The sequence below is a fragment of the Capricornis sumatraensis genome, chromosome 12 (genome assembly GCF_032405125.1).
Source record: "Capricornis sumatraensis isolate serow.1 chromosome 12, serow.2, whole genome shotgun sequence".
NCBI classification, from domain to species: Eukaryota; Metazoa; Chordata; class Mammalia; order Artiodactyla; family Bovidae; genus Capricornis; species Capricornis sumatraensis.
In genome coordinates this window covers 86,006,414-87,126,404 of record NC_091080.1, presented here as the reverse complement: position 1 = coordinate 87,126,404, position 1,119,991 = coordinate 86,006,414, and the positions used below count along the sequence as shown (strand labels likewise).

The following is a 1,119,991-nucleotide window of genomic DNA, read 5'->3' as shown; positions in this document are numbered from 1 at the left end:
CTTAACCAGAGCTGACAAATATAATAATGATCTATTATGTGTAAATCAATTGGCAAATAATATTGTAAACCAAGAGTGAAACTATAAAAAGGAAAATACAAAGGAAAACTTGCTAGAATGCAGACTATAGTATAAAAGTACAATGAAGAAATAGATTTGAAAGATTACTAACCAGTCTTTGTAGTCATAATAAAGTTTGCACACTAAACTATAGGCATAATATTGATAATCATTCAAAGATACTACTGCAAATATAAGGATAACGTAGAAGTTCATTTAAAGTTGGTTTTCCCCTGACCTGAGTTGGGCTTCCCAGGTGGCTCAGCAGTAAAGAATTCACCTGCCAATGTAGGAGATGCATGTTCAATCCCTGGGTTGGGAAGATCCCCTGGAGAAGGAAATGGCAACCCACTCCAGTATTCTTGCCTGGAGAATCCCATGGACAGAGGAGCCTGGTGGACTACGGTTCACAGGGTCGCAATGAGTCAGACACGACAGCACAACTCAGCTTGCCGTGAGTTACCCGTAAGAAACTACTCCAGATTGATGAAACAGCTTGTCATTGGAGAACTGTGTACCATGGATGGGGACCACATAACTGCATTTTTGGTTGTCATGACAGGTGGAGTGGTCCTGGCACCTCACAAGAAAGGGATTCTATTAACATCCTGCAGGGCACAGGACAACCAACCACTACAAAGAAGTTCCTGGTCCAAAATGTTAGTAATTCCTAGGTTGAGAACCTTGTCCTTGACAAACCAGCTTTGAGATTTAAGTCCTTTCTCCTTCACATTAGCTTTTCTACACCACCCCTGAATCCATTTGCTTTCCTTTTAGTTAAAGCCTATGTTTTCAGTATCAACATCTGATTCTACCCACATTTTGTTAACACTGCGTGGTTTACAAGCCAGGCCCTTATCAATTCACATCTGTATAGTTACAGTAGCCTAATTGATTTTACTATTGTCTCCTTGTACCAGTAAACCATTTAATACCTTTAACCCAGAAACTGTTGGTGGATCTCCAAAGGTGAATGTTAAGGTTAAAGACCTTAGTTCAAGGCCCTCCACAATAGGCTCTACCAACATTTTAACCTTATTTTCTTTCCCCCATTCTCTGAACCTTTACATAGTACTCCAGCTAAATTCACTGCAGAAAGTTTTGGAACAAAGTCTTTCTGCCTTTTCTTCCTGAAACTTTTTTGTTAGTCTTTGTCTGCTACCAATCCTTCTCATCCTTTAAGGCCCTAAGTTCTCTTTACCACTTCATAGCTTTTCTTGAATTACCCCAACCAAGTATCTCCTTGGAAGCCACATATCTTCACTCAAGAAGTAATGCTCAAAATTCTCCAAGCAAGGCTTCAATGGTACATGAACCATGAACTTCCAGATGCTCAAACTGAATTTAGAAAAGGCAGAGGAACCAGAGATCAAATTGCCAACATCCATTGGATCATCAAAAAAGCAGAGTTCCATAAAAACATCTGCTTTATTGACTACACCAAAGCCTTTGTGTGGATCACAACAAACTGGGGGAAAATCTTAAAAGAGATGGTAATACCAGATCACCTGACCGGCCTCCTGAAAAGTCTGTATGCAGGGCAAGAAGCAACAGTTAAAACTGGACATGGAACAACAGACTGGTTCCAAATGGGGAAAGGAGTACGTCAAGGCTGTAAATATATTGTCACCCTGCTTATTTAGCTTATATGCAGAGTACATCATGCAAAATGCTGGGCTGGATGAAGCACAAGCTGGAATCAAGATTGCCGGGAGAAATATCAATAACCTCCAATATGCAGATGACACCACCCTTACAGCAGAAAGCAAAGAAGAATTAAAGCAGCTCTTGCTGAAAGTCAAAGAGGAGAGGAAAAAAGTTGGCTTAAAACTCAACATTCAAAAAACTAAGATCATGGCATCTGGTCCAATCACTTCATGGCAAATAGATGGGGAAACAATGGAAACAGTGACACACTTTATTTTGGGGGCTACAAAATCACTGCAGATGGTGACTGCAGCCATGAAATTAAAAGACACTTTCTCCTTGGAAGAAAAGCTGTGATCAACATAGATAGCATATTAAAAAGTAGAGACATTACTTTGCCAACAAAGTCTGTCTAGTCAAAGCTATGGTTTCTCCAGTAGTCATGTATGGATGTGAGAATTGGACTAAAAAGAAAGCTGAGTGCTGAAGAATTGATGCTTTTGAACTGTGGTGTTGGAGAAGACTCTTGAGAGTCCCTTGGACTCCAGGAGATCCAACCAGTCAATCGTAAAGGAAATCAGTCCTGAATATTCATTGGAAGGACTGATGCTGAAACAAACTCCAATACTTCGGCGACCTGATGGAAAGAACCGACTCATTGGAAAAGACCCTGATGCTGGGAAAGATTGAAGGCAGGAGGAGAAAGGGATGACAGAGGATGAGATGGTTGGATGGCATCACCGACTCAATGGACATGGGTTTGGGTGGACTCCGGGAGTTGGTGATGGACAGGGATGCCTGGCATGCTACGGTTTATGGGGTCACAAATAGTCAGACACGACTGAGCAACTGAACTGAACTGAACTGAACAACAAAGCCCTGGAAGCGGAGACTCTTCTTTACCTCTATGCAAACTTAAGCATTAGCAGGAGTGGTAGACATTAGTGGTATACTAATTAACGGGTTCAGTGTCATCACTTAAAAGATCTTAGGAACGAACTAGAGAGTTTCTTCTTGTTAAAATGTTGAATCCCCTTTAAGGTAGTAAACATTAAATGAATTTAATTTCTCTTGCCATTGGTCAAGAGAAGTTGAGTGTTTCATTAGCTGCATTGATATGGCAAAACCCAGCAGAATAAAATCACCCTGTTTGTATATATGGAAGGGCAGTCAGAGAGGAGGGTGTATTTTAACCTAGAAATGCCTAGAGGAATTGTTTCTTCTAGAACTAAGGAATTCCTATACCATGCATCCCAGTGAGACATATGTTTGCAAAGACAAACCCCAAGATCACAGTTAAACCTAAAATAAGATCATAAGCTTCTAGGATGTGTCATTGATCTCCTTCTCTCTAATACTCTAGGTTAGTAAGAACTCAAGAAATCTTTCTTGCTCTCAAAGTTATGCAACAGAGAAAACCTGAACAATAAACTCTGGTGTAAATAACTATACTTCTTTCTTCAGCCCACCTTGAACAAATGAAGACAATGGAAGTACTAATTCAGCACATCTTCCAAAGGAAAGTGTTCTAAATCCAAGGTAGTGTTAATATTTTCACTAACAGTCCCGATTGTTTTGTATACTTAGACTCTTAAGACTTTGGCTCTGCCCCACCCTAATTCTGACATCAGCAAGCATACCAAGTTCCTTGGTATCACCAGAAACAGAGTAAAGAGGAAATTCACCAGGAGACCATTCCAGAACCCACCAAATCTAACTTTGGTTTTCAACATTGCAGTAGATTATTGAAGAGGAAGATTGCTGACAGACACCTCTGACAAAAAGAAATATAAAATGAGGTGTTCTATTTTAAGAAAACATCAGGCTGGCCCCCAAGAGACATGCTATTATCTGTCCTGCAGAGACAGTGAGACATACTAAAAAATTATTTGGTATTTATCTGAAGTTCAAATTAAACTGCAGCATCTAGTTTGTGTGTATGTGTGTGTAGTTTGTGTGTGTGTGTGTGTGTAGTTTGTTTGTGTGTGTGTTTTAATGCTAAATCTTCCCACCCTACATTCATGTTTTCCCAATCACAAGGAAATATAAAATGCACTTCCTGGTTGTAAAAGAAAATAGTTTTGTCCAATTCAACTTTGTTCTACATTTTTAAAATTTACAGTATTGTTATAACCCAAATGTGCTAAGGAATTATTTATAGAATTGTGGGGGGGAGGGGTTGTGTGAAATTAATGGAGGATTATTTTTTATTTTAATTTAAATAAACTACAGATAGCATCATACATGTCTCACCAGTGAACTTTCATTATTGCTCAAGTAAGTTGATATGAGCTCAGTTAAATACCCACTATGACACGTACCTCACTTAGACCCAGAGCAACCACCACTGTACTTAACAAGGCACTGGGCAGTACTGGGCACTTTTTCCTGGCAGAACATTGCATATGGTTATGAGATGGGCATACCACCTTGTTGTGTTTTGGGGCATCCAGAATCAAGGGCTTTGGAATGAAGAGATCCATCTATTTCATATATTACATAACAATGTCAAAGCAATTTTATTTTTTTAAAAAAGTGGTGCAAGGAGGATTGGGAAATGATACATTTTTGACATTATGGGAACTTCTAGAGTCCTGGACTTCTCAAAATAATTGGATGGCAATCTTCTTTATAATTTTCCTGGGAATTATTTTTGAGATCATACTCTTAAAGATTTGTATGTCCTTTCAGAAGAAGCCTGAACTTCCTTCGGAAAAGGATAAGTCAGATATCCACAAGGTAAGAAAAAAATGCTTGATTTCCTTTTCCAAGATTTTTCAAAATAACACAGAAGAATAACTTATAAAATTGTATAACTTTGGTATTTGGATTACTCTAATGGGTCGCAAAGAGTCAGACACAAGTGAGCAATTGAACTGAACTGAACATTTTATTGTCTCCCTTGACAGAAAGAAGACAATGGGAGTTGCTTGACAAGCATGAAATTTGGTAAGTATCCTACAATTTTATTAGTTCAGTTCAGTTCAATACAATTTCATATTTTAATATAAAACTTGTTCAGTCTGAACTTCTCCCATTGATACTCTGACTTTTTTTTATTCCTATTTCTTTCTAGATAATTGGTCAGCTCTTTCATCCTCAGAAGCAAGGTAAATGATATATTTTGAAATTAGATGAAACGGATTGGTTTTTTTCTATTCAAAATTACATCTGAACTACAGAAAAAAGTTTCCCCATTTGTATAGAGTATAACAGCAGTTCAGCATCATAATTCAGTCTAACTTTGATTTTTGTTTTTTAAATAGATTTTTATTGGAGTATAGTTGCTTTACAAAGTTATGTTAGTTTCTACTGTACGGCAAAGTGAATGAGTTTTATATATATATATCTCCCCTCTTTTTGGATTTCTTTCCCCTTTAGGTCACCACCTAGCACTGAGTAGAGTTCCCTGTGCTCTACACTAGGTTCTCTTTAGTTATCTATTTTATACATAGCAGTGTATATAGGTCAGTCCCAATCTCCCAGTTCATCCCACCCCTTCTTTCCCCCTTGGTATCCATACATTTGTTCTCTACATCTGTGTCTCCACTTTGTGAATAAGTTTATTTGTATCATTTTTCTAGATTCCACATATAAGTGATATATTCAGTATTTGTTTTTCTCTTTCTAACTTCACTCTGTATGGCAGTCTCTAGATCCATCTGCTGCTGCTGCTAAGTCGCTTAAGTTGTGTCTGACTCTGTGCGACCCTATCAACAGCAGCCCACCAGGCTCCCCCATCCCTGGGATTCTCCAGGCAAGAACAATGGAGTGGGTTGCCATTTCCTTCTCCAATGCATGAAAGTGAAAAGTGAAAGGGAAGTCACTCAGTCGTGTCCAACTCTGTGCGACCCCATGGACTGCAGCCCACCAGGCTCCTCCATCCATGGGATTTTCCAGGCAAGAGTACTGGAGTGGGGTGCCACTGCCTTCTCCGCTAGGTCCATCTGCTGCTGCTGCTACATCTCTGCAAATGTCACAATTTCATTCCTTTTAATTGTCGAGTAATATTCCATTGTATACATGTACCACATCTTCTTTAGCCATTCCTGTGTTGATGGACATTTAGATTGCTTCCATGTTATGGCTATTGTACACAGTGCCGCAGTGAACACTGGGGTTCATGTGTCTTTTTGAATTATGGTATTCTCCGGGTATATGCCCAGGAGTGGGATTGGTGGGTCATATGGTAGTTCTGTTTTTTAACTTTGATTTTTAAATGATTGCTCTATTCCAAACTGTATTAATGGCTTTTTATATATTGTTTAAATTATCCTTCCATGTAGGTAGTATCATTACTGTTTTTTTTAATTTGTTTCAGAGTATGTACGAATACATACATGTATATAAAGTATATATTGGGGCTTCCCTGGTGGCTCAGATGGTAATGCATCCACCTGTAATGCAGGAGACCCAGGTTTGATCCCTGGGTTGGGAATCTGGAGAAGGAAATGGCTACCCACTCCAGTGTTCTTACCTGGAGAATTCCATGGAAAGAGGAACCTGGCGGGTTACAGTCCAGGGTTGCAAAGAGTTAGTCATGACTGAAGCGACCGAGCACGCACATAGTTGCTTTATAATGTTGTGTCAGTTTCTGCTGTACAGCAGAGTGAATCAGTGAATCACACACATACATATGTCCCCTCTCCTTTGGATTTCCTTCCCGTTTAGGTCGCCACAGAGCATCACTCCTGTTTTTACAAATGAGGAAAATAAAGCTTAGAGGTTAAGTGGCTTGCTTCTTTCTCTACCCCAACCTCTGTCTCCAATACAAAGAAGTAATAATGACAAGTTCTGATAATTCAACTGAAAAAGTATTCATTTAGCACCTACTATGAACCCAGCAGACCCTGAGCTAGGTTCTTCAAGAGTGCCATGAAAGGAGTTTATACAATCAGAATTCATCCTGCATCCTGAGGATACATGAGTGCTAGAGATTCAATACTGACATTGCTACTCTTGTTGCTATCAACATCCTAATTGTTTTCATCAAAATCCATTCAGTAACCATTAGATATCCCTATACAATGGACCTTGTATTTTACACTGGTATTCAAATAATAATCCCTGGAGGAGTTAGTGACCAGCCACTCCAGTATTCTTGCTGGGAAAACCCCATGGACAGAGGAGTCTGGCAGGCTATGATAGATGCTAAATAAATATTTTTCAACTGAATTATCAGAACTGGTGATTATTACTCTTCATTTGCATTGAAGAGAGAGGTCATGGTAGGTAAACAAGCCACTTAACCTTTAAGCTTTATTTTCCTCATTTGTCCGTGGGGTCACAGAGAGTTGGTCACGACTGAGTGACTGAGCATGCATGCACAAATAATAAGATAGTATCTCTTCTCAAGAAGTTTATATTCTTGGGGAGGAGACATATTCATAAAAGATGATTTTGTTTGTTTGTTTTGTTTTTGTTTTTATTTATTTTAATTGGAGGCTAATTACTTTACAATATTGTAGTGGTTTTCGCCATACATTGACATGAATCAGCCATGAGTGTACATCTGTTCCCCATCCTGAACCCCTCTCCCATCTCCCTCCCCATCCCATCCCTCAGGGTCATCCCAGTGCACCAGCCCTGAGCACCCTGTCTCATGCATCGAACCTGGACTGGCGATCTGTTTCACATACGATTATATACATGTTTCAATACCATTCTGTCAAATCATCCCACCCTCGCCTTCTTCCATAGAGTCCAAAAGACTGTTCTATATATCTGTGTATCTTTTGCTATCTTGCATATAGGGTCATTGTTACCATCTTTCTAAATTCCATATATATGCATTAGTATACTGTATTGGTGTTTTTCTTTCTGACTTACTTCAATCTGTATAATAGGCTCCAGTTTCATCCACCTCATTAGAACAGATTCAAATGTATTCTTTTTAATGGCTGAGTAATATTCCATTGTGTATATGTACCACAGCTTTCTTATCCATTCATCTGCTGATGGACATCTAAGTTGCTTCCATGTCCTGGCTATTATAAACAGTACTGCGATGAACATCGGGGTACATATGTCTCTCTCAATTCTGGTTTCCTTGGTGTGTAGGCGCAGCAGTGGGATTGCTGGGTCATATGGCAGTTCTATTTCTAGTTTTTTAAGGAATTTCCACACTGTTCTCCATAGTGGCTATACTAGTTTGCATTCCCACCAACAGTGTAAGAGGGTTCCCTTTTCTCCACACCCTCTCCAGCATTTATCATTTATAGACTTTTGGATAGCAGCCATTCTGACCGGCGTGAGATGGTACCTCATTGTGGTCTTGATTTGCATTTCTCTGATAATGAGTGATGTTGATCATCTTTTCATGTGTTTGTTAGCCATCTGTATGTCTTCTTTGGAGAAATGTCTATTTAGTTCTTTGGCCCATTTTTTGATTGGGTCATTTACTTTACTGGAATTGAGCTGCAGGAGCTGCTTGTATATTTTTGAGATTAATTCTTGTCAGTTGCTTTGTTTGCTAGCTATTATTTTCTCCCATTCTGAAGGCTGTCTTTTCACCTTACTTATAGTTTCCTTCGTTGTGCTGAAGCTTTTAAGTTTAATTAGGTCCCATTTGTTTATTTTTGCTTTATTTCCATTACTCTGGGAGGTGGGTCATAGAGGATCCTACTGTGATTTATGTCGGAGAGTGTTTTGCCTATGTTTTCCTCTAGGAGTTTTATAGTTTCTGGTCTTACATTTAGATCTTTAATCCATTTTGAGTTTATTTTTGTGTATGGTGTTAGAAAGTGTTCTAGTTTCATTCTTCTACAAGTGGTTGGCCAGTTTTCCCAGTGCCACTTGTTAAACAGATTGTCTTTTCTCCATTGTACATTCTTGCCTACTTTGTCAAAGATAAGGTATCCATAGGTGCGTGGATTTATCTCTGGGCTTTCTATTTTGTTCCTTTGATCTATATTTCTGTCTTTGTGCTGGTACCATACTCTCTTGATGACTGTAGCTTTGTAGTAGAGCCTGAAGTCAAGAAAGTTGATTCTTCCAGTTCCATTCTTCTTTCTCAAGATTGCTTTGGCTATTCAAGGTTTTTTGTATTTCCATACAAATTGGGAAATTATTTGTTCTAGTTCTGTGAAAAATACCATTGGTAGCTTGATAGGGGGTTGCATTGAATCTATAGATTGCTTTGGATAGTATACTCATTTACACTATATTGAGTCTTCCAATCCATGAACATGGTATATTTCTCCATCTATTTGTGTCATCTTTGATTTCTTTCATTAGTGTTTTATAGTTTTCTATATATAGGTCTTTTGTTTCTTTAGGTAGATTTATTCCTAAGTATCTTATTCTTTTAGTTGCGATGGTGAATGGAATTGTTTCCTTAATTTCTCTGGGTTCTCATTGTTAGTGTATAGGAATGCAAGGGATTTCTGTGTGTTAATTTTATATCCTGCAACTTCACTGTGTTCATTGATTAGCCTCTAGTAATTTTCTCGTGGAGTCTTTAGGGTTTTCTATGTAGAGGATCATGTCATCTGCAAACAATGAGAGTTTTACTTCTTCTTTTCCAATCTGGATTCCTTTTTTCTTCTCTGATTGCTGTGGCTAAAACTTCCAAAACTATGTTGAATGATAGTGGTGAGAGTGGGCACCCTTGTCTTGTTCCTGACTTTAGAGGAAAAGCTTTCAATTTTTCAGCATTGAGGATAATGTTAGCTGTGGGTTTGTCATATATAGCTTTTATTATGTTGAAGTGTTCCTTCTATGCCTGCTTTCTGGAGGGTTTTTATCATAAATGGATGTTGAATTTTATCAAAGACTTTCTCTGTATCTGTTGAGATAATCATATGGTTTTTATCTTTCAATTTGTTAATGTGGTGTATTACATTGATTGATTTGTGGATATTGAAGAATCCTTGCATCCCTGGGATAAAGCCCTCTTGGTCATGATGTATGATCTTTTTAATATGTTGTTGGATTCTGTTTGCTAGGATTTTGTTAAGGATTTTTGCATCTACAGTCATCAGTGATATTGGCCTGTAGTTTTAATTTTTTGTGGCATCTTTGTCTGATTTTGGTATTAGGGTGATGGTGGCCTCATAGAATGAGTGTGGCAGTTTACCATCCTTTGCAATTTTCTGGAAGAGTTTGAGTAGGATAGGTGTTAGCTCTTCTCTAAATTTCTGGTAGAATTCAGCTGTGAAGCCATCTGGTCCTGGACTTTTGTTTGCTGGAAGATTTCTGATTACAGTTTTGATTTCTGTGCTTGTGATAGATCTGTTAAGATTTTGTATTTCTTCCTGGTTCAGTTTTGGAAAGTTTTACTTTTCTAAGAATTTGTCCATTTCTTCTAAGTTGTCCATTTTATTGGCATGTAGTTGCTGATAGTAATCTCTTATGATCCTTTGTATTTCTGTGTTGTCTGTTGTGATTTCTCCATTTTCATTTCTAATTTTGTTGATTTGATTCTTCTCCCTTTGTTTCTTGATGAGTCTGGCTAATGGTTTGTCTATTTTATTTATCTTCTCAAAGAAGATAAACAGCTTTTTTTTTTAACAAAGCTTTTAGCTTTGTTGATTTTTGCTATGGTCTCTTGTTTCTTTTGGATTTATTTCTGCCTTAATTTTTGATTCCTTTCCTTCTACTAACCCTGGGGTTCTTCATTTCTTCCTTTTCTAGTGTGTAGAGTTAGGTTATTTATTTGACTTTTTTCTTATTTCTTGAGGTAAGCTTGTATTGCTATGAACCTTCCCCTTAGCACTGCTTTTACTGAGTCCCATAGGTTTTGGGTTGTTGTGTTTTCATTTTCATTCATTTCTATGCATAAAAGGATGATTTCTTGCAGTATGGTAACACGATAATCAGAAATCTAGGAGAACATTTTAGGAGACACCTACACCAGCTTAGGGGGTGTTGAGAATGTCTTCATGGAGAAGGTTATACTGGAGCTGAACTTTAAAAGGTAAGTGGAAATTAGTCAGAAAAAGACACTGGTTGGGAGAATAAAGAAGGCCTTATAGGCTATGAACAGAGGCAAGGAAATAAGAAACTGCAGGGTATGTACATGAAATTATGATTATTTCAGGGTTGCTGGAATGATGAGGATGGGCCGGGGAGTCATGGGTGATGAATGTGAAAAAACAGGCAGGAGTCAGATCATAAAGGACTTTCTCTCATTGTTGTTGTTCAGTCGCTCAGTCACGTCCAACTCTGCAACCCCATAGACTACAGCACACCAGGCTTCCCTGTCCTTCACCATCTCCTGGAGTTTGCTCAGACTCATGTCCATTGAGTCAGTGATGCCATCCAACCATCTCATCCTCTGTCTTCCACTTCTCCTCCTGCCCTCAGTCTTTACCAGCATCAGGGTCTTTTCCAATGACTCAGCTCTTTGCATCAGGTGGCCAAAGTATTGAAGCTTCAGCATCAGTTCTTCCAATGAATATTCAGGGTTGATTTCCTTTAGGATTGACTGATTTTATCACCTTGCTGTCAAGTGACTCTCAGGAGTCTTCTCCAACACCACAGTTTGTAAGCTTCAATTCTTTGGTGCTCAGCTTTCTTTATGGTCCAACTCTTACATTTGTATATGACTACTAGAAAGACCATAGCTTTGACTATACAAACTCTGTATGCCATGTGAAAAGCTTGGAGCTTATTCTGTAGGTAGTGAGGAACCACTGAAGGTGGTTGAGCATAGAAGTGACAGTTTTGTGTTTCAGCTGAATCACTAGTAGCTGTGTAGAGTACAAACCTGAAGATTACTTGACTTCAGTCTAATTTCTTTGGGTTGTCAGGTGTAAAGGGGCTTTATTCATGTAATGTGGTTGTTCTATTTGTGTTTATTTGTTTATAAATATTTGTTTTGGGGTGTGTTGGGTCTTAGTCCTCACTGTGGTGCACAGGTTTCTCTAGTTGTGGTATGTGGGCTTACTTGCCCCACAGCATGTGGGATCTTAGTTCCCCAGCCAGGGATTGAGCCCATGTCCCCTGCACTGGAAGGTGGATTCTTAACCACTGGCCCACCAGGGGAGCCCCTCCCTCTGCCTTTCTTGGTGTTGGTTTTACCCTGAGGTAAATAGGAAGATGACCACCAAGAGTTTCCAAATCAGACCAGCAATGTCCAGAGGATGTAAGAGGCCAGTTCTTTCTGTGTCTTTCTTAGGAACAAGGCAACTTTTCCCTGAAGTTGTTAAATGTCTTTGTCTTATACTGGGATTAGTTCATACCCACTCGTTATTCAATTACTTGGAAATGAGATTACTATGTTAGATTTAGCATAAACCCTTGAGGTAGAATGGATGTTGAAGAGTCCACATCCATGATTATTACTCCAAGCCATAACTTTGCTTTAGTCATAAGGACAGATGATGATACCAAAGGTGACATGATACTGAAGATGATGGGTAGGTGTATCAGTCAGGGTTCTGCAGAGAAATGCAAAAAAGAGAGAGAGATAAAAGGAGTTTTATAGGAATTGGCTTGCATGGTTATAGAGGCTGAGAAAAGTCCCCTGATCTACCAAATAAAAACTGGAGACCCAAAAAAGCAAGTGGTATGATTCAGCCCAAGGCAGAAGTCCTGGGGTGTCAGGGAGTTGTGCAGTGCAGGGAGTTGTGGATGGTCTCCGAGCCCAAAGACCCAAGAATCAGGAGCTCTGATGTCTGAGGGTGAAGAAGATGGACATCCCAGATCAAGAAGAGATGGGGAGTTTGCTCTTCTATTTGTTCTATTTGAGCCCTCGGTGGATTAGATGATGCCCAGCCAATTGGGGAGGGCATATCTTCTATCTCTTCAGGCTGCTGATTCGAATGTGAATCTCTTCCTGAAGCATCCTCACAGGCACTCAGAAATAGTGTTTTACCAGCTGTCTGGGCATTCCTCAGCCCAGGCAAGTTGACACACAAAATTGACTACCACACTAGGTAACAAAAATGTGTATACAGCCTGTATATTAGACATTAACAGCTTCTCCTGACAGTAGAGAGAACTTGAAAAATATTTAATGTATTTTAAACATCCAGCTAATAATTTTGTGTTCCCTGTGAAAAAAGGTAATCAATAGTTCAGTCTAAAATACTCCAAATTCTACTAATAATTAGCAGAATCCAAATCAATGAGATTTTCCTGTATAAGTAAACATGTAGAAAAACTATTTGTGTGATGGGGGTATATGTTGATAATTTTATTTATTAGCTTCATGGCTCTGGACTTTCCTGGTGGCTCAGACTGTAAAGCATCTGTCTACAATGCAGGAGACCCAGGTTCGATCCCTGGGTTGGGAAGATCCCCTGGAGAAGGAAATGGCAATCCACTCCAGGACTCTTGCCTGGAAAATCCCATGGACAGAGGAGCCTGGTAGGCTACAGTCCATGGGGTCGCAAAGAGTCAGACACGATTGAACGACTTCACTTTCACTTTCATGGCTTTGTTCATAATGATGAGTTATTTAAAACTAGGGTCATTCTTCCAGTAAAGGAAAAGATAATCTGTGATCCCTGGAGAGACAGCCACCAGAATTTCTGACTTAGCTTATATGAGTTTCAGTTTATGATTTTAGGGTACCTTACCATGAAACAAATAGTCAGACATGACTTAGCCACTAAACAATAACAACTATGAAACAAAACTTAAGGGGCATCAGAATCACCTGGAGAGCTTGTTAAAATTCAAATTTCCAGGCCCCACACCTAGGGCATCTGATTCAGGAAGTCTAGGGTGGGATCTGAGATTTTGCATTTCTGGTCATTTTGCATTTATGATCATTTTGCATTTCTGATCAAAGTGATGCTGATGCTGTTGGTCTGAGCATTGCTAGACCAAGCCTAATCATTTGAGGTAGAAAGGATGCTGGAGGGTCCACTTCCATGATCATTTGCTGCTGCTCTTTAGTCACTAAGTTGTGTCCAACTCTTTGCAACCCTATGGACTGTAGCCCACCAGGCTCCTCTGTTCATGGAATTCTCCAGGCAAGAACACTGGAGTGGATTGCCATTTCCTTCTCCAGGGGCTCTTCCTGACCCAGGGAGCCAACCCGAGTCTCCTGCATTTGCAGGTGGATTCTTTACCTCTGAGCCACCTGGGAAGCCCTCTGTGATCATTCTTGTTGTTATTCAGTCACTGATTCGTGTCCAGCTCTTTGTGAGCCCATGGACTGCAGCACACTAGGCCTCCCTGTCCCTTACCATCTCCCAGAGTTTGCCCAAGTTCATGTCCATTGAATCAGTGCTGCCATTCAACCATCTTCATCTTCTATCGCCTTCTTTCATGATAATTATTTAAACCAAAATTATGCTGAGAAGCATTACCCTAAAATGTAGGCTTTTCTCTTGATCAAAAACAAACAGCTGTTAAATAATTAGGACTTATAGAAAGCTATAGTTTATGGCATTGGGCATTGTTCTGTTGTACCTCTTAAATTTCCATATGGATGTTTTCATTCTTGTCAAAACTGTCATACAGAGAACAGAAACTGATATTCCTTGTAAAAGGATATAATCTTAATCTGCAACTTTGTCAAAATAGACAGTCAAAAGTAGACTTCTGGACAGATTTTTGTGGGGAAAAATCCCTCATTCTCCTAGATATGAAAATAACTTACTTCACTTTATCAGTGGATTGATTTATTGAATGAATGCAACTAGGTAATGAATTATTTTGTAATGTGGATAATGACTTCCCAACTTATCTCTACATTTAACTATGTTTTCATATACTATATTGGATTTCCTTAAATTTCAAGGAGAGTTCTTACATGAAATAGGTCCTCAGTGACAGTTGACTCACTGTTTTCTTATATTTCAGAGTTGATAACTATTCAGAGAGAACAAATGCTTCATCAATTACATCTGAAGGAAATGAAGAGTACTTTGAAGACAGCGTTCCACCACCAGATGAACCACCACGGGAAAGTACCAGTGAAAGTAGATTTCAAGTAAGTCACTTTAGCGAAAGTCATATGACATCTTCAGATGGGACTAGCTCATCATCTTTGTCACTATTTCATTCGGAAGTACAGGAAATTTTGCTAAGGTGTAGCGGGTGCCCTAAAAATGAATGCGAAACAATACAGTTTTCATCAAAGAAATTATTTTCCATAATGAAAAGTAACAGAAGCAAAAACAGGACGTTTTCTTCTGACTTTAACTTTTCAAGAACTTCGAGAATCATTATAGAAAGTGAAGATCTAGATGTGGCACCATGCCCTCCTGCCCATCTATTTCTTTCTAGAGACCAAGTCAGACTTCTGGAAGAAAATGTGAGAAATCAAAGCCCTCCAAAATCCAAAGCCACGTTAGAGAATAAAACTACCTCTCGGTCCCCAACCTCTCTAGAGCCCTTGATTCAGAATCAACCTTCTGCTACAATGGACCTTTCTCCCCAAGCACAAGCTTCTTTTTCCAAACAAAAGGCTACTCAGAATCAAGGATTTTCCAAAGCCCAATTTATTGGTCAAGCCCACCAATTTTTTAACAATCAGTCATCAGTCAACAGGCAGCCTGAGAGTGAGGCCAGATACTTTGCTCTGCCTCAAGATTTGGTGAGGGAACCACTCACTAGCAGCACCCAAGACTCCTTCCAGACTGCAGACATGGATGGGTGCCAACATCTGGTCCAAGTTCCACAGTCTGCTGAGACTCAAGATCCAGTCAAGGGCCTAGCGTCTGATACAAAACACTCAGATGAGGCCCAGGATTCTGTCTGGTCTGAAGAGTCAAACAAGATTAAATATTCTATCCCAGTGCAAGACACTATTTTAAAGGATGCCAGACATCTGGTTTTACCTCTGAGCCCAAATTCAGTTGATAAAGTGATGCCACAACAAGAGCATGTTAAGAGTGAAGGCCAGAAACAAATTGCTTCCTCAACATTAAACCAGTCTCCTTCATATGGCTCACTGCCTCTCATGACCAGGCAGAAAAACAGAAGAAAAACCTCACGTGGTAAAAGTGAACTTAGCCTCAAAGATCTGCCTCAGAAGTCAAAGAAAACACCAGTTTCACAGATACTTCAGACCACAGCATGTCACACTTCAGAGTGCAGCCAGTTAAGATATGAGCATAAAACTAAGAAGAAAGAGTTACATCAAAGAAAAGGTGTATCAGGTATAGCGTTGCATTTTACGTATGCTTTCAAGCTTGTCCCTCCTTATATTAGGAAGTATTACAGGAAAAGACAAGCAAAATTCACTCCACGTTTAACAGAATGTAGAGATTTTCTGCCGAAACCAGATCAGTCACTATGTGCAGAGAAAGTTAATTACATAGGGTCTGTTGAGGAAGAAGGAACCATGGGGAGTACTGAAAATGAAGAGCAGAATGGCAGAAACAATAAAGAACTAGAAAACATTTCACAAGAAATTCCATCTCAGCTAGAACAGTCTTTCATGGTCAATACTTATCAACAGAAAGTACCTTGTCCTTCATTAATAGAAACAAACAGGATGAATAAAGAGTCTCTTGACGATCCAAAGGAAATGGATATTGGAGAGTCTTGTGCCCCAAATAGCGAAACAACATCTGACCTGCCTGTAGCAAGGCAAGAGACACCTTTAGAAGAAGCCATATCAGAACCTTTGCAGAAATGTGTTTCCTCTCCCCAGATGGAGTCAGACAGAAACATGAAAACATGGGAGGACCTACGAGGTTCAGAGAATTCAAATCCTGCCCTTTCAAGCAGAGAGGAGTTACCAACGAGTATATCAGAAATGCAAAGATGCTTCTCACAGGGGAATACAGACAGAAAAGATCTTCTTGAAATTGTTCTGGAGTCTTCTGACGTCAACTTGTTCATTCCCCTAGGAACCGAAAAGCATAAAAGCAGTGGACAACCAGCAGTTGTAGAAATTCAGGAGAGGCCAGAGGATGTAACTGAGAAGGAAAAGAATGCATTAAGAGTTCACGTGATGGAAGATGACATAAGCAGAAGTGAGGAACTCGAAAGCAACACTAGAAGCAACATTAACAATATGCAAGATGAACGAATACCTCCTGCGTTTCATGAGGCCACTCACACTGCCCTTTCTTTACCACCTTGTATGAAAATCCAGAGTGGATTAAAAACCAAGATGGATACATCAGAAATAGGACTTAGGTTTTCTGCAGTAAAGCCAGACGAATTACCAGATGACAGGAAAATATATTTTTCCTTTGAGAAGAAGTGTCTAGTTAAAAAACCACAAGAAGACAACAGAGAGGAAGAACAACAGGCTCCACAAGAAGCAGCTTGGCAGCTAACGCCAGGTTTCAGGTTCAGCCTACGACTACAGCAGAAGCCCACGTATGTCCAACTGGAACCAGGACAGAATAGTTCAAAAGGTCGAACCACTCAAAATAAAGACCTCGATGTTTACCCACAAACTCTCTCTACAGAGACAACTGTGCAGACTAACCCACACCCCGTGATGGATCCATTTCAAGTTGAGGTGAAGCAAAGCACAGACAGACCTACAGGCAGGGAAACTGCAGACCCAGTGCATCCTCTCACCGTGTTCGAGAGCTTGCCAGTTTTGACTGAATCAACAGAATGTGGTATCCCTTTGGGTGGAAGCCCTGAGAAGTTCCTGGATGCTCAGACTGCAGAAGAAAAGCAGGACTTAGAAGGAGTTTTACCTGAAGTTGCCCTGGGGTCTTTCCATAGGCATATGGCTCCTTTATCAAATTTGGAAAGGAAGAAAATCAGAAAAAAAAAATCAGGAACCACAAATGTACTTGGTTTCAAATGTGTGATTACGAAAGTAAAAAAGCCACCAAAATGTCGCAGAAGAAGATTAAGAAGCAATTTCAAAATCATGATTAAATGCATACTTCAAGATAAATCCATGGCAGATATGCTTCTGAATGTTACTGACCCTTGTCTGTCTATTTTGCCCCATGTTAGAATGCACAGCAGATTAAACATAGGGAATCACGGTCATACCGAGCTAAAACAAGAGACATCAGAAGCTGAAAGAGAAGAAGACTATTTAGATATCATTAATAAAGGAAGTGACTCTGGAAACACACTAGAAGCAGCTCGGTTGCAGGAGGAAGTGAGTGGGGACCAGGAAGCTTCACCAGAAGCAGTCCTTGAGGATCTCTGGAACCTCAGATTGGATGAAGATCCAGAGAAAGAGCTCAAATCCATGAAAGAAATGCAACAACCAATCACATTTGCAGAAGTCATGGCAGAGCCTATTCACATGGCCACAACAGGGCCAGTTCATGTTGAGAATATGGAGAAAAGCCTGATAGCACCCACAGATTTAAGATGCACTGAAGATGATTCTGAGATATCTGCTCCCACATCAGAAAAATCACTGATTGGAGACCCTTTAAACCAAACAAGAGAAAGTGATGTACCAGATGATGGAAGTGATACCAGGGAAACAGGTTACTGTTTTGCAGCAATGAAGGCGGAACGACCCGAAGATTTACCAGCAGTTTTCCCAGAGACTTTTAATTGCCACATGCCTGTCTTATCTCATTCTAAAGTGAAGAAAACTAGAGTAAGATTTTCACACAGAGAATGTAGAGTGAACTCCAAGTCTGTACCTATGAAGGCATGGAAGCCATCCATTTCACACATGTGTGATATCACGGGTCATCAAAGAAAGAAACTGGAATCTGACTTTAAGGCCAAGTTCAAAAAGATCGGCCAAGCTAGTGGACTGGAATATGAATTTCTAAACACCCTTTACTCTCCTGTGCATAGCAGGTTACCAGGAGCGATAGAGAGCTTCTCCCATGTTCAACCAAAGCTCCGGGGTCTAGCCGTTGAAGAGAGACCACTGTATGTTGATTTTTTTGATGAGAGAAATGCACTCTGTGACAGAGATGAAAAAGGACAAGATGTAGAGGAAAAGGAGCAAAAGACTTTGCTAATAACAGCTCCGCAGCATACCCAGTACCTCTGGATCAATGGATGTCGAGGAAAGGAGACTCACCTTGCTGAACCAGATGCAGGCCTGCACTGTTTAACACAGGAGCAAGATACACAGCACCAAACATGCTTCAAACAAGCTGCTTTGCAGACTGAAGTCCAGATGGGTCCTCGAGAAGCTAAGGAACTCCTGAAGACCAAGAAACCAGAAGATGACCTAACAGCCCCTGCGAGTCTGGAGGTTCTACCTCCCGAGGCAGGGAACTCAACACCTGTGAAACTTTTGAACATTCCAACAGAGTGTGGCGTAGCCTCTGGTGGAAATCTTACAAGGGAACGACGTTCTTATTCTGTGGATAAAAATTCAGCGTTACCAGAAAGTTTGCAAGTGACCTTCTTGCAGTCCTCTGGTTCTGTTGACACTTTCGTTTCTAAATCTCAAAGAAAGAAAAACACACTAAAATTAGCAAGAAAGCAAACAACAGTGAGTTGTAGATACAGAGCTATGAGAGAACAAAACCTATCCACTCTGTGTATGCTCCCTGGCAGGCAGAGAAAGGCATTGCAATGCAATTTTCAAATGAAGGGTTTACAGCAAAATAAAAACACAGGAGATATGTGTTCACCTGTCATTCTCTCCAGGGTGCCTGTTTGGCCCAACACCAAAATGAGCATCAGATTAAATGTGGAGACAGATACCCAAAGGATAACAAGGCTTGATCATACGCAAATGCAAGAGAAATCACCCAATGAAAGAAAAGTATGTTGCCCAGCTTCTGTGGATATGAGTACTTTACCTAACAGTGTGAAAGACAGGAAGAAGAAGGGGGCAGGGGAACAAGATTTACCAGTTCCAGAGAGTGGCCAAGGCTTCATATTCAGCACATATCAGGAGCAGGATCATGACCTTATCAAATCAGATGAGGGGCAGAAACGAACAGGAAGCATAAATATCCATGTACAACCACAAACACATTTTGCAGAGAGTATTTTGAGCTCTGCTTCATGCCCAACATCGGATCCATTTCAACTGAGAAAGCTAGAGAGCGATGCTAGATTTTTTCCTCCAACGTCAGCAGAAGCAAAGTTTGATGAAAAAATATTTTCTGCAAGAGAAGGTGGTGTTCCATCTGAGGCAAACCATCAAAAGGAACAAGCTGGTGGAACTGAAAAGGAAGAGAAAGTGACTTTAGATTTCTGCATGGCTGCTTTATCCCTATCCAAAGGCAAGAGAAACTTCAAACAATATTCAGACATGAAAATCTTGATGAATCCCAAATGTGGAATTTTAAAAGCAAAGAAACCACCCATTTCACACATGCTCAATATCAAGGGTGGTGCTAGACAAAATCGTAGGAAAGAATTGGGGTATAACTTGAGCACCAAAATGGGACAGGTAGGTCAGGGTACAAAAATGGCAGAGGGCAGGGACTCCCTCCTGAACATCATCTCTGCCATTAATAGATATAGTGACCGAGAAGGGGAAAAAGACATGTTAGGAGAAAAAAGACTCAGTTCCGAACAACTAATGCAAAATATACCCCCACACGAAGGGAATGTGACTCCAGATGACCCCGAAGAAGGTGATCTTCAAGATGAAGAAAGTGAACAGGAGATGTTACTAAAAGTAATTCCACAGCACAGCCAACATTTCATACTTTGTTCAGACCAGACGAAGGAGCTTGAGCTTCACACACCGGGAAACAAAGGATGTGGGGAAACTCTGTTTTTTGCCAAACAGGACATCCCCCAGCGCACACCAGATCCAGCGCAGGCAACACAGCCAAAGAGCAGCCAGCAGACACAAAGCGGCACAGTGTGGTCAGCGAGTTCAAACCTTCCTCTTCTAAAGTCAAACGAATCACTAACCGGTCAAGTTGTAATTGATACAATGAAATGTGACGCCCCAAGTGATGAGAGCCGCATGGGAGAGCTGGATGATCATGGTAAAGAGGAAAGGTCAGAGTTTAAAACAGATCTACAAGCACCTGTCCCTGAGTCTTCAGCTACTGCCACACCTGATCCCCTTGACCCTAAACAGGGGAGAAAGACATATACATGTAGAGCCTTAAAAAGTAAAATGAGTCCCAAGTGTGTTGTTATGAAGGCAAGAAAGGCACCAGTGTCACAGATATTTAACATCCCTGGGAATGGCTGTCTGAAAACCCTCCCTTCGAAAGCCCTGCGATCACAGATCGTTGAGTTTTTGATTGAGATAAAATCCTCTGCGGCGCTAGAAGATATTACTGCAGAGAGGAAGGAAGGAGGAGCCCAAGAATTGCTGGCAGCAATGCTGGAGTTCTGGGAGGCAGCCACACTTGCTTTACCTGTGTCGAAAAGAGAGAGAAACCACTCAGAACTTACAGACAAGATAAATAAAATGAGGCCCAAATGTATCACTTTGAAGGCAAAGAAGACACCGATTTCCAAGACATTTAATGTCACAAAATGTGGTGTGCCACGCCGTGGTAGGCAATTTGAAGGCAAGTTCAAAACCATGAGGAAACAAGGTCAGCCACTGACAGTCGCCACGTCGAAGGCCACTTCCTCTCCCATGTCGGTTTCACTGGACATGAAGGTGCATAAGAGAACCAAAGTAGAGACAGACATGCCGGGGAAGACGAGGTTCCATCCTGAGCTACAGCGGCAAGGGCACTGGCCAGATGGAGGGGGAGCCTCGTGTCCCCGTTCTAGGGCCGAGAGGGAAAAGGCCAGGAAGGAACTCAAAGGCCACGGTGGAGAAGCAACGCCTCGGAATTTCCAGCACCTCACTTCCAGTGCTCACCATATTAAGGAGGCTCGCTGTGTGAAATCCGATCTCAAACGGAAGTATTCAGCAAGGGGAAAAATCCCGGAATCACTAACCATAGCGGAGGAGCTGCAACAACACACGTTTTTTGCACAAAGTGTGTTGCGTTCTGTGTCTTCCTCTATTTTGAATTCACTTCCATCTGAGAAGGCACCAAAAAGGACAAAAACACAGAGGTCAAGGATTTTATCTCCAGCGACAGAGAAATCACTCGGCGACTCTTTAGCTGTTAAAGTACCAAGTGACCTCCTGCCTGAGACAGACCCAGCAAAGGAATCTGCTAGTTCTAGTCCAGAGGGAAAGAAAGAATTACAAACGGATTTACAAGGCAGAGCCCTACAGTCTTTCGGTATCTCCAGGCCGGATTCATCTGAAATTAAAGGGTTGAGAAATGTAGCACTGATCCCTATGTCTCAAAATGGGGAAGCTCAGATGGCGTCAGTTTTGAAGACAACTAATACCGCTAGTCCCAGTGCCCCCAGCCATGGAAAGGAACTGGTCTACACCTTTGATAACATGGCCAAAGAGTTATCTCAGAGTATGTCAAAAAAATTTATGAATACTTCTTTTGCAGCTACACCTGTTTCACCTGCCACCAAAACACATAAAAAACGGAAAGCCAAGAAAGACCTAGTCGAAGTCAGTATTATACAGCTAAAACCAGAAGACAGGAAAAGAGTGTGTAAAAGGTGCAGCGCCTTGGGCACCACATCTCAGTCAGGACGGCAAAATGAAAGAGAGGGCAAGGAAGTTGCATTCAAAACAGAAAGTAGAAAAGATGAAAATATGCTTATTACAGAGCAAGACATGCAGCAACAAACACTAGTTTCAGAAAATACACTGGAGTCTACCTGCTCTCCTCTGATAATTCCATTTCAAACTGAAAAGGTGAAGAAGAACATCCCACCATATACAAACATACTGCATAGAAAAAGTGAAAAGATTTCATGTGTAAAAAGAGAGAAAGCGATGGTCAATGGTCTTTTAAGTGATGAGGCAGGGTGTAGGACTCCATCTGCTGGGAATCCCACAAGGAGGCTGGATGTTTCCAGTCCAGCTCCCCTACAACCTGGAGAAGAGAAAGACATAAAAACTCAAAAAGTAACAAAATACGCAGCTGATCAAAATATCCCACTTCCCAAGTCAGGGATCTCAGCGCTTGGAGATTCACCTATTGAAAGCTATAGAAGGAAAGTGGGTGCTTCTATTGTCAAGAAACATAAAGAGTTGCAAAGAGATTTACTAACAATATCCACAACGTCTGTTTTGTCTGAATCTAGAAGGCAGAAAAAAGCACTAAAATTTCCAGAACGGAAAGATCTTATGGGTCCCAGATATATAACCATGAAGACAAAGAGGCCTCTTTTTTCACAGGTGCTTAATATCACTGAGCATGGTCATCAGTACTGTGAAAAGAAACAGGAATGCTATTTAAAGTCTGTGATAAAAGACAGGCAAGAACATAAATGTATAGCTGATGCATTTTCATCTCTCACACCTGTTTCAACGGATAACAAGATAGATATTGAAATTGATAGCACACTCACAACAGGGACAGATCAACCAAGAGTACAAACACACAACCACACCTGCCCAGAGCTAGAGAAATCACTGAGTGTTGGGGAAGCATGGGAGGCCAATTTGATTGATACACAAAGCAGATCCAGCAACACAGGGGGAGTGAGTGTGCCACATGAGAAGGAAAAGGAAAACGTCCCAGAAATATCAGCAGAATCAGTTCCACACGAGAGCCAACATCTCCATTTCACTTCTCATCATGTGAAAAATCTTGGCCCTTGCAAATCAAAACCTAAACTGGATAGTTCAGAAGGTAGAAGTACTTGGGATCTGTCTTGTGCGGCACAAAACATGAGGCAAGAAGGACACATTAGAAAAACTATTTTAAAGCCTGTCTCTAAAAGCGTGATGACTTTAATTCGAGTCCAAACACTGAAGAAAGTTCTTCACACTCAAGAGGAAATCCGACACATGGCAGATCTAAAGACCCCATTTCCAGAAGCTAGGAAATCAGAGACTGGTTCCTTACATTGCAGTGGTGTCTGGGATGGAAATCCTAGGAGGAAACGAGATAATCCTATTTTTAAGAAAAAGGCAAGGAGTCAGAGTGACTTACTGGGAACAGTCTTAAAGCCTTTAGGTTTCTCCAGCCTTGATTCATCTGAGCCTGAGATCCAGAGTCATACAGCAGAGGCTGTAGGCAAGAAAAGCACAATGAGTCCCAAGCAGGCAGCTCTGGAGGCAGGGACACTACCAGCTTTACAGGAGCTTAGCACGAGGTGTCTTACCGGAAACCATAGAGAGAAAAGCCACAAACTGAAGACCAAGGCAAGAGAGAAGCGATGGAATGAAGGTGCGAGAGAGACATTATTCCATGCCAGTGAGGGAGCTAAGAGTCCACCAACCATGTTAGTGACTGATAAACTCTCATTTGATACAGCAGTGAGGAACAGTCTGGATAACCATGGAACACTTCACAAAAATCTAGGTGATTTTGTTACAGAAAAAAAGGCAGAGCTGGACAAAAACTTAGCCACAGTTCTCCTGGGGCCTTTCGATTTATTCATGCCGGTTTTATCTGACTCTGAAAGCCAGATAAACACAGTGCAAGAGAAAATCATACCAAAATGCAAATGTTCGGTGATGAAAAAAAAGGAGCCACTCATTTCACAGCTATTTAAAATCAGTAGGCAATCTGCCACAAAACAGAGGATGAAATTTAGATCCAAGGTAGAAACCAAAATGAAAGAGATGCACTCAGGTAAAAATGCAACTGATATGTATACAAATGCCACTTACTTCGAAGTGGATACCTCCAACATTAGAAGGCAAAGCAGATTCCAAACAGAGGCAGACAGAATATCAGGGTTTAATCCTGTACAGCCAACACACACTCAGCTGCCTGTCGAAGACAGAGTGGTTTTACAGTCACTTAATGCCACAGATCCTGCTGCTTTAAGCATTAACAAAGAACAGGAGATAGACACACACAGAGAGAAAGCTGTGTTAAACACAGACCTAAAATCTACAGATGCTTCTCCATCTATTCCACCACATACAAAAATGGAGCAGTCACCTAACACCTCGAGTAACTATGAAGAATCTTCTGAAAAGAGAAATGCCCTAAAGAAAGCAAAAGGTATGGAGGAAAAAGAGTGTGAACAACAGGTCTTGTCTGGAACACCTTCACAATATACCCAGTCACTTGAGTTTCTACAAAAGAAACAGCAAGAACTATGTGTCTCAGGAAACATCCAGAACTCTGCTTATGCTTATACACCTCCATACCCCCAAATCATAAACCATCAAGCTAATGCGAAAGCAGCAGGTGTAGAAAGCACTGTGCCTACTGAACAGGTAAAATCAAAGGCAAAGAAACCATTTGTTTCCCTGATGTATAATACAGCAGGGCATGGAACCCGAAACCATGAAAAGGAGACAAGGTTTAACACCAAGAAGCAGAAACCAGGGTTCCAGCAAGATAAAATTGAGGTAGACTTCTCTCTGAAAACTATCTGTGACCCTGAGTCTATTCCACCTCAAATTCAAGAGTTGATGGAAGCAGAAAGGGAGAAAGGCAAGCCACCAAGGCCGGAGAAATCTCTGAACCCAAGACAAATAGCATTTTCACAGTCTCTTGCTAAGAGTGCCAAATCCAGAAGTAGGAAAACCCTGAGACAGTGTATCAGAAAGCAAGAAGAAAATGGCCAAATTGCTTCGCTGGACCTCTTCCCACAGTGTAGATATCGATTCGTGATGAGACAGCAACTGAAGAAGAGCCCCACCCATGTCAAATACATAGTAAATTTGAAAAGAGAAGCACATCCTGCTCAACCTTCACCAAAGAGAGCAAGCTGCTCCACCACATTTGACATCTCAAGAGTGAGAGTGCACACACAGCGCCAGCGCCTCATCGCCCTGGGAGTAAAGGCGAGAGACAGAGACAAGGCCCAACCTCCAGTGTCGACTCCGCAGAGGACGGAAGTATCTGAGAAAACAGATATTTCTTTAAGTTCAAAAGGACAGAATATGTGTCTTCCAGAGTCAGACGCTTCTCAAGAGAAGACTTGCAAGGAACAGGATCTGCTGAAAGAAGGAAGTAATTCAAGGACACTGGTGAAGCCTACTTTGTACTCCATTACGGAAACCTCTCATTTGGAAAATACCATTCCAAATCAACTGGCAAGAGATGGCTTAAGAGAAACTGATACCTTACAAGGTTCAAAAGGACAGACATTTCTTTGTGCAAACGCAGAAGCCCGGCAATATACACCTGCAGTGGAGATCGGAGACGTGAAACCAGATCCCATTCCGGAACGTCTCCTGGATTCAGCATCTTGCCCCAGTGGGGAACTTCATGTGAGAGAGGCAGGAAATGCAACACGGAAAGAAAAAGTTAGCATCCCTGTTGTTTCAGACGTCAATCTATGGGAAACCGAGATGCCAAAGTTAACGAACCTTCTATTAACATCAAATGAACAGAAAATAAACTGTTCCGAAAAAGGGAGGACAGAGCAGCGAAACAGTTCTAACCAGAAGAAAGGAAATCTTCTGGAATTCATTTCCTCTTGCATATTGTATCAACTCCATATTGAAAGGCGAAAGAAAGAAATGTCAGCCAAAGGAATGAGTTCAGCGGTTTTGAGTCCAGTGGTCCAGAAAGCATCAAACACAGTAGATACTCCAGTGGATCAACGTCCGTGCTCAGGAAGAAGAAAAGGACATCAACAGGAAAGTACACGCAAGGCTCTCCCAACATCTCTTTCTCATTCTATAATGAATATATTTCAGATTAAATTGCCAGGAGTAATGAAGGCAGCAAAGGAAGTCGATAGTCCAAGGCACCACAGTTCAAACACAGAAGGAATTGGTTTGCCTGGTGCAGGAACAGAAGAGCAACCAGAACGCGTACAACGTATTTGGCCAAATCTTGCTTCTGATCCTTCAAGAGATATATTATTTCAAAGTAAGATGCCGTATGAAAAGACAGTATCGGAAGAAGTAGTTAGCACTGTGGAGTATACTCCAAGTACAGAAGGACTTGGTTCACATATTACAGGAAAAGGAGGCCAGCAAGAGAAATGGATGCCTGAGACCCTTCAAAAGTCCGCATCTCACCCCCAAGCAGGTCTCCACCAAACTAATATCTCAGTGCAAGAAGTAAAGTTTGATGACACAAGTAAGATGCATTCCGAATATTCAACTCCACAGGCTAAGGAAGTATTAAAAGGAATGGATGTTATTTTTGGATATACACAAAAAAGTGAAAAAGGACAGAACTTACCCAGCGTGGAACAAAAGCAGCAGCACCTACTGATTCCCTCTGAGAATTTTCCCTCCCTGAGAATTCCCTCTGAGCATACATCTTACCCTCAAAACAATCCCTGGCTCCTGCCGCATTTAACGCCTCAGACGAAAGAAGCATTATCCGAAGTAGGTAATGTGTCGAGCAGGACAAAAGGATTAGACTTGATTTCTAAAGAACAACTAAATACTCAACGTGAGTGTGGCCTGGCATGGACTGTACCCTCAGCTCCTCCAACGCAAATGACGAGACAAAATACAAGGCCACCTTTAGAATCATCCAGTGAAACTGCAAAATATCAGAATGTCTCACTGATAAAAGGAAAGAAATTTTTATATGGGGAGCAGATAATTGATTCAATAACAAAATTTAGCTCCCCCAAGCTAAGTGTTAGAAAGAAGGTGCACTTACGTAAAGCACGTCGAAAAAAACTACGAAAAGAGGTGTGTCTACCTGGATTTTTTTCACATTCTCTTTCTATCCATATGCCTCCTTTGCCTGAAAATAAAAGACAGAAGAATGACCTAAAACAAGAAGTTGAGAAAGACATGGTATCCACCCAAAGGACTTGGGAGAAATTGATATTTTCAAACATATGTAATACCACTGACTGTGGTGGTCCAGGCAACAGACCAGAACTGCCGAGGAAGATAAAAGAGAAAACGGTAAATTTGAACCATAGAAAGGTTAAACCTGATTTGGTTGTGACAGATGTGTATGAGTCCATCTCTTCTCTCAAACTGAATCTAAAGACAGCTGATGAGATTACCTCAAATAATGTAAAACGAATTAAACAACTTATATCGCAGAGAAAGGAGAAGATTAGAATAAAGGGAGTCGATGAGAAAGGAACAGTGGATCCCAACATTACCTTGAAGGCAAAGAAACCATCACGATCACACATGCTCAGTGAAAAGGAATTGCCAGGGCAGTTGAACATTATAAAGCAAGAGAGCGAGGGGCAGGTAGGCAAAGGTATGTCAGGTGTGAAGCTGACAAACTTGTTTGCTTCTGTACCATCTCTGTCACCTCTTGATTTGAATTTAAGAACAAAAGGCGGAAGAGATTCGTCAAGAATACCACAGAACTGCCTTCCACCACTAAAGCTCCAGGCAACATCAAATACCAGGAAAGCGTCATTTGCAGAGTCAATTAATAGAGAGAGTTTCAGCGACATAATACAATCAAAACGCTGCCCACAGCGAGAGAGGGAAGACGGAGACAATATGGTATATGAGGAAGATAAAAGGGGCTGCCAAAGGGCCACTTTTAAAAGGAAGAAAAAACTTTTCACACACACACCGCATGCAAACGAACCGCAGTGGGACAATAGAGAGCGAGAGGAAATGATACAGGAAGATGAGAGAGACGGAAATGTAGTTCTGAATAAGCCCCATGCCTCCATTCCATCTTCTCACCTGGAGCAGGGTCCTGGAGCAAAAGAAGCGGCATCGCAAACGGTATCATGGTTCTGCCCTCCATCACTGACCCTCCAGGAACTGTCAGATGCAGTGATAGCGTGTAAGGAGCCAGCTGATGATATTTTAAGCAATGTAGCAAGATCAAAATATATGTCACAGGAAAATGAAGATAGAGTGGACACGGCTTTGAAAGAGATAAGGCATCCCCAAAGAATGCCTCTGGAGGTGAACCAGTCTCCAGTTGCCCAGGAACTGCAGTTGAACATCAAAGAAAAAGAGGAAAAGGTGCAGCAAGATAAAGGTAAACAAGTCGGGATTCAGAGACAGTCCTGTGTTTGCATCTCTTCTCCACCTTACTCTGAAGTGGACACAAGATGGGGAGGAGAAGCAGTCTTGCTAAGAAAAACAAGATCCTGTTTTCTACAGCCCAAACTCCAGGAGTCAGCAGATATGGGAAACGTACCATATGAAAAGTCTGTTCCTGGTGATATCTCAAACAGGGTAAAACAAGCTAAAGAACATGCAATCCAGGAAGAAGAGGAGAGAGTTAATATGGAAGAAGTCGTCCTTTCGAAGAAAAAGAATTCAACACTATCACAGAAAATCCAGCTGGACGTCAAGGAGCAAAAGAAAAAGATACATAGAATTCAAGGTGAACCAAGTGTGATTTTCATCTGTACTTCCAGACCTGCCACTTCTTTTAACTTGAACACAAGAATAATAGAAGCAGATGACAGAGCTAAAGTAACAAGATATTCTTGTTCAGAACTACCCCACCAGAAATCATCAGATGTAGTGAAAAAAGCAAATCGAGAGTCAACTGAGATAGGTATCATAAGTGATGTACAAGCAGCAAAGGACTTTATGCCCCAGAAAGGAGAGGATCAAGGAGAAACAGCCAATGTGAATTATATGAGGCACTCCAAAGAAACAAGTTCCAAGGCAAATGAGTTCCCACTTCCACACGTTCCCAGTAACCCTGGGAGCCACAGCCCCCAGACTAGAGATAAACCAACAAACAGACGAGAAAACCTGGGTCATGCACAGGAAAGAAAAAGCGAACTAGATGAGGTCCTGACCGGACTTTGTCTACCTCAGTTTACATCAATCAAAGGCGAGAAGGAGAACCAAGGAGCTCTCAAATCCTGTCTTCCGCCGTTATGGCGCAGGAAGTCATCAGATGCGCAGGAGTTAAAAGATACAGTGTCACCTCTGAGTGAGATCTCAAGCGATTCAAAAAGAACAAAATACGTGACGTGGGAAGAAAAGGATAAAGCAAATATTTTTGTGAGGGACCCAATGCATCCCAAGTCCTTATCTCTGAAGGTAAGGAAATCCCCGCTTTTCAGTGTGCTCGAAGCAAAGAAACTGCAAGTGAACATTAAGGAGCAAGTGAAACGGGAGCAGAAAGGGAGAAGGGACACAGTTGTGATTCTGAGCAAAATCTGCCCTTTTGTCACTTCAACTCATCTTAAATCTGACACGATAAAAGAAGGCAAAGGTGGTCCAGGAGTCCTAAGGCACTCTGGGCCACATCTCAAGATCCAAGCCTCACGGCCTTCAGTGCAGAAAGCACCTCTAAAGTCAACTGATAGAAAGAAAGAAAGACAATATCCGCCACCAACAGAAAGGAACAGAGCACACGCAACAGTTGTGAGAGGCGCGGTGCATGCCAGTGGCTCAGACTTCAAGGCAAAGACGTCATCCCTCTGTCATGTGTTCGGTGTCGCCAAGCACGATGCTCTGAGCAGGAGAAAGGAAACGCGCGCAAGTGCGGAGGAGAGCGCAGAACAGGGGCGGGGGCGAACAGGAGAGCCTGGTGTGACTCCAAAAAAAGCCCCTCCCGCCTTGCCTTCTCCAGCAGACCGTGGACTGGATGCAGGAATCAAAGAAGACAAACACTCGCCTGCAGTCACGGGATTCTCTCCACCCTTTCAGCTCCTTGAGTCATCGGCTGCAGGGAAAATCAGGCATGCAGATTTCAGTCAAGGTATTAGCTCGTGTAATATAACAGTAAGAGCTAACGGACGTGTGTCGTATACAGAGACAGAGATCAGAGTGAAAAGAAAAGACGAGAAAGATAGAAAACACCCCAAAATCACAGCTGTGGAAGCCCAAACACCCCCGCTTACACATTTACTCAGTAGAAACAGACTGCCTTTGCATGTCAAAGAGCGAGGGAAGGAAATGCAGGATGGCAATGGTGAGCTGGGAATGGTTCTGAGGGAAACTCGTGCCTCCTTACCTTCTCTATCTTCCCTGAGACAAGACACTAGCAGAAATGAAAGGAAAGATGCAGAAAGAATAACGCAATCCTGTTTTCCACCACTGAAGATTTTTGATCCACTCCACCTAAACACAAAAGCAGATGCTAAGTCATTTGATGGTTATTTGTTAAAAAACAAAGTTAGACTCAAAACAGATAATGAAGACAGAGTGCTTCCAATATCTGTGCATCAAAAGGCAACAGAATTACCACTTTCACACAGATGTGATACCAAAGAATCACAGTGCAAAATGAAAAAGCAAAAGAAAATGGTACAGAGAGAGGACAGTGAACTAGCTACAAGACTGAAAAACATCTGTACTTCTTTACTGACTCTACCATATCTTAAATCTGATACACCAGAAGGAGAGAGGTACGTGATAAGAATCACAAAATTGCCTCCCCCACAAGCAGAATCACCTATTGTACTTACACACAACCTAACTGACCTTCAGGGGAAAACTAAAGGGAAGGTTTGGGAAGATAAACAGGAGCCAGGTGATGCCGTGCACACTGAGACCTGTGCTTCTCTCTCTTCTTCTCTTCGCCTTGATGAAAACACCAGCATAAGAGAAGAGGGCATGTCAATGCTACCGAGATCCTCTTTGCCCCCAGTAAACTTCCAGAAATCACCAAGTCCTGAGGAAGTGATACATGTAGAGTCAATGGCAAGTGATACTGTCATTAGTCCCCACAAAGAAAAATATTTGCCCCGGAACAAGAAAGAGGACAGAGTAGAAAGAAGAAACTTTGTGTCTCCCAAACATCAACGAAAGGAGATGCAGGAAAGTAAAGATGAACCAGGTATGGTTCTGACCAAATTTTCTACTTCATCCCCATCTCTCTCTGCCCTCAAATTGGATAAAGCAGTACAAGTGGATGATGAAACGCTAGTATGTACAAGGTCTATTTTGCAGAGAGTATCATTTGGAGGGAAATTATATACAGACACAACTAGCGGCGATACCACAGAAGAGGCTCAAAACCTGACCAAATCTTCTACTTCATCGCCATTTCTCCCTGCCCTCAAGTTGGATATAGAAGTCCAAGTCAATGATGAAATGCTAGCATGTCGAGAATCTGCTCTGGGGAGAATGTCGTATGCAAGAGAAGAAGTACATGCAGAGACAATTAGTGGTAATACCATGAAAGATGCTCAAAACCCGACCAAAATTTCTCCTTCATCACCACTTCTCCCCACCTTCCAACTGGATAAAGACGTACAAGTTGATGACGAAAAGCTAGCACATAGAAGGTCTGTCTTGGGAAGACTGTCATATGCAGGGGAAAGAGGACATACAGATTCAATTAGTGGTGATATCACAAAAAGTGACCAAAACTTGACCAAATTTTCTGCTTCATCACTGTCTCTTCCTGCCCACAAATTGGATAAAGAAGTTCACGTCGACGACGAAACGCTAGCACGTAGAAGGTCTGCCTTGGGAAGACTCTCATATGTAGGGGAAATAGCACATACAGATTCAATTAGTGGTGATATCACAAAAAATGACCAAAAGTTGACCAAATTTTCTGCTTTGTTGCCATCTTTTTCTGCCCACAAATTGGATAAAGAAGTTCAAGTCGATGACGAAACGCTAGCGTGTAGAAGGTCTGGCTTGGGGAGAATTTCATTTGCAGGGGAAATAGTACATAGGGGTTCAATTCATGGTGATACCACAAAAGATGGTCAAAACCTGACCACATTTTCTGCTTCATCACCGTATCTCTCTGCCCTCAAGCTGGATAAAGAAGTACAAGTCAATGATGAAATGCTAGCACTTAGACGGCCTGTTTTGGGGAGAATTTCATATGCAGAGGAAACATCACATACATATTCAATTAGGGATGATAGCACAAAAGATGGTCAAAACCTGACCAACTTTTCTATTTCATCACCATCTATCCCTGCCCTCAAGCTGGATAAAGAAGTACAAGTTGATGAGGAAATGCTAGCACATAGAAGGTCTGCTTTGGGGAGAATATCAAAGGCAGGGCAAATGATACATACATATTCAATTAGTGGTGATTCCAGGAAAGATGTTCAAAATGAGGAACAACGTATTCCTGAGAAAGAAGAGAGGGACAGAGAAAAATCAGTAGATAGGAGAGGTGTGATGCACACCAAATATATAATTTTGAAGTCCAAGAAATCGCCTTCTTCATATACACTCCACAGATCAGAATTGTATCTGAACCTTGGAGGGACAGAGCAAAAGAAACAGGAAACTCAAGGTAAACCACCTGGTAAGATGGTAAGAAATATTTATCTTGCCACACCTCCAGCTAAACTGAAATTGGACAAAGGCACACAAGTAGATGAAGGAAAGCTTGGAATTAAGAAACCCTCTCTACTTCCACGAATGATTTCAGCATTATCAGATGCAAAGAAGAGAACAGATACAAAGGGAATCAGCGGTGATGTAATAAAAAGAAAACAATGCATGTCAGAGAAAGAAAAGAAGCTTGATGTGAAAAATGTAGATATGAGGCTACGGACCCATCACAAAAAATCAGCGATTTCACCAATTCCAGATGTCCTTAGTGCAAAGAAATTTGTGTTGAATGTTGTTAAAGAGCCAGGGGAAAAAGTACACAAAGATAAAGATGAACCAAGTATGGTCCTGACAAGGACTTTTCTTTCTATCCCTTCTGCACCTCTTTATTTAGATTTAGAGAGCAAAACAGACAAAGACACACCAGAAATCACAGGATCCTCTGGTTCACAGCAACATCTCCAGGAAACATCAGATACCCAGAAAACAGCAATGAGAGAATCAGCTGCTGGTGAGAGGGAAATTGTTAAAAATGCAGAATGCTCAGTGCTAGAAGACGCCATGCAACAGTGGACATCAAACTTTGTGATCAGTGTACAGCAAAGGAGGGAACCTCTACAAGTCAAATCTGAAGGAGATGTGAGTCGGTTACTTTCAAATTCACAGCCGGAGGACTTTTATGTCACAGGGTATGGTACTATAAAAAGTGGGAAAAGGCTAGAATGTTTCTTTGCAGGGTCAGAGGCTCAGCAAGAAAAATACAAACCAGAAACTTTGGCTACAATTCTTTCCTTCCCCATGATGGATCTCACTAAAATTGAAAGTCTGAAGAAAGAAACAGAAATAATGAATAACTTAAACCATAAGATAAGTCCTCACATTCTGGTTTCACTGCCAAGGAAATTATCCAAGGAAATATATGCCACACTCGGCTCCCCTGTCAGTTCAGAAGGATTTTCTGCTTCCAAGCAAGATGTCCACCACCAACAAGAAGATTTATCACAAGCATCTCCAGCATCTACAGATCTATGTAAACTGGATAAGCCAGAAGAAGATAGACAAAACAATGGAAAAACAAAGGAAATGTCCCCTCCCAATGTGTTAGCACCACAGATAAAGGAACCCCTTGAGGAAATGAATCTCACAGAGTCAGATGCACTCCAAAATGCAGATCAAGAAATTGTCATGAAAAAGCAAGTGGTGCTGCAGTCTGGGAGTGGACAAAAGACCAGAGTGGATTCTAGTCTTTCTCTGAAAATTCCACTGCAACATGTAAAGCAAAGGACATCATTGGAAATAGATGTGCGCAAACAAACTACAGTATGCCCTGGAATACAAACGCTCCCGGGAATACGAATGGGTATGACAGAGTTTGACGCCCAAAGAAGGAAAAAGGAGCAGACATTGCTTGTTCCAGATAAAGAGGCACAGAGTCTAGAAGCGCTTCAGAAGTCTGCTTCCTCCTGGACTTTTCCACTTCAGTCTGGAGATGCGGGGGGAAAAGACGAAACTGACACTGGCTCTACTGGAAATCTGGAGCAAAAAAAGTTAGAAATGAAAGAAGGGATATTAAAAATAGATACAAACATAGCTGTCTGTCTAGAAGAGGACAGAATAGAAATGCACAAACACACCATTGTTAATCTGGAGGAGGAGACAATAAAAATGGACACAAGCAATACCGTAAACCTGAACACGGCATCTCTAAAGGCAGAGGAGCCTCCGATTAAGACTCAGGTAATTACTCCCATGGCAAACAGATGCCCAATCAAGCAAAAACAGAAAAAGGGACGAGAAGTGTCCAGTGCAAAACATAACATTCAACTACAAAAAATGCTTCAAAAACATGCTCTGGATTCATTTTATGCCTATATTCCTCTTTCTCCCAAATTAGGAGGCCAGAAAAGCAGATTAACAATAGCAGACTTGAAAAGAGAAATGGGCCCCAAACATTCAAATATGAAAATCCAAAAACATCCAATTTCACAGATTCTAGGCAACACGGGACGAGGTACTCCAAGCAATCGAAAGAAATTAGAGTATAACTTTAACAAATCAAAGAAAATAGCTTTGAGAAGAGGAGATGCCTCAGAAATATTTATCAGAAGTCTTTCTATTTCCACAATGAGTCCATCTCAGACTAAAGACCCAGTAAAATCTCAGACAAACCTAGAAAGTGCAAAGAGAACCCGTATTTCAGAATTCCAGAAGAAATCACCAAATACTAGTGGAACTATGAAGAGGGACAGTTCAAGCATTGTGAAAGAAGGGAACCAGAATTTTACAAACACAATTCCACAGGATTCCCAGCCCTTCATGGTAAACCAACAAATGCGCAAACTTCCTAACACCAAATCAGAAGCAAACCTCAGCAGAGAAATAAATAAAAATTTAGCTCCACAAACAAACGAAAGGGTTGTTCCAGGCCAGGATATCTCTAGGATCATAAAAGAACCTGACGTGCTCATGATCAAACAAGAAAAGGCACCAAAACCCACTGAAACACCCACAGAGTGTCTAATCATGTCTAAAGATCCAAAAGAAAACGCAGAAAGGATCATAAAAGAACCTGACTTGCTTACAGTTGAACAAGAAAAGGCACCAAAACCCATTAAAAAACCTAGAGAGTGTCTAGTCATGTCTGAAGATACAAAGGAAAGTGTGGAATGGATCATAACAGAACCTGACTCACTTATTATGGTTGAACAAGAAAAGGCACCAAAACCCACTGAAACTGCTAGAGGGTGTCTAATCATGTCTGAAGATCCAAAGGAAAATGTGGAAAAGATCGTAAAAGGAACAGACTTGCTTATGATCCAGCTAGAAAAGGCACCAAAACCCACTGAAACTCCTACAGCATGTCTAATCATGTCTGATCCAAAAGAAAATGCAGAAAGGATCATAAAAGAACCTGACTTGCTTATGGCTGAACAAGAAAAGGCACCAAATCCCACTGAAACTGCTACAGGGTGTCTAACCATGTCTGAAGATCCAAAGGAAAATGTGGAAACTCACATGAAAAGCACCCTAAATATGAACAGTTCTCCTCCAAGGGTAGAAGAACCACAAGATGAGACTCAACTCATTGATATCACGGGGTGTGCCTCGCCACTTGATCATAGGGATCAGAGTGAACTTGTACAGGACACAGCCATGCAAAAGGTCCAGCAACAAGAAACTTCTCTAGGAGTTGTGCCTATTCAACCACAAGCTAAAGGTAATGAAGGAAAACCAGTGGGATATAGTCCAAGTGCAGGAATTATGATTCCTCTTTGTGAAGCAATTAAAAATGTTCTTGAATCCCAGATAAAAAACATAATTCAAAACACGTTTTTTCCTAAAAACCTTGAAAAAGCAAAAGACAATAAACCTGTTGATTGGAAGTCACAACGTCTCACAAGGGGTCCAAGTACACTATCCATGACAATGCATCCTGAATTGCAGCCAAAACCTATTTTAGAAAATTTTACTTGCAAAGAAAAAGTTAAGCTCACAAATCATTTAGAATCAAAAGCACCTGAAATAAGACTGAATTTAATACCAGAGGTGGTAAAACAATCCTTCCAAAGGTTCAGCTTTTATCAAAAATTGGCTGTTTCAAAACATAACAGTTGGAAGCTCTATCCAAGACATAAACAAATGTTCTTTTTGCCTCTGGAAGGGATTGACACTATAGAATTTAACCTAAAACACAAATCCGAAAAAGACTCACTTCCTGTCAATTGTATGAAGTCCCTGATTGTTAATGTTTCAAGAGGTAGTGAAGAGGCAGTGAACATTAAAAAGTTAAAGCGGATGCAAGTGCTAGAAAGTGGAGCACCTTCACTGACTTCCGCTAGAGAGAAAACATTGCCTCATACTCTCCAGAACTGCTCAGTAGGAGAGAAAAACAAACTCCTCATACACTTTTCTAAGAAGACACTGGAGATTCAAATGAAAGCCTTTCCCAGAATTGTAAGGGACTCTTACACAATGGCCAATGCTCAGGATGGACGGAAACCTTTATCTAAATGTGTTCATTCTGCGGTCAAAGTACCAAAACGAAGAAACAGAGTTTTGTTACTTTTTGAGGAAGACTCTCTTCATCAAATAGATCTTGATTTACAATACAAAGACCTCCGTTTTCTCCTGGGTTCTCCAGTTGCAAGGATGTTCCCTAACCGAATTGTATTTCCCAAACATAGTCTGAAATTACAGACAGTTGCAATATGTAAAAAAGTAGATAGCAGTGGGGAAAGTGGCAGTCATTCCATTAATACACAACCATTCGAACATATCCCTTTCAAAAAACAAAGTTTCCATGAAAACTCATCATTAGTCAGAAATTTCTTGGCACCTACCCAGGTGTGTGCCCCTGACCCTGATCAACACAGCACAGTGCAGAAAGATACCATGGCTCTTTCTAAGTTAAAATCTCATGTGACTCCAGAAAAAGATAAACAATGTCATGTATGGTTTCAAGAAACAAGTACATATGAATCTGTTGATTTAATGATTCAGAAAAAGGCTCAGGATGCAGGCGGTTCCCATTCAATTCAGAATTCTGAAGATTTTACTGACAGTCAGACAGATATTGAGAATTCAGATAACTTGCAGGAATGCTCAGCTCATGATGTACATGAGAGTGAAGACTGTATCTTTTTAGATGCCACCCCTTATTTAAGGCAGGAAGCGGAGACTATTCTATTTGAATTACAGAAAGGCATACCTGTGGAAAATCTCTACAAGAAGAAGAAAGCCAAAATGGGTTTGAAACCACTTTACAGTGAAGATTTGGCTTCCCATCATCTTCGAGGTCATCGACAACATTCGTCAGTTGTGACACCCCGTTCTTACGAATCCCATAAAAGCAGGATGCACAGGTCCTCCTCCCGTATTACACCACCTTCTTATGAATCCCACAGAAGCAGGAAACATAGATCGTCCTCCAAAATGACGCCATCATCTCATGAATGCCGCAAAAGCAGGAAATGTGGGTGGTCCTCCAAAATGCAGCCCCCTGACCTGTGGTGTCACAGCTCCTTAAATACCGTTGAGGTTCCATCTGTATCCTCTTCCATTTCTTTCAATGGGGAGATGCTTTCACAGACTACAGTAAGCGGGAAAAATTCTTTAGTTCCCTTAACAGAATCCAATATTAAATTACATCTTGCAAAAAGCCAAGGCAAACCTCACAGGCATTCAGAAAGCAGAGAAAGAAGGAAGGCCAAATTGGACTTCTTTAGAAAGAACAGCATGCCTTGGGAATGTGATAACAGTTATACAAAGAGTAAAGAGAAACACACAAGAAGGAAGGATGTGAGGGCTTATGAATCAGAAAGACCGGATTATTTCCCAAGTAAATACAAATCATCAGCAAAACCTCATCAAGAGGATATCAGCTTCCATTCTGAAAAAAAACAAAACCAGCCATTTTTTTATGCCTGTATACCAGCAGACTCGCTGGAGATTATACCCCAAACCATTCGCTGGACTATTCCCCCCAAAACTTTAAGGAAGACAAACTTCAGAGTTCCCCTGGTGGCCAAGATTTCAACTTCTTACAGCATATGGAACTCATCCAAAAAGTTGTTGGAATCACTGTTAGAGTCCTTCAGCTTACTTCATTAAAAATGTTAGCATTTCAAGATTCACCTCCAGAGGACAGCTGGTTACTAAGATGATATTCTTTGCAAAATAAAATCGTATTCAGTCAAATGGCTTCCTGATGGAGTGTTTTCTAAACTGACATCCTACAGTAGATTTGAATCTATTGTTCTGGAAGGGCGTGTTGGGAAAGCGAATGAATTTGGGTTTGGTCTAGCTGTGCAGGAGAGCTCTCCTTAGTTTCTGCCATCTCCTTATAAGCCCCCAGAGGAGAAGCCCCCAGATGCCAAAGCCCCCTTCCCACCCCACCCCACCCCAGTGACTGCAGGGTGACTTGGAAGAAGTGTAGCCCATCAATGAGGTTGAGAAAGAACAATCTGAAAGGCAGGGGGACGTAGATACTAGAGGGAGACAGTTTCAGGGAGCAGCGAGGGCTGAACAACGTTATGTGTCACAAGCTACAGGAGTAAAAATACTTTCCTGAGGACCCAGGTTCCTCTGATGACTTTGTCGCCATCCCCAGTGGCGAGCAGAACCTGCAGCATCTCCATGACCTGCTCACCACCTGCCATAGCTGGGGCATCAACACACCTGAGGACCTCAGACCCCACCCCCAGGCTCTTAGAGGAGGCCCGGAAAAGCCAAGTCTGCCCAGGGGCTGCTGGGAAAGCCCAGATCTGTGAGGCTGAGGGTGGGGTGGTGGTGGGATTTTTAGCACCATGTGAATTTTTTTGAATGTACTTTGTGCTGGCTTATTTCTAGTATGTTAGTAAAATATTGGTCTCACTTGGGGAAAAAAAAATCTTTTTTTGCCTCAAAAATTCCATAATGTTGATCATTTTATTTTACTCATCCCCATTATATTCATGCTAGGAATAACAATGCTCCTCCCCCTATTATAAATGCTCCTTGATCTCTTTGAAATGCATTATTTGCTGTGTGTGGAATATTTGGGCGTGCTTGATAGAAAATTATAAAACATTTCAATTTTTTTTTTAAACCAAGGAAAGTATCTAATTTTGTACAACTTACACAGAACTTTTTTAGTAATAAAAACAATGAAATTATTTCACTTCTTGATATTTAACAATAACAAGGCATTAACTCCCCAAAACACACACCTACAGCCACAGACTAGATTCTGTCATCAGTATACTGGTCTTGGCATCTTCTGTGAGTCAGGTCTGTCGGGTTTGACAGTCAAGTCGAATATTTTGTTTCTTTTGATTGTAGAGAATTTTGAACATATGCACAGAAAGGACAACAGTATAACGGACTTCTGTGTGCCCCTCACTCAGCCCTAAAATTTTAACCTCTAGTCATAACTGCCTCCTCTGCTTCTCCATTAGTGTTCTGAAGCAAGTCACAGATATATAATTTTTATCATTTTACAAATCTCTACTAGAGAGATTGTTTTAAACAACCATCTCCTATCTAAGAAGCAACAGAAATTACTTGGTATCAAATATTTAGTCAGATGATTTCCAGTTCTCATGAATGTCATATTCATATGGTTCCCATTCCCTTGTTTTTTTGTTTTTTTTCTGACATTTTTTTCAAATCGAAGAAACCAGGTTGTTGGTTGTATAGAGTTTCCCATAGCTTGCATTCGGCTGATAGTGTCCCCATTTCAGACTGAAATTATTTAACTCTGAATTCCTACTTGTTCCTTTAAAGGTCTTTAAGTAGATTACACAGCATGCGGTTTAGAGTAAAGTATGTTTCAGAATACTGTCTGGGGTGGGAGCTGAAAGAGTCGTTCAAGAGATGGGGGACATACGTAAGCCTGTGGCTGATTCACACTGATGTAAGGCAGAGACCAGCACCCTGTCACAGAGCAAGCACCCTGCAACAAAAAATAAATAAAATTTAAAAAAAGAAGATTGCCTGTCACTTGTTGGCAGTGCAAACTAGAGCTGTTACTGCTATGTGCCTATCATATGTTTATCTTCCATATAGGGCCGTTCTATGGTTACATGTTCTCTAGGGCTGTTACGGGGCTTCCCAGATGGTGCTGGTGGTAAAGAACCCGCCTGCCAATGCAGGAGACATAAGAGACGTGGATTCGATCCCTGGGTCGGGAAGACCCCCTGGAGGAAGGCATGGCAACCCACTCCACTATTCTTGCCTGGAGAATTGCATGGACAGGGGAGCCTGGCGGGCTACAGTCCATAGGGTCGCAAAGAGTCAGACATGACTGAAGCCACTTCACACACACACACACACATACACAGGGCTGTTACACAGTTACATGTTAGATGCATGCTAAGTTGCTTCAGTCGTGTCCTATTTTTTGCAACCCTATGGACTATAGTCCACCAGCCTGCAGGTGACTGCAGCCTTGAAATTAAAAGACACTTGCTCCTCGGAAGAAAAGCTAGGACAAACCCAGACAGCATATTAAAAGGCAGAGACATTACTTTGCCAACAAAGGTCCGTATAGTCAAAGCCATGGTTTTTCCAGTAGTCATGTATGGGTGTGAGAGCTGGACCATAGAGAAGGCTGAGCACCGAAGAAATTGATGCTTTTGAACTGTGATGCTGGAGAATACTCTTGAGAGTCCCTTGAACTGCAAGGAGATCAAACCAGTCAATCCTAAAGGAAATCAACCCTGAATATTCATTGGAATAACTGATGCTGAAGGTGAAACTCCAATACTTGGGCCACCTGGGGCGAAGAGTCGGCTCATTTGAAAAGACCCTGGTGCTGAGAGAGACTGAAGATGGGAGGAGAAGGGGATGACAGAGGATGACATGGTTGGATGGCATCACCAACTCAATGGACATGAGTTTGAGCAAGCTCCAGGACATGGTGATGGACAAGGAAGCCTGGTGTGCTGCAGTCCATGGGGTTGCAAAGAGTTGGACACGACTGAGCAACTGAACAACATCAGTCAAGAATTACCCATGTGGAGGGGGTACTGGCAAAATGATGAACACCCAAGCCAAGTCTTCTGGTGACCTGAATGGCCTGCCTTCTTTTAGAAACAAGTCTCTGGGGGAGCCGAGGCACATGTTTCCTCTTGGCTTTAAAGACCCAAGTTACAACAGATGGTGACGGTGTAGTCCATGTGCCATGAAAACTGGGGACAGAGAGACTTAGGTTTGAGTTTTAAGGTAATGAGGGAACTTGGGGGAGGACGAGGCAGAGACGGTGTTTGTCATAAGCAAGATGAAAACTTAGGTCTGAGGATTTCCTAGTTCTATGCACACAACTGCACCCCATGCAGGGCGTGATTCATTACTTGGAAGAAATAGAGAAAGCAGGAGGAATTCATCCTTAAGTCAGAGGTTCCCAAACTCTCTCAATGCCTTCAGTGCTTCTGATTTTTTTCATTGCACCCCTCAGGCAAAATAAATAAGCCAGCAATTCTGCACATTATAACAACTTATTGACCAGAGATGTATTAATACGTCTTTTGTTACCCAAACATTACTGACTGGAGTGTTTCAATATTTATTTACATAACAAAATTGCTGGCCACAGGCATTTGTTTCTGCAAAAATGTCCTGCTCAATAATGTGTTAAGCAGCATATGTTCAAATGACGTAATTATGATTTATACCGTAGCAGCTTAGGAGCTGCTTGGAAAAAATATATAAATTCAAAGAAAAAATATTTTTATTTCATTCTTTCATAACCACACTTATTAGTGGGATGTGTGTGCCTGCCTGTTGGGCACTGCACAACGTTTTGAACTTTAGGAATCAGATTGGACACTCGTACTTAATCGTGGCGCAGTACTTGCTTTTCTTTCTGCAACAGCTAAAAACCTCAGCTTCACAAAGAAATTAACGTGATAGAGAGGAATGTGCTGCTGCTGCTGCTGCTGCTAAATCGCTTCAGTCGTGTCCGACTCTGTGCGACCCCATAGACGGCAGCCCATGAGGCTCCCCCGTCCCTGGGATTCTCCAGGCAAGAACACTGGAGTGGGTTGCCATTTCCTTCTCCAATGCATGAAAGTGAAAAGTAAAAGTGAAGTCGCTCAATCGTGTCCGACTCTTAGCGACCCCATGGACTGCGGCCCACCAGGCTCCTCCGTCCATGGGATTTTCCAGGCAAGAGTGCTGGAGTAGGGTGCCATTGCCTTCTCCTAGAGAGGGATGTAGCACCATTTAATAACCGTGAACTTCCTTGAGGTAGCAGTTCACGCTGTGTCCAGCAGATGTCGATCTATTTCACTCACAAGTTAAACCGATTCCCAGTCGCCACGGGGCACAGGTTTGGACGCACAGAGAAACGCTATCAAAAGGAGTAGATGAAATAAAAGCCCCATGAAGTGACTGCTGTCTGTACCCAAAGGATCAGGCAAGAGGAAGCTGAGCAGGACACGGTGGTTTTGATAGTACCCGCTCTATTCCAGATACTGAGGCAGGAGGCGGATGGCTCTCCCCAGGGTAAAGCGATGGAAGATTCAGCCCCTGCGGATGGAAACTGCATGACAAGAAGAGCGGGACGCTTAAGGCGAGGTGTCTGGGACCCGCCCAGACCACATAGTCCTTATTCTCAAAGTCAGGAGACCGCCCTGACCACACATGCTCAGAAAAGGCTCCGTGGAGGCGACGTCTTTTGGGTAAAATCCATCTTGGTTAAGAGGTGTGTGTGCTCTCTTCAGTCATCTTTGTATGAATCCAATGGTTGGTTTTTGTTTATTTTTTTAAACGGTTTTTAGCTGATGTTCATGAAGAGCAGTACCTAGAACTATGCCAATAAAGAAAGGAAATCCTATCTAAGAAGGTGCATTTCTGTACCAGAGCTGTGTCATAACCATCCTTTGGGCCCTCTGCTGGAAAAGTAGAATCAAGTCTCAAATAATGCCTTTTTAATTATATCCTCTAGCATTCTAGATGTAGGACAGTACTGTATCATACCTCTGTGAATGTAAAATATCTTGTACAGACTCTATGATATGTAGTAGTGACCGTGCTTTATCAGATCTGTTTTTAATGACGTTATTCTAGAATGTTTCTTTCCAGATGATGATTGAGAAATGTAATTTTTTTAAAAAAATGGTGCCAGGTACCACAACAGTAACAGAACTTTGCTGTTTTCTGAGGTTTTGTTTTTTACTTTTTTTTTTTTTAATGGAGTGTGCTGGATGTCTCTATAATTTTGTTCAGATGACTGCAGAATTTGGAAAAGCTGTTGCTGTTATTGATGCATAACATACTGCTATTGGTCTTTTTATATAAATAAATAAATCTATATATATATACATATATATATAATTTGAATTTTTGGAAACTTTAGCTGTGCTGTCAACTTTGGAAAAAGTATGCCAGTTGTACCGTGTTGGGTTGGCATTGTACAGAAATTAACAGCCATATTGGTCTAGAAACGTTAAACATAATTTTTTCCATTTGTACAGGGGTAACACACTGTATTAAATATGTAAGGTCTTATCTACATGGGTTTGATTACAGAAACTAATAAAGTATTCTCTAAAAAAAAAAAAGACTTGTGTGTGGGCATATGGGAGGATCCTGAGATATGCCACATATGGTCTGGGAACCAGGTAAATCAAAATGATTGGCCAAAGGAAACCCAGAAGAAATGCCCCATTAAAGTAATTCAAACCACTAGTCAAAGCTATGGTTTTTCCAGTGGTCATGTATGGATGTGAGAATTGGACTATATAAAGAAAGCTGAGTGCTAAAGAATTGATGCTTTTGAACTGTGGTGTTGGAGAAGACTCTTGAGAGTCCCTTGGACTGCAACGAGATTCAACCAGTCCACCTTAAAGGAAATCAGTCCTGAATATTCAAAGGAAAGAGTGATGCTAAAGCTGAAACTCCAATACTTTGGCCACCTAATGCGGAGAACTGACTCATTTGAAAAGACCCTGATGCTGAGAAAGATTGAAGGTGGGAGGAGAAGGGGACGACGGAGGATGAGATGATTGGATGGCATCACCGACTCGATGGACATGACTTTGAGTAAACTTTGGGAGCTGGTGATGAACAGGGAGGCCTAGTTTGCTGCAGTCCATGGGGTTGCAAAGAGTCAGACACGACTGAGCGACTGAACTGAAACCACTGTGAGGGCAAGACTCCGCAACTCTCTCTCTGACTCTGCCCGTGTGTCTATCCACATGTACTGTACTCATTTTTTTTCCTCTTAATAAATACTTGCTTCACTGCTTTCTGTCTTTGTGGGAATCCTTTTCTGCAAAGCCAAAGGGCCAGCGCCCTTGTCACTGACCACTGGACTAGGGGCTAGGATCTGGTGCTTTCTCCACAATGGCCCAGCCTCAACCTCTGGCTGGGAACCCAAGCTCCGCTCCAAGCCGTTGCAGGCCAAGGCCACCTGAGATCAATACCACAAGTAAATCACACCCTTTCCTTTCTCCCCTGGGCCCCTTGCCAGTGTGGACTATGCCCTGTCCTCTAGTAAAGAGTGGACTCACCTCCCCCTCCCTCCCAGCCCAGGGGTAAAGTGTCCACAGACTGAGGCTGGTGCCCAGACTTTCACCAAATGGGAAACTATTAATAACAGCCAATGTAGAAGATTTAAAGAGGAACTGGAAAAAAAAAAGTCCAGGATATATGAAAATATTACTGTCATCCCCCAAGAACCAGGAGCATGTCATCTCACTTCAGTGAGAAAAGACAAGGATCTGTGCAAGATTTTAAAGCAGCCATCACAAAAATGCTCCAGTGAACAATTAAAAGCACTCTTGCAACAAATGAAAAAATGAAGACAGAAAAGAAATAGATAAAAAAATCAATTGAAAAATATTTTGCCAGAAAAATTCAATTAAAAAGCTCATTGAATGGGCTCAGTAGCAAAAAATGCAAATGACCAAAGAAAGAATCAGTGAGAAATTCCCAAACAGGATACACCCAAAGAAATTCATGCCAAGATACACCATCATAAAATTTTTGAAAACTGAAAACAAAGAAAAATACTGAAAGCACTCTCTGCTATCCAAACCCTCCAATGAATCTCCATCTTATTCAAAGAAAGAAAGGTCCATACAACCTCCAAGGCCCTGCATGATCTGGCTCTCTACTAACCCTCCAAGTTCATCTTATATTTCTCTTCCTTTGACTACACTAGCCTAGCCACACTGGCCTCCTTTCTGTCCCTTGAATGTCCCAGATATGCATTTACCTAGGGCCTTTGCTCTATTTATTCCCCTTCTCAGAAATCTCCTTCCCCAAATATTTGTTGAATTAACTGAATGACTAGAGTGATAATATGAGAATATCCACATGACACACATTCTAAAAGGCCTCCATTCTTTCACTAAAATATTCTCTACTGGCCTCCCCAGAGCACAACTATGGAAACCAGTATGGAGCTTCCTCAGAAACTTAAAAATAGGAATGCCAAACAATCCAGCATTTCTACTTCTAGGTATTTATCCAAAGGAAATGAAAACACTCATTTGAAACTATGTCTGTTGCAGTATTATTCAGGATAGCCAAGACAGGGAAACGACCTAACTGTGCACTGATGGATAAATGGGCAAAGAAAAAGTGAGATATTTATACATATACATAGATATATTTATTTATTTCAGTCTTTAAAAAAAAGAATGAAATCTTGCCATTTGTGACAACATGGATAGAACTTGAGGGTCTTATACTCAGTGAAATGAAAAGTGAAAGTAAAGTCGCTCAGTTGTGTCCGATTCTTAGCAACCCCCATGGACTGTAGCCTGCCGGGTTTCTCCGTCCATGGGATTTTCCAGGCAAGAATACTGGAAGGGGTTGCCATTTCCTTCTCCGGGGGATCTTCCTGACCCAGGGATTGAACCCGGATCTGCTGCATTGCAGGCAGATTCTTTACCATCTGAGCCACCAGGGAAGACCAAGTGAAATAAGTCAGATAGAAAAAGACACAAGCATATGATCTTACTTATAGGTGGAACCTAAAACCAAGCAAACAAACAAAAACCAGTCTTGAAGGCTCTCTGAGATATGAGATGGGGTGTGGATGAAATGGGAGAAAGGGATCAAGAAAACTCCAAAAGGAGAAAGGGGGAGTTGGGGGAAAGCAATTCTGTTACTTGTAGCAAACAGTGATAACTTGGGGACTTCCCTGGTAGTCCAGTGGCTAAGACTCTGACCTCCCAATGCAGGGGGCCTGGGTTTGATCTCTGGTCAGAGAGCTGGGTCCCACATGCTGTGACTAAGAGTTTGCGTACTGCAACTAAAGATCTTGTGTGCCGCAGTGAAAACCCAGCACAGCCAGATCAATCAATCAGTCAATCAAATGCCTTTTTTAAAAGCGATAGCTTGATACAAGTTAAAGTTCCATTTTTTTTTTAATTCATAGTCCCCTTAAGGGAGAACATATTGACCACTAAATTTGTATATTTTCACTGATTTCATTTTAAGACTCATAAATTCCATATATATTTGCTAGTTTAAAAAAAAAAAAACTGCCACAGGACTCTTTCTGATTTTTCTGCACAACATACAAACCATCCCATGGCTTTCACAGCAACTCAGATATTCCCTCTAAATACCCAGAAAAGCATAATACTACGTCTTCGCCAACTGATTAGTAGATTTAGAACACACATTTCATCATAGATTATAAGAATTGTTACAAAATAAGCCATATCACTTCTCCTTGCTGACAAAAATAGACTGGAACTCTGGACAGGAAAGTGTGCCCTTCATCCAAGAATCTCAACTGATTATGAGTGGCTGCACAGTAAATTTACCAGGACTCAGCATTGCTCTGTGTTCATCCTAAGCTAACATGTCATCAGTTCTTCAAAACTCAGCTGTTGCTGCCATATCGTTTTCCAAAGGGAGTAAATACATCACAATGTACATTCTAAACACCATATAATACCATCCTGAAGTCCTGACGAACAACACAGAGCCTTGTGACCAGACCACAAATGACCATTTATTTAGGGAACTCCTGTTCCCGTGGATATGGGAGAAAGTTCATCAGCAAGACCCATCAAGCACCAGGCATGCTTGATATACGTTATATCATTTACTCATCACATGGACCCTAGCATTAACCACTCCCATTTTATAGATGGGGTAACTGAGGTTCAAAATTTCGACAACTTGGCCAAAAAAGAAACAATGAATGTGTTACTCAGTTGTGTCCAACTCTTTGGGACCCCATGGACTGTAGCCTGCCAGGTTCCTCTGTCCGTGGGATTCTCCAGGCAAGAATACTGGAGTGGGTAGCCATGCCCTTCTCCAGGGCATCTTCCTGACCCAGGGACTGAACCGGGGTCTCTTCCATTGCAGGTGGATTCTTTACCATCTGGGCCACAGGGGATGCCAAAGTCACCAATTATTGGGCAGCATCTGAGTTCTGCCCCCAGTCCAGTTCCAAAGCTTGGTCTCTAATTTGTTGAATCTCTGATTCATTAGAGAACAGGATACACAATTCACATCAGCTCTAAAGATCAGGTATGAGATTCCAAAGGCAGCTACTTGAGGCTGTGTTTCCAGACAGACAGAAGGGAGGCACTCTGGGAGCTTCAGTCTCCTCTGAGCCCCTCTTTGAACTTCCTCATGGTCTTGTTTTTCCAAAGCCACTGTTCCTTCCTAGCTGGCCAGCTGAAGCAAATGGGAAAATGGAAAGGCACAGAACCGCCAGCCAGGGACCTTGGGGTCAGACCCAATTCCGTTACTAGCTGCTGAACCTCCCTGGGTTTTTCTATCTTAAAATCAGAGCACTGTTACTAGGTTAGTGCTTTCCCTTATGTGAGCCTGAATCAAAGCTACTTGACATTTTGAGCTGGCAGAACCTCAGCTGTCTCCTCCCAGCCTAAGATACCATGACCGGCGTGAATTCTCACCAAGCTCTTCTCGACAGCTCACACCAGCCCACCGCCATCTCTTCCTTCTCTGAATTCATGGCTCATTATCTCCCATAGACAATGCTGCCCTGACATTTACAGGGCCCAGGGCAAGAATGCAAGGCCCACATACCCTTTGTCTAAACACGTAAAAGTTATCCATCAAACTAACAAGCTGTGATACAAAACATGTTCTAACCTTCAAGGTAACAAATAAATCTTCATAAAGCCTGGGCTTAAATTTAGAATTCCCAGACTTTGCAGGGATCTGCTCAGGAAACTGGGGTGGGGGTGGGGGTGGCACTCTTGGCTCATGGCCCCTCACCCCTCCTGTCCCCACTCGGCTCTGTTCTCACAAGGAAGGACAACGTCACACTTGCGAGTGTGGACACAGAACAACACAAGCTCCATCAGCCTTCCCCAACACACACAAATACATACTGAGCGGTCCTTGCCCACTGCTGCGTCCTGCCACGTGTGTTCATTCCCTGGAGAAAAGACTTGGGAAAAAAACACATCCAGACCCTGAGGGTTGGCTCAGGACCACAGGGAGGGATATTCTGGAGTCCAGGGAACCCCCAGCACATGCAGAAGGCGGGTGGGTACTTCCCCTGCCACACACAGTGGGCACTCCTTCCCTGCAAGGCGGGCTCTGGGTGGAAGAAAGCCAGGCCCTCTGAGACCTGGGTGGCAGAGCAGGGGACTCTTGCTGGAGACTTGGAGGCTTGCTGGAGTTATTGATGGAGATGTCACCAATAACTTTGGGACATTCCTTTCATGTTTTCTTAATCTCCCCTTATCTTCCCCTTGTCAGATAAAATCTTTAGACAGTTTTGCTTCCTGTGGGTCCCAGCCTTTCTCTAACTACCAGGTTTAGGTAAGAGAATTGGATCTTTTACTTCCAGACTACTGTCAGAGTTTCCTTTGCAGAAAGCCTCTTCTCTTGCAAGCTTCCTTACTTCACATTTATACAGAATTGTAGAAATCCAAGCCACCAAGGCTGGTGGCTCAGATGGTAAAGAATCTGCCCGCAATGCGGGAGACCCAGGTTCAATGCCTAGGTCAGGAAGATCCCCTGGAGAAGGAAATGGCAACCCACTCCAGTATTCTCGCCTGGAGAATTCCATGGACAGAGGAGCCTGGTGGGCTATAGTCCATGGGGTCTTAGAGAGCTGGACACGACTGAGTGACTTAACAAGTTCACACTCACTTTCAGGAAGCCAGTGTATCATCAGCCATTCGGATTTTCATAGCCTAAAAGTATTTCCTTCATCTTGAAGTTGATTTTCTAATTTACTTGTTCATTGTAAACAGATTTCTCTAGTATATTCATCACCATCTTTGAAACAATATATGTCCACGTGGGGCCTCCCCAGTAGCTCAGTGGTAAAGAATCCACCTGCCATGCAGGAGACGCGGGTTTGATCCCTGGGTCAGGAAGATCCCCTGGAGGAGGAAAAGAGTCTGACATGACTGAGCGACTCAGCACATGTCCACGTAGGTGTCTCTGTGGCTCCTCGGATGTATGGCTCTGCGGCCAGATATGGGATCCTTGGAGTCCAGCCTTTTCTAGCAGCAGTTCATAAATACTATCTAACTGTCTCCCAGCCTCAAGTGATGACAAATGAGACAGTCAGCACTGCTCCGGATCTCTTTCTGTGGTAAGTTTCTTATACTTTAGCTCAGAAGCTTTTCTGATCTGTAAGGAGGGAGTCCAACAGAGGGTGAGAGGAAAACGGGCAAGGTCCTTGGACATCTGAATCCTGGCAGGTCCCCAGGAAAAATATGGAAGTCCCGTAGCCCAGCCGCTATTTTGCTCAAAAGTAGCTGAGCGAGGAAGAGGGGCACAGAGGTGTTTAGGTTGCCATCTTCCCAGAAAACCCACATTTACAGGACTTTTTTTTTTTTTGGCCTTGACGAATATCAGGGGATCTTAGTTCCCCTACCAGGGATTGAACCCACTACTCCTGCAGTGGAGAAGTCCTAACCACTGGACTGCCGAGGAAGTTCTACAGCGCTTGTTAAAATACCTATTAAATCTTGAAGGATTCTGACGGATCACCACCACCACCACCCCCGCCAAGGTGCCATTCCCTACTCGTATACCATAACAATACGGTCGTGTTCTTTTTGTCCACAAATCCACAAATGTCAGATAACTGTCAGTCTTTGAATTTTTCCCATCTAATGAGTATGAAATGGTATCTCACTATTGAGATTATTGTTTAGATAGCTTTATCAAGATAGCGTTGAACACAAACCACATATTCTTAAACTGTACAGTTTTCGAACTTTGACACAAGTGGATACCCATGAAACCATCACCACAAACAAAATAATGAACGTATCCAACCCTCCCCCCAAATTTCCTGTGCTTTTAAAACAATCTCTCTACCCTGCCTTTCCTCACCCACTCCACACCTGTTTTGCAGGAAACCTCTGACCTGCTGTCTGAAAAGGTAGATTAGTTTGCATCTTGTAGAATTATCTGTAAATGAATTATTTTGAGATTCATCTGTGATGTTGCATGCATCCATCGCTCATTCCATCTTACTGCTAAGTAAGTACTCTGCCAAATGAATATACCATAATTTATCTATTCACCTATTGTTAAATATGAGAGTAATGCTTGGGGCTTCCCAGGTGGCACTAATGCTAAACAATCCACCTGCCAACGCGGAAGATGCAAGAGACGCGGGTTCGATTGCTGGGTCAGGAAGATCCCCTCGAGTAGGAAATGGCAACCCATTCCAGGATTCTTGCCTGGAGAATCGCATGGACAGAGGAGCCTGGGAGGCTACAGTCCGCGGGGTCACAAAGAATCAGACACAGCTCAGAATAGTATCTAGTTCTGGGCTACTCTGAATAAAATTGCTATGGGCATGAATGTGGAAATCTTCGTATAAATGTATTCCACTTATATAAACTCCTAAGCTGGATTTGATGTCAGATGTCAGACCTACATTTGACATTTTAGTAACCTATCGAGCCACCTGGGCTTGCCCTGGATTCCCCCTCCCTTCTCTGTTGCCTTGATACAGATGTGGAAACTGAGGCTCCCAGTTTCCATGTGTGTGTCAGTCTCTCAGCCGTGTCCGACTCTGCAATCCTGTGGAATGCGGCCCGCCAGGCTCCTCTGTCCACGGGATTCTCCAGGCATGAATACTGGAGTGGGTTGCCATGCCCTCCTCCAGGGGATCTTCCTGACCCAGGGATGGAACCTGGGACTCCTGCATTGCAGATGGATTCTTTACCATCTGAGCCACCAGGGAAGCCCACCAAAGTTTCAGTAACATGGCCAAAGTCACCAATTAATGGACTCATCTGAATCCTATCCCCAGTCTAATTCCAAAAGCTCACTAGAGAATGGGATACACAAGTCACATTATTTTTAAAGACTGGGTATGAGATTTCAAAGGCAGCTACTTTAAATGGCAACCCACTCCAGTACTCTTGCCTGGAAAATTCCATGGACGGAGGAGCCTGGTAGGGCTACAGTCCATGCGGTCGCAAAGAGTCAGACACGACTGAGCGACTTCACTTTCTTTCTTTCTTTCTTTCTTTCTTTCCAGACACAGAGGGAAGGCACTCTGGGAGCTTCAGTCTCCTCTCGGCCCCTCTTGGAACTACCGCACACTCCTGTTTTTCCAAAGCTGCTGTTCCTTCCCAGCTGGAGCAAACGGGAAAGCAGAAAGGCACAGATTGCCAGCCAGGGACCACGGAGTCAGACCCAGCTCTGTCCCTATCTGCCGAACCTCCCGGGGCTTTTTGTATCACAAAATAAGAGCATTGTACTGGGTTAATGGTTCCCCATGTGAACCTAAAGAAAAGATACCCTTTTAGCTGGCATAGTCTCAGCTGTCTCCTCTTAGCCTAAAATACCATGACCGGCAGTGAGCTCTCACCAAGCCTTTCTCAACAGCCTACACCAGCCCACTGTGATCTCTCTCTGCTCTGACTTCACGGCTCCTCGCCTGCATTGACAAGGCTGCCCTGATGCTGACCGGCTCCGAGTTAATCGCAGGACTAGCTGCTCATGTTTTCCGTTTCTCTGGGATCACTTCTTCTGCAGCCTGATGTCCAATGTATTGGGAACCTCTGTTTCCCGCAGGTTGCCCAGTTTTCTGTTGTTTCAGGCAGATGGGTAAATTCAATCCCCATTACTCCATCTTGACCAAGTGCAGAAAAGTACGTTTTCCAAAGCCATAAATACGTATTTATTTTTGTCTCTCTTTTGCACTTGATCTTAGCCAAAAGGCGGAGAAGCGACATTTTTGTCACTCTTTTAAAAAATAATAAATACGTTTAAGGCTACAAGTTTTCAGTGAATGTTTTTTCCGTGCCCTTCAGACTTTGGATGCTTAGTTCCTTTTCTGCTCATTTGAATGGTTTCTAATTTCTGCTTTGTTTTGTTACTTAATCTATTGTCTAAAACAGGGGTCCCCAACCTCCAGGGTCTAATGCCCGATGATCTGAGGTGGACCTGATGTAGTAATAGAAAAAAGTCATCCGCAAACCATCCCCTACTCAGTCTGTGGAAAAACTGTCTTCCACAAATCAGTCCCTGGTGCCAAAAAAGGTTGGGGACCACTAGACTAAAAGACTGGAGTGGGTTGCCATTTCCTCGCTTGGGGGATCTTCCTGACCCAGGGATCGAACCGGAGCCTTTGTGTTTCCTGCATTAGCAGGCAGGTTCTTTACCACTAGAACCACCTGGGAAGTGCATTGCAAAACATGCCTCAAATTTCAGAGAACAGTGCAATGAATCTCTGTGTACCATTTCCCCAGATTCAGTAGTTATCAAGATTTTTTCCATATTTATTTCATCTATGCATAACTGTTTTCTTTTTTATTGTTGCTATTTTCAAGAGAATCCTAGACAATATGTCATTTCCCTCCAGCATATTTGTCCCTACAATATAAAAGCATTTTCTTCTCTAACCACAATGTTATTATCACACCTAATAAAGTTAACAGTAATTATTCAGAAACATTTTATGATCAAGTTCTCCTGATTATCTCAAAATATTTATACACATTGTTTATTTAAAATAGGATCCAGGGACTTCCTTCCTCCCGTGGTTGAGATGCCACGCTTCCAGTGCCTCCACTGCATGGGCCACCGGTTCGATTCCAGGTCAGGGAATTAATATCCCTCATGCCAAGCATGATAAGGCCAAAAAAGAAAAAAAAAAAAATTTTAAAGGATCGAATCAGGTTCCATTCACGCATTTGGTGCTTGTGACTTTTAAGGCTCTTTTGATCAAACTGAATCCCCCCTCTTCCTCCTTTTCCCCTGCCATTGGCTTGTTCAATAAGCCAGGCTAGTTGTCCTATAGAATGTCCCACGTTCTGGTTTTATTTAACTTCTTTTCTATACCCTGTATGTCTCCTACTTCACCGTAGAGACTTGATTAGGTTCAGGTTTGACTTCTTTTTGGCAAGTATGTTAGAGTTGGTGCTGTGTGCTTCATATCACATTGCATCTGGAGGCAGCTAATGTCGAGTTTCTATTTTCAGAGATGCTAAGTTTGATCAAAGGATTTGGGTGGTGACAGCCTGATCACTCCATTAGAGCTCCCCACCAATCATGGGTCAAGTGACATCCTTTGCTGACTGTTGTCGGGTGACGAAGTGTTACTTTCCTGTCATTTCTTAGCTGGAGAGTGAAAGTGTTAGTTGCTCAGTCCTGTCTGACTCTTTGCAGCCCCATGGACTGTAGCCCGCCAGGCTCCTCTGTCCATGGGATTCTCCAGGCAAAAATACTGGAGTGGGCAGTCATTCCCTTCTCCAGGGGATCTTCCCAGTCCAGGGACTGAACCCGGGTCACCTGCATTGCAGGCAGATTCTTTACTATCTGAGCCACCAAGGAGATTGGAATTCTAGTATTAGCTAAAATTCCGCTGTAAATAAGAACTGTTGTTCTTCACTTAGGGCTATTTGACTATCCAAAGGGTGAGGTAGGTGTGTAATTCTTTCCTTCTAATTGCCAATTTTCAGAGTAAGAAACTGGTGCCCTCAGACAAAACCCCAATTCCCAAACCTACAGGCACCGCGATATTCACAGCAGCACTGTTCCCAGTACCCAAGACCAGGAGGCCGCCTAATTGGCCACTGGCAGATGAGCGGGCAAAGCAGATGTGGTGAATATATATATATATATGTACACACACAATGGAATATTACTCAGCCATGAAACAGGAATGAAAAAATGCCATTTGTGGCAACTTAGATGCGCCTAGAGATTATCACGCTAAGTGAAGTAAGTCAGAGACAGGTAAATATCATATAATATCACTTATACGTGAAATGTAAACTATGACGCAAATGAACTTATCTACAAAACAGAAATAGACTCACAAACAGAGAAGAGACTTCTGGTTGCCAAGGGGCACAGATGGGTTGGGAGGTTGGGCTGAGCAGATGCAAACCATTATATCCAGAACGCATGAGCAACAAGCTCCTGCACAGCACAGGGATGGCTAGTCGATATCCTGTGATAGACCAGGATGGAAAATGTGGAAAAGAACACATATGTGTAACCGAGTCATTCTGCTGTACAGCAGAAATTAACACAACATGATAAACCAGCTATACTTCAATTTAAACAAAAGCAAGAAGAGAAGTGGGCGCCCTGGTACTTCCAATGATGTGCAATGAGTTGGGTCTCTCTTCCACTTTCTCTCTTCCATATATCCATTCAACTGGTTGAATTAATTGAATGAATACACAATTCTTATTAATTCCCTATTTGTGCCCCTCTGTGAGTTGAGGGCCCCCTAGAGCCAACAGCTTCAGGGATGAGGTGGGAGTAGGGGGTAAAAATTCCCCCAAAGAGCCAGTGGCCACTTTATCTTGGAAAGCTATGATGCTGCTGGGGTGAGTCCTTCACAAGCAAACCTTGCTGGGCTCTCCCCACCTGTAGCCACTGAGTTCCAGTTTACTGCCTTCGGATGGGAATATCAGCCTTGAGAGTCACCTGGTTTCCATGAGAGCCCAGGAGCTGCTCTTGAAAAGGTGGGGTTGGAGGGGGTCGCATCAAGGGGTGACAAGTTCAAAACCCCTGGGGGTGCACCTGAGTAGAGCCTCCTCTCTTTGCCCAAGACTCCATTGCCAATAATCATTAGTCACAGAGACTTATATTAATAGCTCAGACCCGTCCGAAGGCCATCCCCAAGGGAACTAGCGCTCCTCTGCATGGTCAGAATCACTCTCTCTGGCACTCATGGGACTGAAAGGGCAAGAACCTAACATTGTCCGGATATAAAAGCATCTACACCAGCAACAGTCATTAACTTCATACCCTATTAGAGAAACATAAGCTCAGTATCCTTGCTGAAAGGGACCTTTGCAGGTATCCATTTCTGCTTGGGTCAGGTCAGAGAAAAGAAACCACACATTAACAGGGCAGGTCGACCGCAGAGAATTAATAGCTGTTAACAGGAGATTGGGATAACAAGACATTGGCTATTAAGAAGAGAGCAAAAAGACTGTAGAAACAGCAAATACAGGGAGCAGCTGCTACCCTTAGGACAGGACCCCATTTTCCCCACTTACCTCCATCGATGGAGCTGAAACCCACATCTTATTGAGAGGGCAGGGCCCCGGCAAGCCTGGTGGGAGAGAAGTTGCCACGGTGGTTGGTGCTGGTCATATTCCTTTGAAGTCTGCCCTAGAGGGTGCCAGGGAAAGCTGTTCCTGGGGAAGGCCTGAGCTACAAAACTGTTCAAGGGTGTTGGGGGAGACGGGGGTTCACTGCTTCCCCTGATGTTGCTGACTGCAGGGTCCCTTGCATAGAGCAGCAGAGGAGCTTTGAGCTCAGCAGAAGCTGGGGCCTGGGGAGGCCACGTGCACTGAAGGAGCCAAACCTGGGAAGTCCTCTCGGTGGAGCCAGCACACCTGGACCAGGAGGCAGACCCAGGCCGCCTGCGCCCCCTACTGGCAAAGGGTAGCAATTGTTCCCGCCGGCAAAGGAAATGGATTTGAGGAACCCACAGCTATTTTCACAGAGCAGGCAAAAAAGGGTGAATTTTCCTGGTGGCTCAGACAGTAAGGTGTCTACCTGTAATGCGGGAGACCTGGGTTTGATCCCTGGGTTGGGAAGATCCCCTAGAGAAGGGGAATGGCAACCCACTCCAGTATTCTTGCCTGTAAAATTCCATGGACGGAGCAGCCTACGGTCTGTACGGGTCGCAGGCTACAGTCCATGGGGTCGCAGAGTCAGACATGACTGAGCAACTTCACTGGTTCACTGGATGGAGCTGAAAGGCAGGAAGCCTGTGATTGGCACAGTTCACCTGTTGAAAGGGATGGTTCCTTGTATCAATATTATGAAAAAACTCCAGAAGCAAATGCTTCCCAGGTGGTACTAGTGGTGAAGGACCCACCTGCCCACCCATGCAGGAGATATAAGAGATGCGAGTTCCATCCCTGGGTCGGGAAGATCCCCTGGAGGAGGGCGTGCAACCCACTCCAGTGTTCTTGCCTGGAGAATCCCACTCCAGTGTTCTTACCTGAAGAATCCCACGGACAGGGGAGCCTGGCAGGCTACAGTCCATAGGGGCACAAAGAGTCGGACAGGACTGGAGCAACTTAGCACGCATGGATGCCAGAAGCAAATACAATAAAAGGTTATGTTAAAATTTTAAGTGGTGGGACTCTGGTGTTTATTATATCTGTTTTGTAACTTTCTAGATATTTTAAGCTTAGCAAAGAAAAGTCCTGGTGAGCAAAAGTGATTGATATATATATTCAGCTTGGGAACCCTTGAGCCGATAGATAAATCCCTCTGTCCTGTGCTGTGCCAAGTCACTTCAGTCGTGTTTGACTCTTTTCAACCTCATGGACTGTAGCCCACCAGGCTTCTCTGTCCAAGGGATTCTCCAAGTATAATTCCTCTACATTTAAAGAAATTGACCTACATCAACTTTTTAAACATGTAGGATCCTGAATTTTGTTGAAGACACAAAAGATAACTTGTTCCCATCATTTATTCACTGTGTCATTTTTTGCTTAGTCTCTCCGTCATGTCTGACTCTCTGTGACCCCATGGACTGTAGCCCGCCAGGCCCTTCCGTCCATGGGGATTCTCCAGGTAAGAACACTGGAGTGGGTTGCCATGCCCTCCTCCAGGGGATCAAACCCAGGTCTCCCGCTTTGCAGGAGGATTCTTTATTGATTGAGCCACCAGGGGAGCCCATTATTTATTCATACTTTAATTTATTCATTAAACCTTTAAAAGCATCTCTTCTATGATGATAATCATCCCAGCCTCCAGCCCTCAATTTCCTCACAGTCCAGGAGGCAAGAGATAAAATCTTGGCTAGTTAAAGTGGACCAAAATGGAAGAGAATGCAAGAGAGGTTTATACTCAGAAAGTTTTGGAAGTTCTCCTGGTACCAGGATGCCTGAGTTGTGCTGAAGGAAATAATAAGAATTATCCAGGAGAGACTGTTTCAGAGAGAAAAGCAATTGTTTCAAAAAAGAAGGAATCTAGCTCAGTATTTCACCTATAAATTAATTAAACCAAGAGAGTGGAAAGATGTATATTCTAAATAAGAAACATCCATAAAAATATAAAAATGAGATTGATATAATTCTAAATAAAATGAGTGATAAGTTGGAGGGAGTTGAAGCAATTATAAATGGTCTATGATCCTACAGCTCTCATTGTGCCAGAAGAGTTAAGAGAAAGAGAGACAGAGAGAGGCTAAATTTGGGACACAATTTTCTGACCATCTGCAATGCCAGAGGTTTTTAAATGGTTGGGATAACTCAGCATGCATTTTGGACTGGAATGAACACATTCTGGGACAGCTAACACTACATCTTTCATGAAATGTGCATTTTATCACATTCATCTTCTAAGTGAAAGAGAGTATTTGCATATTCTCTCCTGTCTATCTCGGGCTTCTCAAAGAGATACCACAAGATCAGATCGCTGTTTTCCACGTGTGTAATTGAGTATTTCCGATCGTATTGTCTATGTGTTGAGGCATCCTGCAGCCCCTTTCCTCTGGGAGCAGTCACTGTGTTGTTCCAGTGCCTAGAGTGATTCATATGTCTGGAATGAAAAGATGATCCCGGACCCGTTCCACTGATAATGCCACCCTTACTGCTGTGCTGGGCAGATGACCAAGACTGTAACCAAATCAGCTGATTTCTTGACACATGTGTAAAGTACTTAAGCTCCCCTGCAATTCGGGGTTTCAACTTGCATGGACTTGATGATTGAATTCTGATTTCTGCTCAGGGTTTTCTATTAAACATTGTGAGAAGGGATTAGCAAAAGATCGACTTGTGAAATTTTTTTCTTGAAGAAAACGAAAATGGAACCTGCCCTGTATTGTCATTTAAGTCTCTTAACTAAAATGTTAAATATTGAGGCTTTTCATTACCATTTGGGGCTTTTAATCAATCATTTTATCGTTTAGGGCCGTTGTAGGTTCACAGCGTATCTGAGGAGTAAGTACAAAGAGGTTCCCGAATACCCGCCACCCCGTGCACCGCCTCCATCAACATTCCCACCAGGATGGTACCTTTGAGACAGATCTGTGAACCTGCGCCAAAACATCAGCCTCACCTCAAGTTCGCAGTTTACAGTAACCTCCGATCGTAGAGTTGTGCGTTCCATCAATTTTGACAAATCTATGATTGCATGTACTCACCATAATAGCATCACACAGAATAGTTTCATGCCCTAAACACCCTGTGTGCTTAATTCTTTTTCATTCCTACCATCCCTTTAGCCCCTGACAACCACTGATCTTTTTGCTATAGTTTTGCCTTTCCCAGAATGCTACATAGTTGGAATCATACAGTATGTAGACTTTTCAAATTGGCTTCATCCCCTTAGTAATATGCATTTCAGATTCCTCCATGTCTTTTTTTTTTTAAGCTCATTTCTTTTTAGCACTGAAGAATATTCCATTATCTGGATGGATCACAATTTCTTTATCCATTCATCTATTGCTTCCAAGTTCTGCAGTTAAGAGTTTATGAGTAAAGCAACTATCAACATCCCTGTGCAGTGTTATTTTTGTGTGTGTAGACATACATTTTCAACTGCTTTGGGTAAACCAAAGAGCAAGGCTGTTGGATCATATGGTAAAAGTACGTTTAGTTTTCTAAGAAAGGCCCAAACGGTCTTTCAAAGTGGCCGTCCCATTTTGCATCCTCACTGACAGTGAGTGAGCATTCGTGTGGCTTCACATTTCCACCAGCACTTGTGTTGCCACTGTTCTGGAATCTGGTCATTCTAACAGGGGGACAGTGGTATCTCATTGTTGTTCTAATTAGCACTTCCCTAATGACGTTCTATGTGGAGCATGTTTTCATATGATTATTAGCCATCTGTGTATCTTCTTTGGTGAAGTGTCTGTGAAGGGCATTGGCCCATTTTTAAATCAGGTTGCTCATTTTCTTACTGTTGAATTTTAAGAGTTCTTTGTGCAGTTTAGATAGCAGTCCTTTGTCAGATATATCTTTTTTAGATATATCTTTTGCAATTATTTTCTCTCCATCTGTGGCCTGTCTTGTTCTCTGGATATATATTCGCCCTTTGCAGAGTGGAAGTTTTAATTTGAATGAAGTCCAGCTTATCAATTATTTCTTTCATGGAGGAAGTTTATTTTTATTGGACCCATTGTTTTGGTTTTTACTCTGATAAATGTTGCTGTCCTATAAGTTTGCTGCTGCCCTTGGAGAAATGTTTACTGGAAACATTCCTCCTAGGCTACCACCACCTGTTTTCAGTGCTCTTTCTGTGGATCTCACAACATTGCTATGAGCAGCAAATGAGATGATATGTATGAGTAGGTTTTGGAAGCTGAAAAGCATGTGCGCCCATGTCAGGCAGCATTACTAGTCTCTTGGTAGCAAACACGTTTGTCTTCCTTTGGCCAACGGACTGTATTCATGGTACCAATTGAAAAAAGACTGAGTTCTTATTACCATTGACAGTACCATTTGGAATCTAAGAAATGAGTCAGTAAATACTTCCCAGGGTGGCACTAGTGGTAAAGAATCCACCTGGTGACGCAGGCAATAGATGTAAAGGATGGGGGTTCGATCCCTGGGTTGGGAAGATCCCCTGGAGAAGGAAATGGCCACCCACTCCAGGATTTTTGCCTGGAGAATCCCATGGACAAAGGAGCCTGGGGGGCTACAGTCCATTGGGTTGCAAAGAGTCAGACACGACTGAGCACACACTCAAATGCCAGAGGTTGTCAGCGCTCACTCTCCTACAGAGAGAGTGGGTCTGTTCCAGGGCCTTCTGTCTCTGAAGCTGTGAAGCTCGCTCAGTTGTGTCCGATTCTTTGCAACCCCATGGACTGTAGCCTACCACGCTCCTCCACCCGTGGGATTCTCCAGGCAAGAATACTGGAGTGGGTTGCCATTTCCTTCTCCAGGAGATCTTCCCAACCCAGGGATTGAACCCGGGTCTCCCGCACTGTAGGCAGACGCTTTACCATCTGAGCCACCAGGAAGGCACCAAGAATTACTTTGTGATTTTGCAAGATTTTCCCAGTTTACTTTTATTTCCTGCTTCTGGATTTTTCTTTCTGTTTATTTTGATATAAGCAAAGAAAAGTGTGATACACTTTAACTGAATAAGTGAAGACAAGAAAAAGAAAATAGAGAATACTTGAAGCTCCAAAAGTTTCAGAGTGTTCTTGCTGAAATTCTAGTCAACAGCTGTAGAAAGAACAGTGCCATTATTGGCAAATGTCCTAATGAGGTGGTTTACCACAGCTCCTTTTATCTTTATGCCACTTAAATGGGAGTGTTCATCTGGAACTGGTTTTCCACTAACTATGCGGAAAGATCTTGAAAAAGACAGTTTCCCAGAACATCTTCAAAAGGTTTATTCCTTGGTTCCTAATCATTTTTGTTATATTGTAAATGGCATATTTTAAAAATTACACTTTCTAAAATTTGGAGGTTAGCATATGACATGGTTTTTGTACATGGTCTTGTACAAACTTAAACTCTTTCCTTAGTTCTAATAGTTTGTTGATAGAATGTATACACTAATCCACATTGAAAATCCTTCTGTATGAAATTTCTTTCTTCCTTTCCAACCACAATACCTCTGATTTCATTTCCTCATTTTTATTGTACTGTCCATACCAGGAGTACAAGGCTGACTAGGAAAAGTGATTGCAGACACCTTTCTTTCCTCCCTGTCTTTGTCATTTCCCTCCATCTAATACAAATTGTGCTGAGGGCTCTCAGAGGATCCATTCGATCATGTTCATGAAGTTCCCTTGCTTTGGTGCGCGTGCTCAGCCGCTTCAGTCGCGTTCGACTCTTTGCCGTCCCATAGACTGCAGCCCGCCGGGCTCCTCTGTCCATCGGATTTCCTGGGCAAGAATAGTGGACTGGGTTGCCATGCCCTCTTCCAGGGGATCTTCCTGACCCAGGAATCAAGCCCATGTCTCCTGAGTCTCCCGTCACACTAACTGAAGTAAGTCAAACAGAAAAAGAGAAATACTGTATGATACCCCTTATGTGCAGAAAAGACATGATGCAGATGAACTTATTTACAAAACAAGAACAGACTCACAGTGAACAAACTTACGGTTCCCAGGGGAGAAGGACAGGGGGAGCGGGCTAGATAGGGAGTTTGGGAGGCACCTGTACACACTGCTGTGTTTAAAATAGAGAACCAACAAGGCTCTACTGCAGAGCACAGGGAACTCTGCTCGGTGTTATGTGGCAGCCTGGATGGGAGGGGAGTTTGGGGAGGATGGATACATGTATGTGTACAGCTGAGTCCCTTTGCTGCTCACCTGAAACTATCACAACATTGTTAATTGGCTATCTGTGCGTGCATGCGTATTCAGTTGCTTCAGTTGTATCCAACTCTTTGTGGCCCCCCAGACCATGGCCCCCCAGGCTCCACTGTCCATGGAATTCTCCCGGCAAGAATACTAGAGTGGGTTGCCATGCCTCCTTGTCAGTTCACTCACTCAGTTGTGTCCAGCTCTTTGCAACCCCATGGACTGCAGCACACTAGGCCTCCCTATTCATCAGCAACTCCTGGAGCTTACCCAAACTCATGTCCATTGAGTTGGTGATGCCATCCAATCATCTTATCCTGTGTGGTCCCCTTCTCTTCCTGCCCTCAATCTTTCCCAGCATCAGGGTCTTTTCCAGTGAGTCAGTTCTTCACATCAAGTGGCCAAAGTATTGGAGTTTCAGCTTCAGCATTAGTCCTTCCAATGAATATTCAGGACTGATTTCCTTTAGGATGGACTGGCTGGATCTCCTTGCATTCCAAGGGACTCTCAAGAGTCTTCTCCAACACCACAGTTCAAAAGTATCAATTCTTTAGCACTCAGCTTTCTTCACAGTCCAACTCTCACATCCATACATGACTACTGGAAAAACCATACTTTGACTAGATGGACCTTTGTCAGCAATGTCTCTGCTTTTTAATATGCTGTCTAGGTTGGTCATAGCTTTTCTCCCAAGGAGCAAGCATCTTTTAATTTAATGGCTGCAGTCACCATCTGCAGTGATTTTAGAACTCCCCCCCAAACAAAGTCTGTCACTGTTTCCACTGTTCCCCCACCTATTTGCCATGAAGTGATGGGACCGGATGCCTTGATCTTAGTTTTCTGAATGTTGAGTTTTAACATTTAACTGGCTGTAAATTTATATTTTCCATTTAACTGGCTATACTCCAATATAAAATTAAAAGTTTAAAAAAGAGAGATTTTAGATCTGTCAAAAAAAAGAAATGTTCAGAGTGCCTTGCTCGCTAGGGATCTGTTATTTCACAAGAAACCCACCCTGAGAGCAGGAGACTTACAGGAGCAAAGTGTAAGAAGTGGGCTCTCACGACTGGTGAAAAGTGGAAGAAGGAAGCACCTCACTCCCTGATGTGTTGGGTTCCTGAAAAGTCACTCTCCTTCTAGGACAGAGCCCTCAGAGGCTGGCTTGTTCCAGGTTGGCCGGCCAGGAGGCTGGAAGGTCACCCTGCATGGGGCAGCTTGAGTTTGAGTGTTCTTGCTGAACATCCAGGCAACAAGTGTAAGAAGAAAGATCTTTATTGGCAGACGTCCTAACGAGGTGGTTTATGACAGCTCATCTTACCTCTATCCCTCTGAAATGGGAGTTTTGTTGAAGGCCAGAGTCAGCATTTGGGGGAAATCAGGACAGGTTAACCTTTGGTCACGTGACTCAGAATTTGGCGTAGGGTTGTCTTCAAGCTGGGGCCTCCATTTTGGCTTTTCTTTAACAATATCTTCGTTTCCAATATTTTTACTCTCTCTCTCCGTCTATGTATGGGTGAGAGTGTGTGTGCGTGAGATATGCATCTTCTCTCTCTCTGTCAGATACGTCCCCTTAACTTAACTGCATTCATTTCCCCTCTGTCTGCATCTTGGAGTTCAAGCCCACAGATGCCTGGAGTTCAAGGACTTAAGCATAATTCTCCTACCAGTTAATAAAGAGGAAAGAGTAATATGAACACATTGGAAAAAAAGATTAAATTTCTTAGTGCTTAATATGAAATACTGACGCTGGAGAAGATAAATATAAAGCTTACAATTCACTACAGAAACAAGGGCATAGATCACAATCTTGTCAATAAGTTGTGTCAGTTCAAAGAATATTTACAGCCAGTCTATTCATACGAATAATTTAAGCGTCCCATAATCTTACAAGTCATGTATGAAAGAAGTAAATTTGACAACCTAAAAATTTATGTTGGTTTCCCTTGTAGCTCAGTCGGTAAAGAATCTGCCTGCAATGCAGGAGACCCGGGTTCGATCCCTGGAGAAGGAAATGGCCACCCACTCCAATATTCTTGCCTCGGAAATCCCTTGGACAGAGGAGCCTGGTGGGCTACAGTCCATGGGGTCACAAGAGTTGGACACGACTTAGCAACTAAACCACCACCCAAAATTCACATGATATTACCAATAATGGGTTTTCAAGCTAAAGAAACTTTATCAATATATCTTAACTGAAATAAATTTATTTGAACCTTGAAGAAGAAAAAAAATTTTATTAATGTTTTATCTTCTCTAAGAAATATATTGGTACCATATAAAATGGTCAAAAAGTAGGCAGCCTAAAATTTAGGAAATATTTTTAAAGCATTGCAGGAAGTTAATTTTGTATTATACTAATACAAAAATTTAGTAAATCTTACATCATTATTATTATATTACATAATGCAGTTAATTATTACAAAGTACACAATTATTACATTGTATAGTTGTAATTGTATATACGTCTTATTTATTTATTATATGTAGTAAATCATGATTATTAATACATTATTTTTAAAATATTCTATTTTTCATTAAAATTTATTTTATTGAATGAAAGATATTTTTAAGTTCTATAGTGCTTTACAGTTTTCAAAAGCTTCACATATATGGTTTATTTAATCCCATAATAACTCTTTTTCCCCCCTCTCTCTGTATGGTCCCTCTCCTCTCCCTCTCCCCACTGGTGACTCTATATCTGTGAGCCTGCTTACTTTTTCAACTCACTAGTTTGCTGTACTTTTTAGATTTTACATATATAATAATTATTATACTTGATTGTTATATATTATAATATCTTATGCAGTTATAATCATTATATTTGTTATATATAGTAAATCATTAATGTTAATATATTATTTTTCACCTTTTAAGATTTTGTTAATTTTGGTGCTTTCTTATTTTAAATAAATATTACTTTTGGACCTGAATTTGTATTCATAATTAATTTTTTTTTTCCTTAAAGAGGATACTCCCCCTCGATTGCATAAACATCAGGGCCTGCCCCAAACCTGGATTCACCCTAGTCCCACATCACCCATCCTGTCTTCCCAAGGTCATAACTTCTGGCTTCCAAAAGCATCAAAATCCCAAAGATTCTGGATTCCAGGCCTGCTCCCAAGTCTAACACGCCCCAGACTGTGGCGGCATAAACTCATTCACTTACTGCTGTGGCTTTGAGTCCCCTCTCCATTTATGGCACACAGAGGTTTTCTTTTCTTTCATTCTCGGATACGCGTTTCTAAAGCATCTTTGAAAATACTTTACTGTTAGTCACTCAGTCGTGTCTGACTCTTTGTGACCCCATGGACTGTAGCCCACCAGGCTCCTCTGTCTGTGGGATTTCCCAGGCAAGAATACTGGAGTGGGTGGCCATGCCCTCCTGCAGGGGATCTTCCCGAACCAGGGATCGAACCCTACGTCTCTCGTATCTCCTGCACTGGCGGGCAGGTTCTTTACCATGAGCGCCACCTGGGAAGCCCAAAGCTTACAGAAGCACTGTAATTTTCACAGCCGGTTTGTATCCTTTGTCTCCCTCGCCTCCTAAAAGGACCTACAGAGAAGTACTTCGGAGATGTTATCATCTCTAACAGAGGAAGGAGAGGGAGCCTGTGGGTGTGACTTCTCTGGGAACACACAGTTGGCGAGAGGAAGGGCTGGCTCCGAGGGAACTGCCTCTCTACTGCTCCATGCCCCTCTCACGCCTTTCACCTGGGTCGATACTGAAATCATTCAGTACATCTTTGCAAACCCATGACCACACGGCCCTCGATGAGCACCCGTGCTTCTCAAATTGAGTCTGCCCGAGAATGAGGGGAAAGAATGACAGGAATGCTCCATGGCGGCTCATCCCAGAATAGTCCCACCAGGTAAACATTCTTTCCTAGTCAAAATCTGTTGGGAAAAAATGATCTTTCTGAACACGGACAGGTCAACTGCTGTTGCTAAAACCAGAGCATGATGAGTTACCGCTAAGCCCCTCTAAAAAGCACCATTTCCAAGCAGCTGATGGCGATACGGAAAGAACAGATGGCATTGGAGGCATCCGCTCCTGGCAGGGAGCTGGGAGGTTGTTGCAGTCACTTCTGCTTCCTAGATCTGACAATAAACCTGGAACCCAGGGAACAACTCCCATCCTTACTCTCAAAGTTGACTTGCTGTGAGGGTTTTTGGTTTTTTTTTTTTTCAGACTAATAGATTCCTTTGGTTCCATCTATCCTAGGATTAAGATAAACATCAAAAAGTTATGCTTTACTAAATTTTAAAGTAAGAGCAATGTTGCCAGCAAACTGGGCTTCCCTGATAGCTCAGTGGTAAAGCATCTGCCTGTCAATGCAAGAGATGCGGGTTTGAGCCCTGGGTCAGGAGGATCCCTCGGGGAAGGAAATGGCAACCCACTCCAGTTTTCATGCCTGGGGAATTCCATGGACAGCGTGAGGAGCCTGGTGGGCTACAGTTCACGGAATCGCAAAAGCGATCGCACAACTTAGCAACCAAACAACAATTAGCAAGGTCACTCTTATTTCATAGACATTTCAATGTCAGCATTTCTTATGTAACCTATTTCCCAAGTATGACATTCCTCCATGTGATGAGTATCACAGGCTTATATCTCAGCTGCAAAGCACTCTTGGCTATTTCAATGACATGAACCTTGGCGATGACCAATTGTGATTTGTCCATGGTGACAGTTGATTCTTCTAAAATAATGATGACATTTCTTTGAGGGGCCATCTGTCTTTAAGAACTGGCTTGAGGAAAAAGTGAAAATAGAAACAAACAGCCAATTACATCTCTTCTCCAAAATGCATGGAACTCCTTCAAGACTACTGTGGTTTCCTGTCAGAGCCATTTTATAAGGCGGATAACTTACAGGCAGCCAGCCCTTTCCATGTGATTGAGTGTGGATTCAGATGCCTAGGACCAGGCTTGTTCTATTTTTAAAATGAAAAGACTGGCGCTTCACTCACTCTTTCCAGACATATTGGATCATTTCACCCATCTTCTTTCTTCTCTCTTCACTGGTAGTGTGTGTCATTCCATAAAAGATATTTCAAATGAAACAGGAGCAAATACTTCTATGTCCACATGGCTGACAAAATTTAAGTGTTACCTGAATGTTTTTTAATCTCTGACTTTCAAATTTCTGCTGGTAGTCTCTCTTTAATAAGACAAGGCATCCATCTTCTTTATGTTTCAGCCAAACCAAGACAAGAAGAATTCTACTGTAAGGTCCCGCTGGGCAGGTTTCCTGTGTCTGATTCTCCACAGTGCTGACTGGTCTAGGTCTTTACATCTCCCCTTAGCAGCATCAGTGAACCCTTTCCTCTGGCACCTTCAGGGGCTCCCCCAGGAGTCTGGCAGGTGAAGGGGTGTGCTGCAGCCTCAACTACTGGGTTGATCAAAAAGCTTGTTCATATTTTTCCATAAGATGATGTGGAAAAATAGGAACCAATTGGTTGGCCAACCCAGTATTTGACATGAATATCATGGACTTTGAGGCACTGTATTTCCAAATAATTGAGGGGTCAGAAATTCTGGAATGGCACTTCTCTGTGACCAAATATTATCTGCATAACACACTGAAAAGCCACACACTTTTTAAATGTTCGTGGTTACCAGGCTTTCGGAGAACATGTAGTTCTCCACCAAGACTCTCATCTCCCTGGAAGTGTGTTCCCATCACAGTCTCCCTCATAAGGATGGTGTGTGTTAGTCACTCAGTCACGTCTGACTATTTGTGACCCCGTGGACTGTCACCCGCCAGGCTCCTCCGTCCAAGGGATTCTCCAGGCCAGAATACTGGAGTGGGTTGCCATTTCCTTCTCCAGGGGATCTTCCCGACCCAGGGATTGAACCCAGGCCTCCCACATTGTAGGCAGATTCTTTATCACCTGAGCCACCAGGGAAGCTGTAAGTAAGGATGATGGACACATATTTACCTGATCAGCAACTCTTCCTTGGCAGAACTTTTGGGGAAGGTTGTGTGAAAAGCAGTGAGTCTCTTGTTCATCTTCTGGGTCGGGAGCAGTGGCTCATGATAAGTGGTGATGAAAGTTATTATCTCTGGTCTCCTAGAAATGCCTGCCTATTGAGAGGGAAGCATGGAACTAGTGAACAAAATGGCATCGTCTAGAGGTTTCAACTTGAAGAACAGCTCCATTCTCTCCGGATGCGGTGGCCAGTGAAAAGTAAAGTGAAAGTCGCTCAGTCGTGTCCGACTCTTTGCGACCCCATGGACTGTACTGGAGTGGGTAGCCTTTCCCTTCTCCAGGGGGTCTTCCTGACCTAGGGATTGAACCCAGGTCTCCCACATTGCAGGCAGATTCTTTGCCAGCTGAGCCACGAAGGAAGCCCAAGAATACTGGAGTGGGTAGCCTATCCCTTCTTCAGAGGATCTTCCCGACCCAGGAATCGAACCAGGGTCTCCTGCATTGCAGGTAGATTCTTTACCAACTGAGCTATGAAGTTATCTTCCATTGTCGAGAAGATGGGTCCTCACTTCTAAAGTGTGTTTATGAAAGTAGGAAAGTGGGCATGCACAGGATGGCGGGGAGGAGAGGAGGGCCACACACAAAATTACTTGTTTGGGGCTCAGCTTCCCTCTTGGAGTTGCCAGCCCTCCTCCTCGTGATCCTGCCAGATGCTTCTCTCACCCGGTCCAGCCCTGTCTAGGAGGCAGAACTTATGACCAAGTTAGACCAGTCAGAATTGTGTCCCCCAGGGCCCGAATCTGCAGTTGCACAGATGGAAGGTAACTGTGGTTGAGGGCCCCACGACACTGTTCAAAGAGGAGGCCGTGAACGCCTGATGCTACTGAGCCGTCTAGGACCAGACCCTGGGTCTGTTATTTCTGAAGCCTTGATGATCAGCTTCTCCATTTGATTCAGAGAATGACCCAGAGCCCTTCCAAGCAAGCTTCTAGACTAGCCCACAACTTGGACAACATACAATTTAATACAAGATGTGTTATTGATGACCTTCTAGGCCACCAGATGCTGTGCCAGATTCTTTCCAGTGTATAAAATTTCACTTCTTACCATGAGCAGAGAGCTGAGACCATCTCACTATTCCTTGGACACATCTGAGTGCTGCAGCCTCTGTCTCTGCATCTGTGCTGACTTGTTGGTGTAAAGACGGCCCAGAAGCCTTCCAAACCTAGAGAAGAATGGTTCTGAGGTCTGTATTTTGCCTCATTTCCAAGCCTTTTCCCATGTGATTAAGTCTGTGTTGTCCCCTGTGGTAGATGCATGGGTGCGTGTCTGCTCAGTCATGTCCGACTCTTTGCAACCCCATGGACTGTAGCCCACCAGCCTCCTCTGTTCATGGGATTTTCCAAGCAAGAATATGGGAGTAGGTTACCATTTCCTTCTCACTGAGCTCGCATCTCTTGCGTTTCCTGCATTGACAGGTGGATTCTTTACTGCTGAGCCACCTGGGAAGACCCCCTGTGGTATATACCACTTCTAAACATCCTTCTCTGGATTATTTTCCTTTCCTTGACCCACCCCCCCCAACCGCCCCCCAAAATACTTTCAAATCCTTGTCTCTAGGTCTGGTCCTGGGAGAAACCAGAAGAAGCTAGGGGCTGCAATGCTGGGTCTCTGTGGGGCTGCAGCTCAGAATCCAGCATGTATTAGCCACTCTGTAAGTACAAACGCGCCCATTTTATGGATGAAGACCCTGGGCATAAGGAGGCAGGGATTAGCCTGCTGGTAGACGGTATTTGCAGGATGGCAATTAGAATTTACTCTGCATGACAACTCCCACCCATCGCCTAGACTAGGGTTCTCAACCTGGCCTCTGCTGACCTTTCGTGTGGGATGGGTCTTTGTGGGGTGGTGAGAGTGTGAGGGATGTCCTGAGTGACGTAAAACATCTGGCAGTATCCCCTCTCCCAGCTGTGAGAAGCCAAACTGCCAGATGGTCTCCAAGTTGCCAGACTTTTCTGGGAGAAAAGGAGGGCTTCCCTTGGTCGAGGACCACTGGCCGAGAGAGTTAGAAGACAGCCCAGTGGTACCTCGGGATCCTTGTTGATGCAGGAAGGCAGAGTGGCCCCATACATGCAGCTTTCTCGTTGAGCCTGTGTAAACCTTTATCTGGGCCTTCCTGGTGGTTCAGTTGGTAAAGAATCTGCCCACAACTCGGTAGACGTGGGTTGGATCCCTGCGTCTGGACAATCCCCTGGAGGAGGAAATAGCAACCCGCTCCAGTATTCTTGCCTGGAGAATCCCATGGATAGAGGAGTCTGGCAAGTGACAGCCCACGGTGTCATAAAGAGCAGAACACTCCTGAAGCAACTCACACACACACAAACTTTTATCCAACCTTGCATCTTCTGGCTCTAAACCTGGCCCACTGTCCACCATGCTAGGTTCCCTGTGATCAGTTGTTTTGGGGCTCGGCTTGTTACAGAATTCTTTCCGATTGTGCCCAAATCTGCCTCCTGGAAACTTACTACACCAGTGTGCCCCGTAGGGCCAGGCAGAAGGCTAATCCCTCCCAACTGGCTGGCACTTCAACTATGTGAAAACAGCCCGCTTGTTCCCTGCACTATGGATGGACAGCTACTGCCCTCCAGGTGCTACAGACACGCTGGGAACAGTCGTCCGGCGGGGAGTTCAGACTCCTAGGCTCTTTCTTAGAACAATGACCAAGAATTCCCAGGAGCTGAGTCTGTGTTCTGTAAAGCCTCCAGGTGGTTCTGATGTACCCCATCCACAGTTCAGCCTTCAGGAACCCTGGACTAACTTATTCGAGCTCCAGGCAGTAGATTTCTGATTTGCTTCTAAAAGGAGCTACCAAAAAGATCGATTCTGAAAGCAGTATTAAAAAGCAACTCTTAATAGAATATTCCATAGTAGCTCAAAAAGACGCATACTTCTATCTGGTTTCATTTTCAGTCAAACAGCTTTTATAAGGTTTATACAAAAAAAAAAAAAAAAGCCTAGAGGTTGACATTAAAAAATGTTGGCCAGTCTTCCTTTCCCAGATACTGGAATTTAAGGGATCCAAAACATCTTTTTTTTTTCCTTTGTCCTTTTCTTCACTGTAAGGCATGCAGAATAAATGTGTGTGCGTGTAAACATACACACCCATATAGTGTATAACTTGCAATCGGTTTTGAAGAGTTATCTATGGAAGTGTAATGATGGCCCTCTTACTGCTGTCTCTACCAGGGATGATGATACCTGGTGGAAAGGAGTCACCCAGTGCAAGACGCAGTCAGAAGACTAGAGCATTTGGGGAATGAGAGAGCATTCGAACCAAATGCCAGACTTGAAAAAGACTGCAGGTCACCTCCTTCGTTTACGGGAGAGGAGACAGTCAGGAGCAGAGCATGTCTAGATAAAGACCCAAAGTGAAAAGAAATGGACGAGAGGAGAAAAAGTGACAGCAGAGGAGAGGCTTCCAAATTTGGGAAACAAATAAATAAAATTAGGCTCAGATCTATTCAAACTAAATCATTCACTCAGCTCATTGGGTAAGTGTGGTGCCTCATATATGTGAAAGTCTACTTAAATTCCCATTTGCCCAAGGCTTTAGTTTACAAGCCCTATCTTCTACTCTAAATGTTTCCAGGCTACCTAGATGAGCACACGATCTTCCTCCTTCTTAAATTGCCCTTTATTTCAATGAAATCAATGACAACAGCTTGCTTTTTTCTGGGAAGACTTTTCTGACTTCTCATCCACTCCTGCCCCAGCTAACTTTCCTCCTTATACGACTGTAAGCCTTTCACTCAAGCCCCTTCTTATGGATAGACGTTCTCCAGTCCCCCTCTGGGCAGAGTCTTCTGTTATTTTTGGCTGCTGGAATCAGGGTCTAGGAGAGAGACCATGCCAGACAGGCCCTTTCTTTTCCCCACAGGAGCTGGGCTGATAAGCATTCAGTGTGCAGGTTGGTACAAAACCCCAACTGTCCACCCTCCACTTTTTTTCAAAGTGAAATGTTAAGTCTGCGTTTCAGTCCATATCACAGCCACTGGACACCATAGAGAAAAAGGTCTATTCTGCTGCTGTGATTTTTCTGCATCTTTTGAGAGTGATTCCTTTTCATGTTGAAAAAATTGTGTGTGTGTGTGTGTGTGTGTGTGTGTGTAACATAGAAAATTGAGAAAGCCATAGAGAGAAGGAAAAAATTCTAGCAAAATAATGTCTGGGTACTGGTGGGTAATGCTACCCTAAATAACTTGGACTTCCACTGGCTGGCTTTGGTTCATAAAATGCTAATCCACTCAGATGCAGACCTCTATAAAACACTGGGGATTCAAGGCTGTATAGAAATCTCAACTCTCTTCTGCTACATAAGGTAAAGATCTGTTTAAACTAACAGTTTGAAATTATTTTGAAGGTACTAACAAGAAGTCCTTTTCAGAACTTCCCAATTATTTATTAAATATTAACCTATGATATAGAGCCTATGGTGTATTGAGCTAATAATGGACACTAGGTAGACTTCTGTAGTTGTGTTCAGGGTTGCTTTTTGGAGGAAAAATTAATTTTTCACATCAACTACAATAATGGGGAAGGGAGTCATCTCATTCCACAGGGAAAAGTATTACTTGTTATTGAACTGAAAACAGATCTCCTTTCCTTGCATGCAAAATGAAGAAATGTCTTAAATTTGATGCTTGGGGTCCCATGGTGCTGGGAGTGTGTCTTGTAAAGAGCATTGTCTTGATTATTCTCTGACTTTGGAGATGAGAGTAGCACCTAATACTGTATGTGTGAGAGGCTTTGCAGAGATTACCTCGATTAATTCCTGCAACCATCATCTGAGATCAGAATTACCCTTATCTGCATTTTCAGCAAAGATAGTACATGGCAGAGCCAACATCCAAATGTGGGGTCCCTCCCCGAGTGCTGATGATACCCTAGGTACTCACCAACAACCAGTCAGCTATCTTTTAGGGGAACAATTAACTTCCTGGAGCTGGGGACAAGTTGAAAAGATGAACCAAGTAAGTATCTGCAAGAGAAAAATACATCTTGAGTCGGCAAATTGGGATAAATATTTGTTTGATTCTTTATTGTTGCTGTTCAGCCCCTCAGTCACGTCCAGCTCTTTTCTACCCCATGGACTCGCTAGGCTTCCCTGTCCTTCACCATCTCCTGGAGCTTGCTCAAACTCATATCCATCAAGCCAGTGATGCCATCCAACCATCTCATCCTCTGTTATCCCCTTCTCCTCCCTCCTTCAATCTTTCCCAGCAGCAGGATCTATTCCAATGAATCAGTTCTTCGCATCAGGTGGCCAAAGTAATGGAGCTTCAGCTTCAGCATCAGTCCTTCCAATGAATATTCAGGGTTGATTTCCTTTAGGATGGACTGGTTGGATCTCCTTGCAGTCCAAGGGACTCTCAAGGGTCTTCTCCAACACCACAGTTCAAAAGTTTGATTCTAGAGCACGTGAAAATGCTAAATTATATTCACAGCAGCCTCCACGGTTTGAGTCCTGCTGAACATTAACGGCAGGGCACACAACCCTTCCAGGTGCAGAATAATTAGCAATGGTGTGGCCAGCGTGGCTGGCTGCTGTCTGGAGCTGGCCGAAAAAAATATGATGGGTTAGCTGCAGAGCGTAAAAGCAGATAAAGAAAATGATTTACATTTTGTTAAAAAAAAAACAAATGAAAGACTAGAAAATATCCCTGTGACAACTAAGTGTTATGAGTCACTTTAGGGAAAAAATCAGCCAGAAAACCCATGGCTGAAGTGAGGCAACTTGGGCTGTGTCCTGCCTCATGATCAAGAACGTGGTCCCTGCAGTTGGACCTCCTGGACTGAATTCTTGGCTCTGCCTCTGGCCGGCTGCGTGATCACGGGCTGCTTTTGAGTCTCTCTGTGCCCGAATTTCTCTCATCTGAGAAGAGGCGTAATAATAGCATCTGCTTCATAGGTTTGTTGTGAAGATGAGACAAATCGATATGGTAAAAGCACGAGAACGGAGCTTGGCAGCAACCCGTGGAGTCCCGCAGGAATGCCACGCGTTCTTATTGGGACGCTGAGCAGTGATCTCCCGAGCTAGGTCCTTTTTTTTTTTCCCTCCCTGAATCGGTAGGGTTTTCCTGAGCTGGTTTTCACTTCCTCTTCTGTTTCTCACACAGCTCTAGAAGGTAGGCAGATATCATTATCTTTCCCTTTTTGCTGATGAGGAAATGGCATGGAGGGGATTAAGTGAGTCGCCAAGAGTCAGAATGGGGAGCCAACCAGCTTCCTGGCCCTCAGCCTCTAGAGCTTTCTACTATCTTGCGCTGAAGCCTCAGATGGAAAGGGAGCAGTCTTGCCTTTGGGCCAAATGCATGATGTCATCAAGCCTCGATTCACAAGATACCCGCAACAATATGTACAGCTGGGTCAGGCTTTCTTCGTCAACATTCAGTCCCAAAAGCTCTTAGAGATACACTTCAGACCGCAGCGAGGCAGCACCTGTCTCGCTACCAGAGGCTCTGTTTCTGCCTTTCTCCAGGCACAGGAAAGTTGGGGTAATGCTTCCTGGTCTCCTTCTACTTTGCTCTGTAGCACCAGGATGGCAGCTCTGGGGGGCTGCTTTCCTCGTCCAAGGAACTAAGCTGAAAAGCAGGTGTTCTTTCCGGCTCAGCAGATGCTAAGGCAATAAGCTGCACCTTGCGGAGGCTCTGGGCAATTCAGACCCGGCAGAGCTCTTGGACCCGGCTGGCTCTTTCCTCCCCAGCGGCCCTGTGATGGACGCGTGTCTGAGCTCCGAGCAGCAACCCTGGCCCCTGGAAGAGGCCCCGAGCCCCGCGGACGATGAGACTCTGCACACAGATGGCACCAGCAGATGCCCAGGAGGTAACCTCCTTCCTCACCTCTCCACCCTCTCACTTCTTTTCCTGGGGATGGCATTTTCCAGTGAACCTCAGGGGCCAGACAGTCCATTTCCTTTGAACTCTTGATCTTTTTCTGATCATGAAACGGTAGAAGGAGGCCTTTATACCAGCAGAAGCGTGGCAGTAATGGTAATAATCCCTACGTCCACAACTTTGTCTTCTCCAAATTCTAGGAGAGTCAGATGTTTGTTAACAAGAACTTTTAAAAAAGAAACGAAATCTAGATTCCTTCCTGCTCTTGGCCAAAATGTATTCCTGGCAGCCGCAGTCTACAGTGAATCCTCGTAAAGCCATTTTCCCATTAGGACAACATAACCAGTCAGGCTTGCATTTCTGGACAGCGAATCAGTAGGAAATAAGTAACAGACATAACAAATGATGTCATAAGAGCCAAGTTATAACATTCAAAACATGTACTGTCGTTGATCCTGGGAAATGCTCTTCCAACTCTGCTAAACCAGGACGGTATTTATTTCTGCTAAGTTGTTTACATAAAAATGCTACTCTGCCTGTCTCCAAAAGCTGACCTCTCTAAAACTATCAGGCGAGCATGTGTGTGTGTGTGTGTGTGTGTGTGTGTGTGTGTGTGTTAGTCGCTCAGCTGTGTCCAGCTCTTAGCAAGCCCATGGACTATAGCCCACCAGGCTTCTCCATCCATGGGATTCTCCAGGCAAGAATCCTGGAGTGAGTTGCCATTCCCTTCTCCAGGGGATCTTCCTGACTCAGGGATCAGAGCTGAGTCTCCCACATTGCAGGCAGATTCTTTATGGTCTGAGCCACCAGGGAAGCTCCCACAGGTGGGCATAGGTACAATAAATGAAAATCATGCGCAGTCAACATAAATTTCTTTATCTTTGTAGCAAGGAAAGGGGTCTTATAGGAGGGATATTTTTATGCCCATGTTTCTTTACAATGTTGACCCAGAAAAGAAGACCATCAGCTTATCATTTGTCATCCTGTGAAAGAATGAGCCATTTATAAATCAGCCCATCAACTTTTCCTACAGTCTTGAGAGGAAAGTTAGCTTCCATGTGGTGATCTGTGAGAAGAAGGAAAGAAGGACTGGTCCGGCCAATGTGGAGGGGCCAGAAACTGGCAGGAAGTGCCCTGGGTCCCTGATGGTGTGCCTGCTCCAGTGACCAGAGGCTCAGATGGAAGGCGGGCAGCCCACGACTCCCTCCTCTTACCCAATGGCCTGGACCAGCTTCTGCATTTTGGGAATTTTTGTAAGCTGTTTTTTAAACATGGCCATTGTTAAAATGTAAGTCATATAAACATACAACAAAATGGATTACATAAAGGGGAAAGTTATATAAAAAACAGGTAATAAATACTCATGTCTCATCACGAATTATCTTCCTACATCTTATGATGATCTGTGCTCTTGAGGCTGTTGGCAGATGTCGCATCCATGGTGGAAACGCCCATGATGCTCAGCAGCTGCTTCTCTTCCCTGGGGACGGCCATGTTGGGAGCCTTGTCACCATGGTGACGGCCAAATCCTACACATCAGTGCTTCCTCATTGCTCCCAGCCTGGCTGTTGGATGTTCCTGGGCACCGCATGGTCTGTTCCTCTGCCTTCTTGCTGCCTCTGAAACCAGCACTCAGAGTCAGCTGCTCAGCCTACGGGAGAAGATGGGTCCTCTTTGCTAGGTGATAGATTTGAGGTTCCTGTTGTTAGATGTCAGTTCAGTTCAGTTCAGTCACTCAGTCGTGTCCGACTCTTTGCGACCCCATGAATCGCAGCACGCCAGGCCTCCCTGTCCATCACCAATTCCCGGAGTTCACTCAGACTCACATCCATCGAGTCAGTGATGCCATCCAGCCATCTCATCCTCTGTCGTCCCCTTCTCCTCCTGCCCCCAATCCCTCCCAGCATCAGAGTCTTTTCCAATGAGTCAACTCTTCGCATGAGGTGGCCAAAGTACTGGAGTTTCAGCTTTAGCATCATTCCTTCCAAAGAACTTGTCTTATAAGAAGTTGGTGAGAATCATAGGCCCCCTTCTCTCCCCAGGGTCTCTCCAGGGCACACGACAGGAAAAGACGATGTCTCAGGACTAACTTGGCCACTGTACCTCAGCAGATTCTTACAAGCTTCAAGGAAGTCCGCGTTTCTTGTCTTTGTGATAAGGACAGAGAATTCTCCTTCCAGGGCTGGAATAGTCTAGATCGGAACCCATGGCTGAGAGCTGCAGGTATCATTCTGTTAATTTACAAACTGGTCACTTGGCTCACGGAGAAGGCACTGGCACCTCACTCCAGTACTCTTGCCTGGGAAATCCCATGGATGGAGGAGCCTGGTAGGCTGCATTCCATGGGGTCGCTAAGAGTCGGACACGACTGAGCGACTTCACTTTCACTTTTCGCTTTCATGCATTGGAGAAGGAAATGGCAACCTACTCCAGTGTTCTTGCCTAGAGAATCCCAGGGATGGTGGAGCCTGGTGGGCTGCTGTCTGTGGGGTCTCACAGAGTCGGACACAACTGAAGCGACTTAGCAGCAGCAGCAGCACTTGGCTCACACTACAATCAAAGACCATTTGAACACTTTTCTATAAAATGCAACACAAATGAATTTCTGGAAAAACATGAAAAAACATACAAAGGCATACATACCCAGTGCCAGCCTCAGTTTCTCATAATCAGAGTCAATGGGTATGGTCAAGCTTTCGTAAATGTTTCTCAGTGTTTACTCCACATGTCTAGACTCTTCTGACTGTGACCGTCTCACAGGGGTTTGCAGAGAAAGCTGCAACAGAGAACTGCTCTAGTGCAGGCGGAATTCAGTGAAATGTGAGCTCTGAGGGGTGGACCCCTGATTTGGCTTCTTCAAAGGCCCCCTACCCTTCACACTGCACTCAGCCCCATCTTCCTTCCTGAACATATATTTCCGACTAGAGCCTACACAAGCTCACTGACAGCTCCTTTCTGCTATTCCATCCCTGGTTACCTGTCTCCAGGGGCAGCTCAGGCAACAAAGGCTGGTCTCATGCACTGCCCCCTACCCAAACTCCTCGCTACCAATGCCTCTCCCTGGAGATACCAGCAGTGCCCCCCGCTTCTGCACATGACCCCTCCATGTGCTTAGCATCCTCATTCTGACCTTTTTACTCACTTTTTTTTTTTTTAATGAAATGCTGAAACCCTCTGGGAAACCTGTGACATTCTGGGCTTCCATGATATCATCCCTGATCAGGTGCTCTTTTCCTCTCATCTTATGTGATATCTGAGCGCCACTCGAGTGGGTCATGAGTGTAAAGGAGTATTTAAAGGAAGAGTAATTTAATAGTCGGGGCTCATCTGACAGCCTCCGCCAGGGCTGTGCAGCTGGCTCGTCTTTGGGTGACCTGTACCTTTTGAGGAGCGGTCGTAGGAGGACTTAAGGAACATGTTCCAGCCAGCATGTGGGATGTTACTTCACTTCAAGACCTAAAAATAGTCCGGTCCGTGCCTGCCCAGGTCCTTCTTACTGCAGACGCCCAGTCGTGCCATCCTGCCTGGTAGCATAGTTGCCTCCTTGCACCAAAACTAAGGGAGAGGCGGATCCACAGTGCTCTCTGTCGGAAATTGAAGGAGGGGCCCAGGGCACCCATTGGCGTTGTGTCATCTGATAAAAATCCCCATCAGACTGTTCCATCCCAGTCACCCATGATATTCTTTCTGAGCTAGTTTGTGACCATTGTCACCGGTAACATTCTCTGTGTCTAGAAGATGGCTCAATCTCTTCCCATTCGACTAATTGTAGCGATAATTAGTATATTTGCAGTGGACCCACAAATCATGGGGGCCTTCCCTTGTGGCTTAGCTCGTAAAGAATCCACCTGCAATGTGGGAGACCTGGGTTTGATCCCTGGGTTGGGAAGATCCCCTGGAGAAGGGAAAGGCTACCCACTCCAGTATTCCGGCCTGGAGAATTCCATGGGCTATATAGTCCATGGGGTCGCAAAGAGTTGGACATGACTGAATGACTTTCACTTTCACAAATCATGAAACCTGTTATTTTTGGTCCCACAGATTCTAATGAGATAGAAGCATCACTTCGAAGCCTCCAGAAATTTGTTCCTACGAATTACACCAGCTACACCCAGGAGAACTATCGGTTTGTGGGCAAGAAGATTGTCATTCAAGAATCCATCGAAAGTTACGGAGTGGTGGTGTGGCCGGGGGTGAGAGGGCCATGACATCGGTGCATCAGGGTTTCTGGGGATGGGAATAGCACTTGTGTACAACTGTGTTGCCATGGGCGCCTTGCCAAGTGCTTTAACATTCTGTGCTTCTCAGATGGAGGGCCCCTGGATGGCCCTGAGGGTGTTGCTGGTGTGCTTAGAAGCTGCAAGAATACAGCGTGTCTCCTAGAAACCATTTCTACCACGCTGTGTTTCCTGAAACACTTTTTTAACATTATCATAAACTTGAGCATATTGGGAAGTAGGATGAAAAATTCATATGAACTGTTAAGAAAGAAAAGCAGAAGAAAAGTCTTTAGGGTTTAGATTTTGCAGTGGGCAAAATCTTTGGGGCCATGTCCAACAACTCTCAGGGGTCCCTCACCTTTTACGGTGTGGCTGAAAGTGAACGTGTTAGTCCCTCAGTTGTGTCGGACTCTTTGTGACCCCATGGACTGTAGCCCGCCAGGCTCCTCCGTCAGTGGGATTTCCCAGGCAAGAACATTGGAGTGGGTTGCCATTTCCTTCTCCAGGGGATCTTCCCCACCCAGGAATCAAACTGGAGTCTCCTGCACTGCAGGTGGATTCTTTACCGTCTGAGCCACCAGGGAAGCCCTGGGGAGGTGGAGGAGTGTTGGCTAAAAGATTTACCTGCTCCTTCGGGAAGACCCGTCCCCGGGTGGCACCCACCGGACCAGCTTCTCACAGGGCAGGCCCCACAGGAAGGGCACCTAAGCCGCCACTCTGGAAGCCAAGTCACACATGAGTCTTGGTGGCCCTGGGGACACACCTCCGAATGCTGAAACCCCCACTCTGCAGAACGATCCTTTCTTAAGATCCAAAGGACGCCTCTCCTCAATACGTCCGTTCCCCAGCCGGCGAGCTCTTGCCGCGGGTTGGATGCTGGAGCCACCTCGCACCTGTGCTTCCGTTTCCATCTCCCCACTCCCAGCCGCCCCTTCCAAGTCCCTCGAGAGGAGCTAAGGATGAATGGACAGACCCACGGCCTTGGGTCTGCCACCTGCCCTGGGGCAGGCCACTGTGAGTGCAGCCGGCATGTCTCACCTGATCCTGGCTAGCCCCGACCCCTGCCACTCCAGCCTCGGCTACAAATAGTCACAAGCCCCAAGCATCCGTCAGAAGGCGAGGCCTAAAGGTGTGTGCACACTTGAGCTTTCACTCTGGTTCTTCAGCTCAGGACTCACATTCCCAACCCGGGTCACGCCCTCAAGCTCACTCCCCTAGTCTCTGTGGCCGCCCCCCCCGCATCACTAGCTGACCCGCGCCCCCGCTCCCCACCCCGTTGGCTCACACAAAACGCCTCCTGCATCTGCACACATCGAATTCCCTTTATCTCTTCACAGACAGGGCAGGAGGTGGGCAGAAGGGAGTGAAGCAAGAAGGAAAGGGACCTTTGGTTTTCTCTCGAAAAATGGATCTAAGTGTATTCACCTTGGTTCTTTGTCGGTGGGGGGCGGGGGATGTTTTTGTTTTGACTGTGCAAAGTATGCAATTTCTTTGCTACCACCCAAAGCATGGTCCATGGGCTGGCTGATTAGCAAGGCAGACTTGTTAAGAGTTGCAGACCTGAGCCCCACCGGACCTACTGCACGTGGAGGGGTGTCTTTAACCAGGCTCCCCAGTGATCCAAGTGTGCACTACAGTCTGGGAAGCGCTGTCCTACCAGAGTGTCTTAGATGAGCTACTTAAAAGACAAATGACTGCCCCGCTGTCCAGTATAGCAGGCAAGGTCCGAGGCAACCTGCTTGCTGATGGGCTCAGGAGGGAGGTGTTGGAGAGTTTTAGAGCTCAGTGGCCTTCCAGCAGGTGGGGACCTGATGCGACTTGCCCAGGGCGAGGGGCTGCTGTCCTGCAGCTCCTCAACTCCTGCTTCTGGAAGAGCTGAGCTGCTCTTCCTCCCTGGGGGTTGATCAAGAGTCTTCGTATACAGGCCCTTTAGCAAGTCGGCATCTCAGGTTTCTTTGATGCAAGTTGCTACTTTCATATTCCACAGGTCAAAACACACCATGGCACCTGTGCTTTGATTCCTACAGACCCCTCAGTAAGCTGGAACTGTGAACATGTCTTCTAGCAGTTCACTGGCAGTGGGGATTGGGGTCTCTGGTTTCCAGCGTCGTGACAAGTGTGAATGTTTTCCAGGCCATAGCGTTGTGCCAGTATTTGGAGGAACACACAGAGGAACTCAATCTCCGAGGTGCTAAGATACTGGAAATCGGTGCTGGACCAGGCCTCGTTTCCATCGTGGCCAGTATTCTGGGTGTGTCTGTCTGTCTGTTCTCGAGCTTGTTTCAAAAGATGCTCACCAGGACAACAGTAATAATACATGTTGACTGAATGATGGGCTGTGGTTTAGGTGCTTGGCCATGATTGCCCTCACTGAGCCCCCGTAAACGTCCGGGCCAGAATGACTCCTGTTATCCCTGAGATAATTGCATCTTAGAGACGCTAACGTCCAACCCATTGCTTAGCATTTGAGAAAGGTGACATCCTGAAGGGGTGACTCTTGAGTTCCGGTTGTAAACAGCTATTTTATGCTGTGTCCTGCTTTTCATTGCAACTATCATAACTAAGGTTTTGGAAAAAAGAAAAGAAACCAAGTCAGTGAATCCAAAATGAAAACAGATTTATACCCCAAACACCAGCTGTGCGTCCTGGACTCTGCGTAAGAGGTGGGTGTGTCTGGTCTGCTTCTGCCTACGTGATTACACATCTATCAAAATCAGTCTGGAAATATGGCGATCTACTTTGTGAACACTGATCACTTTCTTTTTTAAAATGCCTAAAAGTTAATTTAATACATTTAATGGGGGGAGAATCATACAAAATAGATCCTCCCCTGTGGAAAGGTGCTGATACCCTCCAGACGAGAAAACCAAAATCTTCAGATAAACACAGTTTTAGAAGGAAAACACCATGCGTTATTATAGTAAAGTGAAAGTGTTAGGCACTCAGTTGTGACTCTGTGTGACACCATGGACTGTAGCCTGCCAGGCTCCTCTGTCCATGGAATTCTCCAGGCAAGAATACTGGAGTGGGTAGCCATGCCCTCCTCCAGGGGAATCTTCCCGACCCAGGGATCGAACCCAGGTCTCCTGCACTGCAGGCAGATTCCTTACAGTCTGAGTCGCCATGGAAGCCCCAAACCTTGGTATGTTAATTACTTTGAAATCTCCCCAAACTATAACACTGTTTTAGCATCTTTTAAAAATTTTTTAAATTTTGTTGGAGTATCATTAACAATGTTGTGATACTTTCAGGTATACAGCAAAATGATTCAGTTATATGTATACAGTATCTATCCTGCGTCAGATTCGTTTCCCATTTAGATTATTGCACAGTATTGAGCAGAGTTCCCCGGTGCCACGGTTTCAGTTTCTTAAAAGATGGAAATGTTATTCTATCTCAGTGGTTCTCAACCAAAGGCGGTGTCTGACCCATGAAGGATATTTGGCAATGTCAGGGGACGTTTCTGAGCATCATGCCTTGGGGGTTGGCTGGGGAGGTGCTGCTTGCCCCCCGTGGATGGGGACCAGGGATGCTGCTAAACATCTTACAGGGCACAGCGCGGGGTCTACCCCACGAGAAAGAATCCAGCCCGGATGTCCAGAAGTTCAAGGTGGGAAACCCAGCTGCATTTTCCCCCTGAGAGTATGTGTCCACTGGGCTGCCCCGGTGTTTCCAGGTACTCAAGGCAGGTTTTCTTTCTCTCTTAGGGGCTCAAGTCACGGCAACAGATCTGCCTGATGTGCTGGGGAACCTACAATACAATCTCCTAAAGAACACGCTCAACTGCACCACGTATCTGCCGGAAGTGAAGGAGCTGGTGTGGGGGGAGGGCCTGGAGCAGAGCTTCCCCAAGTCCACGCTTTACTACGACTACGTGCTGGCCTCCGACGTGGTCTACCACCATTACTTCCTGGACAAGCTGCTCGCCACCATGATGTACCTCTGTCAGCCAGGAACGGTGCTGCTTTGGGCCAACAAGTTCAGATTCAGCACCGACTACGAATTTTTAGACAAATTCAAGCAAGTTTTTGACACGACACTCTTGGCTGAATCTCAAGAGTCATCGATCAAACTCTTTAAAGGAATACTAAAATGGGACTGAACGAAACAAAATGCCTTTCGAAACATTAGTGGGTCTGTTGAACAGCGTTAGAAATTTTATAAGATGGCGAAGGTAGTGTGTAGAATCAACGTGTCTACCTAGAATAAACCTGATTATTACAGCAGCTCTATAAAACAACCTATTTCGGATTATCTGGTTAATTGAAATATACACAGGCACAGCACGAAAACAGGAAAGTAGCTTTGTTGGCTTCCTAGAGTTCTCAATTAAGTGTTTAATAAATTTTACATGAACACATTAACTAGTGGATGTCCCCTTGTTATTTCTGCTGGAGAGCATGGTCTTAAACTTGTCAATATACACTCGTCACGTGCTTTTTGAAACTGACCTCGGCAGTGTCCATGTATTTTATTTCAAAGACTCTACTTCATACAAATTTCAGCTGTAGCAAAAGGAGAGGGTACAGAGTAATAGAAAAGTTACAGGCTTAACTTAGCAACTTTGGAAAACTCAGCAGTGGCCACAGGACTGGAAAAGGTCAGTTTTCATTCCAATCCCAAAGAAAGGCAATGCCAAAGAATGCTCAAACTACCGCACAATTGCACTCATCTCACATGCTAGCAAAGTAATGCTCAAAGTTCTCCAAGCCAGGCTTCAACAGTATGTGAACCGTGAACTTCCTGATGTTCAAGCTGGATTTAGAAGAGGCAGAGGAACCAGAGATCACATTGCCAACATTCATTGGATCATCAAAAAAGCAAGAGAGTTCCAGAAAAATATCTACTTGTTTTATTAACTATGTCAAAGACTTTGACTGTGTGGATCACAACAAACTGGAAAATTCTTAAAAGAGATGAGAATACCAGACCACCCTACCTGCCTCTTGAGAAATCTGTATACAGATCAAGAAGCAAGATTTAGAACTGGACATGGAATAACAGACTGGTTCCAAACAGGGAAAGGAATACATCAAGGCTGTATATTTAACGTCTATGCAGAGTATATCATGTGAAATGCCAGGCTGGATGAAGCACAAGCTGGAATCAAGATTGGTGGGAGAAATATCACTAACCTCAGATATGAGGATGATACCACCCTTATATAAGGCAGAAAGCCAAGAGGAACTAAAGAACCTCTTGATGAAAGTGAAAGAAGAGAGTGAAAAAGTTGGCTTAAAACTCAACGTTCAGAAAACTAGTATCATCACTTCATGGCATAGTGACAGACTTTAATTTGGGGGGCTCCAAAATCACTGCAGATGGTGATTGCAGCCATGGAATCAAAAGACGCTTGCTCCTTGAAAGAAAATCTATGACCAACCTAGACAGCATATTAAAAAGCAGAAACATTACTTTGCTGACAAAGGTCCGTCTAGTAAAGGCTATGGTTTTTCCAGTAATCATGTATGGATGTGAGAGCTAGAGTATAAAGCTGAGCACTGAAGAACTGATGCTTTTGAACTGTGGTGTTGGAGAAGACTCTTGAGAGTTCCTTGGACTGCAAAGAGATCCAACCAGTCCCTCCTAAAGGAGATCAGTCCTGAATATTCATTGGAAGGACTCATGCTGAAGCTGAAACTCCAATACTTTGGCCACCTGACTTGAAGAACTGACTCATTGGAAAAGACCCTGATGATGCGAAAGATTGAGGACAGAAGGGGACGACAGAGGATAAGATGGTTGGATGGCATCACTGGCTTGATGGACATGAGTTTGAGCAAGCTCCAGGAGTTGGTGATGGACAGGGGAGCCTGACGTGCTACAGTCCATGGGGTCACAAAGAGTTGGACACAACTGAATGACTGAACTGAACTGACTGATAAGCGTAACACTGGCTGAAACTGAAAAATACAGAAACAGTGCTGGGACGAGGAAATGGGTCTTTTCTAAGGGCCTGGAACTAGTGCTGAGAACACTGTGTACCAGCCCCTGGTGCTTTTTTCAGATGTTCACCTGCATCCAGACCTTTCCACTGCTTTCAGTGGTGTGGTGCAGACACTGGCCACCAGCACCAGGGAGGAAACCTGTCTCAATTTCTAATAGCACTATTTTGCTAGTGTCATCATTTGAATCAACCATCAGCTGCTTTGCAGTATTTCTCTATCGGCTTCTTAAGAGACGATATATCCTGTATGCTGTTGGCTTGTAACATAACTCTCACAATGAACCTGTGTTAAGTAAATTACTGGCAAAGACAGTCTCTGAAACAACCAGTAAACAATTTGCTGAAACAATTTATCTCCTCAGGAGATAAGTTATTCTTAACAAAATTTCAATCATAATAATGATTATTACTAAAGACTGTTTCTGAACTTAATATAGATGAAATCTAACCGTGTATATTCTTTTATGATATGCTTCTCCACTGAACACTGTGAGACTTATCATGTGTTAACTTGTAAAGCCTTTTTTGAGGCTGATGTACATTTTCCAAATTAATGTAGTAATTCTCTTCTTTTTTAAAAGTCATATTTTTTTTGAAGTAAATATGTGTAAAAATAAATGTACACACCATTAAACTACTATTTTGGGAATTCCCTGGTGGTCTGGTGGTTAGAACTCTGCCCTTTCACGGATGAGGTTGTGGATTTGATCCCTGGTAGGGTCTAAGATCTCAATAAGCCATGTGGCACGATAAAAACAAAACAAAAAACCCCGTTTTTCTGTGATGATAGGAAAGAGTATAAAGAAAGATTGTATGTATATGTGTAACTGAACTTAAATGAAAATCTTTAAGAAGGTTATCACTTTTCCTCGGGTATCAACCTCATAGAAATGTGTTTTGTGTTTTGCTAAGGATGCCTTCTCCTGGGATGCATTTGGGTCTGGCTGTCAGCATGGAGGCACCAAGAGATCTCAACAGAAAAAGGGGCTAACAAGGCAGCTTTGTGTCACTACCCATGGGTAAAACTGAGGGACTGGTCTTCCTAGGATAAAGAGTTCACAGCAGATTCTGCCAGCCTGTGGACCTGTCTCTAACTTCCACAGCAAACTTAAAATTATCTGAGAAAGACTTATATCTCATTGAAAGAAGTATTTGGATACAAAAGTCCTTGGTACAAGAGAGCCAGATGTGACTCATATTAAAAAAAAAAATCCATCTGTGTATGAATTTTATGGTGTTATCATAAATACATTCATGCTGTATCATACATTCTATTAAGAAGCGCTGTCAATCACCACCTCTCTCTGCAGACTGGTACCCCACCTGATTGCCTCGCACTACATGAGGGCCTTGACGGCACCAGAGGACCAGGCTCCTGTGGGCCTGGCTGCCATGAGGGCCTGGCGGTTCACTGCACTCAGAACTCCACACTTCCTTCCACGTTAAAAAATGCAGCAAAAAGACCAAAACCTGAATAATAAAGTGAGAAATCAGGGAACTCTGTAACAATGGTGATTTTACATAAAAAAGTATTTGAAGGATTCACTATATCCTGACACAACTCAGAAGGTAGTACTTCAAAATAAATCTATACATCTATTACTAGGAAGTTTCTAATCTTAAAATTACATTAAAATTGGATACTAAAGTCATATTCTTGAAAAAAAAAAAAAGGTGTGATTTCAATGAAACGGTGTAACTTCTGTCAATGAAACAGCACCTCTGAAAATTCTCTCCTCCATTAGGTTAAGAGAAAACTGACAAAAATTCTCAGAACAACTTTTTCAAAACTCAATCATTTCCCAGAAAACGCCATGTGCAAGGCTGTCTTGGACAGGACTCAGCTTTCTCATGGACCAAGAAGCCTTTTCCCGGGGGTGTTTGTTGAGATAATTATAAGCAACTGTATAATTCTGTGGCTGCCTGAGATGACGGACAACTGTTGGGACTAATTCAAAAGCTTAAAGGGAAATGAGATGCTCAGAGGGACTCTGAAAGCCGTCATATTCCTGGATGTCAGCCACACATGTTGTGGGGCTGAACACTTCCTCATGGAAGACCTGAGCACTTACCCATGGCTGAGCCTGAGGCTCTGTGCGGCAGGAAGTTCTTTTGGAAATGAAAAACTTGTTATAAAACACTTTCTCTCATTAGTAGTCAGCCAGCAGCATGACCTTGGGGAGCCACCCTAGCCCTCCTGAATGTCTCGATTTCCTGACTGGACTGAACCTGTGTATGTGGGGTTTAGGTGAAAGTCTGTGTCTGTGAGAGAGAACATGAATGTGGCTGTTCATGGATGGACTTTAGATGAACAAAGATGGCTCAGAAACTACAAAATGTCTGCATGCATATTTGCACTTTTTCATCAAGGGTCTGATGATTTCATCACATAGAGGAGTGAATTACTCAAAAAAGTTATGAATGATTAACAAGATCAGATCTCTGGCAGGCCTTTTACAGCAGTGAATTCTAAGGAAAGATTTAGAAGCCACATACACACGCACGCACGCATGCACACGTATTTGCTATAAGTGAGTAGAGGCCTTTTAATAGTGTCTATGTGTGTTTATTTTACAGAAGAAAAATGAAAGAAGGATAGCCAGAAAGATAAAAATAATAAAATTAGACATACACAAGTTCATCACATAAAAGATGTGGAAATATATTCAAATAATTGCAAGCCTATAATAAACATTATAAATTAAATTACTTCATATTGAATTTTTTATCTGTAGGTTTAATATATTATTTCTGTTCTAACCCCAAATTTTATTCATGAAAAATTAAGACCAACTTTAAGAAGCTTCAATATTCACTTTTATTATTTATAAAAAAATTAAGGTATCAGAGTGCATATGGTGTACGGCGATCTTGGTTTTGCACATTTATTCACGTTGTTTACATTATTTCAACTGTAATAAACAAACCATATGGGTGTCTTTACAATACCTGATGCAGAGTTAAGCTGTCTGGCACTTATACATGTATTATTAATTCATCCTGATGCTCTGCACGTCAAGAGATATTAAGAGTGACTGGCTTGAAATAACTCCAAGATGAAGAGTGATTGAAGCAGTTATGCTCCAGCATTTGCCACGCATTTATTTGTGCCGGTTTTATTTTTTCCCCTTAATTGAATGTAAACGTTTGCCAAAAAAAAAAAAAAAAAAATCTGGAAATGAAGTTCTGTTACTTTTTAGTCCAATAAATAATTTTAGCTACGCTTAATGTAGCTTTTTTAAGGCCTTCATACCATTCAAAAAAATTAAAGTCAAGCAAGTTAAAACCCTGTTCATTTATAAAATAAAAAATAGAATTTTACAGGTTTGCAGTTAAAAGTTACTGTTCAAATCCTCTCATGCATGTAAGAGCTGCAACCCAACTCAAAGTCCTTGGTGCTGGCACCTAGGGCACAGCCCGCTGCCAGCAATGTGAGGCATTGAGAAAACACCATGATGTCGGAGGTCTAGGTTTACATGTATTAAGCCACACGCCAGCAAATTCTCTGATAAATACACATCATTTTAATAATCAGTATTTGATAGCGGATGAAAACATGCATTAGACTAAAAATGCCACAGATTTGTTTTTATATCCATTCACTATAAAACCTTCTCTTTTTAAAATGTAAAGTCTTGGTTCCTATCTTAGAATACACAGTAATCAGGAGGATACATGATGGGGAGCCAGTTTTCAGTAAAAGACGCACAATGGGTCCATCCAAGCAGCTTCATCAGCTGTAATAAAACATGAAAATAATAAAACATATGAAAATACTATTAAAAAAAGATGTTCCAAGCTCAGTATTTAGGGTAAATTCCGTGTTAAATATGTAGCAATAATAAAGAAGTAGCAGGCAGAACTTTCCTTCCATCCAACCCACCATCAACCCACCCACCAACCTTCCTTCCTACCAACCAGTATTCTTCATGACCAACTAGTCAACCAACTTTCCTACCAACCAACCTAAAAGTGAAACTTGCTCAGTCATCTCCGACTCTTTGCAATCCCATGGACTATACACAGTCCATAGAATTCTCCAGGCTAGAATACTGGAGTGGGCAGACTTTCCCTTCTCCAGGGGATCTTCCCAACCCAGGGATTGAACCCAGGTCTCCGACATTGCAGGCGGATTCTTTACCATCTGAACCACTAGGGAAGCCCAAGAATACTGGAGTGGGTAGCCTGTCTGTCCCTTCTCCAGGCGATCTTCCTGACCCAGTAATAGAACCGGGGTCTCCTGCATTGCAGGCGGATTCTTTCCCAACTGAGCTACCAGGGAAGCCCACCAACCAACCTCCCTGGTGATTATCATCATTCGGGGAGACTTTCCTGCTTCCCTCCCGTCTTCCTCCCCATCAACATGACTTGACCTGCTCCTTTCTTCCTTCCCACCCTAGCTTTCCTGCTCTAGGTGTTAGGGAAAAGCATTCAGCAAAGTCACTTCCCACTTTCAAGAAACTTATGTTCTGTTCAGGAAAGCAAAAGCTATTGAACAGATGAATAAATAAGTAAGTAATTAAGAATATATCCGGTATATAGTAAAAATAAAATTTGCTGTTAATACAGATTGGGAGGGGGTGGGTGTCAGTCACACAGACAGGAGAAGCAGAGGGTGGGTGTGAGGCGTGAGACTGAGACGTGGGACATGGGTGAGCTGCGGCTGGGGAGTGCGGCAGCAGCAGGATCCCACGGGCCTCACAAGCCACGGGGAGCGTGGGCTGTACTCTGAATGTGACGGAGCTTCACCCCGAGGGTGTGAAGCTGTCCTTTCCAGCTATGTGGAGAACAGACACCCGGCGAGTGGGCGGAGACAAGGTATGCAACGTGCCCTGATGAGCGAGTCTGGGTGGACGGCTGGCTTCACAAGTACAAGCCCTCGGTTTACAGAGTCCGTGATGGGATGACACTACCAACTGGTTCCAGGAAGAGCTCCCTCCACCTCCTCGAAGATCTGAAGACGTGAACTGAGATCTTATGGGGCTTCCCTGGTGGCTCAGAGGTAAACAAGCCGCCTGCCGATGCGTGAGACGCAGGATGGATTCCTGATCTGGGAGGATGCCACCTGCCTCGATGCAGCTAAGGCGGTGCGCCACAACCACCGAGCCTGTGCCCTAGAGCCCGGGAACTGCAAGTGCTGAGGCCTGTGAGCCCTGGAGCCCCTGCTCTGCGACAAGAGACGCCATGATGAGAAGCCCGCTCAGCACAACCAGAGAGGAGCCCTCAATCACGGCAGCTCGGGAACAGCCCACGCAGCAGTGAGGATTCCCAAAGAAATAAAAACATTTTTTTGATAAAACAGAAAATTTTCAAATGTTTTACAATCTGAACTGACTTGGTAAAGATACAGAAGAGGTCTAAGGGTAAAGATAAGCTGTAGTTTAACTACCAAAAATGGCCACAGCTAAGTCTTTACTGCCACCTGAAATATGAAGACCAGGCCCCTGGCCGCCTTTGGTGTGACCAGTTCTCCTCAACTGGCATCTACCTTTCTGGCATAAACTAATCATGTTTGTTCCAAGACAAGAATAGGCTGAAACAATTTCTTCAGAATTCACTAAGTTTTTACACCTGACATTTAATTTGTGCAGAAAGCTCAAGCACAGAACTTGCTTGCATATAACACATGGTAAAATAAAAAACGGCCTATCATTTTAAATGACAAATCAAATCAAACAAACTCTAAAAGCTCAACCATTTTGGCTCTGAGCCAACATGTATTTAAAAAGAATTATTTTCCTTCATAAAGGAAACCTGTCTTCTAACTACATAAAATCTCCAACACATTTGGCCTGTGTTGAAAACACTAGAGGCTAAATATAGGTTTTCTGGACAGGAGTGAGACATGTTTAAAAAAAACTGTAAACAGCTTACTATCTTTCATGCTGCTGCTAAGTTGCTTCAGTCGTGTCCAACTCTGTGCGACCCCAGAGATGGCAGCCCACCAGGCTCTTGCGTCCCTGGGATTCTCCACGCAAGAACACTGATAGTATATTTCACATGATGTCATTAGACTAATAATTAAAAGTCACGATGAAGTTGGGGTTATCCTATCACTACCATGAGGCTTTCTAACTATCTTGTCACTAATGAAAGACATTCAACACTGCTGATTTAAATACTGAATACAATTTACTTACTTGAATACAATTTTTCCAGTTTTCTTTTGTTGGTTTTTCTTCTACAAGTTTGGTTGCAAATTTAAGGCCTCTCCCATACATTTTATTCACTAATGCATGCTTGTATGCAAATGTCAAAACCTAGAATATAAAACAAGATACAGCTTATCTACAAAATAGTTGACAATTTAAGCGATTGCTTTAATAATGAAAGAATTGAAGCATTAACAGAAGTGTAACTTTTCAAATGAACATATCACATCAAGCCAATGTTTAAAACTTTCTAAAAGAACAATCAGTGTCTTTAAAAGACCTGAGTATTACACAGAGCAGATAATTGATTGGGGGAAGAAAGCTATTATGATAAATCATTAGCAGTTACTTGTAACCATTTATTTTTCCCTGCCTCAGTAGACCATGTTTTGTCAAGACCCTTCACTATGACCCATCCATCTTGGGTGGCCCTACATGGCATGGCTGATGGCTTCATTCAATGACACAAGCCCCTTCACCACAAGGCTGTAATCCATGAAAGGGGTTTATATGCAATAGTCTCTACTTTTAGAATGTGGAGAATGTCCTCAAAGAAAGGAATCCTATTCACATTTATTTGTATTCTAGTGTCAAGCAAAGGGTTCAACAACTGTTGCTACAAACACAGTAAACGGATAGGTAATAAAACACAGAAGCAGCCCTGAATAACAGAAGCACTATGGCAAGACGGGAATTACTTGTAACAATTTTACCGTGATGCTCAAGTGTTTAGCCACTGGCTGTTGGACCACGCTGTTACTCATCTTTTCCCAGCAGCCAAGTGCAGTGTCTGGCACATGGCAGACATGTGGTAACTGTTGTAGTAACAGTGAGTATTGCTGACGCCCATCCAGGCTCTCAACACTCACTCCTGAGAGCCTGTGGGAGCCCACAGCCCACATCAGAAGCCAGCCACCCGCCTCGGCTAGTGTGGTCAGCGCTGCAGAGGCAGGCCTGGTTCAGGCTCCAGGCGCTGATTTCAGATCTAAATTCTTAACCTTTGGGACTGACTCCTTCAGTCTTCAGAACAGAACTGAGTTCCTTCTCTAACCACACTTCTGTACTCAGGTGGGAAAACCTGGTGGACAGGAAGAATTTTCTCCTACTTCCATCCAGAGGTCTTTACTACTAATTACCACAGCTGCTCTTGAAAACAAGCATCTGTCTGCTTATAACAAACAAACAAAAATCAACAACACACCCAAGAGTTCGTGCTGGGTAAGAAGCATTCTACTGACTTCATTTCCTTTATGTCCAGGAAAAAGGCAGGCTGACAGCTACCTGCAGTTACATAATCTCTACCGTAAGAATTACAGCTGAGCACCAGAAGGGATTTAAAATGCTTCTATAATGAAAATCCAAAAAGCTCATCCAGGTTACTTTTTCTAAAACTAGGTTTTAAAAACTGGTCAGCTACAAATTGAGGTGAGAACTAACCAGAATACCCTCGCCTCCAACCCTGACAAGTGAGCGTGCGGACAGGTGTGGGAGACAGAAGACAGCTCCCAGGTGCCTCAGTCTGGGCTTCTATGTAAACAGTGTGACCCGAGCCTCCAACTCTTTCCAAACTAGCGTGGCCACCGTTAGCCGTGCACACAGACCGAACAACGGTCGAGTGGTTTTCAAAGCCAGGAAACCAGGGGAACAGCTCACTGGGACCGTGGCTTCTTCAGAGCCCAGCTCGGCTTCCGTCCATGTACTCCGTCCTCTCTGGTCAGCCCGCTGGGCCCAAGAGAGGCCTGGGACACACCCTCAAGAGCTGGGCCCAAATAAAAAGCAGAAAGGGTACCTTATTGTCAAAAAGATCGGTCCACTTGGTCGTCTCCCAGAAGGTCTCCGTCAGAGAGTCCAAGGTGCTCTCTCCTTCCTCCTCTCGCCCCTCCGAGTCACTCGACACGGCACCATCTTGATCCTGGGCCTGGAGAAGGTGGTCGGCCAGGGCGCAGCCTTTCCGGCAGAGCGCGTCTACCAGCGTCGACTTCTGCTTGTCCATGTCACTGCACACCAAGCCCAGAACAGTCCACAGGTCAGTAACACGGCATTAAGAGCACAGCCTTATCTGAGATTAAACTCATTCACCTCTTGCCTGAGGTTTACAACACAGAAATATCGCACAGCCCTGGACAGACGTTTGCTGGTACGACACATAAGCCATGTATTCACACGCATGGATTACATGAGTTAGGGTCGCTGTACTTGGTTGAAACAGCATGCCATATGCAACAGAGGGGAAAGAGTGCTGGGTTCTAAATTCTGTTGGCTACAGAAGTCTTAGAACAGCATCTTCTAAGTGTTTAGGCTTCTCGTAAATATCACTTATCACATATTTCTGTAGTCGTGAACTTCCGTACATGCACAGAAATGCAACGCTTACTCTGCATGTGCCAGCAAGCGGTTTTAGTATTCTACCGTATTAACTCATCTATACTCAGAATAATTCTGTGAGTAAGCGACCACCAATCGCCCCCCATTTTCCACAGGAGGAAACTGAGGCACAAAGACATCAGGCGAACTGTTCAAGGCCCCAGTCAGGAAGTGCCAGGGCCGGGACTCAGCTCCGCAGTTGGTTCTGCACCTGCTGCTCTCATTCCCGAGGCCCCCTGCTTTCCAGGGAGGCGTCTCTGGTTTTGGATGTATTCCAAGTGCCCAGAATAATGCCTGGCACGGAACACTCAATAAACCGTTGCTGAATGAAATGCAGTAACAGCCGACACTCTGGGGAACAGCGTGCACTTCAGAAAGCTTGCTTGTTTGAGGCACCCTGTCCAACTTGTGTGCGAATGAGGACTACTGTGCTGCAATGACGACCAGGAGGCACTCAAAGATGGGATGGACAAGCTATCGAGTGGCGAGGGGGATTCTGAGGATGCAGAGTGAGACGTGCCCCATATGAAATCCACAGGGACCATCAAGTCAACAGTGATCAGTACAAAAGACAACTAACACGAGAAGGGAAAAAAACCGCCAAACAACGCAGTAACCTGCTACAACCTGAGCTACCCACCTTCATACACTTGCAGTGCAGATGAAATTATGCCTAAAAGATGCCTAAGAGTTTATCAGCAAAGCGTTTCAAAGTTTTAAAAGAGCCCACTCTCACTCTTTTCATGGAGACGTTTCTGGGGACCTGACGTGCTTGGTCACTCTGGACTAGAGAACAGAAGGACCGATGGGCTTGGGGCAACTATGCAGCTTTTTACTGAATGGGGTCCACTCACTCCCCAACCTTGTAGATGCCGCGCAGCATCTGGAACGTCTCAGGAGTATTTCACCTGTGCTCACAGTAACTCCAGGAGTCAGGCACAGGCACTGTGCCCACTCTGTGAAGAAGTGGGGCCGTGGAACAAGAAGGGGCAGGCACGGCGAGGTCTGGACATCTGGTTGCCCGTGGCATCCTGACCGACTGTGCCCGCTGCCCCGAGAAGGGCTGGAGGATGCAGAGGGTGGAGGCCAGGCTGGGGGGAGGGTGTGCTGGACAAGCCAGGCCTGGATTAGGTCACCTGTAAGACACCCTGCTATTTCCACATTATCTGATCCAACAGCCCAGATTCCATATATCTGGAATATTCTTTTCCTCCCCTCTTCCAAGAACTGACCTGTTCAGATTAAATACCTATCATTCCATGGGGTTTATTCCTTCTCGAAAAAAAATAAGTCAGTTCTTCTTCCCATAAGCCTTCACAATTTAAAATACTTCTAACTCTCAGTCACATTCTATCTCACCATTTCATGTTCTGTATTAGACAGTACATTTTCTAGCAGTAGAGACTGTCTGGTTCACTTTTTTTTTTTTTACATTCCTCTCAAGGGTGTCCCATGCAGTGTTTGCTCAATAAACATCTCTGAATCAAATTTAGTTAGGGACTCATAAAGGTGGTAATAGATACATTTGAGGAAGCAACTTCAATTAGACACTTTAGTAGCCAGAGTAAATTGCAGTTTAAATGTAATTAAAACTTAGTATTAGATCACCAAAAAAATTAGAATTTTTAAGATTACAAAATGGCTGTCTTACAATCATTGACACAAGTGACTTAAGTGAAAAAGCAGTTTTGCATGGAAATGAGAAATTAATGCTCCTAGGAATCCCTTGTAGATAACTGGTGGCTACACTGTCCACTATCATTATTATTTTTTTAACACCAAAAACATTTTGTATTGGGATATAAGTCAATTCCACTATAATTATTAACAAGAACATAGCAACGTTTCAACAAGACTCCATGGAAGGATGCTGACAATGGCCAACCAGCTATTTTGCAAATATTTTATTCTGTTTGAAAACTGCTGCTTGTAAGATTCATAAGACCTATATCAGCAGTATGAATGATGTAATGCCAAGGGTTCTAGTATTTACCATCAAGCATTTTGTATTAAAAAAAAAAAAAACAAAACTGACTGCAGCAGGCGGAATCTTTAGAGGAAATGACCGTCCTTTCAGGCAGTCTGCACAGTTTCCGTTTATTAGTTATAGCAACTCTAAGAGAAGGTGGGACTGTCTACCCTTGTCAGTTAAGGACCCTGGGGTTGGAAACGAACCCAGGCAACAGAGGAAGTGATCCTGGACGATCCATCAGGAGATGAAGGCACGAGGTCACGAAGGGTGGACAGTCACAGCAGCACGTGGGAACACTTTCACGTGGAGGGAAACTAATAAATGCACAAATCTGGCTTCACTTGTTTTACATATCACACCAGGGTTTATTAAGGTTAAACTATAATCCCCCTTCTCAAGTATTACTGTCAACCCAGTTTCATAAAACTGAGGTTGCAAGATAATAGTTTTAAGCTAATTTTCTTATCACTTTATTAAGCGTTACAAGCTAAATTTGGAGTGTGTCATGCTATTATTGGTCAATAAATAGTTGAAAAATTAGTTTTATAGGCTGCTATGTGCTTCTCCATATATCCAGTTCACACAAACCCCCAAATGGTTGGACTGTGTGATCAGTCATTCTCATCTCTCCACAACAGCACCTGATGGTGGAGAAAGCCAATGACTTTGCTTTTTCTTAAATGACCAGAGAAATCTACCACCAAACATTTAAGGAGGGCGTATCCCCAACCTGATAACTCCAACGATAAGGATATAGACAAATACCAGAAAAGGAGGATATTTTCAATAACCAAAAAAAGTAACTAAGAAATGAGATGCAAGAAAGAGTATTTACTGGTTAGGTACTTTTTTATAATAGCTGCATCAGGCCTGGGGTCAGTCTTCATCGCAATATAAACTGCTAGGGCTGTTTGATCTATATGAGAAATTACAGCATTTGCAGCGTCAACAATTTCATTCAGTCTTTTCATTCGTTCCTGAGGAGGAAAGAAAAGAAGAAATAAGAAAAAGGAAGTACCTACAAGCAGCCGGACTGGGAGGAGTGATGATTGCCAATGGGGCAGGGGCAGGCGGGCTGTGCAGGCCAGGGGCCGGGTGCCACCTCCCGGTGTGACCTTCATGACCACCAGCATCTCTAGAGAACCTGAGTGCAGACGGGAAAATACCTGCCCCTACACTCCCTGCTGGCACTGAACAGTAAGACTAAGCGAGAGACCAAGTTCATAGAGACATAAACTGTTTTTTCCAAGGCAACCCTTTTCCCGGGTATCTTATCAAGACTTTAGAAATGTGATTGGCTATGTTACCTAGTTGCACACCACACACAAACAGGAGTAAGAAAAGCACTAGCTGATGAGACAAATTCTTGGTTGACTTACTACTGAAATCTCAAAAATGAGAGAAAGCAGGACTAGAAACCAGAGTCTCACTTTATTTATTCCTGGGGCAGTGTGGTGGCCCCAGGAATCTGCTCCCATTGGTACCTTCTGGCTCACGCTCAGCCCTTCAGGACTCTGAGCTGATCAGGGCTATAAGCACCGTCTACAGCCATGGCTCCCAGTGGGAGCCGGTCCAGTCGAGACAGCTGGGAGCTAGGACAATCGTTAAACACAGAGGAGGAGCACTCTGCTTCTGCTGCAGCTGCTCAGGCTTCCGGGAGGCCAGGACCACTGCCTCCTGCTTCCAGCTGTTTTCAGGCCAAGGTCAACAGAGCAATCCTTAGGGTTTCCTATCTCCTTTTCCTCCCGTTGACCGAACCAGACCAGCCAAGAATATTCATTCAACCAAATGATATAGTAATGGCCAAGTCCAGAGCTTTATGAAAATAGCTCAACAGAACATTCAAGGTGAGGACACGTTTTCAGTCACCAGGAACAGATGATCAGGACTGGACCTTTATTTCAAACACAAACATTATCTAATACTGCAAGCAAAGTAATACACTCAGAGTAAAAAAATGAGCGTGCCCAACCTTTTCAGCATCCAACTGATGAAGTCGTGCAACGTACAAAGGAAGATAATTAGGGTATGTTTCCTTCAATTCATTATAAATGTCACTAGAATCCAGCCTATGGAAATAAGAAAGAAAGAAACAGTCATTATTTAGTTCTTTTAGAAAGAAAAAGATCTGTCACTCCTATTTAATACTGTTTTGAAGCTCCAGTCAATAACTAACGCATCGATCTGAAATATAATTATTCACGAAGATTTGCAGGAAGTATAAATCCATGTATCTAGAAAACCGAAAGAATAAAACTGAAAATTATTTTAATTATGAGTTCAGTAAGATGGCTGGATAAAAATAAGCATCAACAGCTCTCCTACATACCAGCTACAACTCAATTTATTAAAAGGAAGGGAAAAAAAAATCAAAAAGAGTTAAGATGAAAAGATTTAGAAAGGTCTAAGATCTACAAAGCAGGAAAATTTACACTTTCTTGAAAAATCTGAAGTCTTGAATGAGTAAAGAGACAATGTTGCATGCTCCCGGCTGGGGAAGCTGAGTAAACTATACTCTTGCTGATTATATGGTGGGAGGAACAGCAGCTGAGGTCAGGGTTTGCCACACTGGGTGTGACGTCACTGCTTCCAAGCGTGGGCAGGGCCTCGGGGTCTCAGTGGTGCCCGGCTGGGCAGACCGTCCGCTTCAAGGGCAGGGGCTGAGCAGGAGAGAGCCCCCGCCTCTCCACCAAATTCACCCCGGACTTGGCCTCAGCAACTGCTGTTCCTCTATCGGTTGCATGTCCCTGGGATCATTTCCAGATGCTGGAAATGGTGGTTTTAAATTTGCTCGTAACCAAATAGTAACTGGAAAACAGGGATCCGCCCACCTGCTACGTGTATAAACACAGAGACAAATAACAACGGGACACTGATTATCTCTGGAGAGTGCACAAACAGTGACAGGTTTTCTTTGCACCTTCCAATAAAGTTCCCTTCCAAGAGCAAATGAGGATAGGATTAAAATAAAAACTCTCATTACAAAAGGAAATTAAAAAATAAATGGAATTACAGTAAAAACTTAATCCTATTCACTGTTGACATTTCTGAATACAGTCTTTGCATATATACATATATACATAAGGGCTGTTGCAGCTGGGAAAAGAAAAGTAAACACTTGGAGGATTCAAAGCCATTTAGAACTTACTTTGTCATCCACTGAATTTTAAGATCTCGTAATGCTTCGGTAAACTCTTCTTTTAAATCTTTCTCTTTTTCCGAGTCTTTTTCCTTATCCTTGCTGCCGTTCTTAGTCTTTGTTGGTGGAGATATCAGGTAGTAATGAACAGGGATTACATCCTGTGGAGAGAGTCCTAAATTAACGTGTGTAACTCTTTTGCTTACTTAGAAATCTTCACTAGGTGAATAGCACATTAAGATGGGCTGCACCTGAGCAGTACTACATTGCACTTCGGATTCTAAGGGCCACAATGCATCTCAAGTTCCAATCTGTGATCAAAGTCATTTTCTCCCAAACTTTAGAGAGACGATGCTTCTACTATCTCCTTTAAAACAAAGGAAATAAGGACAAATCTTTCCCCATGTACGTGTATTTGGTATTCTTGGTTTTCCGTGAAAGACTAAATACAAAAAAAGTACTGAGTGACCACATTTCTGAGGAGGGAAATAAATTAGAATTGAAAAAAGGAAAGATCCTCTTTTCTAAGTAAATTTAAAGAGAAATTTCTTTTTTTATTCGATCCTTAGAACTTACTGAGACCCCATGACGTGCAAGGTAATTGCTCTAAAACAAAGCAGACAAGGGCCTTTTAGCGCTGCAGGAAGACAGCCAACAAACGGGTAAGTAAATAAACAACTTGAGTAACGACACAGAGTATCAAGAGAACAGACCGGGGTGAGGGCACAGTGTGACAGGTGGGTAAGGGGGGCTGGTGGGGAACCCGTGGAGACAAAGTTGTTAACAGAGACAATCTAAGGAGCTGAGGTCTGAGCTCATGGAGCCTCAGTGGCCTAAATGAGAGAACTGCAATGAACCTAAAGAACCGAAGCGAGGCGGGGAAGGAGCACCGGCAGGGACAAGACGAGCCTGGGCAGAAACTTCAGCGGGGGGCGGCAAGCGCAGGGCGAGCTGCTGAGACTCGGGTACACAGGGAGGAAGCCGAGCTGACAGGACGCGGTGAGAGGACGGGGGTTATTCCGAGCGCAAGGTAGTGGCGTAATCAAAGATCTGTGCTCTTGGCTAATGCTGGATCCTGGATGGATGAACCATTCTGGTTGGCGCTTAAGAACTCTCTGATACGATATTTGGAGACTGGATGACCGAGGGCAAAAGTGGAGAGAGAGCGGAACAAGTCGGCAAGAAGCCTGGGTCTCCTGACATGGCTTGGAAAAGAAGAATGGCTGAGAGAAGAAATGAACGGACCGGGGATGCCCCGTGAGTGCAGGGCCAATGGTGTCTGCTGGGGTGCTTAAGACGAGGGGCTGGACGAGACCAGCAGGGGTGGAGAGAGGGAAGAGGGTCAGCCCTGGCGTGGGCCACAGCGCTCCATCGCGGGGGGACAGTCTGAGGCCACGGAAGCCCCTGGGCAAAGCTGGTGTGAGACCGAGAGGGGCTGGCTGGGGACAGCTGAGAGGTGGCATCAGACGGGAGAGGGAACTGTCAACCTGGCTGCACAGTGGCCATGGGCACTGACCGGCGAAGGGCTGCAGGGGAGGTGGGCAGGGGGTGGTGCCAGAGTCCAGCTCCAGCAGCCAGGGAATCAGCCTGAAGGGATGAGCGGTGCCGGTGGAGAATGATGCAGCCTCTGACTCAAGGTGCAGGCCTGCATGTTTATTTCAGGCATCAGTCTTCTTTTATACTTTGACAAAAGCATGAGGTCAGAGGTTTCACATCTTCAGCTCCCCCTCACCCAGATTAACTGTCTCCATAAATCATTGCTGCCCTTCAACCAGAGTTACACTGTAACCCATGCTTCTGTCTGGGCTGTGTTCCACATCCCTCAGCTTATTCCTTATCTTTCTAAACCCTGCTTGCCCCTAGTATCCTAAGCTCACTATTTCCTAAAAAGGCATCTAGCTATTCTTAATTATTCCTAAACCCTAGGCTCAGCAAACTTCCTTTGCCATAAACATTCCCCTCACAAACAGGTCTCAGATAACAATCCTTCCCATGGCCTCAAGCTGTGGCCTACGTGCTCATCCTGGAACATTCTTTGTAAAGATCCTTGAACAAATGTCAATGGTTACTTTATAGATTATTTTCTAGGCACAACAGCAGAAGGCTTTGTGCTTTCTCATGCTTTTCTCAAAAACAATTAAGCACCTTAACATTCTTTCCAGCCAACTCAACTGAAGAAAGGAAAGAACAAGTCAGAATCACAAGACCTAACTCCTTCATCCCAGGACCTTGCCTGCAGGATGAGAGGGGGTTGGGGCCGTGCCTCCATTTTGTCAGTAATGCCTAAGGTGGCTCCGGACAGGGTTGGGCAGTAAAGGCCCAGTGAGAGGGAGTCGAGGAGAGAAGGGGAAGTAAACAGGTAGAGATGGTTCTGAGAAGTTCTGCTTTGACGAGAGCTCGTGTAACTACCTCGATCTGCGTCTATTTCATCAGCGTGTACACCTACACTGGAGAAAAGTTAATGCGGTATCTGGGCAATGACATCCCATGTTACACTTGCTAGGTCTGTTTCTGACCCAATAACTAGGTGGCCCTAATTACATCATTATTAAGACAACTTCTAAAATTCTATCTTCGGGTTTATAGTGAAAGTGGTGCTTAGCTAAAATCTTGTGTGTGTTTTCATTAACGGAGGTGCTACAATTGGAACAAATGGCACTGCTGACATTTTTAAGGCCCCAATCACATAATTTCAGGAAAAAACTGCACAGGTTGAGCCACGCAACAGTACTGGCTTCCTCTTTCCTAAAACAGGATTTTGAGGTGTGAATGCTACATAAAATATGTCCATTCTGACAGCTTCCACAATTAAACTTTGTCTGGGGGTGCTGTAATAGGAAGTGTGGGAGCTACTGTGTAGTAGTGCTAATAAAATAATAACTGCTGTTTCAGGAGGACTCACTTAAAGCGCAGAAACCCACGGATGGGGAGGAACCAGAGAAATCCACTCTTGGCCATTTTGGCACCACACAACCTCTGAAGTCAGGGGGCCAGAGCCCGTGGGCAAAGGGCTCCAGAGACATGTGAGCCCAGGGAGAGGAAAGGGTCCCTGCCACCACCCTGCTCGCCCCTCCAGGTTCACTGTCCTGGGTGGGAGCTGGCCTGTGCTGGAGCCAAGTCAAAAGTGCTGGGACCCTGGAGTCGATGATTCATCACAAAGTTCTTACAGGGACAGATACTTTGTGTCATCTGTTTAGCAGAGGCCGCACACCTAACACTTCGAGGTGAAAGTGACTCCAACCTCTACTCTGTTACCAGAGCCCGACTCCCTTGGAGTCACGCTCCTGTGTGGTGTTGGACTTGCTCGGGGCGGGGGGCAACCAGCACTCCCTCTGACCTAATTTCCGTCCCCCTGGGGACCCTGCCTCCTCGCCCAAGCAGGGAGAAGGACAAACTCAGGAGGGGAAGCCTGTCTGTTGTGAGGCAATGCCTCCTCTGAGGCTCATAGGTAAGGCATTGGCTAAGATGTTTTAGTAAAGAGAGAAAACAGTTGAATAAAATAAACAATCCATTAAACTGAACTGGTGATTAACAATGAACTCTAACAAAGATCTATATACAGATAGAGAGAAACCATATATAATAGCAACTGTAAACTACACTGAAAATGCAAGAGACGGGGCAAGTTGATGATGAAGGATCTTGATTATGTGATCAGCATTATATACATTAAATATATAACAAATTACTAATTATAAATGTTAATATTGTCCCCAAACAAAAGTTCAAGACAAGCACTACTTTTTATTATTAAAAATTATGGACATGGCAGTTTTAATCCCCAACCAAAAAAAAGAAGTCATTTTTTATTTTATCATGGTCATCTGTTCTTTTACATATTTTCACAACTCGACTTCTAAAGGGCTTAGTATAGGGTCAATTTAACAGAAATGATTTTATACCATTAAATCAAAAGAAATCTTGATAATGACTTAAAAAGACAGTCAAATAAGACTATTCAGAGCAGAAATGCTATAAGTTCTCTACAGCAGACACTTAATAGTAAGCGTGTTTTTAAAGAAAAAAATCACTCCAGCTATTCACAAGGAATTTCAGTAGTCTTTGAATTGATCGACAGTTAGAAAAATCAAACCTATCTGCCAAACCAGTAACTATTCTTTGGAAAATAAAACACACCAGCATTTAAATTCTGGTTCAAAACATAATACCTTTATCTCTTAAATTATTTAAAAAAAATATAAACTCAAAATTTTAATATCTTCACACAAAGTAAAATAGCTATTTTAAAAATTAATATCATATTAGAGTGCTATTTATGATGTTAACTATATTCTTTCACATTACAATGAACTTACAAATGGGAAGCATACATTTTAAAATCAAAAGTCACTGAGACCCAGAGGACAAATCTATTGAAGATCACGTACAAAAAGTTGGTATTTTGTTCAGGTGATAAATTATACATATATAAAAATTTATAATGTATAATTATATAATTAAAATATAAATTATACATTTATATAAAATATACAAATTAAAATATATAATATAAAATTATAACCTATATAAATTTATAATAAATACATAATTATGCAATGTATATAATTTTATCATCATAATGCAATTAGAAAACTATAAAAATGATCCTTTCTAAAGTAAGAGTGTCCCACGCACTTGCACTGAAGACGGGAGAAACGGAGGCGGTGACTCCAACTATCCGCTCTAGAAGCTTCCTAACCACAGGAATAAGGCTTCTATTCATATGACAGTTTCTTATTTCAAGTAGTCTAATACTAACAAAATTCCTCAAAACTCCCAAAAGACCAACCAGACTACACAACAGGAAGGAAACATCCGCCCTGCCTTTGAGACGTGCGCCGTCTTTTGAGCAGGCCAGAGTGCCTGCCCTCGTTCTCCAAAGCAGTGGCTTTCAGGCTGTTCTCAAAATGAATCAAAGATCAGCTACACACAAAATGAAATTACAGTTTTGTGAGTCTGATGAACTGACATTTTGTTTCATTCTGTTTTTGTTTTAATGCTGGTTAAGTTCCACTGGATGAATCTGCATGGCCTTCAAATGGGTCAAGATGCTCAGCTGAGGAATGTGGTCTTCAGAGAAGACAATGTTCCTTTATCCCCCAGTGGTGCATTTTGTTTGAACAAAGTCTTTACCGTTACGTAGTGATACAGAATTTCAGAAGTTATTTTAGTAAAGACAGTTGATCTTTTATAAAATGGTGATCCCCATTTTCAGATCACTATGAATTTTCTAGATCACTAGAAACAGCGTTATCTTTTGTTTCTATCTCAAAACACTAACTCTCACCCTGCAGTACTTACTGCATGAGCCATACATCTCTACAACAAAGCATGATGTCAGCAGGTCCTCACCAAAGAGCTTACCGAACATGTAACCTCTTCTCTAAAGTAGACTTGAAGAAGAGTTTTTCAAGTTAAATTTTGCTCCAGCAGCCAGTCAGAGACTGTCTTAAAAAGCAGCAGGGGAGCGGATCAGACAACTTACTAGTTAGGGTCTTAAGCTCTGCTTGTGCTCAGTGTAAGTTTTAATTTGGGGCCATCAGTTCTTAACTCCTGTTCCTGCTATGTCCACTGCTCTTTTTGTCTCTGCCTTTCTAGAACTAAGAAGACGCAAGGGCAGGAAATAAACTTCACTCTAAATATTTTAATATTTTATTAATCAAATCATCCCACTTAAGAAATGTCTTTAGACTTTAAAAATAACTTTGTCATATATAGCTAAAAGAAAAAAAACAACACATTCCTCTCTATATATGATTTTAGAAATTCAAAAGTTCAAGCATTATTCCTTGGTCATACGTAGAGTACGAAATGAATAGTATTAGAATTTTCTCTATACACAAATAAACCAGGGGTCTTCAAGAAATTTATGGCAGGAAAAAAAATTTCAGAGAGCAGTATGTCAACACTGATAAGCTAAAAGCATTGTACTGCAGAACTTAAAGAAAGGAAACTAAGGGAGAGATTTTTTTAAAAAAGATAATAGTGACAGAAAAAGAAGTTTAACTAATATGCAAATGAGGCTTTAAGACATCTTTTTAAAGAACTGACAATCAGTACCTTTTTAAATTTTCCTTGTCGTTTTGCTGCAGACTGCCCCTGGGAGTTAGAAGGACATTCTGTAAGAAAACATGCAAAATCTACGCAGGATGGTGATACCATCTCTGTCTAATCCTCTTCCAGCTTCCGCTCTACCTGGATGTGCCACGCAACTTAGAAGGGTCACCAAAATGGCAGGCTTTTAAAGAAAGCAATCCCACCACTTGAATTGTTTTTTGGGGGGGGATAAAAGTGCACTTAAATATGTTATTCCTAAGGGTCAATGTATTTCAACGATTTCTAGAGCAAAATCCCATCAGTTGTCAGAACAGGTTTGAAGACGTTAAAAGTTAGCTGACGGTTCAGAGCCGGATTTTCAAGGACATCACAGCAAGCACACACGTCCAGGTGCTAGAACAGCATCATTTGAGGTGACTGGGAGCGTCAGGGAGGAGCCACACGGACCACAGTTACCTTCACCACTGCCCAAAGCGTAAGAAACGCAGCCCCAGGCTGAGGTCAGATGAAATAAACCATGTGCTGCAAATGACAATTAACTCTATGGCTTTAGGTTCCCTCAAGAAAATCTATCCTGGTAGGTAATAACTATAGTCAATCCCATCTGTTTATAATTTAATTTCACTATGGCCTCTTAAAGAATACAGCCAGCAAGCAGAGCTCTGAGTGGCTAAAAGCGAACTTCCATGATCACAATACTCTTCTTCCTTACTCATCACAGGCAGTGGATGCTTCAGAAGAGTTATCTGAATGAGAAGCCTCGCTGGTGAAGCCCCAGAGCAGAGGCAGCAACATTTCCCTTACCAGAAAATGAAATCTACCTAAAAAAGACTACTAGGACTTCTCAAAACCAGTGCATCTATGAATTCCAGCAACTACTGATTCACTTCACATTAAACTGAAATGTTTGTAACTTATACTAAAGTACACATAAGTAAATAGTACGAACTGAAATAAGACTCAAGAAATGTTAGGGAAAACGACTTCTAAGGACAAAAGTCATAACTGATGACACTTCTCTGTCAGCAAATAAGCCATCTTTGGTTCAACAGTGGTTAAGAAATGAATGAACGTACTTGTTAAGATGTTTGAGATCTATTCATTTTTATAACAGCACTCATAAATTCCAGAATTAAGTGGTAGATTTACTTTGTAAGAACTAAAGCTAAAGAGAAATATAAAATTGTAAGAACGACAACTTTTATTGGAGTGGAGATGAAATGAGTTTATGAAAAAGGGAGATATACCTATATAAACACTGTTCTCACAATAAATCTCTAATGAAAACAGATGAAAACCAAAACAGATACCATCAAATCCAACATTTACCTCTAAAACATAACAACCAGATATGTTTTTAACAAGAGGCACAATTTTGAAACTACAACACCAAAAGAAGTATCTTGCACAAAATTACACAAAATTCCAATAAGAGAAAGATCTGTACAAGTAAAAATTATTGCTTATTAGCAAGAATCGTTCTGACTGGTTTTTAGGAGTCACCCAAGAAGATCTGATTTTTTTCTGTGTATCCACAATATTACATTCTTAAAACTCGATAAATTCTCTAATTTTAAACATCCCATTCACTTAAGACAAGTTTGATCTGGATCTATGTATTTCACAGGAAGTTCAAGTACAGTAACCAAGCTAAGACAGGACAGGTTCAAGGCCTAAGAACTTAGACTTTGGAAAAAGAGAATACTAAATATATAAAAATACAACGAAACATTAATTTACCTTTACTATTAACTTGGGAAAAAAACTATTAAATTTCACTTTCCAGAGAGATCTTCTCTTTTACTGCAATGTGGAATTAATTTCCATTTTTAAAGAAAAGGAAACTTTAGAACAGGCAATTTCAATGTAAAAAGAAAAAAAACAAAAAACAAAAAGAAACTACTTACAGCTTTCTTTCCAAGTTCAGTCTTTGACAACGTTAAGGATCCTGCGAGGTAGCACCCAGGTCCGGCCCCTTTAGGTATTCTAATCAGAAGATTCAAAAGAGGAGAAAAGGAACAAAAGAGAAAGTTTCACAAGGATAATTAGGGGGGAAAACATCACAACAACTGCATTCTGAAACGATTCCCTTAGCTAAGATTTCAAAAGCCAAAGGGAGAAATAACTTAGTCTATAAAGGTCAGTGATAACACAGTATAAGTGTAGCCTCATGCAATAAACTAGCGCTTAAAAGACCACAGAAAATAAGACAGACACTGAAAGAAGTCCTGTTACCACTTACTTGTCATCAGGTAGGGAAGTGACAAAGAACGGCTGGTTGTATTTGGGGGGTAACGTCAAGTTACTTGATTTCTTCTTTCCTAGAAGTGCAAGGCTATGATTCTCATGAATATCTAAGCTCAAGGTATTAGACAACCTATGAGAAACAATGAATGGAAGATCTTTCAGACGTTCCAGATCACTGATTTGCTCGTGACGGATCTGCAGTCGAATTGTGTAATCTCCTTTCTCCAGCTTCAAGGAATACTGAAAAAAAGAAGCATTTGGGAAAAGTGAAGTTGAGCCACATGAGCGAAAGTCACAACCTAAGGGGAGAGACAGTAGGAATGCCCCCTTACACAGCGCTCAGTGTGTGACGTACAGGGCAAGTTACGATGCATACATTTACACATGCACAACATCCCAGCTGAGCAGGTGAGCAAGGGTGAGGGTCAGAGTCGTCACGTGACCTGTCCAAGGTCACGTGCAGAGTAGAGAATCGAGGAGCTGAAGGCGGCTCTGGCTGTGGAGCCCTGGACCTCCCACAACAACAGGCTACTCCTACGCTCTCAGCTGACTGTCTCCACTCACAAAGGCAATGACCTCCCTGTTCGTGGGTCTTCACAGGCACGTATAAAACACAAGAACGAGCAAAACTGAGGTGCTGTGTAATATCTAAGACAGACATACACGTGTGTTATACACACAGCTGGTAACCTTTAGATTACATCCAACACACCACCTGGCTTACTGCAGACAGCAGAGACGGGAGCCCGTGGACATGAAGGAATATGAATCTACTCAGTACTATGCTCCATCCAATCAAGCTGCTCAGGAGGATGGAACACTGTCCCCTCTGTAGCAACAGGTTCTTCTGAGACTAAAGCAACCACAGGAACGGCTGCAATAATAACCCATCTGCACTAGGGACACGTGCCTGGCCTCGCTTTGATGAAAATAGAAACCATTCCTTAAATGACGGAAAACCCTGCATAGGCTATTTTTACTATTTTGCATTGAATTATTAATGTTATAGGAAATATGTAATTTCTCGGTCATAATGTTTCAGTCAGGATAAAATTTCTATAAATCCTAGGATTAAGAGACTGTTTCCCTTCCAAACGACAGTGCCAGGCACAGCACCTGGCGGACAGTCAGTGATCAGTACTCAGCCCACCAAGAAGGAATGCACCTCAGAGTTCTAATAACCTGAAGACACCTGGCCCTGTCATCGTGCTCTCGATCCAGTTCAGACCTGGGACCACTTTTCGGTGCTCACATATCCTGATGGTTTGCTCTCAGCATTCAGATGGCAGTGAGCACGGGGTCAGAAGGAGAATAACAAAAGGCTCTGCCAGCCAGTGTCTGTGAGTGTCCTTCTGGGATCCTCTTGACCCAAAGCCAGATGGAGCCCAAAGGTGCAGCTGAGCAGCTGCAGCAGAGAGAGGAGCTGCCGGCCCTGAGTCAAACGCTGAACACACACCCACGCGGCATCACAAAGCAGGGACGTCACCAGAGCAAGAATCCGGGTTCATTGGCCCAGGAAAAGGCTTCTGTGAATTCTAAAGATCACTGCCCACTTCCTACCTGATGAGGATACGCGTCGCCGGAGCCCATCTGTCTCTTGTTCTGGTCAAATATGATCCAGAGCTGACTGTCGAATTCCGACTCGTACAATAACTCACAGAGCAATGGGCAGCTGGGGGTCACTTCCCCGCTTTTGGGCTGTTAAAAAAAAAAAAAAAAAAAAAGAATGATTACTTGAAATGGTTTATACGATTTCTAATACAGATCTGTAATACTGTTATCAATGAAACTGACATTAAAAGTATTAAAAACATTTTATTGAGGTAACCAGTCTTAAAAATGCAGAACACTCAGTATTTAGGGACTGATAAAACGTATTTCTCCTTTACAAGGTTTAAAAGACACAAACCTAGGCAACTGCACCCATTTATAAAGCAATATATATCTTCAGGACGTTTAACTCATTGGTTTTTAATAAAACAAACATATTTATAAGGTTGAAATTAGACAGTCCACCAGTATCAAACATCTCCCCAGCGGTAGCTCATATTATGCTTCAGGAAGAGTTTTACTAAAATCTTACTGATTCTCCATAAACTTCGACCTGACATTTATGCTCGTCTCAACTACCTTTACCACCCATTCAACCCAGGAGCCATTCTGACGTCTCACTGCGTCAACGCAGAGAGCGAAGAGGCCCAGCTCCATAGTCAGAAGGCAGCTGGCTTCGACAAGACACCGAACCAGAGGACAGGTATCGGAGGACAGAGGTCAGTGATTACGAGAACTAAGACTCAAAGGTCAGGTCGCCACTAAGTAAGCATTTGTGACTTCAGATCTGAATGGTGCTTACATCATAATATATCATAATTTCCCAAAGAATAATTCTAAATTAGCTAGTGTTATTTATTTGATTCTATTTCATATATATGTATGTATACGCACACACCCCCATTGAACACACTGTCCTTCCCTTATTTTACAATTTATAAAAACACAGCAATTTGTTGCAAGGGTATACCTGATCACACAAACACTTACTTGATGAAAGTTGTAAGTCAGGATCATCTCATAAAGTTGACGATTATTTGGCAAAACATCTCTTGATCCTAAAGGTTTTGTTTTTGCACTCAGTGGGCTGTAATCAGACAATTGCATAAGAGTCAAAGGTTCATTTAAACGAGAAAAAACTATAAGCAGCGAAAACTATGGCAAATCACAATAACTGATAAATGAGCATTCCTGGACACTGTCCTTTCCAGTGTATTTTATAACATTTTAATCATTAATTTACATAATTCTTTATTGACCAAACCACAGCAACACACAAAGTTAAAATTTTGCAGCATGAAAAAGGTAACAACCTTTTCATGATAAAAACATTTTCAACTACCAACTAAGAGTCCTAATGTAATCAGATTCCAGCACTAGGGTGACGATCCTTAACAGGGCTAAAGGACAGGTCTGAACGCAGACAGTCCTGCCCTCGTCACAGGGTGGGTCCTGCCAGGTGGCCCCCGAGGGTTCCCGGTGCATGTCACGTAAGGTCTCCCCAGAGATCTGTCCAGTTTTCTAGGCTGGAAAGTCATGCAGTGAATTTTCATCTCCAGCCTTCATGTGACTTAAGAAAAAAAAAAAAAGACCCTTTCCAAAGAATGAAGAGGGCCCTCCCACTGCCCCCCTGAAACCCAACACTGTAGCCCTGAAACATTTAAGATACCGCAGTGTTTGGACCCAGCTCTTCAGAGTTATGCAGGGAGCCAGATCTTCATACTTCAAGGAGGACTGAACATCAAAACGGTTGATTCCTTCTGATGCATGCTACGAAGGATATTTATCAAATTAGTTTCTCCAACTTATTGAAAATGAACTGCATTTTAAAATACTTAAACCTCAAATAAATGTGTCAAATACAGAGTTTATAAGCACCCATGAAAAAAAGACTATTGCTATTTCATGAACATAGGTAATGTCCCCATTAAAATTTAAATACAACCATTGACATTATTTCACAGTAACCTGCATAATTGACCTTGAAAATGATGGAAAGGTGGGCTTACAATGTTTAACTGTGGAGCAGTACATACGATCCCATGGAAAGAAATAGTGTAGTCAATGTTGACATCGCTGAGACTTGCCCACCAGCGAGCAATGCAAAACTCGATTGCTTTCCCGCCCTGCAGAGAAAAATGAAACATACTGTAAATGCGTGAATCACAAAATACAAACAGATGTCTCAAAGCAGTTCTATGGTCTCGAACTTCTCCTATTTGTACAGAGAGAAAACTCGAAGAATCCTGTTATTAGCTGCGCACGGAGTTACCCAAATCAGCTGCGGAGACGGAACACAGGTATTTAAATACACGGTTACCCACCCACAACCCTAAACTGCTTGTCGTAAGAGATCTGAGGTGGTTTCCAAGTACATATAATAAATTAACAGTGAAAACAAGCAGAATAAAAACAGGACCAAAGGAAAAATCATTAAGAACAACGGCAAGAGAAGGGGCGTGACAGCTGTGTAGGCATTTTCAGTGGTCACAGGCAGTAGTCTGGGGCTCAGAGCTGCCTGGCAACCAAAGTCAAATGAAATTATGGTCCCTCCCTTCCTTCTTATTAAAAAAATCAGAAACAAAAGCTGTTCCTTGAATACTGAGTTTTAAATTTTCTAGTAATCAGCGTACTCAGTTCAGTCGCTCAGTCATGTCGAACTCTTTGCAACCCCATGGACTACAACACACCAGGCTTCTCTGTCTATCACCAACTCCCTGAGCTGGCTCAAACTCACGTCCATCGAGTCAGTGATGCCATCCAACCATCTCATCCTCTATCGTCCCCTTCTCCTCCTGCCCTCAATTTTTCCCAGCATCAGGGTCTTTTCCAATGAGTCAGTTCTTCACATCAGGTGGTCAAAGTATTGGAGTTTCAGCTTCAGCATCAGTCCTTTCAATGAATATTCGTCAATGAATGTTCGGGTTTATTTCCTTTAGGATTGACTGGTTGGATCTCCTTGCAGTCCAAGGGACTCTCAAGAGTCTTCTCCAGCACCACAGTTCAAAAGTATCAATTCCTCGGCGCTCAGCTTTCTTTATGGTCCGACTCTCACATCCATACATGACTGATGGAAAAACCATAGCTTTGAATAGATGAATCTTTGTTGGCAAAGTTATGTTTCTGCTTTTTAATATGCTATCTAGGTTGATGAAAGCTTTTTTTCCAAGGAGCAAACATCTTTTAATTTCATGGCTGCAGTCACCATCTGCAGTGATTTTGGAGCCCAAGAAAATAAAGTCTCTCACTGTTTCCATTGTTTCCCTATCTATTTGCCATGATGTGATGGGACCAGATGCCATGATCTTAGTTCTCTGAACGTTGAGTTTTAAACCAACCGTTTCACTCTCCTCTTTCACGTTCATCAAGACGCTCTTTAGTTCTTCTTTGCTTTCTGCCATAAGGGTGGTGTCATCTACTTATCTGAGGTTATTGATATCTGTCCCGGTAATCTTGATTACAGCTTGTGCTTCCTCCAGCCCAGTGTTTCTCATTATGTAATCTGCATAAAAGTTGAATAAGCATGGTGATAATATACAGCCTTGATGTACTCCTTTCTCAATTTGGAACCAGTCTGTTGTTCCATGTCTGGTTCTGACTGTTGCTTCTTGACCTGCATACACATTTCTCAAGAGGCAGGTAAGGTGGTCTGGTATTCCCATCTCTTGAAGAATTTTCCAGTTTGTTGTGATCCACACAGTCAAAAGCTTTGGTGTAGTCAATAAAGCAAAAGTAGATGTTTTTCTGGAAGTCTCTTATTTTTTCGATGATCCAACAGATGCTGGCAATTTGATCTCTGGTTCCTCTGCCTTTTCTAAATCCAGTTTGAGCATCTGGACGTTCACGGTTCACATACTGTTGAAGCCTGGCTTGGAGAATTTTGAGCATTACTTTGCTAGCATGTGAGATGAGTGCAATTGTGTGGTAGTTTGAACATTCTTTGCACTAGAAAGTTTAAAGATGAATCATATTACTCTAACACATACAAGAACACAAGTGAGAGTTTACCTTCTGATCACTTATCTTCAAGAAGAGATAAAGGAAAAATAAGGGATCCAACTCAAACTACTAAGTAGCAAGTTTAAAGAAGGTCATCAGTACATTCACCTTCTAGAAGGAAGCCCTCATTTCTCACACTATAGGTAAGTGTGGAAATCTGCCACACTGAAGTAATTTGTAGGAAGGAGTGGCAGTTTTCACCTATAGAACAAATTAACCTCATGGTTTCTTAACAACAGGGCAGTAATAAAATGACTAAAGTAAATAAGAAAGTCTTAAATATGAACAGTCTACCATACAATGAGAAAACACTCTCAACCAGGGACCACTTTGTGAAGCGGCAGCATGTGGCATACCAGAACTTTCTTTTGACTAAATTATTTTAGAGAGATTAGTACTTACCTCACTTGGTCTTAAGTGTCTTAGTAAGATGACCTATCTTCTGACATTACTCAGCATTAATAAAACACACAGGCCCAGTGTGCTCTGAATTCAAAATATCAAATCAAATGAAAATACTTAAGTCTTAGCTCACACCAAGGGCTTTCCAGGTGGCTCAGTGGTCAAGAATCCTGCCTGCCTGCCAAGGAGGAGGCTTGGGTTCGATCCCTGGGTCGGGAAGAGCCCCTGGAGGAGGGCGTGGCAACCCACTCCAGTATTCTTGCCTGGGAAACCCCACTGATACAGGAGCCTGCTGGGCTACAGTCCTTGCAGTCAGAGTCGGACACGACTTAGCGGGCGAGCAACAACCGCCCACATGGAAGACAAATGGAAGCAGTTTTAGAGTTTCAGGCTGTTAATCAAAACTTACTAAGACCGGAAAAGCTTCAGTGAGCGTTCCTTTCTCTGGAAGGGAACAAAACTTGTAGAATTCGTGACTCCGGTACGCTCTCTGCTTCACAAGCTGCACTGCGTGAAGGACGAACTTGGCGGACACCTCAGAAGAGCAGGAGCACACGGTGACCTCTGAGGCGAGAAGGCGAGAGGCAACACGTTCATGGCTGAGGTTTCAAAGGGACACAAACTTCCGTGACGCCTACGCCTACTTTAGGGGAATCAGCTATCAAGAACAAGACGATACATTCAAGTGAAACCTGCCTATTTCCTTAGAAACAACGAATTGATAGAATATTAATTGAGATGACAGAGTAGAAACGTTAGCTATGGAAAATACACAAATCAGGATTTAAATGAGCAATCGCGATGCTGCAAAGAGCATGAAACAGAAGCGGTCCACGGATGGACACACAATTATCCTAGCTGGGGGATTTTTAAAATCTCTTCCTCCTCTGTTGCTAAATTCAGCCTTTCCTCTTACTTTAGCTAAAAACCAATCCGTTCCTGATAAAGAGGACTTTAATTTTAGAAACCTCTGTTTGTTACCATGCCTAAGTTCCATTAGTATCCCTTTATTCAACTTCACTGGTAAGTTTTCCTAATCTCTCCCCCTTGGTTTATCTGCTCTGGCCTTCAGAATCCACATAAAGATGAGGGGGCGGGTGGGGGGTGGGAAGGAGTTTCAAGAGGGAGGGGACATGTGTCTTTCTGACTGATTCATGCTGTTGTCTGGCAGAAACCAATACAACATTGTAATGCAATTATCCTCCAATTAAAGAAAACAAAAAACAAAGAGAGACAAGTGGGCAAGACAGACTCTAATTTTACTTACCAGCCCATGTTGCACCCTCAGGAACCTCAATAAAATGCCTTCGAATCTGACCAGGTTTAAAATGTACATCTGTCAAGGCTAGGTCATAATGTGTTGATTCATTTACTCTGAAAATTAATAAAAATTAATGATTAAACATGAAACTCATTAAAAATGGCTTCATACTGTAAACCCACTGGCACTCTAGATTTCAATAGCTCCTGAGAAATGAACACAGCAAGTTAAAGGCTGGGAACAAACCGGTGTGCACAGTATCATCTCATCTTTGCAACATGTCAGCAGAGAGAACTAGGGGGGCCCAGTGTAGATGGTTTTTGTGCTCTTTACTCGTTATATAATTTGTGTATAATACACCCAGACACACAGTTCTTTTTTGTTGCTGCTGTTAACGCAATTCTACAACATCCACAGAACTTTCAAAAAACCAGAATCTGGACTATTTTGACTCTAAAAATACCAAAATCAAAGGCAACATTTTGTGACTCTGATACTGTCTTATCCCTCTGAAACTGCTATTAAATTTAATCCCTTTTGTAGTTACAAAATGCAGCCACGCCAGAAAGGACACGGTACGAAGGAAAACTACTTCCATCGGGTTTTTGAAAAGCATCAGTGAAACACAAAGGTCAAATGTTTACTTATCCACACTGGAAAGCTGAAGTAGGTACCAAGGATTAACTCTACTCAGTGTGACCAACATTTAATGAGTGCCTACTCCATCGAGGGCACAGCTACTAGAAGCTACAGACGCAACAGTGAATCCTCGGCCAGTGCCGTGGAGACAGAACGCCCAGCAGAGATGCTGAACGCAGCATGCTCTGGGAGACGGGCAGCGCTCACGGAAAAGATGCAAAGTGCCTCGTCTGTGCGGAGTGGCCCCAGAGAGCTTCCGTCAGGAGAAGAGGTCCTAGCCAATTTCTGAATCTTACACGTTACCTCGTCTAATAAGTTCCTGCTGGACTTCCAGGGAAAATGCAGCTGAGAATTTAACCGTTCTGCCATTTTTTCACTTGTGTTATCTCCATTTCATTCTATGTTTCATACAGGCTGAGACCTACTGCATATTAAATATTATTGAGCAACTGACTCCACAGAAAGTGCTAACTCAGAATTTCCCACTGTTTCCAGAACTTTCATCTCAGTCTTGTCCTTCATGTACTGGATCATTTTTTGTGTCTATTCTGTACAGTGGGCTCCACGTGGGATTACATAAGATGCAGGCCCCAAGTCTTCTGTGGGCTCACAGTCAAATGGAGTAAATTAAAAATGACAGCACACTGGCTAAAGCCTAAACCACAGGCGTGTAAAAGTGAGACGCAGCAGAAAGGAGGGACTCCCTTCAGCTGGGGATGAGTAGGAACCTGCCTGGTCATCGTGTTAGGAGACAGGGGACTGAAACAAAGAATTAGCTGTGCAAACGGGCCCCTCCTGAAGATAGCGGGAAGGTCAGCTCTGTGAGCTCGTGGGATGTAGAAAGTGGTGATGGAGCCGCAGGAGACACGGGCTCTGCAGGACCACCACTGGCGCTCTGCAGAGCAGGATCCTCAGGCGAGACGCTGAAGGACCTTATACAGAAGCAGTATGATCAGACCTGACCCTTCAGTCCGGGATGGAAGACAAGATGGAAAGGGAAGAGCCGCAAACAGAGGGGACTGGAAATGCGGAAGAACCAGGAGACACCGTGATTCCAGAGATGGGGGTGGCGGCAGTGAGGTCGGGGTGGGAGGGGACAAAGTCACTGTCAAGACACTGCAGAGGCTTCAGGCCTCCAGCCCGGGCAGCCGGGAGGGCGCCGTCACCCTGCTGGAGGGCAGGCGGCAGACGCCATTAATCCTCCTCCCTGTGAACAGGAACAGCTGACCGACCACATGCCACCTTGCATGCTGAGCAAGGAGCAGAACTGAAACCCAGTTCCTCGGTTCTGGCCTGCGGATGCTTTACAAGCTCAGCCCGCTCCCATGAACAGCCACCTCACAGTCACACGGACAGCACGCGGGTGACGACCAGGCACTCACTTTGCTGCGATGACCGCGGTGATGGGGACTCTGAACAGAGGGCCTGCGCTGGGCGACGCTATGTCATAGCCACATACCTGGAGGAAAGAGCTAAGGGTCAGTATCCACAAACGAAGCTTCTTTAAAAGGGGAGAACAAAAGAAGGTGGACCTGCTCACAGAATAAATTCATCTCATATTAAAGGTGAAAGGTCCTAAGTAAAAGCATCACGTATCAAAGGCAAACAGCCTGAACAACTATATGCAGGCCAACCCCTGACTAACTCAGCCTAATGGGTGAACAGTCTGCCACACAAACACTCCTACACAGTGCAAAGAAAGCAGAAATGAGGACACACAGGTGAGTACCTCTGTATAATGCAGTCCTTCCCTTAAGCCCCTGGGGTCCACACGTATGTTTATGTGTCTGCACTGATTCATGAGTTCCAAATGGCTGGGACACTGAACCCACGATGAATTCGAAGTTAAGGCTAAATGAAGCTGGAGGGATATTTTCTCAGAGTTTTCTGGCATTAAAAAAACCAAAAAGTGAAGATTAGCTCTGTTTTCTTCTTCTTCCATTTTAAAACATTCTGTCGTCTCTCAAGAACATTCAGCGGCAAGAAAGCACCGTTGGCTATAAAATGTAGTAGACACGGGCTCCCCAAGCACAGCCCACACACATCAGTCACACCGTCTCCCTCACACGTATTTCAGCACGCTTGGGGTCCATCCACGCGCTCACCCAGCACGGCCACAACCTTAACATAAGGCGTTAAGGGTCATTTTTTCATTCTGCATGCAGTTAACAGAATCTAAGAGACTCCTAGTTTACACTGATGACAATTCTGTTTACATTCACTGAGCTGGGGCTCTCCCTGATTTTCCCACTCTGCAACCAAAATCTGGGTCTTACACTCAAGCAGTAAAGGTGGGAAAGAAAAGGCATCGGATGCTTTATGGTCCACAATTTTGCTCTAGGTGACTGAAGGCCCATTCTACTACTTTCTTGTAGTCACACTGCTAACTCAACTGCCACTGTATCAGGGTCCCCAGTTGCCATCAGTTTCCCCTATGCTCTGAAATGTACAGTAATGTTAACACTGTTCACTCCTATCTCTTTAAAACATCAGCCTAAACAGCACTTCTCTATTACAGTACAATTCAAACCAAAAATGTGAACATGTGAGCTTACTCTCTGGCTACCACCCACCAGTATTTTCTGGAAATACAGGCTCAATGCCAACGCCATGATCCGAAGGTGCAGCCACCTGAACAGGATCTCGGAGGTAGATGCCACGGTTAGTTCCCACAGTAACAGTGAAACCTAATTTGTTAGCAAACGATGTGTTCTGAACGAGGTAGTCGTAGGCTTTATCGACCTAAGTAAAAGGATACAAATAGTAAGATACACATAATTGGGTCAAAAAAAATCTTCTGTTGTAAATCACCCATTTCATTTCAGTTGTAGCAAGAAGTCAGCTTCAACACTCTCCTCTCTGAACTACGTGGTAAAGCTCTACCCCACTGGACAAAACACTGGTCCAGCCACTGGACTCACCTTCCACTTCACCCTCTTACTCCCAAGTGATGACGCTAGGAATCCTCCACATGCCGTTATGTCTGGTCAGCTTTTACCCGCTGCCCGCTGCCATCTCTCTATATGTCTTACATCAATCACATCTCTCTATCGTACCACCACAAATTTAACTATAAAATCTCTTTTCATACCTTCTTCGCTTGTGGTTCAGAGAACTACTCTGGCCATATAGTCAACAATTGGAAAAACTCAATCACTACTGTAGGGATATATCCAATAACAGCCAAAATATTGTCCTGTTGATTTACAACCTATTGATTTACAACCCGCTTCTCAAACAAACAGCAATACCTGAATAATACCATGTCCTTGGGCAAATACTTCTATGTTGTCAGCCTTCACTGCAGTGTTTTCAAGAGCTCTTCTGACCGAATGAACTGTGTAGTTAACATCATTAGCTTTCAGACCTAAAATCGAAAAACGAAATCAAGAAACTAGTGTTTATTTACAGAAGACGGTTACTTGAAACGCTTCCCCGGCCTCCCCCTGCCCTAGTATGGAGAACGTGTACGTTTTCTGCTTTTAATGTTTTTGTCTCTCAACATTCATTTTTCAATCTTTTTTTTTTTTTTCTTAAAAATGTGACAAACAGTATGACTCATAGCACAAAGACTTCATTCAGTGAAAACTTCCACACGCCCGCTACGGTGCAGCATGAAGGTGGGCTCGGCACAGGGACCAAAAGGCATTCCAGTGATGTCTTCCTTAAGACAGTGCTGGTCAATCAACGTGGTCACTGGCAGAAGGTCTCAACCAGGGCGCACAGGATACACACCAGGGGTACGGAAACAAGCCAGAAAGATGCTGGATCCCAGGAGGCTGATGACAAGCCTCCTGGTCAACAACAGGGGACAACGAGGCTGGGGGTGACTGTCTACGCGACGTGAAGGCCACCCAGCCGTCCACCTTCTGATGACTGTTGTGAGAGGTGGAAGCGAGTAAGGCGGCACGCCTGTCCTCTCCAGAGCTGAACGTGCAAATACTCAGGAGGAGTGTAGAACGTGAACCAAACAAACATGGGAACACGATGGCACTGTGAGAGTCAACCGAGAAAGCAAACAATTTTGTCAGGGAGCATCCTGGAGAGGGCGATGCTCCTGCCAGAAGAACAGACACTGGGTCGGCTCTCAGGGATACACACATGTTCACAGGGCCAAGACTTGGCGGGAAAGGAATTCCAGGCGGACAGAATAGTGTGCCACAGAGAAGGGGCAGCAGTGAGCCCGAGACACTCGGAGAGGCTGCACGGTAGAGCGAGGGTGGAGCCCCAGTCAGTGCCAATGGCCCCATCCTCCCGGTCAAGCATGCAGCCGCCTGCCCGTCAACCTAGAAAGTCCCGCCTCCCCATGGGCCAGCCACTTCACCAGCTCCATGGCAACGCCCCCTACCCTCTACTATGTCATGGAAGCGAATTTTTACTTTGTTCATAGTCTGTTCCTTCTCCAACTTTAATATCAACTCCACACAGGCAGGTCTTATTGATGTTTTGTTCCCTACTTAGCCCCAGGCCAAAATAAAGCTTAATAGTAACAGCCAATAAATACGCTTGCTGAGTGAATGCATGTTCAAACCATTACGATCACATAAGCGATTCTCCACCAGACACTTTACTATGGGCCAGGTCATTACCAATTCAACCACGTTTTCTTGCCCTGAGAACTTTAGAGAACAAAAATATCTGTCTGCAAAAAGAGAAAGGTACTCAATTACTTTTTATGGCTACAATCTGACTTTATTTTATGCCATTAAATTTATTTTATGAAACTGTCTAGACACTTCACACCTCCTTAAGCAAGCTTATAAACAAGTAAGCCATGGATTTTAGAACCCAGACTGAGGTGAAGCACAGGAAGGACAGAGGAGCCTGGCACACTGCAGTCCACGGGCTCACAGCCAGACACCACCCAGTGACCGAACAACAGCAAGGCGAAGTGTAAAATGATAACTTTGAAAATCCATTTCTCCGTGTCATGTCTATCTCATTAAGCGTACTTAAACTGTGACAGAAACATGTGGAAGAGCCGACGACTCGTGGCTCCAGCAGGAGCCTCCGAGCAGGGTAGCTGAGGCGCTCCTCACCTGAGAGGACCAGGGCGATGCCCCCGCAGGCGTTGGGAGACGACATGGACGTCCCGTTCATGAGCTGGGTGCCCCGCAGCGTCCAGTTGGGGACGGAGGCGATGGCGCCGCCCGGGGCGCTGACGCTCACTCCAAGGGCCCCATCAGCGCTGAAGGAGAGCAAGGCAGAGTCTGCTTAGGGAGGTGGGCGCTGGGCCAACGGGCAAATGAACTCAGGGCGAAGCCCTGCACCTGCCCCCAGGCAGTCGGACAGAACGGCTGCGACGTCCCATGTTGGGAAGACCCCCTGGAGAAGGGAAGGGCTACCCACGCCAGCATTCTGGCCTGGAGAATTCCACGGACTGCGCAGTCCATGGGGTCGCAACGAGTCGGACACGACTGAGCGACTTTCACTCCACTTCACTTCCACGGGCAACCTACCTGGGGCCTCGAGAAGACCACGTGTACTGATTTGCAGGTAACTTCTCTCTCAGAGAGTACTCGGCAACCATCATATCAGGAGACACGTAGGCGCCCACACCTGCGGGGGGAATGTGGTCATTGACAAAAGGATACAGAACAGGGGTCCCGATTCGAAACCCACTGCTCCCCCAGCCGTGGGATCCCGGCGAAGCACCTGTTCTCTGGACACCACCGTTCTCTCTCACAAAATGGAAAGGTGAAAAAATTCAACGACCCAGGCAAGGTCACTACGTGCCAGACACTACACGAGGTGCTGTGCTTTTGTATATAAAAATACCTACCAGGACTATTATGTGGACTAAACAGGATAATGTAACTAAAAGTGTGTGTACGTGTAAAAGAGAAAGAGAAATGTGTTTCAAACTGTAAAAATGTAACTTCAGAAAAATAAAGGAATTAGTTGACTGATCTTCATTTTTAAATGACCATGGTATAGAAAATTCTACCCATGAAATTGGCAGTAGCCCTCCCCTGCAAAGTGGCTGCAGTAAGCCAGTAACAAGCATGTAACATGCTACAGTCTCCTAGATAAATGTGCAGACACAAACTAGTTAGACTCTGAAATCACAGAATTCAGAGATCAGAGTCAGGCCCTTCATGCCAGGGATGTGGAAACAGGGCCGAGAGGGGCTAAAAAAATGCACTGAAGATAATGACCGGCAGAGACAAGACTCAGAATCCAAGACTATCGGCTCCTCGTTCTCCTTCACAACACACACGTCTGCTGGGTAGAAGGCTGGACAGAATGAGTGAATTAAGAGGACTTAGGTCAACAATGCTGCCTCATGAAACTGAAGTCATTTTGCAGAATTTAGGTCAAAGTGTTCTGCCAATCTGGGGGTAAGAAAATGACCAGATTCTGAGCGCTGTGGCGGAGCAGTGCATTTTGACCATGAGGCGCCTCTCAGGTTTACTTTGTTTCCTTTTGTGTCCTTAGAGGTATCCAGAGATCTGGAACACACAATGCATGAATCACTGGCAGGCGCCGCTGTCTTAACACACCATTTAACAGAATTACTTAATCAAGAGATTTCAGGTTACCGAAAGCAAGCGACACCATGCTTAAAATTTACAAGCCACGAGTACAAGCATGTCCCATAACTATAAGATCACTGATATTTAAAAACAAAAATATTTTTTAAAGGACCAGTTTCTATTCTAACCTTTAATGCCCAAATATTGTTGTGTATCTATAACATCATCTCTAATACCTAGACAACTACAGTAACTCCTATGATACGTATGTATTGTGCCGTTAATGATGAATACACCAGGAAAACTGTTTGGGACCAGTTTTTATAGTCACATGTTCAATCACAAACATTAAGAGGTGTTTTGAGCCCACGTTTAAAAATAAACCAAAAATCTTCAGGCCTCATTTACTATTTAGGGGATCTCCATTCACCCTTCCTTATTCATGCCTCACATTAAAAAAACCAAGGGGTGGGTTTCATGTTTTGCGGGGTTTTGTTTTTTGCACAAAATGGCAGCTACTGTTGTATAATAGAAACTAATTTTATTATTTTCATATTATGACTCCAAATAATTTGATCTCTTACAACTTTCGTTGACAGGCATTATTGTTTCCTGTTGGTTTCCAGTGAAGCAGACAATACTGTATCCGATCCTGGACACCAAAGGGTGGGGAAGGCCACAGGCACACAGTAAACGTGTTTCAACTGCTTTTCTCAATAACGAAGCTCCCTTCCTCTACCTCTGGGTCTTCCTGCATGCTCCAAGAGAAACTAACGGAGGAAGCTCTGCTATAAATACACAGCCGCACACTATAAATAAAAAGTGAAGCAAGTGTCTTCATTTATGCTGCTCACTTAGCCTGGAAAGCCCTTCTCCTTCCTGCCTGTGTCTACCTACTGAAATCCTTGTTCTCACACTTCTTCCAGAAAGCCCTGCCCAGATCCTCAAATCAGAGGGAACCCCACTTTTGTGATCCCACAGCCTGATCTGGGACTGCAAGGAGATCCAACCAGTCCTTCCTAAAGGAAATCAACTGAATATTCATCGGAAGGACTGATGCTGAAGCCGAAGTGCCAGGACTTTGGCCATCTGATGTGAAGAACTGACTCATTGGAAAAGACCCTGATGATGGGAAAGACAGAAGGCAGGAGGAGAAGGGGACGACAGAGGATGAGATGGTTGGATGGCATCACCAACTCAATGGACATGAGTTTGAGCAAGCTCTGGGAGATAGTGAAGGACAGGGAAGCCTAGTGTGCTGCAATCCATGGGGTCACAAACAATTGGATATGACTTAGCAACTAAACAACAGGCCTGATCTATGCTTCCGCTATCCGTGATCTGTACCTCCACACTTACTCCAGTCTGCTGGAGATGAAATTCTACACCAGTGGGTCCCTACTAGAGTTCACTTTCCTGAGGGTCTATTACAGGCTCAGTGTCCTGTGTGTAGGAGAGAGAACAGTTAACACTGGATGGACTGAACCTTTTTGTCTGCTTGTTTTTAAGTTTCTTTCTAAAACTGGAAACTCACCTATCACGCTGGACGTGGTTCCTCCCGGACACCCAACTGTAGACAGGCAGGGGCCGTTATTCCCAGCACTTGAGACATAAATTATATTGTGCTTCCACACGGCTTCACTGATTACTTCACATATCCTCCTGAAAGAGGGAGAGGACTCCTTTGAACACATGAACTGTCCACTTTTCAAGAAATGGATTACTGTAATGTGAAAATATTTTCAAACATGGTTTATATGTAAAAACAGAAACAAAACCAAAACATGGGTTGCAAGCAGCAGAACGGTGGTCACAGGTCAGGAGGGGAGCTTAGAATCACTCAGGGACGTTCTCAAACTGCAAGTGCCTTGCTCCTACTCACAAAGTGTTTATAAAACTAAAATACACTCAAACGCGAGGTCAGGTAAATTCGGGCACGTGCAGCATCAGTGGAGCGCGACAGAGCCATGCCCACAGACATACCCAAGTCGGGGTTCAGTGGAGGGAGTTAGGAGGCCCCGTTTTTAGTGGGAAATGTGCTAAAAACAAAACTGTATATATTGGGGAAAATAAACTGCCAAGGGGCCAAAAGCAAAGACTGCAACGTTAGCAGAGACTGGGTCAGGGGCCACAGGGGGTCCACTCCACCCGCCATGTGAAGTGTGGAGGACCAGCTCCTCACACAGCTGTGACAAGCGGCAAAGGTGAATGGGGGAATAAGGCACCAGGGAGAGAGATTTAACACATCTGGTTAGAGGCTGACAGCAAGGAAGAAAAATACACTGGTAGTCATTACAGGAGGTAACGTTAGACCACGAGGGAAAAATGAGGCCGATGTAAAAAGGCAAAGGGCCAAGGATGCTCTAAAATCATAAAGTGAAGGAAAAAGCACGTTAAGAGTAAGAAGACTGTAAAAGAAGGAAGGTCCCAGGAGAGAAAGGCATACGCTGCGGTAATGAAGACACGGAAGCAGATCCTGCTCGCTCCTGCGAGGTCACGTTCACAACTGATGCAGACAGCGTGCTCCCTACCAGGTCTGGAAATGAGCATCAGCTGAGGAAATTATGGGTTTTAAAATTTTTATTTCTTAAATCAACAGGTGGTAGAACCGACCTTCTCTTTGGTGTCTAGTTCTGAGACTGCACGTATGTACAGACTGTGGAACCACCACCGTTAAGTACAGGAATGGTTTCAGCACCGCATTAAACCATCTCCTGGGGTTATCTGGCCATCTGCAGGTACAGGGTCCCTTCTACACTCCGGCGCCCACGGATCGTTCTAGAGCCCTGCCACCGTACACGTCACCTAAACACAATCCTGAGACACGGAGCCACTGAAACCGGCTCTTTTCATCCCGCAAAAGCATTTATGACGCACCCATGGAAACTAAGTCACTGATGACTAGAGCCAACTACAGGCTCTAGTTTGGTGACATTTGCGCTTCGGCAGAGCTCTGTCACAGAGCTCAGAAAATGCACAATGGGTGTTATCTGGGTGGGGTGGTGGGAGGAAACTCTCCAGATAGGGTCACCGCTAAGTTAGCGCTATGAAGACAGAAAGGCTGAGGTAACATGAGGTCAAGGCTAAGCCAGAGGCTGGAAGCCCCTGCAGCTCAGGGAGGGCACTGGGGCAGTGAGAGCCGTCGATGGACAACGGTGGACACACCAGACTAGGTCTGGCTAGAAAAGCAAGCAAAGGCCATGGGAGATGAGGCGGCTTGTTACTGGTTAGTTTTAAAGCTAGTGGATACTTGAGCAGGTCTAACAGGAAAGAGAGCCAGGAAAGGAGCGGGTCGATGCTGGAGGGCATCTCCGAGGGTGGAGGGGACCAGGGCCAGGCTCTTCATCCCAGGCAGGCTTCATGAAAGAAGAAGGGACGGCAGCTGGTGGGGTCAGGCGTGTCACAGGGGGCCCGGAGTCCCCTCTAAGCGTCTTTACCTACTCTGGGAAAGAAAGCAGCAAGGACGCCAGCTGAGGACTGATGGGGAGGTCGCCGGGAGTCCCCAAGGAGAAGGTGTGAAACGGCCGTCCAGGAGGGCAGGGCGTGCACTGTGACCAGGGACAGCGCTGACCCCACACCCGTGGCCCCCGAGCACGCCGCCAGGGCGGCCTCCGCAGGCCGGGCTCCGTCAGGCGCGCACACCCGAGGTCGGGCTGCCTGTGGACAGGGTCCCAGGGGCCGTCGGGTCCACCGGCCCGGAGGGGACACCGGCGTCAAAGACGTGACCATGGACGAAGGGCCTCAGGGACGCGCAGGATCTACCCAAGTCTGCTCTCCTTCAGCTGTGACGTTCGATCCAGTCATACAGAAATGCTCACTGCTCTCTGTCAGCTAAGCTTCCACGGCTGACGAGTGGCAAAGAACACTCACCCGGAATTTGGCCAGTGAGTCGCTTCTCCGTAGCTGTAGTTGACAAGATCACACTTATGATTTATAACTTCTATCATCTAGTAAAAAGATAGAGAGTCCAGCTTAGGCAGCCATTCATAAAAACAGAAACGCCAGCACAATAAAGGCATCCCACAGTTCTGTAACCAATCATACTCCAATTCATATCTAAATTCATAACTTACTGCCAGACATGGCTGACAAACTTAAAAAAAGGTGCGTGTGTGTGTGTGTTTGGGGGTGGTGTTGATACACGGCACGGGAAGTAGTCAATAAAAAACAAACCAGCATCTGCAGAATTGAGTTGGAGAGACGAAGGAGGTCTCTTTAAAGTTTAAATTCACTCAAGTGAAATAGAATTCATATGTTAAAGTGAAATGAAGAATAAATTCTTAACATTGATGGAGCAGGCTGGCTGAGACGTCTTCCTTTTCTCATGCTTTTAAAAGTATCCCAAAATAGTCTGCTAAAGGATTTACTACAAGTGAGAAGTATAATGTAAACAATGTTTTCATATTTCCCCAAATCCCTTTACCCCAAATAATTTCTAATAAAAATATTTTTAAGTGAGTTAAGCATTTGGGGCTTTTGAAAACAAAGCCCTATACACTGGATACAGTTCCATGCATTTTTGGTAAAGCAAGAGCAGCTTGCTGATCAAAGTGTCCCCAACCGTGAAGCATCAGCCCTGGACGCCAGCAGCTCAGGAGCACTCACAGCTCGGATGAGGCCTGTGCCTGTCTCCATCGTGCTTAGTCTTGTGTCTCCGATCTTGATGGAAAGAATCTGAGCACCAGGAGCTACACCATTCCGCTCAGGTTCTTCAGGAAAATGCCCGGCAGCTATGCTAGCTACGTGTGTTCCGTGGGCTCCTAGAGGCAAGAAGGGGAGACGACGAGGTAACACCCTCAGAGGCTCAAAGTTTTAACCAGGAGATTCAATCTGTGTAGTAGTAATCAGAATAAAAACATGCTTATCTTAACGTGTAAGGGGGTACTGTTTCTTGTCTCTTAATAATAATTCACAAAAAATGACTGTGAATTACATACGCTGTTCTGCCATCTGGGATTCTACCCTGTTAAGTCACAAAGGTGAGAAAGTATTCACACACGTGTAATTGACAAAGTGCTTATATCTAGAACATAAACTTTCAAATAAAAAAAAAAAAAAGAGAACACAAAAGAAAAATGGGTAAAGAGCATTTGAAAAACATTTCCCAAGAGGATGACCAATGGCAAATAAATGTATGAAAAGATGAGTCACCTGGGAGACACAAACGAAGGCCACATGGAGCCACCCCTTGCTAAAGGGCTGAGGCTGAGGGTGGCCCCGAGGGTGGGGACGTGCACGCCGCTCTGCGGCGGGTGTGACACTCTGCTACTGCCAAGGGGAGCTCGGACGGTCTTCAATACTGTATGGCCCGACCACACCCAACCAGCTCTCCCAGACATGGTTTCCAACTAAAACAAAAACCAGCTTCTACACAGACCTGTACACGGTTGTTCAAACAACCCAAATGCACATCAGGAGGTGAATGGGTAAATGAACCATGGTGGACGCACACAGTGAAATACTCGGCAATAAGGAACAAGCTACTTATCATCACAGTATGGATTCAGCCCGACACGCTGAAACGGGCGGGCAAAAACAAACTGTATTTTTAAAATTCCATTTATATAAAATTCTACCAAATGTACAGTAATCGAGGGTGGACAGAAAGCCCTTCAGCGGCTACCAGAGGATGTGAGTGGAGACAACTGGGTTATAAAGGAAGAGCAAGCCAGCCTTTGAGGGTGGTGGTGATGGAGATCTGTTGTTTTGGTTGTGGGGAAGGTTTCCGGGGTGTGTGCACACATCAGAACTCAGCACCCTGTGAGTGTGTAGTCTGCGCAGCTTCCTGTACCTGAGCTGTGCCTCTACGGACGTGGGGGGCGGGGGGAGCTGGGTACCCCACTTCACCCTCCTCACTCCCTCCCAGAAGTGAGCTATGGAGAGCAGCCCTGCAGCTGGTGCACACCTTCTGTGCACCTGTATTTTTATATTTTTACCACACACACACACACACACACACACACACACACACACACACACACTCATAAACCATTTTCACACAATTTTTTTAACATCAACATATTTTCTTCACTAAAATTTATGGATCTGAGATTTATACATATAGTTATATGCAGATTTATTCCTTTTGATTACTATATAACATATTCCACAGGATGAATAACATAATTTTAAACCAACACACAAGTTTCAAGAAAGTCTGTAACTTTTTTGAAATTACGCAGGAAGCTGTGCTAAGGATCCTTTTACCTGATCCTTCACACTCATGGGTGAATTTTCACGAGTTAGTATTTGGAGGTGAAATTACTGTTCACAGAATGAACTATGTTTATTTTTTTTGTAGCTGGACCATGCTCACACTCCTGGAATGGATCCTACATGGTTGTGGCCTTAAAAAAAAAAAACCTTTCCAGGAAATCTCATGACATCCGTGACTCCAGACCTAGTTCTGTCGTAGGGATCGGTCAATTCTCCTTAACGCTGTTTTTGGGTAGAGGAATTTTTCCTCCTGGTACTTTGCACGTTCATCTCTAGTTAGCAAACCTGAGACAGAATACCTCCACTGGTCACTATGGAGAGCAGGTTCCCATCGTCGTATATGTTAACGGAGTAATTCAGCATCTCGGTGGCACCAAAGGAGCCGTACTCCTGGGCCTCTTTGTAGTTTCTCAGAACAGTCGATTTACTCAGATCCCCATCTTCACTCGAATCAATGCAGGCTCTGGGAAAGGAGAATTAAGAGCAGGTAATGCAAGTTATCTAAAAATCACACAATACTATTTCTCGAGGTCCTTCTTACCACACCACCTCTGTTTATCAGCACAAACGTGGCAGCTGCCTCTGTCACAGAGGCCTCAGTAAAAGACTGGGTAAAATGACTTAAGCAACCAGCCCTTAAATGAAGTCAGGCACAAGGGGCTCTAGGAACTGTCCTTCACAGACCTCCAGGAAGAAAACCACCCACTGGCTTCAGGAATCAGGCCAGCTTAGCGTCTAGGTCTCTGGGGGTAAATCCTTATCCCACTTCCCTCTTCTGCCCTTACAACATGTATAGTAGATACTCTTGCCAGATCCTCCTGCACTTACTTTCCAAACTGCCCAGCTTCAATCAGGAACATTTCTATGATCAACCTGCTGTTGTCTATTTAATGACTACTGTCTGGTTAAGGGGGTAAGATTCTTTAAGAGAGGTTAAGAGTCAGCTTTCACGCCTAAAATACTAAGTTCAAAAGGCTTTATCCAAAACTACTCAAAAGCCAACCCGGCTCTCGAGGCGCTTTGCTTAGAGATATTAATGTCTTGTAAACCAAATCTCTGGGCAGTTTTGAGGGCTTAATGTTCTTCAGAGCAGGCAAGACCATTTTTAAATGAAGATGTATAAAATCCACATGGCTCACCTCCAGGTCTCACCATCAAACCACACCAAGCAGTCGTACACCGGGCCAGGATCACTGTACTTTTTCTCAAAAGAGTTTAGCAATTCTACTTGACTCTGAAGCTCCTCCTTGATTAATTTATTTGCCTAATCAATTAGAACATGTGTTAATGTTAGTACATTTTGTGCTCTTGACAAGTGATATTAACAGACAACCAAAGATAATGTGACCCAGTAGTAAAGTTATTTTACCCTGGAAAAATATAAGAAAATTTTCCTTTTATATCTGTACAATTTGAAATTCAATTTAGTGGCAGATATCAATTAAAGTATTAAATAAAAAAAAATTTCACTTACTATCATAGTCAGTCCCTCACTACCCCTGCTTTGGGAAAGACACAGTGCTAGGTGGCGGGGACCTCATTTGGCTAAGGGTGTTAGTCACATAACCTGTACCCGCATGATTCAGTTCTAAAAGCAACACTAAAATTGCTACACGTTAGTTTATCTACCTTTAGGTTTTTATATCCAGGAACATTTCCATTTCAAATCTATTTCTTAAGAGCCCAAATAAATAACAGGAATTATGAATAGTCTCGCCTCTGTTAAATTTGCTGAGTTAAATACATACTGTATTTATGACCAAGTACATATAAGCTGCTATTCAACCATTCTGAACTATAAAAACGGAAAATTCGTATGCTTCAATCTAAGCACTTTTTAAAAGTACGTACTATACGAGATGGCCCTACATTCGCCTGACTAGTCCAAATGAATAAAAATTTAGGTTTCACATGTTCCCAAAATCTTAAGTTATGCTTCATTTTTCCTTATTCAATATATTCAATGTTTACTCCTCCTCAAGGAAAAAGACAACTATATAAGCATTTGTGGCATACAAAATAAACTGGCTGATTAAATTCAGATCCCCTTCTATAGTCAGTGCTGTATATGCGGCACCTGAAATACTACATTTCATGTCTCCAACAGAGGCTGAAGAACCAAAAGTGATCCAACCAGAAATTACAGAGCTGCTAAAAATGAACACAGATAAAGTAAATGAAAGTGTGTGTGTGTACATCTATACAGGCTGGTGGGCCTTGACCCGACCTGCATGTTAATGAAAGCTCCTGAAAAGTTCTTAAAATATCTGCCTCCTGTGTAAGGTTCTGATTTATTTCCTCTCTAGGACACAAACACGGAGTTTTTAAAGCTCCTCACGTGATCCTACCAGACAGCCAGGGCTCAGAATCACTGATACAATCCCATTTCTGATTAAGAAATGGATGGCCTAGAAGCCTAAATAGACGTTTCCTCCAAAAAAGACACACATGTGGCCCACAGGCACGGGAAAAGATGTTCAATGTCACTTACTATTAGAGAAATGCACATGAAAACTACAATGAAGCCATCACCTCATGTTGGTCAGAATCCTCAAAAAGTCTACAAATAATAAATGCTGGAGAGGGCATGGAGAAAGGGAAGCCACCTACACTGTTGGTGGGAAACGTAAACTGGTACAGCCACTATGTTTCAAAACCAGTATGGGGATTACCTTAGAAAACTAAAAATAGAGTTACCACAGGATCCAGCGATCCCACTCCAGGGCATATACTTGGAAATGATAAAAACTCCAATTTGAAAAGATAACATGCACCCCAGTGTGCACAGTGGCACTGTTTACAACAGCCAAACAAGGAAGCAACCTACACATCCATCAACAGGTGGCTGGATAAACAAAGTGTGGCACATATATAAATATATATACACACGCACAATGGAGTATGACTCAGCCATAAAAGAACAAACTAATGTCATCTGCAGCAACACGGATGGATACAGAGATTATCACACTAAACGAAGTAAATCAGAAGGAGAAAGACAAACGCCATGATATCATTTATGTGTGGAATCTGAAAAAGAACGACACAAATGAGCTTACTGAGGCAACAGAAAAGACCCACAGACACAAAACAAACCATGGTTACCAGAGGGGGAGGGAGGGGAGGGATAGGTTAGGAATGTGGGCGTAACAGATACACACTACTACATATTAAATAGATAAACAAAGACCTACTGTATAGCACAGGGAATTATATTCAATATCTTGTAATAATCTATAATGGAAAAGAATCTGAAAAAGAATATATATATATGTATGTATAACTGAATCACTTTGCTGTATACCTAAAACACTATATATCAACTATACTTCGATTTAAAAATTCATTTAAAAAGTGGCATGCATCAACAGAAAAATTCAGAAGGACGAACATCAAGTTGCTGCTAGCATCCCTGGGTGGTGACATTCCAGAGACTTTCACCTGCTAACCCTTACAATACCTCTGGTGCTCCAGTTTCTGCAATAGCACTTACTGCTTTCATAATAAACCGAGATGCTACTTTTTCATCTCATAGACTGATTCACAAAACATGCAACAGCAAGAATGTAGAAGAATGGGAACTCTCGTACGCTTCCGATAGAATTGGTACGGTCACTTTATAACCCACCGGAAGACCGGCACGAGAACTTCCAAACCAGGATTTTTTCATCCTGGCCCCAAACTGGAAATGAAGCAAGGATCAGTCTGCAGAATGGACACATACACTGTGGTCCGGCCCTCACAGAGTAACAAGAGTGAGCTACCGCAACACCCTGCGCTGGAGGGATCGCACAGGAAACATCGGATGAAAGCAGCGACGCGTAAGAGGACAGACACCGCATGGTTCCAGTTTACAAAATTCAGAACGGGTGAAGTCACTGGACAGTGTCAGCCATCAAGGATGGTGGCTGCTTCTGGGTGGAGGCAGCCGTGAGCAGTCAGAGGCATGAGAGGCGCTGGGGTGCCGTGCACTCGGGGTGCTGCCTTTGTGATGATTCATGACATCACATCTAGGGTGTGTGCACTTTTCCGTGCGGCCATTCTATGTTCATTAAGAACTTTTAAACATTTAACTGATATATAAATTGATTTCAGGACAAACGAAGAAAGGAAAATAAGTAAGTAAAATTAGACAAGTTAAAACATGGGGGAGAAAACAAACTTGGGGAAAAAGTCTGTGTATTCTCTAAGAACTGTTAATTCTCTAAGAACACGGTAATGTTTAAATAAAAGCAACTAGCACCAACTTGAGAAGGGCAGTTGTTGGCAACGTCGAACTCTTCCTGCTTCCGACAGGCCTCCGCAAGAGCTACTCTGTGGACAGGGTCCCAGATTTTTTCCTTCCGTTCTTTCTGCAAAGACAGAGAAATGCCCTTCCAATGAGGTGGACTAACATGCAGGTAAACCAAGACAGGAATTTAAGAGTTGTTATTAGCTGCAATGCTATACAGTGCTCATACAGAGGTAAAAAAAAAAAAAAACAACATCATTTATAATCAAGTTGATAAAGCAATGAATGGATCAGTTACAAAAAACTTGATTAGTTAATTCACCACGCCTAGATGCTAAAAGCACAAGTTTACCAAGGCACAACCAGATGTTATTTTAATACATCACAGGCACCCATTTAAATCCTTCTCCAAGAATAGATAATACCAGGTCAGGTAACAGCCTGAAATCCCATCATTTGAGGAAAAAGAAATGCCTTCAGCCAAGAGCAAGCAGAAGACAGGGGTAAGCCCGCAGCTGCACTCTGGTGGACTTCCTGTCTCTCACCTCCCTGGCCTGTTCCTTTTTCCCCACCCTCGTTGACTTGATGGGTTCTCTGCTGCTGCAACTGGTCATCCTACCCTCCCAAGTGTCTTGAACTACAGTGCCTCCCAGTGGAAGTCAACTAGTTAAAGAAAGCCTCTCCACTAAAACAATCAACTCCACGGGACTAAGAAAGGGGAATCTGCTTGCACCGAATCCATACCTGAATGTGACTGATTAAATTTAATACAATGCGTAAAAAGACTGTGCGTTTCAGCCTGAAATATTGAAATAAAATAGTATCTAATAGAAGTTAACTTATGTGCAGTTATTTTCTGAAAAAATTTTTTTTTCAGAATGACTGGAATCTGACAAGTAAAAGATTTATATGTAAAATACTGAGTAACTTCTTACTGGCTCACTGACCCTTGGAGAAGCAAATCACAACCTTAGACTATATGGCCCATAGGTCTCACCCTGAAGGCCCACTTGCAAGGATCACATCTTGTTTTACTACTTTAAAATCTTACATAAAATTAAAACTTCATTTCCTTAGTCATACTAACCACATTTCAAGTTCTCAATAGCTACTTGCGGCTCGTGGCTACTACAATGGGTGGATAATGAACATTTCAAACTCTCCCGTAACTACTGAAAGGTCGGCTGTGCTGTTATAAAGCAGGCTCCATCTCACTGGTTTTACAATTCTTAGCTCTCCAAAGACAGACTGTGTTTCCCGTCCTTCAGCTGCTTTAGGTCTGAGTTACTTCCTTCCCTGGTACTGAATCATCACTAACTGGGATCAAGAAAGCAAGGCAAAGACTAGGAAAATGGGATGAATTACCATAGCAATGACAGGGACAGGAATAAATAAGGCAGTCTAGGCTTTAAATTGATTGTCCAGTGAAAGCATATCCCTTTTCCCAGAAAAACACAAATACACAAAATGTGAATAAAATTTCAAGGTATTCAGATTCCTTAAACTTTTCCATGTTTCTCAGATTAGGAAACACGAATAGGTAACATTTCACTGGATAGCATCTTCCTTGAAGCAGATATCATTTGAAAGTCTCCAGATTCCCTTAATAATCATCAGGTTAGTGAGAGCTAAGGAAGTCTCTTTCTTCAGTCTGAATAGAATCTGAAGAAGTCATGATACTAGATGGTCCGTTACCTGAATTCTTTCCTTGAGAGCCTTTGGATAGAAATCGTAGCCATTTTTTATGCCAATGTGATATCTGCCTGAGGGATTTATCCAGGTCACAGGAATCTATGGGAAAAAAGAACATTTCTCACTCATTAAATGCTTCCCAATTCCAATGGTACAGTCCTGGGGGAAAATCTATCCTTGGGGCTCAACTTGGAGCAGGCCGCCTTAGAGCATCTCTTTAATACTCTAAGTTGCCATTTAACATATCTCTGTCTCCTTTTGTCTCAACAGTGAGATAGCTTAACTAGAGTACTTTCATTTGCACAATGCTTTACAGTTTATGCAGGGCTATCAACATCACATTAAACCGCTAGGACCTTCAGTTCCCAAGCACTCAGGACAGCTCACTCCCCCATCACCCAACTGCCCATCAACCAGGGGAGGGAAGCAACTTACAGAACCTCTCCACCCTCAGATGTCTCGCTAAGAAAAAGAACTTCACTCTCCTCCAAGATATTACAGGGATGGGCCCAGAGCCTATAAAAAGAGCTCTTTGTGTTCTTAAGAAAAAAGCTCTATAAAATCATGATAATTACATATAACATCTTATAATAGTCTTTCCTGCTCTCTCAAAGTATTTAAAAATAACACTTCAAGCTTTTAATTTACATAAAATACAAAGAGCATGCCCAGTTTACAAATAGAGAAAGCAAAGAAGCAAAGAGAAATTAAACTTCTGGCCCAAACAGGAGGGTGGAAAAAGAAAGCTGGAATCTAGTTCTATCAAGAGACAAAAACCTGGTGTAAAGGATACAGAATTTAAAGCCAGACAAACCTGGCTACGGCCCAGACTCTGCCCCTCACCAGGTGGGAGCCACAGGCTTCCACTTCCTCATGTGCAAGAGGAAGAAAATCATCTTTACTTCACAATTCCCATGAATAAGAACTTGTGTGAACATCAACCAACTTGAAATGTCAATTAAGACCATGGGGACCCTTCACATTCTATCATCTCAGGACCCATGTTCACTAAAAACAGCTTTCAAAAGTGTACAGATTATGAAGCTGAGCTATCAACCACTAAAAGCTGTGGACTGACTCACAATTCTCACTTGTGCAGGATTTCTACTCGACTTGAATCCTCAAGTCCCTCTTCATCAAATTACTCCCCAGGCAGGAAGCCTGTAGAGGAAATTTTCTCACAACTGAATAGAGGAAGACAATTGTGCACAGAACTTCCAAGATCTACTGACCTTCAAAAGCCTGCACATACTGTAAAGCAATTATCCTTCAATTAAAAAAAAGTCTGCATATCAGTAATCATTCCTGAATCAATGACGTCTAGAGTTTGTGAAATTTTAAGTACGCTGGCATACAAACTAGCGCTTTTCATTCAAAACTGACCAGCCTTCTTTAGATAATAGAGATTCTTAACTTGTTCTTGCAACACCCGTGACACACAATAATAACGTGTTGCAACAATAAAAGAGTAAGCAATCACTAGCCTATTTAATCATAGGTGTCCCACCACCCAGGTGGCTTTGGTCCCGTATGTTCCTGATGACGTCTTTGTGCAGAGATGACAAAAAGCTGTGAAATGCTGAAGGATTAAATGAAATAACCGATCAAAGTAACTGCAAAATAATTGGGTGTTGAGACAATCACAATCACTTAAAGTATGTATGTAATACAATAAAAATAATCGAGTAGACATAATTTGTGTTTAATTAAAGCAAGACTAAATTCCGCAGGGACCATGAACCAGATATTTCTCAAATTGCTACCATGCATTTTCTTCACAGTACATGTGGACTAGTTACAAAAATGTAACTAAAAGTAAATAAATTAGAAAATAAAAATTTCACATAATCACGGTTCTACTAGTCAACCTTAACCATGTTAAAGCTAGCTCTGTTGTTCGTTGTTCAGTTGCTCAGTTCAGTCCTACTCTTTGCGACCCCATCGACTGCAGCACGCCAGGCCTCCCTGTCCATCACCATCTCCCGGAGCTTGCTCAGACGCATGTCCACTGAGTCAGCGATGCCATCCAACCATCTCATCCTCTGTCATCCCCTTTCCTCCTGCCCTCAATCTTTCCCAGCATCAGGGTCTTTTCAAATGAGTTGGCTCTTCACATCAGGTGGCCAAAGTACTGGAGCTTCAGTTTCAGCTTCAGTCCTTCCAGTGAATATTCACGGTTGATTTCCTTTAGGACGGACTGGTTTGATCTCCTTGCAGACCAAGGAACTCTCAAGAATCTTTTCCAACACCACAGTTCAAAAGCATCAGTTCTGTGCTCAGCTACCTTTACTCTGAGGCCATTAGAGAATATATCACTTTACATATTTGAGTATTCCATACAAATGAAGTTATTTTGGGTCTCTCTTAAAAATCAAAGCGCTTTATTTATTTTTTACCATTTTAAACTGCTCTCTTTAAAAGAGTTTTAATTACATAGTAACTACAGTGTGGTAAGACTGATTCTCAAACAAGAAACAGAATTTCTTTAATTACTAATTACACCTCATTTTTCTGACTCTTTTAAAGCAAGGCTGTTTAATGAATTGAAGGTTTTCTCAATGAGACAAGTGTCACCGTGAGTTGTTGACGGTGCATGCAAGAAAATCATATTGACTTTTTTGCCTCAAAACTGTACTTGAGACTTGTCAGCCTCACGGTCCGGTTAGACACAAGGACCCTCTCCCTTTCAGCTCTCACTGCATCTAAATTCGATGTTAAATGTGGCTGAGGCTATCACAGTCTCTGAACTAGCCTAAAAAGTGATGATTTGAAAAATGGCTTCAAGTTAAACGAGGTAGAACTTTAAAAGGCAGTGTGCTTCCTTCCAAATGCTGCTAAAATTAGAATAAGGAAAAGGAAAAAAAACAAAAACCCTAACGACACGGAATGGGCAATCAGGCTTTAGAAGCCAAAAGTCACCACATTTTGAAGGTTGCAAAGTAAAAGCCGGCACTGAAAATTGGTGGGCAAACTGTGGACTTACTTTTAACATATGTGGTGGGACAAGCGGGTGTTCAGATGGAAAAAAAGAATACAAGGACTCCTATTTTAAAGGAAGCGTTAAATCAATTCCAGGTGAATTCTAGAACAAACAAGGAAAGAAAAATGATGGATGCCTTTAGAAAATGAAAATGGGAGAATATCCTCATGATTTTGGGGTCAGGAAGGGTTTCTTTTTCTTCCTTTACTATCAAATACAATTTAAAAAAAAAATCAAAGCAGGTGATCATATTTACTCAAGACCTTTACGGTTCCTTTTGCTCGTCCTTCATGTCTGCTGCCCCAGGTTTTCCTTTGAAAAGTCTGTTTGTTTGTTTGTTTTCACTATTTAAAAAAAGTGTATCTGCTGGCTATAAATACTCTTACTCTTACTTTATCTGGGAATGTCTTTATTTCACCTTTTCCCCCTGAACGTATTTTCGCTGCATACAGAATCTGAGATGGACAGATCCTTTCTTTCTGCACTGGAAAAACGTCATGCCACACCTCTCGGGCCCCTAGGGTTCTGATGAAAAGGCTGAAGTCAATCAAGCATCCTTCCCATCTATACAGTGGGTCACTTTTTCCCGGCTATTTTTGGCAATCTGATTGGATGTTTCTGGGCATAAATCCCTTTCAGTTTATCCTATGTGGGGTGCACTCAGCTTCTGGAATTAGTAGGTTTATATCTTTGCCAAACTTGGGAGAACTTCTCCCCCAATTTTTTTTTTTTCCAGCAGCACACTCCTTTCCCCTCTTTCTTAGGGTCTGATGATGCAAATATCTGACCATTCATTACTGACCTACAAGTTCCTAAGCTAAGTTCGTTATTTCCCAGTGTTTCTCTTCATTATTCAGAATGGTTATTTTCTATTGCCTGATTTTAAAGTTCGCTCAGACTCTTCTGTCATCTTCTTTCTGCGACCGAATCCTTCCAGTCATGTTGTCTTAAAAAAACATTTCAGCTATCATAAAAATATTTCAGTTCTAGAATACCCATCTGGGTGTTTTTTACAGCTTGCGCGTCTTCTGCTGAGCCTATTAGTGACTGCTGTGTTCTGAGTTACCGCAAATGTTGTGATTTAAAAGAACACACATTTCCTCTCTTACACATTCTGTCAATCAGAAGCTGGCACCGCTGGGCTGGATCCTCCACCTGGCTCCAACCGAGGTGCTCGCCAGGGCCCTACCCTCATCTGCGGCTGGTCTGGTGGCAGGTGTGGGGGTGTTCGTTTCCCTTTGGTCTGTGAGGTTAAGGGCTGGTGCGTCTCACTCATTGTCAGCTGGAGGAAGGATTTCGTAAAACACAAAAGCCCTAACCAAAAAGGCAGAGGGCTGATTTCCAACTACAACAGATTTGATGTCCTCCGCATGAAGAGACATCACCTGGAAGGTGAAAATGTGAGTACAGAGTGGGAAAAGACACCCAAAACACATGTAACCCAAGGACAGGTCACCCCACACACAAGTAAGAAAACGACAGATGACTCAGGATTCAAAGCAACCAGCAAAGGCACGCGGAGGGGCACTTCTCAAAAGAGAAAATCCAGACGCCTAAGCGACACACGAGAAGGGGCTCAATCTTAACAGTCGGCGGAGAAACACAAATTAAAACTGCAAAGTGATACAGCTAAATTCTAATCTCTTCACAAAAGTTAAAAAGCCTGAAAACATCAACTGGTAGCAGCGCGACTACTAAAAGGCCTGCATATTCTAGTGGAAACGTATTTTAGTACAACCAGCTGGAAAAGACGGGTGAAGGTGTCTCACCCAGTAAAGGTGTCTCTCTCTGACTCAGCAACTCCACTCCCAGGCACATACCCTAGAGCTACCTGCACATGGGTGCGCAGAGTATGTCTGCAAGAACGTTTTCTAAAGAACTGTGACAGTCCCAAAGCAGAAACAACTGTTCCCAGCAGAACGGACACCTCATGGTACAACCACGTCCCAGAGACAGCAATGAAACCGAACACATCGCTGCCCCACGCAAATCACGGCTCAATCTCACGAATCACACAAACACCCAGGAAAAGTGGACATGAAACAACACGGAAGTGAGGCCACTCATACAAAGCCCACAAACAGGCAAAACTCACAACAGATTCCAGGTATCCGCACAGAGGTGGTAAAATCGTCAAGGAAAGCAAAGAACTGATTTCACAAAAGCCAAAATACGCTGTGATCTGGAGAACACAGTGAATCCCCGAGGCAGCGCTCTGTCTTATGTACAGCAGGCGAAGCGGTGTTCACTGAAATTACTCATGCAACTGCACACACGTGCCTTGTGCACTTTTCTTCTTGCCTGTACACTTAATCGTGAAAGGCGTATGCTTCTATTCACTTTTTTGCTTTTATCTGTTCCCCTAACTACTACTGGCCATAAGTAACTGACCACCAGTTACTCAAGACGGCTTAGCAACAGCATCCTTAGAGAAGGAGAGGACGAGCATCTTCAAAGCACCTAACCAGTAGCTGATCTTTTACTGGCGGAAGAGTTAGACATCAACCATCAGCAGTTCATGTGCTATTTGGAAGAAGCAGAATTAGAATACAGGTTATTTAACCAGAGCACAGTTAAGTCAAAGAAACTCGAAGCCTTTACTGTGTTGCTTCCCTGACTCACAGAAGCCGTAAACGTTTGTTGCTTGAAAGCATGATGTCTCGGAGTGATCTGTGATACAGCAACAGGTAACTAACATCATACCACGGAATGTAAGGTGAAAACATAAGATGCTTTGAGGTGACAGCACAAAAAAATAAAGAGAAAAATTCAGTGAAAAGATAAAAGCTCCAACCTTGAGCACCCTTCCTGAAAGACCAACAATTTCACCGTCCTTTGGCTCCACCACCGTGGCCGTGTTCACGTCGCCACTTCCCGTCGTGTCGATGATATCGACGATTTTCGGTTTCCCATCAGTTGTAACCTGAAGATTAAGAGACCGTTAAAACATGAATTACAGAATCCAGTTTTTACTCGGAAAGAAATGCCAACCCTCAAATGTGTGTTTGTGCATGGACACGTCCCCATATAGAAAATAGTCTATAAAACCTGCATTCATTTAAAAAAGGGACATGAACTGTTTTAAGCCAAAAGCTTGACAAATACTCTCAAGAAAATGTAGCCATATATTCAGGTAAATACTTCCTGAACACTTACCATAGGCCACACTCCACTAGGGGTACAGTACAGAAAATTCTCGACCTCAGACTTTGTGTTATATGGACTCAATAAACCAAGAAATATATAACATGTCAGTCGGTAATCACTATAACCAAGAAAATCAAGCAGGGAAGGGAGACAGGTGGTATGGGGAATTCAGTGCTAAGGAGGCTGGTCAAGAAAGGTCTCGCTGAGAATGCTAACATTTGAAGAGATATCTGAAGAAGGTGAGTTTGGGGCTGGATGAGCACAAAGCTTGAAAAGAAAAACGCTTACTAACATTTCATTACTGGAGTCCACACTAGCACACAAACCTCTTAAGTCAGGTTCAGACTCACCACTCACACTTGGCCCCTCCCCAGGCCTTGCCAGCCCAGGAAGCCAACACCCACTCGGGTGCTCAAACCAGAAATGCAGGAAGGCCCTCTCGGCCTCTCTAGTTTAGTGCTCACAGCCAGCATCCCCAGAGGTCCTTCATTCTACCTCTGAAGTGTGGTTCAGACCCACCTTCTCTGGGTGTCCACACCGGCATCCTGAGCTTCTCCCCCACCGTCGCCTCCTGCCCTCCTAACGGGGCGCCACCCCCGGGAAGCCCTCCAGGATCAACAGGAGCACCCTCCCGACCCTGACCACTTGGGCCCCTTTCCACTCGTCAGCCACGGCCGCCACCTTCCTGCACCAGGCCCTCCTGCTGAGAACTTTTTGTCCCTTCAGTTGTTCACAAGGGTCCCGGTCTTGTCTCAGGGACCCTGTTTTCTACAGAACGCTGCCCCTTCACAGAGACCTCCCTGCTGGCCTCGTCTAAGCTCTCGTCACCCTAAACCCGATCATTCCTCCTCACGGTACCGTGGGGCCTTGCAGAACTCCACTCGCTTCGTAATCATGCCTGCGACTCTTCCCCGATTAGCACTAGTGGAGGGAGGCTCCACCGGGGCAAGGGCCATGTCTGTTTCATTACCCAGATTACTCCAAACCCGGCAGCGTCTGTTAGGCACTCGAGGCTCCTGGCTTGTTGGACAGCCTGACACTCCTTACTCGGCGTTAAGATGGATTTTCCTCAGCTGCGGGGGGGGCCCTCCGACTGCTGCAGCCCATGGTAACAGTGAACACCCCACTGCCTTTATGGGGGGGAACCCTTCTGGGGCTCTCTCTGGGCTAACTTCACCAGGGGGCTTTGTCACATTCAAGAGACATGTGTTGAGTGAGCAGCAGGAATCAGGTCCAGAGATCCGAAAAAGGCAGAAAACAGAAGACCCCTGCCCTCACGAGAGAAAGAGGAACGGACAGCTGGTGGGAATCTGCTGGATGAGGCTGGGAGCTCAAAGCCGGCGCTGTGTGCCCACCTCGAGGGGCGGGAGGGGACCCATGTGTGCGCGCGGCTGACTCATGCTCGTGCGTGGCAGACACCAACACTACACTGTAAAGCAATTAGCCTCCAACTGAAAACAAATTGATTAAAAAAGAGAGAAACAGGAATGTAAAAAAAAAAAAAAAATGCCTACAGGGTGCCAAGAGCCCAGCCCTCAGATTCCCCTTGCACCCGAGAATTCACCCTCTTTGAGCTGAAGTGCAGGGTCCAATCCTAGGAGTCTTTCCCGCCACCGCCACCACCCCCTCCCACACACACACCCACCACTGCAGGGTCCTCAGAATCCTGCAGTTAAGGTGCACGGGAGAGGAGGAGTTCACTATGTGGAGGAAACACACACGCTTTTTTCTTTACAAGAGAAAATTAGGGGGTGGCTTGGTGGATCTCAGATCTCACTTCAATCATCGACCAACCAGGGGCTGAGAGTTCTGTCGGGGGCCGCCCTGCTGTTATTTTTCAGTGATAAAAATTCTTAAACTGGGTGATTATTTATTGGGGGCTGTCTATATTAGGAATAAGTATTCTAATACACTCAGAAGGCTCCAAATCACAATTAAAAGTCACCGCAGAAATCATATCCAACCCTGACAAGATTATGATAAGACTTAAATCAGACACTGATTTTGAAGGGACTGGCTAAGTATCTTCAAACATGAAATGAAAATATAGGAATGAAGAAAAATGTAAGAGAATCTAACAAGATAAAAACAGAAACCACTAGGAAAAGTACAAACTCTCCTATAAACTGTCCCATGAAACTAGCTAGGATCATGTATTAAAACCATACGCAAACAATCCATTTTAAAAAGTTTTCCAAATAAGTGTGTGATTTGAAAGCTGCATCATAGCACTAAGAATACAAACCATTTGCCTTCATTTTCTCATTCCATAAAGCAAACAACATCAGTGCCTTGAGATCAAGAATCCTAAGAGATCACTAATAAGTCCGACACGGATCCTTCTCATTGGAGACCTCATTCATCAGTGTGTGAGCAAAGGAAGACAGCCTAACGGGATTTTGTGCTTTATTCAGCATCTGCTACTGCGATCAGCTTAACTCACTAGGACCTCTCTCTTACCCATGAAAAATTCTCATATATATGGTTTTCTATCTGTGCACTTCTCCCTTCATCATTAGGTGAAGGGACCTACTCCACTAGAGAGAAGACGCAAGAGGGAATTTTAGGGTAGGAAGGTTTTAGAAAGGCACACCGGCTGAGAATTCTGCAAGGAGCTCTGGCAGGAGGAGAGGAAACTGCCCTGCTAACCTGAGACCGCTGTCCCTCTGCTGTGAGGCCCGGACGGTCACAGGGGACCGAAGACACAGCTACTGTGACGACAGCAAAGGTGATAAGCCCTGGGAATGGAGTGGGAGACCGAGGGATGCTTCCTGGGCGATGCGGGGCGGGAACAGAACAGAACTTGCCCAAAGGTTCCTCCCCAACATCAAGAACCTCAGCTACTTTTTATCTCCAGTGAAACACTCACTGTGGCAAAGTTGGCGAGGGTTTACAGAAAATCAGAATCAGAGTGGGAAGTTCGCCAATTTTTCTGCACCAACTGCAGTGAAGGAGCAAGCGCTCACTTGAAATTTCAGGGACGATCCTGAGAACACTCCTTTTGAGCAAAGCACGGTATGTTGCAAACAAACACTATGAAATGACTCTTATTCTAAGAACACAGTGATAAAGTGAGTCAGACAGGCTTTGCTTTCAGAAAGCTTACAATCCAGCTGGAAAGACAAATGAGACACGAGTACAGTGACATAGGACAATGAATAATAAAGGTGAGGCACAGTGTCCAGGAAGGGACATAAGAACACACAACCCAGCGCGGAGGAAATCAGGAAAGGCAAACTGAAAGGCATCCTTAAAACTGGCAGCACCTACTATCAGTAACTAAATACACATCAGTGATAATTTCTTCACTGTGCTCTATCTTGTTTAGTCGCTAAGTTGTGTCTGACCGTGATCCCACGGTAGCCCGCCGGCTGCTTCTGTCCATGGAATTCTCCAGGCAGTAAGATTGAAGTAAGTTGCCATTTTCTCCCCCAGGGGAGGACCCAGGGATCTAACTCATGTCTCCTGCATTGGCAGGTGGATTCTTCACCACTGAGTCACCAGGGAAGCCCCCCCTCTATTATCTTTTAGTGAATATGAAATTAGAAAGACATTTACAGGACTACTTGTAACCTCCGTCCCCAAATTATATATTTTTTTCCCATGAGGAAATTACAGATATTATCACACATATACATTTTTTTTTTCCCCATTCAACACAAGCACATTTCACAGAAAATGAATCTGGATAGGTGCTTTTGAGGAATTTTAACTTAACCAGGAAAAAGGTATGAAAAGCAAGAGACTAAAATGAAATGCTAAATGCTACAAGAGAATATGAATAAACCGCTATAAGAGCAAAGAGGGAAAAGGAACCGTCAGCAGGGACCGGGCCCTCTCCCTCTTTGAAGAGCCAGGTCCTGACACAGCGGTTGGTATATACACAAAAATACACAATGCATGAAGTGGGAGATGGCGGCAGTAAATCAGAAGATACCCCCAAAGGTAATAGGTGAGGGCCCAGCCGGGGGTTACGGGATTAAATAGGCCTTTACAGGTGCCTGCCTGTAGAAGGCCTGCAGACAGATTAAACCCCATGTGTAGCGGCATGTGCTGGGGAAAGACCTGGAAGATCTGGGAAAGGGGTAGAGTGTTGTTGGTGGAAGCCAGGATTCAGGGGCGGGGGACAGAAGTGCTGAGATGCAAACCAAGGTTACGCAAGGAGCTGGAATCAGGTGGCGATGGCAGGTGCAAAGTTCAGGACTGGGGGTTTTCATGTAAAGACAACTGGGAGGCCCAAATAGTTGGCTTGATATTAAACAAGGGTGTGATAGCAGGATTTTTTCTTATTTTTTAAGGAAGGGTACTCTGGCAATGTGGATGACGACCAGCGGTGGCTGGGAGGCCCCTGAATTCCAGGTCCTGTCCAAGCTCCGTCTCTCCTTCGTGAACTCTGGCTGGGCCCCTGATCAATCTCTGTTACCGGTTACACTCTGCAAGACTCCAGCATCTTTTAATCCAAAACCTTAAGATGCCTGAATATCTGCTACGGAAAAGACTTAACCACGTATTTAATTATTACTCCTCTCATCCTGCCACCCTCTGCATTTAACAAGCCTACACGCTGTCACAAAAGAGAACTGAGCCCGAGGCCATCTCCAGAGAACGGGACTCACCACCGTATTCCTCAAAGTTCTCCTTGTGCCTCCAGTTCTCTGCTCAGACTTCACTGGCTTTTCCAATGTCCAGTTCAAGCGCCTCTTCCTATTTCACTGGCTCCTTCCAGTTTATTTCTATCTACCTTCTTACCTTAATGATGCATACGCAAATCTATAAAACACCTTTGTTACAGGTAAGGAGGGTAAAAAAAAACCTTAAAAATTCACTCATGTTTACAAATCACCTTACTGAATTCTTTTTGGATGGCCATATTTAGGCCAATCTCTCAAAGCTGTTAGAAGGTAAGTGTTAAGTTTTCATTTCCCTTCAAATACACTGTCATGCAAACATTTGTTGTTACACGCACACACCTAAGGGCTTCCCAGGTGGTGCTAGTGGTAAAGAACCTGCCTGCCACAACAGGACAGGTAAGAGATAAGGGTTCGATCCCTGGGTCGAGATCTCCTGGAGGAGGGCATGGCAACCCACTCCAATATTCTTGGCTGGAGACTCCCATGGACAGAGGAGCCTGGCGGGCTCCATGGGGTCATAAAGAGCTGGACACAACTGAAGCAACTGAGGATACACACACCTAACGTACATTTATCCTTCAGAGAGCTGGTGGTTTAAGATCCAGCATAAACTCCCTCAAGGTTATTTAAGCCTTGCTTAAAAACATGAGTCTCTTGAACGCTTTTCTTGAGCTCTTTAAACAGTCACAGGTAACTAACTGTCTCAATTTTCAGAGCAGCGTGGTGGGATGAGAGTCACTGCCTATACTTTATAGAGGGAGGAACGGAATGACGGGATGAACAGGTCTGGGAGATTCTACAAAAGCGTCTTTTCCCCAGACAGTACTCCTCCAAACTCTTCCGATCCCCTTATTATCCTGACAAAAGAGCCAGTGAACCATGTCCTCCAGCTGTTCTCCTCCCACTTATCCCTATAAAAAGGAAACACACACACCACCCGGGAATGGAAACCATTACTACCCAGGAATAAAGTCTCCAGGAGGTGATGGCTGTCACTGCTCTGAGTCTCCGGAGTTATTAACACAACTGGACCACTCCAGCGCAGGAGGAAGGCATCACCTGCTTCTCTTCCGAGGCTCCAGAGCTGCCCGGCAAGGCCAAAAGTAGGTGACTGGCACTCCAGACCGCTGCTCAAGAATTAAGGGGAGGAAGCAAGATACCCCGCAGGGGGATTCTCTACAGAGCCGACCTGTTTCCTCTTCCCCTTGAATTACATCCTAACTTCCCAAATGCTTGCTATCTCGCTTATAAGAGAACACAATCAAGGATTTGAGAGGGCAGAGGCATGAGAGAATCCCTCAACTTCAGGGTTTTAAGCCATACAGGTGAAGGGTTGACACGGAAAGAGATCAGCAATCAGCCCCGCTAGACGTCCAAGAGATGGGACCTTGAGCAACGCTAAGGTTCTGCTGACTACTCGGTTTCCCTGCAAGTCTAAGGCTAAATTTACAAAAGCCAAACTTTGAAAACTTTAATCAGAAGGCTTTCAACGGAGATACAACGTTTTTAAAAAATTACCTTTTTCACAAGGGTACCTTGATTCAGCGATTCCAAAGGTCAAACAAAATCGTCTTTTAAAAAAATCACAAAGTACGAGGTCTTACATTTTGAGGTTGAAAAATTAAAAGAAAAAAAAAAGCAAGCATAATTGAATGCACCCTGGAAGCTCGCAAAAAAAAAAAAAAAAACCAACAACAAACTCAATCGGCTTCTTCTCTACGTAAAAGCCTAATAAGCCCTGCGTTTCAGCTGACCCTAAACTAGTACACTGCAGAAGAGGGTTTAAAAATAGCACACAGAAAACTACCGGAGGAAACAATTCCGGAAGTTGACTATCTTCTTGAAACCGGCGGCTTTCGTTGTTTCGAGATTAAAAAAAAAACATTCCACCCCAAATCAAATCACCCGAACGACAGTAAGAAAAAAAAAGGAAAAAAAAAAAAAAACCACGTAAAGTTCTGATTTGCCCCTTCTCTGTAGCCTCCCCACCAGCACCACACCACCCTCCCCAGGATAATAAAATGGTAAATAACGGGCACTGGCCGCTTGGGTCCACGAGGCAGCCGCGGCGGCGGAGGAGGGCGCTGGGCTGGGCAGGAGGGAGCCAGCCGGCCCCGGGGCCTGGCGGCGCCCAGGCTGAAAGGGGATTCCCGGGGGTGGGGGTCGGCGATCGGCGCCCCGAACGACAGCGCCGGGCCCCGCTGCTTTGTCTGGGCCGGCATCGGGGCCCGGCCCGGGCGCCCCGGGCCCCGCGCCTCCCAGCCCAAGGCTTCCTCCCGGCGCCCAGCTCGCCCTCGGTCGCACAGCGGGGCTCCGAGGCCCGCGTCCCCCCGCCGCCCCCGATCCCCGCGCTGGGGCCCTCGGCGGCAGCCGCACCTGCATGCCCGGGGCCCCGGGGTCGACCCCCGTGTCCAGGACGGCGATGAGCACCCCTCGCCCGTCATACTCCGGGTAGCGGCACAGGAAGGCCGCGGCCCCGGTCTCCTTCTTCGGGAGGAGGCCGTGGAAAGGGAAGGGCTCCTCGGTCGCTGCGGTGGCCATGGACGCAGGCTGCAGGGTGGCGGGGAGGCAAACTGCCGGGCTGCGCGCGGACAAGCGGCGGCGCGAGGACAACCCGGGCGGCCGCGGGCCTGGGTTAGGAGGGGAGGTGCGGCGGGATGGGCGGGGCCACCCTCCGGCCAATAGCCGAGCCGCCAGGGAGGGCCGGCCAATCCCGCGCCGCTACGTCAGAGCCGACGGCGCCGCTCTCCGGAAGCCGAGCCCGAGAAGTACCCGGGGCCGCAGAGAAGGGGGCGGAGCCTGAGGCGTGGCCGGAGGGGTTCTCGGGGCTGGAGCCCTCGGGGGGGCCTTAAACCAGAGAGACGCACGGGGCGGGGATATTTTTTTTAGGGGGTGGGTCGGCTTCTAACCAGAGCGTCCGCGTATCCCCGCCTCACCGCGGGGAAAGAGAAGGAAGTGGGGGCTAAGTAGGGGCTTGCCCTCTGGAGAAGCGGGAAGCCCCCTTCTGACAGTCGATGGTTTCTGAACTTGCAGGTGTGGATGAATGAAACTTTGCGGTCAGCTGCGGCTGAACCCCCCGGGTGGACCCCGAGCAAAGGGAGCCCACGCGAGCTCGCTTAAACCCCTTAGGTGTGTCGGATATTGGCGAAAAGCCAGGAGGTCAATTTTTTGATTTCGGAGAGGGGGAGTGATTTTTCTGGTTGGGAGCTCTTTGATTCAGTGGTGTCGGGCTGGTGTTCCCGTCTCGAAGGTGTGTCCCTTTGAAGGATGGTGATAGTGGTGGTGGGCACGGGCCAGGGCTGCAGTCTGCAGTCAACAGGAAGCGGGTTGCTGGCCATTCCATCGCCCTCGGTAGCCAGTAACAAAGTAGCATCCCGAAATGGGCCCCTCCTATCCTCCTGTCTTACCCTGGGCTTCCGGGATTTCTGAAAAACATTTTTTTTTTCTTTTTTCTTACCCCCCAACGCCCCGCCGCCCCCGACTCTCTCTTTAAGTTGGTGTTCCTGGTTGATCCTCAGGGTTCGTCACTCAGCTGAAAGTGAAAGTCACTCAGTCTTGTCCACTCTTCGCGAACCTTGGACTGGATCTAGCCTGCCGGGCTCCTCTGTGCATGGAATTCTCCAGGCAAGAATACTGGAGTTGGTTGCCATTCCCTTCTCCAGGGGGGATCTTCCCCGACCCAGGCATCGAATCTGGGTCTCCTGCATTGAAGGCGATTTCTTTACCATCTGAGCCACCAGGGAAACCCTGATAGAGCCATAATTGGCAGTTTTCCAGATTAAGAGTGGCTGCTATCAATTGCTCCATGCTGCCCCAGTGGCCCGTTAATGATTTTTCTGTCTGTATTCATGCCAGGGTAATCTCAGTCTTTGTGAGGATGTGCCAAGGATGGATGCTTTTGGCAATCTGGTCAGCCTTAAGGTCAGCTTCTCAGAACAATTTTAAACTCATAAAATATAGAGAATTACAGAAGAAATTATGTTGAAATAGCTATCAAAATATGAAAACCAACTTTGTTATACAGAAATAGTTTTGTACATGTGTGTATGTAGTTACACATATGCTTCTTTGCGTAAACAGGAGCTAGTGCCAAATCTAATAAGTGCCCGTAATTGCACAATAGTAAAAAGCATAAATGATATTTTGAGACCTGTACTATGACAAGAAGCTGATTTTTATGGGTGACACAGGAACAAACAGTAATGCTAATACCACTCCGGTTATTACCTACATCTATAATTGAAGGAAATACTTAACTAAAAGTTTAGTGGAAGTTAAGCTGTATTTATCTTTTTCTACTCAAGTTTTTGAACCCCTCAGATTCTATCATGGACTCCAGGTTATGAATGCATGGTGTCAAGGGAAATCCTATGTACACCAGTCTCCACTTCACAGAATTAGGGGATTCTCCATGAAGTCTCAAAAATTACCGTAAAGGCTGTGCAGTTTCTTTGAATTGATTACTTGCCCATTCATTCTACTCCATAAGTCTTAGAGAAGCACATTCTCTTTAGTGAAGAGGAAACAAGATAGTTAACAGTTTTCCTTCCTACTCCCAACTGTGTTTATGTTACCTCAAAAAGGACTTACAGTGATTGAGAAAGAAAAGAGAAGGACAAACTCAGAAGACATTCAAGAAAAACATATAGTGACAGAGTGGATGGAATAGCTTCCAGGTTCAACTGTTCAACTGTTGTCCAGTCGTTTCATTTTACAGATGAAGAGCAAAGATAGACAGGTTTACTGACTGCCACAGGTTACAAAATGAATTGATGAAAAAGCTGGATCTCTATTCTGTCTGTCTCTGATTACCACACCAGTCGAGCTCTGCTGGAGTGTCACCCAATGAATGGATAGGGAATGAACTGTTCACTACGAAACCAAAGTGGCAGGCTTTTTATTAGACAGACTCCTGTAACAGTGTTTAAAAAATTTATTCTGCTTACATATCCCATAAAAATATTTTAGAAAGATTATGTACCTTCTTATATAGTTTTAATATAACAGAATTTGTCATCATACTCTCAAGGAATGAGGAATGTAATATCTGACATTTTATAAATATTGACTTTCTTTAAACTTCTATGTCATTATTTAAATGTAGCTAGTTGAATGTTACTCTTTGACATTTGTTGTTTGACACTTAGCATTGTGCGTTTATATACGTGAAGATATTCCATTTAAATTCAGACATTTGACATTGCTTTCTTGAAATTTTATCATTCTACACAGAATTTTATCCTAATGTAATTTATATTTATAATGGAAAGTCCTATTGATCATTTATTATCTGCAACAAAAATATGTATGTTAATATTTTAAAATTTTTCCTGGGATCAAAATGTTAATATTTTTCTTTTAGATTATCTTTCAATTATTGGCAGGTTGATCAAAACAATACACATCCTAAGCTTTACTATTTGATTAAGATAAAAATTACAGAACAAAAAGAAAATTCTTATTGAAAATGCAGGTCTTAAAAAGATGCATGAGATGCATGCTTTGGGGCTGTGATTAAAGATTTTGCTGACGGTTTTTCAAATCGTCCGTTGATTTGATGTCCAAGAAGCTGTTTCACCTGCAGGAGATGTGCCATAGTAAGATGCCTTTTAATCTTTAAAGCAGGAGACCCAGCTGTAAAACAGGTGGGAAGGCGGTATGTCCTTCCATCACAGGCACGTCTTCAAGCAGGTCAATTTGGAAAAGAGGAGATAGGACATTTAAGCCTTTGGAAACTGATTGGACTGAAGTTATCCAGGACTTTGTACCACAGTTTGAAGACCACTGCTTTTTAAAACCTCTGAAATCACTTGAGCTCAGGACGAAGTCATTTATGGTTGGTTTGTCTTGGAGCCCCAGTATTCTTCACTCTGTTTTTACCCCGGCTGCTCTCTGGATTTAATGACATTCCCAGCTAAGGCAACTCTTTCAATGCTCAGTCCGTTTGCGCAACCGGACAAACAGCTCAACGGTTCATCCATCATTGGCTCTCCGAAGGAAACAATGAAGATACAGATAAACACAACGAGGGCTTAGGAATGGGGAGGAGGAGGAAAGGGAGGACGGAACACGGCAGGGTCAGGAGGGCAAGGCCTGGTATCCGGAGTGAAGTGCCAGGCGGGACGCCCGCACCTTCCCACGCAGCACTGTCGGAGCCGGAAGCGCTGTGCCAGGTGTCTCCAGGCCCACCTCCCTTCCGCATCACCTGCGGGGCGGGGGGCCAGCGTGCCAAGGCAGAGGCGCGGGCAACAGCAATCTCTTCCCCTGACTCACCTGCTTTGTAACTATTGTGGCACCGTATTATTTACAGAATATCCTTTGATCAAGCATCCCAGGCCGCGCCGAGATTGGGAAACCATCCCACGTGTCCAGACGCCGGGCTTGGCAATTCAGCGCCGTTTGCCAGCGAGGCCCCTCCTCCCGTGGGCGGCCCCCGCCCCCGGGCGATGATCCCGGGGAGAAGGGACGAGAGGGACGCTCGGGCCCTGTGAGATGAGCAACTTCCTTGACAGCCGACTGGGGCTGGAGGACTCCCCCCGGCGGCTTTGCCAAGCCTTCGCTAGGCTGCGGGGCACCCAGCCCTGGCTTTTCTCGTGTTTACTCGGGGGGTCGGGCTCCCATCGCGCCCTCACAGCTCTCCCAAACCTTTGGTGGACTCTTAACAGTTTTTCCTCGCCCAGGTATTTCCCCGATAGCATCTTTGCTCCTCGAAGCCAGGCTTGACATCTGCTTTTCGGAGGATGCGGATTACAACAGCTCACACCAGAGAAACGGAGATTCAGGTGCTTCAGACTTAAGCACTGCCGCCCCCCGGAGGCAAAGGCCGTCCTTGCCTCGCGTACACGCCCACTGCCTGGACAATCTCCAGGGCACAGCCGGACGGACCAATGTGTTCCTCAAAGTTTAAGGCCCAGGTCTGCGCTTAGCTGTAAAGGAGGCTGGCAGATTAAGTTCTGACTTCTTGCATGGGCAGGAAGGACTGATAACGTGGGAGATTCTATAACCATAGAAAGGCCGTTCCAAAGATGCCTCAGTTCAAAAGATTTGCTCATCATACCAAACGTTCACTATGCCAAGATATAAATAATATCTATCGGTTTAGTCTTAAGACTTATATGATTCTAAATACTTTAAGTGATACTTGCCATTCTCTCTGTTTCTATTTCTATTCTTTCTACCTCCGAACTCGATTAAACAATGTAACACAGGTCCAGCTCCGAGAAACTTCAATAAGAGAAATAATAAACTAGATAATTTGGATCAAGACTCCTGCTGGGAATATTGAGGGAAAACTGGACGACATATGAAAAATACCTGCTTGTATGCCTCCTAGGGCTAGCAGTAGGGTGAAGAATTTCTGGAGTAGATATAAACCCAGAGCCTGGAGCCAAACATTTAGGACAGTCTTGCCTTTCAGGGCAAAGGGAAGTGGGGAGAAAAATCCTAGAAAAATTGAAAAGGTGAAGATCATGTGCCTGTTGGGGGGGGGGCATGTCAGAGGGCCGTTCATGTCTCCCCCACGCAGAAATTGGTACTGGGGGGTGGATGTGAGCTGCTGAAGCTGAAACTCCAATACTCTGGCCACCTGATGCGAAGAGCTGACTCATTGGTATAGACCCTGATGCTGGGAAAGATGAAAGGCAGGAGGAGGAGACAACAGAGGCTGAGATGGTTGGATGGCATCACCGAGTCAATGGACACGAGTTTGAGCAGACTCTGGGAGATGGTGAAGGACAGGGAAGCCTGGCGTGCGGCAGTCCATGGGGTCACAAAGAGTCGGACACGACTGAGAGCCTGAACTGAACTGGGAGCTGGCTTTAGGAATCTGGAGACTTGACCTTTAGTCCTAGTTCATTGGTTTGTCATTTTAACAAGACTGAACCTCTCTGGACTTCAGTTTACTCCTTTGAATGGGAAAGAGTTAACGGAGCCCCCTTCCTTTGTAGTTACAGCGGGTCGGTGGGGGGCGTGGAGGGGAGATTTTGAATCAATTTCAAAACAGTACATTTTATTATCAGTTAATCTAGGAAAGTTTAAACATGTCCCCCAGGGCATGTGCTCTTAGCATACTAAGGCTAGAGTTGTCAGTTCCTGAGAAATAGAGTCAGTGTTATATAAATAGGACAAGTGTGAGTTTTTCACATAGGAGAGAGAGGTGCCTTTGGAAGGAAATAAATACTGGGAGAGATGAGATGTGTTTAACTGCAGATATTTAGTGCAGGTAAACAAGCACACGCCACAGTGTAAGTCTCCCTCCATTTCCCTCTTGTTTCTGGTACCAGAGCTGCCCTTTATCCCTCTGACCAGCTGTTGCTGGGACCAGAGACCACCCCTTCCTTCTGCAGAATCAGTAGAAAGTGGGCAGAATAGCGAATCCATTGGCTTCCAGAGGACGTTTGGACCCAGTAGACTTAACGGACACACAAAATACATGCAGTGAATTGGGACTGATTATTTGTGGAGATCGCGATGGTGGGTCCTCATTTAAGAAGTATGGGGCGAGCTGAGGCTTCCCTTCACACAAGGCACATGGTCCCCACTATGTGGGCAGCAAGGATGTCCCCATGTTCTATCTGGCTGTAGCTGAAGAGACTAAGGGTCGTCCTGTGCTCAGGCGGATGAAAGAAGCAGACGGGCTTGAGTGTGTGATGGAGGGTTGGAGTGAGGTTCTTGAAAGTTGGCTCTTGAGCCCCATTGCTGCGGGGCTGAGAACACTCCATTATCCAGGGCTATCATATTCTCAGAAAAGCCCTAGCCCACTGAGCTGCTGCTTTTGGTTTGATTATGGTGATCCCCCCCGCCATGTTGTTGTTTAGTCGCTAAGTCCTGTCCAACTCTCTGTGACCCCCTGGACTGTAGCCCGCCAGGCTCCTCTGTCCATGAGATTTCCCAGGCAAGAATACTGGAGTGGGTTGCTACTTCCTTCTCCAGGGGATCTTCCCGGACCAAGGATCAAACCCTCATTTCCTGCATTGGCAGGTGAATTCTCTACCACTGAGCCACCCTCCTTATATTAAACACTTTTATTTCATAGTCTTTGGAATTTCGTCTTACTTAATTGAAAGAGCTTTGCCTAGAACAGAGCATGTGGTATTTATTTTGTTCCACCCTCGTTGTCATGTGTATCAGTTAGCAAACAAATTGCTCCCATTGAATCCCAGGACAGTAAATCACGCTTATGTGGACAGACATGAATTAAGTTGTGCAATGCAGGAACTACCCAAGGACAGTTCCTGCCCTCTGGGATGTCACTGCAGGAGGCATCTCAGAGCCGCAGGTCTCTCTAGACAGGACGGGCACAGGCCGGACCAGCCCAACCACTGCCGCTCTTGATATTTGCACACCTGCATGGGATTTCTGAAGTCCCATCCATCTGCCAGGAAAACTTGTTAGGTTCAGTATCCAATTAAAGGCCAGTCCTAATGATGGTCCTAGGGCTTCCCTGGTGGCTCAGCTGGTAAAGAATCCGCCTGCAATGCAGGAGACCTGAGTTCGATCCCTGGGTTGGGAAGATCCCCTGGAGGAGGGCATGGCAACCCACTCCAGTATTCTTGCCTGGACAATGCCCATGGACAGAGGAGCCTGGCGGGCTGCAGTCCATGGGGTCACAAAGAGTCAGACATGACTGAGCAGCTAAGCACAGACAGCATAATGATAAGCCCAAGTTTTCTGACTCGATGGAGAGAAGCCAAGAATTTGTGAATAAAAGCACTTAGAAGCTAAGGGGTCTTGCCTCTGGGGACTGGCTCCACCACTCATTAGCTTCATGACCTTTAAGAAGGCCTCAGTATCCTCAACTACAAATCTGAAGGTTTTATCAGGGTTAAATGAGAAAAAGTACCTTCCACAGAGACCATAAATAATCAAATAATCACTATTATTACCGCTGGCTCAGATGCCGTAGTGACTCAGTGTGTGTGGCTGATCATATCATTTGGCATCCCGCCACCTAAAGATAAGACTTCCAGAGAGCAGGCAAATCAATTTTTCAAAAAAAGGATTATTTAGTTTGTAAGAAACAGTCTGTAAAAATCAACTGAGGCTGGGCTTCCCTGGTGGTGCAGGGAAGATTAAGAGTCTCCCTTGCAATGCAAGGGGCACTGGTTCCATTCCTGGCCCGGGAAGATCCCACGTGCCATGGAGCTACTGAGACCTGCGTCCCTGGAGCCCATGCTCACTGAATCAAAGAAAAGCAAGAAAAGTCACGGCAAAGAGAAGCCTGCACATCGCAACGAAGCAGCAACTAGAGAAAGCCCACGCGCAGCAATGAAGACCCAGCTCAGCCCGAAAGAAATAACTAAATAGAAAAAAAATCAACTGAGGCATGTAGTAAAGAGACCTTAAACACCTGTTTTCTTGAGATAAATAGATCAGACAGTTTGCTCCATTGTTGGTGAAACATAACATGGACAGATAAGTTTTTTTGTTTGTTTGTTTGTTTTTACTACTTCTAGAACTTAGAATTTAAAAAATTAATTCGCTTTAACCAAATACACCTCCAGTCTCAAAGAATTACAAAATGTCAGACATGACTGAGCGGTTAGAAGCATGACAACATATTCGCTAACTTTTCTTTATCCTTTCGCCTGTTGATGAACATTTGGTTGTTTCCATATCCGGGCTATTATGAATAAGGCTGCAAAGATCATGGGACTGTAGATGTCTCGTCAAGATCCTGATTTCAATTCTTTGAAATATACCCAGAAGTGGGATTCCCGGAGCATCTGGTAGTTCTATTTTTAATTTTTTGAGTGACCTTCGAACTGTTTCTCATAGCAGCTGCATCGTTTAACATTCCCATCAAGAGTGTACAAGGGTTCCAATTTTGCCATCTCCTTGCTAACATTTCTCTTTTTAAAATTTTTTTATAATAGCCTGACAGGTGTGAGGTGATACCTCATTGCACCTTTGATTACAATTAAAAGCATTGTCATTCCACTGGCTCTGAAATAGAGACCAATAGCCAAAATTAGACTTTTACTGTGGATTAGAATTTCATATACAAACTTTTCATCTAGCATTGCATTATCCTCATTTTCAGAGTTTAAAAGATTTGTATACATGATGTCTATATAGTTCCATGAATATACCAAATTTTTAAAAACATTCCCAATTTTTAACCATTTCAGTTGTTTCTTAGTGATTAAATGATTGTGATATTCACAACTGAGAACTGACGAGAGAAGAAAGTAAACTGCAAAGCTACACATTGTAGGAAAGCGTGCTGCAGTGGACACAAGGGTAAAATATGCGTTTAGTTCTACAATTAGAGTTATCCTTAACAGGGATAAAAATGTCATATACAAGCTTTAATTCTGTTTCTGTGTCTGTGTGTGTAAACTCTGGAAAATGTTGCTTATCAAAACGAGTTCATTTAGGTTTATTCCCTCGGCTTTGCCTTTGCAACAGTGCCACCGTCTGGTTAGAATTTGCCTTGACAGGCTGGTGTCCCACCTTGCTGGGTGACTTGTGATTCTGTTGCAGTGAGTGAACTCTGGTAAATCAGTCTCAGCAGAGCACCACCCTAAAGACGCTGGTCTGATAGGTGCTACAGGACAAAAAGCATAGGGGATGCTAGAAACATAAAAAACTAAGAAGTTATGTCAAGTAACAAAAGAAACGGAAAGCGTTAGTCGCTCAGCCCTGTCTGACTCTTTACGACCCCGTGAACTGTGGCCAGCCAGGCTCCTCTCTCCATGGGATTTTTCAGACAAGAATCCGGGAGTGGATTTCCATTCCCTTCCCCAGGGGATTTTCCCGACCCAGGAATCAAACCCAGGTCTCCTGCATTGTAGGCGGATTCTTTACCATCTGAGCCACCAGGGAAGCAAAACCAACCTTGTAAACTTGGAATGCTCCTTAACTTCTAATTGACCCTTTCTCTTTTAGAAAGATGCAATGGAACTGTTTTTGTTTTTTTTTAAATTTGGAGCAGAGGGGAGACACTCAGTGTCAGGAAGAGCTGGACGGATCATCCTTGAACCACAGAAGGACGATTGCTATGGCATTCCTGTAGGACGCTGGCGCGTGTTCCTTTGTGGACTGTCATCCACGGTTCCCGTGTCACTTCCATCTTCTGCAGCTCTTCATTCCTGAGGGACCACCCTCCCCGTCCCCCAGATTTGACATTTCAGTGGATTCCCCAGGATGTACAACCTTCTTAGTGGGGGATTGAGGAAGGCACCCAAACTGGCGGGGGCAGGTGGTATGCCAGACTCCTTCTGGCTGCGAGGCAGAGCCGGGCACTGTGTGCGTTAAAAGCTAGGTCACTTGCAAGAAGTCTAATACAATAGCCTCTTAGGTTTTCTGAGCAATGTGTCTTGCGCACAATAGGTACCTCATAAATGTTTAGGATTCATGGTTTCTAGGACTGGCATCCTGGATGTCATCTTTGCAGCCCACCATTCTGCTACACGTACATGTGTGTGCTCCATCGTGTCCGACTCTTTTGAGACCCCATGGACTGCAGCCTGCCGGGCTCCTCTGTCGTTGGAATTTGCCAGGCAAGTATACTAGAATGGATTGCCATTTTCAGTAGTCCAGATCTCCAAGGTATCTTCCCGACCCAGGAATCAAACCCAGGTCTCTTGCATCTCCTGCCTTGGCAGGAGGGTTCTTTACCACTGCTCTACCTGGAAAACACACCATTCTGGGTAGAGAGATGAAAATTTTGAGACAACAAGCCACCCCTGTATTTCTAAGTATGAATCTATCCAAGGAAACAATCTAATATCGTCAATTTCCTACCAGAGTGCAGTTTCCCATTGTTTACGCTGAATCCTGTTGAGCATACGTACATGACGACTGCTCAGACAGTTCCCTGTGGCACCCCCTCAAACGGGAAGGCATCTGTTTGGTCTCAGCTGGGAAAGCATGCTAAAAAACGTCCTCACTTTGCCGTTGAATCAGTTTTTTTGGAACGTGTACTCTCCAAACGAGATGCTGCTTACACTTCTTTTTTAGTAAGGTGTTTCACATTTACCGTCTATTTCTGGAGAATGCAGGGTCTTTAAATACAAGGTAAGGGCTTGTTTTTGCTAACTAAAAATAGTCACTGTTTTAATTACAGAGTGAAGTGATCAAAGAGGAGAATTTCTTCACCAAATATCTGAAAAGATTTACTCCTGAGATAAAAATTGATGTAAACACATGGAAATATTAGCTCAGCAGAAAAATCACTTTCCACTCTAACTCAAAAAATAGGCTAACAAAGCTGAACCTCAAAGGGGGTTTTCATAGCTGGTTTTTGATGGTAAGCTGAAAATTTACTTATAAACAATGGTGGGGGGGGTGGGTGGGATGGGAGGATGGAGGTGGGGATGAGGGATGTGGAATCAGGTTACATGGAAGCTTATAATAAGGGGCAGGTAGTCTGAACGCCAAAAGATTGCTGTTAATTAAGGAAAACCAGGAAATCTCAAGAAATATATAGCACTGTTGTGCTATATATATGTATGGAAAAATGCAAGAATCTGGGCTTCCTGAAATCATTCGTTTAATGAGTATCTCAGCTATCTGGGACCAGCATCCTGTGATCTGATTTTTCACGTGCTTCGATCCTCCTCATAGTGGGGAGTGGTGGCAGACTGAGCTACCAGGTCACAGGCATTGACTGTTTTTGGCCTGGGCGGCCTGTGGGGTCAGAAATTCACTTTTGGAGGGCCAGAATAGCTGATGGCTGTGGCATCCTTGTTAATTGCTATGGCAGGAAAGACTCCATCTCATAGGGCTGACTTGCGGAGGCTGCCTGTGACCTCACAGCCAGCAGCTGGGACCCAGTGCTTCCTGCAATGGGATCTTGGTGGCGTCTCTTTGAGTTCACTACAACCCCATGGCTTCCACATCTGTGTTCAACTCCCTCTAGGTCTTCAGAAGTGTCTCCACATTAAAAGTTCTTTCTGATTTTAACTTTTGTGTATAGTCTGAACTTCTAGTCTGAACCAAAACAATAACAACAACTACAAAAAACATTTATTGAAGGCCAGGGATACTCTGCCTGCAGGAGACACAGGATACTTGGCTTTGGGTTTGGGTTCGGGTTCGATCCCTGGGTTGGGAAGATCCCCTGGAGAAGAAAATGGTAACCGCCTCCAATATTCCTGCTTGGAAAATCTCATGGACAGAGGAGCCTGGCGGGCTACAGTCCATGGGGTCGCAAAGAGTCCGACACGACTGAGCATAAGGCTTCCCCGTGATTACAGACATTTTCATAAACATCTATGGATGATGTATTACAAATCTCTGTATGAAGCTCAGAAAGGCAGAGCTTAAGACAGCATGCCTGTTTGGCATGGATACTGGTGATTTAAAAAAAAAAAAAGCCTAATGTCAGAGACGAGAGTTAAGTTTTATTTCAGCCCGTGAGACAGCATTTCAGGCAGCTCTGAGAAACTGCTCCAAGCTGCAGCAAGTTTCTGCAAGGGGAGGAGCTAGGAAATGTAGGCGTTTCGCAACAAAGGACAGGTACTTGGGAATATCAGAAGATACTGCTAATTAAAAAAACTGGATATGTCCAGGGATTTAGGGCTTTTCTCTGAGAAGATGCAAGAGCCAGGGCTCTCTGAGGTCATTCCTTTGATATGCACCTCAACTCTCTGCGGCCAGTATCCTGTGTTTTTACATCCCGAGTTTCCTCAGCGCTCAAAGCAGGGAGTGGCTGCGCTCTGATGGCTGCTAGAAGGCAGGTGTTCTTTTCAGCCTTGAGTTCCCTCAGGGCTCAAGGTGGAGGGCTGCAAAGGCGGGTGATTGTGACACCCTTGTTTACTGCTATAGCAGAAAATTCCCTATTGCTTAATACCTACATCATCACCACTGTGAAATCCTTCATGCAATGAGGCAGAAGCAATTTAGTCATTAAAGGAAGCCTAAGAACACATCCAATGCTCTTTGTACTGTCCACCTGATGAAGATAAATTTAGGACCAAACACTATATGGTAAAGAATCCACCTGCCAAGCAGGAGACGCAGGCCCAGTCTCTGGGTCAGGAGAAGGAAACGGCAACCCACTCCAGGATTCTTGCCTGGGAAATCCCATGGACAGAGGAGCCTGGTGGGCTACAGTCCATGGGGGCACAAAAAATCCTACACGACTTAGTGACTAACCAACAACAAATGGCAACCATGTTAGAACTAGTGAGTTCTAAGTTACCCCTTTAAACATGCTAATTTCCCCTTAAACTCATTTTGGGCTTTTTGCCTAGAGAATCCTCAGCTGTTGCTTCTGACTGTCTTGGCTCCATCCTTACCAGCCGACATCTGTCCTAAAATTGATTTACCTTCGCTTCCAGACTCGTTGGATCCCATCTTTGTGGCTCCATCACAAGTGTCCATCTGCTTGCTGTTAATCTTCTCCCCTCTCCCTTCTGCAGCTCTTTCTGCTTTCAGAGCCCTGGTATTGCAGAGTTCTTGTCATAGCCAGTTTGACCAGCCTCTTCTAGCTCTTAAGGGAAGGAAGGCACCTCGTAGGGGTAGATTCGGTTTCTGTGTCACTCAGCTTGCCTGGTGTGGACATTGTCTTTGTGCAAAGTGGGATGCAGTCCTCATCTTGGATGACGTGGATTTGGCTGGAGGAGCATCGGTACATGTGTGAATTGGCAAAGGAGTTTACATGACCCGTCCCTTTGTGTGGGGTTACAAAGTGGGTGTCAGGACAGGAACAGGGAGACATAAGTCAACTGTACTTAGGGGCAAAGCATTTACAACAAAGCTCTCAAGTTGGTGGGCATGTGAATCTCTAAGCATAAATCCCAGATACACCCAAAGACAGAGATGAAGGTTGTTTTCAGCATCCACTGTCTTCTCTTTCTGCCCACCTGATTTACATACGCTTTTCTAACTGAATGTTAGAAGTTTGAGTTAATATGAGGAGTTCCTGAAACTGACACAGATAACAATTTGCTATTAGAGACTTTTGGTAATTAAACTACTCATGTTTTAAGATGATGCTTTCAAATTGTGGTGCCAGAGAAGACTCTTGAGAATCCCTTGGACTCCAAGGAAATCAATACAGTCCATCCTAAAGGAAATTAACCCTGAATATTCATTGGACGGACTGATGCTGAAGCTGAACTTCCAATACTTTGGCCACCTGATGAGAAGAACTGACTTATTGGGAAAGACCCTGATGCTGGGAAAGATTGAAGGTAGGAGGAGAAGGGGACGACAGAGGATGAGATGGTTGGATGGCATCACCAGCTCAATGGACATGAATCTGAGCAAACTCTGGGAGACAATGAACAGAGGAGCTTGGGGGTTGCAGTCCATGTGGTCTCAAAGAGTCAGATACAATGTAGCAACTGAATAACAACAAGAAGAGTCTGGGCCCCACACTCTTTTCCTTCTGCCTATTACTTTAAGAAGAGCTCCCTGGTGCAGAGATTTTCTCTATAGGCTTTCACTTCTACTACATGCAAGGGTTGATTCTTTTTTCTTTGACCAAATCTTGGGGTCATGTGGGATCTTAATTCCCCAACCAAGGATCAAATCTGTGTCACCTGCATTGGAAGTCTTAACTACTGGACTGCCAGGGAAATAAATGCCAAGGGTTAATTCTGATGGAGGTTACCCTCCTCTGGCCTATTGTTGAGTAAGACAAGACCCCATAGCTTTTCTTAAATAATTGAAATGAGCATAGAGGGTTGGACCATAAAGAAAGCTGATCGCTGAAGAATTGATGCTTTTGAACTTTGGTGTTGGAGAAGACTCTTTAGAGTCCCTTGGACTGCCAGGAGATCAAACCAGTCCAACCTAAAAGAAATCAATCCTGAATATTCATTGGAAGGACTCATGCTGAAGCTGAAACTCCAATACTTTGGCCATCTGATGTGAAGAACTGACTCATTAGAAAAGACCCTGATGCTGGGAAAGATTGAAGGCAGGAGGAGAAGAGGGTGACAGAGGATGAGATGGTTGGATGGCATCACTGACTCAGTGGACATGACTTTGAGCACACTCCAGGAGTTGGTGATGGACAGGGAAGCCTGGCGTGCTACAGTCCCTGGGGTTACAAAGAGTCGGACACGACTGAGCGACTGAACTGACAGAGCCCCTTAGGTATGCTTCACGGTTATTAAACACTAGTATCTACAGAGAAATAAGGGCAAAAGTGACCAAAGAAAAAACTTAGAAGTTGCTAAGACTCCCCAAAGAAGTCGCCATTGATGTTCATTAGAGTAAAACACACCTTCTATTCTTTCCTTTGCTACAAACTCCTCTCCTTGTTGACAAGCTTCGTACAACCTTCTTTTCTTTTTTCCTTCCAGAATTAGTGGGCTTGGGTCTCCCTTTCTTATAAAATAAGGCCAACCCTATGTCTTCACTTCTCAGTTGTTTGACTCTTGAACTTAAATGAGTCATCCTTTTAATTCTGGAGGTTCTTGATTAACCTCTTGGGGGCAGCAATCCCTCAGTTCTTTAGGATATTTCCCCAGATTAGATGATGTTAAATTTCAAGTGAATCAACATTGGCTTGTTTGTTTTTCACATTTGAGTTTCTTATGATGTCACTCTATTAATTTCTGCCTCATTCCATTAACTAAAATAGCAAACCTATGAATCAAATTCAGATGTCTTTGTAACTGAACAAATTTGCATGTTCAATGAAGAAGCAGTTGATAAATTGACTTTCAGTTTCATTTAGCTCATTTTCATCCTTCTGAAAATCTATAGGGAAAAATTCACCTTTCCCTCATTAAGCGACCCAAAGAGTTGGATTATTATTCTTGAATCGCTTTATGTGTTTGTTTCCATAGCTGATTGCAACCTCCATGAGATCAAGGACTACAAATTACAGTTCCATTTATTTATTTTTTCCATTTATTTTGTAATTAGCCTGGTACTCACGAATGTATTTACGTAGGCAGTGAATAGTGAGAACGCTATTGGCTTGAATTGAATTATGTTCTTTTAATGGATATTTGTGTCCATTTTAGAAAAGCACAATGCTAGATAATTAGAACACAAAGATAAATAAGATATAACCCCCATCATTCTCAAGGACTTCACACGTCTTTACCTTTGTGTCCTAAGTCTCTATGCTTTGTTTGGAGTAGGTAACAAGAGACACGTGGTTCTCAATGGAAACGAGATGGTGATATTTCGGGGGCTTCCCAAGTGGTGCAGGGGTAAAGATCCACCTGCCAATGCAGGAGATACAAGCGTTGCAGGTTCCAGCCCTGGGTCAGGAAGGTACCCTGGAGACGCAAAATGGCAATCCTCTCCAGTGTTCTCGCCTGAAGAATTCCATGGACAGAGGAGCCTGGCATGCTGAAGTCCATGGGCTCTCAGAGCTGGACACATGACTTAGCAGCTGAGCAACAGTAACAACACTGTAGATAGTTTCATGTGAGAAGGTGATTTTAAAACACCTTAGAGCTTATGGAGACAATATCTCATTACTGTGTCACAAAGCTTTGATAGTCATTGCATGAAAGAACCTCCCTGGTTAGTCTACAAATCTGGAAAATTTCCTCTGTGCAACTGTTGACATGCTTTCATATTTGATATATATATAACATATACACACATATATACTATATATACACACACATACTAAATATACATATACACACACCCATGTATACACATATGTATACTATATATACACACACCCATGTATACACATGTGTGCTATACATAATGGGGCTTCCCCAGTGGCTCAACAGCAAAGAATCTGCTTGCAACGCAGGAGACTCAGGAGACAAGGGTTTGAACTCTGGGTTCGGAAGATCCCCTGGAGGAGGAAATGGCAACCCACTCCAGTATTTTTGCCTGGAAAATCCCACGGACAGAGGAGCCTGGCAGCTACAGTCTACGGGGTTGCAAAGAGTTGGACAGGACTGAGTATGCACAACAATTACTATTACTATATATAATATATACACTTACATATACTATATATATACACAGTGTGTGTGTATTGTACATTATAGACATATGTGTATATGTGTATACATAGCATATACACACATATATAAGATATATAATGCATATATACTTTATATACATAAACAAATAGATATCTTTATATATAAGTATTATATATAGTATCTGTACAAATGTATATTATGTATGTATGTATAGAAATGTGTATGTAATTGTCTGTGTATTCATATATAGAGTATGGGCTTCCCTGGGGGCTCAGACACTAAAGATTCTGCCTGCCCATGCAGGAGACCTGGGTTCAGTCCCTGGATTGGGAAGATTCCCTGGAGAAGGGAATGGCAACCCACTCCAGTCTTCCTGCCTGAAGAACTCCGTGGACAGAGGAGCCTTGTGGACTATATAGTCCAGGGGATCACAAAGAGTTGGACACAACTGAGCGACTTTCACTTTCGCATGCATTCATCTCTGAAATATATCCACACTTGCATATGCACGCATATAGCTCCATTAGAATGTCAACAGGACTCTCTGTTCTCCTGTTGGGAAAATGGCATTTACCCTCTCACAAAGCTCTAGTGATGACATCAGTTTTCTGCTTTGCAAATATTTCTGGAACTGTTCCTCCTATTGTTTCTGGTTCAAAATTGCCTCTACTCCAAGGCTCCCTTTGGACTCTGTCCTGAAGCTGTTATGGTCTTTGTTGTCCCGTTTATTATAAAAGGAGATGGAAGAGGTGGCTGCCTCTCACCCAGAAATAGTGCTAGAATGCCAGGCACCATTAACACAGAACGGAAGCGATGCGAAAGGAAACCACATTTCAGGATATTACTTTGCCTAAATTTGTTAGCAGCCCCCAATTATTCTCCATTTTTCCACACAGGGCTTAGTTAATCACAATAATTGAGATTTTCATTTCTAGGGCAATTTAAAGTGTTTTATGAAGGTTTCACACTGACTCATTATTATTAACCTCAGGGGGCAGAGAAATGCAGAGAAAACAGTGGGCAGAGAGAGTGAGCTCTTGAGAGGCTGAGAGGCTAAACACAGGAGAATACCTGCTACTCAAGAAACAAGGCATTTAATAGAAGCCACCTCGGGAGATTCATAAACACAGAAGCTTAATACATAACAAGCGCTGACTTGAGCTTTAAATATTAAAAGGGTAAAATTAAGACGTTTAAACAAGCCTCAGGTTTTAGGCTGTTTTTACACCACTTCAGGTGTACTTTCCCTTCTTAAAATATGAATTAGCTGTGCCAATACATGAGCGACTCCCCTTTTAAATCACTGCAGGGAAAGCCTCGAAGTTAATGATACAGTTTCTATCTTATGCCACTCATCTTCCAGGCCCCCACATCCCCACTCACTCCCCTCCACCATTTTCGGGGCCTTCAACTCTATTCTTAAAGCTCCTGGGGCATTGTTGTGAATAGTTCTAGTCAACAGCTACAATGATTGGCGATGTTCTGTCTCTGCTTCCTAATGGAGCATGAAATATTTGGAGACAAAGACTGTACCTGATTCCACTTTCATGCCCATTATCATGAACAGTTTGCGACACATGGTACTGAGGAAACAAAATCCAGGAAGGCATCACATGTTTCTTCCCAACTCAGTTTTCCTTTTAAAAATCTCCACGGTTGTCACTGAAATATCGGGCTGGGCAAATATGTTCACTTGGGTTTCCCATACTATCATATGGAAAAACCCGAACAGGCTTTTTGGCCAACCCAATATTTACATGTTAAACAGTACCAGGATTTCCGTGTCACTTCAGTGCTAGGCATGTGGCTAGCTCCTTCTTGTTGAATTTCCGTGTCTGCCAAGAGACGAGTTGATGGCACACAGTGTCTCTCAGGGAGTCTGCCACCCTGGTGGGAAGTAGGCAAGCGAGGGAAACGTGTGCATGGTTTGAGATAGAAACATATTTCTCTCAGATATTCAGACAATAGAGTCTGAGTATTTCAAGCTGTTATGAGGAGATGTTATAGGGCTTCCCAGATAGCTCAGTTGGTAAAGAATCTGCCGGCAATGCAGGGGACCTCAGTTCAATTCCTGGGTCAGGCAGATCCCCTGGGGAAGGGATAGGCTACCCACGCCAGTATTCTTGGGCTTCCCTTGTGGCTCAGCTGGTAAAGAATCTGCCTGTAGTGTGGGGGACCTGGGTTCAATCCCTGGGTTGGGAAGATCCCCTGGAGAAGGGGAAGGCTACCTACTCCAGTATTCTGGCCTAGAGGATTCCACAGTCCATGGGGTCGCGAAGAGTCGAACATGACTGAGCAACTTTCACTTCACTTCATGTAGTGATGTAAACAAAATATGATTTGTTTAGTTTAGGCTGATAGTGAAGTTGTTCAGTCATGTCAGACTCTTTGCAACCCCATGGACCAGGTTCCACCAGGTTCCTCCATCCATAGGATTTTCCAGGCAAGAATACTGGAGTGGGTTGCCGTTTCCTTCTCCAGGGTATCCCAACCCAGGGATTGAACCCGGGTCTCCCGCATTGCAGGCAGACTCTTTACCATCTTGAAAACAGCACAAATGGACCATTTAAGATAAAATCCACCTTGGGTATTGCAATGGCCAGATTTTTTTTGTTATCAGATTATTGCCAAGTCTGTTTTTTCTTTCCTATGCTGAAACAGCGGAAGGAGTTGTTTATTTGAGTCACTCAGATAATTGTCTTAGGTTTCCTTTCCTGATTGATAAGTTTCAGGGGATTAGATTCCCTTCCTATGACTAAATGATAGTCATAATGAAACCAATTTTTCAACAGAAGAACAATAAACAGAGAACCTACAATAGATATTTCAGGAGAAAAAGGAAAGTGAAAGTGTTAGTTGCTCCGTTGTGTTCAACTCTTTACGACCCCCTGGACTGTCCCCTGCCAGGCTACTGCCCATGGAATACTCCAGGCAAGAATACTAGAGTGGGTTGCCATTTTTCTTCTCCAGAGGATCCTTCTGACCCAGGGATTGAACTCTGGTCTCCTGCACTGTAGGTGGATTCTTAACTGTCTGAACCACCAGGGAAGCCCCTACAATAGATTTTTCAGGAGAAGGAGGAGTTGAACTCCTCCTGGTTATAAGGGTTGTGAGACTGGTCCCCACACTATTATCGGGAGTGTCCTAACAGCAGGGGTTCATTCAGGAATCTCTTTGGCTCTTCAAAGTGGTCTGAGGTTCAGGTTCTTATGAACCAGGCCCCAGCCTGGTGGGGCAGGGCGTAGGGTGGTGGTAGTGGGGCACTGCTGAAGGAAAAAGCTAGGGGGCTGGGGCTTGACGTACTTCCTTTCTTGGGTGATGAGTTGAGAGAGTGGCATTGATGTACACATGCTACCACGTGGGAACTAGATAGCCAGTAGGAAGCTGCTGTGTATCACAGGGAGCTCAGTGCTGTGCTCTGCGATGACCTAGCAGCGTGGCAGGGGGAGAGGGGAGGGGGGGTCCAAGAGGCAGGGGATGTATGTATACATATAGCTGATTCACGTTGCTGTACAGCAGAAACAAAGCAGTTATATTCCAACATAGAAAAAGACTGCCATGAAAATGCATTTATTTTGCAAAGCTACCATTTGATTGAATTACCCATTGCGAGCGCACATCCTAGTTAAATAGAATATAGAGTGAGCTTATTTCAAAGAAATAATTTTGCAAATTTTCACTGCTTCACCCTTGAGTCATTTTGCCATTTTTCACATAAAAACATTTATTAATTATAAGACATTTCTCCTGGGCCATTACCCTTTCAATCATTTAAAAGTATACAGGCTATAATTACATAATTATTGGCTGTTAAAATGTCAATGCTTAGTTTTTAAAATGCTAACTTAGATTTCAAAAGGAAGATATGCAACAGAAAAGTGTTTGTTGTATTTCAATTAGCACCATTACAGTAAGAGAATTTCTAGTCACGTTACATAAACATCACTTTTTTTTTTTCCTCTGTTAAGGTGGAAGAAATAAGCAACTGTCCCTTCATCAATTATTTTCATAATAACTTCAACATTATTTTGCCAACAAATGTCCGTATAGTCAAAGCTATGGTTTTTCCAGTAGTCATGTACAAATGTGAGAGTTGGACCATAAAGAAAGCTGAACATCAAAGAACTGATGCTTTCTAATTTTGGTGCTGGAGAAGACTCTTGAGAGTCCCTTGGACTGCAAGGAGATCAAACCAGTCAATCCTAAAGGAAGTCAACCCTGAATATTCAATGGAAGGACTGATGCTGATGCTGAAGCTCCAATACTTTGACCACCTGATGTGAAGAACTGACTCATTGGGAAAGACTGATGGTGGAGAAGATTGAAGGCAGGAAGAGAAGAGGGTGACAGAGGATGAGATGGTTGGATGGCATCAGTGACTCGATGGACATGAGTTTGAGCAAATTCTGGGAGATAGTGAAGGATAGGGAAGCCTGGCGTGCTGCAGTCTGTGGGGTGGCAAAGAGTCGGACACAACTTAGCGACCAACAATAAACAACAACTTATTTGTTAAACAACAGTAACAAAATACAGGAAGCAATGAAAAAGAACTTTTATTCTGAAACAGACCTGCTTTATCTCTTGAAAACATCTATGAAAAGTTCTACACCCAGGACTTCAGAATTTCTTTCTCTCAGGGAGAGCACTTTAAATTCATTATAAAATAAGGTCCTCTCCATAATTCTGAGAGGGAGAGTGTTATTCATGCCATCTCTTGATCTGGTGTGCTAACTCTAGTAGCAGTGGGCAAGGAAAACAAAGAAAGCTAGAGTGTCGTCTTTCCTGTATCATAAGAGGAATTTGAAGGTCTAATAAATTTTAAAACTTCATAAAGAGCTTGGGGAGACGTAAGAGGTATTTTCCTGTTAGCAGCATGAGTGCTTTTTGTTTAAATAATATTCAAGGGCCATGTGTTAATAATGGAAACCCCATCTGGGTGTCCAGGAAGATGTTGCATATTGAACTGCAGGCTGTGGATCCGCCCCTGATAGCTCAGTTGGTAAGGAATCCACCTGCAATGCAGGAGACCCCGGTTCGATTCCTGGGTCAGGAAGATCTGCTGGAGAAGGGATAGGCTACCCACTCCAGTATTCTTGCGCTTCCCTGGTGGCTCACCTGATAAAGAATCTGCCTGCGGGAAATACGGGAGAACTGGGTTCAATCCTTGTGTTGGGAAGACCCCCTGGAGAAGGGAAAGGCTACCGACTCCAGTATTCTGGCCTGGAGAATTCCATGGACTGTATAGTCTATGGGGTTGCAAAGTGTCAGACAGGAGGCCGAGCGACTTTCACTTTCACTGTGGATCAAGGCAATCTTTGTTTGTTTTCATTATTCATTGTTTGCTAATGAAATCTTTTAAAAAGCAAGCATCCTTTTTAGGGATATACTTTTTGACTTCACAAGTGGTTTAGACAGGGGGTTTTCAAAGGATGGTCTCTGAACCACCAGCAGCAGCATCACCTGGGAACTTGTTGTTCAGTCGCTTAGTTGTGTCTGACTTTTTGTGACTGACCCTGTAGACTGCAGCACTCCAGGCCCCCCTGTCCTTCATCTCCTGGAGTTTGCTCAAACTTGTGTCCATCGAGTCAGTGATGCCATCCAACCATCTCGTCCTCTGTCGTCCCCTTTAATCTTTTCCAGCATCAGAGTCTTTTGCAATGAGTCGGCTCTTTGCATCAGGTGGCCAAAGTACTGGAGAACTTGTTGCTGCTGCTGCTGCTGCTAAGTCGCTTCAGTCATGTCCAACTCTGTGCGAACCCATAGACAGCAGCCCACCAGGCTCCGCCGTCCCTGGGATTCTTCAGGCAAGAACACTGGAGTGGGTTGCCATTTTCTTCTCCAATGCATGAAAGTGAAAAGTAAAAGTGAAGTCGCTCAGTCGTGCCTGACTCTTAGCGACCCCATGAACTGCAGCCCACCAGGCTCCTCCGTCCATGGGATTTTCCAGGCAAGAGTACTGGAGTGGGTTGCCATTGCCTTCTCTGGGAGAACTTGTTAGAGATGCAAATATTCAGGTCTTGAATCAGACCTACTGAATCAGAAACTCAGGGGTTGGGGCAGGGCCATCTGAGGTTTAAGAAGCACTTCAGGTGCTTCTGAAGGAGTTTTAGTTAAACTAAACCAGGCATTCTCTACAAGATTGGTTTTACTCACCAACCTGTCCCGAAGACATTCAGCTATGTCTGGTGACCTGGGTTGTTGCAACTTGAGGTGATGATGAGTTGGCGATGGACAGGGAGGCCTGGCGTGCTGCAGTCCATGGGGTCGCAAAGAGTCTGACACAACTGAGCAACTGAATTGAACTGGAGGTAGGAGTGCTACTGCCATCTAGTGGTGAGAGGTCAGTGATGCGGGTTAACTTCTTACAATGTATGGGCCAGTCCTCCCTGCACCAACAAACAGCACCCCAGAACTCACCCGCCCAAAGCATCCAGAGTGTCGAGACTGAGATATTCTGCACTAAATCCTTTTGGAGGAACTTCTTGAATGTCAGTAACCTGAGTCTACAAAAAGGCAGAGTGAATTAGGGAATGAGCCAAAGTCTAGAATTCAGGTTCTGACCCTGTTAATTGAGTCCTGTAATTTCACGTTACATGTTAAAAAGCAGAGACATTACTTTGTCAACAAAGGTCCGTCTAGTTAAGGCTATGGTTTTTCCAGTGGTCATATATGGATGTGAGAGTTAGATAATAAAGAAAGCTGAGTGCAGAAGAATTGCTTTTGAACTGTGGTGTCGGAGAAGATTCTCGAGAGTCCCTTGGACTGCAGGGAGATCCAACCAGTCCATCCTAAAGAAGATCAGTCCTGAGTGTTCATTGGAAGGACTGATGTTGAAGCTGAAACTCCAATCCTTTGGCCACCTGATGCAAAGAGCTGAGTCATTTGAAAAGACCCTGATACTGGGAAAGATTGAGGGCAGGAGGAGAAGGGGACAACAGAGGATGAGATGGTTGGATGGCATCACCGATTAGATGGACATGAGTTTAGGTGGACTCCGGGAGTTGGTGATGGACAGGGAGGCCTGGCGTGCTGTGACTCATGCGGTCTCGAAGAGTCAGACTTGACTGAGCGACTGAACTGAACTGAATTTCACGTTGGTCTCTTTATCTCTCTGTGTCAGTAGTCTCACTTATAAAATGGGAATGATCCCCGCCTCTTGTGTGGATTACTACGAAGATCAAATGAGATAATGTGTATGAACCCACTTGGTAAACTGTCATGCTAATTTAAATGAACTGCAGAATTTTTCCAGTGGGAGAAAGACAGACCAGAGGTGGGCGTAGGATGCTATAAAAGGTTAAAGCATCTGATTCAGCTGTCTGAAAATAGCCAGATTCTTTAGTGTAAATGTGATTTGTGTTGGAGATTTTTTTCCCTTTGTGCTTCTTAACCCTTTCCTATAACTACTTGAGTTTAGCTTTTTTTTTTTTTTTTTTAAACTCAGTCATTGCAAGGAGATCAAACCAGTCACTCCTAAAGGAAATCAACTCTGAATATTCATTGGAAGGACTGATGCTGAAGCTGAAACTCCAATATTTTGGCCACCTGATGTGAAGAGCTGGCTCATTAGAAAAGACCCTGACACTGGGAAAGATTGAACGCAGGAGGAGAAGGGCACAACAGAGGATGAGATGGTTGGATGGCGTCACCAATTAGATGGACATGAGTTTGAGTAAGCTCTGGGAGTTGGTGCTGGACAGGGAAGGCTGGCATGCTGCAGTCCATGGGGTTGCCAAGAATCAGACTTGACTGAGTGACTGATCAACAACAACAACAACTGCATGATAAGGAAATAACTGGTTCCTGACTTCCCTCTACGGTTCAGTTCAATTTAGTTGCTCAGTCGTGTTCAATTCTTTGTGACCCCATGGACTGCAACATGACAGGCTTCCCTGTCCTTCACAATCTCCCAGAGCTTGCTCAAACTCATGTCCATCTAATCGGTGATGCCATCCAACCATCTCATTCTCTGTTGTCCCCTTCTCCTCCTGCCCTCAATCTTTCCCAGCATCAGGGTCTTTTCCAATGAGTCAGTTCTTCACATCAGGTGGCCAAAGTATTGGAGTTTCAGCTTCAGCATCAGTCCTCCCAAAGAATATTCAGGACTGATTTCCTTTAGGATGGACTGGTTGGATCTCCTTGCAGTCCAAGGGACTCTCAAGAGTCTTCTCCAACACCACAGTGCAAAAGCATTAATTCTTTGACTCTCAGCTTTCTTTATGGTCCAACTCTCACATTCATACAGGACTCCTGGAAAAAGCATATCTTTGACTAGATGGACCTTTGTCAGCAAAGTAATGTCTCTGCTTTTTAATATACTGTCTAGGTTTAGGGGTTCTCAAAGTTTTGCCTGCATTGGAATCACCAGGGGATTCTTACTTTATATTAGTAATTACACTTAAAATGAGATTTACTCTGAACAAAATTTTAAGTGTGCAATTCCATACATGGTTGACTATAGGCTGTACAATGTTGTACAACAGATTTCTAGAATTTGTATGTTTTACTGAACTGAAACATTATGTGTATTGATTAGTAATTCACATTTCTGCTCTCCCACCAACTCCAAGAAGCTACCATTCTATTCTCTGCTGTCTATGACTTTCCTTCCTTCAGATACCTCCTGTAAGTGGAATCACGCAGTATTTGTCCTTCTTCAACTGGGTTATTTCACTGAGCATCATTCCCTCAAGTTTCACTCACGGTGTTGCATGTTGCAAGATTTCCTTCTTTTTAAAAACTGGTATTCTATGGTATGTATATGCCACATTTTCTGAGCATTTAGAAACATCCTGGCTGTTATGCATAATTCTGCAATGAACATGAGAGTGCTGATAACTTTTCAAAATCCTGATTCCACTGTTTTTGGGTATATACCCAGCTGTGAGATTGCGGGATCCTTAATTTTTCGGGTGAACTCCACACTGTTTTGCATAGTGACTTCGCCATTATATATTCCCAATAGTGCCCACAGGTTCCAATTTCTCCACTTCCTCACCAGCTGTCATAGTCGTAGCCAGAAAACTCTTGTTAACCTGCAGATTGCTAGGGTTAATCTCTAAGAGTTTCTCACTTGCTGGGACTGGGAGGGGTTTTAAGATGTTACTTTTTTTCTTTTAACTAGAATCCCAGGTAATGCTGGGATAAGAGGATGAGATGGTTGAATAGCATCGCCAATTCAGTGGACATAAACTTGAGCAAACTCCAGAAGACAGTGAGGGACAGGGAGACCTGGTGTGCAGCAGTCCATGGGGTCACGAAGAGTCGGACACAGCTTAGCGACTGAACAACAGGTGATGCTGCTGGACTTGCCCGGGGGACCGCACTACGGAGAACCTACCCTATTGTGAGACACTGGTGGCAGCTGCTCATTTCTAATTGTCACTGAGGAGCTTTGACATCAAGCTTCTCTGCCAGGCCTCTCTCGACATAAGGAATAGTTTTTATTTTCTTGGCAAGTGAATCCATCTCCCTTATTAATTCCTTGCCTGAAAAGACCCATTTATTTCTCTTTCCTCGTCCCAGTGATGTTAACAGTTTCAGCCAGCTAGTTCTGATAATAGCTTTGGCTCGTTCTCAGCTAATTGAGGCCACTCTACTTTAGCAGTCATCGTTAATGACAGAGGATGCAGTCTAAAGACAGCCTGTCCTAATGTATTTTAGATAAGGGGTTGTTTTGTTATTTGGTGTTTGTCTTTAATTCGGGAATTTTGGTACTATCGAACAAGCAAAAACACAAAAACGAAGGGACAGATCTGACTTGAAATCTCTGTGTTTGAAATGCCTTTCTGCAGTGTGGCTCACACACTATTTCCTTCCAAGTGAATTGGGACATTTGCTTAAAAGGCAGTTTCGTAGGCCCCACTTCAGAAGTGTGCATGGCGCTGGAATGTAAGTTGCTGTAGACGGACCCTGAGAAGGGGCCACTCAGAGCTCTAGACAATGACAGTGACACCACAAAATGGCAGAATAGTCCCTCCGAGAATGCTGATGAACCTACGTGGACACGAGATAATGCCCTGATGGTCCATCATTTATACTGGGGTTCACTCAGTGTTGTAGGTTCCGTGGATTCAGACACATGTGAAAAGGCATGTATCCATCATGATGGGATCATACAGAACATTTTCACGGCCTTAAAAATCCTGTGTTGGTTTCATTCTTTTGTCCCTACTGTGCTGTGTAGATTATGACATAATACAAACTCATTGAATAAATACTGGGTTGGCCAAAAAGTTAGTTTGGATTTTTCCATAAGACGTTGTTCACTTCTTGGTCAACCCAATGTCTGCACTATATTGAAGTATGCTGTGAGTTCAGTTCAGCTGCTCAGTCACGTCCAACCCTTTGCGCGACCCCATGGACTGCAGCACGCCAGGCTTCCCTGTCCATCACCAGCTCCCAGAGCTTGCTCAAACTCATGTCCATTGAGTGGGCGATGCCATCCAACCATCTCATCCTCTGCCATCCCCTTCTCCTCCTGCCTTCAATCTTTCCCAGCAGCAGGGTCTTTTCCAATGAGTCAGTTCTTCGCATCAGGGGGCCAAAGGATTGGCATTTCAGCTTCAGTGTCAGTCTTTCCAATGAATATTCAGGACTGATTTCCTTTAGGATTGACTGGTTGGATCTGAATATTCAGGTATATTTTTTACATGAATGGCTTTTAAATCATTGAGTTTTTCACCCGGAAAATAGTCTTGGAGATTATTTACCTTGCTTTGTTTCTATTGTCTTTGAGGTCCAAGACAGTTGGGGTGCTTGTTTAAGGTCCCGCATCAAAATTTCTGTTCTAAGGTGTTTTTCCATCACTAAGGGCTTTAACAATTTTATTCATTTATTTTTTTGCTAATCACTTACCTCTTTTTGTTTTCTGGCCATGGCACACTGCTCACTTCCAGTCCCCAAATGAAAGAAATATTTCCACACCCTTGCTCCTTTGCTGATGCTGTTCCTGATTCCTAAGACAGCCTTCCTTCCTCCTCCTCAGTCTTCGAACCCCAGTGACTCAGTAGTGACGTGCTGACCTAAACCAGAGGATCACTTAGTTTTCCTCTGAGTTCTGGCAACATTCCAAGTATAACCGGTCAAACTGTACGCAAGCTGCTGTCTCCTCTCATCTCCTACTAACTGATGACTTAGTGATAATTCGAGGTCATGAAGGAGAAGGATGTACAAACAGTTCAGGACCCTGATGTTTATTCTGAATCCTTCTTATGTTGAATCAAAACCAAAGAATTTATCCAAAGAAAGTAGAGTCTCCCTTCGTATTGACTTGCAGTATACTCAGGCAAGGGCCCTTTCTAGTCTTCCAGGCACAATATTTTACACTGACTTCTGACCAACTAAAGCCTCCTGTTCATTTCTGATTTGGGGGCTTAGAAAGATATCTTTCTTATTTGAGTGGCAAAAGGGATGACTTACTGTTTGCTGTGAAATTTTACCTTTCACATACCGTTCCTCTTTCTGCCCACACAGCTGCCCCCACAGTATAGCAAGATCTTGTAAATTCAAGAATTACAGCACGTAAGAACTGCTCACGTATGGAGTGGTTACAAGCTACCCTCTCATCAACTAGCAGACTCTCAGGAAATATTGATTGAATAACTATGTCAAGGAATAAAGGAAAACAACCTGTAATTTCATATGGTTGTTGTTGTTAGTCTGACACTTTGTGACCCCGTGGACTATAGCCCGCCAGGCTCCTCTGTCCATGGAATTCTCCAGGCAAGAATGCTGGAGCGGGTTGCCATGCCCTCCTCCAGGGGATCTTCCCAACCCAGGGTTCAAACCCATGTATCCTGTATTGGCAGGCAGATTCTTTACCACTTCATGGTAGTGAAATGAAAACATCTTTTCCTCTAGGCAGCGAGACCCACTCAATACTGTTTTAATACCTTAGAAGAGGTAAAAGCTCACCCTTCTCAAGTATGAAAGTAACACTATTTAATTAAAATAGCAATGAAATTTCGAATGTCCTCCCAACCCTCTGTTTGGTCTCTACTCACAGCCTATATTAACCCAGGTTGCACATATTTCTTTATTCTTATACTTAAATTTCTTTATAGTACATCCAACATATACTTATTATGTTCTATATTTCCTTATTCTTACACTGAAATGATTGAAAAGAAATGGGTGTGATTTGTATTTTTGTGTGAAAAATCAGGTTTTTGTCAGCTGGAGATATCAGTCAGCTGGGGCCTAAGGTCATCTCACCTTTGGTGAATGAGCTTCTTATGACCCCTCGAGAGTCCTGAGCTATGTGATGCTTCCATTGGTCACACCTCCTTCTGGGCCTTCTATCAGTATTAATCAATAACTGTAAAGAGTAGGTCTTGGTCTATATTAATAGAAGGCATGTAGCTTTCAGGACTAGTATAAACCTTTTGACATCACTAGAATAGAGTGTATAGTCCATAAAAAAATATCTTTTGTGATACTAAAGTGTATGGAAAACTCTCAAGAAAACTTTACTGGTCATTCATTAATTTATTGATGCCAGGCAATTTTTTTCAAAAAAAAAAAAAATCTTTTTGCAAGGCTGGGGTAATGCTGTCTTCATCTTTTGACTCATCTATCCAGCCAAATATTTGTAACTTAAAAATTTCTGAGTTTGAGGAGGAAACTATAACAACAAAAATATTGGCTTCCCCAGTGGCTAAGCGGTAAAGAATCTGCCTGTGATGCAGGAGACACAGGCGATGCGGGCTCGATCCCTGGGTCAGGAAGATTCCTTGGAGAAGGGAATGGCAACCCATTCCATTAGTCCTGCCTGGAAGATGCCGTGGACAGAGGAGCCGGGGGGTGTGGGGCTACAGTCCATGGGATCACAAAAGAGTCAGTTACAACTTAGCAACTAAGCAACAACAGCAACAAAAATAGTGACTGATCGAGGCCCTACTGGCACGTGAACTCACTGTACTGAGTGTCGTACGTGGTCTTTCATGAATACATCGTGAAGAACTGTATAGTTTTAATTCTGCTTATGGCATCCGGTCCCATCACTTCATGGGAAATAGATGGGGAAACAGTGGAAACAGTGTCAGACTTTATTTTGGGGGGCTCCAAAATCACTGCAGATGGTGACTGCAGCCATGAAATTAAAAGACGCTTACTCCTTGGAAGAAAAGTTATGACCCACCTAGATAGCATATTCAAAAGCAGAGACATTACTTTGCTGACTAAGGTCCGTCTAGTCAAGGCTATGGTTTTTCCTGTGGTCATGTATGGATGTGAGAGTTGGACTGTGAAGAAGGCTGAGCGCCCAAGAATTGATGCTTTTGAACTGTGGTGTTGGAGAAGACTCTTGAGAGTCCGTTGGACTGCAAGGAGATCCAACCAGTCCATTCTGAAGGAGATCAGCCCTGGGATTTCTTTGGAAGGAATGATGCTGAGGCTGAAATTCCAGTACTTTGGCCTCCTCATGCGAAGAGTTGACTCATTGGAAAAGACTCTAATGCTGGGAGGGATTGGGGGCAGGAGGAGAAGGGGACGACAGAGGATGAGATGGCTGGATGGCATCACGGACTCGATGGACGTGAATCTGAGTGAACTCCAGGAGTTGGTGATGGACAGGGAGGCCTGGCGTGCTGCGATTCATGAGGTCACAAAGAGTCAGACACGACTGAGCAACTGAACCGAACTGAACTGAATCTACTTAAGAAATTAAAGTCATTGATCTGTATGCTGTTTGTCAATAGATCGAAAAGCAAACCAGATATTTGATGCTCATTTCAACAAAAGGATGGACACGTTACTGAGGACCTAGGATGTATGAAGCAGGAAAGAAGGATGTGTATAATGACCATAGAGGGGTTATGCAATCTGGTTATTAGTTTTACAACTCCAAAAACACGCATGTTATAGAGTGCCTTAAAGTGCTATCGGGCTTCCCTGGTGGCTCAGATGGTAAAGCATCTGCCTGCAATGCAGTTTGATCTCTGGATCAGGAAGACCCCGTACAGAAGGAAACGGCAACCCACTCCACTACTCTTGTCTGGAAAATCCCATGGTCAGAGGAGCCTGATATATTACAATCCATGGGGTCACAAAGAGTCGGACACAGCTAAGTGACTTCCCTTTCACTTTCTTTCACTTTAAAATGTGATATGTGCAGTTATTGGAAGAATTCAAAGAAAGAAATATGCATCCAGGATTAGACAACTGGATTGGCTATCCTCATTGATTTTGACAGGGAGGTGCTGAAGTCACAAAGCTGTAATGTGGCTGAGGCTTTGCTTCAGTAATCTGAGGAAAATACGAACAAGCCTCACTCTGATTTCCAGTCTGCTTCTTTGAAGCCTTACTTTTTATCCACTGGCCTACCAGGCTTGCTTTAGCATCAGACAGAAGCTGAAGACCGGAAAGAGTCCAGGTGGCAAATATTTGCTTCTAACTCACGGGGGAAAAGAAATCAACAAGAAAAGAATTTCATTTCCCTGCAGAAACACGGAGCAGCTGCTCTGTGCAGGAAGAGCAGTGGCTTCTGTAGACCATTATACACAGTGCGAGTGGTGTGCAAGCCTGAAGTTCTGGAACATTATAATCTGTGTGTCTGTGGCTCCGATCAGCCTCCTTGCTAAATGAGTCACCGAGGAGCTGTCAGGGGGAAAGACGGAAAGATGAATCAGATAAACCTGCTCTTTTCAGAACCTGTATTTCCACCCACAAGCGTGTCAGATGTGGCAGCCCTCCTTTCTGGAAGCTTCTTATTGGAAGGAATTCTTGCGATTTTGCAGCAGTTCATGGCACAAAGGTCACTGCAGGGTGTTTCTATTTATTTATTTGGCTGTGCCACGTCTTATGCGGGATCTAGTTCTCCAACCAGGGATCAAACCTGGACCCCGGCGTTGGGAGCACAGAGTCTTAGCCACTGGACCACCAGGGAAATCATTATTATTTTTCAATATAGAGCTTTTGAACAGAGTTTTGAGCCTGGACAGCCCATGTTTTCCTGGGAGATAAGATGATGTTTTTGAGAAAGTGAATGAATGAAATGAAAATACAAGTTTCCTTGCCCCTAAAATTAGACAAATGTCACAGTCAAGTAAAACTAGTGACCATCCTGAAACCATTTTTGCTAAAATAAGCTAAGTGGATTACAAACATTTTTATATTTTCTTTTCTCATGGTAATTTGATTTATTATGCCCAGTGAAAAGAAGTCTCTTCAAATCCTAATGTATTCTAAATTTGCTCATTACAAAAATGTTCTTCTCTTTGTTGACTTGTTTTTATTTCATTATTACGTTATCCATCAGAGATTAGTGAAACCCTGCTACGTGCGTGCACACCCAGTCTCTTAAGTCATGTCCGACTCTTTGTGACCCCATGGGCTGTACCCAACAGGCTTCTCTGTCCGTGGGAGTCTCCAGGCAAGAATAATGGAGTGGGTTGCCATGCCCTCCTCCAGGAGATCTTCCCGACCCAGGGATTGAACCTGAGTCTTTTCCATCTCCTGCATTTGCAGGCAAATTCTCTACCATTTGCATCACCTGGGAAGTCCTGAAACCCTGCTACTTAGATAAAAGTTTAAATCATTTTTATTTCCTGTAAGTTTAATTTTGTAACAAATTCTGATATGATGTGATTCCTTTTGCAAATAGTTTCAAACTATTCTGTGGCAGAAGATAAATATATATTGTATAATATTATGTGAAATAATATGTAATAAATATCTATATATTTAAAGATCTGAGTGCGTGTGTGTAAAGTCCCTTCAAGTCGTGTTCAACTCTGTGTGACCCCATGGACTATAGCCCACCAGGTTCCTCTGTCCATGGGATTCTTCAGGCAAGAACCTGGGAGTGGGCTGCCATGCTCTTCTCCAGGAGAATCTTCCTAACCAGGGGTCAAACCCGAGTCTTTTAAGTCTCTTAAGTTGGCAGGAAGGTTCTTTACCACACTAGTGCCACCTGGGAAGTCCAAAGGTCTGAGCAGCTCCTGGATATTCATAGATGCATGACTGAGGTCTGTGGATCACCTGCAATTTGGGGCATAATTTTGTGTGAATGTATTATTTCCTGAAAATTAGGCCCAGAGCTTTCGTCATCTCCCTGAAGGGCTCTGTGATTCAAAAAAGATTATAACTTCCTATATTAAATAAATAATATACCATAGTTTATATATTGACAGTGTTTAAATGCCTTGAGACCCACCAGACAATGCTAACAGGGATTACTGTAATTAAGAAAAATGAATTTTTCCTGGTACTGAAACAAGAGTGTCTTTCCCTGAAGTCTGCATTGCAGTAAGCACGTATACCATAAAGAAGCCTTTCTGGACATTTTCATCCTTTTCTTCCTTCGGTTATGAGACCTCTGAATGTTCTTGATGTGTGGCTGGTGTTTCATAGGTTAGGACTTTCATCTAGAACAGGCAGGGGTTGAATGCACACATTTCATATCTTTGACTCCACAATTTCCTGGCAGATTCCTTGTTATTTAAGTGTATTAAATAATACAGTCATAGATCCTTGGAAAATCTGTCAGAGATAGATGTAATTTGTCAGAGTGTAGATGTAATTTGCCTGGTTCTGTCACTTACATTGCCAGGACTGGAAGGCTGGCAATTTTTCCCCCCTTCAAAATAGGTTTTCTTAATACATAGACTACAGAAGTGATTTTTCTGAAAAAACATTTTTCCCCCCAAGAGAGTTTCTTAGTAGAGTAGACATTTGTAGAATATGCTGATTCATTCTGACATTTAAAAGGAGTCAGAGGCAAGTAAAATTTCTTTGTTTCAAAGAGTTGAGTCTCAGATGTTTAGTTGCTCAAAATTCGAGTTCCTAGTGTATCAAGCACTGTAATAGGCACTGTTCTAGTCCAGTGGAAATTAAAAGGCTTCATAGTCCAAAGCATTCATTTATACGTGAATAAACCCCACCTATTCTGATGGCTCCTGTATTAGCCAAGGGAATCAGAAACCACCAATCTGGTCTTCTTTCATCTGGGTCCCTCAGTACGATAGGTCTGAAGACTTACTCCCGGGCACTTATGGAACAAGGAGAAAGATCCTGAGCCTCTGCTGCGGTAACAGTGGAGCAGGCGCCACTCAGGCCAGCCCAGACTCCCCGATCCTTCGCTGTAGAGCAGGGTACTCTCATTTGCCGGGAAGCCTTCCCCTTTCAGGATCCAAGCCGTTCAGGTGGCTACAATGGACCCGGCCCCACATCTCCTTCACCCCAGCCCCACTGTGACGCAAGTGAAAGCAAAGTCAGAAACTAACACTTAAAATACTGTTCATCTGGAGTTGAGGGTACTGAATACTGGAGTTTCTAAGTTCAACTCAATGAAAAAAGTGTCAAAACATATCATATGTAACTAGAGATGTTAGGAGGCTTATTTTGGAAAACATTGAGGCTTATCAAGTGTGTGTGTGTGTGTGTGTGTGTGTGCGGGCGTGCCTGCTCAATTGTGTTGGCTCTTAGTGAACCCATGGACCGTAGCCCACCAGCCTCCTTTGTCCATAGGATCTCCCAGGCAAGAATCCTGGAGTGGGTTGCCATTTCCTTCTCTGGGGATCTTCCTGACCCAGGAATTGAACCTGCGTCTCTTGCATCTCTTGCACTGGCAGGCAGGTTCTTTCCCACTGTGCTAACAGGGAAGCCCACACGGCATACTCATGGCATTCAATATATTGTTATTAGAGTTTATCCCATATACCCAACAGTCACGGTTCTTTCTAGGATAAGGAAAAAACGTCTTTTTAAAGTGTGTTTATGCATCATAAATTGAAACTGAAACTGGAAAGGCAGAGCAAACTGGTACTGGACTGGTACTTAAGAGGATCATTACAAGTAAAGCATAATTTGGACACCACTAAAAACACATCTTTTTTGAGTTTCCTGGCAGTCCAGTGGTCAACTCTGCACTTCCACTGCTGGGGGCCCAGGTTCAATCCACAGGCAGGGAACGAAGATCCACGATCCACGTGGCTCGGCCACAAAACAAAACAACAACCCCTACTCCATTTTCATGGCTTTTTAAGGCTAACTTTGATGTTCTATCTTGCTTGGAGCTAATAATTAATAGTAGCATTAAAACAAAACTTATTTTGGGGGGGGTTGACTAATATAAATGTCTTTCTATAAACTTTGAAATTCAGTTAGATGCAAACGAAATGAGTTTTTATAACTACAGCTCAACCAGTAAATAAGAACATTTGCAGAAACATCATTGTAAGTATTTTTTAAAAGACAAACTATACACACTAGGAAAGTAAAATTACATAAATATATGCCCGGAAAACAAAAGAAGTAGCTCGTGGTGCTGTTCAATTCTAGTAAAAGGCTTTGAGTAAATTGCATTCTATTTGCTTTATAATGGGAACACTCAGAGCAAGTTAAACTAGTTGCGTGACTAATGACATAAACAGTTGACATTATTCTGGCTGAATTCTATCTAATCATGACTAACTCAGACATATTATCTTACTGTTTTGTTTTTTTTTTTTTTTTTTTTTTTTACCAGCAAGAAGAAATTAGTAGTAATTGTTGGGATTTATTAAAAGGACAGCTCTGTTTGATCTCTCCAAGACTGTGATTGTGGCGTGGGCTCTCTAGCTGTGGTGAGTGGCGTTAGTTGCCACAGCATAGTGGGATCTTAGTTCCCAAGCAGGGATTGAACCCCATCCCCTGTGCTGCAAAGCACTCTTAGCCTCTGGACCACCAGGGAAGTCTCCACTCCTCCTCCTCTCGCTTCACCTCCTCTTTCTTCTCTCCCCCTCCTCCTTCTCCCCCTCCATATTCTCTCCGCCTCTTCTTCCTCCTCTTTCTCATCATCAGTGTGCTAATAATCTAATTTTATCCAAGGGAGGTGGTTTCATGCAATTAAATATGTACCTGAATTCCGTCTTTTCCAAAATGCAGCACCCTTAGTTAATCCCAATACAAGGCTCAGTAGGTACTGAGCAAACACTAGTTACTGACTGGTAAGAACAGAGATAGAACCTTGGGTTTTTATTTCAATTTTTTATGGAAGCATAATTGACTTATAACGTGTTAACTTTTGGGATACAGCAAAGTGATTCGGTATATATATATATATATATATATATATATTCTTTTCCATTATGGTTTACTGTGAGATATCAAATATAGTTTCCTGTGCTATACAGTAAGACCTTGTTGCTAATCTATTTTATACATGGTGGTTTGTGGGTGTGTGAGCTAAGTCGTTTCAGTTGTGTCCAGTTCTTTGCGACCCGATGGACTGCAGCCGGCCAGGCTCCTGTGTCCATGGGACTCTCCAGGCAAGGAGACTGCAGTGGGTTGCCTTGCCCTCCTCAATTTGTATCTGCTAATCCCAAGGTCCTAATTTATCCGTCCCCCGTCCTCTTTTTCTTTGGTAACGGTAAGTCTGTTTCCTATGTCTGTGACAATTTCTATTTCGTAAATAAGTTCATTTGTATCATATTTTAGATTCCACAAATCAGTGATAGCACGTTACAGTTATATTTGTTTTTCTCTGACTTACTCCCCTTAGCATGCTAGTCTCTAGACTCATTCATGTTGCTGCAAATGACATTTCATTCTTTTTATGGCTGAGTAGTGAGGACCTTAACTTTGATGGATAATATGCCCGTTTTCCTTTTCAGCTGACATTTAACGGCACTGCTTCGGCTGAGCTACCGCAGGAATATGTCTTAGGATCAGCTGCACGGGTGAGTGACCAGTGAACAAGTGTTTGTTAGTCGCTCAGTTGTGCCCGACGCTTTGCGACCCCATGGACTGTAGCCCGACAGGCTCCGCTATCCTTGGGATTCTCCAGGCAGGGACACTGGAGTGGGTTGCCATGCCCTCCTCCAGATCTTCCCAACCCAGGGATCGAACCTGCGGCTCCCCTGTCTCTTGCATCGCAGGTGGCTTCTTTACCTGCTGAGCCATGAAAGGAGGCCAGTGAGGTTGCACTGAACTCCTCAGTTGGAAGAACTTTGTGTCTGGGGTACAACGCTCAGTAATTGCAGTCTTGCAATTCTTAATACTTTTGCTTTGAACTTGTAAAGAAGTCTGAAAGCCTTCTGGGAGCTTCAAGCCCGGTGCACACGTGGTTCTGCCTCCCTTTGCCCCCTTCCCTCTTCCCGTGATGGGTTCTTGGCTCCCTGGTGTCTGCACTGTCCCTGCCCACCCTCATCCAACGAACTGATGGTGAGGTTGGGAGGAAGGCCCTGTTTGGCCATTGTTTTCTCCCTGACTGGGGACCTGGATGTGGGCCCCTGGGTGGATGATGTCTGTCCACGCCCAGGGAGTCTTGGATGCAGAGAGCAGAAGCACCAGGGGCTCTAGCCCATACCCCTCCAGGTACTGCCCACCTCCTGATGCAGGAACCGATGGGAAGGTTGCTGTTCCTGAGGGTCGGTGGACTGCTGTGGGAGACGCAGAGGGCCTGGTGGGAGGAGGAGATCGACTCCCCCATCCAGCTGGGACTCGTCGCTTTCCTTCTGCCCTGGAGCTGATGGGCTATGTAGCGGCTTCTGGTTCCAGGGTCACTATTCGTGTGCTCCATCCTGAGGATCCTGGTTACACAGCCACATCTCTGGATGAAACCACAACCATAAACTATGATGGTGGATTAGGTGCTCAACTGTGTGAGCCCATGGACTGTGGCCCGCCGGGCTCCTCTGTGCATGGAATGCCCTAGGCAAGACTCCTGGAGTGGGTTGCCATTTCCTTCTCCAGGAGAACCGTAAACTACACTGAGAGGATTAAAACTTACGCTTTCCGACTCCAGCTAAGCATTCAGTCATACATGCTTGTTTCATAATCTCTATCATCATGGCTTTTTGTGAGATATTGAATATAGTTTCCTGTGCTATACAGGAGGACCTCACTGCTTATTTTATATATTTTAGCTTGCATCTGCTAATCCCAAAGTCCTAATTTATCCTTTGCCCACTTTATTTCTCTTTTGGCAACCTTAAATTTGTTTCCTGTGTCTGTGAATCTGTTTCTGTTTTGTAAATAAATTCATTTGTATCATGTTTTAGATTCTGTTTGGCTAAATAGTGACTCCTAATATTAAGACGCCACCCTGGAAGAGTTGTATTTTTTTTTTTCTAAGTTTGACTACTTTCATTTCATATCCACTATAAGCCCTGTTTACAGGGAGCTCAACCTTGTGCTCTGTGGCAACCTAGAGCGGTGGGATGGTGGGAGGCAGGAGAGTTTCAGGAGGGCGGGGACGGATATATACCTTTGACTGACTCACGTTGATGTATGGCAGAAACCAATACAACTTTGTAAAGCAATTATCCTCCAATTAAAAATAAAGAAATAAATCTTGTGTGACCTTCACTAACACTATTTTTGTGAGGTCCAAATACCTGAGTATCTTTATAAAGCTCGTTAGGCTGAAAAATACATGGGGCTAAGTCAAGGCTATGGTTTTTCCAGTGGTCATGTATGGATGTGAGAGCTGGACTGTGAAGAAAGCTGAGTGCCGAAGAATTGATGCTTTTGAACTGTGGTGTTGAAGAAGACTCTTGAGAGTCCGTTGGACTGCAAGGAGATCCAACCAGTCCATTCTAAAGGAGATCAGCCCTGGGTGTTCTTTGGAAGGACTGATACTAAAGCTGAAACTCCAGTACTTTGGCCACCTCATGAGAAGAGTTGACTCATTGGAAAAGACTCTGATGCTGGGAGGGATTGGGGGCAGGAGGAGAAGGGGACGACAGAGGATGAGATGGCTGGATGGCATTGCTGACTCGATGGACGTGAGTTTGGGTGAACTCCGAGAGATGGTGATGGACAGGGAGGCCTGGCGTGCTGTGATTCATGGGGTCGCAGAGAGCTGGACACGACTGAGTGACTGAACTGAACTGAAGTGACATGGATTAGACAAGAGGGGACAGAAAAAAAAGAATAAAAAAGCAAGGAAAAAAAAAGAAAAAGGAAAGAAAACAAGAAAGAGGAGAAAGAAGCGCAAAGGGATTAAACATCGAGGAATAAAGGATTGACATCAGCAAGATGGCAGTATCGGAGGTTCCGGCCATCAGACCCCTGGGGAAACAGGTGACCTGCCATGTAGCAGGGCCGCCAGGTAGGGAGAATCAGGGAGAAGCTGTCAGCGCCCGCTGCAGCACTGTGTACCATAGTCAAGACCTGGAAGGGCCGTCGGCAGGGGAGTGGACAAGGATGTGGTACCTACGCACAATGGAATGTTACTCAGCCGTTAAAAAGAATGGAATGATGCCACTGGCAGCAACACGGATGGACTTGGGACACTCTCTAATGTCACACTGGGTTAAGCAAGTCAGACAGAGAAGGAAAAGTATCTCATGACATCCCTTATATATGGAATCTAACCGCCCCCCCCCGCCCGAGGCTGTCGGGGGTGGGGAGGAAGGATGGGGGGAAGGGATAGTTTGGGAGTTTGGGAGCGACATGTACAGACAGATATCATATAAGAAACGAATCGCCAGTCTAGGTTCGATGCAGGATACAGGATGCTTGGGGCTGGCGCACTGGGATGACCCAGGGAGATGGTATGGGGAGGGAGATGGGCAGGGGGTTCAGGACTGGGAATACATGTACACCCGTGGTGGATTCATGTTGATGTATGGCAAAACCAATACAGTATTGTAAAGTAAAATAAAAAAAATAAAATAAAATGGATAACCCACAAAGATCTTCTGTATAGCACAGGGAACTCTGCTCTGTGGCAGCCTGGATGGGAGGGGAGTTTGGGGGAGATTAAACGCCTGTATATGCCTTGCTGAGTCCCTTTGCTGTTCACTTGAAACTATCACAACGTTGTTAATCAACTATCAGTTCAGTTCAGTTCAGTCACTCAGTCGTGTCCGACTCTTTGTGACCCCATGAATCACAGCACACCAGGCCTCCCTGTCCATCACCAACTCCCAGAGTTCACTCAGATTCACATCCATCGAGTCAGTGATGCCATCCAGCCATCTCATCCTCTGTCATCCCCTTCTCCTCCTGCCCCCAATCCCTCCCAGCATCAAAGTCTTTTCCAATGAGTCAGCTCTTTGCATGAGGTGGCCAAAGTACTGGAGTTTCAGCTTCAGCATCATTCCTTCCAAAGAAATCCCAGGGCTGATCTCCTTCAGAATGGACTGGTTGGATCTCCTTAGGGACTCTCATCAAGAGTCTTCTCCAACACCACAGTTCAAAAGCATCAATTCTTGGGCGCTCAGCCTTCTTCACAGTCCAACTCTCACATCCACACATGACTACTGGAAAAACCATAGCCTTGACTAGACGGACCTTAGTCAGCAAAGTAATGTCTCTGCTTTTGAATATGCTATTTAAGTTGATCATAGCTTTTCTTTCAAGGAGTAAGCATGTTTTAATTTCATGGCAGCAGTCACCATCTGCAGTGATTTTGGAGCCCAAAAAAATAAAGTCTGACACTGTTTCCCCATCTATTTCCCATGAAGTGATGGGACCAGATGCCATAATCTTTGCTTTCTGAATGTTGAACTTTAAGCCAACTTTTTCACTCTCCTCTTTCACTTTCATCAAGAGGCTTTTTAGTCCCTCTTCACTTTCTGCCATAAGAGTGGTGTCATCTGCATATCTGAGGTTATTGATATTAATCCCGGCAATCTTGATTCCAGCTTGTGTTTCTTCCAGTCCAGCGTTTCTCATGATGTACTCTGCATATAAGTTAAATAAGCAGGGTGACAATATACAGCCTTGGCTTACTCCTTTTCCTATTTGGAGCCATTCTGTTGTTCCATGTCCAGTTCTACCTATTGCTTCCTGACCTGCATACAGATTTCTCAAGAGGCAGGTCAGGTGGTCTGGTATTCCCATCTCTCTCAGAATTTTCCACAGTTTATTGTGATCCACACAGTCAAAGGCTTTGGCATAGTGAAGAAAGCAGAAATAAATGTTTTTTCTGGAACTCTCTTGCTTTTTCCAATCAACTATGCCCCGATACAAAATAAAACGTTTTTTAAAAAAGAGAAAAGAAAATGGCTGGAGGTAATTCTATTAAATATAACCAGGTCTGTTGAAAATGTACTATGTCTGGCACTGTCTAGATACATAACTTGTATGAACACATTTAATACTCATCAGAACCATGAGGGAAAAGCCATTATTATTCCAGTATTGTGGTAGGAAACTCCGAGAGGCTCAGAGAGGTTAGATGATGTATTCTAGGCTACACAGCAGTTTCATAGGTGACTCAAGCGGTAAAGAATCTGTCTGCCAACACAGGAGATGTGGGCAAGAGACTCAGACTCAATCCCTGGGTTGGGAAGATTCCTGGAGAAGGAAATGACAACCCATTCTTACCTAGACAATTCTATGGACAGAGAAACCTGGTGGGCCACAGCCCATGGGGTTGCAAAGAGCTGGACATGACTTTGAGACTGAACACACACCCACACAGAAGCTACACAGCCCAGAGATAGCAGAACAAGAATCTAATCCAGGCGCTTGGTCTAGAGACCAGGTTCATAATTAGTATTCCATAGGTGAGCTGTTTGGAGTCTGAGATTGCATTTGGGCTGCCCATGGATGAGTAGTGAAATTACAGAGATCAGCTTCAATAATAACAGCAACATTTTAGTTTTCATTTCCTTCATTGACAGAAAAATAGCTGGAAGATTCAGGGAGGAAAAAAAAAAACCATGAAATGAAAATACCAAAGAACTTTTTGATCTGATAGTATCTTACATTTGTACATAACATTTTGTACTTTGCAAAGCGTTTTCAGGGGTACTGTCTCATTGATTTTGCAAAATGACTTGGCAAGACAAGTATTATTGTCCCCACTTTACACAGATGAGAAAATGGAAGCTTGGAGAGATTAAGTGGTCTCCAAGCCCAGATAGCTTATAAAATGGAGAATCAAGTCTTCAGCCTTCTTTCCACTAAGGATTAATTACCAGGGGGGAAATTGTGAAGAATGAAATATATTCTAATCTCCGCTGAAATAGTTCATTACAGAGAGTTTTCTTCTTACTGAAATCACTTTCAAATGGCTGCTGTGTCGAGGGCACTTTATTACTGGAAATTGTAATAAGCCAAAATAATGAAAAATTGCAATGTATAAGAAGGAAGCTCGTGGATCAGAGACAGAATTTAATCCAATTTGTTAATCAGAAAAGCCATCTGGATATTGGTGTTTGTTATTTTACTTCTTTTCTGGGCAGCCTTGCTAAATTGACTTAATTTTTTAATTAAAAAAGTTTTAAAACATTTTAAAATGAATTGTTATTGGAGTATAGTTGCTTTACAATGTTATGATAGTTCCTGCGGTAGAGCAAAATGAATCAGCCATACAGATATATATATTCCCTCCCTTTTGGGTTTCCTTCCCATTCAGGTCACCACAGGACGTTAAGTAGATTTCACTGTGCTATGTGGTAGGTTCTCATTGGTTATCTATGTTATACCTAGTATCAATCGTGTGTCAATCTCAATATCCCAATTCCTTCCCTCCCCTTTTCCCCTTGGTATCCATATATACGTTCTGCTAAATTGACTTTAAACAGTGGTCTCCCAGTATGTTTTGTTCTTGAGCCAGCATTTAATAAACTGTATTTGGGATTGGACTTTGGTTTTGAATTTTAAAGAGGGAGAGAAGGGGAGGCGAAAGGGTGACTCATTTTCCAGAATTACACACGTTGAAGAGAGCAGCCTAAAGGAGTGTACCATTCCTGACATTTGCAGCGGGCGCCGAAGGAAAGGATGCTTGGTGTGTACCAGCCAGCATCACCACTCTCTCTTCCCCTGACTAGAGACGGGCTCTTTTTGATCTCCATTTCTGCAGAAGTTACACTTTTGTGGCCCTCAGACTCTCAACAAGCATGTCTAGAAACAGTATTGAGACTGAAACTTGGTATTTGTTTTCCTGAGAGCCCTACAAAATAGGACACAATTAAGCAGTGCCGCAAAACTGAAGATGACAAGGTGGTGAAGTTACTGTCATGTTTTTTCCTCCGTCCACATGAAGCTGAACTAGCATCCTTGAATCAGACGTACAGAATGGTTAAGTGCAGAGGATCTGAGAAAGCTGAGGAAGACGTTAACTAATTAAAGAACGTACTGTGCTCTGTGTGGAGCTGGGACCACAGTGGGAAAGGAGAGAGACACAGCCCTTATCCACAAGAAGTTTCCAGCTTAATGGGAAAGATTTCCAATAGTCAATCATGGATGTGAGAGTTGGACCATAAGGAAGGCTGAGTGTTGAAAAACTGATGCTTCTGAAATGTGGTGCTGGAGAAGACTCTTGAGAGTCCCTTGGACTGCAAGGAGATCCAACCAGTCCATCCTAAAGGAAATCAACCTTGAATATTCATTGGAAGGACTGATGCTGAAGCTGAAGCTTCAGTGCTTTGGCCACCTGATGGGAAGAGCTGACTCCCTGGAAAAGACCCTGATGCTGGGAAAGATTGAGGACGGGAGGAGAAGGGGATGACAAGGGATGAGATGGTTGGAAGCCTGGCATGCTGCAGTCCATGGGGTCTCAAAGAGCTGGACATGACTTAGCAACTGAACAACAATACAGTTATATAAGGAAGTGCCTGTTAAGTATACCAACCACTGGTTCTCTTGCCTTATCATTGTCCCTGTAGTTGACCCATCGAGTGACCGGAGAGCCCTCAATATATAAGGCTGGGGAACACGACTTTAAGTTAAAAGCTCGGTATTACATGTGCCTTGACATGTGGGAAAACCTTGAATGGTTTAAGTTTCCCTACTCTGCTCCTGAGGATGGGGCAAACAACTTTACTCATCAAGGGTACTAGGCACAGGGCCGTTCACCCCTGAGGAGTGGGTTTCTGACTGCCCCTGGAATTATTCAAACAGGCCAGTCACATCCTCCCACTAGGAACCACGGGTCACCCACTCTCTTGTTACTGCAAAACCTGCCTCTGCCAGCCTTTGGTTGACCGCCCTATTCCAGAGCACACCTCCCACCCACCCCACCAGCTGGCCCTGGATGGCAGGGTGTCCTTTTGTCCTGGGCTGGGCGTCCCTGTGACTCATAACCCCTGTTAGTTATGTCCAGCTGGGGTGCTGCAGGTTGGACTGAAATCTCAAGGTGGAAATCCCTCCCTCACCAATGGAGTCAAGACATGGCCATCAAAACGAAGGTACTTGGACACTGAGTTCCAACTTGGTTTCTTATTATTCATCCACTAACTGTGGGAAGTTGAGCAGTGAAATGGTTGATATGAATGTTAACTACTCTTTTTTCAAAAGATATGTTGCAATGTTAACTTTTAAACTTTCATATTGGAGTACAGTTGATTAGGGCTTCCCAGGGTGCGCTATTGATAAAGAATCCACCTGCCAATGCAGGAGACATAAGAGATGCACGTTCAATCCCTGGGTTGGGAAGATCCCTTGGAGAAGGGCATGGCAACCCACTCCAGTATGCTTGCCTGGAGAAGCGCATGGACAGAGGAGCCTGGCAGGCTACAGTCCCAAGTCCACAGGGTTGCAAAGAGTCAGACATGACTGAAGCGACTTAGTATGCACACATATTTGATTAGCAATGTCGTGTTAGCTTCAGTTATACAGAAAAGGGATTCAGTTATACATGTACCTATTGTTTTTTCAAATTCTTTTTCCATTAAGGTTAGTACAGAGTATTGAGCAGAGTTCCCTGTGCTACACAGCAAGTCCTTATTGGTTATTTGTTTAAAATACAGCAGTGTGTACATGCCGACTACTCTTTAAAGTAGTTGACAACAAACTCAGAAAGATGGACACTAAAAGCTGCTATACACCTTCCCTCAAAGCCTTATCTTCACGGACTCAGAAATAGCTCAACAGCGGTGAAACTGTTTTTGTCGATTAGTGTTATCAGTCTGAGCTATAAACTGATAGAAGAATTTGGAGACGTTAAAGAGGCAGAGATTGAAATTTCATATTGTTCGGTTCCAGTGTTTGGCTTACTTGGGAGGTTCAATTTTTCATCTGTCGATTTTCAATCATCACCTTGATTTAACAAGTCTTGCAGAAAAGTATTCATCTTTGTGTGAGAACTCTGTTGAGGGTGGTTGGCACGTGCTTGTAAAGCATATCAGCAGAAAAATGAGGTGGCTCACGCACATGACAATACTCCAGCTTGTTTTCTTGAAGCAATACTTCTCTGACTAAGGACAGACTCATCACATCACCATCTCATCTTAATTAACTCGTATTTTCATTTCAGTTAAAAGCAAACAAATCACAATCTGGCCACCATGGGAATGGATGTGTCTCAAATTAGATGCTTGCAGGGTTTGTCTGGCCACGTGCCAAGACACCCTCGACAATGGCGATGTGAAATTAACGAGGACCATCATTACTGCAGGACGCAAAGAAGAATCGGAATAAAAATACGGAATCAGATGACAAAGGAACCCAAACAGCCATACTGTGTCACTGAGTCGAGTTGGAAGTGGGGAATCATAAATTTCAACCCCACGGTTACGCTAGTGCAGTGAGCAGTGACCGAGTTTATCACAGAGATGTCACTAAGATGACCCTTGATCTGAATCTCACTTTCTGAGTCCAGGCAGTGTGAAATTCTACTCAGAGAGAGTAACTTTCTACCCTCGCCTGGCATCTTTAATTTTGGGCATATAAGATGGCTATTTTGGGGGCTTTTTTAAAACAAATTTATTAATGGCACCCCACTCCAGTACTCTTGCCTGGAAAATCCCATGGACGGAGGAGCCTGGTAGGCTGCAGTCCATGGGGTTGCTAAGAGTTGGACACAACTGAGCGACTTCACTTGCACTTTTCACTTTCATGCAATGGAGAAGGAAATGGCAACCCACTCCAGTGTTCTTGCCTGGAGAATCCCAGGGACGGGGGAGCCTGGTGGGCTTCCGTCTATGGGGTCGCACAGAGTCGGACACGACTGATGCGACTTAGCAGCAGTAGCAGCAGCATATTTCACTTACAATGTTGTGCTCATTTCTACTGCACAGCTGATTCAGTTATCTATACTTTTTTCCCCCATTTTCTTTTCCATTGTGGTCTATCACAGGATACTGAATACATTTCCCTGGGTGGCTATGCTATTAAGTGAGTAGATGGGGAGATAATTAAGGAAAGGGGATTCTCACCAAGGGTGGAAAGGGAGGGTGGGATGAACAGCGAAATTGAGACTGACGTGTATACACTATTGGTACTTTGTATGAAATAGGTAACTAATGAGAAGCTGCTGTAGAGCTCAGCGAACCCTACTCAGTGTCCTCTGGAGATGTAGATGGGAAGGGAATCCGAAAAAGAGGGGGACAAGTGTGTGTGCGTAGCTGATTCACTGCGTGGCACAATAGAAGCAAAGACTAAGTAGAATTGTGGAAAACTCAGTAGAATTTATGAAACTAAGCAGACTTGTAATGCAATTCTACTCCAAAAGAAATTAATTTAAAAAAAGAAATGAAAGGGGACTTCAAAGGGATAAACATGAGATATTGACGGCAGGGAAGCTCTAATGTCAAATTCTACTCACGTTAATAGTCTGGAGACACCTCAGGTGACCGAACGGCGAGAGAAAAGGCATTCTGAAACTTGATAGGATGTGATAGTTACAGCCAACATAGACGGAAAGTCTGCTGAGGGGCCGCAATGTACTAGATGCGTATATATATCGGGGCCACGGTGTTCGTGAACGCGACTGTACAGTGGCATTCGCCAGGCAGCTTAGCAGAGAGTACTGAGACCTGAGTGGCCCCCAGAGATTTTGATCGTATTGGTCGAGGGTGAGGTTTGAGCATCTGGGTTTTTCAAAGCTTCCCAGGTGACGCAAAATTACCAAAAAGTTTGAGAAACACTCAATTTAATTCTTCCCGCACCTTAGAAAGTAGGTATTATAATCCAAATTTATATAGTGGCACGGGCTTCCCAGGTGGCTCTAGTGGTAAAGAATCTACCTGCCAACGCAGAAGACTTGGGTTGGATCCCTGGGTCAGAAAGATCCCCTGGAGAAGGGAATAGCAACCTGCTCCACGGTTCTGGCCTGGAGAATCCCAAGGACAGAGGAACCTGGTGGGCTACAGTCCAGAGGGTCACAAAGAGATGGACACGACTTCATGACAGATAATGGCACAAGTAAGATTCAGAAATCTTATTATACAAAGTCACACAGCCAGTAAGTGTCAAAGCAAGGGCTAGAATGCTGTTCAGCTCAAATCCAGGGTTTGGGCTTTTCCACAGGCTGATATGCAGTCTGATGGCTTCTATTGAAGAGCAGGGCGGGAAGGGTAAATGAGAGTTGGAGATGGACCTTAGTTATTCATTATTCATCCTTTATACTAGAAATGGAGTGTGCATGCGAAAACTGGGACTTCAGAAGCTTAAAAAAAGGCTGCTAACATTTTACAGTCCCATTTCCCAAGTTAAACTGATTTTCTAAATTTAGAGACATTCGAGCTGAGGTTGGTTCTCAGAGCTCCTTGACTGAAAGCAAAGAAAGGTTATCTTGGAATTATGCTTCAAAGATTGAAATTGGTTCTCTTCTGTTTTATGAATGAATGGCAATAAATATATTTGGCATTTTATAATTTTTCTTACCACTCCTATTATCTTCTTTCTAGCTCACTTTTCAAATGACAGAGTGATTTATTGACTGTCTTTCCAATGTTCCATTTCAGTGAACAAATGGTGAATACAAAAATCTGCCGCTTGACCTCACACTGACTCAGATATTTAAAAGCTTCATTTGATTAAAAAGAATTCATGGAAATGGAGGCCAATACATGTCAGATTATAATAAAATTCAGAAAATTCCAAGACTTGTTCTTTTAAAAATCAGTGGGGTCCAAGTACATTCTCTTTTAGTGTGACCAGAGTCTGGGTTTGCTTTTTATTTGTAAATTACGTGCTTTGGGGCCATGTTTGTCTGTCTGCCATTGACTTTGGTCCTCTTCACCCAGTGAAACCAAAATGAATTAGCACAGAGCAAGAAACACTCTTAGTAAACATGAAACCAAAACGAATTAGCTCAGTGCAGGAAACACTCTCAGTAAACATATCTACTCTTCCTGCTGAAATCCAGAACAGGTCACATGTAGGGGGACTTGAATGTATAAAAACAAGCATATTTTGGGAAAAGGAGCTCCAAAGAAAAATTAAATTTCTATGTTCTTTTAGGAATTATTTAGTCATGAAATGTCTGATAATTACGTACAAACACAAAAGAGTAGAAATAGTCCAAAGAAGAAAAGGAAAGAAAATGAAGTCACTCAGTCATGTCCAACTCTTTGCGAGTCCATGGCCTGCAGCCTGCCAGGCTCCTCTGTCCAGTCCATGGGATTCTCCAGGCAAGAATATTTGAGTGATTTGCCATTTCCTTCTCCTTGGGATCTTCCTGACCCAGAGACTGAGCCTGAGTCTCCTGCACTGTAGGCAGATTCTTTACTGTCTGCACCACCAAGAAAGCCCAGAAATATCCCAAATGATCCTCAAAAGAGGACAAGCAGAAAAAATTATGAAAAATCCATATGCAGCCTGCATTGTGTTGAAGGTTTTAGGTGTGATGATGGGATTGTCTCTCACCATCTGCCTGAGTTTGCCCAAGTCCACTCATGTCCATTGTGTTGGTGATGCCATCTAACCATCTCATCCTCTGTCTCCATCTTCTCCTTGCCCTGGTGAGGGATAGGGAAGCCTGGTGTGCGGCAGTCCGTGGGGTTGTGAAGAGCTGGACAGGACTTGGTGACTGAACGGTGGTATTGTGCTTATGGGAGGGAAATTTATTGTCAGGAAATATTGGTAGTAAATATTAAATGATTTGGTATTGAAATGGTATCACATCAGTGGCATTAAAATCTTTTAGCTAAAACAAAACAACATCCCATTTCAAAACAAGACACAACAAACAAAAGAATCTCAAAGAGGATAAACTAATTATGACAAAAATTTTGAAAAATTTTTAACTCTGAGTGGTGCACCTATGGGAGTTTATTATGCTGTTCTCTCTACTTTTATGTAGGTTTGAAAATATTCAAAATAGAAATATTCAAGCACTGGTAGACTCAGCCTCCTGCCACTTGGTGAGGGATATATAACTAAGAGCTTACATTCTTGTCTGTGTTTCAGTATCCTTATGCAACAAAAAGGATTGTTATAGACACGGAAATAGGCCACTTAATATAGCATCCAGGTTTGGCTAACTCCATGTGCATGGAAATATCCCCTAGCTCAGGATAAGTAACTGTGACCTCATCCAAAAGTTGGGCTACAAACCCCATAAATGGAGAGTGTTCTAGTTCACCCTGGTCTTGGAGAACATCACTTACAACCTTCCCTACTTAAAGTCACTGTTTAACTGACATGACTCAGTTTAGATGAGCTGGGATTCTAGCAATACGAGTTCTCATTATTTTAATGCTCTGAGTAAGGTTGGAAAAAAGACTTTGGTATATCGGAAAGCTGCCCCAAAGGGCTTTTTCCAGGGGTGGTCTTTGGTAAAATTTGAAAGACAGTACTTTCTAGTTTGCCCCTGAAAACATTTCATCCCCAAGGGGATTCCTAGGGAACCCTTTCCACACTGAATCCTCGCACATACTTTCTTGTTCTGCCTCACCAGTGCAGGGCTCAGTGTGCATTTTGGGGGACCCAGTTGGGGTCGTTGGTTCGTGGAATGCCATGGTCCCAAGCCACTCAGCACTTGGTTCCATTCTTCCCTCTCCTTGCTTACCTTTATCCTATAAATTTAAGATCGACTTTTAATTGGGAGACCAGGGTGTGAAATAAGTGTGACTTGGGGAGAATGGAATTTGAGTCCTAAATTACACTGAAAGTGAAAAGTGTTAGTGGCTCAGTCATGTTCAACTCTTATGTTGAACTGTAGCCCACCAGACTCCTCTGTCCCTGGAATTCTCCAGGCAAGAATACTGGAGTGGATTGCCATTCCCTTCTCCAGGGGATCTTCACGACCTGGATATTGAACTCAAATCTTACATGTTGCAGGCAGATTCTTTACCATCTGAGCTACCACGGAAGCCAAATTAAACTGGGGGCACTGAAAAGGAGCTAAAATGTCCCAGGCAGGTGGTACCTCCTCTGACCCCCAGCAGAGACGAACACAGATCCTTCCACAGGGAAACTATCCTCAATCATGGCCTCCAGTTTCCCCACAGATTATGATCAACCAAAAACAAACAAAAAAGAACTAAAAAAAAAAAATCATTCAACCTACAAGGAGATAAATCATCATGAATGAAATTTAACAGAAAAAAACCAAAATTGAGTTAGAGCTCCAACATTTCAGATTTTGATATCATCAGATACAGAGTAACAAGTATCAGTTTAGAAGCTGTTTAACAAAGTAAAAGGGAAAATTTTTTTAAAAATCAGGAAGAGGCTCTCCCAAATGACCAGTAATAAATCAATGTGACATAACTAAGTTAATGAAAAATGACCAGTAATATATAAACATGATAATATAACACGAGAAAGTTGGATTAATCTCACAAACACAGTGTACAATGGAGCAGGCATACTGTGGACAACAGTTTGGCTATTTCTTCTAAAGCCATACATGTGCTTACAATGCAACCTAGCAATTGCACTCTTGGGCATTACTCCAGAGAAATGAAAACCTGTTCACACAAAACATTTGTTTGGATGTTTATAGTAGCTTTATTCATTATTATGAGCCCCACACTGAAAACAACTAAAATGTCCTTCAATGGGTAAATGGTTAAACATATGTATACTCATATCACAGAATACTTCTCAGCAATAAAAAGGAAGAAATTGTTGATACATTCAATAATTTGTTTGGAGCTCAAGGAAATTATGTTGCATCAAATAACCAACCCCTAAAGCTTCCATGAGGAGAAGGCGATGGCACCCCACTCCAGTACTCTTGCCTGGAGAATCCCATGGATGGAGGAGCCTGGTGGGCTGCGGACCATGGGGTCGCTAAGAGTCGGACACGACTGAGCGACTTCACTTTCACTTTTCACTTTCATGCATTGGAGAAGGTGATGGCAACCCACTCCAGTGTTCTTGCCTGGAGAATCCCAGGGACGGGGGAGCCTGGTAGGAGGCTGTCTGTGGGGTCACACGGAGTCAGACACGGCTGAAGTGACTTAGCAGCAGCAGCAGCAGCAAAGCTTCCATGGAGTATGATTGCATTCAGGTAACTTATGCACTATAATGTTATGTGATTGATTTATTTTTGTCTGCGTTGGGTCTTCATTGCTGTGAGGGGATTAGTTGTGATCAGTGGGGTCTACTCTCTAGCTGTGGTGCTCGGGGTTTTCGTTGTGGCAGCTTCTCTTGTTGTGGAGACGGGCTCTAGGCATGTGGGCTTCAGGAGTTGCAGCTGTGAGCTCAGTCGTTGCGGCTCCCAGGCTGCAGGGCACAGGCTCAGCAGTTCTGGTGTGTGGGGTAGCTGCTCTGCAGCACGTGGGATCTTCCCAGACCAGGAGGAGAAACTCATGTCTCCTGCATTGGCAGGTGGATTCTTTCCCACTGAACCACCATTAAGCCCTCAGATAACATTTCTGGCATGATAACATTAGAGAGACCAGATAAGTTGATGCCAGGAGTTAGAGAGGGATTGGAGATTCGGGAGAAACTGACGCTGTTGCAGTCGTAAAACGATAGAGGAGGGGTTCTTGAATGGATGGAATTGTGCTGTGTCTTGACTATGAGGGTGACCCATACGGACCATGTAAACATTACAAACCAATAAGATGTCAGCTCAGCAGAAAAATTAGCAACCCACATTGACAGACAAGAAAATACAGAAAAGAAAATACAAAAGTTTGGTGTTTCTTAAAAAACTGTACATACTCTTAGCATACGACTCATCACTCACTCTTCTTGGTATTTACCCAAAAGATTTGAAAACTTATATCCACACAAAAACCTATTTACAGTAGCTTTGTTCATAATCTCCCAAACTTGGAAGTAACCAAGCATCCCTCAATAGGTGAATGGATAAATAGCTGTGGTACAACCAGACAACGGAATATTATTCAACGTTAAAAAGAAATGAGCTACCAAATTATGAAAAGACATGGAGGAAACAAGCATAAATTCATATTACTAAGTGAAAGGAACCAGTTTGAAATAGTCCCTATGCTATGATTCCAATCATAGGGCAGTTTTGGAAAAGGCAAACCAACGGAAACAGTTCTGGCCATCTGATACGAAGAGCCAGAAGTTATTTTAGAGTTAGAAAAGACCCTGATGCTGGGAAAGATTGGAGGCAGGAGGAGAAGAGGGTGACAGAGGATGAGATGGTTGGATGGCATCACTGACTCAATGAGTTTGAGTAAACTCCAGGAGTTGGTGATGGACAGGGAAGCCTGGGGTGCTGCAGTCCATGGGGTCGCAAAGGGTCATGAGTGAGTGACTGAACAACAACAACGATGGAAACAGTGAAAATATCAGTAATTTCCAGGTTGATGGGAGGGATAAACAGGGGTGTCAAGAAGGATTTTTTAGGCCAATGAAGCTATTCTGTGTGATACTATAGTGGTGGGTACATATCATTACATTTGTCAAAACTCATAGACTGTACACCACCAAGAACGGACCTTAATGTGAACAGTGGACTTAGGGCAATAATGACGTGCAGTCATTACGTCAGTGCAGGTTTATGGATTATAACAAATGTCAAGGTGTCAGTAGGGAAGGCTGTGCATGCGTGCAGGAACAAGGAACCTTGTACTCTTCACTCCATTTTGCTGATAACCTAAAACTGCTCTAACAAGTAAGTTAGTAATAACTATCACTGTTAATTTCCTGATTGAACTGTGGTTATGTAACAGAATGTCCTTATTTATAGGGAATAAACCCTAATATATACAGCAGTCATAGGACATCGGGTCAACAACCCCCTCCCAAATACTACAGGAAAAAATATTGTACTTTTTCTTTGAGAATGTTTCAAAATTCAAAAATAAATTAATGAAGCTGATCCTTATCAATGTTCTTAATGGGAAATTTCAGGGTTTTTTTTTTTGGTCTACTCTTCTTGTTTTCCTAAGTTAAAAGTATGTAGGCTTCTAGCCATTCTTAAAAAAAAAAAAAAGAAAATCTCCCAGGGGCCCTGGGGGAGCAATTATTTTCAATCTGTTGTTCATTCCCTCGGGCCACGTTTTCTTCAGGGCTGACTCAGGCTGCTGACCCAATGAGTAAGAGTCTCCCCCAGGAGACAATTTATACAAGGCCATCTGTCCAGGTGCACATTTTTTTCTTTAAGGTTTCCATTTCTGTATTCTGGAATACAGGGCTGTCAGACAGAGACATGGGGGCATTTTGGGCCAAGCAGGTGTCGTGACAGAGGGTCTCATACACCATGATTCCCCAACAACACAATTTCAACCGTTCCCTCCCACTTTCCTGCTTGTGAGACTTCCCTGTCTGTACCACGTTTGGCCCTCCACCAGCCCAATTCAGACAACCCCACCCTCCTAAAGCGTGAGACTCCTGTGTTCTCACCATTGCTCTTAGCTGTAAGGTTTGAAAGGTCTCTGAAGGGAATTGTAGGGGGGATTGACTAAGCTCTCCTCTGTTAGTCTTCTGATGGCGCCCATTGAAATGAGAAATGATTGGTTCAGGGAATCCCAATGCCTATTCTTACAAATTTTTTCTTTGTTGTTGTTTAGTCAGTGAGCTCCTCTGTCCATGAAATTTCCCAGGCAAGCATGCTGCGGTGGGTGGCCATTGCCTCCTCCAGGGGGATCTTCCCGATCCAGGCATCAAACCCTCATCTCCTGCAGTGGAAGGTAGGTTCTTTACCACTGAGCCATCTGTAACGCCAAAGGTATGAGTAGGGAAGGATATTGTGTTGTGAAACAGGTGGGAGGACCCCAGCTGGATTTAACTTCCCGTGGGAGGTGTTAAGTTGTCCTTTGGCCTGGTCTGTTGAAAAACAATCCGCACAGTAGAATTAATTGAATAATACCAGCCACTTCTTCCTGTGTTTCAAACACACCTGCTTTCTCAGCTAATAATCTTTGGTTACTGTCCTTAGAACCCTCACTAGAACTTCCCAACCTGGGCAGCTCCTGAAAGTTTCTCCACTTGGTTCCCCAAGTGAATTTAGTCCCTACTCAACGTTTCTTTCGGAGAAGGCAATGGCACCCCACTCCAGTACTCTTGCCTGCAAAATCCCATGGACAGAGGAGTCTGGTGGGCTGTAGTCCATGAGGTTGCTAAGAGCTGGACACGACTGAGCGACTTCCCTTTCACTTTTCACTTTCATGCATTGGAGAAGGAAATGGCAACCCACTACTCCAGTGTTCTTGCCTGGAGAATCCCAGCGACAGGGGAGCCTGGTAGGAGGCTGTCTGTGGGGTCACATGGAGTCGGACACGACTGAAGCGACTTAGCAGCAGCAGCAGCAGCAGCAATGTTTCTTTAATGTCAACTTCTCCGTGGCTCAATAAGACCCAACTTCTTTTACCAAGCATATTACTTAGTCTCTTTAGTAGTTCAAATCTTTCAAATTGTTCCCTGGTAATGAAATAGGAATGTGTTTTTGCTTGGGAGAATGTGAAGATTTATAGTCATTTGAAATATTGGGTGAGTCTTATTTTCATTCAATGCAGTATTCATCACTCTTGGTCATTAGAACATAATATTTCTCTCAAAGAAAGTCAATACTTGTATATGCCTGTGAGCATGAGGTGCTATTAGACTCTAAGCTGATTCAAGCAGACAACAGAGTGACTAAGCAAGGGGATTTTGCCTCTTATTTGAAAATCTCCTACTTGCAGAAATTTGTGACTTATGAGTCAAGCTGAAAAGACTTATTAATCTCTCTGGTAGTGAGGTAATTGTGGTAAAGAGTACCTTGGTTAGAACTTTGCAGAGGGGTATTCAGATTCAACTGTAGGGAAAAATCAAAAGGAAACAAAACAAACCATTAAACTCTTTCAGATATACGTAATGAAATCCACTTTGTTAAGAACGAGAAGCATCAAAGCATCTGCCCCCCACCCCCCACCCTGGTCTCCACCACCCCTTCTGTTCTTTTGATGCTGGTGAGCTTCTCACCAAATACATTGCCCAGGCAATGCCATTCCTCATCTGTTGAATGTCTGTTGCACACCAGGCCCATGCCAGGTATTCTGCTGAATGAAAACATGAAGAAAACAATTTCTTTTTTAAAAAAAAAAAAACTTATTTATTTATTTTTTAATACCAAAACCATTTTGTATTGGGCTATAGCCAATTAACAATGTTGTGCTGGTTTCAGGCAAATGGTGAAGGGACTCAGCCAGACATATACATGTATCCATCATCCCCTAACCTCCCCGCTACCATCCAGGTTGGCACATAACACTGAGCAGAGTTCCATGTGCTATACAATAGATTTTTGTTGGTTATCCATTTAAAATATAGCAGTGTGGACAAGACCTGCCCAAAGTCCTTACCATCCTTTCACCATGGCAACCATGGGTTTGGAAAACAGTTTCTTGAGATGGGGAGTTTATGATCTCCTGAGCGAGTCAAACCTGTACAAAGAGGGTAAGATGGACCACGTAAGTGTGTCTGCTTCTGCTTCAAGGAAAAGGCCCGTCATGGGGTCTCACCTGGTTGAGGGGTCTGGGCCTACTGGGGCTGCTGAAAGTGGAGCAGGAGCGGGGCTGAGGGCTGGTGAACACAGCTGCAGCCGGAGATGGGAGCAGGCCCCCACCCGGGAGGTAAAATCAGAGGCTAACTGGCAAATGCTGGAATATGATACGAGGTAGCAGTGGGTCAGAGAGAAGCAGAAATCAGTATGGAGGGCATGGTTAGGCTTTGGTAGAGAGGTTTCCATTTTTTATTCACTTGATTTTGTTTTACTTTTTTTTAAGATTTTTTTTTATGTGGATCATTTTTCCCCCCTCAGTGTTCCACTGTAGTTATATGTACAGATGAGATAGGATGCTGCTTCCTTCAAGACCTTCACTGAAGGCAAATGGGAATTTTATTGTGGATTAAGGGTTCCCTGGTGGCTCAGATGGTAAAGAATTTGCCTGCAATGCAGGAGACCTGGATTTGATCCTTGGGTTGGGAAGATCCCCGGGAGAAGGGAATGGCAACCCACTCCACTATTCTTGCTTGGGAAGTCCCATAGACAGAGGAGCCCGGCGGGCTACTGCCGATGGGGTTGTGAAGAGTCAGAGATGACTGAGCAACTAACATTTTCACTTTCAAGGATGTTAAGGCATTCATTACTGTTGTTTCTTACAGATGATGCTATTCAAAACCTTTCCAAACCCATCAACTCATGTAACAACACTTTGGGATAGCTTGGCTCGAGTACCCACCTCACTTTACTCATTAAAAAAAAAAAAGGACAGAAAGAGATTAAGAAGACACAGCAAGTCATCAGACCCATGGCAAAAACAGACCTTCTGTAGACCATTTTGACAATACTGCTTCTGGTTTATGTTTCGGTGTTTTGGCCTTGAGACATGCGGGATCTTAGCTTCTCCATCAGGGATCGAACCTGCACGCTCGGCACTGGAAGATGAAGTCTTAACCACTGGACTGCCTGGGAAGTCTGTGTTGTACTTTTTAATTGAAACAGAACATACATAGGTAAGGGTACACACACAGATCCTGAAGTATACTTCGGTGAGTTACCATGTCACCGTGAGCAAGCTCAGACAGTGGAACATTCCCAGCACTTTGTAAACACCATCTCTGTCTGTCACCTGGGTCTGCAGGGGCTCGTGGGGCTGAGCCAGGGGAGAAAGGGGTTCAGACAGTGGGAAGTCCCGAGGCAGAGAGATTGTGCAGCTTGGTAAGCAATCCACTATCTCGAGGGAAATTTGAAGTTCACACTCATAAGCTACACGAAACTTGCAGCAGTTTCCCCCAATATTCTTTTCCACCCTCTGCAGCCTGTTCCCTGTCTTGGGATGTCCTTCCAAGGGTCACCTCATGGACGAAAGCTCAGGTCATGTCCTTGGAGCCCTGGGTGTGTCCATGGGATCAGCTGGCCCATTCCACGGGAGCCGGTGGTTTGGTGATTTTCAGTGTATAAAATCACACTTATTGGTTACTTTGACCTTGGTTACTTTTATATCTAGGTATCTTATTTCTTTGGATACTACTGCTACTGGAATTGCTTTCTTCACTCATTCATTGCAGCTGATCCTCTTGGCTTTCGAGTCTCTTGAGGGTTCTGCTCAACTTTGAGACTCTCATCTGGAACCTCCAGTACTGTCAGATGCTCTTTAGGAGAACTGGTCCAAACACCGGTCTGAACACTTTGGACTTTCCTCATCTCCTAAATATTGGCCTCACAATTATACCCTTAGGTGATAGAAAACTTGTTGTTAAGTTTTAATAGGATGCAGGCCCCATAGTGTTTGGTTAAGTCAAGTGGAGTACAACATACAAGGTCAGTCAGAAACAATATGTTAGAGCCCACAAGTGAGAAAGCTGAAGCAGATGGATTTGCAATCAACCTTGACTTTCTCTCTCTTTCTTATGTCTCTACATGGCATGGCTCATATTTCATTGAATTAGACCTGTATATTGTCACCCTGCTTATTTAACTTATATGCAGAGTATATCATGTGAAATGCTGGGCTGGATGAAGCACAAGCTGGAATCAAGATCACCAGGAGAAATACCAGTAACCTCAGACATGCAGATGACACCACCCTTATGGCAGAAAGTGAAGAAGAACTAAAGAACCTCTTGATGAAATTGAAAGAGGAGAGTGAAAAAGTTGGCTTAAAGCTCAACGTTCAGAAAACGAAGATCACGGCATCTGGTCCCATCACTTCATGGCAAATAGATGGAGAAACAGTGGAAACAGTGACAGACTTCATTTTCTTGGGCTCCAAAATCACTGCAAATGGTGATGGCAGGCATGAAATTAAAAGATGCTCACTCCTTGGAAGATAAGCTATGACCAACCTAGACAGCTTATTAAAAAGCAGAGACATTACTTTGCCAACAAAGTTCCATCTAATCAAAGCTATGGTTTTTCCAGTAATCATGTATGGATGTTAGAGTTGAACTATAAAGAAAGCCGAGTGCCAAAGAATTTACAGTTTTGAACTGTGGTGTTTGAGAGTACTCTTTCAGAGTCTCTTGGACTGCAAGGAGATCCAACTAGTCCATCCTAAAGGAAATCAGTCCTGAATATTCTTTGGAAGGACTGTTGCTAAAGCTGAAACTCCAATACTTTGGCCACCTAATGTGAAGAACTGACTTATTGGAAAAGACCCTGATGCTGGGAGGGATTGGGGGCAGGAGGAGAAGGGGACGACAGAGGATGAGATGGCCGGATGGCATCACCGACTTGATGGACATGAGTCTGAGTGAACTCCGGGAGTTGGTGATGGACAGGGAGGCCTGGCGTGCCTGATTCATGAGGTCACAAAGAGTCAGACATGACTGATCGACTGAACTGAACTGAATGTTTAATTAAAAATACTAAATTTGATAGCATTTGAAAATAATTTCTAAGTGGAACACTTTCCTCTTGAACAAAGATGAATGTAAACAAGTCTCAATTTAACCCTATATAGTGGAATGAATGTCAAATTAGGAACAGTCATCAGACATCTAAATGCTCTATAAACAGCAACAGAATTTTTAAAAAGGTAATGGAAGAAAAACTAAAGAGAAATATTAACAGTTGAACGTATAAATGTGGATTTAGGTCTTAATTATTATTAAGATTTTTGAAATGTTCTGCAGATAAGCTGTGCATTGATGCATTAGAAATTAAGAAATAAGTAGGCCAACTGGGGACCACCCTAAACAATAAGAGGTAGGGATATGTTTAAAAACATTCTAAGAACTTCCTGGAGAGTCAGTCCAGGGGCTCAGACACCACCTTCCAATGCAGGAGCATAAGTTCCACCCTCGGTCTAGGAACTAAGATCCCACATGCTGTGTGGTATGGCAAAAAAAAATTTTTTTTCTTTTAAACCAAAAAATTCTATTATGAGGCTGCATTGATAGAGTCGATGGTTCAAAAAGTGATGATTTATTTACATCCTGCTTCTGTGAATTTCCCCTTCCCTAGACTTTGCCAGCTGTTACAGACAAGTCTGTCATTTACTGTGAGAGGAAAAGAGAGACTAGATGGATTTGCTTGTATCCATCACACTGGTGAAAAACAACTTTTGCTGTCTTAATAGTGAGTTATTATCCATGCTTTCTTACATGAAGGATAACGCTTCAATTTTTTCATTAGTTCGACTACAAACCTCTTGAATAACCATTGATATGATTAAGTGATTTCCTGACAATTTGGGCCAACAAAATAATGAGAGCATATGCCTCTGAATTATTTGTTGATTAAAAATCTGACATAATTTATTGGAAACAAAATGAGAAAGTCTTTAAAAAAAACTTTATCATTGAAGTTTTAAAACCATTTTAAAACACCAGGGCAGCATTTTCCAAATTTATTTGAGATTTTGGTTGTTCTCCTGAGAAAATAATGGTCAAATTTGGCCAGAGACATGGTCATAACTACATCAAATCAATTTCAGAAACCTGGGGAAATGCAACCATGGTAATCTGATTTCTTTAGTTGAGAATAGTTCGAAATCTGTAATGTGATAATGCCTGCTGTGACTCTCCAGAGGGATGAAAACTGGGCTAGAGTTATCGCGTATCAATTCTCAGGATCACAGAGAATATTTCTCAACCTCTTTTCTGTGGAACATTTAGGAGGAGAGAAAATTGTTAGTAATTGCATGCTAATGGAATCACTTCAAAAATTTTGTCTTCCATGTTCTGGCAACAGATATTTTCATTCAGCTTACTTTTATTTGTACGACTCAGTGGCTTCTTGAAAACTTACATCTCAGGATCAGTACAGTAAGAATTTGGCATCAATGGATGATGAAATAATATCCTGATTCATCCAGGCTGCTATAAAAAGTCACCACAGACTGGGTGACTTATATAACAGAAATTGGTTTCTCATTGTTCTAGAGGCTGGGAAGGCCAAGTGCAAGGTGCTGGCTGATTCCTTTCCTAATAACTCTCTTCCTGGCTTGTGAATTTTGGGTGGGCACAATTCAGTCCCTAATAAATGATATGCCAAAAAGAAAGTCTTTATAGTTAGTATATTAGTTATGACTTCTGCTGGCAAGTGCCCCAAATCAACTTGAACTATAGTAAGGAAGAAAGACGGGGTTTGTTACAATAGTAACAAAGGTATCATCTAGACCCCAAGGGTAAGAATGCAGCTGGGCATTAGTAAGATCTAGAATAATGCTGTCCAACAGAAAAATCACATGAACCACAAGTGTAGAACTCATAATTTTCATCTAACAGCCGCATTAAAAAAAATGGATGAATTTAATTTTAGTAATATATTTTACTTTACCAAATCTATGAAAAATGTTTTAGGTTTATAATCGGCACAGGAATATGAAGATATTTTGCATTCTTTTTTTGGGGGGGTACTAAAGCTTTGAAATCTAGAGTGTATTTTATACTGTTAGTACATCTTAATTCAAAGTAGTCATATTTCAAGTGCTCAAAAGCCCTATATGGCTGGTGGCTACCATATTGGACCATGTAAGTCCAGAGCAAAGAATGACAAGGGTTTAGGGAACCCACAGAGTTCTTTCTCAGTATTCAAATTTCAGAGCAATTTATTTTGGTGGAACCATTTTAAAATTTTGTTTAAAATCTGTTGAAGAGACGAGTGTCACACAAAATTTAAAAATAAACTCATCTATGTGTTATTTTCAGGAGTTGTATTTCTGAAAATTTGGAAAGTAAAAACAAAAAAAGATGCATCAGGCAAACATTAGACAGAAACAGACTCGAACATCAAATGAAACAGATTTTAAATGTGGTGGATTCGTGTCAATGTATGGCAAAACCAATACAGTATTGTAAAGTAAAATAAAGTAAAAATAAAAATTAAAAAAAAAAGAAATAAAGAGGTGCCCAGTATAATGATACCATTTTCAGTTCACCAAGAAGATATAGCCATCCCAAACTACAGCCATAATACAGCCTCAACGTACATCGAGTGAAAACGAGGCGGACCAAGAAATTCACAAGACAATTGCTTTTGATAGACTATTTTAAATGCTTCTCATAGTTATTGATAGTGGGATATAGAATATTAAAAAAATGCAATCAATGAACAATCTTATCCAATGGACCTATGTAGAACTCTGTGCTGAACAACTAGAGAACACATATTTTTTTCAAACACACACAGCACGTTTATAAAAAGGAACTTCGTGCCGCACTGTACACAAGGTATCAATACAGCTTAAGAAGAATTATTATACAGAATACGTCCTCTTACTCCAGTGCAATTCAATAAAAAATAAGAAATAAAAATAACTGAAAAGCACTGTGTAGCTGAAAATATAAATGTGCCTGTTAAATAACACATTCCCCCAAAAGACACGTTGATGGAAATGTGAAATCACTTATAAGTGATAATGGCTATATTACACATAAAAAGTCGTGTGATACAATTGACACCATCAGTTCAGTTCAGTTGCTCAGTCGTGTCCGACTCTTTGCGACCCCATGAATCACAGCACGCCAGGCCTCCCTGTCCATCACCAACTCCTGGAGTTCACTCAGAGTTGCATCCATCGTGTCAGTGATGCCATCCAGCCATCTCATCCTCTATCGTGCCCTTCTCCTCCTGCCCTCAATCCCTCTCAGCATCAGAGTCTTTTCCAATGAGTCAACTCTTCGCATGAGGTGGCCAAAGTACTGGAGGTTCAGCTTTAGCATCATTCCTTCCAAAGAAATCCCAGGGTTGATCTCCTTCAGAATGGACTGGTTGGATCTCCTTGCAGTCCAAGGGACTCTCAAGAGTCTTCTCCAACACCACAGTTCAAAAGCATCAATTCTATGGTGCTCAGCCTTCTTCACAGTCCAACTCTCACATCCATACATGACTACTGGAAAAACTATAGCCTTGACTAGACAGACCTTAGTCAGCAAAGTAATGTCTCTGCTTTTGAATATGCTATCTAGGTTGGTCATAACTTTCCTTCCAAGGAGTAACCGTCTTTTAATTTCATGGCTGCAGTCACCATCTGCAGTGATTTTGGAGCCCATAATAGGAAATTCATATCCTTAAATTTTAACACACATAAGGAAGAAAAGATGAACATCAATAAGGTCCAATTTATCAAGTAACAAAAGAGCACCAGAAAAGAATTTAATTACGGTTTCTATTTCCTTTTCCTTTTCACATCAGTTTGCCACTTAGCATCGTTGATTCTACTTTCCAAACACGTTTAAATCCATCTTTTCCCCACACCGTTGTATAGGTTTAACTTTCTCATTTCTTTCTCATTTCACTAACTTCCTAACAATGTTCTCTGTCAGTCCTCTTCTCTCTATTCCATTTATTTTCTTGGTTGAATTTACTCCTAAGTATTTTATTTTTTTCTGATGCTATTATAGATTAGATTTTTGTCTTGATTTCTTTTTCAGATACTTCGTCGTTCATATAAAGAAACACAACTGATTTTTGTATGTGGATTTTGTATCCTGACACTACTGAATTCGTCTAGCAGTTCTAACATTCGGGGGGTATATACCCAGAGATAAGATTGCTCAATTGCTCAATCATATGGTAGTTCTGTTACCATTTTGAGGAATAGCCATATTGTTTTCCATAGTGTCTGCACGATTTTATATTCCCACCTATAATGGGTTCCAATCTCTCCCCATTCTTGACAACATTTGTTATTTCCTTTTTTTTTTTTTTGTTAGTAATAGCCATCCTAATGGATGGGAGGTGATAAATTAGGTAAATTTTTAAACACCTAAAGTTCAACAGACCTCAGCCAATATTAACTTCCACTGAGTTTTAAATTAATATCTTCTTTTTTCACTCAATATTTTATTTATTTATTTTTAATTGGAGGATACTTGCTTTACAACATTGTGTTGGTCCTTGCCATACATCAGCATGAATCAGCCACAGGTCTATCTACGTCCTGTGTGGCTCAGCTGGTAAAGAACCCCCCTGCTATGAGGGAGAGCAGGGTTCAAAGCCTGGGTTGGGGAGATCCCCTGGAGAAGAGAAAGGCTACCCACTCCAGTATTCTGGCCTGGAGAATTCCGTTGACTGTATAGTCCACCGGGTTGCAAAGAGTCGGACACAACCGAGCACCTTCCACTTCACTCACTCTTGAATCTCCCTTCCACCCCCCACCCCATCCTACCCTTTCAGGTATCACAGAGCACCGGATTTTAGTCCCAGCATTATGCAGAATTTCCACTGTCTATCCAATTTTACATATGGTAATGTGTATGTTTCAATGAACCTAGTGGACGCAGTGGACGCAGACATAGGGAGCAGATTTGTGGGCATAGGTGGGGAAGGAGAGGGTGGGACGAGCTGAGAGAGTAGCATTGAGTAAAATCTAATATCTTCTTAAAGCATCACATAGGGAGAAGACCAGTCTTAAGGGCCACCAGTCTACTCAGGCTGGGATGCAGGGACCACATCCAAGCCTTTGCCTAGTGCAGTGCCTAGCACAGGTCTTGACATGAAAGAGAACTCCAGGCACATTTGTTGAATGAGTGAACGGTATGTTTCTATGACAATGAGCTTAGAAAAGAATGACGTGCTGCTTATTATCACTGGCAATACCAGTGTCAAATGTATGACCACTGGCAAGCCTGGGGCTCACGGGACCCTGTTTCTCTTAAGCAGCACATTGGAGGTAGATGACGGCTCTCCTTGTTGGTTGCCATCACTTGGTCTTGAGTGTCAGTGAATAACAAAGAGTTGACCTTCCATGTGTTCCCTGAAAGCCCAACTCTTTTACATTCTAGAGTAAAGTAGAGTGAAGAACGTTTGGGGGACATGGCTCTTCACCTACTGGGTATATGGTCTTTAAGAATAATCTCTTCCCTCCAATGCCCTCATGTGTAAAATGGAATCATGATACCTGCACCAGGAATTTAAATGAGATAATGTATGAAATGGTGCAATGCATATGTATGTAGGCATTATTGCATTGAGTTGGCCCAAAAAATTATTTTGGGGTTAGGTATTATGGAAAAATCTAAATGTACTTTTTGGCCAATCCAAAAAATCTATTTTAATTAATTACAGTTAATTAATTAATTTAATTTAATACAGTTTTCTTTTATGTGTGATTGTTTCTAATTGATCGGAAGGTCCTTGCGTTAAATTCTATGAATAAATTATAGAAAAACTCCTAAGATTTCTTTGGAGACTCATGTGATATTTTCTTTCAATTGTCTCATTAGAATTACTTTGATCAGAGGATACAAATCTAACACTAATGTGCTAGTTCTTCTTGGTTGACACTTCACCAACTGGAGTTGGTGGGCTGAGAATACTAGGGTTCAGGTGAAGAGTTGAGTTAAGCAGTAAATGTCTGATCTCCTCATTTTAAATGTCCTTGGTCACTACAGTGGACTTGCCATGTGCTTCCTCCAGCTTTAATCAGCATTTTTATGTTAGCTAACAAAGTTATCAGTGGGCATTCCTTTGAAAGCTCTAGAAGCAGTGAGAAGAAATCAAATTTTGCTGGTGGGCACTTCAAAATTCAAAGATAGTTCTTTGCTCACTATGTAGCTCATGATTTAAAACCCGAATCTCCTCAACTGTGGTATATTCAATACGTTTTCCACAAGATTAGACACAGGTTAGGTAAGTGTTATAAAACTGTGTAACAGGTTAACAAAAGTAAGTACATGTTTTGTTTTTTTTTTTCCCACCTAGAATGGCACCGTCCAATAGAGATTTCTGCATTTAAAGAAATGTTCTATAATTCTGCCCTGAGAGAATCAATGGGGCTTTCCAGGTGGCTCAGCAGTAAAGAATCCATCTGCCAATGCAGGAGATGCAAGAAACGTGGATACAGTCCCTGGGTTGGGAAGACCCTCTGGAGCAGGAAATGACACCACTCCAGTATTCTTGCCTGGGAAATCCCATGGACAGAGGAGCCTGGCTACAGTCCACTGGGTAGCAAAGAGTCAGACGTGACTTAGCAACTCAGCACCCACAATAGAGTAGACACCGGCTGCACATGGCTATTGAGCAGCTGAAATGTGGCTGGTGTCAAATTTTTAATTTTATTTAATTTTAATTAATTAAAATTGAAAACTTAAGTAGCCACACGTGGCTAGTGTCTACCACATGGACAAATGAACAGTACAGAGTATCACATCTTTAGGAAAATGAGAGATATGAGATATACTCGAAAATGGGTCTCAACTGGGTAAACGTACCTGCGACCCCTCACTCTGTCTTGTTTTGTGTCGGTTTTAGTTTCTCTGTAGTGAAGGAAAAATGTTATTCTAAACCAAAATTGACTGCTTTTATAATGGCTGTTGCGGAAGAATGATGCATTTTAGAGGGAAAATTCGCTTCCCCGTTGCTCTTCACCTTTCGTAAAGATGGGAGAAAAAGAGACACAAGAGAAGACTAAAATTTCAAAGATTTGGTCAGTTCCCCTGTATTGCTACTGGATGTGACCCAGGTTATAAAGCTGTTCCTTTGAACCAAAACATCAAGATTTGCGTGCATGCTTAGTTGCTACAGTCGTATCTGACTCTCTGCGACCCTGTGGACCATGGCCTGCCAGGCTCCTGTGTCCATGGGATTCCCCAGGCAAGAATACTGGAGTGGGTGACATTTTCTTTTCCAGGGGATCTTCTCGACCCAGGGACCAAATCCCTCCTGCTTGGCAGGAGGATTCTTTACCAACTAAGTCACCTGGAAAGCCCCAAGTAACCACCACATATCAAAATTGCATAAGGAATGAAGATATTAAATATGCTGTATTAACTTATTGCTGTTCCACCTTTTGAGAGTGATGGAATTGTGGGTTTAGTTCATGGTGAAGGAGTTCCTATTAACCACATGTGCTATTTCAACTAAGCTTTTCAAAAGCCTTGGATTTATTGTTGTATCACCAACAGTTCTGATTTACATTTACAGTGATCTCCTGAGTGCACTTCAGTAGCCAAGTTTATACTTCGGGCAAAAAGCAAAATCTCTTTTGATGTAGAAATGTATGCAATTAGGAATACAAACCAAGATAAAACCTCTGAGCCCTCCAGGTGACTGGTGGTGTGTGAGAGGAGCTATGATACATTTGAAAAGAACCTAGAAGAGTCTTTCCTGGAAAACATCAAAAGATAAACAAACAAACAAACCCACAGTCTTTCCTGGAAGTGAGAGGATAGAATTAGAAACGTAGGGTTTCTCTTGGCCCTGAAATTCTTTGATTTCTGCAACTTTTGTACCTCCTTTATTATTATTATTATTTTAAATGTATCCTCCTTTGCATCTAGCCAGTGGAGTTCCATTCCCCTTGCCCTCCCCTTTCTGCCATGAAATTCTGAGAGTTACAGACTGTTTCACCACTTTTGTTCACTCTGAAAACACAGGTTGTCATACATGAAGTGTCAGTGTGCAGGCAACGTTTTCTTTGCCGAGCTCCTCACAATGTGTGCTTCAAACACGCACACTCAAGGGCTCTTGGCTGTGGCCATCTGTCAGGTCTGAAGACTGGATTTCATCGTGCTGGTGCCTGGACTCAGGCACATTCTGTCCTGTCTTTTGCAAGTCCTCCCACAGCAGAGAATCTTCCTCTCGGAATTTAGAAAGAAGTCCAAGTTTTGGGTCCTTTTGTTCCACCTCCTGCTGTCTGCTGGGCTGGGCAGAGGAGGGCATGGATCCTTCCATGAGTACACTCTTCTGCATCCTGTACCTTGGAGATCTTTTCAGAGAATGAATGGGCCGAGTTCAAGATGGCATTTGACTGGAGGAAGAACTGGACCTTTCTGTCCTAGGTGAACTACTCTCTCATTTGAAGTTCCTGAATGAACCATATGCAGAGAATCTTCCAGGACAACAGGGACTCATTTTACTCAGAGATGGAGCTCTGAATCCCTATGTACAAACCCTTCAGGGTTGCCTGGAGGGGGCGACAACCTTTTTCGTTTGGGCTACTCATGCAAGCAAAAGGTGTTAGTCGCTCAGTCCTGTCAGACTCTTTGTAGCCCGCCAGGCTCCTCTGTCCATGGGATTCTCCAGGCAGGAATACAGCAGTGGTTACTCTCCTGATACATCTCACCCTCTCCTCCCCTCTCCCCATGCCCGTAAGTCTGTTCTCTATGTCTGTTTCTCCGTTGCTGCCTTGCAAATAAATTCTTCAGTACCATCTTATATGTAAAATGGAAAGCCAATGGGAATTGACTGTAGGTCTCAGGGAACTCAAACAGGAACTCAAACCTAGAGAGGTGGGGAGGGAGATGGAAGGGAGGTTCAAAAGGGAGGGGACCTATGCACACTATGGCTGATTCATGCTGATGTTTGGCAGAAAACAACAGAATTCTGTAAAGCAATTATCCTTCAATTAAAAAAACAAATTAATTTTAAAAAAAAGAAAAGAATCCTGGCGTGGGCTGCCACTTCCTCCTCCAGGGGATCACTAGTCATTAATGTCAGAGAGGAAACCAGAAATCTCATGTCCTCTGCTGTCCCCATAGCCCTGCTGCCACACGGTGTCACTGTTGAAACACAGGCCGACCAGCTGCCCCAGAGCTGTCTCCTTTGTCCCCAGAACTGGGCCAGGGCCCCCCAACCTCGGTGTCCTCTCCCTAAATGGTCTGGAGGCCTGGAAGTCTAATGTCATCCCTGGTTGCTGTCTGGCGCTGCTCCCCAACTCAGACACTTCTTTCCACAGGGTGAGGTCACCATCATTGATTCCATGTTCCTACATGACACGCAGGTGCTTGAGCTACCTGTCTCAGGTGTGCAAAGTGAGCCCACAGACTCTCGGATCCTTCCCGACCAGTGATCTAGGTTCAGCTTCACTCATGGCTCACACAGCTTCTTGAGTTTAGACATGTAGTGGAGGTGAGCTGAATAAAATAGGTCTACCCATTTTCGTCCTCTCCCATCAGCCAAGAAAAAAAAAAAAAAAAAACTCCTGTTTCGATTTTGGGTGTGTGTAGGGGAGCCTGTTTACTCAACTAGAAGGAGGGAGGGTGGAGATTGTTCTTTCTACCCTGTACACTCAGTTCAGTTCAGTTAAGTCGCTCAGTCATGTCCGACTCTTTGCCACCCCATGGATTGCAGCATGCCAGGCCTCTCTGTCCATCACCAACTCCTGGAGTTTACCCAAACTCTATGTGCTCAGAGGAGAAGGAAATGGAAAGCCACTCCAGTTTCTTGCCTGGAGAATTCCATGGACAGAGGAGCCTGGCAGGCTACAGTCTCTGGGGTCGCAAGAGTCAGGCATGACTGAGTGACTAAGCACATACTCTCAGAAGGGGCAAAAATGCTTTTACCTTCAAGCTTTTCTCTTAGAGAAAGGAAAAAGATTGCCTTTCTATCTCAAAAGTCCAGGCCTTCTTTTGAGTAATCACTTTTCTTTCAGAGAGAAGGAGCTGATATTTCAGAGGTGAAAAAGAAAAGCAGCTTGACTCTGTGGGTATCCCCAAATTCAGGGGGAAAGGGGAAGGTGGGCGTGGCTTTATTGTGGGCGGGACACACGTGTTCTGACACATCGCTCTGTGGTCCAGGCTCAGGGAAATGCTGGTGAACAAACCTGAACACTAAGCCTGGGTCCTGCCACTGGGCCACCCGGGTCCTGACACCTCAACCACAGCTTTCAAAGGATCTGATGGGCCTGAGCCTGTAGCTGGTGACAGCTCGGGTTTTGCTGACATGGGGGAGGGCCAGTTAGAAGTCTGAAATGAGAAGGAAACATCCATTTCCTTTTTGAGGAGTGGACATTTGGGGAGAATTCTTTGGGACAAAAACGGACATTTGGGACAAAAACTCTTTGGGACAAAAATGGACTAAAGGAAATCAACCCTGAATATTCAGTGGAAGGACTGATGCTGAGGCTGAAGCTCTAATACTTTGGCCACCTGATGGGAAGAACTGACTCAGTGGAGAAGACCTTGATGCTTGGAAAGATCAAGGGAAGGATGAGAAGGGGATGACAGAGGATGAGATGGTTGGATGGCATCATCCACTCAGTGGACATGAGTTTGAGCAAACTCTGAGAGACGATGAAGGACAGGGAAGCTTGGCATACTGCAGTCCATGGGATCGCAAAGAGTCAGACACAACTGAGAGACTGAACAACAACTTTGGGAGCACGCAGGGTATTCCGTTTCTTTGACTATCCAAGAGAGAGGGGGGAGAACCCTCAAGGGTTAAGATTGACTTCATGTCAATCCACATTTGGATGCCAAGCCAGATTAAATTGAGTTGGGAGATATTCAAGCAATGTGAGATTGCATCCGTGCACAGAGCAGTTGCAAATCACCCACATGCATACAACCCCCTATCTAGGTTCAAGCCTTCCCCCTGCCTGATGGGGTTCACCATCTCGGGGAACCAGAGTCCCATCCTTTCAATCTCAGCATGTCTGAGTCTCAAGGATGGAAGAAACCTCTTCCTCTCTCAGATCAGCTTCACTTTCTGTCTTCTGAGTGGGAGATATTTTCTTCAGAAGAAACAGAGACCTGGTAATGTACATTAAGCGAGTTCTATCAAAGTTTTACTATGTATATCTCTTGTACACAGGTCATGCTGTGTGGGTACGTGACCATTCCAATGGAGCAGCAGCCCAGCAATAAGCCTCTACTCAATACGTTTCCCTTGAGCCACAGGCAGGCTATTAATAGCATCTGTCCCAGAAATCATTTGGAAATAGTCACTGGTCGGGGCCCAAGAGGGGGTGCCAGGCAGTTTTCTGAGCTCTCAGTTGGTGACCTTTCCAACCCCACGCTTCCTTCCCAAACTAGTATTTCTTTCCCCTTTCCTCTGGCCATCTGAGAGTGTTTCTCTTTACCCTTCATGGACCTAATTCCTGCAGTAGACTGGCTGAGAAAACGTTCCTGGTTCCTTCCCTATTTACGTCACACTCACTCTGTAACAGACTCAAATGCTGTCATTGACCTTGTCCTGTATGTTACGGATAGATTCCCTGCTCAGTCCACATTCCCTTTGACTTGAACTCTCTTTCCCTCGGAACCGAGGTTTGGGTTTGGGATCGGTCTGGATTTATTGGACTTTGGACGTGGTTTCTGACGTCCAGATCCTTCAGGCAAACACCACGGCTTCCCCTATTTCATTGTATTCATCCTTCTGATCTTTTGATGGTGACCTTCCTGCCTCTGTTCCCAATGTGTGACATGGTGACCGCCTTCGTGGGGGCCAGTGTAACCACTCCCCTCGCTGGTTGCTAAAGACTCGGCACGTTTAGGGTGCTGTATGAGAGGAACCATCGTACAATGTTTAGACCCCAAGCAGTAAAGGGCTCCTCTCATCATAGGAGCTCTAAGATCTTTAACACCCTCACAGCATGGAGAATGTCTCTGCTGGACCAAAAGAGGGCAGAAAAGAGACCCCTGTTTTAAACCTTGAGTGTTCAGATACATGGGATATGTGCAGTCCTGTCACAGGTGACACTCATGGAGGCAAAAAACCCCAACAAAACAGATATCTTGGGGCAGGCCAACCTGGGAACAAGGAATGCACCAAGGAGGACACAGACTCGTTCAGCCCAGAGCTTGCTACCTCCATGTGTCATTATTAATTCAGAGTGAGTAATTAATATGCAGAGTACATGACATGCCATTCTCGACAGATCCTTGTGGCTTCTTAGCGAAATTCCTCCCTCCCATCAAAATGAGGGAGACCAGTCCCATCACCCCACCGTCAGGAGCTAGCTGCCTGTGAGACTTCCTCTCCTGGATTACGCCCTCTCTCTTTCTGAGTCTTCAACCTTTGCTCTATCTTAATCCCTTTCCCATCAGCCTTGAAACACATCCCAGTCCCTTCCATCTTAAAAAAGCTTTCTATGACTCGCCCCCTAATCTCTGCATTCGGAGAACAGTGCCCCTTATCTGTAGCTAGACACTGACCACTGCCTGCAGGAAAGGCTTTGCCCTGTCTCCTGCTTAAAACAACAACAACAAACCCTGCTATGACCTGAGTTGCTAATTGCAGTCAGTGAGGTGTGCATGCGTGCACAGTGGTGTCCAGTCCTTTGTGACCCCAGGGACTGTAGCCCACCAGGCTCCTCTGTTCATGGGATTCTCAAGGTGAGAATGCTGGAGGGGGTTGCCATTTCCTTCTGCAGGGGATCGTCTGGCCCAGGGATCTTCACCTGTGTCTCCTGCACTGGCAGGTGGATTCCTTACCACTGAGCCACCAAGGAAGCCCCCCTCATAACCTCATCTAAACCTGTCTGTTTCCCAAAGGCTATGCCTCCACGTACCATCAGATTGGGGGTTAGGACTTCAACCTGAATTTTGGAAGGACACAAACATTTAACCCATAACATTCTGCTCCTGGCCCCCAAAATTCACATTCTCCTCTCATGTGAAATATATGAATTCCTTCCCAATAGCTCCAAAGTCTTAATCCTTTCCAGCACTAATTCTAAAATCTAAAGCCCCAAGTCTAAATATGATCTCAGTCAGAAATGGGTGAGACTTGAAGAACGATTCATTCAGAGGAAAATTCCTCTCCAGCTGTGAACCTGTGAACCCAGGTAATTCATGTACTTCCTGGTGGGACAGGCATGGGACGGACGTTCCCAATCCAAACAGGAGAAATAAGGATGAGAAAAAAGGTGATGTGTCCCCAGCAAATACCATTTGCCAAATACCGTTAGCTCTTAAGGCTCAAGAAGAATCCTCTCTGGTTCAGTGTTCTGTTTTTCAGGCCCCCTGAGGCGGAGGTCCTGCCTCTGCTGCTCCGCAGGGTGAGCGTCATGTTCCCAAGGCCCCAGGTGACCGCCATCTTGGCTGTTGAAACCGAGATGATGGCCTCACTCTTTGAAGCAGAAGAGACAGCCCTGCTGACCTCTGAACTGCCTTCTGGGTCATTATTGCCTTGTCTTGAAGAACAGGGTACACCTGCACCTCAACAGATCGATACAAGATGAAAGAAGTGTGACGTCTTCCTTTCTTTGTCCCATCTTCCCCTCCATCCTCAAATGCTCTGGGTATTTTTATTTTTATTTTTGCCATTCTTCCCACTTGTGGCCTCTAACAGATGTCTGGCAGGTTTTTGAGGACATTGTTCCCAATTGGAGGCATTGTTTTTCTCTCTCTCACACACCACAAGGTTCCAAGACACTTGGTGGGGTAGGCGTCCTCCTTAATTCTCATCACCCCTTCTGGATTATCAGTCTTTTTCGGTCTTTTCCTTCCTCCCTCCCAGCCTCCCTCTTTCCTCCCCTTCTCTTCCCTCTCCTTCCTTCCTTCATTTTAAACTTCATGCTCACACCATTGGATCCTATCGTGGTATCAGAGATTCAGCAAGGAAACAGATGGCACCTCAGAGTAGGAAAATTCAAATAGGATCTTTAAAAAGGGAGCCTCTACAAAGATACAAATAGGGTGTAGAGAAACCACATGGCACAGTGCAGGAATGGGGCGGACACCGGGAGCTAGTAACCTTGGTTGCCTCAAGGGAGGCAGGAGGGAATTGTTAGCAAAACCCAGGACAAGAGACTCACCTAGGGTTTGCTGCCTTGAGCTACCTTCAGCTGAGTGACCTTGAGTGACCTTCAGCTGAGGGGCACAGTCAGCCTGGTGCCCCCTGGGGGAGAAGTACTCAGGCCTCCCTGCCACCAGTCTCCTGAGAGGGCTCTCCAGTGGTGGAACCAGAAACCAGAGGGCAAGGGGGTCCTGCGAGGTCTTCCACACTGGAGTCTCAGGGTCACAAAGATGGCAGCCGCGCAGTCACTCTTCTCTCTCCCTCACTGCTTCATCCACTCCATCCACAGCCTCTGTGCTTCATTCCCCAAATCCTTCTGGCTCCAGCCTTCCCCTTCTCCCTGACTCACACCATCCTTCCCAGGGATTTCACCATTCCGGGGCATGTCCCATCTGGGATGCCAGCCTCTCGGTCCCTTGGCCCCTATTTCCACAACCATCCTCTCCTCCGCCCCCCACCCCCTCAGCCTTCCACTCTCACAGTCCAACCTGAAACTTGTCGTGTGGATCAACTGTACCACCTTTGAAATCTTCAATTTACCCCGGTTCTTTGACCACCCCCTTTCCTCTCATCAGTGACTTCTCTCCAGTTAACCTACCCCAGCACTTTCTCACCATCTCACACCCTGGCCCCCCAGACATACACACCTGTCCTCACTTTCTTCCTCGGGCAATGCAGAGTCCTTCTCATTTTTTCATCATTGTCACTCTCCTGCCAGCTCCTTTACCTTCTCTTTTCTTCTGTCGGTTTTGCCCGGTCAAACCCTGGTCTGTGATGACTCAACCACCCGACCATGACTTCTGTGCTTACACACAGACAGATGAATGTTTCAGGAGGAGAGAAATGCAGACAGGCAACCTAACTTTCCTTTAAATAAATCGTCTCAAACTCCAAGAGGGCACCCAGCCCTGCCTGACAACTCGATTGGATTTGTCTTATAAGTTTCTCACTCTCTATTTTTTGTCCCATTTCCGTTCTCCACAAACTACTCCATCCATCCCCCTACTTTCATCCCTACTCCTAACTCTGAGTCCTCTTTCACTTAAACATTGAAGTCATCAGCTAAGAATTTCATCTGTTCACGTCCAAGTCTAGAAACCTACCAGCATCAAAACCCACGTATTCCTTCCCTCCAGAGGGAGGGAGAACGTTTTCTAAAAATTCAATGTGTCCCAAACTTCATTTAGGTTCTGCATCATCTCTCTTTTTTTAAAAATTAATTTTATTGGTGTACAGTTGCTTTACAATGTTGCATTAGTTTCTGCCGTAGAGCGAAGTGAATCAGTCATACAGATATATCCCCTCATTTTTTGGATTTCCTCCCCAGTTAGGTCACCACAGAGCACTCAATAGGATTCTCTGAGCATTCTCCTTAGTTGTCTGTTTTACGTGCATGGTAAGTCGTGTCCAACTCTTTGTGACCCTATGGACTGCAGACCACCAGGCTCCTTTGTCTGTGGGATTCTCCAGGCAAGAATACTGGAGTGGATCTCCATGCCCTCCTCCAGGGGATTTTCCAGACCCAGGGACTGAACCCGCCTTGCTTCCGTCTCCTGTGTTGGCAGGCAGGTTCTTCATCCCTAGTGCCACCTGGGAAGCGTAGTGTGTGTGTGTTAATCTTAATCTCCCGATGTATCCCACCACCCTCCTTTCTCCCCTTAGTGTCCATATGTTTGTTCACTGTCTGTGTCTCTACGTCTGTTTTGCAAATAAGCCCATCTATACCATTTTTCTAGATGTCACACTAATATACGGTTAATTATGGTTAATATACAGTTAACTCTTTTAGCTTTCTCACACTCTGTGCTGAAATCTCCACGCTCAGACTGTGCCCTCTCTCTTTTTCATCTGGACCTTTCCCCCAGGAACATGACCACTCGGCAGCGCCTCCCATGAGAGGGGACTGGAGTCACTCTTCTCCCTCCCTTCCTTCCACTGTCACTTACTTTCTCTATGCGCTTCTTTTGTCCTGTCTTGTTACACTCCGCCCGGTGACTTCCTTCTCCCTACTGGGCAGCTTTTCTTCCAGCTCCTCTCCTGCAACCTCCTCCAGCAAGCGAGTGCCTTAAAGGGCAGGAGAGCCGTTGCTTGTGGAGGGAGACAGCTGGGGCTGGGACTGGACATACTGGGAGCCACTCTGGGGCTGGTTTGCTTCTTTTCCTGGATCTGTGAGGTGGATGCAATATTGTGTACCTCATAATAATTCACAAAGCTGCATCAATCAAGTAGCATTAAAAACATATACAAAGTTGCTCATAATTTCCTCTTTCTCCCTTTTAAACACCTGCACCATCCATAGTGATAGCCCGTTTCTTCATGCCTAACAGACTGGTTCCAAATAGGAAAAGGAGTACATCAAGGCTGTATATTGTCACCGTGCTTATTTAACTTCTATGCAGAGTACATCATGAGAAATGCTGGACTGGAAGAAACAGAAGCTGGAATCAAGATTACTGGGAGAAATATCAATAACCTCAGATATGCAGATGACACCACCCTTATGGCAGAAAGTGAAGAACTAAAAAGCCTCTTGATGAAAGTGAAAGAGCAGAGTGAAAAAGTTGACTTAAAGCTCAACATTCAGGAAACAAAGATCATGGCATCCGGTCCCATCACTTCATGGGAAAGAGATGGGGAAACAGTGGAAACAGTGTCAGACTTTATTTTTGGGGGGGCTCCAAAATCACTGCAGATGGTGACTGCAGCCATGAAATTAAAAGACGCTTACTCCTTGGAAGAAAAGTTATGACCAACCTAGATAGCATATTCAAAAGCAGAGACATTACTTTGCCGACTAAGGTCCGTCTAGTCAAGGCTATGGTTTTTCCAGTAGTCATGTATGGATGTGAGAGTTGGACTGTGAAGAAGGCTGAACGCCGAAGAATTGATGCTTTTGAACTGTGGTGTTGGAGAAGACTCTTGAGAGTCCGTTGGACTGCAAGGAGATCCAACCAGTCCATTCTGAAGGAGATCAGCCCTGGGATTTCTTTGGAAGGAATGATGCTAAAGCTGAAGCTCCAGTACTTTGGCCACCTCATGTGAAGAGTTGACTAATTGGAAAAGACTCTGATGCTGGGAGGGACTGGGGGCAGGAGGAGAAGGGGACGACAGAGGATGAGATGGCTGGATGGCATCACTGACTCGATGGACGTGAGTCTGAGTGAACTCCGGGAGTTGGTGATGGACAGGGAGGCCTGGCGTGCTGCGATTCATGGGGTCACAAAGAGTCGGAGAGGACTGAGCGACTGAACTGAACTGAACGTGTGTGAGTGTGTGTGAGTGTGTGTGTGAGAGAGTGTTAGTGTGTGTGAGTGTGTGTGTGTGTGTGTGAGTGTGTGTGAGTGTGTGTGTGTGTGAGTGAGTGTGTGTGTGTGTGTGTGTGTGTGTGTGTGCGCTTTCCTCATATATTTTTTTGGGGGAGGCAACTGCTATCAGTTTTGCAAGTTTTTCAAGGCTTTGTTGATCTTATTTTAATATTCATTTTTCCGATTTCATTTCTTTTTTTCCTTCCCATTATTTGGGCAATTTACTCTTCTTTCACTAAATTTTTGTGGTTGACTCTTTGCTCAATAAAATTTCAGCCTTCCTTCTTTTCCAAGATAAATGTTATATCTAGTCTTCAGTTACTATTAGCTGAAGTAAATTTTATTCCTTATATTTCTACTTTCTCATGGAGACACTCACTATGTTTTCCAGGTACTGACCACATTTGTTTTCTTGATGGTCTGATTCTTATTTACTGTGATAAAATATTTCTAATTCATGTTTTCCTTTTTCCCAAGCTCCCCGAAAACTCAAATTTGAAACATAGGCACATTGATCAGATTGATCCTTGGTTGATTTTATACTTATTTTATAGTTCTATATTCTCGCAAGTATCTTGTAATAGGTTGATTTTGTCCCATACAATGGAGAAAGAGACACAAATAACTCTCAAAAAACACAGGGCACACACAGAAATGGAGAGTCTATTTTATCACGGGGAGCAGGCTTCCAGATCACACAAATTAGTGGGGCATGTAAAATACAGCTCAGAAAATTTCACTGGTCCTTGATCACGTTACACACATTACTCAGTATCTTGTTTATTTGAATAACTCCCCAACTGCACCTGTTTCCTCATCATTTTTTAAGAGAAAATAAGAAAGTTTCTGATGATGCTTTCTTCATCTTTGTATTACCTAAAGAAATGACTCAGTAGTTTAAACAATTATTGCCCAACACTTCTACAATTCATTGTCTTATTTTATCCCTAAAGTTAGTTCAGTGCCAGCCTCTGTGTCCTCAGCTCTTTCCTTGGTTCCAATTACTTTGTAAATGTCTAATTGCCTCTGTTGTTCAATTGCACTGACTCTTTATGACCCTGCGGACTGTAGCCCCGCCAGGCTCCTCTGTCCATGGGATTTCCCAGGCAAGAATACTGGAGTGGGGTGCCATTTCCTTCTCCACTAATTGCTTCTATTACATCCTTAATGTAATATACAGTGGTGTCTCCTTCTTGAATCAAACACTAACTGTGGCAATCTTTGTCTCCCGAGAGTTCAAACATACTGTTTACTTTTATGTTTATTTAAAAGCCATAATGGAAGTCTCTTGTCTTGTCTGCCACGATCAGCACCATCCTGTTTTATCCACATTGTCTGAGTGGAGTGCTACCATGTTATTATACTCTCTGCATCCACAATCACTTTCAGTTTGCTCAGAGGTGATCAACTGACTCAAGCTGCATTGATCAGAACATTTCCCTGGAATTTCTAAACATGGGTCTGGAGGACAAATTTCAAACCTTCACTGCTCCAGAAACCTTGGGACTTCAGAATCATTTTTTTCCCCTGAACTGGTAGAGGAAGCCCCTCTGATAGAATGAATCTGACCTACTGAGAGAACAGAGACAACAGATGGAAAACTCATTTTCCTCTCAGCCTTGAGAATCAGTGAAATTTTTACTCTTCTTGAACTTAATGGTATCAATAGTTAATGTTGTGTTTCTGTCCCTTGCAACCAAAAAAGTCTTTAGAAAAATACTTCGGACCATGTTAAACTGCTCAGTTGTGATGGCTAGTCTGTAATCAGCCAATATTGATGCTAGGGTGTTAGGGAAAGTTTATAAAGTCATAGAGATTGCCAAAAAATGGCCAGTAGAGAAGTAAGAACTATTATTTTCCATAATAATCAGAAAAAAAAAGATTCAAACTCCTTAGTGCTTCCTCCATGTAATCTTTGTTGATAAACACTTATGATTAAAGTCGGTAATATTTAGATAGTTAATATATAAAAAAAGGTGAAAGCACTGATCAGTCATGTCCAGCTCTTTGAGACCCCATGGACTTGTAGCCCACCAGGCTCCCCTGTTTATGGGATTCTCCAGGCAGGAATACTGGAGTGAGTTGTCATTCTGGTCTCCAGGGAATCTTCCCAGCCCAGAAAAGGAAGCTGTGTCTCCTGCACTACAGGCGGATTCTTTACCGTCTGAAGTAAATTCACATTGTAAGTTACTCTTTCTACTCCAATCACATGACAATGATGAATATGCTACAAAAACCAGAAGCCAAAGTTACATATCTGGGGTCAAAAATCAAGATTGCTATTTTCAAGAACCAGAACTAGAATAAAAATTTGAGGGTTTGGTTCTTGAGGGGTAATGGGATCTGGAGGCCAGGAGCTGGAATGGAACTCCCTTCTTGTAAAGGACTCAAACATCATTGTTCTTGCTATTCCCCAGGGACGTGGGGGTTACGAGCTTAGAAAAACAGATGATAAAGTTCAGGTGGCATGGTCAAGCACTCCCTTGGGAGCTGGATGCAGTGTCCTGAATACCGCTGGAGCTTGTGAACACCAGCAATGCCATCAATCCTGGTATGAACTGTGATCCTGAGAAGCGCAGGATGGAGGCACCATTAGTGCAGAGTGAAGGGGAACAGGAAGGAGGAGAGCAAAAATACAGACAGAAATCTTCCTGCTCACCACCTGAAAGCCAAAACGCCAACATGCATTTGAATCATGTGCTAAGGGATGCCACTAAGAATACGAACCATTGGAATGCAAATTCGATCCATATTACATCTACTTTCTAGAACCATCTGACAGAGACTTTAATGCATGCTTAAGATGCTTGAGCAGAGAAATAAAAACACAACACATGTCAACCATGAGCCAGAAATCATGAACCCAAGACACAAAGGAACAGGAATCGATATTTCTGTGTTAGAATTTTTAGGGAAAGAGAATGGAGAGGATGGCAAGGAATAAATATCTGAAGAGGTGATAACTGAGAATTTTGGACTTGAACAGTCTCCACCATATAGAATGCAGGCTCAGGAAAAATAAATCCACTCATAAGCACACCATGGGAAAACTGCAGATCACCAAAGAGAAAGAGGAAAATCTCAAGTAATTACCCAAGAATAAAAATTTACCATGTGTCAGGCCCTATGGAAGGCTCAACACACCATATTCTGAAAATACAACACTTCTAAATGAGAATAATTATAAAAAGAAAAGAATACAAGAATAAAAGACGAGCAATTTAAAAGATAGAAATTACTGCAGATGTATAATTAAAAGGCAGAACTTGTAAGTTACTGTGAAGAATAGCTTAAAACGAAAATACACATTATGATTTCACAAATCAGTCCAATTTTAACTACACAAGTATAGTATTGGGGAGTGAGAAGGGTTAAGGAAGTCTTCTGTTCATGGCTTGCTGGTTAACCTGCTCACTTTCCATAATTCCAGTGTGGATGGGGATGGCGGAGAGAAGGTAAGAGGAGGTGTTGGCCTTGGAAAAGTGATATAATAGCAAAATCTCATAGGATTTTACTCAGCCCAGTTTTATAGAAGTGGTCCAAACCTGGACCACGTGTTCAGGTCCCTAAAGCCAGTGGTTTTAAAGAAACACCCGCAAAAGCTCCCTTTGCAGGTAGCACCATATTTCTCTATTCTTTTTTAAACATGACAAAAATGAATGGTCAATTTAGGAAAAGTTAAGCTCACAGAGTTGCGTCTATGTGTGTGTTCATGCAAGTTTCATATTAGAGAGAGAGAGGGATAGGAGAGGGCAGAGAGAGACGGAGAGAGAAAATTAATGCCGATGGTCTGAACTTTCAAATATTCAATGGCTGGTCTCACAGAAACAAAGCTGAAATTCTCTAGAGACTTAGACTTTTGAACACTCCTAGAACCTGGCCAAATTTCTCATGAATTGGCTGGCTAAATGCCAGAGTTAAAAATCAGTAAGCATGCATGATATAGATTTGCAAATATTTTTTAAATAAATAGAACTAGTAATCCTCAAATACATTAGATTCAGGCCAGCAGTCCACTCTGCTTTTGGTTGAATACCTTTCTGACTTTTGTATGTTTGAGATAAATATTCATCAGCTGCAGAAATTGATATTTAATACGTTGGAGAAATGTGGTAGGGCTTCCCAGGTGGCATGGTGGTAAAGAATTTGCTTGCCAATGCAGGAGACACAGGGGATGCGAATTCCATCCATGGGTTGGGAAGATTCCCATGGAGAAGGAAATGCAACCCTCTCCAGTATTCTTGCCTGAAAAATCCCACAGACAGAGGAGCCTGATGGGCTATAGTTCATGGGGTCACAAAACAGCTGGACCTGATGGAACCACTATCAGAGCAGGAGCAGAGAAGTGGTGAGAATGGACTCTGGTACAAAGATATTTGTTCAGTGCTCAGGTTTCAAGGAATGACAAATAATTTGTTTAGAATATCACCAGGCACATTATTCTCTGGGCACACCAATTAGAAAAAGGTAGAAAATAAGGCATAGTTTATCTGAATTTCATACTTTGGATTGAATTCAAAAGTTACTATTTCTTCTGAATCTAAGTATGTCTTCTTTGATCAGTTTTGTGTGTCTATACCCTCCCTTCTCTAGAGGTGGGTCCCCCTGGTGTCATGGGTACTTAACAAGTGTCTCCTTGGTCTGGTGGATACGTTTGCAAGGAAGGCCAGGCTTTCTGAGATCTGTGCAAGTCAGAAAAAAAAAAAAAGTCCCTTCTGTATGGACCAATCAGAAAAAAGGCACCCTTTAGGTTGACCAGTCAGAAAAAGCATACCCTCTGGTCTGACCAATTAGAAAAAGGCATCACCTTTGGAGGACAAATGAGAAAAAGGCAGCCTCTCAGAGTGAACCAATCAGAAGATGTCCTTTGCTGATGCCTTGAGTCCTGGCTTGACAAATGGAACCCAGCTTGCCTTTTAGTCCTGACTCACAACTGCCTTGGTTAGCTGCCTTTGAGTTTCCAGTGTTCAAAAATTAAATGACAATGTTTTGCTGCAAGCAGTGGTCTTTTCCCCTGTGTTGTAGGAAATGAAATGAAAACATGATAGGATTTTTTTGTTGTTGTTTTTTCTCCCAGATTTGACTTGAGATTTTGCTTCTTGACTTGAGATTTTGAACATTGTTACTAATGTTCACACTGTTATAAAGACGTTATGACTATTATCAGAAAAACATATTTAGTAACTTGAAGTTTAGTATAACACTATTTCATATGGCTCTGCATTCAATATCATACTTCCTGCCTTCTATTACCTAAGCATATTTGAAAATCTTACTTAAAAGTGTTGCCTTAATGGAATAATATCAGATTCAATTTACTAATGGAAATTTACACACATCCAAACACTTGGGAATGCCTATTTAAAATGTAAATTAATTTAAAAAGTTAAAAACAAATGAACAAGAATATGCTAATATGTAGCAGAGCTTGAGAAATATCTGCTAAGAGAAAGTGGTGATATTGAAGTTGCAATATGATTTGTGTATATTTTTATTCTGATTTTATCCTAATTGTAAATTCCTTAAATATAATCTGAAATACTGGCCATGATGTGCTTGACTAATTACTTACATACTGTTCATTACAATGTTTATTTAAAAAAAACAAAGTCAATGTTAAGTAGTAATTATCTTGAGCCTTAATACATGTGTGTGCATTCTATTATTTATCTCATTCAAACAAGTAATAAAGTAAAATGCATTGTTGTCCAGAGACTGACAATACCTTAAATCAAGTCAGTGTTCAAACACAGTATTTTAAACATTTTTCACACCTTCTTGGGCAGGAATTCAATTATGTGCACTTAAATTTACAATATTGTAAATGTTCATGAGGCTGTTGGTTGACATGAACAAAGAAATGGGACTTTTCCCCCCATAATCTTCAGAATCTAAGTTTACGTGGAAATTCAGGACACAAACTATTAGCTAGACACACATTAAAGATTATTAGGGTACCATATTAAGTGAGTTAAATAGCCTTAAGTTTTAACTTATGGAAATTTATGATCAAATAGACTTGTGCCATTTATTTTTTGGAATGTAAATTCTCTCTGAGTTGGCATTTTTCTTCATTGACTTTGTAACCAAAATGTTAGAATATATGACAAATTTTTTTTTTTTGGAATTGCATGAATGACACATGTTAATTTAATGACAGGAAATTTTTGTTTGTGGGCAAAATAATTCCATACACATAAGAAAATTCACATTTTCTTATATGAGCATTGGATTTAATTTTTTAAACCACTTTTTTGAGGAAATATGAGAGATAAGCCCAACCAAGTCATTTTCAAATATTCAATTCAGAGTAAAATGTGCTACAGAGTCAACTTGATTTTCTCTAAAAAGTAGCCTGTTGGGTTGGGTGCTCAGCAAACATTTATGGGAGGAAATATGTTTACATGTTTAAGAGTGTGTAATAAAACACATATATATTGGGTTGAAGGTTGTATTATAACACTGGATTTGGGGGTATTATTGTTTACCATCACAAGGTCTAAGGGAATTCTTTATCAATAAAGTACCAAGTTTCTGGAATCTATGGGCTTCCCTGGTGGCTCAGCGGTGAAGAATCTGTCTGCCAATGCAGGAGACTAGGGTTCAGTCCCTGGGTCAGGAAGATTCCTCTGGAGAAGGGAATGGCAACCCGCTCCAGTATTTTTGCTTGGGAAATCCCATGGACAGAAGAGCCTAGAGGTCTACAGTTCAACATAATTTAGCAAGGAAAACTAAGCAAGAATAGCAACAACTGGAATCTAGGCAGAGAGAACAATGTGTCCATCTGAAGTCAATCAGGAAAACTGAAGCCATCTGATGTATTCCACTTACAAAGTGTTTTCATGTGGGAACTGGGAACTTTAATGGAAAAGCTGAGAATGAGGCACTTTCCTCTTCTCTTCAGGCTCATATTGAATACTGTTAACCTTGTTCTGCAATTATTCTCACTTTATAAAGTGAACTATGGTAGAGGGCAAATAATATTCTAAATTTTGAAATATTACAGATCTCTGCCCAAATTGAGAAAATTTAGAGGATAAATTTCTCCTACCAGTGTAAAATGATATCTTCAAAGTGGTCTTATTCAATGGTGATAGCAAGTAAGGGCCAGCTTCCAGGTGCAGGAAAGGTAGTTCCCCCTTGCTTGCATGCTAAGTCACTCCAGTCATGTCAGACTCTTTGCAGTCCTCAGTTCAGTCAGTCAGTTCAGTCGCTCAGTTGTGTCCGACTCTTTGTGACCCCATGAATCGCAGCATGCCAGGCCTCCCTGTCCATCACCAACTCCTGGAGTTCACTCAGACTCACGTCCATCGAGTCAGTGATGCCATCCAGCCATCTCATCCTCTGTCGTCCCCTTCTCCTCCTGCCCCCAATCCCTCCCAGCATCAGAGTCTTTTCCAATGAGTCAACTCTTCGCATGAGGTGGCCAAAGTACTGGAGGTTCAGCTTTAGCATCATTCCTTCCAAAGAACACCCAGGGCTGATCTCCTTCAGAATGGACTGGTTGGATCTCCTCGCAGTCCAAGGGACTCTCAAGAGTCTTCTCCAACACCACACTTCAAAAGCATCAATTCTTCGGTGCTCAGCCTTCTTCACAGTCCAACTCTCACATCCATACATGACAACTGGAAAAACCATAGCCTTGACTAGACGGACATTTGTGGGCAAAGTAATGTCTCTGCTTTTGAATATGCTATCTAGGTTGGTCATCACTTTTCTTCCAAGGAATAAGCGTCTTTTAATTTCATGGCTGCAGTCACCATTTGCAGTGATTTTGGAGCCCTCCCTCCAAAATAAAGTCTGACACTGTTTCCACTGTTTCCCCATCTCTTTCCCATGAAGTGATGGGACCAGATGTCATGATCTTTGTTTCCTGAATGTTGAGCTTTAAGTCAACTTCTTCACTCTCCTCTTTCACTTTCATCAAGAGGCTTTTTAGTTCCTCTTCAGTTTCTGCCATAAGGGTGGTGTCATCTGCATATCTGAGGTTATTGATATTTCTCCCAGTAATCTTGATTCCAGCTTGTGTTTCTTCCAGTCCAGCGTTTCTCATGATGTACTCTGCATATAAGTTAAATAAGCAGGGTGACAATATACAGCCTTGACGTACTCCTTTTCCTATTTGGAACCAGTCTGTTGTTCCATGTCCAGTTCTAACTGTCGCTTCCTGACCTCCATATAGGTTTTTCAAGAGACAATCCTCAGAACACCTCAAATCATGGATGACAATATCTTTCAACTGAGGCCATACTTTCACAGAATAAGGGGCAACAAAATTTGGGGTTAATGGGAGAAAGTAGAGTGCTGTTTGAAATAGTTGTATAGTTACCATTGGTTTTATATAGTTTTGGTAATGATATTTAATTCACATTGAATTTAAATCACACTGTTGTTGTCCAGTGGCTAAGTCTTGTCTGTCTTTCTGACCCCATGGTCTGCAGCACACCAGGCTTCCCTGTCCTTCACTATCTCCTGGAGTTTGCTCAAACTCATGTCCATTGAATCATCCAACCATCCAATCATCCAATCAACATGTCCATTGATGCCATCCAACCGCCTCATCCTCTGTCACCCCCTTCTCCTCCTGGCCTCAATCTTTCCCAGCATCAGGGTCTTTTCCAAAGAGTCGGTTCTTCACATCAGGTGGCCAAAGTATTGGAGCTTCAGCTTCAGCATCAGTCCTTCCAATGAATATTCAGGACTGATTCCCTTTAGGATTGACTGGTATGAGTCCCTTGCAGTCCAAGGGACTCTCAAGAGTCTTCCCCAAACCATAGTTTGAAAGCATCAATTCCTCAGCACTCAGCCTTCTTTATGGTCCAACTCTCACATTAGTACATGACTACTGGAAAAAACCATAGCTTTGACTATATGAACCTTGGTTGGCAGTGATGTCTCTGCTTTTTAATATATTGTCTAGCTTTGTCATTGGAGAAGGAAATGGCAACCCACTCCAGTATTCTTGCTTGGAAAATCCCATGGATGGAGGAGCTTGTAGGCTACAGTCCATGGGGCCGCAAAGAGTTGGACACGACTGAGTGACTTCACTTCACTTTTGTTATAAATCACATTAAAGAAGGTTTAACATGTGTATCAATGGAAAGCATGAGTTATAAATGTCCAGAGATCTTGATACCATAGGCCATGCTATGCAGGTTCTCTGATTGTTTAGGGTCAATTCCACTTGTATAAGGTTAATTCCTATCTGCCTCAGAGGATGGGAAGAAGGGCCCTCTGGACTCTTCCTAAGCTGTACAGGACACTAGGGCTTCACTGTCATGCATATCCCTGGTGCCTCAGATGGTAAAGAATCTGCCTGCAATGCAGGAGTCCTGGATTTGATCCTTGGGTCAGGAAGATACCCTTGAGAAGGGAATGGCAACCCACTCCAGTATCCTTGCATGGAGAATTCCAAGGACAGAGGCTACAGTCTATGGGTTTGCAGAGTCAGACAAGGCTGAGCGACTAACACACACACAACAACATATCTGTATGGTGGGTATGAATTTGGGCAAACTCAGGGAGATAGAGAAGGACAGAGGAGCCTGGCGTGCTGCAGTCTAGAGTCTCAAAGAGTTGGACACGACTTAGTGACTGAAGAACAAATATATATATATATATATATATATTGGCTGAGATAAAGTTCCTTTATGTAAGAAATGAATCCTCATGGCATTTTGCCAAGAGAAGATTGCATTACTGAGGACTCAGAGGGTTTCACCTGCTTTGGCCTGTATCTCTTGGCAAGTTCTTCACTGTTTTATTATTAAAGTTGCCAACATAATAGAAATAAAGGGAAGGATTTTTTTTCTTGCATTATTTTCTAGTATGGAGGGCATCTTAAGATGTGATAATTAATTCTCCCCCATCTCTCCACTTCAAAGTTCAGATTCAATATAGAAATATGGCCACATGAGTTAGAAAGATGGCTTTAGAGATATTAGTTTTGATTGCTGATAAACATTTCATGCAAAGATGGGCTTGAAAAATGACAGAAATGGTATGCACCTAACAGAAGCAGAAGATATTAAGAAGAGGTGGCAAGAATACACAGAAGAACTGTACAAAAAAGATCTTCATGACCCTGATAATCACGACGGTGTGATCACTCATCTAGAGCCAGACATCCTGGAATGTGAAGTAAAGTGGGCCTTAGGAAGCATCAGTATGAATAAAGCTAGTGGAGGTGATGGAATTCCAGTTGAGCTATTTCAAATCCTGAAAGATGATGCTGTGAAAGTGCTGCACTCAATATGCCAGCAAATTTGGAAAACTCAGCAGTGGCCACAGGACTGGAAAAGGTCAGTTTTCATTCCAATCCCAAAGAAAGGCAATGCCAAAGAGTGCTCAAACTACCGCACAATTGCACTCGTCTCACATGCTAGTAAAGTAATGCTCAAAGTTCTCCAAGCCAGGCTTCAGCAATACGTGAACTGTGAACTCCTGATGTTCAAGCTGGTTTTAGAATAGGCAGAGGAACCAGAGATCAAATTGCCAACATCCACTGGATCATGGAAAAAGCAAGAGAGTTCCAGAAAAACATCTATTTCTGCTTTATTGACTATGCCAAAGCCTTTGACTCTGTGGATCACAATAAACTGTGGAAAACTCTGAAAAAGATGGGAATACCAGACCACCTGACCTGCCTCTTGAGAAATCTGTATGCAGGTCAGGAAGCAACAGTTAGAACTGGACATGGAACAACAGACTGGTTCCAAATAGGAAAAGGAGTATGTCAAGGCTGTATATTGTCACCCTGCTTATTTAACTTCTATGCAGAATACATCATGAGAAACTCTGGACTGGAAGAAACACAAGCTGGAATCAAGATTGCCGGGAGAAATATACATCACCTCACACATGCAGATGACACCTCCCTTATGGCAGAAAGTGAAGAGGAACTAAAAAGCCTCTTGATGAAAGTGAAAGTGGGGAGTGAAAAAGTTGGCTTAAAGCTCAACATTCAAAATACAAAGATCATGACATCTGGTCCCATCACTTCATGGGAAAGAGATGGGGAAACAGTGGAAACAGTGTCAGACTTTATTTTGGAGGGGGGGCTCCAAAATCACTGCAGATGGTGACTGCAGCCATGAAATTAAAAGACGCTTATTCCTTGGAAGAAAAGTTATGACCAACCTAGATAGCATATTCAAAAGCAGAGACATTACTTTGCCCACAAAGGTCCGTCCAGTCAAGGCTATAGTTTTTCCAGTAGTCATGTATGGATGTGACAGTTGGACTGTAAAGAAGGCTGAGCGCCGAAGAATTGATGCTTTTGAAGTGTGGTGTTGGAGAAGACTCTTGAGAGTCCCTTGGACTGCAAGGAGATCCAACCAGTCCATTCTGAAGGAGATCAGCCCTGGGATTTCTTTGGAAGGAATGATGCTGAAGCTGAAACTCCAGTACTTTGGCCACCTCATGCAAAGAGTTGACTTATTGGAAAAGACTCTGATGCTGGGAGGGATTGGGGGCGGGTGGAGAAGGGGACGACAGAGGATGAGATGGCTGGATGGCATCACTGACTCGACGGACATGAGTCTGAGTGAACTCCAGGAGTTCGTGATGGACAGGGAGGCCTGGCGTGCTGTGATTCATGGGGTTGCAAAGAGTTGGACACGACTGAGCGACTGAACCAAACTGAACTGAAGGTTTGTGTTGGGAATTAAATTTAACCTGGGGAAAAGAGTTGGTTTCTCTAACTGCTTCCCCCACATCTGAGTGTTGCAGTGACCTCTCAAGGCAGAGTTTGAATCTGGAGAGTAGACGCTTTTCCCCAGAAACCCCGCCTTCCCTCTGCAAGCTTGTCATGGTTTGAGTTTCCACAGAGAATGAAGCTTCTAGTACCAGTAGTTTCTTTAGGTACGAACGTAGCAGATGAGGGACCGGTGGATCATGGCTCCATGGGGAAGGGGAGAAGGCCAATCGTCTGTTAAGCCAGCTATCCTGGTGGCAGACTGTGCCTTCCTCCCACTGGAAAACTCTGGGAAAGAAGCAAAAGCACATGCTTTACCATTATCCCTCCCAAGGGGTCAGGGAGCTGGGTGTTGAGTCGTGGAGAAACTCTCCTAGGGTATGCTATTTCTGTGATTGCCTAGGCAGAGGGGGCTTCTGTGGTTTGGACAAAATTCCTTAGGTTTAGAGATGGAGATGCTGGCAAATGAGAGCCATCTGGAGCACACTGATATAGAAGGGTGAAAGGAGCCTGCTCCAAGTCCCCTTAAAGAGTTCAGAGAGAGATTGGTCTCCAGGCCCGCTTTTAGAAGATGGACTATGGGCTTCCAGGCTGGTCCAGTGCTTCCTGAGTAGAGAAAGTGAAGCAGAGGGGTCTGAAAGCTTTCTGAAGGCCAGCCTATCCAAAGAGAGAGAGAGCAAGAGATGGGGACAGAGAACCCTGGGCTGCTCAAGTCACTCCATCTTCACTGAGAAGCTGGGAGGTGGCAGAGAGAAGGACTGCAGGTCCTTTTCCAGACTGTTTGCTCCAGGAGAGATGACCAGAGGTATCTATGCTATGAGTCAATGGAGGAACCTGGGGAAAAGAAGAAAGAGTTACTATGGGGTAGTTAGCTCAGTGATGTGAAGAAGAGAATTATTCCTTAAAAAGTGATAATAATTGTAAGAGAATGAATGATTGAGAAATAACTGATAAGAGAAAGAATGAGTGTGCAAATCACAAAATGCATCACCCTTTCCAAAAAAAGGTTTGCAAATTTAATATAGACACCAAGGGCCTTGGCTACACACAGGTCTTCTTTTTCTGACCAACTCTTCTTCCAACCGCTTTGCTCTCTGTCTTTCTTCTCCTTTACTCTCGTGGTCATAAGGTCATAACTGTCATAGGTTGCATCTGATGGTCAGGGAGCAGGGCAGAGGAGGCAAGGGGAAGCAAGATCTGACAATAAGACGTTTGCACTGGTCGTGAGGGTAAGCAAGAGCGGCTTGTAAGAAACAGCCAAGAGATATATGGGTGCTACAGTGATTGGAAAGAAGCGAGGCAGCCTGAATCAATCCATAGGTTATATGTGATGCACTTGTGCTCTTTGTCTTAAAAAAAATTTTGCTCCTGGGCTGTGCCATATGGCACGCAGAATCCTAGTTCCCTGACCAGGGATCAAACCGGGGTGCCTCCTGCATTGGAAGTGCAAAGTAGCCAGTGAAGTCCCTATCCTTTTAATATAAGTTCAGTTCAGTCGCTCTGTCGTGTCCGACTCTTTGCGACCCCACAGACTGTAGCATGCCAGGCCTCCCTGTCCATCACCAACTCCCAGAGTTTACTCAAAGTCATGCCCATTGAGTTGGAGATGCCATCCAACCATCTCATCCTCTGTTGTCCCCTTCTCCTCCTGCCTTCTATCTTTCCCAGAATCAGGGTCTTTTCAAATGAGTCAGCTCTTCGTAGCAGGTGGCCAAAGTATTGGAGTTTCAGCTTCAGCATCAGTCCTTCCAATGAATATTCAGGACTGATTTCCTTTAGGATGGACTGGTTGGATCTCCTTGCAGTCCAAGGGACTCTCGAGAGTCTTCTCCAACACCACAGTTCAAAAGCATCAATTCTTGGTGCTGAGCTTTAATATAAGTAAATAACCCAAATAGATAGGTGTATTGCTATTCATATCAGGCCAGTCCATAAGATAATAGAGAGGATAAGCTGCTGGAACAAAGTCACACAAAAATACAGTGGCTCAAAAATAAAAGTTTCTTTTTCTGTCACTGATCCGAACAGGGGCAGGAGGGTAATTCTGGCAAAGTGTGGCTGCTCTATCCAAGGTCCTTCTATATTGTTATTTCATTCCTGGTGTGTGTTCCTGTCCGTGTTCTCAAAGACGCTCACACCATTGCTTTCTGCTCACAGGAAAGAAAAGAGAGACGTGGAAGACAAGCAACTTCCTTTGGTGAATGTGACTAGGAAGTTGAATGTGGCACTTTTGCTCACATCTCATTGGTCAGAATCTGGTCACATGACCTTGCCTAACTGCAACGGAGCTGGGAATTATATTCTCTATTTGAATACCCATGTGCCCTCCCCAAAGTGTGGTGGGGTTGGGGTTTTATAGCTAAAAGGAAGACTGAAGTAGAAGAGTAACTGGAACAATTAGAAAACGATAGTTACAGAGATTTTTGATAACTAATCTCATGAAAGTTTATAGAATCTATATTAAGATTAAAATATATATTTTATTGTGTTCTGGTCATTACACTTACTTTTAGGTTTGCTTATTATAATATGCTGAATGTGAAATTAATTCTTGAGTGAGCTTGATTATAAGAACTGGGTTTATTTTACTTGAGCCTTGTGATAACACAGTCTTTTTTTTTTTCTACTTGTATATACTACAGGTTTTCCTGCCAGTTTTACAGTTACCATGAAATTTTCCTTATTTTCTTTAGCTCTAAAGCTTACATTTACTTTCTAATAGCTATTATTTTTGTCATCTAATATTGATTTGAATGTAGCATGGCAAAGGGTAAGTAAATATTTTGATGTCTTCCAAAACAAAACTTAAATAAAGGTCTGAACTCAGGTGGGTGTGAGTATCTTTGGATCATCTCTAAGCTGGAGGCAAACCACCCTTGGTTTTCTTTACTGCATAACTGGAAATCTGGTTTAGTTTCATGAATTAGCATGCACCATGGAGTCTTGAAAACAAAGAGGAACTAAAGAGCCTCTTGATTAAAGTGAAAGAGGAGAGCGAAAAAGCTAGCTTAAAACTCAGCATTCAAAAAACTAAGTCATGGCATCTGGTCCTACCATTTCATGGCAAATAGATGGGGAAACAATGGAAACAGTGACAGACTTTATTTTCTTGGGCTCCAAAACCACTGCAGATGGTGACTGCAGCCATGAAATTAAAAGATGCTTGCTTCTTGGAAGAAATGCTATGACCAACCAAGACAGCATATTAAAAAGCAGAGACATTACTTCACTGACAACGGTCTGTATAGTCAAAGCTATGGTTTTTCTAGTAGTCATGTATGGATGTGAGAGTTGGACCATAAAGAAGGCTGAGTGCTGAAGAATTGATGCTTTAGAACTGTGGTGTTGGAGAAGATTCTTGAGAGTCCCTTGGACTGCAAGGAGATCCAACCAGTCCATCCTAAAGGAAATCAGTCCCGAATATTCATTGGAAGGATTGATGCTGAAGCTGAAGCTCCAATACTTTGGCCACCTGCTGCGAAGAACTGACTCATTTGAAAAGACCCTGATGCTGGGAGAGTTTGAGGGCAGGAGGAGAAGGGGTTGACAGAGGATGAGAGAGTTGGATGGCATCACCGACTTGATGAACATGAGTTTGAGCAAGCTCTGGGAGTTGGTGATGGATAGGGAAGCCTGGCGTGCTGCAGTCCACGGGGCTGCAAAGAGTTGGACACGACTGAGTGACTGAACTGAACTGATGGATTCTTCTACAGTTACTTTCACAGTGTAAATGCTCAATAAATATTAGTTGACTAATTATATTGGGTTCCTCAAAGCTTGTTAGAAATTGCAACTCCCTTTGACCAAAGGTGACCTGAATTAGTGTTATGACATCTTTTTCAGGCAAAAGTATGTGGTATTTTTTGGTTGTTTAATAATGAGATTGCATGCGTACGTGCTCAGTTGTTTAAATTGTGTCAGACTCTTTATGACCCTGTGGCCCACAGCCTGACAGGCTCCTCTGTCCATGGGATTCTCCAGGCAAGAATACTGGAGTGGGTTGCCATTTCCTTCTCCAGGGGATCCTTCTGACCCAGGGATCAAACCCGAGTCTCATGTGTCCTGCATTGGCAGGTGGGTTCTTTATGACTAGCGCCCTCTGGGAAGCCCTAATAATGTGATTAATAGCCTATATAATGTAAATGAATAATGTGTTGGTAAATATAGAAAAAAAACTATAGACATTTCATTCAGTGTAAGAACAGATTTCTCCTTGCTTTAAACAGCAAAATAAAAGAGAAGCAACCAACACAGTGCCTGGCATACTAGATTCTCAGTAAATAGTAGTTACAATTAATCACCTTTTATGTTGCTCCTTCGGTCACGGGACAAAGAATTACTACGTTTTCTACCAGTACAAAACAAACCATAACTTCCTGGCAGTCATTCAATCATTCTCTGTGTTAATAGGGATCAAGTTCTCTGTCACAATGTGTAGAAGAGATTCTGATTTGGAGAGGCAAGAAGAGCTGCTTCGAGAAACACTCTCTCTACACAAATAGCAAATGAGAAGATGCAAACACGTCCCCAGATTTTACTCTAATTGTGAGAAACCCCAGGGAACTCGGCAAGCTTTTACAGAAACTTTGAGCTGTGTGAGTTCAGAAGACCTTGATGAGGACTGTTTTTTATCCAGCTGTGCACCTTGGCCTATGTCCAGTGGTAATATATTGGGTTATTCTGGAACCCCTGACAGGACACATTATAAAAGCAGCATGTGCTGTGTGACCCTGATTGATTGATACCAAAAATTCTGTCCTAATTATTTGGCCATGCTGTCTCGTTTTCCCTCTTTCAAAAAAAAAAAAGAACTCCACTATTCAGGTTTTTTTCAGGCTGCTTATCAGTCATTTGGCATTATATTCATAGACTTTTATATATTCTCTCTTCCCTTGCTTTTTCCAACTTTATTTAAGCAATTTCTTTAAACTGTATGACATGATTCCTTAAGTATGTTGAGGACATCAGCATTTAACTTTCAAGCTTCTTAACTTAAATAAAATTTGCTGGAATTAAATTCCTCTTCTACCATGTTTAAAAATCAACTGACATTTTCCGAAAGGGTTAAGGATATTGGATACAAATCTGACACCTCAAAACTCTTCTTGCATATTAGAAAACACTAGCATGGAAAGTTGTTTATTATATTTTCATATTTTAGTAACTGAAAAGTAAGCAGTTAAATTTCTTTAAAATCAGTTTCTATCAGTCTCCAACAACATAAATCTACATCTATTTGTTTATAAGATAGCTTGGTATCCCATGCAGAAGAGGTAATAGTTTTAATCTTTTGAAATTAAGACAGAGCTTAATAAGCTGGCATAACTTTAAGTCCTTTGCCTAACAACAGTGAAAGTGGTGAATTTTACTTTTTTGAAAATGCTCAGCTCACAAATATGAAATTTTAACATTTATTAATTCTGATTAGGAAGTACACTGGAATTTGTTATATGATTCTTAGTAACAGTTTGTATTATCTTGTATATATTTCCTCAAATGAGATAAAATAAATTAAAAAACGCTGCCCTAAATCTTTTCATTTTTCTGGGAAATTAGGAAACTGGGTTACATCTTGATAAAAGAAAAAAATTTGCCCATTTTGTTCAGTTAAATGGTGGTGGCAGGTGACAAGTTTGTAGACAAGTGTAGATAACAGAATAAGGATGAATTTAATGTTAGTTCAATTAACGAGTTCAGAAAAAAGCAATGAATTAGTGTGCGAATCAAGCAGAGTGCTTTCTGTACCAAAAAAAAAGTATTTGAAGATCATGGGTTGTCTAGAAAAGGCAGAAATATTCCCATTTACATATGACTCTCCTCAACAAAGTATAGCTTGTCACCCTGATCTTAGTGATTGCTCTTTTAACAGGCAGTATCTGCAAGTACATACTTATCATATGCCTAGTTTATATTTTTCCAGCAGCTCTTCAAGTAGGATTCAAGTAAGAACTAAAGGAACTTGAGTTTTCCTTAAGGTTTTAGATGCTTTCCAGGCTGTTTTTGGAAAGTGTTAGGTGCAACTAATGTTGGCCGAGGAGTGGTCCTAAACTGCTGTTTCCGCTTAAACCCCTGCCTCAGGTCCATCCCATGTATTTTTGAAGGTTTGCTAATTATCATCAATTCTCCTTTTCAGAATTCACTTTGAAAGAGAAGGCTGTGTTAGCTGGCTTCGCAGGGCAAGCAGCAAGCCTCATCAGGCCGGGGAGAGGAGGGAGGGGGTCAAATGGTGGGTTGGGGCTGAGTGCTGGTGGTGCGGGGCGGGGGATACTTCGAGATGGGAACCGGCGGGGAGACTGCAGTGATACTGCCCTCCCCGGGCGGGTGCAAGCATCTCACTGGTGACGGGTCTGAAAGCACGTGGCTACGTCATGGAAAGCCAGTCTTTTCAATGCAAACTTCAACTCCTCCTCCCTTTAATGCCTGTAACTCACATCCGAGGCTGGGCGAGGAATCCGGAGGGGAGATTTTCCCCATGCTCACCGTTGTTGGAAACTGGCGGAGCGCGAGCCAGGAGCCAGGGGGTCCGTGGCGCTGTCTACCTACTACGACCAGCCTGCCCAGGCACCTCAATTTGCATCTTTTCTTCGTGGTGATTGAGAACTGCAGGTTCTATCCGATCCCACTGAGCACCGGCGATTGATTATTAAAAAAAAAAAAAAAAAATCGACACAGAGAAGGGAGGCTGTGTCTTCGGCTGTCAGACTCGGAGGTGGTATCGGGGTGTGTGTGTGCTGGTGGTGGTTTTTTCTTTTCAGTTTCCTTTCCTTTTTCTTTTTTTCTTTTTCTTTCTTTCTTTCCTTTTTCCTTTTTTTTTTTTTTTAAATCTTCTCTCCTAGGGACAACACAATGGCAGTCTTCTCTCAGTGAGACGAATCCTGCTTAGCCTCCTGCAGACTCACTCATCCTCATAGCGATCAAGTAAAAAGGCTATGGTTTTCTCTTCGGGGATCTTTTGTGCATTCCTGTTCTCCTTGATTAACTCTGCTCTCAGTTGGGATTTCTTTGCTTTTTTGTTTGTCTTCACGCTGAAAAAGGATTTTTTGGCCAACCCTTTGGTAATAATCCAGTGGTGATCAAGGGGGATAAAATCGTTCACCCTGGCCGAAAAAAAACAATCACTGAGAAGTCTCAAAGAAATACACCACGTGAGGGGAAAAAACTGGGAGAAGATCCGGAATATCATCGTTTTTCCTATGGTAAAACCGGTGCCCCTCTTCAGGAGAACTGATTTCAAATTATTATTATGCAACCACAAGGATCTCTTCTTTCTCAGGGTGTCTAAGCTGCTGGATTGCTTTTCGCCCAAATCAATGTGGTTTCTTTGGAACATTTTCAGCAAAGGAACGCATATGCTGCAGTGTCTTTGTGGCAAGAGTCTTAAGAAAAACAAGAACCCAACTGGTAAGCAAAACATGCATCATGTTATGTTTTTCCTCCTAATAACCTGTCTGTTGCTCACTGAGCTAGATCTGCAGTTCTGCTATGCAGGAAGGCAGGGGAGACAGCAAAGGACCAGGACAGTATAGTGTCTAGAGCTATATTGCATGGATAAACAAGGAACAGCTGGATCCGCGTCTCTGAGCCCCCAAACCCGTGTCAGCATCCCTTGGCTGTGACACAATCCATCACTCGGAGGGAGGAGGAAACTTTTTTTTTTCTTTTAAATTAATGTATCTGGTTGCCGATGTTTGGTGAAGTATTAAAGGGTTTATAGCTTAAGGTTTGGCCCGAGGCAGCCGAAGCTTCGTTCGTTGCCAGGAAAAAGAACCCGAGAGCTCCGCCGACTTGTGCTGCAGGCTTCGGGGAGACCTAGCTCGGCTCCGAGAACCTGCTCGAGACTTTCTGATTAGCTTGCACAGTGTCCGCCACCCCATCACCTTTACCAAAGTAGAAGGGGCTCCCCCTCCCGCGCGGCCCCCGCCTCCCGCCCCCGTCTAGCTCGCCGTGCCGGAGTTTTAACTCCTTCTCCAGTTTTCTGCCTCCGACACCTCCTGTCACTGGGGACACCTGAGCGGGGCTCCTGTCGGGAGGGAACCCCACACCGAGCCGACGAGCCCGGTCTCTCCCTTTAATAAAGCAGTGTCCTCGCCCCGCATCTGGGTCCCCAGGGTGGGATGCGCCTGGCTCCGGGTCCCTGCTTCAGCCTCGCGGCGATCGTGCGCCCCCTTTCCAAAATGCTCCAACCGGGACGCTTGCAGTACGTTATATAAGAAATGCAAATGCAGGTGATTCGGGGGAGTCGGGTCCCCGGGGCTCACTTCCCGGGATTTCAGTCTGAGGCGTTTGGGGGCGGCCGCGGAGCTGTGGGCGAGTCGCCCTGGGGAGGCCATGCCGGAGGACTGCGTGGTGGTGGCGGCGGCTCGCGGGCGCGGCGGGTCCGAGAGCGCGAGCGCTGGAGGCGGTGGGGCGGGGAGGGGGGCGGGGGGAGTGGTTCGGTGTGCGGTGTCCCCCGGTTCGGCCCAGGCCGGGGAGGGACCCGGGGGCGGGAGGCCGGTGTTTGTGTCTGGGGGCCGTGTTGGGGGACGGGGGCGGGGCCCTGGCCTTCCTGCCGCGGCAGCCCGGGGCGCCCGGGGCTCCTGACGCCGGCACTGCGGTGTAGTAGATCATGGCTTCCCGCGGGCACCCTGACACTGCGAGCTCCGCCGGGGGCGCGCTGGCACCCGGAGCCCCGGCCGGCCGGGCGGCAAGTGGCGGCCGCCTCCCTGCCTCCGGAGCTGGCTGATGCAGCGTAGCTGGGCGGCGCGAGAAGAGGGGGAGGGGGAGGAGGAGGGGGAGGAGGGAGGGGAGGAGGGGTGGGGAGGTGGGAGGAAGACTGAGTGGGCGGGGATGGAGGGGTGGATGCGGAGGCAGGGTCCCCTTTGTGGCCCCCTGTGCTGCTGGTCCGGAGGGCAGGTGCTTGGACGCAGGGAGGACGCCTGGCAGTTGCCTTCTGCCGGGACCTTTGGGTGGCAGTTGAGGGAAGCTCTGGGCGGCGGGGTGCTGCAGTGGCTCCCTGCTTCCGACCTGGAGTTCTCAGCTCCCTGCTCGGTTTAGCTTGACCGGCTTTCTCTCCGTCCCCCTCTCCTCTTTGTCCACCACCCGCTCCATGCCCTGTCCTTCCACCCTCGTCTCTCTTAACTCCTCAGTATTTAGCAACTCTGAGATGGTACCACCATCCTGAGCATCACCCAAGGAGAAAGCAGTGTGGTCACCTCCCCAGCCGCATTTCCAATTGGGCGGTGAGCTGTGGGTACCCGGACCAAGCCGGCATCAGGCCCAACACTTGCTGATGGCCTGGTCATACCCAGATCTGCAACACTACCCTCTCCCAAGTTCACACCAAGACCCCTGAGACAAGGGTTACTCCCTCACACAGTCAAATCAGTGGTCCAGTGAAGCCTTGTGTCCAGTGAAAAGATTTATCTCCCTCTGAGAAAGGAATACTGTAAAAGCATTTCTTTGGACTTGGCCGTTTGTTTTAGAGATCTAGAATCTCTCCCTCCATAGTGCTGAAAGTGGGCAGTAATTCAGCAGGGAACAGTAAGTTTCCTTACTGCCTTTTATAAATTTTTATTTTTTTTTTGGTAAACAGTTTTACTGGAAACACTAATTTTCACCCATACACGATTCAAGGTCTTTTTATTACACCTCCCCCATCCCACCCACTTTCATCTTTCTGGAATAAAGTAGATTTTTTTTTTTTTTTTTTTTGCTTCAGAGGCGTTTTGGAAGGTGTCAAACAAATGATGAGTTATTTTTAGAGCAATTTAATTTGCAGTTTATGAATGCTAAAGTACTTGGGTGTGAATTGATGGGTTAACTCAAACTGCGTCTAACAATGCCTCAACTACTTGAATAGGATGGTTTAAGTCTTAGAATGCCAGGGGTGAGAGTGCCAACCTGGGAGTTGCAGAATTTTGTAAATCATTTTAAAAATGGGACTTTGATGTGTCACACTATTTGTCTCACCTTCTAAAGTTTTGCCTGCGACACTGAATCAAACCCATGCCTAGCCATCCACTTTCAGGACTGTAGCTGGTAAATTCTCTTCTCCTTCTGCTATTAACATGAGGCCTAAAATGATTCTGATCCCAAGATAGCAGTATAACTAAGAAGTTAATTGGGTAATTAAAATAAAACAAAGACTAAAATCTTCTTAACTGTTAAAACCAAAAAGAACAGATTGACTACTACCTATTATATTATCTTACATCTCAAATGAGGACAATTAACTGGTTTCAAACTAAGAAGCTTGGCAGAATACCTCCAAGTACCAGTACTAGGATCATGAATTTGCTGTAAAGACTTGTTATTAGAGGAATCTTTTTCTTTCTAATTTTTCCAAGTTATAAAATAATTTACTGCTTATTCCCAGTGCTTTATCAACAAATACAGAGTTTGCTCTCGGGTTCCTGAGAGAAATGTCAGAGTACTGCTATATAACCAGGTCGGTGTGGAAATAAGCAAATAATAGAGTCATAAACTTAAGGGCATTTTATTCACCTACCCAAAAGTCACTGATTAGTGTTTAAATAAGAAGTGATAATTAAATACGTTTTTACTGGTGGTTGTTTTTTGTATAAAACTTAAATGGAAAAGAGCATGAAGAATGCATTTGTACAATATATGGTTTTTAAATTAAATTGTAATAGCTTAGAAATCTTGGATAGAAAGTAAATTTACTGTCTTCATAAAGACGTCCAATATCTCACAATACAGCTATTATCAGACACACACAGTCACACACACGTGGGTGCGCATGCCTCTGCTTAAATGTCCTACTTTGTCCTATTTTCCTAGTAGAGGAATAGCTATATGTTTAGAATAGATGTTACCTGCTTCAACTTTCACTGCATGAGTCATGCAAAGTGACTGTATTTTAGGCAGATCATTAAGTAGGGAGTACTGAGTCCAAGGCACTTATTTTGCCTGGAGGAGGGCTTAATCTGTTTGTTTAAACTCATACTGATAGTTTGGAGTGACCAATGTGTATCCCAGGCCAGTTTCGGAAATAATCTAGGTCACTAAACTTTGACCGATGGCTGCTAAGGAAATAAATACAGTTGGAAAAAAGAAGTCTGCAATAAAGATAAATAGGAAGGTCATGTCATGGATGTCTATTCAGACACATACTGTGTCCACCAGGCAAAGGAAGCCACAGATGCGCAAATATAGTAAATCCCCTACATACGAATGACTTCCAAGAATTTGTTTGTAAGTCCAATTTGTTCGTAAGTCTGACAAGGTTAGCCTAGGTACTCAACAACACAATCAGCTATACAGTATTGTCCTGTAATAGGGTTGTCGTACTTTTCACAGAAATAACACATAAAAAACAAACACAAAGTACAGTACAACAGCTGGCATACAGGAGCTGGCATTGTGTGAACGAACAGGTAACAAGAGTAACTGATAAGAGAAGGGAGAGGAGGCGGGAGATGGTGGAACTGAAGGATTTTCAGCAATAGGAGACAAGAGTGTGCAGTGTGCGCGTGTACGCTCAGTTGCTGAGTCGTTTCCAACTCTTTGCGATCCCAGGGAGGAGATGGAGGGCGGCTGCGACTGCACAAATACTCGACAGGTTCTGGTTACTTGCTGGGTTCAATTCTGCCTACCCTCTTAGAAAAATGATCCAGTGATGTCTGGGTACAACCAGGGCTTGAAATAAAAATACTGTACTATTGTACTTTGTACAGTACTGTAAAGTACACAAAATGCAGACAATTGAAGAGGGTGCGTGCACATGACTGTCTCCACCAGACACACGAACAAAAGTGACTGGACATGGGAATGCATCTTAGAAAGTTTGCAACATGAAGGGGACTTATGTATAGCTACGCCCACACACAAATTTCCATGGCTTGATGGATTTTGGAAAGCACAGATTTTAAGAAGAATTTGTAACCAGAGGTAATTTTAACAGGGACCAGTGCTAGCAGCAAGGAGGGTATGAAGCGGGTGCCCTAGATTTAGTTCTGCAAAGCACATTTAGAAAATCGACAAACTCGTGGCCTTGAGTTTCCTCTTCAAAACTCACTCTCTCTCTGCTATGTAACTTTGAGATGAAACAAGCAGGGCTTGGTAGAAGTCATTGTCACTTTCTATTTCCTCCTTTTTAAAGGTGTCTTCCAGCTTTGCTTTTGCCGTTTACTAAGCTGTTTTAGGTGCCAAAAACATCTGGTGTGCCACTGTTACTCATGTAAATATATGTTAGTCTTTTAAAGCTAATTGCTTTACATCTGGGGAGGTCATGCCTTTGGGAAGTGACAAAATAAGAAGAGGGAGAAGAAAAAAAGATTAAGCATTTTTCACTTCTCCTCCACCTGCCGACTCATCCTAGGTTCCTGTAGAGCTAGGTGAGCCACTGATGGGCCATAACCTTTGCATTTCTAAACACACAGCAGATATAATATGGAGACAGCAGATTCAGACTGCATGGCTGGAACACCAAACAGATGTCAGACCCTTCTTCTCATATGCTTGCCTTCAGAGTGGGATTCCATGGATTCGGTTGCCCAAAAATTTCATTTGTTTTTTTTTTTTTTTGTAGGATCTTATAGAAAAACTTCAAACTTTTTGGCCAACCCAATAACACCAGTTGACCTTGGACTCCATCCAGGAAGCTTTAGTTACTGAAGTAGCAAAATGAGTTTTGCAGGCAGTGGCACCTCATGAACCAACAATTCAATGTTTGTTAGGCTTCCAAGTATTGACTTGGGAATGTCATGTTTTTGCTTTATGTTTGCTTTAATTTCTATCCAAGTTAACAAGTGTGAAACCAAACGCACGATCATCTGTACCTGGTTTTAACAATGGAGCTCACTTTAGCTGTACCCATGTCCAGCCTGTTCTCAACAGAGGCAGCATCCATAACCAAGCACATTCGCTCAAAGGATGCACTGCTTTCAGAAGGTGCAAAAGCTGATTCTATATTTCACGTTTCCCACGCGGAACCACTCCTTTAAAAATGTTCAAACCCAGTCTTCCATATTTTAGCAACACAAACATTGAGGACTTTTGTGAAGCATTTTTATAAATGTGGTAACAAGGACAATCACTGAAGTTTTTGCTCCTTTGTACATTCTGGCATCATAACTCACTCAATTGACTCATAAGCTTTCTATAAATATGTAGATGTCTCAAAATGGAAGCATTTATTCAAAATAGTTTCTTATGCCTTAAGGGGAAACAGTTGGGATGTTTAAACAGTATATTTGAAGCTTTATTAAGTTTTAAATGAGACATTGCATTGTGTCTATATTCTTAAAACCTTTGAACCCAACTTAGTACTACCTCCAGGAGGGACAGCGGGTCAGGGAAATACAGACATGGCTAGCTGCCTAATGCCATAGTCTGTGCGGTGTTTCTTGGGGTTTTAGACTGTGTACCATGTGCTAGATTTAGTTATAAGAGTTGAATCTGAGGACAGAAAGCCAGGGAATTGCCTCAAGATTTCTCAGTTCCTTTGTATGCCTCCAGAGAGGCACTAACTTTTTTGCTATTCTGCTTTTGAAGACCAGGTATGTCTTGATGTTTTCCTTGTTTATTTCTGTAGTTGGTACAAACTCATTATTTTTCTTTTTTTGCTTTGGCCAGAAGTGAAAGGAAGAATGATGAAGGGTAGAGGAGTTTAACGGAGGAATTCTTAGGGCCTTCCTAAACATGAAAGCAAAAAGGAGGTATACTGCAGACAAGTTTTACAGGGAATCTTGAAGTTTTTATCTAACCTACTAATACCATCTAAGAAAGTCACCTAACAACTGTCAAGCACTACTGCCTTTATCATTGTTCCCTGACAAAAACTCTGGTTGTGACAGATCACAGGTTTTCAATACATTTTAATTAAATGAGTAGTGAAGAACAGGGTTCCTTGAGAAAGTGAACTGTGGGACTGTAACTGCCAGTATCATACGATTTACTTGGTTAAGATCACTTGATGCTTATGCCTTTCCAACAGTGTCAACCAAGAATTTGGCCTCTAAATGATAACACAAAGAAGGAAAAAGCTATTAGTGGCTTTCTGACCCTTCATCTCAGGGCATCCTGAAACACGGTTTGCAATATTCCCCAGTGCCCACATTTTCTCATGCCCTTATGCTAAATCTCAAAACTTCAGACCTTCCTTAAGCACATAAGCCCAAGAGCTAAGTCCTGTACATTCACTGGAAGGACTGATGCTGAAGCTGAAATTCCAATACTTTGGCCACCTGATGTGAAGAACTGACTCATTGGAAAAGACCCTGATGCTGGGAAAGATTGAGGGCAGGAGGAGAAGGGGACGACAGAGGATGGATGGTTGGATGGCATCACGGACTCAATGGACATGAGTTTGAGTAGACACCGGGAGCTGGTGATGGACAGGGTGGCCTGGCGTGCTGCAGCCCATGGGGTCGCAAAGAGTTGGACACGAACTGAACTGAACTGAGCCACTGAACTGAACTGACTGGCATACACCGGTTCTGGCCCGCTCAGCCTTTAAATAACAAGTGTTAGGGCACCCTTTGGTTCCTTCTGCAGAAGCCTGCTTCGTTTTCTTTTCTGAGCTTTAATATGCTCCTTAAAAAGCAAACATTTGGCAAAACAGTTGAGTGAATTTGAATCATTTCATTTCTGAGCTTCCTCTGAAGACGGCACTCTCCCAATGCAGCACGTTTTTGTTCTTGAGGGGACAGCCCCTAAACCAGTAGCCTCGAGTTTCACTTGCTGGGAAAGGAGGCGCCCCTACCTGGTTTGCTCTTTCCCGTTTTTTAAGCCGTCATCTGCAAACTCCTGTTTTCCCCACAACCACACTCAGCTACTCGTCTTCCGCCCTCCGGAACCACCATCAAAGGCACGACTGGGCCGAGCTCCCGCCTCCAGAGCAACGAGTGGACCCCAAGAGTTCTCTGCCACCGTCAACCCGGCCACCTCAGCCGTTCGGATCTGCCTCTAGGAGACGAGCCCCTCGGGTATCTGGCCGGACCGGAGCTCGGAGTCGGCCTCATGGAACCCTGGAGAGTGGGGGCGGCAGGCAGGCGACGCGCGGCCTTCATCCACCGCGACCCGCGGCCAGAACCCTGGAGGCCGGCCACAGCGCGCTCGCTTCCTCAGAGCGCCGGGGGCTCGGCTACGCAATGCGGTGAAAGCGGCCCGTCCGAGCCGCCGTACCGCGAGAAGTTTCCGTTGCCACAGAGATGACCTCCGACCCTGGGGCGTCTCTGGGGGGAGGAGGGCTTGGCGGCCGGCGCAGCCGTTGCCATGGAAACCACGTGTCCGGAAGCGGCGGTGCGGGCGGTACTGGACTCGCGGGCTAGACCGGCCGCCTGACGCCGGCGCGTGTCTTTGCGGTGCATCCCGGGGCCGGCTACGACGCGCGCGTCCCTGTGCGCCCCCGGAGCCGGACGACGGCGGAGGCGTGTGGTCCCGGCGCACAGATGGCAGCCTTCACCCGAGACGCCCGGGCGTTCAGAGGAAAAGTGGCTAGGCGGCAGGCAGGAGCTAACTTGCTGGCTGGGGCGCCCGAGTTCAGGACTGGGAGAGGATGAGCCCAGTCCCCACTCGACACGGGCAGGCCCGCTGGCTCCTTTAGTTCTCCCGTCCTCAGTTTCCTCACCTGCAGTGTATGCTGTTGTTGAGTCGCTCAGTCGGGTCGACTCTTTGCGACCCCATGGACTGCAGCCCATCAGGCTTCCCTGTCCTTCCTTCACCATCTCCCAGACTTTGCTGAAACTCTTGTCCATTGAGTCAGTGATGCCATCCAGCCATCTCATCCTCTGTCACGCCCCAACCTCCTCCTGCCTCTAATCTTTCCCAGCATCAGGATCTTTTCCAGTGAGTTGGCTCTTCGCATCAGGTGGCCAAAGGATTGGTGCTTCAGGGTCAGTGCTTTCAATGAATATCCAATGAATATTGCCCCTGCAACCCATGGGCACTGATTAAAATAGTCTCAGGTCAGTTGCAGCTCTCACATGCCAAGCCTCTTGTCATTTTTCCACCCAATCCGGATTCTGAATGAACTTTCCCCTCTTGTCTCCCCTGGTCTATGTTGAGTATATTTTAAGCTGTAGTTTAAATTTGAGATCAGAGATGGAAGGCCACCTTCGGGCTCATGATTGACCTTTTAGAGGTGTGGAAGGTCCCTCATGGTGCAGAAGTGACTGTTGGAAGAGCCGGTTTTGTGTTGTAGAGATAGTGCGTCTCCCAGCTTTGATCTTTGGAAGAAGAAAAACTTTGTATTTCACTGGTGACACCACCAAGAGCTCTTAATGCATCTTACAGAGTTGTGTGGTTGGTGCTCAAACAGACGGCATTCCTTTATATCTATTGTATTCCCCAGATGTCTTTTCCTTCAGTCTCTAAACATTTTTTGGAGAGGACTTGGCCTACGTTGTCTTGTTTTTCCTTCTGTTATTCTGAACTATTGGGAAAAATCGCAAGGATTTTCAAATCTTAAAACACACACACACACAAAACTTCACTCTAAATTTAAAAGTTGAAAAAGACTATTTTGAGGGTATGATAAGGCAGGCTCCCTGCTTTATAAAAGAATGCTAGACCCAAATTATGTTTCTGGCAGACGGAGCAGGTTAAGGTTCCCTGCTCAGATGGCTTTACACTTTTAAAAGACATTTGTTGGCCTAGTTTCCAGTCTTTTAACCTTTTTTCTCCCATCTTATGATAATATCCTCCTTGAAGTTTGCTTTTCAAAGAATTGGTCATCAGTTCCTCAAGAAAACTGGTTAGACTATTTATATTTCAAGACACAGGGAAAGAATGTAAGATCCTTCAAGAAGGACTTTTGTTTCCTAAATCCAGGATTTTGTAATACCTACCAGTGTAGAGGAGATGTGGGGATAGCTAAATGGATAGGTGGACTTTGAATTGCTTCATGGGCTGCATTTCTATTCCTTTAAGAACTCAGTTTCTGAAACAAGGAATAGTTTTGAGTTCCTCAAAGAATTGTGTTACAACTTTTATGACATCAAAGAGCTGATCACCCATCGGACTGTGTTATCTTCTGTTTGCTGCTTTGGAGTGGGGAGAAGCTCTTCAACTAGCATGGAAATAAAAAGATGTCTGTGTACTAGACTTAGAGCTGTCTGTTTCAGAAGATCTTTCTTTCCTTCTGGGTTCATAGTTTCACTTAGTTTAGGGGTAGTGGTAGTAGTAGCAGTAGTGTGTGTGTGTGTGCACACGCGTGTGCATGCCCATGCTCAGTTATGTCTGACTTTGTGACTCCATGGACTATAGCCCACCTGCCAGGCTCCTGTCCATGGAATCTTCCAGGCACAAATACTGGAGTGGGTTGCCATTTCCTCCTCCAAGTGATCTTCTGGACCCAGGGATCAAACCCACATCTCCTGAGTCTCCTGCATTGGCAGGCAGATTCTTTACCACTGAGCCACCTGGGAAGCCTAACTTGGGGGAGGAGTCCTTAAAAAAGTCCTTATTAGGCTCTGAATGTCAGATTTCAGTCTGGCCCACTTCTCACTGTAGAGCTATTTTAAATTAAAAAAAGATTTTTTCTAATATCTTGTCAGGTTTCAGTTGAGACAAATGGTAAATATTCCTGGCAGTAATGAAAAACTTGTTGGATTCTAAGAAGTGTCCCCAAAGAATGTGCAAAAGCTCCCACCCTCCCAAGATCCAGAGCCACATCCAGAGACAACCAAAGAAAGGCTCAGCCAATCAGGACAGTAACTGCACCTGGAGTGCAACCTACATTTCTGACCGGCCATGTTTTGAGGACCCTCAGTCTGATGGTTTCCAGGCCGAGTTCTCAGAACCTGAAATGAGACAAACAAGAAGTCAGTAGCTGTTGCTGGAAGAGAAAGGATCAATAACCAGTGGGGCTTGGAAAGGAAGAAACTGTGAGATTTCCTCTTTCTTTCTCAACTGGGCACTGAGATCCAGGAGAACTGAGTCTGGTAAGAATTCTTCGGCCGTCTTAACCAGTTTTGTCAGACCCCAGAGCAAGTGGGGTTTAAAGCAGAGTGTAAGGCTGCTATCTACAAATTTGTCGAGGTTGTTCATTACTGTTAACTTGAGTTTCCCACAGGCTGCTCAAGGGAATAACTAGTAGCGGTTTACTGGTTACCTGGAGAATCCCTTGGAGTCCTGTTAGTTCCGAGAGGGGCCCATTTGGGGGCCATCCTTCAAGGGTATGTTTGGGGCATCTGTAGGGTCACTGATTTGTTTTGTTTATGTTTTTGTCGTTTCTTCAGAGTGGAGAGGCAGTTCAGATAGAGGATGGGTAGACCGTGAGGACTGAGGTGGAGGACAGAGGGGAGTAGAGGGTCTTACAGTCTTCTGTTTACGGTACCTCTTGTGTCCTTAGTTTTTCATTAGCCATTTGCAGTGAATCTTTCAATTAAGCTATTTTGGACTCTTGATAATTTTGGAAATAGTGTGGAAAAATCTTTGCATGGAGCTGGTTGAAGGTAAGAACTGCCAGAGAGGAAGTGGTGAAGTCAAAAATAAGGCAGATACAGGGGCTGGCGAGGAAGTGGAGTCCATGTATCTCAGTGGCCAGTTTGAATTTGGGAAGGGAAAGGAGGGAGACATCTAGGATGTTCTGACCAAGGTTTGAACGATTTGGACGATTCCTTTTGATTCTGAGCTACTGACCATTTGCCAATAAAACACCCCTATCTCCTTGAAACACAGAGCAAAACTTGCCTCTCTCCAGACTGTTTACATTCAAGAGGCTGTGGTAACTTTCAATAGCAAGTAGGAAACTTGGACAAGTTTCCCCTTCTAGATCATAGTTTGAATAGGCAGTTCTTGGGAGAGTTGCTCTGGGTTAAAGAGTTCATTTTCTTGACTCCAAAGTCCATAGAGATGAAAAAAAAAAACAAGCCTTACAATAAAGGTAAGTCAAAGGTGTTTTTGTTTTTTCAAAGATGATATACAGTTCTTTGTTGATAGTAGATGCTTTTGTGCACAATACTTTGTTCCATTTGGGGAGTCAAATAATAGTTAAAAGCCAATTTCCCAGATTATTCAGGTCTGGCAAGAAAAAGGAAGTGTGAACTTTATTGAATATACATACATAGGTTTGTGCACCTGCTTCTTGGATAGAAATGAACGTAGTTGTAATTAAAATGTCTTTTTTTTTTTTTTAACCTCATAACATTTTGTTGTTATGAGGCAACATTTAATTGTTGCACAATTAGAGTGGATCACTGAAGTGTGTGGTAGCCTCTGCTGAAATGCTGCCTCTTTCTTAGATAAAGTGTAGTTTGAGAGGGATTGAAATCTCTGATTTTCCCACTTCCTGTGTAGAGCATGTGACAGACTTTAAAAAAAGAAGAAATGTGAGTGGATTCTTTACCCGCTGGGCCATCAGGGCAGCCCCGAAGATAAGGCTCCAAGGCTAAAACAATTGTAGGGTTTTTGTTTTTTTCTTAAATAGCCACTCATTTGAAAGTCTGAAACTCATCTTCCTTGGTTGTGTTTCTGTTGTAATCCAGGTGTTACCATTTGAAAGCAAAGAAAGGGCTTTGTTTGCCCGAGGCCTGAGTCACTTTCTAAATTAAACACAGTAGTTACCAATGGCTCTGCCTCAACATTTTCCTGCGGGAGGAGGGGCGGCTTGAAAACAGTGACCCAGTCTGCTCTTTCCTCCTTTATTACCCAATGACTTGTTTCCTAGGAATTCACTTTTTTCATCATCTTAATTATTTTTCTCTTTTACATTCAAACTTCCCACGCAAATGCCAGTTAAGTGACGCAAAATTCCTCATACATCACACATGTAATAATAAATATAAAATATTGGAAATACTTAATAGAATGGCTTCTAAATGTTAGAAATACCTTCATGATAAAGCAACACATTCAAAAATAAATTTTAAAACAGAAATTTGCGGGATCATGATTGTTTACTTATTTTACCTTTCCTAATTATATTTCTTTTAAATTTTTACTTCTTTTTTATATTTGTTGATGCTGTTTATCAGTTTTTAGTTGGAATTATATTTCCTTTAAAAGTCTTGGGAATAATCTTGAACCACAGCGTGCAGAGGTGTTTCTGGCCCCCCGTGGCGCACGGCCCTTTACCTGGGAATGGGAACCAGTGGGGAATGTGCTAAAAGCGCTAACCGTGCTCTCCTCTGCAGGGCCGCAGCGCCCAGGCCGCTCTGTCCTGGTCGCTTCAGTAAACTGCTTTTCCATCACCAAGGATCCTGCCCGTTCTCCCGGCATCTGTACTCTCATACCTGAAATTTTGTCCTCACATCTTTCCTTTAGTTGTGTCTTTCAAAAGGTTGGTCATCAATTTAACTCTTTAGGCAAGGTTGGGATTAGTATATTATACAACTGGCTTTTCAACTTTTATGTATATTACTGTAAGGGGGAAAAAGGGCAAAAAATGCCAACAGTACAGTTGTCAGACGGTAAATGAGATACATCAGTCTGAACTCGAGATATTTATCCAAAGTAGCACTTGTTTGTGAAGAAGGCAATGGCACCCCACTCCACTACTCTTGCCTGGAAAATCCCATGGACGGAGGAGCCCGGTGGGCTGCAGTCTACGGGGTCACTACGAGTCGGACATGACTGAGTGACTTCACTTTCACTTTTCACTTTCATGCATTGGAGAAGGAAATGGCAACCCACTCCAGCGTTCTTGCCTGGAGAATCCCAGGGACGGGGGAGCCTGGTGGGATCGCACAGAGTCGGACATGATTGAAGCGACTTAGCAGCAGCAGCAGCAGCACTCAGCTAGCAGTTGAAACCCGAGCAGTCTTTCTCCAGAGGCATTGTCTTAAATCCCTATATTGCAGCTACCAATTAAAGGCAGGTTCAAAGGGTGTACATGAGAATGGCCGGTATTGTCTCTGTGAATCATTCTATCCTGACACTAAAGGGGAATGCAACATATTCAGTGTTTGGATATTTAGAATTTGTAGTGCTTTTTTTTTTTAATTGAGCATAATTTACATACATTAAAATGCACAGCTCTTTACAGTAGAGTTTGATGTCTTTGACTATTGTGTGTATTTTTGTGCCAACCACCCCACTGAAGATCTAGAGCGTTCTCATCACCCCAGAAACCTCATTCTCAGTTCCCACCCGTGCGTCCTGTGAGAGGCAGCCCCGATCTACTCTCTCTGACTTTACCTTAGCCTAGAGCCTCAGATGGCTTCCCTCGGTGGCTCAGTGGGTAAAGAACCTGCCTGCCTATGCAGGAGATATAAGAGATACGAGTTTGATCTCTGGGTTGGGAAGATTCCCTGGAGAAGGAAATGGCAACCCACTCCAGTATTCTTGCCTGGAAAATTCTATGGACAGAGGAGCCTGGTGGGCTACAGTCCATGGGGTCCCAAAGACTTGGAAACGATTGAGTGGGCATGCACACACACATACACACACACACAGCCTCAGATGATCAAATCCTGAAATCCTCGTGCCCTTGAGCGTGTGCTTTTCACTTGTTGATTTTGAGATTTGCCTGTGCCATTGCATGTGAGATGTGTAGACCTTGGTGTGGTAACTTCTGTTTTCTTTTGTAAACTAAAAACTCCTAACTGAACACACTCACTTTGAGTTAACATCCAGAAGTTGTCCAAAACTACGAAGGGTTCTCGAGCTGACCCCACATGCAGGCTAACAAGTCCGTCCTCCCCTGTTACAGGGATGCTGGTTGAGGATGGAGGCTCCTGGGTCAGAGATGAAGGACTGGATTACTCAGGACATGGGCTTCCCAGCTGGCTCAGTGGCAAAGGATCTGCCTGCCAATGCAGGAGATGTGGGTTCCATCCCTGAGTCAGGAAAATCCCCTGGAGAAGGAAATGGCAACCCACTCCAGTATCCTTGCCTGGAAAGTCCCACGGACAGAGGAGCTTGGTGGGCTACAGTCCATGGGGTCACAAAGCGTCAGACATGACTGAGTGACTAAACAACAGCAACAGCTTAGGGTCAGCAGCTTCAGGTCCTCATATGTGCCAGGGGCCAGTGCTGAGTGGCCAAGGCAGGCAACTGCACACAGTGGGTTAGTGTCAGAGCTGAGGACCTCTGAGTTTAGGAAATCTGCCTTCTTTTAAGGAGCTTCTTGAAAAAATGCCCAGTCTTTGCCCATCAGGGAACCATGGTCTTTATTATCCTGGGTGGAAAACAAAGCCGCCCTCTAGCCTGGAAGCTGAGCACCAAAGAATTGATGGTTTTGAACTGTGGTGCTGGAGAAGTCTCTTGAGAGTCCCTTGGACTGCAAATAGATCAAGCCAGTCAATCCTGAAGTAAATCAACCCTGAATGTTTATTGGAAGGACTGATGCTGAAGCTGAAGCTCCAATGGTTTGACAACCTGATGTGAAGAGCCAACTCATTGGAAAAGACCCTGATGATGGGAAACATTGAGGACAGAAGGGGAGGGGGTGACAGAGGATGAGATGGTTGGATGGCACCATGGAATCAGTGGACATGAGTTTGAGCAAACTCTGGGAGACAGTGAAGGACATGGAAGCGTGGCATGCTGAGGTCCATGGGGTCACAAAGAACTGGACACAACTGAGCGACTGAACAGCAACAATCTGGAAGCAGTCTTTAGATTCCAAGGTTGCTCTGCAATGCAAACATCCTCCTGAAGACAATCTAAGTCAAAAGCTCTCTTGGAGTCAGGGCAGAAATCCCCTGGGTAAGTTGTCCTTTAAATCTGTTTCTGCACAGCAATGTTGTCTTTCCTCTCTGGTGTCTTCAGGGCTGTCGTTCCGAAGATGCACTTAATGTAGAGAAACATCTTATTTGGAAATTATCGAAAAGATGATCCTGAGGTTTTGAGAAGACAGATACTATACAATCTATCTGGGTAAACCTATCAGCATTTATTTATTTAGTTTTTAAAAGTGACATTTGTTGCTGTAAAAAGTAATTTATGCCATTATTTATTTTGTATCCAAGAGACCTTTGGTTGCCGTGGAGCAGAAATTTTTTAGCATCTTATTGAGCTATAATTTATATACAAAAAACCTTGAATGTCTAATGTGTATGATTTGATGAGTTTGGACATATGAATACACTTTGGTGTTCTCACCACAAAGATGAGATATTTATTACCTATCCATCACCTCCAGAATTTTCCTTGAGTCCCTGTCTCCCTTTCGGCATTTATACAATAACTGTATGGGGTAAGTTCCATGTTAGTTACTGGGAGAGATTTAAAACATTCTGTAAAGATTTGGTCTTTGGCCCCAAAGTACTGAAGCTCAACATATAGAGAACACTGGTAACGAGGTATGAAAGGCCTGCGGGAAGGCTGTAGGAGACCCACGGAAGGATGAGCTGGAAGGAAAGGGAAATCTCGTTGAGAAGTGTGACCTGAGCTGACTTTTAAATGCGTGTGTCTTTTGCCAGGAGAGACAAGTATATTCTTGGCAAGGCGAGTATAATGTGAGTGCAAGTCAGAGGCTGAGCAAAAGGTTCATGTTTGGGGACTTTGGGTAATGTTAAGGGACTCTTTTTACTTTGGAGGATGAGAAGAATCATAATTCGGAGTCCAGAAGCCTGGCAGAGGAGCTAAAGTGGATGTGGTAACAGTTAGTGAACTAGAGAATGTTTCTGGGATGGGAAGACTGAACAACTTGGTTTGTAGTGCTTGAGGTCCATGGGGCAGCAGTGAACTTGCCAGCATGGTGATGTTTACCAGACTGAAAATGTCAGAGGCTATTGAGCTACAGGGAACTTTTTAGCAACGTGAGCCACAACTTCTTGTACAAGAATCCTGATACACTGCTCTGGTTATGCATTTGAGTAACCCCTGATGACTGTTGCTTAGTGGAGAGATGCATTAAGGAAACAGTTTGCTAAAAGCACAAGTCTTGGAAATGTATTTTGTTTTTCTTCTCCCTTCTGTTATAAAATTTGAATTGTGTTTGGGGAGGGGGTCAATATCTATTTCTTGGTTATCTTAATGCTTCAGAATGTCACAAAATAAATATTTTAAGGGTGATCACTTGTTAAAACAAGAGCACGAATTTAGTTATTAATGACCATTTAAACTTTACAAATACATACCTAGTAATGCCTTATAAGAGGCAATTTCAATTTCTTTGATTTAGAACTAGCATCCTTCTTAGAGATCCTAGGTTATAAGTTTATAAAATGGATATTTACAGGTCCACAGCATAATTCATGTAAGAAGGGGAAGGGGTTCATTTTAAAAAGGTGGTGATAACAGTTGTAGACACATTGTGGTGGGAGCAAATTGGCAGCAGAAACCTGAATTCTGTCACTTCCGTGGGAAGTGAGTGAGCAAATGATTAAACTTTTGTGTTTTTTTTGGTGCCAATTAGGGTAAAGGCAATAGACAGCTGTACAGTGCAAAAAAAGGTCCGACTGGTGCAGAGTCAGGAAGGCTCTGAATACTGTTGCATTAACATAGTATTGAGTAAAAAAATAAACTGCCGTATAAAGATGCCACAGTCCAGGTCACGTCCTAAGTAATGGCACAGTTATACTTGCACTTTCTTACCCAGTGTCTTTGCTGCCCATTACCATGTCTGTGAAAGCCTCGAGGGAAGGAAATGAGGGTCATCAGCTCTTTTTGTGAATCATAGTCTTGCTCTCTTACTTTTATTACCCAGAGCAGAAGCAGTTACCTCTGTGAATCTTAGTAACAGTTTTTGCTCGACTATGCTTTTCTTTCACTGTTACAGGTTTTTTTTTTTTTTTTTTTTTCAATTAAAAAAAATGTATTGAGCATCTGCTATGGGCCAGGGTCTGTGTTAGCAGCTGAGGACACAGGTGAGCAAATGCCTGTCTCCCAGAACTGACAAGTCTGTGTGTGTGTTAGTCGCTCAGTTGTGTCTGAGTCTTTGCGACCCCATGGAATGTAGCCCTCCAGGCTCCTCTATCCATGGAACTCTCCAGGCAAGAATACTGGAGTGGGTTGCCATTTCCTCCTCCAGGGGATCCTCCTGACCCAGGGGTCGAACCCAGGCCTCCTGCATTGCAGGCGCATTCTTTACCATCTGAGCCATCGGGGAAGCTTCCACTGTTACTACAGTTTTAACAGAAGATGGAACTTTGACCTTTTCTTTCTTGTATTCTATAAAATTTATAATTGGTAGAAATACTTTTAAATATTATTGTATGTTTTATGAGGAGCTCTTCTTTCACTTTAGAATTACTAGAAAATTAAGGAAAATGATAGATGTTGGTGCTGCTAACAAGTATGGCAATACAGGTGCAGAGTACTTCAAACATTGCCCAAAAGTAATTTCAGGTAATATACATTATATTTATTTCCTAACTGTCATATTATTACATCTTGGCAAAATATCCATATTTTAAGCTGCTGAATAGTGAAATACTCTTTCAGCTAAATTTTGGTTTGGATTTTTCTAACTTGAGGGACAAACACTAAGCATGTTAAATGTATTTATGGACTTGGAAGTATGTTAGACATTTAGCTTATGACTAAATTCTGGATGCTTGTGGGCTCACCTAATCTATAGACGAACAGGATCTTTCATCTAAGACACTCACTGGGCAAGGGTTTGTGTTAACAGCAATTTGAAGACAGAAATGAGTAGCTTGGAAGTGGGATCAATGCAAAAATAATGAATAAGTTGCATATTTTGGGTTTTTAAACTTGTGATTTTGAAATTAAAAACCAGAATATTTTATACCCACACCAGTCCATTTTATGGCTTTCAAATAGTTTTTGTTGAGACCATTTTTACTTAAAATTAGATGCCAATTGAAATTAGATTGCCAAAAGAATCTTGAGAAGAACAGCAAAGTTGGAGGCAACCTGCTTCCTGATTTCAAGCTATATTACAAAGCTGTAGCAATTAAAGCAGTATGGTATTGGCATAAATGTGTACAGATAGGTCAATGGAACAGAATACAGGGCCCAGAAATGAACCCATGCCATATGGTCAATTAATTCATATCAAAGGAGCCAAGCATATGCAATGGGGAAAGGACAGTCTCTTCAATAAATGGGAAAATTGGACAGGCACATGCAAAAGAATGAAGCTGGACCACTGTATTCTATCATACACTAAAAATTAACTACAAATGGATTAAAGACTGGAATGTGAGACCTGAAACCTTTAAACTCTTAGAAGAAAACATAGACAGTAAGCTTCCTGACATAGGTCTCAGTGATGATTTTTTGAATCTGACACCAAAAGCAAAAGCAGTAAAAGCAAAAATAAACAAGTGTGAATACATCAAACTAAAAAGCTTCTGCTCAGCAATGTCTACTGAATGGAAGAAAATATTTGCAAATCATATATTTGATAAGGACTAATTCCCAAAGTATATAAAGAACTCATGCAACTCAGTAACATAAAACAAATGATCTGATTAAGAAATGAGCAGAGGATGTGAATATACCTATTCTCACATACCTATTGTCCATAGGTATCTTGACATATCTTGACGTACAGATGGACAATAGGTATGTGAGAAGATACTCAAAGTTACTAATTGTCAGAGAAATGTAAATCAGAATTGCAATAGGTTATCACCTCACACCTTTTATAATGTCTGTTACCAAAAAGGTAAGAAATAACAAGCAGTAGGGACGATGTGGAGAAAAGGGAAACCTTGAGCCCTGTTGGTGGGAGTGTAAATTGGTGCAGCCACTCTGGAAATCAGTGGAGATTCCTCAAAAAATTTAAACTAGAACTACCATCTGATCCAGCACTTCCATTTCTGGGTATCTATCTGAAGAAAGGAGAAGGCAATGGCACCCCACTCCAGTACTCTTGCCTGGAAAATCCCATGGATGGAGGAGCCTGGTGGGCTGCAGTCCATGGGGTCGCTAAGAGTTGGACACGACTGAGCGACTTCCCTTTCACTTTTCACTTTCATGCATTGAAGAAGGAAATGGCAACCCACTCCAGTGTTCTTGCCTGGAGAATCCCAGGGACGGGGGAGCCTGGTGGGCTGCCGTCTGTGGGGTCACATAGAGTTGGACATGACTGAAGCGACTTAGTAGTAGTAGGATCTGAAGAAAATGCTAACTAGAGAAGACATTGCACCCTCATAATTATTGCAGCACTAGCCGAGATATGGAGCAGCCTAAATATCCATCAATAGTTGGATGGAGAAGGAAGATGTGGTATGTGCACATATACATAGGGAGTGGGAGAACTGAGTGAATTGTCTCTTTTTTATTACTTAGTAAAGTTAAAAGATTCTCTTTGGCACTACCGAGTGCTCAAGCTGTAGTCAAAGAACCCATAGACCTTCAACTCATAGCTCAGCTGTCTCCATTGCACATCTGGTTTCTTGATGTATTACCCACTACCATCCAGGACTACCTGCCTTTCTTCTTCATTCATGCCAACATCCACCTGCTGTTCTGTTCTCCTGAAACTTCAGTCGTTTTCCAGTCGCTTGAACCGAAAGATATCCTACATGCATAGGGTCCATGTGTGTAGGTTATCACCATCACCACCAAAATAAGGAAATAATAGTAAATTAGAATGAGGACATCTACCACCAGTACATCCTTATTTTAAAGGTCCTGGCTCAACCCCACTGCAGGCTCATGAGCTGTGATGACCACTAAGAAACGATATGTTTGAACGTGTCTGTGATGGCGTCTACGTCTGAGCATCTACTGCGGAACAGTGCTCCACCTACCTGACCACACCAACCAGTGTTAAGTTTAACGAGCAGCATTCCTGTTACAGTTCAGCTGAGACATGAAGAAACGGATACAAGGCAAAGTCCTTCAGGGTGGCAGGTTCGTGGATCAAGAAATAATCCTGGGTACACATACAGATCCTACTGCTGTCTCTCCGGTCACAGCAGGGGCCTAGAAACTGTCCAGGGAAAGAAGTCTCTTCCCCTCTGTTAAGCACTGAGCCCCACGGGATCTACCAGGGAAACCTTTCTGCTGTGCTGGTTCCTCTTATCAAGTGATGTAAAACTTGGAAACTAGTCTCATTAAATGCCTTTAGAAGCCAGAAAACAAAGAGAAGTAAAATTAGGTGCTTAGGTGTGCAGCTTAGGATGGATAGGTTCAACAGGACATTTTGAAGTGTGTCTACTTCCTGTATCAGGCTTATTAGTCAGGCAGGCACCTTGGCATTGGTAATTATGGATTGGTACAGTCTAGCTATGGGCCAGTGCAGGAGATGTGGGTTCGATCCCTGGATCGGGAAGATTCCCCTGGAGAAGGAAAGGGCAACTCACTCCAGTATTCTTGTCTGGAAGATCCCATGGACAGAGGAACCTGGCAGGCTGTAGTCCACAGGGTTGCAAGAGTCAGACAGGACTAACTAAATGACCACCACCACAATCTGACTAGCACTTTAAACTTCTCTCGAATAAGTAGGTCACATTGGTAACTTAGAAGCTCATTTTGTTACCTCCAAATTTCTGGCATCTTAGTCTTTATACAGGGAGAGGAGAGAATTGGAAGGTCAGATAAAGATGGAAGAGTTGCTGGGGATGGTCTGTCCTGAAGCTAAGGAAGCAATATTGACAGAGATGTCAACTCTGTCATAAACTCATGCGTCTTCCTTCCCCTTTGCTCTCCCATTTCTTTTTCCCTTCGCCACTGCCACTTATGTCACGAGATTCTGCTTGTTGGACCAAATGAAGGATGGACTCAGACTGGAGTATTCCCAGCAGAATGGAGAGTCCACAGCTGTCCTTCGATAGCATTTCATGATACATTTGGTACATGTTCAAGTTGAAAAATGCAGTGAGAGTAGCAATAACTGTAAAATAGGTTATGACTGGAAACTGGTTTATTGCTCCACAAAACCGACTGGCAATGCTTATCTAATGCCTGCCTTTACTGTAGTTTAGCTTATAAGCACTTAAAAAAATTAATACCCTCCTAAAACTTACAAGGACTTTAAGGAAATTAATACCACTGTGAAAATAAAACAGACTATTCATAGGTATATGGAAAGAGCAATTTTTATATATTTATCTCTCATTAAAATAGTGCTCTGACTCTTCTTATCTATGTTTATCTAAAATGTTCAAAGCATGGTCATTTCATTAATATACTGACAATAATAAAACTGTATTTATATTTACTTTGTCTACTTAGCTTTAATGTTAATGCCATGAGGCTTAGAATTCACTGTGAGATATAAATTATACTTTTGTTTAAATTTATTCTGATTCACTTCTTAAATATCTCAGTTCAGTTCAGTCATTCAGTCATGTCTGACTCTTTGTGACCCCATGTACTGCAGCATGCCAGGCCTCCCTATCTATCACCAGCTCCTGGAGTTTACCCAAACTCATGTCCATTGAGTAGGTGATGCCATCCAACCATCTCATCCTCTGTTGTTCCCTTCTCTTGCCCTCAATATTTCCCAGCATCAGGGTCTTTTCAGATGAGTCAGCTCTTCGCATCAGGTGGCCAAAGTATTGGAGTTTCAGCTTCAACATCAGTCCTTCCAATGAACACCCAGGACTGATCTCCTTTAGGATGGACTTGTTGGATCTCCTTGCAGTTCAAGGGACTCTCAAGAGTCTTCTCCAACACCACAGTGCAAAAGCATCAATTCTTCAGCACTCCGCTTTCTTCACAGTCCACTTCTGACATCCCTACATGACTACTGGAAAAACCATAGCCTTGACTAGATGGAACTTTGTTGGCAAAGTAATGTCTCTGCTTTTTAATATGCTGTCTAGATTGGTCATAGCTTTTCTTCCAAGGAGTAAGTGCCTTTTAATTTCATGGCTGGAGTCACCATCTGCAGTGATTTTGGAGCCCCCCAAAAAAGTCAGCCACTGTTTCCACTGTTTCCCCGTCTATTTGCCATGAAGTGATGGAAGTAGATGCCATGATCTTAGTTTTCTGAATGTTGAGCTTTAAGCCAACTTTATCACTCTCCTCTTTCACTTTCATCAAGAGGCTCTTTAGTTCTTCACTTTCTGCCATAAGGGTGGTGTCATCTGCATATCTGAGGTTATTGGTATTTTTCCCAGCAAACTTGATTTCAGCTTGTGATTCATCCAGCCCAGTGTTTCTCATGATTTACTCTGCATATAAGTTAAATAAGCAGGGTGACAATAAACAGCCTTGACATACTCCTTTTCCTATTTGGAACCAGTCTGTGGTTCCATGTCCAGTTCTAACTGTTGCTTCCTGACCTGCATACAGATTTTTCAAGAAATATCTCATGTAAAACTTGAATATTCCGTGAGAGGAATGTCATCTGAAGTTGTAAGAGAACCACCCCTCCTGTTATACCTTAATACATATTAAGGTATATTAAGCTTTGTTTAAAAAAAAAATCACCCTATTTTCCAGTTGGGTAAAGATAATAAAGAATCTGCCTGCAATGCAGGAGACCTGGATTGGATCCCTGGGTTGGGAAGATCCCCTGGAGGAGGAAATGGCAACCCACTCCAGTATTCTTGCCTGTATAATCCCATGAACAGAGAAACTTGGAGGGCTAGAGTTCATGGGGCTGAAAAGAGTCAGACACGACTGAGGTACTAACACTTTCACTTTTCAAAGCCCTGTCACTATAAATGTGCAGAGGCTTTCCTAAAGCAGGTGGACAGTGTCAGGGCTAGTCATCTGTGGATAAGTTCAGACATGAACCTGAGCCCTGAGAGTGGGAGTTAACCACCTCGGAAAAGAAACATCATGCTCTCCCAACTTCTCCTGGGTTTGAGTATTAGGTTGCTAGATGTTAGAAGGTATTTTGGCGGGTTGGAGGCTGAGTAGGGAGCCATCCATGTACTGAACTGTAAGCTGAAAACAGCTAAACTCTACGCTAGACCGTCCAGTTCCATGACAGTCTATGTTGATTTCTTTGTGTTCTTTCCAAGTATTGAATTCCCTTATACTTAAGTATTGCAGCCGTCCCTTGGCTGTGCACTGGGGAATTAAGAGAAGGCTTGAACCAGAGGAGTAAATTCAGAGCAGTGCCGCTATTCTCTGTCTTGCAGGCGTCCCTAGTGGGACACGCACAGGGGAGGTGCATCCTAGGATACACGACCAAAGCTCCAAAAAGCCTGGGTTGAAAACTTTGAAAGATCATGGTTTTTATTTGCTTAAAAATAAAAGCTTTTTTTGTTTGTTTGTTTTTATGACATCAAAGATATTTTATTTGTAATTACATCGTCAGGGAAGAGTGCAGTTATGAGGTGATTTTTACTTCCCTTTTCTAACTTGTTTACTTGGGCCTCCCAGCCTTAAGAACCAGGTGTACATATATCCCCTCCCTTTTGGGCCTCCCTCCCATCTCCCTCCCCACCCGGGATATATGCACACCTATGGCTGATTCATGTTGAGGTTTGACAGAAAGCAGCAGAAGTCTGTAAAGCAATTATTCTTCAATTAAAAAATAAATTAAATTAAGACAAAAAAGAACAAGGTGGAGGGAGTTCCCTGGTGGTCTAGTAGTTCAGAATCTGCCTTATAATGCAGGGGATGTGGGTTTCATCGCTGGGCTGGTCGGGGAACTAAGATCCCACATGCTGAGGGGCAGGTAAGCCCACTCACTGCAACTTGCAGAGCCCATTCTCTGCAACTAGAGAGCCTGTGTGCTGCACGCCACAACTCAGACCCAGCACAGCCAAGTAAAGTGCTGAAGGAAGGGAACAGGTGAAATTATTAACAGCATGCTGGCATTCTTTTGCCTTAATCTGTGTGCACATTTAACATCCGGAAACATACAGTAAAGGCTTATCCATTGAATTCTGTACATATATGTATGTGTGCATATATATGTGTGTGTATCTAGCTCCACATTCCCTCAGTATACACGCGATACATGTGATATATACAAATGAATCAAACACAGGACTACATCTTGGCTATTTCCCTATGTCCAGTGAGAAACTTACTACTTCCTGATGCCTGGTGGCTTTGCTGAATGAATGTGTTCAGAATAGGTTTGATTTACTTGAAAATAATATTTTTCTTAATGTTTTTAATTTTAGATATCTCCAATTTAAAACTGGGGAATCGAACTCTGAGTACAAATAACCACTTTCACAGAGGTTTTTGATCATATTATTATCATGTTAAAAAATGAAACGTTTACAAATCTGAATTTTGATTTGCGTATTTCCCTAAGTCCCTGGTGGCTCGGATGGTAAAGCATCTGCCTACAATGCGGGAGACCCGGGTTCAATCCCTGGGTCGGGAAGATCCCCTGGAGAAGGAAATGGCAACCCACTCCAGTACTCTTGCTTGGGAAATCCCATGGACGGAGGAGCTTGGTGGGCTACAGTCCATGGATCACAAAGAGTTGGACATGACTGAGCGAATTCACTTCACTTCTTTAATAGGAAGCATAGAAAACTGTCCATCTTTAATTTCCTCCTCCACATGAAGGATCTTCTCTATCTTCTTTTGGCTTGTGCTGGCCAAGATGTCCCCAGCCCTATTGATTGATTGAGATGGCCAGTTCTATGACCCCTGTCTAAAGGCCACGCAGAGCCTCTGTGTCCTTATTGTCTTCTTTGAAAACTGCTATTAATAGTTGTATATCTAAAAACCAATTTTGGTTGCTGTTATTTTATTTTTTTGCTGTGTGAACTTTGGAGTTAAAGATTGGAATCCTACCTGTAATTCCTCTCTAGCTCAGAGTTGTTTCTGTTTAGTGGGCGTATTTTGCTTTTGGTAGTAGAGAGAGCATACTTCCCTTGAATGTCTGTAGTGACTGAAGGAGAACATGGAAGTAAAGTGCCTGAGGAAACACCCAGCATGTGGACATTTATTTATCAGTCCCTTCCTTCACATTTCTTTTCCAGAAACAACTTTAGTTTTCTTTCTGACATTTTCCAGTGGGTGATCTATGCTAAAATTATTATTATTATCAATTGATATAATTTTAAAGCTTTACCTATAGTTAATACTTTCATTGTTGTTTGGTTGCTCAGTTGTGTCTGACTCTTTATGACCTCATGGACTGTAGCCTGCCAGGCTTCTCTGTCCATAGGATTCCCCAGGCAGGAATACTGGAGTGGGTAGCTGTTCCCTTCTCCAGCGGATCTTCCCAACCCAGGGATCGAACTGCATCTCTCATGTCTTCTGCGTTGGCAGGTGGATTCTTTACTGCTGAGCCACCAGCAAAACCCTAAGAATTTACTTGTGTATCCTACAGTATTAACTAAAATGCCCCAGTAAAAGCTGAATGGAGTCAGATTGAGAGGCCTGGTATTGGGTTGGACAAAAGGTTTGTTTGGGTTTTTCCATAAGATGTTACAGAAAAACCTAAAGGAACTTCTTGGCCAACCCCAATAGAAGCCATGTATTCCCTGAGTCTCCTGTTGTACTTTATGGGCCTAACCAGTTCTTTACTCACAAGCCTTCAGGACCGAAGGAGACTGGAACATTTTGTGTTTTGCTTGAAGTGGGACTGGCTGCAAAGAGACAGTTTTGAAGTTCATACATTGTTCTGAAGCTAAAGAACATTGTCACACATACCTGCTAGAATATTACAATATTATCTGCTTTTGCTGTATATCTTGTTGAGTTGAGCCTTCAGTTCAGTTCCGTTCAGTCACTCAGTCGTGTCCGACTCTTTGCGACCCCATGACTCCCAGCATGCCAGGCCTCTGTGTCCATCAGCAACTCCCGGAGTTTACTCAAATTCATGTCCATCGAGTCGGTGATGCCATCCAGCCATCTCATCCTCTGTCGTCCCCTTCTCCTCCTGCCCCCAATCCCTCCCAGCATCAGAGTCTTTTCCAGTGAGTCAACTCTTCACATGAGGTGGCCAAAGTACTGGAGTTTCAGCTTTAGCATCATTCCTTCCAAAGAACACCCAGGGCTGATCTCCCTTAGAATGGACTGGTTGGATCTCCTTGCAGTCCAAGGGACTCTCAAGAGTCTTCTCCAACACCACAGTTCACAAGCATCAATTCTTCAGCGCTCAGCTTTCTTCACAGTCCAACTTCCACATCCATACATGACCACTGGAAAAACCATAGCCTTGACTAGACGGACCTTTGTTGGCAAAGTAATGTCTCTGCTTTTGAGTATGCTATCTAGGTTGCTCATAACTTTCCTTCCAAGGAGTAAGCATCTTTTAATTTCATGGCTGCAGTCACCATCCGCAGTGATTTTGGAGCCCCCCCAAAATAAAGTCTGACACCGTTTCCAGCGTTTCCCCATCTATTGAGCTTTAGTCATCTACATATGCCAAAGTGAATATTAAAAATATTTTATAGGATTTTCTGATTAGTATATTTTGTTATTTTTATTATTATCTTCCTTGATTGCTAATATCTAATAATAATTACCTCACAATTTTGAGGTAAACTTTATAGGTTATTCTCACTGAGGATTTTTACCTTAGTTATAAATGAAGTTATAAACCAGTCAATCTTAAAGGAAATCAACCCTGAATATTCATTAGAAGGACTGATGATGAAGCTGAAGCTCCAATACTTTGGCCACCTGATGCAAAGAACTGACTCAATGGAAAAGACCCCGATGCTGGGAAAGATTGAAGGCAAAAGCAGAAAGCGGTGGCAGAGGGAGAGATGGTTATATAGCATCACTGACTCAACAGACGTGAATTCGAGCCACTTTGGGAAATGGTGAAGGACAGGGAAGCCTGAAGTGCTGCAGTCCTTGGGGTTGCAGTATCAGACACAATGTGGCAATTAAACAACAAGAACTTAAATGAAGAGAGCACATTTTAAAGCAACCTTTAGCTCATTCATTACCCAAATTATTATTTTTTTTACTTCTTTGAATTTAAAAATCTCATTTGCAACTTTGAACTCTATTCTGCTCCTGGGCTTTTCTTTCTTTTCCTTCCTTTCCAAACCCCATCTCCCCTCTCACACTGTGTATTTAAATCTGAGTTTTGCTACTGGCCTTGCTGCTTACACCCTGAAAACTATAAATAGCTTATCCTGCCAATTTTGTATTATCTGTGAAAACTGTAGCCCATTTCTTTTTTTCTACCTGGCTACTTCAGGCTCCATCATTCATTTATTTTCTTCAGGAAAAAAATAACCTGATATTTAAAGTCTAGCTTGGATTTGCCTCTTTCAAGAGGCTTGTAGGACCTGCTAGGCTTATAAATGAGAATCCAGATTTGTTGGGAGGGAGCTTGGACCCCAAGAGCACACTTCCCACCCCAGGACCCAGGTGACTGGGGCTATTTCTAACAACCAGGCACCACTGGACTTGTGGTGATTACTTATTATCAATATGTGGGAGTGACCCTGAATAACTGACTCTCTTTTTCTGACAGTACCACTGGACAACACATAATCTTCATGTGCTGGGAAAATGTAGCTTAGGGAACCTAGCAAGTGACCCACTCCAGTATTCTTGCCTGGAGTATCCCGTGGACAGAGGAGCCTAGTGGGCTACTGTGACTCTTTGGGACCCCACAGACTGTAGCCCACCAGGCTCCTCTGTCCACAGGACTCTCCAGGCAAGAACACTGGAGTGGGTTGCCGTGCCCTCTTCCAGGGGCTCTTCCCGACCCCATGGAGTGAACCTGCATTGCCTACAGTTCCTGAATTGCAGGCAAATTCTTTACTGCTGAGCCATCAGGGAAGACCAGGTGAAGCTGACCTGATTCAAAATGTCAATCAACCAATCATTAAATTGATTTCCTATTGTATATTTAATATGACACCAGAAGCAATGAGGTTTCACTAAAAGTTACTTGATGTGTCATTTGATACATACTTTATTTAGAATTATGTGGTAGTGGGAGTTCTTTCTGGAGGAGGCTGTGCAGGAGGAACATATATCTTTAAGAGCACTGTAGACTGTAGTTCCGCTGCCTCCTGGGGCAGAAAGACATGCTGGCACCATCAGTATGTGGCCAGTAAATGAAAACTTAGGAATGAATGAAGGACAGAGGAGAGAAGGCATGGAAGGAGAAGTCAGCCTAGAACAGGGTCCTCATAGACTCCAATGCTTAATAAAATAATAAGTCAGCCAGGCATCTTTATTGAAAGCAGAATTAGCTGACTTACTCCTTAGAATCCGAAAATCAATGTAATAAATGGACTCTAGAATCTACAGCTTCTGAATTAATAGGCTTCTTTTTTCCTTTCAGTTAGCTTTGAACTCAATAAAGAAGGAAGATACATTAGGACACACTGTTCTTTTGGTTATGATGTTCTGTTTTATGTATACAGTTTTTTATCTGTTGTTGATCTTTTTTAAGAAGTGGGATTGAAAAATTATATAAAAAAAGGAGGCAGAGGACTTTTATTGACACTTTATCTGCTGAGTTGAGGTTGGGTTTTCTTAAACTAAGCAGTGGTTTTCTTGTCTGGAAAGGAATTCAGGTGAGTGTTTTTCGTTTCTGAAATCTGGAGGACACAGTCTTAAGGTAGAAACTATAGTTCATGCTTGCAAATATATCTTCTCATGTAAATAGTCTTAACATCCGAAGGTCAGGTCTTTATTTTATTTACAAGGTAGATTTTATATGATATGCTTGATTTTTTTAAAAACAATAGCTTAAACTTTACTAAGTCTTCTATATTGTTATGAAAGAATTATAATTTGTGCCAAAGAGCTGAGTTTCTAGTCATTAGTTTATTCCCAAGTCTTATCTCTTCAGCTAAAGCATTTTATTATCTGGATTGCACTGTCTGAGGGCTAGGATTCGAACACAGCAGTGACTGCGTACCCGGGGCTGAATCAGAGATACGGAACACAGCTTCCTCCTGGCGACTGCCAGGCTCCTGCCTCTAGCTTGATCCTGCGCCTAGTGGTGAAGATTAACAAGACCACACATGAACGTGGATTTCGTTTTCGGGGTGTGACTGTGGCAGTGGGGGTGTTACTTTTTATTAGAGCAAGTGACCTTTCCTAGCATCCTCTGCAGTTCCAGTTCTGTTAGTGTAGTCAGCCAGAGACGACTGGCTAGTTTTTATGATAGATAGGGCTTCCCTGGTGGCTCAGATGGAGAGTTCACCTTCAAGGCAGGAGACCCAGGTTTGATCCCTGGGTCAGGAAGATCCCTTGGAGAAGGGAACGGCAACCCACTCCATTATTCTTGCCTGAAGAATCCCACGGACAGAGGAGCCTGGTGGGCTATAATCCATGGGGTCGCATAGAGTTGGACATGACAGAGCAACTAAGACACACACATGATAGATTTAGTCCACGTCTTCCTTTAACTCCAGCTCTGCCTCTCTGAATTCTTGTTGGTGGAAGTTTAGTGTTCCGAAATAGAATCCAGTGAATGTCAGCTAGCTGATATTCTCTCATATCTGTTCTTTATGTCTCCGATAAGTCTGATTGTGGATATGATCCATGCTACAACATGGTACTAGATCATAGCATGGATCATATCCATAATCAGACTTTTTTTTTCCCTTGAATATTTATTTCATTTATTTATTTGGCTGGACCAGGTCTTGGTTGTGGCATCTAGTTCCCCGACCAGGGATTGAACCTGGGCCCCTGCATTGGGCGTACAGAGTCTTAGCCACTGGACCACCAGGGAAGTCCCTCAAGTATCCTTTCTTTTTTAAAATTTAATTTAATTTATCTACTTCTTTTTGGCTGTGCCGGGCCTTCTCTAGTTGCGGCGCACGGGCTTCTCACCATAGGGGCTTCTCTTGTCACAGAGCATGGGCTCTCAGTGCTTAGGCTTCAGTAGTGACAGCACGTAGGTTCAGCAGTTGTGGCTCCTGGGTTCTAAGCACAGGCTCAGTAGTTGTGGCACATGGGCTTGGTTGCTCCCCAGCATGTGGGGTTTTCCTGGATCAGGGATTGAACTGTGTCTCTTGCATTGGCAGGTGGATTCTTTACACTGAGCCCCCAAGGAAGCCCTCAAGTATTCTTCATCCTGTGGGATCAGCATGGTTCACTAGCAAGGTGGCTGTTTTTAGGCAATTGTTTCAAGTTATTTGGAATTTGGTTAAATTGCATAAACCAACAATATATCTGTGTCACTCTAGAAAAATTTCACTTTAGCCCTTGGTTGAAACAAAAAAAAATCTCTAGAAGGTTTTGCTTAATAGAATTTCTTCTGGTAGATGTTTAGGGAGGTATATGTGCGTGTTGGTATACCTAAAGGCTGATCTACAACTTTTACATTTTCTTTTGATATATATTCTCTTTCAATAAAACATATAAGGTATGGATTTTGCACCATAGCTTAAGAAAATAAGATAACATACTTCTGCCTGCATCAGTCTTTTCTTCGCCAACTAGGTGTACTCTCTTAAATGAACTATCATGCACTTAAACTTCCAACGTATCACCTTAGTTTTGTATTGCAGCCATTCATGCCTATTAAACTGTCACTCCTGTGAGATCTGAGACTCCAGTGAGACCAATAACTTGTTATTGAATGTTCAGTGCCCAGAGGAGTGTTTTGCAGATAGTTGATAGTAGATATTTCCTGATTGAATTGATTGAAGTATTCACTTTTAATATCTCTTCAGTTCCTGATCTGCAGAAGATAGAATACTACAAGGAGGTGTAGGTAATAGTAGCAGCCTCTTTGTACTTGGAAGCTACACCCAGGAAACAATATCACTGCAACAATTTATTCTGAACTTGCACATCCAGAGAAACTTAAGGTCTAATCTAGTACCATGTTGTAGCATGGATCATATCCACAATCAGACTTATCGGAGACATAAAGAACAGACTTTTGGACACATTGTGGGAAGGAAAGGGTGGGATGATTTGAGAGAGTAGCATCTGAGACATATGCATTCAGTTCAGTTCAGTTCAGTCACTCAGTTGTGTCCGACTCTTTATGACCCCATGAATCGCAGCACGCCAGGCCTCCCTGTCCATCATCAACTCCCGGAGTTCACACAGATTCACGTCCATCGAATCAGTGATGCCATCCAGCCATCTCATCCTCTGTCGTCCCCTTCTCCTCCTGCCCCCAATCCCTCCCAGCATCAGAGTCTTTTCCAATTAGTCAACTCTTCCCATGAGGTGGCCAAAGGACTGGAGTTTCAGCCTCAGCATCATTCGTTCCAAAGAAATCCCAGGGCTGATCTCCTTCAGAATGGACTGGTTGGATCTCCTTGCAGTCCAAGGGACTCTCAAGAATCTTCTCCAACACCACAGTTCAAAAGCATCAATTCTTCGGCACTCAGCCTTCTTCACAGTCCAACTCTCACATCCATACATGACTACTGGAAAAACCATAGCCTTGACTAGATGGAACTTTGTTGGCAAAGTAATGTCTCTGCTTTTGAATATGCTATCTAGGTTGGTCATAACTTTCCTTCCAAGGAGTAACCGTCTTTTAATTTCATGGCTGCAATCACAATCTGCAGTGATTTTGGAGTCCCCAAAAATAAAGTCTGACACTGTTTCCACTGTTTCCCCATCTATTTCCCATGAAGTGATGGGACTGGATGCCATGATCTTCATTTTCTGAATGTTGAGCTTTAAGCCAACTTTTTCACTCCCCACTTTCATCAAGAGGCTTTTTAGTTACTCTTCACTTTCTGCCATAAGGGTGGTGTCATCTGCATATCTGAGGTTATTGATATTACTCCCGGCAATCTTGATTCCAGCTTGTGTTTCTTCCAGCCCAGCGTTTCTCATGATGTACTCTGCACAGAAGTTAAATAAGCAGGGTGACAATATACAGCCTTGACGTACTCCTTTTCCTATTTGGAACCAGTCTGTTGTTCCATGTCCAGTTCTAACTGTCGCTTCCTGACCTGCATACAGGTTTCTCCAGACGCAGGTCAGATGGTCTGGTATTCCCATCTCTTTCAGAATTTTCCACAGTTTATTGTGATCCACACAATCAAAGGCTTTGGCATAGTCAATAAAGCAGAAGTAGATGTTTCTCTGGAACTCTCTTGCTTTTTTGATGATCCAGTGGATGTTGGCAATTTGATCTCTGGTTCCTCTGCCTTTTCTAAAACCAGTTTGAACATCAGGAAGTTCACGATTCACGTATTGCTGAAGCCTGGCTTGGAGAATTTTGAGCATTACTTTACTAGCATGTGAGATGAGTGCAACTGTGCGGTCGTTTGAGCATTCTTTGGCATTGCCTTTCTTTGGGATTGGAAGGAAAACTGACCTTTTCCAGTCCTGTGGCCACTGCTGAGTTTTCCAAATTTGCTGGCATATTGAGTGCAGCACTTTCACAGCATCATCTTTCAGGATCTGAAACAGCTCAACTGGAATTCCATCACCTCCACTAGCTTTGTTTGTAGTGATGCTTTCTAAGGCCCACTTTACTTCACATTCCAGGATGTCTGGCTCTAGATTAGTGATCACACCATCGTGATTATGTTGGTCTTAAAGATCTTTTTTGTACAGTTCTTCTGTGTAGTCTTACCACCTCTTCTTAATATCTTCTGCTTCTGTTAGGTCCATACCATTTCTGTCCTTTATTGAGCCCATCTTTGCATGAAATGTTCCCTTGGTATCTCTAATTTTCTTGAAGAGATCTCTAGTCTTTCCCATTCTGTTCTTTTCCTCTGTTTCTTTGCATTGATCACTGAAGAGGCTTTCTTATCTCTTCTTGCTGTTCTTTGGAACTCTGCATTCAGATGCTTATATCTTTCCTTTTCTCCTTTGCTTTTTGCGTCTCTTCTTTTCACAGCTATTTGTAAGGCCTCCCCAGACAACCATTTTGCTTTTTTGATTTCTTTCCATGGGGATGGTCTTGATCCCTGTCTCCTGTACAGTGTCATGAACCTCATTCCATAGTTCATCAGGCACTCTATCTATCAGATCTAGGCCCTTAAATCTATTTCTCACTTCCACTGTATAATCATAAGGGATTTGATTTAGGTCATACCTGAATGGTCTAGTGGTTTTCCCTACTTTCTTCAATTTGAGTCTGAATTTGGTAATAAGGAGTTCATGATCTGAGCCACAGTCAGCTCCTGGTCTTGTTTTTGTTGACTGTATAGAGCTTCTCCATCTTTGGCTGCAAAGAATATAATGTCTGATTTCGGTGTTGACCATCTGGTGATGTCCATGTGTAGATAGCCAGTGAGAATTTGCTGATTGATGCAGGGAGCTTAAACCCAGTGCTCTGTGACAACCTAGAGGGGTGGGATGTGGGTGGGAGGTGTCTGATTTATGACAGAAACCAACACAATATTGTAATTATCCTTCAATTAAAAAAAAAAAAACAATTGGACTCTCAGGGTTGGAAGGGTCCTGAAATGGCACCTGTTTAAACCTTCCATCCAGTGCTCGAGTTCCTTCTGTGGCAGTGGTGTCCACCTTGGCCATCAATTTGAATGACTTGAGCTTCAAAACTCTGTAGTAAAAAAAAAAAACCCGTTTTCATGCTTCATCTCACTCCAGCTTTATAAACATCTCTGTGGGTGGGACCTGGGCCTCCATCCTGGAAAAAACTCCTTGGGTGGTTGCAGTGTGCATTCCGGGTTCAGAACCAGGGTTCTAGAAACTCAGTATCTTCCCCATCTGATCGAACTCCTCTGGTGATGAGCGCCTCACTATCCAACTTAATCTTGTGTTTATTCCATTTACCCCAATAGTGACTTAATTATGAATGTTTAAATTATATACTTGTTAAATTACATAACATAAATCAAGCGTCCCAATTTAATACTCAGCTGTTGATAAACAACACTGAAGAGAGAGTGAGATTTAAATTCAAGTTATCCTCTTTGAAGAGGTACTGCTGCACTTTTGAATGACTTCCAAAAGGCTGATCATAAAGAACCACTTTACTCATTTTCAAATTCTATTTTAGTGGTAATCAAGTTACTTGGTGTGACTCAGATGAACAGTCTACTCTTAGAGTATTAGGATCATTTCACTTTCTTGTACCTGGAAAAACAGAGAAGAAACGGGCAGATTGCTTTTGTATTCACCTGTCTGCACCCGTTAAGGAGACCCTTTTGGAAATGTGCTGGTTTCTTAGGACTGCAACGTACCATCTAGGAAACTTGAGGTATACCGGAAGGGCAGCTTTTGTACAGCTCTTTGACTTGAGAGGAGAGTTTTTAGAGAAAGCTGTATGTGACCACACTGAGACTGCTTATCTATATGTCAACTCACTTGAATACTTTTGCATTCCCTTTGATTCTTTAAAAGAATCTAGGTGCTAAAAGTCAGTATGTAACATCATTACTAAGTACTCATATAGCTTTGGAGTCAGACAAACCTGGATTTGAGTCTTATCTCCATGTCTCCTCATTGTTATTCTTATTCCATCACTAAGTCATGTCTGATTTTTTGCCATGGACAGCAGCAAGTCAGAATTCCCTGTCCTTCACTCTCTCCTGGAGTTTGCTCCAACTCATGTTCATTGAGTTGGCAATACCATCCAACCATCTCATCCTCTGTCACCCTCTTCTCCTTTTGCCTTCAATCTGCCCCAGCATCAGGGTATTTTCCAATGAGTCAGGTCTTTGCATCAGGTGGTCAAAGTATTGGAGCTTCAGCATCAGTCTTTCCAATGAATGTTCAAGGTTGATTTCCATTAGGATTGGTTTGATCTCCTTGCAGTCCAAGGGACTCTGAAGAGTCTTCTCCAACACCACAGTTCAAAAGTATCCTGGGCAAAAATTATCATTGTATCTCAGTCTCATATCTCTGTTTGTAAAGTAGAGATAATGACACATATCTTATAGGGGTGTGGTGAGCACTGATGATAATAATGCATATAAAGTCTCACCTTAGCCCCTGGGTTTTAGGGGCTATTAACTTAAAATAGTTAAGTAGTTTGCACTGAAACTGGGGTTTTCAAGGATGAATAAAAGTTTGTTGGAAAAGAGGAGAGTTAAGGCCATTTTAAGGAGAGAGAGAAAAGAGAAAACCCTCCAACACACCAGCCTGTGGATCACCTGGCAGAACTATTTGTAAGAAGACACTGTGTGGGGAGTGCTCTGGACGCAGTGAACCCCTGGTGATCAGATTTAAGGACAGGCAAGAGCTGCAGTCCATGGGGTTGCAAAGAGTCGGACACAACTGAACGACTGAACTGAACTGAACTGAAGATGGGTCCATGATGAGTGTTTATATCTGGTTATGAGTTTTGATTTTATAAAGTTTTGAGTCAGTGAGACCCACTTGTGTTTTAGGAATGTACCTGGAATATAGAAATCCAGGTGGCCAGTTGTTGCAAGTTTATGTCCAATAACTTGATGACATAGGAATAGAGTAATTATAGCAGGAGTTAAGAGATTTAAATGAGTTTTCTGGCTGGTTTTGCTTTTTGTATGAGGGAAGAGTTTTGAACATAAAAGACAGGGTTAAGTTTGTGTGTGTGTGTGTGTGTGTGTGTGTGTGTGTGTGTGTGTGTGTGTGTGTGATTTCCCCAAGGCCTAAAGGTCATTAGAGGCAGGGACCCACTTCTAACACTTGTTTGGTACCCACAGTGCATCAAACCATACTCAATAAATACTTAACTACATTTGAGTAAAAAACATAAAATTATAAGATCTGGAGTATTTGTATATGTATACTTTATTATTTTGATAAATCTATGGGATATTACAAGAATAATCCTGGATGCATAGTGGAAAATTCACTCTTCACCACCTTTGGTTAAATAAAATCATCCAGGTATCTGATAACATAGCGATCTCATTAAAATTAATCTTTGTATTTAATAATGTGTTCTCTCTTCTGATTGTTACCATTTCCTTTAAAATGTAATTGTCTATAATCCTTTTAATTTTGGGTGTGTCAATAGAATTGTTCTTCCCGTTTTGCAGTTGAAGAATTCTGCTAGGGACAGTTTGAGACAGACCAAATCCTGAACTTGGAATTCTCAGTGGTAATTCTGTAGCTCAAAGCTTCAGTCATAAATCCTGAGACCGGGAAACAACAAGCAGTGACGCTATTAGAAAGGCTTTCATGTTCCAAGAAGTGTATTACTTTATACACAAAATAGTCAATGCATTATTTAAATATTATTACATGGGGATTTTTTATTTTCCTGGGTGATTCCCCCCCACCCCTTTTTGAGGCTATCTAATGCTATTGGATTGTAAACGTAGGTTCACGTGGGTGCATTCGGGGACACACACCAGTTGAGGAGGTCCTGAGCGGAGTTCTCACACACGCAGACTGTAGGGTAGCAACGCTTAACCTCGAACAGGTAAAGAGCCACTTCCGACTCCCACGGAGTCGGGAGAGAGTGTGACCTTATGATTCCCATTCGTAAGGTCTGCAGGAAGATCCTGTATCACCAGGACTCAGCACTACTCACCGATCAATTCTGCAGCCAGGGGAAGACACCGAGGAGGAGAGCTGACCCGTCAGATGGCGGTTCGCGTGCGACACGGCACCTGCCTCTCCGTCAGCGCGTCTCAGGCCCTGTACCTCTGACGACGGAAGAAAGCAGGACGCTCCTGGGTGGTTTCCGGTCTGGCTTCCGCTGACGGGAGGGCAGGCAGCCGCTGCGTGCCGGGCTCCTTTCTCTGTGCTGCGGCACTGTAGTGGCCACCGCAGGGGCCTTCCAGGGAAGGACAGTGATAGAAGAAGACCGACGTGGCCGGAGCCTCCATGAGGCTGAAAAACCACATTCTACTGACCCTGCGCTCCAGGGTCCGGCTGGGTGACCCGGATGTGTGACACGTGGGCCAGTGGTCCCAGGACTTAGGTCACAGAGACACGCGTGGTCGTTCCGTCAGCGAGGTGACTGATGAGTTGACCAGTCTGTTGACTGGGAGCTCACGGTACATCCTGATAAACTCTCTCGGGGACAAATCCTCTGAAATGGCATCATGTCTGTGGTGATGACTGGATTCTCTTAAAGAAAAGCCTTCTCCTTATTGACTCTTCCTCCTATTCATTTAGGGGTCTTTCTCGGTGCCTCAGTAGTGAAGAATACGCCTGCAATACAGGAGTTGCAGGTTCAGTCTCTGGGTGGGAAGATCCCCTGGAGGAGGGCATGGCAACCCACTCCAGTATTCTTGCATGGAGAATCTCACAGACACAGGAGCCTGGAGGGCTACGAACTATGGGTTCATAAAGAGTGGGACATGACTGAAGTGACTTGTCATGCACGCATACCTATTCATTTAGGTCCAGAGGATCCAATTATACCTTTGTTTTTTATGTTACCGAGTCAAGGGATGAGGCAGGTCTAGTTACTTCTTACATAGTTCTCTTGTTGGGACAAAGGCCCTGAAAGATGGCATCTGCGGGCCTTTAATAGCAACATTAAACAGCAGGTGAATTGTATTTTCTTTACATGTAAGGAAATAATGACTTCTGTAGAGTAACTCTGAAATGCAGCCATTGCATTATTGTCAGGACTGATAAATCTCTTAAACTGTCATCAATTTTGTCATGTACTTTATGTTTTAAGATGCTCCTAGATAATTCTTGTCCCACAGAAACTGTGAGATGGTAAATATTTGCTGCTGTTTCAAGTTGATGTTGTGGGGTAATTTATTATGCAACAATAGAAGATAGCAATACATGGGAATTCTGTATTTTCCTGGGTGGTGTTTTTCTTTCCCTTTGAGGCCATCTAATGCTATTGGATTATTTCCTTACTTTGTGTTTTTCCTTCAACTCTAGAATTCTTCTTGCTTATGATAGTGAGTTTTAAAACTAACTGAATTGTAACGTGGTACTTTTCATAGTGATTGTCACACAATAGTGCGTAAGGAAATTGTAGTCACATCTAGTAGTTCTAAGCAAATTTGGTATAAATGTCTGTACTAAAAAATGATATACTGAGCTTGTGCAGAAGAGAATTTTTGTAACCTATTTTCCAACAAATGTGTATCTTTCCTCTTTAAGATATTACCTGTTTGAGATTATTTTATGTTTTAAATCACATTGTGAAGTTCGGAGAAAGAACAAGCTTGGACATTTTTTATGAAGAGTTTATTGTAGGGAGGAAGACAGAATATAGAAGTAACTGCTGGCTTCTTGGCAGGGAGGGGTATTTTCAGTGTTTTAGTCAGTGCTGTACTGCCCAGGCAAAATGTGGGCAGAGTTTATAAAAGGCAGAATCCTGCAGTGGAGGGCACACATGTGAGGCTTGTGTGACTGGCACCACCCATGAGCCAGAATGCTCACCAAATCCACACGTGGATCACAGATTCCATCACGTCCCTAATGACATGACTCATCACTTTCATGTGATAGTATGTTGTTGATACTTAGACTATTAATCAAGGAGCACATGATATTTATAAATCTAATTATTTTCAGAAATATGATAATCCAGAACACCAGTATGACATGGATTAATATCTAGTACCTTTATGTTTTTTAATCACTCATATTTTACTCTTGAAAGTTGTACAGTCTTTCAGAAATGGGCCTGTTAACTGGGGATCCTGGTGTTTCCTAGGGTTCCAGGGGAGGGAAGGTTAAGATGAGTCAGCTCTTACCAGAGTCTGTGAAGACCCATAAGCCAACAGGATGCTATACTTCTGCATCGCATCTTCCTAATATCTGTTTCAAAATCTTTGTTCTGTTGAATGAGAAGAAACTTTCTCAATGAAAGCTGATTCATTACCTATTTGTGCCCATTTCTCCCCACCTCCCCATCAGCAAATTCTCTTTCTCTCTATGCTCTAAATTCTCTATCTTGGCTAACTTTGTGCCAGTGCAGAAATGATTAGTAAGAATATTATTTAGATCAAACAATAATTCATTTTGGAAACATGACTGTCTTATAGCAACAAAGCAAAGGCAGAGAGATAAATGAATACATATTGCATTCACATATAAAATTTTGTATGTTTACATACACAAATGTAGATATAGACGTTATATATGTGTGTGTGTGTGTGTGCACGTGCGTGCGTGCACGCATGTGTGCTCAGTCAGTCAGTGGTGTCTGACTCTTTGTGACTGTAGCCCAGTAGGCTCCTCTCTCCATGGGATTTTCAGGCAAGAATACTGGAGTGGGTTGCCATTTCTTTCTCCAGGTATATATGTATACTTATGTTTACTTACTCATATGTAACAATGCATATGTATAACAACTGGAAGGAGAGACTGGGGTTCAGGCATAAGGACCTGACCAAGGTGAGTGAGTAGATGAGAGACAAAAACAAAGACTCAAAGATGCCTCCAAGGGTTCTAATTAAAAGACCTACTTTAACCTCATGCTGCTGCTGCTGCTAAGTCGCTTCAGTCGTGTCCGACTCTGTGCGACCCCATAGACGGCAGCCCACCAGGCTCCGCCATCCCTGGGATTCTCCAGGCAAGAACACTGGAGTGGGTTGTCATAGAGATATATAATTACAAAACTTTGATTTTTATTGATAGAACCCAGAGGTGTGGTGATGGCAGGAATTATTATCCTGTGAATGAGAAAATAGAGACTTGAAGAATTTTAATTGACTTGCTTAAGGTCTTATAGTCAACAAGGAACAAAACTGAAAGTTGAACTGGGGGTTCTGTCTTCAGATCTGCTTAGAACTTTCCATTCCCAGAGATTCCTCAGTCCAGTCCTTGGATGGTTCTCTGGGGTTCCATAAGGTGATAAAATGTATGCTTGTGTGTAGTCTGAATTTCCTCACCGGGGGACTCAGACTTGGAGATTCGCAAAGGGGTCATGTCTCAAAAGAACTTAAGAACTTGGTTTCTCCTTGGTTACTGTCTGGTCCATGTGACTGAAAGGATGATGAAGTAGGAGGGGCAGCCCTACCTAGTAACTGGATTGTGGAAAAGCCCTCTCCCAGAAGGGAGGTGCCTCATGGTGAGAAGAGTCCTGCGTGTGGGATCAACCTGGAGCCTGTTATACAGAATATGGAGTAAGTCAGGAAGAGGAAAATGAATACTGTATACTAACATGAAATCTAGAAAGATGGTATTGAGGAATCTATTTGCAGGGCAGGAATAGAAGTGCAGACACAGAGAACAGACTGTGGACACAGCGGGGGAAGGAGAGGGCGGGGCGAGTGGAGAGAGTAGCGTGGAAACGTGTGCATCACCATGCGTGAAGTAGACAGCCAGTGGGAATCTGCTATATGACACGGAGTAACCCAGCGTTCTGGGGCAACCCAGAGGCATGCGAGGGAGGGGCAGTATGTATACCTACGGCTGATTCATGTTAATGTATGGCAGAAGCGAACACAATACTGTAAAGCATTTATCTTCCAATTAAAAAGGGAGAGAAAAAAGCAAGACTGTGGAATTCAGTGGATTTTTAAAGGGAATATTTTTTACCTGGGAAGGAGCTGGCTCTGGATCCCAGTTGGGGAAACAGGTTGGACTCGAGAGCTTAGGTCTCATAGATTTCGTGACTCTGCGAAGGGGTTAGAGCTCACCCGTATATGTGTGGGGTTTCTGGTCCCTCTGGCCTTCCTCCCACAGGCAGTAGGTTCTTCACTCTGCTGAGGGCTGATGACCAACCGCAGAGGAACTGGGAGACTATGGTTTCTAACCTCCATCAGCGGGGTGCTGTGGACAGTTCCAGTGAGGGTGGTGTGGGTGCCTTTTGGTGAAAACAAGCTTAAATTTTGTTATCAAGAGCCATTCTCTGCCATTTTATAATCTAACCTCCAATAGATCTGTTGAAAAGGGGATGACAGGATGAGATGGCTGGATGGCATCACCGACTCAAAGGACATGAGTCTGAGTGAACTCCAGGAGTTGGTGATGGACAGGGAGGCCTGGCGTGCTGCGATTCATGGGGTCGCCAACAGTCGGACATGACTGAGCGACTGAACTGAACTGAACTGATACTCTGTGAGTGGAATACTTGTTAGTATCCACTTAATATTAGTCAAGTGGAAGTGGCTCTATATGAAAATGTCTATGGAGCAGTTCTTTAATTGCCACAATTCTTTCCCCCCCACCCTCAGCAGTAGTAAACAGGAAACATTCTTTAGCAGAAAACAGGGAAGAACTAAAGTAGTGAGGCTGGAGTCTGAGACTGCGTGGACGAACATAGCCTGCAGACGAAGACCTTGGTAGGAGTTACTGTGGACACGCTAGCGACTTTCTGAAGTTGAACTGTGTCCGCTGTGAGGTTTTGGCTTTTATAAAAACTTGGAGACCATCAGAACAAATTGACATGAAAGTCGTGTCAGAGTAAAGCATTGCTGATGGCTCACAACCTCAAGCGTGGCCCCCAAAGCGTTTTGTAACACAACAGTTCTTGATCCTTTGAGTGTTTACTGAGGAGATCAATGTTGGCGTATCAGTATGAATGTGCACATTTGTGCTGTTGGCAACTGGTTTAAAAAGCTTAGAGCAAAGTCCTGTGGCACTCACAGCATCTTCTCTCTAGTAAAAAGGTACCAATAACAATTACCTTCAGACTCACCGCCATGAACCAGGGTATCCAAATGATCTTCAATGGTTTGGCTCATCCTCTTTCTCAGGTAGAGACCAGAAAGTTGAAAGTGTGTTTTGGGGCTAAGGTTTTTTCAAGTGCAGTTAAATCACAGTTAAGACTTTTCTTCCAGACAAGATCGTATGAAAAATTCAAATGTCTCCCTGTTTAATGTTAAATATGAGGGTAAAGAATCTTGGCTATAAATTGGCAGGGATGGATAGAGAGAAACTCATTCAAGCCACTCAAAATGGCAATAAGACAAAGGGCTTCCCACAGCTGCCATAAAACAGTTGATAGAGACATCATATTTAAAAAATAAAATGTTATTTATTTTCTTCAGTTCAAGGAAATGCCTTTTGTTTTTCCTTTCAGAATAACAATAAACATTCATCTTTATGGCAGTCTCATGCCCTGGGAAAAGGAGTCTTTTGTCACAGAATTTACTTGAAGTCTCTATGAGCACAGAGTGTTCTAATCCAGCTTGTACAGAACGTACATTTTTATAGTTCTTTACAGTTCACAAAGCTCTTTGAACATTTATTATCTCACTGAATAGGCTGGAGTCCTATTTCTGATTTCCCAGCTGATCTACCATGTGAAAAGCAGAAACTGCGAAACCTCTCCCAGATTCACTTTTTTTTTTAAAATGAGGAAATTAGTGCCATCCTAAATGACTGGGCTTTTTTTTCAAATAGATTAATAAGAGTGTGTTTTTTCTATAAATAAGCTAGCAACCACAATACCTGAAGATCACAATCAACTGATCTAAATGTTAAGTTGAATTAACTATTTAATTTGAGTTTTGGAGTGCATTAATTTTATAAATTAATGATTAGAAGAGCTTGGTGCAGAATTATATATCAGTATTACTGGTATTTCAATGTTTTTCTTTTATGTGTATACATCTCTTAAAATAATTAAGTTTTATTGTATTTCATGTGATAACTCACTCTTTAGTAGACTCAAAAGCTTATGCCTAAATGGTTTCAGTTCAGTTCAGTCACTCAGTTGTGTCTGACTCTTTGCAATCCCATGAACTGCAGCACGCCAGGCCTCCCTGTCCATCACCAACTCCTGGAGTTCACCCAAACCCATGTCCATCGAGTCGGTGATGCCATCCAGCCATCTCATCCTCTGTCATACCCTTTTCCTCCTTCCCTCAATCTTTCCCAGCATCAGGGTCTTTTCCAATGAGTCAGCTCTTTGCATCAGGTGGCCAAAGTATTGGAATTTCAGCTTCAACATCCATCCTTCCAATGAACACCCAGGACTGATCTCCTTTAGGATGGATTGGTTGGATCTCCTTGCAGTCCAAGGGACTCTCAAGAGTCTTCTCCAACACCACAGTGCAAAAGCATCAATTCTTTGGCGCTCAGCTTTCTTTATAGTCCAACTCTCACCTCCATACATGACCACTGGAAAAACCATAGCCTTGACTAGATGGAACTTTGTTGGCAAAGTAATGTCTCTGCTTTTGAATATGCTGTCTAGGTTGGTCATAACTTTCCTTCCAAGGAGTAAGCGTCTTTTAATTTCATGGCTGCAGTCACCATCTGCAGTGATTTGGGAGCCCAGAAAAATAAAGTCAGCCACTGTTTCTGCTGTTTCTTCATCTATTTGCCATGAAGTGATGGGATCAGATGCCGTGATCTTTGTTTTCTGAATGTTGAGCTTTAAGCCAACTTTTTCACTCTCCTCTTTCACTTTCATCAAGAGGCTCTTTAGTTCTTCTTCACTTTCTGCCATAAGGGTGGTGTCATCTGCATATCTGAGGTTATTGGTATTTCTCCTGGCAATCTTGATTCCAGCTTGTGCTTCCTCCAGCCCAGCATTTCTCATGATGTACTCTGCATAGAAGTTAAATAAGCAGGGTGACAACATACAGCCTTGACGTACTCCTTTTCCTATTTGGAACCAGTCTGTTTTTCCATGTCCAGTTCTAACTGTTGCTTCTTGACCTGCATAGGCTTTAATTATTTTTTTCCCATGGAAGGTAAATCTTTTTCCTTTTCAGTACCTCAAAAAGTAATCTTTTCCATTTGGATTTAGTTAGCATGTCTTTTTTATTCTTCATAATATGACTAAAGATAACTCAGTATTGTTTTAGTCAGGTTTAAAAATTTTTATGCTGCAATATGGTTATATAAAGCTTGAATTATTTTTCCTGTACTTGTATGGACTTCCTAAATAAGTGTCAAAATGAAATCCTTCTTATTTGTTTCGGCAGTAAATGAAATAGTGGTATGGGTAGTGTTGGGGATGGGGAAATCTCCCCACCCACTCCTCTTGAATTCTTATGCCTGAAATGGATGCAGGACAGATTAATAGAGGAAAAAGAAACAAGTTTAACTGGTTAGCATGGAGTCTCTCAGAAATAGGACCAAAAGGAAGCTAATGCAAGCAATTTTTATATTTTTTAGACAAAGAAACAATAAATTTGAGAGGAACTGACAGGACAAAGAAACTTAGGTTGGGTGCTTAATTATTAAGGAGTTTAGGCAAAGTCTGGGTAGTACATTAATAAAGAAGTAACAAGTTTTATTTACAGGCTTCTCAGGCCGGGAACTCTTTTTCCTTCTACCTTCATGTGCAGGAAGTGGTTCCTTCCCATGGGAGATTTATTTCCTGCTTTCAGAGAGACAAAGGAGGGTCAAAGTGTACCTCTTGAATTGGCTGTTTCTTAAGTAACCTTAATTCAAAATAATCAATATTCTATTGAAGCATATCTTGGAGTGGCCTCCCCTGGGCCCCCTCCCCCACAAACTCATAATTTGGCAGGGAAGAAAGATAAAAGTATATTTATTGACCATACAAGTACTAAATTAAGAAAGTAGTATTGTGCATAGCTGTAGAACCTTTGATTTTGTCTGGAGGCGAGATTAAGTGCCCCCATAGCAGTCTGATCATATTGCCATCATCCTGTTGATAATGTTTGATTCTAATGAGTGAAGTTTCCATTTCATCTGCTAAATATTTAACCACTTTGGGCAGAATCATTCATTTATGTCACTATCTCTAGTCCTTTACCTTGCTTTATGCTCATTAAATATTTATTGAGTTCATTTTGGTGGGCAGAAGAGCCCAGAAAGGAGATAGCACTTAGCGAATGAGATCACATCCAACGTGGGCCTTGAAGAGTGATGAGGCTGAGAAAGGACAGAGTAGAGGTGAGAAGAGGAGTTCCAGTCCAGCAAAAACCGGGAAGGAACAAGAGTTTGTGCAGTGTTTGGAAAATGGCAACAGAGTGTGAAGGCTTGGCTGGAAGTGCAGATGGAATGGTAAGCCCAGGCCATGGTTTGAAGGGCCTTGACTCCCATGGTAATAAATTTAGAATCTTCTTGAGAACACTCAGATCCCATTGGTTTATGGGAGTAATGAGGAAGCTGCCCAGAAGCAATGACACTAGAAGGAAGGCCATGACGGTAGTCTAAGGAAGAGAAGATGGCATCCTGAGCTAAGATGGCGGCCTTGAGAGTGGAGCGGAGGATGCGAATTCAAGAGACAAGCCTGTGGAGCCTTGGTTCCTGACGCCATGATACTGCTGTATCAGCCCTGGGTTGGACTGTTACTTAAGAAATTAAAAAAATTCTGTCCTGGTTGAGCTAATGCTTCTCTCGGGCCATAGATAACTACAGGACGACAGCTGGGCATTTGAAGCGCTGCTGATGAGGATGTTTACGTTTTACTGTGAGACTGCTCTGACTTGATTGTCTTGAAATGAGGTGCTCTGAAAAGAGCGTATCAGTTAACACTGCACTATTTTACAGTTCACTCCTTAAATTTATTATCAAGACACTGAGATATTATTTGTTCCGGAATTTTGATGCGGAGGTCTTAACCCACCCCCTCCTTGTCTCCATTATAAATTCTATGAATCAGAAAGTGATATCATTGACTAGGAGATATTGTAGAATTACCTTCAAACGAGGCAGCAATCTGCTGTCTTCTCTGCCTTGTAGGTTCTGCTCTCGGTGCGGAGACCCTACGACCTGGCATTCATGGCCTGTATTCTGCATCACTTATTCAACAGATAGGCTCTGTGCACCCTCAGAATGAGTGTTTCTGCTGCTGATGCAGTTGTGTGTGTGGGTATTTTGCAACATTTAGGTTGAATGTACAGTGGGAACTGGCTTGGCTAAGACAGGAGAACATGAAGAATAGTGTTTCGACGAAGGCAACTTGAGACAGGTGTGAATGATTAGCTAGGGGGAGTGGTCATTTTCCTCCTTGACATTGACTTTCAAAGATGATTGCCCTCTTATCTGCAATTTTTCTCAACTTACCATGGAGATACTACCTATGATTTACATAAACTTGAAGTGAGAACTTTTATTTTCATCTTGCATTACCTCTTGAGGTTTTAAGTTGATTAAATAACCAGCACTGTGTGGAATACCATTTTGTCTTAAAATAATGTACCTAACTTTAAAGGATGAAGAAAAGCTCCATCGTTCCTTTTTAGCCTGTTCCATCTCGTTCATGACATTCAACATTTTCAATCAAGATATTTCCATCTAGGCTAAAATGCTTGGGCTTATTTGCCCCAGAGAAGTGCAAGTTGTGTACATTTTGGGGCAAGTAGTTTAATTATTTTAATAGGTTAGTTTTCAAAACTGGAGGATTTCCTAATAAAGTCTTCTTGTAATTGTATCCACATGTGGTTCATGAATTTGAAATCAAGAATATGATGTGCCACGGTTTTAAAAATCACCATAGACTGACAAAAGACATAATCTGGATCCGCCTTCAAAGCAGGTTTCTATACTCAGGGCACGTTGGGTATATGTTAAGATACTGCTTTTTGTGGTATTAATTATTGCCAAGTAAAAGCAAAGTTAGAATGGCTGAAGGTGAAAATGGATAATCAATTCATTCTTCAAAGGTTTTATAGCGGTTTCTAATCTTTATAGCTTTCAGCTTTGTTTTAAAATCACCCTCATACTTTGGGTTGAAATAACATTTTTATTGAAAATCCAGTCTACTCACTCTATGTATATTCTGTATACTATAACATTTTATTTCATTGTATTTTAGGTACCAGAAAAAGTTTTAAATGTGGAAAAGTAAATCTTTCTCCCTGAGGATTGCTTGTTTTTTAACATAAAGTTAATTTTGGTTAATTTCTTCTCTAAACCACTATAGTAGTTTCCCAATGGAATTCTATTTAGAATTTCACAAAGTTAACACATAAAGGATGTGAGTTTTTTTTAACTTTATCTAATTCAAAAGTTTATTGTACAAGGAGAATTTTGCTGAGATATGAAGGGCTAAAAATGAAACTTTATTTGGAACAGCAGCTTGTACCTTTACTTAAACCATTGTACATTTTCAGATGCACTAACTTCAAAATTCCTTGTATCCATTTTTCTTTAGGGAATCTGAGTGATAGAAGAGCTGCCTTTTAGTTAGTATTAGGCGAAAAGAGAAAACTAGCAAGCTGTATAGAATGCAGGAGTCCATGCTATTTGGATTAAATCATCAAAATGTGGAAAGAACTTTATATCTTAAAAGTGATGAGAATATGGAGAGGAATATTAAGGTGCAATAATACTGGTTTTTTTTTTTGCTCTTCTGCTGTATGTGAAAGCATGTTTTTGTATTATCCCTGGCATTTATTAGGTGGTTATAAATTTTATCTGAATTGATGAATGAAAATTTTTCCAGGGTTTAACTGGTATTCATTGTAGAATTGTATCTCAGATAAGCATTTACAACATTTGAAAAAGGAAATTTTGTCACCTGAGTCCTTCTTTTCCATGCCTTCATTGCGGAGCTCTAATTTATGTTAAGAAATGTATTTTTGTGGCGATGAAGAGAATAGATTTGTGTCATGGAGGTAAAAACAGACATGAACCAAACATACCTCTCATGCTTTCAAGTAAAGAACACACATGAGCAAGCATGCACACACACAGATACCATGTTAACATGTAAATGCTCAAGGCATAAGCTGCACTGGGCTCTGACAACTCATGTGCTCTCTTGACCGCATCCCTGGAGCTTCTGATAGCATCAGACAATCAGGCCTCCTAACAAAACAGTATATGGTTAAAAGCCTGTCTGAAGGAAATCCCATACATTCACTAGGATACCCACTTGATATTAGAAAATCCTTCTAATTTTGGTGATGTCAGTGTCTACTGAGTATCAAAAATGAATTTAAAACAAATCTCAGTGAAGACCATAGACAATCATGATGGAGGAATTCTTTGTTTCATATAATTGATGTATTACTGAACATGTATCAGTTGGATGTATTTTTGTTATTGATTCATATTTCAACTGTTTTTTAGAAAATCACTATTTAGAAGGAACCAAATGTTTTAAAAATTAAATGATCATTTTTCAAAGGCAAACAACTCTTATTGTATAAAGTTCAAGTTTTGCCCATTAGAAATAGGATTTTCCTGATGTGAGGTCTTCAATCAAAATGGAAATAATAGCGTTGCAGTTGGTGAAAATCTTTCCATTCTAATGTCCCTGCTTATACAATACTTTGGCTTGTAATCACTGAACTATTTATTTATGCCTGAAGATATGTACATCTAGCTCTAGAGAATAGTAAGTCAAATCTTGAGGGCTTATGCCCGATTCTGTCTGAACTTGACTGGTTGGAGACATTTATCGGGTGGGTACAACGAGTGAGCCCCATTTTTAATACCTTCTCTGCCACCTCCCTCTCCCACCATCGCCCCTCCTTCTGACCACTTATTAGTGTAGACACAACAAGAACACTATCTCCAAGTGACATCCGTTGAATATGTATTACGTTCATCTGAGGCACTGTTCTAAGCACTTTTTCTGCACTTAGTCACTTAAACATCATAATATCCCTATTAATACCCCTAATTTACAGATTGTGGAATAAGGCACAGAAAAGCAGTTTTCTGAGTTCCCCAGCTAATGACAGATGGGTTCAGGATTCAGTTTTAAGCAGTGTGTAGAGCAGCCTGTTTTAACCACTACCTTGAGTTGCCTTCTTTAAAGGGAGGATAAACATTCCATCATTCAACAGTGTACTCTTTTCTTTCTGGACCTTGACTCTGCTATCAGTGGCCTTCTCTGTATCATGTTGGCAGCTCCCTCATGCAGGCGATGGCCCTCTCGGCAACCTCCACACCCCCCACTTCAGAAAGGGCAGGGAGTGTGTGTGCAGGTGCCTCTCCACCCTTTGTGGAGGAGGTCTTCCAAGTACGCTGTGAACGACATGTCCACAGACACGACGCACATGGTGTGCTGTGGGCTGGAGGCCTTCATGGTGTGTGAGGAATCGACCCCGATGGAGGGCCGGGACACATTTAAAAATCTTTCTAGTGAGGTATAGTCGATTTACAAAATTGTGTTCATTTCAGCTGTACAGCAAAGTGACTCAGTTATGCACATATATCCACTCCTTTTAAGATTCTTTTCCATATAGGTCATTACAGAGTATTGAGTAGAGTTTTCCATGCCATGTAGTTCCTTATTAGTTTTCTATTTTAAGGACACTTCTTTTTAAGAAAACATTATAATGAAAGTAGTCTATGTTGAAAAATATCCAAGCTTGTTAAAATGAAACAGCTCAGGTTTTATGATGTCAAAATGAATGTTGATTCTTGCTTTTTTTTGTCTTTCTTTCCTTTTTTTTTTTTTACCATTTCAGAGGTAGTACCTTTAAACAGTTTGAAATGAAACTTTCCAGATATTTAATAAGTACCCATAGAAATGAATCTGCTTCTCTTTTTATGTATAGTTTATAATGAACATATACATATTTGCATTTTATAGAATAAAATTATAGTTTACATACATATTGTTCTGACTTTTTCTTTTTTCACTTAATACTTTCAATTTCAGAAATCCAAGTCAGCATTTTGAGAATTGGCTTATCTTAAAAAATATTTGCTGAATGTCCCATTATATGGATCTATTTAGCACAAATAGAATGAATAGCATTAGTAAAATTATTTGTGTAACTGATGGAAATTGAGTTCTGTCCCAGTTGTGTGATTCAGTGAATCAGTTGACAGGGGGACATGGGTCATGAGGGTGAAGTGACCTGATCTTGCCTTCCTTTGTTGAGTATGGTGTATTTCTTGCCTCTTGGATATTTATCCATCTAGCAGATTTACAAGGTTTCTCAATAATAATGACAGATTTTATGTGACACACAGCCCTGTGGAAGCTTAAGGAACTCTCCGTGTTTGACTGACTCATTAAGGCTCAGTGTCCTTTTGTCAGGCAAGACATAGGTATTACCTTTCTGAATATTGTGTTTTTAAAGGTCAGGCAAATATGAGGGTTTCAAACCTAATGTTCTAGGTTTCTATCCAACTGCTTCTGTTATTCTTGTCCTGGAAGGAACTCCATTTCACTGAAAGCTGCAGGGTTGGGTCTAAAAAGGCTCCACTTGTAGTAAGGAGCAGAGTTGAATTAAGGAAGAGGTGTATTTCTGAGTCTGGTTTTACTTTCACCTGAGATGGAGGAGGTGTTTCAGTGGCTTCCCAGGAGGACTCCTTCAGAGTCTTCTTCCTCTGTTGAAATATTATTACTTTCTTCTCCCATCCTCTACTTAAAAATCTATTATGACCTCACTTCAGGAAGTAAGACTGTTTTGTGAAAAGTTCCAAAAATAGTTATCCTGAGCAAGTGATTTCTAACTGGCAATAAAGTTGATGTCCGTGAGGGATGGGAACACTGCGCTAACTCAGCTGTTGCCTGTTCTCTCTGCAAAGTGGAATGAAATGGAATGAAAATCTTATGACTAAATTAGCCTTAGGACAATTTATTATTGTATTTTGTTGAATTAGTATGAGAATTTTCTGTAATTTTTATAAAAATTAATTATAACGAAGAGTTATAAATATATTCACATCCATTTTATTTGAAATGTACTGCATAAGAATTTCAGATGCTGAAGGTGTAAATTACAATAGAGAATATACTGTCAATAAATAATTTTGTGACATTAGAGAGTAGAACTACTTAAAATTCTATTCCTTCTATATCACATGCAGGTTTGTCTAAATTTGGGAGGATGTGGAAATTGTGTTAATTCAGGTCCTAGGATTTCACACATTCACACTTTCTGTCTCACACAAGAGGGGCTCTTTAAATTTGCTTTAAGCAGATATTCCCACTGTATCAAAATTCTCAGCTTCAGCCAGTGGTGTATACAGTTGACCCTAGAACAACATGGGTTTGAACTGTGCAGGTCACTAACAGTTGGATTTTTTTCAATAGTAAATACTGAAGTAGGGCAGGTTCTGTGGTTGATTGATTCCTAGGTTGGAGGTTCACTACTGGGAGTGATCCTGATATTTAGCTGGTTTTTGAGGCCATAGAAGTTGACAAGTCCACCAGGGAAAACACTTTAGAAGAGAAGAAAAGGAATCTTAAGTAACACATTTATATATAAGTAACACATTTATATATATAAATGTGTAGCAAAAGCCACACATTTTCCTTAACTAATCTTATTGAACACCTGGATAGGGAAGGAGCCAGCAAAGATCTTTAGAAAGAATACATGGAAAGACACAGAAAAAGCAGTAGTTTATTAGCAATGTAAATGTATTATTGCTCATGCTTTCGTGGGCTATGTCTGATATTTTTTCACATGAGTTAAATATGCCTTCCTACTAGGTATACTGGTTTTATTTTTATTTGTGTTTTGGTTTCATGGCGCAGCTTTTGGGATCTTAGTTCCCCAACCAGGGTTTGAACCTGCATCTGTGGCAATGAAAGCACTGAATCTTAGCCACTGGACCTCTGGGAAATTCTGCTTTTATTTTTAGATATTGCCGTTTTTGATTCCTTGTGAACTAGACATAGAACTACAATTATTTCCGGCAGTACACTTTAGGATTTGGACCACCCTTTCATGTGGAGGAGGGCAAAAGTAAATCTGAACTCTTCTGGTCCAGGACACCTTTCTTCCAGGACAGGAGAGAGAGAAAAAGGCAGTGCGAACGAGATGGGAATTAGAGCAATCAAGTATAAGAGAGAATATCTTGAGAGGGAAACGTTTATCTCCTAAAAACACCATGTTCTTTTTCATAACTATCTTAAAAGATGACCTAGATTATGTGATCACTGATAGTTAACAATGGACTTGTCCTAATGTATGAGTAAATGTAGATCATTTTTATGAGCTTTAAAACAACTTGTTTCCTTAGTAGTTAAAATTGTCCCCATATTCTCATCTGTGAGTCATCCGTTATTTTCTATAGAACCCTATTGGTGTTCCATAGTTATTTTAATTGTCAAGTTAAATTATTGGACTAAAGTGTTGGAGATGTATGTGTATCCAATTTGACCCTTGAATAGCACAGGGATTGGGGTGCCAACTCTCCCTGCAATTGAAAATCAGAGTACAATTTATAGTCAGCCCTCTGTACCCTAGCTTCCACCATATTCTGGGCTCTTCATCCACACATTCAACCAACCACAGTGCCATTGAATTTACTGTTGAAAAAAATACCCACTGTTGTGGACCTGTGCAGTTCATACCTGTGTTATTCAAGGGTCAGCTGTATATAGATGTAGATAATCTGATTGCTTGAGTATTTTATATTGGCAAAATCTATGAACTTGTAGCTTTCAACAAATTTGTCTCATTAACACATTTTAGTATTTGGCAACATCCTTAGCCATATTCACACATCATGGGGTGCGTCCCCCTTAGAAAAATCTCTGTTTTAAACATATGCTTGCATGTAGATTACAGCATGAGTTTTCCTCCTGGAAATAACACTCTGAGTGGGCCTTTGTTTCAAGCCTTGCCCATTCAAGTGCTTTGAAATGTGTCCAGAAATTCTTTGAAACTTCCTTGCAAATGTTGGAACCTAACCCCTCTCCCTTCAACGTGATCTGGTTTTAATGACTTACTCCTAAGGCACAGGGAAAAAAAACGGAAGTGACTGAGTGTTACTTCAGAGCCCAGGTTAGAAAAGGTAGCCTGATTTCTCTTTTTCCCAGATTACTTGCTCTGAGGGAACCCAGTTGCCTTTAAACACCCAGGCAGCCTCTGCAAAGGCCTACATGGTGGGTCATTCCTCCACATGGTGAGGAATGGAGGCTTCCTGCTGATAGCCTCTGAGTGCGCCATCTTGGAAGTGGACCTCCCAGTTCCCGTCAAGTCTCGAGAAGACAGAAGTCCTCCTTGTGGATAACCTGAGTGAAACTGAGAGGCCCTGAGCCAGGACCTCCTAGCTGAGCGGCTCCTGGACTCCTGACTCACAGAAACCGTCAGATAATGTTTGTTGTTTTTGGCCAATGGACTTTCTAATAATTTGTTACACATAACTAATAGACTCATCAAAATCTTTTTTTTAATAAGCTGAAATACTCTGAAGGTTTCCTGTGATACTTTATTTAAAAATATGATTTTTAAGCAAAGTAGACATTGCAGAATTGTATTAAGAATATAATTTGAATGACTTTGGTGGGGAGAAGCAAATCTAATTAGAGAAAAATGAGGAAAGAGTTGGGACATTTTTGCTTTAAGATTCTGAAGGGGAATTTTGGGGACTTCCAGCAGCTCTTTAAGAGTTTTAAATTGCATATAATTTTATTATACTTAAGGGCTTCCCTCATGGCTCAGATAGTGAAGAATCTGCCTGCAATGCAGGAGACCTGGGTTTGATCCCTGGGTTGGGAAGATACCCTAGAGAAGAGAATGGCTACCCACTCCGGTATTCTTGTCTGGAGAATTCTATGGATAGAGGAGCCTGGCAGGCTGCAGTCCATGGGTTTGCAAAGAGTTGGGCATGACTGAGAAACTGCCACTTGTACTTACAGCTGTACTTTTCCAGAATTTTACTAGTATCATGGAGTGTTTTGGACTTGCATAGTGAAGAATTATAATGAGAGGTTGAGAACTGAGAGAAGAATGGTGTTCCTTGGACAAGAGTTGGAAGAGGGGTGTTGAAGAGAAGAATGAGAAATAAGTGGGAGTCACATGGCAGAGAGTGAGAAGAGGAAGAATGGGAAACACAGGGAACATAAGTGTATTTGAACAAGAACAAGGTGATCCTGCTGCAGGTGTACATGTGTGCTGAGTTGCTCAGTCATGTCCAACTCTGCAACCCCATGGAATGTGGCCTGCCAGACTCCTCTGTCCATGGGATTCTCCAGGCAGGAATACTAGAGTGGGTTGCCATGCCCTCCCCCAGGGCATCTTCCCAACCCAGGGATCAAACCCAGGTCTCCCGCATTGCAGGCAAATTCTTTACCATCTGAGCGGCCAAGAAAACCCAAGAATACTGGAGTGGATAGCCCATCCATCATTCAGGGGAACTTCCCGACCCAGGAATCTGAACCGGGGTCTCCTGCATTGCAGGCGGATTCTTTACCAGCTGAGCCACCAGGGAAGCATTGCTGCTGCAGTTACTTCCCCTCTAATACAAGGGTAACTTGCTGCTCCCTGAGACAAATTAAGCTGGACTGACCCTGAGTTTAAGGTGATGAGAGGGAGGCAGTGACCACTGACCATTTGTATACAGAAACCTTGCTTATGAAATCTGGTGAATCTCCACCCCTCTGACTTCCGTGCAAACTTCCTCATTCCCACCCGACTTCCTGTGAATTCCCATGTCATTGCTTTATACCTGAATACCTGGATTGTTGTCAGTAAATTCTTGTCAATTGGCTGACTCTCTGCTTGTGTCCTGTAGAAAGGCCAGCATGACTTTTGCCACATACAAGAGAGGCCTTTCTTTCCCAGTAAGTTCTGCAGTTTGCCAAGGCAGATGTGGAACTACGTGATACAGGAAATAGAACTTACTCAAAACGAGAGATGTCAGAATTTCTTCCCCAGGCTGGAAATGTGGAGAGAAGAATCTGTCTTGCTCCAAGTGAGGTCAAAGGATAATTTCTGTCATGTCCGTAGCTTCTTTCTTGAAGCCCTTTGGAGAAGTGCATTTTTTGTAGATGCTTCAAGTGGCATTTGGGGGCAGTCTCTGTGCCCAGATGGAAATAACCTACTGGCAAGTTAATTTTCCTTCCACATGCTATCACACAGGGCTTTGGTACATACGTATTAACTCATTGCTGATGAATATTTTTACAAGCATGAGTTTGTAACAGGTCACCCATAGTCCATACTCATTCTGTTCCCTTGTCAGATTTGTGCTGGAAAACAGCGTGTCAGAGTTCAGAACACACATATCTCCCCAGAATCACTTAGTAGTCACTCTGAAGGAGAAAACAGTCCATCACTTCTATGGACCTGATGATTAGTGGAAGCACTGTTTTTAAAATATTTTATAGGTTTACTGCACTGAGATTTCTGATGGAGTACTCAGAATTTATCCTAATGTAACCTAAAGCCATGGGTTCATAACACATTAAATGGCAACCCACTCCAGTATTCCTGCCTGGGAAATCCCGTAGATAGAGGAGACTGGAGGGCTACTGTCCGTGGGGTTGCAAAGAGTCGGACATGATTTAACAACTGAACAAAAACAAACAAGAAACCAAACATGTGCAGGGTTTTAAACTTTATTCCTAGAAAAAACATCAACTCTCAGCTTCTTGGCTTTGAAATTTCTGTTGATAAAAAGAAGAAAAAATGAAAACTGTTTCTGTAGATAGACATTTTGTATTATCTTTGTGGAATGAAAATTCACAGATTTGTACGGCTCCCCACCAAGTGGCATCATGATGGAAACTATCTTTCTGTATTTATACAACATGTTCAAGTCAGGAAAGACGAAGTGCTGGAAACACAACTTCAATTCTCTTTGAGGATTTTTAAATGGTCGATTGAACATTGACATGGAGGGTGTAGCTGAGAGGATTTGTGTTGCCTGAGAAAAGTCATATATGATTAAGATGAAGGAATGGAAGGCAGATCATGGAAAGGCTTGTGTATAAAGGGAAAATTAACTATCAGTGGAACCATGATTTCACAAGTTTTCAGTTCAATTCAGTCATTCAGTCATGTCCGACTCTATGCAATCCCATGGACTGCAGCATGCCAGGCTTCCCTGTCCATCACCAACTCCCAGAGCTTACTCAAACTCATGTTCATTGCATTGGTGATGCCATCCAACCATCTCATCCTCTCTCGTCCCCTTCTCCTCCTGCCTTCACTCTTTCCCAGCATCAGGGTCTTTTCCAATGAGGCTGTTCTAGTGGAACTAATTTGGGTTGAAGGAATGGAAGGGCCAATAGATGATGTTTGGTGTGAATTTAGTTCCCAGGGCAACTGATCAGCATCAGAGTTTCTCAACAGCAGCTCTAAGGACAATTATTTGCCAAGGGGAGCTGTTTTGTGTGTTGTAATGTGTTGAGCAGCACCCCTGGCCTTTGCCCAATAGATGATGGTAGTACCACTCCATTTCCCCAGTTTTGACAACCAAAATTGCCCCTCACATTGCCATATATTCTCTGAGAAGCAACATGGCCCAAGTTGAGGACCACCTGTCTAGATAAACCCTGTGGGAAGCTTTGAGTTAGGATAGCAACCTGTGTTCAAGGCATCAGTAAGAGGAGTTTGTTGAGGAAGAAGTACTTTTTCACTAAAGTGATGTCAAATGCCCTTTGACCAAAGAAGCCACCTGTAAACCCAACTTCCCAGGTAACTACCTGGTAACTATAGTACCTTCATAGCTATTAGCTTTCAGAGTAGTGGTTCCCAGATTTGAGTGTGCATGAGAATCACCTAGAGAATTTATTAAATCTCATATTGTTGGGCCCCTGGAGTTGCTAATTCGATAGATCCAAGGGCCCGAGAGAGATTTTACATTTCTAACGAGTTCCCAGATGACAGTATTGTATCACAGAGACCCCATTTTGAGAACCAATTTCCTGTAATACACTACTGGGCTATTGTCTGGCGTTAGCTCTTTCTTGATTACCTTAATGATTTCCTTCATGCTCAGGCTTGCTACCTGCAGATTCTCTTGTTCACCATTTGCTCTTTCTAGTCTTTGCATTGTTTACTTCCCATGGTTCTTAATTCTGTCTTCCTTGATTCACATTCTGCACTGAAGGATGAAGGGAAAATGTCTCCTCTTTACTTCTCTCACTGGCCATGTTTTTCTCTTTGCTTCAGATCTGAACAAGACTCAGTTTCCCTTATGCTGCCTCCTGTACCATCCCCAAGATTGCCCATCTTTTGGGACATCTGTGCTGTAAGAATGTGTTAAAAAGATACACCACAGTTGTCAAAAATCTGCAGTCACTCAGGATTTGATACGCTGTTTCTACTGTAGTAACACATTTTAAGGAAATATCTGACTTTTAGATCCTTTTCTAAGCTGTAAGTGATTTCTTGGAACTCATCTTTCTACAAGGGACATTTGAATTATTTTGCATAAATGTATAATTTTACACCAACCCACACCAAAGCTCATCTGTGAATTCCCTGCCCACTCACACAGCCTCATGAGATATCCCTATCAGATTGCATTTTATTACCCAGGAAAGATTACTTAGGGTCATATGCATTCTCAGAGATACCACCGCATCCTGTCCTTTCTTAATCGTTAGAATGCTTTGTATGTTTTAATAGGTGTAGATTGGCCCTCGGAAGCCCATCATTGTTTATATTTTGACAAATGCCTTCCCTTTGCTGCATGTTGATATCAAACTCACTGACCATGGGAAATAGCATCACACGATTCTGTAAGAGAGATTATAGAATGTCCCTCTTCCCTTCTGTGTGCTTAGCTGAGACTCGTGTGATAAAAGAGACCAACAAGAGAACAACAAGCAGTTGTATTTGCGTGTTATGCGTGAAATACCCAGGGAGAATGAATAACTCCCAGAAGTGGATCAGAATCCAGACTTAAAAGCCATCTTAATAAGCAAAGGGGAGAAGGGATGTAGGCCTTTGAGGAGAGATTAAATGATTTTTAGGAAAGACAAATGGGTCCTAAGAAGAATCTAGAGGAGCAAATGGGTGACAGTCTGGTTGAGTGTAGTGTTGACCTCTAGTCTTTGGTGGGAAGGGCCAGTCCTCTCTGGTTGGTGTAACTCTGGGGGGAGTTCCAAGCTCCTTTTGAAAAATCTGTCTTGAAGCTGAATCAGATAAGGGGAGTTCAGAGAACACGTCTCTCTGCGTTTGCTGCCTATGAGTTGAAAATAGTCACCGAAGGCGGCGTGTTCTGGGATGGCACATTCTGCTACCTTCACTCTTACTCCAGTTTGGGGTCAAGGTAGACTGTTTCCTCTAGCACCACCTGCTTCCCTGGGCCTGGTTCTGCTTACTAGCTGACCCCGGTAAGCCATCGTGAATGGATAGTCCCGTCTCTCTGGATCTTCCAGCGTGCTCGTTTTAGGTGTGCTTCATGGCAGGGGGCGCTCCTGAAGCGGCTCTGTGCGAAAGAATCTGCCTGCCCATGCAGGAGATGTAGGAGATGGGGGTTCGATCCCTGGGTCAGGAAGATCCCCTGGAGTAGGAAATGGCAACCCACTGCAATACTCTTGCCTGGAAATCCCATGGACAGAGGAGCCTGGCGGGCTACAGTCCATGGGTTTGCAAAGAGTCGGACACAACTGAGCGTGACTGCACATGCCTTTTCTGTACTACAGATTCTTTGCACACTCAGAACCTGCCATACAGTGAGTGCTCAAACATTGTTCAAGCGGGCTAAACTGACAGATTTTCTGTACCAAATAGGATATGAGAATAAATCCAAATCAATTTGTTAACAAATGCCCTTGGGCTATATTCTATTTAGAAAGAAATTTAGTTTGATTTCTGGAAATTCAGTTTTCAAATGATTACTCTATTAATAGCCACTATTTGTATTGTTACACATCAAATTAGTGTTTTGCCCAAGTGGACAAACCATGAGTACTTTTTATCCAGAAGCAGCATGTTATGTATCAATAGTTAATGGATTTAGTAATATTCTTTAAGGAAGCAGTTCTATTTTCATTCAGGTTCCCTAAGTGGTTGCAGACATCTTTACCAAAAATTGCAGCATTTTGACAATATCTATCTTTTTAAAACATCCTGATATCCAAGTGATTTGATTAATTTAGTTTTTAATAGGTATGAGGGAATTTTAAAATATTATAACCACAGAATAATTTATTCATGGAGGATCATTTTGTATGTGAATCTCATTCCCCTTTTTCCGGCAGAAGTAGAAAAAGTGGATTGCAGCTGCTAACTTAATAATTTTCCTGATAACTAAGAATGAAACAGATCCCACTGTAAATTATATAATCAGCTTAAAAAGCACTCCATATTCATTCTGTGACAGAGTATGAAACACACAAGGCAGAGAATATGGTTATTAGAATTTCTTCCCTGCAAACTTAATGATGTTACATTCAAGAATACAGTCAGAGAAAGATCGGGTTAGAGTGCTCAGCCGCTCAAGGAATGTACCTTAATGTCAGCCTTAAGTAGCTTTTCTTTTTCCAGCTATGGAAATCTAACAGGATATTAAAAATGTGTTTAGATTCTGCCCTGCTTCTTAAAGAGGCAATATGAGAAGATGAGAGCTATGTTTAGTAGAAGGTTTGACCCATAGAATTTGCAGAAAGGGGTCACTTAAATTTAGTTTGAAAGCCAACACTCTGGCATGTGACTCTGTCTAATATCACACCCTGCCAATCCATTCTTCACGCAGTTATCTTCCTAAAGGCACATCTGATTATGCTATTCGTCTATTGCAAACCCTTTAGTGGGAGAATTTTTACACATTAGGTTGGCCAACTAGGTCCTCCGTAAGCGGGTCTCGAAAATAACTGCCCTTGAAATCCGTGCCTGAACTCTAAGAAGCAACTCCCAGTGTGCAGAATGCCTTAGACATTGACTACTTTTTTGTTTTTTTACTATGCTACCATCTCTGTCAGCCTGGAATGGACACTCTCTGTCCATTCCCCCAGGGGAATTGATCATCCCTATCTCTGCACCCTGGGCTTCCCAGGTGGTGCTAGTGGTAACTAGCCTGCCAACAGAGGAGACATGAAGAGAAGCGGGTTTGATCCGGGGTTGGGAGGATCCCCTGGAGGAGGGCATGGCAACCCACTCCAGTATTCTTGCCTGGAGAATCCCATGGACAGAGGAGCCTGGCGGGAGTGGGGCCACAGTCTGTGGGTCACACAGAGTTGGACACGACTGAAGCGACTTAGCAGGCATGTGCACACTTCCGCACCCGTAAGTTACCTCCACACCCCTCTCCTTTCACCACTCTTAACGTTCTGTGTATGCAATTACCCTTCTGTCTTAGACTCTAAGTTTTTATTATCTCTGCCTGGCACTTGGTTGACTATATTTATGAATGGATTCACCCATACCTGAGCGTGCTTGCTCTCTCTTGAAAACAATATCCTTCGTGGGAGCTTTGCCAACAGTTTCAAAATAAATGGTCTCCAGCTTGGGGTGTTTTCCTGAGCTCTTATTATTATACTTACTGATTTTGTTTTCATGTTGTAGCTTAAAACATTGGAGATCAGTCGCTTTGGCTTATAATTTTGAATTATATACTCAAATACTTAGACTCCTGCAAGAAGAAATGCTTTAAGCTACAAAAACCAGAAGAGTCAGCAAAATGCTCAATTTTGACCTTTTTTTCCCCCCAAGAAATGTATCTTCCAAAATCTGCCCATTGATCCATTTTGCCCTCCACTGGTGTTCCTGGATGGGTTTAGGATATTCTGGAGAGCAAACATGGGAAAAGCATCACCATTTTTAGCTAGATTCCTAAACATTTAGAGTGATTTCTATGTTATTTTGTTCCTTGAGCTGTCAGTAATCCTGGCTGCTGGATTGCTGTTATGTCTGAGTTATTTTTATTCTATAAAGTCAGAGATGATCATGTCGGGTATTATACACAGTTCTAGACTTAGTCGCTGCTGTTGTCTGCAGGCTTAAAAGTAAATTCTGAAGAAGGCAACATCACTGTGTAGAGTAACAGAGCATTGGGTTGATTTCGTTGGTCTTCTATTTTTAAAGTGGAGAAGACTGAAGTCTAGAATCTGAAGTGATTAACTAGGGTTTCATGGCAAATTCAGAGAAGCAATAAGCCCTAGGCAAAGTATTTCCAACATGCCTCCCCTGCGTATGGATCTGAACATCATTTCAGTGGCAGTGTCGGCTAGAGAACACAGGAGGTAGCAGGGGTGGAGCTGGGAGTCACTCTGTAGCTTGCTTTCCAGTGATTCTTTTCACTGTCCCCTTGTAGAAGACTGCAACGCGAATAATTAGTGCTCAACATGTGGAGCACAAAGCTGCTTTGTCAGTACTGGCCTTATCAAGGTGGCTATGTGCTTTTAGGTGATAACCTGCGTGGGTGCGTGCTAAGTCACTTCAGTCGTGTTGACTCTATGACCCTATGGACTGTAGCCCGCCAGGCTTCTCTGTCCATCGGGTTCTCCAGGCAAGAATACTGGAGAGGGTTGCCATGCCCTCCTCCAGGGGATCTTCCTGACCCAGGGATCGAACCCGCATCTCCTGCATGGCAGGTGGATTCTTTACCACTGAGCTACTGAGGAAGTATCCAAAATGCTGATTTCCAAAATGTAGAACTTCCTTGGTGGTCTAGTGGTTAAGACTTTGCCCTTCAAATATAGGGGGCACAGGTTCAATCCCTGGTCATGGAACTAAGATACCATATGCTGCATGGCGCAGTCAAAAGAAAAAAGCTGATTTTCTACTTGAATTAGTCAACTGTGGTGACTGCAGATCTCAAATTATAGTTACTCCTCCTAACCACTGTACTTGTCACTTCCCTATGGCTTGCGAGACTCCATGTTGAGCAGGGTCAGTTCGGGTGGCCTCGTGAAGCTACAGGCAAGCTAATAAGAGAGGTGAGGAAGGGAGAACAGCCTCAGAGGAAAATGCATGCAGTCTGGGGAGTCCTTTATAAATACATCTCCACACCCTTCCCTGCCTGGCACCTGACCGGTGTTCTTCCTTAATAGGTCAACTATTGTGGCTAGGTGGCTTTAATCATTTTGCAATTTCAAGTTAAAAAGGAAAAGTAATGCCAGAGCTTTGTGTCAGCTTTCCGCCTTTTATTCATAGTAAGAGAACATAAAAAGTTCTTGACAAAATGCCCTGTCTTGGAAACCTTGCAGGAAGGTAGCCCTTTCAGTCATAAAAATATTTCAAATAGCAGCTTTGTCAGCCTTCTTGCTTTGAGCTGATAACAGAGACAGTGGGTGGATTGGGGGAGGGGAAAGAACAGCCTTTAATTAAACATCAGGAACACTTTAATGGAAGGAACTCCATGTTGTCTGGTATAAGCCCACAGTTGTGCTAAACACACAGTCTGTACCTTAAGGAGGTCGCTGAAGAAGTAAATGGGTGTATTGGATGGATGATGGATGGGTAGATGGATACGGATATTTTACATCCACTTTGTGTCATTTTGAATGACATAGGAGCTCTGAAATATTAATAAATTTGTCTCCTCACAATGCAATACTTTTTCTTCCTGTTTGAATAAAAGAACCATCCTCTTATTTTTCTCTAGTCTCTTATGGAAAAAAAGAGCCTTCTTTGTAAAGCTTTCCACTTTTGGGGGGGATTATTTCCCATCTTACTTCCTTGGGGCTCAACCCCTTAATCATCTCTCTTGCTTTCCTAATGTCTGTACATTTGGAAGGCCTCGACTCCGCCACACCATTTCCTCTTGTCTGACACTCCGCTCTTTAAAGGGATGGTGGGTACCTGCTGCTTTCCCTCTCAGTTACTTCTTAATTCCTGTGTGTCTGAGTGCTAAGTCGCTCAGCTGTGACTCCATGGACAGTAGCCTGCCAGGCTCCTCTGTCCGTGAGATTCTCCAGGCAAGAACACTGGAGTGGGTTGCCCTGCCCTCCTCCAGGGGATCTTCCTGACCCAGGGATCAAACCTGAGTGTCTTATGTCTCAGGCATTGGCAGGTGTGTTCTTTACTACTGAGCCACCTGGGAAGCCCCTTAATTCCTGCAAGTGGGCTCAAACTCTTTGAGGATGAATATCCCCACATGGGCTTTCCATCTTGCTCAGTGGTAAAGAATCTGCCTGCCAATGTAAGAGGCACAGGAGATGCAGGAGATGTGGGTTCTATCCCTGGGTAGGGAAGATCCCCCTGGAGAAGGAAATAGCAATGCATTCCAGTATTCTTGCCCAGAAAATGCCCTGGACAAAGGAGCCTGCTGGGCTACAGTTCATGAGGTTACAAAAGAGTGGGACATGACAGTGACTGAGTGTGCACACACACATCCATCCCCACATATAAGACGGAAGCTGTAATGCTCCCTGACAAGGTGGTTTTTAATATTCGCCTACTGTGTGCTTGCTCATAATTGAGAAGTGGTTTCTCTAATTATGATGGTTTGGGTGCGCAATTCTCCCAAACAAAAGTCTTCTTTAGCCCCCGGCTTGGAGAGGCTTTCTTCTCCTCCGTCCTTTCTTTCTTAATTTTGCCTCCAGGTTGGGAAGATCCCCTGGAGGAGGGCATGGCAACTCACTCCAGTATTTTTGCCTGGAGAATCCCCATGGACAGAGGAGCTTGGCGGGCTACAGCCCGTGGGGCCGCAGAGTCTGACACGACTGAGTGACTAAGCACAGCTCCAGCTGCACCTCCTCCGTCAAGCGTCTCATTGGTTATTCAACTTTACTCCTGTTTCTACTTGATGTTTATTTGCTTGTTTAGTTTTCTTACAACAATCACATAAGGCAAAGTAGTAGCTCATATTTTACTTAAAAAAATCTCAATATCTAATTCAGTGCCCAGCACATATTAGGTAACTAATACACACTTCTAAATTGACTAAGTGATTACAGAAATACGAGGGAGCCGCTCTTTTGAGTAAATATGGTTGCTAATTTATTAAGGACTCTAAATGTCCACAAAACTACATTCATCATGGTAATTTAATTGATTACCTTTTCCTCTTGCAGAAGCTTTAGCTATTATGGTAAGAATTTTCTTTGCATCTTTATTACTGTCTTCTAGATCCATATATTGATTTCAAGGTTGGTTTGTTGGATGCTTTACCGTATTTCTTTTCAACATAGTTGTGAGTTATTATTTCAGAATTAGGAGAGCATGATTGATAGACAAAAGGAATGATGAGATACCGGAGAATCTCTGATTGTAAACTAAAAGGACATCTCGGGATGCACAACAAAGAATTCATGGTAGAAGTCTTACCTATTTTGTGGGCCATCTAGAACTGATTTACACTCTTCTTTGGAGTGTGTGTGTGTTTTGCACCAGGGGCCTTCCCTGGTGGCTCAGTGGTAAAGAATCTGCCCGCAATTCAGGAGACATGGGTTTGATCCCTGGGTTGGGAAGATCCCCTGGAGAAGGGAATGGCAACCCATTCCAGTATTCTTGCCTGGAGAATCCCATGGACAGAGGAGCCTGGTGGGCTACATTCCATGGGGGTGCAAAGAGTCGGACATGACTGAGCTATTAACACTTACTAAGGATGAGAGGGAAAGAATTGATAACAATCCTAGATGTTAACTAGAAAGAGAATCAATGTTTTAACTTCTTGTTATTATTATGCTTCTTTCTTTTAGTTCTCTCAAAGAAAAGTACTTTTTGATGTGAAATACAATTGCTTCCAATTCCAAACTACATGATTCCCCTCTAAGAGATTTGCAAAATGGGGGGAAAAAAAAAGGCAGAGGAAGGGGCAATTTTAATGTGAAAACAATACAACTGAAAAGAAATTCAGGGTCACACTTCATTGGGCAGAATTGCAATTGAACTGAATTTGGTTGATATTTTTGTAAGTCTGCCAAAAATATGAAGATATTAAGCATTACTTTATTATTTTTTAAGTTAACTGAATTTATCAAAGTGCCTTTGAAAATCTATTAACCTTTTATCCAAACCCAAGTAGACAACTTCCTTATTCAGTGTGTTGTTAACCTCCACTCTCACCTCCGGTTCCTTCTACCAAACTAGGTAAAAATGAAAAACGACGTATGACAGATGCCCAGCACTTCATATGACGTGTTCCTTCTTTATTCTTGTTTACTATGAGCTGTGTAGTTCATGCTATCATTTTGGAAATTTCTTTAACCTCTTTATGTGTGGGGCCTTCTCTCTCTCAAATCTCATATCACTCCTAACTATGGTGATTCCTTGAGAAAGGAGGAACATGTGACATGGCATGTTTATTAAAGACTTGTCTAAAAATGTTTTTATTTTATCCTCATGCTGAAGTGGTCATTTTGCCAGGTTTAGACTTTTAGATGAAAATTACTTTTCATTAGAATTTTGAAGGCATCATTCTCTTGTTTTCTAGATTCTAGTGTTAATAATGGGAATCTGATAACCACTTTTTCCTAATTCTCAGTATGTGACCTTCTCTCTCACTTCATTCCCTAGAATTTCTAATTATATGGGGTGGACATTTATTGATTGGGCTAAACATTCTCAAGGACTTTTCCATTTGGACACCCACATCAGTCAGTTCTGAGAAATGCTCTTTTCTTTTTTATAATTTCTCTATAGACTGATCTTTCCTGCTGAGATTTCTATCAGTTAGATTTTGGACCATGTGGATTTTCTAAACTAGTCCTTTTGTTCTTCTTTATTTCCCTTTCTTTGACATTTTGTTCCCCTTTGGGACTTAATTCCTTGCTTTCATCTTCCTATTCTTTTATTGGATTAAAAATTTTTTTACTTTCATACTTTTAATTTCAGAGAACTCTTTTTTTGGTATTTTTAATTATCCTTTGTATTACATTTTGTTCTTAATTCATGGATGCAGTGTCTTTTATCTATGATGCTATCCTTGTCAATTATTTGAAATTTTCATTTTCCCCCCATGTTTCATTCTCTATCTTACAGTTGGAGGCTTTTCTCAAAGATCTGGTAATTCTTGCTTTTCTACCCATCTTTATGCTGAAACACCAATGAGAAGCTTTGTGAGAAAGTTGGGTTCGTTCACTCTTCACTCTTCTGTGACCAGCCAGATCATTCTTGCCTGAGAATCCCTAGAAGTCAGTATAAATACACTTTTTTCCCCATTTCTCTAGCGCAAGATCCTCCGGTCTCCTCTGAAGGAAGCATAAGCCTGGCTGTTGTCGCCCTAGAGCTGGGTGGAAAGGAGAGATGAGTGTCTTGGTGTCTCCCCTCTCCCCACTCTCCATGATGTCCTTGAGTCTTGATATTATCAGGCTCAATTTCTCTGTAGAATACTTCTCAACACTCCTATGGGAATGAGGGATGATTGATCTCATAATAAGTGCATTGGAGATGGGGATCCTGGAAAATTAGTAGTCTTTCTAGGCTTTGAAAATAGTCTCTTATTAATATTTTCAAGCTTCTTAGTCCAATATACTCCTCCCTTACATTCTACCTGTCCTTCCAACTCCTAAGCATCCTCAGATTCTGAAGGGTAAACGGAAGTGCATCTCACTGGTATCCTCCTTTGATAGCGCACCTTCCTTATTTCTCCTAACATTTTTGGCTCTATCTCATTTCTTGATGGGAACTGGGTTTGGTGTATGGCTGCTAAAATTACTAAATCATAAAAAAAGGTTGGCCTTTTTGAGAGGACTTACATTATGCATGGAATAGATTGCTATATAGATATAGAGATGACTTAACTAAAAGTAATTTAGAAAGTCCGCAAGGTCCAAAATCTAACCAGCACAAATTTCAGCAGGAAGCATCCAACAAAGTAAGAATTGGGTGCTACCGTTGTGGTACCGTAGTGTGTCTGTGATGATGCTCTCGGTCCTCTCTGCAGTTACTTCCTAGAGTGGGCTGTGTAAAACAGGCAGCCTAACTGGAAGTGCAGGTATATAAATTGAGAGAACTGAAATACTGATATGTGGTCATGAGTTATTTTCCTGTACTGAGATACGGGAAGGCCCCTGAAGGAATGGGTTGTGGATAAGTGTTGATGGAAAAGTAGGTTTAGAGGCGGAAGGGCCTGCAGAGGAGAAAAAGGACGCAGGTCTAACATTGTGGCTACTAGTCAGACAGGTAGCCTTGATGTCAGTATGAGCTGAAAACAGGTGCTTTCTTGGGCACAGAGGTGTCACCAACACAATTGCCAAAATGGCCCTAGATTCCAGAATTTTCCTTGTTAGCATAGTGGATTCATTTGGAAAATCCAGGGCAGCCTTCACATGATTACCTCAATGAGAACTGAAACGCATAGCACCTTTTAGAGTACAAAAAGCAAAATTCAAAATGTCTCAGGAAGCTAAATTATTTCCAATATGGTTTATAACATGTGAAACGTGGTTAGAATTCTAATCACGGAAACCTTATACTAATGCATTCTTTTCTCCCAACCGCATCTGTGTTGATTGGCGATTCTTCATAATAGATCATGAATCTTGGCGCAACAGGGCTGGGTTGAAGCGAGAGAGGACATCTCATTTGGTTTTATTTCACTGAGTGGAGCTACATGACTCTGCTGTTTCTGAAGAGTGGCCATCATCTGTATGCTTTGCTGCAGACAGCCTTTCTGGCTGCAGTCATCTAGGGGCATCTGAGAGCTGAGTTTGAAGGCGCAGTAACGCACCGTCAGGCAGACACTGAGGAGGATGCCCTCTGAGGCGGGTTTCATTTTGTAGGTTGTGTGCAGCACGCGTTTCTATCGATTCACTGGGTCTACCTGCCTACGTGTCTGGAAGATAGGACCGAGCCAGGGATGTTCAAATCAACTTAACATTCATTTAGGCCAATCGACTTAGAAATAACTGTATCAGCCCAAGTCCAGCAGAGTGGGTGGGCGGCTCCGACTGGGTCTTCTGGTTTACCTCGCGGTCCTCCAGAGCAGGGTGGGAGCGCACCCCTTTAGACATCCTCTTTCTGTGCGTGTTTGGAGAGGCTGGGACCTGAACAGATGGCCTCGATCTGGGCTCCCACGACCACCAGGCATGCCAAGCAGGCAGATGAGTGATCTGGCTTGTTCCTTCTCTCTTAAATCGCTGTCAGCCAGAGAGAAGTGGTGAAAATAAATCAATGGCTTCCTCCTCCAGACCCGGCATGTACCTTTCAGTCATCAAAAATGAGAAACATCCTGTGGTGGCTGTTGGGTGAATTTCTCTGATAGAAAGAGCCCTTCACACACTGGAGATGAACAAAACAAATGGCCAACTTGTGCCTCTGAAGGGAGGTTTTTTTTTTGTCAGAACCAAAAGTTGGCACCAAATGGGCAGCAGCAGGTTTGGAAGGAGCATTGTTTATTCACTCCCAGACGCTGTGCGTCCTTTGTGACCAGTATTTTTGGTAACTGGTTGGTAACTGTTTACATCTCCCATCCTCAGAACACAGGAAATCACAAACAGGAATCCTGCTGAATATCTCTGGCAGAGCCTTTGTGTTCCCAGTGTACTGAAGGCTGAGGGGCCTCGTCTTAGGTCACATGTATATTTCTGACACCTCGCTGAGTCCCAAGGACAGTGTCTGGCAAGAGACTCAGTTTAAGTAAGACCAGCGCCACGAGCTTTAACTCTAGTTTAGTCTTCACGCAAGTGGACCCTGAGCCAGCCAACATTTTGGAGTCATCTGTCACAGAAAAATTTGGCCCTGGATCAGGAGAGTGTAGAATCTTTATTTTTTAAGATTTAAAGTATGATTAAATTGCTAGTCATTAGTATATTAACAAGTTGACCTTGTATTAGACTGTGTTATGATCCAGTTTCCCTTTATTTGGAAAAGATACGCCCCCTCCCCCACCTTGCTTGTAAACCTATGAATCATATTCTCCCAAATGCAAACTGATTTTCTAGTTGTAAATCATGGACGTGGATGTGTTTTCAAACAATAAACATTTCACATATGCACATATGTGAGAGCTATGTTGGCTTAAGGTAGAAGGGAAGTTTTACTTTTGGGAATGAATCATACACATATATATGTGTGTATATATATATATATACACACATATATATGAGGCTTTTCAATTTTGAAAGCTTCATCTGGCCTGTGGGTGGCATGTTGGATATCCCGACTTACTTAGTGTGGTATGATAATCTTGTTCCCAAGTTTTACATAGCTTGACACATAGAACTGGTAATGTTTCTAGAAATACCATAAATAGAAATAGCTTCATAAGACCTTTACTTTGTGATCTGCTTCAAGTTGTGTCACTAGTTAGCCAGAGGCATTATGAGACAGGTCAGAGCATTAAAAGTGGGACTTCTGGTCTTCTTTCTGATTTCTTGAAAAATAGCACTTATCATGTCTCTTCACTGATGCTTAAAATATATATATGCAAAATAAAGCTGTCCAACTTGCAAGGCTTTGGAGGGGGTTCCTTATAAATGTGAAGACAGATGTAAAAATTATTAATGACCGAAATACTTATAACTGTCAGGAAGGATGGCAACGTTTCAACCAGCCCTCTAGAGGAGACAGGTCTGCTGCGAGTTAGTCATCCTCTGTGGATGATGTATTTCAGGACAGGATGCAAAGCAGTTGAATTTTTTAAAAAAGATGTTGGTAAAGCTCTCTCTGGAGAAATCATGGATTGCAGCCTTAAATTCTGGGAAAATGGAATCTTCCCTCAGCTTTACAAATGTGGCAGAAGGGATCCTCATTATTTTGCATTTTTGGATTCTCTTTAATGTTTCACACACATGTAGAGTCAATAAAATCTGTGATAATTAAAAATTATATATTAAAGATATATTTCAAAATATTAACATATAATGGCATCTTATAATAATGACTGTTTTACTTCAATATGCATTTTCTCCGGGGAAGTGGGAAGTCAGCTATGGATTGGTTCATTCTTACCCTTGTGTTCAAATGTATGAAATAGAATGTTACGTTCAGGCCCCTGTGTTTCAGGGAAGCACCATGAGTCTTAGCACAAAACACTTCAAACTTAAACGCTTCTCTTCTTTTCCCTACCCTTCCCACTTACAGTCAACCACCTAACAAGCCCTCAGATTAGTGGAAACTATTGACTGTGATGTGAGTATGAAGTTGAGAAAAAGGAGACCAAAGAGGTGAAGTAATTCATCTCTCTCGTAATTCAGAGCTTGCACAAAGATGTCTGGTGCTGGGCGCTGTGCTGGTTGCTATTTCTGTGCCCTTTCTCTTCTGTGATGCTGCCTGCCTGTCTCTGCTCTGGGGGATTTGCTCAAGGGACATTCATTTTCTTTTCACAAGAAGCATTTTCTTACTGCCCATTCCGGTGCAGGACTGTCCAGTTCCAAAGCCTTTCTCTTAATCACTATGCTACGGTTCTCCCCAAACCACTCAATCATTGACCACGTTTCTTTTTTTTTTTTTTTAATTTGGCATATTACTCTTTTGGATGCCAGGAGAATGGAAAATAAAATAGACAATCCTGATCTCATGCAAATGTCATTCTTACAGGCAGGAAGGTAGGTGAAGAAATGGGTAAAATGTATAGGATGTCATACAGCAATGGGAGCTCTAGAGAACAATAAAGCAGAGAAAGGAGTAGGGAGACTTGAGCAAGGGTGCTGGGCTTGCAGCTTTGAGTAAGGTGGTCAGGGAGGCCTTTCTGAGAAGGTCACACTGGAACAAAGTCATGAGCAAAATGCATACTTGCAGTGAGATTGACACATATCGGAAAGGGCTCAAGAGAAACTGGGAAGAGAGACAGGAGCTGGAGAGAGAAAGAATAAAGACAACTCTGAAGTCATGTTATCAAAAACTGGTCCTGGATCAGAGAGTATGGGATCTTTTAGTTTTTAAGGGTTTAAGGTTTCATTGCATGGTTATGTGCTAAATGCTAAGGGTCCAGTGGAGAAGGAAAATTGATCGAGGATGCATGAGAGAGACTTGAGCGTTGTACCAGAATATTCCAGAGCAGGTGAGATGGAGGGGACCCAGTGCAGGAGTGGAGGACTGGATCTTCTGGGCATGGAAGCTGGTTCATAAACGTAGAAGAGACTGCAGAGGAAGGTGAACAGTGCTGGGGGGTTAGGAGATGAACCTGTGGGAGTTGAGGGCGTCCTCTTCAGATCGCTCCTATTTTCTCATTGAGAAAGCAAAATCAGACCTCAGACTGAAGGAGCAGATGAAGGGAGGCTGTGTTGGAAACTGAGGAAGGAACAGCGCAGAATTTTCCACTGGAAGAGTAACAGAATGGCTGGAGCATATCTGCACAGTTTCATGGTCTGCCAGCATTAAGGGTCCACTTGGGGTTAGTGGCCATGTGTTCAAACTGAGAATCCTTGATGTGACTGTGGGTTCTGTTTCTGAGGAGCGAGCATGCTTCCCAAACCAGGTCAGGATGTGCAGGGGAGGTGGAAAGGGTTTACAGAAGAGTGTGATGAGGAAATAATAACTGAAATTTAAACTGGGAAGGTAGGAAGTGAGGCCTTGGAGGTCGAGGAACATGGACACATGATCACGTGATGAGATCCATGGATATGAGCCCTGGAAGGGCCCAGGAGCAAGGGACTGAGGTGGAAACAGGGGCGCAGGTCTGACAGTGCAGTGCTTGGTAATGAGCTCCTCTTGGTGGATGAAGTCTTCTTGGTTACAACCACAGGTCTGAGCAGCTGAGGAGGGGCAGAGGACTAGACCGTCAGAAGGAAGGGGCGGTACCTGAAAGATCACGGTTAACTGGGAAGGGAAACCACCAAGCATTGTTTCAGGGCTCTTCTAGAGATGGGTGATGAGCTGAAATGAACAGGCTCTGGCAGGGGAGCGGTCACGGCCAGAGGTCAGCAGTGGCTGCAGGAAGGAGGAGGTCATGGATGGGTTTGAAGGGAGGAGAGCCTGATCAGAGTGAGCACTGCTTGCCAGTGGGATGGAGGGGCTGTGGGTCTTTCGGGAGCAGCAAGGGCAGGAGGGAATCTCCTGGCGAGGAGAAGGAGGACACCAACCTCGCATCACCCTGGTAGTGTGGAAGAGAAGGCAGCCTCCTCTCACAGGGCTGAGAAGAAGCTGATTCTCGGGGGAGAACCGTGTCTCAGCAAGAAGCTGGAGGAGGGAGTCAGAGGGGATGGGGCAAGGCAGACCTGCGCTGGTGATGCTGAGCTGCGGTGGACACGGTAAGAACTCGAAGCGTTGGGCACAGGGCACGGGGCCAGCAAAGAGGATGTCGGGAGCTGGACTGGACGGCAGACAGAGAGAGAAGGAATGAACCAGAATGTCTGGGCTCCTTAAAAGGGCAAAATCACATGAGCCCCGCTGGTAGCTGGGCAGAGAGTGGTGCTGAGACTGGAGAAGAGAAAGGGAGGTTGATCAAGAGCACACAGGAGGTCTTGGGATCCTCCTCTTCCTGCAAATGATGGTGTAGAGGGTAAGTTTCACGTTGAGCACCAGGATGTCTGGAAGGCTCTTCTGATTTCTAGAACGCGAGCAGTGTTAGGTACAGGCTTGTTTCCTACTAGACGCTTATGCTGAGGAACTCATTGTCTTCCTCATCTGTGAGAATACTCAGCCGTGGAACCGCAGATTTTCCCCCTTTAGCCATCCATGCCACTGCTCCTCGTGCATCCTGTTTCCAGAATGTGCCAGACACGGCTGTTTGTGCTTCAGGTGCGCGGGGAGGTGGGAGGTCCACGGATGGAGAGAGTCCTTTCTTTGAGGAGTTTGGACAAGTGTGCTGACAGGTAGCAAGAGAAAACTAACATATACGGGGAGACGGAGGAGATAGGGACATGTTTAAACGTCAGTTATCCTAGAAATGGAGACGACAGACCTTCTGTCTAGAGGACACATTTCACCCATTTTCATCAGATTATTAACCGAATTTTACAGTCCCCCTGCCAAGAACTTGATTTCGGGGAAGTTATGTAGTTCTTAAAGCACAATGTTTATATATAGTATGTGCTCAAATCTCTTTGATCAATAATTGAATGGGTAGGTGGATAAATAATACATGCACTTATGGAGGATTTTAGCCTTCCAGATGATTGACTTGAATTAGTTGTAAGCATTGCTTGTTTATGTTAAAACTCAAGGACAAAGTGAAGCAGTTGGACTTCATTGCCTTGAAGCTCAGACAGGAGAATGGCGGCGAGGAGACCATCTGTGCTCTCACTGGAGACAATAGAAAAGCAAAAGCTCATGAAATGCAGCCCCCTCTTTTCCTATTTTCCCCGGGAAGGAGAAGAGGAGTCCTCCTGGGCCACAGATTCTCAGGCCACGTTCTAGTATTTGCTCAAAGTCTTTTTTGTTGATCTTTCCATTTCCCTTAATGCTGTCTTTTGCTTATGAAGTTTTTAATTTCTTTTCTAAAAATGAGTCCAATCTGTATCTCTTCTGTTTTGAGGCTATTTGTCTGTCTTCTATCAGATAAAAGAGATTTACAGAAGTGATTTGGCCACCTGAACATATTTATTTGAATGAAAAGAATTATCTGGAGTTGTAGGCACCTTTCAGTCATTTAATGGCTACTTTGCTCTGCATCATAGATTGAGACAAGAGCTCATATGAGATAACCATAATTATCACTGGTGATTTTTAAGTGATTTCCTGTTGTTCTGTGCTGGTTCCCCTCCTTCCCCCCTGCTCCTCCCAAGTTGTCTGAACCTTTGGATCCTAACAGATGTATCACAGGGCAGCCAAACGTGAGGGACTGCATATATGAATTTTTAAAAATTATCATTAATGGTACTGAAAGCAAAGAAATAGGTATTGATGTAGTTCGTGCAATTTTGGAGGATCAGAGAGCCATTCCTAGGTGGATGTGATAACCTGACATTCTTCCACTTTATTTAGATGAAGAACCTGGAGATATAAGGGCAGTTGCTGGAAGCTAATAATTCATTTAACATTTTTTTTTTTTTTTTTCAATTTGAGCCTCTGGATTTTTGCTGGGTTTCTCCTGTACTAGATTGAACTGTTATTCCGGTCTAACACATGAGCTGGACAGAGCCTTCTCTGTAAGTCTGCCTTCTGCAGAGGAATAACTGGGACTATTGCCTTGACTTTTTGTTCTGTTCATTTTCAATCGTTTATCTATTTTGGTCTTTTATGGACTTTCTTTTTCAGCCACAAGCTCCGGGACACTGAGATTCATTTCCTCACATGCATTTTTGGGAGTCCTTTTGTCCCCCTTTTAAATTGATTTTAAAATGTAGGATTTAAGATATCAGATTACAAAAGGCTTTATAATCATTTTGAGCTGTCTTCTTGTATGCCTGTTCCTCCTGTCACCCCACCCTATTTCCTAAGCAACGTGATAATAGATGAGTACTTCTTTCTCCTGTGTGTTTTAAGGAAATGGTGCTAAATATGCTGTCCTTTGTCTGTTTACTAGGTATTAATTTGTCTCAAGAAAATAATTCACAAGGCTAAGGAAACTGTGAGAAGGGAATCAGCATTCTTCTTCTGGTTTTGATTTATTTAAATTGAACTTAGATTATAGGATAATTCTCTACTAAGTTTGGCCTGATTATTTCACCAGTTTGATTTGGCATTGTGCTGTTTGTGCCTTTTAGCATATTAAGCAACATTTTTGAAAAAAGAAATTGGCTGCCATGTCTTCAGCAGAGAAATTTATTTTCTCTAGTCATTTGCATTTGATATTTAGTGGTTGTAGGCTTTGGGGGCTTATTCTTTACATTTTGCGATTAGTTTGTTATTTGAGGTTATGATTTAAAACTTGAATTAACATCAGAATGATTGTGATTCATCTATCTCACACATTTCAACTCCATAAATAATAGGGAGTATAAGTTTTCCTTTTCTCTCAAGAACACTCAGTCATATGCACAGGGACTGATTTGTTTGTTTTATGGCAGCCCAGTCGAGTGTTCTTTCCTAGAAAATCCCACGGACGGAGGAGCCTGGTGGGCTGCTGTCTATGGGGTCGCGAAGAGTCGAACATGACTGAGGCGACTTAGCAGCAGCAGCAGCATCAAAAACAAGCTGTGTCTGTTGGATGGGCTTCCCAGGTGGCGCTAGTGGTAAAGAACCTGCCTGGCCATGCAGGAGATGCAAGAGATACGTGTTCGATCCCTGGGGGGGGGGGGGGAAGATCCCCTGGAGGAGGGCATCCAGTGCTCTTGCCTGCAGAATCCCCATGAACAGAGGAGCCCCACAGGCTACAGTCCATGGGGTCTCAAAGAGTCGGACATGACTGAAACAACTTATTAGCATGTACACATCCATCTGAACAAGTGTGAAAAAATATCACATTTTAAGGTTATTGAACAAACACTTTTTCTTTGTTTATATTAGGCACTGTTTGTATACACTCAGGGTATATCAGTGAAAAGATGGATAAAAACAAAACAAAATCTGTGCCTTCACTGAGCTTATATATTCCATTGAAGAGGTAGAGGGTTACCAAGGGACTAGACAAAATAAAAAGCAAACATGGTGGTATATCGGGTGATGGAGAATGGTAGCATTATGAAAAAATGCTATCAGGTAGGTAGGGTTAGGAACGCTGGGGTGGGGGTAACGTTGCAAATTTGAATTTTAAATAGCAAGGTAAGGGCAGGTCTCTTCAAGGAGATGAGGGCATTAACCATGATACTATCTGGAAAAACAGAATTCCAGGAGGAGGGAAAAACCCGGGAATGTCTACTGCACGTTGACATCATACCACGGTGGCTGGAAGGGCTGGGTGATGGGAACCCGATGGGATGTGAGGGAGACAAGACCGGAGGGAGGTGCGCATCAGAGGGGACGGTCCTTCTGGGATGGCCCACAGGGCTGTCGGAAGGACCGTGGCTATTCTTTCTAGTAAACAAAAGAGAAAGATAATCTCATGGTAGCATTTTTCTAAAAGCTTCCTTTTCCTTTTGTTGATAGCCTTAATCTGATTGAATACTCTGCACTCCTTTCTAACATTCTTTGGGAAAGAGAGTAATGCCGGGTCTAATTAAAAGACCAGTCCAATCTTTTCATCTTTCCTTTGCATTCTTTATTCTTTGTTTCTGTAGGGTGATATTTGAGAGCTGTTTGTGGAAATCTTGCCCCATCTCTTTAGGCTCCTTTCATTTCCTTTGAGCATTTTCTCTTTGATGTACTATGATTTCAAAAATACCTTCCTTTTTAAAAAAAATATCTTATGACTGCACTGTGTGTGTTTATGATGTTGAATTAAGAATCACAGTAAAGTTTACAAGAATTTGCCTTTAATGTCTCTAAAATTATTAGCAGAAATAACAACAGATACCAGTTAATGGTTAGCAGAGAATGTGGGAAAAAAACTGTGAGTTTTAATGAACTACTTAAACGTGTTAATATTTGTAATGTGGCTTAGAACACAGAATTTCTCATATGAAAGTGTAATGTCTGTCTTTAATAAAGGAAAGAAAGAACTATAAATGGGCAAGAGACTTCACCTCATTTAACATCAGTATCCTCACAAGTAAAACAGGGTTCATAAGTGGTTTTTTTTTTTTTTGCAGTTGATTACATAACCATCAGTGCCTCACATGATATCTGGTGCCCAGTAATAACAAAAACCCTGTTACCCAACATTCAGTGTGGGTCGCTCTGTTGCGGCCTGAATGTAAAGGCTTTGCAGCCAGGGTCTTTGCACCCAGGCTGTGCACTTCCACAAGGGAAGACACTTCATCCGTATGGTTTGGCATTTGTTGTAAATGGTGGAGCCGGACTTTGGCCCTGGGCCAAGCCCAAGCTCTCATGGACACCAGCAGGCTCTTGTAAGTGTGTGTATTGGGCAAGAGAGAGCTCACCTCTCCCTCCATTCTATTGAGTCTGCAGCCCCTCCTTTCCACTTTGATCATAGAATGGGATCACGTAATAGGCACACTGAGTTTCATAGCTGCGATTATTGTCCTTGGGTACAAAATTACTGTCACGTCTCGATGTCTTTCTGTTTTTCCTCCTATAACTTCAGCCAAGGTGAATATGGTAATGCCTCCAAACACATGCCTGTGCTCACAAACAGCTGCGCAGGCTCAGAACATACACACGTATGCTGCACATCGAGACCCTTGGAGCAGTCCTAGGCTTCATAACTCTTAAATTTCCTTGAGCATTACTTTAGCTGCAGTGAAATAATCACTGATCTGGACTAAATTTGTTTCCTTAATCGTTGTATGTAACAAACTGGAGAGTAGCAAATGAAACTCAGAACCTGGATTTAAATCCCCACCCCCGCCCCCGCCCACCCAGATAATATGATGCAGGGAAAGATTGAGGGCAAGAGGAGAAGGGGAAGACAGAGGCTGAGATGGTTGGATGGCATCACTGACTCAATGGACATGAGTTTGAGCAAACTCTGGGAGATAGGGGAGGACAGGGAAGCCTGGTGCGCTGCAGTCCATGGGGTCGCAACAAGTCAGACATGACTTAGCAACCGAACAACAACGTCAACAGGTAATATATTTTATTGCTACTGGGAAGTTAATTTTACTCCAGTCTTTTTTCCCTCGATGATTGATTATTGGTTATTGTAGGTCACATATCTTTTAAAATTGTCCAAGGACAAAGAGAATCGAGGGGAGTGTGGTAAGACTTTATAGCTTATATTCACATAGGAGCCAGTAAAGTTTTTTAAAAGAAAACATTTTTGCTAAATTTAATCTGGATTGCTATATAAATAATGTGATTTCAATCTGACTCAGAGATAGGGTTTTGTTCTTACCAATGTCATAGCAATACCTTTTGAATATCATCAGGTTTTTGTGTATTTTTGTTAGATAGCTCAAAAGAAAATTATGAATCAGACTCTTTAATGGTACTCAGTTAGCTTGCTTCATTGAGGATAAAGACAGGAAACAAAATAAAAAGGAGTAGGTTAATGAGCTACAGAAAAAGTGGTCTTATAAATCCATAGGTACATGTAATCCTGCCTTTGAACACTCAGAATTCCAAGTATTCTTAGAGAAATTTGTGCCTAATGCAGCTTAAAAGTTCTCAAACTAACATGTAGCAATTTTTTCTCAGTATTTCTTATATACTGAAGTGTGTCAAATGCTGATGCAGTATTAATTACAATTACAATAACTCATAAATTGACATTGTGGGGACTTTTTTTAATCTTGCACTTGGGCAGAAGAAGGAAAAAAAAATCATTGGAATCAATGCTAACCAAATTTATGTTATAAGCAGAAACCACAGACCTTCTATTTCTCCTTTGTGCTATTTGCCAGTTTAAGAAATGCCGGCATAAAGATCAATTTTTGAGAAAAGCAAGGGCTGGAGAGGTCAAAATAGAACATTTCTCTAGTTTCTATTTTGTTGTTTTTAGTATCACATAGTAAATTTTATTTCCTTTCCTTCTTTTCTTTCTTTCTCTTTTTTTTTTTTTTTTTGATTTGAAGATAAGCTGGGAAAAGGTAGAGATTAGACATAAAGGGAACAAATGTATATTTCTTAAAAGATGGGTGAGACTAGAACACATTACATTATCTGTTTTAGGAATGATTTATACACATTTTAATATGAAACAATAAACAGAATGATCTTTTGAAATTTTAAAATCCTGTGTGGGCTCTTGTGTCACGTTATTTTGCAAAGCTAATAACTATGATTTGGGGAATTCCCTGGTTGTCCAGTGGCTAGGCCTTCGCACTCGGACTGCTGCGGGCCAGGTTCAATCCCTGGTCTGAGAACTAAGATCCCACAAGCTGTGTGACACAGCTAAAAGAAAAAAAAAAAAAGATAATTTTACCACAGGGAAACCATGTAGTAGGCAGGGAAGGAAATGTTGAACCAAATCTTTATTTATCAATATGAGAAGACTTAACATTCTAAGCAAAGTTGGGGATAATTTTTTTAAGAGTGTGTGCACTGCTCTAGAGAATCCAGTGGGTAGTTCTTGAAATTCTCCATGTTCATCAGGGCCCATGACTCACCACCATTAAGTCAGGACAGTTATGGGATTCCCGCAGCCGCCGGGACCCATTGTGTATCGGCATCATGACAGACAGGCATAATCGGTCTTCCCCACTTGTAATAAATATGTCCCTGTTCTCCACACCAGGGGATGTTTTATTGATTTCCTCCATTACCACAGTGAGGTCTCTGTCTTGGTGGTAAAGCTCGTTTCAGGAAATTGCAGTTTAAAGTTGCTAAGCTGCAAGCATTAAGCCATTCAGTTAACCACTCAAGGTGTTCACGGCAGGACTCTGTGCATCTGGCGAGACGTTTAGAAGCAATATGTAGGTGTGTTTAGGAAAGTAATGCTTCCTCTCTCCCTAGAAGGCATCTCTCCAGCCCATTTGCTTTTCATTCCCATGGACGCTGAAGGGGAAAGCGCTCGCTGAGCCCACCTGTGTCCAGAGCTCTGTGCTCCGTCTGGCCCTTGTGTTCCTGGGCTCAGTCTCACCCGAGCCAGGCTGTGTCTGAGTCAGACTACTCTTGGCCTGGGTCTGCCTGAGGGAATTTGGTCTGTTCTGGTGTGGTCTGGGCTGAAAAGAGTTTTAGAAATTAAAGATCATTTTGAACTTCTGGGTTTGAAGACAGTTGAAATGTAAGGTGGGGAGAGGGGTGCAAATTAATCCAAATCAATTACTAAGGGGGGAGCCATGATTTGCTTTATTAGTTATAGAATCAAAAGCTACTGGAATGTTACTGGTTATAAACCAGATGTGGGATCTAATTTTGTTGTATTTAGCGTGCCCTGTTCAAATTTAGAAAACATGCTGAGGTCCAAGCAAAATTAATGAAATACAAGCACATTTTGGCAGTAGTCCAAATGTTCAGTTGTCTTCACCTATAAAAATCTCACACACACATATACTTGTAAAAATAAAGTATGGAAAAGTCTAATAACAAGAACTGACCAAAAATTTCCATTAACGAGCACTTCAACATTTACTACTAAATGAAAATGTGTGTTTATAATGACTCTGAGAGGTATTACATTTCAAATTCATTTAAAAATTATATTCTGTGTAGTTGTTAAATACATGTTTTTTTACACTATGGTTCCTTGAAAATTGAGAATTAATTATATGGCAACTCCTTGTTAACCAAAATATCATACCATGCATACCATCTCATTTATCTATATTATGGAAATTAAAATAATCAGTATAATTTGATTTCTAGCTATATATATATATATATATATACACACACACACAGACTTCCCTGGTGGCTTGGTGGTAAAGAATACACCTGCTAATGCAGGAGATACAGGTTCAATTCCTGGGTCAGGAAGATCCTCTGGAGAAGGAAAAGTTGAAGGGGGCAGAAGAGGATGAGGTGGTTAGACAGCATCACCGACATGAGTTTGAGCAAACCATGGGAGATAGTGAAGGACAGGGGAGCTTGGTGTGCTGCAGTCCATGGGGTCTCAAAGAGTTGGACATGACTTAATGACTGAACAAGCTACACACACACACACACACACACACACACACACAGAGTCATTTTGCTGATGAGAAAATGCAATCCATAGGAACGAAGGAGTTTTTCCAAAACCATGCAGCTGCTTGGCAGCCAAGGAGAGCTTGTAGTCTGACCATGTAACTTACAGATGGGTGTCTCTGCCTCTGCAGAATGTCAAGCAGACATTAGACAATTCAATGCTCTGTGAACAGCCTGACGTTTTTCTGTGTTTGAACTGCACCAACCACCTAGGTTGGTTACAAGTTGAGCCTGTGTTCTCATTTCTGAGAACAGCCATACTGGCTCCACAGGGAGTCTTGTTTATATGTCGAGATGGCCAAGAGTTTAGTGGGGGGGAGGCAAAGGACACAGGAAATGAGGCCTCAGTCCCTAAGGGGTTCATCATAAACACACACCACTGCCTCCTTGTATCTCATGTGGCCATTTTCCAGGTTTCAGACCCATTCGAGAGGCTGTGGTTCCGCAGGTGTGAGGCATGTGGGTGACAAGATAGATGTGGTTGGCATGCTTCTTTGTGTTTCCAGCCTCATCCTCACCCGTCCCCTTTCAAAAAGCACCTGCTCCAAGGGGGGGCACCTCCTTGATTCAGCCTTTTGTTACAAATGAGCAGACCCCATTCTTTCCCTCTCAGATTGCATGAGGGGATTAGTCTCCAAAAGGAGGGAATGGGCATGGAAAGGCTAAGCATAAACATGGAGAGAAACGGCACAGTCACCATTGCCCCTGGATAACCCCAGTCCCACAGCAAAGGTCCAGGAGATTACATGGCAGCTCTAGGCCAGCATCGACTGAATCCACGTGGGGAAGGGTCCCCCACATCTCCATCTAGACCACAAGGTTGCCCGAAACTATCCCCACGTGCTTCTTCCCTTCCCTTCCTCAACCTGCGAGACTCCTGAGTGTTGTCCTTTTCGTGGTTCATAAGCCGCTTTCACATCAGCTCTTTCATTTCGTGCCCACAGATTGGTCAGTACAAATCGTTATTTCCCCTTTTCACCAGTGTCAAGACTGGAACCCAAGTTCTGGATTCCCGAATAACTCCCAAACTATTACTTTTTGCAGTACCTACAGCTGCTTTGGAAAGATACACACAGACACACACAGAGGCATATGCATGCATTTTGCATTAGAAACCATACAGATGTGTGTCTGTCCACGATACACTTTTGTAGGTAGTCTCAGGAAAAGCAGCTACAATTTGCTTGGTAAACATGGAAGCTATTTGGGGATATTAGCAAAGTGGCTTTCATCAGTGTCTCTCTCTGTACACACACGCATGTACACACACACACACAGTGCTTAGCACATGTATATTTATATCTATATGTCAATCACCATACTTAGCTGACATCTTCCGTTTCCATAGCACAGCAGCCATGGGCACCAGCCTGTAGAACCCACTGCTTCAGAGCTGATGGGAGGATACAGGCAATGTGTCACTCTGGCCTGAGTGTCTGGAAAGCTCCCGTGAACTCAGAAAGACTTTCCTGACAAGGCTCGCATTTAAGTAGCACATGCAGGTGATCTCTGACACCATCTTGGACTTCGGTCCCCGCCCTCCCCAGAACCCTGCCCTGGGGCACGTCCCAGAGACTGACGACACCGTGTATCCAGAGGTGGGAAGCTGGGCCCTCCAGGACCAGGTTCCCAGGTTTCCTTTTCAGCATCCAGAGCCTGAATGGTCCTGTGAGGGGCATCCAAGCACTGGAGTGGAGAGTGGGACACTCTCCTGGGTCCGTGCTCACGATTTCCCACCTTCCGCAGCTGTTGGTTAGACACATCATTGTGAATCTATTTGTAGCCCACCATTTGTACATATAATTAATTAAACTATAGTTAGTTCTCCCTGGTCTCCTTTTCTTAAAAATCAAATCACTCAAAAACTCTTATCTGACACTAAAGTCTTTTTTTTTATAAGTACCTATGATATTTGGAAGGCTAAGACTGCCTGCTATTTATAGCACTCCAACTTCAGAGCCTTCTATTGTGATCAGACAGCTCAGAGTGCCTCACTTTTTCAGGCAACAGTCTCAGAAACTTTTTCACAGCAGCAGCTTCTCTCCAGAGTGTACAGAGTTCAATAGGATCAGGAAAACCGCATCACCCCAGACCAGATGAGTGACCCTCAGCAAGGGTTGTACACACACCCGTTCATTTATTTAGTCCTCGTGTTGAATGTGGACCTGCTGTGGCCCAGGTGCTGTCAGCTGATCCACAGATAGTGATCAATACCACCCCTGGGGTCACAGGTAGCACTGTATTCCCTTCAAATTCACAGTGTTGATGCTTAATCCCACCCCGAGAACCCCAGGATGAGAAATTATGTGGAAACAGGGTCACTACAGCTGTAATTAGCTAAGATGAGGTCACACTGCAGTAGGGTGGGCCTTTAATTTACCAGGACTGGCGTCCTCATACAGAGGGGGACATTTGGACACAGACATGCCCACAGGCAGATGCCACATGAAAATGAAGGCATATATCAGAACGGGGTGATGCTACTAAAGCCAGAGAATGCCAAAGATGGCCAGTTACCCCCAGAAGCAAGAGGAGAAGCATGGAATAGAGTCTTCATAACCCACAGAAGGAACCAACCCTGCATCAGACACCTTAATCTTAGACTCTGGCCTCCAGACTGTGAGACAATATGTTCCTGTTGGTGAAGCCCCCCTTCCCCCCAACCCCCCAGTTTATGATACATTTTTATGGCAGCCCCAGGAGCCTAATACAGCTGTGAACCCAGGTGGGGTTAGATAGGACATTCTGGGGCTTCCAAGGTGGCGCTAGTGGTAAAGAGCATGCCTGGCAATGCAGGAGATGCCAGAGGCTAAGGTTCAATCCCTGGCCTGGGCAGATCTCCTAGAGGGCATGGCAACCCACTCCAGGATTCTTCCCTGGAGAATCCCATGGACAGAGGAGCCTGGTGGGTCCATAATGTCGCAAAGAGTTGTACACGACTGAAGTGACTTAGCACTCAGACAGGACATTCTGAGGTTTGGTCAGCTCCCACAGCATCTAGGGAGCTCCTTCTGTGTACAGAGTCTCAACTGAATCTTCCAGTAGTTAACATCTTCCTCACCTCTGTGCCTTGAATGTCCTATGGCCATGCTGACCTGTTTATCCTCTCAGTCTTCAAGGGGACTGGAGGGACCCAAGGTGGCTGGAGCCTCCAGTCGCTCCCAGTTATGGAGAATGCCAAATGCTCTTATCAATTTTTATGTGTGGCACGAGGGGAAAATAATGGGTAAACCCTAACCTAAGCAACCCCGAAGAAGAAATAAAGTATGGCATTGGCATCAGTTTTGATTTCCAAGGATGTAGAGTGAAGGCCAATGTCCATAATAGCTTCAAGTTTTTGTAGGGGGCTAGATTGGGGCAGGGGAGGGTTTATCTGGGTTGAGCAAATATACTGTAAATAGGACAATTTATTGGAGGGAGAAGGCAATGGCACCCCACTTCAGTACTCTTGCCTGCAAAATCCCATGGACGGAGGAGCCTGGTAGGCTGCAGTCCATGGGGTTGCTAAGAGTCGGACACGACTGAGCTACTTCACTTTCACTTTTCACTTTCATGCATTGGAGAAGGAAATGGCACCTCACTCCAGTGTTCTTGCCTGGAGAATCCCAGGGACAGCGGAGCCTGGTGGGCTGCTGTCTATGGAGTCGTACAGAGTCGGACACGACTGAAGCGACTTAGCAGCAGCAGCAGCAGCAAGAACTAAGCAAGGGTTTCCTCTTGATCAAACTGGTTTCCTCTTGATCAAGCTCCACCAGCTGCCCCTCAGGCAGAGTGTGAGAGCCTGAGAGTGGGTCAGAGATCTGGGGCGGGCAGAGGGCCAGACAGACAGGTCCTGGTGCTCTGGGCTGGTCAGACGGGGCCAGATGCTTCCTTGCCAGTGGGGGACGAGGAGGGAGGTCAAGTGAGGCTCTCATGCCTCCTGTGCTTGCTCCAGCTTCTGAGCACCCCGAGAATGTGGTCCTACATTTGGGGAAGTGTGTAAAACAAACGAGGTTTTGAAACCAGCACATCTCTAATCCAGAGAGCAATAAAGAGTCTCATTCCTACTGAGTAAAATACATCCTTACCACAGGTAGATAAACTGATAGTGGTGTCCTCTTTATACCACATGTCCAAAGAGTTAAATGACTGCCTGAACTGAATGAATGAACGTGGCGTGACCCACAAAAGCAACAGAAAGCAGCCATACTGTTGTAGCTGCTGCTGCTGCTAAGTCGCTTCAGTCGTGTTCGACTCTGTGCGACTCCATAGATGGCAGCCCACCAGGCTCCCCCATCCCTGGGATTCTCTAGGCAAGAACACTGGAGTGGGTTGCCATTTCCTTCTCCAATGCATGAAAGTGAAAAGTGAAAGTGAAGTCTCTCAGTCGTGTCTGACTCTTCGCGACCCCATGGACTGCAGCCTACCAGGCTCCTCCGTCCATGGGATTTTCCAGGCAGGAGTACTGGAGTGGGGCGCCATTGCCTTCTCGGATACTGTTGCAGAGAAGAAGCCAATTCTGACACCCTGTTGTAACTGTTTCTTCAACTTGCATTTTGTTACTTTTGTTATTATAATCTACAGAATGGCCCACAGCAGAGAACCCTGTCCCTCTGCCTGATTTAAAGTAAAAGTGCCTTTGTTCAGAACCCTGTCCACCTGCTAATGGCAGGAAGGAAGTAATTTACACACCCCCTGCCTGAGGCTTGCCATTCGAGGAGATATCTGCAAGATTAATGGCCTTTTTACTTTGCTTCCTCAACTCCCCTTCTCCCCCTAATCCCTTATCTATAAAAGAGTCTGGTATCCAGAGTCCAATAAATGGCTATTTTATTTTAAGGCGCTAGCCTGCCATCTTCTCCGTCAGCCGGCTTCCCAAATCCTCATCTCTCGGATTTATTGGCCTGTCATGTGGCAAGCAGAATGAGCGTGGACTCAGTAACAGTACAACCTAAGGAAGTGTGATGCTATGACCCACTGTGGGCAGGCACACGCCTGCCACACCTCAGCCATCCCCGAGGAAGTCGATGTCTAATGATGATGATCACAAGGGATATTCTGAGTGAGGATTATGTTATTTTTACTGTGATCTTTCATATGTCTCAGAGATTTTAGGATCATCTTTATAAAAAAGCACTTAAAATTAAAATTCTGATTCTTAAAGAGGTCTACTTGAGATATCTGAACAAAAAAAATCAAGTTCTATAATATGGCTGAGAAACAAGGTGTCAACTTTTGTAACATTTTATATGAAAACATACGCATAGAGTTCAAGAGCGCTAGTTCATGCAATCTGTAAATACAGTTTGTTTAGATTTTCCTTCAGTTCAGTTCAGTTCAGTTCAGTCACTCAGTTGTGTCCGCCTGTTTGTGATCCCATGGACTGCAGCGCACAAGGCTTCCCTGTCCACCTCCGACTCCCAGAGCTTGCTCAAACTCATGTCCATCGAGTCAGTGATGCCCTACAGCCATCTCATCCTCAGCCTTCCTCCAAGTGTTGTGTTCAGCTTGCTCGGCACATAGCCTTTTCTTTTGAATGTTCAGTCCTTGACCTGCTTGTGGATGTCTATTCCTCTCTCTCACTCTCAAGAAAACTTACTGGGCACGCAGGTGACAGTAATGATGTTGGAGAGCTAATTCTGAGTCTGCTTTAATTTATTGAAAATGTGTTATTTTAAAATATAATATTTTAGCTATTACAGGTAGGATTACTTCTGACAGACCCACAACTGATTGTAACATAATAGGATGTCATTGCAACTTGGTTGACTACTGTAGCTGAAAAGTCAGGAATTTAGGATTTAAGAATGTTACATTTTCTCCAGGCACAAAGCGCAACCTGCTTTCAATTTCTGGTGTATTGCACCCGCCCTGGGATTAATATAAGACTCCGTACAGTCTTCTGGTTTAGACCTTTGTGTCCTGGCAGGGCATACTTCCGCTTAATTAGATTGCACTGGCCAAATGCCTTATTCTTCCCTGAACAATGCAGCTATGGGACTACACAGTATGCGCTTACTATGCATCAAAGTTAGTTATGTCCTAGTTTCTACTCGTTCACAGTGCTGTTATATTCATGAAAGAGTGTAATGTAATATACAATTTTTTTTTTAATATCCTGGGATATTGTAAAGGGGAGTAATTGGCTATAAAGGTAAGAAGAAGGAATTAAGGCTTTAATAAATCTGTGTTAGACTCAGTGTCTTGCTGTGTTTGAGGTCTTACCTAGTTTATTTCAGGCCTGGGGTTCTCCCTAAGGTACACAGGACTCAATATATTTTAGAGGCATGCTATTTGGGACAGAAATTTCCAACTCTGATTTTGTCATATGATAGGGGATCCTCAGCGATTTCAGGGAGGATGACAAAATATCTCAAAAGGAAATGCATTTGGTATTTACTTTAGCAAACTGACATATGCCTTTGAGTCCGCTTTCTTGAAGCTATGGGGTCTGACCCGGACTGTGCTGAGTACCTGGTGTTTAAAGAAGAAAGGGTCACAGTGCCAGCCCTTAAGGAGCTTAGTCAAGTAGAACAGACCTGCAAAGCAGGCAGTGACATGTTCCTGGTGCGGCTTGCAGGAGAGAGTGCATGGAGTCACCGTCCTTGAACAAGACTTTGGTTCTGGTCTTCTCTGCCCAGTCAGGATGGAGTCTGTGAGGCACCTTGGCAGTGGGCCTCACGTGTATGGAAGTGTGGCTGACTTTTAGAGCAATGTGTGTTTCTTTATGAAAAGGTAATGACATTTTGTAAAAGGAGAGAATAGTAGGCTTCATAATATTTTCTCTTTACCACTGATTTCTTTGACCTATTTATTAGGGAAAGCATGTGGGTATATGTATGTGTGTGTGTATATATATATATATTTGTATGTTTATAAAAATACATATTATTTGGATATTATGTTATATTAACATAAGTATTATATATATATGGATAATTTTGAAGCTAAAGCAGATAGAAATGAGATAAATAACACATTCTACCTGGTTCCTAATAGAATGAACCCTCCTGACAGGTATGGTTAGGCGCTTGGTTTGGAGCTTAGTGAGAAATGTCTAACAGTCAAAATACAGGAGAGGATTTCCTTTCTGAGAGAAGAAATGAACTTTCACATTGAAAGCTGCCACTCTCGTCTTGAACATTTTTGAAATCAGTTCAGTTCAGTTGCTCAGTCGTGTCTGACTCTTTGTGACCCCATGAATTGCAGCACGCCAGGCCTCCCTGTCTATCACCAACTCCTGGAGTTCACTCAAACTCACGTCCATCGAGTCCGTGATGCCATCCAGCCATCTCATCCTCGGTCATCCCCTTCTCCTCCTGCCCCCAATCCCTCCAAGCATCAGAGTCTTTTCCAATGAGTCAACTCTTCGCATGAGGTGGCCTAAGTACTGGAGTTTCAGCTTTAGCATCGTTCCTTCCAAAGAAATCCCAGGGCTGATCTCCTTCAGAATGGAACGGTTGGATCTCCTTGTAGTCGAAGGGACTCTCAAGAGTCTTCTCCAACACCACAGTTCAAAAGCATCAATTCTTCGGCGCTCAGCCTTCTTCACAGTCCAACTCTCACATCCATACATGACCACAGGAAAAACCATAGCCTTGACTAGATGGACCTTAGTCAGCAAAGTAATGTCTCTGCTTTTGAATACACTATCTAGGTTAGTCATAACTTTTCTTCCAAGGAGTAAGCATCTCTTAATTTCATGGCTGCAATCACCATCTGCAGTGATTTTGGAGCCCAGAAAAAATAGTCTGACCCTGTTTCTACTGTTTCCCCATCTATTTCCCATGAAGTGATGGGACCAGATGCCATGATCTTCGTTTTCTGAATGTTGAGCTTTAAGCCAACTTTTTCAGTCTCCTCTTTCACTTTCATCAAGAGGCTTTTTAGCTCCTCTTCACTTTCTGCCATAAGGATGATGTCATCTGCATATCTGAGGTTATTGATATTTCTCCCGGCAATCTTGATTCTAGCTTGTGTTTCTTCCAGCCCAGCATTTCTCATGATGTACTCTGCATAGAAGTTAAATAAGCAGGGTGACAATATACAGCCTTGATGTACTCCTTTACCTATTTGGAGCCATTCTGTTGTTCCATGTCCAGTTCTAACTGTTGCTTCCTGACCTTCATGCAGATTTCTCAAGAGGCAGGTCAGGTGGTCTGGTATTCCCATCTTTTTCAGAATTTTCCACAGTTTATTGTGATCCACACATTCAAAGGCTTTGGCATAGTCAATAAAGCAGAAATAGATGTTTTTCTGGAACTCTCTTGCTTTTTCCATAATCCAGCAGATGTTGGCAATTTGATCTCTGGTTCCTCTGCCTTTTCTAAAACCAGCTTGAACATCAGGGAGTTCACGGTTCACATATTGCTGAAGCCTGGATAGGAGAATTTTGAGCATTACTTTACTAGCATGTGAGATGAGTGCAATTGTGCAGTAGTTTGAGCATTCTTTGGCATTGCCTTTCTTTGGGATTGGAATGAAAACTGACCTTTTCCAGTCCTGTGGCCACTGCTGAGTTTTCCAAATGTGCTGGCATAATGAGTGCAGCACTTTCACAGCATCATCTTTCAGGATTTGAAACAGCTCAACTGGAATTCCATCACCTCCACTAGCTTTGTTTGTAGTGATGCTTTCTAAGGCCCACTTGACTTCACATTCCAGGATGTCTGGCTCTATGTGAGTGATCACACCATCATGATTATCTGGGTCATGAAGATCTTTTTTGTACAGTTCTTCCGTGTATTCTTGCCACCTCTTCTTAATATCTTCTGCTTCTGTTAGGTCCATACCATTTCTGTCCTTTATCGAGCCCATCTTTGCATGAAATGTTCCCTTGGTATCTCTAATTTTCTTGAAGAGATCTCTAGTCTTTCCCATTCTGTTGTTTTCCTCTACTTCTTTGCATTGATCACTGAAGAAGGCTTTCTTATCTCTTCTTGCTATTCTTTGGAACTCTGCATTCAGATGCTTTTATCTTTCCTTTTCTCCTTTGCTTTTCACGTCTCTTCTTTACACAGCTATTTGTTAAGGCCTCCCCAGACAGCGATTTTGCTTTTTTGCATTTCTTTTCCATGGGGATGGTCTTGATCCCTGTCTCCTGTACAATGTCACAAACCTCATTCCATAGTTCATCAGGCACTCTATCTATCAGATCTAGGCCCTTAAATCTATTTCTCACTTCCACTGTATAATCATAAGGGATTTGATTTAGGTCATACCTGAATGGTCTAGCAGTTTTCCCTAATTTCTTCAATTTGAGTCTGAATTTGGCAATAAGGAGGTCATGATCTGAGCCACAGTCAGCTCCTGGTCTTGTTTTTGTTGACTGTATAGAGCTTCTCCATCTTTGGCTGCAAAGAATATAATCCATCTGATTTCGGTGTTGACCATCTGGTGATGTCCATGTGTAGAGTCTTCTCTTGTGTTGTTGGAAGAGGGTGTTTGCTATGACCAGTGCATTTTCTTGGCAAAACTCTATTAGTCTTTGCCCTGCTTCATTCCGCATTCCAAGGCCAAATTTGCCTGTTACTCCAGGTGTTTCTTGACCTCCTACTTTTGCATTCCAGTCCCCTATAATGAAAAGGACATCTTTTTGGGGTGTTAGTTCTAAAAGTTCTTGTAGGTCTTCATAAAACTGTTCAACTTCAGTTTCTTCAGCGTTACTTGTTGGGGCATAGACTTGGATAACTGTGATATTGAATGGTTTGCCTTGGAGACAAACAGAGATTATTTTATCGTGTTTGAGACTGCATCCAAGTACTGCATTTTGGACTCTTTTGTTGACCATGATGGCTACTCCATTTCTCCTGAGGGATTCCTGCCCGCAGTAGTAGATATAATGGTTATCTGAGTTAAGTTCACCCATTCCAGTCCATTTTAGTTCACTGATTCCTAGAATGTCGATGTTCACTCTTGCCATCTCTTGTTTGACCACTTCCAATTTGCCTTGATTCATGGACCTGACATTCCAGGTTCCTATGCAATATTGCTCTTTATAGCATTGGGTCTTGCTTCTATCACCAGTCACATCCACAACTTGGTATTGTTTTTGCTTTGGCTCCATCCCTTCATTCTTTCTGGAGTTATTTCTCCACTGATCTCCAGTAGCATATTGGGAACCTAATGACCTGGGGAGTTCCTCTTTTGGTATCCTACCATTTTGCCTTTTCATACTGTTCATACTGTTTTTGAAATAGCAGTTGGCATTTCTTTACTTTCCTATCCACCTGTTTATTCGCCCCGTATTTCATGAATGCTTAGTTTGAACACTTGTTTTGTGAGTTACTGTGATGATGAGATGAGACTGCCAACTCTCATGGGGGTGGGAATGCTTTCTTACTAGTTGTTGAATCCTTGTACCTAGTACAATACCTGGAAAACTCAAGATATGCTTGGTTGGTTGAAGTGACCTGTAACAAGAAAACTTATGGACTTGGCCCCTTCACTTCAGGAAGTGGATATGGCACTTGAGGATGTAGTCATCAGAAACTAGTATGTTGTTGTTCAATTGTTCAGTTGTGTCTGACTCTTTGTGACACCGTGGACTGCAGCATGCCAGGCTTCCCTGTCCTTCATTATCTCCCAGGGAGTTTGCTCGAATTCAAGTCCATTGAGTCAGTGATGCCATCCAACTGTCTTATCCTCTGTTGCCCCCATCTCTTCCTTCCTTCTATCTTTCCCAGAATCAGGGTCTTTTCCAATGAGTTGGCTCATTGCAACAGGTGGCCAAAGTATTGGAGCTTCAGCATCAGTCCTTCCAATTAATATTTAGGTTGATTTCTTTTAGGATTGTTGGCTTATCCTCCTTGCCATCCAAGGGATTCTCAAGAGTCTTCTCCAACACCACTATTCAGAAACATCAGTTCTTCAGCACTCAGCCTTCTTTATGGTCCAACTCTCACATTCTAACATGACTACTGGAAAAACCATAGCTTTGACTACATGGACCCTTGTCAGTAAAAGTGATGTCTCTGCTTTTTAATATGCTGTCTAGGTTTGCCATAGCTTTCCTTCCAAGGAGCAAGTGTCTTTTAATTTCATGACTGCAGTAACTGTCTGCAGTGATTTTGGAGCCCAATAAAATAAAATCTGTCAGTGTTTCCACTTTTCCCTCATCTATTTGCCATAAAGGGATGGGACTTCAGTAAAGGGTAAGTGCATATGAGAGCTGCTTTGGAAAATCTGTGGAAAGAACAATCATTCCATTTGAGTAAGACATGATGGTACCTACATTGGGATGTTGGTAACTTTATTGATAGCTTCATTTTGTATGATTACCCTGTCAGGGAAACCACAATGCTGCTAATTGCTTTGGCACAAGATAGATTTTCTATTTTAACAAGCAGCAGAAAGAAATCTCACTCTTCCCCCGCCCCCACTGACGTCTCAGCTTATGAGCCACCATTTCTTTTCAATATGTAATACCTCGTGACTGTGGCTTGTGTGGCACAAGGAGCATTTTCTTAACTACAGGGAACATCTTGGTGTGTGCGTGTTGGCTGTGTCTTTCTGCCTCAAGCTGGCAGAGCTCTTACCTCATTGCTGCACTTCCTGTGATGATGAAAAACAGGTGTGGTGGTTTCAAAGTAGAGAATTGCTATTCAATAAGTCCTTGTTGTTTAATTATGGACTTTTAAAACTTTATTTCTTTGTCTTAAACAGCCATGCGTTATTTTGTGGAGGGATTTGTTATTTTGTTTTGGGGTCATATTGTTACTCTCGAATTTCGACTGCTGAAATCATAAGGACTAATGATTAGAGGCAATTTTCCATAGAATTTAAGGTTGTGGTGAATATCTTCTTTAACTAAAAGAAAAAAAAATGTCTCGTTGGGTTGAGCTTTTCTGGTGGTTCAGATGGTAAAGAATCTGCCTGCAATGCAGGAGACCTGGGTTCGATCCCTGGGTTAGGAAGATCCCCTGGAGAAGGGAATGGCTACCCACTCCAGTGTTCTGGCATGGAGAGTCCCATGAGCAGAGGAGCCTTCTGGGTCATGAGGTTGGAAAGAGTTGGACATGACTGAGTGACTTTCAGTTTCGCTTGGGTTGAAGGTGGAAATATACCTTTCAAATATAATTATTTTATTAATCTAAAAATAAATTAGGACTTGGTCCTCCAGCCCTGGTCATCCAGTGTTTAAGACTCTATGCTTCCACTGCAGGGGACTTGGGTTCAATCTCTGATAGGGGAACTAAAAGGTTACTGTGTGGTGTGGCCAAAAAAAATAAATAACGCCAAGAAATAAAAGTGTTTTGACTCCTCCTTCCCTCTGCCTTTTTGAGATAACTCCCAAAGAATCTCTTGTTTGGTCCACCGACAACAAAGCCCACACTAAACTTCCCACTATTTCCAGTAAAATCTAGGCTCTTCCCTGTGAGTGGCATACCCTTCCTGCAGCTCTGATGATAAACTCTTATTCCTCTTTCATGATTAAGCTCAAATGCTACCATCTATAATGTTCTGACACTCAGTCAATCCCATGGAGCCTAGCCCACCAGGCTCCTCTGTCCATGGGATTTCCTAGGCAATAACACTGGAGCAGGTTGCCATTTCCTTCTGCAGGGAATCTTCCCAACCCAGGGATAGAACCTTCATCTCAGGCATTGCAGGCAGATTCTTTACCAGCTGAGCCTGCCCTGTTACCTTCTAGCTCTCAGACAATTTGAGTTCTCTGATTCTGCTGCAATTTATAAAAAAGACCAAGCACTTAGGTGAAATTTGACTATTTATACACCAGCCTTCACTGCCTGTGAGTTCTTTCAAATTCAAGACAGTCTTATGCTGAGTTGTACCTTCAAGGCCGAATGCTCTGTTTACAGTTCAGGTTTCAGTTCAGTTCAGTTCAGTTGCTCAGTCTTGTCCGACCCTTTGCGACCCCATGAATCGCAGCACGCCAGGCCTCCCTGTCTATCACCAACTCCTGGAGTTCACTCAGACTCACGTCCATCGAGTCAGTAATGCCATCCAGTCATCTCATCCTCTGTCGTCCCCTTCTCCTCCTGCCCCCAATCCCTCCAAGCATCAGAGTCTTTTCCAATGAGTCAACTCTTCGCATGAGGTGGCCAAAGTACTGGAGTTTCAGCTTTAGCATCATTCGTTCCAAAGAAATCGCAGGGCTGATCTCCTTCAGAATGGAGTGGTTGGATCTCCTTGCAGTCCAAGGGACTCTCAAGAGTCTTCTCCAACACCACAGTTCAAAAGCATCAATTCTTCAGTGTTCAGCCTTCTTCACAGTCCAACTTTCACATCCATACATGACCACTGGAAAAACCATAGCCTTGACTAGATGGACCTTAGTCAACAAAGTAATGTCTCTGCTTTTGAATATGCTATCTAGGTTGCTCATAACTTTTCTTCCAAGGAGTAAGCGTCTTTTAATTTCATGGCTGCAGTCACCATCTGCAGTGATTTTGGAGCCCCCCAAAATAAAGTCTGACACTGTTTCTACTGTTTCCCCATCTATTTCCCATGAAGTGATGGGACCAGATGCCATGATCTTTGTTTAATACATCCTTAAACTTCCTGTTGCTTAGATCAGTAGGAACCTTGGTTAGGAACCTTGCTATGAAGCCTTGCTTGGAGCTTCCTGTACCCCTACAGCACTGTAACGCTCTCAATGTTCTAAGGGGGCTCCAGTGTCCTTGAACTAAATGTAAACTTGCTCCAGGGGCTATGGCCCAAGGAGAGGCAGGCAGGTGTGTGTGACGTCATACAGAGTACACGTGCTTACGTCACATGGGCCTGCATCCCATGGAGGAGGACAGGGGAACTCCACCGTCCTTCTTGGGTTTGGTCTCCTCTCCCCAGCTACTTCCTTCTCACACAGCCCGGGGGAGCCGTGGCCGGAGGGTGGGTTCTTTTATTTTTCCCTCTCTCTGTGTCTGAGGACAGTGTTGGGACCAAAATAATCGGCAGTAGCTTTCTGCTGTAGGCAGCTTTCCGATTTGTGCCCTAAAAAAGGAAAATACACCTCCTTCAAGTATAAACAGCCACTGTGAGAGTGCTCCTTGGGCTGGCGCTGAGTGTCTTTATCAGTTCAAGGTTTCCAGGAAGTGGTTGGAACACCAAAACAGTACTGGGATGAAGAGGGAGATGACATGATCGTGGCAGCAAGTGTCTGTGCGAAACACGCCTTTTGGTGGATTTGACTGTGATGGAATATACAGACATTTCCAACCTTCTGGCCCAAATTCCATGTCATGCACATGGAATGCCTCATGTGCATAAGTCATGCACATCTTATGGACATAAGAAAGGTGTTTTTCACTGTCCTGGGATAACCCTTAAATTTCCCCATCCAATTCACCCATGAATGTGAGCCTCCAAGGTCTGTTGTGAGACTTGAATGAGACTATGTCCATGGAGCCCTTTTGGAAACAAAACAGCAGTCGTGTCCAGATGTAGGTGCTACTGTCAGTTCTCTCCCACTTCAGACCTTTTTTTGCTCACTTTCATCAAAAGGAGCAAGTCAGACTTACCCTTCTCCTAGGCTTTGAACGTTGTTCATCATGTCCCACGATGGAAATGCGAGGAGTGTTGATACGAAAAGAGACAATGGTAGTTCTCAAAGAGAATGGAGCCCTTTATTTAGCAGAGGAGGAATTGAAACTCAGTTTGTCAGGAAAAGCCAAACAGTCCTTGGCAGCACAGCTAAACTGAAACTCGGATCCCTTTGTTCTTAAATTCAAATTTACTGACCCATAAGTATGAAGTGTAGCACAGTGTAGTTAATACTTTGGAAAATAGGAACGACAATCTCCCTCTCTCCTTTTTTTTTTCCCATAAAAGGTCCCCACCATGAGCTATAGTAAACAAGTGTTGGAAAAGATGAGTCCCTAATAATATTCAAATACTCGTTTCTGTCTGGTCTGGATATGAAAGAAACGTGCATCAGCACGTTTTCTGCTTACATTCTTATGTTTTATTTGGTGGATACTGTGATACGTCTTCTGTATTTCCAAGAAGTAGGAAGAGAAGGGGGCAACGTGATCTGTTCTCAAAAGTGATCACAGATATCAGAGGTTGAAGAATAGCCTCTGCAGCTGTGCTTTAGAGTAGCTCAGTTCTCTGTTCATTTTAAATAGCCTGTGTTATACACCTTTAAAAGAAATACTTTGCTTCAGGTACGTGTGCTGAGTAGCATCAGTCACATCTGACTCTTTGTTACCCTGTTGACTGTAGTCTGCCAGACTCCTCTGTCCATGGGATTCTCCAGGCAAGAATGCTGGAGTGGGTTTCCATGCCCTCCTCCAGGGGATCTTCCTGACCCAGGGATGGAACCCGTGTCTCTTGTGTCTCCTGCACTGGCAGGTGGGCTCTTTACTGCTGCACCACCTGGCGCTGATCCTTAATCTCCTCAACTTCCCCCTTCCCCCTCCTTGCTCCTTTCTCAGCTTTCTTTTTGGTTATTGCTAATATGACAGTACTTCTGAGTAGTGATGATAGTGTTTTTCCATACCTGCATCCTGTCCCCAATTCACAAGGTGACATTTAAATCAGCCCAGTTCAGCTATGGGAAAATCTGGATGCTTGCCAGCAGGAGCACTGGAGCTCAAATTAAAGACAGTCATCTTTTCTGGGGAAAATCATTGATAAAACTTAGTTTTGCTTTGAAAGCTTCACATAGAAAAAGATGTTTCTTCAGCACTGATCTGATAATTGTACCTGGTAGATCATAAAGCTCAACCCTCCGGGGCCCAGAAACCAGGACAAGAGAGACTCCTAATGCAATGTGATCTGTTCATGACCTTCTTAGGAAAGAACAGCTCAGTTCTCCCTGAGGAACGCACTTTCAAATGCATCTCTCCTCACACCCTTCAGAAATAACCTCTTCCCCTGGACCACGCCGGGTGTAATGAATGGAAGGACACTGAATGTAGATGCAGTCAGAGCCTCGAGCCTATTTAAATGGCTGACCAGACCTTTCCAAAGTGTGTGTGTGTGTGTGTGTGTGTGTGTGTGTGTGTGTGTGTAAACGAACGGACGTGGGCCATATGGGACACAGCTGGAAATATCAGCAGAGGTAATGTTGGCACAGTAGAAGGACACGAGCTTGAATTAGGTCACGCCCTGGATGCAGTTCTGAGCTCCTGAAGATGAGACCCTGGCCGTCACTTCCCACCCCCAAGGGAGAACAATCTGGCCTGGCACCTGGCCCCAAATGATGGGTTAACTCTGGAGAGAAGGAAACTCAGAGCTGGCGGAGGCCAGGCTTCCCTCCCCCAGTGCTCAGGGCTTGTCACTCCACAGACACAGGAAGAGGGCGTTGTATGGCAGCTGGGAAAAAAAAAAAAATCAGAAAGAAAGGAGGTTTCATTCCTTGCTTTCCTCTGTCCCCTATAGGCATGAATCCTGAGGACAGACGCAACAGAGATGCACATGAAGTGCAGCTCACATTCAAGAGAAAGGGCTCCATTCTCTTAATAGTTTAAAAAATTAACTCTCTTTTAATATTTATCAGCTTCATTCATTCCATATACTCTTCAAGGTCATTTCTATTTTTTAAATTTTAGGATTCTGTCTGCCAGGATTCCTCGCTTTAAGTAGTTAATAATCAAATAAAGAGTAGGGAAAAAAATCCCCCAAAGACTCTCAAGTAATAAAAGTGGGGAAGGGGCAGGATGTATGAGAGAGATAGACACAGAGAGTGTGTGTGTTTCACCTTAACAAGATTAAAGGGGGCAAGAATAAAGGGGCATTTCCCCTTCTCTCCATCATTTGGACTTGTTAGAGTTAAAGCCCTTCCAAGGTTTTCCCAATAAAAGCTGATGTCAGAATCATGGAGCTAGAAAAAAAGTCCTTATTTTTGAGGAAAACAAAATAAGCCCTAAATTAAATCATTTTCTAATTGGCAGTGAAGGGATGACTTAGGGTCACGTCGTGGGCAGTGAGCACCTTGACTATCTTGTGAGTGATACGTGTGGGTGAAAAATGAAAGGTCATGGAGACCTTATCAGTTGGTTTCCACCAACTATTAAATTCAAATTTAACTGGTTCAAGAGTAACCGAGATTCGCAGACTAAACCAACTGCATGATGACGACTGGAGAGGACCTGGCATCTTAACCGCAGCAGAGCAGGGAATTAAAAGGTTACCATTTAATTCTGTAGAATTTTTGTTTGCATCCCTTTAATGGATGACCATGGAGCATTTTTTGCAGTTTTGCGACAAACAACAGCCGTTTTGGCCTCCTATTTGCTGAACACTTCAGTGCCCTCCCTATTTCTGCCATTTACTCTTCAATTTACTTTGCTATGTTTTGTGCCCAAACTGGAAGATCCTTCTGAGCAAGAAAAGGCACTCGCAGGCACCAAAAAGCAACTTTCTTCATCCTTTGATTCGTTCCCGGCAGGATCCGGGCAGAATATCCTTTCCTCCCCGGTACTGCAGAGTCGGGTGTAAAGCTGCCTTAAACAGGAAGCCAGAGTTCAGGCTTCTAGTCCTTTCCACTGGTTCAATGAGCGCCTTTACCTGGCTGGTAAAAGCGTTCTAGTCCGGAAGAGTTCCTGGACCTCCTTTGTGCTCGCAGGAAAGCGTGCCGCGTGCGCAGGCGCACTGCACGTTCCGTGCCTTTGGTGCAGTGCAGCGAGACTGGGTAAGAGCTCCATGTTGACGCCTGCGCAGGCTCCGTGCTCCACTGAGTGAGTGGGAAGCCTCCCTCACTTCTGTGCGAGGGATTGAGTGTGCGTGTGCAGTATATGCATGTATGCATTTGTGTGGGCGCATGTTTACTTTTCTTTAGATCCCATTAACCAAGTGTCAAGTACATCTGCCATTACTTACTTAGCAAGGTTACTATTTCTGGTGTCCCAGTTTTATTCAAGTCTTGGAAAATTCAGTACATTTTTGCTGATACTTTGGAATGCTCTTTTCTCTGGGTCTTTATATATATGTGTGTGTGCATATATATATGCAATGTGTCACATGCGTGCTCAGTCATGTCCAATTCCTTTGCAACCCTATGGACAGTAACCCACAAGTCCCCTACGTCCATGGGATTTTCTAGGCAAGAATAGTGGAGTTGGTTGCCATTTCCTCCTCCAGGGGATCTTCCTCATTCAGGAATGGAACCCACAGTTCCAGCGGCTCCTGAATTGGCAGGTGAATTCTTTACCACTGAGTCACCCAGGAAGCCATATATATATATATGAAGAATTTATATATATAAAGTCTTCCTAATTCATGTATGAATGGCTCTGGGGTTTGGATATTTACCATCTTCTGTCCCTGATGCCACTCCATGTACCAAGCCCCACCTCAGTCCTGCTGTTTTGCGCGTTGTCTGAATCTAGACATTCTAATTGTGCAAGGACAGATTTGCTGTTTTGTAGACCAATCTTTTTGTTTTACAAATGAAGATATGGAAGTGGACAAAGGAAATGACTTGTTCAGAGTCATTCGGGTAAGTCTGCTGACGTTTAGTCTAATTTATTTTTCCTGACATAGTGGTATTGGATTTTTCTAGATGATACAGAGGTTGAATTTCCCCCTCTGTGTCCTGTAACTTTCTTTAGTGCCATGGCTGTTATCCCACAGATCACTGAAGCTCTTTAAACTTCTCTTGAGAGTTATAAGTTCTAAATCAATATACTCAGGTAAATTATATGTAACTGGGTGTTCCTTAATGATCATCATACTGATTTGCACATAATTATTGTTCAGTTGCTCAGTCGTGTCTGACTCTTTGCCAACACATGGACTGCAACAACGCCAGGCTTCCCTGTCCTTCACTATCTCCCAGAGTTTGTTCAAGCTCATGTCCATTGAGTTGATGATGCCATCCAACCATCTCATCTTCTGTTGCCCCCTTCTCCTCCTGCCCTCCATCTTTCCCAGCATCAGAGTCTTTTTCAGTGAGTCAGCTTGTCATATCAGATGGCCAAAGTATTGAAGCTGCAGCATCAGTCCTTCCAATGAATATTCAGGACTGATTTCCTTTAGGATTGACTGGTTTGATCTCCTTGAAGTCCAAGAGTCTCAAGAGTCTTCTCCAACACCACAATCAATTCTTTGGCACTCAACCTTCTTTATGGTCCAACTCTCACATCCATACATGAATACTGGAAAAACCATAACTTTGATTATATGGACCTTTGTTTGTATTCAGTAAATGTTGAATCAGTTTTGTAATCAGGATGAGATGATAAGTGGGAAGGTGTCTAAAGCTTATTGTTGTTGTTGTTAAATACAAATATTACCAGTTGTTGACTTGGCATTGGTAAAATCCACCCTCTCCAGTGTCCTTTGGGAGAGAGCTGGCATGATTCAAGCATTTGGAAAGCTTTTAACTAAAATGCTCCTCTGGCAACTGTCCAGGAGAAGACCTCCTCAAGTAGCTGTACATTTATGCTGCTGGCCCAGCCCAACTGGGCTTCTCTAGAACAGCTGAATGGGTAAGAGGGTCTGTTCTGGGGTCAGTTCCAACCTGAGCTGTTTGTTTGTTGTAAGACACTGAGTGAATTTCCAAGATCCCTTATATGTGAAATAGGTGCCCTGGGGCTGTTGTGTGCAAAAGCATGGAAGGGCTTGGCCTTGAACCTGGAACACTTTGTGCTCCTAAGAAGTGCTTGTGTCTGTCAGAGTGCTGCTATGGGGATTAAGTGGTTACTATCTGTGTGACCTTAGTACATTCCTTACATTCTTTGTATCTCAGTTACCTCATCTGTAAAATGGGGACAATACTGGAATTCCAGTCATAAAGTAGTTGTGAAGATTAAATGAATCAACATGTGTAAAGTGCTCTGGACAATGCCTCTCACTGACTAACTTAAAGAAAAATCAGCAATTACTATTGCTATTATGTACAGCCATTGGGCTTCCCTGGTGGCTTAGAGGTTAAAGCATCTGCCTGCAATGTGGGAGACCTGGGTTCCATCCCTGGGTCGGGAAGATCCCCTGGAGAAGGAAATGGCAACCTACTCCAGTACTCTTGCCTGGAGAATTCCATGGACGGAGGAGCCTGGTGGGCTACAGTCCACGGGGTCGCAAAGAGTCGGACACGACTGAGCAACTTGACTTGACTTCACTTCACTTCATGTACAGCCATTAATGCAAAAACTATTCAGTGATGTTTACTCATTAAATAGTAGCCTTTCTTATTATTTACTCTTTCCTCCCTTTTAGAAGAAATGGTCCATAAAAATAAGTGGTATCACTCTGACAGCTTTTCTGGATGTTAAACAGTGGTCTTTTTCTTTTTGGCCAAGACATGCAGCATGTGGGATCTTAGTTCCCCAACCAGAGATGAAACCTGTGTGAGTCTGTGTGTCTCTGTGTGTGTGTGTACACTTAGTCACTCAGTCGTGTCTGACTCTTTGTGACATGATGGACTATAGCCCACCAAGCTCCTCTCTGTCCATGGAATTTCCCAGGCCAGAATACTGGAGTAGGTAACCATTTCCTTCTCCAGGGGATCTTCTCAACCCAGGGATCAAACCCTTGTCTCCTGCATTGGCAGGGGGATTTTATACCACTAGCACCACCTGGGAGGAGCTGCCCAGTGGTAAAGTGGTAAAGAACCCACCTGCCAGCGCAGGAGATGCAAGAGATTTGGGTTCGATCCCTGGGTCAGGAAGATCTCCTTAAGGCGGGTATGGCAACCCACTCTAGTATCCTTGCCTGGAAAGTTCCATGGACAGAGGAGGCTGGCAGGCTACAGTCCAGCGGGTCACAAAGAGTCAGACATGACTGAGCAACTAAACGCATACATAAACACAATCAAAACTTTAAGTTTTATAAAAAGATGCCCCTTATTTCATCTCATATTCCTCATGTATTTTGAATGTTGAGTTATATTTATATGCAATTCTTCTTGTTACAGGGCTCATGACATTCTAGGTTTACTTTCCTTATAAATGGATTTTGAATGCACGTTTTCTTAGCCATCTTTGGCTGCATAACAAATTGCCCTAAATCTCAGTGGCTTCAAAGAAGAAGAAACATTTTATCTCTCACCCAGTTTGTCAAGGAGAGGAGTTGAGGGGTAGTTCTAGCTCAGGGTCTTTCACAGAGTTGCATTTAACATGTTGGCTGAGACTCAGTCATCTGAAGGCCGGCCAGCATGGAGAATACTCTTAGTTGGCTCACGTATGTGGATAGCAACTTGGTGCTGGCTGTTGGCTGGAGGCCTCAGTTCCGTCCTGCCTGTACTTCTTCCTGGGGCTGCTATAGTGTCCTCGAGGCGTAATCGCTGACTTCCTCCTGAGCGAATGGGCCAAGAGTGCAAGGAAGACCCTACAAGGTCTTTAGGACCTAGCCATATAGATCTTTCCTGTTCCATGTCGGAGGGGGCTATAAAAACTGTGAATGCCAGGAGGTGAGAAGCATCGGAGTCCTCGTGACAGCAGGCTATCACACACCTGTTCCTCTTTCTTTTTCCTTAAGCCTGTCTGGCTGTGTAACTGCTGATTCTACATAATTAGAAAATATGATTTAAATTTACTTAAGCTTGACTGGGGCTTCCCAGGTGGCTCAGTAGGAGCCACAGGAGACTGTGTTCAATCCCTGGGTTGGGAAGATCTCCTGGAGGAGGGCATGGCAACCCACTCCAGTATTCTTGCCTGGAGAGCCCCATGGACAGAGGAACCTGGGGGGCTCCAGTCCATGGGGTCTCAGAGTTGAACTCGACTGGAGTGACTGAACACGTGTGTATGCAGGCACAGGCTTGACTAGAGAACCCGTGTCTGGTAAGCCTCAGGAGCTAGAACATACGGTAACAGTGTTGGAAATGGGAGGGCTGGATTCAGAATCAGTAGCCACAGGATTCTGGGTCAGGAAGACAAGTTCAAAGAAGAGAAGATGTCTAACCAAGCACATTTCAGGGCGGCTACCTCCGTTGATCAGGAGGATTTGTGGGGTTATGTAGGAAGACAGGACTCTGGAGAGTGGGTCCTAGAGAGCTGGACCAGAGGCACCCCTAGCTGTTTATCCTCAGAGAGGATGTTTCATCGAATGGGTTTTTCTGATTTGTGCCTGTGAGCATGCTGAGTTGGGTTCAGCAGCACCCTGGCAAGTAATCAAGTCTTGACAACCTGAACCTCAGCATCCACAGAGAGCAGGCAGCTTTGGGGAACAAAAGCTGAAGATATGAAAATTCCACACTTACAGTGGTGGTATCCATTTAGCAAGACAGTGACATTACACCGGATCTCTGCTGGAAAATGTTGCATCTAGAAATCTACATGGCTTTAACAAACATTTGCCATTGTGGTTTATTACAGGATATTGAATATATTTCCCTGTGCTCCACGGTAGATTCTTGTTGTTTGTCTATTTTATAAATAGTACTTTGTATCTACTAGTCCCATCCTCCTAATTTAACCCTCCCACACCCCTTCCCCCTTTGGTTACCATGAATTTGTTTTTATGTAGCTTTGTGAATCTGTTAAGTTACCGTTTAGTATTGTACCTACTGTGTGTGGAGTTTAATATTTTAATCACTAACTGCTGACGTGTACTGAGTGCTCACTGCACACTAAGGTTACTCTCAAGGTTCATCCCAGCGACACAGCTGAGAGATGTGTGGAGTTGGCAGGAAAACAATGGACCGTGGAGAGAAGCAGCTGGCAGTATCAGCCTCAAGCCCACCGCCCGGTGGCCCTGGGAGGTGGGTGGGTTATCTGACTTCCCCCAGCTATAATTTCTTCATCTGTACAATTAGGGATCAGCAAGAGCTCACCTCAGAGTTTGTTGTGAAGGTTTAGAAAGATAAAACGTGCGGAGCACTCAGTGCGCCTGATAGGGAGCACTCAGTAAATGTTATCTGAGTATTCATAGAAACGTCCCTTCTCCAATTGCAGTTAATTCCTTTATTCAACAATTACTGTCTGATTTCTTTTTATCTGCCAGGCATATTTTTGGGTTTTGGGAAACAGACTTGAATAAAGTGTTCAGGATCACTATCCTCATGGTGTGGTATTGATAGTGATAAAGAAAGCCACGGAGCATAAAATGTGTAAGATGATGGTATGTAAAAACATGAAACAGAGAAGGATGAGAGCAAGTGCTGAATTTTGGAGGGAGATGCTGTTTTATAGAGGATCATCAAGGAAATCCTCGAAGACATATGTGCAGGGAACTGGAAGAAGTGAAGGAAAGAGTCACAAAAGTACCTGGGAAGGCGTTCTGGGCAAAGGGAACAGCAGGTGCAAAGGTCTTGAGGGGTGGCATGAGACCTCGTGGACTGTGGCCCACTGGGCCCCTCTGTCCATGGGGCTTCTCAGGCTATAAATACTGGAGTGGGCTGCCAGTTCCTCCTCCAGGGGATCTTCCCGACCCAGGGATCACACCCAGGTCTCCTGTGTTGGCAGCTGGATTCTTTACCACTGAGCCACCTGAGCAGCCTTGATGGCATACTTGGCATGCTGATAAATGCCAAGGAGTCCGCTTCAGGTGGAGCAGAGCGGGGAGGGGGTGGTAGCAGATGGCATCAGAGAGGCAGTGGGTGTTCAGCTCATTTAGGGTTCTGAAGGTCATAGTGAAGAGTTTGCCTTTAACTACTAGAGGGATAGGGAGGCACTGGAGAATTTCAAACAAAGGAGTAGCATGATGTGACTTACATTTTATAGGGACCACTCTAGCTACTGTGTTGGAATCGACTGCAGGGGCAAGAGTTAAAAGCAACTCTGTTGAAAGGATTCAGGAACAAAAGAGTGGCTGCTCGAACCTGGCAGACTTTGGTGGAGGGAAGAGGTCAGACTCTGGACAGACTCCAAATCAAAAGGAAACTTGACAGGAGTCAAGGAGAACTCCAGGATTTGGAGCAAGTGGACAGATGGGGTTGCTTGTGGGGATGGGGAAGTTTGTGGGAGGATATCTGGGAGCTGGGATCAGGAGTCTGGGTTCAGATGCGCTAAGTTTCAGAAGTTTCTTAGAGACACTTCAGTGGTGATGGTCAACAGAATTGGATCTCTAAGTCTGGAATTCCGGGGTTAGGGTGGGGACTGCAGACTTCCATTTGGCAGTTGTGGGTAATTGATTGAATCCACAGCTGAGGAAGCAGTGTAGATGGGGAAGAGGAGTGGTGTGATGATGAACTGAAGTCTACAGAACACACAGGAACCCCTGATACGAAGGAGGGCTAGGAAAGCAGGCTTCCTGATACCATGTGAAAGAAAGAGAGATCAACTATATTCATTGCTGCTGATACAGCAAGTGAGATGAGGAAGAAGATTAACCAACAACATGGCGAACTAGGCGTTCCATTTGACCTTCCAGAGAAAACAATGAAAAAAGCCGGATATTGTATTTTAAAACTTTTTTTTCGAATTCTCCACGAGCTGGCAAGGAAGCAAAGAATCCTTAGGGAGAGAACCTCTTGCCATGGTAGTGCTCTTGGACAGGCAGTGTGAGGAGGGTCTGCTCCCCAGGTGGAGGGGGCTTTATATCAGAATCCAGACGTGTCAAGAAAAGCCCCAGGAAGGGACACAGCCTGCCTGGGGGCATGTGCAGGCAGTTGGAGGATCATGAGGGGAACGTGTGGAAGCAGGGGAGAGTGCTGGAGTTTAGAAGAAAAAGGAAATATCAAATAATTTCCACAGGATATTGTAGGCTTGCCTTCCATTACAAACCACTCTGTAGAGATTAGCAGTCATATTTCTTTAAAAAATATTTTTGGTTATTTATTTTTGGCTGTGCTGGGTCTTCATTGCTGTTCATGCTTTCTCTAGTTGCAGTGAACAGGACTGCCCCCTAGTTGTGGTGTGGGGGTGCTCCCTAGTTGTGTGAGGGGTGCTCCCTAGTTGTGTGAGGGGTGCTCCCTAGTTGTGGTGTGAGGGGTGCTCCCTAGATGTGGTGTGTGAGTGCTCCCTAGTTGTGTGTGGGTGCTCCCTAGTTGTGTGAGGGGTACTCCCTAGTTATGTGAGGGATGCTCCCTAGTTGTGGTGTGTGGGTGCTCCCTAGTTGTGGTATGTGGGGGTGCTCCCTAGTTGTATGTGGGATGCACCCTCGTGGTGTGTGGGTGCTCCCTAATTGTGGTGTGTGGGGTGCTCCCTCGTGGTGTGTGGGGTGCTCCCTCGTGGTGTGTGGGTGCTCCCTAGTTGTGGTGTGTGGGTGCTCCCTAGTTGTGGTGTGTGGGGTGCTCCCTAGTTGTGGTGTGTGGGGTGCTCCCTAGTTGTGTGAGGGGTGCTCCCTAGTTGCGTGTGGGTGCTCCCTAGTTGTGGTGTGTGGGGTGCTCCCTTGTGGTGTGTGGGATGCTCCCTCGTGGTGTGTGGGTGCTCCCTAGTTGTGGTGTGTGGGTGCTCCCTAGTTGTGGTGTGGGGGTGCTCCCTAGTTGTGGTGTGGGGGTGCTCCCTAGTTGTGGTGTGGGGTGCTCCCTAGTTGTGGTGTGTGGGGTGCTCCCTAGTTGTGTGAGGGGTGCTCCCTAGTTGTGGTGTGGGGTGCTCCCTAGTTGTGGTGTGGGGTGCTCCCTAGTTGTGGTGTGGGGTGCTCCCTAGTTGTGGTGTGGGGTGCTCCCTAGTTGTGGTGTGGGGGGGTGCTCTCTAGTTGTGGCGTGGGGGCCTCTCATCGCAGGGCTTGTCTTCTTGCAGAGCCTGGGCTCCACAGCGCAGAGGCCTCAGTAGCCGTGACACGGGGGCTCAGTATTTGCGGCCGCCTGGGCTCTAGAGCGCAGGCTCTTAGCTATGGTGCAGGGGCTGAGCTGCTCGGCCGCGTGTGGGATCCTCCCAGATCAGGAATCGGACCTGGGTCTCCCGCACTGGCAGGCAGGTTCTTCCTCACTGAGCCACCGGGGAAGCCTAGCAGTTGTGACTCTAAGGAGAGTGCCAGGGAAGCTGGGTGGTTTTCTCCAGTCCTGTTCAGCTGCTTGGCGCAGTGTGGACCAGGGTTTGACTGGTAGGTCAAAGTGAGGAGGGTGGGGTGTGGGTGGTAGTTATGATGATGCCCTGTGGAATCCACATGGGTAAGGCAAGATGAGAGGGCAGAGGAGGGCGAGGGAAGCTTAGCAATCAGAGCCATCTGTATTTCCAGCTTGTCATTGATTATCAATAATTTGTCTCTACGTTCTCAGTTGCTTATAAGCCTGTGTCTCACTCTTTGATGTTCCCAACATGCTCTGTGGCAGTTCTTTTTTTCTCCCAGGTAGGAAATCCATAACTGTCACTTGGATTGTGCTTTCATATTTTTCTTAGTCATTATACATCAGTCGCATTATGTGAAATTTTATTGAAAACACTTTTAAAAAGTCAGCTCTAAGAAAAAGTCTTATAAATATGTATAAAGAACTATTCTGCTCCAAAATGCTACTTTTGATTATAGATGTATCAGAACAGATGAGGTAGACTGGGCTTTTGACGATATGGTCAATTTTGACAATTAAGTAGATGGAGAAAAAGAAATATTTCAGTAAAGTATTTGGCTTGAACTATTTGAATTGACCTGTGTACATTTAATCAAATTGACCTAAACTCTTGCCAATTTTCCATTTTATTTTGAGGAAAGTCTAGAAGATTAAAAAAAAAAAGGCAACCATCTTTTTTTTCTTTTGAAAATAATATTTTTGTAATGATTATCAATTTGAAATTTTATTAAAGCTAGGTAGAAGAGCTAGCCGTACCTGGCTTTAATAAAATTTTTTTTTCATTAAGCCACATTGTGTGTGTGTGTGTGTGTGTGTGTGTGTGTATGTGTTGATAGGGGTTGATGGGGCCAGGAAGAGAACATGGGATAAAAAAAAGTTAGGTCAGAGGGCAATGATTGGCAAAGGGTTTCTAATAGTAATCCTCCCGTGTGTGCCTGCCTTATATTAAAGATGAGCAGCCGCGAGTATAGTTTTGAGGTCTAGCAATGTATGACTTTCATCAACAAGTGTGTTTTCTGCATCTTCTTGTGTGTGGTGCTGTGCTAGGTGTTGGGGCCACGGTGATTAAAACAGATAAACAGCAAGATAAGATTCTTACTATCATGGGGTTCAAAATCCCACGGGGCTATAAATTAGAATCCTTGTGGAGACAGAGTGGGAAAATTTGGATAAGTGACGAAATGTGGGGGGGTTAGGAAGAGAGGGCTGTAACCGATCACACGGAAGTTCGATCCTGAGAAGATGGTGGTGTAACTTAACGTCGAGAAGACTGTAGTGTCTGGGAATGATGCTGACTCTGATGATACAAGGTTAGCTAGAAGGTCCACACAGACTTGTGGATGGAAATGTCCGGTGGGAATTACATGAGAAGGCAGAACACACGCAAATGGGACTGCTGCGGTTTCTGGGTGGAGGGAAGGGAGGATATGAGAAATGGTGCGAGTGGTGAGTTCTGAGCCAGGCTGTGAAGAGAAGAATGCTGATAGTTCCTACCTCCATTAATGCAATCAGTGCTGGCATACTGTGTGCAATCTTAGTTTTTGAATGTGAGGTTTGTACTTTTTCCACACAGTAGACTTGAAATCACATGGGAGTGTACCAGGAAACACCAGGAGGTTCTAAAGCTAGACGAGCTAGCTCTAATAATGTCAGTTAAGTCAAATTTCATTTCAAACACTGGAAAGATGAAATACATATACAAACAGAAGTTTGCCCAGGACTAAGATGAGCAAGCTTTCAAAGGGTCACTGCATTTCTGTATTTGGTTTATGTATTTGCTTTTCTCCCTGTCGTCCCTAAAATAGTACTGAGGGATACTCACGTTTTGTTAGCCAAGTTGATGTACTCTCCAAATCTGACCTTGCTCAGACCTGGGGAATGTGTGCTATGCAGCTCAGACCGTCCTGTTTGCCTCTTTCCTTTTCACGTGGCACTTTTCATGTCAAGGTTAATTCTTGTGGAAAGCATGCATGCCTGCCAAGTTGCTTCAGTCCTGTCCGACTCTTTGTGATCCTGTGGGCTGTAGCCCGCCAGGCTCCTCTGTCCACGAGATTCTCCAGGCGAGAATACTGGAGTGGGTTGCCGTGCCCTCCTCCAGGGGATCTTCCTGAACCAGGGATTGAACCCTCATCTCTTACGAATCCTGCATTGGCAGGTGGGTTCTTTACCATTAGCACCACCTGGGAAGCCTGTGGGAAGCACCGGAGGGGGAAAAAAGAGGAAGGTTTTCCTTCCGGAGACTTTGCTCCTGGATATTCCAGTCTTCACTCACTCCCCACCTCTCTTTCTTTCTCACCTCCCACCCTCCATCGTCTCCTCCCCTGAGCTGGGGGAGACGGGGGGGGGGGGGGGCGTGTCTGAGGGGTGCAGGTCGTGGGTAGAAGCCCACAGCCCCAACCATTCTCTCCCTGTTTGATTTTCCTCTTGGTCTCCTGCCTACTCGCCAGCCAGTATTTCTGGTAATAGTCTGCTCATAATGGAACCGTCGTTAAGTCCATCCAAGCCTAAGTGCACGCTGCAAAGCCTCACCTTTAAACTTTCATCTTGCTTAATCCGAGGAAGCATGATTCTGGATCCTCTGTACTGCTTTATGTTCCTGACGGATAGCTGATATCCGTTTCAGCTCTCTCCGTTTGTCTCCCAAGTGTGTTTTTAATAAATGCCCTATTTAAAAAATTATTCCTCCAAAGCATATCCAAGACAAAAACCACACTAATTTTTCAAGGACTTTTTTTTTTTTTTGAGGGTGAACAGCTGAATTTGTAAATAACCATTTAATTCCATTTGTTGTGTCCTTAGGGCATTTTGCTGTTCATTTTGCTTAGAAAATTCTGTTACGGTTCAGCTTTGATCTGAGTGAGTTTCCTAGCAATGGAGAAAGAAATAGCTTTGTCACCATCACCAAGAAAGAGAGATTCTCTTGGGAAGGGTAAAGTATGTCTTCGTGATCTTGCTTGCATTGCGATCGAAGAAACAAATTCATATCCAGTGTCATTGTGGTGCAGAAGCACCTTGCATTTATTCAGTTTCATCCTTTCTCCTATTTGCTGCTAAGACGCTTCATTCATGTCTGACTCTGTGCAACCCCATAGACGGCAGCCCACCAGGCTCCCCCATCCCTGGGATTCTCCAGGTAATAACACTGGAGTTGGTTTCCATTTCCTTCTCCAATGCATGAAAGTGAAAAGTGAAAGTGAAGTCTCTCAGTCGTGTCTGACTCTTAGCGACCCCATGGACTGCAGCCTACCAGGCTCCTCCATCTATGGGATTTTCCAGGCAAGAGTACTGGAGTGGGGTGCCATTGCCTTCTCCTTCTCCTACTTAGAGTTCTTCAAAAAGAGACTCACTTCATTTTGAGGAAATGGTATTGTTTCCCCAGACACTGAATCTAAAACAGATAGACAGACAAACATTTTTGAGTTCCTTTGTTCTCAGAGATTTCTCCTTCCCATCTCACGGGATGCTTTACATTGTTCCTCTAAGAAGGAACCTTTTGCTCCTTAAGAATTTGAAAAGACGCATTTATTTCTTATGAGCAGCACAGAACAATTAGGCAATCACTCTTGTATCTAGAGTCCATTGGTGGGAAAAGGTGACAGAATTGCATGGGGCGCTCATTATAAAACAGTACAGAATAAAAACATGAATTTACCAGTGAAATGAAAAGCAGCCAAAAATGGACTATAAATTATTGCATGAAAAATGAAAATTAAAATCATCTTCAATAGATAGAATGCCTTGGTTAGTCATTTGTGATCAGTGGTAATTGGTTCATTGAAAAGATCAGTTAATGAAAAAGCAGTAAAGCAGGGATATTATTAAAAAGGATACACGTGTCTGAAACAGTTTATTTTATATTAAATATATAAATGCTCACTCAACAGTCCTTTGAGATAGCACCATGGTGTTTTCTTTGATTGTGGTTGAAATGACTTGGATTCCCGCAGAAATAACACCCACAATCTATGATTTCTAATTTTGGTGTCTTTAAGTAGAGCAAAACTTGAAGAATGTGAACAATCTGAGTACAAAACTCTTCCTGACTTTCATGACATTTTCTCCCAATCTTTTATGGTACAAAAACATACATCTTCAAAGGAGTATTTTTAGCTATTTGCCTTTATCAAGTTTTTTTTCAAACCATTTAGTCTATTTTTTTTTCATAGAAATAACGACTCTTTTGCAATTATACTTGTGATTTCAAACTAATTAAATTACATAATTAAAATAACAAGTACGTCTGGTATAAACAAGATTGGGGGCATGTGTTAGTAGGAACAGAGCCCCACTGCAAGGATGGTCTATGAGGGCAGCCCAGCCATGTGGTCAGATTCCCGTGGGATCCATCATGTTGCTCTTCTGTAAAACGAAGAAATAAACAATGGTTGGTTAATTCAGTTATTTAGGTCCATGGTTGTTGTTGCTAAGTCATGTCAAACTCTTTGTGACCCCATGGATTGCAGCACGCCAGGCTTCCCAGTCCTTCACCATCTCCTGGAATTTGCTCACACTCAAGTCCTTTGAGTCGGTGATACCATCTAACCACTTCATCCTCTGTTGCCCCCTTCTCCTCCTGCCCTCAATCTTGCCTAGCTTCAGGGTCTTTTCCAGTGAATTGGCTCTTTGCATCAGGTGGCCAAACTATTAGAGCTTCAGCTTTAGTGCCAGTTTTTCCGATGAATATTCAGGATTGATTTCCTTTAGGATGGACTGGGTTGATCTCCTTGCTGTTCAAAGGACTCTCAAGAGTCTTCTCCAACACCACAGTTCGAAAGCATCAATTCTTTGGCTCTCAGCCTTCTCTGTGGTCCAACTCTTACATCACACATGACTACTGGAAAAAGTATGGCTTTGACCGTACAAACCTTTGAGGGCAAAGTGATGTCTCTGCTGTCTTTGGATCCATAGATATCAGTAAAATAAAAGGAATGGATTTTAAAAATGTAGTAGTTTTTAAAATATATTGGCCTATTTTGTTTATTTATTTTTATTTTATTTTTTACCTTCTGGCCTCACGGCATGTAGGATCTTAGTTCCTCGACCAGGAATCAGATCCACACCCTCTGCAGTAGAACCATGGACTGCCAGGGAAGTCCCAACTTTTTTTTTTAATTTTTAAATAAAAACTTTTGTTTCAGAAGTTTTAGGTTTGCAGAAGAGTTTCCAAGATAGTAGTACATAGAGGTCTCATGTACCCTACGCCCACTTTTCTCCTACTTAGCATCTTAGTGTGGTACATTTGTTACAATTAATGAACTAATATTGATGCATTGTTATTAATGCAAATTTTCCAGGTGGGATTAGTGGTAAAGAACCCGCCTGCCAATGCAGGAGACAGAGGAGACAGTATTCGATCCATCAGTTGGGAAGATCCCCTGGAGGAGGTCATGGCAACCCAGTCTAGTCTTCTTGCCCAGAGAATTCCATGGACAGAGGAGCCTGGTGGGCTATAGTCCATAGGGTCACAAAAATGTTGGACATGACTGAAGTGACTTGGCACTCATACGCAAGATTTCATTCAGTTCAGTTCAGTTGCTCAGTCGTGTCTGACTCTTTGCAACCCCATGAATTGCAGCACGCCAGGCCTCCCTGTCCATCACCAACTCCCAGAGTTCACTCAGACTCACGTCCATCGAGTCAGTGATGCCATCCAGCCATCTCATCCTCTGTCATCCCCTTCTCCTCCTGCCCCCAATCCCTCCCAGCATCAGAGTCTTTTCCAATGAGTCAACTCTTTGCATGAGGTGGCCAAAGTACTGGAGATTCAGCTTTACCATCATTCCTTCCAAAGAAATCCCAGGGCTGATCTCCTTCAGAATGGACTGGTTGGATCTCCTTGCAGTCCAAGGGACTCTCAAGAGTCTTCTTCAACACCACAGTTCAAAAGCATCAATTCTTCGGCGCTCAGCCTTCTTCACAGTCCAACTCTCACATCCGTACATGACCACAGGAAAAACCATAGCCCTGACTAGACGGACCTTAGTCGGCAAAGTAATATCTCTGCTTTAGAATATGCTATTTAGGTTGGTCATAACTTTTCTTCCAAGGAATAAGCGTCTTTTAATTTCATGGCTGCAGTCACCATCTGCAGTGATTTTGGAGCCCAAAAGAATAAAGTCTGACACTGTTTCCACTGTTTGTCCGTCTATTTCCCATGAAGTGATGGGACTTTTTACTTAATGTTGTTTTTCTGTCTGGAGTTTTGTCCAGGACACCTCATGACATTGAGTAGTCGTGTCTCCTTAGGCTTCCCTGGACGGTGACTGTTTTGCAGACTTTCCCTGTTTTTGATGGCCTTGACACCTTTGGGGAGCAGTGGTCAAGTGTTTTGTTCCTCAGTTTGGATTTGCCTGACCTTTTCCTCACATGTAGCTTGGGCTTACGGGATTTTGTGGGGAGGATCCCAGAGGTGAAGTGCCCAGTCTCATCACTTCGTACACAGAGGCACTTCTCAGTACAATCAATCTGACTTATCACTGTTGATGCCTACCTTGATCCCCTGGCTCAGGTTGTGTCGTCAAGCATCTCCTCGGCTGCATTTGTGTGATTTTGATTCTCGCAAATTTTGATTTTGATTTTGTGTGATTTTGATTTTGGGTTTGCTACAGAGCCGTGGGAGGTGGGTCAGTTCCTTCAACAGTGTTGTCTTCATGGCAGAATTAGATCGTGTGGCCTCTTTGCGAGGGTTTTATGAATAGCTGAAAGAAACGCAATTAATGTCATCTTAGCCCTCTTACTGAACTCCAGTTTTGCTGTCTTGGCTCATGTTTCTTGAGCTCTAGTATCTGACTGAAGGAAACACAGTCTCCAGAGATGTTTTTTGGGCAATGATTTGGAAAGGAAAGAGAACACTGAGGCTGTTCAGTTGTGCTTCCGCACTGTGGTTCAGAGTTTCAAGAACCAGTGTGGCACTGTGAACACAGCTTTGGGAGGGAAATCCTGAGACCTGGGTTTTACAGTTTCCTCTGACTCTTCTAATTCTAGGATTTAAAAATCTTAACCTTTGACTCCGCGTTGCCTGGGAGAATTTGAGGGGACAGTTATAATTGCCTTCCTTATCTTTAGGAAGGTGGTTTTAGGGATTCCGTGCATGCTAATTGTGCAAATGCATTATAAACCACACAGTGCTGAAAAGTCACAGGGAAAGAAAGAATGGGACTCTGCTAAAGGGCAAGGGAAAGCCTACAGGAGCCCTTTCTGCCTACACCGCTGTTAGGAATCACAGAGCAGGGTGTGGTGAAGATCCCTGCTGTTAAAAAAAAAAAAAAGTGGACCCGAGGGACAGAGAAGATAGTGAATTTATCCACAGTGCTGAGAACATCTCCAGGCCTAAAGCTTGGATGACAACTATTCTTCAGCGGCATCAGAACTGTGAGACGTGCAGTTCGTTGTTGAACGAAAGTCTGATAATAATAATCATGGTGATTGAGAATCCACTACAGAAATGGAAGCTGGACAACAGAGCTTGAAAGGGTTTTCTTGTTTGAAAATCCCATTGATGATGTGGCTGGATCTAGAGTCTGTCATACAGTGTGAAGTAAGTCAGAAAGAGAAAAACAGATATCCTATATTAACACATATGTATGGAATTTAGAAACATGGTGCAGATGAGCCTGTTTGCAGGGCAGGGCTAGAGACGCAGATGTAGGGAACCAACTTGTGGACGCAGAGCGGGAAGGGGAGGCAGGGAAGGACTGAGTGTATACACGGCCACGTGTGCAACAGAGAGCTAGTGGGAACCTGCTGTGCAGCCCAGGGCGCTCAGCTCGGTGCTCTGTGATGGCGAAGGCGTGGACTGGGGAGTGTGGCAGGGAGTTTCCAGAGGGAGGGGATCTATGTCTACATATCGCTGGTTCACTTTGCTGTACAGCAGAAACTAACACAACATTGTAAAGCAGTTATACTAAGAAAAAAAGAAAGCATGGATGGCCAACTTGCAATAATCAAGCCAATGACTTGAGTTGGAGTAATCCATAGACCAGTGGGGAAACAAATAAAAATGAGTATTTTAAAATATTGTGAGTAATAGGCATTGTGAGTAAATAGCATCAGCTTTCAAGAGGAGCACATTAACAGAGAGCTCACTGTGTGCCAGGTATTGTTCCCATCACCACCCTAACTCATTAGTGCTCCTGGCAGCCTGATGAGATAGACGGGGAAAGAAGGCACGGAGAGAAGGGATGATTTGATGGAGGTCGTGTAGCTGGCTTTGGGGAGCCAGGACTTGTACAGGGGCCACTGAACTACAAATACTAAAACTGAAATTGGAAAGCTGTCACTAATAGACTCAGGGGACAAAATAGTTCTTTTGGCAAAAATGGGAAAAGAAATTTAAAAAGGAAGAGGGGCTAACAAATTCAGAACCAGTATCTTCTCAAATATTCAAAGACAAATGACAGTGTACCAGACAAGAGAATGCCTCAGTATGAAAGGAAACATCATGGAAATTAATGTTTGGAATGTATTTGCTTTTAAAGTTAGTCTTAGATAATTGATGGCTTAATATTGAAACATTTTTTAGATAAGGCCATTGTAAAGTTATCCTAATCACATTCAGGATATATATATATATATTTTTTTTAGTCTGACTCTGAAGGACCAATGGGATACAAAGGTTAAATAGTGGAGGAAAGGGCTATTCTCTTAAGAAAATTAATTTTTAAATATTAATAGAAAAAGCATGTGATCATATTGGGTAAATAAACTTTCTCATTGGCTTTAGTACTTTAGTTGGACCAGATCATTCATAAATTTATCCTATAAGGTTTTGATTAAAGAAACCACTCATGTTGCAACAACATAAGTATCATGTGTTCCGTTTGTCAGTAATGTTTTTTCCTGGTATGATAGGTGTTGTTCATTTGTTTATTGCATACTTCAGGTTTCTACTTCTGCCTTTCCCTCTCTGAATGCTCAAGAAAAACTACCACACCTATGACAGGTTGTGTGATTATTCCCCCCCAACCCTGTGTGTGTTCAATTTGTGTATTATTGTATCATATGACATCTTGAATCAAGCACCGCTAGTACCAAGCTGTTATCAGCAGCTGATGCCAAAAATATTCATTTATAACACTTCTCAGCATGCAAGTGAGAGCCCTTCAAATCACAGCCGCCTAATTTCCAGTCATTGTTCTTTTCTTCTTTGCATATTATACGGCAAAAAGAATGCAAAACCAGGGGAGATTTATTAGAAAATAATGCCTTGGGAAAATGTAAAACATTCGAGTCCTTGTTCGTGAAGGTCGTGAGACTCGTGCTGCTTTAGAGACACTGTCTTGGAGGCCTGTTCCCCTTCCTTTCTTTTTCCCCCAAAGGTTTTCAAGTGGCGTGTTTTTTTTTTTTTTTGCAGTCTTTGATTACATTAAAGTGCAAACCATTTACATGTCTGGAAGTAAGCAAACACCCTCAGCAGAGAACCAGGAAGTGAGGTGTGGAGCCAGCCTTTGCCCCGGATGTGGCCCCTGTGTGTTAACACGTGGGTCAGGGCCATCAGGGGGAACCAAGGCAATGGAGGAATCAGAAGGCTTTCTTCTCTAAAGAAGGGCCATTAAAAAACAAAATCAATAAGTAAGGTTTGTCACTTCCTTGTATGGGGAGTGCTGAGCCTGCAGCTCTCAGCAAATTTCTTATACATGAATTCATTTTGCAAAGTGAATGCTGAGACTTGGTGGCCAAATGACAAGACGCCAGAGGCTGCCATGGTAGAGAAGAGAGGGCCTTCAGTGGCTTTCTGAACACCTGACCTCTGTCTGTCACCGTCTTCTGGAGGAAGCACCTTGGAGCCTACTGACTGGTGGGTGAAGGGGAGGTGGTTACCAGAGGTGGAAATGTGGGCTTGGCGAGGGGACAGCAATCTGTGGATGCTGTCTTCCTACTGCCTGAAAAACTGAGGGTTCATCACTTTCCCTCCCGCCTTCACTGACTCCAGAGAGACTGAGCAGAGGGCTGTGGAGGAGGACGAGGGGAGTTTTCATGTCATCTGGATGAATAGGTACCAAGTGCTCCCCAAATCCCTGGTTCCTGCAGTCTCCAGCAGAGCGGGCCCAGAGCCTTCCCTGCCAGTGGAAGGAATCCAGGCCTGTTGCTGGGGTCTCCTGTGTTCAGAAGAGATGCCCAAACTGCCTCTTGGCTCTCACTGCTGTCTTCTGTGTTCCCTTCTCTGCTCTTCTTTCCATAGGTTGACTCCATACTTTTTTTTTTTTTTAATTTTTATTTTATTTATCTGGCTTCCCAGGGCTTTGCCGCAGCATGCAGAATCTAGTTCTCTGACCAGGGATCGAACCTGGGGAGCCTACATTGGGAGCCTTAGCCACCGGACCACCTGGGAAGCTCCCTGACTCCATATTTTTAAAAACGTATTCGTATAGAGCTGCTTCGTATTTTGTTGCATCTCAAGCTCAGTGTTTTAGGTGAAGTGATTTCTTCTGTCTGGTTTTGTTAACTTTTGGCTTGGAAATTACCAAGGCTTACCAAAGCCTTAAAGAAAAAGCTAAGAATTCATGTTTGCTGAGCATTTAGTAAGTGTCTGATAGAGTAAATACTTTACATGTGAAAGCCCAGAACAAGCTGATGTGCTGTCTTAAAAAAAAAAAAAAAAATCTCTTATCTGTGGAAACAGGTAAGAGGACTTCCCTGGTGGCTCAGATGGTAAAGAATCTGCCTGTAATGCAGGAGACCCAGGTTCAATCCCTGAGTCTGGAAGATCCCCTGGAAAAGGGAATGGCACCCCACTCCAGTATTCTTGCCTGGATGATTTCATGGACAGAGGAGCCTGGCGGGCTACAGTTCCTGGGGTCGCAGAGAGTCGGACACAACTGAGCGACTAACACTTAACATCTGTGGAAACGGTGTAGGATACTGATTTCACGTTTTCCTATTGCATTTGAAATTCTGGCAGATAATAACGTGAAAGACTTACCCTCAAGAAGTGATACACTTGAATCTCCCACTTTGAAAATGCTCAGAAATTTCCATATTTATTTGCTCTGTAGTGTGTATATTATGAAATATTTGGCAGATAAGACTTGACTTCTGGTAAACCCTATGAGTTTTTGCCACTTCATTTAAATTTGTAAAAGCAGTCCTTTTATTAATAACTGTAACAAAGCCCCACAAAAGTTAGGCTTTCATTAGTGGAATATGATCAAGCCATTTTCAAAAAACTCTCGGCACTTTTCAAGTTGTGATGGCAGACTTCCAAATGGGAAGGCTAGTTCGGGGTTGACCACTGATTCACGTTAGAGAATTAAGTGCATGCCAGGAGAAGGGATTTGCACTGGCTCTGGTTAGCTGGCCCTCCTGCAGCTGTTGCGATTGGGCCAAAGGGGACCCGGGGTCACCAGCCAGGCTGGCTCTAACTCAGGCAAGTGGAGAGTCAGCATCGGGGTGCTGACTCATTGCAGCGATGGGAGCCTTTCTCTCCTCTTGTGGGCACTTCCACATTGTGTGTGGAGAGAAGGCTGGACGGGCATCATATGGGCAAGCGGGAGGGGTGGCTTGGGGTCTTCCAGTCCTGTTTCTGGTGGTCAGAACCAGAGCAGGGGAGGCCACCTGTTGAATCCATCCAGATGCACCGTGGCTGCTGGTTTCTGAGCTCTGTCTTCTTTGCCAGCCTCATTCTTAGGACCCCGCCTTATTCAGGTTAAGTCCTTGACATTCTTGCTCAGTTTCTTGCCCAGGAGAAATTTCTGACATTCTTGCCCAAGAGTGCTTGAGAGCATGGAAGACCCTTAGCTCGATGGATAATTACTTGGTTCTAAAATGCTTGATCCCTCCATCTATTACATGTTTGTGAATTTATTTCCTTTGGTGAATAGATAAAAAATTCTTGATACAGGGAAGAAGTGAGCTCCGCCAGGCTTCTGTTAGTACCACTGTGAAATCTTCCCCACTGTTTTCCCCTCCCAAGCCTTCTGAGCACACCAGCAAGTTCTCCTCTCTGTGTTCCACTGACGTCTCTAAATATAGTTTCTCTGCTCTAAAGGCAAGGATCAAGTCCAATGTATAAAATGTCCAGGGTGGTATTTGAAATTTGTCAGTTTCAAAAGAAGAAAATGCTTAATTTTAACATTTAAATGATCATTTACATAGGAATGAAGATAATTCATAATGTTATTTTGCATTATTTGATAATTAAATTAAATTACTCTTTTAGCAAAAGCATCTTTTTAATGGGCTTCCCTGGTGGTTCAGATGGTAAAGAATCCACCTGCAATGCAGGAGGCTCAAGAGACACGGGTTCCATCCTTGACTTGGGAAGATCCCCTGGAGAAGGGCAATGGCAACTCACTCTAGTATTCTTGCCCGGAGAATCCCCATGGACAGAGGATCCTGGCGGGCTGCAGTCCATGGGGCTGCAGAGAGTTGGACATGACTGAATGACTAAGCATGAATGCATGTTTTTAATACTTTCAGAGTCATGTACAGTAAAACATGCTGCTTACTAAAAAAGTTACAATTGCTCAATATTAATGTGCTCTTCATTTTGATTATTATCTTTCTTTGTGAAAGTGATACAAAGCAGAAAAGAATAATGTTATTTTTCAAAATGTGAGTGGTTATATAACTTTGATTTCTGCAACAATCTATGTTCTTCTGAGGGAAACTAATACACTTTATAGGTTTGCATGGGTGTGTAGAGCAGGTTTCACTAAGATAAGGTGGTTCTCTGCTGCTGATTCGTCATCTCTAGGGCTCAGTGGCTCCAGCAAGGACTGGTGTTGACTGCGTAGGATGAAAACTATGTGACTTAAAGGTAGGGTGTGGAGGGACAAGGCAGTAAGACCGCTAGGCAAGGGAGACAGCGGCCTTAGACCCACTTAGGATTGTCCCCTATCGCTCACTCTAGAGAGATGTTCAAGGCTACAGCCCAGTCTTGTGTGTGCAGAGAGACCCAATGCCACACTGAGGCTGGGCTCAGGCACAGTACTGGAATTTAATGGAGAAATGGGTAGTTGGCACCAGCATGAAGTAGATTAAGTCCAAGAGCCTAAGAAGGGGTTGGTGACTACTGCGTTGAGAGGCTGGCCTGGACGGGGAGCGGCTGTGACAGTTAGTAATGTTCTGGGTGGCTAATCGTGGTTCCACTTACTTAGCCAAGCTTTATTTTGACGACTCAGTCAGTCCCTTTCTAAATATCTTCAACTTAATGGAAATTGATGCTTTCAAACTGTGGTGCTGGAGAAGACTCTTGAGAGTCCCTTGGATGGCAAGGGATCAAAACAGTCCATCCTAAAGGAAATCAGTCCTGAATATTCATTGGAATATTGGAATATACTAGAGTATATTGGAATATACTAAAGCTGAAGCTCCAGTATTTTGGCCATCTGATGCAAAGAGCCAACTTGTTGGAAAAGACACTGATGCTAGGCAGGGTGACCGGGGGCGGGTGACAGAGGATGAGATGATTGGATGGCATCATAGAATCAATGGACATGAATTTGAGCAAACTCCAGGAAATAATGGAGGACAGGGAAGCCTTGCGTGCTGCAGTCTACGGGGTCGCAAAGAGTCAGACACGAGTTAGTGACTGAACAACAACAATGGAAATGACTTACCCTTGTAAGGTTCCCGTATTTTGGCCTCACTAGAGTCTTGAGAGAGAGGGTAAAAAAAGTTCCAACACATTCTCTCATCATAAATAAGTTAATCATTGTGTTGTGAGAACCATAAATTATTCAGCATTTAATAAGCATGTATTGAGTACCTACAACATCCAGAGAACTATGCAAGGCTTGAAGCTGTGTCTGCAAATAAAAGGGGTACAGAATCAGTTCTTGTGGATCCTGTGGTCAAAGGCAGGGGTCAGCAAACTGTGAGCCATCCCTGACTGTTTTTGTAGGGAGAACAAGCTAAGACAAAAGAAAAATCGAAAGAAGCCTAATATTTTGTGGTCCACAAAACATTATATGAAATTTCAAATGTGGGGGTACAGATACAGCAATATTGTTCTATTGGAACATAGTCACACTCATTCAATTTTGTGTTGCCAAATTATGTTGTCAGATTATGATGGCCAACCTGAGCAATTAGAGAGCTTTTGGTCCATGAAGCCTAAGATATTTAGTATCTGACTCTTTGACAAAAAAACTTATTGTTGGGTTTTCTAGTGGGATAGAAAGACATTCATCAGATTATCACACCATCCAAATATGCATGGGGTCAGTGCTGGACAGGAAAGGTGTATAAACCTATGGACTTGTATAATGGACCTAGAGATGTAACCATAGTAAAGCAGACAAGCAGTGGCCTTAATACCTTCATCGTGTTTAATTCTTTGCAGGGTTCACAAGGGACCACACTCAAGGAGTGATAAACAAATTGTAATTGGTAAGATAATTCGAGTAATACTAAGCGTTTAGGGATTTCTGACTGAATCCCTTCCAGTCTGGTACTGATGGTTTATAAGGCAAAAGGGCCAGAAATAAGTTTAATGTGTGTGCTCAGTTGCTTAGTCATGTCTGACTCTTTGCGGCCCCATGGACTGACTGTAGCCTGCCAGGCTCCTCTAACCATGGGATTTCCCAGGTAAGAATATATTGGAGTGGGTTGCCATTTCCTACTTCAAGGGAATCTTTGGACCCAGAGATTAAGCCTAAGTCTCTTGCATCTCCTGAATTGACAGGTGGATTCTTTACCGCTAGTGCTACCTGGGAAGCCCAATAAGTTTAATAACAGCCTCTAATTCTTAGGCGTTCATTTGTTACCCTTGGCACTTACCAGTACTGCACCTGGAAAAGGAAACTGATAAATTCACAGTAGATTGAGAAAATTGTGGAAAGACAGACACTTTTAAAAATGGGAAAAGACAGCACCTCTTCAGGTACATGAAACGGTAGAAATATATTGTTCTCTATAAATGAATGAAAGGTGCTTATCTTTGTGCTGCTGCTGGTTTAGTCGCTAAATTGTCTTGGACTCTTATAACTCCATGGACTTTAGCCCACCAGGCTCCCCTGTCCGTGGGATTTCCCAGGCAAGAATCCTGGAGTGGGCTGGCATTTCTTTTTCTAGTGGATCTTTCCAACCCAGGGATCGAACTCACGTCTCCTGCATTGCAGGTAGATTCTTTACTGACTGAGTGGGGTGACTATTTAAAGTTTATGAGAATAATGCTTTTCTTCTGAAGGATTCAAAGTACTTTTGTTTTAATTCCCTTAATAGTATTATGGAAGGCTAAACAACACAAACCTAAATAAATATCCCAGTCTGCATTTAGAATGAATACAAAGCGGAATCAATTTTAATTCAGTGTTGAACTTTGAATCAGTTTTCCTGTTATTTACTGAGAATTTGGGGACGTGTGAGAGTAAGGCGGTTCCTCCAATTTTGGCAGATGGTTTTCATGGGTCTGCAATAGGATTTGGTTTGCAGGCATCTTTGAACACAAACCACCTCATCAGTCTTTTCTGATCACAACAGAGAGAAGTAAAGACTTGATAAAGTAAACTCATTGTTTCAAAGTGGTATTGATATAAAAAGAAATTGCCAGGGTAATGTAGAAAAGGTTTTGAATTATTAGATTCTTAGATTCAACTTCAAAGATTACTTTATTCTCTGAAGCAATTTTTTTGTCATCCGTCTTCAAAAGATTTTATTTCATCTGTGTGGCTTTGAGAGATTCTCATTTATTCTTTAATCAAACAATTATCAAGTGCCCGCAGCATGCCAGGCATTGTGCCTGAAGTGCATGAAATAGCAGGGTGACTAAAGCGAGTTCAAAGGCTGCTCACGTGGGGCAAAGACAAAGGTAAAAAGTGGAACTCCAGTGGCTGAGGGTTAATCCACCCAAAGATAAATTTTTGTAATGGGTGGGCTTCCCCAGTGGCTCAGTGGGTAAAGAATCCTTTGCAATCCTCCTGAAGTGAAGGAGACACAGTTTCGATCCCTGATTTGGGAAGATCCCCTGGGGAAAGAAATGGCAACCTGCTCCAGAATTCTTGCCTGGACAAATCCATGGACAGAGGAGCCTGGTGAGCTACAGTCCATGGGGTCACAAAAAGTTGGACATGGCTGAGCACCTAAGCACAAAGCATAGCACACAAGTGGTTTACTGGGGGAAGTGAAACGAGTAATATTTTGCATACTAATAATTTTATGTCTATTATTTTAAAAATTCCATTGAATGTTGTTTCGTATGTCTTCTGGGCCATTTATGTTCAGTTCAGTTCAGTCGCTCAGTCGTGTCCGACTCTTTGTGACCCTATGAATTGCAGCACTCCAGGCCTCCCTGTCCATCAGCAGCTCCCAGAGTTTACCTGAACTCATGTCCATCGAGTCAGTGATGCCATCCAGCCATCTCATCCTCGGTCGTCCCCTTTTCCTCCTGCCCCCAATCCCTCCCAGCATCAGTGTCTTTTCCAATGAGTCAACTCTTCGCATGAGGTGGCCAAAGTACTGGAGTTTCAGCTTTAGCATCATTCCTTCCAAAGAAATCCCAGGGCTGATCTCCTTCAGAATGGACTGGTTGGATCTCCTTGCAGTCCAAGGGACTCTCAAAAGTCTTCTCCAACACCACACTTCAAAAGCATCAATTCTTCGGTGCTCAGCCTTCTTCACAGTCCAACTCTCACATACATACATGACCACAGGAAAAACCATAGCCTTGACTAGATGGACCTTAGTCAGCAATGTAATGTCTCTGCTTTTGAATATGCTATCTAGGTTGGTCATAACTTTTTTTCCAAGGAGTAAGCGTCTTTAAATTTCATGGCTGCAGTCACCATCTGCAGTGATTTTGGAGCCCCCCAAAATAAGTCTGACACTGTTTCCACTGTTTCCCCATCTATTTCCCATGAAGTGATGGGACCAGATGCCATGATCTTCGTTTTCTGAATGTTGAGCTTTAAGCCAACTTTTTCACTCTCCTCTTTCACTTACATCAAGAGGCTCTTTAGTTCTTCTTCACTTTCTGCCATAAGGGTGGTGTCATCTGCATATCTGAGGTTATTGATATTTCTTCCGGCAATCTTGATTCCAGCTTGTGCTTCTTCCAGTCCAGCGTTTCTCATGATGTACTCTGCATAGAAGTTAAATAATCAGGGTGACAATATACAGCCTTGACGTACTCCTTTTCCTATTTGGAACCAGTCTGTTGTTCCATGTCCAGTTCTAACTGTTGCTTCCTGACCTGCATACAGGTTTCTCAAGAGGCAAGTCAAGTGGTCTGGGATTCCCATCTCTTGAAGAATTTTCCACAGTTTATTGTGATCCACACATTCAAAGGCTTTGGCGTAGTCAATAAAGCAGAAATAAATGTATTTCTGGAACTCTCTTGCTTTTTCCATGATCCAGCGGATGTTGGCAATTTGATCTCTGGTTCCTCTGCCTTTTCTAAAACCAGCTTGAACATCAGGAGTTCACGGTTCACGTATTGCTGAAGCCTGGCTTGGAGAATTCAGAGCATTACTTTACTAGCATGTGAGATGAGTGCAATTGTGTGGTAGTTTGAACATTCTTTAGCATTGCCTTTCTTTGGGATTGGAATGAAAACTGACCTTTTCCAGTCCTGTGGCCACTGCTGAGTTTTCCAAATTTGCTGGCATATTGAGTGCAGCGCTTTCACAGCATCATCTTTCAGGATTTGAAATAGCTCAACTGGAATTCCATCACCTCCACTAGCTTTGTTCGCAGTGATGCTTTCTAAGGCCCACTTGACTTCACATTCCAGATATCTGGCTCTAGGTGAGTGATCACACCATCGTGATTATCTTGGTCGTGAAGCTCTTTTTTGTACAGTTCTCCTGTGTATTCTTGCCACCTCTTCTTAATATCTTCTGCTTCTATTAGGTCCATACCATTTCTGTCCTTTATCGAGCCCATCTTTGCATGAAATATTCCCTTGGTTATCTCTAATTTTCTTGAAGAGATCTCTAGTCTTTCCCATTCTGTTGTTTTCCTCTATTTCTTTGCATTGATGGCTAAGAGCCAGAAAATTTTAACAAACATTCAGTATTAGAAATTTAGTCAACTGAAATATTTTTTTGTTACAGAGGTATAAGTTATATGATCTGCTCTACAGTTCTGGTCTGAAATTTAATTAAATACTAGTAGGAAACAACTGTGATGGTGGGGCCATATATACATAAAAAAAATTTCCACAAAAATTACTATAGAAGACTTGCATGTCTAACTTTTAAAATAGGCTTCCCTCTTGGCTTAGATGGTAAAGAATCTGCTTGCGATGTGGGAAACCTGGGTTCGATCCCTGGGTTGGGAAGATCCCCTGGAGGAGGGCATGGCAGCCCACTCCAGTATTCTTGCCTGGGAAATCCCAGGGACAGAGGAGCCTGGTAGGCTACAGTCCATGGGGTCCCAAAGAGTCAGACACGACTGAGCGACTAAACACACACACCTTTTAAAATAGAGATGTTAATAGTTATTATGACCCAGATAATGTTGTAAACCAAGGATCCATCATATTTAACTTCACACTCTTAGCCTAACCCCGAGCACACACCCACGAGCTGCGTGCATATGCAACATTTTCACAAAGGCCCGAGCAAAAGCGAAATATATTTATGAGAGGGACTTGGTAGCCTTGAGTCAGAAGCCTTCTTCTTGATTGCTATCACTGTGAGAGCTCAAATTTCTCAACTATGTTTCGAAAAGAAGGAGAACCCCTCAGGTCCAGAAGGTATGCCACGCATCCTCACTTGAAGGAAGGAAGAAAAATGTGTGCCTTCTCTCGAAATGAATCCCAGAGGTTGTGTTCATAGTGTGGCTTTTATGGAATTACACAAAGTACCTTAGGCACATATTATTAAATACCATTTATTTAAAAACAACTACTAGATTGTGTTCATAATCATTTTTTCATAACACTGCAAACGATTTCTGACTCAGTAGAGAAGTAATTAATCAATAAAGATTTATTGTGCACTTGTTGTGGTCCACAAATGGGTGGCCTAGTGGAAGAAGTAGGCTAACACATAAATTATGATATTCATTAGCATCTTCATTGAACGAATGTCCATTAGGCATTTTGTACAAACAAATCACACCAAGGAGCATTATAAGTGATGAGAGAGAAGTGATGCTACACCCCATGCTCTTCGGCTGCAGAGGTTAAGATGTTAGACAGAAAACCAAAATGTTTCAGTGAATGGATGACTGATGACAGATACTGTGGCTCGTTAAGCCTTTAAAAGGAAAAGGCCGGGAAGAGGGGAAGCTTAACCAGCTCCCGTGTGATGGGGAAGCTTTGAGAGGCAGAACATTTCTTTCAAGAAAAGGCAGGCGAGTAGTGGTAGGCGAATGGCTTGAGCAAAGATGGTGCCAGGGAATCAGTGCTGATAATGACTTCAGGCGAGAGGATGTAGGCAAACCTGGTAAAGCATCAGTGATTGCCTTGGATTCTGGGTCCCTTACATAAAACATCTACCGATTAGGTTACTTAACTCCATCTGTAAGGTCGGAGCTGCCCTACACAATGGGACCAATTTTGCCCTCAGTGAGAGCGTGTTCTGAGAACCAAGGATTCAGGTCGCTTTTCCTTCCTTCTGCAGCTGTGTTGCTGTGAACCCTGTCCCGGGATGAATATGCCCTCCCTGGTCCTTTTAACCGACCCCTGCCTTGTATCATAGTTCTGCCGCGGCTCGTCTGTTTGTCTTGAAGTGTCCGCACTGGCTTCATGCTGTGTGCAACTGGCGGTCGTGACCCTGGGCAAATTGCTCACCCTTTCTTTTCCTCCATTTTATCATTTGTAAACTGGGATAAAAATAGTTGCTACCTCATTGGAACTTCTGCACTGAGAACATTTAGAACAGTGCCTGGAACTTACTAAGCGCTCTAAAAGTACAGAAAACTATCCAAGTGTTACTTTGGCTTGTTTACAAAGATCTGGCTTGTCCATTCCCCGGCTAAATAGCCATCTAAAAGGGTGGAGGGTTTGTGAAGGAAGTCACCAGCAATGCTGGAATGTGGTGTACTCTCAAAGCATCTAGGAAGAAAACAGAGAAAGATGCAGGGCCAAGATCAGGTGGTGTTAATTCTTGGCGTACCTTCCAAGTTATTAGGAACTGGGTTTCTTTTTGATGTGATAAAAGTGTCGGCTAGCATTTGTCCCACCCATCCTTTGTTCATCCTCTTTCTAGAAATGTGTATGTAAATACATTTCTAGGTTACTCCAAGGAGGTTACTTTTCTAGATGTTTTGTCTTTAGAAAAGAGCTACCATGCATATATTTCATATAACACACAGAAACGCAGTGTGAAAGTTCTTAATGAAGCAGTGAGACGCAGCCCCTGAAGCCGTGTTCACGACCAAAAGCGTAGTTTTCATCTGCGTGCCAAGGACATTTGTCAGGTCACCAGAGGGGTTATTATGGAGTTGTGAATCTTCTCCTTTGCTCTATGAAAAATTTCATCTGCCATCAGGAAGGTGCAAGTCTGCAGTAATTTTTAAGTGAATAAAAAATGTTTAATTTTATGGTCCTGCAAGATTTCTTTTTTCTTTCTTTTATGCCTTTGGTGACTCTCATTGCCTTTCTGCAAAATATGTGATTTATACAGTTCAGACAGAGTGGTCACACACACATACACGCAGATAGCTAAAGACCTATAAACACTGTTTGCAATAGAAACTATGGTTCTGTTAATTATTTAGGGTCTTCCACACTCAGCAGTTAGTAAGAAATATCATTCAAAATTTTAAGTAGAATTGTTTGCATTTAAACTGTGAATAAGCACCTGGGTTTGAAATCTTGATCGAAAGGCTCTAGCTTTATGTTTCTGTTATCTTATAGTAGAATCACAGGCTCACACAGGGTCCTACACTTGTCATCAATGCACAGATATGCATTTAATCTTAAAAACATCCACATCAAAATTAACATAGAAACTTAACTTCTTAGAATTTCAAAGCAGTAAAATACTTTTCAGTGCCTTTAGTCTAATTCCATTTAAAAAATAAGAAATTGTAGTGAGAGTTGGCTGCACTGTTTATTCCGATTGTTCATATTATAAAAGGTAAGAAGTTAGCCAAAGTATAGAATTGCTAAAGAGTTTTTTTTCCCCCCTTAGGATTTTGCCATATTTATCCTTAGTAAGTTCTTCCTTTATCTAGCAAACTTCAATCATTTCCTTAGACCACAAATTTTATTGAGAATTTGCGTTCTATAGACTCCTTCAGGAAGGTGATGAGTAGATCAAAGCGGTCTTAGAAAGTTTTGTGAGTGTTCTTTGTAAAAGAGTTAAGACTTGGTGGGCTACCAGAAATATACTTGTGTGTGCTCAAGAGCTATTTCCTAGAGTTTGAGATGCTACAGGAGATCAGCTTGTGTCCCAGTACTGCTCTGTCACTGGGAAAGGAAAAAGCACAAGTTGACTACAGTGTTTCCTGAAGTGCCCATGCCAGGAATATTTCTAAAACACCTCTTTACCCTTCACAGTTTTTTGGTCATAGAAACAGAATATTAAAGATCATCTAGTTATACCCATTTTTAGCATGTAAAACTGTTCTGGTGTTTTATCTGCATTATTATTCTATGTAAACCATTTAAACAATACTGCAGTGTGTATTTATTATCTTCAATTTACAGTGGAAAAAAACTGAAACTTGAAAATGTTTACTGACCCACCCAAGGTGACACTGTCAGTGAGTGACATTTTTGAAATTAAGGATTAGGTAATAAAAGTGATGACTTAATGTCACTTAATGTCTCCCTATGAACTTGCATATTAGAGAAAAATAATTCTGTTACATTTTTTCATTGTAGAATGGTTGAACTGAACAATGAGTTCTGAAAAATATTTCAATGTACATCTTTGAAAAATCTTTTATTTCATAAGAATGGCTAGAATATGGAAAAATAAGCTTATGGCAAGCTGCTGTTTTTCAGTGTGAACTTTTGGATAATGCCAGTGAACGTTTCCTTCTAGTTTGTTTAATATGTGTCCCCTGTAATTTCATTCACATTCGTCAAGTCTCTCGTTCACATTGAGGAGAGACTCTCGTCCCCACCTGGGTTTTATGGATGTTGTAGCAGAGATGACTAGTTCTTCTCGTCTCTCCGTGCTCCTCCTCTTTTACAGCAATAGACATTCTAGCTAAGCACTTGGTCACAACTTTAAAGACTATCTCCGAGCGTCCCTTGCAGGTAGTTGTGCTCATGTGATCAAGTCATTCCCAACAGGATAGGAGTGAAAATAGTGTGAACAATTTCCAGGGAATTTGCTTAAAATAGAAGATGTAGTGTGTTCACCTTTCTTTTCTCCATTAAATGGAATATGAATGTGAGGGCAGGAACTGGTGGAGTCAGATTAGGATATGAAGCAGTGCCTGTTGAAGACCCCTGGGCAGCATTGTAGAAGGAGCCTGGCCCCTCTCATCTTGGAACCGTCAGATCTGCTTTGCACTGACTGCTTCTCTGGCTCAGAGAAAGAGACCAACTTCTATCTTGTTGCAGCCACTGTACATGTTTATATTGACAACTTGTCCCCTGACTTTTTCGGATATTATTAAGTATGAGTTGAAAGAAATGTATCCAAAGACAAAAATTTACCCAAAGCTAGAAAGTGTTTTTCAGTTGTAGGACTTTTCAGAGCTCTTATTGGCTGAGTGTTAGGGGTGAATCTCTAAGAGGGGATATGCATCATTTCTAATTATGAAGATCATTTTTGAGTGGGGAATCCTATGGGTTTATGTATGTGGACTGCGTTTTGAGACCTGCAACTTTAGAAAGCTCTTAGTAGCTGAGCTTAAGATAAACATTGAAGGTGGTACATTGAGAGTAGAAATAGGCACAAGGAAGTTTTGGCTTGGGGAGCCATTCAATTCAGCATACCACTAGGGAACATTAATTGTTGTGGAGAAAGAAACATTCTTTTAGAAAGAAAAAGAAGTAAGTTATTATTATAAGCACTCAGATAACTATGACGTTAAGACAGAATGAAATAATGTCTAAATAAGATGTGGCTGGTGTTGCTTATGTGATACCTATAAGGAGATAGGCTTATGAGCAGGAGCAAGACTGATATCCCTAATGTCCTCTGAATTTATATATGTGGAACTTATTGGCCATTATATGGCTAGGAAGAGTACAGTGCTCACAGTGTAAATGTGTGTTTCTGTGTAGTTGGGAGAGGTACGTGGTGGACAGAGGGTAAATCCTGGCAAGTCATCCCTTGGGGCCTCCACTTGTTGGGGCATACAGACAGTGAGATGCTTGGGGAGATATCTGGGTGGATGTGTGCGGCATGCTTTCAGGAGTAGAGGTTTAAGGCTGGAGATGAGAAGTCTTGGAGAAGTTGATTTGGGAGTCATTTTCAGTGACAGTCGAAGCACAGAATGTATGTGGAATTAAAAGACAAAACCCAGGAGAGGATTTGGGAAACAGACCATTTAAGGCAGTGGTGGAGGCAGGAGAGCATTAGAATGACTGAGGAATTTGGATCAAAATAATAACGGGACAGTGTGCTAGAAAGCAGAGACATCACCTTGCAAACAAAGGTCTGTAAAGTCAAAACGATGGCTTTTCCAGTAGTCATGTATGAATGTGAGAGCTGGACCATAAAGAAAGCTGAGTGCCAAAGAATTGATGCTTTCCAATACGGTGCTGGAGAAGACTCTTGAGAGTCCCTTGCACTTCAAGGATATCAAACCAGTCCACCCTAAAGGAAATCAATCCTGAATATTCATTGGAAGGACTAATGCTGAAGTTCCAATACTTTGGCCGTCTGATGTAACAGCCGACTCATTGGAAAAGACCCTGATGCTGGTAAAGACTGAAGGCAGGAAGAGAAGGGGGAGGCAGGGGATGAGATGGTTTGACAGCATCACCGACTCAAAGAACATGAATCTGAGCAAACTCTGGGAGATCATGAGGGACAGGGGAGCCTGGCGCGCTGCACTCCATGGGCCACAGTCAGATAAGACCTAGCGACTGAACGACAATAATGGGATGAATAGGAAAAACAGAACCAGGGATTCCAGCGAGGGCAGATTGTTAGTCTGGATCCTCAGGGGCTTGTTAGTGACCATGGTAGGTTTGTTCTGGTGGGAGGGGTGGGGATTTGGTTGCTCTGCTTTGAGAAGAAAATGGCTGTGAGAGGAAGAGGAAGGGAGGCCGGAACGTGCTACAAGGTAGACAGGACGCATGTTACTTTGCTGGTCTGCTGAACAGATTTTTAATGGGGAGGGTCGCTCTTGCTTCCTCTTCACTGGACATTCTAGGTTCATAAACGCTTCAAGGAACAGCAGCAGTACAGGCCATTGGGTGGCCTTCCTGTCTTCTGAGCACACTCAGAGCCTGCATCCAGGTAACTCAGTCCTGATGCCACTCGATAACCTGTAAAAGGAATGGCTTTTCATCAAAACAATGACTTGATTTCATTTAGAATGCATTTAAAATTATTTTTATCTACCTTTGTGAAAATATCACTCTTCAAAGAGCTCAAGCGTTTGGAAAACAAATAGAAATCCAAAGCAGAAGCGGATGAAATCTGAACTCACTTCCCCAAGCACCTGGGAAAGCACCTCTGGATTCTGTTCCTTTTGTGCCTGTTGACCAGAGGTTGCTTCTCTTCACAAATGGTACCCTGGTGTTAGGTTCCTTTGAAATTTACAGAGAGTTGATTCAAACTCCCAAGTCCACGTTCTGCAGGAAGCTCAACAACCTCCTGACAATTTCTGTTATTTCCCTGGGGTTCACGTTCTTGTTTCCACCCCAGAGCTGTTTCTGTATTTCTGCTGACTCTAAATCTCACTTTTATCTCAGCTCCTGGAGCCACTCGTATTTCTCTGTCCACGTATTCTCAAAAGTGAAGCCAAACCCACCATTCAAGGAAGGGATTGGTGCGTAATGGCTTTACGGAAGGTTTGCAGTAATGAAGGCGGTTTACCTCAAAGAACCAGACTCTGACTTGGTTAATAACTCAATGCCTTGACTTCCCTGCCATTCGGGATTATTTTAACCGACCTGCTTTTTTGCCTGATCAGATCTTCTGTTAAGTTACTGTCTCTTACCCTATTCATGGCTCAGCGGGTAAAAAAAAAATCTGCCTGCCGTGCGGGAGACACAGGAGACTAGGGTTTGACCCCTGGGTCAAGAAGATGCTCTGGAGAAGGGAATGGCTACCTACTCCAGTATTCTTGCCTGAAAAATCCCGTGGACAGAGGAGCCTGGAGGGCTACAGTCCCTGGGGTTGCGAAGAGTCGGACACGACTGAGCGACTAACACACACACACACACACACATGCCCCCTTCACTCTCACTGATGACTGGTCTTGCCTCTCTAGATGTCTCCTCCACCCTCCAAATTCTGTTAACATTTCATGGAGCAGTCAGGCTATCACTTGCTTTTGCTGTTTTCACATAAAGCATTCCCCTTGGGTCACACTTGCCTGCTTAAAGCAATCTGTCTAGGTATTTTTCCTAAGCAAAGACAGTTCCTTCCTTTAGGAGAACTCTGGTGCCAGCTGTTAAAATGACATTTTTTTTTAACCTGCTACATAATTTTAAAAAGATAAAATATGTTATTTATTCTTCAGTGGCTGTGTCTGGATACCGCTGAAATAATTGCCTATTTTCTCTGCAGCATGTCGTCTACGTAGGGACAGTTATTTGAACAGAGTGAATGAAAGAAATAATAATAATAATTTAATATGTACAGACCTGCATCCACAATATACTCAAATGATGCTGGTAATTGTTATTTGCCATCTGGAGAGCTTCCTCCCTGATATATTAAATCATTACTCTGGAGGCCTGGTCCCTGGGCTCTGTGTCTCCAAGTCACTCTGTTTCCAGTAAGATATAAACTCTGGAGATAGAAACTCCAGCAATTGGCATAAACTCAGGAGCAGACTCTGAAGGCACTCTATGCATTTAGTGGGAGAAAGGATGGCTGGATATTTTCCAGGGAAGAGCCTAAAGGATTTCAAACAGAGTTCCTAAAGGATCTTTATTCCAAAGAAGATGTTAATAGTTATATTATGAAAGCTTAGACTTTTAAGCTATGTTGTTTCTGAGAAGAGTTGTATTTTTATTTATGTGCTTTTTTAAAAAAAAAAGTAATTTATTTATTTTAATTGGAGGCTAATTACTTCACAATATTGTGGTGGCTTTTGCCATACGTCGCCATGAATTTTTTGAGGGAAGCCAGGCAGGGGAGAGAAAACAATGGCATAATGTGTTCGCCTCACCAGTGGCTGTGTGACGGTATTCGATTTCATCTTCACAGTAACTCTGCAAGAGAGGGTGTTAACATCCCTATTTTCAGATAAGAAAGGGGGCACTTAGGGAGGTGAGTACCTCTATATGGCTGCGTCTAGAAGAAAAGAGTGGGCTTAGGATTTGACTCAGGGCCAGCTCACCACCATAGTTCAGTACATGGAAATCACAGTTCTCCACTTTTCACCTCTTGAACTCATGACTTTGTATTCCTATTCTTTCTCTCAAAAAATTATGAGCATGACACTGTGTAATTCTACAAGAGGAGGAGTGAGACACATGTCATCTGTGGGGAGGGTAGAGCTGTTTCAGCAAAGGAGTTGAGTCACTGGGTCCGCTTTCCTTTGTATGTTTTTTTTTTCCTAAAACTGTTCCTTATCCAAATACATTAACATTCCTGTTTGAAAGTGCTGTTTTAAAAAATGGGGAAAATATTAAAATAACATGCTTAATAAACCCACGAACTTGTTCTTTAGGGAGGTAGTATAACTGACACGATTCAGAGCCGGGCTCAAGGATTCTGGCTTTGAACACTTGATCCATTCTGTGTCAGCCCTGTGGCCTTAGAGAGAAAATAGAGCATTTTCTCCGTGGCTTAGTTTCCTTTCCTCCTTAGAGATGATAAAATGTAAGAATGATCTTATAGTGCTGCTAAAGTTTAAGATGTGCAAATATATAGAAAGTCCTTAAAAGAGTGTTTGGTATATAGTAAGGGATCAATAAGTTTGTTAGCACTGTAAGTTGATGAGGAATGATAAAGACATTCATAAGGGGCTTCCTAGGTGGGGCTTGTGGTAAAGAATCTGCCTGCCAATGCAGGAGACACCTTGGGAAGATCCCCTGGAGTCGGAACTGGCACCCCACTCCAGTATTCTTGCCTGGAGAATCCCACGGGCCGAGGAACCTGGAGGCCTCAGTCTGAAGGGCTTCAGAGAGTCGGACAGGACTGAGCGGCTGAGCACATGTGAAGTGAAGTGAAAGTCGCCCAGTCTTGTCTGATGCTTTGTGACCCCATGGATTTCTCCATGGGATTCTCCAGGCCAGAAGACTGGAGGGGGTAGCCTTTCCCTTCTCCAGGGGATCTTCCCAACCCAGGGATCGAACCCAGGTCTCCTGCATTGCAGGTGGATTCTTTACCAGCTGAGCCCCAGGGGAAGCCCTATGTAGCTCACAGTTAAGAAGAAAACTCTAGCAACTGAATTCATTAAATATAACATGTACATTTTTTAATGTATTTATTTTTAATTGGAGGATAATTGCTTCACAATTTTGTGCTGGCCTCTGCCATACGTCAGCATGAGCCGGTCAAGAGTTTGCATGTGTCCCTTGGCTCTTGAACCTCCCTCCCCTCTCCCACCTCTTCCTCTCTCCCAGGTGGTCACAGAGCCCCGGTTTGAGTTCCCTGCGTCATGCAGCAAGTTCCCATTGGTTATCTGCTTTACATATGGTAGTGTCCATGCTTCCATATAACATGTACACTTTGTTAAGCTACTGCTAGTTGTACCGTTCTTTTGATAGAGCTATGTGGGAATACAACAGTGGCAGCTACCAAAATATCATGCTTTCCACATAAATGCATTACATGGACAAAGGATTAAGACACTGTATTTAATTAATCTACATCTATTTATCTATCTGTCTACATACACGTGTAAAGGACTGGGAGGAAATACAACAGTATGTGAGAAACAGTAATCTTTCAATAAGTGATTACAGGTGATTTCCCCTCTCCATTTCCTTCCACAAATTCCCAGTACTTCTGTAGTCATACAGTGCCACTGAAATAGAATAAAATAAAAATGAACCTAGGTGGTATATAAGCCACAAAATATATATACTCTATATAAAGTATCATCAGAAAGCATCATCTTTCTTTCCTAGACACTTTGTCAAAGCCCCTGAAGGAGGGTCTTCAGACCTGCCCTGTGTTTATCTGTGGCCTCGCAGTGGGCACTGTCATTATACCTAGAGCAGATGGGGCCAGACTGTCTGTGTTTGGTTAAACGTGATTCCCCCTTTAACAGTCATTCTCTTTCAGTCATTCAGCTTAAAAGTAAATGAATGAACGTCATGAGAGCAGCAGGGAAGAATTTTGCAGAGTGGTTCATACCTTGGAGCTTAATGAAAAATGTTTTTTGTACCCAAAATGTATGTAGAGTGAAGCTTTTGGGGGTTCAGTTCAGTTCAGTCGCTCAGTCGTGTCTGACTCTTTGCGACCCCATGAATCGCGCACGCCAGGCCTCCCTGTCCATCACCATCTCCCGGAGCTCACTCAGACTCATGTCCATTGAGTCAGTGATGCCATCCAGCCATCTCATCCTCAGTCGTCCCCTTCTCCTCCTGCCCCCAATCCCTCCCAGCATCAGGGTCTTTTCCAATGAGTCAACTCTTTGCATGAGGTGGCCAAAGTACTGGAGTTTCAGCTTTAGCATCATTCCTTCCAAAGAAATCCCAGGGCTGATCTCCTTCAGAATGGACTGGTTGGATCTCCTTGCAGTCCAAGGGACTCTCAAGAGTCTTCTCCAACACCACAGTTCAAAAGCATCAATTCTTCGGCGCTCAGCCTTCTTCACAGTCCAACTCTCACATCCATACATGACCAGTGGAAAAACCATAGCCTTGACTAGATGGACCTTAGTCAGCAAAGTAATGTCTCTGCTTTTGAATATACTATCTGGGTTGGTCATAACTTTTCTTCCAAGGAGTAAGCGTCTTTTAATTTCATGGCTGCAGTCACCATCTGCAGTGATTTTGGAGCCCCCCAAAATAAAGTCTGACACTGTTTCCACTGTTTCCCCATCTATTTCCCATGAAGTGATGGGACCAGATGCCGTGATCTTCGTCTTCTGAATGTTGAGCTTAAAGCCAACTTTTTCACTCTCCTCTTTCACTTTCAAGAGACTTTTTAGTTCCTCTTGACTTTCTGCCATAAGGGTGGTGTCATCTGCATATCTGAGGTTATTGATATTTTTCCCGGCAATCTTGATTCCAGCTTGTGTTTCTTCCAGTCCAGCGTTTCTCATGATGTACTCTGCATAGAAGTTAAATAATCAGGGTGACAATATACAGCCTTGACGTACTCCTTTTCCTATTTGGAACCAGTCTGTTGTTCCGTGTCCAGTTCTAACTGTTGCTTCCTGACCTGCATAGAGATTTCTCAAGAGGCAGGTTAGGTGGTCTGGTATTCCCATCTCTCTCAGAATTTTCTACAGTTTATTGTGATCCACACAGTCAAAGGCTTTGGCATAGTCAATAAAGCAGAAATAGATGTTTTTCTGAAGCTCTCTTGCTTTTTCCATGATCCAGCGGATGTTGGCAATTTGATCTCTGATTCCTCTGCCTTTTCTAAAACCAGCTTGAACATCAGGGAGTTCACGGTTCACATATTGCTGAAGCCTGGCTTGGAGAATTTTGAGCATTACTTTACTAGCATGTGAGATGAGTGCAATTTAGGGGTTACATGTCTAAAATCCTGCATTTGAGAGTATCTTGATTTCGTTTTCCAAAGAGTGATACATTTTGAACCTATGCTCAGCCACCCCATTTCACCTACCCAGTCTGCTGATTAAATGCATTAGTTTATAAAAGAATGACTTTAGGAATGGTTCAGAGTTGATGTCAAAATATATTGCTATTTTGTTCACTCTTATCTTAGAAGCTACCCTTCTAGAAATTTAAGTGTATCCACTGCTCATTCTCCAATGGGCACACTTTTGAGCCTCGGGAGATAGCTATAGTCGGCGCCATCTTTCTTCTCCAACCATCTCACCCTCCAAGACTCTGTTTCTTCATCTGTGAAAAAGGGACTCTTTAGGGCTTCCGTGGTGGCTCAGAGGTTAAAGCGTCTGCCTGCAGCGTGGGAGACCTGGGTTCAATCCCTGGGTCGGGAAGATCCCCTGGAGAAGGAAATGGCAACCCACTCCAGTATTCTTGCCTAGAGAATCCCTTGGACGGAGGAGCCTGGTGGGCTACAGTCCACAGGGTCGCAAAGAGCTGGACACAACTGAGCGACTTCACTTTCACTTTCACTTTAGACCCTTAGCCTGTGACCAGGGAGCCTCTTTTAATGGGCTCAGATGTTAGTAGGATATCAAAGAGACTTAAGCAGCATTCGTGTTATTTCTCAGATGGGTGAGTTCCCACCTTGACTACAATTCTTAAAGAGGCTCTTCAAAAACCGAATACCCACCAGCAGTGGGAAAAGGGTGTTCAGCATTCGGCTCTCTCCCCCTTTCCCTTGGTGAGATCCAGTCCACGCTGAGGATTTGCTCCTGCCCTGCCTGCGATGCTTTCCTGCAGGATAATGGAAGGAGACAGAGCAGAGCCTGGGGCTGGTCTCTGCCTGGACCGCTTCCCGCTCCCTCTCCCTGGGGATGGAAGAGGAAGTCCGCAGCTACAAGAGGACTGATGAGTTACCTTTACAAGGAATCTTCTAAATCATCCCAGTTTGCATGACAGGGAACCAACACAAAGAGTGTGTACTGGCTGGAGGGTCTCAAGGCCACAGGGCATTCTGTGTAGGATGGGGACAGATTGACAGCGAAAGTTGATGCTGGGGCTGTCTCTCCTAGAAGCCCGTGAGTGTGGCTTTTCTAAGTTCTGAAAATCAGCTTAAGCACAACTTGGGAATTAAACAGGAATGCATACACTTAAGGCGAAGAGACACCGCCGTTGTTTAAAATAGGAATATAAAGTCAATAATGATTTCTAAAATAGATTTTCTTGACAGTCATTCTAAAATAGAACTTCATCAACCACAAACCCGGTTGTCTAGCATCTGTTTAGAAATAAGGTTGATAAAATTGGCCGTATTCTGGTAATGTGGCAGTTGATAAAATTAAAAGCTACAGAAATACCTGAACAGATAGTTATTAAAGTGAAGAAAAGAAAGTCAGGCAAAGTGTTAGCCCTTGCATCATATTTCTAGGCTGACATGCTTTAGCAAGCATCATGGCTTCATTATCTGTGCTTCTTGGCCTCCACTAATTTGAAAAGGACGCTCACCAGCACAGCTACCCGAAACACGCTACCAAATTAGTCAAAGTCACATTCTTCTATTATTAATGGCAACTCTAAGACCTTGCCACCTCGAATTCTTTGCATCATTTACTGTCAACTTTAAAATGTCATGTTCACAGCTAAGCACATCATTCGTGTGTTTGCAGCCGCTTATGTAAGATACTGCCTGAATAAAAAAAATGTTCTCTAAAAACATTAAAGGTCAGACGCATACACCCCTTTGTAGTGTTTCGGAAAGGAGACTGTATGCTATGACAGTTCTGTGTTTTTTAGGCAACTTGAATACTGCACCCTAGGCCTTACAACTCTCCTTAAAAAGATGAAGAATTCTTTGAACTGGCGGTGAACAGTCTTTTCAGAGCTGCACAATTTTTGCTTGACGGCATGCAGCAAATGTAATAAATTGTAAGAAAGACTCCATCGTCTAAACATGCCTGTAGTTTGGAGAAGATTCTAAGTGATCTTTGCCTATGTGCTTCTGATATAGCGATAATAAAATAATTATATATGGTATTATATATGTGTATGTTTCTGAACTGTGCTTTGCTTAGTTGCTCAGTCATGTCTGACTCTGTGACCCCATAGAGGGCAGCCCTCTGGGCTCCTCTGTCCATGGGATTCCCCAGGCAAGAAGACTGGAGCCCAACCTAGGGCTCGAACCTAGGTCTTCTGTGTCGCAGGCGGATTCTTTATCATCTGAGGCAGACAGAAATTTCCAGAAAACCCTAATTAGTCTAACTCAGTAGTTAAAGCTAAAAGCATGATTACTGAGACCTCAACCACGCAATGGTGTTAACTTCTATCATCCCATGCAGTCCTCCTCAGGACAATGTGTTACTAGTCAAAATCTCAGATTGAGTAATTTTCAGAAAACCATTCCATCAGTGCCAAAACTCACGGTCATTTCATATCCCACAGTGCTTCTTAATAATAGTATGTGCATTCCACGTTCATATTGGTAAGTCATATGAATTGCAGTGATATTTGCACAGTAGTAAGATGCTCGGCCAAGAAGTGTGTGATTCGTTTTGTTCATTTTACTGCTTATTGCTCTTAAATCCAGCTTAAAAAGGTGTTGCTTTCATGCGTGACCAATCAGCCATCAGCCATCTCATCTGTCGACCTTCCTATCCCAGTCGAGGTCATTAATATCTGTGTTAGATTGCGATGGATACACACCAGGGATCCTATCTGTCCAGTTCATTTTGCATAGTGAATTTACGTCACTTGAAAGTTAATATGCAAAAAATCACTTTAAACAATTGTTCCTTTTTTGTTAGTCTTGGGAAGATTTTAGAAGGTGTTGTGTCGGATGCAGAAGAGTTTATTGGACTAACTAGGCAGAGGTGGACACTGGGGAGAGAAATCGCCTTTGAGGGTCTGGAATTTGGACTCACGTCATGGGACAGGACTTCGGAAGTATCATATCTGTGCTAACTCTAGGGGTTCATCAGTCACAGAAGTCTGAGACCCGATTTCTAGGTTTGCTGTCTGCCGTTCTTTGCTAGGAGCCCTGTGAGGCACTGGGATGATGGCCTAGTTGTTTCCCAGGGGAGTGCCTGTCCATCTGAGAGCTCAGCTCATTAGTCTCAAATTCATTTTTACCTCCTTTACTTTCTGAATATTCCCAACGTTATTTTTAATCTGGGGATTAGTAGAGGGATCTCTCCAGTTTTAATGCAAAATTTTCACAGATTGTAAAACATGAGACAGTAATAACTCCTAGTCCAAACATCGTGATTTCAATTCTTCATTGGACAGTGTGCTTTTAATCTATTAAAAATACCATAGACAAATCGTTTGTAATTTTAGAGTGAAAAAAAGAGAGAGATGTCAAGGGCCAGAGGAGCTACTTGTGTGTGTGTTATAGAGAAGCCACATCACAGAGAAAGCAGTCAACCTCTGTCATTTAATGTGAAGGCAGAAGAACGTGCCTGCAAGTGCTCGGGAGAAAACGCTTCAAATATATGCTAAGATTCTCTTACAGGCAACATAAAATCTTGTTCACATAAAATCAGCATACATTTACTTCTTGTGGATTTCACACATATTTATGAGTTGAATGCTGTCATTACCATTATGTGAATAATTTATTAAATAATGATGAGTGAAAATAAAACAAAATGTCTGCATTGGGCATAAAATATATAAGCATGTTTCCCACACTCCATAGCTGAGGATCAAAGATTAGATACACCAAATCAGACAGAACCTGGATATGGTTTAAAGCAGTGGTTTCCCACATTTCCTCCACCTACAGCTCCTTTTTGTGTGAGAGTGTGTGTGTGTGTTTGTGTGTGTGTGTGTATTGAAAAGGGTATTAAAGCTTGACTTGTACAAAAAGAAAGTTGAATGTTTTTAAGATGAGTAAAGCATTTCCCATGAACTAGGAATATGGATTGACTATATGCGAGCATTAAAAAATCACTATTCTTTGTGCATTAAATTTCAGGTGTTTTAAATCAGTACACACAAAATATCTGTTACTAAAATGAAGAGATTAAGAATGAAGAATGTAACTTTTTTTTGTTACCCCATTCTTCTTATATCACAAAATTTACTTCTAGGCCAATGCAATGTTTCATTTCATCATGTGATATAAATGACCAATGCTTTCCATTATTCTGGTGGTTCAGTTCAGTTCAGTCACTCAGTCGTATCCAACTCTGTGACCCAAATAATCGCAGCATGCCAGGCCTCCCTGTCCATCACCAACTCCTGGTTCACTCAGACTTATGTCCATTGAGTCCGTGATGCCATCTAGCCATCTCATCCTCTGTCGTCCTCTTCTCCTCCTGCCCCCAGTCCCTCCCAGCATCAGAGTCTTTTCCAATGAGTCAACTCTTCGCATGAGGTGGCCAAAGTACTGGAGTTTCAGCTTTAGCATCATTCCTTCCAAAGAAATCCCAGGGTTGATCTCCTTCAGAATGGACTGGTTGGATCTCCTTGCAGTCCAAGGGACTCTCAAGAGTCTTCTCCAACACCACAGTTCAAAAGCATCAATTCTTCGGCGCTCAGCTTTCTTCACAGTCCAACTCTCACATCCATACATGACCAGCGGAAAAACTATAGCCTTGACTAGGTGGACCTTTGTTGGCAAAGTAATGTCTCTGCTTTTGAGTATGCTACCTAGGTTGGTCATAACTTTCCTTCCAAGGAGTAAGCGTCTTTTAGTTTCATGGCTGCAGTTACCATCTGCAGTGATTCTGGTGGTAGGTCACTCTAAATCTCATGAAAGACACAGCTGAACAGGTGGTACATCTTTGGATTTCCTCTTGGTGAGGGCTGTGCACAGAGAAGGAAATTACCTGTTGTGGATTAATTCTGTCTCATGCTGCTATTTCTTTTTCTCATGAATTCTATTTCCTAGGAACACCATTAGCTGATGGATCAGTGGTTTGCTATTGTTAACCAGGTTAGGTGTATCTTTTAGTGTCCCTGTCCAAAAGTGCCTCAGCGGGATTTGAAACACACCATATGTCCAGTGTTGCTGCTTTTTTGTCAAGAAAATTCAGTGCAGCTGGGACCCGTGTGTTGCCCTCAGCTAAAGAGAGAGAGAATCTTTGCCTTTTTCTAAGGGTAGGCGTTGGGTTTAGCTCTCCTGTCACTGCTTTTTGTTTATCTCCTGACAAGTCTTAAGATACGATTTCAATCTGCTTTATTTTTTTTTTTTATACAGTAGGTCCTTGTTTATTTTAATTTTATTTTTTTTAATTTTTTTAAAATTTTAAAATCTTTAATTCTTACATGTGTTCCCAAACATGAACCCCCCTCCCACCTCCCTCCCCATAACATCTCAGTGGGTCATCCCCATGCACCAACCCCAAGCATGCTGTATCCTGCGTCAGACATAGACTGGCGATTCAATTCTTACATGATAGTATACATGATAGAATGCCTTTCTCCCAAATCATCCCACCCTCTCCCTCTCCCTCTGAGTCCAAAAGTCCGTTATACACAGCTGTGTCTTTTTTCCTGTCTTGCATACAGGGTTGTCATTGCCATCTTTCTAAATTCCATATATATGTGTTAGTATACTGTATTGGTGTTTTTCTTTCTGGCTTACTTCACTCTGTATAATCGGCTCCAGTTTCATCCATCTCATCAGAACTGATTCAAATGAATTCTTTTTAACGGCTGAGTAATACTCCATTGTGTATATGTACCACAGCTTTCTTATCCATTCATCTGCTGATGGACATCTAGGTTGTTTCCATGTCTTGGCTATTATAAACAGTGCTGCGATGAACATTGGGGTACATGTGTCTCTTTCAGTTCTGGTTTCCTCAGTGTGTATGCCCAGCAGTGGGATTGCTGGGTCATAAGGTAGTTCTATTTGCAATTTTTTAAGGAATCTCCACACTGTTCTCCATAGTGGCTGAACTAGTTTGCATTCCCACCAACAGTGTAGGAGGGTTCCCTTTTCTCCACACCCTCTCCAGCATTTATTGCTTGCAGATTTTTGGATCGCAGCCATTCTGACTGGTGTGAAGGGGTACCTCATTGTGGTTTTGATTTGCATTTCTCTGATAATGAGTGATGTTGAGCATCTTTTCATGTGTTTGTTAGCCATCCGTATGTCTTCTTTGGAGAAATGTCTATTTAGTTCTTTGGCCCATTTTTTGATTGGGTCGTTTATTTTTCTGGAATTGGGCTGCATAAGTTGCTTGTATATTTTTGAGATTAGTTGTTTGCAAGGTGAAAAGACAGCCTTCTGAATGGGAGAAAATAATAGCAAATGAAGCAACTGACAAACAACTAATCTCAATCTGCTTTATTTTTAAAAGTGTTCTTCTTTCAACTCATCAGATACGGTTTTTAATTAATTCAAAATAGATTTAAAAAGGGGAGATAAAAATCTTTCTGATGATTTTGCCATCATTAGAACCTTGGGATTCTAGACAGGCGCTGTTGTTGTTGTTCAGTTATTAAGTCATGTCTAACTCTTTGCAACCTCATGGGTTGCAATGAGCCAGGCTTCCCTGTCCTTCACCGTCTCCTGGAGTTTACTCAAACTCATGTCCATTGAGTCAGTGATGCCATCCAACCATCTCATCCTCTGTGGCCCCCTTCTCCTAGGTGGCAAAGTATAAAAAGGGCTTCCCTGGTGGCTCAGTTGGTAAAGAGTCTGCCTTCAGTGCGGGAGACCTGGGTTCAATCTCTGGGTCAGGAAGATCCCCTGCAGAAGGAAATGGCACCCACTCCAGTATTCTTGCCTGGAGAATCCCATGGACAGAGGAGCCTGGTGGGCTACAGTCCTTGGGGTTGCAAAGTGTAGGACACGACTGAGTGACTAGCACTTTCACTCTCTTTCAAAGTATGAAAGTCTAAAGCTTATCTAACTGACATCTCTATCTTCTTGGTGACCTGTTGAACCCATCTTGTTATAGAAGCAATTAAACTGGATATGATGTGTTTTTCCCTGTATATTTTAGTGACCTAACGGTTAATGCTAGAAATTTCCAGATGGCCTTGGTAATTTTTATTTGTTTTTAATCTAAATGGTTTAAATTATAAAATTAGCATGTTCATTATAAAAGGTTGATACAATGGGTCAGAAATGAAGACTGAAATTCTTTTCCTTTTTCCATTTTTCACTTCATTAAAACTTCTATTGAGACTTCACATACAGTTGTATTTATAATTTTAGGCATTTTTCTGTATAAATAACATTACATGTGTATATGATGTAATATTACTTCTCTTCCTTTTTTTAAAGACTTTTAATTTTTTGAACACTTATAGGCACAGCAAAATTAAGCTGCAGGTAGCGAGATTTCACATATACTCCCTGCCCCTAGAAATGCATAACCTCCGCCATTATCAACATCCTCCACCGCAGTGGTACGTATGTTATAATTGATGAGCCTACACTGACACCTCATAATCACTCAAAGTGCATAATTCACATTCTGCTTCCACTTGGTGTTGTACATTCTGTGGGTTTGGACAAGCTTGTGATGACATGGGTCCACCATTATATTATCCAACGGAATCATTGGCAGTGAAACTATATTACTTTTATTTATAATATCTATCTATCTTGTTTTCAGACAAATGAGATCTTTATTCTGTAGTGTTCTCTTTTCACTTAATCATGAAAATCTTCCCATTTGCCATTTTTCAATCTTTTTTTTTTTTAACTGTTTTTCACAGTTGCACATTATACTGTTGCATGGGTTGTTGTGAATTACTCCACCAGCCCTTGAGGAATGAGTCATTAGTGTTGGCTCCTGCAATGCCCTGACCTACATTGGCTGATGGGGCTGCAGTAAACAGCACAGACCAGACTTCTGTCCTCAGGGTGCACAAAGTTTGTGCTCATAGCGTGGACACCTATATCACTTTCAATTTTTCATTATTGCAACATTTTTCTCCCTTTTCATTTAGTTAAATTGGAGGATAATTGTTTTACAATGTTGTGTAGGTTTCTGCAATGTTTTTCTCTTTTAAAGATTGATTTTGTTCCATTTACATTTATTGTTTTCATGAGTTCCCTTCTGATCTATTTTCAGTTGACTGTATTCTTTTTTGTCCTTTTGGGTGAGTAAAAAATTCCAGTTGAACTAACTCCAGTCTCCTCTCAACTTTTCCCCGTCCCACCCAGAAGGCTGTTCTTGACCTTTGACCAATGGGGAGCATTAGCAAGCAACTAGCAGGAAGTGAGGTTGGGGACTTCTTCCTCATACTGTCATCTGAAGGGTCACTATGGGCTGGCTGTGTCTCTTGGCCAAAGTTCACAGCTCCTGTGAGGGGGTTCCTCTGGCTCCCAGGCTTGAATAATCACTTGCTGCTTACCCCTTTGGCTCAGGTGTGGTTGGAACCCCCTGACCCCCATCTTCAGTTCAGGGTCCTTTTGCTATCCCTTGCAGTTTCTATTGCCCTGCCCAGTCTCTTACATACAATTCCTCTATAAACCTACTTCTCAGACTATCCAGTTGAAGCCTTCTTCTTTCTGCTGAAAGCCTGAATGGTGCCATGGGAGGCCCTTGGACTCACTTGGCATATATAAGTATTTTTATAGTCTCTGGAATTCCCCTAGAACAAACACAGATGGCCTGGTGGCCATACAGCTCAATCGGCTGAAATGGGGAGGACATTTATTTTTGGCCAACTTTCATGCTTTAAATGGAAACCTACATAATATTACTTCACCAAGTTAGAGAACAGCAAGTATGCCTCAGTGTCATTAGTAGATACTAATTTTAGGGAAAGAGGGGAAAGGATGCAAACTGGGTTTTTTTTGTTATTTTTTAAAATTTATTTTTAAATTGGAGGATAATTTCTTTACAATGTTGTATTGGTTTCTGCCATAAATCAACATGAATCAGCCATAGGTATGCATATGTCTCACCCCTCTTGAACTTCCCCTCCACCTCCCACTCCATCCCACCCCTCTAGGTTATCACAGAGCACCGTGTGGAGCTCCCTGGTCATTTAACAAATTCCCACTGGCTATCTGTTTTACATATGGTAATATATATGTTTCAGTGCTACTCTCTCTTTTCGTCTCTTCCTCTCCTTCCCCTACTGTGTCCACAGGTCTCTTCTCTGTGTCTGCATCTCTATTGCTGCCCTGGAAATAAGTTCATCAGTACCATTTTTCTAGATTCCATATAGATGTGTTAATATACAATATCTATTTCTCTCTTTCTTACTTACTTCACTCTATGTAACAGGCTCTCGGTTCATCTACCTCACTAGAACTGAATCAAATTTATTGTTTCTTATGGCTGAGTTCAAACCATTTTTGATCATGGATTTTTTTTTTTTTAAAGAGAAGATAGGCAGGCCTATCTTTATTTAATACAGATGTATTCATTAATTAAATAAATTTTCCTCTTAAAGAAAAAGCCTTAGGCTATGAGCATGATGTGAGATACTTCCACATCTATCAGAGGATAGTCCACTGAGCAGAAACACTATAACCACTTCCCTTTAATTTTTTTTTACAAATCATTGTTGTTGGAGTATAGTTGATTAACAACGTTGTTGTGTTAGTTTCAGGTATACAGCAAAGTGAGTCAGTAATACGTATACATATGTCCACTCTGTGTTAGATCCTTTTCCCATATATGTCACTACAGAGTATAGAGATGTTTCCTGTCCTCTGTAGTAGGTCCTTATTAGTTACCTATTGTATATACAGTAGTGTGTGTATATCAGTCCCAATCTCCCAATGTATCCCCCCCCCGCCCGCCACCCCAGGATTGATTTTGTGTTGGTGTCACTGCTCAACATCTCATTATCCTACGTAATCCAAGTAAGACTCTCCAAAGAAAGGCATCTTTTCCTCCCCTTTATAGATGAGTGTCATGAGGGTTCAGTTCAGTTCAGTTGCTCAGTTTTGTCTGACTCTTTGCGACCCCCTGAGCCACAGCACACCAGGTCTCCCTGTCCATCACCAACTCCCAGAGTTTACTCAAACTCATGTCCATTGAGTCGGTGATGCCACCCAACCATCTCATCCTCTGTCATCCCCTTCTCCTCCTGCCTTCAATCTTTCCCAGCATCAGGGTCTTTTCCAGTGAGTCAGTTCTTCACATCAGGTGGCCAAAGTTTTGGAGTTTCAGCTTCAACATCAGTCCTTCCAAAGAATATTCAGGACTGATTTCCCTTAGGATTGACTAGTTGGATCTCCTTGCAGTCCAAGGGACTCTCAAGAGTCTTCTCCAACACCATAGTTCAAAAGCATCCATTCTTCAGTGCTCAGCTTTCATCACAGTCCAACTCTCACATCCATATATGACCACTGGAAAAACCATAGCTTTGACTAGATGAACTTTTGTTGACAAAGTAATATCTCTGCTTTTTAATATGCTGTCTAGGTTGCTCATAACTTTTCCCCCAAGGAGTAAGCATCTTTTAATTTCATGGCTTCAGTCACCATCTTCAGTGATTTTGGAGCCCCCCCAAAATAAAGTCTGTCACTGTTTCCACTGTTTCCCCATCTATTTCCCATGAAGTGATGGGACCAGATGCCATGATCTTAGGTTTCTGAAAGATGAGTTTTAAGCCAGCTTTTTGACTCTCCTCTTTCACCTTCATCAAGAGGCTCTTTAGTTCTTCTTCGCTTTCTGCCCAAAGGGTGGTGTCATCTGCATATCTGAAGTTATTGATATTTTTTCTGGCAATCTTGATTCCAGCTTGTGCTTCATCAAGCCCAGCATTTCACATGATGTACTCTGCATATAAGTTAAATAAGCAGGGTGACAATATACAGCCTTGATGTACTCCTTTCCTGATTTAGAACCAGTCTGTTGTTCCATGTCCAGTTCTGACTGTTGCTTTGTGACCTGCATACAGATTTCTCAGGAGGCAGGTCAGGTGGTCTGGTATTCCCATCTCTTGAAGAATTTTCTAGTTTGTTGTGAGCCACACAGTCAAAGGCTTTGGTATAGTCAATGAAGCAGAAGTAGATATTTTTTTGGAACTCTTTTTCTTTTTTGATGAGTCAACAGATGTTGGCAGTTTGATCTCTGAAGGTTAGACTGTCATGAAAGTTAGACTGTCTTAAATTGTCCAGTGTCCCAAGAATGGTAAATGGTAGAGCTATGATACAAATTCTATCTTACTCTATCAAACTTGTGTCCCCAAACCAGCTATACCTCAGAAGTACATAGGGAGCTCTTAAAAAAAATCCAGATTGCTGGGACTACCCCAGAGTAGCTGAAAAAATGTCTCTGTAGAAGGGTGCCACCTGCGGATATCTTTTTATTAGCCCTGCCCATCCCCACCTGGTGATTCTGGTCATGTCAGATTTGGAAATACTGAGTTTAGGCTTCTGATGGGTTCTCATCTTAATGGGCTTCCCAGGTGGTGCTAGTGGTAAAAAGTCCTTCTGCCAATGCAGGAGGCCTGGGTTCGGATGCTGGGTAGGGAAGATCCCCTGGAGGAGGAAATGGCAACCCACCCCAGTATTTGTGCCTGGGAAATCCTGTGGACAAGAGGAACTCTTAATTGACCAAATTACCTTTTCTGATTCTTGGACTTTCTGCTATTACCTAAAACAGAGCCTTGTGCCAGAGTTTAAGTCATTACACTGTGTAAGAGTGTTTGTTCTGACTTTCCTTCTAGGCTGCTTTTTTAAAAAATAAAATCTGAATTTTAATAATAGTTCATGAATTAAAGGCAACTTTATGTCCTGAAGTGCTGTGCTAGAAATATTTTTATCTGTACTAATACTTAGTATCGAAAGACAGAATATTATTCCAGGGTCCATGAAAACATATTGGATCTAAACTATCAATACTGATAAAATACAAAACAAGCTGTTAGGTACGTGATTTAATAAAAGTTGGCATAAAGTGAGAGTATTGGCATTTGTTAATCTCATAAGCTCTAATATTCATGCACAACAGATATTATCTCCACTGTGAGTATTTCTGATGTTTTTTGAAGAGTGAAGAATGCATGATAGTATATAAACCCTTAATACTTGGGACGGAATTTTTGTTATGTTCTGAAATCCCAATACCATGTAATTTTTCACAGCCTATGCTACATTTCCTTATCTTTAAAATGAAAGGTCTTCCTTCCTTAACACCAAAAAAACATTTATCAAATCTCTTTTTAAAAAAATGAATCACTGATTCCTAAGAGGATATGTAATGAAAATGTCAGTTAAATACAGGTAAAAATGAACTATTTTGGAGGGGCCCCTAGAAAGTCTAAATACCATGTGAAAGTGTGTTGCTTCTGTGTCTTCACTGCCTACCGTATGCCTAGCTCTTAGTAAGTGCTAGGTTTTGGCTATGATGTGCTAAACTTTGGCTGTGATTGGCTATGTGTGCAACTCTATGGACTATAGTCCTTCAGGATCCTCTGTCCACGGGATTATCCCGGCAAGAACACTGGAGTGGGTCGCCATTTCCTTCTCCAACGCATGAAAGGGAAGTCGCTCAGTTGTGTCCGACTCTTAGCGACCCCATGGACTGCAGCCTACTAGGCTCCTCCGTCCATGGGATTTTCCACGCAAGAGTACTGGAGTAGGGTGCCATTGCCTTCTACGTTTATATAAAAAAAAATGGCCCAAGTGCGCTTTGCTAGGAATTTTAGAAAGACCACCTAAAATAAACAACTGCCTATTTAGGAATAAGTAATGCTGAAAGAATCTCAGCAATGGGGATTGGTTGTAGCACCATTTCCCCTAATTATAGCTCCTCACCGGGACAGAATGAACCTGGAATACAAAGTAAAACTTTTTGCCTTTCATTACTTGCAAGGGAGATTCAAGCAATAATTGGTAGAAAATAGCCATTTTGAAGTTTTGTTTCCACTTTAGATGGTAAGTTACTGCTTCTGAAAAGTTTTAGATCATTTAGCCTAAGTATTTCATTTAAAATGTTTATTTCTGATGTATGAACCTTAAAGTGTTTTGAGCATTTAAAGTATTAAAAACAGTGCAGGTTATTTATTGCACTATCCATGAAGGGCAGTTCTCCCCAACTACGTCATACTGAAGATCAGCCTCTGCCTTGTAATATTCAAATCCCTTTGTCCAGTGAAATTTACCCAGTCCTCAGCTGATACTCGGAGAAGGCAATGGCATCCCACTCCAGTACTCTTGCCTGGAAAATCCCATGGACGGAGGAGCCTGGTGGGCTGCAGTCCATGGGGTCGCTCAGAGTCAGGCATGACTTAGCGACTTCACTTTCACTTTTCACTTTCATGCATTGGAGAAGGAAATGGCAACCCACTCCAGTGTTCTTGCCTGGAGAATCCCAGGGACGGCGGAGCCTGGTGGGCTGCCGTCTAAGGGGTGGCACAGAGTCAGACACGACTGAAGCGACTTAGCAGCAGCAGCAGCAGCTGGTACTGTGCTGATATTGCAGTACTGATCCTGGGCTTCCCAGGTGGTGCCAGTGGTAAAGAATCTGTCTGCCAATGCAGGAGAAGTAAGAGACATGTTTTCGATCCCTGGGTTGGGAAGATCCCCTGGAGGAGGGCATGGCAGCTCACTTCAGTATTCTTGCCTGGAGAATCCCATGGACAGAGGAGCCTGGTGGGCTATAGTCCATGGGGTCATAAAGAGTCAGACATGACTGAAGCGACTTAGCACACACAGCTGATATGGGCTGAATGTGTTAGCCCACTGTTTTTATGCAGCCGAACCCCACGGAACTGAGCTAAGACACCAACCCCCGCCCCCAGCTCCTGGTACCATGCTCTAATGAAGCCGTTCATGTCATCTGTGAGTCATCTTGGATGATGAGATCTCAGAGACTATGAGCAGAAAGATTCCTCCATCTACCCAGCCCAGCCCGACCTGTTGGTTAGCCTCCATTTGTACGGTAATAATCTTCCCTTTATTTGAAATTCAAGCAAAGAAAATCATTTTATCTCTAAAGTGTTATGAAAATCCCTGAAATAGAATAAGGGTAATTCAAATTCTAGGAATACACTTTCAGATTTCTTTCTGCATGGTGTATTTATGGAAAATTTTGGACTTCCAAAGCTGATAGCCACCCTTGTTAGTTGGGAACCATTTAGTCATTATTTTTGACGCCTGCTGTCATCTTTACTTTCCCAGTTTGGAAGAAAGGGGGTAGGGTAACAGGTTATTTTGGAATATGCAAGACATACTCTGATGAGCTATAATTACATAGTGACATCTTGGGAACTGCTATTCGATTGCTGGTTCCAGCTAATTTATTATTCTCTAAAGATGCTACATTCATATTGGTTTTCATTTACTTTTGTTTTTTTCTCATTTCTTTATAACTGAGAGCACAGTGATTGGTTTACATATTGCAAAGATTTTTCTCTACAACCTGCAGCCAAGGCTGATTTAAAACTTGTTATACCAGCCAAGAAGCTAAGGGTAATGCTCCTTAAATGTTACTCAAAATCCTGTAATTGCCTCTTATAGAACTTCCGCTTTGTTCTTGGTGCTTAGTTGAAGTAGGACAGCCCTGACGGATCTTACCAGGTACCCTCAGCCCTTTCCATTTTCCCTAGATGCTGGTCTAAGGGAGAGACTACTGGAGGGCATAGCCATTTCTTTCTCCAGAGGATCTTCCTGACCCAGGAATCGAACCCTGGTCTCCTGAATTGCAGACGCATTATTTGTGGTCTGAGTCATCAGGGAAGCCCACACTAAAATTACATGCATTTTATTTCTAGAGCAGTCTAAATTATCCATTCCCCCCCCCCCAAAGTGTCTCCTATGAATGCTTCAGGGCAGTGTACTGGAGAGAGACAGGGAAACTTACAGGGAGCCCCAGGAGGGGCTGCTCTCTTCTCTGCAGGAGTTAGGAAGGGCTTCCTGGGGAAGTAACTTCTCTGCTGAGCCACGAGGTGAAAGAAGTGGCATTCAGACATGGGCCACAGGGCAGGGAACCCTGGAAGCAGAGGGGTCCCATGTCTAACCCCAGGAGATGAGAAAGGACAGGCTGGCCTTGGGACACTGCAAGGGGCTGTGTAGGATCCGACCTCTTTACAGAATGGCTTAGAAGATGGCCAGCTGTTTTCCTGTCAAGGCTGGCATCCATTCTATTTCTTGGCACTTTTGGGGCAATGGACACTCGTTCTGTGATGGAGGGGAAAACATGGTTATCTTCAGTATGTTGTGGTGAATTGGAGAAGAGAAGCGTCTGCAGGCTTGCAGCGGAAATGAATACAGAGCAGTACTCGGATCCTCCCCTTGGAACTGTCCAGAAAGCAAATGCGCAGTAGCTCCAGACAGCCTGCAGACTGGCACGCGGCCACCACCGCGCCCGCAGGGTATCGCTTTGCTCTTTGCTGGCTCAGGCTTCATTGGGTGTGAAAACAAACTTCCTGGTTTCCAGAAAGTGTGCTAGGGCTACCACAGTCATGGGGGACCCAGTGTATTTGTACTTGAGATTGAGTTTTTACTGACGATATAAACAGCGGAGGAGTTGAGTATCATTTACGTATATACAAGCTAATTAGGCTTCAACTGGCGTCTTTAAAAAATTTTGCTTAAAATTATTGTCACCTCCCCGTTCCTCTCTTCTCCTGATTCCTCCTCTGCCCTCCTCTCTTGTTCACTTCTTTCTGCTTCATCTGCCTTCTCTTTCTCCTCCCCTTTCTCTTTTTCCTCCTTCCCTCCCTCCCTCCCTTCTCGCTCTCTGCATTAAACGTGAAGGGCTTCTCTGGTGATGCCCTCCGTCTTACCAAATCTGCCAGTTACAGAGCCCTTGGAAAGCTTTCGGGCAGAGTTAACCTTGTGGGAAAGGCGGCGGGCAGCTCGCGCCACTCAGAACCACTATGAAGGCACCATTATACTTCATACTTGGCAGAGAAAAAAGGGTTCCTGATGCTTTTATGTTTGTTTGTTTCAGGGCAGACAGAAAGCACTGGGGCGTGTGAGAAATACCACTGGAATCAGAAGGAGGCTCTTAGTCCAGGCCCCTGTCACAAACCAGCCGTATGGAATCAGGCATTAACTGTTTTAGCTATAAAATATAATATTTGACTGCAGAAGATGTTCAGTGCTTTTCCTCTAGTATTCTATCATTCAGGTTTCTTTCCTTCATTTGTTCATTCATAGAGCAAACATTTGTGGGAGAAGCTAGAAGGTTTGGGGAGCTGTTTTAGGGCTGAGGGTTATGAAGGCAGAAGAGTTTTACCTGCAAAGAGCTGTGTGGGGGGAGGGCTTCCCTGAGAGTGATGAACCTAGTGATGAACCCAGGGCTTCCCTGAGAGTGATGAACCCAAAGCAAATATACATTGATAAGGGGAGGGTATATATGCCGTGAGAGAGGTGTTTATAAGTTGCAAAAAAACAAAGATGATTTTAGCTGATGGAGACTGGAGCTCTGGGGCTGTGGTCAGGGACATTTTATTTTTTTTTTTAAATAAAGGATCAGATGCTAGATTAGCCTGTGACTGTGTCTAGGCAGAGGTGGGAGATCTTGCTGACAAAGAGGAGGTCAGTGCCCTCAGGGGCTATGGGCACTGTCTGCAGTGGCTGTGTGCGTTGATCAGGGCTGGGCTGAATCTGGACAGGCAGGCTGAGACCAGACACCCATGTATTGGCTTTTTTTTTTTTTTTTCTTGTGTGGCAGAAGTTTTATTACAGTGCAAAGGAACAGAGAAAGCTGCTGACAGAGACATCAGAAGGGGGTGGAGAGTGCCCACTCCCTAGTCTTTGGCAAGGAAATGATATACCTTTTAAGTTAGTTAGTTATTACAATACATCAAAAGAAGGTCTCAAGTTTGTGAAAATTTTACCAGACCCACACCTACAATTTACGTTTTAGGATAACAGGATTAGAACTTAACAACAGAAAGATCCTACCAGACCCATTCCCATAATTTGCATTCTAAAATATCAGGATTAGTTAGAAGGTTTTCAGGAAGGAGAAACTGTCCTCAAGCAGGATACATTGTTGTTATATAATCCCTAGTGAAGTGAAGTCGTTCAGTTGTGTCCAACTCTTTGGAACCCTGTGGACTGTAGCCCACCAAGCTCCTCCATCCATGGGATTCTCCAGGCCAGAAGACTGGAGTGGGTTGCCATTTCCTTCTCCAGGAGATCTTCCCAACCCAGGGATCGAACCCAGGTCTCCCACATTGCAGGCAGATGCTTTAACCTCTGAGCCACCAACTGAGTTGTTTGTTGTGTAATCATCAGTTCCGGATTTAAAGAAAAAGAAACCATTTTATGTGACTAAGACTAGGGAGCGTAGAGAGAAAAAAAGTGTCAGCTTTGGGTCTGTCATGCTTTTGATCTTACCTGGAGAGTGGGGGGGGGGGGCACTAGAATGTTCTCAAGAATTCAGGATGATCTCTTTGTGGCTTGGAAGCAACATTTATAAAAGGAGCGGCTGAATGAAGAGACTGGTTTCTAACTTTTTCAGATCACGTTCTGTTTGGAGAACATTAAAATTACCTGCAGAACAATGCATCCACAGGTAAGTCTCCATCTCTATAGTTACAGCAGGCACAGAGATCCCCCCTGAAGAACAACCGGGATCAGAGTGGATAACACTCTAACACTGTGTATTTTTTCTAATTAGCTTTACATCCTCGCGATTTGTCCCAAAGCTGTTTAACTAATCCTGAAATTTTCACCTTATCGTTCATATCCTACATTCAGTTAACGAAACCAAAAGTACATCTCTCCTGTGTTCGAGTGGGGTCCCTCTGACGTGATCCGTGGCATCAGCTAGGCGGAATAAATAATTCACAGAGACAGCTGTCACTCTGGGGCCTCAGAGCCTCCTGGAGTCATCAGAGTGCCACCATGCCCTGTCACATTCTCCCCATATGCTCCCAGTCCTCAGACTGAAGATATAGGAGGACAGGAGATGGCCATTGAAACAGGGATTTGGCAAGTGATGGGCAAGCTGTTAGGGTCCGAAGTGGGCAGGCCAGTATTTAGACCTAAGAAGGGAGCAAAGTAACTGAGCTGTGTGAGGGCATGAAGAAAAAAGTCAGCAGACCAGGCAATCAGGGGTGGGGAGAAGCAAGTGGGATCCATGTCTGCCCTACTTCCGGCTGCCCCTCTGGGGCGGGTCCAGGAGCGATGGATTAGCACCCCTTCCCCGTGCAGGGGTCGAGGTCCCAGCTGCACCCCCAGCAGTAGGCAAAACTCTCTGAGGAGCTAGAGCAGGACTGTGCTGTGCCCTGGGCTTAGTCGTGTCTGACTCTTTTCAACCCCATGGACTGTAGCCCGCCAGGCTCCTCTGTCCATGGGGATTCTCTCAGCAAGAATACTGGAGTGGGTTGCTGTGCCCTTCTCCAGGGGATCTTCCCAACCCAGGGATTGAACTCAGGTCTCCTGCATTGCAGGTGGAATCTTTACTGACTGAGCCCCCAGGAAAGCCCAAGAATACCTGGGATGGGTAACCTATCCCTCCTCCAGGGGATCTTCCCGACTGAGAAATCAAACCAGGGTCTCCTGCATTGCAGGCGGATTCTTTGCCAGCTGAACTGTCAGGAAAGCCCAGGACAGGCCTCCTGTTAACTCAGCTTGAAGAGCTGGGTGGAAGGGAAGGAAGGAGACCAAAGTTGGTCTCCACAGAAACACTGTACACCGGCAATCTTGTCAGCATCCTTTATTTCTTGCTGCAGCTCGGGGGCTGGTGGAAGCAATTGTGAAAACTGAAAGTAGAGATGGAAAAGATACACACTTGTCACAAGATAAGTAGTCGTGGACTTTATTCATTAGAAATGTACATGTACATGAAAAGGAAACGGAAAAAACCAGGATGCCATCCAAACCGTCAGTAGACTGTAGAAATCAATCATCTGTGTCTAATAACTATCGAAAGAATCTACTTCCAGAAAAATATTATTCTGAAGACTTATTCTTGGGTGTAATGAGTTTTCTTCTGGAGGTGGGTTTCTTTTTCTAATAAGTAAATTGTATATACTCACCATTATTTACTCTAATGCCACTGTCATCAGAAAAATGTCAGTTTAAGCCAGCCAACACTTAATTTTGCAATAATCTTACTGTTTCTATTATGCCAATTACTATGCAAGCCAGCCCTCCCTTTTCCTTATATACCAGGAAATGAATTTGAAACAAACCCACTCAGTTTAGGTAGAAAGATGTTCAGTTCAGTTCAGTCGCTCAGTTGTGTCTGACTCTTTGCGACCCCATGAATCGCAGCACGCCAAGCCTCCCTGTCCATCACCATCTCCCGGAGTTCACTCAGACTCACGTCCATCGAGTCTGTGATGCCATCCAGCCATCTCATCCTTGGTCGTCCCCTTCTCCTCCTTCCCCCAATCCCTCCCAGCATCAGAGTCTTTTCCAATGAGTCAACGCTTTGCATGAGGTGGCCAAAGTACTGGAGCTTCAGCTTTAGCATCATTCCTTTTAATCTCATTTAAAAAGTGAAGGCAAATGAATGTTATTTCACAGGGGAAAATACCATTTTTCTTTTCGACAAATTTTTGGTTCATTTTTACTGTTTTATTCCAAGCTACTGAAATTTAATTTATAGCACAAATTTAAAGTTAAACAGTGTTCTGTGTAAACTGATTTTATTGTATTTTCAGCAGTGTCTTAATTTTAAATCAAGAAATGCCACCCACTTGGTAAGCTTACCCTATGCTTTAGCATGAGCAATTGTTAGTAGGTCATATATTAATTTAGACTACATCTTACGGAGAAAGTAAGTTTTGCTTAAGGTATGGAAAATTCTAGAAGATATATTAACTCTTTAGAGTAATTCAATAGTTTCCAAGTAAACTTTTGGAAACATTCCAACAAAATCTGATGAGTTTCTGAGTGCCCTGTTTCGTTTTTCCTACTGTTACTCTTCAAAGACCTTGTGGATGTCTGTGATCATCTGGGTTCTCAACCTTCTCTTCATTTTTTTTTTCCCCTCTCTTATATCAACTATACTATCCTTTTATATTCTCAGATTAAAATACCGCTCAGCAATAATTTGGAGTTTGGTTGGGTGCTGCACCCAAACTGAGTTCCCAGGTGGCAATCAAATGGTCTCAGAGTCTTATCCAATCAGCAGAAGTATTTTATTAACATTGTCAGCTTCAAATTTCATCTCCTAAAACCTACGTTCTCTACCAGAGTCTGTCCCACATCAAGTATGCCTTGTAGATGTCCTGACGTGGGAAAGCTTAGAGGAAGCTTGTGCTGATGTACTAAGAGCTAGATGAGTTTACGTAGTCACAAGATTCGCCCTTCAGAAGCTAGGTGGTAACAGTTGTTTTTCTCTCTGCAGACTTGTGGTTTTAACCCAAGTGGACACATTCTACATCAAGCTGGTAATAGCCTTTGGTATCCCAGCAGAAGTTTCTGAGACAGGAAAGGCTCTGTTTCTTTTTTTTTCCCCTTTAATTGCCCACCAGAAGCAGAATTCCTTGATGAGATAATTACTTACTTACACCTTATCCAGGAAATTACATTACTTTGTAATCTTGCCTCATTTACAAGCCGGGGTAAATCTTCCATCGCAGGCCTTTCTGATGATGGCTCTGTCTATGAGTTAGGAAGACACCTGACTATGCCTGACGGTCTGTTTCCTTACCTGTTGTAGAATTCCAGTTTACTTCGTTAAATGGATTACCTTCTTTCCAACCCTGCTTTATTTCCTGTTCTTTCTTATGTGTGTGTACCTGTGTTGTGTTTAATTGACTGAATATAGCTCAGTAAAATTTCCCTATCACTGTATTTAATACCCCAAAATTGTTGTGCTATATGCTTAGTTGCTCAGTCGTGTCCAATACTTTGTGGCCCCATGTACTGCAGCCCACCAGGCTCCTCTGTCCATGGGGATTCTCCAGGCAAGAATACTGGAGTGGGTTGCCGTGCCCTCCTCCAGGGGATCTTCTTAACCCGGGTATCGAACCCAGGTCTCCCACGTTGCAGGCAGATTCGCTGTCTGAGCCACCAAAGGTGGTTGAACATTCATATTTGCTCTCGGTCCTGGGTTTTTCATTCAGTCCCTTTAAGGCTCCAATTTTGCTCAACTTTGATCAGAATAAATGGCCAGAGGAGTTACACAGATTGTAGGAGAATTATTTGCCTTCTCAGGAAGGTAGCAATGAAAGAGGAATTCTGAGGCGGCCTCCACTGTCTTTCTGATTGACGAGGAAAACATGGTTAAGTTTTAATTGAGAGAAACAGCCCTGAGAACAAGGAACAGAACAAAACGGGTTAGAATTTGAATTTTTCTTCCACAGCAAGAACCATCGGGTAGATTTACATGGAACTATCTCAAATGATCAATGATTTTAGAGGTATCACCCAGTTATTTGCTGAAATAGTTAATCATGGATTGTAAAAGAAAGCAAGTTGGACAGTAGCGAGCAGTCTCTACTGTATTTTCTCTGGGACTTCAGCTGCACCGGTGGTTCTCAGCTAGGAGTCATCTTGGTCTGCAGGGCACATTAGACGACGTTTGAGGCATTTTCAGTTGTCGTAACTGAGGGTGAGCGCTCCAGGCATCTATCTAGTGGGTAGGAGTCAGGGCGCTGATCCTGCTGTGCACAGGGAAGCCCCCCCGCCCCCGAGAATCATCTGGGCCCAGTATCAAGAGTGCTGCGTTGAGAAACCCTGAGCTTTGCCAACAGAACTATGAAGCAGATTAGACACTTAGGTAAAGCCATGCTTACCAGACGTGAAGGACACTGGTATGTGTTGACTGTACAATTCATTCCCCAAATTGAGACATTTTGAGAGCGAAATGAAGGCGGTTATTAAGTATTCCAGGACAGTAAACGAAAAATGGGAAGTATATATCACCCTCTGACGCTGAAGCTGAAGCCGATGGTTAGATAGCATCAGTGACTCAATGGACCTGAGTTTGCTCAAACTCCGGGAGGTGTGAAGGACAGGGAAGACTGGCATGCAGCAATCCATGGGGTCGAAAAGAGTCGGACATGACTTAACCACGGAACAACAACGACCATGGCTTGGTTGTTCTGGTGAGCAGTCGACAGCCAAGAGCCATCCGGGAGCCCGGCCAGAGTTGCCACATTAAAATAAAAAATGCTCCTAGTGCTTTTATCATTTGGAGCGTACAAGGCTTTTAGGAGCTCTGTGCAAAGAACTGGGGGCAGAGACCAACACATATATTTTCTGTTATCTCCTGCCTGCTCTCACGCTCCTCAGTGCCACCTACCTGTGGCAAATGGCTGATTTATTTTTTTCTATTTGATTTTAAATGTGCATAACACTTTCCCTGGTTCCCGTCTTTCCTTCCCAACATGATCCGGACGGATTGGATTAGCTTCATAGATATATATTTTGGGATATTTAGGGGTCTGGGGTCAGTAATGAGTGATGACTGGGCCAGTGCAGTATTAGGTTGACTTAATTTTATCCATTTGTGGGTCTCAGCTTGTGTCGGCTGAGAGCAGAGGAACGAGGGGAATGAGTTTTGTGGGTGGGTGTGTTTCAGTTCTAATTTATCAGTGATATTTCGAAAATGGTGCACCGTTACCAATAAAGGAAATCTTGTTTGGTGATTAAAAGAGGCTTGGCAGAAGGACAGAATTGGGCGGATTATTTGAAGGATGCTGGAAGAGAAAGCTCAAACGCCTGAAGGCGAGTGGCACCTCATGCAGGCTAAAGCACCAGGGCTGTGGGGGTGACCAGCCCTGCAGCCTATAGTGCCCCTGCCTGCGGGGTGCTCCTGGGCACTTTAGTCAAGGTGCCCGCTCTGGTAGGGCAGGCCTGGGGGTGCGTAGCTTGGCTGGCAAAGTCCCGCAGGCTCATAACTGCATGCCTGGCACCCCCACTAGATTTTAGCCACGCTCACCCTTGGTCCTGTTTGCTTTGCACAAGTTGCTCACTGTAGGCAGCAGCCCTGAGGACTAAGGAAATACTGTTTCATCATGAAATCCCACCTCCTGACATTTTAAAAGATTGAATCCGGAAAAGAATAAAACAAAATCAACACTTCAACTGGTAAGGTTCTTGGGGGACCCGAAAAGAAAAGCTTTTTACAAAGGCCAGGCTCTTAGAGCTCTCACTCAGAGCCTGCCAACTATGACTGACAGCTGACAATGGATTGTAAGAGAGGCAACAGAAGGCAATTTACAACAGGCACCCAAGCCATCAAAAGTCACCATCCTGGGGGGAACCTGGTGCCCCCACCCATACAGTCTCCAAGGGCCTAGACCCTCTACCAAAGGAGTAATGACTCTATGTAACTTTCCTGTTTATAACAGCCACCCCGAGTAATAAGATGGCTAAATTGTTTTCGGAGGTTTTATTTTTAATAGCTTGACATTTTAAATGTTAAAATGTATAGGACTGAGCTCCAATTATCATGAAAATTCACTTATATAGGGTGATTAATTTCTCGAGGAGGTTAGTTAGAGAACTGCGAAGTAAAGTACTGTAACAATTATTTTGTCACAACGATTTGTAAATAAAGGAATAACATTGTACAGCTCATTCTTTAGAATGAGCCATTAAACAATGAAATATTCCAAAAAGATTTTGGAGGTAGAGATTCTGTAATATGCTAAATGTCTAGAATGATAATTTTAAAACTCTGTTCAATGAAATATTAGATTATGAGGATGTTAATCAGACTTCTCTGAAAAAAAATACCCCTTGGATAAATACATTTGGGAAACATGTGATCAGCCACCAATCTCAACAGGTCTTTCCTTTAATGCTGCTTTCTCTTTTTTCCCCACTTCTCATCTTGTTTGGTCATTTTTTTTTTTTTAATATCACAAGACACTGTTCTGCACATTTTTCTAATTTTTATTTTTATTGGCAGGTAATTGCTTTACACTGTTGTGGCGGGCTCTGCCATACGTCAGTGAGAATCAGTCATGACTATATGTACGTCCCTTCCTTCTTTGACCTCTCTCCCCCCACCACTCCCACCCTCTACATTGTTACAGAGCGGCAGACGGAGGTGCCTGTGTTACACAGCAGCTTCACGCTAGTAACCTATTTTACGCGTGATAGTGTGTATATACCCGTCAATGCTACTTTCTCAGTATGTCCCACTCTCTCCTTCCCTCGCTACGTCCGCAAGTCCACTCTCTCTCTGGAAATAGATTCATCAGTACTATTTTTCTAGATTCCATACATATGCATTAATATATGACATTTGCTCTTCTCTTTCTGACCGACTTCACTCTGTGCTACAGGCTGTAGGTTCATCCCCCTTACTAAAACTGACTCAGATTCTTTCCTTTTTATGGCTGCATAATATTCCATTGGGTATATGTATCACAGCTTCTTTATCCATTCATCTGTCAATGGACATGTAGCTGCACATTTTTCTTTGCTTCTGTTGTTTTTGCACACAATATGTTTTGCACGTTTCACCTGAAACCACTCTGAAACACAGCTTTGATTATATTAATTCTTGGTTCAAACTAAGATCACAATTTCCTGACAGATTAAGTTCAAATCTAATCTGGGATCCAAAGCTTTGTGTAGTCTGGCCTCAACCTTTCTCTGCCAATCTAGCCTCCGCTTACTCCTCTACATAAGCCCTGGGTGTGAGTCGCATGGGCCTGTATGTTTATTTACTTATTTAACTGAAGGTTAATTGCTTTACAGAGAAGGAAATGGCAGCCCACTCCAGTACTCTTGCCTGGAAAATCCCATGGACTGAGAAGCCTGGTAGGCTGTAGTCCATGGGGTGGCAAAGAGTCAGACATGACTGAGCGACTTCACTTTCACTTTCACTAATTGCTTTACAGAATTTTGTTGTTTTCTGGGAAACCTCAACATGTGTGATTTTATACTGAATTTATTGTCTGTTTCCCAGCCCTCTCCTCTTGTTTGAGCCTTACAAAGAGTATATATGTTCCATAAACCTCTGTAACAACACGCATCTATGTTTTCTCATTTTTATCCGTTCCCTGATTTTACTTGAGTTGGTAAAGAAGTACATGTTAATAATTTCTAAGTGTCTAAAAGGCAGAGACTTCTACTTCTTTATAGATCCCATAATGCTGAAGCTCCAGTACTTTGGCTACTTGATGTGAAGAGCTGACTCACTGGAAAAGACCCTGATGCTGGGAAAGATTGAGGGCAAGAGGAGAAGCGGGCGACAGAGGATGAGATGGTTGGATGGCATCACTGACGCAGTGGACATGAGTTTGAGCAAATTCTAGGAGAGAGTGAAGGACAGGGAAGCCTGGCGTGTTGCAGTCCGTGGGGTCACAAAGAGTCAGACACAACTGAGCGACTGAAAAACAGCAACCACCGTGCCAAATACAGTGTACCTGCAAAGGGAGTACGCAGAACGGAACACTGACTGATTGAAACGTAGGAGTGTCGGTCATAAATCGTCTAACAAACTTGCAAGTGATGGTTCCTCACTTTCCCCTAACTATAGCTGCGGTTTGTCTTTTTCTGTGTCCAGATTTGCTGTGGCTTCTCCGCCAGTGCCCACGCCGTCTCTTTCAAGTACCTTTGCACAGTGTGGATTAACGTGTGTTTGCCAACTCATCCTGATTTTAGAAAGTTGACACAGTTACATTTGTGAGAGCATTGTTTGCTTTCCTTCGTTAGCTCAACATTTGAGGACTAATTGATGTTTGAAAATCTTAACAACGCTGCCGTGACTGCAGGCTAGTGTAACAGTTTTAACGTGGATGGTTCTTTGCCTTTTTCAAGGCTCACTTTTACTGTGATCATCATTAACTTTTTTTTTGAGACGCCATGTAGCAAAAGTAGCAGTTTAGAGATTAAGGAGAGGTGAGTTCTGAAAATAAATCTCTCTTTAGCCTACTGGATATCTCGGCCAAGCTACCTCATCTTTCTGTGCTTCAGTTCTTTTCTAAGACAAACAAAAGCGATACTGTCCATCTGTTACGTGATTTGTTTTGAAAGAGAAAGGAATAAAATATTTATGTTTTACACACTATGTTCAATTGCATGTGAAGTTTTTCAAGAAGTAAGTAGGCAAGACGATGACATACTGTTTCAATCGACGGTAAGCTGCTAAATTAATGTTTTCCTTACAACACTTTTAAACTGTATACAGTAGATCTCTTGCACACGTAAGTTTGTCCCTGAATATGAAACAGAAACCAAATTTGGACATCAAGTGACACTTTAAATCCGTATCTCAAATCTCATATTTCTTTTCTGAGAATGAAAGAGGTCCCTAATCCTAACGCTGACACATGCATTTATATTTATTAAATGGGATAATGCTGTTAGGTGTTCATATCGTCTAGTGAATAGGTTTTCAATAGGTTGTCAATAGACCTACAATCAGTAGGTTGTCAATAAACCTTAGCTATTACTATCATTTTACACAAATCAGTTTCCATGAGGGCCTTGCAGCAGTAAAAGCTAGAAAAATCTATATCAAAATGTATATTAATGATAGTTGAGTTATGGGAATTTTTTTCTAATTCTGTGATATTATTACTTATTTAATTCAGTTCTTCATTTAGTAACCATTCTACTGAATGCCTACTATATGCCAGGCATTTTGCTGAATCCTTGCCATCCAACTACTGATCAAACTGACATTATCCCTGCCCTGGTGAAACTAAGTCTACGCTTTGTAAAGAACCACCTGAAATACGTTAAAGAAAGTTCCAATAATTGTTCTCTATGTTTTCTAACTGATTCTTTTTCAGATTTTTATTTTGTTGTGCCCTTAACACTAAACACACGATCTCCCCTCTTAATATATTTTTAAGTATAAAATACTTATTGTTGACTATGAGGACCGTGTTGTAGAGCAGGTCTCTACAGCTTATTCTTCTTGCTAATTAACAGGCATACAGTGTCACGTAAGCAAGAAGACTATGTTCTAACGGATTATAAGAGAAATGTCTACATTTACATATTGCTGTAAGGTTGACAAGACATACCTACTTGAGTCTTTTTGGAGCAATTCTTAGAGTAACCTTTAAGAGAGGCAGTTCAGGTAGCATCTTGTCTACATTTAGACATGTGATTTAATAACTCACCCAAGCTTAGGCAGCCAGTAGAAGGCATTAGTGATCATTTACAGAAGAGATACACACACACACACACGCATGCACACACACACACACACACGCATGCATGCAAGGCTGATTTCTCTACTGGTTGGAATTTCCGCAAGGAAGATGAAATAAATATCTCTGCTGCCATTCGCTAAGCAGGGGGCAACAGCTTTTCTTTTCTTTCCTTGACACTGATTAGAGACAGTTGGTAGTTTCTACATTTTATATAATAGGAGCAGATTGGTGGGTCTTCTTCCACAATTTTGAAGGGCTATCATTGTGAAATTGTTTCATTGCCTGGTTCAGATACATTGAATCTTTTTTGCCTTGTGTACTTAAGTGTGTTCACAGAAACATATGAGTTTCTTCCTTGAAAAGAGTCCAAGGATATTCACAATAAGAGAACGGTACACTTGGAGAATAGACCCCTTCTCTGAGGCACATTTCATTGTTATTTTCAGTGCTCTTTATTTGAGAAGAAAATATATTTGCCTCACAGACCAGCTGAACCCAAGCAATCAGTGCGTAATCACATGACACCCTAATCTGTAGCTGGTTTAAAGGATTCAGAGTGTTGCATGCCACAGCTTGAACAGCCTAAAGGACTCAGGATAATTCATATGGATTAATCTGATAGTTTTACACTCAGCCATCTCATCTGTAGTTTAGCATAAGGGTTCGATAATGTAATTTTATTGAAGGCTCAATTTTAAGGCTCACTAATGTAATTTTAAAGGAGAATTTTTGTTTCATTTAAAGTCCCATATTTGGGTTTCTCTCTTCTGTTTTTTAAGCCCACCCTATGATGCATGTGGATTGGTCAAAGAGCAGAATTCTGAGAAACCAGAGAGGATACAGGTGCTGCCTATAGAGAGCCATTGCCTCCCTCTTCCTGTGCGTTGGATAGAAGGAAGTCACCTCACACCCATCCTGCAAGTAACGCTTTTTCAGCTAAAGAACAACTCAAGACCAAGTACAGAACCCAAAATGCAGACAAATTCTGAGCCAGTGCAGATCCGCAACGCTACACAAATTACATGGAAATTTCGTCCCCGCATAATAAGTACCAGCTTAGATTTTACAGAATACATGAAGGATGCAAGCCTCCTTAGCAGTACTCCTGTTAAACACTTAGAATTTAAAGAAAACTTTGAAGCACTTGTAGATAAAGGATTACCACCTCCTAAATATAATGGTGTGGGGCTTCTAGAAGTAAGAAAATTTCTCAGTGCAGACAGTATGGGATGAGATCCAGGAGAGCCACTCCAGGGCATCAGCTGCGTCTAAACAATCCCCAAAGAGGAAAGAGAATGGATTTGAAAAAGGGCTCATCAACATGGTTGTTGAAGAATTTTATTATTTCAGTGAGACGCACTGTTCTTTACCCCTTTGTATGTAAATATGCATGTTGATGAAAGGACTACTGGTAGTAGCTACACTCTTGCTGCAGCTTACTATTTGCCATTTCCTGACTAGACATTGTAACATCACTTGCTGGATTGTCTTATCCCCATATTGCATGTATTTCATTACATTACATTACACTGAGACTCAGAGAAATTAAGAGGCCTAGTATTTGTGGAGTCTTGTATTGAAACAATGGTCTGCCTGCTTTCTTTCCATTTTTCCACACTGATACCCCCAACTTATGTCACAGAAATAATTAGAAGTTGGCACTTTTCCCTCCTTAATTCCATGGACAGAGGAGTCCGGTGGGCTATAGTCGCTAGGGTTGCAAAGAGTTGGACATGACTAAGCACACACACACACACAACCTCCTTAATTAGTTTTAGTTAAATAATTCAATTAGTTGTTGTTATAACTGTCAGTCCCAGACAGTTATTTTTCACCAGTGACTTGGGTTTATAAAACTTAGATCATGTACTTTGGACTTTAAAACTTTTTTGACTTGCTGGAAGTCCATACCAAAATGTAGTTACTGATGGAAAAAGTTAATGCAGAATTTGGTGGAACAATTGGTTTCTTTTTCATTTATTAAGGTAATGATTAAGCTGCTATGACAAAGAGCCCCCCTTTTTTCTGTCAGTTAAAGAAGATAGAGCTTTATTTTTTCTTATGTAGTAGCCTAACAAGTTCAATTTGATAGCTTAGCTTTGCTTTGAGCGGTCATTCAGAGACCCAGGTTCTTTCCACATTGTTGCTCTGTGTCCTCTGGGCTTTGTCCTCATCTTCGTGGCTGTAGCTGAGTCACTGTTAAATATATCCCTGTTCTAGCTTGTAAGAAATGGGAGAAAGAATGGTAGAGAGTATGACCAACTTCAGTGACCAAGAATCCCTTCTGCAGACAGGAACTTAGTCACAACATGTCAAAGAGTGAAGGAGGCTGGGAAATATAGTCTCTAGCTGTATAACCCTCTACTCCAGGGCAAGAGTGAAAGTGAAAGTGAAGCTCACTCAGTCGTGTCCAACTCTTTGCGACCCCATGGACTATACAGTCCATGGAATTCTCCAGGACAGAATACTGGAGTAGGTAGCCTTTCTCTTCTCCAGGGGATCTTCCCAAGCCAGGGATCAAACCCAGGTCTCCCACATTTCAGACAGATTCTTTACCAGCTGAGCCACAAGGGAAGCCCAAGAATATTGGAGTGGGTAGCCTATCCCTCCTCCAGCGGATCTTCCCGACCTAGGAATCAAACCGGGGTCTCCTGTATTGCAGGCAGATTCTTTACCAACTGAGAAGTAATTTGGAGGGAAAGCCAACAGTCTGCCACACACTGGATGGAATTGTACTCTAAAGAGATAGGATTAGTTGAACGAATAGTTTCCAAGAAGATACTGAGAGAAGGACAAAGGTTAAATAGGCAAAGTGGATATTTACACCTCCCTGTCACTTCATGGTATGTCCAGGGCTTGGCTCTGCCTCCCCCCGCCCCGCCCAAATTATAGATTTACATATATTTAAATATTTAATACATTTTCCAGTAGTCATGTATGGATGTGAAAGTCGGACCATAGAGAAGGCTGAGTGCTGAAGAATTGATACTTTTGAACTGTGGTGTTGAAGAAGACTCTTAAGAGCCCCTTGGACAGCAAGGAGATCTAACCAGTCAATCCTAAAGGAAATCAATCCTGAGTATTCATTGGAAGGACTGATGCTGAAGCTGAAGTTCCAATCACTTTAGCTGCCTGATGCAAAGGGCCATCTCATTAGAAAAAACCCTGATGCTGGGAAAGATTGAAGGCAGAAGGAGAAGGGGATGACAGAGGATGAGATGGTTGGATGGCATCACTGACTCAAAGGACATGAGTTTAAGCAAACTCCAGGAGGTTGTGAAGGACAGGGAAGCCTGGCATGCTGCAGTCCATGGGGTTGCAAAGAGCCAGACACTACTGAGAGACTGAACCGATTTAAATATAAAATTTTAGTATTTAACTTCCATGTAATTTTTTTTTCTATTTCCTGAGGAATACTAGAGAAAGAAGAGGTAGGAGGAGGACTGGTTAGGACCTCTGTGGGCTCAAAACTTATTTCTGCAGTTTACAAATCTGTGTGCTTCTTATTTTATTTCAGTCTCCCAAACCAGGTTATTCTGATCATACCCATTGTACAAATGCTTTAGATTTGAGATTCAGGCCAGTCAATGGAAGGAGCAGGGGTTTGGTTTCCTGTCATCAGAAGCCAGCATATCTCTCATTTCCCCACTCTGGGGTCTTAGAACCTGAAGAGAGCATTTAGTTTATTTTCCATTTTCAGGCTGCCAGGAGCAAAGATTCTTTAAATCTTATATAGAAAGCAAGCAAAACTTGCAGGGCTTGTAGAAAATCATTTCCTAACTAAAAATAAGACTTCCTGGCAGGAGCTGTTTGTTGGATCAGAGCTTTAGGGCTTCTCATTGGCAGAACCTTGTCTCCCGTGGTTCATCTAGCCTCATTGTGCTCTAAACAAATGCTTTCCCTCTTCATTAAGTGGATTGTTCTGTGGGTAATGGGAGGACAGGTTGGCTGCTACTCATGGAAAGGATTTTTTTAATAATGGAAAAAAATAGACTATCTCTATATTGAATTTCTCGAGCTGAAATTAGCAAAAGCAGGTGGACAAATGATGTTTTCTCCATCATGTAACTCCAGCAGGAGTCTGAGCTGCCTTTGTTAGTTGTCCCAGTTCCTTTTGACGGATCCTCAACAAGGAAATCTGCATCTTTTGACTCGATTGTTGTTTCTTCTGAAGAGTCTTTTTTCATGGCGGGGAAAGAATCTGGCTGCCATGTTTGGCTGCATGGATGATATAGGGTGTGCTTCTCATGTGGCACTAGAATCTACCTGCCAATGCAGGAGATGCAAGAGACGCAGGTTCCATCCCTGGGTTGGGAAGATCCCCTGGAGTAGTAAATGGCAACCAGCTCCAATACTCTTGCCTGGAAAATTCCATGGACAGAGGAGCCTGGTGGGCTATATTCCATGGGGTCACAAAGAGTTGGACATGACTGTGTGACTGAGCATGCACGCGTGGATGGTATAGGGTACAATCCCAGGAGAGCTCTGGGAGAGTGAGGAAGCACTGTATTACCTGAGAGAGAGAGTCTTCAAGAAGGATGTGTAAGAGCATCCCTTCCTCTGCAACCCTCCAACCACAGCTCTCCAACCACAGCGTTCCAACCACAGCCCTCCAATCAGAGCCCTCCAACCACAGCCCCCAACCACAGGCTATTACACAATCTGATGGGAAGCAGAGAATCCAATTGTTTTAATTTATATTCTCCTGATGACTGGTGAGATTGAAACTCTTTCCTCGTGTTCACTGGAACTTGGCATTTCCTTTTTCCCCTGGGAACAATCTTTTCAGAACCTGTGTCCATTTTTATTGAAGAAGGAAATGGCAACCCACTCCAGTATTCTTGCCTGGAGAATCCCATGGACAGAGGAGCCTGGTGGGCTATGTTTCAGGAGGTCTTAGAGAGTCGGTCGTGATGTAACAACTGAGCACACATGTCTATTTTTATATGTTGTTCACCTTTCTGTTGATGATTTGTGGAAACGCTTTTCCTGTTATACACCTTGGCCATTTCACTACTATGTATTTTGAGACAATTTCCCCAGGAAAAGGGTAAAAGTCATTCTCGTGTGTGGTTTCTCCCAATGTTACTTTTTTTTTGTCCCCATTGATGTTTGATTCTTCAGTCTTTCTGGAATTTACAGACATTATTCTGGGGTAGAGTTTACCTTCCTTCTTCTTCTGCTTCCTCCATAGCAACACTCCAGAATGGTCCCTGCAGCAACACTTAAAGAGTGGTCCCTAGATGGGGAGAACTGGGGCTGCGGCTGCAGACTCGACCGTTGTGCGTTTTCTATGATGCCGCTCAGTGCAGGAAGCGATAAGGGCAAAACACAGAAAATTGGCCTGTTATTTTTAAAAGAGGCAAATATCCACCCTCACCTTTGCTGAAAAAACTGATTTTAGTTGCACACTGTGACAGGGAAGGTAGGAAGGGAGAGCGTGCTTTTCAAGTGAAGACAAGTCCTTCAAGTTATGTAACCTGGGAGCTGAGGAAGCATGATTTCATGGAGCGGGGAGAAGCAGAGATACCAGAATGCCTGCATTTGGTTGGCCATATGCTTTCTCTTCTGTCTTGGATTAAGATCGCTATACATAGAAATATTTTATCTGTAACCTCCGAGAGCTGGTTCGTAATCTTGCTGAGAGTTAGGCATGTTATCTGTAAGAGGGATTTTCTTCCTCACAATGCTGATTAAAAAAAAATAATAACGCAGGAGCAAGGGGACAACCGGCATTTCTGGTAACATCCCTGAGACAGGCTGTGATGTGAAGTGAGAAATGGATGGTGTTAAAGTTCCACTGTGAAACAGCACAACTGGGAAGGGTTCTTTGGGTGGAAAGAGGCTTTGCCTGGAGTGAAATACTAATATGCCTTTTGCATTTTCCTGATAAAATTAAATTCTAGAGTTTTCAATCCTAATGCCGTGCTTTTGGAAGATTTTCTTGCTTCCACTGGCATTTTAGGAGGCGTATTTTCTTATTTATTGGATTATTGTTGATTTACAAGAGTGTTAGTTTCAGGAATACAGCACAGTGACTGTTATAAGTCTATCTCTATTCTTTGTCAGATTCTTTTCCCTTAAAGTTTATTACAAAATGTCACGTGTAGTTCCTGTTCTATACAGTAGATTAAAGGTGTTGCCTTCAACTTTATGTTGGAGGAGAGGGGTTTCTTTTCCTCCGAGATATCCTATTCTAAGTGGGTGAAGAATCAAAACTAATTAAGAAAATGCTAAAGGGACTGGAATAAGAAAAGTAAATCCTAAATTACAGAACATAGTAAAACTGTCTCCAGATTTTCTCGGTCACTGGGGCTCCCTTGGTTTGGAGGAGTTCCAGAAACCGTAGAAACCCCTTTTCGATAAGAACCTTGTTTCATATCTTTACCTTTGTTTTCTTTTCAGCGGGTGGATGATCACTGTGTCTGATGGACAGCTAATGCTCTAAGTGTAGATACCCAATTTAGCAGTTCAGTCAACCTCATTCAAGCCCCAAAGCAGAAAATTGATCATAGCCTTCCCCGAGCCTTGCTGTTCTATGTGGTCCTTGGACCAACAGCAGCAGCAGCACCCCAGAGTTTGCTAGGAGGGCCCCCACCCAGACCTTGTGAATCAGGACCTGCATTTTTTTAAAAAGGATATTAACATTTGAGAATCACTGTTCTGTAGCACTGATCAACCAAGCATCACTTGGATCTTATTATCTTTAACTCTTTTGAAAAAATAGTACATCAGATATTTCTTTGAACAGAAGAAATAGCCCAGCTCGGCCAGAGTATGATGAGAAGGAAAAAAATCTACTGTAAAACGGGAAATGGAAATTTATTCAGTGCAATAGCTCCCTTAGGACTTTGCAGTCTGGCAGACCAGGGCTGGAATCCTGGTTTTGTGATTTACCAGTTTCCTTACCAGAAAATCATTTCACAATTTCTCTACTCTCAGCTGAAACGAAGCGTGCTGACCCTCAGTTCCACTGTACTTTGTGCTGTGGTTTCCACTATGTCGGGCTGATAAGCAAAATAGTTCAGGGGCTACATAATTATATTCAGCCAGGCCATTCTTTTCAGTGACTTAATTTCATTCTTTATGTACTGCCTCTCTAAAGGCAGAAACATAAACCATACACATAGACATATAAATGAATTAGAGGTAAGGGGACATCTGTATTTAAGTACTAGTAGGTTATTTTAATAGTTTAATTTACATTATTAAGTTTCCAATTAAATATTCTCCCAGTTTTCTATAAAAATGAATCAATGACCCTGACTGTCTCATCCTTGTCTCTTTCTAACCTGACTTCCTGACTGTAACAACATGAGGAAATTTCTAATGAAGATATGATGCTCTGACTCACTGACAGATTTACACGGTTTACATTCGTAGGCGCTATGGCCATAAATATATCTTAAAGGCAAAGGGAGTTTCAGCTTCTCTCTGAAATACTGTCTAACTTAGATATGAGATATGGAAATGAATTTTCACTGAAAAAGATAGTGCCAGGCATGCTGATGGAATGTGTATCTTTTGTAATTTAGAAAAGTATGATAGAAAGAAAGTATCTCTGTGACTTAAGTGGAGGTAAAAAGACAGGGTATACAAGACAGTACTTCAGATGGAAAGGTTCATTATATTCTAGACATTTTTAATGGTCTCTAGAAAACCGCCTGCAACCTATTTTATCTTGCATTGTGGCATCCGATTAATCTTTGTCTCATTCTCTTAAACTGTCACCTTTTATTTTCCTGTTAAATAGTCTTTTCAGTATATTTCAGAATATTTTGACTTGGTGCAGTTTTCACAATACAAATATCTTATGTCCCAATAATTTCATTTAGTAAACATGTCAATTTAGTCAAGAGACAGATTTAATGATGAAAAAGAAAATGTTGCTCATTATGTGCAAGTTGAGCACATAAATGGTAATTAACGAGATTTGGGGGGGTACAAAGAGCTGCATAATTAAAATTTAAGTAGATTTTAAAAACATAATTTTTCAGGTGTATGTGTCTCTAATATCAGTTCAAAGTGGATGCCAACCTTGATTTCCCTAGATATCAAAACTCTGCATATGAATCTCCTATTATAAATTAACAACCAACAAAGGTCTGTCTAGTCAAACAAAGCTATGATTTTTCCAGTAGTGATGTATGGATGTGAGAGTTAGACTTAAAGAGAGCTGAGCGCCGAAAAATTGATGCTTTTGAACTGTGGCGTTGGAGAAGACTCTTGAGAGTCCCTTGGACTGCAAGGAGATCCAACCAGTCCATCCTAAAGGAGATCAGTCCTGGGTGTTCATTGGAAGGACTGATTTGAAACTGAAACTCCAGTACTTTGACCACCTGATGCGAAGAACTGATTCGTTTTAAAAGACCCTGATGCTGGGGAAGATTGAAGGCGGGAGGAGAAGGGGACGACAGAGGATGAAATGGTTGGATGACATCACCAACTAGATGAACATGAGTTTGAGTAAGCTATGGGAGCTGGTGATGGACAGGGAGGCCCGGCGTGCTGCAGTCCATGGGGTCGCAAAGAGTTGGGCACGACTGAGTGACTGAACTGAACTGATTGTAAATCAAATCACTGTTATTGAATTCAACATTTTACCTTTAAGACATTTGTTATTTTAGATTTGTAATTATTGTTTGTTAATTTGCAGATTAGAGTTTTGTTAGTTCTGTACTGTGAAATTTTTACTGTGAAAGCTTGAAGATAATGTTAAGATATATTTAATTTATGACTTAGGTGACTTGAACATTATTTATAATATTAAAAAAATATTTGTTTTGCTTGATTGGCATTGAGTTTAGAATGCTTTCTTTCTATGGGGGAAAAGGTTCCCAGGTGGTTTAGAAGCCAAACACTGGTTCTGCTGAAATACAGTTTGTGCCAGCTTGTTGTCCCTCCCTTTTAAGTATTCGTCGTGACATTTGCTACTTCTTAGAGGTCGATGGAGCAGGGTGTCTGCTATAATAGCTGAGGACGGGTCACTATTCCCCTGATTGCTTCTCTTGCATGTCTCTCCAGGGCTTTTCCAGAGCTGGAGAAAGGCACGCGGGGTCTAAGCCCCTCGCAGGAACCCAGGCCTGCCTGTGTCGGGAGTTCATCCAGTGTTTTGTTTTTTTTTTTTCTTTTTATCTGATGTGAACAGATAAAGAACAGAGTGAGTCTCTAGGGTTGCCGATTGTGGGGGAACAAGTGTGGAAATGTCTCAGGGGAGCAGATGGGCATGGGATGAAGCTGGCAGAAAAGTTTCCATGTTCATAATGGACAGAGCCCACGGCAGGAAGGGAGCAGTGGCAGCCCCCCTTTCTCCAGCCCTAGACTGGGAGGAGGTCTGCAGGCCAGGTCAGAAGGGAGATGCCCAGTCATGGAGCAAACCCAGGAGCCCGATTCCAGGCCCCAGGTCCCCGCTCCTGGCTCTGCGGTACTCCCGGCCCTGCGTCCCAGTGCCCCTCCCCCGGCCCCGCATCCTTCCAGCGGTGGGACCCTCTGAGCGCTCGGCTCCCACCCACCAGCCCAGTCTCCTCTTGGTCTCTCTGATGGACTCGGGTCAGCAGAGAGGAGGGGGTCTCCATGGCCAGCTCCAGAGGGGAGCTGCACACACAGGCTCCGCAGCCTGTGGGTTTAGCTTCACTGACTTAATGGATGTGAGTTTGAGCAAACTCTGGGAGATAGTGAGGGCTTCCCCGATAGCTTAGTTGTTAAAGAATCCCCCTGCAATGCAGGAGACCTGGATTCCATTCCTGGGTCAAGAAGATCCCCTGGAGAAGGGATAGGCTACCCACTCCAGTATTCTTGGGCTTCCCTTGTGGCTCAGCTGGTAAAAAATCCACCTGCAATCCAGGAGACCTGGGTTTGATCCCTGGGTTGGGAAGATCCCCTGGAGAAGGGAAAGGTTACCCATTCTAGTATTCTGGCCTGGAGAATTCCATAGTTGGGGTCTCAAAGAGTCGGACGTGCCTAGCAACTCAACAACATTGATAGCTGAACAAGAAAATGCTCATAGCTTTTGTCTTTCCAATTTTTTGCTGAGCATACAACCTCTGAACCCAGGCACATTTTAAACTCTTATTCACAGCCTTTCTTGCTTAGAGGGTGAACAGCCCTGGGCTAAGGCCAGTGACATGGTTGTGGGGTACATGCTGATGGAGTGCGGTAGGCACCGTCCAGAAAAGAGGCTATTCTTTCCACCTCCTGGGATAGCGTTAAAGTTCTTTTACAAAAAAATATTAATAAATTTATTTATTGTTAGTTGGAGGATAATTACTCTATAATATTGTGTTGGTTTTTGTCATACATTGACATGAATCAGCCACAGCTATACGTATATGCCCTCCCTCTGGAAATTCCCTCTCCACTCCCTCTCCACCCCACCCCTCTAGGTTGTCACAGAGCACCAGGTTTGAGCTCCCCGAGTCATACAGCAAATTCCCATGATAGCTTTAAAGTTCTGAGCGTACTGGTAACATCCCAGGACCATGTACTTTGTTGTATTTTTGCCACAAATGGTTACTCTTTTTAACTAACAGGGTCAGGCTTTTATACACTCAATACAAGGATGGGCGAAGACGTTGTTTACTGGGAGAGTTCTCGGTCTAACTGTTTGTTTGGTGAGCCAGCACCCGTGGGTTATTTACTGTGTGCAGAATTCTTTCCTGAGGCTCTTGAAGATTTTCCTTTCTGGAGAAGCCTGTAATTTTCAGACTTCTATGACCTGGTGATCCCAAAGATTAAAGACAGGGATCCTCTACAATATATCTCCCAAAGAGACACACTTTTCTCTAGAAAGTGTGTTTCACCAGCTAAGAACTAAGGGCTCAGGAGATCAGAAAAATAAATGAATGTTCTTCCTTGATTCAGATCCCTGATGATCCTAAATTTGGAAAGGAGACCAGTTGAAAAAAATTACTATAATCTTTATAGCTCCCTAGGGCTGTCCTTCTTAAAGGGCACACAAATCTTGAGTCATTTATATTAAACAAGGTTTAGGGGGAGGTTCTTAGATTCTTCACATCTGAGAATTTCTCCTGTGGATGCTGTTGGCCTATGGACCAAACTTTGGGTGACAATGACATGGAGAGTTTACAGTGAATAATTTTATTGGGTTATATTGCTAGCTCAGTGGAGATTAGATTTTTGAATTATTCATGGCTTTTAATTTATTCATTTGTAAAACTTTAATGACACGCTGGAATTCTAATGTAGTCTACATAATTAATAAATCTTATTATTTGGCATGATTAAACATTGCAGAAAAATATAAATAAATCCTCAAATATAATTTTCAAAGGAATAAATTCTGCCAAACGATTTTTTGGTTTTGGATTTTTGTTTCAGAAATTCACTGGAAATATATGCCATAGAATTGGTCAGTAAAGCAAATTTATGAATCAGATGATTATCAAAAGATAACACTGCCTTGACCAGATGAAAGAGCCTGCTCTCTGAAGATCTTTCAGTATGTATGTGGATGGTGTCTGCTATGAGTAATCTTAGCCAGAGATATACAGTAAACAGAATTCATGCTCCTCTGAGAAGCAAAAGTTTTGACTTCCCCCACTCAGTGTTTTAAAGCTTTCCTAACTGTTAGAGTCTTTTCTGCATACTGTTTGACTATAGTAAATGTAATTCCAAATCCCACTGTACACCACTGGGAAGATGTCAAACCTTTAACTTCTGTAACCTCAGATACATTGTTTTTATTCAGTCCCTAAGTCGTGTCTGACTCTTTGAGACCCCATGGACTGCAGCACGCTGGTCCTCCCTGTCCCTCACCATCTCCCAGAGTTTGCTCAAGTTCATGTCCATCGAGTCGGTGATGCCATCCAACCATCTCATCCTCTGTCGTCCCCTTCTCCTCCTGCTCTCAATCTTTCCCAGCATCAGGGTCTCTTCCAGTGAGTGGGCTCTGCGCATCAGATGGCCAAAGTATTGGAACTTCAGCTTTTGCATCAGATATAATTTATGAATAATATGCATTTATAATGTGTCTGACATACATATGTGTGTATATAGCAATAAAATATTTGCATATCTTCAGAGAATAATTGTGAACCTTTGAAGGTGATTAATATATGTAGCCATTTCAGAAGAAACAGTTGAATATCACCTAGTAATGTCTTCCTTTAATTCTTAGGTTTTTAGTTGTGTTGAGCTACCCATAGCAAAAAATGTGCCATCTGAGCCATTTCTATGTGTGGTGTCCCAGGATTAACCTCAGTCACACTGTGTGCGTCCATCAATACCGCTATCCACTACCCATTTCCAGAATGCTTTCCATCTTGCAGACAGAAGCTCTGTCCTCATTAAACAACTCCCCATTTCCCCTCCTGCTGGCCCCTGGTCACTGCTGTTCTACCTTCTGTCTCTGTGAATTTGATTCTTCCCGGTACCTAGCATAAGTGGAAAATTATCTACTATTTTGTAGTCAAATATGGAAGTACATAGTCTAATGGTTGCAGATGTTTAAAAACATAAATCAGGAAACCAGTCAGAAGCACACTGAAGTCAGCATGATGCAAAGGCAAGGTTGAAAGAGCCCAGTTTCTCAAGGACTTCCTTCTTTTGTGTGGCTACACCATTGAGCATGAGTTTCGTAGGTGGTACTACTGGTAAAGAATCTGCCTGTAGTGCAGGAGACCCGGGTTCAACCCCTGGATTGGGAGGATCCCTTGGAAAAGGGAATGGTAACCCACTTCAGTCTTCTTGCCTGGATAATTCCATAAACGGAGGAGCCAGGTGGGCTGCTGTCTATGGGGTCACGTAGAGTCGGACACGACTGAGCGACTTCACTTTCACTTTTCACTTTCATGCATTGGAGAAGGAAATGGCAACCCACTCCAGTGTTCTTGCCTGGAGAATCCCAGGGACGGGGGAGCCTGGTGGGCTGCCGTCTGTGGGGTGGCACAGAGTCGGACACGACTGAAGCGACTTAGCAGCATACTTTCTACTAAATCATGGAGGCAGAATGAGATCAGAGAAGACTCTCACGTCTGACTGTCCTTTCAGCTAAGAGGAACTCGGATATATTTCATCGACAGTCTTGGGGGCCTGAACCAGGGATGATCTTCCAAGTTCCTCCTTTGTTCAGGAGTCTGAGCTCTTTCTTTGGCTGGTCTCTGTTGTAGTACTGTGAGTACAGCTGCAGAAAGAGGGTTCCTGCCTTGTGGAGCTTTCACTTGATTGGGGGAAACTAGACAGAAAAGTAAGCTCAATATGAAAATGATATTACATATTCAGCAGGGAGGAATGCTTTGTTAAAATATGAGGCAGGAAAGGAGACGGGAGAGTGTAAGGTAGGACCAGGGAAGGTGAAACTCAGAGGGATGAGCTGTGTGCGTGTCCCATAGATGGGAAACCCAGCATGGGAGTTGCCTGGTGCGATCGAGGGACAGAAAGAATGGGGGTGCGGGCAGAGCTGGGAGTGAGGGGGAGACCGGGATGTGATGAGGCTGGAGAGCCAGCAGAAGACCAGAGCAGAGGAGAGCTTGTAGTCAATGATACGGACTTCGACTATTGCTCGGAACGAGATGGGGGCCTCTAAAGGGCTTTAGCTGGAGCAGTGACTTGATATGACGTGTTTTGGAAGAGGCACTCTGACTGCGATGGGGTTGTGAGCAGAAGTAAGAGTGACGGTCAAGAGAGCGTTGTGCAAATGCCGTTGATTTTTACTGAGCAGCTTGGACCAAGATGGTAGCGATCGAGGTGGTCAGCCATGGTCTGAAGGTGGAGACGACAGGATTTGCCTAAAGATGAGAAGGCTGAGTTTGCAGTGTTTGACCTGAGCACCTGGAAGGGTGGAGCTGTCACACTCTCAGGTGAGAAGCTTCGGGAGTGCTGGCACGACAGGGGATATGCAGAGTTTGTTTGAAATGGATGACCTCTTAGATGTCCAGGTAGAGATGAGGGGCTGGGAGTTGGTCCCGAGAATGAGTGTGGTGTCTTCAGGAAAGGAACCACTGTCATACTTACTGTTTGCAGATGGGAAGAGCTAGGTGCTGCTTAGGTAATTTACCCAGCGACTTACAGCCAGAAGGAAATGGAGATCGGAATATGAATTCTATCTGTCTTCTTACCCTCCCGGGATGGAGGGTATCTCACTCTTCGCTTATTCTTTAATAGGTTCTCTTGAGTATGAAATAGCCATTGGACAGATCCTAAGGGGGAGAAGGAGCTTTCTTTGCTGGATTTTCAGTTAGTGAATACTTAAGAGACAGCATAACTCTAAAGCAGCATAATTAGGGTATCCAGCTTATAAATTTTCAACATTGCATCTTACAGTTCTTTACCTCTGTCTATGGTGTTGCCTCCCCTACCAACCCCAACTCTGCCTTCTGCTCTGGCTTTAAATTCTTGCCCCTCATTTCTAAATATTTCTAGCTCATCCTTGTAACCAGCTCACCTCTTGACACTGCTGTTCATGAAGGATATTTTTCTAGGTTCACGGTGGGCCAGAAAGGCAGGGAAGATTACTTTCAAAAGAAATAAACATAAAAATGCAAAGTAGGGTACTTATTTTATGTGCCCTTGATAAGCTGTTGATTTGCAATCTGCCACTTTCCCCCCACTGATTTACAATGGAAGACTTTTAAAGAATGACTCATATATTCCACAACATATTAAACTGGTTTCTGAGAGAGGGAGAAAAAAAAGTGCATTTGGTGGCAACTTGGTTCACCAGGTTGACAGACATCAAAATACACTATTTCAAAAAAAAAAGAAGGAGAATAATTCAGGGGAAAGAATATATTTTAGGTTAATATACTCAAGGTCAGATTCTAACCACTTAATTCCTCTAAGACCTTGAATAAGTCACTTTAACTCTTAAAGTCTCTTTCTTCAGCAGGTAAAGAGGGATACCTTTTCACCCCCATGGGGTTGGAATATTAGTGAGATATTTATAAAGTCTGGCTTTACTCTGGCCATTAGCAACCACACATGTAGGTGTGGGAAGGGTAGGGTCTATTCTAATATACCGTGACCACATCTGAGAAGCCCTGAGTTTGGATAAAGAGAGAGATTCCAGAAAAGGAGCCTGAGAAGGAACCGGTGGAGATAGAGGAGGAAAACTGGAGGAGTGGAGTCTCCCAAACTGAGAGGGCAGGGTGTTTGCAGGAAAAGAGAGTCGCAGGTCAGCAGATGGTGACTAATCGCAACTGGGCCATCTTTTGCATCCACCGTTACCAGTAGCAAGAGGTAATGAGAGGAAAGAGTAGCAGGCATGAGCGCAAAGCACCACTTCTTGGCCTCTTTACATCATCACTGGTCTCACCTCACCCGTGAAGTAGGGATGGGGTCCTTCCTAAGCCATCAGCTTGTCCTGGGGATGAAGTTGCAAAAGTCAGGTGGGCTTCCCTTGTGGCTCAGCTGGTAAAGAATCCACCCGCAATGTGGGAGACCTGGGTTCCATCCCTGGGTTGGGAAGATTCCGCTGGAGAAGGGAAAGGCTCCCCACTCCAGTATTCTGGCCTGGAGAATTGCATGGACTGTGTAGTCCATGGGGTCGCAAAGAGTCAGACACGACTTTCACTTCGGAGTTCCCTGCATGGAGCCCTGTGAATTGTCAGTGCTGAAGAAGCACTAGTTGCTAATACTGTTGGTGGTGGTGTGATCCACATGAAATTAGCAAAATATAACTAGATATCACTGTGTAAGGGTTTTTGTCTCTAGCAAAGAACCTCCCGGAAGTGAGAACGTCCAAGAAGCACCTGCTCCTCAATCTTCCAGGCTGCAGGACTGGTCAGACCGGGCCAGCTCTCCCCTGGGCTGAAAAACCATTCAAGGTGACCAAGAGGAGTCAGGGTGGGAAACAGGGGCTCGAGAAGGGAGTCAGTGAAGGAGAGACGTTCGAAGCCAGTAGTCTTGAGAGTATTATTTTAAAATCAACCCAAAATGTATGTTCTTAAAAAGACACTTAATGACCGAGGGGGCGGTTTTATATTTTAATATTCACCTTGCAGACGACAGAGGTGTGCTATGTTTAGAAGGCAGCAAGTCGAGCTGTTAAGAGCACACTTTTGGAGTCAGTAAAACCCACGATAAGAATCCCAGCGCTAGGACGTATTTACTGTGTGAGTGTTCTTTACTTGTCTAAACATCAGTTTTCTCATCTGTCAAATGGGAGACATAAGAGCTAAGTCCCTGGGTTATTTAAGGATGAAATTGTATAATATTAGAAAAAAACTTTGCAGAGGGCCTGGGGCATGGGAAAGGATCAATAGGAAAAATATCAGCCAGATATTGTAGGATGATAGAATGTGATAGATGGATAGATTAGTAGATAGATAGACCCTGTTTTCAATCCTAGGAAAAATAGATATTAAATATTAATTAGATATTAAGTATTAATTCTAATCTTAATGTTCCTTAATCACATAAATTATTCAGTTAATACTCAGAAAGCTAAACCATCATTGATGTCAGAAAGGAAGATGTTGAGACTTTGAGTGGCTTAGAATTCTATTTATTTCATCTTCACCGTTTCTTAAGCGGCACGCCCGCCACATGTTAATGAATCTTAACTTTTAGGCTCACCTACATTTGTGTTGGTAAAGAAGTAGAACTGCCCAACATTCCTGAGAATACATGTAATAGGATATAGGTAATGTCATTTTTGATGAAAAAAAATCTTGGGAATAGGAAACTGCCATGAGGAAGCAGCAAAGAAAGTATGTTTCCATTTAGTCATTTTACAGTTAATAGACATGAAGGAGAATGTTGATCAACATCAGTTCTCAACAAGGAAAGCTGGCTCTTACTTAGTCAGCAATGGAGGGTGTCATATGTGAGCTTCCCTTTGTGAGCGTATTTCAAATAAATCTGGAAGTGTCTGTGAGTCAAAGATGTGGTGCGTGCAATATATGATGTAAAACAAAGACACGTGGTCTACGTAGCTCTGCAGACAAGTTGCCAGATGGTGTGTATGCTTGATTGAAAGGCACCCAAGACCAGGAAGCACCCACCTGTTACTCTCAGCACACCATGGGAATGAAGAGTCCTCAACTTTCACAGCCCTCTCATTGATAACTCTTTTTTTTTTTTTCTTTTGATACTTACTGTCTCTCTGTTACTTGTATCTGTTATTCTAGGTGGTAGTAAGTCTTTCTGGGAAGGAAAAATCTAAATAATATAATTTAGTAAATAAACAATGCTTAGTAAAACTTTTGAGTTAGAAGCAGATCTATGCCTGATATCAGATAGTTTTCATAAATAAATATATTTGAAAAGGTTTGAATTCTGACTAGTCAAACAAATGAAAGTGCTTAGTTGCTCAGTTGTGTCTGACTCTTTGCGACCCCATGGACTGTGGCCCACCAGACTGTTCATGGGATTGTCCAGGCAAAAATACTGGCGTGGGTTGCCATGCCCTCCTCCAGGGAATCTTCCTGACTCAGGGATCGAACCCAGGTCTCCCACAGTGTAGACCAGTTCTTCAGCATCTGAGCCACCAGGGAAGCCAATGAATGGCAGGATGTTATTTTCAAGAAAAACACTATTTACCTATTACATAAATGTGAATTTCTTTAATGTGCCTCCAAGAAGCAGTCTGGTTTGCAAAACAGCAAGAAAAAAACAAAGAAAAGATAGATTTTGCTGATCGGAAAGTAAAAACAAAAAATTATAAGCTTGTTGAATTTTGTCCTTTAGTCTGTAATTTGCTCTTATCCTTAGTATGGCCTCAGAGAGACTAAGATCATCTATTAGAGGTGATTGGAAAAGTGTCGAGCGAGAGGCAAGTCTAAATTAGTCAACAGTTGCACAGGTTTAGTAGGAGAAATAAAGCTCATATTTTGAACCAAGAGAGAAGTATGAAGTTTGCATTAATAGAAAACTGTCTCCTTTGGAGACTGTAAAATCAGTTCAGTCAGTTCAGTCGCTCAGGCGTGTCCGACTCTTTGCCACCCCATGAATCGCAGCACGCCAGGCCTCCCTGTCTATCACCAACTCCCGGAGCTCACTCAGACTCATGTCCATCGAGTCAGTGATGCCATCCAGCCATCTCATCCTGGGTCGTCCCCTTCTCCTCCTGCCCCTAATCCCTCCCAGCATCAGGGTCTTTTCCAATGAGTCAACTCTTTGCATGAGGTGGCCAAAGTACTGGAGCTTCAGCTTTAGCATCATTCCTTCCAAAGAAATCCCAGGGTTGATCTCCTTCAGAATGGACTGGTTGGATCTCCTTGCAGTCCAAGGGACTCTCAAGAGTCTTCTCCAACATCACAGTTCAAACGCATCAATTCTTCGGTGCTCAGCCTTCTTCACAGTCCAACTCTCACATCCATACATGACCAGTGGAAAAACCATAGCCTTGACTAGACGGACCTTAGTCAGCAAAGTAATGTCTCTGCTTTTGAATATGCTATCTAGGTTGGTCATAACTTTTCTTCCAAGGAGTAAGCATCTTTTAATTTCATGGCTGCAGTCACCATCTGCAGTGATTTTGGACCCCAAAAAAATAAAGTCTGACACTGTTTCCACTGTTCCCCCATCTATTTCCCATGAAGTGATGGGACCGGATGCCATGATCTTCGTTTTCTGAATGTTGAGCTTTAAGCCAACTTTTTCAGTCTCCTCTTTCACTTTCATCAAGAGGCTTTTTAGCTCCTCTTCACTTTCTGCCATAAGGGTGTAAAATAAAAGGCTGGACATTATGGGCTGGTCCAGCATGCCTGCACATCTGGTGTGGCCCAGGATGGAGGCATTAGTTACTGAGCTTAAGATTGTAACACTGAAGAGATGTATACTGTAGTCTTGGAACATCCAAGGAAGCCAGGGTTGCAGGAAGATGCTCTGGGATGGAGGGGCTTGTTCATGGGTTGAGGCAGGCTTTCGGAGTCAAGAAGGAAGGCAGATTGAGAGAGTGCTAAGTGTGCTACCACTTTGGGAATTGGTATGGGGGGAATTTGGACTTGGGAGCTGGAAGAGATTTGGAGCATTTCTGTGCAGAGAGGAATCAATCAGAGTGAAATTTTTTTTTGTTCAGCATGAAGTGCCAAGTTGCAGTTCTGAAGCACCAATGTCAACGAGAACGTGTTGAAATTTCTTTTTTCCTTTTCTTTGTGGACGCTGGGAGAAGAGAAAGCAATGGAAGCTATAAATGATTGATTATCAGTCACTGAAGACACAGAACTGCATTAAAATAGTCACTAGGAGATGGAGGACATGCCAAAATTGAGCTAAAACCTTTCCACTTCAAAGCATCATTTAGGATCGCCATAATCATTGATCATTAAGATTGTCCTTACTCAAAGGGATAAAACTTAAGTTTGTGTCTGTGTAAGTTGAATCATGTCTTGTATTTGATAAATATGTTGCATATATGTGTTTGTATGTTAGATGCTCAGTCATGGCTGACTCTTTGTGACCCCATGGACTATAGCCTGCCAGACTCCTCTGTCCATGGAGTTCTCTGGCCAAGAATACTGGAATGGGTAGCCATTCTATTCTCCAGGCTAATAATTCTGGTCCCTTTCTGGATCTCCAATAGCCATAAAAATTGTCACTCTGGCATTGATGGTCCCCTATCGCCATGCATTGCCCTCTGCCCTCAGCCATATACCCACATCTGTATCTGGTCACTGACGTCTACGCTGAGTCACCAACCACACGTTCTAACAAAGGGTCTTGCTGCACCCTTATTCGCCCTCATAGCGGATTTTGGTAAATGTGCGAATGTGTATGGCTTTACCATTTTTCTAGGCTGATTTTTCTCTAGATAATTTGAAACCTATATTTGGAACTGTAGGAAATGAGGTTTTAAAGTGAACACTAGCATATTCTAGGATAGTTTAACTGACCCAGATAGGATTCCAATAGATGATGAAAGATGGCTAATGAAAGCTGAGTGCTAAGTAGCCCCCTCAAATATCGTTTATTCTATTCCCTCTGTTTTCTCCTGTGTAGGGTTTTAGGCTGCCTTAATGGAGAAATTGTGCCTAAATTGTGGTATTCGGTCGGTACCCCTAAGAGGGCTGTGTTCCTTTACGATCTGTATTTCCAGAAGGGCATAGATTTGAGGGGTATTTGGGACAATGACCAAGATGTTCTTTGATGCAGAGATCACATACCGCAAGGACTACTCAAGGAAAATGGGACCCTTAACTTGACAAAGAAATGTCCTGAATGAAACAAACTTACTGACCTGTATTTCAAACGAACATCCTCTAGGCATAATAGAACAAGCTATTCAGTCTTTCTCTCCATGAAGGGTTAGAACCGTTAGGCAGGGGCCACACGGAGAGCGATTTCAGCTCAGATGAGAATTCTCTGACAACTAGGGCCGTTCCTCTCTGTAACAGCCAGAGTTGTCTCAGGCAGTCATGGCTACTAAAGGAATTCAGGCTGGGGCTAGCAAACTACTGGTCAGAATTTCTTGGCTGGGTGTGTGCGTGCTAAGTTGCTTCAGTCGTGTCTGATTCTGTGGGACCCTGTGGACTGTAACCCACCAGGCTCAAATCTCCAGGCAGGAATACTAGAGTGGGTTGCCATGCCCTTCTCCAGGGGATCTTCCCCACCCAGGAATTGAACCTTCATCTCTTATCACGCCTGCATTCTCAGCTCTTGGAGGACAAGGATCTAGCCTTTTTCTTTGGGTTCTTCAGTGCTCAGAGCAGTGATAGGCAATAGGTTGAGAGTTCAGTCAGTCAGTCATTTAAGTTGCTCAGTCGTGTCTGACTCTTTGCCATCCTGTGGACTGCAGCACACCAGGCTTCCCTGTCCATCACCAACTCCCGGAGCCTGCTCATATTCATGTCCACTGAGTCGGTGATGCCATCCAACCATCTCATCCTCTGTCCTCCCCTTCTCCTCCTGCCTTCAGTCTTTCCCAGCATCAGGGTCTTTTCCAACGAGTCAGTTCTTCTCATCAGGTTTAGGGTTAGCGTCTTAAACTTCGTTGTTCTTTCACTCAGTTGCCTTGAGAGAGAGCTACATTTTCACGAGTTTAACATCCTTCCTTTATTTGCGGGTTTGGGTTCATTAGGGGATTGGGAGTTCTGATTTATTTCATAAAATTTCCATCTGATAAAAATCATTTTATCTCCAGATCTAATTCTCTTCCGATAATAATTGCCTCCATAACACAGTTTGATTAGAATCACATGCACACGTTTGTAAAAACTCTGTTCTTTAATTTTTTGCAGTGTTGGGGTATCTAGAGTTCATTGGACATGTTAGACATGAAAAAGGACTCAGGAAAAATTCTTTCTAGAAACCACTGTGCGTTTGTCCTCCCAGCATGGTGAATGTCGCTGTGGTCATAAGGCATTTACAGAGTGAACTGTCTTCACATTTACAGCTGTTAGCTTATCATGCATGCGCAGCGCATTCCCTTATCTTTCAGAGGAAGAGAAGAACATTGTGGGGTTTAAGTGTTTGTCCATATGGCTTGAAGAAGGGCCGAGCTGAGATCAGCGTGCAAACTTCAGCTCGGGGCTCTCTCTTCTTCCTTGCATAAACCATGCCGTTAACATGTATTGATAATCCTTATGCTGTGGAGTGTCCACATAGCGTGAATTCAGTAGGGAAACCCATTAGTCAAGGGTAGCTGTGAACATTGTGTGAAGTGCCTCTTAGTGCCAAGTCACAGCAACCTACGAAATGTGCTTTTGAAAAATGTATATTGTACCTTGAAAAATTCTGCTGTGTTTCAGAACAAGAAAGGGACCCAATGTTTTACTCTAGCGCATTAGGCAAGGATGGGTATATAGCAAAATACGAATCATCCCAAGCAGCCTGCGTTGTATCTTCCAAATATCATGAGGAAAAATGCATTTAACGTCTTGAAACTTCTAGATATTTAGCTCTCTTCCTTAAATTTCTGCATTTGTTTTTAGTAATGACTAAAAAAAAAATCACATTTTGGATTTTATATGTAGATTAAAAGTTTTTCCTGCTGACAACCAAAGGTGAGATATATTCAGAGGTTTTTGTCCCTTTTATCCAATCAATCCAGTCAATCTGGATTCTGAATTGTTTGTGCAGCACTTTTATTTATCTTCTTAAATGACAAGCATAGCCACATATTTTTGTAAGGAGAATTAATACTATTACTCCTTGGGTAAAAACATCTTTATGCAGTGCTGAGTCATTCAATCTTAGAAGTGTAGAACTCGAAAAGACCAAATGGAAAGAGGCTTTAGAAATTTGATTCTCATCCAACTTTTAGATTTTATACAATTGAAAATTTTTTAAAAGCCAGAAATGTAAAGTCACTTGCCCAGAGCCATACATTTATAGTTTTCATATGATTATATTAGTTAACAACATTAAATTAAACTATATCTAAGCTATAAAGTATTAGTAGTGCCCTAGGCTTAGGTTTGGTGAATAAATGTTTCTTGAGAAGCTCTGAACATGGCTCAAATTTAACTAAAAGGAAACCTTTTGTTTTTTAATTGCTATATTGACTCTTGTGCTAGAGACATTTCACAGGATCCAGAGCTGTAAGATGTGAGTTGGGGCTTGAGATACATAAATTGAGAGCATTTTAATACCAGTTTTAACAGCTCAACCCCATCCATCAAAATGTTAATCCAGCCTTTCAATTCTAGGAGGAAGTAAACATTATAAATTCTTCCCTGACGTATATTCCTTTTTTTTTTTTTTATAATGATTGAGAACACCCTGTTACACAAGTTCTAAACCAAACTCCACAATAAGTTCAGAAGGTTCAACTCTACAAGCAGTTTTGACAAGGGTTGAAATGGCGCATTCCCACTTGACAGTATAAACCCTGGAGGGCACAGTTTAATCATGTGCTGCTGCGATTCATGGGGTCGCAAAGAGTCAGACATGACTGAGCAACTGAACTGAACTGAAGAATTCCTTTCTCTGCCTCTGGGGTGCCCACTGCACGGGGGAGCGGCCCTGGGGAGCTACCATGAGTGAGACTGCCTCCGTGTAAATTACAACGGGAACAGCCTAGAGGTGCTGGGGATAGGCAGGGTATACAGCATCACTTTACAACAAGTGCAGTAGAGAAAAATGGTCTTTGATCTAACCAGTCTAGCTCCTTCGAAGCAGGGAAGAATTTGAAAAAGAAGAGCAATGGGAATATTACGCAGACGTAACACATAAGTGAATCATGACTTTGCTCCTAATTGAAACGATCAGTTTATAATCTCGTTTGTAAAAGAAAAAATTCTACGTGTCTGTATTTTACATACTCATGTACATACATGCTGTGCTTAGTCATTCTGTCATGTCTGACTCTTTGCGACCCCGTGGACCACTCTGTTCACAGGGATTCTCCAGGCAAGAACACTGGAGTGGGTTGCCATACCCTCCTCCAATGCATATTCATATACCTTAGCATATTGTCTTATCAGCAAGTATAAAAGTGTGGATGAAAACACACCAAGATACTCATTTGGGGTGTAACGAGGGGAGATTGTGGGAGGTGTGAGTCCAGAGGAAAGAGGAAGAGCCAGAGCCATTAGCGCTCTAGCTTAACTGGATGCCTTTTAACACAAAATGAACCTAAACTCTGAGGGATTTGATTTTTTTTCCCCCTTAACATATAATATTTCCTTCACTTTAAAAATATTTTTTTGCATTTCCTAGAAGATTCTGAGCTCCTTATAATTCAGCTGGAGATTCTAGTTGTTCTAGTTGCAATTTCCAACCCAGAAAGTCCATGCTCGCCTCTGATCCCCATTTCCACTGCCCAGATATTGCCTACCAAGCACTGCAGGTCAGGCTTAGGCCTGATGTCTCTCTTCTCACCTTGGTCAAGGGCCATCCAGATTTGATCAGGAATCTAAGCTCTCAGTCCTGTCTGCTGAACAAATCACGTGGAAAGAAAGTCTTGCTTTGCGGGCCATGCTTTTTATTCAAGTAGAGCTCTGGCATTGAGGAGAAAAATGGGGATTTGATGAAAGCTCTTCAGGCTGGGCCTCTGGAAATCAATACTGCGTTTGCAGAGTTAGGCAAAGCTGGAGTTGACGAGGGTCCAAAGGCAGACTGTGCTCCTGAAACTGGAACACGTGAACAGTAGAGAGGACTCTCTTCTTGAAACAGGAGCAGAATTCTGCCTCTGCGGAAAATTTTCCTAAGCCATTTTAAGTGCTAATGTGTTTTGTTTTCCTGCAACGTTGACCTGCTCTTGCAGTCGCGGTTGAGTTGAGCTGGGCCTGATCACCGTCTCCAGTCCTCCTGGCTTTCGTCGCTGCCTCTGATGAGCTCGGCTCTCCATCCGTCCCCCACAGGCTCCACCAGTGCCCTTCATCTGGGCCGTCCAAGCCTGCATGGCTCTGCCAGTAGGATGCTGAATTGGCTGCATGCTGCTTTTTCAGAGTAAGACAGGCTGGGAGGGGGGTGACTTTTGACTGATTGATGAATTACCTTTATTTTTCTGGGTCAATATTTTTCTTGCCCTGAATTTCACGGCTGCCACTGTTCTGGGAACTTAAATTCTAATAACATACAGAGTGGGCTTTGATTTGATACCTGTTGAAAAAATGAAATATTATTTCCTAAACATGAAATGTCTTACTTTTCTCACTTTTAGCAAATGACTTCTTTTTTTTTTAATTTTCTTTATATTTTATTTTATTTTATTTTTTTATTTAATTTTAAAATCTTTAATTCTTACATGTGTTCCCAAACATGAACCCCCCTCCCACCTCCCTCCCCATAACATCTCTGTGGCAAATGACTTCTTAAGTCGTACAGATTTATTTTAGGGGGCTAGTAATACATTCGGAGAAGGCAATGGCACTCCACTCCAGTACTCTTGCCTGGCAAATCCCATGGATGGAGGAGCCTGGTAGGCTGCAGTCCATGGGGTCGCTAAGAGTCGGACACGACTGAGCGACTTCACTTTCCCTTTTCACTTTCATGCATTGGAGAAGGAAATGGCAACCCACTCCAGTGTTCTTGCCTGGAGAATCCCAGGGACGGGGGAGCCTGGTGGGCTGCTGTCTATGGGGTCGCACAGAGTTGGACATGACTGAAGCAACTTAGCAGTAATACACTGAGGAATTCTCTGCACAGTGGATGGTAACACTGATGTCGGACTGGAAATTTCTGTAAAAGTTTCCTGTTTCCTTCAGAACAGAAATGTCTTGTGATGAAGGTTTTAAGAATGCCTTGTTTTTTGCTCTCCTGGAACGAAATAGCAGGAAAGCAGGTTTTTTTCCCTCCCCCCAGTTTTATGTGTAGTTTCTGTGCTTTAAAGTCTCCCAAGAGAATCCGATGCTTTCTTCCCTGGGAGTTAGTGGTTGGCCCATGAAGTTTTAAGCGGATAGTCCAGTTTTGCTTTTGCTGTTACTCATATGTTTTGTCTCCAGAAATTAGAGAACTGGGTGATGTTATGAGAAAGCGCTCACACAGCATTGGCCAATGTACCCGATTCATTGCGCACATCACCTCAACCCTGATATGCCATCGTGATGGTCTCCATCTTGAAGATGAGGACATGGAGTTTGGGGAGTTTTAAGTTACTTGTCTGAGGTCATCCGGCCAGCAGGGGGTGCAACCATTGACATCTGTTCTGTCTGGTCTGTTGGCTGCCGTTTTCCTCAGCTTCCTCCTGCCTTCCCTCCAAGCTGTACTGAGTCTAGGCTGAAGCCCACGATAGATCTGGGCTCCATACTGAGAGATCTTGGGGATCTCCACGCCGCGTGATCACTCCTGTTTCTCTTGCCCAACTTGCGTTGCTTTTTCTGGTTTCTCTCCTTCCTAACACATTCCTTCTGCTCCTTTTCGTCTCTTGGCTCCTCTCTGTAAATGTTCCTCTGCTCAGCTCGTCTGCTCTTGCCTTCAGTTCACATGTATGTCTCTATCTGGAACCTCAACCTTCATCTCTGACTTTTACTTTTCTCTTTCCGACTGCTCTAAGAGCTTGAACAGTACAACATCAACTCAGACTCAACCATGAATAAGAAGAACAGTGCTTTCAGAAGAGGAGGCATATGGTTAAAATAATGTACATAGCATCCCGACTCCCTTTCCACTCAGAAATAAAAATGATCAACTAACATGTGCTGAGTATTGTATATATAACCCTGTGCTGGAAAAAGCAGTTTGAGATGATTCAGAGACTCACAGTTTGCTTTGGAAAAGTTCATCATCTCAAGAAGGATGCAAAATGTTCTAATGGGAGTTGTATAAATAGCCTAAATATACATACACACAAAGGGTAGCAGGAAGGTTGCTGGTCACAGAGGAGGGACTCAGGATGAAGATAAATGTGCGGTCATTTAACCTGACCCTTGGGGCCAAAAATTGTGTCACTAGAAAGGCCTGGGACCTGGAGATGATTTTTATTTGAGAGCGCTGGCTGTCTAGGAGAGTTCTTTTTTACCTTGCTGGAGTTCTGAGCCAATGTGCCTGAAACATATGTTACATTTATATCTTATTTTTAAGAAGTACAAGGGGGAAAAAAATAATAAAGGAGTAAAAGCAGTGCCAATTTCTTCTTAAAAGGCTATTTTAAAAAGCTGGCATCGAACCAGCGAATGTTAAGTACATCTTGTATTAGCTGTCACTTTAATTCAACACTCAAAGGGTGCTGATGCACCCAGCTTCACGGAGCAGGCTGACCCTCTCGGATGCCTTTTTCCTGCTCTGTGATTCCTCCACCTCAGCTCAGTGCAGTTGGACCAGAGGAGTGGGAGCAATTAACCTGTCAGCATCTCCCATTTTTAGAGCCTTGTAATTTGCATGTGAAGTGAAAAGAAGTAAATTGTGAACATTTCAACTTAATTTTCCTAGAAGAGTGAATAGTGATCTGCCTCTCCTTCACAGAATGTGGGTGGTGACATTCAGTTCCCACCAAAAAAGTATAGCTGTTTTTCCCCTCCTTTATTTATAGGTGAGTCATCGTTTCAGGGTTTATGGGAGTTCTTCAGGCTGAGGAGTAAAAAGAGGCTTTCCGTACCAAATATGCCTCGTGGCATGCCAACAAGACATGCAAGAGAGAGTATCTGGACCAGGCTTTTTCAGCCTTGACACTACAGACATTTGGGGCTTGATAATTCTTTGAGGCTGTTCTGGGCACTGTAAGATGTTGAGCAACGTTCCTGGCCTTTACCTGCTGGAAGATGGTAGCTGTCCCCAAGTTGTGACGATTAGAGAGTCTCCAGCAGCAGCCAAATATGCCGTGGGGAACAGAGGGCAGAGACACTCCTAGTTGAGAACTCCCGATCTAGAATTATAGGGCTTCCCTTGTTTTGCAGTGGTGAAGAATCTGCCTACCAGGGCAGGAGACCCAGGTTCGATCCCTGGGTTGAGAACCCCTGGAGAGGGAGATGGCAACCCACTCCAGTATTCTTGCCTGGGGAATTCCATGGACAGAGGAGTCTGGTGGGCTACAGTCCATGGGGTTGCAAAGAGTTGGACACGACTTAGCGACTGAGTACGCACGCATGCCCGGTCTAGAATTATACGTGACAAATGATGACCTGCGTAACGACTTAGTGGGAGCAGATTTTTCCAGATGCTTCCCAGACTTCTTTGAGGAGTGCTGAGGGTTCAGAGTGATATTCAGAGAGTGTGAATGGTGAACTGAGCACATTGTGAGTTTTAGTCATGTTTACAGGGTGATGACCAATGTGCTTTCCTAATTTCACTGAAGAATGTGGACCCACCTTGGAGCTATCCAAGATCCCTTGGAAAGAAAACCTCTCTCTCTCTTTAAAAAAAGTTTCTGCAGCTTAAATGGTGGGCCAGATACTCATATTAAGAATTAAAGAGACAATGAAAGGACTCTCAGTCATGGCTTCAAAACAAACAGGACCTTTTCATGATTTGGTTGTAAATTATTGTTCAGTCACTCACTCATGTCCACCTCTTTTCAAGCTCATGGACTGCAGCACACCAATTTTCCCTGTCCTTCCCCACCTCCTGGAGTTTGCTCAAACTCATGTCCATTGAATTGGTGATGTCATCCAACCATCTCATCCTCTGTCACCTCCTTCTCCTCCTGCCCTCAATCTTTCCCAGCATCAGAGTCTTTTCCAGTAAATCGGCTCTTCACATCAGGTGGCCAAAGTATTGGAGCTTCAGCTTCAGCATCAGTCCTTCCAGTGAACATTGGTTGTAAACAATGGCAAAAGAAGGGAATCAATGAGCAAGTAGAGAAAGTAGGAGGGTCTTCCCCAGGAGACCACGATGGGCAGTATTGTTAATCCTGCACAGTACAACTAAGTCAACATCCAGAAGTTAGACCGTGCAACTCAAGACTGGGAAGTCAAAGGTTAGGTCAGGGCTAAGGCATTCCAGTGTTAGACTCCCAGCTTGTTTCCTAGTTTGCCAATCATTTCAGGAGAGGGGCATCTTGTCTACAGGACCTGACTCTTGAATAATGATCTGAATTCTCACCTTCAGGCTTTCTCAGATGAAAGGCAGCATGTCTTTCCCCTTTCCCGATGCTGGAGCATTCTAAACAAAGACTACTGGGACCTTACGAAGTACAGTAATGCCTTCTATTTACTGGAAACGGGTAGACTATGAGTCTTTCTTCATTAGCACCATCTAGAGAAGCTGGGCTACCTGCTCATTTATTTGGTGCCTGGAGCACAGAGGAGCGTTCTCGAAGTCAGACTGGCCATCTGGCAGGCAGAAGCAGATACTGTTGAGGGTGCTTGTTGGGGAAAGGGAATAAAGAATAATTCTTTAGTTGAGTCTATTTCTTCTTACTCTTCAGTGCCACCCTTCTGATGTATTGTTTTTTTTAATTAACTGTGACAGCAACAATAATGATTTAATATGTACAATAGGGCAAGGTTTCCAGAAGATTTCTTTTGGTTCTTGATTTATTGACAGTTACTCCAACAGATTCTTGACTTTAGTCACTTGATGAATCTGTTCATGGACCCCTAAAGATCAGCTTGACATATTTACTCCAGGATGTTTCTTTCACCTACCATTGGAAAAATATTCGGATCCTGTGCCTAGCCCTGGCACTAGCTGAAGTACAGTGAGATCCACAAGTGAAAGGAACATTCCAGGAGGATGTGGTTATTCTCTAAGCAAAGATTTCTAAACCTTTTCATTTGCATTTCCCCCCTAGTGTGAGTTACTGTATTAACATATAGTATTCCTTAATGGAAGAGAAGTAAAGCTCTGTTAATGTTTCTGATGTTTGTAAAAAAAAAAAAAAAAAGGTAATGATTGAATTCCCTGAGCCCTGCATTTTCATTCAATGTACGCCGATCCTTAAATTGCAAAGCAGGCTGGGAGAACCCTGGCTGCAGACATGGATTGCCTGCTTAGTGGGCTCTAAAGCTCTTTTCTAAGAAATCTCCATCTTTGTCACTCTTTTCTTCAAGGTGTTGAATAATTTTAAAAGTGGCGGTTGCAACAATATGTTACAAAAGCTGACAGCTGGCCCCATTCAGTATACTTTTCTGTCCTTTCAGTCGAAAGCTCGGAGTGTTTTGCCCCATGAGGGGGGATGTGGAACTGGAGTTTATTTGGATTTAATGGAAGCATGCTGCCTGGTTAGAAGGAAGACTCCTGCCTGAGCAAAGCTTTCCGCGAAGCTTGGATGCCAGGCCATCTTGCTTCCACTACACCCATATATCTTTGCTGTTCATTTTGAAGATGAAGATATTAGTAGTTTTTTCCTCCCCCTAATGGTCAGTCCTGGGTGTTCTTTGGAAAGAATGATGCTAAAGCTGAAACTCCGGTACTTTGGCCACCTCATGCAAAGAGTTGACTCATTGGAAAAGACTCTGATGCTGGGAGGGATTGGGGGCAGGAGGAGAAGGGGATAACAGAGGATGAGATGGCTGGATGGCATCACTGACTCGATGGACGTGAGTTTGAGTGAACTCTGGGAGTTGGTGATGGACAGGGAGGCCTGGCGTGCTGCGATTCATGGGGTTACAAAGAGTCGGACACGACTGAGCAACTGAACTGAGTTGAACTGAATGGTCAGTATTGTAAGTAGTTCTTGTTAATTTGATAATAAATTCAGAATCATAATTCCCTGTTTAATTCATTCAATGCATATTCTCATTGCTGTGCCTAGAATGAATCATTTGTAAATGGCAACCCACTCCAGTATTCTTGCCTGGAAAATCCCAAGGACAGAGGAGACTGGCAGACTACAGTCCATGGGCTTGCAAGAGTCAGACACGACTGAAGCCACTAAGCAACCTATAAAGTAGTTGGAAATCAGTCCTGAATATTCATTGGAAGGACTGATGCTGAAGCTTAAACTCCAATAATTTGGCCACCTGATGCAAAGAACTGACTCATTTGAAAAGACCATGATGCTGGGAAAGATTGAAAGCAAGAGGAGAAGGGGATGACAGAGGATGAGATGGTTGGATGGCATGACCAACTTGATGGACATGAGTTTGTGTAAACTCTGGGAGTTGGTGATGGACAAGGAGACCTGGCGTGCTGCAGTCCTTGGGGTCGCAAAGAGTTGGACATGAGTGAGCCACTGAACTGAAAGTAGTCAAGAGAAAGAGAAAAATGGAATAGTCTATGACCTCAAGAGGCTTAAAGGTCTGGTGGTAGAAGAAGGCATGTGATGGATTAACCCCAACGTGGATCAGATGGGGAGCACTGCTGAGTAAAGGTAGCGCCATGAGGGTTCTGAGCAGGGTCCAGGGGATTCAGGAGCAGTGGTGCTTTGAGCTCCTTTGGCAAGTTCTGGGCTATTACACTTAGACTTGACCATTCAAGGAATCTGTGTGTTGGTCTAGAGACTCTTTACAACTGTAATAGTCCAACTTTCTAGTCCAGCTCTCAACTCTAGTCCGACTCTCTCTCATCCATACATGACTACTGGAAAGACCATAGCTTTGACTATACAGATCTTTGTCGGCAAAGTGATGTCTCTGCTTTTTAATACGCTGTCTAGGTTTGTCATAGCTGTTCTTCCAAAAAGCAAGTGTCTTCTAATTTCATGGCTGAAGTTGAACCATAAAGAAGGCTGAAAACCCAAGAATTGATGCTTTCAAATTGTGGTGCTGGAGAAGGCTCTTGAGAGTCCCTTGGACACCAAGGAGATCAAGCCAATTAATCCTAAAGGAAATCAACCTTGAATACTCATTGGAAGGACTGATGATGAAGCTGAAGCGCCAATACTTTGGCCACCCGATGCAAAGAAATGACACATTGGAAAAGACCTTGAAGTTGGGAAAGAGAGAAAGCAAAAGGAGAAGAGGGCAGCAGAGGATGAGATGATTGGATCCATCACTGATTCAGTGGACATAAACTGGGGCTGAGTGAAGGACCGGGAAGAGCCTGGCGTGCTGCAGTCCATGGGGTCTCAGGGAGTTGGACGTGACTTAGCAACTGGACAACAACTAGAGACTCTCCCTCTCTTTGCTTCTGGCTTGGGAGACAGGTTGAACTGCCTTAGTGGTTTAAGAAAAATGCACGATATTAAATAGACAGCAACAACAAGAGTTTTGGGGGAACCCTGAAACTGCTGAGAAGAGAGTCAGCAGGAGCTGATGTGGGCTCACAGCACAGAGGCTGCCTCTGGGGAGGCGTGTTGTGGAGCCAGTTAGGGTACTGGAATTGCGGCCATCTGATCACTTCCTGCTTGACTCTACTAAGAGAAACCCTGTCAATGAAGGGGCCCTAACTATTCTCTCAGAAAACATCCACACAATTGTGAAAGGAAAATTTAAGTGAAATCAGAGTGTTTGGTTGAACGGGAATTGAGGACTGAAATGGAGAAGCTAGGGCAAAATTACATGCTCATCAAAATGAACATGAAGCACTCATGACAAAAATAAGTCTCAAAATGGAAGCCCTTTTTAAGAAAATCAGTCCAAAACGCACCCTTGGCTGCCTGAGACACTTCCTTCCAGCCTCTGGGCTCTGCTGGGTAAACTGAACAAGAGTCCTGTGTAACATCACCAATCTTATAATTCTTGGTATTGGAGTTTAAAGGAGCAACCCAATTTCGCTGAAAAACTATTAAACAAAATTTCAATTTTAAAGGAGACTTGCAAAGGCGAGTCTGCAATTTACAACTGGTGATCCAGTGGTTAAAACTTCACTTTCCAATGCAGGGGGTTCTGGTTTGATCCCTGGTCGGGGAACTGAGGTCCCATGTGCCTCTTGGTCAAAACACCAAAATGTAAAACAGAAGCAATATTGTAAGAAATGCAGTAGGACTTTAAAAATGGCCCACTTTTAAGAAAAGTCTGTAAAAAATAATCTAAAAAGTAGACTTGCAAGCCGTGCTTCCTCCGAGCCTAGCACGTACCTAGCACACAGGGGTCCAGCGTAGATTTATTGCATTCAAGTGGCAGAAGAGATGCTAAGCTTACATGTGTGTCTTTGTGTTTTTCTGCTTCCACCTTCAAAAAATTTTGCAAGTGATTGAACCAAAAGGCTGATTAGTTTCAAGCTAAAATGGCAGACACCAAAATAACCTTGAAAGGTAATTCAGAGTGTGTTGTTTATTTACCCTTTTTTCCTATAAAGCTGTGTTGACCCTTCTGTCTTTCATCTTGGCCAAATAATGAATAGTTTTTATGTTGCTTGTTTTTTCATTATAATCATAAACCTTCCTTTTTTTTTTTTGGCTGATATAGAAGTCTTGAGAGAGAGAGACAGAGAGAGGAAGGGAGGAAGAGAAGGAGGCAGAGGAGGAGAAGATGAAAGAAGAAGGAGAAGATGAAGGGAGTAAAGACAGTAAGAAAAAATAAACAAAGGCTGTGCTGAGGTGGCTGCATTTCCTCCTGGTGATATCACTTAGGCATCTGGCCTCTGTCCCAAGAAATTCTCCCCTTCCCAAGGCATGAGTTACCTATTTTAAAAAAATTGAACTAGGTTTCCAGTCTGTTTGACTCAATACAGGGTACCAATTTGGCCCTCAGTTTCCCTCAGTTGGATTTTTCTATCCCGTGCAAAGCCTCATTATCCAGTGACAATCTCTCCTAGATTGGTTTGGATGTAGTCGCCTTTGCTGTGCTGAATAGGAAACTCTTAAAATGCTTCCTTGAAATTTAATGAAACGTGTTTCTAAGGTGGTTCTAAGGTGCTACAAGAGCAATAGTTTCAGCTCACAGTTTATAATTATGAGTAGTTAAGTGTTGGGAGATACTTTCAAATATAGGCTCCTTAAACTCTCTTGCCTGCTTATTCTCAGCCCCAGATAGCTTAGAAACTATCTGTTCCTTGTACACTTCACGATGAAGCCTAAATTTTACGTCATTGTTGCAAAGTATGTGATTTTTAGTGTATTTTCAGTATTTTAAAAATCAAAGTATAACATCTCTCTTTTGAGTCACAATCACATCTGGAAAGTACAATCATTTATTAATCAGCGTTTTCCATTTTAGATTTTAATTTTTTAAGTTTCTCTTTTAAAAATATTTATTTATTTGCTATTTGTCTGTGGTGGGATCTTTATTGGATCATAGGGGATCTTTTTATTGTGGTGCCTGGGCTCAATAGTCGTGGCACTCAGGCTTAGTTGCCCCAAGACATGTGGGATCTTAGTTCCCTGACCAGGGATCACTGCATTGCAAGGTGGAGTCTTAACCACTGGTCCACCATGAAAGTCCCTGCATTTTCCATTTTGAAAGTACATAAGCAAGCTCTTCTTTGATGTTTGGAAAATTTCCATCATTTCCTTTCCTCCATGAACTTGTATTTTCACTTAAACTTCCCTTGCAGAACTTAAAGTAATAGGTTTATTCCTCAAAACCGTTTGTTAATCATTCTTTCATATCTCTGTAATAAAAATATTTATATGACTTAAAAAGTATAATTTTCTAAATTGAATTTTTATTAGAATCATTGTTCAAAGCAATGTAATTTATAATTTTATGCTTAATAAACATAAAAGCTAAAATTATGTTAGAATGCATGCCTCTGAGGTTTTCCCAGGTGGCACTAGCGGTAAAGAACCCGCCTGCCAGTGCAGGAGATGTAAGAGATGTGGGTTCAGCCCCTGTGTTGGGAAGATCCCCTGGAGGAGGGCATGGCATCACTCCAGTATTCTTGCCTGGAGAATCCCATGGATAGAGGAGACTGGAGTGCTACAATCCGTAGGATCGTAAAGAGTCGAACATGACCGAAATGACTTAGCATGCATGCATGCCAATGAAACGGAGGGAGCTTTAAAAAAAATCTGCCAGATCTTGTATCTGGGGTGAGTATTATTTATTGCTAGAATGATAAAAGCTCCAGAGTCAACACTCTTTTAATTTTTATAGCTTTAAGTGCTGAGAATACTTGTTCACATGAATAAGCTGGTAGAAAGATTTCTTCATCCTTCTCTTCCCTGTGCTGAATTTTTTAAAAGTTTTAACTCTTTCTTGTTTAGTAGATGCTTCTTTTTCATTGCCTAGGCACCCTTCCGGAGTATCTGAGGTCTTAAAAGTCCAAATCATGGTTTCTATGGTTTGAAATCTGACTTGGAGGTGCTTCCTACAATGAAAAATCCCTTTTGAAGGCAATACTGTACTGTTCGTCCCAGACCCTTCAAATCAGAAGTGCCATTGGCAACATGGACCATCAGTGGCTTATGGTTCATGGGGAACTGCGGCTGCCAGGAACTGCCTGCCAAGCTACCACCAGTGACTGGCTGGTGCAGAGAGTGAAAGTGAAAGTGTTAGTCGCTCAGTTGTCTGACTCTTTGCCACTCATGGACTGGAGCCAGCCAGGCTCCTCTGTCTGTGGAATTCTCCAGGCAAGAATACTGGAGTGGGTAGCCCTTCCCTTCTCCAGGGAATCTTCCTGACCCAGGGATCAAACCCAGGTCTCCTGCACTGAAGGCAGATCCTTTACCACTGCGCCATCAGTGATACAGAGATACGGAGTCTGCTTTCAGCTGGGGACAGATCTTCAGGGTCATCCCAGCCCAGAGCCTCCTGAGGTTCCGAGGGCTCACTTTTTGTTCTGCTTGATCCTGCCTTTCTCGCATCGTTGGAGGTATATTCCTGGGAGCACCTCTCAAGCACCACTTGACTCTCGAGACTGTTCTCAGGAAACTCACTGTGAAACACCTATTCATTAACTTGCACTTCAAGAGGGTGGTTCTGTAGAAGACAGCTTAAAAATCACTCTGTTTTGGGTGGAAATGATAGAGTGGGCTTATCCCACTTGTTGTGGTTATTTTTGATGCTATCTCTTTTTGGTGTTTCTCATATGAAATATTTGTATTCAACACGAGGACCTTTGCTGAAAATATGTTGTTGTGGTTGCTAAGTCTGTGCACGACTAAGATGGGGCTAGATGGTGCACGACTTAGTTGCTAAATCGTGTCTGACTCTTGGCGGCTCCACGGACGGTAGCCCGCCAGGCTCCTCTGTCCATGGGGTTCTCCAGGGAAGAATGCTGGAGGGGGTTGCCATTTCCTCCTCCAGGGGATCTTCCCGACACAGGGATTGAACCCAGGTCTCTCGTATTGCAGGTGGTCTCCTTCAGGCGCATATGGTCCAGCCTTAATGAATACTCCCCTTGATGTTTTCCTAATGAGCCCCAGATATTTTGTCTTTCGGATTAGCTGTTTTCATTCTGGTTTGAGAGGTAGGATAAACTTGAGTGTGCAGGATACTCAAATTTAAGAATTTTATAACCCCCCAATTAAAATGCTTCTGTTAAGAACTATGTTGTTGTTAAAGACTTGGTTTCTAACAGAGAACATATAAATATATACACATAATCCTCAGTAGCATGGAGCCTGGGGAAAAGCTAACCACATAGCTTATGAATAATGCAAAATTTTGTTGTTTATGCCATTTCCATCTGTTGTGTGCACGATATTTATGATAGTCACAAGATAAACTGATAGGAGTCTGTATGCTGCTAATATGTATATTTTTAAAGAAGTCTTTAATTACTGTTTTTATGGAAGAATGGTGCCATGTACTCTAACTCCAAGGAGATGAGGATTGGGAAATAACGTTTCAACAACACAAACCACACAAACCACACAGACCCTTTGGAACATCCAGACATTTGTTTTCATGAGTGACATTTGATCTGTGTCTTATCACATTCCTGGGTCTCCTAGCACTGCCAGCACTGCTTCTGGTTGTGCTTTAGATGGCTCCGAAGGAGAATGGGTGTGAGCGCCACGATTCCATCTTTTCCCTGCTGACTTGCCACTCGTACCGCTTCTCCATGGCTGCCTGTTGACTCAGCTGCACCAGGAGGGATGACTTTTGTGTGTTTTGAATGCTGTCTTAACCTTGAAACTTATCTTGGGAATGAATGTTTTAATGAAGCGAGAGTTCCTAGGGAAAGTAGCAGAAAAGCACATTTTCTTCTCCATAAACCAAATGGCACAATCCCACCAAGGAAAATTTTGTTAACTCTATAATCTGTAGATTTGTTGAGTTACCGCAGTTGGGTGGAAAGTCATCCTGACAGAAGAACCAGCTCCTATCACTGGGTAAGAACGATGGCCAGTTGACTGGGTGGCTACAGGCAGGCCATTCAACCTCTCTGAACTTCACCATGGTGATTAGAAAAAGGCATGGTTTGGGCTACATGATTTCACACATTCTTTCAGCACAAACATTTTTACAAGTCTTACATCAACTTGATTCTCACTGTCAAAATATTCATTATGGGCTCTAAGACCATAAACACTATTTAAGGTTTATAAAAATGGATTCTCCTTTCTTTCTTAACATATACAAAAATTGTTTAAATGCTTTGCTATTTTTCCCATCTAAATGATTCTCAGACGTTTTGATTTCCCCCTCCCTTTCTCTCTGTTCCTCTCTCTCTCTTGTTGGAGGAGTTGTTAAAACAATTTGGAGCCTGCTTTCCACCATTTGGGGGATAATCCTGTTAGTCTGGAAAGAGGTCAGTCGCTTACTTTCAAATATGGCTTTCTTTTATGACTGTCTCCTGACAGTTTTCCTGAGTTAGAGACTTAGAGGCATCAGAGGGCTTCTTAGAAGCATTCACGTTAACTGAATTGAGAAAATGTGAAGTCTAAAGTGTTGGGGGAAGAGCTATGCCTGAGCGTTCTATCAGATACAGCTTGTCATGAATCTCTGACAGGCAGGTAGCCATGTGATTTGAGATAAGACAGTGGCCCAAATATTTCTTCCATATTTACCCAAATTATAGCAAATACTAACAATTCTTTAGACCTAGCAACACCCTTTTTGAAAAATGAAGCACCCTCTGTTCATGTGTAGGAGTGTGTGGGTGTTGACATTTTTCTGGGGTGAATTAGTTAAATGCTTTAGAGTTTCATTCCAACACCAAATATTTACACTGTGACCCTTGTAGCAGCCACTGGTAGGTTCTCAGTTGCTTTCTGATGGAAGCAAAGTCCAAGAGCAAGGTCCTTGTATGTCCAGTGGGACAGCTGGGTGGGTGAGAATCCTCACTGCCTCGAGCCTGAGTGTACTAGTCACTGCTGGCCGTGGACCCACTCCCCACTCCCCACTTCCCATCTCAGATGTTCTCCTTCAGCCTTTTGAAGATCCACTGAATTACAATAGAAATTTAGGCAGTTTCTTCCAGAAGGTTTCCTTTGGTCTCTCAACCCTGACTTGGGAGATGGTGATATGTTGCTATGTGTCTCTCCCTTTCTGGACATTTTGTACCCTTTCTAATTCAGGTCCCCAACTCTGGGGGACTGTTTCTTATGAAGTCCAGGGCACCAGTTTCTTCCTGTGCCAAAAATTTCTTCCCCTCTGACTTTGGAAGGCATCCTGAGATCAGAGATCATGCAGTATCACCGAAAGTACAATGTGCTTTACATACACAATGTCTAAAGTCTGTGTGCCAAACGTCTAGTACTCTTCATGAACGACAGTGATAGTTACTATGGAGGGTTTTTATTTTTTGTGCCTTGCTTTCTATTAAGCATGTCACAGGCGTCACCTCATTTATTCCTTCCACCAGTCCTGTAAGGTCACCCTGAGAAATCATCCCCATTCTACAGATGGAAACTGCAAGGCTCATAGAGATTAAATAACTCACTTGAGTTAACGCACATGCATGTGTGTGCACACGCATACACAAACACCAACGCCCCACGACAGAGCCCTTCTTCCCTCAGTTTCTGCTGCTTCATAAGCAGAAGGGAAGGAAGCCATCCTGTTACCATCTTCAGAATGGGGTTGGTGTGTCTGTCTGTGGAGAAGGCGATACTTCCAATCTGATTTGCATCAGTCTTTTTCCCCGAAGGGCAGAGTCGACCTACTCTATTCCTATGCTTTCCTGACCAGTGAAGTGAGGTGTGGTTCAGGGAGGTGGTAAGAGGGGAGAGTGTTCGCTTCATCCAGGCCAAATCTTACCTGAGATGTCCGAGAGGAGAGGGGAGGCACGAGGTGAGGGTGCGTGCCTCCTAGGGAGATGCAGCTAAGTGGGTTAAGAAAAAGCTGTTTGGGACAACCTTAAGGTAGTGAGATAAACTGGGCAGAAGCAAGTCAGACTACCCGCCTCCCAACCTTTCCTCGCCCGATGCAACGTGATGGAATGTCTCACTCTTTTGGTTATTGTTGCCGCGGAATCAGTTTGCCCTGTTCTAACTGAAAGTTGTAATTGGAGCCATGGTGAAGTCCGTGTTCTGCCCAAGTGGAGACCTTACCCATTGACGGGACCTGGTTGCTAGTCTTTTCCACTGAGCGTAGTCAAGCTAGTTGTTCCAACAGTAGCCACTTTTCTAATAAAGTGAGAAGTGCACGGTAGGTAGGTAACAATTAAGCTTTAATTAGCAGTTGTTTCCAGTTGTACAGTCAACCTTTAATGGGAGAAGGGGCAAATGGGCTCATTGAGCTAAATTGTGTTTGCCCTCATGCAAATTGGTGTCAATACTTGCGTTAATTGGGGAGAAAAAAATAAGGCATTGCAACCCAGTTCCACAAGAAAAAATTAGACGCCATGAAATATACTTAAAAGCAAAGCAGAAATGTGTTTAAAATGAACTGTTCAATAGATTTTATTAAAATAATATAAGTATCATAGTTTTGAGATTTTTAGATTTCAATTATAATACATTTGATTTAATTCCACTCCTGTCCTCTCATTGGTCTCATTTTTTGTTAAAATTGGTGAATTATCTCATCTATTTTCAAAGAGATAATAGATACATACTGTTGATACTAAACTGTAAAAAGCATGTGGGAAGAGAGAGCCATCCAATGCTTCTCTCCAGAGGCAATGACCTAACTGCTTTGTTTTCCTAGAGCTATTCAAGCCGAGTTTGCCCTCTCCAAGTTTTATTCTGAAAATTATGCCCCCAATTTGCATGTGCATCATCCGATTTGAGATTTGCAAACATGACTTTAAGAAGCAGATTCTCTTTCATCACCACCCTGTGCTTCTGGGGAGCTGCGTCATCTCATTAGTTGTTGATCCATACAACAATCATTTCGGGAAACGCAAACTGATTTGTGGTGGTATTTGTTTAAGCAGAACATAACTCCATAAGCAAATATAGTGCTATCAGAACAAAGGGAAAACACAAGGCCTTTCACAATGTCAAAGTGAAGTAGGATTCGCCCCAGGCTCTGGATCACTTTGGTTGCAGGTCGTCATAACCGTCTTGAAATGGGGCTCCGGCTCAGTCTTGCACACCTTTAAGGAGATGCTTAAGTTGTTAGTTATCCAGAGTGAGACTGAAGGGATTTCAGTGGGGGCCTGCCAAAATGTTTGGGTCAGTACTGCTCCCAAAGGTCTGATAAAGAGGCCCATTAACCCCTTTCCGCAGTCTCCACCTCTCAGAGGATTTGGGAAAGAGCTTGAAATAAAATGATCAGCTTTGCGGTATCCTGACTCTGAGCCCTTTTGCGGCTGGTGGTCAGAGAAAAGCCACATGTTTAGAAATGCAAATTTGGCCAAAGTGTCTACTGCTTAAGGCTCGCACTTCTCTGCAAATGTTTTGGAAGGTCTGCAATTACAAGTGGAAAACAATAACTCTAAAACACCAAGGTCAGACCTTTTCTAAGCCGAGTTTGCCCTCTCCAAGAAGCCTGCAGCCGTACTGCTTGGATGAGAAAGTTTAATTCTGGGAAGGAGCTAAAAAGAATTTTTTCCCAACGCAGTAGAATATCGCCTGGTGTAAAAGGTGTTTTTCAGGTCATATTGACTACAGACCAGTGGGGTGCACGAACGCTTGCGATTTCTCCGTCTGCCTCCTGGTCGCCTCTCCCACTCATCACGTTCCCAGACTCTTCAGTGAAGCATCATAACCTAGCCTCTTGCGAATGAGACTCCTTTCCTTGTAGGTGAATGGGAACAAATGCTATCAACTTCCTTCCCCTGCTGGTCGGTGTCGCCACACTGACAGGCTCTTTGGACCAGCTGTGTGTTACAGGGACCACTTTTCCGGGTGCTTTGGCTTGGAGGAGCACAGCTGGTCATATTATGTGTCATCAGTGACGGACACAGCAAAGTGTTCCTCTCCAGTGACTCAAACCCCTTCTGCACTTTCTGTCTCTCACCATTCTCTACCGCTTCAGGATCACAACTGTGCCAGGTTAATATTTGTTCAAACACTTTCCCCACTCTCTTCTCCACTTTATCATAAGAATCCTGCTCAGTTGCTTATCACTGGAGCTCTGGACTATCCGAGATTGAGATTATCCGAGACTGAGGCTATCTGAGACGATCCGAGATTGGGAGTATCCGAACTATCGAAGACTATCCGAGGTTGGACTATCCAAGATTGAGACTATCTGAGACTATCTGAGATTGAGAGTATCTAAACTCTTGCTAAAGAATCAGATGCATGTGTTCAAGACCCTTCAATATCTGCCCTAGAAAGGATGTTCAGTGATACAAAAGAAGAGAGAATATAAATTCCTGGTCTTACACCTCAGAGACTGTTTTGCATCTAAACCCTATTCTTAAGGAATAGGCTAAACCTTTTGAAGGGATATAAATCTTTTTGGGGGGATGTGAAGAAGATGGTGGCTGCTCTGTGCGTGTCTGTGAGTATATTCCATTAGTCGTCGTCTCTTCTTTTCCTATGAACTGTATATACTCACTAATACAGCTTATTCGTCCATTAGGTGTGTTTATTTATTCTCTCCCAGCCGTCTCCATATCCTCTATGCTTGTCCAGCTAGGGGATCTTCAAGTAAAGATGGATTCCAGGGTACCTGGTGAGTGGTACCATAGCAAAGGTACCATTTACTATGATGGAGAGATTACCTACTAGGTCAAAAGTTTTAACATCTGCATTTTCAACTTTTCTGAGGAGACTCGTGATAAAGATGGCATTCGTCCTTTTTTTTTCTTTTAACGTGTGGTCCTCTCGATGCTCTTGTTTGTATCTTCCCACATCTTCAAGTTGTCAGCAATGTTTGGAGTTGCAGTGACACCCTCCAAATGTAGCTGACACTCCACCCACTTGGTGCTGTCTACAAACAGTGAGTACATTCTCTGGATGTCATTAGGAAAAATGAAGTCCGATTCATCAAGGAAAAAGCTAACAGAGCAGCTTGGTTGATAAAAGTCTCAGGTGAGAACCTGGAGATCTGCATTCGCCCTGGAATAGTTGCCTGGTCACTGATATATCACCCTAGTCTGTATGTTTTTCCAGTGGATAACATGGGAACAATGATTTTTCCCTAGTGGTCCTGAAAAATTCGTATTCAGGTGTTTTTGAGCATTATTTATTGTGTGTATCATTAGGCTAGAACCTGAGAAGGATATCAACAAAAAAGATTGCTACCCTCTAGGAATCTAGTGTCTATCTTTATCTGTGTCTCTATGTCTATATCGATCCTTCTATTTACCAGTTAAGACACTGTAATGATTTTTTACCTCTTTAGAGCATTTTATAGTTTTCCAATCTATTATATTTGTGTACTAGATTTTATACATATAAATATATGTATAAAGTAAAAGTGTTAGTTGCTCAGCTCTGTGTCCAGCTCTTTGTGACCCCATGGACTGTAGCCTGCCAGGCTCCTCTGTCCACAAAATTCTCCAGGCAAGAATATTGAGGTGGGTAGCCATTCCCTTCTCCAGGGGATCTTCTTGACCTGGGTCTCCCATATTGCAGGCAGATTCTTTACCATCTGAGCCATCAGAGAAGGCATGTGTATATGTATACTCATGTATAAATATTGTGTAAAGATTAAATAAAAATATACTTTATGAAATTCTATGTATGTAGACAAATACATAGGGCTTCCCTGGTGGCTCAGACTGTAAAGAATCACTTGCAATGCAGGAGACCTGGGTTCGGTTCCTGGGTGGGGATGGTCCCTTGGAGAAGGAAATGGCTATCCACTCCAGTATTCTGGCTTGGAGAATTCCACAGACAGGGAAGCCTGGTGGGCTACATATATTTGTTTGTATTTCTACATACTTGTGTATGCATTTATAATTTCATTTCCTCCTCATAGCATTGTTAATGACTCCACATCATGAATGAAAACCCGAAGGCCACAGGATATTAAGTAACCTTGTAAGTAAAACTTGAATTTCAGTATGGGCCTCTGGATTCTAAACCCTGTGGTGTTTCTACTGAAGCATAAATTCTTAAACTAGTGTAAGAACGAGTCCCCAGTGCATAATATAACTGGGAAATGCTGCAGAAGGCTTGCTTGGAGAAAGCAGAGCTGGAGGAGAGCCTTGGACCTGCAGAAGAAAAGGACGGGGAGAGTTTGGAATGTGACATATTGAGGGAGAAGGAGAAAGAACCTCAGTGTTTTTAAATGGAAATAGTTGGATCTCTTGTTCTCGTACTTGGGGTCTGAATGTGGAGGAGGTGTGAGATTGAATTTTTTTCTGAAGAGTTGGAGTGAACGCAGCACAGTGCAGGATGCAAAGCACTTACGGAAGTTTGAGGGGAGCTCTGCGTGGACTAGGTTACAGCCTGGTCTCAGAGACATGAGTCAGAGGAATTCGGCAGCAATGGTGAAAGGCAAAAAATAAATAAGGTTGGATAGTAAGAACCCCTTTGAAGGATCTGGTAATCAGCTATGCGTGCGTGCTCCATCATGAAGTCTCTCAGTCATGTCTGACTCTTTGTGACCCCATGGACCTTAGCCTGCCAGGCTCCTCTGTCCCTGGAATTCTCCAGGCAAGAATACTGGGGTGGGTTGCCATTTCATCCTCCAGGGGATCTTCCCGACCCAGGGATCGAAACTGTGTCTCTGGTGTCTCCTGCCGTGGCCGGTGGATATTTTTTTACCACTGCACCCGGGAAGCCCAATGTATCAGCTAGTTTAGTGTTAAGGACTGGGATTCTAGCTTAATTGCTAACTGGCTTTGTGACCCAGACAGATCATAACAGCTCCTGCTTCATCTGGTGGTTTTGAGGATAGATGAACCAATCCACGTCAAGTTAATCCTAACCCAGTACCCAGCTTTTAGAACACACTATTTAAACATACATGAGGTTTGTAGTTTAAACTATTATTGGAGGTAAAGTTGCAAGAGCTGAGATTTAAAAGGATGGCATATTATCCCAAGAATTTTAATTCCTGGAAGGAATAAAGCTCTATTAAACCAAGACACTGGAGCTTTCAAGAATCTGCCTGCCAGTCAGGAGATGTGGGTTCGATCCCTGGGTTGGGAAGCTCCCCTGGAGGAGGAATTGGCAACCCACTCCAGTATTCTTGCCTGGGAAATCCCATTGACAGAGGAGCCTGGTGGGCTACAGTCCATGGGGTCACAAAAGTCAGACACGGCTAAGCGAATAAACAACAGCCACAAGAAATCAAGGCACTAGACCGTTTTCACTAATAAGCAATCCATGCTTGCCTTCTCTGTGGACAAGATTTTTTTAATTTGGATGAAGAGTTTCTAGCTGATGCAATCTTAGTGACTCGACAAAGATGGTAAGAGAATCACCTACACGTCTTACAAATCTTAACAGGTATGAAGTTGTGGAATAATGACGTTTCATGTTACTGAGCCAGTTCCTGATATATTTCAGGACCTCTGTTGTGGTTGGGACATTTAGACGTAGGAGAGTAATTTAAGGGCTTCACTGAGGAGACGTGGCAAAGAGTGGGAACTAATGCCTCCCATTGCTCAGTGAGCTTAAACCTGAAGCGCTGGGGAGAGCCTCTGGAAGTCTGCTAGCTGTGTCAGAGGCTGCAAGGGGAAGGCATCCAGAGAGGGCGGGCCAGCTCCTCTCATCCCCCAGAGCCAGTATTTTAGTGGTTCTTTGAAGCATTTGAATAATCGAATCACTTTGGCAGATTTTCCTCTCCATATTTAAGTAGCAGTCAATTTCGGGAACACTATTTTAAAAGTCCTAAAGGATATGGAATTTGTCAGGCAGAGCAGAGATCTTTTCTCTGGTCTTCAGAAGAGGAACTAGAATGATCACATCCCCATTTCCCCACTCAGAAGGAGGCTGTGTTCAATTTCAGCACGAATTTCCTGGCTACGCTTTGCAGTTCTTTCTCCTACGGCTTCTTCCTAGAGGCGATTTGAGGAATCAGTTTGGTTCAGTTGCTCAGTCGTGTACAAATCTTTGCGACCCCATGGACTGCAGCACGCCAGGCTTCCCTGTCCATCACCAACTCCGGAGCTTGCTCAAACTCATGTCCATCGAGTTGGTGACACCATCCAACCATCTCATCCTCTGTCATCCCCTTCTCCTCCTGCCTTCAATCTTCCCCACCATCAGGGTCTTTTCCAATGAGTCAGTTCTTCGCATCCAGCTGGCCAAAGTATTGGAGTTTCAGTCTCAGCATCCATCCTTCCAATGAACATTCAGGACTAATTTCCTTTAGGATTGATTGGTTTGATCTCCTTGCAGTCTAAGGGACTCTCAAGAGTTTTCTCCAGCACCGCAGTTCAAAAGCATCAGTTCTTTGGTGCTCAACTGTCTTTATAGTCCAACTCTCACGCCCATACATGACTACATGTTTTGATGAATGGGCTCCTGCCAGTAGAATGTAATGTTGGTGAAAGCAGAAAGGCCCATGTGCCTGAAATATCCACTCTTGGAATCACTAACAGTGGCTGGACCATCTTCTCTAGAAGAAATTCATGTATTATACTTTATGCTGGTATGAATGGGTCCGTCCTGGGGTTTTGTGCTTGGAAGACACCACTGTGGTCTAACTGCCTCTTCCAGCCCTTCCTTAGCCTTGGAAGATGGTCTTCATCGCTCTGACGCTTGTCTCTCACCGAGCCTTGCTTCTTGTTGGTGCCTAACGAAAGCCCTGTGGTTTGCTGCCGCCGTTGCCATGGTCTACCTTGAATGGGCGAGTTTCAGAAAAACCTCAGTGGAAGGGGGTGTGATTGAAAAGAAGATGCCAATTGTGAGTCAGGGTGTGTGGGTGGAGGAGAAAGCTGGGAGGAGCTGGTGCCGGTGAGGAGAGGACCACAGCGAGGAAGAGGGGCAATAAAAGTTGTTGGCTTCGCTGTGATGTCCGAGTGTCGGAGGCCCTTTCTCCCAGCACAAAAGCTTCAGGGTATAGGCTTCTAGCCATTTAGAGGTTTTCTGCTTATAAGGACCACCCTCACTCAGGAGCAGGCTACTGTGAGCCCTGAGGCTTTTCTGCCTTCTGATTCTGAGACCTAAACTAATCTTATACTGACCTGAAAATACTTTGGAAGGGGTGTCTGGAGAATGAAGATGCGCTTACTGTATTATCTGTTGGTTATGGAGTATAAATCTGTGTGTGCAGGATGCTATATAGGTATGCATGAATGCTAAGTCGCTTCAGTTGTATCTAACTCTTTGTGACCCCATGGACTGTAGCTCGCCGGGCTTCTCTGTCCCTGGGATTTCCCAGGCAAGAATACTGGAGTGGATTGCCATGTCTTCTTCTAGAGGATCTTCTGGACCCAGGGATGGAACCCATATTTCTTATATCCCCTGCGTTGGCAGGTGGGTTCTTTACCAGGAGCGCCACCTGGGAAGCCTGCTATATATGTGTGATTACATATGGATGGAGATTATTTATTTTATTATATATAGACACATAATACATATTATTTTATTACCTATAAAATATGTTTATCGATAAATATATATTTACATATTATATATTCACTTATTTTAAAGGATGTGGGGCATTCACTGCATATGGGATGGGCACCTAAAATCACAGAATTTTAAAGATACAAGTTTACTTTCGTCTTTTTACAGATAAAGAAACTGGGGGTTTGAGAGTAGAGTGACTTGGCCCAGGTCATAGGAAAAGACAGAACTATACCTAAAACTCACGTCACTCTTTCCAAACTGGGATGCCCATCCACACACTCCTGAGTCTAGAGCAGGGGTTCCTGGTGCTGGTGGAGGGAGGGGCTGGGGGTCTTGGCTGTGTCCCCTAAGGGCGATTCTGAGATGTTCCTACTCTAACTCTGACTTGATATCCACTGAAGAAGGACCAAATTGAGACATGTTAAGAAGTAACTGGCCAGGCTTCCCTGGTGGCTCAGCAAGAAAGAATCTGCCTGCATTGCAGGAAACACAGGAGTCATGGGTTCAATCCGTGGGTTGGGAAGACCCCCTGGAGAAGAGAATAGCAACCTATTCCAGTATTCTTGCTTGGGGAATCCTGTGGACAGAGTCCATGGGGTCGAAAAGAGTCAGACACGACTGAGTATGTAGCTCACATACAACTGGCCTAGAGGGCATAAATAAAACTTCAATAGGAAAACTACAAAAGGTTAATTTGCCTTCAAATACAAATGAATGTGTGGTCCTACATCACGGTGCTCCTGAGAAATCAGCCTAGAGGGTCCTACTCACAGGAGAAGGAGGGTCTCTCCCTTCTACTTTCTTTCCTGTTCACTGAGCCCACTAGTTCCTGCCTGGGGCTTCCTTGGTGGCTCGGATGGTAAAGAAATCTGCCTGCAATGTGAGAGACCTGGGTTTGATCCCTGGCTGGGGAAGATCCCCTGGAGGAGGGCATGGCAACCTGCTCCAGTATTCTTGCCTGGAGAATCCCATGGACAGGGGAGCCTGGTGGGCTACAGTCCATGGGGTTGCCAAGAGTTGGACATGACTGAGCGACTTGCATTTTCAGCCCCTGTTTGCTTTAAGCCTTGCTTCAAGGTTATGCTTGTAAGGGCAGGACAAACAGAGTCGATGCTCAGCTGTAGACTATTTTCAAAGATAAAGCCCTCGCTTTACCTGAGGCAGTTTATGGGATGTCTCCCACTGCCAGGCAATCTGAGGACCCTGCTGTTCGGATAACGTCGCTGTGCAAGAAGGATCTTTTTCCTTCCCTGAGTCTTTTTGCTTGAATCCAAATTGCTTCACTATTGACTCATTTCTTTCTCCCGCCCCTGCCCACTCCTGTTATCTGTTCTGGGAAAAACAGCAAATGAGTTTAACATTTGCAGCCAGTGGCTGGAGGCCACAAGACCAGGACACTTAATATAATGCAGTTAGCTTTGTTTCAAATTAAAACTGGAACCAGTAATGTCTTAATTCTCTTGTCTAGACAATTGTCACGGCTGTAAATTACCATCATAATGGCCACTGAATGGCTTATAAATGACCTTACCGAAACATTATTTGCCAATCCTATAAACTCTCTGAACATGCTGTTTAGTTTATCCTAATTAATCTATTAGGAAATGGCGTATACATCCTGCTTGCTCTCTCCAAAGTGACATTAGTGGATTCACTTCCTTTCTCTTGCTGATGCTACTCCATAAACTCACTACTGATCTAATTCTGCCTTCTGTCTGTCTGCAACAAATTTAATCAGAAAAATCATTATCCAGATGTGATGTTGTTCCTTCCACGTTTAAAACAGTGACTCCTCTGTAGATGCCTGGTGCAGTTCCTTCACGATTAACAGCTGCTCACGTATATTTTGTTCAGAGTCGGGTTCGTAGTTCGTTGAATAGGTTACTAATAACAGCATACAAAAATTAGTTTAAAGGAACTCCCTTCAAAGAAGAACCCATAAAAGTTCAAAATACTCAGGAGGTAGGCCTCTGTACCTAAAGGCTTGTCCGCAAGGAATATAAGCACAGCCTTCAAGACAATGTGAGAAACCAATACGCCTTAGAAGGTGTGGGTCAGCCAACTGTGTAGTTAGAAGCTCAGTTCATATCCAAATGGTGGCTTCCCTGGTGGCTCAGTGGAGAAGAATCTGCCTGCCAATGCAGGAGACACAGGTTCGATCTTTGGGTCGGGAAGATCCCCTGGAGAAGGAAATGGCAATCCACTCCAGCGGCAACCCACCCGCGGTAGCCTTGGAAATCCCTTGAACAACAAAAAAAATTGACTTGAACAGAGAAACCCGGCAGGCTACAGTCAGTGGGGTCGCAAAAGAGTTGGACAAGACGAAATTTCACTCGCAAATGTGTGTAGGGGGTGCACAGGAAGTAAGGAGAGAGACGCTACAAGGCATCAAGAAAATGTCTAAAAGCATGGTTGCAGGTTTTCCGTTACTCTAGTTATCTACAAAGGATGTTCTTGTCCTTTCTTCCTGGGGAACATGGGGTCATCTTTTGTGTTGCTTCCCTTTCGACCAAAGCACTTGGCACACAGCTCTTTGTTACTAACTTTTACTTGATGACTATTATTTCTCTACTTGTCTTTTTCTATAAGTAAAATGTTATCTCAAGAGCAGGGACATTATCACTGCCAGTGTCTAAAAGAATTAAAGGACCTGATTTTGAATTCTATTTTTGCCACTTTTTCTTTCTGTGTAACTTATAGCCTGTTTCCTTGTCTCCTTAAACTTGATTTTCTTCATCTGAAAATGGGATAAAACTAATACCTGTTTCATAGAATTTTTATAAAAGTTAATAATCTTAGCTATCATCATCATTGTCATATTCATAGCCCTATTGTCATTATAAAGCACACAGTTTTTCAATTAAATAAAATTAATGTTTCTCTTCTTCTCAGCCTTTCATTTCTTCCCAATGTCTTTTTTTAAACTAAGATATAATTTATTACCATAAAATTCACCCTTTCAAAAGTGTATAGTTCAGTGGCAATTACAATATTCACAAAGTTGTGCAAACATCCTAATTGCAGAAAATTTTTATCATCCCCCCTTCAAAAAAAAGCTTTCCCCATTAGCAGTCATTATTCCCTCATTCATTTCCCAGCCGCTGGCAACCATGGATCAACTTTATTTCTGGATTTGCCTACAGTGGACATTGCATAGAATGAAATCATGCAACATGTTATCTTTTTTGTGTGACTTCTTTCACTGCACATAATGTTTTCAAGGTTCATCCCTGTCGTAGCCTGTATAACCATTTCATTCTTTTTTATGGGTGAATAGTATTCCACCTGGTGGGTATACTACAGTTATTCATTCATCAGTTGATGGACATTTGAGTTTCTTTTTATCGATTATGAATAATGCTGCCGTGAACAATTATTTATAAGTTTTTGTGAAGATGTGTTTTTAATCATCTTGGGTATAAATTTGGATTGTGATTGCGGAGTCATAGAGTCATAAACTCTATGTTAAAATTTTAGAGGAACTGCTAAACTGTTTTCTAAAGTAGCTGCCCTTTTTAATTTTCCCACTAGCAGTGTATAGGGATTTCTATTTTTCCACATCCTCACTAATAGTTGTTACTATCTGTGTTTTGATTATAGATATCCTAGTGGTATAGGTTTTTGTTTTTTTTTTTTTTTTGGTTTGTCATCCCCTAATGCCTAATGATTTGATTGTCTTTTCATGTGCTTGTTTATCATTTCTCTATATCTTCCTTGGAGAAATGTCTGTTTAAATCACTTGCTGATTTTTTTTTTTTTTTGGTACTTAGGTCATTTGTCTTTTTATTGTGAGTTGTAAGAGTTCTTCACATATTCTTGATATGAGATCATTAGATATAAAATTTACAAATATTTTCTCCTATTCCATGGAAGAAATGTCTTTTCACTTTTATTATTGTGTCCTTTGAAGCACAAAGACAGCTCTTAAACTTTAATGAAGTTCAGCTTATCAGTTTTTCCCTTGTTGCTAGTGCTTTGCTGTCATACTAAGAAACTATTGCCCAGTCTAAGGTCAAGAAGAATTGCCTCTGTATTTTCTTTTAATAGATTTATATTTTTAGCTCTGGCATTTAGGTTTGTGATGCATTGAATTACTTTTGTATGTGGTCTGAGATAGAGGTCTAACTTCATTATTTTGCAGTTGGAAGTCGGTTGGCCAAGGAACATGTAATTGAAAAGAGTTCTTTTTCTCATATATTGAAAATTCATCCTTTGTCTTGGTATGCTTGTCCAAATTAATTGAGTGTAAATGTTAGGATTTATTTATACACTTTCAGTTCTACTCCACTGGTCTTTATGTCTTTCCTTATGCCAGTAACACTCTGTCGTGGTTATTTCAGCTTTGTAGTAAATTTTGAAATCTAGAAAGGTGAGTCTTCCTATTGTTTTCACCCTTTTCAAGATTGCTTTGACAATTTTGGGTCCTTTGCATTTCCATATGAATTTTAGGATCAGATTGTCAAACTCTACAAGGAAACCAAGGTGGAATTTTGATACGGATTGTGTCAAGTCTGTAGATCAGTTTGGGAAATGTTGCAATCTTGATAATAATAGGTCTTCTGACTCTTGAAAGTGATTTCCTATATTTATGTCTTTAATTTCAGCAATGATGCTTTATGAATTTTAGTGAACATGTCTTTTCGTTAATTGTATCCATATAGTATTTCATTCTTTTTGTGCTGTTATAAATGGAATTCTATTGTTAAATTCCGTTTTTGTAATGGTCCTTGCTAGTGCATAGAAACGGATCTGACTTTTAATTTGTATTTTGTATCCTGTAACCTTGATGAACTTGTTTATCCATTTTGATAGAGTTTTTTAGTGGATTCCTTGAATACAGGATCATGTCATATCTGAATGCAAATCGTTCTGCTTCTTCCTCTGCAGTCTTTTTTCTTGCCTAATTGCACTCTCTGGAGCCTCCAGTACAGCGCTGAGTTCAAGTGGTGAGAGTGGATATACTTCTCGTCTTCCTTGTCTTACAGGAGGACTCTCCAGTGTTTCACCTAAACTATGATGTTGGTTGTGGGTTTTCATGTTCTTTATTAGGTTGAGAAAGTTTCATTTATTTTATAATTTACCTTATAATTCATAAGGTATATGGTTGCAAACTTTTGGATGGGGAGGTCTTTCTTTGTTTTGTTATCAGTAACACTTGTCGTAAAGGATGAATGGGACGTATTCTGTTCTAGTCTTCTTTTTTTTTTAAGTTTTGTGTGAAGGATTCATGTTCTTCTTAAAGATATGATGGAATTCACTGGGGAAACCATTTGAGCCTGGGATTCTCTGTGGAAAATTTTTTGATTACTAGCACAGGTCTATTCAGATTTTCTATGTCTTCTTGAGTCAGTTTCATTAGTTTGTATTTTTCGAGGATTTGCCTGTTTCATCTGGATTAGCGTAATTTGTCAGCATACAATTGTTCAGAATGTTCCCTTATAATGTTTTTTATTTCTGTAAGGTCAGTAGTATTGCCCTTTTTTTTCACTAATGATTTTAATAATGCAGTCTTCTTTCTTCTTGGTCAGTCTAATGGTTTCTCAAAGAACCAACTTGATTTTTCTTGATTTTCTGTCTTTTTATTTTCTGCTCTCTGTTTTATTTATTTCAAGCCTGACATTTTTTTTTTTTTTCTGCATGGTTTAGATTTAGTTTGTTCTTCTTTTTCTAGATTCTAAGGTGGGAGGTTATGTTTTTTGATCTGCGAACTTTCTTCTTTTTAATGTAGGCATTTACAGGCATAAATTTCAATCTAAGCATTCATTTAGCTAACTCTCATAAGTTTGGGTATGTTTTGTTTTCATTTTCATTGTCTTAAATTATTTTCTAATGCCCCTTAAAGTTTCTTAGATCCACTGGTTATTTAGTAATATGTTTTAAAATTTCTATATATTTGTGAATTTTTCATATTCCTGCTGTTATTAATTTCTAACTTCATTTCGTGTGGTCAGATAACACACTTCAGATGATTTTAATCTTTTTAAATTTATCATGACTATTTTACCCTGTGGAATATTCCAGTGGTTTTTTTTTTTTTTTCTTAATTGCAGTCTGAGATACCTCCCTATGAATGACTCATTCACCAGATATTTCCCTTAAGTTTTTGGTCAGCTTCTTGTTTGCCCCAACTCTCTGAGGTAGCTCTGATGCTAAACAATTATCCCTGATTGATTTGGACAAAGGCCTTGAGGGAAGATTGTTTAAAATGAATGATCTCTGAGTCAGGCCAAATAAAGGCAACCCCTGGTTGCGGAGGTTTCCAGGAAGCTAGACAAGTAATATAATAACATCTACTAATGGTGCTTTGGGCAGAGCTCTGATCCTTTTCTGCTCTCTCCAGTGGTGGGTAGGTTGCTGGTTTTCACATTTATTGTGAGTGCAAAGCTATTGTTTTTCAAGGCTACTGTGGAGCCAGGGAAAAGCAATGGGAATAGGGCAAGTTAAATAGGGCACTGTTCTTGTTGAGATTCAGCTGATCTTTTAAAAATAAACATTCCTTGGATTCCTCTGTTGGCTAATTTCCAGAGCTATCAAAAAGTTGATTTTGACATTATGGTTAGTTTCTTTATTTTCTTATGAAAGAAAATATCTTTGGAGATCTTTACTACATTTCTGCAGTGTTCCCCCACCCAGTTAATTTTTAATGAGTATATTGTCAACTAAGAAAAAAAAAAATAGACGGCTTTAAAGTTGAGAATTATTTATTTATTTTTGCTGCACCACATTGCTTGTGGGATCTTAGTTCCCAGACCAGAGGTTGAACCCTGGCCACAACAGTGAAAGCGCTGAGTCCTGACCACTGGACAGCCAGGGAATGCCTGAGAATTATGTTTTATTCAGCAGACTTGCTGAGCAGGTAAGCCCAGGAGGCAGCCTCTCAGATAGCTCTAAGGGACTACGCTAAAGAAGGCAGGGAGGAACATAGTGAAGTTTTTGCATCAAAAACCAAACAGTGGAGCATTGAAAGGTTGCTATCAATTGAAGAAAACCAGACATTTCAAGTTAATGAGTTTAGCACTTCCCTATGTAGGGGAACATGTAAGTCTGGGTTCCTTTAAATCATTCTTTTGATAGGCACCTTATCCATCGAGGTCCAGCATCCTGTTTTTCTCCATCCTGAATCCCCTCAGCACGCAGTCAGGGAGAGTTGCCTTGCTGATGACTTGCCGGACGTAGCATCATTTGTTTACAGACACCAGGCAACATTTTCCTCCACATATGAATTAAATGTACTTTGCAGTTGTCTTTCTAACATTGATTTTACATTTCTCTGTGAACGTGAAATTGGTTTTGGAGCTAGTCCCACCCTCAGATTCAGAGGTTATCCCTGATGGTTCTAATCCAGTATTCTTGGCCTCGACACTGTTGACATTTTAGGCTCAATAATTGAGTTGTAGGGGGCTGTGCTATGCTTTGTAGGATATTTAACAACATCCCTTTATTCTACCCACTAGATGCCAGTAACACCCTTCCAGCTGTGACAACCACAAAATTGTCCAGACATTGCCAAATGTCTCCTGCAGGGAGAAATTGCCTCTGGTTGAGAACACTGTCCTAACCATATTAATAGAGTTTCATGCTTTTAGGCACAAAAGTCAATTCAGGCAAACAAGGCTTAAAGTCCTAAAACACATGGAAATTCCATGATCACAGTGAGTGCTTCAAGAATGAAGGTGTAACCAACTCAAGAAAAGGGGATATGAGGGAAGGTTGCCAGAAACAGCTGGAGGAAAAGTTTCCTTCTTTCTCCTTGGTTGGGCCTTGTGTGAGACTATAAAATCCACTAGGTGTTCGGTTTTAACATGAAGCTAAAATGGTCTTATACACAGTGGGTCCCTTGTACGTAATAGATATTTAGACTCTTAAGATACAAATTTGGCCCCATGGCATTTGCTTTCCTCATGAGAACTACTGAAGCTAAGATTCCTGAACTTAAAGATGTTACAGAAAGTTTTAAGCGATGGTACCCACCATAGTCTCTCTCTCAAATCCAATCCCTCCTTTTCATAGCACTTCAACTCTCCAGTTTCCATGTTGTCTCTTAAATCTCAATTGATTAATTGAAACACTTCTCAAGAAATATCCTCTCTCTTCTTACGTCACCCCATTCAGCTCATCCTATCATCCTTGGTTATCTTTTCAAAGCACACCTCTGATTTTATCACCACCCACTGTCCTGAGGTTTCCTTACTATCTCCATGTTAAACCCAATATCTCAGCCTGTTTTTCAGCTTGTCTAGAACAACTTTTCAAACCTATCAGCTTTCACTTTTCTTCTGAGATCTAAACTAATCAAATCAGAATGCTCACCACTCCCAGAGCTGGTTCAATATTCTCTGTCTTTGCAAAGACTCTTACGCTATGTTTGACGCTAGAATATTAAAAGTAATCGTTGATGAAAAATGACTGAAAAATGATTGAAAAAATAATGAAAATATGTAGCCTTTATTGATTCAGTTGAGCACTAACCCGGTGCCAGATACTGTATTTTATTACATTTAATTCTCCAAAACAAAACAGAAATGAAACAATCTATGACTGTTTCTATTTAAAGTCTTCTGACAAGTAAAAGGAAATTATAGCTTGGAGAGGTTAAATAATTTCCCAAGTTCAAAAAGATATTAATTGAAAAAACTGCACCTTAAACTTGAATCTTTTCAAATTGGCCATATTCGTGTTCTTCACCACAAAACTATATTTTTTTATCTTTGATCCTTTTCATTATCCCTCTCCTTTCTCTAAGTTGCAGTTCTGATGTTTTCTAGTCTAAATTTATATGCCAGTTCATGCATAACACATGTTCCATTCTTTCAATTGAAAAACAATCTTTCCCCTCTCTAACCTCTTACTGAACCCAACACAATGCCTAGTACATCACCATAGATGGCCAATAGATATTCTGCAAAAAGGAGATGGATAAATAAAACCTGGAACATAAGTATCTTGATCTTTTATTTCATTATTGATGTAAAGAGAAAAATCAAAAGTGTGCAGTATTTTTCAGATAATAGGCACTTAATAACTATTTGTTAAATAGAATGAATTCCTGAAAATTGAATATATCAGCTTTTTGGGGGTCTATTATTCTTTGTGCTTCCTTTATGCAGACTGTGGCTCTGTATATAAGAGCAAGTGCTTAAGGCATCTACCTCATATATGTGGAATGTCCATTAACTTCTATGTTTTTGTGCAGGTAACTAGGCCTGGAAATCTATTTGTTTTGTGTTAACAAGGGGCTTCTGTGGTGGCTCAGATGGTAAAGAATCTGCCTGCAGTGCAGGAGACCCGGGTTTGATCCCTGAGTCAGGGAGATCCCCTGAAGGAGGGCATGGCAACCCACTCCAGTATTCTTGCCTGGGAAATCCCATGGACAGAGGAGACTGGTGGGCTACAGTCCGTGGGGTCGCAGAGAGTTAGACATGACTTGGTGACAAAACTACCAGCAACAAAGGAAAAGGCCTCAGTCTTAAATATTTGCCAGGAGTTTGGAATTTCTAGCCCTGTAAACAACTGTAAGTGAGGCTTTCCTTCCACAGAGAAGCTGTTTTATGGGTTTTCGAGATGAAAGCAAATCTGTTTCACTGGTATGTCTGTTTTACCTGTCCCCAGTAAGGGTGGTATTTAAGAAGATTAAGGACAGGGGATGAAGGTGGAAAAGAGGAGAAAAGAAGGTAGGAAAGAGAGGAGGATAATGGACGAGAATGGAGACTAGACTAAATCAGACGCCAGAACGCCCAGCCCAGGAGAGTTGTTGCTGATGTTGTTGGCCTGAGTCAGCAACAAAATCAATTTGTCAGATCTGGCTGGACCTGGCCCCCTGACAGTTCTATTCAAATCAGGAATTCTAGAATTCTATTTCATAAAAAAACTTTACAAAGTATTTAGACTTAATTCATGGTGGCTCAGACGATGAAGAATCCGCCTGCATGGTGGGAGACTTGAGTTCGATCCCTGGGTTGGGACGATCCCCTGAAGGAGGGCATGGCAACCCACTCCAGTATTCTGGCCTGAAGTATCCCATGGACAGAGGTGTGGCAGGCTACAGCCCATGGGGTCACAGAGAGTCGGACAGGACTGAGCAGCTAAGGACATGACGTAGATGCCAGAGTTTCTCAGATGGGGTTGTGTAAACCTTTTTCCAGTGTCTGTGTGTTCCTCAAGAAAATGATCAGTTTTGCAATTCTATTTTCATTGTTGCTGTTCAGTTGCTCAGTAATGTCTGACTCTTTGTGAGCCCATGGACTACAGCACGCCAGGCTTCCTTGTCCATCACCAACTCCTAGAACTTGCTCAGACTCATGTCTGTTGGTCTAGAGAAAATAAGATAAGCGTGTTCCAGATTTTCTGGGGCTCCTTATGGTCCTGCAGTTTCTGTCCCTATACTTTCTATTGGATTGATCATGATTAGCATGAGGGGTGCTGTTTATGTGTCCAAGATTTAATGGGAAAGACTCAAGTTGTCCTCCACACGCAGCCAGGCTTGTATCTGCATGTGTTCCGTGTATACTGAATATATGACTGCAGTGTGTGCTGCATGTGATCTGTGTGCACACACACACGGACTGTATGTGCCTGTGTGTGCACCACATGTATAACTCAGGCATGCACCATACCAGTGTGGATTTCACAGAATTTTGAATAGAGGAAAACATTAAGAAAATTATGTTTCTGAACATGTCAGACTTTGCGCATGGGTACCATCACATTCATGCTGAGAGCCGTTGTTTCAGTGAACGATGTAGTCCTTCACATTCATCTTACTATTTTTCATACTATTTTGGTAGTTTTCTTTGCTTGTATCTTATAAATTAATTTTAGCTTCACAGTTGTAAACAAGCCATTAGGATACAGCAGGGAGATTATACATAGTTTTATATATTAAGACAATTTGCTAACATTTTACAGTTAATGAGAGGATCTTTAAAGAGGTTATTTACTTTACTTACAAGGCTTCCCTGGTAGTTCAGATGGGAAAGAATACACCTGCAGTGCAAGAGACCTGGGTTCAGCCCCTGGGTCGGGAAGATCCTCTGGAGAAGGAAATGGCTACCCACTTCAGTATTCTTGCCTGGAGAATCCCACGGACAGAGGAGCCTGTTGGGCTAAATCCACAGGGTTGCAAAGAGCTGGACATGACTGAGCAGCTAACACACACTTTATACTTAAGTCTGCAAAACACTGTACCATTCTGTACTGAAGTGCATAGATGTCCTAACCTGTTGTCCCCAGTGAGTTGTTTAGGCAAAATAATGTTTATGTTACTCAGGGATATTTTAAGCTTATTAATGGCAATGTCCCATTTACTGTTATAGTAGCTGTGGTCTCTCTGTTTTGTAAACTATCAGCTGTACTTCCTGAATCACATTTTCTTTTACCTAGAAAAGAATTGCATGCATGCATGCTCAGTCGTGTGCAACTCTCTGCAACCCCGTGGACTGTAGCCTGCCAGGTTACTATCTCCTTTATCCAAAGAATTTCCCAGGCAAGAATAGTGGAGTAGGTTGCCATTTCCTTCTTCAGGGGATCTTCTTGACCCAGGGATCAAACCTGCATCTCTGGCATCTTTTGCATGGTAGGTGGATTCTTTACCACTGTGTCACCTCATGTTAAAACTGGTAAATTCTTGAGGCTGTATTCAACGTAATGTGTCCAGGCTAAGAGCTTTTCCAGAGTGGGTCAACAAAGTTTACTTTTAATCTTTTCTCCATTTGAAAAAATACAGCATGTTTATTGAGTGAAGAAACCCTGCTAAAGTTTTCCCCCTCCTTTACTGTGAAGGAATTAAAATAATAGCTTCACAACCTATATTCACTTCTATGTATATTGTCTCATATTGTCAGGATAAGATGCCAGGGACTATATCATTTCCATGCAAGAGCTGACAGGAGTGGAGTGACCTGTTCCTTTCATGAACTTGGGGGATCCAGCTCTGATTGCAAGTGCTCTGCTTTCAGACCCCAAGTGCCTTTCACTAAATAAAATTTAGACTCATTTCTGGATAAAAATTGAATTATCTAGGAAAGATATTAATATATTAACTCATAAGGAAATCTTTAAATTTCTTACTCTACATGGATATGGTTTTTCATTATCAAAATCATTCTTATTATTGCTACATATACCTTTTTACTGAGATGTAATTGACATGACATTATATTAGATTCTGGTGTATAACATTATGTTTATATATGAACATATTGTGACATGATTATTACAATACATCTAGTTAAATCATTATTATTGCTCCAGTTACTGTACTGTTATTTCATTTAAAAATATATATAATGTTATGGAATACTATTTAGCCATGAAAAAGAATGAAATAATGCCATTTGCAGTAACATGGTTGGACCTAGAGATTATCATACTAAGTAAAGTCAGAAAAAGATAAATATCATATGATGTCACTTATATGTGAAGTCTAAAAAATGATACAGATGAACGTATTTACAAAACATAAATAGATTCACAAACATAGAAAATATTTGAATACCAAAGGGGATAGTGGCAGAGAGGAGATAAATTAGAAAATTGGAGTTGACATATACACTCTGCTATATGTAAAATAAGTAAATAGCAAAGACCTACTGTATAGCACAGGGGATGATATTCAAAATCTTGTCATAACCTATAATGGAAAGGAATCTGAACAAGTATATACACATTGGAAGGACTGATGCTGAAGCTGAAACTCCAATACTTTGGCCACCTGATGCGAAGAGCCAACTCACTGGAAAAGACCCTGATGCTGGGAAAAATTGAGGGCAAGAGAAGAAGGGGGCGACAGAGGGTGAGATGGTTAGGTAGCATCACAAACTCAATGGACATGAATTTGAGCAAACTCCAGGAGGCAGTGAAGGACAGGGAGGCCTGGCATGCTGCAGTTCATGGGGTTGCAAAGAGACACGACTTAGTGACTGAAAAACAGCAATATATAACTGAATCTCTATATATGCCTGACATACATATCTATTAATACATATATAACTGAATATATATATTCCTGCTGACTACCAGAGAGGATTCAGGTAAAACACAGTACTATTTACAATGGATCCTTTAACTCATGTTAAAATACAAAATTCAAGTAATAGAGAAAGAAGATACGGAGAAAAAATTTTTGAAAAGTCTCTGCTGAAAATGTTAAAGGACCACAGTATAAACTTTTTATAGTCAAATGCAATGAAACTCCAAAGACTTTTATGGAGAGAAAATCTTTTCTGTCCCTAACTTCTAAAAAAATTTATTACAGGTGGAATGAGTTTAAGAAGCATCTTGAAAGTAAGCATAGCCTGGATGTATTCTGAAGCTTTAGTTCTGTTAAGTAACTATTCAGTTAAAATAGGCCTGCAAAATGAAAATGAAAAATGCCGCATTAAGAAGCATAGAGTTTGAAGAGAGGGTTAGAAAGTTTTCTTCTCCTAGAAGTAGCTCCATCTTCAAGAAGTTGTTGCTACCTCTTAAATTCTCTCCTCACCATCTCATGGCCTTTCTGAAATCAATTAATAAAATTACTTTTCCACTGAACATTTTCTTCTCAGAGGCATAAGGTCTCAGAATCATGAAAGGAAACAGGACCACTGTTCCCTTTTATCCTTTGTTTTCCTTATTATGGTAATTACTAGCTTTATGTCCTTTCTGAGCTTAAAGATAATGGGTGTGCACTTAGAAAATTTGGAAAAATAGAAGAATCAGGAAATGTGCATTTGTAATTCCAGCAATAGTAATCTCAGTGTATTTTTTCTTAATAAAATCTTAGCTTTTGTGAGAACATATGCTTTCTTTAGCTGACATTTTTAATGTTATTAAATTTCCCCATGTTATTGAAAACCCTTCATTTTTAATGGCTACAAAGTATTCCACCATATGGATATACCCTGTCTTTTAAAAACATCCTGTTAATATTGAACAGTTGGGGGGCTTCCAATTTCTCACTATATTACTACACTTCTGTCCATCACTTTTTTTGTGGGCCTTTTGGCGTATCGTCTTTTATTAATAATTAACTACCTTATGAGAGTTTCTAAAGAGGGTTAATAAGTCAAAGATAGGCGCAGTCTAATTTTATAAATATCACCAAATGGCTTTTCAAACTCTTATCCCGATGTATGCTTCCGTCGGCGATGCCTGAATGTGTCTCTTCACTGTGTCTTTAACTGCACCGAGATTCTCCTTTTTAAGCCTCTGTTCCTTTGATAGGCAAACACTGCATCATATTGATTTAATTTGTGCTATTAACAGACGATGGGCCATTTGTTTTGCTCATATTTACTAGCCATTTATCACCTACTTTTGAAAACTGTCTAAAGCATCTTCTTACCTCGTTTATCATCTATCACCACTCTACCTCAAAAAAAAAAAAAACAAAAAACCAGAATCATTTCGATCTTAGAGATTTAGAGCTGCGACCAGCATGGCCCAGCTGCTCCCTGCATGTGAGTCTAGATGGCTTGATGACAAGCTCTGGATAATTAGTGACACATGTCTCTGTGCCCCCTGCCTGTCTTTATTGCCCCTTCTCCCTTTCACTTTTTCTCTCTTCTTCCACACATCTTTTCTCACCATTTTATTCACCCCTCGATTTAAAGTTGTTGACATCTTGTACTAAACCGGGATTAGTAAGCTCTGTGGGCTTCTCTGGTGACTCAGCGGCAAAGAATTCACCTGCCAATATGAGAGGCTCCAGTTCAGCCCCTGAGTTGGGAAGATCCCCTGGAGGAGGAAATGGCCACCTGCTCCGGTGTATTCTTGCCTGGGAAATCCCATGGCCAGAGGAGCCTGGCGGGCCACAGTCCTCGGGGTCACAAAGAATGAGACATGACTGAGTGACTGAACAACAGCCGCGCCTTCGCCTTTGCCCCAGGTTGCCCGATGTCTCATGGTGTCCTCTTGCACGTCTCCATCATCCTGAGACAGTTTCCCCACGTGTACCTTCAAGATGCCTACACGTGCAACACGAGCTCCTTTACTGAGCTGCCTTTGGACAGAAGCCTCACTGGTGAACAGGAGCCCTACAGAACTGTGCAAAGAACTGCTAAGCGTTTGTGTGCCTTCTCAGCCCTCCCAGCAGCCCCCGAAGGGCGGCTGTGCTCGTGGTCTGGGATCTGAGCTCTAGAGAACCGGGGCTATCTCTGTCATGCTATTTTCCCACCATCACGTAGCTACTGAGGGGAGTGGATTTGAACCTTCATCTGACGGATTCTGAAGGCCAAGCGTGACTTCTCTGCTCTGTTTCTTGGTCTCTCTGGTGGTGGGTGAGGGCACCCCTGCTTGTGCCAGCTCTCTGCTCAAGGGCACACACGCCAGCTCTTGTTGGGGTGAGACTGAGTGGGCTGGGGTGCGGTGAGGAGGGAGGAAGAAAAAGTCAAAGCCACCTCCTATTCTGATGGCAAACCACTGAGCTCATTGAGGAGCAGGGGTAAGTCTGGGTTTTCTGTTCCCAGCACCTGGGAGACACTCAACACCTACTGGTGATTCTTGAATGAAAGATGCTTTTCTTTAAGTGACCATCTTCCCACAAATAAAAGCAGGGTTAACCAGTCTGTAGAGCAGGCACAACCTGCTAATGCTTACCCCCTTTCTTCCTGACTCAGCCTGTCTTCAGCAATCCATTTACGTCTTCTTAACCATCAGCTCCTCAAAATGAGGCTACCAAGCTCCGAACGGTGTTAAGTTGGAAAAGTTTTGATCTCTTTGAACAAATGACTAGCAAAGAAGAGTGTTTTATTTAACTTTATTGGTGACCTAATTTGGAATTTCTGAATTCTGAAGAAATTCATAGAGGAATGGACTCTAAACATATTAATAGGTGAGTGTCATGTTTCAAATAGGAATATACTGGGACATTCCAGTCTTGGACATGCCCAGGAAACACGTGACATTGACTAAAGGCTACAACCCACCTGCTGGTAGGAACGGTGTGTTATCCATCTCTCTGGGACCAGTGGGCTTGCATATGCTTCTGGAAGTGGTCAGGACGTGCCTTTGTGGCAGGTTCTCTAACATCTCCTTCTGACTCTTGACTCACGTGTTTGCTGTCCCAGACGCTCTATGGTGTCACATCCCCAAACTGCCCAAATGAATTTTAAAGTTGAGCAAATATAGTCATAGAGGGACTATTTTAAAATTCCTTTTGAGAGCTACAACTAGACAATAAATCTGCTTCTCTAATTTGAACCTCAATTAACTGTTTAATTAAGGTTCTGAACCTCAATAAACTGTTTAATTAAGGTTCTTAACCTCAATAAACTATTCAACAAGAAATATTGAGAAATGAGAGATGTGCATTTTAAGTATAGACCTTTCTCAACTCACAGTGGAATTATGTCCTGATCAGCCTATCCTAAGTTGGAAATATTCTAGGTCAGAGATGCATCTGATACATCTAATGTGCTGACCATCATAGCTGGGCCTCTTAGGCATGCTCAGAACACCTACCTCAGCCCACAGTTAGACGAATCATCTACCTTAAAGCCTACTTTATAAGAAAGCATTCAATGTTTTGTGCACTTGATTGGTCTGTTTGCTGAAAGAGAAAACCAGAGTGGTTGTCTGTGTTCAGAATGACTAGAAGTGTATCAGTTCTGACTCTAGTGATCATGTGAGTGCCGGGAACCCGGGGCTCACTGGCTCTGGCCCGCATCATGAGAGAGGATCATATTGCCTGTCACTCACCCAGAGAAAGATCAAAATTCAAAATCAGAAGTAGTTTCTATTGAATGTATATTGCTTTCATACCATCGCGAAGTCAAAAACTTGTAAGTCAAACCATCGTAAATCAGGACTGTCTGTATTTTCTTTTTGACAACCTTGAAACTTGCTAAAGCAAAACAAGGTATCAGTAAACTTTCTGAAGCTCCAGGTAGAGAACATTTAGGCTTTGTGATCCGAGATAAAAAAATCAGAGATGTTATGTAAGTACAAGATAAAAATAAGCAATTTTCATAAAATTTGGTGACATTCATATGATAACAATAGTAATTATAACTGAGTACAACTTTATAGGTCTATTATATTACTTTTCTATTGTGATTGTAGCAAATTATCACGAAGTTGGTGGCTTAAGCAATGTAAATTTTTTATCCTACTATTTTGGAATTCAGAGATACATTACAGATCTCACTGGGCTAAAACCAAGGTGTGCCTTCTAGAGGCTCCACTGAAAAAGGAGCATCCTTGTCTTTTCCAGTATAGAGGTTGCCTGTCTTCCTTGGGTTATGTCTACCTTCCTCTGTCTTCAAGGCCAGCAAATGGCTTCTTTCTCATCCTGCTTCCAGCCTCACATTTTTTTTTTTTCTCTCATCAAAACCCAGAGAGGCTGTTCACTTTGAAGGTTCCTTGTGTTTCTCTCTGGACCATTTGGATAATTCAGGATGACCTTTCATCTCAATGTCCACGAGTTAATTTCCTAGAGCTATGATAATGAATTATCGCAAGTGGGTGGCTTAACACAGCCAAAATTTATACTCTCACAGTTCTAGAGGCTCAAAGTCCCAAATCAGTGTGTCAGCAGGCCCATGCTCCCTCTGAGAGTCAAGGCAGAATCCTTCCTTGTCTCCCTCTGGCTTCTGGTGGTGGCCATCAACCCTTGGGGGGCTTCCCTGGTGGCTCAGTGGTAAAAAAACTCACCTACCAGTGCAGGAGACAAGGGTTTGGTTCCTGGGTTGGGAAGATCCCCTGGAGAGAGAACGGCAACCCACTCCAGTATTCTTGTCTGGCCTAGCGGGCTACAGTCCATGGGATCACAGAGTTGGACTCGACTGAACAACTAACACACACACATACACACACACACTCACACACACACCTTTCTGGGGACATGATTCAAACAGTTCATAACCTTAATAACATCTGCCAAATCCCTTCTACCAAGTAAGGAAACGTTTTCACAGGTTCTGGGAATGAGGGTGTACACATCTTTGGGAACCATTATTCTGTCAACTACACTTACTAATAAGAACATTACATTTTTTGAGATAACATTTGGTTTAATTGGAATTCAAAATCAGCATTCCCTGTCATCAAGTTGATTGCAAATCTGGAAAAATCCCTTTGAGTGTGAGTCACACAGAAGCAGGTAGAGAGTTGGGTTTGGCCTACAGGCTGCACTTTGCTGACTCTTCCTTTAAACAAAATAGTGTTTAAGTTAAAAGCTGCTAGAGTGTTACTAAAGTACCATTTCAGTTCAGTTCAGTCACTCAGTCATGTCTGACTCTTTACAAGCCCATGGACTGCAGCAAGCCAGGCTTCCCTGTCCATCATCAGCTCCTGGAGCTTGATCAAACTCATGTCCATCGAGTTGGTGATGCCATCCAACCATCTCATTCTCTGTTGTCCCCTTCTCCTCTGCCTTCAGTTTTTCCTAGCATCAGGGTCTTTTCTAATGAGTTAGTTCTTCACAGTGTATTGGAGCTTCAACTTCAGCATCAGCATGGTACAAAAAGTACCATTTAGTGTAATGATAAATATGATTTGAAAAATACATTTGAAATTATAGTCCTAGACAGTATGGAATATATATATGCGAGTGACTCATATGACAAATGGACCTTTTGGGGTAGTTTGAACAAAGTTTCCAGGTTTAAGCTGCTTAATATTTATCATTGATTTATTTCAAAGGAATGCTAGTATCCTACTGCCTGTTTCTATTTCTTTAGGCTACTAGATAAATAGATATGGACATATAACCCAGCAATGAATTTCATATACTACATGCATTCTTCTTGGACAGTTACTAATAAGCAGGATAATATGATCAGGCTTCTAATTTAGGAGAACACTAAATAGTAAAGCATATTTCTTCTATAAAATAACTCATTTTAATTGTTATCAACAAACTTCCATATTTGAGCAAAGATAAAGCATGGAAATGATAGTAAATAGTCATAATGATTGACGTACATACTGTCAACAGAAAAGCATCATCAATTTCAAATGATTTATCTTTCAAATAAGGAAATTACATCTGTTGGCATTTGACTGGCTACCCCATGGTCCTGCCTTGGAGATCAATGCTAAATAACCTTTCTCTCAAAAGATTGCCATGAAAGTTTATAACCTTTTGCCAGAAACACACTTTTTTTTTTTTTTTTTTTGGTATCAGTAGTGAAATGTGAAGTTAAGGAGGTAATTTGGATGGGAAATGTTAAGTAGGGGGAGGAGTGGTCATATTTATAAATCCAATCAAGTTTCACTGACAGATCTATTTTAGAATTCATATGCTATTAAGAAATACACCAAGCATAAAGGTATTTTGAAAGGGGATATATGATCAATGGTCCATGCAAAGGGCTTTCTTAAGGAAAGAATTATATTGTTCACAATTTTAGTTATTTATTTGGACTCATTATTAAGTTTCACTCTTGAGAATTATCATAGAATAGAGATAAATAACATGGTCTCCGGAGCCAGACAGTGTGGGTTTAAATTTCAGATGTACTCTGCCAAGTTGGTCACTTAACATCTTTAAATTTTGATTTACTTCTCCATGAAATGGGTATAAAGCCGGTACCTAAGTATAACATGTTTAGGGGAGTTTCTGGCAAGAAATGAACATTATATTAGTGCTGTTTGTTTATTATTATTATCAATAGTGGTAGTAGTGTTGATGGTGGTGGTAGCAATAAGATTCCGTGTACTAGTGAACATATCTGTTAAGCAATGTGGAAGCTGAGGACTAGTAGAAGATGCTGTCGTCCCCAAACCATTAAGCATAAACTTAGGTAGCTGAGAAATACTGGCTTACCCTGGAAACACTTGAACCAGGACTGAAGGAATCTACTGGGGAAGGAGATCAGACCCTCACTGCAGGGATCAACCCAGGGACCAGGAGCACGTGGGTAATAGAGACAGAGACGGGCCATTCTCTGCAGCTACTAGGATGGCGCTGATTCTTGGGGCAAACTGGGTATTTCTCAACGCAGTGAGTGCTCAGTTGCTTCAGTCGTGTCCAGCTCTTTGTGACCCCATGGACTGTAGCCCCCCAGGCTCTTCTGTCCATGGGGATTCTTTGGGCAAGAATACTGGAGTGGGCTACCATGCTCTCCTCCAGGGAATCTTCCCGACCCAGGGATTGAACCTGAGTCTCTTAGGTGGGTGGGTTCTTACCACTAGCACCAGCTCTGATCTCCTTGCCCAGTAGACTTCCTTCAGTTCTGGTTCACGTGTTTTGAGGATAAGCCAGGGTTTCTCAGCTACTTAATTTTATGCTTAATGGTATTTCTCAATAGTATTCCTATTTCTTTATCATTTGCCGCACAAAGTCCAAGAGAGAGTGGGGCCTTTATGTCACAAACCCACTTCTGTGCTGTGTGATCTGGGGTTACACTATTGCTGCACACAGGTTATATTACCAACTCCCATTCTGCAGGCTATGTTTGAGATTTCTTCTAACCTTCATTCCTTCTTTTTTTTAATGTCCTTTCCTAACATGGTTCCCTCCGTATCTCTTCCCCATGACTGCTTACTGTCTCCACAATATCAAATTCCCAAGGGATACATATAGCTCCTTGAGTACAGAAGGTGAGACAGATGAAGTCTTTGCATTTGGGTTTAAATTATAATGGTAGATACAACCTTAAAATTAAAGTTAAATAGCTCATGGTTGAGTATGAAGTAGTTGTATTGGAAAGCTGGGGGAGTTGGAGTAAAATTGGTGGATTACATCCCCAAAGTTGGTTTTCAGTGGCCTTGGGAGCAATGGTTTACACGATGGGAGGATTATGACTCTCTTTTCAGAGTTTTGGTTTTCCAAGCTTCTATAATCCGCATTGGCAGGAGTTTTCCTTTCCTCAGGCCTCACTTTACTCCTGTCAAGCTACTGAAGGGCACTCACTGGCTTTGGGCATTCTCAAAGTCAACACTCTGGACTTTCCAAGCAGATGGATCAGTCAAGATACCGGTGAAGCCAGGGAAGCTGATCATGGCAGCTTTGGCCCTGTACTTATGTGATGCAGGAGGATTGCATCCATGTGAGTTGTGATGAGTGCTGTGATCAGGGGAGGCCTAGGGCATGAGCTGGGTACTGAAAGTGATGGATCAGTATCATGGATGGTGATACTTTCATATATGCTTGTTGGGATGTGATTAAATGTTGTCTATTTTCTTTAATAACAGATGTAAAGGAGTATAGTGATATCAACTTTTATGTAAAAATTATGAAATGAAGGGCCTTTTTTTTTTTGACATGGGATCTTTTTTCTTTATCATTTCCTCTGTGCTTGAATAGCTCTTGGGAATAGACTCCTCTTTGAGTGAAGGCAGGGTTTCAGTGAGCCATCAAGTCCCCAAGAAAACACCCAAGCAGACCGAAGGTTTGGCTTTTTACTCTGTGAAGAACTTGCTGATGAATCAGTTTAGGATATATTTGGCGCACAGACATTGGAAGATGCTGGATCAGAGAGGCCACACAGAAAAGAAGTGGCATCTCTGAAAAGCAGTAGTCACCTGGAACACATTAATTGAAAAAGTTAGTGATTTTCCTTGAGAAAAGCGAAAGATCACTATATATTTCTTCCCCTAAAATGAGGAGCCTGCAATTTAGAGAATGACCCACATACCAAGAACCAGTAGAACGGACGCTAAGACTGAAAACACTGACATTATTTGAGTTTAGCTTTGTTCCTGTGAGACATGACATGACTTCCTGAGGGATCTACAGTCTACACTCAAGGTTTTCTCTGCTTTATGAATTAATGGAAAAAAACATACACTTTCTAGAAAATTTGAATCTTTCAAAGTAGTTTAATATTGAAATTGAAGCTCTGTAAAGATGTATTTCCCACTGGACCAATCTTTGGTATGAATCACTGGGTATGCTTTGGATTTGAGCTAAATCGATCCCATGCACACTTCATCGTGTGGGCATTAATTCATCAACTCATCATCCATTGCTGTTGTTATGAAGCAGAACGTGCTTTGCTCACAGGTCGCTTTTCTTGTCATAAGACTGGCAAAGAAAGAGAACATGGAAAGCACTAAAAGTGAGGGGATAATTAATATAAACATGTGCAAATATTTTAAAATAGTCACGTACACACTCCTTCAAATAACAAATGTTTTTATTCCCAGTTTTTGCTTATGTCTGAGCTCCCAAATGCTTTGGATCAGGTAGATCCAAGTACATAAATCATTGTCTGACGCTGATATGCCCTGCTTTGACCGTCCTGGTATTTCACAGCCAGCAGAAGATCTGGCGGGTTTCCATGTCTCCTTGTTATTAAACATCATCTCCCATGCTTCGTTAACTAACTGACAAAAAGCTAAGAAATTACCTAATGATAGTTCCAGATTATGTGCTAGGTTACCCGAATATTCCCTTGAGTTTCAGAGCCTCACAAATTTTGCCCCATATCAACAAGATGACCTCTAGTTCTCGAGTGTATTGAAGGAGGAAGTGTCTATCTTGTGTTAACTGATGCACTTCATTTGTGGCTTAAACACATGGGAGAGAGGTATACAGAGAAGCTGAGCTGAGGGTGTTCTTAAGACAGGAGATAATTCAAGGGGAGAGTGTGTTCCAGGGACTAAGCAAAGAGATACTAGGAGGCTTCGGAACATATTTCCAGAAAGGCTGACCAGAGTTCTCTAGCTGATTCATGTTCAGGAGCCAGGGATTGTATGTGTACGTCACCATATTATAGAACTGGATTCTAGGTCTCAAGCCTCCTGCCTTTCTCCATCAAAACACCCCGGTTCTCTCTCTTAAATCCTGTCTCTTTGTTCTTGTGCCTACCCGCTTCCCCTCCAACAACCTTCTGAGAATTTGTAATCCTGGAAACTCTGAAAAAACAGTTTTGAGGGAAGACCACTCCAAGCTACACTGGGGAGAGGCTGGGTTATCTGAGTAGAATAGATTTGTTTTAAACCATTGGTAAGAATTGATTTCATATATACATTCTTTTCTTCCTGAAATCTGATGCAAGTATTTTATGGTAATATCTTAGAAACAGAAATGTTTTCAGTTTAGAAAGTAAATAGTTCATGCCTTTTTTTTTTTGCAAAATTTATTTTGAAATCTCTTTTAAAAATATATAGTGCAGGGAAAAGACAGAAAACTGCAAGATTTTGTGTTTTCATTTACTGAAGAATTGTTGGAGGTGGGCAGTGTCCAGTCATCAAAATGTGGCAGTATCTTGTGGTGCTTCTTAAGAAAATAGCCACTCTTATAAAAACTGGCATTAAATGTGTTTTCCTGACTGGCAACAAAAATCTTTTCCAGTGTGGATGGATTAAATTCAACAACACACATAATTATTTTTAGCAGACATGAAAGAACTTTCATTTGAAAAACTGCTTGTTGCTTACAATAATTTAATTCATTTTTTGCATAAATAATGATTTTCCAGCAAAATTAAGATGAGGAATAAAAGACATGAAGGTTTTTTATTTTCTTATGTTTATTCATATGCTAAAAATTAAGGTTAGGCTTTTAGCCTCTGGAAAGAGTTTCTAAAGGAAAACCTTAATTTGAAAGAAGAAACTTCCTTCCTGGCTATAAACCCAGATGAAGAGTCTGTTGTTAGAAGCTCCCTTATCATTTGTCAAGGACTTCTGATGAATTTAAGTGCTTCATTGTGTGAATTTCTTGAAGAGACTGCTAGCAAAGCTCTTTCTTGAATGCTTCATTGTACAATCATTCATTCATCAGCTTGCTCACTGTTCCATCAGTGTTCTGGAGACTAGTGAGTGTCTTGCTCACAACTGATTCTTTCTTTGTAAAAACTGACACAGGAACAGCACAGGTAGACACTCATCTGAAAACGAGGAGTCAGTTAACGCATAACAACTTTGTGCAAGTTTATTTAAAGTGTCCCTGTCCACATTGTCTCAAATATTTTATATTTATATCCTGATGTGCTCAATTGCTCAGTCGTGACCGACTCTTTGCAACCCCATGGACTGTAGTCCACCAGCCTCTTCTGTCGATCAGTTTTTTCAGACACGAACACTGGAGTGGATTGCCATTTCCTACTCCAATTTATATCTTCAGTTTATGCTTATTTTCAAGCTATAGCATGCTTTCAATTGCTATATCCTGTAGTTTCATTTTTATTAAAATAACTTTAACAAAACTGATCACATTTAAAATTCTTGTTTGCATTTAAAAAAGTGCCATTGTTAATGATTTTAAAACAATGTGGTTTCTTTTTTTTTTTAAATTCACAATGCTTTGTGAGTTATTCACATAAAGACTTTTGCAAGAAAAGGGGTTAAAATGGAGATGAAAGATTCCAGAAGTTATACCAAACAACATATTAGAAGATGCAGGTATGGATTAGCTCTGAAGAGCATAGTAGGAAAACAGTCCTCACTTCCTGATGTTACAAGGCTTCCCTTGGGTTTGCAAGGTCTGGAAGAATATAATCCCTGGTAGCTAAATTTCACAGAAGGGTTTTTGTTTTGTTTTTTAAAATGATTGCTGAAGACCATCTTGGCCCGCCTATCATTTTAGGATAACAAAAGATGCCCTGTGTTCTTGGTTGCTGTAAATCTTTCCCTGAACTGCAGTGCTGATCTGATGATAAGATAAATGCTTTTGTGATGGGAGATGTGTTTAGAAATATCACCCTGGCTGCCGCTCCTGCATAAATGGCTTTCTCTGGTAGGCCAGGACAGCCATCTGCTTGGGTGCAAGACAGAGTGGTAACCTTGCTGGAAAAGGAGGAGGAGCAGAGAGACGGGTGGGAGAAGGAGGAGAAAGAAGAGAAGGAAGGGAAGAAAGAAGAGAAGAAGGAGAGGAGAAAGACAATAGCAGGGAGAAAAAGAGGAAGAGAAAGAGAGCTGATATTTTCTACGTAGGAGTTCTGTGTCTTCATCGACGTAATAGACGTGAAAGCCGTAATTTATTAAAAGAGAAAATTATGATCTTAACACCCTTCCCTTCTCCTTTAACTGGGAGCTGACAGTCGACGGAGGAGGAGAAGCCAGAGAAGGAATGGGGAGCCCTCACCACCTACTTGTGGCCCAGCCTCTATTCTAAGATGAATGTGGACACGGACCCCCCTACCCTCCCATGACATGATGTCAGTCACATGCTCAAGGGGGCAGTTGTGTTCTATAGTTGAGGACTAGTGGGTTCTGAGTTAGCCGGTGATGTTTCCCTTTGGCAGCCACTAACCATATGTGGCTGTACACATTTACATTTTAGACTAATTTTAAACATTCAGCTCTTCAGTCTCACTGGCCACCCTTCAAGTGCTCCATGGCCATGTGGGGTCGGTGGTCACCCTGTTGGACTGCGTGGCTCTGGAACATTCCCGCCATCACAGAAGATTCTACTGGATGGTACTGCTATTCCCACGGGGAAGCTGGTTTCCTGAAAGAATTTCCTCCCATGGGCTGTGATAAAGTTTACCAGTTAGATGATTTTTGATTGGGGCTTTTAAGCAGAATTCGATCACCATAAAGAAAGCTGAGCACCGAAGAATCGATGCTTTCCAATTGCAGTGCTGGAGAAAACTCTTAAGAGTCCCTTGGACTACAAGGAGATCAAACCAGTCAATCTTAAAGGAAATCAACACTGAATATTCATTGGAAGGACTGATGCTGAAACTGAAGCTCCAATACTTTGACCACCTGATACAAAGAGTTGACTCATTAAGAGCCCCTGATGCTGGGAAAGATTGAGGGCAGGAAGAGAAGGGAGAGAGAGAGGATGAGATGGTTGGATGGCATCACTGACTCAATGGATGTGAGTTTGAGCAAACTCCGGGAGATAGTGACAGACAGGGAAGTCTGGCGTGCTGCAGTCCATGGGATCTCAAAGAGCTGGACACGGTTTAGCGACTGAACAATGAACAACAATAAATCAGTTATTTAAAGGACACAAAAATATTATGTTTTATTTGAGCCTCTTGAGCAGCAGTGTGAATCTGCAAGTTTGATCATATGACTCGAAAGAGTTGAACTGTTTCTTTTCTCGGCAGTGGGCTTCTGTTGTCAGTTTTGCTTTCTGGAATGTCTTATGGGCTGTTGCTTAGTGAGGGCTGAGGGGTTTATGATTTCTGCTGCACTTGGTACAGTTAAGTGTTAGTCTCTCAGTTGTGTCTGACCCTTTGCAATCCCACGGTCTGTAGCCAGCCAGGCTCCTCTGTCCATAGGATTCTCCAGGTGGAATGGGTTGCCATTCCCTTCTCCAGGGGATCTTTCTGACTCAGGGATCAAACCTGGTTCTCCTACATTGCAGGTGGATCGTTTACGATCTGAGCAAAGAAACATGAACAGTTTGATCTCATGGTCTGGTCCCAGTCCTGTCCTCGGGGGCTTGCAAGAAGCTGGCTGCCAAACCAAGGACAGGTGTCTCAGCGAGGCTTGGAGGGGTGACCAGGTGTTGGGTGGGAGGGGTGAGTGGGAGGCTGGAAACAGAGTAGGAAGTGAGAGCTCTTAGACTGAGGATGTCAGGGAAACGTGGGAAGCAAAACGGAGGGCAAAACAGTTCCACAGGAGAGGATGTGAAAGAGCCCAGCCTATGAATGGGAGCAGGCTCCCTGGCTTAAAGGCATAGACCCTTCCGTGTCCTCAGGTTGTCTAAAGATGATGGATGACGCATGTGTAGTCACTTTAATCATGGCCTATCTTTGTGACCCTATGGACTGTAGCTCCCCAGGCTCCTCTGGCCTGGAATTCTCCAGGCAAGATTGCTGGAGTGGGTGGCCGTTTCCTCCTCCAGTGCACCTTCCCAACCCAGGGATCGAACCCCTGTCTCTTGCATCTCCTGCACTGGCAGGCGGGTTCTTAACCACCAGCACCGCCTATTCCTTTCTTGCATCCAAAGATAGGATCTGGGATGAATGGCACTGGAAACTGTGAGTGCGGAGTTTTCCTTCCCTCTCTCTGTGTTGTTGCAGATACAGCGTCACGTCTAACTATCTTCAATGCTCCATCTGACTCTCGCAACTATATTCTAGTATCTTCAGCTCCAGAATCAGCAGCAGCTCACACTGTCATGGATCTTCCCTGGCACAGGGTCCGTCTTCAGCGTGTGTTTGTTGACAAACAGTTCAGGAAGGGAGCAGACCTTTGTCTGGGGGCTATTCTGTCCCAGGAATCGCCTCTGTGTCTTTCCCAAGGCTCTTGGCAGCCTGTTCAAGGGGCTTCACTGGTCTCTCTGTTCATGTAGAAGCCCGCTCTGCTGGCACAGCTGTGAGGAGCAACTGCCTTCAGCATGTTATGTGATCTTGCTGATGCCCTCGGCCTTCGTCAGAAGTCGGGAGAGGGTAAACAGAATCACAGGCTCAAGAGAAAAGGAGCTTATGATTTCCATCCTCTTCTCTGGGTTCTTTTATTTTAAAAATTGCTAGACTGACTCTCCCTCTGAGGAACATTGTTGTGGTCTGGGAAAAATAGAGGATGATAAGATCCTGCCTCTATGAATTTTAAGGCAGATTTTCCCAGCCATAAAATACTAATTTGTTTTTAAAGAAATGGTGTTTGTGCACCATTTATAAGGTGGATAAGGAGGTCACAGTAAAAAGTCCAGCTCTTATCATGCTGTGTGCATCACATTGAAATAAGGCTTTCTCAAGGGCTTCCCACGTGGCTCAGTGGTAAAGAATCTGCCTGCCAATGCAACTTCGATCCCTGGGTTGGAAAGATCCCCTGGAGAAGGAAATGGCACTCCTCCAGTATTCCTGCCTAGGAAATCCCATGGACAGAGGGGCCTGGTAGGCTACAGTCCATGTGGTCATTAAAGGGTTGACATGACTTGGCGACTAAACAAGGCTTTCTCAAAGTAGATTTCAGTTCCTACAGGCTGTTTCACCACAGTGAGCAAGGGCAGCTCTAAAGCTCACTGTCTAACCTCCATCCCTGTCCTGATGTGGCCCCGAAAGAAGGATTCATTGCACTCATGCCATGCTTCCCCCCACACTTTGGAGGGCTTATCAAACATGTGCTCATTGCTTCTAAAAATAATAAAATGAAAGCAGTTTCTGGCTCCCTTTTACACAGTTTTCCTTCCCCCCGACCCCTTTTTGCTTTCGTTCTTTCTTTTATTTTAGCATGATAAAGAAGGCAGCTGCTTTTTTTTTTTTCCCATGAAAGCAAATATATCTCGTGTTCCTTTCTCTCTGTCACTCATCCGGCCTGTCTTAGTTCAGCAGTAGGATGACAACCGTTTATTATTCAGGCTGATTTTCAGTTACGAGTGTTTCTGCAGCCAGAGGAAACAGTCAGATTCTCAGGATTTATTTTGTACAAGTTCCCCTGGGTGCAGAGTCCTTCTTTGGCAGCCGTATTCCCCTGGGAGAAAACAATATTGACCATGAGGGTTGAAGCCTCTAATTCAACATTTAAAGGCATGGTTTCCACAAAAGGAAAAATCGTGTGCGGTAGCAAATTGGGTCACACTAAAAAAAGGAAAGAAACCGTATCTGCTCACAGCACATCCAAATTGTGTTCGAATTAGCAGTAATGTCAAAGGTAAGGACACTTGAATGGCAGTTTCCTGAGAACCACGAATGAGGGAGAACACAACCCCATAACCGTCGTCATCAATGTGAGTGGCTGAGTTAGAGGTCAGTATTATTTTTATCGTAAATTACCAGATCCTATGCACTCGAAATGTGGCTTACATCATGAACATCAGACCACTCATAGAACAAGGGATGGGTAATTTTTCTTTTAAGTGTGATATAGAGAAGGCCCTTGGCATCTGAGGAATTGAATTTGTGACTACCGTGCATTTTGATCGTGACCTCCAAATTCCAGCGCTTCCCTGCTGGTTCCGATGGTAAGGAATCTGCCTGCAAAGCAGGAGACCCGGGTTCAATCCCTGGGTCAGGAAAATCTGGAGAAGGGAATGGCTACCCACTCCAGTATTCCTGCCTGGAGGATCCCATGGACAGAGGAGCTTGGCAAGCTACAGTCCATGGGGTCACAAAGAGTCAGACGTGACTGAGCGACTAACATGTTCAACACTTCTCTAAGTTCCAGGATATACGGTGATCTGGGTCCTTGTTGAGACCTAAATTTGAATCTTGAGTCCTCCCAGCTTGGCACAGAGGAACAAGTCTCTTAGCTCTAAGTGATTACCATGTATCATCCTTTCAATTGTGCTTTACCGGTTCACTACACTAGTTTGCTCAAGCCTCCCCAGAAATTAAAGACCATCTTTTCTTTTCAGGGGAAAAAAAGGCAAGCTTCAGCTAGGAAACCTATTCTTGGATTCCAGAGATGGAAGCTACATTCAGAAAGTCAGGGCATTTTTGATAGTGGAGATTCTACAAAATTCCCAGGAAACAGCTATTATAAATACGAATGTCCTCACACCTTCTTAAAGAGCTGTACACATGCAAGCCCTGCTTTTAGAACTTTAAGTCTGATCATAAGAGGCGTGCCTTTCTGTTTATGCCCAGAGCTTAGCTGAGAGTGGCGGACCTTCAGCTTTAGAGAAGGCCTCATCCCTTGGTTCACCGACCCGTTCACTCATCCTACAACTGTTTCCCCTGAATGAGCACCTGCTGTGTGCAGACCCCGTGCCAGGTACCCAGAAGGCAGTGGTGGGTACATAGCTCCCCGGACAGTCCACTAGGGAGAGAGTTGATAATTTAAAAGGTGCGCGACTGTGGAATTTCATAGGGATCCCTTGATCCCAGGAAGGTGATCCCAGGGAGCTATGGGTGATCCCAGGGAGCTACGGATGACATGGTAATAGACCAGTCAACATGGTGCTGGGTTTGGACACTGATATTGAAGAATGAGTACAACTTGATGAGACACTGGAGGTTTGAGATCTTCACCCCATGTCCCCCAAATGTACATGTTCTTCTTCCTTCTCCAAAAATTGTTTAGATTGTTGTTGCTAAGTCCAGTCACTAAGTCCAGTCTGATTCTTTGTGATCCCATGAACTGCAGCATGCCAGGCTTCCCTGTCCTTCACCATCTCCCAGAGTTTGCTCAGATTCATGTCCATTGAGTTGATGGTGCCGTCCAACCATCTCATCCTCTGTTGCCTCCTTCTCTTCCTGCCACAATCTTTCCAGCATCAGAGTCTTGTTTACATTGTAGGAGTGAATATTTTCTATCAATACTAGGATCAGCAACACTTCGCAAACATAATCTGTAATGTTTAATAACAAACAGTGGGGTTTTAAAGATAGACTCTTGGTGATTGGCTTCATATTTTAACTTATGGTTTCCTTGAAACAATTAAAAATTTTGGTTCAAGGTTTTTGAAGCTGCAACTTTATTGAAAGGAATTCAGTGGATACCTGCGGAAAATGTGCTCAGTTGCTAAGTCCTGTCTGACTCTCTGCAACCCCATGGACCCCAGGCTCCTCTGTCCATGGGATTTCCCAGGCCAGAATACTGGAGTGGGTGCCATTTCCTCCTCCAGAGGATCTTCCCAACCCGAGGATCGAACCCACGTCTTCTGTGTCTCCTGCATTGTCAGGCAGATTCTTTATCACTGAGCCAGCAAGGAAGCTCACATATACTAAAAAACCACAACAAAAAGGCAAAATGGTTACATAACAGATTTTGGAGGGGTATATAATAACCTGGCCCTTTTATTTTTTTAATTTTATTGATCTTTCATCTGAAGGATTACAATTCATGACCTTTTATTCTCTTGCAAGTTGATTCCTCCCTGAAATATGTTCAGCATCCTCCAAACCATATTTTGAAAAAACAAAAACAAAAAAGATCTGGCATTTCAGTTTCTAACATTTTAATGAGGGACTCTAACAGATTTTTCAAAGTTCATGGCTTTTTCAACTAAAGTCTCACATGCACTTAGTTGTTAAATCAGTGGGCTCAATGTATCACTTATTTTTCAGACTTCCTATTTACTTATTATTCAGATTGAGAAATGGATAGAAACTAATCCAGGCTGACTGATTCGCATAAAGACCTAGAAATTAAAACTCCCAGATCCAGTGTTGTTATTTTTTTCTTCTTCTTTTTCAGTTAAAAGGTAAATTATGAAAGGTATTGCATGGGTTTTCAATAATAGTAGATTAAAAAAAATATCTGAGTATGCATGCTAAAAAATCCTTCCATTATGGATGGCTTCTTTCCAGTGATCGTGGTGGTGGTCCTTTAGTAGCTAACTCATGTTTGACCCTTGTGACCCCATGGACTGTAGCCCTCCAGGCTCTTCTGTGCACAGGAGTCTCCAGGCAAGGATACTGGAGTGGGTTGCCATTTCCTTCTCCAGGGGATCTTCCCAACCCAGGGATCAAATCCAGGCCTCCTGCATTGCAGGCAGATTCTTTACTGACTGAGGATGAGGGAAGCCCAAGCAAACCCTATATTTTAATTAAAGGAAACTTCTGGATTGGGGTGTGGTGCACATTGTTTCAACAGGTACAGCCTGAAGCATCGTTAATGGGGTCTGCTGCCTCTGTCCTGTCTGCTTTGCAAGGCCTCCTCCCCACAGTTGCCTCTGCACAGGCACGGCAGGATGCGCTGTCTCATTGCTTCCGACACTGCCTGAGGGAATCCTGTGCCATTGTGCCTCGGATGCAGGGCTAGGTTCCTGTGAGCCTCTGCTCACACCATTTGGACCGACTGATCAATTCAGAGCTTTGCTTTCTGTGCATTTCTGATTAGAGATGCTATTTAATATGTACTCCTTAAAATTGCACTCCCAGTTGGTTCAGTGCTAAAGAATAAGCCTGCTAATCCAGGAGACCCAGGTTCGATCCCTGGGTCAGGAAGACCCCCTGGAAGCGGGCATGGCCAACCACTCCAGTAGTCTTGTCTGGAAAAGTCCACGGGTGGCGGAGACTGGCGGGCTACAGTCCATAGGGTCGCAAAGAGCTGGACACGACTGGGCACGCACGATATTGCAAATCCCAGCTACCAGCACTCAACTCATGCCTGACCAGGGCTTATCTCTCCGGCACATCGCAGCCCTCTTGCGCATAGAGAAACCAGACAGCACTTCAACTGTACATCAGGAGGCCACTTAAAATCACCAACAAAAAGCCCAAACACGTGGAAGACGTGGCGCTCAGCAGACTGCGGAAAGGACCCTTACAGCATCAGCTGGAACCTCAGATGAGAGCCGGCACAGCCATCAGTGACTTAAATTTTTCTCTACTCGGCTCAGCATATGTCTGTGAATGACTGTGAAGGCACAGACAATATTCATTTGAGGGGCTATGGATATATTTTAGTGAGTAGGTGAACTTGCAAACACAGACTCTGCAAATGCTGAGAGTCCACTGTATTCCTATTTTCCCGTTTCTGCTGTCACCACTCTGATCTAGGTCAGTGAATTCTGGGTGGCTGCAAAACCCCTCAGTCTTATTTTTCTCCAAGCCTTGTCTTTTATTTTTTCTTCTTTCTTGATTGATCTTTTCAATTTCTTTGTTATTGTTAACAACTTTCTCAAATTTTAAACTTTTCAAATGAAATAAAATATTGTCCGGGCATTCAAGGACTTTCTCACTATATTTTTTCATTTTCTATCTCACTTCTCCTAGACCAATATTGTCCAATACGATGTTCTTCAGTGATGAAAATGTTCTATTGGGTCAGCTCAATTCAGATCTGTCGCTCAGTCATGTCCGATTCTTTGCGACTCTATATCTGCACCAAATTTGCACCTGAGACCGCTGAGTGCTCAAAATGCGGCTAACGTGACTGAGGAACTGCTAAAGCATTCTTGCTAGTTGGACTCAGGCTCCAACCAATGTACTGGACAACACAGATAGCAGCTGCTTATTAAGAGTGGTCAGCTCGCTAGGTCCCAAAGGTGATTTACAGATTTCCTCTTTCTTGCTTTTGCCTGTATAACTTTTCCCTCTGCTTGTTTCCCAACCTGGTCTTTATTTCCTACCCTCTTCAGCTTTCCCTTTTCATCTTCCACCCTGATCCAGCCAGAGGGAAGAAGGGATTTCTGTACTGTTTGACTTGCTAAAGATACTGTTTCATTTAATGTTATCTCTTCCGAGAACGTAACTACAAAGTCTCTGTGGGTGAAAGCTCAGTTCAGTTCAGTCGCTCAGTTGTGTCTGACTCTTTGCGACCCCATGGACTGCAGCACACCAGGCTTCCCTGTCCATCACCAAGTCTTGGACAGGTGGGTGAAAACTGGTTCACGAAAACAGAGTGTCTGTCATTCAAGCAGATGTCCCATAAATACCTATGGATCAATCATCAGCAGGGTTTGCAGCACAAGACAATAGAGACATAAAATGTATACTATTAGGGCATTGTAGAAGTTAGGCTTCCACAAGGTTAGGCTTGAAACAAAACGATGCCCAGATGTCTTTAGCCTATAGAGACAGAGGTGTGTTTCTCGCTTACATCCCATGTCCCTTGCAACATGACTATGGCTCTATCCAGGGTCTCTTCTAACTGATCAGAATCTTAAAACGTCTGCTAGTTAGTAACCTGCGATATTCTATTGGCCAAAGCAAATCGCCTGGCTGCTGCTGGGGTCAATGGGAGGGCATGCATGACCCTCTAGCATGGAGGACATCAAGACAGTTGGTGAAAAGTCATGTCATCTACAACAGGGATCACATGTCTCAGTTAGGTTTCTGCCACTTGCCCTCTGTTTTTGGAATGGCTTTACCTACCTACTTCCTTCCATCTCTCCCTGCTGCAGACACTCCTTTAAGGAGCATCCACGATGTTTTCCAGGGTTGCAGATGTCATTTCATTACCCTGCACAACAGCCTTCGAAGGCTCCTCATTTTGTTTATGAAAGTCCCCAATGCCTACGCGTGGTATTTGTGAATCTTCACAGTCTAGCCTCCTCTTGGTCACATTCTCATTATCTACCCTATGCTGTCGTGCCCCTGAATTGTTGTTCTTTGTAAACAGCCAGATCACCTACTAGAAGATGTATCCCTGATGACCATCCTGTGGAGACCCAGCCCAAAACGACTTCTGAGAATCATCACCAGCAACCCTGCTGAGAGATTCACACCCTCATTGGTGTTTCTGTGAGACACAGGACACACCTCTGGTTAGACAGTATTTCCTAAACTGAAACGTCGTGGGTTTACCAGTTGACCTCCCACTTGCACCAGAAGTCCCTTAATCATAGAGTCTTGATACTGCTTTACTCATATGTATAAACTTGATGCCTAGTATAGTGTCTGTCTATCACATTTATACAAGCAGGTGCTTAGTATAAATATCCTTCCCGTATGAGAACAAAAAACTGAAAGTGTTAGTTGCTCAATCGTGTCCGACTCTTTTCAGCCCCATGAACTGTAGCCTGCCAGGCTCCTCTGTCTGTGGGATTTTCCAGACCAGAATACTGGAGTGGGTCGCTATGCCCTCCTCCAGCAGATCTTTCCAACCCAGGGATCGAACCCAGGTCTTCTGCATTACAAGCAGAGTCTTTACCATCTAAGCCAGAGACAGAGAACAAAATTCCTTATCTGGTTAAACATGGCATATTACACAAGGTTCTGTACTTGATGTGAATATCTCCTTGCTAGAGGGTAATTTACACAATTAAAGTAGAATGAGTTTAATACCCATAAACTACCCAGATGCTCTGATTTATCATCAAAGATAGAATTTATCTATGAGAAGTCATTTTGTGGAATTGGGCAGAGAACATTTCAAAGGATTTACATTTACTGCGAGTTGTGACTGTGTGTTTGGCACTTGATGAGCTTTTTATAAAAAGAAAAATGTTTCATATATGGGAGGAAATTTTATGAATCCATCCATATGAAATAGGTGGATGTATGTTGACAGCACAGATATTTATTTAGAAGCATTTTCAAAGTAGATATGTTCCTCATCCTTTATTTTATCCTTGTTGCCTTTACCACTAGCTTACATCTAAATGAGAGACACTGCCAATCATTGCTACTGACCAGAGGGAAATATTTACCCGGGCTTATACCATCCTCCCAAAAAAGTACCGACTGAACATACAATAGCGAGAAGCTGGGCAGCTTCTTACACATAAGGCTGGAGCACGAACAGAGGTCATGCAAGGGCATGTTGTTAACGTGCTTTCTACCTACAAGGGAAACCTAGGAGTCATAGCTATGGCTCCCCAGGCAATTTAATGTCTCTATTAGCTCCATTTTTCAATCCAAGTTCACTCTCAGTTAACAGAGTTCCATGTTACATTGGGAGATGCTAGAAACTTTATGGATTATGTTCAAAGATCAGATCTTCTGCAGTATTACTAATACCACAAACTTGATCAACTCTTCTGGTTTAAGCCTTTGTGCTGCTTTCAATGATGCAAAGTGCTCGTTTGTAAGACAAGATGTTAATCTCCATCTCCTGGCATTTGATGTAAAGAGGTTGATTTTAATGTGATGCTGGTTTACAATAATTGCTTTGGAAATTTGCTCTCTGGTTTCATAATGCCAAAGACCAGAATAGCTCAATGGCTGCTTTCGCCAAAAATCTGTTTTTCTAAAAGATTTCTCTTCAATTGCTTTCCAGTAAATGTATTCCTGTGATCCATTCTTATAATTTATCACAATATGCCTAGAATAGCAAGCTTTGTTCAACCCCTGACCAAGAGATTCTGCGTTTGCTGGAACTTCAGTTGCCATTTAAAACAGCACTTGTTGAAAAAGCTGAGGTGTGCCAGCAACTAGCTTTCACATAGCTCCAGTCCAGGGTGCCTGCCACTGTCTCTAGTCCCCTTTCTTAGACACCAAGAGATATAGGGACTCTCCTGGTGGTCTAGTGGTTAAGACTTTGCCTTCCAATGCAGGGGATGCAGGTTTGATCCTTGGTCAGAGAGCTAAGATCCCACCTGTCTCATGGCTGAAAAGCCAAAATGTAAAACAGAAGAAATATTGTAACAAATTTAATAAAGACTTTAGAAATGGTCCATATAAAAAAAAAAATCTTAAAAAAAACCTCCCAAACCAAGAGATAACATATCTAAAAATACTTGAAACTAAGATGTCTTACATGGTTCAGATTTTCATTGTTCTATTAGCTTTTACATTTAGATCCTAAGTTATAGCATCATATTAATAGGTCAGAAATTATTCCTATAGATTCTTAAACCACAATCCACCATATGTTACCTTTAAGATATGGGACAAAGGCAATATTACTATTTTTCTTGATAAGGAGATGAAAATCAATGTCCAGAATGAGCAATAACATTCGTTCATTCATTCTTTCATTCATTCTCAAAACATTTTTAAATTATCTCCTAAGAGCACTATGCTGGGAATATAGTGATTAATTAAAGGCCTCACAGAGCTTAGAGTCTGACTGAGGAGTTCTTTCTTTTTATATTGATTGATTTCTACAAATGACTTTTTTTTAAACAAGTTATAATATGGGATGATCACATTTACCTTGCATCTTTCTTTTTTTTTTTTAATTTTAAAATCTTTAATTCTTACATGTGTTCCCAAACATGAACCCCCCTCCCACCTCCCTCCCCATAACATCTCTGTGGGTCATCCCCATGCACCAGCCCCAAGCATGCTGTATCCTGCGTCAGACATAGACTGGCGATTCAATTCTTACATGATAGTATACATGATAGAATGCCATTCTCCCAAATCATCCCACCCTCTCCCTCTCCCTCTGAGTCCAAAAGTCCGTTATACACAGCTGTGTCTTTTTTCCTGTCTTGCATACAGGGTCGTCATTGCTATCTTTCTAAATTCCATATATATGTGTTAGTATACTGTATTGGTGTTTTTCTTTCTGGCTTACTTCACTCTGTATAATCGGCTCCAGTTTCATCCATCTCATCAGAACCGATTCAAATGAATTCTTTTTAACAGCTGAGTAATACTCCATTGTGTATATGTACCACAGCTTTCTTATCCATTCATCTGCTGATGGACATCTAGGTTGTTTCCATGTCCTGGCTATTATAAACAGTGCTGTGATGAACATTGGGGTACATGTGTCTCTTTCACTTCTGGTTTCCTCGGTGTGTATGCCCAGCAGTGGGATTGCTGGGTCATAAGGTAGTTCTATTTGCAATTTTTTAAGGAATCTCCACACTGTTCTCCATAGTGGCTGTACTAGTTTGCATTCCCACCAACAGTGTAGGAGGGTTCCCTTTATGACTTTTTAACAGCCTCAATGAGATATAATTCACATATGATAGAGTTCACTCACTTATAGTATAGAATTCAAGGAATTTTAGCATATTCGTGCCGCTGTACAAGCCATTTTACCATAATCAATTTTCAGGGCATTTTCGTCACCCTCAAAAGAAACTGTATCCATTAGTAGTCATTTCCAATTTCCCTTCAGCCTTGATTGAGGAGTTCTTACGTTTCTATTATCTGTATTATTTTTTCTTGGGATAATACGATTAGCGGAAAGTTGGTGGCATTGAATATTGATATTTACAAGGAAAATATTATGAAATAAAAAGAGTTCCTAAGAAGCTGCCCTCAACTATTTCCCTCCATTTGCAAAGACAAGGTTATATCAACTGTTTAACTGTTGTCTGTCTTGAGTAAGCTTTGCTCCCCGGAAGGGTATACCTGCTGCTTTCCTGTCTCTTTAGCCAAATGGATACCAAACCACAGTGGTGACAAGAAAGGCAGCATTACGTGAGCGGCGACGGAGCAGCAGGTTTGATTTCCCATCGAGAATGGCAGGACTCCCTTGTTCAGAACAGGGAAACCACCGCAAAACATGAACGTGGAGTTCTGGTTGCTGCCCTTCCTTTTCTCCTTTCTTCCCTCTTCATTTAGTTATCTTTTACTCATTCATTCATTCCTTCAAAACGTTTATGGAATGCCCAATAAGCTGTAGGAGACATTTGGACCTAGTTCTCCATTTGGGTTTCTGAGGAAGAGTTTTTCTTCTCCCTTCCTTCACCCTCTTCTTTCTCTTAGGAGCTACCCTCTGATGATTTCCCTCTCTTATTTTGCTCTATGTTGATCTTAACTATAGTATCTCTTTTCATATCTTCCAAGCAGAAACACATACATGATTTGACGTGGTTTTGCAGACTGTCCAACTGAAGCACTGATGTTTAGTTTTAAGTGTCTCTGCTGAGTTGCGATTCAGTGCCCTTTGGTTGGAAGAGGATCTCCACCTTACGGCCACTTTTCCCACTCTGTGCAGATTGCAATGCAGTGTTCACACACCCCAGATCACATCCTTGCCTACCCAATGGTGAACATTTAGGAATCTACCCTGCCTTTCAGCATCTAGGCTTCTTTTCCAAGCTGTGTGTGTGTGTGCATTGCACGCGCTCAGTAGCTCTGTCGAATCCCACTCTTTGTGACCCCATGGACCGTAGCCCGCCAGGCTCCTGTGTGCATGGGATTTCCCAGGCAAGAATACTGGAGTGCATTGCCTTTTCCTACTCCAAGGGATCTTCCTGACCCAGGTATTGAACCCATGTCTCCTGCAATGGCAGGAGAATTCTTTACCACTGAGCCACTAGGGAAGCTCCGGACTAAGTTTTAATGACCAGATATTCCGCCTAGCAGGAAAAGAGGATTTGAGGTAGCATATTAGTCATATTGGTTAGGAAAATATAAAACTGTTTCAAGGGTTTATCTCACTGAGATGAGACACTTCAATAAACCGGTTTTAAGTAAATAGGTTCTAATTTTCTTAGTACCTGACAGAGAAAACTTTTAGTTGTAAAATCTGAAAGGAGAAATAAAGCCTTAATGGAAATTCAGTCAATATTGACTGGATGTTGCAACTGGTACTTAATCAAATGTGTGTTAAGCTATACTGTGGTTCAGGCACCAGGCAGAGTGTTTGGTGTACAGAGATAAAAAGGGGAGATCTCATAGAGCAATAAGCGCATAATTCTGCTACAATTTGATGAGCTCTGGAACAGAGAAGTGAACAGTTAGCCACTTCTCTGATTTCATTATTGATATGGCTTCTGAAGCTCTAAGATGTCGTTGTAGGCATGTTTTTCCGAAAATCCATTTGGTTTAATGGAGACTAAAGGAGAAGAGTTATAATTTTCCTCTAGGAACTATTTAAGCTACAATTAGTGAAGGATTATACCATCTGTCCCTCAATTCTTTACTGTCTACTGATGTCATATTCTTTCTGCTACGCCACTCTGCTCGTTTGAAGAAAGCCTACTTCTCTGAGGCCCGGCTAAAATGCCAAAATCATGAAGCCTGCCTTGATGGTGTCCAATGCAATTCATCCCTGTGTTTTTCCTTTGCTGTATTTGTCTGCATCACTAGTTACTCCATTTGCCATAATCTATTATGGCTAGTCCTGCCTCTGTGCGTAAGAAACCATATTTGCAACTCCTTATATTTTGCTAATGGGAAACACTACCATTTCGATTGAGATTCAGTGGCTTTCAGTGGTTTCCCCAGGCTAATGACTCTGACTCACGGTGTGCGAGTTCTGAATCAGTTTGGAAATCCCCAAATTCAACTGGGAATCCTTAAAGCAGAGTCAGTGTTTAATCTCAAAGGTTTAGCTATGTTTACATTCTTGTTGTTTCATGCACGCCATGTATCGCAGGACTCAGAGCAGAGATGCTGAGGTTGTATGGATCCTGCCCTGCCTGTTAGCTCTTTAGATATTCGTCTGATTTCCTCAGAACTAGAAGAGCGAGAAGAACAATGCCTACCTCAAAGGATTGTTGGGAGGACTGGGCAAGGCAGAGCTTATACCTTCTTAAAACAGTGCTGGGACATTGTAAGAGGTTATTAAGTAGCTGGTGTTGTTCAGTTGCTAAACCATGTCTGACTCCTTTGCAACCCCATGGACTGCAGCGCGCCGCTATCTTCCAGAGTTTGCTCAAACTCGGGTTCATTGAGTTGGGGATGCTATCTAACCATCTCCTCCTCTGTCATCCCCTTTTCCTTTTGCCTTCCATCTTTCCCAGCATCAGGATAGTAGTTTTTATAATTCCTTTTAATACGATATGATTCCTCCCCCTCTCTCAAACTCTGAGATTAGAAGGATTTCCAATTAAAGAAAGGAGAACTAGATTCACGGGCGTGGAAACTTGTGTTCCTGCTCTTCCCCCTACATCCCCAGTGCCCTTGATGGAGAAGGGAAATGGAAGCCACTAGGGGGTTGCAAACCCTAACCTATATAGAGAGAACTGTGTTCCTTAAAGAACACTGACCGCTCCTGGCATTCTATTCTGAAAACACGAGCTTCATCAAATTTTAGCCTATACTGGGAGCTGGGCTAATACTTGAAATCTACCTGTATATGTTCAACACCTTAAGACCATTTATCTTTAAGAAAATGAGTAGAAAGCTATAGAATATGCATTTGCCTTTTCCAGAAATACATAACGAACCAAAATTCTTCTTCAAAGGCTGACAGTTTACATTACCGTGTCTCATGCTGTGCTTCATTTGACCCATAGGAAACCTGTAAAAGAGGCAGGGTTGAGATTGTTAACCACCGGTTGTACAGGAAAGGTCAGCCTCCAAAAGATGGCAATTTGCCCAAAAGTATGCAAGAAACAAATGGAAGATTGGGGAATATAATCCAGACTTTATAACCCAAGGATCTACCTATGAAATTCTAGTTCTTTTTCATTCTCCACCCACAGGCCTGCCCTGGGCAGTTCCTTTCTCTCTGAGGCGCTTTTCCCCATTTCCAGCCTCTCTCAAAGTTTGAGAAAATGTCAGGTATGTTTAAAAAGGCTTTGTCTTATTTGAGATGATTCTAAATTCAGTTAATCACTTATTGTTTAGGAGAACCTCAGATTAATGGACCTGGAGACAAGGCCAGTAGGGACCTCTCTGCTCAGAGCAGCTCCCGCTGAAGCTGTGGACCACCTGATGTTGGCAGGGACCTGGGGCCGCCACGGGGGAGGAAGGTGAATCATCTGGAAAATCAAAAAGCGGTTTCCCCAGCAGCCCTAAACAGACCTCTTGAACAACCCCCTCACATCTTTTAAAATTAAATGTTCAGCAGAACTTGAAATATTAGTAGATTAACGTGTCAATACATTTTCCACATCACTGCACAAAGCTAAGCTCTAAGAATAAAATGCACTCTTTAGGTATATTTTAACAGGTGAAAAAAATTATAGGTGAAAGCAGAACCTCATAACTCTAAAAAGATCTATTTTGGAATTGAGTTTTAGCTTTTCATGGAACTCAGATCTGCGCTCTAAAACATTTCCTGACATCAGTGTTTTGGGCTGAGTTGCGTTGGCCCCAGTTCATATGTTGAGTTCCTAAATTCCAGTGCCTTAGAATACAATTGTATTTGGAGGAAATCTCCTTAGAAAGGGAATGAAGTTAAAATGAGGCCCTTAGGGTGGGCCCAAATTCAGTGCAAATGTTATCATTATTGGGCTCTCCAGGTTGCATAAGTGGTAAAAGTCCCATCTGCCAGTGCAGGAGACGTAAGAGACCTGGGTTTGATCCCTGGATCAGGAAGATCCCCTGGAGGAGGGCATGGCAACCCACTCTGGTATTCTTGCCTGGAGAATCCCAAGGACAGAGGAGCCTGGTGGGCTACAGTCCATAGGGTCGCCAAGAGTCGGACACAACTGAAGCGACTTAGTACATGCATGCACGTTGTCATTATTAAGAGGAAGCGATGAAACCAGCACCCGGAGGGGAGAGAGTGTGAAGACAGAGGGAGAAGGTGGCCACCTACAAGCCAGAGAGAGGCTCAGAGGAAAGCATCCCTGCTGACACCTTGATCTCGGCTTCCAGCCTCTTATTGGAAGAAAATAAACTTCTGTCTTTTAAGCCCATGGTACTTCATATGGCAGTCCTAGCAAACTAAGATAACTAGTGAGCAGGGCTTAGGAGTTTGGCCACATCTTAAATTTTCAATGAAGCGAAAGGCTATCAGCAGTAGCGCTAACCTCGCTTGGGTGAAGAAAACCACCCTTTTTATTTTTACGGGTAGAAATCCAGCATTTGTGTCCTGAAATGTGGAGTGTCAGAGTGTATTGCAGTGTCTTCTCTTTCATGCTTTGTGTTGGGTGGCGTGAGAAAGAAGCCGCTGGGGAATCTGAATTTGCTTAAAGACCTCATGAGCTGTGTGGACTTCCTGGATGTTTTCTCATTAGTAAAACATGTGATTAATGTGTCGTAAGATTATTGTGAGAAATAAGTTAGCTAATGGCTGTGAAACTCTGCACCATGTAAAGGATAAAAGTTATATAAATGAGACTGTTACATAATAATGTGAGTCATTATTTCACATGGACCCTTGAGTTGAATGAAGAAGCTCAGTTCCTCTTCAGCATGTGATTAATCATTAGTATGGCTACTAAATTCCCTAATCTTTTCTTTGATTTTTTTTTTTTTTAATGAGGTTTAAGAAGATGATGGAGGGAATTCCCAGGTGGGCCAGTGGTTAAGAATCTGCCTTCCAATGCAGGGGATCCAGGTTTGATCCCTGGTCGGGGGAGTAAGATCCTACATGCCGCGGGGCAACTAAGACCACGCTCCACACCTACTGAGCCTATATGCTGCAACTAAGACATGATGTAGCCAAATAAAAATAAATAGATAAATATGAAAATAAGATGATGAAAGGGTCCCCGCAAAGGTGAGATAAATGGGCTTTACAGCCTCACTCTGGATGAGCTGGGATCCCAGCATCAGCATGGCCCGCAGCAGTCACTTCCATTTGCATTCAGAGATTGATATATGAGTTTATAGCTCATTCCAGTGGCAAAGACTCAAAGAGCCTGGCAGTAGGCCTCATAGTGACCTGTCTGTTTGTGTTCTATCATAATGAAGCCTCAACAGTTATGGAGTTCTTCAATAGTGCTCCCTTCTCTTCCTCACCTCATGGAAGGGAAACATTTTAAAATAAGTTTATCAAAAAATATTTTTAAATGCAAAAGGACTCCACTTATACAAAAGTATAATCCCTGCAATTCTGTTACCTACCCTTTTAAGGTACCCTTGCCCTTAAATCCTTTAGCCCAAGAGTCTTTCTTGGGCTAAACTGAAAACTTCAGCTGGGCAGTTTCCCGCTCTCCGCACTCCTGATGTTTGGGGCTATACACTTGATTTGTTGGTGGCAGGGGGGCTGTCCCGTGCTTTGCAGGAGGTTTAGCAGTATCCCTAGCCTCTACCTACCAGGTGCCAACCGTGGCAAGTCCCTGCCCCGATGTGTGACAGCCAGAAATGTCTTCAGACATCACCAAATGTTCAGGGGAAAACAGTGCCTGTACCTGAGGACCTTTGGTCTAGATCAGGGGAATGATGCTGGCGGGGTCTCAGAGAAGAACATGAGAAGGAGATGCGCAGGCTGAGGCCAAGATGAGAGCCGAGTCGATCTGCCCTTCAGTCCCCCACCCTCAGTCACTGCTGTCAGTGTTCTTTATTGCCTTACTCCTGGACTCATCACATTAAGGAGGCAATAAAAATGGGAAGCACGGATGACTATAGCACGGAGGGAGAGGGCCAACTTGGAAGAACTCTGTGAGAATGGGGGCCCCCGTGGGGAAGCCCAGTGTCTTAGAGATGTAAGGGAACAATTTCCACTATGTTGTTAGTCTTTGCATGAAATCCTTGGAGCACTTCTTCCAGGTGGGTATTAACCTTCCCCACTTCATAGCACAATACTTACTGCTGCTCTTTGAAAGGCAATCAAACCAAACATGCTCTGGAGAGCATAGACTATTGCTGTTGTTCAGTTGCTCAGTCGTGTCTGACTCTTTGTGACCCCATGCACTGCAGCACACCAGGCTTCCCTGTCCTTGACCATCTCCCAGAGCTTGCTCAGACTCATGTCCATTGCGTCGATGATGCAAGCCAAGCATCTCATCCTCTGTCGTCCCCTTCTCCTCCTGCCTTCAATCTTTCCCAGCATCAGGGTCTTTTTCTAATGAGCCAGCTCTTTGCATCAGGTGGCCAAAGTGTCAGAGCTTTAGCTTCAGCATCAGTGCTTCCAGTAAATATTTGGGGTTGATTTCCTTTAGGATCCACTGGTTTGATCTTTCTGTCCAAGGGATTCTCAAGAGTCTTCTCCAACACCACAGTTTGAAAGCATAAGACTATTCAGTTCTGTTCAGTTCAGTCGCTCAGTCGTGTCCGACTCTTTGCTACCCCATGAATCGTGGCACCCCAGGCCTCCCTGTCTATCACCAACTCCCAGAGTTCACTCAGACTCACGTCCATGTAGACTATTAGGACATCCTAAGACTATAGACCATCCAGCCACTTGCCTGCATTCACCAGTGAGCCCTAGGAGGGTCTATGGGACTTGTTTCCAGGCACCCAGATGATTGAACTGGGACCAGAACAAATCTCTCCCTTCCCTGGTCAGTGCTCTTTCCAACATCTGCTGCTGCTTAAACCAGAGCCACATTTTCCCTCCAATTCAGAATATTGGGAGATACTCCAGTGCATACATCTTAATGAGGCTGCTTCTCTGTCATGTCTACATATGAAGATTTTTGTATCTGATTTGGTTTTAAACTTCTCAGTGAAAAGTCCTACACTTGTATCAGGACTAAGTCGAGGCTATAGGACAGGGGCGTGTGATTTTCTGTTATGCTCAGTGAGGGAAAGAAGACCAGGCTTATCAGACTGGGGCTCCCTTTGTTGCCCCATTGCTTGATGTGGTTGACAAGGTCTTCCCAGGTCTGACCGGGTTCCGTTTTGCCATCTTGTCTCCATCTATCTTGTGCCTTTGTCCTTTTCATCCGCTCCAACTCCTTACCCCCTTCCCTCCATCAATCAAAGGAAAGACTCCTTTCAAACACATTTCATATCGAATCTGCACCTGGAGTATGTCCTTCCCACCTGATACCGACATATTATTATATTTTGAGTTTCTGTATTAGTGTTTCCCCAAGTGTGCTCTGTGGAACACCAGATCAGAGAGACGCTCTCTGATGTGGTGTGTGCCTTGACGTGAGTGTGCATGTCTGTCTGCAGTCTCGCTCTCTCACAGAGTTCTATACGTGGTTGTGTAATAAAGGTTTTAAGCAGAGTTATGGCACAGAGATGCCTTTGACTGCTTTAGCTTATCCTCTCTTAAACTTATGTGCCATCCCTACTAGTCAGCGTTCTCCAGAGGAACAGAATCATTATTAGGGCATTATAGATGTATAAGAGGAGACATTATGGGAGTTGAATTAGGTGGATATGGTGGCTGAGAAATTCCATCATGTGTTGTCTGCAAGGCAGAGAACCAGGAAGGCTGGTGGTATCACTCAACCTGAGTCTAAAGATCTAAGAACTAGGGGAGCCAACGGTGTGGCCCAAGGAGGGTAGGTGGGGTGGCTCCAGGTCTAAGTCCTGGAGTCTGAAGGTCTGAGAACCAGGAACTCATGTCTAGGAGAAGAAGGATGTCCCAACTCAATAAGAGAGAGAGAACTTTCCCTCGCTCTACCCTTTAGTTCTCTTCAAGGCCTCCAGTGGATTGGACAATGCCCACGCTGGTCAGGAGGAAAGCAACACTTAGTCTATTGACTCAAATGCTAGTCTTCCAGAAACATCCTGGCACATCCACCCAGCAATAAAGGTTTACCGGCCATCTGGGCATCTCCTAACCTAGTCCAGCTGACACATAATACTAACCAGCGCAAGATTTTTTAAAAAATATAATACCTATTAGTATTGAAAAAAAAACTAGTGTTTCTTAAAATCTCCATGGGAAACATCATTTTATATCAATCAGTTCAGTTCAGTCACTCAGGCGTGTCTGACTCTTTGTGACTCCATGGACTGTAGCACACCAGGCCTCCCTGTCCATCACCAACTCCTGCAGTTTACTCAGACTGACTGAGTGGGTGATGCCACCCAACCGTCTCATCCTCTGTCATCCCCTTCCCCTCCCGCCTTCAATCTTTCCCAGCATCAGGATCTCTTCTAATGAGTCAGTTCTTCCCATCAGGTGGCCAAAGTATTGGAATTTCAGCTTCAGCGTCAGTCCTTCCAATGAATATTCAGGACCGATTGCCTTTAGGATGAACTGGTTGGATCTCCTGGCAGTCCAAGGGACTCTCAAGAGTCTTCACCACAGTTCAAAAACACGAAGAACTGATTTTATATCAATACATGTTGTGAATACTTATTTGGGAATCACTTATTTTAATTAATGACATGCTGCTGTAGACATTTCTATTTTGACTAAATTACATTCTTTTAAGTGGTAAGATAGTCCAAGTAAAGCCCTGAGCACATAACCTGGCACATAATAGATTCTCAATAAATGTGAGCTATTATTAGTTTAAAAAAAAAAACCCACAGTTTTCTGTATCTCTATAATCCATTTTCTGCATCCTAAAATACATAAAACAGCATGAAAAGGGGACTGCCCTGCAGGACACCTGAGTATGGGACTTTAGAAAGCACCTGGACAGAACAAAAATGAATATTTTACAGACGGTAAAACTTTAATTTTCCATGCAAGGACTGTTGACACATTATATATGAGAGCCTTGGAGGCGCTATGCTTGGAAAACATTTTAATTCAAATTTATTTAATAAAAGTTTTGCTAAAAATTACATACCTCCTAGGTATGGGAGAATTGCTGCATTTTGGGCATTTGCCAAATTTTGAAGAGTGCTTATTATTTACACTGTGTGTGTGCAGCAGTTCCCGAAAAACATGGCCTAGCATACAGGGTGGACTAAAACGGCACACGTTTGTTCCTGAAAATTAACAAGAAAATCATTTTTGGCTGGTGAAAGCTTCTCAGTGGAGCAAACACCAGATTGGTAACAGAAATGGAAATTAAGGGACATTTGACTTGACTCCTTTCAGCCTCTTTCTATCCCCTCCCCTTTCAGAGAACCAGGCAGACCAGCCATCCTGGGCCCTAAGGACACTGGGTTTCTGTGCTGAAATATTTGCATTTTCAAAAGCTTAGATGGACAGACCAATGATTAGTATGAAAGAATGACCTTTTTGATGGTGATATTTTTGACGTGTACAGGAGTGTGTGTGTTAGTCGCTCAGTCATGTCTGACTCTTCGCAACCCCCTGGATTATAGCCCTCCAGGTTCCTCTGTCCCTGGAATTCTCCAGACAAAAATACTAGACTGGGCAGCCATTCCCTTCTCCAGGGGATCTTCCTGACCCAGGGATCGAACCCAGGTTTCCTGCTTTGTCGGCAGAGTCTTTACCATCTGAGCCACCAAGAGAGGCGGTATTTAAAAGATGCCCTTTGGGTAAACTTGGAAAGCACTCCACTGCAGTGGTATTGACCACATATTGATGACTTGTCTGTGTACAGATGTGTCTCCCTTTGGGTCACATAAGCTCTTTGAAAGTAGGCCCTGCCAATTCATCTTGATGTCATACCCCCTAACCAGTGTCTGGCACACAGAGATGCTGAATACCTGACTTGCAGTATAAACATATACACCGTGTATTCATGAGGCCTGACCCGCCATCCCAACAAAGCCGTGAATCTTAGCTGGTCAAACACAGGGCAGAAGAAAATGTGACCTAAAGTTCAGAAGACCCAGATTTGAATCCTATCAGTTATTTCCTGGCTCATTTTGGGTCAGTTGCTTCACTTTGAATCTCATTTTTCTCACTGGGCTAATACAGTGTCTTGCCTAGATATGAACAAGGTACTTTTCAATACATATGTATCTAAGTATTTTCAATAAATATTCATCTGAGTGTGATCTAAAATAATTCAGCAACATACTTTATAGCCACTGAATCATACCATCATTCATTCATTTTAGGGGTTTGCTGGTGGGTACTATTTATTTATCAACTCAGATTTGGTCAGTGCTCATCACTGGTTAACTCTTTGTGTTGGAGTATATTTATTTAAACTTTTTATTGAAATATAGTTGATTTACAATGTGTTAGCTTCTGTTGTACAGAAAAGTGATTCAGTTATACATATATATATTCCTTTAAAAAAATCTTTTATTGAAGTATAGTTGATTTATAATGTGCTAATTTCTGCTGTATAGCAAAGTGATTTGGTTATGTATATATACTATATATATATATATATAGTTTGTCTATTTTTATTCGTATCTGCCAGTCTCAAGCTCCTAACTTATCCCTGCCCCATGGTGTCAGAGTTTAAACCACAGCCTGCTGGCAGAAGCTGAAATGGAACCAAGGATTGGTCATTAAGTTCCCATCACTTCTTTGAACTTTGTTCTTTTCTCCCTGGCTACTGTTACTTGATGTGATAGTCTCCCTTGCCTTTTAGACAATTCATTTTCCTTATATTCAATGAGTCAGAAAATGAAGACTGGTTTGAAAGAATGTTTTATTCTCTGTATCTGAAGCTCATGCTTTTGCTTGGTGAAGTTGAACGTAGGCAGTCATTTGGAGGATCATTATTGTCGTCCAGACAGCATGCTATGGCTCACGGAGCAGTGGCCTGGGAGGTAAGGCATTTAGAATTAAGTTACGATGCTGTCACTAAATAGATACACTGATGTAAATTACATCACCTTATTGGGCCTCCATCTTTTCACTTATAAAGATCTTGGAAAAGAGTGTTTTCTAGTGACAACACTTATTCCTCAATAATTGTGTCACAGAGGCAGTGTCTGGAGTAGCTGATGAATGAATTAGGGAATTAATGAAATATTGCTGAATCTGGGTTCTCTAGCAAACCTCAAACATAGAAAAAGGGCCATCTTTCTTAATGTGCTAATGTGAAAATACTGTTATACCATGCTTATGGTTATGTTAGAGATCATATGACTTTGGTGTTCATCTCATAAAATGCTTTTGCTAAGTCGCTTCAGTCTTGTCCAACTCTGTGCGACCCCGTAGACGGCAGTCCGCCAGGCTCCCCCGTCCCTGGGATTCTCCAGGCAAGAATACTGGAGTGGGTTGCCATTTCCTTCTCCAATGCATGAAAGTGAAAAGTGAAAAAGAAGTCGCTCAGTTGTGTCTGACTTTTAGCGACCCCATGGACTGCAGCCCACCAGGCTCCTCCATCCATGGGATTTTCCAGGCAAGACTACTGGAGTGGGGTGCCATTGCCTTCTCCGATAAAATGCCTTAGGAACCACAAAAATCAACACTCACTTTCATTAGTCAGCTAATTCTTTAAGGCCCTACCCTCAGCTACTAGAATCAATCTAAACCACCATGGTTTTCATGCATATATATTGAGCATTACACTGTAAAGGACTTCCCTGGTGGCTCAGACAGTAAAAGCATCTGTCTACAATGCGGGAGACCCGGGTTCAAGCCCTGGGTTGGGAAGATCCCCTGGAGAAGGAAATGGTAATCCACTCCAGTACTATTGCCTGGAAAATCCCATGGACAGAGGAGCCTGGTAGGCTATAGTCTATGGGATCGCAAAGAGTTGGTCACGACTGAGCGACTTCAATTACACTGTATATGGTGAAAACCTGAACAGGACAACACTCTTTTCCCCATTGGCACTGATAGTCAATATGAAGTGACTTTGGATAAGCAACCAGGAAGAGTTTTATGACTCACAGGAACAAGACTTGCAGGATAAAAAAAAAAGTCTTGAGTCATTGAATTCAGTAATGTGCTTTCTTATCAGAGTGCTGGATTAGACTTGCTGTTTTATGCCATACTCACCATTTTTTTCCTTTGGCGTCTAAGTAGAACATTATTGAAAAATAAATAGGAGTTATTTTGTACGGGTGTTTTCTGGTTTGTTTCTTTCACTATAAATGGATTTCATTTCTCTTGTACTCAAATAAAATAATGTTAATATACTTCTCTAAACACTCTCCATTTTGGCAGGATTTCCTGTTTGAAAAATGCATTAGGGCAACCAAGAATTTGATTAATGCACCAATAATTCCTGGGGTGGTTTGGGGGCTCTATGTAGCTCTATGGAGAAGGGCTATTACTTCAACTGTTCAAGAGTGTCTTGAACAGTCAGATTTTGGAGCATAAAGACATTCACAGCTGTAACTGATCCACTGAAGGAAATTTCATATGTAGAAATTTGGGTCATAGGATTTAACATACTTTCAAAAGGAAACATTAGAATACCCAACTAAAATTGGCTTAAATGCAATTAAGAAGGCTGAAGGCAGGGAAGTTCTAGAGCTGGTTAATCCAGAAGTTTAATGACATTCATTTGGGATCCAGATGTTCATCCTTTCACCCTGCCACCATGGGTGGATTGACCTCTACCCCCATGATTGCAAGATGAGGGGCAGAGATTCAGAAGACGCCTGACAATGTCCGAAGCATGCCCATCCCCAGCAGAACTTTGCACAGAGCTCCCCGGCCAGCACTGGGTCTCGTGTTCATTCGTAGATGAGTCACTGACAAGCAATGGTCCTGATTGCCTTCACTTAATTGGTATTCACATAGTAGCACTCGCGAGGGCTTCATCTCCTTCAGCAGCACGATTCATACTCCTACTCACAATACCTTGAACAAAATTGAGGTTCTTTTAGAACTGAAAAAAAGGAGATAATGGCTGTTGACAACAAGATCATCTGTCATGCTTGTCAAATAACCGAACGAAATCCGGGAATGTTTATTTTTTGGAATTTTTGTGTCATACATTACTGGGAAATTACTTGGTTGTCATATGTTTTCTTGACTTAGATAGAGAGCCTCATTGTTAAAATGATTTAACTTTTCTGACTTAGATCATATTTTTAGAATTCTTTTTCCTTTTGTGTTTGTGTGATGTTTATTCAGATAAAAACTGTTTGAAGCACATGTACTTTTGATGTTTGTTACCTGAGCACTGAGCTGCGTAATATCAAGAACAGAGAACAAAATGTGCTGGGTTGAGAATCTCACTGACTTACTGATGAATGCCGAACTTAGGAATACACGTGCCTTAGTTAGGGGGCTTCGGCGGACAGAGTAGTGGAAATGGAAATTGGTCTCATTCAGTGTTGACTGTCCAGTGACCGTAAAAGGCACTATTTATAATAATCTCACCTAGATGTTTTCCATGTGTGCTTCAAGAAATAATACAATTCTGAGGAGAGGCTTCTGAGATTCTGCTAACACTCTTTTTGAACTTAATTTCAAAGCATATCTTTAAAATTCATTGAAAACTATGGTAATTATCACACAAATGTGTCATATGTACAGTTTTAATATGTTGAAGACCATCAGCTTGTGCTGTCAGTTAAATTATTTCAGGGGAAAATCTTTTAGTAGAAGACTTCAAGCGTAACAACACATAGTTGACTTTATTATAAGCTCTTATTAATGACAGCAGTTGTAACTCTACACTAGCTCATCCTTTCTAATTCAGGCTTGCACATGTGCATAAAATGGCACAATTGCTACTACCATCTATGTTGTTGTTTTAGCCACTAAGTAGTGTCTTACCCTTTTGCGACCTCATGGACGTAGCCTGCCAGGCTCCTCTGTCCATGGGATTTTCCAGGCAAGAATACTGGAGTGGGGTGCCATTTCCTTCTCCAGGGGATCTTCCTGACCCAGGGATCGAACCTGTGTCTCCTGCATTGGCAGGGGAGTTCTTTACCGCTGAGCCACAACAGTGCATGGAAGTCTGGCTTAACTGAATGCCAGCAAAGGCCTAGGCAGTGTGTGGCATAGCCTGTCCATGTGCCATTAAATTATTATAATGTAGGACTGGGGGCAGGAGGAGGAGGGGGCGACAGGGGATGAGATGGCTGGATGGCATCACCGACTCGATGGACGCCAGTCTGTGTGAACTCTGGGAATTGGTGATGGACAGGGAGGCCTGACGTGCTGCGATTCATGGGGTCGCAAAGAGTCGGACACGACTGAGCGACTGAACTGAACTGAGAGGGCTATGAGCATATTAAAGGTTTTGGGTATTTATCTCCTGGGTTTATGATGATGCATTTGCTTGCTAGGGCTTCTGTAAGAAAACAACATAGATATAATCATGGCATACACGGGCTTCCCTGGTGGCTCTGTGGTAAAAAAACCTGCCTGTGATGCAAGGAAGACCCAAGTTTGATTCATGGGTCTGGAAGATCCCCTGGAGAAGGGAATGGCAGCCCACTCCAGTATTCTTGCTGGAGAATCCCATGGACAGAGGAACCTGGAGGGCTACAGTGGCTGGGATTGCAGAGAGTTGGACATGACTGACCGACTAACACACACTTAATGACGCAAGTGAATGAGGCTGTGTAGGGGGGCAGCAGTCCTTCTATGGGAGCAGCTGTGCCCCCCGCCCCATACCTCCAAAAACCATGATACAAAATCCCACAGGACAAAGCATCCAAAAGCATTTGGTGGAGGAAACCATCTTGGGGCTCAGATCTGGAGACAAGCTGCTTCAAAAAAAAAAAAAAAAGGATACTTACTCAGTGCTCCATGGACACCCATCAATGGAAGGATAAATGTGGGTGGTGTTGTAATTGCCATTTCCTGTGGACCCGTCCAGGTTATGGGGATGAACCATAGTGGAATCAGGAGGAAAGGAACAAAATCTGAAGCAAGACAGGAAACAGAAATTGAATACAAAAAAACATTTTTGGAAGGTATCAGATTTGTAAAAATAGGCTTTTTTTTCAAGGAGCAGCATTAGAAAGGGCCAAGCTGAGCAATTCTATGAAACTCTAGAACTCCTTGTTTATAACTTTTAAAATTTGTGTCGCAAGGAAATTTCAACAAAATGAAAGCAACCTGTATTTTAATACATTCTTGATGCTACCTGCAAAGTAGTGACTTGAAACATATGGGAGGAAAGATTAAGATGTAAAAGGCATATCCAGTTCACAGTGGTGCTTTCACTCATCACAAAATCAAATCAGTATGCCATCACCACCTGACTACTTTTCTTTACCTTCAAAGCATAGCAGCAAACTTTGTTCTTGTTTTTATTTCTGGTAGAAGCACTGATTCTAGAAAAGCCCTCTCCCTTATTAAGAAACAAACCTGAAAACAAATCAAGGGAGACATCACACCTTGCCATAGTTATCGGTACTTGTCAAGCATCCACAGTGACAAGATTAAGGAGTGTTTGCTTTTTCTGGAGAAGTTGGGTTATTTTTTTCTTTCTTTTTTCTTTAAGAGTAAAACAGCTGTTGAAGATGGAGAGATTCTGCAGGCATGACTCAAGCACATGCTTGTGTGAAGATAGCAACCAAATCATATCCTATTTTTACCCCAGTGCCTCATTAGCTAAGAAGAGATGCAATGTATATCTGATACTTGCAAGATTTAGGAGCGATGCAATGTATATCTGATAGTTACAAGATTTAGAATCAGTTTTAGGAACTGTATTGTGCTTGATGATTTCAGGAGAGAATTACTTCAAACATCCTAAATGTGGCTTGAAAGTGACCCCATGGACTATACAATCCATGGAATTCTCCAGGCCAGAATACTGGAGTGGGTAACCTTTCCCTTCTCCAGGGGATCTTCCCAACCAGGGATTGAACCCAGGTTTCCCACATTGCAGGCGAATTCTTTACTGTCTGAGCCACTAGGGAAACTCAGGCAACTATGAATAATAGTTTTGCCAACTTGTGACATTTTTACCATGTTGCTGTAGCAGTGTTTTTATGTTACCCTATTCTTTGATAGTCATTTAACTTCAATAGTTTTGCATATGTCTAAATTTTTATGAATCATTGATAGTTGTATATTCCTTATAAATTCTTTTTTTTTTTTTGGAGAGAAAAAGATAGGGAGAAAACATAACAAAATGGTCCATGGCAAAATGTGAGTATGTTTTGATTTTTCTTCCTAGATTTAAGGAAAACATGCAATATCTACATATCTTAATTCAGTCTGATTCCAAATGTGCTGTTTTGTCATTTTCAAGACCTTTTTTTCCCCCTTGGAAAGTCTTATTTGTGCCCTCTAGTGGTAGATGCACACAGTTTTTTTTGCAATAAGTCAGGGAAAACTGACATTTTTCTTTCAGTGTATAATGATTCAGCATCTGCATAACTAAGTAATAGCGATGATCCTCACACAGAGAAAAATCTCATGTGACTGAGTTTGATATATTTTCAAAATGCATCAAAGTTATATATGGGAAAAATAAATCCACCGTTTATCTAGCTAGAGAAAGTTCTTAGATCACAGAAGTCTATTTCCTCATGATTTTTATGGTCCATTTGTTCAGCAAATGCCGCGATTCTTGGAGAAGTAAGCACATTTTCCACAAATGCATTTTCTCTTTTTAGAATCCACTTTATGAAAACTCTTCCAAAATGCTGCATTAATCCATAGCCTGTTTCTTCTTCTTCTTTTTTATTGATGAGTATCCGTAAAGAGCTGCACAAAAAAGGAAACTGTCTTGTTTAATGTGGCAAGAATTGACCCTGTTAGAAAATACCTACCAAGAGCTAGATCCTGGCCTGATTAGCTCCACTGGACTTCTATTGGACGGATGCCTAGTTCTTCTTCCTCGTCCTTAAACTCCAATGCCTCCATTTGAAACATCCATTTTCTTATATGACCAAAGTCGATTGGTCCAGGAATGGACTCTTTACGCAAACCTAGCTGACTAGAATTTCCTCTCCTGGGTTTTTTGGCACCAGAACTTGAGAAAGAGGCTACGTCTGTTTCTAGTATAGAAGGGCCTACCACATAGGGAAAATGTTGGTGACTGTGTTTACTGCTAGATTTCAGTATAGAAGATGAGTCAAAGACAGAAAAAAAAAAAGTCTTGCTGACATGTCTGCTCCTAGTTTCTACTTGTACTGAGATCCAGCCATCTGCCTTCCCCATAGCTCTGCATGTTGTTGTATTGTTCTGTTTTTTTTTTTATGTTGTTTAATCCATCCTTAGATTTTTGTAATACAATCAACTCTTATTTCACTTGGGTAAATCTGATTTTAAGTTTAGTTTCTATCACTTTTCACCAGAGTCATACGATAATGCTATGGGGTATACTGTCAATTTTTGTGTTCAGATTTTCTTATAACCTAATTTCTACAGGGGGCATTGAAAAGGAAATTGAGTTTCTGTGAAAGTGGCAGAAAATTGTGACCTTTTGCTTACTCACTATGGGGGTTTATCAAGTCTAGTTTCTACTCCATCACCCTTAATTAGAGGCAGGCTATCTCTTTTTAAAATACATACTACATTCCTACTTTTTCACTCTCCCTTACCAAGACTACATAATACTAAATTACAGGCAGACTAGAGTCTGTTCATAGCAAAGTGTTACCTCTTCCAGGTAATTTTTTAGCTTTTTATTTCTTAGATAAAGGAAAGATAAAGTTTGAAGTAATTTTTGAAAACACATTATGTAAAGTATGGAAACTCATTAGTGAGCTGAGGCCATACTGCTTGATTTTGAAATGACCCAACACCCAACTTTGTGTCTGGTATGGAGAAGAGCACTGATAAGTTTTGGTGAACTATAGAGCAGTATTTATTGAGTATTACTTGCCAGATGCTGGGCAATCATTTTAATTGTATTAAGCTTTAATTTTTACAGTAACATTTCCAGGTCTCCATTAATACCTCCACTATAAATAAGCAATGTTGGAGAGTTTTCCCAGCTCTGGTTCCAGATATTTCTACCCTGTTTTCCTCCAAAGCACAAAGTATGGCTGAGTGATCAGTTTAGACGGGTTTTGGGGAGTTTGACCTAAAGCTGTCACAATAAAATTGATGTTGCTTTAAGACAGGTATATAATAAGATTTCTGTGAAAATTTCACTCCACTACATTAAAATGAGACAGTTATAATAGAGTGAAACCATTATGTGAATTAGATACTCTTGAAAGATAAGCCATGCTTACCAGATTTGAAGGATACTGATATGTGATGACTGTACCATTCATTCCCCCAAATCAAGACATTTTCAGAGTGAAATGAGGCTATTATTAACTATTCCAGGACAGTAAACAAAAAATGGCATGTATACAGAAGTGAAGTGAAAGTCGCTCAGTCGTGTGCAACTCTTTGCGACCCCATGGACTATAGAGTCCATGGAATTCTCCAGGCCAGGATACTGGAGTGGGTAGCCTTTCTCTTCTCCAGGGGATCTTCCCAACCCAGGGATGGAACCCAGGTCTCCGGCATTGCAGGTGGATTCTTTACCAGCTGAGCCACACATCACCCTACAAATTTGGGATGTTGACAGTCCATTACAAGTGGGGTTCACCAAACCTAAGTCCATTCATTCCCCCAAACTCATTTACTATTTAAAAATACTGGAGTCCAGTCTTATCCAGACACATCAAGCATATGTACATCAACTTTGGTAGCCTATTATTTTTTATGATGAAGCAATCTGCTATCTAGATAACTATATGGTGTCTCCAGATTTTCTTGCTCAAATAATTTTTTTTGTTTATACAGAATATGTCTCTAGAGGATAAGATTGCAGATAATTCACAAAAGCAGAAAGCACTATTTGGTCATTACTTTTGGAATTGGGCTTTCACTGGTGGCTCAGACAGTAAAGAATCTGCCTGCAATGCAGAAGACACAAGTTCGATCCCTGAGTCTGGAAGATCCCCTGGAGAAGGAAATGGCAACCCACTCCAATATTCTTGCCTGGAGAATCCCATGGACAGAGGAGCCTGGCAGGCCACAGCCCATGGGGTTGCAAAGAGTTGGACATGACTGAGTGACTAATATTTTCATTTTTGGATTTTAGCCTTTGTCAATTGTCTTGATTTAATTGACAAGAGAGATAGATGCCTGAGAAGAAGCTGCTTCAACATAAATGCATTGTGTACACTGGAAAAATCAAGTTTATTGAAGAGCCCCAGACAGAGAGCAGGTGTCCGAGGAATGATTGTGTAGCTGCGTAAGTGCACAGTGAACCAGGGACACCACAAGACCGCCCCAAACTTTGCAAGGTTTGGAACTGACCTCATTGCCATTTCTAAAATATAATGGGCAGAGTAGCCATTTATAACAGGCAGAGTGGCCTAGTTTCAGACTCTTATCCTTGTGGCAAATTTTCTGGCTGTTTGCCTGAGAAATCTTAACCTCTCAGCTTTTATCCTCACCTCGATCAAGTGTCTAGGGCTGGTCCCTTAGTCAAGTATGGGAGGCAAGAAGAGAGTGGTTTGGAAGCATTAATTTACTTTTATATGGAATAAGCCAAATGCAAATGAGTTAATTAACAACCATGGAGAAGGACATGTTACTCTTTTTTTTTTTACCCAGATTTTTCTATTTTGGCTAATAGGACAGAGCAAGTTTTCTTATTTGTATCGGTCATTGTTACTTTGGATTGTTTCATGTGATCAAGCCTGTGGACTCACTTTGTCAATCTGAGCTCTTTTTTTCTCAACATTTATTTATTTCATCTGTGGGCTGCTTTATAGCTAGGCTTGCTGCCTATGTTGATCCTAGGAAAACTAATTCTTCCAGCAGGACCATTCTGGTTGCTATAGTGCTTTTTGCAATTAAAGCTTTTTGAATAAGACGACCCATTTTCAAAGCAAGGCTGTGGGTGTATTGGAGCTGATTATTTTCTACAGATTTTGTTGTTGTTAATATGGGTGGCAGATTAGTACAACAGCCACGAGCTCAAACTTGTAATGAAACTACCTGAGTTCAGCCTTCAGCTCTCAGTGTGACCTCGGACCTGTTATTTGAACTTTCTGTGCCTCCATTTTCTCATCTGTAAAATAGGGATAATAATGATAATAACTGGAGTGGGAAATGGCAACCCACGCCACTATTCTTGCATGGAAAATTCCATGGACAGAGGAACCTGGTGGGCTACAGTCCACAGAATTGTAAAGAGCTGGACATGACTGAGCGACTGAGCACAATAATGATAATAATAGTATCTACTTCCTAGGGTTGCTGGGAGCATTGCAGCTAAACCTAAAGCACATACAGTGATTAATATAGTATTTGAAGTCTGAGAAATACCAGTTACTAACATCTGCATTCCAGACATGAATAATATTTTTATTAGGATGCAAAATACTATAAAGTGTTTAAGTTTAAAAACTATCATTGAATAAAAAGTTCTGGGTCATATTATGATATATTTCACTTTTGAGATCTTGGTTCCTTTGGAGAACACAGTTCTGCAAACAAATGCATTGACACATGTAAAATAAGATAGAAGAATTACAGCCAAAGTCTTATTTAAAGATCCCCTGGAATTGAGGTTTGAAACCCACATGTAGGAAAGTACTATTTACAGACAGCTTTCCAAATATCATAGACTCTGTTATAGAGCTGCCCTCCAGAGTCCTAGTATTTTATTCATTTTTAACTCTTTCATGGTACCTGTAATAAGAACAGCCAGTTAAAGGAATTCTAAAGAAAATTCAGAATATAGCTCAGAAAAAAGTTTCCATGTCATTGCTTTCTTGCAATGCAGTATTTGTCCATATAGCATGTGGAACAAAATGTTGTTGAGCTTTTTCACTGTGCAAGTGGACCTCATTTTATTTTACTTTTAAAACTTTTATTTATTATTTTGCCTGATCTTGAGGCATGCGGGATCTTAGTTCCCTAACCAGGGATTGAACACGTGCCCCTTGCAGTGGAAGCACAGTCTTAACCCCTGGGCTGCCAGGGAAGTCCCTGGACTTCCTGTTAGATATAACTTGACAAGAAATCTCAGTTGGGTCAGATGAAAGCAAAGATTCTAAGAAGAGACAATTGTCACATTTTTCTAGTGTGCATGGAAACAGTTTCTAGGAATTTTCTTCCGTGATTTTCTCATTCAGAGACAGTTGACCTGAGGGTACACTGAAGAGGTTTGAGTTGAATTTAATATGTCCAGGAGACATTTGTGCCAACAGAGATTTTTTTCTTTCATTTAACGTTAAAATTCTTAACTCAAGCAACTTTGTAAAAAGATAATACAAAGCGTTAATTTTGAGTCCCTCCATCTCAGATGCCATTTCCATCATTAGGAAGGAGCATTCATGACTTCATGTTGCCGAGTTTCAGCATGGCGCCTCCAACAGCCACTATCGATTAGCCCAGCTTGTCATCAGAGAGGAAACTTCTTTGCTGGGTTATGCTGTGACTGGGTTCCCACAACTGCTACACAAGTGATGAAGACTAGTAACTGACGTGTGCAAAGGCATAAGTCCTAAGACAGGTTAGATAATACTTGAGGCCCATAATTACTTTAATTATGGAGTTCCATGGGAGTATATTGGAGAAGGAAATGGCACCCCACTCCAGTACTCTTGCCTGGAGAATCCCATGGACAGAGGAGCCTGGTGGGCTGCAGTCCATGGGGTTGTGAGGAGTCAGACACGACTGAGCGACTCCACTTTCACTTTTCACTTTCACGCATTGGAGAAGGAAATGACAACCCACTCCAGTGTTCTTGCCTGGAGAATCCCAGGGACGGGGGAGCCTGGTGGGCTGCCGTCTATGGGATCGCACAGAGTTGGACATGACTGAAGTGAGTTAGCAGTAGCATGGGAGTATATTGGAGAAGGAAATGGCAACCCACTCCAGTCCTCTTGCCTGGAGAATCCCATGGACAGAGGAGCCCAGCGGGCTACAGTCTATGGGGTCGCAAAGAGTCAGACACGACCGAGCCATATACCCGTGCCAATGCATGTGCGCTTAATCGCTCAGTCATGTCCAACTGTTTGTGACCCCCTGGACTGTACTCCGGCCAGGCTCTCCTGTCTGTGGGATTTTCCTAGCAAGAATACGGGAGTGGGTTGCCATTTCCTCCTCCAGAGCCTGTGCCTGTGAGATTTGCATCCACTGGACCTGAAGACCGGAGGTGGCAGACACATGCTCTGTCACTCTCTGGGCACGCTCAGGAAAAGCTCACAGCAGGACTTCTCGATAATGCAAAGCACCTGCAGTTTTTGGATGAGCTGTTTGTCTTCCTGCAGACACTGCTGTGTCTTACTTGACTGTGTTTGATACTCAAGGTCTAGCCCGGTGCCTTGTTCAGGATCTACAGACAATACATGTGCTTAGATGTAATAAACACCACATCAGGAGAGGAAAGATGACAACATAAATGGAATTTTTGTTCAAACCAAAATTTTTGGTTTTGTTTTTTGACGCTTCAGACGTTTTCTTACTACGTGTGTGTTTCAGAAAGAGATCAAGGAAAGCAGAGTGTATGTTTTCCCACAGTGGATAGTAAGGAAACATGTAAACAGTCCATTCCCCTGTATGAGGGCAAGGCTGGCTTATGCTCGTGATGTGAGTATGAACCTCCTCCTGCTGAAACCAGAGGCTGATGCTGCCATATGACAGAAGTTAAAAACATGCTTCTAATGAGTCCAAGTGAGACTGTTAACTAATTAATCCTGCTGCGTTTATGTCAGTTGTCAGCTAATAATTAGTAGATTAAAGATGGTGGGACTGTTTTAACTAGATTCTCAATCTAGAGAATCATGATATATAGATTAGCATGAATGTTCTTCTCCTTCTTTGCGAAATTCTATTTTCTCAATTCCTGTTTATATATAACTTTCTTGAGTTAGTGAAGTCGCTCAGTCGTGTCCAACTCTTAGTTTATATATTATTCTCTACGCTAGTCTTTTATTATATATTTAATCTTCTAGAGTATATGTGAGTACATATATATTCCCATAATATATATATTTCTATGAAACATGCACACAAGGATACATATATACAAATATTATAGAAATTTGATTGGCACGATCTAAATTATAGTCCGTTTAATAAGACTTTCATAAAAGTGATTATTATGCCTTAAAGTATAAACAACAATATATATGTACATATGCACACACATACATGTATATATTTCTATACAAATTTGTTTCATTAGGAGAAGCAATCCCAAACTGGTCATATTGTTCTAAATCTTGTATAGTAGCTATGAATAAAGAACTATTTGGAATGGTTTGTCAGATTAAAATCACTACAGACATAGAAGCAGAAATAAAACTAATTATTTTAAAATCACACTTCCATTGAAATATTATAGTGCTGCACTAGTGGGGAATTGTTGATGAAAAATAACCATGTTGAGGGTATAAAATAATGGTCAGTGATTCATTTCAATGTAATTGTAGGAGATGGGATAGAAAGGCCTTCTGTGTTGATGGTTTTGACAGCAGATGCTTCAGAGCTCCCTGCTGGCTGTGTTTTCAGGGATAAATGTAACTGCTCAAATGGAAATGTATTTAGGTCAACAAAACACCTGAAAGCCTTTTTAACAGTTCTCCCAAATGCTTCATTGGTCACTTTTAGATTTAAATAAAGGGTAAGCAATGTGATCTGTAGCCCAAAATAAACCCTCTTAGACAGGAAACTACTTATAACTTTTAAATAATGAATTATAGTCCATTTAATAAGACTTTCATAAAAGTGATTATGCATCTGTGCATTGACATCTGTCTGTCTGTCATCTGCTTCTTTAACTGGGACCTCGGATTGAAATAATCACGCCTTGACTTTTACATCCGTATGTGAGAAAACTGTCTTAGCAGGGTCCTTCCTCTGTCCATTTCTCTATCTATCTAATGTATCACCATCTATCACATGCATCTGTGTATCATCAGTCCAGTTTATCTAATCTGCTTACTGTTATTTTTCTCCTAGTATATACACTGCTAAGTCACTTCAGTCCTGTCCGACTCTGTGTGACCCCATAAAACGTCCTTAAACACACCAGTATGTAGTGTTTTGTGTGTTTATGTTTTAAATTGACAAGAATAGTTATTGTCCAATAGATTTTTGGTTTTTGCGTGTTATGTGGTTTATGTCTTGCCATGTTGTGTCTCTCTTCTGAGTACTATTCTAAAATGGACTTCCGGTATATTCTGCTATTCAGCCCCTACTATTGTAATGATTTTGAGAATAGGACCCTGGGGGCGAATTCCAACTCCTCATTGTCAGATAAAAGGTCAGGGAAAGCGTTTTCACCTGTGTCCCTGATGAGATTTTTGAGAATATCTCTGGGATATATATTTAGGAGGGAGCTTGCTGTGTCTTAAGGCAAACAAATTCTTATTTCCACAAATCCTGCCAGTCTGAATCCTGAATGGCTACACCATGTTATGTCCACACATACATACGAGTTCTTGACTTCTGATAGCTTTACTAACAGTTGATAATATCAGTGTTTCCAAATTCTATCATTTTGATGGATCTCATGTGTTGTTTCATTACTTTCCATTGCTGTAAATTGTGTTTCTGTGATTACTAGTGAGCTTGTGAGTCTTCCCTGGTGGCTCAGATGGTAAAGCGTCTGCCTGCAATGAGGGAGACCCAGGTTCGATCCCTGGGTTGGGAAGATCTCCTGGAGAAGGAAAGGGCAACCCACTCCAGTACTCTTGCCTGGAGAATCCCACGGGCAGAGGAGCTTGGTAGGCTACAGTCCATGGGGTCACAAAGAGTTGGACATGACTGAGCGACTTCACTTCACTTCACTGAGCATTTGTGGCTCAGACAATAAAGCATCTGTCTACAATGCGGGAGACCCGGGTTCGAGCCCTGGGTTGGGAAGATCCCCTGGAGAAGGAAATGGCAATCCATTCCAGTACTGTTGCCTGGAAAATCCCATGGACAGAGGAGCCTGGTTGGCTACAGTCTATGGGGTTGCAAAGAGTCGGACACGACTGAGCGACTTCACTTTCACTCAGTACTGGGAGAAATACAAGATGTGGGATGTAATTTAACTGAGCTTACAACATGTTTGAAGATCGTAAACACAATGTAATAACAAAGTAGCGATTTATGGCCTTAAATACTTTGGAGAATGAGATTAATCTGTGTTGTTATGTTTGAGGCTAGATAGTGAGATCTAGAAAGTGGAATCTAGATATTACAGTGGTTTTGAGATTACAGGCCAGGTGAGTGAGATCGAGTGGGTGAAAGTGAGTTGAACATAAGTCTGGGAAGGTGAGGGAACCAGACTGGAACAGTGAAAATGAAACATCTCTTGCATTCCACTGAAATGCCTTCTTCTGATTAGTCAGGGGATTGCGATCCTGGCTAATAATGAAAGTTGGATAGAAATGTCCTAATTTTATTTATTAAACACTTTGTGGATGAAAAGACTCAGAGGAACAAAATCTCAGTCCATTCTCAAGGAGCTTCAGTCTTGGGAGGAGATGGTCTGGCAGACAATAGTGGGGACAAGGCAGGCAGGAGGGGTCAGACCAGCCTTCCCAGAGGAAGAGTTGGACAAGGCAGGCAGGAGGGGTCAGACCAGCCTTCCCAGAGGAAGGGTTGCCTAAATGCCTCGAGGAGGACAGCGAATTAGCAAAGTAAAGAGGACAGGGGGAGACAGGGTGTGACAAAAGAAAATGCTTGAGGCAGAAGTAACAGCAGGAATAAGAGCCTCCAATTCAGGGACTGACACTCGTGATGTAGCTAGAGCAGAAAGTTCAAGGTTTGTTCATTTAGCTTAGTTGCACCTTTGTGTTCCACTCTTTAGCAACGCCATGGACTATAGCCTTTCAGGCTCCTCTGTCTATAGGATTTCCAAAGCAAGAATACTGCAGTGAGTTGCCATTTCCTTCTCCAGAGGATCTTCCCGACGCAGGGATGGAATGCAGGCGCATTCTTTACTATCTGACCCACCTGGGAAGCCCAAAGTACAAGGTTCAGTTCAGTTCAGTCGCTCAGTCCTGTCCGACTCTTTGCAACCCCATGAATCACAGCACACCAGGCCTCCCTGTTCATCACCATCTCCTGGAGTTCCCTCAGACTCACGTCCATCGAGTCCGTGATGCCATCCAGCCATCTCATCCTCTGTCATCCCCTTTTCCTCCTGCCCCAATCCCTCCCAGCATCAGAGTCTTTTCCAGTGAGTCAGCTCTTCCCATGAGGTGGCCAAAGTACTGGAGTTTCAGCTTCAGCATCATTCCTTCCAAAGAAATCCCAGGGCTGATCTCCTTCAGAATGGACTGGTTGGATCTCCTTGCAGTCCAAGGGACTCTCAACAGTCTTCTCCAACACCACAGTTCAAAAGCATCAATTCTTGGGCGCTCAGCCTTCTTCACAGTCCAACTCTCACATCCATACATGACCACAGGAAAAACCATAGCCTTGACTAGATGGACCTTAGTCGCCAAAGTAATGTCTCTGCTTCTGAATATGCTATCTAGGTTGGTCATCACTTTTCTTCCAAGGAGTAAGTGTCTTTTAATTTCATGGCTGCAGTCACCATCTGCAGTATTTCTGGAGCCCCAAAAAATAAAGTCTGACACTGTTTCCACTGTTTCCGCATCTATTTCCCCTGAAGTGATGGGACCGGAAGCCATGATCTTTGTTTTCTGAATGTTGAGCTTTAGGCCAACTTTTTCACTCTTCTCTTTCACTTTCATCAAGAGGCTTTTTACTTCCTCTTCACTTTCTGCCATAAGGATGGTGTCATCTGCATATCTGAGGTTATTGATATTTCTCCCGGCAATCTTGATTCCAGCTTGTGCTTCTTCCAGTCCAGCGTTTCTCATGATGTACTCTGCATGTAACTTAAATAAGCAGGGTGACAATATACAGCCTTGATGTACTCCTTTTCCTATTTGGAACCAGTCTGTTGTTCCATGTCCAGTTCTAACTGTTGCTTCTTGACCTGCATACAGACTTCTCAATCTCTTTCAGGGTTTTCCACAGTTTATTGTGATTCACACAGTCAAAGGCTTTGGCATAGTCAATAAAGCAGAAATAGATGTTTTTCTGGAACTCTCTTGCTTTTTCCATGATCCAGCAGATGTTGGCAGTTTGATCTGTGGTTCCTCTGCCTTTTCTAAAACCAGCTTGAACGTCAGGGAGTTCACGGTTCACATATTGCTGAAGCCTGGTTTGGAGAATTTTGAGCATTACTTTACTAGCATGTGAGATGAGTGCAATTGTGCAGTAGTTTGAGCATTCTTTGGCATTGCCTTTCTTAGGGATTGGAAGGAAAACTGACCTTTTCCAGTCCTGTGGCCACTGCTGAGTTTTCCAAATGTGCTGGCATATTGAGTGCAGCACTTTCACAGCATCATCTTCCAGGATTTGAAACAGCTCAATTGGAATTCCATCACCTCCACTAGCTTTGTTCGTAGTGATGCTTTCTAAGGCCCACTTGACTTCACATTCCAAGATGTCTGGCTCTAGATTAGTGATCACATCATCATGACTATCTGGGTCGTGAAGATCTTTTTTGTACAATTCTTCCATGTATTCTTGCAACCTCTTCTTAATATCTTCTGCTTCTGTTAGGTCCATACCATTTCTGTCCTTTATTGAGCCCATCTTTGCATGAAATGTTCCCTTGGTATCTCTAATTTTCTTGAAGAGATCTCTAGTCTTTCCCAATCTGTTGTTTTCCTCTATTTCTTGGCATTGATCGCTACAAGTACAAGGTTAGGGGGTGGAAAAAGGAAAGGAGTGGAAATGCCTGGAGATCAGGCAGTGAAAGGAATGCAATAGCTCACTAAGGCGTTTGGAATTGATCTTCGACAGAGCAGTGAATGAAGAGGGAGTGTCTAGCGGTAAGCCAGAGGCATGTGACAAGAGTGGGGACAGGGTGTAAAATCGGGTTCTAGAGACTTCACTGTAAAACATGAACGAGGGAGTCCAGCAACAGTGAGGAATCTTGTGTGAGAGACAGTCGGGGCTGCAGCACAGAGCCCAGATATTCCCAGAGAGAAGAGTGGGTGTGATATAAAGATATGAAGTGGACACTTGAGACAGATGTGTCGGGATAAAAGAAAGTGCATCTAAATGTTTCCCTAATCCAGTTAACACTCTTAGAACTAATGCTTTGGATTCCTTGCTTCATTATTTATTGGCTTAGGGGTTTTTCTCTTGCTCTTCAACTGAGGCAGTTCCTCTGCCATTTCATTTTGCGCAACTTTGTAAGGTGAATGCAGAGAAAAAGAGAGAGAGCCAGGCAGTCAGGGAAGAAAAGGAAATTTATTACAGGGAAAAGAGAGGCTGACTGGCCCTTAAGGAGAACCAGGGTTCTCCCTTTCTGACAGAGTCCTTCTTATACCCTGCCAAAGAAAAATTCACTGGAGGGATGGTCATGTAGCCCGAGGGTGGTCTTGCAGGTTTGAGAAGATAAGCGCCAGTGAGATAACAGGATGCCATTTGGGTAATTTGGTCAATCTCACAGATCACTGTGATTTTATTCTTTGTTTGCAAGGTCAACATAGTAAGCCACCTTATCAATGAGACCCCATGTGGGCCCTATCAAACTTTATCTACCTTCCTGAGTTTAGGTAACAGGATTCCCTGTTGCAATCTCGAAGGTGTGTCCTTATACAGGAGCATTCCTCCGGAAACTGCCTGTGCCCCATGTCTTTGCCTGAGGGCTGGATATGATGTGGACCCAAGTCACATCTTTCTTAAGGATATGCTGGCCACTATCATCTTAGTAGGAGGTGGGCTACAGACAGAGGGGCTAGAACTGCAGCCAGTGTGAGGTGGGGTTTCCCCTCTCTCTGTTCAGGAGCCATCCCTGCTCTGCCGCCGCAGAGTCTGTCCCAAGTTGCTGGAGCAGAGGCCCGTAGGGTCAGGACTGAGCTGACCCCGTTCCCCTTCAGTTCAGTTCAGTTCAGTTCAGTCACTCAGTCCTGTCCGACTCTTTGCGACCCCATGAATCGCAGCACGCCAGGCCTCCCTGTCCATCACCATCTCCCGGAGTTCACTCAGTCTCACGTCCATCGAGTCCATGATGCCATCCAGCCATCTCATCCTCGGTCGTCCCCTTCTCCTCCTGCCCCCAATCCCTCCCAGTATCAGAGTCTTTTCCAATGAGTCAACTCTTCCCATGAGGTAGCCAAAGTACTGGAGCTTCAGCTTTAGCATCATTCGTTCCAAAGAAATCCCAGGGCTGATCTCCTTCAGAATGGACTGGTTGGATCTCCTTGCAGTCCAGGGGACTCTCAAGAGTCTTCTCCAACACCACAGTTCAAAAGCATCAATTCTTCGGCGCTCAGCCTTCTTCACAGTCCAACTCTCACATCCATACATGACCACAGGAAAAACAATAGCCTTGACTAGATGGGCCTTAGTTGGCAAAGTAATGTCTCTGCTTTGGAATATGCTATCTAGGTTGGTCATCGCTTTTCTTCCAAGGAGTAAGCGTCTTTTAATTTCATGGCTGCAGTCACCATCTGCAGTGATTCTGGAGCCCAAAAAAATAAAGTCTGACACTGTTTCTACTGTTTCCCCATCTATTTCCCCTGAAGTGATGGTACCGGAAGCCATGATCTTTGTTTTCTGAATGTTGAGCTTTAGGTCAACTTTTTCACTCTTCTCTTTCACTTTCATCAAGAGGCTTTTTAGTTCCTCTTCACTTTCTGCCACAAGGGTGGTGTCATCGGCATATCTGAGGTTATTGATATTTCTCCCAGCAATCTTGATTCCAGCTTGTGTTTCTTCCAGTCCAGCGTTTCTCATGATGTACTCTGCATAGAAGTTAAATAAGCAGGGTGACAATATACAGCCTTGACGTACTCCTTTTCCTATTTGGAACCAGTCTGTTGTTCCATGTCCACTTCTAACTGTTGCTTCCTGACCTGCATACAGATTTCTCAAGAGGCCGGTCAGGTGGTCTGGTATTCCCATCTCTTTCAGAATTTTCCACAGTTTATTGTGATCCACACAGTCAAAGACTTTGGCATAGTCAATAAAGCAGAAATAGACGCGGCCGTTCCCCTTAAGTACGTGCTTTCTCTGTCCCAGCACTGGGATGCTTCCCCCAGAGTGGGGGTGGGGGATGGTGGTGAAGCAAGGGGGGCCTTTGCTTATGTCAGCTGCAGGCAGAGGTTTGAGCTGTCTCCTCCGCACTGCCTGTCAGATGCCAGCAATCGTGACCCTCTCTCATGGGACATAGTCTCAGGTCCCAGTCTCCCTTGTCCCTCAGAGCTGGTCACTGCCCACCCCCCCGCAAGCCTCTGCGTCCTCTGCCTTGCTGTGGAGCAGCTGGGGCCACGTGGACCCTCGGCTCGGTGGATGGTGTGGGCTGACTGCTGTCAGGGTTCTGGACTTGCCTGGTGTACTCTTTGCGTAAGTGTCAGTGGTGGCCGCTTCTGCCCCACCCAGATGCCACTCCAGCTTTCCCCAGACCCCCTCGTAGTCCCAGCCACCCCCCAGCCAGCCTGGGGACTCATCTTCTCTGTAGGATCCCAGGACTGGGATACCCCAACTGCGGCTGGAACTACTTGCTCCCCAGGGTGGGTTTCTGCCCAGGTAACGTTCCTTTCCTCTGATTCCTCTCCCAGGACCATAGATGGCGACCTGATGGATTTTCCTCCCCTCCTCCCTGACTGCTTGTGGATCTTGTTTAAAGCCTCGGGTGTTCAGGAGTCTTTCTGCCAGTCTCCAGTTCCTTTTCAGTGAGAACAGCCCCACATGCAGATATATTTTTGATGTGCTCATGGAAGGGAGTGATCTCTGAATTCTCCTTCTGTGCCATCTTGATCAGTTTCCTAGAGGTTTTATATTAACCTGTTTCACCTTCCATGCTACGACATCAGGTTGCTGAAAAGGAAAATTAGACTATAAATATTTATTGAAATACTGTTACATGTATTAAACTATACTATACTATGTAAAATCTGTTCTACAAAGAAGCAGTTCAGATCCGTTTTATAATTTTCTGTCCTAGAAAGTAAGACTAAACAAGAAAATAGTCTTTCAAATGTTTATTGCCTGCATTGGGGCTTCCCAGACAGCAGGAGTGGTAAAGAATCTGCCTGCCAATGCAGGAGACTCAAGAGACGTGGGTTCGATCCCTGTGTTGGGACAAACTCCTGGAGAAAGGCACGGCAACCCACTGTAGCATTCTGGCCTGAAAAATCCCATGGACAGAAGAGCCTGGGAGGCTACACCCGTGGGGTCTCAAAGAGTTGGACACAACTGAGAGTGCGCACGTCCGTGCGAGCGTGCACACACACACACGCACACACTCACACACACACACACACTGCCTTTATTGGGTAAAAGGGCCAGCTTTTTCGTCCTGACATCCAGCAGTCCTCTGGAGAGAAGACACACAAAGCCAAAATGGCTAGTGTCCATTGGCTGATGGATACACACAGGTATCAACAGTTACCACACACCAGCATTTTCTTTCTTTCTATTTCTACTAATTAGAGGACTAGTTTTCACACATCTGTAAATAAAGTGCTTTATTACTCTTTGGGATGTACTGCTATGATTATAAATATTAATGCATAGCAGAATGTTGACAATGACTATCTGTAGATTGAGGAATTATGAATGTTTTTTTTATAGTTTTCCAAGTTTTCTAATATTTTTTACTAGGAGTGTAAATTATTTTTGTAATTTAAATACACACATAATAAGAAAAGTCAATAAAGCTTTCCAATTAGGCAAAAAAAAAAAAAAAGCCTAATTGGCTAATCAATTGGAGAACTAATTTGACAACCTTAGCAAAATAAGTTATTATTAAGAATAAAATTTCTAGGTTTCTGTTAGTAACAAAGTGGGGATAGTTTGATCAAGTTTACACATGAAATGATGATATCTGAGGGCTAAGTTTGCTGAAAGAAGGAGTCAATAGTTTAATTTTTTTTAAGTGATGAAACAGTAGAAATGTATGGCAAAACCAATACAGTATTATAAAGTAAACTAAAGTAAAAATAAAATAAAAAAAACAGTACTAATATCTTGTGGAAATACATGATTATTATATTCTATTTTGTATTATGGGAATTTCATGTAGTTTGCTGAACTTTATAAACTTAATCTGGAGAAACTGAAGCATGTTCTAAATACTGAAGTAATAAAATAGTCTTTCTAAGAGCAAAGGGTAAAAGAATGATTATTTTTGAGTATGAAGGAAAAAGAGGCTAAAAATAGCATTGTTATTTACCACCATAAGCTTTTAAAGCACTTTTAACTGGAGGATAACTGCTTTACAATATTGTGCTAGTTTCTGCCATTCATCAACATCACCACAGCTACACATACATCCCCTCCCTCTTGAACTTCCCTGGGTTGCTGAAGAATTTTTGTTTTCTCTTAAAAACACAGAAAATGGAGCAAAAACAAACGGGCTTGAGAGAAAGCTAGTGATGGTAGAAAATGATAAAAAGAAAAATACTGGAAATCTCAAATTGGTAAAGGCAAGATATGAGCTAGCTCTCCAGCTCATGTAAGAGAAGAGAAAAAAAAATCTGTCCAGAGAATTGAACAGATGACTGCTACAAAATGTTTCTAGATCTGATTCCCTGCTGGTGTATTCTAAACCTAAGAGGAATTCTGCTTTCCCTTTTGTTTTAAATCTCTAACTTCAGCAAGTGCAAAAAAAAAAAAAAAAAAAAAAAGCTATTGGTATACAAAGTTGGCCTTTTCTTCTCTAATTTAATAGCTAGATGTTCCATAATCTTACTTTTTCTGTAACACAACCGCAGTATGGCAACACTCAACATTCCTCCTTTCTTGAGAGTATAATTATCTCCATTTTGGTGGTCAAAATTAATGCCGGGAGAAGTATCAATAACCTCAGATATGCAGATGACACCACCCTTATGGCAGAAAGTGAAGAGGAACTAAAAAGCCTCTTGATGAAAGTGAAAGAGGAGACTGAAAAAGTTGGCTTAAAGCTCAACATTCAGAAAACAAAGATCATGGCATCCGGTCCCATCACTTCATGGGAAATAAATGGGGAAACAGTAGAAACAGTTTCAGACTTTATTTTTCTGGGGCTCCAGAATCACTGCAGATGGTGACTGCAGCCATGAAATTAAAAGACGCTTACTCCTTGGAAGAAAAGTGATGACCAACGTAGATAGCATATTCTAAAGCAGAGACATCACTTTGCCGACTAAGGTCCGTCTAGTCAAGGCTATTGTTTTTCCTGTGGTCATGAATGGATGTGAGAATTGGACTGTGAAGAAGGCTGAGCGCCGAAGAATTGATGCTTTTGAACTGTGGTGTTGGAGAAGACTCTTGAGAGTCCCCTGGACTGCAAAGAGATCCAACCAGTCCATTCTGAAGGAGATCAGCCCTGGGATTTCTTTGGAAGAAATGATGCTAAAGCTGAAGCTCCAGTACTTTGGCCACCTCATGGGAAGAGTTGACTCATTGGAAAAGACTCTGATGCTGGGAGGGATTGGGGGCAGGAGGAGAAGGGGATGACAGAGGATGAGATGGCTGGATGGCATCACAGACTCGATGGACGTGAGTCTGAGTGAACTCCGGGAGATGGTGATGGACAGGGAGGCCTGGCGTGCTGCAATTCATGGGGTCGCAAAGAGTCGGACAGGACTGAGGGACTGAACTGAACTGGAAAACAAAACAAAACAAAACATTTTCCCTTCTATAAATTACATTTTCCTATACTATCTTTTGTCCCAGATCCATACTTCATAATCCACAGTCATTTTTCCAGATTTCTGCTAGCAACCTAGTTAGTACTTTCAAATGGGACAGCTTTTTAATTTTTAGTGATTTTTAATTAATATTACTGCCTATTCTTCTGTCCCTTTATAACGCATGCCTTGTTCCCTAGAACTTATCTGAGGCCAAATAGTTCTATTTCTTGCCATTTTCATGTCGCCATTCTTTCTTATTCCTGCCCCAATGCTCATCCTGGATTGTGCACAATATGGCTTGAGGGTGTCTTTTGTGTTAATCACTCAATTGTGTCTGAGTCTGGGAATCCATGGATTGCCAGGCTCCTCAGTCCATGGAATCCTCCAGGCACGAATATACTGAAGTGGTTAGCCATTTCCTTCTCCAGGGGATCTTTCCCACCCAGGGATTGAGCCCAGGTCTCCTGCATTGCAGGCAGATTCTTTACCATCTGAAACACAAGGGAAGCCCAGAGTGCCTTTTATCAACATGTAAATCTGCATCTTACATTCTGGAGAAGGCTTGAATTTTCTTCTGTGGCAGTATTTTCATTAACTAAGTTCACTTGTTGTGTATTTCTAGGTCCAAAGCACTTCCACTTTAAAATATTTAATTCACACAAATTATTTTTATTTTTGTTTCATGCTTATTACATGTATAAGTTTGTAGGAATTTTTAAAAAATAAATCAAACACTGCAAGCCTCACCATATGAAGAACTTAAAATATGGGCTGGTGGACTGAGACTTGGCCAAAATCCCTTAAAAACAGATGACATAAGCTACATATAATGCAAAAAAAAAAACAAAAACCAAAAACTCTTTTAAAGATGTACAGCAATATGAAAATAGAAAAGTATTGGGGATCATGGGCCCTATCTAGGGATTTTGGAAGCTTCATATTATTTTAATTTGGAAAATCAAGCAAAGCTTTGATCATCTGGGTATTAAAAATTTAGTTTATTACCATATCTATTGTGTCCACCACTTGATGTTCTGAATGATAGCACCTCTTGAGAAAAATCAATTTTTATTTAATCTTTTCCCCTGGGCTAAGTTCCTATATAAGCAACATTCTTTGCATTTAAATTCATTGCGCTAATGCTCTTCCCCAATGTCTTATTCTTAGGCACAAGTTCGTTTTGTAGCTTCGTTCAATTATTGATCAGCTTTGCATTTTCCCTCCTACCACCTTTGTCATTTTACTCAGCAAAGTGCTTAAGAAAAAAGGTAGCTTCTTCTCAGTCTAGTTGCAGACATGGTCGGCTGCATATGACCTAGAAAATTCTGTTGCAGAACCGGATTTTATGACCTTCAACAAGTTCTCTAATCTTTTTCTGCATTGGTTTCAGCATTACTACTGATAAGCTACTTGAAACAGAAGCGTCATCTTAATGAGTTCGCTCTCACCAGGCTCTGTCTGTCTACCGCTATCCAGCTATCTATCATCTGTCTATCATCTTTTCCTCCTCCTCCTCATTCTCCTCCTCCTTCTTCTGCATCATCATCTCTATATATAATTTTCTGTAAGTGCTATATTCCTTAGACCCAAATCACAACTAATTTGATTACTTGGGGCATGAGGTATTCTGGGTAAGTAATTTACCGGGTGATTCAGCATCATTTGATGAACGGGAGGATGAGCTTCACAGTCAGGCAGCCGAAGTTCCAACACACGCCACCTCTCTGAACTTGAGCAATTTAAATTTTCTTCTTAGCTCCTGTGACATTGCAGTGACTCTCAGAGTTATTTGAGGGGTCAAATGCATGAATAAATATGAAACATTTAAAAGAGAACTTGGAACGTTTAAGTCTTTAACCAATATTTGCCATTGTTATTGAAAATATTTATTTCAAAAGTAATTTTAATAATATTTCCAAAAAAAAAAAAAAAAACGAAAAAAGTTCACTTCCCTACCAGAGTATTTGCAATCTAGGAGATCTAACTAGATCTTCCTAGTTCATCAAAATGCTTATAAAAAGTTGTGTTTTGATTTTCAGCATTGTAAGGCAGTGTGCAGTGTGAGCTTTGTCTCTCAATCGTGTCTACCTCTTTGAGACCCTTTCTTTGGACCGTTGCCCACCAGGCTCCTCTGTCCATGGGATTCCCCAGTCAAGAATACTGGAGCAGGTTGCCATTTCCTACTCCTGGGAATCTTCCTGACCCAGAGATTGAACCCAGGTCTCCTGCGTCTCCTGCATTGCAGGCAGATTCTTTACCCTCTGAGCCATCAGGGAAGCCCAGCAGTGTAAAATGCAACCAAATAATCAAGACTCATAAGGACTGAAAAATATCCAAGAGTTTAGCGGTAAGGTGGAAACTAGAAATCTTATAGGGAAGTCTCTTAAGAGGTGAAGAGGACTTTTTCCAGTGGACATGTGGAAAGACATATATATGTCTTCCTCACATACTTATACAGTGAGACACTCCTGTTATCATTGTTATCTGTAACAGAGGAAAAAGTGCATGAAGGCAAATGAGATTTAGGGGGTTGTTGTCAGGAAAGGGTGGGATGAAGGGTTAAGGTACAAGCTGAAAGTCTGAGGGGTGGGGCAGGGTTGGGATGTGATGAGTTGCAAGAAAATGAAGTTGGAAGAGCTATACTGGGGAGGAGGAGAGAATGGCAACTAAGACCAGAAGTCCTGCTACCAATATGTGGATTGGATATAAAAATAACAGCCTGACATACAACTGGGAAACTAGAAAATTCCAAAATATGTAGAAGTCATCAGTGTGTTGGATGACATTTTGCTTGGGTGAGCCTGTGAATAAATTAAGTTGCTTTTTAATCAGTTGCTTTTAAAAGCAAAAACAGCCCAGGAGAACAGAATTCATGACTCTAATACAGCCTGAGGATTGGTAGCAATTACAAACAATATTTCAGTCATTAATGACTTCTCATTTTGTTTTGGTCAATTTACATTTGATTATATTTGATTGAAACATGACTTTTAAATGCCAAAAAAGATTCCCTTGGTGAAACAGTTTTATTAGACCCTCTAAGACAAGCTAGGATAATTCTGTTTGTATTAGACATCAAGAATGTGATGTTTCAGTGCCTTTAAACTCAAAAAGATTGGAGCTTGATGATATTCACACTCTATTAGCTGTGTTCTGAACCCACCAGATAAAGCAAAAGTGGTTCCATTACATTCTCAGTCCGAATTCAAAGACATCCTCTCCAATCTTATGGAAGTATTTGAGTATGTACAGTTTATACACTTAAGATAATGTTCAGGGTAAAATACAAGGATGTATTAATTACGATAAGTTTCTACCTGAATACGCAACACTCTGTAGTTGCAGCAACAAAATATGATTACAAATGAAAACTGGATTTTAAAAGTGTTCTTGGGAAATAAGGTTCTGAGGATTAACATTTTTTCTGTACTTATTTATCATTATTAGTAGCAAACGATGAATCAAAATAGGGCCTTTTCTTGAAAAAAAAAAACAGAAAAAAAAGGTGATTACTGGCAGAGAGAATTTTCTGGTAAATAGAAAAAAATTTGTTAGGTGTTCATATCTTCCTGAGAAGGATTGTGGGGCGAGACTGGTGAACGGATTGCGGAGCAAAAGGAGAGTTCGCCAGCCCCAGTATTTTGGATGGTCCCATGACCAGGTTTTCCATCACTGGGCAGCACGTCACAGTAATGTTCCAGGTCTGTCAAAGTGGGTGAGGCCCATCTGTGGGAGGGGGTGGCGGACAAGCACATTAACGTGGGCGTGAGACCTCCCAGACAGGTGTCTGACGCAGAAGAATTTTAGAAGAGAGTTCCCATGGAGGCTGAGGATTTGGAATCTGATTCCTTTAACCCATCAATGCCTGAATACCTTGGAAAGTGCTGACATTATGCTCTGGGGAACACATTCCCTAATTTATTTTTATTTTATTAAAAAAATTTATTGGTGTACAGTTGATTGACCCACATACCAATTCAGGAGACACAAGAGATGAGGGTTCAGTTCCTGGGTCGGAAAGATCCCCTGGAGAAGGAAATGGCAACCCCCTCCAGTATTCTTGCCTGGGGAATCCCCGTGGACAGAGGAGCCGGGCGGGCTACAGGCCACGGGGCCACAGAGAGTCTGACATGACCCAGCGACTGAACACACACACACACATGGGTGACTGACAATGTTGTGTCACTTTCAGGTGTACAACAAAGTGATTCACTCGTACGTATCCATGTGTCTCTTTTTCTCCCCCAAATTCCCTTCCTGATTAGATTGTAACATAATCTTGAGCAGAGTTCCATGTGTTATACAGTAGGTCCTTGTGGGTTATCCATTTTAAATATGGCAGTGTGTACATGTCCATCCCAAACTCCCTAACCATCCCTCCCTTCACCTTTCTTCACTGGTAGCCAACAGTTTGTTCTCTAAATCTGTGAATCTGTTTCTGTCTTGTAAATTAAAAAATGATGCAAATACACCATTTTTATTCCCTTCAAGATCAATCTAACTTTCAATCCCAAATCGTGATTTTTTTTTTTTTTTTAGCTAGTTGATAGTTGAAGTTTCAGTGCTCTGTTTGGCATGGACCTGGTTTCTCTCTCAGGTCAAGGTGAAAGAGCCCAGAGCCAGCTATACAAAGTGAAGTGAACATAACAAGAAAAACAAATGTTGTATATTAATGCATATGTAGTGAGAAAGTTGGCTTAAAGCTCAACATTCAGAAAACGAAGATCATAGCATCCGGTCCCATCACTTCATGGGAAATAGATGGGGAAACAGTGGAAACAGTGTCAGACTTTGTTTTTGGGTGCTCCAAAATCACTGCAGATGGTGATTGCAGCCATGAAATTAAAAGAGGCTTACTCCTTGGAGGGAAAGTTATGACCAACCTAGAGAGCATATTCAAAAGCAGAGACATTACTTTGCCGACTAAGGTCCATCTAGTCAAGGCTATGGTTTTTCCCGTGGTCATGTATGGATGTGAGAGTTGGACGGTGAAGAAGGCTGAGCGCCAAAGAATTGATGCGTTTGAACTGTGGTGTTGGAGAAGACTCTTGAGAGTCCCTTGGACTGCAAGGAGATCCAACCAGTCCATCCTAAAGGAGATCAGCCCTGGGATTTCTTTGGAAGCAATGATGCTAAAGCTGAAACTCCAGTACTTTGGCCACCTCATGCGAAGAGTTGACTCATTGGAAAAGACTCTGATGCTGGGAGGGATTGGGGGCAGGAGGAGAAGGGGACGACCGAGGATGAGATGGCTGGATGGCATCACGGACTCGATGGACGTGAGTCTGAGTGAACTCTGGGAGATGGTGATGGACAGGGAGGCCTGGCGTGCTGCGATTCATGGGGTCGCAAAGAGTCGGACACAACTGAGCAACTGAACTGACTGAACTGATGGAATCTAGAGAAATGGTACCGATGGACATGTTTACAGGGCAGCAGCAGAGATGCAGACATGGAGAACAGACTTGTGGGCGTAGTGCGGGAAGGAGAGGGTGGGACGAACGGAGAAAGTAGTATTGAAATACATACATTACTATGCGTAAAATAGATGGTGCGAATTTGCTGTGCAACAGGGAGCTCAAAAGCGGTGCTCTGTGACCACCTAGAGGGTGATATGGGAAGGGAGATGGGAAGGAGGTTCAAGAAGGGGGGAACATACGCACCAACTATGACTGATTCAGGTTGATGTATGGCAGAAACCAACACAACATTGTAAATAATTATCCTCCGATTAAAAAAAAAAAACAAAGCAGCTGTTCCCACAGGCAGGGGAACTGCAGCATGGCGGCCGTGTTGTCAGGGACATTTCACGGTCTTTTCTTCAGGGTCTATTTCTTGCAGGAGGTGGCCTAGGAAGTAACCATTTCCTATCTTATTCTTTTTAGTGCTTATGCGTTTTGAAGACATTTGATCTAAAATAGTTTTCTTCTCTGTGACCTCGGCCTTAACTCTAACATCGTCATCTTCTGTGTCTGCCTCTGCGGAGATGGGGTGCGTGGGTCAAGACCCTTGCCTCCTGGTCTTGAGGCACTTCTGTCAGTGGCTTGCAAACATGGCTGCAAACTGGTACTAGCCATTGGGTGTTTGCTTTGTTTTTTAATTGGAAGATAATTGCTTTACAGTGTTACAGTACAGATGTCCACTGGCAGATGAATGGATTAGAAGTTATGGTATGCACACACAATGTAACATTACTTAGGTACTGGGTTTACCAAACAGTAAGACGATTGTGAATCAGTAGGGCTGGGAATGGATCTAGATATGCGTATTCTGAAAAAGCTCCACAGGTAATTCTGACTTAAAACTTCAGGGAGACTCAGTGTAGACTAGCGATACATCCACAATTGAATTCTAATTATGATACTCTGGGTGGGGTGGGGGCTTCCCAGGTGGTGCTAGTGGTAAAGAACCTGCTTGCCAAAGCTGGAGACATAAGAGACGCAGGTTCAATCCCTGGGTTGGGAAGATGCCTTAGAGTAGGAAATGGCAACCCAGTCCAGTATTCTTGCCTGGGGAATCCCATGGACAGAAGAGCCTGGCAGGCTATAGTCCGTGGGGTTGCAAACAGTTGGACACGACTGAAGCAACTTAACGCGCATGTTGGGCAGTAAATGATCTCCAGGGGTCTTTGTGACTTGAGGAGGGGTTCGTGTTCTTCTCCGCCTCTTCTAGGACAAAACTGCCAGTGTCCTACCCCTGAAGCATGTTCCCATGCCACAGAGGGTCAAGTGAGGAGAGAAAGATGAAGAGAAACCCTGGTCTAGGTTCCTAATGAACATGGTACTCAGACCAGACAGGAACATCCTGTCTTCCATTTCCATTATACCAGCAAATCCAATTTTTACAATATATTGTTCAGCACTCAGTGGAGAGCCATGGCTTGTAAATGTGACTTGGATTCTTGCAATTAGTAAATGAAAAATAGTTGTCTTTGGATCTGTTCATGCTGCTAATTGAACTTGTGCATGAAAGTCAACCAAAATAATGTTATGCCATGGAATGTCATGTGTGTGCATGCTCAAGTTGCTTCAGTAGTGTCTGACTCTTTGTGACTCCATGGGCTATTGCCTGCCAGGCTTCTCTGTCCATGGGATTCTCCAGGCAAGAATGCTGGGCTGGGTTGCCATGCCTTCCTCCAGGGGATCTTCCCGACCCAGGGATCGAACCGGCATCTCCTGCATTGTAGGCATATTCTTCACTGCTGAGCCGCTGAGGAAGCCCATAGAATGTCACATCCCACTCTAAATAGGTGTCAGTGAAGGTATAGCTAAATGCCTGATCTTTGCGTAAAATTGTAATCTACTTTTGTAAGCCCGTGAGAGCTACATCTTCTAGCGGCTTGTGTTCAAAGTCTCTGGAATTCTGGACTTGAATGTGGAAGACCTCAGTGAGAGGACTATTCCCAAATTGCTCAAGTTAGATAAATCTGTTTTCTCATATAAAAGTGAGGAATACATAAACATGGTAGGTTTATAGGAGGGTCAGAAATGAAAGTACAACATGTAGATACTACAAAGTGCTGACTGCATGGGTTTTAAAATAATTTAGCAAATTAATTCATTACTTTTATTATCAAGATTGTTTTTTAAAATAACCCAGAACCATGCCTATTTAATCATATCATTCCCAAAGATTATCTGAGTGGCTTCTTTCTTTATTCCACATGCCTAGAGCAGAATGGACCACATGTTGATTGAATGAGTAGATGAATGAATGTTTATTTCAAGACCTAGACTTTGAAATAGAGTAAATACACTTTTCCAATGACCTAATAATCTTCTGAAAAAGGGGTCAGTAGAAAGCTTGCAGGTACTGTGTAGGAATTCCACTCATGAGATATGACTCCCAGCGGGCTTCCAGGTTTTTAACACTGAGCTGGCGGGGCTAGCGGGTGGCAGGAGTGAGAAGGGAGACCCGCAGTTCCTTGCCACTGCCCCCACCCCTTAGATTCACATCTACTAGTCTGCTCTTAGGAGCCCGACCACTTGGCTTGAAACCTGGCCTTTTTATCAACTGTCTGGGTCAGTCCCTGTGAGTCACCTTCTGTGTCTCAGTTTCCTCATCTCTAAAAAGGGAATAATAATAATAATACCTTCCCCCAGGGCTGTGGAGGATTAAATTAGACATTAAGGGCTCCTCTGTCGAAGGAATTCTCCAGGCAAGAATACTGGAGTGGGTTGCCACTTCCATCTCCAGGGGATCTTCCCGACCTACGGGTTAAAACTGGGTCTCCTGCATCTCAGGCAGATTCTTTAAAATCTAAGCCAGCAGGGAAGCCTATAAAGTACTAGAACAATATTAATTCACAATATGTGCTCAGTAAAGGGCAGCAATTCTTTCCACAAATGGGTTTGCCTCATATTAGATTTTGTTTGTGCAATGGACTAAATGTATTGCCTAAACTACAGAACTGAGGATAACGTGAGAATCAGAGAACATACAAACTTAATCTTTTAAAGTGTAGGGAATATTTCTAAAGAAATTTTTAGTTTTTGCTTGACACATGGGATAATAAGATGCAAAATTATTGAGAGTCAAGTCAGGCTGTGGTTATCTGTCTAATGATAGGGAGGGGGACTCACCTTTATCCTGTGCCAGATACATTACATACGAGTGTCATTTCATGCCCAGGGTGACTTATAAAATAGGAAATGGTCACCCTCAAATTAGGCAGGTACTTGAAAGAGAGCTTTGGAGAGGTTGACTATCTTCTGCATAAGTAAAGAACAAATTTGAAACTTGGAAGCCTGTACTGCTTTTGCTATACCAAGTTCATTCTAGTTAAAAAACGCAGAATCTAAAGTGATTTGATTTCATTTGAAAACTTTTTTCATGAATATGAACATAAATTCCTCAAATGCACTATCATCTTTCTGAAATCCAAATATTTGGAGAACATGCCCAGCCATTGGTGAAAAGCAGAGAGAAAATTTACCATCAGTATCTTGAAAAGGGCTTCCCAGGTGGTGCTAGTGGTAAAGAATCTGCCTGCCAATACAGGAGATGGAAGAGACACGGGTTCAATCCCTGGGTAGGAAAGATCTCCTGGAGGAGGGCATGGCAACCCACTCCAGTATTCTTGCCTGGAGAATACCCATGGACAGAGGAGCCTGGCAGGCTATAGTCCATAGAGTTGCAAAGAGTCAGACTCAACTGAAGCAGCTTAGCACATCTTGAAAAAGTATTAATACACTGAAAAATTCTAAGATATTTACAATTGAATAAAACACAATTTCTTTCAAAATGTTTCCATATTCTATTTAAGTATGGGGTTTTAAATATACTGTATTTAATAGCAATCATTATATGGATTAACTACCCCTAGAATTCTTTATGCTTCTCAGGCGTAAATTGTGGGAACAACCATACCTCTGCTTTGGTTCAGTTTATAACTCGATCTGGAAGAAAGATGTTACTCATTTGTTTGATACTAAACAGGATGGAAGAGGGGTAGGAATTGATTAGCCAGATAAACAATAGAAGCAGAAACTGAAATGCTATTAGTAGAACAAGGCAGAAAAGCACTTACTGCTGTACAAAGAAGAATTTCTGCTAGAAAATGTGGAGTTATTCGGTGGTAAAGAACCCGCCTGCCGATGCAGGAGAAGAAGATTCAGTTTATGGGTTGGAAGGATCCTCTGGAGAAGGAAATAGCAACCCACTCCAGTATTCTTGCCTGGGAAATCCCAAGGACAGAGGAGCCTGGTGGGCAGGCTACAGTCCATGGGGTCACAAAAGGGTCAGACATGACTTAGCGACTAAACAACAACAACGGCAAAGATATTCAGTGGTTAAAAGCCAGAAAGGCACAAGAGAGCAAAAGTAGGCGGAGGAAGGAGTTTTGTTAGAAAGCAATCGAATATGTAATAAATATTTTCAAAGATAACTGCCGTCATGCCTTAAAAGTCTGCCATAAGACTGTGCTTCTAAAACGAGGTTATTGGAGTCTCTGCCTTGGTTGTGTAGCTTGAAATAAAGCAAGAGTTCCAGTCTGGAGGATATGCCTCCAACCTGCTCCTGTGACATTTGTTTAAGTGTGACACACCAAGTGAAGATTCTGTATTTGCATAAAGATTATGTGGGGCTTTTTCACAATTTCAGCCTTACTCAATCCAAGCAATTTTAGACAACATTGAAGTATGACTGATTTGTGTTTTAATGTGTTCAGTGCAGACATGCTTAGAATTAGTGTTGAATTATATTTAAAAGATCTTCAGTTGCGCCCCACTGCAGTACCCTTGCCTGAAAAATCCCATGGGCGCAGGAACCTGGTGGGCTGCAGTCCATGGAGTCGCTAAGAGTCAGACACGACTGAGCGACTTCACTTTCACTTTTCACTTTCATGCATTGGAGAAGGAAACGGCAACCCACTCCAGTGTTCTTGTCTGGAGAATCCCAGGGATGGGGGAGCCTGGTGGGCTGCCGTCTCTAGGGTCGCAGAGAGTCGGACACGACTGAAGCGACTTAGCAGCAGCAGCAGTTCAATTCAGCTCAGTCACTCAGTTGTGTCTGACTCTTTTCAACCCCACGGACTGTAGCATGCCATGCCTCCCTGTCCATCAGCAACTCCCAGAGTTTACTCAAACTCATGTCCATTGAATTGGTGATGCCATCCAACCATCTCATCCTCTGTTTTCCCCTTCTCTTCCTGCCTTCAATCTTTCCCAGTCTCAGGGTCTTTTCCAATGAGTCAGTTCTTCACATCAGCTAGCCAAAGTATTGGAGTTTCAGCTTCAGCATCAGTCCTTCCAATGAATATTCAGGACTGATTTCCGTTAGGATGGACTGGTTGGATCTCCTTGCTGTCCAAGGGACTCTCAAGAGTCCTCAGTATATCTAAAAGATCCTCAATATATCTTAAAAATGTATCTAAAAAATGACCAAGAATGAAGAACCTATATATATATCATATATATATATAATATTCTAATATGTTATATTCCCACTAGAGGGTTTATAAATATTCTGAAAATAAGATCTATAGAAACGTTCCTAAGATAGGATCCAAGTTTAGACTATGGTTAAGTACCTTATCTGTTTCATACATTGTCATTTCAAGAGTTTTGGTGTATGTAGAGGTTATTGGGGAAGGGTGTCCTGACTAACGCAATTAGAAATTGAACAGTCCCTTCTGGTTTTAGGAGTTATTAGAATCCTCACTCCCCTCCATTTCCACTAAGAATACTTTCTTCCACTTCATTTTTCCCAAATCCATGATCATCCCCCATTTCACTTCCTCCACCAAAATCTTTGCTAACTAAATGTATCTCACCCTGGTAACTCATTCTTTTTACTCAACACACAAAGCCCTAAGCATTTTGTGATTGGTGATATATTTCTTCAATTGGTTTCATTTTAACTTGTGGTTATTTTTATGTTCTAAAGGGTTTCCCTGATGGCTCAGTTGGTAAAGAATCCACCTACAATGCAGGAGACCCCAGTTTGATTCCTAGGTCGGGAAGATCCTCTGAAGAAGGGGTATATTACCCACTCCAGTATTCTTGGGTTTCCCTTGTGGCTCCTGCAATGCGGGAGACCTGGGTTCAATTCCTGGGTTGGGAGAAAGAAAAGGCAATCCCAGCAGAAAGGAAAGGCTACCTGCTGGAAAATTCCATGGACTGTATAGGCCACGGGGTTGCAAAGAGTCGGACATGACTAAGTGACTTTCACACTCACTTTCTTATGTTCTAAATAAACTGACTGTAAGCTTCTGGAGGATTTTTGTTTGTTTCTCTTATTTTAATTATTTTCTGTTAGATTAATGAACCCCTTTAAACATGACACAGTCTTGGTATATAATAAACATTCAGTAATTGCTACTATTGTTGTTATTATTCAGCACAAGTAAGAGTACATTTTACATCTGTGTGTGTGCTAAGTTGTTTCAGTTGTATCAGACTCTTTGCGACCCTATGGACTGTAGCCCACCAGGCTCCCCTGTCCATGGGATTCTCCAGGCAAGAATACTGCACTGGGTTGCCATGCCCTCCTCCAGGGGATCTTCCTGATCCAGGGATTGAACCCACGTCTCCTGTGTCTCCTGTGTTGGCAGGGTGATTCTTTGCCACCAGGGCCACCTGGGAAGCCCACATTTTACAGGTACCTCTGCCCAAAGCACTGTGCTAAGTTTTGAGGTGTCAAAGGACTTGAGGCATGGTTCCTGCTGTGATGGATTTAAATCCAGAGAAGATAGAGAATCGGAACCCCAAACCCAGCTCCAGAAATGAATGTGTGTGTCCAGTTCTAATATGTCAAGACCTGGTAGTAGCTGAGGGACATGGAGAAAACAGAGATTGCTGGAGAGTCAGAAGCTCATGAAGGGCCTTCTTAAATGTGGGAACTCACTGGGGAATGGACAACAAGGGTAGGTAGGGCTTGGAAGACAAGAGAAATAAATGGGTAAAAGGTCAGAGGGCTGCCTGTAAGAGGAGTTTATGAACCAAGGTCTGATTCGCTCATTTGTCCAGTCTTCTATGTTGGGATAAAGATTCTAAAAGATTTTTTGAGGCTAAAGGAAACTTCATCAGTTTATAAGGGGAGTATCAGATAATGGTGCACTTCCCTGGTTGCTCAGCAGTGCAAGAGTCTCCTGGAGTGATGTGGGTTCAATTCCTGGGTCAGAAAGATCCCCTGGAGAAGGAAATGGCAACCCACTTCAGTGTTCTTGCCTGGGAAATCCCAAATGGACAGAGGAGCCTGGTGGGTTACAGTCTGTGGGGTAGCAAAAGAGTCAGACATGACTTAGCAATGAAACAACAACACCAGGTAATGGTATCTCAGGAAAGGTAAATTATTATTTTAATGAGGGAAGAAGTAGGGTGGGCGTAGCAAAAACACAGAAGCTGTTGCAACAAATCCAAACCCAGGTGAAGGGGAACTGAGCTGGCGGTGAAGGGAGGAAGGCAGAGACCGGCACGGTTTCCTCACCAGGACACCGTGGCCACAGTGGGGACAAACTGAGGCTCAGAGTGACAAGGCTCAGTGGCAGACATTGAGGGGTCCGTGGATGCCTAGGTCAGGGATCGGTAAATTCAGCTGGAGGCCATATGGTCACAATGCAACTACTCCCCTCTGCAGTTGAACCAGGAAAGCAGTCCTGGATAGTACTTGAAACTAGTCCCATTTGTTTCTTGTCAAATCAGGCAGATTATAGGAAAAATGAAATTGTCCCTCTAAGAATGGAAGACCACACATCTATGAACAAGAGCTATACAAGTAAATGTGCAAATTTCCTTGTATACATGTAAACTTACACACACACACACACACACACACACACACACACACACACACACACACACACACACACACCCTATTCACCTGTACATTTTCACCTATATATACATACTGGTTTAAATATATACCTAACAATGGGGGAAATGAAAACATAGAACCTGGCATTACAAATAGCTGATAGAATTTCTTAGCATTGTTGAGAGATCCAATTTGAGACCAGGTTTCACTTTTTGAACATTAACCTCTTCTTAGCAAATATTTCCAGTCCAGCAAATATTTCTAATCCTTTGCCACTGTCTACTACTACATGGCTATATACCTTCCACATACAGTGCCATATCGCCTGTTGTAATAAGGAGAAAAATTGGGATGGTTCACAGATACAAATAGTTACATATGTAACACAAATTTATGATGCGGAAAGAAAATAAAGAAAACTACTGCACTGATTTACTCCAAATTGATGCAATAGATGAAATTTAAAAATCAATCTAGAGCACAAAAATATGATCATTTTCAGAGATGAAAAACATCACATATGCTATGTAATTCATCTTTAATGAAGTCATATTTAATGAATATTTAATGATTACTATTTAATGTAATTCAATTTAATGCCATTATTTAGTCTAAATAATTTATAAATGTCCTGAATAAATGCTTTAAAAATATATTTATATACTCCATTAAAGTCATTAAGAATATTTTATATGTACTGAATTCCCAAATGAGATTAGATGTCTTTCTGATAAACTGCACAAGGGAACTCGGTCTTTAGTTTTAAGAAAGCAAACATTTCCCCCTTGCCCCACAGGCCTGTGATGCAAACTGTAAGACTGTTTTCTGATCATGTCTTATAATCGCTGTTGCATATGGGCCTTGCCTTAGGAAGCTCCATCTTCCTGAAATGCCATCATTTTCTTCTTCTACTTCTGAAATTAAGCTTCATCTTTAAAGTCTAAATGTCAGCTACTGTGCTAAGCTCTGCATTAAGATATAACTACTCTTTCTTGCGTCAACTATTCACAAATGCACATTAACAGTTATATCTCCCTTTATGCATTAAATCATAACAAGTGCTTAGAGGTGTCTAGGGCATAGTAAATGCTCAAATGTAGCTCCCTATTTTTATTCTCTTCCTCTGTGGCTAGCTGCTTTATTTTCCTCATCTTTGAACACCTCAAAGTGCTGAAAATATGTATTGAATTGAGTTGAATTTTACTCACTATAAAAGTGTCAAAATTGGGCAAATCAAAACAAAATAAACTTTACAGATGTCTTTCTGGGCCTGCCACTTCAATACATCTTTATCAGTTCTGACTTGAGCTTTAAATATTCTACCACTCATATTCCATGCCAATTTGCCAACAGTGTCATGGAACCCAGATCTCAAAGCGGTCAGCATATAGGGCAGTTTGCTAAATTTCTGTACCCACCTCTGTTTCATTTAGGAAAGTTATTCCGAAACTGTGTCTCTTACATAAAATACAAGTACTCATCAAATTGAAGTTCACAAGTGGAGAAAACCTGCTAAAGTTTCCAAATGATGTGTTACAAGGTATTCTAGAGCCTAATTAAGAGAGAAAATCATCAGGACATAAATGTGTGTTGCTTAAATTCTGCAGCAGTCCACACTATAGATGAATTTCTTAAAATGTTTCTATGAACTTTTCAGAGTATCCTCAGCACAGGTGTAGGCCACCTGTTTAATTTTCCTTACTCACTAGTCTTGACTTTAATGAACATGATCTTTTAGTATAAAGATGAAATGAATATACAGATAACTATTCATTAACTCAGTGTCATAAGTATTGTCCCTGAATGTGAAAGTCGCTCAGTCATGTCCGACTGTTTGTGACCCCATGGACTATACAGTCCATGGAACTTTCCAGGCCAGAATGCTGGAGTGGGTAGCCTTTCCCTTCTACAGGGGCTCTTCCCAACCCAGGGATTGAACCCAGGTCTTCTGCACTGCAGGAGGATTCTTTACCAACTGAGCCACAAGGGAAGCCCAAGAATACTGGAGTGGGTAGCCAATCCCTTCTCCAGCAGATCTTCCTGACCCAGAAATTGAACCGGGGTCTCCTGCATTGCAGGTGGATTCTTTACCAATTGAGCTATCAGGAAAGCCCAATAAATATTGTCCCTCTGATTTTAAAGAAAGCATGTAAACATATTTTCTCTTACATCAGCCCCGTGGGAAACATTGGAAGCTACTATAAACTCAAATGGATATGTTTGCATACAACTGTTTACCTTGCATCATGTTCTTTGGCCTAAAGCTTTTTCAGTTATTAAGACTGATTTAACTTTGGATCCTTTATGCGAATGGGTTTGTGTATCTTGGCATGAATCACTCAGCATTAAGTTGGCTTACTGAATATAGACATATTCAAGTTAAGCATTTTTTAGTAAAGTAAATCCTATTTCTCTGGAAAAAATTTTTGAACCTCATCCAAAAATTGGAGCTGCTTCTTTGTAGTAATCCTGTGATCCAGTGTCGAATCTACTGACCTGTTTGAATATAAAATGCTATACATGGAGACCCTGTAATCAATGTATTTACTACTGTCTGGAATCTATCATCATCTTCAATAATTGTTTACTGAAGATGCAGACTATTGATTGTCGTGTGTGTCGGTATATACAGACACTTAAAATGATTAACAGATGATGACATTACCATTTAAAATTAAATACCTTCTGTATTGAATCCAGTATCTGTGATATTCTGACTACCTAAGTCATTTGGCTGAGTGCACTGAAATGCTATGAAAATTGGGTTTACAAAATGACAGGCAGTTCTCGTTTAATTTCTTCCACTTAAAAGATTACTGGTTCTGGATGACTGAATGTATTGCAAGAACCAGTATGTCAGTCAAGCCCTGTTGGAAAAACAAAATAAATGGAATAGGCTTCATGTCCCAGTTAGCTATATTTAACATTGTAGTATTTCACACTTTTAGAAATCTACTCTCCAATCACACATAAAAGCTCTGCATCAAAGCTACTGATTATCAGTGATAAAAATACCTGGAGATGTTTTAGAATTTCTAGCAATTAGGGATTCAAAAACAGTTACAATCAAACTAGATTTTTTTTCACCATCTTGTCAAATATTGAGAGACATGAAAATGGAATAAAATAGGTCAGTGGTTCCTTACGAAAAAAAATTTAATTGGCTCCAATAGAGGTCAACCATGGTCAATTAAATGATCAGGGGAAAATATCTAATTATTCCTCTAGACCTACTTAATACTGGCAGCAATTTTCTCCTTTTCTTTTGGAAAAAAAAAAACACGCAGACTTTGCAAAATACTTCTTTTTCAGTTAAAATGTGGAATTCTAACCTCTAGACCTACTTAATACTGGCAGCAATTTTCTCCTTCTCTTTTGGGGAAAAAAAAAAAAAAAACACGCAAAGACTTTGCCTGAAACAGTGGCAAAATACTTCTTTTTCAGTTAAAATGTGGAATTCTAACCTCCAGAAGCAGATCTTAATATACTGCCTTCAGGACACAATCATTAGTTTACTGACATTTTGAAATGAGCCAACCAGCCTCATTTTTCTAAGTTCTTCAGCAAATGTCCTTTTAATCAAAATAGCACAGCAACAGTTTGGTGAAACAGAATCTCCTTACATTAAAAAAAAATAAATCGATACTTTTGTTTGCATGAGATGCATCTCGCCACACACTTTTCACTTAGGCTTTGGATCCGATCCTTGCTGTAACCTAATTTGAATTCTGGAAATGTGTTTTACTCTTGATTTAATCACTAAAGATCCCTTCGCATTTGTAAATAGGACACTGATGCCGGGCTTGTGACTTCAGGGGCGAAAGAAGGCTCTCCCCCTATGGCTGTTGACAGTTTACCCTTTTTCTCTCTTGTTTTTTTTTTTATTTTTTTTATTTTTTATTGGAGTGTAGTTGCCTAACAATGGTGTGCATGTTTCTGCTGTACAGCAAAGTGAATCAGCTATATGTCTACACTTATCTCCCCGTTTTTGGATTTCCTTCCCATTCAGGTCATCACAGAGCACTGAGTAGAGTTCCCTGGGCTATAAAGTAGATTCCTATTAGTTTTGTATTTTATACATAGTATCAGTAGTATATAGATGTCGATCCCAATCTCCCCATTCATCCTCCTCTCCCTTTCCCACTTGCTATTTTTACCTTTTCAGAGTCCAGGCTTGCTCTGCTCCTGGCACAATAAGTCGATGAATCTAAGATGAAGTGTTGGAAGGGACTTTTATCTGGGAGCCTGCTGATCAAGAATATGGCAGGCTAGCACCTCAAAATAACCTTCTTGGTGCGGCCTCCCAGGTTCTTTGTTGGATCAGAGCAGAGATGGGGGAAGGTGAGGAAACATAGTAAAAAGGCTATTCAGTCCTTGCAAATGTCGCCTAGAATGGCAGGCCTTAGGCAGGACTTCCTTACACTCCCTCCCAGGTGGGCGGCTCAGGTTACCTCCCCAAGGCAGGCCATCATGGGTGCCTACAGTAACAAAACAAGTGGCAGTATGAGGGTTAAAGTCACAGAAGCAGCTCCAGCATAAATTCAAAATTAACCCTTCCCGATTACAGCAGCCATACATACGTTCTCTACATCCGTGTTTCTATTTCTGCTTTGGCACATAAGGTCATCTGTACCATTTTTCTGGGCTTCTCCTGTGGCTCAGCTGGTCAAGAATCTGCCTGCAGTGCGGGAGACCTGGCTTGGGATGATCCCCTGGAGAAGGGAAGGGCTGCCCACTCCAGGATTCTGGCCTGGAGAAGTCCACGGACTGTACAGCCCACAGTACTCGCTTGCTTCAGTCGTGTCTGACTCTTTGCAATCCCATGGACTGTATGTGGGGTCACAAACAGTCGGACACGACTGAGTGACTTTCACTCACTCAAACCATTTTTCTAGATTTCAAATATATGCATTAATATACCATATTTGTTTTTCTTTTCTTGACTTCACTATATGACAGTCCAACCATGTTTCTGCAAATGGTAGAATGTTTTTCCTTTTTATGGCTGAGCAATAATCCATTGTATCTAGGTACTACTCTTCTTCATCCATTCCTCCCTTTATGGCCATTGAGTTTTCTTCCATGGCTTAGCTATTTTAAATAGTGCTGCAATGAACATCGGGGTGCATGCATCTTTTTGAATTACGGTTTTCTCTGGGTATATGCCCAGGAGAGGAATTGCTGGCTTATAAGGTAGTTCTAATTTAGTTTTTAAGGAACCTCCATACTGTTCTCCATAGTGGCTGTATCAATTTACATTCTCAACAACAGGAGAATTTCCTTCTCCAGGGGATCTTCCTGACCCAAGGATCGAACTTGGGTCTCCTGCATTATAGGCAATTTCTTTACCACTGAGCCACCAGGGAAGCTGTAAAAGCTTTCCTTTTACTCCACATCCTCTCCAGCGTTTATTGTTTATTGTCTGCTCAGATCAAGGACCCTCAACAGTGCTTCTCCAACTTAAAGTACCCATCAAACCCCTGGACATCTTGTTAAAATGCAGACTCTGTGAGCAGGTCTGAGTTGGAGTCTGAGGCTCCTCAGTGGGAGATGGAGGGAGCAACTTCCTTCTGTGACTCTCCCCTTCCTGATTTGCATTTCAGCAAGTTCCCAGGTGGTGTCGATGCTGCCTGTGTGAGGACCACACTTTGAGTGGACTGGCCATGCCTCAGAACACTGACTTTTTTGTTATTGTTGTTAAAAGAAGCAAATCAAGTCTGGAAGGAGATAATGCTTTTACTCATACCCTGAGGCTCTTTGAACCTTTGGACAAAGAGCATGGATTCAATAGCGAAATCCGAGTAAAGACCTCACAGTGTATCTGAGTACCACTGCATCTTCATCTCCTGAAATTAGTCAAAATGCTCGAGTCCATCTCAAGGTAAGCCTATTCCTTCTGCTCTGAAAGCCTTGTGATCTAGAATCCTGTGGCGATTTTACCCCGTGAGAAAGTGGATGTTTCTCTGCGTCTAGAGTTTTCATTCTTTTCCAGAGCTGCTGCTGCTGCTGCTGCTAAGTGGCTTCAGTTGTGTCCGACTCTGTGTGACCCCATAGACGGCAGCCCACCAGGCTCCCCCGTCCCTGGGATTCTCCAGGCAAGAACACTATAGTGGGGTGCCATTTCCTTCTCTAATGTATGAAAGGAAAAGTGAAAGTGAAGTCACTCAGTCGTGTCCGACTCTTAGCGACCCCATGGACTGCAGCTCTCCAGGCTCCTCCGTCCACGGGGTTCTCCAGGCAAGAGTACTGGAGTGGGTTGCCATTGCCTTCTCCTTTTTCCAGAGCAGAGAGTTTTTTTTTTTTTTTTGCAGTTCTTGAGCCGTGAGCTCAGGCAATACCCCTGGTATTCATTCTCTTGCTTGGGGGATTTACAGAGAGTTCAATCAGCGATCGTTACCTGTTTCTCCTGTTAATCTCTTCTTATTTTTGCCATCTCCTACTCGGCAACTTTCATCAGATTTTTAAGGATGGCAAATAGACCTTCAATGCCGTCTTTCTAAAGCTAACTTCTTGGAGAAACAATATTTTGCCAGGCAGACTTCACAGTGGCTCCCTCGCAGTTTGGATCTTTTGCGGCAGTTCTCTCCTTCGTCAGCATAGTAGGACGAGGGCTTGCAGGCTTGGGAGCTGGCCCATGTCCCCAGTCCCTGAGGACACTGCAGGGAGAATGGTTGCTCTCTCTCTTGAGAGTGCCCAGAGTGGGTTTCCTGGGAGGAGCTCTAGATGGGGGCTGGGGAGGTAGGAGGAGACCTGGATATAAGGTACTTCTCTGCTACTCTGTGACTCTCCACGTATCAGCCACCCCATCAGCAATATAGGGTAAAAAATGCCTGTCTTACTTGCACCAGGGTTAGAAGGATACCATGAAAAATGCACACGAAGGCCTGTCATTAGCATGCGTACAAATTAATTATGAGTAGTATTTGTGCTGCCTGGAGATTCCATCCCTCACTGGCTTCTCTGAATTATTTTAAGATTCAGTGGCCCAGCAGAGTTCCATATGATCTTAATTGATCATCGAGAATGATGACATCAATGGCAAAACAGGGCTCTTCTGCCCCTCAAGGTTTTCCATGATGCTTACAACAAGTTAGCACAGAGTTTTCCCAGTTTCAGCCTCAAGGCAACGATAGTCCACAAAGAGAATGTTCATTAGCACTGCTTGTTAGAATTCCCCAAGTATTTTGTCAGGCCTGGACTCAACAGCCATCCAGAATGGTAAGGAATCTACTTCTAACCCTGTGAAATGTTTTGGTGGCTTTTTAGCAAGAAAATACCTTTCAGTGCTATTTCGTCTTACATTTTGTTCTTGCTACTTCTGGTTTGCTGCTGCTGCTGCTGCTATGTCACTTCAGTCGTGTCCGACTCTGTGCGACCCCATAGACGGCAGCCCACCAGGCTTCCCTGTCCCTGGGATTCTCAAGGCAAGAACACTGGAGGGGGTTGCCATTTCCTTCTCCAATGCATGAAAGTGAAAAGTGAAAGTAAAGTCGCTCAGTCGTGTCCGACTCTTAGCGACCCCATGGACTGCAGCCCACCAAGCTCCTCCGTCCATGGGATTTTCTAGGCAAGAGTGCTGGAGGGGGATGCCATTGCCTTCTTCGACTTCTGGTTTAGAGTTCCTTTAAAATGGTTTAACTGGGAGCACTGAGGAAATAGCTGATATTTGACATTATTTGCACAAAATAAATTGCTGATCCCCAAATTTATTAGATTGGTTTTTAGTAAGGTTTGTCTTCTGTCCCTTGAAAGGATATTCTGTAAAATGAAGATTTGGAGACTTTCTTCTCTTGGGGGTTGTCTGTCACACACACACACACACACACACACAAAAGCATGGAAAGAATATGGACAGTTACTACTCCTAAGGCATGTAAGTTGTACACCTGAGTTTCATCCATCTACAAATTTTTATAGGCTCTGAAAATGCACTTTGCTTTAGAAAAAAACACAAAGTATATTTGAGATTAAGAATGGACATGCTCTATTGCCTTTTTAAAACATTTTTGAAGATATTTATTAATTGTGAATTTTATTTATTTATTTATTTATTTATTGGAGGCTAATTACTTTATAATATTGTATTGGTTTTGCCATACATTAACATGAATCCACCACAGGTGTACACGTGTTCCCCATCCTGAACCCCCCTCACACCTCCCTCCCCATCCCATCCCTTTGGGTCATCCCAGTGCACCAGCCCCAAGCATCCTGTACCCTGCATTGAACCTGGACTGGTGATTCGTTTCACATATGATAATATACATGTTTCAATGCCATTCTCCCAAATCATCCCACCCTCTCGCTCTCCCACAGAGTCCAAAAGACTGTTCTATACATCTGTGTCTCTTTTGCTGTCTCGCATACAGGGTTATCGTTGCCATCTTTCTAAATTCCATATATATGCATTAGTATACTGTATTGGTGTTTTTCTTTCTGGCTTACTTCACTCTGTATAATAGGCTCCAGTTTCATCCACCTCATTAGACCTGATTCAAATGCATTGTTTTTAATGGCTGAGTAATACTCCATTGTATATATGTACCACAATGTTCTTATCCATTCATCTGCTGATAGACGTCTAGGTTGCTTCCATGTCCTGGCTATTATAAACAGTGCTGCGATGAACATTGGGGTACATGTGTCTCTTTCGATTCTGGTTTCCTCGGTGTGTATGCCCAGCAGTGGGATTGCTGGGTCATAAGGCAGTTCTATTTCCAGTTTCTTTAAGGCCTTTTGAAGACTGTTCATACTTCTTATGCTTGACAAACAACTAAAAAATGACTTAAATTGTGAATTTAGGCCACTTTCCATTTTGTCAGGTGTGTCTAGGAGGTGTCTGCTTATTTTACCTTTGGATTTCTCAGCATTCAGAGGAAATAGTTTACCCTATCATATTTTATAAGTATAGGGAAAGGACCAAATATAGTCCCAACAGCTGCTCACTCATGTTCAACTCTTTGTGACCCCACAGACTGCAGCATGCCAGGCCTCCCTGTCCATCACCAACTCCCTGAATTTACTCAAACTTATGTCCATTGAGTCAGTGATGCAAGGAGATCCAACCAGTCCATTCTGAAGGAGATCAGCCCTGGGTGTTCTTTGGAAAGAATGATGCTAAAGCTGAAACTCCAGTACTTTGGCCACCTCATGCGAAGAGTTGACTCATTGGAAAAGACTCTGATGCTGGGAGGGGTTGGGGGCAGGAGGAGAAGGGGACGACAGAGGATGAGATGGCTCGGTGGCATCACTGACTCGATGGGCGTGTGTCTGAGTGAACTCCAGGAGTTGGTGATGGACAGGGAGGCCTGGCGTGCTGCAATTCATGGGGTCGCAAAGAGTCGGACATGACTGAGCGACTGAACTGAACTGAACCAATGTCCATTGAGTCAGTGATGCCATCCAACCATCTCATCCTCTATTATCCCCTTCTCCTCCTGCCCTCAATCTTTCCCAGCATCAGTGTCTTTTCCAATGAGTCAGTTCTTCGCATCAGGTGGCCAAAATATTGGAGTTTCAGCTTCAGCATCAGTCCTTCCAATGAATATTCAGGACTGATTTCCTGGTTATTTATCTTATCATGTTTACAAATAACCCCTCTCTGGATAAAAGGTCATTGTTAGAAGGCCAGAGGCTAAGCAGAAATGACATGAAAGATCTATTACCAAAGTAGACGGGTGAGCTCTGTGTCTTTGGGCCCTTACCTTTCTCAGCTGAGGGTTGTTCATCTTTAAGATACAGACTGTATATCTTAAAGGGGTGAGAGGCATGCCCAGAGCCCATAGATCTCAGGATTCAGCTCATATCCTGTGTCTGACTTCCTCTAGTCTTAGTCATTTTTAATGGCAGCAACATTTTTAACATCTCTTGCTTTCTGAGCATATTCTTGCTTGTTTCACGGTTCAGTGTCTAAATCTCATCAAGCTAATTATCATGCAGAGTGTATTTGTAGAAATATTTCAGTAGAATGTGGCAGTAGTACCTCACGACTTGCTATAAATGCCAAGTATCTCTGAGATCACCTAGTGCCTGGGCATCAAAACATGAACCTTATCTGTAAATTGCTGAAAAAAAAGCCCCCCCTCCCACACATAATTCTGCAGCATTTGCTCAGGAAAAGCCCATAGATGCCCTGTTTGTAAGAAATAAATCTTAGAAGACAGACTCGGTGTTATATCTGGGTATATCAGCCGTATGATCATTGTAAGTGTGAATATCCAGGGACATGCCTTTCTGGAAACAGGTTATTAAACAGAAAAGCACATGGGCGACAGATTGTCCGCTGGTTTTCTGCAGAGACTCAGGGTGCATGGGGTGGAAACGAAACCCTTGTCTGTTGCCAGTGAGGGTGCACAGAGCTAGGGCTGGGGCGGGGGTGGGGGGAGGTATTAAGGCAGTCGTATCGCATGTGCGGACTTAGGGCAGATTCACTTACAGAAGCTCAGGTGAAGCTGGAGATGGGCCAGCATCATGGGGGAGAGGGCAGCACATTGTAAGAGAAAGTGAGGTCCTGCTGCTCGCTGCTCAAAGCCAGTCAAGAGGCCAGGTTGGTGGAAAAGCGTGCTTTATTTTGAATGCTGGCAACTGGAGGGGCAGGGAGAGTGAATGTCTGTCCAAAAGCCAACTCCTCCCCTGCACCCTCCACTGCACTGACAATCAGAGGCAAGAGCTTTTATAGACAGAGGGAGGGGGCTATATGCAGAAACAGCGCAGTCAGCGCTGACAGTCAACTTGAAATTGGTCATCAGGGGGCTGACCAGCGTCTTCCTTGTTTTTCAGTTAAATTTCAGTTCCAGGGTCAGTTTGTTTTCATTTGTTTGAGGCCAGTTCTTGGAACTGGGGCAGCTGATGTCATGTGGCTACAGTCCGGTCATCGTGTAGTTAACTTCTCCACCTGGTGGGGGTATCAATATCTACAAAACAGCTCACAGGACAGGGCTGGGAATATTACCTATAGCCCTTGAGAAGGAACTAAAGATCCATGGCTATGCTTCATGATTACATTGTTATTATTTGGGCTCCTGTGACTGTTTTTCTTTGGTTCTGCATGTTCTCACTCCTCTGACTAAACTTCACTTCAGTTCAGTCACTCAGTCGTGTCCGACTCTTTGTGACCCCATGAATCGCAGCACACCAGGCCTCCCTGTCCATCACCAACTCCTGGAGTTCACTCAGACTCACGTCCATCGAGTCAGTGATGCCATCCAGCCATCTCATCCTCTGTCGTCCCCTTCTCCTTCTGCCCCCAATCCCTCCAAGCATCAGAGTCTTTTCCAATGAGTCAACTCTTCCCATGAGGTGGCCAAAGTACTGGAGTTTCAGATTTAGCATCATTCCTTCCAATGAAATCCCAGGGCTGATCTCCTTCAGAATGGACTGGTTGGATCTCCTTGCAGTCCAAGGGACTCTCAAGAGTCTTCTCCAACACCACAGTTCAAAAGCATCAATTCTTTGGTGCGCAGCTTTCTTCACAGTCCAACTCTCACATCCATACATGACTACTGGAAAAACCATAGCCTTGACTAGACAGACCTTAGTTGGCAAAGTAATGTCTCTGCTTTTGAATATGCTATCTGGGTTGGTCATCACTTTTCTTCCAAGGAATAAGTGTCTTTTAATTTCATGGCTGCAGTCACCATCTGCAGTGATTTTGGAGCCCCCAAAAATAAAGTCTGACATTGTTTCCACTATTTCCCCATCTATTTCCTATGAAGTGGTGGGACCAGATGCCATGATCTTCGTTTTCTGAATGTTGAGCTTTAAGCCAACTTTTTCACTCTCCACTTTCACTTTCATCAAGAGGCTTTTTAGTTCCTCTTCACTTTCTGCCATAAGGATGGTGTCATCTGCATATCTGAGGTGATGGATATTTCTCCTGGCAATCTTGATTCCAGCTTGTGTTTCTTCCAGTCCAGCGTTTTTCATGATGCACTCTGCATATAAGTTAAATAAGCAGGGTGACAATAGACAGCCTTGACGTACTCCTTTTCCTATTTGGAACCAGTCTGTTGTTCCATGTCCAGTTCTAACTGTTGCTTCCTGACCTGCATACAGGTTTCTCAAGAGGCAGGTCAGGTGGTCTGGTATTCCCATTTCTTTCAGAATTTTCCACAGTTTATTGTAATTCACACAGTCAAAGGCTTTGGCATAGTCAATAAAGCAGAAATAGATGTTTTTCTGGAACTCTCTTGCTTTTTCCATGATCCAGCGGATGTTGGCAATTTGATCTGTGGTTCCTCTGCCTTTTCTAAAACCAGCTTGAACATCAGGGAGTTCACGGTTCACGTATTGCTGAAGCCTGGCTTGGAGAATTTTGAGCATTACTTTACTAGTGTGTGAGATGAGTGCAATTGTGTGATAGTTTGAGCATTCTTTGGCATTGCCTTTCTTTGGGATTGGAATGAAAACTGACCTTTTCCAGTCCTGTGGCCACTGCTGAGTTTTCCAAATTTGCTGGCATATTGAGTGCAGCACTTTCACAGCATCATCTTCCAGGATTTGAAATAGCTCTACTGGAATTCCATCACCTCCATTAGCTTTGTTTGTAGTGATGCTTTCTAAGGCCCACTTGACTTCGCATTCCCGGATACCTGGCTCTAGGTGAGTGATCACACCATCGTGATTCTCTTGGTTGTGAAAATCTTTTTTGTACAGTTCTTCTGTGTATTCTTGCCACCTCTTCTTAATATCTTCTGCTTCTGTTAGGTCCATACCATTTCTGTTCTTTATCGATCCCATCTTTGCATGAAATGTTCCCTTGGTGTCTCTAATTTTCTTGAAGAGATCTCTAGTCTTTCCCATTCTGTTCTTTTCCTCTATTTCTTTGCATTGATCACTGAGGAAGGCTTTCTCATCTCTTCCTGCTATTCTTTGGAACTCTGCATTCAGATGCTTATATCTTTCCTTTCCTCCTTTGCTTTTCACCTCTCTTCTTTTCACAGCTATTTTTAAGCCCTCCCCAGACAGCCATTTTGCTTTTTTGCATTTCTTTTCCATGGGGATGGTCTTGATCCCTCTCTCCTGTACAATGTCACAAACCTCCACCCATAGTTCATCAGGCACTCTATCTATCAGATCTAGTCCCTTAAATCTATTTCTCACTTCCACTGTATAATCATAAGGGATTTGATTTAGGTCATACCTGAATGGTCTAGCGGTTTCCCCTACTTTCTTCAATTTGAGTCTGAATTTGGTAATAAGGAGTTCATGATCTGAGCCACAGTCAGCTCCTGGTCTTGTTTTTGTTGACTGTATAGAGCTTCTCCATCTTTGGCTTCAAAGAATATAATCAGTCTGATTTTGGTGTTGACCATCTGGTGATGTTCATGTGTAAAGTCTTCTCTTGTGTTGTTGGAAGAGGGTGTTTGCTATGACCAGTGCATTTTCTCGGCAAAACTCTATTAGCCTTTGCCCTGCTTCATTCTGCATTCCAAGGCCAAATTTGCCTGTTACTCTAGGTGTTTCTTGACTTCCTATTTTTGCATTACAGTCCCCTGTAATGAAAAGGACATCTTTTTGGGGTGTTAGTTCTAAAAGGTCTTGTAGGTCTTCATAGAACCGTTCAACTTCAGCTTCTTCAGCATTACTGTTTGGGGCATAGACTTGTATTACAGTGATATTGAATGGTTTGCCTTGGAAAAGAACAGAGATCATTCTGTCGTTTTTGAGATTGCATCCAAGTACTGCATTTCGGACTCTTTTGTTGACCATGATGGCTACTTCATTTCTTCTGAGGGATTCCTGCCTGCAATAGTAAATATAATGGTCATCTGAGTTAAATTCACCCATTCCAGTCCATTTTAGTTCGCTGATTCCTAGAATGTTGATGTTCACTCTTGCCATCTCCTGTTTGACCACTTCCAATTTGCCTTGATTCATGGACCTGACATTCCAGGTTCCTATGCAATATTGCTCTTTACAGCATCAGACCTTGTTTCTATCACCAGTCACATCTACAACTGGGTATTGTTTTTGCTTTGGTTCCATCCCTTCATTCTTTCTGGAGTTATTTCTCCACTGATCTCCAGTAGCATATTGGGCACCTACTGACCGGGGGAGTTCCTCTTTCAGTGTCCTATCATTTTGCCTTTTCATACTGTTGATGGGGTTCTCAAGGCAAGAATACTGAAGGGGTTTTCCATTCCCTTCTCCAGTGGACCACATTGTGTCAGACCTTTCCACTCTGCCCACCTATCTTGGGTGGCCCCACAGGGCATGGCTTAGTTTCATTGAGTTAGATAAGGCTGTGGTCCTAGTGTGATTAGATTGACTAGTTTTCTCTGATTATGGTTTCAGTGTGTCTGAAGGCAATGGCACCCCACTCCAGTACTCTTGCCTGGAAAATCTCATGGACTGAGGAGCCTGGTAGGCTCCAGTCCATGGGGTCGCTAAGAGTCGGGCACAACTGAGCGACTTCACTTTCACTTTTCACTTTCATTCATTGGAGAAGGAAATGGCAACCCATTCCAGTGTTCTTGCCTGGAGAATGTCAGGGATAGAGGAGCCTAGTGGGCTGCCGTCTATGGGGTCGCACAGAGCTGGACATGACTGAAGCGACTTAGCAGCAGCAGTAGCAGCAGCCCTTGCAACACCTACCATCTTACTTGGGTTTCTCTTACTTTGGACGTGGGATATCTCTTCACGGCTGCTCCAGCAAAGCACAGCCGCTGCTCCTTACCTTGGACGAGGGGTATGTCCTCACCGCTGCCCATACTGACCTTGAACGTGGAATAGCTCCTCTAGGCCCTCCGGCGCCTGCGCAGCCACTGCTCCTTGGAAGCTGGGTTGCTACTCCTGGCCTCCGCCCCTGACCTCAGACATGGGGTAGCTCCTCTCGGCCGCTGCCCCTCGGGCGTGGGGTCCTCCCAACTTCTGCCCCTGATCTCGGACTTGGGGTAGCTCCTCTCGGCCGTGCTCTGCATGTTTTACTCTTTGGCTAAAGTTTTTCCAGAGATAAAGGCAGGCAGAGGCCATTGGGTGCGAGTGGGCAAGGACCATAGGGTTCTGCTCCAATTCGACATGACTCTAAAGATGAGATGCGGGCTACCCTGGGAGCTCCAGTGCCTTCCAGTAAGTGGCTGCTCCTCCAGACTGGGGCCCCGGGGCTTTGGCTTTCCTTTGGTGGACTGCTTGTCATGATAAGTAGACGCAGGGCTCTGGGCTCACAGTTTGGACCCAGACCTCAGTTGGCTGTGAACTTTACACACAAGGCAGCTTTATTCTCCTGTTACCTCTGTTCCGTTCATACTGTGTGGCTTCAAACGCTCCTGGGAGTATTGTTTGGCAGATGCGCTATAGGACAAAAACATCCTCCCATGGTGGAGGAAAGGTGGATAATTTGGGAAGATGGTAGACCCTGTCAGTCATTTTCCATCCCACAGAGAGTTTCTGATGTCAAGAGTTTGGCCTTCAGCTCCAAAGATGCCTTTGTACCTCTGTGTGCTGTTGAGTTGGTCTAAGACATCAGACTCTTGACAACTTGGGTCACAGAGAATGTGGCAGGGTGTCAGCCCAGTCTCTTTTGCTGCTCCCTGAAAAAGGATGTGATAAAGACATCTGAGTTAGCACTGCGCTCAAGTAGACAAAAGAATTTATTAAGGTCACTATTAATTTGTCGAGAAGCAAGTTGGGAAACTTGGTTGAATGGCATCACTGACTCTATGGACACGAGTTTGAGCAAGCTCCAGGAGTTGTCAATGGACAGGGAAGCCTGGCGTGCTGCGGTCCATGGGGTCACAAAGAGTCAGATGTGACTGAATGACTGAACTCAATTGATGCTAGGAAGCTAGTCATCCTAGATGGATTCACCAGGTGATAGCAGATTTCTGACACTGGCTCTGACCATCCAGAGAAACAGGAAAATGCTCCATTCTGAATCTTTCTGTTCTAAAGGCCTTAGCCATTTTAGAATAAGTAGCACGTGGCTATACTTTGAAAGGAACATGCTGACCATCTACAGATTGCACATAGTCTGAATTGCAAAGCAGCAAATGTTTGTCTTAGGCATTTTGGGGGTAATTCTTCAGGATTTTGGAGTTCCACCTGGGAGGCATCTTTGTAAGAACACAGCTTTTTTGGTCTTATGACAAAATCCCACAATCAGTGAAAAGATTATGCCCTCCAATTGTTTGCTGAGGCAGACAGAGCTAGTTTATTATAAGCGTAGGGTTTGTATGAGAACAGACTCTATGCACTCATCGGCAACTACCTATAAAAAAGGGCAAGCATAGGTGCTGGCAGTGGATATAAATTAGTTCAGCTTCACAGACATCTTGTGGGTGATTTCTTCATTGGCAAAATTTCTCGTTGTTCAAGCAAGGTCCTGGCTTGTGCCTAGCCTGGTTTCTTTCCTTGCTGGCTGTCCAAGAAGTCTGTGTTTCCTGGCTCGTTGTCTTCTGTACCTGCCCATCCTCCACTCAGAAAGAAGAGGCCAGGGAGGGGTGGTGAGTGGCATCAGGAATCCAAAGCTGTGGGTTCGAATTTGACCACTGACAGCTGGATGCTGCATGTCCTTGGAGAAGTCACAAACATTCTCTGAGATGTGCCTCAGAGATGTCAGCAGTAAACCAGGAAATCAGCTCCTTGTGTGGCTGTTCTAATGGGTAAATAAACTCACAGATGGGAAAACAATGCTGAAAGACTTGCTCAAGGGGCTTCCCTGGTGGCTCAGATGGTAGAGAATCCGCCTGCAATGTAGGGGACCTGGGGTTCGATCCCTGCATTGGGAAGATCCCCTGGAGAAGGGAATGGTAACCCACTCTAGTATTTTTGTCTGGAGAATTACATGGGCAGAGAAGCCTGGTGGGCTGCAGTCCATATGGTTGCATAGAGTCAAACACAACTCAGCAACTATCACTTTCACTATCAGACTTGCTCAAGGCAGGGTTGCTACAAACTTTCAAGTTGTTGCGGGGAAGAAAGCAAGCAAAAAAAGCGCCCCCAAGCTCAATAACTACAAAGCCTGATAAGTGAAGTGCAATAAAATGAAGAACGCCTGTGTTGGCTGTTTTGATTCTCAATAGATGTGGCTTTTACTCCCAGAGGCATCTGGGAAGGTTCTGGGCAGCTCTGGGGCTGAGTGTTCGGAGTCAGCACTTTAGATGTCCAGCAATGCCTGACGCCCTGCGCGAATCTTCTTCCACGTCTTCCATGACTGTATTTTACATAGACACACAAAGCGTTATTTTTTTTTCACCATTTTAAGACATGTGCTGAATTTTCCAGGGATGAGACTATAAATCAGAGGAGATGGCAGTTGGTTTTGCTCAGCATGTTGTAAAGCATTGTTCACCATCTCTGAAAGCGGCATCATCAAAGGCACTGCTGCGCTGTGATCACCAGTGTGTCACCCTCGTGTCAGTCAGTATCCATAGCAATTGCATTTATGATCATTTTATGTGTATATAGAAACATGCCTGTAGTCCTTACTTTAAATGTTCAAATAAAAAAGAAATCACTTTAGCAGTCTTCAGTAGGTGTAGCAGTCAGTCTGGTCAGGAGAGAGAAATGTCAAGTTAGTCGAACAGAGAAATTTAAAGAATTCTTATGAATACACTGTCAACTGGTAACTTAAAGGTTAAGGTATCCTGGAAAAGGCAGCTTCAAGAAGCAGCTACCACCACTAGACTGATGTTGAAGCTGAAGCTCCAGTACTTTGGCTGCCTGATGCTTAGAGCCAAAGACCTTGATGCTGGGAAAGATTGAAGGCAGGAGGAGAAGAGGGCAACAGAGGACGAGATGGTTGGACGGCATCACCGACTCGATGGCCGTGAGTTTGAGCAAGCTCTGGGAGGTAATGAAGGACAGGGAAGCCCTGCTGCAGTCCACTGGGTTGCAAAGTGTCGGACATGACTAAGCAACTGACAACCACTGCCACCACCGGGAGGGAACAAAGGGCAAAACACAGAAACTTGGAGGCTAGACCCCGTGAAGCTCAAACTCAGATCTCTAGGGAGGAGGGCAGCTGGGCTTGAGTATCTGATTCAGAGGAAGGGGCCATGAAACTGGGATCCAGACCACTGACGGGGGAATAAGGGCTGGCTGGCATCTAAGGGAAGTTGGGCCTCGAGGCTGTGGATAGAACCACAAGCTGTGTTCAGGTGCCGCCCAGGAAAGGCTCTGCAGCTGATGACAGATGGCAGGGCGAAGCTCCCAGGAGTCCTAGGCTGCCAAGAGGCTCCTCGGCTAGAGATAGAAGGAGCAACTTCTGTCTGCGACTTTCCCCTTCCTGCTCCAGCTGTGAAGGCTCCAGGGCCTCCAGAAGCAGAGCCTAACGGGGAGCAATTTGACAAAGCAGAAATGAGGTTTGGGGGTGCCATGCTCAGCCCTACAAAGTGAACTGGGGAGCTGAGAAACAAATGAATTAGTAACTGATAAACTCGGTGATTGTCCTGTATCTGCTGAACCCAAACCTACTCATTATAACCAGGTCATCTAATATAGCTGGACCTAGGCACTTGAGTGGAAGAAGGCAATGGCACCCCACTCCAGTACTCTTGCCTGGAAAATCCCATGGACGGAGGAGCCTGGAAGGCTGCAGTCCATGGGGTTGCGACTGAGTGACTTCACTTTCACTTTTCACTTTCTTGCATTGGAGAAGGCAATGGCACCCCACTCCAGTACTCTTGCCTGGAAAATCCCATGGATGGAGGAGCCTGGAAGGCTGCAGTCCATGGGGTTGCGACTGAGTGACTTCACTTTCACTTTTCACTTTCTTGCATTGGAGAAGGCAGTGGCACCCCACTCCAGTACTCTTGCCTGGAAAATCCCATGGATGGAGGAGCCTGGAAGGCTGCAGTCCTTGGGGTTGTGACTGAGTGACTTCACTTTCACTTTTCACTTTCTTGCATTGGAGAAGGCAATGGCACCCCACTCCAGTACTCTTGCCTGGAGAATCCCAGGGACGGGGGAGCCTGGTGGGCTGCCATCTATGGGGTCGCATAGAGTCAGACACGACTGAAGCGACTTAGCAGCAGCAACAGCAGGCACTTGAGTATGATACTACATTAAACAAATCTAGGGGCATCCTAGGTGGTGCTAGTGGTAAAGAATCCGCCTGCCAATACCGGATATGATCCAGGTCGATCCCTAGGTCAGGAAGATCCCTTGGGGGGGGCGGGGCATAGCAACCCATTCCAGTATTCTTGCCTGGAGAATCCCATGGACAGAGGAGCCTGGTGGGCTATAGGGCTTCCAGAGGGTCTCAAGGAGTCAGACACCACTAAAGTGACCTAGCACGCACAAACATTGAAATAGAAATGCAGATATGCATGTTATAACATGCAGTAATGTAAAATATAAGTACATATAATGTATGTATTTGTTCCCTATTCCTTTCTATTACATAATCATATTACATTGATTTAAATTACATTTAGAAGGAAATAATTTCATGTTGGACTAGCCAACGAGATATTATAAAATATTTGTTGTAAAAAGTGGGTATTGAAGCTCCTGTTACTAAGCTTCCCTGTCTGGGTTTAGATGGTATAATATCCATTTGGACTTTAGACTCTCAGCTTCTTGCCAGCTCAGAGTGACTGTGCCATCTGCTCTCAGCTGCAAGGCTAATACATGGAAAAGGACCTCGTGTACTTTTAGGTTCTGACCACACTGAAAGCATCCTCTCAGAGCTGGCATCCATGGATGTCTTTTTGGAATGGGCATGCACGGATGGGGATGTGAGTTCCAGCCATCATTCTGGTTGTCCCCAGGTTTTTAGGGCCATTTTTAAAGGTTGGGAAGGACACGTGGGAAGTGGCATTCTCTAGCGCTGCCATCTTGATCAGTAGCAGAATTCTGACTGCCCGCTGCGGTCAAGGCTGGGCTTTATATGGAAGTTATATCCCAAAACAATGGTTACAGTTGTCGAGCCTCTGGGGCAGTTGAGCACTCGGGTACAGGTTATAAACACAATCTATTGACCCACAGCAGTTTCTTAGTAGTAAATATTATATCCCCATTTTATGGATGTGGTAACTGAGGCAGAGACTGTGGGACTTAACTAAGACAACTCAGCTCCATTCTATATGTTTTCTACAACTTATAACTTCTTTTCACTCTGCTTCCCTGTAGCAGTTCATAACACGAGCTCCCTTTTTGTGAGGGGTTGTTTTTGCAAACAGCACAGTTGGTCAACAGATAATTGACAGTAATTAACTGAAAGAATGAATAAACTCATAATATAAATGCTTGATACAGGTAGAGCCTCATAAGTATCTGTGGAATTTATGGGACTATATTGATAAAAATGTTTATTGTAATGATAAAATTCAAGCTGGTCCATTTTGACCTCGGTAAGTACCCCATCTATCCAGTTTTTCTGAAAAGATCAAATGTACATAGTAAAGCTAATGACTAAATACTAGAAAATGACTTTTCTTTTAACAGAATCTCCTGTCATTTGAGCTACAGGCAAATGGAATTTCAAAACACAAGAGAAAGAGACGAAGCCCTAAGAAAGCCCTAAGAAAGAGTTTTCAAGTGTAAAACCATGGACCCCAAATAAAGGGTACTTTCATATCTGTATAGTGCAGAAAAGAATTGCTTAGAAGACAAAGCTAGCAATTAAAATGAGCTGAAGCAGTTATGTGATTCATGTATCACTTGTCTCAGCCACTCAGGAAATCAGACTTATCAAAACTACCGTCGTTTTCTATTTCTCTGTCGTTTAAGTTTTGATGAAGCAGAATCATTTTTGAAGACTTCATATCATGATGAACATTTTGCCCTTAGGCACCTTACATAATAACTGAACATAGTTGTAAATAGAGAGGACTTTTGTACCTGAATGCCAAATGTAAACTTCCTTGAAATTCAAGCTTGGGGAAAATGTGGACCCCTTAGGCAGTAACACTGACCAGAATCACACAGAATCACATTCTTCTGCTGGCTGATAAAATGAGCTAACTGCTAAAATACTAGCGTTAGTTTTCAAAACATTTTATCCACATGTGTTAATGCTTCTCGTCGCATTGCAGGCCACGAAAGGAAGTGCAACTTGCTGAAATAGGCATTTATTTTATCTGAGCTTGGCTTTCCTCTGACCAAAATATCAGACATTAGGTTGAATGTCTGCCACTGCCCTCTTCTGGATAAAATATATTTATGGAAATTGTCTATCTTTTTGACATATGGGCCAATTTCTCTTTCAATTGAAAAGGGAAATGAATGATAATAGAATATAATTTGGTTTTGTTGTGAGCATCAAGGATATACTATATGGACTATACTCCAGTGAATATGAACACATATTTAAAATCTGTTACCTTGGCACTCAATCTGTTTTCCCTGCAGCCTTGAAAACATCACTCTAAAATTAAGATTGTATTCTGAATTCTGTATCTATTTAGGTAGATAAACAGCTTTCACAAATATCTTCATTAGTTAGAGTTGAAAGAAGTGTGACCATTACCCTTTTATGGAGGCAAAATCTTGACATCATTGTGAAAGTAAAAGTCACTCAGTTGTGTCTGCCTCTTTGCAACCCCATGGACTATACAGTCCATGGAATTCTCCAGGCCAGGATACTGGAGTGGGTAGCCATTCCCTTCTCCAGGGGATCTTCCCAAACCACGGATTGAACCCAGGTCTCCTGCATTGCCAGAAGATTCTTTACCGGCTGAGCCACCGGGAAAGCCCAAGAATACTGGAGTGGGTGGTCTATGCCTTTTCCAGCCGATCTTCCTGACCCAGGAATTGAACCTGGCCTCCTGCATTGCAGTCAGATTCTTTACCAACTAAGCAACCAGGGAAGCTCTGACATCATTGTGACTTGGGTCCAAATTCTGGCTAGAGTTTCAATTTCCTAAACTGGAACTATAAATCAAAATATATACACATACACACTTCATTTGATAATTGTGGGAATTAAATGAGCTTATGCATAAAACACTTATCTTTGTAAGTTTTCAAGTATAAAACCATGGACCTATGGTATTCTCTACAATATCAGCTATGATAAGAGCTTTATGACAAAACAAGTGTCTTTTTTAATAAGTATGTGTGTGCTCAGTTGCTCAGTCATGTCCTACTCTTGGCAACCCTATGGACTGTATCGCCCCAGGCTCCTCTGTCTATGGGATGTTTCAGGCACGAATACTGGGGTGAGTTGCCATTTCGTCTTTTAATATGAAATGTTCAAATTTGGACAATTTTGAAAAATTATTTTAATTAGGATATATTTCTAATTGTTAGATTATAGAATTTCAAATCTATACATTTCCAGTGAAATATTTATATTTTCCAATTGTCTATGTCAGATACCTTGTGGACTGACTTTGCTTTCTCAGGAAGAAAACATTTAGGCATGTTTACCAGAGGACTTGGAAATATGCCACATTTTACATCTAAATATTATTTCAGACTTTGAGGCATAAACAGATATTCCATTTGGTTTATTTAATTTCAGTACATTTCTAAGTTATACAAATTGTACATTTTAACACCGACTTGATTTTGAATCCATGGTATAGGTATATTTGCCACACTTTGAGGTCCGTTTTCATTAATAGGAAATAAAGAATTCTATCTGATTATCAAATTTACCACTGTATTGTTTCTCTTAATTTGGCAATTGTTGGACCCCAAACTTGACAAAACATCAGGAGAAACTTTCAGGTTGACAGTTAGGTCGAGCTGTTATATATATATATATATATATATATATATATATATATATATATAATTTACTCTCTGTTGGCTACATGTTTTGGAGAAATGAACTCACACAAGAATGGAAAGCTACCCCACTAATTAAGTATTAGAACTTTGGGCACGTGACCCATTTTCTCTGTGCCTTAGTTCCTTGGTATGTAAAATGGGACAAATAGCTTCAAATTCAAAAGGTACACGCGAATATTGTGAGGTCTAATACGAAGTGAGGGCTCAGTGTAAGTTGACTCTCCGCAGTATTTTTAGACACATGCGAAGAGTGAACTCATTGGAAAAGACTCTGATGCTGGGAGGGATTGGGGGCAGGAGGAGAAGGGGACGACCGAGGATGAGATGGCTGGATGGCATCACTGACTCGATGGACGTGAGTCTGAGTGAACTCCGGGAGATGGTGATGGACAGGGAGGCCTGGCGTGCTGCGGTTCATGGGGTCGCAGAGTCGGACACGACTGAGCGACTGAACTGAACTGAACTGAACTGGTGGAGAAGTAGCAAAGTCATGGGCTTTGAAATCAAACATCTGTATAAATCCCGTCTTCTCTGTTTCTGAAATTGATATTTCAGAAAGACGGTCGGTGTATTAGAGGAGGTATGTGCAAAGTGTCTGGCACAGAGAAGGTGCAGGGCAGTGTAGAAAGTGACAGCTCCTAATACCATTTTTGTCCCATTACCTGCTTTGTGCCAGATCCTGTGTTCAGAGCTGCAGTCTCTGCTTCTCACTAGGTCCAGGCAAGGTAATCATGAGAACACTTAGCTAAGTCACACTGTCAGCTTAGGTCACACTGTTAGGAGGGGCTTCCCAGATAACTGAGTGGGGAAGAATCCACCTGCCAGCGCAGGAGACGCAGCAGCCACGAGTTCAGTCTCTGGGTTGGGAAGATCCCCTAGAGAAGGGACCTGCTACCTGTTCTAGTCTTCTTGCCTGGGAAATCCTGTGGAGAGAGGAGCCTGGCAGGCTACAGTCCATGGGGTTGCAAAGAGTTGGACACGACTGAGCGACTGAGGATACATGTACACACTGTTAAGAAGCCTTTAAACTGCATTAATTCTTCTCTTCCTTTAATATTTCACCTATATGGGCCTGCATGCTATTTCTGGTTACACAGACTTTTCACAATGGAGGACCCACCAGTGTATATATGATTTTCAGAAATGTACCATGGTGTTTTCCACCTCCAGTCCCATCAGTTTGAACCAGTCTGATGTCCTATTTCATGAGCCAATGAATCTGATGAAATAAATTATGGCAGGGCTGTTTTTGGAACTGTGTGCTTGTCCTGACAGGTGACACGGTTACCTTCTATAGTCTGGTTCCTTTGGCCTTAGATCCTGCAAGTCAGGCTCAGGGAGGAACTTTCAGATAACACAGAAGGTCAGCCATGGGAGCCTTCGGGGAGTATCATGGTTTCTAACTCACCTCACCTCATGAGACCACCTGCTGTCTAAGCTGCCTTTTCTCCCCCTGTAAACTCTGGAAAGTTTTGAAAGCTTAATGCCAACTTCATATGTGTTTACTCATCTTCAAAGGTATTTACAATGGCATGTGCTGAATTCAGTCAAACTAGATAGATTATTTGAGCCTGGAATGAAAATGAGAGGAGAGGAAAAATACCAATTTACTATCTAATATACAGATGGCACTACTGGTAAAGAACCCACCTGCCAATACAAGAGAGGGAAGAGATGGGGCTTCAGTTTCTAGGTCAGGAAAATCCCTTGGAGGAGGGCATGGCAACCTATTCCAGTATTCTTGCCTGGAGAATCCCACGGACAGAGGAGCCTAATGGGCTACAGCCTAGGGGGTCTCAAAGAGTCGGACACAACTGAAGTGACTTAGCATGCACGCACAGACAGCCATCTTAGCACATGTGAATTCTGAGACTTAAAAAATGCATATATACATTTCCTTGTGTTCTTTCTTTTTGTTGTTGATGATTTTTAATTTTCTTGAGAAAGTCGCTTACCTTCTCATGTGTAAAATGTAGAGACGAGATGAAATTAGGTCTGAGGTACCACTCAATTCTAAGAGTCTACATTTAATTTGAATTGAAATTAGCTAGCAAGTTGCATTTAAAGTTGAGATCAACCACTGCCTATGAAAATTTGGTTTAAGAAAAGAATTGGCTTTAGTTTTTAATCAAGACTTATCATTCATCACAACTTTACATTCAGAGTCCTTCTAACTATTGATTGATCTCTATATTGATCAATGTTTCAAAATGGTAGCCTGCCCTTTTTCCTGCTTCAGGGACCTTGGATAGTAAACACATGAAAAGTTAAAAAAGTGTTAGTTGCTCAGTCGTGTCCGACTCTTTGGACGCTATGGACTGTAGCCTGCCAGGCTCCTCTGGTATGGATTGCCATTTCCTTCTCCAGCAGATCTTTCTGACCCAGGGATCAAACCTGGGCCTCTGACATTGCAGGCAGATTCTTTACTGTCTGAGCCACCAGGGAAGTAAATACATACAAAACAACAATTTATGTTTAGCTACAATTTAATAGAGCTGGGAAGGTTGATTGTTAAGGCAGCTACTAAAACAAAATTCTAAGAGTTGAAGCTAAAGATGGTTTCTTATCAATTTTTTAAGCTTGTCTTTATCATTTCCTTTATGCATGAGGTAGAATGATTTTCCTTTTAATATTCTCAACTTGTGTGTGTATGTGTGTTCAGTTATTAAGTTGTGTTCTCCTCTGCAACTTACGAATACCTTAAGGTTCACTTAAGGAAATTCTGTTTTAGCATATCTGATCTTCCAATACCAAAGAAAAAGTAGGGTGATGGGTTTTACTGCAGAGGTCTCTGGGTACCCAAGCTTTTCATCCTACCAGAGGACATTCATTCTCACCTGAATCAACATAAATTACTAATTCCCCAGGATTATATTATTCTCTGCGAAACCAGGGAACTCAGTTTTATTGTTCTGGATATCAAATCAGGAATTTGCTTTTATCTTACATTCCTAAACTGTGTCGTAGTCACTGTTTATCACATCGGAGTTCTTCTCTTAAGAATTAATCAGAAAATGGAGTGTCATCACTCCCATTGTTTCTAACAGGTAATTTAGAAAAATAACATAAAATTGTTAAGTTGCCAAACTTGGATCAAATAATTTCTCCAGCACTTATCAGTTGGAGGATAATGAGCAAATGAACTTTCATTTAAGGATTATTTTCAGATTAAATGAATTGGGGTTAAGCATGGTGCTTGGTACATACAGGGAGGTTTATAAATCATTCTACCTCACTGGAACATACACCACACACGAGAGACACACACACACTCCATACACACACACACACAAGAGTGGGGGGAAAGAAAAAGAAAAAGAGAGAAACTTAGCTTTAATTAAAATAGAATTATCTTGAGTAAAAAGTATATAAAAAGTACATGGCAGAGTGTGCAGAGAAAAGATGATAAGGGGTAAGGCCTGTTATACTAACTTCTAACTTCCTTTGTTTAACTTTGTTAGTTTGATCAGTGGTACTTTCTATGAGAATTTCAAGTACAGTGAATGGATAACTCTTGGGGATTTTGCAGGAACTCTCCACTTAAAGAATAAAGACCAGAAATGGTGATAGTAGCAGGCATTGGGAATCAATATTAATGAGTGTTTTGGGAGCCATTTCTGCCTGTGTAGCTCTTTGTGGTTGGCACTATCAACATCATTTCACTTAAAAAGTGATCCATCCAACATGTTAATTAGGAAATTCACACCTGTATGAGGAGGCGCCCCTCCTTGAAAATGTGTTTTCTCTTGTGCTGATTTTGATTGTAAGTTGTCTGGGGAATACATCTTCAAAGCCCTTGCTGTTGCCATTTTTCTAATGTGATTGCTCCAAAAACTTCCTGCTTCCTTTGACTATATATAACTCATACCATTATTATAATGATATCTGCCTCTATCAGAACCAGCCTTCATTCTATGCCCTATTTTGAAATTGTCAGCAAATAATACAAGTCGTTTTAATTACTGGTCTATATATCTCCCTCTTTGAATGCCTGTTAGCAAATGAAAAGAAAGTATGTAACTAAAAATGCTTTTTTAAAAGTAGGAAAGTTAAATGGAAGAAAGAAAAAGAAATGCTTATCATTAATTTTTTTCAGCAAACGTGTTTTTACTGAAGTAAAGATATACAATATTTCAGGGAGACAGCAAAGTGACTTGGTTATACACTTATGTATCTATATCTACTCTTTTTCAGATTCTTTTCCATGATGGGCTATTATTGATACAGGATGCTGATGATAGTTCCCTGTGCCGTACAGCAGGTCCCTCTTCTTTATCCATTTTACACGTAGCAGTGTGTATCTGTTAATCACAAATCCCCAATTTATCCCTCCCCGTTTCCCCTTCAGTAAGCAGAAGTTTGTTTTCTGTGTGTGTGAGACCAACAACGAATTCTCGATGCTCGGGATGTATCTGTGAATCAAAACAGACCAGAGCATCCTGTCGACATGGAGTTTGTACTGTAGTGGACCAAGAAGAATTGCATAAATGAGTATAGAGTGTGTTAAAAGACAATGAGTGCAAAGGAAAGAAATGTAGCCCAGGGATATAATGTGTGGGGATACTGCAATTTTCAGTAGGGTCAGCCTCATGGGTCGGATGATATTTGGGTAAACATTTGGAGGTCATAAGCGAGTTCACTGTGTGGGCAGGAGGAAAGAGCATTCCAGCATGAAAGGATGCCCTGAGCAAAGGTTTCAAGTTGGGGCATGGATTTCATGAAACATAAGGCGAGTTACTGCAGGAGAGAGGGATGGAAAAACCCTAACTCTCAAGGTAAGAGAGACTGATCTCAAGGTGTTAGAGGAACTGGCTTCTACCTGGACTGACATGAAAAGCTACTTCATCTATTTCATGGCTTTGAACAAAGGAAATGACAATCTTGATAACTGTTAAAAGGCTGCAGGATTGAGAATAGACTAACGGAGAACAGTTGGAAATAAATAAGAAGCTTTTTTTTTAAGTAATCCAGATGAAAGATGATAGAAGTTTGGACCAGTGTGAGTGATGCCAAGTAGCCCTAACATAAAAGGTAAAGATTAGACAACATTTGCTAATGAATTAGGTGTCACGTTGAGAGATGGAAATGCCTCAAGGATGAATCCAAGTTTCTTCAACAGACGGAAGGTTACTGAAACTGAATAAAAATGCCAAGTCAAATGATTTTATAGGAAAATGGGTTTATTTCAATTCTGGCACATGAAGTTGCTGTGGTATATTCTAAGAAATTAATGAGAAATTTGAGTTTAGAAGATGTTACTTATTCAAGGCACACGAATCTATGCATCTATTTTCAAACTGAATGTTGACCTTCTTTAAAAATGTTTTCCCACCGCCCCGAGTTTTGGATTGAACAGGATCAAAGCCCATCATTTAAGTAGCCATTTAGCCATTTTTGTCACTGTTGTTGGTTTTCTGGTCGTGACTCCAGTTCTTGAAATTAATGAGAACTTAGTCTTTGGGAAGATGGATTAGAGTCATTTGGCAAATGCCAGTTCTATTTCGTCTCTTATCATGGTTTTCTCTTCTATAAGGAACACAAGCTAACAAGAGGAGACATAGCTTCAGGTTTTAATTTAAATAAGACTGAGGAATAGCTTTGTAGGAAGGTTTGCTGAATTCTAACTGAGCTAAAGTATACTCTTTGGCTTTTTCCTTTTAAGTACATTCTATGAGATAAAAGCATTTCCCAATAATTTTTCCAATTTATTTGCATTGTGTTCTCTTTTGAATGCTGTTGACAAAATGTTATGGTCTTAATTTGGATTTTTTGGAGTCACCCCTTAAATCTCTTTGTAATTTTAAGTATAGTCACTATATAGTTAGAATGGGTAAGTTGAGTATCTTGATATGGAATTTTTTATGGACTTCTCTGGTGTTTCAGATGGTAAAGAATCTACCTGCAATGTGGGAGACCCAGGTTTGACCTCTGGGGATCTCCTGGAGACTGGAATGGCTACCTACTCCTGTATTCTTGCCTGGGAAATCCCATGGACAGAGGAGCCTAGTGGGCTACAGTCCATGGGGTTGCAAAGAGTCAGATATGACTGAGCAACTTTCACGTTCCATGTGATTTTTGGTTTCTCTATTTGTTTTGGTTGCTTAAACAGTTATAGCTAATTTAAAAAACAGTTGTTACTTTCAGGATTACAGTTGAAATAATATACTGCTGTATACATAAGATTCCATTTGTAGATACTAAAACTGAAACATTATAATTTTATACTTGGAAGCTCATTTTAGTTTCACGAGTGTTACCAATCATGTTTGCAGTTAATACTTAAGTCTTTATAACACTGTGTCAGAATTTTGGCACATTTTACCAGGTGATCCTTAGAAATAAGAAGTTTTTGATTTCATATAGAAGGCAAAGGCATGTATTCATAGCCATATAAATAACTAAAAATCTATAAGATACTTATAGCTTTGTGACAATGTCACGATCTTAAATATTGGAACATGCATATCTACTCAAAATAAAAATTAGTTTACAATGAAGGAGCAAAAGGAGGAAAAGTTGCATTTGGTTGAAGATCATGAAAGAAGGTAGAAAATATTGCTGAGAATATTTCCACAAATATCAGTGAGATTCTTGGGATGAACAATCAGATAGAGCTGAAAATGTGAAACTGAAATGAGCAAACCATCACATCCTCAGTGAAGGCAAACGTGTCCCCTCCAGTTCTTCCTCATTGATTGATGGCTAAACTCTGTCATCAGAGTTGTATTGCTCTACCCAAAGTCTTTGGTACATATACTTAAACATGCTAGGTCTCTACTAAGAGCTTCAAGGAATCTGTGGTCCTCTAAAGCAATGACCCCCAAACTTTTTGACACCAGGGACCAGTTTTTTTGGAAGACAAATTTTCCACAGATGAGAGGATGGTTTGGGGATGATTCAAGGGCATTGCATTTATTGTGCACTTTATTTCTATAAGTATTACATCAGCTCTACCTCGGATCATCAGGCATTAGATCCTGGATGTTGGGGACTCCTTCTCTGAAGGTACTGGAAAGCAAGATGAAGCAATTTTATCTTTGCCTGGTTTAAGGCTGACACTTTGACTGAGTGATGGGAAAGAGAAGCAATGACTCGCCTTTCGCCGAATAGCTTGGGGTGCCTCTTTTATCCTCATAAACATTACTTCAGTTTTTAATGTTCTTTTACAAGAGCTGCCATTTCCCCTCCTGCTATTCAGTCATCTCTTTAAGATGTTTTTAATGGTCCTGGAAAATGAGGAGAAGGTTTCAGGCAGAAGGAATTCATCAGAGCATCCTCATCCAAAGAAATGGACCTTGGAGCCGCAAGGACGCTCAGGTCTCCTCTGATCTCGGTTGCCTAGTGATCTCCCCTGGGTACTCTCCTAGTGCTCTCAGCTTGCTTACATGTCTGCTGAGAAGCAAGTCTTATTTGGTCTTCAAATTGATGGTACAACATGATGTATCTAGTAAATGAACTTTTAAAAATTGCAGGCAAATTAGATCATTACCTAAAGAATAAGATGAACTCTTCTGCAAGCCAGCTCATTCCCCATTCTGTTGTCTTTATATTGAGAATTAGTTCTGGAGGGAGGAAAAGAGGCCAGGCAGACACAATGCCAACCTTTATGCTCTTAGTTCTTAATCATTTACAACACTTTAAAAAATAGCTTAGTCTTCCCAAACAATGTACACATTTGGAATGGAGATGGTTGATTTGGGGAAGGAGATGGGGTAGAGAATTAAGAGAGTGATGTGTTCATTTTTCCAGTCTTGAAAGAGAAGAAACTGGCCCGTAGGGGCACCAGCAGTCAGAGGGTGAGGAGTCATGTTTAGAAGAACTGAGGATGGTTCCCACAGACTTGTCTACAAGGCTTGTCTCAGACGATGGCAGCGCCAACACTGGGCATCATTCTGGACTCTTCACTCTCACCTTTGTTTGGTTCTTGGTTCTTTTGTTGAAGTTCACGGATCCTTCGTCAGATCATTTACCGATGTGTCTGTTTCTCAGCCCCTCCATTGTGAGAACTCCAACCCAGGCCGCAGGTGCCCAGCTCCATGAAGTTTCCCCAGAGTAACCTTCCACCCCATCTGGGACATCACATATGGATTGGACTTTGGGGTCCCTCTTATAGAGTATGATTCACATCTTTTCTGTGAAGATTCCCCAGTGGCTGATGAAAAGGAAAAAAATAATCATTTTCAGGCACTGGGGTAGGGAGTCCAAGTATTAATAACTCCCTGAAAACCTACATTCTACTCAAGGAATATGCATAGATTTTGATTTATACTTTTAATATATCTATTTTATATCTTAAAGTATCTTAATTTGTATCTTTAAATTAAAGTATCTATTAAAATGTCTTAAATTATTTATATCTCAGGAAGTTCACACTCTGGGAAGTGGCCCCAAAGTTTATCTTCTGGCTTCCCATGTGCCCGTCACTCTCTATTTACTTTTAAAGCCCACATCTGGGCCAGTGCACCAGGACTAAAAGCAGGACCAAGAGCTAAGGAGTTCCCCCACCTCCTCTCCTGAGAGCTCACCAAGGCAAGCAGGCAGATTGCATCTGACAAAGAGGTTCTCACCCCTCTGCACTACTTCCAACTGTAGCATTCATCACTTTCCAGATGCTTGAAAGTGGTTTTTCTTGGTCATTTTTTTCGACCCTGCAAGTTGTGTTAGGAAGTATCATCCACAGCCAAGGACAGATTTTAAAATGTGCAAGACTACTTAGAATTCTGGCATTCCGTTATTATTATTTTTGAAAGTCCTTCAAAACAGTACATTTTTGTGGTGTTGATGTTACTGTCAGTAGAATGATTTTGATTGGAGTAAATGTTAAAAATATACAGAACTGGGTTCATCCATGTTGTTACATGTATTCCATCGCTTATGCACTTTCTCTTGTTACTAAGTGGTTTTTGATGGTGTTAATATATTATCATTAAAAAGGTTTGATGTTTTTTAATTTGGACTAGTTATGTCATAATTAAGACTGCCGATTTAGTGATATTTAAATTACAGACAGAGTAATGAACTTTATTACCTAGAACATGGTGTTAAATACCAACTCTACGCATATTAGGTACTCAGTGAGTATTTACAAAGTGAATGAATGAATGAGCAAAAAGTCTAACCTACAAAAGAAAAATAGCCTATAATTATGGAATTTGGATATACTCATCATAGAATAAGAATACACAAAAAATGTAGAATAAAAACTTCCCAGCAAATCATGACTGAGAGATAACCATGATGGAGATTTTGGAGTATTTATTTCTGTAATTAAAATCATGCTGTACATATAGTTTTTTCCTCTTGGCATTTTATTATGAGAATTTTCCCACTATTCAACTATTTTTGAAAATATTTTGATGGCTATTTACTATTTTAATATATGGACTACCAAAATGAATTTAATTATTCTGTTAATAAGTGATAGCTCTATAAACCAGGTATGAGACCACAATGAAAGTGTTGTTGACTATATACATAGATACATAGACATAGATCTGATTATATCCTTAGTAGGAGTTCCTCAATGTGAAATTACTATACCAAAGCTATGAAAAAAACCCGAGACTCTTAGTGACTAGTTGCTTTCATAAAAATAACAATTTGCTCTTATCAGCAGAGTAGACACTGATCAAACTCCCTGCATACATACCAGAATAAGATATTAACATTTTTTTAAAAATCTGTCAATTTTCTAGGCAAAAACATTAAAAATAAAAAAGAGGCGTTGTGCTGATGTTTAATTTGAGGTTTGAATTGGTGCATCTATGAATTTGTTTTTGTGTCCTTTGCATGTTTTTCTATTGAGATGGGCATCTTATCAATCGTTCAAGATTTTATCTACAATGCTGGCAAAAATCTTTGTATCTGTAGTTTCATCTATTGGTATTTTGGATCTCTATCCTTTTCCCTTTGTTTACATTTGGAATGTGCAACATAGTCACACATATATTTCATGATTCACCTTTTCTTCTTTCTTACTGACATTAATATTCACCTTTTTAGTAATTTAGAATTTATTTTTTGCAAAAGTCTTGAGGGAAAGTCTCATCTTAACTTTCTTTTTCACTGGTATCCTTTCAGAAAAAAGGCTCAAATGAAATGTGTGTCACACATCGACTGGTAATCAGAGTTTTGGATATTCAGAATGTATGAACAACTGTACCATTAATTCCAATCAAGCTATTCTGAGAAAATGATGTATCTGCATTTCAAATGATCAGATTATAACTTTATTTCTTTTATTATCCTTTATGATGCATTGTTATAAATAAACTATTGAAAGATAATTTCTCATTTTAAGCTCATCCGTATCCATTGCCCAAATTTTAGAGTGATACTTAAAATTACCAACTGGATTATCTATAAAAACTACCTATGTAGAAAATTTTGAACATAGACATTTTAAGACAGAAAATAATCCAGAATTTTACAAAATAGATATTTTGCTCTGTTTTCTTAATTTTTTAAATTTTAATTTTATTGGAGTATGATTGATTTATAATGCGTTAGTTTCAGTGTACATCACAGTGATTTGGTTATATATTTACCTGGATCTATTCTTTTTAAAGATTCTTTTCTAGTATAGGTTATCCCAGAATATTTAGTAGGGTGCCCTGTACTATACAGTAGGTCCTTGTTGGTTATCTCTCTTTTCTATTAATTTTTACTTAGTTTAAGTTCAAGAGTTAATACGATTTTTTAACATAATTAATGCAAGTATAATCAGGCCTTTGATATAGAATTCTGTGCAGCAGAGATATCGTCTACTTGGTAGGTACTGCTCCCTCCTGATTAGCATAAAAGACTTCACCAATTATTGTAAAATTTAAGGAACCAGTTAAACATTGATTTTAAACGTATTGCAAAGATACCTCACAATGAAATATTCAACAGTTCTTCTCTATGTAACTTTAGAAAGGGAGAATATATTTTGCTGGGTAAATTTAGGTGTCTTGGCACATTGTTTCAATCATGTACAAATGTTAGGCTCTATTCGTTAGCCCTGGAATAGAACAAAACCTGTGGTTATTTTAGCCAACATCAAAAGTGGTACTCAGTTCCTCAGGAGCTATCTGGTAAAGGATGTGGCATGATGCATGCCCAGTGGTGCAGTAAAATGAGTGAGTTAGGCACAAACTCGGGTCACCCCTCAAGGTCAAGGTTGCTCGTGGCTTCACAATCTACCTGATGTCCAAGTTCGCACCTCTGTTGGGATGGGAACCCGTGAAGGGGAAATCTTAGTATGTTTTCACAGCAGAGGTCAAGCATTGCTGCCTCTCTGGGCTGGATGGAGGCAGTGGACATATTTTCAGCATATGCATTTCAGTGGTGGATGGGGTGTGAATTTTTCAAGTTTACCACAAATATCCCCACTTCTGTGGCTTGGCATCAACCAATTTGCACGTTTATATTACTAGTTTTCCTCTGGTAAGGCCTTTGCTTTTGAGACCTCAATTTACAACTTTACTGTTGCCTAAGTTCTTTGTCTCTATTTTTCTATCATTTGAATGAGCTCTCAGGCAATTTTTTCTAGAAGTGTCAATGAGTGATATGTTGTCCAGGTCTTGCTTATCTGAAAATAGCTTTCTTGTTTCATCACACAGTGAAGTGAGTCAGCTGGAAATAAAATTAGTCATTTGTAAGAGCTTGGCCTCCAAACTCTGTGCATATATCCCTCCAGTGTTCTATTTTCCTCGGTTGACAATGCTGGCAGGATTTCGGGAAGGGATTGTTATTAACTTCGTTTAAAACTTGTAAAGCCCTGAACACAAATGACTTTGAAACGTCCTTAAACAATTTTAGACAATTTTAAAGGTTGCACTCCATTTACAGTGACCACAGAATATTGGCTCTATTCTCCATGTTGTATACACATCCTTGTAGCCTATCTTACACCAGTAGTTTGTACCTTCAACTCCCCACCCCTAATTTCTGCTCCCCCCACTGGCAACCACTAGTTTGTTCTCTTTGTGAGTCTGCTGCTTTTTTTTGTACAAGTTTTAAGCTAAGACAGTAATCTAGTTGATATATTATTTGCCTTCTTTTTACAAAATCATGAGTTTTTTAAAATTTAACATATAAATGATATTATACAGTATTTGTCTTTCTCTGCCTGACTTATTTCACTTAGCAAATGCTCTTCAAATTCATCCATGCTGCTGAAAGTGGCAAAATGTTTTCCTCCTTTTTATGATTGAGTATGGCACCCACTCCAGTCCTCTTGCCTGGAGAATCCCGTGGATGGAGGAGCCTGGTGGGCTGCAGTCCATGGGGTCGCACAGAGTCGGACACGACTGAAGCGACTTAGCAGCAGCAGTATTCTGTTGCATAGATTGAAAGATATTACATCTTCTTTATCTGTTCATTTCTTGATGATACTTGATAGCTCTTATGACCTGGCAATTCCATTCCTGGGTATATATCTGAAAAAAACAAACAAACAAAAACAAAATACAAGTTATTAATACTTTTGTTAGTTAGGAAACGTTTCTTTCATTGGGCTTTTAATTATTTCTTCTGCTCTTGATGATTCCTCAGGGATCCATCAATTCTGAGAAGCTATTTTGCCCTCCCGCCTTTATTTCTTGAGCCTCTTCTATCTTACTGTCTACAAGTTGGTTTTTGTCTTCCTGTAATTTCTAGGAATTCTTCTGTGGGTTGTCCTTTCATCAGTGATTCAGTTTGGCCCCTGAATCAATGCTACTCTTTGCCGCCTTTAGTGAGAATAGCAATTCTGGGTCCTGAAGTTCAACCCTCTCTTCACCATCTAGTGATAAGACGTTTTTTCACCACCTTTCCTGCGCTATGGTCTTCTCTTTTTCTGTCACAAAGACTATATATTTGCATCCTTATGATACAGCTATTTCTGCTTTATTGACTATGCCAAAGCCTTTGACTGTGTGGATCACCATAAACTGTGTAAAATTCTGAAAGAGATGGGAATACCAGACCACCTGATCTGCCTCTTGAGAAATCTGTATGGAGGTCAGGAAGCAACAGTTAGAACTGGACATGGAACAACAGACTGGTTCCAAATAGGAAAAGGAGTACGTCAAGGCTGTATATTGTCACCCTGCTTATTTAACTGCTATGCAGAGTACATCATGAGGAATGCTGGGCTGGAAGAAGCACAAGCTGGAGTCAAGATTGCAGCGGGAAATATCAATAACCTCAGATACGCAGATGACACCACCCTTATAGCACAAAGTGAAGAAGAACTAAAGATCCTCCTGATGAAAGTGAAAGCGGAGAGTGAAAAAGTTGGCCTAAAGCTCAACATTCAGAAAACGAAGATCATGGCATCTGGTCCCATTGCTCATGGCAAATAGATGGGCAAACAGTGAAAAGAGTGTCAGACTTTATTTTTCTGGGCATTTTTCACTGCAGATGGTGACTGCAGCCATGAAATTAAAAGACGCTTAATCCTTGGAAGAAAAGTATGACCAACCTAGACAGCATATTAAAAAGTAGAGACATTACTTTGCCGACTAAGGTCCATCTAGTCAAGGCTATGGTTTTTCTAGTGGTCATGTATGGATGCGAGAGTTGGACTCTAAAAAAAGCTGAGCACCAAAGAATTGATGCTTTTGAACTGTGGTGTTGGAGAAGACTCTTGAGAGTCCCTTGGACTGCAAGGAGATCCAACCAGTCCATCCTAAAGGAGATCACTCCTGAATATTCATTGGAAGGACTGATGCTGAAGCTGAAACTCCAATACTATGGCCACCTGATGCAAAGAACTGACTCATTTGAAAAAACCCTGATGCTGGGAAAGATTGAAGGCAGGAGAAGGGGATGACAGAGGATGAGATGGTTGGATGGCATCAGCAGCTCAATGGACATGAGTTTGAGTAGATTCTGGGAGTTGGTGATGGACAGGGAGGCCTGGCGTGCTGCAGTCCATGGGGTCACAAAGAATCAGACACGACTGTGTGACTGAACTGAACTGAACTGAACTGATATGGCTCCATCACAGAAGTGAGCTCTGCTCCTCTGTTTTCATGATTTTCCCTTATTTTGCATTAGTTTGCATGGAGACTATGGTATTATATTTCTCATTTCCATTTTGTGCATTTGTAGGGTGTTCCTAGCCCAATTTTTTTCTTTGTTTGTTTTTGGATAGTGATTCTGTCTTCCATCAATGGGACTTCCCAGGTGGTGCTTGTTACTAAAGAATCAGCCTGCCAATGCTAGAGATGCAGGAGACTCTGGTTCGATCCCTGGGTCAGGAAGACCCTCTGGAGGAGGAAACAGGCAACCCACTCCAGTATTCTTGCCTGCGGAATTCTATGGGCCAAGAAACCTGGAAGATTACAGTCCATGGGGTTGCAAAAAGTTGGATGTGACTGAGCATGCATGTGGTAGCGAGTCTGTTTACAAGCATGCAGTGCCCACCCCACCCCCCTCCCCAAAGCAGGTCCTCACTTACATTTTATTTTAGGACTGTGATTAGACTTCCTCCTATCCCTATCAACTAGATCTCTTGCATTCAAGTTTCACTTCAGTGATAAAAATTGGAAACTGTTCCCACTATACTGTTACCCAGTGGGTATCTTCCTAGGCAGACTAGATGAAGACTAGAGAAAGATTGGAGGTATCTATCAAGTTATCTACCATTTGTTTACAAAGATGGGATGCAGAAGTAGGGAAAATAAGTTGATCTCTTTCTGTTCCATTTGAGAGAATTGCTCATACATGTCTATTCAAGAAAGACAGTGATGAAGCTCAGTTTACTGTTGCATTTTTGGGGGTGGGTATTGTCCTGACGTGATGGCTATACAAGTTATTAAAGAAGACGAAGGGAACATGGAACAAATAGTAAGCAGAGGGAGACTGGTAGAAAGTAAAAAGAAGGCAAGTAATACATCAGCTAGATTACTGTCTTTAGTTTAAAACTAAACATTCCCTGAAGACAGCTGGAGTGTCAGACTGTCAACCCTGAACCTCCCTGAAATGCACGTTTTACTATGATTTCCGTGGATATCACTGGCTGGGTAGTTTTCTCTCTGCCTATCTACAGAGACACTATTTTTAAACTTCCCTTACAATCTTGATTCAGTTCTCTATCCCCCTGTTGTGTTGCCAGCTACCATCTACACAGCAGAGCTTCCAAGGACAGGAAATAACTCGGGTTTGATTTCCTTTTCTCCCCCTGCGATGCTTACCTGTGATTTAGAGAGGAGCTAGGCCAACAGATTTGTTGGTAGTATAGGCTGTTACTTAAAGTTGTAAGTTACTTCATCACATTTGCTTTTTCCCTCAGGTTTGCATAGAAAAACTAATTCCATTTATTTATTGTTAATTGGAGGATAACTGCTTTATAATATTGTGTTGGTTTCTGCCATACATCAACATGAATCAGCCGTAGGTATGCATATGTCCCCTCCCTCCTGAATCTCCTTTGCACCTGTCCAGGTTGTCACAGAGCACCGGGCTGAGCTCCTGTGTCACACAGCGAGTTCCCCCTGGCTATCTATTTTACACATGGGGGTGTGGACATTCCCGTGCTATTCTCGCAAATCGTCCCACCCTCTCCTTCCTCTACTGTGTCCATAAGTCTGTTCTCTACGGCTGAGTCTCCATTGCTGCCCTGCAAAAATGTTCGTCTTTCCTGCCCAATAACGTTGCAGTCCTTCGAGAACCAGTCACCAAGGCAGTAAACATATGTATGTGGTTTGACTTCCTGGCATTATTCATGAAGACAGGATATGAAAATAAGCCTTTATATTATAGTCCACAGAGGAAAAATTAAATCATACAGTATATATGGAAGCACTTTCTATGTAATCGCTCAAAAATAGGAGTTGGTTTTTGAGAGAACAAGGTCTCAGCAGTTTTTCAATGGACAATGAAAGCATGTCATTGCACCTTATTCATTCATCACCATTAGTGGTGTTTCTAAATTATTTGCATGATACTAAATAACCAAAGATGGTAGTTCCCTGGGAGGCAGAATTCCTGTTTTGATTTTTCAATATCCAGCTGGGTGGCTATACACAAGTCAAGTCATTATCTTTCACCACAACACGAGAGTCATGTTTGTAAAATGAGAGGACCGAACCCCATGATTTCAGACGGCCTTTTCAGCAGGATAATATGGTGATCTCATGACCTGAAATAAGTCAAGCTTTCACGTACATGTTGCTTGCTCTGTGCACACTTCTGTTGGAGGTCTTGGGAAACATGGGGCTTCTAAGTAAACCAATGTGTGCTCTGGAGGCATGGTTCCAAGGGGTGAAGTGGGAGACAGGAACTTTTTACTGAGAGACAGTGGGAGAAATGGTGAGTGAATAAGTTAATGTCAGACGGTGGAAAGTTTCGAGTATATATATATATATTTTTTTTTTCTTCTCTGCAAGTCATGGGGTTCCATGCTTTTAAGACACATATTTCATGATACAACATGAACCAGGGATGGTATGGATGTGCTGTGTGTTCAGTGGTGTCCGACTCTTTCTGACCCCATGGACTGTAGCCCACGTCCATGGAATTTTCCAGGTAAGAATACGGGAGTGGGTTGCCATATCCTATTCCAGGGGTATGGATGGGGAGGAATAAAACTGAACTGGAGGTACCTGCAACAGTCTGGGTCCAAAGTGATAAACGCTTGGGCTAAGAGGCGGCAGGTATTCTGCAGATCCAAGAGAGATTTCATGGAGGCATGACAAGGATTCAACAATAATTAGGCCATAATTAGAGAAAGACACTTGGGACTTAGGACTCGTAAGAATAAAGGGAAAAATGTGTGTGAAGAGAAATAGTTCCTTCTAGAAACTTTAGAAACATTGTTTGAATGTGTCATGTGGAATAATTTTGATAGGAGCTTTATAAACATGTCTTTAAAGAGCAAAATACGTTTGATAGTGAAAAACTCCGGCCTGTCATTGTCTTCACTGCTCACTGGTTTCGGTAAAATAGCACTGTTATTGATAATGTAATTTCACTGGTTCTTCTATTTTTGAGTGCCTAATTGATTTTCAGTTAAAAATTAAGAACCTGATGCAAATTAGATGTCAGAAAAAGTAATAGCTTTTTAAGATGTTCTCAAATCACGTGCTACAGTAACAATGATAAAGAAGTTTGTGCAAGTCGTAAGGTACTTATTAGACATCGAACTAAGCTTGATTTTTTGAAAATAGAAATTACTATTATGAATTAGTTTCTCATTTAAAATTCTGGGCATTCTACTGTGATAATTAGTACGGATTCGTAATACATTAATAATCCCCTGCTTAAAATCAGGGTATATTTTAAACCAAATGTTATTATTAATGTATTGCTTAAGTGTAGCCTGGTGCGCTGGCATTCTTAATTACTTACATCTGAAATATGCTTAAATAGAGCCTAGAGCTACATTCCTCTACTCAAAATGTATATCATGAAAATACCTTTTAATATGTTGAAAACAGAATTGTTTGAATACTCTTTTATTAGGTTCAGTTTAGTTCAGTCGCTCAGTCATGTCAACTCTTTGCGACCCCATGAAGTGCAGCACGCCAGGCCTCCCTGTCCATCACCAACTCCCAGAGCCTACCCAAACCCATGTCCATTGAGTCGGTGATGCCATCCAACCGTTTCATCCTCTGTTGTCCCTTTCTCCTCCTGCCTTCAATCTTTCCCAGCATCAGGGTCTTTTCAAATGAGTCAACTCTTCACATCAGGTTTCCAAAGGATCGGAGTTTCAGCTTCGGCATTAGATAACCATATATAGTGATTAAAATGATCGATAGTTTATTTGTCATGAATTTACTTGATGACTTGGTAAAATCCTGGTCAAATGACAGTTGCCTTTCTATTGTATATATCGTTTTTTCCAAGCATGTGTGTGTGTTTTTTTAATTGCCCTTTCATGTATTTTAAAATAAGCAATGTTATCTTTCTTATACTTCCAGAACACATTTTCAAAATTGTAGAGAAGCTAATTTAGGAGCAATGTTTTGAAGGGGTGTTTTAAACTTTGTTGCTACATATCCAGAACTCCTGAGCTTTGCTGTAAGTTATCAGCCAAGGAGCCAAGGGTACTAGGCTCCATTTGACCTTGATTCCTAGCAAAAGAGCCCAGTAGATCATACAGGAATGATTTACCTTGAGCCACAAGTTAGAGGTTGTAAACATTTGCAGTGATTATATATACCCCTGAAGAAAGAGGGATTTCTATACTGAAAACTTCTACAAGGCCAGTCTCCTTTCTCCTTATGATGTTGATTCATCCTGACCAAACAGATGTTCATGAATCTGTAACATGAGCTGAAACTAATTATTTCAATAATAATGATATTTAGTTAAACAATGTTAAAACTTTTGGAATTGTTTTTCATGGAAATATTTTAGTTTTGAAAAAGAGTGACATTATAATATCATTTATCTATAATAATGTAAATTAGCATTCAACCTTCTTTTTAAGCACTATAGCTTGTTAAAACAAACAATTATACATATTTGAATTGTGTATTTATATAAATGCCTTGATTTTTAAAGCTACCTTTTATTTTCATTTTGTCTTTCCCCATAAATATAACATATGTTTAGATTAAGTTTTGCATATACTAGCTTGGTTTTTGAAATTTGCACAATAGAGGTGATGAAGTTTTCTTCTTTTGGACTGTTTATTTTTTTTTTTTTTTTGATTTTATTTTTATTTTTATTTTTTTTTTTTAATATTTATTTTTTTTTTATTAAATTTTAAAATCTTTAATTCTTACATGTGTTCCCAAACATGAAACCCCCTCCCATCTCCCTCCCCATAACATCTCTGTGGGTGATCCCCATGCACCAGCCCCAAGCATGCTGTATCCTGCGTCAGACATAGACTGGCGATTCAATTCTTACATGATAGTATACATGATAGAATGCCATTCTCCCAAATCATCCCACCCTCTCCCTCTCTCTCTGAGTCCAAAAGTCCGTTATACACAGCTGTGTCTTTTTTCCTGTCTTGCATACAGGGTCGTCATTGCCATCTTTCTAAATTCCATATATATGTGTTAGTATACTGTATTGGTGTTTTTCTTTCTGGCTTACTTCACTCTGTATAATTGGCTCCAGTTTCATCCATCTCATCAGAACTGATTCAAATGAATTCTTTTTAACGGCTGAGTAATACTCCATTGTGTACATGTACCAAAGCTTTCTTATCCATTCATCTGCTGATGGACATCTAGGTTGTTTCCATGTCCTGGCTATTATAAACAGTGCTGCGATGAACATTGGGGTACAAGTGTCTCTTTCAATTCTGGTTTCCTCGGTGTGTATACCCAGCAGTGGGATTGCTGGGTCATAAGGTAGTTCTATTTGCAATTTTTTAAGGAATCTCCACACTGTTCTCCATAGTGGCTGTACTAGTTTGCATTCCCACCAACAGTGTAGGAGGGTTCCCTTTTCTCCACACCCTCTCCAGCATTTATTGCTTGCAGATTTTTGGATCGCAGCCATTCTGACTGGTGTGAAGTGGTACCTCATTGTGGTTTTGATTTGCATTTCTCTGATAATGAGTGATGTTGAGCATCTTTTCATGTGTTTGTTAGCCATCCGTATGTCTTCTTTGGAGAAATGTCTATTTAGTTCTTTGGCCCATTTTTTGATTGGGTCGTTTATTTTTCTGGAATTGAGCTGCATAAGTTGCTTGTATATTTTTGAGATTAGTTGTTTGTCAGTTGCTTCATTTGCTATTATTTTCTCCCATTCAGAAGGCTGTCTTTTCACCTTGCGTATATTTTCCTTTGTTGTGCAGAAGCTTTTAATTTTAATTAGATCCCATTTGTTTATTTTTGCTTTTATTTCCAGAATTCTGGGAGGTGGATCATAGAGGATCCTGCTGTGATTTATGTCTGAGAGTGTTTTGCCTATATTCTCCTCTAGGAGTTTTATAGTTTCTGGTCTTACATTTAGATCTTTAATCCATTTTGAGTTTATTTTTGTGTGCGGTGTTAGAAAGTGATCTAGTTTCATTCTTTTACAAGTGGTTGACCAGTTTTCCCAGCACCACTTGTTAAAGAGATTGTCTTTACTCCATTGTATATTCTTGCCTCCTTTGTCAAAGATAAGGTGTCCATATGTGTGTGGATTTATCTCTGGGCTTTCTATTTTGTTCCATTGATCTATATGTCTGTCTTTGTGCCAGTACCATACTGTTTTGATGACTGTGGCTTTGTAGTAGAGCCTGAAGTCAGGCAAGTTGATTCCTCCAGTTCCATTCTTCTTTCTCAAGATTGCTTTGGCTATTCGAGGTTTTTTGTATTTCCATACAAATCTTGAAATTATTTGTTCTAGTTCTGTGAAAAATATGGCTGGTAGCTTGATAGGGATTGCGTTGAATTTGTAAATTGCTTTGGGTAGTATACTCATTTTCACTATATTGATTCTTCCAATCCATGAACATGGTATATTTCTCCATCTATTAGTGTCCTCTTTGATTTCTTTCATCAGTGTTTTATAGTTTTCTATATATAGGTCTTTAGTTTCTTTGGGTAGATATATTCCTAAGTATTTTATTCTTTTTGTTGCAATGGTGAATGGAATTGTTTCCTTAATTTCTTTTCCTACTTTCTCATTATTAGTGTATAGGAATGCAAGGGATTTCTGTGTGTTGATTTTATATCCTGCAACTTTACTATATTCATTGATGAGCTCTAGTAATTTTCTGGTGGAGTCTTTAGGGTTTTCCATGTAGAGGATCATGTCATCTGCAAACAGTGAGAGTTTTACTTCTTCTTTTCCAATTTGGATTCCTTTTATTTCTTTTTCTGCTCTGATTGCTGTGGCCAAAACTTCCAGAACTATGTTGAATAGTAGCGGTGAAAGTGGACACCCTTGTCTTGTTCCTGACTTTAGGGGAAATGCTTTCAATTTTTCACCATTGAGGATAATGTTTGCTGTGGGTTTGTCATATATAGCTTTTATTATGTTGAGGTATGTTCCTTCTATTCCTGCTTTCTGGAGAGTTTTTATCATAAATGGATGTTGAATTTTGTCAAAGGCCTTCTCTGCATCTATTGAGATAATCATATGGTTTTTATTTTTCAATTTGTTAATGTGGTGAATTACATTGATTGATTTGCGGATATTGAAGAATCCTTGCATCCCTGGGATAAAGCCCACTTGGTCATGGTGTATGATCTTTTTAATATGTTGTTGGATTCTGATTGCTAGAATTTTGTTGAGGATTTTTGCATCTATGTTCATCAGTGATATTGGCCTGTAGTTTTCTTTTTTTGTGACATCTTTGTCAGGTTTTGGTATTAGGGTGATGGTGGCCTCATAGAATGAGTTTGGAAGTTTACCTTCCTCTGCAATTTTCTGGAAGAGTTTGAGTAGGATAGGTGTTAGCTCTTCTCGAAATTTTTGGTAGGATTCAGCTGTGAAGCCGTCTGGACCTGGGCTTTTGTTTGCTGGAAGATTTCTGATTACAGTTTCAATTTCCGTGCTGGTGATGGGTCTGTTAAGATTTTCTATTTCTTCTTGGTTCAGTTTTGGAAAATTGTACTTTTCTAAGAATTTGTCCATTTCTTCCACATTGTCCATTTTATTGGCATACAACTGCTGATAGTAGTCTCTTATGATCTTTTGTATTTCTGTGTTGTCTGTTGTGATCTCTCCATTTTCATTTCTAATTTTATTGATTTGATTTTTCTCTCTTTGCTTCTTGATGAGTCTGGCTAGTGGTTTGTCAATTTTATTTATCCTTTCAAAGAACCAGCTTTTGGCCTTGTTGATTTTTGCTATGGTCTCTTTTGTTTCTTTAGCATTTATTTCTGCCCTAATTTTTAAGATTTCTTTCCTTCTACTAACTCTGGGGTTCTCCAATTCTTCCTTTTCTAGTTGCTTTAGTTGTAGAGTTAGGTTATTTATTTGACTTTTTTCTTGTTTCTTGAGGTATGCCTGTATTGCTATGAACTTTCCTCTTAGCACTGCTTTTATAGTGTCCCACAGGTTTTGGGTTGTTGTGTTTTCATTTTCATTAGTTTCTATGCATATTTTGATTTCTTTTTTGATTTCTTCTGTGATTTGTTGGTTATTCAGAAGTGTGTTGTTCAACCTCCATATGTTGGAATTTTTAGTAGTTTTTCTCCTGTAATTGAGATCTAATCTTAATGCATTATGGTCAGAAAAGATGCTTGGAATGATTTCGATTTTTTTGAATTTATCAAGTTTAGATTTATGGCCCAGGATGTGATCTATCCTGGAGAAGGTTCCATGAGCACTTGAAAAAAAGGTGAAATTCATTGTTTTGGGGTGAAATGCCCTATAGATATCAATTAGGTCTAATTGATCTAATGTATCATTTAAAGTTTGCGTTTCTTTGTTAATTTTCTGTTTAGTTGATCTGTCCATAGGTGTGAGTGGGGTATTAAAGTCTCCCACTATTATTGTGTTATTGTTGATTTCCCCTTTCATACTTGTTAGCATTTGTCTTACATATTGCGGTGCTCCTATATTGGGTGCATATATATTTATAATTGTTATATCTTCTTCTTGGATTGATCCTTTGATCATTATGTAGTGGCCTTCTTTGTCTCTTTTCACAGCCTTTGTTTTAAAGTCTATTTTATCAGATATGAGTATTGCCATTCCTGCTTTCTTTTGGTCTCTATTTGCGTGGTATATCTTTTTCCAGCCCTTCACTTTCAGTCTGTATGTGTCCCTTGTTTTGAGGTGGGTCTCTTGTAAGCAGCATATAGAGGGGTCTTGTTTTTGTATCCATTCGGCCAGTCTTTGCCTTTTGGTTGGGGCGTTCAACCCATTTACGTTTAAGGTAATTATTGATAAGTATGATCCCGTTACCATTTACTTTATTGTTTTGGGTTCGGGTTTATACACCCTTTTCGGTTTCCTGTCTAGAGAATATCCTTTAGAATTTGTTGGAGAGCTGGTTTGGTGGTGCTGAATTCTCTCAGCTTTTGCTTGTCTGTAAAGCTTTTGATTTCTCCTTCGTATTTGAATGAGATCCTTGCTGGGTACAGTAATCTGGGCTGTAGGTTATTGTCTTTCATCACTTTAAGTATGTCTTGCCATTCCCTCCTGGCCTGAAGAGTTTCTATTGAAAGATCAGCTGTTATCCTTATGGGAATCCCCTTGTGTGTTATTTGTTGTTTTTCCCTTGCTGCTTTTAATATTTGTTCTTTGTGTTTGACCTTTGTTAATTTAATTAATATGTGTCTTGGGGTGTTTCGCCTTGGGTTTATCCTATTTGGAACTCTCTGTGTTTCTTGGACTTGGGTGATTATTTCCTTCCCCATTTTAGGGAAGTTTTCAACTATTATCTCCTCAAGGATTTTCTCATGATCTTTCTTTCTGTCTTCTTCTTCTGGGACTCCTATAATTCGAATGTTGGAGCGTTTCATATTGTCCTGGAGGTCTCTGAGATTGTCCTCATTTCTTTTAATTCGTATTTCTTGTTTCCTCTCTGATTCATTTATTTCTACCATTCTATCTTCTATTTCACTAATCCTATCTTCTGCCTCCGTTATTCTACTATTTGTTGCCTCCAGAGTGTTTCTGATCTCATTTATTGCATTATTCATTATATTTTGACTCTTTTTTATTTCTTCTAGGTCCTTGTTAAACCTTTCTTGCATCTTCTCAATCCTTGTCTCTAGGCTATTTATCTGTGATTCCATTTTGATTTCAAGATTTTGGATCATTTTCACTATCAATATTCGGAATTCCTTCTCAGGTAGATTCCCTACTTCTTCCTCTTTTGTTTGGTTTGGTGGGCAACTCTCCTGTTCCTTTACCTGCTGAGTATTCCTCTGTCTCTTCATCTTGGTTATATTGCTGCGTTTGGGGTGGTCTTTTTATATTCTGGTAATTTGTGGAGTTCTCTTTATTATGGAGCTCCCTCACTGTGGGTGGGGTTCTATCAGTGGCTTGTCAAGGTTTCCTGGTTAGGGAGGCTTGTGTTGGAGTTCTGGTGGGTGGAGCTGGGTTTCTTCTCTCTGGAGTGCAGTGGAGTGACCAGTGATGGGTTATGAGACATCAAAGGTTTTGGAATAATTTTGAGCTGCCTGTATATTCAAGCTCAGGGGAGTGTTCCTGTGTTGCTGGAGAATTTGAGTGATATGTCTTGTTTTGGAACTTGTTGGCCCTTGGGTGGAGCTTGGTTTCAGTGTAAGTATGAAGGCATTTGATGAGCTCCTATGCTTAATGTTCCCTGAATTCAAGAGTTCTCTAATGTTTTCAGGCTTTGTATTTAAGCCTCCTGCTTCTGGTCTTCAGTTTTTACAGTAGCCTCTAGACTTCTCCATCTATACAGCACCGATGATAAAACATCTAGGTTAAAGATGAAAAGTTTCTCCACATTGAGGGACACTCAGAGAGGTTCACTGAGTTACAAGGAGAAGAGAAGATGGAGGGGGTAGTTAGAGGTAACTGGAATGAGATGCGGTGAGATCAAAAGAGGAGAGAGCAAGCTAGGCAGTAGTCACTTCCTTATGTGCGCTCTATAGTCTGGCCTGCTCAGGTATTTACGGAGTTATACAGAGAAGAGGAGAGGGAGGAAGTAGACAGAGGTGACCAGGAGGATAAGAGAGAGGAATGAGAAGGAGAGAGACAAATCCTGCCAGTAACCAGTTCCTTAGGTGTTCTCCACTGTCTGGAACACACAGAGATTCACAGAGTTGGATAGAGAAGAGATGGGGGAGAAAAGAGACAGAGGCCACCTGGTGGAGAAAAAGGAGAGTCCATAGGAGAAGAGAGTGGTCAAGCCAGTAATCTCGCTCTCAGGTAAACTTGGGTAGTGAAGTTTGGGTTTTTAAATGAACATAATTGACAACAAAAACCTAAGAGCAAAGGTTAAAAATCTAGAGTAGAGGTTGGATTTTCAAAAATACAATATTAAAGAAAAGAAGCAGAAGGAAAAAGCAGGAAAGAAAGAAAGAAAAAAAACCAAGAATTATTAAAACAAACAAGCAAACAAAAAAAAACAAAACAAACAAACAAAAAAAACCGCACCAACAACCATCCAAAGGCTATATATGGTGTTTGCCTTAAAAAAAAAAAAAAAAAAGGTCTTTTTTTTTTAAAAAATAGTAATAATAGGTTATAATAATAAAAATTAGAGGAGAAATAGAAGATTTAACAATTAAAAAAAAAGGTTAGAAAAAAAAAGAAGAAAAAAAAAAAAAAAGGAATGATTTTTAAAATAGTAAAAATATATCTGGCTCTTCTCTGATGTTTTGGGCCGTGTGGGATCACTTCCAAGGTGGTTCCCTCTGTTTAACTTCTTCCGTTTGCTGGTTTTTCAGGCTCACTAGTTCAGTCGCGCTGTGGGGAGGGGGAATGCCGCAAACAAATAGCGCTGTCGTGTGCTCACAGTGTCACAGCCCCGCTTGACCTGTCCCTTCTCGCGGCGCACAAACCGCTCCGGCTCTACGATGCTCAGCCGGGAACCGTCTGGGGCCGGCCCTAGGCTGCGTGCACTTCCCGGTCCAAGCCGCTCATGTTTGGCGCTCAGGCAGCCCTCAGAGGCACAGATTCGGCTGGGACTGCGCTTTGTGCCCTTCCCAGGTCCGAGTAGCTCAGGAGTTTGGCGAGCGTGATCTCCGCGGCTTGTCACCTTTTCTGTCGCTGCTGCTCAACTTTCTGGGTGGACCGCTGGCGTCCCCCGTGAGGCAGATTGTGACTGTCCAGCACCCCCAGAAGTCTTAGCAAAGAAGCCCGCTTGCAGTTAGGTAAGTAAAGTCTCTCCGGGTCTGCAATTGCCCCTTTCCAGTCCTTACGGCTCTGGCTGCCTGTCCCCGGCGGGGGATGGTCTGCAGCCGGCTTTTTCCGTTCCGTCCTTTGTTCTGTGCTCGGTCCTGGCGGCGTCTTATGTTCGAGCTTTTCGTGCTGTAGCTATCCCACAGTCTGGTTTGCTAGCCCAAGTTAGATCGTTCTGGTTGCGCGTGGGGCGTTCCTGCCCGATTCTTACAAAGCACTGCAGCCCGCGCCTCCCGCGCGTCCCTGCCCTGCCCCCACTTCCCAATGGCGGATGCAGGCGTCTGTGCGGCTTTTCCGCTGGGGGAGTTACTGTTGGGCTTGTAATCTCTTGGTTTTAATTATTTCTTTATTTTTCCTTCCTGTTATGTTGCCCTCTGGGTTTCCAAGACTCGCCACAGACTCGGCAGGGAGAGTGTTTCCTGGTGTTTGGAAACCTCTCTTCTTAAAATTCCCTTCCCGGGACAGGCTTCCCTTCCCGGGACGGGCTTCCCTTCCCGGGACGGAGTTCCCTCCCCACCTCCTTTGTCTCCTTTTTCGTCGTTTATATTTTTTCCTACCTGTTTTTGAAGACAATGGTCTGCTTTTCTGGTTGCCTGCTGTCCTCTGCCAGCCTACAGAGGTTGTTTTGTGGAGTTTGCTCAGCGTTGAAATGTTCTTTTGAGGAATTTGTGGGGGAGAAAGTGGTCTTCCCGTCCTATTCCTCCGCCATCTTTATGCTCCTCCTTTTGGACTGTTTAAAACTGTCTCGAAGAGGGTCATCAATTTGTATTAAATATGATACAAGATTATGCAACATAAATGAGCATTGTGTGTTATCAAAATTCAGGTGTTCATGTATATGATGTTCTTGGAATTAACCTAAGCAGTACATAAGCTTTGAAATTTTGTTGTTGTTGTTCAGTCGTTCAGTTGTGTCCGACTGTTTGTGACTCTTTTCTTAAGAAACGTATAAACCACTTCTAAGTCCATGTATGAAACACGTCTTCAGCCTTCTGAAAGAAAGGGTGAAGCCAGTATTTCTCTAGACCATTATAAGTAGAGGCTCATTTTGCACTTTGTATCTCAAAAGCACAAACAATAATTTTTCAACTATGTTCGTGATCAGCTCAGTCTATTTTAAGCAGGAACTTATCTAAGTTTTTAGATATATCAAAGTGCTTTATTTTCACTCCTTCAGGTTTTACTCTGATAAGACATAGTGGTCTTTCATTAGCAAATCACATCCTAGTTATATGCTTGGTGGTACCTTAGCAATTTTTTGAGACCATTCTCAAGTGTCATTTCTTTCCTAAAACCAGCATTCATTCAAATACTGTGATTCTTCAACACCTTCTGCTAGTCTGGTTGTATGCTGTGCTTAGTTACTCAATTGTGTCCGACTCTTTGTGACCCCATGGACTGTAGCCCGCCAGCCTCCTCTGTCCATGGGATTCTCCAGGCAAGAATACTGGAGTGGGCTGCCATGCCCTCCTCCAGGCGATCTTCCCAATCCAGGGATCAAACCCAGGTCTCCCACATTGCAGTTGGATTCTTCACCATCTGAGCCACAAGGAAAGCTAGTCTGGGCAGCTGGGTAAATTAGACGTATTTGATGAAATAGTTAACACCAGAAAAGAGGAAAGACTTGTTGAAGAAAAGTGGTTTCCATTTTTAATAAGTAGTTAGATGTGTTTGGGCATGTCATCGGTACATAGATCACATTTGAAGTTATAGCTATGAAAAAGGCCATCTAGCCCATACAGTGAGAAATTGTGACATCAAGGAAGGACTCATAGACTCAACTACATTTAAAGTGTTGTTGGAAACAATAAAAGCCCAAATTAACATATTGTACCAATAAAAATAAAATAAAAATATGGTTATACTGATCATGTATGCTCCTTTTAGAAAATGTGAGAAATACAGAAAAGCATGAAGAATAAAATTAAAACCACCAATAGCTTCATGAACTAGAGATGATCACTATTAATTTTTATTTCCTTTGATTTTTAAAATTGCATTTGGAAACATAGTTATAGCAACTATAGTTTTCTAATCTTTTTCTTTTGTTTTTACTTATATGATAAAGTCTAAAAATTCTTCAAAATCACTGTTTCTAGCGACCGTGATTCTTTTGGAATCCGGGATTTTTGCTGATTTTTCTTACTCATTTCCTTTTTCTTATTAAAGTGATAAAACTTCTTTTCAGGAATAGATAATCTCTATCAAAATACGTTGAGGCATTAATGTTGCAACGCTGTTTAGACTAAGTGTCAGAATTTCTTTGTCTGTATTTGCCTGGTTCCATGCTCCCTGGATAACTTTTATTCCTTCAGCTTCCTTTTAGTGGTCTTGCTTCATTCTGTTATTCTGGCCTAGATCATCAGCTGGGTTGCTTAGGAGGCCTTTGTGGATGGTGTGTTTTCTGAGTCCTTGCTTTCCTCAAATGTTGTCTACACTCTGGTGCGCCAACCAGGCTTTTGTGTAGCCTTTCAATCCCAATATTTTTCCTTCAGAGATTCCTGTCTTGCCCTCTGCTTGGTGTGCACACTCATGGCAGGGGTCCTTCGTCTTCTAGAGTGACTGATGCACTCTAAAAGATACTGGTCTACAGAGGCAACACAGATGCCCAGCTGGGTGCCTCTACTATGCCGAGCACTGCCCCCATGTCTGACTCCCATTATGGAACCTCACTGACTTCTATTGACCTCTTAGACATCTTAGGCTTTCAGAGGAAATTGCCTTCCTTCAATCCCATTCAATCCACCCTATGTCTAGAAGACATTTGGTTCCGGCATGTAAAATAGCATGCATCATTAAATTTCTAGACATATAGAGCTGTCATCCTCATTTTGGGGTATCCTGTTGGTTATTTCATCAGGAATTGGTGATATAGAGTTATATACTTGTGGTCACATAGCTATCTATCTCCATGAACCTCTGCTTACTCCTGAGTTAAGAGATAAGAAATTTCTGGTCTCCCTGGCAAGTCAATATCCTAAGAAATGTAACTAGGCCCAGTTGAAAAGCACTTAGGAGGCATTGCAGCTGGAAACAATGAGTGGTCCTGTATCGAATTCCAATTCAAACAAATCATCAGTAATAGAAATTTGGAGGCTAACTGACCATTTGAATAGGACTGGGTATTAGATGATATGAGAATTTATTTGAAAGGAGGTATAGATATCCTTAATTTAAAAAAATTCAAAATCTATTATTGTATTATCTTACTTTGAAGAAATGCATACACACGTGTGTGATTATTGGCAATGATACCCTGAGATGTGGTGGCAAACTCTTAATTGGAGAGGTGATTATTTTATCTTCTGCCTTTCCTATGTGTCTGTGTCTGCTTTCTACAATGCACATGTGCTACTTTTTATTTATTATATCAATTTTTAAAATATTTTTTGATGTGGACTATTTTTAAAGTCTTTATTGAATTTGTTACAATACTGCTTCCATTCCCTGTTTTGGTTTTTTGGCTCCAAGGCTTGTGTGATCTCAGCTCCCCGACAAGGGATCGAACCCTCACTGGAAGATGAAGACTTAAGCCCTGAGTTGTCTGGGAAGTCCCCATGTGTCCTTTTAAAATAATAAGATACCAATTTTATTTTTTAAAAGAAAGAACTATCGCCTTTCTTAACTTCATGGGCCAGTGTAAAATCCCTTGATAAAAAATGAAGCAGCTAATTTTCTTCTAAGAAGGAAGAGGACATGCAGACTAACTTTGGGTCTGTTATGTGATTAAAAAAATTAGTTAGAAAATCAATGCAAATGTCTTCTGAGAGGAGTGTGTCTAGATTTTATTATCATGTTATTCTGTTTTCAAATATGTGTCAAGGAGGTTCTTAGATAGCCTGGAACTTGTTATAAAATAGTCTCTTTTTTTCCTGCACTTGACTTAAGTCTCTGTGTTCTTATCAATCAAACTCCCTGAAGCAGGATTGCTATTGCAGGGGCTGCAGCTGTCCGGGAACTGCAGCTTCTCTGTAGCTATGTTTGATTACAGGCTCATGTCCTTTAGAACAAGTAATAATAAAAATAATGAAAGCTTCACAGACTTCATGTCCATCTGCTTTGAACATGTTCTTGGCAAATGACATGTACTGAGCTGGTGGCCGAGACATAGCTGTAATAGTTACAGGATTCTCACCAGAGGAGTTTCGTGGGCTTACACAAATAAACAAGGGAATTTCACTTGTGGTGGAAGACAGCAACTCCAATATTCAGCACATGGAGAAACTAAGGTACTGAAAGAATTAACTCCAGATCAAAAATACTCCAGTAATTTAAATTCCCCAATGGCTCAGTGGGTAAAGAATCCACCCGCAATGCAGGAGGTGCAGATTTGATCCCTGGGTTGGGAAGATCCCCTGGAGGAGGAAATGGCAACCCAATGACAAGAACTGCAGTATTCTTGTCTGGGAGATCTCTTGGCCAGAGGAGCCTGGTGGGCTACAGTCGATGGGGTTGCAAAAGAGTCGGACATGACTTAGTGACTGAACCCCATACTCCTTACAGGTGTTGAACTGGTTCAACCATTTACCCATTTATTTACTCCTTCCTTCATTCAAGAAGTAATTTTGAGTCCACACTGAATTATGCATTAAGAACTTGTTAACACCGAAGAGAACTTCCTGGCCATGGAAACTGCATTGTTCATGCTATAAATAGGTACATACTCAATGAACATTTATTGTGTGCCTCGTATATTTCAAATAGTGTATTAGTTACTGTGAATACAATGTTAAAAGATACAGTCCCCGTTCAAATACCAATTACAGTCTATCTGGATGTGTCAGATATTAAACTAACCAATTAAGAGATATTTGGTTGCCACAGATGTTATGACGAAACAAGACAACTGATGTGATAAGGAATCTGGGAAATCCACTTACATTGTTGGTACCGAAAGCTGAGCTGACTTATCCTGGGGTCTGAATATCAATCAAATCTGAACTCAGCAATCACTGTACCCACCACAGAGAGAACGCAGGTGCAAATGTTCCTGAGGAGAGTGGCTAGGAGTGAGGCAGGAACCCAGGAAGCAGGGGCTAGACAGTGACCCCAGGAAACAGCCCCTGCCCCCAGCTGTAGGGCACAGGAAGGAGGGAAAATGGAGACCCACATGCCACAGTCTAAACCCCTAACCTCAGACGTCAAGCTCGTTGGATTACCTTGGCTGAACAGGACTATGTGCTCTCTCTTCTACCTTGACAAAGGAAGTGAAGTGTTAGTCGTCCAGTCATGTCTGATTCCTTGTGAGCCCACTGACTATATAGCCTGCCAGTCTCCTCTGCCCATGGGATTTCCCAGGCAAGAATCTGGAGCGGGTTGCCATTCTCTTCTCCAGGGAATCTTCCCAACCCAGGGATCAAACCCTGGTCTCCCGCATTGCAGGCAGATTCTTTACTGTCTGAGCGACGAGGGAAGCAAATATGCCTTCATAAAGACAAGATTTTAAAATACCCATCAAACTATAAGATTTGCATGACTAAGTGTTAGCAAACAATGCAAGATGACAGAATTTCATTATTATTGCTTATTTTTGGATGTTCTGTAAATGGGCCAGTGATTGAGTATTCTTAAGAAACACATTTGTAATTTATAAAAACAATGATATCGTTACTCCTTAGATTTTATTTTTCTTGCTTTCATTTTAGCGAAATCACTAATTAAGCTTAAATTTAAAAAAGGTCTGTAGCATATTTTATTGACAGCAATGTTCTAAAGGATTAAAAAAAAAACATGTAACTGTGTACAAAGTGTACAAAATTTAACTGTCACCAAAAATGCAAGTCAGGGAAAATTTTTGAAAAGTTGAAAACCACTTGCATATATTTTCTAAAATAATTATATTCAAAATTGCATATAATAATAAAATGGAAATATGAATTATAATACATGCATAAGTTTTATTTTTAAATTTTAATTATATCCACATAAATTTAAAATTATGTCCATTTTAGTTTTATATATGTCTATATTTATTGCTGGTATTCAGTGTTGAATATTTCTGAGCATAGAGTTAGGCTCACATTTCATGCATTTTACCTCTCAGTTTAGTTCAGTTCAGTTCAGTCGCTCAGTTGTGTCAGACTCTGCAACCTCATGAACCACAGCACGCCAGGCCTCCCTGTCCATCACCAACTCCCGGAGTTCACTCAGACTCATGTCCATCGAGTCAGTGATGCCATCCAGCCATCTCATCCTCTGTTGTCCCCTTCTTCTCCTGCCCCCAATCCCTCCCAGCATCAGGGTCTTTTCCAATGAGTCAACTCTTCGCATGAGGTGGCCAAAGTACTGGAGTTTCAGCTTTAGCATCATTCCCTCCAAAGAAATCCCAGAGCTGATCTCCTTCAGAATGGACTGGTTGGATCTCCTTGCAGTCCAACGGACTCTCAAGAGTCTTCTCCAACACCACAATTCAAAAGCATCAATTCTTCGGTGCTCAGCCTTCTTCACAGTCCAACTCTCACATCCATACATGACCACAGGAAAAACCACAGCCTTGACTAGATGGACTTTTGTTGGCAAAGTAATGTCTCAGCTTTTCAATATGCTATCTAGGTAGGTCATAACTTTTCTTCCAAGGAGTAAGCGTCTTTTAATTTCATGGCTGCAGTCACCATCTGCAGTGATTTTGGAGCCCAAAAAAATAAAGTCTGACACTGTTTCCACTGTTTCCCCATCTATTTCCCATGAAGTGATGGGACCAGATGTCATGACCTTCGTTTTCTGAATGTTGAGTTTTAAACCAACTTTTTCACTCTCCTTTTTCACTTATATCAAGAGGCCCTTTAGTTCTTCTTCACTTTCTGCCATAAGGGTGGTGTCATCTGCATATCTGAGGTTATTGATATTTCTCCTGGCAATCTTGATTCCAGCTTGTGCTCCTTCCAGCCCAGCATTTCCCAAATGTACTCTGCATATAAGTTAAATAAGCAGGGTGACAATATACAGCCTTGACGTACTCCTTTTCCTATTTGGAACCAATCTGTTGTTCCATGTCCAGTTCTAACTGTTGCTTCCTGACCTGCATATAGGTTTTTCAAGAGGCAGGTCAGGTGGTCTGGTATTCCCATCTCTTTCAAAATTTCCACAGTTTATTGTGATCCACACAGTCAAAGGCTTTGGCATAGTCAAGGAAGCAGAAATAGATGTTTTTCTGGAACTCTCTTGCTTTTTCCGTGATCCAGCAGATGTTGGCAATTTGATCTCTGGTTCCTCTGCCTTTTCTAAAACCAGCTGGAACATCAGGAAGTTCACGGTTCACGTATTGCTGAAGCCTGGCTTGGAGAATTTTGAGCATTATTTTACTAGAGTGTGAGATGAGTGCAATTGTGCAGTTGTTTGAGCATTCTTTGGCATTGCCTTTCTTAGGGATTGGAATGAAAACTGACCTTTTCCAGTCCTGTGGCCACTGCTGAGTTTTCCAAATGTGCTGACATATTGAGTGTAGCACTTTGACAGCATCATCTTTCAGGATTTGAAATAGCTCAACTGAAATTCCGTCACCTCCACTAGCTTTGTTTGTAGTGATGCTTTCTAAGGCCCACTTGACTTCACATTCCAGGATGTCTGGCTCTAGGTGAGTGATCACACCATCATGATTATCATGGTTGTGAAGATCTTTTTTGTACAGTTCTTCTGTGTATTCTTGCCAGCTCTTCTTAATATCTTCTGGTTCTGTTAGGTCCATACCATTTCTCTCCTTTATTGAGCCCATCTTTGCATGAAATGTTCCCTTGGTATCTCTAATTTTCTTGAAGAGATCTCTAGTCTTTCCCATTCTGTTGTTTTCCTCTATTTCTTTGCATTGATTACTGAGAAAGGGTTTCTTGTCTCTTCTTGCTATTCTTTGGAACTCTGATTCAGATGCTTATATCTTTCCTTTTCTCCTTTGCTTTATGCTTCTCTTCTTTTCACATCTATTTGTAAGGCCTCCTCAGACAGCCATTTTGCTTTTTTGCATTTCTTTTTCATAGGGATGGTCTTGATCCCTGTCTCCTGTACAATGTCACAAACCCCATTCCATAGTTCATCAGGCACTCTATCTATCAGATCTAGTCCCTTAAATCTATTTCTCACTTCCACTGTATAATCATAAGAGATTTGATTTAGGCCATACCTGAATGGTCTAGCGGTTTTCTCTGCTTTCTCCAATTTGAGTCTGAATTTGGTAATAGGGAAGTCATGATCTGAGCGAGAGTCAGCTCCTGGTCTTGTTTTTGTTGACTGTATAGAGCTTCTCCATCTTTGACTGCAAAGAATATAATCAGTCTGATTTTGGTGTTGACCATCTGGTGATGTCCATGTGTAGAGTCTTCTCTTGTGTTGTTGGAAGAGGGTGTTTGCTATGACCAGTGCATTTTCTTGACAAAACTCTATTAGTCTTTGCCCTGCTTCATTCTGCATTCCAAGGCCAAATTTGCCTGTTACTCTAGGTGTTTCTTGACTTCCTACTTTTGCATTCCAGTCCCCTATAATGAAAAGGACATCTTTTTTGGGTGTTAGTTCTAAAAGGTCTCGTAGGTCTTCATAGAACCATTCAACTTCAGCTTCTTCAGCATTACTGGTTGGGGCGTAGACTTGGATTACTGGGATATTGAATGGTTTGCCTTGGAAAAGAACAGAGATCATTCTGTCGTTTTTGAGATTGCATCCAAGTACTGCATTTTGGACTCTTTTGTTGACCATGATGGCTACTCCATTTCTTCTGAGGGGTTTCTGCCTGCAGTAGTAGATATAATGGTCATCTGAGTTAAATTCACCCATTCTGGTCCATTTTAGTTTGCCGATTCCTAGAATGTCGATGTTCACTCTTGCCGTCTCCTGTTTGACCACTTCCAATTTGCCTTGATTCATGGACCTGACATTCCAGGTTCCTATGCAATATTGCTCTTTACAGCATCAGACCTTGTTTCTCTCACCAGTCACATCCACAACTGGGTATTGTTTTTGCTTTGGCTCCGTCCCTTCATTCTTTCTGGAGTTATTTCTCCTCTGATCTCCAGTAGCATATTGGGCACCTACTGACCTGGGGAGTTCCTCTTTTGGTGTCCTATCATTTTGCCTTTTCATACTGTTCATGGGGTTCTCAAGGGAAGAACACTGAAGTGGCTTGCCATTCCCTTCTCCAGTGGACCATGTTCTGGAACAACTTCAACTCTAGAACTACTTAAATTTAAGACAAAAATGAATGTTTTACCATTACAAAATGTTTCTGAAATGCCATGTATGCTATTGCATATATTGTGATGAATTGTGAGTGTCTCTGGAACCACAAATAAGAATATGAAGAGAAGTAAGAAAATGGACACTTAGCATTTTGGGGAAATATTTTATTACATAGGTGTCTGCTACATCAATATTCTCTTAGAGGAAGGATATGACAGGATATATACAGTGTATAGCTAAATCGCTCAGTTCCTCTCTTGCTCCCAAAGAAATGTCAGCCTTTTTGCTGTTTGTCTGCTGCATAACTAGGGGGATCTTAGCTTCCCGACCAGGAATTGAACTGGGGCCCCAGCAGAGAAAGCCTGGAATCTTAACCCCCAGGCCACCAAAGAACTCCCAGAAATGTCAGTCTTTGATACTGATGACACAACCTACAGACCTTTGTATCACTGGGATGTAAAGTAGCCTTCATTTTGAGAAGAAAGGTAAACAGACCTTGGGAAATGCTTCTTTGGGCCTGAAGTAGGTGTTGACAGTGGCAGCAGCTCTGTGTTGCAGGCTGTTTCAGGGGCTGGTGAATTTTTCTGTAAAGTGCCAAACATTTTTGACTTTTTGAGCCATACAATTGGAAACAGTTAACCAGTGCTATGATTGTGGTATGAAAACAGCTTTAGACAACACAGAAATGAATGGGTGTGGCTGTGTTCCAATAAAGCTTTATTAATAGCAACAGGCAGGCTGGATCTGGTCATTGAACCGTACGGTTGCACCTTCTCCCTCTGACCCCCAGTAGAGTGCCATCACTGAACTCCAGATGAAAGTGGTAAGTGACAAAGGCACCCATGTGTTCATTAATAAATGAATCATGGTTGTGTATTTGGAGAAGGCAATGGCACCCCACTCCAGTACTCTTGCCTGGAAAATCCCATGGATGGAGGAGCCTGGTAGGCTGCAGTCCATGGGGTCGCTAAGAACCACACACGACTGAGCGACTTCACTTTCACTTTTCACTTTCATGCATTGGGGAAGGAAATGGCAACCCACTCCAGTGTTCTTGCCTAGAGAATCCCAGGGACAGCGGAGCCTGGTGGGCTTCCGTCTATGGGGCCGCACAGAGTCAGATACAACTGAAGCAACTTAGCAGCAGCAGCAGCACGGTGTGTAATTGGTGTGCTTAAGCCTGGGGCCCAGGAAAGAAGCCCACTGCTTAGTTCTAATGGAGTGGATTCAGGACAGGGTAAGGAGTTTATTTTCTTTTCAGAAAAAAAAAAAAAAAGAGAGAGATTAGTCCTTGCAGAGGAAATCAATAAATGCTTCACAGAGCAGACGACACTGGATCTGGGTCTCAAAAGATGAGCTGGGTTTTGCCCGACATCAAGGCAGGGAAAGACTAATCAGGCACAGGGAAACAGTGTGTGCAAAAGCAGAGACGCACAAAGGACTCAGCAGATACTGGAGGTGACGGAAAAAGGCCCCAGTGATGGGAAAAATACGTGCATGAGGCAGAGAGAGGACTGAAAAACTAGGCTGGATCCGTGTGTGCTGCAAATGGGGCATTGAACTGTGAGAGGCAAATACGGAACTGGCCAAGTCTGAAGTGGGTAAGGTCAGATTTTATTTTTGAGGAGAAAACGGGGACTGTGGTGTGGATATTGGACTGGAGTTGGGGGAACCTGTCACCTGCCTGTGCAGTAATCCAAGTAGAAGGTGATGAGAACCAAAAGTGAAAGCTGGACTGTAGGGACAGGCAGGGAAACTGGTTTCAGGAGATACTCGGGAGTTAACACTGATGGGATTCAGTGACTGGCATTAGGTGGGGATAAGTTAAAAGGAGGGATGACTCTGATGATGACCTAGGGACTGTAGGAGAGACACCTCATTTTGTGGTGGAAGGAAGGGTGGGAAAGGAGGGGAGAAACAGTGTCACTTACGGTTTGGACACAGAAGTAGAACCTGTTTCATTGCCGTTTAGTTGCTAAGTCGTGTCTGACTCCTTTGTGACCCCAGGGACCATAACCCACCAGGCTCCTCCGTCCATGGGATTTCCCAGGCAAGAATACTGGAGTGGGTTGCCATTTCCTTCTCCAGGGGATCCTCCCAACCCAGGGATCAAACCCTGGTATCCTGCTTTGGCAGGCTGGTTCTTTACAACTGAGCCACCCACCAAGGTAGCCCAAGGAGAAGCTGAGTTGGGACATTCCAGGACGAAGTCTAGCAGGATGCTGAAGATGAGGGATGTTGAAATATTTGCGTGTCAGCAGAGAATCATAGCAGCTGATGCCATCAAAGAAGCTGAGAAAACCCAAGGGAAGGTCTGAAGACCAAGAAGACGACAAAGGATGTCTGATTAACCCTGACCTATAAGGAGGAGTGTAAGAGCAGGAGATTAAGGAAATGGACACTTTCTAATCCTGAAAGCAATTCTGCAGCTCAGTATGCTTCGTCCATTTCTCCTACAGGGGAGCTGGTCACGCTGAAGTGTATGAATCCCTCCATCACCTTACAAAATGGCTTGTGTTCAGTTACATGTCATTTAAACACAAAGTCTCTAGATGATGTCCACTATAAAAAGGGTGCTAAGCCATCAGGAGAGACAGTCTCTAAATACACCAATAAATCTCCTACCAGAAAGTAGTTTCAGAAGTTTCAGCCTTTTGATATCATGGTTAACTTTGATTTCTCAAAATCCAACCTTACCCTTAATTTTTTTAAGAGGAAACTTAGTATTCTCTTGCATAAGTGACAACAGATTAGCTTTTCCTTCTTTAAATCTAGTCCATTCTGTCTTGCCTTGTTCCCTAGGATGGTGTAGAAACCACGAGGAAATGCCTATAACTGTGGAGACACACATATCAGCCGTTAGATAAATATTGCCCATGTACCTGCTATCTAAAGGCCTTTGAGTACTGACAGCTTCATTCATTCATGTAAAACTTGTTGAGTGAGCTCTATCTGCCAGGACTGTGTTAAGTGTTGGGAAAAAAAAGGTTGAGCCTCTGTTCTTCTATGACTGACAGTCTAGTAAAAACAAAGGAGATGAAATGAAAAAAAAAATGGAACTGAAATTCTATTTACTTTTGTATGAAATGATGTCATCACTGAAGTCACAGTTCAGAAGAATCTACAAAGTGGGGTGACTAAGGTCAGAGTTCCCAACTATTTTAAGTGGATCATTTCAGTCTTTTCCCCTGTAATATACTGACCGTTGCCTATAAGGAAAATTGATAGAAAGAATATAACCTTTTCTTTAGATTTTTTTTCCTCTAGATGTGAACCGTTTTTAAAGTCTTTATTGAATTTGTTACAATATTGTTTCTGTTTTATGTTTTGGGTTTTCAGCCACAAAGTATGGGGGAAACTTAGCTCCCCAACCAGGGATCAAACCTGCACCCCCGCACTGGAAGACGAAGTCTTCAGCGCTGGGCCGCAAGGGAAGTCCCTAGTATAAACTTTTAAGTCAGATATAGCAATCCGTTTCCAAGTCCCAACTTTGCAAATTGGAAGTTCCAGGCGATTTGTATGTATCACTTCTCTGAAGTTTTTCCTCTGGGAAATGAACATGATTTATGTCTCCTCCTGGGCTTGTATGAGAATTAAATGATGTAACATTTATAAAGCACTGAGCATGCCTCTGACACTTAAGCAAGTGCTAGAATAGATATCGGTTCATCAGGGGAGAGAATGGGGGTGGGGAAGCTTGCACTAAGCCCTGCAGGGTCTTCATGGGTCTCTGGCCAACTTAGTTCAACCTAACACGCTGTGTTTTGAATTGAAGGCCATCATTTTCCAGGTTTATCTGCCTGAGAGGTAATGTCTTCTGATGTCCCAAGTGGGATTGTCTGGTTGAGGGGTGTTTTTAGGCCATCTCTTTCTCAGAGGGAAAGAATGACGCCTCCTTGGGTAAGGAATAGAAAACTGGAGGATCTGAGGTCTCTGATTTGGTAATTAACTTTTGTAACAAATGTCACCGAAATCTGTGACATTCCTTATAGAATCGTTTTTCTTTTAGTTGGATGTATGTTTTCATTACAATTAGATTACAAACTGTTAATGAGTGAAGACTCTCTTATTTGTAAAATCTAGTACAAGATCGATATCTAATAAGAATTTGTTGATGAATTTCACTTATTGGTGTGAGGTAGACTGTATTAAGGGGCTTCCCTGGTGGCTAAGATGGTAAAGAATCTGTCAGCAATGTGGGAGCTCAGGGTTCGATCCCTGGGTCGGGAAGATCCCCTGGAGAAGGAAATGGCAACCCACTCCAGTATTCTTGCCTGGAGAATCCCGTGGACAGAAGAGCCTGGTGGGCTACAGTCCAGGGGGTCACAAAGAGTTGGACACAACAGCAACTTTCACTTTGTCTTTTTTAGAATGTATTGAAAAAACATAAAATTCATAATTCCTTATCTAAATCCTTGGGACAGAAAGATATATTTCAAAATTAAAATTTAAACATTTCAGATATCTATGTTAATATTATATCTATATATAGTATATACTGGACTATTGTGTATCATGCATTGTCCATAACCCATGGGATCTGTGCAGTGTACCAGCACTTTCATATCTGCAGGAAAACTGTGATTGTTCATACTAAGTGGGATAAGCAAGAGAGGCAAAGATCCTCACATCTGATCAGGTCGGAGTTTACCACTAAACATGTTATAAACTTCTGGTTTTCAGACATTTTAGGGTTTTGATGGTCGATATGGGAATTTGAACCTTCTGGAAAGACGTAGGGTGATCTGTATCATTCTGGTGTTTGCTTATGTATGTATCACAAAAACTTTCTGCAAATATGTTTCAAAAGCTATGTTTTTGTTTAGTTTTCTATTGTATAAAATCAAAGAGGTTAAGATTTCTAACACAAGACCAGAGGTTTTCCATCCAAATAATTTAATAGAAAGTTAAAAAAAAAGTATCAAAAGACTAGAATTCCGTGAAAATATTGTCAATCAAAGTGAGAGAGGCTTGAAAATAGTTTCACAGGTTGTGGGATGATCCGTCATCTAAAATATCGCTGTGGAGACTACAATATAGGGCTTCATTTTCTGCTAACTAAATTTAGTTCTTAAATAATCAGGCACTTTTAAGAGAACTGCTGAAGAAAAAGGTGAAAGTGTTAGTTGCTCAGTCATGTGACCCCGAAGATTGTAGTCCGCCAGGCTCCTCTGCCAATGTAATTCTCTAGGCAAAAATGCTGGAGTGGGTAGCCATTTCCTTGTCCAGGGGATCTTCCTAACCCAGGGATCAAACCCAGGTATCTTGCATTACAGGCAGATTCTTTACTGTCTGAGCCACCAGGGAAGCCCTATCTATTGATAAAGGATTTTAATGAGGTTTTGATTCTAAAAGTTTGCAAATTACTCTGAAATGAACCTTTAAGAGGAGCATTTAGTATAATACGTTTTGGAAAAGATATTGTAATGGTACTTGGTTACAGATTTATTCATTTTCATTTAATTTCCCAATCAGTGTGTAATGCACTGGCTCTGAAAATGAAGAATAGATAGAGATGCATTTATTGACTCATCTGATTTCCCAATCCCCAGTCAAAACATCAGCTTATTTGCTAAGACAGGTATGGGAATATATTGATGGCTGTCAGTTACTGAGTGTCTATACTATGCGAGGCGTAGCTACAATTTCTGCAAGTTCTACAGTGATCTGTAAAAGTTAGTGGTTATTGTGATTGAGAATATAAAGACCATGAAGTGCGGTTCCTAAACTCCATGGTTTCGTTTCTTTGCTAATCAGATTTTTCTCTCAACTTCCAAGGTGGTCTGATGTGTAAGATCTAGAAAGTCTTTAGTTTTATGAATTTATTAAACTGCTGATGTACACTGGCTCCTGGAGCAAAAGAAGAATAGGTATGTGTCAGGCGTTTCTCTTTTATTTTCCTCTTAATATCTTTACATTGTCCACACTTAGCCTTGAAAGGAAATAAACTCCCTGAGACTTCGCTTTGATATTTCCATTTATTTACATAGCTTTTAAAACTGGAAAACTGAACATCAAGTCCTTGGGGCCCATAGATGAGACAGCCTCAGTGTATTACTTTGCTAGGAGGACTGATGTAACACAGTAAAATGAGCTGGGGGCCTTAAACAATAGAAATCTATTGTCTCCCATTTCCTGAGGTTGGGAGTTCAAGCTCAGAGAGAAGCTCTCCTGTGTCTCTCCCCCTGCTGCTGATGGTTTGCTGCGCACCTTCAGTGTTTTCTTGATTCATCAGTGCCTCTCTCCGCATCTCCTTTCAGGTTACAAGGCGTTTTTCCTACGTGTTTATCTGTATGCAAATTTATAGCTTCTGTAAGGACTTCAGTTATATTGGACTGGGAGCCCACTCTCCTCTGCATGACTTCATCTTAAATAACTCCACCAACAACTTGATTTCCACCTAAGGTCACCTTCTGAAGTAGTGTGGATTAGGACCATAACTTGCAAATCCTGGGGGTGGGAGGTTGGGGGGAGGACACAGGACACAATACAAACCATAACACTCAGGCAGGCAAATAATGGATATTTATGGTTTGGAACTAAAAAAAAAAAAATTTTGCATGTGCTAATGGGGCTTCCCTAGTGGCTCAGATGGTAAAGAATCCCTGCAATGCAGGAGACCCAGGTTCAGTCTCTGGTTTGGGAAGATCTCCTTGAGAAAGGAGTGGCAACTCACTCCAGTATTCTAGCCTAGAGAATTCCATGGACTGGTGGCTATAGTCCCTGGGGTAGCAAAGAGTTGGACACGACTGATTGAACAGTGCTTTCACTTTCACTAACTTTTTGCTTGGCATCTAACAAACTACCAGAAGACTCAGGACTATTAAACCCATCCCAAAGAGACAGAATGGTTCACGGTGAAGTGAGGTTTCCTGAAAGTGTGTTCAGCTTGGGTGCTCTGTCCTGCAACAGTGATTTTACAGTCAATAAGAAATTGGATTTTCTCATTCATTTAGATGGAGAAAGAGCACATTTATTGATTCGTTCTACTCAAAAATGTGGAGGTAAAGGAAAGGGCATTGGATCATGCAAGACGAAGTTTGTGCCTTTTATTATAAATTATATACGGCCTGTGAGGATTTTCCGGCATGTTCAAGATGAACATGGTCTCAAATTTGTATGGATTTCATTTTTCTTCAAACTTTCTTCTTTCCTGAGGTTGACTGGGCTTCCTTTGGCAGTTCATTGTTGTTTTCTCAGGAGCGTTTCATTTTCTTTCATAATCTTTGCCTTTTCTTTGAATCCAACATCTTCCCCATTTTCAGCTGAATGGCAGCAATGTCAAAGACTGCTGCTTTAGGGCAGGAAGTTATTTGGATTTAAATAATGAATGTGACAGTATCTGAAGAATTAGAGTTGAAATCCAGAGGACTGAATAAGAAAATCTGCTTCTCCTCCAGAGCCAATAAAGCAAAGACAAATTAATATTACAAATGTGCCTTCAGTCTAGACAACCTGGGTTCTACCTTTGAACTTGAGGTCTGGCTACTCTGGGCTTCCATGGTCGACATCACTCATTCCTGGCCATCTCTTCTTGTTGGATGAGCTGCCAAATGCCAGGGACACCCAGAGGCTCACCAGACAGTGTTCCATGACTGCCCCCTGCCTGGCACAGGGTAAGTGTGCTCTGGATTTGGAATCAGACGACTTGCAGAGGAGTTCTGTGTGACAACAGGAAAGTCAACAAACCTCTAAGCTGTAGATGACTCAGCTATGACATGGAGACGGTAGCTGATCTCAGAGTGATGGTGGGAGTGTAAAACCTGGGAAAGCATTGGAAGACACAACCAAACAGTGGTCTTACAGTTACCGTTCCCAAGTGGTGCAGAGGTAAAGAATCTGCCTGCCAGTGTAGGAGACGCAAGGAACATGGGTTGGACCCCTGGGTCAGGAAGATCCTCCGGAGAAGGAAATGGTAACATGCTCTAGTATTCTCGCCTGGAAAATTCCGTGGACAGACGAGCCTGGTGGGCTGCAGTCCATGGGGTCGCAGAGCTGGACACGACTGAGCGCACGTGGTGGAGGTGGTTTAGTCGCCAAGTCGTGTCCAACTCTCGACCCCTTACACACACACAATCTGGAGTGGAGCCACTGCTCTGCTAATTGTTTCACACACGCCTATTATCCCGCGAGATTTTCATAATAGCCGCTCAGCATAGATATTTATTATTCCTTCTTTAGTCAGAGGAGAAAAATGAGATAGAGTATTTTCCCTAAGAAAACAACAGCTTGTAAGTGGCAAAGGCAGAGTATGGCATAACAGCTTCACTTTTCCCCACTCTTGCACCATTAAACAATGTGTACTGGGTCATTCTGCAGAAAAAAAGAAACAAAAATCTAATTATATGAGCCCAGAGTAAATCATTTCAGGGACCAGAAGCTCGCTTAATCCTTTACCTGTAAACTGTGTTTAAAAAGAAAAACTCTGTACCAGCTGCTTTTACTTTTAACAGCAAAGATGATAAACCAGGCTTAAAAAGGCCTTACTTCAAAGGAATGTGCACTGGATCCACTAAAGAGACCCATTCTCTTTCTTAAATGAAAATATGTTTTTTGCTGACATATGTAAAGATGAAGATATTTAAAATATTTCAATCCTTATCCTATGCTTAACAGGCTAACAATATTTTTTTTTAAATGAGCATCTCTAAATACCTCTCAAGAGATGAACTAATTATGATAAAGAATCTTTCAGGCTTGCATTGTCATCTGATTTATTCCTAAAATAAACCAAATATTTGAGATGCCAAACAAGGTATATGCCTATGGCAGGAAGGGGAGGAGGGGGTGTATGAACTGATTAATTTTATTTAGTAAAGCAAAAATGAACTTTTGATGATCTTTTATGATATGTAGGTATATTTTATTTCTAAAATTTCTCATTTCAGTATCTGGTCATTCTCTTCTTATTTAGGCTACAAACAAGAATATATAATATTTACTTGATTTGATGTGTGAGTTTTGCATTTTAAATATAGTTCTTTAATTCATTTCTAGAGTTGTGTGTGTCTGGTTCTTTGAATGCTAAAAATAGCACACTCTTAACAGTATTATGCTAATACTATTAGCATACAGACACCTCCCCAAAAGACATATCTGATGATTTTATGGCCCAATTAATATATTTTTAAAATTAAATATGTCAGTGGAGAGACCTAAACTAGGGGGGGTGGCAATGTTTATTCTGAACTAACTTGTGGATGTGTAAATCATACTTTCAGTCTAGCAAATCTATGCACTTATATTTTGTTTTTTGATTCTCACCTTCTGATTGTAGACATTTAGGCTTTTGGTCTATCAACATATTCTTGTGCTTTACAATAATGATTAGCTGAAGATGAGACAAAGTAATTTTAATAATCCTTTTCAAGTGGGTTGACATTCTATTTGATATCAAAAACAGCACTTGCAATTTGTTCAATGTGCCATTTGTGGAAGGACCAAGGAAACCAGTGTGGTAACTTGACACCACAGTGAGCCAGATTGTCTAATAAAACTAGGGGACTAAACCCTCGAATGTCAGTCTGAGCGCCTATGCTCACTGTCATCTTTGCTGTATTATCATATCCTGCTCTTTGTGGTTCTTCATGCTTGATTCATGTGGCTCTAAAATAATAATAATGTGTATGAGCTGTTATGCTAGTCTTCTTTATATTAATAAAACTCAAAAATATCTCCTGGAATATACATTAATTTTTTCCCAGGCACTCTGGGCAGATTTATAGTGACGTATTTGTATGTGGGTACGTCTAAACCCCAACCATTTGTGTCAATAATTCTTTTATATCAAAGTATCTTCTTGCCCATTAATAATCTTACTCTGAATATCTTTCTGGAAATCATCTAGAGACTAGGGACAGGCTGTGGAAGATGGAGTTAGTAGTTGGATGACTGGACTACAAGAGTGTCTTGATTGGGGCAAAGATAAAAAACATCTCTCTCTCTTTTTTTCCTTATGAGTGGAGTGGGAGTTAGAGAGGTGGCGTCGACAGGTGAGCAGGGACCCTTGGTGGGAAGGGAAGACTGTAGTTAGCTGGTGATGACTTGGTGATCACTCTTGGGAGGGCACATTGGAGAGGGACTGCCACGTTCATCATCTTGCCCATCTTGCCCTTAAGACTGATTTTCAGACTCGAATTCCTTCTTCATGAATGACTCTCTTCATGCTATAGGAGCCTCTAGGTAGCCACCAGGAAAGCCACCCTACAGTTCAAGAAGGGCTTTACAAACCAAATTAAGATGTTGGAGTCATGCAATTTTGCAAAATTTAAAAAACACACCAGAATCAAGGCCGGGGTTGGAGGGGATATGTACCCATTACTCTTCTCTAAATTGCATCAGGGATCAGGGTGAGAACTTTTCAGACACACAGCTTCGCGGTTCCTTCTCTCAGGGGGTCCCTACAAACAAGGTAATATGTTCTCCGTCCCTATCACCCTCTCTCTGCAGGCTCTTTTCCATCCCTTTCTAGATTGTTAAGAAAATTTCAAGACAGATATATCACAGCTCTGTGTAGAGCAACATCCGCAAACTGATTTGTGCCCATAGATTCTTTATATCTCAACCAAGTCCTCGTATCCCAGGCTTTTGTGCCATCCTGCAGATTTTCGTCACTCTTTACGGAATTCTAAAAACTCAGTGTTTATGGAAGAGATCAGGCATTCCTGTTTCCAGCATCCTGTGAGAACAGAAACTCCTGTGTTTACGGACATGTATTTAGATCTGGTTTACAGCCTTTCTCTCCTCTGTACAGCGGTTTTCCCCTGAGTCATTCCTCCAGGATGTCTATTTAGCTGTCGTTGTGACACCTTCCATCTACCTGTGCTCACTCAAGCGCTTGACTGTGCACAGCTGAGATGCTTCTTGGACCTTCATCCTCCATTGTGACAACACAAAGGATCATCAGAATTATCAAATGAGTGAAAGCCAACAGACAGCCTCAGACTCTGAGGACGGCTTAACCAACACGGATGTGCAAAGTCAGCGAGGGTTCAGCCACTTATGTTGGGGCCTCCTGCGGTTCTCTCCTGGAGCAAGCATGATGAGAGAAAGATGTCCTATTTGTAGGCCATGTTGGGGAGTCAGGGCACATAACTCACATTTCTTCAATGTGTGTGTGAGTTGCTTAGTCATGTCCGACTCTTTGCAACCCCATAGCCCACCAGGCCCCTCCGTCCATGGGATTCTCCAGGCAAGAACACTGGAGTAGGTTGCCATTTCCTTCTCCAAAAGGAACTATAGAAAGAAAGAAAGTCAAGTCACTCAGTCATGTCCAGCTCTTTGTGACCCCATGGACTGTAGCCTACCAGGCTTCTCCATCCATGGAATTTTCCGGGCAAGAGTACTGGAGTGGGTTGCCATTTCCTTCTCCAACGTTTCTCCAATAGATGGGGGATATTTTGTTTGACGTCTTTCATCAGTATTTTCATTCAGCTGTTCGTGGTCTGCATATGTCTGATCAGATAATGTGTTTGGGATTTAGTGTTGGGTTGGAGAGAGGTGTAGGGTCTAACCTTATATTTCCTTTCTCCTCTTGGATCACGGTGAGTCATCTGAGGTTACAATCTCCTCCTAAAAGTGCCTGTACCACCGTGACATAGCTTTGACGGATCATGGGTTTGGAAATGATTAATGCCATAGTCTTTTTAGGGCAGCTCTTTCCAAACTGGGTTTAACTCAGTGCTTTAAAGCATCTCACGTCACCTGAAAGGGACACAAAATTGGATGCGTGTGCATTTTTTTTAAAGCAAGAGGAGTCTTTGCTTTCATTCCTTTCTCAATAGGACCACTGATCTGAAAAATAATTGCCACTGGATGATGAAGGTGTAGCCCAGGTTTTCATGAATTGTTATAAATTTACTGGCATATTTCCTTCGTCCCCCCAGATAGAGCACCCATCTAATTTACTTAACAAAGTGGCTTTCATAGTTTCAATCTTTACTGGCAGTTGGGAGGAAGAACACAGAGAGATCCCCTGAATAATTAACAATTAGGGTAGAGTCGATCAGGAAGAGGAGGGTACCTCTGAAAGTGGAGAATCTGATTAGGAAGTGCCTTCAATTGCAGCTTCCTAAGAAGTGTTCTTACCTGGAGAATCCCAGGGACGGGGGAGCCTGGTGGGCTGCCATCTATGGGGTCGCACAGAGTCGGACATGACTGAAGCGACTTAGCAGCAGCAGCAGCAGCAAGGAGTCACAGGGGATATCAGGGGGCCACCCTGGTCCCAACCCAGGAAAAGCTCAGTGGGAGCACAACTGCTCTGCAGATAACTTCTGTGCAACTAGGTTTCAAGACCCATTAACACAGCTGGCTGGAGCCCCCTTGGCCTTGAATTTAGACTCTCCCATCCCAGTGTTGTTTCTACACAATTCACTCACAGTACCCCAGGGTCAAAGCTTTACAGAACTTGAAACTGTAAACCCGGAGATCCTTCTGATTGACATGTATACCAGAACAACAGCATCAGTGGACAACAGCCTAGCAGCTGGGGGACATCCGGGAACTGCTGTGACATCACCAAAACACGTCAGTTAAGCTGCCCTTTGCGTCTCAGATAATCTGAAGTGAGACCCAAACAGATGAAACGAGATACTCAAGGTCAACCATTCAAAAAGAACCTCTGGAAGTTAGGCTTTTGAGTTCCTCAACACACATTGGAGAAGGAAATGGCACCCCACTCCAGTACTCTTGCCTGGAAAACCCCATGGGCAGAGGAGTCTGGTAGGCTGCAGTCCATGGGGTCGCGAAGAGTCGGACATCACTGAGCGACTTCACTTTCACTTTTCACTTTCCTGCATTGGAGAAAGAAATGGCAACCCACTCCAGTACTCTTGCCTGGAGAATCCCAGGGATAGAGGATCCTGGTGGGCTGCCGTCTATGGGGTCGCACAGAGTCAGACATGACTGACGCGACTTAGCAGCAGTAGCAGCAGCATACAGTGTCACACTTCGCATATGGGCCATTCTCGATTGGTCTTCACTTGTGTTCCTCTCTGGTCCTTTTTGGAGAAGCATCTCAGTTGGCATGTGCCAAAGTGCATGCGTGAATGCTCAGTCGCTCAGTCATGTCAGACTCTTTGCGACCCCATGGACTGTAGCCCACCAGGCTCCTCTGTCCTTGGGATTCTCCAGACAAGAATACTGGGGTGGGTTGCCATGCCCCGCCCCAGGGGATCATCCTGATCCAGGAATCGAAGCCTCATCTCCTGCGTCTCCTGCATTGCATGCAGACTTTTTACCTGGGAAGCCAAAGTGCATGCCTTCTCTTTTCAATATCTTCCCCAAACCTGCTTTAAACGTTATAAGACATTTCTCCTCACTCCTTTTGCAGAAAAAGAAATCTGCTGTTCAACTGACTTCAGACTAGGGGCTGCCTGTCCTCTGCCAGGGAGAGGCAGACCGGCCCTTGCAGGCCACACACAAGTATATTGATTGAAAAGTGTGCTGCCTGGGGAAGAAATAAAAAAATAAAACCTGTTGTTCAGAGTTTAAGCCTTGGCATTTAGCAAAGTGCCTAATACAATGGAATAAAGAGGAATACACAATGTCCACTTTATGTCAGACACTTTGTTAAATGAATCAATGAAATCTGTTGCTTGAATGTTGTTGAACAACTGTGATTTGATTTAGCCAGGTACAGATGGGAAGAACAAGTGACGTGAGTGGTTAGAATGGCTCAAACATAATAATCCTTGAGGAAAAGGCCTGAAAAGCACAGGAAGTGCTCAAACTGACGTTCAGCACATCACTTTCCTTATCTTGGGCTGCATTTTCATTTTATAAAAGAAGTAACTATCAACCCTATTTTCCCACAAGACTATTAGGATCATATGTGCATGAATGCATTTCATAAGAACGATATAAGTAGGAGGCATTTATTATTTCTTTTTATCAATACAAATCTCTTTACCAGAATGCAAAGAAACAGACAGCTCAGACTCTCTCATCCAGGACCTAAGGGATGTCGCCGCTTCCTTCCCTCTGTCTGGCAAGCTCATATTGTTTAGACCAGTGATCCTCTTCTGGGGGAACGTTTGGGATGCCTTCAGACACTTTGGGTTGTCACACTGGGGATTCGCTTCTGACATCTGCTGGGTAGAGATGAGGGGTAACAGTCAACCTCGGGCAATACATGACAGCCCCCTGTGACCAACAGTTACCCAGCCCGAAGTGCCAGCTGTGCTGAGGGTGGGGTACCTGCTTTTGTTTGAATAAAATTTTCATCAAGTGTCTCTTGAGCTACAAAGAATGTTAGGTCTCTCTGCTTCTGGTATTCTCCTAGGAATATACAAAACATGTGTTGGCAAGCATATCACTAACATTACGATTTAAACTCCCAGTTGACTGAGTCCTGTGAGGGCAGACAAGTTGATTGATATATGTCAATATGAAAAAAATTCATATTCTTTTCCATTGTGGTTTATTATAGAATCTTGAATATAGTTCCCTGCGCTCTACAGTAGGACCTTATTGCTTGTCCACTCTATATAGAGTCGCTTGTATCCGCTAATCCCAAACTCCTAATTTAATCCTCCCCCCATCCCCGTTCCCCTTTGGTAATCATAAGTCTGATCTCTGTGTCTGCGAGTCTGTCTGTTTTGTAAATGAGTTCGTTTGTACCATGTTTTAGATTCCACATATAAGTGATACTGTACGACGTTTGTGTTTCTCTGTCTGACTTGCTTCACTTAGTGTGATAATCTCTAGGTCTATCCATGCTGCTGCAGAGGGCATCGCTTCACCTTTTTATGACTAATATTCCATTGTATATATGTGTACCACATCATCTTTATTCATTTAGCCGTCGATGAACATGTAGATTGCTTCCATGTCTTGACCACTGTGAGCAGTGCTGCTATGAACACTGGGGTGAATGTGTCTTTTAGAGCTAGAGTGTTCTCCAAGCATATGCCCAGGAGTGGAATTGTAGGATCCTATGGTAACTCTAATGTTAGTTTTTTAAGCAACCTCCATACTGACTGCACCATATTTACATCTTCCATAGAGACTGCACCAATTTACATTCCCATTAACTGTGTAAGAAGGTTCCCTTTTCTCCATATGAGAGGATTTAAAAAAAATGTTTTTGTTTATCATAATACTTCACTTAAGAATAAGTATCAATAATAAATTAATATTTAATTATAAATTAATATTTATTAATATACTTTTCACCTAATCATTTGGAGATATCATGTTAAAAATTTCACACTGGATTTGAATATGTTGCCTTTGCTTTATAAATGACATAAGAAGGCCTGTCTTTCAGTCTCTCCCATTCAAGGGCACAAAACTAGTACACATACTAAATATAATCAACTAAATATTAATAAGATAAAGAATAAATCAAATTATGAAGAAACCATTTGTATGCGGGGAACACACCAAGTCCCTACTCAGTCAATTTGTTGAATACAAATTATCTGTGGTGAACGAAATGAAAATTTTTGGTTGACATTCTTGTATTCAGGAGCTTAAAACATCCGGGAAATTAGAGTATGGAAAGATGGCTAATACAACTGTTCTCAACTGCCCACAGGCAAACGCCCTTCACAGTGATTTTTCCAGTTTTGTGTGACCTAGGAGTAGGGCTTCAGTCAATCTGCTCCACTTTTGTATGGATAATTATAGTGTCGAGCAACTTAATGGCTTATTGAAATGGCTGTGCTTACTAAAACATATAATCTGAAGCAAATTGTGACCCTAAGTAATATTATTTATTTTCCATTTGGAATAAAAAAAGTTAAGAAACTTGCAATGATGACTGACCCAAACCTATTGGTATTTGACTTCAGAACAAATTTTTGAACACACAGTTCAACACGGGCATTTCTGTACATGAGATATTACAACTTTACTGTTTTTTTTTCTTGCAAAATTATGAAGGTGTAATGTGGATCTCCAGTCTGGAAGTTTTTAATTGGCTTCTTAGTCTTCTTCCTAGCTCTAAACTACGTTCTTCCATGCCCCACTCTTTTTAGGCTGCACGGTATAGAAAATCAGTTTTACTCATGTTTTTGCATAATTTGTACTTTTTTTTTTTCCTGCTTGGCTGCCTGTTCAAACTACAGGTATAACATGGAAGAACAATAAACGCTTGATCTGATAGTAGAGATCTTTATACGAGTTAGGGAGCTTCTTGTTCTTCAGTGGAAGAAGATGAGGGTGAGTCAAACACTGAGGGCATGAATGCATTACTAAGCTCGATTCATTGACTATCTGTAGGTAACATGGCTGATGTGCAACTGACTTTCTTCAGTTAATTTTTATGTCTTTTGTTGGTTTTATGTAGCCATTTTGGAACAAATGCCATGTTGCTAAAAATGATATTATTTCATTTTATGACCAACATATCACTTGTATGTGGAATCTAAACACATGCTACAAACTAACTCATTTACAAAACAGAAATAGACTCCCTGACATAGAAAACAAACTTAGGGTTCTCAGTAGACACTGACTCAATGGACATGAATTCGAGCAAGTTTCAGAAGACAGTGAAGGACAGGGAAGCCTGGCATGCTACAGTCCATGGGTTTGCAAAGAGTCGGACACGACTGAGTGACTTCACTCACTCACTCACTCATATGTAAAACAGATAAACAAAACTCTCCTGTATAGCACAGGGAACTATATTCAATATCTTCTAATTACCTATAATGGAAAAGAATCTGAAAAAGAATATATATATATATATATATTTATACATACACATATGTAACTGAATCGGTTTTCTGCTCACCTGAAACATACTTCAATTTAAAAAAAAAGAAAAAAGAATACTAGAAAAAAAAAAGAATTTGTAGTTGGTACCATGGTCTTTCCTCGCTTCCAGTATTTTCTCCCTTTTCTTGGTGAATGGTCTTTCTTCACCTTCACCCTTCCTGTTTTTCATTTCAGGATAGATTTCTTTAGAAAGTCTGACTATTTGGGGGTGGCATTTTAAAGCATTTTACTCTTATGTAACTAAACCTCTCATCTGTCATGGTTCAGAGCCCATCTGAATAATAATATGCCTCCTTCACCTGCACAGACATCCGTGTCCTAATCCCTGAACCTGGGGACCCCTGCACGTGTCACCTCTCGTGGCAGGAGTTTTGCAGACATAACTAAGTGAGGATCTTGTATAAAGAGAGATTATCCTGGATTATGTAGGTGGCTCGGTCTAATCACATGGGTCTTCACAAGCAGATAGCCTTTCCTGCTTGAGGTCAGAGAGGGAGGCGTGACTTTGGAAGAAAGGCAAGAAGAGATGCAATGCTTCTGGTTCTGAAGATGGAAGAAGACCTCTTGAGGGTCACAATAGGTGGAGAGGACAAGAAATAGTCTGTCTTCTCAAGTCTTTAGGCAGCAACCCAGCAGTGCCTACATCGAGTGAGACCTACCAGACTTTAGACTTAGAGAACTGTGAGATAATAAATCGTGTTAAGCCACTAAGTTTGTGGCAGTTTGTCACAGCAAAAAATAGGAAATTAATACAATAGATTTAAGACTGTAGTAAGACTGTAATACAATAGAGTAAGACTGTAATGTCTAATGCAGTAGACATTTCACTTAATGATGAAAACTGGTTAACAGTTAAAGAGTCTGTTTTGATCTACAATAATAATAGCTAACCACCAATAAACTCTTAAGGGACTTCCCTGGTGGTCCAGTGGCTAAAACCTCACACTCCCAACCACCCCCCAAGAGGTGGTTTTTCCCAAATGCTGCCGGATCTGCCTAGGCACCCACCCGAATGAACAGTGTCTAGAATTCAGACATAGACTCTTCTGGGAATTCGCTCTTCTGTGCATTTCACTCTGGTCTCTTTCTCATTTTGAGATTGGTAAGAGGTCAGGATGTCTCCTTTCCTTCCTCAGCCTTAGCTTTCCAATGTTATGAAAACCGAAAAGCAAACATTAGCGTTCTTTTTTTCTTTTTCCACGTTAGTATTCTTCATGGCTCTCAAGATGTGTTCGTGACCTAGAATTCTGCATTTCTCGTAACCTGAATAGAGCGGTCCCTAACTTTGATCCACGATGGGTTTTTATACTTGTTTTTGTTCAGTATGGAATCATGAGGACCTACTTTTCTCCCCCCTTCCTTTCCTCTCTTTGATCTAAACTTTTAATTTCTTATTCTCTCATTAGCTCTCCAGGAATTTGTGATACCCTTGTGTAAGTTATCCTGCAGTATCAGACAGCGCCAGGAAAGCTGTCAGTTTCAAAGCTGCTGCTTCTCACGCTGCCCAGCCCAGCCTGAGCCTGAGTGGTTTCCCTTCCCCCATCTTTAGGGGGAGAACCCTCAAGAAGTCAGAGGTGAAGTGTGTCCCACCATTTGGTTACAGAGTCACAGATCTGGGACAGACCCATAGCTCAGCATCTTCTCATCATAAGGGCAGGAAGACTATCACGCCTCCCAAGGGACATGTGGAAATGGGTGTGCAGGCTGCAGATTAATCCTCATTTCCCAAGATCTCGTACGACGCACTCACCTCCTCTTGGAGCTGCCTGCTTCCGCCCCAGTCACTTTGGTGTTGACATGGGTCATTTAACAGAAATATTTCTGAGAAGCATGGACACTCTGCTTTGCCCAGTTGTTCTCAAACTAGTGAGCATCTGAATCATCCAAAGGGCTTGCTGAAACACATCTATTGGGTCTATAATATCTAGAGGAGTCTCCCTCTCTCTATTTGCCTACTCCCTGCACCTCGACCCTGGTTACAGCTTGGCAGCTGTTCCTCCTGATAAAAATGAATCTTTCTGCTCTAGACATAGAGGACGGTTTTGTGGACACAGTCGGGTTGGGGGGAGAGGGTGGGATGAATTGAGAGAGGAACACTGACATATATACACTACCACGTGTGAAATAGAGAGCTGGTGAGAAGCTGCTCTATAAACCAGGGAGCCCAGCTTGGTGCTCTGTGATGACCTAAAAGGTGGGGTGGGGAGGGGTGGGAGGGAGACTCAAGAGGGAGGGGATATATATGTAGTTATGACTGACTTGCATTGTTGTATGGCAGAAACCACCACAGCATTGTAAAGCAACTAGCCTCCAATTAAAAAATAAGCTGCTGCTGCTGCTAAGTCACATCAGTCGTGTCTGACTCTGCGACCCCATAGACGGCAGCCCACCAGGCTCCCCCGTCCCTGCGATTCTCCAGCCAAGAACACTGGAGTGGGTTGCCATTTCCTTCTCCAATGCATGAAAGTGAAAAGTGAAAGTGAAGTCGCTCAGTCATGTCTGACTCTTGGTGACCCCATGGACTTGTAGCCCACCAGGCTCCTCCATCCATGGGATTTTCCAGGCAAGAGTACTGGAGTGGGTTGCCATTGCTTTCTCAAAAAAAAAAAGGAATCTTTTTTATAAAATGCGCAGTATTTTTCTCTGAACTTGATCTCCTCTCCCCCAGGCCATTCTTTCTGATTCAGCTCCCCTGTATGCGCTCCAATTTCTGCTTCCACTCTCTTAGTCTTTAGTGACTCTTCCTAGACAACAGACACAGAACTAAGGGCGGCTCTCGATGATGCAAATTTCCACAAGTACAGCAACTGCCTTTACACGCATCGCACAGGTCGGGAGTGGGATATTCATTCTCTGACTCAACAGAAAGGTCCTGGAGTGAAAGAACCTAAATGACTATAGCATGCTAAAAAATGTGAAGAGGTTATTATAAAAATCTAGCTTTGTTTTCCACGAGACTGGGAGGGACTGAGAATAGCTCTGGCAGTGAGAAATGAAAGTCAGCAGGACAGCGCATGTGAAAACGTCAGGTGCGGATCCAGGGGGCGGTGATTGGGCTTACTGACCACCCTGAGTCAGCCAGGGGGCCCGGCACAGTGACCCCAAGAACACTGGCTGTAAAATCAGCAACCTGTGGGGCACCCGCGCTCACACCTGCTCCAGGGCGGGGACGGCTGCTTCAGCCACATTCAGCCCAGAGCCCAAGACCAGTCTAGGAGAGACCTAGCCAGCAAGTTGCTGCTGGTTGTTAGAAAGTATTTCAGGACAGGACAGATGGGGCAGGAAAGGGAGACATTTCCTGAAAGTTTCGCGTATAAATAAAGCGACCTGGTTTCTTTGTCCAGACGCCTTTCAGCCAAAGAGAAACATGGATGTAAATAACCACAATTAAGGGAGCCATACATTCACCTCCACCTTTTCTTCCTGCGTCCAGATCAGAGTTCACGCTACCGTCTCCTTCGATCCGTGATTCTGACCTGGATTTTTCTGATGTGGATTTTTCTGATAGCATCATCTCCTGGGATTTAGGGATCTTTGAGGATCATCCAGTTGGCTCACTCTCAACTCAGGCATCCGACAGCTCCCCCTGGCCTCTTCATATTACTTCAAGTATTTAGAATGCATCAAAGAAGTTTGAGAACAAGTTTTATTTTTAATGGATAATAGCACCACAGGGATAACAAGAACCCAGGAGACAGAGGTAGACACCCAGGGCTAAAGTCATGGCCCAGACACTTGTGAGAACCTTATTTCCATCATCTGCACAATGGAAAAATGACGATGAACTCAGAAAGTTACAAGGATTAAATGGGATCCTGTCTCTAAAGAACCCAGTGGGTTCATGCGTGGATCTTAGTAGGCACTCAGGGGCAATAACATCCTTTCTTTGTAGAGTTTTCTGTCGTATCCATCATGTAATGATCTCAACAGCTCTCTGAAGAGCAAAGCAGGGCTGTAAAAAGGCTCATGAGTTGTGTGGTTCAAAAGCAGGCTCCAGCCCTATTTTAGAAACTTCCCAAGTGGCGCTAGTGGTGAAGAACCTGCCTGCCAATGCAGGAGATCAGATTCGATCCCTGGGTTGGGACGATCTCCTGGAGGAGAGCATGGCAACCCACTCCAGTGTTCTTGCCTCCTGGAGACTCCCTTGGACAGAGGAGCCTGGAGGGCTACAGTCCACAGGGTCACAAAGAGTTGGACATGATTGAAGCGATTTAGCATGCAACCAATTTGAATTTTTAAAATGTGATATTTTCTTCATGAATATTTCTGTATCGCTTTTTATTTAGATATGTTGTATTGGAATATTATCCTGATTCTGAATTTTGGGGCACAGCTTTAAAAATCTGTGCTCAAGGCTAGTGCGTCCCTTGCGGCACCCTCATTGTGGTCAGGGGGTGGGTAAACGGGAGAGCGATGCTTTCCTTATTTTATAGATAGAAAGTCTTGGTGCGGTGACTTATGTGGCCACGAGCATCCTCTATTTGTCTGCACAGCCCGCATCACTAGGGAGTCATCTGTACAAATCCCCTGCCTCACAGCTATGCTTATAACTCTTTAAGAGCCTTCTCATCCATTGTTCCCTCCCCAGCAACCAGAAGACACCGCCACTCCTCCGGAGACTCCAGCCGACTTGTAATGTGATGGCTTGTCACGCTCCGTTGGGCCAGCTCCATCTCATTCTGTCGGACCCTGGAGTCGTGGGCTCCTGGAGGGTACAGTCTCCGGGGATGTTGAGTTGTAGACTCTGCATTAACATCCTCTGCTTTTATACCTACTGCTTCATTACACGAGCACCTCCTCCCCTGCTGCGAGAAATAAGAGCGCATCGATCCCAGAAAGAAGGGAGGCACAGCTGCTGGAATCAAGGCGAAAACAAAGCCCGCCTTTTCCTCCAGTGTGAGAGCCTCGCTGGTCTAGGCTTGTTCTCCTGAGATGCAGCATTTTGCTTTTCAGGTAGACGGGTGACACTGACACCCTGTATCATACAGGCGCCACCTCCCCAGAGAGTACGTGCCCAGCAGGTGGGGCAAGGCCAGCTGATAGGCAGCGCTGGTTCGAGTTCATGGATTTACAATTGTGAAATTGATTCAGGGTATGGTTTTGCTGAAACCAAATGATTCTTTGCATATAAACTTTCAAAGGGACATAAATACCTTAGAACCAGTGAGAGTTCTTGCTAAATAGACATTGCACTCTAATACAGTCTAGTTACAGGCCCTCCTCCCCTTTCTTGAGTGTCTATTTAAGCACAAGCAGCTCAGATCTTGTCCTGAAAGGGGCTTTAAAAATCAAGGTGACACTGAGGTGACAAGCATTAGTATATAGCCCTTTAAGAGTGTGTATGCGTGTGTATCGGCTGAAATATTAGTTGGGATGGGTTTGTCAAACCGAGTATTCTGTTATATATTGTTGCTGTTTAGTCGTTAGGTTGTGTCTGGCTTTTTGCAGCTCCTTGGACTGCAGCCCGCCAGGCTCCCCTGTCCATGTGAAATATAGCGAACTTCTTTCTCCCCGGATTCAGTCCAACCTGAACCTCCAAATCTTTTCTTGTTCGAGTCATTTCTTCATGCTGATCCTATCATAGAACTATTTTATTTCATTTCATTTGCGCTGTTCTATGACCTTGCTTCTCTTTGGCACACTTTGTGGTTTTACATGGATTTGCTACCATCAGATGCGATTCAAAGATACAAAATGTTCTATAAATCAGAGCGTGCTTGAAAGACAATGAAAAAGTAACAAAGATCATGAAGATACCATGAAAACTAGCGTGAGTTTTCGTGGAAAGAAGTTCCAATTTCTAAAGGTTATATGTAGAGTCCTGAAGAATTATTTTTTTAATCGCAAACCATTTTTCTAGCACATGAAATTCCAGGAAGCAAATACATAGCTGGGGTCAAGTCAGGTCTTGAGTGTTGAAAAAATCGCATTAGGTTTATGCTTTTGGAGAGTCTTGGACCAAAGTTAGCCTCTGAGCGATCAGTCGCTGCTCCGTCTCAGGCAGATTTCCTAAAGGACACTTACAGGGAATAAAATCTGGACTGGTGAGCGAGGCAGGGGAAGGAGGGGGTGAGGAGGACATGCCTGGGATTACTGACATCTGCCCTTGGGACCCTCTCTCGTGGACCTCGGGCCCTGTGTGAGGCTGTCCTGATAGAACTGTGGCAGTGCAGCTCTGGGACAGCCTGTTAGTGCAGCGTCTCCCCAGCCCTGGCTCCGTCTCCCCCAACCTGTGCAACACTTACGCATTGGCAAGCCCAGGGCGCAGACCCAGAGAGTGTCAGCGTAAAGGAGCGCAGTGGAACAAACCATGTGTCACAGTAACTCAAGGTCTCTGCTGGAATATCTCAATAGCATGAAGGAGATGAATACCATCGTTTCTCAAGATATCTTAAGGTCTTACTTATTTTCTCTCCCATCCACTGCCTTCAGGTACTGCGGCTCTCTCTCTCCTTTTTTCCAAGTTTTTTTTTTTTTTTCTTCCCCCTGTAAAATTCCCTCAGTCCTCTGCCTTTGGCCTATCTTAGCATCGTCTTTTCCTTCCTATTTCTTTCTGATTGTTCATCACGGAGCTTGGCAACAGGCAGACAAAGCAGGATCCTCCTTAGAAGAGAGGGGAAGGAAGAGGCTGAATAAATTGAAGCAAATCGTATCTGGCAGGCAGGGATGAGGAGAAGGGGAACACAGTTGGCCTTCAGTCATTTTATTCCACCAGAAATAGAAGCTTCCAGTGGGCAGAGTCCTTCGCTAGCAGCAGCTGATGTGACGGGAACATGGAGCTGTGGATGAGCAGGAGGTCTGAAGCCAGGCATATATCATTTATTTAGAATATCAAGGGTAGCACATTTATAACCTCTACATTAATGGAATGAATTCAAGCCCTGCCCCCCACCCTCATCATTTTCATGATTCTGTTTCTAGGAAGCTACTTAATAGACTTGTGATTTTAGAAATGTACAAGTAGATACGATAATTTCATAGTTACCCTTAAAAAGCTTTGATAAGTAAGTGAATAGAAACCTTATCTTCATGATTCTCTAACGTTTCATTCTTTTACAAAATGTTCTCTTTACAGAGATTCAGCTGTAGTTATTTTCATGGGCTGTATGTATATGCTCTTTCAGTCTCAAGGAAATAAATTTCCTAAGGTCGTTTGAGACTCTTTAATGGACCAGAGCTGTTCAAAGTTCCAAGATAAAGAGTGGTCATATTGTTATACTTTTTTTTTTTTTTTTTTTTTACTATTCTACATATACTTTCATTGTATCTTATGGGCTGTAGCCAAAATTCAATTAAATAGAAAATAAAGATTTTCCAGTCTCTCATCTGGAGAGAGATTTGCATTTCTAATTTCATAAAAAGAGTTGAATGGGCTTCATAGTAACTCAGATCTAAGTTCTAATCCTAGATCTGACTACACAAACGTGGGCCAATTACTTAGCATTTCTGAGCCTCAAGTATGATCAGTTCATAAGGATATTTATCTTTCTGTGAGAAACAAATGAGGTTTAATGCATCGCTTGGGCTTCCCTGGAGGCTCAGATGGAAAGAATCTGCCTGCAATGTAGGAGACCAGGTTCGATCCCTGGGTTGGGAAGATCCCCTGGAGAAGGAAATGGCAACCGACTCCAGTATTCTTGCCTGGAGAATTCCACAGACAGGGGAGCCTAGCGGGCTACAGTTCATGGGGTCGCAAAGAGTCAGACACGACTGAGAGGCTAACACACAATACATCGTTAAGTGCAATCCACATCTATCTCATGCTGCTGCTGCTGCTAAGTCACTTCAGTTGTGTCTGACTCTGTGTGACTCCATAAAGGGCAGCCCAACAGGCTCCGCCGTCTCTGGGAGTCTCCAGGCAAGAATACTGGAGTGGGTTGCCATTTCCTTCTCCGATGCATGAAAGTGAAAAGGGAAAGTGAAGTCGCTTAGTCGTGTCCAACTCTTCACGACCCCATGGACTGCAGCCTACCCGGCTTCTCCGTCCATGGGATTTTCCAGGCAAGAGTACATGAGTGGGGTGCCATCGCCTTCTCCGATCTCATGCTAATATAGCACAATTTAAATTTCATCTGTCACTACAGAAAACTTTCTAAACTTGGATCTTTTTCACAATGAAGCTCCAAGTTATAAAAGATGTAAATGGCTGTATAGAAGGAAAGAAATTAACCAGCTTATGTATTCTTTGTGGGTAGTTACATAATACAACAATGTACAAATGCTTGGTAAGCCATAAATGTAAAGCAAGAACATTTTTGCTACTTGTGATTTTTATGTAACTGTATGGGTGGCATGGAAACCAATTTTATTTTGACTTATGTTATAAAGCTGTTGCCAAACACCCCTTGCTTAAGTCATGCTTCACACGGAGATAGTATTGTCAAGCGCATTTCTGTGTAATGTGGATCTTAATTTTCCCCTGTGATATCAGAAATTGCAATGTGAGCCCACTGAAATTCACACTGAGAATTTGCTTATGTTTTCAATTGAGAATAACCTCAGGAGCCTGGATAGTTATGATTACAAAGGCAAGACAGCTACTGCCTGGGAGGGGAGGGAAATGGATAGGAGACAGAGCCAGAGGGAATTCTATACCTGCTTCCGCACCTTGCCTTCAGGCTTTCCCTAAGGTCTGTCCAAGACTCAGACTGATCTGTGACATTGGCGAGATAGGAATCAACCAAAGTCATTAGTAAAGTTGGTTTCTTTGAAATGGACTCTTCCTGTACAGTTTTTCTTTAAGGCAATGGCACCCCACTCCAGTACTCTTGCCTGGAAAATCCCATGGACGGAGGAGCCTGGTAGGCTGCAGTCCATGGGGTCGCTAAGAGTCAGGCACGACTGGGCAACTTCACTTTCGCTTTTCACTTCCATGCATTGGAGAAGGAAATGGCAACCCACTCCAGTATTCTTGCCTGGAGAATCCCAGGGACAGAGGAGCCTAGTGGGCTGCCGTCTATGGGGTCGCACAGAGTCGGACACGACTGAAGCGACTTAGCAGCAGCAGCAGCATAGTTGCTTTACAATGTTGTGTTAGTTTCTGCTGTACAGCAAAATGAATCAGCTATTGTTGTTCAGTGGCTCAGTTGTGTCCAACTCTTTGCAACCCCATGGACTGCAGCATGGCAGGCTCCCCTGTCCGTCACTATCTCCCTGAGTTTACTCAAACTCATGTCCACTGAGTTGATGATGCCATCCAACCATCTCATCCTCTGTCGTCCTCTTCTCTTCCTGCCTTCCATTTTTCCCAGCATCAGGGTCTTTTCCAATGAGTTGGCTCTTTGCATCAGGTGGCCAACATATTAGAGCTTCAGTTCCAGCATCAGTCCTTCCAATGAATATTCAGGGTTGGTTTCCTTTAGGATGGACTGGTTGATCTCCTTGCAGTCCAAGGGACTCTCAAGAGTCTTCTCCAGCACCACAGTTTGAAAGCATCAGTTCTTCAGTGCTCAGGCTTCTTTATGGTCCAGCTCTCACATCTGTACATGACTACTGGAAAACAGCAGCATCTATTTGTATACATATATCCTCTCCCTTTTGGACTTCCTTCTCATTCAATATTTTGCAAAGAAAAGGATCAGAGACTATCTTAAGGAACTTTCTGGTCTGAAGCCACAAAGTTTAGCTTAATATTTCCCCCTAACACATCCCATTCAGCCCCCTCTCACTGCCCACTGACCTTCCCTAGCTAACTGGTCTCCCTATGCCTTGACAGCTCTTGCTGTTGAAGATTTATTGATTGGTTTCAGCTATTTAACAGTGATCATGGTCAAGACCATGTCTACACAATCTATCTCCTTGGTCTCCTTGCTGCATTTTTGAAACCATGTGGGTGGCCTGTCCTCCCCAGAATCCTGGTCTCTTCAACCTGGGGCCTAGTTATTTGATAAGCCCATTAATTTTTACCTTCCAGTAGACTTTACAGAGTCAAGATGTCTATTTTTTTTTCTTCTTGGCTTCTAAAAAGTTTGTCTGGAAACAAATCTATAGACAAAAATATATTCCTTTTATTAAATTATGTTATTTTTCATAGGGATTTTGGGGGCTCCATAAATAATGGTGGTATGGATAGAAATCTCCCATATAGTTGACCTAGTATTCCTGAAATTTATAATGTGTACTTGACACGTAATACCCCTTTTTCACCCTCCAACATGGAGCATTCATAATGTGTGTGCTTAGTAACTCACTTACTTTCTTCCTCCCACACAAGATCATAAGCTCTATGAAGACAGGAAATTCATTTCCCTTCTGTTTACTTCTATATTTCTAGTGTTTATCATTGAGCCTAAGACATAATGGAGACTTAATATGTGGCAAGTAATCTAAAGAACTGAATAATCCTCGTCAGTATTAAATAGAAAGCGAAGTCGCTCAGTCGTGTCCAACTCTTTGCGACCCCATGGACTGTAGCCTACGAGGCTCCTCCGTCCATGGGATTTTCCAGGCAATAGTCCTGGAGTGGCTTGCCATTTCCTTCTCCAGGGGATCTTCCCAACCCAGGGATCGAATCCGGGTCTCCCGCATTGTAGACAGACGCTTTACTGTCTGAGCCACAAATAGTTGTCCTGATTCCCAGAGAACATGTTAGTTCTGTTTCTATTTTGGTTATTGTCCTCTACGGATAAATGATGGGAGTGAAAAGAAAAAAATAATTTTGTTTCATCAATCATACCTTTCCAAAGATTTTCAATTTTTTTCTCTGGTAAAAATATCTAAATCAAATATCTCTATAGCTTTCTACTCTGGATTAGGTTCTTTAAAATCATAAGCTGAAGAGCTACAATAGGCATTCATGATCTAGTTTAATTTGCTTGAGCTTTGGGTGTAATGACATAACGCATGTCAGTCAACGTACACAGTGTTACAGTGGCTCAAGTTACTTCATTTCTCAAATGCATTTACTTCAAGACATTTTGTTCACTTGATTAAATCTAGCACAAGATAAAACGGCATGTAACTATTTGATGAGTAAATAAAATTTCCTGCTTTTTGCATTGTTTCTTCTTCACTTTGAAGAATGAATAAAATAGAGAGTCTGTTTTTCCCCAGACATTCACAGTAATCTAAGATTGGATGAGGGATGAATGTTCTAAACTAACTGCCTCTTCCTACACCTCAGAGCTTTTTACAGCGTAGTAACAAAGCTCTTTATCTGCTGGATCCAGACAGTGCTGGAATCAGCCGAGCTCTATCAGACCTCAGAATGAATCCTTGTGTCTCTTCACCAATTTAATCCCCAAAGGATTGCACACAGCCAGAGGGGCAGTTTATAGATATGGTATTTGCTTAATGAGGATGAGATAGAGATTAGCATTCTAAGTTATACTATTATAAAAGGAAAGAGTCTGATATTATGCATAATAGCAGTGAATTTGCCAAATCAGCCTTTTTCAGACCTCAGAACATCTGCTCCAAATAGATCTGGGCGCTTGATTTTGAAGAAAGACACACATGGCAGGCAGCACGAGAGTCCTCTTCTGCCCTCCTCTTCGAAGGGCTTGTTAACTGATTTTTGGATAATTTCCCAAGCCAGTGAAGTCAGCATGTGTGCTGTGACAATCATGTCACCATTGTTTGTATATAAATCAGGCATGTTTGATTTCTGCACTGATGAGCTGTGGATTTTTCATGTGCATGGGAAGTGTGTTCTGTGAGCCTCATCTCCAGCTGAGCGCTTCTTCCCCTGCAGGCGGAGACGGCTTCTTCCTGATTTACAAAACCCAGAGTCAGCCATGAAAAGTGGGAGACTCACAAAGCCTGGAATATTGGGTGCAGAACTAATGGTCGGGTTGGGAGCGTTAGGTGATTCACTGGGTGAAACAGGCTAACACTTTCGAATTTCTCATCCTTCAATTTTCATCTATTCTGAAAGCAGAAGGGCCTCTATTATTTAACGCTTTAAAATGGAAACAAAGAAAGCTGCAGTGAAGACTCAAGGGCCAGTCTCAGTCCTCAGTGCGTGGAACATTTGCTTTTACATAGTAAGCATTTCATAAGTGCCTGAGGAAGGAAGACAGAATAGGCATTGGTGCAGCTGCCTTTGGAAAGACACACTTCAGTTTTCTTCCTCCCTTTTCTTTGCCTTCCTTTCTCTTTGGGGGACGATTTCATAGTGACAGGTGGCAGAGCTGTGCTGTGCCTTAGAGAATAGGGAGGAGAGAAGTTTGGGTGTGCCTGGAGTCAGCTGATACCAAATCAAAACCCTGTGTGTAATTTTGCAAATAATGGGTGATGAATAATCAGAGAACAGAACTGCTTCTGTTAGGTTTCTCCACTGAAAGCAAAAATGTGCCTAAGATTGTTACCTGTAGTGACCCCAAAATGAAAATCACTGTGAGATGTTTGCGATAGAAATATCAATAGCCTGACCTATAATAAACGCATGTAAATTTTGAGGATGATGACCAATAGCTTAAGTCAGATACACATACACACACACGCACACGCGCACACACACTCGCACACATGCACACACAGCCCTGTGAATTCCAATTATCTATTTACATCTGGACTCTTCTTTAATCTTAAAGGGTATAGTTGGCAAATCGGATTGTACTAAGTCAAGCACAGGGTGGGTGGTTTAATAAATAAGATAGCCATATGCAAAATGTTTCTAAGCTTTTATAATAGAGTTGGCATTTTTCACAAATTTAGGAAAACACACCTGCCATTTTCTTTCTTTCTTTTTTTTTTTTTTCCGCTTTTCTTGTTTGTGTGTATACCATGGGAAAACTTGAGGAATTTCAAATAGTTGCAATCCTTGGAAAATGCTGAGTGTTTAAAATATCATTAGGAACTTCCCTGGTTGTCCAGTGGTTAAGACTCTACCTTCCAGTGTTGTGGATGCAGGTTCAATCCCTGCATGCCTGATATCAGGCAGTGAAGATCCTGCATGCCTCGCAGCCAAAAAATCAGAACATAGAGCAGAAGCAATATCGTAACAAATTCAGTAAAGACTTAAAATTGGTCCACATCGAAACCAAATCTTAAAAAAAAAAAATGCTCTCATTTAAAAAAGAAAGTATCATTAGAATTATCTTTCTTGTCAGCTATTTAAGGTGTTAACAGACAAATATTAGAGGAAATTTGATTAAATATCCCCTTTTGCCTGCTTTAATTTTTACTTTTTCTGAAAGAAGAGGAATATTTGTGATTTAAAGTGTGAAAGGGCAAATCTATTCCTCTGCTGAACCATAATGACCATCATAAATGTGTGTCACACTTACGCTATGTATATTTGTGTGTGCTTTTGTGTGTATACTCAGTTCAGTTCAGTTCAGTTGCTCAGTCATGTCTGACTCTTTGCAACCCCAAGGACTGCAGCATGCCAGTCCTCCCTGTTCATCATCAACTCCCAGAATTTATTCAAACTCATGTCCATTGAGTCGGTGTTGCCATCCAGCCATCTCATCCTCTGTCGTCCCCTTCTCCTCCTGCCCTCAGTCTTTCCCAGCATCAGGGTCTTTTCCAATGAGTCAGTTCTTCACATCAGGTGGCCAAATTATTGGAGTTTCAGCTTCAACATCAGTCCTTCCAATGAACACCCAGGACTGTTCTCCTTTAGGATGGAGTGGTTGGATCTCCTTGCAGTCTGAGGGACTCTCAAGAGTCTTCTCCAAAACCACAGTTCAAAAGCATCGAATATTTGGCACTCAGCTTTCTTTATAGTCCAACTCTCACATTCATATGTGACTACAGGGAAAACCATAGCCTTGACTAGATGGAACTTTGTTGGCAAAGTAATGTCTCTGCTTTTTAATATGTTGTCTAGGTTGGTCATAGCTTTTCTTTCAATGAGTAATCTATATACGTATATATTTGTGTATTCTTTTTAGTTCTCAAGTTCAGTGAATTCTTCCCTAATTAGGAAGTTGATTTACCAATTGCTCTTATTTAAAAGTCTGACTTTAGGTCCAATCTTGACTTGGGCATAGATGAGGGGAGAGGGGCAAAGATAAACCCTGAGCTGAACATTAAACACACAGATGGTTTATTGATGGTTTTGTTCTTCCCATTATTAGAAGCTAGGTTATTGGCACAGTGCGGTGAAAGGATTATTACATTCACTAGTACATTAAAAGTACCTGCCAGATAGAAAAGACTCATTCTTCACATAGTGACTACTAAGGTAAAAAGATGAATGGTTAGTTGGTATAATTATTTAAAATCTTTCTCTAAAAACTTTTCCCACCAGTTTGAGCTATCCCACCTCTGAAATATCACTCTTGCTTTTCCTGATAGTTGTCCACCCATCAGTTAAGCATTATCTGGTGATGTCAATCTGTTACTTGTTTTGTGTAGGAGTAAATACCTGTGTGTGTTTGAAAACATTTTACTACATAAACACAGTTTCCCTACTAGACTGTCAATCACTTTAGATCAGACGTCCTACGTTGTGCTCTTTCTTACTCACCAGGGAGCCCAGCGCAGGGCTTCACACAAGGTGAAGCCTTGTTCTGATTTGTTAATAGAGAAATTTGCTTAACTGCTGTGATGATGGAAACAGGTAATTTTGAGTGTCCTTTGTGAAAAGTGGTATGGAGCCTTACTATAGCACCCAAAACTGACATGCAAATCTTTATCCAAAGATTTCCCCTCTTTTCTAATTAAAAATGGAACTTAACATATATTTTATATGAGTATTATTTTAGTATGATTGACTTCTTAGCATTTTGTAGCACTTAAAATACATTAAATGAAAGACCTCTTGGCTTTTGTTTGGATATTAAACCAAGTCAGGACAATGTTATTGGCTATCTGAGGCTGTGGCATCTATTTATCTTCTCCAAGTTCCTTCCCATTTATTTTTAATTCTCATGCCAATCCAGGAAGATTTGTTTCCTCTGAGCAGATGGAGTCGTGGGGAGGGGCAGGGGGAAAAAAAAAAAACAGTAACAAAAAAGAGAGGTTGATATTACTGTCTGTTTGGGAGAGGTTAATCCCTCATCTCATTTTGGAGGGGCTCCTTGCGCTGGATCTGAAGAGACCACCTATCTTTGTGGGCTTTTTAAAAAGGCTTATTAGAAAAACTCCCAGTCATTCTTACTTCCCTCCCCTTCCTCTGCTATTTGTTTTTTTTTTTTTAAATTATTTCTGGCACTAGAGAGATGTGGTGGTTATTTCTCATTTTTTAGAATTCCAGGAGAGGCCACCCTCCGTGTCCCCTAAATAATAGAGGAGGTTCCCTCTGTAATATGAAGCAAGCTCTATTTGATGGTGCAGCAAGACCGCTAAGTGAGGCAGGCCCCACCCAGTGGGACCCTGAATGTTTATGGGAAGGGACCCTGAGGTAGGATGGAATTTGGGGAGGGTAGTTGCCAAGATGGAAATCAAATAGACAGGGCCGGTCTGTCTCAGAATTCCCAGTAAATCACGGATGGTGTCTTTGTTCCCCGGCGTGGAAAAGGTCACTTGGTATTGTCTAGTCCATCATCAGTCATTTTGTAGGTGAGGAGTCTGGGGTTCGGGAAATGTAAGAGGTTGCTCAAGGTCTGGCAGTTAATACAAAATCCAAAGGTAGAAGTCACAGCTCCCGGCCCCTCCCTTGTGGAATGTAAAGAAAACACACTGCCTCCTGTCTCAGATGAATTCATTAGGCTCTGAGGATGTTGGGCTCTGGGAAGCAGTTTGGCATTTCTAGCAGCTAATAAGAATTGTCTCATCTGTGGATTCTTAGTCAAAGTAATTTCCTGGTAAATATCTCTTGAATTTAATGGATCAACAGTTTTCCCTGCGTGGTCCAGGGCAAACCGATTTTGCACCTATTCCTTGATTGACCTTCCCTTAGCATCAGACTGACGGGATTCCTGGCATCCCTGTTCTGTGATTCAGGACTGCTGCTGAGTGAGAAATTGGAAAGGGCTACTCATATAAGACCGAGTTGGGAAAGGAGGGGCTTTAGAAACTCTGAGTCGCTATGCAGGTCTCTCAAGGGTCTCTTTCTCCCTCGTCACGTTTCCTCAGACTCACAGGGTGAGTCGATATTCAACTTGAACGCCCCTGCCATCAGACCATCACTGTTTAGCCTCTTTTAAAAACCTTTTCTCCTTCAAGGATGTTGCTATTTAAGTGCATCACTGTGTCCCCTTCCTATTTTCAGACCTACAGACTATTTCAGCGTTCACTTATCCGAGACTTTGGCACCCAGCTAGCAGTCTTTCTCAACTCTAAAGCTTGTTTCATCTCTAATGATGTCAAATCCATCCTCCTGGGCCACTGACTGTTTGATTCCCTCATTTCCAGTGTCTTTCTCCATTCAACTTAAGCCACACACACACCCAAGGGTCATACCCTAAGCGCTGTGATCATTGAGAAGTGTTTATTTCCAAACCACTCATGTAAATATCACGTGTTCTGACCTTAATACTCTCCCTCCAGCTTTCGTCTGTCTCCTCCCACTGGGACCGTTCTTCAGCCTTGTTTGAACCCCTGTGTTCATGGGTGTGTGTGTGCCCAGTCATGTCTGATTCTTTGCAACCCTATGGACTGTGTAGCCCACCAGGCTCCTCCGTCCATGGGATTCTCCAGGCAAGAATACTGGAGTGGGTTGCCATGTCCTTCTCTGGGGATCTTCCCGACCCAGGGACCAAACCTGGGTCTCCTGCAGCTCCTGCTCCGGCTCCTCGCTACCACTGAGCTACCGGGGAAGCCCCCTGTGTTCTTAGACACGTCGATTTCCCATTTTCCTCCTGTTCACCGTCTCACTGAACCTTATGCCCACGTCCTAAACTCACTTGACGTTGAGAACCCCCTTTTCTTGTCAGGCCATGCTCCAACTCTGGAGTTCCCCAAATATCCTTGTTAAGTGTTCCTGCACTCGAGTTGCTAATTCTACTAGAAGAAGCTATGAACACTAGGGAAACAGAATTCACTGTGACTTACCTCTATTATGAGCTTCCCTTGTGGCTCAGCTGGTAAAGAATCTGCTGGCAATGTGGGAGACCTGAGTTTGATCCTTGGGTTGGGAAGGTTCCCCTGGAGAAGGGAAAGGCTTCTTACTCCAGATTATTCTGGCCTGGAGAATCCCATGGATTGTATAGTCCATGGGGTCGCAAAGAGTCGGACACGACTGAGTGACTTTCACTTTCTCCTCTATTATGCCCTCAGCACTTCCCCATGTCCTGATATTTTTCTCTAGTCATCTTCCTTTTCTACTCTTGAAATACCTGACCTTTCTGCCATTTTCTGTCATATGCTCCTTATTCCCAGAGAAAATTAAGAAAATAAAATAAAATGCCCTCAACTTTTCACTACAGAATCTACAAATCTAGCCATATCTGTACCTGTTTCTACACCCCACATCCAATAAGGCCATTCACACCATACTTCCTCCTGATTCGTCCCCTTTCTGGAAACACTGTTACACCACTAGCAGGTTCGATCCCTGAGTCAGGAAGTTCCCTGGAGAAGGAAATGGCTACCCAATCCAGTATTCTCGCTTAGAAAATCCCATGAACAGATGAACCTGGTGGGCTACAGTCCATGGGGTTGCAAAGAGTCGGACACGGCTGAGCGTGCCCACATACATGGTATCACTATGCTTACACTATCATCACCAGCATCACCATCATCAGATGACACTTTCTCTAAGTTCTTCAGAAGATCAAGTATGTATGTTTTTCCTAAATATTTCTCTGTATAATGTGGCCTCTCCTGCTTTTGTGTGGATGCAAGCCAGTACTTGACTAACCAAGCAAGCCTGGCATGCTGCAGTCCATGGGGTCGCAAAGAACTGGGCACGACTGAGCAACTGAACTGAAGTACTTGACACAGATAAAACTTTTCTCTCTTTATTCAACTAAATTGAAGAGATCTGCAATGTTCACACCTGTGCTAAAATGGGATGACTGTCTTTGTGGGCGAGAATACAAGTTCAGCTCTTATCCTCCAATAGCAGGTCAGTTCTGCTGCCCCAGGCTCTGACATTTAAAGTGTTTCAGTTCTTAGGTAAATAAACAAAAGAGCTGATCTGCTGTCAAAGGACAAGGCAGAGAAAATTTAATTATGAATGTCCTAGGAGTCAGCGCCTGCCACAGGCTTGCTTAAAACACCTCATTCTTGAGAGAAATATTTAATCAGTATGCTGTGAAGTAGAGAGAGTATGACCTTTAGAATCACAGACCTGAATTTGAATACCTGCTCCATCACTTACTACTTATGAGAATTTAAGCAGCTTATAACTTCTCCAAGAGAGACGCGGGGCCATCAGGGGAAAGTGGGGATGTTTATCTGTCCTGGGACTCAGGGAAGGCACACACACAGATGGCACGGAGGACTCCAAGGAATGGAACCCGGTTCTCAAAGTCTTGACCAGTGGAGGAAGACAGATGATTAGGCACGTGGGAGGCTGTGCTCATGCCTGGAGTGAGGGTCGGCAGAACCAGATGCTTCAGGTTCATAGAGCGGCAGAAATGACTCATAAACCCTACTCAGTGGCATTTCAGTTCAGTTCAGTCACTCAGTTGTGTCCGACTCTTTTCAACCCCATGGACTGCAGCACACCAGGCTTCCTTGTCCATCACCAACTTTTGCAGCTTGCTCAAACTCATGTCCATTGAGTCGGTGATGCCATCCAACCATCTCATCCTCTGTCATCCCCTTCTCTTCCTGCCCTCAATCTTCCCCAGCATCAAGGTCTTTTCAAGAGTCAGTTCTTTGCATCAGATGGCCAGAGTATTGGAGTTTCAGCTTCAGCATCAGTCCTTCCAGTGAACGCCCAGGACTGGTCTCCTCTAGGAGGGACTGGGTGGTAGGACAAGAGTTTCTCAGATGTCCTCTTCTGAGGAAGGTTGTGTGCCCTCTAATTCAGTTGACCTCATGATGAAGACCGGAGAGGGGCTAGAATCTGAGCAGAGGGTCTGACCCGCTAACCATCTTCTTAACATTGCCTTCCCTGTGTCAGGTGAGCCCCTCCCCAAGCCAAGCATATTGTTTGAGTGCCTTGCCAAAGGTCTTCGCTGAGTCATTTTCTTAACATCTTGCTTTTCTATTGGTTGTGTTTTCATTGGATTGATACATCAGGAAGCATTTTAAGTGTGGTAAATTTTTCCTCATTTCCACTTTGAGCATGAAATTCACTGTGGATATTTGTGAAATGTACACATTCAAGCCCCACACTTGGAGATCTTGATTAAGCAAATCCACAATGTCACCTGGGAGTGTGTAATCCTGTCAATTCCACAAATGATTCAGATGTACCACACTTTAAAAGAGCTACCGTATTTGAAAATAGTATTCACTGTTATCTGGCTTCAAAGGCTGTGCAGGGCAGCTCATGCTATATTTAATCCTATGGATCTGTATGGATGTTGATCCAACAATGAAAACTCCTAGCAAAATAATCTGTAAGCAATTAACTAATCTCAGTTTACCACATTGCTCCCTATTTCTCCTAGGTGGCCTTTTCAATTTTGCTAATTTTAAAATGTACATTTTGCATTGTGTTAAAATGTTGAAACCTTTTCATATTATTCCAATAGCAAGCTAGCTAAAAGTTCTATATTTTAGAAACAGTGATAAACATTAGGATATGGAGAGAATTGAGAGTTTTCCTTACCTTCTTCCATTTCAATTTTTCTCAGTTGTGAAATGAAAACTATATAGATTAAAATTGAATTACTTCATAGGATAATTTTCATGATTAATCATTCACTTAAAATACTTCAAATTATACTTTTACTTATATTGGTCACTTGAGTGCTAGTTGTTTTTCATGACAATAATGGATTTTATTTTCTTTTATTGAGAAAACATGTTACTTATACCAAAATCCAGATAACTCCCTTCCAAAGGGAGGTTTGGAATGAGAGACCAATAGTTCTATATTTCAACAGCTTGGCTTTGAGAACTAATGAAGTAACAAATATGAGAGAATATTTCCATTTGTTTTAGTATTTTTGAAAAGACAGTAAATTGCTTGCTGAGATTGCTATTGAAGTTGGAAAAATAAACTTCAACTAAAATTATTTTCAGAGTCTACGGGGGGGAAATGCAAATTGTGCTTCTTAGTCAAATTTGTTTACATTCAGGTAACAGCATGCATTGAACTTTTAATTTTGTTAAAGAATTCTGCTTCAGGTTCTTTGGAAAATAGCAGAGAAATAGGTGATGGTTCTCTTATCGAAACATCCACCCACACATGGGTTTAATACAACCTTAAAATACAATTAAAAAAAAAAAAGCACAACTACCCCACAAGAAGTTTGCATTTGGACATATATTGTATCCAGGATTGGAGTGTGCATAGAAATCTGTGATAATCAGTCTGCATATCATATCCAGGGACAAAACACTAGAATAATACTGATAACATTGGAAGAGACCAACTTAATACTTACAACGGTATTTTACATTTTAGTTGCATATTATGGTTTTCCAAGTGCCTTTGAATATATGTTGGATTTTGTTCCCTGAACAGCCCCTTGCGACCCTGTTGTCCCCATTTTATAAACCTTAACTCATGCTTGGAGGCGAATGTGGTGTATACAGGGGGGCACAGCTCCAGGCATTTGTAGTGGAACCCAGCACTTCCCAGCCCACAAAACATGTTTACAAAGAGCTTGCCTTGCCCCTGCCTATGACAGCACCAGTCTTTTCTGACCCCACTCCATTGCTACGAAGCACTGTCTTCTAGGACTTGCAGATTTTTACACATGCTATTGCAATGAGGCTTAGTTCTGCTCAACACATACATGTTATGACTACAGTAAGTGTTACAGAGTTGTTAAACTGGTAGAAAGAAATGTCTCATTAAAAAAAATTAACTAAAAGTTGCTTTTGGCAACTGACATGTTACTTTATTCATATATGTAAATTTAATTTAAAATGTTTTCAATTAATAATTTGGTGCCATTTGAGCACTGATGGTCAGGTAGAGATAGCTATTCCATAATAAACTGAATTAAAAAAAAATCTATGTCAAAAAAAAATCAGAGAAGAAATAAGGAGAGTTTTGAGATTCCCCACGGTGTATTTAAATGTTCACTGTTGAATGTGCTCTCCTCTCCTCACAGCCTATGTTTAGGCCAGATATGCAGTGATTCAGGGAGTTTGAATCCTGTTTCCACCATCTAGATTTAGATACATTTCTTAACCCCATGGCGTGCTGCAGCCAGAGGGGTGGCAAAGAGTCAGACACGACTTAGTAACTGAACATGTCTTCTCTACTGGGCCACATGTTCTTCACGTTTACAAAGTAGCTTTTATAGAGGCTTAATGAAATTGTTGTGGAGACTGAATTCATTAGGACATTGAAAGTGCCTGATACATAGAGATATTTTCTGTATTAGCATTGATCTTAGCTATTGGTCTTCCTTTGTGTCCTTGCTGTTAGGAGACCACCTCTTCTCGAAACCTGACTAAGCTGTTAGGCTCCGAACAAGTCTGGTCTCATCTTGACCTGACACAGTTGTTCTAGGGACAAAATATTCAATGAAATGGCATAAATGACAGTGCCTGGTATGTGGTAGGAGGCTATGAAACAAAGAGACATCAAAAATAAATTTTTGATATTTATTGTGTTTTATGCAGTGCGATTAGGAGGGACGTTGGCTAAATCTAAGAAATTGTTTTAGTGCATATCAGCTGTCAAATCATGTACTTGATGGGTTCTGTAACGCAAAAAGACATAATTCCTTTCAATTTAAGAAACTATTTGTTTATAAATTCATGCTTCAGTGGAAAATTTCAAGGGACCCCTTAGCAGGACAGCAGATAGGTTGTGAATCGCTCAGAATTTGTGACCGAAACTTAAAATGCCATCTGAGAGTGTTTCCTTCCCTGGAAGATGACCGTTAGAAAAACAGTTATTCCTGTAGTCAGTAAAATTTCCTGAAGTCTCTTTGTTCTTGAGATTTGTTCTAATGGCTTTATCAGTAATCCTTGTGGTTAGTCAATTTTTAAAAAAATAAAGTTTAGCACACCTAAGGAGGAAATTCCAATATGAAAGGCTGATTATGGTTTTAATTTTGGCTTCTTCTCGTTCTCTTTCTTCCCACTTTCCTCCTCTTCCTTCTTCTCCCTGTTTATGATTTTTTAAGTTTTTTATGAAGAACTTATGTTTTCTCAGGAGATGCTAGTAGAAAAGAATCTGCCTGTCAGTGCAGCAGATGCAAGAGATGCAGGTTTGATTCCTGGGTCAGGAAGATGCCCTCGAGTAGGCAGTGGCATCCCACTCAAGTATTCCTGCCTGGAGAATTCTACTGGACAGCGGAGACTGGCAAGAGCCTGGCTGACTACAGTCCTTGGGGCCACCAAGAGTCAGACATGACCAAGCAACTGAGCTTGCACATGTGACGAATTTATGTTTTCAGACTTTTGTTTACAGCAAAATTCAGCTGAAGGTACAGAAATTTCCCATACACCTCCTGCCTCCACATATGCATAACCTCCCGGCTTATCAACATTCCCCACCATAGTGGTTCATTAGTTACAGCTGAACACACGGGGATGCATCACGATCACCCAAAGTCACAGCTTGCATTAGGGCTCACTCCTGGTGCTGTGCATTCTGCAGCTTTGGAGAAATGTGCGATGACATGTACCCATCATTATGGTATTGCAGAGAGTGCTTTCACTGCCCTAAAAACCCTCTGTGCTCTCTTTATTCATCCCTTCTTCCCTAGCCCCCGGCAACCACTGATCTTTTCACTGTCTCCTTAGTTTTGTCTTTTCCAGCATGACATATAGTTAGAATCAAATAGTATATAGCCTTTTCAGATTGATTTCTCTCACTTTCTTGTTGTTGTTCAGTTGTTGAGCTGTGTCTGACTCTTTGTGACCCCATGGACTGCAGCCCATCAGGCTTCCCTGTCCCTCACCAACTCCTGGAGCCTACTCAAATGCATGCCCATTGAGTTAGGGATGCCATCCAACCAACTCATCCTCTGTCATCCCCTTCTTTTTCTTGCCCTCAATCTTTCCCAGCATCCTGGTCTTTTATAACAAGTTGGCTCTTCTCGTCAGATGGCCAAAGTATTGGAGCTTCAGTTTCAGCATCAGTCCTTCCAATGAATATTCAGGACTGATTTCCTTTAGGATCGACTGGTTGGATCTCCTTGCGGTCCAAGGGACTCTCTAGACTCTTCTCCAACACCACGGTTCAAAAGCATCAATTCTTCAGCGCTTAGTCGCCTTTCTTTCTCTCGATGATATACATTTAAGATTCCTCCATGTCTTTTCATGGCTTGATAGCTCATTTACTTTTGGCACTGGATAAAATTCCATTGCTGGATCTTCCACAGTTTATGTACCCACTTGCCTTCTGAAGGACATCTTAGTGGCTTCCAGGTTTTTGAAGTTACGAATGTAGTTGCTATATATCCACACGCAGGTTTTTGTGTGGATATGACTTCAAGTGATTGTTTTAATATCTGTGTTCTTCTGAAAGGAATGATAAGATACTTTGAACCAGTGCTTCATCGCACCATTATCACTCATTCATTCCTCTATTTGTATATAAAATCAATAGTTGATTACTTGGCATCACTTTGAAAGAACAAGCAGAGAGGGCTTAATAAGGGGGATGGGGCACCCAACAGAGGCAGAGCCAGAGCCCTTGATGGAGAGGCTGGTGACAGGGAGGAAGGTGGTACCACTGGTGAGCATCTCTGTCCTCACAAACTCCAGCTTGGGAGTGAGTGCTTCCTCTTCTTACTCTTACCATCTTGACTCTGTCAAGTTTTGAAAACCCGGGCTATTATGTTACCACGTGACTTTATTTTTAACCTGTTTAACTTGTTTTATTTCATTGCGCTATTTTATTTCACTGCAAACACCAATCTACTGTGAAACACCCTGAGTTTATGTCCTGCCTGTGTTTTATCAATCACTTTGGGTTTGTCCCGCGATATCCTGCCAGGGACTACAGCCGCTTCTCCAGGTCACTAACTTTGGCAGAAGCATGGTTCTGAACCCTTCTCGTGCAGACAAAATAATCCGGAGAAAATTCCCCAGAGCAGGGAGCCCTGTGAAGGCATCTAAATTATTATGAGAGTACTTACTTTCACATTAGCATCAAAGACCTCATTTTTCTTTCCAAACCCAATTATGAAGAGTGAGATATATGGTTATAGCCAAATTTTAATTTATATAACATTCATGACACTATGTGGCTTAGGCCATGGTCTTTTCTATAATCCAGCATCCTTGTCTGCTATCTGGTTCCACAGGGCATTTTTGAGTCACTAGACAAGCAAACTGATGAGTTCATTTACTTTAAAGAATTAGAGATTATTCAAGGCTTAAAGTGATACCTGTCCTGTGGCAGGATAAGTGATCATGACAGTTCTACTCCTGTTCCTGATTTGATCTCCAAGCTAAACCTAGGGAAAAAAAAATCTCAAAACACAACATTTACATGATATCAAGAAAAATAAATAAATACATTGCCACAAATGTATTCATAAAGTTGTGAGTGACAGCTAAAGATAGATGATTTGCTTCATCCTTTTTTTTCCCTTTTATTGGTGAGACAGTTCTCCATTTAACTCAGGTGCAGAAAAAAATATTTTCCTTGGCAGAGAAATGACCTGGAGATTGGTATTTGCAGAATTAGCGTCCTCAGTAATATGATGGCTGAGAGTGCTAGTAATCTGGGAAACCAAAGACTTTGCCTTTCTGTGGTCTTTCCAGAAACATTTCATATGGACTGCCATTATCTGGATGAAAAAACATCATCAAAAAGCCATCCTGAAGTAGTGTTTGTCTGGGCTGTTCTTTAAGCTCCATGACTCAGCTAAATACTTGTACAGCATAAGGAAAATACACCTAAGTCTTGCCTTCTTCCTGGGTATTGAGAATCTTGAAAGAGGGAAGAAGTGTGAATCATAGGTGAAGGTTTTTTTTTTTTAATGTTTAGTGAATTTTACTGGAAATTCTTTGAGAGAAAGATCAAGGTATGTTACCAAAGTAATTCTCTCCATATATTAGTAGTATTTAGGAGAATATAATACACGATTAAGCGATTAATCAAAAGTTTTATAATAATGCCATTTATGATTCTCAATTGAATGCACTGTAAGAAAGACAATGTCTTCAAGTTTTTCAACCTTGTTCCCATGGAGATGGGCCTCTCAGCTTCTTGTAAAGGGTTCATCACTAAAATAAGGCACTAAAATGAACAATGGCATTATTAAAAATAGAAAACCTAGTCTAAGTTATCTGCTTTTTAAATTTAGCATTGTTTTAGTTCAGTCACCCAGTCATGTCTGACTTTTTGCGACCCCATGGATTGCATATTCTCATTTACTTATGCAATGTTAAGAGAATACAAGCCCACTTTGATTTTTTTGATGTTCTTTTCTCCACATCCTCCCATCCTTCATCTCTGCTGATTGATGATTGAAATTGAGCAAGCGGTTGTCACTTTGATAATGCCATCAATTCTACCTTGTATTGGATGCATTATTTATAACACAGTCATCCTGAGAGTATTGTTATTATTATCATCTTTATATTGCAGAGGAGAAGGTTGAAACTGAGCGAAGCTAACATAGGCGAGTATCATGATTGGTAAGCGGTAAAACAGAGTTTGGACGTAGGTCTCCTTGGTTTTAAAACCTAGACTTTTCCAGACACTGAGCTCAGGATCTCATTCTACACTGGCAACAGAAAAATGTTTAATAGATGCTTTTCACGTAAATAGACACAAGCGTGAAACCCTGTCCTCAGAAAAGATAAACACATTTTCCTTTTCTCCTCTGTGTCTACACCTGAGAACAGGAAGTAGGTTGTGGACGGAGCTCTTGCTGATTAGACCCACTTGTTAGCTCTACGGAATATAGGCATCCCTTTCCTCTGAAATGGGGACCAAAATAGGTTGAAGTTGTCCTCAAGGCTTTTCCTCCCTTTGCAGGAATGGCCACTGCCTTCACGGCTGGTGCCCTCTGCTGCCATTTTAACTGTTTGTTTTAACGGCTTCACATCAATTTTATTTTCTGTCTCAAACCAGTTATATAACATAAACCCACTGTGAGAGAACGTTCTGTTTCTGAACTGAAGTGAGGAGCTATGCTCTTTCAACCATGTACTTAGTCAAGAGAGATGGTTCATTTAAAGTGTGAAAGTAGCTAAATAGGGCCGTAAGGAAGCAGCCGCACCACCTTCTTTTCCTTTACTTCTTAATTTTAGAACGACATGACTCTTTCCTCCATTTTAGTCTGGGTATAATTTTTCATTATTCAAAATTCAAGGACTATTTGGAATTCCTTGGTCAACCTTGTGAGAGTTTCTGTAAAGAACTGGAAAGGATAGGGGCTCTTTGTATGCTCTCTGTTTGGCTTTGGGAAACTTGGCTAATAAGCTATATCTTAGCATAGCGTACTGGAAAAGAAGAGAATGAAAACAGAGGAGGCACTTGACTTCTTTACATTATTTCCTTTAAGAGTCTGGTAATACTTTGGCCGCCTGATGCGAAGAACTGACTCATTTGAAAAGACCCTGATGCTGGGAAAGGTTGAGGGCAGGAGGAGAAGGGGACAACAGAGGATGAGATGGTTGGATGGCATCACCAACTCAGTGGACATGGGTTTGAGTGAACTCCAGGAGTTGGTGATGGACAGGAAGGCCTGGCGTGCTGCGGTTCATGGGGTCGCAAAGAGTCGGACACAACTGAGTGACTGAACTGAACTGAATCAGTCTATAGTACACTTCATTATAAACCAGATGAATCTTTTATTAAGATTATTAATGTATTGGAATGTTAAAGAAAGACACAACTAGGTTTTTCAAGTTTGATTCCTGATGGTAGATTAGTGTAAATTGGTGGAGACTTTTTGAAGGAAAAATTTGAAATCTCTATAAAAATATTTAAAAGAACATCTATTTTGATGCAAATTTTCTATTTCTAAAGTCATATCCTAAAGAAATAATTTGGAGCATATATACAGTTATAAACTCCAAGTTCGTTTATTGCAAAGCCCAGTGAAACTACAAACTCATGAAAATCAAACTCATAAAGAATACATTTCAACTGATCGACAATAGGAAATTGGTTAGAAAAGTTACCAATAGAATATAATAGTATTTAACCAACAAAAATGATGCTGTAACTATCATCTCTCTATCTATCTACTTCTATCAAATCTATTTACATGGAAAGATACTTATATTTTTATAGAAGTATAGTTGACTTACAATGTTATGTTAGTTTCAGGTGTACAACAAAGTGATACACACACACACACACACACACACACACACACACACATGCCTTTCCATTATAAAGTGAAAGTCACTCAGTCGTGTCCGACTCTTTGCGACCCCATGGACTATACAGGCCATGGCATTCTCCAGGCCAGAACACTGGAGTGGGCAGCCTTTCCCTTCTCCAGGGGATCTTCCCAACCCAGGGATTGAAACCAGGTCTCCTGCCTTGGAGGCAGATTCTTTACCAGCTGAGCCACAAGGGAAGCTCTTTATATTATAAAATAAATGGAAGTCTATTTTCCACTATAGTATAGGCTATTACAAGATATTGAATATAGTTCCCTGTGCTATACAGTAGGTCTTTGTTTATGCATTATAGATAAAATATAGTATTATTTTTAGAACAATGTTACAAAATATATTCAACATGATCTTATCCAAACTGACAAGTATATACAGAAAAGGTATGAAAGAATATACAAGATGTTAAAAATGTAATATACATGGAATATGTTTTTCCTCATTAATCTACTTTTTCTATTTTTATTTCAAACAGCAAGTATGACTTTAACATTAAAAGAGAACATTTTTGTAATTCCCTCTTCATAACTGACAAATATTCAAATTGACCTAAACTTTCAGTTACTTTTCTGCAAATCAAGGTGGAAATATTTGGTACTAATTGATGACATAACTTAGATACAGAATTTGGAAATTTAGATCCTAGAGCAGAGATAACTGACAAGTGACTGTCAGTCTTTCCCACCCAAAACCGAATTAGGTTGTGATTGCAAATCAGTTTCACTGGTCTTAAATATCCCTATTGAAACTTGAAAATTGACTTAAACAGGTGGGCTTCTGTAACAAGTTTAAAATACTACCATTTACATCCACTTTTATACTTTCTTTGCTCAACAGCAATCAGATCATCACATGGAAAGAACTGAGACGTGTTATCAGTCATGTTGCTATTTATTGCCCTAGTGTGCAGTGAATTGTCCAAAGCTGTGACCTGAAGGCAGAGGGACACTTATTACTTGGTCGTGCACGCATGCTTAGTTGCTCGGTCATGTCAGCCTCTTTGCAACCCTTTGTACTGTAGCCTGCCAGACTCCTCTGTCCATGCGGCTTTTCAGGCAAGAATGCCAGAATGAGTTGCTATTTTCCTCCTCCAGGGGATCCTCCCGACCCAGGGTTGGAACCTGCGTGTCCTGCATCTCCTGCGTTGCAGACAGGTTCTTTACCCACTGAGTCATCCGGGAAGCTACTACTTGGTTAAGCATCAGCTTTGTTGTAGTTCCCGGTGTAAGATGCCAGGTCTGCCCTTCAATACACACTTTAAAATGGCAAGACATAGATAACTCTCAAATACGAAGATGCCTCAAGAAGCGCAGGAGAGAGCCATTCAGTACTGAGGTCTGTTCATCAAATGGGCATTCGGGCAGAACGATTTTAATAACTGTGTAGTGATTTGGAGAGGATTTCTTCTTACTTTTTTTTTTTTCTTCAGTTCCTATTTTATTTTATTTTTTTAATTTAAATTTTATTTTTTTACTTTACTGTATTGGTTTTGCCATACATTGGATCCACGGCAGGAATAGAGACTCAGATGTAGAGAACAGACGTGTACACAGAGGGGGAAGGAGAGGGTGAGACAGAATTGGGAGATTAGGATTGACATAGATACATCACCATGTGTAAAATAGCTAGTGGGAACCTGCTGCAAAGCACAGGGAGCTCAGCTCAGTGCTCTGGGACGACCTGGAGGGCTGGGGTGGCTTGGAGGGAGGTATGAGAGACAGGGGATCTGTGTATACGGATAGCTGATTCACTTCGTTAGACAGCAGAATGAGCACAACAGTGTGAAGCAATTATACTCCAAATTAAAAAAAACGAAGAAGAAATTTAGTAACTGTGGGCGATGAAGAAAGACTCAATATGTTTTCAAGGCAGGTAGATCAGTTTTCAGGTATGGAAGATCCATGCTGGAGTCCCCGGAAGCTGGTGCCTGCCTAGCACATACAAACCAATTAGATGGCAAGCGGTGATCTGATTTCATTTTCTGTTGGTGGTCATAAAGGTGTTGTCTAATATGACGGGAGTGGAGGATGTCTAAGCTTCTAGAAAACTGACATTCAGTATTTCTGGACTAATTTCTGCATAAATTACAAGTACAGACGCTGTGAGGTTGGGTGACTCACCTGTGACCTGCAGTCTAGTTGCCTCCCTACCTGGATCCTCAGTGGCATCTAAGGCTCATTATTTCTTACCCCAATTCCCTGATTTCTGTCTTCTTCTGCCTGTCCAGTTTATTCTCACAGATAATGAAATGTCTTAGAAGTAGAGTGGGACCTTGCTGTAGTTTTTTTTTTTTCATTATTAGAATAACTCAAATGCATCACTGGGAAGGTCCTGTCTTTGGAATGGAACCGTATAGAGGAAACCTCAGTAACCACCTGTGGTTGGGGGGCCCTCCTTAGCCTGTGCTCTCACAGACACGAGCTTTTTGGCATTTCGCCACAGCATGATTCGATTGACAAGCTGAGACTGATGAACACAGCTTGGAGGATAAAGAATAGAGTCACTGAGTCGCTGACTCTCACTACCTGCTGGATGGAGTCAGAGTAGTGATGGAATTCACGTCTCCCCATCTGCCCTTGAGAAGTGTCGTGCACTATCAGTTCAGAAACACACTCACAGTTCTAGAGTGTGCCCACTTTTACTTTTACCCTGTTTCTCACATCTGCTCTGGATTGTAACAGTGCTCAGGGCACTTTGATCATTGGACACGTTCGCCTCTACACGAGAGCTGATAACACTGCCTCAGATTTATGTGAGCACCCCACCATCCATTGTATGTGGCATCTCATTTAGACCGTCCTGTGATTCAGAGGGAGTGATCCCTGAGGCCCCCGTTACTCATGAGAACCGACTTGCTTTCCTTTCCGTTTACCTTCTATCAAACAAATCCAGAGGGCTGCCTAGCTGAGATAACCACACTGGGAACCGCAGTTGAGAACTTTGGGTTTAATTGCCACATCTGTTGTTTTCTAAGAAATTGATTTCTTTTTGACCTACTGGTATTTGTCCCCCTCTCAGAAGTAAGAGTTTATGATTCATATTTCAGACTGTGGCATTTTCCAAAGCTCTTGATTATTTATTCAGGCTTATTTCAGGTAACAAAAGCCTATATATTAAAACATTCAGTTTGGCTACTTTTGGCTGGTTTTGTTCCTGTGCCCAGGTGGAATGAAGGAGAGCCACCTTTTATAAAAGGTGGAACTGTCTATAGGCTTTCTATGCTAACTTATGGTATCTGTAAAATCAGTTTTCTTTCAGAGTTTCACTGACATAATTATAATGGGTTGAGAATATTTGGCCTCAAACAGTGAAGCTTTAAAACTTTTCTATAAATTTGAAATTACTCAAAAATTAAAAAAAAATTATTATTCTAAAATAAAAATCTACCACCACATGGCTGGATTGCCCTAAGATTCTTCAGGACTTACTGTTAATATAATTGGCTTAACAGTTAAGCACAAGCACCTCTGTTAACCTTTCTCAGCTGTCTTTACGTCCTATCTTTTTATAATTGCATACAAATATCTTTTATTTCCCCAATGAGATTTTTTAAAATTTTATTGAAATGTAGTTGATTTACAATATTGTGTACAACAAAGTGATTCAGTTACACACACACACACGTATATATATATATCAGATTTATTTCCCTTATACATTATTGCAAAATGCTGAGTATAGTTCCCTGTGCTATACAGCAGGTCCTTGTTGTGTATTATATATGCAGTAGTATGTACTGTTAATCTCAAACTCCTAATTTACCCCTCTCCCACTTTGCACTTCAGTCAGTTCAGTTCCAGTCAGTCGCTCAGTCGTGTCCGACTCTTTGTGACCCCATGGACTGCAGCACACCAGGCCTCCCTGTCCATCACCAACTCCCAAAATTCACTCAGACTCCTGTCCATTGAGTCAGTGATGCCATCCAGCCATCTCATCCTCTGTCATCCCCTTCTCCTCCTGCCCCCAATCCCTCCCAGCATCAGAGTCTTTTCAAATGACTCAGCTCTTCACATCAGGTGGCCAAAGTATTGGAGGTTCATCTTCAACGTCAGTCCCTCCAATGAATATTCAGGACTGATTTCCTTCAGGATTGACTGGTTGGATCTCCTTGCAGTCCAAGGGACTCTCGAGTCTTCTCCAACACCACAGTTCAAAAGCATCAATTCTTCAGCACTCAACTTTCTTTATAGTTCAACTCTCACATCCATACATGACCACTGGAAAAACCATAGCTTTGATTAGATGAACCTTTGTTGTCAAAGTAATGTCTCTGTTTTTTAGTATGTTGTCTAGATTGGTTATAACTTTTCTTCCAAGAAGTAAGCGTCTTAATTTCATGGCTGCAGTCACCATCTGCAGTGATTTTGGAGCCTAAAAATATAAAGTCTGTCATTGTTTCCACTGTTTCCCCATCTATTTGCCATGAAGTGATGGGACCAGATGCCATGATCTTCATTTTCTGAATGTTGGGCTTTGAGCCAACTTTTTGACTCTCCTCTTTCACTTTCATCAAGAGGCTCTTTAGCTCTTCTTCACTTTCTGCCATAAGGGTGGTGTCATCTGCATATCTGAGGTTATCAATATTTCTCCCAGCAGTCTTGATTCCAGCTTGTGCTTCATCCAACCCAGCATTTCTCATGATGTACCCTGAATATAAGTTAATTAAGCAGGGTGACAATATACAGCCTGACATCCTCCTTTCCCTATTTGGAACCAGTCTGTTGTTCCATGTCCAGCTCTAACTGTTGCTTTCTGACCTACATACAGGAGGCAGGTCAGGTGGTCTGGTATTCCCTTCTCTTTCAGAATTTTCCACAGTTTGTTGTCCACACAGTCAAAGGCTTTGGCATAGTCAATAAAGCAGAAATAGATGTTTTTCTGAAACTCTCTTGCTTTTTTGATGATCCAGTGGATGTTGGCAATTTGGTCTCTGGTTCCTCTGCCTTTTCTAAATCCATCTTGAACATCTGTAACTTCACAGTTCATGTACTGTTGAAGCCTGTCTTGGAGAATTTTGAGCATTATTTTACTAGTGTGTGAGATGAGTGCAATTGTGCGGTAGTTTGAGCATTCTTTGGCATTGCCTTTCTTAGGGATTGGAATGAACAGTGACTTTTTCCAGTCTTGTGGACACTGCTGAGTTTTCCAAATGTGCTGGCATATTGAGTGCAGCACTGTCACAGCAGCATCTTTTTAGGATTTGAAACAGCTCCACTGGAATTCCATCACGTCCACAAGCTTTCCTCTTTGGTAACCCTAAGCTTGTTTTCTGGGTCTGTGCGTCTATTTCTGTTTTGTATATAAATTCCTTTGTATCAGTGTTTTTAAGATTCCACCTATTAGTGATATTGTATGATTTTTGTCTACGTCTGGCTTGCTTCACCTAGTAGGATAATGCCTAGGTCCATTCATGATGCTGTAAACGGCATTGTTTCATTCTTTCTATGGCTGAGTAATATTCCATTGTATATATGCTCCACGTCTTCCTTATCCACTCATCAGCCAGTGAACATTTAGGTCACTTCCATGTCTTGGCTGCTGTAAACTGGGCTGCAGTGGTCATTGGGGTGCCTGCATCTTTCTGAATTATTGGTTTCTCCTGATATGCGCCCAGGAGTGGGATAGTAGGATCAGATGGTAGTTCTATTTTTAGATTTTTAAGGAACCTCCATACTGTTTCCCATTGGCTGCACCAATTTACATTTCCACCAGCAGTGTAGGAGGGTTCCCTTTTCCCAGTACAATTTTAAAATAACCTTTTTATTTTGGAAGAAGTTCAGACTTACAGAAAAGTGGCAAAGGCAGTAAAGAAAGATTCTGTATATGCTTTCTCAGCTATCTCCATTTTACACAGTAAGAATTTAAACTTTTTACTGACAAAGAACATGTCCCTTTTGTCTCTAAAGCCCTTCATAGCACTGAAAACCTTTCATGTACGTAGTACTTACTCGATGGATCTGAATACACTGAGGATAGATAGACAATTGCAAAAACACGTTTTATCTGATTTAGATCTTATATGTAAATAAGGGCAGTTGCTGTAATTACTAAATATACTATACAAACACCCAATGTAATTGCAAGTTCAGCACAAGCTGTCATTTGTTTTAAATTTTCTGTGTCTTTTCTATGGGATTATAATGGTGGCTTCAGTTCTGCAAATGTTGTACTTGAGACTTTGAGAGAGATAAGAGGTGGTCCATTTCTCTAAACTGATAGCAGGTTATCATAGGAATCATCTTTTAGGAAACACTGAGATTTATTTCATTGTTATACCTGAATGATGTATTATGTGAGCTAGTTTTATAAGATTAACTCACATCAACAGAAGCTATTTCAAATTTGGTTAGTGATGAGAAGCCATCAAAAGGGGGGTATCGCCCAACATCCTTTCTCAGCTGGCTTTGAAATTCTTAGTTAAGAATCATCTTTATAAATACGGTCATTACCCAAGTCTTCTAGCTAGGTCCTGTCCTGAAGGTGTGCTGCCCTTCAAAAACCAGTCAGAAAAGCACACAGAGCATATTGGAAAGACCTGAGGACTGATATTGTTCCTATGTGTAAAGATGAAAGCAGTGAAATCTTGAAGCCAAGGCCACAGTAAAATATTTTGTCTGCCACTGGCATTGAGCAGAGAAAGCTCTGAGCAAGTTTAAAAGCTACTATTTGCATAGAGAATGCTATAATTCAAGAGCAAAATCAACATTTCTTGAGCTTATTTGCATTTGATTATGTATCTATGTGGGGATTTTTATAACAGCCTCACTAGATAGATATAAGAATGAAAAACAGCCTTGTCTGTGGAAAATAGATAGTAAAGCAAAACTCAAATAATTTGTATTAAATTTTGGATTGCTTCCTTAGAATAAATCCCAAGGATAAATTAAATCGTGTCCAAGATGCCAAAACGTCATTCATTGCCTGACATTCCTAAAGCGGTCTCTTCTTTGGAAAGAAACTGATGCCACCCTATGTATCTTTGTTTCTCAAAGACAAATCAGCCAAGATCATTACTGATGGATGTGCTAACCTTGGGTCCAGTAGTTAATCAGGCTAATCTATACTGGGAGGGGCCATAACTCTAGATAGACAGGTGTCAGGCAGGGAGAGCATCACTCAAGTTGACAGGTGTTCAGGTGGAGATTAAGGAATAGTTGGGTTGAAGGGTCCAAAATCGGGCTTCAGGTCACACTTCTGCTTCTGCCAGGACTTGGTTCCCGTCTAATTTGATGAAACATCTATTTTTCTACTCCTGTGTTGAATCACATAAGCATAGCCTTCTAAAGTGACTCATCTCTTTTCTCTCCCCAAGCATAACCAAGCTGATAGAAAATGTGTGGGATAATCTAGTCCCTTTTCAACTCTAAGCCTCTTAGAAATTCCCTTCCTCTCTGCTGAAGGCGCTGGATGCTTTATCTTCCAACGTGATGAGCAAAGACTGTTTGAATAATGCCAGTCCATGCAGAAGCCAGGGCTGCAAATTCCCCGATGAATTCTGAGACGCTGCAGCAGTTGATTCAGCTTGGCAGCTTTCCTGAAAGTGGGGATCAGGCACGGTTAACTCTCTCGGGAGAGGAATGAGAAAGCAGAGGGGGTGCTTGGGATAACCACAGAAGCGCCAGGCAGTGCGCTGAAAGGTTGAGCTCTGTTTCCCACTTCATCTCTAACAGGATGATGACTTCAGTTCCTTTGTTACGTTGAATGTCTCTTTTGGCTCTACACATGAGCATTAAGAAACACTGAACAAATCCATTAGTCCTTGCTGGAGGCTGCCATTTTTGAAACCCGGGGAGAGCTGGCAAAGAAAAGGGACATCTTACTCCCCCAGTCACACCCTCTGGGAATTGCTCAGATGTCCACGTTAACAAAAGCCAGCCAACCCTTTGCAGCGAAAACTAGCCACTTGGTTTGACATCCTCGATGTACCTGGTGTAGCTTCCATGGTGGCTCACGGTCTCACAATGTGAACGTTCCCAGCTTACGTCATGTGTTTCCAAAGAGACAGGTACGTGGTTCATGAGTCAGCTCATCCCCTAGACTCCCCTGCCCACCGTGACGCACACCAGCTCACATGTCCAATTGAGTTCAGTGACCCAGTCAGTTTGATTGTTCCTGCTTTTCTCTTATTTTCCTAGACCATTCTTCCCTTTCTTCTTTATTCATCTGGTCAACCCATTCATTGGTTTTTAACTTAGATATTGTTTTCCTGGGACTCCGTGCCTGACCTACCCTACACTGAGTCAGGCTTCCCTTGTAAGTGGTTCTGTAATCCCTTGTGATGTCCCCCAGCATGAGACGTTGGTTCCTGCAATGTCATAGTATATATATTTATTTGCATTCACTCCTCCAAAGTTTTTCTTATGGGTGTGGATACACCCATGTGTTTAGAAGGGATCAGATGTATGGGATAGTTGATCCATCAGCCCCAGGACACTCAACACAGTCAGGCAGTGGAATGGGTCAAGTGCTGATACACAGAGTCTCAACTCTTTACTCCAGTACAGATGCTATCACTGTTTCCTCTGAGCCTGAGTGTGAAACTACTCGGGAATCACCACCATAATAGATCGTAAGGTCTTTGATGGTAGGACGCATGTCAGGTTATTTCATCACAGTCTCCTAGAACCAGGTACAGTGCCTGACAGACCCATGAGAGAAATCTGATAAATATTTACTGAGTGAAAAAAAGTTCATTCTAGGAAGACTGAGTCTTTTCTGATTCATAGCATCACAAGCCTGTCTCGCAGGCTGTGAGTAGGAATGTAGAAAGTTGAAGAAACAATAGCTGAATGATCATAACCAGTTAATGACCAGTTGATATTCTGGGAATGCTTTCCCTGACTTTCGTTGTTGTTCAGTTGCTCAATCATATCCGACTCTTTGCAACGCCGTGGACTACAGCACACCAGTTTTCCCTGTCATTCACTGTCTCACAGAGTTTGCTCAAACTCATGTCCATTGAGTCAGTGATGTCATCCAGCCATCTCATCCTCTGATGTCCCCTTCTCCTCCCGCCTTCAGTCTTCCAGCATCCGGGTCTTTCCCAATGAGTTGGCTCTTTGCATCAGGTAGCCAAAGTACTCGAGCTTCAGCACCAGTCCTTCCAAAGAATAGTCAGGGTTGATTCCCTTTAGGATCGACTGGTTTGATCTAAAATGAATTCATAGTTGCAGCCTACCTGTGTATGGGAAATGGACGTGAACTGCTTTTGTATACAGACAGCTTATAGGGTGATGGTTTGAAGGCTGACTGTGTGAAGACTCCAGGCTCTTCTGTTATTGATGCTGGGCTCCTGAGTGGGTTGTGGGAACTTCCCCCCACCACAGTTTTTACAAATGAAGACAATAGTAGTGCCCACCTCTTAGGGCTGTGTGAGAATTAAATGAGTCAATGTGTGCAAAATGTTTCAAGCAACACCTGACATCAGCACAGGTCTTTGTCACGGTGTTATGTAAAGGCTGCCTTTCAGGCACCTGTGATCCAGGTATTTTTTTTGTAGAAACTTTTTAGAACGATACCGGCCCAAGAGTCACCTTTGTATGAAAAAGTGAAAGTCGCTCAGTCGTGTCCGACTCTTAGTGACCCCATGGACTTTATAATCCATGGAATTCTCCAGGCCAGAATACTAGAGTGGATAGCCTTTTCCTTCTCCAGGGGATCTTCCTAACCCAGGGATTGAACCCAGGTCTCCCACATTGCAGGCGGATTCTTTACCAGCTGAGCCACAAGGAAAGTCACCTTTGTATGCATGTCTTCAAGACGCAGCTCCTCTCCATGCACCAAATTATAGTATGATTGCAAAAGAAAAAAAAAAATCAATTAGCAATCTTAAATTCCTGAATTGTTTTAAATTCTAATTTATTAAAAAATCATCTCAACCTTAAGAGGAAAAAAAATGCTTTGACCATCTTCTATCAAAGCCATTCTATTATCATCAGGGTAAGCTATGAAAGGTGGAAAAAAGAGGGGAAAGGCAAAAATGGAAGAAGGTAAGGAACTTGCTGTGAGCTCAGCTGATCCAAAGGCTGGGAGAAGGTCATGGTTCATCATAAACAGTGACAGCTCATTACCATTTTGCGAGTAAATTTCAACCATTTGGAGCCTTTCCCTGGGGGCTTAGAGAGGAGCCAGTCGTCTCTTGCCCCTGAGGCTGTTCTTTGCAAAGAAGTGTCTGGCGTTAGCCTCTCCATGATCTAGCATATGGCTTCCAGATGTCTCTCTGAGCCAAAGGTGTGCGGGTTCTTCTGCCACAGGCTCCCTTGATGAGTATCCATCACTGACACATTTCTTTCCCTGATTTTATCTTTCCTCTGAGACCAGGTATTACGCTAAGGGTGATGGTCCTCATTTCTAATTATGAAAGAACACATGGAAATTTTTCAGTGTGCCGTTTTCCCAGAATTGCTCTTCCGTGTTCTTAAATGATCAAAGTAATGTTTTGGCTATCATTCATTTAAACTGTTTTCAGCTTATTCTTTAATTGTCCTGATTCTGTATGCTAAGTCGCTTCGGTTGTGTCCGACTCTTTGCAACCCCATGAACTACACCCACCAGGCTTCTCTGTCCATGGGATTCTTCAGGCAAGGATACTGGAGTGGGTTGCCATGCCCTCCTCCAGGGGATCTTCCCAACCCAGCTATCTAACTTGCATCTCTTATGTCTCCTGCATTGGCAGGTGGATTCTTTACCACCCGATTCTGCGCCTACACTTAAACAAGCAGCATTTCATACACTGATGTTTCTCAGTTTCCATGATCTAACTTTTGACTGTGTTCTCTGTTTGTTCGCTGATGCCCTTCTGCATCCCGACCCCAGCTGTTGGCTCTCTCCCTACATTCCAGCCTTGAAGTGCCCTCTAAGACGTCCTTGGCTTCCATTCTCTTGGTTTTTGCTGTTCCTTGCAAGTAGATGACTCCTCAGCCTTCATCTCGTCTTCTTTCTCACTTGTAGTTTCAGTTGAGCGTTCTAGTACTGAGGGATCATAAGTGAACATAACGGAGACCAGAGGTGCTGTCTGGGGCTGGACTGATGACTGAAATGAACATTTCTATTCAGAAACAGTGAGAGCAGTTATGAGTCTTGGAGGAAAACTTGAGGAAAAGTGGAGTCAGGGCAAAAGGGAAAAAGCCAAGAACAGGGTCAGAAAAGGCTCAGATTGTTTACTTACTGAAATATTTACTTGCTGTCCAGCTCTTTTCTCTCTCTTTTATAGCTAGAAAAATAACATGTACTTTTGAGGAGCATATGGATGTCAGAGTAAACTACACATTCACCAGCAATATCAATACCTAGAGTTAGTGGTTGTTAATATCTTGGTGTATAACCTTTCATAACCTTCCTTTGACATTTATAAATACTCACAAGTCATAAGACAATCACCTTTATAACCTGCTTTTTAAACAGTATGTGTGAATATCTCACATATTCACATTTTGAAATATCTTAGAGTATGAATTTTATGGATATATTGTGGTTCAGCATATAGGTTTATATAATCTATTTAGCATTCCCCTATTATTGGATGTCCAGGTCATTTAAGAGCAACTTTTAAAAACCCCAAGGACAAGACTTCCATGGTGGGCCAGTGGCTAAGATTCTGCACTCCTGATGCAAGGGGCCCAGGTTTGATCCCAGGTTGGGGAACTAGATCCCATATGCTACAACTAAGACCCCACACAGTGAAATAAATAAATAGACATTAAAAAAACCCAAGGACCCATTTGAGGGATTCATGGAGAAACCCCCTTTGGGTCCATCTTTAATGGCTAAAGGAGAGGAGAGGACATGTAAGCCACTGGAAGGAGCATCGTTCTAGGAGCCAGGAATGGGTTTCTAGGCCATGACCACCTATGATCTATGTCTTACCATCTTTATGACTCTGGATAAGTTACTGCACACTTTGGGTGGCTGCTTTTCCTCGTTTACATAATTGAGGTCTTGGGTTAGTTTAACCCTCAGGTCCTTTCAGCTCTGACATTTAAAAATTCTGCATGACTGAGGATAATGCGTGAAGAATAGTCAATTGTGTAGCTTGGGATTCTGATGAAAGCCCAGAAGTGTGGAACTCGGGCCTAAGCTCCTGGAATGAGAATAAAATTTATCCTCTTTACAAGGTACCAATTTGTAATTACAGTTCACTCATTCATTAGTGAATTCTGTGGTCCTCCCAACACCACGCCCCCATCTTTGGCAAGCAGGTGCTTCCACCAAGAAGATGCACTTGGAAAATTAGTTTGGAACTTTTAGAGAATCTGTGTGTTGAAGAGGGGAATAAAATAAAGAATCTACAAAAAACAGAAGCTGTAAGAAGCACTTAACTTCTGTTAAGTGACACTGGGTCACCCACTTACCACCCTTGGCTCCCTGGCCTCTAAATGAGTCTCTACACGTTGTCAGATTTTCTTTATTTCCTTTGAAACCTGTCCAGAAACTCAGCTAATTATTTATTGATTCGTGTTGGTGTTTCGCTCATCGCTTGTAAACTCATGTCAACTTTGATGAAGATTGTAAAAGTTACATTCTCCTTTAACAAAATGTCAAACTATAAAAAATATCACAGCTATTTATACAGCTAAGTTGAGGTTTTCTCATTTCTCATTACATTTTTGCATATGTAATTTCTAAATATGCATATCCCCCTCCAATCTACCTTTCCCTACCCCCACATCCTGTCCTCAGATAGTCTGAAAAGCACAGTCGAAATCACTTACAGGAGTTAATAAATTACATGAATCTTTTAGAGTAGTAAGGTGAAATTTTTGTCTTGTGTACATTTTGGCAAAAAAGAAAAAAAAAATGAAGGTTTACTAAGCAGGGACTATACAGCGGGCCTTCTCTAGGTGGTTTGTGCTGTCTTCGTAGGTAATTGTGTGGGATAAGTATTACTGTTCATCACTTCTCCATAAGGGAACAGAGGCGCAGAGAGATCCAAGACCACATAGCAGAGCCAGATTGCGAACTGCATGTCACCCGACTCCAAAGCTCACCTGTTACTCCACGATCACATGCACACACGGGTGGGAATCTCCAGCCTACGTGCTCATCTGAAGGTCTGCAGCGCACCAGGGTGCTGGAGAGGCCTTTCTGAAGGCCTGGCAAGGCAACTGCAAATGATTTTCAGAAATCCTTAAGAATGGGGAGACAAAAAACAACCAATGGAGAACAAGCAAACGGATCCAATTTTCATTTAATACAATTTCCTCACTTCACAAGGATAACCGTAGTCTGCCCTGTGACATTCCCCTTTGATAGCTATTTGCACGACTGAGCGATGTCACTTTCACTTTTCACTTTCATGCATTGGAGAAGGAAATGGCAACCCACTCCAGTGTTCTTGCCTGAAGAATCCCAGGGACGGGGGAACCTGGTCGGCTACCGTCTATGGGGTCGCACAGAGTCGGACACGACTGAAGCGACTTAGCAGCAGCAGCAGCAGCAGCAGCAGTGGCTCATATGGTGAAGGATCTGCCTACAGGGCAGGAGGCCCAGGTTCGATCCCTGGGTCAAGAAGATCCCCTGGTGAAAGAAATGGCAACCCACTCCAGTCTTCTTGCCTGGAGAATTCGACAGACAGAGGAGCCTGGAGGGCTACAATCCATGGGGTCGCAAAGAGTTGGACACGACTGAGCAACTAATAAGATAAACCGGTGAAATTGATAGAAACCCTTGCTTTCTCGATGGCACCCCACTCCAGTACTCTTGCCTGGAAAATCCCATGGATGGAGGAGCCTGGTAGGCTGCGGTCCATGGGGTCTCGAAGAGTCGGGCATGACTGAGCAACTTCCCTTTCACTTTTCACTTTCATGCATTGGAGAAGGAAATGGCAACCCACTCCAGTGTTCTTGCCTGGAGAATCCCAGGGACGGGGGAGCCTGGTGGGCTGCCATCTATGGGGTCACACAGAGTCGGACACAACGGAAGTGACTTAGCAGCTTGCTCTCTCAGCAGTGTCCTGCTGTGTGTAATAAATAATGTGATCCTTATATTTCTCTTGAATAATGAAGATAAATATGGTCTTAGGTCAGGAATCTATAAAAGCCAAGAGATCTCATTAAAGAGAAAGTCTCCAGGGCCTTATTGTGCATTTTTGCAACCACACACCCTCAACAGCCTATGGTGTGGTCCTCACAATGTCTTGACAGGGACTGGGAGTCATACAGTGCCCTCTCCTTGTAATAGTACCTTTCACTGCTTCCTATTACATCTTCAACACTCTTTGACTGTGAAGTTAGTTCTTCTGAGCAGTGTAATACAATTGAATGAAACAGGGTGTAAAAATCTTAATCCAGTTAAGGAAGCAAAGAGGTTTTCTAGGTATTTTTAAAGTAGGTTAGGAAGCGTAAGCCTTGTAAACAGAGGAGCAGGGATCTGTCCCCCTGGGGACTCACTCTTCTGTCACCAAGACAGGGAAACGTCCCAATTCCCTGACTCCGCAGCCTATTTCTGCTGTAATTATGTCATAATTGGAAAAGCAGTGGTTCCCATAGTGTGGTCTCTGGGAAGTGATACCAGTTTAACGTGGGAGCTTACTGGACCCACCTCAAAGCTACTGAATCAGAATCTCTAGGACTGGAGCCAGCAACCCACTTCAGCAAGTGATTCAGAGGCATGCTTGGGCCCAAGAACAGCTGCTGTCCCAAGCCGCTGTCTAGTCAACAGTGAGTGAAATAGTAGTATTGCACATGTAAAAAAATTCATTTAAATTTAGTAAACAAGAAAAGACATGTATATTAGCTGCTCAGTCATATCTGACTCTTTGTGACCCCATGGACTGTGGCTCTCCAGGTTCCTCTCTCCAGGAAAGAATGCTGGAGTGGGTTGCCATGCCCTTCTCCAGGGGATCTTCTAGACGCAGGGGTGGAACCTGGGTCTCCTGTATCACAGGAAAATTCTTTACTGTCTGAGCCACCAGGGAAGCCCAAGAAACAGCAAAATCACCTTTAAATGTAGTAAATAAGAAAGGGCATACTTGCCTTATGATACGGGCAGGTGATTGAGAATTTCACAGGTAGTAACTAATCATCTTGAGAATTCTTGAAGCTAGGATGTCTGACAGTTCTACGGCCAAAATAAAAGTAACATTTATTCAGTCAACTTCTATTTAGGACCAGCTGCATGATGGGAACTCTTCTAGAAGTTAAGGATACAGACGTCAGTGAGCAAAATCCCTACTCTCATGGAATTTTCTGTATTTTTCCAACTGGGAACAGACAAACAATAAACAAAGAGTAAACACACCCATGTTGAGTAGTCTGTCCTGTATGGTTAGTGGGGAGAGGTGCTCTGAGGTGCTCTGAAGCTGATTGAAAGGATGGAGAGTGCTGAGGCATGCTACTTATTCAGCTGCTGCAGAAGCCCTCTGATCATTTAAAGGGAGAGACTGGGAGAGCCATGCAGAAATCTCATAGCTTCCTAGGCAGAGGGAGCTGTGGGTGGAAGTGTCTTGAATCAAGAATGTGCTAAGCATCAGACAACACATTTACTATGAACGCATTGCCTCTAATTAGGACCTAGCAGGTTCTGCTGATCCATGTCCCTTAGCGATAAGAAATTGTTCCACATAGTACTTTTGTAAACCAGTGTCCTTTCTCTCACTCATAAGTTTGGAAAGGACAAAAGAAACCTAAAGAGCAGATTGCCTGGTGTGTTAGGTGTACCTTTAATTTGTTGATCAGGAAGCTCTAACCTACTTGCAAACTAGATTTGGAGGGGAGTGGGAGGTTATGACAGATTCATGAAGCTCAGGTCTTCATTCTAAGGTCCGCTCCTTTCTTTGTTTCGTTGCCGGGGCAAGATCTCAACCGAGTCAGAGACTTGGGTTATCTTTGATCTCATCTTTCTTCTGCAGTCTAGTCTGAATCTGTCAACTGCATCTCCGAAGCTTTCTGTGACTACCTCCATCAGTTTTCACCTGGATTATCCTCACAGCCCCTAACTAATATCCCTGGTTCCAATCTCCATTCACTCCAATTCATCCTCCATAATTTTATGAATTACAAAAGCATGGGCAATAGTCACAACCCTCCTCAGAAATTTTCTCTACTGACACAGTGCTCAGGTCCAATCTATTCAGGCCCCAAATCAAGATCTTCCATAATCTGCCCCAAACTGCTTTTTCCCACTCTCACTTCCCGTATACCCTCCTATTTATTACAGCTCAAGACCCGAAGAAGCTGGCGTTCTCTAATCCAGTTTTCAAAATCCCTTTTGCACTTCTAGATATAGTTCAAATGCCAGCGCCTGCAGGCAGGCTTCCCTGATTTTCCAACTAAAGAGGAATTGCTCCTCCCTGTGATGTGGCAAGTTACTTTTATTTATACTTAGAACTTTGTCCTGCTTTACAGTTATGTGTTGACCTTTATCTCTCATTTGATTTTGATCTATTTTAGAGTGAGGTTTTAGTCATTTTTATTTTTCTCCAATTCTTAGGACAATGTTATACATGTAATTACTTGCTAAATTGAATTCATTTAAGTATTCAACATAGGTAAGATATATATTATAAAATAAAAACATGACTTAGCTCCTCCTTAAGCAAAATATTTGACTTACTGTTACACTTCTGTTTTACCAAACCTGGAAAACAATTCTTTTTCCTTTTTCAAAACTATGTTTCCTTGATATTTCTGAATTTCTAGTTATTGAGAACTTTCTTCTTTCCCCTTAAAATGTGATCTTTTTTGGCTCAGGGCTGTGCTGTGTAGAGAAATTCCTCATTATATCCATCTTATATCGAGTAACACACACACAAAACACAAGCATGCATGTGTATTTCTTTCAAAAGATGATGAAAAAGCAAAACAGTAAGTGAAGCTTTCAATGAATTTTTAGAAAATTACTGCCCTTCAGATATTTTTGTGATCATTCACACATGACAGTTGCTAACAGTCTTTAAGATCCTTACTTTAACCAACAGATGTTCTCTTCACATTGCTATAATTATTTTTTATCTTGTGGTTAAGATACAGTACAAAGAATTTAAAGTAGAAAGACAGATGTTTATAAAGGTCTTGCAGTTTGATTAGCCATATGTTAATGTGTCCTGCCTAATTGCATAACACAAGTCCTAATAGTGCTGTAAGAGGTCTTTTAATCATGGTGAGATCATGGTACAGAACGCAGGGCATATTTCAAATAACTAGGACATTGACTAAGGGGGAAACGCATTTTTCCATAAGGAGTAGCATGCAATATCATTGTAAATCTAGCAAAATGTATATTGCTACTGCTGCTAAATCGCTTCAGTCGTGTCCAACTCTGTGTGACCCCATAGACGGCAGCCCACCAGGCTCCTCTGTCCCTGGGATTCTCCAGGCAAGAATACTGGAGTGGGTTGCCATTTCCTTCTCCAATGGATGAAAGTGGAAAGTGAAAGTAAAATCATTCAGTCGTGCCCGACTCTTCGTGACCCCATGGACTGCAGCCTACCAGGCTCCTCTGTCCATGGGATTTTCCAGGCAAGAGTACTGGAGTGGGCTGCCATTTCCTTCTCCAAAATGTGTATTAGTTCATTTTAAATTTCACATACTACTAATTTATTTCCTATAGTTCTTATAAACCTCAAATTACTTCTCATTACAAAATTGTGTTATATTACTTGGGAAATGAAATAAAAATTTCACAATTTGTGATTTATGGATTTAAGTAACCAGTAGCTAATGATTTGGCAACCTCTTGTGGGCTTTGCCGACTAAGGTCCGTCTAGTCAAGGCTATGGTTTTTCCTGTGGTCATGTATGGATGTGAGAGTTGGACTGTGAAGAAGGCTGAGTGCCGAAGAATTGATGCTTTTGAACTGTGGTGTTGGAGAAGACTCTTGAGAGTCCCTTGGACTGCAAGGAGATCCAACCAGTCCATTCTGAAGGAGATCAACCCTGGGATTTCTTTGGAAGCAATGATGCTAAAGCTGAAACTCCAGTACTTTGGCCACCTCATGCAAAGACTTGACTCATTGGAAAAGACTGTGATGCTGGGAGGGATTGGGGGCAGGAGGAGAAGGGGACGACAGAGGATGAGATGGCTGGATGGCATCACGGACTCGATGGACGTGAATCTGAATGAACTCCAGGAGTTGGTGATGAACAGGGAGGCCTGGCGTGCTGCGATTCATGGGGTTGCAAAGAGTCGGACACAACTGAGCAACTGAACTGAACTGAACTGTGGGAAAAACCAATTTCTCAGAAATAAGAATAAAAATGAGGGGGGTTCAGAGTTGGGAACTCATGTACACCCATGGTGGATTCATTATGGCAAAACCAATACAGTATTGTAAAGTAAAATAAAGTCAAATTAAAAAAAAAAGAATAAAAATGAACAGCTTCATACACAAAGACTTTGTTATTTTTTTAATTTAAAGAACAGAAATCATGAAGTTCATTGACAGTAAGGCTTCTGTCTTGAGATTCTTCAAGGACACCTTACAAGTTAAATGAGGATTTTAATCCAGATCGTTTTGTTTCAGGGCGAGGACAATTTCATTTTCCTCACCCTCACTTTTAAAAATTCTTTTCCATTATGGTTTGTCATAGGATATTGAATATAGTTCTCTGTGTTATATAGTAGGATCTTTTATATCCATCCTATATATAAAAGTGTGTATCTACCAACCCCTACTTCTCATTCCATCCGTCCTCCAAAACCCTCCCCTGGAGTAACCGCAAGTCTGTTGTACAGGTCTGTGATTCTGTTTCTGTTTCATGGGTCGGTCCATTTGTGTGACGTTTAGATTCCATGCAGAAGTGGCATCATTTGGCATTTGTCTTTCTGACTTGCTCCACTTAGCCTGACAGTCTCTAGTTGCACCCGTGTTGCTACAAATGACATCATGCCATCCTTTTTTATGACTGCATAGTTTCCCGCTGTGTATACATATGTATCGCATCTTCTGACTCTGGGTCTCCGCTCCTGACGTGCTGTGGTTCTCTGGGCCCACCTGTCTTTACAGTCTCAGGGGAGCAGTTTGCCTTGTGATCTCAGTTGTCAGACAGAACTAAGAGAAGTTATTGATTTTCAATTTGTCTAGGTTTCCTTGGTGTGAAGCTGGGAATGACAACTTTCAATCTTTTTATCAGATTAGAAACAGGAAGCCCATAGCTTTTCTGACACCAGTCAAGTTCCACACATGTCAGTCGGTTGTTTTGTCCCTATGGCCACCTGAATCTGGAAACCATTTAACTGAACTCAAACTTCTTTAAAATTGTCATTGCCAGTTGAATTATAGAAGCTGTACACGATCATTTCGTCAGATTGTTTCCCCATGGAGGGCACATCCTTTGATGATGTTGTGTAGGAAATTCAAGAATATATTGGGTTTTGGGTAGTGACTGTTGCACAATTCTGTGAATTACTGCTGCTGCTAAGTTGCTTCAGTCATGTCCGACTCTGTGCGACCCCATAGATGGCAGCCCACCAGGCTCCCCTGTCCCTGGGATTCTCCAGGCAAGAACACTGAAGTGGGTTGCCATTTCCTTCTCCAATGCATGAAAGTGAAAAGTGAAAGTGAAGTCACTCATTCGTGCCGAACTCCTAGCGACCCCATGGACTGCAGCCCACCAGGCCCCTCCATCCATGGGATTTTCCAGGCAAGAGTACTGGAGTGGGTTTCCATTGCCTTCTCTGCTGTGAATTACTAATAACCATTAATTTGTATACTTTAAGTGGGTAAATTTTATGGTATGTGGATTGTATCCCAAAGTTATTTAAAATATATATATATTGGGCATATGGTTAATCTTGAGAAATTAATCTCTTTAAAATATGCAATACAAAGCTTTTTATGCTGGGTTAAGGAAGGACATTGAGGGCTTCCCTGGTAGCTCAGTGGTAAAGAATCCACCTGTCAATGCAGGAGACCTGGGTGTTGTGAAGATCCCTTGGAGAATGGAATGGCTACCCACTCCAGTATTCTGGCCTGGAACATCCTGTGAACAGAGTAGCCTGGCGGGCTGTAGTCTATGGGGTCACAAAAGAGCTGGACATGACTGAGCGACTAACATTTCATTTTCAGTTCCTAAAGAGCTAAGATTGCTTGTAACTGTTTTCTCCGGTTATAATGTTATCTGTAGTTCATTTGTGATGCTGCCGCCCTCCCGTTCTTACCATCTTGATTGCTAAGTCAGTATCCCCACAGACCAATTTGTAGCCGACGTGGTACAGTGCTCAGAGCCCACACTTATGCGGTACCGAGGGCAATCACCCTTTTGTTCTCACGGTCACATCGCCCTAGAAGTACAATCACTCTTAGAAGTCGAATAACTTTTAGGAGGACAGTACAGAATTGGTGTAGATGTGAATGGGCATTTAATTAAAACAGAAACTGGAGTAAACATGTAACAGCCTTGATAACCTCCATCCTAAATTATTGTTGAATACCCTGTCCTTCCATAACCACTAAGCTCCGAATCAAGGTGCTAGCTCAGAAACAGCAGGTAGGCATCAACTGAATATTTCTTGTTTGTGTTCTGACATAGTATTTCATGAGCAAGAGCACCACAGCTCTTGTGATTTTGGAAAGTTATTTTCAAATATAAAGGTGACAGAAAATATTTGGAAGAAACTGTGAGACAGAGATTTCTTAGGGGATAATTTGTTAATCTCATAATAAATCTGCTTGTGTTGGAGTGAGTAATAGAGAGAACTTGGCAAGGATTTATGGTTAGATGTTTGCTGTGAAATAACTTTAGGATGATATCCAAAAAGATAAAATACAATAGGTACAGTGAGATGTCTGATTAATACTTACAGGAGCCTCCATCCTTGAAAACCCATTTAAAGCTGGTAATTATTATCATGGGGAAAATTCTAAGGCTCGCTTACCTGTTTACCAAACAGTTTAAAGCATATTTATTAATTAAACACATTTGTTAATTTGTGTATGATATATTATCATATATATATTATCACAGAGTCACTAAATATTTAATAAATGTGCCAGAATCAGTTTATATATATATATATATATATATATACATACATATATATATATACACACACACATATAAAAATATATATGCCAGCATATATGACTTGGTCTCTGAAAGCTTTCTTTATTAATGCAATAGCTATAGAATTTCATCAATCAGTTAATTACCCCTGTGTGTGGATTTAGAAAATGGCCACTGTGAATTTGACTAAGAATAGTCCATCATTTATGTAGTGGAGGGAAACATGTTTTGGTATAGAAAATCAAATGTACATCATCTTCTTTACAATCTACACAGAATTCCCTATAATCTTTCATAAAACCAAAAACTAATGGATAGTTGTTTTCTGGGTGAAAGATGAACATGGAAGACGGACACAGTTTTGTGGCAGTTTTGTGAATTGGAGCTTTCAATAATTACAAACTAAAAATTTCAGCTTTTTATACATTTAATACACTGAGATTTACAAGTAACAGTATATTCCAGAGAGGGAAGAAAATTACCCATTATTTTAAAACTTATTAACCCTCTTAAGCAGATATAGCTCTTTGGAAAAGTTTTTTAAAGTGATTATCCAAAGATTCTTTTTAAATCCGTGTACTATCAGAGGAATCGGGCTGAAGAAGACTGATAAGGTCATCTATGAGGCATTTCTCCAGCAATCAGTAAATGCAAGCAAGGTTTGCTTGACATTGGGAATTCAGATTCAACATGAAATGGTCAGATCAAATCTCCATCTCAGGGGACAAAGTCTTCAGGTGGAAGTTGTATCTGTGGATTAAAGCATTTATTTGGGTTGGATGAACCCACTGGAAAATATGTTTATTGGGCACTATTCTTGGCATTATTTATTCTGTCCTCATTTCTTCTTTCTGAGCTATGTTGACTGATCGAGCCATGAGCTCATGCCCAGCTTCCTGACCTCTCCGTGTGTCTACCTGACTGTGGTCACCATTCTAAATGACCTTTGTCTTCTTAGTTATTTTACTCATCATACTAAGAATAGTCCAGTATTTATGTAGTGGAACAAAACATGTTTTGATATAGAAAATCAGATGTATATCTCCTTCTTTATAATCTACACAGAATTCCCTATAGTCTTTCATAAAAATGAAAACGAATGGATAATTGCTTTGTGGGTAGAAGATGACATGGAAGACAGACATTCACAAGACAATTTTGTGAACTGGAGCTTTTACTAAGTATAATCTAAAATTTTCAACTTTTTATGCATTTATTACACTGAGATTTACAAGTAACAGTATATTCCAGAGAGGGGAGAAAATTACTTGATTATTTTAAAACTCATTAACCCTCTTAAGCAGATTCAGCTCTTTGGAAAAGTTTCAGCAAAACACTAGGGCAAACTTCTGATGATTTGATCATTACCACTTGTTTGCATCTCTGCTACAACCACTTAAGACCCTTATTCATCATCTTTCTTTGCTAATGACTTAGAATCCTTCTCAGCTTCCCAAATCTGAATGTCTATATTTCCCAATCTAAATGCAAGTGTCCATAAGAAATTTACCTATGGCTTCTAATTTCCGAAATATTGTTTTGTATGCATTTCATTTATGGTTCAAGAGTGGGAATGAAAATAACACAGCTGTCCACTTAACATTTAACAAGTGTGCCATGATCGGTCACAGACACTAGCAGTAGGTCAGCAAATGGGACACAATCCATTCCTATTCTTATGGACTTTATGCTGTCACAGAAGGAGATGATCATTTGACCAGTGACTCAAGTAATGTCTACAGCAAACTTGCCTTAAAAATACTAAGGAAAATAGATTGAACAGCCTCTTCAATTCTTTAATATTATTTTTGTATTGGTCAAAGCAGCAAATATTTGTTGAATATCCACACGCAAGCATTGTTCTGGGTACAAGGACAAAAGTGCAGGTGACATCAAGCTCTCCTGGAGCTAAGATTCTGGAAGCAGGAAAAGGAAAATAATTAAGAAAAAGAGGAATCAACGCGTTTAAGCACTAAAAGCTGCTGTGAAAAAGAATCAAAGCAGGGGAACGAGAAGAGAATGACACAGAGGGTTGAAATACATGGTGGTCAGGACTAGCCTCACCAACGAGGTGATGTTTAGGCAGAGACCTCAGGGAAGTGAGGGTGTGAGAGATGCAGGTATCCTGGGGAGGAACATTGCAAGAAGCGGCAGGTCCCTGGAGTAACAGCCTCCTGGGTGTGTTTGAGGAGGCAGGGAGATCAGTGTGCTGGGAGCAGAGGTGGGATTACGAAGCTATTAGGAGAAGAGATTGGGCTTCCCTGGTGGCTCAGATGGTGAAGAATCTGCCTCCAGTGCAGGAGACCCAGCTTCAACCCATGAGTCAGGAAGATCCCCTAGAGAAGGAAATGGCAACCCACTCCAGTAGTCTTGCTTGGGAAATCCCATAGACAGAGGAGCCTGGCGGGCTACAGTCGACGGGGTCGCAAAATGCCAGGCAGGACTGAGCTGTTCATGAACACACACAGGAGAAGAGATCACAGTAGTGGTCAGGGCAAGACTGTGGCATTTTTACCTTCCGTGGGATGGGAAATTGTTGCAGGATTTTTCAGAGAGGAGTGATAGCATCTGAATTTTGTTTTCAAAGAAAGAAGATAGTCTGTGGAGGTCAGGTTGTAGCCTGGAGTTAGGGTCGTAGCTAGGGATTTTTACAGTAATCTGAGCCGAAGGTGATAATGCCTTGGACTGAGGCTGTAGCAGTTGAAGTGATGGGAAGTGATTAAGTCCTAGACATGTCATGAAGGTAAAGTCGATGATTTCCTAACAGATTGGAGGTGGGGGCAGAGACATGGCTGCAAAATTAATTTCTTAACCTTGAAATTGGATTTTTGTCTGCTCTCTCTGTCTCCTGTGTGCACAAACATCACACACGGATCAGTCATTAAAAACTCTGGATGTGACCCTGGGCTTCAGTTGAAGTTGAGAGTCTTCTGAATCCTTGCAGATTTTGCAGGAATGGTAAAAATGGCAGAGCTGAATAAATAGCTGTTTTGACAAAACTTTGGAGAAAATGGGAAGCTGGCATGCTATTTTATCCTACTTTTAAATATGTAAGTGGCATCAAAGTCCCTGTGCTTTTTCAGCTTATATTTTGAGTAATTTTTTTTATTATGAACTGAATAGTAATAACTTGTTTGAGAATCTATGCACAGCATCTTACAGGATGTCATTTGCAGCTGCAAAAAAAAGGGGCCAGAGATAAAGATGAAAAACATGTATTTTCAGGTTTCTTTATCTGAGCCATGGATTTTTTTCAACAAAGAAAAGCTATTTCCCTGGTAGATATTCTCACACCATGAAGGACAGTGCTAATGCATTAGCAATATGTCATCTATGATTAATGCTGATGACTCAGTGAAACACAGCAAGATACTGAAATAATGGGATTTTTTGGCATTTTATAAATGCAATCATTGTAACACATGGTTCATGGGATATTTTTATGAGTGTGTTAATTTTTTTTTTATTTCCAGAAGTTATTTAACATGAGAATGGGTTCTGTAAAAAGAATACAGCACACAGATAACTATAACTCTTCTTTATCTAAATACTAATCACATGCACACATGGGAATTTGATCAATGCCCTTAATTTAAAGCTAACTTTAAAATTGTTACTATTTTGGGACATCCCTCCATAGCTTAAGCATCCACTCAAGGTTGATCCTTTTAGAAGATAATAGAAGTAACCTGATGATCTGCTTATACAGAAACTAGAAAAACTCTTTTTAAAACAAATATCTGAAATGATTTTGTGGTGCTGCAGACCTTGAATCTGTGATCAATTCTTCAATTCTGATATGCTCATGACAAGTAAAATGACTTATTGATGCTGTTTTTTTTTAAATTTTATTTGCATTTTAAGTATTTGTCTTTCCCAATCTGTAAAATCAGATTTTAATCCATAGGTCAACTGAGGCCTATAAAAATTTATATTTCAAAAATATTTTTGTGCTTTTCTTATTATAGATTATCTAGATTTTATGATGCTGTCCTCATAGATGTAATATTTTCACAACTTGGGCAAGTTTTTCCACACAATACAATCTCTCTTACATTTTTATGAATGTGTCTCCTATGCAATTTAGTTGTCATAATTTGTTTTAAAATTTCTATATGTATTTTTGGACAGTACAGATCTTGATGGCCTGCATAGGCCCCCTCTCATGAGAGTGCTACATTTTGTAGAAATTGGTGATTCTGGTAGACTTATAAGGTAGGTTAGGTTTAGTTAAATAATAATGAAATAACATAGAATTAAATAAACCCTTTCTTTAACTACTCTTAACAATTGCAGTTGGAAATGAGTTTTAGTAAAATCCATTTTATTCATTTTTGCCCCAGTGACTTTCAAAGAACAGTAATCCCATGAGATTTCTCCTTGTTACCAAAGACAGTAGAAATCATAAACTAGACAGAAGAAAAAAAATTTAATTTAACTTGCTTTATCTCTATTTTTCAATGTTCATGGTGGCAACAGATGATAGATTGAATTCAGCTTGGTTCTTAGAAAAGTTATGGCTGCAAAATGGCTTATAGATGCAATTTTCTTTGCACATTTTTGTGTGAAATACTTATGTGAAAGACACAAAGTGGGAAAGCATCACAAGGTCAAGCTTGGGATGTATTTCCCAGGCCTTCTATGATATCAATATACCGGGCAGCCGTAGTTTGGAGGGCCTGTTACTTTACATGCATCATCTTGTTGAATTCCTGTGACATGAGGGTATGTTCCCATGAGGATATATTATCTCTATTATATGGATGAATAGGCAGGCTAAAAGAGAAGCTGCGTGATTTATCTGAGTTCATGGGAGGAAGAAGTGGCAATAATAAGTGAATTCAGGTGTCTCTGACTCCAGAGTGTAGACGACCCACTGTGATGAAGCAGCGAACCCAGATCATCAGGAAAGGCCATCTCCTCCACGGCCACCTGCCATCAAGCTCTCATCTTATGGAGATCCCAGCTGGTAAGCCTTTGCACACCCCTGTGGGACAGGTGCACAGAGGCAAGGCTCAATTTTTATCCAAGCGCAAGTCTTGGTCTTATTTTTCAGGTAATTGATGTCTGCCCAGAAATGGCTTTAGCACATGTCTGGGTTTGAATCTTTTGAAATATTTCTCCTGTCAATTTTGCCTCAGGGACACTTGCAGACAACATGAGGGTTAGCCCCTTGGGTCCTCAAGATAATGTATTCCAGCAAATGAGGAATCTACTGGCAGGAAAACTGTAAACTGACCACAGAAAGGGACAGTTAATTGGGCCTGCTATTTCTCTTTTATGGGATGGATCCAGGGCTAACAATCAATGACTCAAAAATGTTTTCTTACCCTTTTTTGGGGGGGGGTCAGTGAATTCACTACTGATTGTATTATCTCATCGTTCCTAATAAAAATAATACTTAATTTAAAATATTTTTTGCTTTTTAATACTTTAATTTTATTGGTGAAAGTGATTCAGTTATACATATACATGTATTAACTCTTTTTAGGTTCTTTTCTCATATAGCTTATCACAGAATATTGGGTAGAGTTCTCTCTGTTATACCTCCTTGTTGCTTATTTAGCCTATATATAGTATTCATCCAAAACTCCTGATTTATCCCTCCTCCTCTCCACCCTATGTTTCCCCTTTGGTAACCAAGTTTGTTTTCATTATCTATAAATCTGCTTCTGTTTTGTAAATCAATTCATTTGTATCTTTTTAAAAAATTAGATTCCGCATATGAGTGATAATCATATGGTATTTGTCTTCATTGGTCTAACTTACTTCACTCAGTATTACTATCTCTAGGTCTATCCATGTTGTTGCACATGGCATCACTTCATTCTTTTTCATGGCTGAGTAGTAGTCCACTGTATATATGTACCACAACTTCTTCATCCATTCCTTGGTCGATGGATACTTAGGTTACTTCCATGTCTTGGCTATTTTAAATAGTGCTGCAGTGAGCATTGGAGTGCGTATATCCTTTTGAATTACATTTTTCTCCAGATACACACCCAGCAGTAGAATTGCTGGATCATATGGTAGTCCTATTTTAAGTTTTTTAAGAAACCTCCATACCGTTCTCTACAGTGAAGTGAAAGTTGCTCAGTCATGTCCAATTCTTTGCAACCCCATGGATTATACAGTCCATGGAATTCTCCAGACCAGGATCTTCCCAAACGAGGGATCGAACCCAGGTTTCCCGCATTGCAGGTGGATTCTTTACCAGCTGAGCTACAAGGAAAGCCCAAGAACACTGGAGTGGGTAACCTATCCCTTCTCCAGGAGATCTTTCCGACCCAGGAATTGAACCGGGGTCTCCTGCAATGCAGGCAGATTCTTTGCCAGCTGAGCTATGAGGGAAGCCCACTGTTCTCCATACTTTTAAGTATTTCAATGTAGTTTTCAGTTAGTGTTTGAGAACTGGCCAGAGGCATGAATTACAATGACACATTATTGGAAATATTTTAGTTGTAAAATGATGTTGCAACGATAGTTCAGTATTGAGTGGAATCTTTTATAATTCTGGTATACGCATATTGAATTAACCCTGGTGCATAGGTTAATTCCTTTAACAGGAATACTAAATGATGGTGCTGGTCCAGAGGGATATGGGAATACCAATGATTCTGGGTAGAACATAGCTGCACAAAAGTTTATCTACATTCTAACAAGTTAGTTCTCAAAGATTCTTTATCTGGTCATTTGTTTACAACTCCAAAGAGCCACTACACAGCAACTACTCATATCAAATGTTGGCAGGACTCAGTTAATATGCTTTCATCTTTGCATCTAGATGGCTTCTATCCATAATTTTTAGGTTAGAAATTTCACATAGAAGTGTCTACGTAACATTATTGCATCTGAGCAAGTCAGGTATATCATGTCTCGTGGGTAATATGAGTTTGGACAGGAAAACATTCTTTCTAGTTTGTTCCATCTGCTTGCTAGAAGACTGACTTTGGTAAAGTAGTTTAAGGGCCTTCTGCAGATTTACCCAAAATAGGATAGTTAAATCAGGCAATAAGAAAGGTTTAATTTTTCCAGTTTTTCTTTCTGTTCTCCGGGATAGAGCTGGCCAGCTATATTCATCTATATTCATAGTGCATCTCTAGTAACATGAGTAATAGGGCTTTTTGTCTCTCTAACACATTCCTTGGGTTTCTCTGAGATGTAGCATGTCTAGCTCCCAAATATGTTTAAAATGCAAATTTGCACTTTTAGATAATGTATGAATTGTTGTGATCTATTTTTTAGAGAACATTCTACAAGTTAGACATCTGTATAAAAGGGGCTGCCTTTTGATTCATCACTTTGCAGGATAGCAAGATGCATACATTCTTATTTTAGCATATTGCAGTATTCAAAGCCTTGTTAGAAATTTTTTTTGTAATGCTATCTTACACTGTAGCACAATTTTGAAGATTTCATAGTGCCAAACCTTCCTTAATATTTTGAGGATGAATTTAGTTTTGAATACAAATCCTTTTAGAGTAAAACCTGTTGTGCAAAATGGAGATACAATTTGGAATCTGTGTATTAATTAGAAATATATATTTGGTGTCTTTTGTAACTGTAATAGAGCAAAATTATATCAAATAAGAATTGGAATTAGAATTGTTAGATTAATTAGTTTTTTTTAACCACAATTATTGCCAGCAACACTTCTCACAAGGTTTCTCTCTGAATGTCAAACTTTATGCTCACCCTACTAATTGGTAAAATTAGAGAAATATGGTGTTTAGTACCCATCCTTTGGGCTTCCTAGGTGGCTCAGAGGTAAAGAATCTGCCTGCCAATGCAGGAGACACAGGTTTGATACCTGAATTGGGAAAATCCCCTGGAGAAGGAAATGGCAACCCGTTCCAGTATTCTTGCCAGGAGAATCTTCTGGACAGAGGAGCCTGGTGGGTTACAGTCCATGAGGTCACAAAAGAGTTGGATACAACTTCACTCACACACACACACACACACACACACACACACACACACACACACACACTTGTCTATACCTGAGGCCATTCTGTCTCCTTCCCGTCTTTCCTGAGATTCCCCAAGTAACATGTAGAACTAACTATGGTAGCTAAGTCTTTGGAACTCAAGGTGGATTCCCCCAAATGTTGGCATTACTAGCTTGGCTTGATGCCTTTCACCAGCCCCCCTTTTGCTACTGTTGCTAATGGAAAGACCAATTTCTCTGTTCTTGGCCAAGAGTCAGAGGACTTTGTCATTCTTTTAAGGAGCTTCCTAATTTTCAATGGACCCCTAAACACCCTACCTTGAAATAACCTTAAGAATCAGTGGATCATATCCCCTCTTGCCAACCTAGTATAACTTTGAGTTTATCTTTTTCATTGTATAACAGTGTTCTCTCCTATGGTTTTTATCTGATTTTTCTAAAACCTACAGTCCTCACTTTACTAGAGCATTGATTAGACCCCAACTGAATTCTCCATCTCTGTCACTTGTCCTGAATAGGTCTGTTGCCAAAACGTTTTTGTCTACCTCGTTTCTTCTTAATCTTGCCCTGTGCCATGAAACTCAGATGTAGCATTGAGGTTTATGTGTTGATGCGTTTCACCCCACTGCTGGCAGGCTGGCGCTGACAGAGGAGGGGAGTTTTCTACACACAATGACTTGATCCATTGCAGCAAATGTGTTTGAATATTTTGGAATCCATAGGGATGTTTTTGAGAAAATAGTCACTTCTTCCAAAGCTCTAAAATTTCTAGACAAATCAAGTATGAACCCACATATGGAAATTATTCCTTTACCCACTGCTTTCCAATAGCAATTTTATTAAAATCATGATGTTCCAGTTTAAATTTTATCATTTTCTCCATTTTTAATAGACTCCTTTTACATTCTCACAGAAGCAGGGATTTTCAACAGGACTCCTATAATAGAAACCCTTTGCATGTCTTTGAGCTCTGGGGTTTTTTTTGTCATTTTGTTCTAATGAGTAGTATAAAAATAACCCTTAAATCCACAGAAGTCAAAATAAATATAATAGTCTTTATGTATATGTTTTCCTTAGGTAACTTGAATTATTAGAAACAATTACCTTGCCTTTTTGCAATTTTAGTTAATTAAACCAGACCTCATTGCACATTTATCTGTTTAGGAACAACAGGTTGTTTTTTTCCCCTGGAGAATGCCAGAAGTAATGAGCTGGCATTACTTGCAGATAATTAATCCTTTCATTCTTTATAAATAGTAGCAATAACACTGTGAGTCTTGGCGCTTCTATCTAACAAAAAGTCTATTGCTTGACTTAGGACTGACGGTGGGCAGCTGCTTTCTCTGCAGCCAACAATTAAATGTTGACTGATAGCTGAGATGGGAATATGGACGTCTCTATGCACCTACCAATGCTTATTCTAGCTCCACTTTGCCCTCTGCTTGCAGGAAATGGCTCTGCATTGTCATCGAGTGGGTTTCCATATTGTTCTTCCTTCCTTTTCTCTTTTGTTTTCTCCTGTTCATCAGTAGGGCTTCCCAAGTGGCGCTAGTGTTAAAGAACTCGCCTGCAATGCAAATGGACATAAGAGACACGGGTTCAGTTCCCGGATCGGGAAGATCCCCTGGAGGAGGGCGTGACAACCCTCTCCAGTATTCTTGGCTGGGAGAATCCCATGGGCTGAGGAGCCTGGCAAGCTACAGTCCATGGGGTTGCACAGAATTGGACACGACTGACGTGACTGAGCTCACATGGAAGTTCATCACTAACCAGTTTTGTGTAAAGCTGTATTCTTTTTTATTCCACGGGATGCACTAACTTCAAATGTGGCAATAGAAATGAGAGACCCTCCCCTTAGCCTTCAACCTATTTCGTATTTGTCTTTATCTGCTTCCTTTTGTTTTCCCTCTTTCTATGTCAATTTCAAGCGTTCCCGTCATACTCTAACCTTTAGCTTACAAGGTTGTGAGATGGGAAAAACACTTTTGATTTGGATCCACGGAGAACTGGATGCAAATCACAGAGCACTGGGAAGAATTACTTAAACTCTCTGTGCCTCATTTTTCTCTTCTGTAAGTTAGAGCTAATAATGCCTATTTTGAATTTTTTTTTTTAAGGGAATCCAGGGAGATAGATGAGCTATAAGATCCGTCTTACTAAATATATTCAATACAGTTTCACTCCTTCCCCTTTGTGGAATCAAGAAAAGAGTAAAACTGTAGTAAACAGTCTCCGTAAATGTTAGTCCTACTTCCTAATTAATTTCTTTACCACATCCGTGTGGTGCTTAGTTAAGTGCTATAAGCACTTTACACATATTCTTTTAATTCTCATAACTACCTCAAGAAATAGGTCTTGTTATTTTTCCCATTTTTATACTCGAGGAAACTGAATCACAGAGCAGTTACCCATCTCACTGAGGACCATACAGCTAGTCATTGTTCCCACAGGATTTGCATGGGGAGGCCTGACCAAGGGGGTGTGGTCGTGACCATTCCCCTAATTCCTGGCCATGCCTTCTCTTTATTCTCTGCTCAAACAATAGTGTTTATGGTGACCCCATGGATGAGTTGGCCCATGGTTGCTCCCTTGGCTCCTGGTCCTCTTTACTCTCTGCTCTGCTGCTTCTGTGTAGATCCCAACACACACTGGCCATCCCTCCAGGAAGGTCTCTACCTGACTTTGTGGCAGGGGTGATAAAATGTGTAGCTGGAGCTGGCCTTTGGGGAGTGAGGGGGAGTGAATTATCACCTTCAAGGGAGGACTCGTCCATTAGGGGTATTGGCTCGCTTCTGGAACCGCAGGGGCCCTTAGCGACCTGACAGAGGTAATTGATTCAACAGAGATCCTCTGAAAGTAGATCTGACATTTTATTAGAATCATCTTTGCTTTTTGCAAATGCCTAATGAGTTCAGATGATGTTATCAGCCTAATAATTTAAGAGGTACATCCTAGTCAGGTTTTGTACTTCTCCTATATTAAGGCTTAAAGAGTCCATTTGGGCTTTCAGTTTTTAAAAATTTATTTAAAAAAAACAGCCCTTTGTTTCTTTTGCCACATATGCAAATGACCTCATTTTTTTTAAAAAAGAAAAATATAGTTTGCTTTTGCATTTTAAAACATTGGGAAAATGTCTTTGATAGCAGTGTTTTCTGAATGATGTTTAGTGATACTTCTGGCTCCATGAATTCTGATTAAAATCAGAAACTAGGTTGGGACTTCAGTTCTACTATGCAGATGAGGCAGAGACAATCAAAGAGTGTGATTATAGTAGGATAGAAATGTCAAGAAAATGCCACATCAAATATCCTTGTTCTATACAGATTACAGGTAATGTAAGATTACCTGTAAGCAGGAACATCATTAGCAAGATAAGGACAGTGAGGGGGTTCTGCTTTGAAAATACATGTCTATTAAAAGAGGAGATCTGTCTACTGAGAATGGAAAATTTCACCCAACAGACTAATGTAAACCCATGAGAAAGCACCCCCATTTTGGTTAACATGTTTGAGTCTCCTTCTTTTGCAGGAGGAATGAGTGGAGGATTAGCGATGGAGCCCCAGAAATATAACATAATTATAGCAAAAACTGCCTTAGCCGATTGGTCTTTCAAATGGAGATTTTAGTTCGCTAGCATTTTCTTTTCTGTCAGGAAAATGAGATTCTAGTTTTTCCACATTGGGAACGGAGTTGTTTTACATGACTGAGGTTTCCAGCCAGCTGATATTTAGCTAATCTTATGATCTGATCAGTATATAAGTTGAAGAAAGCTCAAATTGGCTTATACAAAATTGGCATTTATTAGTTTACATAAAGTGCAGCTGTGACTCAGTGACCCTGTGGTGACCCTGTGGGACATTTATTGTTTTGTGATGTCTGTCTGTATGTTTTCTCCAATCTGCCTTCTGTCCCGAGGCTAGTTCAGTTTACACCTGCAGGATTGATGGCAGCATTCCTGGGATCACCTACTTCCTTGTCCAGTTGAAACAGAGAAAGTGTCACATTGAAAAAAAGGAAAAGGAAAGGAGATTTTAAAAAAAGGGAAGAAAGGAAGGAGGAAATAAAATCCGGGGACTTTTTTTCTGATTGGATCACATTAGGTCATATGCCCCCTTGGTCAGGAAATGCAATGGGGTGGTTGCTTTTGATTCTGGTAAGAAGTTCATTTCTGAGCCTTTGGGCCAACTCAGGCTCAGTCTTCAGAGCGACTTCACAGTGTGGGGGAGCTGGGAAAGATGATGGAGAGGCAGCCATAAATACAATTCACTGAAACTCCAAAATGGCTCTGCTTCAGACGGGCGCTGTTCATACACAGGCAGATCCCATATATGGTTTCAGAGGAGCAGATAGTAATTACCTTTAGGGGCACAGGGGCAGTGACTGAAATGCAGCCTGAAGGGCTGAAATGGGCTATTGTTAATGTTCTTTTCTTTGATTTGGGTGGAGGTTACATGGGTCTGTTCACTTTACAGCTGTATAATTATAGTTTATATACTTTTCAGTATTAAGCCCATTTTTATAAGTAGATTAAATGTAAACCTTAACTGGTAATAGGAAATACTATAAAATTATTTATGTCAAATATCTTACATGAAGTATACTGATGGTACTTGTTTCCCAAACTACGTACTGAGGCACCCTGGGGTGCCACTGCAAGTTCCCGGTGATGCTGTGTGCAATTTACAAATTTTCAATGAAACAGAAAAATATCCCACAACTTTTGAACATTATAAGCTACCAGCGTGGGGTCGTCGATAGCTTCTGTATTAGATCATGCTGTCTTCCTCTCAGTAATGTCCTATCTTTGAAAACCTGGTTTGTTAGCAAATGCTTTGACTAAAAGCAAATATCGCAAGAAAAATTAATAAGAAATAGGAAATAAGGGAGACATATCAGTAAAATAAGATTCTAAAGCATAAGCAGTTGGACAGTGCTTAATAAGAACCCATTCGTCATTGTGCCTATCTAAAGAATAAAATTAAAATAGGATTCTATTATTTTTTTCAGTTGGCTACTAAATTGCTAGGGCATCGATGCTTACTAAATTGTTTTGACTTAATGACTTAATAAATGAAACAGTTCAGTTCATTCACTTGGTCGTGTCCAACTCTTTGCGACCCCATGAATCGCAGCACGCCAGGCCTCCCTGTCCATCACCAACTCCCGGAGTTCACTCAGACTCACATCCATAGAGTCAGTGATGCCATCCAGCCATCTCATCCTCTGTTGTCCCCTTCTCCTCCTGCCCCCAATCCCTCCCAGCATCAGAGTCTTTTCCAGTGAGTCAACTCTTCCCATGAGGTGGCCAAAGTACTGGAGTTTCAGCTTTAGCATCATTGCTTCCAAAGAAATCCCAGGGCTGATCTCCTTCAGAATGGACTGGTTGGATCTCCTTGCAGTCCAAGGGACTCTCAAGAGTCTTCTCCAACACCACACTGCAAAAGCATCAATTTTTCAGTGCTCAGCCTTCTTCACAGTCCAACTCTCACATCCATACATGACCACAGGAAAAACCATAGCCTTGACTAGACGGACCTTAGTCGGCAAAGTAATGTCTCTGCTTTTGAATACGCTACCTAGGTTGGTCATAACTTTTCTTCCAAGGAGTAAGCGTCTTTTAATTTCATGGCTGCAGTCACCATCTGCAGTGATTTTGGAGCCCCCAAAAATAAAGTCTGACACTGTTTCCACTGTTTCCCCATGTATTTCCCATGAAGTGATGGGACCGGATGCCATGATCTTTGTTTTCTGAATGTTGAGCTTTAAGCCAACTTTCTCACTCTCCACTTTCACTTTCATCAAGAGGCTTTTTAGTTCCTCTTCACTTTCTGCCATAAGGATGGTGTCATCTGCATATCTGATGTTATTGATATTTCTCCCGGCAATCTTGATTCCAGCTTGTGCTTCTTCCAGTCCAGCGTTTCTCATGATGTACTCTGCATAGAAGTTAAATAAGCAGGGTGACAATATATAGCCTTGACGTACTCCTTTTCCTATTTGGAACCAGTCTGTTGTTCCATGTCCAGTTCTAACTGCTGCTTCCTGACCTGCATACAGATTTCTCTATTCCCATCTCCCTCAGAATTTTCCACAGTTTATTGTGATCCACACAGTCAAAGGCTTTGGCATAGTCAAGAAAGCAGAAATAGATGTTTTTCTGGAACTCTCTTGCTTTTTCCATGATCCAGAGGATGTTGGCAATTTGATCTCTGGTTCCTCTGCCTTTTCTAAAACCAGCTTGTACATCAGGAATTTCATGGTTCACGTATTGCTGTAACCTGGCTTGGAGAATTTTGAGCATTACTTTACTAATATGTGAGATGAGTGCAATTGTGCAGTAGTTTGAGCATTCTTTGGCATTGCCTTTCTTTGGAATTGGAATGAAAAACCTTCCTTTTCCAGTCCTGTGGCCACTGCTGAGTTTTCCAAATTTGCTGGCATATTGAGTGCAGCACTTTCACAGCATCATCTTTCAGGATTTGAAACAGCTCAACTGGAATTCCATCACCTCCACTAGCTTTCTTCATAGTGATGCTTTCTAAGGCCCACTTGACTTCACATTCCAGGATGTCTGGCTCTAGATTAGTGATCACATCATCATGATTATCTGGGTCATGAAGATCTTTTTGTACAGTTCTCCTGTGTATTCTTGCCACCTCTTCTTCATATCTTCTGCTTCTGTTAGGTCCATACCATTTCTGTCCTTTATCAAGCCCATCTTTGCATGAAATGTTCCCTTGGTATCTCTAATTTTCTTGAAGAGATATCTAGTCTTTCCCATTCTGTTCTTTTCCTCTATTTCTTTGCATTGATCACTGAAGAAGGCTTTCTTATCTCTTCTTGCTATTCTCTGGCCAGAATACTGGAGTGGGTAGCTGTTCCTTCCTCCAGGGGATCTTCCCAACCCAGGGATGGAACCCAGGTTTCCTGCACTGCAGGTGGATTCTTTACCAACTGAGCTATCAGGGAAGCCCAAGAATACTGGATTGGGTAGCCTATCCCTTGTCCAGCGGATCTTCCTGACCCAGGAATTGAACCAGGGTCTCCTGCATTGCATGTGGATTTTTTACCAACTGAGCTGTGAGGGGGGCATAATTCCCATCATCTTCTATAAGAATAACCCCTCCTGGAGTCATGCATTTCAGACCCTGAACTGCCATCGAGGGCAGCCCTGATGATAAACTCTTCCTGACTCAGTGGTTAACAATCTCGTGGGTAGTGAAAAAGAAAAAAAAAAAAAAAAAAAAACCAGTAAATAAAACCTCAAACACAATTTGTCATTTACAATTCTCAAGCCAGGTGGCACTAGTGGTAAAGAATCTGCCTGCCAATGCAGGAGACATAAGAGATGCAGGTTCCATCCCCAGGTCAGGGAAGATCCCTGGAGGAGGGAATGGCAAGCCACTCCAGTATTCTTGCCTGGAGAATTCCACGCACAGAGGAGTCTGTTGGGCTACAGTCCATGGGGCTGCACAGAGTTAGATACAACTGAAGTGACTCAGCACACAAGCCAGAAACCCAAGCAATATACCGTAAAGTATTTAACATGTTTCTGTTGAGTGAATGTACATCCAGGCCCAAAAGAGGAATAAGAGATTTCTCACTGAGTGTCAACGCATGCGTAGGTGTGTGCTCAGTCACTCAATCATGTCCGACTCTTAATGTCCCCATGGACTGTAGCCCGCCAGGCTCCTCTGTCCATGGGATTCTCCAGGCAAGAATACTGGAGTGGGTTGCATTTCCTCTTCCAGGGGATCTTCTCAACCAGGGGTAGAACCCAGGTCTCCTGGGTCTCCTGCACTGGTAGGCAGATTCTTTACCTCTGTGCCACCTGAGAAGCCTGTGCCAGGGGATAAATAAGCCAAATTTCTTGGAGTAAGAGCTGAGAGATATAGGGTAAGCGTCAGGAAACAAGCTTGACACGCAGAACAGGCGAAAGCAGGTGACAGTGGTGAGAGTCAGAGGTGGGGGGGGAGGCTCCCCAGCTCTGCTTCAGACCCTCAGCCACACAGGGAGACCTCAGAGCATCAGGGAGCTAATGGGCTAATGAATGGAACTTTAACACCCACTCCATCTCACTCCAGCTGTGTTCCCAGCCACATTTCAAGTCCCTCTTCTCTGCCTTCCAACACCCTCCTGGCCTTCTCTGTTCACACCAGCTGCTTTCAGCCAGCGGTCCTGCCCTTAGCCTTGGGCCCAGCTAATTCTCTCCCCAGCTTCTGCAGTGGATCGATTCCACCTCCGCCTGGTGAAATCCACTCATGCCTCAGATTCCCGCCATGTAGAGCTTCTCCTCCAAGGAGTGTTCTCCATTCAGAATTCATTCTCTTCTGTTCTCACTGCGCTCAAACCTCTATCTCACCACCCTCCACTTTTGGCCTTAATTACTGAACCATGTGTCAGCTGCCATGATTACATGTTTTGGCCTCTGGAAGACATAGTTTTGTCTTTAGCATGGTTCTAGCCTCCATGAGATTGAACAGAGGTCACATATGGTAGCTATATTACAAATATTTGGCTCTAATGGCATCTTAAATGACTGTCATGTGCCAGGCTTCAGGCAGAGTCTTTCTCTTTGAAACATAGGCTTGCTTGGCCTTCTTTGACAGTAAGGAGGCTGCACTTCAGAAGGGCAACTTACTGAGATCAAAAGGTTAGTGTCAGAACCAGAATCCTATACAGGCCATCAGAAGTCCATGACCCTGCTATTCTTCTATTCTGTTCTTTTGATGGGGAAACAAAAGCCAGTTAGATGAAGTAGAGAGCAGCTAATATTAGCCCATTGAAATAATATATATATATACACACACACACATATACACATATATGTATGTATATATACACATACATATATTATATAGAAACCTGTATTAAATTTCAGAGCGATCTCTGGTGTTTAGAACAGTGAACCTGGGTTATTATAAACATGTTTCACCTATTAAATGTGCTCTGCTTTAGAAGGCAGAAACTTATACAACACATCACTGATTTTTCTTAGTTCATTAATTTGCACACTTGACTATACAGAAACCAAACAGCAGAGGTCAATTAGCCAATTATCCAAAAATTGTATAATTCAATGATTCCCAAATTTTCTCAATTCATAGTGCTCTAAGGTGTCTCAGTAGTTTCCTTTCACTACACTCTAAGCCAAAAGGATACCTCAGAAGAAATGGAGTAGCCATCATGGTCAACAAAAGAGTCCAAAATGCAGTACTTGGATGCAGTCTCAAAAATGACAGAATGATATCTGTTCATCTCCAAGGCAAACCATTCAATATCATAGTAATCCAAGTCTATGCCCCAACCAGTAACACTGAAGAAGCTGAAGTTGAATGGTTCTATGAAGACCTACAAGACCTTTTAGAACTAACACCCAAAAAAGATGTCCTTTTCATTATAGGGGACTGGAATGTAAAAGTAGGAAGTCAAGAAACACCTGGAGTAACAGACAAATTTGGCCTTGGAATGTGGGATGAAGCAGGGTGAAGACTAATAGAGTTTTGCCAAGAAAATGCACTGGTCATAGCAAACACCCTCTTCCAACAACACAAGAGAAGACTCTACACATGGACATCACCAGATGGTCAACACTGAAATCAGATTGATTATATTCTCTGCAGCGAAAGATGGAGAAGCTCTATACAGTCAACAAAAACAAGACCAGCAGCTGACTCTCACTCAGATCATGAACTCCTTATTGCCAAACTCAGACTGAAAGTGAAGAAAGTAGGGAAAACCACTAGACCATTCAGGTATGACCTAAATCAAATCCCTTATGATTATACAGTGGCAGTGAGAAATAGATTTAAGGGACTAGATCTGATAGATAGAGTGCCTGATGAACTATGGAATGAGGTTCGTGACACTGTACAGGAGACAGGGATCAAGACCATACCCATGGAAAAGAAATGCAAAAAACCAAAATGGCTGTTTGGGGAGGCCTTACAAATAGCTGTGAAAAGAAGAGAAGCAAACAGCAAAGGAGAAAAGGAAAGATATAAGCATCTGAATGCAGAGTTCCAAAGAATAGCAAGAAGAGAAAAGAAAGCCTTCTTCCGCGATCAATGCAAAGAAATAGAGGAAAAGAACAGAATGGGAAAGACTAGCGATCTCTTCAAGAAAATTAGAGACACCAAGGGAATCTTTCATGCAAAGATGGGCTTGATAAAGGACAGAAATGGTATGGACCTAACAGAAGCAGAAGATATGAAGAAGAGGTGGCAAGAATACACAGGAGAACTGTACAAAAAGATCTTCATGACCCAGATAATCATGATGATGTGATCACTCATCTAGAGCCAGACATCCTGGAATGTGAAGTCAAGTGGGCCTTAGAAAGCATCACTATGAAGAAAGCTAGTGGAGGTGATGGAATTCCAGTTGAGCTGTTTCAAATCCTGAAAGATGATGCTGTGAAAGTGCTGCACTCAATATGCCAACAAATTTGGAAAACTCAGCAGTGGCCACAGGACTGGAAAAGGAAGGTTTTTCATTCCAATTCCAAAGAAAGGCAATGCCAAAGAATGCTCAAACTACTGCACAATCGCACTCATCTCACATATTAGTAAAGTAATGGTCAAAATTCTCCAAGCCAGGTTACAGCAATACGTGAACCGTGAAATTCCTGATGTACAAGCTGGTTTTAGAAAAGGCAGAGGAACCAGAGATCAAATTGCCAACATCCTCTGGATCATGGAAAAAGCAAGAGAGTTCCAGAAAAACATCTATTTCTGCTTTCTTGACTATGCCAAAGCCTTTGACTGTGTGGATCACAATAAACTGTGGAAAATTCTGAGGGAGATGGGAATAGAGAAATCTGTATGCAGGTCAGGAAGCAGCAGTTAGAACTGGACATGGAACAACAGACTGGTTCCAAATAGGAAAAGGAGTACGTCAAGGCTATATATTGTCACCCTGCTTATTTAACTTCTATGCAGAGTACATCATGAGAAACGCTGGACTGGAAGAAGCACAAGCTGGAATCAAGATTACTGGGAGAAATATCAGTAACCTCAGATATGCAGATGACACCATGCTTATGGCAGAAAGTGAAGAGGAACTAAAAAGCCTCTTGATGAAAGTGAAAGTGGAGAGTGAGAAAGTTGGCTTAAAGCTCAACATTCAGAAAACGAAGATCGTGGCATCCGGTCCCATCACTTCATGGGAAATACATGGGGAAACAGTGGAAACAGTGTCAGACTTTATTTTTGGGGGCTCCAAAATCACTGCAGATGGTGACTGCAGCCATGAAATTAAAAGACGCTTACTCCTTGGAAGAAAAGTTATGACCAACCTAGGTAGCGTATTCAAAATCAGAGACATTACTTTGCCGACTAAGGTCCGTCTAGTCAAGGCTATGGTTTTTCCTGTGGTCATGTATGGATGTGAGAGTTAGACTGTGAAGAAGGCTGAGCGCTGAAAAATTGATGCTTTTGAAGTGTGGTGTTGGAGAAGACTCTTGAGAGTCCCTTGGACTGCAAGGAGATCCAACCAGTCCATTCTGAAGGAGATCAGCCCTGGGATTTCTTTGGAAGCAATGATGCTAAAGCTGAAACTCCAGTACTTTGGCCATCTCATGCGAAGAGTTGACTCATTGGAAAAGACTCTGATGCTGGGAGGGATTGGGGTCAGGAGGAGAAGGGGACGATTGAGGATGAGATGGCTGGATGGTATCACGGACTCGATGGACCTGAGTCTGAGTAAACTCTGGGAGTTGGTGATGGACAGGGAGGCCTGGCGTGCTGCGATTCATGGGGTCGCAAAGAGTCAGACACGACTGAGCAACTGAACTGAACTGATATAGTTCCATGGGGTCACAAAGAGTCGGACACGAATGAGCAGCTTTCACTTTCAGTACACCCTGGAGCTGTACCATGTTGCAACTCTGTTTCAGACAGCTAAGCGGTATCATTTTCAGGTAATGGAAAATTTAAAATATTGTTAGGCAGCACTGCAGTGCCTTATGTGGACTCCCTAGTCATTAAACCTATTTTATGTTCATGAACTTTAAATGACTGGTATGTTCAATTGCAGTCTCATAGGAGAAGTATGCTGCCCAGGAAACTTTAGAGTCAGATGTTTGTGGGGAGTTCTGGCTCTACCACTGGCTAGCTGTGTGACCTTAAGCAAGTTACTTCACCTTTCTGAGCCTCAAGAGCCTCATCATCAAGCTAGAGAAAAGAATACCTAACTCTTAAAAAAAAAATCTTTGAAAATGAATGTCTAACTCTGAAAGTTCTTGTGAAGATGAGGAACTATCTATGAGTCCCAAGGGTGGGCCCAAAGAATGAATGTTTAATTGGTAACTATTCTGCTGCTCTGAGAACTGGACAGGCATTAACTTCTTTATATCTATTCCCTGTGTCTAAGGACAGACGTTATTGTCTTGTGGCTAAATAGCAGAATCTACAACAAATCAAGATGGATTAATAAGACACATAATTTCTTAACCAGCCTGTAGGGTTGTCAATGATTGTAATAAATGATTCTGATTGACTTTTTAAAAATATTGATAAAAATAAAATTTAAGACCTTTAAGGGGATAGGTGAGAAAGTTAAGTGTGCAGTAATTAGCAAATGAATTGAATAGTGGCCACCGCAAAATCAAGACTTCTGTATCAAGTATAAAAGAGAGAGTAAGATAATTACCACAGCAAAGGAGACTATCTCGATGCCAGCCTGCATTATTTCATAGAGCAGTATCTTTGTAAACGATGTTAACGTTTCCTTTGAAAGAATGGCTATATTTTACTTAAAAGTATTAGAAGGTTTCCATGACTACGACCTCTGGAGGAAGAGGGTAACTTTTTTTAAACAGGCGTGTGTATTATTCAGTTCACATTATGTACCAAACCAGCTGGTCAAATGCTTTCTCAAGAACTTTAAAAACAGAAGTAAAGAAAGTAAAATTAAGTGCATGTTTTGGGATGTGTCCCATCAGCTAGAGATTGTATGTCCATGAAAGGTGAAGATAGTTTTAAAGGAAGAGAAACTATGGTGCGAAAGGGTCATCTGCCCAACCCACCTAGCAAATCAACATTTCTGATCATATATATCAGATCTCCAGTTGACAGTTTTCTGTACCAAAGCTTATCCACCAAATCTGCTGTTTCTCCATACGGTTGTATATTTCCTCAAGCAAAAGAATCCCTATGCCATTATTCTTGCATTTGGTTTACTCCCCTCAAAGTAAAAAACTCCAAAAATCTTTGAAAGAAAGACTTTATCAAGTCTTTGATAAAGACTAAGTCTTTATTGTCAATGGACTTTACAATCAATGGACTTGATTGTCCATGGCAATCAAGTCTAAGACTGCAATGAGTGATGAGGGTGAAAGGAGAAATTCTTTTTCTTCTAGAAGTGTAGCAAAGAGAAAGCCAGATGAAATGACCTCTCAGAGCACTTTTACTCCTAAATATTTTGAATAGTGGCTCAGACAGTAAACAATCTTCCCGCAATACAGGAGGCCTTGGTTTGATCTCTGGGTGGGGAAGATCCCTGGAGGAGGGCATGGCAACCCACTCCAGTATTCTTGCCTGGAAAATTCCAGGGATGGAGAAGCCTGGTGGGCTATAGTCCTTGGGGTCACAAAGAGTCGGACATGACTGAATGACTATCACTTTCATTTTGAATTTAGAGAAGAATTTGAAGGGAGTCAATGCTATAGATAAAGAGAGTATGCTGTGGTTTCTGAGTTCTGCCTTTCTTCTGCTAAAATATCGCAGCCTAGGGCAAAAAGAGCCCTGGAATTGGTCGTCTGTTTTCACATAACTAAATAGCAAGATCTCTGCATTTGTTTTAATATTTCCAGCTGCTCTAATAGTTCCGATGGCTTTGAAACAGACTATTCACTGTTTAGGGAGCCTCACCAATATCTACTGTTGAGTCAACAAGTTCCTTTGATATTGGGAGAGCAGGTGGAAGAAAGATGGAAGAAATCTACACCCTGTGCTCACAGATGAAACTCAGATCCCCATGGAAGGCAGGCTTTTACTGGAAGCATGTAATCTTATATTCACCTGTTATTGTGTTCAGTATGATTCATCAGGGATTTATACTGGAAGCTTAAAATAACATTGATAGAGGAGAGCTCTTCTCTTCCCCATCCCTTGGTTTACTCTGTATTAAATTCCCATTTGGGACCCCTAGCTCCATGGGAAATGTGAGGGCATGCCCTGTTACATAGAATGCACACTTGAGTGTATCTGATGCACTTAACAGTTTCAAATATATGTTAATATATCTGCTGCAGTATACCATCACTGACTTGGTTTCATAGGAGAAGCCACTTTATACCAGAAAATAACTTCCTCGTAGGACGACAGAGGATGAGATGGCTGGATGGCATCACTGACTCGATGGACGTGAGTTTGGGTGAACTCCGGGAGTTGGTGATGGACAGGGAGGCCTGGCGTGCTGCGATTCATGGGGTTGCAAAGAGTCGGACACGACTGAGCGACTGAACTGAACTGAACTGAACTAGACCCTCTCAACAAAACATCACTCCTCCCAGCCTAAAAGTGCTGTGTAGCTTTAAAAACACTTGACTGAACTGAAATTTGACTTTGCCTAGAATATTTCTATGTGCCCCATTAAGTACCTGGAGACATCACTGAGAAAGTATAAAATCATGGTACGTGATTTTTCTCATCTAGGATCCTAGTTTCTGCATATGTGTTTGATCCCCAGTCTTTAAATATCACTTAGAGGGTCCTCTCGGCAGATAAAGTCACAGGAATACCTCAAAAATGTCTTTGCATGAAGAGCCATATGCAAAGTGCAAGATGTAGGGTATAAGGGGGGGATTACTTTCAAAAATATCCTGGGAACATGTTGCCTTGATGAAATGTTTTCTGAATGTGCTGAAGATAGAAACAGAAAGAAAGCACTTGAGTTCAAGGTCTACGTCTCCCAAGCATGGTTCCTGTAAGAGCTGACAAATATGTGTCTTTTTTGGAAGCCTCCACTCATCTTGAAAATATTAGACCCAAATCTGGCCCCCCGAGGACTGATAGCCAGTGGAGCCAATTAGAAAAAGCTGTTATATGGTATTTATTTTGACTAGAACAAAAGACAGTCAAGGGAGATTCAGAGATTGTCATGAGGCAAATAATAAAACCGGAAGAAAGAGCATCCCTAACAATGACTGTTTGTATTCATAACATGATGAATAAGGAAAAAAAAAAAAAGAATGTTCCGTCTTGGCCCTTTGAGGTCATTCTGTCGGGATGTGGGGTGTTTTGTGCTAGGACAAAGGAACAAGCTTCCTGGCAACACCCTGCTTCGCCCTCAGTCATCACAACTCTCCTCCTTTTTCTCCTCTTACCTAATTAGATGCTGCTTTGTTGCTCTGGGCAGAAAATCCTTCATATAAAAACTAACATAAAGCAAAATTTAAAATAGATGGACATATGCCAGTTTTGAGTTTAATTGAGGGTGAAAAAGAGTCATAAAAAGCCATGTGGACTTTGTGCAACGGCGTAAGTAATGAAGAGGGGGTCCCACCAGCCGATTGCATGGGATCTCCAAAGGAGCCATCTGAACTCCTATTCCTTTGCTGGCAAAGAATATTCACAAAGCGCCAGAGACCATCCAAGGCAGTGGACTGACCCGTGACTGCCCAAATGAGGGCAGCCAGAAACACTGAAAGTACCATTTCTTATCCTTCAGTCAGAGTCACAGGGTCAGATAAATTTGTTATTTATTAATTTACCAATACTTTATCAGTGCCACCTAGGAGCTGAGTATTGGATAAAGATAGTTTAAAAAGGCCTGCATGGTCCATCTGTTTATGAAGGAGGATCCATGAATGTCCCCAGACATGGAGCCTATTGGCCAAATGTACCCCATCCTCCCTTTTATCAACAGTTCTTACCCGGTCAGCTGATGAGTTCTACGATAACTGGGTATGTCCTCCTCTTTTTTCTTGACCAAAGTTATCCTCAGTTTAAAGTACGGTGGGAAGCAACATGCTGTTAGAAATCCATTTCCTGAAAGTGCCCCCTGCCACAGCTTTCAAATTCCCAGCTCTGTTCAGCTCAAACAATGTTCACATCATAAACAGTCTGCTAATGGTATGTATGAATAAAAGAATGAATGAATGATTAAAGAATAAATGATATGAGAAGAAGGAGCAGGAGAAACTTCATTTCCCAGCTCCATGCTCTGACTTTTTAACTTTGAAAAAGTGAAAGTAAAGTTGCTCAGTTGTGTCCGACTCTTTGCCACCCCATGGACTGTAGCCCACCAGGCTCCTCCATGGAATTTTCTAGGCAAGAGTACCGGAGTGGGTTGCCATTTCCTTCTCTAGGAGATCTTTCCAACCCAGGGATTGAACCCAGATCTCCCGCATTGCAGGCAGACGCTTTACTGTCTGAGCCATCAGGGAAACTTTAGGGCATTTTTAAATATAAAGTACTAGACCTCTTAAGCTATGGGGCCTTCATCAATATTTCCCTTGTAGATCTTTAAAAAAAAAATGTGCAATAGCTGTTATAAGAAAACTGTATTTTGTACATCCAACAGTTAAAATGTTACATTCTAGTTTGGTAGGTTGGGAAAAATATTTGAAGAGATATTTTTCAGACTTCTTGTCAGATTTATGACAACACTCCTCATAAATTAGGCATAGCCGTTACATCACAGCTTCACCTTTATTCACCTATAACTCATTTATCTTCATTTCTGAAGATAAGCAACATTTATCTATTTATTGCTACACTTTCACTTATTTGAAATTGGTTGTAATATGTAATCAATTAGAGTTTTTCCTCCAAGTCGTCAATCTTAGTTAATAAAAGGTAGACAGTCGTTTTAAAAACTATCTTAACATGTTGGCACCGAGTCACAAACTCTTAGTCTGGCCATTGACCCAGTGACTCATCTTCACTACAATCATAGTTGCTGTTCAGGTGCTCAGTCCTGTCTGACTCTTTGTAACCCCATGGACGGCAATACACTAGGCTCCCCTGACCTTCACTATCTCCCAGAGTTTGCTCAAACTCATGTCCATTGAGGTGCTGATGCCATCCAACCATCTCATCCTCTAATCGTAGGTGAGCTCCAAATTCAGAAAAACATGGTTCTTTCCCATCACCAGTGTGCTCAGGCCTCACCCCATCTTATCCCAAGAGTATTAATTTATCAGCTTCTTCTAAACAGGCGGCTGCTGCTGCTGCTAAGTCACTTCAGTTGTGTCCAACTCCGTGCGACCCCATAGACGGCAGCCCACCAGGCTCCCCTTCTAAACAGGCAGCAGATATCTATTTGGCTCTTACTGTGTCTAAGGCATGTGATAGATTCTGTAGAGAATTCAAAAGCGCTACAAAGACGTCACCAGCAAGAAGTGGTATCGCCCCAAAAGTGGTATAAAGAGAAGCCGAAACACAGGTGCATAACAATTCCATGCCCAGGGTCTTTAAAGGAACAACCTTTATTTAGAAGAAGCTACGAAAGGAGAACATCTAAAGAACAGATTTGCTTACTTAATGACTTCTAGCGTTTCCATTGTTTTCCTTGCCGTGTGCATTATTCACAAGAAAGAGTAAGTTCCTCCCACACAACATAAAAGTTTGCATGACCTTGAAATGATGATGCTTTGCCTGTACTGCAGAAACTGATACTGGCACACATTTAAACCTTAACATAGTCAGAGGGGAAGCATTATGAAAACAGGCAAGGAAAATATAGAGCTGCTGCTGCTGCTGCTAAGTCACTTCAGTCGTGTCCGACACTGTGCGACCCCACAGACGGCAGCCCACCAGGCTCTCCCGTCCCTGGGATTATCCAGGCAAGAACACTGGAGTGGGTTGCCATTTCCTTCTCCAAAGCATGCAACTGAAAAGTGAAAGTGAAGTCGCTCAGTCGTGTCCAAGGGACTCTCAAACGTGATGTGATGTGAGGTTTAACTGAGTAATTAACAACCCCTTTGGGGCGTCCCTGGTCGTCCAGTGGTTAAGAATCTCCATGCCAATGCAGGGGACATGGGTTCGATCCTTAGCCAGGGAAGACCCCACGTGCTGTGGAGCAACTAAGCCCGTGCCCCTTGATTATTGAGCCTGTGCTCCCCAACAAAGAGAAACCCGCGAGGGGTGGCCCCCCACTTACCACAACTGAGGAAGACCTGGGCATGGCAGCAGGGACCCAGCACAGCCAAAAATAAATTTAAAATAAATTAATTAGTAATTTAGAATAAATAAATAGAATGTTAATTAAAAAAAATATGTATCCCTTTAGACATTCCAATGCAACAGAAGAGGCTGCTCCATCCTCAGATATTCTGGGTGATTCAGTAGGTCTGAGGTGAACACAGGAGACGTGAGCTCTAAGGTTTGTGCTATGTGACTTTGATGCAGGAAACCCAGAGCCACACGCTGAGATGCTCTGTTAGAGAAAAAAACCTAATGAATGTTATAGAAGTGCTAGATGTGTGCTCCTTTCAAAGAACTAAGCATTATAGAGAGCACTGTGTTGATGCTTGGTGTTCTTAATCAGAGACTGGGTTTGTTAGCTATTAATTCGAGTTTAAGCAGACTAACCAAACTCTTACATTTCTAGAAGAAGTAATTTTCTCAAGCATTCCTTTAGGCTTCTTTTCTCTTTTATATTTTTTAAATTAAAAAAAAATTATATGATTTAACGTTATATTTAATAAGTTTTCTCTTTCCAGCTTTATTATAAACACATAATAGGCATACAAGCTAATGATTTGGTGCGCATGTGTGTTACAAAATGATTACTACAATAAGGTTGGTTATTGCCACCCTCACCTCACATAATTGCCATTGTTAGTGCGTTGGGGGGTGGGGGGGGTTGGTAAGCTGTAAGATCCATTCTCCTGCTCCAGCAATTCCACTTCTGGGAATGTGTCCATAGGAAATGAAAGGATTCTCTCAAAGCAATGTCTATACTCCCATGTTCCCTGCAGCACTATTCATAACCCTGGAGGTATAGAAACAACCCAAGACGGTGGATCGATAGATGGATAAAAATAGAGGGTCTGTATCCACAATGGAATATTATCCAGCCTTTCAAAGAAGGAACTCCTGCCACTTAAGACAGCACGGATGGACCCGGAGGGCATTCTGCTAAGGGGCAGAAGCAGAAAGACAAATGCTGCATGGGATCACTCATATGTGAAATAAAAAAAAATCCTAAAAACAAAGGCAAAGTCATAGAAACAGAGAGTAGGAAAATAGTTGCCAAGGTCTGGAGTGGAGGGTGTTAAATACAGAAAGGTTGGCAACGGGGTACAGACTTCAATGATTAAAAAGGAAAGAATAAGATCCAAGGACCTAATTTATAAATATGATGACTAGAGTAGATAACACCCACTCCAGTGCTCCTGCCTGGAGAACCCCAGGGACGGGAGAGCCTGGCGGGCTGCCGTCTATGGGGTCGCACAGAGTCGGACACGACTGAGCACCTTCAGTTTCACTTCTCACTTTGCTGCATTGGAGAAGGAAATGGCAACCCACTCCAGTGCTCCTGCCTGGAGAATCCCAGGGACGGGAGAGCCTGGCGGGCTGCCGTCTATGGGGTCGCACAGAGTCGGACACGACTGAAGCGACTCAGCAGTAGCAGGGTAGATAACACTGTACTATATAATTGAAATTTATTAGGAGAATAAAACTTAAATATTCTCACCAAAAAAATAAAAAGGCAAATGTGAGGTGATGATTGTGTTTAATTAACTCAGTGAAGAGAAGTCCTTTCACAGTGTATCAGTTCAGTCAGTTCAGTTCAGTTCAGTTGCTCAGTCGTGTCCGACTCTTTGCGACCCCATGGACTGCAGCACGCCAGGCCTCCCTGTCCATCACCAACTCCCGGAGTTCACTCAAACTCATGTCCATGGAGTTGGTGATGCCATCCAGCCATCTCATCCTCTGTCGTCCCCTTCTCCTCCTGCCTTCAGTCTTTCCCAGCGTCAGGGGCTTTTCCAAGGAGTCAGTTCTTCACATCAGGTGGCCAAAGTATTGGAGGTTCAGCTTCAGCATCAGTCCTTCCGATGAATATTCACAGTGCATACATATGCCAAATTACTGAGTTTGTAGGCTTTAGATATCTTACTTTTTTTTTTCAAGATTTATTGATTTATGTTTGGTTCTGCTGGATCTTCGTTGCACTGCGATTCTCTAGGCGCCGATAAGGGCTAGTCCTCATTGCGCTGCTCAAGGCTCTTCACTGCGCTGGCTGTGAAAAGAGACTTTTCACTCCGTCTCTTGCTGCGAAGCACAGGCTCTAGGCGTGCGGACCTCCGTATTGTGGCTGCCGGACTCTAGAGCGCTGGCTCCGTAGTTGTGGCGGGGGCTTTGTAAGCTCCGCAGCGTGTGGGATCTTCCCAGACTAAGGATCTGCCACCTTCATTGACAGGCAGATCCTTAACCACTGACCACCAGGGAAGCCGCATATCTTACAGTTTTAATGATCAATCACACCTCAATAAACCTCGGGGAAAGAAAAGGACTACTTTCTTAACAACTTCTGCTTCACCTCTTGCTTTCTTTGCCCAAAAGGATAACTAGTTATCCATTTACTTTTGCACCTCATTTACAAAAAGCAAAACTAATTTTGAAATGAGACAAACTAGACACAGTATCCAGGGGATATTGATTCATAGCTCTTTTGGTAAGATTTTGTTTTGCATCACAACTCCATTTCTAAAAGCAAATTTAAGTCCCAGGAAGGAAACACTGGGAAATGCGGGCCCTCCTTGGGGTTCAGTATCTTCTTTGTAGCTTGGAAACCATCTGCGCTCATGAAGCAGATTCTTGATTATATTCCTACATGTTATCTTGATTATCTTGACTATTTTGATTACATTTACTATGGTCTCATTAGTCTCACAATTAACTGTGTCACTGTAGCAAGAGTTTAATTTTCAACATCTAAAATGAGATAATAAAATATATAAGAGAGAGGGGAAGGAAAGAGAAAAGGAACAAGGAACAAGACCATAAGAAAAATATTTTATCTCTTTTCTCCTTCACTGGGAGCATCTGAGCAGCTCTACCAATGACTGTTACTAGATTATGGACAACTTATTTTCTCATTCTTAATTTCCTTCATCTATGCAGTCGCATAATAATATACAGTTTGCATGCCTATTTTAAAGATAAAAATGTTTAATGCATAAAATATCATCCCATGTTTAACATAGTAGGTACCTCATAAATGTTGATGGGATTTAATTAAATACAGTGTATCAAATTTATGAAGCACAAGCTATCGGACAAAGTGGAGCAGTTTTATTAATATAATAAAACTGTAGTAGATGATATATTGGCCATTGTCAAATATTTAATAGTTGATTCAAAGAAACTTAATATGACATGTTAATATTATTCTCTATGTAAAGAGGAACCAGAAAGGATGAGTATAGTCTGGATGATTAACGCTATTATTGATACCAATAATAATAAATGAATTGTGGTGATGTTATACCTTACTGCTGTAAGGGCAGGTCACATACTTAGCAGTTGAATTCCAAATTGAAATTCTCATTAAAATTTTTGTTTTTATTGGAGGATTGTCAGATTCTGCATTGGTGAAATCTGGAGGCTTGATATTGATGGGTTGGAAATCCAACAAGCTTGAGCATCCATAAAAAGATGATTAAATGCTGAAATTCATCTCTTTTAAACAAACAGGATATACTCATCTTCTTGGGTGATATAAATTGAGTCTGATTCTTCTCCTCCATTCCTTAATGTTTCCAGTTTCCTAGATCCTGTTGAATATATACAGGCAGTGATTTGCTTATCAACATAATTACTGACACTGTTCAATTTGGAGATTATAATTGGGTACTAGGAAGACTGAGAAAATGGAATTAAATTTTTTTCTCTTCCTGTTTACACTACCGTAGTCTATACTTAGACACCCCTCAATCTCCTCTTAGGCCGGTCAAAGGTCTTAACTTGTACTGTAATAATACCTCTTTGCTAGTCTAACTATGTTCTACAGTATGCATCTGATTATTAACATGATTATTTGGCCACAAACCTTGGACAGTTTTGCATTTTTTCTTAATGAGGAATAATGGTCTGAGCCTTAACTATAAAGTCTTCTGTAATATGATCTTAAATCTGATTAGCCCGCTATACTCTTTTCTTTACATCACGTTTTCTTTCCTTGTTTTTTCTTTTTGTCAAAAATCTATGCTGTCGCTCCAGCTATTCTCTTTAGATAGAATCTTCATTCTTCACGCTCACTTTAACTGATATGTGCTTTGTGTTATTTTACTGAAGTGCAGTTGATTTACAATGTTGGGTTAGTTTCTGCCGTCCAGCAAAGTGGTTCAGTGGTTCAGTGCTGGATGCTATGGAAACTCGATTTTGAGTTTTTTGAGGAAACTCCATATTCATTTCTCCAAAGGGGCGACGCCCATTTACATTCCCGCCAATGGTGTCGGAGGGTTCTCCTCTCTCCACACCCTCTTGGGGATTCGTTATGTGTATACTTTTTAATGATGGCCATTCTGACCAAAGTAAGGAGGTACCTTATTGTAGTTTCGATTTGCGTTTCTCTAACAGTGATTTTGGATATTTTTTCATGTGCCTGTGGACCATCTGTCTGTCTTGGACAGATGTGTTTTACATATTGAAAATTTGCTCAGCTTTCAAAGTGGAGCTCAACTCTGGCTCCTATGTAGCGTATGTGAATGTTCCAGTCAGGAATAACCCTTCTCTTCCTGCTATCATGCCATGTAAGCCACCATTTTCTTTTTACTATGCAGATCTATTCTCCCACTAGCTTAAAAACTCCTTACAGCAAGAACTACATCTAGTTAACCTCATAATCGAACACTTTTTTAAGGTTGAATTGGACATTCAAAAACAAAACCTGCTGAGAACAAAGACATTGCTTAACTAGCTTTTCCTTTTGAACTACAAGGTATTTTGAGGTTGTGGCTGAATAAAGAGATATTACTAAGAGGCTGAGTCCTGTGATCCTAAGTTTCTTGACGTTACTGGGTTGACAGTTATTCAAATTTGAATTGAGTATTTCTCAAGCACCCCACTCTAGGTGTAGTGTTTACAGATAAGACTTTAAAAATCAGTAAAGGACATGCTTTTGATCACTAAGAACTTCACTAACAGATAGAGAAGATGAAAATGGCACAGATCAACACCACTTAGTGCAATATTTCCTGTTCCTAGAGTTCGTAACTTAAGTTTCTCTAAGGACAGCTGCTGCTGCTGCTGCTGCTAAGTCACTTCAGTCGTGTCCGACTCTGTGCGACCCCACAGATGGCAGCCCACCAGGCTCCCCCGTCCCTGGGATTCTCCAGGCAAGAACACTGGAGTGGGTTGCCATTTCCTTCTCCCTAAGGACAGCTAGATGACATTATAATAATTATTATATAATATCTGGGGGTCCTTGGTGACTCAGTGGCAAAGAATCTGCCTGCCAATGCGGGAGACGCAGGTTCAATCCCTAGGTCGGGAAGATCCAACCCACTCCAGTATTCTTAACCAGGAAATCCTGTGGACGGAGAAGCCTGGCGGGCTACAGTCAGTGAGGTCACAAAAGAACTGAACAAGAATCAGTGACTAAACTACAATGTTATATTTATTGTTGTTTAATCACTTGGTCGTGTCCAACTCTTTTGTGACTTCATGGACTGAAACCCTCCAGGCTCCTCTTCCATGGGATTCTCCAGGCAAGAATACTGGAGTGGGTTGCCATTTCCTTCTCCAGGGCATCTTCCCAATCCATGAATCGAACCTGGGTCTCCTGCACTGCAGGCAGATTCTTTACCAACTGAGCTGCAAAGGGACGCCCAGAGCTGCAGGAATCTCTGTCTTACACCAAAGTCCCAAAGTGAAAGGAAGGGGCCAGGCCAAATGGGTAGAAAAACACAAAAATCTGTCTTAGCACTTCTCCCATCACACCCCTTCCTCCCCACCAGAAGACTTCCCTTTACAGCTCATGGGCCAGGAACTGGTCCCACAGCGGCACACTTCTCTAAGGAAATCTGGGGAAATGAGTTTCTAGAAAACAGATGCAGAAATAAGAGTCACAGACGTGGAGCACAAGTGTGTGGACACCAAGTGGGGAACAGGGGCTTGGAATGAATTGAGAGATCGAGCCTGACATATATACACTATTGATGTACTATGTATAAAATAGGTAACTAATGAGAACCAACTGTATGGTACAAGGAACTCTACTCAGTGCTCTGTGGAGACCAAAATGGGGAGGAAATCCAAAAAAGAGGGGACATGTGTGTATGTAGAGGTGACTCACTTTTCTGTACAGCAGAAACTAGCACAACGTTGGAAAGCAACTGTACAGCAATAAAAGTTAATTTAAAAAAAAAGAAAAAGCAGGTGGTCTAGTCACAGTTGGTTCAGAGCAACTGTGATTCACTCCTTGGGGTGGAGCAGGTCACCATGGTGAAAATAGTCAGGATTTATTTGACAAAAATGGGTGTGATGCCATCTGGTGAGAACTTACTATTTCCCACACCAAGCAATTAAAAATCTTTTGCTAACTCTTCTCTAGGTTCTTTGAGATACTTAAACATCTTTCTGAGTGCAATTTTAGGCGTTTGGGGAATTGCATGAGGTTTTTAAAATCTCCGTGGCACAGTCACTAAAGGGCATGCATTTTTAAGCACCAATGTGCCTTTACTGGGCCTCCTAGGTGGCGCTAGTGGTAAAGAGCCCTCCTTCCAATGCAGGAGACGTGAGACATGGGATCAGTCTCTGGGCTGGAAAGATCCCTTGGAGGAGGGCATGGCAACCCCCTCTAGTGTTCTCGCCTGGAGAATCCTCATGGACAGAGGAGCCTGGTGGGCTAATTCCATAGGGTTGCAAAGAGTCGGACCCTACTGAAGCAACTTAGCAGGCACACATGTGCCTTTACTGAATTTCCTTTCTTTTTACTCTTTAGCACTCACCAAATTGAGTGTTTGAAAATAGCATTCACTCGCTAAATAGCACCAGTGGCCCCAAAGAGCTGCTAATGCCTACAGTCCCTCCAGTTTCTGCTGACCTGCAGTTGAGGAGCTGTGTGTGTGTGTGTGTGTGTGTGTGTGAGCTCAGTCATGTCTGACTCTTTGCCACCATGGATTGTAGCCTGCCAGGCTCCTCTGTCCATGGGGATTTTTCAGGTAAAAATACTGGAATGGGTAGCCATTTCCTCCTCATGGGGATCTTCCCAACCCAGGGATCAAACCCACGTCTCCTATACATTGCAGGCAGATTCTTTAGCACTGAGCCATTGGGGAACAGACTGGCATGGGGGAAGAGTAGCAAAGAAACTTTGCAGATAGATAGAGCTGCCAACTAGTACTCACTGAAGTGTATCATCACAGAAGTTCTTATTGGGCAGTGATGACAGCAGGGAATAGCAGAGAGATCCGGTTATGAGAAAAGTTTCCTGGAAGAGGAAAGTGTTGGGGCATCTTCTCCGTTATGGATAGAATTCAGTCTCAATATGATCCATGGGCCATTTCACAGAGGGGAAAGCTGAGGCACAGAAATAGTCATCTAAATGTAAGACAGTGAAACCACTGATGAGGAAGGAAAATGCCATTGTCTTGTGTCCTTCGGATAATGTATAATTCCTATAGCAGAACACCCAAACCCCGAAACACACACAATAAGAAAAGGAAATCTATCTTATCTCTTTCCTGTCTCTTCAAATTGTGCCAATTGAGACCATCCTAGTCACTTGAATTGGAAAGGAATAGAATACTGAGTCAAAAAAAAAAAAAATGCCTGTTGTAAAGTTGGAGGAAGGTTAAAAATTTCATGGCAGCACATTAGAACTGGTATATGTCCTATTCCAGAAATGTTTGATGACTGTTAATTTTAAGGACTTTTGCAGATGTGAAAATTGTGTCAAACTCTCTCTTATTTCTACATTTTTAAAAAAAGAAAAACCCTCTAATTTTGCTTCTTTGTCACTAATGAGGCTTGTGCATTGGGAACTCATTTATTGTTATTACTAACGAGCTCATTTTATATATGTATTTGTGATTAAGCTGACATCATTAGAGAGGTCTAGAAGTCTGCCCTTTTGACAGCGAAAACATTATGAAGTTCTATCAGCCACTTCCATTTTCTCTGTCTCTCTGTCTCTCTCTGTCTCTCTCTCTCTCTCACACACACACACACACACAACATTCTTTCTCTTTCTCGGTCAATCCTATTGAATTGTTTAACAGCACTAATTTTCAGCATGTATTTGGTATTCTGTATATTGGGTAATGAAACCAACATGCTTTTAAATTTATTTTGATGACTAATACGTACTATGATAAAAAGAAATTCCAATAGTAATGTATAATATGCGCTCCAAAGATAAAAGTCCTTGCTTCCTATACATCATTGGCAAAGTTTCGCATATTTAAAAAGACCTCTTGAATACGACTCTCAAAGCTGACAGAAGATAAAATTGCATTGGAAGTGCATATTCAAGGTCTATCTGGACATCACTGCCTCTCAACAAAGTTTCCCTCTCTTTAAAAGTGAAGCTTTATAGTTTGAATTAATATCCATTAATTACCCTGGAAGAATTGTCTTATTTCAGAGTGTCTATTTTCTACCATTAAACTGCCAAATTATTGCCTTTTACATAATACTTTTATTTGGGGGGAACAACACATTTTAAAGAAAGGTTTATTTCTAGGATTACTTTATTGGAAAATCTCAGCATTAAGTGATTAAAAACTATGGGAACTAAAGAATTCTTCCTCTAGATATAATATATCATAATCTCACTAGGTCAATACAGAACTTTATCTGTAAAAGCAAGCTCTCTAGATAATATGGTAGTATTTTGTTAATCATAAATGCCAACATTATGCTCTTTATGGCAAGTTATATATAGAATTGTGCTTCTGCTATGCAGGGGACCTGGGCTCAATCCCTGGGTTGGGAAGATCCCCTTGAGGAGGAAACAGCTACCCACTCCAGTATTCTTGCCTAGAAAATTCCATGGACAGAGAAGCCTTGTGGGCTACAGTCCATGGGGTTGCGAAGAGTTGTCCACAACCGAGCACACACACACACACATATAGGATAGTTTTGTTCTTTTTTTAATCAGATCTGTCTTTCATAAGAGTGCAGCCATGTTGACACTTATAGGTCCATAAAGTCAAAGTTATGGTTTTCCAGTAGTCATGTATGGATGTGAGAGTTGGACCATATGGACAACTGAGTGCCAAAGAATCGATGGCCTTGAATTCTGCTGCTGGAAAAGACTCTTGAGAGTTCCTTGGACATCAAGGAGATCAAACCAGTTAATCCTAAAGGAAATCAACCCAGAATATTCCTTGGAAGGGCTGATACTGAAGCTCCGACACTTTGACCCCCTGTTATGTAGAGCCAACTCATTGGAAAAGACCCTGATGCTGGGAAAGATTGAAGGCAAAAGGAGAAGAGGGCAGCAGAGGATGAGATGGTTAGTTGGCATCACCCACTCAATGGACATGCATTTTAGAAAACTCTGGGAGGTAGGAAAGGACTGGCGAGCTCAGTGTGGTGCAATTCATGGGGCTGCAAAGAGTTAGACATGACTTAGCAACTGAACAACAACAGTGTGTTGACATGATAGGATAGTAATTCCTAATAGCCACCATTCCTCCAACATTTCTAACACTGTACAAAATTTTGCTTTCTAGGACAATGAATGGAATTCAGAGTGAACATTTTGTGTGATACTTGTTACTTTTATTGAAAACATGTAACTTTAAAACACAAAAATTAAAATGTAAGCTAATTATCAAGACTGCATAGTCCAACCACCTCTAAAAGATTCATTCTAAGTGAGCACTCTGAATTTAGGAGTCCCAAGGCTGATAGAATTCATCAGCAGTTGCCAGTTATTTTCATGCACTTTGTCTGACACCTTCAGCAGGCTTAGAAAATCATCCAAATGCTTAAGTGACAAAGAGGTAAGAACAAAAAATTAACTTCCCCAAGGGGTAGCTGTAATGTGGTTAAAAAGTTCATCCATTCATTTACTTACTAAATGTTGGCTGCACAACTAGTTTGTGTTTGAAAGTTCTTGAGCGTTAAGGAACGCTTTCTCAAAGGGATACTGAGATTGAGTAAAGGGCCACTGGGGCTTGAAGAGGGAGAAGGGGAGGGGAGGGGATGGATCATGGATGTTAGGGATGGTTCCGGGGAGCCGTGGTGCCATCTTTGGGGGAGACTGGAACTACTGAAGTTCTGAAAGCAGCTTATTGGAGTAGAGCTTGCATTTCAGAAACTCTTTCAGTCTTATAGATGATGAGCTGGGGGCAGGAAGAATACATGGTCAATAAGAGAGGCAAGAGACCGGTTTTGAATCTAGTTCATTAAGCATCCTTTAGACCAACAGTCAGCAAAAGTTTTGTGTAGAGGGCCAGAGTAAATATATTAAGCTTTGTCGTCCCTGTGGTCTCTTTGTAACACTTCCACTCTGTGTTGCAGTGTGAAAGCAACCTTTGGCAATATATAAACAGATGGGCACGGCTGTGTTCCAATAAAACTTTATTTATAAAAATAGACATCAGGCTAGATTTGGCATAAGGGTCACACTTTGTTAGTCCGTGATTTAGACTGTTAAATATGCATTTGATTGCCGTATTAAAACTTGCTATTTACAACCATGCAGCATTTTTCATACTAGCCAAAAAAGTAGAAGAAACTCGAGCATCTATGGATAAACGAAATGTGGTGTAAACATACAATGGAATATTATTCCATCTTAAAAAGGAACGAAGTCCTGATACATGTGACAACATGGATGGAATGGATGGCCCTTGAGGACTTTATGCTAAGCAAAATAAGCCAGTCACAAAAGAGCAAATACAGTATGGTTCCACTTACATGAGGTACCCAAGGGTAGTCAAGTTCATAGAGTGTAGAGTGGCGGTTGCCAGGGTCTGAGAGGAGACAGAGATGGGAGTTATTGTTTAATGGGTACAGAGTTTCAGTGTTATAAGGTAAAAGGTTCTAGAAATGGATGGTGGTGGTCTTTGGATTACAACGTGAAAGTACTTAATGCTAATAGGCTTAGGTATGGTTTCAGTGGTAATTTTTATGTTATTCCTACTTTACCACAATTTTAAAACAAGCAAACAAACATGAGCAAAAAGCTCTTCACTATTGCTCTCGTCCAGTTCCACGTTACAACGGCTGTTAGAGCCTGTTGTTGCAGTTGTTGTTTAGCCGCTAAGTTGCGTTTGCCTCTTGGCAACCCCATGGACTGCAGCCCGCCAGGCTCCTCTGTCCATGAAATTCTCCAGGCAAGAATACTGGAGTGGATTGCCATTTCCTTCTCCAGGGGATCTTCCCGACCCAGGGATTAAACCTGCATTTCTTACATCGGCAGGCAGATTCTTTACCACTGAGCCACCAGAGAAGCCCATTAGACTGGTTGCCCACATACAACTATAACAGGAGATGGAGTGAACCCTGTACCACGGTGATGGTGTCAGGAGACTGTGACACAGAAGTGGGATCCCAGGCTCTACTTACAACCGTTTGAATGTGTTTTGACTGCAGGTAAAAGAAACTCTGCATCAAATTGGCTTAAGCAATAAGAAAATGTATTCTCACATATTGCAGTAAGTCCAAAGGGACTGCGGTTCACACGGCTGACTCATTTCAGCCATGACCTCCAGTTACATCATTCAGAACTGCCTGTGTCCCTGTTCTGCAATCCCTGGGGTGGGTTTCCTCCTCAGGCTGGTAGCAAAGTGACTACAGCAGTTCCTGGCACCATAGACAAAAAAATATATATATATATATTTCCAGAGGAAAAATGAGATTGTCTCTGCCAGGGGCAACTTAGGAATGAAAACCTCTTTATGCAAAGTTCCCCTGAATTTATTGGCCAGAACTAGATCACATGGCTGATGCTAAATTTATCACTTGTGCAGTACACTGGATTGACCTTGGATTAGCTTAATGGAGTCTCATTTCTGAATTTGGAAGATGGGGTCATTTCCCAAGATGCTTGGCTGCCTGAGTTAAGGTAGACATCTGAACAAAACTGGATTTGCTTTGAGAAAGAAGGAATGTAGTTTGTGAGTGGGTTTTACATACTAGTCAGGCAAGAAATGATAAACGTATACTCTGAAGAGTGGAAAGAGTCACTTTTAAGGATATGTTGTATGTTGCACAGTTTAAGAGGATCTTTGCATTACTTCATTTGCTTCGTCTCTTCAGTTGTGTCTGACTCTTTTCGATCCTATGGACTGTAGCCCGCCAGGCTCCTCTTCCCATGGGATTTTCCAGGCTGGGTTTGCCATTTCCTTCTCCAGGGGATCTTCCTGACCCAGAGATCGAACTGCGTCTTCTGCCTCTCCTGCACTGCAGGCAGATTCTTTTCCACTTAGCCACTGAGGAAGTCCCGAATATTTTCTGCCCCAAAGCAATTCACAATCTAGTAGATGGCAGCAGACAAGGTAGAGAGCATCATATTGAGAGTCAGTGGAAAAGCTCCTGATGTTGGGAAAGACTGAAGGCAAAAGGGGAAGAGGATGGCAGAAGAGGAGATGGTTAGATCACAGCACTGACTCAATGGACACGAATCTGAGCAAGCTCCAGGAAATAGTGAAAAACAGGGAGTCCTGCATGCTGCCGTCCATGGGGTCACAAAGAGTCACACACGACTGAGCATGCCTGCACCCATAGGCTATTTCTTAATTCTCTGTGCTTCAGTTTCCCCATCGATAAAATGGGAATGATAATCACACCTACTTGGCATAGAGTAAACACCCTGATTGGGGCAAGTTGTTCTCCTCTGCTAGGCAAAGGAGAAAGTAGAGAGTAAGAGGCTTTCTATTTTGAGCCCACTGCGGAAAGCCTTATTTCCATTAGCCTTGAAGGTGGATCTGTTATGCTTGCCCTGAGGGCTGGAGCTTATGTTTCTGGCCGCGTCACAGAAGGAATAGCTGTTTTATAAGGGTAGCTTTTGGATGGAGATTAAATAAACACCTTACCTGATTACACAAGCATTGCAAAGGCTTTTTGCTCTCGTCTGTCCTGAAAGAGTCCTAGAAATACAAACATCAGAGTAGGCATTTTTGGTGATTTGTGAATTTAGGTAGCTCCTTTCCAGACAGATAACAAAGATCAGAGAGGGCTGATGGTCTGTCTAGAGGGGCAGAGCTGCTTTGTGGGAAGCCAGGGCTGGAAGCAGGGAACCTTCCAAAGAGTTTTGCGTGTTTCTCACACTGATTTGCAACATCGTTCTGGAGACTGATCTTTTGTAGATGCATAGATAGGATATACTTAAACCTGATGATGACTGGTTAATCTGCAGCTGCTAGATAAGTTCCATAAATTAATAACACAAAATCAAATGAGAACAATCTAAAATGTAAATATTTATTTCTTAATAATCTTTGGGTTTCTAAGAGTAACACTGTTTTTTTTTTTTACAAAATAGAAAATTTACTTTTCCAGAAGAATTGCCAATTGACTATTCAAGGGAATATAGAGCAAGCATTTCCTGAGATATTGAGCAGGCTTTTTTCCTAGTCCCTGTGTGATGATAACTAGAGTAACAGTGTCCACTGCTGGCAAATCAGATAATTGCACCGTATTTTTTCATAGAGCTGCTCTATGTGAGGAATAACATGTAACCTTCACAAGGATGCATTTTCAAACAAGAGTTTTAAGGTATGTACCTGCATGGATACTACTGTAGCTTGAAAAACATGTTAGTTTTCTACTAGGCCAAAAATCAATTAATGATTGCCCTCTATCAATCTAAGGATATAAAAATTTGCCTAAGTCTAAGACTATCACCTAGTAATAGATCCTTTTTCTTTTAAAGAAAGACAATATATTAAAAGAGTAGGAAATATAACTTTCACAAAGAAAATTGTACTTAGTGATATCAAGTAAAGTTATCTTTTGCTAGTGATGCAACTGAATTTTCTTGATAATTTCAAGCAATAATTCACGAGTGATTTGCCTGTTTATTGTCTTCTGGACATTCTTCATAGGTTTGGAAGAGGAATCATAGAAGATTATCGGAATGAGAGGGTTTTTTTTTTTAATTTATTCAAAATATTCAAAGACAACTCAGTTTGTTAAACCTTTGAAATGCAACATGTAATCTAAGAATTTAATTTCTTTAACTAGACAGTTGGATAAAAGCCTGACTAGAAATGGTCTCTTTTCCAAGTTTTCTGTGCACTTAAGAAAGGCTTCTTGGATTTCAGTGCCAAAAGCAGGCAGCAGAGGGCCCAGTGAATTGTAACCCTGAGATTTGTTGAAACCGAAGACAGGCTTTTTTTTCTCCTCTTTTGTATTTCTCCTTAAAATTTGTATTAGCATAGGGTCAAGGTGAGGAGATTTATTTATTTATTTTTGCTATAAGGAAAAAAGCATTAAGATGCATGGATAAAATGGTCTTATCATTTTCGTGGAATTTATGGAAATCAACACTTAGCAATTTATTCTGATGGAAGACATTTAGCTTGGGTAGTAAAGAGTTAGTAGAATTTCAGTGTTTATTAGCTTTGAGATCAGATGACCACAGCCATCACAGGGAGAATACACGCTTCGAGACAACTCTACATACTGATGAAAAGGTTAAATTATGTGGAAATGCTGCAGTCCTTTCCCCTGCTTTGTGATGAGTCTGGTTTTCGAGATTTGAAGCTGTAGGCCTCTGGGCATCAGGACTGATAACCTGGTAGGCCGATATCAGGTAGGCTGATAACCTCCATCTCCCCACGCTTTTGCTGCTTCCAGTTCCCAAGGTCATTTCTCGTGACCCTCCAGGTATCATTCGAACTGCGGCATCAAGTCTGTCCCTTTCTGAGTCTTTTGGGTGGCCTCTCCTGGGGGTCTTATCTTCCCAAGGATGTAAACTAGTCTTCCCATGTTCTGTCTCCATTCTCTGTTTCCCGGATTCTCCCACGTGCAAATTTTATCCGCAGTATATCATGTGCATTGATTCATTGCTTCTTTCAACAAATCATTTTTGAACTTGACCCTGGTGTCAGGTGGAACAGAGCAGTAATGAACAAGACCTAGGAGGGCTCTGCTCCCGAGGAGGGAAGCACGTCTCAAGCGCATAAAGACAAAAATCAAGATGACCTGTGACACTGAGAAAAATAAAATCTCGTAGATGAAATTGGATGAGATCTAAAGAACGCAGGTCGTACTTGAGAGGGGCAGTTACTGTAGACTGGGCGAGCAGAAAGAGCTCTCTGCACAGGTGATACAGGGGTGAAAACCCAGATGACAAGAAAGGTCAGGCCCTACCAAGGATTTCAGGTAGAAAAAGGCACTTGATTCCATAGCCTCAAGCTTTGTGTGTTGGGAGAACAGAAAGTAGGCCACTCACTCTCCCTCCGCTGCTTTCCAGTTCCCCTTGAGGAGGACAGGGGAGCGCAGAGGAGGCTTCTCATTCATCTACCCCGGAAGAATCACGGCTCCCTGAGTGCCTGTGCCTCCCTCCACTCTCCCAGAGGAAGAGGGGACTGGGCTCCACCTTCCCAATCACACTTTCACATCGCTTTTCTGCACTTTAAATGCTGTATGTTAAAGACTGCTTATCTAAGCATGCTAATTGTTGAATTCCTTGCTAGCCAGCCCACCCAAGGCACAGATAGAGCCAGATACTTACTGCTCCGAAGGACTTGAACAGAGATCATTCAAAGTTGGTAGGGGCTGAAGACTCTGATGCTAGGAGGGATTGGGGGCAGGAGGAGAAGGGGGCGACCGAGGATGAGATGGCTGGATGGCATCACTGACTCAATGGACATGAGTCTGAGTGAACTCCGAGAGTTGATGGACAGGGAGGCCTGGCGTGCTGCAATTCATGGGGTCGCAAAGAGTCGGACACAACTGAGTGACTGAACTGAACTGAAGCCCCGACACTTTGGCCCCCTGATGAGAAGAGCTGACTCACTGAAAAGGACCCTGATGTTGGGAAAGAGTGATGGCAGGAAGAGAAGGGGGCAACAGAGGATGAGACAGTTGGATGGCAAGACCAGATCAATGGATGTGAGTTTGAGCAAGCTCAGGGAGATAATGAAGGACAGGGAAGCCCGGCGGCCTGGCGTGCTGCAGCCCATGGGGTCGCAAACAGTTGGACATAACTTAGTGACTGAGCCCCAGCACACTCACAGAGGGAGAGGAGACCTGGTTTAACCCCCCCAATCACCCTTCTACCTCACTCTTGTGCACTTTAAACCCTGCATGTGAACCCTGTTTATCTAGGCACAGTGATTGTTGGCTTTCTTTCTAGCTTAGCCCACCCAAGGCACTGCTGCTGCTGCTGCTGCTAAGTTGCTTCAGTTGTGTCCAACTCTGTGCGACCCATTGACGGCAGCCCACCAGGCTCCGCTGTTCCTGGGATTCTCCAGGCAAGAACACTGGAGTAGGTTGCCATTTCCTTCTCCAATGCCTGCAAGTAAAAAGGGAAAGTGAAGTCGCTCAGTCGTGTCTGACTCTTTACAACCCCATGGACTGCAGCCCACCAGGCTCCTCCGTCCATTAGATTTTCCAGGCAAGAGTATTGGAGTGGGGTGCCATCCCCTTCTCTGATCCAAGGCACAGATGGAGCTAGGCATTTACTGCCTCCAAGGACCTGAATTGAGATCATTCAAAGTTAAGTCCTCTGTTCTGTAGTTCCATGGAGACCGAGTGACTTGGACAAGGCCATTTGGACAACTTAAGGAGGAAAAGAAGCCAGGCGTTCTGCCTCACCTTCCAGAGCTCTATGAGTTTGCTTGTTCTGTCTGGTGTCTGTAATGTTCTGCTTGCCCCCTCCCGCCTACTTTCACCCCCTCCTCTTGGACCTCACAATTCTTTTGCTTTCTGACTCTTCCCTTCATATTATTTCTTTCCAAAGCATGCCAGTTCTTGGCCCCATTTCCTTTTAACAGGAGCATTTGGTAGCCTTTGGACCCAATAGCTTTTCCCCCATTTAAATATAGTGAACACAAACAGTAAGGCTCTCCGTGCTTTGAATTCTCTTCCCACTCAGGCTACTTAAGGTGGACAGTGCCGTTATAGGAGAATGACTGGCATTTGAGTCTGTGAATCCAAAATAAAGATGGAAGGCTGATCAGCACATGGGGAGGTTTTCACAAAGCTTTGTTACTCAATATGCAAAGCCAGCCAGGGCCAGCGGTGTATTATATTTAAGTGTCTGAGTTACTCCTGGGGGCCTTCCTGGCTGAATTCTATCTGCTTCACTCAACCATCCTAAAGGTCAGAGCTGGGCTTACAGTATAGGATAATGTATAGAAGGGATATCTTTTCACTCCTAGGATCATGGAAGATCAGACAAAAATAAAGGAGGGGAGGGACTGAGAGGGCTGTGGAAGCTGGCTACAGCTTCGAGACTTTACTAATCATCATTCAGTGAGTGTGTGAACTGGTGCCGTTAATAACCCTAAAGCTTTTCCCAGAAGGGCTGGAGAACAACACACAGAGAGAAGTCAAGGTCAGAGGAATATGAATTGCACAGAATTGTACTGAGCAATTATGTCGCTGGAACTCGAAAGTATCACTTGGAAAAGTTAGAGATGGATGGAGAATCTGAAACTCACCAAACTTTGTTAATTCATCAATGGTCAATGTTCAATCACAGTCTTACCTGGCTCTCCTAATTCTTGCAAATATACCAGCTCTGAGGCAGGCTTGCTCAACCTTGGCTCTATTTACATTTTTGACAGATAACTTGTCTCTGTGGGAAGTCATAAGCATGCTTAGCAGCACTCCAGACATCTGCCCACTAGATGCTCGAAGTCCCATCACTTCTAGTTTTGACAACTAAAAATGTCTCTAAGTTTTGCCATATAAAACCTGTGGGGGCAAAATAATCCTAGTGGAGAATCACTGGCTCCTGGACAAAGGCATTCCTTTTTCTCCAAAGGATGATTCTTACTAATTCTTCATGTCCTGTTTAATTCTAGAGAAGGATTTGAATAAGTTTATGGGAAAAAACCATAGACTGGTGTATTTGTTAATTTAATGGCTGAAAGTAAAATACAATGATATGGGAGAAAAGTTATTCCAGAAATCTAGGCTGAAGATAGCAACAATATTTAAAGAATATATTTAGCTTTGAGGTTCCAAGGGGATGAATTCTTATTGACAGATGACAGAAAAAAATAAATACTAGTTTTATTTGAATGAGGTTTTCTTTTGGCCTGGATATTATTAGAAGTATAACATCTTGTTAGTTGTTGTTATTCAGTCACTAAATTGTATCCGACTCTTTGTGACCCTATGGACTGCAGCGTGCCAAGCTTCCCTGTCCATCACCACCTCCTGGAGTTTTCTCAAACTCCTGTCCATTGACTCAATGATACCATCCAAACATTTCATCCTCTGTGACTCCCTTCTCCTCCTGCCCTTCATCTTTCCCAGCATCAGGGTCTTTTCCAATGAGTCAGTTCTTCCCATCAGGTGGCCAAAGTATTGGAGCTTCAGCTTCAGCATCAGTCCTTCCAATGAATATTCAGGGTTGATTTCCTTTAGGAGTGACTGGTTTGATCTCCTTGGAATCCAAGAGAATCTCAAGAGTCTTCTCCAACACCACAAATCAACAACATCAATTCTTCGGTGCTCCATCTTCTTTATGGTCCAACTCTGTTATTTTAGTACCTACTTTTATTAGGAATTAAATGAATATTATTCCCATGTTCACATTTAATACTAACCCAAGAGGTAAGAGCAGAGGGAATAATTGTAAACATTAATTTCATGAAGACATTCTTCACCAGATGTTCATCATAACTAATTTTAACAGTGCTTAATTAAAGGAAGTCATTCCTGGTACATATGCACAGTGGCCTCTCTCTGGGCCAGTGAATTTCTTGGCTATGCATTCAGCAAGTGGCTGAAAGTGATCGGTCTCTGTTCATAAGATGGTGACCTTCCAGTCACCTTGAAGTTCTTTTCATTCCTTTACATGTAAATTTCATAACCTTCATGGTGTGCATACTAAGGAGCTGCTTTGAGCTGGTCTTGGGAGACTCAGGCACTATCACCCTGCAGCATACTCGTTTTGCCAACTGGGGCATGGGAGTGAGGGTCTCTCCTTGGTCAGGACGTCTCAGGATTAAGAGATAATGTATGTTAAGGGCCTGCTGCTAAGCCTGATGGGCTGTCGGAGTGGCTCAGTGGTAAAGAATCTGCCTGCCGATGCAGGAGACATGGGTTCAGTCCCTAGGTGGGGAAGATCCCCTGGAGAAGGAAATGGCAACCAACTCCAGTATTCTTGCCTGGAATGTACCATGGACAAGAGAAGCCTGGTGGGCCATAGTCCAGAGGGTCGCAAAGAGTCAGACATGACTTAGCGACTCAAAAACAACAACTAAGGCTGGCACTCAATAAACGTTCATTTAGGCAGGACATACCTTCCACCACCACCATCCAGCCTTCAGCATCTTCCCTTCACTGACCTGCTACAGGAAGAATAAGTGCCTTATTCTTCTGAGATGACACAACATGGTTTAAAATCTTTTCATAAGAATTCAAGCTTCTTACCTGAGCAGGAAAAATAACACATTGAATGATTTTTAAGACTGATTGGTGACAATAGCTGGATGACAACTTAGAAGCCAGGTGGGGAAGAGAGAATTTTCTGGTCATCTGTGTGTCTTTGGGGTTTTGTGTAGCTATGGGGTGGTGGCGGGAGCGGGGTGGGGGGGGGGGCGGGCGTTGTGGTTGGGGGCAGCTTGGATATCAGGACCAAGAAGCACTAAGAAGGTGTTTTGATAGAGTTGCCTGGTTAGTAAGTATTCATTAGAGGGTAGGTGGGTTCTCTGATGGAAGAGACAGTAAAGAATCTGCCTGCATTGCAGGAGACCTGGGTTCTGTCCCTGGGTGAAGAAGATCCCTTGGAGAGGGGAATGGCAACCCACTCTAGTATTCTTGCCTGGAGAATTCCATGGGCAGAAATCCATGGGGTCCCAAAGTGTCGGGCATGACTGCGAGACTAATACTCATTTTCACTTTTGTTAGAGGGTATCTGGGGACCAAGTGGCTGCTCGAAGTGACTCTGAAGGGGTGGAAAGGAAGATGCTGGTCTCATATCAATTGAGTCACAATTTGCCTAAATCTAATTTTATGCAGTGATGGGCTGTGATCTTCCCATGATCATTTCAACATTAGTAGGAAATGTTTTATTAAAATGTACTTTGGGAATAAGTGGCTTTTCTTGACTCCTCGTTGACTTCAGTGAAGTGTGTCCATCTCCCTAAGGCCCTTTTGTAGCTCCCTGAGCCTATCACAAAAGCTGGAGCTAGATTTCCTTCGTCGCGGTTTGGACCGCGGGACGGCCCACCCACCAGACAGCCTGCTGCGGGAGGACCTGGCGTTCCAGTCTCCACTCACTGCCCCAGGCTCTTTCATGGAGCGAACAGAGAACGGCAGAGAGGGTGGGCAGTGCAGCCTTCCAGACACTCTCCATCAGCCGTGGATCGCAGAGCCGCCACTAGGCTACCTTGTGTGCTAAGTGGCTTCAAGGTCATGCCCCACTCTGCGACCCCAGGCACTGTAGCCCCGCCAGGCTCCTCTGTCCTTGGGATTCTCCGGGGAGAATACTGGAGTGGGTTGCTTGACCTCCTCCAGAGGACCTTTCCCGACCCAGAGATAGAACACGCTTCTCTTATGTCCCCTGCGTTGGCAGGCGGGTTCTTTATCACTAGCATCACACGCGAAGCCCCAGACTCCTTTGAGCAGCGGTTTTTGCTGTTGTTACTGTGTTTTCTTCTAAGCGAATTTTACTGAAGTATTACACACACAAAGTAACTGCAGACGTTTCAGCTCAGTGAATTTGGGCAAATGTACACATCCCTACAGTCATTACTCAGATCAAGGTAAAGAGCATCTCAATCGCCGCAGAAAGTCCCTCTTTCCTTTCCAGTCAACCCCTCACCTCAGAGACAGACTCCTCAGATGTCAAGAGATGACGTTTTCCACTTTTTAAATGGAGTCACGATTGTGCTTGTTTGCGTTCGGCTTCTTTCACTGTTCAGCATTGTGTTGTTGAGCTTTCTCTGTGACTGTGTGCGCGGTGACTTGAGGCTCTCTGTGACTGGGAAGGAGTCCTGCAGGGTGTGCCTGAATAAACCGCCCGCGGTTTGTTGCCCATTCTCCTGTTGCTGGGCGTTTGCGTTGTCTCCTTCTGCCCTGTGTTGGCGAATCAGCCGCCGTCACGGTCCACTGCGGAGTGGAGGCTGCTTTCTGCTGCTGCATTTATTTATCAAGTCAAGGCTTCCGTCTTTGAAGTGAATCACTGATTTATTCAAGGTCTACTTCCTTGCCTTGGTGATGAAGCAAATTAAAAGTTTGAAACCAGCAAGTACTTAAAATTCTTCTCCTCCCTTTTGCAACTAGAAAAATTATCACTTGGAAATATTGACCAAGTTGGATATGGGCGTTTATAGCTTCATGCTCTACCAAGAAATAGAATCCAAAGTATATTACTTGTGAAATTAAAATATATTCTCTACTCTGAGTCATAGTTGTAAAAAACAAAAGAAAAAGTGTGTATGTTGTATGCTGGAGAGTTGACTCACTGGAAAAGACTTTGATGCTGGGAGGGATTGGGGGCAGGAGGAGAAGGGGACGACTGAGGATGAGATGGCTGGATGGCATCACCGACTCGATGGACGCTAGTCTGAGTGAACTCCGGGAGTTGGTGTTGGACAGGGAGGCCTGGCGTTCTGCGATTCATGGGGTCGCAAAGAGTCGGACACGACTGAGTGACTGAACTGAACTGAACTGATGCATACTTATGTACATAAAAGTCATAATAATACATAGACTAGTATTCAGTTACTTAAATTGCAAAGATTAGAATAATATGTGAAACTACAACCGCAAGCTAATTAGGTAAATACACCAATGTATAATTAGTAACATTAGTTCAATTAGTTCAATCAACAAACATATTTGCGAGGCAATCTGAAAATCTTATATTAGTCAATTTCTGATTTATTGCTATTAAAGCATTTGCTGTATTCACCATGGGAGGTTAGAGGTGTGCAGAGAGTGAGTTCTGACCACAAACACATACAAACCATGTTTTAAGGAAAAGGAGTAGTTTGGGTTAGTTTGGGTTAGTTTTAATGTATCAGTTTGAACATGTTTTGAGAAATAGAAATGACTCAGCTTTTAGAATAAAAATAAGAAAATATGTAAAATATCACCAATATTATTCATGGTCATTTATTTTCCTTAATTAAGAAAGATGGAGGTGGATACAGCGAAAAATTAAGGCTGAAAAGAACTTGAAAAAAAGGGAAAGAGAAACAGAAGAGGGAAACCAGGACTTCAGGGTGTCACGAGAGGTAGTTAGCTGTCCCATCTTTCCTCTACTTCTCTCTCTTCCTCCTCGGCAACACTGACCCCAACATCTTTTGATTGCAGTTTTTTCTTCCTTCTAAATTTGTCCCCTATGTTAAACACTGAAGAAAAATGTTTCAGCTAGAATTTTAGAATCTGATTCTTGCCCTTAGAATTCTTCTTAGGTGATTTTTCAAATTTATTTTATTGTAATTAAAAAAGAAGAAGAAGAAGAAGCAGCTTAACAAAAGTGTCTAAGGGCAACTTATTGACTAATTTCAATTACAGAAACAACAACACAAATAACTCTTTCATTTTAGAAAACTTGCCTGTAGCTTGCTTTAACTCAGCTGGTAGTTACTAGAGATCCAAGAACCAAATTTTGCTCTGGGATTATATGGCTTATTTATGTATTTATGATTTCCTTTCAAAAAGTCATGGAAAGAACAACTGCCTCTTTTCCAATGGGCTCAAAATAAAGGCCAGACTGTCTTCCATTAAAGGACTTTTTTCCCCCATACGCTAAGAGAAAAATTGCAGGCAAGGTTATAAGTTGACACATGACACAAATAATATGCTTCCAGAAAAATCTTTGAAAAGATATACTATTAATTGCAATGGACTGTTCTGATCATTTACATAATACCATATTTGTAGTGGATTTTGGAGAGCTTTAGCGACAGTTCTTGTACTTAGGACTTACCCCCACCCCCCCAGAGATATTTTTTTAAAGTTTCCTCTGTGATTTCATGAACAGCAACTATGGAGATCCACTGGGCTAAAACAGCAATCTAATTTATATAGGAAATAACATGAAGAAGACATAGGGTCTATAGGCAAAGTCAGGCCGGATCAACCTGTTCTTCTGACCCTCCGCTCAGCGAAGGTTGCATGCGTGCATGCTAAGTCACTTCAGTCGTGTCCGACTCTTTGCAACCCTATGGACTTAGCCCGCCAGGCTCCTCTGTCTATGGGGTTCTCCAGGCAAGAATACTGGAGGGGGTTGCCATGCCTTCCTCCAGGGGATATTGTTAATCCAGGGATCAAACCCAGGTCTCTTATGTCTCCTGCACTTGCGGGCAGGTTCTGTACCACTAGTGCCCCATGGGAACCCCCCAGTGAAGGACACAGACCCTGAGATCTGGGCTCCACATGTCTCTACAGTGTGCATTTCTGATCCAAAGGTTTAACATGGCCATTAGCACGCTGTCCAGCTTACTCGGAGCAAATTTATCTTCCAAAGTTATGGGACAACTCGTCCCTGAATCCCTTCTGGCCAAGCATGATGGCAGGCTCTGGGAGCATCGGGCATGAGCAGTGGGCAAGGCAGACAAGGTCCCTGACTCAGTGAAGCTGGAAAAATCTCCCTCATTGTTCGCACACAGTGGAAGAGTGGAGAGGTGAGCAGACAGTCCAAAGGATTTTAGAGAATGCAGATGAATGCAACTTCGTTTAGAAGTCTCAGTTTGCAACTAAAGAGAACATCAAAACCTATTCTCAGAAGAAGTGCCAAGGACAGTTGAGTGTTCACTACTAACTGAATTGCCAATGGAAGGCGAAGAGAAAACGTGGGTGTTAAGACTTGGCATTGAAACAAGGTGAGGGAGGATATAGGATTTAGGGAGCCATGGGCGAGAAGCAGAGATGTCAAGAGTGGAAGGGTTCACTTGAGTTCCAGAAGCAAGCAGCAAAAGTCAACAGATGAGCAGAAAAAACCCTGCAAGTTTTGTGTGACCTTGGCGACAGCTATCATGGGTGGGTCATTGTCATTAAAAGCTTGAAAACTAGAGGGACAGAAATGAACTGTGAGGGCCTGCGTTGTAATAAAATACTTAAAGAGGGTCATGGGGAAGAGGGAAACATATTTCATTCCAGTGAGCTGTACCCAGTCAGGGTTCAGGCCCAATACTGGGAAAGACCTTCTAAATTTCAAGCCACCTGCAAAGGAGAGGGTGACTCTGGGTCTGTTGGGTCCTCAGTCCCTGGAGGATGCCCATGGAAACCAGGTATCCTCTGGGCAGCGTTGTTAGAATAAAACAGGACTAGGTTATTTAAAGCCTCTTTATGGGAATTCTGAGCAGAAGGGTGGTGGCTCAGCGGTAAAGAGTCCACCTGCCACACAGGAGAGCAGGAAATGCAGGTTCAGTCCCTGGGTCTGGAGGATTCCCTGCAGGAAGTCATGGCAACTCACTCTAGTACTCTTGCCTGGAGAAGCCTGTAGACAGAGCAGCATCCCTAGGGTCACAAAGAGTCAGAAATGGCAGAAGTCCTGAGCATACTTGCACACGATACCCTGTCAGGGAAAAAGAAAATGACTGAATGGTTGTGGCACAATACAGAGAGAGCATCGTGAGAACTGCATATGCCGGTGGCCAAGTTGCCTTTCTGTGTTTATCAGCACAGCATTAATACTGGAATATGCAGACATAAGTGTGTTGTAATTAAAATTGGACCTGTTTATCTAGGAGCCAAGGCAAGGTCATAAAAAGACCAATACTTTAAATTAATTTTGCCCTTTATGACGTCAGACCTGGTAAACAGTCTCAACCCTGAATTATATTATTTATACCCCAAAAATCTATAGTGGGGGTTGTCTTAAAGATTGCCACTTGATTTTTCAAGGAAAAATATGTTACTCTTTTCATAGTTTTGTTTGTGTTCTTAGAGTGATCGTGAGAACAGAAAAATTTTATAACAAAGAAGAAAGGGAAAGATGTTGATGTTTAAGAATTCTGAACACAAGCCTTTTGCTACATATAAATAGAATATGCTCTCACCTTAAAAGGAGTAATAAGATTAATTGCAATTTAGAAGGAAGAACAATCTAATCAGCTAATGACATTCACAGCTAGGATAATGATATCCTCAGCTAAACGTGAAGACTTTCTTTCCCCTTTGAATATGTGTTGTCCTCCTGTTCCTTCTAAAATCAACATCTCTGTTTTTTTTTTTTAAAAAAGGCAGCCTTTTATGGTTATGAAGTTAGCACATGATCCTTGTGAAATATTGGGGGGAAAGTACAAAGAATAAAATATAAAAAGTGTACGCCACTGATAAACAGTTAATATTGCCCTTCAGTTTATATATATATATAGTTCTTCCTAGATGGTTCAGTGATAAAGAATCCACCTGCCAATGCAGGAGATGAGGGTTCGATCCTTGGGTTGGGAAGATTCTCTGAAGAAGGAAATGGTAACCTGCTCCAGTATTCCTCTGGAGAACCCCATGGACAGAGGAGCCTGTCTGGCTACAGTCCATGGAGTCACAAAGAGGTGGACACGGCTTAGTGGCTGAACAGCAGCAACAGCATGTGTGTGTGTGTGTGTGTGTGTGTGTGTGTGTATGTTTACTGACATATATCACACAGACCCTATTTTGTATACAGTTTAACTCCAGTCACCCTGGCTTTCAGGTTAATAGAGAAGTGTGGATAAAGAGCAGTTGAGCATTGTGAGATGACATGCAAATACTCAGGTAAGCGAGTGGTTCATATTGCAAACATACATGGAAAGACAATACTCCATGAATCATTACATATTGTTCATATGCTCAGCCGATCCTAAAGCTGGTGCAAATTTCCCCAAATGACCCCTAACATGATCACCAGCCAAGATTCTTCGTACTCTTGCCACCAACACAGACTGGGCACGTTTGGTGCACGAAACCATTTTCACTGAATTCACATGTTAAGCTGTGTCTTAACTTGGGGTTTCTCTCCTTTGACACTTCCTCATTGGAGTCCCCAAGCCCCTCTCGTGTACCTGGTGGAACACCTGCTTTTAAATCTCAGCTTGCCACATGGCTGTTTCCAGGAGACACTTCCTGACCCACACCAGCTAGACTCACTCTCTTTCCACCCTCCTTGCACAGGCTTTACACTCTGAATCTATAACACTCAGTCCCACTTATCTATGTGCCATCTTCCCCTATAGTCTGAGCTGCTTGAGGGTAAAATTGGTTTTTATTAATATCTAAATACTGGGTCAAGCTTAGTGGTGGAGAGTTAGTGCTCAGTAGATATGTTTATTGAGTGGATGAATGAATGATGGCTGATTATATAAATGAAGACATATGCCTTTATGTCTAAAAAAAAATTTTTTTTAATGAAAATCTTAACTGAAGGGGGCTGACTTTACCAATGTCAGATGAAGTAATTCATAGACAACTCAGATTATTTAAGTAATAGCACTGTTGTTGTTGGTTCAGTTGCTGAGTCATATTCGACTCTCTGGACCCCATAGACTATAGCATCCCAAGCTTCCCTGTTCTTCACCATCTCCTGGAATTTGCTCAAATTCATGTACATTGAGTCAGTGTAGTGTGTATGTCTTCAAAACAACAACAACAACAACAAAAAAGTGTTGACATGTGTCAGGCTCTTGGAAGGCAAGGCCCTGAGGTCCGGAGCCCTGCACTGGGGTGGTTGGGTGCTTGGGAGGCAAAGAGACCATCCCCAGAAGCTGAGTCAGTGGGAGTGAATTTGCAGAGGTGGAGGGTACAGTGCCCCCGCAGGAGGCCGGGGAAGAAGTTACAGCAAAGGTCTTGGAGTAGGACACCTGCTTTATCATTGCCTCAGCGACATGCAAAGTGGAAAGCAGGACTTGAGTGTCAGCTCTCACTCCTGTAGCAGGGCATCAAGGGCTAAAACTGAAACCCCATAGTGTAAAGTCATGTCAAATTGCTGTCTCCAGTTTATACTCAAAAATCCCCGAGATGAACAAATCTGAGACTTGTCCTGCTAGAACTAAACCTCTGGAGAGGCCCACTAAGCCCATTTTATGGGCTTCCCAGGTGGCACTCAACATTCAGAAAACTAAGATCATGGCATCTGGTCCCATCACTTCATGGCAAATAGATGGGGAAACAATGGAAACAGTGACAGACTTTATCTTTGGGGGCTCCAAAATCACTGCAGATGGTGACTGCAGCCATGAAATTAAAAGACACTTGCTCCTTGGAAGAAAAGTTATGAGCAACCTAGACAACATATTAAAAAGCTGAGACATTATTTTGCTTTGACAGACCAACAAACATCTGTCTAGTCAAGGCTATGGTTTTTCCAGTGGTCATGTATGGATGTGGGAGTTGGACTATAAAGAAAGCTGAGTGCCAAAGAACTGATGCTTTTGAACTGTGGTGTTGGAGAAGACTCTTGAGAGTCCCTTGGACTGCAAGGAGATCCAATCAGTCCATTCTGAAGGAGATCAGTCCTGGGTGTTCATTGAAAGGACTGATGCTGAAGCTGAAACTCCAATATTTTGGCCACCTGCTGTGAAGAATTGACTGGTTAGAAAAGACCCTGATGCTGGGAAAGATTGAAGGTGGGAGGAGAGGGGGTTAGTTGCCAGGGTCCAGCCCCAGTGGATCCAGGATGATTCGAAGGTGGGGACGGAATCGGCGTCCTGGAAAAAACGTATTTAATTACAGATATATAGAGAGATTAGAAACGGATAGTGTAGTAGGAAAATTAGTGGAGAAAAAGAGGCTGAATAATTGGTTTACATGGAATGCCCATCACCACCTACGTACGCCACAGGTGTCTTTCCATTCTCCTGAAGGAGAGGAGGCACTGAGGCCTCCCCAGTCCGATCTCAGAAGCCCAGGCAGAATTAGCAGGCTTGGTGAGTACCCACATTTCAGATGGGAATTCAGCCAGGAGAGCACGGAGCAAGAAAGAAACGACATGGGAGAATCAGTTTTTCCAGAAACTGATCCGATTTCTTTATTTTTTAAGGTTTGTTTATATACCTTTTTGTTATACATAGGGATGAATACAGAGTCACGTGGGGGTCAGCAGACTTGACCCTTGTCACAATCAGGTGCTTCATATACAATTATACAAAGGTTTTATGGGTTTTTACATCATCTTCTAGCCATGAGGTCTGCTGACATTTTATGGCCCTTTCTGATACCGGTCAGTTAACCAGAAAACTTCTTTTTCCAGGGGTGATTTTTTCTTAAATCAGGCGCCACCCTCCAAATAAAGTTGCATTCCTGTAGGGTGAGAGTGTAGTGAGTTACAATCAAGAAAGGAATTTACTTAACCTAAGGTTTAACATGATTAATCTTAAAGGTTAATACTTATTTCTCCTATATGCTAGTTATATTCATTATAAGGGCAGGAATATGGAGATTTAGCAGCAAATATTGACTCAACAAATGTAAACCCTTCACCAATGTTCCCCTTAAGATCTATTTTGTCTTAAGATAGTGATAAAGTTACATTTTTACATAGCATAGTGATTTATAGTGATTTATAACAAAGTACAGTGATCTATAACAAAAGAGAAAATTCATTAACTCAAAAAGTCTAGTATTGCTAACGTCAAAAAACTACTATATTTCCTTTTCTATATTCCAAATACATTGATTAATATATTCCCAGGTGCCTAAGGATATGGAGGCCTGATGGCAATCATTGACTCATCAATGAAAAAAGCCCTATGCTAATACTCCAAACTCTCTGTGCTGTTTATGGTTGAGAGGTTGTCACACAAACTAGTCTGTCAGCAGAGAGGTTTGACCTGAGACAGCCTTGTCACACCCAGGGCAGGGAATTAGCAGTAATTATTGGCACAACAAATGAAGAAAAAAACCCTTCACCAATATAATTCCTAATCAACCCACTAATACTATACTAATGATCTTCTAACTTCTCAAAAGACTCTGTATTTAGAAAGTTTTAAAACATCCCGTTCCTCTCACAGTTGGGAGGCTGTAAACAATCACATGCGGCTGGACGAGCCTGATCAGGCAGGCCAGAGAACCTTCAGAGTTCGTAAGTTGAAACACTCTTGTCACGCCCAGGAATTTTTATTAACTGGAGCTACAAGTTAACACCTTCTCTGAGAGAAATGGTTATGGGGGAGAGCTCCCCATAAAGTACTCTGGTTTTGGGGGTAGATGCTCAGGAACAGGCGGTTTCCTGAGGCTTGATCATGTCTTTGCGTATGCCAAGCTTCCTTCCTCATGGCCTTTGCCATGAGCGGAGTTGCTCACGCTGGCTCCCAACAGAAGACAGAGGATGAGATGGTTGGATGGCATCACCAACTCAATGGACATGAGTTTGAGTAAGCTCTGGGAGTTGGTGATGGACAGGGAGGCCTGGCATGCTACAGTCCATGGGGTTGCAAATAGTGGGACACAACTGAGCTGAACTGAACAGGCGGCACTAGTGGTAAAGCACCCGCATGCCAGTGCAGGAGACATAAGAGACATGGGTTCAATCCCTGAGTTGGGAAGATCCCCTGGAGGAGGGCATGACATCCCATTCCAGTATTCTTGCCTGGAGAATCTCATGGACAGAGGAATCTGGTGGGCTGCAGTTCATAGGGTCACAAAGAGTAGGACAAAACCGAGTGACTTAGCACAGGGGGAGATGCACAGAGGTCTGTGAGCACGGCTAGAGTTCTCTCCTCTTTAGCCCAAGTGGCTGCACTAGTTAAGCATCTGGGGAAGGCATAATTCTGCCTGGACCCTTTATCTCTGTTCATTGGGAAGAGATCCATGTGTTGATATGTGTCAGTGTTTCAAAATTATATATATTTGTCTTCAAAGTAGAATGGCCACTATTTCAGAGTGACAGCTAAAGAATTCTTGCAAGCATCGGGTCCTCTCATCTTTAGAAACTAGCTTCAAGTCTCTGTAGAGACTCAGAGGAAAATAAAGTGAGTGACAATATAAAAATCAGGGAAAGGGCACAAGATTGAGCTAAGAGGCATTTAGAGAATAAGAGAACAGAATTTGTCAGTTTAAAACTCTCCATGATGTTCTGCCTGAAGTTACTCTTTTTCTCTGAAATTCCTTCCTCTGTGCATATCAAACTCACTGAAAAATTTCTGAGTTCCTTTAAAAATCTTTGACTTGAATGATACCCTTCATTTGCAGTCAGTGTCAAATCCCCAGGGAACGCAAATTCTTACCTAAGGAGCTAGTCTAAATTTCTAAAAGGAAATAGCAATTATCTACTACCCCTACAGCTAAATAAAAATGAAAATGGAATGGGGAAAAGGAAAAAAAAAAGATTTTCTGAATCTATTGCCTTCACTTGATGATCGCCTCAGGCCCTAAATCTCATCTTGCACTGCATCACATGTCTAGCTTTAGTTTTATTCAGCTCCTTTCTATGGTCCTAAATCTCAATGAAAGGCATGTTGTAAACTCAAGAAATTTAATTCTTCATGGATTTATGTGGGACTCGGAAAATGCATCCGCACAACCCACAGGGGAACAAAATGGCTCTGTTCCTGCAACATCTGAGAGTTGCTATGCTTTTTTTTCTTTCCTGAGAGATGCAATAATTAAAGTCATAAGACATTCAGGTAAGCAGGTGGTATCAGAGAAGCCCAGCGAATAACAAGACATCATTCTGAACAGGGACTAAAGGAACAGGGCTGCAGGAGCCAGCGCTAGTCAGATTCAATCAAGTAAACAGCTGGTGTTTTTTAAAAAAATTTTTGTTTGTATGAAACAGTGCTCTCATTTAAAACCTGGCCTTCTGGAGCAGCTATCTTGTCCATAGCTGTGAAGTTGGGGTGTGATTATCAAATGGTAGGCAGGGCTCTGTTTCCACGTGCTTTAGATGGAGTGTAGGCATGGCGACATGATGTGAAGAGCCAACTCATTGGGAAAGACCCGGACGCTGGGAAAAGTTGAAGGCAAAAGGAGAAGGGGGCAGCAGAGGATGAGATGGTTAGACAGCATCAGCGACTCAATGGACATGAGTTTGAGCAAACTCCAGATGATAGTGAAGGACAAAGGTGCCTGCTGTCGATGGAGTTGCAGAATCAGACATCACTTAGTGACTAAATGACTACAACAAGGCATGCTGGGCTGAATAATACACTCCCCAAAGATGTCCGAGTCCTTATCACTAGTCGTCTAACTGTGAATGTGTTTACATGGTAAAAGAGACTTAGCAGATATGATTAAGTTAAAGATGTTGAAATGGGCGATGATCCGGGTTATCTGGGTGAGCCTGAGGTCATCACTAGGGCACGACTGAGTGACTGAACTGAACTGATCTCTTGAGTTTAAAGAGTTTCTAGAGACATGTAGATATACTAGTTTCTGATGGACTTCCAGGTCATGTAGTGAAAGTGTATGAACTTTGATACACTGGCTTTTGCATCGGTTGCATCTTCTCAGTCACTAAACTGTGGCAAAAAAAATGAAAGCAAATTTTGCTGTAAAATGATTTTTTTTTAACCAGAAGAAATACACCCAAGTTTTCATGTCAAGATTCAGTTCAGTTCAGTTCAGTCGCTCAGTCGTGTCCGACTCTTTGCGACCCCATGAATCGCAGCATGCCAGGCCTCCCTGTCCATCACCAACTCCCGGAGTTCATTCAGACTCGCGTCCATCAAGTCAGTGATGCCATCCAGCCATTGATTAGAGGTGATTTTATTTATCATTTATTTTTATATTCCAATTTTTAATGAGTACGTATTACTTTTATAGTCAGCAATGTAGTATTGGATGCTGTGTGCTCATTCCTTCTCTGTCTCCATCTACAGTTGTGATTTTTATTCCTGCTTTGGATGCAGGTCATTTTGAGAACTGGATGAATTCTGTGCATCTGTGAACCCAGGTTCCATAAACATGCACATGGGTATGCTTAGTCACTCAGTCATGTCTGACCCTTTGCGACCCCATGGACCCCATGGGGTGCACCAGGCTCCTCTGTCCATGGAATTCTCCAGACAAGAAAACTGGAGTGGGTTGCCGTGCCCTCCTCCAGGGGATCTTCCCCACCCAGGGATCAAATCCAGGTCTCCCACATTCCAGATGGATTCTTTACCCCCTGAGTCACCTGGGAAGCCACCCCCAAAATGTATATGGCCACCATTCTTTTACCTTTAGTACAAAATTCATGGGGAATCACAGATAATCTAAATCCAAGGTAGCTTGTTAGGAAAAGGATATACTTAAGATCTGTTTCTTTCTTTCTAGCACTGTAAACATAACAGTCATTTAACATCTGTGAGGCTTAATATTTCCCCTAAACAGAGATCATGACACCCACTTCAGTACATGTAAAGGTTCTTCACAGACTATTACACAAATATTACTTGGGTGTTTTATAAATTGAGAGAGACATACTCTCAATTTGTGTTCAAAGAATTATGACCTAAACCTACATTCTAATTTATTCCTAATTTCCATTTCACTGTTATTGAAAAAAAATTTCAAAACTGAAATCACATAGATATGGTCTACACTCTTGGGGTGGTGATGAAAATAGTATTTTGAGATTCTTAAACTGGGAGTTTGCAAGTCACTTGTGTTCAGAAATCCCTGATGCTTTCTGATGATCTTTACCAGCATCAGGAATTCAGACATGCGTGTGGGCCCATGCATGTGTAGGCATGCGTGTACACGTGTGTACAGGTGCACATGTTCATATTTGTGTTTAGCCCATATATTACTAAACACAAATATAAACATGTGCATCTGTGCACATATATTACTGGGCTTCCCTGGTGGATCAGCTGGTAAAGAATCCTCCTGCAATGCAGGAGACCTGGGTTCAATCGCTGGGTTGGGAAGATCCCCTGGAAAAGAGAACAGCTACCCACTCCACTATTCTGGCCTGGAGAATTCCATGGACTGTATAGTCCATGGGATCACAAAAAGTCAGACATGACTGAATGACTTTTACTCACATTTATTACTACATACAAAGAACATAATTAACTTAGAACCGTTCACAGCAATGGAAGAGACCATTGTAGTAATCATTGAATAGAAATTGGTTACAATGTAATACTCTGATAAGGTTATATCATATGTGCACACAGACTCTTATGCACTGACAATATAAATTCAAGTTCATTTCTCATTTTTTTAAAACTGAATAATATTTTTTTCTGTTGAAATATTTAATAGTCTTTTCAAAAACCCAGTTCACTGGTTAATGGTTAAATTGATGTTATTAGAGTGAGGAAGCATAAGTCAATACTTTCAGTTCTGAAATGAATGCTATGTATGCTTCAGGTTCATTTTAATATAGGATACTGGAAACCACTGAGACTATTTTTACAGCGTATTAGTCAGATTTAAAAAATACATTAGATTTATAAAGCTAAGCCATCTGCTCATATCAATCTGGTATTGCTTCTATAGTGAAGAATGTTCAAAAGTTTTCAGTACCAATAGTTTCCACTTTTTCTTTATTGAGTCAAAATATTAAGCAACAATAAAGTGCCTTCCAGGTTTTTTTAACTGATGGAAATCTGTTCCCTACTAGAAATAAATATACCCAGCAAAATTAATCAAGGAGGCTATTATAACATTAATGTAATCAATTACTCCTTGAAATCTAATTTAAAACACTTTAACATTCATTTAGGTTATTTTTTAAATCTAAAATAAAGATCAATAATACTATCACAGAAAAAATAAGACTTTGAACTTGAACTGTAATGAATGGATACACACCATTCTTAATTAATTAACTACCTGAAATTGTGTCCCAAGTGCATCTTAACATTACTTTTTGATGTTCTTCCAAATGAGTGAAAACAAAAAAGGGTCATTAGTGTTGACTAAATTCTCAGAATTATCTCACACATTTTCAAATAGAACCTATTTAATCCAGAATAAAGAATAAAAACATAAATGCCGATATATCCTTTATGACCTACCCAAGCTCACCCCAAATTAATTTATGATAATTTATTTGTGAAACAGTGTTGGGCCCTCGTATTTTATCCTTAACTTTAAATGGTTCACAAGTGATTGACATTCCAAGCAAACCATGTGAAAAAATGGAGTGAGTCAATTATTGTGTGGAGATGATCAAATAAGTAAGCAGAGAATATTTGAGGAATATTTGTTTCTACCCTAACCAGCCTTCCAGTTCAGACCCACTGGGAGATAAGGGAATTAAGACAACAATGACAATAATGAAACTAATCTGAACACAGGTTCCCTGAAGCACTTAAAATCTTTTTTAATCCAAAGTTGTAAGATGTTTCTAAGCAAAATACAGAGCATGACACAGTTAATAAGGGTAGAACTCCCATTTGTAGACTTACATAGTGCCATTATATCCTATTTCATTGGTTCTACCTTGCAAATATTTTTTGTATAAACATCTCTGAAATTGATATACACCTTGTGGTTTATGACATGATACGGTTTAATGAAATTTATTTTCTTTGGTACTTAAATGATGCTTCTTAAAGTCAATAATTTCTTAGGTCTGGTGAATTTGGTCACATAGAAATGGTGTCTGTGGCTGTGGCATGTATGAATAAAACATAGGCAGATTATCAGTTAGTGAAAATAAGAAGGGTTTGCATTTAATAGTGACATCAGTATCGCAAAATATATTTTTAGACTTTTTTGTTTATTTGAAGTTGAGATAATGTACTTGTTTTTCGTAAACCATACAAAAACATATATTTAAACAACTTAGTCAACAAAATAACTTAGAATATAACAAAAACTCTGAAGGCAAGGGGGGAAAGTCTCTTTCAATAATGAAATCAGTGTCAATAAGCCTGTTCTTTTTTATATACTCTCCTCCCTTAGACTTTATTTAGTTTTATATTTATAGATGATTCTAACCTATATTTCATCTAGCTTCCAATGATTGATTTGATGTAACAAGTTTGAAAATGGGGGATATTGTCAATTGGCAAATGGAACACAGAACTTCCCAGGTGGCTCGGTAGTAAAGAGCCCGCCTACCAAGCAGAAGGTTCGGGTTCCATCCCTGGGTCTGGAAGATACCCTGGAGAAGGAAATGACAACCCACTCCAGTGTTCTTGCCTGGGAAATCCCATGGATTGAGGAGCCTGGCGGGCTGCAGTTCCTGAAGCTGGGTTGTGAAGACTCAGGTGACATAGCTACGAAAGGACAACCTGAAAGGAGCAGCCAGGGTGTTGGCGGGGATGAGTCACAGAGATCAGTAGTGTTGTCCTCTCCAATTCCAGCGGAATCTGCCTCACACCCTACAGTAAGCCCTGGGAATCACAGCTGGAATTTAGAACTCAAACTACATGTCACGTTAAGTGAAGCCTAAGTGATATAGAAAATGTGAAGACCTCTCCGTGTATCCTATTTATGAGGTTGAGGTTGTATATATTCCAAATGGAATTTTAGATTTCTTGGTGCTTAAACAGATCAAACATCCTGGGGTAATTTGTCCTTGACAGACTGGGCTAAGCGAGATTTTCTGTTCCTCTTATTTGGTATTAACTGTTTGGCTGTCTATGTATCCAACTTCTTAATTCTTTAAGCACCTACTTTGCCTTGTGCCATTTTAAGCGGTGGACATGTGGCGGTTGACAAATGAGGCACAAAATACATTCCCTCTTATATTTGTGTTTGAAGACAGCAAGATAGTCCAAATAAATAAGATACATATTAAAATACATATATAAAAATGCATAGAATTTTTTAAAGTTGTAAGTGCTCTGTAGAAGGAAGAAGGGATTGACTGTGTGGCAGTTGCTATTTTAGCTAGATTTGTAAGAGAAGATCTCAACTGGGATGATAATCAGTGAGCAAAATTTTGAAGGGGGTGAGTGAATCAAATGGAAGAGCCAGCATGGAAACCCTTCCATAGCAGCATGCCAGGTGGGTTGAGGAACAGCCACTGGTGAATGAAGAGAGAAGCAGAGATGACAGCAGATAGCAAACGAAGGTTGATGAGGGATACAAATCATCTGGAGCATTGTAGACGCTGTGACGACTTTGGTTTCACAAAGTGTAGGTGTAGGATTGTGAACTGAGACATAAAATAATAGGATTTGTACCTTTAACACTTTGGCCACAGTGTTGAGGGCATATTAAAGATCAAGGGTGAATCCTAAGGGACCAGTCAGGTCGCTACTGTACCAGTTCAATAGATGATGGTGACAGGTCGCAACATAGACAGTGGCAAGTGATCATATTGTAGCTCTATTTTGATGATAGGGTGAATGCATTTTGCTGAGGAATTGCATAAAGGTCCTGAAGAAAGAAATGAGCTTAGTACAATGCCCAAGTTTTGGGCCAGAAGAACAAGCAGAAGGCAGATATCATTGCAGAGATGGGGGGCACTGTAAAGCAGGTTAGAGAAAGGAAAGTGAGAGTGTAATCTTGGCCAAGTTAAGCCTGAGATGCCTATCAGACATCTTCATAGAAATTTCAAGGTAGGACTTGGTCATTGAGGAAATGAAGACCCGAGTAATGAGGATTTAAGGAATTACCGAGAGCTATCAGGCATTGAATTTGGGAAGATCTCCTGGAGAAGGAAATGGCAACCCACTCCAGTATTCTTTCCTGAAGAATCCCATGGACAGAGGAGCCTGGTGGGCTACCGTCCATGGGGTCACAAAGAGTCAGACACGACTGAGCAGCTGAGCACATTGAGTTTGCACTGCTGTGTTTTATACACACGTTCTCCTTTAATCCTCATAGTGACCTTATTGCATTATTATGACTATTTTACAGCAAAGGAGACTGAAACAGGTTTAGAAGAATCACTCAAGGGTGCAGAGTAGAGTCTTCGTTTGCTTTACTCCAATTGTGATTTTAGCTACTGTTTTATATTGCCAAGGGGAATGTGGGCAAGAGGCAATAAAAATGTTCCAGGCAGAAGGAACAACCTATGCAAAGTAGAAGAGCCAAAGGGAACCTGGCATCTTCTGGAGACTTGTGAGCACAGGGAAGTACTTGGTAATCAGCTTCCAATGAACTAACGCTTGTGTGATACTTTGCAGTGTTAGAATTGTTTTCTCGTGGGCACACGAGTTGCTCTCTGTGAGGCAGGGAAATGTTTTTATTATCACTATTCAACGAGTGGGGAAAGAGGCTTACAGAGCTAAGTTCATAAATTTGGTCAATTGTGAACTTCTTTTGACCTTGAACTTCTTTTCCCAAAACTTAGAATAATTTTTACATTTCTGAGTACTTAAATCATTTTTTGTGTACCTATTTAGGAGGTGGAGAAGTATACACGAGGTTACATATATTTTGACACCAAAAAGCCATGGAAATTGGAACAGAATTTCCCAAATAGAAATAAGTGATCTGAAAGACAATGAAAATAATAGCTGTCATTTTTAAGCACCGAGGATGTTACCAGACACTGGACAAGGATCTTTACAATTGTTTATTAATTTTAATCTCACAAGAACTGAAAAGGAGATTTCATTATCATCTCAGTTTTAGAAATAAGGAAACTGAGGCTGAAGGAGAATAAAGCAACTCGCTTGAGATCTTTATACAGGCAGGATGGAGCAGAGGCAAGAAATGAACGCGGCTGTCTGAAATCAGAGTTCAGACTCCTGGCAGGTTGGTCAGGAGGCATTGCTGTCTCGGCAGTACTTTATTGTTTGCCTTTGTAAAGTCAAATGTGAAATTAGTGACACCAAGGAGGTCCTCATGAGTGTGAAATTATTTTCTGAATCACAGCAAGGTATGGATTTGTGTTCACCTGTCCTGAACGGTTTTCACCCTGTTTTTTTTTTTTTTGCACATGCTTTTATCACAGTTTAAGACAGCAGATGGCTCTCTTGCGTTTTTTTTTTTTTTCCATTACCTCCATCTGTAAACAACTAAACAGTGTTTTGGGGAGGTGAAAAGGAAAGCGCATGGATTAGGCGAAAAGACCGGGATTCTCCCAATGCTGCCCCCAACCCATGCTCCGCTAAGACAGGAAACCACACAAGATAGAAATGTCCCCGTTTAAGGCTTGTGAAATCCACAATCCTGCGTAGATGCCCTGAGACTGAGGAGTCCGCTGCGCCAGGGGTCGGAATGCATCAGGAAAAAAAGAATATTTCTCGGTTATCAAAAAGCTGAAAGGCTTTGTGCTCCAAGGTGGGTTATTAATGCCAGTGGAAGCAGTGAGGATTAATTTCCTTCCCGCCTTGGGTGGCGCGGGGTGGGGAGTGGAAAGCTGCTTTTAAGGTAGAGCATCAGAGGCGCTCCCACGCTCAGGGAACTTGCTTCCTGGCTCAGCGCTAAGGCTGGGCAGAATCTCTGTCCGCGGTGCTGAATCGCACCCTTGTCTGGAGGTGGCTGGCGTTGAAGGGAGGGGGTCTAAAGAAACCAAAACACCAACCTTCCCTTGGATTATACAATCCAGAGACTTGTAGAGAAGACTGAATTATAAGAAAAAGCCTGGAAAGAAAATAATTAACACAACTCTAATAATAAGCTTTTCTGTTCTAGTTATTATACGAGACACATTTATTACAAGGATTTAAAAAAAAACTTTCAAAGCGAACTGGTTTATGTTGTTTGGGGCAATTGTACTATATTTAAAAGGTTACTATACTTAACATTTTGCTTCTTTGAAAAACTCATTACTATAAATATGTTTGCTTTAATTGTAAAGTCACTAGGAAATTGCAATTTCCTTTACTTTTCCTATCTCATAGCTGGTTAAGGATGCAAATCTCTGGAAGAATTCCTCATGCATATTCCTTTTAATAATCATGGCTATTAGATAGATTTCATATGTGCATAAAACTCAGTAAGGTAGGGAAAGTCAGCTTACAGAATATGTTCTTTAATGTTAAACATTAGTACATTATCCTAAAACCAATTTGATCTGCATTGGACTGAAATCTACATACTCCTTCTAGATTAAATTCTCTTCCTCTGAAGAGACTTGTTAGTAAATATGTTGTAAATACAACGAGAAACAGCTGAGCAGTAATTGCTTCCGTGGTGAGACTGTGGGTAAGTTCTTCCATAGAACAGAAGGTGTCTAGCCTCCTTGTCATCAGCCCTTGTCTGAACTTCTCCCACTTGCCTGGTTGCAGGTCTGCGTGGTACTTTACCGCCTATTCCTGAGACAAAGTGTGTGTTGGTTCAGAACTGCTCCCAGGCTGCGTGCTGTCCTCTTCCCGGCTCTAAAAGCAGCCACCAGAGAAGCGATTGTTACAAGCAGTAATTACCAAATGAGTTTTCTTTCCTCATTCTTCACACCCGATTGTGAGACGTCTAGTTTGCCCATTTCTTTTCTTTGCCTTCCTGGAATGACAGGCAGCCTAAAGGAAGGAGGGAAAGGTGAGAAACCACAGGAGCACGAGCTACTCCTAGTTCTAACGCTCCGAGTGTATCCTAGAAACCATGGATCTGCGTTCACCCAGGCGTGAATTGTTTCTCTCCCAACCTCCTTTTCTGGGGCGCCCTCCACTTGCTCCCCTCCTCCTGGGCCTTCATATTTCGCCCGTCCAACACGGAACTGCTGTTGGGACACAGACAGGAAATCAGCGAGACTAGGCAGCAGCTGTTGTGTTTGAATGTCAGACACAGTTCATCCGCTTTGCTCCCTGGCTCTCTACTCAGGGACACCAGCTCTAATTGGAGTGTCCCTCGGTCTGGCTGCTTTCTCTTGTTACTGGGATACTGTGTCACCCTCCCCGCCCTTAATACTCTGCACTGACTTCTTCAATGTTCCGTCGCCGCTGCTGTTCCGTAGCAGCTACAGCTGCAGCCATCTCTTCCTCCGAGTGCTGCAGAGCACATTTGAGAAGGGGATGGGGGTGGTGAGGTGGGGTCTTCTCCCCTCCCCTCCTCCCTCCTTCTTGCTCTGCTACGGTTTCAGGATGGCAAGCCTACTTCTCCCGGCAGCTAGCCGAAGGGAGAGTCCGGCGAGTCTGGGTGGATTAGGTCGGGAGTGGAGACGCCTCCCTTCTCAGGACACATTCGCCTCCCTCCCAAGCTCCCTCCTCCCCTCTCCTCCTTCCCGGGGTGGAGAGGCTCCGGAGCTGGAAGGATTAGCCAGGAGGGCGGAAACCACCTCGCGTTCCAGCCGCTCCCGCGAGTTTCCGTGGACCAGGAGGCACGTTAAGATCCAGAAACCCTCGCTAAGCCCTGGGAGCCCCGAACACCTGCGAGTTTTCATCCAAGAAAAAGCGCGCTGATCATTCCTTCAATTCCACCTGCTTTGGTTCAGCCTCTTAGGACCCCACCCCCCTGCCACCCATTTTGGGCTTTCTTTTATATGATTATTAATATTTTTAAAGTCATCCTTGTATCTCCCCTTTTTCCCCCCCTTTTTTTCTGAAGACTGACCTAGGAGGGGAGGGGGGGACGGGAGGGGAGTGGAGTGGGGTGGGAACGAAGCGCTCTGATTAGAGATCTCCTGGGAGAAGATTGCTCTCTCCAGATGCTGATTTCCAAAGCACTTGACAATCACCGGCAGAATCCGCGAGCGGGCAGCGGCGGCGGCACCGGCCGGGGGGCAGCTCGAGTCAGGCGCTGAATCCTGCCCGGCGCGCCCTGGACGCACCGACGCGGAGACCCTGCGGGCGCCTCTCCTCCACTCCTTGCCCTGGAAGAAGGCGGCCAGCTCGCCCTCGCGCCCGAGAGGCGGGACGCACAGCGAGGCCGCGCGAGTGGCGGCGGCTGCCCGTCGGAGAGAGGGCTCGGGCTGCACGCGGGGTGACCGGCGGCGCCCGCAGCCCCGAGCCCCACTCCCGGCTCCGACGCGGCCGCCACCTCGGGCTCCCGCCGCGCCCAGGGCGCGTTTGCGCGCCGGGCCCCGCACTCCGCGGAGAGGGCGATGGGTCCTAGTGGGGACTGAGCGCCCCTGCGCCCTGTCCCCAGCCCTCCTCTCCGCCTCCCCGAGGGCGAGCCGCCGTCTGCGTCTCCCCGTCCCTCTCCGGGGTCCCTCGGCTCCCTTCCCTCCGTGCCTCCCTCCTCCGGACCCGGGCCGGGGCCACCATGGCCGCGGCCATCGCCAGCGGCTTGATCCGCCAGAAGCGGCAGGCGCGGGAGCAGCACTGGGACCGGCCGTCCGCCAGCAGGAGGCGGAGCAGCCCCAGCAAGAACCGCGGGCTCTGCAATGGTAACCTGGTGGACATCTTCTCCAAAGTTCGCATCTTCGGCCTCAAGAAGCGCAGATTGCGGCGCCAAGGTCTGTGCAGGGGGTCCCTGTCGGGAGGCGCGCCCTCGGCCCTCTCCCATCTCCCAGCCTGTGTGGGGCCTTTTTGGGTTCCCCTCCCGCCCTCGATCTCTCATCTCACCCCTGCACCCCCCCCTCCTCTCCCCTCCCAGGCAAGTCTCCCTTCCGAGCGCTCCGAGCGCCTTCCGCCCCCGGGAGCTGGGAACCGGCTCTCGGGCAACCTGTAGCCACTGAAAACTCCACCGGCCAGGCGCCCGCAGGGTGGCCCATTCCCACCGCTGTCTCTAGCTCTGCAGGCGGATGTGGGCTGACCCCCAGGGAGAGTCTCTGCTCTTTCTGGTCTTCTTCCCACTCGGGGCGCGGAGTCTGACTCCGGAATGTTGGGGCGGTGGACGGGGGATGGGGGGAGGAACCTCCCCTGACACCTCGGGGTCCTGCCGGCTGCTTCCAGTCCACTTGGAGATGCCGGAAATTTCTGGGTCTGGCCTCTCTGGGTTTCCAGGGCTCTTGGAAACCCGCTGGGCTCTCAGACCTTGGCGGAGGGTGGTGATCTCCGCCAGCTCGGCGGGGGCTGGTGCGAGAGAAGTGAGTGGGGGTGTGTTTGCTTTGGGAGCCAGCTGGGTTGAGATTTACCAGAAAGCTGCTTAGCGGGTAGCACTGGTCACTCTGAAGTCTAGGGATCGCCTCTTGGGACGAGGAGAGGGGCGCAGAGTAGGAAAAACGCATCGGAGTAGGGGGGTTGGCAAACAACCCCATACGTGGTAGTCTTGATTCAAGGACTCAAGAATTACACGAGGCGAAAGAAGCAGTTGCTATAGACAGATTGACGAGAATAGTTGCCTCATTGGACGTATTTTTCTGGAAATAACTAGTGCCCAGCAAGACCTTCTGGTGCTGCCTTTAAAATGACCAGAGTCTCAGAAGGCGACTCACCCCTGAGCTGGAGCCCAGAGGCTTTTGTTCCTTCTGCCAGTCGGCTGGGCATTCCGTTGCTAGGGGAGGTTGTTTGGCGAGCATGTGGGATGTTTCCGTGGGAGAAATGGGGATGGCTTGCTTTTCATCACTAAGTGGGCTCTGCAGGAAACACTGAAGAATGTATTTACGTTAATAGGAGTATATGTTTGCCCAGCACATTATATTCCCGGTGCCCAGCTGTATTTATTTTAAGTTCCCTGTTGTTCCAAAGATGGGTAAGAGAAGCATATGTTTTAGGTGTGTATCTATGTGAGGGTGTGTGTATCCCACACATTTGCAGATTTATGACCAAAAGTTTCAATGCTTCTTTAAACAAAAGCTAGAACTGTATTTTTTTTAAGCCACTCCTTGTCACAGATAGAAATTGGAGTTACCAGCTCTTAGAATCAAGAAGGCAAATATCTGAGCAGGATCAGAATGGAAGGTCTAAGGTAGATAAATTATAGAGCTATAAGAGAAGAGACTTCCTGATGAGGAGTTTGGGGACAGTGATGTTTTCAGACCAGTGTTGAAGCTGTTTAAGAAAATGGACTTTAATTTTCCGCTTTAGCCTAGAGCCCTGTCCAGAAAACCTGGGTATTATAAGACCAATTGGATTGTTTTAAACGTTGTTGTTTCATGGAAGGTCATGTTATCGTGACTTAACCTGTTTGCTTCTCCCCTAATTTCATCTGAATATCTTTTAGAACCCAATTTTCACCAGCTAGAGCTCCAATTCTGCCATCTATTTGAGTAAATAAGCACATTTCTTCTAGATAGGATTATTTTAATATGAAGGATGATGAAAACTTAGTGTGTTTTCTTTAAAGGTAAACCAGTGGATTATTTTATAAATATGAACAATAAATGTTCTGAATCATAAGAGCCATGAAGAAAGGTTTGCTTTACACTTGTGAATGTTAGGATGAGGGTGAACTTTTTACCAGTGAAAAAGACATCTGAGCTGTCTATTTCAACATTTGTAACCCTGGCTACTCCCTTGACATTTGTGAGTTTCCGGTGATATGCAAGCCTCAATGATCTGCAAGAAAAATATATTTGAGGGTACTTTTGCTACCTTATTTTTGATGGAAGAATGGAAAAGAAATAAAATAGAAGGAAGTTTCATCAGGACCTTTTCTTTTATCCTTCTAATATATTTTCTATATAAAGATATATATTCTTTAGTGAAGAAAATATAGATAAACCCTTTGAGTATTAGAAAGGAATTATTTTTAATTTAAGCAAAATAAATGTTGAAACTATATTGTGTAAATTGTATATTAATATATAATTACATGGTTATATATTACTAAATATAACTATACACAATTCTTATTTAATTAAATATTTCCTCAGGAAATATTTTTAAGCATGCTTACCTTTTCCTCCTGTACTCATTCTTTGCGTAGGAACTGATCCAAGGAAATTTAAAAATTCTGATTTCTTGATTTAAAGGTATAACTTTCATGTGTGACAATTTATCGTTTTATTTGAAAATTCTTAATTTGGCAAATAGTCCTTGAATCCTTATAATGTGTCAAGTCCTGTTCTAGGACTTGTGCAGTGTTGAAAAGAGCAGACGATTCTTCTTGCATCACGGAGCTTACAGACGTGAGACAAAAAGTCACTGCAGGTAGCAAGGAACAAGTTAATAAGAAATTACAAAACTCCAGGTCCTGAAATGCACAAAGAAGGCTGAAGCAGAGAACCACGGGGCAAGGGTGGTGGGAAGGGGGACCTAGTCAGAGCCAATAGACAGGGTGGGAGACACCGACAGCTACAGGCTGAAGGCTGCCATCTGAGAAAGGGTGCAGAGGTCTGAAGAACAATGTGTGTGAAGCCCCTGAAGTGGGGATACTCTTAGCCTGTTGGGAGAAGGAGAGAAGGTGTAGAAACTTCAGGTATACTGCCATTTCTCATTACATCTGTTTTGACTGCAGTTTGCTTTTTGACACAGAAATGCAAATACATTTGACATGTTTGCCAACAAAATAAAGAATAGCTTGATATTTTGTCTTTTGGGGAAAAGTAACATACATATCTTAGATGTAGGGTTTTATTTTTAATCCTCCTTTAAGTAGTAATTTATTTAATATAAAAAGTATGACACATTTATTTATCTCCTTTGGGTCAAGCCTTACCCCCCAACTCTGATCACCTCCTGACCCCATAGAAGGTGGTTTTTGCACCAGTTGAGTTACTCCTGTAAAGGATGGTAATTTGCTAGATGGCTTAGTGGTCATGGTGGGCACCGCACTCTATCTTACCTTCCAGACTCATCTCCCTCCACCCTTGCGATAACTCTTTAGATTCCAAACATCATTCATGGTTCAACCACATGGCTTCAAATCTCTGCACTTTAGTTTGTGCTTCACTCGGCACATAATCTCTCCCTTCACCTGTTGAAATGATGCCCATTTCTTAAAGCCTGGAAAAAAATGCCAGCTTCTCTGAGATGTCTTCCCTCATTGCTGAGAAGTAAAAAGAACTCATTTTATACCTCACGATTGTTGTTTATGCCCAATAATAATTAATCCAGCACACACATTCAGTAGCTTGTGGTAGGGAGCAGTGTTTCTGTTTTCTGTATTCCTGGGCTTTCAAATCTTGGCAGTGTGTCTGCCATGCCCTGGGTACTTGTCACTGCCCTCGAATTGAATTGAAATAAGGAATGTCAATGTGTCCAAAGCTGAAAAAGTGTTTTTGGACCACGGTGCTCTAACTAGACTATTTTAGAAGTAAATATACTTTTCAAAATTTTATATCTTTTTTTTTTTTTACCTTCCCTAAGAGTACACATATAATCTATCCATTTTTAAGGAATTGGAGTGTGATTACATATTTGCAAGTTATTCTCAAGAATGCAAGAATATAACCAACCTCACTTTAAGGCTTAATTAGTTTATGAAAATAGATACTTAGAATATCTGTTGACAGTTAAAAAAAGGCACAAGGAAACCAACAATTTGCATCTAGTTTTATTATTTGGAATCTCAACAACAAAAAAAGGAAAACTGAAACAGAACCTACCTGTGATAATATATATGAACATTATATTCTGTAAGTGTTACATTTTTGTTATTAGTTTTTAAACCAAAGAAGAACTTTCATTTTTGTAGGATAATAACTTTTCAAAATCTTTGGTATAGCTAATGCAATTGTGTTTTAAAATCTATATTTCATTTTTTGGCTGTTTTCATAGGAGCAATGATATCATGTGTAATGTATTTATAGGTTTAATCAGTAATTATGTGGGTTTCTCACTAACACATTTTACCTAGCATAAATTATAGGATGTCATAAGAAACAAGGAATGAAAAATGAGCTACCGAAAATTTGTTTTCAATTTATTCTCTCATATATATACACACCTATATAGACATTTCTTTGCAACACTGTGATAAAGAAACCCATCAGCTATCCTAATAAAAGAGAAGTGGTCTTCCTTCTTACACGGTACTGTGTAAGGAAAGCCAAGCACACCCTTTCAGAAAATAATCAACAGCAAAGAGTTGTTTCAGCAAAAGTCCACCATCTTGTCTTACTGCTTCTGAGCCATCACCATTGAAAAGAAAGACAGCCTACTTATTTGGGCTCTTTAGGTCAAAATAAGGAAGGAGTATTTTTCTCCCAAAAGATCATCCTGTTTTACTTTTGGAAGTATATTTTTTTTACTTTTCTCGAATGATGTCTGTGGGACTCTTCCTACCTATCTTTTGATAATACCTGTTAACTAACTTTGATAAGCAGAGTTTTATTGCTTGTTAGTTTTATTAAGGCTAGACAAAAATCGTACATTTTCTATCTTGAAATGTCTCATTCTTTAATGAGGGCTATTCTGTCAAATGCAAGCTTTCTAAGTGAAAGATATTATGGGCATATTACTGAATTGGTACATAAAACAATTTGAAAGACTTTTTTTAATTGACCTTGCTTCCTTATGTATATTTTCTATGGATTGTTATGATTTCAGACATTCTACATTTGCTGAAAGCTTCTGAAAAGAGATTAATACCACTATGGTGCAATAAATTAGTGTTGTGATATATAAAGTGTAAGATAGCGGAGTAGGTCAGGTAAGATGCAAGTTAGGTTAAGTAAGTAAGATAGTTTCCTTTGGGTTAGGTTAGATTCGTTGCTTGAGTTGAGTTTACATATATTGAGAAAATAGTACTATTAACTGGTAAAGAAATCCTCTGACATTTCTTCAAATACAGGGTTTCAGAAGCACCAATTCTCCTCCACTCCCCTGACTAGGTCACCATTATCAGCTACAGATTTCACTTTATATTTCAAATTAGTAGAATCATTAGTGCAGCTGTTCTACATTTAGCTCCTAAATTCTGTTTTTTCTGTTAGTGATTTTAGTCTATACAGTGTTCCTATAAGAAAGCCATTTTAAAATAGACATGAACCTCCCCTCTCTTCAATGTAAAAAGGATATCTTCTAAATTTTATATACTTAATTTTAAATAATGGCAGACACTGAAAGGGAGTAGTAAATGAATTCTATTTCAATCTGATTTATCACTTTGTTCTGAAATCTAGGTTTCTTTCTAGATATAGTTTATATTAATTTCTCTCCAAATGGTCAGAAATTTTAGCCAAAAAGAACTATGCTATTTAGATAGTACAGATTGTATATGATATTTTAAATAGAGTCATTTTAGCACTCAAAGGCTAAACACATAATAATGGTAGACTCAAAAATATAAGAGACCATTTTAGGGGGTTGATGCAATTTAAAGTCAACTGCACTATGTTGACATGACTAGAAAACTAATTTAGTCATTTTATCTACAATGGTTCCAACATTCAGTTTAAGAAATTGCTATAATTTAATAATTTTATTTAAATGAATATGGTACCTTTCACTGTTTCCTAGAGCTGAAAGGCTAGCTGTAAGGCGTGGTAGTAGGCATCTAGACACCTTATATAAAAATCAATTTCTGTTACCACTTTGTTGTTCAGGAAAAAAGATTCTTTTCATAAAGCTATATTGTGTAAAATATTTTCTATGGAATATGGGTTTCACCCTATGCTTTTATGCTTCTTTGATATCAGGTTTAATAGGGACCCGTATGGTATGATGATGGGCAGCAACCACTTAAAAGTCAGTGTCTCACCAGTGCCTGACATATAGCTAACAAGCCACAGCATTTAACGAATGAATGAAAAATCCTGTATTTCTCAGAATTTATGAGTAGCAGTGGCACAGAGGGGCCGTTGAGATCAGTGAGCACATGGCAATGGCTGTAATTGACTGGAAACTTATTAATGCGTCACCAACCACCTATATGACACTCACAATGTCAGGCACTGCCCCTGAGTACCCTCTATCCTCACAGCAACCAGATGCAGTAGGTACGCTATATTATCCATTATTTGATGATACACTAAAATATTACCCAACCACCCATTTTACAAATAAGGTATCTGAAACCAAAGAAGAGAATGAGTAAATTGTCCAGGTTCACATAACGTTAAGATATGGAGCTTGGATTAAAACCTAGGTTCCAGAGTGGCTCCACGGTCCCCTCTATTAACCAGTGCCCAACATCAGGTGTCACATATTTGATTTCATTACTTCAATTAGTTGAGATTCATCACCATCTCAAAGGAAACCAAGGCTCAAAGAATCTGTGTTTTGCCAAAAGACTTGCACATAGCAAGTGACACAACCAAAATTCAAAAGCAAATTTGTCCTTCGATATCCTGTCCTTCTCGCTGCTTTCCACTCTTTCAATTCTTTACGGCGTTAGCACTAACGGCAGACGTTATTTCAAGGCCCATAGTAGAGGCGCAGCATATGTATCTGTTGATTGGATGCATGTAAAGTGAAGGGAAGTGAAAGTCACTCAGCCGTGTCCAACTCTTTGTGACCCCAAGGACTATACAGTCCATGGAATTCTCCAGGCCAGAATATTGGAGTGGGTAGCTTTTCCCTTCTCCATGAGATCTTTCCAACCCAGGGATTGAACCCAGGTCTCCCACATTGCAGGCAGATTCTTGATCAGCTGAGCCAGGAGGGAAGCCCTGAATACATGTAATAATGTGTTATTAACTTTTTAAAACTGACGGTGCAGTAAAGTTTGCCTGGAAGCAGAGATTTATTTGTGGTATTTGGGGAAAGAGACAAAAAAAATAAAAGCCATATTTTACCAAGCCATTTTTGATATAGGAATGCAGCTTTGGTTTTTCCAGCAAGTGTTTGGAAGTGACATAAGGTGATGTTATCTTCTTAATGAATTGCCACATTGACCTGAAATTCTGAAAAGGATTCATTAGGAAGGCTTTCACTAGCATGTAATGACTTTAATGGGAGGTCTTTCATTAATTTTTCATTAACTGTCTCAGATAATATATTTTTTAATATTTCTTGTGTCTGTTAAGTTATATTCCACGATAAACTGAAGCAAACCAGCAAGGTTATAGAGTCACAAATTAATCATGAAAATTTCAGACTGTTAGTAACACTGGTTCATTGTCCTTTTCTAATGAGTTCTTAGATCTTCTTCCTAATACCAATACCAGAAAAATGTAATGGAGTCAAGGCTAAAAATTGTTTGTAAATTGTATTCTGTGCTTTATAACAATTGCACACATGTGAATATTTAAATCTGGTACAGCCTTGCAAGTCTCCCTGGAGAAGGAAATGGAAGCCCACTCCAGTATTCTTACCTGGAGAATCCCATGGACAGAGGCGCTTGGCGGGCTACGGATCTATGGAGTTGTAAGAAACAGACACGACTTAGCGACTAAACCATCACCACAGCCTTCGCAAGTCTAGTTGTATGTTATTTAGGTATTTTTATTGACCTATTATGTGACTCTTCTTCTCTTGTTATCTTGCTTATTACATGGCAAAACTACGTGGTTAACCCAACTGCCCACCTACTCTGTGCCTGCGCTTACACGTCTGATTTTGGCTGATGAGAAACACGCATATGCATGGATTGGTTCTTCTTTCAGTTCATAGTCAGTAATATCAAGTGGGCTCTTGGTACATTTTTTAAAATCTATTTACACTTGAATAGACTATATTTCTTATCTTCTCTTCAAACATCTTAGACCTCTTCTCCTATCCTCTCCATCAACTGTGTTCTTGCTTGTATTTTTCTGAGAAAATAGAAATAATCGAAAATAAATTTCCATATACTCCACAACTGCTTTTACAGATCTATCTGCTGATCTACCCACTTCCCCCTTTTCCTACTGAACTTGGGAATGAACTCTTAGTGTTCCTATTTAAGGTCAAAACCTCCACAAATTGAGGGACAGAACCTTTCCCCTACTTAGGGATGAAAATCCAATATTTTCTTCTCTCTTCTGCATCATATAATTTCTGTATCCTACTATATAATTCTCATCAGTATATAAATATACTACAATGTAGTTCATCTTAGAATTTAATCTCCTGTTGATCATACATTCCTCTCTTGCTGTTAAACCAACTATCTTTTATTGGCAAAACTTAAGGTAACTTTTTTTACATTTGTGTTTTTGAATTTTTAAAATATCCTGTGAGTATGACAAAGGGCTTCTAAGATAGGGGAAATGGTAAAAGTTTTATCTATTGGGAATTCAGGAATAAATTTATAGAGTTTTCTCATTTCTTCTGGTTAGTTTCTCCAAGGGCTATGTAACCACTGAGTTCAGTGGCTATGTGAATATAGTATATTTTCTCAGGAGACTCTTGAATGTTTGATGGACAGTTGTTTTCTTCAGAATCCAACAATTTTCTCCCTTTTGAAAGGAGAAAATAGAATCTCTTGAAAATAGAATCTCATTGCTTAATGTCTTTTTATTCCAGCACATGCTTCATGGTAGCTCTTTAGATTTCTGTAAATAATTCCTGCCTAGCCTGGGCTACATTATGCCCTTTAAATATTTGTTCACGGCTTTTTATCCTCCTTACCATTTGGCCAGCTTACAATTGTTTAACTCTGTTAATCTTTCTGCATAAGTAAATGCCACCAGCAGCTTAATCGTTTCTGTAGCTTCAATTGTTCACTGATTACCTCATCCTTATTCCAGCAAATCATATCACTGTTATTTGCATGAAGAAAATTTCATGCTGAGGCCAACCTTGCCATAGAGAGCACTGAACACATCTGCTGGCTCCCTTCTCTCGGGGGCTGGGGTCGGACTTGGATGGAGGAATGGAGAGACTGAACACATCTATGCAAGGTAGAAGGATCTGTCTTGGCTTCCTACTGGACACATTAAAGGAAAACATAGGGAAACTAATCAAACCTCCGAACCTGCTGGAAGTAGGGGTGCTGTACATCCCATCTCTTACTTCTCCCAACCTCAGGATATAAGGAGCATTGTTTTTATCTTCATGGATGAGAGAAAGTGAGGTAATTTTTCCAGGGACTTCTACTTGGCAGAAGGAGTAACATCTTATGGGGGGGAAAAAACCCGAATAAGCTTTTTGGACAACCCAGATATTTGGATGCTGATCTGATTGATACAAGGTGTATATTTTTAGAAGGAACTCAGTTCAGTTCAGTTCAGTTGCTCAGTCGTGTCCGACTCTGTGATGCGACCCCATGAATCGCAGCACGCCAGGCCTCCCTGTCCATCACCAACCCCCAGAGTTCACTCAGACCCACATCCATCGAGTCAGTGATGCCATCCAGCCATCTCATCCTCTGTCGTCCCCTTCTCCTCCTGCCCCCAATCCCTCCAAGCATCAGAGTCTTTTCCAATGAGTCAACTCTTCGCATGAGGTGGCCAAAGTACTGGAGTTTCAGCTTTAGCATCATTCCCTCCAAAGAAATCCCAGGGCTGATCTCCTTCAGAATGGACTGGTTGGATCTCCTTGCAGTCCAAGGGACTCTCAAGAGTCTTCTCCAACACCACAGTTCAAAAGCATCAATTCTTTGGCACTCAGCTTTGTTCACAGTCCAACTCTCACATCCATACATGACCACTGGAAAAACCATCTAGCCTTGACTAGACGGACCTTTGTTGGCAAAGTAATGTCTCTGCTTTTCAATATGCTATCTAGGTTGGACATAACTTTTCTTCCAAGGAGAAACAGTGGATCTCAAATAATCGTAGAATCTTCACTATATTCCAGTATCTTACTAGATTCATCCTCGGGCTGAGCTAGAACGTTGAGCACAAGGTTTGCTTTGCTCTTACTGGTTCTCCGTGTTCTCTCCTGGGCGCTCCAGCCACCACTGCAACCAACAGTGTTGCATGCAGGGTAACCCTTCGCTCAGAATTGTGTCCCCAGCCCTGAGTCCATGTTTCCATCCAATGCTTGGGACACTGGGCACCAAGATGAACAGAAAGGCAGAGCCTGGATGGGTTCATTCCGTCATCCTTTAGACTTCCCTTTTAGAGGCAGCCATTCCCTGGCAGTTCAGATGGTAAAGAATCTGCCTGCAGTGCAGGAGACCCGGGTTCGATCCCTGGGTCAGGAAGAGCCCCTGGAGAAGGGAATGTCTACCCACTCCAGAATGCTTTCCTGGAAAATCCCATAGACAGAGGAGCCTGGCAAGCTAGAGTTCGTGAAGTCTCAAAGAGTTGGAGACGACTGAATGACCTAACACACACACCTCCTAGCTAGTGTGGTGATGGAAACATTTTCCTGGAAGGTTTGGAGTATTTTACATGTGTCAGACTTTTATATACTTCATCCCCAGAACTTCGCAGTTTGGAAAGTTATAAAAGTGATAAAAGTTGTTGAAGTGTCAAGAATATGTGGTTAATAAGCAAACATTTCCTCTTCCCCTGCTACTGCTGCTGGGCTGATGCAATTTGTGTCATGAGAAATGTCCTTGTACCTAAATTCTCCCACGACTATAACCATTTTACTTTCTGGATCATTCGTGGTTGTAGGGTGAAATGAAACTGAGACTATGAGCACAATAGTAAGAGCTTTTTGGCAACATCTTTATACCAACTTAGTCTAGAGGTCAACCTTGATGGCTCAGATGGTAAAGAATCTGTCTGCAGTGTGGGAGACCCAGGTTTGATCCCTGGGTCGGGAAGATCCCCTGGAGAAGGGAATAGCAACCCACTCCAGTATTCTTGCCTGGAGAAACCCCTGGACAGAGGAGCCTGGTGGGCTATAGTCCATGGAGTTGGAAAGAGTTGGACATGGGTGAGCAACGGACACTCACTTTTTTTTTCACTTAAACTTCCCATATCTACATGGTTTTTTCTTTTGCCCCATAAGCAACCGGGGATTGTACCACCAGCCATGAAGATGAAGGTGAAGTCGCTCAGTCGTGTCTGACTCTTTGCGACCCCATGGACTGTAGCCTACCAGGCTCCTCCGTCCATGGGGTTCTCCAGGCAAGAATATTGGAGTGGGTTGCCGTTTCCTTCTCCAGGGGATCTTCCCGACCCAGGGATCGAACCCAGGTCTCCTGCATTGGAGGCAGACGCTTTAACCTCTGAGCCACCAGGGAAGCTGTACTCCACACATCACACTGCCCTCCATGGTATGGTTGGTGATGGGGAGTGCGTAGACTCAGACCCTGGGCCTTGGGGCTTCTCTATACCTCTTCGGGCTGAGCAAACTCTGTCTATATACAGAGACCTCTATGCGAGGAGCAGGCCTGGCAAGTTGATTTGGAAGAATACCTTTTATTGGAATATAGTTGATTTGCAATGTGGTGTTACTTTCTGTTGTACAGCAAAGTGAATCAGTCTATACGCTTTTTTTAGATTCTTTTCCCATATAGTGGAGAAGGAAATGGGAATCCACTCTAGTATTTTTGCCTGGAGAATTCCATGGACAAGGGAGCCTGGTGGGCTACAGTCTATGGGGTCACAGAGAGTGCGACATGACTAAGTGACTTTCACTTTCGCTTTTCCCATACAGGCCATTACCAAGGATTTAGTAGACTTCTCTGTGCTATTGTTCTTCAGCCAAAAAGTTGTGTCCGATTCTTTGCAGCCCCATGGACTATAGCACACAAGGCTTCCCCGTCTCTCACCGTCTCCTGGAGTTCACCCATGTTCGTGTCCATTGAATTGGTGATCTCTGTGCTATACAGCAGTTTCTTATTAGTTATCTATTTTATATATAGTAGTGTGTATATGTCAGTCTCCATCTCCCAACGTGTCCCCCTCATCCCCTAGTAACCATAATTTTTTTCTACATCCATGAATCTGTTTCTGTTTTGTAAATAAGTTCATTTGTATCCTGCTTTGTTTTTGATTCTGCATATAGGTTGTATCATTTGCTATTTGACTTTCTGTGTCTGACTTACTTTACTCAGTATGACAATCTCTTAGTCCATCCACGTAGCTGCAAATAGCACTATTTGGTTCTTTTCTATGGCTGAGTAATGTTCCATTGCATATATGCACCACAACTTCTTTATCCATCCCTTTGTTGATGGACATTCAGGTTGCTTCCATAGCCTGGCTATTGTAAATAGTGCTGCTATGAACTTTAGAGTGCATGGATACCTTTTTTTTTTTTTTATTGAAAGCTTCTTTTACATATACACGTATCTGTTATTTTCCACATTCTTGTCCTGTTTGGGTTATTCCAGAGCATTGAGCAGAGTCCCCTGTGCTATACAGTAGGTCCTTGTCGGTCGCTGCTGCTACTGCTGCTAAGTTGCTTCAGTCGTGTCCGACTCTGTTATCTGTTTTAAATATGGCAGTGTGTGCATGTCCATCCCAAACTCCCACTATCCCTCCCCTGACTCTTCTCCATATTTGTCTTTGGAAGAGTACCTTTTAGCTTCAAGTTTGAGACAAGTTGTAGCTAAGGGTGCTTTCATCAGCTCCTCCTTCCTTTTCTCTTTGTGTCCAATTGTGAAAGAGAGAAAATAAGCATTATATATGAGTTTGTTTATGTGTAAATTAAAAGATTAATGTGAAGCTTGTTATGTGATGCAGATATCACATGAGGTATAAAAACAAAGTGCTAAGTGTGTTCAATTCCATATATATATATATACACACACTTAAATTCAATGTGCTTACACATATGAATACGGAGACAAAATAAAAGAGAAATCTGCTTAAGTCTCTACTAAAAGTTAGTTTAATGCCCCCCAGTACTTCTAGAACTCAATTTTTCAAACATCTTTTTCCTTAACCAACCTCATTATGTTTTTCTGGGATTGACATTTGCATAGAATTTTTTTTAATTCAAAGTTTTGATAAGACCTAGTAGGTACTAAGACGAAATCCATTTGAAAGGAATAAAGTTCCAATGAAGAAATCTGGAAGCAGTGACAAGCCTGTAAGTGATACATGTTACTGAAATGAATTCACACACACACACACACCCATCTCACAACCATGTTCTGCAACTTAAATGGATTGTTATGGTGCCCATAGGGAATTTCAATCTTCAGTTTTAAGTCCATTATATAAAATTGCACACATTTGTCAAGAGCAGCATACCTGGCCCCTAAAGAGCAACTGTGAGAGAGCGAGAAAAGACAAACAAAATTGGAAAAAGTAATCTACGTGGCAGCGTTGGTTTGGATAGAAAAAAATCTGGATTGTAGCCAGTTGGAATTGACTGCAGCACCTCTTTCTTTGGAGGACAGGGAGAAACACTAAATCAGTGAAGTTCTCAATTTTAAGAAGCTGAATTAGTCAAACATAGGACTAAAGCTAATGGATTTATATCAAAAGTGCTGGTTTTGAAAGTAGCATAGACTCATGCATTTCTGATTAGCAATCAGCCAGGGAAACTTCAAGATTCTCAAAAACCGTGACAGAGTTTGGAAAAGGATAAACAGTCTTTGGTAAAAATCTCAGTAAATAGTCATTTTCCTCATGAAGAAAGTAATTATAAGTCAAGAGGATTCCTTTGTGCTTCAGGGAGTTGGTTATTAGAGCTTGTATCCAAGGTGATTCCATTTAAAGAGTGCTTTATCCACGAGTGGCTTGATTAAACACACTGGTTTAATAGCTTCTGTATCAATATTGGATGCAACATCCTGTTTCATGCATATCCTGCTATTGGATTTCAAGTTGCAGCTAAGGAGCTACGTAATACAAAAAGGAATTTGTAATACTTTTCTGCTGGGTGTATGGTTGAGAAATATGTAAGTTCCATTAATTCAAAATATGCCTGTATACGATAAAGAAAGTCTTAAATGTAAGCATTTACCATCAGAAAGCTAAAAGTGAGGACAGAACGAAAAAGGACAGAAAAGATAATAGAGAGAGAAAAGCCTCTATGTAGAAGGTACAATCATCAAGCAGCCTTTAAGGCTGAGAACTTGTATGCACTTATATGTATTCTCCTGGCAAAGTGGCTGTTTGTGTCTGGTCCTCTTTAAGCATTTGTTGCCTTGAGTAATTTAAGGGTGTTGCTGAAATAATAAATCTGAGATACCCCAATTGTTGCAAGTAAGTATAAGGCAACCAGTGTCTTAACTTACCAAACTTTACCATTATCTACATTAAAATCACAGAAACTCTTCAGACCACATTATGTCTAATTTTCAGTTAAAAAATGGAAATTTATGGATATTAGTCATTTTTCCTGGGTTATATAGTCTATACTATAGGAATAGTAGGATTAAAACCCTATAGTTTTGGATTTCTACTGTAAGCTCTGCTCTTTTATCATATAGCTATCTTTTCCCCCAAAGTTTCTTGTTAATGATTAAGAAAAAAGTACACAGGACATTCTTCCCAATTAGGGAATACTTGCAAGTTTCACAACATTCTTCCTAACCAGGGTTCAAGTTACCCACTGGGAAGTGAACAGGGGATGCTAAGAATTACGGCTTTACTTCATCTTCTCCCATCTTTTCTTTCTCTTCCATGCTTCTATTTAATTATGGGTAATTCCAGCTCCATTTTTTTTTTTTCAGAAAGATTTTCTTTCATTGCTTCATAAATTTTGCAAGACAATAAAATCCAGGTGACAACCCAACCGAGTAAATGCTCTTCCCCAACTTTTGGGAAATATCGTGCCTTGTGCTTTTGTCCACCTTAAGCTTTTGTTTTTTTCAAAAAGGCATTTGTTTTCCTATTGATTAAGAAATCCCCTCAGTATATCTCATATAACAGTAGAGTAGAAGACATTAAAAATTCCTAGAGTTAAACACTTCCAAAGGCTTATTAAATGAACTTTAGATTGAAATGTATGTCATCTAATTCTATTTTGTAAATTTTATGGCAGTTTTTACAGTTAAAGCATATCTCAACTTTAGAATCAGTATTTTATTAAAGTATAATACACACATTGAAAAGTGCACAAATAGCGTACAACTTAATGAATTTTCACAAGATGAACGCTCTTGTATAAAGATCACTTGAATCGAGAATAAAGCAATGCCCTTGAAATTCCACGCACATGCCTTTCCAGTTAGTAAACCCTAAACATAGGCACTGTGTTGACTTCTAACACAATATAATAGCTTTCCCTGTTTCAAAACATAAAAATACAAACAGCACGTGCTTTTTGTGTCTGCCTCATTTTCTTTCATGTTATATTTGGAGATTTATTGTTATAATCCCTGGGAGTCATTTATAACATCTGTAGCAATGTGTCCCTCTGTTGTGATAAGGATAGTTTGTGCCTTTTCTCCTTTTTCTCAAATACATATGACTTGCACATACAAAATACCCATTTTATTTATATGTACTATATTTTATTGGTCTTTTTAAAAGAAGACACTTTGAAAAAAAAGAAGACACTTTGGGATTAGTTGATTTTTTTAAAAATATTGTGTATTTTTTGTTTCAATAGCTTCTGTTCTTAACTTTATTTCCTTCTGTTTTCTAAAGATTAAATTTGCTGTTTTAACTTCTTGAGAGTATAAAGTAGAAGTTCATTAATTTAAGTAATTAAGGAATTTAAACACAATTAAGTTATAAATTTATCTGAAAACATGGGCTTGTGAGCATTTACCTTTGGGTATGTTACACACGTTATGCTGTGTTATATATTCATTTTCCTTTCAGTAAACCATTTTCTAATTCCCATTGTAATTTCTTCTTTTACCTATGGTTATTTAGAGGTGCCTGTTTGATTTTCAAATATTTAGGGATTATCCAGTTTTTAAATAATTGTTTGCTAAATGTCTAGGTCAAATCCACTGTAGTCAGAAAACAATGAAAGATGCAGATTGAAAGCAAAATATTTATATTTTTTGGTTGGCAAGTAGAACATTTTATCTGTATCAATTACATCAAGTTGGTTAATCATATAGTTCAAACTTTTTCTGTTAAAAATTGACTTTTTTCTTTACTTTTGTCAGTTACAGAGACAGCTATGTTAAAAATCTCCCCTATATGATTGTAGATTTTTCTGTATTCCTTTAGCTCCATCAGATTTTGCCTTTATTCCTTAAAGGTTAATACAAAATTATTATATCTTACTGGTAGATATACACTTTTATCATAATATCATTTTTTTTCTTGCTTTAATATATATTTTGTTGGCTATTAGGATAACTATGCCAGCTTTCTCTGCTTTAGTATTTCCATGGTGATTAGTCTTCATATTTTTAACTTTTGTATATCCTTATAGTTAACCATGACATCTTATAACATAAGTTTATTTTGTTTTATTTTAGTTTTTGTTTTAAATACACTGTAAATCTCTGACTTTTAATGGGAATATATATGGTCTATTTGCATTTAATGAAATTACTAATATAGTTGAATTTAATTGCACCATATTAACATTTGTTTTCTCTTTGTCCAACCTATTCAATATTCCTTTTATGATTATTTCCTTGTATTCTTTTAATGTGTTAAGAATATTTTCTATTCCATTTCCCCCCATTATTAGCCTGAGGTTTATACATCCATTACAAATATTTTAGTGATTGTCCTGGATAATAGCACATTTAATGTTAATAGATTTTAATATATAAATTTGAATCCTTTCCACCTTTCATACAGTATTAGAACTTTATTATACTTTACCACATAATCTCTAGTTTTTTTCTTTACTATTGTCATACTTTTATTTCTATGTATGAATAAAACTTACAAGACATTGTTTTTATTGTTTGGTGCACTCAATATTTGTTTAGATAATTGTGTTTTTGCTTGCTCTTTATTGCTTCCTACATTTTTGTGTTTCCATCTGGGAATTTCTTTTTTCCTTTTGCCTAAACAACTTTTTAGTAGTAGTGCCATTTAAGTGTAGTCTATTGGTTATGAATGCTCTCAGTTTTCTTTGTGTGCAAATTTATTTTGCCTTTTATTTTAGATAGTGTTTTTACTGATCATCAGTTCAGTTCAGTTCAGTCGCTCAGTCGTGTCCAACTCTTTGTGACCCCATGAATCGCAGCACACCAGGCCTCCCTGTCCATCACCAACTCCCGGAGTTCACTCAGACTCACGTCCATCGAGTCAGTGATGCCATCAAGCCGTCTCATCCTTTGTCGTCCCCTTCTCCTCCTGCCCCCAATCCCTCCCAGCATCAGAGGCTTTTCCAATGAGTCAACTCTTCGCACGAGGTGGCCAAAATATTGGAGTTTCAGCCTCAGTATCGTTCCCTCCAAAGAAATCCCAGGGCTGATCTCCTTCAGAATGGACTGGTTGGATCTTCTTACAGTCCAAGGGACTCTGAAGAGTCTTCTCCAACAGTTCAAAAGCATCAATTCTTCGGCACTCAGCTTTCTTCACAGTCCAACTTTCACATCCATACATGACCACTGGAAAAACCATAGCCTTGAGTAGACGGACCTTTGTTGGCAAAGTAATAGTGTCTCTGCTTTTGAATATGCTGTCTAGGTTGGTCATAACTTTTCTTCCAAGGAGTAAGTGTCTTTTAATTTCATGACTGCAGTCACCATCTGCAGTGATTTTGGAGCCCCCCAAAATAAAATCTGACACTGTTTCCACTGTTTCCCCATCTATTTCCCATGAATGATGGGACTGGATGCCATGATCTTCGTTTTCTGAATGTTGAGCTTTAAGCCAACTTTTTCACTCTCCACTTTCACTTTCATCAAGAGGCTTTTTAGCTCCTCTTCACTTTCTGCCATAAGGGTGGTGTCATCTGCATATCTGATTTGAAGATATTTTTGTTTGTTTTCTTGGTGGATTTTTTTGTTTTATTTATTTATGTTTATTCTTTGGATGTGGACCCTTTTAAAATTCTTTCTTGAATTTGTTACAATATTGCTTCTGTTTTGTTTTATGTTTTGGTTTTGGCTGCGAGGCATGTAGGATCTTAGCTCTCTGACCAGGGATCAAACTTGCACACCCTGCATCAGAAGGCAAAGTCTTAACCACTGGACCCCCAAGGAAGTCCCTGGAAGTTATTTTCTATCATCACTTTAATAAGGGCATTGTATTGTCTTCCAGTTTCCATTATTTCCTCTTGAAAATTCAAGTGTCACCTAATTGTCACTCATTAGAAAAGAATATGCATTCATTTTTCTCAAGCTTTTCAAAAAGATTTTTTTCTTGCCTTTTTTCCCCCTTCTCTTTTATTTCAGCAAGTTTATCATACCTAGGTATAGTGTTATTTGTATTTCTCTTGCATGAGGTTTGCAGCACATTTTGAACCTGGCTGGAGTATAAGGTTTTAAGTGAGCTTCAGAATTTTTAAAAACTTTATTCAAATATAACCATTCTCTCACTTTCATCTTTGTAGTACTTCAGTTACCTCTATGTTATTGCTTTTCATTGTGTCTTACACGTTCTTACTCCTTTTTCCAGATTTTGTACATTTTTATGCTCTCTTCTTTAGTTTGCAAATTTTCAAGAGTTCTTTTCCAGTTATTTAATCATCTCTTTCTGCTAAACAAAAATCTATTGATCTTTTTCTTTCCATTACTATATATTTTTCAGTTTTAGAAATTTCATTGATTATTTCAGTTCTCTGGTTAGATGATCATTTCTTCTCTCTTCTTAAACATATCAATCACAGTTATTTTAAATTCTGTGTCTGTTGACTCTAATATCTGGAACACCTAAAAATCTGTGTTTATTTTCTGTTTCTCTCTTCTATTTTGTCATATTTTCTTTGATACTTTGGCAATTTTTACTGAGCTTTGAACATTTTAAGTAGAAAACCTTACAGACTGCTTATGATTTTATCTTCCTTGGAGAGGCTATATATATTTTTTCTTTTTGCAGGTAATTAGAGTAAGGACTGCCAGTGCAGGAGATGCAAGAGACTCAGGTTCGATCTGTGGGTCAGGAAGGTCCCCTGGAGAAAGAGATGGCAACCCACTCCAGTATTCTTGCCTGGAGAATCCCATGGACGGAGGAGCCTGATGGGCTACAGTCCATGGGGTCGTGGAGAGTTGGACAGGCCTGAGTGGCTGAGCATACACGCATGCACACAGTAAGGGCAGAAAACCCCTAATTATTCTAGTGAGAATTGCATTCAAAGCTGGTTTTCAACTGTGTGTGTGTGTGTGTGTGTGTGTGTGTGTGTTAGCTTGTCTGTTTGTAGATGGTATTTTGGCAAAAGAGAACTTTCTAGGGGTTCTAGCCGAAAGCCTGGATGCTTACCAAGGCCGCTACTCCTTAGCAAGCCCTGAGCTCCAATTTCTGTGTCTTTAGTCTTGTGGACTACCGGGAGCTCTGCTCTGATTTTCAGTCCTTTTCCTTCCTCTGCTTCTGAACAGCAGGTTCTGAGAGAATGAATGAAGGGCAATACCATGCTGGTCTCCATGTTCCCTTCTGGGATGTTGGCCCTTCAGTTCCGGTTGCCTGGGACGCTCTCCAGGACCTTCACACAAATTTCTTTTCTTTTCTTCTTTCTCTTCTTTTCTTTACTTTTTAGAAGTATCTGGCTTTCATATAGGATACATTTGGTCTTGTGCTGTTTACTTAGTTGTAACTAGCAGTGAAATTGGTCTCCTCTTTTTAATCCTAACTCACAGAGAAACTGGCAATTAGGAAATACTATTTTGCTTTCTTGGCTGGTGGCTCAGCAGCAGTAAAGAGTCCACCTGCCAAGGCAGGAGATACAGATTCCATCACTAGATTGGACAGATCCCCTGGAGAAGGAAACGGCAACCCCACCCCCCACCCCCACCCCCAGTATTCTTGCCTAGGAAATTCCATGGGCAGAGGGGCCTGGTGGGCTACAGTCCATGGGGTCACAAGAGAGTCGGACATGACTAAACAACAAAAATAAATTTTGCTTTCTGGTCCCCAATTCCTGAATATAGAAAGAATATCAATATCTTGATGAAAGTTGACTGTTGTTGGGATACATAGGTATGATCAAGAGTTCAATTACAACTTTCCTTATAAGTCAGTTGGTTTTGTTGTAAGGCAAATTCTTGACAATCTTTTTTGTTTATTTCCTCTTTTGGAACATTACCTACTGGTTCTAATTTCTAGTAAAATCTGGAGCAATGATTATTTTTGTCAATAACTGTTTCTGGATGTAAATCTTTTGTATATTACTTGTCATGCTATTATATTATGTGTATCGCCAGCTGCAAGTATTTTAAGGCTTTTTGTTCTATTATAAAAATTGTTTTTTTTTTTTTTCATTTTCCAAATCCATTCGCTGGCAGTTGCTAACAGTGACAAAGATGTAGATTATCAAACTGACTTCCAGAATGTTATAAATTTCTGGACTTGCAAAGAGTAATATAAAATTATGCATGTGTTCCAATTTTGCCTGAGTCCTTAAAGTTTATAAGAAAGATGAAATGGCATATCCCATGCTCCAGGTTGCTATAACTCTGGGAAACAGTTTTATTCTTATTTACCATCAACTTTAAAAGACTGGAGTCCACTTGACAAGAAGTCCAAATATTCCGGCTTGAATCCTATGGCGCGCTACAATGCTCATGCTAGCTTGGACCCCACCCTGAACTGCCTTGATTTTGCAGAGCTGTGTCAGATTAAGGCAGTGTATTTTTGAATCATTGATTCAGTTGTTCTAATATTCAGTATTTTTATTTGTGAATTAAGTTATTATAATATCTATTTTGCTTATCTGATAAGTAGGACTCAAATGAGATAACACATGTGAAAGTGCTTTGTAAACTCCCAAACTCTATATGCATACAGTGGGGGGCCAGCCCTGGGCCTGGATAAAACTGTTCAGAACAACTATTGATCAGGTCACTCCTCCTTTAATACATAACAACATATCTCCCAGCACATCCTGTCTTTAATTTCATTCCCAGGAATATTAACATACATTCTTTTTGGAAATCTAGACTGGGAGGAAAACGTAAAGTTATTGATTACCAACTTTCGCATTTCTCATCTTTTTTTGGGCTGTAGTGTATTTTCCTACATCTTTCCTTTGTCATGCTCAGTTGCTCAGTCATTTCCAACTCTTTGCAACCCCATGGACTGTAATCTGCCAGGCTCCTCTGTCCATGGGATTTTCCCAGGCAAAAATACTAAAGTGGGTTGCCATTTCCTACTCCACGGGATCTTCCCAGCTCAGGGGTCAAACCTGCGTCTCTTGCACCGGCAGGCGGATTCTTTACCATTGTGCCATTTGGGAAGCCCATGTCTTTCCTAGAAGGAATTTAGAAAACCTTCCAGTTCAATCATCTCATTGTGTAGATAAGGTAACTTACAAATATAAAGCCCAAAGACATAGGTTTTCCTATGATGGTCTCATGGTTAGGCACTGCCAGAGCCAGATAAGAAATGGTTCTCTTGGTTTGTTTTCTTGGTGTGCTGAGTATGACACAGCATTTCACCATTTCAGATACACACAGATACACACATCTGTGTACTTGCACACATATACACAGAGAAAGAAAAATAACTTTCCATAGGCTTGTGGAAGGATCTGACTTCATTTCACACCTCTTCCTTCATTCCAAAGTGGATTTCCTTTCCATTCAGATACCCCTGTTTCCAGGCATTCGTTGTTCCTCTTGGAATCTTTCACTGCCTCTCAACCAGCTCTTTTTTTCTACCTTGGAATCACACTGTGAGAACATCTGACTATTAGAGCCCAAAGTCTGTGAACAGGACCCATAAAATTATTGAAGAACAGTGTGATGGCTGGAGATTTATGCAGAAGTAAAAAAAAAAAGTGATTTATGCAGAAGTAAAATCCTCACAGGAGGGTGAAAGTGGAGAAGGAGGCTCTGGAATGTAGTCAAGGAGAGAAAGAAAAGACACAACACCTTAGTGTGTGTCAGAGCTTTACATGTTGTCCTCCAGGCTGTGGGGAAGATCGATTTGAAAATAAAAGGCAAAATATTTAGCTGAGATCAACTTGGTGACATAACACTCAGGGACTGTTGTTGTTCTGCCTCGATAGCAGGCAAAGTGTTTTCTGCTCACCACCATGCTTTGCAAAGGGGTGTGGGTACTCTTGGGGAACAGAGCAGTACCCGGGGGTAAGAGAGCCCAGAGGTGTATCTTTGTGCAGCATCAATTTTAGTTAGTGATTAAGAATAATTGGGGCTTCCCTGGTGGCTCAGTGGTAAAGAATCTGCCTGGCAGTGCAGGAGATGGGTTGAGAAGATTCCCTGGAGGAGGAAATGCCAACCCACTCCAGTGTTCTTGCCTGGAGAATCTCATGGACAGAAGAGTCGTCTGGCAGGCTATAGTCCACAGGGTCACAAAAAGTCAGACACACCTGAGCAACTGAGCCTGTAGCATAATTTTAGTGAAGCATTTAAAAATATTTATATCAACCAAAGCCAGATTATAGAGTGGAATACATATTTCAACATTTTCAGTAGAATACATGATTCCGAAGAAACTCCTGCTTACTGGGTACTATTTGAGGGTTCTTTCCTCAGACCCACCAGTAAATATGACAACTTACTTTGCTCTGCTCTTGAAAGTGCTTAAGTAAAATGTTTGAGAAGCACTGGAGCTTGCATGTTGAATATCTAGTCACTTTTTATAGTTCTCACAAATCTTTCCTTCCACTTTCAGACCTTCTGAATGCCAACTATCAGATGTTGTTGCTCTTTTTTAGTCTCTCAGTCATGTTAAATTCTTTGCGACCCCATGGACTACAGCATGCCAGGCTTTGCTGTCCTTCACCATGCCCCAGAGCTTGCTCAAACTCATGCCCATTGAGAGTTGGTGATGCCATCCAATCATCTTGTTCATCCTCTGTCGCCCCCTTCTCCTTCTGCCTTCAATCTTTCCCACCATCAGGGTCTTTTCCAATGAGTCAGTTCTTTGCATCAGGTGGCCAAAGTACTGGAGCTTCAGCTTCAGCATCAGTCCTTCCAATGAATATTCAGGGTTGATTTCCTTTAGGATTGACTGGTTGGATCTCCTTGCAGTCCAGGGGACTGTCAAGAGTCTTCTCCAACAGCGCAGTTCAAAAGCATCAATTCTTTAGCACTCAGCCTTCTCTATGGTTCAACTCTCATGTGCATGCATGATTACTGAAACACCCATACCTTTGACTATATGGACCTTTGTTGGCAAAATAATATCAGATGCTGCCCTTTCTAGTAATAATTCCTAGTGCAAAGTATAGATGGTTGATTCTTTTCAAATTGATGTAATTGTCCGCCTACATTTTAATTTGCCAAACTTCCTCTCTTGGGCAGCTGTGTTTGTACCTCATGGCCCTTCTAATGAGAGTAATTATTTTTCATCTGGCTTTCAAAGATTTCACAAATTTGCCTAACATGAAAGAACATGTGATATTCACATCCAGGATAAAAAGGAAGCATTTTTACTGTGTAAAACCAACTTTGAATGAACACATGGGGGAGGAAATAAAGGAAGCAATGGAGAAGAAATGCATAAAGTGACTCACCTGATAGAATTCTGCACTGAAATTGATGCCTGCACTTTGTAAAGGACTCAAAGCATTTGAAAGGATGTTAAATTATCAGACTTCAAAAATTGTTGAAAATCTAATGGCTTCTTTAAAAATATGTATTTTGGAGAAAGTAAAAAGATCCTTCTCAAGTAGTCATTAGATTAATGGCTTGTAAGATCTCTGAGTCCCATGCCCACACTAAAATTATGACAAAAGGAATATATTTAGACCTGAATTTAAGGAAACTCAGAGAGAGATGTTAATATCAACTGTGACTCCTCAGTTCAGTTCAGTCGCTCAGTCATGTCCTACTCTTTGCGACTCTATGAACTGCAGCGTGCCCGGCTTCCCTGTCCAATACCAACTCCCGAAATTTACTCAGACTCATGTCCATTGAGTCAGTGATACCATCCAACCATCTCAGTCTCTGTCGTCCCCTTCTCCTCCTGCCTTCAGTTATTTCCCAGCATCAGGGTCTTTTCAAATGAATCAGTTCTTCGCATCCGGTGGCCAAAGTATTGAAGTTTCAGCTTCAGTATCAATCCTTCCAATGAATATTCAGGACTGATCTCCTTTAGGATGGACTGGTTGAATCTCCTTGCAGTCCAAAGGATTCTGAAGGGTCTTCTCCAATACCACAGTTCAAAAGCATCAGTTCTTCAGTGCTCAGCTTTCTTTATACTCCAACTCTCATATCCATACATGACTATTGGAAAAACCATAGCTTTGACTAGATGGACCTTTGTTGGCAAAGCAATGTCTCTGCTTTTGAATATGTTGTCTAGGTCGGTCATAACTTTTCTTCCAAGGAGCAAGTGTCTTTTAATTTCATGGCTACAGTCACCATCTGCAGTGACTTTGGAGCCCAAAAAAATAAAGTCTGTCACTGTTTCCACTGTTTCCCCATATATTTGCCATGAGGTGATGGGACCAGATGCCATGATCTTAGTTTTCTGAATGTTGAGTTTTAAGCCAACTTTTTCACTCTCCTCTTTCACGTTTTCAACAGGCTCTTTAGGTCTTCTTCACTTTCTGCCGTAAGGATGGTGTCGTCTGCATATCTGAGATTATTGATATTTCTCCCAGCAATCTTGATTCCAGCTTGTGCTTCATCCAGCCCAGCATTTCTCATGATGTACTCTGCATAGAAGTTAAATAAGCAGGGTGACAATATACAGCCTTGATGTACTCCTTTCCCTGTTTGGAACCAGGCTTTTTTCCATGTCCAGTTCTAACTGTTGCTTCCTGTGAAAGTGAAATGCTTTTGGTAGGAGAGCTACAGGCCAGAATACTAGAGTGGGTAGCCTTTCCCTTCTCCAGGGGATCTTCCCAACCCAGGAATCAAACCCAGGTCTATGGGGTTGCAAAGAGCCAGACACAACTGGGCAACTCACACACACACATACACACATACACATCATATGTATCTGACAATCAGTCCAGCGACCAGAGCAATCCTTTATTTATTTTTTAAAGGTTTTTTAATGTGAACCATTTTAGAGTCTTTATCAAATTTGTTACAATATTGCTTCTGTTTTATGTTTCGGTGTTTTGGCTTCGAGGCATGCGGGATCCTAGCTCCCTGACCAGGGATTGAACTTTTATCCCCTGCATCGAAAGGTAAAGTCTTAGCCACCAGACTGTCAGGGAAGTCCTGGAGAACCATCCTTTAAATATCTCCATAGGATTTTGTCACTTGCCTGCTTTAATTTCCTGACTTGCCATTAGTCAGTTCAGTCACTCAGTCATGTCCAATTCTTTGTGACCCCATGGACTGCAGCATGCCAGGCTTCCCTGTCCATCACCAACTCCCAGAGCTTGCTCAAGCTTATGTCCATTGAATCAGTGACGCCATCTAAGCATCTCATCCTCTGAATATGACCTGCCATATTCTAAGGCTAAAATTCATTTTTTACACAATTAATCAGGACTCCCAAGATCTGAACACTTACCTATCATTTCTTGATATTTCTCTTCACTGCTTTAAGATAAGGCTTCCCTGATGGCTTGGTTGGTAAAGAATCTGCCTGCAACGCAGGAGACACAGATTTGATCCCTGGGTTGGGAAGATGCCCTGGAAAAGGAACTGGCAACCCACTCCAGTATGCTTGCCTGGGAAATCCCATGGACAGAAGAGCCTGGCAGGCTACAGTCCATGGGGTCCCAAAAGAGTCAGACATGGTTTAGTGACTAAACCACCAATTTAAGATGCTGTCTGAGGTTCTTATAGCATCTTCTGACATTGGTTGGCCAAGAGTTTTTATATGTACTATGTGGAGAGATTTGGGAGGCTGTGGTTTAATTCAAACCACACAGCTAGTAAGTGCCTGACCCTCCTCACCCCCACTGTCCAAGTGTACAGTCTGCTCCTGGAGGGCTCAAGTATTCAGAGCCAAATCGCCTCACTATTTTCTGCAAATTTGTTTCCACTTAAACCAGATAATACTAGGCCTGGGGTATTTTGGGGGCATGGTAGTGAGTCATAGCAAGTTTAATTCCTTTCACTTTACGTGTTCAATGGCCCACATAATTGCAAAGTATAGACACTTCCTCTCTGCTGTTAAGAGAATTATCAAGTTAAGAAAGTCTTGATTCTAATTAGCTTTTCTGATGCCCAAATAATATATGTGGCTAAATGGTAAACAGTTAGGGTTAGGATAATTTTCTTTTGTTCCTACAACACTTTGTTTTAAAGAATATGTAAAGAGAACTCATATGGAAATCTTCATATTAAAATCCTTTACGTAATAGTGTGGACTGACCTAAAAGTTCTTTCAGGTTTTTCTGTAACATCTTACAGAAAGCTCAGATGAGCTTTCTGGCCAAAGCATTCTCTGGCGCTTTTCTTTAGGGGAAAATTATGAGTTTGAATAAGGGACAGCTTTTTAAAACCAGTGAGTACATGTAGAAAAGAAAGTATTTCTTTTGCATCTTTGTAGTGACTGTGAGTTGTTTATTTCCTTATTTTCTTTTCCCTACTGTGCCAAGTCTAAATACCTTACAAGTTAGCCACTGATATTATTAACCATTATACTGTACATGCACGCACACTCAGTCATGTCTGACTCTTTGTGACCCCATGGACTGCAGCAGAAGAGGAGGACCATTGTCTCTGTGAAACAGAGGTGAGGAGAAGGAAGGATGCATTCTGGCATTTCTAGGCATGTGGGTGCTTTTCGAAAGGAGGCTGCTATGAAATATTCCCCTGGGCTGCTCCCATCTGAACACTGGGAGTCAAGGAGCACCATCTGGAATTGGGTTATTTTCTATACAGCTGGAGAGAGGGGTGGGTGAGGGCATTGTGAGGGTCTAGGCGTCTGGGGTGTGTGACTGGAGAGGCTCTTGTGAAAGAAGAGGCTCAGAGGAAAGGGCAGAGGGTTTCCCCATCTTGCTGCATTACTGTTTCTAGTTTCACCAAATCTGTCAGAGACGTCACTTTGCTGACAAAGATCCGTATAGTCAAAACTATGGTATTTCCAGTAGTCTCATACAGATGTGAGGGTGTAACTGTAAAGAAGGCTGAGAGACAAAGAACTGATGCTTTTGAACTGTGGTGCTGGAGAAGACTCTTGAGAGTCCCTTGACTGCAAGGAGAAAACTAGTCAATCCTAAAGGAAATCAGTACTGAATATTCATTGGAAGGACAGATGCTAAAGCTGAAGATCCAATACTCTGGTCACCTGATGCAAAGAGCCAACTAACATTGGGAAAGACCTTGATGCTGGAAAAGATTGAAGGCAAAAGGAGAAGGGGGTGACAGAGGGTGAGATGGTTGGATGGCATCAGTGACCCACTCAATGGACATAAGTTTGAGCAAATTCTGAGAGATAGTGGATGACAGGGAAGCCTGTTGAGTTGTCCGTGGGGTTGCACAGAGTTGGACACAATTTACCAACTGAGCAACAACTACAAAAAGCAGAGATTGGGGATTCTAATTTAATTCTAATGAAAGGAGCAGAAGCAATAAATAGTGGAGGGGAAGGAAAATTTAACCTCTGCCTGGCCTCTCCTGAGTGCCAGATTTACGTCTGATCTCATTGGTGGCCTCACCTTGGTGGTTTGACATTATTCCACGTGTGTTCTTATGGATGAGAAAACACTCTGGAAGTGTTTTGCCCTGCTTGCCAATCAGATGAGGTCCCCGCGGATAGGTCTGCGGTCATGAATGTGCAGAATAGGAAACTCTTCTCTGGGAAACATTTTGTGCCAGCCTGTATACAGTTTCTGTGGGTGTAGAGCTTTGTTGTTACAGGTCATATTGTTATAACTTATAGTATGCTGTCCTCTCAGACATTTGAGGGTTTGGGGTTTTTTTAGTTTCAATTGTATTTAAAGCTTTGCCTTTCTGCGATGACCTTCTGAACTATGGGTACCAAATGATTCTCCCTGGCACAGAGCAGAGCAAACCAGATGGAAAGGTTTCATACAGGAGCCCTGGAAATCAGCACTCATCCATTTTACAAGGTCAGTGTTTTCTCAGGCGTGCCAGGAAATGCTTTTTTGAATGGAAGATACTGATATCCCACAGATGTAGGGTGATGAGGATAGAAAGAAGCCGTCATACAAGAATGCCCTACACCCTCTGCAGAAAAGCTCCGAAACCCACATATCAGCACTTGCTTTGTGTTATCTAAATAAATTGAGCATTAAAATGTAAGAAGCGACTATATTTAAAATATCATCAGATCGCCAACAAAGACCTGCTGTACAGCACAGGGAACTCTGCTCAATATTCTATAATAACCTAAATGGGAAAATAATTTGGAATAGAACAGATACATGTATATGTGTAACTGAATCGCTTAGCTGTATTCCTGAAACTAACACAGCTTTGTTAATCAACTATACTCCAATATAAAATAAAAATTAAAAAAAAAACTCAACAAAGATGCTTTAGTAAAATATGCAAATCAAGGAAACAAAGACTGTTTCCCCACAGGGAGAGTAAGAGAGCATTTTAGAAACAGGGGGATGTTTCTAAACATCAAGGCCTTGCCTTGATGGGCAGTGTTTTGACAGGTGTGGAAGAAGAGGAAGTAGTTTGGATAAAGATGTAGATGATAAATACCTGTATATGTAACTGAAGTGGCGACAGAAGATAAAGACATTTTCAGATCCCAAATGTTTTAGGATTTAGAATCAACTTCATCTCTCACCAGCTGGGCAAGAGTAGGCAAATGCTGTGTGTTCACAGATTCAAGTTTTCTTTGTGTATTATACGGGTTAGGCTAAAGATTTAATTAGATAATATGCACTAAAGTTTCTAGGTCAAATGTGCACGTGTGCGTGCATGCCAAGTCACTTCAGTTGTGTCTAACTCTTTGCGACCCCATGGACTGTAGCCCGCCAGGCTCCTCTGTCCATGAGATTCTCCAGGCGAGAATAGCTGAGTGGGTTGCCATGTCCTCCTCCACTGTTCATGACAGTTAAACTTTGTTTTTTATTTGATATTCTCTGTGAGGCTTTCCCGTTATTGTACATACGTGAGTAGAAATATATGTCTTAAGATGTATTTTTTGGCTGTTTTCCATGCAAAAGTAATATCCAAAAGAAAACATGGCATTTTAAAGTTGTCTGCCTTTGAGTTGACCAGGGAGATACTAATATATTTAGCTTATTTATATTAACACATTTCAGAAAAATAGTGATGAGGATTTAGACATTTTTTATTAATGACTTTATTACATTTCCCTCCTTCATGAAACAACAGAGTAAGCTTGCCTAAAATATTATTTAAATGAATCCCCTGTGAAATGTCAGTAGGAATGATCTTGAGTGACCTAAAGTCACAGCATTTAAAAAGACCTACTGTATATAGTACAGGGAACTTTGCTCAATGTTATGTGGCAGCCTGGATGGGAGGGGAGTTTGGGAGAGAATGGATACACGTATATGTATGGCTGAGTCCTTTTGCTGCCCACCTGAAACTATCACAACATTGTTAATTGGCTTTGCTCCAACACAAAATAAAAAGTTTAAAAAAAGTCTTCCATTACTAGACTACAACAGCCTTTAAATTTCATTACACATACACGCATACAGCTAACTTGCTAACATGTGCTACAGCAAAGCGTAGAATTTTGTATTCAGTTCAGTTGCTCAGCTGTGTCCAACTCTTTCCAACCCCATGGACTGCACCACGCCATGCTTCCCCATTGATCATCAACTCCTGGAGCTTGCTCAAACTCATGTCCATCGAATCGGTGATGCCATCCAACCATCTCATCCTCTGTTGTCCCCTTCTCCTTCCGCCTTCAATCTTTCCCAGCATCAGGGTCTTTTCCAAGGAGTCAGTTCTTTGGATCAGGTGGCCAAAGTATAGGAGTTTCAGCTTCAGTATCAGTCCTTGAAATGAATATTTAGGACTGATTTCCTTTAGGATCTAGAAACACAGCCAATTAATTTCTCAGATTAATTTTTTTTAATTTATTTCCCCATGCTTTCATTGTGCATGGAGTAAAAGTCTGCAGTTGATAGCATTCTCTAAAATGTTACAACATCAGATCACTTTTCAACTAAGAAAAAACAAAACAAATAACAAAAACAAAACCCAGAGCATGCTGACTCTCTCCACTGATGAATGTGCCTGCTGCCCACCTTGAGTTTTCTGGATGCCCAAAGATGCCTGCAGACTGCAACCAGCCTTACCTACCACCGGCCCTACATCCCCCAAACCCAGCCTATCAGTCAAAAGGTCTTCACAAACTTGTACCATCATGACCTTCTCCTAACTTGAGAAGCCCAGGTCTCTTTCCATCCCGACATCCTGTCCAACTCTGATTAGCCCACACCTCACTTTCTCTCTGAAGTCTTCCAGTAACCACATGGATTTAGAACGACAGCTCTTAGTGGGCAGTATGCATTTCTCCATCTCACATTCTTTGGCTAGTCAATCAAGAATGGCCATCTTCTTTGTCCAGTGGCTTTCATAAATGACTATTAAGTCTTTTATTATTGTTGAGATGTTTGCTGTCTAATCTCTGGAAAAGGAAAAGCCAACCACTCCAGTGTTCTGGCCTGGAGAATTCCAAGGACTGTGTGTTCTGGCCTGGAGAATTCCAAGGACTGTGTAGTCTCTGGGGTCGCCGAGAGTCAGACATGACTGAGCAAATTTCACTTCACTTTTGCTGTCTAATCTACCTTGAAATCCACATAACGCTGTAAATTCTTTCAGGAAAGAAGTGCCTTAAACTCCCTAGTAAATTTGGGTTCTCATATTGTCTTTCACACAGAGTTGGAATGGAATGAAGAGTTTTCTGTTTGTTTCCATATCGGTGGGCTGAAGGACTGAAGCCGGTTTTTAAAACTGGTAAAAATGTTGGAATTTCTAGGCTGCGTGAAATGATCTTATAAAAGGAAAAACAAACAAACAAACGTGTGTTTAAGTGGTATTTCTGAATGTAGTGATTTCAAGCTTGACTTCTCGTTTTGGTTGTGGTGTTCTTTGTCACCTGTGACCAGGATCACAAAGCGGTGACTGCAGACTGGCTGGATCATGTTTTCCTTTGTGGCTTCAGGCTCCTCGACTTGTCTGGTTCTTCTCCAGGACACTGTGCTTTTTTTTTTTTTTTTCCAGGGGGTGGAGCAAATCAGTTACAGGTCAGAAACGCTTTGGGATGAAGAACTTTGTGTCTTGAAGAAAGCAAAAAAGTGGATGTGAGAGCGTAGAACCAGTGGGGACGGGTGAGAAGCAGTTCTCTATCCCGTCTCTAAAGGACTTGTGCCAAAATGCGCTGAGTAATGCCTTTCCCAGTGGGTTTTTTTTTTTTTTTTCACTTCTTTTTTTTAGAAATTAAAAGTATGAATCTGATGCCAACGCCACAAACCACAAATCCAATTTAAGCAGAGGAAATCAGGACTGAAGACTCAAGCATGCATTTGGAAGGGTGGGGGAGGGCGGAAGGAGGCTGACTCTCAACCAACTCCTCACAGACTTCTCTTCCTGCTGCCCACTCAGCGCCCCGAAACATGTCCAAACTGCGAGATTGCTTATTAAATTAGCACACTATGACTCTATAACTCTGTGAAGTTGAACAAAAAGAAAATGAAAATACAAAAAAAAAAAAAAAAAACCAGAATAAAAGGCGTAAGTCAGTGCAAATTTGCTCTCAGACTTGAGTGGAGTAAACTCCCTTTATTTTATTTTTTATTTTTTATTTTTATTTTTTTAAACTCCCTTTAAAATGTGCCTGGCTTGATAAACAACAGGGACCTACTATAGGACTTCCCTTGCGGCTCAGCTGGTAAAGAATATGCCTGAAATGCGAGACACCTGGGTTCGATTCCTGGATTGCAAAGATCCCCTGGAGATGGGAAAGGCTACCCACTCCAGTATTTTGGCCAGGGAGAATTCCATGGACTATACAGTGGCAACGAATTGAACACGACTGAGTAACTTTCACTTGCACTATAGAGCACAGCACACATTTAATAACTTATAATAACCTATAATGAAAAAGAACCTCGTGTATATATATATATACACACACACACATATGTTGTTGTTCAGTTTCTGTCGTGTTTGACTCTTTGTGACCCTATGAACTGCAGCACGCCAGGCTTCCCTGTCCTTCACCATCTCCCAGAGCTTGCTCAAACTCATGTCCATTGAGTCAGTGATGCCATCCAACCCATCTCATCCTCTGTCATCCCCTTCTCCTCCTGCCTTAAATCTTTCCCAGCATCAGGGTCTTTTCCAACGAGTCAGCTCTTTGCATCAGGTGGCCAAAGTATTGAAGCTTCATCTGCAGCATCAGTCTTTTCAATGAATATTCAGGATTGATTTCCTTTAGGATTGACTAGGGATTCCCTGGTGGCTCAGAGGTTAAAGTGTCTGCCTCCAATGTGGGAGACCTGGGTTCGATCCCTGGGTTGGGAAGATCCCCTGGAGAAGGAAACAGTAACCCACTCCAGTATTCTTACCTGGAGAATCCCATGGACGGAGAAGCCTGGTAGCCTAGTTCGTTCTTGCTATCCAAGTGACTCTCAAGAGTCTTCTCCATCTCCACAGTTCAGAAGCATCAATTCTTTAGCACTCATCCTTCTTTATGGTCCAACTCTCACATGCTTTTTAATATGCTGTCTTGGTTTGTCATAATTTTCTTCCAAGGAACAATCATTTTATATATACATACACACACACACACACATATATATATATATATATATATAGGTAATTGAATCACTTTGCTGTACACCTGAAACTATCAAAACATTGTGAATTAACTACACTTTAATTGAAAAAAAAATACACCTGGGTTGTCTACAGCTAAACTCTAAATTCAAGACCAAATTCTACATCATTGTTCATGGAACTTCCACCTTGATTTCTCAGAGACTGTGTCTGTGTGTTTTAATTTATTTTTATAACCACTGGCTTCAGTGTTTTCCCTCTCTAGTTAAAGGTGGCAATGTGACTTTGCATGATGAATAAGTACCCCGAATGCCTTCTCCTTCCTGCCTGTGACCCTGCTGCTCCGGAATTTCCAGGAGGACTGACATTGTTAACAAAAGGGTTTTTACAACTTTGCTCTCCTCTGAGAAAGTAGCTGGGAGACAAAGTCTGAAACAGAAATTTTAGAAGGAAGCAGACCTCAGCTATTTGCATCTTCCTTAAATAGAAGTAAACCAAGTATTTACTGGTACCATTTTCATCTATTCTTACAACTCTGCCCATTAGATAGAGTTACCTCTGTAGTTCTAGGTATAAACAGGCGTGGGTTTTAAATATCTGCTCTGAAACACTATTCTAAAGTGTGAACCTTGACTCTGGAGAATGTATTGATCAGTCCTTGTTACCTACAGTTACTTTTTAAAACTTTCCCCCTGTCCTGATTATTTTCTTGGCATAACACATTTAGGGAAATGCTTCCTGGCTGTAAAGCAAATGTGTGCTAAAAAATGGAAAACACCATTTTTTTTTTCATGCAAAATTCCCAGTTTACTGCTCTATGCCTTCTCATAAGAAAGCTAATAAAGCTATACTTCTGCCCTAATTCCTGTATTCATAGTTCATATGAATATGACACATCCTAATCCAATATAACTTTCACAAAAGGCTTTGCATGCTGAATTGTATTAAACAATATATGCTATGTCTGACTCTGTGACCCCATGGACTGTAGCCCACCAGGATCTCCATGGGATATTCCAGGCAAGAATACTGGAGTGGGTTTCCATTTCCTTCTCCAGGGGATCTTCTCAAATCAGGGTCAAACCAGCGTCTCCTGCGTCTCCCACACTGGCAGGCAGGTCTCTACCACTGAGCAATCTGGGAAGACTCTATTAAACAAGAGTGCACTTTAATTTCAACAGATGCCCTTGGATTCTTTAATATCTTCCTTTTTGTTATACTAATTCTCAACTTCTGATAATGTAATGATGGCTGGAGCGCAAATTTGTATGGCCTGCTATAAAAAGTCTTTGAGTGAGTCAAACAGTCGTTGCTTTTCAGATTTCTTAAATTTAGAGAATCCCATTTCTAGTTTCTGAAAGAAGTGAATCATACTTTCTAGTGATTAACTGAATGTGTTAAATTTAACATATAATACTCTAAGCCTTAGGGTTTTTTTTTTTTCCCCTACTTTTTCTCTCTTTTTGAGAATACAGTTGAAATTTCTGACTTTCAAATTAGATTTTTCTATTTCTCCCTCAAATTCTATTGGTTTCTACTTCACGTATTTGAAACTCTGTCAGTAGATGCAGAAACATTCAAGACTCTTATGCCTTCTTCCTAAATTGACTTATTTATCATTAGGAAATGATCCTTCCTTATGTATTGTCAGAGTCTTTGCCTTGAAATCTATTTTGTCCTTGATTAATATTGTCTGATTATTCCCAGCATGACATACTGTTACTTTGATTGTTAATAACTCTGCTAAGGTATAATGGTCATAAAAATCATCTCTATTTAAAAATGTATAATTTTATAAGTTTTAACATACAATGTCATCCTCATACTCAAGGTTATAAATATGTCTGTCACCACAGAGGTTTCCTTTTGCCCCTTTGTACTCCTGACCCCTGATCCTCCCGGTCTCTTCACCAGTCTCCAAGTAGTCACAGATCTTGGGGAAAGAAGCAATGAGCTCTTTATCACTGGTTTGAAGTACTTTCAATATAATGTGTCTTTGTATTGTTTTCCTCATGTTTCCTGTCTTTGGAATGTGTTAAGCAGTTTGGATTTTTGGCTTTATTGTTTTCATCAGTTTGGAAATTTCCAGCCATTATTTCTTCAAATATCTTTCTTTCTTGCCCTCTTGGTACTTTTCCCTGGAATCTCCAATTAGACATATCTCCAATCATTTAAAGTTATCTGACAGCTCTGTTAATTTCTTTTTAGAATTCTGTTTTCTCTGTGGGTTTCATTTACAATCATTTCTATTACTATGTCTCCAAGTTCACCCCTGTTTCTGCGATTAGTCTAATCTGCCATTAATGCCATTCCGCATATTTTTTTCTTCATTTCATGAAATGTAGCTTTCACCCATCAAAGTTTGTTCTGGGCTGTACTTAACTTTTGGGAGGTGTGGAAGGTCTAGAGTAGTAAAGACTGTTTGCATGTCCCTGTCTGATATTCCAACATCTGGGGCAGCTCTGGGTCAGTTTTGATTTACTGATTCTCCCTTTTGCTATGGGTCAGATCCCCCTGCTTCTTTGCATGCCTTATTGCATTTTCTTATTGGATTCCAAATACTTTTAATTTTGCTTCCCTGAATGTTAGATATTTTTATATTCCTACAAATGTTCTTGAACTTATTCTGGGATGCAGTTAAGTTACGCAGAAACAGTATGCTCTTGCTTTCAGAATTTGTTAGGGGAGACTGAAGCATTGCTCAGACTAAGCTAATTCCCCTCCTACAGAGGCAAGCCTCTTATTTATACTCTGCTCAATGCCCCATGAATTATGAGTTTTTCCAGTCTGGCTAGCGGGAATAGGCATTGTTCCCAGTCTTGTGTGTGTCTGAGGCACTGTTGCCTCTATTCCTCTCGGATGATTTTTCCCAGCTTTGAGTGGTCTCCTCATATGCAGTTGTCCATTAGTACTCAGCTGAAGACCTAAGGAGACCCTATGTAGATCCCAGAAATTCTATCCCTCTGCAGCCCTCTCCTTTCCCTGGACTCAACTTCATCTCAACTTAGAGAGTCCACCAGGCTCCCCTTCCTTCACCAGGTCCTGGAACATCTCTAAGCCTTTAAATCCGGGAAGAAAAGAGCTCACCTTATTTCTTTTCCATCTCCTGGAATCCTCTGTCCTTCATTTCCTGGTATCCAGTGTCTTGCAAAATTCAATTTGTCCTTTTTTGTTGTTTCATATTAGAGAGTACGTCTGGTCCTCATTATTCTTTCTTGGTCAGAAATAGAAGTCATTTTGACTTTTAAAGAAATTCTGCATAATTATTAAGCTCTCTCAGATTGTGGTATATAGCTCATATAGCATTCACATTCTTTTTCAGTCACATTTCCAGCATTGAAATTTGCTCACTATGGTGTTTGACTACAAAATATTAGCAAATGCTAATAATACTCTTGGGCCTTTGTTCCTTAAGCCATTCAGTTACATTTGATTAGTCTCAAACTTTATGAAGAACACAGTAAGAGGCCTGATTAATAATATGCAATTATATTTTGTATTATAATAAGCATAAAATTGCTTTTGTGTTGAGCAGTAGAAAGTGAAAGGATTGTCCATTAAAAATAATGAGATTTTGGCCACATATATGGCGAAGTGAAAGCTTCTTCACTCTATGCTGTTTGGGATGTGTGTGTGTGTGTGTGTGTGTGTGTGTGTGTGTGTGTGTGTGTGTCTGTGTGTGTGTGTGTTTATTGTGCCAAAGTATCATAAGTTAAACACAAAACTTGGGAGTGTTTCAAGATGCTGTAGTTTGCTTTCAGAATCCATCATTCCAAAGGAGGTTTGCAGCAGTTTTTCCCATGGTGGTTTTCTTAATTGAAAATAATCCCATCATAAAGAAATAGAAAAGAGGTTGTTAGTAAATATTTAGGGACTGGCTGAGTAAACATGGAATGTTCTAGTAACAATATATTTAGTAATATGTTCTTACTGAAATTATATTGCTAAGATTTTGAATGGCACTGGAATGGGGTGCTTTTCTGACTGAGCTTCAAAGATGTGCTTCCTTCTGGAACTTGTAGACCCTGAATATTTGAAAAGTTCAACATTGTACCAGGAAGCCCTAGATACCTAGGTCTGCTCAAGGTCTGTCTGATCCTCAGAGCTTAGGGTCAAATATTAAGCAGGATCTTTACTGCTTGCCTTCCTTTTAATGATCTTCTCAGACATTTCTCCAAGAAAGGCTTTACCTACTATTGTTTTTTTAGTATATTTTACCTAGAGGGAATTTTGGGGCCAAAATAATTTTTGGAAAAAAATAAGTGCTTAAAATTTTAAGAACCCACATTTACTTTTACCTTTATCTCAAGTATACTCTACTCCTCCAAGTCTTAAATAAGATATAGAAAAATGCATTTTGTCTTGAATTCCACTTAGAACTTATTGATCTGAAAAAAACCAAAAGAAAATAAATTCAGTTCAATATATATTTGTTGAGCAGCTGTTCTGTTCAAAGCATCGTGACAGGCTACTTTGAATAATACATGATGCAAATTATTAAAAGATGTATAATGTATTTGCTGGGCAGACAGACATGTAAATCCAATAATTTAACACATGATTAATTGGTGTAAATTCGTATTATGAGTTCGCCTCTGCTTTCAATAGACAGCAAGCTCTCTGAGCCCAAAAACTGTATTTTCAGGCAAGATTGTATCCCTAATACCATCAGGCAAAGGATTCTGGTAGGCAGAGGTGAAGAAGACACTGTAGACTGTAGAATCAGCAGTTAAAATTCAGCAGACATGATAATGCATTGGATTGGGGTGGTGGGTTGAGCAGCAACTCTGAAATAGCTGAAACAAGGTTCCCAGGGGAGTGGGGCTCTGAAGGTGGCATTTCCTCAGTTCCAAGAGGAAAGTGAGTACCATTCTCAGAAACTAACAGAAAGATATAGCAGATTTTCCCACCTTTAGTTTTCTTTATCATTTTCCTTAATGCTCTCACCTTTTTTTTTTTTTTTTCTCCAGCCCTTTGGAAGAGTTCCTGGGCATGTTTTATTTTTATTATTGGACTATATGATAATTTATGGATTTGGATAAATTATACACAATACTATTTTCTGCTGCTAGGAGTGCCAAAATCTAATTAGATCTACCACAAAAATATATATTCCCAAAATTGCCTTTTACCCTGTTTAAAAAAAATGTGATTTTCCATAGCTATAGAGGAGTGATGCTGAAGAACCTATGTTGATAACTAGTACCAAGGTTTATGAGTAAATAAATGTAGTACATGTGTATATACATTTATATATTCGCCATATAAAAATCCATGCCATATTGTACATTTATTAGTTTAAATGATTTAAAATGTATGCATCATCTTAAGAGTTATTCTGACTTCTCTTTTGTCAGTCAGAACATTTTGTGAAAATAATTTGTGACAGTGATTTATTCAGATGAACCCGCTTCTGAGAAAATGATTGTTTTAATTAAAAATGTTGGATATTTTTTCTTTGCACCTAAAGGCAGTTGGACTGACTTGCATTTCTTTCAGTTCTAAGTGTTGAGGCTAATATATTATGAAATATCTTTTTTTCCTCTGCATATACATGTGTATTAGTTTTCATTATTTCTATTTTAATTAATATCAGAGAACATAGTTAGTCTAGAGTTTCACACAAGGAGTATCCTCAGGACATTTTCAGTGAAATGGCCAGGCACAGCAAATAGAAAAGGCAGAACAAAAAACATAATTAATAATGGCTAAGTTTTCCTATTATCTTGGGCAGAATAAGATGCTCTGGATGCATAAGTATTTTATTTTATTTTATTTATTTATTTTTTTTGCATAAGTATTTTAAAAGAGAATAAAGATCCCTAACAGTTTTTTGAGATGGAAAATATTTTGCATTTTTATACGGCTAACTAAAATACAGGTGTAGGACTTCAGATACTGATTCATCCTTCAATTATTAATTGAGAGTCCAGGTTATAGGAGTTTGGGCTATATCATTATTGAAAACAAAATAACTATTTTTTTGTACTTTATCATCAAATCTTCTTGTCCCATTAGTTTAATGAAAAAAGTGAGCATGCATCTCAATATAAGTTTATTTCATACAAGCAACACTTCCACTCTTTCATGTCTCAAGTCATAACACTTATTTAGGGTGACACTCCATTTTTATTATAGTAGATGTATTTCACATCGTCTTCTAAACACCTTTAAAATCCTTTGGCTGAGCTCATGTGAGATCTGAATAGGTCACATTGTTTTGATTTCTTATTTTCATGCTTGCTTTTAACCACATAATCCACATAGAATATACATCATCTTCCTTATTTTCTTGATGTTAAGCTTTAGCTTGTTTTTCTTATTTTTTAATTTCACCTCTGGCCCATACTATCTCTGGGATTTTTTTCCCCTCAACTATCCTAATTTTATTTAAACTAGATAATATAATTTATAAGCTGCTTAACCAGGAACACGTGCATTTCAACCTATGGCAGAGCATTCATTGGGAACAGTGGCTGAGAGGCAGGGTCACTGGGCCAACCCCTCAGTAATATGGGATGGCCCACCTGTCCCACATACTTCAAGGATCTAATGTAGCATGTGACATGTGACTTTGAAGATACCAATGTCAATCCATGCTTGAGCTCTTTGTCATTTTTGGAGGTAATAACAGCAGTAAGTTCTACTACTGGGTCTTCTTCATACATGGCCGTTTGCTATCTTGCAAACCTCTGCATGGGGAGAAGCACCCCCCAACACACTTTGGATGCTGTTTGCTTTAAATATTTGCAAAGTCTGGATCCTGTCCATTCCTGCAGTTATGTGGGATTTTTGTGTTTCTTTTTTTGTTAACTGTTCTCTCAAAGAGTCAAGATGGGTTCAGCACGTATTATTATAGATGGAAGCTGAGACTTGTACTGGAAGTAAAGTAAGAAAATGAAGGGTTAGAGCCTTCTTGCACAGAGTTCTAGAAGGTTGGTCATACCTTTGTCTGACTGCACATACGGATGTCGTGGTTTTCTCAGTAACATTGTTGTTTTGTTTGTTTTTGCTGTGATTTTTGGTTGCATATTTTCACTCTAGGCTTAGGGAGAAAGGGTTTGTTTTAATTATTTGAAAGACTGACTTTAAGCTGTACAGGGCTACATTGAACAATTGTATAAATGAGTATCACAGGAAAGCTTTTATGAACATATGATTATGTACGATGAGAAAATACTAAGTGGAATTCTTGAAAATTTGGGGCAACCAGTTAATCTACAGCAGTAATAGGTGTCCAGTTTATTTGCATATACCTATGTGATCTTCCTTGCAAGTAGGTACAAAATGTTATTTTTACTCATTCTTTCTCAAAGGCATTCATAGATTTATTATAGTTTCTGCATTAACATTATAAAGTTAACATGCCATCATGATTGGACATTTTTCAAATAATTAATATTGAAAAATAAATATTCTGATAACCATTAAAATACAGTTACATTTAACATTTTGGCATATTGTCTCTCATTTTTCCTATGAATAGTATTTTTACATAGTCATGCTCAAGTCATACACATAAGTTATTACACAAAACTGTAAAACACTAAGTACTTATTTTTAACTTGGAATTCTAAAAAGTCAAATTACCTAGTCAAAAATTGTGGGGATTTTTAAGGCTTTACTATGATTGCTGTTTTGGTTTTCATGTGGTTCCAGTTTTCACTCTTACCTGCAATATGAAATTACTGGAAAAATTACATCTTTGTCAATATTTATTCACAAAAGATATAGTGCATAGCTCTCATTTATCTAGACCCAGGAGGTGCCATAGTGAGCAATACTGTACATTTCACTTTTCCTCATGAAACTCATAGTCCAGAGTTTCACATCTCTACGCAAGTGGGCGTATTTGAGACAGGTAAGCAGGGACATTGCCAACAAAGGTCCATCTAGTCAAGGCTATGGTTTTTCAAGTAGTCATGTATGGATGTGAGAGTTGGACTGTGAAGAAAGCTGAGCGCTGAAGAATTGATGCTTTTGAACTGTGGTGTTGGAGAAGACTCTTGAGAGTCCCTTGGACTACAAGGAGATCCAACCAGTCCATTCTGAAAGAGATAAGTCCTGGGTGTTCTTTGGAAGGAATGATGCTAAAGCTGAAACTCCAATCCTTTGGCCACCTCATGAGAAGAGTTGACTCATTGGAAAAGACCCTGACGCTGGGAGGGATTGGGGGCAGGAGGAGAAGGGCACAACAGAGGATGAGATGGCTGGATGGCACCACCAACTCGATGGACATGAGTTTGAGTGAACTCCAGGAGTTGGTGATGGACAGGGAGGCCTGGCATGCTGTGATTCATGGGGTCACAAAGAGTCGGACATGACTGAGCGACTGAACTGAACTGAACTGAACTGAAGGTTACGGGAACGGAATCAATGTGGGAGATTATGGGATGTTTTTAGGCAGCCCACAGTGTGCTGTAGTCCATGGGATTGCAAAGAGTCAGAACACCCCAGTGACCCAGGTTGGGCTACATGCTGAAGATGGCAGGGCAACAGTAGAAACCAAGGTCCGGCAGGTAAGGTGGGCCCCTGCTGCTGCAGAGTGAGACATTTGGTGGGTGTTGGAGAGTTGCTGCTTATTTCCTGATCTGATGGACAAGAACAGCACTCTGCATGGCCTGGAAGAGGCCATGAGGGGTTGAACACTTGCTGGCAGTGAAAATAGAGAAAGGGAAAACTGAGAGAGATTTTGAAGACAGTGTCTGTAGGAACTGGGCAACTCATTGGATGGAATATAAAAGGCAAGCATGGTGTTAATCTGAGGGGGTTAACAATTAACATTAGTGGTCAAGTCAGAGTGGATCTTTGACTGAAGTTGATGGAGATGGAGGAATTGAAGTGAAAATGATACTGTAGGAAGTTTAAACTTAAACAGTATTAAATTTATGATTTTTATGAGGATTTCATGCATGGAGATTTATTGGAAATGTGGTCAATGGCAAAGTGGGACAGATATTAGAAAAGATTTTCAGGAAATTTGGTCATCTCTAACTTTGTCTTATGGCTTTACATTATAGATTCAGCTCCAAGTATGCAGGATTAGAGGGGTTAGACACAGCCCAAGATAACCTTTGAGAATCTAGTTTTAAAGAAGAGATGTTTGCATTTCATTTTAAGTTGTTTAAGATAGTTTAGTCTGATTGTTCAGTTTTTACAGGCTACATAATTTAGTGGTTAAGAGGGCAGGATCATGTCAATCCAGCTTTGCACTTCTTAGTTACTTAGTCTGTTTGTCAAATTATCTCACTGTGCTGTGTCTTTACTTTCTAATTATCCAAATGGGCTTCCTGTTTTGTAAGTAAACTGTGATGAAAATTCAGTGAGTTAACTGTGGCACCCGAGAAGAACAGTAATACTGACTGTTACTCAATATTACTATGGTTTCTAAAAAAAAAAAGAAAAAAAGAAGAAACAAATACTGTAAAAGTAGATAAATAGAAATCAGTTTGGTCTCTTTTCTTGAAATTAAATAAGAACTCAAAAATACAATTTTGTATTTTACTTGTAATTTCTTAGCAGGCATGAGGTGTGGTTAGAAATTAGGTCCTTAGGCTAGTGTCCTCCAGGTTCAGTCCTGTTATCACAAATAGCAGGATGTCCTTTTTTGTGTCTGAATAATATTCCACTGTGATTCTACACCACGTATTTCTGTGTCCATTCATCTGCTGATGGACACTTGGATTGTCTCCACGTCTTGGTTGTGGTGGATGATGCTGCAGGGAACACGGGGCAGCAGATAGCTCTTTAAGATCCTGATTCCATTTCCTTTGTATATATCCCCGTAAGTGGGATCTCTGGAGCGTATGGCTCAGTTTTCAGGATGGTCAGTTTCACTCATCAGCATGAGTAACCTCCATGCTGTTTCCCGCAGGGACTGAACCCATTTACACCCCCACCAACCATGCACAAGGGTTCACTTTTCTCCAGTTTCTCTCCAGTGCTTGTTCTATGTTTTTTAATAGAAGAAACAAAGGAGAAGGGGGCTCTCTCTGTAAGAGTGAAGGGACTTGTGAGGGTCACGTGTCTTCTCACTTTCTTGCCTGGTATACTTAATTCAAGTCCAGAAGATATCATAGCTAAAATATAGGATTACTAAAAGTAAGTGATCCAGAACATAAAGCTTTTGCAGAAAAAATTTTCTGTCTCTGAAAAATCTCTGTATGTTTTCATGGCAACTAGGAATTCCCGCCCCTATCCCACCTTTTCACTTCTGATCCCTTCTTTTTCTGTGCTACCTATTTTCAGTGACAAGCGTAAATATAATACAGCAAAACTAGGGAAAAATCCTCAGGTTTTAAAGGTTCAATAGTACTTATTGGGTGATGAGCAGAGTGAGGTTCACTAAGGCACATAGGATTATGTGATTTTTTAAGTTATATACTACAGAGTAAGGAACATACGGGGCTTCCCAGGTGGCATTAGTGGTAAAGAACCCACCTGCCAGTGGGTTCTTCGATCCCTGGCTCAGGAAGATACCCTGGAAAAGGCCATGGCAACTCACTCAAGTATCACTGCCTGGAAAATCCCATAGACAGAGCATTCTGGTGAGCTACAGTCCATAGGGTCAGGCACAACTGGAGCAACTGAACACACACACCCAAGGAACATGAATGACACAATTGTAACAGTCACTTTTAGTGTGAGTGTTAGTCACCCAGGCATGTCCGACTCTTTGTGACCCCATGACCTGTCCATGGGATTCTCCAGATTCTCCAGGCAAGAATATTGGAATGGATTGCCATTCTCTTCTTCAGGGGATCTTCCCAACCCATGGATGGAACCCGGGTCTCCTGCATTGCAGGCAGATTCTTTACCACTTAACAATCTCTTCGATGTTTCTTTCTGAAATCTTACTCCTCCAAAAACTCTAACATGCTTGATTACATGAATGTTGTCATGCTGTGGTTTTCATGCATTATTTTCCAGATTCTTCAATATCACAATATCTTTGAAGAAAATCTGTGCCGTGGGGCCATTTCTCAAATGATCAATTACATCAGATGTACATAGAAACAGATGCTGTCATTCTTTTTAATTTCTTGAGAACTAAACAAAAGGCTGAGGATATTCTGTTTTGAACAGCTTTTTTGGTTTGTTTTTGCACATTTTTTTGTGTGTGTTCACCTGTTTGCCATCCATCATTTTTTGATCAATTACAACATGCTCTGTTTCATCATTCTGTAACAACTGCCTGTTCTGACAGCATGATCATATTTGCATATCTCATTCAGGGGTTGTAGAGACATGCTAGTTGCCATGGGGAGGATTCTGATGTCTCCCATCAAATCTAGTCATGAGATGGTGGTGACCTTTGAAAAGCCACATGCAAATATTTATTTTCAAAGGTACAGTTGGCTGTTTGTGAAGCACCGGATCACTAGACTGGCTATCTCTCCGATGAATCATCTAATGAGAAGTCTGTTACCGTGTAATTTCCCTTTTGACTGTAATAAACTTCCACTGTCCTTGAGCTTAAGCTATTTGAGACAAGAATAAAAATCCATAGAGTATAATTTTACTATCCCTTGTGGTTATATAAATTATATAGGATTATCTGTCTAATTCATCTACTTGGTCTGGATTATGGCCAGAGATTATTGGAGATTCAGCTGGAGCTGAATGCAATGTTGAATGCAATACAGCTCCAGTACTTTGTCCACCTGATGTGAAGAGCTGACTCACTGGAAAAGACCCTGATGCTAGGAAAGACTGAGGGGAGGAAGAGAAGAGGATGACAGAGGATGAGGTGGTTGGATGGCATCACCGACTCAATGGACATGAGTTTGAGTAAACTCTGGGAGTTGGTGATGAACAGGGAAGCCTGGCGTGCTGCAGTCCACTGGGTTGCAAAGAGTTGGACATGACCGAGCAACGGAACTGACTGACTGACGGCCAGAGAGCTTAGGTTTTACTGTGTCTCCCCCTGAGTCCAGAAGCTGATTTTCACATTTTACTGGGCATCACATCAGTGTACACAATACTTCTGTGCAAGTTAGGGTGACTGTTTAAGCATCAAGGAAACACCCTCCGTACCAGGGCTTTTTCTGAGAACGTGTACCAAATGTTAGTATGGCTTTTTTTTTTTTTAATAAAAGTTTTTCACATTTAGGGATTACTTGTCAAATTAAATGAAAAAAAAATCCATTAAAAAGCCTTTGATATGGTTTCTTAAAGCCAGGAGTTGGCAAAATTCTTGTCCAACCATCCTGAATGATATTAGTTTAAGCTATTAAGCTAGTTAGTTTAGGACTTAGCTAATAGCTAAATAGATTAAGTAGTTTAATCATTTTAACTAATTATTTAAGTACATACATGGTCAGGTTTTTTTTTTTTTAATGACCTGTTATCTAAAGCTTGTGGCTTTACGACTTTACGTAAAATAAGTTTATGACGGCATTTTCTTCACCTCCTGTGATCAGCATCTTCCAGGTTTGAGAAATGCAGAGACATTTCTGGGAAACATAAAATAAAAGGTGCTTCCATAAAATGTTTCTATAAAATACCCTCTTACTTCTAAAAAAGAAAGAAAAGAAACAGGGAAGAAAAAAGAAATTCTATTGCCATGCATTGTGAGGCTTATGACCTCTGTGTTTGCCTTTCAGATCCCCAGCTCAAGGGTATAGTGACCAGGTTATATTGCAGGCAAGGCTACTACTTGCAAATGCACCCCGATGGAGCTCTCGACGGGACCAAGGACGACAGCACTAATTCTAGTAAGTGACCACCCCAGGCCACCAGTTCACACAATTGGTAGAAGAGATGCTGCTGCTTAAATGACTTTACAAATACATTTGCAAATATTTGGGTTACGAGCGTTCATTTTTACAAATGGTACCCTAGAGTGCCATTGACAACTCTCCTTGGACCACCTGGATGGAAATATTCATAGAACCACAAAAGACACCTGTCATTTTAAGATAATTATTCATCTTTTCAGTTTCTTCCCCAAGCAGTTGTCATATCCAGTGTTATTGTTACTTGAATCTCGTTATCATCAAAGTAACTGCACTAATGCATTCAGATGAAAGTTGATTACCTGTTGATTACCTGTTAACTTTGAAAGTTTTATCTTTGTGAGACTTGTAGCTTCTTCTTTATTTTTGTAAATTATTTATTTTAATTGGAGGCTAATTACTTTACAATATTGTAGTGGCTTTTGCCATACATTCACATGAATCAGCCATGGGTGTACATCTGTGTAGCTTCTTAATGATAACTGTGTACATTCAAGAACAATAAGGATTAGTTGTTTCAAATAATAGAAGTGTTATTTTTTAAATTCTTTGTGTTCCACAAGATAATATTTTCTTTATAGAGAGAACATGAAGGCTGTGTACTTTTTAATGCATTGTACGAATTATTTATTTATAAAATTGGATCTGTGCTGTTGTTTTAAATTAAAAAACCCACCCACCTTCCATTGTTTTCATGTCTGTCTTCGTTTTACTATTTCTTTACGTATAACTTTTCTTTGTATTTTTACTCTGGCACTCCTTCTCTTCAACTTTCTGTGTTTCTGTTTCCTATTTTCTGTGCATACTGGCCTCTGATTCCCTTTAATTTAGCACATCAGTTTGAAAGTAGACACTTTTCATTGCTCAGGAGAATGAGTGAAAAGCAAAAATCAATTTTATTGGAAATATTTAATCACAAGTTACTAGTGGATATGAATCTTTTCATCAGTTTAGCATTGATCCTTCACATAACAGAACATTATTCCATGGGAAGAAGGAGGCCTTGAATACATACAACCAAATTATAGACAGCTCCTGTTTTAAAGTCTAGTCATCAACTGTTCAGATACACTGATTCTGAGAGAAGCTAATAATATAAAGTAGGCTATTTTTGCATTTGGTGTTGCTAAGTGAAATATCATTATTTTCCCAAACATTGTGTTTGTATTTTAGACTTTGGACATTACTTCATTTTTAAATTTTTCTTTCGACTTTAAATATTTTCTTTATCTATATTTTCCTCCTATTCAATTTTTAAACTTGTCGTCTCCTTTTTTCTATTATGTAGTCCTTTTGAACTTTAGACTTTTCTCTGTCATATTTGTTCATTGATTTTTGTTTGCTTTATTTCCTCTTGATTTAGAAAAAGGGAAGGTAAAGCAATTCAGACACAGGGAAGACAGAGAAGACATTTTGATTCATAAGATTGGCACCAAACATTGTTTACCTGTTGGTATTCTGATATTAGGTTGAACTCTCAAAATCATCAGCACTTAACCATCTCTGACCTACAGAAGATGTTAGTTTCATCTAATTCATGTTAATATATATTATATATATGTGTATGAATATATATATCTGCTAATTTTCCTTTCCCTACTTTAAACTCCTCACCCAGTCTTTGACAAAAGGCATTCTCTTTTTCTTGTGTGTTAGAGTCGTGAGGGTCATGGACTTTAGATTCCTAACTTCTCATGTCTTCAATGTCTCTGATTTTCTTTGGCCAGAGTCTAGTAGAGCATGAAAGCAAGTTTTCTGTAAGTCTGATCACTATAAGAGCTATGATACTCTGATTTATCAGACTAGAGGCTGATGTCATCCATCAAACAAAAATTTTCAAAAAAAAGAAAGAAAAATTATAGCTATATGAAAATGCTGCTTAGCTGGACTTCTTGAAAAAATAGTTTCCTTCAAGCAAATGTTTTATGAGTTTTTTCCCTACCTTTTCCTTTTGTTTTTGTAGTGTCAAAAAAGGTTTTTATTCATGATGGAATAAATATCAAGTTAAGAAGTATCAGTAGACACTTTTTTTTTAAGCGTATTGCATCACAGTTGAATAAACAGCACAATATTTTCTAAATTATGAAAGTGCAGGTGTAGAAATTATACACACACATGATTACATCTGGTTATCTGCATAGTATTAAACACTGGACTGGGAAGCTGAGATACTAAAAGATACTGGACCTTCTGTTCAGTAAATGTATGAGGCTTTTTCCCCGGAAGAGAATCTTTGTATGGCTCTTGAAATCCTTTCTAATCCCCCTCAGTGCTAGTGAGGAACAGTTCTGGGAACCAGGCAGGAATGAGAACCCCAATGGACAAGCAAATCAGAACCAAATCATAGTGACTGGCCTGCAAGAGCTTCCATTCCTATGCAAAGATCTAGCTCACAGCTTCTTTTCTTACAAGTTACCACTGCGTTTTCTGTGCCCTTTTAGTCAGTTAGGTTAGTCTCCTTACTGTTTTAACATTTGCAAAGGCAAAGCAGAACAGAATAAAACAGGTTGAGATAGATGTTCCCTCCTCAAAAGGTTATGAAAACTGCATGACTGAAAAATTTATAAAACATTGCAGGATTATAGCAGCTTTGTAAAAGCAATGGGAATTACTAATTAACTCAACTTTTTCATACTATCACCATCTTAACTGAAAAGCACACGTTTTTAGGATGAATTTTAAGATACCTTCTTTTCTCTGGTTCATCACAGTAGTCTTATACATTCTGGGAAAATCATTAGCCCTGAAAAGTGATCTTTAGAAATGAAGGTGAGAGCGTCAGAGATGCTGGCAGACAGGTCCTCAGTAGAGCACTGCCCTCTTTGCTTGAGCTAAATCACTCAGTCATGTCCAACTCTTTGTAACTCCAAAGACTGTAGCTCACCAGGCTCCTCTGTCCATGGGATTCTCCAGGCAAGAATACTGGAGTGGGTTGCCATTTCCTTCTCCATTTTGCTTCAGAGTGTGATGTAATTGTTCACAAACATTCCAGTTTTTTTGCTATTTCTCTGAATATGAAACAAAGATTAGTCATCCATTGGCAGGAAAAATAAAGAGGAATAACCTACAAGTCACCCTGAATGCATCCCGAAAGTCACCAAATGAGAGAACTGAGGCTTGAACCTGCATGACTGGAGCTCATTGCTAGCCCACTAGTAAATATGAGATTACTTAGATCTAGGTAAGTGCTTCCCTGGTGTCTCAGCTGGTAAAGAATCCACCTGCAATGCGGGAGACCTGAATTCAATCCCTGGGTCAGGACGGAGATGCAGTCCTGAGGAGGGCCTGGCAACTCGCTCCAGTATTCTTGCCTGGAGAATCCCATGGCCCAAGGAACTTGGCAGGCTACAGTCCACGGGGTCACAGAGTCGGACGTGACTCTGACTGAGCAGCTAAGCACAGCACGGCACAGAACTAGGAAAAGTCAGAACCACCCTGCTAAGCTTTCTTGGTCAAAAGATTGAAATGCCTTGAAAGGGAGAAAGCAGGCAAACCTAATGCCCTGACGCTGGTGCCCTCCCAGGATCATCAGCTGAGATCTACAACTTTCTGGGCAAGAAAATGGGAAAGGGTGGATAATTGGTCCTAACTGAGAGATTCTGAAGCAACTCACCTGCTTACCCAGGCTTCTAGTGCCCTGGAAACATCTTTCACAAACGGAAGTGAAATCCCAGGATACTTTATCATCACACTCATTTTATAGAGTGCGTTGCTTTGAAATTCTTAGAGCTTCCCTTTTATGCACCAAAGATAAGCATTACCATGATTAGAGAATCAAATCTAATTATTTGATTACAGAATGATTTTTTTCTTCAGTTTACTTTTGGCAAGTGGCCAAAAGCTTGGGATTTTCCTGTGCTCTTAAAGGCCACTGTTCCCACTAACAGATACTGAAAGCAGAAGAGGGCTATAGAAATATTCATGTGTCAGTCTTTATTGCTAGATTAAAGCCCCACCCAAACTAATCCCTCTTACCTTAGAGATTCCCAACCTGGTAACCTGATGTATAAAACCAGCTGTTCCCTCACAATGCCCACTATTCGACAGGCCTCAGGAAAGTGGTTCTCACCTTGTCTGTAGGCTAGGATCATTTGAGGAGCTTTTCTTTTTTAAAAAAAAAAAAAGTTCCTGATGCCCTCAACCCACTCCCAGAGACTGATTTAATTTCATTGCCCTGGAGTTGGGCATAGCCATCCTGTCTTATAAGGCTTCTCTGGTGGCTCAGACAGTAAAGCGTCTGCCTGCGATGCTGGAGACCCAGGTTCAATCCCTGGGTCAGGAAGATCCCCTGGAGAAGGAAATGGCAACCCACTCCAGTACTCTTGCCTGGAAAATCCCATGGACAGAGGAGCCTGGCGGGCTATAGTCCATGGAGTCGCAAAGAGTCAGACACGACTGAGTGAGTTTGCTTTCACTTTTCACCTTTTTTCATCCTGTCTGTGTGAATACAGCTAGTTATATGGAGACTGGAATGTTCCCCAGAATGGACAAAGTAGCACGAACATCTTCATTATTCTTACTCCCCCAGGCCTCGTGGGATTGCTTTATAATTGCATTAGACATAAAAAGGCTGAAAACCCATAACAATGTTTCAATTAATGTGAGTATCTGTTGTTATCATGTTATCATGGAGTGGGCTTCCGCATTGCAGTGATTCTGTGGATTCACTTTCTGTTTTCCTCCTATAAATGATAAGAACTATTATTTTATAATTCAGGTCTCAGTCAAAACCCTGTGGAGGGGAAAAGTATGTATATATATATATATATATATATATATATATAAATACAGTGCAGGGCTTCTCTTGTGGCTCAACTGGTAAAGAATCCACCTGCAATGTGGGTGACCCGGGTTCAATCCCTGGGTTGGGAAGATCCCCAGGAGAAGGTAAAGGCTACCCACTGCAGTATTCTGGCCTGGAGATTTCCATGGACTGTATAGTCCATGGGGTCGCAAAGAGTCAGACATGACTGAGCACACACGCAGGACCATCAGACATATATGAAGGTTAGGATAAATACATTTGAATAGGTTCAGATAGAATAGTTTACATGGGCAGATGCATAATTATGGTTTTCCCTAAAAACTTTGGCAAATAAATCAGGAATTATCCTATGGTACCAATCCTTTCAAAATATTAGCAAGATGGGACAGTTCAGGTGATATAGAAGAGAGTGAAAACATCCAATGACTTTCTTCCATGAGGAAGGAATACTGAGCAGACCTCCCTGGTGGTCCAGTGGTTAAGACTCTGCACTTCCAATTCAGAGGGTTTGAGTTCAATCCCTGGTTGGGTGACTGACATCCCACCTGCTGCATAGCGCAGCCAAAAAATTACAAAAGAAGAAATGCTGAAAGTTGCCATGCTGCAAATATTCAATAACTCCACACTCATGTTTAACATTAAATAATATAATAGGAATAAGCAAACATACGCCTTATTCCTCTGTAAGGGTATTATAAGCCCCTAGAATCCTACAGAAGACAGTTCAGTGCTAGTTTCCCTCCTGAAAGTGAATATCCACAAAACCTGATGCCCCTGAATGTTCTTGTACGGTTAATTCTCAAGGGTCACAGCCAGCCATTCTCATTTCATCATCTGAGTAGTACAGACATCTTGAGATCCCAAGATCAGTAACATATAGTAATTGGAAGAGAGGGTGTAATCTCCCCCGACTCGATCAGAGAAAACATGTGCCTCGGAATTAAATAGAACACAATGTAGAAAGTCCATTTAAAATTATGTACTGAGTGGCCCCACAGATTTAAGTCAAAATTGCCCACATGTTTCCAATTATTTGTTCTTCATGGAATACAAGCAAGAGCCTAAACCTAAGATATTTTCCTTGTACGTTTACTTCAACACTTTAGTGCTTTCATTGCCTCTTCTGAGCTAGTTCTCTTACTTAATTCTAGACTTGAATTAAGAATGCAAATAGGAGCAGATAACCTCTCATAATTAATGATAATCTTATAAATGTGTCTATAATAAAATCTCCAAGCAGTCATCACCAAGAATGATGCTAGACCCTTCCTAGGAGATTCAGTGGTTAAGACTCTTGTATTTAATTGCGAGGGATGAGGGTTCAATCCCTGATCTGGCCAAAGGGGAAAAATAAGAATGATGCTAAAATGCTCACTACACAGTCATATATAACCCTGGCAAGGAGATGCATTATTAAGGATGTTAATTAGGACTTAAAAAAAATAAATGATAACATTGCTATCTGCAGTGTGAAACTTACATACGAATACATTTTTGGTCAATAAAGGAAGAAATAAAACATGGAAACATTCTTATCTCTTCAGGGGGTAAAATTGAACACTTTTCCTTCTTTGTTTTGGTGTTCACTCATAATTTTATGAAATATTAATGAAGAAAATTCCTTCTCTGAAATTCGTATTCCATTCGGTGTGATTAGTTCTTTCTAAATTTAGCACGTGGGCAGGTGCACATCTTTTCTGGGCTCTGCTGGCATGTCATGTTGGTTCTGCAAGAGTAATTTAGCTTTGGAATTACCTTTTAAACTTCTTGCCTATATTACATTGCAGTAATGAAGCAAACCTTCCACCTAAAAGACCAGAATAAACACTCAGCTTGGGCTTTTAAAATTCTCCTCTTTTAGGGTACCTCCCTGGTGGTCCAGTGGTTAAGACTTAACTTTCCAATTCAGGGAGTATGGATTTGATCGCTGGTCGGTCAGGAAGCTAAGATTCCACACGCCTTGTGAGAGAAAAACCAAAACATAAAACAGAAACCATATTGTAACAAATTCAATAAAAACTTTAAAAACGGTCCACATTAAAAAAAAAAAAAAACACAAATCTTTAAAATAAAATTCGGCTCTTTGAGAGTCTTCCTAGCTGATTTTTTCTGGTATCAAATGGTATCGGAGACTGTGGTGCTGGAGTCATGATTACAGGCTTGATTCTGTTTATTACCCCACTGTTCTTCAGAATGCTATAGGGAGCCTGCTAAGGTCTACAAATCAGAGCTCAAGTGCTATCTTTACTCAAAACAGAACCTTCTTAAATAGAGAGATAGAAGGAAATGGAGTGGACCCTCTCAGAAGGTTATAACAGACATAATGTCTCTCAAATCGGACAAAAGAAACAGCAAAGTGATGGGGGTAGGTACTCTGCTTCCCCCTGCCCATTGGTGACAGACCGTCTTTCTCTTTGCAGCCCTGTTCAACCTCATACCAGTGGGACTGCGCGTCGTTGCAATCCAGGGAGTGAAGACAGGGTTGTACGTAGCCATGAATGGAGAAGGTTACCTCTACCCATCAGTAAGTAACACATCCAAGGTATTGGCCATCCATCTAAGGCCTGCAGAACAGCCATAGTAGCCACCACAAGAAGGAGAATGCTTTCAGCTTCGCTTTAGTGTCTGACCTTTCTGACAGCGCCGAGGAGCTGTTAACTCCTGATTCAGCAGGGTTTGAAAATGCGTCAGTGTATCAAGCAGAAGAGGAACATTACCTCTTAGCGTCGTGTGTTTGCATATTTTTATATGTCCCAGTTCATCGAAAATTGAGAAATTTTGAAGGAATTGACTTTTTTTTTTAAGAGATCTTATCCACTTCATTCAAATATTCCAATTATTAAGTTTGCTGTTAGGTGGGTGATGTTATATAAGCAGATCATTTTCTTTCCTTCTTTTTAAATGTAAGGCAAAGAACACAATAGGCTGATACTTTATAGGCTAAGAAAAGTGCAGTAATATCTGTCCACTTTTAAACCCAAACAAAATTTTATTACCTAATTGCTATTGGAAAGGGTTGATATTAATGTAATTTTTTCCTATTACTATTTAGAAATGTACTTTTGTTAGGGAGTTTCTTGTAAAAGATTACTTTACAAAAAGAAACAGAATAAATGTAACTCTAGAAGAGAAAATTTAGAAGAGCGTAGTTCTTTTAAAAAACAAGAAATGAGATTGAGTAAGTGTTTTACTGGGAAAATATTTCTAATATCAAAATGTATATCGCATTTAAATGTAAGCAAGTCTTGGTTTTGTATTAATATGTATTAGCATCTGAGCCCCTTTCCATTCTTTTCTGTAATATTTACTGTTTACGGGCGATTCGCATTCAGATGTGCTGTGTACATATATTATAATGCAGTTAGAATTCGTATCTGCCACAGGTCCAAGCAATAGAGACTTAAGATGGAAATACTTCTTTCCATTATCCCTTGAGCAAAAACTGACAGATTAAAGTCATGGAGCCTCAGAGGAGATTCTCTTCTTTTGGGTTTGCCTGTCATCTTACTATGAATTCTTTAAAACTCTGTTGTTAAACATTGTCATTAAAAAATGTATACGTACATACATTTTACACACACACATACACACCGCTAAATCTTAAGCAGAGCAGAAGGGTTCTCTGGGGACTCCCATGAAATGTGATATATTTTCTTCAGCAAAATCTGGGAAAATCCTGTCAAGGGAAATAAAATGTGAGGCGTGGATTCCCTTCCTGTTGAGCTGAGACATGCTCTAGTCTTTCTGAAAACCTCTTTCTCATTCCCCGAAGGCCATTTCTACATGCAGACCTGGGTCCTGCATTACGCAAATTGCATTCAGTTGCCCAAGATGAATATTCAACATATTGGGAGCCAGAGAAAGCTGGAATTCCCTATCTCCCCTTTAGAAAAGCTCTACTCAGATAAAGATCATTTCCTAGAGATGCCTTATCTCAAATGAAGTCAGTTTCATTGATTTGACGTGTGTGCTCTTATTTTTGTTTCTTCGTCTCCCCCGTCATCTCTGAGATGCCTGAAAGTGATCAGATGCAGTTTCTGCCATCGCCTCGAGTTCTGATCCTGCGGATGATTTTATCATGTCTTCCTGCTCGAGTGTAGGCACTGATGTCAGGGGGAGTATGAATGTTTGTTTGATCTCTTTTGCTTCTGAGATGCTGTTTTCTTGTGATGAGGTTGCACCTGGATGGCATTTTTTTTAAAGGTAGAGAATATCAGAGTGAGTCTGTGTCTTAGCTTAAAATCCAAGTGCTGGTTACGTTCAGTGCAGTGTAAGTGGTGGGACAAGAATAGGTTGAGGACTGAGCCAGCTGCCTGGTTCAGTCCTCAACACCTTAAATAAGGTCTTTCTCCCCAAGAAGCACATCTCGGGGGGGGGCAGCACGCGCCAGGATTTGTCCCGGGAAGAGCGGCAGGCTTTTCATCCGACCTGCTGTTTTCTGCCGTCACCTCCCAGGTTCTCCAGTTATTTGGTTTTGGGCCTTCCAGTTGAGGTCGTTGAGTTTCTGATTTACAGGACTTGGGTTTTCTCTTCTTCTCATATTTGACTGTCTGCTCTGAACCCAGGACTTAGGAAGGAGCACTCTATTCACCCAGCTTACCCCTGCCCAGGCCAGGCCCTTAGAATCCTCAGCATCTTATAGAAAAAGGATTTAGACCCAAATCGAGTGTGATTTCCAGTTTTTGCTAATATTCTCTAGTGAAAGTGCTCTGTTTATTTCAAGGTAATGGAATTTGAACTTCAAATACTTCAGGAGAAAGGAATGTTTTCCCACATTCAGTCCTTTATTCCGTAATTGGTTTCTGAGAACCTAGTAAAATAAGAATCTAGCACAAGACAATATCACAGTTACTATAATATATAATGATAATAATGGTTAATATTTACCTAGTACTCTCCCTAGTACTGTTCTAAGTGTATTGCAGTCTTAGCTCATTTAATCCTCCCAACCAATTAAGCAAATACCATTAAAATTATCTTAGGGATACACAGAGAGCCTAAAGAGTCATCAGTCACCAGTAAAAAGAGAAGATAGGATTTGAGCCTTATTAGTCAGACTCATTAGATAACTTTTAACTGTTGCACCATAAGGCTTTTACGCACCAGACATTTTTCATAATATGGTCTGGCACCTATTCTAGCAAGAAGTTATAAACACAAGATGATGTCATAAAAATCTTTAGAGAATTGTTACCTAGGGATTTATTAATTTAAAACATTAAGAAGTATCATTTGAAACATAATCTGTTTCTTTTGCGGAATTTCAAGTAAAAGAAAATCAGAAAATATTTGTCGGGGGGGAATTTGGATATCATATGTATGCGTGCCCATTCAGTCGTGTCTGACTCTTTGGGACCCCATGGACTGTAGCCCATCTGGCTCCTCTGTCCGTGGAACTTTCCAGGCAAGAATAGTGGAGTGGCTAGCCATTTTCTCCTCCAGGGGATCTTCAGGACCCAGGGACTGAACCAGAATCTCATGCTTCTCCAGCATTTGCAGGCGGATTCTCTACCACTGAGCCACCTGGGAAGTATACATTGACATTAACACCACCTGGGAAGTACATATTGCTATTATATACTGGGTGTTTAATATTCTTAAAATGTATTCCATGTAACGTTTGAGCTTAAACTTTAAAGCTAACATGGGTTAACCTAACCTAGAAGTTTTGAACTAAGCTGAGTAACTTTTTTAAAAGGAAAACTCCATTCAAGCTACGATTTAAAGAAAAAATTTGATATAAAGATTGAAGTCTGAGAAATGAAGGAGTCTGTTTTGTGCCCACTTTTAAAAGATCAAATTAGACTAGTGTCTGACATGAGGTCAGTTTTATTGAGGATCTATAGATTTGGAATGTAAGCAATGAAATACTGAGATCTCTCAAAGTGAGTTCCATTAAATGAAAGTCAGTCTTGGAATCTGACTTGAAACTCTCATAATCCCTTGCCATCCAAATAAAGATATTTCATTTGTCAGATAATTTCACCTCAGGGGGATGAAAGAAGGAATCTTGACTGAGATGTAAGCAATCACATTTCCGATGCTGAAGGCACTTGCTCCCTGTGGAATCTTTTCATCAACATGACAATAGTCATTTCTTTTGTGGTCATAATGGATCTAATATGTTACTTGACGAGGCCTCCCAAGAGATTTGATGTCAGATGCAGTTTGCTTGAAGGTAGAACAGAGGCTGTAAGGTCACAGAACAGAAACTGATAAGGAAATACTTTTTAAAAGAATTAGTTTAAAATAATGTTTAGGAAACAAAATGCATGCTGACCAACTCCAAACTATTTATGGTACTGTGAGGAACAGTCAAGTGTGGGTTTCTTTTTGTTTCTTTGTTTGTTTGCTTGTTTTTTCCCTTCCAAACAACCTACAACTTTGAAAGACTAAGTTAATCCTCCATAGAAAGTTAAGATTTGAATGTTTATTCCAAACATTCAAGAAAACTTGGAATGAAAGAAAAATAGCATTCATCAGCTGGGCAGAAATAGAGAATATCTGAAGCCAAAGGGTATTTCTGATATAAGAAAGTGAGGGGTTATGGGGGAAGGAAAGAAAGGAGACTGATGATAAAATGGATAAAACCCAGGATCTTGGATCTAAGGCAGGAAAACATGTTCCTTGGATGCTTTAAGATAATTGGGGGTGTTAAAATTCTGGTTTCAATCTGGTTGACTTTTCTCAATGATGAGGTAAAAGAAATGTACATAAAATGTATAAAGATTCATTTTCATTGTCTTATCATAGGCTGACATTTATGTGAATATTGTTTTCCAAAGTGGGGCTGTAAATGTTTCTGTTACCCCAATGCAGGCATTTGGAGAAACAGTGAGCCCTGGTGTTCTCCTGAAATCTGTGTTTCATCTGAGTCTCTTAACCAAGTAATGCAAGTGGAGAGGAAGACAATTCCTTTCCATGTAGATTTTAAAATCAAACCAAGAAAAAGCATTGTAGATATCAGGACTCGTAAGAGTCACATGGACAAATGGGAAAAATAAAGATTCCTTGGGTGGACCTCTAGATATTTCAATCCAATACGTCTGGGGGGAGGCCCAGGAATCCACAGTTTAATAAGAATCCCTCCTTCACTGGTGGGTGATTCTAAAGCTGGTAGCCCAACAACCAACCTCCACACAACAGGCATTGTTTCCATGGCTGGTGGGGGCGATGATGGTAGCTTTAGACCAAAATGGTGAGAGTAGATTTGGTGGAAATTGGTAGGCAGACGACCCAGGCCCAGAAACTAACACTGGGTGAAATAAAATATTTGATTTCCCTAACTTCATCTGCCGCTAAGTTGAACTTTGTAGAAAATTTGAAGCCGTGCTGCACGCTTCTTCGCTCAGGCCCTGGGGTATCTGGATGCTGAAACTATACATGCACACTGATTGTGTGTGTTGGCATGGGGCAGCGGGGTACTGAAATAGTCTGTAATTAAGGAGGAGGAAAGCTAAATGCTATGTATTCTGAAGAAAAGTATTTTCAGGGACCTCAAAGTTTTATCTAGTTGGCCTGAGATGGTTTTTCTGATACTATAGTTGTCTCTTTCAGAAACAGTTTCATGACCCTCTCTACAAAGGGGGCCCCGCTGTCCCTGCTCTGTGCCGGCAGGCATCTCTCACTTACGCTTCTTTATTTGTGTTGTTGTCTGTCCTCCACTTAATAAGAACACCCAGACAGGCAAGTCTCGCACCTCCCGGCCACCTCCTACCATCAGTGCTACATCCTTCCGCCCAGTCCTCAGCTCTAGCGAAACAAGATGGAACAGCGTTCATTCCTTCTTGATGTTTGGCCCTCTGTTCATGGCTCAGGTTTGGGCATAAAGATGGAACCGCTTTGTTATGTCGCAGTGCGGTATCTAACTTCCTCCAACGCTTTGTCTTCTTGCCTGGAAGTTTCTTGTCCACAGGCATACATGATCCCTCCCCTGTATTTCTGTGCCCAGGGAGTCTTGTGTGAGTTCTTCCTTGTGCCCATGAACTCTTGTGTGAGTTCTTGCATGAGAGAAGATACCCGTCTTGCCTCTGAATGACATCTCTGGACACCCATCCTCAGGAAGTTCAGTTCAGTCGCTCAGTCGTGTCCGACTCTTTGTGACCCCATGAATCGCAGCACGCCAGACCTCCCTGTTCATCACCAACTCCCAGAGTTCACTCAGACTCATGTCCATTGAGTCAGTGATGCCATCCAGCCATCTCGTCTTCTGTCGTGCCCTTCTCCTCCTGCCCCCAATCCCTCCCAGCGTCAGAGTCTTTTCCAATGAGTAGCTCTTCCCATGAGGTGGACAAAGTACTGGAACTTCAGCTTTAGCATCATTCCTTCCAAAGAAATCCTAGGGTTGATCTCCTTCAGAATGGACTGGTTGGATCTCCTTGCAGTCCAAGGGACTCTCAAGAGTCTTCTCCAACACCACAGTTCAAACGCATCAATTCTTCGGTGCTCAGCCTTCTTCACAGTCCAACTCTCACATCCGTACATGACCACAGGAAAAACCATAGCCTTGACTAGACGGACCTTTGTAGGCAAAGTAATGTCTCTGCTTTCGAAAATACTATCTAGGTTGGTCATAACTTTTCTTCCAAGGAGTAAGCGTCTTTTAATTTCATGGCTGCAGTCACCATCTGCAGTGATTTTGGAGCCCCCAAAAATAAAGTCTGACACTGTTTCCACTGTTTCCCCATCTATTTCCCATGAAATGATGGGACCAGATGCCATGATCTTCATTTTCTGAATGTTGAGCTTTTAGCCAACTTTTTCACTCTCCTCTTTCACTTTCATCAAGAGGCTTTTTAGCTCCTCTTCACTTTCTGCCATAAGGGTGGTGTCATCTGCATATCTGAGGTTATTGATATTTCTCCCAGCAATCTTGATTCCAGCTTGTGTTTCTTCCAGCCCAGTGTTTCTCATGATGTACTCTGCATAGAAGTTAAATAAGCAGGGTGACAATATACAGCCTTGACGTACTCCTCAGGAAACTGCTTGCTATTTACCCCAGTACTGGTGGGATGCCCACCCATGACTCCCACTTCCTGTTTTACTGTATGTGCCAGGCAGTGGATGAGATGAATCCTGTAATCTGAGCTTCAGCGTGGCCACAGTGACAACAGCTCCTTGACTGAATGCAGGAAGACACGCCGCACACAGTAACTTTGTTTCTAGACACATGTTAGCTTTGATTCTGGGCCAAGAGACACTGGTGTCCGCAACTTGGGAATTAAGGGACTGAAAAGGGTGGAGAGATATTTGAAGATGGTTCTTGAGCCGTTATGGAGGGCTTCCCTGGTGGCTCAGTGGTAAAGCCTCTGCCTGCCACTGTAGGAGACACAGGTTCAATCCCTGATCTGGGAAGACCCCCACATGAAGTGGAGCCACTAAGCCCGTGTGCCAAACTGTTAAGCCTGTGCTCTAGAACCCTGGAGCCACAGCTAATGAGCCCAGATGCCACAACTGCTGAAGCCCTTGAGCCCTAGGGTCCATGCCCCACCACAAGAGAAGCTACCACGATGAGAAACCTGCGTACCACAACTAGAGTAGCCACGCTCTTTGAAACTAGAGGAAAGCCGCTGCAGCAACGAAGACCCAGCACAGCCAAAACTACATAAATAGAAAGCAGTTATGGAAAGAAGTCTGTGGTTGCCTGGGTATGGGAGGCAACAAAATCATGGCTCACTCTGATATGAGTAAATCAGAACCTGGTGAGCTGTGATGCTTCCCTCGAAGAAAACAAAACCCAGAAGGAGGAGGGAGCTGGGGTGGATGAAAACGCTGCCTTCAGTTGGACCAGGATATCCAGGTGGGTTAATAACCCCACTAAACGACGACTGGATGATGCTGAAGGTCATGTGTCCTGGAAGACTCCATCTAAGGCTGTCTTAAGAATGGTTAGCAGGTGGAGAAAGAATTGTTCTGTGATGGATGATGGTGTTTTCCTTTCCCTCCAGAATATCAGACAGAGCTGAAGAAGTTGGGTCTATAGCATCTGCATGAGGGAAGTTAGATGTTAGAAAGAACCTTATTAAATAGCATGACTTCTTCAGAAAGCTTTCTAATACATTTTGCCTGATTTGTAAATATACAGAATCAATGGGATCAATTTGGGACACCAGGTAATAAAGCAGAGGACTTGCTGAGTACATTCATATCTTGTACCTTTATAAAAACGATGCTAGTAACATGGGGACAATATATCAGACCTTTGGATATTCTTACAAAAAGTCGCAATCCTCATTATACATACGACTTCCTCAGATAGCATTGTAAATATCCAGACTCCAGGACATTCACCTAAAAGGTTAATTAAACCTCAATTCAGAATTTTGAAGATGCATTTCTAACGCACGTGGCTGAAGGAGCACCCTTGATAAACAAGGGTCTGCATCACTGCATCATTATATAAAATATAAATGATTTTATATTTACCATTGCTTTATTATTATCATTGTTGCTGTTATTTACAAATTCATAGACCACTTCAAGCCCCCATGGAGTAAGCAGAGGGTGTTGTATGTTCAGCCTCTCAGTCATGTCCTGCTCTTTCATGAACCCATGGACTGTAGCCTGCCAGGCTCCTCTGTCCATGGGATTTCCCAGGCAAGAATACTGGAGTGGGTTGCCATTTCTTTCTCCAGGGGACCTTCCCAACTGAGGGATCAAACTTGCATCTCCTGCATTGGGAGGCGGATTCTTTACCACTGAGCCACCGGGCAAGCCTGATGAAGTAAGCAGAATGACATGACCAGTAAAAATGCTCACCTTTCCCACTGACTAGATGAGTTGGCCTTTGAGGAAGTGCACGGAGATAAGTCCCAGCTGCGATCACTCAGTTCAATCTGGAAAGAATAGACAAGATATGTGACCTGGAGTATCAAGATAAAATAGGGAAAGATAGGAATCTTGCTGAAACTTAAAATCAAGTAAGAGAAACAGAAAGAAAGACATTGAATGTCCAACTAATAACAGCTGGTTTTCAATCCTGGAAGAGAGATGTCTCCCTCCTATAAAGCTCAAGGGTTCTCCCTGAGGTGATGGGCCTGGGGCCAGTGGGCACCTCCTGGCCTGGAGGGTGGTTTAGCACAATCGCATCCTGTAAAGAGCAGGTTTCCCGTGACAACGAATGTGGATTTCTTCAGAAGCGAACTCTTTTGAGATTTTTTTTTATTACTAATGAAATAAATATATCTGTCTGTTGTTTATTTTTCCCTAAGCATTTCCTCATTTTATACACAAACACACACACACACACACACACATATATATTTTAACTATACCAGAGACTCACAAAAATTAAACACATGTCTGATATCAAATATATAGAAGATTATTGCTGCTCGGTATAATTACTCAACATTTAAATGTAGGCTGAAGAGCCAAGAACTCTGCAGAGATGTGTATAATCATAAATTTAGTTATTTGCTCATTCAGATCAACCCACATTTTCCCATGCCTCCCATTGACAGCAGTTGTGTGTTGTACGCACTGGGGCTTGAAAGATGTGTGAAAAAAATCCTGATTTAAAAGCAAACAAACCCTCTAAAGTGAAATAGATAGGAGGAAGCCATTCAGAGGACATCTTGACTAGATGAATAATTCTAAGACTCTTTTCTCCTATCTTTTCGCCGAATCTGTAATTCTGTGATTATATTTGTACATTTCTTATCGTTCCTTCGATAGCGATGGATACATAGGAAGTCTTCAGCCTGTAGTTCTTGATTGCTCATTGTTCAGGTGGAATCAGTTCCACCAGCAGATTTTATTAATCTGCTCCTTGAGTGCCTTCCTTGTGCATGGTATTTATTATGCATGCCACTTACCATTTCCCCACAAAAAACATTAAACATCAGCAGAGAGGAGATGAGTCTGTTTATTTCTTGAGTTGGAATTGCAGAAAAGCAGTTATTTACACATTTCCTTTTCTGAGAGAGCATGATAATCCCACAGAGGCAGAACTCAGATATGCAATGTCTGCCTCTCACATGCTCATATTTGCATTAATGAGTTGAGTGGTGATGCTGCCTTCCCCTGAAAAAAAAGGAATCTCAAGCAAAAAAGTAAGCCTTGACCTCTAGTAAATGTCGCTACCACTTAAACTTGAACAATTTAAAGCAAGAGCATGAATAATGGTAATTAGAATAACGATGCAGAAAGGATTTTATTATTTCCATATGTTTGTAAATGATATAGTGAGAAAGAAAAAAATCATCACAGTTTGCAATTGTATCCTATTTTACTCTAGGGTGAAAAATATCAATATAAAGTACTGTAGATAGCAATCAAATTTAAGTTATATCTAAACGTTTCAATTTTTTAAAACATCTGTATTTGTAAAGGATGGATGGATGGTAGATGGTGAAAGGAATTTTTATATGTAAGGAATTTTGAAGACTACCTGAAAAATTGATTCCTAAATCAAAAGATAATATTTGAGAATGAACTATCTCTTTGTTTTCACTCTCCACACCATGAAAAAAACTGCAAAAAACTCCATAAATGCTAAGAAGGTTGATATTCCGTATGCATGCACAGTCGCTCAGTCATTTCTGGCTCTTTGTGAGCCCATGTATGTAGCCCTCTAGGCTCCTTGGTCCATGAAATTTTCCCAGCAAGAATACTGAAGTGGGTGCCATTTCCCTTTCCAGATATACTATATAAGGCATGATAAATCAGTTCTAACATTGAAGCATAATTAATATTACTAAAATTGGGGGGAAATTATGATCTTTAAAAGTTGTTTGTGTATGTGGGAGGCCTCCTTACTGAAATTGCATTCACCATCCATTCAAGTAAAATCGAAGGTTTTTGTTTCTGATTGCATACTTTACTTTTAGAGAATTCTTTTTATTTCTAGGAATGAGGTTGTATGTAAGCTACTCTGAGAACCTAAAAACTATGAGTTCATGGTGGGCTCTGAATAGAAGTTGGGTATTTCTCTAAGTTTCCTCAGTTCAACTCGTTTCTTAGTAATTTATATTCCATTTCTTAGTTACTTGGGAATTAACAAGAAAAATAATTTATAAAATAGATCATAAAAATATGACTCTTTTTTCTTCGGAAAAACTACCATAGCAACCATTTTTGAAAAACCAAATTGGCTGTTTTATATCGCGTTATTTACTAAAATTGGCATAGCTGTTCCTTTTCTGATAGTTTTCCTTGTTTCTTCTTCTTCATGCTATTTTTTTCCACTGATTTTAGAGCTATGGTATTATTGAAAGAATAATGACTGTTTACTCATCTAAAATTATTGGTCACATCTTCTTTCTAACATTACCTGTCAATCAATATTGATCCAACACACACTAGAACCTGGAGAAATAACAATGAAAAAGACAGACATGGCCCCTGGCCTCATGGAACTTATTGTTGCCATATATGTGAACTCCATACACAGTAAATTTTAACTTTGAACTATTTCTCTGTGTTATAGAAGGGTGTTTTGTGCTCTGAGCTACACATGGTTTCACTCTGGTTATTTGTCTTAAGGAAATGCATTCAATTTGGATTGCAAGTTCATGAAAAGGTACATAATGTTCTTCTGAGTAAAGACAGCGGAGATCTCTTGAGAGTTTTATTTAGAGTTAGATAGTGGTTTTAAGATCTGACAACTATATAAAGTGAGGAGATGAGTCACTTGTTAATAGGTACATCTCAGTCCATGCCGAGGAATCCTAATTGGTAGTTATTTGCTGTCCCAGTAAAGATAGACACCGAATGGCAGCAAGATATTTTTATGAGGCTTTAGAATTGCTGCATCTCTGACAAGATGGAGATTTTTATTTGGTTATTAATCCAGGTCACCATTTAGCAGAAATAGTTACGCAGACAAAGAGGAAATATCACTCTACTGTACTCTTATGCTGATACAAATAGTACCTAAAGTCTGACAAGTGGAGAAGCTTTTACCGATGTCATGTAAAAAATTATCTGTGAATGCCCTTCACAGGGGCATAATGACAAAGGGTTGACCTTCACTGACTCACCATTTGTGTTAACTTTTCTAGTTAAGGCTTCCCTGGTGACTCAGATGGTAAAGAATCTGCCTGCAATGTGGGAGACCTGGGTTTGATCCCTGGTTTGGGGAAGATCCCCTGGAGAAGGAAACGGCAACCCACTCCAGTATTCTGGCCTGGAGAATTCCATGGACAGAGGAGCCAGTTGGGCTACAGTCCATGGGGTTGCGAAGAATCAGACACGACTGAGCATCTACTGCATTGTTAATTATTTAAATATTGCCATTTATCATTTTGCTTTCTATCCTGTTATCATCAACTAATGTTATCAATAGAAGCAATGAGAAAATGTTTCGTATTAGGAATTTGCAGTGTAGGAGACATCTCTGGTGGTTTAGCGGTTAAGACTTTGCACTCCCAATGCAGGGGGCCTGGGGTTGATCCTGGATCAGGGAACTAAGATCCCACACTCTGCTATATTTAAAATGGATAACCAACCAGAACCTACTGTATAGCCTAGGGAACTATGCTCGATATTATGTGGAAGTCTGGATGGGAGGGGAGTTTTGGGGAGAATGGGCTGACGTGTATGTATGGCTGAGTCCCTTTGCTATCTACCTGAAACATCACAACACTGCTAATGGGCTATTGTTGTTCAGCCACTAAGTTGTATCTGACTCTTTGCGACCCCAAGGACTGCAGCACACCAGGCTTCGCTGTCCTTTACTATCTCCCAGAGTTTGATCAAATTCATGTCCGTTGAGTCAGTGATGCTATCTAACCATCTCATCTTCTGCCCACCTCTTCTCCTTTTGCCTTCAATCTTTCCCACATTAGAGTCTTTTTCCAGTGAGTCAGCTCTTTGCATCAGGTGGCCAAAGTATTGGAGCTTCAGGATCAGTCCTTCCAATGAATATTCAGGGTTGATTTCCTTTAGGATTGACTGTTTTGACCTCCTTGCAGTGCAAGGGACTCTCAAAGTCTTCTACAGCACCACAGTTCAAAGACACCAATCCTGTGCTCAACCTTCTTCATTATCTAACTCTCACATCCATACATCCTGGGAAAACCATAGCTTTGACTATGCGGACTTTTGTCGACAAAGTGATGTCTCTGTTTTTTAATACACTGTCAAAGTTTGTCGTAGCTTTCCTTCAAAGGAGTAGGCATCTTTTAATGCCCCAATATACAATAAAAAGTTACATTAAAAAAAAGAGTTTGCAGTATAGGTAACTACCTACCACATACCTAACAGAGTTGTATATTTATTGTGGTATTAGAAATAATTGCTTTTATTAGAAGGCATGTTAAATGTTCACAAGTTTCAGTCATAAATCTGTATTTCTAGAAATATTAATAACAGAAAAAACAACTTTCAAACTATTCAAAATGCTCTAGGTACCTTTTATCTAGAGGTGAGGTAAGAGGCATTTTCTTAATATCCAAGGAGAAATAAATTGTAACATGAAATATCATATTAAAATAAAGAAGGAAATTATTAAGAAATTGTTCCACAGGTACCATAAATGGGTTAACTACTTATCTAATGCAGTTTCAGTCCTTTAAAAGGTTGTTTTTATAGACTTAGCAAGGCCAAATGTATACCCAGGAGAAATAGCAGTGAGCGTTTATTTAATTTAACATTACATTTCATGAGAGTGCTTGTACATTGAAATGGGTAGACAGAAGAAATGCCTTGGGCAATAGTTCCCCTGTGTTTATCTAAAAAAAAAAAAAATCAACACCTTGTAGGAATTTGATTGCAGACAAGGTTTTTATTAATTTTTATGCATCATTTATGCAATAACAATAACCAAAAGAGGAGAAAGAAACCATATCAGCAATATGCAATTGTTTAAGCCAAAGTCTGACTTTGCTTCTCTGAGTCCTGAAAACCAGTCCTGATTTTATCATTTTATTCCTGATGGCCCATCTTTGGGACCAATTAGAAATTCCTCAGACTTGTCAAAATGTTAACTACCAGTACTAAAATATCATGTTGTTTAAATTTTTAATGAATAATAGCTTCATTAGACATTATGTTCCTAATATGACTATGGAAAACTATGGAATATGGTACACCATTGCACTTAATTTCATTTATTCAATATTCAAATCATTTGCTTAATGAGAGAGTCACCCAAGGGTCTGCTGAAACACTGAATATCTGGCAAATTACTGTGTACTAATTGATTCAATAATAGCATGTTAAAATTACCTTAACCATTCTGCTCAATACTTAATTGCATTTCCTACTGATGTCAGTGTTCTACCAACAAGCCCTTCATGCTTTAAAATAATTTTTCACTTTGAAAAAAAGTGGTAGAACTGCATTGTCGATTACCTGATGTGATTTTACGTTTGAGATGTCGATGGTGAGAATAGCAAGATAAAGACGTAGAAATATCATACCCAAGTCCTAGAAATATAGAGACTGCAGAGTCCCAGAGTATTATGTATTCATGAACTAATCTTGTTAACTCCACTTCAAAGTGAGTTTTTAAAGGATAACTCAGTAATCTTCAGGGGTTACTGTGATGTGTGTGTGTGTTTGTGCTTAGGTGTTCTATAACCATAAACCGCCATCAAGAAGACATCTCTTTTCTTACACAATGGAAAGAGTACACACATAGAAATTAGGATTCTGATACGTAAATGTAGGCGTTTTCTCTACATACTTATCCAGACGTTCTTCTGAATACATACCATGAAGTGTTTGGGATAGTGTATAGGATTTATAAGGCTTCCCTCGTGGCTCAGCAGTAAAGAAATCTACCCGCCAATGCAGGAGATTCAGGTTCGATCCCTGGGTCAGGAAGATCCCCTAGAGAAGGAAACAGAAATTCACTCCAGCATTCTTGCCTGGAGAATCCCATGGACAGAGGAGCCTGGTGGGCTACAATCCATGGTGTCGCAAAAGAGCCAGATGTGACTTAGCAACTAAACAGCAACAACGTAAGATTTTTAATTAACAAATCTCTTTGGAGAATTCATTCTTCTACAACTCATTTCTTAGATGAACTATAGAGTGGGATTGGTAGGTGGACTTGTATCATAGGAGGAGAAAACAGTTAGCTCAGAAGACTCACCAAAGCAGGCGAGGCCACCAGCATGAGCTGAAGCATTTGGGCCCTTTGCGTGACCTTGAGAATTCTGAATGACTTTTTATAACATGATGATGACATTTGAAATGCTTTCCGAGAGATGGATGGAACACCCAATCATGTTTTCTTTGATCTTCAGATCTTGGGATTATGTTCTGGCTGAATGATGGCAACTCATTACATAAGGTCAGCAAGCACCGCCAAGCCGATCACAGACACGTCATGAAAAAGTCAGAACTTCCCCAGCTGTGCGGTCAGCCTGGTGGGCACGTTGCCATCAGCAGGTCCTCTCTCTGGCATGTCCTCCGTGCCGGGAGATTCCAGAGTGGAAACACCGGGTTGGCAGGGAGAGAAGGGTCCTCTTCCTCTCCTCCTCTCATCTGCCCCAGCATCTCGCTTCAGATTTTTAAAAAGACTAAAGTTATGATTATCCACAAAGGACATTTATATTTATCCTTCAGTGTCTTTACATACTTGTCATCTCAAGTAAAGATCACACTTAGGTACTGTTCTTCAGATTAGCACTCACACATTGTCCATGCTTGTAAGAGATCTGCAAACGTAATGCCTTTCTAAGTTTCATGAAGTCTAACGAGTTTCAGAGACAAAGGAAATAACCGTTCTGAGATCCTTTTCCAATTATGAAGGCAATAACTTCATAGGAAAAAAAAATCTGGAGCTTTGGGGTAAAAAATATCTTCTATTCTGTCTTTTAAGCTTTACAACTCAGTTCACTTCATTGGTAGACCTCAGGGTTTCTTTCTCATGCCTACAACTGTCATTACTATGTTTTCTTAATGTCACATTGCTTTCACTCTTTCATTGAAATGACCTAGAAACAATCCCATGAAAGTTGATCCCATAAAAGAACATTTCTGTGGCATCTTTTGATGTCCTGAAACCAGACAAAAATCAATATAGTATAAATAAATATATTATCAAAAAGTTTATGCATGATTCTAAAGGGGGACATTTACTGCTTTTTAAATTGATTTCCATGAAAACTAAATTCATTCATTCTGTGGGTTTTATGGTTCTTAAACACAGAATGTAATTTCATTTTGGTCATTATTTTAAAATGAAATTTTTGTTTCAACTTGCAGTAATATGTATCCTATGTCATATCCTTAAGAGGGCCATTTGTCACCTTATTTGGAAAAAGCACTTCATGGAAAGCCACCTGTATTTTTATCACGTTGGTGATTTTGAAAATATAATTTAATTAATTTCGATGCATTTCTGGGTCTCCTAAAAGTAAGTCCCCTAACTGGGTTTCCTAACTGTTAAAAATGTAATCATACTTCTATTCAAATTTGTATCAGAGAAATCACCCCATGGCAAGAAAAAGACTAGCATTCAAGGTTCTGATGTGTATATTAGGAGGAAAGTATTTCATCCATATTTAGGTTTTGGTTTATTTTCCATTTAGCATTTGTTATCCTGCCATATTGAAGAAGTATATGATTATTTTATTTAATGTATATGTAACAACCAGGGAAATTTCTGGGTATCCAAATTGCCAGGATGAAATGCTCATGTTTTCCTTGTAAAGGATACTTAAAAGAGGAAGAAGACATCCTTAGTTCAGCTTTTCTCCTTCCGAGTTTAAAGGGAGGGTCCCTGGACAATGGGGCTTCCCTAGTGCTTCAGTGGTATAGAATCCGCCTGCCAGTGCAGAAGATGCAAGTTTGATCCCTGGGTTGGGAAGAACCCCTGGAGAAGGACATGGCAGCCCACTCCAGTATCCTTGCTTGGGAAATCTCATGAGCAAAGGAGCCTGCAGGGCTACAGTCCACGGGGTTGCAAAAGTATCAGACACAACTTAGCAACGAAACAACAACAACCCAGATAATAGTATTTCAGTTCATTTTCCTTCCCGCTAGGACCCTTGATGAGGTTGCCGGTCAGATGCTTAGTCTGTGCAGACTTCCACTTTTGTATGCTTCGTGATTGATTTTCCAAATGCTGATACATTTAAAAAATAGTTTTTAATATTCATAGGTGAAATAAGGCATTACTTTGGATTATATATGCTTATATCTTTCTTCTTGGACCATATATTTTATTTTTAGTATCCTTTTTTTTTTAATCTTTTACTTGGGTATTAATAGCACCAGTCAGAGAAGGCAATGGCACCCCACTCCAGTACTCTTGCCTGGAAAATCCCATGGATGGAGGAGCCTGGTGGGCTGCAGTCCATGAGGTCGCTAAGAGTCGGACACGACTGAGCAACTTCACTTTCACTTTTCACTTTCATGCATTGGAGAAGGACATGGCAACCCACTCCAGTGTTCTTGTCTGGAGAATCCCAGGGACAGGGGAGCCTGGTAGGAGGCCGTGTATGGGGTCGCACAGAGTCAGACACGACTGAAGCGACTTAGCAGCAGCAGCAGCAGCAGCAGCAGTAATGAACTGTGTACACCTGGCAAATAAATCAGACACAGCTCCTACTAGATCAACCTGCTGTCAACAGGATTACAGCGGTGCAGCACAGAGCACTATAGAGAAGCGATGGAAAGATGCTCGTGGTCGCCCGGTGACCAGATTTTTGGCACGCTGACCAGATACGTCCATCATCCATGCTGGTGTGTGATTATGCACTGACCTCTGCCACACGAGGGACAGCCAGGACTCTCTGCCCTGGAGCTCAAAGCTTTCTGCCAACCTCGAATCTAAAGCCTTTCTGGTCCATTGCCTCTACCCTCAGCACATTCCCAAAGAAGACACCCTCTCTCTTCTTGAAATACTCATGGTGTGTTGCTTGTGCTTCGCTAATGGCTCTGATCCCATTTTTGTTTTGCTTGGAGAAAAAGATTTTCTCAAGTTACCTTTTTGAAAAGTCACTTTCTTTCTCCTCCTGGTTTCTTTTCTGTCTCTCTCAGCACGCCTGCAATGTCGTTTCTCTGTTTCCCTGTCTCACCTTGTGACCTTTGCCACTTCCCCCAGATCATACTTAGTTTCTGCCTCTGGATAGTTTCAAATTAATCATTCACCTTTGGATGTGTCTTTGTAAATGACCACTTTAGAGTCTGTTCTTTTCCATGCCAGCAGCAATTCTCCCCACTTAGCTGTTCTAATTAGAGGAGTCTCTGCTCAAGTTTTCTTATCAGATTAGAGCTATTGTTTGCTGTTTTATAAGTTATGGGCATATCAAGACTTATTAAGCAGATCACTTAGGTTAGAGGTGCTTTCAGCATGCAACAGTTTGTGAAAGCTGTTGTGATGACTGTTGAAAAAATCCAGCGCATATCTAAATTTCCACTGATATTACACTTTTAAAGACATTCTGCTTTTACCAATTAAGGTTGTGTTACAGGTTCCACAGCAATTTTTCTTATCCCAGACATTTAACAACAATCACTAAACCCTAAAATATCATATTTACTGCTGCATAAGGAATTTATATATATATATTTTTGTCTTCTGCATTGCTCCCAAATCATGACATTTACAAAGGACCAACAGATGTATGTGATGAGGACCTCAGAAGACAAGTCCTTCCGGGCTGGGAGTTCCCATTTTAACCAGATAATGTGGATTTCCCCATCTTTCTACCAATCCTAGAGAGAATCAGCCCAAAGCAAAGATTTTCTTGATCTGAATTCATACATGTATATTTCTACATATCACAGGAAGTGGGAATGTTGGTCTCTGGCACTTGCCATACAGTCTTTCAGATTTCCAACATCATAACTCTGTCCTCTGAGTTAATTGTTATGGGTTCACCAAGGTATATTCAAGAATGCACATGTACCTCCATGGAAGTATCTTGCAAGCAAATAGCTGCACATGATTTAGGGAAAGTATATGTGTGTGTGTGTGTACTTAGTCTCTCAGTTGTGTCTGACTCTTTGTGATCCCATGGACTGTAGCCTGCCAGGCTCCTCTGTCCAGTATATTCTTCCTAAAATGAAAGTCAATAAGGATGTGCACTGAGAATTAGGTAATGACTAGAATTTAACACTTCCTGTTTGAGAATTATTAAAGGGGAGAAGCATAATAGTGCTACCTGTGCTAAGCCCAAAGTACCATGTTTTATATAAACTGAGCAATTCAGTTCAGCCACAGAGCAAAGAACAGAACAAGAAGATAACTCAGCTATATGGTAAGAGATAGGAACTGTGATATATGTTGAATAAAAGGGTTAGAGCCTACAAATTTGTAGTTATAATGATAAATGAGCTTGAAGTATATGTCATTTACTCACCAGAGCCCCAAAGCCGAATGGTTTATTTGGAAGGTGATGTTTTTGTGCGTGGTCTTCAAGCCAATTTCAAGGAATGATGTCTTTTAGTGAGGACAGGAGTGAAGCGAACAGGACATTTAGGGACAGTGAGTCTATGTATGGGTGACATAATGGCAGAATTCACCAGTGACAGTAGTCTTGCTGTGTATCTGGTGTTCCTAGTTTTAGCGAATGTCCATGATTGGCAGCAATGCAGGGATCTTCTTTCTATGACTCACTCATCTGCCATGGTTTTAAAAAGTTCTATTTTAATGGCTTCCATTTGTCACCTGATGTTTGTGATTTCACGAGAAGAGACTCAATTTGTTTGAGTTTAATATGATGGGATTTTGCATTGTGTATGCTTTAAAGCAAATAGCATGTGTGCTCAATAATAAATTATGTTGGAAAACAAACCTCTGAGCTAAAACCTAACCTAAAAGAGACTAACTCATAATTCCTTTTGGAGAAGGAAATGGCAACCCACTCCAGTACTCTTGCCTGGAGAGTCCCTTGGACAGAGGAGCCTGGTGGGCTACAGTCAATGGGGTGGCAGAGTCAGACACGGCTGAGCAATTGACACACACACATAATTCCTTTGACTTGGAAGGCAATTTTTATTATGGGAAAAAAGAATCCACACATATTCTTGGATTCTCAAAACTAGTTGGAGAGTATACGGGATTATACTAGTTCAGTACATGCCCCTTGGAGCATTTCCTGGTGAACCACTATCCCCTTGGGCCGTCCCCACACTATTCTGAGTGGACGGCATCCTGAAAATGGACAAAACAGGAAAATAGCAAATTAGTAACATAGTAAAATAAGCAATACTACTGTCATTTTAATTATTATCAGTCTTATAAGATTGCTTTAAAAATCAAAGGGTAATTGTTTCGAATAGAAAAGATACAAAATATCAATGGATTGCGATGTCTCTACATATTCCTTGGGCTCCTTGAGTTGATAGTGTCTGTCCTGGAAGATATAATTTAACCATGATATTTATCCTGTAGGACTTTCCTGATTGAGGTCCACACTTGAAATCGTAAACAGCCCCTCACTTGAAGTTATAAACTCCTTCTTACATAGAAATCCATATGATAGTTGCTCTGTTAATAATATGTTTGTATCAATCCATTTTTTATCTACAGATAAACATTTAAAACTACTAAACTATGGTTAGACTACTTATTAAAGCATAAAAGCACACAACTTTGATTGTCTTTAGTATAGATAGGTCTGAAGAGTTAAAGTTATGGTAATAAAATTGTAGAAGACATTTTAGAGAAAATTGTTGTGTAACTATGTAATTACCTGGGTATTGTTGTGTTTTTTGTTTTTTTTTTTTGAAACTTTTATTTTGTATTGGTTACCTGTATGTTTTTAAGCCAGTGTATATTTGGTTGCTATACACGTACAAAACAGTGCATTTGCTACTTTGCATGAAAGGCTTAAGTTGCAAATTCTTTGACTTAAATCTCTGACTTTTTTTTTAGTATTATTTCAATAATATCCATCTCTGGTGGCTCAGGCACTAAAGAAGCTGCCTGTTTGCAAGAGAACAGGGTTTGATCCTTGGGTCAGGAAGATCCCCTGGAGATGGGAATGGCAATCTACTCCAGTATTCTTGCCTAGAAAATTTCGGGGACAGAGGAGCCTGGAGGGCTCCATGGGGGTTGCAAAGAGTCGGACACGACTGAGCAACTAACACCACACATCTTTTAGTCATCAGTTTGTAAACGTGTATTCTTATTTACATGATCGTCTGTCAACTTACTAGAAAATGTATCGTTATATTAGTGGATTAAAAGAGTTGTTGCATCTTACTGAAAAGACATTCATAATTATTTGTAAATTGTGAGGGAAATTAAATAATTGACACTTATGATGCATATTTTAAGTAGCTGAGAAATAAAGGAAAGAATATGTATAATTTAAAACACATTATGGAGATGAAGTTCTTTATCTCTTACATCTTATTGTATAGTTTGAAGGCATACATGCATGTAGCCTGGCAGGGTACAGTCCTTAAGAGTCGCAAAGAACTGGACACGACTGAAGTGACTTAGCACACATGCACGCCTTCAAAAAATATAATAAGGTGTAAGAAATTAAGAATTTCTTCTCCATAATGTGTTTTAAATTATACATGCATATTTATGTATATGTAATACATGTGTAGTATGTGATGACTGCATTAATTTTTGTGAATTGAGAAGAATAGACTAGAGCACCTGTAAATCATTTCACAATTTTAAAAACAAATTTATAACCCTTTTTAAATAGAGACAGTCGATATTTCTTCTTAAAATCAGATTCAAAATGTCAGCTAGAATCCAAATCTCATTTGCCAAGAAGAGATTGAGGTTTTTTTGTTTTTTTTTTCCGTCAATAACGTCTTCATTGGACTTTGAATCACAAGCATTTATAAAACTACCAGTGTTAAGGGGACACAAAAACATATTAGCTGAATAATTGATTTCATTTGCTCCCAACTCTGTCCAGGAGGGTAGGTTCTTGTCTTATTTATTTAGACAGAACATTTCTAGGGCTAGGAAGAACTATCTGTTTGGTTTTACAAGCTTAGAGCAAACTTTTTTTTTTTTCCATTTTGAGTCTATACACGTGGAGTGATATTCTAAATCATGTGTCATTTACCGGGGCTTTCTTTAATATTCCATGAACTGTAATTCAGTTTAAACAAAAGAGGGCAGTCAGAAAAACACATTAGACAAAACTTATTCAAATTATGCTTACTGAGACTATTCTGAATCATCTATCAGTTTGTTGTGGCCTTTATTTAGCTGGAAGTGCTGAAAGTTGAGTTTTACTTTAAGTTTACCTTTATTATGACTCATAATTTTACATTTCTCTTTACTTCTAAATATTCTTTTCTCATGTTGAATTTTTAATTTCTTTAAATTCAAAAGCCAAGGCTCTTCTCAAGATTGCATTTGTACAATATAGGCTACAAATTAAAGCCAAAGAGAACCTAACTTTGCATTTAATTTAAAATTCATATAATGCTTTTGGAATACTAAATTAAAATTGTAGATTTCATCAGACACTACACAGTGCGGAGCAACAGAGAGGTGTTAATTTTTAGGTCCTATTTGTTACTAGATGTGCACCATTATTAGCATTAACATATCTTTCATAATATGAAAGATATGATATCCACTAAAGCAATGGATTTTAGCCTTAGCTACACACTGGAAACTTTAAAAAATATTAATGACTGGCTGCACTATCCTAGAGTGCAGACATAATTGGTCTGGGAAGGGGTATATGCATTTGAGTTGATCATTTTGAAAGCTTCCTAAATAATTTTAATAGATATCTCAGGTTTCGCCTGCCTATGGCTGTAATAATAGCCAAGCCAAAAAAAGCAGACAACAACAACAGCAAAAAACAAAACAAAACAAAAAAAAAACAAGCAAAATCCTTTGAGAGCAATTGGAAGATGTAAATTCTTGCCCCACTGATAATCTACATCCCTTGAACTTTTTGCCGGGATATCCTTTACTTATCAGCTTTCTCCTTAGTTGGGAGTGGTCATTAGGTATTAAAAGTCATTTGTAGTATCTGCAACCTCTCTTTCTGAATAACTGTGTTTTTACTGAATTGCTTGCTTAGTTTAAAGCTCATGTTATACAAAAGTGCATTTATGAGAGCAGCTTACTTTTGGTCTACTTTGCACAGCACCACGACCTCTATTTACTTTATATCCTTATAAAAGCAGAATGTTTGAAAGTACTTCTACCTTCGAAATGTTCTTTTGAAAGTCACCTGATTACCAAGCAACCACAATTCTTTGCATATGCACGCCTTAGTCTTACCAGCATTTCTCTTTCAAATATAAATTTTAATCTCAGAGTTGTGATTTTCATGCATATTTTGGCTTCAGGCTTCAGGATGAATCACTGTGCTTGTAGCAAAATCTTTGTCAGAAATGGAGGTGAGCACCCAAAGGAGCAAACAGGAATTACCAGGGAGCTCTCTGGTTCCCAGTCTCCTCTTTGAAGAAGTAGAACATCATTGAACACAACTCCCCAGAGCTGTAGAAAGTTGCAGGCTCACAGAGTTGACTGTTTTTATTTGAAATATGAGCAGGGTTAAGATGAAATTCCTACTGAGGACAATTAAAAAATATTTCAGAATATATCAGTATAATTTTATATAAATTTTCTCATCTTTGTTCAAAACAAAGACATTTAAATACCAGTTTAGAGTTAATCTGTGAGGGAAACAATGCCTAAAAAAGATACTCTGTTAATCCTACCACTGGACGTACAATATTCTGATTTAATTGCTCTGCTTGCAGCCTGGGCTTTAGGATTTTTAACAACAATCCAGGTAATTCTCATATACAGCAAAATTTAGGAAACATTGCTTTAAATCTTCTGATTGAATCCAAGCCTCCAGATGTATGTAGGATCTTGTAGTTTGCATTGTAAGAAGCACTTTAGATGATACTATATACACATTAAAGTTTAATAACCACTGGTTTTACTGTGTGCTGTTTTCTCCCAAGAATTTTTGAGTCTATTATTTGATGATTTTGTCCTTGCTTCCATGATTTGTGTTTTAGGTGTAAACAGTTATGACATTATTTTTATTTTCTTGGACTTTCCTAGTGGCTCAGTGGTTAAAAATAAAAATCCACCTATAATGCAGGAGCCACAGAAAAGCTGGGGGATCCCTGGGTGGGAAGATCCCCTTGAGGAGAAAATGGCAACCCACTGCAGTATTCTTGCTGGAAAATGCCATGGACAGAGGAGCCTGGTGGACTGTCTGTGGGGTTGCACAGAGTCAGACAGGACTGAGCACGCATGCATTGTTTTTTTCCCTGTTCAAACACCATCTATGGTTATTTGCTTTGTGTAGGTTCAAGCACATACTAGGCATTCTTGTTTCCACTGACTTCTCCATTAGGACAGAGATAGTATAATAGAGCGGAAATGGTTTGTGTGTTTACAGATGCTACAAAATTGCTTGGCAGTGTTTAATCAACTACTGAGGTGTAGGGGTAAGCTTCTTAGACTCTTATCTCAGAATGTTTCACATTCTGACAATTACTCTCTGTCTAGCCTTGGGTAGGCTTCTCAATTGAGCTTTCTGCACATGAGAAATGGTAGTTTTTAATATCTGTCTCTTAGAGGTGTGATTTGCATAAGGTAATAATACATGTTGCTGTTGCTGCTGCTGCTGCTAAGTCGCTTCAGTTGTGTCCGACTCTGTGCCACCCCATAGACGGCAGCCCATCGGGCTCCCCCCGTCCCTGGGATTCTCCAGGCAAGAACACTAGAGTGGGTTGCCATTTCCTTCTCCAATGCATGAAAGGGAAGAGTGAAAGTGAAGTCGCTCAGTCGTGTCCGACTCTTAGCGACCCCATTAGTACTGTGTAATTTGTAAAGTGCTATGCTTTTCTTTCTTTTTTTTTTTTTTTTTTTGGTGGGGAGGGGGCATTCCCTGGTGGCTCAGCTGGTAAAGAATCCACCTGCAAGGTGGGAGACCTAGGTTCGATCCCTGGATTGGGAAGCTACCCTGGAGAAACAGGGGAGCTAAAAAATTAGCGACTTCCACTTCATTTCACTTCATTATCTTTCTAAATGGTTGCTTAGACATGAAACATTCATTTGAACATAGTTTTAAAAAACAGTTTCATTAACTGCATACAAAAAAGAAAGCCATAAAACTTTCAGATATCTTCCATGTTACAGGGAGTTAAGCAAGTGAGGATAAGTTCTTGTCTTTTTTATTTAGTCAACAGCAATGAAACATGTATTTCTGAAGATCAAAAGGTGCAATCTGCACGTTCAGATTTTTTACTTTATGCAGAGAAATGTGTTCCTTCATTCACTCACCAAATATTTATTTATATTTTAGGTATATATGAAATTATTAGCCTATGTGTCAGGCACTCTTCATAGTGTTGAGGTTACAGTTGTGGCCAAAATAGGCGTATGTCACTGTCCTTATGACCCTTAGGTACTACCAGAGAGGGGTATCAATATGTGCACATTGAGGGAAGGAGAGATACAAACCCAAAGGGGAGATCCAAACTGAAGTTATAAGGTTTATCACCAACACAGCTGGTTTATGACATGCTGCGTGACTGTTGTACATTTCTTTTTGTCATCTTCATAGTTTTTGTCCAGTTATATCTTTTTTTAAAAAAATGCGCTTAGAAATACACAAGAATACTGGAGTGATTTGCCTTGCCCTCCTCCAGGGGATCTTTCCGACCCAGGGATTGAAGTGAAGTGAAGTGAAGTTGCTCAGTCATGTCCGACTCTTTGCGACCCCATGGACTGTAGCCTACCAGGCTCCTCCCTCCATGGGATTCTCCAGGCAAGGGTACTGGAGCGGGCTGCCATTTTATTCTTGCCTGGAGAATCCCATGGACAGAGGAGCCTTGCAGGCTGCAGTCCATAGGCCTGCACAGAGTTAGAGCCAACTGAAGCGACTTAGCATGCATGCACGCATGACTTATCAAAGAAAGATGCAGTTCAAGAATTGAGTACTTTAAAATCTTTGTTCTCAAAAGAACAACCACATCGGATTTAATTCTTTCTTTACATTACAGACAACTCAAGACAAACAGGACTGGAAACGAGTTGTAGAAAGCAGTTAGCTGCTTAAAGCCTCCTAGAGGTCAAGACGATAAGACACAAATAAATGTATAAGAATCAAAAATCAAAGTTCATGATTTTACCAGCTTAAGAGTCACATATGAGAAATGAGTTAGGGACCTAAATATGCTGTTTAAGATATGCTGGTACCATAACTTTCTTGCAAAATCAGAGAGACTGTATACTCAATAAAGATGTGCTATCAGAATTTTCTAGGAACACTTTAGTATTACAGTTCAAGTTCTAAAATTTTATTAACACATCTTTCTAACTAGGTAATATACTCACTTGGAGGTAATTGTTTGATCACTAGGGAAATATATATTATTGGTTTGAGAAATAAAGTAGCCACAGTGTTAACTTTTGAATAACATCATGTATGAATTAGAAATATGATCTTGTTTGCATAGAATATCCCATTAAATTTATTGAATTTATGTCAGGATATAACAAAGCACATTCATCACCTTAGGTGGTTTGCATTCAGCATAAGTTTGGTTTCCTCAAGTCTACAATTAAGCAACAAGACACAACAGCCTTTGAATTTTAATGGCAATTGGCAGGGTGCTGAATTGTAATTAAACCAGTGGAGATGATGAATTACTTACAGATTTAAACTGTGTACAGACTAGCCGACATAAAGCAAATAGTCTGTGGTTTTCTCTATTGATGTACATTTATCAGCAGTCCTGCATATGCTGTATAGACCATCTTAAAATGCAAGTGTCTTATGTAATTAGACAACTTTCTGAAGACTGTCTTTTGGCCTTCTAGCTAAAAATTAACTAAATTTACAGGCCATATTTTTTTTTTCCTGGAGACCAAGAACTCTGCTTTCTCATTTCTATATCCCATTTATGCCCACAGAAGCTATTCAGCCAGTACAGTTGAGAATGTTTCTTATATGGGAATCCTTCTTTTTCCTCCCAAGTTAAAAAGAAAAGTATATATAAAAGAACAGACTTGCTAAATCATCTGTTTTTATGGGCGCTTAACACACAAATGCTCCCCATTCTGAAAAGTACTTCTGTATACAGATAGTTTAGATTCAAGATTGCATTTATATTTTTAAAACAAATAAGCTTTTAATGCCATGCCTATTAGGGACATTACTTTGCCAACGAAGGGATCCTGATCCAGGGATCAGACCCACCTCTCTGGCATTGGCAGGCAGATTCTTTGCCACTGAGCCACCTGGGGCGCCCCAAACAAAGGAGAACCCTATGATAATACCTTGTCATATTACATAGAACTGATTTCACACAGATTCAGTCAAAATTGATACCTCTCTACTGTTTGACACTGGCCTTTTTAAAGCTTAATTTAATTTTTGTATTTTATTTAATTTATTGAAGTATAATTGCTTTATAAAGTTGTGTTAATTTCTGCTGTACAACAAAGTATATCAGCTATATAGATACTTATATCACCTCCTTCTTGAGCTCCCTCCCTTCCCACTATCCCACTCCCATAGGTCATCACATTTTTAAAGGTGATTCACTTACAGGGATGTATAATAACCAGGGTGGCTCTTTTTCCAACGTAACCGATTTGTGCTTCCTATAAAGAGTATAGGATGGAAATAATAGCGTTCCTTTATTAAAATGAAAAGATGCTTGCTCCTTGGAAGAAAAGCCAAGACCAACCTAGACAGCATGTTATAAAGCAGAGACGTCACTTTGCCCACAAAGGTCCGTCTAGTCAAAGCTATGGTTTTTCCAGTAGTCATGCATGGATGTGAGAGTTGGATGATAAAGAAAGCTGAGCACCGCAGAATTGATGTTTTTGAACTGTGATGTTGGAGAAGACTGTTGAGAGTCCCTTGGATTGCAAGGAGATCCAACCAGTCAGTCGTAAAGGAAATCAGTCCTAAATATTCATTGGAAGGACTGATGCTGAAGCTAAAACTTCAATACTTTGGCCACCTGATATGAAGAACTGACTCCTTGGAAAAGACCCTGATGCTGGGAAAGATTGAAGGTAAGAGGAGAAGGGGACAACAGAGGATGAGATGGTTGGATGGCATCACTGACTGGATGAACATGAGTTTGAGCAAGCTCCAGGAGTTGGTGATGGACAAAGAAGCCTGGCGTGCTGCAGTCCATGGGGTCGCAAAACGTTGGACACAACTAACCTACTGAACTGAACTGAATATTATTCCTTAATTCCTTTTTATCATTTTTCTTCTTGATGTTGGTGCACACTTGCACACCCAGTCTCTGCCCAGGGGTAGATAGCAAACAATTGAACTTGAAAGCCCCAGGAACACAACAATTCAGATCCTGAAGGGTAAGGGCCACGAATGAGCTTCTTTGACCCTGACTTAGGTGGCATCAGAAGTTTCTATTGCCCAGTGTGACTCTGGTAATGATTTTCTACTGAGAAGTCAGGAAGGTATGAGAGAACTAGGGTGGGGCTTCCCTCTTAGACTTCCCTTCCTAAGGGTGTATATAGAATGAAATGCAACAAAAATCAAATCAGTAGAGATTTCTTTAAAATGTGTTATTTCTTTTTTTAAGCCAGAGATATTTTTATCTCAACCTAGCAAGCAGAATTGGAATAAAATTAGCATGTAAGGAATTGAATTGATCCATGGATTAAACCCATCCGTTCAGGATAGCACGGTTATTGTGGATCTAATCTAAAAACCAGTGTTGACTGTGTGGCTGTATAGAGATTGGACTCTGTGCTGAATAAGGATACTGGGCCTCTTTGCAGTCCTCAATTAGGAAATCTCATGATAACACTGATTACCCAGTAAACTAAGAAGCAGATATTACGAGGCATGCTTGCTCTCATCTCCTTGCCAAAAAAATAAAGGTCTGTTTTATTTTTAAAGTCTTTGAAGTAGGTTTAGGAATTGTTCAACAGTTAATGAGTATCACACAGTGACAACAGTTACCAAGGATGAATATGTTCCTTTTAAATGGCTTGGAGGATCTAGTGGGGATATTCAATTATGGAAGTGATTTACTGTGCTGTGTTTGAATCAGTCACAGAGAAGCAAAACAGCTCACATTTTGGACATGCTGAAGTTCATAAATTGACCCAAGAAGATCGTGCAACTACTATATTACAATAATTGCAGATCATCTTGTCATGGCTTTAATCTTTTAAAAATATTCATAATATTATACATATATGATATATATATATATATATGTGTAAGACATGGAAAGACCTGAAGGAACATTTTGGCCAACCCAATACATAGTGTTTCGTTTGTCATGTACAAATGATTTATCTAAATGAGTTACACTTGGGACCAGAGAATAAGGAGTAGATTTCATAACAATTCAGACATGACACTGAGTGAAGTCTCTATTTTTTACTTTCCTAGAGTGAGCCTACCACAGTGCCACTTTTTTTGTAAGTAAAGAGTCAAATTTGCAGGTGATTTGTTTAAATTCACCTATGTGTCTCTGAACACTTAAGGGTGCTACTTTCTCCACTTATATGGGAAAAAAATTTGACATTACTGCATTTTGATAACTTTGGTATGGCACACAAAGTGTTTTTTTCAAAATTCAAATTCGGATTTTCTTCTAACATGTTAGCTAAACTATGATTTTCCTACGATATCTCAACTCTGAAGCATAAACTGAACATGAAGTTTTCACCCACTCCTTGGTATATTAATTTTGGTCATATTTCACAATTTCATTTATATTATTAAGCAACGCTTACTTTATTTTCCTTAATTTTTAATGGCAAAAATATTAAACCATTATTGGTCATCTGTTGGTCATCGCTGCTGTGCACGAAGAAACCATATTGTTTTAAACGGTCTATCTGCTGAAAAGGGGTGCTGTTTTTTTTCTTTTATACTCTCATTACAGATCATGTCTTTTATTGACATAATGTGTTTTCCCAAGCATCAGAAGCATCTGTCCACTCATATATTGCAGCTGCTGCTTCTCTGAAATGTTATATCTTTTGGGGTCAATGAGAATCTCCCACTGGCATGTCCCTTGGTGGCTTTATATTGGTGTAATTAATTCTCAGTTTAAATCTTTTCACCTGCTGTCAGCCAAGAACCAGTTATGGAAAGCTCAATTGTCAAAGTTCGTCGATCTTAGACAACAAAAGTGACGAGTGTACACTCGAGTCTCAAACGCTTTCCTTTTTTTCTGATTATACACCTGCACACTGGTGTAGCTGTCAGTCACACACATCAGCAGGGTCCCCACATTTGAGGGAGAGATGCATGTCTGTCAGGCAAGGATTTCAAGTCCTAGGATAGAAGATGTAAAGGCATGTTTTCACTATGACTGCGGTTGATCTATTATGTATGAAAAAATGTAAAAAAAATGTAAAATGTAAAATTTTTACATTTACAAAAAATGTAAAAATCCAATTTACAATAGTTTGGGGCGTGAAAGAGAGGCAGTGCTACAAAAGATGTAGATACCTGAATCATGTCAAATGTGGGATTTAAAATTAAGCAGATCACTAGGTTTGCAGTTTACCTGAAAAATTCAATTTCACATTCTTCCCTACAGTACCAGAATTACATACTTTCCTATCTGTCTGCAGCATAGGTTAACTTTGAAGTTACTGATAGCTAAATATAATGATAGGAGGATTTCCTTACTAAACTATAGATTTCCTTACCCCAAGTCTTTGGACCCAATTTTCATGTAAGCCTTCTCTCCGCTGCACACAGCTCTCACAGTGGACCTCTGAACTCTTCATGTTACCTTCTAGGTCTTTCAATTGCTCTATTTGATTTTTCTTAAGAAAAATAGCTGCCTGTAAAAGAGAGACCTTGGTTGTTTTTCTACCACCTCTCCCTTCTCAACAATTTAATTTGTTGCCAATTAATTTAACAGCTTGATTAGTGGAAGAGCTCTGAGGTACTGGATGAGTTTCTTAAACCCTGAGCTTTCCTTTCCTTTCCTCTCAGTTTGAGATAAGTACCTCTGCCTTAGAGGCTTATTATGGGGAATGAAAGAAAGTAGTGTAAAGTGCTGAAATGGGTACAAAGCATTTGGCAGAAGGTACGTGCACAACAAATGGTCTCTATTATGGTTTTGTTGTGTTTTTATTGATGTCTACTCAAGACGGAGGAGTTTCCCAGGTGTCTCATTGGTAAAGGATCCGCCTGTAGTGCAAGAGACACAAGAGATGTGAGTTCGATCCCTGGGTCAGGAAGATCCCCTAGAGAAGGAAATGGCAACCCACTCCAGTATTCTTGCCTGGGAAATCCCATGGACACAGGAGCCTGGCGGGCTCCAGTCCATGGGATCGCAAAGAGTCAGACACAGCTGAGCGACCAGACAACAGCAACGACTCAAGATGACCTGGAAAACAGGCCTCGCAGGAAGTGACTGAAGAAAGGATAAAGAGGTTACCCATTTCTGTAACTTGGAGTAACAGATGGGCAAGGCCTAGACAAGCCGAGATTGGGACAGATAGTTAGAGTGGAAATCTTTTAAGTAAAAACAAATCAGGTAGGCTTAGCTCTACACGAAAATAATTATATTTTGCAGGTTTATGTTATGCTTTCTTTGGTAAAATAGACGTTTGTTCTTCAAATTAAGTTGTGTTATTCTGTTTTAGCTTATAAGCTATTCTAGAATGGCTAGAAATATAGTTTGTTGGGAAATCTTATTGGTACATTGCAATTCTGCCTAAGATATCTCTTCATAAATACTGATAAAACTCTCCCTACCATCCAAACACTTAAGAGTACAGCTTTGATCCTCAAAAGAAGACGAGGATTTCAACGGATGTTGTGGCTATGACAGGGACTCCCCCATCATGACAGTCTTGCTTGAGTTGACACATGACATACTTATATATCTTTTTCACCATTATAAGAAAGCTGGAGGATTAACCAGAAAACGAGGGTGGAGTGTATTATCCAAAATACCTTGTACAGCAGACGGAGGAGCTGCTTGGGCAGGCATCCAAGCCCAAGTCCTTTGGAGGCTCCAGAGCTGATGGGGAAATACATAGTTTGCTTGGGAATGATTTCTTTATCACAATTGCAGCATTTGGGTTTGGTCCAGAAATATTTCCATCTAAAGAAGTTTTAAGAAAATAACAAAAGAGGCAAAAACTAATCTTTCACTGCTGACAGTCTGACACAGAATATTCTTAGTGGATTCAGGCTTCGTTGAGCTTTTGAAGGTTTCATATGTCAGTGGATATTTTTTCCTAAGACAAAGGCGTTGGTCAGAAGCTGAAAACGAGAGCATCTTGAAGTCAGGGTTCACGTCTTAGTCACCTTGATTTTCTGAGAGCCTTCAGTTCCTAATGGGTAATAGGCACTCAGTAAATGCATCTTGGCCGAGGGATTAAACGGGCAAGTGAGTGAAGAATGATGACGATGATCTGCTCTTTGCTTGGATTATCTGTGTCCTATACCTTTGTGCATAGTCACTACGATTTCTTACAGTCCCTGGTTTTTTCCTTTGTGTTGTTTTGATCACCAGGACCATAGCTGGCAGTCCTCTATGAGACCAAAGAGTAAAGATGTTTCTCAGATTATTACGTTTGCTAACAGCCCTCTGGGCTTCCCAGGTGGCGCTCGTGGTAAAGAACCTGCCATCCAATGCAGGAGACATAAGAGACATGGGTTCAATCCCTAGGTAGGAAAGGATCCCCTGGAGAAGGGCATGGCAACCCACTCCGGTATTCTTGCCTGGAGAATCCCGTGGACAGAGGAGCCTTGCAGGCTACAGTCCATGGAGTTGCAAAGAGTCAGACAAGACTGAAGCAACTTAGCAAGCACACACACAACAGTCCTCTATGAGACCAAAGAGTAGAGACGCTTCTCAGACTATTATGTCCACTAGTAAATTTTACTATTTTCTCCATTTTACATCAACTCATGCTGATGCAACAGCTGGATCCTGATGGCACCCAGGGTCCTGGTTAAGTTTATAGGAAGAAAGGCAGGGGATATAACTCAATAGAGCATCTTTCTCAGAACTTCAGAGGGTAAACTTAACTTCTTATTTCGTCAGTTCCTTGCTAGTAAGAGGGGGAAAAAATAAATTCAAATGAAAAGTAAGAGGTTAAGTGTTTCTTCAAAGAAGACACTGCCAAACCAAGTAATAGCATTCATAATGAGGAAATTGTGTGCCTGAGGCCATAATGGACAGAGGGAAAGAGCATAGCTTGTCTCTGCCTTGCTCTTCTGAATAATGTATCATTTTTTAAGCATAGAAAAGTCCCAAAGAATTAATCAGTGTTTACACTTTAGAGAAAATTTTGTATTTCAGGTTTATTTATTTATTTATTTTTTAATTTATGTGTCAGACACTTCAAAGCTTCTTTTGCTAATTCCATTAATTGAAAGAAAAACTTTACATCCACTGATTAAAGGATGGAACCAGAAAGATGAAGTGAAGGGGAGACAGGGGGTAAAAACGTGATTATTAAATAAAGTGAATGTGGCCTGAACATTGCCAGAACTCCAGATGCCCATTGAGAAAAAAAGGCCTGTGATCTTGAGATTATAACCATAGGTTAATTCATGTACCTGTTTGGAGATAGCCACTTGAGTTCTTAGAATAATTGAGCAAGAAAGCTCTGTTCTTCCTCTTACAAAATTCTTTAAAGATGAGAAAAAAGAGCAGGTGCAGCAATGTGACCTTAAACATGTTTCTTTGAAAGAAACTAAAATTATTTTACACAGTTTTTGAAACCTGTCCATTGAGTCAGAATTGATAAAGAAATTGAGTTTAGCAAAATAACAATTATACTTCACATAGCAATAAAGAAAAATTTCCCATTGTTAGCAGTGATTATCTTTACATTGCAGAAATAAAGATAATTTTAAAGCATACTTTCTATATGTGAATGTATGACTTTTACTTTCTGATGAAAATAAATATTATAAATAGTATGTAGGATTTCTCTGTTTTAACCTAAAGAGTTTTGTAATGAGACATCTGTACAATAGAATAGAACATATGCTTGAGGGCATAAGAAGGTTAATCAAGTACAAAAAATAGCATATTTTTCTCTATTAAAATATGTAAAAATCATGCTGAGATACACTGAATTTTTAATCCAGGCAAACTAAAGTATCATCTGTGCTCAGTAATTATTTTGAATCTCTGTAGCTATAGCATTTTATATAATTTTGCCTTTATTTATGACATATCAAAATGGTGACCCAGGTAATTATAAAGGAATAAATTGATATTGTGTTATTTGTTAGACAATTGTATTCATATCACTTACAGGTAGATTTTTAATCCCTTTCTTTTGTTATGCTACGTACAAGTGTGAGAGCAAGAAGTTCCAAAAATCAAAGACGTTAAATATTGAACAAAACTTTTAAACCTACAAAGCTAAGAGAGCTCATCCCTGCTCTTGCTAATAACCCCTCACCCGCCTGTCCATGTTCCTCTCCTTATTTCCCTCTCAAACCATCCTTGACTTCTGCATACTCAGGTACGTGAAAACTTTTCATCCCGTCATGACTCAGATAAAGTAAAGAATCCGCTGGCAATGTGGGAGACCCAGGTTTGATCCCTGGGTCGGGAAGATCCCCTGGAGAAAGGAATGGCAACCCATTCCAGTATTCTTGCCCGGAGAATTCCATGGACAGACGAGCCTGGCGGGCTACCATCCATGGGGTTGCAAGAGTCAGACACAAGTGAGTGACTAGCACTTCATATCTCGCTCACACCTAGTTTTTCTTGGAAAACTGCTTTGGGGAAATCTACATAGGGGAATGTTACCTCAGTGGTTCCATCGTCCTCTTCCTCCAGCTTCCATGCATAGTATCTTGGGTGAGCTGCCTGCAGACAAACACAACATATTTAAGTCAGTTGTTGGGGGAGGGCGGAATTAACAATGCGATGGCCCTCGTTTGGTTTCATTCATCTGCTTTTGCCAAAGTGTCTTCAATCTCTCTTCCCTTGTCTCGAGTGCTTCTTAAAATGTAAGGTTAAGGGCAGCCTCACAGCCCTGGTAGCTGCAGCATCACAAAAGAATTCCAGGTGGGCGTCTAGGAGCTGATGGACCTTGTCTATGATTAGCCGTCTGGGTGCCATTTGTTCAGTCAGTGAGCCTTCTTTAAAGGTCTGAGACTTGGACACACTTCATAAACCAACCTTTCATCTTAAAATGAACTCCTGAGTACCTTTCCTCGACTGCCTTTCACAAACCTCTGCTGTGTGTTTCTCACACTTAACAATTTACTGTCCCCTGTCCCCTTCTTGCCACAACAATGCTATTACTGGACTTTCCCATAAACATCGTTACTTGATGTAGGCTCCCACTTTTGCCTACTTTCCACCAGCTCAAATTCAGTATTAAGGGCTAGTAGGGAAGTCAGTCTTCCTCTAGTTTACAGCATCTCCATTCTTTCCTCCACTTGACATCCTGGGCTCTCTCCCTACATTCAGAAATGCCCACTTTGTTGGTACAAATGGTTATTGTACAAATAACTGTCTAGGAGACTAATATATTTGCTTACTTCTTTTTTTACTTGCTCATTACTTATACATCATATTGTTGACAGTTATCAAAACTACTTTGGAGACATGAAGACTTATCTGCAAAGATTTATTGCATTATTATTCAGAGTAAGTCCAAAATTGGAAAAAAACAAATATCCAGCAACTGGTAAATGGATGAACAGAGAACTATGCATCCAGACAAGGGAATGTTATTCAACAATGAAGAGAAGCATAATACTGATTCCCTTAGGTCAATCTCAAAAACGTCATGCTAAGTGAAAGAAGTCAGACCAAAAAATCCCCTAAATAACATATGGCTGCATTTATATGAGATTTTTCTAAAGATAAAACCATAGCCTTCCACAGCAGATAAATAGTTTTCTAGGAGCAAAGGTGAAAGAAAGGATAGATTGTAAAAGGCCTGAAGAACTTACAAGGATGCTGGAAATGTTTCAAATCTTCAGTCATGGTTATGAATGCGTGATTGTTTACATTTACTAAAATTCACTGAATTGTCCTCTTGATGGGTAAATTTTGGCATATAAATTCTGGCAGCTCAGTGGTAAACAATCCACCTGCCAATGCAGGAGATGCAGGCTCGATCCCTGGGTCAGGAAGAGGAAATGGCAACCCACCCCAGTATTCCCATGGAAAGAGGAGCCTGGCGGGCTACAGTCCATGGGGTTGCAAAGAGTCGGATACAGCTTAGCAACTAAACAGCAAAAAATTTAAATTCTGCTTTAATATGTAAAAAATGATGGAGATATATTTTTTTAAATCCTCAAAACTACGCTTTTCTATAGGTCCATTTTACACATTTTTCAGCTTCCCCTTCTTTGGACAGTGTTTCTTAAACTTTAATGTGCACACAGCTCACCTGGGAATCTTGCTAAAATGCAATTCTAGGTCATGGCTGGGACCAGAGTTCCTGCATTTACCAGTTCCCAGGTGATGCCTGTGTTTCTGGTCTGGACCATGCTTTTAGAGGAAGTGTTTAGCTGTCTCTCCACTATTTTGGCTTGTAAGGGTTGCTTGACTTCCATTACAAATAAGCAGAAATGCTCATCCTATCATCCAATGGTTTACGATATGGAAAAGACCTGTGTGATGATTAAATTCTGTAGCTGTGTTGGGTGTTTAGGTCCTTTGACCTTTAAAATGTAGGTTGTTGCCTGGTACTGCTCTCAGAGGCCATTTAAATTAAACCCAACCATCATCTTAGTTCCTCTGATTCTTCATCAAAGCCCAGTTGTTAAGATTGTTTTGGGAACAAGCAAGCATCTCTGAGGATAGTGTTCTAAAGGAGCTGCTTACCTGTGTATACTTTCCATTAGAGGTAATATAACTCAAATACATGAAACTTTTCATTTTGTTTATTTTTCATTGATAATAAAATTTTTATCAATAAAAAATTTCATTTATGTACCAATAAAATTTTTTAAAATTTTATTGAAACATAGATGACTTACAATGTTGTATTAACTCCTGCCCTACAGCAAAGTGACTCAGTTATACCTATATATACATTCTTTTCTATATTCTTTCCTATTTTAATTGTAAATCTATCAGTTTCTAAAAGACTTTATACAGAGTCAATCTGAATTTTCTTTTTTCTTTTTCTGACCAAATAGTGTTTAAGGTTCAGAAATCAAGGACATGGTAATGGTGACTTAGAGGGAAGGCATGGGTGGAGGGATGAACACAAATCTGACATCCAGGAGATCCAGGTGTGGGTGGAGGTCTGGCTGCTGCCTGTGAGTACTATGGTGAGGTTGGTATTGCATCTTTCTTCACCTGCAAACTAGAAATGTTTTCCCATGGACTTCTCCCCTTTGGCAGTCTGTTCAATCCTTTGGGCCTCTTCTAAGAAAAGCATTTTGAAATGCACAAACTGATGGCTAAGGAAAGCAATTACATTGAAGTGCACTTTTTCAAAATATTAAAAAATGATATAATGATGTAGATTTTAATTAACATATTAAGTAAGATCTGGTGGCAAATCTAAATAGTGATGAGTGTAAATATTTTGAGGTCTCTGCAACTAATTATAAAATGAAAATACCTCTACTTTCTATAAATAACAAAATGTTAGGTATTGAGAATACCATTGTGGCTTGCTGCTATGTGCACAGTGGAAGAAAATGTGAAAGTTCAGTAAAAGACTCATGAAAATAAAGGTATATGCTTGCCTATTTTAGTTTGCAAAGCTTCACTCTCTTCTTAGGAGTAAAAGCATCTTCCCTAGGAACTCTTCAAGATCTAAAACTTACCAATTAACTGATGATGATTTGAGTAATAGTATATAGAGTTTCCAGTCATGTAACACTATTAAATAATTCTATTATGTACTTTCCAGAGAGCAGTCCAACTGGGGAAGTCAAGTATTTTTCAATCGCTTTTATTGTAGATGAGGGAACTTCAGTAGAATTGAAGTGGTTTAGCAGTCATGTAACCAGTTGGTGATAAATCCCTTGGTACCAGATCTAATAACATGCTCTGGGACCCTTTTTCCTATCATCTCTCAATTTAGGAAATTAAGTAACAAGTTTATTTGTTCATCTTTCACTGGATAATTCAAACAGTGACAGAATTACTTCTTAGAAACCTTCAAACTTTAGACCTAAAAGATAAGCTTAAATATTTAGGCCAATCCTTTCATTTTAGGGGTGCAAAAGGGAGGCTTATAGAAGTTGTGTCATGCCCAAATTCACACTGAGATGGTCCAGGCTCTTCCAAATTTGCCCTTTGGTACCTCATCATAAAAAATACAAGATTCAGAGATTTTTCTGGAAAAAAAAACAAAACAAGATATTTTGGAAACTATAAAATAAGCATCTTTGTCTGTATGAATGGACTGTGAACCAGCCTGAAAAAAAGAGCCCCCTTAGGTGTTGGCTAGTGATAACCATAATGCTGGAGGAGTTATGTGAGTGGAATGTGAGGAGGAAGCTGTAAGCAGAGATGAATAGAGCCAGGATGACGGAGGGCTGAAGTCCTGTGGCCGCCCGCTAAGGAGACAAGGGTCTGGTCTGGGTGAGTAAGAGATTCGTAGCACCGCAGGAGTGATGCTGTCATTCAGGTATTAGGTAGGCCAGGAAGCCTGCTCTACCTGATGCTAGGAACTGCATTTATTACGGCATTATTATTATTCACTTTAATGCATGTAAAGTGAATTATGGTGTTGTTCACTCGCAATGCATTTTGGGAAGGACAGAGCCGTGATTATCATAATATGTACATTAGGCAAGTGATAATGAAGTGGGATTTTAAAAATCATGTCCTGGTACAGTTGTGTATACACACCATGCATGTGTGCCTGCTAAGCTGCTTCAGTCGTATCTGACTCTGTGCGACCCTATGGGCTGTAGCCCACCAGGCTCCTCTGTCCATGGGATTCTCCAGGCAAGAATAGTCGAGTGGTTGCCATTCCCTCCTCCAGAGGATGCACCCAACCCAGGGATCCTACCCGCATCTCTTGTCTCCTGCACTGGTGGGTGGGTTCTTTACCACTAGCACCACCTGGAAAGCCCACAAATACCGTGAACGTGAACGTAAAGTCGCTCAGTTGTGTCCGACTCTTTGTGACCCCAAAGACTGTAGCCCACCAGGCTCCTCCGTCCATGGGATTTTCCAGGCAAGAGTACTGAAGTGGGTTGCCATTTCCTTCTCCAAGGGATCTTCCTGACCCGGGGATCGAACCCTGGCCTCCACAATCGTAGGCAGACATTTTACCATCTGAGCTACCAGGGAAGTTCACAGGGAATACCAAAATGATTGAGACGTAGATACACTTTTCAAGAAGCTTGCAATCTAAATAGCTCAGAGGTCAGACTCCTGATTCAAATACAGACTCTGCCAAGTCACTAGCTAGTTGTGTTGCCTTAGGGAGTTTCTTCCTCTACAAAGCATGGCTCATAATGAAAACATCTTAATAGGATTGCTGTGAGGAGTGAATGTGTTTATTAGATAGCTGGCCCTGTTTGTAAGATCATCAACTAACACCATGACCCATTTAGCCAAGAGTTAATCTCAGTTAGTTCAAGAGTCTTAGGACTCAGGATGAGCTTTTCATTCTCTGTTGTATTAAAATCCTTTAGTCTATCATGCATCTTGAATGAAATTTTTACCCTAGATCCAGAGAGCAAAATTGTTTTCAGCTGTCACTGCTTTGCTGTGAGTCCCCTTTCCTGTTGGACTTTGCTAGTTGAGGTCGTCACCAGAGATGTCACCAGTCATCTCAGCTGGTAACGGCCCGCTGCACTCATTTGTAGCGTAATTGATCAATTGTAAATTAGAGAAGAAATATGAAGTCCTTTCTTCACTATCATGAGTTTTTACTATTTTTAGATTTTATGATAAGCTCTTCAGAGCCTGCACCTGGGACAGCCAGGTGCGTGTATGGTGACAATCACAGACATGACATGAAGCTAATGACTGCTGTGGTGGTTAGGGGTCATGGTAAAAAGCTAGATGGTTAAGTATTTTTAATCATGTTTTCTGAAAACAGAAATAAAATCTGGAACCTAAACTGAGCTCTTTTTTCTAGGTAAAGTATTTTCTATGCACACTTTCATTAATTCATTGTGACATATTGTTTCACTGTACAACATATACAATAAGTGAAAAGATTTGCCTGGATTTTGAAAATATAGGCATCACTGTCACACTTTTAATATAGGACATATAGGCATGTGAAATAGCACTGTATCCGTTCTTCAATCTATCAGAAGTCAGGGACTCCAGAGGGCTTTAAAGCTTACTCTCAAATTTTGTCTACTTTCTGGTAATTAATTAGAATGAAAGAGCGTAAGATGAATTCATAGAATTCTTATCTGAGAATTGTAGTAAGGACCAAAATATAGTTTTCACATAATATAGGAAAAGAAGAAATTGTAAATTACATCATGCACTAAATTTCTATATTTTATGAGCATGTTTTCCTTACATTAATTGTAAAGTATTGAAAAATAACATAAGCTTTGGATTTTTCTATTTGATATCCAGACATCACTACCTTCATCCAATATATGTTCAAAGCTTTTACCTGGAAAAAATTTCTAAAAAGACAAGTTAGCTTAATATCTTATCTATTTGGAGACCACTCTACCAGTAGGTATTTCCAAATAATAAAAGCTGTTTGGTGTTGTAATGCCTCTCAACAAGAGAGTGAGGTGAAACTGCAGCCTCCAACCATATGTATTACTAATAGCTTGTTCTGGTTCTCCTAGCAAAAGCTGATTTCTCATACTCTAGATTTGGGATAGAAGCATAATTTTTTATATTTTATTAAGGAATCTTAACTAAATTTCTTATTGCAATGTTTAAGATATAGAAAGTATTAAATTAACAGCTTTGTAATATTAAATATGTCATTACAAATTTTTATTAAGTTAAAAAAGTCATTTTATTGCTAAATAATGACTAATTAATAGATAAATGTTATAAGAAGCACAGAAAGAGAGAAATGTGGAAGAAAAGAAAAAAGAGAAAAAGAAGAAAGGGAATAGGCATGAGAGATAAAGACAGAAAGATATTCAGTAGATTCAGATATGTGTATGTTACAGTAAATGGTGTTCTCATGTAATTACTTATATGGGAAATCATTTGATTTTGGAGCCCAGGAAAATAAAGTCTGTCATTGCGTCCATTGTTTCCCCATCTATTTGCCATGAAGTGATGGGATTGGATGTCATGACTTAGTTTTTTTGAATGTTGGGTTTCAAGCCAGCTTTTTCACTCTCCTCTTTCACCCTCATCAAGAGGCTATTTAGTTCCCCTTTGCCTTCTGCCCTTAGAGTGATATCATCTGCATGTCTGAGGTTGCTGATACATCTCCCAGTGATCTTGATTCCAGCTTATGACCCACATGCATGCCTCTGTAACTGTTATCATGTCATTCCTGCCAGAACTTCCGTGAAATTGTTACAGTTGACAATACTGAAGACCAATTTTAGCTGTCCTCTTCTCTTTGAATTATTCTCTCTAAGCATTTTCATGAAGTCTTTCTTGTCTAATCTTTTACTATATCCCTGTCCTCTTGTCTTTCTCCTTGCTTTGGGTCGTCTTCCTAATATCCTAAGAATATTTCACTTTGGGAAGGGAATGATGGGAAGTGGTCTTCCAGGTAGAATAGAAACAAAATTCTGAATTTGAAATGGTGAGAAAAAGTAATGACTATTGCAAAGTAATACCACACCATCTATTTATTCAATCCCCCCCCCACCCCACCCGCTCTGTTTGACTTCTCAGTGTTTCTGTCAGTGCCACACATTATTCAAATTGATGTAAAGCCATGTTTCTCGGCTCTAAATCTTTTTTTCCAGCACCAAACTATGAAAAGAGATCTTTCACTGGAGCAAATCCCCTCTGCACTGCAAAAGCAGTGCTTTTGCCCTTACGGCTCTCAGGCACCCCTCTGCTTATCAAGAGAACAACAGCTGAGTTTGGGCAGGAGTGAAGGAGGCTTAGGAGACATGGCATCAATGTCACACCCAGGCATTGATGTGACTTTTCTATCCTCTGGGCTCATGGAGCCTAAGAAACTTCAGATTTGAAAGACAAAAGGGATATCAGCGGTAACAGCTTTGAATGTGAAATGAGAAAGATCAGACAGGGGAAAAAAAAAAAGTATCTTCAACCTTCCATCCCCGAATGGACTTGAGTTACAGAAAAAAGTCAAGTAACACTGAGATTCGAGTAGATATGCATGAATTCTGTACACCCGCGATGCATTAAAAATTCACCAGAAATCTTTCATATGCAGCAACTATTTTATGTTTACTGTGTCTGTATGAGATAGTCTTTGCTTCAGACCAGCTCATCGCCAAGTGATTAATGCTTTTAATTAAACATACCTCTGCCTAATACTAGAATCCAATAACTCCTAATAGTTTTAGGAAATAATAGTTCAAAATTGAAGTGACCTCAAAATTTTACGAATGTCGTGCCAAGGTCATTGGTTATCCTGATTTTCTCATTACTTACTCCAACCCACACAATCATAACTCCAACACACACGCACACACACACACACACACAAACACACTCACACGTCTCTACCTAATCCCATAGTTCAGTCGGTTATACAGGCAATTGTTTATCTGAACAGCCCTCCAAGGGACACAGGAAAACACAACTCATCTTCCCACACAAAATGTAAAATGACAACTCACAAGATGTATATGATTTAAAATTTGTGCTAGTGTATTAATTGCAAAATTTTTCATTGACCCACAGGCATATATATATATATATATATTTTAAAGAATGAGTTTTTTAAGCAAATATATCATAAAATAAAAATAGACTAACATACACTTTAGGCATTTCTGTTAAGAAGAAATTTTTATTTTAATCCCAAAGATCTCTATCCCATTGCTCAGTCATCTGTCTTGGTGAAATTTTACTCACTGCTATTTAGACAACTACCATTGTCAGTGAATGAATGGGAGTGAGTTCTGTCCTTAATGGAATGTAATACTTAGAGAATGTGATCAAGGCTATGTTTTGAGTTTTAAAGTCTATAAATGTCTCTGGGATTCACATATAATGCCATTTGAATTTAGTTTCCCATGGTTAAAACATAAACAGTTTAATATTTCATGAATTTTTTCATTTTTTCCATTATATTTGATAATATAACATTGAAAAACACATCTGCTATGTTTTTGTAGGCCAAATATATGATACTTAACTTTAAGTTTTTACGGATCAAAGTATTAAACTATGTGATGTAATGTTCATGTCTAGTATGGTAGCTTAATTTACCAAAATGTAATCTTTAGGAATGGTTTTAAATCTATCAATGAAAAATTAAAAGAAAAAAAGTTTAAAGAGAAAAAAGAAAGATATATAAGATATATATTCCTGTGTCCATATAAGAATGCCATGACTTCTTATAAGAAACTTTAATAAGAAATGCTTTGTTACATTTTTTTTCTATGTTATCTCAAGATTCTTTTAGTATAAGAATGTGAGAAGTCTTTTGTATTTCTGATTTGTTTTGAAGCGTAATTGTGAGGACCTAAATGAGAGAAAAACAGTTATGTCTTTGAAAAAAAATCAAGACGTCATAATTTCTCATCAGTTGATCAAGGCATATTCAATTTTAATCACCATTTCCTCCCCCAAAGACCAATTAGACATCTGAGATGTGGAATAGTATTGTTCAAACTTCAGTCTATATTTCTTTTTCTTACCGATTATTTTCTGGACAATTTGACATATGAGTTACAATTTCAATAAAATCAGCTGCCTATGAATCAACATAATAATTATTCTAAGGTCAAATTATTTTATCATAGGATATTTTTCAGATCAGAGGCTGAGATAAAAACCGGAAAGTTACCCCAAGCTTTTCTAGAACATTCATCCTTAATTTAAAAACTAATCCTTCCCTCCTTATTTGTTGGATTTGCATCACAGCAAAGTATTTGTGTGGAATTAAATGGTCTACTACGTGCTCTTAATATATTTTATCTTTATTAGTATTCTAGGGGAAATATGTAAGATATATGGAGATCAGATTTGTTTATTTTCTTCCACTAGAAAAAAATAGACACTTGAGTTAAGTTTTGTTTTGGACCAGCATGTATCTAAGGACAGAAAATGCCTTTAGCAAATACTTCCATAATTAAAAAAAAAAAATTCTTACTGTCTACTGATTTTTTGTTTAGTCACTAAGTTGTACCCAACTCCTTTGCAACCCCATGTACTATAGCCTGCCAGGCTCCTCTGTCCATGGGATTCTCCAGGCAAGAATACTGGAGTGGGTTGCCATTTTCCCTCTCCAGGGGATCTTCCCGACCCAGGAATTGAACCCATGTCTCCTGTGTTGACAGATGGACTCTTTACCACTGAGCCACCAGGGAAGCTCTACCATCTACTGATAACCACGTACATTTTCTTAATCCATGCTTTCCTTATAGTTTTCTGTCTCTGAATAAAAAAAAAATACTGACTTTTTGAAATAACTTTAAGACAATGAAAGAGTAGGTAATATTGCTTTTATAAAGACTGTACTAAGCATCCATGTTTTTATTGAGTTAGAACACACAAGTCACAGCAATTCATAACAATTGTTTTAGTGTATCCCTAAGGTTGATAACTTTCATTTTCTTTCAGGTCATAAATTTTAAAATTGAAGAAATAGAGTATAATTTGTTTTCAAAGCAGTGAGTGTGTGTGCACACTCAGTCATGTCTAACTCTGTAACTCCATAAACTGTAGCCCACCAGGCTCCTGTGTCCACAGAGTTTCCCAGGCAAGAATACTGGAGTGAGTTGCCATTTCCTTCTCCAGGGGATCTTTACGACCCAGGAATCTAACATTGCAGGGAGTTTCTTTACCATCTGAACCACTAGGGAAGCTCCTTTTCAAGAGAAGGCTAGAAATCTCAATTTTATATAAGTCCTCCTGATTTTTAAATGTGGGTTCAATTGGTTAAGGAAAGAGAAAAATGAAAGGGGAAAAAAGAAAATATGTACGCACAGACTTTGTTTCATGATGTTTGATTTATGGCTAACAGCAAGCCTGATTTTTGATAGCCCTTTTGCAGTGGCAGTCTGGGGCAGAAAGCAATAATATTTTCTTTAATTTTTTTTTCCATCGCAAAAATGACCTTGATCTTAGTTCTCCTCATGAAATAAGACTTTACTGTACAGTTCAGAGTTTTCAGGTGTGCTGGAAACTTCCAAGGTGCCTATCTTTATGATAGGCAGTGATGAGTTGTGACATGTGTCCTATACATCAATTGTCAACCCAAGTGACACTAAAATGAAAAGCTGTCATTTGGTACCAGAAACCGCTTTGCTTTCCTTCCTATTATTTCTGCGATCCAAAGGGTGTCTAGGTTTGAATCAGGGCTCTTTACCTCTGATCTAAGGGTTTCATCAGACATAAGAAAATAGCTTATGGTTCATTGTAAATGGTCATCTTTTTATCACCTTCTGTAATTCTGTGTTTCTTTTCTTTTTACTTTTTCTACCTGAATTCTTCTTAGACTCTGTATGATTAGTAAGATGACTTCTGGTTTAATATTCCCTGTGAGAATTACAGACCTTTGTACTGTACCCATTTTGATTTACAATTTGCTTTCTCATTTGTCACAAATAAAGGCTAAATGAGGCTTCAATAATATCTTCTATTTACCTTTATCAGATGCTATAATTCATTATACTCATTCTCTTGGAAAAGGTAATACTGTGTTCATTTTGATTTTAAATGCCAATATATATAACATATCTAGCTTCTCATTTGACATCCAAAGAACTTTACTTTCCAAATGGATGAACTGGACTCAGTGGCCTCATGCCCTTAATGTTCATAAATCCTAAATCTGTAGGACCTTTTTATACTGTAGGTTTCAGTGAACATTTATAAACTTTACTTGAAATTGACCATGAAAGTGTTCATTTTAATACTAATAGATCAAGTAAGAGGGTAGTATTCATTGGAAGGACTGATACTAAAGCTGAAGCTCCAATACTTTGGCCACCTGATGCGACGAACTGACTCATTGGAAAAGACCCTGATGCTGGGAAAGATTGAAGGCAAGAGGAGAAGGGAGTGACAGAGAATGAGATGGTTGGATGACATCACCAACTCGATGGACATGAGTTTGAACAAGCTCTGGGAGTTGGTGATAGACAGGGAAGGCTGGCGTGCTGCAGTCCATGGGGTCACCAAGAGTCAGACACTACCGAACTAAAGATGCTAGTAAGGTAACTCTTGAGTAGAGACTGGCTTCTAGAAATCTACTCTTCTACTGTCTTTGAGCTACTGCAGAAGCTCTTGATGGACACACCAATAAAAACCCTCTTTCTGGTGAAAGAAAGGAGTTGAAGATATAATAATATTAGCAAGAAGATAATTACTGAAGAGTAGATGGGCTTGTAAATATCACTCACTTGAAACATTTATTGAACCACTGTTCTCTACAGACCATTAAATATCGTTCAGTTCCCAAGGAGTAATATGAGATTCCTGAAATTACAAAAATTATAATTTACAGGGGGTGGGGGTAGGGGTTGTAGGAAAACAGGAGAGTAAAATTGTCAGCTCCCGTACTCTTGCCTGGAAAATTCCATGGACGGAGGAGCCTGGTAGGCTACAGTCCATTGACTGCAGAGTTGGACATGACTGAGCAACTTTACTTAAGGCCAAAGGGTCTCATATACTATATTAAATCTCACAATGCTTCTCATTCCAAAATATGAATGTCAAATGTGTGTTTCCTGCTCATAGAACTTTGTATCACCTTCTCACTTAATGCTCACAGCAATCCTTTGAAGTGAAGGGATGACATGCCCATATTATACTCATAGGGGAAGCAAGATTTGAGAAATGTATTCATCAAAGACCACCCAGATAGAAAGCGAAAGGGCCAGAGATGGAGCCCAGGAGTTGCTTGTACACATAGGGCTCCTTCATAGCCACCCTCAGGAAGAGCTACCTGCATACCTGTCCCAGCAAATGTTTTCGATCAACACTGTCAACCCTTCCCTTCATTTGGCTTATTGTCTGAGCAGGAGAAAAAATAGCAAGTGTTTTCAAATGTAAAGAGTCCTCTGGCACAAATATCAGTATCGAACTCACATTCTAGTTGTTATAATGAAAACAGATACAACAAAGTACTGATACTCTGAAGATGTACAATTAACTGCTGTCCTCTGATCCTTTTTCTAAGTTTATCATAACACTATCCAACGTGAAGTTACCGCAAAACCACTTTGGGATCCTTATTTAAGATATTTATTCCTGACCATAAGCCCCCAAACTATTTAACCAACATCTCGATGGCGTATAGGACCCAGGAGGAAGCCTTTAAACACTTTCCCAAAAGTAAGGCACACTGAAATCCAGGAAATACAGCTAACTTATGGAGCTTAGGCATTTTGTATCTTACAGGTGAATTTCCACCTAATTTTGGAGTGAATAAAGGTATGTATTTAAATAGAACAAATTTGGCCAATAACACTACCCATATTCCAGTTTCCCTCACTCTACTGTAGTTGAAGATACTTTCCAGGAATTAGAAGCAGATTGGTTCCCATATGATTATGGTGGTAATAGCTATCGGTTATTATCAGTAAAAGAAGTAAACTCCTGGATTGCAGATTGAGAAAAAGAGAGGTAGAGTAGTTAGAAGTCAGTGAAAGAAAATTATTGTAAAATTGATAAATGAGCAAAGCTCTGTAAAAATGAGATTTGGAGAAAATTAAAGAAAAACAAAATGGCAACCCACTCCAGGATTTTTGCCTGCAAAATCCCATGAACAGAGAAGCCTGACAGGCTACAGTCGATGGGGTTGAAAACAGTCAGACATGACTGAGCAACTGAGTATACACACAAAGAACAAAAGGAAGATGTTAGAATTAGACCTTTATTTAGAGAGGAAACTAAGACAGTAAAAAGAGTAAGCGGAGCTCAGGAGACAGAATGTAAGATTCATAAAATCAGAATGACATTTCACATCTGGCTGAAGGCCAAGAGCAGCGGAGGGCAGCCTCAAAAGATGTTTTGTTTGTGATAAAACTAACATAGTAATGTAGTTCACTGAAGCATTGAGATAGGAAGCTTCTAAAAATTATCTGATGATCAAAGATGATAACTCTTTAAAGTTTTGTCATTATTTTGAAATGTATAATTTACATTTTCTTCATTTAATGTAGTTTCTCTTTGTCAATCCTAGGAAGCTATTGATCTCCATAAGGACTTTCATATGTTCATTCCAAAAATTAGTCCTTCACCATAGTTTTATATAATATTTTCATTTCAGTTCAGTTCAGTTGCTAAGTCATGTCCGACTCTTTGAGACCCCATGAGTCGCAGCACGCCAGGCCTCCCTGTCTATCACCAACTCCTGGAGTTCACTCAGACTCGCATTCATCAAGTCAGTGATGCCATCCAGCCATCTCATCCTCGGTCGTCCCCTTCTCCTCCTGCCCCCAATCTCTCCAAGCATCAGAGATTTTTCCAATGAGTCAACTCTTCGCATGAGGTGGCCAAAGTACTGCAGTTTCAGCTTTAGCATCATTCTTCCAAAGAAATCCCAAGGCTGATCTCCTTCAGAATGTACTGGTTGGATCTCCTTGCAGTCCAAGGGACTCTCAAGAGTCTTCTCCAACACCACAGTTCAAAAGCATCAATTCTTCGGCACTCAGCCTTCTTCACAGTCCAACTCTCACATCCATACATGACCACTGGAAAAACCATAGCCTTGACTAGACGGGCCTTACTCAGCAAAGTAATGTCTCTGCTTTTCAATATGCTATCTAGGTTGGTCATAACTTTTCTTCCAAGGAGTAAGCGTCTTTTAATTTCATGGCTGCAGTCACCATCTGTAGTGATTTTGGAGCCCCCAAAAATAAAGGCTGACACTGTTTCCACTATTTCCCCATCTATTTCCCATGAAGTGATGGGACCGGATGCCATGATCTTCGCTTTCTGAATGTTGAGCTTTAAGCCAACTTTTTCACTCTCCTCTTTCACTTTCATCAAGAGGCTTTTTAGTTCCTCTTCACTTTCTGCCATAAGGGTGGTGTCATCTGCATATCTGAGGTTATTGATATTTCTCCCGGCAATCTTCATTCCAGCTTGTGTTTCTTCCAATCCAGCCTTTCTCATGATGTACTCTGCATAGAAGTTAAATAAGCAGGGTGACAATATACAGCCTTGACATACTCCATGTCCAGTTCTAACTGTTGCTTCCTGACCTGAATACAGATTTCTCAAGAGGCAGGTTAGGTGGTCTGGTATTTGCATCTCCCTCAGAATTTTCCACAGTTTATTGTGATCCACACAATCAAAGGCTTTGGCATAGTCAATAAAGCAGAAATAGATGTTTTTCTGGAACTCTCTTGCTTTTTCCATGACCCAGCAGATGTTGCCAATTTGATCTCTGGTTCCTCTGCATTTTCTAAAACCAGCTTGAACATCTGGAATTCACGGTTCACGTATTGCTGAAGCCTGGCTTGGAGAATTTTGAGCATTACTAGCATGTGAGATGAGTGCAATTGTGCGGTAGTTTGAGCATTCTTTGGCATTGCCTTTCTTTGGAATTGGAATGAAAACTGACCTTTTCCAGTCCTGTGGCCACTGCTGAGTTTTCCAAATGTGCTGGCATATTGAGTGCAGCACTTTCACAGCATCATCTTTCAGGATTTGAAATAGCTCAGCTGGAATTCCATCACCTCCACTAGCTTTGTTCATAGTGATGCTTTCTAAGGCCCACTTGACTTCACATTCCAGGATGTCTGGCTCTAGATGAATGATCACACCATTGTGATTATCTGGGTCATGAAGATCTTCTGTGTATTCTTGCCAGCTCTTCTTAATATCTTCTTCTTCTGTTAGGTCCAGACCATTTCTGTTCTTTATCGAGCCCATCTTTGCATGAAATGTTCCCTTGGTATCTCTAATTTTCTTGAAGAGATCTCTAGTCTTTCCCATTCTGTTCTTTTCCTCTATTTCTTTGCATTGATCGCTAAAGAAGGCTTTCTTATCTCTTCTTGCTATTCTTTGGAACTCTGCATTCAGATGCTTATATCTTTCCTTTTCTCCTTTGCTTTTCACCTCTCTTCTTTTCACAGCTATTTGTAAGGCCTCCCAGGACAGCCATTTTGCCTTTTTTGCATTTCTTTTCCATGGGGATGGTCTTGATCCCTGTCTCCTGTACAATGTCACGAACCTCATTCCATAGTTCATCAGGCACTCTATCTATCAGATCTAGGCCCTTAAATCTATTTCTCACTTCCACTGTATAATCATAAGGGATTTGATTTAGGTCATACCTGAATGGTCTAGCTGTTTTCCCTGCTTTCTCCAATTTGAGTCTGAATTTGGTAATAAGGAGTTCATGATCTGAGCCACAGTCAGCTCCTGGTCTTGTTTTTGTTGACTGTATAGAGCTTCTCCATCTTTCGCTGCAAAGAATATAATCAGTCTGATTTCAGTGTTGACCATCTGGTGATGTCCATGTGTAGAGTCTTCTCTTGTGTTGTTGGAAGAGGGTGTTTGCTATGACCCGTGTATTTTCTTGGCAAAACTCTATTAGTCTTTGTCCTGCTTCATTCCACATTCCAAGGCCAGATTTGCCTGTTACTCCAGGTGTTTCTTGACTTCCTACTTTTGCATTCCAGTTCCCTATAATGAAAAGGACATCTTTTTGGGATGTTAGTTCTAAAAGGTCTTGTAGATCTTCATAGAACCATTCAACTTCAGCTTCTTCAGCATTACCGGTTGGGGCCTAGACTTGGATTACCGTGATATTGAATGGTTTGCCTTGGAGATGAACAGAGATCATTCTGTCATTTTTGAGATTGCATCCAAGTACTGTATTTCAGACTCTCTTGTTGACCATGGTGGCTACTCCATTTCTTCTGAGGGATTCCTGCCCGCAGTAGTAGATATAATGGTCATCTAAGATCTTGCAAATCTTGGAATTTTATAGAGATCTTCTATAACTAGGGAACACACGAGTCTCAAGGAAATGGTAGTTTGTGCTTTAAATTCTGAAGTGAGCTTAATGAGGAGAGGTTTAGAATATGAACTAACTTCCTTATGGTTGAGGAATCTGAAAGATTTGAGGAGGAGAAGATTTCACTGATGCACAGTAAAGAGCTTGGTTTTCTAGGTGATCCCCCAATTATGATTTGGACTGGGAAAGGAAGATGAAGTCTTACAAGATGTGGAGATCAGAGAAGGGACATGACAATATATGTGAATTTTTTAAAACTAATAATGTTGGAAATTAAAAAAAAAAAATTAGTACTTGGTGCCCTTTGAGGGTGTGGAGCAAGGTAGGAAGAAAGAACTTCCAGTAGATTCAAGCCTGGAGACATAGAAGGGCAATGTCAATAAGGGGAAGCATAAAAATTAGAAGAAGTATTTTCTTAGGAAAGAGAGTTTCATTTCAGACACACTTCATTCTAGCTACTGAGATATTAGAATGGAAAAAGTCCTGGACCTGTTCAACTAAAGCACAGTGGAAGAAAGGAAGGGAGGTGTGAAGTCAGAGACATTTCTAAGTCATGGTGATGTTCAAGCTGGTCAAGTTCAATCTGGTGGCAAATGAACTCCTAAAAGGAGGGTGTGTATGGAGGGACTGTTAGGGAAAATCATGGGTCCTTTGCTAGGAGGGAAGAAGTCATAGGGAAGATAATCCAACAGGCACAAAGAACAATGAAGGAGTTGGTGTTCAGTTGCTCAGTCGTGTCCGACTCTTTGTGACGCTATGGACTGCAGCATGCCAGGCTCCCCTGTCCTTTGCTATTTCCCAGAGTTTGCTCCAGTTATGTCCATTGTGTCAGTTATGCCGTCCAACCATCTCATCCTCTGTTGCCCTCCTTCTCCTCCTGCCTTCTGTCTTTCCCAGCATCAGGGTCTTTTCCAATGAGTTGGCTTTTCATATCAGGTGGCCAAAGTATTGGAGCTTCAGCATCAGGCCTTCCAAAGAGTATTCAGTATTCCTTTAGGATTGACTGATTTCATCTCCTTGCAGTCCAAGGGACTCTCAAGAGTCCTCTCCAGCACCACAGTTCAGAAGCGTCAATTCTTCAGTGTTCAGTCTTCTTTACGATCCAACTTTCTCATCTGTACATGACTGAAAAAGCCATGGCTTTGACTACACGGACTTTTGTTGGCAAAGAGATGTCTCTGCCTTTCAAATACACTGTCTAGGTTTGTCACAGCTTTCATTCCAAGGAGCAAGCATCTTTTAATTTCATGGCTGCGGTCACCTGTCCACAGTGATTTTGGAGTAGGATTTCTCTTAAATCAGGAAGCATCCTGGAGGAAAAAAAAAAAAAAAAGTGAAGAAATATTCTAAACAGGTGAGGCTAAAACTTCAAGCAAATCTTTCTGGCTGATATGACAAACACAAAATAGGGAATTATGTGGAAAAAGTCCTCTGAAGAATCCAATCATTGCCTCCGTCTCCTCCCCCTTGTATTTGTTTTTTAATTTGATCACATTCAAAGTAAGAAAGGAAGGCATGCTTGTGATGTCCCAGTCACGTTAAAGGAATTGATTGGGTCTCTAATAACTACAGGCTTTGGGTTCGTAATCAGTTAATTTAGCCAAGCCCTCCATCTCAAGACTGCTGCTTTTTGTTATACTAGCAGATATTTCAGAACATCCCTCAGTGCTCACGCACGTGTGTCGGTTTCCTGGAGGGAGGAAGATGATTACGTCCCCCGAATTAATTTTCTCATTCAGGCTCCTAATTAGCAGTTAATTGCTCTAATCTGATGGCTGTGACCTGGACAAGGAAATCAGAAGGCAGCCTCGAATTAGCTGGGTGGTTTTCCCAAATCATAGAGGCACTTAACAGTGGTGTGCCTGCTTTGCTCATGTTCTGCATGCCAATAGAACCGCTCTGGTGATTTTAGAGAGAAAAAAGAACGAGGTAATTGGATACGGTCAGGTGTTTCTATTTGAGTCAATGTGCTCAGTGGGCAGAAGCGAGCAATGGGTGAAAACAAACACCAAACCCAACTACGATCCCACACACACTGGGGTGACTGTTTAAGACCGTTGGAAGTGGGCCTCCCACAGCCGACGGACGGAGGCTGTGCGCCGTCTGGAGAGGAGGAAGCAAAGAAGACAGGCTGCGAGCTCCCCAGAATGAAAATCAGGCTGATGTGTCCTGGGAGATGCAGTTAGTAAGCAGAGAGCGGGAGAGCTTCCACTGAAAACCGTGCAAGGTTATGCCTTGAAGAAGCAGAGCTGCTTGCAAACGAGATCCTTTACTTGAGGGGTTTATACTCCAGTGGGAAAAGAGATGAATACCCGTGCAATTAAAATACCATCTAATGAATACTGTAATAAAGGTAAGTGGGGAGCATTGTGGGAGTAAACAGGAGACCCAACTAAGAGAGCCTGAGGTATGGAGACAGTGGAGCCTCCATTCACTCCTACAATAATGATCCAAAAATGGATAACAACAGCTATCCGGTAGGTCATGCTGTGCTATGCTAAGTCACTTCAGCCGAGTTTCTGAGACTGTGGCCCGCCAGGCTCCTCTCTCCAGACAAGAATACTGGAGTGGGTTGCCATGCCCTCCCCCAGGGGATCTTCCTAGCCCAGGGACTGAACCCATGTCTCTTACGTCTCCTGCACTGGCAGGCAGGTTCTTTACTACTGAGCCATCTGGGAAGCCCGGTAAGTTACACAGTGCCTTATGGCTTTCAAAGGACATTCAATATAGACTCTTGCTGTCTTTGTTAGAACAGTACAGAATGGAAAAGTATTATTGGCTTAGCTTTACAATATACTCTTGAACAAAGTATTAAAGAATACGCCATTAATTAGTATCATGGGTGGTACCATATTTTCTAATTTATAGTCCATGGTTTTTCCACATTGTTTATTTGTGTTTTGAATATTCACTTGGAGATGAAAAGGCAGAATTAGCCTTGGATTCTGGCTTGTAGATAGTACATAACATAGTGCATTTGGGAAGACAAAACAGACTGCATATTTGCAGGTGGGACAGGATTAACTAGCAACATGACTCGGGCTATTAGTGTTGGCCTTCCTGCATGTCTGTCCATCATTGAGACAGTTGATTTCTTTTTAAGTTTCTTAAAAGGCACGCCATAGACTTTCTAGCAGCCTACATAAATGTGATTTAATAGTCAGCAACCGTGGAAGGAAACCCAAGAATCAGACAAATTGGAAAATAAAAGTGTTATGGGCTGGACTGTGTGCCATTACAATGAAAACGTTGAAGTCTTGACTCCCCTATTACCTCAAAATGTGGTTTATCTGGAAATCAGGCCTTCAAAGAAGTAATTCAGTTAAAATGAGAGAGACCGTTAAATCGAGTCCTAATCTCACAAGGCTGGTGCTCTTCTAAGAGGACACGCGCAGTGGTAAAGAATCCACCTGCAATTCAGGAGATGCAGGTTCAGTCCCCGAGTCCAGAACATCCCCTGGAGAAGGGACTGGCAGCCCACTCCAGTATTCTTGCCTGGAGAATCCCATGGACAGGGGAGCCTAGAGGGCTACAGTCCATAGGGTCACAAAGACTTGGACACGCCTGAGTGACTAAACAACAACAAAGGACACAGTGACTCAGAAGGAAAGACCAGGTGAGACGGTAGCCATCCATAAGCCAAGGACAGAGGCTTCAGACGGACCAGCCCTGCCAGCACCTTGATTTCAGACTTTAGGCCCCCAGATTCTTGAGGAACTCAATTCCATTGTGTAAGCCACTAGTCTCTGGTCTATGTTATTGCAGCCGCAGCAATCGAATACAAAAGCATTTTCTTTTCATGGTGACAATCAATAGAACTCTATATGCAAATAGTTAAGTGTTTGCCTACATAATAAAAATCCCTGTTCTTGTAGTGAAAGTGAAAGATGCTCAGTCATGTCCAGCTGTTTGCGACCCCATGGACTGTACAGTCCATGGAATTCTCCAGGCCAGAATACTGGAGTGGGGAGCTGTTCCCTTCTCCAGGGGATTTTCCCAATCCAGGGGTCAAACCCAGGTCTCTTGCACTGCAGGCGGATTTTTTACCAGCTGAGCCACCAGGAAAGCCCAAGAATACTGGAGTGGATGGCCTTTCCCTTCTCCAGTGGATCTTCCCAACCCAGGGATTGAATCGGCATCTCTTGCATTGCAGGCAGATTCTCTACCAGCTGAGATGCCAGGAAAGAGAAATGGGTAACACAAACAGGAATAGGCAGTTTTTGATGCTTAATGAACACTGGTACTCTCATAATTCTGTGAAAGGGAATAAAATACATGGTCTGAGCCAGGAGCCAGTGCCTTGGGCTGGGATATCAGGGCAGTGATGAGCTGGTTGATGGGAGTTATTAGCAGCCAGTCTGGTCCAGCTGGTGTAGAGTCAGGGTGACATCCAGTGCCTGCTGTACCAGCCGGCCTCCTGGACAGGGACTCAGATAGCAGTGAAGGGGCTTTCACATCAATGGTCAGTTTTAAGTCCAATACAGTTCTATGATAAGTAATCATGAAACGAGAAAATAACTTTTTTTGATTAGTTGTGTTCTCGAGTTTGGGCAGTCTTGCTCTCACTGTGTTATCAGGACATCAGGAACATGCTGGTAACTTTTTTTAAAATCCCAAACAAAGCAACAGCCAAAAAACAACAATAAATTAACTTAATTTTTAACACTGAGTTCTTTCTACCACCTAGAAAAGACTGGAAACAATCTGTTAATAGAGGAAAAAGCCCTCTAACTCAAATTACTGTCAAGTCAAGAACCTTGATGATGGAGTAGGGTATGAAATAAAGTAGCAATATATGTGCTCAGTTCAGTTCAGTTCAGTTCAGTCACTCAGTTGTGGCCAACTCTTTGCAACCCCATGAACTGCAGCACACCAGGCCTCCTTGTCCATCACCAACTCCCGGAGTTCATTCAGACTCAGGTTCATTGAGTCCCTGATGCCATCCAGCCATCTCATCCTCTGTCGTCCCCTTCTGCTCCTGACCCCAATCCCTCCCAGCATCAGAGGCTTTTCCAATGAGTCAATTCTTTGCATGAGGTGGCCAAAGTACTGGAGTTTCAGCTTTAGCATCAGTCCTTCCAAAGAACACCCAGGACCAATCTCCTTTAGAAAGGACTGGTTGGATCTCCTTGCAGTTGTGTCCAATTCTTTGAGATCCTTTGGACTATGACCCACCAGGCTACTCTGTTCATGAGATTTTTCAGGCAAGAATACCAGAGTGGGTTGCCATTTTCCTCTCCAGGGGATCTTCCTAACCCAGGGGGCAAACCCTCATCTCCTGTGTCTCTGAATTGTAGGCAGATTCTTTACCCCCTGAGCTACCTGGGAACCAAGCAATATATAATGCATTTTAATTTAAAGATAGATATGTTTAATTGCAGAGTCTGATCATTAAAGTACTGTCAAGCATGGCTTAAAATGGCATTTAAATTTGCCAAAACCTATAGGTCAAATTGCCCAGCACTCAAAAATAGTATCATTTTGCTTTACATTTGCCTTGTTTTTTTTTTTTTTCAATTGATTTTCCCCTCTTCCTTTTAGCTTGTGAGTGAAGCTGACCTTTGAGACTGTGAGTTTATGAGTCGAGGCGGTTGTCATCCACTAAAATTGCTGACCCCCTATTGTGAATGTGACATCCAAGCAGAGAGGAGCTATGCTCTCTGCCTTTGAGTAGTTTCCACATCTAATATGTAATTCAGAAACAATGAAAACTCCAGACATGTCAATGACATATCTGTGTGCACACTGTGTGTGTCTATGGGGGAGAGGTGTGGTTTCACGTGGAGGAGTAGTGATTCCACTTCTCATCTCATTCAAAGAGAAAGGCATGCTGAGACAGTGGGAGGAAGTGGACATGTTTCAGCAAAAGTGATATCCACCCTCCCCTCTTTGCACATAAAGCTAGAGATGATCGCGAGGGCTGTTTATGACATAGATGGCTGGGGCCCAGCCTACACCTTTTGCCACCCCACCAGCCCACTGCTCGGCCCCACCAGCGTCCAGTAGCTGCCCCCAGAGCACTTGGTCCTGTGGCTTGCATGCACTCATGGGCCACATGTGAGGGACACATACCTCAGTCTGATGTGTTCACCACTCCATATTCATTGCCTTGAACAATCCAAGATGAACAGTAGGTGTTTAATAAACACACACTGACTCCCAAAGCCAAAAGGGAAATTGACCCAAGAGGGAAATTGACAAGCAGGACCAGGGTAGGGTGAGATAGGACTGAGCAAATAGATGGGGAACAGGAAGATTATATTCAGGATATGGAGCAATTCAAGCGTTAGAATGATTAAAGCATCCTCAGAAGGGCATCCATTAAGCATCACATAAGATTTAAAAAGGAAGAAAGACTGGTGTCCAAGAGTAAAAAGGAAACGCTCCCCAGACCACAAGCCTGTCCATGGTGTCTCCTGGACTTGAGACAATGTGGCAACTCAGTCAAGAAAGGCTTCCTGTTGGTAGGTCATGAGCTGAGCCTCCAGGGATTTGAATAAAAGGGAGAAGGGGCTGCATTCCAAGAAATGGGAGACTGTGGAAGAGTCCTAAGGACAGAATTGAGTAGGGTATATATTTAACAGTTCTGTGAACAGGAGGGGCTTCCCTGGTGGCTCAGAGGGTAAAGCGTCTGCCTACAATGCAGGAGACGCGGGTTCAGTTCCTGGGTCGGGAAGATCCCCTGGAGAAAGAGGATATTAAGGAATAGTAGGAGCTAGCATGGTAAGAAGTAATGGGACCACATTATAGATCGCTCCTTCCCAGTGACACAGTGCAAACTCTAAACTGTAGGCAGTAAATTTTTGAGAAACTGTAAGTGATACTAATGTGTAGTGATGTATAGGATGAATTCTAATAGAGAGAACATGGAAAATAGATCAATTAAGAGGCCATCTAATAATTGAGGTGGTTTCACATAGATTTGAGATATGGTATTGCCAGTGAAAGTGATGAAAATGAGATAAACACAAGTCATATACGTGATTTAAATAAGAACTAATGAAATACAACTTCTTTTTGGTTAAGTAGTTAAATATGGTGACTCCTTCATGACTGGACTATGATGTCAGTGGTAGAGAAAATTCAGGACAAAGAGCCAGTTGGTTCTAGAGGAATATTGACTTTGCTTAGGGACAGGATGCCTAGATTTCAATATGATAGTATTCACTAGGTATTAGGAGACAGGGTTGAAGTTCAAGCACAAGTTCGGTCTTAGAAATGCAAAATTAAGTTGCAAAGCCATAAAAAAGAATGAATTTGCTGAAGGACAAACTATGGATCGAAAAGAACACATACTGAATTTTAAAGAGACACCCATAATCAAGGGAAATTAGAAAGACGGCGAGCCAGAGAAGAATGAGAAATAATTAGGTTTTATTAATTCACATGGTGGTTTGATTCTCCGCTTGTATAAAGATTTATTTAATTATATTTCTCATCCCAGCTTCTGAGTCAGAGTTCCCTTATAATAATAAGCGCTTACCTAAGAATTTGACAAAGTCTTTTAAGTTCCTAAAAGTTCTATAAGTTTTATTTCACATCTGTGTCATGATGAAATTAACAAATTTGGAGGCTAAAGACCAGGTCTCAAGGTCTGGCAGTCTCTTGCTGAGTATATGCCCTTGGGCAAATTCCTTAAATTGTAAAATCTGAGGCTTTAGCTATTAAGTGAAGGTGGCAGATACTCTACAATGTTATCAGACAGTAAGTAAACGTGCTGATAAAGAAGCTATGCCAGGCAACTAAATATTAGTTCCCAACTCTTCACTATTTCCTTAGCAATGTAATGCATCCTTAGAAAGCCACTGTAGGGACTTCCCTGGCAGTCTAGTGGTTAAGAAAGACCTCCCCTTCCAGTGCGGGGGTTGTGGGTTTGTTCCCTGGTCAGGGAGTGAAGATCCCACATGCCTCACAGCCCCCAAAAACAAAGCATAAAACAAAAGAAGTATCGTAACAAATTCAATACGGGTTTAAATTTTTTTTAAGGCCCCTATTCAGTGTTCAAAGAGCTGACTCATTGGAAAAGACTTTGATGCTGGGAGGGACTGGGGGCAAGAGGAGAAGGGGACGACAGAGGATGAGATGGCTGGATGGCATCACTGACTCGATGGACGTGAATCTGAGTGAACTCCGGGAGTTGGTGATGGACAGGGAGGCCTGGCGTGCTGCGATTCATGGGGTCGCAGAGAGTCAGACACGACTGAGCGACTGGACTGACCTGAACTGATTCAGTATTCATGCTTGACACTCATTCATTCATTTAAACTTGAAGTTTCTATCATGATTACGATATGCTGAGGGTACATCAAAGACCGTGACCAAGTTTTGTCTTCTTGGGGTTCATAGACCAGTGAAAGAAAGAGAAATAAACAGGCCAACTGAAAATGCATGTAATTTCAGGCAGTGAAAAACTCTTTGAAAGTAAAATAAAGCAGCAGAAGAGAATGACAAGATTTATGTGGGAGTAGCTCCATTTTCCATGGGACACTCGAGGGACACAAGGCTTCGATGAAATGAGAGAGAGGAGGAGAGAGAGACAGCACGCGGGGGAGCGAGCGTCCGCATGGGGAGGTTGCTGGAGAGAGATCGCCGGGGCCCGGGACAGCAAGCTCGAGGTCCACACAGTGACTCTGAGTGGACAATGGGAGGAACAGGGAGAGGACAGCTGCTGTGCCTGGTGTGGCATGGGTAAGGGTCAGAGGTCAGGACTGCAGGCAAAGATACGATCACGTAGGTCCTCTGAAGTAGAATAAGGAATTTCCTTTTTTTTTTTTTTCCTCCTATGAGGAATGAGAGGTCATTGGTGATTTTAGAGCAAGGCAGTAACATCATCTGCTTAGGAGGAAAATTCCAGTTTCTCAATTCAATTAGAAAATGCCTGTTAAACCTTGTGCCTCTCTTAATACTCTCCTTTTCTCCCCCAGCCCATGGCTTGTGTATCAACACTGTACTTTTGAGTCCTGTTCATGATGAACTGCAGCAAAGATCCTTCCAAGTCCGAAGGGAGGCGGGGCAGGGGGGAATGCAAAGTTTTACAGGGTTTAGGAAGATTTGAATTAAGAAAAGAAAAGAAATGATGAAACCAATTTCTGGGACACCACTCTTTTCCCCTACGCTACTTCACACAAAGGAAAGGAAGTCTCAGTATCTCTCATTATACATGATTTCACTATTTAGACAAAGACACCAGTTGTTACAAGTTAATGATGGGGACTTTGACTTCATGTTTAAGTACAAAAGTAGCAAAGACTTTAAGTTGTAGATTGGCATGCCCGTAATGAATGCTTTTATTCAGAAATGTTGCAAGGATTTCTTAGGAAAAAAAATTAGAACATATGCTGCCTCACAAGTGGCTGCTGGAAAACCATAAAGTCGGCAGCAGTATTTCTGGCAATTTTATGACAATTGCTTCCAAAAGATGGAGGGTAACAAAGAAACCCAGGATGGCTTTATAACAACACAGAGTTTGTAGTATTTCGTAGCTCGGGTCTTAGCGATGGTAATTCTCTCACCAAATGACTGGGACAAATTATTAGTAATGAGTTATTTCAGCTTCATCTTAACTTTGCATAGGAAGTTTTGAACCAACACCACTCAGTCCGTTCGAGATAACAAAGCCAGTGCTGCAGGGTAGTAAAGGAATAGCCCAGTGCCACTCAGTTAATAAGAAGTTGTACGAACACTTGAACTCAAGTCCATTGGCTTTCAATGTCTGTGTCCTTAATATTTTATCACAGGACAGCAGAGTGGGAGGTCCTTCAGGGCATACACTTATTGGAAACAAAAAGATACTACGTTATTTCCTGAAAAATGTTTTATTAGCGAAATACATAGCTCATATAATTTATCTTATTCCTCCTCCAGAACATAATCGTTTGACAGAAAAGATGATGTCATTTTTCCTTTTTGTAAATATAATCAGTTCAGTTCAGTCACTCTGTTATGTCCGACTCTTTGCGACCCCATGAATCGCAGCAGGCCTCCCTGATGGACAGGCCTCCCTGTCCATCACCAACTCCCGGAGTTCACTCAGACTCACGTCCATCGAGTCGGTGATGCCATCCAGCCATCTCATCCTCGGTCGTCCCCTCCTCCTCCTGACCCCAATCCCTCCCAGCATCAGAGTCTTTTCCAATGAGTCAACTCTTCGCATGAGGTGGCCAAAGTACTGGAGCTTCAGCTTTAGCATCATTCCTTCCAAAGAAATCCCAGGGTTGAACTCCTTCAGAATGGACTGGTTGGATCTCCTTGCAGTCCAAGGGACTCTCAAGAGTCTTCTCCAACACCACAGTTCAAAAGCATCAATTCTTCGGCGCTCAGCCTTCTTCACAGTCCAACTCTCACATCCATACATGACCACTGGAAAAACCATACCCTTGACTAGACGGGCCTTAGTCGGCAAAGTAACGTCTCTGCTTTTCAATATGCTATCTAGGTTGGTCATCACTTTTCTTCCAAGGAGTAAGCGTCTTTTAATTTCATAGCTGCAGTCACCATCTGCAGTGATTTTGGAGCCCCCCAAAATAAAGTCTGACACTGTTTCCACTGTTTCCCCATTTATTTCCCATGAAGTGATGGGACCGGATGCATGATCTTCGTTTTCTGAATGTTGAGCTTTAAGCCAACTTTTTCACTCTCCTCTTTCACTTTCATCAAGAGGCTTTTTAGTTCTTCTTCACTTTCTGCCATAAGGGTGGTGTCATCTGCATATCTGAGGTTATTGATATTTCTCCCGGAAATCTTGATTCCAGCTTGTGTTTCTTCCAGTCCAGCGTTTCTCATGATGTACTCTGCATAGAAGTTAAATAAGCAGGGTGACAATATACAGCCTTGACGTACTCCTTTTCCTATTTGGAACCAGTCTGTTGTTCCATGTCCAGTTCTAACTGTTGCTTCCTGACCTGCTTACAGATTTCTCAAGAGGCAGGTTAGGTGGTCTGGTATTCCCATCTCTTTCAGAATTTTCCACTGTTTGTTGTGATCCACACAGTCAAAGGCTTTGGCATAGTCAATAAAGCAGAAATAGATGTTTTTCTGGAACTCCCTTGCTTTTTCCATGATCCAGCGGATGTTAGCAATTTGATCTCTGGTTCCTCTGCCTTTTCTAAAACCAGCTTGAACATCAGGGAGTTCATGGTTCACGTATTGCTGAAGCCTGGCTTGGAGAATTTTGAACATTACTTTGCTAGCATGTGAGATGAGTACAATTGTGCGGTAGTTTGAGCATTCTTTGCCATTGCCTTTCTTTGGAATTGGAATGAAAACTGACCTTTTCCAGTCCTGTGGCCACTGCTGAGTTTTCCAAATTTGCTGGCATATTGAGTGCAGCACTTTCACAGCATCATCTTTCAGGATTTGAAATAGCTCAGCTGGAATTCCATCACCTCCACTAGCTTTGTTCGTAATGATGCTTTCTAAGGCCCTCTTGACTTCACATTCCAAGATGTCTGGCTCTAGATTAGTGATCACATCATCATGATTATCTGGGTCGTGAAGATCTTTTTTGTACAGTTCTTCCATGTATTCTTGCCACCTGTTCTTAATATCTTCTGCTTCTGTTAGGTCCATACCATTTCTGTCCTTTATCAAGCCCATCTTTGCATGAAATGTTCCCTTGGTACCTCTAATTTTCTTGAAGAGATTTCTAGTCTTTCCCATTCTGTTGTTTTCCTCTATTTCTTTGCATTGATTGCTGAAGAAGGCTTTCTTATCTCTTTTTGCTATTCTTTGGAACTCTGCATTCAGATGCTTATATCTTTCCTTTTCTCCTTTGCTTTTTGCCTCTCTTCTTTTCACAGCTATTTTCAAATCAAATTACCATTCAGTTCAGTTCAGTTCAGTTGCTCAGTTGTGTCCGACTCTTTGCAACCCCATGAACTGCAGCACGCCAGGCCTCCCTGTCCATCACCAACGCCCGGAGTCCAACCGACTCCATGTCCATTGAGTCGGTGATGCTATCCAACCATCTTATCCTCTGTCGTCCCCTTCTCCTCCTGCCCTCATTCTTTCCCAGCATCAGAGTCTTTTCCAATGAGTCAGCTCTTCACATCAGGTGGCCAAAGTATTGGAGTTTCAGCTTCAACAGCAGTCCTTCCAATGAACACCCAGGACTGATCTCCTTTAGGATGGACCATTGGAGCACCTTAAATAAGCCAAATTACCATTTGACATAAAATTAGCACATTAAGACAACAATAATGATTATGAGGGCTTCCCTGGTGGCTCAGTGGTAAAGAATCTGCCCGTCAAGCAGGAGATATGAATTTGATCCCTCAGTGGGGAAGATCTCCTGAAGAAGGAACTGGCAACCCACTCCAGTATTCTTGCCTGAGAAATCCTATGGACAGCAGCAACTGGGCTACAGTCCTGGGTTCACAAAGAGTCAGACACAACTTAGTGACTAAACAACAACAATGATTACAAGTGTTTTTTGTGGAATATTCAGGTCAACAGTCCAAACCTGAAATATTTATAACTTCTTTTTAGAAGCTTGTAAATTCCTTAATTCATATGCTTTTTATGTTCAGCATTTTTTACATTTATGAAACATACTTGAAACATATTTCAAATGGAATTATTAATTTAAGCCCATTTTTTTTTCTGAAAATATTGTTGAGGCACATTTTCCCCTGAATTGTTATTTATTTGAAAGTTTTATTAGTTCCTGAGAAAAGATGATACAGATGAAGTTCTCTAAGTCTTTGAGTATTGGGTATGCTCTTCTTTCTTTGACTGTAGTGAAGCCATGTCCTGATTTCTAAGTTAGGAAGGAACTTTTATTATTATTAATATGTACAAATGACATTGTTGTCTGCCTGACTGTAGGCCCCAACTGCTGTCTCTGGCCCTTTCAAAGGATTCTTTAATAATATATAAAGATGATGGGATGAGTAGTACCCTCGTAGCTCAGTTGGTAAAGCATCTGCCTGCCAATGCAGGAGACCCGAGTTTGATTCCTGGGTTGGGAAGATCCCCTGGAGAAGGAAATGGAAACCCACTCCAGTATTCTTGCCTGGAGAATCCCATGGACAGAGGAGCCTGACAGGCTACAGTCCGTGGGATCGCAAGAGTCGGAAATGACTCTTAGTGACTAAACCACCGAACCACCAACCTCCAATGAAAATGAAAGTGAAAGTTGCTCAGTCGTGTACGACTGTTTGTGACCCCATGGTCTATACAGTCCATGGAACTCTCCAGGCCAGAACACTGGAGTGGGGAGCCTTTCCCTTCTCCAGGGGATCTTCCCAACCCAGGGATTGAACCCAGGTCTCCAGCATTGCAGGTGGATTCTTTGCCAGCTGAGCCACAAAGATGCTCTAGCAGAGCGTAAGTAGATGCCAAGACAAGTCAATGAGTGTATCATCAGTTAAGGTCAGTGATCAGCAAAGAGGTCGGCCTGCCTGTTGGAAGAGGCTACCTGTAGGAGTGGCATGGAAGAGCATTGGCTGCTAGCTTAGGCCACTTGCTGATGGCTTAGGCTTTCTGACTGGGGAGTCGTTCACACAAGGAGAACCATGGTGAAGTGGGGCTGTAATATTCACATGATGTGGGTAGTGCTGGTAAGAAGTGGAGGAAAGGTTGGCTTAGCTAATAGCAATGGAGAGTTTTAACTCAAGAAAACACAATCGAGATTGTAAAGGACCAACCCAATTTAACTCTATCTGATGGTTCTGTCAGTGTGGGCAGGCAGTTGCTCTTAGGTAGAATAACATCTTACAACCACTTCTGAAGTCAATCATTTGGCCGCCTGAACTTTCTTTCCTGATTTATGGAAGCAAGCATCATAGCCATTTGATTTATCAGCTACTCTCACCAAGCAGCTCAAGGGTACAGTTCCCTTCTCATGTCTAATCACAGTTTCATTACAGAATGCATATAGATTTTTCCCCTCTGGGGTTCCAAAGAGCATCTGGGGTTGAGAGGAAGTCTGAAACCTCTCTCTCTAACCTTGAGACTAAATTAATGTTATTTTAGACTCAAAACTTCCTCCTGCACATAGTAGATCATGAATGTAATTGAAAGGGATTTGAATCCCAGATGTTTACGCACTTGCAATATCCCAAAGTTTTCCCTCAGGGAGTCATTCTCCTTTGCAGTTAGAGACACAATGGAAAAGCAGCCTCAAAGCAAGCAAACAGTGTCAGCTAAATTCAGATGTCAGCCTGGCTCCTTGGTGACAGCCCTGGAGTGTAACATGGTTAGGCTGGTCTCACATCAGTTTCTGAATCTTGCCAATTATGATATTACAACGACTGTCTAACCGAGACTGGCATTTGAGCAAATGACCCCTCTTAAGGACTATGCTTCCTTCATTCACTAGGGCGGAACAAATCCTTTTTGTAACAAAGCAGGTTTCCAAAGGCTCTCATCTAGAGAAATCTCAGTGGAAGAGGGATTGTCAACAGTGATGCTCTGCTCTGGGAAGCTGCAAGTTAGATGAAGAGATAAGATAAAGAACATGAGGCAAAAAAAGAGCAATGCTGGGTTTCCAAGTGTGAGATGGATGGGGTTTGCGGTCAGTACTCTCTTTTCAGAGAGAAGGCTGTTTGCCTTGTTCTACTGTAGACCATGGAGTCATCTCTCTAGCTTGTTGATTTAAAGTAATTGTGGAAGTTTGGTGACTCATAGACCAACACATTTGTTGTTCATCATTCAGTCATGTCCCTCTTTGCAACTCCTTGGACTGCAGCACCCCAAGCTTTCCTGTCCTTCACCATCTCCTGAAATTTGCTCAGACTCATGTCCATTGAGTTGGTGATACCATCCAACCAACTCATTCTCTCTTGCCCACTTCTCCTCTTGCCCTCAGTCTTTCTCAGCATCAGGGTCTTTTCCAATGAGTCTGCTCTTTTCAGCAGGTGGCCCAAGTATTGGAGCTTCAGCTTTAACATCAGTTCTTCCAATGAATATTCAGGGTTGATTTCCTAGAGGATTGACTGGTTTGATCTCCTTGCTGTCCAAGGGACTCTCAAGAGTCTTCTCCAGCACCACAGTTTAAAGGCATTGAGTTTTCAGTGCTGAGCCTATTTTATTGTCCAATTCTTACATCCGTGCTTGACTACTAGAAAGATCATTGCTTTGACCATATGGATCTTTGTTGGCAAAGTGATGTCTCTGAACCAACATATTTTTTTCTTTTTATCACTTTTTTCCTCCAAGCATGTCTGCCTCTCGGTGACAGTCTGTGTAGATAGGAAGGGCCATGTCCATTCTCTCACACTTCCTCTGGCAGCATTTGGACTCATGAGAACGATCTGAGATATTTGCAATGACCTGGCCATTGGGCTGATTGGGGAAGAAGTTGGAACCTGCTGGTTAGTCACTGGCCTTGTTCTTTGGCATCTAATTCCAGGTACTTCAGGGGGAGAAGTATTGCAGGTCTTGAGGCTGGTAGAGCAGAGGAGCTACCAGGAGGGCACCCGGATACATAGCTTTAGGACATGTTGCCTTGGCCATAACTTGACACAAGGATGTGCTTTGAAGAAGCGCAGGGTTTGTTCAGGGACTGGGCTCTCCTTCAGCTCTTCTCAGCTTTCAGAGTCTATAACTGCAGCTGTGGCCTTCTGCACATATGGAAGAGGTTAGCTTGAAAGTTGCCCTTTTGCCAGCTGAGATCAGACACTGATTTGTAGAAATTGGGAGGGGATTTACTGTAATATCTCTGAACTGAAAATGAAGTCCCTGAATGGCAAGCTTCAGGAGAAAATAAACTCTGATGATGACCTGTGGGCTCCCCGGATTCTGCCCTTGAGAAAGCATCCTAATAATTATGGCTTCGAGCGAAGACGGCCAGAATAACACCAAGCAATTTTCGTTTTGGTGTTTCACAGAACAACTGTGTTTCTCGAGCACAGTCCTAAACTGTAATATCTTCAGGTTCTGACTGATTAACCGACAAATACAGGCAAATAACTGGCTTTCACTCAGAGAGAGAAATGATGCAGAAAGAAAACCGCCTTCTGATATTCCCACTGATAGTGACGGAAAGCATTGAGGTCTGAGATGTCCCTTCTGGATTCCCGGGCGTAATTTTCATCTATATTGATGGAAGTGCCAAATGTGTCTTGCCAATAGGAAAATAGAAGTTCAGGAGGCAGTCCCTGTTGATTGGACTGGTTTTTCATTTGGGGGAGTTATATAATGCTTTCATGAACTTTCCAGCATCCTGGAAAAATATTGCCATGCCATGTATGTTACAATTATCCTTATAATACAGTGTTTCTACTTGAGAAGCTTGTGTATGTGACCTGAGCATTCTAGCTCCTGGGCTTAAGTTGGTGGCAAGGAGTCATTGCAAAAGGTAAAGATGCTTTTCTCCCACAGCTCAGAGACTATTAATATCAAACGAAAGCACATACTAGCATCCAGGGGAACACAGCCTCTATGCCTCTCCAATTTCATTTTACATTACCTAACGACTTCCATGAAATCCTTTAGGCATAAATTGTACATTTTTCTAGGATCTTTGTCCTCCCTTAAGACTTCTGTCCTTGCTGTGCTAACCTACACAGAGGCAAGGAAACATGTCTCAGTGCCTCTCTCTTATTTCCCCCTAAGATTTGTTGCTTAAATGTAAGAGAAACTCCTTGGCAACTCCACATTCCTCCTTCCCTCCCCCAAGCCTCCCAGAATTTCTCAGCTCCTCACAAGTGTGTTTTCTCCTTATGGAGAAGTTGATTTGGTTCCATTTATAAAAATAGCAGCTATTTAAATGGGAAAAGCTTTCCCTTATATCGTCTTTCGGCCAAATGTTTTTCTGAAAACACTTTTTTTTTTTTTCTTTTTCTAGTGGAGAAGACAGATTCTAAGTGGTTTCATAGTTCATCAATTCGCTAAGAGTTTTCTGGGGGTTAATGTGCTTGAACACTAAGTTCACATAAGTGCCAAGATGAAATATATGAATTAGATAATGGGCCTATATAATGGTATTATATGTATGTGTGGTTTGTATATATGTATATTATATATATAAACTGTCATGTTTATATATTGATATAACATTATATTTATCTCATATAGAATTTTATATAGTGATTTTTTTTTCTTGGAAGGTGGGATGTGTAGCCAGTATAAATCTTTGTTTAAATTTTATTTTCTCTGTCACAGGGAAGCAAAAAGAGGATTCTGTAGCCATTTTCTCCAGTCCTTTTTAAGCTCAGGCATGCATCACCAAATTAAAACTTTTTAGTTTCTCCAACTAAAAATATACTCCAGTTTTTAGTATATCCAGGAACAACTGGATGTGACCTTGGAGTTGAAAAGTGCACTCTCTTGCCCAGCGTATGAATCACTCTATCATCCATGTTAGCCTCTGTTTGAACATTTCCACTGATGGTAGTGTCAGAGAGTGGCCAGAGATAGGAGTGGACAAGGCTTCAGAACCAACAGAATCTTCTTCAGCTCCTTTGGCCACAATGCTGCTGCTAAGTCGCTTCAGTTGTGTCCGACTCTGTGCGACCCCATAGATGGCAGCCCATTAGGCTCCTCTGTCCCTGGGATTCTCCAGGCAAGAATACTGGAGTGGGATGCCATTTCCTTCTCCAATTTATTGGCCACAATAAATGTGTGCAAAAGCCAAGCAAAACACTGCGCTTAGGTGGTGAATTGGGCGTGCTTCAGCATGGGTCTCTTGCAGTCTCCTATCCCAGTCTACCACCAGGTTGCTCTATTCTTTAAGACACTCCACCCCTTTTAAAAATATTAACCATTTAGATTTTGTTTGTTTTCATTTATCTGTGGCTGTGCTGGGCTGTTGTTGCTGCTCACAGCCTTGCTCTAGTTGTAACAAGCAGAGGCTATTCTTCAGTTGCAGGGTTCCGGCTTCTCATTGCAGGGGCTTCTTTTGGTTCCAGGGCATGCAAGCTTCAGTAGGTGCCACTCACGGGCTCCAGAGCACAGGCTCAGTAGCTGTGGCACGTGGGCTTAGTTGTACCGCAGCATGCGGGGTCTTCCTGGACCAGGGATCGAACTTGAGTCTCCTGAGTTGCAGGTGGATTCTTTACCACTGAGCCACCTAGGAAGCCCTTTTAATATTTATTAATTATTTGGAGGCAGCAATACCATTTCACTAACCTTGAGTTTTCCAGGCTAAATTGTTTGCTTCTTTAAGCATCGTTGGCAGCATGTATCAAAGCAATCAATCCTAAAGGAAATCAGTCCTGAATATTCATTGGAAGGACTGATGCTGAAGCTGAAACTCCAATACTTTGGCCACCTGATGCAAAGGACTGACTTATTGGAAAAGACCCTGATGCTGGGAAAGATTGGGGGCGGGAGAAGAAGGGTACGGCAGAGGATGAGATGGTTGGATGGCATCACTGACTCAATGGACATGAGTTTGAGTAAGTGTTAGGAGTTGCTGATGGACAGGAAAGCCTGGCATGCTGCAGTTCATGGGGTCACAAAGAGTCAGACACAACTAGGCCGCTGAACTGAACTGAACTGATCAATAGTAGTAGTAACCGCTTATTTATTTATAGCACTTTGGAGCTTCTAAAACACTTCCACATGTTCTCTTATTTTACGTGCACAGCAACAACTGTAGGTTCTTCATTTTACAAGTGAGGAAACCAAGGCTCAGAAAGGATAAGTCAAATACCTTAACAATCGACTCCACAAGTATTTATTGAATCTCTACTATATGTGAAGCACAGTAGACAGTCCTGGGATATATGAGAGAATAAAATAAATATGGTGCCATTTCTGTACGTCTTATAATCTAGTGGGGATGGCATACATTTAAGAAAATCACTACAGATGACTCTCAGATAAAAGTCACATTTGGGGCAGAGTTAGAACTTTCGCACAAGTCTTCTGCCTCCAAACGAATGCGGTAGGACTACTGCCTTCACTGGAGTGGATGTTCGTTTCTATTAATGACGTTCAATTAACCTAGTCTGTCTGACCACCAGTCTTTTTGGCATGAACTCTTCTTGAGATTGATGCTCTCCTTTCGATAACTGTAGAACTGAGTAGGATCTGCACAGCTATGATCAATTTAAAGGAGAACTTTACATTGATTTTCTACTAAATCTTATTTTGTCATTTTTTTCTCATCACTCTAAGTTGCCAGCATACTTTTGAACTTTTATTTGTTCTTCTCCAACATATTAGTTCTTCCTCTCTGCTTCTGTTTACCTGCAGGTTTTATGAAATTGTGTTTACCTGTATCACTGGCAAAAAAAAAAAAAGTCCACAAATGCTTGTGTGGAAGAGCATACATTTGCCATTAGTTGCAAATTAGGTTTCCTATCAGCCAAGTGACCTTGGGCAAATAGCATCCTCTCTGAGAACATCTGATTACTCATCTGTGAAATGAAGAAACTGGGCCACAGAGTGTGAAAGGATTTCCCTGTATTAAACGTTTTATGATCCAATATATTTGAAAGCATTATTCTGAGTTTTAAATCCTTTCCTTCCGGTGTGAAAAAAGGGAAATGCAGAATGTACAGTGATAAAAACTGAAGGATATCACTCCCCTCTTCACTAATGGAAGGGGGTAAACCAGGAAATACTGGCCCCAAAGCCATACAAAAATGACCAAAGTGTAATACTTATCAAACCTTGACTTAATCTAAGACAGTGGATTCATGAAGCCCCTAATAATCTCTTTTGGTGTCTATTTTTAAAAATATTTAGAAACCAACAATGAATAGACATTATAAAAACTAATAATTATTTAAGGATAGTCTGTGGGCTTCCCTCATTGCTTAGTCGGTAGACTCTGCCTGCAATGCAGGAGACCTGGGTTTGATCCCTGGGTCGGGAAGGTCCCCTGGAGAAGCAAATGGCAACCCACTCCAGTATTCTTGCCTGGAGAATCCCGCGGACAGAGGAGTCTGTCGGACTACAGTCCCTGGGGGTCACAAGAGTTGGACATGACAGCGACGGAAGCACCACCACCGCAAGAATAGTCTGTAATTTGAGGTCTTCAGTGAGGCCCCTTTTTCTCCTCTATGTAGGAAAATTATCCTCGATTTTACAAGCAATCCCCTTCTTTCCAAAATCTGTCTAATAAAAGGAAATTCCTGTTTTCTAACTTTAATGCTACAATGAATTTGTGTCTCTGAACTTGAGTAATGTGTGGATTCTTTTGCCTTAATATTGCTTCATTAAGTCACGTAGTGTACCTGTTTTACATCAGCCCTACTTGGGTTGCAGTGTGTGTGACAATTTAGTCCTGTCATTATCTTAAACTTGTTAATTAGAGAGAATTAAATGTTAACGAATAGAAAGTTTCACAATGTTCAGCCAAGGATAAATGGGAAGTACTTACAGAAGCCAAAACTTCTCTATCCTGAGAGGAGAGAAAATGAAGAGGGCACCCACCCCAAAATGTAATGAGTAGTCTCTCCAAAGTAGAAAGTTCTGTCCTGGTATCATGGTTTAAAGACAGACTATTCGAAATTTCCCTGGTGGCTCAGCAGCAAAGAATCCGTCTGCCAATGCAGGAGACCCGGGTTCAATCCCTGGGTCAGGAAGATCGCCTGGAGAAGGAAATGGCAACCCACTCCAATATTCTTGCCTGGAAAATCCCACGGACAGAAGGAGCTTGGTGGGCTACAGTCCATGGAGTCGCTAAAGAGTTGGACCCAACTTAACTAAACAGTAACAATTCCAAATGTGCAGCTATGTCAAGCAATATGAGATATGTTTTCTTTATCCTCTGAAAGATTACTCTGTGTTAATTCTATCAAACCATGGAGGACTAATTAACCAATAACAATGAATTGGCTGCTAGATTGTGCAGCTAAAAATTTCTTCCACTCTTCAGTGACTTAGTTCCTTGAAGGCTTCTCATAATGTATCCAGGCTGTTTTCTAGAGAGCTTCCCATGGTCCTTGTCAATCCAATAATCCCTGCTCTATTCCAAGAATGTCTGTCCTTCCTTGGGACTGTCGATGCAACTGCATTCAAATGTAGTAGTTCTTACTACATTTTTATGGAAATGTCTCAAAGGCAAGCATCAAATTCTATCTGTATGATAGCATTAATTTTTAATCAATGTAGGTACAAAGTCAAGGTGGTACAAGTACTTACCTTGTATGTAAGAGTGTGTTTTGTTTTTTAAGCTGGTTCCCTTTAAATTATGTATATTCTTAGTTTGAAAACTATTAAAATGTCTTGAAAACAGAAGTTAAAATCAAATATGCAGAATCCCTAGTTTCATAAAACTCAAGTTGAAGATTTTGAGTGTTTTACATGAAAATGTTCTGTCAGCCCACTCCTTAAGTTCACATTTCAGAGAATCGGGCTGTTATATGTTGTCTGGCTCTTTGCAACCCCATGGACTGTGGCCCTCAGGCTCCTCTGTGCATGGAATTCTCCAGGCAAGAGTACTGGATTGAGTTGCCATTTCCTTCTCCAGGGGATCTTCCTGACCCAACGATCGAACCTATTTCTCCTGCATTGCAGGCTGCTGCTTTAGTGTCTGAGCTAGTTGTATGTGGGGGACCAAATAAATATTCAGTACTACAACAGCTCTGATTGAGTAAAAAGCAAGATGTTTATTTGTCTAAAGTCCAAAATTCTCAGTCAATATAATTTCAAATAACTTGTCTGTGTCATGTTCAAAGTTTTCATTTTAAGTAGCATGAATAGGCTTACATAGATGATAATTATCTACTCATGCTTTTATGTTGATTTTTAGCCTAACCATCTTGGGGAGAAATCTTTTTTTTCAGGTCAGTATTTGGAAAAAAGGGCCATGTATCATATCAAATAATTAAAGCCTTGTAACTTGTTAAATTAACCTTTCATCATGTGTCTTATTAGCTTCAGTGTATTTTCTGAGGCTTTCTTGAAGTACATTGTGTCTGTAGAGATAGAATGCTAATGTACTATTAATATATATGCAAATGAAATATACTACCTGTGGAAGTTAAGCCTTTGGAGGCTTGAGTCTTTCAACATGAAGAGTCATGTTGATTTACACTAAAACATCCTTTTTCACTATAGGTATATTGAGATGTTTATGAACTTCTAAGCATCTTCTAAAATTCCATGTGTGTGTGTGGACGCGTGTGCATGTGTGTGTGTATGCGTGTGCATGTGTGTGTGTGTGTGTGTGTTTGTGTGTGTGCTCAGTCATGTCCAACTCTTTGCAAGCCCATAGACTGTTGCCCGCCAGGCTCCTCCGTCCATAGAATTCTCCAGGCAAGAATACTGGAGTGGGTTGCCATTTCCTTCTCCAGGGGATCTTCCTGACCCAGGGATCAAACCCACATCTCTTTACATCTCCTGCACTGGCAGGCAGGTTCTTTACCACTGTGCCACCTGGGAAGCCCCCTTAACATCCATAGACCCAACGAATACCATATCAGCAGCCTGAAAATACTTTTGATGTACTGTTTAATTTTCAAGTAGTTTTAAATCTGTGTCTGTTTCCTCCTTTGTGTTGTTTATTTTCTCCATAAGTTCCTTTATAGTTGGTTCTTTATCATTATTTGATTCTAAATAATGTTTCTGGCACACTGGACTGTATCTTTTCATACTATTGCTTTGGTTGTTTTAAAATGTAGTATATTCTATCTGGGTTCTCCAGATCAGGAAAAAAAAGTTTTAAAGCAGGTTAATATCTAACCATTACACTGAGTCACTTCAGTATTTTTAAGCTTCTCTTACTTAGTATTTTTGACTGCAATTCCAAAGTGATCATTTATCCATATGCAACTACGTTTCTTTCTTGTAGTTACAGAAATTTCATCCAAAAAATAATTAGAGGGAGATGTTTTGTATCATTAATAATTTAACTACTCATAACTCTGAGGTAGGGAATAGGAGTAAATTCAGTATTTTGGGCTAATATTTTAATGTGATAGTTATTTTATTAGTAATTGGATAAAATTTAAACTTTCATGTATTGTTCAAATATTTGCTTAAGTCCCACTGATAAACACTAGCTAATGTTCTAGTTAAACTATTTGAGTACCTTTGTGGCATTTTAATAACATATACTGTGGTTAGATGGAGACATGAATACATAGCAAAGATGGGAAAGTTACTAACATCACTTATTTTGAACATCAACATCAATTAGTCTTGAGCAAATGGTTTGGACATGATGTATGGTCAGACTCAACCATTTCTAAGTTATTCTGCCATCCTGAATTTTGGAAAATTCAGAGACGTTAAACACTTCAATATATATACATTTTCGACAACTTTTTCTTCCTAATAGTTCATATGGTTATTTAGCACACATTTAATGCTTGATTCACTCGTTTTGGAGTAAAAAGTTTTTAGGCTGTATGATTTTAAAAGCAACAGACACTTTATCTTTTGTGCAGCTAGAGATTTCCCTGCTCACACCAAAATGTCTACAGGTTGTTAACTTTTATAGCTTCCTCTGATGTCTGTTTTAGAAACGACAGCGCGTGCTAAGTGGCTTCAGTCGTGTCTGACCCTTTGCGACCCTGTGGACTGTAGCCTGCCAGGCTCCTCTGTCCATGGGATTCTCAGTCAAGAATACTGGAGGGGGTTGCCATGCCCTCCTCCAGGGGATGTTCCCCACCCAGGGACTGAACCTGTGTCTCTTACATCTCCTGCATTGGCAGGTGGGTTCTTTACCACTAGCGCCACCTGAGAAGCCCCAGAAACAGCAGTGCGTTCCTCAAAATTGTAAAAACACTAAAATATAAATGGGGGCATCGCAGAGGAAAATGAGAAAGGTATTTTAGGCTATCATTTTTGTATTCAATTTTCTATTCTCAATTTTGTATTCAAAAGTATCCCATCGTGTAATAAGACACTTAAATTTTAAATCCACACTTAAAAATATAAAAAGGCAATATAGTCATTTCTAGAACACATTTGGTAACAAAAGTGACCATTTTTCTCTTCTGTGTAATTAATGGCTTACTCTGGAGAGGTTTGTCCCAAAAGGCTAGCATGGCCATAACAGTTATTACTGCTTTTAAATTTTCATCTCATTTCTACATCTCTGGGAGGACTACTTTACCCCCAGCTGTCCCCAGATTAATAATATTGCTATCTCTCTGGCTCAGGTCATATGCCTTTTTTAAAAACTTTCCCCAGTTTCTATGAAAATCGTATTGGGATGAAATATTACATGAGTGTGTAACAGAGATTTAGTAACACACATGAAGAACACACATGTGAACACACATGTAGAGCTTATTCTTGGATTTTATTTGTCCTTTCAATTTAGTTCCATCAGATAGTCATTTAATATACTTTGCTGCAAAGTATCAGCTTCTATCTAGGAAACCCTTGCTTTGTATTTTCAACCCAGGCTGCCTTTTTGAAACTCTGGGAGCCCTAAAAAAAAAAAAAAAGTATGACCTAGTATTACACCAGACTAATTAAATCAGGATCTCCAAGGATTCACCTTCTAGCATCGGTATTTAAAACAGCTCCCTAGTGGATTCTCAAATGTAATGATGGAGGATAACCATAGCTCCATACAATATGACCAGCTGCTTCCTTAGACATACGAATCACAGTCTATATTAGTTTGTCATCACACAGGTGCTAGGAAAAGTTTTGGGAAAAAAGGGAGAAGTAAAGGCCTGAAATAGTTTAGGCTACTTGAGGGGAGCTCTTATATTAATTATCTTCTGTTGATATAAATTGAGGGCAAACAGACAAGAATTCTGGGACAGTGATAAATTGTGTCACTAGTTTAGTAAAGTAAGGACTGCCATGTATAATGTAGGAAAATTCTCCCTTTTATTTGGAAGACTTTGCTGCTGCTGCTGCTAACTCGCTTCAGTTTTGTCCTACTCTGTGCAACCCCACAGACGACAGCCCACCAGGCTCCCCCGTTGGCTATGGGATTCCAAATAGCAAAGTACTGGAAAGGGAAAGGAGAGGGAAAGGGCATCTTGGTCCCTGTATTAGTGTCCTTGCTGTTTAGTGGCTCAGTTGTGTCCAGCTCTTTGCGACACCATGGACTGTAGCCCACCACGCTCCTCTGTCCGTGGAATTTCCTGGCAAGAAGGCTGGAATGGGTTGCCATTTCCTTCTCCAGGGGATCTTTCCGATCTAACGATGGAATCCGTGTCTCCTGCACTGTCATTGGCAGGCAGACTGTTTATCACTGAGGCACCTGGGAGACCCGTGTTATTCTCGCTCAGTTCCTGTAAAATATGACCACAGAAGGGGTGGCTTTAAACAACAGGAGTGTGTTCCCTCGCCGTTCTGGAGGCAGACACCTTAAATCTCGTGTGTCACGTGGTGGCTCTTTCCAGAGCTCCTGAGGACACACCTGAGCCCTGATGCCTCCTGTCTTCGGCTGGTGGCCTGCAATCCTTCGTCGTCTGTGGCTTGTGCATCCGCACCCCCGTCTCCACCTCCAGCTTCATCCGGCCTTCTCTCCTCTGTCCGTGCTTATGTCTTCACGTGGCTTTTTACATAAGGACATCAGTCATTGTATTTAGGGCTCACCCTAATCTAGGGTGACCTAAATTTCACTTCACTCCTTACTTTTGCCAAGACCCTGCCTCCAAGTCAAATCACAACAAGAAGTTCCAGGTGGACGTGAATCTGGGGAGGACACTATTGAGCCCAGTATAATCCTTGTTGCTACTGGACTTCTCTGCAGCTCTGGCTGTCACTCAGCGTTCTTGCTAAACTGCCCCAGCCCACAGCCCAAGTCTTCTACGTATACTTGGCATCTTTTGCTTACTTCTGTCATAAATGTCTCTAACACCATATTGCAAACGTCTGTTGCACTCCTGTTTCTCTCACGGTCTGTGAAATCCTGGGGGGCAGGGGGAGTGGTTTATTCAGGCCTGTTTGTGAGCACCTCATATGGGTCCCCAGGCGGTGCAGCAGTAAAGCATCCACCTGCCAGTGCAGTGGGCGCTGGAGATGCGGGTTTGATCCCTGGAGCAGGAAATGGCCACCCACCCCAGTATTCTTGCCTGGAGAATCCCATGGACAGAGGAGCCTAGAGGACTGCAGTCATGGGGTTGCAAAGAATTGGACATGACTGAGCGAGTAAGAACACACACACCTGTACCCCAATGTCAGCACTGTTTACAACAGGCAAGACGTGGAGGCAACCTAAGTGTCCATCAACAGATGAATGGGTAAAGATGATGTGGGACGTATAGACGATGCAATATTAGCTGCGAGAAAGAACGAAATAATGCCATTTGCTGCAACAGGGAGGGACCTAAGATTATCACACTGAGTGAATCAAGTCAGAACAAATGTTGTATCATACTGCTTATATGTGGGATCTAAGAAGATGAATGAACTTATCTACAAAATAAAAACAGGCTCACAGACAGAAAACTAATTTGTGGTTACCAAAGAGGAAAAAGGAAGGGAAAGAGAAATAAGCTTGAGATTAGCAGATACAAACTACTGTATGTAAAATAAGCAACAAGGACCTACTGTGTAGCACAGGGAACTATATTCCCAATCTTGTAATAAACCGTGATGGAAAAGAGTCTGAAGTATGTATGTAGATACTCTTGCTACCGCTCACATACACAGGTTATAGCATGGAGGAACCAATCCGAAATGGAAGAAGAGCTGTTGGCTCACAAAATGCCAATTATATACTGTGTGCATGAAGCATCACTTTATAGCAGATACATGGAGAATTCAGATGCAGGAAGTCACTGTCTGTAAGGGATTATACTGAACCCAGTGGTACCACTGAGTTGATTATTACCATTATCCTAATCTGTGGCAGAGGTCCCCAGACTGACACTGTCAGCTGCTGGGTCCTGCCCTTTAGAGACTTCATGGACTTACAACTTTGACCAAGTAGGGGTCTGCACTTAATTGACAACAGAGAGGGTTTTTAATTATTTCTGTTTTTCTTTTTTGTAAGATTAATTCAGCTTTCATTAACTCAGATTTCCTACAACTGAAATATGAAGCAAGGAAGGAAAATAATAGACTTGAGAGAAGAGGGCATAAGCCTCAGAAGCAGAGTAATATCCTGTAGTCTACTGTTTAATCGTACCGACCAAAGACACTCTTGCTACCGCTCACATACACAGGTTATAGCATGGAGGAACCAATCCGAATTGGAACAAGAAGAGCTGTTGGCTCACAAAATGCCAATTATATCCTGTGTTCATGAAGCGTCACTTTATAGCAGATACATGGAGAACCCAGATGCAGGAAGTAACTGTCTGTGAGGGATTATATTGAACCCAGTGGCCTCACTCTCACTTTGTGGTTTATTAAAATGCTAAGTCTCATTCGAGTTCCAGTTAACCACCATATAACCAGTTTAAAATGCAGAACAGGTTATCTTAGAAAGGTACCTTTGAAGATATGTGAAAATAATTAAATACTTTGAAAATTTGCTGGATTCCTTCCCTCACGACCTCCACCTTGTGCCCATTTTGCTCCTAAATCATGACATTCCCTCAGAGCAGTTAGTTACCCAGGGTGACTTTGCCCCTCCTCCCCAGGCACTGTTTGGAAATACTTCTGTTTGTCACAGTTTGAGGAGACGGTGCTGATGGCATCTCTTGGGAAGTCAGGGATGCTGGTAAACATCTTGCATCGCAGAGGACAGCATCTCCCCCGCCCACCTAAAGCAAATAATTATCTGGTGGAAACGTCAGTAGTTCCCATGTTGAAAGACTTTGCTTTAGAATAAACAAGGAGAGGGAAGAGGAAGACGTTGGCTCGCAAGCTAGTCAATCTCATTTCATGGTTACGCACCGGTTGGTTGGGGGACCCTTCTACACCAGAGCAAAGATGGGGTTAGGTGATCACCAGGGAGGTTTAATTACTCAGCACATTTGCTGTGCTCCACACCTCAGGATCATCCAAGAGCTTAACTCTTGGAATTTGCTTGACAATTACACAACACTCTCTCACCCATTATCACATGTGATATTCACAATTCTGTGAGGTAGTGGGGGCAAGTCCTGAAATTGTCACATGAAGATCAGAAAACTGAAGCTGAGAGCACAGAGACCCATAGATGGGAGGAGGCACAGCTCATGGGAGAGTTCTAGCAACGTGGCATTGTCTATAGAGAATCAACAAACAGCTTATTGACCGGAGACATATGAATACGTCTTTTCTTATCCAAACATATTTCAGTATTCACTTACATAACAAATAGCTAACCATAGGGATTTAGGGCTTCCCTGGGGGCTCAGAAGTTAAAGTGTCTGCCTGCAATGCGGGAGACCTGGGTTCGATCCCGGGGTTGGGAAGATCCCCTGGAGAAGGCAATGGCAACCCACTCCAATACTCTTGCCTGGAAAATTCTATGGATGGAGGAGCCTGGTAGGCTACAGCTCCTGGGGTCGCAGTCAGACATGACTGATCGACTTCACTCACTTTGTAGCTCAGTCGGTAAAGAATCTGCCTGCAATGCAGGGGACGTGGGTTCAACTCCTGGGTTGGGAGGATCCCCTGGAGAAGAAAATGGCAACCCACTCCAGTATTTTTGTCTGGAGAATCCCCATGGATAGAGGAGCCTGGTGGGCAACAGGCCATGGGGTCGCAAGATTTGGACACGACTTAGCAACTAAACCACACCACCAGCAGCCATAGGTATTAGATTCTGTAAAGACCCCCCAGGCAGTAATGTGAACTAATAATGCCGAGACCAACTGAAATTGACTGCTCTCCTTTGCCCTTCTAAACTCTGGCAGCAATGAACATTATTTCCCATGAGACAGACCTCGCCCAGCCCTGCCATCCTAGTCTTCCACTGCTCTGGGAAACTGAGTGCCTTTATCCCAAATTAAAATCAGAGGAAACACGAGTGCATAGGTATGATATCGAATCCCAAAACTCCGGTCTCTATACACGTGGCTCCATCACCATCCCAATCCAAATACTGTAACTGAAGTTTTATAACTTTCAAGGGAAAGAAGAAGGCCCTGAAAATACCATTAAATCCAAATAGTTTGGGCAGATTCCATATTAATACTGGTGAATTGGGTCCAGCTAAAGAACTCCACTTCTTATACAAATCAGTGATCTAGAAGGCTCCTCCTGCCTTTCTCCGGGGCTTACCACTGCTGGGGACAACTGGCCAGGGAATTTTATGTCTTTTACTTTGCACAAATGAAATAATCTGGTATGCCTGTAATCACGGGCCCTTGTGCTGTGTAATTTTCTCTCAAATTTCAAATCCGCCAAACTCCCCAGACCAAAGGCTCTTCCTTCTGCGCCTCTGAAAACTTCCAGCACACTCACTGCCCTACATTTGACTTTCTTTTTGATGAAAGGGAAACTGACAGTTGGTCATCTGAAAGATAGCCCCTGACCTGTTCGCCTTGGACTGGAAGGCTGCAGGCTGGAGTTGGGGTGTGTGTTTGGCGCAACACTCAAAGATGTTTCCCCCCGGCTGTGTCAGCAGCCTGACTAAATACAACTCCTTGACCAACATGAAAATGTTTCTTGGGGCAAGAAGGAGATCATGACAAGGGAGGGAAGATTTGACTTGGTACAGATTCGGGAAGATGAAATGTGACAATTGCTAATACCTCACAGTTCAATGAAAGCTGGCACTTTTCGGGTTCCCAGCAGGTACTTCAGCATATGGAAAGAGTATATGTATTGAAGTGTAAAGAAAAGTGTGAAAATTATGTTGACTGCACTGTGGTTCTCTCCACCTATTAATAACTAGGGGACCATTCCAACAGTGCCTGCTGGACCGGCTCTTTTGGTTCTGTCATTTTTAAACTTCTTTACCCACATTGCATAATCGCCCAGCTCTACATTAGCAGGCAGATTCTTTACCGTCTGAGCCACCTAGGAAGCCCCAGATGAACAAAAGCTGTCTGGATTGGTATTTGTTATTGTTGTTCAGTTGCTCAGTCGTGTCCGACTCTTTGACCCCATGGACTGCAGCACGCCAGGCTTCCCTGTCCTTCACCATCACCCAGAGTTTGCTCAAACTCAGGTCCATTGAGTCAGTGATGCCATCTAACCATCTCATCCTCTGTCACGCCCTTCTCCTCCTGCCTGCAATCTTTCCCAGCATCAGGGTCTTTTCCAATGAGTTGGCTCTTCGCATCAGGTGGCCAATGCATTGGAGCTTCAACTTCAGCGTCAGTCCTTCCAATAAATATTCGGGGTTTATTTCCTTTTGGATTGACTGGTTTGATCTTACTGTCCAAAGCACTCTCAAGAGTCTTCTCCAGCACCACAGTTCAGAAGCATCAATTCCTTGGTGCTCAGCCTTCTTTATGGTCCAACTCTCACATCCATATGTGACTACTGAAAGAGCCATGGCTTTGACTATGGTTAAACCATAGCTTTAACCATAGCTTTTGACATAGATGGACCTTTGTCAGCAAAGTGACATTTCTGCTGGATTGGTATTCTATTTATATTTCTTTAATTTTTATTTTATATTGGAGCATAGTTGATTAACAATGCTGTGTTAGTTTCAGATGTACAGCAACGTGATTCAGTGATTTCTGCATCTATTCTTTTTCAAGTTCTTTTCCCATTTAGGTTATTACAGAATATTGAGCAGAGTTCCCTGTGCCATACAGTAGGCATGAATTGGCATTAAATTTATGTGTTACTTAAGGTTATATTTCTTCTTAATCTCTCAATGGCTAGCTTAATGCACAGAGTGAAAAAGTGTCATGCTCCCAACAAAAGCCATTTGGTACAATAAATTAGTGAATTTCTTGGACAAAATCTCAAATTCAGTCTGAAAGTCTGGCTTTTCCAAAATGGAGTTAGAAGAGTTCATTGAAAAGTTTACCCAGCTAAAGGCAAATATCATCAATTTCATAGTAGGGCATGCTGTTTCAAAATATTGCATTACTGCATGAGATTTAATGCAGCCATCTGTGATTGAACACTCTTCAAGTAAGCACATATCTCTATAAGCCCTTTCCAAACATGTCAAAGAGTGCAGTTAGGAATTAGACAAAATGACCCTGCCATCAGGGTTTTGGGCTTCATCAACTTTATTCAAGCCTTCTGACTATACAGCAGCCTACAGTGCAATACAGCACCTGATGCTTTGTCTCACATGGATCATCAGTACATCCTGTTCGTGCTCAAAATGTCAACTCAAACTAGCAGACGTGAAAGGACTGGACTTATCTAGTTTCTCCCCAGTTCTTGCTCCTTGCCAGTTTCTCCCTCTGGGACTCTCTTGTTAGCTTATTTCCCCAGAGATGGGAGCCTTTCATTATGATTTTAAGCCTTTGGATTGTGAACTGAGTATTTACTCATCCTTTTGCTGTCAGCGAGGAATAGAGGGCTTTTTCATGGCTGTGAACCTACCCAAGACACCTAAGTGAGCATGTGTCTGCCAGTGGCCTTCCTGCCGGGCCCTGAAGCTAAAAGGACTCTTGATGGAGGGAACTTATGGTCAGATGGGTTCCATGCTTAAATCTCTCCCTGGGCTGGCCAAGTGACAGACACTAGCCATTCTGGACTTTCAAATACCCCACAGGACAACTGACATTATGGTATGAGGTTTTCTTAGAGTTTTTCAACTAGCTAAAATATATCTTCATGTGTCATTATCTTATGTTTCCTCATTTTTAAGCATTATGTAAATTACAGTGGGGAGGTTGTCTTATGGTTTCCCCTACATGATCTATGATTTATTTGGAGATTCACAAAGTTTATTATTTGAGTCAGAAATTATGGTTAATGTATATTGAATACAGAATCACACAGCATCATTTTGTTTTCATATAATGAATGTCCCTAATTTAAGGCCTTTGCTTTTTAACTTTTGTTAATAAATAGCACTGGAAAAGGAATGTACCTAATTTATATTTTGATCTGAAATGCAAGATTGCTGTATTAGAATTTTATCTAAGACCTGAATTCTTAATAAGGGGTTTCAGTGAATACTCTTTTTTTTTTTTATCTTTCAAGATGGTAATTCATTATTCAAAGTATCAAGCATGCTGACTTTGAAATTAAAAAAAAAAACTTTTAAATTTATTCTCAAAATCCTCCTTGAATGCTTATTTTATGGTAATGGGCTGTTCTTGGTGCCTGGGATTCCAGTGAATACATCCAAGTCACTGCTCTCTTGAAGTTTACATTTTAGTGGAAGGAGACAGTTAATAAATAAAAAGCACAGTGGGTATTGGCAAGAGGAAGATAGAGCACTGTGAGCAAGACAGGGCATGTCCAATGTGAGGAAAGCGATCTGCTTTATAAGAGCTGGTTCTGAGTGTGTCTCTAATCAGGGGGTGTTTAGGCAGAGGCATGAAGACACTGAGGAAGAAATGGGGTCTTGCGGATATGAAGGGAAGAGCATTCCTGGTTAAAAAAAAAAAAAGAGCAAATGCAGAAACCCTGCAGTGGGCGTCTGTGGAATGGATGGAGAAGCACTAAGTGGCCTGTGGGCTCAGTTCCTGCTGTGTGCGTGCTCAGCCGCTCAGCCATGTCCAGCTCTTTTGTGACTGCGTAGACTGCAGCCCACCAGGCTCCTCCGCCCATGAGATTTCCCAGGCAAGGATACTGGAGTGGGTTGCTGTTTCCTCCTCCAGAGCATCTTCCCAGTCCAAAGATCAAACCCACATCTCCTCCATTGGGAGGTGGATTCTTTACCACTGAGCCACCAGGGAGGCCCATATTTGTTTTGTTATATTCATCTGTTTATTTTCTGAATTCCACGTACAAGTGGTAACGCAGAGTATTTGTCTTTCTCTGTCTGACATTTCACAGTACTCTTTGGGTCCATCCATGGTGCTGCAAATGGCAGAATTTCATTCTTTTTATGGTTTAGCAGTATTCCATCAGGTCTACATGCCACATCTTCTGTATCCCTTGGTCTGTTGATGGGCACTTTGGTTGCTTCCATATCTTGATGGCTTTTAATCAAGGGTTGACTCATTGGAAAAGACCCTGATGCTGAGAGGGGCTGGGGGCAGGAGGAGAAGTGGACGGCAGAGGATGAGATGGCTGGATGGCATCATCAACTCGATGGACATGGGTTTGGGTGGACTCTGGGAGTTGGTGATGGACAGGGAGGCCTGGCGTGCTGCAATTCAGGGGGTCACAAAGAGTCAGATACGACTGAGCGACTGAACTGAACTGAACTGAATCAAGGGAGCCGGGTGAGTGCTTTGAGCACCTGAATCATTGGAAGGCCATTTTATTATTTTTATTTTTCATTTATGCAACAAGTATTAGTATTTATTGAACACTTGCTGTGTTGAGACCTGGGGCAGGTACCATGTAAGATTTATTTTTCCCTATATAGTTTCTGTAGTCCAGAAGCTAATCAATCCATTCTACCTTACAAGTGCCGTCAGCCAGCCTATATCTACTTCCTTCCTTCCTCCCTTTCTTCCTTCCCTCTTTCCTTCTACCCATTCATACACCCACCCATTCATGCATCCTAGGCTTTGTTCCAAAAAGGAACTCAGGAGGCCGCAAGAACACTTGGAAGGCCATAGTAAAAGTGCACTTTTGCATATTTTTACACATTTTGTTACCACATTAATTCTCCCTGTGACAGTCTTTGTGACTCTGAAAATTATATGAATAGGCAGCATTTGACAAGAGGTGTTGATAGGATAAACATTAAGTCACCTGACGACCTAGGTCTTCATAAACAAAGGCTGTTTTACAATAGGGTACATGCTAGACAAGAAGTACTGAACGTGCAGTAAACTCCAAATAGAGACATTCTATTTCTGAGACTCCAGGAGCTAAATGGTTTCAGGGAATATAGTTGGAAGAGTTTTGCCTTTCATTCTGAGATGCTGGTTCATATTTCACTCAGATGTATCTCTGTCAAAAGTAGTTTCATCTAAGGGCATTTTGTTTACTTACTTTAACTAAAAAAGTAGATTTTCCTTTAGTTGCTGATGCTGTAGTCTGTATGAAAAGAACCATCAGAATTGCCCCTATTTTTGGTAGGCTCAGGGGTTGGTATTAGATAAAAAGATGTGAGATTTCCCTGGCAGCTGGGAAATCCTGTTTCTTCTTCATAGTTTATGAGGTTATTTAGCTGCCACTAAGCTTAACTTGGAGAAGGCAATGGCAACCCACTCCAGTGTTCTTACCTGGAAAATCCCATGGATGGAGGAGCCTGGTAGGCTGCAGTCCATGGGGTCGTGAAGAGTCGGGCACAACTGAGCGACTTCACTTTCACTTTCATGCATTGGAGAAGGAAATGGCAACCCACTCCGGTGTTCTTGCCTGGAGAATCCCAGGGAGGGGGGAGCCTGGTGGGCTGCCGTCTATGGGGTCGCACAGAGTCGGACACGACTGAAGCGACTTAGCAGTAGCAGTAGCAGCAAGCTTAACTTCTAAGAAGAAATGGGAGCGGCCTGTGAAGATTCCAGACTGATTCTCTCATTTATCTGAACTCCATTTCTACTTCTGCAGAAAAGAGCCGGGTGATAAATCTGGTCCTCTTTCCTCTATGAGTGTAGCTCCCTCTCAAGGGCATCTATTCTAAGTCTCAATGGGTGAAATCATGAGGACTGGGAAGTGCCTTCGAGATCAAAGATTATTTCCCCCAAAATAACGTGGGTAGAAAGAGCCTATGTAAGATTGAAATAGGTGATGTGTACCTGCCTTTCCAATGTAGAGGTCAGAGGTTCAGAATTATAGAAATGTATGCTTCCCTGGGGACTCAGATGGTAGAGAATCTGCCTGCCCAGCAGGAGACATGGATTCAGTATCTGGGTTAGGAAGATGCCCTGGAGGAGGAAATGGTAGCCCACTCCAGTATTCTTGCCTGGGAAATCCCATAGACAGAGAAGCCCGGTGGGCTACAGTCCATGGGGTCGCAAAGAGACAGACATGACTTAGTGACTAACACATGACTTAACAGTCAGCAGCGCAGTGGGAGTGGGCACCCAGAGAATCTATGAAGATGTTGGATAACCTGTCTTTGATTGGAACTAAGAGTAGCTCAGTCCAGGCCAAAGCCATCTGCATAGGATGTATAACTGGTAACATTTCCACCACCCTATGAGGTCCTTATGGTCCTTAGAGGCCCCCACCACATGCTCTGATTCACCACCACAATCCCCACTTCACCAGCCTCCCTAACACATTGAGTACCTGCCTCACCCCCTGTAGATTCAGATTCCCACCTGGAACATCTGACTGGCCACTTTGGATCCTATGTGGTACCCTAGTGGCTCGCAGGCTGGAGTGGGAAGTAGAGGAGGGGAGGCAGGTGGGTCCCTGCCTCTTGCCCCTGTTGATTCTCCCCAGGTCTGGAGGAGTCAAATGACCAATGCCCTGCACAGAGCTGCATAGTTTTGAATGTAGATCTGTTTCACACTTGAGTCCTAAAGCAATCACAGGGTCTGGGTAAGTCATGGTCAGGCAACTTGAACTGGGATGTGGCTCAAAATTTCTGTCCTTGCAGAAAAGGCATATTTGTGGTTATTATTGTTACTGTTTTTCTCATATCAGAAAACAACCAGACATCTCTTAAGCCTGTGAGCCAGAGTTTCTCAAAGCGAGTTGGAATACTGCCTGCATCAGAACTATCTGGGTTCTTAAAGCAGATACCCTATCCCAACCCCAAACTGCTGGACCCCAATCCATGGGGCCCAGATAAGGGTTCACACTGAATTCTGATTTAAGTCATACCTGAATGGTCTAGCGGTTTTCCCTATTTTCTTCAATTTGAGTCTGAATTTGGTAATAAGGAGTTCATGATCTGAGCCACAGTCAGCTCCTGGTCTTATTTCTGTAGACTGTATAGAGCTCCATCTTTCGCTGCAAAGAATATAATCAATCTGATTTCGGTGTTGACCATCTGGTGATGTCCATGTGTAGAGTCTTCTCTTGTGTTGTTGGAAGAGGGTGTTTGCTATGACCAGTGCATTTTCTTGGCAAAACTCTATTAGTCTTTGCCCTGTTTCATCCCGCATACCAAGGCCAAATTTGCCTGTTACTCCAAGTGTTTCTTGACTTCCTACTTTTGCATTCCAGTCCCGTATAATGAAAAGGACATCTTTTTGGGTGTTAGTTCTAAAAGGTCTTGTAGGTCTTCATAAAACCATTCAGCGGAAGTGAGAAATAGATTTAAGGGCCTATATCTGATAGATAGAGTGCCTGATGAACTACGGGCGGAGGTTCGTGACATTGTACAGGAGACAGGGATCAAGACCATCCCCATGGAAAAGAAATGCAAAAAAGCAAAATGGCTGTCTGGGTAGGCCTTACAAATAGCTGTGAAAAGAAGAGAGGCAAAAAGCAAAGGAGAAAAGGAAAGATATAAGCATCTGAATGCAGAGTTCTAAAGAATAGCAAGAAGAGATAAGAAAGCCTTCTTCAGCGATCAATGCAAAGAAATACAGGAAAAGAACAGAATGGGAAAGACTAGTGATCTCTTCAAGAAAATTAGAGATACCAAGGGAACATTTCATGCAAAGATGGGCTCGATAAAGGACAGAAATGGTATGCACCTAACAGAAGCAGAAGATATTAAGAAGAGGTGGCAAGAATACACGGAAGAACTGTACAAAAAAGATCTTCACGACCCAGATAATCATGATGATGTGATCACTAATCTAGAGCCAGACATCTTGGAATGTGAAGTCAAGTGGGCCTTAGAAAGCATCACTACGAACAAAGCTAGTGGAGGTGATGGAATTCCAGCTGAGCTATTTCAAATCCTGAAAGATGATGCTATGAAAGTGCTGCACTCAATATGCCAGCACATTTGGAAAACTCAGCAGTGGCCACAGGACTGGAAAAGGTCAGTTTTCATTCCAATTCCAAAGAAAGGCGATGCCAAAGAATGCTCAAACTACCGCACAATTGCACTCATCTCACATGCTAGTAAAGTAATGCTCAAAATTCTCCAAGCCAGTCTTCAGCAATACGTGAACCGTGAACTCCCTGATGTTCAAGCTGGTTTTAGAAAAGGCAGAGGAACCAGAGATCAAATTGCTAACATCTGCTGGATCGTGGAAAAAGCAAGAGAGTTCCAGAAAAACATCTATTTCTGCTTTATTGACTATGCCAAAGCCTTGGACTGTGTGGATCACAACAAACTGTGGAAAATTCTGAAAGAGATGGGAATACCAGACCACCTAACCTGCCTCTTGAGAAATCTGTATGCAGGTCAGGAGGCAACAGTTAGAACTGGATATGGAACAACAGACTGGTTCCAAATAGGAAAAGGAGTACGTTAAGGCTGTATATTGTCACCCTGCTTATTTAACTTCTATGCAGAGTACATCATGAGAAACGCTGGACTGGAAGAAACACAAGCTGAAATCAAGATTGCCAGGAGAAATATCAATAACCTCAGATATGCAGATGACACCACCCTTATGGCAGAAAGTGAAGAGGAACTAAAAAGCCTCTTGATGAAAGTGAAAGAGTAGAGTGAAAAAGTTGGCTTAAAGCTCAACATTCAGAAAACAAAGATCATGGCATCTGGTCCCATCACTTCGTGGGAAATAGATGGGGAAACAGTAGAAACAGTGTCAGTCTTTATTTTTGGGGGCTCCAAAATCACTGCAGATGGTGACTGCAGCCATCAAATTAAAAGATGCTTACTCCTTGGAAGAAAAGTTATGACCAACCTAGATAGCATATTGAAAAGCAGAGACATTACTTTGCCGACTAAGGCCCGTCTAGCCAAGGCTATGGTTTTTCCAGTGGTCATGTATGGATGTGAGAGTTGGACTGTGAAGAAGGCTGAGCACCAAAGAATTGATGCTTTTGAACTGTGGTATTGGAGAAGACTCTTGAGAGTCCCTTGGACTGAAAGGAGATCCAACCAGTCCATTCTGAAGGAGATAACCCTGGGATTTCTTTGGAAGGAATGATGCTAAAGCTGAAACTGCAGTACTTTGGCCACCTCATGCAAAGAGTTGACTCATTGGAAAAGACTCTGATGCTGGGAAGGATTGGGGCCAGGAGGAGAAGGGGGCGACCAAGGATGAGATGGCTGGATGGCATCACGGACTCAATGGACGTGAGTCTGAGTGAACTCTGGGAGTTGGTGATGGACAGGGAGGCCTGGCGTGCTGCGATTCATGGGGTCGCAAAGAGTCGGACACGACTGAGCGACTGAACTGAACTGAACTGAACTGAATTCTGAAGGCCGTTGATCTACACTCAGGGTCCAATATTTGTGTTCCTGTAGGGCATTACATTCTTTTGCTCACTTTCCTGACTTTTTGCCAATCACATAAAGAACTAGAAAGTTCTACAAGTAGATCCAGAAGTGGGGGAAAGTGTTCAAGGCCCCGAAATGATTTAGTTACTGTCTTTACGGTTACTATGTCTCTATAGTTACTGTGTCTTTATGCTCTGCAAGGGCAGAAAGCTGAAATGCATTAAGCTCCTACTTAATGTTAAAAGGCGTTTTAACACAGTGAAGTGATTTTCAGGGTGGTCCCCAGGCAAGAAGCATCAGTATCACCTGGGAACTTCTTAGAAATGCAGAATCTCTCCCAATCTATCCCCAGAATGAGGTATAAACTCCTTGCTGGATAATTCTGATGCATGCTGAAGTTTGAGGACTGCTGATCCAAGCTTTCTTGCCTGTGATATACAAATAATAATTCCTGCCTCATGGTTATCCTTCCTGTTATTTTGGATTATAGTTCTAAAACTAAGTGAATGCATACAAACACACCTGGCCCTGGGAAAGTGTTGATGTATAGTGAAGAATGTCATTGAGTATATTTTTAATTTTTTCAAACTGTTGCTGTTTTCTCATTGCTAATGTCCTAGTGAATCCACTGGTTGCTGATAATGTAAGCAGTCATATTACAAGTTAGATGTGATAGTTATAGAAGGGATCCAGATATTGCAAAATTGTGGTACTGAACGGAAATTCAGGGTTTGGTTTTTTTTAATTCCTCATTTTAAAAGTAAGGACAAGACTATTTTTCCATCATCACTGTAAGCCATGTTAAGACATATTCACAGGTGAGTTTAACATGGCATTAATAGGCTTAGCGGGACTTTCTGTTTCTTAATCTCAGAAGGAGGCCATTTTCTTTGGGCAAAGTACAATAATCTTCACCTCTTCATCCCTGACACACAAATAAAAATGCCTGAATCTGGGCTTGCACTTGATTTCCAAATGGAATCAGTTTGCAACTTAAACGCATGGTGAGTCCTCCAACAGTGAGGACTGAGATTGAAATATGTGTCAACCCCACTAGAGAGTGAGCTTTATCTTGGGTCAGGGTGCAGATAAAGCAAGGACATCTTCCGTGGCCATCTTGAGATTAGGTTGTGCTGTTATTTGTTTGGGGATTCCTGGTGGTTCAGAAGGTGAAGAATCTGCCTGCAGTGTGGAAAACCTGGGTTTGATTCCTGGGTCAGGAAGATCCCCTGGAGAAGGGAATGGCTAGGTCAAAGGCACCACTTCAGGCTGGACTCAGACCTGAATAACCACCTGTTTCTAATGATCTAGTGACTACCAGGTACGTTTAAACTGAGCTGTTGCATATTCTCAGTTTTTATTTTAGGGTAAATTTCCTTCTTAATATGTGCAAGTCTGTATTTTAAAATTTTTTATCTGTTTCAATTTTGCTTCTTAAATGTCCACCCCACCAAAAAAGAAAAAGAAGGCAACTGAAAATATGACAAAGAGAACTCTGTTTTGTAAAAAAAAAAAAAAAAAAAAAAAAAACCAAGGCCAATGGGATTTTGTTATAAGTTCCATTTGATGATTTTAAAATAAGACAAACAGATTTTCTAGATACCACAGAATAAGAGCTCAACAAAGATATTCAGACTGTGATCAGAGAGTCAGTTTAGATTAAACCCTAAGAAATTAGTATTGAACACAGGATTTGATTTCCCTTTCATAGTTTAGATTTAAGAACTAAAATATGTGTAAATATTAGAAAGTGCTGTGCTTAGTCGTTGAGTTGTGTCTGACTCTTGGCGACCCCGTGGACTGCAGCACGCCAGGCCTCCCTGTCCATCACCAACTCCCTGAGTTTACTCAGACTCATGTCCATTGAGTTGGTGATGCTATCCAACCATCTCATCCTCTGTTGTCCCCTTCAATCTTTCCCAGCATCAGGGTCTTTTCAAATGAGTCACCTCTTCGCATGAGGTGGCCAAAGTACTAGAGTTTCAGCTTCAACATCAGTCTTTCCAATGAACACCCAGGACTGATCTCCTTTAGGATGGACTGGTTGGATCTCCTTGCAGTCCAAGGGACTTTCAAGAATCTTCTCCAAGCACAGTTCAAAAGCATCAATTCTTCAGCACCCAGCTTTCTTTATGGTCCAACCCTCGCATCCATACCTGACTACTGGATCCATACATGACGACATATAATAGTCCTCGGGGATTAATAACCACTAAAAATCTTTCAATTAAACATCAGCATTCAGGGTTATTTGAAAAGTCATCTTAGTAAATATCTTTTTGTTGCATTTAAAGTAAACTCAACTTTTTGCAACACTGAATACAAGTAACATTTATGTATTCTGACTGTTTTACATACTAATTTAATTTTTAATAATTTTTACCAGAAAAGAAAAGCTTAGCATAGCATAATGCCAATTCTATTAAAATATGTAGATTTTACTGATATTTGCTTCTTTTCTCAAACTATTCTAAAGAATGTTTCTAGAGCCCAGGATAGCTATCCTACCAATGAAATCAATTAATCTCATGCAGAAGACCACAGTAATTAAACATGGGTTCTGACATACAAATGATTTTAATTTTCATACACTTCTATAAACCAGAAAAACACTGCCTTATAAAATTAAAAGGATTAAAACACAAAGAAAGGGTTTTATGTGGCATGAGTTCATCTGAATCAGTTTTTATCTTGTATCTAAGTTCACGAGAAGAGATTGTTCTGGAAGACATGTTTCCTTGAAGGAGGGGTGGGTTTTTTTTCTTTTTCTTTTTTTATCATTTTTTATCCTCTCCAAAGAAGAGAACACAGCCTGAAGCGAAAACTTTCTTCTCTGAAAAATAAGCCTGCTGTGACTTCATACTAAAACAGTGTCTCTGTTAATTGCATATGTTTTTATGTACAATTGGTAAGAACTACTCTGCTCTTGTAATTCTCAGGCATTGCAAGTTCGTGCATAATTTTATGTTTAAAATCAGGCATCCTATGTTTAAAATTAGGTATTTCTCCATGAAATAAACAACTCCCACTTTAAAACTATAGAAGGCGTTCTTGAAAATTCTGTGGAGTGTTGTGTAAACATACACTCTTATCACCACCAAAGCCTAAAGATGATGGACCTAAACTCTCATTTGCAAATTGGAGTTGGGGGAAGCACACACGATTTAATCACCTCATGGTGGTGCCTCTCAGACTTGCCTTCCAGTCGTAACTATGACTAAACGATATGACTAGTTTGCCTATTTGTCTATCCCTGTTAAGATTTAACAGCTCCTGTGCGTATAAGAGCAACTCATCAGGCAGCCTTCAATTCTCACCGCAGTTAAAGATTAGATTGGCCAAGTTTGTCTGAATTCCTTGAAAGTTGAAGACTTCGTGTATTTATTTTTAGCTAACCGTTTTGATTCTTCCTATTTAAGGTAAATTTTAAGAGGCAATAAACGGACATAAAGAAAGCTAGCTAGAAGGAAATATACGAAATATACGAAGGAAATATACGAAATATTTCTTTGGAAGGAATGATGCTAAAGCTGAAGCTCCAGTACTTTGGCCACCTCATGCGAAGAGTTGACTCATTGGAAAAGACTCTGATGCTAGGAGGGATTGGGGGCAGGAGGAGAAGGGGACGACAGAGGATGAGATGGCTGGATGGCATCACTGACTCAATGGACGTGAGTCTGAGGGAACTCCGGGAGATGGTGATGAACAGGGAGGCCTGGCGTGCTGCGATTCATGGGGTCGCAAAGAGTCGGACACGACTGAGTGACTGAAATGAACTGAACTGAACTGAACTGAACTGAACTGAGGAGGGTGGGTAGTATGGAGTTTTATCTTTTTGTCTTTTTATACAGTTCATGAGGTTCTCGAGGCAAGCATACCAGGGTGGTTTGCCATTCCCTCCTCAAAGGGATCTTCCCAGCCCAGGGATCGAACCTGTGTCTCTGATGTCTCCTGCATTGGCAGGCAAGTCCTTTATCACTAGCGCCACCTAGGAACGGCGGCGCCTGGTGGGCTGCCGTCTATGGGGTCGCACAGAGTCGGACACGACTGAAGCTACTTAGCAGCAGCAGCAGCAGCAGCCACCTAGGAAGCCCCAATTATATGGTATAAAAGCATTAAAATCATTAAAACAGAGAGGGCAGCAGGGAAAACTATACCCTCTGGGCAGAACTCTTGACAACAAAGAAGGTTCTTCTGGATGCATTGTTTTACCTGATCCATAGTTACCTTGAGGCGGGAGGAGGCAGAGTATTCAGATGGCCCTTGAGTCACCAACCATTTCGCCAGCCGTCTGCCCTGAGATGCTGATTCTTCAGAAAGCAGGGTTCTGGACCAGCCCCTGCCTGCCGGGAGCCTAAGCGATGATCTGGGTTCTTAGACCCTGCAGCTCAGGGATGCAAACAGCCTAAGAGACATACGACTCATCTCTAAGGTGGAATGACCATAGCATTCAGCCTCAAAATGAGACTTTTAAAAAATGAAGCACAGTTGATTTACAATGTTGTGCTAGTTTCTGATGCACAGCAAAATGATTCTGTGATACATGTATTGACTCTTTGTGACCCCATTGACTGTAGCCTGCTAGGCTCCTCAGCCCATGGGATTCCCAGGCAAGAATACTGGAGTGGGTTGCCATTTCCTCTTCCAGGGGATCTTCCCAACAAGGATTGAAACTGTATCTCCTGCACTGGCAGGTAGATTCTTTACCACTGAGCTATGGTTATGACCTTATGGAAAAACCGATTTATATTTTCTTTTCATATTCCCTTCCATTACCTATGGGATATGAAGTATTGTTCCCTGTGCCATTGTATAGAGTAGGACCTTGTTGTTTATCTCTTTTGTATATAGTAGCTTGTATCTGCCAATCCCAGACTCCTAATTTATGCCTCCTCTCCTTCCCCTTTGGTAGCCATAAGTTTGTTGGCTGGAAAACTTTCTCCAGAATCATATCTCCAAATCTCAGATATTCTCAGAGGGATCTGTCAGCAAATGGATTTTTTTCTTTTTCTGAGAAGGTTCTTGTATCTCAATATGATTTCTTCTGAAATGAGGGAATCCCATGAAGGCCATACATATTCAGCCAGTCCCAATACGAATCTAACACAGGGGCTGGCAAACTTATTCTGTAAAGGGCCAGATGAATGTTTTAGGTTTGTGAGTCATACTGTCTCATTTGCTACAAATCAGCTACTAAGCTCAAAAATAGTCAAGGCAATAAGTAAATTAGTGGATTTGGCTGTGTGCTAATAAAACTTTGCCTGGGGACTGCAGTTTGCCCATCACTGATCTAGAGATTTCATTTTTGCTTCTTCAATCTGGATATTCAACCACTGCCCTTGAGAAATGTTAATACAGCATCCTCAATGCATAATTGTAAGTGATTCCTAATGTGGAATTTATTAAGACATTAAAGGGAGAACCTATTTAGAACCTGTAAATCTCTGCCCCTGGACTAAAACCCTCCTCCACTCTGAGTTATCTTTCTTTTTAAGGAGTTTTAGGTTTATAGAAAAAGTAAGCAGAAAGTAGAGTTCCAAGTTACGCCCACCCCTAAAAAGTTTCCCTTATTATTAGCATCTAAGATTACTATAGTACATATTTTATAATTGATGAACTGATATTGGTATACTACTATAAACTAAGGGCTTCCCAGGTGACTCAGTGGTAAAGAATCTGCTTGTCAATGCAGGAGACACAGGAGAAGTGGGTTTGATTCCTGGGTTGGGAAGATCCCCTGGACGAGGAAATGGCAACCTGCTCCACATTCTTGCCTGAGAAATCCCATGGACAGAGGAGCCTCGTGGGCTACACTCAATGTGGCCGCACAAGAGTTGGACACAGCTGAACAACTGAGAATGCAAGCATATAAGCATTATGAGTTAAAGTCCATCGTTTACGTTGGAATTTACTCTTTGTGTTGTACATGCTATGGATATTGGTAAATATAGGACATACACAATGTCATCTAGATAATGTATCATTATCATATCGATAATTTCACTGCCAGTGATCTTTTTACTCTCTCCATAATTTCGCCTCTTCAGGAATGTCATTGAGTTGGAATCATACACTAAGCATCCTTTGCAGATTGGATTCTTTCACTTACTAATAGGCATTTAAGATACCCCAAGACTTGATCATTTCTTTCTATTGCTGAATAATATTCCATTGTGTGTGTTGACTAAAAAAGATGTACCACGTGAAAGTTGTAAGTTAAGTTTTACTTGGGGGCAAAATGAGGACTGCTGCCCAGGAGACAGCATCTCAGACGGTTCTGAGGAACTGCTCCAAAGAGGCAAGGGGGAGGGACATATTTATATGTGATTTAGGTGAAGGGGCAGTTCATGCAATCAAGCACTTATCTTATAAAAAGGTTTTCTGCTAGTTTCGAGGAGCTGATGTCACCATGAAGGCATTTAGTGTTCCTCTAAATATGAGAAAATGCAAGGATTGGGCTCATGAAATCAGTTCCTGAAAATATGTACCTATCTAAAGACCTATTCCACCAGTTTTCCTGGAGCACAAAGAGCCTCATTCTCCACACTGAACTCCCTTCAGGACAAGTTGAAGGTCAGCAGCTGCAGCATCTCAGGATTCAGCCTCCGCAGAGGCAGATGGCAAATGCCCTTGGCAAGCGCCCATGTGTAGTTGACATATGGATTTACCACAGTTTGCTTATACAACCACCTATGGAAAGCCACCTTGGTTGCTCCCCATATTTGGGAATTACAAATAAAGTCTCTATAAACATCTTATGCAGATCTCTGCGAGGATGCAAATTTCAGCTCATCTGGGTAAGATAGCAAGGAACATGGTTGCTGGATCACACGGTCAGTTATCTTTTGAAAACACATTCTCAGGACATCATCTGTTTTCTTGGACATCTCTGGAGCTCATCTTTGCTTATTAGAAAGTCTCAATCCCACGGCGTGGCCAATATGGTTTTCTGTCTTCCAGCTTCACTTCTCCACACAGAGCTTAGCTTCCAGCTACTCTCATCCAGGACCCCTACCTCAAAGAGCTTCTTATAATTTCTAAAATACAGTTCTTTTCCTTCCAAATTGGCTGTTTTTATCTTTCTTCTTCACTTTTACAAACTCTGACTCAGCTTTCAAAATCTAGCTAAATAGCATAACATTAAAAAAGCTTATCCCCTTCTTTGAGGCAGGATTGGCTATTGCATCGTCCACGGGGCTGCAAAGATTAAAGCCAAGAGAGAAGGGGCCAAAGAGGATGAGATGGTTGGATGGCATCACCGACTCAATGGGCATGGGTTTGAGCAAGCTCTGGGAGATAGTGAAGGACAGGGAAGCCTGGCGTGCTGCAATCCATGGGGTTGCAAAGTGTCGGACATGACTTAGCGACTAAATAGCAACAGCAATGGGGTTACAAATGACTGAACAACTGCAAATGACATGCATGCTTCTAGACTCTGCCTCTCAGGCATTCAGCACAACACAGGAAGCTCTGTTTTGTGAAGGCTAATGTAGCTTCTATGCAGAGTACATCATGAGAAACGCTGGGCTGGAAGAAGCACAAGGAATCAAGATGGCTGGGAGAAATATCAATAACCTCAGACATGCAGATGACACCACCCTTATGGCAGAAAGTGAAGAGGAACTAAAAAGCCTCTTGATGAAAGTGAAAGAGTAGAGTGAAAAAGTTGGCTTAAAGCTCAACATTCAGAAAATGAAGATCATGGCATCTGGTCCCATCACTTCATGGGAAATAGATGGGGAAACAGTGGAAACAGTGTCAGACTTTATTTTGGGGGGCTCCAAAATCACTGCAGATGGTGACTGCAGCCATGAAATTAAAAGACACTTACTCCTTGGAAGGAAAGTTATGACCAGCCTACATAGCATATTGAAAAGTAGAGATATTACTTTGCCGATTAAGGTCCGTCTAGTCAAGGCTATGATTTTTCCTGTGGTCGTGTATGGATGTGAGAGTTGGACTGTGAAGAAAGCTGAGCGCTGAAGAACTGATGCTTTTGAAATGTGGTGTTGGAGAAGACTCTTGAGAGTCACTTGGACTGTAAGGAAATCCAACCAGTCCATTCTGAAGGAGATCAGCCCTGGGATTTCTTTGGAAGGAATGATGCTGAAGCTGAAACTCCAGTACTTTGGCCACCTCATATGAAGAGTTGACTCATTGGAAAAGACCCTGATGCTGGGAGGGATTAGGTTCAGGAGGAGAAGGGGATGACAGAGGATGAGATGGCTGGATGGCATCACTGACTCAATGGACGTGAGTCTGAGTGAACTCCAGGAGTTGGTGATGGACAGGGAGGCCTGGCGTGCTGCGATTCATGGGGTCGCAAAGAGTCGGACACGACTGAGCGACTGAACTGAACTGAACTGGATGTAATATTCATCCTCTCTACTAATATGAAAGTGAAACCTTTGAAAGCACACACTGTGACACACCTGCAAACACGTCCTTAGTACCTAAGGTAACTGATTTAAATAAAACATTGTGGAAAGTTACTCTCTAAATACTTGAAATAATATCCTATAAAAGGACAGAAAGCACCATGCAAACTTACGTTATACACAGAAGCTTTGTTTTGCCCAAGAACTACAGTATTTGACCTTTCAAAAACAGCAGTGAACACACACCAAATGTCATCCAGTTCCACAAGCAAAAAACGTACATGTTGTGTTTGACATTCTTTCTCCCTTAGCCTCCATGTACAGTCACAGGGTCCCGACCATTTGACCTCCTAAATATTTCCCCAAACTGCCCTTTTCTCTCTGTCTCCACTGTTGACATCCACGCCTGGTACTGAAGTGAACAGCCAGCATCCTTGAATCCAAACTGGCTCTCTTCTCCATTCTTCACAGTTTCGCCAGAGTGGTCTTTCCAAATCCCTACCTGCCTTTGACATGCTCCTGCATAAAAACTTTTACTGCTCCTCCATTGCTTTTAGGGAAAGCCCCACACTCTTCATGGGACCACCCAGTCTGGCACATGTTTAGCACCCAGAGCCCAGCTCTTACTCCTGTCTCTTTCACACTCTGCACTCCAATTTCAGTTTTAGTTTTGTCCTCGAAAATCTGTGTCTGCTCCTGCCCCAGGCCCTTTGCACGTGATGTCACCCTTACCAGAAATGTACTTTTTAAGTTTTTACTTTTAATGTCCGTTTTTAAAGTGGTTATTGAATTTTTTACAATATTGCTGCTGTTTTATGTTTTGGTTTTCTGGCCACGAGGCACATGTGATCTCAGCTCCCCAGCCAGGGACTGAACTTTCATTCCCTGCACTGGAAGGTGAGGTCTTAACCACCGGACCACCAGGGAAGTCCCTCCAGGAATATTCCTCATCCTGCTTTGTTGTTGTTTAATCATTAAGTCATAGCCCACTCTTGCAACCCCATGGACTGTAGCCCTCAAGGGTCCTCTGTCCATGGGATTTCCCAGCAAGAATACTGAAGTGGGTTGCTATTTCCTTCTCCAGGGGATCTTCCCCACCCAGGGACTGAACCCGAGTCTCCTGAATGCAGGCAGATTCTTTCCTGCTGAAGCCCTTATCCTGCTCTAAGCCTAGCTAACTCACTTAGCTCGGAGTTCAATGTTTTCTCCTTACCCGTTCAGGCTAGGTCAGGCTTGTTTATTATGTGTTCTCACAGAAATAACTCCTTTTCTTGTAAGAATTTCTTATTTGTAATGATATGATCGATAGTGTCACTGTTTCCTCTACTAGACCATCATGCCTTAAGACTACCGATTATATCATTTTTGCTCATAGTTGTATCTCTAGGTCAAGAACAGTGACTGGCCAGAATATAATGCCTAAATTGCATGCATTTATTTATCCAGTTAACAATGAATTTAGACATTATTAAGTGCAGAATAATGGAAACTTGTTACCATGTGTGTTCACAATATTTAAATTTTCAAATTTATTATGTAATATCTAGGACAGAAAGTTTAGCATTTGTACAAAGAGTTGGACATGACTGAGTGACTAACCCTTTCATTTTTCATATGTGTGTGTGTATATGTATATATACATTTTGATCAATTTTAAATAATATCAGTTCAGTTCAGTTCAGTCGTGTCTGACTCTTTGCGACCCCATGAATTGCAGCACGCCTGGCCTCCCTGTCCATCACCAACTCCTGGAGTTCACCCAAACTCACGTCCATTGAGTCCGTGATGCCATCCAGCCATCTCATCCTTGGTCGCCCCCTTCTCCTCCTGCCCCAAATCCCTCCCAGCATCAGGGTCTTTTCCAATGAGTCAAATTTTCACATGAGGTAGCCAAAGTACTGGAGCTTCAGCTTTAGCATCATTCCTTCCAAAGAAATCCCAGGGCTGATCTCCTTCAGAATGGACTGGTTGGATCTCCTTGCAGTCCAAGGGACTCTCAAGAGTCTTCTCCAACACCACAGTTCAAAAGCATCAATTCTTCAGTGCTCAGCCTTCTTCACAGTCCAACTCTCACATCCATACAAGACCACTGGAAAAACCATAGCCTTGACTAGACGGACCTTTGTAGGCAAAGTAATGTCTCTGCTTTTGAATATGCTATCTAGGTTGGTCATAACTTTCCTTCCAAGGAGTAAGCGTCTTTTAATTTCATGGCTGCAGTCACCATCTGCAGTGATTTTGGAGCCCCCCAAAATAAAGTCTGACACTGTTTCCACTGTTTCCCCATCTATTTCCCATGAAGTGATGGGACCGGATGCCATGATCTTCGTTTTCTGAATGTTGAGCTTTAAGCCAACTTTTTCACTCTCCACTTTCACTTTCATCAAGAGGCTTTTTAGTTCCTCTTCACTTTCTGCCATAAGGGTGGTGTCATCTTCATATCTGAGGTTATTGATATTTCTCCTGGCAGTCTTGATTCCAGCTTGTGCTTCTTCCAGTCCAGCGTTTCTCATGATGTACTCTGCATAGAAGTTAAATAAGCAGGGTGACAATATACAGCCTTGATGTACTCCTTTTCCTATTTGGAACCAATCTGTTGTTCCATGTCCAGTTCTAACTGCTGCTTCCTGACCTGCATATAGGTTTCTCAAGAGGCAGGTCAGGTGGTTTGGTATTCGCATCTCTTGAAGAATTTTCCACAGTTTCTTGTGATCCACACAGTCAAAGGCTTTGGCATAGTCAATAAAGCAGAAATAGATGTTTTTCTGGAACTCTCTTGCTTTTTCGATGATCCAGCGGATGTTGGCAATTTGATCTCTCGTTCCTCTGCCTTTCCTAAAACCAGCTTGAACATCTGGAGGTTCACGGTTCACATATTGCTGAAGCCTGGCTTGGAGAATTTTGAGCATTACTTTACTAGCATGTGAGATGAGTGCAATTGTGTGGTAGTTTGAGCATTCTTTGGCATTGCCTTTCTTTGGGATTGGAATGAAACCTGACCTTTTCCATTATTCCCATTTCCTAGTGTCATACTCTCAATCAACAACCTGGAAAGTAAAACAATTTACTTTTGCCCATAAAATTCATCATATAACATGAAAATAACTCAGTGCTAATTATATAATTAAACCCACAGCAGGATTGAGCTTCGTGGTGTTGCCTTCATCTGGGTAAAGTCGTTTAGCCAATAGGCTGACATTTTCCTCTCGTTGGTCGCTCTCACAAAGTGTGGCTCTTTTCTCACCTCTTTTCTGACTCTCCTGACCCTTCTCTTCAGTGGTGTTTATCTGCCCTTTTGTGTATCCTTTGGAATTATCAACCAACTTGCAACCAGAGTCTGGGGACTCATGGCCAGTGTGTTTCCAGCTAATAGTATAAAAGCAAAGGAAAACAATCTTTGGGTTTTCATTTCAGCACCACATGAGCTCCCTCTGTGTTCCACACATTCATGTTGATGATGGTTCTTTTTCCTTTTTTTTAGTGTTGGTAGTTTTTTATTACTGACCTCTTTTATTCCAGTAAGATGATTTATTTGATATTCTGGGTGCGGGGGAAACCCCTTACCTTTGGCTCATATTTTCAATGTTGTTGTTTTTAATAAATATTGCTCAGTAGCAGCAGTATGTACACAAATTATCATACAAATAGACATGAAAGCATCTTCATCCATTGCTTATGAGGACCTAAGCCCTCAGAGTCTTAAAATCATCACCTCTGACATGAGATCATGGTATTCTCCTCAAATCATTTTTAACTGTACTGTTGAATCAAACAAAATATATGTGAGTGGGCTCTAAAAATCATAAAGCTCAATACAGGTTAATATTTTTCAACAGATATAACATTTTAGGAGTATTTCAGAACCTACTTCTAGTTCATTTTTCTATGGAAGCTTGTATTTTATAGGTTGGATAAATGATACTTTTGATTATTTGTGTGGTTTGGTTTTTATTTATGCGAGTGGTTTTTGACTGAGCATTTTTATTGGGAAAAATCCACAATGCAAACACACACAAAAAGTTTTATGGGAAGGTCTAACTTAAAGTGGAGCTTAAAGGAAAGAAAGTAGAAAAAGCTTGCAGAGGCATGTACAACTGTTTTTTCAATCATTCCGTGGCTGGGGAAGGTGTATATGCCTTGGGTGAAGAGGAGAAGAGATTCATTTTAAGTATTCCCCTGTATTTTGTTGTTGTTGTTGTTGTTTTTAACTCTTTTATTCTACTTTTTCCCCCCTTAACAATTATACCCTAAGACATGTGACTCTTCTGCCAAAGTGATAGCATGTATCAGTTATTAGTATTTTCCGTTTATATTTGTTTTCCCCCGTAGTTACACGTAGATAAAGAGTAGCTGAATAAGGTACATTTTAAAAATAATCTTGCCTGTTTGGTTTTGACTCTGCTGGATCTTCATTGCCCTGCAGGTCTTCCTCTAGCTGCGTTGAGCGGGGACTGCTCTCTGGTTGTGGTGTTTGGGCTTCTCATTTCGGTGGCTACTCTTGAGGAGCATGGGCTCTAGGGTGCTTGGGCTTCCGTAGTTGCAGTCCTGGCCTCTAAAACACTGGCTCAACACCGCAACACTGGCTCCATTGCAGTGCACAGACTTGGTTGCTCCGAGGCATGTGGGATCTTCCTGGAAGGGGATCGAACCCATGTCTCCTGCATTGGCAGGTGAATTCTTTACCACTGAGCCACCAAGAAAGCCCTAAGGTATATATTTCCTGTGTTCTCACTGAGTAAATAATGATCTGTATGAGTTATCAGTTCCTTAATGATACCAGGTAGCCACCAATGACCGTGGAAGTAGGATAGAACAATTAAATGTGTAATTAATGCTTGTGCATCCAGAGTCACATGGAGCTGGGCTAGGTGGCTCTGTCGATGTTGGTAGGATCTGATCACTTGTCTGGAAACAGGCTACTTTAAGTTGGGCAACTTGGCTATCGTCCATGTGTCCCTCCTCCAGCAGGCAAGCCCAGCGTGCTCTCGGCACAGTGGAGAGACTGAGAGGGCAAACCCAATTGAACACGCGCCTGACAAGCCTCTGCCCTCTCCCCCTTAGCTCACAGTGAGAAGACAAGTCAAATGACATGCTGAAGACCTTTGATTCAGGGGAGGGTGAAGAATTCAGCCCATTTTTGCAACTGATCACATTGATATATGGCAAAGACCATCACACTATTGTAAAGTAATTATCCTACAATTAAAAGCAAACTATAAATTAAAAAAAAACTAAATTAAAAAATGATTAAACTTGTAAATAAAGTACCTCTCCTCAGTTGAATGATAAATGGATAGGAATAGCTAAATTAGTCATCTTGATGAAAATAAATGTACTTGGGCAAATTGCTTAACCCCTCTGGGCTCCGTTTCTTCATTTCTAAAATGAGGGTACTAATAGTACCAATCTCATAGATTATAGTGTGGGTTACTTGATTAGGTGAATGTATAGAAGAGTCCTTGGAACAGAATTATACACAAGTTAAGTGTTATCTGTAATTCTGTATACTCTGTCTCTCAGTCGTGTCCGACTGTTTGTGACCCTGTGGACTGTAGCCCACCATGCTCCTCTGTCCATGGAATTCTCCAGGCAAGAATACTGGACTGAGTTGCTATTTCCTTCTCCAGGGGCTCTTCCTGACCCAGGGATCAAACCTGTGTCTCCTGCATTGGCAGGCAGATTCTTTACCACTAGCACCAACTGGGAAGCCCTGTGTTATTAACACAATAATGACATTGTTAGTAGTATTATTAGGCATCCATTTTTAAGCGATAACAAATTGTGAGAATGGTATATGGTTGGGTTAATACTTCTTTAAGCATATTTATTTTGTGGTAGTTTTGCTAATATTTATAGCACTGATACCATCTGTTCATGTTGCAAGCATTATTATTTTAGGAATTTATTCATGTCTATATTATGGAGAAAACAGATTTAACATTATAGAACCAGTTCCCACATATTTTAATTACAATCTTAAAGCTTCTTATTTAAAGATACACTGTAAATATATTTGTTTCCATTTTCTTGCTTTAATAAATTTTTATTCTAATCATAAAAATAATAGCAAGCTTATGAATAATGCCAATTTAAAGATTGAGGGCAGGAGGAGAAGGGGACGACAGAGGATGAGATGGTTGGATGGCATCACCAACTCAATGGACATGGGTTTGGGTGGACTCCAGGAGCTGGTTATGGACAGGGCGGCCTGGCGTGCTGCAGTTCATGGGGTCGCAAAGAGTCAGTCATGACTGAGCGACTGAACTGAATCAATATTTATTAAAATTTCACGATCATTTATTAATTTGTTCTGTATAGTAACAGGAGGGCTTCCCTGCTGGCTCATTGGTAAAAAAATTTGCCTGCCAATGCAGGAGACTGAGATTTGATCCCTGGGTCAGGAAGATCCCCAGGAGAAGGAAATAGCAACCCACTCCAGTATTCTTACTTGGTGAATCCCATGGAGAGAGGAGCCTGGTGGGCTACAGTCCACAGAGTTGGAAAGAGTCAGACACGACTTAGTGACTGAGCAACAAAACAACAGTTTTTAATATAGTCAGAGATAAAAACAAAAGAGAGGCAGGAACTCAATGGATTGCGGACTATGACATAGCCAAGCACTTTCACAGGAAGCCCGGACCCAAAACGTACCATAAAGGCTTTTCCAGGGCTGAAACACTGATGAAAATACTGATTCAAATGGTCTGCATTTGTATATATGAAAATAAGTGCAATCCAGACTTCATTTCGAAATATTCGCAACTAGCTTAATGACCCCTCCCTCAATTCCCTCGGTTGGAAAGTCCTCGAAATTTACCTTTAGATGAGAGTTGGCAAAATTTTTTAGCCAAGGACCATTCAGTAAATACTGCAGTTTTTGCAGGTCGTGCAATCTCAAGTCTCCTCTGAACTTTGCAGCACCAATTTGGCCCATGGACTGTAGTTTGCCAACCACTGAGTCAGATTCTCAAGGTTACTGTTAGCTATTAGGTTATGATTATGCTGAGTTATCTGGGTTTATTGCTTATTCATTGGTTACAAATTGTGGAGCCTGGGTCCTCTATTTCCCCCCACCCCTTTCTCTCATTCTGATGGGAGAAGCCTAGCTTGCTGCATGCAAATGGCCCATCACGGTATTTTCCTAAACAAAGACGTTTCCCTCCAAAGAGGAATTCTGCTGCTACTGTTAAGATAATAAGTACACCACAGATGGTGCTTTCCTTTCAAAACAAGCACAACAGAAAAGGAGATATGAAATTTTGTTTCATTGTTGTGTTTTTTCTCTTCTGTGATTCGATGATTTCGTTTGGCAAAGTTACAGATTAATATTTAAGCTCCTGCTGGGACTCTATCGCTGTTGATTTTTGCTGTGGCAGTGTTGGTGGCTCTAAATATAGTCTGGAAGGAGGAGAAAAAGACATACCAAACTCCTTATCTATTTCATTTTGGCAGTTTCAAAGAGTTTATAGCTGAGCTTAGACTTAAATACGTCTTCTCATATTATCATTGCCATCTGTAGAATGTCTCACTGGCACAATCTTGGTATTGCTCAATCGTTTAAAAACCATCCATCAGGTTAGGGCTGTATTGACAAGCCTCCTGGGGTTCCTTCCTTCCTGAGCTCTTCTTTTGCCGGTCCACACTGGGGGTCTCAAATTGATGTGCTCAGGGGGCATCTCAGATCCTTGATACACACTATACTGAAAAACAAAAGCAGGAACAAGCAAACAGTTGCCAACATACACAGGAGATTTTTATCCAGAAATCCAGGGTTTTTTATCCCTTGAAAACCAGATCACTAAAGATCTAAGGCTTTTGTTTTCCAATGAGAACTGTCATCTTTCCTGCCACTCCGTCTGTCTGCTCAACCCCGAGACTAAGGGAGGGGCATTTACCCTCACATGTGCTCTGCTGGGCTGGACCCAGCAGGCCTGCAAGTGTTGTACTTGATCAGCTTCAAGATCTAAGAAAGAGTCCAGAGTCAGCAATGGTGTCGCTCAGTTCCTCCAACCATCCTGTTATTCTATGATTATTTACTTAGTTATTTATTATTTATTTTTGGCTGTGCTGGGTCTTCGTTGCTACATGGACTTTCCCTAGTTACTGCAAGTGAGGGCTACTCTTTGTTGCGGGCGCATGGGCTCCTCATTGAGGTGGCTTCTCTTGTTCTGGAGCTCAGGCTTTAGCTGCTTGAGCTGCAGTAATTGTGGTGCAGAGGCTTAGTTGCTCTATGCCATGTGGGATCTTCCTGGACCAGGGATAGGACCTGTGTCCCCTGCACTGGCAGGTGGATTCTTAATCACTGGACCACCAGGGAAGTTCCTTATCCTGTGATTTTTGTATCCATTTTACAGATGAGAATACTGAAGCCCAGAGATTAAGTAACTTTCCCAAGGACACCCAGCAAGGAAGGAGTAGGGTCAGGGTTGACGCCAGGCGGTCTGGATCCACAGATGTTGTTCACCATTATTCTATCTCCCATTTGCAAATTAAAAGTATATTTGTCCCTTATGAGTAGTTACCAATCTCAGTTTCCATTAATCCTACCAGTTCTCCTGAGAATGAGGGGGGTTGTTTTCAACTCCAGTATTTCATGAGCAGATTAACTTCTCTGAAAGTCTAGCAAAGAGCATTAGACAATAGTAGCCTTAAATGTAGTGTGTGTGTGCATGTGAGTATGTGTATACACAGTAATTATTTAACCAAGAATAAAGAAGGGTGAAAAAGTACCAACCAGTCTCTACCAGCACAACTGCCTGAAAGCTTTGGCTCTAATGTGGAAGACTGAATCACCTCCCTGTGAAGTCACTGCCACAGCTTGCATAAAGGATGTGTTATTGACTTCCTTGGAGTCCTAAGATGCAAACATTGTATCTAAAAAGACAGTGTAAGAGGTATGCTAAGGTGCGTGCTAAGTCACTTTAATCGTGTCTGACTCTGTGTGACCCTATGGACTGTAGCCCACCAGGCTCCTCTGTCCATGGGATTCCCCAGGCAAGAATACTAGAGTAGGCTGCGACGCCCTCCTCCAGGGGATCTTCCCAACCTAGGAGTTGAACCTATGTCTCCTGTGTCTCCTGCATTGGCAGGCGGGTTCTTTACCACTAGCACCACCATACTGAGGAACACTCTGAGAATAAACAACTTCTTCTGAGTCAAGGGTCTTCATTATCTTTCATATTCAACTTCGTCAATTTAGAGTAGAAACCATACATTTCTAACTGCCATTGCAAGGCAAGCAGCATCCTCCATATTTCATACATCACAGCAGTAGGGATCGGATCCATGTAAGGAAGGGTTGACTACTCTGTGGACCTGCATTTCAAAAGCTGGAGGTCAGTCTTCCTGGAGATTAAGATCAGTCTTCTATGATCGTCTTAATAAGGAAAGACTCTGGGTGGACACCCAGTATCTTAGCCAGCAGGTGCCAGCTCCTCTCCCTGCCTGAATGATCAACTTGGTCAGCCTTTACCAAACCCACTCCCAGTTGATACTAAGACGGATTTTTAACAATAAAACCTGCTTTAGGTTTTATTTTTATGCTTGGACGCCTTGAAAGTGAAGTGAAAGAGTTAGTCGCTCAGTCGTGTCCAGCTCTTTGCAACTCCATGGGCTGTAGTCCACCTGACTTCTGTGTCCATGGAATTCTCCAGGCAAGAATACTGGAGTGGGTTGCCCTTCCCTTCTCCAGGCAATCTTCCTGACCCAGGGATTGAAACTGGGTCTCCTGCATTGCAGGTAGATTCTTTACCCTCTGAGTCACCAGGGAAGCCCTTTGGATGCCTTGGCTTGTCTCAGTAAAATGACAAAGGACATGCCAAATTCTAATCTGTTTGTCCCAGAAGATCCATGTTCAACCAATATTATATTTATTAATATTTTGAGGATAAGCCAGATTTAGAACATTCCATTTTATTTTCCTTACCTCACCACAAATGTGTGAACTTGAACCCTTTTATCAGTCTTTCTTCTGTTCAGGGCCTGGAGATTGACTTGCCAAGGTTATCACTTACTAGTGAGAGAACTAATAGGAAATTTGGAGAAATAAAACTTAGTGGAAGACCAGAACATTTATTCAGATGGTACCTTATTCAAATGGGGGCTACATAAATTCCTTTGGGAGGGGCTAAACCTATCTTTCTGCTATTTTAATCTCATCAAATTAATCACTGGAGCTGTCATCTTTGTCATGAGAAGCATCTGCCATTAACAAAACCTGTTCCCCTTGGAAAACAATTTAACTTTCATTGAATTAAAGTTATGGCGCACTCTGGATAAATCGTATGCTGCAAGAGACACCACTTGATAATTAACACTCTCATGGGAAATACTTAAAGACCATTTCTACAGGAAACAAGGTCATACCCCTTATTATGGTTAGCATAATTTTAACTCTTAAAGGTTTTATTTTTTTAGATCCTAAATGATGTGTTTTTCTGAATGGGTATAGAAAATAACTTCTTTAAAAGAAAACAAAGTTACCATTTTTCAGCAGTCATAAAAATCTACTAAGGTGAAAAAAAATTTAAATATGTGATATTTTCAAAAAGATAATGACAGTAAAGGTCTACTTTGCATCTGTATTTCATAAAAATGGAATAGCACAGTATTGAGCCTATATAAAATAGCCACAAAAGCTAGTTAAGTGACTTCCATGATATGCAACTAGGAAGGTGGAGTTTTAAAATGATTTTTCAAAGAAGTCTATCAGAAATGCTTTTGTAGGTTAACTTCTAGAAGTATGTAAAACTCAACTATGAATATTTGTAATATTAATAATTTTAAAGTAGCAACTGATGTAGATCTTGGTGTTGAAAGTCATGTTAACTCATTGTGCTGTTTCAAAATAGGTGGGGTGGAATTTAGTCATAACAGCTATTGATGGTTCTCTTGAAGAGTTCCAGGGGGGCTCCAGACCATGACCCCTGGCCTCAGCTTCAGGGGCTAGTTTGTGTGCCAACTGATTGTCAGGGGGTTAGTTTTAGGTGTCAGTTTGTCTCTTTGTAGGTAAAACATGTCATCCTGTAATAGAGGTGATCCAGTGAACAACTGGAAACTGTTAGATTATCATGTAATAATAATTCCTACAGAAATATTGAAAATAGGTTAGCAAATACCTTCAACAAATCTTTTAGAGGTTTGGCCAAACAGTTCGTTTGGGTTTTTCCATAAGATGTTACAGAAAAACCTTAAGTAACCTCTTGACCAACCCAATATTATTATTATTTTTTAAATTTATTGTGAATACAGGGTGCTGGACTTCCCAGGTGGCACTAGTGGTAAAAAGCCCGCCTGAAAATGCAGGAGACAAAGGAGATACGGGTTTGCCCCCTGGGTCTGGAAGACCACCTGGAGGAAGGCATGGCAACCCACTCCAGTAATCTTGCCTGGAGAATCCCAGGGACAGAGGAGCCTGGCGGGCTACAGTCCATGGGGTCCCACATAGTTGGAACGACTGAAGCAACTTAGCACAAAGGCATGCACAGGGTGGTACTTTATCGTGCTGTTTCTGGTTATACCCTGCTTGAATTGCATCCTGTTCAACCGAATACTATTGCTCCTGTCTTCTATTTTCTATTTAGAGGACATCCATAATTTTGCCTATATACATAAATACATACATACATGAATGTGTGCTAAGTCAGTTCAGTTGTGTCCGACTCTTTGCGACCCTATGGACTGTAGCCACCCAGGCGTCTCTGTCCATGGGATTCTCTTGGAAAGAATCCTGGAGTGGGTTGCCATTTCCTTCTCTATGGGATCTTCCCAACCCAGGGATCGAACCTACGTTTCTTACTTCTCCTCCATTGGCATTGGCAGGCCGGTTTTCCACCAGTAACGCCACCTGCGAAGCCCCATACATATGTACATATATATATTTTTTTCCCCCAAAGTAGCAGCTTCTTCTCAACACATTGTATGTTGATAAAAGTTAACACCTATAGGAAGAGGAACATCTGGTCATCCATGCCCGAGTGCTGCCTGGTTGGCTATCCTAGACGAGTTTCTGCAAGAAGGAAGAGGAAACACAAGGAAGCTCCCACCCCTTCCTCTAACCTTCATTTCTTCCTTTTCTCTCAACAGGAACTTTTTACCCCTGAGTGCAAGTTTAAAGAATCTGTTTTTGAAAACTATTATGTAATCTACTCATCTATGCTGTACAGACAACAGGAATCTGGCAGAGCCTGGTTTTTGGGATTGAATAAAGAAGGGCAAGTTATGAAAGGAAACAGAGTAAAGAAAACCAAACCAGCAGCTCATTTTCTACCCAAGCCATTGGAAGGTGAGTGTCATGTGCGCATTATCCTGATCAGATGTATTACATGTTTATCTTCCACATCCATGACTCTGCCATGGCCACAAGGGAACCTCGTGGAAGGCTGGAAATATCTCTCACCTTGCTCTGGGTGGTGGCCCCACAGGTGTCTACTTATATTGTGCATTTAAGATTTGTATACGTTACTGTATATATGTGTATGTGTGTATATATGCATATGGTGGTTCATCCTAATGAAACAGAAGGTATCTTCATAAAACATCAGATTTCAAAACCCTAAAAGCAGGTTGGGCAGCTCTAATTCACTTGTGTTTCTGATGGCAGAAGATTTTAAGTCAGTTCGTTCTCCCTAAGCACCAGTCAGTCTGAAAGTTCCTTTCCCAGGATTCCCTAGGTTCCTTTTCTAACAAAACCACACGAACTATTGGAATCAGTGATGTCACCAGATACTACTCAATTCCTTGGAGCCTCCTGGGATGTCAGTCCCAGTGATCTTCTTGCCATTCGGCACATCTACCTTGCTGCTACTGCTGCTGCTAAGTCGCTTTAGTTGTGTCCGACGCTGCGCGAACCCATAGATGGCAACCCACCAGGCTCCCCTGTCCCTGGGATTCTCCAGGCAAGAACACTGGAGTGGGTTGCCATTTCCTTCTCCAATGCATGAAAGTGAAAAGTGAAAGAGAAGTCCCTCAGTCATATTCGACTCTTAGTGACCCCATGGACTGCAGCCTACCAGGCTCCTCCGTCCAGGGGATTCTCCAGGCAAGAGTACTGCAGTGGGGTGTCATTGCCTTCTCCGACATCTGCCTTATAGGATATTAATTACAGATATTCAGTATTACATTTGAAAATGAGGCATAAAAATATAAAGCACCTCACACTTACCTTCAGTTATTTAAGGGGTCTGTGCTTGACTGGCAGGAGAGAAAATCTAAACAATGAGCTCCAGAAGGTTCTGGCTTTACCTGTTGCTTTGTATGGCTTTGAAGCTGACATAGCGTGATCATGTTGCTTTTTAATCACTTGAGAGTTTGAATTTAATGACCTAAAGACCTAGACTGGAGAAGATGAATGTCCATGTGTTGACAGCATGTAGGGTCGACATGACTGAAGTGACTTAGCAGCAGCAGCAGTGAGAGGAAGGTCTGACTATTTCTCGCTGAACAAAGAGAACTGGATTAAATGCTTGCCATTCTCATATACTTTCTGTGGCATGTGTGTGTGTGTGTGTGTGTGTGTGTGTGTGTGTGTGTGTGTGTGTCTATGGCCCCCATTTAAACCTTCTCTCCTCGACAAAAATCCAGGCACACCGACGTGCACGGTTTGGAGACACAAAACCGGAAAATGCAAAAGGAAGTCATGCTTTCTGTTCAGGGGCTGGTTTTTACTGCTTTAAAACAGGAATTCCCTCTAGATGGGGTTACTCGACTTCCGGGAAAAAAGACTGGGCCTCCAGCGGAGGTCTGTGCGTGAACCTAACCAGGTAACATCTCCTTTTCTGCCCTCCTCCCCCGTCCCCATCACTAGTTGCCATGTACCGAGAACCGTCTTTGCATGACGTCGGAGAAACGGTCCCGAAGGCCGGGGTGACGCCGAGTAAAAGCACGAGCGCGTCGGCCATCATGAATGGAGGCAAACCAGTCAACAAAAGTAAGACGACATAGCCAGACCCTCACAGGTGTTGTGACTGACTCGCCCCCGAGCGCCGTTGAGCCATTTATCCCGGCCAGACCCTCCCGCTTCCTCCGGGGGCCCAGGAGCCGCTGGGGGTAGGCTGCTCCCCGCTGGCCCGAACTCCTTGGTTGCAAGTGGATAAATCTCAACGCGTTGCGCCCCCCGACAAGAAGACACCTGGACAACCAGCTCAACTCAGACCATGGAATGCCCTACCAGATATGGAATGCCTTTTTAATATCTTTTCTGTGACTGTGACACTTCATGTGAATGACCTTCACGAGTCCACTCGACACCTTGCCTGCTGACAGCTACCCATTTTCCTTTTTGAGTCCCGTTTCGGCGAAATCCATGTGTTTCAGTTCGATTTTTGTAGCACACAGATACTCTTGAGTAAATTTCTAGTTAGATGCTGTAAACCTGTGCTATTCTGGAGTTCTCTTCTTCCCGTTTATTTTTTCCAGGGCTGCTGGCTCTACTGTCTGTGACCTTTTGTAGGGATGGTGTTCCTCTCAATCTTAACTGTCGCAGTTGGCTTAGTTGGGAGAGCGATCAGGGAAACAGAAAGGCTTCTAAACCCATTATGACAAATTGCATCTATAAAGATTAGGACTGTGGTCTCCGGCTCACACTACTGATGAAACACACATATACGCCCCGTCCAGTAGCAGATACTGTGCTCCTGAGGCCCGCGCGGCCGGGCTGAGAAACGGGGTCAAACGCGGTCATGGGAAGCGCTCTATGATCTGGGTTTGACATCCCCTTTAGTTTCTTTGTGTGTGTGTGTGTGTGTGTTTTATACATATCACAAGCTTACTGGTAATGGTAACATTTGCCTTGCCCAGCGAGCAAGACCCACTGGTTTTTGAGAAAGTGGGTCAAAAGAACTCTGTAGGCCTTGTAGGCCTGATTAAGGTTCATTTTTCATCTATGAATCCTCATTATTTGGGAAAAAAAAAGGAAAAAAAATCAATGATTAACAACCTACAAGAATTGCGCTACCTAAATCCATTTCAGATAAAGAATCCTTCCTGTTTTTAATGAACCAAACTTAACACCGTCCCCAATTTGGGCTGCGTTCCACTCACACTCGGCAGAGCATGGGCAAGGCGGCTGTTGTGTTCTCTCCTGCAGCAGCAATGCAAATGTTAGTTATAAATTAGACTTTAATATTTTTGGTGTTTAATGACAAGTTTTTAAACCGGACACATTAGGAAAAAAAAAAAAAAGTATTTTTTTCAGCTCAGCATGCTGAGTCAGGTACTGTGTTTTTCACCGGTCCATACCTCTGACTCAGCTTCTGGGGTCCATGTGGCCCTGTAGCTGAATTAGAGGTGCCTTGCCATGATCTCAGAATGCAGTCTGTTGAATTATTCTAGATTAAAAATAAAGGCAAACCAACACTTTCAAATATCAGGTTTTCAGTCCATCTGATATATATATATATATTTTCTTGCTTTTATTTGATTTTGCTTTCTTAACTTCCTTTGGGATTTCCAACTGCTGAATTCTGAGCTTAGGGAAGACAGCAACTGAGAAAGTCCAGGAACAGTTGACTCCACAGTGAAGAAACCATGCAAAATGTTCACCATTGGCTCTAAAGAGTTTCAAAATGTTTGATACTAAACTGTTTGGAAATATATTTGTTAACTGTGTATACTTAATAAATTTCAATGTTTTTCTCCTCTGAACAGTTAATTGAGACCAAACTGAACCTCATTTATAGAAAACTATATGTGGTATCCATGTACTGGCCTCTTGTTATTTTCCATGTGGAAGGATGACCCAGTCGCCATTTTCTCCCATCTGCACTGTATTTACTGGGAAATTATTTTGTCACTGCTTTCCTAAGTCTCCATGACAGCCTTTGCCCAGCCTTTAAAAATTTTGGCCTGCTTAGCTGATTAAAGATTTACTATCAATTTAACTGTTTATGCTTATTTCATTTTCATATTGAATTCCACTTTAATAAATAAAAAGTTAGCATAACATCTGAGTAGATTTATTGTTGATAATGCTAAAGTACAAATACAACAAAATGATTCTTTTGACCTCTCTTGATTTCTTATTACACCGTTTCAAAGCCTATTATTTTTAATAGGCTAAGTTAAAATACATTAGATGAATTAATCAATTTTTAGGGAAGACATATACTTCATAGTATGTGACAAACTGTGAATAACAACTTGAAATTCCAGTTAGATGGACTGACCCTACCATGCACGTGTGTGCAGGTGCGCGTGCACACACATACACACACACACACACACACACACACATCAAAAAACCCCACCTATATGTTTTTGGTAATCAGCCCTACTTGCTGGTTTCTTTTTCTCTCCTGCAAGCTTGTTTATTGGTTAAAATTATGACAAGATTTATTTTTGTAAATGAATGAGATTTCAGTAAATGTGTACCTCTGTTTTGTTTTTTACACGAGTTATCTCTAAGGGCATTTATCCCTATGAATGGATGTCAAAATACTTTCTTCTAATATATGTTTAGACGTACTGCAGAGGGGTCCTTGTTATTTGTGATTTAGTTAGATCATTTCCTCTGTGTCTGGTCTGACCTGTTGCATGGAACGAGGACAGCACTGACGAACTGCATGTTGTAGGACCTGTGTTTCAAGAGCCATTGGTGTGTATTACTTAATCTACATACAAAGAGTCTGTCTGCATTGTACAGTTTCTGTGTTTAATATCATTTGTTGTATTCATAAATACAACACATTGAATAAAAGATTTATATGAAGGCATATTCCAAAACATTGAACAACTTTATGTAACAAAATGGCATTGCATCACCCACAGATATAGAGAAATGTCGTGTAAATAAGTTTGGTAAACTCAGTCTCCCCCTTTACCATGCCAAAGAAGATTTTAGCTCTTTGATGATACCTCTTTTGCTATTTTTCCAGGATAAGACTACACCATTTTTCTCCCCTCAAAAACTAAGTTTGCTGTTTTAAGTGCAATCTGTCGCCATTGATACTCTGTACAGTAAATCTGATGGAATTCGTTTGTATTTGGAGACCACCATGTGATCTGTACCTACATGTACGTATGTTGATTTTATCAAGTCTTTCCAGTATCACATGCCTTTTGCATTCATGTCTGGTGTGGAAGGGTTATGTCTGCTGATCTGTTATGGTAGCTGTTGCTTCACTCATTCCTCAACAATGCTCTGGAATGTTTATTGTTTTAATATTTCAAGTGATATCATTTTATTATGTTTGCTAAAATATTTCGCTACAACTCAACCTGAAAAACTTAGAGAAGAGAGGCAAATGGTCCAACCTATATAAAGAGTACAATGGAATTGAGCATCATTCCATTACAAATCTTGGAGAATGTAGAGGTTCTTGCTTCAAATGTTCCTTTGCCCTGAGTGTTTTGGGTGAAGGACTGGCTTCAAAAGTGCCATGATGAACCCATAAGACTCCTGCCATGGTCCAGTTATTTGCCTCTTGGAGTGCAAGAGGAGTTTCTTTATCATACCTGGCCAGTTGCTTAATGAATGCTTGAAGCACTAAAACAGTCAGCTGTTTTCAGGATGACCAATATCAGATTTGGCTCTTTTTTAAAAAACAAGAAAAAAATACTTCTCGACTTAAAAGTCAGACGTGTACCACTTCATTGAAAGTTCTCTCCCTAATATTAGAGGGAGTATGAACATTTTAGAAGGAGCCTATATCCAGGGATAGCTGTTGAGCTGAACACAGGCATCTCAGACTCCAGATGTGAATTGTGTTACTCTGGAGTAAAATACATTTTTTAGAGTAGCTTTGTTTGCTTACAAAGTGGCCTGTTGACTCAATACTGAATGGGGTTTCAAAAGCTTTGATAGTGAGTCTGCAAACAAAGGTTGAATTATGTCTTGTTTTTGTTTTCTCTTGGTTTTCTCTCTCATTTGGTCTAATCCCCATGTTGTGTTCACATTTGAAGTGGTGGAGGCCATTCCTTCCAATGCATGGTGAGAATCCAGATTAGCTCAGAGTCCAGGGTGATTCTCTTAGGTCTCAGGATGTTTGTAGACTCTTAGTCAAAAGTCCTTTATGGAGGAATTCCTTAGTGATGGTTTGCCAAGCAAACTGGGTTGGTGCTAACACCATTGGCAAACATGTATCCTTCCCAATTGACGTATTTCCACCATTACTACTGACCAACTTGAATGAGCCAATAAAATTTCCCTCCAACTGTTATAAGTTTATTCTTGCCCTGCCTTTTTTTTTTTTTTTTTTTTGAAGAGGGAGTTTCTATCTAAGCAATGGAATCAAAAGTCAAAGTACAAAATCACATCTAAGAAGGGTAGAAATTTATGTCTTTGTACGTAACTATGTTTATTTTTCTCCAAGTTAAACACGTAAGTTAAATCACGTCTTCATTGATGTCTGCATTGCTAGAGACCCAAAATCATACATAAACACACACAAGAACTGTTGCAGCAGACAGAAAGTGGTAAAATGAAAATATTTTTGTTTTAGAAGAAAAATATTCATTAGCGTGTAGGTACTATGTGAATTAATGCCGTAATTTCCTTTTGGCTCGATAATTCCGAGCTAAATAAACCACAGAATAGAGCTGAATTATATTTTCAGCTTTGTCAAAAGATTTGGACCAATCACATTTTGAACTTTATAATACACTAATTTCTCCATATTTTAACTTTTTCTTAAAAAAGAAAACATGAACGCTAAGGACATTTTTGTTAAATGAAAATAGAAAAAGAACAGCATTTTTGTTGTAGGTGCCGTTAATGAAAAGGGTTAACAGATATAGAGAGTGATAAGAAAAAGAAGACACACCAAGGGTTATGTGATAAGAGAGGAAGCTAAGAGCAGTTTCAGTAGAGCAGAGGCTGGCAAACTCCTGCTTGGGTACAAGCCAAATCCATCTCCCAATGTTTCTTACAGTCCAGGAGCTCAGAATGAATTTGTTTTTTCAGCTTTAAAATATTAAATGAAAACAAACAAGAATTTGCAACAGAGATGTATATGACCCACAAAGTCTAAACTATTCACCATCTGGTCCTTTATAGAAAGGAAAGTTCTGCAAGAAAGGAACATGAAGGTCTTTTGTGCAAATTATGATGGCTGGATAAGGTAATGAAGGTCAGTGTCTGCGCAGCATCACATAAGGCATCAGAACTGCAGCTGAACAATAACAGCTTTGTTTGAGGGTTAAAGTGTTTAGAGAGAGAAGAGGAAAGAGTATAATCTGTATTGTTCCTTCACAGCTTCTATTTCCCTCATTTACAGAAACTGATATATTGATTGATATACTTGAGACTAGAGATACAATCACATGGTTGCACTCCTTAATCTCAGGATAGAAATGACAATTTTATAAATCTCTTAAAGTACAAGAACACTATTAGTACTATCAAAATCAGCATCAGTTAAATTTTATCTTAAATAGTTTTCAATATTAAAATTTTCAGTAACTCAGCAGACGCATATTTTCCTTATTTTTGGTGATGTACTTAGAAAAGTCCAAGCCACAACTCTAGAATATTTACATCATCAAGGAAAATTTCCAAGTAAAACTTTTCATCTTAATGTGGAAATGATTTTGTTACATTATTCTAGGATTTTACAAGATAGAAGTCACCTTTAGAAAAAAAAAAAGTGGGGTTTTTATTAGCTCTAAATAATTAAGGGTTGCCTAACTAATGTGTATAAGTAGATTTAACTGTAAATATGTAAGGAAAGTCTGAATTATTGTACATTTTCATAATTCAATGTGGATTTCATACAGAGCAGAATTTCACCATTAAGAAAATAAACATTTTGTTCTTATTATTGACTGAATACTTGTAATTTCTATTTCAGGCATTTCTGGATTTTTTTTTTTTAAACCCTCTGAGCTTTTGAGACTTTTAATCTTAATATAATTTCTTGATTTCTTTGCATGAGCCTACTTTTCCAATAAGTAATGTATCCTTACAAATAAGAGTTTTTAAGGGAGTTTTTAAGGCCCATCATACATCTAACTATATGCTGTCTTTTTAAAAGGCAAGTTACCATGGAGTAGTTTAAATAGTAAAAAATTAGAATTCTTATACATGTAACCCCTGCCCAATATTAAAAAATGTTCTAGAAATAGAAAATAGATACCCCTGAATAAAAATTCATTTTGGGAAGTTAATCCTCAGTAGGTAAATATATACTGACACAGAATATAAGCAAGTTATGTCACTATTTATTTAAAATGTTGAATTGTACATTTTTCATAATATCTTCCTTCATTTTAAGAGAGTCTTTTTTGTGTGTGAGTCTAAAGGGGGATAAGACAAATGACTTAATGGCTAAAATGACCAGGTTTCTTTCTTTTTTTCAAAAGCACTGATGATGTAGTTTCTGCCCCATGTCCTATGTGTGTCTGGATACCTTATGTCTCCATGGAAATGATGAATGATATGGAATCCTGGCAAAATATCATCAATGGATTTATGTGAGGCTGTATTTTTTCCTTAGACACAAATATGGTCTTTCTTGTACAGGGTTGTACATTTCTAACAACCATGTAATTCAATGTTTCTCAGCTCAGGCACCCTTGACATGTGAAGTCAGGTCATTCTTTGCTGTGAAGGGACTCTCCTGTGCCCCAGAGGACGTTCACAGCATCCCTGGCGCCCACCCACTGAATAGCCACCCCTAATACGCCTTCCACGCCTCCTAGGGTGACCATCAAAATTACCTGGAAACATTATTGTCAAGCGTTTTCTGGGTGGTAAAGTTTGCCCTGGTTGAGAACCACTGATGTAAATGAAGGTAGGAAAAGTTTTTTCTGATGCCATTTTCATCAGAATTTGCTTAACTCATTTTTAATGGGTACCCAGATTTCATTCAGGCATTCAGAAAGAGAAAAACACACAAGAGTCTTGTTGACCTGCCGTAGTGGTGATTATGCATGGTTTCCTCTGCATTTATACGTTCTGAGGGCCGAGAAGAAAGAAGCACCCGGTTCCCTGCCACGTAACCGTTAAGGGTATTCCGTGCCGAGCCAGATTTCACAGGCATTTCCGTTCCATCCGTCCCAGCATTCACAGTTTCCACAGCTACAGATTCCATTCCCTGCAGCAGAATACACAGGGCCGTCATCATCATGATAGAAAGGCACCACGTTATAAAATACGTCGTTCCAAACCGTGGCTGTTCATCAGCAAGACCATTTCATTCATCCTCTGCAGATTTTCTGATTCTATTCTGGAACCATCTTATCTCATTTAGCAGCTATGGCAAATCTGATTTTTCACACAATTAATGGCCGCTGCTTGATGCCACCCTGTGGGTAGCATCTAAGAATGACCATCCTGTATCACTTCAGGTGGCTTCCAAGTCATAATTTTGTTTTCCTGTAGACAGCAAGTTATGTCTGACTTATGAATAAATGTGGAAAACTACCAAGTCCCTTGGCATAGAATGAGGTAAGCTGAGGAATCAGAAGAGGAGCCTTGTTTCATAGGGGTGGACTGAAAGTGAAGGTCTTCACTGAAAGTGAAGCTTAATGACATGGAAGCTTTCATCTTTTACCTGCCACTGGAAATAAGGAGAGCAGATATATATGTCTCTTTTCCCTGTAACTTATTCAAGGGGATGTATTTTATTGACATAACTGATTATCAGGATTCAATAACTCGAGAAAGCAATAGCTATTACACTGCTAAGTTTTTTCATCGCTCCCATCCCCTCAACACACACCCCATTCCTTGCAAACAACCAACGCATCATCCAATGGTCTTTGGAAGAGGCACCTGGGACCTGTTTAAAGTAACATTCCATTGCCTACATCTGGCTCAAAGTAAAATGGTTGTCAAGACCATTGTTTTCTCTTTTCTGCATAAATAGGGGAGAGGGGTTACTTTGTGGAAGTTTCCCAACAGCCATGTAATTTGGCTTTATTCTTGTGTATGCCTCTGGATTTGGGAATCAATGCCCCTCCCCTCCTGTAAGTGACTTTCAATGAACAGTAGGTCTTGATTGCAAGGACGCTCTCCTGCCCTGCCATCTGCAGCAGGGCACAGCGAGTGTGGTCTCCACTGCCAACTATGACAAAGAACGATTAGGGTCGGTCGATAACGGCACCTGTGCAAATGAGCCCATCATGTTTGTCGCAGTCCCTGTCATCACAGTCGCAGAATTCTCCTGAAATGTACCATTCTTCAGCAGAACAAAGGCACTTTCCACAGTGGCAGGAGCCTGAAATCAGAAAGGGCACTACTTGCCGTCATCACTTAACTAAAGGTTTCCGTTGAGAACAGAATATCATCAATGCAACGACAGTGGACGTCTAATAACCTATCAAAGGGAAAAGTTTATTGACTAGCCAGTCACTCAGAGGGGAGCCTGACTTACTGTAATTCATAAAGGTTATCCAGGAAAGGCTTCATTATGGATCTAGACAGTCGCAATTAGCCTTGAGCAAATGTTCCATGGCCTCGCCTGGTTGAAATGTCAATGAGGGCAGAATGTGGCTGATTCTTATGGATGGCCTTCCGAAAAGGTGTTCAAAAATAGATGTTCCTTTTTTTTCTTTTTTCTTTCTGAATTCAGTTGCGCCTTAAAGGTGCTGTGTTATTTTATTTTTTTTAGGAATTGAATAGCAAGTTCTATTAGGTAGGGATGCATTTTATAATGAAAAGAACTACTAAACTATTGTGCTTACAATTCTGGATTTTCGTTTACGCGATTTTCTTTAAATAGGGACATGCCTGCATATTGGGTAGCTCTTTAAAGTGCCAAAAATACACAGATAGTAACTCATGTATATTTGACATATCAGATCTCATTCTTAGAATTTGTTGCCATAATCAAGAAAGGCTCTAATCCACTCAAAATGTTCATCTTTTGAGGGTCTTGGTCAAACTACCTTTCGCGTTATTCATTCCTCCTCTTTTTAAATTAATTATTTAATTAACGTTATTAATTAAAAACTTCCTCTTTGGTTATTAAGAACATTTTGGTTTGCCCAGAAATAATTTTATTAGTTACTTAAATATATTTAAAAGAAAAGAAAATGTATGAGTTAAATGGTGTCACAAAAGGAGGGTCTCTCAGTCTAAATGTTTTCACCTGATGGGCTATGAGATCCTCATGTGGCAAAATTTCAGCTACAACAAGGGTAAAGACAACTTTAAAATTTAAAGAAAACACTTAAGAAGTATTTACCCTTCCTTTTATTTCCTTGGATGGATTATTTTTTCCAAACGTGTTTTTCCTTTTACTAAAAGATGCTTATCACTAAATTGTTCTCGTCAAAAATCACCTTAAAAGATGGTGAAGTAGAAAAAAATATATTGGAACATGAGCAGCAATCAATCATTAGTGCTTCTAGGAAACACAGTGCTTGAAAAATGAATTAAGAAACTGAGTGAGCCAAGTGGTTGAGAGAGAGGGATTTCCTAACATCACAGAATCCGGAAGGGATCCGTATAAACACATCTCACGCATGAAGCACTATGTGGTATTTCATATCATGGAAATGGCTATCTGTATTTTAGCTGAAAAAATCCCCAAGAACCAAGTTAAATTTTCCACATTCCTTGTCATGCTCCTAAAGAAGAAGGTAAGGGAGCAGTCAGAACCAGTTATGAGTTGAGAGCTGGGTCTACATTTGTGAAGTCTTTGCTTAACTATAGCATAATTTCATATAGTCTTGTCTTACTTTCCTGGGGGTCTCATTGATTTGCATTTCTTTGAGCAAATTTTAGACAACTTTCAGTTCTGATGAGTGACTGACAGCCTGGTGGTTGCTTAGGAACCAATGAGCAGGGCCCTCCTAGCTCAAGTCTGTGAAGGATCCTGGCTGCTTCTTGGTCTCATTCAGGTACAGTGTTACCTTATTTTAGAAATGTATTTGTCATATTTTAAAAAACTTTCTTTCAAATTTCTAGGCATGGAAGTGTTTATCACAAGCTCACTTAGTAAATGGTCAGCGATCTGAGTGCAGACAAAAAAGACTTGGGGCACTTCACTGACTTTTCATGGTAACTGCTTCAGAAAATACCATTATTTCATTCTTTAATTCCATGATTATTGGAAGAATCTGGTTGTTTTCAGTTGTTTGTAAAATAGTTATCCCCTTTACATTCCAAAATTATTTCTACAAAGCAGCAGAAGTAAATGACTTTCTATGTTCATGATATTCACAATTATGCCTAGGATATCTTTTTTTGTCACAACTCATGAAAAGACCTCACGTTTCATTTTTAAACTTACCCCCTAGCCCTGAAGCTATTCTAATTACTGCTCTTGCTTCTGGAATGTTTAGCTTCAGGCTATAACAAAGTATTTTCCTAAAACTGGTGAAGCTCAGCTAGAGTTAATATGGTATCTTGGATGGACCGTTTGACAAGTAAACTCCAGTTCCAAAAGTCTACTAGAAGTGAAAAATGGGGATTGATTTTTGTATGTGAGATGAAAAAGTAGCTTTTCTCAGTCAGCGTTTTCCCCAGCTGCGTTGTTCTTTCTATTCGTGCCTCTCAGAGGTAGGAACTTTTTTCTGCTTGTAAAATTAGGACTAGCATAGCGTGTAATACTAACACAGTGTTACCGGTATCAGGACCTCTTAGAGCCACGCCTTTGTTGTAGAGTGCTCTGACTTGTTTTTATCAGTAGTCAGGGCTCAAACTGCACATGCGTAGAAAAGGAAACACTTAGGCAAAGGATTCTCAGACAGACACAAACACAGACCACAAGGACTGCCAAGAGGGGCCCAACTGTTCAGCTCCACCGGTCGGGCCCCACTCACACTCATGAGACCCAGTCCAGTCGAAGGAGGCAGCTGGCCCATCTCGGCAGGATCTCTGGGGCAGTAAGTTCATGACCACATCACCTAACTCCTTTCTTGTGTGTCTTAGTGTAAGGACCCTAAAGAGTGCTCTGATCTTCCTTCTGGGCTGCTTGCTGGCTTCCATTCCTGAGCAATCAACCACCTTTTCTCATTTGTCTTCAGAGCATCCTTAGGACGTAAGAAAGGGAAAGAAATGAAATTCTTCTGCCTTCAAAGATGAGAAAATGGAAGTACATCAGTTAACCTAAGATTCTAATCTGATTCAGTCTACTCTTGCGTCTATCTGTGATGCTTCTCCCATGGGTGGGGGGAGGGGGACTTCCATGCAGTTTCAAAATGATTTGTGCACCCCATAGATTCTGGCCAGACAGCCGCTGAGTGAGGCAACCAGAACACAGAGCAAAGCGTGGCTTCTGAAACATGATTTTTCACCCTTTCTCTTTTCCAGGCATGAAGAACAGGCTGGATTGGGCCAGGAATGAGGGCTGGGTGGTGGGGGTACAGTGGACTTAATCTGGATGACAAGTATCAATGTAAGAGTGTAAGGGGTCATTGAATGACACACAATTAAGAACTGTCACACAACAGCATCTTTAAGGGTATTAGAGGGCATGACCTATACTGAGGTGGAAGTTACAAGGCCAAGAAGGTTATTGTGTGTTCTTGGATCCAGAGGAATAAATCCCCAAACATCCTATGAATTATATCACGCATCCATCAAAGGTAGCTAAGCTTAGGGGAGACCTGGCCCTGCGTTCATCTCCAGTTATTTACAAAAACCCATCGTGTGTCAGGGCAAGGCATCTCTGTTCGCTGCCCCATTGACAGAGTCGGACTTTCTTCTTCATCCATCAAGCCTGACAAAATGCTGCAACCCGACATCCCAGCAGGCAGACTTCACTACTGTCCTAACTCCTCCATCTGTTATGAAGGTCACAACAATGTATCTTGTTTTAAATTTTTCTATGGAGTGATTTATTGTCTTGGCTATCAATTTGTAAAGAAATAAAACGCTATTTCTTCATCGTCTCCTGAGGTGGCGGCTTTATTCACAGCTCCAGGGAAGCCCATGTTGCAGGTTCATTTTTCTGCTGGAAACACTCAGCTGGGTCTGGGCTGCTAAACTGCTGTGCCCTGGGGATCTCAGGACCCTCTGCTCACACCTGCCCCATCACAGGAGAAAGAAAAAGACTGATTTCCTTTGTGAAAGCCAGGGTGAGGGGTTTTCATGTACAAATTCGAGGGTAAAGTACGTGGCAAAATGGCAAGTCCATGAGATGTATCCAGAAATAGACGGCCCCCGTTTAAATAACATGGAAGGGGGTGTCTCTTCTCAGCTACCATGTTGAAGACCCTTAATCTGTTTCATGATTCTTTTCTTGTGGTTCTTGGGGTGCAGGTTCCTCCATGCTGACAAGGATAATATCTGCATCCCCGCTGTTCACTGAAAGAATACAATTCCATGATCTCATGTGTAACACCTTTTTTGCTCTACAATTCAGCAAGGATTCTTCCAGAACAGGAAGAAACAAAGGAGTCCACAGCCAACCACTGCCAACTAGGCATGCCAGCCTCATCACTAACACTGACCTCAAAATGAACATCCTTGAGGCTATAAGAGGTCCTGAAACTGGTCACACTTTTACATTCCTTCCAAGTTTAAAACTCTCTACCCATTGAAGGGTAAACAAATAGTTTAGACAAATATGCCTTCCACTCTTCACTGATACCTGGATAGATTTCCACCACCCAAAGCAAACAATTTGAAAAGGTGTTAACTAGAAAGATTTTCTCATGCTGTTTCATTTTAAGGAAATTCCTTTGGGCTAATGTTTAGTCAGTCTATTTTTTTATACATATTTTCTACATTTATAATGCTTAAAAAATGAGTCTCTCTCTTCAAAATGTAATGACTTTAATCAGAATATTTATTCTACTTCTGAGGAAGTACTCCCTGGCTATTAGGCAATTCTCTTTCTTCACTGTGTCTTCTTCAGAAAGGTATTTACCTGCTAATCCTGTCCCAGGGTAGGTGTCTGAGGGTAAATGCAGCTTCAGCTTCAGCTCCACATTGGGAAGTGGGGATCATCTGTTCTGAAAGGAGCCTAGTGAGCTGGGAAGCCCCCAGGCATCTAGTCCCATGCAGAGCAGCTCTTGAACCTTCAGTGAGAACACACACACTTCCAGAATTTCCAGGTGTTTTCCAGCCACTCAATGCTTAATCGCTCCATCCTGTCTGACTCTGCGACCTCATGGACCCACCAGGCTCCTCTGTCCATAGGATTCTTCAGGCAAGAATACTGGAGTGGGTTGCCATTCCCCCCTCCAGGGGATCTTCTGAACTCAGGGATCGAACCCAGGTCTCCTGAACTGCAGGCAAATTCTTTACTGTCTGAGCTACTGAGGAAGCTTTGCTTCCTAGCCAATAGCAAAGAGGAATGTGACAGCCTTTAAATGGGCCCATATGCACAGAGAGAGCAGGATTTTAAAGTCTCTTCGAAAATTTATACAAAAACATCAATATCAAGCTACCTAAAATTCAGGACTTCCCTGGCAGTCCAGTGCTTAGGGCTGGACACTTTCAAATGTATAGGTTCAATTCCTGGTCAGGGAACTAAGATCTTACATGCCATGTGTGGCCAAAAACAATAAAAATTAAAAATAATCAATTAAAAAAAAACCCTCACTTTGCAAAAAAAAAAAAAATATATATATATATATATAAAACTCAGTCTATTAATTAGTATTCTTTCTCTACTCAGAAAAAAAAAATGTGCCCTTTGGGGGTGGGGGAGGGGCACTGGGTGGGGTTGCTTTTCTTCTTGAGTTTATTTGTGGTAAATGTTTGATTGGGTTATTTGTTTCTATTCCATCAACTTGAAGAGTGTAACCACTTTGAAGGCTTCATTTTTTTTTTTTGATATTAGGTTACACATGTCTAGTTGGCACTAGTGGTAAAGAACCCATCTGCCAATGCAAAAGACACAGGAGACGTGGGTTTGATCCCTGGGTTGGGAAGATCCCCTGGAGGCGGGCATGGCAACGCACTCCAGTATTCTTGCCCAGACAATCCCCTGGACAGAGGAGCCGGGCAGGCTATGGTCCATAGGTTGGCAAAGAGTCGGACACGACTGAAGCCACTTAGCACTCACGTGTTTCTATCGCTAATTCATTTACAACTAAAGAAAGCAGCATACAGGTAAATTTGAGACTTTCCTTCTGATAATACTTTCCATGATCCTGTGAATGGGAGAAATTCAAGCTCAAAGTCTGGTCGGAGCAGAGGACAGCATGGTTTCCATTCAGCCCGGAGAAGCTGGTTGTACGGACCGTACTGCTGTACAATACAAACCACACGTAAGAACAGGGAACCCGTCCAAGCTCCAGCAGATACTCACCCTTTCCCGAGCACAATATGCCATCTGCCGATTCACACAGACTATTGCTCTGTTCCTCCGTCAGGTTACACTTCCTCGGATGCTGGCAGAGCGTCCCGAACCATCCTTTCTCACAAACACAGCGACCGCAGGAACATGTCCCATGGCCTGCGAGGCAGTCACAGAGTGGGGCAAGAGGAGGAGACGGGTACACAGGCAGTGAGTCACACTCTTTAAAGGAGACATATGTAAACCAGGGAAATCTCGCCTCCTATCGAGCAAACACACTCTCCTTAGCCACAGTCGATCTGGCGTGTGAGTGTTTAAGAGAACTTCACACCCGAGTTCTAGCTGAACACAGTCCTCTTGAATGTCGCATCAGAGACGGGCCTCCGGAGAAAAAGAAAGCTTGGAACAAATTAAAATGGAAGATGGCCATCCTTTCTGATACACAATAGGGCCCGTTTGCATCGTCACCAGGATGGAGTCCCCCGGCTTGTCCTCACTGTGCACACCCTGACACCCACACTGATCCACTGCCTGCCACATTTCCTGATCCCTCTCTTACTTCCAAATAAAAACCAAAGGTTAACTTCCATACGAATGGCATCCAGTATTATACGCCTCTCTCCCCGTGCCCCTCTGTTTGCTAATAACAACAGATGTAAGTGTAAGTAATGGTGTCTCCCTATTGTTGAGTAGAACTTAAAAACAGCACCAGGCTTAGACTCACATTTTTTTTTCCCCTTTTGTTTGTGTCACTGGTTCCTGGTTCGGGGATGTTTATCTCTGGTGTAGATGCAACATGATATCTGTGACAGTTACACACTGGCATATACATCGGGCCAATTGCTGGCCACCAACACCCCATGTGATTACATCATCTTCCATGTTCATTTCTCTTTTTTCCAATCAATGACTCTCAATTCTTTTTACCTCTATGTGCATTATCTGATGGCCAGATCTCTCCAAAGAAACAAACAAAACAGCTATTTGTTTGGCAAATTCTTCCTAATGATTATATACAGAGCATTTCTCTAGCACCAGGGAATGCAAAATCCAATGTGAAAATGCAAAAAAAAAAAAAAATCAAATGAAAAATCATGGTGGCCTCTGCCCTACATTCCAGGGACATATCAAATCATCATCCAAACTGTTCAGGCCCTCTGATCTCTTGAGACCATTCTGCCTTGACCATTTGCTCTGGCAGGATCTTCAAGGGTAAACATATTCCATCTGTCTCCTCCTACACTCAGGTCTGCCCAGGGAGGTGGTGGCCAATATTTAATTGCTTGCAATTCATTATTAAGACTTATAGAACCTAACTACCCATGAATGCAGGTGATGGCTCCCCATAACACATGACCATCTGGAAGTGAATCAAAAGCAACTGGGAGGAAAATTTAAGAGACACCTAGATTAACAGGCCTATTTCTTGACCATATGCTAATTTATTGAATTGCATCTCACCATACCCCATTGAATCAAGCATTATCACCATTTTATAGTCAAGAACCTAAGGCTTAGAGAGATTAAACAGTTCAGTTCAGTTCACTCGCTCAGTCATATCCAACTTTTTGCAACCCCATGGACTGCAGCATGCCAGGCCTCCCTGTCCATCACCAACTGCTAGAGTTTACTCAGACTCATGTCCATTGAGTTGATGATGCCATCCAACCATCTCATCCTCTGTCATCCCCTTCTCCTCCCCCCTTCAATCTTTCCCAGCATTTGGGAAGGGTCTTTTGAAAAGGGTCTGCTCAAATGAGTCAGCTCTTTGTATCAGGTGGCCAAAGTATTGGAGTTTCAGCTTCAATATCAGTCCTTCCAATGAACACCCAGGATTGATCTCCTTTAGGATGGACTGGTTGGATCTCCTTGCAGTCCAAGGGACTCTCAAGAGTCTTTTCCATCACCAGAGTTCAAAAGCATCAATTCTTCAGCGCTCAGCTTTCTTTATAGTCCAACTCTCATATCCATACATGATTAAATAATTGTGCCTCAAACCACAAAACCATACAAGATTAGAACCTGACTCCAGTTTTCCCTAATTTCAGTGTTTCCTCATTTTCCACATGTCACAATGCCTATACCTTTCATTATGGAAAATAAACCATGACTACTAGACTTCCCTGGGGGTCCAGGGGTTAAGAATCTGCCTGCCAATGTAGGGGACACGGGTTCTATTCCTGATCCGGGAAGATTCGACACGCGCCTAAGGCTGAGCACTGCAACTACTAAGCCTGTGCTCGAGAGTCCAAGGTCAGCAACAAGAGGAGCCAGCACTGAGAGAAGCTGGTACAGTCCAACCCGAGCCTAGCCCCGACTGTCACAACTAGAGAAAGCCTGAGCAGCAAACAAAGACCCAGCACAGCCACTAAGGAAATAAAGATTAAAAAAAAATAGAGTGTAACTCTTAAAGAGCCAACAGACAATGACTATCAGTTTGAGACATGTAGGAGACTTTTCTTAATCCCTGTCTTTTTAAATAGCTGCACAGTGTAAGGGATGCATTTGACATTCGTGGGTACTTTCCTTTTAAAAAGTCTCTCCTGAGTTGGTTTTCATGACACTGAACTTGCCTTATCCTTTCAGCTCCTCCTTTGTCTATTTATTCCTCTACTTTTTGCCTGACCGGATCAATGTAGGAATCCCCTGACTGTCCAGCCTTAATCATCTTCTTTCGTCTATCGTCTCTCTCTTGAAAAATTCATCAAATCATAGGACTTCAGCGAACCACAATGATCCAGCCCTTAAATCTCTCCTAAGTTCCGCGCTTGTGATTTCATACATTATATTCTACTAGCATCCAAAAGCTACCTGGAGCCCTGTATACATAATTTTCTTTCTAAGAGCTACTTTTCTGTGTAGCCCACCCCTTCAAGCAGCCCAGCTCTTTTTCTGGTCAACCAGTTCAAAATGTTTTGGATCATATTTCAATCTCTCTCACTCTCCTCATCTAAGAAGTTGCCAGGTTCTGTTGAAACAACCCCCGAAATCTGCACTCCTATCACTATCAGAGGGCTTCCCAGGGGGCACTTGTGGTAAAGAACCCGTCTGCCAATGCAGGCGACGTAAGAGATGCAGGTTCGAACCCTGGGTCAGGAAGATCCCCTGGAGGAGGGCAGGACAACCCACTCTGGTACTCTTGCCTGGAGAATCCCCATGGACAGAGGAGCCTGGCGGGCTATAGTCCCTAGGGGTGCAAAGAGATGGACATGACTGAGCAACTTAGCAAGTACACACATCACCATCAGAAACCTTCGAGAAACCTTCGATCATGTCTTTCTCCAGTGTTCTGGCTCATGACATAGCTTTGAGATCTGGGACTATGTGACTCCCTAATACTAACTGGAAGAAGTTCACCCACTCTAACCTTCTGTGTCTTAGGTTCATAACATAGAGCCCCAGCTGCTTCTCCAACCTTACTTCCTGTCCCCTCCATACACTTCCTGATCCACTCATCCTTCCCTATGTAGCTCTGGGGTTTTCCTGACTTCATGACTTTGCCAAAATAGGAATCTACTCTATGCAACCAGATCCTGCTGAATTTTCAAAGCATAGGGGCAATGACTGCCTCTGGAAGATTTTTCTAATATCCCCAAGTGAAATTCATCTTCTCCTCTGAATTTCTACACCAACTTATTTTTCACCTTTACGGTGTAACTTTTTTTCTTCCATCTTGCGATATGCAGTTATGTAGCAGATAAACCTGTTACCTGACAGAACTCTTTGACAGTAGGAATCACTTCTGATAAATCATTGTAGTCTTCAGAGTACCAAGTACTCTGCCTTATACACAGGGGATCCTCCAAAAACACTTGTGGAGTGAGGTTTTTTCCTACAAAATTCTCTTATCTTTTTCCCACAAATTCCAACTGACAATCATAAACTGAATCCAGAACATGTTTGCAGGTCATCTGGTTAATAACTGGTGGTTCAAAGTCAACAGACAACTCTTAGATGGCTCTGTTTTATCCACGTCCTGTAGAGTGGAATGAAGTTAGCAAATCTGTGCAAGAGTTACATACTCAAGTAACAGTTATGGAACCAATTCCATCTTGATTTCCCCAATAACACAAAAGTCTACTTAAAGTGAAGTCTACTTTAGAAGTTCAGAACAAGTTATCCACCTTTAATGTGTATGTATGTGAAAGCTGCTCAGTTGTGTCTGATTCCTTGTGACCCCATGGACTGTAGCCTGCCAGGCTCCTCCATCCATGTATGTATATATATATACATATATACTCTAACTATATATACATATATACTCTAACAACAACTTACCTAGTTGCATATCAAAAACCCTCAGCATCCTCTGAAGTTTGCTCAGTATATCTAAGCAATCATCAGGCTTTGTCTTTTCTCAACCATTTAGTTTACCCATTTATTTCTATTCCTACTAACCCTATCCATGCCAAGCCATTATCATCTTTGCCCAGTGTACATATACAACTACCCTGTTATTGTTTTGTTTTTCCATTATTTTAAGCATCTATGCATGTATATGTACATATATATGTACACGCCATAATTATATATATTTTATTATACGTATGCACACACATTGTACACATACATATATATGTATTATATTCTCCAGGCCAGAATAGTGGAGTGGGTTACCATTTCCTTCTCCAGGGGATCTTCCCAACCCAAGGATGGAACCCAGGTCTTTTGAATTGCAGGCAGACTCTTTATGATCTGAGCCACCAGGGAAGCACCTTTGGAGGCAGATAATGTGTGGTGAGAACAAGAAGGAGGAGGAGGAGAAGGAGGACGAGAAAGAGCTTTTAGTACCAATCTCATGAAGTGATGGACTTTTCAAATGTTTATGTTTCTTACTAACTCTGGGTTAGTAAGCATTACCATCATTTGACATAAATGGAATAATTTAATCTCTATGGCAGAGGAAGACACTCTGCTTTTGATTTAGGATATCACTGAGAATGAATAAACGGTTGCTCACCTCAAGTAATTTAATATATAATTTACATGCAAGGAAATAGGAGATTGTTTTTCATTTATTAGCTTATTTATCACACCCTTCAATATAGTCAGGTTGGCATCTTGCCCAGACAATGGTCAAAATGCATTGGGATTTAAAAGTGAAAGTCGCTCAGTCATGTCCGACTCTTCGTGATCCCATGGACTATACAGTCCATGGAATTCTCCAGGCCAGAATACTGGAATGGGTAGCCTTTCCCTTCTCCAGAGGATCTTCCCCACCCACAGATCAAACCCAGATCTCCCACATTGCAGGCGGATTCTTTACCAACTGAGCTACAAGGGAAGCCCAACAGTATTTAAACGTTTTGCCATTTACATGACTTCTCTTTACTCAAAAAAATTTAAAGCTTTTAATACTATCTTCTTTATAAACTAATAATTTAGGCATCCATTCAAAAACTTTTTTATTATGCACCAGGTATTATATCAGCTCCACTCTTAAGGGCTTCCAGTCTACTGGGAAGAAAACAAATAACAACGTGGGAACAAATACACTTGAGCTAGGAGCATTAAAGAGGGTGGTGGTATATTTGGCAGAGAGAGCATTATTAACTGGAGGAATCAGCTCTCTGACACCCATGGGCTGAGAAGGAGCTACACAGTCAATGTTCTGGAAAAATGAAAATTCTCAGAATAAGAAAGAGCTGGCATGTTACAGGCAGTGGGGGAAAAAAAAGTCAGTGTATTTGAAGAATAATGAGGAAGAAAAAATGGAAAAAAAAACCCAATAAAGTTGGAGAAATATTTAGGAATCAGAACATAGCAAATTATTCATCCTTGGTAAGGCATTTAGATTTCATTCTAAGAGGAAGAGGAAATCATAGACAGGTGTTATGCAAGAGAGTGATGTGTTGTAATTTACAGTTTGCAAATACATTTTGGCAACTGGTTGGGAGAGATGCTGGTGTGTTGGGAAGCGGTGAGGATGGGGAAAGTGAGAGGGTGTTGCAGAGCCCAGGCAAAGGGTGATACAGGCTTCAACAAGGCTGATGCCAATGCCGACAGGGAGAGCTGGCTGAGATCGCCTTTGGTGGGGGTGCCTATGGCACTTGCTGCTGGACTGTATGTGGCAGGTGAGGGAGAGAAAGGCTGAGTTTTCTAACAATGCAGCCTAATAGACAATGGAACTGCAGGAGGGAGAGCTGAGAGCAGAACGTCAGCTCCATTTTGAACCTTGTGTGTCTGAGATGCTCTTAAGACAACCAAGGAGAGGCCAAGAAGCAGCTGACACAGACCTGGCATTTGACAAGTTGGCGCTAGGGCTGTCCATGCTGGAGTCTCCCAAAAGAGATGGCATTTAAAGCTTTGGAAGTCAATGAGGCCACTTAGGAAGAAGTAAATCTTGAGAAAATCTGATATTTATGGTAGGGTAGAAGGTGGAGGCCAGACAAGTAGGATTATCCAGGAAAGAAGGAGAAAAATATGATGATTATGTTGTCTTATAAAATAACAAGGAGAATAGTTCATAAAGGAGACCTACTGAGTGGAATAATACTGAAAGTCAGAGTTTAAAAAAAAAAAAGATGATAAAAACCCCCAGAGTAGTTTCAGTCAACTTTTGCCAGATCCGCCCTATTCTGTTGACTCAGGCCAATGGAACACCCATGGGTGGCAGAACTGGGAGAATAGTCTATTCACATTCAGGGAGAACGGCATCTCTCCTTGGGGGTAGAAGTCACAGTGCTGTTATCTGTGATGTGTACATGTTTGCTCAGTTGCTCAGTCATGTCTGACTCTTTGCAACCCCAGGCACTGCAGCCCACCAGGTTCCTCTGTTCATGGGATTTCCCAGGCAAGAATACCATAGTGTGTACCATTGCCTACTCCAGGGGATCTTCCTGACCCAGGGATTGAACCTGTATCTCCTGTATCGGCAGGTGGGTTCTTTAACCACTGAGGCACCAGGAAAGCCCTATCTATGTAATAAGCATGTAACAGATCATTCTAGAACCTGTAGGGAGAACCAGCCTAATGAAACATTTGAAGTCTACTAAATCTGCCTTCGGCTGCGGGCAGCTGCAACGGTGCACAGAGCGTGGCTGAAAGGAGCTACCCCACGTCCGAGGTCAAGGGCAGAATCCTGGAGGACCCCATGCCCGAGGGGTGGCGGCCAAGTGGAGTTACCCCACGTCCAAGAAGCTGTGGCTGAGCAGGCGCAGGAGGGCCTAGAGGAGCTACTCCATGTTCAAGGTCAGGAGGAGTGGTGGTGAGGAGATACCCTTCGTCTAAGGTAAGGAGCAGCAGCTGCGCTTTGCTGGAGCAGCCGTGAAGAGATACCCCACGTCTAAGGTAAGAGAAACCCAAGTAAGACGGTAGGTGTTGCAAGAGGGCATCAGAGGGCAGACATACTGAAACCATAATCACAGAAAACTAGTCAATCTAATCACATGGACCACACCCTTGTCTAACTCAATGAAACTAAGCCATGCCCTGTGGGGCCACCTAAATGGGCAGGTCATGGTGGAGAGGTCTGACAGAATGTGGTCCACTGGAGAAGGGAATGGCAAGGCACTTCAGTATTCTTGCCTTGAGAACCCCATTAACAGTATGAAAAGGCAAAATGATAGGATACTGAAAGAGGAACTCCCCAGATCAGTACATGCCCAATATGCTACTGGAAATCAGTGGAGAAATAACTCTAGAAAGAATGAAGGGATGGAGCCAAAGCAAAAACAATAACCAGCTGTGGATGTGACTGGTGATAGAAGTCCGATGCTGTAAAGAGCAATATTGCATAGGAGCCTGGAATGTCAGGTCCATGAATCAAGGCAAATTGGAAGTGGTCAAATAGGAGATGGCAAGAGCGAACGTCGACATTCTAGGAATCAGCAAACTAAAATGGACTGGAATGGGTGAATTTAACTCAGATGACCATTATATCTACTACTGTGGGCAGGAATCCCTCAGAAGAAATGGAGTAGCCATCATGGTCAACAAGAGTCCGAAATGCAGTACTTGGATGCAATCTCAAAAATGACAGAATGATCTCTGTTTGTTTCCAAGGCAAACCATTCAATATCACAGTAATCCAAGTTTACGCCCCAATCAGTAACACTGAAGAAGCTGAAGTTGAACGGTTCTATGAAGACCTACAAGACATTTTAGAACTAATACCCAAAAAAGATGTCCTTTTCATTATAGGGGACTGGAATGCAAAAGTAGGAAGTCAAGAAACACCTGGAGTAACAGGCAAATTTGGCCTTGGAATGTGGAATGAAGCAGGACAAAGACTAATAGAGTTTTGCCAAGAAAATGCACGGGTCATAGCAAACACCCTCTTCCAACAACAAAAGAGAAGACTCTACACGTGGACATCACCAGATGGTCAACACTGAAATCAGATTGATTATATTCTTCAGAGCCAAAGATGGAGAAGCTCTATACAGTCAACAAAAACAAGACCAGGAGCTGACTGTGGCTCAGATCATGAACTCCTTATTACCAAATTCAGATTGAAATTGAAGAAACTAGGGAAAACCACGAGACCATTCAGGTATGACCTAAATCAAATCCCTTATGATTATACAGTGGAAGTGAGAAACAGATTTAAGGGCCTAGATCTGATAGATAGAGTGCCTGATGAATTATGGACGGAGATTCGTGACATTGTGCAGGAGACAGGGATCAAGACCATCCCCATGGAAAAGAAATGCAGAAAAGCAAAATGGCTGTCTGGGGAGGCCTTACAAATAGCTGTGAAAAGAAGAGAAGCAAAACGCAAAGGAGAAAAGGAAAGATATAAGCATCTGAATGCAGAGTTCCAAAGAATAACAAGAAGAGATAAGAAAGCCTTCTTCAGCAATCAATGCAAAGAAATAGAGGAAAACAACAGAATGGGAAAGATTAGCGATCTCTTCAAGAAAGTTAGAGATACCAAGGGAATATTTCATACAAAGATGGGCTCGATGAAGGACAAAAATGGTATGGACCTAACAGAAGCAGAAGATATTAAGCAGAGGTGGTAAGAATACACAGAAGAACTGTACAAAAAAAGATCTTCATGACCAAGATAATCACGATGGTGTGATCACTCATCTAGAGCCAGACACCCTGGAATGTGAAGTCAAGTGGGCCTTAGAAAGCATCACTACGAACAAAGCTAGTCGAGGTGATGGAATTCCAGTTAAGCTGTTTCAAATCCTGAAAGATGATGCTGAGAAAGTGCTGCACTCAATATGCCAACAAATTTGGAAAACTCAGCAGTGCCCACAGGACTGGAAAAGGTCAGTTTTCATTCCACTTCCAAAGAAAGGTAATGCCAAAGAATGCTCAAAATACTGCACAATTGCACTCATCTCACATGCTAGTAAAGTAACACTCAAAATTCTCCAAGCCAGTCTTCAGCAATACGTGAACCGTGAACTCCCTGATGTTCAAGCTGGTTTTAGAAAAGGCAGAGGAACCAGAGATCAAATTGCCAACATCCGCTGGATCATGGAAAAAGCAAGGGAGTTCCAGAAAAACATCTATTTCTGCTTTATTGACTATGCCAAAGCCTTTGACTGTGTGGATCACAATAAACTGTGGAAAATTCTGAGGGAGATGGGAATACCAGACCACCTGACCTGCCTCTTGAGAAATCTGTATGCAGGTCAGGAAGCAACAGTTAGAACTGGACATGGAACAACAGACTGGTTCCAAATAGGAAAAGGAGTACGTCATAGCTGTATACTGTCATCCTGCTTATTTAAATTCTATCATGAGAAACGCTGGACTGGAAGAAACACAAGCTGGAATCAAGATTGCTGGGAGAAATATTAATAACATCAGATATGCAGAGGACACCACCCTTATGGCAGAAAGCGAAGAACTAGAGCCTCTTGATGAAAGTGAAAGAGGAGAGTGAAAAAGTTGGCCTAAAGCTCAACATTCAGAAAACGAAGATCATGACATCTGGTCCCATCACTTCATGGGAAATAGATGGGGAAACAGTGGAAACAGTGTAAGAGTTTATTTTGGGGGGCTCCAAAATCACTGCAGATGGTGACTGCAGCCATGAAATTAAAAGACGCTTATTCCTTGGAAGAAAATTTATGACCAACCTAGATAGCATATTCAAAAGCAGAGACATTACTTTGCCAACAAAGGTCCGTCTAGTCAAGGCTATGGTTTTTCCAGTGGTCGTGTATGGATGTGAGAGTTGGACTGTGAAGAAAGCTGAGCACCGAAGAATTGATGCTTTTGAACTGTGGTGTTGGAGAAGACTCTTGAGAGTCCTTTGGACTATAAGGAGATCCAACCAGTCCATTCTGAAGGAGGTCAACCCTGGGATTTCTTTGGAAGGAATGATGCTAAAGCTGAAACTCCAGTACTTTGGCCACCTCATGCGAAGAGTTGACTCATTGGAAAAGACTCTGATGCTGGGAGGGATTGGGGGCAGGAGGAGAAGGGGATGACCGAGGATGAGATGGCTGGATGGCATCACGGACTCAACGGACGTGAGTCTGAGTGAACTCCGGGAGTTGGTGATGGACAGGGAGGCCAGGCGTGCTGCGATTCATGGGGTCTCAAAGAGTCGGACACGACTGAGCAACTTAACTGAACTGAACTGAACTGAAATCTGCCTTCACTTGGCTTCCCAAGTCTTCATACAGGTAAGCAATTTTCCATTTGATTTTCATTTCCAAGGCCATTCATCCTCTCCTGGCATCTGGCAACCCTCCCCCCACCCCACATTCATGATTTTTCTTTCTATTCTCTTCCCTTCCCCTACACCAAAATATTCACCAAGAATGCTCTGGATGTGTGTGGTCCAATGTAGTGATCACTAATCAGCGTGACTATTTATTAAAGTTCAGTGAAATTTACAATTCAGTTTCTTAGCCACGCTAGTCACATTTCAAGTGTTTAACAGCCACACATGGCCAGCGGCTACTGTGTTGAAAAAGGCAGATATGGAACATTCCCATTATCTTTGAAAATACTCTTGAGTGGTGATGTTCTAAGCAATGACATTTCCAATGAATCCATTGGCTCTGAGACACACTTTCTTAATACACTGTAATGATGGTGCTCAATTAAGTAACTGACCCACATGAATGGATCTAATTGCATCAGCTACAATTAATACATACTGTCTGCCCAATACTCTTTTTACGTCGTTAATAATAGGAGGACCCTCATTTTTTTCATGGAGATGCTGATATGTTCATCTGGAAAATATTTGATTACTCAGGCTCCTTTTGACCTAGAGTTGCCCTTAGGACTTAACTCTATTAAGGGAGATAACAAAGAAATCTCTTGGGTAAAGTTTCCAGGAAAGCTATTGTCATCCAAAGAAAATGAGACAGACTCAGCTAGCGCATATCTTTTGCCCCTTTGTCCTATTCTTTCCCCTTTCTTCTTTCCTAGAAGATGGCACAACAGGAGGTTTTCAATGGGCATGAAAGGGCAGAGTGGGAGGGGAGAGAGGTGTGTGGGACGTTGATGGCTCTCAGGCAACCACGCTGCCATCCACCCAACCCTGAAGTGACAACCTGCAGGCTTATTTTTGTCATTACTTTTCGCTGAACACAGTCCTAACTGGCTGTATAGTCAGGCCATTCAAGATGGCTGTTCCCTTGTTCTCTGCACATTCCCTGCTCAACCAGTCTCTGCTTCACTCATCTGACCATCCAATCCTCTTCATTATACACTTAATCAGTAACGGTTTATGTACTTGCCTCTTGCCCCAGCCACTGGTCTCTCTGGTAACAATGAGCCAGCGTGATGTCAATTTCCCCTGTAAATGCTAAGCTCTTCCTCCCCGGAGTACCAAAGATTGCTGCCACGTCCTGCCACCCGCCATATGATGGGTGGGGTGTCGCTCCAGGAACTCTTGTTGTGGACTTGCAAGATTCTCTTGTCCAGGAGCTACCCTGATGGTCCAGGGGTTAAGAATCCACCTTGCAATGCAGGAGACTCAGGTTTGATCCCTGACTGAGGAACTGAGATTCCACATGCTGCAGGGCATCTAAGCCAGCTCATCGCAACTACTGAGCCCGGGACATGTTAGACGATCCCATCGGCCGCAACCAAGACCCAACACAGTCAAAAATAGATAAATCAACATATAAAAAACGACTCCCTGTCCAATAATCCACTGATGTCTCTGCCACTGTCTCCAGGCTGGGCAACTACAAGGCCTGCAGGCTGGCAGGGTGCCTCCCAACACTGGTATATGTACAAGCTCAGGAAAGGGGTTTGCAGTTTTAAGATGTAATTCAGAGACAAGGAGACAATCACGAGGCCACTCAGATCGTCCAGCTAAGAAAGGCGTGGCCTGAGTCAGTGGTCTTGACCTTCCTCAACATAAGTCCAGCAGTGCCTGGGGGGCGGAGGTGTCACTGCAGTCGTACTCTCAGGCTGCCTGATCATCTTCAAATTGCAGCTGCGAACCAAAGAATTCCTAGAAGAAATGTGAACTGATTGTGTAATTAAGAGGTGGCTCTTCATTATCCTTTCTTGTTTCTTAAATTGGACTCATGGGCTCATTCCAGGAGCTGAGGGGAAAAAGGAAAGCAGTAAGCAGTCCACTTCTTCTTCTCATCCTGGATATATGGAGTACCAGAGGGAGGTCTCCGGTTAAGCTTGAAAGTGAAAGTGTGCGTCGCTCAGTTGTGTCTGACTCTTTGCAACCCCATGGACAGTAGCCCACCAGCCTCCTCGGTCCGTGGCATTCTCCAGGCAAGAATACTGGAGTGGGTAGCCATTCCCTTCTCCAGGGGATCTTCCCGACCCAGGGATCGAACCCAGGGCTTCTGCATTACAGGCAGATTCTTTACTGTGTGAGCCACCAGAAACAATTAAACATATAAGAGCCAACACATAGATACATTTTCTTTATGAAATCTTAAAGTCAAGTGTCACTAACACACAAATACATCCCAGGGACTATCACTCCAGCCAAAGCTTTTTTCTCAGTAGGGAGATCTGATTAAAAAAAAAATTCACGCATGTGTAGATCACATAATATTTTTGTTATTAATAGAGAATTGGGAAGGCCCACATGCAGTCTACGATCACTGAACACCGCTTGATGTTGTTCAGTTGTTAAGTCATGTGCAACTCTTTTGGGACTCCATGGACTATATAGCTCACCAGGCTCCTCTGTCCATGGGATTTTCCAGGCAAGAACACTGGAGTGGGTTGCCATTTCCTTCTCCAGGGGATCTTCCTGACTCAGGGATCAAATTTGGCAGGGGGATTCTTTACCACTGAACCATCACTTTGCTCACCAGTTTCAGCTGATTAAGTGAGGCATAGTCTTCCTACTGACTCTCTCTGTGCCAGTCACTCTCATGACTCCCATTTTCAGGTAGCAATTTTGGTGTAATCAAAACTGCACTGCTTAAAATTATGCAATTGCTTACCTTCACCTTCAGGAATGCTTGCTAACTGATCCCAGCCTACCAGAATTGATTTAATCACTTTCAGCGTTATTGTTGGTACTTGTTGGTGCTTAGTCATTCAGTTGTGTCTGACTCTTTGTGACTCATTTGACCACAGCCTGCAAGGCTCCTCTGTCCATGGGATTTCCCAGGGAAGAACACTGGAGTGGGTTGCCATTTCCTTCTCCAGGGGATCTTCCCGACCCAAGGATCAAACCCACATTTCCTGTGTCTCCTGCATTGCAGGCAGATTCTTGCCCTGCTGAGCCATCAGTGAAGTCCTATTTTTGTTGGAAAGGGGGATGGACATCATTGCCTGTTAGTTCTCATGTGCCTGCTGACTAAGTAAGTTTACATTATTTGGGGTTTTACTTGTTTGCAGAAATGCTCAGGGAGTCCCAGCTTTGGAGTCAGGGATCCGAATTTTGATCTCTGGCCACACATTAGATATGTGGGCTTCTTGTCAGGCCCTCCAAGTGCAAGGTCAGAGATGCTATGACTCAGGGTCTGGCAGTGAACCGAGAAAATTACCCAGATGAGCGATGTCAATTTTGCTTTTTGAAGCCGCACCCGAGGGATGATGCTAGTGAGCTTCACGCATGCCTCACAGTAGGATTTGTTCTCCACAGGCTGCCACGTGATGTTGCTGTTCTTCAGTCGCTAAGGCACGTGTGACTCTTTGCGACCCTATGGACTGTAGCATGCCACACTCCCCTGTCCTTCAGTATCTCTTGGAATTTGTTCAAACCCACGTCCACTGAGTGGGTGATGCCATCCAGCCATCTCATCCTCTGTTGTCCCCTTCTCCTCCAGCCCTCAATCTTTCCCAGCAACAGGGTCTTTGCCAATGAATCAGCTCTTCACATCAGGTGGCCCAAGTATTGGAACTTCAGCTTCAGCATCAGTCCTTCCAGTGGATAGCCAGGGTTGATTTCCTTTAGAACTGGCCACAGGATGTGGAAACTAAATTCTTTGAACAAAGTAACTGCTACTCCTTCCTCAAGGCACAGAATTGCTGGTTTATATGACATCAACTTCCTAAACATTCTGTAGTTGGTGCTTCAAGAAATCTAAAACAGAGGTATTTGGGACTTCCTTGGTGGTCTAATGGCTAAGACTCTATACTCCCAATGCCCTCTGTGAAGAAAGCATTCTTTTTTTTCAATAAATGGAGACAATGATACAAAAAAACATAGTCTCCTCCACCCATCTGACTGCTCAAACCAGAAACTTGTGACTCACCCCACAAGTCACCCTGCCCCTCACTCATGTCTTTCAATCATGAATATCCATAAACGGGAATTTTACTCCCGCAGTAGGGTCAGGGGCACTCTCCTCAGGTTCAACTAAACATTTAGATCGACAGTTGACACTGGTCTCCTTGGAGGGATGTGGGACGGGACAGGAACCACATCCTGTCAGCTTTCCTCTCCATGGGTGTCCTTACTGCAGTTCATGAGGATAACAGCTTTATACCGCAGTCTGGGGATAACCTTTTCTCCAGGTAATGCAGTTCAGATACCTGGAGATGAACTCTGCATTGCACAGATGTTGAGGCTTCTCTGGCTTAGAAGTCTTATGCCCCATAGGAGCCCAAAATCTCTTCCAATGATTCCTTAAGCATAGCTTCCAGAAAATCCTCAAGAGACATGCCTATGGGCTGAGACAAGACACTCACGGAAACGTATAGGCTTCCCATAAGACTTTCACAGTTCATTCTTAATCCCTCCCAATCTAGTTGAAAATTATCAGCCATAGGTCACATTGCCATGAGCCACGTGGCCTGGTTGGCATCCACCATACTCATCTGTTTCCGGGGAGCTGGAGGAGGGGTCTAACAGAGGGCCGCGTCCCCTGCTGCAAGTCGAAGGATTTCGGGAGCCTGTTGTCATGTCTCTAGTATGTTATCGAATACATCACAGTTTTCCCATCCTTACTGTCCTCCATCTAGCTAACCTGCCTGCATCTCTCTCCAGTACGCGTCTCCTAAAATCACATTTACACAGCAACTCTACAAACACACACTCCTCCCAGCAATCCAGAGCTCGCCTAGCAGCCAGGGGTACTTTGGAAACAGAGTCATCTTGCTATTGTCTTGTTTAAATGCTTCTATGGTTTCCGATCAGTCTTTCAGTGAGAGTGAAAGTTGCTCAGTTGTGTCTGACTCTTTGTGACCCCATGGACTATACAGTCCATGGAATTCTCCAGGCCAGAATACTAGAGCCTTTCCCTTCTCCAGGGGGGTCTTCCCAACCCAGGGATCAAACCCAGGTCTCCCGCATTGCAGGCAGATTCTTTACCAGCTGAGCCACAGCAAAGGCTTTCAAATCAAGAACATGTTTACAAATCTATCATATTCTGTCCTCTTTGCTATCTTATCATCTATCACACAGAGCTTCTCTTTGGTTCTCAAAAATCCCTTGACCATGTCATCCTCTCTTTCTGCCATATGCCAGAGCACACTTTGTTCTGTGATTCCTGGGTCAATCCACCTCCCCTCATCCGGCTAAATATTATGATCTGATTACCAAATGTGGTGGTCATGATGTTTAGCTGATTAATACATTTCAAACACATATTAGTTCCCCTCCCTGGAGGCTCAGACTGTAAAGAATCTGCCTGCAATGCAGGAGACCCCAGTTAAATCTCTGGGTTGGGAAGATCCCTGGAAAGGGAATGGCTACCCCCTCCAGTATTCTTGCCTAGAGAATGCCATGGACAGAGGAGGCTGGCAGGCTACAGTCCATGGGGTCGCAAAGAGTCAGACATGACTGAGCAAGTAACAGGCACACACAAGCACATATTAGGCATCGTATAATTTTGACCAGATATGAAGGCATTCGCAAAGCTTCTGTAGCCTCCAGTCTATGTCAAATCCCGTATCATGTATGTTTTCATTGAATTAGTGCTTCTCCTTTCAGACCATCCACCTCACTGTCCGTTCTTTCTCAATGTCGCCCTTCAAGTGTGACCATCAACTCTAATAGATTCATCATGAAATCTCCAGTGCTGGCTAACAGTGGAGGCTCAATCATATTTCCTGAATTAAACAAGAAATAAACGATTATGTCAGTTTTGACCATGCAGAATTTCCATATTGGAAATAAATAATTTGAGTTTCAAGAGTATGAAGCCAGGAGGCAATGATGCTAAGAAATCATCTTGGGAGACACTGACCTTAAGAGAAAACAGGAATAGCTGAGGTTATGCAAGAGCAGCAAACAGTCAGCAGAAAAGACATCCAAAGGCAATTTATAGGGAAATGCTAAGATTTATTGGCAGGCTCTGAGAGCTTCCCCCTGGTGGCTGATAAAGAATCTGCCTGCCAAGCAGGAGATGTGGGTTCGATCCCTGGGTTGGGAAGATCTTCTGGAGAAGGGAATGAAAACTCACTCCAGTATTCTTGTCTGGGAAATCCCATGGACACAGGAGCCTGGCAGGCTACCATCCATGGGGTCACAAAAGAATTGGACATTACTTAGCAACTGAACAAAAACAACTGCTTCCTTCTGCCTCTGAGAGATAAGATAAAGTGATTACGAGAGAAGAGAGAAGAGCATGTCAAGAGGAACTGAAAGCAGAGTAACCACAACCCTATGCTAAAAAGTGGCCACGCAGAACGAGAACTGAATGGCACCTCAGATTTGGGCAACTGGGAACTATGAATAATCCCAGAGAGTCAGGCAGAATGGAGGGAGACAGAGCAAGTTTCCATGGGTTAAAGATTAAACCAAGATGGGACTTCCCTGGTGGTCCAGTGGTTAAGAATCCACCTTGCATGCAGGGGACACAGGTTCGATCCCTGGTCGGGGAACCAAGATCCCACATGCCATGGAATAACCGAGCCTGCAGGCTACAGCTACTGAAGCCCATGCGCTCTGGAGAGCAGGCGCCAAACTAGGGGGTCTGTGTGCCTCCAGGAAAGATTCCACACGTCACAACCCAGTCCTGCTGCAGCCAAATAAATAAATATACATTTTAAAAAGTAAACTAAGTGTTCTGCTTAAAAGTCTGCTTCAAACAAAAATGTTTTGAAAAAAAAGACTGAACCAAGAGGAATGCAACCAGACAGGTCAGAGGTAAAGGTGTCTAGGAGAAATTACAGGCATGCTTGTGTTTGAGAGGCAGTGACGGTCATTACATGGGACAAGTATGCAATGAGTATTGGCTGACTTAATTATGTGCTATATACATGATGGGATAATATGAAATAAGATAATATTTTCTGTGATAATGGGTATTTTCAGGAATACAGAAACTGGCGATGCATGTGGTGGTTTGAACCTTAAGGGCCAGCGTCATCTTATTTGTGTTACTTCACACTTGCAAACCCATGAGATGCTACCCCCTAGGTACCCTGCTGAGTAAGAGCCACTAAAACCGCTCCTGAGATACATGTGGCCACTTTGATTTGGTAGCTCAATGTCAAGTGTGAGGATAAAGACGGCTTTAGGCAAAGAAAAAAAGCAGACAGTCATCATTCTGAATAAACTGTTACAAAATGGAATTAATAAGCAAACATGAGTTCTGGTCCTATGTCCCATAGTTTACTGTAACCCACAGCATGAACTCCAGCTGGACTGGTTCTGTCTTTCATCCTTTATATATGTATATAACACTAATGATGGCTACCCAGGTGGCGCTCATGGTAAAGAATCAGCCTGCCAATGCAGGAGACAGAAGGGATGTGGGTTCATCCCTGGGCCGGGAAGATCCCCGGAGAAGGGCATGGCAACCCACTCTAGTGCTCTTGCCTAGAGCATCTCATGGACAGAGGAGCCTGGTGGGCTTCAGTCCATAGGGTCGCAAAGAGTCAGACATGACTAAGGTGACTTAGTGTACACACACAACACTAATGACAACAATATTTGTATCTACATATGACACATGTGCTGGATACAGCCCTGAGTACTTTATATGCATTAACTCATTCAATCTCACAATAACCCTACAAGAGACATATAATCATCTCTTATAGGTGAGAGAAGTGGGATATGTAAATTGCCTCAGGATATACTGGGAGTAAGTGGCTGGCCAAGGTTGGAACCAAGGGATCCTCATGTTTGTGGACTTAACAGACGTTATAATTTGCCATTTATATTTCTATATAGCAAGTTACATTTACATAAATGTTTGTGAAGGGAACTTGTGGTCTCCTTATCAATGGGTCTAGCATGCCATATATTTTAATACTGGAATTACTGTATGTTCAAACTCGTTAATTAACAGCATGTCTCTTGTAATTTTCTTTCCAGAGAACAGCAGAGAAAAAAAAAAAAGAAATTCAAGGGACTTCCCTGGTGTTCCAGTGGGTAAGACTCCATGCTCCTAAGCAGGGGGACATGGGTTCGATCCCTGTTAAGATTCCCACATGCTGCCAGATGCAGCCAAATAAATTAATTAAATTCAAGATTATAATAGTCAGTGTTACTCATTCAGTCGCGTCTGACTTTTTGAGGTCCCATGGATTACAGGCTGCCAGGCTTCTCTGTCCATGGGATTCTCCAGGCAAGAATACTGCAGTGGGTTGCCATTTCCTTCTCCAGGGGATCTTCCTGACCCAGGGATCGAACCCAGGTCTCCTGCATTGCAGGAAGATTCTTTACCATCTGAGCCACCAGGGAAGCCCAAAGCCACAGCACTCGACATTCCCAGGCAGTCTCCCATCCAAGTCCTAGTCAGGCCGACCCTCCCTGCTTAGCTTCCGAGATCAGATGCGTTCAGGGTGGTATTGCCATCCCTGAGCTACCAGGGAACCCCTACAACAGTCAAGGCTCAAACAATTCCTTCCACAACTGTCTTAACGAAATCATAATTTGAGGCCAAGTGCAAAACTCATGTGGGAGGTGATGTTTCCAGTGAGAATATGAATTACACTTGATCCTCATTATTTGAAGATTCCATATTTGAGAACTTTCCTACTCCCTAAAATTTATTTGTATTCCTGAAATCAACACTCGAGAAGCTTTCCAGGGCATTTGAGAACACAGGGCAAATGGTGAGAAATGGAGGTGTGCAAGGTTCACACTCCCAGTGGAGGTCAAAGAAGGTCACGCTCTGCCTTCTTGGCTCAGTTCTTACACTGAAGACCAGTGTTCTTTTCCCAGTACCGGTGGTGCTGGACTCTTTGCATTTTTGCACCTTCCGTTGGTGATCTTGATGTTTTCGATGGCTCCCAAGTACAGTGCTGAAGTGCTAGCCAGTGTTCCTAAGTGCAAAAAGGCTGTGATGTACATTACGGAGAAACCTGTGAGCCAAATCATCTTCATTCAGGCATGAGTTACAGGGCTGCTGGCCATGAGCTCAACATCAGTGAATCAACTATATGTGACACGGTATGTCTTCACATAGAAACACACATGAAACAAGGTGACGTACTGATCGGTTTTTGAAAATGCCAGGAGCAGAGGTGGGATCCTAGCTAGCCCCGTATTTCCCTCAAGAGCCAGTATTTGCCAACTCCCTATTCATGGCACCTTTATAAGCCATGTGTGTGTTAGCTGCTCAGTCATTCTGATTCTTTGCGATCCCCTGGACTATAGCCCACCAGCCTCCTCTATCTATGGAATTCTCCGGGTAAGCATACTGCAGTGGGTTGCCATTCCCTTTTCTAGGGAATCTTCACGACCCAGGGATCGAACCTGGGTCTCCTTCATTGCAGGCAGATCCTTTACCATCTGAGCCACTAAGGAAGCCCCTTTATAGACCATAGCCACCAGGAATACCAAGACTGGACTTACCTTGTTGAGGAACACTTCCAGAGCGTCAGTGTGGATTGGAAATGATGTGTGGCATTTCTAGCTAGAAGTCACTGTGGATACCCATGAGCTGACCACTGATGCGGACGTCTCCCCCTCTCCTGGAACTAACCTCCTCCAAGCAGTAGGACTGAGCCACCATCATAGTAAAGATTCACAAGTGAATGAAAAGGAAAGCAAAAACACGCTGGAATGTGTACAGATGTGTGCATAGGCTCCAGTGCAAAACCTGTGCCAGAATGTAAGGATTCCTCCTGTCACCTGGGGTTCAGAGCTCAGAGAAAGCAGGAGAAGGCAAGCGAAATTGATCGTTGCTATCCACAGACACCTTTTAAATTAACAGTATCATCCTAACCCCGAATCTCTCAAGGACATTATTCGAATATCAAAGTGAAATTTAAGAACAACCACATGGGGACTTCCCTGGGAGTCCAGTGGTCAAGAATCCACCTTCCAATGTGGGGGACGTGGATTCAATCCCTGGTCCGGGAACTAATATCTCACATGTCATGAGGCAACTAAGCCTGCGGGTCACAACTACGGAGCCTGCATGCTCTGGAGCCCACGTGCTATAAATAGAAAGCCCATTAAGACCCGATATAGCCAAATAAATAAATATTTTTTAACAACAACATAAAATATTTTCAAGGGAAATTTCCAAGGTGTGTTTCCTTTACATACTTGAAAGTGTTCTGAGATCCTTTGGTCAATAAAACATGAAATTAAATGCACAAGTGATTTTGCAGAGCCGGCTGCTACCATTTAAGAAAAAGCACTGATAGAATCCATCCAGTTATACAGGTCAAAGATGCTATGCTGATCTGATTCGTGTGTGTCAGGTGCTAGCAGACACACCCAGTGGTATAGAATCTGCCTGCCAATGTAGGAGATGTAAGGGACTCGGGTTCAATCCCTGAGTTGGGAAGATCCCCTGGAGGAGGAAATGGCAACCCACTTCAGTATTTTTGCCTGAAAACTCCCATGGACGGAGGAGCCTGGTGGGCTACAGGCCATGGGGTCACAAAAGAGTCGGAGACAACTGAGCGAGTACACACGCGTCAGGGCACACAGAGGCAGCAGCAGCGTTTTCTCCAACCTTGAAACACATTCGTCCTCGGTAATTAGGTTCCGATATCGTCTATATTGGGGAAGATTGACCACCTAGGAATTAATCTCTAAATATGAGAGGAAGGATCTTGAAAATCGTAGCCAAGGCTCTACCAGGAGAATAAGGATTATTAACAGATCAACACGTCTCCAGCTACTGCCTGATCTACTGAGCTTCATCCTGCATCCAACCAGACAGAGGCAGAGTGGATATCAGCAACATGCAGACGATGCCAAAGAACAAGAATCTGCACTTCCAGAAAGGACAGGCCACCAGGCAGGAGAGTTGGGGCCCTTCTGCGGCGGTGTCCCAGCAGCGCCATCCTTCCCGTTACGAAGACTTTCACTCAGCACCCCTTGAGGTTCTCTGCCCAGAGGTTTACTCCAGCCACGGAAGACTGCTCTGAGCAGGTACCTGTGGGACAGGCTGGATGTGGCCTGGGAATTAACGCCTCCTAGAAGCCATCCTCAACCCATGACTGATGATAGAAGAATTGCTGTGCTTTACTCGGAGAAGTGAAAAGCAAAGGAGAAAAGGAAAGATGTAAGCATCTGAATACAGAATTCCAACGAACAGCAAGAAGAGATAAGAAAGCCTTCTTCAGCAATCAATGCAAAGAAATAGAGGAAAACAACAGAATGGGAAAGACTAGAGATCTCTTCAAGAAAATTAGAGATACCAAGGAAACATTTCATGCAAAGATGGGCTCGATAAAGGACAGAAATGGTATGGACCTAACAGAAGCAGAAGATAGTAAGAAGAGCTGGCAAGAATACACGGAAGAACTGTACAAAAAATGTCTTCATGACCCGGATAATCACGATGGTGTGATCACTTATCTAGAGCCAGACACCCTGGAATGTGAAGTCAAGTGGGCCTTAGAAAGCATCACTATGAACAAAGCTAGTGGAGGTGATGGAATTCCAGTTGAGCTATTTCAAATCCTGAAAAATGATGCTGTGAAAGTGCTGTACTCAATATGCCAGCAAATTTGGAAAACTCAGCAGTGGCCACAGGAATGGAAAAGGTCAGTTTTCATTCCAATCCCAAAGAAAGGCAATGCCAAAGAATGCTCAAAATACTGCACATTTGCACTCATCTCACATGCTAGTAAAGTAATGCTCAAAATTCTCCAAGCCAGTCTTCAGCAATACGTGAACCGTGAACTTCCTGATGCTCAAGCTGGTTTTAGGAAAGGCAGAGGAATCAGAGATCAAATTGCCAACATCTGCTGGATCATGGAAAAAGTAAGAGAGTTCCAGAAAAACATCTATTTCTGCTTTATTGACTATGCCAAAGCCTTTGACTGTGTGGATCACAAGAAACTGTGGAAAATTCTGAAAGAGATGAGAATACCAGGTCACCTGACCTGCCTCTTGAGAAATCTGTATGCAGGTCAGGAAGCAACAGTTAGAACTGGACATGGAACAACAGACTGGTTCCAAATCAGAAAAGGAGTACGTCAAGGCTGTATACTGTCACCCTGCTTATTTAACTTATATGCAGAGTACATCATGAGAAATGCTGGGCTGGAAGAAGCACAGGCTGGAATCAAGGTTGCCAGGAGAAATATCAATCACCTCAGATATGCAGATGACACCACCCTTATGGCAGAAAGTGAAGAGGAACTAAAAAGCCTCTTGATGAAAGTGAAAGAGGAGAGTGAAAAAGTTGGCTTAAAGCTCAACATTCAGAAAACAAAGATCATGGCATCTGGTCCCATCACTTCATGGGAAATAAATGGGGAAACAGTGGAAACAGTGTCAGGAACTTTATTTTTTGGGGCTCCAAAATCACTGCAGATGGTGACTGCAGCCATCAAATTAAAAGATGCTTACTCCTTGGAAGGAAAGTTATGACCAACCTAGATAGCATATTGAAAAGCAGAGACATTACTTTGCCGGACTAAGGTCCGTCTAGTCAAGACTATGGTTTTTCCAGTAGTCATGTATGGATGTGAGAGTTGGATTGTGAAGAAGGCTGAGCGCCGAAGAATTGATGCTTTTGAACTGTGGTGCTGGAGAAGACTCCTGAGAGTCCCTTGGACTGCAAGGAGATCCAACCAGTACATTCTGAAGGAGATCAACCCTGGGATTTCTTTGGAAGGAATGATGCTAAAGCTGAAACTCCAGAACTTTGGCCACCTCATGTGAAGAGCTGACTCATTGGAAAAGACTCTGATGTTGGGAGGGATTGGGGGCAAGAGGAGAAGAGGATGACAGAGGATGAGATGGCTGGATGGCATCACTGACTTGATGGACGTGAGTGTGAGTGAACTCCGGGAGTTGGTGATGGACAGGGAGGCCTGGCGTGCTGCGATTCATGGGGTCACAAAGAGTCGGACACGACTGAGCAACTGAACTGAACTGAACTAGAGTTTCCTCCTCTGGATTGGGATGAAGCTCCAACTGACCGCAGCAGTAATCGGGTTGATAGCACGGTCTTCATTGGCTTCCCCTTCTCCACTGTCACGTCTTCCCACTTTCCTACCAGTAACTCATTCTTTTCTCCAATAAACTCTCTTGCTCACACGTGCTCAGGCATGTCTAACTCTTGTGACCCCATGGACTGCAGCCTTCCAGGCTCCTCTGTCCCTTGGATTTTCCTGGCAAGAATACTGGAGCAGGTTGCTATTTCTTCCTCCAGGGGAGCTTCCCAACCCAGTGATCGAACCCATATCTCCTGTGCCTCCTGCATTGATTGGCAGGCAGATTCTCTACCATTCAGCCATCTGGGAATCCCCTTCCAATAAATGACTTACATCCAAATTTTAATCTCAGATTCTGACTTCTCATACATTTTTTACAAAAATTCTAGTCTCTAGGGCAATTACATTTCTGATTGTATAGCATCAAGTAATTGATGTTTAGTTTGTACATTTACTGGTTTGGCTAATGGGAGTCAGTAGCCCCCACCCCTCCCCTAGGGCACAGATAACTCTGGGTAGATGGACAAAGTGGAGACATGGAGAATCAAAAAGTAAAAAAAACTATCACTGTGAGATGTTTTCTCATTTACCTAGTAAATATCTGATCTCATCTAACAAGATATATAGGTTCATTTTATCTTGATTTCCTCCCCAAAGCTGGAGACAAAGAGAGATTCCCTGGACGGGGTGAGGGATTCATTATTTTATGGGTATGCACATACAACAGGTCTGTACTGTGTCAGGTACTTAATGACAACAATAGAAGGGACAATAGTCTGTTTAGATATTTCTGCTGACTACTAGAAGTAAAGGGAAAATCTAAACTAAAAGTAATATTGACATAAAGTACAAACAGTTGTATGTCACTCTGGGGAAAACTGTGGTTTAGCAAGAGATCTGTGAACTAAACTCCACACTCCTACCGTGGGTCTGGCACTTTGCAGAGATGGGACATTAACGCCTCAAACCTCACTCACTTTTCCATTTGTGAGACTAGAGTAGGAGGAACAATCTCTGAGGATGGCTGTCATGGGAACCGGGAGAGAGAAAACACGCGGCCCAACAGTTATTAAAAAGGGCTTTTCCCCTTGGCTCACAGAAAAATGAAAGAGGAAAATACTTTTGGTGAAATTCCAAGTGTTTTGTAGTTGGTTAGAGAGAGAGTTGCTAGACAGCCATACGTGGTGGTCAGAGAGATGACAGAGATGGATGGTCAGCTCTCTTCATTTATATGTGCCTTTGGGGGCTTTCCCCCCAATAACAATACCCAATTCATTATGGTAATTATCTTAAAGAGATTGAGTTATATTCTGTTTGTGTGATTCCATGTCCAGTTCACCTCGATTGTCCTAGAAACCTGGGAGGGGCCATAATCAGCATGCACCTTCTACAACACGGATCTTTGCAAGACTGAAATGGAACCACGGTGACCCTCATCCCCTCCCCTGGATGAAGCTCAGGTGGACACTGGCAACATTCTATCCCCGCGACTCTCCTTTTTGCAGTAGTACCTTCGTTATGACACTCTATCTGCCTCACTCTTCCTTTATGTTGCTTACCCTAGTGGCTCAGACGGTAAGAAATCTGCCTGCAACGCGGGAGACGTGGGTTTGATTCCTGGGTCAGAAGATCTCCTGGAGAAGGGAATGGCAACCCACCGCAGTATTCTTGCCTGGAGAATCCCATGAACAGAGGAGTCCATGGGGTTGCAAAGAGCTGGACATGACTGAGCAACTAAGAGTAACAAGCTTGTGTCTGGGTCTCAGATTCACTATGAAAACAGAGTGTATATCTCTTGTTACTGTGTAATTAACTTGGAGTGTATCTTACTGTTTTTTATTCTTTTTTCAAGTCTCAGGTGATACTTCCTGGATCAATTTTTATCAGTAGAGTAATAAAAACTGGAAACTTCTTGGTTGAAGCAAACCCTTTCCTTGTCTTCAGAGAATCTGGTTTAGCGTCCGTCTTCTTTTACTGATAGGATGCTGCGTCTTTTCACATACATACACATGGACTAAATTCAGAGTTCAAGGTCATTACCAACCCAATTGTATATGACTAAATGTACAGGTCTAATTGTATATGTATATGCTAATTGTGGGGAAGGAAATGGCAACCCACTCTAGTATTCTTGCCTGGAGAATCCCATGGATGGAGGAGCCTGGTGGGCTACAGTCCATGGGGTTGCAAGAGTCGGACACAACTTAGCAACTAAACCACCACCATCACCACTACCATATGCTAATTGTATATGGCTTTTTGTATATCTTCTTTTTAACAGAATTTTTTTTAAAGGAGAAGTAGAATAAGAAAAGCAGAGAACGCAGGTTGCAGGCAGAGAGCTATGAGAATCGCTCACCTCCACAGACCACGCCGTCCAAATCTTCACAGCGCCGATCGTCACATTCACACGTGTTGCCATACACCCTGCTGTCTCCCGGCGGGTAGCAAGTGCACTTGCCACATTCACACTTACCTGCAAAACACACAGGGAAAACACACTCATTAGGAGACTCACGGAATCAGGAAGACTTTTCAGGAAAACAAGCATCTCATTAGACCCAGACCTCCTGGGTCAGTATCTAGTCTGTCTGCTAACAATTCAGCAGATACCTTCTCCTAAATCCCTAAGGTCAAGCTGAAGGTCAAGCATAAATGCCAAGGAGGTTGAGCTGGAGCTGAAGGGACAACTCCTGGCTCATAGGTGATTGCTGGTTTCTACTTTCCATGTTCTGTTTCATTCATTTTTGAAGATTCATTCAATGATGAAACTCCCTGGATGTTTCATATTCCACTATGAGGAGACCATTTAACATAACTGAATCAATTGTATTTATTCTGACACAATTTGAACTAATATGGTCATTTAAAAATATTTTTAATTTGGGTCTGTCTGCCACATAAGAAAAAAAAAATCTCATGGGTACATTTCAATCTGATGTTTTAGTGGTGATTTGGTGTCAGTTTTTGAGTTTACAGAATTCATCTTAACATGGGATATGGGTCAGAGTTCATGTCCTAAATATCCTTATTAACCTTGACTTAAAGTTTAAAAATAGAAACTTGTTTTGGAATTGAGTTTGGTTCACAGTTTGGGAATTTCTTAATTATTTTCCTTATGACTTTTGTCATTATTTCCTGAGCTGTAACTATGCCTCAAACACTATAATTTCTTCCATTCCATCCTTTTGTATTCATGATACCACACATGCACTAACATTATCACTATCATTTTACTAAACAGGAGATGGAGACATATTGAGGCCAAGTAATTTTCTCTGCTGAACCAGCTCTCAAGGGATAGATTCCAAATTTATATCTATTCTCATCATGCTTAAAGTTTGTGCATCTAAACATTTGGCCATATTGTATCTTAATATATCATAACGGAGCTCCAGGAGGCTGTATGAGAAAGCACAGTGCTTTTTTTCTGAGGAGTTGGGACTGGTTTGCCAGAAATTCAGCCGAATGACTACTCCAAGACATCTGTTAACTCCCTGTCATTATCCCAACCATCATAATTACACACCCACTGAAATGATCATAAGATACTTCAGGGCTGACCCTGCCATGTTGTTAGTCATTCTGTTACTGCTTTTGTATTATGCTAAAGAAATTCTGATCTGGGATATGATAGAAAAAAGAAAAATTAGTATTTAGAATCATATCACTTCAGAGCTGTAATTAAAGATAATCTAACGCAGTGATTCATAATCTTTTCTGGCAGAAGTGGCAGGGTCATGGTCCCTTTAAGAATCTGATGAAAGATACAGCAATAGATAGTGTTGTTCTGGCTGCCCTTCAACCCATCTTTCTACTTGGAGGCAGAGCTGAGTTCAGCAGGAGACAAAGCCCTCCACCTCCCGCAATGATATCCCCTCTTCCAGGGAACTGGCGGACCGAGCAGGGACACCCTAGACGCCCTTGGCCAGGGCTCGGATTCTCGAGGGTGAGAGCAAGGCACAGGGACTGCGGCAGAGTGGCAAGTGTAACAGCACGGCGGTGAGCCACCAGGGGCAGGGAGGCAGACACTCCAAAGCGAAGGCTGGTTCGTGGCACTGCCTTGCTTCCCTGCCTTGTTGTGTGAACGAACTGTCCAAGCTTGCACTCTGAGCCTAAGCCCTTGGAATAAAATATTTTTTCATCTCAGTGAATGAAGTTGGTGACCATTATCAGCAATCAAGAACTCTAACTGGTAGACCCGGGATCTGTCCCTGGAAAATATATACTAGCATGCATTTATTTCTTTGTAAAATGTCATGAGGATCCATGAGTGTCTATGATTTATTTAAGAGATGAGGAAACTCAAGTACACTGAGGCTAAATGACTTGCCGAAGGTTAGCAAAGTAGACATTGGCCATGTAGCCATGCTGGTGTGAGAACCCAGATTTTCTGAGCTGTGCATAATATTGCCGGCTGTGCCTGAACACACTGGCCCTCTCATGGGTAGATGTATGAATGACATCTATGATCCAGACTGGGGACAGAGGCAAACTGCATACAGCAGCAGTATGGTTGACTAACCCATGGTGGACAGACATGGGAAACACCAATCACATCATTCCTGAGACATAATCCACTCCCGGTTACCAGGGCAACCTCAGTTCTTAAGTTTGAGGGTACATGTGTTTATGGCGACCATTTAATTAACATTTTGAGGCATATAATAAGTTTCCTGACTATGTATTATTGGTTTCTTTGACAAGCATGAACTAACTACTGGCATATGTGTTTATTTTATTTTTCACTTGAGGAAGAATTAATTAATTTACTCAATATCTATTACTTAGTCATAGTTCAAAAGATTAAACACAAATATCTATCAGATCCAGACTCATTAATAAAATTATGGTATATAAACAAAACAGAATATTATAGCATGTGAGGTTTTAAAAACTTTTTTTGGATGCTCCTCACAGCATGTGGGATTTTAGTCCCCCAACCAGGGACTGAACCTGGGCCCTTGGCAGTGAGAGCTCAGAGTCCTAACCATGGAACCATCAGGGAACTCCCCATAGAGGTTTAAATTTCTACATTTCACTGGCCGTATATTCTACAACTTTCTCTATAAAATTCAACCTAGTGTTCAATAGCCTATTTAAATCTAATCTCTCCATAAACCCTCCCTCGTCCTCTGATTAGTTTAGTCACCTGTCAGAATGCAGTCTTCTCTCTAATCCCACAGTACTTAGTTCACACCATTAGTAGATCAGTGAATGCAAACTTCTTACTAAATACATGTCTGAACCCTACTATAAGTAGTGATCTTTGTTTCAGGCTGTGGGTGGGTTCATGCAGTGACTGACTTTATTTTCTTGGGCTCCAAAATCACTGTAGATGGTGACTGCAGCCATGAAATTAGAAGATGCCTGCTTCTCGGAAGAAAAGCTATAACCAATCTAGCCAGCATATTAAAAAGCAGAGACATCACTTTGCTGAATAAGGTCTGCATAGTCAAAGCTACGGTTTTTCCAGGAGTCATGTACAGACATTGGAGTTGGACCATAAAGAAGGCTGAAAGCTGAAGAATTGATGCCTCAAATTGTGGTGCTGGAGAAGACTCTTGAGAGTCCCTTGGACAGCAAGATCAAAGCAGTCAATCCTAAAGGAAATCAACTTTGAATATTGGAAGGACTGATGCTGAAGGTGAAACTCCAGTACTCTGGCCACTTGATGCGAAGAGCAGACTCCTTGGAAAAGACCCTGATGCTGGGAAAGACTGAAGGTAGAAGGAGAAGGGGATGAAAAAAATGATATAGTTGGGTGGCATCACTCACTCCATGAGGTCGAAAAGAGTCAGACACGACTAAGCAACTGAACTGAACTGTAGGTGGGATCTGTAACTGTATAATATCTGTGATAGATATTATTATTTACATATTAATAATTTAAAAACATGTTGAGAAGCTGTAATTTCAATAACTCACATAAAATCCATTTCTTTCTATTTCTCAAAAAAAATTAACTATATTTTCTGATCCAGAATGAGATTATTTAAGAAGAGCAACATATCATCAAAGGCACCTGCCAGCCTGGTAACAGCAGTTACACTCTCTACAACCTTATTTTCTTCTACTTTTTAAAACCGCAAAAACCACACTTGCATACAGGCTCAACAGTGGGAGAGTAATTAGGGGCTCACATAAAACAGAAAAGAGATTAGCACTTCGCTAACACAGTCGTCCTTTGCCTAAAATAATAGGTTTACCATAGCAACCTGATTGCACCAGGAAAAGCTCTTGCCAAATGCATCTGAAGTTCCCCTGAAATTTCCCCAAGGAGGAATTAAACACTTGAGAACTATAATATTCTGTACCATTTCATCTAAGTACAAATATTTTGTGTGTGAGAATAAAGTCATCTTCCATCAGACAAATTTAAAGGGAAGAGGCATCTTCACCTATTGCTTCAAAGTGAGCAGCAAGATGTCTTATAATTCAAGCCACTCTGATGCTACTTCAATTAGTCAAGGAAGTGATGCTGGCGACTTTTTAAAAACGAGGATAAATGTCAATCCTTCCATTCATGTTTTCTCAGTATACAAGGATTGAAGTAATCAATCACAGACCTTTGTGCAGAAGGTAAAGAATCTGCTTGCCAATGCAGGAGACTCAAGAGTTGAGGGTTCGATCCCTGGGTCAGGAAGATCACATGGAGGAGAAAATGGCAAGCTGCTCCAGTATTCTTGTCTGGGACGTTCCATGGACAAAGGAGTCTGGCGGGGGTCCATGAGGGTATCAAAGAGTTGGACACAACTTAGTGACTGAGCATGCAAGCAAGGCATTTAAACAAATGATGCACTGATATCATTTTCTGTTGTCTGTCTAGAGTGTCTAAAATGGAAATTGCAATATGGGAGCAGCAAAGATCACTTTTCTGTAAAGCTTTCCCAAGGTCTTGTGGAGAATATCACAGAGGAAGTCTCTTAGACCTTGAAGTAAGATGATCTCATTATTTCACCCTTAAGATTAGTTTCTATAACAACTAAAATTACTCAATTCACTTATTTCTAACAAAAATTTTATAAATTAGGTAGCCACATCACACTCATTTACCAGTATAACTCAGAAACTAAACAATAATTTCAAGGTTAAAACAACAACAACGGAGAATGAATGGGTTTGGAAATGTGGAGCTTAAGTAATCAATGTGGTCAATCCCGAATGAGGCAATATAAAGGAGAAAAGGAATCTCCTTCTCCCTAGCTGGTAAATCTATTGGCCAGACAGTGGGTGGCACCTTGCTTCACAAAGTTGGGGATTCTGCAAACAAAAATCAGCCATAAAAAGAAAGAAAAACTCACTCAGTTATAGTGAGGTTGGATGAACCTAGAGTCTGTCATACGGAGAGAAGTAAATTAGAAAGGGAAAAACAAGTATCACATATTAACACCTACATACGGAATCTAGAAAAATGGTGCTGATGAACCCATTTGCAGGACAGCAATAGTGACACAGATGTACAGAATAGACTTGTGGACTCAAGGTAGGGAAGGAGAGGGTGGGACAAATTGAGAGAGTAGCAGTGACGTTCATACACCACCATGCGTAAAACAGTTGGCTAGTGGGAAGCTGCTGTGTAACGCAGGGAGCTCAGCCTGGTGCTCTGTGATGACCTGGGGAGGTGAAGGGATGGGATGGTGGGTGGGAGGTTCAAGAGGGAGGGGATATATGTATACTTATAGCTGATTCATGTTGTCCTATAGCAGAAACCAACACAACACTGTAAAGCAATCATCCTCCAATTAAAAATTATAAACAATCCTATTACATCCAGGCATATACTTGTTTGGTACTGAATTAATGACTCCATTCTAGGTCATAAGCACAAGCAATTGTAATTCACCATGAAATACTCTGTGCGATAAATGTCAAAGGATAGACAAAGGCAACAAATGCTATTTACCAGTGAAAGAGCTGATGCAGAGAAACATTTCTATAGAAAGTTTCTTGAAGATAAACTATATTTGGGCAAAAAGGGAAAAGGTGGAATCAAGCCCTCATCACTTTCAAATTCTTGCTTGGTTTGTCACTTTAAAAAATTCAACGGTGTGAGTGAATATATCACTTCCTTAATAGTTCAAGAGCACTAATTAAATTGATTTGAAACAAGTGTGGACTCTCCACACCAGAGATAATTAGAAAATTTATTTTACAAAATGAATAATGAAATCCATCTAACAATAAACAATACATTTCTATCAATGAGCTAACATTTTACAATGAAGAAAAAATAAACTATAAAGCAATATTTTCTAACTTATTTTTCATTATTCTTTATTTCTGAATCTGCCAATATTAATTTCTCCAAATGATAAACATTAGAAAGAACATTGAGTATATATGTAAGAGTATCCATATGTACATTTAAATTTGAAGCTATTGTTAATGCCATGTGAGCAACTTATCCTCAAACTATTCTTGCAAAAAAAAAGAAAGACACTTTGTACGATTCTTAAGTCTTCTAACATCAAAAGTATTTCAAAATAAAAATATTTTAAATTTAAAAAATATACAAGTAAAATCCTAAACATAATTTATCTATATAACTAAATGTTTTGTGAAAAAAAATAAAGCCCTATCAATAATTATGTGTACTTTTAGCCATACATTTTACATTCACTTTTGGAAAACATACTTTAGCATCATATTCAGGTCTTAAGTCATTTTTTCTCAATAAAGCAGTGTCAAATATATGCAGAGCCTGGGAATTACACAGCCAAAAATGTCAGAAAATCAATAACCTTAAAATTTAAGGATATAGCAAACTTGGTTTAACTTTGCCATTTTATAGCACAGTTGACATAATCAGAATTAATGGGTAAGAGTTACAGGGAAACAGTTTAATAGACTGTAATAAATAGTATTACACATATCAGAGTAGTTCACTCTGATGGAACGTACTGCCATGGTAAGGAGTAAGCTTTCATCACTAAAGGAACTGAAGTCAATAAGGCAGTCTCTGATAAGAGTTAAGAATTTGTGCTCTGGGTTCAGAAAGACCTAAGATAGAATTTAATATCTATCACTTACACGCTCTATAATCTTAGGAAATAAATAAACCTTTTCATTTAAAATTTACTAAATTGGGAATGCCTACTTAATTAGGCAATCCATTGGAGGAGGAAATGGCAACCCACTCCAGCATTCTTGCCTGAAAAATCCCATGGAAGAAGAAGCCTGACGGGCTACTGCGTCCATGAGGTCGCAAAGAATCAGAACACAACTCAGCGGCTGGGCATGAGTGCACTTAATATGTAACTTTAAAGGGACAAAAACAGAAATATATATATTTTTTAAATATTGCCTTTTGGATTTTCTAAGCACCACTGTGATATTTGCTTGTGGCACAGTGTTTAAACTTTTGGAAAAAAAAAAAAGTATAGCCTATAGAGTAAAAGGGTTCCACAATTAGAATCACATAATTATTAATCTGGGCTTCCTTGGCGACTCAGTGGTAAAGAATCTGCCTGCAATGCAGGAGACAAGGGTTTGAGCCCTGGGTCGAGAAGATCCCCTGGAGGAGGAAATGGCCACCCACTTAGTATTCTTGCCTGGGATATCCCTGTGGACAGAGAACCATTGTGGGCCTTAGTCCATGGGGTCCCAAAGAGTCAGACAAGACTTAGTCACTAAACAATAGCAATTGTTGATATAATTTTATATAATGGAAAGTAATATGTTTTCACAGCCAATCCAATTTTCTGTTATATGAATGTCCACTTCCTTTTTTATTTTTACCAACAACATAGTTCAGGTAAATTATGGTTTCTAGACTAAATATGCTACTTCTTTAAAAGGTATTTCATTCTGATGTTATTTTTCAACAAACTCCTATGACACCTGAAAGTCCTATTTCCGTTTTGTCTCTAGCCCCAGAAACAATTTTTAACTAGCAAGAAGTCAATATACGAGATTAAGTCAAAGCCTCCTAAGGCAGCCTGGACTTCAGTGGCCACGATTCTAGAGAAAATGGAACCATAGGGTAGTGAGTTCTCCCTAATACACAAATAATCCCCTTTATACATTTGTCAAGCCTGAACTTTTTCAGGCAAGAGGATAAAGCATTAAGCAGGAAGCAACATCTAAAAGATGAATCAACTAGATGGAGATTTTGGCTTTTTCATCTGGCTGGCAAGATAGTACTTGGAACTCATGGACCTTTGAGAAGGAGGGCATTGATGAACAGAACGTAAACATTACAGGTTTTCACTTTAGAAGTCACGCTAATGCCTGATTGGGTGAAGTTATCTGCCTTTGTACATATGTCTGCCAGACAAAAAGTAAATTATCTCTTCAAGGAAGATGACATCATTCACAAAATTCTACCAATTTTATTAAACAATATTTATTCATACTCAATGTAAAAAAGAACAGGTGTTTCAAGAGACAGGACAGAATGACTATTTGAATACAATGAAATACTTAAGAGCAGAGAGCATCGAGATTTCCACGGCTAATGTTCAGTCGCCAAGTCGCTCTCGACCCCATGGACTACAGCATGCCAGGCCTCCCTGTCCCGCACCATCTCCCGGAGTTCAAGTTTACTGTGTAAAAAGGCAAATGACTAATCTTAGCTACCTAGAAAAACTGAACGAGGACCGAATAGATGAGGCATCCCCTGTTCCTTGGACACTACCTGATAAGAGCAAACATTTCATAAGAATATTGACTTTGGTAAGAATATTAAATATTCTTTGATAAGATAAAGAATATTCTTTGATAAGAATATTAAAACTAGCATAGAGATGGAGGAGGTGAGGTGAGGTGAAGTCGCTCAGTCGTGTCCGACTGTTTGCGACCCTGTGGACTGTAACCTACTAGGCTTCTCCGTCCATGGGATTCTCCAAGCAAGAATACTGGAGTGGATTGCCATTATAGAGAAGGAGGAAGAAAGAGAAATATGCTTCTTAATAAGGGGAAGAGAAAAAGAAGGATGATGTTGCAAGAGAAAGAACTCTTAAACACATGTGATTAGCTGCTTGTACTGGTAATGGAAAAACTGTCAGAAAATAAACATATCTGAAATGCAAGTCCTTCATGCAAGCCTTTGTATCTCTCTGACTACAGGAAAATATCCCCTGGAGAAGGGAATGACTACCCACTCCAGTATTCTTGCTTGGAGAATTCCATGGACAGAGGAACCTGGCAGGCTACAGTCCATGGAGTTGCAATGAGTTGGACAAGACTGAGTGACTTACACTTTCATTCATAGGTTAAATAGTCATTTGTTTGGAATAAAACCTAATTTTACTCTGGGTCCCTTCATACTATGAGTTAAACTGTGCTTATGTGTCTCTTACTCAAGTCTTGGATAAAATCAAAGTGAATACAAAATAATGAAAAACAAATAACATATAATTGTTAATTGTCAAAAACATTTGTGCCACTGTTTGAAAAGCAATGTATTCTTTGAAGGAACAGGAAATTGCAATATCAGTTCTTCAGGGAAATGACTTCTGCTCTCACCTAATCTAGCCAAAGAGGAAGGCTAGTCAATCAGTCTTAGCGATAATAGTCAACATCGCTGCTGCAAAAGCGATTCAGCCAATGAAATTAGTAATAAAAGAAAACAAAGAAAGGATAAGAGATTAGATGCTTGAAACACTGATAAAGTTTGCATCACACAAAAAGCAGTATCAGAGGAATCCTGGTTAATTAGGACCTCCCTGGTGGCTCAGACGGTAAAGTGTCTTGCTTACAATGCGGGAGACCTGGCTTTGATCCCTGGGTCAGGAAGATCCTCTGGAGAAGGAAATGGCACCCCACTCCAGTACTCTTGCCTGGAAAATCCCATGGACAGGGGAGCATGGTGGGCTACAGTCCACGGGGTCGCAAAGAGTCAGACACGACTGAGCGACTTCACTTTCACTTTTCACTTTTGAGACATCTTTGGCTTAAATACATCTGATTGCCTGAGAGTCCAAATGATTGACTGCTTGCCCATGAAAGTGAAAGTGAAGTTGCTCAGTTGTGTCCAACTCTTTGGGACCCAGTGGACTGTAGCCCACCAGGCTCCTCTGTCCATGGGATTTTTCAGGCAATAGTACTGGAGTGGGTTGCCATTTCCTTCTCCAGAGGATCCTTCCAACCCAGGGATCAAACCCAGGTCTCCTGCTTTGTAAGCAAGATACATTACCAAAATGATAATTGCTTTATGGAAAGTATAATTAATAAACATTCTAAATGTATTCTCCTCCAAATTTAAGTCTCTTGTTTATTCCCTACTTTTTTTTTTTTTTTTTTGGTGTGGAGATGTGATTTTAAATCAGTTCTTATTAATTTTCACTTTTTGAAGTAGTGTTACAAAAGATATATTACAATGAAGTACATAGTGTGTGGGCGTTAGCTTCTGGTAATAAAAAGAATAGAAATATCCTGGACTTACAGTGTTTACTCCATGGCTGTGCTTATGGGAAGTCATGTAATTCTTCAAGAAACTCAAAACGAAAACTGTGAGCTGGAATAAGAGCAATTAGCATCAGCTCATATGAAAGAGGTCCTGAGAATCAAAGCCCACCGCAGCACTTCAAGCAACAAAAGCAGAGAAGGTGAGTCTGGGATTCCTTGAGTAAACAGGAAAGAAAGCTAAAGAGATCCAAGATCAGTCATGTCCTTGGGAGAATCTAACACAAAACCTTGATAAAACAAGTATCCTGAAATTAGCCTTCAAAATGTTCCAGAGCTTAGAATAAACCATGTATAAGGCTTCCCTGTTGACTCAATCTGCCTGCAATGAGGGAGACCCAGGTTTGATCCCTTGGTCAGGAAGATCCCCTGGAGGAGCACAGGGCAACCCACTCCAGTATTCTTACCTGGAAAATCCCACGGATGGAGGAGTCCGGTGGGTTACAATCTATGGGGTCACAGAAAGTGGGACATGACTGAGCAGTTAACACACACACACAAGCTCCCAATTGAAGACAAACAAATGTATGCATAAACCACCATGAGTGACAGTCAGTAAAGAGAGTATTATTTTTTACTGGATATGACTGAGCAACTAAGCACACATGGACTGGATACTGTCTAAATACCTGTCTTGCCATCTTTTTTAAAAATATATTTGCTACAGACTGGTTCCAAATAGGAAAAGGAGTACGTCAAGGCTGTATATTGTCACCGTGTTTATTTAACTTCTATGCAGAGTACGTCATGAGAAACGCTGGGCTGGAGGAAGCACAAGCTGGAATCAAGATTGTTGGCAGAAATATCAATAACCTCAGATATGCAGATGACACCACCCTTATGGCAGAAAGTGAAGAAGAACTAGAGCCTCTTGATGAAAGTGAAAGAGGAGAATGAAAAAGTTGGCTTAAAGCTCAACATTCAGAAAACAAAGATCATGGCATCTGGTCCCATCACTTCATGGCAAATAGATGGGGAAACAGTGGAAAGAGTGGCTGACTTTATTTTTCTGGGCTCCAAAATCACTGCAGATGGTGACTGCAGCCATGAAATTAAAAGACGCTTACTCCTTGGAAGGAAAGTTATGACCAACCTAGATAGCATATTGAAAAGCAGAGACATTACTTTGTCAACAAAGGTCCATCTAGTCAAGGCTATGGTTTTTCCAGTGGTCATGTATGGATGTGAGAGCTGGACTGTGAAGAAAGCTGAGCACTGAAGAATGGATGCTTTTGAACTGTGGTGTTGGAGAAGACTCTTGAGAGTCCCTTGGACTGCAAGGAGATTCAACCAGTCCATCTTAAAGACCAGTCTTGAGTGTTCATTGGAAGGACTGATTTTGAAGCTGAAACTCTAATACTTTGGCCAGCCTGATGCGAACAGCCAACTCATTTGAAAAGACCCTGATGCTGGGAAAGATTGAGGGCAGGAGGAGAAGGGGATGACAGAGGATGAGATGGTTAGATGGCATTACCGACTCCACGGACATGGCTTTGGGTGGACTCCCAGAGTTGGTGATGGACAGGGGGGCCTGGCATGCTGCGGTTCATGGGGTTGTAAAGAGTCAGGCATGACTGAGCGACTGAACTGAATGATATTTGTTACCTGATAATACCAATAACTGGGTCATTTACACACCTGTTTCTGTAGTTTGTTGTGGTCTTCTTGGTCCTATTTGTTATTTCTCTGACTGTCAGAAATTGTGTATGGAAAGAGTATAGGGTCTCTGGATTACAGTCCCTTAACCATAAATAATTCACTTTTTTTTTTCTTTTGCTGCACAGCACGTGGGATCTAAGTTCCCGGACCAGGGCTTGAACCCCTGCCCTGTGCACTGGGAGCAGGGTCTTCACCACTGGACCACCAGGGAAGTCCTGGACTTATAAGCAGAGAGAGCAGTGACTCTCATCCTGGGGAAATTGTGCCCCCCAGGGGCATTTGGTAATGTCTGGAGATATTTTTGAGTGTAATGATGGGTTGGAGGCTCCCCTGGTATCTAGTAACAAACAGAAACACTGCTGAACACCCTGCAAAGCACAGGACAGCCCCACAACAAAGAATAGCTAGCTGAAAATATTAATTGTGCTGCTATTGAGAAACTCTAAGACACGTGAGGGAAGATCAACTTAATTCAAATAAAGAAAAGCTCACCTGAGGCTGAGGTGCATTTATTCCTTGTTTTCCTCTCCTTCTCAAGAGGTCCAAATACAGAGGCCTCTGCACTCACGCACACACACACACACACACACACACACACACACACGTGCACGTATACATGCTCACATGAAAATTAGCTCATCAAGTCTACACTTCTTCCTTTAAGACTGACCCCTGTCATGTCCTCTAAGAAGTGGTCTGCCATCTGTCCAGCCCCCACGCACAACCACCACTGAAGGCTTGATTAGATATCACTATGATGTTGAAAACAGAACCTTGGCGGTATTCTAGCCTGATACTGCTGGATACTGATCGATCTATATAGATATTGATCGATCTAAAATGTGCTCCATGATGCTGAAGTCTGTTTGATACCTTTTAATCTAGGCTGCTCATTTGAATCTTGTATTCAGTGTTTATGCAGGACATTAAAACTTTATGCCATTACCTAAGACATGCACTTACTATATTTTTTAATGTATATCCCCATAACCCCTGTTAAAAATCACGTTCCTAATTGCAAGCAGATTTTTAAATATTACATACACGGAAACACACATGCATGAAAATACTAAGTGTCTTTTGCATTTAAAACTATGATTTGGCTGATTTAAATGTATTATTTTCAAAGTAATTCATGACCATAAATCAACACAGGATCAATGTAAATAAAAATAAAATACATACATACAAGGCAGTAAATTCCCCATTACACTCAGCTCCAGGGAAAATTACTGTTAACTTTGTAATGAATTCTAGCCTTTTATCTACACCTATTTCTACCTACATGAGTAAACAAACCAATATAATTTCATCTCAAGTTGTAACATAAATATTCTAGCTAAGAGCACTTTGAAAGGATTCACTTTAATTAAGATCATTCTTCCAGCAGCCTTTCTCATGACCTAACCTGTAGCTGCATTTCATCCCACACTATGCTATTATATTTTTTAAAGAGCAGATATATCTGGTACCGGCCAAAACCTCTGCTGCACACATTCGAGCTGTGCTTGCTGTCAGAATTTCAGGTGTAGATTAATTTACTTAAAGCCTGACTAATTGGCCATTCACTCTGAGTGGAGACAGAATGCTAATTTATTCACTTAAATCAGTACGTAGGCCATCTCTGGGAGAAGAAATTCATCTTTCTACACTACTCTTTTGAAACTGTTCATGAACTCTTACAAATGAGCTTCTTTATCATGAGTGCCACCCACGAGATAAGAAGAGACAGGAAACTCAGGGAAGTCTTTCCTTTGTTCCCTCCATTCAGGATTACTCTGCAGATTAATCAACAGAGAATCGTTCATTCTCTGCTTCATAATCTGTAGAGACGATCATTAATATTCCACCATGTAGACAGCATTCTAGGTGTTATACAGAACTCAGAGGGAGAGTGTCTAAAACCTAAATCAAACAGATGATACTATTAAGATTGATGGTCTCAAGAAGAAAATGTTACCCTCCAATATGAATTCCAATCTCCACAGAATGAAAACTGACCTCAACATATTTTGTAACTATAAAGAAAACCACTATTGTGCTTTAGGCAGGTTTAGCTAATAGGTAAGGGGACTCATACAAAATAAAGTAAGTCAAAATGAAAGAAAGTGGCCCATAGTAACATGCAAAATGGTGATAAGAATGCATCACAAGATGCATTTTTAAAAGTTTTATATTAACGTGTGATGGGCAGGTGAGGAGGAAGTTAAAATTATATCATTGGGGCTTGTTTGCAATTTGGTGTATGTGTTAGATTAGACCATTGACCATGATCAGCATATAATCAGAGAGGTGGCATGTTTGATTAAGACTTAAAATAATGAATCAAAAGAAATGTTCAAAGAAATAATTTATTTAAACAGTGATCAATTTTATGCAAGCTGAATTAAAAACAAAGTATACTGGGCTACGCGTAACTTTAAAGCTCACTGAACTTAAATGCTAACAATTATATTTGTATTCAAATCTTAAACCCTCACACACCATATCAGCTTCATTATGTTTAAGGCTAAGTCAGGGTACTTTCCTTTCTGCCTTTGGACTAGTTTTCTATCAGAAGCAATAGTGGGAACATAGTTTAATCAACTTAATCAACACTATTTGAGCAAAAGAGGACCCTGAATATATATCTAAGATGTATTTTATTGACGAAAAAACTGGCAGGCAGAGATGCCAGTTTGATCCCAGCATCGGGAAGATCCCCGGAGAAGGAAATGGCAACCCACTCCAGTGTTCTTGCCTGGGGAATCCCATGGGCGGAGCAGTATGGTGGGCTACCATCCATGGGGTCACAAAGAGTGAGACAGGACCTGATGACTAAACAATGACAATAACAATGCATGGAGCTTCAAAAAAATTTACTAACCTACTCCCCAGAAACATATTTACTAAGGATGCCTTTTAGTAATCCGCAAAGAAAAGGAAAGTATAGCCAACTATTACAAACAAGTTAAAATGCAAGTGCATTTTGAAGACAGAGTAGTATGTTGATGACATAAGTTCCCCTGTGAATATACATCATATTATCTGGATATGAAGGCTTCCAGTTGCTTCAATTCAGTTCAGTCGCTCAGTCGTGTCCGACTCTTTGCGACCCCATGAATCACAGCACGCCAGGCCTCCCTGTCCATCACCAACTCCTGCAGTTCACTCAGACTCACATCCATTGAGTCAGTGATGCCATCCAGCCATCTCATCCTCTGTCGTCCCCTTCTCCTCCTGCTCCCAATCCCTCCCAGCATCAGAGTCTTTTCCAATGAGTCAACTCTTCGCATGAGGTGGCCAAAGTACTGGAGTTTCAGCTTTAGCATCATTCCTTCCAAAGAAATCCCAGGGCTGATCTTCAGAATGGACTGGTTGGATCTCCTTGCAGTCCAAGGGACTCTCAGGAGTCTTCTCCAACACCACAATTCAAAAGCATCAATTCTTCAGCGCTCAGCTTTCTTCACAGTCCAACTCTCACATCCATACATGGAAAAACATAGGAAAAACCACAGGAAAAACCATAGCCTTGACTAGACGGACCGTCTCTGAAGAGCAATTATCAATGGCAGCAATCGATGGGGAAAGGTATGGCCACTGTTACAAGAACTGCCAACAACCAGTCAGCTCATGCGCCTGAACATGGCATGTCAGTGGGAGGTTGTAACAGAGAAGCAAATGAATTTTAGAGGTAATAGTGGATGTTTGCTTTAAATGTAGGCAAAGAGATAAGACTGATAGATTAGCATCATAGAAAGGGGAAGCAAAAACTGGGTTTACAGATTTAGAAGTTCTAATTAAGAAACAAAGGAGAAGGACTTCCCTGACCGCCCACTGGTTAGGACTTTGACTTACAATGCAAGTTCGATCCCCAGTGGGGGAGTTAAGATCTCACATGCCTTGTGGCAGAAAAACCAAAATGTATAACAGAAAAGATACTGTAACAAATTAAATAAAGACTTAAAAAAAAAAACGGTCCACACACAAAAAAATCTTTAAAAAAAAAGAAGCGGAGAAAAAACTCAAAATAAGATTGTCAACACAACATTATATACACCAAGTTGCTTCTTCACTCATACACCAAGATGATCTCAAGTTCTGCAGCCTCCCTGCACTAAGAATGCTTTAATTACATGCAGGAAGAGAACTACAACAGGGGTTTGCATTTTCTGAGGATAAATTATTAGTGCATTAATTTGACTAAATATATCTCATCTACCATTTCTCTTCCTACATGTAAATATGCATGTCTAACAACGGCTTCTTGCAACACGTCCACTTTCCCCCACACACGACCACAGAGAAGATAAACCAAACACCTATCCTATGCCATCAATCAAACTGGTAATTCTGCAGTGTCCATTTCCTTCTCCTGCATTCTGTGTGTTCCTGAACATTCTCCCATTTTTTCCCATCTAGAAGTTGATACGTTTAAATAATTATAACAAAGCACTTGCGGCGCATCAGACATTCACTGAGACCTTCATTGTCTTCAGGCCATGAATTTGGATTTTCCACATCTTGGTTGGTCTTGGGACTGGGATCTCTGACAATGTTCTAAGGCTACACGTCAGCAAGAAAACAGTCCTACCCTGAGACAGTGGGCTGACTGTGGCCATGCAGCTCAGCTCCTGGTGTTGTACTAAACACTCCCTGTTCACTGTTTGATTTCTTTTCCACCATGACCCCTTGGAAGAAGGTCCTGATTTAATCCCTGTTTTGCAGACAAGGCCCATGGATTTACAGGGTTTAAGTAGTTAAGTGAAAGTCACACAGTCAGTGAATAGTGGGGCCAAGATTCAATCCAGTATCTACTAACTCATAAATATAAATTTAAATAACTAAGTTATACCTATTCTTAATTTTGGACAAATGCTACAAGTAATTAATTAACACCAATGGCACCCCACTCCAGTACTCTTGCCTGGAAAATCCCATGGACAGAGGAGCCTGGTGGGCTGTGGTCTATGGGGTCCCACAGAGTCGAACACAACTGAGCGACTTCACTTTCACTTTTCACTTTCATGCATTGGAGAAGGAAGTGGCAACCCACTCCAGTGTTCTTACCTGGAGAATCCCAGGGACAGGGGAGCCTGGTGGGTTGCCGTCTATGGGGTCGCACAGAGTTGGACACAACTGAAGCGACTTAGCATCAGAATAAAGCATAATATACTTCTTGCTTTTCAGAATGAAATAAGGATCATGATATAAAAATTCTCTGAATGCAAGAGGAAGTCCTGGATAAATGTCTAATGGAAACATCTAAGTATCTAATAAACTCAAGCATAGAGGGAAAAGATGGTTGGATGGCATCACTGACTCAACGGACATGAATTTGAACAAACTTCCTGAAATGGTGAAGGACAGGGAAGGCTGGCGTGCTGCAGTGCATGGGGTTGCATAGAGTCTAACATGATTTAGTGACTGAACAACAACAACAATGTGGTTTAATCGCTAAGTCGTGTCCGACTCTTGTGAAACCATGGACTGTAGCCTGCTAGGCGCCTCTGTCCATGGGATTCTCCAGGCAAGAATACTGGAGTGGGTTGCCATTTCCTTCCCCAGGGGATCTTTCTGATCCAGAGATTGAACCCAGGTCTCCCGCACTGCAGGCAGATTCTGTACCAACTGAGCTATGAGGGAAGAAGTCAACAAGAACGCCACCAACAGAGGGAAGAAGACATGCACCATCTCCTAACAAAACACATTTGTAAACCAGTTTGTTCATTTTGAAAACAAACTAACTTATTTTTTCTTCTTAAAAGAAAGAAAATAAGGCACATCTTCTAATGCTGTTAGTATATATCTGACAAAATATAAAACCATGGTATGGGGCATCAATTATATTTACCTTATTATTCAAAAATCTTTTGGGCATTTGAAGACCTGATGAGAAAACTGAGATTCAACAGCACTGTAAAGTTGAGAGCCATGCATTTTTAGGAAAACAACCAACTCTGTCTCTCAGTCTCTGTCTCTCCCTTTCTCTCATCCTGGCTCTCATCACTCCTTCAGTTCCGTTCAGCAGCTCGGTCGTGTCCGACTCTTTGTGACCCCATGAATTGCAGCACGCCAGGCCTCCCTGTCCATCACCAACTCCCAGAGTTCACTCAAACTCATGTCCATCGAGTCAGTGATGCCATCCAGCCATCTCATCCTCTGTTGTCCCCTTCTCTTCCTGCCCCCATCCCTTCCAGCATCAGAGTCTTTTCCAATGAGTCAGCTCTTTGCATGAGGTGGCCAAAGTACTGGAGTTTCAGCTTCAAAATCAGTCCTACCAATGAACACTCAGGACTGATCTCCTTTAGGATGGACTGGCTGGATCTCCTTTCAGTCCAAGGGACTCTCAAGAGTCTTTTCCAACACTACAGTTCAAAAGCATCCATTCTTAGGTGCTCAGCTTTCTTCACAGTCCAACTCTCACATCTATACATGACCACAGGAAAAACCATCGCCTTGACTAGATGGACCTTTGTTGGCAAAGTAATGTCTCTGCTTTTCAATATGCTATCTAGGTTGGTCATAACTTTCCTTCCAAGGAATAAGCGTCTTTTAATTTCATGGCTGCAATTACCATCTGCAGTGATTCTGGAGCCCAAAAAAATAAAGTCTGACACTGTTTCCACTGTTTCCCCATCTATTTGCCATGAAGTGATGGGACCAGATGTCATGATCTTCGTTTTATGAATGTTGAACTTTAAGCCAACCTTTTCACTTTCCTCTTGCAGTTTCATTTAGAGGCTTTTTAGTTCCTCTTCACTTTCTGCCATAAGGGTGGTGTCATCTGCATATCTGAGGTTATTGATATCTCTCCCGGCAAACTTGATTCCAGCTTGTGCTTCTTCCAGCCCAGTGTTTCTCATGATGTACTCTGCATAGAAGTTAAATAAGCAGGGCGACAATATACAGCCTTGACGTACTCCTTTTCCTATTTGGAACCAGTCTGTTGTTCCATGTCCAGTTCTAACTGTTGCTTCCTGACCTGCATACAGGTTTCTCAAGAGGCAGGTCAGGTGGTCTGGTGTTCCCATCTCTTTCAGAATTTTCCACAGCTTATTGTGATCCACATTACTCCTTAGGCATCTAATATTTTATTGAACAAATTAGACAAAGATGCCTACACGTTAAAGCACAGTGCACTAAGATTGTGATCAAAGTAGCCGAGACTTCCCTGGGGGTCCAGTGGCTAAGATTCCAAACTCCCAATGCAGGGGGCCTGGGTTTGATCCCTAGTCAGGGAACTAGATCCCAGAAGCTGCAACTAAGAGTTCACATGGCACAACGTAAGATCCCAAGTGCTGCAACTTAGAAAAGACCCTATTTGCCGCAGCTAAGACCTGGTGCAGCCAAATGAATAAATACGTTTTTATAAAAAGTAGCTGGGGGAACACGGACATCCAGGCAGCTTCTCAGAAACAGTAACACGTGATTGAGATCTATAGTTAGCCTAAGTGGATGTGGAAGACAAAAGGAATCTGGACTTTTCCTAAAGGTTTAAAATGCATTAAGCTTGACGGCTGCTAAGTCGTGTCCAACTCTGTTATGACCCCATGGACTGCAGCCCACCAGGCTCCTCTGTCCATGGGGTTTCCCAAGCAAGAATACTGGAGTGGTTTCTCCAGAGGATCTTCCCAGCACAGGGATAGAACTCATGTCTCCTGCTTAGCAGACAAATTCTTTAACATTGAGCCACCCCTCATGCTGGAAAATTAGAAAATCCAATTTGGATTTTAGATAGATCACCCTGACAGCAGTATGGAGAAAACCTGAAGGAGAGTGCACAAGACACATGATGGAAAAACCAGCTGAGAGGCCCTGGAGCCAATGACCTGGGCGACGGGTTGGCAGAGGTGTGCGGAGCATCTGACATCACTGCATTTGACTGAAAAGGAAAGCATCTTCACACTCATAAAATTCCCATGAGAAATACCCACAGGGCCAATATCTTAAAAATATTTAAAATACTTTAAAAAATCTATTTCTAATTCAAAAGATAACCTAGCTATTCACGTTTTCATTTCTTTTTCAATCATTTACTTAGGTACCCTACTCACATGGGTCTTAAAATACTCTAATTGAAAACGACTGAAATATCCAAGTAAAAACGTAAATATTTAACATGAATTATCCTGTAAACAAGGTGGCAAGGCAAGTTGATGATTTTAGGACTTTATTGGCTATTTCTTCCCCATAAATAATATGAAGACATATCTCTTGCACTCTGAATAATTTCCTGGCTTCACAACAATTGTCTCATTTCAGAGTTTACCATAAAAATATGAATCAGAGAAATAGATGTGTTTTCAGGTCCACATTTCAATAAAAATTTAAGACCTGTGAAGAATGAAAGTGAACAGATGCTCGAAAGTCAACAAGATTCTAAAACTAAAATTATGTGTTTCTTGATTCATATGTATACTCTTCTTTATTAAGAGGAAAAATGCGTTAATCATAATTTTAATTGTGGCCCCTCTTTTCAATATTTAAAATCTTATGTAGGTGTCTCATACTTTAGTGTATTAATTTTTAAGTCATTTTATGTAAATGTACAGAAAATTGCCCAGTCATGGACCTATGACTTAATTAATTTTCATAAAGTGAACAGACTCATGCAAAACACAAATGGAGACATATACCATTATCTGAACCTCCAGATGGTCCTCTTTTGTCCCCCTCAACAATCCCTAGACAAATCTATCAATCTACCTTTTATCACTATTAGACCTATTTTTTTTTTGAAATTTATGTAAATGGAATCACATAGAATATACTCTGTTGCATCTAGCATTGTTGCTGGGATAAAGTTATAAAACTTGTATTTTCTTAGATTCTTGCTTTCTAGGAATTTTTGAAATAGTATTACTTTTAATGGTTAGTCTGAAATTCTTTTGACTAGATAAGCAGATATTCATGTCATTGGTGAATAATGATAGTTCTATTCCTTTTCACTTCTTATAACTTATTATAATTTTATTGTCTTTAGGTACTGACTAGGTTCACCAAATTTGTGCTAAACTGTGTTTGACACCCTTATCTTGCTCCTAATCTCAGGTTCTTTTCTTAAAACACAGGTCATATATATCTATTCCAGGAGCATCTCTGGATCTGTTTCTGTTGTCTGTTTTCCAAATGGTCCTAGTTGGTTGTTTTTTGGTTTGGTTTGCTTTGACACATTTTAATTAACTGCAGGACACTGAAGAAACTCTTGTGAAATACTTCTCCCGAGATCATTAGTCTTACTTTCTAGCAGATTCCCAAATCAGAGCTGGCTCTCCCCAGTCCAATCAAGGGCTGAGCTGACTTATGTTGCAGCCTTTGTTAGGTCTGATTTCTCTCTAGCTCTCCAACACCTCTGTATATGTTTACGATCCATGCTCTCAGTGGGCCCTGAAATTCAGTGTTTGTTTCCTGAACACCACACAACTCTCTGAAGCGCCAATTAGTTTGTTGGTCATTTTGTTCTTAGCTTCTTGGTCTTTAATCTTTCACTGCTCATGAATGAGCAAATGCCTTGGGAGTGACAGGGGATCTTAATGGACTTAGGGGGTCAAACTCAAGTGTCCCACATTGCAGGCAGATTCTTCCACCAGGGAAGCCCCTGGAGAGAAATTAGGGTGTAGTATTGATTCCCTTTTCTGCACTTCCGTGATCTCCAAGATCACGATCCTACAAGTCCTGGCAGTCTTGGCAGCTTCACCGTTGTTTAGTCTCCATTTCTTAAAGATTCTAGGAAGTTCAAATGTCTTCTCTCCTTATATCCAAGCCCTCTGTTGGCTTCTCCCCATCTTTCCCTGCACAAGGTGAAAATTAGCAAATAATCTGAGGGGAAAGCACTGCATTGGATAACAGGTTCACAGCAGATTTCTTCTGTTTTCTACGAGATCTTGGCTTCTCAAGCCCTGGCTATTTTATTCCAACTCCTTCAAATTGATATTTTTAAACTGATGCAGCTTTTTGCTTTCTCTTTGGCCACTGCATTGGTCTATTAAAACTATTTAGGGGTTTTCCTGATGGTCCGGTGGCTAAGATCCCGTGCTCTCAGTGCAGGTTCTCTGCTGTGCTATGCTCCGCTGCTCCGCTGTGTCTGACTCTTTGCAACCCCATGGACTGCAGCCCACCAGGCCCCTCTGTCCTTAGGGATTCTCCAGGCAAGAATACTGGAGTGGGTTGCCATGCCCTCCTCCAGGCAATGCAGGTGGCCCAGGTTTAATCCCTGGTCAGGGAACTAGATCCCAAACACTGCAACTAAACTTGGCACACCAAAACTAAAGACCCTTCATCAAGTGAGTGTGTTAGTGCTCAGTTATATTTGACTTTTTGTGACTCCATGAACAGTAGCACTGCTCAGGCTCCTCTGTCCATGGAATTCTCCAGGCAAGAATACTGGAGTGGGTGGCCAGTTCCTTTTCCAGGGGATCTTCCTGACCCAGGGATTGAACCCAGATTTCCTACATTGTAGGAAAATTCTTTACCATCAAAGCTCCTCATGTTACAACAATGACCCAATGCAGCTAAATGAATAAATATTTTTTAGAAAACTATTTAATCATAGTGAAAGAAAAAATAATTTAGTAATTTATAAAATGTTTATAGTGAACTTTTGCCACATAAAATTTTGTATTTTATTACAAATTAATTACAGACAAATTTATTTTTCATGACAGAGGATTTTGAAAATAGAAAATGTTAATGTAGGTAACTATTTCTATTACTACTAAGTCACCTGCTTAACATGATTGATTTCTATATTTTGGCAAAAATAGTTTTGGCAAATAGAAATCTAAAAGACTCTTCTTATAATCCTGTGGTAATTTGTTTATCATTTGTCCTAGAAACTGCCTTCTAAATAGTTGTGTATATAATAAACATGCTAAATATAAATATTATTCTTGTGCTCAGTCGGTCCGACTCTTTGAGACCCCATGGATCATAGCCCATCAGGCTACTCTGTCTATGGAATTTTCCAGGCAAGAATACTGAAAGGGGTTGCCATTTCTGCCTCCAGGGGATCTTCCTGAACCAGGAATCGAACTCGAATCTCCAATGTCTCCTGCACTGGAGGCAGATTCTGTACCACTGACCCACCAGGGAAACTGTTAATAAGCAAGCTAAGCAAGATACAACAATAAGCATACTAACCAAGGTGCTTTTGGTGGTGGTGGTGGAAAAGACTCTTGAGAGTCCGTTGGACATCAAGGAGATCCAACCAGTCAATCCTAAAGACAATCAACCCTGTATATTCACTGGAAGGACTGATGCTGAAGCTCTAATACTTTGGCCACTTGATTTGAAGAGCTATCTCATTGGAAAAGACCATGATGCTGGGAAAGATTGAAGGCAGGAGAAGGGAATGACAGAGGATGGGATGGTTGAATGGCATCACTGATTCAATGGCTATGAATTTGAGCAATCCTGGGAGATAGTGAAGGACGACAGGGAAGCCTAGTGTGCTATAGTCCATAGGGTCGCAAAGATTCGGACACGACAGCGACTGAACAACAACAAAAACCAAGGTATTTCATCACATTTTAGTGACTGAATGAATATAAACGCATAAAATAATAATAAAAAATAATGTATATGTCTATCACTCAGAGTTTGCCACTTATACATTTTTGGCTTATTTGTTTCTATTCTTTAAAGAGATTATATACAATACATATAATATAAAACTTGAGGGGTGTGTGTGAGTTAGGTATGTCAGTCGCTAAGTCGTGTCCAACTCTTTTTGATCCCATGGACTGTAAGCCTGCCAGGCTCCTCTGTCCATGAGATTTTCCAGGCAAGAATACTGGAGTGGATTACCATTCCCTTCTCAAGGGGATTTTCCCAACCCAGAGATCAAACCCTGGTCTCCTGCACTGCAGGCAGATTCTTTACCATTTGAGCTACTTGTGGATATATTTTAAATCCAGTTTATTCTACGTATATCATGAACACTGTCCATATCTTTCATTTATCCTTTGAATACTTTTACTTTTTAGTGTGGGCTCTTCATTCTTTTACATTTAATCATGTAATTCTATTATTAGATATTTAAATTGTCTTCCTTTTCCCACTATTGGAATAAAATTGTGAAGTATTTTTATATAAAGAAATCTTTGCATCTCTGTGGTTTTTGCTAAGGTAAATTCTTTGAAATAAAAGTATTGGGTCAGGAATATAAATTTTTGAGGCTCTCATAATTTACACTGGTAAATTATCCTAAGAAACTAAGTCACAGCTGGTTACTTATAGCGAATCCTTATCTCAACATGGAATTGCATGAAGAAAATCCTTCCAATTTACAAACAAGTTTAAATTTCCATTTCAAAGGAATTTTTAGGTATACATTTGTCATTATTTTATTTCCTTTGAGAAAGCTGTTTAAATCCTTTGATGATTCTTTTTAGTATGTTTGTATTTTTCCTATAACATTTAGGCTTTTTCATACTAGAAATAATCTTTTTCACTTACTGAACTCCAACTAGAGAAAGTAATTATACCAGCTCATAGCAGTGTTTTATTCATTGAGAAATTCAGTGGAGTGGCAGAATATACCCTAAATTAGTGCCAAACAACAAACGTTTTTTTCTCCAGAATGGTGCTTAAAGTTCACACCTTTAGGGATGTTTAAAATAAAAAAAGGAAGATTAAGCCAATGGAAACACTTAGATCTAGAGGACAGTTGAGAACAACATTCAGAAGTTCCATCCTTCCCACTGAGCACACACTCACTCATTGGCATTAATCATCATTAGCTGCTTTCATTAGGCGGAGAACAACGCTGCAGTGCTCCTGCAGCTGTCAGGGGTCTGGGTCAGTGGCACCACAACTGCTTTTTCAAGAGTTTCTAGAAATCTAGATGTCAATTCTATTGTAGAAATGGAGCAAACACCCTGGGGGCGAATCTAAAGGCTCAGTAGGTAACAACCCAGAAAGAGGAGAAAAAACTTGATACTGATTAAGAAGTTATAGTGCTTCTCACCGTAAAACCAAAACACAAAACAGAAACAATACTATAACAAATTCAGCAATACTACAAACAAATGAAGTCTTTACTATAAAAATGGTCCACATCAAAAATATATAAATGTATTTTTTTAAAAAAGGAAAATGCATTGACTAAAAATAAAAGTCCATGGTAATATCCTTCAGTGACTATTTCAATTTCAATACCTTTAGCCATAGATGCCACGTATGGAAAGTATTCCCTAGCAAAATGTATACTCCTACTAAATAAACTGAATATTCATTGGAAGGACTGATGCGTGAAGCTGAAATTCCAATCCTTTGGCCGCCTGCTGCGAAGAACTGACTCATTGGAAAAGACCCTGATGATGGGAAAGATTGAAGGCAAGAGGAGAAGGGGACGACAGAGGATGAGATGGTTGGATGGCATCACCGACTCAACAGACATGAGTTTGAGCAAACTCCGGGAGATGATGAAGGACAGGGAAGCCTGGCATGGGGTCACAAAGAGCTGGACATGAGCAACTGAACAACAACAACTAAATAAGTAATGGATTTTTAAAATTCATTTAGCCAGTGAGTCAGTTATCAGCTATTCATTGGGACATCACAACACCATAGTTCTTGATGTGTCATTGCTCGTCTAGATCTAAATAAGAAACATGTGCTCGCTTCTTTAGTTTCTATTCTAATGGCTAAAATCGACTTTTAGAAGTAAGCAAAAAAAAAATATATTTATATATATATGCTTTCAGGTAATAAAAAGTGCTATGAAAAAAAATACATATCAGGGTAAAGGATAAACAGTGAGAGGGCTTGGTTTGATTTAGATTAAACTGAAGGCCCAGTGGTTAAGAATCCACCTGCCAACGCAGGGGACACAGGTTTGAGCCCTGCTCTGGGAAGATCCCACGAGCTGTGGGGCGAATAAGCCTGGGTGCTACAGCTACTGAGCCCACGTGCCCATCTATGGAGCCCAAAAGCCCGGAGCCTGTGCTCTGTGACAAGAGAAGCCGACAAAATGAGAAACCCGTGCTTCCGGGAGCCCCTGCTCGCCACAACTAGAGAAAGCCTTCGTACAGCAACCAAGACCCAGCACAGCTAAAAATAAATTAGTTAACTACAAAAATAAATTGATGGGTCACAATGTTATACATTTTTCCTTACACAGAAATAATATTTTCTACCATACAGACTTCCATATGGATTCAAATTTGGATTTAAATCCATATGGATTTAAATCTTAGAACATCTACATATAAGTAAATCAAGTGTTATCCCAAATAGACTTCTTATATTCTATTTAAACGGCGACAAGGTAACACATTTAATACATTAAATCCTTAAATGCTGAATGCTTTGTTCTCTGAGATAAAAACTTTTGCAAAAGAAAAGAGGGCACTGATTTTCATGGGGTTCTTGCCTTTCTGAAAGTTGATTTAAAAATTAGTGTGTAAAGTTCCTGCTTTTAAGTATAATCATTTTTACTTGTGAATACGAGTAGGAAAGATTATAAGCTGTCAAGAATTTCCAGAGTTCCTGCCCATGACAGAATGACGGGTCCACATGCTGTATTTAAAACCCAGCTGAATGGATAAAAATAGTATTTAACTCTCATAGTCATTATGAGCTGAAGCAATTTATTGAACCCTTCAATCAGGAAAGGAGACAAAAGACGGGAAATGGGTGAATGATTCATTTCTCCATGTGTTGTCTACATAGTGCTATTCTAATAATTGGATGATCTGAAGTTTAAATGAAGCTGCGTTAATGCATTTTAGAGAGGAGGCAAGTGCAAAATATTTCAAAAACAACAACAACAACAAAAGATGCTGGGAAAAGTTGAAAGCATCCAATGAAATGATGTAGTTAGAAAGGCATGAAGACGGTGCGTGAAATGGAGAGTAATAACATCAACTTCAGTAAAATGAAAACGAAAAAGCCTTCCTTATACCTAAAAACTCAAATTGAAATCTGTACCTATTCACTGTTCTGAAACAGTTTGTTTTAGGAAACATATTAAAAGTAACTATTTAATCTCTTTCAAAAAGAATAACAGTTTCAGGAATATCTATAGGCTATATTTTAAATAATTGACTTGATCATATTTCATATGAAGCAATTTGAAGATGAGTCACCTAACTCCCAGTGACAAGGAAATATGAGTATTTGTGCTTCTTGTGAAACAGTCATCAGTATCTTCAAATATCACTTGTTCAAGCAATTTCATCCCATGTATCTCAGAACAAAAGAAAATTCTATCATGGGGGAATACTCCAAAACTCCAAAAGAAATTACTGTGAAAGATTTCCAGTTCTATCTCATTTTGCATTTCATAATCATGCAAAATGAATGCAACGCCTGATTTTTTTTGAGTAAGAAAATTAAAGAATATCAGATGCCAAATGCTAATTCATTTTATTCTCAATTCATACACGTGACACCATATTCTCTTCCCTTTGTTCTTCAAATGCTATCCCTTAAGGGCATCAGCAGTTTCTAATATACACACTATGTAGCAATGACAAATATGATGTTTTTACTTTTATATGGCATTAAAGTACATTTTGCTTCTTGGTTTTTTTGCTAAGATCAACTGTAGTATGGAGGCTTCCTAAGTGGCACAGAGGTAAACAATCTGCCTGTCGATGAAGGAGACAAAAGACACACAGGTTCGATCCCTGGGTCTGGAAGATCCCCTGGAGCAGGAATTTTTGCCATGGACAAAATTCCATGGACAGAGAGGCCTGGTGGCCTATAGTCCATGGGGTCACAAAGAGTTGGACACGACTGAGCTACTGAGCGTGCAAAGTACATTTCATTCCTACCAAATTGTCTACACAATAATGTCACTGACTTTCTTTGAAAAGGGGAGTTTAGCTTTACCTCTCAACACACCCCAAATTTATGTCCAATGAATGACAAGTAAAAATATTGTTTGATATATTTTTTCATTATAGATCCTTCGTTTCTTCTATCCTTACTTTGCTGTTGTTCAGTTGCTAAGTCATGTCTGACTCTTTGTGACCCCATGGACTCAGCATGCCAGGCTTCCCTGTCCTTCACCACTTCCTGGAGCTTGCTCAAGCTCATGTCCATTGAGTCGGTGATGGCATCTAACTATCTCATCCTCTGTCATCCCCTTCTCCTGCCTTCAATCTTTCCCAGCATCAGGGTCTTTTCCAGTGAGTCGGATCTTCGCATTAGGTGGCCAAAGCATTGGAGCTTCAGCTTCAGCATCAGTCCTTCCAATGAATATTCAGGGTTGATTTCCTTTAGGATTGATTGATTTGACCTCCTTGCTGTCCAAGGGACTCTCAAGAGTCTTCTCCAACACCACAGTTCGAAAGTGTCAATTCTTTGGTGCTTAGCCTTCTTTTTGGTTCAACTCTCACATCCATACATGACTAATGGAAAAACCATGACTTTGACTATATGGACCTTACATTAATATTTGGTAATATAATTTATGGGGCTTCCCTGGTGGCTCATTGGTAAAGAATCCACCTGCAATGCAGGAAACACCAGTTGGATCCCTGAATCAAGAAGATCTGAGGAAGGGCATGGCAACCCACTTCAGTACTCTTGCTGGAGAATCCCACTGACAGAGGCTACAGTCCACAGGGTTGCAGAGTCAGACTTAACTGAAGCAACTGAGCACACACAACATAGTTAGTCGTGTACTAGGAACTTCCTTTAATAAAGGAGTTTCTGTGTTCATTCAGTAATAATTAAATGGTGCAACACAAGTAGTGAGAATTTGTTTTTGTTACAGAACTAAGTTCCTGCACAAAATCAATGGAGTCATGAGCAGATAAATTACATCAGATTAACTTGAGAGCTGGCAATGTTGAACAATGGGAAAATATAGTACCGATTCCCAGGAAATGTACTTTTTATGCAGATACGGAATTCCCATGAAAACCAAGAGTAAAAGAGGTACTTGGTGTATAGTAATGGGCACATTTCTATCTGTGTGATACAGCCAATATAATAATAATTGATGGCCTTAAAATTATTGTTCAATCATTTTGACTTTGCTTCCTCCATCACTATTTGATTTCAAAGCCAATCCATGCACATACACATGTGCTTACATATATTCATATCTTTATGTATATATACAGCACACATCAAACTGAAATATTTTTAAATATTTTTATTTGAAAATACTATATAAGTCACTGAAAAGGCCAACATGTACTGAAAATTCAGTTTCAGCAAAGCCTGCTCTAAACAACTTCTGATGTACGTTCCCATTTTGTCACTTTGGTGATCAAAACATAAAACTCTTTATGACTATGAAAAGAAAATTTTTTAACTGGTACCCATGCAAGTGTCTAGATTTAGTAGATTCAAATATCAGCCTCCAAGAACAGTTAATTTCAGAATGAAGTTGGATGTGATTATTTAATTATATCATATATAAAATGACTCTAATTAAATTTCTTCATAAAGCATATTTGATGGTATCAGCTAGAACAAAATTTCACAAGGCAGCAGCCTGAATCTTTGGCATCCAAACAAACACCATGAACGCTGTTATAGCACAAGATGTGGCAATATCAATTCGGAAACGCTGGAACACACTGAGGTATCAAAAATCATGACCAGTTTATTACACAGAGGATGTGAGGAATCATGATGTGCTATAACTTCTCCTTCCCATCTCTGCAGAGCATGTGCTGAAGCTATTTTTAAGTGATTCAAGGCACGTAAAAATACCCTGCTTACCTAGTGCGAGAACTCCGTGTCTCTAAACAAAGTCAAAGAAAAGGTTCCAATTAATTTTTAAATTGGTGAAAATATAAGTAGGATATTTACAAAGCCTATAATCTACAAGTGTTTGAACAGAGTTCCAATCAAATAGGGAGAATCTGTATTTATGGGGAGCCCTACATTCTCCCCAGTATCCCTTTGTTAAACAAGAGGTCATGCAGGTTTCTGACTCACTCAGCTTGGAAATGAATCATAAGATTAAATGACAGTAAACTAAGGTAACTTTTGCCCTAAGCAGATACACGTTTGATGATTAGAAGCGCAGGTGCACTTGGCACTGCCTAATGAGAGAGTCGCCTTTCTCCCTGACAAAAAAGCCTCTGTAAAGGTTTCTTATTCCCCAAAGTACATTTCTAGATTTAAATGCTCTATTCTGAATTGCCATTGGGAATCAATTGGCTAACATTAGGAACAAACTGAAAAGGAAACACATTCTGCATTTTTCAATGTATCACATAGAACAGTAAAATGGAAGGGAAAGTATCAAAATGTGGTCTCTTGCTGCTGCTGCTAAGTCGCTTCAGTCGGGTCTCACTCTGTGCGACCCCATAGATGGCAGCCCACCAGGCTCCCCCGTCCCTGGGATTCTCCAGGCAAGAACACTGGAGCGGGTTGCCATTTCTTTCTCCAATGCATGAAAGTGAAAAGTGAAAGTGAAGTCGCTCAGTCGTGTCTGACTCTGTGGGACCCCATGGACTGCAGCCCACCAGGCTCCTCCATCCATGGGATTTTCCTGACAAGATTACTGGAGTGGGTCTCTTACCCACTGGGAAAAACACAATCTCATCACTGAGTAAACTGTTACTAGTAATTCTTAGAGTCCTATAGGCTCTGTATTTTCTAATAGTTCATTGGAAACTATGTCACTTAAAGTAGACATATAGTTTGGGTGTTGATGGTTAGACAAACAGTAATGGTTTCCTCCACTTTTTATTTAGATACTAGTCAAACTAGGCCAAAATTAAACTATGATGAATATAGACATTGAAGCATTTTTAGGATGGATTTTCTACAGATTCTCATATGATAGTAAAAAATCAACACAGTGAGTGTTAGATTACTAGAAAAGGCTTGACATGCCCATCTTTATTCATTGCTGTCCAGCTGCTCAGTCATGTCCAGCTCTTTGTGACTCCATGGACTGCAGCATGCCAGGCTTCCCTGTTTCTCACTATCTCCAGTTTACTCAAACTCATGTCCATTGAGTGAGTGATGCCATCCAACCATCTCATCCTTTGTCGTCCCCATTACCTCCCACCTTCAGTCTTTCCCAGCATCAGGGTCTTTTCCACTGAGTTGGCTCTTTGCATCAGAGGGCCAGAGGACTGGAGCTTCAGCTTCAGCATCAGTCCTTCCAGTGAATTTTCAGGGTTGATTTCCTTTAGGATTGACTGTTTTGATCTCCTTTGAGTCCAGGGGACTCTCAAGAGTCTTTTCACAGTGATTTTGGATCTTTCAGTTCAGTTCAGTTCAGTTCAGTTCAGTTGCTCAGTCGTGTCCGACTCTTTGCGACCCCATGAATCGCAGCATGCCAGGCCTCCCTGACCATCACCATCTCCTGGAATTCACTCAGACTCACATCCATCGAGTCAGTGATGCCATCCAGCCATCTCATCCCCTGTCGTCCCCTTCTCCTCCTGCCCCCAATCCCTCCCAGCATCAGAGTCTTTTCCAACGAGTCAACTCTTCGCATGAGGTGGCCAAAGTACTGGAGTTTCAGCTTTAGCATCATTCCTTCCAAAGAAATCCCAGGGCTGATCTCCTTCAGAATGGACTGGTTGGATCTCCTTGCAGTCCCAGGGACTCTCAAGAGTCTTCTCCAACACCACAGTTCAAAAGCATCAGTTCTTCGGTGCTCAGCTTTCTTCACAGTCCAACTCTCACATCCATACACGACCACAGGAAAAACCATAGCCTTGACTAGACGGACCTTTATTCATATATAATCACTAACTTGTATATACTGTTCGGGTTTATATTATTGGAGCTAATCCAAATATATAAGAAGCTATGGATTTAATCTTCTCTACTTGAGTGCATTCAGATTAAGAGATGTTTTTCCTGTCCCCACCATCTATACTAATAAAGTATTTATACAACAGCAAGAATTGAAATGGAGCCACATTTTAAGCATTTCTAACCTCTTAATATATAACACAATCATATTTTTCAGTTGCTACATCGTGTCCAACTCTTTGCAACCCCATGGACTGCAGCCTTCCAGGCTCCTCTGTCCATGGGATTCCTGAGGCAAGAATACTGGAATTGGTTGCCATTTCCTTCTCCAGGGGATCTCTCCAGCTCAGAGATTGAACCCGTGTCTCCTGCATCGGCAGGTGATTCTTTACCACTGAGCTACCAGGGAAGGTGAACATAATTATACTCTCTTTGGAATAAAGTTTGAGAGTTTTTTTTTTTTTATACTGCATATAACTATGTGACATGAAATAATGTGGTAATTAACATAAGTAATTTGCTTATGATTACAGTGGAGTTTATTTCAAAGAGATAATATTTCTATTCATTCTATTAAAATATATATTATTTTGGTTTCTTTTATTTGGTTTATTTATCCAGATATTTAACATGTGTCTAATTTTCTTTGGTTTGAGGTTTTGGGGAAGGGGGGGTCAGGGGTGGGGATAGGCCACTGACTAAATCTTTTGCTTCATAGAATATTTTGTGCTACAAAAGCTTGAGAAACTCTTATTTGCTGAAGTTGCACAGATTATTTAGGCAACCAAAATTATTTTTTTTTTAAAGTATGCATGAATGATAGGAAATTCCCAGATAATTGTGCATTCTCATTTTCTTTTTGACTATATAATATGTAACTTACATGTTCCCAATACAGCTGTTACAGTTAAGACATGCCCATGAAGCTACAAAAGACAAATAAAAATAGAAATTGAGCCTACTGGCCTATAAAATGAATTCTTTAAAAGGAGCCCAGCATTGGAAACACACACACACACCCTTATTTTCAGAAGGATCTATGTATTTTTTTCTAAATGTGGGAATCACTGGCCTTGGTGACATCACAGAACATGAGAACCTCACTGCTGCCTTAAAGCGTTTTCCCTCGCTGGGGTGCCAGGATCACGCTTCCTTCCAGCCTTTCCCCAGCTGGTTTTCTTAGTTCATTCACTTGTTGTTATTATCGTTCAGTTGCTAACTCCCGAGAACTGTTAGTGACCCCATGGACGACAGCCTACCAGGCTCTCCTGTCCTCTGCTATCTCCCAGAGTTTGCTCTAGCTCATGTCCATTGAGTCGGTGATGCCATCCAACCATCTCATCCTCTGCCGCCCCCTTCGCCTTTTGCCCTCAACCTCTCCCAGCACCAGGGTCCTTTCCAATCAGTGGATCTTCACATCAGGTGGCCAAAGTATTTGAGCTCAGCTTAAGCAACCAATGAATATTCAGGGTGAATTTCCTTCAGGATTGTCTCAACTGATCTCCTTCCAATCCAAGCAACTCACAAGTTCATTCAAAGCTCAGCTCAAACACCAGGTTTTCGTCCATGGCCTTTTCTGCTGATCCCTTCTTCCCCCTTCCTGCAAATACCACTCGCTCCCAACAGTCACACTCAGTCCTCTCTTATCAGTCTCTTCATTGTATTTAGGATTTCAAAAGATCGTCCCTTCTGTTGGTTTGTTTCTCCCACTGGAATGTAAGAGATTTGTGAGAGCAGATTTATTTCCTGTTTACTGCATACGACCCACACTGAGAACACTTGGCAGAGAGCAGATGCACTATAAACACTTATTTTAAAAATAAAACTTTTGAGAAAGCTAGTCCCAAATGCCTTGCCCAATAGATGCACTAATCTTTTCTCATAAAACATCTTTATTGGACTCTTTCCCATCTTAATGGGAAAGTACTTCACCTTGAATATCCCAAGTTTACTCATCAACATAGACCTCCTAAGCACAAACCTTGGATTCCAGACCTTTTACTGTCTTCCCTTTGAATTTCTCATTTACTGCCTCACTAACAATCAAACCTTCAATTATCTGTCAAGTTTATCATGTTTATTTACTCAACTAAAAGCTTCTAAATTTGGCTAATAATGTTTCCCCATTCATTCATCTTACTGGGATCTAGTTTCAACTTTCAAACATCAAAATCCTAGCCTATTTACTCCAAAAAAATCCCAAGTAAATAATACTCAGAGTTTTAAAGAGTGAACATTTTTAACTGGAGGTTTTTGCACTGAGTGGTAAAATTTTATTTAATTAACTTTTAATGGAAACACCAGTTCTGGTAGAGAAGGTTTTATTTTCTGTAGTTGCCCATTGGTTAAGATACTGGGATTTGCTAAGTCTTTTCAGTTGTGTCCAACTCTTTGCAACCCCATGGACTGTAGCCTGCCAGGCTCCTCTGTCCATGGGATTCTCCAAGCAAGAATACTGGAGTGGGTTGCCATTCTGTCGTCCAGGGGATCTTCTGACCCAGGGATTGAACCCGCTTCTCTTATGTCTCCTGCGTGGCTGGCAGGTTCTTTATCAATAGCGCCACCTGGGAAGCCCAGGTTCATCTAACATCTGTTGCTGTTCAGTTGCTAACTCACGTCCAGCTCTTTGTGATCGCCATGTACTACAGCTCACCAGGCTTCCCTGTTCTTCACCATCTCCTGGAGTTTGCTCAAATTCATATTCATTGAGTCAGTGATGCCATCCAACCATCTCACCATCTGTTGCCCCCTTCTCCTCCTGCCCTCAATCTTTCCCAGCATCGGGGTCTTTTCTAATGAGTCGGCTCTTTTGACAATATTTCTTGATAAACTTCATCATCTTCCCACACAATCTTATTTATTTATAGCTTAACATTTTATGTATTACCACACTGTGGTATAATTGAAAGAAATCTCTTACCAGAATTAATGTGGTTAACTCTGTAAATCTTATTTTCTCCCCTATAATTTGAAGGAAAAATATCTAACTAACAGGATTATTGTGGTAACTAAAAGCAAAGTAATATACATAATCAGCCTAGTCCAATATCTGGCATAAACTACGAGGTATGGGATATTTCAATAATTTTCTCTAGATTTTGCTGCAATAACAGCCGCCAAATTTCACTGACATAGAAAACCAAATGTTTCTTTCTTGCTCAGGTTACATGTGGGCTGCAACTCTTCTGCACATATTTTTCTCATTCTGGTCAATGGAATGGCCACTCTCTGTGAAATACCACTCTTAACGGCAGAGGAGAAAAACAATCGAGAAAGCAAAGGAGGGCTTTTAGAGCTGCTCCTTAGAACTGTGTATCCTACTCACTTATCATTGGCCAAGACAAGTCACATGACTAAGCTTGTTGTCCAATGAGTAAATATCCTTTCCCTTTCCCACCCCAGACAGTCCTATAAGTCACAAGGCAGCACACATGGAAAGGACTGGACACAGTAATAAAATCTATCACACCATCCCACCGCCTTAAATAAATTAGTGACACGGCTAAATAACAGCTCACGATTGCTTCTTCAGAGGCCAGGTGGATATGGAAACAGAAAATTTTGCCCAGAAGTAGATATTCATTACGAGTATGTCTTATAGTGGTTTACCAGAACCCAAATAAAGGTCAGATCACTGATCTACCTTGAAATTCAAGACTCAGCAGCTGCTCCCACCATACTCTGATATTCATGCACTCATTGAAATACAAACCGGACAGTTAATTGTTTTTCTGAGCTCTTCAACCAGTACCAAGAAAGCCCATTATCCAACAGTATTCCTCTGTTCTGGGCCAGAGGTATTCCTCTGGGAACTTGTCAGAAATGAAAAATTTCAGGCTCCTCCCCAGATCTGCCAATCTGAAACTCCTGGAGATTCTGATGTACGTTAAAGTCTGAGAACCACTGCTTTGTCTTTGACAGCAATTATCAGAGATAAAAACAGTATTATCAGATGAAATTAAACTGATGGCTGAACTTAGTCTATGACTTAGAAGTTGCCCTTTTCTGAATCAATATTTTAGAAGAGCAGCATTTTTATTTCCAAAATTGAAAACCTGACCATCTGTTTTCAAAAAAACTAAGGTCAAGACAGAAAAGCAGGCATTTTCCTCCACAAATTATTTTTTGAATGAGGATAAAAGTTGTATAAATAGATCCATATTATTGTGTATATCATCCAGAGAACCCATGTGATTATGTGTAGTGTGTATTACTTTTTATTGTTGAGAAATATTTCATTTTATGAATTGTCACCATTTACTTATCCATTAGTTTTGTTTTGCTTTGTTTTGTTTTGCAGACATTCAGCACTTACCTTGGGTTAACATCTACGTGGCACAGAGTATATTTTTTCCAAATTATAGGTGTTCCATTTTATACTCCTCAGAATTCTGGGCTTCACATCTTCACCAACATCTGGTGTTTTAAGTCTCTTTGATTTCATCCATCTAATGGTTATACAGGAGTAGATAACTGACTGAGATTTTCATGAATAGTTCCCTGATAATGATGCTGAATACTTTCCCATATGGTTTTGCCAAACATATGTCTTCTTTTGTGAAGTCTAATCAAGTCTTTTCCCCATGTAATTGAGTTGTTTATCTTTTATTACTGAGTAGTAAAAGTTGCTTATACATTTTAAGCACAAGTAAGTAGACATATGTATTGAGAATAAGCTATCCTACGTGTGATTTTCTTTTTCATTTTATTAACAGCACCTAGACCTTAGTTCAGTTGCTCAGTCATGTCTGACTCTTTGTAACCCCATGAATCGCAGCAGGCCAGGCCTCCCTGTCCATGACCAACTCCCGGAGTTTACCCAAACTCATGTCCATTGAGTCTGCAATGCCATCTAACCATCTCATCCTCTGTCGTCCCCTTCTCCTCCTGCCCTCAATCTTTCCCAGCATCAGGATTTTTTCAAATGAGTCAGCTCTTCACATCAGGTGGCCAAAGTATTGGAGTTTTAGCATCAACATCAGTCCTTCCAATGAACACCCAGGACTGATCTCCTCTAGGATGGACTAGTTGGATCTCCTTGCAGTCCAAGGGACTCTCGGCATATTAAAAAGCAGAGACATTACTTTGCCAACAAAGGCCCGTCTAGTCAAGGCTATGGTTTTTCCAGTGGTCATGTATGGATGTGAGAGTTGGAGTATAAAGAAAGGTGAGCACCAAAGAATGGATGCTTTTGAACTGTGGTGTTGGAGAAGACTCTTTAGAGTCCCTTGGACTGCAAGGAGATCCAACCAGTCCATCCTAAAGGAGACCAGTCCTGAATGTTCATTGGAAAGACTAATGTTGAAGCTGAAACTCCAATACTTTGTCCACCTGATGTGAAGAACTGACTCATCTGAAAAGACCCTGTTGCTGGGAAAGATTGAAGGTGGGAGGAGAAGGAGATGACAGAGGATGAGATGGTTGGATGGCATCACCAACTCAATGGACATCAGTTTGAGTAAACTCTGGGAGTTGGTGATGGACAGGGAGGCCAGGCGTGCTGCAGTCCATGGGATTGCAAAGAGTCAGACATGACTGAATGACTGAACTGAACTGACTGAACCAGTATCTTTTGATAACTAGAAGCTGACTTTTTATTATGAGGCAGTTCAATTTATCAATTTTTTGTGTGTGTTCTTTCATTCCCTCCAAAAATCTCCGCCTAACCCATGGTCACTAAAATATTGTCTAATGTTTTCTTCTAGAAACTGGTAATTTTAGCTTTGACATTCGGTTATTTATGGTGTCCATTCATTATCTTTCATACATTTATTTCATCATTTCAACATCATTTTTAAAAATTCTAATCATTACTTAAAAAAAATTATTGGAGTATAGTTGCTTCACAATGTGATATTAGTTTCTGTTGTAGCACAGTGAATCAGCTGTATACATATATCCCCTCTTTTTTGGATTTCCTTCCCATTTAGGTCCCCACAGAGCATTGAGTAGACTTCCCTGTGCTGCACAATAGGTTCTCATTAGTTGTCTATTTTATACATAGTACAGATGTTCAAGCTGGATTTAGAAAAGGCAGAGGAACCAGAGATCAAATTGCCAACATCCATTGGATCATAGGAAAAGCAAGAGAGTTCCATAAAAACATCTACTTCTGCTTTATTGACTATGCCAAAGCCTTTGACTGTGTGGATCACAACAAACTGTGGAAAGTACTTAAAGAGATGAGAATACCAGACCACCTGACCTGCCTCCTGAGAAATCTGTATTTAGGTCAAGAAGCAACAATTAGAACTGGACATGGAACAACAGACTGGTTCCATATCGGGAAAGGCTGTACATTGTCACCCTGCTTATTTAACTTATATGCAGAGTACATCATGTGAAATGCCAGGGTGGATGAAGCACAAGCTGGAATCAAGATTGCTGGGGGAAATATCAATAACCTCAGATATGCAGATGACACCACCCTTACAACAGAAAATGAAGAACTAAAGAGCCTCTTGATGAAAGTGAAAGAAGAGAAGTAAAAAAGTTGGCTTAACAACTTATGCAGCTCAATTCCAGAAAAATAAACGACCCAATCAAAAAATGGGCCAAAGAACTAAATAGACATTTCTCCAAAGAAGACATACAGATGGCTAACAAACACATGAAAAGATGCTCAACATCACTCATTATCAGAGAAATGCAAATCAAAACCACAATGAGGTACCACTTCACACCAGTCAGAATGGCTGCGATCCAAAAATCTGCAAGCAACAAATGCTGGAGAGGGTGTGGAGAAAAGGGAACCCTCCTACACTGTTGGTGGGAATGCAAACTAGTACAGCCACTATGGAGAACAGTGTGGAGATTCCTTAAAAAATTGCAAATAGAACTACCTTATGACCCAGCAATCCCACTGCTGGGTATACACACCGAGGAAACCAGAATTGAAAGAGACACATGTACCCCAATGTTCATCGCAGCACTGTTTATAATAGCCAGGACATGGAAACAACCTAGATGTCCATCAGCAGATGAATGGATAAGGAAGCTTTGGTGCATATACACGATGGAGTATTACTCAGCCGTTAAAAAGAATTCATTTGAATCAGTTCTGATGAGATGGATGAAACTGGAGCCGATTATACAGAGTGAAGTAAGCCAGAAAGAAAAACACCAATACAGTATACTAACACATATATATGGAATTTAGAAAGATGGCAATGACGACCCTGTATGCAAGACAGGAAAAAAGACACAGCTGTGTATAACGGACTTTTGGACTCAGAGAGAGAGGGAGAGGGCGGGATGATTTGGGAGAATGGCATTCTATCATGTATACTATCATGTAAGAATTGAATCGCCAGTCTATGTCTGACGCAGGATACAGCATGCTTGGGGCTGGTGCATGGGGATCACCCACAGAGATGTTATGGGGAGGGAGGTGGGAGGGGGTTTCATGTTTGGGAACACATGTAAGAATTAAAGATTTTAAAATTTAATAAAAAAAAAAAAAGCAAAAAAAAAAAAAAAAAAGTTGGCTTAAAACTCAACATTCAGAAAACTAAGATCATGGCGTGTGGTCCCATCACTTCATGGCAAATAAATGGGGAAACAATGGAAACAGTGAGAGATTTTATTTTTTAGGTTCCAAAATCACTGCAGATGGTGACTGTAGCCATGAAACTAAAAGATGCTTGTTCCGTGGAAGAAAAGCTATGACCAACCTAGACAGCATATTAAAAAGCAGAGACATTACTTTGCCAACAAAGGTCCATCTTGTCCAAGCTATGGTTTTTCCAGCAGTCACATATGTATGTGAGAGTTGTACTATAAAGAAAGCTGAGCACCAAAGAATTGATGCTTTTGAACTGTGGTGTTGGAGAAGACTCTTGAGAGTCCCTTGGACTGCAAGGAGATCCAGTTGATCCTAAAGGAAATCAGTCCTGAATAGTCATCAGAAAGACTGATGCTGAAGCTGAAGCTCCAATACTTTGGCCACTTGATGTGAAGAACTGACTCATTTCAAAAGACCCTGATACTGGGAAAAATCAAAGGTGGGAGGAGAAAGGGATGACAAAGGATGAGATGGTTGGATGGCATCACCAACTGGGTGGACCTGAGTTTGAGCAAGCTCCAGAAGTTGGTAATGGACAGGGAAGCCTGGCATGCTACAGTCCTTGGGGTCGCAGAGTCGGACACGACTGAGTGACTGAACTGAACTATAAGCAACATTTGTTAAAAGGCTTGTCTTGATGACCAACTATACCTATGGGAACTCTCTTCATTTTTGTTTTTTATAGTTTTATATAACATCTTTTCATATTCTATCATATTCTGTCACTGTAAAATAATGGAGCATAATTTTTTGATACCCAAAAAGTGAGGTACAGTGTCCCCCCCCCAACACACAAAGTTCTTCAATTGGCAAATTTAGGCAAAAACACAAGTTCACATGCTGCAATTAGTTACTTTGGCATCTTTTAGCACTCTTGCAATGTTTCAGTGTAATCTAGGATAGTATGACGTGTGTGATAAATGTTTGCAATTTCTTCTGCAGTTTCTCTATGTGGGTGTCTAAAATGTATCTACAAAAGCTCATTAAATGATTTTCCTCATCTGAAGAATTATTATACATATATATATATATACTGAACATCTACATATTACTTTTACAAAACAAGGAAAAACACTGGGAAACTCTTCATCACTATTTCTTCTCATTTGTAAAGAAGCTCTATCTAAATATAAAACCATAGCAAATTGGCTTTAAAGTGAAAATGAATACTAGCAGATAATTACAGCAAAGGATTTCTCATAATATTTACAGTTTATAAAATGATATATCTTTAGCCATTTGTGGTCAAATATAATTCCATGGAACATAGGCTCTGTGAGATGTTTTGTGAACTTTTTGGAGAAAAGCTCTAGGATCGGGGGCTTCCCTGGTGGTCCAGTGGTTAAGAATCCACCTTCCAGTGCAGAGGACACAGGTTCAGTCTCTGGCTGGGGAACTAAGATCCCACATGACGCAGGTCAACTAAGCACACAGTCCACAACCAGAGTGAAGCTCCCGCACCGCAATGAAACATTCCTTGGGTTGCAACTAAGAGCAGATGCAGCCAAATAAATAAGTAAATATTTTTGTAAATGTTCTAGGATCAATTAAAATTTTCAAACATATTGGGTTGGAGACAGTTCAGGAATGTCCTTACTGTAGGAGGTACCTTTGCCTTCAGCAAACTGACGGTCGCTGTGTATTTCTAAAGAGAATAGAGTAAACCACCCCGAGACGGCAAGAAGAACTAGAAAACAAGCATAGTGACAAGTCAAATTCAGAGAGACACGTGCTTCTAAAAACTTTTTTAGCCCTGCAAGATCTTTTCTTCCTTTGTTGATTGCAATAAGAGATATAGCTTCAGTGAAAAAAAAGTCATGCCAGAGAGCTATTTGAGATAGGAGAGCGGGGTGAGATGGGGAGAAGAGCACAGAAAGCCAAGCACATTTGTAACATTAAAGTCTCTAAGGAGAGAAAAAGAAAGGGCAGACTCACAAGGGGGCAGAAATCAGTCTCATCAGTGATTTGGAATAAAAATGACAATAATTTCAAAAATGCAGAAGAAATGAACAAAGACAAAATTATTGGCAGATGATGCTGGCTGTAGGTCTATCCTATCTACAAATCACAGGTCTTCCTAGGAAGAATCAAGCATAACAGTACAAAAGTGACACTGAAAAATCATTGACAAAGGCATCTTGAACCCAAAATCAGGCTACGAATCCTGAAATTTTGAAATTTGAATCCTATTTGAAATCCTGAACCGAAAATCAAGCTACAAATGATTTACCATGCTCCAGGGAAAGAATGCAATTGAAAGAGATTCATATAATGATAGAAATTAAATATACAGATGGCAAATAAATGTGGATCACCTACAAAGGATCAGATTTATTATAATTAAAATACCAGAAGGAAATGCAACATTTAGATAAAATGTTATCACTCAAAATTAAGATTTCTAAAGGGAACATGATGTTAAGGTTTGGAGGAAACAGAAAAATAATTTTAGATATTCAAGGTAAACTACACGGAGAAAATTCCTTTAAGAACAGAGAAATGTGAATAAAAGGTATCAAAAGCACAGGAAAAGTAGGAAATAGGACCAATTATAAGCACTGTAATCATTACTTACAGTAGTTGGGTTTAATAACTATTATAAATAGGGTTAAACAGTTCAATGAAAATGTCAAAAATACTATTTGAAACAGAAGCACTATGAAATAGTCATAATTTAATTTTATTTAGTGAATTCTAAAAATCTAAAGTTATAATAATAATTTCCAGTGAGTAAAGATGAGGGGAAAATGAAATGAAGATAATCTTTCATGAAAGACAAATGACATCGTTCACCTGAAGACCTTGATAATTACAAAAGTTTATACTGACAATGTTTTTAAAATACTATAAGATAATCAGAGACATAAGAAGAGATATATTTATTTGCAAAGCATTGGAGATTAAAACCTATACAATGCGTTTCATACTGGCATTGAAACAAAATTCCGAAAATAAAAAATGGCATAAAAAGGATAAAAGAAGTTGGCAGGAGTAAAACCAAATACATCAGGGTAATAAACTCAAATAGTTTAATCCCCACCCTCTTAAAAGATTCACAGATTCAATAAAAATTTTTAAAAATCAAATATTCAAGTATGTGATGCCCACAAAAGATAAATCTGACTCAAGAAAATGAATAAAAGTAAAACTGTTGGTGAAGATTTATCAAGCATATAGTATGAAGAAACAGTAGCATAAATTTCAGACCTAGCAGAATTTAATATAAAAAAACTAAACAAACAATGTCATATAATTTTGTTCTTTTATAATTTGAATGTTAATCAATATATAACGTCATGAATTTTTTGTCCATGTCATGTCTCATCAATACATATGATATAAAAAACTACTAGAAACAAAATGAGAAATTGATTATTGTTATGGGAAATTTAGTACTCTCCTTTCTACCATCTAGGGAAGAGAATGGCAACCAATTCCACCATTCTTACCTGGAGAATCCCCTGGACAGAGGAGCCTGGCAGGCTACAGACCATGTGGTCACAAAGAGTCAGACACCACTGAGTGATCAACACTTTCCCACCCTGGATAGACCAAATCTAAACAGGATCATTTAGGATCTGGACAAAATCATTACCAGGGCTAATTTCTTTAAACTACCCAAAGGAGTTCCCTGATAGCTCAGTTGTTAAAGAATCGGCCTGCAATGCAGGAGACCTCAGTTCGATTTTCGGGTGGGGAAAATACCCTGGAGAGGGGATAGGCTGCCCACTCCAGTGTTCTTGAGCTTCCCTTGTGGTGCAGCTGATAAGGAATTCGCATGCCATTCAGAAGACCTGGGTTCAGTCCCTGAGTTGGGAAGATCCCCTGGAGAAGGGAAGGCTACCCATCCCAGTATTCTGGCTTGGAGAATTCCATGGACTATATAATGTGTGGGGTTGCAAAGAGTCGGATGTGACTTTCACTTTCACCCACGGAACATTTACCAAAATTGACTTTATACATCACATGTGTGTGCTTGATCATGTTCGATCCTTTGAGACACCATGAACTAGAGCCCACCAGGCTCCCCTGTCCATGGAATTTTCTAGGCAAGAATACTGGAGTGGATTGCCATTTCCTCTTGCAGAGGATCTTCCGACCCAGGGATCGAACCCAGGTTTCCTGACTTTTTCTCCTACAGTGGCAGGCAGATTCTTTACCACGTGAGCCACCTGGGAAGCCTCCACATGATATACTAGATCACATAAAAATCACTCAAATATTCTAAAACATGATTTCTTTGTTTATGTTATATGATCACAAAGCCATAAAGCTAGAAAGAAAGAAAATCCCCAGGAAAAAAAGGTAAGTGAAAGTGAAATTCTTCAACGCAGACTACACTTCAAAAAACAGTGAAAATGAAGGTAAACCATAAAACCTATTACAGAAATTAGTGAAACAGAAAACTGCACAATTAATCCTCACTTAATCCTAACAAGTCTTATCTTTACTTGCAGACAAGATAAAGGAGAATCAGAAAGGTTACATGACCTCTGGTTATGTAACAGCATGAAAGTGTCCAAACCAGGACTTCAATTCAGATCTTGTCTTCTATTTCAGGTAAATTTTCAAGATACCCCGTTGGATCTCTGTTGAGTAAACTAAGATCATAATCAAAAAGTATTTAATTAGCCAATCTCTTGGTTCTAAGACTTTTTCAGTTTTTTGAAACTAGGATGAATCTTGAAATGATTTCTTTTAAAAATGATGTACTTTCATTGCCTGAGGAGAGGCAAATTAACAACACAAGAAAATATCTGATTAGCTTTTCTCCACAATTGAATTAACTTTAATAAGAATGTGTGCAGCTGGGTTTTAATTTAAATTCAAATCCTTCATTTGTATTTGAAAAAACCTTTACAAAGCACTGAAATACAAGAAAGCCATTCTGTGTGCAATAAAAAGAAACTTCCACAAGAAAAGCAAAAATCAAGGCATTTAGAAATTGCTAGGTTTCCTGAAGTAGATGGTACTTTTAAAGACTAGGTAAAAGAGATGTGACTGATTTTTTAGAAGGCCCATCATTCATGTACAAAGGCCAATCAGTGACTAACATTTAAGGTCAGCTGCTTGTCTTGATGAAAGTTGTTATTCACTTACAATTCCTTTTTAAAACATTGAAATGCCCACAAATCTGTTATTCTTTTTGCACCATGAAATTACTGTGCCATTTTCAAAATGCTTCACAGATCAAGGATTATGGGAAAGGCTCTGAACATTTATGGGTTATAATGATGCCTATTTTAAAATAGCAAAAGAAATTATGAAGAATTTACAGGCACTATTTATGAAAAAGACTTAGATTTGTTATGGATAATAAAATTAATAAATATTTGCTAATTTTAATTTTTTCTCAATGTGGGCATTTTATATAACATTTCTACTCCCAACACTGTTATTTACTTACTGCCAATCATTGGTCTGTGGGGTCGCAAATAGTCAAACACATCTTGGCGACTGAACAACAGCAACAAAATCATTGGTCTGCTTCATCACTGAATGTGTTAAATCTAGGAAAAAGGCTATGCTAGTTATATCAGGATGTAAGCACTTTTTTCTGGACCCATCATTATCCCTTTCTACAGAGCTGTCAAGAGAAAAGAAATCGACATTCATCCACTGCTACCTGTTTCTGAAGTTTCAATTTGTGGTTATTTCACTGAACACACCAACTCAAATTTATTCTATTAGGATAGGGAGATTAAAGCTGACAGAAGCTTTAATCATCACAGAGCCTGAAATATCAGTTTCATTTCTACTGAGTGTTCAAATAAAGTTAACAACAAATATAATATTATGAAAAATGATGAAAATAATTAGGCTTCTCTTTCAGGAGGTGCGTATATCACTTTCAGTTTCCGATTTTTAAATGTTACTTCTAGAGTCTGTTCAAAATACTGAATTGAAATACTACCCCATGAAGAAAAACCAATTAAAGTATATTTCCTGGCCTCGTCAATAATTAACACAATCTTTCAAAATAAAAAAAGGAACTTCCTTCTTAAACCTTAATTTGTCAAATGCTTAAATATCAACCTTCCTTTGTTGCATGTTGAGAAAGCATTTTGGACTGTAAAGGTTAAGTACATTACTAGTGTATTTAAGTTACAGATTTCAATTTCCTCTACAAATTTACCATCCAGCTTGGAAGGGGCCTAGCACACCTTAGTCGTTAATTTGTCTCCATCAGGGCCGAAAGGCAGGCCCTCATAATAACCCGATAAATGTGTTTCCAGTGGGCAGAAGTACAGCGCCAAGACACGAAGTAGAATGATCCAGAATTAAAAAATGTGGTGCTAGGAGAGGAAAGGATTTTAAAAACATGTTTGGATCCCTCAATAAGTCTTTCTGAATTTATTATCATTATTTTCTTTTAGGATTTCATAGGGATATTTCCCAGGGCACTCTTTTGCCCATCATCATTGAAACCAGAAGAATCATTTTCCCATTGTGCTAAGAGAAAAGTCTCAACATTGAGACATTGCTATAATTTTTCACAAGTTCTCCAAAGCAGGCATCATCACTCACCCTGACACCCTCTCTAAACCCTTCCTCTCCTAAACAGAAGCAAAACAGGTTGGCAGACCTGTAACAAAGGAACAGTGCAGCTCTTATTAGTCCTGCTGGTGAATATCAGTCACCCAGGGATAGTGTTAACAGTGCAGATTCTGATTAAGTAGGTCTGGGGTGGGGTCTGAAATTCTGCCTTTCTGATGAGTTCCCAGATGATGTGATGCTGCTACTGTGGATACAAGGACCACCCTTTGAACAGTAAAGGCACCTTGTACCTTGCTTGAGACTGGGCATTGGCATTCAACTCAACTGAGTCAAATCCCCCCATTATTCAGCTATGAGATCCTTCACAAGTTATCACCCTGAGTGCAATTTCTTCCTGGGTACAGTAAGAATACCTACTGAGTACTTCTTAAAACATCCAGAGGAGTCTGGAGGACTAACAATCCATCCATAGGGTCACAAAGAGTCAGACATGATTGAGCATATGTGATAGGATACAAATACAATACAGAGTGGGGCCAGATGAACTTTTTTTGGTTTCGTACAAGATAAAAAGCTTTAGTTGCAAATATTCTATCCCTTTGTGAAGCTCGCTCAGTCGTGTCTGACTCTTTGCAACCCCATGGACTGTAGCCTACCATGCTCCTCCGTCCATGGGATTCTCCAGGCAAGAATACTGGAGTGGGTTGCCATTTCCTTCTCCAGGAGATCTTCCCAACCCAGGGATCAAACCCTGGTCTCCCGCATTGTAGGCAGACGCTTTACCAAAAATATACAAAGAAAAGGATTTTGATGAAATAGGATAAAAATCACAGGAGGCAAAGGTAACTTCTCATAAAATCAAGGAAAACTGGTGATGCTCAGAAAGTAAAAACCAGTTATTAACAGTTAAAAAAGGATCAAGGCAAACAGTCTGCAAGGGAACAAACCACATCAAATTTCTCTTGAACCATCTACCAAGTGGCTTCCGTCCTGTAAGTTAATAGCTCAGACATTTCAAGTTGGGCAGAATATTATTTCTGTCCACTTCACACAATGATGAAGTCCTTTATTTAATAAATACCAGATCAGAGAAAGGGACCGTCTCCATTCAAAGAACACAGTTATAGAGCCATCTTGCCCTACAGGTAACCCTCAAGCTATAGATAAAAGAGTCATCCCTGAAATCAAATGAAATCTGTCATCTCAGAGGTCACTTCCCAGCTGAATTTTCATCGTTAAAGCAAAGAGAGATGAAGTGTTAACTGGTAGGAACAGAACTAATTTAGAATTTGAGAAGATGCATAAGCCAACAATCTACCCATTTATAAAGAAGCGGTTTCCCCAATCCTGCACCAGGACTGTGTCCTAAAGCAGTCTGCACACGGCAGGTTATTGTCACCTTCTGTCACTTTGTGACATCAGCCCTCCATCAGACATGATGATTAAAATCTACAACCTTTCATTTGGTAAAACAGGAAAGGTAATCACGGGAGCTGCAATTGTGTCACCGAAAAAACATCTCTGGCTTCAAAAAATAAGTAGGCTGCCTCAGCCTCTCCATTTATCTCTCTGCAGGGGGCCATTATGGGTGACAGCGTTCTGTCCCGGAAGCAGTATCTCTGAATAATTACCTGCCTCTACTCTCTCTGCACTGATGTAGCAGCAGCTCTTTTAATCTGGTATATGGCAGGATTCACAGATTGCACCTTATTACAATAAAAAATGCCTTTGCCACCCTCTACAAAAAAACGAGAGTAACTGTTAGCCATGTCATGAAACAGGCTGCAGTTCAGTTCACTTGCAGCCTGCCGATGGGGAGGGTTCCTCGTCTCTTCCTGAGTCACTTATCAACAAAAGGATCTGCGGGTGGCTCCAGCTGATTGCAGTGCCCAGGATTTGAAGGGAAATCAAATCCTTGATGCTGGACCCTCCTGTCTAACTCTCAGGAAAGTCACAGATTTAAGAGAAATAAAATGCAGAGCGGCTCAAGCCCCATGGCAGCACTGGACACAGTTATTCCTTTGATTGTATTCTGCCTCAGCATTTGGGTTTCAGTCTGTGACCAACCCTCGGTGTGTCTACAATCCTGAGCTCTCCATCCACAGACGCTTCTTTTTCCTTTTGGAGTGACAGTTTATTTTTACATCATTTCAGGTGAACACTTAAAGGCTCTGAGCAGGGAAAATGAAATGCCTTGTAGTTATTAGAGCACAGAATGTAAATGTTTGCCTAAACTGGAGATAAATTCAGGAAGAAATGGTGTTTGCTTTCACTAAAGCAAAGGTTTTCACGTTTGAACGGGAACAGCAACAAGAAACCAGCAGAAACATTTTTTTCCAAATGAAATTATTAATAGATCCTTACTAAATAATACATATGTAAGTGAAATTTACCTGGAAGAAGCAAGAGATAGGGGTATTGGAAAAGCAACAAATCCAGATTTTTCTCTCTCCAAAGTAACCTTTCTAGGATCCCTCCAGGATATCTCCAGAATACCTCTAGGAACCCTGGGGGCTCTGGGTCACCCTGTACCCATGACTGCTCTGAATGAATACAAGGCCCTGTACATATTGCTATTTTCAATAGACTGCAGAGGGACATGTTTAATCAGCCTAATGGAATATTTATTAAATTGGTTACTTTAATTGTTTTATGCAATAAGGTATTTTGAATGAGATTTAAAACAGACTCAAAAGGCTATCGCATATATGCAAAAAAGTAAGATTCCATTCCTTTAAGATGTTCTACATTCTTAAGCTGGAGCAGCTGCTATGGAAAACAGTATGGTGGTTCCTCAAAGAATTAAAAATAGAATTACCATCTGCTGGGCTGTGCTGCGCTAAGTTGCTTCAGCCATGTCTGACTCTTTGCGACCTTATGGACTGTAGCCTGCAGGCTCCTCTGTCCATGGGATTCACAGACAAGGATACTGGAGTGGGTTGCCATGCCCTCCTCCAGGGGACCTTCCTGACTAAGGGATCAAACTCTCATCTCTTACATCTCCTGCATTGGCAGGCTGATTCTTTACCACTAGCGCCATCTGGGAAGCCCAGAATTACCAGTGAGCCACGAATCCCACTCCTGGGCACATATCCAGAGAAAACAATAATTCAAAACGATACAAGCACCCTTATGGTCATAACAGCACTATTTACAAGAGCCAAGACATGGAAGCAACCTAAATGTCCATCAACAGATAATGGATAAAGAGGATGTGGTATATATACATGCACAGTGGACTACTACTCAGCCATAAGAAAGAATGAAACAATGCCGTCTGCAGCAACATGGATGGAAGTAGAGATAATCATATTAAGTGAAGCCAGTCAGAAAGAGAAAGACAAATACTCTATGATATTATTTACATGTGGAAGCTAAAATAGGTCACAAATGGACCTATCTATGAAACAGATTCACAGACAAAGAGAACAGACTTATGGTTGCTAAGGGAAAGGAGAGGCCAAGGGCATAGAGTAGGAGGTTGGGGTTAGTAGACGTAAGCCGTTATACATAGAATGGATAAACATCAGTTCTGATTGTATAGCACAGGGAACTATATTCAGTACCCTCTGATAAACCATAATGGAAGAAAATATTTTAAAAGAAAAAATAAATATATATAAATTGTGTTAATATATATTATATATATAACAATCATTTTGCCGTATAGCAGGAATTAACACAACATTGTAAATCAACTATTCTTCAATAAAAATAAAAATAATAAGTAAAATGTTCTATGTGCAGATTACTCAGTAGACTACCCTGATGATCTCCAACATGAAGGAGAAAGTTCTCACGTCAGTTGTCCATTTGACAATCTCGTCTTGCCTTGGATCCAGGCAATGCGAAGTTTAAGTGTGATTACAATGATTTTCTTTACAGCTTTGGAACTGCAATGACTCAAAGCTAAACTCATTACCCATCCTCGGATAAAAATCAACAGGAGACCTGAGTTTTATAATTTTATAGGATCATCTAGTCAGGAATCTATATGGAAACCATATAGAAGAGAGCAACTAAATGCATTTACATCCCTTTTTAAAAATAATGACACAGTGTTTCTGCATGTGGGATGAGAAATAGAATAGAATTCTGCATTAGGTATTTGGACAGAAATAAGAAAGCAATTTCAGTACAAGAAAATATGAGATAATTCATTTAACAAACTTTTTAGACTTTTAGAAAGAAACAGTAGGTATTCATCATCCTAGCAGATTTCTTATGAGATAATCCCTAAAAATTTCTTACAGATTGTTGACCATACACTAAATATTAGATCACTCTGTCACAGGGTCAAGTTAAATGAATAAACCACAGATTACATTATTGTATCAATTTTTATAGTTTTCTTCAAATTTATGATGAGTTATTTTTAACAGAAAAGGTCAAAATGTACAAGCTAAATGCAGAATAAAATCCATATTAATAATGTTAATCACAATGACAGAAATTACCTATTATTAATGAATTCACATTTTGTTCATCTGTCTGCAAAACAGAATCTACTCTGTTAGAGAAAAGAGCATATATAATGGAAAATTCCCATATTATTGCTAATTGACTTTAGAATTAAGTCACAGGTACAGGAAAATATATACACACACACCAACCTCACTCTAGATTCAATTTTTCTTTTTCCTTTTAGATCAGTGTCAGGAATATAGAACTAAATCCATGGAAGAAGGCCCTGTATTCACTGAAATAAAGATTTTCCACTCATATCCACCCTGTCTTCAATCCATTAAAACATTTCCTCCCATTTCTTCTTGTTCTATCTCTTTGCTCCAACCAGCCCAGGCCCTTGACCTGAGGGTGCCCATCTTCACTTAAATCTGCGCTGCCTCTGGCTGATTTCCTTGTCTGATCCAGGCTTTAGGGATAATCCGCCAAACTTTCCCACTTCCTGATTTCGATGATCCCCTCCATCCCTAATTTGTCATGGCCAACAGTTTTAGATAAAATCTGCTTTTTTAACCCCAGAGAAGTCGTTGAGGGTTAAAAAGTTTTGAAAAAAGCTTTCTTTTTGTATTATCTTCACATCAACACTTAAGACTCTGAAAATCTCCAGTCTCCAAAGTCTTGTGAAGAGATGGACAAGAGCATTTTAAAGATAGAATAAAGGCTCTAGAGTGTGGGAACATTTTTCAACGAGTAGGCACAGCTCATTTTAGGCTTAGCTTCAATCTGGGCTCGATCAGCTTCCTTATCTCTTTTCAAGTGAGGTGAAATATAGTCAGAAGGGTTGTAACTCTGAATTTCTATTACCTAAAAACCTAGCTTTTTGTGAACTGTGAAACCAAGACTCCAGGTCACAATTATATTTTGCTGGAAGATCTTGAGGTCTATAAGGGGTTCAGGTGAGAAATGGCAACCTGAATGAAAAATAAACAAAAAATGGCAATATTGAGCCTTCAGGCCAGAGATCAAGTCATAACAGTGAACGTATTCCGTAAGGCCCAGCCCTCATTTGCAAATTTTGGAAAGTTGGGAAGAAACAAATCTTGATGTATACATACATAGTCATTTATAGCCAAACCATAAAAATTGCAATTCTATCGTACTCTGGATTTTGTGATGTTTGTGGTGTCTGTCTGCTTTAAAAAAGTATGTTGGACTTCCCTGGTGATGCAATGGTTAAGAATATACCTGCCAGTGCTGAGGACATGGGTTCAATCCCTGGTCTAGGAAGATCTCACAAGCCTGGGGGCAACTGGGCCTGTGTGCCACAACCACTGAAGCCTGGACGCCTTGAGCCTGTGCTCCGCAATAAGAGAAGCCACAACAACGAGAAGCCGGTGTGCCGTGACTAGAGTGGACCCTGCTTGTCACAATCAGAGAAAGCCTGCATGCAGCAACGAAGAGCCAGCATAGCCAAAAGTAGACGCAATCAGTAAGATGAAAACAAGTATGTTGATTTCCCTTTTCATCCTAAGTAGAAATTCATCTTAACTAATTTTGTCCCTGTAATTTTTAATTCATTTTATTAAAAGAGACTCCCAAAATGTGGGCCCAGGAAAACTTAGATCTACTTACTTACTCCAGGTAATGATGCACACCCAGTATTAAAATGTCAAAACCAGAAAAAAATTTAGACCATAATATGAAAATCATATAATTGTGTTCATGGGCCATTTAAGTAGAAAAATGGATTAAATGAGGAAACAAAGATGAATGTTACATGTGATCAAAATCTCTTAATACAGTATACAGCCATTAAAAACAACATATCCAGACTATGTTACAAAGTGGGATAAACTGTAAGATCTCATATAATTGCAAAACGCAGGATATAAAGTTGTGTTTAAAAGCTAATTTCCATTATTTTAAAATGATGCAAAGGAAAGTCAACATGGAAATTATACACTAGTCAGCTTTTTAGGTTTATGCTGGTAGGTGAAGTACTAGCAGTAAAAGAAATACCTTCTAAGTATTATTCTTTTACAGACTGTAAAAGTCTAAAAAAATTTATGGGCCTACGTAAGTTACTCAGAAAAAGATTCTGATTTATTGATTTATATCCTTGTGACTATGTCAAAGAATATTTCCCTGTGGCACTGTACTAGTTTTCCTTCTTTCTTTTAAGATTTTTTTGATGTCTACCACTTCCCTGGTGGCTCAGATTGGTAAAGAATCTGCCTGTAATGCAGGAGACCTGGCTTCAATCCCTGAGTTGGGAGTTTACCCTAGAGAAGGAAATGGCAGCACATTCCAGTGTTCTTGCCTGGAGAATTCCACGACAGAGGAGCCTGGCGGGCTACAGTCCGTGGAGGCTCAAAGAGTCGGACACAACTGAGTGACTAACACAACACCATTTTAAAACTCATTACTGAATTTGTCACAGTATTGCTTCTGCTGTTTATGTTCTACGTTTTGGCCACCAGGCATGTGGGATTTTAGCTCCCTGAGGACCAGGGATTGAGCCCACACCCCTGAATTGGGAGTATGAAGTCTTAACTGTTGGGCCCATCAGGGAGGTCCCTGTACTAATTTTCTTTTGCTGCTAAAACAAATTTCCACAAACTCTGTGGCTAAGTGTGACACAAAATGTCCTACCTTATAGTTCCAGGGATCAGAAGTCTAAATGGACTTCACTAGGCGAAAATAAAGATGGCATCAGAACTGAGTCCTCTGGGAACTCTACGGTCAAATAATCCCTTGCCTTTTCAAATTTTGGGAGGCCCATCACATTCCTTGGCTCCGGTCCCATTCCTCCATCGTCTAAGTCAACAACGAAAAGTCAATCCCCACGTCACCTCCTTCTGATTCTAAGTCTTCTGTCTCCTCTTCCCCTTGTGAGAACCCTTGTAATTAACAGTGGGCCAACCCAGATGATTCACTACACTCTCTTGACTGTAGCCCACCAGTCTCCTCTGTCCATGGGATTTCCCAGGCAAGAATCCTGCAGTGGGCTGCCATTTCCTTCTCCAGAGTATCTTCCTGACTCAGGGATCAAACCTGGGTCTCTTGCAACTCCTGCTTTGGCAAGAGGGTTCTTCACCACTGCACCACCTGAGAAGCCCCGTTAGCAATCTTAATTTCATGTGCCACTTTTTCCTCCTTCCTACATAATCTGGCATAATCACAGGTCCTAGGGACCAGGACATGACTATCTCTGGGGACTATTATTCTCCTACCACAGTTATTCATAGATTGCCTAATCAGGTCATGGCATCCTTATACTGTGAATCTGAAATATATGCTATATATCAAAATTGCTATGGGAAGATGGCGCTACATGTAATCAAAGATTCTCAAGATCAATATAACTTGAAATGCTGTTGTAGCCAGTAAACATTGTTTCATTTGCCCAGAAGGGCTATTTGAAATCTTTTTTTTTTTCATCACACCATGGGGCCTGTGGGGTTTTAGTTCCCCAACCAGGAATGGAACCCTCGGAGTCTTAGCTACTAGACCATCAGGGAAATCCTTCTCTGAAGTCTTAAACTGTTACTTATCACCACCCCGGCACTGCTCCTGGGGTGAGCCAAGTTCAATACTCCATCAGTTCTCTCTTTGCACGTATGTGTATGCTCAGTCGAATCCAACTCTTTACAACCCCAGGGACTGTAGCCCATCAGGCTCCTCTGTGCATGGAATTTTCCAGGCAAGAATACTAGAGTGGATTGCCATTTCCTACTCTGAGGGATCTTTTTGACCCAGGGATGGAACCCTCGTCTCTGTGTCTCCTGCATTGGCTGGTGGATTCTTTATCATTGGACCTTTCTGACCCAGGGATGGAACCCTCGTCTCTGTGTCTCCTGCACTGGCCAGTGGATTCGTTATCACTGGCACCAGCTGGGAAGCTCTGGGACATAAGAACTGGTTCAAAATTGATCATGGTTCCAAGTTAAGGTGATGCACCAGCTATTGTTTCTGCCTTGAGCTACAGGGGCGTTTTCTCCATGCCCTCATTTTCCTTTGTAAGGGCACAGAAAAATATAACCTTAGGTGATGCTAGAACCCATGACCCTTCTGCATGGAGGATAATTCATCTACAGCAGGCAAGATTAAGATCAAAATTCTAACACGGCAGAAATGTATGTGCTGGGGGCAGCTTCATGTGGTCATGTGCCTGCATCCATGTATGTAAGTGTGTGTGTTTGTGTGTGTGTGTGTGTGTGTGTGTGTGCATGCACGCCTGCATATAAGAAAGAGAGAGACACATGTAAAGGTTTTTCCACTAGTTCTAAAGCTCATCTTCACCCCTGTCCTTCTAGGTTATGTAAGCACATAACTCCTTTGTTTCTGGTTGAACTAGGATTCTACCATCTATGTTCAAAAGACTCAGTTAACATGGATGTTGTGTAATATTGCTATATCCTTAGCACTGTAACTAATGGCAAAGGAATGAAATACATAATCAAGAAAGCTAGACATTTTCAGGACATAAAATCCAAACAACTTGTAATATGTCCCAAACTGGGGACTGCTCTTCAATGTGATCCAGCAGCAGTTCTGTCATACCTTTTTGTTACTGAGAGTCTGTGATCTAGAGTAAGCATCAACCATGGTCTTAGGAACCCTTCTGCATATTCATCGCCTACACTGAACAAATAAAAGCCATTACTCTTACTCACAGCATTCCTCTCAGTCCAGTTTATGCCGTGGTGTCATTTCTATGATTCTGGATTGAACCAGAATCTAGCAGCAATATCAAAGTTCAAATAACAGCCATGCAAATCATTCCATTAAGGTAACCATTAAGAAGAGTCTACTTGTCACTTTATACTGCCAATGGAATTAATTGCATTGAATAAAGAAATGAATACATGAATGGATACATGTATGATAAACAGTTTCAAGCCCAGGAAGGTAGAGCTTGGTTCATTCAAGATTAATAATCCCAGAAGTTATTGCTGCTTCATGACCTATTTGTCTATCTACTTTACTATTTCTTCAGGTTATGTGCTCTGTCACACTGCTTGGAATTTTCTTTGATAATTTATCCCTGTCCCTCATAATTCCAGGACTCATATGGACAATAACTAGCTAAAGTTAAAACAATAATAGCATGACTGAATGTTGATTGGAAAGAAGTTGACAGACTATCTAAACCTTAGTTTGGAGCCACCCAGGAATTGCAAAACACCAATTATATTTCTTTATTAAATTTTTATATATATTAATAAAATTCAAAAAGAACTTTATTAGCATACAAGTTAAAGTTCCTTCTGTTCTTGTTTCTATACTCCTGTTATTTCCAGAATGGCAGGTTACACTCTTCTGAGCATTCAGGCCTGCAACATGTATTAATCAGAATGGACACCTGTCATGAGTAGAGAATAAAACCCAGAGCATTATAGAAGAAATGTCACTCTGTTCAAAGAGAAACACAGGAATGGAATTTTTCCCCCCTCCTTGAAATTTTATGTTTCAAATTATTCTAATAAGAAAGTTCAATGATAAATTCTCATGCCTCAGAAGAAAATGGTTTTGAGTTTGGTCTGTCATTTCATTCCAAACTCAAATCTTGTGAACACATTAAAAAAAAAAAAAAAAGGCCAAGACAACCTACTAAATGGGAGAAAATATTTGTAAATGATAAGACCAATTAGGGGTTAATATCCCCTTACATCCTCATACATCAACTCAACAACAACGCAACATCAAAAAGCAAACAATCCAGTTTAAAAAAGGACAGATCTAAATAGACAGTTTCCCAGAGAATCCTTACAGACGGTCAACAAGCACAGAAAAAGGTATTCCACATCATTAATCATTAATCGTTAGAGAAACACAAACTAAAACCACACTTGGATATCACCTCACATCAGTCAGAAGAGCTGTCACCGAAAAGGACCACAAATGTTGGCAGGAAAGCAAAGAGGACCCGCATACACTGTCGGTGGGAATGTAACTTTGTACAGTGACCATGGAAAATAGTCTGGAGGTTTCTCAAAAAACTGAAAATAGAACTATCATACGACCTAGCAGTTCCACTGCTGGGTATTTAATCCTAAAGAAAGCAAAAACACTAATTCAAAGAGATTCATGAACCCGATTTTCACAGCAGCATTATTTACAGTTGCCGAGAAATGGATGTTACCTAAGACTCCATCAACAGATGAACAGATGAAGAGGTAGGTGTGTGTGTGTGTTTAGTGTGTGTGTGTGTGTGTGTGTGTGTGTGTATGCATATATACATATATACATACATAGAATAGAATACTACTCAGCCATAAAATTTAAAAAAATGAAATTTCGACATTTGCAACAACAAGGATGGACTTGGACAATATTATTCTAAGTGAAATAAGTTAGACAGAGAAAGACAAATACTATTAATGTATGTTATTTATATGTGGAACCTAAAGCCAAACTAACTAGTGAGTATAACAAAAAAGAAACAGACTCACAGATATAGCGCACAAACCAGAGGCTACCAGCGGGGAGAGGGGAGGAGGGAGGAACAAGATGGGGTGGGAGATTAAGAGGTAAACTATAAACTATAAAATAAACAAGCTACAAGGACACACAGTACAAACCCAGGGAATATAGCCAACATTTCACAATAACTATACATGGAATATAACATTTAAAAATGATAAACCACTATGTTGTACACCTGAAACTTACACAAATATTGCACATCAACTATACTTCAATAAAGAGAAAAAGAAGTCACATCATAAGTTACAAATACAACTGGATATCACCAAGTATTTCTACATTTGATTACTATTGGGATAATTGACTAGTTCAACTATTAAACCATACAATGTATAGTTAAGGCACATCTAACGCAAAATATGTTTCTTAATAAGCTGCTCTGACCTCTCTGTAAAAGTGTTTTGGTTTTACACAGTGGTTTTAATATCACACCTTTTGTTGATATCTTGCAGTTCTTTGAGAACCCAGTAAAAGAAACCATAGGCCCCATCTTTATAAAAATATAAAAAGGTATGTACAGTTAATTTCCACTATTATATGAGTTACTTATTGCCCTGACACCCAACCATAAACTGCCAGAATTGTGTGAATTTCAGGTTAAGAATCCTGGGATATAGAAGTCTAAGAATCTTTCATTATAATATAAATTAATTTTGGTTGGAAAAACACATCACAGATTAGTTCTCAGAAAGCAACCCGTGAAGGCTGAAAGTCAGACTAAGGGCTCTCAGCAACTGAGGACCAGGGAAGGATAATATTGTGAAAGAGGTTCAACCCCAGCATTCACACCCAAAAGCTTCATAATTACACTGGATCCAATCTAAAATACAGATTCTCACTGCTACCTCAGATATACAAAAACTTGGATGGAGCAATTCCCTGAACAAATATAGCATACTCTTTTATATTTCTGTACCTCCTGATGGGGCTTCCTGTTTTGAAAATTCTTTATCCTTTTCACCAAGAGCATAATTTTCCCATGCCCCCACCCCCGCCCTGCTTCACTGCTTTTCCACCTTTTCAACAGAGCATCCGGCAAAGACCCCACAGGACACTCATTTTCCTGCAACTCTTAAGCACTCCCAAAGGCCCATTTGCTCTGTGGGAAGTAGGACAAAAACAAGTGTCCGTCCTTCTGTGGCAGGACTCTGCCCATTACACAACTCTGCAGAGCAGTGATTCTAACTGTGGCCACACAGCGAAGTCACCAGTGAGCTTTTAAAATCCCTGACACCCAGGCCATCTCGCAGATGGATTAAGTCAGGTGGGAGCTCAGGTTGGTATTTTTAAAATACTTCTTCAACAAATTCTAAGTCTCCTCTCTGGATTCTCAGAGAACAAAGCCCATCCAACTTTGATCTCTTCCAAAAAACCTTCATTACTTGAATCTGAAGTATGGTATAAATCTTTTTTTTTTTTTGGTCTGTTTTCCGACCATTTTCCCTCATCTGGCCTCTTTTCAACACTTAGATCTGGCCAAGAAGAAATCCTCAGAGAGGGTCCCTGACTCCCTTTTCTGGAGCTGGCCACATATCCCACCTTGGCCATTTTACCTTGACTTCCTTCTCCTAATGCTAAGAGAAATTATTTGTTTTCTTCGTTAGACTTCCCTGGTGGCTCAGATGGTAAAAGCGTCTGCCTACAATGTGGGAGACCTGGGTTTGATCCCCGGGTCAGGAAGATTCCCCTGGAGAGGGAAATGGCAACCCACTCCATTTTCTATTGCCTGGAAAATCCCATGGATGGATAGAGGAGCCTGGTAGGCTCCATGGGGTCGCAAAGAGTCGGACACAATTAAGCAACTTCACTTCACTTCACTTCACTTCACTTCTCCAACCAAACTGACCACAAGCTGAGAGCCCTGACAGTAGCTGCCTATTTATTATTTTATCCTATGCACCTAGACCTGTTCTAGGCACACAGTAGGGCCCCAATAAATATAGGTCAAATGTGTGAATAAACTAAAGAATGAGGTGAATGAATACTGATCTTATTTTCTCTCTAACATTCTATGGCCTTGAGTTCACCTGTTGTGTCGTCTACTTAAACCGCAGCAATCCCTCACAACTGCAGGTTGGTTTTCCAGTTAACAAAACAATTTCCTATGTGCCATCTGACCTGTCCCTCACAACATTTTAGAGGAAGCAGCAATTATATAATACAGAGATAAAACTGACAGTCTGTAAAGTAAAATGAAACTTCCCAGGGCCACACAAACAATGAACAGGATAAGCACAAGCATGCTGTGAGGTTCTCGTAGGCCATGTGGCCATGTCTCGAATTCCTGGCCCTGCAGAGGCACATGGCCAGGGTCTCCTGCAACGCAGGCAGATCCTTTACCATCCGAGCCACCATCTGGGACAGCCAGATTGTACCTGTACAGTCTGTACTATCTGGGACAGCCCATTGGGACTATCACTTCCATTCAGTTGCTCAGTCATGTCTGACTCTTTGCGACCCCATGGACTGCAGCACGCCAGGCTTTCTCATTCATCACCAACTCCCAGAGCTTACTCAAAGTCATGTCCATCGGGTCAGTGATGTCATCCAACCATCTCATCCTCTGTCACCCCCTTCTCCTCCTGCCTTCAATCTTTCCCAGCATCAGGGTCTTTTCAAATGAGTCAGCTCTTTGCATCAGGTGGCCAAAGCATTGGAGTTTCAGCTTCAGCATTAGTCCTTCTAAAGAATATTCAGGGTCAATTTCCTTTAAGATTGATTGCAGTCTTTGCAGTCCAAGGGACTCTCAAGAGTCTTCTCCAACACCACAGTTCAAAAGCATTAATTCCTTAAGGCTAAGCTTTCTTTATAGTCCCACTCTCACATCCACATATGACTACTGGAAAAACCATAGCTTTGACTATACTGACTTTTGTCGGTTAAGTAATGTCCCTGCTTTTTAATGTGTTGTTTAGGTTTGTCATAGCTTTTCTTTCAAGGAGCAAGTGTCTTTTAATTTCATGGCTGCAGTCAGCATCTGCAATGATCTTGGATCTTAAGAAAATAAAGTCTCCCACTGTTTCCATTGTTTTCCCAACTATTTGCCATGAAGTGATGGGACCGGATGCCATGATCTTAGTTTTTTGAATGTTGAGTTTTACCAGCTTTTTCATTTTCCTCTTTCACTTTGATCAAGAGGTTCTTTAGTTCCTCTTCGCTTTCTGCCATAAGGGTACTGTCATCTGCCTATCTGAGATTATTGATATTTCTCCAGACAATCTTGATTCCAGCTTGTGCTTCATCCAGTCCAGCATTTCACATGATGTACTCTGTATATAAGTTAAATAAGCAAGGTGACAATGTACAGCCTTGACGTAAACCTTTCTAAATTTGGAACCAGTCCATTGTTCCATGTCTGGTTCTAACTATTGCTTCTTGATCTGCATACAGATTTCTCAGGAGGCAGGTAAGGTAGTCTGGTATTCCCATCTTTTTAAGAATTTTCCATAGCTTGTTTTGATCTAGTTAAAGGCTTTGGTGTAGTCAATGAAGCAGAAGTAGATGTTTTTCTGGAATTCTCTTGCTTTTTCTATGCTAAAACGGATGTTGGCAATTTGATCTCGGGTTCCTCTGCCTTTCCTAAATCCAGAGTTAACATCTGGAAGTTCTTGATTCATGTACTGTTGAAGCCTAGCTTGGGAATTTTCAACATTACTTTGCTAGTACATAAGATAAGTGCAATTGTGCAGTAATTTGAACATTCTTTGGCACTGCCATACTTTGGGACTGGAATGAAAACTGAGCTTTTCCAGTCCTGTAGCCAATGCTGAATTTTCCAAATTTGCTGGCATATTGTGGCTATAGCTCAATATAATTCATGATATGCAGACTTCTAGCAAATTCATCAAGTGAAGCTGGGTAAGAGAACTTTCTAGTCACTGTAGACTCTATTATCGTCTGACAATTTTTTTTGCATTTCTTTTAAGATCCTTCAGTGAACTATTGTGCAATATAGGGCCACAGGAAAAACTCCAGAAAAAGAAATGCTGGAAAATGATTCCATGTCCTTGTAAAGAATGTTACATATGACCTCAAATATATGCAGTTTCATTCCTGGGCCCATTCAGACTTTAAACAGCTCATGACAGTGCTATGCCAGACCATTTGGTACTATTTACAACATCCACCTGGCATGGATATTTTGAGCAGCAAAGAGGCCAAGACTTAGAAACTTAAATAGGAAGCCAAAGAATCTTGTCTTTCTTCCTTTATCCAAATTAAAGGCATCACATGAGAAATAAATATTTATGAAGAACCAAAATCTCATCCATCTTAACTGTTACAGTCCAAATGAGAGGATGTCTTAACTGAAGACTCTAAGAGTCTGTACCAAAGCAGTCACCTGGGAGAAAGCAGAGTCTAGAAAACAGCACAGCGAGTCACTTGATTCTTCTGAAGAGTACTCAGCTGTCAGGTTAGTGATGCAAAACCAGAGAAAGTCTGTGAGGAAGGTGAGTCATAAATGAAACCCATGGGACCCATGAGAGCAAGCAGAATCTAAGGATCCAAATGAGTCAGAATACAGACTCAAGTGCACTTGCTGCAGAGGTGAGGAGAGGAAAAGCAGCCTGAAGCAGCGAAGTTCAAAGCCACCAGTAAGGTAGCCCCAGTGAGAACCCAGATTCAGTCTAGAGTCTTTCAGCCCAAACACATAACCCCACTTCCTTGCCTCACTGCAATTACTGTGTCCTTTTGCCATTTAAAACAGGCAGGTATATGTACATATACCCAGTATAGATAATGGGGCCCTCAAAATACCAATCCAACCACTAAACTGTTGTTATCTCACTGCTTTGCTAATATGAATGACTCTTAATAAAACAGTCACTGTAGAATTGTGTCTTCTCCTATTCCATTAGATAAGTAAACATGATTGGAGGCAAGGGAAAGAGGAAGAAAACCACATGAAAGGATGCTAACATACTTGCCTCAGGTATAAGGTTATATCTCGGTCACTTTAGTTGCATTAAACTTAGTATTTTAGCAAGGATGCATTGCAGTAGGCACTGAGCAAGGTTAAGCTGGCATTTCTATGGCAACATTTAAGTGTGTGTGTGCTCAGTCATGTCCGACTCTTTGCGACCTCATGGACTATAACCCACCAGCTGCTCTGACTATGGGATTCTCCAGGCAAGAATACTGGAGTGGGTTGCCATTTCCTCCTTCAGGGGATCATCCCTACCTGAGGATCAAACCTGCATCTCCTTCACTGCAGGTGATTCTTTGTCCCTGAGCTATCAGGGGCGGGGGGGGGGGGTGGGGGTGGGGGGTGGGCAGAGCCCTATACCTGGTAAAATGATCAGTAAATATTAGATTTATTAAATTTGATAAGCAACATCGTCAATGAAAATATGATACATAAGATGTCAATATGTTCTAGTATGATTATACGTTGAACATACTACTTTCTTTGGAATATAATATTTGCACGTGAAGAGACAACATATTGGAAAAGACCCTGATGCTGGGAAAGATTGAAGGCAGGAGGAGAAGAGGACGAGATGGTTGGATGGCATCAATGACTCAACGGACATGAGTTTGAAAGCCCCAGGAGATGGTGAAGAACAGGGAAACCTGGTGTGCTTCAGTCCATGGGGCTGCAAAGAGTCACGCAACTGAGTGACTAAACAATATAATATTTGCATATATATCTATCATGGAAATTTAACATAATGACAAGCCATATAATTTTTAATGACATCTTAGACTTTAAAGACATCTTAGACTTTAATGTATCCAAGAAAGGAATTAGAGAGTTTTGATCATCTACATGACCCTAAAATCTAGACTACTCTGACTCATTGATTTTTCTATTAAAAAGAAAGTGTTTAGAATGTGTAGTTCTGTGAAGATTACTGCTGATAATCAGAAGAGACTGTTGCCCATTAAATGTATCTGGTTTGCTTGTTTATATTGAATAAAAGCAGGTAAATAACCACTAGAGCCCCCACACTATATCCTACACAGTGGGCTTAATGTTTTTATAGAAATTAATAATTATAGTAACAAAATTGTCATAGTTGTCACACATTTCATTTTAAGGTCACTTAAAGAAATCGGGATTGAATTCATGCCCAATATTCTATTTTCATTTCAAATAGATTTTGACAATATTTGTTTCAGCCTTTACTGGGAACTTTTTTTAGCCAGAAAATTTTGCCAGTTTTCAATTTACTGCATAAAAGTTATGCAAAAATGTAATAAAAATTGTCCATTTATTTGGATTGATTTCTATCTTTGACACAAAATGTTCTGTTGCCGGAGACAAACCATTTAAGCAAGATCGCTGACTGGAACACACACACAAAATATTCACTCTGTCTGGGGAGTGATACAGTTTTCTGGACTATGGATCAGAAAATCCTCAGGTTATCCAAAAAAAAAAAAAAATTACATTTATTATTTTCCACTGAATTACTTTGTACCATCTTTTTTAAAAGATTAGACAAAATTATTAAATTCAGCTTTTGAATTTCTTTTCCTTTCTGCTCTGCTGAATATTAAAATAGCAAGAGGAAAGGCACGATGAAATAAAGAAGAGGAACAGAGATAATTATTTGCCTGCTGGAAAGGAGAATTCCTACCGAGTCACCTTACATGAGATCTTCCTTTCTTGGCTTGCTTCCATTATATTTAGCAATTTCCTTCAATGTACACAAATCATGCCTGTAGTTTAGTAAACACTGCTTCTTCATAGGATCGAGAGATTGAATATCAGATTTAATACGGACTGTCCAGAAAAACGCTGCACCTTTGGTCCCTCATGAAGGCAGAAAACATCCCAACACATCATGAAACCACAAAGAACGGTGGAGGCACTATAGTTAGTTTTCCCACGATCCAAGTCTTTTTCTCTCCGTATTATTTTTAAAATAAGTTGTGTGTGTGTGCATGTGAATACAGTCAGATCCAACTCTTTGTGACCCCCCTGGACTGCAGCCCACCAGGCTTCTCTGTCCATGGGATTTCCCAGGCAAGAATACTGGGGTGCGTTGCCATTTCCTTGTCCAGAGGATCTTCCCGATCCAGGGATTGAACCTGTGTCTCTTGTGTCTCCTGCATGGGCGGGTGGATTCTTTACCACTGTGCCAGCCTGGAAGCCCTAACTAAGGCATAATACAGAGCATTCACATTGTAGAGGCTTTGTGGAATGTGGAACACATATACAGTTTAAGACATCCTAATAAGTATTTTCTGAGTACAAAGAAAGCAAATAACAAAGAGGCTTTTTCTCTTCCTAGATACTATTTTTCTACTCTGGGTCATTCCATGATTTTAGAGCACACATAAAAGCCGTAAGAGACAGTGAAAATTTAAGGTGTGCTCAGAGATCCGTGGGAGACACCCTGGGGATCCAAAGACTGATGTCTCATCATTTAATGTCTATAATACGATAAAATATAGACTTCTGCTTCTGGCATGATTTCCCAATTCACTGATATTATCCCCATTTGGTGCATCACTGAAAGCAGGATGATTCCTTCTGGAAAAGGAAGAGTAAAGAAGCTTATTTTACAGGATCATTTCTGCCTCTTCTTTGGCTGGGGTGCTCAGCAACTATGTCTGAAAGGTCATAATTCAGTGTATGACTGTTCCAGAGTTCTCAAGCTCTGACAGACGCAGGGGATCGATCAAACTGAATACTTAGTAAAGAGTAAATCTGAATCCCACTCTCCTTCTCAAAGTTGTTGCTGTTGTTAAGTCCCTAAGTCATGTCTAGCTCTTTTCAGCCCCATGGACTGCAGCACACCAGGATCCCCTGTCCTCCACTAACTTCCAGAGTTTGCTCAAATTCACGCCCATTGCATTGGTGATGCTATCTAACCATCTCCTCTGACCCAAACAATTGCCCTGAGGTGGGGATCGGACCCCGGCTTCAGTGCCCCCACCTGCTGAGGGCAGGTCCAGTCCTACTAACACTCCTGTGTCCCCCCTAGTTCCTTCGTCCTACCGAGTTTTGCATGGTTCCATATAGCCTGGTGGGCTGCCGTCTATGGGGTTGCACAGAGTCGCACATGACTGAAGTGACTGAGCAGCAGCAGCAGCAGCAGCAGCATATATTCTTTTCCAGTGGTCAGGTACTCCCGCCCACTCTCAGCTGGCATTCTGAGAGCACTTCTGTGTCTGAAGGTGTATCCCTGATGTACTTGTAGAGAGAGATGTCCTCCACGTCCACCTACTCCTCTGCCATCTTGTTCCTCTCTAACCGTCTCATTCCTGCTGCCCCCTTTTCCTTTTGCCTTCAGTCTTTCCTAGAATCAGGGCCTTTTCCAGTAAGTTGGCTCTTTGCATCAGGTGACCAAAGTATTGGAGTTTCAGCTTCAGCATCAGTCCTTCCAGTGAATATTCAGAGTTGATTTCCTTTAGGATTGATTGGGTAACAGTCCTTGTTATCCAAGGGACTTACAAGAGTCTTCTCCAGCACCACAACTTGGAAGCACTGGTTTTCCGGCCCTCAGCCTTCTTTATAATCCAACTCTTACATCCATACATAACTACTGGAAAAACCATAGCTTTGACTCTACAGACCTTTGTCGACAAAGTGTACTCAAAGTACTACTCAAAGGAAATACTGGGTTCTCTTGTCTATACATTTCCCACTTCACTTACAATAAGATATCTAATTAAGCCTCTGGGAATTTTAAAAATACAATCGAAATCACACCAGGTGGTGCAGTACTTAAAATGTTTGGAGAGCTATCCTCTTAACAATTTTTTTTCAGTTCACAAAACCACACAAAAAAGTTAAAATTGTTAGCTATCCACTCTACATTGTATAGGAGATCTCCAGACCTTATTAACCTTATATAAATAAAACTTCTAACCACTGAAAAAAAACTCCCCCATTTCCTCCTCCCCACTCCACTGGTGACCACCATTCTATTTTCTGCTTCTGTTAATTTGACTATGTTAGATAGTCAATGTTTGCTTGTGCTAAGCGTTACTACATACACACACACACAGGAAAAGGATACACGGATATTTAATGGATATGTTTATCACCCTGACTGTGCTGATGGTGTCACAGGTATATGCACACATCCAAATTAATCAAATTATATACATTAAATATGTGCAACTTTTTGTTTTTTTATATCAATATCTCAATAAAGCTGATAAAAATTTTATTAAAAAATTAAAAGACCGTCCTATCCACAAAAATTGACAATCATTTTTTAGAGGACTTAAAACAAAAAATTTTTTCTATTTCAAATAACAATTGTATCGCTCTATATATAAATAAGAAAAATGACAGTTATAAAATAATTATGTAGAGTGAAAAAACACAGGTTAAACAAAAATGCATGCATCACAAAACGCGTCTCTGGTTGATCAAAGCAAGAAAAGGTATGCTTTGCCAATAAAAAGAAGAGATAAATGATAGCTTAAATTGAAAAATCTCCAGATGGTGCAAATTTGGCATGCTATCCTTTCAAATTATGTTCCTAGGTGAGGAAACTGAAGCAACTTGCTTAATTCACTAATTAAGGCATACTAATTGATACAAATGAGGACATGGTTCCTATTTTCTAGAAGCTACGATGTTCAATAATTAGCTTCCATTTGTCATTCTCCTCCCACCTCCCACCTCCCCTTGTGGGGGGGTATGGGTATGTGTGTTGAAGGCCCAAAACACATGCAGTTTCTCTTAGAACAAGTCTGATGAAAGAAACCCAAAGGGCACAGAGGACAGACAACAAAAGCACGTGGGACTGCGGCACCAAACGAGACGATGACTTAGACGCAAGGACGAAAGGCAACCAAAGAAGGCAAACGCTGCAAACACAAGCTTCTGAATAAGCCTGCAGATAAATCATTTGTTTTGATGATGATAGAAGTCAATAAAAGGAGTCTGATAAATGGTAAAAGTTTCAACACAAACAAAAAATACCCCAAGGAAAGCTAACTAATTATTTAAATTGTCACTACTGGTAGGTGGAAGGAAACCCTCTTCCACCCCTGATACAATTATTCTAGAGAATATAAATTGTTTGGGAACGTTTATTAAGAAGTTATATTTTTATGCCTTTAAATGTTTTCAATCCACATCCACTACTTCATGGATCACAGCCTTGTCATGACAAAGCGGCCTGTGTAACTCAAGGAATCTATGAGCCACGCCATGCAGGGTCACCCAGGATGGACCGGTCATAGTGACGAGTTCTGTGGTCCACTGGAGGATGAAATGGAACCCACTCCAGTATTCTTGCCTCAAGAATCCCATGAACAGTATGAAAAGGCAAAAGATATGACACCAGAAGTTAAGCCCTCCAGGTCAGAAGGTGTCCAATATGCTACTGTGGAAGAGCAGAAGGCAATACTAGCTCCAGAAAGAATGAAGAGGCTGGGCCAAAGCAGAAGCAACACGCAGGTGTGTATATGCTTGGTGGTGAAAGTAAAGTTCTAATCTATAAAGAATGATATTGCCTAAGAATCTGGAATGTTAGGTCCATTAATCAAGGTAAATCGGATGTGATCAAGCAGGAGATGGCAAGATTGAAGATGGACATCTTAGGAATCAGTGAGCTAAAATGGACAGGAATGGGCAAATTTGATTCAGATGACCATAATATTTACTACTGTGGGCAAGAATCCCTTAGAAGAAATGGAGTAGTTCTTATAGCCAACAATCTGAAATGCAGTACCTGAATGCAATTTCAAAAATGACAGAATGATCTTAGTTTGTTTCAAAAGATGTACTTTGCATCATAGGGGATTGGAATGCAAAAGTAGGAAGTCAAGAGATACTCAGAATAACAGGCGAGTTTGGGCCTTAGAGTACAAAATGAAGCAGGGCAAAGGCTAACATAGCTCTGTCAAGAGAACAGGTTGGTCATGACAAACATCTTTTTCCAACAACCCAGGAGATGACTCTACACATGGACATCAGCAGATGGGCGATATGAAAATCAGACTGATTGTATTCTTTGCAGTTGAAGATGGAGAAGTTCTATACATTCAGCAAAAATAAGACCTAGAGTTGACTGTGGCTCCAATCATGAGCTCCTTATTGCAAAATTCAGGCTTAAATTGAAAAAAGTAGGAAAAATCACTAGACCATTCAGGCATGACCTAAATCAAATACCTTATGATTAAAAAGTGGAAGTGATGAATAGATTCAAGAGATCAGATCTGATAGAATGCTGAAAGAACTATGGACAGAGATCTATAACACTGTACAGGAGTCAGTGACCAAAACCACCCCCAAGAAAAAGAAATGCAAGAAGGCAAAGTGGTCATCTGAGGAGGCCTTACAAAAAGATGAGGAAGAAGGGGGGCAAAAGGCTAGGCAAAAAGGGAAAGATACACACAAGTGAGTTCCAGAGAATAGGAAGGAGAGATAAGAAGGCCATCTTAAAAGAATAGTGCAAAGAAATAGAGGAAAACAATAGAATGGGAAAGACTAGAGATCTCTTCAAGAAAATTGGATGTTTTAAGGGTACATTTCATGCAAGAATGGGCATGATAAGGTCAGAAATGATAAGGAACTAACAGAAAAAAGTGAAAATGAAAGTTGCTCAGTCATGTCCAACTCTTTGCAACCCCACGGACTGTATAGTCTGTGGAATTCTCCAAGCCAGAACACTGGAGTGGGTAGCTGTTCCCTTCTCCAGGGGATCTTCCCAACCCAGGGATCAAACCCAGGTCTCCTACATTACAGGTGGATTCTTTACCAGCAGAACCACAAGGGAAGCAAGCAGAAGAGATTAAGAAGAGGTGGCAAGAATACACAGAAGAACTATACAAAAAAGGTCTTAATGACCTGGAATCACAATGGTATGGCTACTCACCTAAAGTCAGACATCCTGGAGTGTGAAGTCAAGGGGGCCTGAGGAAGCCTTACTATGAACAAAGCTAGTGCAGGTGACTGAACTCCAGCTAAGTTATTTTAAATCCTAGAAGATGATGCTGTTAAAGTGTTGCACTTCATATTTCAGCAAATTTGGAAAACTCAGCAGTAGTCACAGGACTGGAAAAGGTCAGTATTCATTCCAATCTCAAATAAGGGCAATACCAAGGAATGTTCAAGCTACCATACAATTGCACTCATTTCACATGCTAGCAAGGTTATGCTCAAAATCCTTCAAGCTAAGCTTCAGTAGTACTGTGAACCAAGAACTTCCAGATGTACAAGCCAGCTTTTAAAAAGGCAGCAGAATCAGAAATCAAATTGCCAGCACTTCTTGGAACATGGAGAAAGCAAGAAAATTCTAGAAAAACATCTACTACTTCACTATGCTAAAGCCTTTGACTGTGTTGATCACAACAAACCGTGGAAAATTCTTAAAGATATGGGAATACCAGACCACCTTACCTGTCTCCTGAGAAAACTGTGGATGTGGATCAAGAAGCAACAGGTAGAACCAGACATGGAACAATGGACTGGTTCCAAATCAGGAAAGGAGTAAGACAAGACTGTAAATTTTCACCCTGCTTATTTAACTTATATACAAAGAACACCATGAGAAATGCTGGGCTAGATGAATCACAAGCTGGAATCAAGACTGCTGAGAGAAATATCAACAACCTCAGACATGCAGATGATACCACTCCAATGGCACAAAGTGAAGAGGAACTGAAGAGTCCCTTGAAGAAGGTGAAAGAGGAGAGTGAAAAGCTGGCCTGAAACTCAACATTTGAAAAACAAAATTTAGTCCCATCACTTCCGGTCAAATAGAAGGGAAAAAAGCAGAATCAGTGACCTATTTTATTTTCCTGGGCTCCAAAACCACTGCGGACAGTGCCTGCAGCCATGAAGTTAAAAGATCCCTGCTGCTTGGAAGGAAAGCTGTGACAAACCTAGACGGCGTATTAAAAAGAAGAGAAATCACTTTGCTGACATAGGTCCATATAGTCAAAGCTATGGTTTTTGGATGTGAGTGGGACCTAAAGAAGGCTGAGAGCCAAAGAACTGATGTTTTTCAACTGTGATGCTGGAGAAGACTCTCAAGAGTCCCTTGGACAGCAAGATCTAACCAGTTAATCCTAAAGGAAATCAACTATGAATATACATTGAAAAGAATGATGCTGAAGCTGAAACTCCAATAGTTTGGCCACATGATGTGAAGAGCTGACTTACTGGAAAAGACCCTGGATCTGGGAAAGATAGAAGGCAAAAGGAGAAGGGGGCAGCAGAGGATGAGATGGTTAGACAGCATCATGGACTCAAAGGATATGAGTTTGAGCAAGCTCTGGGAGACAGTAAGGGACAGAGGAGCCTGGCCTGCTGCTGTCCATGGGGTTGCAAAGAGCGAGACATAACTGAGCCACTGAACAACAACAACAACAAATCCACAGCCAAGAATAATACTTAGGATTTATGCAAATACTCTGCTATAAGAGTATAAAGTATGATATTTGTCACTTGAATAAAATAAGAGACAATTTAGATTTCTAATAAAAGAGGGTTGATTAAATTATTTTGCTATGGATACAACCATATTATGGAATGCTATGCAGCCATATCAATAATTTTACAGAAGAATACTTATAACAAGAAAATATACATTCACTGCAAGTTGTTCAGAAAATTGTTATAAGAACACATTAACAAGTTAGAATGTTAGTAAATTATCTTAAATGACAGCTCTTGCATTGAAGGGCCTAGATTTAAATTTCTATGAAAACTTCTCCTGCACCTACCAGGTAAGATGACAGATTGTTCCAGTTTCTTCTTTTATGAAAAGTAGAAGAATTATATTTCTTCCTACCTCATTGTGTTTGGGAATATTAAAAAAGGTAATGCATTCAATGCTCTTAGCATTTTATTGTGCCCATAAATGCTACAGATATTAACAGAATAATATAAATGTATCACTTATAAAGTATACATATATTTACATTTGATTTTGCCATACCATGGAGCATATGGGGTCTTAGTTCCCCAAACAGAGATTGAACCCATGTCCCTTGCAGAGGAAGCATGGATTTCTAACCACTGGACTGCCAGTGAAGTCCCTATTTATGCTGATTTAGATATTCATACTGATATGATATATTCAAAATAAACCTCAATTTTTTTATACTTATCTCTTTGGCTTTAAGTGCATTTTTGTTGCACTGCTAGCTGGGTTGTGTTGCTTTGGCTGTGTTCTGTAATTCTGCATGCAGAAGAGAGTACGATCAGGAGTTCTGCGGCCGTAGCAAAGAACACCGATGTCTCAGCCACTTGAAACAACGAAGGTTTATTTCTCACTTGTGTTACAGACCTTTGGTGGGTCAGCAGACATCTCCTTATTTAGAGACCCAGACTAATGACCAGCCACCATCTCAAACACTGCAAATCTCCATGCCAGGGAGCGCGGCAGCATGACAGTCTCTCACCACCTCTGCCTCCTCCGCTCAGAAGTGATAACATCCCTTGTGCTCATATTTTCTGGCCAAAGCCAGGCACATACCCAGGAGAACCTCAATAACAATAAAAGTGTGTTTTTAACCAAGAAGAGTTGAAAACTGATGTGTAGACATCACCTGTGTCTGTGTGCTCAGTCATGGCTGACTCTTGCATTATCAGTAGAACACTGATAGGAAAATAGAGAAAGGTACATCCACCCCACAACCCCAGGAGCAGAAATTAGGATGAACCACTGGATATCCACATTGGCTCCAGGAGAATCATCTAACTAAATGAAGGAACAGAAATCAAGGAATCACAGGATTAACCAAGAATTTAAGACATCCTCTAAATTATTCCCCTGCCTTTAAGACATAATGATCACACATAGTCATCACCAGCACAAGCAAGTAATCTAATTTAATTCTACCAGGAGAATTGCCTTTTTTTTTTTTCCCTTGGCCCCAGCTGGCGAGCTGCTGAGGCTCTCCGGCTGGAGAACCGATGGGCCTTGTAATTGCTTTCTTCACTCATGTAACCACAGCTGCAGTTGTCATTCATAAACCGCAGAACTAATCCTTCGGAAGTTTTCATCTTGGCCATTTGCTTTAAAACCTCCAGTGCCCATGAGTTTGTAGATGTAGCCCTATAAAAAACGAAGTCTCTGACCACTGGTCCGAGCCCTGGCCTGCCTGTCATAAATCCTTGGTCTTCATTCTCAAAATTCTTACATTTTGTTATAGTTTTTTTGAAAACCACTTCACTCATCAATATCTCTGTTTCCTTGTGAGGAAACTAGAGAAGCTTACAATTGGTAAAGAGCATCAAAAGGCTTGAATGAATTTTTTAAAAAATTAAAAATGTAATTCTCTACATATTAACACCTTTTTGGTACAATAAACTTTAAATATACTCTAGTCCTGAAATATAGGAACTAACTAAAGATTCTTCAGAAAGGTAGGAGACAAATATGTTTATCAGAGTTTATTAAACATTGATATATCAAGTCCATAAATAATTCTCTTGCACTAACATCATATAAAAATTCAAGACAAATGGAAAACTTTGGCAGATAAATATACACACACACACATATACACACACTTAAAGTCACTTTTTATGTTTAAGATATTTTATATGCTTTTATTTTTCTATTATATTGCTTGCTATTCTTAGCAATAAATAAATAACAATAGTCCAAGAAAAATTGATTTTTTAGTCTTTGTTATTTTAAGAGCATAATAGGCTTGCTGAAGCACTAGAATCACAATATTTTACTAATGCTGGTGTAACAGTGGTTCCTGTCTGGGGTTATTAGTGAAGGATGGGGCAAATCAGAAATGCTTCTGAAATTAAAAATTCCCTCTACTCATATTTTATCCTCTTTCTTATGATCATTAGGGATAAATACCAGAGTACAGGAAAACAGTATGTTATAAATAATCTTGGAGACTTGGGAGGGTTTTCTACCCACCCCTCAAAAAAGTAATAATAGAGAAAAGATGAAATATGATAATAAATAATGGTGGGGATGTGGAGAAATTGGAACCTTCATACACTTCTGAAGGAAAACTAAAACAGTGTAGTCACTTTAAAGCCAGTGTTCCGGTACGTCAAGAACCTAAATGTAGAACTCCATATGATACAGCAATTCCACTCATGGGCAGATAGCCAAGAGAAATGAAAAAAAAAAACCAAAAATTCTCTGCACAAAACTTGTATATAAATATTCATAGACAGTATTCACAATGGCCAAAAAAGGATAAACAACCCAGATGTTGATTGACAGATGAAGGGATGAACAAATGTGGTATATCCATACAGATTAATATAATGCAGCCATAAAATGGGATACCGACACATTACAATGTTGAAAACATTAAACTAAGCGAGAAAAGCCAGAAGCAAAAGGACACATTTCATGTTTAGATGCAACATCCAGATCAGGCAAAAGTACAGAGACAGGAAGAAGATTAATGGTTTCCAGGGGCTGAGTGGAGAGAATACAGGAGAGTGATTGGAAGGGATACCAAGTTTCTTTTTGTGGTGATGAAAATGTTCTGGAACAAGTTAGTGGTGAAGGTCAGATAATTCTATGAATACAGTAAAAAAAAAAAACCTCTAAGTTGTATACTCTATAAGCATAAATTTTATGACACTTGAATTCTATCTCAAAAATTCATTTTTCAAAAAAAAGCCCTGCAACATAAAATTAATTTTTAAAATTTATTTAATTGGAGGCTGATTACTTTACAATATTGTGGTGGTTCCGATCTAACATTCACATAAGGGAAATCTTTCTCCTTTTCCTCTTTCATGAATAAAATTTGTAATAACTTCAATTACCAGTTCCTCCAAAAGCATATTTCACATTAACTTTGCCATTTTCACATGAGAGGTGAAACTGTATTTCTTATTTTGAGAAACCAAAAACAATGAAACCAGCTTTCCCTTAGATGAATCCTTCCTTCTCCTCCAATGTGTACTGATCTGGTACCAAGAACACACCTGAGGCTACATGCCACCCAAGAGGAGGAAAGCTTATTCCAAGCTGTCTCTTTATATAGTGCTTTCTCAAAAGCCAACAGTACAATTCAATAGGATGTTATTAAGTTTCAGAAATGTCAGTGGACAATTAGATGGTTTTATTGATAAAGCTCTGAGCAAATATCCAAACTTTTTTTTTTCTTCTTTTAATGCAGCATTGAACTAGATGGAAACTGAACAAATCTCAGAGCTAAAGTAGACTGAGTGAGTGAGTGTGTGTGTGGGTGGGTGCGACGGGAAGGAAGAGAGAGATTGTAGTTCTCCGTATTTTCCCTCGTGGATACTGGAGTCATTATTCTGAAAAGGCAAATTTTTCCTCATTCAGGAATCTCAGCTACCTTTTAAATAAGATACGTGTGAACTGAATTCACTCGACTCACAGGGTGAGAGGGGGTGGGTGGCAAGGCCTGAGACCCTCACTTACCCCTTCCCGAGCATGGCAGAGTGGCGCTTCCCTGGCACTTTCTGATGCTCTCCTCCATTGACAGCGGGCAGGAACGTGGGTGTTCACACTTCTTCCCATACCAGCCTACTTTGCAGTCACATCTTCCACAGTTACACTGCCCGTGACCTTCACAATGAGAGTAAGTATATATGTATATTAGTGTATGTAAAAATGTATTATATATATACACATACACATGTATATGAGAAAAATATACTGAAGTCAGAATTAGTCTCCAAACAGTGAGTGTCACAAAGAAGTCAGAATCTCCATCAGCACCACAGAAAACATTAAGGCAAAAGCCCATTTTTCAACAACGTTCTTAAATACCCGAGCTGTATTGATTGATCATGAAGGGTAAAGAAAAGCAACAACTCCAGATCAGATAAACAGGTTCAGAGGACTATCAACTTGAATCTTTCAAAATCCAAGTGCATGAGATTGAATTAGGCTGCTGGGGCCCAAATGGAGGGTTTAATGGATCTGGCGATTAATTCACACGGAGGAGAGCCATAGGAAATGGAAAGCGATTTGTTTTTGAAACAGGGTCTCAGCTCCTGGAGTCTCCCAGACTTTATTTTCATGACCTTTTTACTACCCACAACCCTTGAAGACTAATTTCATACACACAAAAGAGGTCAGGAAAGAAATTAATTTCTTTACACATGGAAACACAGCCTGCAAAAAACTGTGATAAGTGGTGATATGGTATAGCAGAAAATAGACCAGGTTACAATCATATAAGCAGGTTCAAATCCTGACCCTGCTCCCTACTGAATACAGCTGGTCAAATGACAGCCTCTTTGACATTTAGGTTCTTCATTTCAAACCGCATTATCTATCCACATTTATCAAGAAGTATATACTGTATCTTAAAATGCTACATAAAAATGAGCTATTGTTATTTTTATTCATTTGAGCCCACACATCTAACCAAGTAGGAACAGAAAGGAATGAATAACTTAGCTGAGTTTTTCTAACTCTTCATAACCATTCTGAAACTCATTATTACAAACACAAAGTAAAGTAGATTTCAATAATTCCTCCAAAAATGCATGAAGGATTTTAAAGGAAGTGGAATTATACTTTCCTTAAGTAAATCAAGTATGTTGGTAATGGATGAAAAATCCATGCTATTTTGCATTTTGCATTCAGTTCAGTTCAGTCGCTGTCGTGTCTGACCTTTTCGTGACCCCATAGATTGCAGCAGGCCAGGCTTCCCTGTCCATCACCAACTCCCAGAGCTTACTCAAACTCATGTCCATCGATATTAATATACATCACAGAGTATGAAAACTGGCCTTCAGTGAAGACTGGCCTGTTTTGTCAGTATCTCATGAGGTCTGTGGGCAGATGTCTATCTGTCAAGTTTGAAGCATCTGTCCATCAGGAAGCTTTTCATTATAAACCAGCTTCTTCATGGAATAAATCATAAAATCATAGTCAAAGTAGGATGAGCTATTAGGGACTACGGAACCCAAATCTCTCATTTACACTAAATTCCATTCAACAAGTTTATTGAGCACCTGCTATGTAACAGAATCTAAGGAACAAATTGCTGTTGATACTAACACTTTGTCTTAGAGCTCATAATTTTAAAGGAAAACTTTTTGATTACTAATAGATACATACGACATGTGACTATGATCATTTAGACTTTCAAACACAAGAATTTTTATTATAAAAATTTAACTTATTAACACTTATAGCTCTGAGGTTATTGGGTTCCCTAGCTTCTAGCCATTTATCCTAGCTTACAAAGTTCCTCCCCATCTTCCCTGTCCTGATATAATTTTTAGGGCAAAATTTGCAGAGTTGTATTGCAAATGCATAGATAAAAAACAGGTTTTAAAACAAAATCTTTAACATTTAAAGTACAGTCAGTTCTGCTGTTCTATGAGAGCCGGTGACTTTGAAATTCTGGGAGACACGCAGCATCATTTGTAGGGCACTTGAATGTGCCAGGAGGATGCTGGACAAAGTACAGAACATCCTGCCATTTGTGGAAGACGAGCTGATACTTCAACAATAAAACTGAAAAACACAGATTGAAAGGGGGGAAAAGGCTTTTCTCTTGAAAGTTTAAAATAGCTGTGGAAGTTAGAACAAAGCATCCAGTAGGTGAGGAGGCCAGGGAATTCCTAAGTACTCAGGAGAAGGCCACCTCCTACTGCAGGTGCTTGGAATTCACAGGCAGTGAGAGTCCTGATCCCTTGGCATGTGGAATAAAGTCAGAGTCTGTGTGGACAAAGATGGGGACTGATGGGAGGATATTCTGAAGTGCTATAGTTGGCTTAAGAGCAGCCATTACAGGGACTTCCCTGGTGGTCCAGTGGCTAAGACTCCACGCTCCCCAGGCACTGACCCAGGTTGGATTCCTGATCCGGGAACTAGATCCCACATGGTGCAACTAAAGATCCTAGAGCATGCCACTGCAAAGATCCTATGCATCGCAAATAAGATCCAGTGAATTCAAATAAATGATAAATTAATAAATCAATAAATTAATAACAAGTAATTTAAAAATAAGTAACCATTTTCTAAAAAAGAATAGCCATTACTTTCTGTCTGAGGTTCATTCACATGTCAACATTAAAAAAAAACACTGCAGTGGCAAAAAACAAATTTGTGAAGATGGTCAGATACTATTAATAGAGATTCTTGAAATTAAAATCTGGTCATTATATTCAGAAGTCAGATTAATTGTGGGTGCTTTAACAAATGTTTAAAAAATGTGCAGATGCAAATCTTTCCCCTTGTTGCCCTCATATCCACTCTCTTCTCTTGTTGTTCTATTTACCTCGCTTAGTCCTTACTCTCTGTGCTTTTGCCCCTAACGTTATGCAGCTTCACTTTTCTGGCCCTCGGCTATTTCTGAGCACTTCTACAAGTTCTAGGGGAAACGTGGTCCATAAGGTCTTCAACTCTATTTCCTGTGCATTTCATGCAGCATCACGGACCTTCTCAACGATTACTACTCTGAGTTTATGCGTCATCCTAGGCATCACCAGCTCCAAACAAAAACGGAAAGAAGATATAAAATGTGCCCTCACTTTCACCATATGTGTGATGATCCTTAAGCTTCTGTGTCTTGGGCTCAGCCTTGGACCCCAGCCCCTGCCTCATCTGAGCAAAAGGCACTCTCAGAAACAGCTGCGGTGGATTGTGTACACACTGGAAAGAACTGATGGGATATTGTCATTGCTGCAACTGGCCTGGGCTGAAAGGTCTGGCCTCTAAATAGAAAGGATCAAAGTGGGAGAACACTGCCTAGTTCAGGATGGCCCCTGTGCCTCGTCAAATCATCCACGTCTATGCCCTCTACACTTTGCCACCAGAAGCCAACATCCAGTGAATAAGTTCAAGCTGGGGAAAGAAGGGTTATGAAAAAAATGAATGACTTGAGTAAAACATTCACAGTGAAAGTAATTCCCGAGAGTCAGTGAGTATACGGCAACCAGTTTAAATGGTGAAATAGTGGCATACAGAATGTTTTTGAAGGTTTCATTGTTTGGGGAAGAGTAGGTATACCTAAATCCAATACCCTGATGAATATCACAGAAGAAGCAAATGTAAAAGTAATAGAGAAAAGGCTTAAATGTAACTCTAGTCTAGAATGGTGAAAAATAGTATTGACAGTGGTATTGCTAATCTAAATGTTGACCAGAGATTAACCTGACAAGTGAAAACATAAACAAAACTATGCTTTCACAGTTGTAAAAATTATATTTTTATTATAAAATTATATTCAATAACTTAAAAGTCACATGCTGCCAAAAATAAGTTATGGATTCCCTTCTAAATGAAACTGTACCTTTTTCTACTAAAATTCTTTAGGGTATTTCATCAGTGGGCTTAGGAACCCACTTAGAAATGTAAGGTATCAATACCAGGTTCTGAAGCAGGTATTTAGCTTTTCAGAAAAGACAGGAAATCAAAACTTGAAATTGCAATTTCTCTTCTGAGGTTACTAGTTTCTCAATTTTAGAGCGATAAAATGAAGATGATGAAAATGCTTGGTTTTGATTCATAAGTTTAGAAATGATAAGATCTATTTATCATGAAAATCCTTTAGACTGTCATAACATACTATATCAGAGTCTTTCATAAACAAATAGAGAAAAAAGCAAAAGTGAAGAAGTTAGGAGATCCGTGTCCTCCAGTCAATGTTCACCTTTCCGGGCTCCATCTCACTTTATCTTTAAAGTGAGAGACCTAGAAGAAGTGAATTCTCCCACCCTGATCTGAAACATCAAGTTTCAGTGCTAATGTGTCAAATCTAGGTGTGTATGTATCCACATATATTTGGCCTTCAGGAGTTCATTTCATTGATTCTAACAAAGATTCTTTTAAACTCTGTAGACAAGGGAATCAACAAAATAGAGAGGAAAGATATAGAATGTTATTGTTTTATTGCAGATATTAAATACATTAGAGAACTGCTTTCAAAGGCCTATGAACACTCCTTAGACACACACACATTCATGACAAGGGAAAAACAACAGTGTCTAGTGTTGGCATGTAAATAGGATCACAGCCAGAACTGCATCACAAGGGTGGGGAGCTGGCAGCAAGGGACATCAAAGGCATCACGGCCACGCTGAGCGTTAGGGGCTTCCCTAATGGCTCGGCGGTGAAGAATCCACCTGCCAGTGCAAGAGACGCGTGTTCGATCCCTGGTCCAGAAAGACCCATAAGCTCTGGAGCAACTAAGCTCCAGAGCCTGGGAATCGCAGCTAGTGAATCCCATGCATCCTAGAGTCCAGAAGCTGCAATGACTGGGGCCATGCGCCACAGCCGCTGAAGTCTGCGCGCCCTAGAGCCGGTGCTCGGAAACAAGAGAAGACCTTGCGTTGACAAGCCCACGCACCGCAAAGGCGGAAGTCCCCGCCCAGCCCGCTCAGCAACAAAGACCCAGCACCGCCGAAACCTTCTTTAAAAAAAAAAAAGCTTACTTAAAACACTGAGCTTTAAAGGCTCTCAAGAAATTATAGAAGAGGTTGCTGACACCAAAGCTGTTTTGTGTGTGTAATCATTGCACTCTTTTGTGTTAAGCTATCTAACCTCAGAAACATCAACCCAGGACATATGTAGTTCCATCCATTCCAGAATGCTCTTCTTCCACAGAGGCTATTTCTCTCCTTGAAAATGAACAAAAAATGCTCATGAACTGGAATCTGGTATTTACAAGTTGCTTCTCACAAGGAAATATGAAGACCATGGAGAGAAAAAATTGGGGGAAATGAATTCGATCTAACACTTGTCATTTTTTTTTAAATCCACTTGATATATTATTTTTCCCTTTCAAGACAATGTAAACTGAATGTATGTAATGATTTCCTTCCGTTTCTTCCCTTAACTCTTTGTTAATCCACAAAGACAAATTTCCTCCTATAATATGGTTCTACCAAATGAGTCTACTTTCCACACTAAGGGAACTCTAGGCCAGGACTAACCTTATATTTTCATCATTTTGCTAGGCAGGAGCAAGCTGAAAAAGTGGAAAGTCACACTGTAGCATATTTTTTCCTATTTGGGAATTTGGCAAAATGGATCAGACTGGTAAGCAGTCATCAGGAAGAAGGAGTTATTTCAGAATCAGAAAGTCAGTTCAGGGGAGCAGTTCATAGAACTGGAATAACAGAGCAGCTGATATACTTCAGGATGGCTGGTCATGCCGGCATTTCAGTCACACTCAAAACGTGTCTAGAGTATCCTCTTTGAGGCATGTACATGCGTGTGTATCTTTGTGGATATATGAGTCATACGTGTATATGGATGAATTCATGTATCAGTGAATAGGAGCGAAAGAAGTGTGAAAGAAGTGATAAATACACTTTAGGAGTGAAAGAAGGAATAAGTACAACTAATTCATTTGGGAGCAGGGATCATATTTTAAAATTTGTATCACATCTCCTGTACCCATGATGGATCAGGCACAAAATATTTACACTGAAGTGCATCATTGAATACATGAATGGAAAGAGTGGGAATGAATAAGTAAAATTAGAAGGTCAATTAAATGAGCCAACTATAATCCAATGGGAGATTTCTCTTGGACTTAAATAAGCTCAACACTCTCAGGGTGGCTGGAATGGGAGCTAAAAATAAAGCTTCATTTTATCTGAGTCTTATTACACTCTAGCCTGGCATAAATCACTAGAGAATATCCACATCCTTGGGGTACTTCTATCTCATAACACTAAGGTATTACCACACTCAATAGTCAATTGCATGGCTCTCTTCTCTTGGTGCAACTCTGGGCAATTGGGCAAATTGTGAAGACTAATAATTTACTAAGCATTGCATATAGAATTCTAAAGATTTAGTAAGCATGAAGAAATACTCCAGAGATTGACACCCACCCCAGACCAAAACAATGTTCAGAGAAGCCTAGTTTTATAAGAATTTTAAGCATTCAAAGGACATCCCTTCCTTACCGAAATAAAGGAAAATTGAAGCATCCTCTGTGCATCATTTGGAGATTAAACGACATGAGCACTTCAGCTCAAGCTGTTTTCAGGTGACACTTAAGGGCGCTGTGAACTTTGTCAAGTCGCTAATTTTCTTTGAACATTCCCTCTTACACGTAGATAATAATGTATCCCTGTCTGAGTCCGTGCGAACATAAAATGGAATGAGGTGTGTGAACGAACTTGACAGGTGTCTCTCAGCACAAGATCTCTGTTAATGAGTTTCCTCTTGCTTAAATTTCTCATGTTAGGTGTGGGAGGCAGACTGTGGAGAACTGGCCACATTCAGCTCACTTCAACAAAGGAATAATAAAATCACAATCACAGCCTGATGTCTTATTGTTCAAACCACAGCCTACGACCCCATCACCTCTGTGAGCCTATTCAGAAAATTCTCCCAAGCCCAAGGGATCATCAGAACAGGGCGATTCTTCTGCAGGGGGAAGCTGCAGGAGCCAGCTCCCCTCGGCCAGGCCAGAGAAGTCTTTGCAGTTGCATCATCGCAATTAAAAAGGGCAGCTCTTTTATCTGCTTTTGCTGGCAAACTTTTTCTGGAGACAGAGCTCCCTATATATTTACTTATACCAACCAAGCAATCAAGCATGAACATGTGTCTACGCCTCCTGGATCGTCCATGTAATAAAACCTATTACTTCATTTTTGTTGAGTGACATTTTTTAAGATAAAACGGACTGCTTATTGTTTTCCTTTGCACTATTAGAAATTTTGGCAGGGTGGTTTTTTTTTTTCCTTTTCATTTAGATTGTGTGTGCTTAGTCGCTCAGTCATGTCTGACTCTTTGCGACCCCATGGACTGTAGCCCGCCAGGCTCCTCTGTCCACGGGGATTCTCCAGGCAAGAATACTGGAGTGGGTTGCCATGACCTTCTCCAGGGGATCTTCCCAACCCAGGGTTCAAACTCTGGTCTCCCACATTGCAGGCGGATTCTTTACCAGCTGAGCCACCAGGGAAGCCCAAGAATACTGGTCTGGGTAGCCCATCCCTTCTCCAGGGGATCTTCCCAATCCAGGAATGGAACCAGGGTCTCCCGCAATGCAGGTGGATTCTGTACCAGCTGAGCTGCCAGGGAAGCCCCTTGCGTTTAGATTACAGGCTCCCTGTCAAGGATTATGTTTGTCTCCTCATTGCTGGAACCAGTGACCCAGATGCAGCAAAGATGCTGGCAAAGAGTAGCTGGTCCATATAGAATTTTTGAATCCACTAATTGATATTCAATTGTAGACTTAATGCAGGACAACTTTTCGTATATAAATTATACCAAAAAAGCAATGCAATAAACTGCCTACAAGAGCCACACTGTCTTTAGTTTTGCACCGAGTTAGTAACAGCTGCCTTAAGGGTGCCTCTCCTGTTCGGGGTCAAGTCTGCCAGCTTTGTGTTCTCACTGCTGAGGATTAGATACGTGGAGGTAACAGTTCTTTTTGGTGAAAGATTAGACTGCTTTTCAGAGAGTGGGTGTGTTTTCATCTCAAATCTTTGCCCAATGTGTCGAAGTCTCTAAAGGGTTTTCAGGTTGATATTAGGAGTCCTATGGGTCTCAAATTCTTCAGAAGGCACATTCAGTTCTTTCACAGTTTCTGGGAGAAGCAGAATAAATCTTGAAAAGAGGGAAATGAACATTTTCTAATTTAAAAACAGGAATTAGGGACTTCCCTGCTGGTCCAGTGGTGAAGACTCTGGGTTCCCAGTGCAGGGGGCTCAGGTTTGATCCCTGATCAGGGAAGTAGATCCTATACACCACAACTAAGATCCAGCACCGTCAAATAAAAGAAATAAATAAATCTTAAAATAATAATAATAATAATAATAAAATAAAAACAGGAGTTAGGAAAGCACTTACCAGAACAGAAGTCATCAGAATATCTGTCGTAGACAGCCCGGCAGTCCCTCTCATCACACTCACAGGTGTCCCCATGAATATCCCCCCAGTCTCCAGTGGGGTCCACATCGTGGCAAGAACATTCACCGCACACACAAATCCCTAGAGGGGAAAAATAATTTTGTATGGGTCGAAAGAAGAAAAATCATGAAAGAAAGCATCTTACCCATTCCTCTTTCTTCTGTTGTTCACTTTATATTTGGAAAATATACGTGTTCAGGAATTAAAGTCTACAGAGGAAAACACCATCTAGAGTGGCCAGCAGAGATCCTTCATAAACAAAAGTTATTATCCATGCCAATACTTCTGTGGGATTGCAGCATGTGTCAGGAGCACCGTGCTGGTAGGACTCAAAGATAAGACCAACACAATTAACATAAAATGTCACCCTTGCTCTCAAGAGGTTTACAATTTATTCGACCCAAAAAAAAAAAAAGTGAATAAAAAGCTAGCACGTGAAGCACTAACATTTACTAGGACGTAAATACTCTAAAAGTTGGGAAAGTGGAAGTCAGTGTGAGCAGAAGTAATTAAGGTCGATGGTCTGGACAAGAAGAGAGAAGGGGACATGTTTTAGGAGCTTTGCAGGTAGAACAATTCAAGGGAGGTCAAGAAAGCAAGAGTGAGCCAAGAAGGTGGGGATGGACATGGGATCCTAAGCAGACCTGACCCACTGGAGCAGAAGGAGCGTATCCAGAAAGACTGAAAAGCGGGCACGGCTCGATCAGATGAGCCCAGGCGATAGAGGACACTGACGTAGGCGGAGAGCTAGAACTCTGGCTTTTTGGAGATTCGTATAGAGAAGTGTTAAGTTATAAATCATATAATGTTGTGTGAACTATTAATAATCATCTTTAGGGCAATGATCTTTAGATCATTTGTGAAAGGAACAAAATTAAATCCCTTTCTTACCTCTTACATCAAAGTCAATTCCAGCTGGACTAAAGATTTAAGGATATAAAACCATAAAATATAAAATAAAATCCATTTTTATTCAAAAACATCAAAGCAAATTATTTAAAGAAAAAATAAAAGAATTAACGACATAAAAATCTAAAATTCTGGCTGAGGGCAAGGCACCAAAAACAAATTAAAAGATAAAAACAGCTGAAACATGTAGTCATATGTATTTAAAAGATGAAGCTACTTTCATAGACATAAGCAATTGTTATGAAAGAATTATCTAAGGACAAATATGCCTACAGAAAAATAGACAAAGGACACTAATTGGAAGTTTTGTAGAGAGAAATAATGATGATAGATCAATGTAAAAATGCTTACCACTCAACCTGTAATGATTAAGGGTTAAGAGAACTTTAAACAACAGTGAGTTAGAATTATTTCAGACATCAGATAGACAGAAATAAAAAAGATTGTTTTAGGATCAAGAGTTGGTGCAGGTACAGAGTATAAAATGTACAACTTTCTGGATGGCAGTTTCACAACATAGACTCTTTAGATGTATGTTACTTATAACATAAAAGCTCACTTCAATTAATGTATGTAGAGGAAAGGAAAAGAACTGAAAAGTGCATGTATAGGAACATTAAATATGGTGGCATCATGTCATTGAAAAACCACTAGTGATCTAAATGAGCATCAGTAGGGCTCCTACAGAGCTTATATAATAAATGAAAACATAAGTGAGTTAGTATGATAAATAATCAGACCTGCTCTGCACAAATTAAAGAGAGGACTTTTCTTTATAATTTTTGTCCCAAGTTCAGGCCTTTTGCTTTCCTTTCTCTGTGTACAGAAACTGGGCATATTTTACTTTTCTGTGTCAACCTTTAAAAAGATAAAACTGGTGGTGTGTTCAGGCTTTCCATGCGAGCATTACCTATTAAAATGTATCATTCATTTATAGAAATGCAAAAAAATAATTTTCCAGCTTTCTAGATTTTAAGTTTTTTATTGAAGAAAACTGACCACTTACTGATAACTTCAAGTAGTCAGAAAAGCCCAACATGGCTATTTATCTACCAGGAGAGCTGACAAAGGGAAAAAGAACACGTATTTTCAAGAATTTTCTTCCAAGTGTTTAATACTAGTTGATTTGATATCAACACTTAGTTAACTCACTTTAAATTACATGATAGCAATACTAATATATTTTTTAAATTCCTGCCTAAGGTCAATCTCAATTTCACATGGCTATATTTTATTCACTATCTCATTTTTATTATTGTGTATCAAAGCTAAATGACTCCTATCAATTCAGTATTGTAACCAAGCCTTTGATTGACTCAATTAAGTGTTTTCTGGAATACTCTCTGAATAATTAGATGTTCATGCTGTAGCTGGTTCTGTTAGTCAAGAGACATTTAACAGAAGTATCTACAAGAATTGCCTTTTCACTCTACCATGTCATTTCTGGAGGGCTGCCAAAGAAATTACAGTCCCTGAGTTAACTATTTGTTCAGTGAAGCTGAAAGTATGACAGCAACTTTCTTATCTTTCTGCGTTCTGCCCAGTAAAAAAATAAGAAAGGGATGCTTGTTGGTATAGGAAATATTGATTTACATCAAAGTCAAACCCTATAAAAGATGACTTCCACATGGAAGGAAATACACAGAAAAGGTGAGGTAATAATTAAGAGCTTTGTTTTTTCCCCAATTACGTAGTAATGAGTATGAAAGACACACCTCTGTTGCTGCAGACTTTGCCATCTGGAGATGTACATCTTCGCTTGCTCTCCCAGGGGGTGATGTCACACTGGAATTCGCATTTATCTCCATGCCAACCAGCCTGGCAGTAACAGTTTCCACAGTAACACTTTCCGTGGCCTTTACCCAAAATGAATTTTATACAGTGAGGAAAAAAAGCAGCTTTCAAAAGCAGAATTAACTTTCTACCTCTTGGTGATCACTTCTGCCTTTGGAAATAATCAACCTGCTCCACGGTTCTTGCTTAAAATAATCAAATTATGTAGTTTGCCACCGAAACATCATAGGTGTGCCCATATCTACATCATCACACACATAAAGCAAGTCAAGGTGTCCTCTAATTTGTCCTAGCCAGTTGGCTGATGAAAATGACAGAATGTTCAAGAAACTGCATGAAAGACAGAGAAAGCCTACCAGGCCTCCAGTCACAAATGTGTACATCAAACTCAAATGTTTATAAGCATTCACTCTGAGAGCATTCCTTGAGTCATTTGAAATCAACCATGAGATACCAATGGTGCTTACTTCTTTGGATGCACAGTATTAATGACTGAGCCATTTCTTTAGTCAGAGGAAACATTTCATCTTTTCATTCAACAGTATCTGACAAGCTATTGTGTTTTTACCACGTGGCAGAGGGTTTCAGCTAAATCAACTTTTAGTAGTTACTTAAACTACTAACTGCAAATAAAATAGCATGGACCCTTGGTATTAAAGTCAAACCCCCTTCCTATCTGTCAAGGAGATACAAGTGCTAGGTAAGGGCAGCCCATCGTTTCGTCTCCAGCTGCACCCCCACCATTGCAGCTCTCGTTGCTCCACAAACTATGACTCTGCTTGTTCGTACTTATGTCCATGCAATTCGTAATGATGTCACCTCATCCCTTTCTGTGCCCATGTCCAGCAACCCTGCAAATTCCCAAAAGATGACAAGTCTTTTTCACCCCAAATCTCCTTGTATATCCTCTTTTTTTCTGTAGCTTTGTCAACAACCATGAACGTGTGTTCTTGCACCTGTGATGAAAAACAGCACCGTTTTGGTTTTTAGTCTATTCTTTCTGCTTTACATGAATTTATCCTTTATCAGTCTATGGCTAGAGGCTTTGCTCTTGCCTCTCTCTTCTCCATCAGCCATCATCCCAGAGAGGGGCTATTTTTCTTTCTAAACACTCTGGCATTTCTGGCCAACAGCAGGAGTGTCAGTAGGGCCTGGCACACACACATATGAAGGGAAAATACAATAAAATATGCTGGTCTCGGGCGATTTTTGCCTCTCAGATGAGACTTCCTTCATGCAGATACATATCAGAGAGACAGAGAGAGTCAGAGATGAAGAGAAAGCGCTAGAGTGAAATACAGAGAAAGAGACAAGGGCCCAATGTATACTGTCATGCTTTCTGTCTAAATGAGCTGCAGTTGGAGTATCTGCAGAAAACCTCTTCTTGAGCTGGAGATGGGGCTTCCCTGGTGGCTCAGATGGTAAAGAAGCCAGCTGCAATGCAGGAGACCTGGGTTCTATCCCTGGGTTAGGAAGATCCCCTGGAGAAGGGAATGGCTACCCACTCCAGTATTCTTGCCTGGAGAATCCCATAGACAGAGGAGCCTGGCGGGCTACAGTCCATGGGGTCGCAAAGAGTAGGACACGACTGAGTGACTCAGCACACAAGCTGATTGAGAGGGGTCATTTCTACAGCAAATTTTAACTTTTTCACTTAAGCTGACATAAACACCATCAAATGATTTCATCAATAGTAAAATATAAAAGCTATACATTTTAATCATGGACTTAAAACTATCTCTACATGTATGTATACAAAAGTATCACAAGCCAGTGTTATATCACAAGCCTCAGGAACCTGAGGGTTACACTGAAAGGAAACAAGACAATTGCTTACTAAAAGCTTTTCCTAGAAGTCAGGTGTTTTTTTTTTTTTTTTAAGACTTGATTAACTTCTTAAAGTAGAATTTTCTTTAAGTAGATTATACTTAAAGTAGTATAATCTCAGAAATCTTCAAAGTTTTATTTCCTCTGTCATTATAAGAAATTTATGTAACATGCAGCAGTTTGTTAATCTCATGGAAGGCTTACCATGAGATTAACAAATGATCATAAATCTTCATTCCTCATACCCAAATTCTTTGTATGTTTATAAAATTCAGTACTGACAAGGTTATACTAAAAAATCATTGAGATAGAGGTGAACAGGATTATTAGAATAAATCATGTAAAGCTATACCATATGCAGATATGGAAAATTAAGCAGATATCTTCATAATTCAAGTGAAAATACTATAGTAAGATATAGCTGGATAACCGAGATAAAATATAAGCCTTAGGACAATACACAGCCCAGACAACGAACATCATTCTTGGCTTTGTACAAACTGATAGAGTAAGAAAATCTCTTTTTGAATTGCTTCCCTATTGGGCTGTAAAATCACCTCTCAACAGACTGTTTTCTTGTGAATGATACATGGAAAATCTAGAATCCTACACAGTGCCATCACCATAGGATTTTACGGGAATGTTGGTTGTCTGTGGTCAGAGAGTTTGCACCGTGAAATTGCTTTAGCCTCAAACCAACAGAAATAATGAGTGGAAAGGTTGAGCATTAAACATTTCCTGTTTTTTCCAGGTCAATATTTATATTTACACACTCAAATAGACTTTGCTTTGGCAGTGTGTATCAGAAAACACTGGCTCCACACATGTTCCCTTCCTCTTTTTTGATCTGTGATAACTGCAAATGGAATATCAGGAAGACAAACACATCACATGTGTGGGCAGCTTTATCTAATTTCTAATCATTTTGGAACAAGCCCTTTAGCAGAACTGTCTGAGCAGCATCAAGCTTAGGTCACTGGGTGGAAAAAATGAAGGTTCTTCTCTTTGTTTGTTTTATCCTGGTTGGTGGTACAGCAAGGACACCAGAGAGAGAGATCCGAGCTGACCTAAAACAAGAGCATCTGAATGACCACAGGAATTGAAGCCTCAATTTGTTTTGTAAACAAAGCGGCAGCTTAGTGACACTTTATGGCCTTCTGGTTCCTCCCCACCCTGCTGGCTCCTGATCCTTTCAGGGAAAATACTCCTCTGAAATCACCCATTTGGTATGCAGGATAGGATTCCGTGGATGGAGTCTCTTCAGATTTCAATGAAAGGATTAATTACTTATGGATAGAGAGATTAGGCCAGAGGTAAGAAGGATAAAATGTTTCATAACAGCAGCGAAGAGTGCTCCCAAACTGAAGTGATTCTCATTGCTGTTTACTTTCCTGCCCTGTGCCAGTCTTGGTTGAAACCCTGGGCACAGAGTTGCAGAGAGGGAAGCAGAAGAGAAGGGAACTATTAATATAGTACAAGTGGTAAGAAGGGCTTTCCTTGTGGAGCTCCAAACTCCAGGGCAGGTCTCTCCGGGGAGCAATCAATCGCAGTCTTTGGCATCAGACAGTACGTGTGTGTGTGCAGAGTCACTCAGTCATGTCCAGCTCTTTGCAACCCTTTGGGCTGCAGTCTTCCAGGCTCCTCTGTCCATGGGATTTTTCAGGCAAGAATACTGGAGCGGGTTTCCATTTTCTGCTCTAGGGAATCTTTCCAACACAGGGATCGAACCTATGTCTCCTGCATTGAGGCAGGTTCTTTACCCACTGAGCCAGCAGGGTAGCCAGGCATGAGACAGACAGGAGTTTAAATTCCATTTAACCCTGGCAAGTCATTTCGGATCCTGGTAAATTATCTATTGAATAAGAAGTACTCATTGCTGCTCTTGACATTAGCAAGCCTGCAATAATTGATACAACAGCAAAATGGATTGAGTAATGGTTGTCCATAGAAACAATCATGAAAAAAGTTATCTAAGTGTGTGGGGAGGGATAGATTCCAGGCTAATAATCCAATTGGTCTTCAATGTCCCCAATAGCACATGACAGTATTTACAGGGTTATGGTTCAAAACGGGAAAGAAAATGAAATTAAAACATGCAATAGAGAGACTGGGAGAAAAGAGGCAAAATAAAAGCTGAGCAAGGAAGACAGATTCCACTAGGAATACTTCAGAACCATGCAATTGGCCTGTTGCCCTAACGATCTGGCTCTTCTCTGGGAACAATCTGATTCTGCATTTAAAAGTACTAGAAAACAACAACAAAATTCTGTAAAGCAATTATCCTTCAATTAAAAAATAATAAAATATTACAGAGAAAAAAAAATACTAGTCTGCTCTAAATATCATATGATATCACTTGTAAGTGGAATCTAAAAAAATGATACAAATGAATTTATTTAGAAAACAGAAATACATGCACAGACATACAAAACACACACTGTTACCAAAGGGGATACCAGGGATAAATTTGGAGTTTAGGATTAACAGATACACACTGCTCTATATAAAATAAACAACAAGGACCCACTGCATAAGACAGGAAACTATATTCAATATCTTATAATAACCTACAATGGAAAAGAATCTGAAAAAGAATATATATATATGCACAAATATACCATCTGAATCACTATGCTGTACGCTTGAAACTAACACAACACTGTAAATAATACTTCCATAAAATGGTTACAAAATAAAAATTATAAACAATTTTTCACTGGAAAAGACCCTGATGCCTGGAAAGATTCAAGGCAGGAGGAGAAGGGGACGACAGAGGATGGGATAGTTGGATGGCATCACCGACTCAACGGACATGAGTTTGAGCAAACTCCGGGAGCTGGTGAAGGACAGGAAGGCCTGCCGTGCTGCAGTCCACGGGGTTGCAGAGAGTCAGACACAACTGGGTGACTGAACGATAGCAACAAAGCTTTACTAATCTGCTCTGAATGCCTTAGTCTATATTTCCTTATATGAAGTATTTTCCAAATAAACACAGGTTCAGCTTAAATGAGTAAACCTAGTACATAAACTCATAGAGATAAAAGTTCAGTGAAACAGGTGACAAAATCAAGTACTTATATTGTTTTTTTGCAAAGTTAATATACATACCTCCACAGATTTCTTCTGTTTCATCGTCTATGCATTCTCTGTCATCACACTCACAAAATTTACCATAAACAAGCCCATTTCCATCTGAATTATCACATTTACACCTGCCACAGTGACATGTACCTAGACCATTTAAAACAAAGCAAAAATTATTTGTTAAATGCACATAAATTATAATTAATGAATTTTAACCTCTCTTTCATGGATAAAGACAATTCCAATCAATTTTATATTCCTATTAGGTTTTACTGTGGGTATGATGAGCTGGATAATGACATTCTTTTTTGAGATTATTGTAGCCCATTAGTAACATTTTATAGCACACAGCTATTATGATTGACCTCTAATAGTTTCGTGTATGTAAATCTGAACTCCCTAAGAGCAGAGTTACATTATAAATGTCCATCCAATCAATGCATGAATGAATATCTTCTGATTACACCTGGGTCTGAGTGAACTAAAGCAGAAAATGCTAAGCTTTGTGAGAAAAGTAACCTTGCTTATCTTCCTCACCAGTTATTTATTCAATGCTTTGTGCAATATTTGAGCTTATTATTTATATAATAAATGTTTGTGGCATTCATTATTAAATTTAAATAAATGAAAAAACTCAAATGTTCCTAAAACCTTCATAGCTGTAGTGTTAAAGTGATACCCATGTCCCTACGACAAAGGGCCCAGAGTGGGTTTTCCTTACGCCTGGAGTCCTAGAGCCTCACCAGACTCTCAGGACAGCTTAGGGTGAAACAGAGGCACCAGAGCCATCTGGTCTACCACTCTCCACATACCCAGTCAAGTGTAAAAGGATTTGACTACAACCCCTGAGAGTGAGTTCACTGACAATAAAACAGCGTTCAAAAGATACTGAGAAGTAGCATGTCCACTTGAGTAGCTTCCTTTTTAATGCTTATGTTTTAATCTTTAATTGATATCACATCCGTCACCACAGAGTAACTGAGACTTTGTCGTTTGCTAGATCTCATCCTAGTCTCTGGAAATGCAACAGGTGATTGATTTAGCCATAACCTCCTCTTAAAGCTTTATATGAGTAAAAACCAAAGTTATAAAATAAATGGAGAAGTGCAGAGTGTTGCAGAAACTCACAGTAAGGGGATTTATCTGAGACCTGGTGGTCAAAGGGTCCCTGGGAAATGGCTCTTAAACTGAGAACTGAAAGCCAAGAAAAAATAACAGCTAAGAGAAGTGAGATGGTGAAGAAGCCCACTTCCAGCAAGAGACAAAAGCAAAAGCTCTGCAGTAAAAGAGGAAATAACATGGGAAAAAAGACAGCTGGTGTATAGTGGAAAATGAAGCAGAGGGCGTCATGAAAGGAAAAAAAGGCCACTAATGGTGAAGTTTATGGAAATCTAAAAGGCTGAGCACTGAAGAATTGCTGCTTTCAAATTGTGGTGTTGGAGAAGACTCTTGAGAGTCCCTTGGACTGCAAGGAGATCAAATCAGTCAATCCTAAAGGAAATCAACCCTGACTATTCATTGGAAGGACTGATACTGAAGCTCCAATACTTTGGCCACCTGATGGGAAGAGCCGACTCATTGGAAAAGACTCTGATGCTGGGAAAGATTGAAAGCAAGAGGAGAAGGGGGGTGGCAGAGGATGAGATGGTTAGATAGTATCACCAACTCAATGGACATGAATTTGAGCCAACTCCAGGAGATAGTGAAGGACAGGGGAGCCTAGTGTGCTGCAGTCCATGGGGCTGCAAGGAGTCAGACAAGATTTAGCAACTGAACAACAACAAAGAGGTCACATTAAAGATTTCCAACTTTCATCCAAGAATAATGAGAATCCATTGAAATATTTCAACAAGGGAGTCATGTGATCATGACTCATTTTCACCAGGTTATTCTGGTTGTCACATGGCGAATGCATTGAAATGAGGCAAAATGGATTTGAAGGGATGTTGGTCCATCAGTCTGCAGGAAAGAAGATAGAGGCTGACCCAGGTTATGGTCATGAGTTTAGAAAAAAGGGAATACACATGGGGATATTTTCAGGAGAAAGAAAAGATGACTCGGTGACTGGTTTTGAGAGGTAAAGGATGGAAAGGAACTAAAGATATTGAAATTTGAATTGAGCTACTGAATATTGGAAATTCTCTATATGTTGAACCAGAAGGAACATGGATTTTGGACTAAGGAAGATCTGAAGCTAAATCCAGGTCTTAATCCCCTCTAGCTATACACTTTTGAGGTCATTATTTTTATTCCTAACTCTCAAATTCCTTATCTGCAAATAATGTCTACTTCATAGAGGTACTTTGAAGAACAAGTGATAAATATATCACCCTGTCATCTTTCTAAAAACTCTATTGTGTCTAGCACATTGTAGACTTCCAGAAAATGCTGGGTTCTTTGTCTTCTCCCATTAAGACTTCGAGTACATTAGTCATATTCCCAAATATTTTCTCCAGACACATTTTATATTTATAGACCCCACTGTTTCCTGGTTTTCAACCCTCTGTGTGACTCTGTTACACGGGTCACTTCTTTCTCTCACAGTCACAAATAAATGCTAATTTCACAGAACCTGAGCTTGTTATTTTTCTTCCTTGAGAATGCCTGTGTGAATTTTACTTTTATTACATTTCATTTTCTTGGGTTTTTTTTCCCCTGAAAACTATTTTGATTTATAAAAGTTCATTTCGAATCTAATGCTACAATTCATGGGACTGTCTCATCTCTTTTTTTCTAATTATCACCCTTCTTTTTCATTTTCACATTTATTCATGTTGTCTTTCAACCATTCACATCTCTATTCATTACATTTTCTCATTTCTTTTAACACTGGTGAAGTTGTAGGTGCTATAGGAGATAATAAGAGGAATAAAATTAAAACCAAGCAAATCATAGATCAGGAAGAATGTGCTGGAGATGATTGATATTTATCACACAATGGATATATGAAACCAGATGACTCAAAGGCATTTGCAACAGATCTGTGACAAATGCTGTAAAGATAGCATGGACCTCAGGCTGGCTCCGTGAAGGAGGAAAGGCACAGCAAAGGAGTAAGTTTTGCATTGGCACTTGGTATACAGATAGAATTTCAAGAAGAGGAGATGGAGAAAAGCCTTGTGATGCTGAAGAAAGAGTCTGAGCTAAGGAATAGGATGAAGAATTAAACAACAGTGAAGACTCCGACTTGAGTTTGGAGAAAAGTGTCTGCTGCAGGCAGAAAGTATGGGATCCAGAATATTGGTCAAGGATTTTAGAATGTATCTGTTGGAATACCAGGAGCACTTCCCGGCTGGGGAGAGAGGTGTACCGTCATGAGGGTTACGATGCCGTCATTGTTTTCAGGGAAGATGAGAAGGCATAGTCTCTGCTTTGAATTCTACAAATCCTCCCTGACGTCCCCCACAGGCTGGCTCCCTGCAGTCCACACATCTGAACCATCCCTGGGTGACGCAGGAAGTTTACAACAGTTCAGAGCCTTCCTGTCTTACTCATCAAGTGGAATTCACAACTGAGCCTCCAAGAAACGGCATATGGAAGCCCCGGCAGACGCGCCAGACTCGTGCGCTCATGCTGTGTCAAACCGTGGCTCTTTCTTGATTGCCAATTAGCTCAGTCTCTAGAATTGGTCTTCTGTCTCATGCTAGATTATTTTAGTTCTGACTTTTCATTATGCCTAATATAGCTGGCTCTTTCTAGGATGACTCCCTGTCTTGAACACCAGCCTATATCCCTGATGCGATGGTGCGGGAGACTCGTTCTGCTCTGGCTCGGCTCTGCAGACTATGCCTTGCCATTCTGCGCCCCTCTGGAGCCACCTTCTGGGACTCCTTTGGTCCCCAGCTCCATCTCCCTCTCCCCCTGCCCTTCAGTCTTCTTTGCCACTCCATACAGCTCCTCTTCCCTTTCTGCTCCAAGCTGCTTCCTGAAAACCACACTGCGGTATGAGGGGGAAAGATCAGTAATAGCAACTCAGTTGTTGCTATTGTCTGTTGCTAAGTTGTATCCGACTCTTAGCAACATCTTCAGTTCAGTTCAGTCACTCAGTCATGTCCAACTCTTTGCAATCCCAATGGACTGTAGCACGCCATGGACTGTAGCATGCCAGGCTCCTCTGTCCTTCACTATTTCCCAACATTTACTCAAATTCAAGTCCATTGAGTCAGTGATGCCATCCAACCATCTCATCCTCTGCTGCTCCCTTCTCCTTTTGCCTTTAACCTTTCCCAGCATCAGGGTCTTTTCCAGCGAGTTAGCTCTTCCCATCAGGTGGCCAAAGTATTGGAGCTTCAGCTTCAGCATCATTCCTTCCAATGAATATTCAGGGTTTATTTCCTCTGGGATTGACTTGTTTGATCTCCTTGTTGTCCAAGGGACTCAGACTAACACAACTTGTGGCACTGGGACTGAACTAGGCTGGTAGAAGTAGGCTTTAAAGAAAGACATGTGAGGACAAGATCCCCAAAGTAAACTTGAAAGGCTAAGAAACTGAGAGGAGAGTATGAGAGTAAAAAAGATTGTGTTGTCTGTGAAAATTGTCTAAAGACACATTAAAGGAGTCTGAAGATTTATGACAACCAGAGTTAACACTGCCCCTAGACTGGAACAGAGGTGGGGGCGATGCTATACAAGGCATTGCTGGGTCAGTTGACGAAACTGGAATATATGCAGTAGGTTACATAAAAATACTATATCCTTGTTAAAAAATAGAGGTAAAAATATCTTAGAAATGCATTTTATGCCTTATCCCACGTGTTTCATCATAAAACAGTTCTGTAAATTTTCTCCTTTTGGATGTGTTGAGATGATGATGTAGTGAATCACATGTTTAGATTCCATGGTAGTTAAACATTTTTACTATTAAATAGCTAAATAATTCTTAGTTAAAAGAAACAGTTAAACTAATTCTTAGGTGGCTAAAATGTATTATTAAATTTTTAATAATTATTAAATGTATTATTATTAAAAAGAAAAACTGGATTTGAAAATCAATCAATCCAAAAATAGACTGGAAAAAAACAAAACTGAAATTGATTTCAAAACTTATTACTGAAAGAAGTTTAGAAAGCATGAAGTTGAGAGAGAGGGAGAGAGAGTGTGTGTGTGTGTGTGTGTGTGTGTGTGTGTGTGCGCGCGCGCGCACACGCATGTGTGTATGTGTTTGGAGGGTGGGTATTGTGAACCGGAAGTAAAAACATTTTACTAAGAAGAAAGAAAAGAAGGAAGTGCTGGAGAGAAGCCAGGAGAGTGACAGTTAACACCTGACTGTCAGGACTTCCGTCCTGGTTCCTGGCTGCACCAGTCACAATTTCCCTTGGAAATAGCCCTGATTACTATTAACAAAACAGCCTACTGCCCTGAATCTACACAGAGCAATTCCTCTCAAAGACCGTGAAAAGGTCCCAGCTCTGACTGCAAAAGGAGTCCCCCAATCACAGGAACTTCAGGAGGGCAGGTATTCACGTGTCGTCAAACCCTGGCCTGGAGCACACAAAGCAAGAACTCATACCCCCAGATCTACTTAAGAAGGGGTGCCCAACCTCCGGGATCTAATGCCTGATGACCTGAGATGGAGCTGATGTAATAATAATAGAAATAAAATGCACAATAAATGCAATGCCCTTGAATCATCCCTAAATCATCCATGCCACTGTCAGTCCTTGGAAAAAATGAAACTGGTCCCTGGTGACAAAAAGGCTGGGGACCACTGTGCTGAAGAATTACCCAGAGAACTTTAAAAACCCACTACAGTTCATAGCAGATGCCAAAGCAATGAAGTCAGAGCCTCCAGTGAGGACAGGAGCATTCCCAGTTTCAACCAGGGTTGAGAATATAAACTGACTTTGAGCTTTTATGTGCTCAACTGTCAAAAAAATATTTAAGTATAGTAATATTGGCTACACATCATTAAAACCCAAACCATAGTTGTTGAGTTTTATATGATTTGGGTAATTAATTTTAACAGCTCCTCTGTACATTTCTAAAAAAAATAGTTTGAAATGACATCTACAAGATAGAAAAATATTTCAGTTAAATAAAACTCTTGCTGTAACTATCTTCTTCAATGGGTTTCACATCCAGGGCACCTGAAACCTCCATCAAATTTGAAAAGTTTAGTTCTATCTGATGGTAACATATGAATTCAAAGCCCCCTTGATCTGTAACAGAGAACAATTAATTCAGTTTATACAAATCCTTTTTAAAAGAATTAATCCAGCATTTGAAAATATGGCTCACAGTTGACATAAAATGCTGTCAGGGGTTTTTATTCCAGAAAATATCCTGCTTGAAGGAGGCATGTGGAACAGCTGGAGAGCATCAGACTTGCCAGTCTCAGCAAGATGACATTTTTCCCAATTGATTTATCTGAATTTCATTTCAAAAAAAAAAAAATACACTCAAAAGCAGTCTCACTCCAAGGTTCAACATTTCTCGACGCCTACATATTTCCATTAAGAACCCAACTTTGATGATTTCATTTGAGGATGCTCTGGGGACAGAATTCTTACCTGCATTAGAGCAGATGATGTCTTGAGAATTCTTGCACATCTGGTTACTCTTTTTCTTGGTCAGGTCACAGTTGGTTGGGTACTGGCAAGCGTCACCAAACCATCCTTCATCACACTTGCATCTGCCACAGTCACACTTACCGTGGCCTGAGAATTTAACAACATCCAGTTAGACTTAGATTGTTCTCCAAAGAATCTCAAGAGTGATGCTGGCTCAGGAATGAACCGTAATAAATTCAAACACAAGTATATGACAGCAGCTGGCGGGGGAGAGGGGGCATGGAACACTATTTATACTCCATACAATGGACTATGTGGGCTTTATTTCCAAAATTAACTTTGATAACTCATTCTAAAAACATTAACTCACAGAGACATTAGGCTAGATAATTAACCAGAGGTCTAAAAAACACATGATCAGAAAATTTAGCACCAAAAAAGTCCACCAGGCACTTGCACATTTAAGACACAAAAACCCAATAAAAATTGTTTCCATTTAGCTGAATTTTATAACACACAAAACCACAAACTCTAAGTGAGGAATCTTAGATAAAATTCTACTAAACATTGGCCTTATTGTTATTTGAATTTCATATGCAATAAAATTGTTTATCTTCCCTGGCAGCTCAGAGGTTAAAGCGTCTGCCTCCAATGCAGGAGACCCGGGTTCAATCCCTGGGTCAGGAAGATCCCCTGGAGAAGGAAATGGTAACCCACTTCAGTACTCTTGCCTGGAGAATCCCATGGACGGAGAAGCCTGGTAGGCTACAGTCTATGGGGTCGCAGAGTCGGACACGACTGAGCGACTTCATATTAAATATATATCTCTATATATTTATAATTTTCCCACTTTGGGATAAGATTAACATGAAACATAAGTGTACATTTTGTTTCCTGATGGGAAAATTTGATTCAGGAGTCAAAAGGATAAGAGTCATAGCCATCCACCTTCACAAAAGTCTCTCAACCTTTCATTCTCTCAAATCAACATTTTGCTGTTTTTATTTTTACAGTCATTAATTTCATCAAGTCCTGTTTAAAGAAGCCAGCTAATGTTTTTATTGACTGCATATTAGACAGAAGTGCAAAACACATACAATCCTTGGTCTTTGTCCTCAAGGGATTTACAAACTGCAAAGTCAAGGTTAATATGTAAAGAGGATTGTGTTATGTTCAGCCAGAACTGTTTGTTGTATGAAGTTGAAGGATGTAGTCTACGACCTACAGAAGAGGAGAAAGACTTTCTGGACTTCTTTGACCTTTAACTGGGCTTTGAAAGGTGAGCAGTTTGAATGGGTTGTAGGGAGAATGAAGAAGGTGCTAGTCACTCAGTCTTGTCTGACTCTTTGTGACCACATGGACTGTAGCCCACCAGGCTCCTCTGTCCATGGAATTCTTTAGGCAAGAATGCTGGAGTGGGTTGCCACTTCCTTCTCCAGGGGATCTTCCTGACCCAGGAATCGAACCCTGGTCTCCGGCACTGCAGGCAGACTCTACCATCTGAGCCAGGGAGAGGGTATTTGTATATTATTCAGGATGACAGTGCTATGTCTTAGTGCCTATTTCAGGCACTATGAATTTCTCATAGGCCACAGTGAAACGGAATCATAGATCTGAGGCCAACAGTCATTCGAGGTGGCGGCCAAAACCCACATGATGAGGTCCAGATGGTCAGTCAGAGTGGATGGCTCAAAGGATGGGCTCTGATCGGCTCTGACTTTAAAACTCCTCTGCATGTGGCCCAGTCCATGTAAGGGTTTCTATTCCTGTTGCATTTTTCAAATTAATTATTCTGTTTTACAAGCAACACCTTGCCTGCACCTTAATTGCAATTCATTTTATCCAGTGCATGTTACTTTGTCAAACTGATTGTATCATCTGGCATCCCTGTCTGCTCCTACACGACACTGTCAATCTCAGCCAACTTGGTATCACTGACAAGCATAAGTGATCTCTCCCGTCAACCATCCAGTCTATTTATGAACGTATTGAGCTAAATTCTTAAAGTGGCTAAACCTCGTTTGGTGAATTAAGAATCTCGGTCACTGTAACGATTCTTTAATAATATTGGTGTATTAGGTTAGACAATGTGCAATAGCACTTTTAAAATAAATTTATTTATTTTTCATTGAAGGATAAGTGCTTTACAATATTGTGTTGCTTTCTGCCATACACCAACATGGATCACTCATAGGTACACATAGGTCCCCCCTCTCTAGAATCTCCCTCTCACCCCATCCCACCCCTCTAGGTTGTCACAGAGCAACAGGTTTGAGCTCCCTGTTTCATACAGCAAAGAAACAGCCACTTCTATGTAAATGTCAGCTATTTTTTATGGTTCATCCCAATAACGAAAGCCCCATAGCAACTAGGAAGAAAATAAGAATGATTTAGAAGAAAAGGAAGCATCTAGAAAAAGAATACATCTTTTATATTGGATGGAAGATCTTAAACTCCAAACTAGGTATATACGACAGAGGTGAGTAACAGTTTGTGAGTCAAAAGTTACAGACTTTTTAAAATGGAGATTTGAAAAAATAGAGGAAAAATTAGGAAAATGTACAGATGATACTAAAAGGCTCATTCATCTCATGACTCCATAAAGCATCAGTAGAAGCTATATTTTAGGTGCTTATACCCCAAAGTTATTAGTACATGGAGGTGCAGTTTCAGAAACTTCTTCCATAAAAGGCTCTATGATAAAATAAACATGGAAAGAGACATGCTATATTCTCCTCTTAGAGTCTCATGATATATACCAGCACACTGAAGCCCATCAGAGGTGTTTTCAAGCTATTTAACTTTATTTAGATTACACAATTTTTTTATTAGGGGGCCCCTTTTCCTCGCATCTTATGTTAACATCTTAAGCACACACTGCCAGCTAATGTGTTTTCACCTTTTCCTTAAGGATCTGACTGCAGGCAAAGATGACAGCCAAGGTCAGCTGCTTTTATGTTTTATCTAAACTTCATGCCCCGTAGGGTCTTCTTGATTCGCTTCCCTCCATTTAGGAAAGTGCATGGGAGTAGACTTTTTTTTTCTTTTTTTACTGTCAAAAATTACCAAGGAATAGCCTATATAACTTTATCAGGAGATAAGTGCACAATGTTTTTAGAAAGAAAAGAATCTTTAAATAAGTCCTACTCTTTGAAAGGGAAAGTGTCACTCAGTCGTGTCCGACTCTTTGCGACCCCCTGGACTGTAGCCCAGTAGGCTCTCTGTCCCTGGAACTCTCCAGGCAAGAATACTGGGTAACCATTTCCTTCTCCGGGGATCTTCCCAACCTGGCTCTCCTGTGTTGCAGGCAGATTCTTCACCATGAGCCACCAAGGAAGATCCTCTTTACCCAAGGTTAAAAAGAACTTTGGCCAACCTCAGGGAATGAGGCTGCTGTAGTATCAAAGCAAGGTAATCTCCATTGTAGTGTCAACAACGTGGCTTCGCCGAACATCCCGTTTGGCAAAACACCTTATCCGCTGTGTACTAGTTTGCTGCAGCTGTCATCCAAAGTACCATAAACTGGAAGGCTTAAAACAACAAAAATATCCTCACTCTAGCACCCACAAACTGACATGAAGGTGCCAAAGGCCTGATTCCTTCTAGAGGCTCTGCCAGAGACATGCTCCCGTTCCCGTCTCCCACCTACTGGCTCCCATTCCCGTCTCCCACCTACTGGCTCCCATTCCCGTCTCCCACCTACTGGTGGCTGCTTGCAGTCCTGGTGCTCCTTGTCTGAGCAAGCTTTCCTTGCTCCGCTTCTCTCTTCATGTGGTTTTTCCTCTGCATGTCTGTGTCTTCAAATCTTTCTCCTTATAAGTGCATGGGTCACTGGATTTAGAGTCCATGAGACTTCCGGAGGACCTCATCTTAATTACATCTTCAAAAACTGTCTTCCCAAATGTCACATTCAAGTCACCAGGTGGGGGGATTTCACCCATCCTTTACTGGGGCATAATTTAATGTTCAAGAGTTGCAAGTAATAGATCCTGATCACCCTCTTTCCTACCTAGATGGAATATTTAAAAGCAGAGACATCACTTTGCCAATAAAGGTCCATCGAGTTAAAGCTATGGTTTCTGTAACAGTCACATAAGGATGTGAGAGTAGGACCATAAAGAAGGCTGGGTGCAGAAGAATTTATCTTTCAAACTGTGATGCTGGAGAAGACTCTTGAGAGTCCCTTGGATGGCAAGGAGATCAAACCATCAATCCTAAAGGAAATTAACCCTGAATATTCACTGGAAGAACTGGTGCTGAAGCTGAAGCTCCAATACTTTGGCCACCTGATGCAAAGAACCGACTCATTGGAAAAGACCCTGGTACTGGGAAAGACTGAAGACACAAGAAGGGGACGACAGAGAAGGAGATGGTTAAATGGCATCACTGACTCAATGGATATGAGTTTGAGCAAAATCCAGGAGATGGTAAAGGACAGGGAAGCCTGGCATGGTGCAGTCCATGGGGTCACAAAGAGTCAGACACGACTTAGCCACTGAACTGAACTACATATTCACGTATAAGATGTGGTCTTTTTATTCCCTCTTAGATATGAAAATAAATGGCTAGAGCCGAGAGCAGCTGCCCCCTCCCCATTTCTATGCTATACTAGGAAGGCCTGAGAATCCCCACGGACAGCCCGGCCCAGGTCCACGTGTGTGCTTCCACAGCTCTGCTAGCCCCTCTTCTCCCCGACTCCTCCCACAATCGAAGTCCCTGATCACCCCCAGTCCCAGGACCTTTGCACCACCCCAGACTAGGGGGAAAGCCACAGCAAGCTCTGGAAGACATGTGGAGATCTTCGTGGTAGAAGGTCCTGGTCCTAGTCTCCTTGGGCTAGGGGGACAGAGGTGGAATGGACTACTACTCAGCCATGAGAGAGAAGGCGATCCTGGCATTTGGAACAACATGAAGGCAAAATGCAAAGTGAAATAAGTCAGAAGGAAAAAGAGAAATAGTGCGTAGTTTCACTTACACATGGAATCTGAAAATAACAAGCCAAGCAAACAAACAAGCCAAAAACCAAACTCATAAAAAAAAAAAAGAGGTTTGTACTTAACAGGGTGGGGACAGAGAATTGGATGAAGGTACAGACTTCAGTAGTATGATGAATAAGTACCAGTCTGTCATGTACAACACGATGACCATAGTTAACATACATTGGGCTTCCCTGGTGGCTCAGATGGTAAAGAATCTGCCTCCAGTGCAGGAGACCCAGGTTCAGTCCCTGGGTTGGGAAGATCCCCTGGAGAAGGGAAACAGAAACCCCCTCCAGTATTCTTGCCTAGAGAATCCCCATGGACAGAGGAGCCTGGTGGCTACAGTCCATGGGATTGCAGAGAGTCGGACACGACTGAGTGACTAAGTGCTCGTGTGCGCGCGCGCACACACACACCCACACCCACACACACACAATGAAGCACTGGTCCTCAACCTTTTTGGCACTAGGTACCAATTTTGTGGAAGATAATTTTTCCACTGACCAGGGCAGGGAATGTTTTCAGGATAATTCAAGCTCATTACATTTATTGTGCACTTTATTTCTATTATTATTACATCAGGTCAACTTCAGATTATCAAGCATTAAATTCTGGAGGTTGGGGACCCTGCTGTATAGTATATTCAAAAGTTAAGGAAGTCAATCCTATGAGTTTTCATGACAAAGAGAAAACAATATTCCCTTCTTTCTTTGTATTTCTATGAGATGACAGATGTTAACCAAAGTTATTGTGGCTATTATTTATATGTAAATTATTATGCTGCACACTTTAAGCTTACACAATGCCATGTCAACTGTATCTTAATAAAGCTGGAAATAAGTCGTGATTATTAATTACTATACCATCGTTACTACTTAAAATAATTATTCATCTATAGGAGGATAGATGTTAAAAAACTATTCTCTATGCATGTCAGATACACTGCTAGAGCCACACAGTAACCTTGAAATAGACTGTTTTAATCTGAGAACTCAGTTGGCCCTGCAAATCTAACTTCTTGTTGCTTAGTTGCCAAGTTGTGTCTGGCTCTTTGCAACCTCATCAACCGTAGCCCACTAGGTTCCTCTATCCATGGGATTTCCCAGGCAAGAATGCTGAAGTAGGTTGCCATTTCCTTCTCCAGGAGATATTCCCGACCCAGGGATCGACCCCTCATCTCCTGCATTGGCAGGCAGATTCTTTACACTGAGCCACCTGGAAAGCCCACAGATCAACTTGCTTTGGTCAAATAGGTAAACTTCCAAGACCAGCATTGTATCCTAATGTCCAGTGGATTCAAACAAGCTCATTTAATAATAGACACACTCAATTTTTCTCCTGTTCTTTCTAAGCCTCTATAGCTCTTCCAGCCTCTCTGCCACATCTAAATTCTAAGAAAAGGATCCCTTGGCTAATTTTACAATTATTTCATGGTTTGTAATAGAAATGACTATTTTCAAAACAGGGGCACCAGTCCCTCCCTGTTTCTTTATTTAAAAAAAAAGACTTCTTAGATAGTTATTGCCCACTTCTATGTGAAGAATGGAAGGATTCTGCGTAGAAGGGAACTTTGCCCCAGCAATGGAAAGATCTGCTCTCTAGTCTTGCCTGGACACTAATCCACACATGACCTGGATTAGAAAAGTGGAAAAGAGGAGAGGAAAGGAAAACTAATAAGTACTGGTTTCCGGGTAGAGTGATAAGTACTTTATGCAGGCTAGTCTTTTTGGCTTCCATAAGGAGCCAGTGAGATAGATTTTGTTTCCTTGTTTTACAAATAAGAGGAACAAAGTATAATTAGCTCACTTAGCTGAAAAGTTGTGTTTTTCCTGTTACAATCAACATTATCCATCTAATTGCAATGCAGTAAACATGAGCGGTCAAACCAGTCCATCCTAAAGGAAATCAACTCTGATTACTCACTGGAAGGACTGGTGCTGAAGCTGAAGCTCCAAGACTTTGGCCACCTGATGTGAAGAACTGACTCATTGGAAAAGACCCTGATGCTGGGAAAGACTGAGGGCAAGAGAAGGGGGCTCAGAGGATGAGGTGGTTGCATGGCATCACTGACTCACTGGACACAAGTTTGAGCAAACTCAGGGAGACAGTCAAGGACAGGGAAGCCTGGTGCACTGCAGTTCATGGGGTCACAGTCAGACATGATTGAGCAACTGAACAACAACAGCATGGGAGCAGCTTTTTGCTCCAGGAACAGTGGTGCCAGTGAGGACCAGCAGCTTGATGACACTGGTTTAGTCTCCGATGTTTCCTTTCCTAACTCACATGCTCAGAACTGCATTACTCAATACTTGTTGAAAGAATCCTAACAGCAAAATCATCAGACATTACTACTGAAAATTAAACAATGCTAAGGCTGGCAGATTAAAGAATTCAGGAGTCTAGTTATCTGATTTCTCTAGACCTCACTGTACTGATCTGCAAAATTAAGAGATTGTCCTGAATCACCCCTAAGATTCCTTTCACCTTGAAAACTCCATACTACAGCCTCAGTTATCTTGTTTTTGTTACAATAAACCAAGGTAGTCCCTTCAAACAGTGCATTCAACATATTAAATCAGGGGGGTAGTGGTGGATATTGTTATTGAATCTGTTTGCTACTGACAATATCATGAAACAAAATCCTACTTGTTACTCAAAGCACCCACTAAAATACTGTACATTGTCCTGATAAGTTTATTTTTAAAGTGGGTTTGGGTTGAATACTGCTAAAATTCAGGGATTTAACATTAGAATTCTGGTAACCTGAAATAATTATACATTGTAAAACAGAAAATATAAACTATAGCAAACAATACACAATATTTTGGCAGAATTGTGGGTAGTAAATTCACAAACATATAATTATACATCATATTCAAGAATTATACAAGATACTCAGACACAAGCACTAGCTTGGAAATTTGGGAAACCTAGGTGCTCATATATATTCTGCCATAGTTGGTCTTCTGATCTTCACCAGGTGAGTTAATATTCTAACATTTTAGGACTCATTTGTTCTTTGTGGTCTGGTAACTTAAACATGTACATAAATACAGTATTTCTCAAGGGATGCAGGGTATGTGTCTTTAAAGTGAAAGTCGCTCAGTCCAGTCATGTCCGAGTCTTTGTGACCCCATGGACAATAAAAGTCCATGGAAGTCTCCAGGCCAGAATACTGGAGTGGGTAGTTGTTCCCTTCTCCAGGGGATCTTCCCAACCCAGGGATCAAATCCAGGTCTCCCGCATTGCAGGTGGATTCCTTACCAGCTGAGCCACCAGGGAAGCCCAAAAATATTGGAGTGGGTAGCCTATCCCTTCTGCAGGGAATCTTCCCAACCCAGGAATTGAACTAGGGTCTCCTGCATTGCAGGCAGTTTCTTTATCAGTTGAGCCAACAGGGAAGCCCAACTGTCTCTAATGGGGAATTATTAGAATTATCTTCCCTGCTCTGTTTTATCCACGTTTATCAAGAAGCTGGTGTTCCCACCCTACCCCATCATTAGAGGATGTACTATATTTCTCAGGTGTCTTGAGAAGGGAAAGAGAAAGAAAGATTACTGGACCAGATGATAGAAACTTTCAGTTCGCTGTTCCTCTAGCTCCAGTTCTAAGAGCTTTTTCATCAGAAACCTTTACCAAGATTCCCTCATTTTCTTCTGTAATTAAAAAAAAATAAAATGTACCCTCAGTTCCTTTAGTTTCTTCCTTGGCTTGTTGCTCTGTGTAGGGGTATTTTATTCAAGAGCGTCTCTTCATCTCAAGAAGCCACTCAAGTCTTGTGAAAGTCGCCCAGTCTGATCCGGCTCTTTGCAATCCCATGGACTGTAGCCTGCCAGGCTCCTCTGTCTGTGGAATTTTCCAGGCAAGAATATTGGAGTGGGTTGCCATTTCTCACTATCCACCAACAGTATTTCTTAGTTGATGGAAATGAACTTAGTCAAACTGGAATCTAAGAATCTCAGAACACTGTAACCAGACTAGGAAACTGGGAATGAGTGACATCTCCCCAGTTTTACTAGGAACAAAATGAAGCTCGATGCTCACCATCACCCACCTCCTTCTCATTTACATAAAGATATGTGTCAAGGAATCGGGCCAATGGAGATATGTATATATGGATCTCAATGGAGATACTTATATGTATATATGTATACATAGGTGAAACAGCTGTGAACGGGCAAGCACACGATACAGGCCACATATATGGACATACATACATGTTTATATATGCCCATATATATACTCTTGGGTAGCTCACTCATGTATAACTGATTCACTTTGCTGTATAGCAGAAACCAATGCAATGTTGTAAATCAACTGCATGCCAACAAAAATAAATCTTAAAAAGTCAATAGGAAAAAAATTCAATAGAAATCCCCCATATAACAAAGCACACTGCCTGGGCAGTCACTGGGAAACAGATAAAATAACATGACTTATCTTTCTAATCATTCTGCCTAGGACGGCTCCATTCCCCAAACCCTATTTTCTAGAAAATAAAACCACTTTATTTGTTTGAAAAAATACCGAGCGTTTCCTGTTGGCCCTGTTGCAACTCCTAAATTCCAGTGGGCTCTGAGAAGGTTCCCCCATACAGAGCTTCTAAAATATGCCCAGAAGTGGACACTACCAGAAACATGGACTTTTAATAATCTATCTTTTTTAAAAATCTATTTTTTAAAAAGATCTCTGCTATTGCTCCTTAAAGAAGTCTGTGCAATGGCTAAAACGAAGCTATGATCACCTCAAGGTCTTCAAGCATTACGATCAAGAGATTCTTGAGGTATTTTACCCTCAACCAACTAAAAAGAAGCAGATGGTAGCAATTTATTATTTTATTTCCTTCTCACTTACTTCAAAAATTAATAAACATTTATATGTTCAGTCCAACTTTAATGTAAATCTTCTAATAGCAAGGACTTTTCTATTAATTCAATAACCCCCTAGTGTACCTCTCCTCTAAGCTGTTCATAAAAGCGGGTACAGAATAAAAGTTGTTGACAGTTTGGTTCACTTGATTGGAAAAAAAATGAAACTACTCTCCTGAAAGCAAGTAAAGCACTTTAAGTCAAGACATTTTCTACAATACAAAGATCAGTCAGCAGAAAAAAATACTTATCAGTAGTTGGCATGGAGACTAAATTGAGCTCACTACTATTCATTTTTAAAACTTTTTAGGAACTCAAGAAGTCATTTAGAAAATTGGAAGAAAAAAAAAAGTAACTCATGGACAAGGTAAAATGTTTTCAAATGAGTTGTCACCATTGGCTCCCTTTTAAAAAAAATTAAAATCTAGATCAGCAGACAGAAAAATTAAATTGGAAATAAAACCAGAGGGCAAAGGTGCTTTTAGGATATAACACTCTGTTACGCTGTTCTGACATCCCTACTCATTTTAGGAGGAGTAAAAACTAGACACAGCTCATTCACAAGTAGCTCTTATGGAAACCATATATATTGGAACAGGAGAGGCAAACTTAACTGAGCAGGATGTTTAGAGGATGGAGAGGAAAGGACATTGGCTTGGACACACAACTCACTTGGCCTATGGGATGCTAGTAGATCTTCACGCAGAGGCTTGAAATATGCTCTGCACAGCTGGGCTTGACTTCTTCTCTTTTATCATCAATTGACAAGACTTGTGGAGCAGATCTGAACCAAACGTGCGACTAGTTTATGTCAACCAACTCCCACCCAAAGGTTTCCCAGGTGGCTCAGTGGTGAAGAATTCATCTGCTGATGCAGGCATTGCAGGAGACGCAGGTTCAATCCCCGTGGGGGGAAAGATCCCCTGGAGAAGAGAATAGCAATCTGCTCTAGTATTCTGCCTAGCAAATTCCATGGACCAACCAAGAACCTGGTGGGCTACAGTCCATGGGGTCACAAAGAGTCAAGCACAACTGAGCACGCCCTCCCACCCAAACCATGGACACATGAGCACAAATAAACTATTGCTATTTGAAGTTAAAAAAAAAAAAAAAAACAGAAAGAAAGAAAGGAAAGGTTGCCATAATAGCGTGCTCGCTTGTTTTGAAGCCATTAAAATCAAGGCGTTTTGAGAATGGGAAAAGAGTATGACAACAGTGGTATTAGCCTGAGCTCCAAAGAGAAGGAATATCTTCGCATGAAAATATAATCAGTTTGGGAGCTTCCTTGGTGGCTCCGTGGTAAAGAATCCTCCCGCCAATGCAGGAGATGTGGGTTTGATCCCTGATCTGGGAAGATCCCACCTGGCTTGGAGCAACTAAGCCCATGCGCTACAAGTACTGGGCCTCGTGCTCAAGAGCCCAGGAGTTATAGTTATCATCATAATCCATGACAGATAAGTTTCACCTACCATTCAGTTTCAAAATATCCCTTTTTAATCATTCTAGATAATGTATCTTTCATTCCTTTTTACACTGGTATAGAGAGATTTACTCTGGAAAATAGCTTTACCAAACCATACTAGAACACCTAAAAATTAAAAAAAATATTAACATTCTGAGTTAAAATCACTTTAATTCGTATTATTTGGTTATCAAAATGACACGAAAAAAGAGAAAACCAGTATTACCACCCTCACCTACTGAAGCGAAAATTCTCAGTTAATGCCTTTAAACAATTCCTCTAAACTTTCAACCAAGCTCTCAAGTCTCCCACTCAGCTTGGGTACCCACAAGGGTGACCAGGAATGAAATCCCCCAGCCTTCTATCCTTTCTCCCTCTTAAGGAACCCTCATCCACTCTGCCTCCTTCCTGCAGCCCCAGAGGCTGTGTCGAGGTCCATTCCTTTCAGGGAGTCTCAATTTCTTTGCCATCTGGTTCTTTGGAAACCCTGCTTCCTCTCTCTCCTCTGACTCAACCTCGCTTCGTTGTTAGCACCTTCCTCTTATACCGTGAAATTCATCAAGCATCTCCTGGTCTCTACTAAAGGTAATCAACACTCCCTGTATTAAACCCAAGTCCCTATTCTTAGTCTCTATTCCAAATCAATGCTCCGTTCCTTATTTAAAGCTCCAGGTAGGCAGTGTTCCACTACCAGTCTCACCTTCTATCTACAATCCAATTTCAGTCCCACCATTCTACTGACATTAGAAAATTCAATATGCTTTTTATTCCTTAATTCAGTTGACATTTAAGTCCTTATCTTATCAGTTGTTTCTCAACCCTTTGGAACCTTCCCCTCTTTCTCCCACCTTGCCACTTGTCCTTCTCTGCCTTCTCACCCTCGTCCATCCTGCCTGAACACACAGCATCAGTAAAATCCATGTTTCCCAGTGTATCTTAGACAATCTAAGCAAAGTAAGAGGAATAAAAAGAGACTGGAATATTTATTCTGAAGAGAGTTAATTAAACCTAAGCTCATCATTACACCACTAAATCACACTAAGTTTTAAGCAAGCGTGAACTAAGTCACGTTTAATTATTTTACTTTTTTCACTGGCATTCAGTGAACAGTTGGAAAATAGGAGGAAAACTCATGTAACGAGTATCAGATACAATTTGAAAAGGAATTAAAAGCAGTATTTCCTTTGCTTAGCCAAATATGCAAGCTTCAAGTTAAATAAAGTTAAATCTTCACATATACTCACTTATCAGTTTTCTTAAAATTAGCAACAGACTTTGTTCTTAGCTTTGATGTTATTTTTCTACCTAAAATATATCTTGGAGAGATTTTGTAAAGAACTGTGAAGGCGTATATTAACGCATATCTGTGGAATCTAGACAAACAGTATAGATGATCTTGTTTGCAAAGCAGAAATAGAGACATGGAGAACAAACATATGGGTACCAAAGGGGAAGGGGGGTGGGAAGAACTGGAACTGATATATATATATATATATATCAGTGTGTGTGTGTATATATATATGTGTGTGTATATATATATGTGTGTATATATATATGTGTGTGTGTATGTGTGTATATATATATATATACACACACACTACCGATACTATGTATAAAATAATTATACCTACTATATGGCACAGGGAACGCTATTCAGTGCTCTAAATAGGAAGGAAGTCCAAAAAAGAGGGGATATATCTGATTCACTTTGCTGCACAGCAGAAACTACCACAGCATTGTAAAACAACTATACTCCAATAAAAGTTCATAATTAAAAAAAAAAAACGGTTTAACAAAGAGACTAGTTACAGGTGCAGGAGCACATCTGACACAACCACACATGTATTTTTACAATTAATTAATTTTAATTGGAGGCTAATTACTTTACCATATGTATTTATACTCCAATTCTGTTTCTGAAAACACTAGGTTTCAAACTGAACACCATTCTTCGTCTTACTGTTAACAAGTAGAGAAATCATAAAGAAAGTAATACCTTTGCTTCTATGAACACAAAATGGATATACCTAAAAATGGAAGATAATCACCTATGCTTTCAATATTTGTTCAACAAAAAGCATGTCTAATTTCAAGACACTGTAATATTAAATATTCTGTATGGTTATAACATGACAAGTAAAGAAAAATTGCAAAGAAGGGGCTGAGATTTGATTTTCCTCTATTTGAAACTGCTGCTGCTACTGCTGCTAAGTCGCTTCAGTCATGTCCAACCCTGTGCGACCCCATAGACGGCAGCCCACCAGGTTCCCCCGTCCCTGGGATTCTCCAGGCAAAAACACTGGAGTGGGTTGCCATTTCCTTCTCCAATGCATGAAAGTGAAAAGTGAAAGTGAAGTCGCTCAGTCGTATCTCACTCTTAGCGACCCCATGGACTGCAGCCTACCAGGCTCCTCTGTCCATAGGATTTTCCAGGCAAGAGTACTGGAGCCTGCACCATTTCATGGACTCTGGCAGAAGACATGAGACTGGGTTCAGAGTCTAAGGACTGTATTACTCACATCAGTAGCAGTAACTGAAATCTCGATTTCCGTCAGTTACCCAAGCTCCAGTCCCCACAGGACAACACAAGGAGGAGCGGGTGATTCCTACACATGTGGCAGGTTTATGGGAGAGAAACCTCCTGGGTGGGAATCCTGATTCTTATAACATATGTGGAATAAGCATGCCTGTTCAGAGTCCCCAGGACTGCAAGGCGATCCAACCAATCCATCCTAGAGGAAATCAACCCTAATTATTCACTGGAAGGACTGATGCTGAAGCTGAAGCCCCCGTACTTTGGCCACTTGATGTGAAGAGCCAGCTCATTGGAAAAGATGCTAATGCTGGGAAAGACTGAAGTTAAAAGCAGAAGAGGGCAGCAGAGGATGAGATGGCTGGGTAGCATCACCGACTCAACGGACACGAATCTGTGAGCAAACTCCGGGAGGTGGTGGAGGACAGGAAAGGCTGCCATGCTATAGTCCATGGGGTCACAAGGAATCAGACACATCTGAGCGACTGAACAATAATAAAGCATGCCAGAATCTATGCCAAAGAAGGGCACTGTTTTATTACGCTAGGTTATAAACAAACCCTCTTTGCTTCAGAAAGAGACACTGGCTGTGTCTTGCAAGACTCTCTGTACAAACATACATGAAAGGATATCCTGGAATGAAAGCAATCAGTGCCTGTGATGAAAAAAAAAAGTACAGAAACATAAGAAACCCATGGAGAATTGTCTCCCAACCCCTATTCATGTCAACATCTTAGCCTACAGAGATCTGCTTTACTCATTCTAACAGAGGCATAATATTCCCCTGTATATACACCACAACCATGTAGCCATCCCTTTCAATGATTTCACTTAACTAGTTTTAATCATTTACCACTGCAAACAATGTTGTCATAGGGTTCTTCCTTGAACAGGCATCTTTAAGCAGAAGTGTGAAAAGATTTGTGGGATAAATTATTACAAGGGAAGTTTGGGGATAAAAGGGCATGCATATCATTAAAAGATTTGTCTCCAAAATGATACTAAATACACTCCCACCAACAATGTGTGAGGATTCACTCGCCAACACATAACATGGAATATTACCAAGTAACCTGAGTTGATCTGAGCATCAAAAATTACACTGGAGAATTTTGTTGACATGTGTTAACTATGTATGAGGTTCAACATGTTTTCTTTGGTTTATAAATCATTTTTATTTTATAAACAAAATCATCCTTTGTCTCATTTTCTTACAATTTTCTGCTTATATATTTTGCCAACTTTTCTATTGGTTTTTGAACATTTTCATGATTTTTATGAGTAGTGGATTTTATAAGTTAAAGAATTTAGTCTCTTTTCTGTCATTATATTGCAAATTTTTATGACATCAAATCTGGTAAGCTGCAGTTTCAGTTTATGTTCTTTTTGCAAGAGTTTTAAGAGGATTTTTTTTTTAATTTATAAGTATCCTCACTATATATCTTTGCTGTGTGAACTTCAGCAAGTTATTTAATCTTTCTATATATCCCAGGATTCGTGTCTGTAAAATGGGAACAACAGTAGTATTTGTATTATAGTTATTATAAGGATTAAGTCAGATGACAATTGTAAAGTGCTTAAGATAGTGACTGTCACATAATACCCGTTATGTAAGTATTTATTAAATCCTTAAACTTTTTTCTGTCTTCCATAATTTTCTCCTTGAGTACTTGCATCTTCTCTTTGAGTTCATTGCTGAGAAGCAATTTATCCATTAAAAATAATCCTTTCTTTTAAATTTCATAACATAAGTCATTCATAATTTATTTTTAGCTTCACAGTACAGTCTTTCAGATGTTGACTTATTATCTGAGTTTTGGTTATTATTTATGTTCTGTATTTCTTATATTATTTTTACAGGGCTCATATTAATTTTTTATTTATTATCCATCACTGAAGAGAGGGATTTTTTCCTGGGACAATTATTTTTGAAAGGATAATGTGGAAAGGAATCAGATAAGTGAACTTCTCCATAAATATTGGTTTGCCCATACATGCAAATAGTTTATTATTAACTTCTGAAGGTAAAGTTGATGAATTAAATGTTATATGAATATGTAAGTTTAACAGATATGCCCATAATGTTTTCTAAAATGGCTGTAAATGACTTTCATTTCCACCGAGGACCGTAAGTCAGTTCATTGTTAATGTTTTCTCTTCTTCTTGAAATGCCCTCCCATACTCAACTGGAAAAGAAATCTTTTCCAGGCTCCATAATACCATGTACATATCTATTACTTCCCTAACCCACAATTATCTCTTGATATGGCTTTCTGCCCTACTAAACAGTTACCTTCTTTAGGCTATGTGCCATCTTAATTTTATATCCTTGGTTCCTATCCAATTTTCTGGCACACAGTAATTACCAAAAAAAAAAATTGATAAATATATAGATGATGAAGAAGGCATAAAATTATTGTCCAGGGGCACACTACTGGTAAATAATAAAAGTAGTGATGAATCCAGCATTTTCTTCCTGCAAATCATATTTTTCATACATTTGTATAAGTTTCCACATTTACATGAATATAAATTAAAGGACTCAAGCCTAGGTCAAAAACCTGTTTTATATATTTGAAATTATAATTATCCTTCAAATGACTTGCAAATGACTCTTATTCATTCTAATACTGGCAAAATTATGGTGTATGGTTTGCACAGACATTAATAATAAGCTTTAATTCATATGATATTTTAAAGCTTGGTTCAAATATAGTTTCCATCTATGTAACCAAAGTTTGACATAGGATAAATAAACCCTCATTGCATAATTCTTTTTTTGATTAAGCTGCAACTAACCAACTACAGATAATTGTGACTAAAACTCGACTGCTTCTAATGCAAATACTCTTAGAGAATCCCTTCTTTTTCAGATAAGATATAGACAACTTTTAGAGTCCATTCTAAGGTGAAAATACTTGGGAGTTGATTATAGTAATTTAATAGGTTGTGATCCATAAGACAACTTTAATTACCTAGCTAGGAGAGGAGAGGAACATTTTTGTTTTATGTGAAAAATATGTATGTTTTTAAACGAATAATTTTATTTGATTAGGATTCTTAAATCTAGGAAATTCAGTGAGATTACCATTGTGCTGTATGTTAATAAAATAAATTGCCCAGTTGTCAAAATTTATACTTTCAACTTAACTTTTGCCAAAGCAACACCACAGGCAACAGCATCCTCAAACTACCATATATTTTCAGTCTGAATGGATGAACTCAAAGCCCTTCTTCAGGGACTTCCCTGTGGGCCCAGTGGTGAAGATTTTGCCTTCCAATGCAAGGGATGTGAGTTCGATCCTTGGTCAGGGAACTAAGATCCCACATGACTCAAAGCCAAAAAAAAGAACATAAACAAAAAACAGAAAATACTGTAACAAATTCAATAAAGGCTTTAAAAATGGTCCTCACCAAAAAAAAAAAAAATCTTTGTATATGAAATTATATTCAGCTAATTTATTTTACTCATTTAAGATATATATCCTATTTTAAATATTGTCTAAATCACTAGGCCAAAACTTGTTTTAGTTCTTGGTAGTCATCAAAAAAAAAAGAGAGAGAGAGAGAGAGAGAAGGTCCTGGAGATCCAATCCTCTGATTACCAAGATGTACTTTCCGGCAGTCAGAGCTGATATAATTTTTCTGTAGTCAGGGCTGTAATAATCAACTTGATTAAAATATTATGAATTCACGTATCTCAATAGACTCATCATGGAATGCAGCAGGATGTATCACTTTAATACGGTCGTCTCTATACGCTCACGGTTCTTATAAAATGTGTGATCACAATCAGAGAGAGGAACACTGGATGCCAGAAGAGGTCTAGGAAATAATTTATTGACAATGTAGATCATGTTCACCATAGGGAAAAAAAAAAGGGGGTCTACTTCAATACAGAGATAAGCAAAGAAAGACTATGTATTAAACATTTATTAAATGTCATTGGCTTCAGTACCTAAAACCATTGGTTTCTTGAATACACACAAGTATCATTGGCCCTCAGTATTTTCCAGGGGCCAATTATTAACATGTGATTAAAATAAGTTAATCTGACCAGAAATCATCCTCTGTGATAAGGCAATATTTGCTATTGAGGTGATCACAGGAAAATTAATAGAGGTCTTGCACCAACTGACTCAAAATTTTCATAAGATAAAGTAAAAATGAGAGTAAGAAAGGAATAAATTAACTTTCATTGAGTACTTACTATATGTCAGATCCAATGCTGGGTACTTTATGTTCATTAGCACTAGGTTATTGACCAAACCCTTATGAGTTTAGAATCAGAAAGTCAACATGTAGGCCCAGGGAAAGCAACTGGCTTGTCTCAAATCATAAAATCTGATTCAAATCCAGTACCCATGAACTTGTGTTTCCCACCACACTTCTCAGTTTCAACACTCACTCTCAATTTTTCCTCCTTCCAACATAACTTTCAGGAACACACCTGCCTCCATGGTTCAGTATTTCAGAATAATGACTTAAGAAAGCATGTTATATAATCTTATTTAGATTGATTATGCTAGAGAAAGTGGGTGCTGTTTTATGTATTTTTCTCTTCTGGAAACTAAACGCGTCTAGAAATAAAAAAAAAAAATGCAACATTGTTCTAGCAGTAAGCCTGATTTGGGGGAAAGAAAGGCAGTTAATTTTGCTCTTAGAAGAAATAAATATAGCCTTGTCTTCTGATTGATGCTTTTGAACTGTGGTGTTGGAGAAGACTCTTGAGAGTTCCTTGACTGCAAGGAAATCCAACCAGTCCATTCTGAAGGAGGTCAGTCCTGGGTATTCTTTGGAAGGAATGATGCTAAAGCTGAAACCCCAGTACTTTGGCCACCTCATGCGAAGACTTGACTCATTGGAAAAGACCCTGTTGCTGGGAGGGATTGGGGGAAGGAGGAGAAGGGGACGACAGAGGATGAGATGGCTGGATGGCATCACTGACTCGATGGATGTGAGTCTGAGTGAACTCCAGGAGTTAGTGATGGACAGGGAGGCCTGGTGTGCTGTGATTTATGGGGTCGCAAAGAGTCGGACACAACTGAGTGACTGAACTGAACTGAACTGTCTCCTGATTATTTGCCAGGCAGAGCTTTTAACTATAGGAACACCAACCTTCCCCAGGCACCCATATTTAAGAACAAGAAAATAAACTAAGGACCAAATACAAAATGTATGTCAAGAAGCTAAACTAGAGAGCCACACGAAATATACTTTATAAACTTCTTCACAACATCAATTAAGCTTGTTGTCAATGTTTGATACAGTTCCTCAGGGTAACATGAGAAATGTTCAGCTGGAACTTTCAGTGGAAAATGATGATGAATGAAGTCTTTGAAATGGCAAATCTTGCAAGGAAAATGTTTTGGTAACTCTCTCCATGAAAGTTTTCAGGAATGAAATTTTCTTCCGAGAGCTTAAAGACAGCTTGGGACATTTTTTGTTGTTGTTTGTGAAAATAATGACAATTTGTGTCAACTTGTTTTCACTTCTAGATTGATGTCAGATTCTTGGGCAAACCCTCAACTTATCGTTAAGAAATGACTCTGGACCAAAAGCTTACCTTTCCACAAAAACATGCATGGAGGCAGTCTAGATTCCAGCAAATCGGAGGAAGGTTAGAGAAATTTCTCCATTCATGATTTTCAGAGGGATTCAAAGATATTTTGAATGAAAATAATAAAAGTTCCAACTAGGTTAGTCTAGCCATCATGTCTTTTGAAATTTGACCACAAAACATTTCAATGATAAAATTAATAAGCATGAAATGAGTAGTTAATCTTCAGATGTATTCTTGTCATTCTGGAAGTTTGCTCTAGTTGATGGTATTCAGCACTGGCTTAAATTCAGTTGAATGTTGATATTAACATTCAGCCATCGGGAAGAAGGTACCTCAATTATCTATTGTTAATATTGCTTAAACAGGATTTTTAAATTTTTCTATTTTAAATAATCTTCAGTTAGTTTAATTACATGCCTTTAAATAACCATGTAATAAAAATTGGACCTAATGTTAAGAGTTAGGACCTAGTGCTTCTAGGCGTTTACTGATAACTATAATCATCTTTATGATAGTGAAAGGCTATTATTTAGACTCATTATTTTGATCAATCTTTTTTACTTTATCACACTAGTGTTATGGAAAACAAAACATTTTGCAAGGTAACAGTTTAAAGTTATTATGCATTTGTACATTCTCACTTTATAATTTCATATTCAGAGAATAATTTCATATTTCAATAGCTTTCCTTCCCTCGTCTTAATCTTAAGTGCTAGGAAGTGAAGAGAACTTTATCAGGTGACACAGTGTTTAGAAAATCTGCAATAAAAATGCTGTTTATAATCTATGGAGCTTAGGTTTTGACAGAAGGACCGATTAACATGCAATTGACATCTAAATACACTGATACTGAATTCTAAAAATATAGTCACCTGTATTTTGACTCTGCTAAAATATATTTAAGCATCTACTAAGCAGAACAATTGGGAACTTGATTTTTTTTTTATCCCATCCCTTTTGAAACTCCCTCCCATCTCCCTCCCCATCCCACCCCTCTAGGTTGATACAGAGCCCCTGTTTGAGTTTCCTGAGCCATACAGCAAATTCCCATTGGCTCTCTATTTTACAGATGGTAATGTAAGTTTCCATGTTATTCCCTCCATACATCTCACCCCCTCCTCCCCTCTCCCCTTGTCCATAAGTCTGTTCTCTATGTCTGTTTCTCCACTGTTGCCCTATGAACTTGACTTTTAATTTGGGATGAACAACCACACTACTTGTTAGATAATGTACTGAATATTGATCCTCTCTCTGTATGCTCTTAAAATAGAAATTAGCTTCTTAGATAAGTAGAGAAATACTGCAAATGATTTTAGTGCATATTTGCTTTTTGTTTTTTAAAACACACTTAATATACCCAAATCATTTTTTTTTAAATTAACATCTCTTCAAATAAACAGTTTCCTTCTAAGGAATCATTTGGAAGAATTAGTTCTTTAAATAGGTGTATGATTTAATTTAAGATGTAGACATTTGTCTTGACTCCTGGAGAGCAAAAAAGTGTGAAACCTTCAAGAAAAGCACAAAATCACCAATAAATTACCTAAATTACTTAATAGGTAAGGTAGATTCTCACCAAAACCATGAAGCAAGTGGACATGACATCTTTCCAGTATCTGTCACTCTTTCAAATTCATGAAAACCCTCCCAATGAACTTGACTTCATAAACTATCGTATTTTTGTTTTTTAAAGCGTACGCCAATGTTCTCTGCAGCACCATCCACAACAGCCAAAGGGCAGAAACAATGTCCATCAACAGATGAATGGACAAACAAAATGTTGTATATACTCACAATAAAATAAGAATCAAGAAAAGGAGTGAACACAGAAAACACACACCACGCACATTTCATAGGCACATTTCACAGACTGATATGAAAACATTATGCTAAATGAACTACACACTAAAGGAGAACTATTTTTTCTCCACTTATATGAAATATCTAATTGCTAAATTTTATCCCTTTAATGGCTAATTTTATTCCTTTTATTGCTTTAAAACAGCATGATATCTAACCCAGGGAAAATAGTAGTACTTGAATTAATACTTAACACTTGAATAAGTGAATAAATACTAATGATAACAAAAAGCTTGAAGAGAAATTTGAAGCTACAAGAAGGAATTTCAGTGCAGTGGTGGTGGAACCGTGAGAGTCCTACCATCTGACCTTGTAAGGAACTCTTAGTGATTCTTATTAATACTTCGTGACTTTTTAGTCGCATTTCAATTTCATGAAATAACGCTGAAGACCTCTGATTTGAACCAACTAGCATAACAGTTTCAAAAATCAACAAGTAAAGCTCAATTTATAGTTTAAATACTTTGGTTGAACTTCACGAACTCAGCCATCATTTAAAGTTTATCTCACACACCTCCAAAGATTTTCAAAGTCAATAGGATTGTCTTGTAAAATATCTTCCTAAAATGAATTGGAACAGTTCTAACAGTCCTATTACTTCAAAAAAAAAAAAAAAAAAAAGGCTCAAGGTACTTTAAGACTGAGACAGCATATTAAAAAGTAAAGACATCACGTTGCCCACAAAGGTCCATATAGTCAAGGCTATGGTTTTTCCAGTAATCATGTATGGATGTGAGAGTTGGACCATAAAGCAGATGCACTGCCAAAGAATTGATGCTTTTGATCTGTGCTTTTGGAGAAGACTCTTGAGAGTCCCTTGGACTGCAAGGAGATCAAACAAGTCCATCCTAAAGGAGATCAGTCCTGAATACTCATTGGAAGGACGGATGCTGAAGCTGAAGCTCCAATACTTTGGCTACCTAATGTGCAGAACCAACTCATTAGAAGAGACTCTGATGCTGGGAAAGACTGAAGGTGGGAGGAGAAGAGGACAACAGAGAATGAGATGGCATCACTGATTCAATGAGCATAAGTTTGAGCAAACTCTAGGAGATGTTGAAGGACAGGGAAGCCTGGCATACTGCCGTCCACGGGGTTGCAAAAAGTCAGACATGACTTTGTGACTGAACAACAACTTTCAAAGATGTAAACATGTAACTTATATGGAACTTTACTTCCTCTTTGATAGAAGTATTCAAAAAATTTTAGACAACCCCCTTAAACAGAAACTGCACAAAACACGAGTTATAGGTAGTTAGTTCATTCACTCAGTCTTTATATCAACAAACATTCAAGCTAGAGCTGATTGACTCTGGGTCATGGTCCATACTGGTTCTCTGCGGGGAGCAGTGAGCCCACACACTGAGCCCCTGCCTCCATACACTTTAGACTCTAGCGCAGGAGACAGCTCAAATAATCACACAAACACGTGTAAAATCACATCAGTAGAGAAAGCTATCAAAATAACTCAACCTAATGACCATCTAAATCCTTCCCAAACTCAGATGGCTTCACTTTCTTTTTTTTTTTTTTTGATATCCCCTACTTTAGAAATGAAGTGTCATATTTTAACTTTTGATTTATGAATAATGGCAAAAAGAATGAATGAGGAAAGATTGAGTTTTCTGATCTTTCACTTATAAAAGCACTGAACTATTTCCTCTATAAAATAAACCACAACCTGGTCAATGTGAGCAGGTTATATATACTCTGAAGTGTATTATTGACCATATTCATTGTTTTTGGTTTTCAAAGACAGGCTATCAAAAGAGATAAGTGATAAGAGAATAGACTCTGAATGATTTCAATACCTTTAGACCATGAAATTTTTGCACCTGGTCTTATGTCCCTGGATATGTTCCAGTGTCTACTGGTTTAGAGTCTATGAGAACTTGAATAGAATTTGTATCCTATTGTTATAAAAAAACTATATAAACTTAATTACATCAATTTGGTTCATAGTGTTTTTCAGGACTATTACATCTTTCTATTTCTCTGTATATTCATTCTATTAATTTTTGACTTTGATATTGAAACTCTAACTAAAAATCTTCACTTATCTACTTAAAAATGATTGTATAATACATAATGGAACTATATGTAACTTTGTTCTGTATTTTCCAAGTTTCCTCTAAGTATGTCATCATATTTTCAGAATTAAAAAAAATAAAAAAGAGAAAAAAGAAATAAAGACAGGCTATAATTGGGCTTCGCTGGTGGCTCAGATGGTAAAGAATCTGCCTGCAATGTGGGAGACCTGGGTTCAATCCTTGGGTCAGGAAGATCCTCTGGAGGAGGGCACGGCTAATACTGTTACCTGGAGAATTCCATGGACAGAGGAGCTTGGTGGGCTACAGTCCACGGGGTCACAAAGAGTCGGACACGACTGAGCGACTAACACTTTCATGATTTTAATTGGGAGAATTTCCAGCAAGGTAGAAATTGTTCCCTGCTATTCACTTGTGTAGAATACTTAAACTTGGTGAAAAAAGAAAGAAAATACTGGGTTTTTTTTCTTTTAATTGCATTAGGAAGACAAAGATTAATCACACTTAACTGCCGTAAAAAAGGGTTCTGTCATCTTCTCTTTCTCGCCCACGTGAGACCAGAGAGTGACAACTCAGTTGGCCACAATTCATAATTCTCAGCCATCACGTTTCACCCCTACCACAACAGATGTGCTCTGAGGAATAAAGCTCTGGGGCAAGTCATCATGGTCCACGCAGCGACTGCCCATGGCAGTGTGGAGTGGCTGTCCCTCCCACAAGCTGGCCCTGAATCACTGGAAGTGACACACGCTGATTCTGGAAGGATCGCAGGTTACTAGGATGGAGCCAGCCAGGAGCACATGGGTTTATTTTTTTTACAGCCACATACACGCCATCAAGGGTCCGATGCATTTCCAGATTTTAAGATCAAAGTGTTGTCAAGAGAAAAACAAGATGAGACCCTGAATTTGAACAACACATGCTCCTCAAGTGAACAAGCAAAGTGTTCAGGCTTTGACATTTTGGAAGTCACCTGCATTCATCACAACTCAATGGGTGTCTGACACGAGAAACAAGCAGTCTTAGATGAGCATGAATCCAAAGCAGAAGGCGCCCTGTCAATAAAGGTACATGGTGTTTTTGTCAAAATATTCTGTCTCACAAGTAAAGTTTCATCTATTTGACATTCAGTTAGCAAAAACACTTCCAGTTTCCAATACGCCGAGTGGTAAGCTACACACTCCAGAACGTATTCTAAGCCAACTCTGCTGGCCGGAAAGGTAGAGTGTTGGGTTCTCACAAAGAGGCTTGAAGGGGAAATCGTTTGCAGAATGGAAGGCAACTGTTTGCACCCAGCCCCGCTCTTCTTGTCAACAGTTAATGTAGGGTCATTCACAGATTGCTGAAACACTTCCAGCAATCAATTTATTTTCTAAGAAATCTCGTATCTGGCACCATATTTATTTCATCTAGGATAGGCAATCATTTTTGTCTGACAGAACAGATAAGCTCCAGGAAAGGGAGCTAAAGAGTGGTGGTTCACACGGTAAAGAATCTGCCTGGAATGCAGGAAACTTGGGTTTGATCCCTGGCTCGGGAAGAGCCCCTGGAGAAGGGAACAGCTACCCGCTCCAGAAGTCTTGTCTGGAGAATCCCATGGACAGAGAAGCCTGGCAGACTACAAACCGTAGGGGCACAAAGAGTCAGACACGACTGAGCAACTAACGCTGAATTTTCAAAAGGAGCATTATTTCCATTTAGTTTACATTTTGAATTTACACAAAAGGAACGAAATTCCTGCACGACCTGAGATGAGGTCTTTGGCTGAGCAATGAACGTGTATTCAGTCCATCAGCACCATTTTGCCTGCAGCTGGATCAACTAGTCTCTTTTCCTCTGAAGACATGGCTTCATCTTCCTAACTCTAAGGCTGCATGCAATTGCTACTCTTTGCTTGTGTTCTTTGCCTTTTTTCTGCCTGGATTAATAAAATGTGTTCCTGTGTCTGGGTTTGTGCTAAATCGCTTTAGTCATGCCCAACTCTTTGTGACCGCATGAACAATTAACCTGCCAAGTTGCTTTGTCTATGGGATTTTCCAGGCAAGAATATTGGACTGGGTTGCCATTTCCTTCTCCAGTGTCTGGTTTAAGGCTCCTCAAATCTGACTTTTCTTTACTTTCATTGAAGGTAAATATCACGAGTGCGAGGAGCCCTGACTTGTTCTATGCTCACTCAGTCGTGTCCAACTCTTTGCGACCCTATGGACTGTGGCCCACCAGCCTCCTCTGTCCACGGGATTCTCCAGGCACGAATACTGCAGTGGGTTGTCATTCCCTTCTCCAGGGGATCTTCCCAACCCAGGAATGGAACTCATGTTTCTTGTGTCTCCTTCAGTGGCAGGCAGATTCTTTACCACTAAAGAATTCTGGGAAGCTTCTGGGAAGCCCAGAACCCTATACAAGGGACATTTTAGGACACAGTAGATGCTCAATAAACCCTGCTGAGTGGATGAACCTCCCTCAGCATCCCGCTTATGAACCTCACCACATTTTTCTTCCATCAGTGGAAAAGCTGGTCAACTGGTCTCTCACTCCTAACCTCCATGCCTCCCACGAGGCAGTCATCCATATCATTCTTCGAAAACCATGCTTCTAGGGAAGTTTTATCTCTTTTCAATATTTTTAAATTGGAATAAAGTTGCTTTACAAAGTTGTGTTAGTTTCTGCTGTACAACAGTGTGAATCAGCTGTAAGAATACATGTATCACCTCCCTCCTGAGCCTTGTTCCCACTTTCCCATTGAACCCCTCTAGGTCCTCATAGAGGACTGAGCTGAGATTCCTGTGCTCCACAGATGCTTCCCACTAGCTATTTTACACACGTGTGTTTGTGTGTGCTAAGTTTCTTCAGTCATGACTGACTCTGCAACCCCATGGACTGTAGCCCACCAGGCCCCTCTGTCCATGGGATTCTCCAGGCAAGAATACCGGATTGCGTTGTTGTGCTCTCCTCCAGGGACTCTTCCTGTCCCAGGGATTGGAACCATGTCTCATGTCTCCTTGGCAGGCAGGTTCTTTACCACTGAGCCACAGCGGAAGCCCATTTTTCACATCGTAGTGTATATATGTCACTTTTGAGAGCACTTTATTGGCGTCTCTAGTTGGACTCAGATTCCTCCACGATATGCCGTATCAGTCACAGAAATCATAAGCTCCAGGGCTAGGACAATGGAAGTAAAAACTGGACGGAATAGTAGGAGTCTCACCTTTTACATTTTTTTAGTGTAGTTTTCCAGATGAAAAATAACTAGTCTAGAGGGACAGACGTAATCAGCACAGTTTTGATCACGATTTTACTTGAGCTCATTGTGGATGAATAACCTGTCAGGAAAAGGGGCCAGGTAGCCCTTCAGCATCCCTGAGGGCATGAAGACCTTGTCGATGCCTTCGAGCTCCTCTGGTGACTCAGAGGGAAAGAATCCGCCTGCAACTCGGGAGACCTGGGTTCAATTCCTAGATTGGGAAGATCCCCTGGAGAAGAGAATGGCCACCCCCTCCAGTCTTCTGGCCTAGAGAATCCCCATAGACAGAGGGGCCAAGAAGGCTACAGTCCATGGGGTTGCAAAGAGTCGGACATGACTGAGCGACCTTCACTTTCACTTTCGTTCACAGTTGGCGGGGCCCTCATCCCAGGTCCAGGTCTCTGCTGTGTCTCCATCAGACTCTACCGTGTCCCTGGCCCCACCCACTGCTCCTCCGACGTCAACTCCAGCCCCTGCCCCTCATTCCCTGCAACCCAGCCACACTGCCTCCTTCTTATCCTTGAATACAAGGGAAGGTCGTTGGCAACTGTCAGTCCTCCCTGGCCATCCTATGTAACACCACGGTCCTCCTCAGCCCAACAACTCCTAATCCCCCTGCCTGTTCAGTTTTCTGTAGCATTTATCACCATCTAACGTACTTTATTTTTGCTTCTTTTCTAGCTTATGGTCTATTTCCCATATTACAATGCAAACTAAAAATGAGCAGATGCCCGGTTTTATTTTCTGCTAGGTCTCCCACTTCTACCACAGTGCCTGAAAAATGAGTAAGTGCAAGAACAAATGAACTAATGAGTTGATGAGCTTTTTTCTTTTTAGCACTCTGAGATTACATGCGTGTGTGCTCCGTCATGCCCAACTCTTTACAGTGACCCACCGAGCTCCTCTGTTCATAGGCTTTCCCGGGCAAGAATACTAGAGGGGGTGGTCATTTCCTCCCCGGGGGATCTTCCAGACCCAGGGACTGAACCCACGTCTCCTGCATCTCCTGTGCTCTACCCGTTGAGCCACCATGGAAGCCTCAAATGAACTAACGAGTATGGGACAACTTTCCAATATTACCCCAAGCCATATGTCACCAAACACGGCTCCCATATTAGCAAAGGTCTGTTGGTCTGGGTCCACCCAGAGTTTGTAAACATTCTTCCACTGCAGAATTTCTTATCATTCCTTCATTTGGTAGTCCTTTCTTCTTTGATTTCTGCCCAAATCCTATCTCTCGAGGGGCATTTTTATTTAAGACAGGAGTCAGATCCAAAAGGACTGTACCAGAGCAGACAGAAGGCAGTGAGTTGGCCACTTCATCAGCCTGCCTGTTGTTCGTTTCCACCTCCTTCTCAAACCCAAGACACCAACCTGTTTGCCTGGAAGCCTGTCTTGGCTGCTGGTATCCTGTATTCCTTCTCTAGCCCCACAGACGAGTGATGTGCTCAGCAATGCTCTGGTTCCACTCTTCTTGCTTCGGAATCTCAGCAAATCATGCGTACTCTCAGCTTAAACTCGCTCTCCTTTCCTGCCATGTGCTAAGTCCCTTGGTTGCAGTGAGTCAGCCTTGCAGTGTCTCCAGCATCCTGCCAGCAGCCCCATGGAGTCAGCGGGACGCCCTGAACAGAGTGATGATTATCTTTTGGGAGTGTGACTCGATGCCATCTCCTCCACGGAGCTTTGACACAGTGGCGGGTGGAAGTTGATTCATGACTTGGCATGCATCCTGGCCAAGAGATAACTTCTTTAGTTTATGTTCCCTAAACAATACCGGGTTTCCTCTATCACACGCCACTTCTGCACTCGTTTCTGGGGCTTGGGCTGAAACTTTCTAACTGCAGATGACACAAAACAAATGCTGCCTTCTTAAAAGGACTGCTAATGGTCTGGTTTAAAAAGAAAAAAAAAAAACAGAGCAGACTACTGAAAAATCAATTTCTGGAATTTTGATCATGCTAAATCACTGATTCTGGTATGTTATTGTTTTCTTTCGTCTCGGGAAGTTTTAATGAAGCCCCACATTTACAATTGGAGTCTTCTATTTATTTTTAGGATGCAATACGATAGTGCAGAAAGAAAAGCAAATGAAAACAGAAGATGGGAATTTGAGTACAAGTTCTTTGAAATCTGTAGCAAACCTTTCTCTCACCAGTTTTTATGTTACCACTAGTGCAAACATGCAGACATGCTAGGTCACTTCCGTCATGCCCAACTCTTTACAACCCTATGGACAGAAGCTGGCCAGGCTCCTATGTCCGTGGGATTCTCCAGGCAAGAATACTGCAGTAGGTTGCCATTCTCTTCTCCAGGGGGGTCTTGCCAACCCAGGGATTGAACCTGCATCTCCTATGTCTCCTGCATAGCGGGTGGATTCTTTACCATTGCACCACAGGGAAGTAGGACCATCACCATGATCAAATCACCATGAACAGATGATGTACAGCAGTAACTCTGCAGGGTCATCCCATTAATCCTAAAAATAACCATACACGTAGGTGCTGCTATTTACTTGCATTTAGAAAGGAAAAACTCAGTTATTTACTCAGATTATTATTATTAGGAATTAAACTTTGTCTGATGCCAAAGCTTGTGTTTATTTGCTTTATTCAACAAAAAGAGGAAAAGGAAAAAAATCATAAGAAAAAAGAAAAGAAGAGAAGAAGAAAAGATGGGAGTTTCCTGGTGGTCCAGCAGTTAAGACTCCAAGGTTCCACTGCAGGAGACTTGGGTTCCCTCCTCCTGCAGTAGAGGTTGGGGAACTCAGATTCCACATGCAGAGCAGCCAACAGAAAAGAAAAGGGGCAAAGAGGCTACCATGCTGGTCAGTGCAGAGAAACAAGGCTCCATCAAGCTTCCTGTTCCATCAGGCAGCTCTGGGTTAGACCAAGGTCCCCTAACCACTGTCCCCCATATCAGATACAGGTGTCAAGACACTTTCTGTGGAAGTCTCAATAGTACCAATCACGTTACCTTCAAAGGGTTTATTTCCAAAACATTTCCAAGCTTCTCCTGAAATTATATTATGAATTTGAACATATTTAATTTTTAGAACCTGATGCGAAGAGCTGACTCATTGGAAAAGACCCTGATACTGGGAAAGATTGAAGGCAGGAAGAGAAGGTGGAGACAGAGGATGAGATGGTTGGATGACATCACCAACTCAATGGACATGAATTTGAACAAACTCTGGGAAACAGTGAAAGACAGAGAAAACTGCTGCGCTGCAGTCCATGGGGTCACAAAGAGTTGGACACACGCACACACGTGCGCGTGCGTGCACACACACACACACACACACATATGTGTACAATAACATTTCAAACATCAAGAACTGCCTTAATTTGTATGTCTAATAGTTAAGAGTGTTCAGCAGGTCCTAACTGTGATTAACACGCTGAGTAAACCTGGACAAGTGTTTTGAGCAGTTTCCTCATCTGACAGTAAAATGGAGACTGTCAGACTAAACAAAACAATCTTTATAAGGTAGAACACAGTGCCTGGTACATAACAGGCCCATGATTAGTGGATATTGTGGTTACAACAATAGAAACATAAATGCTATGCATATTTAACTTGGACTTTGTAAGGGGGAATCATGTTTTCTGAAGGCCAAGGGCTTATGCAGAGCTGAGTTAGACAAGCTGAGGTGTACTCAGTAAAGATACTAATTAAGAAACTGTCAATAAATCAGCTTCAAACATTCTCTAAAATGAAGTAATTCATCCACATCAATAATTAGGGAGAATTTCTAAAGGACAAGAGAGGAAGCACCAATGGGATTAAAACAAGTCTGACTGATCCCGTGGAGGCGGCACCAGTTGATACAATTTTAAAGGTGATTCATTCTGTGTAGACAAATGACAAAAGTACCTGAGGAACCAGAGACAATTAGATGTGTCTAGCAAAAAACGTGGAGTTGAACTTTGATAGTAACATACTTTTCAATGATAATTTTTAATCAAACAATTCCATGCAAAAAAACTGCTTCAAGACAAGAGGCATCCTTTTATGGTTTCTTTTAAACAAAAAAGGAATGTACGGCTTTCGTCTAAAGAAAAAGAGGAGACTCTGGTTTTGCTGACCAGAAGCTCCAGTTTAATTCTGGTTCCTTTCTTAATATTTTCATTCAATATCTCTCTCATTCTGTCTGAAACAGCAAACCTCGTGGGAGCCACTTTCCAAGTGTGGAGAAGATGCGGAAGAGAAAATGTTGGATGGCGCTTCAGGGCAGACTCGGCCAGTTCACCTCAATGCCTCACACAACACCCGGCGTGGGAGAAACAAACAGCCCTTCACGTGGGATGGAGCAAGGCAGAGGGGCAGTGCTGGGGAGACCCGGTGGAACACAGACCCATCGCTGGACAGATGCGCTGGTGTCCTTTTGGCTAAGGCCAGAGCAAGGGGTTAAGAAGCAGCCTGGACCAGCACCCTCTCCAGCTAGTTTCAATTCCCTTGAAACTCACTTGCAATCCTAGGGAAAGAAAGAAACCTACATTAGCGAAGATCAACTCTCCCCTACAGTGGCCGAATTACACAGGTTGGAGTGTGCAACGTGTTATTAAAGTTAAATCAGGTATAAGAAACACCTTGCATTGCCAGAACATTTAGACCTGTAGCCTAGGGTCCTCATCTGCTACACATATCAAGATGGAGGACATCACTTGGGGATGTGGGTTTATGAGACAGTGACTCTTGAACTTGACTCCATACTGTAGGCACCTAGGAGGTTCAAAAAACTGGATACCTGGTTCCAACCGCAGACATGTTGATCAGCTGGTCTGTGATGCAGCTTGAGCATTAGGAATTAAAAAGCATTCCCAGTCAAGACTGGGAACCAGAATTCTAAGATAAATGTTTATATTTTATGTTAAAGGTACCTCAAATCCAAGGATAAAAATGATCGACATCAACAGCTCCAGCACACAGGCATCTAGGAAGAGGGACTTCACATACATTTTAAGAAAAAGCCAGGCAATGTTAAGTTCTCCCCCTGATTATCGTCTCTCTGTGCTGGAAATTCAGTTTTTTATTTTATTTTATTTTATTTTACTTTTTTTGGTCTTTTGCTGAAATGTAAATATCGAGGATTGCTTGGGGCAGAAAAAGCCAAATCAAAATCAACGTTGGCATATCCTGAAGTAGTGCCTTTTTTCTCACACCCGGAATGAGTGAAGAGAAAAGCCACAGTTCTCCCTGGTGACCAGCCAGGTTTAATGTCACCTCGGCAGCAGGAATATTGGCCACAGAAACCTTTGCAAATAAATGTCAGCAGAAGCTTTGGAGCCAAAGTTCATTTCATGCCAATTTGATTTCACGGAGTCTAGAGAGGGACACACTTTCTTTTCCAAATGGTAAATACATACATCTGGAGCAGCATCGAAACATACTGAATTTCAGAACTGAAGTCATGATTCAGGAAAGGCAGGAACCAATTGCTTTATGTAAAACTGCTTGGCTATACTAATGAAAACATTTCCAGGCATTTTCATTTCTAAATAAGAGGAACTTAGAAATGGTAGGACAATAAGCAGACTTTCCTAAGCAAAATCTATCTCACTAAAAAGACTGTCCTTCATTTTTAATTCAAAGGCTTCCACAGGGAACATAAAACATAAGAGAATTTTAATAATTGTGGGCTCGGGCGATATACAGTCGCTATCAATCTTTTTTATCTGTTCTTTTGCTGACACATATTCTGAGCTAGAGATAAACAATGGTTTAAAATGTGGTTAATTATCACTTGCAACAGTTTGGGTTTCCTTGAGCAAAAGTGGCACCAAACACAAGCCAGCGAATCACCGGGCTGAGCGGCTCTAGGTTTGCTACTACCTGGTTGTACCATAACTAACTCTACCTGAACTTCCAGACTAAATTTTACCCTCTGATCATTTCTCAAGCACCTTTCAAGGAGATGTGGTAATCTAAGCCTAAGGACTGTGGTGTTTTCAATCACCTATATCGTGTGGAGAGGGCTTCCCTGGGGGCTCAGCCAGTAAAGAATCCACCTGCAATGCAGGAGACCTGGGTTCAATCCCTGTGTTCAGAAGATCCCATGGAGAAGCGAAAGGCTATCTACTCCAGTATTCTGGCCTAGAGAATTCCATGGACTGTATAGTCCATGGGGTCACAAAGAGTCAGGCAAGACTGAGCAACTTTCACTTTTCCTTTTATCTTATGGACAGACGGGAACCATTGGAACAGACGAGCCTTCAGAAAAAGCGTGCATCAAGAAATATCATTTCAAAAGCACAGATTAAAACAGAATTCATAATGCTGCTTTAAAACTATTTTGATAAGTACAAGATAAAACAAAATTAGCTCTATTTTAAAATTATCTTTCTCTAGAGAAAACACAAAATAATCCTTAGACCAGAGGAACATAATAGATAAAAGGGGGAACAGATTGTTTTATTTTCTTCTGTAACGCAATATTGCAGTCTCACAGTCGAAAAGACGGCATGGAGGTGTGGGTGTATAATTGAGCTTTCAGGCCCTCCATGTTGTTATTCTCCTTGATGCACTTAAGTGCAGAAATAATAACTGATGTATTTGAGAAAAAAGTAATTGAAAGAGGTAGAAGAGTTAGATCACATTTCCAGTGACTGATGATAAATTGAAGTTTAAAAACATCACAGAGAAGATCAATCTAGAGACCCATTTGAAGTGTTTCACCTGAATTCAAAGAGTTTCTTTACATTCTTTTTTTCAAAGTTTGTTTTCCTGTGAATTACAACATTTCCTTTAAATGCTAACCCTACTGTCCACCTCATGGCAGAAATGTGCCTGCAAACATAAACTCTGGGGACAGTGCCTGGATTGTCAGAGGCAGACAAGTGATCCCAAATTAAAAAAAAAAAAAAATAGGGAATGTCCCTGGTGGTCCAGTGGTTAAGACTCTGGGCTTTCAGTGCAGGAAGGGGCGGGTTCTATCCCTGTTCGGGTAACTAAGATCCCACAGGCTTTTTGAGTGCCAAGTTGCTTCTGTCCTGTCCGACTCTTTGCGACCCCAGGGAGTGTAGCCCGCCAGGCTCCTCTGTCCATGGGATTCTCCAGGCAAGAATACTGGAGTGGGCTGCATTTCCTCCTCCAGGGGATCTTCCCGACCCAGGGATCGAACCTGAGTCTCCTATGTCTCCTGCATTGGCAGGCGGGTTCTTTACCACTAGTGCCACCTGGGAAGTCCAACGGCCCAAAAATTAAATCAAAAATTCATAATAAATAAATTAAATCTCAGTTTAAAGAAAATAGGAGAATGACAAATGCATTAGCTTCTTTTTAGAAACCCTTAGAGTTACCTGGCAAAGTCTCAGCCCCAGGGACTGGTTTTCAGTTAACACAGAAAGAACCAGAGGAAAGAGCCACAAAAAAAGCAACCCTTTCCTTCCTCTCCAGTTGAAACTTACATCACTTGTGACATTATTCCTCTTACCACAACGACTGCCCAAAGAAATCCCACCCTTGCATGAAATACCAAAAGCTAGGCTAACAAAAATACCCGGAGTTTCATTTCAGGATAATCTACAAGCCCACTTATACTGTACTCCAATAACTAGAATCATATTCTATATCATGTATAAGTATATAATGGTTTTATGCACATATTAGCTAATGTCAATATTTTTTTCAATGGAGTTACTGAGTACTGTCTCTAGAATTGTCAGTCTGTTCCATGGTCTCCAAAAACAAAAACAAAACCAATCACACAAAGTCATCGCTTTGCTTTCATGAAAATGTGAATTTCTCAAGTCTGTTCCTTAAAGTCATTTTGTAAAAGAACACAGTGAGTTTGGAACATTTTCCTCCCAAAGATAACTTTATCATAAACCCTACAGCACTTCTTGTTTGATGGCGAATTTTACGAGCTGTTGCACTTTGTATTTTCATACTAGGATGAAAGGAATAGGGGAGCCCTCTGGCGGCCAGTGTTAAAGCGCCTGTTAATATGAGTTCAGTCTCCCCTAGCCCGGGGGCATCAGAGGCAAAGATGGAAGGAACTAAAGTCACTCAAGTTCAGGTACGTGAGGCTGTGCACACGCCACACCCACATATCTTCAAGTTCTTGAGTTTTTAAGGCAGTGTTTTCAGTGGTTGTTTCAGATTCAAGGTTACACTTTCACATAAAAGAGATATGAAAGGAACTGAAATTCAGATATTAAATGCAAATGATTTTGAGCAGCTGGAAGGAAAATTAAAATTTCATAATATTAACAGATGTAAGTATTACTAGAGATAAGTAATCTGTTTTAACATTTATCATCAGTTATAAATATATTCCTCTCACTACACAAATGATATAAAAAGGAGAAATGAGACACTTTTAGAAAAAAAAATGATTCCTAACTAAAAAAATTAAACTAATTAGATAGGATTCATGGAATAGCACCTTGCTGACCTGGAAGAATTAATTTGCTTTCAGTGATTTATTTTTTCTAAGGGAGACTTTTATTTTATTTACTGAAGGATATAAAGTCATAATAATTCCAATGATGAAAATTAGCAGGTTTTTAACAGAGGCCAACATCTTGACCACTTTTATCTTTAATCCAGCAATAAATACATATTTAGTTATAAAGTTTCCATAAACCAATCAATATACTTTATACCATGCAAAAAGATGGGGATGCACAGAATGGAATATTTACATATAAGCTATTTTGCGTTTGCTATTTCAGAATGTGTCCTCACTTACCCATCATCACATGGAAACAAAAAATGTATTTTAAACATGAGATATGTTTAAAATCTCATGACACAAAATAATGGTTAGCAATGCAGAAGGTATTACAATTTAGGGTACTAATTACATACAAATAAATTCAAATATTAGGCACATGAATGCTGTGTATGCATTTCTATACACACTCAGGGCAGCACCTCATTCCCAGTTATTGCAAGAATATAAAATTTACTCTATATTATTCATCACTGAGTTGTGTCTTGAGATCAGGAAGTATTGCATGTGAGGTATTTTCCAAGATCAACTTAATCCAGAATATCGTTAGTCCAAAATAATTACCGCAGATATGAATAATACATCCTTATCAAGAATTCATTACTGGTAAGTCAATTTCAGAACTTGATTTCACTGGGTCAATGGTTCTCAATTAATCTCAAGTATAATTATGAAAGACCATATTAAAAGCTTCAGACCTACAAGTATGAGAGAATTACAAAGGCACAGGAATTCTAAGCTTAAAACAGATACTAATTTTTTGATTAATGAAAATAATTTTAAAGAGCATATGGTTTCTCTTTTAAAATTATAATACTCTCTTCTTTTAAAATTATAATACTCTCTTAAAAACATAACAAGAAATTGGGAGATTTTCTGGTGTGACATTTTATTTTATCATCATCATAACAATAATGTTATTTTGTCACCAAGTAATAATTTTATTAAACTTTCTTCTGCACAAGAATCACATGTGAATCTTTTTTGTATCTCAAGCTCCAAAGCCAAAAATTCTCATTTTTAGTATGTCTAACCAAGTACCAACCTTATGCCACAGCAGATGTGTACCCACCAAACATCAATGTCACCTTCCCAGTAGATCTCACACTTATTATATCTGGGAGGAGAAAGGCAACTCTTATTCATCTTTAAACTACCCACAGCCCTCTGTAAACTGCCTGGAAAAACATAATTAGTCACTAAATATTTGTTAAGAAAAATAATGCAAGATTTTTAGTAAAGAAAGACAACCCAGACAAAATGAATTCACCAGCACAAATAAAAGTATTTCCTGCCCCACAAATGGGCAGGACACCAAGCCACTGCTATGTCCTGGTACAGGAAACACCCAAGCAATTCTTATAATGTCTATTATAATATATTCCGAGTCCCAGATTTGGAGGATGAAGCACAGATGCTAGAACTAGAGGAGACCTTGGCACACAGAGGGACTGAAGGGAAGGTAATCAGAGAGGAGAAACAGACTCCAGAAGGAAGACTGTCTTATCGGTTCAGGTTGCTGTAACAAAACACTACAGATTGAGTGGCTTACAAAGAATAAACATTTATTTATTATAGTTCTGTCAGTTGGATATTCCAAGATCATGATGTCGACAGATTTGGATGCTTGCTTTTTGGAAGTAAAGCTGTGATAAACCTAGACAGCATCTTAAAAAGTAGAAACATCACTTTGCCAACAAAGGTCCATCTAGGCAAACCTATGTTTTTCCAGTAGTCATGTACAGATGTGAGAGTTGGACCATAAAGAAGGCTGAGCAGCAAAGAATTGATGCTTTTGAACTGTGGTGCTGGAGAAGACTCTTGAGAGCCCCTTGGACTCCAAGGAGATCCAACCAGTCCATCCTAAAGGAAATCAGTCCTGAATATTCATTGGAAGGACTGATGCTGAGGCTGAAGCTCTAATACTTTGGCTACCTGATGTGAAGAGCCAACTCACTGGGAAAAGACCCTGTTGTCAGGAAAGACTGAAGGCAAAAGGAGAAGAGTGCAGCAGAGAATGAGATGGCTAGATAGCATCACTGAATCAAAGAACGTGAGTTTAAGCAAACCCTGGGAGTTAGTAAAGGACAGGGAAGCCTGGCATGGGGTCACAAGGAGTTGAACACGACTCTGCGACTGAACAACAACAATATGCAGTGAGAGGAGCAGGTTTGCTCTAGGGCCTCCTTTATATGCAGGTCAGGAAGCAACAGTTAGAACTGGACGTGGAACAACAGACTGGTTCCAAATAGGAAAAGGAGTACGTCAAGGCTGTATACTGTCACCCTGCTTATTTAACTTATATGCAGAGTACATCATGAGAAACGCTGGACTGGAAAAAGCACAAGCTGGTATCAAGATTGCCGGGAGAAATATCAATCACCTCAGATATGCAGATGACACCACCCTTATGGCAGAAAGTGAAGAGGAACTAAAAAGCCTCTTGATGAAAGTGAAAGAGGAGAGTGAAAAAGTTGGCTTAAAGCTCAACATTCAGAAAATGAAGATCATGGCATCTGGCCCCATCACTTCATGGGAAATAGATGGGGAAACAGTGGAAACAGTGTCAGACTTTATTTTGGGGGGCTCCAAAATCACTGCAGATGGTGACTGCAGCCATGAAATTAAGACGCTTACTCCTTGGAAGAAAAGTTATGACCAACCTAGATAGCATATTCAAAAGCAGAGACATTACTTTGCCGACTAAAGTACGTCTAGTCAAGGCTATGGTTTTTCCAGTGATCATGTATGGATGTGAGAGTTGGACTGTGAAGAAGGCTGAGCACCGAAGAATTGATGCTTTTGAACTGTGGTGTTGGAGAAGACTCCTGAGAGTCCCTTGGACTGCAAGGAGATCCAACCAGTCCATTCTGAAGGAGATCAGCCCTGGAATTTCTTTGGAGGGAATGATGCTAAAGCTCAAACTCCAGTACTTTGGCCACCTCATGCAACGAGTTGACTCATTGGAAAAGACCCTGATGCTGGGAGGGATTGGGGGCAGGAGAAGAAGGGGGCGACAGAGGATGAGATGGCTTGTTGGCATCACTGACTCAATGGACGCGAGTCTGAGTGAACTCCGGGAGTCGGTGATGGATAGGGAGGCCTGGCGTGCTGCGACTCATGGGGTCGCAAAGAGTTGGACACAACTGAGCAACTGAACTGAACTGAATCCTATTCATGAGGGGGCTACCCTCATGATCTATCACCTCCAAAGGCACCACCTCCTAATACTATCACCTGGGGGATTAGGATTTCAAAATGTGAATCTGGGCTAAGGGGGACACAAATATTTAATCTATAGCAGATGTCCTCTGGTCAAAGAAAAACCAAGTTCCCCTGTGATGCTTCTGATTCCAAAGGACCATACCTATACTGGGAATGGTCTTTGTGCTCACTTACAATCTGTAATTCACTGTCCACAATCCTAGAGCTCAGGTGAGATGCTCATATGTGATCTTCCATCCAATGATGATAAGAAATCCTGTGCTCACTCAAAGCTGCAGATCGATTTGTTCACTTTTTGAAGAGAGTAAACACAAAACTTGAATCCCACAAAGGAACAGGCTTAAGCTCCACATATCTAAATTTGAAACTTGCCAAGCAGAAAATGAAATTCTACAGTGGAGAAAAATTTTAAAGAGGAAAGGAGACAGAAATTTCTCGAATGCTGAGTGGCATGGGGAAGATGCAACGAGGCAGGGTTAAGAGTGAACCCAGAACGGGAATGGAAAGAGGATATAAACTGAAATAAGCACCCTGAGCATGTAGACTTGAAGGGGAAACTCAGCATCATCCAGCAAAGACAAGGGACAAATAATAAGGGGGAAAGGAGATCAGGTCGCCAAACATAATGACAACCGGAAAGGGAGAGTCCGCTTGAGCTCAGATGCAAAATGGCTTAAATGAGAATAGACAAAAAGTAGAAGAGTAGTAGAATCGTAAAGAAGTTCAAAACTCAGAGAAATAAGTACAACTATTAGTCAGAGGGGGTATTCTTTCAAGAATAATCCCTTTGATATCTTTATCAGCCTCTCTTAATAAAAATTGTCCACAGGAGAGCTATCTAAGAGACTGTTGTCCAGGTTTAAGCCTTCAGTAACTTCCATCAAACAAAACATAATCCTCAAAAAAAAAAAAAAAAGTGATCACAAGGAAAGAAATAGAAGGAGTATCAGACCAGATGATTCTTCAGACATGAGCATAATTTCAAATGAGAACAACACTATTCACATTAATCTACAAACTGAGAGTGAAAGGAACCGCCCATCTTGTGTCAGAGAAGTGAATTCTCCCTGCCTTGGCTGACGCCATCCCGGGGATTGCTTGTTTTAATTATCTCTGACAGCACAACAAATGACCATGAACTGAAAGGCCTAAAACACCACCAATTCCTTATCTCACAGCTTCTGCAGATCAGAATTCTGGATGCAGCTTAGCTAGGCTTTCTGATCAGAGCTTCAGAAGGCTGTCCTGAAGGTATAGGTTTGGCTGTTTCTCATCTGGTGGCTCAAATAGGGAAAGTTCCACCTGCCAGCTCCCTCTGGTTATTGGTGAAATTCCTTTCCTGGTGGCTGTAAGATTTATGACATCCTGCTTCTTCAAAGCCACAGCGGGTGTTGGGAGGTGGGGAAGATCTAATGCTTCGACTCTCTAACTTCAGAGAAGGCCTGAATCTTCCTTTCAAGGACTTGACAAGGTCTTAGTATAATCTCCCTTTTCCAGTAATCCATAAGAAACAGTGTTCAGTCACTCAGATATGTCCAGCTCTTTGCAGCCCCATGCACTGTGGCCTGGCAGGCTCCTCTGTCCATAAGATTCATCACTCTTACCATATTCTACTGGTTACAGGCAACTCACAGGTTCCACTCAATAGGGAACGGACTATCCAAGGATGTGACCTTAGGGTTTTGTCTGCCACACAATCGGACGCTCAATTACTTTTTCTGCATGCTCAATTCTGAACTTCTTTTCACAGTTCTCATGTATAATACCTAAAAAGATAAACCCATAGTTTCTGCAAATTAAAATCATCTTCTATTCTATTCCTGGAGTTTTTTTTTTTTTCCCCAAAATAGAGAAGAGAATAACTATTCCAAGAAAAGCCAATAAATTAGGAAAACTAAGAAATCAGCAGAGGGCATATTTAATTGCTCTAATATTCTTCATTCTTTCAAGGTCACTGCATAATCTATGCCTCAGCAGGCACATTGTTAAATTAAATTAAATCAATTATTATAGTAACTATTCACAGTTATAAAATGTTGGTGATTTTAATTTCAACCTGAAGGCAGCAACAGGAAATTGGAGAACACTGTTTTTCAAAGAGATTCATCTAAGGGTTTCAGCTGATATGTTAGCACTTAAAGGACTCACAGGAGGGCCTATTATTTCCATTCACTCTAGAGTCAAGCATTGAGGATGACTGGCATCCCGTATGGCTAAAATCAAATTCCTCCCCCCAGTACATCCTCACTTATTGGAAGTCACTGTGATCAGTTTCAAGGATGCAGTTAGGTCCATGTTCCAACCTCACCCTCAAATAACAATAATACTATCCAATAAATTGATACTGAGGCAATCACAACATTGTGCTAAGCAAACCAGGTTTGATGGCATTATTCCACTTACAGCATGAACACTATAATAATTTATGCTTGCAAATACAGTTAAAATTGGCGGGGGGGATAGTGTTCAAATGTGATTTTCAGACTTGATCAATACTGGTACAAGAACAGACAAATACATAAGATATAAAAACATTTTAGTTTTATGGTCTTTCCTTTTTGTCTGTGTTCTGTTTAGTTTCTATTTAGTTTCTGTTTAGTTTTTTTATTTCCTACTAATATAAGCCAGTTTCAAATTTGATAAGATAATTTTAAAAGCCCCTAAAATATAATTCATGAATATAAATTTGATACAGAAAGTATCTCAAAGAACTGAAATATTTAAAACATCAAAGTATTAAAGACTGAATATTCTTCTGCTGTCTGGATAAAACTTTCTTTCAATAAAAGAATTCACAAAGGAAAGAATCAATGGCTTTGACTACACAGGCGTTGAAAACTTCTAGCATAAAACAAAACGACATAAATTTTGTTTTTAAAAATATGACCAAGAATGAATATTCATAATATTCTAAAACTTGAAAAATGTTTATAATTAAAAAAAAAAAAAACTCTACACTTTCATGGGAAAAAAAATTAGCAAGGATCTAAACATGAAAATATTCAGTTCCAGAGGTGATGAGATAAGATGGAAGCTTTCACATATTGCTGGCAGGAAACTGAACTGGAACAGTATTCTTATAAAACAGTTCTGCAGATGCAAAATGTTCCCAACCTAATTATCCAAGAGCTCATCTTCTCTTAAACCAAGAAAACTGCCAGAAATGTAGACAGTTTTGTGCAAAGATGCCCATTACTGCAGTTCTTAAGGTGGTAAGCAGGAAAAAGTCTAAAGTTACAATCTTGGTGAATCCATCAGAAACAAATGTGGATAAAATATGTAAAGTCCTGGCCAAATGCTAGGTCCTGCAGATACAGTACAGGATTAAACAACGTTCCTGCCCTCCTGGAGCTTATATTCTAGGGGATTAGAGAGTCAAGAGACACAGTAATTATAGACGGTCAGAAACACTACGGAGGAAATGAACTGCATGGTGGGTTTTACTCAGAAAGGGCCATGTGGGGGTCACTGGGTGGGTGAAGTTTCTCTGCAGAGGTGACTTTTGAATTGCAACTTAAAACATGTCAATGGATCACTTCTGTGAACAGCAGCAAGAAAAGCATTCTAGACAAAGGAAATAAAATTACAAGAAATAATACACAAAATAAGTCTGGTGTGCTAAAACTCCATTTCCCAGACTCCCTTGCAAGCAATGCCTCCATAAGCTCTAAGTTTCATAAAGCGGATGTGGAAAGAAGATAGGATCAATGGGCTAGTATTTCCAAAAGCTTAGTTGTGTCGTGGTTCTATGAGCTTGCAATATCCGTGTTTCCTTAAAACACAAGCTAGAGTTAATTATCGGAATGATGCTATAGTTAACTTCAGCTATATAAAAACACACAAGATGACTAGAAGAATGGAAAAGAACTAATGGCTTCCCACAGCAGATGAAATTGTGCTTTCCTTGCCCCACATTTTTCTGTATTTTAAAAACATTAAGGAAATTATATTTTTTATCATAAGAAAAAAATTAAAACCACATATGCTAGAAATAGCATTTGAAGTGGGATGAAAAATAAGGAAAAAATCATTTATCTGTCAATACAATCATAAAAATAATAATTTATTTCTAAATAAATAAGTCATTTGTTCAGTAAGTACTGGAGCACTCTGTACCAAGCGCTTGTCCTTGCTGTTGGAGCTGAAGCCAAGAACAGAAAAGGCTGTCCTTCTTCCCTTATGGAACTTCTGGTGGAAAATGCAGAAAACAAACAAACAGATCTGACTTCACCGCAGACAAATGGGGGCTTTCCTGGTGGTCAGCAGTACAGAATCCACCTGCCAGTGCAGAAGATACAGGAGACTCGGTTCCACCCCCGGGTTGGGAAGATCCCCTGGAGGAGGGCATGGCAACCCACTCCAGTATTCCTGCCTGGAGAATCCCATGGACAGAGGAGCTGGCGGGCTATACTCCATGCAGTCGCAAAGCGATGGAGCACGCACACACACAGCGCAGACTCATGAGAAAGCAATGTCTTCAGAAATTTTTGCACGAGGTAAGAAGGAAAAGGGTTTACACTGCATACAGCTGTCACTGCATATCTGCAGGGGATTGGTTCCAGAAGACCCCACGGATACCATAATCTGCCAGTGCTCAAGTAATTATTATCAAATGGTGCAGGACTGCGGCACTCCGTATCTGTGGGTTCTGAATTCGTGGGTGCAGAACCCGTGGATGTGAAGGGCTGCTGTATTATTGTGGGATGCCTACTGGAGCATCTGTTGTTTAGTCCCTCAGTCGTGTCTGACTCTTTGCGATTCCATGGACTGCAGCCCAGCAGGCAACTCTGTCCACAGAATTCTCCAGGCAGGAATACTGGAGTGGGTTGCCATTTCCTCTCCAGGGGATCTTTCTGACCCAGGAGTTGAACCCATGTCGCTTGCACTGGCAGGCAGATTCTTTACCACTGAGCCACCAAGGACGTCCCCTACTGGGGCTCAGAGAGGAAATATTCTTCAGATACACCCTTTAGCCACCAGATTTCCTTTACTTCCTCTTCCCCAATCCCAGCAACGGCCCCTCCCCCAGATCTTCCCCAGTGTCTCTGTATTTTCTTTCCTTGTACAGAAAGCCTTAGTTCTCCCAATTAGACCTTCAAGACCACCCTCTCTACTGAACAAACAACTGCCTGTCTTTAAAATCCACAATCCTTAGAAAGTGGAAGCCTTTCATGTTTTCAGTGTCACCCTGGGTAATCAGTTCAGAGTCAAGAGAGAGATCTCAGGAGACAAGACTCTGACATGTCACACAAGTCAAAGGAAATCAGAAATCACATGCAAATCAGAGCCCACAACAAAGGAGACACAAAACCTGAAGACGATTTTGTCTCAGTTAATGAGTTTCTTGTGTTTCCTGTTGAGTTGGGAACCCCTCCAGGTCTGCAGCCATGGGGTGAAGGCAGAGGGTGGGCAGATGGCATGAAGACAGAGCCACTCCATGCCCAGCACTGCCGACAAGCCCTCCCTGCTTCCCCTTTTATGCACCTGTTACTTCACCTGGCTCATCTCTAAAGTATCTTAACAACCTGATAACATGCTCTTTACGGTTGCTAGGGACAACGATGAAAGTGAAAGTGAAAGTTGCTCAGTCATGGCTGACAATTTGCGACCCCATGGACTGACTATACTGTCCATGGGATTCTCCAGGCCAGAATACTGGAGTGGGTAGCCTTTCCCTTCTCCAGGGGATCTTCCCAAACCCGCGTCTCCCACATTGCAGGCGGATTCTTTACCAGCTGAACCACACAAGGGAAGCCCAGTGCCTCTCATCAAAACACCATTGCTCTCCTGACGCATGACACAGGAAGTGTATCCTGAAAGAAACTAGATGAAGAAACTACGGCACTGTAGTTTTGTCTTTCACAGTCACAAAGTGCAGCATGTCTTCTATCTGCAATGTCACAGATGCTACATAAAAGTAGAAAGTTATGTCCCCTGGTAATTCGTCCCGAATCAAACTGAAGAGGAAAACACACCCCATCGGGAACGTCTTATTTTGCTCAGCAGGACATGATCACAGTTTAGGATATCTGAAGTTCACTCAAATGTCCTCGGGTTAGTTCACTGCACGTCGCAGTTGGCCCACCACCAAAAGAATATTCACTTGGTAGGAAAACCCACCTTTCAAAAGTAGCGGAGCCTCTGGGCAAAGCACCCCTCTAATGCCACTACTGCACTGCCACCCAGGACTGACACACAGCCAAAAAAGAGAACAGAGGAGGGTGTTCAGCTGCCCAGACAACTCTCAAATCTACACACTCACATCCAGCAAGTCCAGTTTCTTTTCTGTTGTTAGCTTGATAAGTTTATGAAGACCTGGAAAGCTGCCACCCCAAGCTGCCCTTGTTCAGCGCTTGGGTAAAGCCATGGTCTAATTACTTCTGTGGGTGTTAGCAAGCAGAAAGAGGACGAGAAAGTCAGTTACGGATAGTCCTTCAGGTTGAGACAAAGCCCTGAGATGGGACCTCTTGTCCAAATCACGGAAGGTCACAGGAGGCGACAGAGAATTACAAATACAGTTGACCAGAAAGAGATACACGTGATTAGAGAACAAAGTTAGGGTTGCTAGGGGGAAAGATGGGAGGAAGGGATAGCTAGGGAGTGTGGGATGGACAGGTACGCACTGCTCTATTTGAAATGGATCACCAGCAAGGACCTACCATACAGCACAGGGAACTCTGCTCCATGTCAGGTGGCAGCCTGGATGGGAGGTGAGCTTGGGGGAGAATGGATGCATGTATATGTCTGGCTGAGTCCCTTCGCTGTTCACCTGAAACTATCACAGCACTGTTAATCAGCTATACCCCAATAGGAAATAAAAGGTTTAAGACATATTTTTTAATTAAAAAAATAAATAAGTCTCTTTTTTAAAAAAATACAGTTTAGTATTGTCAGTGAAGGGACAGGGAGACGCTCAGTGGTTTTTTTTTTTTTTTCCTTTATATTCTGCATTGCTACTTTATAAGAATCATCTATTCGTGTTGCAGTGTGCTCTAGGTGGTGCAGTGGTAAAGAATCTGACTCCCAGTACAGGAGACTCGGGCTCGATCCCTGAGTCGGGAAGATCCCCCGGGGCAGGAAATGACAACCCCAGTATCCGTGCCTGGAGAACCCCACGGACGGAGGAGCCTGGCGGGCTACAGTCCACAGGGTCACAAAGAGTCAGACACGGCTGAGCACACAGGCACGCATTAGTGTTGCAATTTTTAAAATATAAGAATAAAAATAGTTCATGCATCATATTTTTTCAATGTATTATTATACTCTTTTTTTTTATCATCTTTTAGTGAGAATCAGTAAAGTGCAAAGAAGCAGGTCATTTCCCTGATCACAAAAGTCAACTCCTCACAGCCAAGAGCAGGAGAGAAATGTCATCGTAGGTACTCAAAGGTTTAAATTTCTCTGTTTGAGTACATAAGTGTCTGCCATGTACTCCATACACCCCTTGCGACCTACTATACACACTATAAGAAATCAGTATACAGTGAGATCCACAGTGTTAAGCAATTATGAGTTAAAGGCAAAAGTACGGAAAACAAGCACTAAATTTAGAAAGAATTAAAAAGAATAACACAAAGCCTTAATAATGGCAGAGGAAGAATACATAAATATACAGTAAATAAAGTGATAAAAATTAGTAAAATTGATCAAGAAGTTATTTGAATTCTATTAGGTATTTAAAATGCAACAAAAGGAAAGGGAAAGCTCAGATATTTATCAAGAAAAAAAAATCTAAGGTCATATGAAATGAGAAAATTCTTATTGGAAATAAAAAGTAAATAGAGATTAAAACATTTTTCACTGGGTCTCCCCAGCTGCTCAGTGGTAAAGAATTCAACTGCCAATGCAGCAGACAGGGGTTCGATCCCTGGTCCGGGAAGTCTCCACATGCCGCAGAGCAACTAAGCCCGTTCATCACAACTACTGAGCCTGTGCTCTAGAGCCCAGGAGCCACAGCTACTGAGCCCGTGGGCCCCGGAGCCCATCCTCCACAACAAGGGAGAAGCCAAGCACTGCAGTGAGGGGTGGCCCCAGCTCACCACACCTAGACAATAGCCCACACGGCAACAAAGACCCAGCCCAGCTATAAACAAATAAATAAAAGTTAAAATTTTTTCCACTAATAATACAGAGTTATATGATAACTGTCATTATCATTGCAATGATACATGGTAATACAAATATAAATGGTAATACATTTGAAAATTTGAATGTATTAATAAGTAATTTTGAGACAAAGTATAGATTAGTAAGATTCACTCAAGAAGTAGAAACTATAAATTCACTATTGTGTACATGGTGTTCATGTGGACCATCACTGCAATTTCGCATAAGATTTGGAGAGCAAGAAGAACTGATATGAACATGAAATTTACGCTGTCTGTCCTGATATGAGCAACAAATAAAGTCCTTTGTCTCTGAACCAGGATTTTTTGTCTGCTGGTACCATCCATGACATCACCAGGCTAACCTGTTAGCTTGCAAAGAGAGTAAAGGTCTCAGATCCTTTCTGTTTTGACACCATTCTGTTTTGTTACCAGTGTATTCCCAGCACCAAATACAGCATTTCTAGTTATTGATTTATTTACATCTTCTGCTAGACTCTGAGTCCTTCAAAGACATACACATCAAGTACATAGTAGCCGCTTCATTGCTAAGTCATGTACAACCCTTGTGACCTCATGGACTGTAGCCTGCCAGGCTCCTCTCTCTGTCCATGAGATTTTCCAGTCAAGAATACTGGAGTGGGTTGCTAGTTCCTTCGCCAGAGGATCTTCCCAACACAGAAACTGAACCCTGGTATCCTGCATTGCAGGCAGATTCTTTACCAACTGAGCTACCAGAGAAGTCCCAGTACATAGTAGGCACTCAAAAAGTATTCATGGAATTGGTAAAAATTCAGACAAAAAAATGCCACTTATGTGCATACTCCTGGTACAGGGACTCTACATGCTCTTGATTGTCAAAGTCAAACAATTTAGACAAAAGCACAAACACCCTTTGAGACAACCCCACTGACAATCCCTCTAACAGCAGAGACGCCTCATTCAAATACATTTTCTTTGTGTGAATGCACTCATTGTTAATTTTGCCCTTTTGTAAAGGTCTCTGCTTTTAATGTTTATAATAAATAAGTAGGCAAGCTTGAGAGTTGGTAAGAGCTTAAAACACAGCATGGACACCCAGAATGTCTCCGTATTAACACTGCATGGAGAGATGACCTGCTGACCACTCTATTCTGCCCTCATTGGCTTCCACTTACATAGAATTATCCCTAATTGTACAAATAGGTTGCGGGATGCTGTTTTTTCTCTGACATGATGTGAAGATGTCGTTTTCTCCAAGCACAGTGGCATGCACAGTAGAGAAATGTGCCAGGTAAAATGTTCCCCTGAATCACAGTCAAGATAGGAGCAGCAGCTACCAGAGCAAGTTAAAGCAAGGAATCAGCCAGCTGGCAGCCATTTGGCTCGGACTACTGTGGTTTTTTTAAACTATTTTCCTCCAAAATAGGTGCCAAGGTGAAAGGTTCACGCAACATTTCTGCATTCAGTATTTATTTTTTAATATCTCCTCTCATAGAAAATGTATACACGGGATATATTTAGATTTGCATATCTAGAATGAATTTGTCAGAATGGTGATTGCAATGTAAGGATGGTAGCATTTTTATGTTCTCGATGATTACTTAGAAAGAGATATTTAGAGACATACACAGAACATTTGCTTTAGTAGTGGCATTTTGGTTGCATATATTGTTACAAAGCACTCATTATTTTATTTAACCTTCAAAACAAATCTCAAATGTAGTATAAATAGCAACTAAGTTACTTGGCGTGGCAGTCATATTGTCATGTCCAAATTCTCACTGGATTGACTTTATCAGAGGACTCAATTCCCTTCCGTCTACTTTTGTATCCACCTGGAAACCAACTGCTTGATGGAGACATCAACTACTAAGGAATGAGCAATCTTATAACAAAAATATTTCAATTTTCTAAAATGGATCTATCCTAACTGTGGGACTTTTGACAGCTCCCCTGGGAATACATCTTCATAAACTCTTCACAAATGCAAAATATTTTTAATAATTATTTCAACATTCAGAAAAAAATGTTTACTCTTAAAATCAGGTGTTTTTTTAATTGTGTTTTGTCTTTGCAGATTGAAAGATATGCCCATATTTCAGCTACACTCTGCGTTTTTCACAGAATCCTCACTCTCTTGTTGTTCACTCCCTAAGTCATGTCTGACTCTTTCTGACCCCGTGGACGGGAGCACATCAGGATTCCTTGTCCTTCACTATCTCCCAGAGTTTGCTCAAACTCATGTCTGTTGAGTTGGTGATGCCATCCAACCATCTCATCCTCTGTCACCCTCTTCTCCTCCTGCCCTCAGTCTTTCCCAGCAGCAGGGTCTTTTCCAGTGAGTCGGCTCTTCCTTAGCAAGTCACATTAGCCTGAGATGACCATCAAGGTTAGAGTAGTAACTTCGGGATATATGGACACCCAGTCTCGAATACTCCTGCTCTTCAACATGACCATTCACCATGGTACAAGATGTACTGCTTGTGTAGTCACTGTTTGCTCGGATATCCTGATGTCCCAAAGCTCGACTCTGTCATCTTTAACAGCAAAAGAGGGCAGTCTCAGTTCTCAGCACTGGTACTTGTTACCTCCCCACGGTTTTACGTAGCGAGGCCAAGGGGGAAATGAACCCCTCCAGGAATGAAACCCCCCAAAGAAGATCAGTTCTTTCAATTTCTATGGTTCCTTGCTTTTTTGAAAAATTTCAAGGGCATCCTCCAGGGGCCGTATGGGAGGTCATTTCAGAGCCGCCCAGCAGTGTCACATGCAAAGGCATGTTCTCTGTTAATCACGAACAAAGACGCTGCATCCATGCAGCGAAGGGGTAAATTCTGGACTCTCCTGGAGCTCCTTCCTTGATGCTAGCCCCCATGGAAGGAACGTGCTGTGTTGTCCTTCATTATTTCAGAATAATACTTCCCATTCTCTAAGGCTTGATGATCAGTTCAAACTCCTGTCACCATTTCCTCATAGGTCCAGCAGTTCCTTCTGGAGAGTGAAACCCTATGATATCCCACTGTCACGCCCCTGAGAACCTCACCCCGATCCTGACTAAAAGTAGCCTTAAAATAGTGGGTTCACATATTTAGAAAAATGTACATGCAGGTAAGCAGCTGTGTCTGTGCGTGTTAAGTCACTTCAATTGTGTCCAACTCTTCTGCAACCCTATGGACTGTAGCTTACCAGGCTTGTCTGTCCATGGGATTCTTCAGGCAAGAATACTGGAGGGGGTAGCCATCCCCTCCTCCAGGAGAATCTTCCCAATCCAGGGATTGAGCCCCCATCTCTTATATCTCCTGCGTAGGCAGGCAGTTCTTTACCACTGGCCCCACTTGGGAAGCCCCACGAGTAAGCACACAACTTTCTTTCTTCTCATGTTCTAGATCCTTCTGCCTGAATCCTGACTTTGTTCCTTCCCTAAATTTCACAATATACCAAGGCCCAGGAGATTGTAACATAGATTATCCCACGTTTCTTTTACCAGATACAACATCTGGCAGGTAGGAAATAGCACTTGCTCCCAATTTTGTGCCAGTTTGAACAAACCCCTATCAGACTAATCCTGTTTTATTGAGTCTACATAAAACATGTTCCCAGGAGCATTGCGTTTAAATCAGAGGAAGGAAACTGTTAGAGGATGGAACCTGTAGATGAAGAGATAAATGGGGAAAGAGAATTCATTTCACCTCATTCTCTCTTCTCTCCCAGGCAAAGACTGGTGGAGAAAACAAACATTCTAAATGCATTTTTCTCTTTCCTCCCATCTCAAAAACTATAACCAGGCATATGAGAATTTAGGGGGGAAAAGTCACTGACATTTTGACTACTAATATTTCCTTTGCAATATATCTGCTGCTCTTATAGTGTAAGTCCTATAGAAACAAACAAAATTGTGACTTAATCATATCTGTCTCTCTCATCATTACCAACAAGGTGCTGAATCTTAAATTCTGTGTGTGTGCTCAGTCATGCCCGAATTTTTGCAAGCCCATGAACTGTAGGTGGTCAGACTCCTCTGTCCATGGGATTCTCCACGCAAGAACACTAGAGTGGGTTGCCATGCCCTTCTCCAGGGATCCTCCCAACCCAGGGATCAAACCACGTCTGATCAGGAGAATCGGGTTTATTTAGAACTATGTCTTGGATATCTAAAATGTCATTCATGTCAAATAGTGAATAAATGACTAAAGGACCCGGCACCCGGTCAATGGTTACTTTTGAAGGCAGAGAGACAGGTCAAACTTGGGATGGGACACGTGGCTTCTGGTGTGACTGCAGATTTCAATTACTTGTCCTGAGAATTCAACCGTCTAATGTTTTGTTAAGCTATGCATGGTTGTGTGTGGTTTTCTTTGTCTGTGTTTTATTTAACAACACCCTTTTAAAATTGGAGAATAAAAATACCAATTTACATAAAAATTAAAGACTGTTAAGTGCTTAATGTGTTTCTCTCACTCTCAGAAGGGCACGTATTTAAGAGAATCCGTTTTGGTGTTCTAAGTGTGCACTTATGCCTATGAAATCCCCTCCACCTTTAAATGAGGGTATTTCCTTGGGCAGTGTAAATTCTCACTTTGTTTTGCCTGCATCCCTTTGCTTCCATGAATGGGGTTAATCTAACCCATCCGCTGGAGGGCAGGCACATCCCTGGAGCCCGTGGGGAGAAGGACTGCAAAGGCAGCAGGATGCAGCTGGCTTACACTGCATCCTCCGGTCCTCACATCCTCCATCTTTGTGATAAGGGATTCCCAAATGTTAGATCATAAGGGACTTCAGCAAGCACGTTAGGCAGTGTGTGTGTGCCACCTCAAACCCCAGGCTGTAGTTTGCTCATCACTCATCCAAAAGTGTGTCCATGGGACACATCTTGGAGAAAACTTGGCTTCATGGGAGTCCAACAATAAGCAATACAAGGAGAGACTGACCCCATTGAAGGGTAGAGCTTAAGGTCACACAGCATTTACAGATCTTTCAATCACATATCCTAAGTGGGGAGTGAATTTAAGGGTTACTGGAGGGCATTCTGATTCTCTGGAACACTCTGCTTTCCTTGCTGGATAATATCTAAGAGTCACTTGCCTTTTCATAGGATTTCTTGCTGGTCTCTTGCAATCAATGTATTTTTCTAAAGATTTTTTTTTTCATGTGGACCATTTTTAAAGTCTTTCTTGAATCTGTTACCATATTGCTTCTGTTTTATGTTTTGGATTTTGGCCCACAAGGCAGGTGGGATCTTCGCTCCCTGACCAGGGATCACACCAGTCCATGCTAAAGGAAATCAACCCTGAATATACACTGGAAGGACTGATGCTGAAGCTGAAGCTCCAATACTTTGGCCACCTGATGCAAAGAACTGATTCATTGGAAAAGACCCTGATGCTGGGAAAGGTTGAAAGCAGGAGGAGAAGCGGGTGACAGAGGGTGAGATGGTTGGATGGCATCACCCACTCAGTGGACATGAGTTTGAGCAAACTCCAGGAGACAGAGAAGGACAGGAAACAGGGACAGTCCATGGGGCTGCAAAGAGTAGGACATGATGGAGCGACTGAACAACAACAGGGGTTGAACCCGAACCCCTTGTGTTGGAAGCTGAAGTCTTAACCACCAGACCACCAGGGAACTCCCCCAATCGATGTATTTCAAGTGAGGATACCAGTGTCAGATAGCTGGACCCTCTATGGGAAAGCTCTTCCTTGCTTTTGCCTGGAAACTAAACCACTACAAGAGCGACAAGGCCCCCGCACACGAAGGCCACACCCCATCAAGACTCTGAGAACGAGAGGATGGGCTGGCGGCACCTGCTGCTGATGGCTGGAACCTCGGACGGCTCCCGGTGCCAGGGTCAACCATGGCTGCAAGTGTCCAGTAGAGGAGTATAACTCAGACGTTTCCAGGAGGTTGGGCTGTCACAGAAAGACTGGAATTAGGAAAGGACTTCCTAACACCTTCCTGCCTATCCCTTTTTCCTCCTAAGAATCAGATCCAAGCCACTTGAGCTCTTCCTACAACAGATTCCAGAACCTACAATACAGGCCAGTCAACACAAGCCAAAGTCATCAAGGCAAACAGCAAGAGCCAAGAGGTGAGTCTCAGTCAAGCCAAACGCCATCTCCACCACAAAACCGAACAGGAGGTGCACAATAATACTAACAATCAGAGTCACAGCTATTGAGATCTATATCACTTTGCTGTTTAAAAATAACTGTAAAAATGTTTATTAAACTATAGTTGATTTATAGCACTGTGTTAGTTGCAGGAGCACAGCTTCAGATTCTTTTCCATTCTAGGTTATTGCAAGATATTGAATATGGTTCTACATGCTATATATACAGCAAAGCCTTGTTGTTTATCTATTTTATACATTGTGTGTGTGTGCACGCCCATAGTCATGTCTGAGTCTTTCCGACCCCATGGACTGTAGCCCACCAGGCTCCTCTGTCCACGGAATTTCCCAGGCAAGAATACTGGAGTGGGTTGCCGTTTTCTCCTCCAGGGGATCTTCCCTACCCAGGGATTGAACCTGCGTCTCTTGTGTCTCCTTTATGGGCAGGCGGATTCTTCAACCACTGCGTGACTTGGGAAGTCCCAAAACATAGCGGTGGGTATCTGTTAATCCCATACTCCTGATTTATCCCTCCTCCTCCCCTTTCCCATTTGGTAAGCATAAGTTTGCTTCCTATGTCTAAAACAAATAACTTTTCATTATTATTCTATTTACTGTCAAGAGGAAGGAGCAAGAACAACTAGATTTAAAGAAACTGTGAGTGATTTCAACTGGTAACAAACTAGGTAGGATTCCAAGTTTTACTTGCTTTTGTCCTGGAAAAGTCCAAGGCACTTCCAGACTGGATATTGGAGTTGATTCAAATCCCTCTGCTAGACACAGGGTTCCCAGAAGATTTACACATGTGTCCAATTTTTATTCTCTTTTGTTTTAAAGAAGCTGTTTGAAAGGCTACAAAATGTCATTTCCCAGAAGAATGCACTTCTCCATCTAGGGCTCATTTACATGGAAAGGAAGGATGGGAGATGCAATAACCAGCCCAGCTTTGGAGAGGAGGAGGCTCCTGACTGTTTGAATTCTCCCTACTTTGGAGAAATTCAAAAGGATTAATTAGTAAATAATTTTGAAATTTTATGTCATTAGGAAAAATAATAATCTCACAAGAATTTTGTGGCAGTTGTTTAACATTCAGCGAGAACATTAAGCTCCTTAGAAGAAATAAATTGTATGAATATAATAATATAGCATAATGAACCTCACTGACAAAGAACTGCATGACATTTTAAACTTGATAGTGCTTTAATTTCATCCTTGTGAATGAAACTTTCATTTCCAAGATTGGTCAGCAGGAATATCACTCTATTAAGCTCATTGCTATAACGAGGAACCCAGTGAGCTCTGTTCATAACTGTTTTTTGTTTCAGTTCAGTTCAGTTACTCAGTCATGTCCAACTCTTTGTGACCCCATGAACCGCAGCATGCCAGGCCTCCCTGTCCATCACCAACTCCCGGAGTCCACCCAAACTCATGTCCATTGAGTCTGTGATGCTATCCAACCATCTCATCCTCTGTCGTCCCCTTCTCCACCTGCCCTCAATCTTTCCCAGCATCAGGGTCTTTTCCAATGAGTCAGCTCTTCTCATCAGGTGGCCAAAGTATTGGAGTTTCAGCTTCAACATCCGTCTTATCAATGAACACCCAGGACTGATCTCCTTCAGAATGGACTGGTTGGATCTCCATGCAGTCCAAGGAACTCTCAAGAGTCTTCTCCAACACCACAGTTCAAGAGCATCAATTCTTTGGCATTCTGCTTTCTTTTTAGACCAACTCTCACATCCATACATGACTACTGGAAAAAACCATAGTCTTGACTAGATGGACCTTTGTTGACAAAGTCTCTGCTTTTTAATATGCTGTCATAACTTTCCTTCCAAGGAGTAAGCGTCTTTTAATTTCATGGCTGCAATCACCATCTACAGTGATTTTGGAGCCCAGAAAAATAAAGTCAGCCACTGTTTCCCCATCTATTTGCCATGAAGCGATGGGACCAGATGCCATGATCTTAGTTTTCGGAATGTTGACCTTTAAGCCAACTTTTTCACTCTCCTCTTTCATTTTCATGAAGAGGCTCTTTAGTTCTTATTTTGTTTAAATTTTTTTTTAATTTTTGTATTGTGCAGGCTTTTCTCTCGTTGCAGCGAGTGGGGGCTACTCCTCATTGTAGTGCTTGGCTTTCCCATCGTGGTGACTTCTCTTGCCATGGGGCATGGACCCCAGGCACACGGGCTCAGTGGTTGTGGTACAAGGACTTAGTTGCTCCGCAACATGTGGGATCTTCCCAGACCCGGGATCAAACCCGTGTCCCCTGCATTGGCTGGTGGGTTCTTTATCACTGGGCCACCAGGGAAGTCCTGTTCATACCTCTTAAAGAAAACAATTTATAAAGAACGGCATGATACATTTTATTGGACTCTCTGCTAGTGTGTTGAAGCTTGCAGGCAATGATCAAAGACGATTCTAACCACGATCAACCAAATAAAAGTGATTTTGAATTCAGTCTTCATCCTGATGGCTTGATCCTGAGAGAGCACCTAAAATGGGAGTACCTAGGGGACTACGTTTGGTAGGTGGGATGGCATGGCGGGAGACACCTGTGCCCCACAGGGGCAGCAGGAGATGGTCTCGGGGATGGAGCAGGGTCAGGGAGACCAAGGTCAGCCCATGGCCACAAGGAAAGCCAAGCTGAGCCAGCAGCAGAAGGCAAGAATGTGTTTCAGGCACAGAGTTCCATCTGAGAAGCAAACCAGGACACAGAGACCCCCAAGCCCTGAGTCACATCCCATTTCTTCTCTTTTTCCCCAATTACTGTAATGAAAGCATGTCAAACACATAGAAATTTCTTCCTTTTTCAAGGCCATCCATTAATGATCCCTCTGGGGGCAGCTGATTACAAAAAGTAAAATCAATTGCTAAAGTCTATTTATAGGCAATTCACATTAACAGGATGGAAGCAACATGCGAAATTTCTTGTCCAAGCCAGAAGCGGCAACTTTTGACAACGGTCCTTGTTCTTGCTGATCTAATTTCAAAACTGAGGGAGGGCATTTTACAGTGAAAGTCGAAGAGAAAATATGAACACAACATAAAGAAAAGGACATTTTCTTGCGAGAAAACAGTCTGCTTTCTTTCTCCAGATAAATCCATTAAAATCTGTATAACCTTCCATGGTAAAGCAAATTACTGCAGCATTCTACACTGCTGACTCAACAAATTTTGTGACAAGTACCTCTGTGTAATTCTACTTGCAAAGATCTGAGGTAGGAGTTGATAGAGTTAATAGGAATCAAAGTAAGAACCAGTATGTCATGTAGAAGTCATACAGTATAACAAAAGGATATGGGGTAAACACAGATGAAGTCTGAAATTCTTTGTTGCAAATAACCAGGATATGACTAGTATGTGATTAAAGTCACAATGCAAAAACAAAGCAAGGCTGTCGTGCCCAACTCTTTGCGACCCCATGGAGTGCAGCCCACTAGGATCCTCTGTCCATGGGATTTTCCAGGCAAGGATACTGGAGTGGGCTGCCATTGCCTTCTCCAGGGGATCTTCCCAACCCAGGGACTGAATCCGGGTGTCCTGCACTATGGGCAGATTCTTTACCGACTGAGCTATGAGGGAAGCACTTTTCTTTCTTTTCTCAGTATGTGATTAAAGACACAATGCAAAAACAAACCAAGACTGTACTGATAATGAACATTTGGGAACCAGGAGGCCATTTATACCAGTAGGCTGGAGGCGGCCCCATTGGCAGTTTAATCAGCTGACATGTATACCACAACCGTGCATGGAAATGATTGAGACCATCTGTATATATTTTAAATTCAAAGATATTTCACATCTTGTAAACTAATCCCTTTTTTCAACTGCAGTAACATTTGTTTATAACATTTGATACATTTCAAGTGTACAACATTATAATTCAATTTCTGTATACACTGCAGTGTGATCATCACCAAAACTCTAGTTTTCAGCCATCATAACTTTTTGTTTTATTGAAGCAGGGTTGATTTACAATGTTTTGCCAATCCCTGCTGACAGCAAAGTGACTCAGTTTTACACATGGTTTATCCCAGGATATTGGATATAGCTGCCTGTGCTATACAGTAGGACCTTGTTGTTCACCCATTATATATAATAGTTGGTATCTACCAAGCCTAAATTACCAGTTCAACCCTCTCCCTGTCCTCATCACCCTTGGCAACCACAAGTCAGCTTGCTATGACTGTAAGCCTGCTTCTGTTTTGCAGATAAGTTCATTTGTGCCCTATTTTAGATTTCACATATCAGTGATACCACACAGCGTTTGCCTTTCTCTTTCTAATTTACTTAGTATGATAGTCTCTGGCTGCATCCATGCTGCTGCAAATGGCTTTACTTTGTTGCTTTTATGGCTGAGTAGTATTCCATTGTATATACGTACCATATCTTCTTTATCCATTCATCTGCCAATGGACATTTAGGTTGCTTCCTTGTCATGGTTATTGAAAATAGTGCTGCTATGGACATAGGGGTGATATATCTTTTTGAATTATAGTTTCGTCTGGTTATATGCCCAGGAGTGAGATTGCTGGATCCTATGGTAGTTCTATTCATAGTTTTCTTGAGGATCCTCCATACTGATGTCCATAGTGGCCGCACCAACTTACAGTCCCACCAACAGTGTCAGAGGGGACCCTTTTCTCCACACTCTCTCCAGCATCTGTTATTTGGAGACTTTTAATGATGCCCATTCTGACAGGTATGAGGTGGGACCTCACTGTAGTTTCGATTTCCGTGTTTCTAATAATTCGTGATGTTGAGCATATTTTCATGTGCTCACTGGCCATCTGTGTGTCTTCTTTGGAGAAAGGTCTATCAAGGTCTTCTGCTCATTTTTCAATTGGGTTGTTTGTTTTCTGGTTGTTGAGTGGTATGAGCTGTTTCTGCATTTTGGAGATTAAGCCCTTGTTCGTAGCATCATCTGCAAATAATTTCTCCTATTCCACAGGTTGTCTTTTCATTTTTTTATATTTACTTTGCAGTGCAAAAGCTTATGAGTTTGATTAGGTCCCATTTATTTATTTTCATTTTTATTTCCATTAACTGGAGAGACTGACCTAAGAGAATGTTTCACCTATGCTTTCTTCTAGGAGTTTTACAATCACTATAACTCCTTTATTTTTGTAAAATCCTAAAGCCTTGATGAGTCAAAATTGCTTGATTCTTTTATTTCTGTAAAACCCTAAATGAATCTCACTAAACATCTCACTGTAGATCTCTAGACATAAGTCAGTGCAAACACCAGCCCTTCCCAAATGACCTGGGGAAGCATATCAATTCATAAAGGTATTTCACAGGTATGAAATGACATAAAGAAGGATGATTATAATATATATCTCTATAGAAATGTATGCCTCATATTTCCACCCTTGGCCACACCATTACAGATTATTTCAACAGTCTTGATTTTGTGTCATATTTGAGAAGTTAAAAAAAAAAAGCACTCAGATCTGCAAAGGAAATATGATGACCAGGCTTCACACAAGAGCCTTCCCAGCTGCACATGTGGAAACTAAGGCCAGCCAGTGGAATTTAAAAGGAAATGGAAGTTGAAAGCGTAGACAGCTCCCAGTGAAAGTCATATGAGGTCTCACATAGAGAACCCTTCTTTTTTTTTTTTTTTTGGCTATTGAATTAAAAGGAAAAAAAGCACGACAAAAATGTTCAGTGACAGGTCATCTATACTAAATGAGAACGTAAATACCAGAAGCCCCAAATCATATGACTGAGCGGAAAACTTGACTAACTGAAATCCTACCACAGAACCACATGCTAGTATTGGAAAAACATTCCAATCAGAGATTGGCATCAAAATCTCCCCCACCTCTACTGGAACTGTCCAAGTATTAAATCCTACATAAGGAACACTCATCTTTGAGCAGCATGGAATTTTGTACCTGCCTAAAAAGAAAATATCTATCAGCTGAATTACTCTGAAACAAGAGACAGATGCTATTTCTCTCAAGGACTCCTTAGCATCAGAATCAATTTCCGGATAATTTCTCTAGAGACCACTTGGCTGTTGTCCAAAGGAACAGCCCTTAAGAGGTGCTACAGGGCCACACGGGGCTAGGGACGTGATGTGCTTTCAGCTTAGGAAGAGAAGTACCAGGCTGCTTGGGTCAAGAGCATCTTTGCTTAGGACTTCCATGTGGCCAATTTCAATTAGAAGATACCAAAGGGAATCAAAGTTTTTCTTTCCTTTCCAGCTTCACTTTATGACTAGCTTGCTCAGTGACATAGAATTTTCAGAGTCTTGATGCCTTCCTGGTTTAAGTGTCTGGGTCCATCTCAACAGGAAAAAACAGATACAGCAGTTACATGCTTTGGGGATGTCATGTCAGGTAAGCAGAGAGGGAAAGCAAATGTCTTCTCCTCATCCCTTAAACAGACATTCCAGAAGCTGGCTCCAGCAACTGCTACCCATGTGACTGAAGCCAAGCTTCCCCAAATTGCTATGCTTTAGACTCCTGACCCATGATTTATCCAGTGCAGGGGTGTGGGTTTCATCCCTGGTCTGGGAACTAAGCTTCCACATGCCTTGTAGCCAAAAACCCAAAAGATAAAACAGAAACGACACTGTAATAAATTCAATAAAGCCTTATCAATGGTCCGTATCAAAAAAAATAATAATAATAAAGATAAATAAATAAAAATTTTTAAAAAACCACGTACCTAAAAGGGATAATGCGAGGAATAAAATGACCCTCTTATAGTACTTATCATAGTGCCTTTCACATTCATGTAGTGTTAGTCACTCAGCTGTGTCCGACTCTTTGTGACCCAATGGACTGCCAGGTTCCTTTGTCCATGGGGATTCTCCAGGCAGGAATATTGGATTGGGTTGTCATTTTTTTCTCCAGGGGATCTTCCCCACCCAGGAATCGAACCCAGGTCTTCTGCACCTCAGGTAGATCCTTAACCATCTGAGCCACTAGGGAAACCCATTCACAGTGGTCAATTAATATTAGTTATAATAATGAATATGATGTTTATCAGGTAAAGTTAACTTACAGAGCCTAGAAGACCACTTTATCAGACAGCCTCCATTCTAGCTCCCTGCATCCTGTAATGCCAAGTCACCCTCTTTCTTCTCACCATATCAGACCCCCACCATCTGGGAAGGTGGGCTCCAGGGTCTTTCCCATGGTGGGTGTTGCCCTCTGCCATGTTCCTTCAGTGTGCCCTGGTTCTCCAGACCCTACCCAAGGTGATCAAGCAGCTCAATAATTCAACGCCCTAGACTGTTAACTCTTGTAGCATAGACCCTGTTTCTTAATTCCTCCATGCTCATCTCTAGGTTTTTAACCTTCGTTCAGCATAGGCAAGAAGCTGCCAACAAAGGATCTTCCCTGGATGAGAGGGAATGACAGAGGAAAGAAACACGGTACCATAGAATTGCAACAGGAAGCAACCAGTGATTTGGGAAATAATATCCAGCTTAATAGTCTTTGGGCTCCCCAAGTGGCACTGGTGGTAAAGAACCTGCCTGTAATGCAGGAGACCTGGGTTTGATCAGGAAGATCTCCTGGAGAAGGAAATGGCAACCCACTCCAGAATTCTTCCCTAAATAATTCCATGGACAGAGGAGACTAATGGGCTACAGTCCATGAGGTTGGAAAGAGTTGGACATGACTGAGTGACTGAGGACACATTGTAATAGTCTTTAACATATGTATCCACAGCCACTATGATGAAAACAACAGAGAGAAGAGGTCGAGGATGGCAATAATAAAAGGATGCAAGGTTCCCAGGGAAAATCAAATGCCACTGATACTAACTACCGATACTGGAAAACCCAATAAAATGAGAAGAGGAAAGACTTAAAAATGGATGTGTTTTCTTTAAGTTATAACTAATGACAGCCATTCATTGTGAGCCATTTATCATTCACGCCTAATTCTCATGCAGCAAAAGGACAACTATGCATATCATTAAATATTAAAATCAGGGAAGAGAACCAGAATTTTTCAAGCCTGAAGAAGATCTGCAGATTAAGTAGGTCAAGCCACCGCCTGGTGTTAAGTGGGAGAAGTTAAATGATTTACATGATCACAGAGCTGTGTGCAGACAGAAGGTAGCTCAGCCCTGGTTTCCTGGTTCCCAGCCTTGGACTTTGATCCCTGCTGGCCCCTGGCCTCCCTGGGAGCTTATCTACCTTTGGAGTAAGTGGAATTTGATTACAGTGAGAAATTCGATACTGAGTACTATCTGTTGTCTTGCAACAGAAAACGATTTTGAACCTTGGCTTCGATATGTTAATTTTCAGATATCAGTAAATCACTCAAGTAGAAATATTCTATGAAAAAATAGTGACCCTGGAGTAATACAGATGGGAAATATAGACTGAAGGGAAGGGTATCAGCACGTAAACAAGCTGTGGGAACAGGCTGGTGGGGAAATTAAAGAGTATTAAGAAAATCAACATAAGACAATAAAACTTTTGAAAATACCCCATCCTTTCTTAATGGCAGAAAGTGAAAAGCGACTAAAGAGCCTCTTGATGAAAGTGAAAGAGGAGAGTGAAAAAGCTGGCTTAAAACTCAACAATCAAAAAACAAAGATCATGGCATCCAGTCCCATCATGTCATGGCAAATAGATGGGAAAACAATGGGAACAGGGATAGGCTTTATTTCCTTGGGCTCCAAAATCACTGTGGATGGTGACTACAGCCATGAAATTAAAAGATGCTTGCTCCTTGGAAGAAAAGATATGACAAACCTAGACAGCATATTAAAAAGAGAGATATCACTTTGCTGACAAAGGTCTGTATAGTCAAACCCATGGTTTTTCCAGTAGTCATGTAGGGATGTGAGAGTTGTACCATAAAGAAGGCTGAACGCCAAAGAATTGATGCTTTGGAACTGTGGTGTTGGAGAAGACTCTTGAGATTTCCTTGGACTGCAAGGAAATCAAACTAGTCAATCATAAAGGAAAACAACCCTGAATATTCATTGGAAAGACTAATGCTGAAGTTCCAATACTTTGGCTACCTGATGTGAAGAGCCAACTCATTGGAAAAGACCCTGATGCAGGGAAGATTGAGGACAGGAGGAGAAGGGGATGGCAGAGGATGAGATGGTTGGATAGCATCATGGACTCAATGGACATGAGTTTGGGTGGACTCCGGGACTTGGTGATGGACAGAGAAGCCTGGTGTGCTGCAGTCCATGGGGTTGCAAAGAGTCAGACTAAACAACAACAAATTATGAAATACACACTGTAAGCTATAAGATATTAACTTTTAGCTCAACAAATCCTTTTACTGGAATCCTTGTCTCAAGATAAAGGGAAGCTATGTTGGTTATGTGAACCATGTAAGTTTACACCACCACCAGCCCCTACCTTAAATAGAAAATCTTCTTCCTAATTATGTCCCAGACATGCTAACATGTTAAGTTGCCTTACTCATGTCTGACTCTTTGTGACCCCAAGGATCGTAGCCTACCAGGCTCCTCTGTCCATGGGATTCTCCAGGCAAGAACACTGGTGTGGGTTGTCATGCCCTTTTCCAGAGGATCTTCCCGACACAGGGATCAAACCTCAGTCTCCTGTGGCTCCTGCATCGAAGGTTGATTCTTTACCTCTGATCCACTGGGGAATGTCCCAGACAGATGCCAGGACACCCCATACATCTCCCCAGTAGCTCCAAGTCAAGACCTTTTCAATCCTCTTCTGCCTCCCTGACTTGGACTCACCCTACGTGAGTGAGGCCCCTCCTACAGTATGGTTTGAGAAGTACCAAACACTATTAGCTCAAAAAAACAATTTTCCCCTGTTAGTTACTTCTTTCTGCTCCCAGAAGACCCCTATACACAGCACCGTGGAGGGAGCAGCACCCCAAAACCAGACTAAGTCCTGAGCATCCTTGAGAGGATGGCAGGTGGATGAGAGACTCTGGGATGGGAAAAGAATATCAAGCCTGGGGAAGAAGGATCCACGCTCACCCCTGTTGGAAGAGAGACGGGGCACCATCCTTGTGGCAGCCGGAAACAAAGATGGGCTATTTCAAGGTTATGCCAAGAGCAAGCTCAGTCCCTAATATCCTCACCACTTCGGTATCACACCTTTCTAAAGAATGGACACCAGGGATTTGGGGCCCAGTCTTCATTCCTGCTACTTACATATTTTGGAGACTTCTGAAGCCAATGGTCTTTCTAAAATATTAATTTATTGGGAATATAGGATTGGGAATTGGAAATAACCAGCACCTTTCATATGGTCTTATTCAATTTATGGTTCCCAAGGCCCAACTGAGGATTCAAAACCCTCCCTGGCCAACTGGAAATATCTGTCATTTTTACACACGACGTTCAGTACTTGTCACTATCACTGCCATCCTTTTCACCTAGTGTGTTTCTGTTTCCTGACATAACATACCCCACAATTGTAATCACGCTGTATGAACCAATATGAAACTACAGAAGAATTTTAAAGCAAGGAAAAAAAAGCAGTGACAATCACACCAACACCAGTTGGTTTTCACAGAATTTTCCATGCTTGTCTGTATGCGTACGTACCTTTCCCACAATTGATAGCAGAGGAGACGGAACAATAGTAGTCGTGGTTTTTCAAATCTGATTTTACAACCCATGCCCACAAACGAAATCTTCGTACTTATCATTCCAATGACTGCAAATTATCATGTTAATTTACTGTGCTATAATGCATTTTCTACTGTTGGATAAACAATCTGCCGATGACTTTTTGCTTGTATAGGCATCAGTGCATAATGCATCTTCATGGATATAGCATATTCCTTCCTCTCCTTATTTCCTTAGCACACGTTTCTTTAAAAAAGCTCTACAATTAGAACTTTGTATGTGAGGAAGTGAATATGAGGCATATGTAATATAATGAATGAAAATCTAGCATAGAATATTAATATAATTATCATATTTATTTGTATAGAAGTGTGTGTATACATATGTGCTGTGCATAGTTGATCAACTGTGTCTGACACTTTGCGACCCCATGGACTGTAGTCCGCCAGGCTCCTCTGTCCATGGGATTCTCCAGGCCAGAATCCTGGAGTAGGTTGCCATGCCCTCCTCCAGGGCATCTTCCCAACCCAGGGATTGAACCCAGGTCTGCCGCATTGCAGGCAGATTCTTTACCACCTGAACCACCAGGGAAGCCCATATATGTGTGTATATATAGAGAGAAAGAGCTGTATAGTTGCATATTCTGACTGAGGCTTCTACTTTTTAGCCCCTTTCAAATTTTTACTAGAAAATAATATTTCTACCTTAAAAAACAGTCATTTCTTAGTTAAGAAATCTAAGAACACTGAGGAATAATAAGCAAACAGTCACCAAAAGTTCAGTGCTATCATCTGTTTAAAAGCCAAAGGCAAATTTCACCTGAAACATGAGCTAATTTTGAGACTTTGACAGGAAGCCACATAAGCTCTCTGGGTTTCAGTTTTCTCAATTAAAACAAAACAGGAATCTCCAAATCCCCTGCTTGCTTTTTGGCTCTCCATTCACATGCATTATTATTTTATGACTATCCAGAATACACACGCTGCCGCTGAAGATGACATCTTATCACAGATAAACACTATGTCAAAAAAGCCAAAAACAGGCCGAATCGTGGGATATTTAGATAAATGGCACAGATAGGACAAACCTTATATTTGCTCTTGGGTTAAGTACGAGGACGTATAATTAGTTAAAACGTCTGTGTGCATCTAACGTGGCACATCTCTTAAATGGCTCTGAGGTTAGAAACCAGCAACAGATGGCAACAGGCTTTGCACAAAGCCAATTTCTCTGTAACCTTGAAACTCTGAAAGGTCCCCAAAGAAGAAAAATCAGATCGGCTCTTAGCCGGGTTTGTCCTCAAGACAGATGAAGCTAATGGACTCATGTCAAAGAAACAAGAGATCGATGTTTCCCCAGCCTCAGTCCCTCAGGTGCAAGGACATTTTGCCGTCAGGCAAGCAAAATAAATCTCGGGGCGACTGGGAGGACAGATGTGGAAAATATATTGGCAGACTGAACAGGTGACGAAGGCCCAGCTCACAGATCACTCGGGAGAACAGTTGTCGGCTGGTTGAAGCCTGTCCGGAACGCAGATGTCATTTCACACCCAAAGAAAGGAGTCACTCTGGTCCCCATACCTGAATGCGGAATGTACATTTCAATCAAGGACATTCAGGACACAATTTGCTGCAACACTGAGAATCATAACAAGGAGGACAGGACATCGGGCATATTAAAGTGATTTAATGGGGAATATTGCAGCCTCATGTTGGTTTGTTTGTTTTTCAAAAAGTCAGTGAAACTTGCTGTCTTGTTAAAGAAAGCCTTCATTAGGATCATCATCCTTCAGTATCCTCCCAATCCTTCATGGGGAGGGAGGGTAAAAGGTCAAAAGGCAAGAGTGCCGTTTTGCTAAGGAAGGAAGCCAGAAAATTAAAACAGCCTTTTACTTACGAACTACTAGAGGCTTTCTTGGCTTTCCTCGTGGCTCAGCAGTAAAGAATCCACCTGCCAATGCAGGAGACGTGGGTTCAATCCCTAGGTCGGGAAGATCCCCTGGAGAAGGAAATGGCAACCCACCCCAGTATTCTTGCCTGGAGAATGCCATGGACAGAGGAGCCTGGTGGGCTACAGTCCATGGGGTTGAGAAGAGTGGGACACAACTAAGGGACTGAACAAGAGGCTTTCTTAGCTCTAGACGGCACCTCCAAGGAGCCAAATTTTGAAGACGCTTAGGAAGACATGAAATCTGCTCATTCAACAAAATCTGTCATTTCCATCTCCCTGCCACCCATTCACCTACTTTGTTCAGTTGCTCAGTCGTGTCTGACTCTTTGCAACCCCATGAATCGCGGCACGCCAGGCCTCCCTGTCCATCACCAATTCCCAGAGTTCACTCAAACTCATGTCCATCGAGTCAGTGATGCCATCCAGCGATCTCATCCTCTGTCATCCCCTTCTCCTCCTGCCCCCAATCCCTCCCAGCATCAGAGTCTTTTCCAATGAGTCAACTCCTCGCATGAGGTGGCCAAAGTACTGGGGTTTCACCTACTTATTTATTTATTTATTTGTGCATCTACTATGTGCTAAGTAATCTCGGAAACCTTGGGATTCACTCCTAGCAAATGCCTACCTAGAGAGATTGTTGTTCAATAATGCTGTTCAATGCATTTATACCCTAGGCAGCTTGACCCATCTCCATTTGACTTTGGAGGATGAAGGGGAGTGGGGAATTTAAGAATTTTTAGAAAAGCAATGCGATGAGAAAGAAAGAATTAACATTAGGCTTCTGAAATTCAAAAGAGGATTGTACCACAAGACAATACACTCAAAAGCCAGGCTCTTTGAAGAGATTTTCCAAATTCCTTTGGTGGCTACATTTGAACCTATCACCCTCTGGGGCTGCTGAATTAAATCCGGGTGCTTTACAAAATGGATTTCCCAGGAGCACAGAAGGGGAAGGAAAGGAAAAGCTCATCAAGCTCTAAGGGATTCTGGGGAAAGAAAGGCAAAGAAAGGAGGGACCAGAGAAAAGAAAGCAGAGGAGAGAGATCTGTAGCGGGAATTCTGGCTACCCCAGTCTCCTTTCTGACTAACAGACGTGGCCTTAGGAAATCTAAGCAGGGAATCGGTATCTACTGCGAATTAGAAAGAGGCCCTAAAACCTGCAATAAAGTGTGTCAGCTCCACTGGGCCAAATGGATTTCTGGACTCAAAAAGCAACCCCATTTATTTCCATTTCCCTCATCTCCCAAAATAGCAAAATCATCTCCTAACTGAATAACAGTCGAGCATGACCACAAATACAGCTCAGTATCTGAAGCCGTTGAACTTGACAAAGAAGGTGCTGTTCACAATCCAGATTCTCACATAAGAAAACGTTCATCCAGGGGACTCAAGACTTCACCATCCTCTAATTCAGCTGAAAACCAAGAGAAATATTTAAAATCCTCAAAGGGATGTGCGGCAGAAGAAAACGGCCGCACAGATGATGGAGAAAAAGTTGTCAGAATCTGTCTGGAGACATGAACCCTCTGCCACCTGATCTCACAATCCCTTCCAACAGTAACAAACCAAATTCAACTGCACAACTTATCCCTGTTTATATAAACCTTCTCTTGATGAGAAATCCCCAAAGTGGGTTAATGTGGAAGCTGTGAGCTTTCTAAGACAAATGGTTGCCGTGGCAGGGATGCAAAGATGATTTAAGAGGGTGGTCAGAAGGAGACCTTGGCCCCAACCAGCTCTGCCATCTGCTGACTTGGGAGAGGAGAAAACTGCTGAAAAGGAGCCCACACACTTGATTCCTCCATCCTTCATCAGAGACAGAGAACCAGGCCATTTCCTTAATGACAAAATTCAGACACACTTAACTCACTGTGATTTCCAGAATGAGAAGTTGGAGGTACAGAAGCATTTGAAAGAGTAGAAAAGTCATCAGACCTTCAAAAACTCACTTTATAGAATTTTCAGGCAAATGGTTTGCCCAGAAGCAGAGAGATCTCAGGTGTGCAACACTCCAGTATACCACTTATTAACATGGGAGCCAGCAAGAAGAAATCGGAGAGATTTAGTAGAGACTAAAAGTCAGTAAATGTCTCTGGCTTTGGGGCAACTCTGATGCTGGGAATACTAAGGGGCTCCTAGCTCATCAACAGAAAAGTGCATCCTTCAGTGATGATTTCTCTAATGACCAAGAAACTCTGCTCCCTCTCTCTGCAAATCTGTCAGACTAAACTCTGAAGTGAGAAGTGAACAGAGCCAAGGCTGCCGCTTTTGACTTGGCCTCCATTTGTCAGACTTGGCATATTTTGTCAACACGTTGATTTGCAGTTCAGCCTCTTCTCTGCGCTCATTTGCAATGAATGTCTCACCTCTCTGATGCTATCATACCCCAAGGATACAAATCCCTTTCCTTCTTCCAGGCCCCATTCAAAGGGTACCTCCCAAGTGACAATCCCAGGCAGAATTCAAGGTTTCTCACACTGTGTTTACATTATTTTAACCAGTCTTGGTTTCACTGGTTTCAGGGTTGGACTATTCGTTTCTGCTTAAGAGAACCCTATGCTTAAGTAATAGCTGCCCATTAAGAGTGTCTTAGCGCAGCTGGCTCTAACACAACACCATATACCAGGAGGCTCAAACGACACTGATTTCTCACAGTTCTGGAGGCTGGGGAATCCAAGATCAAGGTAGAGAGGGCCAAGAGCTCTGTTGTCTCTTCCTCTTCTTATAAGAGCACTAATCCTATCATGGGGGAACTTGCCATGACCTCATCTAAACCCATGTTGTTGTTGTTCAGACACTAAGTCATGTCCGACTCTTTGCAACACCGTGGACCGCAGCATGACAGGCTCCTCTGTCCTTCACTATCTCCCAGAGTTTGCTCAAATTCATGTTCATTGAGTTGGTGATGCCATCCAACCATCTCACCCTCCACTGTTCCCCTCTCCTGCCTGCAATCTTTCCCAGTATCAGGGTCTTTTCCCATCAGTCAGCTCTTTGCATCAGGTGGCCCAAGTGTTGGAGTTTCAGCTTCAGCATCAGTCCGTTCAATGAATATTCAGGGTTGATTTCCTTTAGGGTTAACTGGTTTGATCTCTTTGCCGTCCAAGGGACTTTCAAGAGTCTTCTCCAGCACCATAACTAGAAAACATCAGTTCTTTGGCACTCTGCCTTCTTTATGGTCGAATGGTCCCATCGGTACATGACTACTGGAAAAAACTGAATCAATTCCCAAAGGTCCTACTTCCTAATAATACACATCATATGAGAGGCAGGGAGGGCTTCAACATATGATGGGGGGGTGCACACAAACTTTCAGTCCATCACAAAGTTCTGTTTACTCTTATTGAATGTTTCCATCGCTGCAAGAAAGCTCTTGAAACAAAGTCTGAGATGAAGAGCACTTTGTTTTTCACTTATTCTGAAAGCTAGCAATCCTCACACCGAGACCTTTAGTCCACCTCTCAATGGTTTCTATTTTTTCACCAGTGAGTCAGACAAACTGAATGCTATTTTATCAGCATGCATCAGTACTCAGGTGTCCTTTGATGTCAGCGACCTCATCTCTGGCAGTATATTTAGGCTTTTTCCTCTGGTGCAAAAGAGAATACAAGTTTACTAACTCTTTCTTCAGAAGGGATCTTACCAAATGTTACTCTAACATGATTTACATTCACACTTTTCAGACACGAATCATCCTGTTATTAGATTTGATGGTGTTGACTTGCATTTATAAAGAATTATTCTGCAAACTCTCATTCAACCGTGACATTTCATTTAAATGTGATCCAATTTTTGTCAATCCCTGCGATACGTCATCTTCCATTGTCTCATTTAAGCTTCATAAGAGAGATGATTCTCACTCTTCCAATGAAATAGACTCAGAAGAAGTGAAATAACCTGTTAGGTGTCACACAGCCAATTCAAGACAGACAAGATTCTATATGGCCAATATTTTTAACCCTGAATTCCATATATATTCATCTATATTATCTGGTTTTTCAAAGCATAGATGGGAAACTAGAATATATTGCTGTGTTAAGTTGCTTCGATCATGTCCAGCTCTCTGTGAGCCTATGGCTTGTAGCCCACCAGGCTCCTCTGTCCACGGGATTCTCCAGGCAAGAACAGTGGAATGGGTACCATGCCCTATTCCAGGGGATCTCCCCGACCCAGGGACTGAACCCGCATCTCTTATGTCTCCTGCACTGGCAGGCAGGTTCTCGACTTCTGGTGCCACCTATTTACACCCCTTATATGCCATGTGCAAACGGATGAGGAGGGGTTCCATAAAAATTTAATGGGTGGGAGTTGTCGGGGGGCAGAAACTATCTTCCAAAGCTGTATATAGTTTATGTCTCAAAAGAAACAGAATTTTATCCCTACTTTGGAATATGATTTTTGCTTGTTTAATGTCTCTAACCTCATTGATTACCCTCTCACAATCCTGTAAGGCAGATTAATAGTTATTGCTGTTGTCAGAACACAACAGTGCTATTCTCACAAAGCTGAACTGAGAATCCCATGAACAATATATAGGGTGCCTAGCACAGCGCCTGGGCACACAGTTCATGCTGAGTAAGTAGTGCTCTCTATCAAGCTGTCCTATTCTTCAGGTCACAGCCGAGAAAGTTATTGGACAGGTTTAGCAGCTTTCACATCCTGACACAGCTCACACAAGGCAGAGTTAAGAGTCAGCTCAAGAACTCCAGGTTCTAAAGCCTGTGACCTGGAATCTCCTCCCATGTCCATTCCTAAAGCCATCCATCCCAGTTCTACAATCAGTGGTGGAGGGGCGGGGGGAACGAAGCAGTCATATGTCCTTTACCTACTTATAAGTAAAGGAATGAACTCTGAAATGCCACTCTTTCAAGTCAAGATATAGACTCAATTAAACGCATATGTCAAGCTAGAAAAAGACCCTGATGATGAAAAGATTGAAGACAAGAGGAAAAGGGGTCACCAGAGGTTGAGAGGTTAGATAGCATCATTGACTCAATGGACATGAATCTGAGCAAACCCCGGGAGATAGTGAGGGACAAGGAAGCCTGCTGTGCTGCAGTCCTTGGGGCTGCAAAGAGTCGGACATGACTGAGCGATTGAACAACAACAACATAAACAACACTACCTTTAAAAAGAAAATAAAGGATGAGCAGATTGTTCTGAAAAGACCACATCTTCCCATTAGAAAAGCCACTGTGCGTGTGTCTACAGCCTTATACTCCCCCGGATGCCCGTGCAAGGGCTGCTTCCTTGGGTTGAGAGGCAAGACTTGCTTCATCTAAACATCTTTTGGGAAACACAGACATCATTATTCCACTTACTGGGGCCCCAATTCCTCCTCTGTGACCCCTTTCCCATCACAGCGAAGGCTCCTTGGTCTCCTCCTTTGAATCCCAGGATTTCTTTCATCACCATCTCTGAGGCGCCAACCTTTCTGCATGGCTCTATGCTCCTCTCCTTCTGTGCCAACCACACACGGAACACACACCTGGTTAACCTTTCACCTGTCTTCCTAGGCACCAGGTGAATGAGGGAGGTTAAACCGTCTTTCTGACACTGAATGATCAGCAACAAAATAAAATTCACAAGCTGAGATTGGATACATGTCTACGACTTCCCCGTATTCATTTTCTCAAAAAGTAAATGAAACTCTTACTTTAGGCCAGCACTGCCGGGAGCCACCACGGGAGATCCCACCCATGACAAAGTCATGTGGAAGAGAACTGTTAAGCAAGGCTTCAGAACTCAACGGGCTCCCTAGGCTTTCTCGAGCATCTACCCCCCAAACCAGAATCTGTCTGTTTTACTACTTCATGACTTTCGCTAACTCCTCTGACATTAACAGGGGGCTAACCCTGATCACCTTTTTCTGGAGAAAATCAACTTAGGACTAGCTAATAAGTCTCCCGGACATGAGAAAAATATTTCCAATCAAAACCCCTCTGTTAGCATTTTAGCTTGTTTGGCAGATATATCCAGACTCTTATAGCTACACATGTGATTATTTATATCCTCCCAACTGTAAGAGGCACAGAAAGCCTAAAACATAGAGCCTTTCAAAGAGTTAAAAGTTATTAGAGTAGTGTTAATGTAGGATTTCATTATTGGGCCAATGCTTGTTGCTAAGTTCCCATATCTCTTATCCACTGTGCACGTGGGAATGCATTAGTTAACATAGTTGGAATGTAAGAAAAACAAGTGTAGCCTTGAATTTAACCACATCAGACTTTTGAGATATTTGGTTCTTTCTTGTAACTCACTGCACCTTTACTCCGTGAGAATGTAACTCTGTTTAATACTTTTTGAGGCTGACATAGATTAGAAATATAAGAAAAAACATTTCAAGGGAAAATAAGTTTTTTGGTTGAACAGCCTTTATCAAAAGAGGGTTACTTTCTTTTTTCAGGCTGATCTCTTGGAGCATAGAGGCTCCCTGCATTCACTTATCTGCCCGGGTTTCTAAGACCTAAACAGGAAGACGTTCTGCGTCTTCACTCCCTTGGGAGACCGGGAAGGCACCTGTGGCCTCCGTGAACAGGGCAAACTTCTTGTCTCGAAGTTTTATTGGCTTTCTATGTAAACCAAGGAATATCAGCCTCTGTGTCTCCTCTATTTTCTTATCTACAATATTCTTTCCTTATCTCTCTCTAAATCATCCGCCGACGCCATTTTTCCTTCAGGTTCCCCTGCATCCTGCGGGGGCTGGACCCCGGCACAGCACTTTGCCAATATATCTGAGCTTGACAGTTACCCAGGGCACTGATTAAAGACACACACCTAGAAAATGCATTTCCCTAGAAGACAGCCTTAGGAAGCCAATGATAGAAAACGTCACAGCTAATTCTGCAGATGGTGGCTGCAGCCATGAAATTAAAAGATGCTTGCTTCTTAGAAGAAAGGCTATGACCAACCAAGACAACATATTAAAAAACAGAGACATTACTTTGCTGGCAAAGGTCCATCTAAGTCAAAGCTATGGCTTTTCCAGTAGTCTTGAATGGATGTGAGAGTTGGACCATAAAGAAAGTTGAGTGCTGAAGAACTGATGCTTTTGAACTGTGGTATTGGAGAAGACTCTTGAGAGTCCCTTGGACTGCAAGGAGATCCAACCAGTCCATCCTAAAGGAAATCAGTCATGAATATACATTGGAAGGACTGATGCTGGTGCTAAATCTCCAATATTTTGGCCACCTGATGCAAAGAACTGACTCACTGGAAAACCCTGATGCTGGGAAAGATTGAAGGCAGGAGGAGAAGGGGATGACAGAGGATGAGATTGTCAGATAGCATCACCAACTTGATGGACATGAGTTTGAGCAAGCTCTGAGAGCTGGTGATGGACAGGGAAGCCTGGCATGCTGCAGTCCATGGGGTCGCAGAGTCAAGCACAACTAAGCAACTGAACTGAACTGAATTCTTATGGTCACCAAGCTGGGAAAACACAACCAAAGTAATTTAACTATTCAGCAAATATATTTATTTTAAAAATAATGTTTTTCTGCCATCACAATTAAAATTGCCAATTTTATCCATATTTTCACTACTAAACTTTCAATAATTACAACCATATTTTTAGAATTGTCCTAATTTCCTTTTCTCAGTGATATTGGTGTAAACCTCCAACATATGCATGCATGCCAAGTCATTTCAGTCATGTCCGACTCTTTGGGATCCTGTGGATCATAGCCCGCCAGGCTCCTCTGTCCATGGGACTCTCCAGGCTAGAATACTGGAGTGGGTTGCTATTCCCACCCCCAGGGAATCTTCCTCACCCAGGGATTGAACCCGAGACCCTTGTGTCTCCTGCATTGGCAGGTGGGTTCTTTACCGCTAGCGCCACCTGGGGAGCTTCAAACCTGCAATACCGGCCTTCTGTTTTAACTGGAGCATTGGTAATGTGACAGGTTAGGTATTATCTTAGGTCACAGTACAAGGACACGTTGTTATCAACAGGCTCCCTATAATTTCCTGTGCTGCTCTTACGTCTCCCAGCAACCTCCCTGACATGGCTCGAAATTAGCGTGAGCAATTTGACAGGATCACAACACCTGCCTTGCAGCTGTAACTACACATTTCTCTTGTGAAATTTAATACACTTGAGTAATATGCTAAATCTGATTTGTTCTCATCTAAGGAAGATATACAAACAAAAAATAAGACAGATCATCAACCTCACTGGAAAAACCTAGAAGCCATAAAACAAACTCAAGGTTTATGAAGAAATATTATAAAGAAAATTTTATTATAAAGTATTGACCCTAAGAATGTATTTTAGTAGTTTTTTACATATTTTTAGATTTTGTTTTGCCATTTGGTTGATGCAATTTAGAAAACATTTTTTAAAAAGCTTGACACTTGACAGGTACAGTATAGTCATATTTTTGTGTAAAACTAACCTAAGTAAAGTGAGCAATACTGGCTGTGTGTTTACTGCCTTCCTAGTGCTAAACATGCATTGACTGAATAAATGAATAGTAATGTCGCCACTGAGAATAGCAATAGCAGGAATGATTAAAATTAGCATTATTTTACAATATTAAACATGACACTTGAATAGCTTATGAAGTTTTAAAGCTGCAAGGGGTCTAGACTTCTAAAATATGAACCCCACGTTGCAGATTTATATTATTTACCATTTCCTCCGATTCCTCAAATAGCCTTCATATCCCCAGTCAGCTCACCTCCTGTTGCTTCTCCAGTGGCTTCATCTTTTCGTCTTTATCGCAGTCATATTTTCTCCCTCTGACTCTCTTCTTCTAAAGAGACTTACATAAAGGAAAAACGTTGCATATGTTGATGCACACAGTTTCCATTCCTAGTTCTCTTCATTCTTCATGTAGACACAGGTTTCCGCCTGGTACTGAAGACTGTGAAGGCAAAATCATTTCTCTTGTCCACTGGATGACATGCCATGAAGACTGGTATCTTAAGCTGTCACTGGCTACCATGTGAAGCTTGGAGATGGGGCTGTCCCTGGGGTCCACAACCCCCATTTAGGAACTAGTACAATCCCTTGAGCAAGAAATTGAGTTGCACCTGAAGACAGATTCCATCCTGGAACACTGGCTCTCAAATTTTACTGTGTTATCAGGACAACATGATGATCTTTTTTAAGCAGATGGCTAAGCCCCACAGTGAGAGCTTTTGAGCAGGCAAATCTGGGATAGGGCCTCAGAATCTGCATTTCTAACAAGTTCCCAATTGAACCACACTTTGGGAACCATTTCCTAAATATTTCAATTAAGTAGGCCAGCAAACTTTTTTTTTTCTTAAGCATATTTGAGTTGGGTTTTCTATTATTTGGACCCAAGAAAACTGTCCAATCTGATAAACCCATGAGTATCTGAATGACCGGCTTCCCAGGTGGCGCTAGTGGTAAAGAATCCACCTGTCAATTCAGGTGACACAGGAGACCAGGGTTTGATCCCTGGGTCGGAAAGATCCTCTGCAGAAGGGAATGGAAATCCACTCCAGTATTCTTGCCTGGAGAATTCTATGCACGGAAGAGCCTGCTGCTGCTGCTAAGTCACTTCAGTCGTGTCCGACTCTATACAACCCCATAGATGGCAGCCCACCAGGCTCCTCTGTCCCTGGGATTCTCCAGGCAAGAAAACTGGAGTAGGTTGCCATTTCCTTCTCCAATGCATGAAAGTGAAAAGTGAAAGTGAAGTCTCTCAGTCGTGTCCAACTCTGTGTGACTCCAGGGACTGTGGCCCACCAGGCTCCTCCATCCATGGGATTTTCCAGGCAAATGTACTGGAGTGGGGTGCCATTGCCTTCTCCACAGAAGAGCCTGGAGGGCTACAATCCATGGGATCCCAAAGAGTCAGACACGACAGCACATCTGAAAGACATCCCCCTCACTCCATACAAGCCTGAATTATTTAAGTATTCATACACTGAAAAGGATATGAAAGGAAGTCATGAAGAAATTATTATACAGAGTAACACCGATTTCATAGTATACTCAGGGTTTATTCCTATGTCATACTGTGCTACAATTAAATTTCATCACATCTTATAATCAAATATTGGAGGTACACTCAAAAATTATTTAATATTTAGATTTCTTTTTTTAAATAGGAAGTTCATGATATTTTCATGTGGAATATTATTTTTGATTAACTTAAATGGAAATTATGTGTACATAAGGAATATAATGAAAAAGAAGATCTTATTTTACTTTGAATATAGTAAAAATAACAAATTTATAACTAGCATTTGTTTAACATACAACCTATCATTTTATTTCTCATTCATTTTTCACAATCCTAATGAAATGGTAACCTGTATTTTTAAAAAGTCCAGGTATACTAGATAAACACAAATCAAACTACATGTTTCAATAACTAGAAGCTTCTCTGGATGCAATATTGTAGAGAAAATGAGTTGAGCTCAAGAGTATAACTGTTTAGTCTTCTGGCTCCTAACAAATATCCATCAGAAAATAAACTGGCAATCCCGAAAAGCATCCAATTCTGCTTCATTGACTACACTAAAGCCTTTGACTGTGTGGATCATAACAAACTGTAGAAAATTCTTAAAGAGATGAGAATACCAGACCACCTTACCTGCCTCCTGAGAAACCTGTACGCAGGTCAAGAAGCAACAGAACCAGACATGGAACAAGGGACTGGCTCAAAATTGGGAAAGGAGTAAGTCAAGTCTGTATACTATCACCTTGCTGATTTAACTTTTATGCAGAGTATGTCATGAGAAATGCCGGGCTGGAAGAAGCACAAGCTGGAATCAAGATTGCCAGGAGAAATATCAATAGCCTCAGATACGGAGATGGCACCACCCTTATGGCAGAAAGTGAAAAGGAACTAAAGAGTCTCTTGATGAAGGTGAAAAAGGAAAGTGGAAAAGCTGGCTTAAAACTCAATATTCAAAAAACAAAGATCATGGCATCTGGTCCTGTCACTTCATGGCAAAGAGATGGGGAAACAATGGAAACAGTGACAGATTTTATTTTCTTGGGCTTCAAAATCACTGCAGATGGTGGCTGCAGCCATGAAATTAAAAGACACTTGCTCCTTGGAAGAAAACCTATGACAAACCTAGACAACACATTAAAAAGCAGAGACATTACTTTGCCAACAAAGGTCCATCTAATCAAACCTATGGTTTTTCCAGTGGTCATGTACGGAGGTGAGAGTTGGACCATAAAAAAGTTGAGTGCCAAAGAATTGACACTTTTGAACTATGGTGTTGGAGAAGACTCTTGAGATTTCCTTGGATGACAAGGAGATCAAACCAGTCAATCATAAAGGAGATCAGTTCTGAATATTCATCGGAAGGACTGATGCTGAAGCTGAAGCTCCAATACTTTGGCCACCTGATGCAAAGAACCAATTCATTGGAAAAGACCCTGATGCTGGGGAAAATTGAAGGCAGGAGGAGAAGGGGATGACAGAGGACAAGATGGTTGGATGGCATCACCGACTCAATGGACATGAGTTTGAGCAAACTCCAGGAGTTAGTGAAAGATAAGGAAGCCTGGCATGCTGCATTCCATGGGGTCACAAACAGTTGGACATGACTGAGGGGCTGAAAAACAACAACCCCAACTAACCACATAGTAGTTTCTCCATAAATAGCTGGTAACTGAACCAGTAAATGGCATAGAGATTACACACATAGGACACAATGATCTGTATCTCTAATTTTATATCTGTATATAAGTCTTTAAATATGAAAAGTGAGTGAAGTCACTCAGTCGTGTCCGACTCTTTGTGACCCCATGGACTATAGTCTGCCAGGCTCCTCCATCCGTGGGATTTTCCAGGCAAGAATACTGGAGTGGGTTGCCATTGCCTTCTCCTTTTTAAATATGAAAAAGTGGTCCATTTTCAGTTTCAGCTCTTAATGTTGGTGACTAATGTATACCAACTAACTTATTAGAAATACTAATTACACACATTTTTGTCAAAAATATTTATACTGACTTCCAATAAAACTGTAAGTATTTTGCATTTCAGAATCAATCAAACTTCACGGAGAAATTAGTCCCTAAAGGACCTACAGTTCTTCACTAGAAACAAGAAATATATTCTGCATTAAATTAATGAGCTACATACATAACAATGCTGCCAATTACTTTACAATGGTTCACTGGCCAACCACCGGTGTTACTGACATCTCACACAATTTAAAACTGTTTACATTCTTTCTTCCTCTTAAACAAATTGAGCTCCATTGTTTAAAATCTGAAGAACAGAAATCTGGATAATACCAAATACACAGACTTATTCCAATGCTTTTTTGAAGTTCTCAGGACATAAAAGAAAGTCCCAAAATAAGCTTATCCAAAAACCAAACACATCGTGCTACATAAAATACTCTTCTAAGGCAGAACAGGTGTGAAAATTAAAGGCAGTAATTCAATTAAAAAGTAGATAAATGGCTTACTGAACATGCACATGGAAATAGACAGCCACTGAACCTATTTGCTTACGTGGTGACATGGGTCAACAGTTTGGTTTTCATTAAATTGCTGTATTTTATGGCATTAGGGAGCTTCCCTGGTGGCTCAGTGGTAAAGAATTCAGCTGCAATGCAGGAGATGAGGGTTTGATCCCTAGGATGGGAAGGTCCCCTGGAGAAGGAAATGGCAACCCACTCCAGTACTCTTGCTTGGGAAATCCTGTGGACAGAGGAGCCTGGCAGGCTACAGTCCATGGGTCACAAGGTTCAGACTCGACTTAGCGACTAAACCACCACCACCACTACCACCACGGCCTCTGGAGCATGTATTTATACAGAGATCAGCTGGAAGATGCCGTAAAAAGACAGATTTGGTGTATTTAAGTACAGTGGAAAGGAACTCTTCCCCTCTGACACACCGAACATTACGTTTATAATTAAGGAATTCCTTTTCATGAGAATGATACGAATTCCTTCATTGACTATTAGTTTCTAGATACATTTTTGCTTTTCCTTTAAAATTTTCTCATCCCTTCATAAAATCCTTAAGATGCTAGTATAATCTTCCATGTAATTAATTTAACACAGTTACTCTAAAAAAGGAAACATAATGACCCCCGCAAATTAGATCTAAATATCAGACTGTCACAATCGCATCAATGCATTAATGCCACTGAGGAACCACTATATTCACATATTTATGTTAAATCCTATGGCTGAGAAAATTATTGCCCTCAGCTCCTCAACTCCCACCTACCTACCCATCTCGCAGACCAGAAAGAGCAGAGTGACCTCTCTAGACATTCTTGTGGAGATATTTAATAAATGCTTGTTAAACGTAATTCCACTGAGGCTCAGAGAAGTTAAGTGACTTTCACAAGGACACACGTTGAACAACAACTTTGGAGAAAGACCAAGCAGCTTGCTTAGTTTTTTAATTCCAATTTCCAGGCATTTTCTAGAGCACTCTGCCTCTGCCTTTCCTTCCTGTCCAAACATTCTCACTCAGCTCTCCTAAAGGACAGATTATTAAATTCAATGAAGGCTTTATTGGGATTCCCAGGTGGCACAGTGGTAAAGAATCCTCTTACCAATGCAGGAGACTCAGGAGACTTGGGTTCAATCCTTGGGTCAGGAAGATCCCATGGAAAAGGAAATGGCAACCCATTCCAGTATTCTTGCCTGGGAAACCCCATGGACAGAGGAGTCTGGCGAGCAAAGAGTCACATGTGACTGAGCATGCATGTATATGCATGCACAGAAAGGCTTTATGAATAACAAATCAGTGCACTATCCCTCGAAAGCCTTCAAATTCTTCATCTAGCATATAAGCAGGGCTGTCTGAGATAGAAGCATTCAGGAATGTCACATGCCAGGCAGGTTGATGAGTGATAGATGTAGCCTGTCCCCAGAACCCGCATATCAGGATGCAAAGGTTGACATGCCCACTTTCAGGGCACAAAGGAAATGCTCATGATGACCTAATCGAAATTGTTCAGTTTTCTCTGCACATTTCTCTCCTGGTGCATTGCCGTCAAGTCACATCTCGTTGTTCTAAAAAATGCTATACATATATTTTAAAATGCATATATTTGAACTTCTGGATTTCATATTATAAACACCTTAATTTTATAACAGCAAAAATAATATCTAAGTTGATTCATTCATACTATCCAAAATGGGTAATACACAAAATAATACTAGTTCATGTCCGTGAAAATAAGAAATATGTATTCAACTCTCCTACCTATGTTTTCTTTTGACTTTATGGAAAAGGAAAAACCAAAGGTTGTGGAAGAGTTTCCCCTATTGCTGACTCTAGTGAGTCCTTAGTTAGCGCTAATCGCAATCACTCTAAGAATTTCAATTACAGCTGAGAGAAAAGCTCTTTGTTGGTATGAGTAATTTAGTCTCAGTGATTTCTGTTACCTGGACTTCTTTTGATGCTAAACGAATGAGGTGTTCTTTCTCCTGCCCAATATTTGAGCTTTGATGTGCTCTATCTCTGACATAAGACAGAAAGGAGAGACACAATCTGCTTCTCCACAAAAAAGGGAAAAAATCAAGATATATTTTCAATGGAAAAATGAGGCTCCTGAATAATGAGGTTCTCATTTCAAGACTCTAAACTCACGAAAATATTTCCCCTAAATATTAGACCATAAAGAAGGCTGAGTGTCCAAGAATTGATATTTTTGAACTGTGGTGCTAGAGAAGAAATGAGAGTCCCTTGGACAGCAAGGAGATCCAACCAGTCCATCCTAAAGGAGATCAGTCGTGGGTGTTCATTGGCGGGACTGATGTTGAAGCTGAAACTCCAGTACTTTGGCCATCTGATGCAGAGAGCTGACTCATTTGAAAAGACCCTGATGCTGGGAAAGATTGAGGGCAGGAGGAGAAGGGGACGACAGAGGATAAGATGGTTGGATGGCATCACTGACTCAATGGACATGAATTTGAGCAAGCTCTGGGAGCTGGTAATGGACAGGGAGGCCTGGAGTGCTGCAGTCCATGGGGTTGCAAAGAGTTGGACAAGACTCAGCAACTGAACAATTTCCCCTAAATATGTTGTCTCAGGACAACATTAATATGTTTGAAGAGAAGCTACCTATTGATTTGGGGGACACATTTCTTCTTGGGTTACTCAGTATGATGGATAGAGAATTTTATATATACATATATATATGTGTGCATGTATATATATATATATATATATATATATATATATATATATATATATCACTTTTTGACTGTGCAGTGTTGCATGTGGGATGTTAGCTCCTTGGTCAGGGATTGAACCTGTACTCCCTGCATTGAAAGCACAGAGTCTTAACCACTGGACCACCAGGGAAGTCCTTGAACAATAGTAATTTTGATCACCCCTTTCAAGTTATAGAAGAAGTGAATGAATTCATTGTTGTTCAGTCTTTCAGTCATGACTGACTCTGCGACCCCATGGACTGTAGCATGCCAGGCTTCCCTGTCCTTCACTATCTCCCAAAGTTAGCTCAAATTCATGTCCATTGAGCCAGTGATGCCATCCAACTATCTCACCCTCTGTCACCCCCTTCTCCTCCTATCCTCAATCTTCCCCAGCATTAGGGTCTTTTCAAATGAGTCAGCTCTTCACATCAGGTGGCCAAAGTATTGGAGCTTCAGTTTCAGCATCAGTCCTTCCAATGAATATTCAGGGTTGATCTCCTTTAGGATGGACTGATTTGATCTCCTTGCAGTCCAAGAGACTCTGAAGAGTTTCTCCAGCACCACAATTCAAAAGCATCAATTTTTTAGCACTCAGCATTCTTTATGGCCCAACTCTCACATCTGCACATGACTACTGGAAAAAACCATAGCTTTGACTATACGGACTTTTGTCAGCAAAGTGGATGAATTCATACATATGAAAATATTTTCCATCAAAGCATGCTCAAGAGTAAGTAGATATTTTTCTCTTATTCTTTTGTATTACCAACACAACACTAATTTTCAGGCTCAAATCTATTCAAGGAAGAAATCAAAAGAAGTCTATCTAGTACACAGCTAACAAATCAATTATTTGCTTTCTTTCTCAAAACAATATTTTCTTAGTTTCTTAAAAATGTCCTTTCTTTCTTAAAGATGAGTTATTTTCACATCAATACTGCTTTTAGAACTTATATAAGCAATGGTGTTGATCAAGAAGGAAAAAAACAGTTTATAGCTTCTCTTCTGTATTTTGGAGAAGAAAAGGTTTAATTAAATGGCCAAGTCATTTTGTTTAGAGAAATAACTAGTTTTGTCTAACTGTTGTGCACAGCAGAAAATGACAGCTTTGAAAGAGCAGTAATGACCAATTAGGAAATACGTTGACCGTGCTTTTTGATTTCTTCATTTTGGCTCCTTATTCTCATTGGCTAAATCACAAATTTACGTTCATGCACTACTGTAAGAGAAGCTTCTAAGCAATACCTAACTCACTGGCCCCTTTTAAGAAAAAAATTTAGCCCGCCTTTTCCTAGGAAATATCCAGATAAAATAATAAATCGGGAAACTGGAGTGGGTCACTATTGACTTGGAACAATTTGATGTTCGAACAAGTGATCACGTACAATTAGGATGACAGGCACTTTGGCATAGAAGCCTGTCCCACCACATAAATTAAGACTGAGGTGACACAAGGTCAGACCAGTGAGCACACTTATCAAGGTCTTACTTTTCTTTTCCCTTTACAAAGCCATCATTCTAGCCAGCCTTAAATAAGATGATTTAGAGTAGACAGAAGAATGAGTTCTATTACCAAATAGAGTTTCTTATTTGCCAGGAAATGTGATCCTTGAAAAGACAAAGCACTCTTTTCCAAAGAAAATGAGATTTGCAACCTTCTTGCAGCTCTCAATCTTTATCAATTTAAGAGTTAATTGGAAATAGCTTGAGAATTTATCCATGTGGGGCTCTGAAAATGCCCCGGCCCATCCCCCATGGTCCTCTCTGCCCAGCAGTACTATTATCCTCCTCCTTCTCAGATGTGACTCATGACCTTGAATCCCAGATCAGGCTTGGAATCAAAATTTCCCAAAGGACAAAAGCTTCAGATCTCCCGGTTCCACCCTGTTTGAAGTTTCCCTTTGCCAAGATTCTCAACACAGGAAGACACTTTTATTCACACTTCTGTTGCCTAGAGACACCCTCTCAAGTGTCTCGGAACCCAACTCACTCTAGTGTGTACTTGCTTGTGCAAGAGCTAGAGTGCTAGAGAGCGGTGTGTATGAGTGTGAGTATGTGTGAGCAATTTTAAATCAAATGCTCTTTCAAGTCTCTATATCAAAAAACACAAAAATAACAAAAACTTCAAACCAGAGTGTTCACTAATAGGCAGACAGTCTAATGAAGTAATACATTCATACCTCAACACATCATATACTTGTGAAAATTCTTAATATATGTATAAAATTCTTAATATATGTATAAAATGCTTATATATGTATAAACTAGACTGAGGGCCATGATCTCTTCTTAAAGAAAATAAGCAAGAAAAAAATGAATGGAAACAACCTATCTATATGTGTTTATAACATATTTATATAATCATGGGAAAATAGGGATGTTTACACCTTAAATTTAATATTAACAAGAGGCTGTAATTAACAATAAGACTGAAGGGGAGACACAGCACATGCATATTTAACTTACTTGAATTTCATTCTATGTGCTGAGGCACTTAAGGCATATATGGCAATAAAAGGAGGTGGTGAGTGAGTGCAACTCACTCAGTCGTGTCCGAGTCTTTGCAACCCCACGGACTTTACAGTCCATAGCCTTTCCCTTCTCCAGAGGATCTTCCCAACCCAGGTCCCCCACATTGCAGGCGAATTCTTTACCAGCTGAGCCACAGGGGAAGCCCAAGAATACTGGAGTGGGTAGCCTGTCCCTTCTCCAGCTGATTTTCCCGACCCAGGAATTGAACTGGGTCTCCTGCATTGCAGGTGGATTCTTTACCAACTGAGCTATGACGGAAGCCCAAAGGAGGTGGAATAATATACAAATATACACACACAACATAAAATATCCACTATAAAAAGGAATGAAATAATGCCATTTGCAGCAACATGAATGGACCTAGAGATTATCCTACTGAGTGAAGTAAGTCAGAGAAAGACAAATATTACATCTCACTTACATGTGCAAACTAAAAATAACACAAACAAATTTATTTACAAGACAGAAATAGATCCACAGACATAGAAAACAAAGTTATGGTTACCAAAAGGGAAAGATAAAACAGGAATATGAGATTAACAGATAAGGACTGCTGCTGCTGCTGCTGCTGCTGCTGCTGCTAAGTCGCTTCAGTCGTGTCCGACTCTGTGCGACCCGATAGACGGAAGCCCACCAGGCTCCCCCATCCCTGGGATTCTCCAGGCAAGAACACTGGAATGGGTTGCCATTTCCTTCTCCAATGCATGAAAGTGAAAAGTGAAAGTGAAGTCGCTCAATCTTGTCCGACTCATAGCGACCCCATGGACTGCAGCCCACCAGGCTCCTCCGTCCGTGGGATTTTCCAGGCAAGAGTACGGGAGTGGGGTGCCATTGCCTTCTCAAAGATACAGATTCAGTTCAGTTCAGTTCAGTTCAATCATGTCCAACTCTTTGCAACCCCATGAATCGCAGCACACCAGGTCTCCCTGTCCATCACCAACTCCCGGAGTTCACTCAGATTCACGTCCATCAAGTCAGTGATGCCATCCAGCCATCTCATCCTCTGTTGTCCCCTTCTCCTCCCACCCCCAATCCCTCCCAGCATCAGAGTCTTTTCCAATGAGTCAACTCTTCGCATGAGGTGGCCAAAGTACTGCAGTTTCAGCTTCAGCATCATTCCCTCCAAAGAAATCCCAGGGCTGATCTCCTTCAGAATGGACTGGTTGTATCTCCTTGCAGTCCAAGGGACCTTCAAGAGTCTTCTCCAACACCACAGTTCAAAAGCATCAATTCTTCAGCGCTCAGCCTTCTTCACAGTCCAACTCTCACATCCATACACGACCACAGGAAAAACCATAGCCTTGACTAGATGGATCTTTATTGGCAAAGTAATGTCTCTGCTTTTGAATATGCTATCTAGGTTGGTCATAACTTTTCTTCCAAGGAGTAAGCGTCTTTTAATTTCATGGCTGCAATCACCATCTGCAGTGATTTTGGAGCCCCCCAAAATAAAGTCTGACACTGTTTCCACTGTTTCCCCGTCTATTTCCCATGAAGTGATGGGACCAGATGCCATGATCTTCGTTTTCTGAATGTTGAGCTTTAAGCCAAATTTTCACTCTCCTCTTTCACTTTCAAGAGGCTTTTTAGTTCCTCTTCACTTTCTTCCATAAGGGTGGTGTCATCTGCATATCTGAGGTTATTGATATTTCTCCCGGCAATCTTGATTCCAGCTTGTGCTTCTTCCAGCCCAGCGTTTCTCATGATGTACTCTGCATAGAAGTTAAATAAGCAGGGGGACAATATACAGCCTTGACGTACTCCTTTTCCGATTTGGAACCAGTCTGTTGCTACATGTCCAGTTCTAACTGTTGCTTCCTGACCTGCATATAGGTTTCTTAAGAGGCAGGTCAGGTGGTCGGGTATTCCCATCTCTTTCAGAATTTTCCACAGTTTATTGTGTCCACACAGTCAAAGGCTTTGGCATAGTCAAGATACAGACTACTATATATCAAACAAAAAGCAAGGTCCTACTGTACAAAACAGGGAAGTATATTCAATAACTTAGAATAACCTATCATGGAAAAGAACAGAAAAAAAAAACATACACTCACACGTGCACACACACACACACACACACACACACACATACACACATTTACATCTGAAAGCCACTGTGCTGCATGCCTGAAATGAACACAATGTCATAAATTAACTAAACTTCAGTTTTAAAGAAAGGCTTCTGGAACTTCACATGCCTTCTAGGCAGGAAGAAAGGTAGAAAGCTAAACCAAATTCCTCCTACAATTAGCTCCCTTTCAGTCCCCCACCACACCTCCACCTGCTTCTTCTGTCCCCTAATCCAGCTGTCTTCTCCTGAAGTTCTTGCCTGTGCTCAGTCATGTCTGACTCTTTGCGACCCCTGTAGCCCACCAGGCTCCTCTGTCCATGGGATTTCCCAGGCAGGAATACTGGAGAGGGTTGCCATTTCCTCCTTCAGGGGATCTTCCCAACCCAGGGACTGAACCCACATCTCCTGTGTCTCCTGTTACAGGTAGATTCTTTACTGTTGAGCCATCTAGGAAGCCCAGTCCAGTTAGACATAAAAGTTGATTTATCTTATTTTATTTATTTCCTTTTTTCTCCCTGCTGAGGTATGATTAGGAAATTCAGATGAACTAAGCAGGAAATCAAATTTCTGTAATAGTAGAATTTATTGTTATAGGCAAAACCAGACAAGAAGATATTATTGCCTTGAGGATAGAGAAAATTTATGATTTGGTTTATAGTTTTATGACTGCGGGCTATAAGAAGAATCCTCAGGGATTCTGTATCTAACCCTGGATTCAAGGCTTCAGCATAGAACAGGGGGCCTTAAGGAATTTTCAAATTCTCCATAAAACGTATGCAGAATAAAAATATGTTAGTGACAAAAGCAGTACTATTTTTCACTTAAAAAGTAGAAAAGGGGGTCATTTTTTCATTTCTGTCTATGAACAAAGTTTTAGTATTAGAATTAAAGAACTTCTTTACCAAATATGGGGCTTCTCCGGTGGCTCCATCAATAAAGAATCTGCCTGCAATGCAGGAGACCCAGGTTCAATCCCTGGGTTGGGAAGATCCTCTGGAAAAGAGAATGGCAACCCACTTCAGTACTCTCGCCTGGAGAATCCCATGGTCAGATGAGCCTGGTGGGCTACAGTCCATGAGGTCACAAAGACTCAGACACTACTGAGCAACTTTGATCCATTCATCCGTCCCAAATATGAATCGTAGTTCAAATGTGACTCCAGCAGCCTAATTGACTGAACAGTGAAAAGGAGAACCAAATTAGGAGCTAACCAAGTAACTTCCCACTGTCCTCATGAGACGTTTTGAAGAGGCAGTCACCCAAAGTATGCCCCAATAAGCTATTGGTTTGTAGTAGGTCTACAAATGTGATAACAACCCAAGGTGCCTTTTCTATCAGAAGTATTAGCATTGCAAAGATTTGAAAATGGAATGGACTCCCCTCTGCAGACAGCAGTCTTTCAGAAAGAGGGGTTACATGTGTGTGTCTTTGTGGTACCTTTAGATGCACACACATATGTAAACACACATGGGTAAATGCAATTGTGCATACACTCATATATTAACACCCACATACATGCCATAAACACATACACATGCAAACATATGTTTGAAGACATATTGATATATTCAGATGTATATAACATATGTGTATAAATTTAAGGTAGCAAATATATATTTGAATACACATATATATGCTTTAACTGGCAACCAGAATATATATGCATGAAGAGAACTTCCTCAGGCCTTGGTATTTATATTATTTATAAGTACATATACATTATAAAGCAAGATTTGAAAAAAGTGAATATATATATAACATTAATACATAAAGACATCAACTCTTTGAATAGACACCAAGACTTCAAAGACTGTGGATGACCAAGAAACAAGATAATAGAAATAATAGCTGAACTCCTTGCCCCAAATGAGCAGAATTTGGAAATGAAATAAACATGATGAATAGTGAGAGAAAAAAAAGTTTGGAGAGCAGGGAGAGGACTGAAGTACGGGACTGGAAATTGGAGAGTTTCAAGAACTAGAATGATTATTATTCAGTCTTAAGTTGGTTTACATTCCTGTGATTGAACAACCCAACCCCCGATGACTCTAGGACATGGAGTAATGTTTCAGTAAATCAGTTGACCTTTGAACTGCACAGGTTTGAACTGCACAGCACCACTTACAAGGTGGATGTCTTACAATAAACATGTACCCCAGTCCTCCATGATCCAGGATAGGTTGGATCTTTGGATACAGAACTGCAGCTAAGGGGGGTGGGGGGGGGCAAGGTGGAAAACGGAAGACCACTAAGAAAGAAAAACCAAAGAGTGATTCCACAAAATAGGCTTGGAGCCAGGTATTCAATTATCTAAGAAAATGCAACCATAATTCCAAAGACACATGTACCCCAGTGTTCATCGCAGCGTTCTTTACAGTAGCCAGGACATGAAAGCAACTTAAACGTCCGTCAGCAGAGGAGTGGATAAAGCTGTGGTGCATATATACAATGGAATATTATTCAGCCATAAAAAGGAACACAATTGGGTCATTTGTAGAGATGTGGATAAATCTAGGGTCTGTCATATACAGTGAAGTAGGTCAGAAAGAGAAAAAGAAAGACCATATATTAATGCATGTATGTGGAATCTAGAAAAATGGTCCTGATGAACCTATCTTCAGGGCAGAGATCGGGACGCAGGTGTAGAGAATGGGCCTGTGAACATGGGGTGGGGCCATGTGAGATGAGAGAGATGAACTGAGAAAGTAGCATGGACATATATATACTACCACATGTTAGACAGATAGCTAGGAGGAAGCTGCTGTATGACACAGAGAGCTCAACTTGGCGCTCTGTGATGGCCTGGAGGGGTGAGATGGGAGGATGAAGGGAGGTCCAAGAGGGAGGGGATATATGCACACACAGCTAATTCACAGTGCTGTACAGCAAAAACAGTGTAAGACAACTACACTCCAATTCTGAAAAAAAAAATTTAAGTAAAATGCAACTGTGAAGAGCAAGTAGGTCCAACACTTCTAGGACAGACTATAAGGATTCAGAAAATCCAGCTCGCAAGAATAATCATATACAGTTCTCATACTACTTAACAGTGTAGACATCAGAAATAGCTGCCAGAAAAAAAATTACTAATACTTCCATATTAGGGGTATTTCCATGTATTTGAAGTATTTTCATACCATGTGTGTTTAAACCAATGCTTATAAGGATGTTTCATAGTCTGAATAAATTAAATCTATTAATTAATCTTTTGGGGCACTCCAAAATCACTGCAAATGGTGATTGCAGCCATGAAATTAAAAGATGCTTGCTCTTGGAAAGAAAGTTATGATCAACCTAGACAGCATATTAAAAAACAGGAACATTACTTTACCAACAAAGTAAAGTCAAGGCTATGGTTTTTCCAGTGGTCATGTACGAATGTGAGAGTTGGACTGTAAAGAAAGCTGAGTGCTGAAGAATTGATGCTTTTGAACTGTGGTGTTGGAGTAGACTCTTGAGAGTCCCCTGGACTGCAAGGAGATCCAACCAGTCCATTCTAAAGGAGATCAGTCCTGGGTGTTCTTGGAAGGAATGATGCTAAAGCTAAAACTCCAGTACTTTGGCCACCTCATGTGAAGAGTTGACTCATTGGTAAAGACTCTGATGCTGGGAGGGATTGGGGGCAGGAGGAGAAGGGGACGACAGAGGATGAGATGGCTGGATGGCATCACTGACTCAATGGACATGAGTCTGAGTAAACCTCAGGAGTTGGTGATGGACAGGGAGGCCTGGAGTTCTGTGGTCCATGGGGTTGCAAAGAGTCAGACATGACTGAGCAACTGAACTGAACTGAATAAATTAATTTTTAAATTATATAGATATTAAATGTATTTATACATATTCTGAATAATATCCTGCAGAATGTCAAGCTCTTTATATCCATAACGATGTTCCAGGAAAAGAAACTAACTTTCAGAGAAATCAAATGACTGTCTCAGGGATGAATGACAGAAACAAGTTAACTCGAGTTAACAATTCAAACGAGATTCCAATCTAACCCCAGAAGTGCCATAAAGTCCAGACTCATTCTATAAGCAATCATTCTTCATTTCACAGCAATTCCAGATAAAAATAAGTGTTTTTAATTGAGCAGGGCCTTTTCACCACTGATGAGTTTTCTGATTCTTTCTCCTGACTTTCTTCCATCAGTTCTATCACTGACACCATCTTACTCATCCCTGAGTACTAAAGCATATGATTCTATCTTCCAGCAGTCTTTAAAATGCCTCATAATCCTATCCTTATTCTCTCCCCTGGGAACTAGTATTTAAACACAATCTAACCGGAGTTCCTCCCCATCAAGTGCCTATCCCAACCTGCTGGGCCCCCAGGCACCATATTACTTTCCATGAATCAAAGCATTGACCCCATGATTGAACATCAATCATGTTCAACCTCCCACGTTCAAACTGCTTCATGGTTCCTATATACTGTTTAACTGAGCACAGGCTTCACATTCAGCATGCTTCCCTTGTAGCTCAGCTGGTAAAGAATCTGCTTGCAATTCTTCTGCAGGAGACCTGGGTTCAATCCCTGGGTTGGGAAGATCCCCTGGAGAAGGGAAGGGCTACCCACTCCAGCATTCTGGCCTGGAGAATTCCATGGACTGTGTAATCCATGGGGTCGCAAAAGAGTCGGACATGACTGAGCGTTTAACTTTCACCTTCAGGTTCAGAGCTCTCTGCCAGCTGTCCAGCTACAGCTCTCAATATATCTTCCACTAGGCTTCCCACAGCCCTAATTTCCAGCGAAGCCAGCCCCAGAACCCTTTACGCTTCTCCAAACGCACCCACATGTTTTTCTGCCTCTAAACCATTTCTTCAATTTTCCTTGACTCAGAATTCCAATTGTCCACCCTTTGGAATAAAACCCTCCTTCTACTAAAAGATTAATGTCAAATGCTACAATTTTTCCAGAATTTACACCACAATATGTAATTCCTACCTTAATGGAACCCTCACAGAAATACATAGAAATTACATTCTTCCTTGCCTTATAGGCATTTGATATTTCTCCTCAGTGGGAACCTGTCATGTATTCCTCATCTTTCGTAGCACTTTTATTTTTTTAGGAGTTAACTGACATTCATTTTATTATTTTTTAACTTTTCCTTTTATATGGGAATACAGTTGATGAACAATGTCCCATTCGTTTCAGGTATACAGCAAAGTGATTCAGTTATACATATGCATGTATTTACAACATCTTATGGGGCTTCCCCGGTGGCGCAGTGGTAAAGAATCCACCCGCCAATGCAGGAGACACAGGTTTAATCCCTGAGTCAGAAAGATCCTCTGGAAAATGAAATGGCAATCCATTCCAGTATTCTTGCCTGGGAAATCCCATGGACAGAGGGGCCTGGTGTACTACAGTCCATGCGGTTGCAAAGAGTCAGACATGACTAAGCAACTACGTAACAACATCTCTAATAGTAAACAGGGAGTCTAGCAAATATACAGCACTTTGTGTGTGCAAGTGTGAGTGCTTAGTCTCTCAGTTTGTCCAACTCTTTGCAGCCCTTTGGATTGTAACCCTCCAGGCTTCTCTGTCTATGTGATTCATGGGTTTGATCCCTGGATCTTCTTGACCCAGGGATCAAACCCAAGTCTCCTTCATCTCCTGCACTGAAGGCATATTCTTTACCCACTGAGCCATCAGGGAAGGCCATATAGCAGAGAGAGAGAGAGACAGAGAGAGAGACAGAGAGAGAGAGAGAGAGAGAGAGTGTGTGTGTGTGTATTAGTTGCTCAGTCGTCTGACTCTTTGTGACCCCATGGACTATAGCCTGCCAAGTTCCTCTGTCCATGGAATTCTCCAGGCAAGAACACGAGTGGGTTACCATTCTCTTCTCTAATAGCACTTTAGAGAACTGGCTATAATGGATTCAGTTAGCTTTCCCAAGTTCCTAAAAATGAAACTCTTTTAAGTGATGTATTTCAAAAAGAGATTGGAAATATGTTTAAGAAACCAATACTTTAAGTGTAATCACAGGTACCCAGGGGGGGTTATTCAGGATACCCTGAATTCCAAACCAAAAGTTTGTTTTTATAGAATCAAACATTTGACTGTTCTTAAAGAAATATTTCACCAAGATGAGTTTACTCCTCATTAGACCATCACACCCACAAGAATAATCGCTGGGTCAGATCTTTATGCTATAGAATTTGGAGGAAGATCCATGTGCCAGGAGCCAGTGGAGACTGGGAGAGAGAGACCACTTGCGATCGTGTGTAAACGTCATCACTCTCAACCAGCTCATCTAAAGTATGTCTCCTATGAGTCACGGTGTAAGAATCCCAGTGGACTTAACTTGAAAAGAGCACAGTGTATCTCCTACAGCTGCTCTCCGGTTGAGCCAAAATTGCTGTCCTTGCTTGACCTTTTGAACTTTGGATCAATAACAGGTCTCCCCCCACCCCCAAGACATTAATGAAACTAAATTGCTTTCACAGGATCAACTGACTAACAAACACAAAGCCAGGCTCTTTATCTATTCATCTCTTTCTATCCATTCATCCTAGCTCACCTTTTGCGCATCCCAAAATAATGTTATATAGACATATACAAGCATATTCATGTCTGAGGGCTGACTTCATGCAAAACACTATTCTAAGTCTCCTGCATCTGTTAAACCTCACAACAATCCCATAAGATAGCTACTTTATTATTCCCATTTTTCAGATGAAGAAATCAAGGCTCAGAAATGTTAAGTAACTGCCCAAGTTCAGACAGATGTTAAGTGTGGGATTCAAATCCTGGAAAACTTCTCCCAGAGCCCACAGTCTTAACCACTCTATGATACCCTGCCAGAGCAGAACTGTGTTTCTTCACAGAGGTGGGGGAAGTCTCTGAAGTTATTCTATTTCTGAAAATCACCTACAGGGGCTCATCACAGAGACTAAGGCCCAGAAGCACATAAAACATAAAAGACAACCTGCTGTTTCTATCTGGAGTGAGTGCTCAGTCATGTTCGACTCTTTGCGACCCCATGGCCTATAGCCCAGGAGGCTCCTCTGTCCAGGAGATTTCCCAGGCAAGAATACTGGAGTGGGTTGCCATTTCCTTCTCCAGGGGATCTTCCTGACCCAGGGATTGAACCCACGACTCCTGTGTCTCCTGAATTGCAGGCAGATTCTTTTTACTGCTGAGCCACTGGGGAAGCCCATGTTTCCATCTTACTGGCAATAATATAGGAATTATTTCTAAACTTGAAGCACAGAACAAGAGGGCAAGCTGGCAAGATAACCAGATAGACTGTGTGTAAGGCTATCCTCACAGGCCTGGCAAATGTAGCCAGTGCATTTGCAGGGGCAGATTCTACACCAGGCCCAGTGAGACGGCATCAATGGGCAACAGCGTGAAAGATGAGGACTGGAAACAAACACAGTTCTTTCATTCAGTCTTAAATATAGAGAAGCAGGAATGTACACACAAGCAAACAAAACCATGCATGACTCAGGGCTGCATTTTGCACCAGGATGGAAGGAATGTAGTGACAAAGATGGCAGGACGAAACAAAAAATCATTTTCCATGGGAGATAAACAAGAGTATATATACATACCACAGCTACCCTTTAACTAACAGAAAGGAAACCGATCAGCTTCTTTAAAGGGGGAGTTCAAGCTACTGGTAACCAGAACTAGCTTACTGGCTGAAAAACTGCATTCTGCTTCTTATGTTTCCAATGAAAGAACAATGCAAAATGCCCTGAAAAATGTGTCCAGAACTCACAATATTGAGAAGGCCTTGCCAGAGGCAATCAAAGCCAGAGAAGCCAGGTAACAGTTGAATTTGGAGAGAAATATTAGACAATACTTAGCTTTCATTCCAAAGGGCTGCCCTTAATAGCACTGTAGCGTGTGGGACTGACAAGCTAAAATAAGCTGTGGCATTCAATACTTTTAAAGGGTTGAACCACAGCCTACAAGGCTACACAAACACACAGAAGCACCTGTGGCCCTCCAAATTACTTATGTGACTTTTTTTTTTTCATTGTCAAACAGCCCGCATATTACATACCCTTCTTGCGCTTCTAGGCCCAAATGCCACAGGAGGGAAAAAAAAAACATTTTGCTATAAACTCATGCTTGATCTCTCTGTTAGTGTTGGACTCTTACTCTCAGCTACACTGTGGGTAAAATAAGCGGATTTTTTTTTTTTTCCTACAAGTCTGCCAAACACTGGTGGGAATGCACTGTGTGTATTCCCACAAAAGTGCACTGAGAATGCACTTTTACTGACCGAGGGCCTGGATCATTCACAATGACCTGATTGAGGTTCTTGGCTCGAAGCAAATGGCGCAGTTATGTGAAACTGGTTATAGACATGAGGGGTGTTCTCTTCGAAGAAATAGCTTGACTCCTTCCAGTATGAGAACCCAAATCACTCCTTTAAAATGTGCAAAGGAAATGAATTTATTTTCACTCCACCCTTACAAAACACCAAGCTGCACTGAAGCCAAAAAATGCGAGCAGCAAAAACAATACCAAAGCTATCGTTTCCAAGAAAATACGGGCCTGCTCGTTTTGGTGTACGATTTTCTGATACAGGCCACTACATGTCAACTAAATGCTACCTCTGAGAGGGCAAATCCACGTTCAAAAACACAGTGGGCTTCCCTGGAATTTAGGAAAATCAGATTCTCCTGTGCTTCCTTGGTAAAGAAAGAAAACACGGGTGAGAAACTGACGCCACACTGTCGATCAGCTACCCTTCAATTAAGAAATAAAACAAATAGGGGCTTCCACTCTGCAAATATTATGATTAACATGCGTGATCAGAGTGGAGAGCCCAGAGAAATAACTCCATTTACGGGGAAGTGGGGAGGTTTGGTCTGTAATGAGGAAGCAACAGTAGAAGCTGAGATTTGTAATCGAGCGAGTGAACCTTAGCAAATATTATTTCCACTGAAGTCTGGGCCCTCGAGCAAGAGGTCGGGGTTAAGAGGCGTGATTCCAGAACCGACTGGCGGAAGGCAGGGCCCGCCCCTCCCTGTGGTGGCTTCTAGGATGCAGACGGGATGGTCCCCTTCCCCCAAGGGGCCGAAGCCCCCCGGGGAGCGCATACGGAGGGCCCGGCGTCGCGCCCCCTTACCTGCACAGGTGCTGCCGTCGTAGGCCTCGCACACCCACTCGTGGCACTCGCACAGGGGCCCGAAGTACACGCCGGGCTCGCTCACGTGACAGATGCACACCCCGCAGTCGCAGCGGCCGCGGCCGTGGCACAGAGCGCCCCCTGGGGGCTGCCCGGGCGCGCGGCACCGGCGCTCCGACTCGGCCCGGGACAGCCTGCACGCAGCGGCGCCCGGACCGCTCCTGCAGGGGCGACAGACCACAGCGGGGGCCACTGTCACGTCCAGGCACTTCCCCTTCTGCTCCGAGCACCACCCCCTCAACGCGGCCCGCCGCCGCGGCCTCCCAGGGTCCACCCAGATCCCGAACAGGAGACCGACCGCCAACCCCCTGGGGATCATTAGCCTGGGCACCCCCCCACCCCCACCCCCACGTTTCTCCGAGGACCAAGCTGATGCCATCCACTGGTCATCACCGGAGAAATGACCACAGGTGTCTAAGTGGTGACCTGCCCCACCGAAGAAGAGGACCGTCTTCCAGGTGAACTGGAGGATCCGGGCCTGCCCCTTGGAGGTCCGCCACTGAACCTTACACAGCGCATTTAGATTAAATGCAAATTAATCCAAAGTCTGACTCTTGGCTGACTTTTCAGTTCTGTTTCAAAAGTCCTGTTGCTAGCTGATGGTCAGGGGCAGTTGTTTTATGAAAAAGGAGAGATGATTATATAGAAAGAACCATACAGGTTATGATAGCAGAGGACATAAGGCTTTTTCAAGTTGCAGTAAGCGATACTTACAAACTATGCTTTTAAAGCATACAAGTTTAGTTATCGCGATGTGCCTCCAATCCTCTGAAAATGTCATGCAAAATGTTAATGCCAGCCCCATGCTCTGCCTTCTAGGTGGTACAAAGGTACACCTGGCATGGCAGAAAATCCCTCCTGATATGCACTGGAGCAGGAGGAAATGATAAATGTATTCAATGACTGTATTCTTCCCAAGGAAGGGCAAATGAACAGGGGTAAGGCAATACACAGTGTAGATGGAAGGAGAATCGGAACAGGTTGAAAAACAGTTGATCTGGCGTCCAACTTCCTAACTGCTCTTGGCTTGGGGCAGCCATCCCGGAGCTTTGAGTCCCGCCACGCAAGGCAGGGCAGGTCTGTCTTCAAGAAAAACAAACCAGACTTACCTCAGAGACGGCGAAAAGCTTTGCGGAACAGCTGACAGCCCCCCTGGCAGGAGAAGGGAGGACACCAGCAGCAAGACGCTCCCCAAGCCTGCGGGACGCATGCTGAGTTTCCAGGCTGCAGAAGCAAGGAGCGTGGCTGCGAGGTGGGGCTCCCGGGGGCGGGGGGCGGGGAGACCGAGGGGGGAGAGGTGCCCCCAGCAGACGGCCGGGCAGAGGGACCCACAAACACCCAGGCGTACAGGACCCGGGCTCTACCCGGAGCTGCGAGGGCGTGGACGAGCTGCCTGCGAGGGTTTGGGCGGCAGCGCTCTGGGCGGGGTGCTGGTACCAAACCCCTCAAGTGGAGAGCCTAGGCAGGGAAGTAATTAGAAACAGTTGTACAAGCAGATGGTTTATTTTGACATAAAAAAAGAGAGAGAGAAAGAAAAATGTCCTGTTCACAGATTTGAGAGAACCGTTCCTTTCTTCAAGTACAGGCCCCAGAAATATTTGACAAGAGGCTATTTGGGCTGGCTGACATTAAAGGGACAGATAAGATAATCCCCAGAGATGAGGAGAGGAAGGGGGGAGTTAGGTGATGTCAGGAGGGAATTCCTTTTCACCCCTTGCTCTTCAAGAAGGTGCGCTCTTGGACTGTCTGTGGTGTGAGTTGTGAGGGGCAAGCAAAATGAGTTAAGGGCCACTTTTTTGCACTTGTGATCCTGCGTTTTAAATTATGGATCTCTCATTTCCTTAAGCCTTTAAAAAGTGTGTCATGCTTTTAGTTGTTCGGGCCAGTAGTTTATCACACCACATTTTTTTCTTGACTTGGACAGTTCAGACTGTAGTTGTTCCAAGTTCACCCCGTTCTCCCCACGGATTGAGTATGAGAAGATACAACGTCTGATTCCAGTGTCAATGGCACTGAAAAATCATGAATGTCACTCGCGAAGCACCTACTCGGTGCCAGTCACTTAGGAAATTCTCTCTGCAATTCTGACAATAGCCACACATTCGTTTCCTCATTTAGCAAACACAGGTTGAGCATCTTTTAGGCGTCAGGCTGTGTGCCAGTAAAGACGGAGCAGACAATTAAGGGGACATGATCCCTGCTCTAGGAATCCACTGGGCTAGCAGACATAGAATGAAATCAGGAGCATAAAAGGAGGAACGGCTGCCAGTTACTCCCGTCTTAGCTCCAAGCGTCTGATCTAGTTACTGTGCTCCAATATAAAAAAGTATCAAATTGACACGTTGTCCATGTGGAATTCATACAATATTATGTCAAATATATTTCAATAAAAATTTTCTCAACGGAAAAAAAAAAAAGATGGCATTTGAGATAAAGGCCAAAGGATGACGATAAGTTGGCTGGGAATGGGGAAGATGTGGCAGAGAGTGGGGTAGTATTCCCATTATAAAGATCAAGAAACTGGGACCAAAGCATGCCTTCCTGCTCAAAAGTGATGGACTTACTCAAACTCACACAGGAAGTTGGCCTTCAGCTGAAAGCTACGAGCCCTCAAAGCCCGCACTGTTCCCTACGTGGCGCGGTCACCTGGGAAAGGTGTGGACCCTTCTATGGAAGGGAAGAAAAATTCTCCCATTGTTCTAAGAAGGCCTTTAGAGGCAGTAGATTCTCATGAAACAGAACCACCCAAACTGTGCTCTGCCCTTAAAATCAGAGAAAACATTTCCGGATGGCATCTCTTCCTGTCATTTACGTGAACAGATGTAAGACCACGCCCAGGGATCGGTCCTCAAACCTTGCCTTCCAATGCAGGGCGGGTTTGGATTCGATCCCTGGTTGGGGAGCTAAGATAGCGGCCAAAAAACCAAAACGTGAGAACAGAAGCAGTATTGTTACAAATTCAATAAGGACTTTAAAGACGGCCCACATCAAAAAATCTTGAGAAGGAACTTAGGATTGGTAGGAGGAAGCATATGGGGAAGGGATGGTTAGGGAGTGTGGGACGGACTGGAACACGCTGCTGTATTTAGAGTGGATCACCAGCAAGGACCTGCTATAGAGCATGGGGAACTCTTCTCAGAGTTATGTGGCAGCCTGGGTGGGAGGGGAATTTGGAGAATAGACATATGTGTGTGTGTGCCTGAGTCCGTTTGCTGTTCACCCGAAACTATCACAACATTATTCATCAATCGGTTATAGTGCAATACAAAATAAAAAGTTTTTTTTAAAAAAAAAAAAAAGACCACCTCCACCATTTACCTGCTGGGGCAAAAAGGCAAATGAAGGTCCCTGAACCGAGAGCCACCAGCTTCTCTCTCTTTTCTCTGAAGGCTGACCCCTTGCCAACCCTTACTGAACCACGCACGTACACACTGGTGGTGGCATCGGCCAGTGGAAGGACAGACTGGGGAGATGTGTGTACACAACAGCGAGTTGTCTGGGCGGGAAATTCCGGAGTCCTGGGTAGCCACAGTGTGCTTTAGAAGGAGCCGCCAAGTCTCGTGTTACTGGATGCCCTGGATCACGTGATCATCCTGTGTGGGAGGGGCATATCTGGAGGAGAGACGGAGGGAATCCCTAAACCAGTCATTTCCTGAACCGGCATCCTCAGCACCTGGGGACTCGTTACAAATGCAAGTTCTCAGCACCCCCGCCCCAGACCTATGGAATCACTGGCTACACTTCAACAGTATTGCTGAGAATTCTATTTGCACAGCACCCAGGACTGGGGTCATGGATGCCTGTATGGAAGAATGACACCCACCCTCACTACTAGTTCAAATCCAGGCACCCTGTTCCTTCCTGGCCACGTGTAACTCTGTGAGGACATCGTAGGAACAGACTCTCCTGCCAACATCCAAAAACGTTGGTGACTCAGAGAATATGGGAATCGTAGAAGAGAAGCATCAATTCCAAAGCCTGACTAGGAATTTGCAATGAAAACATGGAACTTTTAACAAATGAGTCATGTATTGCTTTTTGCGTATTTTCTGAGGGAAAAAGAGACTTGTGGAATAGGGAACTGGTGTTCGAACACTTCTTTCAGGAATTAAAACATTTCTTTTATTCTGTGGTATTTTCATACAGGGCAGCATGCAATGATGAATATTACCATGAGGACCGTGTGCAGCTGTGAAGCAAAGATGGTAT

The 1,119,991-nt window shown here is 41.8% G+C and overlaps 5 protein-coding genes and 1 non-coding gene across 11 annotated transcripts; 3 read left to right on the top strand and 3 right to left on the bottom strand.

Annotated features, from left to right (window-relative positions):
- Positions 1-4,212: 4,212 nt before the first annotated feature.
- Positions 4,213-38,224, top strand: CCDC168 (coiled-coil domain containing 168). The gene is made up of 7 exons (XM_068984377.1): positions 4,213-4,446; positions 4,784-4,817; positions 10,549-10,624; positions 14,467-32,152; positions 32,330-35,167; positions 35,735-37,476; positions 37,582-38,224. Exons 1-7 carry the CDS (start codon positions 4,213-4,215, stop codon positions 38,222-38,224), a joined length of 23,253 nt encoding a protein of 7,750 aa, XP_068840478.1.
- A 36,251-nt stretch (positions 38,225-74,475) lies between these two features.
- On the top strand, positions 74,476-82,917 carry METTL21C (methyltransferase 21C, AARS1 lysine). Its single transcript, XM_068984732.1, has 4 exons — positions 74,476-74,584; positions 78,637-78,788; positions 80,949-81,066; positions 82,523-82,917. The coding sequence occupies exons 1-4, from the start codon at positions 74,476-74,478 to the stop codon at positions 82,915-82,917; spliced, it is 774 nt and encodes a 257-aa protein (XP_068840833.1).
- A 4,698-nt stretch (positions 82,918-87,615) lies between these two features.
- Positions 87,616-146,459, bottom strand: TPP2 (tripeptidyl peptidase 2). 3 transcript variants are annotated; one of them, XM_068984242.1, is made up of 30 exons: positions 146,295-146,459; positions 138,935-139,063; positions 133,164-133,259; positions 131,485-131,589; positions 128,377-128,501; positions 127,537-127,700; positions 125,627-125,781; positions 124,892-124,968; positions 122,556-122,683; positions 120,005-120,104; positions 119,585-119,733; positions 117,797-117,912; positions 117,119-117,287; positions 116,275-116,432; positions 115,928-116,004; positions 113,913-114,019; positions 113,055-113,209; positions 110,254-110,370; positions 109,914-110,014; positions 109,235-109,331; positions 108,254-108,391; positions 106,689-106,933; positions 106,354-106,432; positions 104,450-104,488; positions 98,399-98,550; positions 97,223-97,319; positions 96,097-96,227; positions 92,704-92,911; positions 90,903-91,022; positions 87,616-88,499 (listed from the first exon to the last, which is right to left on the bottom strand). In XM_068984242.1, the coding sequence occupies exons 1-30, from the start codon at positions 146,457-146,459 to the stop codon at positions 88,410-88,412; spliced, it is 3,789 nt and encodes a 1,262-aa protein (XP_068840343.1). In that variant the 3' UTR covers positions 87,616-88,409. The 3 variants fall into 3 exon arrangements, with proteins under 3 accessions (XP_068840343.1, XP_068840344.1, XP_068840345.1); XM_068984243.1 differs by lacking the exon at positions 104,450-104,488; XM_068984244.1 differs by lacking the exons at positions 87,616-88,499; positions 90,903-91,022; positions 104,450-104,488 and having other exon boundaries at positions 92,751-92,911; positions 96,086-96,227.
- A 93,887-nt stretch (positions 146,460-240,346) lies between these two features.
- On the top strand, positions 240,347-885,584 carry FGF14 (fibroblast growth factor 14). 3 transcript variants are annotated; one of them, XM_068984460.1, is made up of 5 exons: positions 240,347-240,554; positions 767,548-767,658; positions 774,865-774,968; positions 883,728-883,926; positions 885,448-885,584. In XM_068984460.1, exons 1-5 carry the CDS (start codon positions 240,347-240,349, stop codon positions 885,582-885,584), a joined length of 759 nt encoding a protein of 252 aa, XP_068840561.1. The 3 variants fall into 3 exon arrangements, with proteins under 3 accessions (XP_068840561.1, XP_068840563.1, XP_068840562.1); XM_068984461.1 differs by lacking the exon at positions 240,347-240,554 and adding an exon at positions 722,018-722,210; XM_068984462.1 differs by lacking the exon at positions 767,548-767,658.
- Positions 270,424-270,495, bottom strand: TRNAG-CCC (transfer RNA glycine (anticodon CCC)). The gene has a single exon. It is a non-coding gene; the product is annotated as a tRNA-Gly (tRNA).
- Positions 885,585-892,580: 6,996 nt separating the features above from the next.
- On the bottom strand, positions 892,581-1,116,992 carry ITGBL1 (integrin subunit beta like 1). Of its 2 annotated transcripts, XM_068984672.1 has the most exons (11): positions 1,116,892-1,116,992; positions 1,115,723-1,115,943; positions 1,021,975-1,022,121; positions 1,015,490-1,015,612; positions 1,010,476-1,010,616; positions 1,007,792-1,007,932; positions 999,437-999,583; positions 925,800-925,916; positions 899,789-899,935; positions 893,684-893,797; positions 892,581-892,672 (listed from the first exon to the last, which is right to left on the bottom strand). In XM_068984672.1, the coding sequence occupies exons 1-11, from the start codon at positions 1,116,990-1,116,992 to the stop codon at positions 892,581-892,583; spliced, it is 1,491 nt and encodes a 496-aa protein (XP_068840773.1). The 2 variants fall into 2 exon arrangements, with proteins under 2 accessions (XP_068840773.1, XP_068840774.1); XM_068984673.1 differs by lacking the exon at positions 1,021,975-1,022,121.
- Positions 1,116,993-1,119,991: the final 2,999 nt, after the last annotated feature.

Excerpts from the sequence above, each read along its gene's own strand:
- CCDC168 (XM_068984377.1), top strand. The coding sequence starts at position 4,213 with ATGTCAAAGCAATTTTATTTTTTTAAAAAAGTGGTGCAAGGAGGATTG. Across the intron at positions 4,447-4,783 it reads ATAAGTCAGATATCCACAAG|ATAATTGGTCAGCTCTTTCA; the intron begins GTAAGAAAAAAA and ends ATTTCTTTCTAG. Across the intron at positions 10,625-14,466 it reads CTGGAGCTGAACTTTAAAAG|AGTTGATAACTATTCAGAGA; the intron begins GTAAGTGGAAAT and ends CTTATATTTCAG.
- METTL21C (XM_068984732.1), top strand. The coding sequence starts at position 74,476 with ATGGACGCGTGTCTGAGCTCCGAGCAGCAACCCTGGCCCCTGGAAGAG. Across the intron at positions 74,585-78,636 it reads CACCAGCAGATGCCCAGGAG|ATTCTAATGAGATAGAAGCA; the intron begins GTAACCTCCTTC and ends TTGGTCCCACAG. Across the intron at positions 78,789-80,948 it reads GAGTGGTGGTGTGGCCGGGG|GCCATAGCGTTGTGCCAGTA; the intron begins GTGAGAGGGCCA and ends AATGTTTTCCAG.
- TPP2 (XM_068984242.1), bottom strand. The coding sequence starts at position 146,459 with ATGGCCACCGCAGCGACCGAGGAGCCCTTCCCTTTCCACGGCCTCCTC. Across the intron at positions 116,433-117,118 it reads TGTATTTCCAGAAAATACTG|AAAACTCTGAGAAAATATCC; the intron begins GTGGGTGGTAGC and ends TTTTAATGCCAG. Across the intron at positions 96,228-97,222 it reads ATCAGTTGGATGCTGAAAAG|GAACGAATGAAAAGACTGAA; the intron begins GTTGGGCACGCT and ends TTTCCTCCTCAG.
- FGF14 (XM_068984460.1), top strand. The coding sequence starts at position 240,347 with ATGGTAAAACCGGTGCCCCTCTTCAGGAGAACTGATTTCAAATTATTA. Across the intron at positions 767,659-774,864 it reads GGACGACAGCACTAATTCTA|CCCTGTTCAACCTCATACCA; the intron begins GTAAGTGACCAC and ends TTCTCTTTGCAG. Across the intron at positions 883,927-885,447 it reads TCTACCCAAGCCATTGGAAG|TTGCCATGTACCGAGAACCG; the intron begins GTGAGTGTCATG and ends CCCCATCACTAG.
- ITGBL1 (XM_068984672.1), bottom strand. The coding sequence starts at position 1,116,992 with ATGCGTCCCGCAGGCTTGGGGAGCGTCTTGCTGCTGGTGTCCTCCCTT. Across the intron at positions 925,917-999,436 it reads TCTGCCATGCTCGGGAAGGG|GTAAGTGTGAATGTGGCAAG; the intron begins GTAAGTGAGGGT and ends TGTGTTTTGCAG. Across the intron at positions 892,673-893,683 it reads TGATGGGCTCATTTGCACAG|GGAATGGAATCTGTAGCTGT; the intron begins GTGCCGTTATCG and ends ATTCTGCTGCAG.